This window comes from Platalea leucorodia (assembly GCF_965183815.1).
Source record: "Platalea leucorodia genome assembly, chromosome: 6".
Classification (NCBI taxonomy): Eukaryota; Metazoa; Chordata; class Aves; order Pelecaniformes; family Threskiornithidae; genus Platalea; species Platalea leucorodia.
Genome location: NC_138828.1, coordinates 73770474 through 74923906, shown reverse-complemented (window position 1 = coordinate 74923906; position 1153433 = coordinate 73770474). Strand labels below are relative to the sequence as shown.

At 39.5% G+C, this 1153433-nt stretch overlaps 7 protein-coding genes across 10 annotated transcripts; 3 read left to right on the top strand and 4 right to left on the bottom strand.

Moving 5' to 3' along the window:
* Positions 1 to 54591: 54591 nt before the first annotated feature.
* On the bottom strand, positions 54592 to 72335 carry TRMT44 (tRNA methyltransferase 44 homolog; the record flags this gene model as incomplete). The annotated part of the gene is made up of 11 exons (XM_082315456.1): positions 54592 to 54930; positions 57429 to 57545; positions 58475 to 58865; positions 59582 to 59765; positions 60371 to 60477; positions 63276 to 63347; positions 64827 to 64934; positions 67787 to 67855; positions 69134 to 69353; positions 70228 to 70345; positions 71897 to 72335. 11 exons carry the CDS (start codon positions 72333 to 72335, stop codon positions 54698 to 54700), a joined length of 2058 nt encoding a protein of 685 aa, XP_082171582.1. The 3' UTR covers positions 54592 to 54697.
* A 34-nt stretch (positions 72336 to 72369) lies between these two features.
* On the top strand, positions 72370 to 107908 carry ACOX3 (acyl-CoA oxidase 3, pristanoyl). 3 transcript variants are annotated; one of them, XM_082315748.1, is made up of 19 exons: positions 72370 to 72429; positions 74289 to 74467; positions 75665 to 75898; positions 76955 to 77026; positions 78310 to 78399; positions 80065 to 80208; positions 81053 to 81141; positions 90714 to 90810; positions 91231 to 91413; positions 92824 to 92946; positions 95142 to 95262; positions 95646 to 95765; positions 96405 to 96518; positions 98211 to 98326; positions 100961 to 101135; positions 101608 to 101675; positions 102370 to 102456; positions 106131 to 106192; positions 107719 to 107908. In XM_082315748.1, the coding sequence occupies exons 2-19, from the start codon at positions 74300 to 74302 to the stop codon at positions 107774 to 107776; spliced, it is 2121 nt and encodes a 706-aa protein (XP_082171874.1). In that variant the 5' UTR covers positions 72370 to 72429; positions 74289 to 74299; the 3' UTR covers positions 107777 to 107908. The 3 variants fall into 3 exon arrangements, with proteins under 3 accessions (XP_082171874.1, XP_082171873.1, XP_082171875.1); XM_082315747.1 differs by lacking the exons at positions 72370 to 72429; positions 107719 to 107908 and adding an exon at positions 72733 to 72811 and having other exon boundaries at positions 106131 to 107008; XM_082315749.1 differs by lacking the exons at positions 72370 to 72429; positions 107719 to 107908 and having other exon boundaries at positions 74370 to 74467; positions 75670 to 75898; positions 106131 to 107008.
* Positions 107909 to 165051: 57143 nt separating this feature from the next.
* On the bottom strand, positions 165052 to 191768 carry HTRA3 (HtrA serine peptidase 3). The gene is made up of 9 exons (XM_082315530.1): positions 191162 to 191768; positions 181880 to 181979; positions 179901 to 180123; positions 179011 to 179205; positions 176354 to 176386; positions 175600 to 175714; positions 168913 to 168961; positions 166991 to 167086; positions 165052 to 166003 (listed from the first exon to the last, which is right to left on the bottom strand). Exons 1-9 carry the CDS (start codon positions 191583 to 191585, stop codon positions 165838 to 165840), a joined length of 1401 nt encoding a protein of 466 aa, XP_082171656.1. The 5' UTR covers positions 191586 to 191768; the 3' UTR covers positions 165052 to 165837.
* Positions 191769 to 224810: 33042 nt separating this feature from the next.
* On the bottom strand, positions 224811 to 253562 carry SH3TC1 (SH3 domain and tetratricopeptide repeats 1; the record flags this gene model as incomplete). The annotated part of the gene is made up of 17 exons (XM_082314779.1): positions 224811 to 225041; positions 225268 to 225464; positions 226348 to 226498; positions 226787 to 226909; positions 229029 to 229179; positions 232224 to 232404; positions 233106 to 234794; positions 236379 to 236420; positions 239070 to 239197; positions 240083 to 240278; positions 241153 to 241226; positions 241997 to 242174; positions 243862 to 244005; positions 245830 to 245935; positions 248495 to 248622; positions 250862 to 250936; positions 253355 to 253562. 17 exons carry the CDS (start codon positions 253560 to 253562, stop codon positions 224811 to 224813), a joined length of 4002 nt encoding a protein of 1333 aa, XP_082170905.1.
* A 53507-nt stretch (positions 253563 to 307069) lies between these two features.
* On the top strand, positions 307070 to 421057 carry ABLIM2 (actin binding LIM protein family member 2; the record flags this gene model as incomplete). Its single annotated transcript, XM_082315586.1, has 21 exons — positions 307070 to 307085; positions 315589 to 315732; positions 331319 to 331502; positions 340407 to 340522; positions 345400 to 345526; positions 347962 to 348055; positions 365476 to 365563; positions 368856 to 368914; positions 372130 to 372207; positions 376873 to 377019; positions 380346 to 380378; positions 383066 to 383186; positions 390585 to 390686; positions 391950 to 392003; positions 397120 to 397172; positions 397796 to 397943; positions 403648 to 403706; positions 406064 to 406118; positions 407508 to 407572; positions 407745 to 407825; positions 420678 to 421057. The coding sequence occupies 21 exons, from the start codon at positions 307070 to 307072 to the stop codon at positions 420789 to 420791; spliced, it is 1938 nt and encodes a 645-aa protein (XP_082171712.1). The 3' UTR covers positions 420792 to 421057.
* Positions 421058 to 487858: 66801 nt separating this feature from the next.
* Positions 487859 to 548134, top strand: AFAP1 (actin filament associated protein 1; the record flags this gene model as incomplete). 2 transcript variants are annotated; one of them, XM_082316469.1, is made up of 17 exons in its annotated part: positions 487859 to 487985; positions 491727 to 491824; positions 504246 to 504354; positions 509029 to 509240; positions 512276 to 512455; positions 521781 to 521873; positions 523545 to 523629; positions 527037 to 527186; positions 530521 to 530732; positions 532200 to 532345; positions 536221 to 536338; positions 537853 to 538110; positions 539928 to 540042; positions 541574 to 541738; positions 542330 to 542520; positions 543249 to 543410; positions 548108 to 548134. In XM_082316469.1, the coding sequence occupies 17 exons, from the start codon at positions 487859 to 487861 to the stop codon at positions 548132 to 548134; spliced, it is 2448 nt and encodes an 815-aa protein (XP_082172595.1). The 2 variants fall into 2 exon arrangements, with proteins under 2 accessions (XP_082172595.1, XP_082172596.1); XM_082316470.1 differs by lacking the exon at positions 537853 to 538110.
* A 19692-nt stretch (positions 548135 to 567826) lies between these two features.
* Positions 567827 to 1139701, bottom strand: SORCS2 (sortilin related VPS10 domain containing receptor 2; the record flags this gene model as incomplete). Its single annotated transcript, XM_082314967.1, has 28 exons — positions 567827 to 568068; positions 568408 to 568487; positions 570662 to 570819; positions 579975 to 580077; positions 581570 to 581669; positions 586205 to 586330; positions 587963 to 588075; positions 589856 to 589979; positions 591321 to 591454; positions 595406 to 595592; positions 599057 to 599228; positions 600629 to 600757; positions 601357 to 601490; positions 602829 to 602949; positions 617350 to 617457; positions 618958 to 619049; positions 625246 to 625322; positions 635111 to 635213; positions 636602 to 636748; positions 642155 to 642334; positions 652926 to 653015; positions 657129 to 657247; positions 659401 to 659465; positions 671039 to 671112; positions 675810 to 675974; positions 812207 to 812306; positions 952634 to 952701; positions 1139339 to 1139701. The coding sequence occupies 28 exons, from the start codon at positions 1139699 to 1139701 to the stop codon at positions 568045 to 568047; spliced, it is 3456 nt and encodes a 1151-aa protein (XP_082171093.1). The 3' UTR covers positions 567827 to 568044.
* Between the last annotated feature and the right edge of the window lie 13732 nt (positions 1139702 to 1153433).

The window sequence follows — 1153433 nt, the reverse complement described above, 5'->3', positions numbered from 1 at the left end:
GCTTCCCCTGGCCTCCCAAACAGCTGGAGGTCTGGTGGGAGAAGTCCCTCCGCTGCTGCAGGATAGTGCATGTCTGGAGATCCTCGAGGAATGTCCTCGAATGTGGGATTCATGTATTCACTGCATGCTGCATGCCCAGAAAGAAGTATTTGTGCAAAGCCAGTCAGAAACGTGAGCCTTAAACCTCTGGAATTGCTCAGATGGGAGAAGAGAGAACAAGTAGTGTGGTGGGGAAGGGACTGGAAAAAAAGAGAATACAAACAAGATTTCTATTTACTGTTTCAGCTGTTTTGGGGCTGCTTGAAAGTTTCTGAGGAGTTTTAAAATACTAGAAGAAGCTGTAGTTGGTGGGCAGAGTGCAGGCGATGGGCTCAAGCTTCAAGACAGTTATCGCATGGCTATCAGGGGCACATGGTAAATACGTATGTGCCAGTTTAGAAAGAGTGGCATTTCCATGCAATAAAATGCAATGAGCATATTTTTATCAAACAGCTCCATTAATAACCTTTCCTAGCCACCATTGTGCTCATTTTTTTTTTTTCTTTCATGAATTTTTATATGACTTTCAATGTTTTGTCCTATGGTTTGTAAAGGAAAATTGACAGCTATACAATTATAAACTGGGGAAAGCGGCTCTGAATTTCCATCTTAAAAAGAGAAAAAGGATATCTAGAAAAACCTCAAGACATGTTCCTGTGGGGACATTATTTAAAGACCCAATTTTTTTTTGATCCTCTCATCTCGAGACAGAACATCTCCTACACAGAGTTAAAACATACCAGATATTTCTATGATAACTCTTGATCAGGATTAACAAAAATAGTGAAACACTGTGTTAATCTAGATTCTTTCCTCTCCCCTTTTTAATAATATATTTTGTCCTTTATTTTCATTAAATATTCTTTTTTTCCTTTCTGGCAGACAAAACAGTAACACATTCCCCAGACAAAGCGTGTAGGTGTGTTGCCAAGGACAACAGTTTCAGACATAAATTACTTTTGAACCGCAAACCCTTTTATTGCTCTTTATTGAAGGCCATCTGTATGTTGTTATGTTAATTTAAGGCTTTCAACTAACCCTTCTGAACATAGCAATTTGGTGTGTTAGCAAATGTCCATATTACAGCCGTTTTTCACGAGGCGGTGACATTAAGTTACAGACTGCAAACAGGTATGCCCTAGTGCAGGAGAGAGCAAGCTGAGTTTTAACACAAATTTATAAAGTAGAGGGAAACATTCTTGAAAGAATAATTCCTAAAATGTGACTAAAAGGGAATTAAAGCAACCTGATAAAAAATTCACAACTAATGATTTCACCTTATTGATTAAATGTATACAAGAGAATTAAAGCCCAATGTATACAAGAGAAATAAATTACCCAAGATTGCCTACTTTCCAAATTACAATTTCATAGTGGTTGCCTAGACTCAATCGTTCATCACTATCAATTTGAGCAGTGCTTTTTCCTTCTGAAGCTGGTAAAGCTTTAATGAGCTTCATATTTGCTGAAATGTGGACTAATATTTTACCAAAAATATTTCCCCGACAGTATGAAAATTTGAGTCAATTAGAAAGAAAAGTTTTCAAGTCAGAAAGTTCTTTTTGTTTTGCTATCAGCTTCTCTCCTTGACATTGACTGAGGGTAAAAATGAGTCAGGTTCTCAGGGAAAGAGTGTAATTGATGGTTTTATGAAATTGCACTGACTTATGCCAGCCAAAGACCTGGCTGTTGCTCTTTGTTTTGCTTTTTTTAATAGTCCATAGATGTACTCTGTGTCTGGCTGGATCCGATTACAAACTTTCAGGTACATAAACCACTTGGCTTTTGCTCCCTGTATGTTGCCAAAGACACTGTTGATGCTGAATCAATTATAAACATTATAACATTAGTGGGTTAGTTGCAGAATGCTGCAGAGTTTTGAACACTACCTTCTTAAAGAGGTCATTAAATCATTTCAGTCCATAAGGACCTTCTGAGATGTTGGGTTTTGAGAAAAAAAGGTTAAATAGCTGATAGCAACCCTATACATACAGAAATATTCAATATCCATAGAAGAATAGCCCTCCAAAAGAAAACCTTAAAAGATGACAGCAGAGAGGAGATGGCAAAGAGCATAATTTTTGCATCTGCCACTAGGTTTTACGTTTCATAAGAACTCTATGTAATCAATTTGGAGTTTGCATGTCCCTGTTCTCTTAAAGACCTGTGAAAGTTCAGACCAGAGATCCAAACTGGTCTATCATCAGGTGATAACCCATAGCAATGGGCAAGTGCAGCCCTCACTTGCTGTCTGGATAAGAGCACCAGCCTGGATATATATATGCCATATATTGCTGATGGCAGCCCATTTCACAAAGAATCCAATTCTCTGGAAGTGAGAACTATGACTAAAAATAGCCCAGAGAAACAGACCCTCTGAAAGTGACCCTGTCTATTTTTTCCTTGTATTTTCCATGATCCTGAGAATCTATAGGGTTGGTCTTCACGTATCTCCCTTTGAGGTGAGACTTGAACAAAAGTTCTCCTGAAGCACATCACTGGATTTCTGATGTGGCACTTAGAGACAGATTGTTCTCAACAAAGATTTTATAATTTTCTTCTTTTGTTGTTGTCAAAACTGAGCAATGCAGCCAAGAAAAATATATCCCAAAAATATTTAAAATATTTCTGGAAGAACCATTGCATCTCAGAGAGCAATAAATAACAGGACAAAGACTCCTTGCTTGCCTTGCAGGACTTTTCCAGACCAGAGACTGGAGAGTGCATGCATGCCCCTACTGATCTCTCTCTTTCCTGCGGGATTTGGACCTTGAGCCCCTAGAGCTCATACACCCCAAAAGTGTTACAGGCAGTGCTCAGAAAGCCCTATGCTTTCCATCACTCTTTGTGAAGTCACCTGTTGCTACAGGGCCAAATGCTCTGCAATGCGAGGTACCGAGACTCCCAAAGCCTTCATTTTTCAGCCTGGGAACTAAGTCCCTGGTGGGTTAAGTGTCTGGCCAGACACAAAGTCTGCTTTAACAAGAATTTGAACCCAGCTCTCTCATCATCTCATTTAGGGCTCTGGTTACTCTGTTCTGTATTGGTTCTTCTGTCTCTCCACTTTCTTAGAGCAAAACTCAGGGAATCCCAATGCGCGACTATCTTTTCCCCACCCTCCCACCAGGATACAGAGTACAACAGGTAATAAAAGTTAATAAAAGATAAGCCAAAGAAAAATACCTCATACTTAGTAGGTAAGGGAAAATGAGTGCAACAGAAAAGATGGAAAATAAGGAAAGGAGAAAATGACAACATAACAACAAAAGATTTTTACTATCAGCCATAAGAACAGGTGATGGACAGGTAGGTTGTTAGCAGTGTGTGTGCATCCAAATGTCTGTTGAAATCAGTTTATGTGTCAAAAGGTGATTGAGCACATAACGGAGAGAAACAACAGTGTCTAAAAGGATTAGAAAGATAAAATATATGCATTGATGTAGAGCTGAAAATTGCAGAATATACCTCTGTTGGATAACACGATTAGTGGGGAAAGACTTGTAGAAAGATCATTTGGAAAGTGTTCAGAAGGAATAAAAAATACGGCAAAAAATATGCAAAGTTACTTCGTGTTTCTGAGTATCTTGGATAAACTCTTAGATGAAACACAATTACAGGAAAAGAGCCTTTTGTAACTTTCCATGTGGGCATTGTCTGGACAGATTATAACTTTCATATGCACATAGAGAAATCCTACATTTCAAATTATTTTTAAAATGAACTGTTTGAAAAGGAATTTCAAAATATAAAGAAAGAAAAATGTTAGATTTTAACTTGGCAGAGATGAAATCTGAGGAATTTGAGGGATTTCTCTAATTCACACCATTGAAAATGATCACCTGCCAGACCATCTTAACTCCATTTGATAAAGCAGGCTCTGCAAATTTAGCTGGGTAGACTTACGCTATTTAAACGAAGGAGATGAATCATTGATGATACAACGATAAGTAACAGAAGAAAGGAAATGTAGAGATGACTTTTAAGAAAAAAGCCATGGGGACACAGGGGTTAGTCAGTCTGTCAGTCTCCCAAAGGAAGCAAAAGAATATTCAGTAACAGTTAGACTATACAGCACAATAAATGGTATTAAAGTGAAAGAGAGCATTTCTTCATCAGCAAGGGGTACAGCAGAGAAACAATCTCTTTTCCAGCTCTGATGCTGTATGCTTCACTTGCCAGTTTTCTTTAGCAAACTGATCACATTCGACAGCTAACACACATCTTGCATGTCCACACCATTTGTACCAGAACCATGTTTTTTTTAATCTGTGAAAACCTGTATTATCTTCCATCTTTCTGAGTCTTGTACCTCTGTAGTGCTCATCACAGTAAAATTTAAGCCCTCCTAAAGTGAATTAGATCTGTATCACACTAGCTTTTTAATATTTCCAAGTAAAAAAAAAAAAAAAATCACAGTGATATTTTCATAAATATCTGATTCCCTTGTTCAGCCATCCCCAGTTTTTGAAGAAAAATGAGAAGTATGGGAATAAATGATTTTTTGGATCGCTAACGAAACAAAAAAAAGTTAAAATAAGAGAATCTTTTTTCAGCAAAACAGCTATAAATTCTTTGCCAGTGAACTAAAACATCTAATGGAGACTAAAACAAAATGTTTTCTTGTCATTTACTTGGGGCTTATTCTTCTTTTAATTTACTTTAGGAAAATGTAAAAACAAATGTCATTTGGAAATGTACAGACTTATTCAAAGTGTTCATTTTAATTTTTTCCTGCGACCTACCTCTGCCTAGTCAAAGCAATGTCAATTTTAACTAAGCCCATTTTCCTCTTTTATGATTCCACTTTTACAACACGGTGCAAATAACCCAAATTTTCCCCCAGGACGGGAAGCAACCCACAGACTCCCACATAAGACTTTCCCAGTTTCTCACCCTGGCTCAACGTCAGACTTCGCCCCATGAGTCAGAAGTTATTCAGAAATTGAATTGTTTGGCAGTTGCCTGAATAAAGACAGTAAAAAACAGTCAGGACTTTAGAAGCAGACCCAATGACAATGGGAACAAAATTCCCTTCTTGAGCCCTTTGCCAGGAGACTTTGTGATTGATATTCCCTGGAGTTGCTATTTAGCATTTTGGGGACTTCTAACTAGAGTTGCATCTGAACCTTTTACATGGCACAGACTTGCTACATCTAAAAGGAAGGTTAGCAGCTGGCCTTTTCAGGGATCTGCCTGGAACAGCCCCATGGAAAAGCCCCACAGTCCTGGAGGGAAGATGGGTCCGGGAGATTTGGTTTGTGCTGCCATTCAACAAGACTTCAATGGGCTGGAGAAATGAGCCAACAGGAATCGCGCGAAATTTAATAACGAGAAAAGTAAAATCCTCTCCCTCGGGAGAAATAACTCCATGCACCAGTATGGGCTGGAGGCCAGCCAGCTGGAAAGCAGCTCTGCAGAAAAGGTCCTGGGGAGGGGCTCGTGGGCACCAAGTTGGCCATGAGCCAGTAATGCATCCTCGCCATTCCAGCATCAGCCATTCTGTAATTTTGTTGTCCTTGACACGTTTTCATGTCCTCATGAAACATTTTCATGTCACATTTTCCTCAATTTTAGCAAAAATTTATCAAGTGCCACTCTTGTCAGCTGGCTGAGGCGAGAACAGCCTAGCCATCAGAAGGGACTTTCACCCACTCTCTTTCACCTGTTTTTAACTGGGCTGGCCTCATGCAAATCTGTGATGCTTCCACACTGGTTACTCTGTAATGCAGATCCTAAGCACCACGAGCATATGAATCAGAACATTTGTAAGTACAATAAGCCCCGCAGAGAAGTTCTAATGCTGCGGACTGATCAAAAGATGTCTTTCATTGTGCAGCTGAGAATACTGCAATTCAAGAGAAATTAAAGTCTTCAAAGTTGTGGCTGTGCAGCTTAACAGATGAGCTTCTTCAAAGATTCTTCAAAGATTCATTATTAGTCTAACAGAAACTATAAATACCAGAGTGTGAATTGAACAACCAAAACACACACCTGCCGGTTTAAATTCATCAGAAATATGGTCAGTTCTCTGCAGCAAAGGCAATGGAAAAAAACCCTCCCTGCTGGCTAAAGAAAGCAACATTAAGCACCTTGTCTTGATAGGTGAGACACAACAGTTGTTTTCACGATATAAATGATTAGGGCAAATAGGATGTAATTCAATTTCATGACATTTTTCGAAAAAACACCAATGCAAACACATTTTTACACAGAGGTTTTCATTCTGGGGAACAAGGAATCTTTAAGACCTGGGATTATCCTACAGGAGAAAATTTCAGACTCTTTCCAGTACTGCTCTTCATCCTCCCTTCCCTGCACAACTCATGTCTCTGCTTCTGGTGCTCGGATTACTTTTAGGCTGACACCCACTAGACAATGGCTAATTGTTTTAGGATTGAAAATGCAAAGTGGCAAAGGGAAATGTACAGAAAGAGTATGTAACAATTTGGCACCCTATATACCACGGGCAGCCAGATGCCAACTGAAAGAAAACCTGGACACCACAGGCTTCTTTGAAATCACTTCCTACGTCGGGCTCAGAAGAGCCCATGCTGACAGCCACGCTGCTGTGGTTGCACAGCTGTCAATACCCTCACTGCCTAAACTAGCATGAGCTGCAGCATTTGCATGTGTTGAAATCTCACCATCAACTGTGGTAGCAATATAACCCCACAAAATGGGAAAACCTATACTAAGAGGACAAAGAGTAAAAGCAGGGCAACAGCCATACCGAGTATTTACATTGGACCTTCCTGTGCATGAGTGTGGAGGCTTTTGACAAAGAACAGTCTTAGTGTTGATGGAGGGGACTGTAATTTCTATCAGACCAGACGGCTCCCAAAGCAAGGGATGGTGACGTTAACTCCCTGCTGGGCTCTCTGCAGCTCCCCTGGACAACGAAGTGAGGGTCTGTTCCTCGTCCTGCCAGAGAGCGTCCATTGCCAGAGACCACTGCTGAATGAGAAAGATGTTTTTTAGAAATCACTCCATGTCCTTTGCACAGTCTTGAGTTACCTCCACAGAAGATGTGGCCCTTGCTGCTTGGTTGCCCGCATATGGTTACACGCTGCAATAATCTCCATCTTGGGCAGCAAATACAGAGAGAACTTCTTTCACTTCTGCTCAGCCCTCATGCCACATGTCTGTTTTCAGCTGCTGTCCTTTAATAGAGCTCTTTTGCGCAGTGATTTGCTGCATTTCATCTCTTGGTAGCATGTTGGAGCTTGTTTATACTTAAATATTTTAGCTAACATTTGGTTTGCTTCACTTTATTTTCTCCTCACCATTTTTCTCTTGATCTTCTGCTGTTCTTCCTTTCCTTCCTAAGGCTTTGCTATACCATTGATTGTTAGGCCGCAGTCTCCTTTGAAACCAAAAGGAAGTTTGCCTAGAAAGTAATGGCTTTCCTTGCCCAGGATGGGTCATCTCTCTTTCTTACTCCTAAAAAAAATAAAAATCCGCAAAATGTAGATTTCCTGCCCCCCCCCCCCAGAGATGTATTTTGTGCCAAGAGGCCCAGCATCAGTGTCTTGTTTATACAGCACAGCATCTCCAAGAGTCTCCCGGTGAGATCTGGATCCCTTTGTGTTCGCAGCACACAGGGTAAGACTGTCCCGGCTCTGCACCACCTACATTTTAGACCACAAGAGACAGAGAAGGTAGGTTATGAAGATACAGTCACAGCTGCTCCATACAATTCAGGTCACTTCCACAACTGGGGTCTGGAGGAGCCTGGGGTTACACAGATTTTCAGAGTATGGGCATGGAGAAGTTTATCCACAGCAACAGCAGGGTCCTACGTGCAAACACAGCTCATGCTCTAACTCAGCTAAAGATATCAGTTTGGTGCTGTGCTGGAGAGGTTTCCTCTTGCTGGGAGGCTAAATCCTCACAGATAACTACAGTGTTTCTGATCTGAGCTGCTTTGCATCCAGGCTCAGCAAGCTTGGTCCTTGGCGGCTGTGAAAGACCACACAGGCATCCTCTGCCACCTAGGACAAGCCACGCCTTGGTCTTGACTGTCCATCTGTACAACAGAAATTAATTACTCTCTTATGTTTGGGAGGTCTTGTAAGGATTGGCACATTGAGGATTTTTATACACTCGATTACTATGGTAATATAAATATGATTGATAAAAATAAGATTTATTAATATTAGTAAAATTGCAATAAAATGCTGTCAGGCCTCACTGAGCTGCAGACATTGAAAATTCAGACCTTTATATTTGATTTTATAGTTGGCCGAGAATCAGTTGTCTCTAAACCCTAGGGTGTGGGACTCCAGCAGGGGTAGGAGTGCTGTGACTTTGCTCTCCCATCTCTAGTATGACTGTTTACGTTCATGTTCACACACGGTACAACTCAGGTTATGCTGCTGTGCGGGTTTTCGCATGAATCCTGGAGGAAAGCAAAGGCTGCCAATTGACAGGGAAGAAAAGGATAGTAAATGATTGGGTAAGAGAAATTTCCATCAAGACACATCTCATTGCGTTAATCTGGACTGATTGTAACTATAGGTCACAAGTAACTGCAGGAAGGATCTTTGGTGCCTGGGGTATCATGTTGGGCTGGATGCACTTTCCCTGTTGTGTGAGAAAAAGGGGAGGAGAGGAGAAAAAAAATGTGTTCTGGTTCATGTATAGCTGGGCACTTTTCACACATATCCTCATCTATCTGGTTTCTACCACCTGGGGCTGAGAGCTGCGGTGCCTGGCACTATGCTGGATCTCCCATCCCAGTCCCCATCCCCACGATGCACTTTCTCTGGCTGACACCATCATTCTGCTCCCTTACAGGGAGGAAGTTTCCAATAAATAAACATTAGTCAGATTTTTTTAGCTGGGGTTTTAATTAATTTTTGTTTGGAGTGGCTTTGTCACAGTTCCCTATGCTCACGCAGGGATTCCTTATTAAGGTTATCACAAGTGTGGGCGAAAAAAAGAAAGGAAGCTTTGTGCAAAGAGTGTAGGTGGAGAGAGCAAATGACATCGGCTATTTGAACTCAAAGCTGCTCATTCCCTTCGGAGGAGAAGAAAAAAAAAAGGCACACGAAGAAAAAGCTCAGAAATTCCTGAAGAATGCTGTATACGTATACCCTCCACAGTCTCCTACAGCACGTGGTCGTATTTGGAAGGTGAGCACATGATGCCACTGGAGAGGAAAGGTAACATGACACATGAATAAATTAGCAACCTGCCAAAGTTAAAAATTGCTTTTATAGAAAAAGAAAGATATATTCCTTTGCTCCACATAAAGGTAGACCTGTGAACCTGAAGAGATCTAGTATTCTACCTAAACTGCTTGAGCTCTGGTAAGTGAAAAGCCATCACAGTGACCCATTTCAAGCAGTGTTATTCTAGCAGTGCGCTATTGTAAGATATATTCTTTACATTTTCTTTGGCTATTGGGTTTTCCACACAGTGTATAGTTTCCAGCAAACAATGTGGACATAGTTTTAAGATAAGCTGAAACAAATGCTGCTTTCTTCCTGTTGTCTTTTAGCAATTTTATTTAATAAAATAGTTGTGATTTTTTAAGGCACTTCGTATATTCTGACAACAGCATTCTCAGAACAAAAAGGGGGAAAAAAATCTGCTTTCTTCAGGAAGATGTATCTATCAGTACGGTTCCCTCTTAATTTTCATTGAGAAGTGGAGAAAGAAGGTTTGTTGACAAGAAAAAGAGCCCTCAGTGGCTCTTGCAAACGTGAAAGTACATCCCAAGCATAACCAGTAATCTTTGGGGGTCACACACAGTCAGTAATACTTGTCTGAACCTAGTGCACACAGTTTGCTGAACAAGGTAAAGGGGCCACTTTAATTTCAGTATCCCTGGAGAACCTATAAAATCTCATCTAAAGTTCATCATTCCTCAAGCTCCATGTGCTTCACAATATTCAACAATTGTGTACCCTAAAAATCAGTAAGTCTTGATGTGATTTGAAAAGCCCTGGCTGGAGTTAAGAGAGCCGGCTGTGTTTTTTTGGCTCTCATCCCTGTTTCCAGATGGCAACATGCATTTAAAGACATTGCATACATTTCCACCCAAAACATAAACAAATAAAACCTGTACTAAAAATGTTCCGACATTTACAAAGTCAAGCACCAGAAGTTAAGAAATGTGAGAATGCAGGGTCACCGTGCAGCCAATTCACAGAATATCCATAAATTAGGAAACTGAAATTAGAGTTTTAAACACTCTTTGCCCCTCTTCTCTGAATGTCTTATGCATGAGTGATGAAATTTGTATGCAGGTTTCACAAGGACCTACAATACCTCTGATCTCTGTCCCTAATGGACATATTTTTTCGCTGAGCCAACCCTAGCTTTTTCACAGCGACAGCACAACAGCAGCTCTCAATCAACCTCAGCCAAAAATACATCTATGTCGTCTTCTTGTTTCCAGTGGATGATTACTGCAGAAGTCTCATCGCCATCGCATGACATCGCATCCTCAATGAAGGAGTGCAAGCCCCTTCCCACCGCCCCAGCCTGACAAGCCACCCCGTTCCTTGGTGGCTACCCAAGTCCACCTCTGTGCTCGTTTTGCCCACAGTTTTGCTTCAGCTGCACAAAGCCAGCCCAGCTCAGCTCTATGCATTAGAAGCTCAAGGAACTTCTCTCTCACTAAGCTGATACCACCTATTACCATCTCTCCCTGGGGCAGTTCCTTGCCAATCTGATATTACTTATATATTAAAGTCTTATCCCTATTCTGTCCTCTTGCAGCCATACTCAGAGCATCCTCAGGGCAGATCTGAGCAAACCTATTTGTAGAACCAGTTTCTTTCATAATACCTCACTTTTAGAAATTTGAGCTAATCTGCAGCATACACATATACAAACTTTTGCTCCCTGGAATTCTTATACAGAAATACCCTCCCATGTTATACGGTTTAGCTTTTGTTTATGATGCTGAACACAAATTTCCATAATAGCATTGATACATCACTGTCTATAAGTCATTACCACAACTGAGTTATTTATGTCCCTAAATATTTACGTATTCCATTTCAACCAGGAACTATTTATCAAACAAAGGCAATCACTGTGAAACAAAGTCAGCCTTTTGCTTGTGAAGAATGATCCAAATATAAGCACTCTCTTCCTTCTGACTACACATTAATCTTCTATGAAATAAAAAGTCTGTCCCTTCTTCCAAGCCAGGAGCAGCAAAATGATTTCAGACCACATTTTTTAAGTAGTCTGTAGAAAATTGCTCTTTTGAGAAATCTTGGTCAACATATTTAGTGCTGTATGCATATTTCATAGCATGATAGATCAGTATTTAATGTACATAGCAGCAGCATGAGAAATATAGTATCAAAACAGCAGTAGTCATTCATTTGATAACAATTTTGCCTTCAAAAACCATGCTATTTCATTGGCCAAGTTGATTTTTTTTTAACAAGGGGATGAAAAGTTCATCAAGAGCTTTGCAAAGGACCTGAGAATAAGACTGAATTCATTGGAGCGGGGCCCAGCATTTGTTCTGGCTGAATACAGTCTGCAGTCATCCTGCAGATCCCAAGCCAAACTGGACCCCCCAGGCTGATTTTACTACTAATAATTTCAACATGGATTACTTGGACCATCACATCCAGGCTTTCCATTATTTGACCTGTGATACAGAAATCTCCTCTTTGCAGAAAGACTCCCAGAAAATAGAGAACTCCCGAGTCCATCCCTCTGTGCTAAGGAGAGATCACCCATACCTAAATCACTCCCCACAGGCTTTTATCTAGCCAGTTCTTAAAAATCTAATAGAAGTCCCATCAACCATAACACCAGTAATAACACACTTCTCTTATTATTAACAGCAGTGTTAAACTTTGCATTTATAATAGGTGCTGTAGTCGTGTTGATAGAAGCTAAGCATTTAATACTTTAAAAATCACTTAAAAGTTAAATGAGGCACATTACTTTAGACTTATTTCAAAAAGCAGTCTTGGCATATGAATGTTAATTTAGCAATTGCTGGTATTTCAGCATATCTTTCTGGCAACTAAGTTTGATTCTCCAGCTGCATCTACCTGCATCAGGCCCTGCTCCTAAAAGTAACATTTATCCTTTCACGAAAAGAATGCAAGGTACCTGTGTCTCTAGTAAAAAATCACAATAATTGAGAATATTAAACATGCAAACAGCCTTGTACTATACAGTTCATGGTCAGATCAATCTCTGAGTTGTTGTTTATCCACATAAAATGCTTTTACGGATTTGCATATGAGAGACACATACATTTCTGGATTTCATTGTCATCATCTGTTTACTGGCAACTGGAAAACATAAAAGAGCTAAATTCAATTAATAAATTATTTGCTGTCAACAGTCCACCAAGCACCCATTTTCTGTTAAAACTAGAATACCATTGGTTAGCTTCAAAGAAATTCTTTTTGTCTATTTTTTTTTCTTTTGAACGGATAGAATTTCTAGAAGAAATCAGCTAAGGGGAAAAAAAAAAGGCCACAGAAATAATTGTTCCACAGTGTCTTGGGTGAAACAATATGGGTCAGCCTAAAAGTAGCCATGGCTGGGGATGTTCGTTTGCCAGCTCCTGCCGTGGGCTAGCCGCTCCGGCTTGCAGCAGGCTCCTCGCTGTAGACCCCTGCTAAATTGCACAACAGCACCAGCAAGGCAGGGGTTCTCTGACATTTCGTGCAACAGAAAATAGAAAACAAGGTGGCCTTTGCTGTGAACAACTGACATCAGTCCCTGGAGAGCTTCAGAAGTACAAAGCAGCAGATAAAACGAAACGAAGAAGTCAACAGGCTTTGAAATCCTGGGAGCTGCTGCTGCTGCTGCCTCGTAAACACAGGATTATGTGTATTTGTGGTGGGAAGTCACAGGTTACGGTGTGGAGCTGAAAGAAACGCTACACATGAGTGTATCATTAGAGGCAGTGTTTCTTCCAGCTCTGTATAAGCCTGTCATGCTCTATAGACACAAGTCCTAAGAAACAGATTGTAACTTCCAGTGCCCCAAGAAGATGGTGCAACGAGTTGTTTCTTTTGTCCAAGATGGTCCTTAGAAAGAGGAGAACCCAGCGGGCAGTGGTGGATGAGGTATGGGACACAACTCAACAAGAAGTAACAGCTTTTCCTATGTCCAGCTGCAACACTGATGTCTCCACCAGATACAGAAAGCCACATCACCACCAAAGCATCTTAGGGCTCAGCTACTTAAGCTAAGCTGTGCTAGTTAGTTTTTAAGACACAGTCACATAGACATAGGCAAGCAAGTTTTTAATTACAACCCAAATCTATTAATGGATCATTTAATTGCTCTTCATCTCCTGCAGTGCACAGGCAACTGAGCTAATCCAAAGCATTTCAGGGCTATTTGAGCTGGGCTGTCTTTGCACAGAAGTGTGTGAGGAAAAAATACGTGACCTATTCATGTGGCTCAGCCTTGAGATAGTTACCTCCAGAAACTAGCAGCTAAGGACAGTTTTCCTTAAACTATTCACACTAGTTCTGTAAGAGGACTCCTCTTTTCATCCTGGATTAGCAGATGGATTGGGAACATCTGAAAATTTAGATTATGTGCATGCTACTTGTTAACTATTTTTTCCTAAATGTGGCTGGAAAAGGAAGATTTAGGAAGTTACTTGGGCAAGAGATGGGCAGAGGCAATCTGGAGCCATGCCATGCAATGCAGACGTGTTACGCCATCCTGATTAGCAACACACAAAATCAAAAAGGTCTTGGTCAGACTCCTTGGCTCTGAGTGATTAATTAAGTTACTGCTAACGAAGAGCTGAGTTTTATAGTAACATAGTGCAGGTCCCATTTCTCTTGTAGTAATGTGTGCTTAATGCAGTGATTCCTAATTTGTTCTAAATCTACTTTTCAGGAACCAAAAAACATACATTCTTCTCAAGCTCACAAAGCAATTTTTTTTGTTCTGGTAAAACAGCAAAGGATCAAGCAGGCTTATCTGTAAACAATTTCTTTTTCTTTTATCAGTTCTACATTTTTCACAGGTTGCTTGTCACAATATCAGAAGGGCACCACTTAAAAAAAAGAAAAAAGGAGCCTGACTCGTGTATTGGACTGCTGAGATAACACTGCAGAATTGGGTTCAGGGGAAAAAAAAGCAAGATAACGTATCAGATGTTCAGCTTGCTGGGGGTGCGGCTTGTATTATTTTGTGGTCCTAAAATACCTTACACTTTAGATACCTTATAATTAAAAAACAACTGACACAAAGCCAACCAGAGTGTAATATTGGAAAAAAAGAGCATGCTAGTGGTGCATCCCAGAAGCTGTGAATATGGACTCTCTGATTATCTCTTGCCCCTTAATTCATCAACTATTAAAAAGCAAACTGTCAGTATAGTTCTCTAAAGCATGCACGAGTATACACGCGTAAATGAAATGCTTTTAACAATCCGTCGGAAATCTCAGAGCAGAAACGCTAATTTAGCCCCAGCTCAGCTCTTTTGCTAACACATTCGGTGCTCTCCGTGCAAGCGAGCGGCCCCGCGCAGCGCGAGCGGCGAGCGCCGTGGGCTGCCCGAGACGCCCAGCCTATTCCTGCAGACGACAGCGCCGGGCAGCAGTGGCTGGGATGGCAGATGTAGGGCAGGTATGCCCTAAATGCAATTAATTAGCCCAGCTGGTAAAGCTAGCATGCGCCGCTTGCAGTGCCAGATAGAGCTGGTTTTTCTGACTTCTCATACACCCATCAAACGTGCCCTTCATCACGATTCGAAAAATATGGTTTAGTGGTACATTATACTGGCAGTCATAGCCCGTTGCCTCTGTCGTACAGATAACAGGAGACTCCGCTATAGCAAAGGTTTTTCGAGAAGCAGAGAAAGTTTTTTGGTTTTGTTGATTAGAAGTAGTAAACTGCAGATGACTAAAATTATGACTCTACTAATTTTTAATGGAAATGCATTTAAATGTGTTTTTTACGTCTTCAATACAACTATCAAAGTTGTTCAAGAGTACCATGAAACATTTTACAAACATTAATGGGACAGCATCTTCATTTTAGTGCTATTTTTGTTATCTGGCTCTTCCAGGTAAAAGCAAGAATGTTTGCAATCAAAACTGGAAATCAAAATGCTTTTTTTTTTTTCCCCCCTAATAAATACATCTGAAATTTACTTCTCACCTTTCACTGCACTTTGACCTAACATATATCACTTCTTGTTGGGATAGTTTTCTCTAAAAATGAGGAAAAAATAATTATTTAAAATAATTATCTGGAATTATTAATTCAGAGTAGTTCATGTTGACACTTTAATGGAATTATGACAAAAGGGGAAATAAAAAGTTCACCTCTTCAAGGCTAATATTAATAACTGGAAACAATTACCTCAGTTTACACATTTATGGAATTAATTTTCTTATATAAAGTATATATATAACTATGTTAATATATAAATATATAAATATATATAAAATAGATATATGAATATATAAAAATATATAAAATATAAAAATATATATAACTATGTTATATCCTTACATTATAAATAGATATAGTACTATATTATGTAGTATATTTATATTATAAAATACTGAGGTACTGAGGTTTAAAAACTTGAAAACTGAAGCAAGTATGTTTCCATCCTCATAAATTCATGCTGAATTTAGGTTTCAGCATGGTTCAGTAGGTTCAAAAGCAATAAATCAGCCCTAGAAAAAACAGGAGACTGTCTTAAAAGAAAAGACTATATGAACACACTTTTTGCTCTTCAGATTGCTTTCTGACTTTTAAATGTTTATGACGCATATTGCTCTCAGTCCAGCTGCGTGGATTACAGAGACTGCAGTGCAGCCCTTGACGTGCTATGGCCTCTTCATGACGAAGGAGTGAAACAACCACCAACAAGGAGAAAACAGGGAAGCCTCCAGCCTTGGTGGCTGACAAGCAGCGCCGAGCAGGGCAGGAGCATCCATGAGATAAATGAAGAGGAGAGAGAAGAGAGAAGAGGATTCTGGATGAAAGCCTGTCTAGTGTTTGTTTTAAGATGCTGAACAAAAACAGATGATTTTTCCAATGATTCCCAGGGAAATACTGATGCATAAATCTTTGTCCTATTAAATTTACACTGATTTTCCAATTTTGCCACACTGAAATTTGAGCATTTCTTACTAAATCTGTATTTTTCCTCTCCCTCCCTTCTTCCCAGCTTCTAATCTATGATTTTTTTATTTTAGCTGAAGGGTCTGTTTACACCCTGCCCTTGCTGGAGCTCAGCTGGGTCAAAAGGTTACGTTCCCCAGTTCAGGAGTAGCTTCTCACCACCACCTCCCTGGGAAAAATTGGCACCCTTTCAAATCGCCTGCCATAAACTACTCAGCTGACTGCTCCCTAACCTGATTCAGTCAAACCCATCAGGTTCAGCTAAAACACGTTAATATTCGCTTAAGCAAAGCACCCACCCAGTGCTGATCCAGGCGAGGGAGTTGTCAGCCCCAGCCCCTTTCCCTCTCCATCACCTCTTTCGCTCCACCTTCCTACCAGAGATCAGCACCTCCTCAGATCTGCCACTTTAACTGCTGGGGGTTTTTTTAATACCAATCATTTCAGAGACCTGGGTATGCAATACAGCTAAAGAAAGAAACCGGCCCAAAATACAGATAAGGGGAGGAGGATGACTTCTGGCCAAGGGATGGAACAAGCACCCTCGTAGGCGAGGGTGGGTGGCAGCTGGAGGCACTTCACCCAGACCTGCGACTGCTTCAGCAGAGTTGCAGTACATCTTTTAACCCAGATGGCTCTGAGCGAGCCTTGCTGTGGCTTGGTGTCAGGGTAACAGGCTTTTTGATATCCTGAATTGCCCAAACACAGTCCCCTCAAGAAGAAATGGTTTTTTTTTTTGAAATGTTTTAGTTGCCTCCACAGAAGCAACATGACCCTTCTCTTGCATTCATCCAACACGATTGTAACTGGATTTTAATGATCACAGAACTCAGCCTTCAGAGCAAGCAGCTGCTTTTGAGTTTGCATATGTATATTTTTAACTGAACAGTCTCCTTTATTCTTAAGTTATTTTACAGCTCTTGGATGAACCTGTCAATATGACATTTTGCCAGGAAAAAGAAAGAGAAAACCGTAATTGCTAATAATACTGAGTGACAGACCTGATGCACTCCTGTTGCCCAGTAAATACCCTATTGCCATTGCTAGCAACGGGCCACAGACATCACACTAACTTTGCAAGGTCACAGGAGTGAGGCTTGTCAGGCTTTGCCCAAGCTTGGCTTGGCCTGCCTGGAGCTTTGTTTTAGCTTGTTTAGCTGTAACAGCATTTTTTGCTAATGACCAGGTGGCTAATTCCTAACTTGTTTGAATAATCTCTTTGTATATTCATTGAGCATAACCATAATTTTTATATGACTAGGAGTAATAAGTAGCTATCTGGTGTAGAGTGAAATATTCACGACCCCAACACGATGATGTTGTGTAGAGGAATGCAGCACGATGTGATCGGAGCGGGACCCAGGATGGGGTGTAGAGCATTAGGGGCAGGAGATGACAACGGAGCAGGCACAGGCTGGCACTGGAGATGATTGCAGGCTATGAGCCACCCATGGTGGTCTGTTAAAGACAGGAAGGACTGGGAACTGGGGAAAATGGGTTTCAGCTATAACAAAGTGAACAGATGGCAAGTATCCAACACTGCACGACAGCAGACAAGGGATATTGACATGCAACATGAAATTGCAGCCAGTAAAGGCAGAAAAACGGGTTAAGCATGGTAGAAGATTTATAAAGATGTTCTTAAAGATAGTCCTGTGTGGGCTCTGGAATGAGGTAGAAAAAATCATCAACATCATGTTCCTGCTAGCAAAGAGGAGGAAGAAAACCCCACCACCAGTGTCACACTGTCCCCAGAAAGGACCTGGGATGTGATAACTCAACACAGCACCACCATCTTCTTGGGCTGAAGCCATCAACCTCAGGCCCAGAGGGAGCACGGGGGCGAGCATAACAGCAGAGAAGGGGGAGAGACTAGGAAGTGTGCATATAACACTTTCATCTGTATTATTAATTAGACTTTTTCTGTAATACTATTCATCTCTCTATTTTCTCACTCGACCTGTAGCAATTAGATCTGGGCTTCTAATAACTCTTTGATTAGACTGTTCAGATTTCAAGTACACTAGCAATACATTCTTTCCATATAAGGTTTTTTTTCTCTTCACCCATAAAAAGGGATTTTAAGTGTACACTGAAGATGCAGTGGCTATTTATAAGATAGCCCGGTCAGAACTGCAACAGCTATTTCTGTTTATAAGCTAACTGGTATGTTGAGGCACTAAAGAAGGAAAGGACTATAGTTATTATGCAACCCCAGAGAACAGGGATTTTGGGAAATGAATGAATTGTCTCCCTGGAGTTCAAGGACAAAATAAAATATCCCTAAATCTTTAGAAGTGAAAGCTATTTAAGAAGAGTTATGACTTTGTACTCTTCCCTGTTTTTGTGGTTCCTGTCAATAGTTATATTTTATTTAGTGAGAGGTATTTTTTAATTTGTATTTTGCATGTTTGCAGACTGATCTGATATCGTGTCCCCATAAAAAACCCAAAGGCAGTATCCAACAGCTGTCCTTCCACTACTACCCAACAAATCCTGCTCAGTCTGGGTTACTTTCTCTGTATCTTACAGATCCATTTTTAGCACCTTCACTTCTGACAGTAACTCCTCAATATCGTCAGGGTAGGCTGTACTTATTTAGCTGCTGGTCCCAGAAAATCAGACTTAAATCTTTACTCTAGGTTTCCTTGCAATTTAAAACAAAATACCAAAGGGGTATGCTTTTCTAATTAAGGCATGAATTTTAACAGGCAAACATGTGATTCTCTGTGCTACACTGTAAAATAGCTATAAAAAATAGCAAACGCTTAGCTGTGTGATCCATGTTCTGTGCTTGACAGCCAAAAGGGAATTGCTCTCATACTTGCCATTCCATTCCTGAGCTATTTGTTATTGCTAGCTTTTGCAGCACTTTTTTCTTCTGCTGAAACGACGATATGGTAGAGCAAAAAATAAGATAAGCTGCCAGCACTGAGCAGGCAGAACACATATCCCTGAATAAAAAAAATCCTGAAAAATATAGTTAAACCAAGAAATATTTCTAAAGCTTGATCCGCACAGAATAAATACATGGAGGTATTTCACTAGAGAATCTGATTCTCTGAATAGTTATCCTGGAACAACCCCTAGTGCAGACAGCACGGCTTCATCTACACCATATAGGAAAAGCAGGCTTGCAGTCAGATTCGCAAGCTGTCACAAATACACAAACCTCAGCCTGCTCTCAGTCTTTAAAATATGTCTTGATGTACCTTGGCAGTTTCCAGCTAGCTTAAAACTCCAACCTCCTCCATCCTTAACTCCAGTGTTAAATGTTTACCGACAAACTAATTCACCCACTCCCACGTACCTCTCCCAGCTGTATTAAGGCCTCAACTCCACTCCATGAAGTTTTCCAGACTTTTGACTATTTCTTTTCAGTTTCTTTGTTATACCTGAGGTGACAACAGTTTTATTCTCGTCTAACTGTTCCAGGCAGAAACTAACAAGGAAAGACTTCCCACGTCAAAATCTGTCCCTGGAAGATCAGTCCGTAGACCCACTTATCCACCCACTGAGGGCTACCAGGAATGGTCTGCCCACCCAGCAAACCCCCCAGCTCTCTTCTGTACGCACATTTCCATTCAACTTAAAGAGCACATGATGAAAACTATGTAATGTACATAGGGAGGAGAAAGAAGCGTGGATGCATGTTCAGAAAGTCATCAGGATTCATTGCTAGAAATGATTAAGAAAGCTAAAAAAGTGGAAGAGATATACAGATTTTTTCCTGCTTCTCAGTAGAGACACTTGTTGGCTGGAGCAGTACAGCAACGTTAATGAGGTACGTAATCACTACAAGCTCTGGGAAAAAAAAAAAATCACTTGTAGTGCAGACATAATGCATGTTAGATGAATGACTGAAGATAAATTTAACATGTGTGGAAGCTGAAAGTGAACACAAGAGCTGGTGTGTAGGCCTAATAATCATTGTTAACCTCGTGGGACAGTCCACAAGCATCTTCCCGTACTGCAGCCTGAGGTCCCTGCTGGCAGAAGAGTGGCATGGCCTGCCTGAGTGCCAGTAAGAAAGCAGGCAGGTTTCAGAGCAACCAGGTTCAGGCTTACAAAGGCAATGCAGCTACATGGGACTGCACTTCAGACTGCCCCCAGCTTCAAGTCACTCCTAAAGCAGCCATCTTGGTACAGTAGAGACCATCTGAAATATCCTTTTATTTTTTGAATTTATCCAAACGAGAGGGATCACGCTACCTTGATGCATATTAAGTAACTTCAAACATATATACAACAGAGCCTGCAAAAACTATGATCTTGTAATGTAAAGGAACATCATTAGGGAGGCCAAAATCAAAGTGACTCGTGGAAATTATAAAGACGGAAGAGACTCGTTCTTACATGATTTAATAACACTTTGTACAGAACAGAGTAAAAATGCAGGGTAAAGAGAGATGGCCATCAAGGCTCTAGTAAAGGAGCAGCAGCTCAGAGCATGGTTTCTTTTGTTTCACGAGGTCACTTGAAATAGTTCTTGTGAATGAGTCGGAGGATGTCTCCTTTCTTCTGAGCCAACAATTTGGGCGGGACTCCGTAGTTTTGATGAAGATATTTTCTGAGGCCTGAAGATACATGAGCTTGGAAGAGGCAGGCAGGTTTCCAAAGGCCATGTGGGTAGGCACTGCCACCAAGTCCTTACAAAGCTGGGTTTCTAGAAGCTGTAGGTGTATGAAATGAAAGCAACTAGGGCCGCAAAAGGATATACGGTTTCTTTTTACATGGCTATTATTTGGCGTCATCTATCCAACAGCACCTGTGTTTCTCCCTAGTGGGCTAGAAAGATATTCTTTGATCTACCAGCAAATTGAGCTCAAGCTGGTTAAAGCATATGGTTTCTTTTCCTTCATGGGAAGAAAAGAGAAATCAAATTTTCTTCAGAAAGTAAAAAAATTTAGCAGAAAAAAAAAGGAAAACAAACATTTACAACAAATTTTACATGTGGCTCTGTTATGAGGTGCACTTGCATTTAGAGATCCCACAAATACAGGCCTTCTTATCGACTGGTTTTGCTTCCAGGCAGTGGAAGGCATCCTGGAGATTTCCTTCCCCTGAATCAGTAAAGACCATCTCAGAATCACTAAAAAGAGCAGCTAGAAAACCGCTACAAGAGCTGAAAGTGTAACAAATCACATAGCTAAGCCAAAGGAAAAACATTTGCCTCCTTTTGCAAACAGTGACAAACAAGAAAACACGATACTCTTGGAAAAGCAGTCCTTGTCCATCCCAGTTTTGGCCTTGGTCTCCCTTCTCTGCTGCAGCAAATATGAGTCTCCGGTGCATAAAGAGGGAATTTTTAAGCTTCTAAACCAAATTGGTCCTGCAGCCTTCGCTGCTGTTGTAATAATAAAAAAAACCAATTCCTGAGAAATGTACCAGCTAAATCTTTAAAACTAGAAGGAAATGTCCCCTTTGTTGTAGTAAAATGTCAGCCCGATGTGTGTCTGAAAAAGTCAAGCCTAATAATGCCTATTGCCAAGCCACAAAAATGACTGAAATTGTGGTTGGTAGCTAGCGTCTCCACAGACATTTACTTTGGTTTTATAATAAATGAAAAATTAGGGCAAAACCTATAGTTCTCCAATGCTAAATAAAATATTTTATTGGTATGTCTAGCGCATTAAGGTTCTGTTTAATGTAAATAAATGTATCGAAATTTGGCTGTTGCCAATAGCAGCAAGTGGATATGAAGGGAAAGCTCATACTCCCTGTCACTGTACCAAGTCGCTTTGCTGCTGCACTAGAATCACTTGTAATGAACACAGGTGTGACTGAGAAGAAAATTAGGCCTCATCTCTAGCATGGATCTAAACATATTGCTGGTGCTTAACATATAAGATAAGTGTAGTTAAGAGAAATGAATTTTCTTCCTCTATACAACCACTCTTACTAAATACATCCTTCTAAATGTCAGGCTCCCTGATGAAGTAAACACAGTGTGAGTCATAAGCTTCTTTAAATGCAAAGCCACTATACTGAAGACACTGGAAATGACTTTTAATTTTCTCTTTAATGATACTGAGGAGCACATATCTGTAAGATGACCGAGGCTGACACCTGAGGCAGAAGCACAGATGCAGTTTCTTATTGTCTGTAAATCATCACCCATTCAGTATTTCTTATTCTAGTACCTCGCCCTAGTTTTTTTTTCCTCTCAGAATTCAATAAATCGTATCATGAGACTTAATCATAGCCTTCTGTATGAGTTATGAAATAATCATTGTCTGCTACATTATTTCTCCTTGATAACTTTGTTGCATAGTGAAACTCCATACAATGTCCTTTACTTCAAATAGCTAATTCTTTATTAACAGAGAAACAACAGCAGCAGCCCATAATAATTCTTTTCATTATGCTCCAGCACCCCACAAAGTCCTTGGTGTTTCTTGTATTGTGAGACTCAGATATACACAAGATGGAGACCTCTCTGAGATTGCCAAGAAAAGAAGAAAGTGGGGGGAGACAGAAAAAGAAACATTTATTACTGGAGATTAAACCTGAAATTTACTATCATGGAGTAGAAAAATTATTCTCTTCCTGGGACCAATTTCTAGAGCTGATCCAAAGCACAGTGGCCTCCGTATCTGAACAGGAAGACCAGATTACCCCAGTGCTGCTTGCTCGCCTTTATCTTCTTCCAGGATGAAGTGCCATCTCAGAGCTTGCTCCTCTCCCTGGCTGGAGTCTCACCACCTCCAAAACAGCCCGGACCCCTCAAAACAACTAGGGTTAAATCACAACAAGGTGAAATGAAGATGTTTGAGTCCAACCACACTACAAGCAGGTCTACTGAAGAGAATAAAACAGAGGGGAAGTTAGCTCTAGCGCTTACCGGCTCATTGCATGTGCAGTCCCAGTAACAGGCAGTGGAAGGATCTGTGCAGCTGCAAAACTCAGGACTTAAATTTTGCATGGGATGCCTATGTATTGTGCTAGATAAAGATACTAACTGGCAAGGACAAGGCATTATTCAGTGGATCTAGTAGAAGTGTTATTAAAGAAAGAAAGGGAAAACAAGAACAGACCACTAAATCTTATTTACAAACACTCTCCTAAAATTCATCCTGATTTTCAAGCCATTTGCAACTTTGCTAATGTCCTGTCTGTCTCTCCAGCTTCATTTCTGGAGGATGTTTTGGCCTTGGTTGTGTTTGTTCAAGTTCCTCTTGTTCCTTTAACTGCTTGGCTTATGCTGGCTCTTTCTACTTTTGTCGTTGCTGTTGCCATTTTTTTCTCTGTCAGCTTCCCAATATTCTGTGTATTTTTGACCATTTGCCAGTGAATAACTATGTTCTGTGCAAGTCAGGTGCTTTATAACATAAGAATCCTCTGAAAAATACTCTTGTTTGTTTCCCCAGATATACCTGGGAAGCTCAAACTATACACAGTCCTTCTGTTCGAAAGGAAAAGATAGGAAGTTTGAAACATCAAAAGACTATTTAAGGAAACACCGAAATTAGCTTGTTCATGGAAATTGTCTTCAGTTATGGATGGACAGGACAACTGGATGGATTGTCTTCCTCCTCCATTGCATCTCTCAAACGAAGCACGAAATCTACTTCTTGGCATTGATTTCCCTCCCCCACCACCACCTTAAAATGATTTTCTGCTGCTGGAACTCCATTACGATTAACTAAGGTAGCACTGCTTTATCGTGCATGGGATAGGAGGAACCATGGAGGGGATGAATCCGTCTCCAGTTTCAGCAGAAGGCGTTGCCGTTGATCTCACTTTGCGGTGACATCACAAGCCAGCTGCGGTTACCCCTTGCAAGCCATCATGGAGTTAAAATACTTTGATGTTTGGTAATAAAAGACATAACTCACACAGATGCCCTTTCAAAAATCTGTTTAATAAAGAGGCTTGAAAGGTTTTCCTGCATCAACTGAAAAACCGTGAAAGAATCAGATGCCTCCTCATTTCACAGCTACCATGAGACATATGGGGAATCAAATAAAAAGTGACCATGACATACAGCAACATTAAGCTCCAGTGCTAAAATAAGGACTTGCAGAGCACTTGTATTTGAAAATACAATTTTTGTAAGTTTTGCTAAAGAAATGCATATTTGCAAACTGAATTTTCATGGCTACACCACCCTTACATCAAATTTGCTAGAGCAGCATTTTATATGAGGGCAGCAAGGAAACATGCATATACTTTAATTTTGGAAGCAGATGGGGCTTCTGCTATGCTAAAAAAGGAGCCGGTATTTTAAGTGTTGTCAGTAGAGCTGGGTGCCAGCTCCCCTGCTCCGTTTTGGGACTGCTTCTCTCCAAATTCAGCTCCCGAGCAATCCCAGGCTCCCTCAGCGACAGTGCAGACGGAGGTATGAACACAGAAATTCAAGGAGAGCTGAGTTTTCCTGGGACAGCCTGTCCCTTTCAACTAGTATCTGATTGACAGTTGCTTGTTAGAGGAAATAACCAACACAAGGTATTTGAAATAACATTTTCCTAAGAAGAAAACAAACAAATGAACAGACAATGAGAGTGATAAGACTGAAAGCTCATCTATTTGGGAACAATAAAAAAAGTCAGTCTAAATTAGCGAAGGCTATCAACACACAGAGGAGGTACAAGGACGGAGAGGCTGTGAATTTAGAGCTTAACTTTAACAACTTTGCAGCTGTGTCCATGCATCCTCCTGCCACCCAGAAAATGGAAGATAATTTACCCCTCTTATTCAGTGTTTAATTCTTAGGGTGTGCACACAGGCAGTTACCTCTGGTTAGTACTGCTTTGCAAATTCACGTTAAGCTTTTATGAATTTTGTAAATGGCATCATCTGTTAACTACTTAAGCCAGATAACAAGCTCTACAAAATATCCTGATTTTACCAGAAGAACCGTGAAAAATGAAGAAATACTGAAATGAAATGAAATGAAATGAAATGAAATGAAATGAAATGAAACTGTTCTCCCACACTTAGGTAAAACCATCCCTCCCTTATCTGCATGCAGCCAGAGAAATGGACTTAGGACTGTGTATCTCCAGTGCAGCTGGCATTTTTGGAAGCACATAGGTACTTTAGAAGCAATAGTATAATTGAAAACGCTTTCCCTGCTGGCATCTCAAACCATATAAATACTACTGAAGAGTCCACCCTCCAGAAAGACAGACTCAGTTCTTCAATTCGAGGACGTCTGGAAAGCCATCTGCTCAGCACAGACTTGCACTATGTATAATCAGACACCAAGATGCAGAAACCTTTATGAAATCGCAGTTTCCCCACGGGGTGACTTGTTAAGCCTGTGCCAGGGCACACACGCCTTGGTGAAACCACCAGCTGTTCCTCAGAAGATTGCTATGACATGGTACAGAAGATACCCATAGCAAGCAATTCGGTGCGTGCTGTCATTACTATCGCTGCCTGGGGATTTTCTAACAAAACAGTTTTGGCTTGGAAGAAGTCTGCTTGTCAAAAGCTAAGCTACCCACCGAAACACAAATGCCAATTTAAACAAGAATGGCATTGCCAAGAGACATTTCCTTTGCTCTAGCATGGCTCATGAGCAGTCCTGTGACATGAACGCCCATCTCAGATCTGAACAGACAAACTTTTTCCCTGCAGTTCTGAGGTTCTGCCTTGATTTGCAGCATGGTCCTCACTGACTGTGGTAGAAATTAGTTTTCTCCTAGCTCCAGCATTGCTGGATGGAGGTTCCTGCCCCAGCGTGCTTGGTGCTGCGCTGCCGCTCGAGGAAACTGCCTGCTCACCTCTGCCAGCTGAGCCAACTGTGTGATGGGGTCACTCAAAACTAATTGCTATTCAAACAATGTTCTTCTTCTTTTTCATTAAATTTAAAAGGCAGCAACTCCACAAATATCTTGGGCAAGAGACCTTGGGGACCAGCAGCATGCAGCCGAGGGTTACTGGCAAAACCCAAGACCTCCAACTCAGCCTTAAGCAGAGCTGCCACCTCCGGTCTTCAAGGATGCAAGCCCAGCCCCCTGGCTGCTCTGCATGAGTTTCTTCCCAAGCTTTCTTACAGGAACTGTTTTACTTTATAGACAGAGTTCGTCAACCCTTGGTCCCTCTCCTCCACTCCAGTTGAAAGGTTTTTTCTATATGACAATATATTTTCTCTGGCTAAATGAATATTTAGTTATACAATATTACGTGAAGCAGCTCAAAAAGTGGAAACTAAGGACCAGCAAACCTAGAATTTAGTAATTATTACCACAATTTCAAGTTTTTCTAGGCCTTAGAAATGTATTTTTTATCCTTCTCAGGTTAAGATATGATCTGCAGCCTCAGTAAATTACCTTGAGTTTCTGTAACCCAAGCAAGTACTAATTATGTAGGCAAACACACCATTTTATGGTTACCATCCATTAATCCATTTGATTGCTCCATCACTATCCTTCCTTGATGCTCATCTCCCCCTTTCCTTCCCCAAAGTCGTATTCAACAGAGCTGATCTATAAAAGCCTTTCAGTTCTTATCTGTAGCAGACGAAATCCTTTAAAAAGCTAATCTCAGGTTTTGTTTCATTTGACACTAACACATTAAGCCTCCGAGAACTCTCTGTATTGTGCTGTCAGCTTACATTTCTCAGTGCTATAGGACTGAAAAGATGAAAATTAAATGGCAAGCCAGGGCTCCCTCCATCAGCACCGGTAGATAACTATGTTCAATCTCACCCCTTCAGTGCATTTTTGAAGGCAGCTGAACAGTTTTTTCTCCCTATACGTGCAAAACTTTCATTTTCTCTATAGCTGTAATACACCCCTGCTCTGAGGTCCTGCCAGCACTGCATGTAACTTGCAGGAACGCCTCGGGATCTTCAGTTCAGGCTATGGCTACCAGTTCACATCAATACCAGCCCCATCCTACCCATGCTGAGGGAAACAATTCTTAATGCTTCTGTCGGGCAGAGGTGCTGTTCGCTCCCAGCCAGACAAGGCAGCTAGGCATATTTGCCTTTGTCACTCATGACAACAGCCCGCAGCTGATAAAAGATTGTATTTTCAACTGGTTTTGTTCTGTTCAGACTGCTTTAACAGCATGGACACGGTGTTCCTAGTTTCTGTCTGTGTACAGTGCTTTCTACTATGTGAGGCAGTAGGTGGTTCACGCTGCCCAAGTACATTTTTGACCCTGATGGTTCATGGCCCGACATCACACGCCAGCAAAACAGAGCAAACACGTGCCAAACCCTTCCACTGCAGAAGAAAGCTTTTATCAGCAACTTTGTGCTTGTGTAAACTGACTGTAAGAGGTGCAGAGCACAATACAATACAACGTTCAAACTCTTTGTGTTTCAGGTTGTTTTCTTGCCAGGGTGGATGGAAGGGAAGAGAGGACCACTCTTTAATTTCAATATACATATTGGTTTCTCCATGCCTTAGCAAAACCCTGAAAGGGCGAGAGGCTCCCTGTTCTGTGTGGGCAGCCTACTCACAAACCTCACCCCGCCTGCGGCAGAATGGCCCCACTGCTGAAATGCCACAGCCGTCTGAATAGCTTCACTTCTGGTGCAGCAGATAATGGGCTTCTGCTAATAACGTGACTTTGTTCCTAGACAGCTATTATAGTCTAACACTGGTCAATCTTTAGTCTGCTTAAGAAGATACCTGACCAGGCAACACAGCAAATACCTTGGTCTCTGCTTAGCAAAATAAAAAGCTGACATCAGGTTCATTTCATCCATTTCATTTGGCTGCTCAAAATTTCCCCTTGAAAAGCTGCTTATAGAAACCTGGACCAGTATGCAAAAATATCACAAGCAGAGAAAATAGATAAATGTATTTAAATGGAGCACATTTGTTTAATGTATATCTCTGTATACATAATATGCATACATCTGTATACATAATGCACACAGCAAATGTATTTAAATGGCATAGATGCTCCTGTAATCAGAATATGAATCAAGAATTTTTATAATGGGTTGTCCTGTGATTGCTTGAAAGTCAGCCAGGGAGCTTCAGGGAAGTTAAGAATAACTCATTTACAATGCATTTCTAAGTAAACTACCTTTACCTACATATATATATATATATATATTCACACACATATATGTATAAAATGCCACGAAAACTATGCATTAGACACAGTCTGTGTAACAAACTAACCTGTTTTCAGATTTTAATAGGAAGAAATCACACAGAGATAATAATCAGTAGTGCATAATGCCTGTATTATATTCCTTTGAGATCTTTCTTTGTAGGATTTTCAGACTTATAAACACTGATTTCTTGATCAGTATTTCTAATAAACAGGGAACAAAACTTTCTGCAAATATTTATGCCAGTGAAAAGAAAAAATGAAGCACTTCTTGCAAGCTTGATAGGTCCTTCGTGTATTGTGTGTTGCTTTAAGGAAAACAGACATTCAAAAAGCCATGTTTCCTGCTGTATGGAAAAATACAGATATTTCCTGAAAATGGATTCCAGTATTATCTCCTAATCCAGAATGAATTCTGGTCTCGTCACAGATCACATTACTTAGTAGCTTGTTTTAACTTGCAAAAACTAGCAATCCTTTTTCTACGTCTCATGATGAAAGGCTTACTCTGTGTAGGAATAAATGATGCACCAGTGGGTTTGAAACTGTATTTTAAAGAAAATAGTGCCTGGATTCTAAAGCTGCTGTAACTTTTATAGCATTCACACCAAGAAACAAAACAGCACTATGACTAATTTTTTTATTAGACTCAGTCTTTTTGCTTACATGACTTAACCTAAACAGATGTACTCTGGATATTAGTGAGCTTGTAGAGGACGCTCTACAGCAAGGCTTTGCAAGCATTTTCATTGCATGAGAACTTCACTCATTTTTGTTCTAAGTAAGTGATTTTTAGCTTCTTTTCCTATTCCTGAAGAGTACCTACAGGGAAGAAATATATATCAGTTGTTTCTCCAAAGAAGCTATAGAGACAGGGGCTGGTAACCCCTGTGATATGGACAGCTATGCCTGAGCCAGGCACCATAGGCTTCATTTAGAGTTAATGGAGAAAATCAGGCAGTTCTGGCATACGTTTCCTTTCATCCCATAGCAGACAGCTAAACCAGACTGCAGAAACCCCACTTTGAAGTGTTTAATGCTCCCCATTCATTACAAAAGGAATTTAGGGGAGCTAGCTCATATGTTAATCATTAAAAACAACAATTAAGCATAGTGAATCCCTAGCACTGCTGTCCGGTTTAATGAACCTGGTTACCCATTTTCATTAGGTTCTTGTGAAGCAATAGAAAACTACTCTTAGCAACATACTCTAAGCTGCTTTTCAGCATCTCGGTAGTGAGTAGGACCGAAAAGGAGCCAGCACCATCTGGGCAGCCAGCTCGCCACCGAACTCCACCACGCACTCCGCAGGACGCGCTTTGAGAGCCACTGTTACACAACATGGCATGAACAATATTTTCATTGCATTAGCGTCTGGGGATGAATCCGGCAGAAAAGATGCACAAAAGGCCTTTTACAAGCACACAAACAAGGGCTACTCTGGCAGACCTTGTGAAAACAGTTTGGATTAGCATCTGAGAGGGGAGGAAAAGGCAAAGCAGCACGGAAAGCTACTAATCTACAACAGGGAACAGACCTAAGGTTAGCCCCAGTTCACATTTGACCAACAAATTATTTGTGTAAAGGCATGTTTACTTCTACATTCAGCCATTAAAATCTCTTAATGTTGTGCTAAATATTTTGTCTCCAGTACAGCCAGGTCTCAAACTGCACAGAAGCTGTTTATTGGTGTTCTTCAATGTTCCTTAATAAACGCCACACTTTTAATAGCGCCAGGAATTTCAAATATTATGACTATCTGTGACATTTTCAAAGTGCTCCCCTGCTAGGAAAGACTGTCTGGGAGTAGTTAGAGAGCAGTCACCAGGTCCCATCCAGTCAAGCCGGCATGAGTCCAGGAGAAGGGGAATCAACCTGAACCTTTGTATTAGGTTTGCAACAATATTTGGACAGTAGGTTTGTCCTGACATGAACCTCCTTCAAAAAGTAGAGCTCCTGATCCCATGTGAATTAGCTTTGACATTTAAACAAATTCAATTTTCAGAAGAGTTTATACGCAACTTGAGTAGACAAATCAAAATATTTTTGTCTCCATACATCCTTATTCATGCTTGCCAAAAATTTATTTTATTTGGCTACGGAGCTGTATTTAACTTCACTGAAGTGCATCAGGGAAAGAACTAGGACAGGAAGAGCACCTTCCCTTATTTGAGATATATGGCTTCAGCTTGAACTGCAGGACCGCAGTTTTGTCTAGGAGGGCAGAGATTTATGTGGCTGCATGCACTTGAGCATGTTCACTTTGTTGACTCTCTGAGATACACGACAGGTTTCCAAGTGGACAGGCACAAGCTGTACCCGAGAGTTTAAGACTCCAAGTGCCATACCACAGATAGATAATTTTATTTTTTCTGGCCTCAGAATTGCCAATTTACACAACCTGCAATACAAATTCCCTCTTGAGTTTTCTTTCCATCACACCTCAGCACTTAGGATACATGGATGCTGGATAACGCAGTCCCAGAAGAATCACTGTCATAGTCCCACCATCTCATCACCACTACAGACAGGAGTACGTATTGTAATAACGCTTCACGCATCTGTCTGCTGTGGGCGATATTCAAATTCAGCCTCATCTGGGACGTGATTCAGTGAACAGTGAACTTCTTCCTGGCAGAAGGAAGCAGGAACATCTAAGCCAAAGCCATTCCCACCACTTCACCTGCATATCTAATGAGGAAAGTGGCAGGTGCTGAGCGAGCGAAGCAAGAAAAGAAAATACAGTATCTTTCCTTGAAGGAAGAGAAATGGAAACGAAGACAGTGATGTTTTTTGCTTTAAATCCACATAAAGAGGTCTGTAATTTCCATAAGCTCCATATCCACTAGTTAGTGGATAAATCCACTAACTGTTAGAAATACATGGCTTTGGGACAGATCAAAATATGTGCAAGATGCAAGACAGAACAGGGAAACACCTGCCTTGTTTATTGCTCTCCTTCCCCAAGCATCCATTAGGACCACAGCCTGAGCTAGACAGTTCTTTAGTCTCATACTCAGTTTGTCCCTCTTAAATTCTGATCGAAAGATCTACTAATTAACACTATTATGTTCTCAGATTTACTTCTTGGAAAGATACACTTAGATCCTGGAAATCACCAATGAGCAAAGGTGAGTATTTTTTTCGCAAGTGAATCCCAGCCTAACTGCAGCTGTGAGTGAGGTGTTTTAAATATTTAATTATTTAGAGACTAGACTTTATGGCCTAATTTTCCAGGTATAGGCCCCTTTAAGCCTCATTTTAATTAACAAGACGTGCTTGAATACACTGGTAAAAATAACTGCTGCTCCTTCTTTATTCTACTGAAGCAAATAGATTTTCTGTAGGCTTAGAACCTAGCCCCATGATTCTTTTATAGCTGAACAGAAGAATCTACAACAGACAGAGGTCATGCTGACTACAGCCCTGAGAACAACACTATTCCTTATTGATTTCTTTTGTCCTCTAAAAAAAATAAATTGAAGTCCTAGTCCACTAGCCAAATGTTTGATCTGGCCAGAATAACACTACAGTAGTTGAATAAATGACCCATAAATTTTCCGTAATATACACTCATTTTATGTTTAAAAGCCTTCATATAAAATTTCATTACCCCATAACTTTTCTGCTGTGTGTTGGTTAATGTAAAGAGAGCTCAGGCCAAGTAAAATACAGTTATGTGGTTTTTACTATTCCCCTTCAAATAACCAGGCACAACTTTCAGCCCTGATGTAAGAGGGCATATCTTAATCACAGTCATTAGGGTCTGTCTTTAGTTCTTGATGTTGAAAGCCAGAAAGATGAAACCTGTTAGATGAAAGAGAATGTCAGTGTTTGATGTATAACACTCCTTCTCACTCCCATTCCTTGACCATAAAATTTATATCCGTGGAAAATCAGAACATTTTTCTAGCACTATTATCAAGCTTTTATTCCCCAAGCTTTCACCTAATAAATCATAAGGTTAATTCATATTTACTCTAAATCAATATGTTAATTACTCTATAGACTTTATGTGTCTAACAGAATTAATGAAAAAGAAAATACATCTCTCGGCCTCTTTATTTTCTGTACGCTAAGCATCTACAAAAGTTGTTTAAATGAAATCAAAGACAGAATCTTCTTAGAAGTGTTGGTTAATGTGCAGAGGCCTGAAGTGAAGTCAGAAAATCTATTCCATGATTATTTATATATAACAGCATACATATATATTTCTCTGGATGAGAATTTACACAAATGTGCCCAGTGACCCAGCAAAATAAACTCCAAATCACAAGTCATCAGTACCGATGGGGACGCAGCTTCAGTAATGGTTCCATTTCCTGCATCCATTTCTATAGAAGAAGAGACAAATATTCATGTTGACAATCAGTTACACAATCACCTAATTATAAGCTGTCAAATTCACATCTCCTAGGAAGGTACTTCATCAGAAGAAGGAGCATAAATTAGCCTTATTATTGATTTGTTATGTGTTGCAAATGACTACAAATAGATAGGATCAGTCATTGTGTCTCAGCTGCAGATCCAACTAAGTAGGCTCACCACTCTGTTTCCAAATACAAGAACATATCTGACTGTTCTCTTATTCTCTCACCTCTCACCTTCTCTGGCTCAGGGGATAATTGTTTAATACAAAGTAGAATAGCTCCAAAACATGACCTTCAGACAAAGAACTCTTCATCTCCTTCCTCCAAAGTGGAAGCAGATGTGCGTCCAAATCTTTCTTTCAGATCAGTCCAGGAAGAAGCTGGACCGCAGCCTTCCTACACTTCTGGGAAGTTCTCCAAGTGGAGGGTTAATAACTATTCTAAGAGGCCTTTCCTTTTCTCCTTATGGAAGGAAAACCAAGACTTAATCAGGAGAACTTAAGCAGGACTTTGGCCAAGCTAAAATGTGAATGAATCTATTGGTTTCTGTCCGGACGTCTTAAGTGCTTTTAAACAGCACTCCATCTGGTCTAAGTTACTTCAGCTGGTTTTCAGGCTACACCTATAATAATAACATATAATTTAAAGACAGACCAAGGTTGCCATGATTGTCCATATTGCTAAATTGTTGGCTTCTCTAGCATGGCTTTGCCTTATGCTAACTACTAATCTCCCAGACAATGCCCAGGTTGGGAAAGAGATGAGGCCACTCTGTTGAGGGGAAAAAGCCAGATGCAAACAGTGCCATGTCATTTGTCATCAAAGCCATAACCCCGGCCTTGGCACACTTGTTTACTAGAATAGGCATAGCCAGCCCGTCTTTCCTTGGGTATTTTACACTGTGCCAGACCCTCTTTACTAGGCAACAGAAGGTCAGTGCTGCAAAAGATAAATATCTGTGGCAAAACAGTCTTTATTTTCTCTGTGTCTTCCCTCCTTCTATGTACAATGGGATAAACTTTAATTCTTTTTCCCTTTATTCATATAAATAAGCAGACCGTACACCGGGATGCATACCCATCATCTGGCAAAAGCCCAGCTATGCACAAAAACAGGTGAAAAATTCATCTCAGGAATCTAGGAATACATCTATTACCTTGAAGCCTTGGAAAGACAAGAGATGTGAACTACACTTACCATTTGCCCTAGATGCAAGGAAAGATCCTTGATGAGTGATTATTTACACACAAGAACAAAGTGGTCAAATAACATGATGCTTTTATGTTGGCCTTTTGAGGGACTGCACATAAAAATATGTTTGATAGATAAAACAAGTACTATTGATCATGACAGAAATGAGCCCTTTACATCCAAGGACATTTGCCAATGGTGTTACCTTGGTTTAGAAAAAAGAATGTTCATATATGGGGAAAACAGGTTCACTGGGAACATGCCAACAAGATGAAATTAAAGCAGCAAAAGAGTGGGAAGCTTTCAACAATTCACAAAGCGAGAAAAGGCAGCACCTTCTCATCTGTTCAGCTGCCATCTGGGGAAAATTTTTATCCTGTTCCTTTGCCTTTCTTTAAAGCAACAAAAGATTTTGAAATGCTGACTGAAAAAGCAAACAGACAATAATCACCCTCCTTGCAAAATGCAAGCAGTGTTTGCAGAAGCATTGCCCAGGACTCTCTCTGCTGAGGGAGGCTTCCAAAGGTGAGGGACCAGCTTCTGGGGAAGGGAGATACACTATGGGGCAGCTCTGGGCTAATTCTAGCATAGTGCAATTTGTGTTCCTGGGTGGTGCCTGAGGGCACAAAACGGCCCTTGTTTCACAAGCTGTTCTGCTTATCACTGTAAGGCATTCCTTCCGATAGTTTAGTCCTAAACCATGAGCTCAAGTTTAGCCCAATGCCCTTGTTCCTCTCTAAGCAAATGCTGCGGGGAAAGGGGAGGGAGCAAGGGAGGGCATTGCATGTCTAGGGTACAGCAGTAGATCCTGTCCTCTGCAGTGACAAAATGGTTCCCGCAAGATGATGAAAGTGGGAATGAAAATTAATCAGCAGTGAGGTGCCTTTTTCTGTGTGTGTGTGTGTGCGTTCTAAACACTCTTTTGTGACCCCTCTTACAAGTAGGTTTAAAATAGAGCAAAACAGATTTAGTTTTTTTGGGGGAAAAAAAACAGCAGATGATTTCCTTTCTAGTTCCTCAGAGGTAAAACACCTTGAAAAGTAACTGTACATTTTTAATACAAAGTAGAAAAACACCAAGAAGAAAGACTGAGAGAAAGAATACTTCTAGGAAGATGGCTCAGTCACCCCCCTCCCAGAAAAAAGAAGATTTTGCTTCAAGTTTCTGCTCCAAACTGGACGTACCAGGTCAGGCCACCCACGTGCCTAAAAAGTGCTCGAGCCAGAAAGCTGATGTCTCTTCCTTGGGTAAGTGCCTTTTCCTGCTAACTATGCAGCTGAAATCTTGGCTACCTTGAAGTCTGTGGCAACCCTTTTACTGAAACTGTAATAAACAATTGTAAAAACAATAATGACATAATGTTATTAGACATATATAAACCACTATGACATTAGGCTTATGAATAGGAGATTTTGGGTGTTTAAAAACTTCGAAAACTGTACGTTTTATTTAGGTGTTAAGTAGCACAAAATCTTCTTAGCATAATTATTTTTCATCTCTTCTGCTAATTCCTGACTTTTTTTTTCCTTCAATTATTGCAAAATGATCTGCCTGTTTTTGGTATTGTGATGTGAATTGAAACCAGAATTCTTCTGGTCCCCAAAAGTCACAGAAAAAGGAGGCATATCTTCTCAATCTGAGGTTAAATATCCTCATGTCTTACTACTGGAGACACATAAAAAGATCTTTCTTCCAATAATTCACTGTCCACTCCATTTTTTTTAGAAAGGCTGAACAGTTTTACAGTTAAAATTCATATCAAGACTAAAGTAACACAAGTCCTTTTCCTGATGTGCCAGCGAGAACCTTTATGTTCTTCAATCTGGAAGAAGCACCATGGCTTCAGTTGATGAATGCTGCTTGGAACAGCTTGTCTGGTTTAAGCCAGAAAATTGCTTCTCTTGAGAATGCTCTGCTCTGAAGAATACATACGCATGTGTGCCAGCTTCTCAGCTGTAAAATCTATAAAATAATGCCATGGTGTTATAACACAATGTATTATGAGGATAAGTTCTCTACTGCTTTGGAGTTGCATGAATACTGATAGGAAAATCATTACAGAAATCTAATCATAAAATAACTGAACTTGTTACTCTGCCATTCAGTGCTTAGTGTAAAATTTCTCCCTGCCACTGAGTTTTGCATTGTTTGGACTATTTCTTTTTCCTTTTGCATTCGACCATGTAGAATCAACTCTTGGCGATCTTCTGCAGATATTTGAATTGTTCTCATTTTCCTGTTTGACTTACTTCTCCATCTCTTTCAAAAATCTTTCAAATGTCACGTTATCTGCAAGTATCATTAATACTGCAGGTTTTCTTTTTATTTGTAAAAAATGCAGGATAGAAGTATATGTCTTTGAAGAGGAATGCATAAAATAACAGATGCATTTTTTTCACTGAAAGTTATTTGCAACATATCACTGACTAAAATTATTTGCAGTACTGCATAGGAATAGTGGATGTACATAAATTGTTGATAGGAACACCACAATTGGGTAGATTACACAAGCCCATTTCTTACCTGGCAAGATCTGATTCAGTGGGTTTAAGCCAAGGATAAACCTAATCTAGCACATCTTTCCTGACATCCACTGAAATTCAGGGGTCATACATTAACCATCTGTTGAAATGATTTCATGACATAAGAATATCCAAAGCTTCTAAGGAGTAATACATTAAATTTATCAGCACATACGTTCAAAGAATTTAAGGCCAGAAACTTTATAAATATTGAAAGCACATTTACTTAGTGAATCCAACGTCATTTATTGTAGCTGGGTCTTCTTTCAAAGCCTACGATTCTCAGATGCCAAACTAAGCAGCGTAAATCTTATTTATTTTGAAGTGGACTTTGAAAGGACTCTGTCTTGTGTCACAAACTGGTACGGCAAAACTAAGAGCACAAAACAAAACTAGTTTCAAATATCTGTATGAAACTTTACATATGACCCCAAAATATTATTTTACATTTCTGACATTTTTACATCAGAGGCTGAAGAGCTGCCTGGCAGAAAAGGACCTGACAGTTGGCTGACAGCCACCTGAACATGAGCCAGCAGTGTGCCCAGGTGGCCAAGAGGGCCAATGGCATCCTGGCTTGTATCAGGAATAGTGTGGCCAGCAGGACCAGGGCGGTGATAGTGCCCCTGTACTCGGCACTGGTGAGGCCGCACCTCGAGTGCTGTGTTCGGTTTTGGGCCCCTCACTACAAGAAGGACATCGAGGTGCTGGAGCGTGTCCAGAGAAGGGCAACGAAGCTGGTGAAGGGTCTGGAGCACAAGTCTCATGAGGAGCGGCTGAGGGAGCTGGGGGTGCTCAGCCTGGAGAAGAGGAGGCTGAGGGGAGCCCTTATTGCTCTCTACAACTACCTGAAAGGAGGCTGTAGCGAGGTGAGGGTCGGTCTCTTCTCCCTAGTAACAAGTGATAGGACGAGAGGAAACGGCCTCAAGCTGCGCCAGGGAAGGTTTAGGTTAGACATTAGGAAAAACTTCTTCACCAAAAGGGTGGTCAAGCATTGGAACAGGCTGCCCAGGGAAGTGGTTGAGTCTCCATCCCTGGAGGTATTTAAAGAACAGATAGATGTGGTGCTCGAGGACATGGTATAGATGGACTTGGCAGTGTTCGGTTAACGGTCGGATTCGATGATCTTAAGGGTCTTTTCCAACCATGACGATTCTATGATTCTATGACTCATGAAGGTTATTATTCATGTATAATTTGTGTTGTCATCTGACTTCATAATGCAAGTTGAAGACATAAGGAAACAAAATCAATTTTGTCTCAAAGTAAATTAGAGACAAAGATTATTTTACTTCTATTTCACCGGGACTACCCTAATTGCAGAAGTATATTTGCATAGTGCTGATTTTTTTCTCCTGTTGTTAACTGGGTAAATGTAATATAGCAACTGGGCTCATTTTGCAATGAAATAGTCAAAAAATGTAAACTAGAATCTGTTCACAAAGCTGTACTGATCTTCATGGATCGTGGGTGTATTTGACCTTTCTAGATATTTGTGACATCCTATCATCTCCCTCTACACAATTAGCACTGAAGCAATTCTAGATACAGTATCATATGACAGCAATTAAATAAGATCAAACATTCAAAAAGTAATAGTGCACATGGATACCATGATAGCCCTTAACAACATATTTAGTGCTATCTAATAAGCAATGTAGAGAAAATAGAGCAAGATTCTGAGAAAAAATAGCTTGTTCTGACTCTGATACTGCTGCTCGTGTCCTCTACTTGATGCCCTTTCCTTGTGTAAGCACTGGATTATCAATGCTTCAGGTTAAAAAAAAAAATGTTACTTTTAATTATTTTCACAGCTATTTAAATTATGATCAAACAGGATAGAAGCGAGTTTAATTGCTTTAATGCTTCAAGTTTTCGAAGATTAGCTCTGGAAGCATTATATGCACATCCTTCCCTGCTTTCTCCTTGCTCCCTGTGAAGAGGGAGGTACCTGCCAGCCTAGCCCAGCAATAAATTAAGGTACCCCCCTACTGTCACAACAGTTCTGAAGATTGCTTCCTTGCCACGCTGCTCCAGAAAGAGAGTAAGCAGGTGCATATATAACCTTCAATTAAGCATATTATAGAGCACCACCTGTGCATACCTTAGCAATCAGACAGCATGATTCCTTAGCTCAGACAGGAGTGCCTACAGACTTAGAGGGGCAAGGTTGTCAGAGAAGTGGGTTTACCCACCCTTAGGATATTTTCCTCCTTTCCACATTGGGCAGAAAGTTGAGAATCTACATTTTTCCTCCAACTAATCACCTGAAACCTCTTTTGAGACATTCAGAATATTTCATATTTAGTCTATCCAAAACATCATAAAGGTGTCTGAGGTGAAAGAAATCATTCTTTTGCAGAAAAAGTAAAATAAATGAAGGAGCTGATTTCAGAAATCAACTAAGTGAAACAGGATATTTTGATAAATCATGAAAAAGTGTATATATTTTTCAAGTTGGAAATGGTTGTTCTCGAAGAATTTCCCAGTTTTGATGAACTGACACTTTATGATGGGAGAACAAGAAGTTCAAAGGACATTTTCAAGTATCCCCGGTAGTAGGATCTTATCCTACATTTCCCTGCACAAGCATACAATTTAGGTAACTCTCTACTTCTATTCTTGTGCTCTGTTTAAAACCAAACTTTGTGTTGCCAAAACTTCTCCTATCACTTCTAAAGCAAAAGCGACATTAACTCCTAAATCGGGCGCTGATGGTAAAATCTCCTTATCTAAAGTATAATTGATAGCACAGTGTGGAAAGGGTCTCCATTTCATTTTGATTATGCGCCCCCAACTTCACGCTGTTTCTAAATAAAATGGCAATTCTCCAGAGAAGTGTCATAGCTTGTCACTTTTCTCCTGAACTATGATAAATATAGAGTAATGTAATTAATGCAGCAGCAAGAAAAGTGCTGCTCCTCGAGGCGAAGAATTCATAAGTTCCCTTGTGTTGTCCTAGCAACTTTGTGGAGTTGACATAGATTCTTCTCTTTGAAGGAGGAGTAGGTACATGTCAGTTCTGAAACAGTGGTGTTATCTGTCACCAAATTACCTTGAGCACTGAATAGAATAAAATACTGTTTTTGTGATTTGAGTTAAAAAAAAAAAAAAAAGTCCTGCATGCTAAAACTGCTAAAATAGATAACCAACCAGATGAACTTAGGCCCAATTCAAAGTTTGCTGAAGTAAACAGAAACAGGCTTATCCACTTCAATAAATTTTACCTGAAATAACAGATTTTTAAAGGTATCTAGTCAGCCAAATCCCTTCCTGAGCCCCTCAATTTACAAGAGAATTAAGTGTCAACATACTTCAAAAACTTTGGTCCTGCATCACTAATGAGAAAACAAGCGTCATAATTATTGGCATACAGAAATATGTCCGCCTCTTTCTGGAGATCATACAGCAACACAGAAGATAAAGTAACATGTACTTTTATGCTATTGCATAGCACTGACTTTGACTATTCTTCCTTCTCTGCTGTGGGTTCTTCTTAGGGTCAGGCTGCTGCAGGTTCTTTGTCTTGGACAATGCCATTTCCTGATGCCAGCATGACAGCTTCATACCTGTGCCCATATCCTGGCATTCAAAGTACACAGCCCACCACCATCAGAGCTTTCTTTGTGTTCTGGTGGACACAGGTGACCTGCTTGTGTTTGGTCCTCTTCCTGCTGGGAAGCCTCCATCAAGAGTTTTAGCTCAATTAATTTTGTGTTAACATCAAACGAAGCCTGTGCTTTCATACTCTATCCATAGTTTCGTTTTCCCTTCCCAGATCTGCAAGAGCTCTGGGTTCATCTTCCCAATGCATGCTTCTGCCATCCTGTTCCTTTGCCTTTTCTAATATTTTGTTTATTTTAAGGATTTCCCTTCAGTGCTCTTTTTTCCTTGATAGGGCACCAAATCTCTTAGCTTAGATAATTCCTCCTCCACCCGCGTGACAGCTGCAGCTCGAATCCGGTTGTCTCTGGGGACTGCCCATTCCCCCTCAGTTCCAGGCTGCCCCTCACCCGCCTCTGACAATGCCTCAGAAGGGCTCAGATTTTAATTTCTCCCTGCTGTCTCTTTAGTTCTCAGTTGTAAGCTGCTGATTTTCACTGCCCCTTTCTGGTTAAAGTAGATCTAGTTTTATTTTCTGCCAGTACAAAGACTGAGGTTGCCGCTCTTACCAGATGCTCAATCTATCCTTGAATCAAGGACACATGCTCTGAATTTCAATTATATGCAGGTTGATTTGACTTTGAAGGGGCATGAAAATATGGACAAAAATAATAATTATATCATCCTCCTGCTCCGTGTTTTGTCATCTTGCTTTTACCAGTGATTTTCTGTAAACTATACTTAATGTTCTTTATTTACACAGGACAAAGGATGTCATTTAGAGGACGAGATGCTTTGGTTAAGATGGTATTAAGCAACACATTAACTACTAACTAATAGTACTTTCGTTCATTTTTTTTTCTTCCATTGAAAACAGTATTAAAATAAAAAAGGTCTTATGACAAAAATAATTTCTCTGGATTAGCCTTTTTGAATGATAAAATATTTTGATGACATGTTCAAAATTTTTCTTACACGTCAATGACATGCTACAGCTACCTGAGGAGATATCTGCCTCTGCTGTGTATTTTTAACAAATTCAGAAGATTGCTATTGGTGCACATGCCTTCAAGAAAGGCAAGTAGGACAGTCAGCGTGACTAGAAGCCAATTAATCTAACATGGGTGAATTCTCAATTAAATCCTGTATCAGTTTATCAATGAAAACATAAGTGCTGCAATTTAATTACAGCCAGTGATGATGATTTTACAGAAAGCAGATCTTATTGACCAAATCTTATTTAATTATTTGATGAGGTCACAATTTTCTTTTTTAAAAGATAACTGTGAGGATATATTTAGACTTTTATAAGGTATTTGACTTATGCATAAGCATATGATAATCTGATCTAAAAATTAACATTATACCTTATTAATAAAGCACACATTAAATGAATTAAAAAATGGCCCACGAATCTCTAGAAATAGTCACAAAAGGGAAAACACCATGGAACCTAAGTAATTTTAATATGATTCCTCAGGGTTGGCACTGGACTTTGGAATATATAACATTTTCATAAGTGATTTTGAAATAAGGCTAATGCAATCTTAAAACAATTACAGGTGACAAGAACAGGCGGAATGAAAAAGAGCAAAGATGAAAGAGTTATATAGAATGATCTGAAGTAATTCAGCATATGAAACAATTAAGCCCACAAAATATTTTAATAAAATCACATTCACATTACACGTCTAGAAAGAAAAGTGCAAATCATACCTACAGAATGGAGGGTGTATTGGCAAAGCTGTGACTTAAAATGAATCTAGAGTTAAAATGGACAAACAAATGATAAACAGAACTATTTTATCATTGGTCTCAGTGCTATGAAGACACAAATAACGCTAGTATGTTCCTTCAGTATATGAACTTGGGAAAAGTAAGATTTTACTTCAGTGCGTTTATTGATAGCACTGGAATGGAAATGCTGCTTCCAATTCTAGTGTCCACATTTGGAAAATCATGGCACAAAACTGAAGTGACACAAACATGAAAGAATTAAAAGTTTATATTGCCTACCTTCTCAAGAAGAGACCTACAGGGATGCTGAGTCAGAGCAGGATTTGTAATCAAGCAGAGACAAACCAAGAAGCAGTGGTAGACAGGTCAAGTTGAACAAATTCAAAATGGAAACAAGACTAAGTTTCAACTGCAAGAGTGATTAAGCACCGAGACCTTCAAATCAAGACAGAGTATATCTTTGGAAGAGAGTCGCAGACCTTTTACAGCCCTTAGTTCTATCAATCTATCATAGCTTAATGAACAAGCAATCAAAGGTAATAGGGATCCAGCTTGAAGCTCATTGCCATCTGAAGACTTTTCCCATCGAGCTAAGGACCACAAAAAGAAAAACTGTGACATTTACAAAGTTTTTAAACCTTTAAAGTAACAGTTGAAATTGAAACAGAAGGTTTGCTTTCTTCAGCTCAGCCCATTCTTTTCTCTGGTTTGGGGCATTTATTTGCAAAGAACGTTAAGCAAAGACGACAGTCAGACCACAGCATAAAGGACGCACAGCCTCTACTCTGTGTATGCCAGAAATAGACATATTAGGCCAAATCCTCTATTAGCATAAATCATTGTAGCCACATTGTTTTGGCTCAGTCTCACAGGAAAAGATGCAATTCCCCAAATCAAGGTTTTGTCAGACATCACTTTCACACAACCTAGAAGAAGCACAAACATATTCCTCAAATAGTTGCAAGATGCTGCAAAAGGATTTTGTGATGCTGTTCAAGTGGCTTGGAAAAGGCTTTCCAGGTAAGTAAGCACGAAAGGAGCTAGGAAAAGGTTTTAAGTGCATATAGGTTCTATTAATTCAACCAAATAGTCCAACTCAGTTAACCACTTATTGTTTCCATAAGGCCCAGATTACATCAGAAACACCCCACATCTGATGTTTAACTTGTATGTTAAAAAGTGCAGGAGTAAAATCTGTTCTCAGCATCCCATTTGGGGCTATTCAACTGTTACAGTATTCTGTTAATTCTAAGGAAGGATCTAAGGAGGATCACCATAAAGAGCCAGTAATGGTGAAAACCCAGTCTCTCCCTTCAAAAGATAACATTTCCTAGACCTACCCAATGTCAGAAATCAATCAAAGCTCACATATCTCATCACTAGACTATAGCTCCAACAGCGTTAGGCTATTAGGAATGAGTCACTGACAAATCCAAAGAGCAGTACGTACGCTTGGGGGAAGAAAAATTAATCATGGTATTAAATCAGCTCAGTTCAGGATCCACGCAAGCAGACTAGTGCAAACTTTTGCTGAGAAAGCCATCCATTACGAACGCAGGGTGGGGGTACCCAACCTTGCTTCCTTGACTGCCATGAGTTTTGATAAATGATAGACAGCAGCCTCATAGTCACTGCACCAGCACCCTCAGGTGAATCCCAACCACCCCCACCGATTTTAAGAAATCCAGCGTTTCTGAGCAGTCTCTAACCTGTTGCTCATCTCCTTCCTAAACTGCAGAAGTACATGCAGAAGTCAGGGAGCAATCTTGCCTATGAACAAGAAGAAATAAAGGTCTTCAGAATTTCAGTTTTCTCCCCATTGTCTATCGCTAGGCTCTCGTTCACCAACACATTTTTTCCTAAACTTCCTTTGGCAGCTAGCACGTTTTTGGAATCCATTCTTACCATCTTTAATGTTCCCTGCTAGTTTTAGCTGCAGCTGGGCTTTGTCATTTATAATTTTGTCCCTAAGTACCCAAGCAATGCTTTTACATTCTTCCTTTGTTGCTCTTCTTTATTGCTTTTCCTAGATCACCTTTTCCTAGATCAACCCTTGGAGAAACCTTTCTTCATCCCCCTGATCCAGCCCCCAATAAAAATTAAACACATAGGTACATAAAGGATGTTGAAACAACATGGTGGTGAGGATGGATATGATATGAATATGCAGACAAACATGAATACATAGACAAAAAAAGAAGCTTGCCTTTGCTGTTTTGTTTGTTTGTTTGTTTTTTTTAAATAGCCCTTTCAAGTCACCTTTACACATCACTAAGAGGTTAGCTGCAGGAGCACAGAATTTTGCACAGAATTCAGATTAGGAAAAAGTATGATTGCCAGACTCAGAGACCTGTGTCCACCTGCTTCAGTATCCTCCAGCTGACAAGAGGTAACAGCAGATGTTTCAAAGCAGGACAAGCCCATTAAGGGCAACTATAGGACAACACGCTCTTTGAGAAACCAGCTTCCTCCATTCGCATATATAAAGGCTATCTTATGTCCTGAAGCGTGTAGCTTTATATCCTTTTTTTTTCCTGTAGTCTTTTTTATTTTAATCTCCTCTAATATGTCAGGAGATTTTCTCATTATCTATTACCCTTTTTTGATCCTATTAAGCTTCTGGAGGCAATGATATCAAGAGACAATAGGGTTCAGAGGTTAATTGTGCCTTGTATTTAAAAAGTACTTCCTTTTTTCCATTTTAACTGTGTTCATTTTTAAATAATGCTAAAATAGAAACTGAAAAAAAAAAAATCTATAGCTCAGTTTCAAATAAAAACGAAAGAAAAGAGGGAGAGAGTTAAAATTATGACACTCAAGTAATTCTTTTCTGTAAGCCTTGGGGAAAACTTGATGGCACTGAGAAGTTAATGTAAATTGCCACTGTTAAGGTTAGATTAGAAAGAAAATTTAAAAAAATAAGTGTTTTAATCAGCTCCTCAGCTGGTGTGAATCAGCTTAGTTCTTTCAGAGGTATTGAGCCTGAAGTGATTTATATCACCTGAAGATCATGCCCTTTGATCTTTAATATCTAATATTTTTTTATGGATCTCCTGCGGCCTTCTTTTAATGTATGTACATCTTTCTTAAGTCACTGTGTACAGAACCCGATCATCTACTTCACCTGCAGTCTCACCTCCTGCTTCCTATGCATCATCTTCCCGTTCATAAATCCCAAAATTAGATTCATCCCTCTTTTGCAGCAAACACCATTGATCCCTACTCAGTTTGTGGTCCGTTGTAATAGCATCACCCAGTCAGTAACTCCCCATGTCGTATTAATAATGGTCCCTCCCTGCCTACAAACACACATCTCTCCCCATGTTTTTAGCACTTGAACTTACTGGATTTCATCTCACTGATTTCAAATCACTTATGCAATTAATCAAGATAATTTTGAATTATAATTGTGTCTCTCCCTTTCATTCTTCCTCCAGAAACTGCCTCCTGCCAGCCAGGGACTGTCCTTTCTAGCTAAAACTCAGTTCTGCATCAGCATAATTTTATTCAAGGAATGTAACAAGTAGCACAACACTGGCATACTGCTGGCTATACAGCCACCTTGGGACTCGCTATACCAAAGCTCAAAATCAAAGACTGTAAGGTCTAGTTTCCTTTTTCATAATATACATACCAGTGCACTGTGCATTTAAAACCTACCTACGTAACATGTTTTAGTGCTGAACATGTATTAATTCTGCTTCTGACCTGAAGTATTCAAACACACAGTGATTCTAACCATCTCATGAAAAACTGCACATTTAACTGAAGTCATTCACCCGTTTTTGCTTATCCCTACCTCTAATTATTCATTCTTGTTATTAATACAGTTGTCAAAATTCACATTTAGAACCCTTTCCTTCTCCATTTTAAGCACTCATTTACCATCATCCACTCCAAAGAGCTCACAGTATCTTCCATGTGGCGTAGTCTGAAAACATAATAAGCATAACCTTTATTCCATCACCCACATTTTATAAAAAATTACAGATTAGGATTCCTAAGGCTAACAACTTGTGCATAAGGACTCTTAATGCATCCTTCAGATTTAATGTGTCTCTAGAGGTTGTATTTCAACCAGTTAGGAAAAACTTTATGTTATTTTCATCTACACGGGCTTAATTCATTAGTCTAAACATAAGTATCTTGTGCCACTCGAGATATCCTGGGACAGGCGATATATTCACACAAGGCTGATGATATAATAAAGGACTTAATGGAGGCCCTATATTCCCCTGGGCCAGCAGCTGGAGACCTGGTGAGATACCAGGAGACGAGATGAGACAACAGTATCTCAAATGGCACTTCGTGTTTAGGCAACTCAATTGTTCTTTATTTCCCTGCCTTACAAGTATGTCATGTAATGTGTCAGTGCTTGCTTATGTATAAGCCTGGATTCGCGTGAAGGATGCTTCCATATGGAGGAAGACTATATTGCAGCTATACTCTTCTTTTCTGAAAGAAACAGTTTTATGCCTCCCATCTACATTTGCTTTTGACAGTTAATGAGTCAAAGGAGAATTGTTCAAAGCTGCTTGACTTATGCTAAAAAAAGTCTTAAAAAGAACAAGCACACACAGATCTCATCTCTGCCTGCACACCTTCCACTTGCTAGGGGAAAATGCTGAAGTGGCTGACATATTCGGTAACAAAAAGTGCAGCCTATTTTCAGTGTCAGCCAGCCAGCAATCAGAACTACTCCTGTGGACATATACTGTGCAATGTAGGCAGTAATTATTTCTTTCAGAAAGATCCAAGGAATACAAGTGCAATCCTGCTTTTCATCCTCTTTAAAAACCTTTGGTTGTGCTTTCCTACTGGGATCTATCTTATCTCCCGTCCTCTTCAACACCTACTTGGAGGAGCAAACACAACCTGTAGGTTTCTCTGCCAAGAACATACAGCTGATTCCATTTTGCTCTCCACAGATGTAGAAATTGCTATCTGTAAAATTAGCTCCTGTGCAAAGAGCAGCAAACTTATCCTGACCCTACAGAAGGTCTAACAATGATCCACAGAGGAAAGTACTTCAAAGAACTAGCTGGGGCATAACCTGTTTCTTTCATCAGGAACATCAGTCCCCTATTCATCAAAATGGTGTGAAGCTGCCAGACTCTGTTCCATTGCTGATTAAACGTTGACAATCATCATTCGTAGAGCAAACACACATAAAGAGACATTTCCCATTAAGTGCACACATTTAAGAACAGGATTTCCAGCTAAAGCTGATTGTCTGTTGACAAAATTACAAAATATGTCTGGATTTTACAAAATTAAGCCCATAATCTACTGAAGCAGAGGTGAAGTGCTGTGATAGGTGAGTAATAGCAGCAAAGGTGTCCAAAGGAACCTGAACCTGCATCAAGTCTTGATCCTGTATCTCAAATAAGTTAACAGAAACCAGCTCATTGCCTTTGCAAGGCTTTACTAAAGAGTCCTCTTCTGGACCCAGAGGAGAAAAGAGGTGATTTGCCCTTTTTTCATAATACCAGAAGCTAGTTGTAAATAAACGAGGCACAGGAGCAGTGGGGCTTCCCATCCAGCTGCAGAGGTACCTCTGCCCTGTGGTCAAAACGATGACCAAGGAAGAGATTCCAACCATGATGCACTGAAGTATGGCTCCATGGACTTGTCTCCAGGTTGGCAGTGATGTGGTAGCTCAGCACTGGAACTTTTTAATAACCATCAAATGTCATTTATACTTGCTTAAATTATTTTTTATTTCTATTAAAGTTAGAATCTCTCTACTCAGAAGTCACTCTTTCTCTGGGGTTTTGCTAAATTGCTGTCTGTGGAAGTTCCGTCCCCGATTGCCCAGGAGAGGGACTGCTAATGCTTGGTTGGCTGTTCTTACGGCAGTCAACATCAACATGACCCATTTTCTTTCACTCTCATCATCACATTACTGCTTCCTAATCTCTTTATGACCTTTTCCAAAGCCTTAGCAGCAATACAACAGGACACAGCATCATCAAAGAAAGAAATGAACCATGATAGTAGAAACTGAAGGAATTCCAAATAAATCCAAAGAATAAGTATTTTCTGAGGAAAGCATCAGTGTTTAAACAGAGGGAGTGTTTCAGTGACTGAGACACCACGCAGATCAGCTTTGCAAGCTCTGTCTCAGATGCAAATTGATGTTAAATATCCGGTGGCAAAGAGCAAGAAAGATGACAAGCTCTCTTATGCAGTAAGTTGAGCTACCAGTAATTACATGCCTGAGACACACTTTAACAAGGTAACTTTGGCTGTGCTCAGCCAACATCTTGCTGATCATCCTTTCTTGCTGAATATCTGTAAGCAAACCAGCATGTCTATTATTTTTACTGAAACACTTGGAGTTTAGTAGTTAGCTACTCATTTAGTTCTCTACTACTCTTTTGAGGGCATGAAGTTCATAAATATCTTGAAACACCTTTTCCTATTGCAATGGTCATTTTACCTCCAAAAGCTGACTGAGCGAGAAAAAAAATGAAAGAGTTTGCAAAGGCACTTAACTGTACCATAAAGACACATCTTCACATAAGGACTCCTAGGAGACACTAATTTGTACCACTGCGCAGCATTTCCCTGCTTTGTTGCTTTGGCCGCTACAGGTACAGAGGTTCCAAGAAGCCTTTGAAAAGGAAAGATTGTGACATCTCTCTCTACTTATCAGGAGGTATCAGGACAATTCAGGACCTTCTAACTTACCAGAAGAGGGGAGTTAGCAAAAACTGACCACCTTTTCCCATCCGCTGCAAGACCTAGACCACCACAGGCATTTTTAGAAAAGAAAGCAACGTTTCAGGGGGGGGAAGGTGCAAAATTATTGAAATACCCAGCTTCTTAATAATAATTTGCATTTCAAATTGCCAAGAAATGACTTGAAATAATCTAGTTTCTTTCATCTAATCAGGGCAATTATCAAAATCACACCCCTTACTTGTAATATACTTCAGTTACTTCACTTAGGCAGTTATATTCATACAGAAGAAAGATCCTAGATAGAAGTAAATGCAGGCTATCTTTTCAACGGAAAAATACAAGAATACCCTGGAAGAACGATGCAAGAACCCATTGCCTACAACGTCTAACGAAAAGCAGCGCGGCCAGCAGCCCGCTTGCCCCAGCGCTGGGGAGGCAGCCCCAGGACTCGCTGGAGCCGGGGACCGGCAGCTGCTGCTGGCGCTGCCTCTGCAGCTTCTCCGCTTTCCCCACCTGCTGGCCATGCTGGAAAGCAGCACAGCACCAATGTATTCCCTATCACGAAAACATCCGACTCAAGCGATTCTGCCCTCACACCGAGGTACTTCCACAGGCCATTAATGAAGTTTCTCTGCATTTTTTTTACTGTTAAAAGTGAGATCAGCATCTATGATGAGACATCCCAGTAAAACAATGAAAAAAAGGGCAAAAATACCTGATCATTAAAGCTTTTTAAAAAAGACGGCTTCTCTCACTTGAAAGCATTCGCTACCTGCTTAGATTCCAAATACAAGAAAGAATATGACTGCTTGGCTAAACTCAAAGGAAAGGGTCAATTTTTATGTTCACAGCATTATCAGATCATTGCTAACAGGTGATGTGTTCACTATGGGATTTAAAGTCTCTGAAACAATCTGACAAAACAAACATTAAATAAAATAGAAGACAAAAAGAAAAAAGACCAAAATTATTACGTTTATACTGTTCCATAGTGTAACAGAGGTAAGGATAGCAATGCCTGTACTGGATGGATTTCCTCATGATGCACCAAAGGCCAGTGAAGATACCACAGGGCTGCAGAGTAAAAGCATTCCCCCACGAAGGCTACACATTCGAAGAAAACAAAAAAAGCACAATGTACTGGCAAAAGACAGGCAACTTGAAAACTCCCCACTCTCTCAATATTTTGGACCTGAGAAAAAGGCAAACACTTTTTCCCTTCCTCTCTCAGTTCTGTGTATATTCACCAGATTAAAAACTACTGACACAAAGCCTACAATCCAAAGCAAAAAGACTCTCATTTCACAGCTGTTTTATCTCTGTGTACACCCCACTCATAATACCAATTAGAAGTGAGGACAGTTTCCTTATTGCTACTACAGAGGAGCAATCACCAAAGTATTTAAAATTCAGGGCAGACTTTCTGGGAGAAGATTGTTTTTATTTTTGTATGGAGTGTCTGGCTAGCTGTCAGACAAGAAGACTGACTGGCAGCTTGAACGACAGAGTTTTCAAACCACGGCAGGTGCACTCAGCTTCAGCAGCCAACGCCTGCCCCGTCAGCGTGCACGGCACCATATACCTGGGAAGGGCTGGATACACAGCTTTGTGCTAAGCGCAGGGTGGCTCACCGAGGAACTAATGCAGATGGATCCACTCATCTCTGAACAAAAATCTGCCATGATGCTCCTGCCACGAAGGAATCAGAAGGTACACTCACCCATTTAGAGCTGTTGAAACCTGTTATAATAAAATTGTAGAGGGAAGACAGGAGCTGGGTTGCAATTGCTAAGCAGATTTCATCTGGCAGTACTGTAGTAGCACCCAGTTGGAAGTGGCTTAAAGCAGTGCTTATAGGAAGATGGTAAATTAGCACTAAAGCAGTTATGTATTTCTACCTGATAAACATGAACATTAAGTTATAATACAAACAAACTGCATAAACTCAGCAGGTCCAAATAACAGCGTTCACTAAAAACTACCCACAACACGCAAAGCCCAGTCATAAAACCATTGCCGAGTACATACAGTGCCGCTGCAACGGGCTTCTGCAGCCGAAATGCGCCAACACCCCGGTGGAAAATCTCAAGATGCTACTCACAGGTCCAGCATGATGCAACAGCAGAAAAAGGTGACGGGGAAAGGTATTCCTTGTGGTAACATGCCAGCATTACACTCTGGGTGAACTCCCAATTAACTGCAATTTTTGTAAGAAAATACTCTTTCAATTATATAAACAGAAGTTACCAGCAATAACAAAACATCATGTCTGATTTCAGCTGATGCCAAATGTTTAGACACTTTAGTGGACACCTGTCTCAATATTTGTTTTAGCTGTCACTTGGCAGGACTGTTACACATTTTACATTTCATCTCTCTTGATTCTGAAATATTTGCCATTATGATGCCCTAAGCAAAGCTACTGATTGCTCACTCCTGCCTACTTTATACAGCTAAAGCTAGATTCCAACTCATAAGAGCATGCTAAGATCACCAAAGATAAACAGTTAATCATCATTTAAAACTTTGAATCTGAACAAACAAGACCCAAAACCCATAAGAAGCATCCTAATTTTATTACAAAGCATACCTAGAGGCCTATCTTTGCTGTCAGACAAGCTGTAAGATTTCCCCTAGGAATTGCTCTAAATCTGGGCTAATAATTTAGAACATGAAGAAGTGACAGCAATATTGTAAATAGACAAACAGACAATCCAAATGATACAGAGAAAATTTTCCTGGTTTGAAATGTGCCAGAAAATAGACTGTTCTGAAGCTATATAGAGATATTCCGTAAGTAAAAATACTGTCTTTTGATTTTTTTTTTTTTCCCCAGTTTTAGGGATCTGATGAAAAACTAAAAGTCAGTCCTTTACTGAGGTTTAAGGGAGAACGTAAACACAGAATTTTTTGTTATTTAGTTTAGATTATTTCTGTAGACTTAATGAAACTGTAGCTCATCTACAGATGGAAATACAAAATCTCTAGATCCCAGCATTTCTGATTGCAATCTGACATCTAACTTCTCTTTAGATTCTCACTCTTGTGAGGTATCTACAACAGCAAGTATATTGCTTCTATAAAACAGGCTTCAAATAAAGCCAAATTAACTAATGGGTAGTGATGCTAATAAACTAAGGAGTAAAATGACAGTGTCACCTGAACAATTGAGACTTTATGCTTGAATCCCTTATGGAGCAAGAGCTTTCTTATCAAGAGCGAAACTGATTCTTACTTTGTATAGTACTTCATCCATTCCCAAAGCTGAATATTGTATTAATGCCATTTTAAGACTGTGGATCACAGAGAAAGCAACAAGATACAGAATTTAGATAAAGTAGAGCTATTTTACGCTTTCAGCAGTTACCTTCACATTTAAATGCAGAATTATAGAAGGCTGGCAATTGGATGCAAAAATGTTCTCTTACCACTTCTCCAAACAACAGGGAAGTTTCTGTAATTACAGGAGATTTGCTGGCTGGCTGGCCACCTGCAGTGATGTCAAACAGCAAGGGGAACAGCCATCGCGCATCTGTGACAGATCTGCGTGCTGGCGAGTTCAGAAACAAAGTCTATACAAAGGAGGCAGTGTACTACAGTAATATAGTGTGCTATGCTAGTTATCGTAGCATTGCACAAATAATAAAAGGTAGTTTTAAGACTAATTCACTAGTCTTATGTGTATATTTGTGAATTCAATGAGTCAAGCAGGTATTTCATTCCCCATTTATTGGAAAGAAGGGGGAAAAAAAAACAACCAAACCAGAATACAACCAACCTTCTTCCAGCTTCTTAACCCAAACTCCCTGCAAGCCCATCTCAGGGGCTCCACAGGTAAACTTGAACTCAGGAAATCACCTGTTTCAAGTCAAACACATCCTACCCCAAGGCAAACCATTAGGGAAGACACCAATGACTGGAAATTGAAAGTCTGTTTTTTGGTCTTTGCACCATCTGGAAACAATCTCCATCTGGAGATAGCATGAACTTAACTTTACAGGGGCCTTCTCCTCATCAAACATATCAGTATCTTTACAACAGTAAATAAGCATCTTGGGGAACTCTTCTTATTCTGCATGTAGCCAAACAAAGGCTAACTAAGGCAACATCATCACTCAATTACATGCAAGTTTATACAATTCCATGGCTTTTCTCAACTCTTGTCCCCTCAATAAGCTAAATATTTTTCTGAGGTTCTTACAACATTAACTACACTATCAACTGCATTCCATTACTGTGCTGCCCTGCTTCATAGGAGCTGCAGTGTACCTGGCTTATACTATTCTTTTCCTTAGTCCAATAACCTTAACTGAACTACATCCAACTTGCCCCTTAGAATTTGATTCACCTGAGGGTCCCTCTTCCTTTTAAAATGTGTAAATTCTGTAACAACTGTAACACAGCACTGATTAGTGCTAAATTCAGGATGAGGTATACGACATTGCAGACCAGAGCCATGGGGAAAGACTCAGAGCCCACCACAGCTCCTGTTAGCGGTAGGCCAGGTAGCTGTACTATGTGGCATATCGGACAACGTGGTATGTGATCCACAAGGAAGGTGCTGCTGCAATTATCAGGGTCATCGTTATCTAGCAAGAGGTGCTTCTTCCAGGATCAGAAGAGAAATGTAAAGGGAGAAGGGGAAACAAACAACACTTCAGTCAGTTCTTTGCTTCCACCCTGTCAACAGATTTACACCCTGCTTCTTCTGCGTGCAATGGACTGCAACCTCTTGGCTTAAAGTTAAGGTGGGAGAAGTGGCTTTGGAACTGTTTTCAAAAGTGTTTCCAGTGTCATCTTTCATTTTTCCTCTGCTTTGTCTTCAATTATTTCCTTCCTTTGTTCTTCAGATTCCCTGAGCTCTTAGAGTTCTCACATGGCTTAACCACTCTTACCCCTAGACCTCTTTGTCCTGCAATCAGTTTCTATGTCACTGATCTTGCCTCCCCATTTCTTCTTTAGTAGCTTTTTTTTTTCTTTTTTTTTTTTTTAATCTTACCCTTTCTTCAGTAGGATTTGGAATCACAGTCTTGTCTCAGTGGATCACAGCAGTTTCCACACTATCAGTATACAAGTTAGGCCAGAACCAACACAATTCCTTGTCTCAGAGCTTGTACAGCAGATACTGAACTTCACAAGTACTTAGCACCTGACAGATACGAATTATGACACTAGTTCAATGACCGTCACTGAGTAATAATTAGGATTTCTGCTAAGTTCATAGAATCGTTTAGGTTGGAAAAGACCCTTAAGATCATTGAGTCCAACCGTTAACCTATCACTGCCAAGTCCACCACTAAACCATGTCCTCGAGCACCACGTCTACCCGTCTTTTAAATACCTCCAGGGATGGGGACTCAACCACTTCCCTGGGCAACCTGTGCCAGTGCCTGACTGCCCTTTCGGTGAAGAAGTTTTTCCTAATATCCAACCATAAACCTTCCCTGGCACAGCTTGAGGCTATTTCCTCTCGTCCTATCGCTTGTTACTTGGGAGAAGAGACTGACCCCCACCTCGCTACAACCTCCTTTCAGGTAGTTGTAGAGAGCAATAAGGGCTCCCCTCAGCCTCCTCTCCTCCAACCTAAACAACCCCAGCTCCCTCAGCTACTCCTCACAGGACTTGTGCTCTAGACCCTTCATCAGCTTCATTGCCCTTCTTTGGATGCACATTTAACTTTGAAAGTTAAACTTTTAAAGAAAAGAAGAGTCTACCAAAGAAAATCATAATCTGCTCAAGGTGCTAAGACATTCCCTTGTTATCTGATAAGCAGAAACATACCATTCCAGTATTATTAAATACATTTTCTACTGTTATTCCTTACTTTAAAAAAGAGGGAAAGGACAGTATAGCCTACAGAGCACTAAAAACCTACACCTACATGTGAAGACCTCCACAACAATTTACCAGAAAGCTATTCTTCAAACCAACACTCAATTTGAACCAGTATGAAAAGGAAGGAAAGGAGGACTAGGAAGCTGTCAGGTGAGGAAGGAGTGAAATCACTCCAGTTTGACTCCCAAGAGCTACTGTGAGTCATAAGAAACCATAAATCCTCCTGGAAAATTTGGAACAAAACAGCTAATTTTCAGGGTTTGAAAATGCTGCATCATGTACATTTGATCTGATCAAGGATCATGAAGAGTGTCCTAGGAAATTAAGTTTTTAAAGTTTTCTACTTATACAAATGCATGTTAGGCAAGCCATGACAAAATCCAAAAGTATACTTTACTATACCTTTTCCATGTTAATAAAAATTTAAAGAATTAAAAATACAGAACTTGTAAACCAACTGGAAAATAAGATGCATAGGAATGGGGAAAAACCCTCCATATTGTACAGATCTTCATGCACTAGGCAGTCCCAAAGTCAATCACAGATTCAGTTACATACACAAGCTTAAACATAAGTGGCAGCATTTTATTACTGTATATGTTTTTTCTTTTTAATAATCTGAGACTGCCTTAGCTCCTCAGTCCCATGAGCATACGGGCAAGATTCAGAAGGCAAAGAACAACCATCAGGATGATGAATGAAAAACCAACAGAGACGTGTTTTAAACGCTTCAGCTGAAAGGCGTCGTTTCACTTCAGGCTTAGTTTTCCTTGGTGGTTTCTCTTTTCTCCAGTCACGAATATGAACTCTCCCATTTAGAACTAAGATTTAAAAACAAACAAAAATGCAGCTGTTAATAGACAGCCATGGGAATTGTACTGGAAAAAATGCATAGTGACACTCTGTGAATAAAATATATATTCTACAAATGGATCACTCGGGCGAAACCAAATGTGCCATTTGTACAGAAATAGAAAGAAGTGCACAACAAACAGATAATATAGACATGGTCTAAAGAAGAATTGATTGGTTTCCCTGTGAGATGTTTTACTGCGATGCTGAATTGTTTGAGGCACCTTTGTATCATCTTTGTAGAGGTTTGGTTTTTATGTTTTAAATATAGCAGTTAGGATCATTTAGACTAAAATCCTCTGAATTTAGATTGCAAGTCCTGACAAAGAAGTTTCAACTTCAAGAACTGTAATTCTTCCTGGATTCAAAATTTATTACTCCACATTTAAAATGTGATTACCAGCAAAAATCTAGTAAGAGTCTTCTACTACTTTCACTACACAGAAATGTTCTTGCAAAGACAATGGTTCACTGACCCAAAAATACACCGCACCAAAGAGATGACAAGACTAATTCTTCATATGAATCAACAGTGAACTATCATTGCTTAATGAAGATTCAGCATTTTTTTCTTTTGAAATTCTTTTGCTGTGTTAGGACCATAAACTGCACACACATTTGTGAACCTCTGTCAGCTCCTTAAGTATGTAAAGAAAACAGAATGAAAGGAAGTTCGGAAGAAAGAAAAAATGTAGATGAACAACAACAGTGAAAATGAGGAGGGAAGAATCCGCCACTTTTAAGTTGCCATGCTATTTTCATATCCTGCTTCAATCATACCTTCTCTGTCACACACTTGTAGCTTGGCATAGTTAATGGATACCATTCTGCATTCTGATAATCACTATTCAAAAGGTAACGACTCCAGTGAAAGCTTAATATCACATTCAGGCCTAGATGAATTCATCCCTCCAGGCTTCCTTGTGATACACAAATAGATCTGAACTCATACAAAGCCAATCTAGAAGTGGGTTCAGCAGAGCTTTAAAATCTCTCTCAGAAGATGAAGAAAAATGAGCAGATATAGTGCTATTTATGATCAAGCATTTTTTTTCCTAGAAAATCAGTCCTGTATCAGACAAGATGCCTGATCAAAAGAAACTGCCACAGATCAGTTACTCTAAGCCCCCCTTTTTTTTGTGTGTGTGCGCACGCGGATCCATTTTCCGTGTCTTTAAAAGAAAAACACTGGAGTAAAGATGACAAAAGAGCTGTAGCCATGTTCTTCTCTGTCCTCTTTGGCATGAGCAATGTCCTTCCAGACCACCCGCTGGTAGAAGTCCCTTGTTATGGTGATGTACTACTGAAGAGAAGAATCAAACAGTCTCTACTGAAGCTCCAGGGACTTCCCATATGATGTAAATTACTGAGAAAGATTTGGTCTTAATCCTAGTCTTTCTTCAGAGGTAACGTGCAGACAGCATCCATGCCAAATTAAAACGTTCATTCCATGTAACAGGTTGTGGATCTATTCCACCTGTCCCTAATGACAGGGAATCAAATCCAGACACGTAATGAATGCAATGTGACCAACTCTTTTCAGTAGATAATAATTCAAAAGGATTTCAGTATGGCTTCACATTTTACAATTGCCAAGTGTACAGAAATCCTTAGTGGATGCTAAACTTGGCTCAGTTAACCACTGGCAGCATCGAGGTTGCATACTCAGGATGATTTGCAATGGATTAGTTGATTAGTGTTTTACAGCAGATGTAAATTGTTGGGACACAAGAAGTTCACATGCTTCCAAATTTGACGTAGCCTTAAATACTTCTAAAATGTTGAAGATCCTGTATTACTGCAAAACTAGACCTTACTTTTGCAAAACTCCACACTGACAAAAAAAACCCCAAACCAACCAAAACACATGACCACCACATTACAACAGGAAAAAAAAAAAAAAAAAAAGAGCAAAAACCAGCTATGAACAAACCCAGACAACCACAGAGAATTGCTACCGAGTTCTTTCTGTCATGCTACCACAGGCTGTATAAACTCATCAAGCCTCACAGTTACAGGTTCTTTTGGAGACTAGTTTCATTTTGTGTTGGCATTTACACTGTTGGCCTTGGTAAGACCAGACTAAGTATCTATTAAATGCTTTAGTGAACTTGCTCTGTGTTTGACGGACCCAAAATCATCAATACATTATAGAACAGTAAAAATTCTCCAAGTCAAACAATAGCATTAAGTTAGCCACTTTAACCAAAGGATTGTCTTTTCAGATACAGTCGGTCTAGAACAACTCTTTGCTGACAGATACCTTACCAATCTCATTCAAAAAAGTTTTACTAACAGTATCTTGGAGCAATGGGCACATAAGAATAGTCAGTTTTCCACAAAGGTATAAAAAACAGTTAAAAACCACCACCATAGTAATTTTTCAGTTGAGTTTAACTGCATGTGGAGGAGATAAAATAGATGATTAAAGAAAAACGAAACAAAAAAACCAAAACCCCTTCTTTACCTTCAAATACTTGATGATTGTTCTTGAGTAGTGTCTGCAGGCCTCCATATTCCCTCTTTAGCCTTTTTAAAGTGTCTTTATTTAAGTGTTCTGCTACTTCTTTCAAGGAAAGGCTTTCTGCAATAAATAATGGTGTAGCTATTAAAAATGCATATATTAAAAATACTAAGAAATTTTCACTTTTATATAGATTAATGATTATGAATCATAAATTATTATGAATTTATGAATTATCTACCAGTACTGGAACAACTTTGTACTCCCAATATCATGTGTGATATTTATAAGTATATTGTCTTTAAAACAGCAGCTTTCATTCTGCAGGACTCAAGTCAGAATTTCCAGAGTAATACACATTTTTTATTTTCCCTGCTTTTTTTACAGTAGCATATAGCCCTTAGTGCAAGAAGCCCTGTTTACATGCATGCAGTTAGAGAGAAGAGAGAATGACTCAAAGGATCTCCTGTAACAGCAACATCTGACAAACTACAGTGAGTAAATAAAAATGGACAGAGGAAAATGGAAAGCCGGTAGTAGTGAAAGTTAACTGAATGCTTACAAAATTAACAGCAACTTCTATTCTTTTTCTTCTTAAGACTAAACTAAAAATTCCTAATCGTGTTGTAACCAAATGGCACTTCAAAGCACTCCTTACAGAATTATATCTAATTATTGTTTAACTATCCAAAAAGAAACTTAATATTCTCCCCAAGAAGATGTAGAGTGTTCCGTTTTTGTAAATAGGAAGGAGTTCTGGGGGTCTTTTTTTTGTTGTTGTTTTGTTTTTTAAATAAAAATTGATTCCATCCTAGTATTTAAGTGTAGAGGGAAAAAAACTCCACACCAATTTCAAAATATTCTTATTGCCTTATTTGCATCCCAGTGTGTAATAAAACATAGGGGAGGGAGGGAGCCTTTGATTGCTACTGTACTGCTCTTGGTATTTCCTAAAATCTATTTCACTTACTAAATTTACAAACATGTAAATTCTTTGGAAAAGACATCCTCTACCAGCAAAAGATAATATAAAAGAAAGACAATCTCACCTCCTTGATTCCAGGTATTCATATTTCCACCATGTGTATTAGAACATGATTTTTGGGGGGCTGCATTTAACAGCAGGTTTGCCACATTAAGAACCACATCATCTACAAAATCCCGAGGGAGGGAAGCACAATTTCTGATTTGTTCTACTTTTTCTCTGGGCTGAAATTCAGGCATCCAAATCGTACCAGCAGCATCAGTCTCATTTTCAGGAAGTTCTGAGCCTGCTTCTTTGCATACACCATCAGAGTGATCCTTACGATTAAATCCAACTCTTCTGTCACATGTGATCACAGCACAGGTCTGACGATTCTTAATATACTGTGTTATCTGCTTGTCAATTAGAGCACATTCTGTAGGTGGATAGGTCCTATTTTTTCCAATAAGGCACACCTATTTTAGTAGAAACAGGTAAATCACTATAAATAGAGTCCCATACACAGCCCCCCAAACCACATGTCTTATGCAGGCTTTGAAATCTACCTATAGGAGATATCCATTCAAACTCAATGCTCATTAACATCTGAGGGATTTTTAATTTTAGTTTTCAAATATTGGTGCCACAGAAGAAATCCAGTAATCAAACCATAATCCATCACACCATACAAGCACAAAACAAAAAAATTCTTCCTGACAGTCAGATTATTTACAAAATTAAAGCTGGACACCTCTTCCTACTCTGAGGATATTTAGCTTTGAATTTCATGGGACATGAAAAACAGCAAAATTAAGTACAAATTAAGCAACACAGGCAGCTGGAAAAACTAAGGCAAAAAATTAGTTTTAGAAGTTTTCCATCCCATAGGGTGGCATAAGAAATAACCATAAAATCTTCCATTCCTTCTTGACTTTAGGATTGTACCTATGACATTAAGAGCAGATTACCCAAGAAAACAATGAGTATTTTTAGTCTCTATTCAGAGCATATTGTTTCAAGTAATGCAACTGACTATAGTCTGAGCTTACCACAATAATAATGAACAAACATCCATATGCTTCAGACAGCTAGCAGCTTTTTAAAAAAAAACAAACAAAAAACGAAAACAAAAAAAAAAAACCCCAAGAAAACCCCAAAAAAATGACAAAAGCCCTACACAGTCCAAAATTACCCTTTTTGTTGATGGAATTCTAAGGCAATCTTCTTCCACATGAAAGCCGCATACAAATCCCACTTGGTCAACAAAATCGAGATATTCTCTGTACTGGGTTTTCTGGCTTTGTCTTCGGCTGTATTTTCCATGGAAATCAAAGAAGCAACATGGCAGCACAAAGTAGCAACACGAATAGGAAGATCTACAAAAAAGGATAACAAACTGCTGAACAGAAAGTTATTTCAGAGAATGCACAAATTTAACAGATAATCCATACACAAGCAATAATGGAAATTTTTATTAAGTGACAGAGCTTCAAGAAATAATATTTATATGTTCCTCTTTCAGTACATCTACTAGCATAATCAAAAATACTGTTTACAAAGTATTTGCTATAGCAAATTACTGTGCCAACTTGGTTTGCAGGACTAAATCTCTAGATATTAAACTATTGCAGCTGGTTGTGAAGAGCACAACGGTTCAAGGAAAGGCAGAACCAACAATTTTATTTACAAAAAACCCAAAGCAACAGATTCACAGCTAAAGAATAAAAATCAGTTCTGGTTTTTGAACTTCAAAAGCAAAATGGTGTACTGAATTCTATGAGAAAGTAAATACTACATCTGTGCTTCTCCACAGGAAGAGAAACATTTTGTAAAAATAATCATTGGCATCAAAAGCAGCAAGTCCTGCAAGGACAGCAGGTGTGGCTGCAAAAGTGACAGTTTTCACCAAGCACGCATAGGTAATTATGTTTTGTTTTGTTTTTTAATTCCTTTCCTCCCACTCCCCTCCCTCCGCAAATACCTAGCTGCAATTACAGGTATCCATGGTGTTAATTCATCTGAATGGTTTCCTATGAGCCAGTCAGTATCTGGAAAAAGATGACTGTCACCTGGCATGATTGTAGATTCCTAAAAAAACAAATAATACATTAAGTGAATTTTATTACAGGTTTCTTTATTAACAAATCAAATGCATTTAAAGTACTAAGCAACAATATAAAATCGTACAAGCCAACAAATACAAGGTGAATGAGAACAGACACCAACGATGTTTTCCTCAATCTGCACTTTTGCCAGGCAGTAATTTTTTTATAGCTACAAATAAGTAATTTAGCAACAGCTACCCACAAAACACTGGTCAGACAAAGAGTGGAATAAGAATTCTGATTAGGATATCTGGCACCCTTAATATTTGTACACAAATATCACACATAGGATTGCGATTTCTTGCCATTCTCCTTCCGCCACATGTATGTCTGGACTCAATTTTTCAGAAAGCCACTTAATTTGCTATGTCTTACAGTCATAGGACTCACACAGCAATTAATCAGAGCACAGCTTCACTACTATCTTCTTTCACACTCTTCCAAATCAAATATCAAAGATACAGAACACCCCATCATTCACGTATAATAAACCTAATCCAGCCTAACACTTTCCATCTTGCCTGTGTTGCCATTCCGTCCCCCTCTAACTTGTGTCAAGACTACTGTATGATACATGCAAAATCAGGAAACAATATATTAGAGAAAGAAGGCTTCTTCGTTGGCCTATAGAATAGCATTCTGCCTTGTGGAAATTCAATATACATGGATTGAGGAGACATCAGCACAGAAGTCTTCCCACCACAATATTGACTCACAGAATAGTTATTAGTCGCAAGAATACCTTATTTTGATATTTAAAAAAGAAAACACACAACACAAAAAAAAACCAAAAAACAACACAACCAAAAACCAAACAAAAAACCAAAACCAAACACCAAACGGGATGAATTTTTCACACAGGTTAAATTTAGAAGTTCTAGAGTGCCCTTAATGTTTGTCTTTCTCACACGCGTTTTCTTACCCAGAACTAAGTTCAGCAAGGAAAGTACTTAAAGATGTTGATACTACGGAAGTACATATACATATTTTTCTATAAAGAGAACTTCTATGTTACATTTCAGTTTTGATCATTCAATTTAGGCATAGCACAAATTACCAGTGCCATACTCCACATTTTGACAGTCACCCATCATCCAATTTGCATTCACCATGTCTGACAGCAGTTTAGCGATGCAGAGTGCCACCTATTACATTCATTTATATTGTTAGTATTGGCACTGAATGTCACAGATGGCAACATTCATACTGCAACTCATGCTTCAAGTAAAGATCAAAACACAATTAGCTTCGAGGGTAACAAAAGGCTGTGAGCAGGTGCTTTCTCCTTCTGTGGCTCCTGTGGCTACAGGAGCCTTGCAAAATCATTTCACCCTTCCTGTCCATTATACAACTCCTTCCCACATAAATTAGTACTTTCCTCCCATGCATGTTTTGGATATTTTTATTGTTTCTGTCTGTTTTTTTTCAAGTGTTCTCTGTGAATTCTTTTTTTTTTTTTTTCTTTTAAAAAAGACAAATTAAACCCATCCTTTTCTATTCTGTTCCCTCATGCTGCAGAGAGGCAGCTGATGCTCAGAAGTTTCCCTATAAGTCAAGAAATCTGAGAAACTGTAAACAGCCAGACCTTAATAAGAAACGAATGTACAAAATACAAAGATTTCCACAACACAGAAACAAGGGCAGAAAAAAGGTATATGTAACACGAAGGAAAAGAGAAGATGCTGTTTGGTATGATAAAAATTGACTTAATATAGTACAACAGGAACGAAGGAGCACCACAGCTTGATGTTTTGGATTGTTTCTTGAAGCTTTTCAGTAAGATCTGGTTGCAGACTGCAGCAAAGGAATCTGGCAGTTTTGGCAATCTGTACCCAAAATGGCAGGGTGGCAAAGAGAAGGCTGGACAAGACCGTGAAAGCTCCACCTCTCATCGGTGAAAACTGCTGCTCTTTTGTTGATTTAATGCAAGTTGTTAGCATCCAAAGATATGTTGAATTAACTTTTAAACAAAACTACAAGAGAATAACTACAGGTGGAAAATTATTTTAATATATTGGAAGCTGACAATTTTTGAGAGAACAGAGTGAGAAATTTTAGGAGTCTAGAGAACAAGAAACCAGGAACACCTCACCTCCAAAGGGCAACGGTTCATCAGTACCACACTAAAAAGTACCAGCCCAAGAACAGCTGGAGTTAAAGTGAATGTTCCTGTGCTCGAATTGTTCCTGTTCTCATAAAAATGCTAACATGGAACTTGAAATATAGTCCCTCTTCCAGACACATTTTCCTGTTGATTTTTTTGAAGGCTATTATTGCAATTACTTACCACAACGTCAGTACAGCAAAGGATTGGCTCCTTTGAGGTTCAACAAAAAATTTTGTCCCCAAAACAGCACATAGCACTAGAAGGTCAGAATCACTTTCAAGAATAAACTACTCATAAAAGATATTAGTATCCAAAGTTGTGAGGTACAGTGGTGCAAACAAAGCTGCTTAATATTGATCTTCCAGTAAACTCAGAGATTGTTTCATGGTGTGCATGCCTGTACCTACAAGTAGGAAGTCATACTAGTCTTCTCAGCTGAAAAATAAGTTGCAATATGCAAGGGTGTGACACAGCATTGCTCTAATAATCCCCTTTACACTTCACTTTATAGTCCCACAAGACATATGGGTGGCATCACACCAAACCCACAGATCACTTTAGACAACTGTCTGTAACCCGGTACATTGGATTACATTTGCATCAACACAACCTGAAGCAATAAACAAATGAATAAAATTACAAATCAGTAAGACTGACATACATTTGCATAATACCTCTAAATGAGTTTCTGGTCCATACATGTCCCATATTTTTCTTCTCCTCACATCAATTCCTCTACCTGAATGCTGAAAAATTTGAATAAAAAGTATCATTTTTAAGTACTACTTTCAGCAGAAGTTGTCAAACAGGCTCACTAAATGTACATATTAACAGTGATTATTTCATTCATACTAAAACTTAGACACATAATGAAACACAGCTTCACCACTTCAGGCAGAAGTTGAATACTTCTAATCCCTTCTTTCCCTTCTAAATATGAAGGGAAAGACTAGGAAACATTAAGAATGTATCTGGTTTGAAATTTTACCTGGGCACACCTAATGAAACTGCTCTTCAAAATCTGGATCTCTACAAAAGTAAAAGCAGAATATTGTTTTTTGTTTGTTTTTAAAATATCAAAACCTTTCATGAGGCCATCATTACTGTAGCACCCACAGGGCTCAGAGAAGAGTGCTATTCTAAACAGTCCTTACTGGGAGAACCACCTTTCAACTACTGAAGTCAATTAGGCTGCTGGAGTCCAAACACACTTCTCCCCGTGTCAAGTGATGGGAAGAGGGAATAGGACTCGAAACTAAAGCAAGAAATAAAGAATGCATAAGTAATAGCATTTGAACTTCAAGAACGCTGTGCAGAACTAGCCAAAATCAATTACTAAAGAAGTCTCCTAAAACTCTTGCACACATGATTTTTTGACAGTCAACAGTATCTGTCAGTGCTACAGCAGCGATGACCTAATGATGTACGAAAAGAAACATCTACAGGGAAAATACCATCTTGTATTAGATCAATTTCTCCTAGCACAAGCTCTCTATCCTTGTATGGCCAAAAGAACTTGGGAGGTTTTTTTCTCCCAGTGACATCTATTGATGTAATAGGAGATTATTAATTTCCTCTACAAATTTTACCATGTTCTCCCAAAAGTGGAAAATACAATTTTCTGAAACAGACAGACTCAGCTTCACTGGGTTTTGTTCAATCTCACTGACCTTTTTTTGTTGTTCCTTCAGAAACTATGTCTCAAGAAACTGACTTTTGCTGTTGCCACATTTTCACTCCCAAAAGCACAGTAAATTGTTAGGCATTTTTACAATCAGCAAGTCCCAGGATTATTTTTAAAGATATAGAAAAATGTTTTCAGGACATGACAAGTAGAATTAATCTTCGATAAAATTAAGTTCATGAAAAACATCTCATTTAAAGGCTCTTGTGAGAGAGAATCTCTATGTTAAGATTCCCTATTCCTTTTTGCTTTGTCTACAGTGTAGCTAAACTACACCATTACTTCTTCTTTTCCCTCTTACTTTCCTACCTCAGAAAAATAGCCTTGAATTGAAATGGATTGCACTAATACAAATAGTTAAGTGAAAGGTTTCTAAAGCTCTGCTAGGATTTTTTCCTAGTAACTAGAGTGACAAAATGCTATTTTAGTTACATGAATTACCTGAATTTTGGCTATTTGCATGCCAGATAAAAGAAAGGTATAACAGGAATATTGACTATCTCTATTTTTAATTATTATTTTAATAAAGCACTCTATTTACCCCTTCATTGGTCAGAATATGAACCAGAAGACCATTTCCACATCCAAGATCTACAAATGACTGTTTCTTGGTCAACGCTTTTTCCTTTCTCTCTTCTTCCCAAAGAATCTAAGACAAGAAAAGAAAACATTTTAGACTTCTGCTCTCAAGCTTCCCTGTAAGAACGCAGCAAAGGTTATTGGACACGAAAGCTAAGACAGAATGCAGATGTGACAGAAGACATCCCCTGTACTCACAGAGAAAATAACTTTAGAGGAGGGGAAAAAAAAAAAAAAAAAAAAAAAAAAAAAAAACAGAAAACACTAAAACTGTTTATGGAGAGGGGCAGGAATTACACTGCAAAATATCAATAATTTTCTAAGTGCTAAGCTCATCCTCCACTCCCTTCTAAGTCACTGGAAGTTGACATTAATCACTCTAGCCCAGGGTTCTATAGCCTTGAACATAAATGTAAAATAAGCTGCTAAAACAAAGGGTGCAAGAGATGAACAGAGGAAGCAAGGGAAGTAGCAAGTAAACTTCAACAGTGTCTCTGGAAGTAACACCACAGAAGCATTTATATCCACTGTATTAAAGAAAGAATTGGTGGCAGAGCTGAAAATAAAAAACAAAATGCTCTTTGTATCCGTTGGCTACATATTGGTACATGTAACATCACTTTCTAATGAACAAAGTGTAACTTACCCAGCAACAGTCAGCTGCCCCAAATTCTACATTAGCTAAAGGGACCCCAAAGCTTTTAGCCTAATTCTAGTCCCTGCTCTGTACATAAGTAGTTACTTTTACATAGTTATGTAGTTCATAATTAGTTAATAATTGGATGCTTGTCTGCAGGGCATGGATTAGTCTCTTTCTATCACCATCAAACTCTCCTTACTTCAATGAGAAGCTACAGAGCACACATTTATCAACTCTGCACACATTTTTCCCTATGACTAGCAAAAATCATCAACAGTATTTAACCACAAAAATTAATATTTGTAACATTGCTGCTTGTTAATTTGTCAGTTTTGCTAGAGCAAAAGAAGCCACAGATAACCCATGAGATTATCAGGCTGTGTTTACATTTTGAAATGTACGAATCATTGCACTGCAGGCTGTATCCCAGAAATCCCTAATCGCCTCCTACACAGATCACACCTATCCTCCATCCCCTGCTGAGTTTCTCATAACGCAAACTGAACAGCTGCTACTTTGGGCATGTGCCTAGACAGCAGGTGACCTTAATATGACAGCAGAGCAAAATGAGGTCAGATGCTCCCTTCTCCCATCATATCAATCTAGATGATGTAAATCCATAAAAATTTAACACTGGACCTACCTTCTCTTAACCACCTATTTAACATACTTCTAAACAATGAGTTATTATAAACCATCATATAGATATCTGAAAATTTTGCAAGGAGGTTAGGTTATTAATACCATACTTTAAGCTTTCATTTATACAAGCCAGTTATTAGAGACTAATAACTTTTTGAAAATTAGTGCTATGTCAGCTAAAACACATTATCACTGTAAACTAACAATCGTGCACAGAAATTTGTAAAACATTTTCAAGAGTGTCATTACAGAATTTTCCTGTGGCTACAACTATTATAATTCCTAACATACGGGAACTAATTTTCAACAGATCATATTATCATGGTGGTAAAAGAGAAGTCTATTATATAGCTCTTTCCACAAGCCAGTATCATGAAATAGAATAGTTCAGTTGGACGGGACCTACAACAATCCAACTATCCGACTGCTTCATCATGATCATTTCTCTAATGTAAAAAGTTCTGTCACACCAATGTGACAATCAAGATTTTGAGAGTAGCCTAGGTCAGTCAGGCTTCCTGAGATAATTTTAAAAATCTTCATGGGAAAAGAAACTGGGGTTCTAAGTTTAAACAGTCAATTATCAAAGTAATCTAGGCCTCAACAAGTTCTGTAAATAAGCTAACTTATTTACATATACTGATTTAGAGAAGATGCAAGAGGTATCTACATTATACTTCAAGATAGACGTGCTCTTAACTGCACTCTGGATAGCAGTCAAAAAATATTGATGTGCCTACATAGTGACAACTTTTGATGCTGTTTAAAAACCTGAAGTCTCCAGTGACTGCAGGTGGCAGAATTTTCATAGGTTCCTAAATAGGTAGGTGCCTTATAAAACTGCACCAAGCATTTATCTGCATTCCTAGCATCTACAGTTAGACTTTACTGCATTTGAAGATGGGATTTGAGCTGAACTTTTATTAGGGAAAGGCAAAGCAGTGTAAAACCTTTAGCACAAGTCATAGAAACATGTATAAATCAACAGCTTCTGATCTGCAAATCGGCCTGTCTAATCACTATTTTTCTGCTACATCACTGCTTTTTCCTTTATCTCTTAAAAAAAAATATATCTTGTCTGTGTAGGTCAAACTTTCTGTGACACAGAACTGCAAATCTTTATCATATCTTCACAAAGAAGTATTAGTATCCCTCTAAACTTAATTTTCATTGTTATTGTGCTGATTTTTGTGGCATAGGGCAGTATAAAAAAGAAAATCAACTGATTTTCCCTTTGCTTTGTCACATTCATTTTTTTTCCCAATTGTATTATAAAATGCTTACCTTCTATAATCACTTATTATATGTAAATCCCTGAAATGCCTTTGAGAGTACTACCAAAGATCAGAATACAAACACAACTTGAACAGAGTCATAGACATGAATTCCACCTTCAGTTTAAGTTACGCTTGAAAACATTGTAATAAGAACTTTGTCTGTCTGCTTAAATGACAGCAAACAACAACAAAAAAATACCCCAAAATGCAAAAACCCCACAACCTTTCTCCTACCCCCTTCCTTTTGCCTTGTATGCCTGTAATAACCTCAGGTCATTCTATTTTAAAGAATTTTCTTTATAGAGGTTCTATTATTCGGAAGTAGAACCTTATAGAATATTATTAGGCAAAACAGTTCCCTACCAGCAAGTAAGTGGCAATGGCAACATCTTCATAAACAAATTTCTCAGGATCTGTCACTTCAGGCCACACCTTCAGAAAAAAAAAAAATAGAGAAAATAAATATTTTCTGCACTGTGTGAAATTACTGCAAAAAGTGGTCAGTTAGTTATCTGGATAGTCATCCACTTCAATAGGTTTCTACACTCCACGAATTTTGCATTTTAACCTTATTAAAAATATACACAAAGAATGTAAATAAAGACTGTCTGATTTTGTGGGTCATGCAAAAGAATAATGGCATAAAGAAAGTCTGCTGTCATCCAACCAATAAAGTTTCCAAGAACATTATGGCTCCGTATGTACAGCTCACAACAAGTAAACTGCTGCATCTCTTCTGTAATAGAGCATGCATCCTTTTGCTTAACTCCCTCGGAAGAAAAACACTTCAATTATTCCCGTTACGTGCAACATTGGTAACATGAGTATTTGTAAATTTATTTTCACAACATAACAAGCATAGAATTATCCTGGCACAACAGAACATGAAGAATCAAAATTTTAATTAAGATGACAGGAAGTGGAAGTATTATTCCTTTTTTGTAAATGAGGAACCAAACCAAGGATTAAAATGCTCAACACTACACTAAGTCTACTGCAGAGCTAAAGACTGAACCATTAGCTTACCCACAAGTCCAATTTTCCTCTCATATACATCCTTCTATTAGTACAGAAATATCAACAGTAAAGTCTTTCAACATTTTCATAATGTGTTCTACAAAAGCATTTACCAACTTTTTTTGCTTGTAGCTTGAGTCTGGTGTATATATTACTTCATACAGCACTTAACATGACCACTACCATTTTTCAAGATTCCCAGCATAAAACAATACTACAACATTGCTCCTCTAACTAAGACATATTAATATTGCATCTACATTTAAAAAGAGTAATAGAAAATTTAACCTGCTTACAGATCAGTGCTGTTTCCAGACTTCCAGGTTTTGGAGAACGTGATACTTTATTTATGCCTTCTAGTGTGGATGACTTAATATTTACATCCACCGACCTACTGCTTACTTCTTATTTGAAGGGAAACATTCTGGAAAATATTTAACTCCTCCAGATATTTAGTGTGAATTTGGCTCCAAATCTTGCTTTTCCAGTTCAGTTCTTCCAAATACTAAATGGCTTGTTTCCCACATACACAGAAAAAAACAAACAACCAAACCATAAAACATACATTTCAATTAAACTGCTTCTTTTACTTAAAAAAAAAAAATTCAGTGAAAGAAGCAGTTTCACTAAGCAAACAACAACAAAAACAACTATAGGAAAGCATATTATTACTTCATTTATTGCCAAACTTACCTTTACCATCTCTTTGTATTTTTCTTTAAGGTCTTGATAAACTTTGCTGTATTTTGCTACAGAAACGAGCGAGAGTGTACTTTTAAACTCACTGGGCTTTTGCTCTACAGACCATTTAGCCAGTTTGGACAAAAGTTCATTTCCAAGCCATTCTAGTTTGGGGTACGCAATTCCATCTGAAAACCAATCTTCTGGAAATGGAGCTACAATAGACACAGACCTTTAAAAATAAAATAAAAACTTTGTATAAGTACAGTGTATTTCATTATTTCAGCTGCCTCAAAGAAAGAGAAAAGAATGATTAAGTGGAAAAAAATCAGCAGATCAAACAGAGGAGAGGTAGTAGACTGGGGAATAAGGAAATACGTAATATACAAAAACAAAAGAAAAAAAAACAAAACAGTGAAGTCACTGAATAACGGAACAGTCGCCCCTGAATTTTGTTAGACAGCTCATTATCTGCCAATTCAAACACTGTATATGAGAGTCCACGCTACATTTAACACGATGACTGAGGACTCGCATATGATGAACAACTTGATTTAGCAATGTATCCAACGACTCACTAGTAAAAGTGAATTTGTGAAATTCATTAAAACAGGAAAATTTAGAAAGAAAATATATCAGTTGGCACATTTCATTATTTCATCATCTCTAACTTCATTTAGATTCTATCACAGCTATGCCCTCCGATGCTCAGGACCAAGCTGGAATGGTCTACATTTCAATGACTAAAGCTCAGTAGGTTCCAATTCCAATTTGACCCTCAACCTTACTAACACCCACAGAACCTCACCTCTCTAACAGGCACAGCTAGTTCCTCCTGATCAGAATACACATGCTTTTTCTAGACCACACACATGTACAGTCAATGTATACATTCAAAGTTGAAACAGATTTGTTTTGTTTTGATTTGGGCATTGTAGATGTTTCATTTCTAACCGAACACTATGCAGTAAAATCACACCACTACTGTCACTTACTGATCAAGCAGGAAATTACGCAAACCAAATCGCCTAAAGACCAATACTAAAACATGGTGTAATCCTTGCAATAATTGAGGGTTTGCTTCCTCTCTCACTCCCAGCACTTACCATTCCTCGTCTTCTATGTGTGTAAGTTGAATTTGATAAGTATTGCACTTTTTAATCTGGTATTTTCCTTCACTGTTTTCCTCCAAAGGCAGAAAGGTCACAGTTCCATTGTAAACATCTGAAAAGATATGTAAATAGTGATATATTATTCCATGGTGCAAACCATCCTGGTTAGCACCAAAATAAACTTTTGTCTCCTTACTACATTAAGTGCAAACGAATGAGGCAAGATCTAGGACAACACAGGAAGAACCAAAATGCTAAGAATAGATCCATTTCTCGGTGTGCCTGACATCTGAAACTACTGAACTGTTTGAATTCTCAAAATTTAACATTCTGCTGCATGATGTTTCCAAAATATCTAAGGCTGACCAGTAAGACTATTCATTTTCTTTAAACCTAACTATTTTAATAAAGTAAAAGCTAGATAATGAGATGTTTCTAGCACAAAACTGCTGCCTTCCCCTACCCTACAGTAAATCCAGAGTCCTTGGAAGCACATTCCAAATTAAGAGACTTACATATCACCCCAGTATTAGATAAACAATCAGTGCAATATTAAAAAATAAATTGTTTTCTCACTTTTACTCTTCTGATTCTCTCCCCCATGCCAACAGGGGGAGGGGGAGTGAGTGAGCAGCTGTGTGGTGCTGAGTTGCCGGCTGGGGTTAAACCACAACACTATCACAGGCCACAAGAGCATCCTAAGTCACCTCTCCCCCATAAATGACTATAGGTCTTTTTGATTTGTAAATGTAATTATTTCCAGAATTCTGACTCTTTTCAAAACATTGCTATTAGGCTTTAATCCACAAGAACACTTTTTCAAAATTTATCTTAAAAAGGTGTGAAACTCTACCCCATATAGGCTTCTTTACATTAGTAGGACTTACTACAGCATTTTAGCACCATACAATGTAAAAAAAAAAACCCAAAAACCAAAAAGCAAACAAACAAACAAAAAAAAACAAGTCGAGCTTCATTTTGAAGCAACACTAAACAATAAAAAAAGTTGACATAAACAGTTCAACTTGGCCAGGCAGGTGCCACAGCTGCCTATTTTTTCATTAATTCGGCATTTTCAAATGCTACTGTCACTCCTTACAAGCCCATAATTAAGTCTGCACTGGCAGCTTACTCACAACAGAAGCTTGCATGATGACAGTCCTTCTTACCTCCTCTTTAAGGAAGAAAAAAAGATGAGCCATTTTCTATACCTCTTCCTCAGGAGCGGAGTGCCTGGCTTCCCTAAGTGCTTTTCCCATCTCAGCAGTGCCTTACACGTAACGCATTAGCTCTTCCCCTACTATGCTTTCCTAAGGTTGAAGCAGGGGTTGTTTAAACTAGAGTGCTACAGGTGTTTGACCTCTGTAATTTGTATTTCAACTGCTGACACTTCCTAGCACAAGAACAACAAAACATAAAAATAACAGATAAAAATCTAAGCGCACGATAAGGACAAAAATCCACCTGCGCTCCCACAAGCAGGAAAAAAAGTGGTATTTATCTCATTTGCGGGACAGCCTCAGACGGGACAGGCCGCCGCAGAGGCAGCGCCCCCGAACCTCCGGCACCGCCGGGCGCTCCCGCCGCCCCCCGCGCAGGAGCTGGGGCCCGGGGCCCGGCATCCCGCCCGCCCTCACCGCCTCGGGGCCGGGCTCCCACTCACCCTGGACCGCCAGCTCCTTCGCCGGCAGGGCGGGCGGGCCGCCGGGCCGCCCCCGGGGCAGCAGCGTCCTCAGCACGGCACGGAGCTCGGAGGGGCCGCCCGGCCCGCCCCACGGCGTGAGGGGCGGCAGTAGGTGCCCCTGCCCCTCCGGCAGCTGGCCGCGCACCTCGCTCCAGAGCCGGCCCAGCTCCGCAGCCCCGGCAGATGCCGCCCGCCCCTCCTGCCCCCCGCCGCTCCCGCCTCCCCACACGGCGGCGACGGGGGTAGATGCTTCCCCGCCCTCCCCGAGCGGCACCGTCCCCTCCGCCTCGATGGCGGCGCCGCACAGCCGCCTGTTGGCCACCTGCGGCTTCTCCAGCCAGACGCGCACCGCCGCCCAGAAGCCGTGAGGCAGCGCGGCGCCGCCATCCCGCACAGCCGCCGTCCCCACCAGCCCCATGGCCGCCCCGCCGCCGCGCAGGGGGAGGAGGAGGCGGGGCGCGTCGCAGGCTTACCCTCGTCAGTTCCTGAGGCGGGGACGGCGGCGGCCGCAGGTAGGAACCGCGTCCCTTCGCCCCGGGCCGCGGCTTTGAAGCCCTCAGCGAGGCGGCCGCGGGCTGCCCGCCTCACGGCGCAGCGGGCGGGAGGCGCCTCCTGTCAGCCCTCCCCGGGCAGCCGCCGCCGTGCGGGGCGCGGCGAGAGACGGCTGCGGTGCGGTGCCGCGGCTGAGAAACCCGAGGTGCCGCCCGCTCCCGGAGGCTGGAGGATTTTTACGGTATTTGTAGCTTTTCCGTGAGGAAGGTCTGTGTCGTTGTGACAGCGGCTGCGGCACCTCAGCGTAGAAACGCCTTTCTGAAAGCGCCCTCCAGCCCGGGAGCGCTGACTGACAAGTTGGCAGGCCCCCAGCTGCCCGGCGCTTCGAGCACGCAAATCTTGGTACATTTTTTGTAGTACAAGTCAGTACATTGCACAGCCTTTTTTTTTTTTTTTCCCCCCCTCCGAGCACTCTGAGGTCAACTCAGCACAGAAAATAGTGTATTCAGGAAAAAATGTTTAGTGGGAAGACAGGCTAAAAATGTTATCAGCCGCCACATAACAGAAATGAAAATTTAAACTTTAAGGAAGAAAAAAGGAGAAGTGAAGTTTAAGTGTGGTTGCAAAGTTCATACTTTTAATTATTTTATTTATTCTAGAGTATGACAATATGACACTTAAGTGCATACCTATGTGCTTACAATTTTCTAAAACTGCATCTTCCGTGTAGAAGAAATGTAGAAGAAGTTTTATGTGTTTTGTAGAAGTCACTGCTGTGATGGTTTTATTGTACGTTATTTATGCAGGATTAATCTGTACCTTTTACAGACGCATTGCAGACAGGGCCTCCTGCTTGTCCCAGTCACCTGTTCTATTCAAGTCAGTGTTAGCAATAGGCAGCATGTTGATATTGCTCTAGTTTCACGATTCTAAATATTCACCATATCAAAGCAATGGAATAGTACACAGGGCTGGAGGTGTTTATGTTTGCCCTGTGTAAAGCCACCTGTTTATTTCTGCACCATACTCCTAATGGGCTGGGCTGATAGATCCAGGTAGCGTAGTGCTCACATAGCCAAGTGGATCTGTGGGGGCTAGTCCAGCTCTGGACAAGATTAAATCAGGCAAAGGAGATGCATATATGCAGAATTTTGCAGAAATTTGTTTCTTGCAATTGGGATACATGAAGTAAAGGTTTTATTACCCACTTACTCTTTCATATATTCAACCAGTGGAAGATAAGGGCAGAGTTCTTACCATTTCCCTGATGTCTTGTGTCTCATGTTTATGCACAAACAACAGCTCATCACTTCAGTTATATAAAAACAAACATTAACATATAACCAACATGCCATTTAGTTAAAAGTTGTTTAAATGTTAACTAGTAACGTGGAGATAATACAGGCATCTCCTGCATTTCAACAGGGCTTTGTATGCATGTTTGGGTGCTTTAGTATTTTATTATTTTCCATTTAAGTTAGAAGCGAAGTAACAATTATTCACATTATGTTATTCAAGACATGTTATTTTCTTGCTTGGATCTTTCATCTCATCCCCTCTTTCTTATTATGCAATATTAACCAATGATGTCCCTGTTTCATATTTTGCTTATTTTAAAAGGTTTAGCTCATATTTTAATAACAAAGACCATGGAATTCATTTACATTTGATCAAAGGTGGGTTTTTTTCTTAGCTTGTACCAAGCCAATTGAATTAGAAAAATGGGAGGGCAAGCTTTTAGTTGGCTCTGCACTGCTGTACTCATACATTTGAACAAGTCTCTGATGTAATTAACAACCCTTTTGATTTCTTTTTATTATTAAAAATTAGACATCTGCAGTGCTTCAGTTCATGATGTATCTTTTCTTGTTTGGTGCAGTTTAGCCAACAATGGCACCCACACTGAATCTGAAGGAAGCCACTGGCAACCAAAGTTCATGGGATACTTTGCTACCAGATTTCCCTAAAGGACCACTTTGCAAATATCGTAAGAAAGCTTCCTTCAACTGGAAGGAGATGGCAGTGTTTCTAGATGGTGAAGATACCATCCGGCTTAAGGTAAACTTTGCAAGAATTGTAAGCATGTTTTAATTTTGGAGATATCAGTAGAAGCAAGTATGTGATTTTCAAAAGGAAAATATTTACTTTAATAATACTCTGTAGAGTATTATTTGGTCCCCACCAGAAAGAGAGATTAATGGCAGCACAGGAGACGGTGTGGGAATGCATGACTTGGAGATGTAGGAGGAGAAAAACTGGCTTTTTTGAAGGTGGTATAGATTTACATGGATTTAAGCTAATCTTGAACATTCACCGTAATTATTAAAATCTTAAAAGGTAGATCAGAGAAATCAAAAATGCCTTGTTCTGCATCTGACTGATATACTTAAGAGCATAGAAAAAACACAAGTGTTCTGTGTCTGAGGGAGTTCATATGGAGAGAACGCTTTTCATAGTGTTGTTCATATGGAGAGAGGGAATGACCCTACCTTTCAAAGCAAAGCACAGGAAACCTTCTGCTTTTCTTCCTTCTTACTGCGTCATTCTCTTCAGAGAGGAGGAAAGGACTTTAAAAACCTTTTTAAAAGATTTTGCCTAAGGCACTGCATTTTTTTTCTAAATTACATGAAAGACAATTAAGAAGATGTGGATATCTTGAAGACACAGAGATCTGAGGTAAAAAAATGCCATAGTATATTATCTAACTGAAAAAAAAAATCTAAATTAAAACATTAAAAGATACACACCCCCATATTGAATTGCTGCATATGATGGTTCCATTAAATGGAGTACATTTCTGCTTTCCTCTGGGAACAGAGCAGTTGTGGTAGTTTAATGGCTTTACCATTATGGCGTATTTCTAACTGTATGTAACCCCTGGAGTTTTACCTTTATCCTCAGATTGAGGCCATTGCCCTTTAGATCCTGCCAACAGCTTCATATAGCGAAATAATGAAGCTGCTATAAAAAGCAAGTAAGTTTTACCATACTGCTCCCTTACACTCAGAGTGAATCAGTCCAACACTTACTACTTCATGACAAAGGAGCTTTCATAAAATTTAGCTGCATGAACTGTATATATAATGACAGACCATTTAAATCTATTTTTTAATTTTCTGGAGTTTTGGCTTTATAAATTTACATCTTCTATCAAACGATTGTAGTTTGAGGCCTAGTATTATCCTAGAAGAACATTAACTTGTTTTGTTAATGCTTTTAGATTAACATTCTCATGTCTGGTTTTTCCCCCTCAAGAACAGAATCTTCTCTGCTCTGGAAAGTGATCCTCTCTTTGCACATCATCCTGGGGAAGATCTGTGCCGTGAGAAATATCAGGAGCTGACATTCCTGCGCTGTAAAAGACTCTTTGAGTACGATTTTCTTACTCAGCAAGAGATCTTAGAGAACCCACTAAAGATACTTAATATGGTGATCTGTATAGGAATGTACGATTGGTCTCCATGTCTCCAGTATTTCTTACATTGCGGTGTAAGTACAGTTCAAAGGGTACAGTGGTGTATATTTGAATTTAAAAGTGACTTGTAATCCCATAATTCCATTGCTTTCTGCCTATTTTATTAAAGCTATGTCTTTTCCCAGTCCTTTGTTTTCAAAAATGGAATTTGGTTTAACTCTTCAGAAGAATCAGAGAGCTGTAGAAGGAAGTTAGTAGATCTTTGTCATTAAGCCCTGCCTCCACTGGAATCCCACCTGGAAAGTAAAGATGGAGCAGTATAGACAGAGCTACAGAAAGATGTCTTGATGCCTACAGTTCCACCTTCTTTTGTCCAGTCCTCTGCCTCCTCTCTAGGGCAGTAGCAGCCAAAGAACTTGTTTGTTGGGCCCTCTTTGGTGGCTATGTCTTTGCGACAGATAGAGGTGTCAGAAACTTCCTTGCCTAACCCCCAGTGTCTTGATTCAGGGCAGAATCCAGAAGGAATGGAAACCAATGTAAAGTTTCTCACTGGTATCAGTGGCTGGGATTCTGTTCATCAGTTGCTCCCTAGATGAGTGTCTCAGAAAGAATACTTGACATAGCTGGTCAAATAATATTAGTTAAATTAATTATTACTATTCACGTGGCAGGGGAGGGTCTGGGAATTATAGTTTTGTTATATGAATATCCATCTAGAAAAACTGAAGGTAGCTTTAAAAACAGTGTTCTTGTCTGATCTTGAAGAAGCTACCTTCAGTTCCCAACCCATATGCAATAAAACAAACTAGAAGAGTCTTAAAGTTTTACTTTACTCAAGGGGACATCAGTAAGAACAAGTGGAAAGTGAGCTCATTAAGCATTTTTAAGAGTTTGCAATGAAGGCTTGAACAGGTTAGAGCTGTGAAAAGTTCAGTCCTCCGTAAAGGGGCCTTGACAAGATCAAATCCTGACTTGCCTCCTCCAGCTGTAGTCTAAGTACTAGTTTACTGTGCAGCCTACTTTCCGTGGTCTCTTTAATGGACATCACTATTACAAATTATTACACATGTGCAATTTGTACTTTCCATCATGGGGTCACTGATTTTGTTCATAATTCTCTGCTTTTACAGGTATTTGCAGGTGCAATTTTGAGTGCTTCTAAGAGGTTTGCAGATTTTGTGAAACAAGTTTATAGCATGGAGGTAATTTTTTTTTTTTTTTTGACAACTTGTGAGAAATGGGCACCATCAGAACTGTGGCACCACCTGCACCTTTGTGTTATTTCTGATCTCTTTACGTACCTAGATGCTTCTAAATAGCAAAAGGAATGATCAAGGAGCAGATTCAAGCACTGAGCTCTGACTATGCTCACTGCTAGCTGTTATGCCACTTCCTCGATCTGTTTTAGACTATCCAAGTTAACATGCAGACAAAGCTTGGGGACTTCTCCCAAAAGGCAATATAGATGATACAACACTGGTTTAGTCTCCATCCACAGTCATTTAAGAGCATCCTAGCAATCCTCTTTGATTGCATCCAATCAAAGATCATCCTTAAGGTGCTCTTTAAGAGTATCCTTACAATCCTCTTTGATTTTGCAAGATATATATGCTGAGCTCATCCAAACTGAGCTTCGTGTTTCTTTTGTTATTCTTTATCACTTCTTATCTTTTTTTTTTTTTCTTTTTCCAAACGTTCGCCTTCCTTGCTCGTTTAATTTTCTGAAATTGTGTGTTTATCTGTCTGCTAGTAGACAACAATATACTGCTACATAGTTCTGGTTGGATACCCCATGCTGAAGATCAGGATGAATTCTTTTACTGACTCTCAGTCTAAGCAAAAGTCTTAGGATATGTATTTGTCAGAATAATTTTGCCTGAGGCTTCATTTTTTTGTTTATTTTGTTTGTCTTTGGTTTGTTTGTTTTTAGGTTTTTTTTTATTCTCACTTGCTCTTCAAAGGTTTGTTACTGAAGAGTATGCACTACAGGCCAAATCAGTCTAGGGTAAGAGGTTGCAGCATGCACATTTCATTGTGGCTTCAAGCAGGCAGTGTTCCGAAATGCTGCTGAGAACCAGGTGTGTCCATACATTGATCTGATGTAAATTTATCCCCTTCAATAATGTAGGCTATTTGCAATTTTAAAAAGAAACAGCCTCATTCTGGTTTTCCCCTGACTTTGCAAGTTCTCAGAACTGCTTGTAATGCAAGCAGACTTACTGATCTGCACCACACAACAGTTCTTTCAACCCAGCTGAAAACTTAGCCAGTGGATGTAATAATCTGTACCTGCCTGAATGAGTCAGCCATCAGCAAAGGAAAAAAATACCTGTTATTCTACTGCAGACATGATGTTACATTTGATTGGTTTCTTGCAATTGCAAGTTACTTTCCAACAGCTGAATTTCCAATCATTTGAAAATCTTACAGTTCTAATTGCTGTAATAAAGTGGTCTTGAACTGTGCCATATACCTCCTTATTTAGATTTTTGGATGTTTTGCTCTGACTGAACTCAGCCATGGAACAAATACCAGAGGCATACGGACTACTGCCACATTTGATCGTAGCACTCAGGTTAGTCCTTAATGCACGGGAATAATGTTTGACACTGCTAAGCTCTGTTATTTACTAGCAGGACAAAATGATTCAGGGATTTCTTTGATTAATAAGGAGGACTCAAGTCCAACTCCAAATGTAAAAAAAAAAAGTTCAAATATTTACATTGTTATAAATATTTACAGTAAACTCGGCAATTTCTATTTTCTTCTGGTTGTGATATAAAATAAGGATAACGTCCTTCTCCTTTATTGTGTCTCAAGGAATAGTTGGATGTGCAGATTAAATTGTCTTTTGTTTTTAAATATGAAGGCTATTTATATACAAATATTAGAATTATTTCCTGAGGATGAGAAAAAGAAATACAAAAAAGGGATAACAAGACTATCAAAGAGACCCAAAGAAGAAAACAATCAACTGCTTTTTCCATTAGGATAGTGCTTACTAATAATAGTAATTTGTTTTCTGAAATCAGCACTACTGCAGAAATAAATTCATTGTCCTAACATTTTTTCAGTAAATGAATAGAACTTATTGTAGTTTTCCATTAAGGGAGAAGAAAATAGAAGTTAAGAGAGGAGGCTGATAGAACTTTCTCTTTGTTATGTACATGCTTGGTCTGTGACGAGTTGAATTTAAAATGTGTTATTTAATGTCCCAAGAAGGTCATCACCTCCCCGAAAGACTGTGGCATTTTATTGCACTGTAATACACAGAACTGGGTGCTGTTACTGTCAACAATGTCACATCATGAAGTGGCTTCAAAAGAATGAGAAATGAGAATCATAGATTTGAAACGTAAGATTTTATATTCTTCAGTTGGACAGCATTCCAGTCTGCATTTTTTCATATACAAGCAATTCAGTGAGCATTTATGCAACATGGATGATCAGATCCCTTTCCGGAAAAAAAAACAAAAAACAAAAAGCAAAAAACAAAAAACCAAAAAAAAACCACCTCGTGAGATTGGCAGCATGAAAAGTTCCATTTAAATAAATTGAGTTTTAGGCTGGTGATGAGTGCACTGCAGTAAAAGTGACTGAAATGACTAAACATTTGTTAAGATCATGAAACCCTTGAGTTCAGATTTCTTTTACATGCAGAAAGCACACTATTTGGAATCTAAAAATCTGAATGCTGAATCTGTGTCTAAATTTCAGGATACATGTATTCTTCAGAATTCCCGCTACTCATGGTCCCCCAGTTGTCCAAACTGGGAAGTGTGCTGCCGTTCAGCCTGTCAACCAGGCTTCCTTTCCATACAAAGCTGCGTAAGAAGGAGTTGGTCCCTGCACAGGTTTCAGCCCTTACAGCTGAAACAGCCCTCACAGTCCCTCACATGGATTCATAGCACAGCTTAACCTAAGATGTAGGAAATGCTTCTGAGTCCATCACTTTGCTTTACTTTTCTTAATGGCTTAAATGAGCAATTAAAAGGCTGAATTTCAGGCTTTACAATGAATTAATGATCCTTTTCAGCTCTAAATTTTTTCCTAGCTACATGTATTCTCTCCAAAGTTGAACACAGTAGAGAGATCTCAGCTGTCGGAGTGGAGTACGGAATGAAAACCTGGCAATTAATGGATGTTTTCAAAGCATTACCATGGTCATGAAAAAAAAGAAAATAACAGCATGTTGATTTTTATGATTTATATCATTTGCTCCTTTCTTTCCTGGCTACAGGAATTTATCATCAATACTCCTGACTTTGAAGCTGCAAAGTTCTGGATTGGTAATATGGGGAAACATGCCACTCATGCAGTTCTGTATGCCCAGCTCTATACTCCTGATGGACAGTGCCAAGGATTACATTCCTTTATTGTACAGGTAGGGTAGAAATACTGCTAATCTTTTTTTCTTTTTGGGAGGAGTGGGTTCAAATTAAAGACTTTCTGTTATGCTGTTATTTATATCTGTCCAGCAGATTCTTTAACATTTATTGCAATTGTAACAAGTGCATTGTTTTCAAATATTCACCGATTTTGTGATGATTGTACAGCCAGTTTTATACTGTCAGTTTTCTGCAAAAAATTCTGAAAAATACAGAAGAGATGAAAAGCCTCCAGGTTATCACGCTACCTGTATAGTTAGAACTATCCTATGCTATACGAAATCCTGAAAGTCTTGGATGAGGCTTAAGATGATTTATGTCTGCCAATGCTGCAGGCTGATCTGCATGAAATCTGCAAGCTTCTACCACAGAGATAAGTTTATAAGATTAAAGGCATCACAAAATATGGCAATAGAGAAGTTGTACATAGTAAAATGAAATAGTTTATTTATTTATGAATTTATTACAAAATCAGGGAATGTCTCAAAGCTGATAGTTACATAAAAGTTCCATTGGTTCCTACTATGTCTGTGTACAGCTGAAGGAGGTTTCAATGCTAGTCTGATGAGAGCAGTCGTCAGTGTTAAGGCATATTTAACACAGTGATGTAATTAGTGTCATATTGCCAAAGTAATTTTCATTAAGGGATCTATGTCCTGAATGAGAGGATACATAAGTACAAGTTATATCCAGGATTATGTTCTTGAAAAAAAAAAAGAGAGCTTTCTTTAGCATTAATAACAGAACACAAGTTGGGAATATTTTCACTGTTTGAAAAGTTCAACCAATAATTTTCATTGTTCTACAACTGAAATAATGTTTCATTCCACTTCTATGCAGATTCGAGATACAAAAACTCTCCTACCAATGCCAGGTGTGATGGTAGGTGACATAGGAAAGAAAATTGGGCAGAATGGCTTGGATAATGGGTAAGTCAATCCATTTGAAAGAGGAAACATTCTAGATTATATCACACCGTAGTGGTGCAAATATCCTCCTGTGTCGGTTCTCTCTTTGCTTCTGAGGTATTCACTAGTGGTTTTAAGTTGTTGGTATTTCTAAAAAAAACCCAGATTGAAAAATCTTGAATTCCAGTATTTTCTATCTGAATAACAATAGTCTTTCTGCTTCTCTCAGTTTTTAGAATATGAAGTGCCACTGATCCTCTGTGAATATCCCCAAGCGTTCTTGCAGTCATAGACTCTGCAACAATAATAATGAAAAAAACTCAAAAATCCATTAAGTTCTGAGTAAAGAATTTAATCAGCCTCTCCACCCATCTGGGTGTAAGCCCCTATTGTCTGTTGATTTCCAGCCCACAAGAAGGCTAATGGAGGTCTACAGACAAGGTTTATTGTTAGTAAAGATGTCAGATTAATGAGACCCAGTAGAAAAACTAAGTATCTTATTTAAACCATGGGATTTCTGGACTAACCCCATTCACTGCAGAAGAGAAGGAGGTGGTTTGTTATTTTTTTTCTGTATTCTGTGTGTACAGTTGAAATAAAAAAGTACCTGCACTCCATTTCTGAGTCACGGACTTAAGTGGTCTTACTGTGTCTCTAAAGGTGTCTAATGGGGAGGAGAAACAGTGAGGAAATTGAGGTAGATTTCTGCATTAGAAAAAAGAGCCATTATGTAAAAATTATGATTTAAACCCCTGGATTAGTTACACAGCTCAGTGTAAAGACAGAGACCTAAAATATTAAAGGGGGGGGGGGGGGGGGCGTCACTTCTTTATGCCTCAAATTTACCTCTTTCTGTTGGTTCAGTTCATTACAGATATATATATTGTCCTTATAACATGCCATTCCAGTGAACAACGTATAGACATCCTAAGGTAGCCTGCTTTCAAATGTAATGGCTTTGACTGGCTTTCCAGAAGGTTGTATGTCTTTGTACCAGCCTCCTCCTGATGTCCCAAATAGCCTGGAGTGGCAAAAACAGCACTGACTTTTATGTTTATGTAGATCATTCTCATTGATGCTCTGTTTCCTGAAGACACAGACGAAATAAGGAAAAAAACCCGTACAGAAAATGAAGTTTTATAGAGGAAAAATGTGAGAAAAGGCCAGGAAGAGAAGGGGGTTTGCGTTTTGGTGTGCAGATTTGCCTGCATCTGCATTACAAACTAGTAGCCACCAGGTGGCGCAGCAACATGGGCCTGAGTAATCTAAATGTAATTCGGCTTCATTATTTCTGTAGAAAAGGTCAAATTCTGCTGTTTGTTCTTAATTTGCAGCATAGTTTTATGCACAACATGAGGAAGGAGAAGAGTGTGCTTGTCATGTAACATCAAAATGCACATAATTTTAAATTCCTTTTATCCTTTGATCTACTGGGAAAAAATAGAGCATTTCTTAAAATATCAATAACTGAATAATCTGAAATAATCCACATAATACACTGTGAATAAGAGATATCAATAACTTCCTGTCTTAATGTCAGATGAAATCTTTTATCTTAGTTATGACATCACATGTCATTTAAAGCAATCATAGGGCATTCTAATCTTTCTGTTTACTTTGCATATTCTACTTTAAAAAAATATTATTTTCTGCTAACAGCAGTGCCTGAGGAGCCCCAATCATGGATCTAGATTTCTTAAGCAGATTAAGACAATCCCTGCACTAGAAAGCTTAAGTCTAAGACAGCACTTGCAGATTAAGATAGAGGGACAAGGGAGCTCAAGGTTACCAATAGATACCCTTCATTCAGCTGAAAACTGTAGGAGCCTGTGTTCCTGATCTACCTCAGCTATTTTCTTTGGAGAGGTCTGAGGCTAGATGCCAACATCATTGTTCACAAGAACTAGAAAACTAGTTTTCGCTTTGCAACCTTCCTGCTCACACTGAGCTGTCAAAAATGTCAGGACTTGTACACATTGCTTCTCAGAGGTACATGAAGGCCTGGAGGGGGACTGGAGAGGTAGTAGCTTCATAGCTCTGCATTTGTTTGCAGAGAGGACAAGCTGTGCCGCTCTAGAAGATGGACCATTGGTTGCATGATCTGCAAAATGCTAAGATTCGCAGTGAGACATTTCATCCTGGGCCACCAGACACTGCCTTGTCAAGCTGTTCTCCTTAGCAGTTTAGTAATCTTATACCCTAGCTTATCCCAGAGAAAGCACAGCCTGCAGTTCTTGTGCACTATAGAAGCCTGTTGTATGTGGTGATGAGAAGACGTTCCATTATGCTGTGACTACAAGTGTTAGTCTCTACTGCATGCTTTGCCAGTTTTTTGAATGTGTGTGTGAAGTCTGGTTCAACTACCATAGACATTTGGTAAACCAGATGTATTTCCACGTAGTTAAACTCAGGATAAATGGTCAGAGTGAAGATCAGAGCCTGACATCTCTGGCAGAGGTGTCAGATTTTGTTTCTGCACTTCAAGAAGTTTATGCTACTAATTTTCAATATGGGTACAGAGGGTTAAGCTCCTGAACACTTATGTAGGACATGGGGAAGAAATTCCAGAGCTTCCTTGGAAAATGCCATTGATTTATGCTATGTAAGAGAACAGAGTAGGTGATTGTAGTTGTCCCTTCTGGCTTTGGAAAACAATTAATCTCTTGCGTAGTTTGGCTGAAGGCTGGTTTCCTGCTAACACACGGTGTAATGTTTTCAGTAAGAGAAAGAATTTCAGAAGTAATGTGGGAATTTTTGCAGTGTAAATCCAATTGACTAGCCTGCACCTTCTAAGTCTGTCTTTCCAAATAATTCTCATAGCTCCGTAATTGGAATGTCCAAAAATCACATGGGTTTTGTAAGTCTTTGTAACTTCACCTACCCTGACAAAAAAGACAAAATCCCTTTAAAATATTTTAAAATATTTTTCTTTCTCTCTGTCATTTACAACAATTTGTATAATCAATACATAAATGGTTAAAAATAGAACTCCAATTTTTCTTATGGAGAGTTTAGACTGGTTTTGTGTTTTGTTACCAAAAATAAATCAGACTGCCACCAGGGGATGCAAGTGCTTCAGTCTTTATTTTTATAATATAAAAATGTCCACCTGTTGCTAGTGCGCTGGCAGTCTTTGAAATGTGCTGTTCACTGACGTCCCAAAATGGAAGTAGCTGAGGAAAAAAACAACCACTGAAAAAAACTCTGGGTATTTGTGATCCAGGGGCTTTTCAATAAAATGCATGGCAGGCATAGGAGCAGGGACGTAAAGCAAGAGCTTGGGTAAGTGCTGATGTGCATTTCTGTTTCTTCCCTTTGTTTGTTTGTTGTTTTTTGTTTTTTTTTTTTGTCTACCCTGGTTAATGTAACCTTACCAAAATTACCCATTACTGCAGTGCACGTCAGTAAATGATTGCCACTGAATTGGTGGTGAACCAATTTGATGTCCAGTTGTAACTAGCAGCAAATTGCTGCTCTCCCCACTCCAGAAATAGAAATGATGCCTAACTGCATCTGCATGGGAAGAGTTTGAAAATCAGTTATAATTGCGTTTCTAAAGTGGCGCTTAACATGCCTATCTTTGTAAAACATGCTCTGAGCTCGTTCAGCTGTATTCACTGATAACATGAATGCAGTTTTTTGAGCAGACAAAACCTATAAGGGAAGAACTAGTGTAATGAAGCTATCAAAGATAGAGCAAACCACTGCCAGACAGAAAGCTGTTTATTTTGACTGAATTGTTTGTAGGGGAGAAAAGGATCTTTCTAGGGGAAGAATTGTTAGCTGTATCTAATTATAATGATGGACTTCGGAAAACTGAGGGGTTTTATTAGCTGTTTTAACAACCTTGCATGTGCAATTAAAATGCAATCAATCTCTCCATGCATACAGCATGCTAAGACATTCAGCATGTTCTCTAGCAATCGCTGAGGCGAGAGTCAGTTTTCTGGATACTGAAAACAAAACAAAACACCCAAGAGGAAATGGGTAAAGGGGATTTAGTAGGCAGAAAAGCAATAAATGGTATAAAAGAATCCCTCCTGGAAAGAGGGTGCAGGTTCTGAAAGCCCTCACTACAATTCCTTGTATATTGGCGAAGGTGGCATACATCACACATCAGCCAAGCCTTTACTTTTAAATGGTTAATTTGTATTTTTTTTCTATGTTGCTATTTCAGTGTCAGTGCCAATAATACATTAAGATTCTGCTACTGCTAGTTTAAGGGTAGAACAAATGAAAGTTGTCCTTCAAAGTGTTTTTGTCTCCTAGTATTTATCCTCTTAACTCTTATTTAAATTTTGCAATGATTGCAGTTATTTCATGAGGAAGATAGGAGCTGTAATACATGGTTGAAGCCTTTGGAGCTTCATCTTACAATCTGAAGCAGTAGTTCAGGGAAGATAATTTCCATACTCAGCTTCTTTGGTTGTTTGCTTCTACTCCCACACTGCCTTTTTCTTTGTGCTGGGGCAAACATTTATGTAGCTGTGTAGGGGACTCAGCTAGGGAACTGGAACTTCCTGAAAACTAATCCAACAAAAAAACCCAAAATTTGGCTGTCTTCAACCAGATAGTTTGTCAGGTCTGGTTCACTGCAAGGCCACAGAAGCGGCTGTTCCAGTACAGGGAAAGGGACAGTACAGGGATGTGAATAAGAAAGCAAGTGTAGAAGTCAGTCCTGCTTCTCAAATAAACAAGCTTATGCTTGTTTAATGTTTTTATTGTCTTGCAGCCTCTGACCAGAGTCACAAACAATTGCAATAGTAATGAAGCACCTATAAAATAAAAATAAATGTTAAAAATGCCTGTACCTGTTCTTACATTATCTGAATAGAGTACCGGCAATACTTCAGTCCTTGTGAACAGTGCCACTTTCACAGTTAAACCAAATATTTTGCAAGACACGTCTTGCGTATTTGCAATTTAAGTCAAAACAGTGACTTCTGCAGTGGAATCATTGGTAATTCCCTGTGTCACCCTCTCCACTTAGTTTCTACAGTCAAGGTTAGACAGTATGTGGGTACATACAGTGTGCACATTGCTAAGACATAGTCACATTGCTGAAGAGTGCTGCCTTATACCCTCATTTTTGTCACTCGTGTACCTCAAAACTGCAGCCATAGCCAGTTCACACTGACAGGCACTTGATGGTGCTAATGGGGAAAGGTAGATTCAGATCTGGTCACGCATTTGTTTTATCACCCACGGAAATGCAGCCTCGCATCTGCAGTGAACTTCAAACAACCTTTTTTCTTCCTTAGCAGAGCTCTGTCAGCTCTCGACAGCTGCAGGAGTCTGCACAACCAGTACTCCTTGCAAGACTGGCACTTAGACTATAAGAACTTTAGGGTGAGTGGGTCTTTGTGTGTCCATGAAGTCCATTAAGATAGGTTTAGGAAGCATACAAAATGCTGTGTTATCATTGCTATTGAGCATTACTGTTACAGAGCTGCATTCTTAGATTAGAGCCTTGATTGTAGAAACTAGAGCTAAAATATTGCCTTGCAGTTTTCCCCAGCTTCTCTGTAACTCTTCTCAACTCTAACCTTTCTGTGAGTTTCAGTCTGGAATATGTGGCTGTTTTCTTTCCTTCTGCAAATTTTTCACCAAACCTCTGAAGTGTTATTCTTCCCGAGGTTTACTGTATCCCATAAACAGCCATGAGATCACTTGACTCACAGCCTTCCAATACCATTCACCTGCTTTCTGTTTCTGGCTGAAAGGATTGGAGGAACTGTCACTGCACCATCTCTAACGTAGTCAATAACAAAAGCTGGCAGGAAAGGCATTTTAGTGAGTCTGAAATTCACCGAAGCATGTTTGAGCTATTTGTACTATAGGTAACAGCTTATTAATTCAGTACTGGCAACAGGAGCTCGTAGCTTTTCCAGCTGCTCCTTTTTTATCAGCGTTACTGCACACCAGATGAATTACTATTGCATGATTTAAAGTCAGTAAGATTAACTTTGCTTGAAATGTTCCCTAAACTACTGGACAAAGAACCCAAACAAGAATGCTACTATTGGAATAGCGCTTCGCTCTGCTCAGCTAATCTAGGTAGAAATCTATGTGATACATTTTTTTTTTACCTGTGGGCTACATGACGCAAAATTGCACATTGCTATAGAGCCCTATGATGTATATTGAAAGTGACAGCTATCTGTCTTTCTTGCTGAGAGATCTTAATCTCAGTCACACTATTTGCTATGCAGAAGAGGCCCTAAGTAGGTACCTTTCAAACCTATAGTCTTGTCATCACCATGTGAAATTTAGCCATTTTCCAAACTTGCTGGTACATGATATCCCCATGACTGTGTATCCAGTTCCATTATTGTAAGATATTTCTTCAATTCTTTAAGGAGATTTTTCCCCTAAATGCGTTGACAGATGTGGTCCATGTCTATTCCCAATGCTTTCTAGGCTAATAACCATTAGAAATGTGATCGTTGACTTCATTAAATCTTGCTATTTATTTTTAATATGTTCCAATATCAAGTTCAAATTGGCCAGTACATCTAACAATTTCAAATAGCAAAGTTCTTGGAGAAGGAGCGTAACAGCAGTTAGCAATGATCTCACAAGGTCACCTAACTCCCAGGTCCTGTAAGGTTCTGCTTTTATTTTCAACACTGGTGCTTAACAGGCAATATATCTTATTTCTTTACGCATGGGAATTTTCTGTGTGATTTTTAATTGCTGGTTCTGTCTCTCTCTTTTGCTTCTTAAAGTTTTTTCCATCTTATATGTGTTTATTTTGATAGCAGCTTACAGAAAAAGAAGGAAAAAATGTATCTGTAATGGACAATATCAAGGGAAAAATCTAAACTTTCAAAAACTGTGATTTGAACTAGTTTTGATTGTAAGAAAATAGATTGTTATATAATGATGGGAAATTTAGTATTCTGGTTCACTAGCTGTGAAAAAAAGTTATTATAAGAAGGGTATACATGTGGGTTTTAATGGAAATAATTCTAGGTAATCTTTTATGTGGTACAGAATTAGCTACATTGTATTTATGTCAGACAGATTATAATAAAACACTCTTTCCAACAAAAGATTTCCTCTAGATTTAACTATTTGGGATTGTATCACAACAAGTGAAAGAGGGTAAAACTGTTTAGGTCATTTTGGGAGCTGTTTTGTTTGGCACACATCTGCCACATGTTCAATATTAGTAGGCTTGAATTTCCTAAAAGTATTATTAGTATATAGCCTTATATATTAGTAGATTTGAATTTGCTTTTTAAGAACTCTAGAGTTTCAAGCACGTATCAATATACATAATTTTCTACAATTGCACAGCTTTGCTGAATGAATTCAACTAATCACTACAGTGTAAAACACAAAAGGACAATTTGCCATCTTGTTCATTGTCCTTACTACCACGAATCTTACCATTCATCACACACAGGGCTTAACATGCTCCAAATATGTATTTGCAAAGAGAAGGCCCAAGAGCTGGAGCCCTTTGAAATTTCTTCCTAATCTGTGCCCCAAAATTTGTATCATCTCTCTGTTAGGTCAGCTCTTCCTTTAGTCTGGCTTATGATTCCAGTTTTTATCACACATCCAATAGCTTATTAGAATAATATTTCATTGCTTTCCTCCATGCATCTTTTCCTTCTTGGGAGGGATCCTTTGTAAACATCCATGAAGCTCCCTTACTTTCATCACTCTGATTCCTCCTTAAAATTCTCAATTGCTCTAATGGCTTATGAAAGATGCCAATGCTTAGCTGCCAACATGCTGTGACTGGCACATATCATGTCAAGAAAGTATTCTTCAGTAGTTAGTGTCTGCCTCACCATTTGTTTGAACACATTTGTAGCTTCTTGCTTTATACTTGGATTGTAAGCGCCTAGGAGGAAGCACCTTCTTGTAGTTCTATGGATGTACAGTAACTAGGAAAAGAGAGTGCTAAACTAGGGACCTAAACCTTGCCACACACACTCTCCTGTAATTAATGAGTAATAACAATTAAAAAACTCAAGTTCTGTCTAACATGCATACTGTTGCTTAAAAATATTGGAGTTGCTATACAGTTTTAGTTGTGATGGATTTTATTCGGGATATAGGGAGCAGAGAATGTGAATTTAACCAAAAGATCTTTCTTGAATGAGATTTTTTATTTTCAGTGATACAAAAAAATATATAACAAAGATGGAAGTCGGATTTTTGGAAATTCTGAATTAGCTTCTTTTACAAAGTGGTGTTATCTCACTGAAACTGGCACTTAATAAAGCACTTTTTAGCATCGTTAAGGCCAGTAAGCAGCTGGTTCTTGGTTAGGATAGCATGCTTTTCTCTGTGGCTAAGTCCGAAAATAGTGTGTATCTCTAAGGCTGAATAAATGCAGTATGCAGATATGTTTCCTTGGAAACAACTCGTAATTTTAAAGCACATGCAGCAATGCAGCCCTTATGTAATTTATTAATGTGAAAGACCTGGCTCTCGTGAGCCTTATTAAATAGATCAGCCCGTATTGGCAGGAAAAAGGAATTTGCTTTGATTACAAATACAGCTTTTCAAGTGCTATTAGATACTAAGATATTCGTGAGTGGAGCTGATATTAGTGCTATTGTGCCAAGTTGTATTGCCCATTTGGGTGAAACAGTCCATACGCTTTCTTCCCGAAGAATATGCATACTCAGGACATTCTGCCTATTCTAACAACTTCCTTCTTTATTGCTGCTAGGATGCCGCAGTTTGGAAAAGGTTATCTTGCTCTTCCTTTTTAAGATGCCTCATTCCAGGGAACAGAAATCCTAGTTTGACTTCAAACAAAGGAAAATTCTCCATTCAGTTCCTTCTCAGGGCACTATTTCAGCTATGTCCTCATTTGTATTGCAGTAACAGGAATGATCCTCACAGATCTATATTTTAGACTCATAAAATATATATAATGTCTGTATTCCAAAGCAGTCTCTAGACTGGACTGAACAACACTTCAGTAAAGCACGTGGTTCTGCAGAATCGTTTGTGGCAGGGAATTGTTAGGAGTCAGAATGGCCCAGTCAGGTTTTAAGCAGGAGAAGGACGTTGTTCATCTTCCTAAGCTGTTCGATAGCTGAGATATCAAGCTAAGTAACTTACCTAAACTCATGCAGACTGAGAATTCAGTTCAGGTTCCTGGGCTGTCAGTGAAAGTGTCTGTCAAACTGCCTCTGTATAAGGTCTCTAATAAGTAACTTTACCTGTCCCTCCCCTCAAACAGAATACATTGCTCATCCTTCCAGCAGTTGTTTACTTCTTTACTGATGAAGCTGCTGAAATGGTCTCCTAGACTCAATGAGGTGTTTGTTTTGTTTTTGTAAGCATCATCTTTTTTTAAAAAAAATAAACAAACTGAAGAGTTACAACAAATAATTTCCCGTCTTGAATTTCCTCTGCTGCCCTGAGTCTGAAAGCCTTTGTTCTCCCAGGCATACTCTCCTAAAATTACCTACCTGGCTTGAGAGGCACTGTTTTCAGTTCACTGATATGCCTGAGATCATTGTGCAATCGTGTCTTTGTTGTGACCTTTTTTCTGTAATGTAGACAGCTCAGACTATGTTGAGGTAGATTTTACATTGCTCGTGTATTTGTTTAAACAGATTTGCCATGTTCCACAATGTCAGGATACCTAAAGAAAATATACTGAATATAGCTGGAGATGTCACAGCTGAGGGGAAGTACTCAAGTTCAGTCAAGGTATGAATCAAGGTTTTGTTTCATTAATACAGTTCGTTAAATATACAAAGGTATAAGTAGGCTAAGAGAGAGAGAATGAGCCTCTCATGTTGGGAAGTACTAGATACCTGGACTTCAGTAAGGCTGTTGACGATTTCACATGAGATAGTCAGAATGCTGGTTTTTTAATTGCCTTTCAGGGATGTCTCAACTCACCTTACTGATTTTACTGACTTCTTCCTCTTTGTGCTACCCCACTGATCCCAAAGTAGTTTAGAGAAACTACTTTGACTCTGGCCTGAATGCCTTATCTGAATGTGTCAAGGAACAAAGTCAGCCAGTCCTCTGGGCTTCTGATCATGCTACCAGAGTTGTATCTTTACAGGGGATGTAGATGAAATGTTAGCCTCACCATTCAGTCTGTGTCTTTTATTCTTTCAGGATGTTAAAGAGCATTTTAGAGCAGCTCTGGGATCCTTGTCCACTGGCAGAATTGTGATCACAGCAGTTTCCATGGCCAATTTAAAGCTTGCCTTATCAATAGCCATTCGCTTCTCAGCAGCTCGCCGTCAGTTTGGACCAACTGATGATGAAGAAATACCTGTTCTTGAATACCAAACACAGGTAAATACTTTGGAATTCACATCTACAGACTTTTATATAATGAAACTCAGATTCAGAACTACTGCAGATCAAAATAGTGACACTGAAGTTAGTGAAATTAAAGTTTTCTGTGTCATCTGAAGTGTCATTCTAGTGCGGCTGTGGGGGTTCATTCCAACTCAGGACCTGCTCCTGGCATGATCAGGCTTTTGACATAAGTTCTTGGAATAGCAAAACCCAAAATATTCATGTTTCTCTGAAGTACCTAGAAACATTTGTCTTCTAAAATAGTAGCCTTTTTAGAGAAAGACTGTCTTCTATGCACACATGAAAGTACTGCAGATGTAGAAACTAGTATTTGTTTAGAAATGTCAATGCCTCTTTTGCTGCTATGCTAATTTTCTCTTTTTTAGCCTTTATGCTTTAAAAGTATAGAAATCAATTACATTCATTGTGGTGAAGTCTCAAGCTAGCACTAGTTTTGAGAGGAATATAACCAATGTTGTTCTGCAGATTATGCAGATGAAATACACCTTTTGCTCTGAAAAAATAGAACAAGAGTATGTAGGGTGACTGGGAAATAGAGAAAACTCAGATCTGCTGAATGAGAAAGGTTAATATATAAGACATGCTGAAAATAAACCTGCCTAGCTTGTCCTTGCAAAGGGGGTGCTTTTTTCCAGGTTTGCACTTAGTCTTGCAACTTTGAGAGATTTCATGGGTTTCTACAAACAGGCAAAAGCTGCCTTCTTTCCGCCTCTTCCGAATAAGCCAGGGTCTGCATCCAACTATTCAAGTCTCTCAATTTTTCTCAGTTTTGGCTTGTTCTGTGGGCTCTACTTGCTGAACCTCTCATTCCCTTCTTGCTCTACCACAAAAGCTTCCTCGAGCAGTTTCGCTTTTCCTTCATGCTCTCTGAGTTGCATGTAGCAGCAAAGATGCTTTTTTCTCTGCTTCCCAGCCCTGTTTTTTTTTCACAGAATGCAACCAGCACTAATGTACCTTCAGCAACGAACATGCAAGTGAAGCAGTTACAACCTCTGTCATGTTGGTACTGAAGAAACACATGAATCATCACTGGTCCTGGCATGCCAGACATTGTATAAACACAGGGCAAAAATATGTCATTGGTCCCCAGAGCTTCAGTGAACTTTTGCACTGGTTTAACAGAATGTTTATCACAAATTCATAAAATGCATGAACTAGAATAATGCAACTGTAACTTTTGTATAGAGTAGTTACACTTGTTTATAGGTGTTTATAGTCATGTTTATAGATGGTTATTGTTAAGTTCTCTTCTCCATCAAACAGTTTTCCAATTTGAACAAAGTAAAAACGAATGGGTTGGTTCAATATTATGGTAGTTACATGTATATAACTATAAAAAATATACGTCAATATGCAATCAAATCTATTTAATTTTTATTCTAGCAATGGCGTCTTCTTCCTTATCTGGCTGCTGCTTATGCCTTAGATTATTTCTCCAAATCCCTGTTTGAGAACTTCGTAGAATTTTATGCAGGCTTATTGACAAAGCAAAGGAGTCAGAGACAGGTGAGATATTTACACATTTCTTCTTCACTGAGTTCTTACTATAATAAACTGGAAATTGTTAAATGAAGGACCTACTTAGAAGTCTTAGGCCATCTTACAATTAAGAATGCTAGAGCAAGGTCTCAGAAATATGGGACATACAAAGTAATGATTAAAGTTGCATTCAGAAAACCATCCAAATTAGTTTTGATGAAGTGGTTAAAGTTTTATTGATTTCTGTGGGATTGTCCTGGTTTCAGCTGGGATAGAGTTAATTTTCTTCCTAGTAGCTGGTATAGTGCTGTGTTTTGGATTTAGGATGAGAATAATGTTGATAACACACTGATGTTTTAGTTGTTCCTAAGTCGTGCTTAACACTGGTCAAGGACTTTTCAGCTTCCCATGCTCTGCCAGCGAGAAGCTGGGAGGGGGCACAGCCAGGGGGGCTGACCCAGACTGGCCACAGGGCTATGCCATACCATATGGCGTCATGCTCAGTATAGAAACTGGGGGGAGTTGGCCGGGGGGCAGCGATCTCTGCTCGGGGATGGGCTGGGCATCCGTCAGTGGGTGGTGAGCAATTGCATTGTGCACCACTTATTCTGTATATTCTTTTATCATCATCATTACTATTATTATTAATTATTTTCTCTTCCTCTGCTGCCCTATTAAACTGTCTTTATCTCATCCCACAGGTTTTACATTTTTTGCTGAATCTCTCCCCAGTCCCACCGGGGCCAGGGAGGGTGAGCAACCAGCTGTGTGGTGCTTAGTTGCTGACTGGGGTTAAACCATGACAGCGATTTAAGGTTATGCCCCCTTGCAGAATTGTTTATCGTAAATATATGATGATAATGCAAATTCAGGTTATAACTGTTGTAAATGATACTGCAGGGGGCATATATCAAAGGCTTTCTGAAATGATACTATTCTGAATTCCTGCACAGAGTCTGTTAGTCTGGCTTGAGTTTGCAATTCATATTCATGAATAAGGATAAATATTTTTGGAGAAAAAAGTTAAGACTTTTGAGTCTTAATGCTGAATTTTTCATCCACAATGAGACCATTGGAAGTCACCCCGTTACAGAGGAAATAGTTTGATCTATCTGTCTCTGTGCAAGGACTGATTCTCAGTCAAAATAAATTCAGTATGGGGGTTCTATAGCATATAAATGTTATTTATTTTTAAAAATTTTGACAATATTAATTGTTAGGGCCTACACACTGGCTATGTATTGCTCAGATCTCACTTAAACACTCAGGCTTTTTTCAGCTAAAGTAAAGCTCATGAAAGATTTGTGTACTAATGGCTGGATATTCTAATTTTTCCTCTTTGCACAAACTACAGAAGAATGTGTTTGATTTTTTTAATCTGATATTTTATCTCTGGAGATCTCCAGTGCAGTCACTAATCTTGGGCAAAACAGTGGCTATCAGAAAAAAAAAAAAATCATGATAGAAAAAGGTCTGATTATTGACAATGTTAAGAATGTAATCCTTATGAATTCCTTTTGTTCTACAGGAGATCTTAAAAAACAAACAAACAAACAAAACCAACCAGGGAGTTACTCTTAAACAAGCTTTGGTAGTATAAACCCACTATCTCCAGAAACTGGAATTCCAAACACATTTTCAAAGAAAGGCCAACAGAGTTAGTGTAAATGCAGGCTACTGTGATTATCTGGATATTGAGGGGGTACATTTCAGTTTTCCTACTCTTTGCAAAACTGATGCTTGAAAGATCAGTGAAAACCATGTAAGGCAATAAATATTATAAATATCTGCTTGCTGACTGGGGAGAGAGGGGTTGCTTATGTCACAGAGGGGATAGAAGCTTTCTCTGGACATGCCACCTTCAACGACCTGCCTCTCCATCTTTGGGAAGAAAAGGCTGGCAAGCGCTGAACTATCCCATGCCATGCCATGTCAGCTGGCACATCTGAGCTAAAATGTACCCATGTGTCCATTACCTGGCACAAATTATTGCTGTCCCATATAAGAAAGTTAGTGGTGAAGGTTTTTCAGCTGTGGCGGGGTTTTTTTGTGGCAGCAAAAAATATGCTCTGCCCTTACACAGATCTCAGAAAATTTTATGTATGTATTGCCAGTTACTCTTTTCTTCATTATAAAGCAGTACACATAGCTATGGCTTCAACTGGTCACAAACTTACTTTGTGTAAAAGATATTACTCATTTGTAACTTGTTTTTCACAAAGGCTGATTTGGAACATGAGATTCATGCCTTATCTGCTGCCAGCAAACCACTGTCTTCTTGGACTGCTCAGCAGGCAGCTCAGGAGTGCCGAGAAGCTTGTGGAGGACATGGTTACCTTGCCAGTAAGTTACAGACTACTGCATCTGATCAGGAAGAGAATGGTTATGTTGATGTGTTCTTTGACTGTTGTTGTGTCATGGTGTCCGAATTTTAGCAATATGTGATTCAGTCTCAGTTCCAAAAATAAAGACGCGGACTTTATAGATGAAAATTCCCCTTGTAAGATGAATGCCACACTTTTCTAAAATCTTTCTGGTATATTCATTTTCACAACCTAAACAGTGAGCTTTCAAGCTCATCTGTTGGTAACAATACCTATACATACAGGAGCAGACAACTCTTGCATTTTGTCACAGAATAATTATTTAATCCCTCTTAGCTTCCACAAAGCTAATATATTAAATATTAATGCAATATATTAAATTATGTAATTGTTCTTTTTAAGTGAATCGTCTGGGTGAAATCCGAAATGACAATGATCCAAACTGCACATATGAAGGAGATAACAACGTCCTGCTTCAGCAAACCAGCAACTACCTAATGAGCTGGATGAATTGCATAAGAGGTAAGTTTTCATTGTGGAATCCTATGCTGGACCCAACAGTGTGTAGCTAATGGAATTAGGAGGCAATTTCATACTGAAAGCAATTGACAGTCATTTAATCATTTTGTAGAGCATAAATAATGTGCTACAGACTCCATCATATGATACATTCACGATACACAGATATTTGCTGCAAGAAATATTCTTTCTCATAAGTCTTGCAGAAGCTAGCTAGATGTTTTGCCATCTCTAATCAAGTTAAGTAGTATCTTACTCCCTGAGAAGTGCTAAAATCGTTGTAATTCTGGGTACCCTCTGCTCACTGTACTTAAAAAAATTTGTATCACCTAATTTGGTAGGAATATCCATGAGTACATTTTGTAGTTCTCTAGATTTTGTTTCAATTTTCTAGCATCTTACAGAACTGGAAAACTCAGCAATAGAAGTTGAATCTTATGGGGCTCATAGGCAGTGATGTCAGGTTTTTCAGCACTTGTCTCCCAGTCCCCATTTGGCTGGACTAGGCCATAATAAAATAAAGATTATGGCCTAATTGCATCTGGCCTATCAACTGTATGCATGGCTTTGTAATAGGCTTTTAGTTCCAAAGAGTCTGATTTCTTTTCTCATAAATAATTTTTATTTTCTTTGGTATTTCAGATAAAGCTCCTTTTGAATCCCCTTTTGGAACAATAAACGTTTTGCAAGACTATCATCATATCCTTGGCTGGAAATTCACAGCCATTAGTGTTGAAGATTGCATGGACTCCTCAGGTAGCCTTCTGCTGTTATTAAACTGATTCTGAAATCTTAAATTCCTTTCCAGAGGAAAGAATCCAGAGATTTGAGATTCAACTTCTGCTACATATTAGATATTTGTCATATTACTATTTGCTGGCTTTCTTTGTATCATATGCATTTCAGTTTACTAAGAACATAGTTTGCATTTCAAAGTATGTCCTGTTGTCCCCAGCCTCTATTCTGGAACAGAGGATAGCATCAGATTTTTTTTTCTTTTCATTTTTCTTCCTCTAAAATAGCATTTGTGATCTAGTTTTTTTGTCATTGTATTATTGTTTTCAAGTGAAACTGTTGTAAGGGGCATTGATTGCCACTACCTTATATCACTAAAATATCTTATTTTAGAAAACCATACAAGTGATGTAGAAATACATTAAAAAGGCTTTAAGTGTGTCTGCTTTTGACAGTTGCTTTTGGTTGCATAGAGAAAAATGAGTACTGGAGAAAGAAAATTCCATGCAGTTTTCCTGGCTTACTCTGCTATAACCAAATCAAGTATGACATGAGATGCCATTCCCACTTTTGTATCACTGTGAGCCCAGATTGGCCCTTGGAGGCAAAAATTAACAAAGAAATGAGCATATAATGAGATGGTGACAGGGCATTGAGCAAAAGTGAATCTGTGAAACTGAGAACATACTGGGGGACGAAACTCCAGTCTTAATATATAAGGGGCAATCGAGTTGATTCCTGGAATTCACTAACCACTTCAGTGCTCAAATAATTGCAAAAAGGCTGAACTTCGGATAGTGATGCATAGTACCAAGTGAGATAGTATCATAATAGCTGTGGGGTAATTCTGAATAACTGCAAAATACAAAGGCCTATGAGAAGAAGACTGGTTCAAAACAACTGCTTGCTTTCTTCTTTGTTGTATGTCTCCAACTTGTGAAATCCAGCAGAGCACAAACTGATACCTAAGCAGATGTTCTCTGCTCTCTTGTAACACCTACTGAACCAGACTATAGTTTTAAAAATATCTGAATCTGTTTCTTGTTCCATTCTGTTAGAAACTGGACTGTTAATTTAGGTGCCTAAATTTAGGCAGCATGTGAACACTCACAATTGCCTAATTAATATTCTACATTAAATCTTAAGCTAAAATACAAGCAAGCAGGATTCATACAAGGACTTTATGCTGCTTTTTTCCTTAATAGTTCCAGGTTGCTCTAAAAATATAACGCACTTATGTACAAAGCAGGTCATTCAAATGCGATTACATTCAGCCACCTTTGCAATGTTAGAAGTCATGTGCTTCCACAAAATGTGGACTGTCTTCTGTTCTTGTATTCTCAGAAGACACTGAGTACCTTGCAGACCTAAGTCTTCATATGGGAAGAAAATATCAAGCTAAAAAAATTTGATCGAGTCGGAAGTCTAAATTGAGCTGTGGATATACCTTGTCTTTTAGCTTGGGGTCCGTTTGAACTGGTGTATGGTCAGGCATGGTATGTCTTCACTGTACAGTTACAATCTGACTGTCTTACCCAGGTGTTATTTATTGCATCTACAGTAATGGGCAAAGTGTCTTGTTAATGGATTGATTAATTAACACTTTCACTTTTCATCTCGGGTAACAAAAACTGAGACTGCAGTAGAATCTGCATGTGACTTCTTGCGTTATAAATGTGAATGTTAAGAATTTGGGTTTTCTCTTTTTCGAAGTTCCATTAGCAGCATATAAATGGCTGGTTTGCTACCTGCTCCGAGAAAGTGACCTAAAGCTGAGCAAGGAGAAGCAGTCTGGGCGAAGTGATTTTGAGGCAAAAAACAACTGTCAGGTAATACTTATTCAGCTTTCTTATTTTATTTACTTATTTTCGTCCAAGTTTGTCAGATCCTGCTAGTTTTATCTTCTTGTGTCGTGAAGTACAATTTCCTCAAGCATAAAGCAGCAAGTCAAATTAACTAATAAAATGTAATACCTGTCCACGTGCATTGTATTGAACATGATAGCAGGAGGACAGTTACCATCAGCAGAAGTCTTCCAGGATACATTTCCCTTCAGAAAAGTTGCAGGCGCATGCTGGGTGACGTCTGTAATTTTGATAGCACAACTTCTGAAGACTAAATCTACTACGATTAAATCTACTGCAGCATCTGATTATTACATCTCCATCTGCTCTTGTGGCCAAATACATACTGTAGGAAAGAATCTTGCTCTGGCGGGTAGGTAAACTAGATGACCTAATAGGTCTTTTCCATCTCTAATTTCTATAGTGCAAAGTACTCGTGAAAGATACCAGACTGACAGCACTGGAACCTGAAAAGGAAACATTGACAATCTACATATAGCAGATCCACTCTCTCACCAGAGAGTTTCAACAGCTAGGAATGGCTTAACTCCAAATTTCAATGTATATCCCCAAGCTTCCCAAATTCTTCCGTTACCTCCATGAGAAAAACTGGCTTGCATCCAACGAAAGAATACTTGTCATTTGTCACTGAGGAGAGGGGGTCTGTTCCCTGAAGATGGCCAGTGTCATTCACCTTATCTGCAAAGCTCATTAAAGAACATCAGGAGGGAGTATTCAGCTCTGCACCTAGGAAGAGCCAGCCTAGCTTCATCAGGGGATGGTGTGTGTGAAACCACTGGAAGAGTGGAGGAAATCTTTCCTGTTTTTACCCTAGAAGCAGCTTATTAGAGAAACTCTTCAGGGTCAAATTCAGAATGGGTATTGCCAGAAATTCAAGTCTGATTGCCTGTCAGTTGGCCAGCTCTTGGGAGGCTGGTGCTGGGGCCAGTGTGTTAGAGAAAATGGTTTGCTCAGAAGTATGAAGGTTCTCTTCTCTTTTGTGGTCAAATGTGCTAAAATTTAAAGATACTTAGGCACACAACTGCTTTTGAGATAGGCATTGATATACATTAGGTCATTAGGTTTTCTTTTCTCCCTACAATTCATCTTTAGGACAGCGGGATTTTTTTTTATTTTAAATGGCACACCTCAAAAACATCTGAAAATGATTTACAAGCTGTGCTTTAAAGACGTGAACATACTTGATTTAAAACTTTCTGGGCGTGAAGAAGCACTTTTCTGTCAGCCCAGTGGCTGACTAATATATAATATTTGTTCTTGCTATGGGAGATCTGGAAGAGATTCCTAGCCTATCCCTAGGTTATTTTGGTTTGGGGATAGCTTGATAGAAACAATACAGAAGTGCAAGCAAAGGTAAAGAAGGAAATAAAATTACAGGGGAGAAGAACAGGGAATTAATGCTTCATTTGCGATGTTAAGATTTGTTTCATTCTGACTAGGGAATTGACATTCTTATCTGAAAAAGTCCATCTAGTAAGGGGACTAAACCATCTAGTAAGGACTCCCTAAACCTGGAGAGAATAGATGTGTATTTTGCAGTTCATACTTGTATCTGAGCTTGGATGTAAGTATGCCACTGAACAGCTATCAAGAGAGAGACAGTAATCTTTGGAATATGCCTTTTTTAAATGCCACAGTGGATTTAAATGCAAGCATGATCCAGGTATTTAAAAGAAAAAAAGGAAAACTAATCAACTAATTCTAAATTAAAAAAAAAAAACCCTGAACAATTGGGCTAAAAACAGACACCAGTTTACAGCATTGCAGCAAATCAGCCACAGCAGCAATGGTTTCATATTCCCCTTCTGTTCACCAACTAGAATGTTTTCAGTCTGCAGTCTATTTCATGGTAGGACATATGCTATGATACAGCAAAGGTAAAGTATATAAAAGTAGACAAGTGTTCCTATTTGAGTACAATCACTTAAGGTTTTATACTCCGTATTAACAGTAACTGGTGACTTGCCTTTCTGATCAAATAGTTGGCAAGGATTAGTTGGATAGTTCTTTGAAAACATATTGCAATCTATTGCAATCTATTGCAATCCATAAACAGAATCCACTCATGCTAACATGATCAGATTTTTTGTTTTCAGTAGGTTACTGAACCGCTTTGAAGATTTTATCCTCTTTATAAAACTGAATAGTATTAAATAAATGTAAACCTGCCTTTATCTTATTAGAGTTATATGTGTTTATTAATGATCCTAAAGTCAGCAGACCTGGTTTTGCATGGTCTTCTCTCTGATGTAGCTACTTGATCCCGTACAGTCTGGGTGCAACTGCCAAATTACACTGGTAACAGGCATGCAATCTGTGCTCCCTTTGGATTGGTATAAGAGAGTACCCAGACTGGAACACAGTGGACAATTAGGATCTTATTTCTAAGAGGCATTTCATGACTAACCTTGGCAAAGACATGGTAGAAAGAGTTTTCTCCTAGATTTTCTTCTTAGACTTTCTTTAATCTCAAACTAGATCAGCAGATCTAAATCAACAAATCTCCAGTAACTTCACCAGAGCAATGCCATTTTGCACCAGCTGAGGATTGGTTCCTTGTATTTTGTTACTCAGTGTCCTTCTTTTCTGTTTCCTAAGGTGTACTACTGTCGATCGTTAGCCATTGCTTTTATTGAACAAACAGTCTTACAAAGGTATCATGACTACACTCACGATCCCAGCATACCATCTACTCTGCAGCCAGTGCTTAAGAATCTCAGTGCTCTGTATGGACTCTGGTCTTTGAGTAAACACCTGGCTCTGCTGTACCAAGGTGAGATCAGCTCCCTGAATATACTGTGCATGTCACTTTATAAAAGTCATAACTTGGCAGGGAGAGGGACTCCTAATTAGGATTTAGATTAGAGCATTTTCTTATTGCCTGTGTAATATATAACAATCATTCTGGACAAAATTTTCAGGAGCAGGAATGCGGAGTGACAAATTAACCCAAAAGACTCTCTTAGATCAGACATGATGGAGCGCTCACAAGTTTTGCTGTGGTCCAGTGCTTGGGGGAGAGGATGAGGGATAGGCAGCAAGATGCTGTGGCTTGTTAATGCAGAAGGCTCCAAATGTCTTAGATTAACGGTTTTGTAGTCAATTCATTCATGAAAGACAGTCAATCCAATTACACAGGAGCATCTATTTAGTCTCTTGAATACTGAACTGCTAAACTTCTTCATAAAAGGATTGTATCAGTGTAATCTTAACTGATATAAGCTTCTTTGTGAATGTATTTGCAGGTGGCTATGCTTCAGGTGAACAAGCTGGTAGATTTATTCAGGATGCTATTCTGGAGCTCTGCTACAGGGTAAGCCTTCAATATTGTTTGTTGTGATTAAATAATAATATAGTACAGAAATACTAAAAAAAGAGATATATCAGTTATTCTCTACTTCAAGGGGTAAATTAGCAGGATATTGCATTAATAGTTTCTGAATAACTTTCTGTAAAGTTTAGTAACTCATTGACTCTGAATCTAGTCCTAGTTAATTTAGCAAAAAAATTAAAAACAATATATGTTACAAAATAACGCTCTATCATTTGTGGCCTTGCAATCTTGATTGGAAAGCCAGTGTAATACTGCAGTCCAGTTCTATTTATTTCATTATTGTGTTAGCTCATTAATTTTTTTTCTCAACACAAAAGCTTTTCAAACTGGATTATATTCTTTGCAGGTAAGCAAAATTTCAAAGAAGAATCTGGATGTTATATTTTTATAGATAAACAATATGTGTTTTTATGTGTGTAAACAGTACCATCTTGGTTAAAATGTGTTTTAAAACCCATAAGCAAAGGAGGAAAACATTTAAAATACAGTCTCTTTTGGCAATTACCCTGGAAGGAAAAAAGGCAGAATAAATCTAGACACCTTATTGTGGATTTCTTTTAAGTTACCGATAGCTGGTACTTTATGAAAATAATCTTTATGCTGCTCTGTAGTTCACAGGTAGCCATAGACAACTACAGAAGTTGCCAAATGTATGTCTTTTGTTTTTAAACAGTTGAAAGATGATGCAGTTGCCCTGGTTGATGTCTTTGCTCCTCCTGACTTCATTCTCAACTCTCCCATTGGTAAAGCTAATGGAGAGGTAAGGAAACCCATTTTAAAATTCTTAAGTTTAATCATTAAGAAGGGTATTGCCTGTAAATTGCCACAACATATTCAAGACACTTCACAGCTACAAAAGAAAAGGAAGACACTTTATCAGTGGAAAGTACCAGACAAATTGATGTCAGCAGAAAATGACATTTTGCGTTTGCTGGAGATACGCTTCAATGCGAAACTCATACAGAATTGCCCTAGTTTGCTCTTGTGGGCATCTGTGCTGCTGAATAAAAAAAAATAAATTATACCATATCCTATGATTCCTTAAGGAGTAACATGTCTTTACTATATAGCTTAATACCTTGGAGAGGTGGTGAGGTGGATTTCTTCTCTGCCTAGGACTTTTGCTGCCTTTATTGATATTCACATTACACCCAGTTTGTGTGATGTGCATATAAATGGTGTAGAAATTACTTCTTTCTTTTAAATCTTCATAAAATTTTTCTTTTAATAAGAGAATGGAAAATTTAAAACTTGTTCCAGTTAAAAATTATATCAGAAACGGCACAATTCTCTTAAGAATTCTGTTTATCCACTGGGAATTCTAGGATATGACAGAGTATCTTGTACTGACCAGTGCAAGGTACAGCATTACCCAAGGGATCTGAGTAATCTTAATACAGACTTGAAGCTTGCTGTTTTGTTATTACTACTTCTTGCTTTAATGGATATATAAGCCATCCTTGTCAAGGCTGAGAGATATTTTTTTGTATAGTCTAAATTACACAAAGCAAGAGTTGAATCAAGAGCATAAAAATGGCCATACTGGATCCAGTTCACAGAATACTCTGTAACTGACAGTGGCCAAGGAGAACACTGTATGAAACAGATGAAATATGAAGGTGTTCTTTCCCTGGTGTCTCAACTGTTGGCAGTTGGTGGTTTAAGAGATACCTCATGCCATAGGTTGTATTTATATCATTCTGTTTAATAGCCGCAGATGTATCTATCCTCCAGTCATTTTTCCCATCCATTTTCAAATTCAGCTGTCTTTTGACTTCCATGACACCATAATTTCCATAATTTAATTATGAGTATTGTGAAAAAATACTTCCAGGTTCCAGTCCTTATACATTTACTATCTGTGGGGGCCTTCTCGTTCCTCTGATAGGCCATGTTTTTCTTCTCTGTATCTTTCCTGGTTCTGCCACATCCTTTCTGAGTTGTCGTAACCAGACCTACAAGCAGGATTCAGGATGTGGGTGCACCATGGATTTGGCTATACTAGGTCATGGTCCCTCTCTGCTTTTTTTTTTTCCCCTGACATATTTAAAGAGCTGAATTTCATTCCAAAGTCTCAGCAAACCAAAATTCTTGCTTACTGGCCAACCCTACTCAGCAGGGCCAAGCTGTGGGATAACTATTATGTAGAGATTGGTGTCACAGTACACTGGTTTGGTCTAGTGTGGATAGACCCTGTAGAGAATCACTTAAGAGCCTGGGGAGACTGCCAGGAAGTTTGACAGGATTGCTGAGTCAAGTGTCCTCAATGCTTTTCAATATTCTCTGTCTGTGTCTTCGTGTCTAAAGTTGTCCATCGTTCCCATGGTGATCAAGCAATACAGAAGGCAGTCCAGATGTTTCTAACAAGACGCTGACCTAACAGAATGATTACTTTGGTAACACAGTCTCTACACATAAAGGAGGAAAGGCTAGCTCTACATATCCAGCCATCTCAGCAAGAGGACTATAATCATCACTGGAAACTTTGTTTCCATTTCTGTAGATTTTTGAGGATTAATTTAATGAAAGAGGTCATGGGAGGGAAGCTCCAAAGGGAACTGTAAGAGAAGGAACATCATCTGTAAGAATGTTAAGAATATCTGTATTGGCCAAAAGCCTTTTTTCACCCATTATTCTGTCTCTAACAGAAGCTGTGAGCAGATGCTATAGACAGGAATATAAGATATGGTGCAAGTACCCCGTGATCCGTTCCTAGAATACTACCCCTTTCTAGCAGGTAGCTGGAGATTTCTTATCAGCAGCTGATAAAGCTGTCATGTAATGGATTCGGCTAGCTCCTCTTTGGCTAGCTCTTAGCTCACACAACTACAGAAGCCACAGAGGCTTATTAATATTAGATATTAATATTAGAGATTAATGTTAGGAATATAATACGTGAGACATGCAGATAGGACTCTCAACACTAGTGACTTCCTCGTGTACTAAATATTTGGTAAGGTTTCTGTATATTCATTGAGTCATATTGAGAAAATAATTTCAAGGAGTGATAGCCAACCCGTGTTCTGCAGGATTCAGAAAGGTTTTCTGAACTGCCTCTAAGTCTGTGGTTTTCAACTTGTATAAATATTTTCAACTGAAATTTGAAAAAGGCTGCCAATCCCTCACTCAGAGAAAATACTTAATAAAGCTCCTTGTCTCCTGGTTGTCTCTATTTAATTCTCTATTCATTGCTATCTTTGCAACTTCTAAAACCCAATGCAAACATTTTGGTAAAAATTACAGTATGGTAAAGAATGGATTATCCAAGCATAACAGGAAAATGAATTTAATTCAGGATAACCTGTGTTGTACTGCAGTGGAGTGTCTTGCACCACAAGCCGTAGATCTTAATCGGAGTGGAAGAAAAGTTTCCAAATTTGTTATGGGCAGCTTTAAGCACTAAATAAGAATTCAGATTCTCTTTAAAAGAAACTTTGATGGTGTGGACATCATTTCCCCATAGAAGCTTTCACAGTCTCAGCTTAAGTATGTGAAATTATCGCCACATTTATTTCAAGGTTAATTAAAAATTGTTAGACAATATTAAATCAAACTTGGAATGGAATAAATAGTTAACACTAGCCCCTGTAATCAAGGTAAAAATATATTCAATATTAAATATATTATATTTCAATATTTATTTAAATCATCACAAATATACAGGGCCAAGCCATCTTCTGATGTAGAAGAAAGGCTTTTCACTTTACATAACTGACTGCTTTTATACTACCTTAATATTGTATTATACTGTACTCCAACTTACTGCTGAAAATATGGCCTTCCTTTCCTCATCTTTCTATAACATTAATTAAAGTTTTAAGCTTCAGTTAATTATGAACTGCCAAATATTGCTAAAATTATACTTTTGCAGAATTTACTTCCCCTGTACTTTTTTTTTAACTGTTCCACATAAAATTGCAAATTAATGAAGATAATGAATTAACATTCTGCTTATGAGAGAGGAATTTCTTATGCTCTGATCGAACAGTTCACATCTGGGAGAGAAGTTATGATACTTTCCAGAAATGCGTTGAAATAAAGGTAAAAACAGACATGCACAAGTGCTTTCAGACACAGTTTTCAGGTTTGGACAGAGCAAAGATTAGCTTAATATAACCTTGTTTCCAAATTTCTACCTTTGATAACACAACTCGGGTCAAGTTGAAGACAAGAAATTATACAGGTTACTGGTTTCCTGCTCTTACGCCAAGGATGATCTAAATAATTTACACATATACCTGATGTTTACAGTACTTTGAAATTTTGTGCTTTATCTTTGTGTTTGTTCTTGTCTGTACTTAATTATTCACATTTGTTCTCTAGAAATTCAATCACAATCTCATTTCAACGAATAAGTTAGATAATTTATCTTGCAGAAGTTTTCTTTGGTTTATTTTCTGTATGAATTAATCCTTTTTTATTATTATTTTGCAGTTATATAAAAATATGTGGGCAGAGATCCTTCAAGGCAGCAAAGCTCTGAACAGACCTTCATGGTGGGCAGAATTTTGTATTAATAAACCTGTTATAGGCAGGCTGAGGTCAAGATTGTAAACCAAACAACTTCTAAGAGGCTGGATGGGCCTGAGATGGATACCGTATTTCAAACATCAGGAGGAAATGAGACCACATGTCAAACACTGAAAATGAAAGAGATTTTCATAGAGAAGTGCCAAGTTTTGAAATAACTATGAAATCAAGTCCAACTTGGTCTCAGGGACTGTTAACATAATAATGACAGGAGCAAGAGCAACACATCTGCACACTATTCATATTTACTCAATTAAGCACAAAAAAAATGAAGATTCATTATGATCACTGCTTTGCAAAGTTTCTATGCAAGAAATGTTCCAATCAGTCTCTTGACTTTACTGTCATATTGCAGAAGTTAAATAATTAAAAAACATTTCCCACCAGGGATTATGAATAAGCTGAACAAAAGCAAAATAAAGGAGATTTTGAAGAAAAAAGAAAAAAGACATCAAGAACACCAACAGTGATAAACCTGTATTAAGGGATGGGAATCATTTCCAACAGCCCCTTTGAAGTCTGTGAAGCTATTCTGATTTACTTCATATGCCTCTGTGTTAAACTACTTGATCGGTCTTTCAATGCAGGAGAGGATTGGGATTTTAGATAATCTGTTTTTGAATTGTGTATAACTCTGTAGATAAAATTAATTGAAAACAACTCATTTATACATCTTTTTTAAAAAAAATTATGGTAATGTAAACTTGTAAGTCTTATATACGTTCTTAGTTGGTTATAACGTTTTCAGTACTGCAAAACCAGTATCAAGCCTGGGATACATTGACAGACATAGAAACTGTATCTGTGTTTTAAGTCAGAATGTACTTGAATTATTGTAAATGTGGTCTTATAAGTACATACGACAGTGGTAGGCATTATTGAACATATTAGGATATTTCTCTTTCAGCTGTACTATCAAATGTTTTTATTCACAAATGAAAGAGACACGTAACAAAGCTGAAAATTCAGAATATTTTATGTTTTAGATATGCTGTGAAGAAGATTCATTTTTTCCTTTATTGTATCTATGAACTGAAGTACTGTTAAAACCTGATTCCTGTTGCCCTTACTGTTTTGAGCAATCCTATCAAGCCAAAGAGATGATTTTGTAAGTTAAAAAATTGAGTATTATTGATGGCTAATCAGAGATGACTTATGGCTTGGGCTATTAAATAAATGCAATTTCAATACTTGAATGTTGAATTCTACTTGAGCAGAATCAGACCCTTGTCCTTGTGGGGTTTTATAATTTCATCTATTGTTGCAGTGTCAATATATGAAAGTTTGTAAGTATTTACAGACTGCCACAATGTGACCAAGGAGTTCTGTAGAGGCTTCTTTTATTCCATCTAAATCTGACACAGGTCAGGAAACATTTCATGGCTGGAGAATGTATTGAAAGCCCAGTGTTAAAAAAATTTCTCAGAGTACCTCAGCGTACATTTATTTACTAACAAGATTTTTTTTTTAAGTTTTTGTTTGTATTTTTCAGGGCAGTTTGTCAGAGAATCTGGGGACTCCAAGTGCATAATAACGCAAGTACAACTTAGGACAGACCAGACAGAGGCTTTATTAACTATGATCATAGTGAGAGAACATTCGGAGAGCATCTCCCCCTCTGCTCCCCCATTCTCAGCCAACTGATTGCAAAGAACCAACCTATATACCGTTTCAGAAAAAAGAAAGAAAGAGGTGAGGAAAAGCAATCATTTCAGTGTTAACAAAGCCAGGTATCCATCCCTGTAGGCATGGACTCCTTAGGTAGGTTGCTAACTGCTACAGTTCTACGGAACCAAACAGTAAATAATATGACTATATGAAGAGATGCTCTTGGTGGAGCTTGTAGTAGCGGCACAACCTGTGTTACCTTAGCTCAGAAGTGGGAAGCTGGAAACAATCACAGGCTGTTAGCTTTTAGTCAAAAGGAATGTGCTTTTAGTAAAGATAACTTCTTAGACCTCTAAATCTTAAATATTAATAATTTTACCACCACAAGTTCAAGGTCAATTAAAGATGCTCACCCTCAAGACACTTCAGTAAAAAAAAAAAAAAACGCAAAACAAAACCAAACAACAAGCAAACAAAAATGCCAAAATGCAGAAACTGTTGTTTATAGTCCCATTGGAAAAATGGATAAAAACTATCTTCTTAAACCTTACCTGTATTTTATTTAACTTCATTTTCCTTGCCAGAGATAGTCAGTGGTGCCTGTGTTTTTTCTGCCTCTATTCTTTCTTCTTTTCTAATGAGGTACCATAATTCAGGATGTCCCAATAGAAGCTCTTTGTCTAGCTATTGAACTGTACGAAACAGTCAAAAGTTGAGCCTTCTTTGCTGAAAAAAAAAACAGTAAAAAGTATTTGTTTTCTTTGAGCTGTTTTGCCTCTTTTAATAATGTCCAATAGGTGGCATCATCCCATGGAAAAAAAATAGATCAATACAACTAAATACCTGTCATTAGATATTATGGAATCATGGAGTCTCATGATTATCTTGATCTGTTTTCTGTATCTCTAGGGAATCCAGCAAGTCTGTACTGCTTGCATTTGTGCAGACCTGAAGGAAGGAGGCAGAGCATGTTATGCCCGATATCCAGTGTGAACACCAGGATCTCTGACAGTAAAAGGGGCACATGGGGAAGAGATGCCCTGCTACATAAAATGGAGAGACCAGTAGCATTGATCTGCCACTCCACGTTCTGTACTGTCAGTTGATCGGCAGCATTATTTCACTGTCCCACACACATGCAATTTCACCATCACCTGAGCTCTTCGTAAGTGATGTGGTCTTTCCCTGCCTCCTTCCTCGCAGCCGGGAAGCAGAGCTGTACATAAATCTTGCATATAGACTGTAAGTCTATTTATGAGGCCTTGTAGCCAGAAGAAAAAACAAAGGTGGTTGGCATGTAGCTTAAGCCACCTTCATCCAAAAAAACCCTGAGAAGTCATCTGTGTCACAGTAGAACAGAACTGAAGACCTGGTGAGTCCCAAAGATACCCACCAAACACATGACAATAAAAACAGACACCTCTGTAGAAATATATCCCTAAGTTGTTCCTGCTAATCTTATTTATTACAGCTGTTTAGTCAACATCCAAACTCCCTGATAAAAGCTGAGTCACTCTGTGCTGATAAGGACTGTACAAACTGGCCGGAAAGTGTGCAGTTTGTTCTGAAAAGCTTCTGACTTCGACTAGAGCAAGCACTGCAGAGAGTGCATCAGTCAGAACATGATTACGGGCAGGCAAAATGGGATACTCAGTAAAATGTCACAATTATGGACACTGATACGAACTGTCACACAGCTTGCACCAAGCTTAGAGCTTCATGGGATCCTTGGATACCCACACAGTTGATGGCAGGAGTTGACACCCGAGCACCAACGCTGAAATAAGTAAAATCAAAGCAGGGGTACCATGAGGCCTTGGGGATTTACTCTTTATAACACCCCACATCTCCGTACCCCAGCCTTGGGGCGACGGTGGCTGCTCACCAAGACTGGTTGCAAGCTCAGTGCCAGGTGCTCAGCAGCTGTTGGGCTTTATATGCTGCCAGCAAAGGCCGTCTCCATTTACTCTCACAACTAGTACAAAGCCATGGCACAACAAAGGCAGGCTCATTCTATGGTCCGGAGCCACTCTGCACTCAATAATTATCAAAACTCTAATATTTTCTGTATGAATACCTGGATAACCATTCTTTAATCAGTTATCACTATGAAGTTCTGACCTGTATGTTAAGCCAGACCTGCATAATCAGAGGAGCAAAATATCCTTTTCCTCTGAAGTCAACAATAAGCCAAAGGTTCTAGAGGTCGTCTACTTCCAGCTTCTCAGAGCAGCAGAAATTGTAAATGTGAACTTGCAGGGTTGCAGCATGGAGAGAGAAAGATGTCATGAAATTTGGCATCCAATTCTCTACTAAATCATAGGGCAATAATTCAAGAACTACCACAAGATGTCATTATTATATGCAGTTTGTTCCTCGTTACAGGACATTAAATAAAAGAGGCCTCTGGCAGAACAGAAAAGTCATTCCCCCGCAGTTCAAATGCCAAATAAAGTTGGATATGTCATTTTAACTTGGTTGGGGAGCTGGGTCAAAGGCTGTCAAACAGCTTCAGTCCAAAACAATTTGGCCATGGGAGTTTGTCCTTTCAAGCTGCCATATGAAGGCAGCTAAATCTGTCACCAGAAAGTTGAATCCAAGTAGGCCTGAAAGAGCCCTAGCCAACTGCTTTCCCCGTGCCCATGATGGCTTGTCTCCTGGACACTGGCATTTTTCTTCTTTGTGAGTTTGTCAAATTGCCTACCTGCCAAGGGTATTTCAAACTGGTTTCCTCTGTGATGTGGTATTTCTGCTGATGTGACTCCGTTAAAGCAAAAAAGCTCTTTTCTATCAGAAAAAAACCCAAATTGTTCATGTGCATTAGGACACTGAATGCGCACATCTCCCTTGCTGATGTGGCAAGATAAATACCTGAATATTTAACATCATCTTTTGTAGGAGCGATGGTGTCAGGAGAAAGGCTTAAGGAGCCAGATGGAAGCCCTACCATCTTTACAGCGGTAGTTCTGTGGATACAAGTTTCCCAGAAGTGCTTGTTTTCTGCAAAGATAAGTAGACTCATATGCTGCCGTTTCTGTCTGAAAGCCTCTTTCCCACTGTAATGAATGATTTATCATGCATTCTGCAGGGTAGCAAGTTTCTCTTCTGTTTGCTTTTATTCATGTATTTTCTTTACTGACTTAATCTGTTTTCAAACCTGAGTGGTGATTTAATAGTAGCATATGCTAGCAGCATGACCGGTCTCCCTCTCAGAGGCAACCATACAGACATCACGGAGGCCTGGGCTTCCTCCTGTAGCACTGTACCTCCACAGGCCTTGGCAATGTTTTGTTATTCCCACTTCTCATTAGCCTGAGATCAGAGTAAGGCTCCAGATATTTTAGCTCGGTTCACTGGCCTAAAGAGCACCATAAGCAAAGGGGAGCTCTCTGCATGAGACATCCATGTGATAGTATAATCTGAGACAGCTAGATCCAGCCACGGGAAGGTCAGCTGTGGTCGCAGCAGGCTGCCCACAACACTGTCAGTGGGAACAGAAGCATAAAGCTTCACTCTTCTCCAAGCAAGTCAAGTCACAGGTTTATCAAATACAAGCAGAGCGCTTCACATGGTTTGCTTTCAGAGGCAGAAACAGAGATGAATGCAGTTTTTGCTGAGAGCAACAGTTCTGCTGGCTACCTTGACTTTTTCTTTCCCAAATTTTTGTGGTTTGGTTGTATTTGTTCAGCATTCCCACAGCATGAATCTGTCTTGAATAGATGCAACTGCCATCAGGATTTTCGTCACTGTGTTTGTCAAAGAATAGCAAGTGTGTGGCTAGAACAATTCCCAGTGGATTTTCTGAAGAAAATTTACACATTTTATTACATTTTTGTTTGGGAACTATGGTCAACTTTAGTATCCAGCATCTGCTGAGATTTGCAGAAGACTCCAAAGACCCAGTGTTAGTGGGCAGTAGCCCCCCTCACCTGCCCATGTTCTTCCCTCCTCCTGCAGAGTGCCCTCCCCAACTCATTTCACCTGCTTGTCATCTTCTCTGTACTCGTAGCTTTGCTAAAATCTCATTCTTTCCAAATCATAAAATGTCTGTTGTTATTCTTCCTTTTATGCAAAGAAATTTTTTAAATTGTAAGTAAGTTCTTTGATAGAGATAACACCTCAATTCATAATGACAATTTTGTTTAGAAGGGCAATTTCTTGCCACAGAGAGATAACCAGGAGGTGGAAAATAGCCCGTGGGAGGACCAATATGGAGCTGTAGTTTGGTCAGACGTGTGACTGTGATAGAGACATGCCTCGTGCTTTCAACAGGTGATCCATGGGCCAGGACGCCTTCTAAAGCATCCAGAGAAAAGCAACTCTACTGCCAATACGCCATATAGCACATACCGCACACTGGCCCTACCACCTCCACGAGGTCTTTTGGGGCAGCAAGCACATTAGCAATGAAAAAACATTGCCTGAGAACAAAACCGCTTTTAACAGTGTAATACATTAATTTTGTAAAATGTAAGAATCAAACCAGGAATCTATAGACAGACATCGTTCCCTATAGCAAAAACACGAGCTGTGATGATAAAATGGTTTATAATGAGGCAAACAAAGTACTCAAGAAGTAGTTCTGTACTGTATATACATGCTCTTATCACGGGGATGTGATGAAATATTTTCCAGTCCCTTAGTAACCCAGGAGGATGTTAAGCAACACATACTATGGTAAACACTTCAAAATCAGCAGACCCATGTAACTGGCAACAAAAGATTGTGAAGGCTTGACTAGGAAGACTTGAGTGGCCTACTCATACTCATTTCTGTTATACTTAAGAGTAGAAATTCCACCAGATTAGTGTTTGCTGAATATTATACCAATAGTTTAAAAGGACAAAAAAGTGGTGAACATAATTCTATCAATCACAAGTAAAATAATGGAAAATCTGAAGGAGGATTCAACTAATAAAATAATTAGCGTATAGTAATACAATAAATATCGATCAGAAATTTTATAGAAAATGGACTTTGTCAGACAAACCTGATTTCATTCTTGGAGGAGTTCCCAGGTATTCTCAGATTCTGTTTTTTGAGTATATGTTGCATGCAATGTACACATAGACTTCTAAGACACCACAGTTAGTGTTACATGACACTATGAGTAAAAAATCAGCATTCTATCAGTAAAACACTCTTTAATTGGACTAGGAGCTTCCTGACTGACAAGGTCTCAGAAAGCCATCAGTGGAGAAATCGTGTTGTGTGCTTTAGGAATGTTATTAGGGATAATCCTAGACCTGCCACTGCTTATTATTTTCCTCAGCGAGCTGGAAGTAATTGTAAAATCTCTTTTACGAAAATGTGCAGAATTGGCGGACTGGTAAATAAAGGTGAAAACAGACTTGACATACAGCATAGTCTGAAATGCTTAATAAGCTTAAACCAGCCTGGTTTTGTTGATCTGAGTATGCAAGAGCCCCTTCAAAAGTATAGCGATAAAGATTTTTGTCATTCTAGGTCAGGCAGAGCTGAGACGAGGTGAATGCTTTCCTCTCCGCCCTGACTGATTGCTCTCATCAACAACTGACCTGCATTGATGTATTTGGAGAGAAGGATGTGCTTCACAATTTTTTCAAAGGTTACAGGAGTGTCACAGGAGGAGTAAGAAAACGTGAGATCCTTACAACCTTGACGTGATCAGAGAATTGTTTCTTGTCCAGCCCTAGTTTTAAAAAAGCCACATCCAAAGTTAGAGCCATAAAAATGCCAGCCTGCCTGGAAAATGGAAACTGTGTTGTGGAAAGTGAAAATTTCTACAAGTACTTCTGTCTCTGCTCGCAGAAACCAGGTGCCAGACTACTGCTTCCTCGGGGCACAAACCAGCCAAGGGTACAAAAAAGAGCAGCAATATGGACTTCAAAGCTGGAGAAAAGTGTGGTACAACAGGAAACTGGACGAACGCTATGTTTGGCATGTCAAAGAGGAGCTTAAAATATGATGCTATTACAGTATTATCAGTGTGTCCAAAAGCGGAACAAAATGTTGAATGTCAAAACAAATCTAATTTGTGTCCAATCACTAGGGAGAGATTTAAGGAAATGGTTTACTTTGAAGGAAAGTGTGTGCATATACACACGTTATTTGGGGCGACCGAACAACGCTCTATGGTTTTGTTATATGCTGTACCAAGATCCTTTAAATCTCCTTTTCAGAACAGCTGGTGCCATTTGAACTGCCCTCCAAAAAAATGCTTCTCTGAGTGTCATTAAATAATGATTTTTTTTAAGCCCACACAAACACTTGGCTTTTTCCATCTAGTTTATCAATGATGAGTGTTTGCGAAGTCCAGAACTGAGCACTGCCTGTATTTCACTAGTGTGATGGAGGAGCCAGGAAAAACATATCTCCTGGGGAGTATTCCCAGTTGTATTTTTGACACATATAGGGTGGAATTTGGTTTCTGTGCTTGTTTTGATCTCTTTACAAATTTTTATTAAAAGAATGTCTTCCAGCTCCATAGAAACTGTATATCCTGTTCTAGTCCAAAGCTGTGGATAAACCCCACAGCCAGAAGCACAGGGCAGTGGGAGCACAATTTTCACAAAGTATTTCTGTAGAAAAACTACCTTTCCCTCCTGAGGAAGGGTACCACCATCCGATTGTTGACAAGATCATAAAAAGGAAGAAATACACACGTGCCTAAGACATTGAGCAAGCGGCAGCCCAGTTCTTCGCTCAACACACAAATATTTGCATGGTTGAGTTATGCTCTACGGCAGAGGAAAACTGTATATTTTTTCACAGCAGTCAGTTGCACTGAGCGTTGTTCATCCAAGGCACAACCCATCAGCACAGATCCAGTCAGAGCCACTCTTTGGTCTCAGTGGTGGGCTCTGTTCCAGGGTGGCCCCACGACGGTCACCAGATGATACGTTGGAGGTGGTGCTGTGCTGTCCTGCTGTATTCTACTTGAGCAGGAGAAATCCACTCTTAGCCTGCATAGTCCATCGTGGTTATAGTGAGAGCATGTGTTCAGGGAATTTCCCTCTATGTTTGTTGCTCACTTTTTGTTTTGGGTTTCATTTGGGCTTTTTTGACAGGGAAGGAGAATTAAGGAAAATTTTACCTTTCTGTCTACCAGGTTGTCTGTTTTGACAAACAAGGGAATAGGCACAGCATTACTTAGCCATGTTATGGTTTCTCCTCCTCAGTGTCCGTTTTTCTGGTGTCTCCCCATGATACTTCAGCTGTGAGGCCAGTTCCACAGCCAGAGTTGGAACATTTGCAGTTTTATTTCTGTTGCCAGGCTTCCTGTTCATTGTGGGAGGATTCCATATGCAACCAGAGGATGATTTTCCTCTGTGTTAAGAAATAGTCCTGACACTAAACTGTTTGAGTCATCTTTCTGTTTGCTTGACTTCTCCCATAATAATATTATCCAAAACTTGATTCACCAGCTAATCTCACAAGACAGGATTTGAGATGTTCAAAGAAAAAAAAAAAAAACAAACAAACTTTTCTTGTTTTTTTTCATTTTGACCTAAGAAAGTTCAGAGTTGAAAGAGTCATGCTGTATTTTGCTTCAAATGAGGTTAGAGAGCAAAAACTTCTACAGAATGGTACATTCCTTAGATGTTCAATTTGCAACACGATCGATTATGGTTTGTTCTATTTGGGAGGAACATGGTAGCATCATCATTAGTAGTGAGGTGTGTCTTACCACTTCTCAGAACCATCATGTTACTTCTGAATTACCAGAATGATTCTCTCATATGTATTTAAATTCCCATTCGGGGATGCAACAGTAGTTCAAGAGAAACAATTAAAAGGTCCCATAGGTACTCAGTCATAGATGGTCCTACATCATAAGAGCTGAGGTGACTCAAGATGTCATCTGGTCAAATGCCGTTCTTCAAGGCAAGATTAACTATATCTGTGTTAGTCCTTAAATCTGACATTTTCTTGAATAAAGATTCAATGTTAAATTGTAATTAAAATACTGGAACAGGCAAATATGGCTGCTATTCTGGACATCTAGTATTTTTTCATCACAGGTTTTTGTAGCTTCTTGGTGGAGAGAAGAAGAGGGCTTACTGTAATGCATGAGAGTTGAAATCACAGACCAGGGTCCCACCATCCACAGTGCTGTACAAAGCTCTCACAAATATATCTCCAAAATCTTGCAATTTAAATAGAAGACAAGAAATAATGCACTATGAACAAATTAATATGTCAGTACTGAATTGTACTATGTGCAGCAATCTCAATGTTCCCACTGCCATTTTTAGCCAAATTTTTTATAAACATGGTGTCAGGGAGTTTAATGGTGAGATGTAAAAGAAGCTATTGGGAAACTTATATGGAAATTTTCTGAGAGCTTCCTAATTTGGAAAGGAAGTTTATCAGAAAACCAGCACGTGGCATCAAGGATGGCATCACGGAGGCTGGAGTAAACATCTTATCAGTGAATGAAAGATTTCAAAACTAGGATTAGGCTACGATGAATCTTGAGAGTAAAGAGCAAGAACTTACACTTAATCTAATACAGAAGACAGTGGAAAGACACAGAAAGCAAGGGGCAGTGCCAAGGTCCTGTGCTAAGAGAAAGTGCAAGTAATCTCTTGTATTTGGCACGGAAATGATAAGGACAGAGGTGCATTTGCCAAGGACAGAGAAAAGGAAATAATGGGCACATACTTTTATGAGTAAGTTTTACTGTATAAGTGAGAGGGAAGTCAATCGTTTTTGCAGAAAACTCGAAGGAGTTTTAAAATTTAGAGATAGCTTGGACATAAGGGCCAGACTGACTGACCCTAAGTTTTCATCCACAGTGGAAGTCTCTCCTTAAACCACTACTTTAAGTAATTACATCTGTTGCAATTTTTGTTCAGTTACTTTTTGCTTCCATATGTATCTAGGCAACACCTGGAATAATATTATTTTCTAAAAACTTCTGAAATCCAGTGGTTCATTGCAACATGTTGCAACATTTTCATTTTAAAGATACAGATTTCATACATGCACACACACTTATTTACAAAACTCAATCCATGCATGTGAGCTCAGATGCAAAAATAAATGATTTTTAAGCAGGCTTAGTCAAGCAGTTTTCCCTCTGGTTGTTACTTCTTTTTGTCAGAATTCAGCCAGAAATGAATGTGTAACGCTAGGTGTGTGTATATATTTTTTTAACACGGAGTCATAACATCACCACAGTAATCAACTGCTTATGAAAGTATTATGAATGGGAAAGAGATAATAGGAAACTCTTTGTGATATGGTATATTAATTAGAATTATAATGAAGGTTAATAAGATCATTATCCCAAGAGTTACACTGTAAAATGTGGGAGAGGGAATTCTCTTATTACATTCAAGAATTGCAGCAGAACTGCAAGCATATTTTACATTTTAAGTTTATGAAAAAAAATTGGATAATCTTATTTGTCTAATGAAGTTGCAGTTATATTTTTGAGTAATAAAGTCATGTAGGGGAATTACTGTTACTTTAACAAATGCATCCTACAGAAGATATTATCGTTTTAATTACCTCAAGATGTTTAGAGCTATTTCCTTGTAATTAAAAATCAGAGGACCTAATAGCAGTGGTATGCCTAAATAGCCCAGGGAAATCATTTGTTGATCTGTGGTTGCTATGCGAATATTCAGAACTATAGATTGTCTGTGGATTAACATATAGCTATGTAAACTATACATGCTTTGAAAACCTTGAAGGTTTAATGCAAACTACATTTCAATGCATACACACTCTCTAATTACTTAAGCAATGTGTTTTAAATAATTACATTGTACTATTTCCACACGTCAAAGGCAAACTCTGTCTAAAGCCCTTCCTTATGAATTTCCCTACACAGTGCACCTATACAAACTCCGCTGTGTCTCATGCAGGTTACAGTGCGTGTGTGTGGCAAAGCAAGTCAACATTTAAACCACAAAAAACCCCACTACTGAGTAGCCTATAGTAAGAAGTGGCCCCTGAGCCAAAGGTTTTCAGCTTATGAAGGGTCCAGGGACTTGAAGAAGCAGCGAGCAGCCCCCAGCACGTCGGAAGCTGCCTCTGCAGCCCCAGGGTGTGCGCTGGCCCACCCCGCGCGCATGGGAACCGGGGGGCAGAAGACCCAGGACAACAGCTCCACAAAAGCAGTACTTTGTTATCCTCATAGCATACGGACAGGCCACATTCACGCATCACCTGCTGCCTAATACAGCTGGGAAAGGTCTTTTTTCTTTGCCCTCAAACTTCATGAAGCATGTGAGCGACGGGGTGCAAAACTGGTTCAATCTGGCAAAGATCACAGGTATGGGTTAAACCTGAGCAGCAACGGTGTGTGTTTTGAAAGAGTCACAGGGGGGTACTAAGAAGACAAGCTGTTGTTTTCCTCATTGCAGCAAGCATAAAGCATAAGGCACAGCCTGGACCCCGCGCCTCTGGCCATGTGGTTTGACGGCACCTGCCCGGCCCCAGCGGCCCAGACGAGACGAGCATCTGCGGAGGCTTGGGCTGAAACATCTGCACGTCGCTCCATAAACACAGCTTACCATATGTTACCAAATTACCGAAGCAGCCTGTGATTCAAGAGGACTTCCGATGAAAGCACAGGAAGAGTGCATGCAAAAGACCTTTTTATCTATGCTACAGCATGACCAAATGCGAATTTATAATTGTGTTAAATTGTTTATGCAGCAAAGTGTCAGCTGACACAGCTGTTTGCTCCTCCCACTTGTCAAATTCCATTTTATTTTTGGCTATTTCAACATTTTTGTTATTTTGATAAAATACATTTTACCATACTGCTTTACTGCCTTCTCTGATTTGCCTCATGATTTAAAAACACTGTGAAATGATTAAAGTCCCAAATATGGACAAATTGGAATGTATACCATTACATCTTCCTCAACAGTGAAAGAAACAGGGATTTATAGACAGAATTCATCCCTTTCGGGAGGCTCTGCTAAACAGAGGAAGACAGCTCTGTTTAGAGATGCCACTTTGCAAAACGAAATGATGCCCTCCAACAACATTACACCAGCAGCTCAGTATGATGAAGCAAATAGTTCTGCCTTGCCTGTCACCTCTCCCCAAAATATTTCCATCTCCAGTAAACATCTCAGACACCACCGTCCATCTGCTGCCAGCTGGCATTTTCGTCTCAGTAGAAGAGCCAGAAGACAGCCACGAAGGCTCAAAAGCAAGATTTCTGATTTGTGTGCAATTTTGGTCCAATTTGAACAATTACCGTGGGTTTGTTTCTTTTTTAATTTCCCACAAACAACTCCTCAGAAAATCAGTTGCAGAAACGCTGCTACGTGTTCTTCCAGAAACTACAGTCCAGAATCCTCCTACTCCTTTGCAAATGGCCTACTGTTGTGTCACAAGATCTCAAAAGCTTTACCTCTGGGTAAAATGAGGACACAAGAGAATGTTGTCCAGCCCCTCTCTTGTCTCTTCCCTTTATCATTTGTATACCCCCACCTTTCTATAAGCTTACCTTCCTGTCCCACAGCAATGGAGAGGGCAGAGTTGCATCCATTGTTGTTGTCAGTGGACCATACTGGTGGGCCACCAGCTCACACGGCTTGGATCTGGTCTTTCTTTCAGCCAGGTTTCTTCTGCCGTAACCTTAGTCCACCCTGCCACACCCGCCTCCAACCCTTTAAATTCCCAACACAAGGCATCTGTATACAAAGTCATGTAATGAGGTGGCCCTGTGGGAAGATCATGCCTCAGACCAGGTGACAGATGTACAACTATGAGCCCGTCTGGTCACAGGAGGCCAAGGCATACTGGCTCGTGTGATGGGGGAAGGAGCACATGGGTGTGGTAGAAGCTTTGCCGTGCTGCACTGAGGGTGTCCGAGATGCACTCACCAGGATGCGTGCCTCTCTGAGCTAGTGTCACCCTAGTTTCCTGTAGCTAGAGTGTCACCCTACTTTCCTGTACTTGAACTTGTATTCTGTCTGGCCTATATGAAAAGCAAAAGCTATAAATTCAGTCACCATAGGGTTAACCAAGCTACACAGATGCCACAAAACCATTAGGGGCAGGGAACCATAGCTCTTCAGCTACCAGCCCAGAGATGTGAGCATGTGACAGCAAGTATGAACCACTCAACAGCTTGCCTTGTTTTATTTCTGTGTGCTCCCTGCCCCCGACCTGACCTTTTCCCGTAACTCTGGTCAAGAGATAACCACCAGTGGTGCCCATGATGGGTGCATCTGGTCTTGATGGCTGCATCTGGCTCAAGGCTCAAAGTGGGTTTGGGGGAGACAGACAACAACACAGTAGCCAAGGGCTAATTTACAGTAATGCGCCCACCTGACGGAGCAGTGCTGGTCCCTGCCGATTCAAGCCAGATTTGGAATAAAACTGGCATCTGTGGTTGGTATTCAAATATGACTATAAGTCAATCACCTTACGCCCATAAATAGTGAGCAGCCCAAGAGCCCTTTGAGCTCTCCTGCACAGCAGCGGGCTGCACACCGGGATCTCCCCTTGAGCAGGGACACCTCCCAGGGTTACTGCTCGAGGTTGAGAGAATCCTTATCGCATCAGATACTCGGGAAGTGAATTGGGAACAGGTGCACTGAAACTTTGTTGTCTTAGCTAATATAAAGGATTGGTTGTGCATATATAATCGTTTAGACGTAAACCGTTGACCAAGTCTAGGACTAGGATTGGATCCAGCCGCACCTAGACTCCTCTCTGAGAAGGAGTGAAGCAAGGGGGTCTTTTCTGAACCTCATGACTCAACGGGAGGGTCTCCCTGACAGTCTTGTCTGACCCCGTCCCCTATGCAGTAAATAATCAAGTATATCTTGCCATCGAATCTTGTTAAACCACTGTCGCATTTATTATCAAACTTTGTTATCAATAAACATATTGCTGCTTCTCTCTTGTGAGTGCACTCTCACTCCATCCACGACGATTTCCCATCAAAACAAGTCCTCTTTTCAACCTGATGTGACCCTCTCAGCCGCTCCCTCTCTGCTGGCAAGCCAAGCCCAGGATTCCCACAGCTCCCCTCATCCCACAGTGCTCTATCCATTTCCCCCATTCTCCTCTACTCTACTACATCCTAATCCTCCTCCCCATAAAACCTGATACACGAAATTCACGCTCTTCTTGTGCCACTATAGTTATTGACACAGTCAGATTAACATACTGGAAATCCTCCTTTGACTCAAGTGCATTTATAGCCAGAGGCTCCTTTTCTTTCTTTCCTGGCTCTGGGCTTTTGCCAGTGGGACAATTTACATTGACACAGGCTTGGCATTGGTAGTACTCCTGCTCACGTCCCCCAGCGTCAGTGGGTACGAGGTGGCCCGTGCTCTTCTGAACTACTTGGCATGTTAGCATTAAGCTGTCTGTAGCTTAACTCTTTGCTGGGAACTGTGTTTGATATAGTTCCCCCAAAAGAGCCAGAGAGAACAGTAGCATCATCCTGTACACATAAGTAAATAATAAAAGGCAACGCGTGAAGAAGCTATTGCCATTTTTCTTTCTACTTCCACCCACTGGGAGTAGCTAACCAAGGAAAGACCTCCTAAATGTTCCTCTGCGAGTACTGAGCAAACCTTATCGTATGACAGATCTTCCTCCTATAGGAGCTCTACGGGCACATTCAGCTGAAATTTTGTACTCATGTTTGAAATTCTAAGCATTTGCAAGTTAGACATCTGTACTGAATGGCAATGGAAGCTTAACCATCACAAGAGGGTTTTCTTCAGCATCTTAAAGAAGCTGATGACTTGGGCTAAGAGTATATAAATTGATAGTTTCTATGGCAAGATGCTTTTTTATCCAAGATAAAGGTCAAGCACATCTGGAAGACATAATAGCTGCGTCCTATAGAGACTACATCAACTATCTCGCTGCCAAAATCTACTATAAACAGGCACAAAGGGCCAATCTGCTGATTTTCCCAGCTGTCACTGGTTTATTTAAGAGGCTAAGTCAGTTTTCAATTATTGTTCTGTTAAGCAAAAAATGAAATCTATTGTGTAAGCTCTGTGCCAAACTACCATTGCTGCATGCTACACTTCCTTGAATTTTGAAAAGCTCATTTTCTGTTGTCCTATTTATCTCCTTGGACTGTATATAATTATTAAACGGTCCCCAAAATCTTTTAGCCATTTCACAGAACAAGAGACACGTATTTCCTTGAAATAGTTATAGCAAGAAATCTGCCTTAAATGGGACAACTCTTTGCTGTCCCAATCTATACTGTCCAATACACCTTTCAAACACGCCGATATTCATTCTGACTTTATTTTTGAAGTGCTAAACTAACTCACTGTAATAACATTACTCAAAACTGCATGGCGCAACTATGGGTGATGAAAGTATCATACGCAAGAATACAAATATAAGAAATTGTATATATTATGAACAGGAGAGGTGCAGGACTTGCTAACGCCCTGCAGACAGATGCATCCAAACCTTTGCTCCCCTCTGCAGCTGCAGAGCCTGTTTCAGGACAGCGTGTGACACCCAGGAGGCTGCAGAGCCCACAGCCCTCCTCTGCGGGTAAGGTTGAGCCTTTAAAACAATGCTGCCAGCAAGGAGGTGGCACTCTCCTTTTAAGTACCAACTCAGGGAAGGGAAGGGCCACGTCCAGCTCCCTCCTTAGTTTGAGATGTCTGAAATGCACTTCCCAGGAGAGCGACTTCGCTATTTGCTTCTGAATGGTTTTAGAGTCCCTCCTGTTGAAACTAGGCCCACGTGCATCCCAAGGGGTCAGAAGCAGAGCTACAGCTCAACAGGAGAAGGTTAGACTTGGTCCGTGGGTCCCAGCTCCTTCTGTGCTCAGCAAAGCCCCCAGCACACAACTTCCCTTGATTTGCTCGTCTGAAGCCGAGCAGGAGGCATGTGGTCAGCTGCGTAATGGCATCACATCTTCAGTGAGGCAACGCTTCTGACCAGGGTCTCCACCAGCTACTGCAATTCAAAGAGCTATCAGTTCATAATTACCAGACTGGATATTGTGTTTAAAAGAAAATTTAGAACAGTCTCAGTTTGATACTGGTTTGTGTATTTCGTTAATCACTTGTAAAGTAATACATTGCTTGAGACCTTAAAAATTAGCAAAGGAGTATTAAATGAAGAGAAGCATTAAAATGGATGGACTTGCAGCAGCTGGTTCAAATGGGCAGGAGGGAGGTTAAGGACAGCATGGTGCAGGTGAGGACAGGAACTAGCCATGTACAATATAATTACAAAAATATTTTTCTATTCTTATTCTTTATTCTTATTCTTTTCTACAGACTAGGTAGAGTTAAACATTTATGAAGATGATGATTCAGCTCCTTTATTTACACAGAACCTCTGTAGATCACCAGAGGTGGAGGACTATTAAATGCCTGCCTTATGAGGTGATTCATGGAGAGTGATTTGTTTTCCTGGGAACCCTGTGCTATTAGAGATGATAGGGCCTGGACTCAGCTCCAGGACAAAGGAGAAGACAACACCAGCATGCAAGGGGAGAGGCTCTGATGAATCAGCACATCTGAGACAACAGCAGACTCAGACCATAACCAGTATGTTGACTGGGACCTCTTTGAGCAGCAGGTGCACGTTAGTCAGCATCTACCAGGAATATTCACAAATGCAAGCCCCAGTGTGCTTCACTGGGCACAACCCCAGATCCCAAAAAAACTGCCGAAACTGCCAATTCTGTGAAACAAAAATGCAGGTCTTCCTCACACACAAGTCAGGCAGGGTGGGAGGAAAACCTGGGCTCAGTCTGCAAGCTGGACATTGGCCAAAGGGCCCTGAGCAGACTGGGGCGTGGTGGGACATGTAGGAGAAACAGAAGATTTACTCTCAGATTTTTACTCTGCGGGTAGTGCCCGAGTGAGGACATCGCAGAGGCTTGATGTCTGAGCCAGCCTCTCCTGGCCTTAGATATCGACTGAATGGTGCAGCTGAGGTGATCATCTCGAATCCCTTTGTAATCACTGAATAGCAAGAGGCACTTACAGGGTACGGTTCATAGCAGCTGTTTCCGAGGTCTGTGGTGGGGTGAGATGAGCAGCGTTCTGTGCTGTGCATGAGGAGATCTAAGACACTGACAAAGGCACTTATTTCCAGACTGGAATGGGGAGATAACTGGACTGTTAGGGGGCTACCTGTAAGTCCCCAGCTCCGCTGACTTGCACCCAACCAGCTCCAGTGAGACTGAGAAACGAGCCTGTGAATATCCACCTACAGCCTCTGCCCTTTTCGGCTGTCGTGGGGGGAAGGAGGATTATATCCCACTGACGGAGTGATGGTCCCTTCGCTCCTGAGGAGCTGCTACTGAGCAAATATATGAACATGAGCCAGAGAGAGAGAGAAAGAAGATGAGAGCAATAACAACATTTCAGATTAGTTCATTTTTTTATGTCTCAAGAAATGAAATTTTAGGCGACAGCTAAGATTGTATGGGTGGGGATGTTTATTTACTTAAGTCCTACATTGGATTTTAGATGCACCAGTTAAACTGCAACTTCTGTAGGAAACAACCCATTTATCCGGCGTCTAACACAAGAAGGATGAATCAATACCACTCCTCTTTAAGCAGTGTTAGAGACAAAAGTTTTTTACTTTACAGGAACCCAACCTGTACCTGCCAGTGAAAGGTACCTCTGCAGACCCCGAGGTCAAACCTCTGCTGGTAAATCAAGCAAGTTCGGAAAGGCTGTCAGGCACTCACGCCAGCTGGCACAGAGCAAGCCCTGGCCGCTGGCAAGCTCGCCTCTCCTCCGAGACAGGGCAGCTGCGTGCGGCCACCAGCCATGGGGAATGGCCCCGGGACTGCTGGGGAGAGCCGGCTGGCCCTGGCCACCCCAGCCCAGCCACTGCTCCCGCAGCTCAGCGCCACAAACAGCCACCTCGGCGCCAACGGCCGTGCCTGGCATTGCCTAATTATTTGTAGGAGTGTAACCAGTAGGTAAAAATAGGCATTTAGGAAGAAAGAAATAAAAATAAAAATCATACTTTCACTGTTACCTTAGACTACAAAAAAAAAAAAGATTTAAGCAGGAATTTTCAAAAATGAAGCAAGCCATGGCATATTGGTTTATTCTTTGAAAGCCATGAGAAGTAAGGAAAATCTCTATAGAAATGCTTTTAAATTCACTGGGATCATCAGGGATGGCAGAAGGTAAAGAGGACTGTCTTTAATAGTGTGCAAACGTGACTCAGTTTCAGAGCTGGAAAAATATCCAGTACTCCAGATGGAGAGCAAATTGAAAAACATTCTTTGTTTATATTTATTTATTCAATCTCACGGTGTCCTTGGTTGCCCAGAGGAGCTACTGAGAGTAGTTTCTACTGTTCTGGTGGTTAGAGTTTGGTTACACACACTTTTAGAAATTCAGCTGTCTGCACTAATGAATTGTTCAGCGTAGCTTGAGGGTAATGACGCAATTAGCAAAAATAGGCCAAATCCGTCCCAGGTGAAACTCTACTGATGTCAATGGTTTTATTCTCGATGATGTGCTTGTTCCAGTGTGTGTAGAGACAATATGTACAAAGAGTCTTGCAAAAGGACTTACATGGATTTCATTTGTTTTTTCTGATACTAATCCTGCAGTATACCGAATGAAATATAGAATTGCAACATTTGCATTGACAGCAACAGTGCATTTCTGTGGACTGACTCACAGGTTCAGCCCGTTAATAATTATTTTATATTTTTAACAGTGTCCTTTACAATTCTACCCACAGGCATATAAAATAATGGTTGTTCCATTCCTTGACTACATACTACTTTTTGAATTTGCAAAAGTAAAAAGAAATTCTGAAAGTCTCTGTTATCCCTGACTGTTTTAGGAGTGGATTTGCTTCAGAGGACCCCGCAGCTAGGGCACGGCAGGCAACAAGAAGGGTGAATTTTGCCTTTGCTTCCCTCCTGAATGGGGCACTGTGTAAAACAAAGCAACAGGCTTTCCCTGCCCAAAAGACCATTATCATCCCTTCCATCAATTATTTAAAGATATATTGTATTGCAGTGAAGTTACCAGGGCTCCGTGACTGGTACCCTAATAGATAAGAAAGGGAATCCGGGTCTAAACTGAAAGCACAAGCAAGCCATTTCACCCAGGTCATGCAAGAAGCCTGTGTCAGAGCTCCCAAAGCATTCTGATTCAGGGTTACTCCATTATTTTTTCCGGACTTTGCTGGAAAATTGTATCACTGTCCCTGGTAGCAAGTGAAGCCTTGATACAGGTCTCCCTGGCCAGAAAATCTCTCCAAGCTCTGTGGAGCATTTGCCTGCATTAGCACTGGAGACATCAACATCTGAGACTGTGACAAAATCCAAGCAAATCATATTCCTGGTTAAGATTTTGTCCAGAAACCACCAGCCCTGGTTTGGCATCTTAAAGAAAGAGCCATCCTTCCTCTTACTGCTTTCTAAACAATGACAGTAATGAGGGCACATTTATGACTAGTGGGGTAGTCCACTTGATACTAATCCAGAGAGTACAACCTACGGTCCTCAGTTTTTTTATCCCTGAAAAAACCTGTGCTTTTGTAATGGATCTGCTTAAGTGTGACCTCTTAAATTATCTCTGCTAGTGGGTTGTAGCAACAGTTCCCCAGCTGTGCTGTTATTCATCAGTAACCATAGAAATTAAAGTGCTGCCAAGTATGTGCTCTTTGTTTTTTTTGAAGGGCTGAAAGATGATGCGGTGATGCCTTTCCCCTCCTGACTTAATTCTGAACTCACCCACTGGCAGACCTGATGGAGAGGTGAAGACAAAATTTGCTGTCATTGGAAAGCTCCGTCACCAGTGAGCACAGGCAACAATGCTGCTTCTTCGACTGGGCTGCTGGTGCATTTTCAAAAAGCCTGCAGCTAGAAATAGGATGCAGTGGAAAGTCATATCCTGTTATTCAGTGATTGCAGTCCTTAATGAAAAACTTTTTTTGTTTGTTTGTGTATTTCTGTCGAGATTGAACTGAAGCAGAGCTGGTATTTTTAGCCAAATGATTTGTTTTGGAAAGAAAAAAGTTGTATAAAATCTCTCCTAAAGGGATGCCTTCAAGTTAATCATTGGCCCACATTAATCTTTGAGTTTTTGTGGGTAGTTCTGTTATTAGGATAGGATTCTTTGCCTCTGAACTGGCATCTGGGTTTTTTCAATAGTCAGTAGAGAGAGGCACACTTCCAATGGGCAGCACTAATCGTGTGTTAAGGTGGGATGAATCCTCTTTCTCCCCAATCATAGAGGGACACAATTAGCTGAGACCAGACTCCTAAATTTTAGGCAGCTACAGTTACATGAGAGAACTGCTCGTGGTGGCTTATTGCCCATTTACTGGGCAATTTTTTTTTTTTTTAAGACTAAGAAACCTTGGTATTTCGATTTGTGTTCCATTGGTTACTTTTCTGCCACGCTTTGTATTGCCTATTAAATGCCAGCTATCCGTGGGCAATGCCTCACCCAATGTGCTTTGGCTTTTTGTTGGGTATGCAACATCTGTCCTACAGAAAAGGAGACCGCTTCCCATTTGCCCAGGAGAACTTAGAGAACATCTACAACGTGCAGAGAAGTGTGGTGCAGAGCTTTTTAAGAGGGAAATCACACAGGAGGACTTTCTAACTTGGCTTGGCAGCAATAAATAGTGCACACCAGACTCAGGTGTCTCTCAGCACTTCTGGCTTGGGATGAGCGTGGGAGGAAACAACTTGGGTATCTCTACAACCAGAGTGAAAGTAACACCGCCCTGGACTTGCTCATCGAAGTTAAACAAAAAGAAGAGATTTGGCAGAAATGTGTGATTTCCCCCTGCCACCTTTTGAGGGTTCACTAACGCCCAGTTTTACCTCTTCCTCACAGGAACTTTGTCTAGGGGCAAAACCAGATTTTAAATTTTGACTTGCAATTATCAGATATTCCATGCTGATATGTACCAAAAATGTTGGATCACTGAAATGCTTGGAGTCCGGAAAAAAAAAAAAAAAAAAGCAAGCACTTCATATTGGTTCAAATAAGGAAATCAGTACAAATACCATAAAGACAAAACTGCCAACTCCAGATTCCAAATGAATTAAGAAGTCTATATTTAGCTCCTACTATTTCTGCTTCAATTATAAAACATTTCTTGTTAAATACACACAATCATCTCAAATGCTCCACTCGACATAGTTGCTAGGAGCCCCATAATTCATCTCTATTTTTAGTTTGCTCACAGATAAGGGAAAGGTAAAGGACGGCAAGTAAATGATTCAGGGAGGTGTTTTTACAGGACCTTCACAGTTGCTGCTCTAGGAATTGCTCTGGAAGCAATCCAAACCCCGCCCAACTCCCGTCAAACAATTTCTCTTACAAAGGTGTCAGATCTTAAGCAACCCTTTCCCTGCTCGTGGGAAGGGTAGGACAAAAGGGTGCATGAATCCTTGGTAGAGGAGAAGAAGCAGATTTTCTCAGTAGGCACCTGACATTAAATGCTGCTTTGTGGCCTTGAAGGGGAGAGTGAAGAGGGTCACACCTTGAAAGAAAGATGTTTAATTTAAATGCCAGGCCTGGGTGTTACAAGGGGTATTAGGCTGTTGGAATTTTTTATCCCAACTATTTGGATTTTCATGAAAGATTTGCAATTCCCTAATTGCACATTAAAAACAAAATGTTTTGTTAAAAACAAAATCTTCTAATAAACTCTAAACTTCTTTCCAGAATCCCTTCAAAATGCTCAGTATATGTTGCATGTGGCCTGCAGTCTGCCACAGCGGATTTCAAATTTACCCATAGCCTGGACTCGGGAAGTGAAACAGGGAGCGGAAACACAGAAATAAGATTCAGTCCCAGTTGTGGTAAATAGCAGTGGGCTGAAAAAGAGTTTTTTTTAGTTTATTTTATCTCTGTAAGTAGAAAAATCCATTTTTTAGCACCTTATACAAAGAGAAATCAAATTGATGGAAAATCTGGATGGACAGTGGAGATGTGGGCCCAGGCTGTCAGCTTTCACTCAGGCTTATGCCAAGGTGTGAAGGTGTTCAGGTCTCAGAATCCCCATTCAACACTACTAGGGGAATGTCTTCACTTTACCGCTGTCACGCGCATGGTGCTTTTCCAAGCTCAAAGGAAGTTACGCTCATCAAACTTGAACTTAGCCAGCATCAATTTGGCTGAACTAGATTTGGCTTAGTTGCCTGGCATAATTAGATGGGCTCTCATAGGATGAAGTTAGGAAAAAGGAAAATTTAAACTGGAATACAATTTCTACCACTAAAATGAAGTGGGATGTGATGCAGTCCCATAAGGAAAGAGGCTGACTCTTGTGTCCAAAGTCTTTCAAAGCTGGACCACACAAAGTCCTGCACATTTCTCCCAGGACCAATCATCCACTGGTGGGAAGACGGAAGGGATGAAGTAATATAAGACAGATATCAAACCCTTCTTTGAGGTACAAGGAGGGAGGTATATATCCCCAGTACAGAGAAAAAGGCAGGCAGAGAAGTTAAAAGCTAGCTCCAAAAGTCAGCTATAATTGACTAATAATCTAAATTCATAAGTGTGATGTGGAAAACTCTCATTCAGCTACTGTTCATCCTGGAAACAGCTAAGTTTTACTGGTAGCTCACTTTTCTCTGTGAAGTCTTGCATGCACATCCATGCTTGCCTCACCACAACAGCCCAGAGGCGAAGCCCAGCCAGGAGCCCTCTTCGGCTGTGGGAGTAGTTGGAAACCCTCAAACAAATAAAAAAAGAGAAAATCAGACCGCTTTTCTCATTTCCTAGCCCAATTTGTAGTCATTAGGATATGACCTAAAAGGTTAGTGTTGGCTCAGCCTTCTCTACCTCCAACTAGTCTTTAAAAGTCGTCTCTGAGTTGAGTCTTTGAAGGAGCGAGTGTCTGTGCTCAGGACAGACGTCCAGAGGATGCGTGCTAATGGGATGACAGCACATCCCACAGCCCAGTGCGGCTCCCAAGGCCGCGTGTGAGGGCTCTGGTGCTCGGCGGTTCCCAGTGCCCGGCTGTGGCGCTGGGCACACTTCACCCACCGCGAGCCCTGCTCTGCGGTGCCAGCCCAGCGCACGCCATCTCCAGCCCTGCCCTGGACACAAAGGCGTTTAACTAACGTGGTGATGCCTGTGCAGGTGCCTGCCCGGAGGCTGGGCTCCAGCTCCTAAGGGACAGGCAATGCCACATTTCTCTCTTTGCTATGGCCAATGTCTGATAAATTCATTAGGCAGTCTGCAATTTCAGCCTTAATTTAGCTACTCTGTTAAATATGAGCTTAAATCTCCTATTAGAGCTACAGACAGGAGCAGACGCAGCATTGTCATATATCCAAACTCGGTCCTAAACATTCAACTACTTAACTGTACTGGAGCATGTATACATAAGCTGTCTCGGAGGTAGAAGATAAATGTTAATGCCTTAGTGTTTATATGAGAGTAACAGCAATTCATGCATGTAAGAATAGTTTGAAACTTACAATACAGAATAAAAATGATCACGTTTGATTTTTTTTTTTTCAAATTGTGTCAGGTTATCCAATTTGATTAGAAGGACTTTAGAAAGTAGAATTGGCTTGAAATAAGTACACATCAAACAGCTACTCTCTCAAAAAACATTAATGATTAAAATATAAAGCCCTCTATACCGCTATGTCACATGTGGGCCATGATAACTAAAATGGTCCAGTGCTTCTATACTACCCAATATTTAAATATAGAACTATTTTTAAAACAAATTGAAAATGAAGAGAAGTTTGACACTGTAGTACATCATTTTGCACAGCAATATTTTTTCAGTGACATACCTCTCAAAAATAGCAGGAAAATGAGAAGAGTCTTCTAGGAAATACGAAAGACTTTTTTAATAAAAGCAACTAACATGAGAAAAAAAGGCACAAGGGAAAACAAAACTGATGACTTCCTTGTGATCACAAGCTTTGACTGAATGCTGAATTTGCACTTGCAAAGACATTTGTTTTGAAAAGTATAAAATTTACTCTAGCTTGTTCTGAACTGCCTGTGCCTAGCACATTTGTTTTATCAGTGTTCAAATAGAATCCGATGTTGCTGATCCCTTGGAAGATATTTGTTTTGTAGAGCTCGTCCAAGTCCACACACCCAGTGATGTCTAGTAGGCTCCTTCTCCTCCTAGGACAGACTGATTTTTCATTTGTTGCAGCAAATTCTTGAAAATGTACAGTGAACTGGAAATCATCCTAACTCAACTGCTGCTTCTGGGAATGACACGTACTGACTGGCTACATTAAGAAGGACTGAAAATATATAACCTCTTTTTATGATAGGTTGTCCCAGATGGCTTTGGAACAATTCTCTAATGATTTTTATTCTCCTCAAACTGATATCATGCATTCATTCCATCTCAGTGTGAAATCTGAGCAATATAATGAATCATGGAAGCCCAGGCACTGCACATACAGACTTACTAAGAGGCTGGAGAAAAGACCATGAAAAACAACAGAGAAGCATCCACAGATTTCAATAAACTTTGGGTCAGACCTTGAAAAGTACAACCTTCTTTCTTCTCCAACGACCTACAAGTTAAAAAGTAATTAGTTGGGTTTACATCTAACTTACGTTCACTTCTGAGCACAGAAGTAAGATCATTTCCTATATTAAGAATAAAATTCCCACTGCTTTAGAAGATGTATTTCTTCACCAATAAATGCATTCATAGTCAACTTCCCTTAACCATTAGTGGATCACCTGAGTTGCAAATAATGCCATGGATGGACAGGCAATGAGGCCGATCAACACAGATTCTTCTGAGATGTCTCTGTGCCACATCTCTCCACTGTGTATCTTTACTAGCTTGAACATGAAACTGTTGCTTCTGGTCCTAAATTAACTCTATGTATTAGTACAGAAGTACTACTGGGTTTATAACGCTCTTTCTTAGGATGGTACTCACCAAATGTCCAAGTGTGAGCTAGCCAGCCCACATCCAGGTTGGGTTTTTTTTTTTTATCTGAATGTCCTAGGCTTTCATTACCCTGCAGCTGGATATCTGGCTGCAACTGAAATAGAATAGAGGTTTCTTGGCTGAAGTTTGATGTTGTTGTCTTTCCCCTAAAGAACTAAAACATCAAGGATTCATCAAAGCATGGCAATGCTTGTGTTATCCAAAATCAGATCACAAACAACACATTTCTAAGTGCTCGTGTCAGACTACCAACATCAAACACTTGGCCTGCTTGACACAACTAGCTTTTGAAACACACCGCAAAAAACTGAATCTTTCCAATGCCTCTGTTGGAAGCAAGACAGCTCTTTAAACTTGTGCGTGTAAGGACTATTCCCCAAATGCGGAGGAGAGTAAAGCAATGGTATATTCTGAAGAGATGAAGGACTTGGGCTCGCCTAGCCAAAAGGCTATCCTCCTTCAACTGTGCCTGGTAATGGTATAAACATAGCTGCGCTTACATACATACGCTTACACTTGTATAGCTTATTTTGGCCAAGGAAGGAATTAGACTGGTAAAAAAATTTTTATTAATATACATTCATAACTGTGTCCAAACCAGTATCATGCCAGCATATATACACTGGAAAAATAATAACACTCTTAAGGAATCTCAGCTACATGATTATAAGCACTGCTTGTCTCGTCAAATAGCTTTTTATCCCTCTTCTGAACATTTACTTTAAGGATGAACCATATAAAAGTGGATTGCACTCTATCTTTCCTGCAGAAAACAACATAGGGTATGGTCCATTTAATGTCTTGAAATAACATTAAGTGAACCAAAAAACCTGAAAGTTGGATTTGGCATGTGACATATTTGTAAATCAGCTTTCCATTGCATCAAATCCTCCATTAGTTTTAATAATGAAATTGATGTTACAGCCTTTACCTAAGAAAGACGTTCACTTAATGTCACCAAATATTTCAAATTAATATTCAAGGCAGGAGCTGGTCTGTTACACTATATATGTTGTGCTTAGAAGCAGAGGAAAGTCTCAATCAAATGTAAGTCAGTAAGAGACTGCCCAGAGGACTTTGGATGTGTCGGCAGCTATTCTGCAGGGCAGGTGCCATCAGGTGTATGTGCCCAGGAGACTTCCCGGGGGCAGAGCAGCCAGAAAGGTCTGTCTCACTCCTTTCTTGCTTCATCCTCAGAAGTGTCTTTACGTATGAAGACGTTCCAAAATTATTTTTTACTGGTTGTAAGAACTATTTAAAATTGTAAAAACATCGAGTGCACACATATAGTTTAAACCTTCAGTTACCGTTGTTTGGAGGGTTATTTTCTAAGGGCTTTTGGCAAATTCGGAAATTCCTGCCACAGCTGTGAGTACTTCTATTTGAACATCTGAAATTCCACAGCTATCAGCACATTAGCTCAAGCCTTGGTGACTCGTAAATCTTTCTCAGCATCTTATTTCATGAGGTCTAGTTCAAGCATGAGATGGAAATTACATTTTGCAGCATTACTTAAAGAGAAGCAAATGGATTTTTATTTTAACAGTAGTCCAGGTAGATGTTAGTGAGTGTTCTGAAAAGCGAAGATCCGGTTTAAGCTAGACAGCAGATCTTTAATAGAAAAAAAAGACAGAGACATTTTTATCATTAGCAATGACATGAAACATCAGGGATATCTGAAGATCTGAGACGAGAACACATTGTCTAAAAATGCAAACTTGAAGGCAGGCACAGCCCTGACACAGCACCTACCTTGCCAATAGCTGGTGACAAGTAGATCCACCCACCCAAAGAATGCTGTTTCAATTCCCACTTCTTCAGCCTCACTTTCAACACACCCTGCAGACAGTGGGAGTGCTGCTTGCAGCATTTTCAACCTATTAAGTGCTATCTAAGCCTGAATAAGAGCTTTCTAAACATCCGTCCTGGGCTGACCTATGATACAGGTAATGGTATACCTAGTTAAGAAACAACTGTTTCTATGATGTTCCCCATGGTTTTCCTGCAATTGCCACCCAGGCATCCATTTTCCCTGATCATTAAAAGCCATGGCCTGCTCGTGCCTGCTCAGACACTCAATTTTTTTCTGCATTACAGCCTATTAGAGAACCTAGATCAGATCTGCTTTCTATTCCATGATTGGCCTCTGGATTGCTTGCCACGGTCCTGAAAATGTAAGGTTTTGATCCCCTTTCTTAGGACTCAGGATAACTTTTGCCTAGACTTATGCCCCAGCTTAGCCCAGCACTTTTCTCACAAAGCATCTTAAACAAAGATGCAGATCCCTCTCACTGCCAAATATCCAGACGATCAGGGCACTCATCTAGGCAGGGGAGCTACGTTTGTGTTGCCTACACACTGGGCACAGTGCCTTACCAATGAGAACAGAGAGACTTTTCACAACTTTCCTCCACAACCCAGTGATTATTCAACAGCTTATGCACAGTGAAATAATCCATCAAGAAATCTCAAAAGCACCCAAGTCAGTCTGTCCACTAACAGCCCAATGGTTTGAATCCTCTTCTGACAGACTGGTGGGCACTTAGACATGCCTTGCTAGAAGGCATTTACCAAAGACTGAGGGGAGCTACAGATGGGAGAGGCTTCATTGACCTACGTGAGAATATACAGATCTCAGCAAAAACGTCTGGGCCAGACTAGACACTGGAAGAATTTTCATCCATGGAGTGTCTTAATCACTGCTCTGTCAAAGATAAAAGGGAGATTTCACCTCTTCCTCCAAGCTTTGCTCCGAGAACATGTCCTGAGAGCATGCCCCAGAGGACAGGGACGTCACAAGGAAGACTGGCAAAACATGTGGAGCCTAGAAACCCTGAGAGGACTTAGACACTGATCTGCTATCAGGATTTTGAAAGAAATCCGTATTTCCAACACCAGAAATGTAGACATCTAGAAATCTGCACTGATGGGAATTCAGTTTCTTTGAAAGGTATGAAAAGGTTCCAAGGATCTATGTTTTGGATTTAAGTACCTTAAGCTCCTTTGCAGACCTTGGCCTTTCCTTTTTATCTCTGACACTGATGTTATTCACGGCTTGTGTATTTTTACAGTGCAAGTGACATAATAGTCTACTACATCCAGTCAATAAAAATCCAAATGGAGCTGCAAAAAGCAAAAGCCTTTTTTTTAAACCCTAAACAGGAATTCTGTGTTGTTTAATGGACTACCTGCAGTGCAGGGAATTGCTTTAGGGCACATGAAAACAGGGTCCAGAACTCCTGAATATATTCAAAGCAAATCATTTCCAGACAATGTCAAGGTTTTCAGGAATAATAGCACAGGTGATGTAGTGCAAGTGGGTAGCCTTCAGAGATACCAGTCCTCCACTCCTGCTTCCTGAAAGTCAGCTCTGGAGCTTTTATTGACTGTGTGACTATTCTTTCCAGGGAATTTCCAGGCGGATGCTGCTGTCAGCACATTATGTTTTTCAGAATCAGCAATATAAAGTCAGATGTGTGACACAGGCTTCTTAACTGCAAAATGATGTCCCTTCAATGTCTCCATTTTCACCAGTAACTTACATACCCAGTCAAGACCAGCCACGTATGCTCTAGCACTGACAATGCAGAAAAGTCCAGCACATCAGTTACATCAGAAGACAATGAATATCCTTCTATCTCTTTTATATATTAAAGATGTTTATAGCATGTCTACTGAGCAAGGTTCTTCATGGAAATGCTTGCAAAGGTTTGGGCAGTTGTAGTGTTGATTTGTCATCCATTAATGCAATGGGCAGAGCACTCATGCAGCCTGTGAAACACCTATTTCCAATTGTTTTCTTAGCCTAAAGGAATATCAAATACATGTGTCCCAGGAACGGGATCTAAACACTGAACTGTTGGAGGATGACATCATACACCCTTCTAGACAGCCAGCGTTCCCTGGAGTTATAAAAGATTCACTAGGCCAAGAGATAATCCTTCTTTTTTCAGTTTAAAGAATTCCTTTGCGAGAGTGGACTTGGGTTCCAGTCCTTGCTGTAAGACCTGTTTAAATACCTTGTCCAATTACTATGGATACTGTAGAAATAGGATGCACAGTTCCTAAATGCAGTAAAATTGGAAGAGCGTGTTCCCATCTTTCAGGGAAAGGACCCAGCCACTAGATTAGAACGTTGATTTCATTACTTCTTGTGTCTCATTCACTTTTCCTTGGGCAAGCCTTAAAAGTATGATCAAAACTTACTACAGTACCATTCATAGACATCCTTTTCTTTTGTCTTTAGAGGGCCACATTCGTATTTCACTTCACTTCTAATTTGCCTATGCCATAATTAGCATAGGAACACACTCCACAGCATGCTCTCATTGTTTTATAAAAGTAGTTAAAAATAATCAAACTGACAACAAAAAAAGCACAACTCTAAAGTTGTTAGGTTTCCATCTTCTTTCTTGCAAAATATTTCAGAGTCTGAAGAACTTTAGTATTAAGCAATAATTTTAGTATTCATCTTATAGTTACACTGAGTTCATCCTCCTTACTCATGCCCCTTGGGCTATCACTCCCCTTGCTGTTTTCGTCTTTAAATAAATACTTTTAGCAGGTTTTCTTTTCCCTCTTAGTCATCATTTGGCCAAACTTGATTCTCTTTTTCTGAACTTTCAATACATGATTTGTTGAACTAACCCTTTGACTTCTCATTCAATGCTGTTACTCTTCAAATTCAACATATATTTCTTTATTATTGTTGCAATTAGATTATTTAATACCTATCTGAGCTTTAAATATGAAGCACTAAAACACTTGACTCTGGAACTATTTAATGTTAAAAGCTGATTTTTACTTCTTGATCTCTGTTAAAACTTCTTTATTGACACTAAGATTTCAAAACATCTTTCTGCATCTGTATATCTCAGTGCAAAGAAAATCCAATGGGGAACATAATTTAACCTTTTTCCATATTTAACTATATTTATTCATCCTGAAAGTACTTCAGTCATCTATCTACTACACTCATCTGGGCTTTTTCCAAATCTATAGAAAGGTGCTTCTAGACAGTGCATTCTTTGTCTTAGCCTTGTCACTTGCTTTTGAGGTACCTTTTTCTCTTCTTTTTTTTTTTTTTTTTCAGGGGAATTTAGACAACCAAAATGTTCTAAGCAAGTAATACTCAGATAGCTGAAGCTAGGCAAGATGTCTTCTCCATCTTCTGTAGATTTTGGCAACTGCTTTGACTTCAGTGTTCTTTAGTTTCCATTAACATAATAAATAATGGCTTTTAGTAAAGCTGGGCCTAGCACCAATTCTTGCAATACTCCTTATGTTCATCTTCCCTTCCAAATTGGTACATTGCCATTATCATTAACCTTGATTTATGGTCCCTTGTCTGCTTGCCAGCCTACTTGAAAGTGTAGTTATCCAAGTCATTTTTAATTCATTTCTGAAATGAGACTCCATGCCATGCTATTATAAAGTCCAGATTCAGCAAATATTCTGAATTCCTATTGTATATTAATCCTGCCACTCCATTTTACCAGAGATGTCATTTTGAGGAGAACACAAAGCCTAAGGAGTGTTAAGAACCAGAATTCCTAGCACAGCAAGAACAGAGGAAATAGGTCTGACAGGTTGAAGAGATGATCTAGATTTCAGGAATACTCGTACGCCTTTTTTGTACAGCAGTACAGACCTTTTATTTTATCATTATGCCAAGGAGCCAGCATGAAATTGCCTTTATTCATTTTCTTCAAGAATTCATAAGCCTGGGCTCCATTCATCCGCGTTATTAGAAACATAGTTCATTTGTAACGGTATTTGTCTTCTAAATACCTTCAGGAAAGCTGGCATTCTGAAGGGGAATTAGTTTAGTATGATTATCCTCTATTTATTCAACACAGTTGCATTGTACTCTAAGGACTGAATCCTCCTCTTTTTCAAAAGTTTCTTTTAAAATAGTGTTTGTTCTCAAAGGCTTACTCTGTAATAATCAGTGAGAGATTAAGCTTCTCTACACTTAAAATTCATCTCTGCTTGATTTCTTTCCACCTTCATCTTTACTGCTAAGGGGAGTGGAGGCAATTGAAAATCTGATTCATACATGCAGGAACTCTGAATCTAGATAGGGAAAAGCCTCCTCTCTGCCATGGGGCAAACTAACAACCCATCACCCCACAGAAGAGCGTCTACAGAGCAACGCAGTGGCAGAAATTATTTCCATCAAATCAATGTGGAGAGGGAGCTATAGAGAAGTGCTTCTTCCCCAAACCAGTAAGAAGGGGGAAATTTTATCCCACTTTTAGGAAGGAAAAGGAACAAGTGTCTGCTTTTGTGTTCCAGTGATATGAAGAACTAGAACCAGAGCCGCAAATCATCTTGGCAATGTGCAGCATTACAGTAAATCATCTTGGCAATGTGCAGCATTACAGTAAAAGCTCAGAGAGCAGCTAGTCCCCTAGCAACAACAGCAATTAGAAATCTCTTGTCTTTTCTTAGAGATAATAAAGAATATAAATAAGGATAGGAATATATTATCAAGCAAAGCTTTCTACTTAACGGTATTCTTCATTCCTTCTTCCCTCAGTTCCTGTGGCCCTTGTTGGACATTGACGGTCTTTTAGTGTTAAATAGAGTAATCAGCTTCTTCAGGGAAGAGAATAGTTATCAATAACTGGAGAGTCCTTGCATTTTCTAACTCTGATTCTGCAGAAGAAACCCACACCAGCGGCAAGAGGTAAAGAAGAGCGAAGCTCCTGACTCAGTTGCCAACCCTTAGTTGTCATCTCACTCTAGGACTTCTCAAGCACACAATCTCATCAGACACTCTTTGATCCAACAAACTGATACTTCTGCTGTGACCTTATAGCTGGTGCTTACAGTTGTCTCTGTGCAGTAAGATAACAGAGGCATGGGAGCTTTAGGCAGGCAAAATAAATTCTTGTAAAGCAACCAAAAGTGTTATGCAAGGACATAAGGTGGAAAGGGAAAAGGTACATGAGAGAAGAAAAGACACTAGGAACCCAAGAGAGGTTTGGGGTTTACCTAAAGTTGGTAGAAGAAACAACTTTATATGGTTCCTTCAGGCCTGGGGCAGTGAGATGTGGGAAGGTATCTTGGTTGATCGTGAAGTATCAAGAGGGAGTTGTGGTAGCTGTGAGAGCTGGGTTACAATATGGGCATTTCAAGACATTTAATTCTCTTTTTTTTTTTTTTTTTTTTTTTTGAGAATTCAAGACTTGAAGAAAGAGGGAAAGGGAAAGAGAAAGAAGGGGGGGAGGAGGCGAGAGAGAAAGAGAAGCCCATCCATTCATCAGTTTGTCCAACTTTATCCATCAACAAAACCCCATTTTGATCCCTAACTTTTAATTCCATTCTCTATTTACTTACCTACCACAGTTTCAACATAAACCTTGGGAAACATTAGTGGACGTATTTGTCTGAAACAACTGTGCTCTTTCTTCTTTGTTTTCATCCCTTTAACAGATCCTTTCCAGCAACTGAGAAAGAATTTAGGCCTGCTAGATGTTAATTATTACACTGCTCTCTCACTCCCACCTCCACATGTACACCCTGATCTTGCTCACCCTTATCATAAAAAACATCACAGAAACTACGCTACACGGCTAGAGTTACAGTAAAAATGTTTCTACACACAGAGGTCCTTATTCAGTTATTGCTCAATACTCTCTCGGGGAAACTTGACTTCAGTGGGAGTTGGTCCATATAATGACAGAGCAGAGATTTCAGGGCATGAACTGCAGAGCACAGGAACTCCCTCGGAAATTTTATTTAGCAGATCAAGGTAGTGAAGCTTCGCCAATAGGCTGTTGTGGGAATACTGACACCACAACTGAAAAGTGTTGGCTTCTGCTGCTGCTTAGGATATATTGCAAGATCAGAACCTACATTTATGTATCAGCTTAAGGCTATAAAGCTTTATATGACATTTCAGGTTTGATAAAAATATGTTTGTTATTGTTTTAGTATTACTTTTAGCATGATCTAATTTACAGACCTAATAGTAATTTTAAGATATACAATAGGTGGAGTTGGTAGCACTGCCTACTATTAAACTTTCCTAACACTTCTACTTACAAGACTCTGTATTCAACAGCTTATAGCTTTGCCAGACTGAACCATTTGGGCTGAAATTTTACATGTTGCTCAGAAAATTTAGCCTTGGGCTGAAATTTTACATGCTGCTCAGAAAATTTAGCCTTAGGCTGAATTTTACTGGCAAGTATCAGCCAAAATTGTGCAACTGTTCAACTTTCTCCAAGAACAAAACTGGAAAATGAAACATTTTTTTCAATGTTAAAAGTATACAGACATTTTCTTGGAGAAGCTAGAAGCCTACGCTACAACACGTATTGGAAACACAGTGAAAATAACACTGTTACAGGGAGCACGCTTTCACTGTTTTCCATCAAATCTAGACAAAGTTTTACAAGCTAAACTTCTATGAAATCACAGTTTAAATGGGCTCAGCAGAAACAGCTTCTGTTTTAAAAGCTAAACAGCACCAATTCTGTCCTCACTGAACATTCTTAGCCTTCTCACATCCCCTGTAGTGCTGGGCCTTCAGAATGAGAAATAAGGTACCTGTCTTTTCCAGATTCCTCCCTTTTTGGGGCATAACATTTCGGTACAAAAGACTAGCTGATGCAAATGCAGATGAAACATGAACTTGGATGTGAGGGAACAGAGAGGAGAAATGGTCTACTAAGGATGTGAGAGGGGACAAAGACAGATCAGTGAAGAGAATAACGCTCTGAAAATGAGTGAACAAAGATTTAAACCTTTGCTGGAGGATGGGAACTGGAGCTGGCTGAATTACATGGAATAAGAAGCCCAGGAGAATCACTGCAGTCATAGGAACATGCTGGAGAAGGTGAGACACAAAGTGACAAGTTGGGAGTCATAACATACTTTTTTTAGCCTGTAACGGATACCCAGCTTCCTAAGTCTCATCAGTTGCTGTTGCCAGATAGTAGCTGTGAAACCCATTGGTGATCTATGCGCATTTTTCTCCTTCACAGCTGGTCTCTATAAATTATGTCAATTTACTTCTGCTATAAATTATTTAAGTGTTTGATGGCACCCTGCTGAATTCAGCAATGACATATGATGAAATACCTCTATTTCTTTTACAAGAAAAGAAATAGGAAATCAGGCCTGGTCAGAAATGGGTACCGTAATTTAAGATGGCACTGCCTCTATGCCAAAAAGTTGATTATTGTTCCTCTGGTGGGTTTAGCTGTCCCCATGGCTGCATCATCACCAGATGAAGTGCCTAAAAAATTCTCCTCCACATCAGTTCGAGTTCTGGTAACTTCTTGCTGAAAGATGCTCAGACCTGTCTGATGTTGCACTGAACCAGAGAAGGAGCATTCACACAATCCGGTCGCCTAACTCATAATGACAGTAATCTCCAGCTAGGACATGGCCTAAAACACAATCAAGAATGGAAGAATTTGAATAGTCCATAGTCCAAAACTCAGAAGTCAGTGGAAAAATAATAAATAGGCCTTTGTTAATTCATTTGGTACCATGATGATGTAGTGGGCCTGTGGAAAATGCTGCATGATGTCAATGGAGGAAAAATGCTTGTGTGCGAAGAATTATCTTCTAAGATTTGAGTGCCTGATTTTGGTCTCTAAATTTATCTGTGGCATATTAAAAGATTCAACATGTGCCTACACATATAATTTCCTAAAATATGAATTGTTCACTGTGCATTATTTTTTTCAGCACATCAGATTTCATTCTCTGTGTTCCTGGTATAAGGAAATTTATTCTGGGAATCACGATTTATGCTGCCCAGAGTTCATTTCAGTGTTCAGTTATTTATTTGTGAAACCAAAGTAGAAAATTACAAACTATCCTGGACACTTTTGCTGCATTTTGTATGCTAACCAAAAACACCCAGAAATTTCTGACTTTTTGGGTGGAAAAACCTAAGAGGCTATTTCACCTACAGCTGAGCTTAAGAAGAGTCAGTCACTGCTTTTTCCACTGTTTGGCTTGGCCTCTAACTTTATACAGTTTTACTTTGTGTCCACCAGTGCCAGCAAAGCTTTCCTTTTCATTCAGCATCAAACATAGAAAACTCAGCTTCATGGAATTAAATTCTTCCTCTTGTCTACAGCAGAAAGGTTGAAGCTCATCTTGAGCTAAAGCAGCTTATATTTTGTCTTTCCTCTCCAAGGCTTCGTATTGCAAGGCTCAACAGAAAGGTTTCAATGCCTTGCTAGGATTCTGATCAAGCACCAATGGTTTGGGATTTTCTTCAAAAAGCCTTTGACCTTCCCGAAATGGAGGAAATCTGACAATAATTATCAGAGGAAAAAATCATTCACAACCTTAAAAGCCTGCAAGCTGCTTATTAAAGCAGTACTATACATTTGAGGAGCAATGGCTTTGTAGTAAGGCTGTAGGCTAGATTGAGGTGGTCTGGGTTCATCCCTTGGTTTGAACAGTGTAGATTTAAGCAAGCCATTGAGAGCCACAGCCAGTGAGGAACTTAGAACATGAAGATAGGATTTTGGTGGAATAAAGATACTGATGCCCAAAAGTCTCTGCCTATATGCTGCCTGCCCTGTGCCCATCTGGAAACAGGAACAAACCATTCTTCTGGTTGTGCCCAAAGAGGTCCAAGCAGCTAATTTAGAGAGACTCCTAATCTCGATAAAATCCTAATCCTGAAAAAGACAGAATACTGTTTGTATATTTAGTACAACTTTTCTTTCCATATTCTGTTCAAATAATTTTCAGTGCAAATTTTAGCTGTGAACCAAAACCCAAGACTCCCCCCTCCACACTAGCCACAAGTTGCATACCCCTTCTGGCTTTGTTCCCTGCTGGACCTTGGATGCCTTTTGGCATGGCAGTAAAGGAGAGGGAGAACTCCAGCTCTCCACAGCATAGCCCAGGGGGCCAGGGCACTGGAATGAACAATACGGTCAAATGCCGTACATTCAGTGTCTGTCTGGACCAGCTCTTTCCCTGGTAAGTGCTTAAAGCATAAGACTTATTATATAAAGCAAGGGTACCGCTTTCGTCTTCAGGAGTCCTGTTTTTAAAGAAAAGCATGAGCATTATTCTTTCAAAAACCAGATGTAAATGTCTAGCCACAGAAGACCCTAGGCTCTAAAATGAATGGATACACCATTCTGTAGGCTTGAATCCAGAGTCTATGCTCTGGAGAGGGATAGTATTCATAACATATAAAAACCCCATTCTTAGTTTTTCCTATTGGTTAGCATTAATCTTCTCCCTGCTTAATACACGTGTTATGTATTTTCCAAGATGTCTGATTTTCCCCCTGCTCTTCAAAGGGAGCCTATGTACTTCATACACACTTACTCTTGCACTCACAGGGTCAATGAACTAAAAATGCTGGTGTCTAAAGGTATCAAAGTCCTAGGAAACCAAGTCAGAGACCTATGGGATAAGTTCGTATCATCAGATTTCTTGTCTGTGTATGTAACAAAATTTGGTATCTCAGTTTACTTGGCCTATCTGAAACATCCACAGACCACAGACTTACCCTCAAAACAGAAAAACAATTTATTAGTGTGACAAGCAGAATATTTACAAAACATATTACAGGATCTAAACACCATTTTTTTTGGACACAGAAATGGAAGCATAAAGGCTCTCTGTAGCAGAGTCACAGCAAACCACTGGCTGGAGTGTTGCCACTTTGCAATTCCAATTAAACACTTTTCCATCCAACCACTGAAGCCATCCAGCGTATTCTGCTGAAGTCTGTGCAACTGATTTGCTAATACAAGTGGATGAACTAGCTCAATCTATAATCACTTCTCCTTAATGTGAATGGGACTACAGAGACAAATACTATTACGCTGGATTCATCCACATTTTCCAATTACTGTCCTAACTGTTACAAATGACTTGCCACAAGAAATGAAATTTCTATTTCAGATTCCCTCAACCACATCAGTTATCACAGAATCATAGAAATGTCCACCGGAAGGGACCTCTGGAGGTCATCTTGTCCAGCTTCCCACTGAAAGCAGGATGGTCACCAATGCTGGGTCAAGCCACCTGTAATTTTGTCCAGCTTGGTCTTGAAAATCTCCAAGAATGAAGACTCTACAACTGTGCAGCCACGAGTCAGTCTAACCGAAGAACCCAAGCAATTTAAGGCTGAATGGAAGGCACCATCCCAAAGGGAGAACCAGCTCTGGTTGTGTAATCTAGCATTTTGTCTTTGAGAATACTCTGCAGATGCTTAGGGGGAATATATTTAAACAGGGAGTATGTAGACTGATCCTCTTATAGCAATCAGATAAATTAATGAAAGGGAAGTCTTTTTAGGAATATTGTTGCACACAAAAATGCAGATACAACCTGAAGTTCAAATTCCTTAAGTCACGGGGGAATATTTTGCTGGGAAAATAATACAAGGACTACATATCACTGATTACTTGCCCTGTTCTTACTCTCTTTCTTTGTAAGATGTCACTGGTCACTCAAAAATACAGGATACTTGGCTAAAAAACCCTGTTCTTTCTGTACTCTCTAAAGTTCATCATCTGCGTTCTTGTTCTAAAACACAACAGATTAACCACACCACCATTTGGATCACAATCTTTAACCTCATCCTGTCAAGAAAGCTAAATGTTCCAAAGCATGAGATCTTAATCATATGGATCAAGACAGAAAAGGAGGCTTAGACATTTAAGGGGGCTACATATTTTTCTGGCTGTCATCAGCTTCGAGCTACTACACTTCAGTTGTTCTGGGTTGTCTTTAAATTTCTCTGTGCCTCTGCTTCACAACTTCAGTAATAACGCTGCTTAGACACGTTTCAAGAACATATGCCTAATATACAGTTAAAACACTCATATATCATGCTAATAGATGTCATTAATAAGTATCCACGTAAAAAATTAGAATTGCATCATCACACATTTGAGGTATACATGTTAAAAACAATTGCCCAGATCAATTTATGTAGTAGAGAATGACAGAAAAAAATAAGTTGCCTAATTTAACAACATCTTTAAAATGGAGAAACAATAATTATTTCACCTCCATGACTTTGAAAGGCAAATAACACCACTTCGGCAGTGTTCCTGTAAAATTATGAAGACAACAAATTCTGGCAGATTCTCTTGCATGATTTTCATCTTTCTGTGCCCATATTGTTTATACACCCTTTGGTTTCTCTGTCCCTGACTCAGACATGCATCATCTCTATTTCTGGGAAAATATTATTGACATTTTATCCTTGGGTGTCTGTCACTAGCGGGGGGCAGGGCGAGACTATCTAATGCATGGAATGTAGGTCATGAAAAGCTGACGGCACTCAAGATGTTTTTGAACCAGAAAACAGGCTTTAGTGGAATGGGAAAATAAGAAATTAGACAGCTTCATGTGATTTAATTTTAGATGCTTCACTGAAACACCACAGCTGCTCTGCTGGTAACGTCTTTTCTGGAGACAATGAGCCGAGTGTTCATACAATGGCTTAGTGCTGGTAGGCAAAGTGGGCAAAATTCAGCAATTAAATAGAACTTCTTTTTTTCTCTGCAGAAATACCAGGGATTCATCTTTCCTCTCCTCCAGTTCGGCTTGCGCATGTGCGAAAGCTGCTAGGTACATGCTGAAGCTTAGACGCTACCTCACCACCTCCAGCCCCATCCAAGGCAATCGGTAAAAAGCACTTTGCATTACTGACAAAGGAATTTGGGACAGTTGGAAAGTGCTTCACAAGTTTTTTCCATTCCAGTTCTTTCTGGGCGGTCCTTACCAGAGCCTGCTCTGGGTTTTGGCTCTTCTCTACCCAAAGCTGGCCAGAATAATTTCAGTTATATAACATTTGCCAGACACTCCTCTGTTCTTCAGACTGTCCCTTTTCACCACATTACCCCAGATTTCCGATTTGCCTAACAGCATTTCCTCCCCTACCTACTTTATCAAATTCTCTCCTTGGCTGTCATTATCTCTGGGAATCTCTAGGTAATATTTAAAATTCTTTTATAAGCCTAACTCTTACCTATAGACTCCAGAGTTAAAGCATAATGCTGCTCTCTCCCTGACCACACTCGAATGGGTACCAACAACAAGTTACAAAAAGGGAGATATTCATATCTATCATCTCAGCCGTTGGCACCTACCTTAGGAAGCTCTCATTTCCCATAGAGTCAGTGGAGAACAATGCTTTTTCTAACTTAGGTACAGGTACTAGGATAATGAGTATCCTTAAACAATCCGTAATATGTGACACAGAGGCCTTAGAAGCATTCATTTAGGAAACATAATTTCCTTCTAGGAAAGCAGACACCTCTCTTCTGTGGTTCTGTATGCAAGCTAAATTTTTAAGGAACTGAAAGGAGTGATGACTTGCAAGGTATAAATATAATGTTGTTGGTCCTTGCTGTTGGTCCTTTTGATGTTCTGCTCCTCTCCCTCTGCCCTTATCAAGCGATGCGTGAAGACCGTCCCTTTGGCTGCCAGCTGTCACACCAGCTCAGGTGTTGGTCATAGCCTGGGCATGATCCTGAACCCACATCTCCCAAGTGGTCACTCATGTCCTGAAGTTAGGCTAGTACATCTAATTTCTAACTGTATCCAGGTGGTTACTGAGGATTTTGAAGACTACTGAACCTACTGATTTCCAAACCAATGTTTATATAAATGGGAGGCACAGGATGTTTAACGTCTGTCTGCTACACTTCAAGTGCAGTTACCAGAAACTATGCAGTCCTCTATCATTATTTAATAGCTCATTTGAAAATAACAGGGTGATTCCCTTTTCAACAGTTGTGGCCCAGAAAACAGAAGATTACATTACTTCAATCACCTCTTGACAGCTTTAAAGAGAATAAGTTAAAAAGATCTTTTGGAGTTTGGAAGTTTCTGATTGCAGAAGCCTAATCTTAAGCAAAGCAGCATAAAACATTACCAGGAAATAAGAGACTTTCTTCCACAGTCACAGACAACCGTATATTGCAGGTAATTTCTCAGTAAAAATACTTACTAGGAATCCTCAAGTTTGTCTGCAAATGTAATAACGTCCAAAAGAGAAAGCAATATCATAGGTAAATGACGTAGAAGGATCTCTGCACTGGCAGTGAGAAAAATGATACCATTTAGTCATTTGAAAATATGTGATGTTTCTCCACCTGATTTTTAACAATAAGGGGAAAGAATTAAGAAGAATAAATTTTAAAGTGCCAATACAGATGTACATATGTTGTACTAGATCTAATTAGCCCTTATAAGGACTCAAATGGAACTGTTGCAAAGGGTAGATCAGATTAGAATGTTATTAAAAAGGAGAAAACAAATTTGCATATAAAAATCCGACCTGAAAATGGCATATCCGAGGCCTAAACATTTCAGATTTTCCTGTAATATCCAAAGTATAACATAAAAGAATGTACTAAACTGACATTCAGCACAGGGGGAAAAAATTTGGATGGATGCACTGATTGAACATAATGTAACTCCAGATATGAGTGAGGTTGTCAGGGTAAATTTTCCTGGGTAATTAATCCACAGAGAAAAAAAGTTCAGAGGTAAAGCAAGTAGGAATGACTGCACCAAACTGGGGAGACAAGTTAAATCAAATGTTTCAATTATTGACATGGCTTTATTTCACGTGCGCTTTATTGCTCGGTTTACTACTATCAATAAAGAATCTAGTAAATGAAACAATTAAGGCCAATACTGAATGCAAGATAAACCTTGATTTTAAAAAACCCTTTAAATCCAATTTATCTAAGGCATAATACTTAAAACTCTCAGACTGCTAACTTCTATCCCAGTTGTTCAGTTAGAGCCTGAACTGTAACCTTTGAAAATTAACAGACTCCCACAGGAATGCAGAATTTCAAAATATAATACTGTTGCATGTCTTTTTCCACTCATCTACCTGATATAAAACTAGTAGATTAAAGTCAGATTGCATAGGAGTTTGAATTTAAAAAATCTGGATATGTTATTAAATACAGACAATAAGCAGTAGCAAGCACATAGGGAAAATCCTACACTTCAAGCCATGATTTTTCTTTTCAATAACATTTTTGCAGCTCTGCTCTTTATACAGACTGAGACCCCTCAAGTTCAGTCTGTCCGCTCTGTAATTCTCTGGTGATAGAGTCTGCAAACATGCTAAGTACCAAAGCCCTCAAATATACATACCAGTACTTCAAACCCTTTGAAAACCAAGCCTCTTTCAGCTTTTCTCTTGACAAGAGCTAGTGTGACAGACACACCAGCTGCTCAGACCTGAATAAGGGCTTTTTGAAGCAAAACCCATGAGCACAGCAAACATTCAAAATGAGACTGCAGCAGATACATACTGCCTGAAAATGAGGGTTAAGTCAGAGCTGTGACATCTATAGTGGTATTTGTGTTATATAGGTAATATTAGCAATTGACAGCATCTTGGTTTAAACAATAAATCAGCCATCTCTTTGACTTGGCACAGTATTAGGTGACCTAGTTAAAGAAAATAAGTGCCTGCAAGACTGAAAAGTTCTCAAAGTGATAAGAGGTTTACAATGAAAACCATTTCATGCCAGAGTTCGCCACACTGAATGCTGGCAGTAGATAACTTGCACATCTGCTAATGGCATATGTCATTCCTTGAGTGTTTCAGTTGATAGTACACTCTCCTCTGAAGAAAACAATCACAGATTTTTAAAGCTTTATCTCTAGAAACTTCCCCCTTTCCAAAGGCTTGCTTTCTGAAGAAAACAGAAACCTGCTTTTCACTGGAGAGGAAGGCAGGTGGGATGGCAGCATATGTCTCTGACTCTAGAAAAGCCAGGTGACAGTCCCTGCAAGGTCTTGCCTGGTCAGTATTGTAGTTGCTCTCCATTTTCACATGTTTCCTCCATAATAAGGCTGAAAGGCACTGAGAAGATTTCTCCCTGGCTGCCTGCTGCATCTGTGCTATGGAATGAATACCATTGCTAAAGCAGCGAGATTGGCCATGGCAATCATGCTGATACTAATGAGGTTCCCGGTATAATTTCCATACCCCCTCTAAGCTGATGCTATAAATAACAATCAATGCAGCCTTACATGGCGAAGTCTTGATAAAGTTTCTGATGGTGCCAAAATATCCCATTTCTCTGTGTGCCAGATGCTTTTAATAAAGTGACTTCCATCTTATGGAACTGTGTTTGCATTACCCTCATCCCCCTGAGCTGCTTACAGTGATGCTTACAGTTGGGTCAAGTTTTTTCCCCTGTCTTGCTCTTTTGCCTCTGTATAAGAAATAGGATCATTATTCTCTGGAGCCACCCACAAAGAAGAAAGGATGTGTATGGACAATCTCTTTCTGAGAGCACTTCGCATTGATTTAAGACTTTGTTCCCTTAGGAAAGCCCATTCAGGGCTCACTTCCACTGCTTTTAGAGAAAGCTCTCTAAAAATGGACAGTAATTAAGCACAATTAAAATAAAAAAAAATTATGTGAAAGGAAAGAATTCTAAAGCTGACAATAACATGGGGACTTCGTGTCCAGGTGATCTGCTGTGAAGTACCTGCTCCCAGAGCCAAGTCCAGAACTCTGTGCTAGGTCCTGAGCACCTGAGGAGCATCCCATTAAAACTGTCCTTGGATAAAATTTATTAAGACCCAAGGACCAAGCCTAGGTCACTCTGCTAACGAAGTTAAGGTCATGCTTGTTGCTATGCCCTTGTTCAGAAATGACAATTCTTAAATCCTTTTTCTCACAGAAGCACAGTTTTTGCCATTTTGCCCAACAATGATTTAGTTAAGCCAATTTACTAGGAGATGAGAGATGTTAGTTTGAACTCCCTTAACCAATGAATGGAATCAAAGCCTGATTCCACATTTCCTGGGCAAGTGGCAGAGTCACAAGTATGCTATATTGAAAAATAATGCTAAACATGCTTTAAAGAAAGAGGAAACCACCACAAGGAGCCAGAAAATACCATAGCATATCACCCCTTCAAGAACACCTATGAGAGCAAGCTATGGAGCAGAGACTCTGACATCCTACACAGATTTTGGCTTAACTACAATACTTAGTCTCATCACAACTGTATTGACATAGGATAGGTGCAGAGATGCAGCTGTAAGTGCAAAGATGTGCAAAGATGCACATCTTTGGAGATTAGATGTTTCTCATCATTGATGGCACTTGAGGAGAGGCATTTCAATATTGCAGTACTGGACCTCAGTACCTAATCTCAGTTAAGACTTATTTGAGATAGCTTCTCAGACCCTAGTCCTCATAATCAAATCCAATCAGGTCTTTGTTTTCCCCCTTGGGGCAGAAATCACACAGCACTCACAGGACACTGAGTAAGAAATTCCAGTTTTTCCCATTCTTGCTTCCAGTGCAATTAGCTAATGTATTTATTGTGATTCATGAAACGGATCTGTTGAGACCTTAAAGGTCAACTGGTCTGAATGGAACTAAATCCATTTCCTATGTGGAAAGGAAGAAATAACAGACATGGAAAAAAACAACCAAAGAACAAAAAAAACCCCTTTCCATAACGTTCATGTTCCAGTAAGTACAAAAGTGAGGCAATTGCTGTCCCTTCTTGCTCTTAATGAGTAAGCACATTGCTGACTGCAGCACATCTGCTGTATGGGGTGGACTGACAGATACTGCCCGTAGCTCACATTGGGCTAAGGTCTTCAGGAGAACATCAAGGAAGCTGAGATGGAGATGAGGCCTAACATGCAAGCCAGAGCCAGAACCGCTCAGTCCATGACTACTTACGTTCACTGACTTCTGCCTCTGTGGCTCCACTGTTGCACGCTGGTCTACATTAGAAAATGTCACAGATGAAGTCTTTTACTATTGATGAGGGAGAAGCAGGAAAAAAAGGTGTATTCCCACACTCTTGCTTTTGCGTTAAGCCATATGCCAGGCACGCAAAAAATCTCAGACTAAATTCTCAAAGCTTTTGGGAAATCTGTCAAACCACAAACCCAGGCTAAGTCAGCGTGAGTGTGTGAGTCAATGCACTTATTTAGAGTTCAGTAGTATCTGGGTTCTGACTCTAAGCTTCAGGCTGCGCACGCCCAGAGTGAAGTCTGTTGCTCTGAAGAGGCTCCAGTCCGCAGTAGGAAAGGAGACCCAATTCACTGCAGTACATGCAGCAGTTAGATGTCTAGCTTTCAAAAGGGGTGTTTGAATTCATTTATGCCCGAGAAAGGAAAATCCTAATAATAGTCTTATCAGAACGAGGTCAACTTTATTTAGAACTGGAAAGTAGGGTTGTAAAGGTTATTTTCTGAGATCTGATAACTCTTTACTAAAGGATAGAATTTTATTACATGCTATTGAGGATCGGATTAAAGCTGTTCTATGGGAGTCTTCTAAATCTTCCATTATTGGTCATATTACCTTCTGCATCACCATAAATGGATTTAGAAAAGTAACTGGAAAAAAAGCTGATCTAATTGCATAAGTACAGCATCAAGATTCAAGGCAACAATAAGATGCTCTGGGTTATTTTTTCAGTTTTCAGCCAAAGACGTAAGAAACCTCATTTAAAAAAGCATTCTTACAAAAGGCCACCACTAATTGAGAGATTCTCCCAGAGGAACAAAACATCTGTTGTAATGAAACAGTTGTCACAAATTTGTAGAGTTAAAAAAATACATCCATTTCATATTCAAATCCTGTTTGAACAATAAGATAACTGTTGCAAGAGATGTCACGAGAATAATTTCATTGTGTACCAAAAAATGTGTCTTCAGGCCCTAACAGACTAAGGGTAATCACTGAAGTTAAATCTGACTATCAGTATATCCAGCTCCACGACATCATGAAACCGGCTTTAGCATTGATTCAAATTTTGTCCTTCTTCAGCATCAGTATTGAAAATCTAATTTCGTTAACTCTGTATTTATATATCTGGGGTAGACCAACAAACTCTCACATTATTAGAGACTAGGACCAGATTTTGCTATTGCATCTTAGTCTAATTATACATTTGATCTGTTTTTTTGAATAGAAGGGTAATGATTTTGATTATTGAGATATACCTTCATTAGCCTAGAAAAAAAGAAGATGACATCTAGGCCATTTCTGTGGAATTGTGTGTTCTGTTTCTCTTCCAAGTAATCACAGTTACTTATGCCTTTGTATTTCTCACTTCAACAGCAGCAACAGCTATCTATTTAATCTAAAAGCCTTCATAATTTAGGAAATGTTAGTGCAAAATATTGTAGCCCATCTCTTCAGTGACAATTTGGGTACAACTCTGATTCCTCACATACTTGGAATGAAGCTCAAGGTCCTAATCCCTTTACTCCACAATGGTCAATATCCGAGCTCAGTATATTTAAAATTCAGGATACGCCTAAGCTGTTCTGGAATTCATCCTGGTCAGGGTAAAACTCCTCTGATTTGAGGGCAACATTTTCTTAGAGGTTAAACTTACTCTGTTTTATTTAGCTAAAAACTACAGACCATTAGGAACACGGTTTAGTGGTGGACTTGGCAGTGCTAGGTTAATGGTTGGACTTGATGATCTTAAAGATCTTTTCCAACCTAAACGATTCTATGATTCTATGATTACATAATCATTTTACTGACTCTATGCACTCCTTGAGGAGAGTATCAGAGAGAAACACTTTGTGACTGCATAGTGACATTTTTATTTATCACCACATTAAGGGCAGGACAGGACAGGACAGGACAAGACATGAAAAAGAATAGAATAGAATAGAATAGAATAGAATAGAATAGAATAGAATAGAATAGAATAGAATAGAATAGAATAGAACCGAACCGAACCGAACCAAACCAAACCAAACCAAACCAAACCAAACCAAACCAAACCGTCCTCCATTTGGTTTGATGTCTCTGCAATTTGATTCTTGGAATGTTTCAAAGGGATCTGAACACTTCTAGCTTTGTTACTTTGTAAGGAGTCAACATAGTAATTTATACAGATCCTAAAACTGGCCGTATATTTTCCAGCTGGCCACTTGGCTCAAATCCAGGTCACCCCTTCACATAAAATTATATCTGTTTCATGACAAATGCAAAAGGAGTTTGTTGCTCTTAGTCCAGTTCTCAGCAGCTTGTAATTGTAATCATGAAGACTAGTACATTGTCCATATTTGCAACTGGTGTCAGGATTTACTTTTTGCCTTCTTCAGTCACCACTTATTTATTATCATCTTGCCTCACTACATCCTCCCCTCTGATTTACAGTATTGTATATAGATAACAACAATGTAGGAACTCTTCTTAAAAAGTTAGAATTTCTCTGATCTTTCTGTTCTTAAATCCTCCCTTTCTTTGCCTGACGTTTCCCCAAGCTTGTCTGCTGCAACTGTTTGGACAGTTTGGCAAAAAGCAATGGGTGGGAGTGGAAAGACAGGGATCATGAAGCTAGAGGTTATTTAATTTGACAACCCTACCTAAGTGGTGAAGCACATAACATACAGCTCTAGTATGATCCCTAATGGGCCTTCTGAATGTTTTAGTAGTGGAAAGGCTGGATGCTTTCTTGCATCTTGAGGAATCAAAGAAAATGGAATAAAACATGTCTTCTATTTTCCTCCTCAAATCTGGCTTGCTCAGAAGTCCTGCCAGCATCAAAATAGCTGCCTGATGAGTTTATACTGTATAATGTGCACAAAGTACTTGCCTTATATTAAATTCACCTGCTGCTATATTATTCCATGCATAAAAATAGAGAATACCAGCCAGTCTATGGATATTCTGCTTTCTAATACATTTACAAGGAGGCTGACAGGTGACTCGTAGTTAGCCACTTCTAGCGCACCTTAAAACCCTCGGCTGGTTTTCATAGTGCAAACACTCCAACAGCTCCCAGATGTTTCAGACCTTCCAGAATCAAACGCGTTGTTAACGTGCAAAGATGTTTATGGGGATTTTTCCTGTTCCTGGTTGTTCAAATGTTGAGTTACTTTGCAGCTGGCTGATAATGAAGGCTGTTTTCCAAAAAACCAACCTTTTCAGACAAATGTCTGCTGTCGTTGTGCAGATAGGATCTGTCAACACAGGCACAATTTTTGCACAATAATGCACTACTCCACAGCAGAGTCAGTGAAGCCAGTTAGCTACTGACCACAGGCTGGCTTCTACCTGGTTGAACACAATTTGGGAGATACATCACCTTTAAAGCACTGGATTCAGCTTACAGGCATGAGTAACACCATGGACTTCAAGAACCTGCCCTTCCTTGCTACCTTTTTTTTTTTTGCCTTGGATGACAAAAGATCAAATTAATGAGCCCATATGTCTAAGTATTAATGCAAATATCTAAGTTACTTCAAGTTTTTCATATCATATAATTAAGAGAGCAGCAGGTCACATTCCACAAGGTGTTTCCCATTGGAAGCGAACTTCATTTGGGTTTTTTTTCCTCCAAACCCTATAAAGGATAGAGAACAACCTTGCCCTTGGACTTCTCCCAGTTGTGACTCAAGCACTGGACATTTCATCTCAAAAAGTTACAAGAAAGTGGAAGACCTTCTGGCAAGGCTGAATTTATCTTGTTTGACATACATACTAGCTTTGAGTTTTTCCTATGTTACAAAGTATGGCATTAGTTTACAAAGGTTAAAAAAAGAAATGTGCTGAGGGGTACTTTAGTTTTATTTTTACTATTCTGTCTTTAAATTATGAGAACCTTAATATCCTATGAGAGTTTTCTAGTTGAGACTTGATGCACAAAAAACATATATAAAAGAAGAAAAAAACAAAAAAAACCCACCAAAATCTGATCTTTCTGATATAAGGAAAACATAGAGTATGAATTTGAGCCAGGAAATCAAAACATGTTGGAGAATGGACGGTGACTTATCAGGATTAAAAAAAAAAAAAAATCATTAAAATTTAAACTTTCAGCTGGAAGCCAGTCCAAATTAAACATTAGGATGCTTAGAGACATCACCCTGAGTAACTGGGCACATTGCCCTTACCCTGCTAAGACACTGAATTCAGACATCTATAAAAGCACATATTCACAGTCATGAACTAAGGTTTCAGTGAAGAGACTGAACATCAGAGAGGAGGCAATGTCTATTTAGACATCTATCTTCTTTCAGACCACACAGGCTCATTGGGTCTCATTTTTTTTTAATCACATAGAGACAGTATTTGCAATTTGATAGTATAATCTTATTTGCCTGAGATTTCAGAGTGCTTCGTGTTCAGCATTGCTACCAGTTACAGCCAATGGATGCAGGAACTGAAGCAGAGGAGGAGCTGAACAACCAGTCCAGCATCAATCGCAGGCTGGAATAGATTTGAACTGAAAAACCCTTATTTTTCAAATAAGTTGCAGAAAACATTTTATCTGTATTAAAGTCAGAGCTTATTTACCACAGCTGCCTTCTCCCTCACCCACTTACTGCCATGTGACTTGCATTCCTGTGGTCTGCACAAAATGCAATCAAAATCATCCTTTTTCTCCAGACATTTATCATTTCCAATTTCAGTTCATTTTATCAGCTGCAAAGTTATTAGTCTGACTTAAAAATCTACTCTTTGATTCTTATTTATATGTTCATCAATTAGAAGCCCTTAAAAATGTCAGAGACCTTCCAGTCTCACTTGGAGCTATTCATGGAGCATCACCGCAGTTCTAAGGTTTACAGAAACTTTACATGAACTATTAGACAGTTTAGACAGTTTTTAAAACAGCTACAAGTTATCTGAACCTGATGATAAAATAAGAAAAAAAAAAAAAAAAGAAGAACAAAAAAAGCCTGGCTATAGATACAGCTGTCTAACTTCATCCTGAGCTACTGGTAAACTGGAAAGTATTTCATCATTATCATATGAATTGACTGCCACATTTGGTATTATCTCATTTGATAATACCTCTGTACTAATCACAGAAGGAAATATCTGTTAGACGATGTTTTCTGCATTAATGCCAATACGTCCACCAGTGTTTTTAACTGATCAAGGGTAAGGACAGCTCATTTAAAGTTCCCAGGGTCAGATTTTTTAATGTCTGCTAGCCACAGAATTGATCTTTCATCTTTGTATTGCCCTGGTAAATACTTCTACAATTTTTATATTCGTATTTATATTTATTTCCCCTTTTTGTATAGACTGCATATGTGCATGCAAAATGAATACATGAGAATGCATCTTGCGTGTTTTATAGTATATATAACCTGGAGTTAATCAGGTGTGTGTGCTATGTCTTCGTCACTCATAAGATCAGGGCTACTATGGACTTGCTACCAATGGCAGATGAAACACATGTTGGACTGGCAAATTGGGATCACTCACTTGCAGAGATTTGGAGGGATGTTTTAATATTCCCATCATGAGAATTCCAGCACGGACCAGATTTCAGTGCTCACCAATGTATTAATCATGCTTAACTTCAAGCATATGTTTTCCTTCACAGATTTTAGGATCAGGCCCTAGGTTTCTATGGTGTACTTGTGTTGGACCCACAGACAGTTTATTTGTTAAGCAGACTCAGCTCCAGTGACTGGAACTCTGAGGAGCAGATGAGTATTAATTTAATGGATAATTAATCTGTCTGTTTTCTCTTTCAGGTTTTTGGTTGCATTACATATTGTCAATCACTCTCCTGTTTCAAATGAGCCAACGTGGTGTTTACCAAGGCTCTTGAGACTTAGCATGGAAAATGAGCAGAGTTATTTTGATTCATTGTTGTAACAGATTGTAAACCTCTCCTCTGTTTTTAGAAACATTTACCATAGCAGCTGAAAAATGATTTTTCAAAATACCATTGCTACAGCCATGGGATTAGTTCTTGGGCTTAACCCAAAACACCCTCTATGCCGCTAAGACCCCCTTTTCTAATCCTCCTCATCTCTGCGCACACACACAAAAAAAAGAAAGACAAATAGCACACTGACTGGGTTTTTCTTTTCTGTTTTTAGGGGAGAATTTCAATCTAAACCAAACTACCCTGTGTAGTACATTACAATCAATAACTTTCTATTTGTTAATGTTGGCACAAATAGAGGTGGGGAATTATCAGTGAGAATGAGCTGAAGTATTTTTGGTACTAACAGCAGAAAGACTTCTGCTACACATCGTTAAGCCGTAAGTTTTAATTTCATGCAGCTCTTTCCTATTTCGTATAAGTTTAAAAACTGGACATGAAGCAGATTCTCAAAACGGTGCAATTTTAGCTTAAGACACTTATTGCAGAGTGAAACGGCATTTTTTCCCTTATTATTAATATATAGCTGCCATTAAATATTTGACAAATTGTGTACAATGTAAAAATATGCTTGTGATGTTTTTCTTTTTCTTGCCAGGTGTTGGTAAGATTTCTTTACCTGCTACTCATATAGAGTGTGGGATTCAGATATATCATCTACTTAATAACACATTTCTGTGCTTTATAATATGTGAAATAAAAATGTCACCTCTCGCCCTACCTTCTATCCAGGTTCTCTGTGTGCTCTGTGATGTAAATTATTTTCTTTCTGGCTGAGTTGCTGCTGTGTCTTTAGGGAGATAAATGACTACCAAAATGTGTCACTGTGATTGGAAGCGTCAAGATGAACTTGCGGGAAATCTTTGCTCCAAGAAAGATGTTTACATTCTGGCTTTTTCTCCCCTAAGTCAGGACACAGACCAGTGCTGTGGTGTCAGATATTGCCACATGCATATAAATTTTGTCTTATGGTCAGTCTCTAGGAAATATAGTACCCATGAGCCACACACAGCGAATCATGTAATCTATAAGGTATTCATGGCATACCACCTACATCTTCTGGAGAATCTGGACCTCAAAAGCCATGGGAGTGGGACTGTATAAAGACACAGACAGTTAAATAAACCTCTGCATCATCCAACCACTCCTAACCCCAGGAAGAGCTAGCTGACCCGTCAGGCCATGATTGCCTTTCTCTTCTCTTTCTTCTTCCTCCATGCCAATGGAGAAAGTGGGATGGTGCGTAGCTCATTTTTCACTCTTTAACTTCTTCCTTTCTTTTTTTTTCTGTAAAAAAAAAAGGACCACAGTGGCTTGATTTCACAGAGGGTGCATCTGTGACTATAAACCCATGCTGCACATGCAAAATGAAAGTGTGTCAAGAGTTCCTTTTGTTCAAAATCTATGATTTTTTTTAACTGCACAACTCCTTGCTACCTCACTGACCTTCTGAAGCTTAAGCATCGCTTTGCTTTTACCCCCCAGACTTCATTTACCTAAACAGGATGATAACTGTAGCAAATTTTTACATGTTAGAAGAGGAATGTAGGTGGCATTAAGCAGGAATCAGAGTTTTCTGGAGAAAAGGAAACTATATTTTATGCTGATTTATCATCTGCAGAAGCATGTTCTCAAAGCTGGTCAGATAGCGGTGCATAAGGAAGGTCTTTGCTATCAGCAAGCTGGGGGAGATAACTTCTCCCCAGCTGTTGGAATTGATAGTAACTGCTGCAAACTCTCACAGCCACATATAGAGGCAAATGTATGCCTGACCTGCAGCTGCCAGCAGCATTACAGAAATCTACCCAGAGTCCACGGAAGGGCTTTGCTAGCTGATAAGCTAACTTTCAGGTATCTTTTATAGAACCTCTAGGCTTAGTCTTTCTTCAGAACCTGACTCCATGCCACCAGAGTTGACAGCATTAGCAGTTGACTCTGTTGGGTCAAATTTCCTCAGTCCTATGCAAAATAAACATTGCGTTATGAAAATACTGCCCATTTAAAAAATTATCTTAGACAAGGTTCACATTTCTCTTAATAAAATACTGATTTTATTTAATTAGCTACCATGTTTTGGGGTAAAACATTTTGAAAAGTAAGTTTTGCAAATATTGTTCCAAGTTAAGGCAAATCTGTAATGCCTACTAGTGCAAAATGTGTAAAGATTACTGTTTTTCTTTTTCAACACAAATACTAAATTGCTTCAGTGGTATAACTAAGCTGTAGAAAAGCTTGCTTTATTCTAAAGGGTGGTGGTGATTTACAGAAGTTTGCCAGGCTGCTTTCAGAGGCTGCTCTTTTTCAATTTGCCAGGATTGACTCATGTATCTCACTTGTTCTGCAGCTGCTGTTACAGATGTGAAGGAAAAAAAAAACCACAAACAACAAACCAAAGCAGCTCCCTCAACTTTCATACCTCATTTGATTTCTGTTTGTGGTTGTTTAGCCTCATACCAATAATACTAAAGATATCGATTAGCAAGAAATCAGATAACTTTTCCTTAAAAAATCTCAGAAGCACTCAGAAAATTTACTGCAACAAAACCAGCAAAAACATAGACCATATGTACAGACCTTTGGGGAAAAAATGTGAAACAATGGTATATATTTATCATTGCACCTCTCATCACTTCCTCAGATTCTGCCCACTGAATTCTCCTCTTCATATAACATCTGACATCCCAAACCACTGAGAAGCTGTAAAGGGCTTTTCAAAACATCAGAACTCCCTTAACCTGCCGCAAAATTTTCTCTGCTTTTCCTGAACTGGGGGATTTCATTCTAAGATTTATGGGCCAGAATGGCAATATTTTAGTACACCAGAATGGCAATATTTAATCCCGGAGGAGTAACATATTTCAGATGTTGAATCTTTCTGTAGAGGCACAGCTGGCAGCTTTATACCCCTAATGTAAGCAATAGCTAGTTTTCCAGTGGGATATACAGCTTGCAGGAGGAGACCTGCATAACTTGCAGTGGGAAACAGAGTACTGGTGTCTAACCACGAAGACTACCAACATGATGGACTTTCAAGCTTAGGTATTTTTATGTACATAAAAAAGGTATTTGGGAGCATTTCTGGTGGTTTAGGTGTATTTTCCTATGTTCCTTGCATCTGGATTTATAGACAGGAAAGAAACAGCTTTAGAGGTAAAGGCTAGAAAGGCAAATGTAATTAATGCATTTCAAACTCTGATCAGATGATAACTTTTGTTGGGTGGCTGTGGCAGGCACCTCATGGTGTAGTGAGCTTAACGTCTGAGTGAGGCAGAATCCTTCATCTTGCTACCTTTGATTGAAAAACCTACCCCGTGCTCTTGTAGATAAGCCTAGACAATACCATGAAATATCACGTATTACTACACCCAGAAAGAGTTCATCTCTCCTCTTGCCCCAGAACATTATGGATTACTTGTGCTGGACATGAGACAAAACTGAAATTTTTTTCACTCATTCAAAATTAGAATTGAAATTTATCTAACAACCGAAGGCAAAACCTTTATTATTCTGAAACTGCCTTAACATTGTAGGGTTGAAAGTCATTTCACCAAACTTGGGATCTGTGCAGCACAGCACACCAATTCTGGTCATCTGAAGGCCTCTTTACAGGAAGGAGGCTTTATAGTAAATATTTTTAGGATACAACTTTTTGGACCTGTTTTGAACCTCCACTTTCTGAGAAGAGGAAAGCTACAGTTTCTTTCCCTTGATGCTAAGGGACATCTAGACAGGTAGCTGAGTTGAAACGACTGGCAGCCTGTGCGACACCAGCCCTGAGGTGTACTTCCCCCCACAGAAGGACCAGTTGGTGCTACTGCTATAGCACTGCACATCTTCTTTACCAACCGAGATGTTAGAAAGTCATCTTCAAAAGCATTAGCACTATGCTCTCTAGCTTCACCATCTCTCTTTGACATTTAGGATCTTACTGAGAAGATAGTTGAAGACTTCTTGTTTTCTTGTTGTGTGTTGGGTTAGTTGTTAGGGTTTGGTTTTGGGTTTCTTCCCAAGCTGCTTCTGGGACTTCAAGCAGCAAATCATCATGCCTGGCTATTTATAGTTACGGAGGTAGAAGATCATTTTACAGTGGAACACAACTTCAGATGAAGGCAATCGAGAAGTCATTGAACTGTGCAGCTGTGCAGCTGCATCACCAAACCCCTTGTGATGCCCAATTATTTTCCTTGGCGACTGCTTCCTCTAAGAACTTGTTTTTTCCTGACTATGCCGCAGTTGGCTGTTTGTGAGGGCCTGGCCAGTGTTTGTTGAAGAAAGAAAGAGTGAACAGTTGCTTCTGTTTTTCTCCAGAGACCCTTATAGGGAAAATGCTGTTTAATATTGACATATTCTCACAGAGTCCAGCAGAGCCTTTTGACAGAAAGGGGGGGGAAGAGGAAGGGAGGATGGAGGGAGACCTGCTCTGTCTGACCTTTCTCCCCAGAGGATAAAAATCAAAAGAGAAAAAATAAATATCTTTTTCCTCTTTTTTTGTTTGTGACTGTTGCAGCCTGAAGCTCCACTCCTGTATCCATGCTCCGTGCTCCCCAAGCATTACTTCACTGCTAGTGAATATACTATTGAGCATTTTTAGTAGAAAAATGCAATATAACATTGCCTTGCATGTTTGCCAGAAGATAAAGAATTGGACGAGCCAGCAAGATCTTCTAAGCAACTCTGCCTTAACTGCTGGTGGTTCTTCTTTCTGCTGAGGTTTACACCCCATGGCATTACCTGGAAAGTTCTTCTACAGCACAACCTCACCAAGCCGCGTCTGCTGACACAAGCACTGGGAAGGTCTGGATAAAAGACCAAATCTACTATTTGCAGAAGACCGAAGTAAGTCTCAAAAATAATCTCCTACTGTGGGAAGAGGGATGGGAACAAACACAGACCTGGATGTTTTCCCCAGGCATATCCAGTTAAATGAAGATTACAGAAACCCAAGTAAATAAGGGGAATAAAATAAAATAAACATGCTACACCCCCTTTCCCTTCCCTTTTTAAGTCTTCTTCCTACTTCAAAGCAATCCTCAGACTTTAGTCCTACATGTGGGTACAGAAAGCATACCCATACTATCCATACACACCCTCCCTGGGATAAGCTCTCATCCTTGCGTGTCTTTGAACACCAGTTTCTGGCTGGTGGTGCCAAAACGGAGGCAGCATCACCTCCTATAGCCTGCAATGTCTTGCGGTTAAATAAACTTTTCTTCAACCCACTGCCCTAGTATTATGCTATGGACTGGAAATGCTCAGCACAGCACTCCAGACTTCAGAGCTTGGGAATAAAAAAAAAAAATTCCTCTTTCTTCAGGATTTCTGCTAAACCAACAAAGCCTCAAGCAAGAAACAAGCAGTCAAAACAAAATTAAAAGAGTGTGGGACTGCTGTCTGGGATACATGGTGGTACAGAATAACTGGTGCAAAACCAGTGGAGAAGAGCAAACAGAGGGCAAAATGCAGAAGTGTGAAGCAGCCACTGTGGAAGAAGCTGCACGGAGGAGCTTTGCACAGCCGAGCCGGTGCACAGGCAGTCACCAGAGATGTACAGAGAGGAGGGAGTGCCGGTTGGGTGTGTGGCTGTGCAGAGTAGCTCGTGCAGAACGTACAGAACAGCAAGCAGAGAACAGGTTATGCAGAAGAGCTGCTGTGCACTGATTTTGCGTGTGACATTTCTGCAGCCTTTTCAAGCATTTTCAGATCCCCACAGGCCCAAATTCCTGGAGCTGCAGCAGGTACGGCTGCTGCACCATGAGCGTGCTCTATGCAGCATAGCGGCCAGCCTGCAAATCACCAGCTTGCTGTGCCAGCCTTTTACATGCAGGCAAGCCCCAAGACTCATGAACCTCTCGTGTCATGTTCAGTTCCCTGACAGAGCTGCAGGATCCCCTGTAAGGGAAGGAATTCCCTTGTTTTTCCTTGCTTACAAATAGAAAGTGCCTCTCTTTCCAGTGACACCATATTTTTTCACTGATACCAGAGGTGTAAGTGCAATGGAGCACTTGTGTAATGAGGGAGCAGATAGCCACAAATAATCAGCCACAGGAGCTGCTACGTGGCGCGCAGGGAAGGTGACAAGGTGTAGCCACGCTGACTGCAATCTGAAGGCTCTCTCCATTATCGGTGCCTCTTGGGGAGAGTCACTGGTGGTTTGGGATGTTACCCTTCCCTCCCATCCCAAACTGCTCTGAGGCTACAGAGATAAATATGAGATGCCATCCCTGCAGAAAGGGGTCATCAAGCACCTGGCAGCTGTACAGCAGTCTGGCCCAGTGTCATCCCCATCTAATTATATAAAAGAATATAATTTTTTTCTTGTTATTCTGTGCTGTTTCCCTTTCTTGTTTTCTGCTTCACCCATACCTTGTCTTCCTAACAGCCCCCATCTCTGTTTACAGATGGTATTATATTCTGCATGGTGTTATCTCATTCCTTCTACGGTACATTGAGCCTGATGAGTTGTCTTTACCTTGCTGAGCCCCACCGCAGGCCGAGGCGGGCAGGACAGGCGCGAGGGAGCTCCCCTGCAGGGCTCGGCTGGCTGGCGGTGCTGCGCGGCTCCCGCTGCAGACCCTGCCGGGCTGCAGCCTAGAAACACCCTGGAACGCTCGTGTCTTTCGTGTTGTCGTTGCTGAGCTCCCTCTTTCCTTATGTTGCTGATTAGGCCTAGTGAGGAGGCTTTAGAAATCTTCGTGGTAATAAAAGAGTGGTCAGACTAATGAATATCATAAACATTCCCGTTGTTGACCCACCCTTGACTTGGAAAAGCTGCAGCTGCCAGTTTCTTTGAGAGATCAAGATCACACTTTTGTTACTTCTTTTTTTTTGCCTGAGAGGCACAGCCAGCAGCTGCTTATAACAGAAAAGTTGTCTGAACGTTTTGTTTTAGATGCCGACCGCCATTTTACTTTATGTTAGCCAAGAAACAAAGAGAGCAAGGTTGTGTTATAGGCTTAATGTTAACTGCTGGCATCAGTAGATGCTGACTCTATCTTAAGACCGAGCAATTAACCTTTGCAGCTCTGGCCAATGTCAGGGGGACGAGTAGCAATTACTAAAGTCTGCTCTTACATCTCAGCAGTTAAGGGTCACGCCGCAGCTGAAATGACACAGAGGCCCCTGCGGCCAAAGGAAGCGACAAAGCTTTCTTTCTGAGAGAACCTCAGTGCTACAATGCAACGGCACTCGCAGGCTCTAAGATGGGCGAGCGCCACAAGATTGTCAGAGAAAGCTTGGCAAAAGGAACTGTTGGTAGAACACAACAGCTTTTGATGAGTAAGGAAACAGCCTTTCTCCCCTCCATACAGTGTCGCGATTAAAAGGCCAAGGCACTCGGCCAGTGCCAACAACAGTGTATTGTTTTAATTTTAATGCTGCTACGTCACTTTCAGACTCTATTCAGTATTCTTGTAATAAGAGTTGTTATGCAATTTATTTCAAAATCATTGCTGTTATCGGGAAGCCAAAAAGCTTCTCTTAACAGTAAGAGAAGCTAATCACTCCGTGGGTCTTCTTACCAAACAATTTGTTGGTCAAAAATCTGAAAAATTAGCAACAAACTCATGGAAATATTTTGTCTAATATTAATTGACAGACACAGAGAGTCAAACAACCCTCACCAAATGTAATATAGGAGTCCTCGCATGGTACACATGTATGGATAGGCTTGACTTCAGCCATGACAGCATCCTTCTGCATGCCACAGCTATCCCAAGTTTAGAACATGCTTTTGCTTTTTTGCAAGCTTGGATGCTAAGGTTGTATCTGTCTTAATGGAAAGGAATTGATCCCTCTGGATATGGAATACTCAACAGCTAGTGTCTTTTGCTGGAGATGTGAAAACAGCTCTTCTTTTAGTGACAGCATAGGCATCATGCCGTTGTTAAAGACATGGGTGATAATGTGATGGAAAGAAACAGTGTTCATTTTCAGGAGGAATATACCCCACCCACCTTTCAACTGTACAGTTGCGGTCACAGCCAGCAAGCAAGTAATGAACAGATTGCTCTTTTCAGCATGCCTGGCGTTGTACAAACCCAAAGGTGCAAGGCTTCTCACAAACAACCCAGCTGGTATAGCCAGAAAGTCTAGACGTGATGGCAACCTAAAGGGAAGGTTCTAGCTGCCCCAAAGATACACTCTTATGCAAAAAGGAGTTAAACAAAGACACAAGAATCAAGTCTAGAAAGCACAGCTTGTGGTAGAAAATGCTCCAGATGATAGATAGAGACACTCCTCTGTCTCTTTGGGAACGGTAGCAATATTTGCTAAGAAAGAAGATAGTTGTGTGGTTTAGAGTACTTAGGAGATCTGGATTTAGCTCTTAGCAATTTCTCTCCCGCCTTTATTACATAAAAGTCTCACACGCTCTAGCTGTAAAGCAGGGTTAATAGTGCTTCCTCTCTGCTTCTTGTCACGTACAGGCAGAATGGGACAACAGGATCCCAACTAGGTTCTCTCTAAATGACATCAAAGCACAATTCATAAATATGAAAAAATTGTAAATAAATGACTTGTGTGCAAAGCATTTCTAAACATAGTCTAAATAAGGGCAGAATAATTATACCATAGGGCTGCAAAGGGTTTTCATAACATCAGGGCCCAATTCTCTGTAAGAAAATTTTCTCTTGGGAGAGTCTATTCCAGTCTGACAGAAGAGGGAGGGAAGACATATTTGTTTAAAAAGAGGTTTACACCAACACATTATTTGTGTAAACTTTAATCTCCTTACAGTAGAAACATACACAGTACAAGCCAAAAGTAGTATAACAATTTTACAGCAAAGCTTACCAGTAAAATGCAAAACTAATTTGTATGAAATTCTTAAAAAACTGTGCATTTTCTCAAACTTAACTTTGTTCAGCACATCGTTTTGATTTATATATAACAAGGCATTAATTCTATAAGAATCATTTACTATATTCCAAAATCGCATGACCTAGGTGTAACACTCTATAGCCTGATACCATTTTTGTTCCTTTCGATATTTACAGATTTAATCTACCTGCATTGACATGTAGCATTCAAGCACTAAGAACAAATACAAGCTTTGCCAATACTAGTTTCACATTGAAAAAGTTATATAAAAAAAAAGCTCAATTGTGCATTGCAATAGCTTGGTTCTGCTGCAGCCATGACTGTAGTTTAAGAATAATTTCCCTTTTCAGCATACTTCCTCACTTCCAGTAGTATTTTGGTCTTTCAAAATGCAGAACTGAATCTGCTCTGAACCTGCAGGAACTGGAAGTGGACCCCATTTCTACCAGCTACCCAAAACTTGTTTTCCTCCTCCCCCTCCCCAGGACAAAGTTCGTAAATTTCTTTAAAAGTTAAATCTTCTATAAATGGCATAATTGAATTAATTCTAGCTACTATGTACAGAAATGGCTCAGGCAATTAAGTTAGTCCACCTTGTCATTAGTCAACAGGAAGTATAATTACTGTAGCTGTAAAGGAGGTATCTAGTGTTCCAGAATAAGTGAGTTTAATTATGGTGAGAGCTTCCTCAATTCTATTTACATGACAATTTCAGGCTCAATGTTAAATAGCAAGTCATCATTTCCTCTTCGAACTTCAAGTAGTAGAGGTGATTCATTCATCACAGCCTCTTGCAGGTCACTGGAAGTCATCAAAGGACGCCCATTGACTTTAACAATAATATCTCCATCTTGGATTCCTCCTCTGCAAAGACAAGAAAAAGGCAGTAAGTATGCATTCTATGCAGAGAAAAAGTACAAAGACTAGCCACCGCCTCTTTGGCTGATGTGATACATTTTTACTTGTTTTAGTTCCCATTGAAGGGAAATTCCACCCTTCTAACTGCGAAAGAATAATCAGTAGTACTTGCTAAATGCAAAACCAGGCTCACATTATTTCATTGAGGATTTTCTTCTAAACCAGCAAAAACACACTGACAGTAAAAGTAGTCTACCCTTCTCTTTGTCTTCCACAAAACCACAGCAAAGGAGAAATGGAAAAGACTTTTAGCCATGACTGACTCACTCCACTCCATCCATTTGCAAACATGCTTTTATCTCTCCAGTATTCTATTTCAAGCATTGGAAGTTATATCAGTCTCAAAATTTCAAGACAAGCAAAGCGTACCAACCGAACTACAGGTAAATTATTTCTCTCTTGCTGTTCAAATGTAATCCAGAACAGCTGCTTTTATTGCCTTTGCATTTTCTTAATAATTCCTAAAGTAATTTTTAGAAGTGTCTTATTTATTTTCCAACTGTTCTGTAAAATAGTCTCTTCCTCTAAGACAGAGCATTGTCTCAGATAATAGCTCTGACAATGTCTTATGTGAATGCTATTGTTTCCTGTTTAAACTCAATCCTTAAGTTTCTATTTATTGATATTCAACATACTTTTCAAAAACATAATTTGGTTCATTGTATTTGGGGTGTTCTTTACATTTGCACTATCAGTGTTTCATAATGTCATTTAAAAAGTTCTGATTTGAAATATTTCACTTTTGCAGATGCGAGCAGAATCTTAGCACAAATATTTTAAACTTTTTTTTTTAACCTAAAGGCACAATTTTTAATTGTTTAAATACAAATCAAGACTGGTATGAGGAAGTACTTGAATATAAATAGATATATTACCTACTAGTATCTATTTGGAGATTTATTTATGGTGAAGAAAATAATGTGCTCTACATACCTATGAGAAGGTGAGTTTGGAACAACTTCATGTACATAAATTCCACTTCTGACATCAGGAAAATCAGCATTATTGTGTTTCAGTTCTTCCACCAAGCTATAAGAAGAATAAAATTATATAGCATTTGGTTCCACTACAAAAGCAGTAGCATTCAAAAATTCTTATTTATTTATTCTCAACTTTTTTGTGACCAAAAATGAATGATTTAACGGTTAATTGTTTGCCCCTTGTTCTTGTGATGAGAATGTAGGGGATTTGAATTTGGATTAAAACAAGTGTCATAGATTTTAAGAGTCAAAATTACTTAACTTGTGCAAAACATGCAATATTTAATGTTTTCATACATCTCGTACAAGAACCTGACTTTTGCTATTTGTAGCAGTAGCACAAAGGGCACTGTAGAAGAGTACAGGGACAGTAGCACAGAGAGCACAGGGACAGAAGCACTCTCTGTCCTAGGTGCTGTACAGGGATAAAAGACATTCCTGCCCCAAAGAACTAATGCTGGTGATGGGGCAGAAATTTACTAACGATTTTGCTTCTTTCATTTTGCAAGTCATGCTTAATTTGTCTTTATCTAGAACAATATAGCTTTTGAGAACTTCAGTCATCACATAGATCAGAACTGTGAGAGTTTTCCAAGGGAACTTCAGCTTCCACAAGTTTTCTTGAGGAATTGTTTGTGCATCCCTTTCTCAAGAAAGAAGACAGGAACCAGCTGCAAAATAGAGACTCTAAAAACATCCTCTCATTTCTGAGGACACGACCTCATTTCAGGTCTGTGTACAGTGTGGGTTAAAGCCCATTTCTAGAAAGAAAGCATTTTAAACTAATATGATGGATTACTCTGCTGCCCGCCATGAAAACCTGGGGTCCATCAGATAGAAAGCAAGCCAAAACGGCTGCACAGAGCTTCACCTCATTTGATTTTGTACTGAGGAAGCTAACAATGAAATGACTAAAGCAAGCACACCAAGGGAAGTAGTCTTCTCCTGAAAACAGGCCTGGAGACATCTTATACTGCTTCATTAGATGCCACAAAAGCAGTAATATCTCACGTCGTGTTCACTTCACAATTACGCAGAGAAACATTCTGAGTTTCTCTCCACAGGTGGTGGCCCGGGGATGTTAATGCCATTACACTGATTTGTTCCAGCTGAGGATCTGGCCCTTTGGGGAGGATTGCAAGTGTGTAACTCAATAAACAAAGATGGATTTATTACAACCCCAACTGGAAATTGTCTTGTTTAATTTTGTAGTCTACTGCCACATTGGAAACGTGCCTACTGCTGGGAAAGAACACAAGCATAAGAGCCCTCATTTGTTATCCCAGAATATATCCGGGTAACGGCAAGACACAAAGGAACATGAGAGAGAAAAGACAGTAAAGAACTGGAGGAGGGTGTCCATATTCCGGCTTTGTTAACATGGAGGCATGAAGCTTTAGTTCTGCACTTCAGCAACTACTTTCTTTCCAGTTAATGGTTAGGCACCAAATCTCACATCATACGGCCTCCACTGGCCCTGATAAAACTACCACCAAACCCTCAGGCAGCTGATCTGTCACTGGCACTCACAGTCACCTGAAAGCAGCAGCTTCTTTAAATGTCACCTAAAACCTGGTGTAACTCCAGACATCCTCATCAAGAACCAAAACCAGCATTCAGGCTCTTTCTAACTTCCCTCAGCTATCAACAGGGCATCCACCATTATCAGTATTTAGAGAATGACTGACAGTGATTTTCCAGGTCTCAGAACATATATTTCACCAATATTAAAATATTTGCAGACTTCCTAGAAGCTAATGCACACTTCTGGATTCTTTGGAGATCTGTAATGAAAGCTGAATGATGAAGTTCTGAACCACTATTGACCACATCTTGTATGCATGACAATACAGATTACCTTTCTAAGATACTTACGCAGGTGTTATTGTCAGCATTCTGATGCCAATGAAACGTTTCTTCCCATCTGAAAATAACACAGAGGATATTTAAGAAATTTAGTCAAACACTAACAAAAATAACTGCTTTGATGACCCAAAATACCTGTCAATTAAAACAGGATGTATCAGCTTTTAACAAAACTAAACAGAAATCACAGATATGTACACTGAGGTCATTTTTTCTTTTGGTTAGCCTTGGTGTACAGAATGCAAATCCCTGTCCCTGCAAGTGAGGGTAAGAGAGAAGCTCATTTACACTCCGTAAGAGTTTTACATAAGAGTCTACCTTCAGGAAATTTAGGAAAATTTCTGTGATCTAGTATCACGTGACTTTAGTAAACAGAAAATTTCGTAACCAACTACCTTTTCATCTGAAACTGGTCAAGACAATTTAATCATATGGTGTTCTCATTAAAATGTAGAAATGGGATTTAAAGAAATTAAAATTTCCACCTTTCAGAGAAAGGACAACCAAGGGATTTAAAGAAATTAACACTTCCACCTTTCAGAGAAAGGACAACCAAGGGATTTAAAGAAATTAAAATTTCTACCTTTCAGAGAAAGGACAATCAAAAGACTCACACTGATTCTAATGCAAATGGGTTATTATTTCCACCCCAAAGAATGAAAAGCAAGTTTTAAAAAAAACCATAGACCTTAGCCAAAATGATCACAAAAATGATCAGAGGGATGGAACACCTCTCCTATGAAGAAAGGCCGAGAGAGCTCGGTTTGTTCAGCCTGGAGAAGAGAAGGCTCCAGGAAGACCTTATTGCAGCATTTCAGTTCTTAAAGGGGGCTTGTAAGAAAGATGGGGACAAACTTTTTAGCAGGGCCTGTTGCAATAGGACAAGGGGTAATGGTTTTAAATGAAAAGAGGGTATATTCAGACTAGATATAAGGAAGAAGTTTTTTACACTGAGGGTGATGAAACACCAGAATAGGTTGCCTAGAGAGGCTGTTAGGTGCTCCACTCTGGGAAACATTCAAGGTCAGGTTGGACGGGGCTCTGAGCAACCTGATCTAGTTGAAGATGGCCCTGCTTATTGCAGGGGGGGCTGGACTACATGACCTTTAAAGGTCTCTTCCAACCAAAACTATTCTATGATTGGCCAGGACTCTACAGAATTTTAAATGGTGAAAATTCACTCCTTCAGGAACAGCACCACATTTCTGTAGTTGGCTTTTAGTAGTCATGATATAGCACAGCTGTCTTATGAAAGAAATGCAGTTTGATGACTTCCTGAAGCGAGTGCTTCAGTAGTTAGTTATATCCGGTATGAAACAATGTTTTCCCTTACTTGTTCCAGCATAACCACTTCACAATTTCTTTGAGCTTCTCTATGTTCTCATGTGAGGAAAACGTTTGAAAAGGAGAAGTACACAGTCTCCTCTAAGTCTTACACTTTCCAAGAAGAATAGTCCCAGGTAAAGGAATTAGTCCTGAATCTTACACATGTCCAATATTCCCATTACTGTCAGTGAAAATGTTGACTACTAAACATTGGATTTACTACACTCTGAACAACCTTACATCTGTAACTGTCATCCCTGCTTTTCTCCTGTAATGTTCTGGCTCTCCTCTATTTTAAAGTGAAACTAATGGGATCAAAATCAGCTATAATAAAGAGTGTCATGAAGAAGTCCCATTACTCAAAATTGAAGTCTCAAAAGCATGGCTGTGAACTAGTGTGCTCATAGTACTTCTCTAGTCTACATGGCATAAGTTTTGACTTTTTAAAAATATCCAAACATGATAATTTTCCCACCTGAAAATAATCCCCCCATCCCTGCAATGTGGACAGTTAAATTATGAAGTTGTCTTCATGAGACACATAGATGACAGACTCTCTGGTGACAGTTTACTGTTTGCATTAAACAGTTTGCTGCTGGTCATCGCGTGTGTGATGCAGAAATATGCAGAAACACAATGCATACTCTGGGGGCTGAGTTAGGAATGTTTACATGAAAGAAAAATGAAAATGAAAGAAGGGACAAAAGAAACTGATCTGGAAGAAACAAAACAGTAAGAAGGAGATTGGGCAAGAATGAAAAACCACAGCAGAAATGCCACTGATCTAAAAGATTATTATTTCCCCAGTGGCTAATGATACATGTAAAAATAAGGCTTTGAAAAAAAAAAATCTGGTAAGTATAGACTTATTCACAACTGAAAGTCTTATTCTACCCTCATCTTTGGGCTGGTTGGGGTATTATTTCCCTCCTGTTCATGCATTAAAATTCAAAATGGTCTTCAGCTCGCTCTCCACAGTAAGTTTGCCGCACTGCAAATGGCAGTTCATACTATAACAGTAGCAGGCTATTATATAAAGTAAAACTAATAGCTATGAGCTATGGATTATTTTAGCAGAAGAGTCTAGATTCCTCCCCTTCTCACCCTCCAGCCATTTCGTATGTCAGAATACAGGTAAAAAAAACTTCAGGCCTTTTGTTTTGGAAAAGTCCATTCCATTCAATGTAACCCAAGTCAAACATCTTGCACAAACCCCAAAGTTTTCATCAACAATGATTAGAGGGAATATAATTGTCCAGTTTATTAGAAATATCAGCAGAGACTGAACAGGCACAGACAACCAGTTCTACTGTTTTACCATCCCCAAAGGACAGGCATTTTGACGTCAGGGTTAAGTCACATTGGCAGAACAGTATGTGGCACCTGGAACTACCACCATCATATTACATCTGCTCTGTGAATAAAAAGTCTCAAAACCTGTCATTCTGGCAATCTGTGCAATCATGAGGCAGAAGAAAAAGTAGTTAGGAGAACTGGAATAAAGTGAGGTCGTAAATCTAAGAAGCATGTCACCAGGGTGAAATCCCAGCAGTAGTTAAAAGAAGGTTAATATGTTGGAACAATCAGGTTGAACAAATGTGAAACCATTGCGGCTTGAAGCTGGAGCAGAGCACAGCAGAGAGAGATAACCAAATCGCATTTCATTTTTGTAAACACTAGGCTAGATTAAACACTGATTCCAGTGGTACAAAGTCAGGCAAACCAGCCTCAACCACTAGTTCAAACTTAAATGCTTTGTGTTAATAGGAAGTCACAAGCAGCTGACCCCAAGTATCTAGAAGCAGTTCACTATTTACAGAGATTTCTGTTCCACAGTAAGGAAAGCATTTGCTTTACTGTTAAACTTTTCTTTTTTTATTGATGCTTGTAACAGTAGAGATGCAAACCAGACAGATAAACACAGGCTGAAGGCGGAAGTGTTTATGACTTATAAACTGTGGCAAAAAGAACTGATAAATCCAAATTAAGGGGTCAGGTACTCAAACTTCTATGGGCATGAGTAAATCTGGCACACGAGTATCCCTGGCACATGAGTATCTCCATTGCAGTTGATTTCAGTGGGGCCAGGATATCACCAAGATCTCCGAGCGAAGAAACGAATCCTGCACTTTTTATTCAAGCGGCAGGCAAAACTCCTACTTCTCTGCTCACTCCTTTTGCACTTAGATTGTCTTGCAGATTGCATGAGCAGTCCTGAAAGCATTTAAGAAAGATATTCCACTGCCAAACAGGAACCATGAAAACAGCTCAAGTCTATGGTGGTGAATTATGTGCAGTGTACCTTCTATATAAACTGCATAGCTGAATTAAATCAGTCGTCTGAAGACTCCTAAGCAGCCCTCATGATTATTGGTAGTAATTACCAGTAATAATCATACATATACATTGGTAAGCATATAGTTTCAACACAATTAATTAAGTGTTCTGGGGATGTAAATGAGGATTCATATAAATGACTTGTTGGTTGTGGCCAACGCAGAACTCCCCCATTTCTCCTTGCCCATCTGAAACAAGGCTTATTCATTTTTCTCCTAACATTATATGGGAGGCCAGGCTGACCTCTTAAGCTGAATTTTCTCTTTAGTATTTTGTCAAATTGCTAACTTGCTGCCTTCCATCCTAGACGATCCATGTTTGAACACTTTCAGTTTTACGTTCTGCTCAAGTCTAAACTAGGAATAGATGGCAGAGCCAAGACTGAAACTGAGAAATTCCTATGTGATACTAACAAAAGACACTTAAGTAAAAAAAAAAATCAGTCAATGCTTAAGTATATAAACGACTTCCAGAGGTAAAGACGGAACACACAGATGGCTAAAACAGATATAGATGGAGACACTTAACTTCATGCACCAGTTTAGGAATTCCTAACTATAAAAGGAGGTTAACATTATTACTGATAAATCCAAAATTAGCAAAGGCTTTCAGACCATTCGACAGATAAATATCTCTATGTGTGGTAAATCTTTGGCAAAAAATACATTAGGTATTATTATATATTACCCATGTATTAGGTAATATAGAATGTTTGGATAATAATAATAATCAGTGCAAATAATTCATTCAAATGCTATCCTCCTTTTTCCCCCCCTATCCGCTCCTGTACATCAGTAGATCATAGATTTGCAGTTATACACAATGGATGTGGCTTCAAAAATATATGTCTTCAATATAAAACTGGTAGTTACCTGATTAATTGAGATTTAAAAGACTGAGGTCAAACTTATTAAACAATATTCTGAGTATCTCCTATATGCCAGAGTAAATCTGGAAAGAGCTGCTTCCTAAGGGAATCTTATCATCTTCAGGGAATATGACATTTAGAGCAAAATCGTAATACCCTTAAACTTATTTCTATGACCTAATTGTACCAATAGGGTGGATCTCACTGAACCTACTGAGATGTAATTGGAGCAAAAGAAAAAATGATAAAAACATCCCAAAAATTCTGCTTACATAAATTCCTTATGTCAAGAAATAATGCTTATAAAACAAACATGAAAACTATTACTAAAGGCCTAAAAAATGCAAACTAAGTCTCAAATATGGTGAAAATACTTCCTAGAAATTCTCTTTCTCTGTGCATCAAGGGCTTTAAATGACTGTTCTTCTGCCTGCAGCAAAAGTACAAGAGATACTTCAGACAAGCAAGAGCAAAAAAATTAAAAAAAAAAAAAATTAAAAAAATTTAAAATTGCCTGTGCCCAGGGTATGCCAAGCAATGACGGTCACACTGATGCTAAGAGTAAGTGTGAATCCTCTTCCTTTAATTAGGGGATAATGAGAATGATGAAAAAAATCAGACAGTACTTTACAATCACAAGATAAACTTGAATCTTTCATTATTTTTTTTTTCTTAGGGTTCCATAGGCAAAGTTATCTCTAGGCCCTCTAGCTGGGCTTAGCAGGTCCATCATTCTCTGGAGGCGGAGGTGCCTGAAGGTGCACGGTGGCTGATTTCAGTGGTGACATCTCCAGCCTTCGCTGACTTTCCAGCCCCAGTTACCAGGAAGCCCCTGGCAAATGGTGGGCTTTCTGCACAAGGCTTGCATTCATGCCTCTAGAGCCACGCCTGCAGGGTGAGCCATCGCTCCTCCCTGTTTTAAGATGAGCAGTTTGCTTCTGAAGGGTAACATCACTAATGATACAGACCTGCTTCTCTCAGAAGCCAACACTTAGTAACCTGGGTGAATTAATAGGTTTTTTGACTTCTTGGCTGAAGCAAAAAATTATGTCAGCTACTTTGAAATGTACTTTTCAGCAGATAATTAACAACTTTTTTCATCAACTCCCCCCCTCAAACCAACAAGTGAAAACAATCTGATTTGGGAAATTCAGCAAAACACAGATGAGGGGACCCATCAGAATTGTGATGGTCTCAAATATACAAGCAGATGCATAACTTTAAAACCTCTGACTAAGGGAAGTTTCTGAAATCACAGTATCTGAGAGAACACTGAGGACAATGGTGTAGGGGAAAACCCCTGGCATCAGCAACTGGATGAACTCAGGAGACAAGAAGATTAATACCAAAAAGATTCAAGAGAAGCGGCAGCCAACAATCATGATAAAAGATGAGTAGGGTGTGGACAGATAAATTGGCAAGCAAGAGAGAAAGGAAGGTTTGGCCTGGATGAAGCATTACTAGATCAGCTTTGGCTGTGCAGCATGCAGTACGACAACTAGTACAGTGTGACAGATACAAGGCAGGCACATAAAAAAAAAGTTCAGAATACTGCAGATGTCAGTTGCTGGTGTATTTAGATTTATATGCTCTTTGGTGCAGAGGCCTTTCTTTTTTTTCTGCCTCTCCCCTGCTTCCCCATGTATTTCTTCAGGAATTAGTACACAGCTCTTCTTCCACCGAGGTCTGAGAGTCTATCACAATATCGAGTTATACACCATGGCAAAATAAAGATCATCCACTGATAGGGGATACACTCCATGCATGGACAAGTGTTTTAAAAAGTTTTTACCTTATTCTCCACAGTATGCCTTAATCTCCTTTTTGCTTGAACAATATGTGAAAGAGGAGGATAAGACTCCTTGAACAAGTCACCATCTGTTCTCAAGATCGTTTGAGACTGTAATGACTCATCTGTATCCTCACTATCCTCAGAGGACCTTTGCCAGATTTATACAGATACTGTCTACTCTTCAGAGGTTTGAGTAATGAAATATCTGTCCCACTTCTGTGAAGTTGTTTTCTATTTCCAAGTCCATGGTATTCTGCATTGTAAAACAATGCTGCCCCTTTCAGTAAGAAGATTCCAGACCCGTGTCTTTTGGCACTTCACTGACAGATCAGGAAAATAATTGGAAGATGGCACTGTTTCTTGCAGACCTTACCTTTACTTTGCTTGTCATGCGACTCTGTGAGAAACTGAGTGATGCGGTCTGAAGGAATAGCAAAAGAAATTCCAGCTGTCACCTTCAAGGTGTTAATCCCAATCACTTCACCATCCTGTTGAGAGACAGCACCCAATTAATATGCTCCTAAGTGACAGGGTTCAGCTCACTGACTAGTTTAGAGTGTTGTAATCACTCAAGAAATAAACATTACTTCTAAGGGAGGATCTGGGCTCTGATTCACAATCCCTCACACATTTAACTGTGATGGCCAGAGAGATTACAGTACAGTTTGTTCATCCAAGGTCCATCTCACCACTCGGCAAGAGATTCCCTCCGCTGAGCAAGCAGTGGAGTCACTACTGCCACTACAGCCACAATTCACTGACCTGCAAAATCAGTGCTGGTTTAAAGCAATCTATTTTAAAATCAGTTGTGCGGATCAACCAGGTCCCATCTTTGCCCTGCATCCCGGGTTTTATAGTGTGAACGAGCATAACTGCTCCTACCAAATCCCTTTTTCCTCACTGCTGTGTAAAATTTCCTCTGCTCTATGGGGAAATGCATTTCAATAGTGTATGAACTGAGACCTAATTTGCATAGTTTGTATTAGCTTCAGGGTATCTGCCTACCATTAGCTTGAATGACTGGAAGCTAGTATTACCTATGAATCTTTTAAAAAACATATTCTCCCACTTATTTCAAACTAGCTCTTAAAATAAAACAAAGCAAAACCCAAGTCACCTGGACTTACCAGATTAACTAGAGGTCCTCCAGAGTTGCCATACTGTAAAAATAACATAAGGGAAAAATAAATTGGTGCTTCACTGTAGGAAATGCAATTTTCATTTCAAACAGTGTTTTGTTTGTAAGTAAATGAAAGAGAGCAGGTCATTTCTTAGGCCGCACTGAAGGGGACAATACTGATAACAGAAGATTACAGGTAGGCCTTACCCTACCCTTTCACACCTCTTATCATTAGACTTAAGCTAGGAGCAAGAACTTACCACTCCAAATAGTTAGACCCTAAGTTTAAGAAGAATCATTAAATAGTTAAAACAAGTATTTTGATTCTTCTAAAGACTGTTAGAACAAGGTTTTGGAATAATTAATTGCTATTTAAAGTTATATTTCAGTGAGGTGTACGTACAGTTCTTAAGCAGTTTTATTCATCACTTTTTGGTTTGTAACACCGTCAGTCTCTCTTATTCTCCACTGGAGAAGAACACGGTGCTTTACATGTTTAATTACAGCGTATTGCTATGAGGTAGCTACTACGTAAGGATTGATTTAGTAACCACAGACATGCAACCCTCTCTAGGGAGGGCATATAGCAGCTCTAAGCAGTCTGAAATTGCCTAATACCTAACGGCCTTCAAAGGAAACATCCAACAGGACTACAGGAAATGGGAGTTCGAGAAGTTCCTTGTCCATCTTCATGGTGGCTCAACAAATTTGTTTTTGAGTGAGGCCAGAGTTTTCAAGTAGGTCTACTGAACAGCCAAGAGCGGCAACTTACCACTCAAAATCAAAAAAAAGCTAAGTGACGCATGACAGCAACATGAGCCATCTAAACCATTTACACCTAGATAGCACTGGGCAAACCTTGTAGATTCTCAGAAGAATAAAACAGACATTAAAGTTTTTAAAACAGGTTCAAAGTTGGAGTTTAAACAAGAGATCTGTTTCTTATGTTGTATCTTTTCAGTGATCAGAGGCTATACACTTGATTTTTATGTCTGACTGACACAATGGAACCAACATAATGATCTTTCAGCCTTCCTCAGCATATCATCTTTTATTCACTTGTCCTCTACTTGAAGGATCTGATAGCGAAAGAACTTCAGCACATGCAGTATAGCTCCATTTAGGAATGTATGGCCCTGTTCTCTCCTGCCCCATGTTCCTGCTGTTCTAGCATTTTTCAGAAGGCAGCTGCATGCACATTCCTGCAGGAAAGTCTTGGCTGAGCCACAGGAATGCTCTGAATAGACCAGCTCTCAAACTCCTCCCATTCTCAGGAGAAAACTAGTGCATTAGCTAAGCACAAAGCATCCCTATGCCAGGGACTATCTTCATATTTTGTGGTCTCAAATGGCAAAGCAATTCAAATATATTGTCATTTTCTTTACCTCCTCTGCTATCACTATTCCATTTGGTCTAGCATTATCTGAAACACTGCTATCCTTGTCTAAACTTGTTCATTAACTTTTGAGGGCAGTGAATGCCTAAGTATATAGAAGGAAGCAGTTTGATCTTGAGGAATGTGTACAGGCGTGAAGTCAAGAATCCCATGTTCTAATTCTGTCTCTGCCACCAATTCAATGCGTGCTCCCAAGTAATCCATTTTGCATAAGTTTTCCTATTCTCCTTATACAACTGAAGAAAGTAATTCCAATTAAATGTCTAAAAAGGTTCAGCTCCTGGATCATATAGAAGCTTTGTCGTATCTTACACAAAAGTAACTACTCTTTTTTTTTTTTTTCATATAATTTCTCTCGGCAAGTCTGTGACAATAAACATTTGTGAAGTGCTTTGCGTGTGTAAAATGCTAAGCATTATGACTGATTAAGTCAAATTTGATATTGAGGTCCAGCAAATAAATGCTGAAAATATTTTCCTTTCAATGTATAACAGATTTAAGCCGTAAAATTTCAGGCCATTTTCTACCTCAGATATGCGTGCAGTGCTCTTTTTAGAATCACTACAAGTTATACACAGACACACAAGGACTTTACTTAAGCTCTTTGGATCCCTCCAAGCTGCTCTGAAGGGATATTATTTTCATGTATTTCTGTATAACATGCAGTGCTAGGACCCTTAACTCTGAACTGTATCTCAAACTTTATGTTATTTTACATCTAGATTCTTACTTGGAGTATGTGATGTGCAAAGGGAAAACAAGAACAACAACAAAAACCCCAGCCCTCTCCTTAAGTTCTTACCTGGGTGTCCTGTCATTAAATTCAAGAAGATACTATCAACTTGACTACTCCATCTGGTTCTAATGCATGGAGATGAAAGAAACTTTGGCTCTATTCTACAGCTTGCTTGACCAGATCAGCTGAACAAGCAGAGAGAGAAATGTATGGATTTACTGCTGGTCTATACAACCATGTGTTACTGCACAAGATCTACAGAATGAGAAGGGTCTGTCATGTGTAACATCTTCATAGACAACCGCAAAGAAGGCAGTTTTATTTAACATACCTTTCACAACATTAAAGCCTGAATGCAACTTAGAGACAACGCATAGTCTTTTATAAAAAGAAGAGCCTACCACTCATTTTAAACAAAGCTGCTTTTATCTAGTGGATTCATCTTTCTGAGCACACACTTCCCTGCTGAATAGGTGGGGATTTCAAGGTCCCAGGACTATGAAGCTCAGCTCCTCACATACCTAGTACTTACATTGATAATAGCATCTGTCTGAATGTAATCCATATCTGAATCCCGCAGGCCAAGTTCTTTGCCATCTCGCTGAGCAGTGCTGACAATACCTGTTGTCACCGTGTTCTGTAAGGCAAACGGACTTCCAATCGCCACCACAAATTCTCCTGGCCTCAGATCAGCAGAGTGTCCCAGTAACAATACTGGTAGTTTTTTCTTAAATAAACACAGAAAGAAAAAAAGAAGCATTTGTTTATACTTGAAAATAACCTGACTGCAAAATCTAGCAAGAAGTTAGGAACGTACACTTTCCATTACATTAATGAAAGAGCTACTCATTATCATATACCCAAAACTTATGCCAGGTAAAATTAGCATACTGCAGAGTGTTACTGCTTTAAACTGTCTTCAGAAACAAGCTGCTAAGAGCAGTACCTTTCAATTTCATCCAGAAAAAAGAGTCAGCAAGATTCTGAAACAGATTTCCTTGTTTTCCAGCAAATTGTCGTCTCCTCCTCCTAGATATAGCGTACAAAACAGCTATTGACCAGCCTGCCACTCTCCCTACACTATGCACCACCTTGTAGTCCATGTATTGGCACAAAGCTAGAAGGATTACCCAAAATACCCTGGGTCTTCAGGTAAAGATAGCAGAATCTGGCCACATATTAATTGAGCTGCATTTTTTTTTTTTCTTCTTTTTTAGCAGTTCCTAGCACAGAAAACAAAGTAATTTAATTCTAAGATATGAAAAATTTCCAGGCCTACAGAAACAGTTTGTTCAGTACCTTGTTTTCCCCAGATATATTTCCAGGGAATACCTAAACATATATTCCAGCCAATCACTCTGCGCTAAATGAAACTGAAATAGGGTTCCCAAATAAACTCATTCATCTGTTTATGCCACTCACCTTAGGGTGAATCTTTATTGTTGCAATGTCAGATTTCTTGTCAATGTCTTTGATGGTTGCTTCATAGGTATCTCCATTCTGTAGCTGCACTTTCAGTTGCTGTCTCCCTGATATAGCATTGGTGCTTGACACCACGTGGGCATTGGTCACAATTAAACCAGAATCAGACATAATAAACCCAGATCCACTGGAAAGTGGGACATTTCGACCAAAGAGAGGGTGCCTGTACAGAAAGCAAGTAATTATAATGCATAAGGGAAGTATAACTTAGAGAAGATTACATTAGAAATCATTTACCACCTTTTACCTGAGAAATAGCAAAGCATTTGATGACCAATGTTACAACCCTTACAAAAATTAAATTAAAAAAATTGACACAGAAAGGATCCTTTTCTGAAAACTGCGACTGCTTTTAGTCAGTCAGGGAGATAGGAACTGAGGTTTTCAGACAACCCACAGGGTTCTTTTCCTTTGGTTTCCAATTCTGTCTTTATAGGCTTCCTTGCAAAGAGGCTGGGGTGACAAAAAGGGAAGGAGAAGGAGCCCATCTGATCCCACCGGTTGCTGCTTCTATATGGGAAGAAAATGACAGGAAATGCTAGGGCTGGCAAACAGACTGATCCTTTAATGGGAAAAAGGGAAGAAGGAACCTTGCAGCTGGACAGAGGAGTAAAGGAAGAGGTGACGTCTCAGGGAATCATGAAGCCCAAGTGTAGACTGGCAGGAAAAAGCATGTGTGGAAACTGAAAGGACTGGGAATGTGAAAGAAAAGAAATGAAAAACACTAACAATGGGAAAAACTTGGCGGGAAACAACATTTGCTGCAATATAGACAGTTAAAAGACTTAATAAACTGTTTAAAGTATTATGACTTTTCTCTACGAACAATTTCCATAATGACCTTAGATTTGTTAGGGGAACAGAAAATGCCTGGGCAGTAGAAGATGAGAAAAGGTCCACAGATTCTTCTTTCTTCCAAGATGTGGTCCTTATTAGGAAATTCTTTGAAAGTTCTGGGCTATTCAGCAGTAAAGAACTGGAGCCAATCCCAGGCAGAAGGTAGTATCACAATTAGCGCCCAGCAGGCTGCTGGACAAACATTTACTTACAGGGAAAGAACAAACAAACAATCTTAACTACATATGCAAAGATCGTGAACATCTTCAGCTGTAACGTTCTCTCAAAAGACCAATCACCATGTGCATAAAGCTGTGTCCCAGAAAACCTGATTATCTTGATTTTGCATATTAAGAAAGCCTATAAAAATCCTCCAAGAAATTCTTAAGCCTGTGCAAAATTCAGGTACCCCAAGCAGAAAGATATTCAGGTACATATAATATTTGCAGTAATTTGTTCTGACAGCAGGTTGGTTCGAGCACTCAATGTTAAACCTGCCTCCCGGGTTGTTTTGAGCACTCAACATTGAACTTGCCTCCTCAGCTCCAGCTCCAGCTCCAGTACACTGAACATTGGTATGTTTTGGTCAGCAAATTTAGTATCATTTCTGTGTTTAGATAGGTTACATCTGGTCAACGTGCTACCTCTTAATGTTCTCCCTGCTAAAATAAAATCAGCTCTCATTGAAAGTGGAATAAGCAACAAAGAGCAATGTTTTTCCAGTTTACCTTCCGGATTTGGTTTTTTTTTTTTTTTTTTTTTTTTTAAACTGAGACAACATAATCCAACAAGCAACACATTTTAGTGAAGGCTGAAGAGACCTCCAAAGATGAGATAGACTTATTTTATGGCAGACAATATGTATTGTAAAGTACTGTAAGGACTCTAAGCCCAGTAAAACAGATCTACTGAACAGGAACAAAACACACAAATGGGTGGTTCTCTGGACAAATGAGTCTGCTGTAATGTTTCAGAGTATGTTATGAACTTCAAGAATTCAAAATGAAAGTTAGTACACTGGAAAATCTTTGTAGACCTTTGTTAAACAGTGCAATTAAAACACAAAGAATTAAAAGCGTTACCTGAGGAAAAGTTCAATGTGCACAACTGCAGGTGCAATCTTTTCCACCACATCTGCTATGAAGTTGAATTTGTATCTTGGGCTGCTGGACTGTAGGTGACCTATACTAGCAGAAAGAATTGGATATGTTAATGAGACAATACCCGTTTTTACCAAGCAGGTCACATAAATATGCTTTGAATTGGTCTGTTTCTCCTACTGGGATAGTTTCCAAACAGGTATTGGAAAAGGAATCAAAGTAATTTTGCTTGATCCTGAGAAAATAAAACATCAGCATCACTTAGCTATAAATTATTTGACTTTCTTAGAAGTCTACAAGCCTTGTGTGGAGTATTTTTCTCAGGACAACTACTAATTATTATCCAAAACACACAGGGTCATAGCATAAGTCAGGTTGGAAGGGATCTCGGGAGGTCTGTAGTTCAACCTCCTGCTCAAAGCTGGGTCGGCTACAAAGGGAGACCAGGTTGCTCAAAGGCTCTGTCCAGCTGGGGCTTGGAAACCTCCAAGGATGGAGACTCCAGAACCTCTCCGGGCAACTTGTCCCACTGTCCTCCATGAGGTAGAAGTTTTTCTTATATCTAGTCTGAACCTCTCTTGTTGAGACTCATGTTTCAACCCATGTCCATTGTCTCTCATCCTCCCACTATGCAGCAATGTAAAGAGCCTGGCTCCACCTTCCTGATAACTTCCTCATGAGTACAAGAAGGCTGCTGTTAGGTCCTCCTGAAGCTCTCTCTTCTCCAGGCTGAAAAAGCCCAGTTCCCTCAGCTTCTTCTCACAGGAGATATGTCCAGCCCTCCCCAGTCATCCTCGTGATCCTCTCCTGAACTCAATCTCGTTTGTCAATGCCTTTCTTGTATTGAGGGTTCAAAACTGGATGCAGTATTCTGGATGTGGTCTAACAAGTGCTGAGTAATATAGCTGCAGCATTTGGGAACTGAATTTAGAACCCAAGTTAGGATTTTTTGAAGTAGACACATTAGAAACTTGCTGTAAATGACAACCTTTGCACCTAAAAAGTTTTGCAAGTTCACATTTAAGCTGTCACAAGCAGCTGGACGCAGCAATAGATTACTAAATACTAAGCGTTCTGATAAAAGCCAGTGCGGTACAATGTTAAACAGCACTATACACCGTGTTTATGAACACTGAGTATAATTCTGTGGAATGAAGATCTTAGAGAGAGAAAAAAGCCCTAAGCATCCTGGGTTCTAATGTCACAACATCCTGGATTCTAATGCCACATCACAAAGTAGTAATACTGCTTGTGCTAGGATGTCATGCTTATCTGCAACCCCATGGGGGACATATCATCACATATGTTAAACATATGCTAGGGGACATATCACCACACTCAAATAGCAATCTTTCATTTTCACAGCCTGATGCTTTAAAACTAACTATGGAATCTAGGGAAAGAAGTAAACGAGTTGTAATCAGATACAGCAATAACATTTTTGACTTTTTTCAAATCTGGTGCAACAGCACACTATTTATCCCAGGAGATATAATTCTTTTACTGCCATTTGGTCAGGAAGGAGAGGCTCTAAATTCTAACTTCTAAACAATATCAGCTCTTCAGAAGTGATGCTTTGTGCCGTCATGCTTTGCTCTAAGTTCAACTCATGCTGAAGGACGAACTTACTCCACAGTAGCTCTCGCATACCAAGTCAGCACCTTGTCTTAAGGGTTCTAGATTTGCCTATTTCTAGATCACGTAACATAGTAATGAATCCAGATACAGATTCTGTCTTTCGAAAGTATATATTTTTCTTTCATCAGCTGCCCTTTACCCAAGTCTTTAAAAGGAAAGTAGGTAGGGGGCATCACACAAAAAGGAAAGATATGCAGAAAAGAAAGGAGAGAGAAGTTTAAGAGAGACGAGTTCTCATACATTTTGGCATTCTGTGTAGTTCTTAATTCAAAGATCATTTTCACCCATCCATATCTACAGGTGTTTTACTGACCATTAAACCTTGTAACTTGTAAATTACTTGGAATGAATGTAAAGATTACAGCACAACGGAGTCTAACCTATATACGAAAAAGATGTCTCACTGATCTATTCTGTTCTTTGAATGAATTCATAAGATAGTGGGTGACACAGAACTAGTTGTTATAGTTCCTATAGTCTCTCAGAAGGCTTTCATAATAAAGTGTTAAAGGACATACAAAGCCAGAAAGTGAGAGGCTTTACATTGCCACAGTATCCAAAAGACCTGAAGCAAAGACAGGAACTTAGGGAATGGATACAACTCTGGTACCAAAGAAGAAAGTATTGAAGAAACCAGATCAAGACAATTAGGCATTTCTCCATAGAAGTTTGTGAGTTCTTTTTCCTGTTACTGGACATGGGATTTCTGTCGAGAAAGAAACCATGCTTACATTTAGCAAGCTAAATTTATATGATATGGTATAAACAGAAGGAACAACTTGGCAGGACTAGATTCAGTCTATTATTTTTATGTACATTCTCATGCACTCTGAAAAATGTCTCTAACCAATGGAATATGCCTGTTTCAGTACTTAGTTTAAAAGAGACAGTGCAAACAGGAATCACAAAGGACAGTCAAATGTAAGCACAATATACTATTATTTATTTTGCTTACTGGGCCACTGACAATCTATCCTACCTTCAGTTCACAAGCAGCTTACCTGATTATGCAGTATATCCTTTGAAGTCTACTAATATGACTTCAAATGCTTGCATACACAGCAGCGTTCACTGACAGAATGTAACATTATAATTACATTTATCGTACTAGAAATGTCTATGCATCTATGAAAGACAGTTGGCTAGACCCTCAGCTAATGAACTAGCATAGAAATAGGGGGGAAAGCATGGTGAATACAGGCTTTCAGTTGGTGTAAATCAGCATAGCTCTATGTGAGCCAGGGCAACTAAATCCCTTTGCATCTGCTGAGTGCTGAACTGTTCTGCCCGTGCCAAATTGCCACAGCACTGCACACGGCCAAAAGCAGAGGACGCCTGCCAAAGAACTCAGTTTTGCACCACTCCTGACTAGCCACCATGTGTAAACATGGGAAGAGTGGAAGAAAATAAAATGCAGCAATACAGAGAGGAGACTGTAAAACTGAAGCAAAGCTTGTCTTCTTTCCATACCATAGTGAAAGCATTTCTCAGTCTGAGCAGAAGTCCAGAACGTCTCTGTTGGAGTCACAAAACAAGAATACTCAAAGCTGAAGGTGAATCCAAAACTGCACTATATATTAAGGGGAAATTTGAAACAAAGGAGGATCAAGAATAACAGACATGCAAACTTTGTAGGAGAGGTGTAGCTAAGATCTGCTGGCCTGATTAGCTGTTCTTACTATTGCCTGGTGGGGACTAAACACTGGTGAAAACTGACTTACAAAGTTGAGATGCCTTCATAGAAACTCATCTCTCTTAAATAATTTTCTGCAAGCTGGGAGTGATAAGAACCTTTCAACACATTATTTGATATCCAGGGAATTCAAACTGTGGACTAGGAAGATGTAACTGCAAACTAACATTTACTTTCACACATACAGCCCTACTGAAGGGAATTGAAATGTTAGTTGTTATCATTAATAACATTTTAGTGCACAATTATTAAACTGGTGGTTTTCATCAGAAGTTCTCAATGTACTTTAAAAGGGAGGAATTGAAGCCTGAGAAACTGAAGAAGGAAGCAACATCCAACATTGTATAAGTTGTACAAGGTCACCCTGAAAACAAGTGTTGTAACTGTAGTAGTAGAATCAGGGCTTTATGTCAGACCTTCAATCTATCCTTTAATTTGCATTAGTTGGTAGACACTAGCTGCTGCTACTGTTCTTCGTAAAACATAAAATTAAATATGTGTCTTTTTCTTTCTTGTTTCTCCCCCCAAGATACTCTTGCTGTCTTGCAGTTTCACACAGCGCTCAGACCTCTGCTGGACTGTGAATGTAAAAGCTCTGAGTTTACAGCAGCTTTTTGTATTTTGACCTATTGACCTACTGAGATTTGCCACGTATTTTTTCAAAGGTCTCTCAATAACATCCATTATTTTCTATGTTATTACTGCATGTTCAAAATCATTTCACACTAACCAAAGCTAACTTATCTTGGCAAAAAGCCATCATTTAATCCAATTAACTATCTGTTGTATAACCAAGATATCAAAGATGCTGCAACCAGGTTGTACTTGAAGTAAAAGCAAATTTATACTGTATGAGTCTTTACCTGTCTACACATTTCTTAATCAAAAGGACTAGATTTTCCCAGTCTTCTCCATAGCCACAGATCAACCAGATTTTCAGCAGATCTGAACCCCCATCCTGTCATTTCAATTAAGTGATTAGGTCTCCAGAAGCTCTCCAGCTCCTCTCACAGAACATTCAAAATCCAGATTTGGATGTAAGCGCATAAAGTGGAGTTAAAGATGTTCAGCCTGTTTTGTAAAATTTGATCTTACATTTCCAGTTCTACGGGCTCCAACTACATTGGATTTACAGGGCTAAAGCTAAATGCCTGTCAGGTATCCTTATTATCAGTTTAAGACTTGTCCTGGATAGTAGTGTTATCTATAGGCTATGTGTTCATTTAGTAGTGCTTTATCTACTTTCTTGCAGAGACAATAGATCCACTCCAATCTCATTAATACTGCTGTAAAACAGGAACAACTCCAACAAATTTGTAGAGTTAACCTAGTATGAAGAGAACGGAAAAAAAATTTATGAAATAAATCATCATAATCCCACTGAAGACCGTAAAGCTAGACCTATCTACATTTGCAAGAGACTGAAAGTTTCTGAATATCTTCCAACTGCATATCTATCCCTGTAGAATTAAATCAAATCACATTCAGTGCTTTCTTAAAGACAATACACTGTATTAAAAGCCACAATTTTATATTCATTAAGAATTTGTGAGCCTGGGAAACTCATTCTTTTAAGGCTGTTCCCCCGTCTCCCTTTTAAAACCAGCTTCAGAAAAGATCTGCGTGTTCAGCAAAATTATTATGTCTAAGGGAGGACTGCAACCTGGCAGATCTGATCACCAGGGATAAACACTGTCCCTACTGTGCTTTCATGGAAAGAAATGAAAGACAAATAAAAGATTATAATGTCTCTGCTTAAAAAACAGAAACATCTGCTGGAAACATAGGTTCATGGGCAGCTTTTCTGATGAATTCATCATTAAGACCAAGTTGCATAGCTGTGCACTGACCATAAAGCCTTGGTGAGTTTAATGCCACATTATGGTTCAGGCAACTTGTTTATACAATGGATGTCTACCGTGCAGAGATGAAAACAATTTGGCGAACCAACAGCAGAGTGGCTTTCTTGTGCAGTGCAGCAATCACAACAGCCAGACAGAGACAGACTGGCACAAGCCTTCCAGCACAGACACCTCACTGACTTCAGATGCTTGTTACTCCTCCTTCCCAAGAGGCTCTGATAAGGAGAGAAAATAAGAACATCTCTTTCCTATTAGCTATCCTATACAAAGCAGTGAAGTACTATACTCTGAATATTTACCAAACACTGTACAATATTCATCCTCACCTGCAGGAACTCAAAACAAACTCAGACATAAGGAAAACAATCAGTAAAGAAATGTGACCAGAGTTTGCGTTTCCAGCCAACACCTTGCAGTGCACTTCCCTAAATACAGCGGGAGGCAGCTGTAAGGCTTTGATGACAATAATACGAGCAGACTTCAGTATCTCTTACTAGGCCAATTTCTCAGAAATGCAAATAACGATATGCTCAGTTGTTCCTCTGTATCTTCAAGGTTATGTACAGGCACACTCCAAACACCCCACATAGAACTGTGTGCAATGACTCTGCTCACACATTAACCGTATTTCAAACATTTCTTTTAGGGAACTAAAGTTTTAGGCTCATATCTTGCAAAGATTTGACTGGCATGGGTGAGGCTTTACATCATGACCACTTTCTGAGAGTGATTTCAGTTAAACGATGCAGAGGACAGACATTCTCAGGCAGAACCCTGCAAAGGATCAGTGTCAAAGCCAATGTACTTGCTTTCTGGAACTTCTTTCCTCAAAGGTCTTCTAATCAATCCTTTAGTTTTCCTTGTTGCACTGACAAAATAGCACCCTTATTTTTAAAAAAAAAAATTTTTTTTTACTTCCACGTCCTAGGTGAGAAAATACAAATCTTTCAACATCTAAACTGTCTTCACAGAAGCCATCAGCAAAATAACATTGCAGGGAATCATTCACTGTACTATGAAAGTTGTAGTGAGAGATCATAAACAGCCCTTTGTGCAAGAAAGCGTCTGACATAAATTAGCCATAGGTTGCAGGTGACCTCGCAAATCCTTTGAGTGAGGAGTTCGACATTTTAATAGATCGATATGTGGCATTGTTAAAATTTAAATTTGCTGCAGTGAGAAACAGGCTGCTGTAAGAACGGGTCTTTTTGATTAGAGGGGTTGTCTTCCATAAATGTTTATGCCATTACTTACACACTAGCCTGTAATAGCTTGTCTTTTTCACAGTAGGTGCCAGAAGGCAGGAAAAAGCTAGCTGCTTCGGAAAATTCCCATATATTAAGGTATCTAGTGTTGAACAGGAAAAAAAAAATATTTGTAGCATATAGTTTATATTTGCCTAGGAGTTCTGCAGACTCTTCCTATCAGTAACTCAGAGAAGCCCATGGGTCTGCTCAGATGCATAAGGCTAACTGTATGAGTGATAGTTTTCAAGGCACAGACATACTGAAGAACGTCAATGATAAGAGTTCCTGTGTCTCCATGCAGTACACACCCCCTATAGCACACTGTAGCTAAAACTTGCAATTTGGCATGGTGTTCTTCAAGCTAATCCAGGCCTTCAACAAGGAAAAAAATATTTTAAATTCTGTCAGTTTTGGAATTATCACTCAGTCATCCTGGGCACCTCCTTCTTCCCTTCCCTTCTGCATCCTTTACTACTCCTTTTTCATCCAGCCTTGTTCACCAGACTTCTGTCACTAGGAAACCACAGCTAAGTTTTCTCAGCCTATCTTGGTTTATCACAGCCAGAATCTAACTTAGCATCAACATAAGCAACTGGAAATGGATATAAGTAGATATTTCAAAAGCTGCTCCTCAGGGTCACTGCATGTTCTGAAAATGGCCTAAGTCACGCTATGTAAAGCTACCGTTATTGGAGATTGTTTTAATATATGCATGGTTAAGTAAAACTGGATTTTCTTCATAACTAGCTTAGCCCTTCAAACTCTGAGTCATCTGAGGCCAGATTTCTTTCAAGAACAGGGAAAAGAAAGAAACTCAACAGTAATTTTAAACTGTTGACTTTCTTCTAAACCTCTCATTACAGCCATTGCATGTTATTGTTTAAAAAAAAAAAAAAAACCACCATAATTGAGTTCTATTCCTGGTTCAACCACCAACTCAGCCTGACCTTGGGCAAGACACTTGGTTTCTTTGCGCTTCAGTTTGTGCAGCTGTAGAATTGAATAAAAAAATTAAAACTTAACACAGAACCAGATGCTTGATCTAAGCTGAGGTTTTCTGGGACAAAAAATAAAGCCAAAATAAAGTGAACACTAAAATAGCTGCTTGGAAAATAAAAAAAAAAAAAAAAGTTACCTCTACCTCATGTCCTCAAATTCCTAAGCCTATTAACAGTAGATTCAGGAGGAATCCTTAAAGAAAATGTCATATATACCAAACCCCAAGCACTCAGTAAGCCCTTAGCGCAGGCTAACTCACTCGTTTTGGTTAAACATTCTGATTATTTCACATGGATCAGTTCCAACCAAGTATTAGGAGTACTAAAGCTAATGGATGCTGATGTGAAAAGGAACAGGCAAACAGCAATTTATTTGCAAAATACTGGAGAGACTGATCCTTGCAGCTCCAGGCTGGTATCTGGAGCAATTCTTGGCCCTGACAAGATAGTCCTAAAGTAACTCCAGGAATATCATTTGACCTCCTCCCTCTCTGTGCTACTGCTCCCCTTCTCTCAAGAGCAGGATATATGAAAGGTCCCCTATTCACAGAAAGGCTATAACAGTAGCCCTTTTCCCTCTGACTCCTCCCAGTAATTCTGGCAAGTTTCCCATCTATGAATACACAGGATGGTTAGTGGTCCACCTGACATAATGGAAACACTAGTGCATGATTTAAAACTCCATTATGCATATGACTTTCTTTCCAGGAACACCATGAGAAAGGTTGCAGAAGCAAACCCTTAAAATAATGTATCAGTAAGTCTGTGAAAAAAATATTTAGCAGCATTAACTCTTCCATAAAAAAAATTACCAACATAAGTGATCACTAAACTTTCTTAAGTTAAACCATCAAGCCTGAAGTTACCATAGCATATCACAATACCCACAGTCAAGCAAAGGCTTTAGTACGTTACTGCAAACAGGAGACCATTTGATATCCTGAGCGTCAATATTTTAAACTGTAAAGAAGGTTCACAGGCATTTTTTCCCCACTTTAGCCTCGACAAGACTACAAAACTTGTTGTGAAAAGAGAACAAAACAGGCAGAAGACTATGTTTTAGGTGTTTTATATACTACTTGGTGCTTCTTCTGCCCTGTTTGAGCTACATAGCTTTAAGAGGCATTTTCTGGCTAGAAATACCTGTCAGGTGAATCCAATTAACCTCCCATACGCCACCAGGGAAGGCCCCACAGCACAACCGTTCCCAGGTCCCCGCTCTGCTTGCGCAGGCCACGGTGCAACAGATCTGTAGTGCAACCTGCATGGGTGATGCCACCGAAACACCTCAGCAGTGAGTGACATTATGAAACGAAGGCGGCATTGGCGGGATGAGAGCAAACTTGTACGGCTGCCCTGCCAGCGCGCCCGGCCTTGAGAAGGGGCGACGGCTGAGGGCGTAACCGCTGCCCTGCCCTGGCAGCCTGCTGCCCTCCTCCAAGCTCCCTTCCATGCTGTCAAGCCCGTTCGCCTCCCGCTCATGGGAGCGCTGTGGCAGTGATGTGCACGCCGTAGCCACGCTACCTAGGGGAAACCTTCCTAGTCCTCAGCCGAGGCCTCCAGCCCGCACTGAGGATCAATGAGGGGGGTTTTGCTGTTCAGACATGACCTGAGCACACCTCCCCATGCCACAACGATCACTGGCGGCGGGGTGAGGCGCCTTGACATCGTAGCCTCTTACGGTCCCTGGAGCCACCCAGCCTTCCCAGGTCACTGGAAATCACAACTTTTCTTAGCCTGGAAACCAGCACACCCCGCGCCATCCACCCGCCACCCTCTGCCCCAGGAGGCCGTCACCCCACAGGCAGGCCCCGCCATGCTCCTACCCGATTCACAGGCTCCCTTCTGGACCTGGGCGACGGCGGGCAGGCCGTGCTGCAGCGCCTTGCGGCTCACCGCCTTCAGCTGGCAGATGTTGTCGTAGGTCCGGCCGTCGCTGCCGCACACCTGGGCGCTGAGCTTGCACTGGCAGACCCCCTTGGCAAAGCGCTTGCCCATGGGGTAGCGGCAGTCGAGGCTGTCCCCACAGGGCGGGTCCTCCTTGCGGCCGCAGGAGTCCCCCTCGCCCGCGGCGCAGATGAGGCAGCAGTTGCAGCGGTCGGGGACGTAGCCACTGGGGCAGCTGGGGCTGGGGCACTTGGAGACATCGCAGCGGGTCGGGCACTTGGCTCGGGCGGCCGAGAGCTCCGCGGCGCCCGGGCTGTAGCTGAGGGAGAGCAGGAGCAACGGGCTCAGCAGCGACACCCGCATCCTCGGCGGGCTGCTGGCGGGGAGAGCGGCGGAGAAGGGGTGCGAGCCCGCCCGGCCCGAGGGCAGGAGGCGGAGGAAGGGGGGAAGGTGCAATCGCGGTGCAGCGAGGGAAGGGAAATTCGGGCTTTATGCACACACGGGTGGGAAAGTCCCTTCTGCCCCGAGCGGGGCTTCTGCAGGCGGAGCGGGAAAGAGCAGCAGACGGAAGGAAGGAGGCTGGAGTATAAAGCCGCAGAGTCAAGGCCAGCTCGGTCCGTCCACGGCGCGGCAGCTCTGCTGCTCCCCGGGACTAGCTCGCAGGGCTGAGGCGCCGAGCCATGGCCAAGCTGCCGCGCAAGGTGAGCGCCGTCCCCAGGCGGCGGCGAGAAGCAGTGAGGACGGCGCCGAGCGGAGCGGCAGGGTTATATGTGGGACGTGCCCGGCGCCGCCGCCGCCTCCAGCAGCAGCCGCCCGAGATCGGCGGCGGCAACGACGGCCAGGCCCCACCCCGGCCGGGGAGGGACGGCTCCCCGCGGGCGGGCCGCCGGGCCGGGGAGGGCCGGTCTGAAGAGGAGCCCTCCGGCGGGCCGGGCCGGGCTGGGCAGGGCAGGCTCCCTACGGGCGGGCAGAGCGGGGAGGGTCCGCTGCCCTCAGCTGCGGGGCAGGTACCGCCCGTCTGCTGGTAAATCACCGCCCCGAGGCGGGAAACGCAGAGGGTGAGCGGGCTGAGGCGACTCACTCGACGCCTGCAGCTGTGGGTGAGCAAGGTGGGCTTAAAAATGCAAATATATACGTGTAAGAGAATTTATGGGACGAGAATTTATGTGAAGGTTCTGCCCCTCTACTCTGCTCTGGTGAGACCCCACCTGCAGTACTGCATCCAGCTCTGGGGTCCTCAGCACAGGAAGGACATGGACCTGTTGGAGCGGGTCCAGAGGAGGGCACAAAAATGATCAGAGGGCTGGAACACCTCTGCTGTGAGGAAAGGCTGAGAGAGCTGGGGTTGTTCAGCCTGGAGAAGAGAAGGCTGCGGGGAGACCTTATTGCAGCTTTTCAATGCTTAACAGGGGCCTACAAAAAGGATGGGGATAGTCTTTTTAGCAAGGCTTGCTGCGACAGGACAAGGGGTAATGATTTTAAACTAAGGGAGGGTAGATTTAGACTAAACACAAGGAAAAAATTTTTTGTAATGAGGGTGGTGAAACACTGGACTGGGTTGCCCAGAGAGGTGGTAGATGCCCCATCTTTGGAAACATTCAAGGACAGGCTGGATGGGGCTCTGAGCAAGCTGATGTAGTTGTAGATGTCCCTGCCCATTGCAGGAGGGTTGGACTAAATGACCTTTAAAGGTCCCTTCCATCCCAAAGCATTCTATGATTCTATGAGGGCAGTTGTGACCTCTGTCAGAGCTGGGGGTAGAAAGCTGGCAGCCATTTTGTCTTTCCTCATGGTCTTTAATGTAGTCAGCATTAGTAAGGGCATTTGGCACCACTGGCAAAGTCTAATTGGAGTTGGGCCCCTGTTGTGATGCTAAACACAACAACACTTGGACGTGAATCCCTTTTTGCAGGTGATGAGGCCAACACACATGGAACTGAACATAACCCTGGTAGCCACTCGCTCATACATGGTATGACAGCAAGTTGTACGAGACACTTTCCAACAGCCAAAGGGGATCCACTGTGCTCCCCACCGTCACTTACTTCAATAAAAGATTTGGTAGCTTCTATATAATATTAATTGAAAGTATTGCTAAAGCCTTAACTCTTGAGGTTTTGGGTTTTTTTAGTCTATTCTTAATCCCAAAGTATTCAGTAAATCAGTCAAGTGGAACAGAGCATCTGTTGAGCTCTGTTAACTATTCACCCACACAGTCTTCATAACATGCAGAGTAAACCTTGCCCGTACATGCCATCCTTATCAACAAAACACTCACATTTGCTCTGAGGTAGCGACTAGTCATAACTTTAATTAATCTAGCTACAGGTTGAGCTGGCTTAAGGAGAAAGACCTCTGACATAGCTCACGCAGAGACCATAACAAACTTGGCAAACGTTACTTGCTGCATATGATACTTCCAACCTTGACTTCTGTCTGCAATTCCCCCTTCCCTCTTTTTCATGCAGGGGATAAAACTCATGCAATCCTGCAAGGTACTACCTCGGGCTTTCTCCTGATGGGATCCTGTGAACCAGGTTTAGATAGGCACTATTTGCTGACCAGCTGCATCTGGCTATAAGGTCATAAAAAGGGAGAAATTATGGTGCCATCTTCTAATTAAGGACCTCTTGAATGCAGTAGGCAGCATCCAGAATTCCCCGCTACAGTTAGTGTTTTATTGTTTCCTCTGTTACAGGGACAGAGTTGGTACAAGACTGGCCTCTCCAAACAGCTGCAGTCTCACTTATGGAAAAAGAAGGTATATGTGATAGCTATAGACATTACATGTCTTGTGATGAGAAAACTGTAAAATTTTGCTCTAGAACACATCTTGTCACTTTTTTTGAAAGGTAAGGTTTACTGAATAACTGTATTTATAGAGCAATATCTAAAATATGGAAAATGTCTATGTTTTGATATAAACTTGCCCTTTAAGGAAACAGGAGACTAATAAAAATGAAAAGTGTTAGGTCTGAAGCATGGGTCAGAAAGAAACAAGAGCTCTGTGTGTATGTAACATGAATATTTTCATTATTTATGATGACCTTACTTACAAGGAAGAGGTTGGGGAAAATGTTTCAAATTACAAATAGCAGTCTGTGAGTTACCGCTGTTAGACTACAAAATCTTTCATAGCTGTATTGGTATTCCTGTTAGTTGTCTCTTTCTGTAGTTACACTTTGAGACTTCAAACGGGTTAGAGGAAAACAGGATGAATATGGACAGATAAACAGAGCAACCTTGACTGAAGAGTTTGCAATCTGGGATGAGTGTAAGGAGTTTCACAGAATCTTTCATAATTGTCTTATCAATCTGCATCTCATTAATTTAGGATGGTAAAAAACCTGAAAGGTATTTTCTGCTGACTGTTGTCTCGTAGCCAAAATAAAACAGATGACATAATTTCTCTCAGATAAGCATATGTATAATGTTGCCACTGCTAGGACTGGGTATTAATTATATTCTGAGGGGCACTGATCAGGCTCCTGTTTATTACAGAAGATAAAATGAAGAAATATAAGGGATACCTCAGTCTATGCAACCATTTTTTTTCTTTCAAAATTCATTATTCCAAAAAAAGAGAGTGATGCAGAGACTAAGGCTAGGGAAAAAAATGGAAGTCACACCAAGTATCGGGTGTTCTTCTTGAGAATAGTGAGTAAGACGGTTCATGGCTCGGTGCTACTTGTTGAACTCTTTTCACTAGAATTTGAATTCATTCAAAATTCAAACGTGGCACAAAGCTATTCAAATGATAACTCAGTCAGTAATAGTTCTCCATCACTTGGAAAAATGACCGTTTCTTGGGTTCTGAATCACCTCCGTCTGGTGGAAACGATGCTTACTGCATAGCTGGAAGGGAGGTGCCTCAAGACAAATCCAAAGCAATGCAGGAAATGTTGCTGGTGACTCAGTGAGTCTCAGTCTTCTCTCTTGAGGGCCAAATTGTGATTTTATGCAAGTCCCAAAGGACAGTGAAACATGTAGTCACCATGCCCTTAAGAGAACATTAGGAGTTCGCTCCAAAATTCACCTACTGCATTGTAAACTCTTCTTCCCTTTCTCAGAACACAAAAAAAAGTCCTTGGTGGCTCTTTATGAAGTTAATTGTCCTGTTGTGTCTGCTCATTTGCATCTCCTGGTGTACATACAGGGCAGGTTTATGGTCCCTGGTTGTTCCTACTTCTGCCTGGCTGCATATGTGTCGTCAGAGCCATGGATGCTGGTCTCTTCTGTGCTGTGTAGTCCACATAGCCATGACAGAGAAGTAGGGTGGCACATGACACTGCACAGAATTAATAGTGAAATGATGCCTTATCTTAGTGCTGCATTAGGGATCTATATGCTGCTGGTAAATGAAGTGCCATTTGGGTGATGTATAAATCTAAATTTATGACCCCATAACCATTAAAATGCATACTTATTTGCATGAGTATAAGAATATTTTCCACTCTGTCTTGTCCCAGTCCAAACTGGGTAATTATGTGTCAGCTGATTTAAATCTCTGTCTCTCTCTCAATTTAAATCGCAAAGTATTCTAATTCACACACTGTCCTAAATCCTATTATTCTAATTCATTTATAAGTCTTATAAGTTTCTTTGGAGTGAATTTCTATGTAATTCAAATTTCTTGTTATTGTTTCTTTAATATGGTTAAAGTTCAGAAACATTCATAACCTCACTATACAAATTGTGTAAGTTAAAGACCACTCTGACCTCGCCATTGAGGTCTCTAAATTAGGAGCACATGTTTAATATTCATCCTCAGTTCCTCGTAGGAGTATTTTGAAAAGAAATCTGAAGCTTACTTTAAACTGGAGTAATAAACACTGTTTATTTATCAGATTGTCTGCATCTCATTTCCTGAACTAAACAGCTGAAGTCTGTTTGCACTCCTGACATTGCAAATCTTGCAAGCTGATCCAAGAGAACATCTGTCAGTTTGTTTTCAAGACTGGACATTGCAGGAGTAAAGAAGGGGTGGGAGGAGAAACAAGACTTTCACAAACACATCAGTTCAAACAAAGTGAGAACTTTCTCATCTGCCTTCATAAGCCAGGCAAGCTGGACCTTAGAAATATACTTTCTTTCTCTTTCTTCCATCCCATAACAGTAGTTGAAAAGCAGGGGTCATTTTTCTTCTTTGTGTTCTGCTCAAACTGATGCCAATAAATAATTTTAGGAAGTGTTAATGAGTCCAAAAATGTATTCAAGAAATACTCTAACGGTACACTGAAAGCAGACTAAAAAATCAAGAGCTTGTTCTGCTCTAACATCAGACACAGCTACTCTGAACTCATTGCATTTGGTACAAGAGAAAAAAGGTAGGCTTTTGGCACAGAAACAGGGTTATTTGAAAGAAATGCCACAGACTGCTCTGTTCTTCACTTTGTTTCCAGCCAAAAGAACAGTTTGTGTTGGTATGTTTAAGGGGAGGAAATTCAGACCGTTAATAACAGAACTGGCCTAGAAATCATATGCTTTAAATTCTGTCACAGTCTTAACAGGCCTTTTTCTAGCTCTAGAAGGTGGAATTTTATCTCCAACTTTATCATTAAATACAAGGTCTGCAGTGAAAAGATAAATGTATATTTGAGCAGGTGTTTGGGAACAAGAAAAAAAAGTCTATTTTTTTATTAGAAAATACTGATTCATAAAAGAGAAGGGTATCCAGAGGAACAATGCGTGACAACTTGCATTTGGAAGAGCTGTTTGGTGTGTGAGGGTGTGTATAAGGAGACAGGGGTAGATCTGGTCAAAATGTGTGTTTGTAAAGGGAAGAATGGAGAATGAAAGGGGGAAAGAAAAGACCCCTTTGTTTTTCCCCTACACGAGATCCAAGAACCAAAATTTTGGTAGTTTTTTTCTGAGCTGTAGAAGACTCAGATTCAATTTTCTGATTCTTTCTGGTCAAGAGCAGGGACTTGGCTTTGGTGTTTTGGTGTTGAAGGTAAATATCTGCTTTGTAAGAATCAGTTTTCTTATACAGAGTGTTAGAAGCCTTAGTTTTGTGCAGAAGCAAGACAACAAGAAATATCAAACTCATTGTCACATGTGGATTTCCAGCTTTGCAGCCCACCCTCCTGCAGGGGCTTCCATGCCATTCCATTAAGTGGCCACAAACATGGTGTGAAGGGCCATTTGGCAAGAGCCACCAGGTCTGAAGCTGCGACATGCAAGCTCAGCTAGCTGCTGAGAGGGGTTAGGTGGACTAGGCAGACCTAAGGCCAAGTCACTGCTCAGCAGGATACCTAAGTTTGTAGTTCTCTAAAAATGCTGCTGTACTGTTCCTTACCCCCTATTAGCTCTACAAAGAGAGATACAGTGACACCAACTGCTATCAGTTCAGTATGTGTGGGGCTGTCTGAAAGAAAGAGAAATTTCCTTCAATTCAAACCACGCTTTTGTGGGTTCTTCAGACAAGACATGTTGCCAGACCCACACCGCGTCTGCTCTAGCTCATAGATTTGTGTGTGTGTGATTTGAATTTGTGGAACCAACAGTCTCATGGAAATAATCGTGAGTCATAGAAACTCCTTATTCTTCTAATAAATGGCTATGGTGAATCAAAGGAAAACATACAAATGTAAATGGGATTTTGCTTCTCTCTGCTCCGTGCTCTGTTTTGCTGTTGAACAACTGCCTAGAATCTCAAATAACCTCATCCCAATCGATGTGTCCCTGTGAATATACATATCCTGCAAGATCCTGCCACGTGCAAAAAGAATATAGTGCATTAAAGAAAGAGGAATGCATTTGAATGGAATGAGTTAAAGCGAAAGAGTCACCTTTAGATGTTTTCTACTTGGCTGGGCCCAATACGTTTCACTTTAGGATGCTCTTAATGAACTGTCAGAAGTAACCTAGAAGTGTTTATAAGTTTATAAGCCTCCAGAAGACCATAAAGTAATACTTAACGGACATTACGATTAAGAATGTACCATGTCTCACAAACCTAATTTAATCTGTAATAGAATAATAGGGATTGTAGCCTGAGTAAAAGCTGTGGCTATCATGTAAGTACATACTGACATTACTAATGTTTTTGATACTATCTTTGATAATATTTTTGTAAGCAAACAGTGAAATTAAAGTCTGGGTGAAGCTTCATGATGATTAACTTCTTTGAATTCTGCTGACCAAAAAGAGTCATCAATCCTTCATAGTCTACCTGAAGTTACATCAGGCATTTCCATAGGAACGTATCTTGAGTCCAGCACTGTTGTTATAACTTCAGCTGACTGCAAGACAACAGAAAAACTGAAATTTAAAATTAAAAACCTGTGCCTAGGTTTGCATTCACTGCTTCAAAAAAGATGTGAATCAGTTGGAGAGAATCCACAAGAGTGTAAAATCATTAGAGGTTTAAAAATATGCCTTACAAGCTAAGCTTGAAAGATCTGAAATTGTTTAGTCTAAACCAAAAGAGGACAGAAAAGGGACATGATAAGAGTATTCAAATATGTAAAAGGTTGCTGAAAGAAGAGGGTAACAAGCTGTTCTCCGTGTTCACTGGGTAGCTCAAGAAGAAAAAGACTCAAAATGCTGCTAGGGAACTTTAGGACTGGTACTACGAAGATCTTTTTAAATATAAAGGGATTGATATTTTTAAATATAAAGATAGCAAAGCACTGGAACTGAGTTTTGTGGAGAGAATGTGGAATCTCTTTACATTTTAATGCTTTCTCTATAAGAAAGCTTACATAGTTATTGTTCAGAAATTACTCTAGAAAGAACTGATCCTGCCTTGGCTAGGTAGTATATTGAACTCCTTTCCTACTTTTTTTCTGGTTTTGTGACCATAATGCAGGCAATCTGCTTGATTAAAGAGTATATAATCAGATAGCAGAAGCCCTAAAATGAATTTAGGAAGCTCACTCAGAATTTCAAGAAAAAAGAAAGAAAGAGGTGGATTAGAATTAGAGATGAAGGAGGATTCAGTTAAGGCTATTGCAGACTAGTAGTTTCAGTAGTGTGATAGAACCGCAAGGCAAAACCCAAATAGAAATATAGTGAGATTGAAAGTGAAAATGGTTGTACAGTTAGAGTTTGAGGTCTAGGGATGATCAGACGATAAAGTGCTGAGGGTGGGGAGATCAAAGAGAAATATATAACAGATGGGAGAGTGGGGGAAAGAGAAACATTTCCTTCAGATGGCATGTATTATCTCCTGGAAAGGTTGGCAAGATTAGAGAATCTTGCCAAGAGGAGGGTGTACTGTGAATAAAGGTATACCAAGTGTATTATATTAAATTCTATTCAGCAAGTAAGAAAAGACTTTTTGTAAATGAGTTGCTGTTTTAAATGTGCAAATTCCATGTATTAATCCAAATTGCTCCCTTTGTACTATCATATTGGTATCACTAGGTATTCAGTATATAACTATGGATATTCTCTAAAATGTTAGAGAATTAACCTCCTTCTGTCTTCCATCTCTTCTGTAGTTTTTCTTATTGATACCATCCCATTTTCTGTGACTGTTTTTTTCCTTGCTGGCAGAGTAACAAGGTTGAGGGGCCTGCAGATTTTATGAATCTTTTTATGGTTGTAGAAGGGTGGTGTGGATGTCGCTGGAGATCAGCCAGTCTTTCTGTGAGAGGGTCTGCCCAGGGTGCCAAGAGGGATGAGGATTGGAAGGCTGAAATAGAATTGTAGAATTAATTATAGAAACAAATATAGAATTAATTCTAGAAATCAGAGTAAGAAGTTTAAATTAATGAAGAAAGCTTTATCCTGATTAATCCATGAAAGGACAAATTTTTCAATTTCACTTGGAAAAGGTTAGGGGATTTACCATAAAAATGGTGCCTGCCTAGCGTACCCGATGCTTTTCTCATCAAATTTATCTAATTAAACAATGACCCCAAGGGAGGACTGCTGAAGAAAGGTGGGTTTAGGAGTCTTGCCAACCTCAAGTTTTCAAACTCCCGAGCCTTTTTCTGATTATGAATTTCAAAAATAATAATCTATATTTTGTTTCTTTTTATTGTCTTCTTTTTATAAGCCTGGGAGTTGTGTTCTTGAGCTTCCCTCCGTTAAATGAGAGCTAGAAAATTGTTTTACTGTGGAATGGATGCTCTCAAATTACTGCAGTAGTTAATGTTTTAAGAATAACACCACATTTTCAAGATTTGCCATAAAATTACAGGAGTTGGAAACTTTGGTTTAAGTTAGAGGCCTAGAATTTGAAGGTAAGTAGAACTACTGAGGAATTAAAGAAAAAGACAACGTAAGCACAATGAGGAAAATTATAATGCTGCCTGAATTTTTCCTGTGAAGGCTGAATGATGGCAGAAGAGAGGAGTTAGTAGAACTCAAAAGCCAGGGTAGGGAGGTTGATAAGATGAGTGAAACCATAAAGTGGAGAGCAATGGGTCAGGTGTGGAGAGGATAAGAACGTAAGTGTGGTCTTTCCAGGTTGGTCCAAAGGGCCGGTGTTCTGTCATTTATGGTGACTTCCAACAGATCCCCAGAGAAGAACAGAGCAAGTCTGAACTGTCACTTCTCACGCTAGACAGTGCTGCTGATTTGGGCGCAGCAGTTTTCTCACATCCTGCCGCCACTACTACATTTTAAACTGGAACTCTCCACCTAACTCTGTGACTCAGACTAAGTTTAAGTGAAAGGGCTGGACTGCAAAGATGGTCCTTAGAGCTTCTCACCCAAGCTATGGGCATTGCTATCAGCTTAGCCCTGTGAAATAATTGGCCAAAGCAAGTTAAGAAGACAGGTGTTACTGTCAGACCAAGCTGTTTGCCATAGGGTTTTATTTGCTTACCCTGGCACATTTTGTATGATGTCAGCACACAAAGAATGTTTCTGCAGATAAAGCAAACAGCAAATGATTTCATGAGCCTGTTTGTGACAGATGTGTGCAGTGTGAAGAAACATTGTAGCACAAACTACAGTACTCGTCAAGATCATGTTATTCCAGCTCATTAATCACATTTCTCTGGTTTGTCTCCACGGATGACTATCTGTGGAAACTCACTAGTGGTCATGACAAGGCTTTCTGCTTGTCACCCCCTCTACATAGATGCCTGTTGAAATTCTGCCTATGGTTATCGAAGCCACACTGAAAGCCAGATGGGTGTTGTACCTCTTTCACGTCTGCTTCACACTCCTCTTCCATTCAGGGCCAAGAGCTGCCTTGTATTTGAAATCTCCCGCAGTTTTTCATGATGAAAACAAATGTTTTCATTGGTATTCTCACCAAATTCTTTTTATTAATGTGCTTTTATCAAATAGGTTAAAATCTGTCATGCTTTTTTTTTGGTAATGACTGGATAAAAGAAGAACAAATAATAGGCTCTCTAAGTTAGAGGAATTTGCATAATGAAGTTACTGCGTATTACTACAGTGAAATCAGAGCATAAAACATATTTGGAAATGTGCAGACCTTCAGGGTATTTTTTTATGTGAGGAAAAAGAGGAGATGCTTGCCTTCTCTCCACTCCAAAGAACCCAAGGGAATGTATATTTACTGCTATCCCCAGGACTTCTGTGTGCTCCTGGCCCAGTCTTTGGAAAATTTTACTAGTCAAGGAGTCATGCATGCCTGTTTTCTCATCCTTTACTTGTCATGGAGCAGCTGCATTTCAGAGTTGTTAGGAAAGAGCAGTGACTACATATGGAAGAGAATATATCAGTATTTGCAGTTGAGATCAGATCTGAAAAGAAACTTAAATAATGTGATGTTCATTGTTGCAAGAGAAAACAAGGATTCAAAAATTCCATCTGTAGCAGTGCACAGACTCATGAAGCTTTTGTCCACAGACAAACCTTTTGATTTTGGACGTTTTTGGCAGGATGAGCCTCACTTGAAAGGACAGGTTCTTTTATGGATATGGCAGTGTGTTTGTATTCAGGGACAACAGCAGTGAACCGGTCAGGTCCCAAATGGCATGCACTTCTCTGCGTTGAGCTGCCATTCAGTCAGCTCAAAGAGCCTCAAAGCTTTATGTTCCAGTCCCTCTATCCCCAGCCCTTCCTACTATTCTTATAGAAGGAAGAAGGCACTCCACGAGTCCACAAATCCTCTGTTAGTAGGATTAGGGTGAGATTCAGCTTTCAAAAGTGGTGGAGGAGGTGCTTGGCATTACACAGTGCCGCAAAGACATGGGCAACTGAGAGAAGATGGAATTCCTCACAGCCAGGTAGCAGCAAATTTTAGAAACAGGCTGAGTGTGACATTGTTGGCTGGCAGTCACTGCAGTGAAACAAATTCAGGACTGAAATTGCTTCTGCACTTAGGGCACCTGGGTGTCATCTTTGACTGCATGTTTGCCTAATTCTTCTCTTCAGAAGATCTGCTGGAGGAGAAGGAGATGTAGTCATGTTGTATATAGCAATAACTGATTGGAGAACTCATTCTGGAAGCAAGGAACAGAATTCTGGACCATTCTCACCCAGAGGGGATTTCAGCCTGAATCTCCCCTTTTTTTTTTAGACAAGCTATTGGAAGTTGTCTTTGCGAGCTCCCACCATTTTCTCTGACCATAAAAATGCAAGGGTCCAGATGGGAGATGGTTTCTACAGTCTAGTGTTTAGAATACTCATCTCAGTGGGATAGGTCTAGTAAAGTCCTCTAAATACTTATGCTTTTGCTGGTACACAATATTTGTGCTCAGCAGTCTAACAGTGCCAAACAACTCTCTCTCCTTCAGGGACAGTTTTTTTTTAAAAATGGGTATCTTCCTACCAGCCCTTTGTATGACACCTTATCTGGTAGGTAAGTTCTAAAATAAACCTATACTATAAAATTGCACTATATTGATAATTTTTGTGTGTGTGTAAGAGGGAGCAAGACAATGTTTTTGGTTGTGTTTTGTTGTTTGTTTTTTGTTTTTTTTTTTTTTTTTTTAATGGAGTGAAGAATTAGAATTCCATGCTGCAAAATCATAGCAAAGGGTTGAGTCCTCAGCGAGATGTTTGGGACCCACTGTGTAGACCATGTATCACAGAGTAATTTATAGCAATAATGGCTTAATTGCACTTATACAGAAGAGCAAGGGTTAAGAAGGAGATGACAGGTATCCTTTAGACTGTCCCCACACGGGATTTCAGAGGTATTTGCTGTTGGTGCAGAACTCTGCCAGTTTTGCCGTATGACTCCCTCAGCTCCCTCCTCTAAATCTTCCCCAGTGGGCACACTGCTTGACTCCTCCCTACCACTGGTTCTTCATTATACATTCATTCTTCTCACTTGAAATTCAAAATTCTCATTCCCATCCCAGTCTCTGGAAATATTGTTATTTCTTTTCACCTCATCCACACCAGCTCCTCTTGGCTCCTCATCTAATCTGTCACTAGTGACTTTTGTTGAGAGGTTGTTGAGAGGTTGTTGAGAGGTTGTCTCATCAGAACTACTTTGTTTAACCTCACCTTTGTCTTCTCATCTGGCTGCTTGAAGAATCTCTCTCCCTCTCTCCCTCCATTCCCCCGCTCCCTCCTTCACTCCCCACATTTAAAGAGGTGACTTTTATTCCAGATGTCTGACTTGGATGCAATGAACGTCATTCAAATAAATTACATGATTTATTCAAGTTAAATGAGTCCTTTTTCAATCTATAGCTAACTTTCCCAAGGATTCTGTATCAGGATCTCATTTTATAGTGTTTCATGTCAGGCTGAAAAGTTTTTTGATAGGCAAAATATTCCATGGAATAATGAAAAAAACTGCTCCTAAAGGCATATGTCAGATAGCTTAGAGACAAGTTGTGCCTTTCAGTGCAAATTCACACTGGTATCTCAGACATGTAGTGTAAATATCCCAAAGTTTTAGTTTGCCAAACTGATCAGTCAAGTCTGCCTATTGTATCCAGTCCCTAAGTTATAACCAACCCGTTGAATTGTGACCATATTTGTCCCTACGTATCATACTCAAGATATTTTCAAAAGTTTTGCTTGTTCATATATAAGCCAACCTGTCCTCCCTTTTTAAGTATTCCACATCTTACAATATGTTTCATAAAAAATTTTAGATGAAACCATTTATCATGTTGAAATGTTTTTATCAACAAATGGCAACTCATCGTGTATCAATATTTAGTAAGTAAATGTGATTTAGCAACACTAAAATGTTTTTTTTCCCATTTTTGTAATGCTCTCTTCTTGAAATGCACTAAGTGCCACCAATTTGTTTTTCTATTGTAATTGATGCTTTCTTATACAGGCTTATTAATCATAATGATCTAAAAACATCTGCTTGTGGACACAATCACTTGGGATTTAGGTTGCTTTTTGATTGCTACTTCTGTCTTTGGAGTTCAAATGACTCCCACTCACCTGACAGCATGAAAACAAAACCAGAACAAAACCTCATCTGCTTCTGGTGAATTTCCCAATGCAAAGCTGACAGCAGAGCTAGAAGGGAACTGATCCTAGGGCCAAATCCTATGCAGCTTTTCGTTCGTAGAACTCATTTGAATTCAGAGGGCACCAGGAGAGATCCTGGCACCCAACTCTAAGTGAGGAATGCAAAACTAGACCCAAAATGTTCTGGACTTGTTTTTACTAATACTGTATAATCTGGCCAGGACTCCAAGGTTAATGTTTTTCTCCTTGTGAAATGTTCCATGAGATCTTTAATTGACCACAAGTCACCAAGAGTCAGGTTTATCTTTCTCAGCAGCACAGTGCTTCTTTGAAGCACATCAGGCACTGGTTTGGTGCTGACTCGGAGGGAAGACTGCCGTCTTCTGAATCACTACCACCGTTTCACGGCAGCACCTGGCAGTTCTTCAAGATTACAGCTTCCATTCAGATTTTAGCCACTCTGAGCCTGCATTGCTTTACAAGATCTGGAGAGATCATAACCTAAGTTTGTAGAGTGGCTGACTTGAAGAAAGTGCCTTACAATTTAAGAAACCTTTAAATCAACAGCTGATAACTAGGTTCTTTATTATACAGGCAGGCTAAAATTTCCAGAGTATGTACAAGTTCCACAATACAAATACAGCTTTCAAGACACAACTAGAAAGATCAAATGGTGTTAGCTGGTGAAAAGGCAAAATGTATAGGGAACTTAGATGTCTTATTAAAAAGTATGTCTCTTCAGTCTGACAATTCCCTCTTAGCTATCTAAGTCTATGGTTTACAGCTTTACTCAATTTGTTGGAGATAGATATAGAAAATTATATGAGCTGGAGAGCCATAACAGTTTTCTGAGGAGAGAAAATCCTTAGGTATCAATCTGGAGGCACTGGCAGAAAAACAAGAACTTCAGCGCAGTGTCAGTGGTCAATACCACCACAAAGGCTCTTTAGCTATATTTACTGTTATGGACTTTGAGTTATAGAAGAGCAGAATGTTTAGTTCATTTGGTGAATATCGTCAGTGGAGTTTAAGGTGCAATTCATTTGATCAACTGTGGGTATCTACTTTCAGATTAGACAAATAATTCTCTGTATTTTACTGACATTTTAACTCTATTGATGTTAAGATTAGCCTCGACACCCGAGTTACTTGTAGACATGTACATTGCAACTACTGAGGACTCAATGCAGTTGCACACATATGGATCTGCTGCCATTTGAGCTGCTCCAGGGTATTCCATCTGGTCTGCAAAAGGTTCCTGACACTCCAGAAGGGCATAGCTCTCTCATATGCCCCGTTCTGCCTGGCAGCCCTGTGCAGATGTCTTGAATATATTAAGGTGTTAAAAATCACAGTCTGCACTGATGCTTAGACAGTTGAATTCAGTCCTTGAAGTTAGGTGAGAGGAACCACATGCATTGTGTGTTGTTTCATTTGAGAGCTTGAAAAGGATTTAGTTCATCTTTCACAGAAGACACCAGCAGCCTTGCTAGGGGTCTTGATGTGAGTCAGCTCAGCTATGTGTAATAAAGGTAATAGCTTGGGAGACTGAATAGCCCTCCAAACTGACACTATCCAGACTGCATTATTTCCTTTTAAATAAAAGTGAAGCTAGTCAGAATCAAAACTTACTCTCATCTACTGGCTGGTTGCTATCTCAGTCCTGTAGATAGATATCTACCTCCTCAATAAAACCAATGAAGTTGATACTAGCTATGTATCCAAGACTCAGATTTTATAATACAATAAATGAAGTTTGATTCAGCTTGCTAACTCCAAAGTTCTGTAGTGGGTCCCAGTAGGCCAAGCAAAGGCCAAACAGGCATGGCAGTTACCCTAACCGCTGAGGGTTGAGGCATGGCAATTACCCTAACAGTTCAGCTTGAGGCATACTGTATAGTGGAAAGATGTTGGTATGACGAGTCCTGATGAACCTTTTCAGGAATTTCTGTCAGGGACTGAGCATCCACATTGCTTATTGGATTCAAATAAATTTGAGAGGGGCTAGAGCATTCTTAAACACGCTGAACGACCCAACAAGTCCAGTCTATCACTGAGAGCAGTGGAGGCCTTCCCACTGACTCCAGTATGAGCAGGAGTGGGACTTAACAGCATACTTCTGCTGCCAGAACTCTCAGAGCAGAAGCTCTTTACAACCAAGAAAGTGCATTATATGAGTTGAAATGCAATATGTGTTATTTTCCTGTTAAAATTTCCTTATGCATATAAACTTGTGCTTCTTGGCATGCATACAATTGTACTGTCCTGACCAAGCTGGGTATCTGGCTGCCTGTTTCCTGATAAAGCCCCTTATGATTCACACTGTTGGTATCTTTATGCCAAATTCCTTTGACAAGTTTGTTTCACTAGGCATGTTCATGTACACGCAGAGAACAATGAACAGCAGGCACCATCACATTAATTCATTAGTCCTAAATTCATGCAGACTCAAAAAGAAGAATATGCTTTTAAAAGGAGGCCAATATCTCTTTTTCCTGTTGTTGTAACTCTATCTCAAATTTGGCTTCTCTTTGACAGAAGAGAGAGTAGTAGAACATGTAGGATTTATGAATTGTCCCTAGCAAACTTGTGTTTCATCTTTTAGCTATATTTTTACATTTGAAGATAACATCTGCCCCTTCCTTCTTACTCAATAAGACTTTTTAGAAGGGATTAGATACAACACTTTTCTAAAAGCCTACTATAATGAAACAGCTGAAAGAGAAGCTTAAAGGAAGGCAACCGAAAAAGAAATGTATTCCCCACCATGACCATAAGTCATAGCTATATTTTGTGAGAACTCTAACAAGCTAATCCATCTGGTTTTGGTTTTCAGTCACAGATGAACTAATAGCCTCTCATTTAAGTTACTGCATGGAACCACTATAAGCTTACAGAAGCATTAGTCATTTTATTTGCATTCAAAGAGTTGTGTTTTTTTGAATGTAAGGAATATCTCTTCCCTTAAGAAAGGCACATATCCTGCATAATAAGGATTACCAGAGAGGCAGGAAAATCTGTGTTAGCTAAAAAATTGATTACATAGACTCATTTGGGTTGGGCAAGGATCCTCCTGTGTCATCAATTCCATTCCACTGCACCAGTACCAAACTGATGATACCAATTGGACTGTGGGATGGAAGAAAGTATAATTTCAGAAAGAACGAACCTAAAATTATTTAAGTGTATGTGTATGAAATGAAGGACCTTGAACTGTTCAGATACCTCTCCTGTAGAAAACACTAGCAAGATTTGCATTATTTTTGCCAACTTTCTCTTCAATATTCTAGTTGGTATTCAGATGATGATACATTTTAATTCTAAATACTTGTCGCTCTTCTCACTTTTTCTTTCAAGAACGTTGCTAAAAGCCCTTCAGCGAGTAGCTGTGAGTAGATTACTTGAGATGTAGCAACCATACTTTAGCCACAGAGCAAAGAAGGTAATGTAGGACCTTCAGTTTGCTTCATTAAGGCCTGCAGCAGTTAATGTACCTCACTTATGAAACCGTTTTTAACTGTGGAAATATGCATCCATTCAAGGAAAGCCATACCGTAAGGAAGGAACTTTATTCACAACAGGCTTCCTCCTCCAAGGACTGTTTCAACTCTCACTCAAGTCTGTCCTAGTTTTTCCATTGCTTCCATTTGGCATTGGATCAGGCCTCTTCACTGATGAGTTTGAAACCCTGATAGATAGGAGACTATTCTATGCAATAATAATTCCAAAAATTACCATGTTACAGTAGAGCATAATGAAGAATTTTGCTGTAGTAGGAATGCTGGTCTTTCATTTTGGTTTTGACCTAGAAATTATCTGACATGCTATAGACAGATAAATTGTTACCATTTTTTGATTGTATACATAGTTTTAAATAATCTTAAGCAGCTGGTTTGCAGTGCGCTCTCTATTTTTTCATATTAGGCTCATTATCCCTTAGTCCAGTACTATCATTATAGATTTCATAGGAAGGCAGAGATTATCTTAAAAAAAATTTAAATGACACTATCCTAAACTTACCACCAATGTGTTCTTCATTTAAAGAAATGTCTTTTTCTCAGAGGCTGATAAAGCAGCACTGAGCTAGGTTCGGGAGTGTGTTACCTTTTATTCAACACATATCTAAGTCAAAATGTGTCTCGTTTTCTTGAAGAGAGAAAACCAATCAGATATGTATACATGGCAATACATCCTTTTGTTTCCCAGACTCTTACACTACAAGACATTTAATTTCCCAAGGAACCATAAGAGGTAAGAACTTTGTTCACAGTAAGCATTTTTAGGACATCGTTGTGTAAGGTCTCAGGGAAAGAGGCTGCGTGTGTCTGCCTTCTCAAAAAGCTGCCTTACGCATAATTTATGTCAAAGATGCCCAGACTGTTGAATGGAAGGACAGAACGAAGCTCTGAATTTCTGTAGCCCTAAACTTCTGTGAAATAGTGATTTCTCCAGTCCATGCTATGGTACTTATGATGGTTGTTTGGGAGTTTTCAATGTTTTTGGTTTTGTTTTGAGTTTGGTTTTTTTTTAATGATACGTTCCTTACTCGTTCTGCTTTCACTGGTGGCTCTGTGACATTCTTAGAAGCTTCAGTATGGTGTAACTTTTTCTGTGGCTCACATCTATCATTAACTGTTGTTTCTAATTCTTAGTAGTTGTGTCACCTTTGCTATTAGGCTATAACTATTTAGGGAAGGGGGTTATGCTCTTCATTCTACAGAATTTTGTGGGCATACCCGGGAGTACATAGACATCTGTGTCAAGGAATTTCTTTCCAGAGCTCCTAGGGGCAATTTTTGGTTCTCTTTGCATGCTTTGGGGATCTCTGTTCTGTGTGCTCTCTACTCTGCTACAGTCTGGGTAATACTGGTAAGGATCCCAGAAGTTGCTTGTGTGAGAGGTTAGAAACTCATTTACATAAGCTGTTATTCTCACAACCTACTTCATAGTTCTCTCCTACAGAAAATGGGTTTTGTTTTGCTTTCCTTTAGGCTTCATGACATAGGTCAAGATTTTCCATGTACAAATATAATCAGCATTGGTAGCATTTCATAACTCAAAATGGCTCATAAGTCCACAGAAATTTTCCATTAGAGAACGATCAAATTGTCCCCAGAAATCCATTTTTATGAAACCCACAGACAAAATATTCTTGAAGCAGTCTACTTTTATATACATGGTAATAGCCATTTTGCCTGAGGATACATTTGGAATTGTTGGATTTTCAGGTTACAACTTAATGAAAAAGAGTAAATATTCAGTGAAAATAGAAGAGGCAAGAAAGGAATTTCTCAGTCTTCACTCCTCTGTCCTCACTAAGTCACCAGTTCTATAGAAACGCAAAAAGTTGTGCACATTTCTAAAACTGAAAATAATACTAAATACTTTATTTTCCCAATATTTTATACACTTCCCTTTTTCTCCAAAAGGAATGTAATTTTTAATTCAAAAATTATTCCAAATCATTTCAGATCAAACATACTGCTTACAGTAACAGACCGGCTATTCTTACTAACATAACCAGGACCACATTCTCCCTTATGCCACATAAGGGCAAACATGATGGTTACAAACCGTAGCCTCAGTGTTGTCTTTTCAGTCCACTAGTCTCAGGCACAAATACGGATATCCATTAAAATTAAAGGAGCTCAGTAAGAATAATTAGAAGATAGTAATTAGGATCAAAGGCTTCTGACAGGCATATTCTATAAATAACAGCAAACAGAAATAAAAACTGAATGCAGTAATTAAAAAAATTCTGTTGCTAAATTATGTCTAGCACCTGTGGAAGATAGAAGTCAGCCACCCAGCCTGTAAATTTAATATTTTTTTGTCCACATAAGCAAGTCTCAGTTCTTGCAGACTTGCTTCTGAGCTTTGCCATTACCTCACTGAGGATTTGTGCTCACGGGTGTGTTTGTGTTTGTGTAGCAGTGGAAATTTTTTTTCAACAAGTATGAAAATAAAGCCTGCGTGTTTTTCAATTTTGAAAATATTTTCCTTGGCAATGAAAGTGATAAACTCAGTGGCTAAAAATGGTGTACTTTCTAGAGTATATTTCTTGGTTTATACCTGAAATAGGACACCAAACTCGATGACAACAAATCTCTCAGCTGGCAAAATTAGTATAATAGCATGAACTCTGCCAATTAAACACAAGAAATCTCTCATTAGTCTAGATTCTTGGAGGTATGTAGCAATACAGAAAATTTATTGCACGTTATTGATTTGATAGTATGGAATGGTTGATTATATCTTTGTAAACTTCACAGTGTTACTGGAGTAATACTGTAGTCACTGAAAAAGCAGTTGTCTTTTAGTCTTTAGGGTGTTTACCTGAGTTTTCATCAACTTCAAACCACAGTGCCCAAAGCTGAAAGGCCAATGTAGGCCAATCAACAAAGCCAATTGGATGTGTAATGGAAGTTTACAACACTGGGATCATTGTACTTTTCATACAACTGAGACCCAGCAAAGGTAGGCATATGGTAATTGCCCCACTGTTCTACTGGTGTGACTTCCTCTTCCAAAACAAAACTTCTCTTCCAATAAGAACCTGCTTTTGGACCTGCAAAGCCCACGTATGATTATCTGGGACATTAGGAAAAGTACTAAGATATTCAGTAGTGGTGCCCATCAGTTTATGGTAAACCACAAAGCCAGCGAGACTCCATGTGATTTCACAGTCTTATTGGCCTATTAGGAACGTACTGATAGAACTTCTTCTGTTTTCTATTACCTCTTCCCCAAAATTAACAGTGCCTGATGGTTAGGGAGAGCAATCCCTTTCAGTTATTCTTTTTAAAAGACTGATTTATTAAGCAAGTTTGAAACTGCTTTCTGGATTGAGATGTCAACCAAAATAAGCAAAGGAATGTCTTGTTAGCAGACCCTGATGGGACTTAGATATGAGGTTTTAGCTACTCGTGATGTGGGAACTATGGTTATACCACAGGAAGAACATCTAGTCAAGAGAATCCAGTGGACAAAATTATAAGTGTCTATGGACTTCAGACTGCTTTAAGTAGCTGATAAGCATGAGTTCAGAGGACTGGAGCTTTGGTGTCAGGTGCCTAATATCTGACCTATTCGTTCATCTGTCTAGCCCACACAATAGAACTTTGAAGTATTTTCGCTGAGGATGATGAATGGAAAAGAGACGGAAGCCAGCAGAAACACATAACAAGAAAAATTACTGGAAAAGATTGTGTCATGCTTGACCCACAATTGAATCTGATTCTTCCTGATAAATATTGTAAAATTTTGGAAGTAGCTGCATTTTTCAGTTAAAATTAGGGAGTCTCACATTCAGCTGAAATAAAACTGTGCGTATAAAACAATTCTGCTTATAAAAATGTTTTAGTTAGTGGAAATAAATTGCTGAACAGACCAGTAACATGCAATGGATGTTACATTTCTGTTCTAAATTTTGGGGTTAAATTCCAAGATGTTAGTGACAGCTGTTCATTAGCCTACGCTCCTCTCTCAATTTCATTTCCTAGTGGACAGGCACCCATATCAGAATCATCAGTCTTGGTAAGTAATTGTTTCTGCATCAGCCTGAAGACTAAACTATCCTCCCATAAACTGAGAAAGCCTTTTAGCATCAGCATTGCCACTGTATTTCATGCTGTGCCTGTGCAGATAAAGAAACTATGTCTGTCTCTTTTGCTGTCATATCTGCTTTCATTCACAAGCACTAAGCTTGTCTGAGCACAAGAATAATACAATGAAAAAGCTAAATCTTCCAAAAAGATTTTTTATTGTTTAGCTGGGGTAGACCAAAGCCCATTCAGTCACTGTAGGATACGGGATTCCTTACTAAGCATCTATCCAGTGTTTTGGTATAACCACCATTCAAAATGTCTTCTGAACTCTTCAGCCTGATTAAATCCCATGCACGCTTACAGCTTTGGCACTGGTCACATACACATCAGCGCTGACAGTGCCAAAGAAACGGCTATACCCTTACAAAACTGAAAGAAAACAGGTTTCCCCTATCTCTCACTCTAGTGATGTAAGCATGGTTTGTCACTACAGAACACAACCAAATGAAATAATGCTTTTTTAGTTAGTGGTTGGACAGCTAGACATGAAAGAGTCTGAATCACCATCTCCTTTGGCTTATATCCACTAGGCTCTGGGACATTTACAGATGGAGGTCTTTTGATCCCTCCATAGCTTAAGTTGTTCTATTTTGTCAAATTAAATCCTGACAGCATGCAAATGCAAGGGATCAGAAGGATCTCTAGCGATCCAGTGCAACCCTGGTGCCCTGAGGCAGAAATAACTACAACCAGGATACCAAATATAAAAAAAAAATATTTATCATCTAACTTGTTTTTAAAAAGCTGCAACAAAGGAGACTCCCCTTATGTAACAGATGCTGGTACTTCATTACTCTACTATTATGAAAATACACAATATAAATCTTATTTTCCTTTCCCCTGCAGATGAGCTATCTTCTTCATAAGAGGCTTTTACATTGTGAAGACTATTATATCTGCCCTCAGTCTGTTCTAGACTAAGCAAACATTGTTCCTTCAACCCTTCCTCAAAGTTCATATTCTCTAACTTCTTATCAGTCTTATTGTTCCTCTTTGTACTCTAATTTGTCAACATCTTTCTTGTGTTGTGTTGTGCCTAAACTGGATACAGTTCTTCATCCAAGGTCTCACTGGACAGAGAATAAATTTCTTTGTATGTTGTCCGTGACACTTCTACTGATTTGAAGCTTGCCATTTTTGCACTACAGCTAAAATGTTTATTCATCTGACTTGTCACCCATTACAATCCTTCATCCTCTCCTGTCACCCAGTCAGCTGTTCCCCCTTCCACATTTATTTTCCGTAACACAGGTCTTTCTTTAACACATTTTATTTCTCAAAGAGATTTGAATTCTGATCCTAGCCTCAGTAGTGCATTTAGCCCCTTTCAATTTGCCATCATCGGCAAATTATAGGCATCCAGATTTCTTTAAAACATGTAAGCAGGCACAAAATTATCTCTCTGAAGGTTGTCCATTTTGATATTATGAAGTCCCAACAAGTTATTTTTGAATTTTTAGTAAATCACGTTTACTTTATGTATTCTTGTACAAGAGGATGTATGATGTGACACTGTTTTACATACTTTGGCATTTATTACTTCATCTTCATCCACTGTCCCATTAAAGTACTTATGCTGGCAAACTCGGACATGTGAGCTCTAAGACAGTTTACCATCATCTTGGTATTCCCTATTGCCAGTCTCACTGTATATTATGCCTTGTTTTTATTAACCCCCACTTCTGAAGTCCTTGAGGTTCCAGAAGAAAGGTGGCTACCTAAATGACCACTACAGATTTTGCAAAATATAAGGAGAATGATAATCTAGGAATTGCAATGTTGTTGTCAAATCCAAACTGCAGAGACTCTGTGCTTTTCTAGTGAACTCTCTGTAATAATAAAAAATTCCATCCAAGAGTAGGCTCTTGGGATTGAACCAAATTTGTATGTTCTTTGGAAAAGAGTGTGTGAAATAAATCTGTAACAAGATCTTTTATTTTAATAAGTTCAATTATAAGTACATAAACCTATTTCTAAGTGATGATTTAAGCGTCTATAATAATGAAATGGTTTATTTGCATGGTGAGTTCTTCCAGAGACTTTTATTATTTTGTTTTTATTCATGAAAGATGAAGTTAAAGAATGAACATGATTTTAATGTACAGTAGAGTATGGACCAAATGAAAAGTGATACTTGGCTCCACCCAGCAAAGAAGACCCACCTCCCCTTAATGGATTGAGCATTTGAAAGGACGAAAAATAGCTTTGGGTTATTTTCAGATGTTTTCTAAAGTTGGATGGACTTAATCCATTTTGTTTCCCACCATTTATTCAGAAGTACTGCCTCAGGATATGGATGATTTTAAACATCGATATTCCACCACACCCCATAATATGGGATACAGCAACTAAGCATGACAGTAAAAATTCAGACATTGGCCAAGGTTGCGTGCATATCTGAGACATTTCTACTCAGCTAACTGAACCTGTAGGCCTGCGGAACTCAAGCGTTGTAACTTTATTCCATAAGGTGTAACTGTTATCTTTGTTTTCACATATCTTCTATAGTGTCCCAATCCTCCTTCTACTATATGACAATAAGTTTTGCAGTCACTTTAAGCAAAATAAAAATAGGGCTAAGATCTTAACATGAATTGTATGTTTGCAAAAATACAAACATGAAGAATTTCTGAGCTGGAGTAAAGGAATAAAAGTACCTAAGATCTTGAAAATAAACCTATTATATAAAATCTTGGTTCTGCAATCTCCCATCTTTTTGTAATTTTTTTTTTTACTTTTTTGTAGTTTTTCTTGTACATTTTGTACTTTTTTGATACATGTAATTTTCACCAAGAACTTCATATGGGAATGTAGCTAATGAATGCTTGAATCTTATTGGCATACACATTTTTCAGTTACCAATTTGAGCCTCTTTGCTTAAATTGTGTCACTGGTGGTACAGGAGTGGGTTTAATGGCTTTATTCTTTAGTTGCTATAGCATAATTAATCAATACCATGAGAAAAAAATTTTACTGCTTTTGAAGATGCAATGAAGATATTAAAGATTCATTGCTATCCTGTGGCTGTCCAATGTGCAGATTTAATTTTTTTCTGTAGTCTGAAAGGAACTATTTGCATAATTTATTCTAAAGATTATGCTTGAATTTTTGTGGAATAGAAGTAAAGTCATTAAAAGCCGTGTAGTAACACTCTATTGGATAAAAATGAAAAAAAAAAAAAAAAAAGAGAGAATCTCCAAGTGTCATGAGACTGTTTTCATTATGTTTGAATTCTCCAAACTACTTTGACCACAATGGAAAAACACTGCTGAATATCCCACACGCATTGTTACTTTAATAAAACACCAGATGCATATTCTGTTAGATGCTCACAAGACTATTTTAAACTAGCTGAGTGACATTGAAAATGTATGTGCTTGCTTAATCTGATCCTTTATATTAAGCTGTTTCAGCTTTAAGTTAAAATTTCTGAAATTACAGAAAAATATGTGGAAATATGCCTTGACACCACTTTTGAGAAATAAAAATCATTCACAATTTCCCTTATATTTTCCGTAATTCAGAGGAACTGAAGGCTTAATTTTACAATTTCCTGTCTTCCTAATATTCAAAATTAAATGCAGTATAAAATTATCCTCTCATTTATAGTCTCTCATATAGTCTAACTGATAGACTAACTGTGCAAGGTTTCTGCATAAGATGACAAAAGAAGTAAGGAAGAATCCAAGCAGAAATTGTCAAAATCACACTCTAGTAAAATCAGCCAAATATTAGCTTCATGAAAATGTAAACAAAGCAGACAGTATCTTGGCTTAGGAGTTGTGGAATGGGAGAAGACTCTAATTACAGAAATATGAATCAGCCAATGAAGGATTCTAGATTTTTTTCAGAAGATAAAAAGTTCCATAAGATCTTGAACTATAAGGAAAGTGAGAGACTGGTTTTAGAGCATGCACTTGTGACCTTGTTCCAGAATCAGACCTCTCTAATGGGTCTTGTAAACCAAATCCTGTAAAATGTGTCCTTATCTGCAGCCCTCTTTCCAGTAGAACCTCTAATACTTTGTAGAACAGTAAAGGGGAGGGGAAGGTCACTGAGAGGACAACCAAGAAGAAGGATGTGTAGGAATATGCCAAAACTTGTACATCCTGTGGAGAAGTGCTCCTTACGGTTTAGTGCAAACACAGTGCTGAGGAAGTCGCTCCAGTTTGTCCATGCCCACACAACCCGCTCCTCCAGACTCTCACACGGGAAAACACAGCCACACACCAGAGCTGCTCAGCAGCTATCAGGTGGCAGGAAGGTTCAGTCCCTCAGCCCACATACACTCTCTGTTTCCAGGAGTCCATTCGACTTGGACCTTTATTCAGGACCTCAGCACTTAGCTTTAATCTCCTGCGGCAAGGGAATGTCATGTTAGATATAGACCTTTAGCCATATCTCAAATTCTTAATCTGATCCAGATCTGGGGCTTTATTTTAATGGAGCTTAGCTGATTTATATGAACTGAGAATGTGGCATATTGTCCAAATCAGAATTCCATGTCTCAGCAACTGAATAAAGTAAAACCTTAACTTGTGAACACAGAGGTCCAAAGGCAACAATCTAAATATTTCTAAATGCTCAATCTAAGTTTATATTGGATTTAACTCATTATAAACCATATCCAGCATATTTAATACAGGACTAGTTTATCAAAAGTCATTTAAAAATAGAAGAGAGTTCAGAAAAGATCAACAAATACATTTGGGTAATCCAGATATAGATTTTAAAGTAAAGTTCGGAAGCACTAAACAAGCAGCTTGCAAAACCGCAGATATTTATTTGCACATTACAAAGACCAAAACCATAGAGAAACATATTCAGTGCACTGCTTTAAGTTTCACCTCTTGCCAGTTAAAGAGGATGTGTTTTGGGCTGTTTAACAAAAAGCAACAGAGAATTCTGAAGCTTCTAATGTGTCGTTGCTGTGAGCATGGGACACTTGATGTGATGCAGCAGCATCTTCAAAAGTAGGTCCCTTCCCATTCTTCCTCATTTTGAGCAGAGCATAAGCTTTGTTCATACTTCCCAAAGCAATTCTCTTATTTTCTGTTGGAAGTCTCATAGGTTTATTTGCTTCACCCTTGTAACAGCATGAAGCATACGTGTGGCAGAACCTGCTCACCCCCACAAGATGCAAGTAGCTCAAGCTTACTCAGTAGGCATACAGTTTTGGTAGCATGTGTCAAAACATCTTTCCTATGAAAGTTGCAATTTTTTTAAAAGCTTCTGACAGGAATACTTTTTGATAGGAGAAAGTCCATTCCTAAAGCAACCCCACTTAGCTGGTAAATCAGTGCTCCTGGTCACTAAAGCTTTATAGAGAACAGGTAACCAGACTTCATTTGGTTTGAAATAAACATTGACCAATTAGTGCATTTTTCTCCAGACTCATTCTTAGAAATAGGATTGATTTTTTTCCAACATTAACTGGTATGTGGCAGACTCCCAGGATTCAGCAAGGGTGATGAAAAGCCTGGCAGACCTAAACCCAAGTAAAAATGGTGTCTAAAAAAGGAAAGCAGTAGAGCAAATGTAATTGGCAAAAGGTGCAGTAAGGACAACGTTTCTCTGGTTTACTAAGAAAATGTCTTCATCTGTTCGATGACCTAGAAAATGACAGATGCAAATTTATAAACATTGATCAACTGGTAGGCAGAAAAAGGAAACAGATAATCTAACATTTTTAAGCTAAGATACTTGCTGACACACACCTCCATTTTCTTGAAACTTCTTGTAGTTACAAGTCTTTCAAGATTTTAAGAAACCTATAGTTATTAATAAGTGAAATCAAGTGGGAAACTTGAAGAATGACTGCTATCTCAGATAATAAAGAAAGAATAATATTATAGTCGTATAATTATCATTACTTCATGGTGAACAACATATTTACTCAGCTGTATGTTTGCATGTAAGACTATTGTTATCTCTGGTATGCAGGAAGAACAGAAAAAAGAACTTTTATACAGTGTATAATTTACAGACCTACAGCAGAGCATAAAAGAAAAACACTTTTCAGATTACTTAGTAAGCAATTTACAAGTGTTTTCTCTTGAGTTCAATTCATCGGTACAAGAGCGCATGAATTTTAACTAAGTCTTTATACCATGTAAGTCTTGACCAATATGAGACAAAGCTTCAGAATTTAAAGAAAATTGCAGTGCATATCACTTTAATCTACCAAAGAAATAAGTACAGAATTATGCCAAGAATTAAAAATTCAAAAAGTAATAGTTTCTAGGGAATAGATTCATAAATAGAGTGAATGTGTTTATTTTACTATCCTGTTTCTTTATAATTTGGATGCTTCTGCATAGTTAGTACTAACATCAACTTTGAAAACATGAGACAAAACATCATTTTACAATGATGCTCAGTAATTCAATTCTGAATTGAGAATAAAATTGCCTCAATAAAGAATAGGTTGTTCAAGGCTGAATTGCCTGGAAAGGTTGGACCAGATGATCGTTGAGGTCCCTTCCAACCTGGTCTTCTATGATTCTATGAAGATACTCTTTAAAAGGAAACTAGACTAAAAGTAATTTACATTTGAATTGCAAGCAAATACGGATACTTTGCTGCATTGCCACTGAACAACAACAGTGTAGCTGTATTTGGAAATTTTTGTATGTTTTTAAATGGATGTGAATTGCTAAAGAGAAATTATGGAAAAAAATGAAGAAATTAACTTGGGGGTTCAGTACATCACTAGAGCTAAGCCCCCAATTCCCCTAAAAATGCCCCCCCCCCTCCCCCATTTGTTCATGACCAAAGGCAAAAATGTACAAGAACTCCAGAAAAGGAGGCAATATTTTCATTCCAGGTCACTTTCAGACACTTCCTAGGTGCTTCCTTGTCTGTCCTAATACCCATATCCTGTTGCTTTCTGGTACTACAAAAAGTGCCCAGTTACACTGGTACATCTCCTTCTCAAGGAAGAGAAACAGGTGTGTTGCATCTCAAACACGTAACCATGGCATATGTTAGAAAAGGCAGGCACACGGAAATGTATCTGCACTTTAAGCAAAATATGAGCAGGTGGATAATGGTCCATAATCCTTGATAAAGTCTTTCCCCAGTTTGGGAATGGATTGACTCCTGAGAAGTTTCTCTCTCCCTCAGTTTATAACCTGACTGATAGAACACAAGTATCTAACACTAGCCAGTGGTGTTAGATATACTTCAGGAAACATTCAGAAAGAATCCATGTTGTTTTTAGAAAAACAAAAATGCTCCATTTATCATATTCATTCCAACTTCCAAAAAATGAAATATTTTCCATGCAATGATGAAATTCCCTTCTGTTGACTTGGCAAAGAAAGGGTGCTTTGAGCAGATTTTGTACATCTGCTGCATCAGGAAAAACACCCGCTGAAAATTTTCAAGAGTTTCCCAGCACATAACTCTCTAAAATAATTCAGCATCTAAATGGCATATAAATTTTATGATATAGTAAGTCAGAGTAATCTTGTTTAGTTTGCCTTTTCATGCAAAGATACAATCCATTTAGTACATCAGTGCATTGCAAAGGCAACTTAACCTGCCACTCAGTGGTTAAAGTGCCAGATAGAGAGAAATATTCTGGGAATTAAACATTATTTTTCTTCCTTTCATTGTCTGAAATGGCAAAATGAAGGCAGAAAAGCATTAGAAGCAAAATATTTAGAGGAACATCTCCTTTGCACATCAGCACACAATAACACCACGTAGGCAATTCATGTTAAGTGGGAAAACGGCTACTGATTCTGCTAATATCTTTGGTACATTTTCAGAAAAAGTGGTTTACTCTGTAGGTTAAGTATTTTGAGTGTCACTACCTAGAATACTATAGCATCAGGCTCATACAAAGCAATTCACATGGCATTTCTCTTGACAAAACAAGTAGCTATCAAAAGTTGACCATTTCAAACTAACACCAACAGTTTTCAGCATGTGCCTGCCTCTGACTTCATTTACTAGGTTTCTTCTCTACCACAGTATTCTGTATTTGCACTCCAGTTTTCCTGTTACCAAATAAGCTGTGTACTATCTCAGAGCAGCCAACTTTCTCTAGGTTGTCTGTGGACAAGTCAGTTATCAGGACTTTAAGCATTTCAAAGTAGCTTAGAATTATTATCTTCAGCTCTTTTTGCTCCCTGCAAGGGCTCCGTTGCTTTCTTGGAGTATATTTCCTTTGCGACAGGGCACATAGATGCTTGTCTAGGGAAGATCTGCGTTTCTCTTGTCCTGGCAAAGGGGCTTGAAGCCCTAGCTAGGATTTAGGTCGTCATTTGTGAAGGGTTTTTTTGAGTGGGTTTTGGTTTTGGTTTTTTTTTTTTTTTTTTTGAAGAGGTATTAGATTTTAGTTGGCAAGGAAGGGTAATGGAGGAACAGCGTGCTATTTTTCAGGTTTCTGAATTCCTTTCTTTACCTCTGGACTGGAGGCCACTGATGCAAAGCTAGAGAGTGCCACCGCGTGGCTAGAGGCTCTCTTGGCTGGCAAACTCTATAGCTTGGTCCTGCAAAAAATTAAGTATTAAGATTGAATGGACTAGGCCCTGAAAAAAACAACATAAAGCAGGCTTAACGTCTCTGATGAGGCGAAAGTTGCAAAAATGGGGACATGAGAAAGCAATGGAGCTAGTAAAAAAAAGAGACTAATGGACACCCAATGACCAGGAATCCTGTGTGCCAGTTTGCACTCCAGAGACTGTGTTTTAGGCAGAGGTGCTTAATGCAAGCCTTTCAGAGCATGGGTGATGGAGTCCAGCCTTCCTTTACTCCAAAGTGAATTCCTTAGCCATGAGAGGACAGGGCTGCACTCCCTTTCACGCACACCCAGAGAGCATGCAGAGTTTGTCATGCCTTTTTATCTAACCAGGAGAGATGGAGAGAAGGACAGGCCCCTAACCACTGAGCAGGATACTCTGTATTTTCCTCTTTGGAAGTGTGAGCTTCTACAGGCTGAGGAAAGCACAGGGGTTGAGGTGACCCCTTTCCAGTAATTAAGTATTCCGTACCATGATAGCATAACTACCGTTGCCTTCTTTGTAATCCTATTTTAAAAATGAAGCAGTAACACTTGGCAACGTATATCATTCCTGGATGAGAAACCACCACAAGTATCTGGCTCTATATCTGACAAGGTTCTAGATATGTAGCTGCTCACGGGCACCAGTTCATGCCTTCCTGGAAACAGAACCTTGTTATTTCAAATCAAGCAGAAATACCTACAGTGCATCAGTGCCTGCAGAGCTTTTAACAGCTCAGCAGGGCTTTTTTGGCTCATTAAGAAGATCAAACTTTTGCTACTGACTAGCTATATAACTAGCTCTGGTTAGAAGCCCTCTGAATCTACATCTGCTTCCTATGTCTTTTTTTAATTTATCATTTAAACATCCCATCCCTTACTGTCTTTTCTAACAAACAGACTCTGCAGAGGTATGCTTTTTATACCCCATCTAGGAAGCATCTAGACTCCATGCTGTTCTGCCTTTTTGCTTCATTAAACTAGAAGAATGTTCTGCCAGATATCTAGCCAAAATTGATCATTTACATAACAGCTATGGGAAAACAGATTTAACACACCTCAAATAATCAGACTTCCATTTATAAAGACTTGCACCAGGAAGCACATCAGGTAAGATTAATCTCACCCATCTATAGAATTCTACATTGTAGACAGTTGACCATTCTCTGATGCTAAAGAGATTAGGGCCATCTGACAGGTGTCTCCTGAAGGGAAGATGAATCCTGCCACTCCTGATCGAAGGGAACAAAACTTAACAGTAAAATCCTTTAGCCCAGATTCAGTTCCTCCCAGAATTGTAAAATTTTTAAATTCCAACTTTGCTGTCCAAGTGCATTGCATTTGTTATCACAGAATCATAAAATTATGTTTTGCTTCCTGGAGAAAAAGATATATTTAAAGGTCTAATAGGTTTTGAACCAGTTTTTAAAAAACTAAAATGCCATTTATATATCTAATAGGAACACAGTTCTTTGAAATACTATGCCTGTGACTCACTTTAACCACACTGAGTAGGAAAACACAGAATTCCTGTGTCATCAGAGCAAGGAGAGAATTCAGGTACTGCCTTTTCAAAAGCTGGATACTTTTTTTTATGTTTTTCAACTGGCTTGAAGGGAAAGCCCAAGAAATTATGTGCTATACACTGCCCACGCACAATTTAACATTAAAGGGTGAATTAATAATAAAGGATTGGATTGCCATGAAAGCAAAAATTCTGTGGAATCAGGCCAACAAAATGAAGTAGGAATGCAAGAAAGAAGTAGGTCTTATCAGCAGAATTGAATTCTAGATTAGGAAGTGCAGCTTCCCTTCCCAGAACACAAAGAGATTGCCTGTGATTACAGTAGTCAGAACCAGAGAGAGGTTATAAATTTATATCTAGTCTGAAAGCCAAATTAAATGGAAAATAGACTGCCAAGCACTGAAAAGCAAGTTAATAAATGGAGAACAACATCCACAATTTTCCCAGCTCTGCAGGGATCATAGAGAACTTCTGTTGAGATTTTGGGTTAAGACAAGGAAGAGAATATGGGATAATTACCCATGTTTAGTGGGACAGTATGACACCAGTCTGAATCTGAGTCTTCAGGGTAAGTTCTTAAGACACCCAAACAGTAAAACTTCCAACTTTAATGCTTAGTTAAAGTCTGATTGTGAGCGTCCAAAAAAAAAAAAAATCATGTGCAGAATTGCTTTGAGCAGTACACACATTTCTACAATCAAGACATTAGAGGTCTGATTCACTACCCAACATAAAAGCTTTTTGATTTTTTAAAAGCAAAGTGCTGAGATATATTTAATGTTGCTGCATATTTACAAGCAAGGCATTATCATGTTAATTATTTTTAGCCATCTAATCCTCAGCATGAAACTGAAAACACAGGAGCACTTAAGTTCTCTTTACAGTGTCAAAAGAGAAAACAAAACAAAAAATGCTTACTGTGCAAGGAGCCTTCTAGAAATAGCAAATACAAAGTGTTTAAGCTCAAAAGTAGAGCACTGAAACCCCACTTCACTTTCTGGATGTTTGAGCCAAGTACAGGGTGGCAGAGAGTTACCTTGTCTACCTAAGAAGTCAAATCTTCTCTTCAAGGTAATCGACAGGTCACAATTTTCATGATAGTAGCAACTATCTGTTACATAGACTAGTGCTTACAGCACTCACCCAGGAAGAAGATGCACTTCCTGCTTCCCTGGAGAGTATCCTAAGTGTCAGTCTATCTAGATTATATATAAAGTATCCTCTCTCCCTATAGGAGAGAGTAAGAAAAACTAATGAAGAATTCACAAGGTCAAAAAGATGACAAAAGTCAGATACTAGAATGCACACATGGAAAGCATTCAGAGTGCGCTGTGAATGACAGATTTTAGGAAAAAAAAGATTCTTAGGCAAAGAACCAAAGCAATGAGAGCACATAGTTATACAGACCAGAAAAAAAAAAAAAGTTGTGCTTTTGCACCTTTCCCTGGGTTTGACAGTATAAGCAAATAAAATAGACATAGCCAGCAACCCCTAGCTGTTTCTGAGACTGTGTGTGCATCTTCCAAACACACTTCCATACTTCCATTCTTTGCAATCTCTTAAAAAAATAAACTAGCAGTTTCTGTATGAAGTTGTTACAGAGAATGAAAAGGCATCATTTCAAAGTGTATCTGAAGATTTAATTGCAAGATTATCAGACTTTAAGTCATTGACATTCCTTCTCAAAATATACAGCATGATCTAATATGTCATTTCTACTATAGCTTTGGTATAAAAATGTTTTGAGGCACAAAGATTTAGAACTATCAAAATTAACGATCCAGAATTTTTGCAACTAAAGTAGTATGTTTTTCTGAACATAATGTAGTCATATGTAAGATGGTAGGAAATGCTATAATAAGTCATTGCAGACAATACTGACAGTTCTGAAAAGTGTCAGTTAAGAAAAACAGATAATTTGTCTTTGAAAAGAGGGCCTTCACATGACCACTGAAATCCACAGATCTACAACTTACATATTACTAGAGAATTCAGTTACACTACTAAGCAACCAGTTAGTTATTACAACATGTACATAAGTGTTCCCAGGAATTAGAAGATAAATCTTAACTAGTGCCTGTAAGTACTGCAGTAGACAAATTTGATCGGAAATGAGGGGTGATGTCTGGGGAACTGGATCAAACCACTTCTCAAATACCCCACCTAACATGCTTGTGTGCATATTTTTATGACATCAAGTAAATACAACAGAGCTAGGTCATACAAGAACTAGGTCATGCAAAGAAAGCCACAATTTTTATGGAGTATTTTTTCTCTATAACACTTTATTAAGTATTTTTCATTGCATCTATGCATTGATCATTTTCCAGTATCCAGCTAGGCAAAAACAGATAGCAAAGAAAAATTTAGTTAAAAAAGATTGTTGGGTTTTGGTTTTAGTTCACAGGCTGATCCTTAAACAACAAGTACAAGACTGTATATCTTGGAGAGAATGAAATGTAGTTCACTGTTATATAAACCGGTAATTTAGTCTGGGATGCTGATCTCCGGCTTACAGCATATGCATAATGAGACACTGAATGCATTCTTCATTCTCCTGCAAAGCCAGTGCAATATTTCTCTAGGTACTTCTGAAGTTGTTTGACTGCATTTTCCAAAGATGCTTATGAACTCTTGTAACACTGATCAGGAGCTAGATTTATTCTCCTAACGTTCAGCTCTGTTGCAAAGGTTCTTGCCTTTTGATAGAAGAAGAGAGACATTTCCCGATCCACAAGGAAGTTATGGTAGATGATTGCAAGTCTTGTGTAAATCTTCAGTTGAGCTTTTTTATTGCCCAGGTCCATGGCAGCAGCAAGTGCCAAATGATAATAGCCTGCTGCATCAAAGGGATCCTGAAATAAGAGACACAAAGATAGTACCCCCTATAGTACAACCGGTGTAAGAGGACATCCAAGCTCAGTTTATTAGGTATCAAATGAGAATAATATAGATTCTGGTAGGTTTTCCCACTTTATTATTTACATTCTAAATGCATAAAAACAGAATGTGGTAAAACCTGATGTTATGAAACATTGCTCAATGTAACAATTTTCTGCAGTGATTTTTCGTATTTCTTACCTTAAGGTCATAGAATATAATGTCTCCTAAGATCAAGTACACCTTGACGTAATACAGTGTTTCCTCCTCAAACTCCAGAGGAGAGGAACAGAGGGACAAGGCCTTTAAATAAAAGTGTTCAGCTAGTTCACAGTGACCCAAATGATGATGGATGGCAGCCAGCCGATGGTAAGCTATTCGTTCATTTAGCTGATTTCCTAATGAGATAATGTATGAGTCAGGATAAAATCAAAGAGACAAAGTAGTCAAATTTTCTCGAACCAGAATACATCTATGCTATTTTTTGTTTGGTATTTGCTGATCTTTTATTGAATAAAACGAGTTTTGCTCAAGAAATACATGGCCAAAACCTGCCCTTTAAGAAAAGTCCCACAGAATTCCTGAATTTCCCAGTGTAGGATTTGACAGTGTCTTGGATTTTCTTAAGAAATAATTACATTCATATCTCTCATGTATAGATATACACACCCTGCGCATACTGACACAGAATAGAAATAGATTATTTTGCAAGTATAGTAGTTAAAAGGATTAAAGACTCCCTTGGCCCTCCCAGTACATACTTTACATCAAAAGTTATGACAAAAAGATGATTTTCAGACTGATCAAAGTGACCTGTCTGTGCGCGTATGGAGGGGTGAGAGGGTTCTTAATCAGTTGAACAGCTCTCAAATTTTAAGAATCATCATTTTGGAAACTGCCCTATTGTTTTTGACTACTTTTTCCTACGTCGGTTCACCAGCAAGGCTATGAGCAAATCTAAGATATTATGACACTCCAAAGCCTCTTGGTACAATACTATTCATTAGTATTACAGCTTAGCTGTGAGAAGAACACTCAATTCGGACTTGGAATCCCATGTTTAATTCTGTGCTTTAGCAAAGGTTTTCCGTGTGAGCTTGGAGTTAGAAGAGACAGCAATAAAGTTGTTCATTCTTGAATGGAAGCAAAAATAGCAATTATAGCATCATTATGAAATCCTGGCAAGAAATCTAACTGAATTGAAATGACGAAAGCTTTTTAGAATTCTGCCTTATTTTGGCAATAGCAGTAACATTCAGCTGTAATTGAAATGGGTCTTACCTAAACTTACACTGAGCATAAGAGATGCTCTTGCATATTCCAGACTTTCCTCATAAGCCTTCAGATTCACCAGCAATTCCACCAGTTTATTGCATAATCTGAGTTCAGTGGTTTTGTTGCCAGTCTTAACAGCAAGTGGAAGAGCCCTGTCCTGAAATGCATAAAAACAGCTTAGGTGCTGCTGAACCCCAAGATAAGCACTGACAGGCTTCTGTTTATGTCATGTCAAGCAATTCCTGGTTTTATTTTGCTCTTTGCATAAGCCATATCTTACACACAGGAGTTGCAACAGGTGAAATCTATTAACACCATGACAAAGTACTCAGCTGCAATAAGTTATAAACTGCTGAGAGGATCAGCTTTTGGTTTGGCATTTGTAGAACACCTGCTGTGATGGGAGAGTACATAATTATCGATGCAGTAGAAAAAACACACAAACCCTGTAGAAAGTCACTGCTTTCTCCTTTTCCCAAGTACCATTGAAAAATATGTCTCCAGCAGCTTCAAACAATTCCATTCCTAAATTTGGATCTCCTGTGTAAAGAGCAGCATTCTGAGCAACCTGAAAAGAAAACAAGGAATGGGGAAAGAGAAAAAATCTTGGTTACTTCTTGGTAAAAAAAAAAAAAAATCATAAATATTAGCAACTGAAAAAAGATCTTGTTAAGGCCTGTCATTATAAGATAGAAAAGGCTATATTTTATGAGTCTTTTTGGTACCCCGGTTTTGAGCCGGCCAGTGGCAGATGCAGAAGAAGGAACATAAAGACCTGGGTACATAGTGTTATGGTCTCCCTTTTTCTGGCAATAGTACCCTGCTACCTTTGTCACTACATGGCACTCTAAAAACCAATAGTGCATTTGATAGCTGCAACATTAAATTTGAATTAAATTGCACTTATAGAAATAAATTCTAATTGCAAGTTAGATACTACTAACAGTGCAGATTTAAAAGCCTGTGAAGTGAATTCTGTAAATAAATGCACCTCCACTCTCTTGTTATTCTGAAATAAGTATACGCCATGTTAGCAAAAAGGACTCCCTGAAAGGTAGCATGCGTCCTCCCCAAAGCAAGGATACCAGGACACTCAGTTGCTGATAGGATAAGCAGTAATGAGAAAGGGGACTTGCACATGAAGCAAGTTGAAGAATCTTGCTTTGGTTTTGGGATCTTTAGTTTTCAAGTTGCATTCAATTAATACAAGTCCAGCTCACTACTTAGGCAGAAAGACAGCAATCCTTTTCAGCCTATTTTGGCCTCAGGCGCCTAAGGACTCTTGCATCACATTTTTGGAAGTTGTTTTACATGCAAGGTAAAATGTGATGATTTGCACAAATTACTGGCACAGCGGTCAACCTTTTAGTGGGCAGATTCCTGCTTTGAGGCTTTTCTCATGGAGAGACACTGACTCTGCTCTAAATATCAGGTTCCATACATGCACAGTATAAAATACACATGCTTGTCCCTGGCCCGCTCCTCCTCTTGCAGGAAATAAAACAGATGGAGAGAATCATCCCACATGCTGATTTTGCTTTTATACTACCAGGTGACTGACTAGGGGGCTATCAGCTAAAAGCATTTAGTAAAAGAAAAAAGAAATAACAGGCCTATAACACAGTCCCTTCCTGTAAGCACATTTATTCAGTTGGTAAGTATTCAAAAATCTAACTTAATTGAAAGAAAAAAAAAATCATTAAAGTAGCCCCACCTGTTTTGTCTGAGGACATTTTAAACATGAATGCATTTCCTATGTTTTCCTGCTGCTTTGTAGAATTTTTTCAAAACATCTTAACAACAGATGTGTGATTATTTTGTTTAGAGATCATGTTTTGGTACCACTCACACACCAGCCAAGACTCAGATCTTACTATATCAGGTTCTGTATACATCCTGCACGACAAGGCAGCACTGTCCCTTACAACAGAAGTATTTTTAACCCCTTTACAAAAGCAAGAAACTAATTCCCCAAATACTTCAGTGAATGGCTAGAAGCCATATAGACAGTCAGGCCTGGGCTGCAGTGCAGCTCAGAGAAAGACTCCAGATCATCCAGTTTCAGCAGCCACAAGGGCTAGATCCCTGTTTCAGGTCACCTTTCAGTCTGTGTTAGCACAGGAGGAGAAGCAGCAGCAGGTCCCAGTTGGTCGCAGGGGGTCCGAGGTGTGCGAGCCACCTGCCTCCTGTCTCACTGTTGCAAAGGCGGCGGCAGCTCCAGCTGGCGCCGTGCCGTGCTATGCACGGCCACAGAAGGAAAGCTTTAGATACTTTGGAAATGCTTCCTGAAAAAGCTACTCTCTCTTCCTGGGGATCTGGCCCACAAGCCAGCATGCTAAGATGATTATTATGTTATCCACCAGCATGTAGCATGCATACACAGTTTGATTGCTGTGGTGCTGTAGAGCTGGCAGACGATGAAGAAATACAGAGTTTACAACAGAGCAGGCACTAAGAAAGGTCACTGCCCAAAATCTTCATGGAGTCAAGCAACAGATTTCAATGGAGCACCACTGGAAAATGCTGAGACTTTCAGCTGTTAAGTATTACATAAATAGTGTTACTATACATTCAGAACATCAGTTAGCAAAATCTCTGGGGTTGTTATATTGAATTACTTACTCTCTTACCATGCCACCTGCATCACGTTGACAACATGTGCATGCCTGTAAGTGTTGACAACATACCTGAATATAAAGATCCACAAGCTCATTCTGCCTCAGAATGTAATAGATCTTTCCTGCCCGTAGCCAAGCATATGCCTCTTTCTCTTTTTTCTGGAGATCTATAAATATTCCAAGGCTTCTTTTGGTATATTCCAGAGCTGACCTGTAAGCCCTGAAACAGGGGAAAACTGCTAATCACTGAGGGGTTCTTCAGAATTGGGAATGTTTTTCTTCATAATAAAAAACCTTTATGTTAATGTAAAAAACAATGTTTCCTCTATTCAATGCACAATTATAATCTCAGCTATATTCCATTAGTAATTATCAAATTTGGTCTTCTTCCTTTTCCTTTTTTGTTCAATCTATGTTTCCTATTAGATTGTTATCACGTTATATTATTTCAGGATAGTTAATTTTAGATGTGTCCTTCCCCTACACCTCAGGCTAGTGACAGGTGGAAAAAAATCTTTCCTCATCTTTAGCTCTTTATCATTTGTTATCTTCTTTAACGATTATCATTTATGGCTTTTTCCTACAAACCTCAAAGAAATGGTGTCTGTAAATTTTTTTTGTAAATATCACCTAGGCCTCAGACTTAAGCAGAATTCAAACTAATCAGCATTCATAGAAAATCTTGGAGGGGGGTGGACAAGACATGATCAGTTCTAGAAGCACCTAAATTATTAGATCACTGGGCAGTGCAATTTTCTTTAAGTGTATGGGCACTGTGCTTTCAGAAGAGTGGTCATACTTTTCATTGGAAAGACCTGTCAGATTGATTGAGCTTGTGCTTTATACCAGACACAGAAGCCTCAGCCTTCCTTATTAAATCCTTCTCTAGCTGTGTTGTGATAGACTCCCATCAGCTTGCCCTGGTGCATTTTCCTCCAAGCACAACACAAACATATGAAAATAACATTAACTGTGCAGTTACAGTGAATCTTTACCCAGTGCATCTTTAGAACAGCCTACTTAGACCTCCAAAAAGATCCAAAACAAATCTAAAAGTAATACATTCCCTAGTATTTCACACTATCAAGACTTCAGTTCTGTCTCAACAAGGTAGCTCATCTGGGGGGGCGGGGGGGGGGGGGGGCGGAATGTTTTTACCAGTTCTCGATTCTTACAGAGACTGAAGAGACCTGTCACTCCTTTTATACTCACAAGAGGAAGTAAAGAGCCACTGAACAAGCCTGACATTTCAGTCTTCTCTTCTTTGCTAACAAGCTGCTAATACGAGGAAAGGCAAGGTAGTTAAAGTAGTCCAACTCAGCCCAATTACTGAATGCCACTTCCATCCCTCCTTCAGTTTTTGCTTTTACAGCAGACAGAAGCATATACCAATCCATAACCCAGCACGGCAGCTGGAACAGGTCAGGCTGTGTCCCCTGGCATGGCCACAGTAATTTACAATGGAGGTGGTGACACCAAGGACATCATTGTTTCTGTTACTTCATCATAGACACATATCCTTTTTACTTGGGACTGTTAACTCACAGAACACTGTGATACTATGGTCTAATATCATTATTGAGTATGTGCTATTATCCGGTAGCGTGCTAAGGTTACACAGCCAACATTATTTGGGAGCCAGGCTTCTAGGTGAGGAGCAGGGAGCTGGACTCGATAATCCTTATGAGCCCCTTCCAACTTGAGATATTCTATGATTCTGTGATAAATTCCATGCACTACATGCACACAAAGAGCACCTTCTCCAGCTAGTGAAATCCTTCTGCAAATTCCAGGTAGTTTGAAATCTTAATCAAATCCTTTGTCTTCATCCTCTCCAAAGGATTTTTCACCAACTATCTCATTAAACAGCAGTGAACAAAGCAAAATAAATTAGGTCATATATTAGGAAAGTTAGATGCTTGGACAGCAGCCACATAAAGCTAAAATAAATATCTACTCTCTTTCCACAACTGAGGATATTTTTTCCCTCCTTACTGAGGCATGCTTGAAAATACCTGAATCTAAAGTGACTCCCTGAAGTGAGATACAGTAAGGAGAGGGAAAAAAAAAAAAAAAAAAATCAAAGCTGCCTTAAAAAACACTTGAAAAATTGTCTAGAGAAACCTGTAGGTTTCCCCAGCACCTGTTAGTTACTATAAATTGACTTGTGCAGTCTGTCTTTTCAATAAAGCAAAGCAAAAAAATGGTATTCTGAACATAAGAGCAGTATAGAAATGGCTGGAGACTGACACTATGCAGTTTTGTACATAGGATTTGTGCTTATTCAAGTTCTGAAAAAAGCGTTTCCTCAAAGAGAAACACTACATACAGACAATTTAACGTCTGACCTGTTTGGAATATGTTATTTCGTTTCTAATGGAAAAATTGTCTTGTAAAAAATTTATCATCATAAACAAGTCACCTGCCGGCAATGATCCTAGAGCTATAGCAGTCATCAAGAGTTGCATAACATATAATACTTTTAAAATGTATTTACATAGATTTTTTAAAATAATTTGGCTCTTGAAGTGCTGTTAATCCTGCTGAACATTGCCTCCCTCGAGAGATAATAGTTACTTAAAAACAAGAGAAGTCTCCACTAGCACTGGACCCTTCAATTCTAATAAAGCATATAGATAAAGCAGAGTGAAAAAAAAAATCAGTCATATTCAGCTCATATCCAGCTCTAGAGCCCCCAGCACAGGAAAGACATGGACCTGTGGGAGCAGCTCCAGAGGAGGGCCACAAAAAAGATCAGAGGGATGGAACACCTCTGCTACGAAGAAAGTCTGAGAGAGTTGGGGTTGTTCAGCCTGGAGAAGAGAAGGCTGCGGAGAGACCTTATTGTGGCCTTTCAGTACTTAAAGGGGGCCTATAAGAAAGACGGGGACAGAATTTTTACCAAGGTCTACAGCAATAGGACAAGGGGTAATGGTTTTAAACTAAAAGAGGGTAGGTTCAGGCTGGATATAAGGAAGAAGTTTTTTTACAACGAGGATGGTGAAACACTGGCACAGGTTGCCCAGAGAGGTGGTAGATGCCCCATCCCTGGAAGCATTCACAGTCAGACTGGATGGGGCTCTGAGCACCCTGATGTAGTTGTAGATGTCCCTGCCCATTGCAGGGGGGTTGGACTAGATGACCTTTAAAGGTCCCTTCCAACCCAAACTATTCTACGATTCAGCTGTCACGAAAATTGAGATCCTTTAGCATGACAGAAAAGTTACAATCAGAATAAAAGCAAAGTCATTCAGCATATCTTACCTTTCTGTTCCTAAAGACAAATAGAGCTGACTAATGGTTTCCAAAATTTGCCCCTCCAGAACTTTGTTGGACATCTTTCTAGCTAAAGATAGTTGATATTCATTGTAGATGACACACTGAGCCTCATTGGGAACAACTGTACTGTAGAACTGACACAGCATTTTAATTGCTTGTAGTTGACCTAGGAGAATAGATTGGAAATACTAACATGAATCTCTATTTTAAAATGAAAGTTAAATTAATTGTAAAATAATTCGTTCTTACTGTTTCACAAATTCAGCACAGTCAATGAGTAACAATATAAAAGTCATAACAAGAAGATTCCACTGCCAGTTTCTTCACCCCCAAAGTTAACAAAGAGGTTATTCAAACTTAGTCTCCAAACTAAAATAATAAAAGTCACCTGACCTGTATAAGCTGCCTTAATCATAGCAAGAATAAATAAAGCATGGGTCTTTTAAATACAACTATTTTATGCAAAAGTAATCCAGATCACCAATTATTTTCATACCTTTAAACTTGAGTGTGATGCTGTTTGTACTACCAATGATATCAGAACTATTGTAAATATTATTGAACATAGAAATCTCTAGACTTTTTACTAATTAAGTTACTTAGGTTTTTTTTCTTAACATTTCGTTTTCTCTATAATTTCTGACAAACCTAAGTACCACCAGAACAGCAAGCCAACATGTATTTTTTTCTTCACCATTACAGGACAGACCAAAGATTTCAGTCACTTTGATAGCTATCACATAACTGGACATAAAGTGTTGTTTAAGCAACAAATATAAGATACCTAGGAACAACTATAACATACCTATATAACAAACATTCCCTAATGGTACATTTTGTAACTTTGAGAGAAAAAAACGTACTTACTTTCCAGATGACTTGTCTCCATTGCAACTAAAAAAGCCCATTCATAATAAAACCTTCCTTTTTCTCTTTGAGTTTCACTAACATAGTAACATCCCAACTGAAGGAGGACTTGGATAAAGTCTTGGCCACAGTCCATACTTGGAAGTTTGGAGAATAGCTTCACTGCCCTGATATAATAACGTTCTGCCAGCTTGCTGGCTGCTGCATGCAGGCAGAGTGCCCCAAAATTAGCCAGGGCTATAGCTTGGTTATGGGTCATATTGGTCTCTTCTGAAAGATGCAGTGCTTTGTAGTAGCTCTCAGCAGCTTCTTTTGTATTGTTTGTTCTTTTCAAAGCAATAGCAAGCATGTTATAAGCGATGCCTAGCTGTTGAGGATTGCTCCATGAAGAGTCTACGACAGCATTTAAAATGGCTAAAGCCACATCATATTGCCTGTAAAGAATATATAACCAAGCAAGTGAAACCAAATAGTTAATAGTTTCCTCTGGCTTAGCAGAAACATCAGAGTCCAGTGCTTTCATCATGTAAACAATGGCTTTTCCATACCATTTGTGGTGGCTGTACAGTTTTGATAAACTAAGATAGATGGCGCTGCATAGTCCTTGCTGCTCCTTAGTAAATACAGAGGAAAGTGCTTGTATGAGGTAAGGTGCAATTTGGGATGGGAGTATTTGTCTGAGTTTTCTCAGGCCATAGAGCTTGGGAGCATTTTTGATGACTAAATCAATCCTTTTCAAGGAATCCGTTAGAGCACTGGAGCTCTGGGAAGAGGCAACCTTTATGCAACTTAATACAATGTGCGGCAAACACTTTTCATTGTAGGACTCCGCTAGTTTGAAATAACAGCTGTTTGATAAGTTGTTTTGTAAACCCAAGTCATTAAGCAACAGTTGAAACCTTTCCAAGAATGGTAGTGCCTCTTCATGCTGTTTGTGTGTACTGTAGTGTTTTGCCAGTAGAAAGCATGCCCTTGCCTCTGCATGTTTGTTCTGGCTCAAAACCGTCCTCTTCAGAGCATACTTTAGAATATCTGACTCCAGGTCAGCACTGCAAATGTAGTTGGGAATTCCCATGAGAAGAGATGTAGCCTTGTCAAAAACATGAGCACATTTTTCTTTGTTCTTCTGTGTCAAGTAGATGACTGTTAGATTTGTATACAGAGCAATTACAAAGTACAAATCACTAAACCCTCCAGCTACTGCTCCCAACGCCTCCTCAAAATACACCCGAGCTTGAGAAAACTTCAGCTTTCTAACACTGAGCCTGCCTAACAGAAAGCATAGCCTTGCTAGTGCCCAGGACATATCTGCTTTCTTTGCTGCTTCCCTTGCTAATCTTAAAAAGCTAACCAGTTCTTCTTCATCTGAAAACCCATAAAACATGCTATTGATAAATGGATAAGAGAAATCATACAGGTTTTTGAAGTTTCTCTCATACTCTTTCCTATTTAAGAAAAGTAACAATGACTCAAAGATGTCAGATGCTTGAACATCATCTTTATGTATGTGGAAGCGAGGCCCTTCAGGCGGAGGAAAGATTTCTGTATTTGGACAGCTAACAGAATCCTCTCCTTCAGTAGTTGGCTCTTCTGCCTGAGTAGCCTCCGAATTCTTGAAGTTCTTCAGGAATTCTTCTATCTTGCCATTCTTGGTAGTGGATCCTGTGCTAGAATGTGAACATGGAATTTCTGAAATTCAAAAATAAATTACAGATCACAACTTCATGTGTGCATGCACACAAAAATCTCTGATAGACCCACAAAAACATTTATCAGTAGAAGATGCTGTTAGGAAAACATTATGTAAACATACTGCACTTTCTTAACAGTATGTCTAGGAGACAAGCCAAAGGTGGGGAAAGAGAGAGATCAAGAAGGATCAGGGAGGAACAAGTGTGGGAGACTGGAAGAGTGGGGATAAATGGGACTTGCCACATGTAAGCAGGTTGCTGATCAGTATGCTTGCCTAGCCAGGCCCTGTGCCTGATCCAACACTAATCCAACTGAAGTCCAACATTAATTCAAATTGGTTTGTGGCTGACTGTATACTCAAAAAGTATACTCTTAGTACATATTCTCTGTTCTTTCTGTGTATACATAAGCAAGAGAGATCTGCTAATGAATTACAATGAATTGGAAGACCCAAGGTCTGAACTGGAGCCTGGACAAAGGCCCTGAGGTCAGGGCATGGATACTGGATGGACTTGAGGTCTAAGGGAACTGTGAATTTGAACATGCGAGTTGAGTAAGGGTATGCCAATGTCTTGAGAGATAGCTAAGGCAGGTTAGCTGGCGGGGGGTGAGTAAGACGGAGCTATTTGAGCTGTTGAAGTCCACGTGGGTGCTGTGAGAGTGCCTGCAAAGGTCCTGTTCTCCTGTCCACATTACCTCTGTGTAGCCTGCCATACCTGTGTAACGTGTAATAATATTTCTTCTTTCAATCAAATACCAGCCCTGATTCTCTGCCGGCACAGATTAGCTTTCTCAAAATTACCAAGTTTGTGGTGATTGATGTGGTCATTGATCTAAATTCTCCTAGTACTGACATTGTTGAATATCTTACAAATATAAAAAAAGTCAGACATGCCACCATTTCTTTAGTCCTCTCACTGTTATCCAGCCAAGGTAATAGGGCAGGGACTAGGGATGTAGTTTGCAGTCATAGTCAGTGTAAAGCTTACAGCTGCATATCAACAGAAGCTTATTGAAGTTGCAGATTTAGAGCTCAGTTTCCTTAGAATCATATTTCTGAAACTGTTCAGCAGAATTATAAATATAAAAATTGGTATTTAGAGAAATGTAGTACAATACGAGTAATGATAGTGACAGCTTAGCAACTAAATGCCAAAGGGACTAATTCTGCATTCTCATCAAAATATCTCCTTTGGGAAATATAATTATGGGATGAATTTTTCTAGCAGACAGAAAATCTGCTGGAATTCAAAGTCAGCACTTGCCAGGTGCCCCACAAACAGTATTTTGCCCTGTTAAACAACATGAGGGAGTCAGGGGGTGGCATGTCTGTGTCACAGCAGTAAAAAGTCATACAGTTTGCAATTGGATAGCAAGGTCCAAGAAAGGCATCTGATATCAGCGAAAACCCACAGTGTCTTACAGCAAAACCTAGTGGTTACAGCAAAACCTAGGAAAGCACACAATGAGAGAAGAAAGTTCGAATGTGAACATTAGAAAGGGAAAAAGCTGGCAAAGATACCAAAAATATCAGAATTCATATTAATTTTATGTAAAAGTCGTATACATATGAAGTATTACCACATTCATGAGCTTTCTGAAATTCTGGTTCTTCTAATTGGTCTGTAAGAAAGAAAAAAGTCATTTAGTTATGGTATCTTAGTTCTTTTTCAGTTTTAAATATCCTAAAATGAGGCTATTTTTTAGTTCACAGTTCTTTATGTCAGAAGAACTGGATGTGTCCTGGAAATTTAGAAGGGAAGAAATTTGTAAGTCTGACCCAAAGCTAACAGATACTAGGGACTTACCCTCCTGCTGATACAATTAACTGCTTTCTACATGGTTATCATCATGCACCTACCACTTCTCAGTAAGGTGGAGAGACATCTGCATATTGCAGTTAGAATTAAAGCCAACCTACCCCTAAAATGAGGTAGCAAAAAGCCCTTAATATTACTGAAATAAGTTTTAGCATCACTCCAGGGGGGATAATTATTTCATAGAATCCTGGAATGGTTTGGGTTGGAAGGGACCTTAAAGATCACCTGGTTCCAACCCCCTGCCATGGCCAGGGACACCCTCCACTAGACCAGGTCGCTCAAAGCCCCATCCAGCCTGGCCTCAAACAGTTCCAGGGATGGGGCATCCACAACTTCTCCGGGCAACCTGTGCCAGTGCCTCACCACCCTCACAGTAAAGAACTTCTTCTTAACATCTAATCTAAGTGTACCCGCTTTCAGTTTAAAACTGTTACCCCTCGTTCTGTCACTACACTCCCTGACCAGGAGTCCCTCCCCATCTTTCCTGTAGGCTCCCTTTAAGTACTGGAAGGCTGCTATAAGGTCTTCCTGAAGCCTTCTCTTCTCCAGGCTAAACAACCCCAACTCTCTCAGCCTATCCTCGTACAGGAGGTCTTCCAGCCTCCTGATCATCTCCATGGCCCTCCTCTGGACTCGCTCCACCAGGTCCATGTTCTTATGTTGGAGGCCCCAGAGCTGAACACAGTACTCCAGGGGTACTCTGTTTAGGGTAGTTTGTGTAGATAAGAGTGTCAGACTTCTGTGGCCATTCCAATAACATGCAGATGAAAAATCCCTGTATCTATCTTTTCTTTTAAATTGCATATCTTTAAATTCTATAGACATTACTACTATACATCTAGTTTTAAATGTTTAACACAGCACATCTGTAGAACATTTAAGGATTACTGTTTTGTGTAGAAAATATTTCTCAAGATATTTCAGTTGTCATGCTGCATTTCAGGATTATATTCAGTGTCTTTCATGCGCTAGATGCAATATAAGTGGTACTGAGTGCATGAAGGATATATCTAAAAGCAGAGGCTCACAGAACTAGGTCTGTTTAAGCTGATGGGAAGCTATTTTACTAGCCTTTAAGAATGACCTCTCATTAACTGTTTACTTTTGGATCTTCTTTCTTTAAATGCTTTCCTGACTTTGGTGGACAGATGCCACAGATGTTTACAATAGCCGTAACTTAATGTTCTGAATATCTAATTGGGGAAGTGCTCATAAGTAAATACTTATTAGATTGAGGTAGATGGAAGGAATCAAAACCCCATTTACTCAGATCACACAACAAAACATCAAGTGAACACTGAAAACGCCAGCTCTGGGTAAGTCGTGTTGATCAATTGTGCAGTTTAAGAGAAAAAAGCGGTAAAGATGGTACTATTAGCTAGGAAGATGTGAAAAGAAGTTGGCACTTATAAAAATTAGGGAGGAGATGAGATGTGGTAAAAATATGTAACAGGCAAAAATAGCAGTATGTCCATTAAGCCCATGAGATTGTTTTAGTAACTAACAGAGGTCTGAGCTTTCATTCCCAGGCTTTTCATTTGAGCGAGATGAGATGTGGAGTCATTTTGCACATTGACATGCGTTACATTTTGCAACTCAGGTGTGACATACCTTAGTTATTGTTCACACACACACTGATTTACAGAATTAAACCAACGCACCTGAGTCAAACCTACACACCGGCTCCTTTCCAATTGGAGCCTACGGGCCTGTCTCTTAGGATGCCACTAATGGAGATAAAACTTTGTTAGGTATTTTGACAAGAAAACGTATTGCCACAGAACAGCCTGTGGTGGGATAAGAAATTGCTGCTCCTGTTCAGTTCAACATGACAATTATATTACTGTACCTTACACTAAGTTTGTAAAGCTGAAACACCAAATATTCCAATTAGTTTATGTAAAGCATGAGCACTTAGAGGAATAACAGCTGTATCAGAGATGATGTAGCTAAAAGTATATTTTTTCTTTGTATGAGTACATTTTGCTATTTTTCTATACCTTTGAAAGTCAAATCAAGCATGAAGAGGTGTATGTTTGCATTAGCTGTCAATAATTATTATGCCACCTTTCCCAAGATGAATGAAAAGCCAGCAGTATTTGGGTGAACATACTGCCTTTATAAAGCAGCACTCTGACATTTGAAAGCTTGAAGATCTGTTCAGCTCAATAACAGAGTTTTTCAAACCCTGCTGTTTAATTCACTCAAAAAAAGGACACAAGAAGATTTGTAAATGCTCTGCTGGGAAAAGTCTTGCATCAGCAGGAAAGTAGCAAAGATGATATAAAGGATTTTTACATGCCTATCTATGATGAAACTGAATACTAAGATATTTCAAAGTAGGTGTAAAGGCTGGAATCTCATTGAAATAGAAAAAAAAATCAGTTATAACAGGGATATAGAAACAGCACAGGTACCTTGTGTAGTAAAAAGGAGTAAAACTCATACTTACCTATTCGATACACAGAGCAAACATCTGTGATGGAGGTTTGTTTCAACAAATGTATCACTTCTTCCACATTTTTTTCTTTTGAAAAAAAAGATAGCTCTTCTGCTTCAAGAAAATCCAGGTCTTGTGGTCTAACAAAGAAAGGAGCAGCTTTGAAGGTGTCTGAAAGCAGATTTGGCTTGAGAAGCTCACTGCATCAGTCAAATTGGAGCTTGTTAGAGAAACTAATACGATCTTTACATTATAGGTCCTGTTGTGTTCAAAATTAGTATCAGTCATTTAAAAACATACATACAAAGTGATAGTAGCTATGATTGCAGCTAACAGTTTCTGCCATATCAGAGTAAGTTTTATGTCTATCTGTGTCATGGTATAGCATTTTATGAGAGCAACAGAATTTATTAAAAGCACAAATCTTTAAGGACATTATGGTATAGGTTTTCTAATATAAGCTTAAAGTTACACATCAAATGGACCTGCAAACAACATTCAAGAACTCCTTTTTTCAGCATGCAAACAATCCAGACATATTAATAGGAGAAGCCTATTTACATGGTGCCAATGCATGCTGAAATGCACTTTTTACAGGTTGGTTTCTGCATTATGAGCAATTACTTTTAAGAGGAGCCACATTTGAAAGAAGTTAAGGCCTGTAATTGAGGGTACTAGCAAAAACAGAACTTGGATGCTTTAACATAGATCTTGAAAGACGAGTAAAAATGGAATCTTCTGCAATAGTAAAACTTCTTGGATCTTGTGATCCAAAGAACACGGACTGAACCAGGTATAACAACTACAGCAACCCCTTTTCCCAGGAAGTAACCTGGGTACAGGCTGATAACATTTTCCAACATTTAAGCAGACTTCATATTCCAATTTCTTTGCATTTGTTTTGACTGATACGCACTATGACAATTCTCATTAAAAAAAAAACAAACCTGAGTTTAGCATTCAGTATTTTAAAGCTTAAGAGACTAAGTATCTTTTTGTTTATGAGTTAAATACATATCACTTACTTATTTTTAGATAAGTCCAGTTTAACATGACTTGTCTTCACAAAACCTATTTGGCCAGTAAACCCATGTCTTCCAAGAAACCATTCCATGCATTCAATGAAGTAGCCAAGGATCTCAATTTTGTCCCCTTCCTGGAAACTCATCTCTTCCAACACAATACTTTCATAATTCATCACAGCTAGACAGGATCCCATTGCTGTGTAATAAGGAGATAAATAATATTTGCAGATAAAGTAATTTAACAACACAAATACACTTAATAGAATAGCAACTCAGCAGAAGAACATATTTATCAAAAGACATTTCAGGAACTCACGAGTTGCACATCCGATGTGGCAAGATTTAAAGCATCCAAGCTTCATTGGTTTGGTTTGAGCAATTAGAATTGTAAATAACAGCAAAAAAGGCCTCATTTCCCAGCCATTAGAAAGAGAAGTCTAAAATGTTTTCAAAATGCTATCAAATTCCATCATGAAGCAACCAAAAAAAAAAAATGTTTTAAGTCCCTACTTTCCCTCTTATAAAGGGCTCTGAACTTGGGCCAGAGTAAAAACATTTGAACCGACTAATAAAATCCTTATTGGATAAATATGCAGTTATATACCAGTCAATACAGTATTAAAACTGACACATATAGTAGAAAATAAGCTATATTTACTCTCTAACCTCAGACCATCTGTATAAGTTTTATTTCTCTGGCAGCATTAGATAAAGCAATACACATGTGAAAGATCCACAACAATTACATTAGTGCATTTTCTTACTTTAAAGTTTGTCATCAAATCTACAGAGGCATCAACTTAATTACTCTTTACTACTTTGTGCATCTACTTAATACAGTAATTCGGAGGAAAGAGGGGAGAGATAAGCCTTTAGAGTTTAACTCAACTTAGGCAGGAATTTATGCTCTCACTAATTTTGCTACAATGTAATTTTGAAAGCTGTTTTCCCATCCTAATACAATGGAAAATAAGTTATTGAACCCTTTAGAGTCTGTCCTAACAAAAAGCATAGACTAAGTTTTGTTTGTTTTTTTTTTAATGCTGATGTTGATGAATGGAGTTTCTTACCAACTTTCCTGATGGATTTAGATTCAGGTTTGTATGTAAAATCAATAGGATTAGAATAGCCTTTAAGAAACCATCTGAAAGTAGAAAAAGAAATTGAAGTTAGTGTGTGAAACACTTCACTAAAGGTTGTGACAATAACAGTGATGTTTTAAATCCATTTGAAAACAGATGCACTCCTCCCACAATTATCTTTCAATTTCAGCACTGTCCATACACTTCAGACAGAGCTATGTTTTAAGTAATACTAGTAGTAAAAGAAGTGTTACTTCAGTCAAACAAACCTAACTTAGAAAGTCATGCTATTTCTCCCTGCCCAAGGTCAACAGAAAAATCCCATCTTTTTAACTCCTAAGAGCACGAAGAATGAATGATTTTCTGGCAATTCCTAAAGTGAGTCCATTGATGTAATTTTGGCTTTATAGCAATTATGAGCTCAGACATGAACTTGAAACAAACTGCACTAAGGGGGTGGATGGCTCTTGTCAATAGTGTTGAGTAAAAACACTGCTAGTCTAGTATCATCCACATTTCCAAGCATCCTGAAAAAAGAAAATTCTCACTTTATGTTATTCTAGAAACATTAACAGATTTTTATTTCAGACTTGGGGAAAGAAAAGCAATATCTAACTCACAAGATAGTAAACCACCTTTAAATGCTGCTCTGCAGGCATCTGGATTAATTTCAGTTGTGTGGTATGGAAGGAAATAAAGCATTTGTTCTCAGTGTTAATGGCAGAAGGGTGTTCCATAATAAGCTACCATTTAGAGACACCTATGTCCAAGCAGACATGTGTACATATGATATAAATGCATATGAAATAGGTAGCTAGAGTCAGGTACCTACTGATGAAAAGGGATCAATGGCTCCGGAGAAGCATTAGGCAGCATGGTCATGTCACCATCCACAGATCCACCTGCTACATCTTCAGTAAAAGCCCCGGTCTCAAAATAAGTCTTTATTTCATTGTCTCTAGCCATTATCTTTCTTATCAGATTGTCAGGATATAAAACAAAAAATGCCCCTAAAAAGAAAGCAGTGGAGCAGATGTCATTTTATGTAATGTTTTAGTGTCATACAAGCCTTAAAACTGGCTTCAAGAGCATCAGTACTATTCAATTAGAGATTGAAAACCTGAGATTTCACAAGAATTTTCCTCCTGATTGTCAGATATTCATACTTTTCTGCCTAGTTTCTCTTTCAGTAAAAAAAAAAATAATGCAGAGCTGAGGTGTTTGATGAAGTGTAGAACCTTCTGCTGCACCATTTTGCATGTTCTTATTGCAGTAATCCATGATCCATCTAGCCCATCATTCTGTCTCTGATGGTGGCAGCAGGTGATGCTGTTTAGGAGAAGCACATGAGCCTGGCAACTATCTGTAATCCTTCTCCTGTACATCTCCAGGATCTGCAATAATATTAAGCAAGTTGGAATGTACATCCCTCCCTAATCCTTTTGGTATCCATTTATGGACCAGTTGCACATGAATTTCTCTAATTCCCCTATGAAATAGTGGTGGTGAATGGAGTCAAATCCAGTTGGCAGCCGGGTCACGATTGGTGTTCCCCAGGGCTCAGTGTTGAGGCCGGTCCTGTTCAATATCTTCATTGATGATCTGGATGAGGAGATTGAGGGCACCCTCAGTAAGTTTGCAGATGACACCAAGCTCAGTGGAAGTGTCAATCTGCTGGAGGGTAGGAAGGCCCTACAGAGGGACCTGGACAGGCTGGATCGTTGGGCCAGGGCCAACTGTATGAGATTCAACAAGGCTGAGTGCTGGGTCCTGCACTTGGGTCACAACAACCCCATGCAATGCTACAGGCTTGGGGAGGAGTGGCTGGAGAGCTGCCTGGCAGAAAAGGACCTGGGGGTGTTGGCTGACAGCCGCCTGAACATGAGCCAGCAGTGTGCCCAGGTGGCCAAGAGGGCCAAAGGCATCCTGGCCTGTATCAGGAATAGCGTGGACAGCAGGACCAGGGCAGTGATAGTGCCCCTGTACTCGGCACTGGTGAGGCCGCACCTCGAGTGCTGTGTTCAGTTTTGGGCCCCTCACTACAAGAAGGACATCGAGGTGCTGGAGCGTGTCCAGAGAAGGGCAACGAAGCTGGTGAAGGGTCTGGAGCACAAGTCTTATGAGGAGCAGCTGAGGGAGCTGGGGGTGCTCAGCCTGGAGAAGAGGAGGCTGAGGGGAGCCCTTATTGCTCTCTACAACTACCTGAAAGGAGGCTGTAGCGAGGTGGGGGTCGGTCTCTTCTCCCAAGTGACAAGTGATAGGATGAGAGGAAAGGGCCTCAAGCTGCGCCAGGGGAAGTTTAGGTTGGATATTAGGAAGAACTTCTTCGCTGAAAGGGCAGTCAGGCACTGGCACAGGCTGCCCAGGGAAGTGGTTGAGTCTCCATCCCTGGAGGTATTTAAAAGACGGGTAGACGTGGTGCTTGAGGACATGGTTTAGTGGTGGACTTGGCAGTGCTAGGTTAACGGTTGGACTCGATGATCTTAAGGGTCTTTTCCAACCTAAATGATTCTATGATTCTATGATCCTACTGAACACAATCTGTGTTCCTTTCTCTTCTCTTTCTGGTGCAGTTGGAGTGAATAGATTTAAATTTTAACTTCATTAAGTATTTGAATAGGTCTTAATATTTGATTTTAGGATTTTAAAGAAAGGTGCTTCTCTAAATTTAGCCTTAGCATGTACAGTCTTCCTTACCTTCCTGTAGTAGCAGGCTTCTGTACATCAAATTTAATGATTTTTCATTTATACAGACTTCAATGCCTGTTTCTTCCTCCTCTTGAGAATAGAGCCAGAAAGATTGATCTAGGAATAAATTCTCCATGCAATGATTTATAAAACCTAGAAAAAAAATATCCAGTTTGTTTTCTTTGCAGTTTTACAGTACTATACAAGAAAATAACCTTTCAGAAAGTCAGACCGGAGTAGGCATTCAGGTAACTCCATTACTGCTCTAACCCACAACATATAACTAATTTTACTACATAGTATTGGCAAAATTACATCCATTAAGTCACATACATTACATCTACTTTTAATGCTTAGCTCTCACTAACTACATCTAAAAGGCACACAACTTTTCTGTGCCTAATCCTCCTGAAAAAGCAGACCATGTCCTCCCCTTACGAGGGTTCCCCGTAGTTTAGCTATATTTGCAAGGTTTGGAGTCTGAAAGAGGTAATCACTAGAAAGCTTTGAGCAACGGGTGCTTAGCACCACTTAATAACAGATGACTGGAAATAATCTCAAAAAATAATCTCTTTGTAAATTTCTGTTGCCTGATTCAGCTGTACCGATTTATGCAGGTACTGTGCCTGGGTATCAGATTCCTGGAATTTCTTTGGGACAGAGATGATGCTGCATACCAGAGTCATGTAAATCACAAGAAGGTAGCACTTGATCTCGGAAGCTGAGACTCCTTGCATTAGGACTTCAGGCTTTCAAAGCTATATGATAATTACAGGGAGATCTGGATTGGTGTATCATAATCAGCATGGTATAGATAGTAGATTATTACTTAAAGGGCCAACATTAATACATTAGCAAATCCTTGGTGCAAAAAGTTATGGTGAAGAGGAAAGGTGGGCAGATCAGTGATTAAGTTGCTACTCTCCTATTTGGAAGATGCTAAATCAATTCCTTGTTAGCCACAGCCTTGCCTAAGAAGAAACTTCATCTTCTTGTGCTTTCTCTACAAAACTGGATTCAAACAGTATTTTTTCTAGTTCTCTAAGGAGGATTTTAAAATACAAAATAGCAAGTAACATGAAATTAAAAATAAAATTCATTACTTTAAATTGATCTGATGGAAACAGGCAAATTCAATAGTAATGCACAGAAGCTCTCCATACATAGAAGAAAAAAAAAATCAGGTAAACAAAATGCAGACAAAGATCTGATTCAAATGCTATTCTTCAGAAAAGACCTGGAAGTTATAGTATAATAAAAATGGAACTCAAATCAATGGCATCATATTGTTAGAAAAGGCACGCTCACACTTAGAAGCAGAACTGAAGCATGCAAAGCATATGAAGTAATCTTTGTTTTACTTGGTATTTCCTCTGAAGCCTTACCAACTCTGTCCAGTTTGCTCACTACTATTCAGGAAAGATGTAGAACAACTAGAAGAGTCCAGTGGGAAGCATGATCAGAGGTCTAGAAAATACACTCTGTGAAGAAGGATTATAGCAATTAGGGTTGATTTTCCTAGTGAAAACAACACTGAGTGGAATTGTGGGTTAAAAGTCTCCAAATAGGTATTAGCATGGTGCAAAGAAAGAGGACTAACCTCGACATGTCTCTAGTGAGCAGAAAAAGCTGTAAAAGCATTTAAGTTGCAGCACAGTTTAGACTGTAGGACAAAAACACCTGGGTTGGAATAGACTACTTAGAAGATACAATCTGATTCTGGAGTATCTAACTTAGACAAGACATCTGCCAGGAACAGTAGCTGTTTTCTGCTTTGGGATAAAGGCAGGTTCTCCTGGAGGTTGGAGGGTCTCTCCAGCCCTATCACTAGTACCCAGTTCAGGAACATTACTTACTGCTATTACGAGTTAATACAAAGAATCTCAAAATCCTGTTCAACAAGTTCCCAATCAGAAATTGTGTGCAGAGGAATAAAACAAAAGCATATTGAACTGTTGTATGGTGAAACAGCTTTACCCAGTGAGTGGTAGGTTAGAAACTTCCATATTTCTTCAAAAGTTTTAAACGTCACCACTATTAGATCTTGATCACTATGAATGGACAGCAGTCTGGCAGAGAGCTCCTAAAAAATCAAAAACAATATTTTACTTACAATTATACTAGACTCGAGCACAATTTCTCACTAGGTAACACTTATGCTAAAATGCTATGTATTAAGAAGGATAAAATACCTCCAGGATTTTACCTATACGATACCTGTTCTTTAACACATACCTACAACATAGAGTGAGCCAAGTTTTAATCTGATTTTTTCTTACCAATTGTACCAACAGTTCCAGTAAGGTTAACTTACAGAGGGATTAAGACCTCATTACTGACCACACTGAGTGAGACTAAAGACGTGTCTGGTTCAGACACGTCTATGTATAGCGGCCAGCATTCTCTATTTAGAGCGTGAAAGCCAGGCAAGCATCTAGCAGTACTTTCCAAGAATACTCTCCTAGCACAGAGCAATTTACAGCTTGGGAACTGCCTTTGCCAGACATGTGGGCATTGATATTAAATAGTGGAAAGGGTTTCTTTTTGTTTGTTGGTTTGTTTTTTTTGACTTCAAATTTCTCTAGGTTGCTTGAACCACCATAAATTCTTAGGATCCACAAGATCCTGCTGTAGGTTAGCCTCAGAGCTCTGTACACATATGAAAACACATCTCCTTTGATGCATCTTTGAACCTGCTACCTGGTACCTTCAGTCTTGTTCCAGAAGAGACATTGAATAGTCATTCCCTAGTTCACTCTTTCCACGGTGAAGACAGTTAAATATACTGGAGGGTTTTGTTTGGTGGTTTTGGGTTTTGTTGTTTGTTTATTTTGCTTTTTTTAAGATGCAGTAAGATCCTTTTCTCCTTATTTGTACTGGTTTGTGTTGCTAGAGTACCATTAAATTGTGTGTTTAACAAAGATGAGCAACAATCGTTGTAAATTATAATGATGGATTTTAGCATTTCTGAAATTCTTTATAAAAGGGAGAACTACATAAACCTTCAAATAAGTGAAAGAAATACACATTTTGATGTATTCTAGCCAAAGAATGGTAATATACAGTCTGGATGCACTTCAGTTAGTAGCTTAAAAACAGGCCTCTCCAATGATGCTGGCTACTGTCTTTCAGGGAAATACAAAGAACTGTGGCAATTTATGAGACAAGTATTGGAACCAGTGTCTCAGAGAATAAATCAGATGTAAAGCTAATGGGTATAATGCTACCCTATCATTTCCCAGTACTGTACCCTTGCTCCCATCACACCAAAATTGAAATGCATCTTAAAACAATGTAAGGACTAATCAAAAAACTGATTCTAACTCTGGAAAAAAAATTGTTCCTCAAACATTTTCTGTAATCTGAGCAAGATGGAGCTGATCCACTGTTCTTATGACTGTTGTGTCATGATTTTAAAAGATCTCTGAATTAATTCTATTTAACTTCCATATTTTCAATTCACACATGAACAGATTAAAATACTAATTCTTTTTTGAAAACAAAGGTCCAACTTAAGCCTCTTCAACAGGCATTCCTCATCACTGCTTTGATCTTCTGCATGCCCCTTTCTACACTAGATTAAATATTAATGAGAGCCTGAAATCTATTAATAAATTGCCAACACATGCTAAAATATCTCAGCCTCAAGGGCTTTATGCACTGCTGAATATCAAAACAACATTCTGAGGAAACATTATAAACCTTGCTTCCTTCAAAGTCCTTTTCCCACTCTGTTTCTAATAAGGCCACAAATCTAGTCTATTTGTATGCTGTTTTCTTTCTCCTCCTGACCCCATCTCCCCCTAAACAAAAGCCAGAGCAGAGTAGCAGGAGTACAGACTGCTTTCACAGCCACAAAATCAGCAGGATGGTGATGGGAGAGTTCACAACACATGAAGGGAAAATCATGTAGAAACACATGCATCTGAGACAGTCATAAAGCCATAACTAATTAAGATTTCAGTGTTTGGCTTGCTAGTGAAGGAGGCTGGAACTCATGGCTCAGAAAAAAAAAAAAGGATACCAGAGGTCAAATGGTATCATCCTGCTTTTTCATCAAGAGGAAAGAGAAGGCTTTAAGTCGTATTTGAAGCAAACCTCATTGGTTGTAGAGGATGGGTTTCCTATATACAAACAAATTAAAGACAGTAATAAAAATATGCCAACCTTCTCGTGTGCTATTTAAAGCTATGGACATCTAGCCCTAGGAAGTCCAATATTTATGCTATTCTCCTTCAGACTTCCTCTTCAGCTTAGCGGTGGGCTTCCTCAGTAACCTGCATGCCAAATGACTCCAAGGGACTGGAAACTGAAGTCAAGAGTCAATATGAGAGCAAATTGAAAAAATCAGAAAACCATTATTTCCTTTGATGTAAATCAAAGCAGACCATATTTAAAATAAAACCCTTCAATGCCTTATTTAGGTGGGTTTATTTTACATCAGTTTGGCATTCCAGTCTTTTTCAGTGGTTCAATATCTCTAATGTCTCTAAATGGTTTTGGGCCATGGGAAACTCTGGTCACTCAAATTCGAGCATGCAGCATGTAGATGGAAATGGGACCCAAATATCTCTCAGATTATTTCAGTAGTACAGAGTGTGTTCTCTGAATAAATAAATCAATTCCCAAGCAACTGACTTACACTGAAAACTGCCATCACTTCCCTGCTGTCATTTTCCAGAAGACGGAGCTGCCCTCTGAGCTGTCTTTGGAGTCTGGGATCAGGACATCCACTCTTTCGTCTTACCATCGTTAACTTCAAGGAGATATCTGGAGAAAGATATCCATTTACAGTGCTACAAGTTTTGTGAATCAGCTTTGGAGAAGCAGAAAATCCCTCAAAATCACAAAATCCACATTATGAACTATTTTTTTCAGCTTCAGAGACAGGCACATGGAAAATTGACTTACTGCATGTTTCTTTTTCATTTTTATTATCCAGTAGAGATAGTAGCCTAGCATAAAACACAAGATTTTTTCGGTTGCATAATAAAGGCTACAGCTATACAAAGGAGAGTGATGTGAAAGTCTGTAGAAATTTTGGGAGACAACTGACACACTTGGCAATAGAGAAGAGCGAAGAGGAAAAAAAAGCAAGCAGAATGGTAATTTGTCAAATCAGACAGCTCTACGGACATTGAGAACATGCCTAGATTTCCAAATATCCCATGCATATTTTAAAAATTGAGGCAAACATACTAGAATCGCAAAAAAAACACCAAACCATAGATAGTTCAGCATGTTGCAACCCTTTATGCTAATCTTAAATTCATGGTTATCTGACATGTCACGCCCACTACTTCAGAAGGCTTCTATAAATTGAATACTGAAAAAGCTGTTTCTCAGCTAAGCTGGTTGAGCTGCAGCAACCAAGATAAATGGTCCAACTAAAAGCTCACTTACATGATTTCCCCAGCCCATCTGAAAGAAGGTAACTACCTGTTCTCAGATCTTGACATCTGTTTATGAGAAGCTTTTACTACAGCTAAGGGTACAGTTTCAGCTGGTTTCTCTCAGATAAAGAGGATCTTTGATAAAGCTGCTTTCATTCTGCATGTCTGTTAAATTAACTCAATAACAGTAAATCATATTCTTAAGTTTTCAGATACCCAGATGGGCACATATAAGCCAGTAATACCCACTCAGGAAGAATTCCAATTGCAAGTGTTCAAATAGGTCACACTTCCAGCAATAAATGGGATTGTTGTACATCCTAAAATATTCCAGCTCCTCTAAGTTTCACCTTTTAATCAAGTAAAATAGGTATTTTTCACATTCTAGTCTAATATGCTGCATCTTAATCTGTTTTCAGAGGGCTTCCTATGTATATCTCCAGGAGTTTTATGATGACTTGCACCTAAATTACTCATTACTTTAAGGCCAAGAAGGGTGGCTCAGAAATATAAAGCAGTGTTACTGAATTACAAGACCTCTCTGTTTAAGCTGTGGTCATATAGTCAATTGTTAGTACAAAGAACACAAACTAGATTCTTTGAACAGTACTTGGATCACTGTTAGGTAACAGTATTGTTGACCTTTTCATTTTACCTGAAGCTATAAAAGATACTGGCACAAGAGAAGACTATTACTTAAAAATGTAAATTTTCCAAGTTAAATTGCATCTCTGCAGTTACATATTTAAGTATTATATAAAGTTCATATTACTGAAATAATAATTACATTGAATTAAGATGACTGAAATATGGCTGCTTCTGCCAAAAGAACTATTAATAATGCCGAACTATTAATAATGCCTTATGGAAATGAAACATGGTCCAAAAACCCATTGCACCTATGGTAATCTTCCTGGCTGCTTCTCTGAGCTCTGATCCATACCCCCAGTTATAAAGAACCCACATTGCGTATAGAGTGAGACAAACAAGTACATAAGCACAAATATTTTAACTACAAATAACCATATGCCTGGCGGAGACTACTATTGATGTGATCTGTCAGGTCAAGCCAGAAAACAGAGTGCATCCCATTGTTGGTTTTTGATGGTTATTTCTCTTCCTCTACAAGAAGGGAAATGTGACTTGCCCCTCAACCCACAGAGCAAGCCATGAGCCCTCCAGAAGGGAAGCCTGCTGTACCTACTTACTGAAGAGCTGTGCTCAATTGCAACTTCATTGCAAATACAGCATTAAAAAAAAATAAAGACTTGGAAAGGCCACAAACTTAAAAATAAGACATTTTAAGAATTGAAACCCATACATAAAATAAGCAATGAACATTTTATTTGCTTTTCTTTTTTTATTAGCCATTATAATACAGTCCATAAATTTTTTTCTGGCTTTTATAGCAGTTAATAAGTTACTTCTCTCTTTTTATGAGAAAGTCTCAACAAATCTTATGTAGAAGTTGGACACTTCACAGGTACTGTGAAGTATGTTATAAAGTTACAACCGTGACGACTGCAAATGTTGTTGATGTAGTTCTCTCAATTAAAAAAAGTAAGCTATGAGAAAAGCATTATATTTATAAGATATGATGGAAGAAAACGTCTTACCCGTTGGAAAATTCTCTGCTTGACTGGGAAGGGTCCCTGAGCTGACATTCGTGCATTTTTCACTTTGAGAACACTCTATATTGATAAATGAAAGGAATGGTTAAGTGCATTTTCTAAGTCCATATAAATCACACTTGGAAAAAAAAATGAAAAAACCACCCCACACTTTCAAAGCATTTGATGTATCAGATAATTACTAAAAGAAAATAACTGTATTTTTCCCCCTTCCTGCTATATAATTCCCCAACCCCAGAAAAAGTATCTGAAGATCATTTCAAGTTAAATCTTGATGTCATCATTTTGATGTGAGGCTTCAAGACAATGGAGAAGTGGTGGAAAGATAGCCTCTCAGGAAACCAAAATCCCATTTGGGAGGGAGCAAGGGTCAGACTTCATTTTCTCTCTCCCTTGCACCTGTACTAAAAAGTGGCCTCCACTGAAGCTTCAGTGGTATAAATTGGCAACGAGTGCCACGTACCAATTCATACATGGAAAGAAATAATCCTTCTCTTTGTTTGTTACAAGCTTAATACTTGGGAGGGAGTAATGTAAAAACAAGTGATTTGAAGTTTTAGAAAAACAATGCAAAATAAATATATTTTATGTTAATAATAACCTGCTTTTTTCTTTTTTGGCCCATATTGCTTCCAGTCCTTTTGGAAAGAATACATTTTCATGCTGAAGAAACACCCCCTCCAACCACTTCCATTTTCTCAAGGTTCCCTTGGCAAAAATCAGTGAAGACAAGGCTTGATATTTGGGAGTGGAAGAAATAGTTCTTTAATTTTTAAAGGAAAACTTCTGAGGCAATTTTCATGTATCCTGACTTTTCCTCTGCAGCTCTGCTTTTAAGAAAAACCTTGTAATATAGTAGGACATGGTAATTTCTATGTCTTCTGCATCTTCCCTTGAGTGCATCTGTTGATGTTACATGAACAAAGTCACACAAATAAAGATTCATAAACAGAGAATTTTCTTACTTCAGAAAAAAGGCAGTAAGCAGTAAAAACAGCATCTTAAAGGCCAATTATTAGTGTATATGAGAATCAGAAATTTAATTTCCCAAGCACTTTGTTTTTTGTTGGGTTTTGATTGGGCGTTTTGACAGGGGTGTTGGGGGTATTTTTTTGTTTGACTTTTTGAGTCTGGACTCAATATTTGTTTTTTTTAAATAGAAATTTGTAGTAAGCTCACGGCAGTGTAGGCTGACTGTATTTAAGGAACATTTTAAATTTAAGTTCCCCACAACTTCTGGGACCGTACTTAGTTGTAGTTCTGCTTTTTCTTGGTTTAGTGAGAAGTACAAACAGAGCAATTGTCAAAACTTTGACAACATGTTATCAATTGCTTTGATCATCATTTAACAGTTGATAAGGAAAATTAATTAGCATAGGTTTTTGGTATGTGAACTTGCCATTACTATTATTTTGATATTACCAGTTATGGACTTTCCTTGAAAGGTATTTATGGAGACATGAATATCAAGTGGGTAATATTTTATTTAAAAACTAAACCTAATTTCTCTGACTTTTAGGGGAAGGCAGAAACTACAAGCAAGCATTTTACCACTTATGGGAGTTTAATTACAAATAATAGTTTGTTATTAAATTTGAACAAAAGCATGAGTTACTATAAATACCTTTTAAACACTGAGACTGTTTAAAGTGCTATAATTAGATTCAAAGACTTCACATGAACTCGATGCCCCATTCCTAATTAATGGGATGACTTGCATACTTCTTGGCAAGCTAAAGAGAAACTTTATACTGCCCTGGGATGCTTGTACCCCATATTCTTTTGATGTCAGCAGAGTTGCAGTTGTGAACAGAAAGACATTGTCTAAGCCATAAGATGTATAATTTAAAATGAAATAGTTTTTCCATGATTGCTTGAAGTATTTTCACATTCAGAAACCTCCCAAGCCTACTATAAAGTAAGAGTCTGGTCACGGGTTTTGAGACACAGCTACCTATGCCACTCCACCCTTCCACCCAAAAAGTGTTTCAGACTTGCATGTTTTTACTGCATGAAGTTATGTTTACATTTACAGAAAAAGATAGTATGACATCGTTTGATGAAAAACAGAAATCTAAGAATTATATTAAAATAGAAACATGCAGTCTAACTCATCTTTGCTTCTGAATCTTAGAGATTATAGCAAAAAGTGCTAGACAACTTATATTTCAGTATTCTGGATCTTGGGTTCTGATAATTTTCATCTCAGTTTATCTTAATAGATAATCCATTTGTCTGCCCAAAGTGAATTTCAGTGTAGATTGTTTAACAGTCCAATCTATGCAGCATTGCCGTGGAAGAAATATAGCTGTTTGTTTTGTTGCATTTAACAGTTGTAGATGTATTTAAAAAAAAAAAAAACTCAGCTGAAAAACGTGACAGTTCTCTGCTTGTGCACAGCAAGCAATGTTTAAAGCACACAGTAATTTAAATAAAGAAAAGTCAAGAGCAGGGTGGATATATTGATCAAGGTCTTACCCATTTGTTCTTGCAATGTGTCCATCCTGACTCCATCCCTGACAGTGCTGATGGCAGCATTGGCCTCCGCACGTTCCCAGTCAGACCTGCACCTTCCCTGCTCCATTGCTTTCCTCTCCGAGTTCCCGTCTTGCTTTTCCTCTAGACTAGGGATGATGGCGTTAGCACCAAGTACGGGCGTGCTGCCTGCCGCTGCTGGACTCTCCATAATTTGTAGTTCCTCACAGTGATACAACTAACATTATCAACAATCTGAGGGAAAATTCAATAAGATATTTAAAAAAAAAGTCAGAATACATGCACATATTCAAGAGCTGTCTCACTCCTGCAGGAGTTACTTTTTAATTGTAATATACATTAAAGTATTTGCTTTAGACTTCTTTGAGAGGAATTGTTGTATAACACCCAAATTCATCCCAGAAAAAGCTCCTGCAATCAGGTGGCATCACCGCTTTAGCAACAAAGCAATAGATTTGACAAATAGCAACAATCCAAGGCCTGAAGTGAAATGTACTTGTGCCCGCTGCTAATTATTCATTCTTGGCCAGCCTTAATGCAGAGCCTCCAAGGGACAGCATCATTCACATTAACAGAGGAAATGCAGGGAAAAACATAATTTTCCAAAGGTGATGAGAATGGAACAGGTACTGCATGCTTAATTCAAACAAGCAGGAAGGTTTTTATAAATCCAGCTTTTTTATAAGTCAGCCAATGCATCTGCAAAGGACATGACTCATAGCCAGCACATGCCCCACTGATATGTAGACCCTTTTCCTCAGTGGGCTCTCACATGCCTCTAATTGATTTCATGGAGCCACAGGATAGATTTTGCTTTAGTCCTGTCACTTGGACTTCATCCAAATTCCTCTGTGCTTACTCCAGCCATACTCACTAACGAGCTGCATTCATTATGAGTATACAAATTTGTAATCTTTGTGAAATTTCTTCTCTCGTTTGATTTCCAGCAGAAATTGGTTAAAACTGAAGCTGTTGATAGAAGATTACTTTCAGTCTGTCAAAACCTCAGACTAGTGCCTGGTCACCTAGTATCCCCTTACTATCTGCCTTCAGGCTGGTCTGGAAATGTCTTCCTTCTTTGTTCACCACGCAATGGGGTGTCCCAAAGCACATTCTTCTGGCTTTCTGCTTCACATACATGCCTTCCAACACTTCTCTCCCTCTAGGCTTCATGTTATAGATCCCCAAACCTGAGCAAACTGAGCGCCAACTTTAACAGCAGCAACAGCGGTCTGCCATGGCAGGCAGGTATGCAGGACAAGGCAGTGATCTGTTTACACAATTTTCACACTCTGTTTTGCAGTCATTGAGACCTTTAGCCCATGGAGCACTTGAATAAGCAGTAAACTATATATTGACAGAAGCATATTATGCAATTATAAAAAATTATTGAGGCATACCTACAGGTGGTATGACCACCTCAGAGAATTAAACCATAACCATATCTACCATAAGCACATAAGTTAATGAAGTATGAAGAAGTCTAGGCTTGATATTGTTTTAATATTTTCATTGTTCCATTTTGCCATTTATTCGAAAGCGCCTATCACAGTGGTAAGGCTGATTTTCAAAAGATGCTTTGTCATGTAGCGTCGCAGCTCTCCGTATAAAGTTATGTGTATAAACTCACATATACCTATGAAACACAAGGTATATATACCTATGAAACACAAGGTATATATACCTATGAAACACAAGGTATATATACCTATGAAACACAAGGTATATATACCTATGAAACACAAGGTATATATACCTATGAAACACAAGGTATATATACCTATGAAACACAAGGTATATATACCTATGAAACACAAGGTATATATACCTATGAAACACAAGGTATATATACCTATGAAACACAAGGTATATATACCTATGAAACACAAGGTATATATACCTATGAAACACAAGGTATATATACCTATGAAACACAAGGTATATATACCTATGAAACACAAGGTATATATACCTATGAAACACAAGTAACTCGAACACAAGGGTTGTTTGTTTGTTTTTTTTTTTTTTTTTTGCCTTTGATGACATTTTAATGCCTTTTCTCAGAAAAGAGTATTTCCACTAACATATTTAGTTAACATTGTAGTTCTGACTTCAGATCTCAGTTTCTCTTGCTAACTTCCCTGAAAAACTGCCTATCAGACTTGATGACCTAGTTATAAATGATTAAAAATAACGGCCTGCCAGAGACCAGACTCACTTTGCTAGGGATATGCTTTTCCATTTATATGGCTGATCTTTCCTTAAAGTAATGACAGTAGCTAACACCATTCTTTTCAGTACTGTACCAGGATTATATGTAATGCATTGTGATTTTCACACTTAAGAATTAAACACTTTTCTGCATATATTTTGTAAATACTGGTATCTCCTGTTGATGAAGATGTAAATATTGTGATATTAAGGATAATTAAATTCCAAAGGTGGTTGTTTAAATTGCATTGTTCTATGAATCCAAAGCCCGTTGTTATTTTTAGATCAGGATTATCCTTAATCCCAGAAATTAAATTCAGTGTTCAGAATATTAGTTTTTTCTATCAGCTCGTACCTACAAGCAGAAATATCATCCTCAACAAAATTTAGGAAAACAAATATACCATGATTTGGATTCTTAGAATTCAGTTGAGTTGGAGAAGAGATACTGATTAACTTTTTATGTCTTCTGCATCAGTGCATGTTAGTAAGGGTAACATATATAAACAGGATTGTGAACCAACCTATAAAGCATGGTGCTGCAAGAGCAAGTAGGACATCTGAATGAATCAAAATGGATATGATCTGTTTAAGAAGATTCAGTCATAGTATCCCAGAGCCTAAGCCAAGGGAAAAATCAGAATTAGTGAAAGAAAAGCAAAAATGGTATGTTATCATCCATGTTTTCTCTTGGCTCTTCCAAGATACACAGAATGAAAATTAAAATCTCAATAACATTTTTAACAGTCATGCTCTCCTCTACAGATTCCTTTCCCATCTTTAATGTTTGCCTTAACTATCAAATGTCAACTCATGCAGCTCTGTATAACCATTGAGAACAAGATAGCAAATAACTTTCCTATAGCTAGGCATCTAGTCTACCTAGGCCATTTTGAATGTTTATTTAGCATCTAAATATCCTACATGATACAAATTTGGTCCCAAGTGACAAAGATTTCATAAAACTTTGCACCACATCTCTGTCCTTTCCTATTCACCTCTGACTACCATATAAGTACCCCTAAAAGCAAAACTGTAACGTGCAAGCAACTAAGCACCAGCAACCCCAGCCAGCAACTAAGCACCACACAGCCGCTCGCTCACTCCCCTCACCCCGGTGGGATGGGGGAGAGAATTGGAAGGGTGAAAGTCAGAAAACTCGTGGGTTGAGATAAGAACAGTTTAGTAACTGAAGTAAAATGAAACAGAATAGTAGTAATAGTAATAATAATATAATAATACAATAATAATATACAAAGCAAGTGATATACAATACAATTGCTCACCACCCACCGACCAATGCCCAGCCCGTTCCCAAGCAGCAATCGCTGCCCCCCCAGCCAACTCCCCCCAGTTTCTATACTGAGCATGACAGCATACAGTATGGAATAGCCCCTTGGCCAGCCTGGGTCAGCTGTCCTGCCTGTGCCCCCTCCCAGCTTCTTGGGCACCAGGCAGAGCATGGGAAGCTGAACAGTCCTTGACCAGTGTAAGGACTACTTAGCAACAACTAAAACATCAGTGTGTTATCAACATTATTCTCATCCTAAATCCAAACCACAGCACTATACCAGCTACTAGGAAGAAAAATTAACGCTATCCCACCTGAAACCAGGACACAATGCTATGGTATAATCGCCATATTTATCATGCCAATGCTTTCTCATCAATTATTAAACCATTCCAGTACAAATTAAAACAGATTCAGAGGCACCAAACCAGAGAAAAACATTCATCCACTATAAAACAGATTTAGAGAATATTGAACTTCAGTGCTTAAGTCACTCTCATCATTAGAGATTTTTCATAAACCTGTAATGCTAACTTACCATTATACTTACTAGCAACTAGCCATTTATTGATAGCAAGAAACACAGGATGAAGAAATGGATTAGATCTAATACCTTGTAAAGTAAGTTTGTCTTCTATAACTAGTTCTTATAATCTACTTTTGTGTGCACTGACAAAGCATTTTATTTATAATTTAGACAAAATGATTTTACCTCATGCTCTTTGAGGTTTGACCAAGAAATTCATATTTGGTGCAGGACATTGGCCATAAAACTTAAAGATCTTCCCATTTTTCCAAACCAGGAGCCAACCTCTATTGAAAAGCCATGCAGGCAAGAGCCTCTCCCACACACTGATGTGCGGGAGCCTCACTTTAAGGCAGGCACTCGCAATGGGGATGAGCAGTGAGAGAGGGGAGGCAGATGCCCTGTCCAGCTCAACAACTCCTACAGGGGTGCTACCAGGTTCACTGGCGTCATCCCTACCCATGGCCTGAGCTCCCTGGACATTCTGCCCCGCATGGTAGCCCCGCATGGAGCCACTGGTAGCACCTGTCCAGGCTTACAAGGCTCAGAAGGTCACTCCACCTTCCCCTTGCCTTCTCACAGGGCACCACAGGCTGAAAAGGTCTGCACTCAACAGCTGTTGAGCACAAGGTGGAAATAAGACACTTTTTTCCTACTGGAAGTTAAATAGAATAATTCTATTATCATACTTTTCCCTCTGTTGCTGCTTCCTTTTCATTGAGTGCTTGTATCTCTGTTTTCAAAACACAGCTAGCCAGAAGAAAAAACATATAGCTTGACATTTTCCATTTCCCTAACTATGAAGACTGAGTGTTGTTTCCCTCCACACACATCCCTTTTGTTGTTGTTTTAAGAGGAGTTGTGGATGACAGGAACCCTTTCTCTCCCCCAACTCCTCCCCATTAAAGGGGGTTGAAGAAGAAAACTAATAACATCCACTGAAGAGGTTCTGTCTCTCTTTAAAGGTGTATTTCCAAGTTTGAGAATAGGACCCAGTATATAAAAAGAGGTTATATTTGAACTAGTTGCCTAAAACCTGCATGCAATACAATATTTCTCTTTCATTCATCATCTTCCCTCTAGGAGGCTCAGAAAAAAATTAACAACACCCTAGCTTCAAGTTATCAGTGGCAACTATAATTATTCTAGTTTTACAGAGATGGAAATCAAGCCAAAGATTATTTGTGGTCATACATGAGTGCTATAGAAATGCTGGAGAAATAGCCAAAGAGTCCAGAGGTGAATGTGAAGTTGAATTAATTTATCCCAAGAGAATTATTTATACATATTGGAAACCTCCTGGAGGGCTCAAGGTTACTGCCATTGCTCCTCTGTGCATCAGTTCCTATCTCATCCAAAGAAAATGAGCATCAGCTACTGTTTGTTTCTCTCCTCATCTCACCTCACCTGAGCCTCTGGTGGATCAGGAGCAACTCTTCTAAATTTAAAGTCTCCAGATTCTTCTAACCACTGCTGCTGGACCCGAGACAGGAGAACTCTGGTAGTCCTCAAATTTTTAGTCATCTCATGAGGTGTGTTTTGTTCCTCCAGGGCTCCAAACCAGGCAAGACAGCTAGCGAAGCCCGCGTTGCCTCCATTTAAAGAATATTTGACTGTGTGCACACCCTTAATCTTTTGCTCTGCTTCATGTCCCATACATCCCATGTGTCATACAATACCTCAGTCTTGCAACAGTACTGCCATAAATTAATCTAAGTAATTTTCCCAAACTGATGCTAGAGTAGTTATTTTATTATTCCTTCTCTCCAGTTTCAACTCACATTTGTTTCACACCTTCTGCATTATTCTACAAACATCTTACAGCCAAGATCATTATAAACTTTATCCTCAGAGTAAATCACAGCCTTGATTTCTATGAAATTCAGTCACAGGCATGAATTAAAAAAAAAATCCATGCTATGTACTGTATAGGTAACACTTAACACTTTTTCCTCCACTGCTGCTATGTATTACACAGAAAAGTAAAGCAAGTCTGTAATCAGGGTAAATGGACTTAGGAATCTGAGTACTCTCCAAAAATGGAAGATTGACTCCTTTATCACTGAAGTAACTTTAAGTTAGTTAGCAATTCTTAGTAAACCATGTTGCAATCAGTATCATTGTTCATGGTTGGTCTACAAACAAAAAAGTCCTAGCAAGCTTCAAAGATGCAATAGATTCCTGTAGAAGTTTTAACCCTCTCTTATGATTAATTTTCTTCATAACTCAGTAGCATTGAAATATACTTTCCACGCTCAATCCAGCTCTGAAACCATCATAATTCCAGAATTTCCAAGTTTAGATACTGAAAATCATAGACTAAAATTCACAATTTCACAGCTGATTAAAAATAAGCATAAACTTTAGGAGCACTTTAAAAAAATCAGGTCACTGTTAGAAAACTATAAAAGGCATCTGTGAATCCCAGTACTTCATTTTGAGTGCTAGATTTGACAGAGTTCAGCCTGTGGCAGCTAATGCAGAGAAATAAAATAGGAGGAATGTTTTTGTTACTGAACAGCAGCTCAGTTCACACACCACCACCTAGCAGAGGGAACAGAGAGCAGCACGGGAACTCCCAGCACGTTCTCATAGCCGTGACAGATCCCACTTACATGTTTTCCAGTCATTTCATTATTGGCACACCACTACTGAAATTGTGCCCCTTTGGCTGCAATTCTAGCACCCTGACAAGAAACTTACAGTCAAACACCATGAGTACCTGAAATACAGCAAAAGACATGCAGATATAGAGCACAAGAGTTCTCCTACCTTTTCCAAGTCTGATTTGCTATAACATGCCAGCAAAGAGCAAAGAGATCCGTGCCTTCCTCAGCTCTGCTCAAAACTGACTCCAGCACAGCTCTTCCTGTTTGACCTTCTTATCTTTCCTGTTGATTGCACAGCCTGCCTTGGATGTGGCAAGTACAAAAAGTTGTCTATTAACCGATACTGTTAATTCAAAAACTTCTTTTTTAAAAAAAAAAAAAAAGAAAAAAAGAAAAAAAACACATTCACGAGCATGGAGTTGAGCTACTAAAGCTCATTAGGCAAAGCAGAAATGTATCAAGTGTGCTGGAAGGTTCATTCACACACTCCTGCTTTTCAAAGCAATAATTCATGTTGGCATTTTGCATTAGTGGCTAAAAGGCTCCATGGGACACATCCAGGCCATTGTGCTAAGCGAGCATTGTTCAGACAAAGTAACAAATAGTCCTTCGATGGAGTACCAGGATCTGTTTCCCCTGTGCTTTTGATCACAGAATTAGATTTCTTGCTGTCGTTCCAGCTATAAAAAGCCTGATGAAGAATTGTTTGACAGTGAATTCACTCTGATATGCTTGGTTTTAGATTGCAGAAGTGTGGAGTTTTGCAGATCTATCATGCCCTATGCAGCCATGAAGCATTAAATATCAGTTTTGGGAGTCAAGCAAGTCTGTTGTGGAGTACATGCAGAGCATACCTTTTGTGTCACAAGACTTTATCACTGATCCAGATGCCATATCCTAAATGACCCACAAAGGCAAGGACAAGAGAAACTGAAAATAATCCATCCTACTTCAAATCTGCTTGCTTTTTGTCCTCCACACCTTGAGATGTTTTTATATTCTCTTCCTCCCTAACATACTGAAAGTTTCACATACAGTTAGTCACAGTTATGCTACTCTTCTTATAGGTAAGCACCGAGTACCCCACATGCCATCAGTGCGGGCTGCGCTGCAGCAGGCACTGCAAGAGAACAGAACAAATAGGCAGTGTCCACCCCAAAGGCTGTACATCTGTTATCTCAGACATCTTTAGTCAGCAAAAACCCAGCATTTGAGATATCAGGCCATTGACCAGGTATGCGTGTGTGTTGGCAGGGGGGGTGTTGTCCTGAGACAAATCAAACAGTTGGAGAGGGCCTGTGGGACTGGACAGCACCTGGAGAAAGAGGTTTGAGGTGACGGGTTGTCCCATACAGCGCTGCTGCCCTCCTACAACTCTTGCCAGGAGGAACAGAAAAAACTGACCCTTCAGATGCCTTAAAGACCTTAGTTATGACTCCTGCTAATTTGTCTCAAGGAACACAGACTTAAAAGTTGTTTTTAGACTTTATAAACTAGGTATTAATTACAAATCATACTCTCATTTACCTTACTTCATCCCGTCACACCATGTTAACTTGAATTATAAACGCTAGTTCACACTGATCAGCCAATCTGTTCCTGCAGTGGGCTTGGGAACTCTCCATCTTTCCAGAAATTAAGTTGGAAGGTATTCAAGTCATTGTATAAATCACAACTAACCAATCATCCCACAGGGCTCTCCTCCCACTGGAATTAATTTGATATTGCACTATAATGCAGTACACAAAGCATGCCACTTCAGGTTTAATTAATTTATGTAGTAGCTATGCCAACAGCACGAAATACCACGTTTCTGTTACCATTTTACTGACTAATTTTCTATGAGTTTCTTAAATGTCTAAATCTTTTCATCACATTTATTTTATTTTTATATTTAAGGATAACCTTCAGTCACATTTTATAACCTCAGTTCTTCACTGGTATTCCTATCACCTCTTCTTTTATGTGGACTTAAGGTAGTTTTGCAAAAACCAAAAAAATTACTTAACCCTATATTTTTCCCAATGAACACCAATCTTTCATCCTCTATTTCTATGGGCCAGTCATTGTAGAATCTACCATTAATTAGCGCGTCCCTAAAACCTCAAAAAAAACAAGCAATTTTTATTTTAGAGAAGTGAAATTAGGAGAGTTGCAACTTGCTTTAAGGAAACAAGTAACAAAATAGCAACAACTGAACTCCAGGCTCCTTAGCTCCCTTTTCAATACCTGCTGCTTCAGCTGTCCTCTATGATTTTACTCCAAAGTGTATTTCATCACACCATGCCTGGTACTTCGATTCTTGGGGGTGTCTATTGACATTTAGTTTAAGTGGAAACAAGGAAAACAAAGTTTTCAGCTTCAGGGTAGTGACATCAAAAGTTGGCCCTAAATTTCCTGTTGTCTTATTAAAACAGTACCAATCTGCACCACAGAAACGTAAGTGAATAACCTTATTGAAAATGTGAACAGCTGCTCTCATGAAATAACTCCAGAGACCAATATATTGTAGCAAACAGGAAAAACACAAAGGCAGCACAGAGTGGCTTCCGTATTAGTAATTGTATCCCTTATACTACATCTTAATCACTAGAAATTGTACTACCTGTTCAGGTTTCCTTATGCTAAAAAATAGGCTTGAGCACACTTCTTCTTTAGCTATTAAAATTACATGAAGACTTGATGGCCCTGTTTACATTTGGTTGTCCCTGATCTTTCCAGGATTATTAAAAGAAGCTGCCAGGAGGCCGAGGAGGACATTGCATGTTGAAACAAGACGCTTCCTCTAATTGTCTCTCTCTGGCATTGCTTTTCATCATCCTGTTTGTCTGCCCTTCTGCAGCTGCATGTTTGCCTGACCGCTTTTCACTACAGCGGCTTGTTTTAGGAAAGCCAACACATTTTAATATTAAGGCCAACTTACGCCTTCCAATATAACTGTTATTCCATCACAGTTGGGGACATACCTATGAAGGAATAGTCCATTCTCAAAGGGACTAACTTTAATACGTAATCACATTGAAATGTAACTCGTTTGACTATTTACTGATGACCATTAGCAAATACCAGATTTACAGAAGAAGGGGTCTTCCTACCCGCTTTACTAAATTCCCATCTGATTTCTTTCATCTCAAGTCTACTAAAATGTTACACAGCTTATTTCCCCTTGCTGAACCCTATCATAGGAGAGATCTTCTTCTGCTTAATGTTTTGCTCAAATTCACATTCTTCACTATTTACAGCTGGCATGACAAGCTTGAAATCACACAAGATACTGATTTCTTGGCTAAATTAGTCTCTATCAGTTCCTATTTCATCCAGTGATTGAGGTGTACTCACTTAAAAAAAAAGTAATGTAATGCAATCTGAACTGCAAAGTCCACAGAGAAATATCAGTTGACCCCCTAGATGTGAAATATATTCAGCCTGAATTGTGAACTTACAGCAGCAACCTTTTACTTAGCAAACTTAGCCAAATAATTACATTAATTTTAGCAGGATTAGCAGCATGGATGGATTAGTTGTTCACACCGTGGTTACACAAAACTTCCACAGAAATAGCTTTAGCCATATGTTTCCTTTTGATTAGCATGTTATCTCTCCACAGTAACTGCATATAGAGTTAGCTAAAGAGTTAAAGTGTTTTCTCATGGAGTCCTGTCATCTTTTTGCCTGCCTGGTTGGAACCCAGATAGCTTTACTTCCCCCAGGTCTTGAAAAAAACACCACCCCAGCTCCACAGCCTGGTTCAGAAAGGAAAAACAGAAAACATGAAAAGAAAAATATACTGCCATCCATCTGTACGGAAATGCTGTCGCCTTGTAGTCTGCAGGAAAATGCTGAGTCAAAACATCCAGCTGTTACACCACTTAAACAGTTCCTAAGCTATTTACCCAGCTCACTAAATAATAGCTAAGTTTACTTACAATTACCAAATGTTAATAATAGATGTTACTGAGCTTGTTATTCCTCAGTGCAAGCCATAACACAGTCCACACCTGACAAAGCTTCCTCCTAAGTTTAGCAGCTCCCAAGAGCCACTGTTACTCACTTGAGGATGTTTTTGGCCATGGACCGAAAACCCAACATGCTCCTACCAAGGAAATGATTTGGGCTCATATCCAAATTCCAGCAGGCAAGAAGGTTGTGATAGGATTCCCTGTTCCGTCTCAGCCATGACATGGAACACAGGCCTCCACGTATTAGAGAAAGAGAAACCTTCTAAAACAGTTTCATAAGCTCAGAATAAAAATTTATAATTAGCACTTACCACTTAGAAGATTAATCATCTCCTTCCTTTACTCTCTGGGTCACCAGGATTTATTTTCTGCCCCACAGGGATAACAACCTCCCCTAATTAGGCACAAACTTTGAGTCGCACATGGCACGGAAAGCTTTTACTTCTCCATGACCCCAAACCAAAAACACTCAGAGAGCTTGTATTCACAAACTCCAGTATAGGGAATGAGCTGTCTCTATTTTTGTTTTTAATTTTGAAAGTAGAATTGGTTTCCTTATATCTTCTCTTATCTACTGAGATTAACAAACCACCCAGTAAACAAGGCCTCTAAAACATCCGATGAAACCTTAAAAATTCAGGTAAGACACGTTGATATGGAAGCAACAATACTGCTCTACAAACCTCCAACTATTAAAAGGGGAGAAAAAATGTCTACATGTAATTCAACTTATAGCTAAACCCCCATAGAACACCTGCTTTTCAAAAAAAATTTATTTTTAACCCTCTACAGGCTAAACCCTCACCTTTTGTAGCATTGCAGATAATTTAAAGGAAAATGGGTACTTCCTTTTATAATCAGGTGAAAGGATTTTCATTAAGGTTAACTTTTTCCAGCTGCTTGAAGTTTGCAGGTCAAAATAAGTGTTTATTCTTAAGGAAAGATTTGTAACCTTCTTATAGATAGCCAGGAAATACTTACATAATGATATATTGATTTGAGATTATTTATTTTGTTGTTTAAATGAATTTGGCATCTCTTTTCCTTGTGAGAAATCTTTTCTTTTCCTTCTTATGCATTCAGAAAAGGGAACTAATCAAGGTTTTTTCCTGAGTGAGATTTCTGTCACAGTTTTCCTGTTAGCTTTTAAAACAGAGAAAACTATGTCAGTATATCTGAAACTGTTTATTGTGAGAACTGGAGTAGAAAGCCATGGCTCCATGATTTTTAAAAAAAGGAGGAGGAGGAGCAGCAGCAATGAATATTTAGTTCTGCTTCAATTCTTTCTCCCTTCTAAGGATTTGCATAAATGTATACTATTTGAAATATATTTTTATATTTCTATATACATATTCACGCTGTTTTTTTTACTAGGGTGCTAAAACACTTCTAGGATGGATAAAAAGGCTTTCAACAGAAAAGCACTTACCAATCCTTAGCTGTACACTGAAACACTTAATTTGCAGTACTGAAATTTTACCCATCTGCTTGGTGATTCTGCTTAGTGCTAGAAAATGCAGGGCGAGGGAACTTTATTTATGGGAGCTTGAATATACATGGAATACAGATATCTCCTGAGCTAGCTTTGGTATTGAGGAAGTAAATTTTCACTTACTTAGGCATCCAAACTGGAGGAAAGATATTTCAATATGGATTCAGTGGAAACAAAGGCTCACTTTTGCCTCTGCTGATGCTCTGTGGAAGAACATACCTGAAGGAATACCTGGAGGACCCAAAATGATAGATAGCCACCAGGCCAGAAACGATCGTAAAATTGCAATTTATCATCCTATAACCTCTGTGCCATTCATGAGGAGCAACACAACACAATGTCAGCAGCTTCTGTGGTGGTAGGCATGCCACGTGAGGGTTCTCCCTTTGATCAAGGTAGCCCAAAATACTATCTTCTTATAGTTTGGAATTAACATCTTCAGCCACCAAAATGTCTACAGTATAGAAAATCCTATATTGATAATTTTGACTTTAACAAATAACTGTAAAAGTCTGCATTCGTGTAAAACTAGCAAAGTAATTGGGATTTTTCCACATTACTGCTGCCCTCTAGTTGAGACCTGGAGAAGGGCTCACATGTCCAAAATGGTGTCCATTTTTTGCAGCTTTATCTGTAGGTCTAAGCTACCACTTCTAGTAACATCTTTCCTCTTATATGTATCTCTTTAGACCACTTGGCCACAGACACCACAACTAAGTAGATAAAAAGATGGTAATAAACATAGCAAGCACAACACTTTCTGCTTCTTAAGTACCCAGCCTTGTCATGCTTGATGCAATATTTCTTAGAAGAAGAATAAAGTCTTTAAAAGGTATAGTGCAATCAATAGTCTTGAGAAATATGAGGAAAGATTTTCTATTTAATAGAGAAGATCTGAGGCACGGTGGATCTTTTGTCTACATGGATCTGAAAATTGTGAAAACTCTAGATGCTTCCAGTTTAAATTTTGGCCTTTGAGACACCTTACAATTCCATTTATGGACTTTTGATTAAGTGAAATATACTTTCACTTGCCATCACAGACTATAATGATGTTAAGGTGTGAATGTGTAGGGGCATGCTACAAAAAGATTCTTAATACATTTAAGAGTATGCAACTAAAAAGAAATATTATAATAAGCATTAATACATTCTGGGCTCACTCCATTAAATGTATGTGTCATATCCATTCATTATATACCATAATATTTTTTTCCATTTTTTCCCATGTTTGGAAAAAAATACTATGTTTCCATTCCTCCTTATTTTCTAGTTGACATCTGTGAATATGTTATCCACAAACCTCACCTAAAAGCTTTAAGTTATCTTTTAGATAGGCTTGGCCCTGGCCATTACATACAGACTGGGACCTTCACCTTGTATCCTTAAGCCTGGGAAGCAATACTGATAGTACAAGGCAGCTTTAATGCAGCTGGGGACATAGACAGGAGCATTCAGTCACAGCTGCATTTTTCTAGGGACCGATGTCTTCAAGCCCAGGTATGTTCCCTGGCAGAGCGTGCTGAAAGCTTCTGTAAACTGCCGTGCATCTTACCAGGCAAAGCCTCACTTACAGATGGTGCTATGTGAGAATTTTATTACCCAGGAAGAGCCTAAATTCTGCTAGCATGATATTGTATTTTTTTTTTTTTACATAAGAACAGTGTTAGAAACGCAATGTAGGACAAGCAACAGGAAATCGGTGTACATCAGCCTGTACTGCAAAACAGAGTTAAATTGACTCAGGGCCAATGGATTGCAATATCATCTACTTGAAGTGAGAAGCTGTAGCTTCACATAAAGAGCAATTTTCCAAGGAGACGCCTTTGCAAGAGATCACAATATGCTTGATAAGCATTAACCTCTCCGCAACAGGCACAAAAGGGACAGTATTATCATTCTCGCTTGTTTACTACAGCAAACACAACATTATTTACATGTTTACCGTCAGGAGTACGGATATCGCTGGTTACACAGACTGTGTAACATTGCACTGAAATCCTTGCAAGCTTCATCTGCTGTTCTCAAATTAAAATTAAATTTTTGCCAATGTTTTTGCAAGTGTAGTGACTTTTATATTATTCATGCTTTGTCTTGGCTCTTCCCCAAACCATCCTTTGCATTTGTATTTCTGCACATTTCATTGCTGTAACCTGGGTGCTTGTCATTCTTCTGTATAAATTATATATTGGTGCTAATCATTACCTGCTAGCCTTCCTGTCATATGCAGCAGTCTGTGATATTAAAATTTATTTGTTCTGACCAACTTTCCAAAAGCTGACTGCTGACATGAGAGAACAGTCCTTGATTGTCTCACTGTAACAAAGATTTCTTTCATCCTCAGCCATTGTTCTCTTTGATGTTATTTCATTCTTTCTGTTTTCAAAGTTTGCCTGGGAGTTTTATTTGACCTACTGATCATAATGCATTTAGGTTTGTAATGGGCAGTTGATGTCTAAGTTATAACTGCTGCTGCAATATTTATATTCTGCCTACGGTGTGAGAGGAGCTTTGCATGAAGGTTGCTACAGACATCCTGATGGTGCGATGCAGACATCTCAATATAGTGCTACGTTATTATTTCATTACAGCTGCTTCACACTAATTCATTATTTATAAACACGTGTACTTCTGGCTCAGTGAATAGTTGGCAATTTATTTCCATACCCAGAATCTCATTTTAAGATCCCAGCCTGTTATTCTTCTGAAACTTCAGACCTGACTTTTATTTTATTTACTGTCAATGTCATATCAATACAACAAACACAGTAAGGTGGTAGAGAGGTAACTACTGTCACACAAACAGGTTACAAACACAAGCGTGGCTTACTTTGGCAGCTGTCCCAGAACCGGTAATTCCCTGATATAGTAGCTTTAATGCCAAAAAAATCATAACTTAGATTTGGGATTGGACATAAAATAAGAATAGTTCAGGTCTAGTTACAGGACTGTAACCCAGGCAAAGTTGTCTAGCCCTGAATTCCTGAGAGACGTATGACTCAAAAAAAAAAAAAAAAAAGTAGAAATGTTTTTAACATACAGATTTTTAGGGAGGTTTCTTCACACAAAAGAGAATTGGTAAAAAGCAAAAGAGGGGTCATGACAGTATGTCATGCCAGGTTCTTTGTCTTCTGTGATACAAAAAAATTACCGGTTTTGAAATAGGAAAATGACACATTTCTGGAAATTTATGGAACCCATTTGTATTGGGTTTGCGTGGCAAGGTTTTGGTAGCAGGGGAGCTACAGGGGTGGCTTCTGTGAGAAGCTGCCAGAAGCTTCCCCTGTGTCCGACGGAGCCAATGCCAGCCGGCTCCAAGATGGACCCACTGCTGGCCAAGGCCGAGCCCATCAGTGATGGTGGTAGTGCCTCTGGGATAACAGATTCAAGAAGGGGAGAAAGTTGCTGCACAACAGCAGCCAGAAGAGAGGAGTGAGAATATGTGAGGGGACCAACCCTGCAGACACCAAGGTCAGTGAATGAGGAGAGGGAGGAGGTGCTCCAGGTGCCGGAGCAGAGACTCCCCTGCAGCCCGTGGTGAAGCCCATGGTGAGGCAGGCTGTTCCCTACAGCCCATGGAGGTTAACGCTGGAGCAGAGATCCACCTGCAGCCCTGGAGGACCCCAGGCCAGAGCAGGTGGGTGCCCAAAGGAGGCTGTGACCCTGTGGGAAGCCTGCGCTGGAGCAGGCTCCTGGCAGGAGCTGTGGCCCCGTGGAGAGAGGAGCCCAGGCTGGAGCAGGTTTGCTGGCAGGACTTGTGACCTCGCGGGGGACCCATGCTGGAGCAGTCTGTTCCTGAAGCACTGCACCCCGTGGAAGGGACCCACGCTGGAGCAGTTTGTGAAGAACTGCAGCCCATGGGAAGGACACACACTGGAGAAGTTCGTGGAGGACTGTCTGCTTTTTATCTTCCAGAAGATATAATAGTTGTCAAAAGACAGCAGGTTACCAAAGTTTCTTAGGAGCTCAAGACCAGTTTTCAAGACTACCTAATAGAATTTAAAGGCATGAAATACAGAGATGCACAGTAGGATTTACAAAAGGAAATCTAAATTATGTGGGGTTTTCCGATTTTTTTTTTCATGAGATATCCATTTAGGACACTTTTAGAAGGATTTGAATAACTAAGAGTATAGCTGGCACAAACTGACTAATTGTTTTTTAAGTTTCACTCCAAGTTGCTATTTGACCTGAATATCTTGTGATACTATGTCAGCTCTGAACATGAAGCCAAGGGCCAACTTCTTTTCCTTCATCAGGTTAAACATCTACTTGAACTTGTGGTCTTCTATATCCTGGATTAGCGTGTAAATCACTTCTGGCAACTGGCTGGATGATGGGATTTTCACAAGTATTTTTTTTGCTGAAAAGACAAAGGTTCTGCTTAATTCCCAGTGCAGAAGTTCCAGTTCCTCTCCCTCTTGCCAGACCCTCCATCACTGAGATGCTTTTAAAATATGACCCCTTTCATACTCAGTTGGCAATGACCTAAAAAGCTTTGCAAGCAAGCAATCAAATAAAAGTAATAATTTTATTGTGCTGAAAGCCTATGGCCTCCCCATTGTTGGAAAGTTCACAAATATTAGAAACAATCCTTTTTGCTTGCTTTAGCTGGACTTTTTCAAGAAAAGCACTAAATAGAAATATTGTATGACAACTTTGCTGTGAAACTGAATTTTAAAATATCAGTATTATTAATTAAGTATTACCTCAGTTGGATTCCCTGAATTTTGAAGGTAATAAAAGGAAAAAAAATGAAGAAAGGGAAATACTTTTTGATGTGGTTAACCTCCCTTAAATACACAGGGAAAAAAAAACGCAGATTTTCTGGCTGCTTGAGCTACACCAGCTTCTGCAAGAATGTATATTTTGTCAGTCCACAAATCAGCAGTATACTTAACATATAGAAGCATGCTGTCAAGTGTAATGCTAGTATCTATTAATGAATATACACTATATTGATTGTTCTGTTTTGGTTTACATTTAAAGTGCTCACTCTTTTTTCCTTTACATGAAGCTGTATTCCCTTCCTTGTCGAGGGAAGATACATGAAGATATATTCCCTTACTTGTTGAGGATGCATTTCTGATAACTGGTAACTGGTTAGCAGTTCAATAGATAGTGAAGACTTTTTTTTCCAATACAGCTAATGTAATAGAGAAAGACGTGTGAATGTACTTAAGAAACACATACAATTTAAATACACAGGGACAGTAAAATGCAATATAAGTTCTTCCATAACACTGTCCAAATAACATTAGTGAAGAAATATTAGAAAACATTTGTATACTAAAAAGTAAACTTTTTTGCCTTGCATAGAGTTTTCTAAGCTCTTCCAGAAAATAATGATGCTCCTAAAAAAATTGAGGATGACATTGAGGATGTGGAGGAACAGGCAGGATCATCAGGATTGCCAAGTGCCAGTTCAATTTCCAGTAATGACGAAAGTGGTGCAAAGTGCTGACAGTTTAGAGGCTGACTTTTCAGCCTTCTTTGCAGTGGCTGGACAAGCTGATTGCTTTTAAAAATGAAAATCAAGAGATGACTGCCTACTAGCCTGAAATTTGGATTGGTAACACGAGACTGAATCTTACAGTGCCCCCATGAGCGCATCTGCCCATTCTCGGAATGGATCATTGTCCTGAAAGATCTCAGCTGTTTCGTCTATGGGACTGCATGCTCAGTGTAAATCTTTTAATGTAAACTATCTTGCCAACTCTTTCTGGATGGTTTCTGTTTGCTATCAACCCTGTCAAGCCAACTTCCTTACCAAAAGAGACAATGTCTTTCTGGAGAGCAAGGATACCATCAAATCCAACAGAGTTCAGAATAAACTCTGGCAACTATTTTTGCTATAGACCACTCACACACTGAATTGTGACCTCTTCTGAAGTAATGCTGATGTTATCTATGCCATCCATGATATTAAACTATCTCCAAAAGTCATTCAGGCAGGGCTTTTCCTTACCCCTTGTCTCCTGGATAAGCTTGGAGAAGGTCTGTTTTAGCCAGTAGACCTTGAAAGCTGTGATTACTCCCTGGTTCATTGGTTGGAGTAATGGGGTCTTACCAGTGGCAGAGCATGACTTGTCCATTGGGTCGTGGGGTCTCCTAATGGAGACAAGTGGCATTGTCCTAAATAAGGAGAATTTTGAAGTCTATGACCTGTTTCTCACAGTGTTCCCTAAAGTCTGGCACCATGTAGGCACTTTGAGCATTTCTGTAGTAACATGGACCTTTCAGTTGTTTCCATGACTGGCAGAGAGAACTTCCAAAATCCTCTTGTAGCCCTGGGGTTCTCACTGCAATGAATAAGCACAGGCTTTAGCGTGCAGTCTCCTTCTGCGCTGCTGCCCAGCAGAAGGCTCCAACTATCTTTTAGCAGCCTTAAAGCCGAAGGCAGTTTCCTCTTCATTACATCCAATATGGATTGCATGCCCACCACCTTCAATACAATGAGTTATGTCTAATCTAGCTTTTAAAGCAACACTTCTGCATAGCCACAGGCTTACTGGCATCACTCAAAGATTGCCTTGAGCTCATGATGGTTATTATACACAAAGATAGTTCGCAATTAAAAACACAAATTGCAGTGATGCTGGAATCACAGAATCATAAAATCATAGAATTGTTAAGGTTGGAAAAGACCCTTAAGACCATCGAGTCCAACCATTAACCTAGCACTGCCAAGTCCACCACTAAACCATGTCCTCAAGCACCACGTCTACCCGTCTTTTAAATACCTCCAGGGATGGAGACTCAACCACTTCCCTGGGCAGCCTGTGCCAGTGCCTGACTACCCTTTCGGTGAAGAAGTTTTTCCTAATATCCAACCTAAACTTCCCCTGGCGCAGCTTGAGGCCATTTCCTCTCGTCCTATCGCTTGTTACTTGGGAGAAGAGACCGACCCCCACCTTGCTACAGCCTCCTTTCAGGTAGTTGTAGAGAGCAATAAGGGCTCCCCTCAGCCTCCTCTTCTCCAGACTAAACAACCCCAGCTCCCTCAGCCGCTCCTCATAAGACTTGTGCTCCAGACCCTTCACCAGCTTCGTTGCCCTTCTCTGGACACGCTCCAGCACCTCGATGTCCTTCTTGTAGTGAGGGGCCCAAAACTGAACACAGCACTCGAGGTGCGGCCTCACCAGTGCCGAGTACAGGGGCACTATCACCGCCCTGGTCCTGCTGGCCACACTATTCCTGATACAGGCCAGGATGTCATTGGCCCTCTTGGCCACCTGGGCACACTGCTGGCTCATGTTCAGGCGGCTGTCAGCCAACACCCCCAGGTCCTTTTCTGCCAGGCAGCTCTCCAGCCACTCCTCCCCAAGCCTGTAGCATTGCATGGGGTTGTTGTGACCCAAGTGCAGGACCCGGCAGCCAGATCTCATTGGCATGAAAGCAGAACAGACAAGATGGATGCTGCTGCATAGCCACAACTGAGATGCTGTACACATTTCTACTAGTGCAATACAGAACATACATACACACATGGATATTCATACATCATCTGTGTCTTCTTCAAGTTCTACAAGGCCAACTGCAACTCAGCTGGCATGCCGCAGTACAGCTGGGCAGCTCAGGAAAGCTTGCAAAGAAAAATGGATGGTAGAAGATTGCAGGATGGAAAACGGGTAATAAAAGCGCTTAGCAAAACATGGTATTAAACAATCAATGATGCAACTCCAAAAAGAAATGACAGAAAGCGACAGATAACATCGTGGTGCTGAAGTTACAAGTTGCCAGTTTTAAGGAATGACCAAGTAGAGTAGGAATTAAGGGTGGAATCTGATACAGGAGTATAAATTCAGGAGTGGCACAGAGAAAGTGGATAGGAAATGATATGTTTGCTATCTCTTCTACTATAAGAATGAGCGGGCATCGAATAAAGATAGCAAATAGCAGGTTCAAAACAGAAGCAGGTGGTTCTTCACACCACACGTGATGCTGTAGTTGCTTGAAGCAACTGGTTCAAACAACCAGACCAAACAACCAGGGAAGAAAGTCCATGGGAGGTTCTTCAATACAAAGAACACACAGCTGGGTCGGGAAGTCCCCTCAGCAGATATCCACTGCCGCTGACTGGCAGAAATGGGAAATTGGGTTGGATTGTCTGATCCCATACGGCTGCTCTGAGTGCAGGTCCACAGTCTTCCCCACGGCAGCGATTGTCTCCAGGGGCTCACAATTCGCATCAGTCAAATGACACGAGAGCCATACTGTACTGCTAGACCTACACAGCGCTGAGGATGACGATTCCCTATCAAATCATGACACGTAAGCACTGCTGCAGAGCTCATCTCACTTCAGGTACTGGTGTAGGATGGGAAAAGTTGTTACGGTTACAACCGTTAGTTAAGTTTTAACTTATAGATAAGTGTTGGTGGAAAAGAACATAATAAGCATGCTGATATGAATGCAAAGCAAGTCTTCACACCCCTATTACTGTAACTCCAAGCTGCCCAGAACCCAGTCTGAACTCAGCGTCAGAAGAGCTGTGCAGTACAACACGCTTACCTAACTACAACTACAGCTGGCTCCTTCTGGGTTTGTTAAAACAGATGTTTTGGGTTTTTTTAAATATTATTTCTTCCAGAACTATAGCAGATTTTCAGATCGATGAAATACCAAATAAGCTGGCTTTAATAAAACATTGTGTGTCCTTGTATTTTCAAATGTGAAGGATCGGTGAGAATTCACCTGCTCCAGAAAGCACTGCCTTCCCCTCCTGAACAACCAGACTTGCTGCCAAACATCTCCTGCGCTGCCTGGAGCCCAGGCTGAGCCGAGGAACAATGCAAACATCCTCATCGTCATTCCCGGGGCGTTTTGGGAACACGCTAAAGCACCTGTGAACCAATTTGCTTTGCTCGGGCATCGTACAAACCCAGCGCAAGCAGGGCAGGAAAATGCAGCCCCCACCCAGAGAGCAGAGCGGGGCCGGATGGCGAGCCGGCGGGCGAGCAGGTGCGAGCAGGGTGCGGCTCTCACCGAGGCGGCGGGGAACTTTCTGCTGGTGGAGGCGGGGGGGCCGCAGCAGCCCTGCCCGCAGAAGCGGCGGGGCGGGGGCCTCCCCCCCGGCCGCAGCCAGGCGCGGAGGGCGATGCAGTGGGCGGCGCGGGGCTGCCTACACTTCCCAAGGTGCCCGCCGCGCCGTGCCGCGCCGCGCCGCGCCGGGGCCGTGGGTGCGCGGCACCTGCCGGCGGGGGCGGGGCGCGGCGCCGCCTGCCCCGCTGCGGGCTGCGCGGCGCGGGGATGGCGCCGCCCGCGGGGGCGCGGTGACGGGCGACGGCGGCGGCGCGGAGCGGGGAGCGGCGGCGGGCGCGGCCCCTCCTGCGCGCCATGAGCACCGGCACAGGTAGGCGGGCGCGGGGGGCGGCCGAGCCCACCCCCGCCTTCTGTTTTGGAAGGGGACGGCGCCGCTGGGGTCCGTCACGTCGCGGTGCGGCTGCTCTGCGGGGTGCGGGCGGGGGGAGCCGCCTGAAAATTGCTAACCTCAAAAAAAAAAAAAAAAGGAAAAAAAAGGCGTTAAATACGCGTCTGTGGATGTGCGCGGGTCTCGGAGGGAGCTGCCGCAGCCGCGGGCGCTGCCGGGCGGGAGGAGCCGCGGCTGCCGCCGCCGTGGGACCCTGCGCGGGGGCTCCGGCGGTGCCGCCCCCGCCCCCGGCGTCGCCCGCAGCCCCGGCGGGGAGCCCCGCGGGCGGGGTGGGCTCGGCCGCAGCGGGAGGCGCGCCGGTACCCCACGGCAGGGCTGGGGGGGTGTCTCGCCCCGGCCGTGTGGGCGAGGGCGGCTGGCAGGCTGCTGGCCCCCTCCTCGCCCGGCACCCCCGGGGTGGGAGCAGGCGGCTCCTCCGGCGGGGATATTGGGGTTAAAAGCTCGGCCTTTTCTGCTGGCCGAGATATCCTGCGGATAGAGGATGTGCAAATCACGGAGGTTTCATGGAGCCCTAGCTAGGATTGCCACCCGGAGGGATCCAGTTGCCCAGGGCAATACAAAAGTAATTTATCCTGTGATACATGCAGAATTTGAGAACTGACTTGGAATTGTATTTTCCAGCGATTCAGCGTTCGTCTGCGTTGTGTGGCAGCGGGGGTGGTTACTTCAGAGCACAGCTGATCGCAAAATATTACAGTCTTTAAGGCAAATACAGGGTTGTGCATAGGGGGAAGGGGGAGGCTTTGACAGTTGATTGTGTATTTCATTTCTGAGGGTAACTGTAGCTGCTAAATGCACCCTTTGCCACAACAATAGTGAGTTGTTGAATAGCTACAATTACGTGGTGACTCTGTATGTCAACATGCTTAATCATATCACATCCTCACAGCGAGCCAAATGAGAGCCTAGTGCAAACAAAGAGGAAAACGAGCTCCCTGTTAGAACAGCGCAAGACCTGGGGTCGGGCACCTGCCAGGGACTTCAGCTAAAATGTAGTTTGGCATTTCCTCACGGCTGTTGAAAATGCAGGTATTTCCATATGTGCCAGTCATCCGCGTTCCCGCGCGGTCTGTGGATGAAACAGGCGCTGCCAGCATGCCGGTCCTCTCTGGGGAAGCGCCCGGGCCACGGCAGGTGTCCGGGAGTGCAGGTGAGAGCAGAGTTTCAGGGTGAATTGAACCGTGTGCTAGAAATCCTGAGTCTGTCTTCTGTCTTTAAAGGGAATTGAGATGGTTAACGCAGATGGTGACATCTGCATTGGAGATGATTAAACTCCAGCACAGAATCCTATCCTCGGTTACCCATCTGTAAATTCGAACAGAAGAGTATGAAATACTGTGAAACATTTAAATTCTGTAGCAGTAGATCTGTGGCTGGTAGAGGGAATATTAAAGTCCAAAGTTGCATCTCTGTAATGTTTAAAACGCCAATTAAATAGATTGTAAAGTTATAAACCCAGTAGAAAAGTTAGTGCGTACAGTCTAGTGCAGAGGAGACTTGACACAATTCTATCTCAGTAATTGCACCAAACATGGTGTAAATGAAATAGCAAAAATGAACGGTGCCAAGATAAAAATAACATCCTGGGAAAAAAGAGAGTGGAAAAAACCCCTGAGAGTTCTTAGCTCTCATTTGAAAGTATAACTGGCAGTTTTAGGAGTATTGGTTTTAAGTATAGGTTTAGCTTTGATGTTTCCATATTTCAATTTTGCATGTCTATGTGGACTATGTAAACAATTTACAATCAATTTTTATGATAAGTTAAATGTGAGGAGCCCACACCTACTCTGCAAAATCAATGGAAGTTTTCCATTAGCATCAATGGGGCACATATTGCACAGCAAATTTAATGCCACAATTTGACTAAAATTACTGTTTCCAAAAGATTTCCACCAAAATTACTGTGGAAAGGCTGTAATTCAAAGTTTGGCATTTGCTGTAACAGAAAGATATTTCTAGTTCTGCAAAGAAAATAAGGGTGCAATGTGGTATTAAAATTAGCCCCACATAAGGTTCAGGGAATTGCTGCACTGTTTGCTAATCCAGGAGAAATCCCCAGTCTTCCTGTTACTCTTGAGATGGTGTAAACTGTCGTGGATTTGTGCCTGTCACTCCAGAAACGTTCGCTCAGTCTGTGTCCCCTCCTGCCAACGCAACACATCATCGGGTCTGTGTCCCCTCCTGCCAACGCAACACATCATCGGCTCTCTGTATTAAGAGCGTTTCGTGCAACCCCACTACCCTGCCTTTAGACATAATATTTGGCTTTAGGTATAGAAATGTGTGTATTTGGTAAACGTGATTTAGTTTGCAACATATCGATACAGATAATATCATTTAAAGTGGCCCAGTAATACATACTTTGAAACATTATTCTGTATGAATGGACTGCAGACTCATGCTATAATTTTAAATCTAGAAAGCATATGATCATGTGGGATAGTAAAACACAGCTGAAATGCGTCATTACATATGTTGTAATTATATTTTTCCACACGTGATTTTCCTCCGCTGGCTTCCATATACTTACCATTGTTCTTGGCTGAAACTGTTTCTAAGAAAGAGCTAATTCACTGCCCTTCACACCTGTATTTGCATGGCATGGCTGTCTAATATTGTCAGACTAATATTTCACTTTGCCATCTTGAAATCATAGCAAGAAGAACAGAGTAGGTTAAAAATTTGAAGTTGAGAAAATTTGTTTCCCATCAATTCCCAGAAATAGGGTAACATGGTGTCTATTATTTAAGTGCAAAAAAAGGAATCGTGGGGCTAATTACATACTAGGTGAATTAGATTAGGTTAAATTAAATGTCATGACACAAATTCACATGGCTATTTAGTCTTTAAGCTATTATATTAGAGGGAAAATTTGATTGCGTGGATCAGAGAACAGCTAATGGAGTGTCACAGCCCAAATGGAGGATGAACATAGCGATTCTGGTTACGAAAGAGGTTACTCGGGTTGGTCACGCAGGGTCCTGCTCGGCTTGGGAGAGGCTTAATTCCTTTTCAAAGTTCACATGCAAGTATGCCGATAGGAATCCTCTCTGGAGACAATAGTACGACTGTTTCAGACTGTAGTATATTTTATAGTTAGATACAGTGGTTTACTTTCAGCCCTTCATTTTGAGCACTAGTAGAAGGGAGCATTGAGTTACTAGATACAAGCAGCAAGAGGTCGACTTGCTTTGGAGTTCTCCTGCTAATGAAAGCATGCAGATTATAACGTGCGATCCTCCAAGTTTTGTAGTTAAACACTAGAACTACTTCATTTCGTTGCCATTTTAGGCATGTTTCCCTGAAAAAATAAGCAATGACATGTCTTTCCTGATGGCATTTTCTTCCTTTGAAGTGGAATTGCATAAAATGTATATAATTTCTTAGATTGTAGAAGATATAAAGCTGTATCTTAGGATTCTTTAAGTTTTTTGGTTGAAGATTCTTCTTTACAGCTCTTTAGAAAAAGATTTCAGCTCAGTGTATGACATCTGTTAAATGGCATCATGTTCTTGGACTGTAAGAACGTACAGCACAGTTGCAAGAGGATGAAATAGGTCAGAGGAGATTATCAGGTGATGGTACATCAGCTGGTAACTCCTGACCGCAGGACATCCTGGCTGCCAAGGGCCTTCACGTGCTGCCCCAGCGCTGCAGCAGATCTCTGGAAAGGTGGCTAGTTCTGCTTTAAAGAGCCCAGATATTTGGCTTTCTGAGCGAGATCTATTTCTTGCCAACTTGCCTGTTTGCAGCGCAGCATCTGTGCAGCAATGAGCATCCTTCGTGGCTGGTGTCTGTACACATCTTACTGCCATTTCAATACAATGTTAAAGCCAGTATACTTTCAGTTTTGCTTCTCAGGACGTTAATGGCTTACGTACCTTAATGCCCAATAATCAACTGTCATAAAAACAAAGAGGGCTAAGGAATGTAAAGAAAGTTGAAAAATTAATGATAGCATGGCTATTGAGGTAACCTTTTCTGTCTCTTACCTTCTTCTATGCAATGGACTGGCCAACATTCAAGAAGTGAGGAAACCCTGATTTTAGTTTTGCCTAATTTGACAAATCATTCCCCCTCTACACTACGCAAATTCAGGCTTTTAGCAGTGGAAACACAGCGCTCTTGACTATTGTTAACTTTAAGCTCACCGCCGCATTTTCCAGTCCTGCTAGGGGATTGCTGGTGCCATTAACTCACCTTCGGACCTTGGGTTCTCAAACCAAGCGTCCAGCATTCACAATAATGAATTACACATTTTTATGTGGAAATGGGCTGTGCTGCTTGGGGCTTTTCGAAGCAGAGCTCTGCCAGCGCCCGGGTGAGAGGGGGCACAGCCAGCAGCGCTGTGTCTGCACAGGCACGGCAGCGGATCGGCCTTTGAGATTATTGGACAATTTGCTGGCTCGCTGTCTGCATCCTTAAATATAACCTTAAGGCAAATATTTCTGAATTTAGATTATTCCCCATGTCAAGACCCATTAGCAGTGTGTCAAAGTCCTTAACTGTTATCATCTGAAATGTTGGAATGTTTTTTTCACAGCTTATTAGTTGGTGTTAGTGGTCTGAAATCTAGATGGAGTATTGTTTTGCATGAAGCACGGTTATTTATTTTTCCATTTCACAAAAGGAATGTGAGAGGAATATAAACTCCATTCAGTAAATATTTCTGTCTGCTTTAGGAGCTGTTTTTCTCTCTTTCTCTGTAAAAGCAAATAATTCTTCTGGCATTAGTCAGATTGATCAATAACGCTGTTTTGGAGATTCTTCTGATCCTATAGGACAAGTTGCTTGATCTGTAGTTGAAGGAAAACAAAGTCTAAATGCAGTTGGCCATGAAAAATAAACATCCCTGAATTGTAAGATATCACTAGGGATATTTTAAAAAGACTTTAATGTTCTTGTAATACAGATTTTTTTTTTTTTTTTTTTTTTTTTTTTTTTGCTATTTAGAAACTGTTACTTTTGGATTTAAGTAATATTGTCATGGTAAAACAATAACAGAACGCAGTTGCTCGTCATGGTGTATATGAGAAACAAACGTGGTATCTTGGTTGTTACTGTATAGTAGCTGCTCACAAATACAGCATCCAGTTCCTTGGAAGTTTTCAAGTACCCCTTCTATCGTTTCACTTCTAGCATGGGGCACTCTCTGATGCTTCAAAAGAGGATGAAATGTGATTGTCCCAGGTTCTTCCTCTTCCCTCTTGTCAAGTTCATTTGAGCTTCAGGGGGAAAAAAAAATGCCTCACACGTACTGGTTTATGGAGCGAAATAACTGGATATACTAATAAATGTGGAGCACTAAGCCTACAGTAGTTGTGTTCCTTCAATTCTGTTTCAGAGGATGACAAAGTAAAATCGAATCCCTGTGACGTTGTTCGTCTGGTGAAATCCTTGGTGAAGTAGGAGTTAAAGTTTGGTACGTATCATATCAAGAAGTCACAGAACCTGTTCTGCTCCAGAGTGTCAGGCAAGAGCTTTTGTCACTTTAGAAAATAGGTCATATACCTCCTTCCCCTCACAGGTACGTGACTTGAGGATTCGTGGATAGCAGAGAATTTCAGAATACATAAGGCAGTTTACTAGTTGATGTCTAAATACATACTGGGATCTTCTCTGCTGAGCAACGCTAAGTGGGACTAAATGAATAGGCAGCCTTATATGCAGTGATTAATTTGGAGAGTTCTTGATCGCAGACCACTTTGGTTTTTTTCTTGACTTATTTTTACCTCTGTCCAGCAAGTTTATTGAGGTACATTTATAAATTCCAGATTGCTGCAAATATTGCAGTTTAAAATGATGTGAATGCTCTAGAAGTCATGAAAAATATTTTTACAGTTCCCTCTCTATTTTCATCTCGGTTGCTTTCATTTACTTTGCTGTGTTTACAAATTCTTTACCTCTCTTTTCCCGTTGATGTTTTCAGAATTGCAAACTTAGCTGGGACCTGCAAGTCAAACAGATATGTCTGTTCTTTATCTTGTAACAGACTGCTGAGGATTTTTGATAGAGTTCAGCTGACAAGTTTGGCTTTACAGAGTCTTGTAGGGTTTGCCTTGCTCCGATGTTTCTTTTGGGTTTGCAATGCCAACTACCAGCAGCGTTAAAGCAATCACTCATTTACAATTTTAGATGCAACACAGATAGAAAGGATCAAATCTTCAAGGTTGCACATATAATTGTGTAGGATAGAGAGACCAAAAGAAACCATAGAAACGAGCTGTGTTGCCACTATTACCCTTGATGACAGGAATGGAAAAGGGTTTGCAGCCAAAACCCGTAACTGGGATACAAGGCAATCAGGAACAGCTGGGGCTGCGTATGTCTGTACCACGAGTTGTAGCGAGTGTCTGGCAGTGACTCCAACACCTCACCCCTGTGACTCGCGCATATGCTCTCTGTTCTGCTATCTGTTAACCTGGCTATAAGTCAGGCTCAAAGAGTGCCAATTGTAGGGTTTCTGCTTGTGGCCTGAGCCTCGGTGTGCTCAGTGGTTCCTGCTCTGCTCGGTCTAAATAAAACCCTGTGCCCTGCCATTGGCTTTGTAGCAGCAACAGAAGTGTGCCTGAGCACAGGCGGTAGGTAAATACTGGTGATAAGAGGGCAGCGTTGGTTTGCATGCTGTCTTGAACCTCTCCATACTAATAGTGGAGACTTAGGTACAGTGTTCCCACCCCCTTGGTCAACAGAGCCCAGCCCCTAATCCTACGGGGGTTTGTGCAGCGAGCACGATGAGAGGAGCTGCTGTGTGTGTCCCTCAAGTCTGGGACGTGCAAGGAGAGCTGGAGGGGTCTGCTTTTGCTCCGCCTGGAGAAGAGAAGGCCAAGGGACTTGAATTGTCATCTTCAACCCCCTAATGGGTGGGTAGAGGGAAGACAGAGCCAAGCTCCTCTCACAGGTTCCTGGAAAAAGGGCGAGAGGCAACAGTCAGGAAGTATAGCAAGGGAAATTCCCACTGGTTGTAAAGAAAAGAAAAATCACAAGGAGAGTGCCTGAACCCTGGAGGAGGGTGCCCAGAGAGGCTGTGGAATCTCCAGCCTCAGAGATTTTCAAAATTTAATTGGCAAAGGCCTGAGCAACCTGACCTAACTTTGAAGATTGCCCTGCTGTGAGTTGGACCTCTGGGCATCTGGTCCAAAATTTTCTGTGCGTATCTGAAGCCATCGTTAAGCGTGGCTGGAGAGCTCCCGTTGAGCTACGGAGATTTATTGGCAGATTAATCTTGAATGTTTTGTGTGGCTGTTTACCAACCGGTCTTCCTGGCTGTGTTTTGATGGCTCATTCCTGCCTTGGAAAATTGGAGGAAAAACTAGTATCAGCTTCATGCATGAACATTTGTAAGCTCTCCTGCACCAGGCCCTGTGGAGAAACAGAGTTGATGTACCACAGGTCTGTTGAACGGTTGTCTAAAAGACCTCTCCCGTGGGTTATGTATGTGCAACTGCAGAGCCCCTTCTTGACTGGGACGGAGAGTTTGGTGTGAACATCTGGCTTCTCCGTCACTGCTGGGACTTTGAGAACTGCTAAACATCCGTCACCCATGGGTGAAATCACTGTGAACTGCAGAGTGTTTTGTCACTCTGAAACCAGGGCATTTATTTATGTGCCTTAGTACAGAATTACATGTAAACATTTTAACCTCTTTATTCTAATAGCCATGGCTTTTCATGGTACATCACTAAGATAACAAGCATCTCGCAGACTGTCTTAATGTGTCATCGGCTGTGAGAACAACCAAAGCTTTTCCAGCATCATCTTTAAGGCTTCTGTCCTTACAAACCATAAGGCCTTTAGTAATAAGCATTTGTGTTTCAATTTGCTGTATGCCACCTTTATTGTCATTATTTAAGGTCATAACACTGTCTGTACCAGCTCAGATTAAACGTCTGTGTGGCCCAGTAGCCTATGTCCAGCTGTGCCCCTTGTCCTGATGTGGGAACCATGATAACAGTGGCTAGTTGTGACCATCTTGGTCTTGAATGTTTTTCAAGATGGTGTTAAGTGATGCATCACCTCAAATGCCGAATTTTAGCTCATTTTTGGTAGTGTGGCCTAAATTTCATTGTCTGCAGAAAGCCAGCATAACAATAAACTTCTATTTATATCTTAATAGAGCTTAATATCTTAATAGAGCTACCCAGTTACACTGCTGTAGATTTGATTGTGTCTATATGATTAATTGGATTTGAGCGAAGACTGAAACCTAGCTTGTGTTGAGGACTCTTAACTCCTGTTATTTCTAAACTTTGGGATAAATAATCTCTTTGGGCTGAAGTGATATGCTACTTTTTCAGGAAAACTGCTGAAGCGATAGGCTCCCATTTCACATTTCTTTCCATAGATCTATAATTTTAACTTGCGATATGCCTGAGCTTTTTTCCAAGGTCAAGGCTGATATTTTGTGGGAACAACATGGTCTGTGTCCTGTAAAGAATATGAGACTGACATTAGGGTGGTGCTGCCAGCTCTGAAGAAATGCTTGACTGGGCTTTCTGCATCTTGTCTCTGAAGCACATAAGGTCTACATAGATCTAGAAGCATGCCATAGTCATGCCTATTTTAGAAAGCAGCAAACAGCACGAGCTGCAGAGTTAAGTTGGCAGAAGAAGCCTGGCTGACAAGCTAAAGCTGTCAGAAACTGCCATATCGTTGGTTGGATACTTGCTTGATTTACCCGTCCTGTTATGAATTAGAAAAAGGCAGCTTCTCAGAGCCTTTCTAAATACAAAATATTTATATACTTAATATTTTTGGAAATATATAGGAATGCTATATATTGGCGGCAGTCCCAGCTTCAGTCCTGGTAATTTTTATCTCATACATGTGTTTCCTAGGTACTGTAATGAGGTATTTAATAGAGTGATGGATGCTTTCAGTATAGCTGTTTGCACTGTGGACATCAAACAGCTCACCAATTTCAGTTCTGAAGTTCATCTTTAATTCTAGTTATTTGTTTAAACTATTTTTATGACACCGTCTAGCTTGTAGGCCAAATTCAGTTGCTAAACCATCTAATCTTATACTACTTCTCTGTAAAACTGGTTGTTTTCACTCACATATCCCAATACTGCGTTGTTTGCAACAGCGGAGCTGTCTTCCCTCAAGACAATAAAAGATAATGAACCTATCACTTCTCCTGATAGTCCATTTCTGTACTAATCACTCTGCTTGCTTAGAAAATGCTGTACTGGTTTATATTTTTTTAATAAAAAAATAATCTTCTATTTTCTCTAATTGAACCTGTTTTCCATAAGTGAACCTGTGAATGTATTTTAATAAGTTGCACATCCAGTGTTGCTTACAGAGACCTTAGCAGTGGGTAAATAGCGAACCTTGAGGTGTTAAGGCAAGCTTCCTACTCTTAGCCTGCCCTGTGGCTCTGCGCTGTGGATCTGGGAGGCAGGTGATGACTCTTGTGCTGGAAGGCAAAGTTTAACAGGTAGCCCCTATGAATTTTCTAGGGAAATTATGGTAATTATGCTATGGCAAAAAAATTATGATATGGAAAGTATTTCCACTGCATTGATATTATGGTACTTTGAAGAATTAACAGTTACCAAAGAACCTATATTGGTCACAGGCTATTTGGCATTTCAACTTGACAGCTATGTGTAGCACATGAGCAGTAGGGAGGGAGGACTTTGGATGGACAGTAAGAGCCACACATCCAGGAGAGCTGTTGTACTGACCCGTAAACGAGCCACCCGACGTGTTTCACTCCTCCTCGTCTCTAGGCTGCAGTCTCTTCTGCTGCTTCTGAGATGACCATTGCATCTCGCCGTCAGTGTTGAAGTCTCTTTCTATCAATTTATTTAGACTTTTTGTTGCATAGTTCTGTGTAAGCATCCTAAAATGTTATGCCTTAAAGAAATTAGTAATTCAATTAAAAAATCAGAAAACTCTTTTAAATACCAATAATTTAATTAGTAGGGTAATTGCTGTTATATTAATATTCCCTGTATTTTGTTTGACTGCAGTTTATGTTGTTGTAAACTTTTGGGAGGAGGTGCTGTATCTGGCTTTGTGCAATATATAAACAGCTGTACTATTTTTAGTCCCAAGCTGAAAGATAACATCGTTTCTTTAGGAAAATGCTGCCATATTTTGCAGGAACTCCTTCCTTTTTTGGTAGGATGAATCACTCTTTACATTTATGTTCTCTGATGTCACGGTTTCTTTTTGGTAGAATTTCATTACGGTACTGTTGGTGCTGTGTATTTTTACAAATATATTTAGCTTTTTAATAGTATTTTTGGGCAGTTGATTGCAAAGCTCTCACAAGAGAAGGGAATCTGCTTGTACGCACAGGAGAACTGAGAAGAGATTTGTGACTTGTGTTTGGTAGCATTAGTCAAGAGGAAAAGAATCTGAAATACCGAAGTCTGAGTTAAGTGTTGCATCCGTAGGGTCACTCTGACTTCACATGTATAAGGCTTCATACATTTTGGGTTATTTTTGGCATTGGTATGAGTGGCTGACATTTGTCTACAGAAGTAAGAAAGGAAAATGAAAGCTTAATTTGTTTGCCATCTTCCACTAAGTTTTGAAAAATAATATCTGGTCCTTAGCTTGTCCAGTGGCTCAAAGAGGGAGGGAAGAGCTGGGCTTGTAAAAACCAACTGCAACAAAGCCAGTGTCCTGCTGTTAACTCCATGCCCCAGGCAGCCTGAATATTCCCCCATTGCTTTTTGTTTCTCTCTGGGTGACATCGACAAGGAGATTTCATTCCAAAAAGAAATCAAGGTTGTAACTGATGTCACCCATCAGATAAGACTGCACATGTAAAATACATTAAAAAAAAAATCCCACAAGGACCTAACCCTGGAAAATGATTTTTTTATTTTTACATGGTAGGAAAAGGTTGCACGTACTGGCACCCGAGCTGTAGCGTGCAGCCCCACCAAGGAATCTGTGCAGCCCACAGTGACGCCTGTCCCAGCAGACCCCTGCCAGCAGCTGCCACTGTCACTTGCCAGTTGTTTAAAGCTCTTTAAAGGTGACATAACGCAGCAAAGAGATTACACACGGCTCTTTCCTCTAGAGGCAGGCTTAAGTTAGTGTTTCCCCAAAGGCCAGTGTTACAGATATGTGCAGAAAAGTGGAGAAGCCCCTGCTTTTCTCTCTGCTCGCCCATCTCCCTTTCCCAGCTGGGCAGAGAAGCTGGGGATGGAGGCAACTTTCCAATTTCTCAATTTCTGCAGCTTTCATCAGTCATGAGCACATGAATACAATAGGTAATTTGGAAGGTATTTGTGATCCATTCCAGATCAGACCAATAATGCCTGTCAGCTTTTGTATCTCCCGGTGACCTGAAAGCTTAGTTATTGGGGTGAAGATTATTTCAGTCCTGAGGGCTCGTACTGAGTCAAGCTTGTTTACTGGGTACATTTGTCTAGATAAAGTGGACCTACTCCAAACCACACATAGCACTTCTGTTCAAAAGACATCGAAAGAGCCAAGTTCATCTTAAGAAAAATCTGACCAAAGTGCACCACGCCAATTGTCCACTAATGCTCTCTGTATGGCAGCATCAAGTTCCTATATTCATGTGTTTGTCATCAGGTTTTGATCATTTCATCGTTCCAGAAGAGTGTAACCACTGGTATAATTCAGTGCTGGGGGAAGGAGCATCTGCATAATGAGAACTGTCGAAACGAGACGTGGAGCAGACAGGTCACGCCAGGGGGTGTCCACTGGGGACCAGCGCAGGGTGGTTATGAAGAACTTCATTGCTGAACAAACTCATTTCAGCTTTTCTGTTGTTTGAAGCTTTTTTCCAACATTTGGCCTTTTTTCCAGAGGTGGCTCGCAATGGGTTGTGCCTGCACCTGTCGTGCATAGGGGTCGTTGCAGTCGTCTTGGTGGGGAGTGGTTGGTTGGCCACCATCAGGTTGAATGGGCCTGGTCTAAAGAAAAATGCAGACAGGTATTTCCTTGCAGGAAATCCTCAATATCGTACAATAATGGGCTTTAACTGGGCTTCAGACCACAGAAATGTATGTTTCAGCAGCTATATTTTGAGAAGCGTACTCCAAAATTTGTTCAAATTTATAGTTTATTTTAAGAAATTCATGAGGGTTATTTTCAGCGCTGTTGACATTGAAGCCACTGCTGAAACAGCAGCCAGCCCTGAAGCCTAGAGCCCCCATAGGGAATGCCTGTCAAAATGCGCCGTGGCAGAGCATCGGGGTTAGGCACTGGCAAGTTAAATTTGTCTTACGTGTGCCCAGAGAGTCTCAAGAAACCAGAAGTGCTAATGCCAGGGATGCTGACTTATCAAAGGAGTGCAGCTACATGCAAGAGGATTAATTTTACTAATACATGCTTATAGTTTGTCAAGCTAATAAGGCTTCGCAACATCTGATGCAAATCCACAAGAGAGTCAAATTTAGTAGGCATTATATTGAGCCTTTAGTTTGAAATGGACATTATTCATGTTTATGGCTTGGAATTCCTCATTTGTAGTGCTCATAATAATGTTTTAAAAGTTATTCTAAAATTGATTCCTTAAATGTTTTTGAGATGAATAATTTTCAAATTCAAGACTGGATACGCTTTTTGTCACCTGTAGTGCCATTGAAGCATAAGGAACTACATACTAATATAAGAAATAAAACTTCGTACTGCAGTTATTAAAAGCTGCCCCTTACCTTAGAATTGAAAATTTGAAGAATCTTTTTTTTGAAAAAGTTTGATTCAAATAAGACTATTTTAGATTTCAAAGATTTTTATTGATAATATTACTCAGAGACCAATTCCAAATATAGCTTTGGTCAGCTTTCTTGTGCAGGCATAGATACTAAAATGTTATTCCTTAAAGTTGAACCTCCAGAGGTCCCTCATCTATGAACTATTGTGCTGCAAATTATTAACAGAATACGTTACTCTGGAAGTTCACATCTGTTTTATATCATTTAATGCAAATGAATTGTAGATAAAATATGCTAGGACATTAAATGTTTATTTGAGATAATAGTTCTGCTTATTCAGCTTGAGGAAACTAAAGGTGAGTTTAAGAGTACACTTAAAAAAACGTAGGTAGGAAGCACGAAAACAGGTTTTAATTACGATTTAAAATAAAATCAATAAGCAAATAGGACTAGAATAAAATTATAAATAAAATTATAGAAGATTGCTATAGGTTGCTGTACATTAACATACTAAACTATTTGGAGTGTGACACATTTTCCACATCAGAATTAAACAAATAGCAGCTTAATGCATTAAGTAATTTCTGTGACATCTGCTCTGCCAGTTGCCTGTGGGCTGGAAAATTAAGTATTTCGGCAAAAGATATGCGGACGGATCCAGCAGCTCAGGATTTGCTCCAAGTGGTGGAGGGCTGGGGGCCAGTTTTGGGTCCCTTGATACCAGTCATGTTGGTGAGATGCTTTTGGCCCCTGCCTTGGTTTGGTAGGAGATGCTCAGCTACGGACATGATCACCGCCGCCCTATTTCCCCCACCACAGCAGTAAAATCGGTGAGTGGAAGGAAGGGGCCGTTTCTGGTGTTGTGAGAGGAATATCACTTGCTGTGGGAGTATTTTTTTCTTTTCCCCCCTAATGTTTTTCCCTGTCATTGGGGCTACACCGGTGAGTGGAACTGCCCTGCTTACTTTGTCTGCTCCTCCCAACACCCTGGGAAGGCGTCTTCACAACAAAACTCAGGTGATTGGCGTTCTTGCTCCAAAGCAAGCTATTGTAGTGTACCTCTAGGACTTTAAATGATTTTATACAATCTTCTTTTTTAATTACTATAGTATCATCAGTTAACCAGATAGTATACAAGCAGAAGCAAAAACCTTATGCATATCCCTGAGATCTATCAATTAGGTCGTGTACACAGCAAGAAAATTAAGGGAGAAATCGCAAGCAGTAGCATCTGTATTCATAAACCAGAATACAAGTTGGAGCCTCTTTTTTACCATTTGGATTTTGCTTATGTTGTTCATAGAGGAACGCGATAAGGAGACTTTTTAAAATGTTAAAAACCTTTAACCTTTTTCTGCTAGAACCAAGTTAAAATAATAAAAAAATAAAGAACAGATTGCTGCATAATCACTTATCTCCTAGTGATGGTACTTAATTTAAAACCTCAAGTATTTCAAGGCTGTGATAAAATTGTGAGACTTAACAATACTTCTTATATTGCAGTCAAAACTCCCAGAGCTCCCATGTCGAAGTCAGCCAAAATTAAAACTGCAGGCAGATTAGCAGTGTTAATCACATTGCTTCTTCTTTAAATTGCAAGGAACCTGTGCAGGGTGTAGAGGCTGGAAACTGGATACCTGTGCAGTAATGCCTGTGACCCATAGGATATGTGGTAAGCTGGGATTGGTATTTACTGTCACAACAGAATCCTTACTTCTAAGGCAAATTGCAATGTCAAATGTGTAACTTTGTAAACCAGGTTGGTTTCTTTGTATGTTTGGTGTATGCATAGATTTAAAAAGCTTGGTTGCTCCACTTCACTGTCGCTTTTTGGTGGTGGGATCACCAAGGTCATTGTATGTCTAATACTTGGTTTGTAGGATTGTAATGAAATTCCTCCTGAATTTTCAGGGTCAGTCCTCAGGCCAGGCTGCTGCAAATCTGAAGGCAGGCAGTGTAAATGGAAATAGGCATATTCGTTGTGATTGATAGCACTATGGGACAAGAAATTTATTCTGACATTTATATCTGAAAAAAAAATGTCATTCATTTAGGCATTTATACATGAGTGTGCCTAAAATTAGCTTCTATTCTGTTAGAATCCCATACTCTAAAGCTACATGTTCAGATCGGAAATGTTGACCTCCTGGGACATCCCAAGTTCCTTATGGCAGATCCAGAGAGAAAAGTTTTGCTTTATTACTTATGGTATGCAGTACGATGTTATGATGGAAGATGGCCTTGTAAAAAACCTGGATGGGCAAAGATAGTGCGAGTTAAAGGTGTTCAGCAGCACTGAATGCCAGGGCACTTTTCAAAGATGCTAAATGTGAGATTGGAAGGCTAATTTTAATCACCCAGCTTTAAAGCATGTGTCTTCACTCACTTGTGATGATGTTCATGTTAGAGAGGGATTTTAGACAGAAGGTCTGTTTTGCTGTCATGCCAAGGTTCTGCCACTGGGATGAAGTGGAGCAGGTCCATGGACGGGCTGCCTGGACTGTCAGAGGCTGAGTGAACGAGGAGGGGCTGCGGGAGCCAGGCTCCTTCAGGAGCCTGAGGGAGAAAATCACTGTCTTTGTGTCCCTACTGGTGGGCTGTAGATTGACCCAGACTCTTCTCAGAGGTGCATGGCAAAAGGACAAGAGTCAACAGAGTGACAGCTTGTGACATGGCACCTCGAGTACTTTGTTCAGTTTTGGGCCCCTCACTACAAGAAGGACATCGAGGTGCTGGAGCGTGTCCAAAGAAGGGCAACGAAGCTGGTGGAGGGTCTAGAGCACAAGTCTTAGGAGGAGCGGCTGAGGGAGCTGGGGTTGTTTAGCCTGGAGAAGAGGAGGCAGAGGGGAGGCCTTATTGCTCTCTACAACTACCTGAAAGGAGGCTGTAGCGAGGTGGGGGTCGGTCTCTTCTCCCTAGTAACAAGCGATAGGGCGAGAGGAAACAGCCTCAAGCTGCGCCAGGGGAGGTTTAGGTTGGATATTAGGAAAAAATTCTTCACCGAAAGGGTAGTCAGGCACTGGCACAGGCTGCCCAGGGAAGTGGTTGAGTCTCCATCCCTGGAGGTATTTAAAAGACGGATAGACGTGGTGCTTGAGGACATGGTTTAGTGGTGGACTTGGCAGTGATAGGTTAACGGTTGGACTCGATGATCTTAAGGGTCTTTTCCAACCTTAATGATTCTATGATTCTAAGTTCTGATTAGATATAAGGGGAAACAAAATTCCCAAGAAGGTGGTAAAGCACTGGAGCAGGTCGTCCAGGGAAGTGGTGGTGTTCCATCCTTGGAGGTTTTCAGATCTGGATGGGACAAGGCCCTGAGCAACCTAATCTAGTGGGATCCACGCTGAGCAGGAGGCTGGACTAGATGACCTCCAGAGGTGCCTTCCAACCTAAATTATTCTGTGGTTCTAAATATAGCGTGTGGGAGTGCTAAACTTGACTTTGGCATGATTAAAATTACATTTAAAGTTAGAGCAGGACAGCAAGGCTGGGACTCTCACGCAGCAGTTCCAAAAAATATAGACACACTTACATTTTCAATGCAAACTCGGTTATTCTGTAGCATAATGATATACCAGCTGAGAGTTACATGACAGTTTTATAACCATAGCTGTGTCGGGGTGTGCGTGATGCTTAGATGTGCTTTGTGAGGGGTCAGATTTAATTCTCCAGGTCATAAACTGAACAGCTGAATGGATTCAAGGCTTCTGTTGCCCATTCTGTGACAGATAATTAAAAGATCTAATCTCTTGTACAGCTGACCTGAGAATAAAGACAATACATTTCCAATATTCTGTAGATTTTCTGCATAGTAGAGTACCCAGCTTCTCATTTTTAATTTAGTATGTTGTTACTACAACTAGGCCAATTTTAAGATAGTGTCTTGATTTAAAGTTGAATCTTGGGACTGTTATTGTGGACTGAATGTAAAATATATAGGGAATTCCTAGATAGGAGAGGTAGAATCTCATTAGTATAAAACTGGCTGTAAAATGATTGTAAAAGATATTGATGAAAAGGAGCTTTTTTTAAAGATTAGAGCAATTTCAAGCGTAAAAAAGCAAAATTTATTTTATTACATTTTCTAACTATATCCATACCTCATCATACAACTAATAAATGGATTGATACATACCAGAGTTTAGGATTAGCATATAAGCATTAAAGCCTTTGAGTAGGTCTGAGTGTGTTTGAAAGGTTTTGGATCAGTGCTTTAAGTAAAATAATTAAATCTTACTGTGTGAATAGAAGAACACACTTTAAAGTGATTGTTATAATTCTACCTTTGTACAAATGTAATCTCGCTGGTTAAAAAGGGAAGATACAGAATGAATGAAAAACTCTTGTCTCTCTAGCTTTCAGATGGATTATAATTAGTTTATTTTCTGTCTTTTCCCTGTTTCTAATAATTATGAACAGACCAAATATGGAAGTGGGAAATCTGTCAGGCTGAGGGAGGATCCTTGGGGGACTGCTGTTATAGTGCTATGGCGTCAGGCACATAGGCTCCTATCTGGACAAAGAGATGATTTACAGCAATTTTCCTTTACCCTTCCCTGCTGCTAAGTGGAACTCACAACTGGAATTGGCCTAATCAATTTGTAAATAAGTGTTGATTACATTTATATAGGTATAACTGTGCTAGCAGTCTGTCAATAATTGGACTGATGGTGCGAATTAGGTGACAGATTTGACCTGCAATGGGAAAGAAAGTCAAACGGTGGCTTAAAAGCAGCAAATTGCAAAGCACAGTAGAAAATGCTCTAGAGGTGCAGGGATTCTGCTGCTTTCTCAAGTGCCATTCTGAATGGCACTGTATTAGTGGTGTATTTATTAATAAAGACAATAATATTACTATGTGTATAGAAAACCTCCATGACATCATCTTGACCAAAGAATATTTAATCAAAAAATCTTAGATTTTTAGATAATAGATAGTAATCATAGAATGACACAGTATTGCTCCTTTTTTTCGCAAATGGTTAGCTAGCATTTTGGGCACTCTTTATTCTTTTGGTGAGAAGGAAGAATTGACAACAAATGCAGGTATTCCTTGCAAAATTAAATTTTCTTAAGAAAAGAACATGAAGAAAAGCCATTTTGTTGTGAACAGGAGGACCAAAGAACAGGAGGCAATCTCCTGATTCAGAAACGTGTTTCAGCTGTTTCTCCCCTCCAGAGAACCTGTTGCTCTTCTCTTCTCTTCCTGTTGGGATTAGTAATGGCTGAATTTTACCTTTCCCCTGGTCCTTCTTCTCTGTCTTCAGGGTGGTACCTGTGTTTGCCAGCGGTTCCTAGGTGTTTATATGCAGAGGTTTTCTATTGTTTCAAAGACCTTCCTCTAAAAGAGGTGGCTTTCTTTTTCTTTCTTTCCTTTTCACTTCATCTGAGTCTTTTTCACTTGACATGAGTCTATATTAAAGACACAGTTTGCATGTGTATTTAGTATTTGCTTATATCCTGAACTTGTGTAATCAGAATCTGGAAATAAGAGTTTGTAACATTGTGGGAATGCTTTCTTCTTCCATTGCCTAATTTTAAAGCTTAGTTTCATACACAATGTTCTGGCTACGAGATTTTGTTTGGGAATTACTAACTTTCTTCTGATTGAACTTGCATAGCGATTGGCAGTAGCATTTCAGCAAACAAGAGGTGGCATTGTGTAGCCGTACAAAGTAATTTTGATCCTTCCTCCAAAGAGCTAGCAATGTGACCTGCCAAACCCATCAAGATAAATATCTATGAAGGTCTTTGACTTTATACATAGGAATATTTCAGTTGACTTCAATACAGCTGAATTAGTGTACGCTCTGCTAATATGAGCATCCAAAAATATGAAAGACTGTTAATGGATTCACGTCTGCAGAGGAAAATCAAAGAAAGAGGCTAGAAAAAGACTAAATAGCCATTAATTGGGATAATTCACAATTAAAAGTTCATAATTATGTAGAGGGACTTGAAGGGGGAAAATTGCACAAAAAGGAAGAAAATGGTGCAGTGCATTGCTGAAGTAAGGGACTGAAAACTTGATACTGAAGTGTTATCAGCCTCACCAAATTGTTAGAAAAATCTTAACTTCCAAAAAACATTATATTTGTTTAAAGTTACTATACACAATTCTCAAATAATTTTCGAGGGGTTAGAAAGCTATATTTTGCGTTTCCTAATGAAGGATAAGATTTTCACATGTTTACAGGGCTCCCATGCTGGAGTCACAAGAAGCATTGATGAGGAGGATCAGGAGAGCTGGCAGCTGAGTAACAGTGAGACCTAGAAGATTCAGGCATGGTTTGCCTAGGAAATAAAGAAACTCACAATCCCAACAAAAATTTTAAACAAGCACGGAAAACAGAGTCAGCAGTTATGCATTGAGGTTTGGATTTCTCTCATCTGACTTTAGGTATCTCAACGTTAGGTGTCTAGCCTGAGCTAGTGCAATGTTGAGTGGAGAGGAGGCACTTCCCGAGGATGTTCTGTGCCAGCCTACAGTGGTGGTGGGCTTCATGGTGGGAAGTTTCTGTCTCTTTTATGATAGTGGGAACCTACGTTAACTACTTCCCTAATTTTTGGATGCCTGGAGTTAGGTGAGATAGCTCCCACCCTAGCAAAGAAGGGAAGACTGAAGTTTTACCCGATCTCTGTATTTGTATAAAACTCATGTTTTCGTAGAGTGAAGAACTGAAAACTTGTTCCTTTGATGATTACAATTGCCGTTGGAAAAGATGCCATGTTAGTCTTCCTCACAGTGCTTTGGAAATACAAAGCTGTCTAAAAGCATTGTCATTATGAAATCAGTGATAAAATGCATGGAGTTAAAACCTGTCTGCCTTGAGTTGTCAGTGTGGTGTGTGATGGTGAAACTGGGAGATGATGGGGGTCATGAAGCTGTATGGCTTGGGGCATAAGTGCATGTCATTCCCATCTTCCAGACTGAAATTCGGACCAGACTTTTCAACTTGGTGTTAGAAGAGGTACTAAAATGGAGATAGCGCTGGAATTTCCAATGCTTAGTGATACCGGGAAGTATTACTAGTGGAGTAGCTTGAAGAGATGGGACTGATTTGTGACTGACAGCATGAAAAATGTTGTTAGAATGACTTGAGTCTGGAAGCTAGGTCAAATTAAGGGTTTCTGCAAGTCACAGTGTCTAATTTAGAGATTCTTGCTTTTGGCACCTAACGTCTCACTGGCTTGTGTAAGCAGGTTGGTTAATCAGCAGAGGAAAGGACTTCCAAAAGATGTCTCATTTTGCATAGCCCCAGTGACAGTTGTAGCTAAAATTATTACAAGTGTAAGGATTGGATTGCATTAAGGAATTGCTCCTAGTTCTCTGCTTATTAAATGTGTTAGCCCTTACTGTGTCCTTTTTCTAGCTCTTACGTAAGAAACTATTGCTGAGATAATTCAATCGTATCCTATCATTTTTCATACCCTGAGGACCTCATCAGTCTTTTCACAGAGTTGGATATCATACTTTGAATATGAAATTGATACTCCCTTCTTCCAGCTTGATCAGATTAACTTTATTAGACTATGTTTTCCTTAGGTAGCTCACTTAGTGCTACATTCACATCCATGTTTTAAGAGAGTACCCAGAAAAGCAAAATAACTTCTTGAAATTCAGGCCTGTTCCTACAGAAACACTATTAAAAACAAAAGGTTTTGAAGTACAGATACTGATAGGGCTTAGCAGTGCAGAAAACCTAGTCATACTAGAGCGAATGTTGATTTCATTCATTACAAAGCAGAATTGTCCTTTTTTAATTCAGTGAGAGCTGGGCTGTCACTCTAAATGACAGAGAAATGGAATGCCATAGAAAGGGTATTTACTGTCTGAGTCATCATTTACTTTATGAGTATTTGGACTGGGAGAATTATCTTTGCTTATATTCTGTTTTAGAAATAAATACTGGAAATGTGCTGTGGTAGCATGGAACACTTGCTCTTTCTGTGTGTCGCATTAAACTGAAGTTGGGCTTCTCTTTCATTAAAACCAGTATTTTTTGTGTTACACTTTGGGAATAGAGCACAGCAGATTGTGCTCCAATGCTTCTTTGATATACGGTCTGCAGTGGGGAGGAGTAAAAAGAGCTCCCATGTTTCACAGCCCTGCAAAACAGTAAGGGAGACTCACCTCCTCCAGCTCCACGGGGAGTCCCAGGGCTGGTGGAAGGACAGCGGGATGGAACTGTGCTCACAGGAGAAGGGAGATGTCTGGGAGAAGGACCAAAGGTGGGGAAAGGAGGCATCAAGGTGGGTCAGGGAGGAGCATTTCTGGGGAAAATGGAGAGAAATTAGGGATAAACAGGGCTGGCTGCAAGTAAGTCAGCTGGCAGGCAGTGCGCTTGCATGGCTGAGCCCAGCACCTGATGGCCACAGTCTGTCCTGTCTTCTTCTTAAACTGTGTGTGGGTTTGGGAGGGGGGATGTGCTTATTGGGGACTGGCACCCAGCATCTTGGGTCCCCCTGATTTGGCTATGCATACTTTATCCTGCTTCTGCATAATGCCAACTGGCTGAACAGCAGTCATCAATGCGTAGACCAAACCATATATAAGCAGTCATCCCTTGTGGGGAAGTGGAAGAGAGCTTGAAGTGGTTAAGGAGGAACGACTGTGAATACAAACAGTCTCAGAGCCACACATACAGCAAGAAAGGGATGTGGTAAAACATGTAGATGGTGCCACGAGCTGAGTCCCTGAACCAGGATGGCTGTGTCGGTGATGGCGTGACAGACCAAGTCTCGCTTAAGGAGGATATAGGTCAAGGAATAGCATCCTACGCAATTATCATCTTAGTAGGTTGTTATTAGACTTGAATCAGTAGGATTATTGGCAATTGGAGCAGCTTGCAGCCAGGTGAAAGTCCCTGTTTCCTTCCCTTGCCTGGAGGAGGAGTGACCCATATCTGCCCGGTGTGGCTGCCAACCTCTGCGTCGCAGCGACTTGCTAGGCCTTTCTGTGTTAGGGACAGAGATAAAGGCTTCTCTTGAGACAGAGGAAAATAAAGGTTTTTCTAATGCTCTTGCAAAGGTAGCTGGTGTTCACCAGGCCTTGGGTACAATTTTAGATTAATTGCATTTTCTGCATGAAATTTGAGGACTTACCAGGTTCAGTCCCAGTGAAACTAAAAGCCAATTTAGATCAAGAAAGTACCTCAAAACAGTTTCTTTTGCTTTCTTTTGTTTTGACTTGAAAAGTGTTCTTTGGTGCTTTCCTCCAATCATATTTTACAGTTTCCCTCCTTGGTGAACAGAAACGAGTTTCTGAATCACACTTTTCGTCATGCAGGGCTGCATTTATTCACAGAATCATAGAACAACTCAGGTTGGAAGGGACCTCGAAAGATCATCTGGTCCAACCTGTCGTGGGAAAGGGAGCCTAGATGAGATTATCTAGCACCCTGTCACATCCTGAAAACCTCCAGTGATGGGGACTGCTCACGTCCCTGGGGAGGTTGTTCCAGGGAATGTTTGCTCTCACTGTAAAAAATGTCTTTCTTATATCAAGATGAAACCTCTCCCGGTGCAACTTGAACCTATCGCCTCCATGTGGCTCCTTGTGAAGAGAGAGCCTCTGTCCTCTTTGTGGCTGCCCTTTAAGTACTGGAATACTGTGATGAGGTCCCCCCTGAGCCTGCTGCTCTTTCTTCTTTGCCAGTCAGTTTCACTAAGGAAATACAGGCAACGTGAAGACTGTGGCAGCTCCTGTTTGTGCTCAGCACCGCCTCCCCCTGACATAGCACTGGGACCAGACCTTGGCCACCAGTTTCCCTCACCTCCTCTACACTAAGGTCTCCATGCAAAAGCAACCTGGGTATGAAGGCTGGATGGGGAATAGAGGGCTCCGGCATCTCCTGCCCCCACAGAGCACATATCCCACTATTGTTCCCTGGGCACAATGAACATAATTTGTCTGTTTTTCAACCCTGTTGAAATCAGGGGAGTGAGGCTAATGTGGGATTTGGCATTGCATTTTCATCCGTCCTTCCCTGAATTGCATTTCTGTATGTTACCTGGGAAAAATGGTGTGTGATATCTTTCTTTTATAAATAATACACAATTTTATCTGATGGTGTTGCTTCTTCCCTTTCTGTCTGCAAAAGGCAAATATAAAGCTTCAGACCAAAATATTCAGTTTCACATAACTCATTTGCTGTCTGAATAAGGTGACAGGTTGCAAATGAAGCAACCCAAAACTCAGTCAAAAAGCATGTTGTATAGATAGCTCAAAAATGTATCCGCTGACAGTAGAAGTGTTAGTTGCAGAACTGTGCAAGAAGTAGCACAGTGGCTGTGGGCTCTGGGGTTGTGTTTGTGTGAATATAACACGTTTCTCCTATGAATGCAGTGTTGAAAGATAGTTGATTGCAGAAATTGTGTAGCCCGCATGTGAAAAGGGAGGCAACTTGCTGATGTATCTGATGGGGATGAAGCACAATTAGGTTTGTATGGGTGTAATTGAAACTAAGAAGAAATTCTCATGCTGTGACAACTTCACCAAAGTTAACTAATTTGCACGCGTTTAAAGTAGTGTGACTTTTGCACCAGCACTTCAATAATGTCAATACCTATATATATTTGAAGTAACTGCATGATTGCTATAAAACAGTGGCTAATCCCCTCTTAATGCCAAATTAAGCAGAGCAAATAAACCAGGACTTCAGTTTTATATGGTAGCGTAATTATTTAAGGTGTTTTTTGTATGCCACAGAATACAGCATAAAAAGAAAGAACCTTTGGAAAGGTCCTTAAATTATTGTTTGTAATCCTTTTCAAAACACCATTTCATATAGCATTGGTAGAAAGTTAGTAAATTATAATTCAATTAATAATTGGGGGTGATTCATTGTGGCTTGGCTAGCAAAATGAACTATTGTTTTTTACATTATTTTATCTTGCTTTTGCTTTTTGCGGTTGCTATAACAAGCAGGCATTGTTATTATTATTCTGTTTGTACCAGGGAATGGAAAGAGAAATGAGCCATGGAAATTTCTTCTAAACTGTTTTTCCCCAGTTCCAAACATTTGCTCATTTCCGAGCCAGGGAATGTGTTTGTTCCCCTCCTCCATTCGATGACACAGATGGAGCAAATATCAGCGTGAAGAGTGGTGCCGAGCAGGGGTGCAGCCCGGTCGGTGCTACAGACCTGCGAGGGGGAACTGGCGCCGAAATGCCGGTTTCTGATCTAGGGTAATGGCTCTCTATAGGTTAATGCCCTAAAGATGAGGGGACTGGCAGGAATATGGCTTGAGTAACTGGTGGAGGTGCTAGAAGTGATTATTGAGTAGCCAGGGAGCTGCAGAGCAGTAATGGACATAGTCCAGTGACTTTTTTTAAGAGTTTTTCTTAAAATTTTGGAGCTACCTATGCTGGAACTGCACAATGAAGAATATCAATTAATTTAGACATACTCCAAGGAAAAAAACCTTTCTGCTTTATTTCTTGGTATTAAAGTGAGCTCACTGACATAATGTCCTTTCAGATGTTACTGTTGAGAAATTGTAACCTTAGGCAAACAGGGGAAAGCCTGAACTTTCTGTAGTGATGAGTAAATTGCTAAGATCCAAACTTGGCTGAACTGAGAACAGAAATTAATGTTGTTGAAAGTCTTCCACTCAGATCAATAATACTTTTACTGGTGGGCTTCACTGGGAATAGGGTGAAGTCCAACAGCATCACATTTCAAATGATGACGTCTTTTTTACTTCCAAAACAGCACTCCACGTTCTTGACAAATTCCGCAGTGATCACCAACCAAAATTAATGTATTTAAGTAGGCTTTGGATCTGACCTGCTGCTTTGCAGCTACATCCCTTTGTAGAGAATGGGATTTGGAAAGCGGGCGGAAAGATGTTTTCTGGCATGGTCACTGTGGGCTAAATGCAAGGATTAAAACACTGGGAGTCAGGCGTGTGTGCACGGGATGCGGAGAGCTGAAAATGAGGACGTGTCTGAAATCCCCTCTGCCCTCTGGAGCAGGTTTCTTGTTTAGGGCTTTACACTTGGGATTCACAGTCTGGATTCTGACCCTGATTTCAGTGTCTCTTCTTGCCTTTGTAAACCTGAACAGAGCTGTGCAAAGCCAGGGGTTAGACTCACAGCCGCTTGAGCCCCCGCACCTCGAGTGCTGTGTTCAGTTTTGGGCCCCTCACTACAAGAAGGACATGGAGGTGCTGGAGCGTGTCCAGAGAAGGGCAACGAAGCTGGTGAAGGGTCTGGAGCACAAGTCTCATGAGGAGTGGCTGAGGGAGCTGGGGTTGTTTAGCCTGGAGAAGAGGAGGCTGAGGGGAGCCCTTATTGCTCTCTACAACTACCTGAAAGGAGGCTGTAGCAAGGTGGGGGTCGGTCTCTTCTCCCTAGTAACAAGCAGTAGGACGAGAGGAAATGGCCTCAAGCTGTGACAGGGGAGGTTTAGGTTGGATATTAGGAAAAACTTCTTCGCTGAAAGGGCAGTCAGGCACTGGCACAGGCTGCCCAGGGAAGTGGTTGAGTCTCCATCCCTGGAGGTATTTAAAAGACGGGTAGACGTGGTGCTTGAGGACATGGTTTAGTGGTGGACTTGGCAGTACTAGGTTAACGGTTGGACTCGATGGTCTTAAGGGTCTTTTCCAACCGAAATGATTCTATGATTCTAACTGGAATTTGCAGCTGCAGTTCCCTATTGGATCTAATGGGGTTAAACTTTTCCAGTTTTTTAGATTGCCCTAATTAGGAGATTATATCCAATTCTTTTTTGCAAAGAGGGGTTTCTGCATGTGTGTTTGGCCATGCATGCCTGTCCTGGTGGTGCCATGCGTCAGAGAGGGGCTGAGCTGCATGGCCTTGCAGCAAGGCAGCCCAGGCTCAGGGGGAAAGTGTCTCTCTGGGTTGCCTCCAGCAATTGTGCCGAGGACCTGTAGTCATGTTTTCTTGGAAAGCAAGGAAGGTAACTCTTCAAATGGAAGATCCTCATTCAAATGGAAGATCCTGAGTGACACTGGGTAAAAGCACTCAGTACCCCGTACTCACACAAAGGATATAAGCTACAAGCAAGCACATATAGCTGCTTTACCATCTGCTACATATGGAAAAGTGGGCGGAAGCTGAAGGCACTTTCTTGCAGTCCTCTGTGGACAGCTGGGAAATGGGAAGCAAAAAATCAGCTTGCCCTGCCTTTGGACGTGCTGAGGAACAGGTGTGAGAAGGCTGCTAAGAAGGGGGTTTTCGGCCTTGCAGCTTTGGACTTACATGTATGACATGAGGCACATGAGTCTTTCCTTAGACCTAGTCCCAGGCCTCTTAACTCTCAAAATCTTCCATTTTTTCGTTTTGGGGTTTTTTTTGGTGCATTCATTGCTTTTTCTTTATAAGACACCTCTAAAGTTAAATTTCCAGATTCTAATTAAAACACAAGAGAGAGCAGGTGGAATCTTTTTTTTTCCTACATAGCACCCAACCCGCATTATCACTTGATAATCTTGAACAATAGTTAGCTTGTGATTGCAGAATTATGGCAATGTCCGTAACTTTCCAGAAGAGAGCGAAGCAGTGAAGATCCTTTAAGTCTATCTGATTACTTAATTGATACTTCAGTTTATTCTCCATTTAACCACTCAAAATTTCCATTGATTAAAAATCCAGACAAATGGTAATTTTGTATGTAAAACAATGATAAATTAACATTTAGTGACCTCTTTCTCTCTTTGTGTGCATGTAGCATCAGCCCACACAGGAAAAACCCATCTTTAAAAATGTGCTCCATGCATTAATTTACTCGCAGAAGAAATACCGAAAAATTATCTTGACATCTTTGCAATGCTTTTCATCTTTCTTGCACCATTTGTGATCCCCTAAATGTCAAATTCATATTGTAGTTTAATTCCTCCTGTATTAAAGGATATAAATTAGCTTTTGTAACTTTCATGCCTACTACGTGCAATTTTTGGCCACACCAACTGACATTTATTGCCTCATTCTGCTTCTTCGATTTCCCTCCTATAAAATGCTGGGCTTGGATTCTGGTTTTATCTCGGCGGTTCTTGTTGCAGTACCATTTCTATTGCAGCCAGGATGCCTTCCCTTAATACAGTACATCCCATTATCCTGCTTGCTTTCCCAGCTTACCACCAGGTACTCAGCAGATGGTTTAAGTTTCCCTCTCGCACTCTCAAGTCCTTTCTCCGAGTCCCTTGTAGTGCCTGACCTTCTAGAAACTAATACCTTTTGTTAATTGCTTGCCTTATCCTTATTACATGGCAGTTTCTCTGTGCTAAATGGCACATGTCAGCCTATAGCCTCTACTTAAGCATGTCTTTTCTTACTTGATTTCTATTCCATTTGTTACCGGCCATCCCTCTCCGTTTTGTAAGGTCAGCAGGTTCCCTCTGCAGCAAGTTCATTTCTGAAGGCGTGTGACCTGCAGTACCATCGCTGCGGCTCTCATTGTCCCTTTGCTGCTAACCAGACCATATCCCTTTACCCTCTGACCTGTGTCACTTTGCAAACCGCTTTCTGGACGTGCCGGTAATCTGTTACCTCATTATGAGGCAGGTTTTTTTTTTTTCCCAGTCCTCTAAGGATTTTCTTGCACCCTATTTATGGGTTTAATATACCACTTTTTCCCATTATAAAATCTCTGCTACAGGCTTTGCAGGCTTTATGTTTGATTTCTGCTCACTATTTCATGCGTACGGTTTTCTGAAGAATGCTAGATGGTGCTTCTATTCTAGTTAGGGGAATAAAACGGGATAATGCACCCTTTGGTCTGGATCTAGGTCTGCTGTGGAGAGGTCCCCGAGAGGTCCCCCCTGGGAGAAAGGAGCTAGGTGTGGGAGAAGTTCTGATTTCATTCATCCGACTTGCTAGTCAGCAGACAAGGGCTGTCATCACTAATTTCAGGGCCGAAGGAAGCTCTTTATTCCCCAGAGATAGCAGGGAGCAGAGAAGGACTCATGACCCAGTTACCTCTGGAGCAGCACAGCTGCCTGCTCTCCGTTATGTAGAGCTCAGAGTGGATTCTCAGCCTGATCTCACATTTTAAGTTTTCCTGCTTCATAAATATGCAGCGTTGTCGGTGTCTTATACTTCAGTGCCTTGTACTACAAGAGCTCACAAATTGTTATTTTTCTCTGACTTGCTTGTGTGTGTGTTTCAGTTAAAGATGCCCATGTATATGGCTCATTACTGTGCAGCTGATGAGAAATGTTTTCTCATGCATGGACTTAAGGATGGAGGTGTTTGAGAGCCAGAAGTTTAAATTCAGGCTGTTCCTGAGCGGGACAGATTTTGGAAGGCTGTGGCTGGTTACTGAGGGCATGGTTGGGTGACCCTGCAAATCCATTCTGGGCAGGGATGGGATTGATGCAAGAGAGGCTGGGCAGAAAGTTGGAGGACATGGGCTTAGTTGTCGAGACACCATTTATCCCACTCTATCTCATTAAACCTTTACCCTTTTACTGTTCATTTTCACTTCTACCATGGGTTCGTCCTCATTATTTGGATCACAAGTGACTGAGGGTAAGGACCATTCAGCAATAGTGCCAACTTTGAACACAACCACTAAGGAATACATCAGTTCAATTAGTAAATGATGATAGTTAGAACATCTGTGTCTTCATTTTATTTTTGTCCTAGTAATCAAGCATTGCCAAAATCTGTATCATTACATACAGAGATACACTTAATTTTATTGCATTTTTGTTTGTTTGTTTGTTTGGGATCATATCCACAATAGAAAATCCAAATAAACACTAAGCTGGGTCAAAACCACTGTAAGTCAAAAAGAACATGAAGCAGCCCTACAGCCAGTTTTTGCGACTTAGAAGGAAAGATACCTTAAAGCATACTGAGAAAAATCTGTGAAATATGATGATTTCTTGTATTTTCCAGCATTTTCAAAGTAAAATTCATTAGTTACAGATTGTTTATGAAAAGCAAATTTCTTAATCTGTATTGAGACTGGACTCTCTAGTCTCCATTTGCTATTAAACAGTCATATATGTATGTGGTTGGTTAGAAACTTGGTGAGTGACTTAAAGTCCAAGGACATAGATTCGTAGAACCGTAGAAGATCCTGAGGTTGGAAGGGACCCATGAGGATCACAGAGTCCAACTCCTGACTCCACACGGGGCAACCTGAAAGTTAAGCCAACATGCAGTTCCCGAGCAGCATGAGAATTGCTGTATGCAAGCAGGTACATATATGCGTTGCAAAGTCCCTGAATCTTAGGTGGTGTTTTAGCTCTGATTTTTAAAAAATTCTTGATTAGAAAGTACTTCATATTTTATAGTGAAGAAAAACATCTACATTCTTCCGTATTTAATAAAATAAATAATTGTTTCTAAACATTTTCAAAGACAGGCTATGGAAAAAGCTCAAAATGTGAGGTGCTGTGAGCATGGGAGAAAGGAGTAGGATTAGACCATATACCATCGCCTTCAGTTACTATTGACGTTCACTTTAACTTTTAGTGGGAAGAGAGATATGAGTACATGAAAAAACATGAGTTAATTAGGAACGAATCTGAAATCTTTTAAAAATGCCACTTACAACCAATGGTACCATAGGCTATAAAGAGTTTGCAGCCAGCTAATCCATTTCAGCGTGGCCTAAATTCGTTGCTAAGCTGTCTGGCTGTTGTTTGCAAAGACATCGGTGAAGGCATTGACCTCGGTAACGTAACCTCGGTGAAAAGAAACCTGAAACATAGGATGGGCAAGGGCATTGCTGTGGCTACCAGAACTTCACTTGAAGTTGTAAGAGGGTCTGAGTGCCTCATCCTTTTCTATAGCAAGGGCAGTGTACTGTTACTGCTTTTAAAACAGGGGAGTTACAGGTGTTCGGCTTGTGTTGCTGTGAGAAATCATGTTAAAGCTATTCTGCTTTCAGGATTGTTTGCAGCAGGAGTGTCAGCAGGCGGTGGGTGGCTGAGCTGTCTTGCCTGTGCTGCTGTCACTGCTGTCTCTTGTCCCCTGAGTCAGGCCATCACACTAGTGAAGTGCAATAGTCTCGTACGTGGTGCCTGCGAGGCCCATGACTGGTGCTGGAGTTTCACAGCAACACCATCAAAACCCTCTGAGCTCTTGGAGTGTGATTTTTCCTTTGCTGGAGCCAAGCGGTGAGACTGCGGGGGAGGCTCAGGGGTTACACCTAGAATTGTAAATACAAATTAGTACACTATGTGACTGCATTATAATCATATAACATCAAAATGTGGGTTATATAGCATTTAGCCTTGAAAAGGAGAATGCCTGGCAAGCGGAGGGAAAGGCTGTGTTGGAGTGAAAGTGCTTTCACTTTCCCTGCCTATTAATTTACGTTCCTTTGGAGCATTGCTATTTAGCAAAGTGCCTTCTGCGTTTCTGCCAAGCTGAAGTAGCCGCTGGGAAAAACTAAGTAGGCCAAATCCTGCAAATATCTGGAAAGCTCAGCCAGGGTGGCTGATGATGGTCCAAAAGAGTGCAGGGATGGATTTGGCCTCACACAGACAGCAAAACAGTATTGAACAAAATATTACCATAAGGTTTTAATGCCAAAAGTCACTTGCTGCAAGATAGCGCACATATAGGATTTTTTTTTTTTTTTAAAATGGAATAAGTCATAGTTTTGATTCAATGTGCAGAACCTGGGATATTCAGATCTGCTCTCTGGGTCTCAGGCCGTGTCAGCAGGGGGCTGTTTAAAGTTACGGAGCATGCCTGGCATGGCCCAGGGCAGCGGGGTGCTCACCGTCAGGATTGCTGCAGTCAGAGCTCCCCAGCTGTCCTTGTAGAAATGCTCCTTCCATTCCCAATAGTCAGTACTGGACAAACAAAGCAATGTTTTGTTTCCTATCTGCTACAAAATGTAAAGGTATTTTCTGTAAGTAAGAAACCAAAGGGAAACATTCTGAAACTTGGGGGAATTCTTGATTTCTGCTTTAGCTGATGGGCATTTCTGTAAGATCTACAAACCATCAGCTGTTTCTGGCTTCTCATCATGAATATTTTCAAACTTGATCATAATTGCATATAGATGCTTTTGAGGCCTTGATGCTTTTTGTTTTCAAAAGAAAAGGAATAAAGAGCCTCCACCCTCTCTTTATATAGTGTTTATAAGAGTTCATCCATAGTGAGCTGGTAAGAGCTTAAAAAAAAAATCTATGAGCGTTTCACTAAGCCATAAAATTTGCACTTCATTCTACACAAATAAGCCTTTTTTTTTCTTTTTCGAACAAAGAAAAAAAGCAGTATTTCAAGTTTTAAAAAATTGTTTGGTTTTTGATGGAGATTGGAAGGTATTGAACTTTCTGTGAAATGATTCATCGACTGTTGAAGTCGATGGAGACTCAGCCTTTGACATACACACAGTTTGGATTAGTTCAATAGATTTTAATATGATTCAGTGCAAAATATTCTTCAACCTGCGTAGCAGAGTGAACTTGCCGTGCTTTGTGTGCACGGTGCTACGAAAGCTGTGTTGCTTTCGCAGCCCTCTCTCAGCAGCATCAGAAGCTGCAGAGACCTGTTTTCACATTTACACCCCTGACTAGTTTCTATTTGTCAAAAGAGAGAAAAAGCTGTTTCTTTGCTGCTTTGTAACCAAGTAGGCAGTGACTGGATAAAAGATGGTGAGCATTGGAGGGGGGAGAGTGTTTTGGCTTCTGTGAAGCCTGCAGGGAAAAAAAATAATCTGCATTGTGAAAAAGGGAGGTGCAAGCCTGTTCCTATCCCAGCACTTTACTCCAGGTTTAGCCAATTTGTTCTCCAAGCCATCAGTCCCCTTCCCAATGCACGAGCCATGTTACTACCTTCATACAAATTTAGTCCAAAGCAACTAAGAGCTACAGATTTTAATCCTCGTGGAGTATTCACATGATAACTGGGCAAGCAAGTATTGCTTTAAATAGCTCCACACATTGTTATTCCGGTGATACGCAGTCCAACTCCATATGAGCAATCCGGGGAGAGATTTTTGGCTGCCAGGCATCTCACTGACCACCTTCGGGAGAGAGACATACTTACAGCATCTCCTTCCGAAATCAGTGCTGTGCCCTCCTGCACCAGGCGGAAGGGACCACCTGGGTCACGGGATGGCTCGAGGGGTTTCCCAGCTACCTCAGCCTATATTTTTAATTTGTGGCCAGGCAGTTTGCAGGTTTTCCTTCTTAGACCTTTTTCCCCAGGTGCCCAGCACCACCCTGCAGTGACTATGGAAGGTGGCATCACTCGACGCAAAGACAGCCGTCGCTGGCACGTCCTGCGTCCGGTCCCTCTGGGACTCTGCCAGCGGTGGCCCACCCCGTGGACGTGACAATATTTAGGCTTCTGCAGGACGCTATTTTTACACGGTGGCGAGGTGTTGGCTCGCCTCCCGCCTGTGCGTGGGTGCTGCAGGAGTCATCTGACCCCCGGGCGCGTTGGTGTCGGAGCGGCTCCCGTGACGGCACGCTGCCGCAGCTCCCGCTCCCCTGCCGCTCCGGCTGAGCTCCTCACCGCCGGCCGGCCACGCAGCAGCGGTGCTTCTGGTGGCATTTCCCCTCTCAAAGGGAATTAATGCAGGAATGCCGGAAGATACAGGTACAGTGTGATAACTCCACATTTTGGAGAGCCTAGACCTGAAATGACTTGTTCTTCATCCAGAGCTGCGGTAACGAAATCACTGATACTGTCATGAGAATAATTATTCTGTGTTTATGTGGAAAAGCAGCAGAGTGGAAGATGGTTAAACATTGATTTGAAATTATGCTTCATATTCTTTTAGTTATATGAATGACGATTTGGAAATTATAATGATACTGACACTTAGCTGACAGCTCAATTTGAAAACTTTCCTCATTTTATTTAATTTAAATTGACTTTAGAGTTTATATTAGCTTGTAATGAAAAAAAATACCTATTGCTTTATGCAGATATATTGGCATGCTGTTCCTATATCCTTTCTCATGGTAATCTTGCTAAACCCATACAAAAATAGCCTTTACATTGCTGCAGTAACAGTTCCTAAAATTCAGCAGAGATTTTTACTAACTGCTTTTGCATTTGGTAAATATTTTATGATAATAATGAGGGCAGGAGGTTAGCTCATGCTAGGTTTGTTTATGTGACGTGAATTTTGCACTGAGCATATGGTGAGATTTGGAGCTCTTGTGTGCTGAGTACTTGCGCTGTGCCGCATCTCTGATGCATGGTTGTATTCATGTTCTGTTGGTTAACACCTCTCCATCTCTGATCCCATAAACTCTGTAATTAGCAGGAAAAGCAGAGGTTGCTTCAGTTGGGCTGTCTTCCTACTGTCCTGTATCAGCTATAGGTTTCTGTTTTGATTATGATTGATAGGAAATGCTGGAGAAGGCGTGCAATCCTTTCCTCAGTGCCAATGGAAAGGCACTGTAAAAGCTGTTGTTTGTAAGTAGTAGAAGCAGGTATGCATTTCAAAAAGGAACATGATTCTCGAAGCATGTTATTTTGTGTTTTTGGACTATGTTAATGAATTCAGTTAGAGACCTATTGATATAAAGATTTATTGAATTTGCTGAATTGCCTGTCTTATGGTATAGGAACTAAAGAGAGAAGCAGTAGTAGTGCTTTGCTGTAGGAGCCACAGCAGAGGTCTTGGAAAGAGCAGTGAGCATTTCTGGGGGAGCAGCCGGACCTTCTTGGTGCAGAAAATCCCAGTTGGAGAAGCGAGCGAGCTCGTGTGCACTGGCGTGGGGATAGTTCAGCCCTTGGTATGGCCAGCTGGAGGGCTTGAGGGGCTACGCAATGTGGCCGTTCAAGGCAAAACTTCTTTAGCTTTCCCTTTATCCTTGTGATCTTCTGCTTTGTTGTGAGATGTATGGAAGAAAAAGGTATTGTGTTATAATGACAAGGCACCGTAAAGCATACAGACACATTTGAAACGGCTTTTAACACAAGCTGGTAATTGAGAAATACAGTAAAACAGGTTACCACTAGATACTTAACATGCTGTTGCAGAACATCTGTTTCCAACATGTCTGCTGCTCAGGCAGGTTTGGTGCCTGTCCATTTGGACACGTCTGCTCCCTCCTGCCCCGGTACCTGGCCAGGGAATTGCTCCTCCCTGCTGCCAGGCACAGTCGGAAGGATGGGTGGAGAAGGCTTGTGGAGTCCCTGTTTCACAATCACTGTTTTTCTCATCCTCTCTGTGGAATGGACCATCGAGGTTTCAGGCCCCCACAAGGCTCCATAATGAATCACCAGTTCTTAGGAAAAAGAAAAGAAACCAAAGCCCCTTATTTAAAGTAAATTTATAGCTCACACCCATGTAGTTCTCTGAACACCATATGTATTACCGTATTACTTATTACTGTGTTATATTATCCTTACCCCCACGCCAGCACTGGAAGAACTCCTAGTCACTGTATTTTCGCACAGACACAAGGCAGGGAGGGAGCAAGGGCCAGCTTTAGGCACTTAAAACCAGGAATAATGCTTCATGGGATATTTAGAGGCACTTAAATGCTTGTTTCCTTTGCTTTCATCTGGGTGTTTTTAAAGCCAACCCTGAGTGTTTTGACTGAGGCGACACAAGAAGGGTTTGGCAAAAAACCAACTTGAACTCCAATCTCTAATTCCGGTCGGGTGCTGCCGCACTCATCTGCTTCTCCTTTAATCCTGCTCAGAGAAGATTGCAAATTTAATTCCCCTCTGGGCTGCTGTGAACCACACCCTCCCCAAATCGCTTGATACAGCATTTCAGCAATCAATACTTTGTCCTGTTTCTCAAATACTTGGTGTGTAAATGGCATTTGGGTCTCATATTTGTTTATTTTGATTTTCAGTCACCACCTCTAGCTATAGAGATGAAAGGTTTCAGTGTCAACACAGAGATAATTTTCTGCTAATTCCTTCATGCATAATATCCGTTATCAGAGTTGTGCATTTTTGGTTGAGAGTTGGAATGTGGCCTGTGTCTTTGTTGAAAAAACTGAACATTTTTATGAACTAAACAGCTGATATTGTTAATTTTAGATATTAATGTCTTTTTGCTCAAAGAAAATGTTTCCATCTCATGAAGTGAATGTAATTGGTTGTGAAGAGAAATGTTCCTGGTGAATTTATAGAGGAGCCAGTAGTGCTGATAGTTGCTAAAGAAAATTAATGTAGCTTTTCTGCTGTTGAAGGCAAATTATATTATATTTGTATGAGCTTGAAATGAAAGGCTTGCACTTTTTTAACCCAACCTCAAGAACAGGGTTAAAAAACCAAAACAAATCACAAAAAGAACAGGGGAGGGGACACCCCCCAGCCCCTTTGATTTTCTTTTTTCATTCTCTTTAGGCTCTGGTTCTGCATTATCCATCCAGGAACCTTGGTGAGGAATTAGCACTTTCCTTAGATTGAGAGGTAATTTTGGGGATTACAAAATCTTGTTATTTAGGAATAAAGTATTTATTCACATAAATGTTGTCTATCCATTCAAATTACATCTTCGTTTAGTTCACAGTACTCTTTAAAATGTCCATATGAAATATCACAGAACCGAAGGCACCTGTCAGGTCTGGGGCCCCCAGCATAAGACAGACATGGTCCTGCTTGAGTGAGTCCGGAGGTGGGCCATGGAGATGATCAGGAGGCTGGAAGACCTCCTGTACGAGGACAGGCTGAGAGAGTTGGGGTTGTTTAGCCTGGAGAAGAGAAGGCTTCAGGAAGACCTTATAGCAGCCTTCCAGTACTTAAAGGGAGCCTACAGGAAAGATGGGGAGGGACTCCTGGTCAGGGAGTGTAGTGACAGAACGAGGGGTAACAGTTTTAAACTGAAAGCGGGTACACTTAGATTAGATGTTAAGAAGAAGTTCTTTACTGTGAGGGTGGTGAGGCACTGGCACAGGTTGCCCGGAGAAGTTGTGGATGCCCCATCCCTGGAACTGTTTGAGGCCAGGCTGGATGGGGCTTTGAGCAACCTGGTCTAGTGGAGGGTGTCCCTGGCCATGGCAGGGGGTTGGAACCAGGTGATCTTTAAGGTCCCTTCTAACCCAAACCATTCTAGGATTCTATGATTCTGATATTAAATTGTGTCATTTGGCCCTTTGTCATTTCAGGCTTCTGTAATCGCAAAGAGGAGTAAGTCTAATAAACTGTTTTTTTCAGAACAGAGTTAAATAATGTGGAGTAAATGGGACATGTGGTCTTTTTTGTGTCCATATATTTAACAAAGCAGTCTTTAAGCTTCATATTCAAGGTTTGATCTGAGATCAAATGTATATTCTTAAGCATGAGACTTCTTAGCTTTTCAGTACTTGATTTCTAAGTTCAGTAATGGCTTCTATGGGTCTTTATGCTAAGTTAAACCAAAAGGCACCAAACTGGAAAAAGCATTAGGAGTGTGTCGAATTCTGCAGTTTCTGGCCATATATTTCTTCATCAGGTCTATAATCTACCATGAAGATTTTTCTCATTTGCCTGATAGCAAAGGGGTTTGTCATCCTCTGCGTGGACTGGTCCTAGATGGGATCTTTGCCAAGGGTTTGATTTCCCTCAGCGGTTTGCTCACGCCAGAGAGAAGATGACGAGAGCGCGGTGACATTTTCTGTCCCAGGCTCCGGAGTAGAGCACGACCAGGGACTCGCGAAACTTCTCCCTTCTGCCACCGCCATCAGCTTGTCTTGTGCTGTTTCCAAAACACTCTTGTCTCTGCCAAATCTCGTCCTCAATCCTGGCACCTCATCCTGGTCCCCACTGCTGTTAAATCCTAGTTAGTCTAGCAATGCCGAAGGAGCTGTGTTTATTCAAAAGGGGATTTTTCTGACCTCATATTGTAGATTTTTGTGGATTCAGTGTACCTTTCACAAAGTCCATCTCTGTCAGGCTTCAGCCTTTACTCCAAAGTACTTCCAAAAACCAGGTGCAATGCTTTCTTTTTAACATTGAAACCCAATATCCTTTTTTTCCACCTTTATGAAAAGCTTAAACAGTTTGTCTGAAATTTTCCCTAAATGAATAAGCTCAAGAGCACCAAACATAAAGAATGTCAATATAAATGACTGAAATTTGGCAGTTATAAGCACACTGCAACCATCATTTTACAGTTGCCATAAGGTTGATAACGAGCGATACGACTGTCCTCTCTTCCCCATGATACTTACAGCAAGTGCATATGTCTTGAGCAAGCAGTACAGAAGTAAATCTGAGGAATGTATCTTATTTGACAATTTGTTTAACAAACCACTGCTAATTCAATAAGCCCTACTTTATCCAGAACTACAGAATTACATACTGCGTAGCCTGTTGGAGAGAGGTTGAGTCTTGACATCAGAAATACCTGAGCACTGGACATTTGGCAAGATTATTGGCAGTGATGTCCCCAGCAGACAGGTCTTGTACGCTGATGAAGTGCTGGGGAACGTGTTTGCTACTTTCTTTCTTGCCAGTTTTTGTCCTTGTCAAAAAGTATGCGCAGCCAGATCTTTTTAGGGTTTAAGGATTGGTGGAGGTACCTCTGGTAGAACAAAATACAGTCTGGGAGAAAGGGGAGTTTGGAGAGCCAGGCATTCATTTATATTTCTGTTCAGAAAAAGTCCTTTAAAGTTAAGAAGGAAATTTCTCATTTCGTTAAATTCTGCAGATCGGGTTATAATGTAAGCATTTATTTTTTAATGAGCTCTTTAGTCAGTTCTGATCCTATGAGTAGTGTCAGATCATTACATTCTATCAGTAATTCACTATTTCACTCGTTAAATATGTTGATTGTATCTTCTGCTGCTTGGAAGACTGATTTTGATACATAAAGGCATAAAAGTAGAATGCCGAAAATTGCCATGTAAACCTATTTCCTTAAAAATTATTTGAAACATAAGTTAAAATTTTAAGTTGACTAATACAGTGTGCCAAAATTGTGTCAGTAGTTGCAATTTCAACATAAAGCACAATATATTTTAAAAGATTCAAACTTAAACTAATATATCATTAATTACATCATTTTGTTGTGCTAGATGAATGAGTAAGTATTTAAAACTGTCTTCAGAAGCACAGTTTTATAATGAGCCCAAAGGCACTGTATTCCCACTGAGGTTTTGTGTGAAATATTGATTAGCTTAGTTCTGAACTGAGAGGAAAGCAAAATAATTATTCATCTGTCTACCATGCATACTTTAAATATGATTTGTGTTACTTCAAGATTAATGGAAAAATTCCAACAGAAATACTACATCTTCTCCTTTTTAATTTATTTTATAGCTGAGTTGTTGGTTATTTTAAATTCTAAATTTTGATCCAGAGACCTGAAGAGAAGCCAAATGTGCTAAATAGTCCTGCCCTGTAGCTCTGAACACTGAGCACCACATGCAGTGTGGAAAGCAAAACTTGCTGTTTTCTGTCACTTCGCAACAATTTTCAGTTTGCAACAATTTTAACAATTGTTTCAAAATTCACAAAACAAATTTGCAACAATTTTCAATTTTCTGCTGTTTTGCAACAAGTGCGGCATTGAACTCCCAGGTGTAAGAAAACAAACAGAAAAATTAATTTTTCTCTGGAAATGTGACAATATTTTCGCTTTAGGGAAAGGGGGTACGTTTGGCTTGGAGAGCTGCATCTGGGTCTAGCACATGCTCTGTGCTGCGGCTGGGACTCCTTGGCCAGGTTACTGCCCTGCCCTTGGGACACACCATGGCATGAGATCGCAGCCGTCTGCGTGCCTCCGCACCGGCCAGCCGCTGATGCCTCTGGAGAGGTGCTGTTCAGAAAGCCTTAGCCATGGGAAGAGTCAAACATGAAAAAAAAGTCAAATGTTTAATCATTCCAATCAGAATTTTGTATTTCAAGTGTAACTTTTTAGGCCAAAACGTTCTGGATGTGGTCAGCTCTCTCTAAGTCAAGTCTTACATGAATTAAATGCTCCAAATTTGATGCTTGTCAGTAATTTTGGAGAGACCAAACCTTCTTTATCCATCGTTGCAAACTTTTAGCAGCTACTCTACTAAATAACTCAGGAAAATACTTTGTTTTAGTTTCTTACAGGGTTGATTCTTTTTCAGGGTGGGTAGTTTGTTTTGGGCAGGTTACAATAAAGAGAAATTCGTGTGTCAAAAGTTAAGTATTGCAAAGTTCAGAGTTTCTCTTGAGGAATAAGGCAGATGTTCGTATTAGCTTGAACCGTGTGCACCGTTTGCCCTGTTTAAATTTGGGCATCTGCCTTTCTATAAACTTCTAATTGCCTCTCGTGCTGTGTTGTTTTTATTGGAGATGTACTTAATTATAGCCAGGGCTTCAGTAATAGCTCCAGAGTTCACATTGCCTTGAGCAGGACTTTCTGACAATCCCAAAATGCGTAATTTCAGCAGACAAGGCAGAATGCTAATGGGTGGTTAAAAAATGCTACAAGCAGCTCAATCCCATGTATATCCTTGGGGAAAAAAAAAAACCAAACACTTTACTTACAGGAGTAAGTGGCAGTTTGGACAAAACTTTTGGAAACTCCTCCAGAAGACTGTGGGAGGATCAGCATCTCATTGAAATACTGACTCCTTAAAGTTGGTGGACATGGAAAGGCCTTTTAGGTATCACCACACGATGCTGGTGGTGGGGATATTGAGGAGGAAGAGCAGCAAGGTCAGATGTTAGAGAATAAAAGCTGGATGATGCTCACTTACTGATTTTGGTATCATCTGTTATGTGTGTTCATAGTGACAGTACCACCACTGCCTCTCTATGTCATCCCTACCTGTGGTGAAGGTATAGACATTACTGTGTTTTGTTTTGTTTTTAATTCAATTTTGTGGGGTTTTTTTCCCATCTTTTTTTTTCTTTCAGAAGCCTTTTTTTTCTGAAATAGCAACTCTGATATTACAGTAGGAGTAAAAACTAAAGATCTTGGCCAATCTGAGTTTAATGCAGCCTCTTCTAAATTGATTAATTGTGTTGCAGCAGCCTTAAACAAAAAATTACTTCCCAATTTGTTTATGAATGCTGATGAAAGAAAAGGGTTACACAGCACTGGCATTATCCCTCGACTAAACCCTGAAGGGAAACACATCTGATTCCCATTTATACGTAGTGTATTGGCCTGTGAGAGGTTGCTCCATCTTGACTGGTCAGTTGGTAAGTTTATTTTGAAGTTAAAATTTAAAAAAATTCAATCACTTTGAAATAAGCAATACAACCTTAGAATAAGCATGCCACATTAAAGAGGAAGAATGTCATTAAGTATGTAATTTACTTAAAATGCTTGATTATATTTTCCTGTTATCAGTTCTTCTTAACATAGGAAAAAAGCCAAGTCTGTTGAGTTATAGTACAGCCCCTTTATAATTCACTGCCTTGATGTCTAGACTCCTAAGTACACTGTCATAAAAAATTGATGCAAGTACTGCAGCAGAATTGCAAGAATAAGGTCATATCTCACCTGTTCCACATAACACATTGGGATGCCAATTTATATTGCTATTATCAACAGGCCAATAAATGCAATTTCTAATTTACATCACAAGATGGCAGCAAATTTTTAATTCACTTAATATTTTACTAACCTAGATAAACCTAATATCTTGAAATCATAATTTTCTTACAAAATGACAGCAGCCTTTCTTTAATGATCAGATGTATGTCATATTTACAGAGATGTCAATGCTTCAGAAGTATGAAGTCAGAACATCTACAGAAGTGTATTTCTATCTTAAAATTAATTTAAAAGGCAATTACCTTGAACTTTAAGGATCAGTATCTCACAGTGTAATAGTTACTAAATCACATTAAAGTTTTTTTGGATAAAACCAATAGCTTTTATCTATAGTCTTTGATTTCTTGAAGAGAAAATGCAACGAAGCATTTTTTGAAATTCAGGCGGAGGCTCTCAAGACTTGATCATGTGGATTCTTTTCTTTATAAGCAATTCTGATTTATGTTTGAAATGTTTGCAGGTGTGAGCTTTGAAAGTTATGAGAAGCTTGGCTCAGCTCATTTAGCAGATCTTTTCTCCTGTGCTGGCCAATACCAGAAGTTAAAACTCTTTTATCTGCTTGACCTGTTTTGTCCCAAGTGTTAATTGTCATTATTCTCTAGGGCTCACAGAAGATGCATCTGATGGCCTTTAAAATGCTCTACCTTTTGTTTTCTCTTGCAGTTTCACAACCACAGGCTGTACATAGCCAACTGGAGAAGCCATCAAGTACTGCAATTCTCTGCAATAACTGTGGAAACCCATGCAAAGGAGAAGTTTTGAGAGTTCAGAACAAATATTTCCATATTAAGTGCTTTGTTTGCAAAGGTAAGTGTTTGTGACAGCTATTCATATGAGTAGGGCGTTAGCACTGGGCATATGACTTCATGGTCCTGGAAACTTCACAAACATATTTTACAATCTAATCTATGCCTGAAAGGATTCACTGTGAACTCTATGACTGCTTACTGTAAAATTGTAAAAAATCCTGAAAGTGGAGTATGTTTTGAATGGATATAAACCCATGAAGTTTACTGTAGAGTTGGGACCTGAAGAAGAACACGGGAGAACTGGTAGTGAAACACAGTGTGGGGTTAGGAGAGAATTAACATTTACAAAGAAATTCAGAGGGTATCCCTCTCCCAGCTTTCTAATGCATGCCATGGGGTGGGCCATGGCCATGTCTCTTGAGACTCTCTTGCGTTGGACTGTGATGTTTGAATCCCAGTGTGACCCCTGTGCTTTTCCATTTTTTGAGGGGAACTATTTGGTTTGCTCCAGGTTGGTGCCTGGCTGTGATCTAGTATTGAAACATTGTGAATGGCAGAAGGATGGTCAAGGAAAACAGGGAATTAACCGATACAACACCCCTTCGATTATCTGGAAGTTGCAAAGATCTAATTTGTTTTGAATGTACAAATGAGTAAATGTTAACTGATGTTTACTGGGCGACCTGCTTACTTCATTATTAAGCAGTACTTCAAATGACATTTATTAATCCTTGTAGCACAGCCTAGAAACATGAGCATGGCTCTGGTCCCAGCTGTGTTAACGTGACTATTTCCATTTCTATGTAGAGGAAACTATCAGAAAGAAAATTGTCATTATCTGTCAGCTATACTGACATTTTTATAAATCCCTTGGGATTAAGTATATTGTATTCAATACCTGAGTCAATCTTTAATGAGTTAGATAGACAGGATTAAATGTTCAGCTCAATAATTGTGTTCTCTGCAAAATTACACAGCAAGAAAAATAAGCATAGTGCACTATCCTAAATAGCAAAAATATTTTGGTCACCTATGCAGAACCAGAATAGTATTTAAAGCACAACACAGCCTATACATACATCTTTCAAACTCTTTTAAAGCCACCTGTTCTTATGGCAAATTTTATTATCAAATTAGTTTTTCAGATGTAACTCAGGAAGAGAGCAGCTAATTTGTTATTCAGGAGTCTTGTCTCCTGCGTGAAGTCTCAGTAACATACTGATGTGAACTCCATGTAATTATCTTGATGAAATCCAAGCCCCCTTTTATACAGATCTGCTATGAGAAAACATTGACAAGTCCATGGAAGGAACGAGACACAATTATACATCCACATTTTCATTTCATAGGGCATCTCCTTTCAGAGGTTGCCAGGTCACCTGCAGATGCACCAAGGGGACTCTGAAACTATTCACTGATCCCAAATTTAGGCAGTGCGGAGGCTTTTTTTCCCACCCCCATGCAGAAGAAGGTGATGAATGTACTGTAGAAGCTGTGTTACCCCTACCTGTCTGTAAGAGATAAGGAGGAGTTTGTTCGCTTCGGGCAAATCTTGGATAAAATGAGAAAAAAATCACTATGTTAACAGGAAGGAGCAGGGTAGCGTCTGTCAGCCACCCATCAGACTCAGCTGGCACAGGAGGTAGTGTCAGAGACGCGTGGTTAAACCACTTCTTGGGTTCAGGGCTCTTGGAGTACTTGTATTCCTCCTTACTAATCATTTTGCTAAGTGCTACATTTGCACACGTGGTTGGTTTTTTTTTTTCCCCCTCATTATTTAAATGCCATAATTCCTTTTATCACTTTTCAAGGGTTTCCATCAATTTACTGGCATCCTTCTGGTATATGTTTTTCTTTTGTTTCTGGGTTTTATTTGTTACTTAAGAAGTGTAAGTTGCTTTCTAGTGTAGATTTACCACATTATTACAGGAGAAGAGCTTAGGAACAGAACAGAGCACTGAACATACATTTCATTAGCTAACATAAAGGGGAAAAAAAAAATCAAGTTAAGCAAATGTGATTTGGGTTTTTAATCATGTGCTCAAATCAATGGATGAAAAAATATAGTTAATGTGTTAGGATTTAGCAAAAAAATGGTACTCGGTTCTCCTGGTCAGTTGACCACTTACCTCCTTTCAGCCTTGGAGCAGACGTTTGTGCCATGACCCCTTTTCTCAACCCCTTTTCTTGTCATGCTGCTGGACTGTTGTGCATGGGCAGGGAGATGATCCTGGGAATATATTTACCTTACAATTGACTCCTCCCTGTGCTGCATTTATTTTGATGGTACTCAGCGAGGCAGTTTGCCCCCTCTCATCTCATCCGCCAAAGATAGCACCTTGAAAGAGGCAGTGTGTCCAACGTCCAGTGCAGCCACGGGACAGTCCCAGGACAGATAATCCCACATGTGGGCTGGCTGCATTGCCCTGCTAAGCTGCCTGCCTGCTTAGGTTGACTGCCTCTGTATTAAACCACCTGATGGCCTTCATTAGAAAAACTTAGATATTTCTAAGATATACTGCAGAAAATTGCATTCCTTCTCACAGTACTTACAGATGTATGATGATGGAGACCACAAACTGACAGAGAGCCCATGAAGAAGAATAACAAATGACCATGTCTTGAGAAGGTGTCTAGAAGTATTTGAGGTCTGTTTGAATGATTTGATCAGTGGCAGATGAGATTACACTGGAAGAAGTCACACTTAAGTTTTTGAATATGTGTGAAATGTGAAGCCATTTCTTTGGTAGTGTTGAATGAATTATGAGGTTTCAGGGGGGCAGAGACGTTTAATTGTTTCCTTTTTTTTTAGGGTAGAAAGGTAGTTTTGTATTTTGCCATTCTGCCGTCTGATTATTCCTATAGGGACTGTGAGTTTCAGAATGGTAACAGCAAGTATGTAGGTGCCTTTTGTATTTAAATTAAATTATATAACCAAGGAAGGTTAGTATAAAGTCATTCATTCCCATCCAGTTCTTCTCACATTCCCCAGATAATGATTCTGAAGAATTCTAAGAAAAGTTTTTAAAATCAACTAATTCTTCTTATTATTAAAGATTGAGATACTCATCCAGATTAAAAATTTTAACAGCAATACTGTGAACATCTCCTAGTTTTGCTCAGTATGAAAGTTTAAAAGGGCTTATGGAGGTAAATAGGCATTATAAATAAGGTTTATACTCATATCTACTTGTATATATTGTTTCTTGTTAAAGTGCACATCTAATCTGCTAGTAAAAGGCTGTAGGGAACATGTCATCTAGTCTTCACTTCAAATTTTTACTCAATCTTTACTTTAAAATATCTCCCATTTTAGTCAGGTTTAATAAAAATGCAGTTATAATAGAAATAGATGCCTTTGAAATATAAGGCAAACATTTTATTCATGAGACTTCAAGGGCTTTGGTTCCCATGTTTGTGAATTCTCTTAATATTTCTCACCGCTGTAATGAAAACATCAAGGAAAATGACAAAAGGTGATAGAATATTGATGACTGAGACTATGAACTTAAAACAAGTGTTGTCTGGTTCATTCTGAGGGTGTCTGTCAGGTCAGGACTGCTTCTTATATGGGGCGTGGTATTAGGCAAATACTCACTTGGAGCTCAGTTACAACAGCGTAATTTAGTGAGCCAGTAGAGAGAGAGACTAAGGTAGAATTGTACATAGGAGAGATGTAGGTGCTGCAATTATATTATCCTGGATAGCCTCTTTGATCTTTCATAAAGATAGAAATTACCATGTTTTAGGAGTGTTTGTCAAGTATTTCTTCTTCTGTGATGTGATTGCATCCCAGCATTTCCAAAGTAGCAGTAACCTATGTCAAATACAGTAGGAAATATTGGAAGCGTGAATCAAAGTCCAATGTTTCTAGGGGGTCTGGATAATTTGATTATTATAGCTTTATATAAAATCAGAAAGTACACTTTACAGTATTTTATATAGTCACTCTAGCAGACCAAATAATGGACAATCCGTAGTACGTTTGCAGATCTATTTGCATGCAAAAGTCCTGCAGCCTCCACCCTAGCTGAATGGGAAAAATCCATGCAATCCGGTAAAAAGCTGTTCTTTGTACAAGATTGCTCATATGTGAGAAGAACCGTAACTCATATCTTTGTCCTTTACTCGTTTGGTCTTGATAAAATGAAGTAAGCTTGCAATCCAAGCCCTAGATGTGAAAACATGACCATTGTGCTATAGCAGCTTTGCTGCGTATGTGTCTGTCTTGTTTTACCCCTAAATCAAAATTCCCTGGATTGCTGTCTTGCTATGGAGGCAGCACGTGCAGTTTTCCATGCTGGCATGGCTAGCAGTTTCAAGTATACTTTTTTCCCCCATGAATTTTCATCTATTTGTTTAATTAACCTGTTAGAACATATCACATCTTCAGCTAGAGTTGGGTGAATGTTTCTGTGGGTGAGTGTTTCTGATTCTTGTGGCACTACAGTTTCCTGGGAATTGTGGAAAAGCCCTGGACTGGATATATCACTTTTACACCATTTTTTTTCAGTAGAACGTACAACACAACCCAGAGTTATATCATTTATTGCGAAGCCATGTTAATGGGAAGGTTAAAAACATCCAGTAACTTGGTAATAGGAGTGATTTGGTTTTTAGATCAAATGCATCTGCTAGGATATAAATATGTTAAAAGCTACGCTGTGTAATCTGAGGGACTCGCATTTGAACATAGCTACGGGGTTTCACGTTTCGGAATGGGAGTCATTTACGGGAAGCTCACTAGTAAGATTTCTGAGTGCCAACTTTTGGCCAAGCAGTAGCGGTTGATGGCACGTATGGTATCTGAGGCACTGGGGATGCAGCGGAGGGGTTCTTGTTCATCAGGCGCTCTCAGCAACGTGCCCATCGCTTCCCAAGTACTTTAGGGGTTTGCAGTCCCAGATCATATTAACTCAATATAATAGGAAAAACTATGCTTTCAACACAATACTCTCAGAGTCTGGCTTGGACAGTATAGTGGGTTTGGGACTGACTTACCAATGTCACGTTAGCTTAATATTTTATTTCACTGAAATAACGATAATAATAATGACAGTTTTAATCACTTTTGCCTGTGCAAATGGGATTTAATGCAGTGGCCAATGGTTCTAACTTGTGGATTTGAGATTTTTAAACTTAAACTTTAAAAATCATTAATCACTAACTTTCTAAAAGCAACTCAATAATTAAAGCGTGAAAAAAAAATTTCATCAGTAAACTCTCACAATCACGAAGTAATTCTTAATTTTTCTGTCGTTTTGATCACATCCTTGTTAGTTGTAACCTTTCTTTGGATTCATGAAGAACTTTCTCATGTCTTGCTTGTATACCAATCACATCAGCACTTTAGCAAAAGCTTTATTTCATGGCATATATTTCATCTGGAGTCTGATGAATTTTTTTAAGAGTATCTTTCATGAATATACATAATATTAGTAAAGTGTGGGAAAGGGACAGGGGAGGAATCACAGTTAAGGGTATTGGTAAAGGAATATCTTCCTAACATTTCAATAAAAGTTATCTATCTATAAACCACGGGAAGCCAAGCTTCTGTTATTTCTGGTTTCCAGCTTCATTTATCTCATTGAAAGACATGAAGTTTGTGGGTGTTTAGGTTTTTAGGGCATAGTAAAGCTATTCGTGCTTACTCTAGTCTTTATACCCAGGATATTATGTAATACCCCTGCTTTACTTTCTTACTAATAAACAAGTACAGTTTTCTTTAGTCTTTTCATTGCCTTGCTTTTCTTCTCAGTCTTTGGACCAGAATGATATAAATAAGAAGTCATGCTAGAAAGTTAAGTACTCATTAAAAAAATGGATAGGATTTTCAAAGAAGTAATTGCTGAAATTTCTGGGGGACGATCCAAACTACAGGTACAGTCATGTGCAGAAGATGTTTGCATTGCAGAGGGCTGGTTCCTCACTGGAAAGAGCTACCTGCGAGAGGTGCTTAACCGTGTTGGGAATGGTGAGGTACATTTAGACAAAGACACCAAATAAATGGAGAGTAGTAAAACTCACACTGGTTGAAATCAAAGTAGAACTGGGACAAAACTGAACGCATTTTAAAATCATGCCTGATGTTCGTTAGATGAAGTTTGGGATGGAAACATAAACTTTGCAGGCAGTAAAGTTATTATTCAGATAAGGCAGTTTTGAGCATACATAATTTCAGCCCACATTAGATAGTGTCACCCCCGTGAAGAGCCCGTAATTCTTTTGAGTTACTCACGTTCTCTTCTTAGGGTGAAGTTTTTTCCTACGCAAAAAGTGTCAGTGCAGGAATGCCTTTATGCAGGGGGACTTTCTGTCTGTATCACCCTCTTTCACATGGGGATACAGCAGGGATACAGCCAGCATGCTGGAGTAGTTACTGGGCGTTTCAATGCACTAAGGTGATGTGATGAGACCCAGAGAGAGTTGTTGCATAAAATTCATCACTGCCACAGTGATGGTGTTCTACCTCCCGCTTTCTGCAACTCATTAACACGAGACCATCTGCCATATCTGTGCGTAGTCAGAGCAAGCACTTAATTTGCAAACCTGTAACTGGCACCCAGAGTATCATTATGAAAAATCAGCAAATATTTAATGTTGTTGCTTCACATGTTGTTTTTTTTTTTTTTTAAACAAAAAAAACCCAAAACACAACTGTTTTAATTAGTCTGGCAACTGACAGCAGTATTTTATTATAAACACTTAGGATGCTATTAGGTTGAAAATGGATTAAAGCACTTTAACTCTGTGTGTTAAGTCTCTTTAGCATACTTGTAAATTTGAAATAACCAGACTGATTCCTTAAAATAATAAAACAGTATAAACCAGACAACTTTTCCAGTTTTCCTGGGGGTTGTTTCGATAGCTTGGAACAGCCTCGTACATAGTGCTGTTAGGATCTCTCTCACCCTTAACACTATAGGAGAGCTTTTAGAGGGCAGTAACACTGTCTTTAAGCTACTGGGAAATTCTGCTTTCCAGAAGTGAAATGGAAATGCACTTTCTAATGCAAAAATTGCTAGATGTGTGGTTCCCATAAATGATAGGAGCCAAGTTACATAGTGCACAGGAAATTCCCCAAACTCTCCTTCATTTTAATCAGAACACCTGAGTCGTTAATGTATCGTCAGTCTCATAAGAGCATTCTGAATCTCTAAGGTTTTCCTGCGCTGAAGTGTGTACCCCACAAATTTGTTTATGGGTATCATGGCCAGTTTAGCCTGAGACCTTGTGTAGATGTGCTGTACGCTGTATCCTTTATAGCTTTTTCAGTGCTTCATATGCATGGTGAAGTGTTTTAAGATGTATAAGATATAGCCCACAGTTCTCTGTATCTTACCTGCTCCGGAAAGTTGTTCTGGTTTTCCTCTGTCAGAACTGTCTGCCTTCCTGCAGTTCCTGGCTGGGAGCTGGGGAAGGGGCCAGCAGGTCTGCCCCCAACTTTCCCGGTGCTGCATACTGCTTTTGTTTGCCCTGGACTGTAACAAATGAGGTGAGATTCAAGTCCTTGAGATTATAGCTGGTATTTCAGATATTATAGCTAAAACACTGGGCTTGAGTGTTCTTGATTTCACAGACATCTGCTTGGAAAGACTTAGATATGGTCACTCCCGCCTAGGAAGAGCGATTGGATTATATGGATTATATACCATCGCTAGGTTCCTTCTGTCTCTCTGCTTCCTCACCTATAGACAGAAGTCTCAGGTGTGAATTGACCAAGAGGGCAAGTGAGATGATATTCCCATGCAGACTTTGCATGGCAGGCAAACTTCCAGCTGGGGAAGACTTCCTCAAAACCTTCGTGAAAAGCTTACCTGGACTCATCCACACCCGACCCCCAACAGAAAGAGTATCACAGTCACAGTTATCTTCTGGAAGTAGGCTTAGACTGCTTCAAACTAATTGCGGTTCGGTTTGAAGTCAAAGCTGTAGTGGTGGAAGTTTGCCAGGTGGTTGCTATTGCTTCTCACAGGCATAGTGGCCAGGAGAAATGTTCCAGATATAATCATGGGCTTTTGGAGAATGGGCTCCCAGACTGCATCAACGATGTATGAAGACATGCAATTTAGCTGCCAAAAGAGAATTATGTCAGCAGCGTACTACATGTTGTTCTTGAGATCTTAATCAGCTACCAGCATCCATCTCGGGGATGGAGGAAAATACTAGAAATGGACATAAAGCCACAGTGCTGAGGAAGAAAACTTTTCTTTAGCTCTGAGAAAGCAGAGATCTTTTTCTTGTTTTCTCTGTAACAACATTATGAGTGGCTCTTTGTTCCTTCTTTTATTTTCAGGGTCTCTGCCTCTCTCTCCTCTGTTGGATTCATGCCTGGTTGCTTGTATCAGGCAAGAAATGGGAGAAAAAAACCATAGACTTCATACATGCAGTTGCATGTAAGCAAACTGCTCGATTGTCTGGCAGGCTGAAAGCAAAATGGCACTGTTTGGATGACAAGAAGACCAGTGCATTTTACTGTTGCAGCCTGCTGTAGTGTACAGCAGCACAGTGAGCATAGCATCCTCCGAGCCTCTCAGGACACAGCTGATTTTCAGGCCCAGCACACAGCCAAAAAATTAATCTACTTTCAGTAGGCTCATTTGCCAGCAAGGAAAATAGAGATGCATTTTATGTTTGTACAGTGCAAATGGAATACTGATGATATACCATAGCAGGATAGCAACATGCTTAAAGTGCATTAATTAATTGCTATTGCTGCTATTTATTTTTATAGGCTGTAGGCAATAAAGAATTATGGAGTTATATTGACCATGAAATCACACAGCATAAATGACAGTGCTCCAGGTGCTATTACAGACACTGGGCTGGGGAAAAAAGTAGCCCGTTTCTAAGCAAGTAGAGGAACCCCTCAGATCCATATGAAGGATTTTGGTGTCAGGTAACTGCAAACCATCTTAATGAGTGGAATTACTGAGCTGTCAGAGAAGCCATCCTGAGGTACCCTCCTCAGAAATGGTGTGGATATCTTCCATCTCAAGTCCCAGAGCATGCCCAGGTACTGGCTTTCTGCCAAATACCATGAGAGGAGACAAACACTTATGTATCCACTACTTAAAAATTACTCATAACTGTTCAAGATAGGGCATTGCCTTGGTATACAGGGTAATACCAAGACAAGCAACTGAGTTACTCAGTGTTAGTCTCTTCATTATCATAAGTGCTATGTTTGCAGTGCTTTTCTTGTTTCACTAAGATGAACTTCAGTAATGATTGGAAACTGTTTCTAGGTTTTAAATAACCCTACCTCCAGATACTCATTTTGGATGACAAGTGTTGGGTAGGAGTGGATCTGTGACATAATGCTGATTTCCTATCCTAGGAGAGTAAGATCTGGTAGTTGCCTTCAAACATGCTCCCTAGACTTCCTCCAGCTTTCCCTTCCCTGACTTCTTGTCTCTGCAGGTGTGCAGGACCATCTCAGCTGGGCAGTGTCTCTGTCCATGTCAGTAGCAGGTAAGGGGCACAGCATCTCGCCCAAGGGATGGCTAATGAGTCTGTTTTCAGAGCTACTTTTCTCAGCTTTAAATTGGAACTATTTTAATATCCAAGCCAGTATTTAATTGGAATCCCTGTGTTCTTCTCTGGTCAGCTGGGTGTCGAGTTAAATCATATTAGATGGTTCAAAGACTGCAGGAGCACACAAGCGTTTGTGACTCGAGATGTGGCTGGTGGAGCATAGCTGGTGATGGAGCAATGTGTGAAGAGCAGGGCAGGAGGATTTGGATTTTGGAAAAGCTGTGACTTCCCCCAGCCTCCAGAGTCGGTGGGTAAGAGGAGGGACTCCCTCCTGTGCCCAAGATTCACTCATGAGCTAGATTTTTCTTCATTCATAAATAAAGACTTTGCAGAGGGTAGCACCTCGTGAACTGTCACGTACGTGGTCTCTGTTACGGGCATATGCCAAAACAAGGTGGAAAGAAAGGGCCAAAAGCCCACCCTGCTCAGTTTTCTGTGCCAAAAAATGCATTAATGGACTTTCTTTCTTAGGAGTTTTGCTTATAGCTAATCAGTTTGGAGGGAACTCTAGAAGAACTAATGACCATTGACAAGAACTGAGATTAAGGGGCCAAATGTGGCATCAAGGTCTGATACAAATGATTTTTTGAAACTTCTTGGAATGCTAAAACACTAAAAACTTTTATCACTGATAGAGATAAAAACTTGTGTGATGGCTAAGCCTGTTCGAGATCTTTCATCCCAGCTTTTTCTCTGAAGAAATATTTTACAATGTACCTAACATTTTTGCATGAAAATCCTGGTTTTGTTTAAAAGCTGTAATGAAAAAAAATTTTTTCTTCAGTATGGCACATGTAAGATTGCTTCAGCTAAAATCTTCACAAGTTATGTTTTTAGTGACATAAAAGCAGCTGGCTTTATGAAAGAAATATTTAAGAAAATTACAGTCCTCTGCCATAAAAATGTTCTTGCACTAAACTGAATCAGTAGTCATACTGACATACATCAGGAGATTTAATAGCCTTGCTGAGCGGAAGAGGTTATCAAATCTCCAAAGAAGAATAGGCATGTTGGCCACTAGTCTCAATTCAATTTGTTACAGATCTAATTGGTTCCAAATAAATTTATACTATAACCTATTTATATGTTAGTTTATTTCTATTACTGTACTACACAGAAAGTAGTACTGTCAGTGAAAAAGAAAGAGCTTTTTTCCTCATTTCCTGTGCATTTTCCACTATAACCATAGAATTCAAGGTCTTGAAGTTTCTTGCAGCATCAGGAAACAGCTGAATAAAACTGTGAGGTGTTTGGTACATTGTAACATTTGCTCAGTGCTGATCTTATGGAGGAAGACAGATCTGATCTGATCTGAATTCTCTCAGTGCCAGGAGGCACACAAGGCGCGAACATCGTTCTTCCACTTCGATCGGTCTGCAGCTGCGTGCTCTGGAGTCAAGGGCCACAGCGCAGTCTTCCGTCGGTTTCCCCCTCAGGACACGACCGATCCAGCTCCATCTCCTCCTCCTCACTTCGTTACCGATTTTCTCCATCCCCGCCATTTCTGATGCTCGTCGTTTCTGCAACTTTTTTTTTTTTTTTCCGGGAGGAGGTAGTTGGCCTCCTGCCCAACCCCCATGACCTGGAGGGCCAGTGGTTTTTCTGTCAGGGTGGCCTTCCCTTAGGCTGCGTTGGTTCGCGGCACCTTCTTCAATTTTATCCGGTGCACCCTCCAGAGAGGGATCCCCTATCCACCACCCAGGGGACGCGCCTTCTAGCCGTGCAGCCCCAGCCGAAGGGAGGAAGACAGATGCATCTGCTTAATCAAGTGGAAGCATTAAACGGGAGAACTATATTTTCAAATGTTGATATTTATATTTTATGGATGGTATTGGGTTTAAGGTACTCAAACCCTAAGAAATAAAAAAAAACACAACAATTTTTTTTTTCTTTCTTTCTCATTTCATCCAACTTTGTTTCACATTTGATACTTTTTATGGTTTTGTGATATCTCTCTCATTATTCTTTAAAATATAATCTCTTTAAGCTAATATTTTAATCATATCTCATAATCCCTTTTAAATATTGCTCAGACTTCATTCCAAAGCTACAGAGATCTGAGGCCTTTTTTTCCATCTTTTTTCCTTCTTACTGGGATGCTGTTCCACAGCCTCTTTCCTGTGATTGTTAGAAACACTTGTATTCATTTGCAGCCTCCATTTATTCATGGCCAGGGTTTCCTCACTTGTTTTTGTGACAACATTCTCATTGAGTTTAAATAGCTCTTCATCTTTTCTTTAACTCACGCTATTTAAACCTCAGATGTATCTTGAGATATTAGTTGTTTCCTGAGGTTTGGTTGGTTTCTTTTTTGGTTACACTAAACAAGCCAAGCTCTGCTTGTCTCTTAAAATAGGATTTTATTCTTTATGTCATCCTGATAGCCCAGCTCTGCTGTGAATTGGTCTTTTGAGAAAATAACTGAGCAGGATATACCCTGTGTGCTCACAAGGTATACTGTCTTTAGAACTAGCTAGCTCTATGGGACCTGCTTGGTCCAGTGCATCGTTGCTTATTAATTCAAAACATTAATGACTTGTAGTTGTCCTGTGATCACCAATATTTGCAAGTCTTTCTTTCCTTCTGCCTCTCAGAAGGGAATTTTGTTGCTCCTGTTTGAATGGAAGATGTTTCACCTTGTGCATTTAAAGTAAATCCCTTCTCCATGTCTCAAAGTATCCAGCTCCCTTTCTGTCTGGATCTCCCTCTGCACTAATAGTTCCTATGGGCTTTCGGTCATTAGTGCACTTCATTGCCATGGGCCTGTTTTGTTGTAGCAAGAACATTATTCCTATTGTCATTTCCCATAGTTGTTAATCAGCTGTACTAATAGCCTTCCTGGAGGCTGTGCTTCACCCTTCTTCACTGTCATCTCCGCCTTGGCCAATTACCTAATTACAATCTTATCCTCTTAATTTTTTCTATCCTATCTATTGCTGTAGGGCTACTGGTAGGTGAGATTTACAGCACTTGGTTTATCTAGAAAGTCATTTATGGTGAAATAGCTCTGTATTGTGGAGCAAGTATGTTGGTAAGTTCGTTTTCCTTCTCATGGTCCACTTCGTTTCTTGTATGAATGTCACCCTAGCGTGCTGTGTAGCAAAAGCCACTAGAAGAACCCATGACTTCAGCATGGAGTTCACTTGCAGCGTACCTGCTATGACTGTCAGGCTGAATCCATTAATATTAATTGGAAAGTACAGTTACAGGTCTTAGCACAACTTAGGGAGAAAACAATTCTTAATCTTCATTCTGCTGTTCAAATAAAGTGTGCTCTGCTCATGTTTGCCCATGCTTAATGGAGCAATTTGTGTCCCTCCTTATTGAATTCAGCCACTCCGTGTACAGGGAGGCTGAAGTGATGGCGATACAGAGAGGGGCCTGGGTAGAAGATGCCAAACTCAGCTTTTATTTTGAAGTCCAAATATCTTGATTATCTGGCTCTCTTTGGCTAAACAGTTTCGCTGCAAGGTTTCCTGAGAAGCCAGGATTAAGTGCATTTGTGCAAAGTGCTTTGGAGTAACACACAAGAAGCCGTAGTAATTGTAACCTCGGTGGCAGCAGAGAGAAAGGCAGATACCTTCAGGGTGAGACAGGGTCCTGTCAAACACCAGTGACAGGGCTGTCGCCAGCCCCACCTACCCTGAACCTCAGCACCAGGGCCCCGTTAGCAGTGAGACAGGGCCCGCATGCCCTCCCTTAATGTCAGCAGGAAAAACATACAGATTTGCTTGTGCTTACTGCTCATTTTAGCAGGTGAGTAGTGGCAAGAGTGCCCGAGAGAGCAGTGACAGGTAATTTGTGGGTACACTTTCAACTCTTCTTCTTCCCCTTGCTATGGAAGCCTATAGCAAGGGGATCTCCCTTGGGGGGGGGGGGCATCCCTCTGGGATGGCATGGACCAAATGCACAGGTCAGTGCCTGCCCTGTAGCTCAAAGTGATTCTTGGTGGCTTTGTTCAGGCATGCTGCAGTAAGATGTGCCACTACTGGCATAAAGAAATATTTTATAGGGACGTAACCCCTCCCTGCTCACTTCAGGAACTCAGTTATGTCCTTTAATTTTTTTCTTTTATGATCCACTCTGCAAGTTTAAATACTGTATGATACAATTTAGAACTGCTCTTAGTGCATCATTAGTATCAGCTCAGCATGCTGCTCAGCATCATCTTAAATCCATAGTTGATTTGTGCTTCTGTCACACCAGTACGTACATAGGTGAAATATATAGACTGAAAGAAACTCGTAGTATTCAGCAAGTCATGCCATATTTTTGAAAAGTCTGTTCGAAAAGCATGTCCTTAGTAAAAATTAGAGGAAGGGTGAGAAAGAAAAATATTAAAGCGAATGTGTTAAGCCTGTGAGATAAAGCACATGAACAATGTATTGCAAGATAAATCATCTAATCCATAGTTGTTGTCTATGACAAATGTAACATAATTGGAATTATTCTGACTTACAAGAAAGGTTAATTAACCCATGGTTCTTCAGTTCTTGATCAAATACTAATACAGTTTCAGCATGATTGTTGTTTTCTGTCACTTACTGGTTGGGGCCATCTCCAGAGAGAAAGATCAGGATTTAAATGCCCGCTCAGGGTTTAAAGAGGGCCTTGAGCCCAGGCCTCCTGTGCTGCCGTCCCTAACTACTAAGAAAGATGAAAAAAAAAGTCAGGTGATTGAATGTGTTTTTAAATGAATGTTAGGATCCTAGGCTTTCTTGGGGTTTCTGTGCTGTGAGTATTTATTATGTTGTGCCTTGAGCATGCCTGCTGGAGTTGTTTCTCATAGTTTAGATGCAAGATGACTGATTCTGGCATTGCAAACAGGCTTTGGTGTGAGTTGAGAGGCTTTACCAACCAAAGTGCCTGTGGACTCTCAGGTACCTAAGCAGAAATCTCCGTCTTGAACTTTAAAAGTTTAGGTACCTCTGCTATTTTGGGACCAAGGCACTGAGCAGCCCTGTGGCGTTTTGTACATGCGACCCAAATTTGATAAGCAACATTCCCACTCTTTTTCTGTGTGCTGCACGCAAGATGTGACACTGCCGCGGTCATCTGTTCAGCCTTGTTTGACTGTAAGCACCGTTTGCTGCTGGAAGGGCTTCCCTACATGCACGTCCCCAGGAGCAGAAGTACATAGTAACAAGTGTGATGCTGTGACTTAGAGTGCAGTAGCAGTCAGCACAGCAGCAGAATCACCATTTTGAATTCCAGTTCTCTTTATAAAACAAATCAAGTATGTTTTCAAAGATCCTGGTCAATATGGATGAGGATCGTCTTCTACATCTCTGTCTACTTCTCTATGACTTCACCCAAAGTGTTTTATCTCTCCTTTCCCATTTTATACATTCTCAAAATGCCAGCCTAACTCCAGCCCTGGTGCAATGGAGAAAGGCCCTGAAAAGTCTCACAAGCCTTTGGTTAATTAACTTTATCCCTTTCCTACAGATTTAGCTTAAACAATATAAATTGACAAATAGGATTAAAAACTCTACTTTTGCCAGAAGCAGATGGTTCTGGAGATCCCTCCAATTCATGCTTGGTGAGTGATGTTTATCAGGTGAATGTAAGATTTGATTTAAAAAAAGGGATCTTGTAAACTTGTGAAAGTTTACAGCAGTTGCCATGTGCGTCAGACCCCATGTTTAGAAGGAGCAGTATTTTAGCCACTTTCGTGTCCAGGAGGAATATCAGACAATTGTAATCTTTCAGAGACGTTTCTTTGTAACATTGATGCTTTAGATTCTGAAGGTTTATATCCTTTATGCATTTCCTTTAACCTATTAAGAATGATGGGTGTTGTATATGCTAGCCCTGAACTCAACTCCTAAAGACTTAACTCTGTGCTAGCAGCCTCTGCACTAAGGTTAATATTTTTACATGCAATAAATCCAAACTGTTAGTGTACAAAATACATCACTGATGTAATTTACTATAAAAGTAGTGTTTTTCAGGTGCACAACCATTCTGTGATCATAAGCCCATATACTGAAGTGCTTAAACACTCTACTAGGAACTGTATTGATCATAGGTGGAAAGTCAGCATTGCCTTAGAGAGCGAGCTTTGTTTTTCCAGCCTTCTGAGTCTGCCTTTTCTCTTCCTGCAGCTTGTGGATGTGACCTGGCTCAAGGAGGATTTTTTGTGAGACAGGGAGACTACATCTGTACTTTGGACTACCAGAGACTCTATGGCACACGGTGCTTCAGTTGTGATGAATTCATTGAGGGAGAAGTGGTCTCAGCACTGGGCAAAACCTATCACCCAGACTGTTTTGTGTGTGCTGTTTGCAGGTATGTTTTCTACATGAAGTTGTGTTTCATTTTAAAACTGGATTTTGAAAGATGAATGCCAGGCGTTCAAACTTATAGCCTATAGATAGAAAAAAAATAGTTGTTTTCTATTATTCACTCCTTAAAAAGTAGCAGAATTTTAAAAAAAAGCCAATTCCGAGTGTCTCTTTTTGTTTAAAATGCTTTTTCTGTTTTATGATATCTTATGTGTGAGGTTTTCAAAGTACTTGAGAAACTGCCACTGCCTCTACTGTCAGACCTTTAGCCCCAAATGTCGCTTTATTTCTCTGGTGTCTGCTATTTTGTCTTTTGTTGACTGAAGTTACAAAAGATTCAAATGCCAGCAGCTGAGTCTTCAGTGAGCCGAGTAGATACCGTATTAATAGATTTAAACTGCAGTTTCACAGTGCTGCTTCCCAGAAACTCCAATAGTCATTTAAAATAGGACAGAGAGGTCCTGGACTCACAGACGCTTACGTACGTGTTGGATTTCACCAAGGATCTCCAGCAGCCGTGGAGGTGACAAGCGACACAGCACACAAGGTCTCCCCCCACCCCCAGCAGCCTGGTGGAGTTCAGTGGGATCAGTTCCCGTGTGGGTACATGCGATGTTGCAACCCAGTGTTGGTGGGGATGTTTGCAGGCTCTGCGGTACAAGTGATTGATGTCAGTTTGACCTGCATCTTAATCCTCTTCTCTGGAAATAGCACAAACAAATCTGTTGAAGACTTCAGGAAGAAACTTTTAAGTCCACCAAACCTTCAGGAAATGCACTGTTATAGCCGCTTGGAGCAAATGGAAATGCTGTAATAATTTTTCTGGCTAAACTTGAGCCTTTAGCAGTACAAGAAAAGTAACCCCAAGTTCAGAGGGAAAGCACAACGGGGCACTGATGCACCACACTGTAGATGCTACATGCGCGGGTGGCACATTCAGGTGACATGCAGTCCAAAACCAGTGTGTCCTTGTCACTGTGGCCATCTGCCAGCCAAATCTGCCCAGCTCGTAGGGCTGCCGAGCTCAGATGTCCTCCTGTGCTGATGCAGAAGCAGGACTTCAAATTCCAAAACAGCTGTGTTTCATGGCAGGATATCAATTTAATATATCAATTGCAGGAATAATTAAATAGCCATGTTAAGAGGAAGACTCTGAGACTGACAAGTCTTTATTCTATTAAATTCTGTCTGTTCAAGTTTTGCTCTGTTTAATAGGAGATTTTTTCCTTTTGGATACTTTAAACAAACATGAAGAGTAAAGATAACAAAACCCCCTATTTTTTTGTTTTTCTAAATAGGAGGAAAAATTATTTATTTGGCTAATTGTGGATCTCATGAGTTAACTGCTGGCTGCACATGCTCTTGGCCTGCAGCCTATCAGTATTACAGCTCTCCTGCAGAGGGGCACAGCTAATTCTTGGTACCTTTCTTCTTAGCACTAGTACCTTCTGTAAAGTAATGTACTTCTTCATTTAAGACAAAAAAGAAAAACTGGTTGATTCTGTTTTCCTGCTAAATGTGCTTGTATCCTCAGCTACACCATTAAGGTTTAGCATTGAGGCATAAATTATTTACCTGTGTGTTACTATACTTAGCAGCTTAGTGCCTAGCAGGTTTCAGTCAGGCCTTTGGATATACTAACCTCTTGCTGTATTTAGTCAGTCCTTCAGTTGATAGTTTGGAGCTTGGTGGTAGAATTTGTCTTGATTCCCTGGAAATTCAGAACAATTTTCCTTATGATTAAGCTACTGATTCTTAGGTACCTAACAATTCAGGTGAGCTGAATTGCAGTACAATTAAAATACTCACTAGAACATGCTACAAATATCATGTGTATTGAAGACATGCTAAAGCTTTTAAAAATGAAGTTCCTGATACAATAATATTTCATATAAAAAAATCAGAGATGTTGCCTAACCTTCTGTATAACTAAATAATTGGATTAAAAGCTGTTTCACTGATGAAGTTTCTAATAGCTGCTATCTAAAACTTCAGTAGAAAGACCCAGATTTCCTTCCATTGCTTTCCTTAGAAGGACACACAAATTCATGTTGTCTTCATCAGAGTGAACTAATGCCCTGCTGACTAGCAGGATTCAATTAGTGTCTCCCAGGGGGGTTATAACACCGACTTGTGGTGCAGAGCAACAGAAGAATTCTGTCATCTGTTTATAGTAAAAACACTGGACCAGGTCCTCAACTGCTTTAAATCAGCATTGCTTCAATTGCCCCAGTCTTTGCAAGCCAGACATAATTTATGTTTTTTATGGGAAAGAGTGTCCTATCTAAACATCATCAGCATTTACTTTATTGAGTGATATCCTCAGTAAAAATAAGGTAGGTAGACTGTAAATACATGTGGTTTAAGCAGAAAAAAAGAACTTTTATGTTGTTGTTTTTAAAAAAAAATATTAAAAGGCAAAAAATAGAGCCATTTGATTTGAGATACAGTATTGTAAAGCACTCTACCTTGGCATTTTCTTTGGTGGGAAGAGTCAGGAGTACCATTTGTAGCCTCATTTCTTACACATGGGCAGAAACCTTAAATAATGTGCCAAAAGCACGCCGTCTGAGGCAGTTGGCTGATCACACAAAGTGCATCTGATGTTGCCTTTTACAGCCAGACTTTAATGTGGGTGCTCTGTTAGAAATCTGACTTGCAGAATGGTGTGAACTTGAGAGGTGGTGACTGCCTGACAGTGGGTCTGATCCTGCTGTCATGGAAAGCGAGCAAGGCTCTTACCAACTTCAGCAGGAAAACATTGGCAGCAGAAGGCACTTTGCACTTGTGACAAGGGTCTCCAGAGTGGTGCAGGATTGTTAAGTGCTTTAAATGAGCACTTTTATAACCTGTATTTCTGTAGCTCTGAAGTAACACTTTCAAACTGTTCCTGCGTTGAGTAGTAAACCAGTCACAGTAGCAACTCCTTTTTTTTCTTATTTTCAGAGAAGATAAGATTTAAATAGAAACTGGTGGGAAGTGTATGTTGCTTCAGATGGTAATATCAGTGAGAAAATCTAATGTGCATACAGCTAGCTGGAGCAGTGGGAAAAAGCCAGTAACACAAGCCCATTCGTTTTCTGGAGCTCATGGTATTACTACTTTTGAATGCCACGTGGCCCAGTGTCACAGAAAAGAGCTGTATTCCCTGGTGCCTTCTGCACGGTGGTGATAAGCTGCTGCCCTCCTCTGTGGGAAAGCTTGTCTGTCAGAAACCCAACTCATCCCCGGGCATCCCCTGGGACTCAGATGCTATTGCCCTGGGCTGCCACAGGTCAAAGTGTGAAAAAAATGAATTAGTATTCAGAGAAAAACTGACTGTTAAAAGTACAGTATAATGTATCGTCCTATGTGATTGTTTCTATCTATCTTGCATTGACCAGTTGGCTCTTAAACAAATTCAGGTTTTAATTGCATTGTTTGTTCTGCTGGCATAAAGATTGAGGATTTAGCCCCTTCTTCTTCCAGTGCTGTTTATAGTCCAGTGAAACTGTTTTCTGCTGTTGTGTTCCATGATGATAATGCCTAAAACTAGGAATGAGTAGAAAAATAACAACATAGCAGTTAAATCTGCAACATTTTTCAATCTTACTCTGAATTCCTGGGAAGCGGGTGAGCAATCTTACTCTTACAGTTTCATTAATTGGAAGGGACTGTGTTCTCCAGAGGGCTGCCAAAGACATTTCCTCCAAAAGGTTCACGTTTGTAAAAGTGAAATAGAAAGAGGCAGAAAATTAAGGTTATCTGTATTAGTAGAAGCTGAGTTTTATTAAAATTGTGCACGCAGCTCTTATATGGCTGTCAGAGACAGGGCTGTATGCCTCTCAGGAGTATCTTATGCAGGATGGGAAAAGGCAGGAAATTGAGTCTTTCAAAAAGCAATGGGTAGTCATACCTGTGATAATACGTCTGAAAATGGAATTTTCAGAAGAAGTCTTAGTGTGAGAATAAGTTATATAAATGTATTAATACATCTATGCAGACCATACATACGTAAGACGTAAAAAACCAAACACGTTTGTCAATATGTGATACTTCCTGAACAAAGGAGTCTTGCTATCCTGCTCTTCAGGTTTACACATGGAGCATACCTGTAACCCTAGAGTCCTGTAGGATGGAGGGGACCTGTGGAGGTCCTGTGGTCCAGCCCCTGGCTCAAGGCAAGTCCAGTTCAAGCAGGCTGCTGTGAGCATTGTCCAGTCACATTTTAAATATCTTCAAGGATGGAGATCCCACAGAGTCTCTGGACAGCCTGTTCCAGCATTTGAGCACCCTCATGGTAGTCTTTTTTTCCTCCTTATATTGAGTTGGCATTTCCCGTGTTCCAGCTTATGTCCGCTGCCTCTAGTGCTTTCACTCGGTACCTCTGGCAAGAGCCTGGCTCCAATTTCATATACACATCATTGGGTAGTTTTAGACAGCGGTAAGATCTCCCCTGAGCATTTTAAGGCTGAACAAGTCCATCTCCTTCAGCCCCTGCTCATGCGTCCTGTGCTCCAGCTCTGGACCTAGCCACCTCCACTGGTCTTCCTCCAGTAAATCGTGTCCTGAGGAGCCCAAAAATGATGCACACTGCTCCAGATACAGTCTCTCAAATGATAAACAGAGGGAAAGATCACTTCCCTGGACCTGCTGACTATATTAATTCAGCCCAGTATGCAGTTGGCTGCCTTTACTGCAGGGACACTCTGCTGACTCACATTCAACCTGGTGTCCACCCGGACCCCTATGTCTTTTTGTGTTTTCCAGCTGATTGACTCCCAAGGTGTACTGGTCCATCGGGTTATTGCTTCCTGGGTGCAGGACTTGGCATTTGCCCTTGATGATATTCATGAAGGCAGTGGATGGGAAGTAATGTCCACTTTGTCTCATCAGGTTTAACATCCTGGGTCAATTTTTTCACTGTGGAGCAACCTTGAGAGATGTGATTGTACAAGGTACAAGTTAGAGAATTTGATCCTGTCCTCAGGTTGCAGTCTGACATTACACCTGACCCAGTGAAACTGCAGGCTGTTACTGAAATGGATAGCTCTGCTCTCCCCACATCCATGACCATATGCTTCTATTTTCTTATATCAAATTTAGTTGACTGTTCAGCCACAGAGTCAGATCAGAAACTTAAAGAACAGAATGCTGTCTGTCTGCTCTGAAAAAAATTGAGTATTTTCTTTTGGCCCAGAAAGCTTGAATGACATGCCCACAGCTGCATAGGTTGAGGCATGGTGCAGAGAAGGACAAGAGCAGGTCCAGACCTTTCAGTGTCAGCACACAGTTACCCTGGATTAGGCTGATCGTGGTTTGGTGTTTTAAAATATAATTTTGTTTTGTGACTGGTCAGCTCCAGTCATTTCTGAGTTTACAAATATTGTAGGCAGGTAGATAAAACAAAATTCATTGGGAAACGAATCATAGAAGATGTATTAAAATCCTACAAGTCATTTCAGAGAGCTGCTTTAAAGATGCTCTTAATTCTTATTTTAAAAATAGATTATCCAACTGTGAAAATCACACTGAATATTTTTAAAAGGATAAGTAGCTAATTAAAACCCATACCTAGCAATGTTCAGTGGGTGACTGGTTGTGAGATGTCATTATATTTGAAGGCAGATACACTGCTCTTAACCTACAATGCTATATATAGTCCTGATCACAAGTTAAAAAGCTCAGAAACTGAAACCTTGCTAACTGACTGTTACCACCTTCTGCGGTGCCTTCACTCGTACCGGCGTTGAAATCCTCAAGTAGGGCTGCTTGTGAAAGGGAGAGGTCAGATGTTACAGAAATCCTGGCAAATGTGTTGTGTATGAATTCTGGATTCCCAGTGAACAAAATAGTGAAGCAAATGCTGAGACTTAATTATGGGTTTAGAAGACCAGTGAGGGAAGGAAACGTCCGCCTGTACCTTTGGGCGGACAACTTCCGAGGAGGATTTCCCTGCTTTTACAGAGCAAGGTATCTTGCAGATGTGAAAAACTTAATAGAGAAGTGAAACTGTTGCCTTCTCCCCTCTGAACGGAAGGGCACACTGAGTAGTTACTAAACTTTCAGAAAATAGCCCAAATAAGATATGTTTATGGGGTAGGAAAGCCTCCACACATGCTCACCCCAAAGGAGGCTCTGTGGCATGCTGTGGTGCCTGTGAACTTTGGCATGATTTATGGGTGTCATCTGCCTGGTTCTCTCTTTGTGCTATAGGAGGCCAATTATCCTATTCCTAAGTCTTAACTGTATTTTCTTTCAGATTGTTTAATTGCCTAATGTAGCTGAGCCAATTCAAAATGAAGAGTCCTTACTTCTACTTTACTTGATACTTGGTGCATCTGTTTCAGATGGGCTTCTGTGTTCAGCTGGATTTTTGTTAGGTAAATCGTTGAGTCAAAAATATATTAACTTTGCGTCTCACTTCTGCTCCTAATAAACTAGATACAAGAATGCTCAGTAGTCACGGTACTTCTTCAGAGCATTGAATCGTTCATGGCTTCCAGGACATCGCCATCTCCAGGATTATTAACGGTGCAAACCTGCCGTTTTACTGAGACCTCTCATGAAAGTCCAGTTGGGTCATTAGCTGAGTCCCAGTCTTGTTCCCCATAAAGAGTATGGCAAACCATACTTGATGGTAATATCCTGCCCGGGGCATGCAACTGTACATAAGAACGAAAGATACTGGGGTAGTTGTATGGCAGTGTAGTTGTGTGATTCTATCTGTGGAGCAGGTTACCATTTTTGTGGGGGTTTAATTCAAAATAGATTACCAGTGGCCATAAGAAGTATATGGGTGCCTGTAAATCAAGATGAGATGTCTTCCTAAAAACACATAGGAGGTCAGTTACAAGTTCTTGTCTCAGTTCTGGAACAGTTGAAATTCCTTGCCTTGTGCCTTTCCAGGTCAATCAATAGAGCTTAGTTCTAGACTTGATTTTGTAACATTTTATTAAAATGAAAACATGATTAAATGGTGCCTTTCACATTGACAGTAGAAAACTAGGACAGCATTTGAATTATATCACTCCATTGTTAAGACAGTTTTTGGAAATTAGTCATTAATTTTCATTATCTGTATAGAAGCGTATCACATTTGGTAATTTTTACTCAAATGTATGTTGATGGTTGATGTCCAGAGGTCCTTTCCAGCCTCAACTGTTCTGTGATGTTCATTAAACCCTTTTATGATTCCATATATTAGAAGGCTCTGTGACTTTAAGCAGTATAAAAATCCATTGCGAATAACAGTTGTGACCTAGAAAGAACTTTTTTTTGTACATAACACAGGAGCTTGCTGCTGCTGGATTGCTGCAAGACAGGACAGGCTTGCTGCTGACTGGAGCAGTGCAGCTCTGTCAGATCCTGTCTGTTGTAACTAGAGACAGTGTTGTCTTCTTCTGGTCAGGCTATTGAGTAAAATTCATGGTACAAAATCCTCTCTTGAACAGGTGGACATTTAGGACTCCAGGATCTGTACTAACATGGCGTTGGGCCTCTTTGTACCAGAATCATACACGGAACATTTAGTTGTGTCAAAGAGCAGGGCAATTTTAAAGGCTATTTCTATAAAATATTTTTCCTTAGCTTAACTTTAGGCAAGTAAGAAGGTAGCAAGTATTTGGAGTATTAGGTCATTAGTGAAGGAAAAAAAAAAAAGGTGAAAAGCAGAATTCATTATCAGATATCCAAAGATATAACAATATTTAAACTCCATGTATCCTCATAATATTTAAAGTATTGCCTGTGGTCTGAAATAGATGACAGCATTGAACACTTATTTGGCTGGTTTAAAATAGATTTTAGTAACATTATCTAGAAACAAAGGGTAGCATTGCTTTTGTTCTCTTTTTAAGTAATAAAAATTTTCTTTTAAATGCAACACAAATGTAGAATAAGCCACTCTTGGGTGGTTTAGGGAGCAAAATAATGTTTATGCTTAGCTCTGTGCAGCTTTTGTAGTGAAGACAACCTCTCAATTGGTATGAATTTGATAGCCTTTGTGGGGAACGTCATGCAGAGTTTTAATGAAATGTTAATGAAATAATCTGATCAGATGGACTTCACCACGAGGCAGAAGGCTTCCGTTATGTTTGTGCCCCACTTAAGCCATATTTTAATAGCTCACTTGGGATTTAGTTGGATATGAGCTTTGGGTGGAGTGAAATGTGTTTCTGAATCCTCACCATCCTTTGCTGCATTAGGAAGTGATTTGTCCATCTGGTCCTCTTAGAGAAAAAACCTCAGCAGTTTCTGTGCCCAGACAAGAAAGCTCACGGCGGAAAGCTTTTTGTTTTAAGGACGTTGATAAAAAGGAAGGATTTAATTAAGTGTAAGGAGAGCTGTTGTGGAGTAGAGCAAACAAGTAATGTAGACACTTCGGGCTTTATAACTGGGATATATTTTCTCCTATGAGAGTTCACTGACATTTGCTTTCTGAGCATATAAAGAGAAGGACTTTGATATCATCAAAGTTGGGAGGACAAGTGCTGGTTTTTTTTAATGTATAAAAGTCATCACTCTCATGCAGCATTTTGACAATATAAAAGCAGCTGCATTTGCCTGTGCTTACTCCCTGTAATGCCACTTTTGTTTTCATTCTGTAACTGATCCTGTTAGTGATCAGCCCTTGCTGATACTACATTTCTTAGATACACAAGGATTTGGACTTGAGTGCTCAGTGTGTTTTTGTATCTTTAGATTTTTTTTTTTTTTTCTAAGTAGCTGTAACATCTGTGTTTGCAATTGTCTGTTTGATATGTCCCTTCGCTACTTCAGCCTCCAAGTGGCTGAAAAATCGTGAATGAGAACTGGGCAAGTAGAGAAAAACAAACCGGAGGAATAACCAGTTCCTTTATGGGAGGATATTGAATTTTGATAAAGATGTGAGACTGTAACCTGTATGCTTTTGTTTCCTCTGTTGTAGGCTGCCTTTCCCTGCGGGCGACCGGGTAACTTTTAATGGGAAGGAGTGCATCTGCCAGAAATGTTCCCTGCCCCCTTCCAGCAGCACTGGCTCTTTCCCTGTACAGAACCTGCGAAGTAAGTAGGGGGCTTTGCTTTTTTCTGTTGGTACTTCTTAGTCTGCACAGGTTTAAAGAACACAATTTTACACTGATATGTTTAACTGGATTTTTACCACTATGCTGCTTAAAAGGTGTCAAGAAATACAATGTAGACATGTGAACAAGTATATGGCAGTTTTCCGAGAAGTCTGATATTAAAAAGAAGCACAAATGGTGCCATTATAGGGTTAACAATGCACAGAACCTCCCAGAACATTCGATTAAAACTGGAGTAAATCAAATTATTTGGAGAAAGGCACAAGAGGGATGTTAATATTTTTGAGGATTTAGTCCAACTCCAGCTAAAATAACATCCAATGTAATATTTAATCATTTATAAGCATTCCAGGGTTGCTTCAGAAAATATCAGTGACGTGGCTGCATGGCTAAATACTACACAAGAAGGGTTAATGTATGCAACGTGGCCAGAGGGACATTTGCCTTGACCTCAGTACTGTTGTTTACTATCAGAAGATACAAACACTGCAGAGGAGAAATGTGGTCTTTTCATAACACGTTTTTTGCAGCAGATCGTAGAGTGGCATTGTTGCTCTGAACGCTGTTCCTCTACTGATTTGTTCACGAGGAGCTGCCACACTTTAACATTCATCCACCACCTATATGTAATTAAATGTCGACAGCAATTCAGTTAAACAGCAAAGACAGAAATATTTTTAATGACTATCATATCGCATCGAGCTGGATTCGGCATGGCTGAGGAACGACCCCATAGATTGCTCTTCTTTGTACATAAGGAATCCAGCTTACTTCAGGGAGAAATTTCTCCTGTTTTTTCTTTTTTCTTTGTTTTTCCCCACATCTGTCTTTTTACAGAAGTTTTCACCATCTCCTTTCTCCGATTTGTCAGCAAAAGATGCGTGTGAATGCAGTGAGAAACGCTGTGCTGATTCCTCTCTTGCTAATGCTGTTGTCTTTATGGGAGGGGATGGCTCGCTCTCTTAGGTGTTTTCTCTTGTCATTTATTCCAGAGATGGATCATCCTCAGCCATCTTGGCTGGCTGCATATGCAGATCCATACGTTAATGGCCTATCATCTGTTTGTCTCCTTGTCATATGGGAAAAGTGGCTTTGACTTTAATGGAAATTATTTGCCTGGTTGAGTACTGACAGAACGACTTCATTTGATTATCTGTGATACAGAATCCTTTAATGTACTTACATTCCCTTTCTCTGTACACACACACACACCATAGAGAGTTTTTCTTGTGTGGCATTTCCACAGCGCTCTCAGGTTGCTGCACCAAGCCTCCCCAGTGCATGGCTACCTGCAAATCTCAGCAAACCGCTTGCCTCAAAGAGAGACAGCACTGGAAGCGTACCTTTGTGGCAAAACCTGACCTTGGAAAACAAAAGTTTAGCTTTTCCCTGAATAAAATCTCAAACAGATGCAAGTATTTAAACCTCAAATACAAGTCTGCTTTAAAACTCATTAGAAATGGAGGAAATCTTGCTTGCTACAGGTTTTAGTGGATTCAGATAAGAGTCTTGGTTTAAACCTGGATATCTGCCACATGGTAGACTGGACTTCTAAAATAATTTGATTTGGTCTTCACCTGAGACTACCAGCTCTGCTTCTCAAATGATGGAGTGATGGGGGTGAGCTCATAGATACCATGGCTTCTTAAAGGGCAAACTGAGGTCCATATCTGGTCTGGAAGTAAATTGTGCCATGAGGTTGCCAGGATCCCAGATAAATATCTTCCTTACCTGTGTAGACTATGTCCATTCTCTCTTCCGTACTCCTTTTCCCCCGTGTCTTGCAGTGCTACTGCAGGGCAGCATCTTCTGATGTCATGGTGACATGTAGCACCCAGCTGGCTCAGGAGCTGCAGAGCTCATGCACTTCGGGGAAACTGGGTAGCAATGGTATGAAATCCCTCCTTGGTGTGGGGAGTAGAGCTTTGATGGGTCAACGGGAAGCACTGCAGCCACAAATACAGGGAGGTGCGTGCATGTATATGTAGCAGGATGTGTCAGAGCCTGACCAATGACAATATACAAAAAAATAACCAAATATCTAAAAAGATAATAAAGAATTTGGGAAACATTCAGATTAATATGTAAATGTGAAAGAGCAATGTGTAATAACAGCTGTTTTCCAAGGGCTTACTAATCCTTAGGCTAGAACCAGTGTTTCAGGAATAAACAAGCAGTGTCAGAGACATCTTGGTTGAACTGGAAAATTGAAAGTCCAGAATGGCTGTCTGTAGCTGTGCTACATATTACACAAAGCAATAAAGGGTGTTAGTGTCTCCTTGTTTTAACAACAGTCTTCTTGAAAAAAGACCTTAATGTTTTAAACAAACAATTCTTTTTATAAAAGAACAGTAGTGCATAAAAATACGTGACTTCAAGCAAGCTGAGTCAAGGACCAAGTTATATGTTGACTTGCTGTTACGCTGGTTTTGCTCTTGGCTCAGAACTGCCTGATACGTACTCTGTATGTTATTTGTCAGCCTATTTATCTCTGACTTGAGCTCAAGAATGCTTTCAGAAGATCTCTTGGGACTCATCGAGCTCCCAACATCACTGCCCCTTCTGACCAGTCCTTCTGTTTTCATCCTCCCAGTTTGTTTTTGACCTCCTTTGTGTATTACATTTGCAAGAAATGAAGAATGTCAAAAATATTTGCTTTTTTCTTGAGTCCTTGAATTTTTTATTATATAAATACCTAGCTACCTGTTTTGTTTCTTTTATAAAATGCTAGCTGTGAAAACCTCTTGTGGCAGTGTTGATGTTGAAAGAGTACTCAGGGAAGAATGTCAACATGTAGCAGCAAATGGATGTGTTCTGCAGAGTTATTGGTTGAAATTAGGTGAGTCACCAAAGGATGCTGCATCCAAGACAGGAAGACAAGGACATTGCATCAATAGGCACTGTTGGCATAGCAACCACAATATTTGTTTGTAATTATCTGGAATTTAACAGAGAAAACAACAGTTAGGAATAAAAAAGTAGCTCACAAAATGCTGCCTTTCTGCTCACCCAAGCTTAAACCAGATGGAAGGTGAGTGACATCTGAGCACATTTTAGTGTTGTATTAAGTTTGTGAAATAAACCCTCAAGCAGTGAGATTAAATTAGATTACCAGATGAACCCCTGCTGCAAGGGAGATCACAAAAAAAAATCTGAATAGAATTAAAGAATAGATACTGCAGTATTTATTGTCCTGTGGGACTAAATCCAGGCACACACCCAAATGTTCTCTATTATTAGCAAAACTCAAATGTTCTGATCTGTGGTGCACACTTGTGCTGGGCTGGTTTCCACATATCGGTGCTCTACAGGGTGACATTAGAGAGATGTATTATTACTCCCTTAATCCATTCCAAATCCACTAAAGGAAAATAAGAACTATCCTTTATTGTTGTGCACTCAGAAATTAAACATTTGCAATTGCACTAACAGAGTGTCTCATTAGGGTCACGTAACCAACTAAATAGAATCTTAAATCAGAAAGTTTTTAAGAGGACTGTTTAAATCTTTTAATGAGATCCTATGTTTGAAGTTCTTTCTTAATAGCTAGATAAATCTTTTTTAATGCTTTTGTGTATCTTTCTGTTCCATGCAAGACATTGTTGTGGTTTTTTTCGCTTCTGGCATCTCTAAATGACTCTTCAATTGTCTTTCAGGGTTTGTCTTTTCTCTAGCAAATTGTTGGTATATATGAAGAATTAAAAAAAAAAAAACCAACGTATTTTCCTATAAGATGAAATATATAATCATATGGAGGATTAGAAGGGTTACAAGATATTGATACTAGAATAAGTTTATTACTGATGTTTATACCTACTTTTCCACATATTCTGACTATTTTAACATTTTGTAAGAAAATTATACATAGATTGAAATCTGTAGAGAGTGAAGAATGAATGAGAGCTGGACCCTGTAGGGTTATAGAGGATTCATGTAGGATACAGAGAACCAGGTTCAGATCCCATGTCCATGTAGCTTCCCTAAACAGAGCCCTCACTGGTGGACTGTTGGCATGGAAGCTAAGAGTGGATTTGGCTTTTACTACCATAATCAAAAGCATCCATCATTAAAAAAAAAACAAAAAACAACCAAACAAACAAAAAGCAGCCAAACTCCCAAAAAAGTCTTGTACTCAATTACTTTTTCTGAGGAGCATACCTACTTCATGCATAACCTGTGTAACCAACATAGCTTAGCTTATGTTATCCAGTTATGACGTGTGTTGCATTTAATTGTCCTTACAACTTTTTGGAGCTTTATATAAGTGAATTTCTATAAATAATAAATAAATAGCTAGCCATCACTTTCACATGTTGCAGTGTCACTGCTACTCAGGAATTTGTAATGCCTCTCAAATATTGGTGTTTTTTTCCTGGTTATAAAAGTTCACATCAGAATTTCAGCGTAGTTTTTCCCACAGCTGCAAAAAGAATTTTGAACTATGAGTAAAGCTTTCAGATCCAGAAGCAAAGTCTAATATGCAGGTTCAATTATTTGTTTTAATCTCATGACTTTTAGGTCTCTTTTTATTAACTTTATTGGGGTGATTTGTGATGCTTGAAAACTTAATCAGCAAAGCTTCGGATCTTTTAAAACAGTATAAATGAGTTAAAACCTAAGTCACTAGGAAACCTAAGTCATGAGTTTTTTCTTTGAATGATTCATGTCTTCTAGCAATGTTAGGACAATATTAGGGCAGCACCACTTGTCATCCATCAGTGAGCAGCCAGCAGCGAGCTTTAGAGCCTGCACAAGCTGTTACTAGGACACCAGTGGATCCTCATGCTGCAGTAACCGGTATTGTAGCGTGACCATCTAAAGTGTGTGATTCACTCATATTGGATTTTTCTCTTGCAGATTGTGGGGGCTGTGGTTCAGAAATAAAAAATGGGCAGTCATTGGTTGCCTTGGACAAACACTGGCATTTGGGCTGTTTTAAGTGCAATATATGCGGAAAGCTACTGAATGCAGAGTACATCAGCAAGTAAGTTGAGTGGAGGAGCATTTTCACTCATTTTCAGCATTCTTTTAGTACCAAATAATTAATTCAGTGTTGCGTATCCTTTAGTTTGTGTTTATGAGTGTTTGGAGATATATAAAAGATTAGAGATTATTACCTAAATTATTATCTAAATTGTATTAAACGCAGGAAAATTAAAATCAAAATTAAGAAAAGTAGAATTTGTTCATTTACCTGGAGTGGGACTTGCCAAAGCTATAGAAAGGCAATGGGTGGAGTATGCCCTTAGTTAGCTATGTTTGACTTTGCTCTATGTGATGCTGTAATGTGAACAAGCAGATATGATCCTTTCCATGTGTTTCACATAAGCAGAAGTGTTCTCAAAAAGTTCATTAAGGAGGTACGTACCATGATTTTGCACTGCTCCAGGCCCTCGTGCTGTCAGATTTGGACTGAATGTGATGACAGCAATGAGAGGCAGCACAAAGCACACATGCAGACCAAGTCCGATGTCAACACTCATATCAGTGTGGTGAGATCCAGGGCTTTCACTGGCCAAAGCACCTGGGATTAATTTCTGCTTCGGAGAAGTGTGTTGATACAATGAAATTTTCCTAAACAGCTAACTCAGTCATCAGTGCCCAGAGATGATGGAGTTTCAGAGCCAATGTCCCCACTGATTTTCAACAATTCTTTGGATTTAGATTAATACAAGTATAACATTTAATTTCACAGCTTGCACTGGAGGCTGAGAAAACAATATTTAATAAAAGGGTGTTCTTAAATAAGGTTTTGCATTATCTCAAATTTTATGCTGCTCTGCTGTATTTTGGTACAGTGCTTTTTTGCTTGTTATTTAATAATAAAAAAACCCCATAAATTGTAAAGATACAGTTATTGTGAAATCCTCTTTTAAAAAAAGCTAAATGCCAAACAAAATAACTCAAGAGAAGAAACATCCTTGCTTCAATTAATTCAATTAATTATTGTGATAACTTATAGGTTAGTCTCTAAGCTATCCAACTTGTATGCTATAAAATTAATTTCTATGCTTCTCCAGGGAAATGTCCAATAAAATTATTCCTCTGCTAATAAATCTGTCTGATCATGGGCTGTTTTAGCATAGTACACTAAACATATTTAACTATGTTAAATATGGACCACAAAAATGATCAGAGGGATGGAACACCTCTGCTATGAAGAAAGTCTGAGAGAGTTGGGGTTGTTCAGCCTGGAGAAGAGAAGGCTCTGGGGAGACCTTATTGTGGCCTTTCAGTACTTCAAGGGGGCTTAAAGAAAGATGGAGACAAACTTTTTAGCAGGGCCTGTTATGATAGGATAAGGGGTAATGGTTTTAAACTAAAAGAGGGTAGATTCAGACTAGATATAAGGAGGAAATTTTTTAAAATGAGGGTGGTGAAACACTGGCACAGGTTGCCCAGAGAGGTGGTAGATGCCCCATCCCTGGAAACCTTCAAGGTCAGGTTGGATGGGGCTCTGAGCAAGCAGATGTAGTTGTAGATGTCCCTGCTCATTGCAGAGGGGTTGGACTAGATGACCTTTAAATGTCCCTTCCAATCCAAACTATTCTATGATTCTATGTTTAACTTGCACTTTGAAACAGAAGAGTCTCCAGTTTCTTCTAGAGTAATTTATTTTCATTCATCGGTTTAGTGGCCTAAATGTAAAATTTTGTAAAATTGTGGTGTAAATGTGAAATTAACAAATAGGTTCATTTCAGAGCAATAGCCCAAGTGTTCTGGTTCTGACTTTTTAGAAGAAAAGGTACGACTCCTGGTTTTATTACTCATATTCTTAAATTGTACATTATCTTAAATCAGTTGTGGCGGTGAAATAACTGCTTACATCATGCATGAACGTACTGCAACATCTCTTCTGCTGCTCAGGTTGAAGTCTCTTAGTCATTACTGGCTTCCATGGAGCAGGTTCCCAAGTTGGTTAATCCATGACTGTCTTTAAGCAAGTCCAGTCAAGAATGTCAGTAGACGTAAGTGTTAATCAAAACTTGGTTTACAGTCAAGATAGTCAGATGAGAAATTACTCGGAAGTCTAAGCTAAGTACAATTAAATGATAAAGAGGGAAAGAATAATATGTAGAAATAAGTATTTTTTTCCAGAGTGTGAAACACGTGGAAGAATTTAATGAGTAACACTATCAAAAGGTGTGAGAGTCTCAGAGAACGAATGTTGTGACTGGGGGAGAGGCGATGGCTGAATTCAGCAACAAAGCAGGAAAGTGGGATGGTGGTAGACTCTGAAGGGCCAGAATAGTTCATTAACTATTCAGTTCTCTACAAAATTAATAAATACAAGTATTTGGGAGGAGGAAAAGTCCATAAACACCCTGTGAATTGTTGAAGCATTAACAACTTTAACTGTATAATCTCCCAGTAAACCTACCTAAAGCAATCTCTGTATGGCCTGTTTTTCTTCCCTAGGGATGGCATTCCATACTGCGAAACGGACTATCATGCAAAGTTTGGTATCAGATGTGACAATTGTGCAAAGTATATCACAGGAAGAGTGCTTGAGGTAAGGAGAACCTGTCATTCAAACACATCTCAAAGTGTACAAAGGGACTTGCTCTTTTTGGTCTAGTAATATGCTCACAAATGAGTCTTAATGCAGCAGTTTAATGTGACTTTTGTGAAATACTAGGAACTTTCTCTATAATTCTTTTCTGTTCCTTCTCTTAATGGTTCAATAATACACATACTCCCTAAATGGATGTTTGTGGTACTGGAGAACGTTCAGGTATCAGAAGTAATAAGTGAATGGGTTATCAGGCACATTTTAATACTTACACTAAATTATTTTGTAAGTTCTGTTCTTTGATTCTGTTTTATGTTCCCCAGAGTTATGGTGAAGCTGCCGAAAAACTAAATAATTTGAAATATATTTTTGCACCCAAAAATGAGCTATGTTTCAAGGTGGTTTTGAGTTTGTTGTTTTAAAGAGCAAGGAGGTTGTTTAGTGTAGGTGAATGTTTATACTTTATGCAAAAGAGATTTCCACATAACTGACCCACATTCAGAAATGGTTATATTCCTTTGATTTAAATAGAATTTATCCTTGGATCTAACTGTATGGTTATCCAATCAATGTTATTATTTATCCACTTTTTCTTTCTGCCCTTTCCCTGTATCTTGTGAAGCCTTAGCAGTCCTGGAGTTAAGAAGAAAGGTTCCCTACCTCACTTGGTTCACTCCTTTCTCTTCATCAGTTAAGAACACCCAGAGAAGTCCCAAAGGACTTCCACCAGAGAAGGATCTGCTAGGAGTCGTACAAAGACTTAACTATCCAAATGGTGGACAATTATAGCTATGGAAGGGCCTGAGAAGCAAGTGGAAGGAAACAATGAGTTCATACTAGATGGTGTGGTATGGTGTTAGGGTTAGGCATGGGAGGCTTTTCCATTATCAAATGTTTTTACAGACATTTCAGAAAACAGGCTTCTAATAGGGGATTTGAAAGAGCATAAATACAGCTTTCTCAGTATTTACAGACAGCCCTCTCAAGTGGGAGAGGCAAAACAGAAGAAAACATTAAAAAAACCTTCAAAAATGTAAGGCGTCACCAGTGGAAGCTGCTACATGTTTTCAGAGGTGTCAGCCTTTGACACTGAATGAAAGGTAGTAAGAGGGGGTGGGCTTTGGAAGGTGAAGCTTATTAACTTACATTTGATGTGATAAAGAGAGAGGTGAATTCAGAGAGAAGAGTGTCGCAGCAAAAGCTGTAGCAAATTTGGGGTGCATTTACCCATAGCATGTTACAGGGAGTGACTAATGCTAAGATGGGAGAAGAACAGAAGCTCCAATTTCTGTACTGACTCTTGGCTTCACAATACTGTGTTTTCTGTCCTGGTTCTTGCCTTGAAATGTCTGTACAAAAATACTCCTTTTATTTGGTAATATTTTACCCGCAATATGGTTAAACAATAGCATGTGGTGCGATGTGATTAAGAACTGGGTCCGTACTGTCTCTGTGGATGATGAAAAGAAGGAACAGTTAAAAAGAAGATTTGCGTGGTAGCAGTGCTGAGTTGGATTTGTGGGACCTGGGGGCACATGTGGCTTTATCTGTTTCTTCTAATTGCTTGGCGAGAGCATACTGAACAGGAGGAGATTTCCTTGTTTTTATTATAGATGGACCAGTAACAAACTTCCGAAAAGTTAATTCTTTAAAGCTGTTGTAGGAATTTTACCATGACTGATTACATCTGTCATTGTAGTTCTAGGTGATGTTTTCGGTTAGTGCATGTGTGTCCCCCTCCTCTCCCCTTCCCCAGTGTTCCTCTGATGACAGTGCTGTAGCATTGATTCTCCTCTTACTTTGGTACTGGTGCAGGCTGTGGGAGAGACTTTGATTGAAGTCTGTGGCATTTAACTGTGGAAAAAAATACTCATGCAAGATTCTGAAACCTTTTTTAAAAGACATGAGGAGAAAGGACTTTCACGATCTGTAAAAGCACAGCAGTATCAGATAGTGTCACTGTCGAATAGGAGAGATAGGATGAAGTTAGTGTGAAGCAGGCAATGGATTTGAACAGGTACAATGATATTTAATGTCTGGAGGCTTGTTACAACAACCTGAAAACTTTATGGTCTATAATCTTCTTTCCATAAGATCGTATAAAACAATATGTTGGTTTGAGTGCAACAAAACTAATGAACCTTGAATATGGGTGAATGTCCTATGTCCTAGCATTCTGCTGTCACGATAGGTGCTGTTCCTCATGAGGTCTCCCAAAATACCTGTTCTCATCCCCTGCGTTTCCCCTTGAAATATCTCGAGAGCTTTCTTTGCATTTCCACTGCCTGTTTACATGGTCAAGAGGTGACGCACAGTGTGAGGCTCCTTCCACGGTGATCAGCCTGTGATTTCCATGAGCCTTTGGACCTCTGTAAGGGATCAGTTTAAATGGCTGTTGAGTTTCAGTGTTGACCGTGGAGAGCAGTCAGATGAGGAGGTAGCATGCACACCTCATTTCATTAGGAAGCTAGACTAAAAGTCATGACCTAAGCAAACAGATTTGAAAGAACGCAGAGACCGTATCTGTAGCTAACACGGTTAAGTCATTTGTTGTTTGTCTGCAGCTGACGGACTTCGAAAGGCTTGGAATTGGGGCTGATTCTTCCATCTGTCTGGTATCAAACTCGGTGTGTGTTTGTCACTGGCCAGCTTGCTGGTACGTTTCTGTATCTCCTGGTCAGGAGGACAGATAAAAGAAAAAGTTGCCATGGCTGCTTTTTGTTGTGAGATGTATTTTTTGTGGAATTGTCTGATATCCTGAAACATTTTTCAAAACTTCAGTATTTCTTTTTACCATCTTGAATATAATCTAGAGATACACAGAAATAATAGGGCAAATTGCTATTAAAGTGGGGGAGAATCTTGACAGCAATACTTATTAGGCAGAGGAATAGTCTCCCAGGGGAGCTGCTGGAAGCTATCACTTAGATCATATTAAAACAAGATTGGACAAGGCGCTGGAAAATCTACATTAGGAAACAGCCCTGCAATGACAAAGGGAGGGACTATATGACCTAATAGGATTTTTTCCATCTCTGATTTCTGTGATAATGTCAGGGGGACAGCTGCTTCCACAATTATTCTGTGCCCGGATTTTATAATATTGTCTGCCTTTCCAACACTTGTTCGTTTTAAGTGTTTATTCAGCAGAGGAGGAAGGGAGAGTCAACTAGTGTGTTACTGATAACTTGTAAAAATATGGCTGTTTTTGTAGGTTGCCAGCCAAATACAATGATGATTTAGTTACTTAAATTCTGTCTTCAGCCCATTTTCTGAGGGCTGTATTCATTCCATGTAGTAAATGGGCTTAAACACAGGATAGCTCTGTTTATAATTCCTTTCTTGTTTCTTTCTTCCCCTCCTGTCCACCTTGGCTTGCCCCCAGTCTCCCAGGGAACTTGTACTGGGAAAGCTACAAAAGGGACTGAGCAGCTAATTTACGGAGACCATAAATTCTTCTATTGCTTTTAAAGGCAACAGTTTTGCTGTTCTTTTTACAAAAACCCTGCCCACCAGTGCTTTTATGGGCAAGGTTTGCTTTGCTTGTGAAGCATACAGAGCACTGTTCAATGCAACATCAGTCCTCTCCTAGAAATTACTATGTTTTATCCTCGACCATATATATTGATAAACCTACCATCTTAAATGGGGAGCAAGCAGTGGCTGGAATTTACTTTGTAGTTTGGCTTAAAATGCAGTGTGACTGAAAACCTTTAGGGAGAAAAAGGCTTTATTTTAGTGCTTATGCTATAGCTCCGTTCCCAATCCAGCAATAGCTAAAATCATGCAATAACACAGAAAATAAACACATTTTAAAATAACAAGCCATTGATTTTTATAACCAGCCATTTCCCTTTTGTTGTGTTGCAATCTATTTCTCTGCATTTGGTACTAAAAATATTTTTTTCTCTCTTTTTCTATCACAAGCAGTTATTTATTAATTAAAATTGCAACTTGTGCCAATGAGCATATCATAAAAATAGACAGAAGAAGTGTAGTTGCCTTTTTTCTAAAAATATACTATATTTTGCATGATAATTCAGAGCCTGATACAAACCCCTTTCAATCAAGAAAATGCTTTCTATTTGTTTCGTGATCTTTAATCAGTCTTCTAGCTGTGTTTTGCTCGGAGGAGGCGGAGGAGGGTTGCCTGCCTCCCGGTCCTTCCCACACGACAAGCCGTGCAGAGCCTTGGAAGGCTGTTGAGGTGCGTGGAGGAGCTGTGTGACAGCCAGTGACTCCTCCTGGTCTCCTGGGGAACATGCCTGGGTTTCCTTAACATCCAATACTTAGAAACTCCATTCCAGCAAATGCTCTGTTTGTAAGTGGTCTCTGTATAGTTATTAATTCTTCTGATACAGACTGATTTTTAGCTTTTTTTGATCTTCTCCCCTTTAATCGATGAACTCTGAGGAGAATTTATGGAGAACAGTCTTAGTTCCTCCCAACTTTTGTTTTGCAAAACTGAATGAACTGTATTCTCCTCTGCTCATAAAGTCGGCTCCAGGCTCTTCTGGCGATGCTGGTGGACCTTCTCACCGTCTGTTCCCAGCTGGAACCACCTTCTCTCAGCATGGATGGACACTGTACTCCAGATGATGCCTCCCCACTACCTTGTGCAGTGATAGTAACCCCTTGCACTGTTTCTAAAGAAAATACTTTCCCTGGTATATCTCGCACTGAGTGTGTTTTTTTCTGTGGCTTCGTTAACATTGACTGCCTGTAGGAAGATACCACTTGGTGGGAGGGTTTCTCTTCATCTGCTGTTTCAGCTAATGATGTTATTAGAGGAAGCCTAGGTTGTTAGAAGAAGCCTTCATATCCAAAGATAACCTTCTGGGGATGTTTTGATGGCAAACGCGGTATAGGCTGTGAGGGGATCGGGTGTGATTGCTTGGATAGGCAACTGCAGCCCAGTGATGGCCAGGCTTAGCTGCCTCTTAGCAGGCCTCCACGACCAAGTGTATTGGTAGCTGATGAACAAACTGGATTTCTGCCGCTACTAGCTGGTGTTTTGAATTTCATGTGAATAAAAGTTGACAATGTAACATGTTGGAAGTTATGCTTTTGGAGAGGTCTCTTGCGGCTTCTGTAAGCACTGAGGGGTATTTTCAGCACTTGACTAGACTTACGTCTACAACTGTCCCGTGACTTACAGCTACATGACTGTGGTGTAAATGTGTCCTATGAGTGCTGGTGAAAATGGCTGTATCGCGTACTAAACAGAAAAATGGGTCCAACTGCTGTATCTGACATCCTAACATGGCAGCATGGCACTCAGTGTACATGGGGGAAGAAAGGGTTAACATTTTTCTGGTTTACATGTATGTGTAAATGTCTAGAAAAGCATAATCAATATATTTTTTTTAAATCTATTAATCATAACTGTATGTTACTTTAAGGGAACAAATGCAGTAGGCACTAGACAGGAATGAGACTAGAAATGTCAATTAAATGCCACTTATACCTCAGTGACTTATTAATTAAAACATGAATCTTATTTTTTTTATTTTTTGTAGTTTGCTTTTTGCTTTGCGCTAGGGTTGAGCTGCTTTTGTTTGCACCCACATCTACTTTGTAAATCAATTGCCTTTCCCTTTGCAAAAGTCTCGGTATAGCAGGGAGACGAGACTAATTCTTTGCAGCAGGGTGTACAAATTTCTGCCTGCAGTGTGGAAGAATGGTTCATTCTGAAATGTCTGTTACCCTGCTGTTTCGCTAACAACAAAACCTAGTGATGTGTGAAAGGTACTTGAGGAGCTTGTAATATAGGCATTAGTACTGAAACGTGCAATAAAAGCGGCTCTGTCTATACGAAGGAAGGGTTTCCAGTAGCATGGGCAGCCTTGCGAAGGCTGTCAGAGCAGCAAAAGGATCCAGGTGTCAGTGCTAGTCTTCAGTGAGAAACTGCTCCCTACGCCAGTTTTCTCCCATCACAAGAGAAGAAGGAAAACTGTTGGAAAGGATACATCTAAATAGATCAGCATTAGCTCTTGCAAAAGGAAACCATCTAAGGTAGGAAACATTAACTAGCACTTTCGATGCATAGTGTTTGCAGAGATGCAAGGCATTTTGCAGCTTGAGAACAGTCTCTGTTTTGGTGCCACTTGCATTCATATGAGGCTTCTGGTTTGCAAAGGCAGGTTAATCATCAGTGCATAGTATCTGAACTTGGCTGGGTAAGTGTTAATTGACAGTTGACTTAGACTTTCTGCTTTAAAACAGGCATCATTAAAAATACTATCAACAAGCATATAAATAGCAATGCAAATGTGTTTGACCTTAGCTTTTAGCCTTTTCTGTAGTCCATTTGTATTGTTTTAGGTACATTCACCTTATCTTTCTCCCACCTTCATCCTTTCCCTTTTTCAACCACCTCTTCTCTCCAGAAAGAGATACAGAGCTACACCTATCCATATTTACTATCATCTGAGCTGTTAAAACCTCACAATTGTTGATATGTCAGGAAAAAACAGTACATATTAAAAGGAACTGTATGCATAAGTTTTACCCTGTAAATCAGTTTTTAGGTTTATTGAGAAAGATCACTGAAGAGCATTTGGTGGTAGCTTAAGCCTGTTACATTTTTACCAAAGTAAGGGATTCTGCAAACTATTTCTGAATAACAACAACAGAGAAGTTCAGAATTTGAGGGAAACTGGTTGATAGCGAAGAAAGAATGACTGTTGCAGGTTTTGTGGGTTTTTTTTCAGTTGCTTGCTTGCTTTTCTGTTGAGGATTTCTCTTGTATGTATGGAAAAAGTCCCTGGTAGTGCTGCTGTGCATTTGTGCCTGCATGGGTTTGTATGTGTTAGTTTGACTCTTGAGCCTGGCAGACAGGTGAATGGTGTCCGCTGCCCTTTCCCATTATACAAAAATGTAATACCAGTTAACTATCTTAAACTATCTTAATTGATTAATTAAAGCATCAAAGCAGTGATTCCAGCAGTCGCTGTGATACCTTCTGAGCCTCAGACACAAACAGCATACAGTGTGGCAGTTGCAATGCCTTTCTAAGCAATGTGTTGCTGTGGTGGTGCATTATTATCTAGTACTATTTGCTGGCATTTGAATGTTTTGACAGTGTGAAACGTTGCACTTTTTGGATGTCTTCAATTCCTCATCCTATTACTTTGCATAATTTCTTTCATTTCTGGTGGTCTTCTGACTCGTGCCTACCCACGATCCAGCCAACAGCACAAGCGCCTCCCTCCAGCTCTCTCCGGTAACCATGACAGTGGTGCAGCAGTAAGTGCACTTAGTGACAATTGGCTTTGTTGATGAAGTATCTCTCGGATGCTCTGGCCCATGTGACAATGGCTTGGTGTGTCTGCTAACAGCAGGAAAGCAGCCTATGTGACTCGTTTCTTGTATTTTTAAGATTTTTTTTATCCTGCCAACATGCAGAATTTTTTGTGCTGCTTCAAATTTCTTTTTTCCCCCGAAAGTAAGGACTTCTGAATGGTACCTTGAACTGGAAATGTGTGGACGAGTCTGAAAGTAGCAACTTCCTACTTCCAGGAAGGACTATTAATGTCTGTTCTGCATATGACAGCAGCATTTCCAGTCCCAGCTAAATTTGGGGATCCAAAATATCAGTCCTTAGTCAGGCATGGAATGAGAGACAGCTTCTGTCCTCAGATGTTTGCAGCCTGGATCACCACGACCAGCGTGAAAAGAGCTGTGCCTGCTTCATCTGATAAATCATGCTGCCTCTCCAGGGCTGTTCGGTGTTGGTTGCAGCTTCATTCTTCCCATCTGAAATGGATGGGCTAAATCCACAGCTGCAAAGTCAAAAAGGAAGGGGAATATGTCTGCACATCATCTTTCTCCTTTGCTCCCTCTCCCCTAGCAAGGGATGGCAGAAGTGAGAGCCAGCTGCAGCTTGTCTTGGCCCGTAAGTGGGTTTTAAGGAGTGGGAGAGGAAAGTGGAAAAGAAATGAAGGAGGCTGTTGAGCAAACGGAAAACAGAAGCCTCTGCCAGTCTCAGTGGGTGGCAAGAAAAATTTGCAAAGCCGAGAAGAAAAAGACAAAAGGGGCAGATCACTCATTGCATAACAAAAGCAACTGAGTGCAAAATCAGTGATTTTAAGCATTTTGGTTTACAAGATCATGTACCAAATTCTGTAGAAAAAATGCTCTATTGGCGTTTTCCAGCTTTTGCCTGACTGTTTCAGGGCTGAATTTGCTCCTGAGTCAGAACTTGTTTGCAGACGTCACAGAATGAGATTACAGTTACAACAGTGCTCATTTTTCTTTCTAGTCTTTCTTAATTATTCCCTTTAGGGTTTTTTACTTATTTTTTTATTTCTCCCACAAGCATTAGAAACTTCTTCTGAGAGTCCAGTATATAGTAAGTTACTATCATTCTGAAATAAATGTCCCCGTTGGTACATTCGATCTGCACTTTATACCTGGAAGACTAAAGAGTGTGTGGGAGGCAGTAAAAATGACTCAAATGTGGGTGGGAAGTCTCAAGGCTCTGCAAAGTACAGTGGGATGAGCCAGAACCAAGACAATATGAAATAACCGTACATGTGAGACAGCTAAAGCTGTAAGTCATGCTGCAGGTGCATGTATTGGACATTTCACATGACTGTTTCTTGGCATCTAGTGGGATGATAAATGAATCCAGTAAGGAGAAGATGAGGAGAAGGATTGATTCAAAACATTACACTACATTTACGCTGGTGTAAACCCCATTGAAAACGGTTCATTTGCCCTGGCACACTGCTGAGGTGACTCAGTGGTGAGTCAGGTCCACTGTGACTAAGAGAATTAGTAGGAGTTTTCCTCCACATAATTCTCTCTTTGTCTCCTGGCTCTCACACTTTTCTCTCCTCGGCACTGTTGTATAACATAAGCAACAGATATTTTGCCAAATACGTTTGCCTTGATAATGTTGCCTGTCCCTTCATACCCAGTAGATGACATGGCAGCTGTTTACTAACTTAACCAGTATTGTATACCCTGTTACTTAGTAATCCTTCAAGTTCTTCTGTAGCATATGCAAAATTCTAGCTGTGCTATAAATATGAATGGAGATTTTATGTGGTTACACTTAAAGCTGGTAACTGAGCACAGTCTTCTACTCCAAGCAGCAAAGGTTATCTGATTTTCTGAATATCATCACTCTGTTTTGAAAATACCCCATAGAATCAAGTTTATGGAGCAAGTATAATCCACATAACAAATATGCCACTATGTGGATGCACTGGCAGAGTTATGAGTGTGTGGCCATTGAACAACACCTGATGGTGCCATGTTGTACACCTTCTCCAGGGTACTCTTGACATAAAGACAGAAGGACAACCACGTGGGCCCTGGATTTTACACAGCCTTTAGGATTAAACTCTCATCGCACAACCTCATGTTGAAGCACTGGCCAAGAACGAGAGGGTTATATTACCAGGTGGGAATAAGCAAGAACAACCCCTGATTTCAGCCTAGTAGGTGGAATAACTTGATAGGAAGATTTTCTGGGCCAGTTTTGTGCTGTTAGGTCAGAGAGTTTTTAAATAATGACTGATCTAGTTCTGGGAGCAGGAACTAGAATCTTAGCTCAGCCAAAGTCAGGGAACTGCATTTACTTACAGAACTTGTGAATTTGCCTCCATAAATCAGTGCAGTCACTGGGTGGGCTATTAAAAGTTGAAATGCTGTATCTTGTTCAAAAACTTTATTAAATTTCATAAAGATAAATATCTGGAGTTCCTTTTTATACCTGTATTTCATTATCCATTTCCTGTACGTTTCTGCCACCTCAGAAAAAGAACAGTTCATTCACGTAATAGTTTAATACCCTAGTAAAAACAGTTGTCTGGGTAATGAATAAGTATAAACAGGATGAATTAAATATCGACTAAAGGATTTCAGTGGTTTCCCACCTTTTTTGATTTGCATATGCTGAAAAAAATTCCCAGTGAAGGTACGTACTCCTCAGTGTTGAATTTAAAATGATAGATAATGAACTTCCCTTACCCAGTGTTAAGGTGTTTTTATCCTCAGATCTACTCGTATGAATCCATGGACATAAGCTGAAGGCAGTAGGAGATTCATTTATCAAGGAGTTATGTCTTGATTTTATGTTCTGTTTCATTATAATGTATATCAAGCACATCATGATTTATTTCGATGTCTTATATTCATATAAGTGCACTTATAAGTGCTTGGAGATGCATATGGGACATCTGGGGTCCTGGTGGGCAGTTGGCTAAACCTGAGAGCAGTGTGCCCTGGCAGCGCTGAAGGCCACCAGCATAGAGGGCAGTTTCAACAGGAACACAACCCGTAGATTGAAGATAACCCCTTTTATTGAGCATTTGCCAGACCACATGTAGGATACTGCATCCAGCTTTGTGCCCTCCGATACCGAAAGGCACTGATTAACTGAAGCTAGTTCGGTGGAGGGCCACTATGACAGTTGAGTGGCTGGAGCACATATCCTGTAAGGAGATGCTCAGGGAGCTCGACTTGTCTGTCCTGGAGAAGGGATAGCTTCAGGGGGACCTAATAGCAGCATTGCCATACCTACAAGGAGGCCTTCAAGGGTGTGGAGACAAGCTCCTTACTGAGGTGCATGGTGGGAGAGCAGGAGACGACTGTCATAAATTGAAAGAGGGGAAGTTCTGACTGGATAAAAGGAAAAAAAAAAGAATCACGGTAAGGATAACTAAGCACTGGAGCAGTCTGCCCAGAGGTTGTGCAGTCTCCATTGTTGGAGTTTTTCAATATCTGACTGGACAAATACCTGAGCAGACTGGTCTGAATTGAGTGCCAGCCCTGCTTTGAGCAGGAGGTTGGATTAGATGACCTCGTGAGGTCCTTTCCAACCTGAATTATTCTGTCATTCTGTGGTGCACTCTCACACTTCCTGACTTTAAACTGAATTATATTTCTACTATTAGCTGTTTTACAAAGTGCACCTGAAGAAATCTCAGTTCCCTGTAATGAATGAATGTGAATGTCCATGTGAATGAAAATTATTCAGGAAATGGAGACAAAGTATAGAAAAGAGAATAATTTATTGTCTCATTGAAGTTTTAAACTTCTGCCCATCACTACCTAAGTATTTTTCCCCTTGCCATCCCAAACAAATAGTAACTCCCTTCCACTTAAAAAGATAGCAGCAGTCAAGTCGTATGTCTTTCATAAGAGCTTTAGTCCTTCATTTCAGGGTGAGAAGCAGCCTGATGGAAAGGCTTATTGATTGTCGTTGGGTTTGTGCTTTATTCTTTTTCCCTTTGCTTGAACAGGTGGTTGTCTGGTGAAGACCCAGCTCTCCAACGAATTTGTTCCATGTGAAAAGCTTTTAACTAAGAACGCTTTATACCAGTCTTTTGTTGGCTTTGTTTCTGGCCCGTGCAACTGCACCATGCCTTGGCATACCAGCAAACTCAGTGTTTTGTAGGCTGACTTTCATTATCTTTGTTCAGGATAGGGTACAGTTAGGACTTCGTTTGGAGATTTTAGAGTATGAGGATGTCAGGATTTGGACCTACCTCAATAGATAACACTCAGTGGTAATGCACTATTACAGCAACCTGTTATACCCTTAAAAAGGAAAATATTCTTTGATATGATTGAATCATTGCAGCAGTCTAACCTTTTCCACTTTGACAAATTCTTTACTCCCAGCAGCAGCAGATGTCCATTGCTGCTGTGCATTTTGATAATGAGATAGATTCCGTGCCTCTCCCTCCCCCGGAAAAAGTTTACTGAAAATTTTTCATTCTCAGGAAAGGAAACAAATAGTTAAAAGTTTAACGCATTAAATGATTTTGTCTACTTTCTTTCTTCCCTCTAAATTGGAGGAATATGGATTTGATGGGTGGACTGTTCAATGGATGAGGAATTGGTTGGATGGTCACATCCAGAGGGTAGTGGTCAATGGCTCAATGTCCAGATGGAGATCAGTGACAAGTGGTATCCCTCAGGGTTCCGTACTGGGACCAGTACTGTTTAATATCTTCATCCATGACACAGACAGTGGGATCAAGTGCACCCTCAGCAAGTTTGCAGGTGACGCCAAGCTAAGCGGTGCAGTTGACACGCCTGAGGGACAGGCTGCCATCCAGAGGGACCTGGACAAGCTTGAGAAGTGGGCCTGTGTGAACCTCATGAGGTTCAACAAGGACAAGTGCAAGGTCCTGCACCTGGGTTGGGGCAACCCCAGTATCAGTACAGGCTGGGGGATGAAGGGATTGAGAGCAGCCCTGCGGAGAAGGACTTGGGGGTGCTGGTGGATGAAAAGCTGGACATGAGCTGGCAATGTGCTCTTGCAGCCCAGAAGGCCAACCGTATCCTGGGCTGCATCAAAAGAAGCATGGCCAGCAGGTCGAGGGAGGTGATTCTGCCCTTCTACTCTGCTCTGGTGAGACCCCACCTGCAGTACTGCGTCCAGCTCTGGGGTCCTCAGCACAGGAAGGACATGGACCTGTTGGAGAGGGTCCAGAGCAGGGCCACAAAAATGCTCAGAGGGATGGAGCACCTCTGCTGTGAGGAAAGGCTGAGAGAGCTGGGGTTGTTCAGCCTGGAGAAGAGAAGGCTGCGGGGAGACCTTATTGCAGCCTTTCAGTAAAGGGGGCTTATAAGAAAGATAGAGACAAATTTTTTAGCAGGGCCTGTTGTGACAGGACGAGGGGTAATGGTTTTAAGCTAAGGAAGAGTAGATTTAGACTAAACACAAGGAAAAAAATTTTTTCCATGAGGGTGATGAAACACTGGAATGGGTTGCCCAGAGAGGTGGTAGATGCCCCATCCTTGGAAACATTCAAGGTCATTCAAGGATCTGAATCATAGAATCATGTAATCGCTAAGGTTGGAAAAGACCCTTAAGATCATCGAGTCCAACTGTTAAAAATTTTTTTTTTTGTTTTGGCTCCCCGTCGGGGAACAACCTGATGTAGTTGAAGATGTCCCTGCTCATTGCAGGGGGGTTGGACTAGATGACCTTTAAAGGTCCCTTCCAACCCAAACTATTCTATGATTTACTACCTACTTTACTAAGTGAGTAATGCAGTGAGATAAGATGTGTGTAGGCTTCACTGGTGAGAGAATCATCAGAAATCTTGAGTCTTCTTTCCAGGACTCAGCTCATGCTTTGAGCTCTAGGCTGCTCTGGTTCAATCCCTCATATGTCAATCCATAAGCAGTTGTCGTTCATCAACTGCAGTAAAATGACATCAGTCACACTCCTAGCAATGGCATGAGAGGCCAGACAAGCAATGTCATTGTGATAGAGTTACAATTATTATACATATCATCTTTTATATATTCTACCACTTCATCAGTTATTGCAGCCATAGCCAGAGAATGAGCAGAGGTTTTTGCTGAGCTGTCTGCAGTAATGTAGTATCTTTTTCCTGAGTGATGACAGCTAATTTAAAACCCAACCTTAACTAGTTAAGGTTATTCCTTCCGGTATGAATTTCTCCGGTTTTGCTAGTGTTGCATGTTTGCCAGGCCTGGTGTTCATACTGCATTGCAGACTTTAGGATAACAGCCCTTATGGTCTTCAAATTGTGCTTTAAATGATGTGATTCACATTTGTCCCATCAAGTTCATTCTTCTTTTATCTAGTTCAAGCCCTGAAGTTATGAGAAATGAGAAAAGGTGGTTGTATGTACGTTGTTGCAGAGCTTTCCGGTCCTGTTTTAAGTGAAGCAAGGGTTTACTTGTCGATGTGCTGTGGGATAGGTAGCAACACTGTGGTGCCCTCCATGCTTAGGGCAGGGAGTGCGGGGAGGTTCTCAGCTCCGCTGGGAGAACATTCCTCACATTGACCAGGCCCAGAAGGCTCTGCCTGCTGCACAGAGGAGATTTACTATTCAAAGCTGTCCCTCATGCCTAAAGGGAATGAAGTAATTCATAATACTTTGTCTCAGACTGTTAAGGACTGTTTTGACTCTACCTTTAAATTACAGAACAAGACTTTAACTCGGTGATTGTGGAAAGCTGGTGTAGTCACTTGAAGAGAAATTAAACTGTTGGTAGTGTACTATGTTCCTAAGAACATGCTTTGCTATTCAGGTTTGAGGAAATCTCAGTTGAGGATTAATCTTTAAATTGATTTTCATAACAATACTATCTTCACATCTTGATGCCTGGGGACAAAGACCTGGTGCAGTCTTGAAGCAAATATAGGATATTGAGAAGGTTTCTTACAATCTACCACTTGAGCCATAAGAGATCTCTCAGAGATGAATGTCGCTTCTTCTGTGCTATGTGTGTGTTTATTAAACACTGAGACAACAGTCTGTCAAACTAAGCTTTCAAACTGTGCAAAGAAGAAGTAACCATATGGTTAGGAATTTGTTTGCTGCATTAAACTCCCTCACATAAATATAACCAAGAAAAGAAAAAATAACGAGGCCATCATTACAACTAAACTGAAAACATAAAACAGTTGGTGCCCTAAGCTTATAAAATTTCTGGGTTCTGCTGGAACCAATTGTTCATCTATGAGATGAAGCCTCTGAAATAGTCTGAAGAGAGAGGAGAAAGGGGCACTGATGAAAGCCTCCTTGGCATGTACCCAAGTGGGGTTATAGTTCGCATTCAGACCCCACACACCCAGGTCTGAATATAATTTATGGTATCTAATTAGGCTAACTGTATAAACATATCAGGGAATATTATTAGTTAATTCCTGCATCAAGTCCCTAGCCTCAGATTCAGCTATCACCTCTCCTTTAGAAAGATGGTATGGTCTGTTTTAAATACGTAAAGTGATGAAGAGTCTGCCATGTCTTGTCTTCTGTGCTTTGGTTAGAAGAGGGACATCATAAAAAATTCTAAGAAGGGGGAACAAAGACGACTGTCAGCACTTAGAGTTATATGAAGAGTTTAAGTATGTTCCATTTTAGTTCAGAGGTAATTATGCAAAATCCATTGGAGTTATGCTGGCGTGAGCATCAACAGAAGGATTGCTACACCTTTTCGTCTTGATTTTTCTGTTATAATTGTATCTAAATTATAAAAAGAGGTCTCTTTGCGCCATTCTGCAGCTAGTTGATATTACTTAATCTACAGAGTTAATTAAAATGATGTATTTGGTTATGCTGTTAAATTTAGGGGAATAGATTTTATTCTGTGGTGCATCCAGGTTATCCGAGAATGTGTTCTGGCAGTTTATTTTAGCAAAGGAGTAATTGAATTCCCCTAGAGAGTGTTAGCCTGGGAATTGTATCAGCTGTGCTAAATCAGTTGAATTATTGAGGCTATGCATTGCTTAGCTATGCTTGTGCAGTACAAATCTTCCAAGGGAAATTATATTTCTTTTCAGCTTGATATTCCAAATTTAACTTTATCTCATGATAGTTAAATAACCTGCTGTGCTTAAACACCTGCACTCAGTCAAGCAATTTTAAACCTGAGGTTTAAACCCAGTACTGATACTTCACAGTCTGATACTTTAAGGTGTCAACACAAGTAGTAGTGACCATTTTCTTCTAAAGTTGCAGAAATCAGCCAGCAGTCTGCACAAAGGACACCATAAAAAGAAGAGTGAACTGGAACAAAGCTGTTTTCAAAATGGCAATTCTGATGTGATGCATTGCTCTTCCGTATTGCTGATTTAAAATACAGCAACAGGTTTTCAGGGGTGAACCAAGTCAACACTGATAAAGGAAAACCAGAGATTCTTTAACCTATATTTATCACAGTCCTGTATTTGATACTGTGAATGGTAAAATAGCCCCCAGACACAGATTATGTTCTTTAGTATGAATACCTCTGAAGGCTTCGACATTCAGTCAATGAAAAAGAGTAAGACAAGTCATCCCTGTAGTTACAGTGTTAAATTTCTAGATTAATAGATGGGGGATTTACAGTGCAATGCTGTGAGAGCATATTTACATGCTGAAGACAGTGAGGCAATACTTGATAGTAATTTCTTAAAGATAGGCTCAATGCCCTTTCAAACTTCCAGATAAACAGGTTATGAGACATTCTACATGGACCAAAATTTGCTCATTTTTAACTCCAGGAGAACTTCTACTGAAGTCAGACTTAGCTTAACTTTAAGTTAAACTTAGTTTAACTTAGCTCTAAGCTTTAGACTTACTTGCTCTCCAGGCTTTTGTTGTAATGGAAGTGGCATTGACCTTAAGCCCAACCATGGCCAATTCTGTCTATCACAGAAGACTTTGGGTTCAAAGAGGAGGAAGGAGATGTCAAGATTTGGCTTTCAGTTCTGTAGGGGTTTTGAAAAGTGAAGAGTGCTGGGAGCACGTGCAAGAGCTGGCTTTGGGCTGTTGAACTCTGTTTTGTGAGAGTGATCTGAAAGATGGGGTAGAGGTGCAGTTTGGAGGGTCTGGCTCGCGTCGTTCACTCAGAACAGCACAGCTCCCTGAATTCTATTTTTGTCACTGGCTCAAGGCAACATTGCCTTGATGTGCTACTGTCCTTGCCTGTGGGATCAGAGCTAACAAGTTTGCCCACAGTCGGCCATAGAATTGAATTTTGGCCAAGCCACGAAAATTGAGTCCTGCATAAATCCCATGATCCAAGAATCTTGGCTTTCTTTTCTGATACTCACTTGAGGTTAACTTCACCCTTGTCTGTGTTACACATTGATGTTCTGACATAGTCAAGCCCTTGCTCCTTTTAGCAGGTAGATGTCTCCTCTTGAAAAACACGCTGAGGTCAATGGTGAAACAGTTTAAATTAATGGGTAATTGAAAATCTAAATTTATGAAAATTGATGAGTTACTAAGCTGTTCTGAGCAAATTTAGGGCTCAGTCCTATTCTCATTCCAATCAATGAAAATGGTGGTATTAAATTACAAGGATTAATCTCAGAACAATTGGCAAAGCTCCTGGCTTGTCTACGTGAGGGATTTAGTGCACAGTACCCAAAAGTGGCAGCTCTGAACTTACAGTCTGTAGGCACGCCACACACATTCCTCATGGAAACCCTTTAGCACCCATTACCTGCAAGCCACTTTCAAAGCACATGCAAACATTCCTTGAACAAGATGGTTCTTGCTGTGCGTTAAGAGTATATGTTCAGTGGGATCATGAAGAACATACAGTGACTTGCAAATGCATGCTCAAGGTTGTGACCTCCCAACTTCCTTCTGCAGGTGAACCATACGCTACCTCGCACTTGGTGCACAGTATGGTTGTCTACAGGGAAAATGTGTTCGCTGTATAGAATTGTTTCCATTCTGTAAATTCAGAGAGTTAACTATTAAACGTTAACTTTTTTGTGTGGGCAAGACCATAATTACATTTTAAATGATTAATTGTCTATAATCAAAAATAAGCATTGTGGTTGTAGGAGATTGTTGAGCTAATTGGCATTAACTAATTTATTCTAATTAGTCATATTCTAGAGGATGAAAGAAAAACTCCTCATAGTAAAGCTGCTAAATTGATCACTATACTTAATCATCTGTACCTTTTTTCCCAAACAGGCAGGAGAAAAACATTACCACCCAACGTGCGCACGATGTGTCAGATGCAGTCAGATGTTTGCAGAAGGAGAAGAAATGTATCTTCAAGGTAAAAACAAAGATACAAAAAAAAAGCCCAAACCCAAAGCAGTTACGCTTGACAGCATGGCCCTCTTGCCCATACCTTCTAGCATGACTGAGCTGTTTTGCACATATTCTCACTTCATACCTACCAGAGAAAGTGAAGAATGCAATGTGTAGGCTAAAGAAAAGTGAAAACAAACCCATGTTGCTTCTTACTGACTGTTACTTCTCTCTCAGTTCAAATCCAATAGCAAGTGTCAATCACATAAAGGATGAGTGGTAGCAGTTATTTCCTGCAGATGGAAGTACTTGACAGTGAGCATTATAAAATTTTCCATTTACTGAAAAAATGTGGATTTTTCTGCAGTGATAAATGGTCCAGATGAAAGTTAACACACATACGGGAGAGCAGGTTTCCTAAAGCAGTCCTAATCCAGTTCTGTAGCCATTGCCCATTTGGGTACAAGGAGAAAATCTGAAGGTCCTTTCCTGAATTCCCCTCAGTTAGACCTAACTGCCCTCAGAGGGTGGAGAAGAGGATGCCATGGAGCTGAAGCCCTTACCAGACAATATGCCTATACTTTATACAGCCATAAGCTTGCATCGCTTAGGAGAAAGCTATGCAGGGAGAAATTCAGTCTTTCTTGTCAGGGAATTTCAGTGGTAATAGAGAACAACTTGCATAATAATTTATTCAATGGAAAAAAAAAAGTTATTTAACATAGATACGAGCTAAAATCTGTATTTCATCTATAGCAACTTTTAGCTGTACTAACCTGATCAAAGAAAACAATGTCTACACAGTTAAATACAGGGTCAGACACCAGAGAAAATGAAGGCTTTTGCCTATGTCTTTGACTAGCAGTATCTTTTCAAAGGAAAACAGAAAAGAGAAACTCAGTAGGATGTGGGAATTGCAAGGCTGGTGTATTATCCTAAAATCACATGCTTGCCCAGATCTGTATTACAACTTTGCAATTGTCCACAGTTTTCTAGAAGTGTACTTTGAAATCATTCATTAAGCTAGAAAAGTTAGGCTTTATTTAAAGCACAACAGTGGTCTCAGTAAGATCTAATTATAATTTAGTACATTATTTAAAATGGCAATTTTATTGTCACTTTGGTTTGCAACAAGGACTAGCTCATTAAAGGACATAATGATCCTTGTCTGTGCTCATGGATTCTCCCACAGGAGCCAGAAAATGCTGTGGTTCTTCCAATTGCAAAGTAGCTTAGCAGTACTAAAACCCCCTGGGAAATCAATGCTTTAAAAAAAGATATCAAACTACAAATTTGTTTCTAGATTTCAAACCCTCTGAAACTGGGTTGCAAGTGAATCTTCTTTTTAAGTTTAATTTGTTATAAGGGTGGATATTTGTTAGGTTTTGTGCTGATTTTTAGTTCAAATAATCGCAAAGTATGCTCACGTCCTGCTAATTTGGACCCATCTTACTGTACTTTATTTTTTGATACATGAAACATTCATGCCAGCAATCGTACACTTTTTGTCTTCACATGAAAAGCAGTTTCCATTAGAAACTGGTGTTAACGTCATTAAAAATCTGTGATTAGGTATTTGGACTGCCTGACCTGATGTGTTAGATAATTAAAAATGTCAGAGGTTTTACACCTTGTTCTTCATCCTCTTAATAGAGTACTGTAAAGTTCCTTTAGGTGTTGCCTGTTCCTTAGCAGAAATTGAGTTGTCAGTGGTCATCCAGCAGATGACTTTTGGGTGAAAGGACTCTTTTTTTCTTCTGTGTGAAAAAGTTTCCCAGCCAGTTTTGCTTGACCACAGATAGAAGTAATTAAAAAAAAGTTGATCTAAATACTTCTTAAAACCATTGGGAAGATTTACATCAACTTATGCAGCAGCTGGGACAAATGCTTTCAGTGGGCAAGCCCAGACCCACTCATAATTGGAAGATAAATTAGCATGGAACTTAAAGGTGCTATAAAGATATTTCTTAGTGGTTCAGTACCAAAAAACTTCAGTAACTTAGTAAAAATAATTTATCCAGTCTGTACTTATAGATAGTCATTTACTGCTTGAGTCTGTGTTCATCTGGGTTATTCTTGTGAAATAAATTCTAATGATCTCCATCTGTCTTCTGGGAAATAGAATTTCTGTTTCTATCTTGTTTCCAAAAACCACTGGTTAGAAAACTATCAAACTGCTGTGAAAACAAAGCATTTCCAATAAATCTTCTTGGTGCTCTCCACCCAGTATAAACATTAAATATTTATAACACAGGAGTTCTCAACTTCCCATTTAGACAGGCAGAGGTTGCAGTGCAGTCACATTATTTAACTGTGCAGAGCTTTAGCTTGTGGCTTGTCCGAGCTCAGACTGGCATAAACGTAAATGTTCCTTTTTACTATTTAAATTTACAAATAATTCTTTCATTTTATGTAGTTACATACAGTCCACTTCCATTGAACACTGAATATTGAACATTGTGTTCAACTTTTTAGAAGTTTGGGTTTTTTTTCTTTGTGACCGATACAAAACTAAGTTTCTTTTTCACACTTATGGTTACTTTTATCTCTGGAGTTCATAATCCTCTTTTCAATACTTGCATGCAGTAGAAAATTGGTTCATTCTCTATTTCCTCCTTCCTCTAGGATGGATATTCCCCTGAACTTATGCAGTTCTTTAGTATTTGGCTTATGAGAGACATACATACTGGAAGTGCAAGATCAGTACAGTGAATAATTGAGAAAGAAAGACTGGATTTTCAGCTAGTGTTAAATGCCACAATGCTATTCCATCCCATCACAGTGTGCTACTTGGTATGACCTGGGCCAGACTATTACAAGAATATGTATAATAAGAATACAGGAAATTCTGACTACATATAAGAGAAAAAAAATTTACAATCAGAGTGGAACTGGTTGCCCAGAGGTGCTATGGGATCTCCACCCTTGGAGATATGCAGAACCCAACTGGGCACAGCCCTGAGCTGCCTGCTGTAATGGGACCTGCTCTGAGCAGGAGGTTGAGCTGGAGGAGCTCCAGAGATCCCATATCCCACTTCTTAGGACTCAGGTTCTGATGTTGATCTCATCTATTGAAGTCCATGTAGCTTTCAGAAGTGCACCTAGTCTTTAATATGTACGTGATCAGGCTCGCTGATGTTGAGAAGTTGTCAGTTTTAGCTTTGAAAGTATCCATGAAATAGTGACTGCAGTGGAATCAGTCAGTGTGCTGTGTCTTATAAAACCTTATAGGAAGGTTTAAAAAGGTTCTTATTTGAAACCTGTTAAGGTTCTTATTGGGAAACTGAATTAAGCAGAACTTTAAATTTACTTTCCAGGTACATCCATTTGGCATCCAGTTTGTAGACAGGCTGCAAAGGCTGAAGAAAAAAACAAGGTAAAAATACTTTATTTTAACCCAGTGTTATTCCATTGTCATATTATTCTCTATCCCTTTTTTTGTAGCGGGCATGGAGGGAAGTATTTGGAATTTTTTCACTACTGTAATTTTAAATTTTAAATGATAGAAATCTAGTAGGTTAATGTAATGCAATAATGTACTATAAATATTCTGCTTTTACTTAGTGATTAAAGCCACAACTTCAGGAGAATGCTGACCTAAGAGTTATAGGTATAAGCTGAATAAGGAAAAATGTGAAAATATGAATAAGGAAAAAAAAATTTAATTTTTAACTTCTGTCTGATTATGATGTGATCAGTGCACGACCTCTTCTCTTTTTATGTGGCTCTGCACTTAAAAGATCAGAGGACTTTCACTTTATTTGTTTTTACAAAAAAATCTCTCCTTGGAATTTCTTTTTTATTATTTGTTTGTAAAATGATGGCAAGCCAGCCCCAACTTAATTTAATCTCTGGCTTTAAGTACCTCCTTAAGTTGGATGATTTGTACATCTGTCTGTGTGCAAGGGGAAAAGGGGGGGGTTCTGGCAACTTTAATAATTACAAGGTTAGGAGATGAATAAGCTGTCCCTAGGAAATGAAGAATTAATCTGTAGCTGGGGAAATGATCTCTCTGAAGTGGTGGGACTGAGATGCAACTATCTCATTTAATGCGGAGGCCAAGTATGGGGTTTTTCAATTCTGCTGTTCTCTGATGCTCCAAGTGGTATCCTTGTATCCTTGTACCCTGGTATCCTTGTTCGTAAAAGCTCTGCTTTGATTCATCAAGGCTTGGACACAAGGCACATGGGACAAGTAAGAACAGCAGGCGGCAGCTATAAAAAGAGTGTTTACAAATCTGGTGTGCTAGCAAGTGCAACTTTGACTAAATTACAGCTTTGAAAAAAAATTTGGTTAGGACTTTACCCTGAAGGATCTTGGCTGTATTTTTTGTACCCTTGTGTTTGGGAAGGGATTGCTCTGGTGTTCTTCATGGCAAGCTCTGAAAATCAAATAAGTAGCATTTCAGTATAAAATGTATTGTTTAATACATGTGTATCTAAAATTGTCAAAATACTTTACTTTAAAAGTGCTGCTGATTCATCCTAATACTATTAAGCATATTTCAGGCTTCTTAAGGATTTTATTCTCACTGAGTAACTGAAATTGCAAGGATAAAACCCCATGTAATTTATTGAAAATGTAGTAGGGTTTTGGTTTTTCCCCCTCCTTCAAAGAAAGACAGCGGACGAGGGTTGTACTGGGTTCCTACTTGGCTGCCTTTTCCTCACAAAGAAAGTGTACTTGTAAGATATTGTGTAAAGGCTGACTCATTTATTACATGTCTCTCCTGAGTGCTGGGAGTCTGCCCCATCCCCAGCAGAGAGGAAGACATCTATATCTGAAAGTCAGTGGGAGTTTTGTCTGAGTAGGGAAAAAAAACAGAATGGAGCTCAAAGAATTTTTTCCAAGTCTAGTCATTTTTCCTTTTCTTTGGGTTTTTCCTCTTTTTTTGGTCTTTCTGCTCATTATTGAAAAAATAAACCAAGAAGAAAGGATGCCGTTTCAAAGAGGGTAGTAATGAACTTTTCAACATAACTTGTAAAGTTAGGAATGGCATATACTGGTTGAGAAATTTTCTGGTCAACCTTTGCAGTTTGTTGTTTTTAAAAGTTATCTTTCTATATATTTATATAGATATATGCACAGCATGTAGCTAAAGTAGGTGACAAAGGCAGGAGTAAGTGGAAGCACACTCCAAAACTTTGGAGATGGAGTGGAAGGGAAAAAGAAGTTGTGAGAGAGACATAACACTTTCATGTCATTTACACAAGTACTGGAAAATTGCAATGTGTTTTAACTATGCAGAAGAGCAATGCAATTCCACTGCCCATGTTGAATGTTCATCTCAACAGCAGCCACAAGTATTCTCAGAGAATGCTCTTATTTCCATGCTGATGTTTGGCTTGTCCCCTCGGACCTTCTGAGCTTGTCTAGAGCCCCAGGGTGAGACAACTGAAAATGAGAGGGAGAAAATTCCAGAATCCCAGTCAGACATGCCAAAACAATTAAACTCAATCTTTTTTATATGGATAAGTATCTCCACATACTGTCTCGGAGAAATACATAGGACTATTTGGGCTAAAGAAGGTCAGTGGAAGGATAGTTGTGATCATTGAGTTTGTTCGCTCTGCTATCACAGTACAGATATATTCACATATTGCTTCTATAAGGTAGAAAATACTTCAAGTAAAGACTGGAGTAGTAGGAAGGATACTACCTTGACCTGACAGCTTAATAATGCTAAAATCCTTTTCAGAGTTTGAACAGTTGTAAGCTCCAGGTGAGAAGTGTCAGCCTTTGGTGAGACAGTAAATGATGGTCATTCTGAGCACATGGAAAAAAATATGTGCTTTTTGCAGTCAAGGACAGGTTTTTTCCATAGATGGGAAAGAATAAAGAGGGTAGAAAACCATTGATTTCATAATAAGCTTTGTTTAAACTTCAATTGTGAATGTCAGGTCTGTTTGCTTGTGGTTAATAGCATTGTGTCTCACAACACAATGTTATTTAAAAGTAATTATATTTTTCATCATAAAGGAATCTACCAAAAAGAAAGCAATAAGGTCTGTCACTCTGAATGCCAGAATCATTGAAAACAGAGCAAAACCGGATGAGTAGTAAAATTAATCTTGTAGTCTAACAATCAGAGGGGGGAAAGTTCATTGGGTGTCTGATTCAGGATGCTCTGCAGGATGTCATGCTGTTTGCTGTGAGGGGATGGCACAGTAGCATGACAGAAGCAATGTAGATTAGTTTGATGTTATAACCTCAGAGTTAAAATGCTGCCACCATATCATCTTGTGACCCCAGACTCAGAGCTGCTGTAGCTTGACTTGTCCCTGATAGCGCCCAAAGGCTGTCCTGGCAGCCCAGAAGTGCTCCAGGCCATTTCGTTCTGAAGGGATGGGAAAAGAAAGTCATACGTAAAATCATTTTTACATTTTCAAAAGGTCAATTTGATTGACTGCAGGTGTTCTTTTATTTTGACATCTTTGGTATGCCTGTATGTTTTGAGCTCACTGTAATATGCCTTTGTTGAGTAGTAAAGGTTAAATTAAATAAAATGTCTTGCATGCCCTTTTTGAAGTAACAGTTACATTTTCTCGCCCTCTCTTCTATTTCTTATCTGTTTCACTTCTCCTGCCGTAGGAAACGAGGACTTCCTCTGAGAGTATTATTTCTGTACCTGCTTCAAGTACATCAGGTTCCCCAAGCCGCGTGATCTATGTGAGTATTTCATGGCGAAATTCATTCTGGGGGATGGGGAAAACCCCGTGTTTTCTCCTACAGTTTAGCACATTGTGTGGAAAGCTAGTGTCTCCAAACCACTGCACTTGGTGATGCCTCTAAAATGGAATTTACTTTCTCACATTTAAAATGTTTGAATACAGCATTTACCATAACAGAATTCTGGCAGTTTCCTGTTATTTTTATGGTGTATTTATAGCACTTACATTACCACTAGAGCTGGCTTATACCAAAGCATGCAAAATACCACAGTGCTTTCTAAAAAGAAAAGTTTAAGTAAACAGTACAGCCCACAGGTAGATTACAAGCTTAGATTTGAACACAACTTGTCTAAATCGAGCTCTTGAGCCTGCATCTGATTGCTTATGAAAACACTCGTGCATGTGATTGCAGGACTCGGGCCTTGATGAATGCCAGTCACTAACCTCAGAGGAACTTTGATGTGTTTATGGTTTAAGAAGTACTAGCTCTGGAAAGCTCATAGGGAGAATTTAAAATGACAAGTATGATAAAAGCTTAGGCTGAGTATTTTTTCAGTACCAGGTGCACCTTGCTTGTCATAATTGCTTGTAGCTAATGTTCATGGCCAAATTCTCAAGGCTACTACCAACAGGTAAAAAATATCCATGAGTGTGGCATGTTCCATACAAACATCTCTTGGAGAGCTTCAGTATTCCCAGGTCTATTCTTTGTCCAGTCCAAGTATCCCTCAGGAAGGCAAGTTTTTCTCATTGGATAGGACCATATGCAAAGCAAATTGCTGGACATGCGATGGACTGTCAGAAAGGTTACTATACGAAGACCAAGAGCTTTTATCTACTACGCTGACACAAGCAAAACAGTGCCTTGGAGCCAAACATGTCTTCTTTCTTCAAGTAAAAATTATTTTGAACTCAATATGGCCTTTATCTGAGTAAGACTGAGCTAGAAGTGTAGGAGCTGCCCCTTATCTAAATGCTCATCGGTATTTCTGAGCTCTCCTTCCAGCAGAGCTCCGTGCTGGTGGATACCAGTGGTATATTCCCAGTAAAAAAAAGTCGTTGCCTCAATTCCTATGAAGACAGTTCATTGTGCTAGGAGCCTGTTATCATGTAAGCACTTTCTTTGGCTAGATGATCTCTATCTCTACAGCCATGTACCACTTCGTTGTTTTTATAAGCATTCTTCTAAGATTTACATTTTTAGTGACATTTATCTAACTGTTGGATGGTACTGGTTTTCTTGATGTTTGTGATTACAGCTTTAAATATGCTTCACAGCCTGTTAAAAGTCAAGGACAAACCTCCATTTTCTTCTTCTGTTTTTACAAAGGATATCATTAAATCAGCACACAACTCTAATGTTTGTTACTGTAATATACTTTAGAGGCAGCTGGGACTGTGAAAGAATAAAGTTCTCTAGCAAATATGAGTCAATTAGGAAAAAAGATTCCCCAGAGGCTTGCAAGTTCTTGCTGTATCTATCTCATCTCTGACTGCTTCATAGTCAGAAAGCTGTGAGATTGATTAAATCCTATTTTGGCTTTCACAAACAGGAAAGTAAAAAGAATTAAAAACGTGTTATTGGACTTCTATATTATCAAAATGATTCTTTGGCTATCTTTTGCATCTGTTTTCTATTACAGGGGTGTTATGACATACAGACATGCTCAAGATTTGTCTTGGGTGCTTTCATGATTGGTTTTACCAAACCTAAATTCATGCTGCCACTGAAAGGAAGGTCCCACCTACATGTGGCCGTGTCCTTCTCCAGCCATGTCTTCCCATCTCCACTTTGGTGCTAGTACTAGAGGGTACAAAGTGGTATGATTGGTCAGATTTGAGACCAGATTCAGCTAAAAAATAACTCAGGAAAAACCTCCAGCCAACCAAAGAGGCAAAAAAAGACCCAACCATCTGCATGTCTCTAATGCTAAGATAGAAGGCAGAGCAGAGTGGGAAGGCGCACGCAGGACAGCCACTTTCAGCAGTAGCATGGATTCAGATTGTTAAAACCAATAGTAAAACTGTACCTTAACAACTGGTGAGCTCGGTGAAGTGTCATGTTGGACAAAAGAGAATTTAGAGAAAACGGTTAAAGCTTAGGAACTGTGAATTCATGGTGCTCATACTTTCAAAGGTATTAAGTTAGAGCAACGCAATCATTCTGAACAACGTGCCATCTCATGGGAGACGGGTTTCTGGGTCACGGTGGAGTGGTCAGCTAGGGAAAGATACAGAAAGCATGTTTTGAGTAAACCTGAATGTGGTTCATACAGATGGTTTACTAAAGCCATACCACTTTTTCTTCATCTGTTGTTATCAGACTTTGGTGTCTTCTTGCACTGAGAGAAGGCATAGGCCAATGCCTTTTGAAATTAATAGGCATCTTTTCATTAACTTTAGCGATGGTTTCATTATATCCAGACTGATACCCCAGTGCAGACGTCACCGCAGAGTCCCTAAATTCCGCTTAAAAATCAGTTAATTTCTAAATCATGCAATTAAATAGGGCTTAAATAAAAGTCCTTCTTCATACTTAGCTAAATTTTATGAAGAGAGAATTAGGAGCTCCCTGGAAAGATATATCTATCTGGAAGGTTCAGGTTAGGTTACATAGCTGTGTTATATGTTCTCATACTAGGACTAGAAATCACATTGTATTTTTATACAGGATCATATTTGCAATTATACAATTGTAAAATTACATATTCCAAATGAAATAGATACTCTAAACTTAGAGCATGGTTTTAACAGAATCCAAAATACCAGATTATTGGAGAAATGGCTTAAAGCCTCCTAGCTGTAACTTGAGTCTTCCCTAGCATATTTGGATTCCACTCACATATTTGAAAGTAGGTGAAACAAGTAAAATAAAAACCAATATAGGCCAAATGTTTGTAGAATTGAGTGTTTAGAAAGCAACTGTATGTCTAAGGTGTTTTTTCATCCAAATTTGCCTACTTTTTGATATTTAAACTAAATTACATAACTAGATAAGTTTTACTCCTGACAGTTCTGAAGTCTAGTGGGACGATCTCAAGTTGCACTTCTACGTGGAGAGGTAGGGGCTAAATTTACTGTAATTCACATTATAGTATTCCCAGTTCAGAACTTCTTTGGGTTCACTAGATTAATCTTCACAACCCTGGATACCTTAAAAAAGAAATTATCACAGCCTCCTTGGCCTTCCTGGTAGGTACAATGCTGCCCAAAGTCTTCCTGGAACAGACCTGATGGACAGACTCCTCCTTATCTTTGCATGACCTGTCCCTGCATCAGAGCATGCCACTGGCTTCTCCGCAGGGAGAGGTTTATTTTCATTAAGAGGCTATTTCATTGCTCTTTAGCTTCTTAAAGTAGCTGCAAGGAAGATGAGATCTGTAGATCACTGAAGAATCACATATTTGCTTGAAACACTTTTTTTTTTTCATTAGTTTTGAGGATGAGAATATGTGATGGTTATGGCAGCTTTGTTCCACTTTCTTAGTTAAGAGGAATCTTCCTCCTCTCTGTGTTACTTACGTTTGCACAAATTCATACATTGTTTTAGAAAAAGGGATAAGTGAAAGTTGTCACACTAAATTTTTCCTGTATAACCTAATAGAAAACTTCCCTGGAAAATCTATTGAACTTTTCTTAGCTCCTACTAAGAAGAAACAGAATCACTGCACACAAAAGTCGTGGATACTTTTGTATTTTTGCATGTGGAAAACATTATTACAGTTTTACAGCTGATCGTACAGAGATTTTCAGAGAATAGTGAGATTCACTCATCATTTTGTTGCCAACAAAGAGGTTATCATTCTGCAGAGCCTGAACTGGGAATGAGATGATTATGCTGCCCATTTCTCCACTCTCAATGTGGCCAAGTTGTCGTGTCTACAAGACAGTACATGCTGGATACAGTTTTGGTGCAAGTTACCATTATCCTAAGGATAATCTGTGCAAATGTGGCATTTTGATAATTATACTTTTGGAATAAGCATAGTAAGAGGAGAATGGGGAGTGACACAGCCCTTTCCCTCTGTTGGCTGCGTGAGTCTCATGAAAGGATTTGAACTTTACTTAAGTGGCATCTGTGATCTTCCAGCTAATCCACCATGGTGCAAATCCATCATCTGCTGGTTTGTGACCCACAATTAAGGGCTACTTAAACATAGTCAGGAAAGGAGGTGAAGCTCTGGGACACAGCTGAATGGAAAAAATTAAAGACGTGACTAATGTTTTTCAGCATCTGGAGAGTGTATATTGGAAATATGTATTTGATTATTCACTAGTGCTTATGGTAGGGAAACCCTGCACACCAAAACCACTTTAAAATAAAGGGTATTTTGACTGAAAAAGACAATATCTGTCCTGCATGTCTCTCTGTGAGCTAGCAGTAAGCGGGATATAACCAAGGGAACTGGAATGATGCCATGCTACTCCTATTAGCCAAGTGTGAGTGACAAAGAAAAGTAGAAAGCACCAGTATATAAAAAGAAAACAGTGGTATTATTTAGCATTGTGTAGTAAATAGAAGAGATTTAAATGTGCACAAACAGGAAAAAGTGGTTTATTACTATGATGATAACTTTTCTACCTACATGAATCTGTCCTTTTCTGATTGCATCCTGATCATATTCTTTCTTATTCTCACTGCTTTCTTTCCTCCTTTTCTTAGGCAAAGCTTGGAGATGAAATTCTTGACTACAGGGATTTGGCTGCTCTTCCTAAAAATAAAGCCATCTATAACATTGACCGCCCAGATATGATCTCCTATTCTCCATATATCAGTTACTCTTCAGATGACAGGCATAGTTACGGGGAGGTACTGAAACATGGGTATTTTTTTTACTAGAAATTTGAGATTTTATGTGCATCATTAAACATGCTGCTGAACACTCTTAAACATGTGCATAATATCTTAACAAATTTTTATAACTTCAGTTAATTGAGTCATGTCATCCATTCATTCACAAGGCATTTTAGCCTTCCAAAAACAAGTGAGGTGTTCATTTCACTTTTTAGTTTGTGGAAATTAAAGAATTGCTTTCTATGGTCGGTTTTTAAACAGATGACACGTAATTAAAATATATTTTTCTATGAGAGGAGTTCTACATGCATGTGGTAGGAAACAGGAGCCATTGCTAATTATAATGCAAAAATCAGAAGCGAAGCCAAATGTCTTTCATATTTTTTTTTTTTTAAGTGTACCATGTTATTTTGGTAACACAACAATGGTATCACTTTCCTATGTACAAAACTGTCCCTTACTAAAGTTCATCCTCATGTCATGCATGTACTTCAACCTATTCATATGCAGAGCTAATATTATGCAGTTTGTGCTAATGAAATCTAATTTAACATAATCTTACTAATACTAATTCTGGTTTTTGTGAAGCATGTTTGTATCTAACTCCTGTCATGCAAGTTAGCTTTTCTTCCCTAACCATATCTACCTTTTGTTTGAATTTCTGATTTCCTTTATAATTTTAGATATTTTTTTACAAATCAAACCTCTTATATATATCTAGGTATATTATCAAGATATATATGGTCTAGAATGGAAGTCTGCATTGTTCTCTATAGGCATAAGTGAATCGGTAGAAATAAATGCTATAAATAATAACCATACTGGTTATAATAGCCCCAGTCCAGCTATCACTTACACCTTTTACACTTAATCTACTACTAAAGTCTCAGTACTACTTTCAGGTAAAGTGCAGCACATATGTTAGATCTTGCAGACTCTCTTTCAAACCCTCTCTGTACAATGCTGAACCACAGTATATATTATAATGCATGCTAAAAGAATTAAGATTGTATCTAGTAAAGGGTTTAAATGGTATTTAGGTTTCTGAATTCACAGAACTGAAAGCTTGCTAGCCCTGAACTTATGGAGTATAAATATTTCCTTTCTATGTCAAAATCTGTGGGTGCTGATAATGTTTGTGGCCCTCCTCAACTGTCTGTTTACATCTAGACTTGGCAGAGGTGACATCTAGGCTTGGCAGAGGTGCATAGACTAAACAACCCTCCACCCAGCTCCTGGGACAACTCAGTCGTTGCACCCACTCCAAGGTGATGGTTATAAAACCATCGCACCCAGCATAAATCTCTGCTGCTGCTGGAGGGAGTTTCCCCTTGTCTGCCCTCAGCATCTCCTTGGCCACTTGTTTCTGCTCCTTTCCTTTGCCAGAGCAAACGTCCGTGTGGCTGTGGTAGAGCTTAGGTTTCTTCTGACCCCCTGGCATGACTCCATGCCATCACTCGAAGGCTGGAGATCCCACGGGCAGGACAACTGCCTGGTGGTGCAGTGAAACTGCCCATCTTGGTGGCAGCCTGGCCTTTGCTGGGACCCAGCGGCTGTGAACTGTGGGAACCTCAGCATCACGTTTTCAGGAGTGGGATAGAAGGTAGTCGCAGTTGAGCTCTAAAAAAACCAACCAAGCAAAGAAATAAAACCACAGCAAAGAGGGTATTGCTGCTGTCACCTGCTTTTAGTGGGTAGCTCAGTGATGAAACCATGACAGGAGGGGTTTACTGGGGCAACTGACGTCATTGCCCTTTTCAGTAAACGTATAACTTAAGAGAAGATAAAAGGGACCACATCATGAATGAGGGCCTTTTCCCTTGGGGCTGTAGGAGACACCTACAGTGTTTGCACCACCAGCTTAACACTGTCTCAGGTACGTCTGTGCTGATGTAGTGATATCTTAAAAAATAAAAGAGTGGGGTCCAGTCACCTGTTTCTAGGTGCCTAAACCAGGAGGGGATTTTGGACTGTGCTTGCAATTCAACATGCACGTTTTCGTGATGCTCCAGATATTTACATCCTTGATGTTGCCAGGGGAAAAAACATATCATAGAATCATAGAATATCTCAAGCTGGAAGGGACCCCTAAGGATCATTGAGTCCAACTCCCTGCTCCTTGCAGAACTACCTAAAACTAGACCATATGACTAAGAGCGTCATCCAGATGCTTCTTGAACTCTGACAGGCTTGGTGCTGTGACCACTTCTCTGGGGACCCTGTTCCACTGTTCTTCACCCTCTCAGTGAAGAACCTTTTCCTAATGTCCAATCCGAACTTCCCCTGACACAGCTTCATTCCATTTCCTCATGTCCAATCGATGGTCACCAGAGATCAGCACCTCCCGCTCTGCTGTCCCCCTTGAGGAAGCTGTAGACTGCAATGAGGTCACCCCTCAGCCTGCTCTTCTCCAAGCTGAACAAACCAAGTGACCTCAGCCGCTCTGCCTAAGTCTTGCCCTTGAGACCTTTCACCATCTTGGTTGCCCTCCTCTGGACACACTCTCATAGTTTGATGTCCTTCTATTGAGGCACCCAAAACTGCACACAGTGCTCGAGGTGGGTCTGCACCAGTGCAGTGTAGAGTGGGACAATCGGCTCCCTTGACCAGCTGGCAATACAGTGCTTGATGCACCCCAGGACATGGTTGGAAATTTTGGCTGCCAGGGCACACTGTTGACTCATATTCAACTTGCCATGAACCCAAACCCCCAGATCTCTTTCTGCAGGGCTGCTCTCCAGGCTCTCGTCCCCCAGTTTGTACGTATGTATATCCTGTCTTCCAAATTTCAGCATCCTGGCTACACCTGCAGAAGCAATAGCTTCAGTAGATTTCTACTCAAGTAATGGAGTTTAGCCTTTAATCTTGAAAGGAAAATGAATGAACAGAAAGTTTTCAAATTACATGAAGTTTAATTAAAAATTAAATAGTACAGATATTTTTCTTTCCCTTAAAACAGCCAGCTCCTAGCAACAAAGTTCTTTGGAGCTGCTTCAATGCAGATTTAACTAGGGCTTGTGTCTAGTTTCAGGCAATTGCTTTAAATGTGAGTTTCCCTACTAGCAGCACTCTCTGTGGTACAGTACTTGCCTCACCAGACTCCAGGATTTTGTAGTAAAGAAATCAAAAAAAGCTCTATATGAAATTATTTAGATCTTATTCTTTATTTACTTCTTTAAAAACAAATAAAAAGAAAAATTGCCCTAACTTAATTGACAGGTGTTTTTTGTAACTGTATCATGTGTTATACACGGATATTGGTATTTTAAGAGTAGTTCTTCTCACAAGTAACATCATGCATGAATTTGTATCACTAATTTGTTGTGTGTTGCTGTTTGCAGTCACCTCAGTTGCTCTCTCCAACAACTACTGAGGTAATCCCCAATGCCTTTATTCTCCTGTTCTGACCCATTTTGTGATGCATAAACCTGGTCATATTGATAACCAGCAGCGTCTGAAATGTGGGGTTTGCCTCCTGCCTCTACAGTGCATGGGGTTTTATAATTTATGTTTTTCACAGTGTTACTTGTGTTGAATACGTGCTCTGCTTCTGGGTTGTCATCTGTATGCATCTATCTCCACTGTCATCCATGTTTCTGCTTTCCAAAATAAAGGTTGTATTGTGATCACTTCTTCAAGCTCTACTAAATAAATTACATTCGTAAATATGTTTTATGTTTACATTTAAAGCTGTTGGCGTGAGTTGACTTGAATTAGTGCTTGGCATAGCTTTCTCTTCTTTTTTTCTTTTTATTTTTTTATTCCACAAACAGTTAAACTATTTATACTATTTGTGCACACATACTGTTAAATCATTTGCACATACCTGAACGTCTATGTCTCTGTTTTTTGATGTGCATTAATGATCAAAGCCAGTCATTGTTTCAAGAAACATCACCCTGGAAGCTGGGAAACCATTTCACATAGCTTCCCAGATAGTAACTCAATTACATATCATAGGCCTGGCTCATTTCTCCATTATCCCAGTTTTACCTTGAGAGCTGTATTGCAAAATTTTGGTAACAGTGGAGAATTGCAGATTTTCATTAAGGATTGTAAATGACCAACTGTCACTATGAGCATTGGTTAAACAGAAAAGTTAACCAATAGAAATGTAATTTAATTGATAGTTTAAAAATAAAAACGTGCTTTATTTAATATTGGATTTCATGAACTTGCTTGACTGTTCCTTACAGAGACACGAAGTATGCAAAAGATAAGGTCTGAAATAATCAATGTGAAATCTTCGTGTTTTGGAAGATTATAATAATTTCCTTTAAATTAGCTATCAGTTAGCAAACAGTCGTAGTATTAAATTCCAGAAGTCACACTGGTATGGAGGTGGTGCTGCCATGTTTCATGTTATGTGAATTCTCCCGGTTATCCAGCTTTGCCATACTGTCTTTCTCGAAAGAGTCTATGATCAGGTGCTCAGGCATCATCATCTGCAAACTTGTCACCCGTTTTGTTGCAGAGATTTTTATTAGAGGAAAATTCCACTGTATCGTACAATTGGACACATCATAGACCATTAGCTAACGCTCATATGCTGTTTAAATATCATCGCAAGACTTCCTAGAGACATTGCTATACTGCTTGTAAATCTTTGCAAGGGTTAGAGTGGGTATTAAATCATGTAGCTACTTTGGGAGGGAAACATCTCAAACTGGGCATAGAGGAGTTAGTGGCAGAATGCCCACAGAACGCTGCATGCTTGGGAAGGCATCAGTTGTTCTCACTTTTTTTTATAATTTCTTCTGCAATGTATGTTAAAGCAATAATGCTACTTACCAGTATACAAAACTGATGTTCCATTTTTGAAAATGCAGTCAGTGATTCTGGGGTGAGGTGGAAGGGATGGAGCACACCTGAACGAGAGGAGAAAAACTCATGATGGGAGAACATTCTACATCCCTATGGAGTCAAGGATAATCCCAGAGAAGCCAAATAGGAAACTGAATTCATCTAAAGATGAATGGATGGTTATAATTAATTTGTCCTGATAGGAATCTGGGAGATGATGATGAGACTAAATAGGATCTCTTGTGTGTTTAAATGATGAATGATCCAGTGGGAGTCACACAGATGCCTAAAGATGTCCCAGTATTCATGACAAGTGACTAACACCTGCTATGGTACAGCCTATCTTCACTCCCTCCTACTGGAATAGGAAAGGGGAAGCATTTTTTGGTGTATATGCTCCATAAGGGAGCATCTGCAGGTTATGTTGATTTGTTCTAATGTGGAGTTAACTCAAGCCATTTCTCGCTTGTCTTAGAAGAAACAAGAAATTTGAGTTTGCTTTTATAGCTAGTTTACAAAAACTTCTGCATCTAATTCACTCAGTACTGCTTTTACTGTTAAGAAGACCCTACGTGCAAACTGCAATTGTAATTTAACTAGCTATGGAGAGTGAGGGGTTTGGAATGGGTGTACAGGGTTTTAAGTGGTTAAAGCCAAGGGTTTAGTGGGAAATGGGTTGTATGACTTGCTTTGCGCAATGCTGCAGTATTAATGCCAATGCTGTATGTGAGTGTTTAACAGTTACCTAGCTGGTAATGACCATGTTGTAATATGGTACGCTGGGCAATTTATACAGCAGAGAGTCACTTCTGTGATGCAATGAAGCCAACAAATGCTGATTTTTGTGTTGCCTGTAACCATTATGCATCCATTCATATGGGTACAAAGTGATCATAGTACTGTCACACTAACCTGATCTCATCTTCCACCCACCCGTGTATGTTCAGGGAATTATACTGTCCTAAAACAGCACTTCTACAGTGTTGTGTTGTTTTCAAATTATATTGTCAAATTCATGCATGTGCTGACTTTCCTGGGAACATGACCGTTCTCTGATACTTGGCAGAGCTCCTTCGGTCACGCTGCAGTGGAGGTGCTTAGGGCTGACAGCTGCCTCGTTTCATTGGGATTGCATGGAGCGTTACAACAGCATCAACTTCCATCTACATGGCACAGAAACGTGCAAAATGGCATATTTTGCCTGTTTCAGAAGTTATTTCTCTTCCCTAATGACACAGATTTCCTCTCTTCCTCTCAGGGTGACCAAGATGACAGATCTTTCAAGCAGTACAGGACGTCAAGTCCTAGCTCTGCTGGCTCGCTGGGCTATGGTCGCTACACTCCAACCTCCCATTCTCCTCAGCATTACAGCAGACCAGGTAATTGAAAAGCAGCCTTATTTATTCTCTAGACTTTTCCACTACTTTGTCTTATGTTGTAAGTAGGGTAGACTCCGGTAGACAGGGGTTTAAGGTGGAAGAGCAGTTTATTGCAGTGATTTATTTACTGTGAACAGAGAGTCCCATGGGGAGAAAGGAAACAAGTGCTTCAGGAATGAACATCTAAGAAAACAAAAACAGGCATATAGAAAGATTGATTTTATGTATCTGTAAACAGAAGATAGAACAGCTTAAAGGACTTAATCCTGGTCCCATCCTGCCTGAAGCTACACATTCAATCCACAGCTCTTTCACGGTGCAGCACGGTAGCAGTGAATGCGCACAAAGCCAAGAGGGTGATTGAGTGACTTTGTATCCCTTCTTGGGATCATGGTCCCAAGGGTCGCAGGGTTATGGTCCGTGTCTCCTCTCCACAGTGCAAGAGCTGGAGGAGTGACTAGTGATTCTAATGGCTGGATTTTGAAGGCCAAGTTGCTTTAGTTGAGAAGCTTACAGCAATGTTTATTGCAGCTTTGGGCTGTAGTGGCAATTGTGTCGGTGTTCTTGTTGCACAGAGAGGAGGGATCACCCCCTTTTGATCTTTGCATGGGGGCCCCATACAAAGGCCCCTTTGTATTTGGGCATTGTACAGAGTTTTATCCTTAGAAATAATCAATTAAATTGTTCACAATTCATTCTAATTTTTCTCCACTCCATCATTTGGGTGGAAAACACAGAGCATTTGTATTATTTTCTCGGTGTCTTTTAACTTCGTTGGGGATACATTATAATTATAAACTAGTTTCGAAAATTGAGAGTTCTTAATCTTTCCAGTGGAAATGAAAATTTTGTGGGTAACACAACCAATTTTTACAGGAATTGAATATTTGTACTACATAAAGTCTTTGATGAAGTGAAAATGAGATTGAGTATCAAAGATGAATTAAAGAGAGGAAAGATTAGTCTTCGCTGAAGGTTTGGCAGCTGTGTCATGCTTAAGCTTAGCTGCACGCTGTTAAAACAAGGAGAAAAGACAAAACAAATTCCAAATTGATTCTAATGTTTTACAGCTTCATTGAAAATTTAGAAGATAGGCATCGTAATTGCCACTTTTAATTAGTCCTCCAAAATACGTTATCAGGACATTATTACAGCAAAGCAAAGATCACTTCTGAGAACGTTTTTTGAAGTACTTGATCACACGTCTAACTTTCAGAGCTCAAATAACTTCAGGATGTTTCTTCAAATGCTTAAATTAGCCATGCACTTGAGTGCCCTGGTGCGCTGTGAGCTAAATCCTACCACTGTGCACCGACGGCAGTGAGAACTGGACCCACACGTAGCACAGTTCTCAAGCAGAGACAAGGCTCTCCCCATTTCATTTCATTAGATCCATTGTGAGCATATATCATTCCCTCTTGCAGCTTTTGAATATGCAGATTTTCCCCTGAGTGCAGCTATGCTTTTTGTGGTGCCTTTTCTGGAATATTTTCTGATGCGTTACATTATCAGCATTTCCTACGGGAATCCTTCTGTCTGCAGAAAGCCCGTGTCCCTTGGCCAGCCACATAGTATGGCCGCTGTGATGTTTTTAGCAATAACCAGAGAAAGATGAAGTCTTAAATATAAACTATATGTTTTCTAAGCATCAGGAGGAAAATGTTCCTGAAAAAAAGGATGGCATTGTAATTTGTGGCTTTCAGTAAGTGAACTAAATAGTTTATTTTCACTTACTCTCTGTTGCCCCCAGCTGGTACTCAGAGTCTTGGTACCAGTAGCTGCATCTCCCTGCCCCAACACCCAAGCCCTACATCTACATTCAGACATCATTACATCCCTTTCTTCAAAGGTAAGGTCCAGGAATGCGAAACCGTGCTGTGATACTGTAGACTTATTCAGATGTGTTTCACTTTTATGTCTGTGCAAGCATGGCTTCCACTTGGATAAAATTTGTCTTAATTTTGTGCAAATGCTTTCTTGATGTACTGTGTAAGTTTTAAGAACTGAGTGGGTATGGGTTGTTTTATTTTTGCTTTTTTTCAGTAAGTGTTAAGTGTTTTTCAAAGGGGTGGAGGGGAGGAATTAGATTTTCTAATGAAAATGAGGGAGGAAAATAATTTAAATGTCTTATTTGTTCTAAAATACAGTGTTTACCCTATTTCGGTGACGCTAAGTAAATATTATGATAAGCTTATAGGTTGGATCCAACATTGGATGATCAGTTATCTAACCTTCTAACCTACATTTAGGGATTCTTCGTATTATTTGTAGCATTATCAAAAATTATGCCAGATAAGCTGGTTAAATCAATATACCTGCACTGATTAGCAAATAATGTTCTAAAACAGAGTAATCGAGTCTAGTCTCCTTGCCATTAAATTGTTTTTCAGTGGGTATTAACTTTTAATGACCTCTGCGTTGCAGATGTGAGACAGTAACAAGAAATGCCAAGAACTTTTGAGGCAAAGGCTATTTTTTTTAGCTAGTTAGTTAAACGTTAGAAAGAGAAGACATTCAGCTACCATATGTATCTTCCCCTGAGTCTGTCTTCTCTAGTAACAATACGAGTGGGGAGGAGACGTAAATGATGAATGCCAAACATTTTCAGTGCCTGTTCCTTGACTCTCATGTACTGTTTGATTTAATAAAGCAAAACTGTTCTTGCCTTCATAACCATTACAGAAAAGGAAGTGACCCTCTACAGGAACCAGACTTGCAAACTCAGATGAATAGCAGGTGCTCATCACCTTTGGAAAAATCACTAATGCATCTTCATTGGGCCCTAATATATCCAGAAACAGTTCTGCCCAAAGTCAGCTGATTGTCACTGGTATAATAAGGAACAGAATCAGGCTCGAGTCTCCCAAATGCGATCCCCGAGAGAAAATTTTGGAAGAAAAAGCTGATGAGATTAAACTGATTGTTGCCATTTTAAAGTCTACCTGCAGAACTCCTTCCCACACCCACAAGCACTCACCCACCCCAGACATTTCTTGGAAGGCCGGCACACACCCTGCTATTCCCCGAGGCACTGCGTGAACAATTTTTTGATCTGTCCTCTAAATTTGGATGATACCATCCAACCTGAGGCACTGAGTAAGAAAAACCTCTTTAGTGTGCTGCAGTGCACAATTTCACCATATGGAAAGCTCTTACTTGAAAGCCCGCCTGCAGTTGCTTAGCAGCACTCCTGTTAAAATGAGTTTCTGTTCAGTGCTACCTGCCGTTGCTCAGAGCAGCAGCAATTACTTTGCGCTGCTGTTTGGGGGAAAAAATCCTCAAGTGGCAGCTCCTTGTGCCCAAACAATTATTAGTAGTGTGATCAAAATTATAATATTTTGCAATTCTGCAGCACTTTTTATCAAGCAGCTAAAATATTTTGCAAGCAGTAGCTTACAGTGCCTCGCAGAGCTCCTGTCAGGCAGGCAAGCCTGTCTATAATTTTCCTATGTAGGTAATCCTGAGCCCTGCAGAGGTTTTACAGATTATCCACTCTTTTACATTGAGTTAATGTCTCGGTCTAAAAGGAGTCAGAATATTTGCCCCCATCCTCTTCAAGTTCTCTGAATTCTTTTCTCTGAGTTGCAGACTGTATTGTTTCCTTATCTTGAGAAGCCTTTTGAGGGCATTGATGTGCTATATTTATGTTCTTCAAAGTGGTTAGTGTTGGAAGAGCAGGATTGTAGAAATAGTTGCTTTGTATCCAGACCAAGGTTAATGTTGCCACTTCGGTGTTAAAAAAAGTGAAATGACGCTCATTTTAATTTTTTTTTATTAAATAAAAAAATAATACACTGCTTAATAATACTAGACGTAATCTTTGTAAAACCAGCACTCTATAATCATCATAAAAAATATTTCTTTAAGCTTCCAGAAGACAGAAATGGTACTACCCTAGGAAAATTAAAACAGGCAGAATCTTCCTTTTGACTTCACTGAGTTTACATCATATTCTTTCTGAGAATTACATGGTTCATAATTTTTCCAACGAAAAATATGATTACTGAGTTCCTGTTCTTTCTTCAGTATACTGTGGTCTAGCTCCCATGAAGTGTAACAGGATGAGCTATTCTTTATCATGCAGACCAATGATTTGGTTGTTCTCTTTTAAGGATTTTTGTCTTCAAAACGTCTTCAAAATAAATCCTGTGACAGCCTTACTTCAAGAAAGCTTCACAGTTCATGCCCTTGCAAATCATAGGGTGCGATATTCCAAGTACCTACGCTTGGTGTAACTCTTCCTCTTGAGGTGGTGGAGTCAGTGAGCATACAGTGCTGAGCCCTGCTGAAAAAATGCTTACTTAAAACGTGGTGGAAAGTATCTTGCCTTTCTAGTGCAGGAGCACAGCTTCCAAAGCCCATTTATTTGGCTTTGAAAGCTTGAAAAGCATTAGTCATCAAACTTCAAAAAACTTTGTCTTGCTTAATGCACCATGTGCAGAGATATGAAAGGATCTAGTTTCGGGAGTAGGCTCTGACATCTCCCTCCTTAGGCCAGTGGTATCTGTTTGTTGTTCAATTCCGAACTTAGACAGCTCTTACTGTAACTTGCTATCAAATTTCCCATCCTCACAGATAAGATAAAAGCTGACTTGGAAGGAGGTATAAATAATGCGATACTTTTCCTGACAGTCCCTTGAAAAGGGAGCATGGTCTGAGCTCTGGTCAGCTGGCTCCACATACACAAGGTTAAAAGAGCAGCCTACCCTGTCAGCAGCCAAAAGACACAAGGAAGTTTTTGTGGTTGACACTCAAGTTCAAAGTAAACCTTTCCAGATTCTTTCCAAGTTAAACAAAATCCAGGGAAGAGTTCATGATTCTGGTTTTTTGCTCTGCACTGGCCAGTAGAGCAGATCACAGCCTGCAGCTGCTTGTGGCAGAAGACAAAACCAAAAGTCTGAAAAAAATCTCTCTCTCTGGTAGTTTTATTTTCTCTGAGACTTCATTTGAAGTTCTTCTTCAGTGTATACCAGGCAAACCTTGAAAGAGACAAATTCTTGGCAAAGTCTCATTTTAGAGATTTTTATTATAGGCTAGATTTAATGACTGCCTGGGCTTCCTACACATGAACTTTCTACATGGGTCTTCAGTTTGTGTTATTAAATACTTACTTTTGTACGCAAAATGTGAAATACAGCTGCTCCTTTGTCCAAATTGGTGGCAGAGTTATAAAGAATTTAAATGTGCATCAGTTTGTACATGTGGGCTGCAAGAAGAACCTTTTCCCTCATTTCATCCTTAATTCTTCCCTTTCGAGCAAGGTAGAGGTGATGGCTTTGCAAACTGCTCCACCCAGGTGATCCTTGCATCAAGCAGTTCGCAGATTTGCTGTCCCCTTGTACTTGTGCTTGCTCCCTGTTTTCTTACAAGTTTATTCCTCTTAATCAAAGCTTCCTCCTGGTTGCCTGCTGACACCCTACCCTATCCCTGAAGAATGACCCTCTATGTGTGTACGATGCCAGCACCTTGGGGGTCACTGCTCAATGAAGTAATTATTACTGCAAGTCATACATGAATATGAGTTGTTAATAAAATGCTAATTTTAAGTTAATGAGGAATTAATGCACTGTGAAAATCACTTGAAACCTTTCCTTTTCTTTTTAAATTAAAAAATTACAATAGTAACATCACTTTAAGATCAAGATTTTTCAGGCTATTCGAATTGTAAAGGACCTTACTTAAATAAGTGTCTACCAGTGCTCTTTGCGTTCAAACTTGGAGCGACACTGAGGTTTCTTCCATTTAGTAGGGATGGCCAGTATCTGGGCAGCAAACAGCAAAGAAAGAGAGAATTAATAAATGGGCAGTGACAACCTGTCACCACTTCTTTCCTCCCAAGAGTAAAGCAGGAATCAAAAAACTAGATAACCATCTGATTCCTTGTCTGAGGACAACTTGACTGCCAGCTGGTGGTGACACACCAGATTTTTAGTAATGCTATAATTCTTCCCTGACTTTTTGGAAAGACCATAGGCTCTCATCACATGCAGTTGTGATTTCAATTTATCAACTGCTCTGATTACATTTTTTTCAACAGAAAATCACTGTTATTGAGTACACACTGGTAATGGGTGAATAGTTTTTGACTTTTAATTTTTTACCAACTGTGAAAATAACAGACACAAAATTTAGAACGTATTGGTTAGTGTATCGTCATGAGATACACAGCACGCTCTTCTGGCCTCGTCTGGCCTGCTTCTGCTCCTGTTGACTCAGTGGCACTACCCAGTTGACTTCAGTGATGTATGTCAAGGCTGGCTTTGGTGACAGACTGATGACCATGCGTCCACTGCTTGTCAGCAGAGGCAAGGGTTCAGCAGAGACCACCTCCATGGGCATGGCCTAGACAGTTATGGTAATCCAGTAGTCTTATGGTTATAAAACTTCCCCTCCCTGAAGGCAGAAGGCAGTTACAGATTCAGCGCTCTGAGCTGCTGCACTTTCGTTACCCCAAAAAAACTTGCTGTAATTTCATCGTTACTAGCCATTAAATTTGTGCTCCATCCGCACTAAAACAATAACAGTGAATTACCAACCATTTTATGTTGGAATAAATGTCATGTTTGGCTTCCAGTTGCTTAACAGTGCTGTAAATTAATTGGATTTTACAAGTCCCAAAAAAGTAGAGCTTTACTTTTTTGTTTGCCAAGCAGCACTATAATGCCATAGAGTGTGTTTCGGGGAAATAAGCTAAGAGGAAATGAATGGCACCTAGTGAGCATTTGACAAAACAAGTGGAAAAATGAATACGGATCAATTCTATGTAGATCTTGAAATTTGGTGAAGTGACTATGGCATTATAGATCCATGACTTGATAATCCAACCTTGTTTGCATAAATATAAAATGCTCTGGCATGTTACCTGTGGGAAAAGTTTGCAATTAAGAACCAAATTACAATGTCTGTTTTTGTCACTGATACATGCAGGAATATTTGACTTGACCATAAGATCTGGTTTTTGGTCTAGTCCTGCTTTGAGATAATTTAAACACTACTGTATGATTTCATTACTGGTTTCAGGAGCAGGCCATGAGCCATAGCATTAAACTTTTCAAAAACTTGATTGATAGATTATTCAGTTAAGGCTATGCAAAACATATTACAAGATTGTAGATGTTCTTATCCTTTTATTTTCTTCATTAAAGTGTTGTTAAAAGAGAAGCTTTAGTTTCAAAGAGGGGCAGTTTAATCTGATATTATCTATCAGATATTCATTACTGATGAGGTGTTTGGAGACTGAGCCAATACACTGGGCTGAAAAATAATGGGTTTTACAAAAACCATATATTTAAAACTGTTGGATTAACAAGTCATTCTGAACAAGCTTTTATGCTTGAAATACTCTACTTTGCTTTCCATTTTTTCTTTTATCTGCTTTCTTTGCTCTTCCCCTTGGAGGCAGTGAAAGTGGTCGGAGCACTCCAAGCTTATCCATGTACTCAGACAGCAAATCTTCACCTTCTGTCTATCAGCAGGCTCCTAGGCATTTCCATATTCCAGGTAGGCATTCACTGCTTAGCTTTTGATCTTCAATTGCTGGCACCTGTTTATTCTCTTCTGAATGTAATTTTTTTTTTTGCATTGATTTGTGAATTTCTAACTGCAAGAGAAGAAAATGTCTGATGAGTGAAGATCTATTACCTGTTAAACTTAATCTCAGAAATAAAAGAGTTAGAGAGCTGTGTACTTATGTATATAAAAAAAAATGTGTTAGAGAAGGCACACAGTGACAAATGTTATTAAGCCTACAAAGATAACAATTATTTGTAGTGCCATGGCTGCATAAGTCTGTTGAATTTGTGTGCAGGAGGGAAGGCTGAAGGGGATTTTGGTTTTGTTTTTTTCCTTATCCATCTACTTTCTGAATTAGAGAGTCATATTAACATAGACTTTAAAAATAGCTGGAAGACTTTAGAACTCCGGGAAGCTCACGGTGGCTGTGTCTTTGCATATGTACTATACTGTTCTCAAGTTCACATTCAGTCAACAAGCACATTAAATTTATGTCCACACTGTTTAGCTTTTTGACTGCTAACCACACCTACCTGCTCAGTGGAATAGTTTGTTTATTTATGTTGAGCTTCTGGCATTAACATTTCTGTAAACACACCATAACTAGGAATAGCGTCTACTCAGGTCTGTAGTACTAAGTAAATTTGATGTCTGTACAACATAATATGGGAACCCTGGACATGGCTCTGGGGGCTTTCAAAAAAATTCCTGGAAGGCCAAGTTAGGTATACAACTCAAAATATAGACAAACTGTAGGATTTTCTATAAGGATATTGGGCATTTCCAGTATAAACATCTATATCTGAACATGTACACTTTCTTCATAATTAATGGAGAAAGCCCCTTTTCAAGCACGACTGTTACAGTAGTCTGTTGTACCTGTACATGAATTTTATTTTAAGTAGTGACAAGTGTAGCCAATTTGTCTTTGTTGTCTATGAAGTATACATTGGTAGTGCATAACCACCTACGTTTCAGCAAATGGATGCCACTTGAGGTGTCCTAAAGCATTTTGAGGCACTTAGGGGGGTTATGCTGTATAGGTAGGCATAGCCAATGTTTTAAATATATAAAGATGATGGGTAAGGCTCCATTCTCTGGTAATAGCTGGTGAATGACAAACCACTGAATGAATGCGTAGTCTTTGTTCAAGTGTTTGCATTTTAGTGTTGTTGAGAGGAGACAAGAGCAGCATGGTCTGAACTGCTTGCTTACTCTTTTATTCTTTCCTTTCTCTTTCCTCTTCCTCAGACACTGGCGTAAAAGATAACATCTATAGGAAACCTCCTATCTACAAACAGCATGGTACAGTCTGCTTTTCTCTGTTGCAGTTTTCTCTACATGTCTTTGTAAAGAAATGCATATTGACTTCCAAATTACTTTGCCGTAGTCTTTGCATTTCATTATGTCCCAATAATCGCAAATACAAAAGGAAAAAAGCAATGTGAACATTAAATAGCATTTTGTATAACATGCTGTCCAAGGAGTCAGTAAGTTCTCTAAAACTGGGATAATGATATTTTGATTTGTCTTGGTAATTCAGAGTTGGTACTAACTTCAAAGCAGTTTTCTTATTTGTGGGATGATATAAAGCATGTAAATGTAGAATGTTGCTCTCCTGTTTTCAGACCATGCCTTGGGATATCTAGTTTTTGTAAATAATTCTTACTTCTACATTGGTGGGGGAAAAAAATATGTTCATTGATAAGTGGTGTATATGAAATATCTACTTTTCATCTGCAAGCTATAAAATATCATGAACAAATGTAATCACACCATGGCAGTTAGGAACAAATTCAGTAGCTGATAACGTTGGCAAGATATGATTGGAAAATGTTTGGTAGACCCAGCAACAAGACTGCTGTCTGAGTTTCTAAACAACAGAAAGAATTATGTGATGTTTTGTGCCACTGAGGATCTGACTTAAGATTCTAGTAAATATAAAAAAATAGAAATACAAATCTGCATTCTTCTATTATTATTTTTGCTGTATATTTAACTAATTAATATCAATGCAATTTCCATGTTGATGTCAGTGCCTATGTGTTCTCAGTGATGTTTGACAGTGGTCTTGGTTCATGATACAGGCTTAGAAATACAGAATTCATTTTTCTAAACTGAATTTGATTATTAATCTTTAGAAACAAATATGTACGGATTCTGCTGCATTAGGGTGCCTAGAAAGTGCAGAAGTACATTTCTGATTAAAAGTCATGACTGGGGTACTCCTGTACTCAGAAGCACAGGACAAAAATAAAAATAAAATGCGTAATATAAATCTGCCCCAAGCCAAAAAATGTATTTTAATCATGATTGCTTCCCTGCTTGGGAACAAATGAGAGAGTGAAGTAAACATGAGAGATGTTAATCACACTGGGAGCAGTAGCTAAGGCACTTTGGGGATGAAAGCATGTATCTTTGGGGGTACAGATGGGAGAACAAAGCTATGCCACTCTTCATGGCAAGGGAAAGTCCAGTCTGTGCCTGTGAGCAGTGTCTCTGTTGGAGCAATTCTTCCCATCCTCTTACCTTTAGCAGCACTGTCCGCACAGACGTGACTTTGCTATGTTATGTGTAAGAGCGAGAGAGCTCCATGTGTCTGTTCTTACATACTTTGGCTTTAGCTGATAGCTGGTAATTTTCCGTGAGTCACAGGTTAGGGAACTGCAGATACATCAATGGCTTCATGGTCAGAACAAGGGAAATATATTTCACATATTTTTCTGTTGTGGTAATAAGGGGCTTTAACTGATTTTAAAGTACTCAATTAACATTTAGTCCAAAAAAATGATACTTTTAGGTAGTTATCATTTTTATACTGCCTTTCACGGAAAATGACATTTTTATCTGTTTCGGATGAAGTTCTACTTTGGATCTGATAGAGTAATAGGAGAAAGAAAATTGTCAACTGATGTCTCCCAATGGAGTGAGTCAGCCTGTGCACATTCACAGTAACTGGTGCTTCATGCTAAAGTAACTCACATTCAAATCATCCAGATTTAGATAACCTCTGTGGTTTTTCTGGGTATGGTTTTGAACAGTCAGGCTTGCTGGTGTTTCAGTGCGCTTTAGGTATCGGTCTTTGATAGACATTTTCTGCTCACAATTGTCCTAATCTTGGACAAATTAATGTTACCTCTAAGGCAGAAAGATAGTATCTGTTTGGTTTAGTGCTTGATTTAATGTAATGTCAACTTTACAATCTGCCCAAGCTCTCTAATTCCTCCTTGTCTTTAGATGTACAAATCATTTGAGGCAACTACTTAGGCTGAGCAAAAAAATGTACTGACTAAGGAAGGAGTTGAATATTACGCTGGTGTTTGGAAATATCATGAGCAAATGCAAAAGTTACAATCATCTGGTGTAAATCAGCATGGCTTCATGATTTACACAAGCTGATGATATGGCTCCAGTGTCCTGTATCCTGGCTGTGTCATTTAATTTTATAGCTATTTTTGGGTTGCAAAGAGGATTCTAAGCAGCAGCTTTTTTTGTTCCAGGCCAGGCATTTTTATATCAATTTTCCGTCCATCAGATATGCAGTGGAAGTCTGGATTATGCCAATTTTGCACTGCTCTATGGAGTTGTTCCTCATATTCACTGGAGGGAGCAGAGTATTAAATTATCGAGTCAGCAATCTCTATAAGTTAACAAGGATATGTATTTTAAATTTTCTTTTATAGATTATAGATGTTCTGAAATGGTGTGTTGAAAATACATGCTCGTTGTTTTTCTGCTGAAGAGCCAAACATAATTTAGTCTAACTCAAAAACCAAAAAAATAGATTACCTTTCCTTCAAATAAAAAAAATTATTAAATAAAATTTATTTTAAAAAAAAAAAAAAATTACCTTTTATTCTGGAAGAACTCCCAGCTAAAGCATGAACACATGAGCAACTGATGATTCAGCTCCTCAAGCTAACGGGACACTGAACTGATATATGCTGAAAAGGAGCCAGAGAACATTCCTTTGTTGAAGAGACCAAGTTTGAACAAACAAGCACAAAAATGTTCTTTAAAACAAAAACTGGAAGAAGCTCTTCCAAAACATTTGGCTTTAAAAGGTTTCAGTTACAGTAGTGCCCAACAGATTTGCTGTAGCTACAGCTTCTGTGTTTCTATTATAAACACTCAACTTCAGAATGAAAAAAAGGTGGTGGAAAAAGGGGACATAGGAGAGATCAGGCTGAAAGCTGGGGTCAGAAAGTGAAGAGTGCAGGAGCCTGCATGGTCATTCTTTTGTGTGTGTTCATGTTTCAGAAATACTTGAACATCAGTCAAAGTTAAAAAAAAAAATTGAAGAGGTTTGCTCTTCAGCAACATTAGGTAGTGATCCATGTGAAATATGCAGTTCACATTGGGGTTCACAGCAGAACTGAGCATCCCTTGTAGCAGTGAAGCTAATGCCCAGTACTGATGAAATTCAGGCCACTTGGATTTATTTGCCAACAATGTGTTGTATAAAGGACTCAGGAACTTGGGAGGGGCAGGCCTTCATGGCCCCCTTTGGTTTTGGTTGTACTTCTCTGGATCTCTGTGTAAAACCTTGGTGTTCAAGTAGTTTGAATTCAGATGCTCTCAAGATCCCGTGGAACATTTGAAATCTCTGAATAATGCTTTGGATGAAACTTGTTTTTTTTCCTTTGAAAACATCAATGTCTTGAAACAAAAACAATTTCCAAAAATGCATCAGATTCTCTATACGGATTTCTGATTTAGTGAGAGCAAGATCCATACATATAACCTGGCACAACTCGTTGATTTAGGGTATGCTCCCAAAATATCAGTGAACCCGGTTTAAGTTCTTCTTGCAATGTAGGGACTTCCTTTTTCATCTTTCATATATGGATATTTCTTTCTATTTCTTTCTCAGAGAAGTAGCTTGCCATCTCAGGAAAATGCCCTGGTCAGGATGCTATTAGCTAACTGTGAAAACTTCCAGTTTTTTCATAATGCTGTTTTTATTTTATGACCCAGCTTTGTTTTGCCACATTAAATTGGGGAAAAAAAACCCTCTACAGTTACAGATTTTCACCTCTAACCCATCGATTTTTTCCTCACTGCAATTTGTCATTTTTTAAGTATCACCTCCTCAACAAAACCAGTTAAGGTCTGGATGTGAGCTGTGTAATGGTACCAGAAAACGAAACAGAATAACATTGAAATGCAAATGGTGGTGGCCTTTTGCCCGTGTTGCTTAGACGCAGGGCAGATCCTCTGCAAACATGCTGGCTGGGGAAACGGAGGGGGCAGAGTTGTTCCCAACTTGCTGGGAGTGTTGCAGCACTTCTAACGGTGCAACTTGATCTCCTCCTCACCTCTGTCTCTGAGAGTCTAATCTGAGCCTTAACTTTGGTATTATCATAGTTTTTTTATTATTAATAAATATGTTTTCTGGCTATGTTGCGTTGCATCGGGCTCTTGTGTTGCCCTTTTACTCAGGCATTGCAGACAACCCCCTTGTTATGGTGGCTTCTCATGGGCTTAGAATTATGCTAGATCATTGCATTATTCCAGTTCTGTACCATTAAACTCTCCCCAAAACAACATAGAGTGATACAAAGGCAGGTAGGATTTTGGGAATTTATCTGAAACGATGTGAAATTTGGCACAAAAGCTTTCTGTAAGATTCTGAGGTGTAACTCAGTTTCTGGAACAATACTCTGGGACATCAAAGACAAGGAAAAACACATTTGATGGTTGGGAACTATGTAATGACTAGCTTTTAGGTTTTCAGGTTTGAATTTTTCTTCTCAGCAAGTTGGAAAGTTATAAGAAAATAAACCAACAGTAAAATATCAGCAATATTTTTTTTGTTAAAAGACTCTTTAAGAGGGCAATATAGTCAGAAAAGTGGTTGGTCACAGCAATGTGAATTTTAGAGTCTGACACAGCCTCTCTTGCAGATTTCATGAAGAGGTAATATCAAATTTGTTCCTATCTTCTTTACCCTCATTGCCTGCCCTTTTGGGGAACGTAGGAGGCCCAGGTGTGCAGACCACAAATATCCATGTAACCATATTTACTTTCATGGTCATGGTAACACAGAAGAATGGAGAAATTACTTGCTCCTGTGTGCAGTGATCATATAAATCTGTCCCTAAGTTATGATGTAGGCTTTTTTTTCCAACCATTCCCCAATAGTAGTTTCTTCCTAAACAGATAGGTTCAAAATCCAGCAGGAGCAGATTGTCTAAATTCACCGTATGCCTGAAGGATGAGTATTAATGTAATCATTTCAAACTGATTTTAAGTAATTCTGTGAAATCATAGCTCTACACATCGAATTTTCTGCCCAGCTCTGTTTTTTTTTTTAATTTTTTTTCCCCTCTTGAAAATACTTGGAACATAACCACAGTCAAAACAGAAGACAAAAAAGATGTAATCTGTTCTAATTTTTAAAATTAACTTAATCTTCCAGCAGCAAGAAGATCAGAAGGGGAGGATGGAAGCTTGGATCAGGACAGTAAGAAGGTAATGATCACAAAGAACAAAATGGAGTAGTTTATTGATCTTTCTTGAAGCAACTGTTTTTTAAAACATGTTCATACGTAAAGGTATTCTTTCATATAACTGAAATAATCATTGCTACTTTTAGGTCTTTCCAAGGAGATATAGAAAAGCTTAATCTCTCACCTGGAAGGTTTAGAATCAACATTCTACAGTAAAGAAAGAAATAGGCATATGGACATTAAGCGCAATAAGCTCATGGATTTTCACTCAAGGCTCAGTATATACATTGGTGATTCAGCTAAGCCTGTGGACTTTAACTTAGGGTGCATGTTAACATACAAGAAAAATGTTAACAGCAGATTAATTATAAGAAAATGACACAGTGCATCTTCTGAAGTGGGGTGCAGTGGGCAGCTTAATGAACAGAGACACTATCTTCAGCCCAGCTGAAAGTTAAAAGTTTTTGGTAGCTGTGATGTGTAAGTCATGATTTAGTCAACTTTTATAATTTGATAAAGAATAGTACAAGTTGCAATGAGCATGAACATGCAATCAGTTCCCAAGACTTCCTAGACAGGTGAAGCAGGAGAACTGCATTCAGATGTTAAATCCTGAATCTTGTAACAGGCTTTTACTCTCTCCAGCTAAAGACGAGTTGGCTTATTCTGAAAGGGGATACGGACACCAGAACTAATTCCCCGGATTCGGACACACGATCCCTGTCTCTTACTGCCGGAACCGACAGAGAAAACTTCCCAAGGGCGCAGGAGGGCACGACTGCCGGCTACTCCCGTGAGTACCGCATCCCTGGCCTGCTGGCGCTGTCGAGTAGGAATGTGGCAAAGGAAGGTGGCCCTGCTGCAGCCTCGTCCACATAGCTCTCCAGTTGGCTTTATACGTAATTTCTCTATCGTAATTACACCTTCTTGTCAGTTTGTTTTGCTATGGCTTGTAAGCATTCAGTGCCTTCAGGCTTCGATAGTGAAACTATTTATATTTTCATATTAGTGAAAGAAGTATTGCTTCTATGAAGAAACTGTATTGTCTCTTTGGAGAGCAGAGATTCCTTACCACAAAAACCTGTCCCTTATTAATACATAAAAGTGCCTATTTATTAGATACTATCTATTTTCAATAGACAGGATGGTAGTATCGGACAGATTGTTGACTTGTGCTAATTACTCCTTAATACAAACTATGTATTTTGAATATTGGTAGAGCCATTTCTTCTGTATCGTGATAAGCACAAAGAACACTTTGCTCCAAAGATTAACTTAGAATAGGCATTTTTTGTTATCCCTCACAGTTACACCTATAAGCTGACAGAAATCCTCCAAGTGGAATAATTTTGTTACTAAATACGGGTCTGAAGGCCATGTGCCCAATGCCCACATTTCAGCAAGTCAGGAGGTGAAGGAAATGGTCATGAGAATTGGGTTTGAATTTTACTTGTAGATTACATAAATGACAAAAAATAGGTTAAATGAATTTTAACAGATAGCTGGGCCATTCCTCTCCCTGCTTCCTCCACTTTACACCATACAGCAGAGCAGGTCATCTGGGGTAAACAAGTTGGGGAAGCAGTTTTCCAAAAGAATGCATCCAATGCAAGACACGTCTGGCAGCAGGGCTAGTATGTCAGTCTTGTGGGCATTTTGGTAATGCGATAGCTGGCTCCATCAACTTATATTAAGGAAATTATGGCTTAGCTATTCAAGGAAGAGGAAAAACAGATGCTACAAAGTCTGTCACAAGGCTGTAACAAGATAAAGAAGAAAAGTTATTTTGGATCATCAGTCTCACTGGTCTAACTTGAAGGGATTTGATTCCTTAGTCCTCACCAGACATTGCATACGTGCGCACAAGTTGTATCGTAGGATTCCCTGTGCAGGGGAAACCAAGTCTGACCACCTCGCACACCTAACATCTATAAGTCATTGCCCAAAAATGAACACCTGAACCTTTCATTGTAATGTGCATGTCGGGTATGTTTGGAAGCTTTCTGGAGTTGATCTGATGCTTTTTTACAGATGTATTGAGAGAATAGTCCTTGCATGCAAATTTGAAGTAGGGAGAAGTATGTAGCACACCAAGAACTGTGTTACACAGGAACAACATAACGGTGTCAATTTTTTTCATGAGAATATTGCTATACCTGTCTCTCTTCTATACCAGCATTTCTTTTATGTTTTTTTTATTATCTTGGGAATGTGGAGCTATTAAAACTAGAAATACAGAAGATTGTTCACACCTCTGTCAGGGTCAAGGTCGCTTCTGTGCCAATGCAATATAGGTTGTGTAGTTCATTTTCCACTGCTTTTTGTCCATGTTTCTCTGTGCCTCATGAAAGTTGGCCCTGTTACCCAGTTAGCAGCTACACAGAAATGATGTTGAGGAAGTTTTCTTTTCCTGACATTTACACTTCTTTTTTTTCCCTTTCTTTATGATTTTATTCAGCCACCTGACTGTTTTAATACCTATGGACGTTCTAAGTAATTCCTTCTCAGTGTTTCCCTATTAAGTTCTGAGTATTTGTAGTCTGTCACATACCCTGTTAGCCATGGAAGAGTAGCTGCTCTGCCTCTTGCACTTATGGTTGAGAACTCTGACATTCAGCCCCATCTCTGTGGCATAGTCAGTGAGTATTAGAGAAAATAAACTTTCCAGGTGTAGGTTTGGTGCCAAGTGATTACATGCAGAGTTGGGGGGTTAGCAGGCATCAGAATGCGCATCTCTGGTGATTTGTCCAAACATACTGTGCAAACAGCCCTGTGTTCATCTGCCCAGCTTCTGCTGAGCAAACCAGAGAAGGGTTATTCTACTGTATAAGATACTTAGCCACGTTATGTGGCTATATGCATCTACATCTAACAACAAAGCACATCAGTGTGAGGCTTGTGTAATTAGCAGGCATCTAGAATGGAGCTTGCGTCTCCTTACATCCACCTGTGTAAATGTGTCTTGTTTCTGTATATGTAGTTGTTTAATAGTTAATCATTTACCGTAATTCCTGATTTTGAGTGTCACATATTTAGGAAAGCAGACATCTAGCAAGGTGTGTAACCCTTGCTGCTTATGTGTCCCTGAAGTGCTGAGAGGCAACCTCGGAGTATCCAGGTTAGACTGAATGTCATCCTGGAAAAAGCAGCCGCCGCGTCCATGCAGAGAGTAGCTGATGTTCAGATAGTGCCTAATTAGGGAGAAAGATTGCTTTGTCTTGGCCAGTTACTCCAGAAAATTTACTGTAACGGTACAACTGCAGTTGGATCTGATAATGAGCAGTATGTGGTTGTTGGCTTTTAGTGTTATATTATTCCTTTATATTAAAAAAAAGAAGCAAAATAAAACGTGTTTAACTTTGTAACTCAGTTCATGGGAAACAGAAGCTAAGCGAAATACAGTTCCCACTGGAGTCCGCGAGCCTGGCTAGCTTGTTTCGGGCTCCTTCGGCGTTAGCCGCCGCTTGGATGTTTTCCAGCCGGCCACACGATGTCGCTTGTGCCCGCGGATGTGGCCCAGGCCTGGCAGCCTGGGAGGCGGCTCCGCGGCTCCCGCCTGCTGAAGGGAATTGCCTTTGCGTTCAAACTGGCCCTTACCTTAGGGCATTTTTCCTTGGTAACGGAGTAGTATTATTTGGCCATAGAACAAAACCGCCTCACCCATCTTCTCTGTAGCCAAGAGGCCAAGACATTGAGCTCCGCACTGATGTTCAACACCAGCATCTTTTTCCAGGCAGGAGCAGAGATGGTAGTTTTGTTGCAGATACATTCATTCTGTCTCACAGGTATTATACTCTTCGCCCTCTGGTGTCACTACCATTCAGATAATGGGCAATTAGAAGTTTCTAGTTTCCAAATTGGAATCCATCTAATTCAGTATTCATCACTACGTCCCTGTATCAGATGTGGAAACCCCCTGCGGGGCTGAGAACAAAAGTTCTGCTTGTAGTTTATACCACTCCTCAGATGGTGGTTGATTATGTTTCTAAAACATCTCTTGCTTTTATAGATCATCTTCATTTTACTAGCTTAAATAAGTTAGGTCTATCAAGCCTTCTTTCCTGTGGTGAGCTTTCATTGCCGCAGTTATCCTGTAGGCCACTGGTCTGGAGGAGTTAATTTAACCCACTTGAACACTGATGAACAAGAACAGCACAAAGAATTCCTCCAGGATCTCCTGTTGCTGCCTGAAAATACTATTATTTCCATATCTTATGTGTATCAGGACAGGCATTTCTAACTTTTGCTTTTTTTTACGCTTATATTAGCAACTCAAAGTCATCTTGTGACTGAGCTGTATGGCTAAGCCTGTCTCCTTCCCCATCATTTCCAAATTATGAGCTGTCAGCTTAAATAGTAGAAGTTTGGGGTATTTATTAGTCCTCAAGTGCATGACTTTTCCCATGAATTATTAAATTTTATCCCATTTCTATTACTCTAATGTTCAAGGTTATCCCGGTTCTTTATGATATCCCAGTCCTCCTCTATATTGGCAGTGCTTTATAACTCTGTGTAGGCAGCAAAGTTTATTAGCCCATTACTATTTTTGGTGTCCAGATTATTAATGAAAACATGAGGCAATTTCAACTCAACCCTAGTCCACGCTGACACTTTTCTCTATCAGCTCTGCTTGGTTCTCACTACCCATTTCTTACATTTCATCATTTCCTTACTGACCCTATAATTCCTCCAATAAGCTCCATCTTTTCCAGATTTGCATTTAATTCCATGTGTGGCCAAATACCAAATACTGTAATGATATCACATTAGATGAGATCCAATAAAATTTATGTTGTGCAGAAGGCATTTCTCTTAACAAAGAGAGCTACCAAGCAAGTCTGGCACTGTGCCTTTAACTTATGTCAAACCAATTAAAATCTATGTGAATATAATTTATTTTCTGTTTACTTCAATGTTTTTGTTCAGTCTTTCCTTAAGTTTTCTGTTGGAAGCAAACTGGTAGCTCCTCATTATCATCTTCCCCTCCTAAATATAAAAACTATGGTTGCTGTTCTCCAATGGTAAGAGGTATTGGATCTGCAATTTGATGGGAGCTTATCGCTCCCTGTTTAAGTACATTAAGTGCTTTGAATTATGTTTCCATCACGACTGTGATTCATTGGTGTACCCTTATTCCGTTAGCTTTCCCTTCTTCCTCAGTAGTCTGCCTTGTGTTCCTAAAAATGGAGGTGAAATACTTCAGTTTTGGAGCCCTACCTAGGTTGCCTTTCACCTCTGCTGTCTACTGACATAGCGTAACTCCAAGTGGTCCCATTTCCTGTTCTTTCCTTGTTCTTTTTTTATTTGGATAGCTGGAGAACCTTTTGCTATTTGTTTTAATATCATTTTCAGTGTTTAACTCAGCTTGACTTCTGGCAGTTCTCACTTTATCTCAGCACATCGTGAGCTCTTTGCTGATCCATCTTTTGTTTTTTCTTTCTGTGTGCTTATTCCTAATCATCTCCTTAGGGTATTTATTAATCCAGTGGGGTCTGGATTCCCTTCCTGCATTCCCCTTTGGATACAGATTGCTAACGTTTTTGCCAGAAAGAAGCATTGTACATTCAGTTGTTTGAGCTAACTTCTGTAACTCTTTGCATCAATTTACCAGTTTCCTGTACTGGAATCAAGAATGTTTATTATACACATATTTGTTCGTCTTATGTTTAATTTAAACTGATTCAGCTTGTCACTTCTATACAGCATTATTTTTATTAACAAAAAGCTAATCTCAAACACTTTTTGTCTTTTCACTGACAAAAGGAACTTCCAAACTTTCTTATTAGACTCTCAATATTAAAAGTAAGGCTCTTCAGTTGTTTCATAGTGACCGCACACAGTTTCATCGCCATATTACATCCAGTTTGTTCATGGTAACCCCACTTTGCCAATTTTGTCTGTCTTGAAACTTTCTTTCTCTGGAGTACTTTTACTGATTTACTTTATCCATTGCCATATCTTCATTTATGCTTTTTTCCACTTGAAGCAGTAGAAGAAGTTTTAAAGAAAGCAAAAAAGTTTTTGTGTTTTTTTTTAAGTGGTAGGATACCAACCCTTCTTTTTTAAGAAACAAAACCAAAACCAGACCACATACATCATGATCAGAAGTGATGTAACTCTAAAATGATGGTACCTTTAATCCCATTTTCAAGTCATGGTTTAACACCTAGTTGGAGGGCAGAGATTTAACAAGCTTTCAAATCTGTTTTGCATCGCTGCATAAGGCTTCCGTAACATGAATCCCACAATTCTCTTCATGTCCTGCCCAGTAAGGTGATTGCATCCTGGCATGCTGTTATTTATAGACATTGTTACACATGTTCATGTACGTTAAATATGGAGAAAAGATGAGTGTTGCTCAGTTATATTTCATCCCCTTAATAGAATGTACATGTTGATCTTGTAATTGCTGTTTCTGGATGTTTTCTTGAATTCTGTGTTTTAGTAGGCTGTAAAGGCTTTACAAAAAATATGGCTGTATGTTATGTCTTTTACAGGATTTCCATATTCTAAATCTGCTTCTCTACCTGGCTATGGAAAGAATGGCTTACATCAGGTAGGTATACATTTAAATGCATTCTCCAGGCAATAGGTATCATAAATAGGCACCTTAGTAACTAGTTGAAAATCTACACAGTATTAACACTTCAAAGGTGTTTTGGCTGCCAGCCCTGTCTGACAGATTCATACCCTATGTGAGTTACAGTTTGTCTGTCTGCAAGAGTGAGACAGACTGAGGCTTCTTTTAATTGTGTGCATCATGAGCATTGGGAATCTTGATTCTCCTCCCAAAACAAACAAAGGTCCAAAATGTACAGGCTGCACATATTAATAGATCACAGTATACCTTGAATTAATGATAGAGGGTTAGGCCTATAATTAGTCAAGTAATGATCTTGGAGCAAAGGTGGAGCAGCCCACATCCGCTGCATTTCTTGAACCATCTGTTCTGTTTTTTTCCAGTAAGCGCGTATATATATATATATATATGTATATACACACACAGTCAACATACTTTTTAAGGTGGCAAGGGAGCAATACAGAGAGAATGGCAGGCAGCAATCTAGAAAGCAAAATGCATGACGAAATTATTATCAGATCTGACTAGGCATTCTTTTTCTAATCCTTTTTCTAATTTTTGTACATCTTTAGGAAAAAGGCATCTTTGACACTGTGATCTGTCTTTCTTTCTGGCATCTAGTATTATGGGTTCTCAGTTCATGGCTTATATTTTTAGGTACAAACCCATTATGGTTAATAGTGACAAGTTGGCAATACATAGATGCTCATGCACTTACATTTTGAAGATTGATTTGTATCTAAATTACATGGACAGGACCTCATTCAAATTCCCTCCTTTCTCCAAAGGAAGATGTGAAAGCTGCAAAGTACATGAGCAGAATTAAACTACGCCAGTGGTAAGAGTCAAACTGCAGGTCATTGGAAGGAGCTGCAAGAAAGCAACTGTCAGAGAGTAGCTAAATGAATTTTTCAGTGGCTACTGCAATGTCTATCACTTTGAGTTAATATTACAAGACTAATTGTGCCTGCATTGCTTCAATACCTGACTGCTTGAATTCCTCTCTGAAGGAACCAGTGGCAGTGCAACTTGATCGAATGAGATTTAGGAATTTGAAAGGGTCTAGATAAACCTGTCCCCACCTATGAGTCAACAGCTTTTTTCTAACTTTTCAGAATAACCTTTACCAGTAACCTGAAGCGAGCAAGGGACCGACTTGCGCCCAGCCACTGCGCTGGTGAGGCACCAAAGCCATCTGAAGGCTTCCCACAGATGAGGCCAAAGCAAGCTCCATCAGCAGTGGAGTTGGCCCCGCTTGTAGGCTGGAGCCATGCAATGTAACATGAAAGCAGCAGATGGCAGCATTTGTCCCACCTAAAGGGTCCAACCTCACAGCCGAGAACTGTAGGAAAGTTGAAAAGGTTGCTCGTGGTCAAATCCTTGAGGCCAAAATTCTTCTCAGAATGGATGTCCTCTGTTTGGATTGCAGGTTCATACCAGCTTTTGTGGTTTGTTATTTTTAATCAGCCATCTCGGTGCTGCATAACAAAATAAACCAAAACCAAACAATAAGGAGCCTTGCAGGTTATTGTGAGCATAGCTGTGCACACCATCGATACCTTAGCAGGCAAAAATGAGACTCGGGGAAAAAAATCATGTAATAGTGCTTTTCTGATCTCCTGTAATGTTTTTCATCATACCGTTTGCCAGCAAAGGAAAAAGACAGTGGGTCAAACAAAGCTATGGCACATACGCACAGTTCTGCCTGGTCTTAGTGGTGTCAGCAGTGTGAAGCAGAAAGCAGAATGAGACAAGTTTCAGTGCAGCATAAGCGATTTGTGACGATGGCAGTAAGACGTCCGCATCGCAGGGAAAGGCACGTGACAGTTTCAACCTAACTTTACTGCCAGGTCTTCAAATGGGGGTGGCTGGTGGCTTTCTGACACCTTTCTACCTCATTGAAAGCTGTGAGGAATCAGAGCTCAAAAAGGTCCCAAAGGCTTAGGCGTGAGGTGGGATGATACAACACTGCAATTGCCTCTCTGAGTGACATGCAGGCTCCAGCTTTCACTGGTCTGTGGGAGTTCACAGCGTAGGCAGCAAACTGCACATGCAGCGCCTCCAAGGACCCAGGTGTTCTCTTGACCCTCCATCCTCACCTCCAGGCAGTGCTCCATCTCTGCAGTCGTAGATCAGTGGGTGTTGCGAGCACTCGGGCCTCCTGCCTTGAGCAACTGGGTCAAGTTTGAATGAGACTTTATTCTCTTTCTCTCTTGCAAGGATCTATATTTTGATTGTGTGGTACCAACTGGTCTTCTTTTTTCTCTCAACAGTGTGCAGAGTAATTTTGCAGTGCATTTTGCTGCTATATTGCTTCTTTCTTTCTCTTTCAGCCTGAAAATATGGGCCAATATGAAACGGACCAGGAGACGAGCTGGGGGATGAAAGGTACATTGCAATATAACTTCCACTCCAATTCATGTTTTCTTCCTTTGAGGATGCTCATTAACATCTTGCCATAAAGGGTTACTATTCTGAGATCTTCCCATAGTTCACATAATAATGACTAGACAGAGACCCAGCTCAGTATTGTGTTTATCACAGAGAATCTTCTTTTTATCTGACTGAACATGAAGGCCTGACTGAAGTCCTGCATCATAAAGTGGTTCAACCATGTTAAGTCAATCCCAGTATGCTCAATATGTGGCAACAGCCTCTGGTTCTCTTTGCATAGCAGGTGGTGGTCTTATATCAAAGACAGGAAGAAATTTAGGATAATCACTCCTTCAAGATGTATCTAATTTAAAAAGTCCATTGTGCTTCTTGTTTGTGCTACAGTGTGGTTAAAATGTACAGAATTCAAAAAGCAGAATTTATTTGCATTCATTTTTTTTATTACAGTTTAAGTGGACTGTGAACTTAATATGGCACTTGGGTTGGAATTTTCAAAAGAGCTGAGCAATTTAGGAACATGCATCTACTCACGAGGAAGAGCAGGATTTTGTTTCCAAAACACTTAATCTCGTTTTAAAAATCTTACTCTAATGCTCCACTTCATGCCTCTGTGTTCATACAAATCTTTGTCTCTATGTTTGAATAGTTTAAAGTACAGATTTTGAAAAGTAGACTTATCTCTGATTTCATTTCAAACCATAAAAAGGTCTATGAAAACATACTGGCTATCCTGGTTGCATTTAATCATCGATGTGAATAGATGACCTTGTGGTAGTCATATCATATATAGTCATATAATGACCTAAGTAGAATAACCTTGTGCTAGTTTAGATCCAGGAATCATTGTCCCCACACCCCCAAATCATCTTTTCTTCACTATCGTTATTCCTACTGCAGTCAGCCCAAACGCAGGATGTTGGCATCTTGGAATATTGCATTAACTCAATGATTTTAATATATGTTCCCAAACTGACACGCCTCTAATAATCCATGTATTTTAACTATTTTCAGTAAAGGACAATAAGGGCAGGACTTTTGGATGACAGACTGACTTAACTCTGCACAAAAGCTTCCTGTAAAAAGAAATTCCCAATTTTGCCAGACATACATACTCACTGTGTAACCCAATGGCATCAGGAGATGGATTTTCTGTAATAAGCCTTTGATTTCGAGGACTATTGCTTCGGTAATAGACAGTGTTATAGACATTCAGAGCATGGGGGTCAAATGCTTACTATGCATGCAGTTACCTAACAACTATTGAAAACCATAAGAGAAACGTAATAGCATAACAAATTGCTGATGTACCTAGATGTTCGTTACGGTGACTCCAAAAGAAGCCTATAAATTCTAAACTGTGAACCTGTTCTCATTCTCTTGCAGAATACAAGGTAAGAAGGGCTTTTCCAACACTGGAAGAACAATCAGATTCAGCACTTCCTAGCAAGGTTACATGTGTTCCTTTTTTTATTTTATTTTGTTAATTTTTGTCCCAGTGAAATATTTGTCAAATCAGGATGCAAGTATGTACCGTTTAAATTAGTAAGTTCCCCACACTGTCATTTCCACACATCAGAGTCAGATTTGGCTGGAGTTCATATGCTCTTGTCTTTTTAACAGATTTATCCTTACGAAACACTTATTGTAACAAACCGAGTTCGTGTGAAATTGCCTAAGGATGTGGACAGGACCAGACTGGAGGTAGGAGTGATATTTGCTTGATGGCGTTGCAAGTCTTTGTCCTGTTTGTTTACCATCTTAGATATTCCTGTGCCCAAGTAATAGCAATGAAAGAAGAGAGATGAGAGGAATAACATTATGTATTAATTTCAAAACACTGGTATGTAGGCAATTTAACTAAAAAAGAATAGCAAAAAACCTGGCAAATGTCTGACCAAATGGTGTTTTACAGATACTGATGAAACCCATTAGTTCTGGGTGATTATACAGGATATTGAAAGTTGGAATGGGGTGGGTGGAAACTTGTTTTTTTAATTCCTATAAAAAACAGTGTCTTAGAATAAACTGAGTATTATAAAAAAGCTCCATTTATCCTGCAAATATATGAACCTGTTTCTGGTCCATTGTCTTATTCAGCCTCTCCTTTGGCGGTGTGATTCATGATCACTGTGCTACAGATTTGCTGTAGCATCCACCTCTCAAAGAGCAGTAGTATAAGCTGGAGAAATGCAGATATAATTTGTTGTAAAGGAAAGTTTAGTTTCCAAAAGCCAAATACTGAAGTTGATGTTCAGGGAAAATTCATGAGGTTGATTTTTTTTGACTGAGTAATGACAGGACTGACTAAGACTCACCTAAATTATTAAACTAATGTATCTTTGTGTGAATTGCCATTAAGAAAAAGAGTTCAATAAAAATTATGTGATTAACAATATTGGACTTTTGGGAAGATTTATATTTAAATAAATTTATTGTATTTTTAACTTGATAATGTGACAAGAAAAGAAGAAAGAAACTTTAATCTTAAAGCAAAAAAAGAAGAAAGATTATGAAGTAGCAGAAAGTTCCTCATTAAAGATCAATTTAAAAAAAAAAAATTACCAAATTCTTATACATGTAATATATTTCGGAAATGGTATTATGTTCTTAAATACTTCAATGTGCTTGTTGCTTGATTACCTAGCAAGTGGTATTGATTTGATTGTAAGGAAAAAAGAGCCGCAAACGTGTGCTGTTTTAAGCCTAGGGTGTAGCAAGGCATGATAGCAATAATAAAAAGCATAATGAGTCCAGAAAAAGGAGCAGAGAGTTAGAGGGATACTCATCTGAACACATCCTATAAAGGATTCTTTTATATATATACATATATGTATGTGTGTATATTAAAGAATGGAGTGTTTAAATACATCAGACTGGCCTGAAGAGCAAATGCAGCTCCAAATTGCTTTTTTAAGACAACATATAGTTTGCTTTGGATGGATCACGCCTGTCCTGGCTGCCATTACCCATAACTCATACACTGTCCTCAGCTGGGATCGCTGTTTGTTTAACATTGGAGTTGCTCAATCGGCCTCGCACCGGGTGCAGCCCAGTGCCTGATGGCTCCAGGAGCCCAACCACTTCAAAGATCTCACAGAGGTTTGCAAAAAAGAACAATAAACGAGATCTGCTTCAAACCTGCACCAGAAAAGCGATAAGGGGAGCAGGCTGATCCTGCTGATTGCTGCAGTATGCTAAACGTGTGTCTGCAGGAAGGACTCCTCTGTAGACCATCTTACATTTATTAGGGATTGGTAGTTTTTTAAACAATTAAATTAGCGGTGTTTTAATAGGATTACAACTACTGGAAAAACAGAGGCAGCAGCTCATCTATGCATTCAAACTATATGCATAGTTGAGTGACAGGCACAAACCGTTGTCTTCCCTGCTGGCCTGTTCCCCTTCTCCCTGTCCCTTCCTTCTGTATTACAGAATTGCTGGAAATAAATAACTTTGCATAGAAAAGCAGTTTATCATTATTTCCTCTTGTGACAGAAGAAGAAGAAGATTGTAACTTAGTTGCTGACTTGTGCATTCAGCAGATTTCAGCCTTGGGCAAGACACAGGACTCAGGCAGCCCAGGACTATGTGGGTTTATAGGTTTGCACCAGAACAGACCAGGATTAGACACACACCACACACCCCCCCCATTGTTAGCAGAGGCCCCACTTAGCGTATCTCGGTATCTTCAAGCTTTTGGGGGCAACACTGGGAATACTGGAAGCAGATACTAAGGTTAGATTTCACCTTTTCTTGAGCTCCATTTCACGTTTGCTAGAGGGTATGATTCGATGCTCACGGATCTTTAGGAGGCAAGTGCTCTCTCTGAGCAGAATTGGTTGCCGGCTGATCTTCTGTTTTCATCTTGCACAGCCAATGTCACTTGTGAAAGGGCTGGATTGTGCCTACAGAAATGGTGAAGGTGCTAGCACTGCTAAGCCTATGTATTATCCAAACTGTTGAGTGATTTATCTAGGAAAATCTTTTAAGAAAAAATCCATGTGCTAATATTCCAGTTTTATTCTGACTAGTTTTGCAGGCTGAGGCCTCACCTTGCTCTTGCTGCTGCAAATCAGAACAAGCTCCTGGGTGTGATGGCTGTGGTCAGGGTACAGGTGGTGTCAGTGAAAGGAGACCTAGAACCGTTGTGTTTTATATCAACCATCAAACCTGAAAGCGGTCTTACTGTGTCCAGTATGATTAGAATATCTCACACATGATGTGTCTGATTTCTGGTCTATTTAGGAGCAATAAGATGACTAAATCTGCATGAGGTAGATTTATTTAACAACGCTCTTACAAGTTGACTTGAAGCGGGCTCCTGTTTGTGAAACAGAGTTTGTTGTGAACTTTGAATGATCCGGTATAGATGTCATGGAAAAGGCGCTGTTGTTTGTCTCTGATTCCCTCTTCCAAGGGAAGTCTCCTATATTGAGTGTTCCTGTCATGAAAAATGAACTCAAGTAAATGGTATTAGCTCCTTGGGTCAAATTAAGGGAGGCTGCAATGAAGGCCGCGGCTAATGGTCAAGGACCGCAGGAGGGTGGGGTTTTAATGGGTGGTAGTGTTTTCCTAACTTTGCTCCCATTGTGAGTATTTTTTAGATTACGCTGTTGTGTAAGAAATTTATTTTAAGGATTATAAAAAAATATTTTCTTGTAAAAATGCATATTTTTCTAAGCCCAAGAGGTATCTAGAGATTAGGAAGGCTCAACTGGTAATAAATGCATTCAAATAATAGGAATTCTTTCTTCAGCAGCACATCTATCTAAGCGTAGAAACACTCGGCATGTTTTTGTTTGCTTGTTCTAACTCAGCAGTGAGGCAGAAGTAGCCCAGTTCCTTCTGCTCCTCCAGGAGATGTTTATGCCAACAGTGAACTAATACATGCAGCATTGAGAACTAGTTATAATAAACGACCTGCTGATTTTTAAATACATTACTGGCACCCTGGCTTTTGAATGAATAGCCTGGATCTTCGTTTAGTATACGCTGATTAGAAATGCAAGGAATTTGCACTAGATAAGGATTTGGCCCAGGAATTTTTTTAGACATTTCTGTCTACCACAGTGCTGTTTATTCTAACGTTAGATGAACAGAGCAGCATTCCCGTGAGCTATTCTAACGGGAAATGGTGAAGAACCAGTTAATTCAGATAATGTTGCAGAACAACAAAGCAGTAGGACAGGATTGGATTTTACAGTCTGGGTGAAGAGGAGGAATTGCACCCTCACCACGTCTGCAGTTGACACAAACGGGGGGGGACAGCAGTTGATGCTCTGGTGAGCAGAGCCTCCGTTCAGAGGGACCTGGCCAGGCTAGAGGAATAGGTTGACAGGGACCTCATGAAGTGCTACAAAGGTAAAGCCACATTCCCGCACTTGTGACAGAATAACGCCATTCAACAGCACAAGATGGGGGGAGCAGCTCTGCAGAAAAGGACCTGGGGGTCCTGATGGAAAACAAGCGGAACATGAGTCGGCAGCGTACCTTTGCAGTAAAGGAGTTATAAAGGAAAATATACCCTTCTCAGAAGTAGGCACTGGAAGGCCAAGAGGCCACAGTCACAAGCTGCAGGAAGGGAAATTACAATTAGATATGAGTTCCTCACTGGGAGAATAGTGCACTGGAACAGGTTGCCCAAGAGGCTGTGGAGTCTCCATCCCTGGAGCCACGTAAAACTCAGCCAGACATGGCACTGAGGGATGTCATCTAATTTTAAAGTTGGCCCTGCTTTGAAGACCTCCATAAGTCCCTAATTTGCTTAGATTGCTGTATTCTCTGAAGACAAAACCTTAACATAATAAAATACCAAAATAAGATTATTTGGTGCTCTTGCTGCAATGGCATTTGAAAAAATACATAATTTGGTCTATTTTGGAACATTTTATCAAAAGAATCATTTTATTACGCAGGGGCTGAAATATCAGTGTCCTGGAGCAAACTTCCCTATTTTGGACAACTTAAGTCCTGAGTTTCCATGGACTAAGTCATCACCTTTGGATAGTACACATCAGCACATTCCTTACCTGCTGGTTTCCCAGTGGTGTTTCACGTGGCCTGTTTTTTTTTTTTTCCAAAGGAAGTTGGGCTTATGGACACTTTTGAAAATCTTGATACCTCTTTTAAGTACTTCAGTACCTTTTATGATTTAGGCCTTGGGGCCCTAAAAGTATGCACTGGATACTTTTATCTAGATTGGATATTGCTTGCCTGTTATTCAGTCATAGCAACGCGATTCAGTGCTTGCACATCCAAATTGATGGTTCATGCTCAGCTGCATAGTTGTTTTTTTGTTTTCCTCCTGAAGTTGCTTTTATCACAGAGTATAAGATTTCTTTTGTGGTCACAGGCTGGTGGTTTTGAAAGCCGACATAGTTAGAGTCTTCAATTTGGAAACCATCTTTTAGTGTTTTCATTTGATTTTCTTATCTTAATGTATCTTAGTTTCTTTAGCCTTTTCTTTTGAATGTCAGAGAGTTAAAAGCATTGTTCATTCATGCCTATCAAATACAGTAGAACGTAAATTATTCCACTTTTGTTTGAGCCTGTTCATTCTTTGTTTAACAAGGATACACTGAAACAATTGCTAAGGAAAAAAAAAACTCTGGAATGTCAAGTAGCAAATGTTCATCTGCTACCTTGTTCTCTTGTAAACAGAAGTGAGAGATTTAAACATGGGTGCAGTCTTGTTTGAACAGAGCACTCAAATTAATTCAAACATGCTTTTCCTCTTGAAACTGCTTGTCTGGATTTGTTTTAGGGATGACATTTTTTCCACTGTTTTTTATTCAACAGTCACCCTGGGTTCTAGCCATTTGGGCTGCAACCATTTTAGGACCGGTTTCCAGTAACTGAGCCTGAATTTATAACAGCCCCAGCTCCTAGATGTCATTCATACAAGTAATGTTGTGTGTCCCACCTCCTCTGGAGCTCAGATGGGGAAAATCAGAGCAAAACTGGAATGCTGTGTGTTTTAACATAGAGAAGTGCAGTTTGTAGTTTGGGGCTGGATTTGAGGTTATGGGCTCACTTCACGATGAAGCTCATAACCTGGAGTGAAAAAGTGCAGGTCACTGGCTTCAGTGGAACTTCACGCTGTTTAACTTGAAAAATGTTTGTGTGGTGTTTCTTATTCTAGGCATATGCTTGTGTTGTGATCAGTGGTGGACGTCTCGATCAGTTTTCAAAGCCCGTACGAAAGGAGCCATTATAAAATGAAAATATGCATTAGAAATTATGTGATATGTATGAAAGCTAATTCCTATCAGAGTGGAAACGCTGTGGGAGTGAACAGAGATTAGATGTGGAACATTAATATTACAAACGCACTAAAGCCCAAACTAAGGGAAACTGGAAAATCTGCTTTAAGCATAAAGTATTTTGTACCTAAATCAAAAGAAATTTTTGAAACTCAAAATCTTTTTCATAATTCATTATGGATTCATAGGTTTAGTTTTATTTATGAATTATTTTCTTAATTATGTAATATTTTTTATGAGCAGTCTGCTGAAGGCAATTACTTATGTCAGTGTCAGTATGAAAAAGCTCATTTGATTGAATGACAGAATGATAGCACAGGTTATCCTCAGAGATGTTCTATGTGTACTGCTGTGTAGGTAATATATTGATATCCCTGAGAGAAATACTTGTATCTTTTCAGCTTCTTGCATATTTACGGATGACTCAGCTGGGGAAAATATTGAATGTTCAATGCTATTACAGAATATTTTGCATATGCCTTGTGATATTTCACAAGAGGGTAGATTGTAAGTACCCCACAGTAGTAGTGCTGAGTGGAATGCAGCTTCTCTGTGAAGTTTCATGATACCTTGAGATACTAAACAAGAGACATCCACAGATCCAGGAGCCCTGTATAGCGCTTGGGGTGACATTGGCACGGGGAAGGGTTTCAGACTCCTTCCCTCACTGGTTCTGTTACACTGCTCTTCCTGGGAGCCTTTTTGGGGACCCACATTGCTATGTGGAAGCAGAGGAGAGAGGGGGATCTACACCTCCTGCCAAGGCTTGGTTGCACAAGTGCTCCAACTGGTCAGTTGTGACGAAGTGCCCTCATCTAGCGTAACCGCAATTGTAGCACCTACTGCCTCATCCCCTGATCAATGGAGTTGCTCTAGTTATCTTTTGATACCTTTTGAAGTTCATTAGGTGGCAACTCATGCCGTTTCTTAACTTTCCCTCCCCTATCACATAATTACTTAATAGTTTGAAATATTTATTGGGCGTGAAGCTTAATTACTTCGTAGATGAGCATAACATTCAATCCTCCCTTGGGAACGTGGCACATGGCTAATTACAGCTTTGTAATTAGCCATGCAGTAGGCTTAGAAGAAACCTCTGCAAAGCCTGCTGAGCCCCGGCAGTACAACAGAAAGAAGGGGGAAGAGTGCAAACCTTGTGAAAACAAAAGGAGGATTCAAAATTCAGTAGATAAAAGAGAAGATTTTCCAGAAAATTATGATGGGGATTCTGAGAGTAATATTTGGGCTAACTTTGAGAGGCACAGGAGAAGGGAATGGGTCAGGGGGAGAGGAGAAAAACTGGAGAAGGGAGGAGGCTATTATTGTTCCAAATGTATTCAGTTGAGATACTTACAACATCCTAATGAATACAGGAAAAGACTATGTCCCACCAGCAAAGCCTCTGCACTAACTACCCTAACGAGCTAAGATCTGGTTATTTACATGAATGCTCGCTTACCTGTGGATAAACCTTTCACAGTAAATCCCAGTTTAGTTTGACTATTTTGCATTTTGAAGACTCTGGAAAAGATCCTGTAGCTTTTATTTCTGGATTTTGTGGATCAGGGGTTGGAAGTGTTACAAGGACTCTGAACAAAAATGAATTGAAGTGGACAACTATTTATAATTACACTCTATAAAATAGAGTGCATAGTAGTGTTTCAGAGAGAGACTAGCTGAGAGATTCACTATGGATTCAAGCAAAAGCAATGTAATGCTCAGCTGTCATTTCCTATGAACATAACATAACAAAAAGCAAAAGAGAAACAAAGTTTTTAAGTGACCTCTAGGAATTAGGACTTTGATTCCTCTAGTCTTCAACTCATCACCTCCTGCCATCCACTGTGTTGGTTCATTGGTTCAATATTGACTCATGAGGAAGCATGATATCCTCTGAATTTCCTACATCAGCACGTTTTCACTCGAGGACTCCCATCCAATTACAGACACGGAATAAACATGCTTGTGCAGCATGACCTGGTCACAGCTTACTGCAGTACAGCTGTAGGTTAATTGCAATTTTCCCTTCCTGTGACTTATTCACACTAATGCCATGTTCCTAAGTATTAGTTTTGAAGATCTCTGAATTTCATTAAAAGCACAATTATTCTTGGGGAAAAGAAATCTCATTTAATTAAATAAACATTATAACTCTTTTTAGAATTATTAGTGGCTTTTTAGCAGGCCACAGAAAAATAGAGACAAGCCTCATTAAATTACAGCGAAAAGCATTGCTTCTTTCTGAGATAACACTGTGGAGCAAGTATTTGAATGTGCAATTAATTACTTTTGTTCTGAGAGACTCAAAAATGAGTGCGTATCTGTACCACTCGTTTTAATGATCGCGTTTCGCAGAGCATGAGGATTTTCCATTACAGTGGTTGCATTGCAGTAGAGAGGTTTAGCTCAGCCCTAGCTTAGTTCTATATGTCTTACTAAGAAACATTTGCATTTCAGTTCTTCCATTGTGCATTTGTATGCTTTAGGAGAGCTAGCTACGTAATTACAGCAAGGTGTGGTGACCCTTCTTACACAGTGCTGTGCCCTATAGGTAACATCCAGGTGAGGAATTACACCAGCAGCATGTGGTTCCCAAGCTGCAGGCCACCTTTGGGTTTCCAAAAGTGAGATCCCAAGGTTGCAATCCCATATCTCTAATCCAAAATGCTGTCAGTACAGGTGAGAGATTGTGCTTCTGGAGACACAACTCCCCTCTTCCATACAAAGCCACTGCTGTGACCCACGGACACATCTGGTGGATCCTCAGCACTTCACTGAACTTGAGTCTCTCTGTCTTTTTCTGATTTCCCATGCAAGCTGACACAAAATGCTATCCAGAACAAAACATTGAGCACTATTGTCTTTACAAGCCTCAGATTAATACAATTTTATCAAAACAATATGATGCATTAGTCCTTTCTAGTGTGGCAATTTCACACTTAAATATATCCAAAATGCTGATGTTCTGATGCTGTGAGCTCCTGTATAGCAGTCTTTTTAGTGAAGAACCATCTTTAAACTGTTTACCTTATCTTTTAGCAAGGTTTTCAGGTAGCATCATTTTAACATCACTATGCAGCTTCCAAACTGAGCTCACTTAAATACAGTCAGTTCAGAGTGTGGGCAGAAAGGGACCTTAATCTGGCCCTCTGTACTCTCCTCAGTGTCTGCAATGTGCCCAGCTTTGCTGTTGATGTAGAGCAGAGAAGTAGATTGAGTTAAGCTGCCTGAATATGGCCAAATTGTCACAAAGGGAATTAAGAATCAGTTACTAGCACACTGTGAAACACCCAGACTTCCTATGTAAACAAGGCCAACACTAGTAAAAAAAAGGAATGAATGTTACTTTTACTAATAAGTTTGGCCAGTCCTTTAATGGCCCAGTGATGCACTATTAACATAGCTGCATATTTTAAGCTGATCCAATCCTAAAAAAAAAAAAAGAAAGAAATCATGTTCTTGGCCTTGTAAAGCATAGCTTTACACACACATCTTCTCTCATACCTCAAGATGAATATCCTCCCTATTCCCTACGTGTAATTTTCAATTTCCCTTCTTTTGTTTGACTAATGAGACAAGGTAACGCTTCAGTTAAGACAAATTAATATTCAAATAGCTGAGAAGAAAGATAAATCAATCTAAGATTTCTTAGTGGTGCATTTTCTCTGCCTTTGGAAAGAGCTCTAGGTCTTAAAGCTATAAGGTTTAGGAAAGTCCCAACAATAGTGCAGACAAAATTGAACATCACACATACAAAGAAAAGTATGAACATAAACTTCCCACACTGGCCTATTCCCAGGGTGTTTAGACCCTTCAAATACTTGTAGACATTTACCATATTTTCCCTTAGTCATCATTTGGCTAAGCTTATACATACTTAAGCCTTTTAGTCTTTCCTCATAAATCAAACTCTGCAACCCATGATTACTTTTGTTACTTTTATCTGAAGCTTTGCCAGTTTGATGACATCTTTCAGGGATCAAGGCTTATTCCAAAATTTGCAGACAGAACTGTAATAATTGCTGCTTCTAGGGTTGGTCCCAAAGCTAGAGCCCATGATGCTTAAGAAAGGGATGGTGAAAGTTTCTGAGATGCAGGGAAAACAGTGGGAATTATGCTACACTGGGCATAGACTGGTGTCCTCGGAGAGGGTTCAGACCAAAGGGGAAGTGTTCCCTTCTACTAGAATTAATTTTGCCTGTGGATAATGCATTGATGGAGTAAGAAACTTTGGTAGTATTGCAGTCTGGTTGTTAGTCCTTGAGATGAGGGACAGTATGTGAAGGAGAATTAAAAGCAGAGAAACTGCCTAGTGGAATGGGAGGTGGAAATAAGTGAGCTCGTGCTTTTCCATCTCAGTCTCTGCTGCTGCATCCCTGGGCTGGAAACTCTCAACTCATTTTGGACCAGGCAGCATCAACTGAGAACTTCTGTGAGGAAAAAAAAGTGGTGCTGGTGTAAAACAAAACTTCAGTATAATTAGAAAATGAATGCATGCAAGGAATGAAGGTGATGTCATCTGGATACAAGCAGAGGAGCAGAGCGCATATTTAATTCATACTGGCTTGGATAGATGCATGCAGACTTAAAGCTTGCTAAGCCTGAGGGCAAAGCAAAATGATAAATGGCAAAGTATGGCCTTGGAGAGGAAAGGGGGAATTGCAGAGCTTGTACTGAGATTGGTGGCAAGCTTCGTCAGGAGGGGAAGTGTAGCGCATACTCAACACCCTGCAGAAAAGGCCTGAGGCTTGGCATAGGGCTTGCTGACTCTCTCTCCGTTGACCTTCATTATTGAAACAGGTATGATGAGACCACAGCAATTTCTAGGAAGAAATGGTGTAATTTACCTCAAGAAAAAAAATGGCGAAAACATTCCTTTTAAAGTTTTACATTTGCTTCGGGTTTTGGGTGATTGGCAAAGTGGGTTTACCTGCAGCGTATAGGCTTCCTGATTTTCTCTTTGAGTATGAACTACAGTTTGTCACTGCTTTCTCCCAAGTGAGGGGACATCTCAAGTCTTATCCACAATCTAGAAAGCAAGATAAACCAAAATAAGATACACTTTGCTCACCCAGACTTCTTTTTCAGTCCCACAATTTACAGACATGTTCCTCGCTGTGAGAAATTGCTGAAGTTAAACTTGCTCGCATTTGTCCACTGGATTACCAGGAAAATAGAAAAAAACATCAATGCAGAGAGAAGTTACTTTTTCTTTCCAAAACCAGTAGAATTAAATTCTGTCAGTGAGAGATTGTTTCTAAAATACATTGTCAGATGTTGCTCATTTCCATGCGAAACAGGATCTCCTTTGCCAAATATGCATGGCGTGTTTGTTCCATGCTATGCATAGTGCTTATGGTGGGTTGCTATCATTGGTCAAATGAAAAATGAAGGCTCAGTTCCAAACTCTTAGTCACTGTTGTTCTGAATATGTGGAATCTCAAGGGAAGAAAACCAAGGCTGTCCTTTTTTAGGAAACCTCAAGGGCCCATAACGACCATTCAAGGTAATTAAACGTAGTGACTTCTTGTAAACAATTTCATTAATTTTCCCTGAGTAATTTACATTACAAAGATAAACGCGTTGTTAATAAGTGGAAAGTAAAATTTTGCCTTTAAATTTGTCCAAAAAAATAGCTTTGTAAGGTAGGCCAGTGGGGCTGTGTCCATCCTGGCCAGGGAAACCATTGTGGGATTACCAGGGCATGTTAGCATGCTGTGCCACAATTTTGGCTAATAGCAGCAGGCACTCTTCCAGACAATGCTGGGACCTGACTGAAATGATAGACAACCTTGGCTTATTTGAATTACCAGAAAAAAACGTAGTCTAAAGGACCCAGTGGCTTCCCTGCCTCTGGGGAGTGCTGTGCTCCCCTCTACCTTCAGCATCTTGCACTCAGCATTTGCAGGCAGCATTGTTCACATTTGTGAGGACTGTATGTCCTTTAAAATTTCCCTCCTGGCTGGCTTGCTGGCATGCATCTTGAGAGTGAGTGATGTGGACTAGATGGTATTTTTGAGCCTCCTCCAAATGATGAGGACATTGAACCCAGGTTTCTCACCTCCTGGGAAGTCCTGCAACCAGGAGGCAGTGAGATGAAAGGAAAGGGCTGATACCCTTCCCTTGAAATAACGCAGTTGTGTAAGGTGTGATAAGCCTGATTCTGCTGTGTGAAGCATGTCCCAGTATTTCTTGTGCTTAGCAGCTTTGGGGGACCTCATTTCTGGATTCAGGCAGTGCTTCAGCAAGCTGCGAGGTGCTCAGTCTGGGGCTGCCTCGGTGTGCTGGGAAGGAGAGCTGCGCCTGGGGAATTTCAAGTCACAAACTCCATTGGGGAGGAGAGGGTTAGACTGCAGGGCTCGTCTCAGGTTTCAGTGAAATCTTTGTGGAAGAGGAGAGGCCATGTTTAAAAATTGCAGTTTCTAATTCTCATTGCACTGAATCTGTCCCTTTCAGATGGTGTGTGCTTAGCACATTGGAAAGAGAGAACCATAACTGATACCACTGAAATGCTTGAACAAGAGTTAGTTCACAATTATCAGAAGAATTTTGTAAGATATTAGTTTGTAATTCACACATTTATCTTTTCTGCTTTTTCTGAGTGTATACTAGTAATTGTTAGGCAAACTGTATATACTTTCCTTATCCTAACTCCTTCCAGTCCTTTATGTTGGTATTCTTCCCTCTTCATCTATCTATTTTTTTATATATTGAATCATGAAAACATGATATAGAGGCATAGTTCTCGGCATTTAAAAAAACCCTATATCCAACTTGGACTTCTGATATGAGTTTATCCCCATGGATAAGCACATTTTGGATTTAAGAATTTAGCGGTGTGCTCTCTGCTTTGTTACAAGGCTGCTATTAGTGGACCAGTGTGGTGTCCACTGCCCTCATTAAAGGTCAAGGCAAACCAAATCCAACTCTGAAATTACATTGTTATCAATGTCTTTAAAGTCCTGGAATAGCTTGAATTTGTCTCGGCACACTCTCTCATCAAGCACCATGTATAAACACATCTTTTTCCCGAAGACTGTAGCTTCTGCACAGTTGGAACTATATTGAAAAGATTATTTTTTTCCAAAAGTCACTACTGCCATCAATAGTTTTATTTCCCAGCTACTCTGAGCTCATTTGGTTTTGATGCAGTCTTTTCCAGAACCAATTTGGGAATTAAAATGCAAATCCGAATGCATTATTTTGTGGTGTGTTTTAAAACTTAGGAAGGGCAGAAATATTCCTGTGCACAGAAGAGCTTAATGATACCTTTTGTATTTTCATTTTCAAGAGGCATTTGTCCCCTGAAGAGTTCCAGGAAGTCTTCAAAATGAGCATTGAGGAATTTGATCGTCTGGCACTTTGGAAGCGGAATGACCTGAAGAAAAAGGCCCTGCTTTTCTAGCCCCACCCGGATAAAATATGTGCTTAATCAAAACAAAAATAGTCTTGCCAGAACTATCACATGCACTTGCTGTTGAACCATTGTCCAGCTTCTTTGTGTTAGTATGTGTCGGGGGAAACAGGACAGATTAGATGGCAACGCGTTGGAATACAGAGAATTTGCTACTCTTGCATGACCAGATGGTTTTGTCAGTAACTCCTGGTCCTACCCAGTTTACAACGTGCAAAAAATCTAGCTTTAAATTTATTGTTGCTTGCAGTTATTGCTTGATGCAAACGGAAATTATGAAAGGAAGAGAAAAAGTGTAGCTGTGACAAAGGAAATGCATCCAACATTTTGTTCCATTAAGTTTTACAACACAATTTTTACGAAATCAAGTAAGTAATGAATATAAAATTCTCTAACGGGGGATCACATGATATTAAGAATATGGTAAAAGCCAAAGAAAAGCATGTCCGCAAGCAATTATTGCAATTGTTTATGTGTGGTACTTTTTAAGAATGAAAGCAAAAATACGGAAGCACCTTAATTCTACTTCTTATACTTTAGACACAGCCTACTCTCTAAACGGTCATATTTGTCTAGAAGGTAACTAGCTATCTTTAATTACAACACAAGAGTTTTTATTTTATTAAGAATATATTGTGACATAAAACAGTTATAATGACTAAAATGTATACAGACCTACTTAAAAATTTAGTCCCATTCATCAGGAAAACTGAAGCCTTATACAAAACTGGTTTTAGGAGTGTATTGTGCCAGTTAACTGTGTTTTCCTACTAGTTTGGGGTGTTTGGAGAACTTTTTTTTTACATTTCATGCTGCTAAAAATACCATGTAATCTTAATTATACGTAGATAGATATATCTATCTATAAAAGAATTATTTTCATTAATATATGTCCTAAGTAAAGGCATTCTTACTTTCTCCACTTTCTGGCTTTACACAGTAAGCCATGAGAACTGTGATGGCAATTGGTAGGTGTGGAAATGGAACAGTTCAGCATAAAATGTAACAAAAAAAGCTTGGTGTGCTCTATCAATAATACATCCAATTATAATCAAATATATAAAACCCTCATGCATTACTATTTGCATGTTTCTATACAAATCAATTAAAAAAAAAACAAACTATGTGATACTGGTGCAGTACCTTGAAACTATCTTAAATGACAAGCAAAGCTAACAAAATCTAGGCATTTGATATGAAGGTTAGACCTTAATATCTCTTCCAGCTGAAAGACTGTATTAAATTTAATAATTTCATATGGTCAGAAGTATGGTTGCTGACAAAGAATGTTTTAAAGTGAGTTGCTAGTTTTGTGTGATACTAAAAGAGCATTACAAAAAGTACATTTTTCAGCCATGTGTCAGTATTCTGCATTTTTACTGCCTTGAATGTTTGTACTCACCTCCTACTTCACTATGTCTTTTTGCATTTCCTTAAAGTAACTGGTTAATATATGCACTACAACACACTGTTTCAACTGGCCAAGCATTGGAAAACCATAGCATTGAACATGCCTTCTTCCAACTAACTTTCAAAATCCATGCTGTTGGAAATAAATATTTTCTCATGACCTAAATGTTTTGTCTGATGATACAAATGTTTAAAAAATTCATTAAAACAAAGACATAACTGAATGACTTTGCTAACGTGTGTATAATTTTTAGATTGCACTGCTGCTCTGGATAGGGTCTTCCCATGATATTAATGTAAATAATACGTAATTTGCATTAGTTTTGCTCAGTGAGGAGAGCATTAAGTGTACCTCCGAATGTCAAGTTACTGTAAAGTTGGTCATGATTTAAACAATCCGTCTAGCAACTTGCACATCTCACCAAGCAAAAGCTGCTTCACTGGAGATGTTCAGTGTACAGAACCATTCTGATCTGTCTGAATTCTCTCAGTGCCAGGAGGCACACAAGGCGCGAACATCGTTCCACTTCGATCGGTCTGCAGCTGCGTGCTCTGGAGTCCCAAGGGCCACAGTGCAGTCTTCTGTTGTTTTTTTCCTCAAGACGTAACCGATCCAGTTCCATCTCCTCCTCCTCAGTTCATTACTGATTTTCTCCATCTCCGAGTTGATGCTCATCGTTTCTGCAACTTTTTTTTTTTCTGGGAGGAGGTAGTTGGCCTCCTGCCCAACCCCCATGACCTGGAGGGCCAGCGGTTTTTCTGTCAGGGTGGCCTTCCCTTAGGCTGCGTTGGTTCGCAGCACCTTCTTCAATTTTATCCGGTGCACCCTCCGGAGAGGGATCCCCTATCCACCACCCAGGGGACGCACCTTCTAGCCGTGCAGCCCCAGCCGAAGGTACAGAACCATTAGCCAGCCTTAATTGAGAGCTCCTGATCACCATGCATCACACATCCATAATGCTCTTCAACCTCAGAATAGCTCGTTATGTTTTGCCTGCATGTGAAAACTGGCAGCACACTGAAATGGGCCAATCTAAAATATGATCAGCAAGGTCCATTGGTACTATGAAAATCTAAATCCAGGAGAATAATTGGTTGGAGAATGATGATGAGTAAGTTTGATGTTGGTGACAACCACTCTTCTCATCTACACCTTCGTGGGACATCAGATTGATTACAGGCATCTTCTCCATGATTAAAAATATTGCAGGTTGATCAAAGAAATCCATATACCAGTGCAGATCAGATTCAGTGCGGATCTTCATACATAATTTGAAAATTGCTTAACCACAGCAGCTATTACACTGGTGTAGGACTCAACCTATGGTGCAAGGAAAATGTGTGTTACTAGGCCACACATGGGATCAACAGTTCCATGCTGCTGTACTGTATTATGCAGATGTATAGCTGATGACAAGTGAGGACAATGAGAGCTTGTGAGCTCTGTTTAACCCATTTATGCTGTTTGGAGCCACTTAGTCTGTTATAACATCAACAACCTTAAAAGTGTCTCCTGAAGATCCTTGTCCTACTTGAGCTAAATCAGATACAGCTCTTGTTCTACATAACCCCATGTAAACCTTTTAGCTCATGAGCATCAGTTCTTATCACAACGCACAACTATACCTAGGAGTGGTACTCCTTCATCTGTCTATATTTGCTTACAGGTCAGTTTGTCATTCTGTGCTTCCTTTTCTGGTCAGCGAAGAGGAAAAAAGCACTTCGATCACATCCTAATGTTCAAAATGTTATATGAATTGCACCTATCATATTTCTGTTTACTGAATGTAAAGAAAGCTAATCCAGCTGCAGAAGTATACGTTGCAAGCTGTCTAATCTTAGATGAAGTTAATTCTATGCCTACAGTCCATAAATGAAAATAATAAGCCAGATTTTACCAAGTTGGTGCAATACCAGTCTTACAACCATTGGCAGTTCCTAGACCATGTTACCGAATTACTTTCAAGCCATCAGGACAGTACTTTGAATTGCACAGATCTCACAAAACGCCTTAACACAGTAATTCTTTGTGTTCATTATACTATTCACCAAACAGCACGTATTCGATGCCAAACACGCAAAAATATTTTAGAAGACAGTCAGTTTATCAACTTACGTTTCTACTACCAGCCAAAACCAAAAAGGAATTTTGGCTTCCATACACAAAACCTTTGCTGACGTTAGATGAACAAGTACTCTTGTGTGTCCTTTTTATTTCGTTTTCCTGAAAGTTTGAAATGGTCTGTAGATGTCTGTTCTGTGCAAAGGTGGCATAACTCAATAAGCTGTTCTGTTTTTCAGATGATACATGTTGGTGTATCACTCTATATTTAAAGCATCTGCTGTCGTATGGTGTAGGGACCTCTTTAGTTATGCTTTCTAGCCTAACTAAATTCTCATTTACAATATGATATTGTATGCTGGATTTGGCACTAGCCAAATACACCAGAGTAAAAGGGCCATAAAGTGAGTAGTGTTGTAATTCACTTCACTGCTAAGTTTCTGTGCATCACCTAAACTCTGTAAACCAGAACATGGCATACCAGAGAATACAACATTTCTGTTTCTAAAATTTATCATATTTTCCACATTTAAAAACTGCAAATTGGAATTTTAGTTATGTAGTCTTCTTTCAGGAACTTAAGAGTGTCTTATTAAATGTGAATAGGCTAACGTGCTTAATCGATATTCTGATTTATTTCTAGAGTTCCATATGCTAATCTTAAATAGCATTATGAAATGGAAAATGCATTTCAGAGTAATTAGATAAATCTTTGCCAGAATATTCCACCTGATACTGTGGTCCAGCATTGGCAGTAACAAACTGAGAGTCTTGACAAATCATCGGCTGTTTTTTAGATAATGCTCTTTTGAGTTATTAAGATACTGTTCCATAGTCCTGTTTTCAAGGAGATGCTGTCTTTCACCATGTTGGTAAGTATGGATATGGCTATGCAGCTCAAAAGGATCAATATAGTTCTTCAACCACCTATTTTGGTATGTATACAAGAAGCAAGGGAATTCTGTCAGAGATTACGTTTTCATACTTGGATCTGAAGTGTATGCCTCAGCTGTTCATGACAACCCTGATGGATGACCTAATTCTCACCTCATGTATTTTAAAGAAGGCATGTCTCAAACACAGGAATGAAAGAGCCAACTTATTTCATCATCATAGTCTTTGAGACAAAGGAACACATGGATTTTTGTGGTTGCTGAGGAATATCTGACCAACAATTCCAGATAGGAAACCAGGCGTGCCAGATTACCATTATAGCTGTCTGAGAAGGCTGGACATTTTTGTCTGACCTTCTGCTATTTCTTTTCCTTGTGGTTCAGGGGAGAACTCTGAAAACTGGAATTGCAGAAACAAGAAAATACATAATTGTGAGAAGCTACCTGCAATCTAATAACCCTCTGAGACAAGGTTAGTTTTACATGAACAAAAAAGACACAGTTGAGACCAAGAGAGATGCCTTGTTTTACATTCCTCATTTTGATGAGAAACCATCTATTTAACATTTCCCAAGCGTGACCAAGCCAGACCATTAATTTTATTAGCCTTTTCACAGATCTGCAGGAAAATGCTGTTCTGCTATTTGCAGATGAGCTAGGTGAGATCCCAGGCACTGCCATCTGTGTGGCGCATGGGCTCCAGGGTGTCCTTATATTCTCCTGTCCCTTTGACTTGTGTGTGAGGAGAAGGGTCATGTTCTTCTGAGGTTCCTAAGATCCAGACTGACCCTTGACCAATGTGATTACTTGATAGCTCACAGGCGTGGCTACCATTTTTCAGATATCTTGAATATCCGAAAAAAAGACAAAAGTTTTTAATATCACAATGGCAGACTGCAACCTTCTTGTACAGGTAAAATTATACTGGAGGCTTGCATTTCTTCTCCATATCCAGGCTGCCTCTGAAGCATGGCCAAATCCTCACAGGCTCACGGGAGGTGCTGGCTCAGGCTTTTGGAGTCTGTATCCCTTCTCACTTTTTTATTCTGTGAAAAGCCATGTTAGAAAAGGTGGTACACAGTAAAAATTCATGCCTTTGAAACATTAGATCTCAATAGTTTACTTATCCGGTAAGGAAGCACACACAACAAATTGAAGTTTGTTGGGTTATTGCAGCTGGTTATTATTCCCTCCTCACAACCACCATCTCTGTGAGTTACAGCTAAGAGAAGTAAGTAGTTTTGTGTTTTTCTCAGTGCTCTTACTTTCATGATTTAGCACATTTTCTTCCTACCACTCAGTGTTTGACATCTTGACTACTACGCACGCAGGTATTTGTAAGTAGGTAGGTTCCATGTGTTTTTTTAAATGGTTGAACATATCTATGCAGCATTCAAGCAGTTTGGACCAGGCAGTAGTCCTTCTGTGCCAGACTGCCCAACAGCAGCAGCTCCAGAGTGATGGGCAGGAAACCAAAACCAGATAAAAGCAGTGTGTCCCACATATCTAAATGTATAATGATTCAGGGCTTTAGGGAAGAAGTTTACTGTCTCAGCTATGATGTATTTACCATTTGTTAGAAGTCTGGATATCCTTGATTTCTTTTTCTGGATCTTGCTACATCTGTGTCCTGAATGATTTGCTGTTGACCTGTTTTCTCCACTTCCTATGATGCACTCCTTCATTACGTCCTCTAACTCTTTTCTCCACTAAAAATTGCAATGTTTTAAATTTCTTTTGAAATTAAAACCTTTCTTTGCCCTTGATAATTCTTCTGCAGGATCCTCTGAGCCCCTTGTACCTTGTATGCAGGAGGTGGTCTGACAGAATAAAGGCATTACAGTATTTGCTTTATATTCACTGCTTTGTGTCAAAAATTATAACATCTTTTTTTTTTTTTTACAGAGGAAGAAGAAAGGTAAGAATGACTTTGACTTTTTTAATACATTATACTGATTATGCTGAAGCCCTGCTAGAGGTGTTCTCACTATTGCAAGCTGGTGGGTTTTTTTTTTACTCCCTGGGTGGACATGCTCCTGAACTCTGACATGAGTCATGTTAATTTTTTACACTAGTATCTATATATTTTTCTATTAGCTGATAATTAAATAGGTAACATGATTGATAGCAAATGAAACAACTGAAGTTGCTAATGGTCATCTGAATTTTGCCAGTTTGATGGCCTGGAACAATTCAGTTGTGGAATCAAGTTAATACTCTTCGTGCCACTTGACAATTTTGCTAGTCAGACTTTAAAGAAAAAAAGATCTCTCTCAAGTGAAGGATCTGGAATAGAGACACTTTGGGCTCCCTAGTTTTTGCCAATTTTATACTAGACATTTTTCATCTCCTAGCTAGTTTTTGATAGATGACAGCGCCTGCAGGACTTTATGAGTCACTGTATAAGCATCAAATTGTTCAAATTGCATTTTTTTCCTTAATCCTTTTTTTCAGTGTAGTAACTGTTTATTTTTATAGTGCAATAAAACTAGTATAATAATCAAGGGCTACTGAAATAATTTATTCCATTTTAGATGGCACAGAAGAGAATATAAATACCTAATAGGAGCTGAAATGTATCTCTTTTTTGAGTAGGGGCTAAAATTAAAGAGTTCTACAGAAGAACGTCCTCCTGCTGTCATTAGTGGGCGGACGCTGCTGCTGTAGGTTATTATAAGGTGATGAATTTCAAGGCAGACACTTTCCTCCAGGGTCTATAAATGTTTTTTAAAATATTCTATAAAAATATAAATATCAGGTTATGTGCTTTCGCATTTACTTCACCTTTGTACCTCTGAAATCAGCTCACATATAAATCAGCATATTTCAGGCCTTCTATGCTCATGAGATGACTAAAATTAGTATTTCTATACTAATATCAGTTTGGCAACATTGCTATTATTCTGAAATTAAAAGTATATATGAAAATGTTCTTGAACCCTATCTTGCTTACTAAAAAAAGGTGAAACATCTACTGTAAGAAATTCAGTAAGAAATAAAGAGGCCTAATACTTGCAAAACAAGCCTTGTAAATACACTTACTCTACATCATCAGACCTTGATTTCCAAACACTGTACAGAAGGCAAGCATTGAAGTAGCACGTGCCCAACTATAAATAAGGTCTTTTCCTTTCAAAATCCTTCTGATTCATTGGCTTAAAGGGAAATATTGGAAAGGGGTTTTGGAGCAGAAAAAGTATGGCTTTGTTACTTGTGAAAGTATCATTTAAAGCAAACCTGGCCAAGCTTTCTTGGAGGAATAAGAAAATTACTCATGCAAAAAAGTGACATTGTGCCACAGTGAGTCAACTCAAGAGTAAATAATGTGTAAATAAGGAGTGACTTGAAGTAACTTCTTCAGTGCTTACACAAGTGTGTTTCTGTAGGAAAAAGTGCAAAGTAATGCACAAGTAAAACAGCAGAATGGGTTTATCTGAATAGCTGAGATTTTCAACGGAATTACACAGGCATTATTTTGACAGATGATAAGTTTAAGAACTGGCTGTTCCTTGATCTTGATGATAACGGAGAAGGCAGGTGTAGAGTTTCATACATTGTTGAACAATGCGGGGGCGGGGAAAGAGGCAGGGAAGGGCTGAGATTCCATTTTTGGCCTAATCTTGCTTGAATTCAAAGAAAGCAGGGGCAAGGAGGTGAGATTTATTGGAAATCTTTTCCCAGTGTGTTCAACCTTAATATAGAAATTAAAATAACAAGACTAGGATTTTTTTTTTTCAAGTTTGTACTACCCAAAGGTAGAGCTACTTTCCAGCGATGCTGAGGGTTTAATATGCAACTAATAAAAGGATGTTAGCATAGCATTTTGAAAATGTCAGGCGCTAAATGCTAAGCCCACTGAAATCACTGGCAATCTTACTTGCACAAGACCGCAAAGGTCAGGTTATATAGAAATTCTTCTAAAACTGAAATCAGAAGGAGGGATTGTTTGTTTATGTTTAGCTCAAAGAGAAGAATATGAATCGGAAGTAACCATTTTTAGCTACATATTAAGATTTTATAAAGTATTTATTATCCTTTTGTATGTATTCCCTCCTTCATTCCTCCTGATTCAAAATCAATTAGCAGTGGAATGAAGAACCTGATTTAAGGTATTTTACATCTCTGTGAAGAGAAGATAGTTGCAAATAGTTCTGTTTGTTACACAGGAGAAGACCTATCTGCGTAGAGAGTAAGGACAGGCCTGTGCATTATAGAAAAGCTGCATAATCCCTCTCCTTCAAGTTTCTATAATGCACACTTTTTCAAATTTGCTTTCTGCAGAAAGCTGAATGGCACTTCTTTGTATCAGAAGTCCTTTTGGGACACATATATACTCAGCACTGTGAGATTCCTGAAACAAATTTTAGAAGTATATGTAAAATATGTTGGGTTTTTTTTCCCCAGCAAACCTGGAAAGTATGTGGGACCCAAGAAAAAACAACTAATTGAAGAGATACTTCAAAAAGATACTCTTTTTAAAAAAATCAGAAAGATGCTGACTGTTAGAGTATTAATAACAATAGATTCTGCAGTAACAGGATCACAGTATATGATGAGAAAGGAAAAAAAAACCTTTATCATGAGCTTTCTGCTGTGGGTAAAAGACATTTATTCCTAGTTTGTAAATGCCTCAAGCGTCTGAGACAGCTGTAGAAACACTGATGTTTTCCTTACCAAAAAAACCACAGTTTCAAAGTAACAGAAGAAGATTTTTGTTCTAAAAAGCTGTAACTTGCCTTCTGTTTTTGAAATCCTGCCATCATTATGCTTTACTGATGACTGGCAATTACTGTAATGTCACTCCATCTCTTGACATCCCAGACTGTGCAGTATTTTTGCCTGCTTTTCACTGTTCCCTGAGACCATTCGTCCCCCCCCATGCCAACACGATGCGAGGGCAGGAGGTCGGACACGGCAGGAGGCGGCCGCAGCAAGGCTCGCTCCAGGGAGCCCTCAGCTCCCCTGCCCAACTTCTGCACGGGGCAGTATCTGGTCTCTACATGCAGTCAACATTTTGACAATTGTAGGGTTTTTATGTCTGCTCAAATGACAAAAATCCCTCAAAGCCCCTCCCCCCCGCCCCAAAAAAAACAAAACGAACAAAAAAAAAACAACAAACCACCAGATTGTGTTGACAGCCTTTCTGGTACCAAATGGTAAGAACATACCGGCTCTTTCTTACAGCTATGATTTCACTTTAAGATACTGAAAAAAAAAACCCCATATTCTTATAGAAACATCTTGAAAGGTCTTACTGAAAAGTATTGAGCAAACTTTTGGGGGATACCAATCATCGCTTACATCATCCAATAGCTTTTCTTATACTTGTTTTCTCACCAGGATGTTGCTGAGGTTTTGGGGCCTCTTAAACTAGCAAGTTGTCTGCTTATGGACTCAGTCCAAGGCACATTTGAAGTGGAATTGAGTGTATCTTTAAAAAGTGACCCATACTTTTAAATGCTTAAAGTACTGTTTTCCTGCCTTTTTACATTATTTAAGTAAGTGAGCCAAATCCAAATTGCTTGGAGTTCCTTACAAGACATAAATCACAACAAATGGTGGGAGATTTTTTTTCTCATGCCTGTGTTTCTCAAATTTCATCCAATGTTGATTTTCCAAGGGAAAAAAAAATCTTAAAACATGCATAATAACTCTTCTAAGCACATCCTAAAGATAATAAATATGGCCTGTCTTGTCATGACTTTTCTCCTTCAACACACTGGGGATTATCTGATGGTTAAAGTCCCAATCTTGTAAACAACTATATTTGGATACCTTACTGCTGGGACTACTCGATTATTTTCTTTTATTTTTTCTCTGATTATTTTCTTTTTTTGTGATAACCAGTACTAAGAAGATTACAGGAAGATAAGGGCATCCCTATGGCTAAGCTTCATCAAGTCATGCCTAAAGCTTCTGAAGACTGTTTCTACGGTAGTGAAGTTACCCTTGATAGCATGGGAATTTGTTGTGAATTATTGAGAACAAAGATAATATTTGGAACATTGCATGGATGTTTGGTCTTAAAGCTAGAAGGCGCTTTGTCAAATGTGGAGGATGTGTGTTTCAAATAGGGAGATTTATACAAAATTGCCTTCTACTACTTTGTGTTAGAAGATGATTAGTTTAAGAAGTTTATTGGGTGCAAAGTATGACGTACAGTTACTGTGAACCACAGATTTCCTATTCATGATGTGACTTCAGTTTCCATGCAAGAAACTCCTTAGTAATCAGTTGATTTATTTTGATCATATTGTGTTTGAGGTGAGTTATATGCTGTTCCTTTTAATTCTATAAAATAGAATTTGTATTTAAATAGTGTCATTAAGACTCACAGGAAAGAAATTCACTGAATCACTAAGGTCTATTTTGCAGCTGAAGTAGCTTACAGAATGCATATGGCCAAACTCAGAATTGGGGGACCAGGGAGGGCAAATGCCGTTTTAAAATGCAGCATTGTGGAAACTAAGAGTTCGACTCAGAAAAAAGTTACTTTGAGCCCTTCAGCTTTAGCAAGAGTTTGTCTTCAAGAGAAACTGTTTGTGCTGTCTGATGTTTGTCTTGGTGGTAGATGGCCCGTTCTTTAGTCCCTTTGCAGGTACCGCCAGAAGGCAAGAAGTCCTTACCAACCTGTCCAACAAGTGAAGGACAAACCCCTTGCTATTTCACTTTCTCATCTGGCATAGCGCATAAAGTGCTTATTTTCTTGCCTGCGATGACTATTTCTCATCTTTGTTTCTTTGCCGATCAGCTTCCTAACATCTTCAGCACATTTCTATGGAAGAAATACTTTGCAGTGCTGCTAGAACCAAGTACCCTGCTTACAGACTGCAGAGGGGCCACACATCTTAGGGCAGGCAGGTGCTGTACACTGAAGTGTTAATGTAGCGTAGGCATTAAAATTTATCAATCTGGAGGCAGTAAAGCCACCAAATCCTTGAAGTGCTCACCGCAAGCATAGAAATCAGTGGTGCTATGCACAGATTACACTGCATGCACCAGAGCAGCCACGAGCTGTGCTTTTACAGCAAACTTTTGGATTGTTCTCTCTAGCGATCATGTTTTACAGGTCATGATACAAATCAAGTAGCTCTAAGACAGCAATAGCTGAAAGCAATTGAACTGTGGAGAAGAGGAGCTACGGTTTAATTTTTCAAGGCCGACTAAACCCTTTAATACTGCCAGAAAAATCATTACTTCTAACTACTCCAAACCCCACTCCTGCCAGCTCCCAACAAGCGGAATGAAAAAAGGCAGGTAGGAGCAGGCTGCTGCTGTCAGAAGAGCTCATCCAGTAGGCAAGTCCTTCCCTGCCCATACCCAAAGGCATACAAGAAAGAGAACAGCTAAAGGTGCGATTCTTACGCTAAATAATTTGTCCTGACAAGGTTGGGTTGTGAATTCAGCACTCCTGGTTTAGGCTACAGAGATCTCATACATATCCTAGCTGGCCATGCAATGTAAATGCTGAATAAATGGAATTTTCCCTGGTTGAACCTGTTACTTTGGGTATCACCCTATTGGAATGTCTGAGGACGATGAAACAGGACAGAAGATCACATTAAACTTGGCCAGATCAAACCAAATTTTATTAACCAAAATTAAAAATGCTTAATGAGTTGTATACTCTAAGATGTACAACAAGGTAAGCTACAAGCTTGTACAGAATGATGAACTTGCATGTAGAACGGTCCACAAATTCTTCTCACAAGAGAACATTTGTGCATCCAGCTGTTACAGTTGAAGTAAAAGAAAAGATGCTCTAACACCCAGCTGGACTAAAGATGAAGAAATATTGTTGCCTGAACTAAAGTTCTTCCTTTAGTAACATTCCTCTGTGGCCTCACTTTTCCAATTTCTTTATGGACAGAGAAGAAAATAAGTACATGGACTTGTCGAAGTTGGAACATGCTTACCCACCTTGTCCATGTGCAAGTTCGCACTGGTTCAACCTGCAATTCTGTTGAAAACTGTAGCTTGCTTTAAGCTCTCAGAGTAATCAGTATTTTAATCAGTATAAACTTTAATCAACATGAACTGTCTCACCTTACACTCTTAATTTAAATCTGGCTTGTATTGAGCTAAACTAAGCCGATGGCACCCAGTTTTAATTCAATGTTGGGTCTGTGCGTGATTTCACACCATTTAACAAAAGGGCTTCAATTGTGACTTTAGATGAACGGCAACACGCTCCGTGTGCTCCAGTCCCACGCTTTGGGTTATTCCCCCACAGCTGAGTGCCAGAGTGACAGCATCTCCTGGGCGCCAACGGGAAGGGGATGGACTGCACCGAAGCTCCGGTGATGATACCGCAGTATTTCAGCATTTACTCGGGGAAAAACCCGCCGTCCACCAAGGATGCCTTCCTCAGGGGCAGGAAGCCCATGCTGGGGCTGCCAGCACCTGCCTCGCCGGGGGGCACTGCGGCTCACCTGCCCCTGCCCGGGGGCCGCCGCTCACCCGCCCCCCTCCCGCCCCACGCCCGGGGGCTGCCGGCCCCTCCCGGGGGATGCTGCGGGGCCGCCCCGCTCCCCCCCCCGCCTTTGTTCCGCTCGCCACGCCTCGCCCCTGTCCCCTCCCCGCGGGGCGGGGGCTGCGGTGGGAGCGGGCGGGCCGGCGCCTCCTCCCCGCCCCGTCCCCGCCTCTCCCCGGCGCTGCGCGGCGCGGCGCGGTGCTGGCTGCGCTCCGCGGCCGGAGCTGCGCCCGCCCCCGCTGCTGCGCGGAGCCCGCTTTGTGCCGGCAGCCGCCGCAGGACGGCCGGAAAGGTAGGACGGCTCCCGCTCGCTCCCCTCTCCCTCCAGGCAGCATCTCTCCCTCTCCCGAGCTCCGCGGGCGGGGAGGGAAAAGAGGAGGGAAAAAAAAAAAAAAAAGAGAGAGGGGAAGGGCTGGATTCAGAAAAGGGCTTTTTCTGCCGAGGCTCCGCTGCTGCTCCGGTCAGCCCCGTGCTAGCAAAGCTGTGGGCTTACTGGAAAAAAGCCTAAAAAAAATAGAAGTCTCGCTAGTTTTCTTGGCCGGGAGAAGCACATGGAGAAGGCTGCGAGGCAGCGGCATCGGGCATCAGGCGGCGGCAGCTCCGGCGGCTGCCGTCCCCCTCGGCTCCCCGCCGGGCCCCGGCATCGCTGCACGGTGCGGCCCGTGCCCCGACTGGGAAAGAGCAGAAATCCGGCTGAGATCCTCCGGAGTGAAACCCTCTGCGATCCCGAAACTCGCATCCCTTCCCGGGGAAAGGCAACAGCCTGGCAGCCGGGGGAGCCCGGGCTGCTGCTTTGTACAGCTGAGAGTTTCATTATTTTCTGCCTTTGAGGGTGGGAAGAGGTGGTCTCTCTCCAGACTTTGCCATTTGAACCCGTTTCATTATCGCGAAGAGATTGCATCATGTTACAGTGCTGGATTCAGTAAGGGCAAAGGCGAAAAGAACCATCCTTCCAGCTCTGTCCCATTGGCTTCCCCCGCCGACCCCCGCCGCTTTATTTCCTGTTTAACAGAGGTTAACACGAAAAAGCAGCCTGCGATTGGTAGGCGGTGGTGCAGTTCACAGCGACGTATTTTGATTTCTTCCACTGAGGGTTTTTTTGGAAACTCAGTTTTAACTTTGTCGGTTCTATGCGCGTTATGTTCTTGGGGGGGGGGGGATAGAGGAAACTTGCCAAAGATTTAGCCGGTAGGAGAATAATAGGCGGCAAAAGAGGCAGATAAACAGCCAAAAGCAGACGTTGCTTTATAAACTACAAGCTCTGGAGTTGGAGGAGGTGAATGGATTCAGGCAGGCATCCCTCAGAAACCGAGGCGTTCACCTGCCCAGAAAGGCAGTGCAGATGAATGAATGCACACTTCTAAAAGGCAAGACAAGACAGATGTCAGGAACAGAGAAGTATTTAGCTATTCTCCCCTCTGGATCCTACATGATCAGTTTGATGCAAACACTTGGTGTGTCTGTGCCTGTTTTATTTATCATACCTTTGCAATGATTGATCTTTTCAGCTGAGATCCAACTAGAAAATAATACATCTTAAAGCCAGAGAAATCTAATTACATATTGCACTGCAGTCCAGGGCTTCCAAAGCTGATGGATTCTGCTGTTCTTTGTGCAGTTCTTTGTTTTATTCCATGGGGAAAAAAATGTCACAGCATGGCTTGGGTCGGCTCTCGGAGGTGTTTTCCATAGCTAGTATCTCGCCCTCACAGGTGCTCTGTTGCTGTTTGCTCTCAGTGTTACAGGGCCACTTTTTTCTTTCATGCAAATAGCAGTATTATGAAGTTCTTTTTCTCTGCTTCTCTGGGAAGGGTGGGTGCAGGGGGACAAGGGAACAGCTTGGCAGCCAGATGGATCCATCCATCAGCGCTCTCCTATATGGGCACTTGGTGCCCTTCAGTCATCCCTTATGCCTCCTGGTGGTTTCCATAGGAAGAGCTGCACAATTATTTTCTCCTTTTGAACAATTCCTTTTTCCTTTTGGAGCTGGGGTGGAAGAGGAGCAAATCCTGCATTAGAGCCAGAGGGAGAGCAGTCCTGTCTTTCTGTGGCCATAGGGCACCAGATGGGTTTAAGAAGAACTTGAAACGGATTCTGAAAAGAAGCATCTACAGATTTCTTTGTGTGTCTGGATACCCAGCGATCACAGTGACAAGCCTGCGCACAGAACAATGAGCAGATATTCGCTGCCTTCGGTAATGTGTGGCACTGTCTGGTGTTTCCCAGGAAATATGTCAGCAAAATTCAAAGTGTGATGTGGTGTTCCTGGGTAGATTTTTAGATAAAGGGATTTGGAAGGTCTTTGGGGTTGGAATTGCAGTGTTTCTTGAAGCAGTGGCAATAAGGAGGGGTATAATGCAAAGACACTTCAATATGTCAGCCACTCTCACTATTTTAAAATCTTACAACCTTAGTGGAGAGGTTTTTCATTTACATCTCCTGAAGCTCTCAGAATTGAAAGGATACTGTCAGAGACATAAACCAAAAAATAATACTGAAATCTCAATGGGGGCAGGCTGTATTTGGTACACATATGACTAATTGTGCTGTTCCCTTCAGTGGTGCAAAGAGAACCCGCTGTAAGGGCAGAGCAGGAATTGTCTTGCCCTGCTGCTCACTGCAGACTTCCTTGAGACATTGCCCCAGGACAAAGAGCCGGCGGTTCAGGGCTGGTTTATGCAATTTGGAGTCGACCGATTTAATTTCCGGCCATTTTCAAAAGTTTTGTATCTATCTATCTGATACGTCAGTCAATGGGAGCACGGTATCCAGGAGCCTGCCTGGTTAACTGCATTGTTCAAAGCTGCGCTCTTTGTTTTGCGAGGAGGGGGCGAGGAGGAGGAATGGATGTGCTTTATATTCGCTTGCAAGAGATCTCTTGCTGAAGTGGGAGGGTGGGATGCAAGGACTTATGCTTCCAAACTCCCATACAGTTTAGTTCACTCTATATTATTGTCAGTCACACTAAAGCCTACTGTGTCAACTTTTCAAAAAATTCATGCATCCCTTCCAGATACGCAATTCAACTTGTTTTACATGTGAATGACACCTAGCTACTGGTATGACCCTGCATTTCCTCTGATTCATCAGTTTATTGACAAATACAGTGTTTCATCTGGCACAGGAACTGTCTGTCTGGGCTGGGCAGGTGAGTGGTTTACACACTTGCTAGATATTCCAGGTTAATATACTCTAACATCAAATGTTCTTAGGCTCACAGTTGAACTTTAAGACTCAACCCCCCAAAAATATGAGAAGAATGGATGTCAACCAAAGGACTACAGAGTTACTGTGAACTCTGAACCAGGGCTGAAAAAGCTAAATCTTGAACGTACTCCTATTCTACGCCTATTAAGGTCATCTATTGAAATTTGGGAGGAATTAGCTTTCCTACTATGAAGCATCCTAAGCTGGCCTTAGAGCAAATACAAGTTTTTAGTATCATACCAGATGTCTTTTTGGGGAGTGTCTGTATAAAGCAATACTGAGAATAGTCTGTCAACACCATGAGCAGGTAGGAAACCATGCAGCTGCCATCACACGGGGGTGACCCTGAATGCGGTGTGCAGGTGTTACACCAGTATGACTATTGGACTACACCTACCCATCTACCTATACGTGAAGGTCTTGTATTTGTATTGCATATGCAACAGCACTGTAAAATACTGTGTATAGGTTAAATTGCTCTTACTCTCTGATTAAAAGTTAACTCTTGACTCTCCAGGTCATGAAATACGTGTGGATGCTAGTAATGATAATGAATGGTATCGCAGGACCATAATCAGGGTTTGTGGAAAGGGGGGATATCTCATAGCAGATAACAAATGAACCTTTTGGGACACAAGCCCTGTTTTCCAGAGGTATGGTAAGAAATGAAATCCTGAATGGCAGAAAAATAGAGCTGTCTGCCATCCATTACCTCTTTGGCACCTTGACAGAAAGTTGTTCATGCGCATAGTAAGATTTGACTGCTCAAGGTGCTGAGCACCCTTAACACACAGCAATGTCCAAATGAGCTGGTGGTGATCACCTCTCTTAGAGTAGCCCTGGGATAATACAGTCGGCTGTGAAAAGGATGGATCAATATCTGTTGTATATGTTATCACTGTCCATCAAGATATCTAGGAAAGAAACTCCTAAGAGGACTTTTTTTCTAGGTTTGGTTTTGTATGGGTACTGCTCTTTTTATGTAGTGGTATCTTAAAAGTTGATGGTGTATGTTTGGCAGTAAAATAAGCAGAACTGCATAGGATGGTCTTCTTTAAATTTCTTTCCGAAACTGAAAAAGAAATAAACATTAACAAAAAAAATCAGTGCATTATTCCTTTCATGGTGACATAGTGGTGGGATTTTTTGACTATCGGGGGGATTTCTGCTGCCAGCATCTCTCTGCCATCATGTATTTTTGAGCTGAGTGATAAAGGCTGTCTTTCTCTAGGACAGATGTTGATAATGTCCTTATTGTGCCAAAATCTTTATGAGTACAAAACGCTGAATAAAAATATTTCCATCCATTAATAATAAGTGCCAGAAAAGAGTACACAAGTGGTTTCAAATTTAATCTGTAATGTCGCTGATGTCTCGAAGATAACAGCATTTTACCCCCAAGAAATCCAGCACTTTGTGTATGTGAGGTAATTGCTATGAGTTGCACTAAATATATATTATTCATTAGGGGACTGTCATTATATCATGTTTGTGAATTCCCCAAAGTCTCTTATCACTGTTCTAATCACATCTAAACATCTATGGAAAACAGGATTTTGGTGTCCTACTTGACCAACTGATGTTCTGGTTCACTGAATTTATCCTGAGCTCATAGCCACTTTTAATGAACATGCTTGCTTCGTTCATCTAAAATGAACGAATTTTGGGAAAGGAGCTTAGTTCATGTATTCACATTATCAGAGACTGCACTCCTTCACAGAGAATGCGTAGCGCTAGGTTATCTTGGTTTTGCAGAGAAGCAAATATTAAAAGCTTTTTAATATGCTGCTTTCATGCTAAACTACTATGCACTGTCGTCAAACGTATAAAGGCTCAATATTTGGCCAGTTGCTGTGGGTGGATTTTTTTTGTCCATTAAAGTATGTTTAAGTATCTCTTTGAAACTTATCTGGTCTCTCATCGGTTACACACGCTTATGGCATTCCTGTTGTTCAAAACTGGAAGAGAAGAGAAGGCAAGATAAGGAGGGAATTTCCCTCTTATTAGCAATTAGTGGATCCAGATTTTATTTTGCTGTAGCATTTCTTACCAGGAGCAGCTGCAAACAGAGTATTACAGTGTGACCTTCACGGCATTGCCTAGTGCGGTCATCCATCAGATCTGGCAGGAGCTTTATCGCATCTATCAGTGTGGCTCATAAGCCACATGCTGTCTCGTCTGGGGGGAAAAACAAACAAACAATGGGAGCTACTGTAGGTTTTGTTTAAAATAAAACAACCAGGAGTGAGCTTTTCCCATATGTGCCAGCTTTGTAGGCAGATTTCAATTTTTACCGTGTGCTCTTGATCTGATTAATAAAATATGATGATTGTAAAGCAGTGGAAGAGACTTCCACTAAGTCTCAATGGCACTGGCAAATTGTTCACAAGCCCTCGCAGCTTCAGCCTTTCACAGTCGATGCTCTCCAGTCTCATTCTAATCCCAAGCGTTATTTTTAATGAGTTCATGCAGTTAGATTATTTTAGGTGTTTTCTGCACACATAAATGTTAGGGAATAAAGAAGTGTTTTCAGATTTCTCTGATGCTTATATGAAATAATGTAGCTTTCTCAGTTTAAGTAAGTGGTTTGCTATTTTTTGTGGAAACACGTGTGCCTGCGCAGGCTATTGGAGGGCTCTTTCGGAGGCAAGTTTATAATGTAGTGGCCAGGGTCGGCTGATCAGCTGCAACATCCCACTTTTAAGCATGCAAAACATCATTGTTAACACCCTGTAAGTGTTTTGTTTGTTTGTTTTGTGTTTCTTTCTTTGGTTTTCCCTACTGACCTTGGTCTGGTTTTGGAGTTTTACTGAAATTTAAAACATTTTGTGTTCTTAGATTTTTTTTCACTGTTACACCAAGTTCAATGCCTTTTTGAAATTCCTTTGCTTGCTAGCTGCACTAAGTACAACTTTCCTGCCTTCCTTTCCAGGGCTCAGGACAGTGACAGGTTGTCACTTCATGCCTGGCTTCCTTGCAGGCAAAGTCCTAGATGACAGGCAGACAGGAGAGCAGAATTGCTAGGGCGTAATTCTGACTTCCTTCATGGGCATATGTTCGTGTGTATATATGATAAATACAGATATAGATGTATATAGATAGAGAGTGTGTATATGTATAGGTGATACATATTAAAGCTGCCTTTGTCACACAGGTTTTCTGAGAAAAATGGCAAATTGCTAATGAAGATATATATTTACTGTTCTACTATCGAGTAAAAGGTTAAGGCCCTGAGCTTCAAACTGGTAATGTTGATGGCCAAAAGCGGGGTATGATCTATGATTTTTGTGGTTTTTAACCAACCAATTCTTGGTAGAAGCTACCTTCGTACCAGATTTGGCCAAGGAAGCTTTAAATGCCGTAAGAAATGTGCAATAGCAGGTGCAAGGAAAATGCTCATAAAATGTGAAATACGTTTAGCAAAATGGTTATCTACTCTGTCAGGAAAAAAAATCACATGAATTGGCTAGCTGGCTGTGGAAAGAATGACTTTTGTGGTTTTCCTCTCTGTGTGCCATGTGAGTTTGACAGGTTTTATGGCCCCAGCTGCTGAATTGGCACTCGGCAGGGCAGGGGCTGCAGCTCTCAGCCGCTGCCCCAGAGACCAGCAGACCCAAGTGGAAAGGAGCCTGCCCAAAACGATGCTGCGCATCATCTGTCTTCAAATGCTGGGGCTGTCCCTGAGGATTTTGGGTAGCTGAGGGGAAGGGTTTCACAGACAGACATCCTTGGGTGGTTTCAGACGGTGCTGTCAGCCGCTGCGTGCCAGCCGTGCCCGTCCTCACTGTTGAGCTGGTGTCAGCCCCTGAGTCCCAGCCCAGCATCTCTGCCCAAGCAGGAGATGGGGCAAGGAGACGCTGAAACTCTGAACCATGAGCTCCAGGCACCGTGGCTGTACAGCTGCTTGGTAGAGGGGTTTTAAGACGCCAAAGCTATGAGCAGTCGCATTCCAGCAGGAGGATGAGGAGGAGAGGGGAAGCTGCCAGCTGGAATCGGCCTCGGGAGCCGAGTCCTGTGTTGTTGGGGGCTCCTGCTTCATGAGCACGCAGCAAACCAGCTAGCTGCCTGCTGCTGGCGTAGACCGAATGAAAAGACATCGTTTCAGCCCTGCAAGCAGGGTGGGCCGCAATGAGGAAATGATAAAATGGCAGGAGTTGAAAGTAAGATAGATAATGTAAAAGGCAAAGTCATTAGATAAGGAGAAGCAGGGCTGCTGAGTGTCACCAGGGCAGCAGTGGCCAGGAGCTGAGCTGCAGAGGGGCCACTCTTTGATGCTGTTCTGTTGCTGGGGCTTAGCATACATCAAAGTGAAAGACATTGCCCTTGTGGAGAGTGGGATTTATTCTTGTAAGCCAAGTTCGTGCTAGGGAATAGAGTGAAATACTTACTGGATGTTGTCACTGGCTGTAGGAGATAGACAGAAGAAAAGAAATACCTGAAAATCTTAGGAGCTAACTGATTTTCGACTCTGTTAACACATAAAATTATCAAAGAATACCCTTTGGAAAGTGAAAAGATCTGCTTCTTGTAGGGGAAAAAAATATTCAGGCTGAGGAGCTTCTGTGAATATACAGAGCTCTTCTCCTTGCCTGATCCCTCTATCTGCACCATGTGTTTGCCATTAGGACCATGAAAAGCTGTGAGTCTCCTTGGACAGGGGATGATGGGTGCATGGTGGGTCCTGCAGGAAGAACCAGGAGAGCTGAAAGGAGACAGAGGCTAGGTCAGGCCATAGCATTTTGTTTTGAGCTTAACAGGAATTAAATCCACCCTGAAGAGTCTTGGGGAAAATTCTGGATGAGGGCCAGTGTGAATAATGCTGAGTGCAGATGGGTGGGACCCCACCTGGTTACAAAAACAATCCTATTTCCAAGGTTAGTTAGTTCTGCTGAAAAAAGGGGTATTTAACAAGTAAGGTCTCATTTAAAAGGAAAAAAAAAAAAGAAACAGTTGGAGACCTTAAAAAAAAAACAAACCCAAAAAACCTAAAAGTCTCTCACTTCAGAAATTAATGAAAACAAGCCCCCAAACATGCAGACAGCTGAAAGCACACACCAAAAACCTCAGATAAACAAAACAAGTGTCCTCTGGGGAAAAGAAGAGCTGTTCCCTCTCTGGGAAAGTTTGTCTGTTCCTGTGGTTTGTGAACTTTTCATCTTCTCTGGGACTTTCTGCTGTCCTGCACTTCTTTCCCTGGAGCTCAGAGAAGTGTTTATGCAAGCACTCAGCTTTGAATAAATGAATCATCTTATTTGATGTCGGTGAGATTAGTGCTTTGGGTTGTGCACGTGTTTGCGCTGCTCTGCTGAACGGGAGCCCCTGCGGACAGGAGTCAGCTCAGGTGTGTAAGTGTGCCCACCCCACATCGGCCGTTCTGACCCCAAAAGGAGCCCTCCCACCAACCTCCACTGCTGTGGCTTGGAGCCGCCAAGACACCTTCCACCTTGTGACAGCCACATCCTGAGCCTGATCCCAGAGCTGATCTGGATCGAACTGTATCCAACAAGGCAAAAAGATGCAACAGTTAATTTTAACCTGACTCAAGTCCCAATTAGGCTCTTGGTGACTGCTGTTCCCGTCTGTCTGTCTGCAATGACTGAGCCTCACAGCCTCTCAACACTGCAATTTTCCTTCACATCCCTTTGGATCTTCTCCTTTATTATTGTTTACAAAATGGCAAGTCTAGATTTTGCATATGTGGAAAATCTTGCTGAGAGCTGTCACCCCTTTGACCTCATCTTCTCCAGATCTCTCATTTTTCTGTCCACTTGCTTATAGTCCAACTATGTGACTTTTAAAAGTGATTTGAGTGTTAAAAATAAACTATACCGAAGGCTTCCCTGTAAACAGTAGTTCTCGGTACAACCTAAGGGCAATTACAGGTACATGTAGAAGGCCCACGTGACTGTCTCCCCCAAAGAAACAAATGAAATATTGATTAAATTACAAGGAAAGCAAAAGCTGCCTTCAAGAGGTATGATGTTTGGGAATTTTTAGACTTCTTCAACCCTTTTCAACTCCTTCAACTTCTTTTTCCTGCCACAGTAATATCTTTGTAAGCATTATGGGACTAGCGCTGCTGTATTTGCACTTGGGGATTCCTTTCTGGTTTATGGTCAGCACATCTACGGGCTCCAAGATCTAAGCGCAAACTCTGATTGCCCTGAAGTTTATTGTACTTTATGAGAGCAAAGGGTGAAATCAGTCTTTGAGACTCGAGGTCATTTGGGCTAGGTTTCCTGACCTACCAGCCCTTACAAAAAACCAGCTGTTCTGGGGTTGTTATTGTGCCAGCTTTAAAGAAAAACACCCAAATAAAGAAAAAATACTCTGCCAAATAGGGATCAAACCTTAGCTTGGTTTGAATGTGCGTTAAGTAGTCCCAGTCTTTGCATTTACTCCAGTTAAGTTCTTCTTTCCCTTCAGGGAGGTGACTTGGAAGCAGTATTTATGAAAGAGTCCAGCCCTTTCCCTGTACATCACTGTAGGGAAGGGCTGCTTCCTACTGAGATCTAAGCGCTTTCCTCTGTGAGTCAGGATCTGGGCAAGATCTAAATGTAAATATCTGAAAGTAAAGCTACATGAAATGAAGGTGCACAACTTTCCTAGGTGTGACTGCGGAGCTGTTCTTGGCCAGGAGGCATCACCTGGATGGTCTAGCCACCTGGCTGAGCCAGGACCAAAGTTCCCCAGAGACAACACAGCAGGAATGTGCCCTTGCTTGAGCTATAGCTTGAGCTACATATACAGCCAAAGAAGTGTGTGCTCTTCTAGTAAGTTGTCATCAGTGACTTAGAGAGCACTTGGTACCCTAGAGCAGCTCTTTACATGTTCATAACTCATAAAAAATTAATGACTTCATGAGATGGGACAGGGAGTAGGGACTGGAAATGGCAGATGCTCAGGGTGCAGAGGGAAGGAGGGAACTGACCGTCTCCCTGAATGCTTGAAACAAATGCATAATAAAGTTGTAAGGATTTTGGTACACTGGTCTCATCAGCCCTGCTAGTGCCTCAACACTCCCGAGATTTCAGTACAAAACTCTAATCCAACTTCACGTCAATGAAGTACATAGGAGGGAGAGAAGTGTGTAAGAATCCTATAGCATCTTTTCCCTTTTCTTGCTATAGTCACCCCTGTTTTATAAGCTTTCATCTTAACTCCTGCAACTCAAATGAGTTTAGGAACACTCCTAAACTCTGGGATAAATAAGCATTTATCTGCCTTACCTGGGAAACAGTTTTTGGAATAATGCTAGGTGTTATATCCATAGGACCATTTGTCACACCACTTCTGAACTGCAATTTACAGGGATTAGCTTACCTTCCCTTTCTGTCAGGCAGTCTATGGAGCAAGCATATCACCTGCTCTTTTACAGCCCTGTACTCCTTACGTGAGCAGTGTCACATAATGCTATGCTATTTGCTATTAAAATTACAGACTGCGCTCTTCTCCCAGTGAGCCAGCGTGGAAGAGCTATGCAAGTTATCTCACTGATGTGAGACGTGCTGGGACTTTCCACACATACATGCACTGTTCTTTGATGGCGTTCACTAGGGTCAGCTATAGGAGGTGATGATCGTCCTGGATCAGCTAATTTCATTACAGTAGTTTGCCAAAATAATCCCTCCCCTATTCAGTTCAGCTGCACCCAGTGCAATGAAGCAACTAAAAGTATGTGCATAATTCTAGAAGGCTCTTATCAGCTCTGGGAGGGGTGGGACAAAGCATGGCTCTGTGTGTACTATAGCACTTCACAAGGTGGTTTTGCTACAGTCAATAATAAAGAGCATTTTTGCATAGTTCAGAAAGGCACAAAATAATATTGAGCAACTGTACCTTGTGATAATAGAGTCTGTCGGGGTATAACTACAAGAAAGCAGATAAAGGGCATGACAAGAAGGTTTTTCCTTGGATTGGAGAAATCGTTATTAGTGGCATAATTCCCCAAAATTGTAATTATTGGACATTTTCTGAGGTAAGTCTACCAAGGAAAATGGTAAATTCCTTTTGTCATTGTTTCTTTATTAAAGTGAAAACTTCTTCCCAATGAGGTTTTTGTAAGGAGGAAACAGATCCTCCACATTCACCAGTGGAAGTTGTCTGAAGCAGAAGGGGAAAATGCCATTTCAAACTGTGAAGAACAGAATGATAAAAGCCACCTGGAAAAGTAAATGTTCAGTAGTTGCTGATTTCACGTGTAAAGTGCATTTTCCTATGGAATTATTATTTATACTGTAGTAAACCTAATATGGCATTTAATAATTTTATTCATTTTTTAATTTGATGTTATAATCAGAGTGATGCCTCTTTCTTCCTGTGCTTAAGAAATAGCATCCATGTCTATAATGACTCTTCCTTTACCTGTAGGCAAGTGAATTTTTGTCATTGACTAATAAGAGAAAGATCAAGGACTTGGGACCCTAATAACAGGACTGCTGGGAAATCACTGAATGCCAGCAGAGAGCCCTTTGAGTGAGAATTTTCATTGTCTGCTGCCATTATCTTGTTTTACATTCAGCTTGTCTGCTGGCTTGCAACTAGTAGTGGAGATTACTAGAATCTGGGCTTTTGAGGATACCATTATTTTCCTTTCTTTATCTGATGGCACCATGGAATTATGTCACTGAATTAAAATTCTGACAGTGGTAGACTGTGTGTCCTGGATGATTAAAAGCTTCGTCAGCATAAACTTGCATGTTCTTTAATTTAAGGATCAGAGGGCTGTATCCCATCTGTTCCACATGTGAGGGCTAAGAAATGGCATTATTAAGCTAGCTAAACAACCATAAAATGTATATTAAGAATAGCAAAGGGATTGATTTGGGTAGTTTTGTATTGCCCTAGCTTCTTTGTCTTCCCAGAGGTTTTTTTCCGACCTTCTTCATATGTGCACCCATTTTCAGAATCTTTCAAGGCAAGAACTGTGTATTCTGTAAGATAAGTAATAAATAATGTGTTGCCACTCTTTCGCTGTATTGTTATTGTAAGATTTTTCCTAAGATACTTGTTAGGTCAGATTGCTATTGGTTTCCAGATTAAAAATATTAACTTCTGAAGGGAAAATTTAAAGTGGTGTATTGATTATATCTGATAGCTGCTTTTCCAAACACATTTCCAAATGATCATCTATCAGCATCTACTCATACAGGGCACTTTACAATGTAGGATGAGCTCAATCTAACTGCATCGTCCAAAGATGACAATATTTCTGCTGGACTTGGAAAACATTAAACTGGTTTGTCTCCACAGTGAAATCACTTCACTTGTAAATATCCTACCCCAAAATAATCATATTAATTATTATTTATGTGTGTGCTTGTTCTTAAGCAAAAGCCTGCCTGGTACTAGAGATTTTTTTTGGACTCAGCATGCATTCAGGACTGTATGGTACCCTACGTGACTTTGCCTTATCCTCTATATAATTGTCTGCTATCCTTTTTTTTTTGCCTTGCCTTACTCTGTATTTGATCGATGTACCTGCATCTGTTGTGAATTTTCGTGTGAGGAGGTTATGATAGAGTCAGTACCCTGACAAATTGCTTTAGAAGACAAATGGTGAGAAAGTCTCCCCTTGTAAGAAATGAGACTGCAGTGCTCCAGCATGGTGATTTTCAGTCCCACAATACACAGTCTTGCCAACGGGAATTTGTTTGGGTCTGCTTTCTTATCAAAAGACGATGGGTAGAAATTATGTAGGGGATTTCATTTCAGATTATTTTCAATCACTGTCCTTCAAGGACAGAATGCAACTCGACATGTGCAACCAAAGGCAAAGTGAAGCAGAGGGCAACCAACTTGGACATTGATCGAAGAGGAGAACAATTTCAAATAGTAACAGGGAGGGAGATTTGTGAAATAAATGCATCGATGCTTATCTACATCAGATGTAGCAGAGTAGTGATGGGATTTAAAAGAGTAATGATGGGATATATAACTGCATTATTCAGTGTACTGTGGGGGCTGGAGCTAAATCAACATGGCTGAACTTGTGTTGATCTGTTAGGAAAAGCAAAGGTACCGAGTGAAGTGCAAACCCTTACCCGGCTTATCCGTGGGACTTGAGGGAATAGGCGTGCTGTTTGTTAAAAGGATTTTCATTATGTTCGTGGTGGCTTGTCGCATTACTTCTTCCTGATACACAGGTGACAGCTAGGAGCCAGAAATGCTTGCTTTCCCTCCTCCCTTCTCTTGGGACAGTGGGATGAAATCTTTCATTCGTACGTCAAATCTGTTATGTTTTTCACACCAGAGTTTTGAGGCTGGGCGAAAAAGACTTGTGATGAGGCTGTGACAGGAGGAAGCCGAAGTTAGAATGAAATGAGAATGCATTTTTATGAAGTAATGTTACAATCTTGAAGATTAGCATTTGGAAATGTGCTTTCTAACTGAGGAGAAACAGTTTGTTTTAATCTATTCACTTCTAAATTAGGACTCAACTGTTGGTACTTGCAAGGCACTAAGAAAAGCACTCACTTGGACCATCTGTATTGAAAAAATGGGACTATGGAGCTAAGTGTCATCATATGTTCACAAGTCCTGCCTGTCCCTGGTGCTTGTAACAGCAGCCTCATGTGCGTGCTGAGTGAGCCAGAAACTGAGGAGACTCTATGTGAGCTTTGCTGTGGCTCCCAGTGGTGCCCATTAATGTGTACTTCAGAAAATGTAAGTCTAGATATTTCTCTTACTTCTATTTTCAGTAAAACTGGTTAAGAACAGGTAAAAGATGACAGAAAAATGAAAAGTAATAATAGCACTATTAAATATGTGTGAATATAACGTATGACTATATTTAAACAAGTTTCTAACTATACTTAAATAGCTTTACTGTAATGAGAAAGCTCTTTTTCACTTTCGTTTTAGTAAACATGGGATCAGATTTTCAAATTAAAGGCATGTGAAAGCCGATAGGCACTTAGAGTGGGCTACATCCTGCCAGACTTGAGCCAGACACGGCAGAGCAGATCTACAGCTGAGCTCGTTCCCTGTAGTCTTCCTTAACAATCAGGGGATAGAAATCTGCTTCTCTAGGATGTAATTAATCTGATCTGTTCTAGATGCCTATTTTAGGAAGCCTAAATTTCTCCATTGACTCTGCATTGAGCCTGGGGCAACTAGCTGAGATACAGATGACTACATTGTAAGCGCTGGCATTTGGTCAGAGGAATGTCACCTCTAAAGCTCAAATGGTCTGCCTCCCTTCAACCATATGAAATGAGTAATTCTTCTGAAGTAAAAGAATTTATTCAGGAGGTTTAAAACAAGGTGATCGTTCTTTGGATTTGCATAGATAGGTGGATTATTTGTACGCTTAATTTAGGTTTACTCAGTGCTTACAAAGAAGTCTGTCACAACATCTTTGCGTGGCTACTTCCATGCTTTGAAGGCTCAAGGGACTCAGTGAAAACACCCTTGAAGAGAGACTGGAAATGCAGGAATGATGACCAAGACAGAGTCTTGCAAAATGAGTTTTATGATATAAACTTGTTAGCTGTGTATTTCTGAGAATTGCTCTATAGTATTAGTTCTTTTATGAGAAATTTGCCATATTGGTCTCATATAAGATCATTTGTATACCAAATGTCAGTTCATTCAGCTGTGAGATTTTTATTTAGACTGCCGTGCTCAGTGCCTTACTAATTAAGATGTCTTGCCTTGGATGACGGAGGTTCTTAATCTTAAATAGACCAAAAATAATTAGTTTTATTACTACTGTTTAAAAGTAAAAAAAGAAAAAATTGTGCTGTCAAATCACAGAAAAGCATATTCTGAAGACAGAAAAAGTGAAAAAGAACCCGATTGTGTACATGGGAAACCATAGCTAGAATTTGGGAAAACGTTGCTTGTGTCCTCGGAAAAGGTGCACATTGGAGGCCATAATTTCTGGGAAGGGGAAGCATCTGGGTTTAACCAATAATTTACTAATCCATTTAAACATGAATCCTACATCTGAGTAATGCCAGGGCTTTGGGATTTTGAAAGGAAGTCGAGGGAGAACCAGTGGCTTGAATTTATTACCAAACCTGATTTTTTTATGAGCATACTTCAGATTTGCACAGGAAGTATAGGTATAGGTATAGATAACTGAGAAATATGGCTTTCTTTAGCAGAAATCCATACACAAACTATTGTATTGCAAGTTGATCTCCATAAAGGCTGTTTTTTTAACCAAAATTTTATTTGGTTTGGTTTTTATTGTATACTATATTATATATTAAATACATTATATATATTACCTGTATATCTCATTCTCAGGTAGTTTAGTAGGGCCATAATTTCCATAGAATTTAGTGAGATTTACGTAGAGATGGCTGGAAACTGTAAACATGCAACAGTACTCAGATGACTCCAGTAGGAAATGAACACCTATAAAAACAGGGTTTTGCCCATGAGACCCAGTCAAGCGAAGTTCTTTACACATGTGTGTGTTTGCATTTAAGCCAATGGGAAAATTCAGAGACTTAAATATGTCTATTAACACACCAGAAGGTCAAATAAAACTGCAGACCTGGAAGATGCAGAGCGCCTTGTGAAGCTCCTTCATCCTGGGGTTAACTTCACCCATCAGGCAGACAGTGTACATATCCCATGTTCTGTATTTCTTTTCCTGTTGACATTTGTTTACTGGTATCAGCCTTTGTCTGACTTTTTGTTGCTGTTTAAGTCTTAAAAGTAGTTCAAAGACTTAAAAATAGTTTAAGCTATTTTTATAAAGAATGTAGTTCTTCATCACTGCTTCAGGCTGAATAATTGCTATCTATCTGGCTACGTCTTGCTTATATTACCTGTTGTAGGTGACCTCCCAGAAAGATTCATTATTGTTTGAAACATGATGATTATTGCTGTATTGTTTTACCTAAATAATTTTTGTTGAAAGAAAGAGATAAGTTAAATATTATTAAGAGCTGGAGAGGTAGAGCATTTATTAGAAAGTGCTATTCATAAACACATCACATTCACTCAAGTGGAGACCACCACATGGTTGCTGTTTAGTTTAGGCAAGCATGCATTTACATGTTCTTTACAAGGATTTAAGATATGCTGAGCAGCTGGAGTTTATGTTAACATTCTGTATTAACCACAAAGGCAAGATAGAGCTAAATGAGGGCAGCAAACCTTGGTAGATGTACAGAGCTAAATGAGGGCATCAAACCTTGGTAGATGTTTTAATGCTTTCCCTGAAACTGTATCCAGATCCCTAGCAAAACACCACCAGTTGCTACAGATGTTGGTAGAAGATACCTGTAGTACATATTCACACAACCCTCCTTACCTTACTGTCCAGAGAACTGCTGATACCGCTTATAGATAAAGACCTTAGATGCAACAAAATTTAAAGGGCTGGGCAGGGATTAAGAATTTAAGTGCAAGAAACAACCTTCTGGAGATGCCTCCCTTTCACTACTGACCTTGATTTGGAAGAAACTGGTTTGTACCTGTAACCATATAGTATATAGGTGCTTATACCTCTTCACCTCATGAGGCTATTAATAAGTAGGGTTTCTTGACTTAAAACTAATTTGAAACTAGTATTCTCCCCTGGGGAGTAGTGAGGTCTGACCTAGTGATCTAGTGAAGTGTATTGCAAGTGTAATTCTGGAATATAACCATATACTGCTTAACAAGCCTACATCAAGAGAGCACGGGCTCTCAGTTTCAAAAGGGTGGATGCATCTAAATTTTTTTTCTTCAAGCAGCCTCATTGGCTGACCACAAAAATATTTGCGGAGAATTGGCCCCAGCTTTTTATTAGATGACTAGCTGGTGCCCATCACTTCTCCCCCTTCTGTTGCTGTTCCACTATCAATGTCCTACAGAATATGTATACGTATAAAAATATATACGTAGGTCAACGAAGGGTGGCTGAGAGAAGCCATGCTGTGAAATGACTCTTGAATCTCATGTCTACCCTTGCACTGCACTGTCTCATCCCTGGCACTGAGATTCCAGAATAACATATGTCCCTTGGGTCTTTGCAGCGGACCTGATTCTTTTCCTCTTAATTTAGGCAAGCTTCCCGACTTTTCATGAGTCCGTGATGGAGCTGTGGGATTTTGCTGGAGAAACACTAAGTAAAGTTAGATAGTGCTTCAGCTGATGAATTGTTCCAGCTTGAGCTGTGGTATAGGAAAGACACAGTTACTTAAACTGTGTTAAGAACAGCTGGTCTTATATATGAATTCATGTTTGTGTAGTCTCTTGCATTAACACTTCTGCATGCATCTGTACTGCGTAACAGACACCTATAGATGAGCAACTAGAAATACAATACTGTACATCATAACCTGTTGCAGTGGAATTCTGACTGCCTTCGGGAGAGATTTCTTCCTGTCATTTCAGAGGCATTTCCAGTTTCTCATATATTGGAAGCACCAAAGCTTCCTACTGTTCCATACCCCATCCTTAAAGGATATGGGTTCTTTTTGTTTGGATGGGTTTTTTCTATTTTTTTTTTTTTTTAATTTATTTACCGCATTCATTTTCCATGCTGCTTGTGGATTCCAAAACCTTGCCAGGAGGTACTTTGAAAATGCTAACTTCTCTTGGTTGTTACAGGTCAGCACAAATCAAAATACATGTCAGCTTTTTTTCCAATATATAGTTTTTTTCCAATATATAGTTTTATTAAATTCATCTTACAGTGTAAGAATATGTATGTGTTGTCTATTATTATACTCAACCCTTCTGTAAGGGTTGAGTAATATGTTTGAACCGTATATCTAGGACAAAAGAATGTAGAAATAACTATACTGTACTCTACTTCATCTGGAGAGCAATGTCCTGAGAGTTAAAATACATCAAAAAATCAAGTAAGTCCCCTTGAAATGAAAGACGTGAATAACTGTGTGCATTCCTCCATTATAACATTTGCTTATCCAGTTTCAGTCTCTTCTGTTTAATTATCAGGTAGAAGCACAAAGTAAAAAGGATAAAAAGTAAAAGGTAGGTGTGGTGCCCACTGGTTCATTACTTTTGTAAAAAAAAAAAAAAAAGTCTCTACTGATGTTGTATTTATTGACCTTAAGACAAATTTCAGAAGGGAAAATAAACAAGCTCCCTAATGTAAAACATGAAATACTACTGGGCTGTTTAATTCTCACAGAAATATTCAAAATGAACTTTACTACTCTTTGCATGGTTGCTTTGTAGTCTTTAAAAGCACAGAGCTGCATTGTTATCAGAGCAGCTAATGTGTTCCACAGAGATGCGGGATAACACCCCTGCTAGGAATGCACTGCCCCAGGGAGGAGAAAGCTAAATGTGAGCCTACTTGCAGCTATTGCTTTCATTTGAAAATAATTACAACATTTAGGCTATTGGTGACATTGCCTCTGGTAATTTCAGCAGTTTAGAGTGCCTGAGTGTATTTCACATATAATACACACAAGTATTTTGCATATGTGTTTAATAAATACCATTTTTTACCTTCAAGTGTTTTGTTACAATATGGTCTATGCAGCCCAAAATTTCTGTGTCCGAGTCATGCGTGCTCCAAGAAGCTGGGTATACTGCATAATAAAAACATCCCTATTCTTGCTTCCGCATAGCTACTGAGACCGACACATAAACAAATGAAACCCCACAGGAACAGGGACTCTTCTCTGAGGAGCTCGAGGTGAGCTGCAGCTTTCCTGCCATCCCCCAAGCGCCTGACCCAGGAGACGGAGATGTTTTCTCCCACCACTCACCTCCCGATAGCTGTCGTGCTTCCACTCACAGCAACATGAGAAAAGTCACGTAGGTACATGTGTATTTGTGTGTGTGCATGTGTATATACATGCATATATATGCACGTATATAGGACTAGACCATGTGCAGAGGTCCCTTCCAGCGTTAACCATGGTGTGACATCTACACCAGAGACTGTTGTTCCACAGTAGCTTTAAATCTAAATGTAGGCTGCCACTAAAAGAGATGATGCAACTCATCCTCCCTTCCTTGCTCTTGCCCTACCCGGGCACTGGCAGAAGCTCCCGCAGGCACACGGTGGCTGGCTCTGTGCGCTCCTCTGGCACACCCCATGGCCCAGAAATGCTAATGTTGGCCCAAAGGAAGGCATGAAAATGAGAGATCAGAGACGAGATCAGCCCCTCAGCAGCAGCCGAGACATAGGTTAACTTAAAGTTTTTGTAAAACCACAGCTTGCAGGAAAGGCAGGGAGGAAAAAAAGCAGAAATAGCCATGTAATTTGAAATACAAATATATTTGCACACTTGTACATCCTTCTTTCACCTGTACAGACTGCACTGAAAGTCATCTCACTATCTCAGAAAGTGACTCTCCCGTTACTGTTTTCTCAAAGCATTGGTAACTCTTTTTAAGGAGAACACCCAGCCTGCCCTAAGGATTGCAAGTTCTCTAATTAGGAGATAGTTAAGCTGCAAGCACCCTGTGAGCATCTTGGAAGGGAAGGACGAAAGTGGAGAGAGCATCAATAGGAGGTTTTTATTTATGTTCAATGGTACATGTCATCCTCTCACAGAGTGTATTATTTATCTGATGCTAATCTAAGTAGTAGATGAATATATTTTGAATTTAAACTCTTAGCAATGTCAAAATTACCTTTTTCTAACTTTTCTAGGTATATTACTTGGATGATATGTTACAGCTAATGTCTAAATAACTGCTACTCCTTGACAAGCATCAGACAGATTCCTTAAGAACTTGATTTTTTCCTACTTAAACAGCACTCTGCATGATTAGATCTAAATCATTAATGAGAAACACTTACTTCCTGCGAAAATTATATCATGTGTTAAGCTAACAAGAAATAAGAGGAGGGTCTTAGAAAAAGATCAGTTACTTGAAGCTCTGCACAGGCTTCTTGACTAGTAAACCTTTCAAACCCTACTTGATTAAGAGCTGTGGCGTACCCTTCGTGGCCAACTGAAGCTAATACTACCCATGCACGGCTGAACTACTTGTGATTCAGCTGCTGAACTGCTGTGGCATTTAAATACTAACCAGAAATAAGGATCTTTTGCATTAACATGACTCTCTCAGCCACAGTGGCTCATCAGCTGAAATAAGACCGGTGCAGCTTCCATGCATGGGGAGGAGGGAGAGCGATATCCTTGGCAACTGCGCCAAAGTACATCCAAGCCCTAAGAGTTCCGTGTCATTCTTTTGAGATGAGCTGATTTTGAAGGGCCTGTATAGCATCTCATCCTGTAAATATTCTGCCCCTTTTTCCTCCTGCCTCAACTTTTGTAACAATTCAGGACAGACAGAAGGGAGCCTATAAGCTATTATCTCCACTCTGTAATTAGGCTTTGTCATGTGTCCACTTATTTGCAACCTACTAATTTGTCATATTAGCAAAGCAATGTCTCCTCATCATAACCTTTTTTACCATGAAAGGATAAGGTCAGCTGGGCTATGTATATATTGTCACTGTTAATACTTCACACAGATGCAGACTGTTTCTCTGATTAAAATGATGTGCAGTAATATCAGGAGGTGATAGATTACATCATGTTCTTTCCCCCAGTGCTGACACTGTTACTCAAACATTGCTTAAGGAGAAAAATAGCAAGTCCAGGCTGAAGGCTGTTCCTGGACTCCTGAGCACCTCATTTGTATCATCCATTTGCAATCCTTCCTCTTTCCATCACTCTGCTTCTCATAAAACTGACTTTTATAACATGGAGGAGGAGTTAGCAGGTCTTCTGTAAAATCTTGGCATGTGGGAAGGGGTCTCTCAACCTGGAACAAAGCAGTTTCTTCAGACAGCTACCAGCTGGGATGCTTACAGCTCTTCTGTTGTCTTGTCTCATGCCCAAATGATGAAAAGATTTTTATTCTAGGCAATTACAGTGAGTTTTCCCCACTCGTTTTTCATCTTTGGTATAATAAATTTGGTGATGAAACACTTTTTTTTGTGTTGCTTATGCAGAGGCTGAAGACCAGTATTATTATAAAATGTCTTCCCTGCCCCTCCCCTCCATGTTTTTAAGTAATAGAAACAATTTAAGGTAAAACTAAGTGGTACCTTTCATTTTGTTGCATTACCTATAGCAAGAATAAAACAGCTGTATGCTCTGCAAGATGTGTAGATGTGACAACCACATCTTGGCCAAGTCTGAAGGACTGATGTCATGCTGTTGCCAGAAAAACAAACATTTGACTGGGAATGTTGTCTGGAAGAGATGTGAAATAATCCCCCGGGCCCACATAACCTTGGGAAGGCCTCGGCTGGAGCCATGTGTCATGTGGGGCGCTGCACGTGAGAGATAATAGGGACCGTTGGAGAGATTCCAGAAGAAAGCAACAAGAATAATCAGAGAGCTGGAAGATGGAACCTGTGAAAGACTGGTGATGGGATTTCAGTTGTTTAGCTGAGGCAGAACTGAGGAGAGACATGATAAAAGTCTGCAAATATGTTAAGGCTGTTACAAAGAGTAGGGAATGTGTTTCCCATGTCTTCTGTGGACAGAACCAGAAAAAATGGGCTTAAACCTCAGCAAAGGAGATTGATAGTGCACATCAGAAACACTCTTTGGTATGTTAACAATGGTTGAAGGTTGGACTTGATTGCCCACAGAGGTCGAAGGTTGGACTGACTTCCATAAGGAATGAGATAGATACAGCTGATCTCACCTTGGATGAGACCGATGAACAACATCACTCCCTCGCTGTTTCTTTCAGCTGTATGCTTTGATTGAACAAGACCTGTTTATGGTGTGTGCATTCTCCTATTCTTCTAACCCTCTCCCACCCAAAAGATCGATTTTTTAATCTTTTTTAGTAATAGCTTTCCTCAGGCTAATGCTTAATGATGTCTTAACAAAGTAAACTTAAACATAGTAAAGAACATTTTTCATGAGGGTAGCTTGAATCTCCTGGCTGCTTTCTTCAGACAATGACCTGACACCATCTGTTTCTCCATCTTAAATAGAGTATGATGGTCATACTGTAACTACCTAATGCAAAATGGTTTTGACATCTTGGAGGAAGATTTAACTGCTAAATACCATTGCTTCACTTTCATCTCCTTAGTTCTGCCTTTTCAGATCACAGTTTCGTATCCATCCAAAGCTTTTCTATATAACTTTATATTTGGAATTATTCTGTTCTTTTTTCTTTTGTTCTTTTATTGTGTTGAAATGGAATTCTGCAATTTTTAGCAAAACTGACATGGACTTTTCACCTTTGATAACAGCTGCAGGGTTAGTTGCTTTGTCACCTCTTCTTGACAGCAGTACCTTCCCTTTCTCTCTCTCCCATTTGCCTCTGACATGGGCAATTGGAGCAAACCATCTGATGAAGCTGCTGTCAGGCTGGCACACGTTTACTGTCCCCTTCTTTTAGTTTTTAGTGGCTGGTACTTCTCAGTCCCTGATGAGAGTACATCATTGCACTGAGTCAGCCCACCACTCATCCTTATGAGATGCAGCCTCTGAGGGATATGACTTGCAAAAGACAGTCCGCTCCAAGTAACGTACAAGTCTGTGATTATTAAAGCCTAACGTTTTAGGAGGAAAATATCCAACTGAGCATTTAAAGGAACAAACGTTGGAAAGGCTCCAAATGAGAGGACATCTCATTCTGGTGTTGTGGTCTGTCCTTCCTCCCCTCTGTCTCTGTTGTCTCATCCTGCTTCCTCTGACTGCTGCTGCTTTAGAAGTGGCTTTAGTGCAAAAAGGTTTTCTTTGAAGTACTGTGGAAATACCATTTCTAAGAAAACATGACCAGCAAATGTCCAATTTTCTTTTTCAGCTGTCTTGTTAGAATACAGCACTGATATCTGTGGTTTTGCCCCTCTGGTGCAACGTGAAAACTTTCAGTGACTTTTACGGTTCAATTACTTCTGGCAGACTTCAGTTCTCCATGTTAGATCCACGCACTTGTATAAACATAACTGGCTTCAAGCTGTGTTAAATATAATCACTTAGCTACAAAAATGAAAAACAGAGATAATGATTAAGATTACACTTTTTATAAATATTTTTGGGTTGAAAATTATTATTTGGAGTGGCAATCACACCCTGCTTGCTAGTATTTTCCTCTTTTGGTTCTTTAGCTCTTGCATCTTGTCCTGTTGTCATCCTCTTTGCCTTTGCTAAAAGTGCATTTTTTCTACTCTAAACCCCTCAGAAACAGATTCTGCCTAAGTTGTCTCTTAAAAAACACACAGAGACACATGACAACGGGAAACATAAAGAAAAGCTGAAATATGACACTACCACTCCTTAGGGAGAAGAATACTGAATATTAACTGAAATCCTGAAGTTCCTTGTGCTGCTGCCTAAAAACAGCTTGATATGGGTGGTGAGCATTTAGAAACAAAATATGTTGTGGAAGGGACACTATCAGCAAAACGATTCAAAGAATACATTTGCTTTATGTATTTGTTCTACAGCACAGTCAAATAAGAAAAAAGGAAACTAAAAAATAATTAAAAAAAAAAGCAGTGCAGGCAAAAAAACCCATAAGTGATGGGACAGAAGAGACTGCAGGTTTTGTTTTTAAAGAGGATCTTGGGATGTTTGTTAAAAACACCTCCCTTCCACACAGTCCTCCAAAGCAATGGATCACTTTAGTCTTTATTTGAAAGTTAAAAAAATTACCCAAAAGAAAAAAAAAAAACCCTCTCCTTTTTTGAAAACTGACACTAAAAGCATGGAAATGATTTTCCTTACAAATGAGGTCAAAACAGCCTCATCACTCCCCCGGCACTGCCCAAACTTGGACTCTCTAAAAGACGCTTCCTGAAATTCAGAAAACCCAGTTGCACATTACGTGAATATCACAAGCTGTAATAAGAATTTAACTTGCTTTATATCTGTCATTGTAATTCCAGCCTTTAGTTTAGACAAAAAAAATAACTGTGCCAAAGAGTAATATTAAGCCTTGTGTTACCTCCCATTAAGCTGCTGCTCTGGGCCTGCTCAGACTCCAGGAGGGACTGATGGACACGAATTAGCTGCTGCTTCTTCTGCAGACTTCACTCCTACATTTGCCCAGGTGTGAAGTTGTCTAGTTCACTTCCCAAACACACTTTAAAACCTCTGAACGGAGCTTGGTGCTGCTTTCAGTATAGGCAAGCAGGTCGACGTGAGCAGATAAGCTGATAGGTGAGTGGGTCGTTGATGTGGGCTGCTATTCTCACCGCTTCCCAGTGAGGATGGGGCCAAGCTATAGACAAGTTGTTACTCTTCCTGTGCACTCTCAGAATTTCCTATATGTGCTTGAAAGGATATGGTGAACCTATGGAGATATGCTCCCAGAAACTCTTGGAAAACCTATCTGGAAAGGCAAGAGGTATCTTACGTATACTTGATAGACCTCCCACACCTGAACCGGGTTAGTCCATTGAGCAGTAAAGTAGATGTTCTTGCAGCAAAAGACATGCTTTAGTAGAAATTTGAGTTTCATGATGATTGTTTGGTTGGTAGTATGGAAGGTATTAACTACTGAACAGCCTCTAAAGATTTGTTTAAACTGTAAAACTTAAAGACCTTCACTGAAACATTCTGAGTAAGAATAAAAAAAAACAACTTGAGGATCCTTTCTAGCTGTTTGTACAACCTGGGTATAAATTCAATTTTATGTTACATTATTGTCTTCTCAAAGGATAAAAATACTCCAAATTTCATAGTAATACAGCTGAATTTTTGAGAAGTCCAAAGGGTCGTTTTCTCTGTGATCTAATTTGCTCTGTTGACAAAGAGGAAAGTGTGTGGTTAATATTACTAGAGAAAGTACACACTTTTATTGACGGCAGAGCTTTAGTTTACTTGGTTTTGGAAGACATGGATTTACTTAAGGAAAATCCAGATGCCGATTATTAGATGAAAGGGAAAACTACCAAAAACAATAGGATGAGACTAAATCTGTGGAGCCACCATAATATATCTGCATATCTGGATTGCCATTTTCTCATAATGAGTAACAGGACCCGGAAACCCTTTAACATATGTTACATTCACAGTGAATCAACCCACAGTTTTACTCATATCCTTTTTATACTTTTATAAAACAAAATTTGGATCTGGTTCCAGCAGTTTAGAAACATTTTATGGCAACTGAGTCAAAGAATTTGGCAGGTTTTGCAGTTTGGAAGGCCACTGGAATGTTTTGCAAAAGCCATGCTAATATCTTAGTAATAATGAGGTAAGAGTAATAAATTTTTCTGTGTTGCAAAAAGTAGGATTCTAATTTTGATTTGAATATTTAGAGGCTATTCACTCTCTAGGAGATTCCTGTAGTTTTTCCCTTTCAAATGATAGATGCTCTGTAAGGTTAATGCTGGAGGAGTCCATGGGAAGCCTTCTTACTTTTTCTTATATTTACATGGAGATGGATGGTTTGATTTGATTTGGCAGAGATGGACTGCACTGTTTTTTTAATATCTTTGTTTAGAAAAGTGTTTAGAGATGATTGCAAAAATTTGTCATCTCTTTACTTATAAAATTAGAAAAAATAATAAGTATGTACTGGTTTTCTAATCCCAAACTTGTTTTTTCAGGGAAGTAACTGAGAGACAGTGTAGAATAGAGTTTGTATATTTAATATAAGGGTCAAGAAGGTATGTAGTGCTCCCTGGAAGCTGTGGGAGTGTAATAACATCAAAAAAATCTCACCATTCTTCCTTAAATGTTTAAATGTCACTGTGAACCACCATGTCCAAATGTTTGATGTGGCCAACACAATTTTGACATAAATAACATCATGTTTTTTCTATTGAATTTGCTCTCTAGCTTTTTTTGGTATGTGTGGTTTTTGGCAGTAAGTAGTAATAATTCCTGACAAACAGAATCTGTCACTGATGCTGCACTTTTCCAGAAGCGCTGAGATGAGGAATGAAAGAACACACAAATGCAAAGGGACAAGGAACTGGTTTCTCGCTGCCACTGTATTGTGCTAAGGATCTTAGGAATATAGCTGCATCTTCTCATAGATGGGGGTAAAGCAAGGAGTAAATGAATCAATGTTAACAAAATACTACGTGTTTAAAATCAGTGTGTTAAAAGTGTTGGTTTATTAACTCCATGATATCAGCTAGGCACATGAGGGCCTGTTTGTACAGGAGCTGATGGATAATTTCATATCTGTAGAAGTCATATTATCAGTAGGTAGCCTCTGGTGTCCATTCTGAGAAGCAGACTGTGTTAAATGTTTGATGTGATGGTTCGAAGAGGCGTGTTGGCAGTCTGACCGCTTCTTGCTTTAATCAGACGACTGCAACGTATTGCAACACTTTTGAAAAGAAGGTGGCATTGTGTTAGTGTTTTCAGAGACCTTAAATAATGTCAACATAGGCTGTACTGGAAGACCATGAAGAACTGAGACCAAAATGTTGCAATCTGAATTTCCAGCCTCCCCTATCTGATCCCTGAAACCACTGGTTCCTGATTTATAGAGGAATAAATCTTGAAAACCACCAGAAATGCAGCAGCGTTATTGCATCTTTGTGTCAGTTTAAGTGGAACCGGAGTTATACTGAATTCTTGTCTTGTACCCACCCCAAAGGTCACTCCTTACTAGCAGTAGAGAAATGATGCTTTTTTTGGCTCTGTTGGACCTTGAGACTCAACAAAAACCTTGAGATTTTGATTTCCTTGCCACCTAGTATCTGTCTTAGATGTATGCCACTGGGACACATGCAAGATGTCTTTGGGGTTTAATATACTTTCCTGTATACTACCATGATTCAAGTACACTCGTGGCATTCCGGTGTGCAGAGTCAGCGTCCCACCTGCTGGGGACAGCAAAGGTGGGCAACAGGGATGTGTTTCATAAGGAAAAAATGTGTATAAACACAACTATGCAAAAAGGAGGAATGATTTCTCCTTCGTGTTTCTTAGAATTAACAGAACTTTAGGGAAAGCCAATGTTTGTTCAGCATATTCATATTTTGTCATAAATTTTTAACTGCTTTAGTCCAGGTATGCTCATAAGTGATTAATTTATGACTTTTTTGTACTCTTCTGTGTCTCCATCAGTTGCTCCTTTCTGTGAGCGTGTTTATTTGCGGGATAGGAAGCACATTATCACTGCAGCATTAAGAAGGGAATAGGTCAAAAAAATAGCAACAGACCTTCATAAATTTGAAACAAAGAAGTTACGGAAAACAGAAAGCAGTCTTAGACTAACCTTTAAAGAGAGCTGTATTTACTTCAAACCCTGTCATTTAAAATATATAATAGTAGATCATCATGCAGTTCTCTCTCTCTTTGTTTTTGTTGTATTTTTAGTTTTGATTACTCTCTTTTTGGTGCCATATAATATGCAGTTATTTTAACTAGCACTCACATCATAAACAATCTCTACAGGTTTTTCATTCTTGCAATTCTTATTTACCCACTACTGCTTTTTCTGTTAAAACAGTTTACTCATAAATTATTTACTTGTATCAAAACAGAATGTGAAATAGACTGTGTACTTTTTCAGTAGATGCTCAGGAACAAGACAGGAAAGTTGGACCACACAGCCACCATTGGGAATTGTTACGATTATTTTCCTGTATTATATCTTGCTTTTACTGAATATCTTTTTGATTGGCCACCAAGCCTTTCCTGGATTTTTAAGATTTGAAAATTGAGTCAGGCATGTAATTTGAAAGATTATAGTCAAAGTTTGGAATAAGATTACAATTTCATGTGTGTTTGACTTCATGGCAATTATAATTTTTAGACTATTCTTTAAACAAATAAATCTACTATTTACTTCAGACAGTTGCCAAAGAAATAGTTTCTGCCAGCCTGGCTAAGATTTTTTTCCTTTTTTCTCTCTGAATACAAAGATGAATATCCAATTATTGTCCATTTGAAGGGACTTAGTTAGTAATTGGGTACGTAGGATTGTTCATCTTTAGGTTATTAGCTGAAATCCAGCCAACCTCAAAGTCATTAACACGGCTGAGACCATTTGTAGCTAGAGTGAAATGAGCTGGAAGTCTCATCCAGTTATTGATAGGCATCTGTAGTAAAATGCCTTTGCTGCAACTGGTGCAGAAAATACATATCTAGTGGATATAATTAAATACATAAATAACAAAATAATGCAACTTCCTAGGATGTCAAAAGTTTTTTACCTAGAAAAGTTTTTCTCTGTATCATGTTTGAGGACCGTTAGTGGAATGTCTCTGGAGTTTTCCATCACGTTATCGTGCTGTACCTGCTGGGCTTTTAGAAAGACTTCAGTTTTCACGACTGAGGTACATTTCAGACACAGTAGGCTAACCCTCACTATAATTACTGTGTCTGTGTCTGAATGCAACCTTGAGATGAATGTAACCTTGATCGAGAATGGAAAGGATATAAGAACTGACTCTCTCTTAACACTAAAATAAATGCTAGAGGCAGATGAGATTATACGTGGAAAAAATCAACCTGAGCATCCAGTCCTGCAAGTAGTGTTACTGTCTTCTTAGCTATAATAAAACCTCAGTTAATTTCACCCCATTTTGCAATATTTTGGCTATTAGCATAATGAAAATAATAAAAGTATTGTCAATATGCTATAGCTGTCAGCAAATGTTCCTGAGGCCTTTGGCTCTTCATCAAAAAGCTTGTTCTGAGGACGTGAGTCTTCTGCAGAAGGATCTCTGTGTGTAACTCACAGCCCATCACTGGCATTCAGTTAAATGAACTTAAACAGATTAAACTGAAAAAAGCGCATGCATTTGCCATTGTAGTTGCAAAAATGTAGACTTAAATTTAGAACAATTAACAGGATGGGATCTTTTACAGCCGTGTAAAGGTTACAGATGGTAGAGGGAAAAATTGATTTACAAATTGGATATGTTTTTCATTTAACTTACAGAGAAATTTTTACATACAGATAGAGTCTAATAGCAGTGATGTAGAGACAGCATATTAGGCCTGAGGACAGTCTGTGGCATGGGATGGGAGGGCTGAACCACATGAAAGAATCTTACCGCAGTTTTCAACCACCAAGACTAGAGGAGATGGGGAGAACCTATAGCATCAAGCACTGCCGCCTTCCTTGACTGAGCAGAAGCAGTGCTGGGACAGCGGAGGAAGGTTTCAGCTCCCCAGCTTCCCTCTTTTCCTGGAGTGTGCGTGAGGGGGAGTCCATGCCGCCCAGTGCCGTTTAGTCCTGGGCTGTGGAGGGCGGGTGGGGCGCTCTGCCTGGCTCCAGCTCCGGGCAGCATGTGATGGCCTCCGGCTCTCTGGGCCAGCACTTACCGCTCCTGCGGGGAGAAGTGCGAATGTGATGGATTTGCTTAAGATGTGAGTACTATGCTGGTATATTTGGTGCATTAGCTGTCCTGGAGGTGGGCAGGGTGATTACAGAAAAGAATGGGAGCAAGTCTCTGTCAGTATGTGTCCTGCTGCACTTGGATGAAAGGATGCCTTCCTGCCAGAGTATGTACCAACCCTCTGAGGACTCAAGAGAAGGGTTTAACCTCTGAGTAACTGAGTCCAGAAGCAGCATGTGCTGAAACAAGTGACTAGTCCCATGAATTCAGATAATTATGCATGTGTCTGGTGTATTTTGCATAGTATCTTGTAGGAGCAAACCTTAACAGAGAGTAAAGATGAAGGTTCCCCAGCTGCCATCCACCCTCCAGCAGTTCTCCCCCAAAGCATCTCAGGTCTAATTCTACTTCTAATTTGAAATTATTTTCCACTTTTAGAAACCTTTTTTTTTTTTCCTTTTCCCTTAACTACTTGTCAGTGCTTGGTTAATGGTTGGACTTGATGATCTTAAAGGTCTTTTCCAACCTAAACGATTCTATGATTCTGTACTTCAGCACTAGGAGAAAAGCAAGCACTGGCCCTGCAGCACAAAGGGTGGTTTCAAGGCATGGCTTTGTCTATGGACGCATGTGCACAGAGCGCTCAGAGGGGTCTGCAGGAGAGGGGCTCAGCCCCTGGCAGAGTGGTTTTGTGCCTCAGGAGATGCAACCTGTAGCAGGATCAGGCCTGTAGTTTCTGAGAGTGCCCTAAGATAAAACTGCTAGAAGGAAATATTTAATAAAAAAATTAGATATCAGTTCCATGAAGACAGCTCCTAATTTTCTGTATCTCCATGTTAGCAAAACATTCTCTTAAAATAAGAGTGACCTGCTGAACTGCTTCTCGCACAAAATTTGACTGCCCTCTGTCATAAATTATCTAACGAAATTCGGGGCAGTACAACTGAACAAATATTGGAGGAATGCACTTTTTAAATATAAATGGGCTTTGTGATTAAACCCAACTATCGAAAGATTGCATACTTGACTTCAGAGTAAGACATTAGCAAGGAGAACAAAAAGCAGTTGGAAATTGAGTAGCTGCAGAGTCATTGTAAAATTAAAGTCAGCAGCCCTGAAGATTACAGCACCTGACTGGATTGCTTTACCAGTGACTTGGTTGGATTCATGATGGATGCACCAGATCTAACGGTTGTGCAGCTGTAGGGTGAGATGGCTCTTATTCAAGGAAAAGAAATCCTCCCTTTTGCACTGAATCGAGGCACTCTGCGACTGCTGAGCCTAGTCCTTGATGCAGGGAAAAGCCAGAAACCCGCAGCAGAAAGCGGGGGGCAGAGAAGCTCGACCCTTTTCCAGCAGCCCACAATCACACTAGAGTAGGAGCAACAAGAAATTGCATTTTTAGCTAGATGTGCCGTAGGAAGATGATTGAAGTGAACTTTTGGTTTTGCTATAGGTTCTGCAGATCTGTTCTGAGCAACATTTCCCACATGCCTGAAAGAAAGAGACGGCTTTTTAGGACTGTATCTTTTATTATAATTGTCTCTTTTATGTAATGGGGAATTTTTTTTCGCATTAAACCATATGAAGGTAGTACGTTATGGTATTGGCACTAATACTATGTCCAAATTAATGTTTTTATTTTATTCAGAAAGTGTTCCAAGCCAAAGGCAAAACACCCCAAATTAGCTTAAAAAAAATATAACCCAAAGAAAAAATTGTCCCCTGGATAAAGCCCAGCTCTGGGAACACAGAGAATTAGATTATCTTCCTAACTGGCACCAGCTCCTGCGCAGCGTTTGGCAGATTACTTAGGTCAGACTTAGCTGTAGTGTTTATGACTAAGTGGAGAGGCTTGAATTTCCAAACATGTTAATATATAATGATTTTAACTGATATTAGGGGCCAGTTCTTAAAAGTGCTGAAAACTTTGAACTTTTCGGGAATTTCAAAATTAATCAAAGAGATATATGAAATAGTGATGTAAAGACGCAGACTTCAGTATCTTTCTATTTACAAAATTACCTAAAGGTATTGTAATTCCAAAAATTAATAGGCATTTGAAAAGAATGAAATGCATTGCTGTTAAAAAGGCACAAAACAGCCAGAAATAATACCAGAATGTTCATTTTTTACCCTCCAAAAATAAATAACTTCTGTTCATTATAAACACTACAATTAGGGAGGTAGTGCAAGTTACAAAATCTTTTATTTACTTTGTTTTGAAGTACAATTGAAATTGATTTCTGCTTCAGAACAAAAGTTTAGAGGAGAAAAAAAGAAGTTTCTTATGACAGACGATTTTAATTTACTTGTAATGAATCTGACTCGTAGCCTACTCATTCTTGTGGGGTCTTATTGGAAACTGCCTGAGCAGAAAGTCCATTTTTCCTGAAAAGTCACACTTCCTTCTGGATGTGAGCAATAACGTGTGTATGTTTATGTAGTAGGTTTTTGGTTTTTTTTTTAAACTAAATAAAAGACCTCTCCAAATACACAAGGCTGCCAAGAAGCAGATATTTGCTGGTAACCTACATGGTAAGTTTCCAGAGCATCTTTTTCTAACATTTAATATTGTATTATTCTGCGGTGAAATAAAATGTTCTTGTGCCTTGAAGGCATGAAGAAGTGGCTCTGGAGAACTGGCTGTAAATGAGGGGACCTTCTGACTCTAGCTCAGTAGCTCCAGTTGGTGGGACCTTATATTTTGGCTTCATAAAAGACTTCTGAACAGGTCTTTGGTTCTCGGAGGGGGCCTCTCGCTGCCCCGCGTGATCCTGCCTTTTATGCTTGGCGTGTTGCAAACCTCCCCTCTTGGTGTGGCGACTTCTCATGCACTTGAGGAGAAAAAGGAAGGATGGTGGAGGCAGAGCAGAAGATCACCTGCTCCTCGTCACAGCATGGAATTCCTGCTGAGGAAATGGTCATCTAACCCTTGAGAGCCTCCTCCTCATTTACCAAAAGATACCTCCATCGGAGTGGGATGTCAGCCTGAATTCAAATGATTCTGAAGTTCCTAAAGACCCTTGGCTGTGATCTGATATGTATGTGCTTACATAAAACTGTCTTACACTGGACGGTCTCACAACTGCTCAGTTAAGAGGAATGTGATGTTGCAAACTGGGAAACTTTGCATTTCTGGGATGCAGCTCCTTTTCTTCCATCCCTCTTGGTGTGCCGGTGAAGCTTGTGACTATCACGTGCAGTTCAGCATCTCTTTTTCTGCGAAGAGTGTAGCTGAATGGCTGCACTCCCACCAGACTGCTACATAAATGTTTGTCAAAATTACACTTTACCTGCTTTAATGTACCTAAATCCTACTATAAAGCAGACTTCTGTTTTCAAGAACACAGCATATTCTTTTACAATGCCAAAATAAATAGGGGGTAGGAGATAGGGATGAAACAGAGCTAATGAGGATTTTCTGCTGAGTGAATGTTTGGATTGTAAACTCTACAGGGGTTTGGACTATATCCACACTTGTGTTCTGAGGAGGCTGATCTCACTACCAATGTCCAACAATAAAAAAGATTTTGCAAAGAGAATAAATAAAGTTTTGCAAAGAGAGATAAGGCTGCAGCCTGTCCAAAGCCAAAAGGCAGCAAAGAGGCTTGTTAAGAGGTGCAGAATCTTAGGAAAACACAAAGATACAATGTCTTTGGAAAATGTGCAAATTAGAAAATAATTTAATAGAATTAAGTGAAGCACAAAATAATAAACAAATAAACTATGACCCAGACTATTCCTTACATTCAGCTTCCCCCTCATTTTTTCTGCTGATTCACTGGCACCAGGGCATGCCCCAAGTGTAGGGGCAGAAATAGGGGCAATTAGCGATGATGGAATCAAATATTGCTAAGATGCTCCCAAAGCAAATGCAACACTTTCCTCCTATCTGCCCTTGTCTGAGTGCACTGTTGCCAGAGATCCACCTCATCTAACACGTGCACAAAAAGAGGATGCCTCACCCCATCTGTTTGGTGATCTTGGCATAACCTGCTCTTCTGGGAAGTTTCTTCTTAATACCTGAGAAATAGATAACTCTTTTTGGTCTTTGTCCTACCCAGTGATCCAGAATTATTAGCAAAAAATATATTCTTTGCATCCTTGCTAATATTTTATATTCATACTTTTCACATGAAAATTTTGTATAATTTCCTTTTATCTGCTTGTTGTCTTTCAGTTTTGCTACCTTCTTACTGTTTAATTATTAAGAGGAGCAAATAGAATCCCAGTGTGCTGTTTTACATCATTATCTTTACACTTTATCCTTTCCGAAGACAAATGGGTTATGTTTTTCTCTGAAGCAAGTCTGCCTGATTTTTTAAGCATTTTAATGATCTATACGTGGGTTCTGTGGGCAGCATGTAGCATTATAAAAATTAGTGTTGTTTCTGCCCCACTGTTGATACATCACCTGTTCTGTTGCTGGTCGTGGCACATGAAGTAGATGTGTTCACTGAATTTTCCTTTTTGTCACGTGGGATGGAGAGTGCAATCAAGATGGCAGGGACAGAAAGAGACTGGGGAGGTGCCGCAGGGCACATTGGGAGTTGCTGGGGTGTCACTATGAAGTGACATGGCGCTCTCTCCTCCATGTGGGCCATGCTGGGGAAGAGCAGGAGGGAACGACGGGGAGCCCGCAGCCCAGCAGAGCTGGTGGAAATGGGCATTTCTTGGTTTCTGCATCAGCTTGTGGGTGAATGATGGGAACAACCTTTCCCAGCAGCTTCAGGCAAGCCCACAGTTCAGGCACCCTGTATGAAAGTGTGGTGTAGAGAGCAGCTTTTCAGAGCTCCTTCCTAAACTTTCTTCCCAATTTTCTCCTTCCCAGACTTCGCATTTTTCAGGTTTCTACCATCTGTATTGCCTCAGTCTTTTTCTTCCATTTGTTTTTACTCTCCTTAAAGTTCTTGTGTTGCTTAGCTTCATATTGTTTACTTTTAAGTGGGAAAGGCTTGAAGATATGTATTTATTTGTTCATTTGGAAAAACTTCACCATTATTTAGACCACCTAGAAGATTAAACCCTACCAGGGTACCAGTGACCTTTCTTGTGTCCTTTACTCAAAGGAATGTACTGTAGATGAGGATAAATAGCAACTTCTTTTCTTCTAATGTGGGGCAAGTTAGAAATGACTGAACAAATAAGATACGTTTGGTTGCTCACTGGCAAACCTTTGAGATCATAGTCTGGTTAGCTACACTTGCAGCAGTTTTTCTTATTGTCATGCTTTCAGGTTTGTAAGGTTGCGAAACCATTAAACTGCTAGATGGCATATGCAAGAATTCTTATGGTGCTTTCATATGTGTGTTTTAAAAAACATGGGTATAATGTTATCTAACATAGTGTCTTTCTTTAGCTGATATCAAGGCTCAAAACAAAGGGGATTATAATTATTATCTTTATCTCCAATGATGGGGAACCTGGTGGACAGAGAGGAGATACCAGTTGCTTCAGTGCATCTCACGGGTCCATGAAGAACTAGAAGCTGGTCTACTGAGTCCTCTAGTATCTTCTTTTTAGTCCTCTATTTTTTGGGGAGCAAAGGTGTTGGGGCACAGCATATCATTTGACTGTTTTCTAGGCTTTCCACACAGGCTTTGCAGCCAGGATTGTTTCTTCTCTAAACAGTTTTTTGAGTTGAAGGAAAACTCTTTGGCCCAGTGTTTGGCTGAAGGATGTGGATTCTCTAGCTTACACTTCAATAGGTAGCCATCTCTAACTTACACACGGGGAGGTGTTTGCTGTGGTAGTCCTCAACTGCAAATCAGAGTATATGGGGCTTGCAAGACACTCCCTGACAAAACATTATTTTCCAAACTTGAGATATTTTCTGAAAAATGCCATCTGACTGTGATAATTGCCAAAAAGCAGTGTTTTTGAGGCACTGTTGCTGAACCTAAAATTTATGTCAAGCGCTCAGTGAACCCTTTTCGCTTTTAATTTGAAGTGCTGCTGACAGCACTGCTCCATTGATCAGCTGCATGGATCATTGAACTGTGGCCTCACAGAGCACACTTTGGGAAACTGCTACCAGAGCTCGAAAGAGTGATATTAGCTCATGATTTGCTACACTTAAGTAGTGTTCCCAAAGGACCAGTGTACTGGACTGAGTTTTCAGAGCTCTGAATTAATCTCTGGCTTTGCCATTTATTTTTGTAGTGGTCTTAGGCAATTGCTTTTCTCCAGAGTCACTTAGTTGTTGCTCTTTTTACCTTAAAGAAAGATAATTACTAAAAGACTTGATGAGGCTGCGGAGAAACTATAATCCTCAAGTTCCACTTAGCTGTCTGAAGCTGCGCTTTTATGCCTTGTTTTTCTTCCATAAAGTGAAGATATCAACACTCCAATCTGAAACCTCCTAAGCTGGGAGGCTTAATGAATATTCATGCAGTGATCTGAAGAATAAGTGCATAAGAATTTTCCAAATAATAATCACACCTGCTGACTTTTCTTCCAAGCCCCCTCCCACCCTTGCTCTTTCATTATTTCAAAATGTAGTCTCTCTGTGCCACAGAACTGAGACCATTGCTTGGAATTTTATAATGAACATTTCATGTGCATGTGATTTGCTTGAATATGATGACAATTTTCACCTCTTGTTTTACTTCTCCATGTTCTTCTTGTTTCAGACTTGCAGGCTAAGCTGATACAGTGGGATACAGTTTCACCATAGCCTGTGAAATAATTTTTGTCAGTGTCATCGTGTCAGAGAATTACACTATCCACATATGGCCAGGCTGCGCCCTGGCACGTGCAGCAATTGGTTGGTGGCATTGGTGGGGGAGATGCATTGGCGTGGCTGAGCATTTTTATGCTGAAGCATTTATTCTTTCTCAGTATGGGAGGGTAAAAAGTGAAATATGAGTAGTTTTAATTAATCCATGCTGCAAATGATCTCTGGCTTGGCTTGAAATCCAATCCTCTTCTTCACTACTCCTGGACTTGGGTAAGCCATTTGCCTGCAGGCTAGCGCAAGCCAGGAATGTACATCTGGGGGCCCAACATGGCCTGTGATTGTCCTCCCAGGCAGGTCTCCTTGGATTCGGTGAGGAGCATCGTATGCTGAAATTGGGTGTCCCTCGGAGCCCGCACCTCCCCGTCTGGCAGCGGCACAGCATCCTTCTGCTCCATGTCAGGCTAATTAGGTGAGGGGCCCCGGGGGCTGAGAGCGCTGCCAGGATGGCTGTCAGCATCTGACTTCTCGCCAGCCATCTGCGGCAGTTTGGCGTTATAGATCGAGGAGAGGCTGGAAAGTAGAAAATCATGAATGCTTACATGGTTCTGCCATCATCATCATCGTTATTATTATTTATTAGCATCTGCACATCTGGTCAAGCCATGCTGCAGCATGCGCAGAGGCAGCTCCTGCCAGTGGGGTCTGCCCCCATTCACAGGGCTGTGGCCCTGGGACAGCCCTGTAATGTCAGGGAAGCCTGCAAAGTGGTGTAGAAGTTTATTAATAAAATTAAATATTATTAAAGTTATTAATAGCGTAATAGTAAATTCTATATGCTTCGAACGATTTTTTCTAATTCTCTAATACAAATATCTAATCATTTACTATATAGGGGTTTGGGCTTTTTTATGGTTTAAGGAAAGCTTATCTCTTTTTCAAAAAGTCCTTAAGGACTTTCCACTGCCTCCAGGTCACATGATTTAGATCCACATTTTAATCACAAAAGTCAAAGACAAAAATAGACAACACTGTCAAAAAAGGACAAAATTAGTCAGATTATCTTGAGAGGGCCACAGCTTGATTTGGATTTTCAGATGTGCTAAGGGTTACATTATCTCAGCAGCCGATGACATTGGGAGAACTTTGCCATTAATGGGAATTGTTAGACAAATGCTGTTTGGATCTGAGATTGTGTCTCAAACATTCAGTGTTACACATTCAACGTGGATACATTTGGTCTATAGAGCTAATTTGATGCTATAGCACAGAGATAATGCTGACACCAAATTTGTGGATTTAGAGAAGTGCAGAACGTGCAGTTTTCCCCATCTTTTGCTGACGTCCCCAGGAGGGAAACATCAGGTATTCCAGCTGTAGGATGTGCACAGAACTGCTCCAGCATGCAGTGTGGATGGGACACCAGCCCTCAATGTGTCTTGTCTCTCCTTGTGATATGTCAGGAAATTGGACAGTGAAGCCCACCTGATTCTTTCATACTGAGAACCCCCACTATTGCCTCATACTAGGGATTTCTAAACAGCCTGAATTTGGGACTACAGCCCCGTGGAGCTCCACGGAGCATTAATTTAGGTACAAGTAGGTCTATGGTGGTGTTCTACCATAAAGTTACTCTAGCGTGACTACGTATTGCACCTGAAAACTGTATCAGTTCCCTGCTCCAGTCCATGCTGTGGCTGCACAAACACGTGTGCCAGCCCAGAGAAGAGGCAGGAACGGCAGCCTCTGAAGGGTACGCGCGGCTGCTCCTTTTGGTGGCAGCGCTGAGTTATGCTCCATGAAAGTCTTTATGGTCCTAAGCCTGCCTCAGTTTCCCATCTGTAAACCAGAGAGAGTGCTACTTTGTAATGCAAAAGGGTAGTAGGAAAATGAAATAGTTAATGGGTCTACAGTGCCTTGAGAATGTAAATTACTTTCTAAAAGTTATGTGATGATATTTGCTGTCCTGCTTCTCTCACTTGAAAAATTGCAAAGGTTTTTTTTAGAATCCATGCCTTCCTCATAATTCATTTCTTGATTTGGCTATTAGTCAGTTTTCATCAGTTTGCCATCTGGAATGAAAAGAAAGCACAAGCTGATTTTGCTTTTCTTTGTATGTCTCTTAAGAAAAACTGGGGGCAAAAAAAGTGTAATCATGGGAAAACAGATTAAAGCAGCATAGAAGAGAAAAAAATCTCTTTACCACAAGTGCGTGTTTGCATCATTCTTATAAACAAACTATTTAACTGAGATAAACCTTTTTGTTTTTCTTCAAGGAATACTGTTCAGGTTCATGGACTCCAAATGACCCATTTCGCTCTTGTTTTTCTTCTCATGCTCCTTCCTATTCACGGGACAGCCTGGCCTTTTTGAAGCACCTTTCTGCCATTCTCAAATGCTCCAAAACAAAGGCTTATTTAAATAGTTTCCATTTTTCCACTGGACTTTTCTGCCTTTTGCCAATTGTCTGTTGTTGTCTTACTGCTAGGAGGTGAAGGGGGTCATCTTGCATTATTTTATTGCTAAAGTGTATATATGTTGTGATCCTCTGCAAATAGGGGGACAGAACTGGAAAGGACTAGGACATGATGGAGCATTTTATCCTGTCTTATTTTTTTTAGTTTTAGCAGCTTATTCACTATAACCACGGTGCTCAAAGTATAGCTTATGAAACAAAGTGGTTGTGAACTTTCTTTTTAGAAGTTTCTTCACTGCATTTGCAAACCGCTTTGAACAGGAGGGAAGGGTTTTTTGGGTTTTTTTTAGATATTTACATTTCTGTAGAATTCTGTAGAATCAAAGTGGATTTGACTGCTTGCTTTCTTATTGTAAATAATTTCTAACCTGAATGATGAAAAGTACACATCATGTAGAATCATTTTTACTAGGTGGCTTTTAAAAATATTCAATTGATTAATTCAATGATAATGTTCCTATAGGCAGTTTCCAGCATGTCTTACATGGGAAAGAAGAGAAAGAAAGAGAACAGATTTCTATCTCAGAGATTTTCCCCTGAAGCATGTAAAATCAGTCCTTCTCTAAAACCAGAATGTTGTAATTTATATGTAGGGAATACCTCTTTGAGACTTTCTGTGGATTAAAGGCCACAGAATTAAGATTTGTATGAGAATTCTAACGTCAAGGACTTTATGGCGGTATATACTTGATTCTTCTCACATTCCTGCTTTTCTTCATGCAGTGCAAATCAGATGCAAATAGGAAACTATTAGGAATAAATGATCGAGATGATAAAATGCAATTTTAGTTGTTTCCTTAATGTCCATGATTGGCAAACAGCCCCCAGAAATTGGACTAGGAGATGTAATTTATACGAGCAAGATCAGCCCTGAGTTTTCCGTACATTTGCTTGTGAAAGACCTTTTTCTGTTCTTTAAAAGAGATTTAGACTTTATTAATTTACTTTTTAGGTCTGATGAAAGTGTATGAGGGAAGAAGAAGAAGGGCAAGTAAGGGAGCACAGACTAGGAGGAGGACAATTCAGTCCAATTTTTTGCACTGAAATGAAGCATTTTGGTCTCTCTTGATGAAGGAAGGATCCTGTCAGATTAGAGGTCACTGTCACCCCATTTTAAGTTGCAAAACGCATTGCATGCGTGTCCTAATAATTATCTGTAATGCTAAGGAAGGCACTTGTAGCATTAGCTTCTGATTCAAGCAACCACCATATTAATTTTCAAGTGAGCAGCAGCAGAAGCAGATGGTGAGATGAGGCAAGGATGCAAATGTTTGCCATCGATAGCTTTTACCTTTGTGTAATGGCAGTGGCTGACGCCGGGCTGAGCCGGTGGGGCCCGATCGCTGCCCGGCCGCACCAGCTGGTCCTTCCCCAGTCTGGCTGCGGCAGGGTGCTGCACAGGGCTCATCTGCGCGCGGCTACAGGCATGACATGGGTTGTTTGTGCTATGATGCAATGGGATAACTTTTATATAGAGTCAGCACATTTTTGATAATACTGAGGCCAACAGATGCAGCAGTCTGTGGTTTCCTAGTTAGGTTATGAGTCTGTGAAAAGCAAAGCACATAAACCCAGGAAAATATGCAAACTTGCTATAAACTGAAATCCCTGCTGTGTTTTTTTTTTTTTTTTCCTTGCGGGAGGGTGCTGGGTTTTTGCCTTTGAGATCTCCGTGGGAGGACATTTGGCAGTGCATCTTCTTTGTTACTCGGGAATACAGGAAGAACTGGGAAGCACCTTTTGGCAAATACTGTTAAACAGGCCATCCAGGAACTTAGCCAGAGATATGAGGCACGAGATCGATGGCACACCCAGCCCTTAGTGAAGCTCATGTTGATCAGGAATTTCTCTGAGCTGTGACGGAAGACTGGTGAGGACAAATGGAGTCGTAGTGATCCTGCTAGTCATAAAATGTGGCTTCCTTGCCCAAGCGATATTGCTGAAGTAAGCTCAGAGGTAGTTGTGTAATTTAAATAGAGGTTTTGTTCTGGATCCAATGGGCCATTTTTATCTTTATGGTATCCATCATCTGACACAAGCAGGCAGTCATGAGGACAATATGCTGAGGATATGTGTAAAGTGCATTTTTTTCTCTCTCATGGCCAGATAGGAAGTTTTTAGATGCCGGAACAGTGAGAAGCTGGTGTTGCTTGTGCTGTTCAGTTCTGTGGCAGCACACGCTACAGATGGTAAATGAGCTCATTGACCTCAATAAATGCACCCAGCCTCAGGGTGAATAAGAGCATGGGCTGATACCTGTTACAGTTCTCCTGGAAGGATTTTTTTACCCTGGACTTTGCTGTCTTGGTTTCTTTAGCTATAAAGTGCTTAGACTGCTATGCTATGCCTCTGGTAATGGTAACGTTTTGGACATACGTCCTCAGAGCTTTGAAATGGTTTTGTATGGGAGAATAATTTTAAATGTCAGCTCCCTGTTGAAAGGGCGAGCTGCGAGAGGGGAAGAGGGGGCAGGCGCAGCCGGCCAGGCAGTGCCCGTGCGGCTGCCGGGTACGTCCCGGCAGCTGCCCTGTTCTCCCGTCCTCCGTGCTGCGTCCCCCCGCTGCTGGCAGGGTGAACAGACATCCAACTGTTTGTCTACTTTGCTCCTGTTGCACAGGAATGAAATTACTGCCTTTTAGATGTTAATAACTAAAACACGGATTTTTTTTTTTTTTTGTCTCTGAACTCATCCTGTTGTTGTGGTTAGTGAAACCGATCAGAAGGATTGGGACTTTTTTTTACCATGGGAAAATGTTTGCAAGGTCTGGCCTAAAGGTAGATTAAAAAACCCAGCTGCATGACGAGACACGGTGCAACTGTTAGGCAAGGGGGAATGTGAGGATTATTGTTGAAGGGACTGGTGAAAGAAAGAGGGATTTCATGGGAGAGAGGGAGGTTGCTTGGCAGGGAGAAGGGAGGCTGTTCCAAACATATGGGGCAGCGTAACCAGATGTAGAAAAACTGGATAATGTGCAGAAAACAGAAAGCGGCCAAGGGGATTGAAAACCATGAAGGTAAATTTTCCCAAAGATCTTGTAGGTAAGTCTGTCTAGCACAGTCTGTAATCCAAAGAGGCGCGAGGGTGATCAGATAGAACAGGAAAGGTGGCTGGAGCAGCCTGAGAGAAAGGTGTTGGCAGCAGTTTATTAGTGTTTATTAAACATATGTTTTCTGGTTTCATGATAAATTCAAAGCACATCTATAATTAAAATGAAATCTCCGTAACATACAAGTATTAGCTGTATATCCTACGTTGCAGTGAATTAGTTGAGCATCGCTGAAACCATGAGAACTACACCAGATAAGGACCCAAAGTTTTTAATCAGTTTTTTTTTTTTTTCTATTTTGTAGTGAGGGTAATTTGCTTATTTATTTATTTTATTCTGTATCCTTAGAATATAAATATAGATTAATGTTTATTTTGCTTGGTGAGGGAAATTCAATTTTGAGTCCAAGTTTTGTATTCAGACAGGTAGTACATAAAAATCCCAACACAGTAGTTAAATATGTTTGTAAGAATCTGCATTTTTTAAGGCAAAGGTTTCTGCTAGAATTTTGTAGTCTAAATAAACATCGCAGCAAACAGAATTAAGAGTGCTGTAGTCCACTTTAGTGTCTGGCCTCACACTTCATCTTTCTGCAGATCCAGCTCACCATGAGTCTTCAGAATAACTGTTGGTAGTATGAGAAGGATGGAGTTTTCTTTAAAAGCTTGTGCAGTATCCAGTATGTAATGTTTCAGGGATCTGACTGTGCATTTTGAAGGCTACCATGAAGAAATAACTTCACTAATCTCAGTGGTTCTGTCCGCCTTATGACACACTATACAGTGAGTAATTAAAATGATGTATCACTTACTGATTTTAAAGGAGGAGTTCATGGTTTGTATTTCATGCCATGAAATGCTCGTGTCTTTTGAAATGTAGTGGTCTGGTACCTTGTTTTCTGCCTGATCGGTGCTGGAGACAAAACCCACCATGTATCAGTCTCTGGTTATTGAAAATATTTGGCTTTACAATTAGTGTATAGTTCACTGGGTGACTGTTGGTGACATGGTGACAACTTCTTACATCAGATTTGTGGCATCTAAATCCATTCATGAAAATTTTTCCAGAGTGTTTATGGTCCTTCCTCTACAGCATGCTCAGTCTCAGGCCCCATTGCCCGTGTTTTGCCAGGGCAGTGAACCTTACATGCATACAGCTGCATTTCTTTAAAACTACCATAGGCACCTCCAGCATTGTGCTAGAACATTTAAATGAGGATGTTTTTGCATATTTTTAAAGCTGGCAGTATGATATTTTGTGACAAAATTGTGTTTTGAATTCCAGCACAGTCCTTAGCTCAACCAGCAACATATCTGTTGACTTATTGAACCAGTTTATCGCTAGTGTGTTCTTTAGCACCTCTTCTTTTCTAACAAATATGTAAATATGCACTTTTTTTACTTCTAATTCTGTGATTTTAAGGAAATGTAACGTAGTTTCTAGGACCTAAATTTTCATAGATTTCTAAAAGGTACTTGCTTTTAGAGAGAAAGTGTAACCTTCATTTATAAACACACTTGTGGAGACAAAAAGGGTGTCTTGAAGGTTGCTCTGTGGAGCTCGATTAGCAAGTGTGAACTCCACTCTTGGCTGATCCCTTACCTCTAGTTAGTGTGTTTGCTGTGGCCCTCCTTTGGAGCAGTCTCTGTCTAAGCCCAGAGGCACCTGGACCAAATCCAGGCTCCCAGCACTCACTGTGCCAGTCGGCATGGTAGGGTTACATAGGGAACCTTTGGTCAGTCTTATTTTGGATGCTGTAGAGGTGTGCTGAGTGAAGGAACTGAAAGGAATAATTTGCCTCTGGGTGGCTGAGCTTGACCTTTTTTTTTTTTTTTTTGGTCAGAGACTATAAAATTAAAAGTTTATTTAATTTTCCTGTCTACGTAGTAATCATGAAGGAGAACCAGAACAATGATAAATCAGAGAAACATTGATGTATTTCAGAGAATTAACTTGAGGGCTACAAGGGACAAAGGGAATTGAAATGCCCCATTTTAGAATTACAACTTTCCTACTTTATCACAGCTAGCTGAATCCACTGTTGAAATGCATATATTGCTGTTTTCAATAGGGAATATGTTTCATGGTTACATTTATGGATCACGTATGTCAGAGACAGGTCCAAGTGAATGGTACACCAAAGACGTTCAGCAAAGTGATACAAGTTGTGTGTGTACATGCTGGAAAAAAAGCATTGATGGCATAGCTTAGGAGGAGAGCTGTTCCATATCACCTACTGATGGATTTGCTTAGCATATAGGCTCTGCCACCAGCCCTACCTGTGCGTAACCAAACAGTAGGTTTTCACTTTCCTTACCTGCCTGGTGCCTCAAACCCTGCTTTCTATATTCCAGTGCAGGGCAGCGTCAGATCCGGTACTGAAAAATTTCTCCATTGGTACCACAAAATTCCAGTGCAAGGGGCTAAATACCAAATACTATATTATTGTTATTATTGTTATTATTGTTATTATTGTTGTTATTATTGTTATTATATTATATGTGCTTCTTCGTGAACACTTCATTCAGTGTTATCATCTTGACTGTGTCTTGGTTTCTGAGCTGGTTTCAACACGTTGATTTTCAGTTCTCCATAAAAACATGAATGTCCTGGGAGAACTTGTCTAAGACATTGCTCCTTTTTGAGCATCAGACTGTGAAAAGCTCTTTTAGATACGTGCTTATGAGGGAGGGCCAGTGTTATGAAGGAAGATGCTTACTGCAGGATATTCTCCTTTAAGATCCCATACATTTGCAACTGCTTCTCCCTTTGGTCTCTAAAAGTCTGTGTTGGAGATGTAGCAAAGCTCACTTTCTTTCTGGCCTGGAAAATCTGTCTAACGGTACAGACTAATTAACTGGGAAGTTTTATACTGATATTTATCACGATGGTGGGATTTTATGAAATTTTGGTCACATTTATGTCCGTATTCAGAACAGAGGTCTCAGAATGAGTCAACATGCATAGTGGGAGAAGGTGTTGATTTTAGGGCACCTGTTTATGTGTTCTCCAGATTTTTGAATGAGGCAAAGAATTGCAGCAGAAAAAGGATACTCTTGTTTTTCTCACAGTCTAATGTTGCCTTAGAGCACTGGATCCTCTGTGTCTTCAGAGTTGCGTAATGAGCCAAGCATTTTAGACTGGACTTCCCAGGAGGCTGACAGTGACCAGGTAGTCCTCATTCCTTACACATGGAAATCAAGGTCCTGTGAGCCACCCAATAGAAGTGCCGAGCACTCCTAATCAGCTAGTGTCCAGGAGAGCTGTGCATGCACGAGTCAAGTTCTGCATGGTTTCAAGCACTTGGAAAAACTGCGTATTTCAAACAGGATGCAGAATGAGGAGCTCCTTTTATCTCTACTCTTTCTTTATCTTAGTTCCTTATCTAAAATGAGGTGATACTGCCTGTGCAATTGTGCTTTAGAGCAAACTTAATTTGTGAATCACTTGGACAATCTAAGGGTGAATGCCATCAAAAAGCTTATAAGAAAACTAATATTTCTGCATTCCGTGCAAGATGTGAAAGAGTGTGAAGTCCCTAAAGCCCAAAGCCACCCCTGGATAAGCAATAGAGCACACAAGATATTAAATAACTGATATATATATATATATGTATATCTCCATGATATTCACAGTGTTTAAGCATTTTTTGCTATGAAGGATTTGTTGAAACCTTGTGGAGCATTCTCTATTTTTTTTTTTTTTTTTTTTTTAAAAATAAGATTTCCATTTTTATGTTAATGGTTCTTCACCTATGGGGCTCCAGTTTCAAAGCTACCTTAAGCTCTAGTATTTTTTTTCTGTTGACTACAATCTACCTCTCGCATAATGAAATTCTCCAAAATAAGAATGAGAGGTGACAGTAAAGGAGACAGCCGTTTCTTGTGGCACTGGTGGGAAATGATGTATTTTCCACTTGAAGAGAGATTTCAGCTCTCACCATTCTACTCTATCAGTGTAAATTATGTTTCTTTGGTCTTATTTGCTTAAGATGAATCTGTATCAATGTGTGCATCTATTTTGTACATCTATTTAAAGAAATTTTCAAAAGCCTGACAGGAAAAGCAGAACATGCTTCTCTCCTTGGGAAGAGCATCAGACAATAAGCAATGTGTGGCAGAAGTTACTCATTGAATAATAGACCCAGCAGTGAGAACAATGGTATAAAAAAAGTGTTGTAGGATACAAAAAAAATGGATTTTTTTTTTTTCCATCTTCACATACAAATGTGGGGACTTCTGGATCTGTTGTTATAAAATGCAGTATTATCTCATTTCTGGCTTTAAATTAGCCGCAAACTGGAAGCCTAGAGCACCAGATTCACAGAGTGCAAACTATTCTTGGATTGTACTGCACATGTGACTGGCATGATCAGACTCAGGACTTCTTGAATAATTTTTAAGTTTGGTATTTGACATGTATAATAAAAATTGTATTGCTGAATACAAAAAATACCAAATGCTATTCTGCAGTTCCTACCATTGCCATATTTGTATTTCTTTGTCATTGTTTTACTATTCTGTTTTTCCACTCCATTAACTTCATTATCTTACTGTCTCACATTTCTGCTGGATATGTAATTATTCATAACTTTGAAAGAAATCCTAACCTAAAACCAGATCTGTGTGCAGCTGAGGAACCAAGTGAAGAATTCACAAGGTGTACTGCAACACTTCGCTTTCTTTTTACTACCGCAGGTTATCTGCTTCAGTGTGTCTCAGCCTTAACTGAGCCCCATCTCCTCCTGGCACCTGGAGTCTGGGGCAGCCTTTCACCTCTTACCACAGATTTTCTGTCTCCTTTTTGCATCATGAGGGAACTGCTTTTCTTTTGTGGAATTGGAGCCCGTTTATTAATGCTGTAATGGCTGCTTATCTTTTGTGGTTTGGAATAATGGAGGAGTTGAGCTAATGCAGGAGCCAGAGCAAGACCTGGAATGTCTTGTCCTGATGAGATGATGTCAGCTGATACATTTGGAGATGGTTAAAATGGAAGAAATTTCCATTTTCTGCCCTAGTAGGGTAATGGGAGTCTGAGAAGAAAACTCAACCTGAATGCCCACAGTGAGCCCAGAGACGGGAGGGTGAGAGTCTTGCCCAGGCTGCTGGGTTTGCGGCTGGAGTGAAATCCATGTCCTTTTGCTATACAAGGTATGTTACATTTATTTTGGGAACAAAAGAAACCTCATGTGGAAAATATACTTTATAGAGAAAGCCTTCAGCAACTTGATAAAGTCCACTCTAAGTTTCTGTAGTTAGTTATCAGTATTTTTTTTTTCTTGGCTAACATATTGTGAGTTCAATGTAGGTAATTAATACTTAAATAAAAATGAATGCCTGTAATACTATTTTTTTTCTTTTTCCCCTTTGCTTTTTTATATTTTTCTTTTCTTCTTTGTTCTTTCTTCTTTTGTTTCTTCTTTCTTTTCTTCTTTCTTTTTATCTGTTTTATTTCTTTGTTTTTTCTTTTTTTCTTCCTTCTTTTTTCTTTTTTCTTTTTTCTTTTTTTTCTATGAGTCTGTGAACTTGCTTAAAAGGAGGCATTCCTCTCCAAAGTCTGTGGCAGTGCTTAAACACTGGCTTGGGCTTTAAAAAATAAACTCTTATCCATCTACCTTATGCTAATGGATTACACTCCTGCATTGCTGTCACTCATTGCGTGGCTGTAGCTGATAGAGTAGGATTTTTGGCAGCTTGTTTCTTGTCCAAACATTCCTTAATGCTTTCCCACCTCTTGGTTTATCACCCAAGTAGTGCAACAACAGCATTTGGAGCTCTGGTAACTTTTTTGGAAAGCTGGTTTTGTAAAAGCCAATTCCTTGAAAACTGAAGCAGAAGGAAGAAAGAAAAAGAGGAATACATGTGGATTGTGGCTGAAATGATCCCTTGACACTCATTGAGGTTGATCATAAATATGCATGAGACAGGAGGAGTTTTTAGTAGCAGTGTTTCGCCTCTCTTGCCCCAAGCTGTCCGTGACGGTCTGGGGAGCTCCAAATTTTAAACAAAAGATGATTGTTATGAGTTTTTAGAGAGGCTTAGATATAATTATTTTTATGTTAAAACACTCTGATGACAATCCTTGTATGTGGTTTACTTGCTCCATGCTAATTCTTCATCTTTAGGGCTTCATCTGTGATTTAGGGTTCACCTCTTTTTCATTCACTTTTACCATTCCTTCCTGTAATACCATGGACCCCCAAGATGATCATCTCTACTTTCTGGAGCAGGTCTTGAGCATACTTAACAGGTTCATCACGCCTCATCCACCATCATTAACAGGACAGCAAAGAAGGGCTAGTGCAACCATGAGAAAACTCTTCTAGTGAAAAGTCTTGTCTTTTCACTCTGTGTTCTTCAAACAGCATGCCTTTTCATTTCTTGCTGGATAGCATTTTGATAGAGTTTTCAAATGCGTCATCAAGTTTCTGGTAGCATATTGAAAAGTAAAAATTTGTCCCACTGCTAAATACACTACCGCTACCTGCTTCCAGATTTTGTCTATTTCTGTGCAGGATTCTTTTTGTAGATAGTGATAACGTAGTCGTCAAAGGAACTTTTTCATTAATTACTGGATTTTTGTAACTGCATTATAGGATCGAATGGAAGCAAGTCAAAGTGATTTTATGGTTTTGTTCATAGTTTAAAGATTTTTATTTCCTTGTGGCTCTATATTCTTCATAATGTCTCTGATATTTTTATCTTTATAAAATACAGACATGGTTTCCCCAGCGGTATTCTGTTATGAGCTTTTTAATGAAATATTCAAATGACAACATGCAAAGCTGGGGATGATGACACAATTTCAATAGAAATGGGTATAAACATGGAGTTCACACTCTGGTTTTGATTCAAAACTAGATCAATATGTCTGATTTCTCCACTGTTGCTTGTGTACCCAAATGCCAATGAGGCTTTTTTGGCAGGGTAGGAGACTCTGTATGTTTCAAGAAGTTTTTACACATTGGATCTTAGTAGGCTTTAATCAGATTTTGAAACAGAATACTTTTTAATCATTCAGCCAGCAAGCCATCACCAGCTTTAACTCTTTTTCTGAAGTCCCAAAGTCTCATACTGCTAACAGAATATGGAAGCTTAGATGTTTAAGAGGTGAGAACATAGATGCATTGAAATTGGACCATGTGGTGTATGAGTTAGAGAACATCTTCTTTATGTGGTACAAAACTGCAGCATGAACATTTTTCAGAGAATAAATACTATTATAGGATTAGGTATGTATTTCATTTAATATAGCCTTGCAATAAATGACCATAAAGGCAAGGTTAAGGCTGAGACATCCACTTTGAAAACCTCTTAGTGGTTACCAAATATAGTGCTTGTGTGTGTGTGTGTGTGTGTGTGCGCGCACTTGTGTTCGGTTGTATTTCAATTGAAGCACACCTATTCTCAATTCCTGATTTTCATATATAGCTTGAAGATTGGCATCAGTATTATCCACAAATCCAATCAGATTTGTTTCAGGAGGTTAAATGGAATCCCCCCATGAAAGTAGGGCACAAAATGCTGGCAGAGATTTTTGGCTTTCCTGGAAGATGTACTTTAGGTAAATATAAGTCTCTACTAACAGAGGAGTAGCTCCTCTAGATGAAAGTCTCTGGCCTGTATTGTACAGAAAGTCAGATTAGGTGATTTCTTCTGGTGCATCTCATTGGCATGGTCTGTTCTCGCCTTTAACATCTGTAAATCACAAACTAAGTGGAGAACAGAAGATTTAAGCCCAGAGGAATTTGATTCAGCGAAGTGAAAGGACCTGATCAAGAGGATCTAAAAATTTGAAGCTCAATTTTAATTCCTATTTCTATGATAGATTTGTGTACTGACACATTTGTATACATGCATTTATAATAGACATGCAAGCATGGAAGTGCATTTACTTTGTGTGGGGTTTGTATTGTATGGACGAGACGATAATTAATAAAAATACTTCTTGTCATCCTTCCTGTGTTTGTCTTTCTTTTTCTTTAAAAGTTCTTCAGCAGATATTAGTCAACTGGAAAACGCTTTCGGGTCATTTGTGGAATGGCAAGGTTAAGAGATACTGTAATTGCTGTGAGTGACCAAAAACCAATCTGACCATTCTTTTAATGAGATCATCCTTGTCTTTTCTTCTGGTTTAAGCAACCTTGAAATCATGTGCATGATATAGCACTGCTTCTATGATTTTTTTTTAATCAATTGGAAGTGAAAACTTTATATTCTTTAAAAAATGGTTATAGGCTAGTACCCATAACTGTAAATTTGGAATAATTGCATCACCGTGCTCTTACGCTCTTTCAGTCCCAGTTGGTTTTAGTTCTGGTTTGGAACAAAAGCTACAGTGTGATGTAATTGCCTTCCTCTGATTATTTTTACCTTGGTGTATTCCGTTGCTGGCTTGTGTATATAGTTTTTATGTGCTATCATTTGAAAAACTTTAAAACTCTTGAGAGCCAGTCTTGGAAACTCTTCTGGATGTATGATTGTTTTTTATTTGTGCATGGCAGTTGCAGCAGCTCATTAGGGGCCTATAATTCCTATTGAGCATAGAATGGACTTCTCATCATTTAATATGGAATGTGATTTTGCTCCTCAGTCGTGCTAAAATCTGCTTACTGTTGTGATTACCATCCCTGGGCTCCACCCTGCCTTTCACCACCTGCCACTTACAAGTAATTCCTCTGGCAATGAGAATACAGCCAAAACTGTCAAATAAATTGGCCCCTTTTTGAGAGCCTTCTGATTATTATTCTTATTTTGTGGTGATGTCAGATTTCCAAGGGCAGTCTCTCACTGGAGGAGTATGTTTTTCTTTGGGACTTGCATCACCCTCTCATTTTTAGTCTCCACTTCAGAAGTAATGATTGCTTACTGAAAATATGCATTATGTGGATTTTCTATTATTCAGTTCCATTACTTTTTGTGAGCACATCATTGCATTTCTAGGAAGGAGAAGAGAAGATTCTTTAATCCAGAAAATAAGACAAGGATTGACAACAGGCAAACTTGTTTTTTCCCGAGTACGTACAAGCTTATTTGTTACCATCTGAGAAAAAAGAGTTTTCAGTTCCTTATTTAAATACTTCAAATGCACTCCATGGCAGTATTTCTGTTCTCTGCTTAAGCAGCAAAAGTATTAAAAAAGAAAAGTGGATTTTTAAGATACATGGAAAGAGTGTTTCTTACTAGCTGAGAACGGTGTTTTCCTTTTTTCTTTCTGGATGTTTGACATCATTGCATATATATAAAGTGAAATTCAGAACTTACTTCCTTCGTGCTTTTGATGTTTGTGATGCTGTTAGCTCCCACAGAAGAAAATACAACCCCAATTTAATCCTGGTAGAAAAATAAGAGAAGCGATGTCTATGTATTTATGTTTAGCAATTTACAGCAGCTGCTAACAACTTTATTCTGTTGTCATACTAACATTTTAAACTAGCTTTTACAACTGCTTGCTTGAAGTCAGTGTCATATACCTGTAAGCTTACAAAGGCGGGAAAAACAAGTCTTCTCACGCTCTGTATTTTTTTATGATGCACTATTAGGTATTTGAACCACAGTGCTGGACACCAGGCCAAATGTAATCAGTTATAGTGAATGTGTTACTAAGGCAGTGGTTTTGAGGTTTTTTAACCATTGTCTCACTGGCATCAGCTTCATCTGTCATCCTCTATCGGTCCTAACCAAGGCTTTTTATTTTTTTTTAAACCCTCTACTGGGTGCAGTTAAACTGCTTCCAGTAACATAGGTGGCTTTGTCACTGTAGGTCAGTGAACTGTGGTCACCAGTGACTGCAGTGCAGACTTGCTCCAGAGACATGGAGGACAAGGAGGAGGCCACACATTTATTGGATGAGGCCTCAGGACAGATTTGGGCTGATGCCAGCTCCCAGGAATCTCTTCAGCAGTGGTTGCCCATCTCCTCTTCTGTTCTTTCCCTGTCTCTTTGCCTCAAACTCCCTTTTGCTCTGTTTTAATTTCTCATCTGTTTATATCAGATTATAAGTTCCTGAGTACAAGGATCTTATAATTTTTAATAACTGGAAACAGTGCACACTGTGCACACTGTGCACATCAATGGTATCTGACGCTTTCATCCTTTCTCTCTTCCTTCCTTGAAGTGAAGGTTCTGGGGAAAGAAATGGGGTTACTGTGGCACAGGGTATTCATTGGTGAAGAGGAGAAGGGAGAGCTCCCTTTCATCTTATTTACAATCCCTTGCCTTAAAGAATCCAGAAAACATGCCATTGCAAAGAAATTTCAGTGCAGTAATATATGCAATTACTGACAGTAATTTATACGGCTGTAGAACTACTTGAAAAATATACATTTCTCATACTGTATACTGATTAGATTTCATAATGACTGCCTAGATTCTATGGTAATGATAGCTTTTGAAAGGCATGTATTATAATAGATAAATAAATATGAAAAGATTCATAAATTCCATAATTAAAATAAAGCTCATAGCAACAATATTAATACATCTTATATTCAAAGCATACTTAAAAGCAAGAGGTCACTGTACACTTAATACATCTAATTTCTGAAATCTATCATTTACAAAGTAACTCGGAGATGATTATTTGGGTATTTTTTTTTTTAAGTCATAGGTCCTCTTTCTTTTTTCCTCCTTGAGACTTGTGATCATTTACTGCTTTGCAAATCTGAATCTGTACCCTTTTACTTCAGAAAGCTGTATGCTGTGGGTATGTATATTGTTGTTCCATAGTGGGAACAACACTGGAAGTAATAGGGTTGTCGTGAAATACTTTGGATTTCTGACAGACTTCTAGACAGCTTAGACAGCTACAAGCCTGATGGCAAAAAAAATGACCTGTAGCCATAGGGTGTTTTTCATGAGCTACACTGTGAAGTGATGCAGGCAGTTTTGCTGTCATTTTGAATACCCTCTTTCTGCCTATTTATTGTAAAATCTTTGGGAAACATATTTCCTGAAAATGTGGACAATTGAATAGAAGAACGTATTCACCAAGAGAAAACTTGGGCAGGATGGATGTATATGTGCATATTAATGGTGTCTTTCAGAAAAGATTTGCCCAAGTGTACTTCTTATCAGGGATTTCTTTGTTAGGATGCTATTGTTTCTGAGTATTGCAAACTGGCATGTCTTCTGTGCCTGCTGGGAGTATGTCAGGTTTGCCAGAGCAGCCTGAACGTACTGGCAGGTACAATCAGCAAATAAATGGGAAAATCTGCATTCACTGGAGACAAGAAGGGGCCAACAGCCCCTTGTAGAACTGTAGCTGACATCTGCAGGTTTCCCTGGATGGTGCTGTTTTCAAGTGTTGGACAAAACAAATGCATCTTGACCAAGGGTTGTTTAAGCATCCAGACATGTTCTCAGAAATGGGAAAAAAGATTCCAGGTTCACTTGGGTAAACAACTGTATCAGAAAAGGTTTTAGGAGTAAGGAAGAGCTGGTAAGGGCGTAAGCAGCAAAGAATGTATTTTTTAGAGGTCTGAAGATGCTTAGCAGCAGTTGCCCTGTTAGGCCTTGAAAAGACTATAAAAACAAATGTGAATAAGTAGAGAAAAATTTAAGTAGAGGCATTTTGGAATGAGGATAGCGCTGAGATTAATCCTAGGTGCGGCCCTGAAATGAAATAGATGTTTCTCCTCATCTTTTAATGAGGATAATGTCATCAGATACAGAAAGTAGGGAAATGTGAACTATTATATCCAAGATGAAACTTAAACTAAAAATAGCGAGTCCACTTAAGCAAAGGGACCAGAGAATCTCAGAATTATGAGAGAATTGAAGCATGAAAATGAGGTTAAATACCATGGGCTTCTCATAAATCTGCTGAATAGGTATCATACGATTAAGCTGTAACAAATGTGTTTATATGTATGGTCTGAACTACTGCAGTCATCAAGACAATGCAAGACTTTAGAGAGAATTTGAAAGGAAAAAAGTAGAAATGTGCTTATAAAGTTTGTTGATAAAAAAATTGAGAAGCATTGGGAATACAGAGAAGGAATGTCTTTTTCTAGAAAGAATTGGAAAGCCTTGAGATCTGAAATAGTAGAAATAGGATGAAATACGAAGTGCATCATCAGGAATCTGGGGAGTAATAAGAAATTATGTGATGGGTTGGGAGCTTGTCTTTGGAAGTTACAAGAAAGACAAATCACTATAAAGGAATACCTGTTCTTTTTTCCACAGCAAACATAAGAAATAAGATGAGGGAAAGAAACACTTTCCCTAAAAATTTCTGAAAATATCAATGTGTGTAGAAGTTTTATCAAACTTTAAATTTGTTCTGCAGTTAGAATTTGTTTGTTAAAGGGAGAAGAACCAGAGTGGCACTGTTAGAAAAGCAGATGACGACCAGTCCTGCACTTACTTTTGTCTAGAGCTGGCTTGACGATGTGGTATGTGAAAAGAACTGTCTTTTCTGCACCAATTTTGAGATAACCACTACAAATGCCAGCAGTGCTCACTAATGGACTATTCTGTTGGTTTTACTAATGAATAGCCTGTTTCCAGCAGGGAGGACCATACATTTTTAAGAAATGCTAGAAAATAGCTATGAATGTGAATAAATGAGAATTACTCTTGTCTTTTTTCTAATGGGACATTTTAGAAAAAGTAATTCTCCTTTTTTTTTGTCTTTCAGCCATGGAAGAGTTAATAGTTGAGCTGCGCCTGTTTCTTGAACTTCTGGACCATGAATATCTAACTTCCACTGTCAGGGAGAAGAAGGCAGTAATAACTAACATTCTCCTGAGGATACAGTCATCAAAAGGTCAGTGTCAGTGTACTCTCACTTGCAGAATGCACAGAATAAGTCTGTGCTCAGTGCAATAGCTTCAAGGGCTAAAGACAAGCCCTAAATTGAAGCAAGACAGAAAGAGAGGGTGAAGCCAAAGTGTAACTTCCCTGAATGCTTTCCTTCATGTTCAGCAATAAAATATAGCAAAAGTCATACTGGAAGTATCTTGGGTCCACATGGGTGAATCCAGCCACAAAATTACGTGCCAGATAGAATGTTTTCACTTCTGCTGGTATAGCGGTTACTTCATTTTATTTGTGGCAGCAATGCTATTTATGAGTTTTGATGGAAAAGTAGTACTGCTTCAGGGAGTGCTGGCCACAGCACTGTTTTATGGATGCGTGGGTGCTGCGTGCTGCATCTCTGTCAAATGACCCAAATCCAGCAAAAAGCTTGATATTGAGGCGGAGTCTTGTGCATGACTGATAAAGGAGTGTCAAGCCAGAGCTAGGAAATGGCTATCAGCATGTTTGGTTTGCATTTTGCAGAGTTATATTCACTTTCCCCTTTTCTTCTTATCTAAAACTGTATTGATTGCATAATCGCTTTTGTCTCCGTCAAGATTATGGAACTGAATGGAACGTAAATGATTCACTGTGTACAACAACCTTTCCACAGAGCTTATACGAAGAATATTCCTCATTATGTTTCCTAACAGTACTCTTATATTTCCTTACAGTACCTTTCTTATAAAGAGGCATCTGGGCTCACCTCTGTCTCTCCTACATTTGGCAGAAATACTGTCAGTATAAACCCTCAGTGTTTAGATTTTTGAAAAATACCAGTGTTGAAGAAAAATGCCACATTGTAGCCAGATGCATTTCTCATTATTTGTTTCTTTTTCAGTGCTAAAAAAAATATGGTCTTGCTTGATGCAGTGTTTCCCCTCTTCAGTAAAGAAATAATTTTTGCACAGTATTCAAGTCCAAGGAGACCAACTGGAAAATAATGATTGTCCTCTTTTCCATTTTGACATTCTTAAAGACCCATCACTACTTCTACTTTACTACTGAGAAAAGGAGGCAGGTCCCAATTTCACATGTTGTGGAAGGAGGCTTCTTGCTTCCTTGGGAGCTCTGCCATCCCATGCTGGCTTCAAGTGTGTGTGAAACTACCCAGGGAGTCATGTACTTTAGTGGAGCTGACCCTGCTGCTTTTTTTATCAGTTATAACATTCAGTACTCCCATCCCTTTGAAACTATTCATCTCTTCATTAAAATTAAAAGCAATAAAAGATGCATAAACCCACAGTACTCTATAACTAAGCTGAACTGTCATTCGGAGTCTGTTTTTCAAAATGTTGTTTTACTCCACCCGCATAACTCCACAAGAACTCTTGGGTCTCTGGCACAGATTAAGAGGCCTGAGGACTATGCTGAGTTCAGACTCTTTATATGTATTCGCAAAAATCAACTGTGTGAATCCAACAGGATATTTTGATTGCTGGAGTAAACCATTTAAGATCAATGGGGAATGGTAATGAAGGATCTGTGCAACTGGGAACTGGCTGGTTCTTTATAACATCTGGAAATGAACAATTATGGTTTTTCTTTGTAAAGGTGTGGAAATTATTATAATGGGCTGGTTGGCTTTTAGAAAACACTTTAAACTCAGTAAGTTCTTACTTGGGGAATTCTTTAGCAACCTTTTGCCTTGTTTTGTTCCTCTCCCAAATGCACACTGTTTTCTTCATTTGATATCTATCAATCAGAGAGAACCAGGCAGATGTGTTCTTCAGGTCGCAGCTGCCTGGCCTCGGCCTGCCTCACGTCCAAACCGGTCATTACTCTGAATAGCTGACAAATCTATAAACTTTATTTTTCTTCCTGAGCCTTGGCATGTCCAATGAATTGTAGGTCTGAAGAAAACACTTGGCATTTCCTTCTGAAACTCAGACTTTCTTCTAAAAAACAAAGACACAAACAGTTTATTTTGGAGTAAGAACTGTTGGTGGATTTAGTCATTTAATATGACTGTCAACATTGCCTGTTTTCCTTCAAGGGACCTGATGCCGTAAACCTATAATGCTGACTTTGCTGTGTAATTTGGTAGAAGAAAATAAATGCTAGAGCAGTTCTTGCTTGAACACACATAGTTTAAAACTGGGGAAAAACTAGTTTTACAGAGTCAATAGAATTCACTTGGAATACTTTTTTTTGCAGTAAAAAGCCCTTCATATTTGACTTCTGGTTGTTATGGAAAGCATGGGAGACTTGGATGTGTATAGCAGTCATAATATGGATTCATCCTACATAAAGAGCAACAAGTGAAAGTTATACTGAAAGAAAAAGAAATTGGAATGTTTCCCAAGACTAATCCCCCTCTTGATTTGTAGGAAGAAAGAAGAATCTGTGGCTCTTAGAGCCAGTTTATTTTATCAGTCTTGTTTTTCAATCCATGACTTCACAGCCAGTGGGACTGGGTTATTATGACAAGAAACATTTCATCATTGATTACATTTTTGAGAATTATATGATCTTGACCAAAAGACATCCATTTGACTATGTAAATATATATTTTAAAAACTAAGCTAAACACTAGGAGCTAAATTCAGTCTAGGAGTAAGCAGGGTACAATCCATTGACTGAATTTTTGCCAGAACATTGAGGAGATGCACTGTAATCTCCCTTTTGATATTTAGAAAAATAAACAATATCATGTTCCTATGAAGTGAGTTCAACTGGGATTTAAATTATTGTGCCAAAAACTCAGAATGAGTGGGTCACTCCTCTTTTTCCCTGGGAGGGAGATACAGTAGTGATACACAGGACCCTCAAAGCAGCTTTTACATTCGGCTCCTTTTCCTTTTTCAAATACACCTGGAAAACTACGGGTTTATTTAAGAAGAAAATGAGAGGAAGAAGGAGATAGTGGGAAAATATGCTCAGTGTGCGGTTCTGTTAATGGTGAGTTGGTTAGGGCAATGTTCCCCCCAGCAACAAGTCGGGGTGTCGTAGCATCCTGCATCTCCCAGGACTTGTGCTGAGTCACACCACAGCTCCATGATCAGAGATGGTGGTGGCAGCAGGGAGCCCAGGGTACGAGTTCTGTGGGCTTGGCTGAATAGCTGTCACCACTGCGGCAGGGGAGGGAGAGAGGCAGGGTCTCTTCTTCTGCCCTCTTCCCCACTCTTTTGGCATGAAAGATGGTTTAGGACTCATTTCTGCATGATGGCGTTGCCCATCCAAAATGTGCCATGGGAACAACTGTTGCTCATCTCCACTGGTAAAAGGCAGCCAGCCACATACTGCCCACAGGCTGACCGTGTTTTATGTACTGTATGGTGCTACTGAGACATTCACGAGTGTGGTATCTACCCCCATAAGTGGTATGGGGGTAGATACATACATATCTGTGTGGTAGGCACCTGGCAACGTGTTTGAATTGTAGCTGTTTAAGTAGTTCAGTTCCAGATGCATAGGCAGTTCAGAATGACTTCCTGAAAATTTTTTCTATGTCTGGTATTTGTTGATCCAAATAGCATATATGTCATTATCATATAGAGTAAGTATGTGTGTGTTCTGCTTGATTAAATTCCTGAATTCCCAGCATTCTTCCAGTCCTGCCTCAGTAACTGTGCTTGGGAGGTAGGTTGTGAGCAGCACTGTGTGCCAGATTTCAGTGTGTGACAGTCAGACGTGGTGTCCACATGTGGAAAAAATGTCCCATTTGCATCTGCTGAAGTGTTAAGCAATGTGTGCTGCTCTTCCACAGGTTTTGAAATAAAAGAACATGTACAGAAGCAAGAAGTTGCCAACAGTTTGCCTGCGCCTCCTCAAATGCCTCTGCCAGAAATACCTCAGCAGTGGCTGGTGAGTGTTAATTTAAATATATAAATATATATAAGAGAGAATATATTTGTGATAAGCACTGACAGAAATGGTTACAAGAGGAAGGAGCCTGCAGGTCCAGGGAAATGATTATTCCTCCCAACTCTGCTCTGGTTGAGGGAATTGGGTTCAACTTGCAGAACAGAAGGCAGAAAATTCCCTATGGTGAAATAAGGCCGGGAACAGGTCAACTGCAAAGGCTGTGGAACTGCAATCTTTGGTGATTTTCAAAATTCAAGTGGCAAAAGCCTTAGCAACTTGATCTTAACTTCAAAGATTGACCTGCCTTGTGTTGGAGGTTGGCCTGGCCAAGCCGACAGGTCCCAGCCAGTTTCTTACAATTTTAACAATTAGCTTTCCCTGGAGCAAGCCTTATGAGAAGCCTCCCTCTTGATTGATAGCTGAAAAATGAAAGTACAGAGTTTTGAAATGAAGGAAGAATACTTTCTTTTTTTATAAAGTCTTTAGTGCCCTTCTGTACTCAGTCTCTGGGTAGGAAATTCCCTGCAGAACAAGTAGAAGTGTATGTTCTTGGAGATGTTTATAGCAAAGGTACTGATTGAGATCTGTAATTCAATTTCTCCAGTTGGGAGCAGCTGTCTTGTTACAGAATAAACTATAAACAAGTTTTAATGCTCCTCTGTTACTGACCTTACAGTAGATTTGAAGGAAATGTTTTCAACTTTTTTTTAGAGAAGTGTAAGCAAATCATGGTGTAGCCTGTTAAAAAGTGAACACAGTCTTAGCCCTAATACTGATAAACTATCCATCTTTTTATTCATTTGTGGAAAATTTTGTGCATGGTGGTAAGGGCAGTCTGTGGAGACCCGTATTCACTGGCTGAAGCAGGAAATACAGATGCAGCTTATGGGGACAGAACAACTGGACGACTGACGTTCTGCTTCATATTAGCGTGTTACTCTGTTATCCCATTTATGCCTAGTTCTAAGAGATATATAAGCCAGTAGAAACTTATGAACTAATCTATCAGATCAAACTCTTGGCCGGCCTTTCATAATAACCTTTATTTGATGGTAAATAATGCTATGTACTGCAGAACAAAGTAAAAAAACCCAACAAACGTATTATGTAGAATACCTTAATCATAGGTTCTCCCTAAGCGCTGCTGGCTTTTGATTTGTGACCTGAAAAGATTTTTTTTTTTTTTTTTAATTTTAATTCTACCTAATTTAATGAGATATGCTGAAATCATTATAGGAAGAGAATGTTTATGCTAGAAACATTCATATCCAGAGTTGGTACATATACCGTAGCAAAATTCAACTAAAAGGGATGCTATAAAATAATTATGCATAGATTTGAATGGATGCAAAAGCGGTCTTATTAATATGCAGTGAAACCTAGAGAATCCGTTTCATGGTTAACAGTGCCTGAAAATGATTATTTTTCTTTAATTCAAGATGCATATAGCATAAATTACAAGGGATGGGGTTGATGAGAGGCAGAAAGATTATGCAAAATGCATATGCCTTTGAAATGCAGACTTCAGGTGCTAGCTTCATGAACTGAAGCCAATTGAGATCCTTGTTCTTTCATATTTATGTAGGTTCAGTTTAATAAATTGGCTCTGAAGATTCAAGTTGTTTTTCTAAAGACAACTGACCTACTTTTCCTTTCTCCTATACTAATGTGTAAATTCCCTTAAAGTTGGTACAGCTGCAGCAAGTGAAATGGTGTGAAGTATGAATTAGGTCCAGGAGGTCAACGCTGTTTTTTGCGGTAGTTCAGTTTGGATTTTGGAGTAACAAAAATATTTCTCTGAGATACAGTGGGAATTACCGTGGAAGTTGACACAGTTAGAGCTGGCTGCTCTGGAGCACGGTCTTCTCATGTTGAGTCTGGCAAAGTGGAGTTTGAACATGGCCCTCCCCACTGACCTGCCCGTAATGCTGCGGACGCTTTCATCTCGGTGAAGTCACGAAGCTGAGCTGGTTTTTCCATAGTGGTGGAAGCTGATTTTTGCCAATTTTTCTGCAATTCTGTTGCTGCTGTCAGGCAGTGGTGGTTTTCACCTCCCTTTCTGGTTTTGGTGCCACTTTGAGATCAGCCAGGAAATGTCCCAGGCCTCTCGTTGTCCTGCATTATCCCAATACGGGTTATGAGTTGTGCCATTTTAAGACAGTAGCACATCGTAATTTGTGAAAAAGATGACAGGCTGCTGCTGTCCTGCAAAAGACTAGGTGGAGTCAGAAGGAAAGGACAAAACCTTCAGCTTTTTGACCTTTGAACATCAGGGCAAGCTCAAACGCCAGTCTGACTGTTTAAAGATTTCTCCTGAAGTCATGTTGAACTAACGGAATTGATCATTAGCTGCTTTTTGGAAACCTTTCTCTATTAGGTGCCTCTTTGTTAGACCCTCATTATTATTAGATATGATCAGAGACTGTCATATTGTCTTTCTTTTTACACCAGGCTGGGCATCAGTGACAGTGGCTAAGATCTAATTTTCCCTTCTATTAATGCTCCTGCATGGTGATTTTCAACCTACCCTGAACCAATGGACTCCTAAAAATTTGTAGCTGATGGCAATCTCTATAAAAACTGTACATAACTACATTGCTCAGTGACACAAATACTGAGCTACCTTTCCTAGCCACTTTTCATAGACCATGCTTTCATAAATGAGTGGAGGAAATCCCTGGGGCCCGCCAAAGGCCAGGAAATTCTGCTCGAGGTTGCCCTTCCTCACATGACAAGTTGGAAGTTGTTTTGTATGGCACCTCTTTTTGTCAGCCATTCAGGACAGAAACTTTTTCCACTTGCTGAATAACATCTAGTGGTGGTCTCAGCCTCCAGTGGAAGCACGGTGTGCTGCTGGAACACAGGAATTTACTGGAAGTGGGAATCAATAACTTTAAATAAACTATGCACTGTTTTAAAATCTATGTTTTGAGCACGTCAGTTATTGAGCATGATGGAAATTAAAGTTTCATTTACACCACTGTTTCTTTTTATGGCACTCAAGGGATTCTGCATTCAAAAATGTTTAGTCTGAATTGATGTTTAAGCTTTTACTTATGTAAAGATGTGTGGGTGGGAAGGAATTCAATACTCCTTAAAGTAGTGCCAGGAGCCAGAATCATGCGTGGGCAGGTGCTGTGCAAGGTTTCCTTTGTAAATCTGTAAATAGACCTGCATATTTGCTCAGGCCAAATCTTGTATCAGTTTTGTTATTCGTCAGCCCATGAATAAAGAGCATAAAATGAATTTTATTTAGAGATATGCTGTTAATAGTTTAAATGAAGTCTTCAGTTATTAAAACACATTAAAGCCTGGAGAGTTTTCCTGGGCTCAGTGGGCTTTGGACCAGGTCTTAAAATCGAGGGACAAAGTTGGACCTTGCATATACTTGAATGAAGCGAATCACTAAGGACACAATCTCTTAGTAATTTTCTTTTTCTGTATATATATATATATATATATATATATATATATATATATACATTCCTTTGCCTACATCTGGTCTAGCAGACTTTCTGTCAGGCTTAGAAAGCATAAATCCTCGCTTGCTTTAGCCTGTGTATACAGCTCCTTCAGATGGCCAGCAAAGTAAAAGCTTCAGATAAAGGATGTGAGCCTAAGTGCAACTCAAGAGTCCTCCTGCAGAACTGAAACACCACTTGCCTGGGTGCAGTAATATGTGCTTGCTAGCATTAATACAGTGCCAGCAGCTGGTGGAGCTGTGCCTGGTTCAGCAGCAGAGGAGGAGATCACCGTGTCTGAAAGAGAGTCATATTGGTATGCTCCTTCTGGATCTGGTCACTGCGAGGGCTCGTGTCTTTTAGTCTGCTTTCTCCATCTCTACATCAGCAGCTGCTTTTATATTTCCCTGTGCTTGACAGGCAAGACACAATGCTGGATGATGGGTTTGGAGGGATGGATAACAGAGGCGATGCTCTCTGTGTACCTCGCAGTGCTGCTGGTGGTTTAACACCTGGGATCCCATCATTGCACTATCACCAAGTTGCCTTGAAGTACATTTTCCACTGAGGCGATAGAATAAGATCCAGTGTGTCCTGCTGCTCAGATGCGCCTGAGGATTACTGGCATAAATTATCCACAGCATGACAGTGACAGAATACTTCCGGCCTCCAAGCATTTGGTTGTCATATTACATCTGACAGTCGGTGATTTCAGCACGCTGTGCAGTCCAACAAAATCAAATACAAACAGCACAGCTATTTTGCATGATTTTCGCAGTAAAATTGAGTATATGTTTTGTTTTTCTTGGAATATTGACAACTTAATTATTTAACCGCAACAAGTGTCCAGCAAGATGCCAGAACCCCTGTAGGTATAAATCAAAAGGATAGGTCATCTTCCGCCAACCCTTTCCTGCAACATACACAGTCACTCTGTAGGAGTGTTTCATATAAATGGGTTTCCTATTGTGGAGAAGCAAATCGACAGCCTCCCTTTATCTGGCTGCCTGTCAGGTATACTCTCAGATATTTATTAGAAAACGCTGAAAGGAGACAGTGACCTTGGAGAAGAAAAAAATCATCCTGAAATCAAAAGGATTTTTGAGATGATACATCATCAATTATATTAATCATTCTTTGAACAACAACCAAAAAAGTGCCAGTCTTAAAGGGTCTTCTAAAATGTGCAGTGAGACTAGTGCCATAACAAAAGCAAGGGGCTCATATGCCAGGGGGGGTACCTATGAATCCTTGTTTCATTTTGCTTTTTCTTCCAACACTGAAAAGCAGTTGTTATTCTCTGTTCTTCTTAAAAGATAATCTTAAGATAGTATTAGGCTTGGAGTTTTTCTCCTTGCAGAAAATTTTTAAAAGCAACAAAAGTAAATTCAACAAAAATTCAATAGTTTCATTCAGAGCTGGCTAATAGCTTCAGTTTGAACAAGTTTCAACAAGTTCTTCCATAATGATGGAACAACTAAAGGGGCCTTTTTGATTATTCAGTGCAGTCACTCTTACTGCAGGCAATTATAAAATATTAACCCTTTCAGAAACCTACCAAAACCTATTTACTAGCATTTAGGTTTCTTTAACCCACCATTTTAATTTGAAGGCTGTTCCACCATCCCAGTGTTCATTGCCAGCCTTTGTCTTTGTGTTTAAGTAGCTTTTTTCCTCACCCTGGTACCTGTGCCTCAGATATCTTTTGAAATCGCAGTTATATTCCTCTCAGGCTTCATTTCACTCCATTGTGTGTAAGAAAGGCTCTATCAATCAGTTTCATTTAATTCTATTGAACCATATCAGTATTTCTCCTATGTACCTGCTGTAGGCTCATGTTCTACTTTGATGACAAGTGACCAGAACAGCAGAGTCTTCTGGACATGATGTGGTTGGTTGTGGAGTACTTTCAGTCATCATATATTATTGCATAAAGATTAAGGACAAAGAAGTGTTTGCAGCCCATTTTCTGTTGGTTGTGTCTTGCAGGACACTGTAGTTGCCATTCCCGTTTCCCCTGGGTGGGGTTGGTGCCTTATTATTGATTATTTATTTCACATTTGCAAATGGTATCACAGAAAAGTTTTAAAGTAATTTCCTTCTCAGTTCACTTGTATTATACACTTACAATGCACATCACAGTATTTCAAAGCTTTCTTCATTTCTAATCTGCCAGAATGAGCTGGAAATTTGCTTTTAAACTGGATGAGCTCAGTTCAGGAATAGAATAGGATTGAACTGCTTTACCAGAGTCTTTCTATGATCATTGGGAAGCTGTATGCCCTCTTTTCTGTCCTTACTAGATGCAGATGGACTTTGACCTCCACAGACGAAAACTATTAAATTACTAATGTAACAGGTTTGATAGGATGTTGTCCCACCATTTTTCATAATGTGCTCTCTCAGGTTTTTGTTTTCTTTTTTCTGTGCTATAACTGTCCATAAAACATCCTCCTTGTGCTGATAGTTAGGAACCAGCCTATTTACTTTTCTAAACACGCTCATTAATGTGCTGTGCACAAACACGTGGGAAAGGAATTAGGCCAGTAGGTACCAAAAGTCTTTCCTTGTTTTTGTTTGATGCAGCGCTCAGGCCCTTAGAAAATATTGTTCTGGTAGAAATGGTATTACCCACACTTTTCTCACTGTATTGACTTGTCTTGTCTGCACTGTCATGTCGTGTACCTGGATGAGCTTATTAACTCCTGGGACAGGAAGGTGATTTTGTCTTTGCTGGGGAATACAGACACTTCTTTGAGCACAGTTGCAATAACCACCTATGACTGAGGGCCCCATGCTGCTTAAAATTCAGATTCATCTTTCTCATGTAATATGCATGAAAGTGTTCCCCAGCATTAATTAAAGCCCATTTCTCTTCTTGGTACACCCAGACCCTTTGCTTGATATGAGTCAACTCTTTTGTTTTGTCTGAGTGATGCTTCCAACTGGCTGTGTAATAATCTTTTATTATAAAATCTGAGTGATACAGAAATATTGTGGTTTTGTTTATGGCTCATTCTTTTTCACTTTTTAATTAGTTTCCTTAGATCTTCTGTTACTTCCACAGAGTCTGAAGTTTATTTCCGCTCCTGTCTTCCATAGAGTTTGGGTGTAACTCCTTCCAGCTATCTGTGCTTTCAGTGGTGTATTCTGTGCTCCAGTCTTTTCAGTTTTATTTAATATCTCAAATGTTAATTAAATACAATGGCAAGAACGAGACTTAAGCTTATGCCTGGGTTCTGCCGCAGGCTGACGTTGCCATCAGAGAGATGCAACAACCAACTGGGTTCTCTGCTCGATACATATACTGCGTTGGTTTCTTACAGTTTCCATTTGGTCCTCTTCATTGCCATCTTTACCTCCCTGTTGCCTAGGTAAAGGGGTTATCGTGTTATCTAAGCAGAGTTGAGATGTGCTGTGTTTTGTGAAATGGTAACTCAGTTCCTGGTGAGGTTCCTGTGTGAATGCTCTCCAGACAATCTTCAGATCAAACTGTGGAGCCGTAGTACGCCCTGATTCATTCTTTAAATGTGAGCAAGTCTGTTCAAATCCCTTTCCCATCATCAGGCTGTGCTTTCTGAGGCTGTGATCTGTTTGTAGTCACTATACTCAACACACTAAGCACTTTTCCAGAGATACCTTTAATTAAGCATTCACCCCTGCGTCAGCAGACACACTCAGGCTGTGTCAGATGTGCCTCCGCTCCCTGGAGGACAGCGTGCAAAGCATGTACCTTCTTTTGTTCTTAGTCTTAAAGCTGCTCAAGTCACTGTTCAGGATCACCCTAAGGAAAAGCCTCACTTGTGCTTATACTCATCCTCCTCCTGGTAGTCACTTCTCTTAGCATTTCCTCCTTACCCTCATCTGTTCAGCACTGCAGCAGGAGATGGCGGGTTACCAGTTCAGCTCTTTACAAAGAGCTGAATCCTACAGGATTGCTGGGGGTTGCTGGGCTTCCCATCATGTCTGACTCCAGCTGTTGATTTCTTGGGCAATTCCTTCTTTTTTTTTTCCTGGTAGCACCAGTGTGCCAGTGGTGTGTGCTGTAATTGCTTGGGTGGACTCAGCGGTGGCTGGGTGGGACTGCACCAAGAGCCTGTCATGCAGCAGTGTTACCCACCTTGTGGTGGGACTGACAGGGTTACTCTGTTCCAAAAGGCTGAGTTTGGTGTCTGGCTGATTTGCTGTCTTTTGTCAGATGTGCTCAGAAGCTGAAAAGAGAAGTTGTTAGACTTCTTTCACATTATTTGGCTCCCAGTTTTGTAGGGTCCAGCTGACAAGCTGAGAAATTTATAACTTTGGAATACAGAGCTGAGGTCAAATGAAGAATTCTTCTCAGCTTCTGCTTGTCTACGCTCAGGCTAATATTTCACTCCTGCACAGTATGGTCTTAACATCCCATATAGTCAGCGCTTTTGTCCTGAATAAATCCAATATCCATGCAGGTCCTCAATAGCTGGCATTAAATGGTGATTTCTTTTTAGTGCCTTAGTGATTTTCAGTTTGTCTAAAGGCTTTCAAACCACGTGTGTGGCAAGTACTGGTGCCCAGTTTCCAGCCTTTACAGTGGTACGATGAAGCCTGGTTGAAATGTACAGTCAGTAATTTTGCCAATTATATTGGTACTCTGTTGATTCATCTTGCTTTCTGGACATCCCGGGTTTTTTTTTACATGTGGGGAGAGGGATCATAAATGTGTGAGCACTCTCCCCCCCTCCAGGCTGAAGATGCAGTGGGGTTGTACAGAGGTCAGGTCTAAGCTTGCTCCAAAGCAAATGGCATGTGCATGTGTCAAGGTTTCTTCTTGACAGCCTACATTTGCCTGCTGGCTTCTCAATAGCTTTATTATGCATCACCAATGTGTGACCACTTTTCCAGTCTCATGTTGCTGCTTTCAGTGTTGAGAGGTTACGTAGCAGCTGGCTCCACAGTCCGACTGGATCCGAATTGGTGGTTGATCTAATAACACATGTGTGAGCATGGCCATTGAATTGCTGGCAGCCTTTGCCTGCAGCACGACTGTACTGACAGTCTCTGCTAAAGTCACTGCTTTGCACTGGAAATCTCCACGTCCTAAATCATCGCATAAAGGGAGGTGTTTCTTTCTGTTTCCTACATAGTGTAAGTCTTCAGTGGGGTGTAAAGTGATTTTATATCCTCAGGCCCCTATACGATGACATTTATTTTCCTCTGTCTTTCATACTGCTTTCCACACTATATACTTCCATATTGTCAGCAGATATGAGCTGGACTATCCCTAAAAAAAAAAAGTTACTGGCTATCTCGGTAGGTACCCTTGGACAGAAGGGGGAAATAAAGTACTTTATCTCCTAGGACAAAGAAAGAAAGAGTTTATTTGTGGTCCGTGGAACACAGAGGGGCAGGTGGAGGGGAAGAGCATAATATGCCATAAAATTAATATTTCCACTAAGTCTGTTTCATAGTGTCCAGTAGAATAATGAGTTTTACTATCCAGGTAAATGTTGCTTATTATTTGGAGATACTCGTTTCTTTCTCGCAGCAATCCTTCCTGTAAACTGGAGTTGGGCATCCCGTGCACAATCCAGTCTTTCAGAGATCTCAATTCTGTAGTGTAATTATCACCCCATCGGCTTCTTCATTTCAAATAAAGCATCTGTCGTTCAGTCTCAGACCCAGCACCTGACCCTTTGTACCTTTGTCAGTATTGTTTCAGTATTACTGGTATTATTCTGGGCAACAATATCTCACTCATCTTTGTTCCTTTTCCTCCAAAGAGATAAAAATAACGGTAATTTTTTTTCTAACTCACTTCTTATTCCTGTGATTGAGCAAGGTTATTTGTCTTGAAAGGCAGCTTTCTCTAGTTTTCTTTCCTGTGGCCTGTCATAAAAAAAAATAAAAGTAGGAATTTGTGCTAATACCTCCTTTGCAGGTTGCCAGGTCTTTCCTCCTGATACCACTCAAACTACACATGTTCTAGGGTTTTTTGAGATTTAATCCTTTTATAGAATATGTAAATAGTTTTGTGGGGCTTGTGGCCTTTTTATTTTTCAGGTAAACTAATGAGAAGTTATTGAATCAAGAATTATTTCAGTTCATAATTCATAACTTCATCAAAAGTCTTCCACTAAAAAAATTGCCAAGTTGAAAGAATTAAACAATACAACTAGCAATAGTAAAAAAATTAAAGCACTGGAAATATTAGTAAGTAATATCAGAATGTTCAGATGTACTTTTTACATGTCTTGATGCTCAAACTCTTATATATTCCATAGCTCCCAAAAGGTGTAGCTGTTTATGGTACAGATTTGAGTGAGATATTTTTATTTTGTATTTAATCAGTTGTATTGTCTTTCAATATTGAAGCATCCTTGTTTTAATGAGAAAGTATTTAATGTTGGATGTTTCTGTTTCTCCTAATATTTTTTTTTTAAATCTTTTTTATAATTGTTTTCAACTTTGTTATGGCAAGCACTGCAAAATGCATTTCAGAAAGGAGGGCCTGATTAATTCAGCAATGGATTCCATCTGTGTTGACATTGGCTGCACAGCCCAGTCCGCCCCAGCTGTATGAAGTAACTGGTGCTCCAGCAGGGTCGAATTCAGACAAGCACCATTTGTGTTTCATTTCCTTTTCTCTTTCTTTCTGAGTAACATTTTGTCTAAAAACAAGGATTTCCCCCCTGCCCCCGATCTTTATTGGAAGCTCTTACTTGTTTCTGGATGAAAGATAGCTTTGAAGGCTTGGTGCTGTGTCAAGTCAAAATTGGAATGGCTCTCAAGATGGGTATTTCCTGGGTGAATTAGGTTTAATAATGATAGGAATTTCATATATTGTATATACACCTGACGGGAAAAATAGTTTAAGGCTAGACCAAGATATTAATATATCTGTCTTATGAAAGCGGTGGTATGAATCTACACTGCCTCAGGAACAAACCTTGACCCTGACTCACTTGAGCAAGGCTCTACCCACCTGCGTGAAGGGAGAAAATGCAAACTCTTCGGAGGCAGTTCTCCCTGTTGTGTCTAACAGTTGAGGCCACACAGAGCTGATGTGTGCAGGTGTAGGGCAAAATTCATAATGTGCTGTCAATTTTCCAATATTAACGAACATGTAATATTTTTTCATGTCCCTTATGCTTGTTGCGCAGCAGCAGCTAACCTGGAAAGACTAATTTATTTTGTGATTATGTGCGGATTTGCAATTTGGGTTTTTTTCAGCAGAATCACAGGGAGACTATGCTAAAAGTATTTTTTTTTTTCATTATTTTGCTTCTTTGACAGATAATTTCTCTAGTAAAACTGGTCTGTGAGGAAAACTCATTTGGTTCACATTGTAGATAACGGTAATTGCCATCTCTTATCTGTAGAGTGTGACATACGAAGTTGACTATATCATTTGATATAGAAGTAATATTAGTGTAAATCTCAATCTGACCAAGAATTTCTGTGTTGAGTGACAAATCAGTTCATTGTTCATGAGGAATTTTCTGATTTTACTCACGCTGGATGAGCTGAAGAGCAATTTCATTTGCTATCTCCTTGCCTTCCTGCACATTGGGAATACACAAGCACTTACCTGCAAGGTGGAATAACCTACTTGATATGAATTTAACTACAGAGCACACCAAGGGTGGGACTCATCTTGCTGATGTTGTTAAGAATTAGGTGTCCCGCGTAGATGTGTAATCGGTAATGAGACTTGGAGATGTCTAGCTCTGAAATCTGCAGATTAATCCAAGCCTGAAAGTTCCCACAGAAGTAATTTCATTACAGCTAATGCCACATGTTATTAAAGCTCAGCTTCCTCCCAGGTAACTTTAGGTGTATAACAAAAGAGGAGTCTGGTCACTGTGGCTTCATTTATATTATGTGGAAGAAGGCTCTATGCCTCTACTAGAGTGTTCAGCCCATTGAATCGCACTTCAGAAGTGTCTGTATCTGACCATGAGCAAAGCTCACCCTGACTAGCTTCTTACTTTGGTATCTTTGTTCATTCTCCGAGTTTAGACTGGATCAATCCAATGCAGATAAACACCATTACATCTCTTTCATTACATGAAAAAAGAGAAAGATGTATTGAAAAAAAGTAACTGCAGAAATGAGACTCTGCTTACAAGGTATATTTTTGTAATCATACAATAAACCACTGGTGTTGGAAAAAGACTTCAGTATTTTCTCCAATATGAAAATATGGAACTAAAAACCTGTAGCAACTATGAATGAATTTATAAAATATGGGTGTCTTGGTACTTGTTAAGGAAATAGAACAGTAAAGTCATATGGAAGAAGTCATAGAGTACTAAATTTACTTTGTTACTGTATCAACATACCAGCAGTCAGTCAATTTTAAATTTAAAACAGGTTTATATTTAGAAAAGAAGCATTTTATAATTTGACCTGGTATTTGAAATATTTGTTTTATCATATAATAGTTTCTTGATGTTCCAAACTTTTCCTCGGTTGTAGCTCAGTTTTCACTATGTAGAAAAATTAATGTCTATATTAAGAATTGATTTGCCATTGAAAAACAAAATACATCATGAAAATATGATCTAAATTATCTGTCCCGTATCTCTGCCAGCCCAGGCTATTCAGCTTTTCTAAACTGCCCAACCAATCTGTTGTTCGCTGCTGTAGTACGAATTGTTTTAGATGTAAAATACTAATAAATAAGGCTTAACACTGTAAAATGGTTTATGCACAGAAACCTCTTTCCTACCTAGACCCTTTAGGTTTCTAGTTCTTAAATAGAGAACTATATCCTTTCAACATTTTTACCACTTAATGCTTTTGCAGAAAGAACTTCTTTTAATGTAGTTGTTACCTTGATTTTGCCATTCTTAACAATGACAAGTAAGATCGTACTGTGTTTATATCCCCAAAGGACTCAGATGGAGTACATGCAAGAAGGTTCTGTTTCCTTATAATGTGATAGATGTCCACTTTTTCTTTGTTTTTTTTCTTTTTTTTAGCCACCAGATAATGGGCCTCCACCATTACCAACATCTTCCCTTCCCGAAGGCTATTACGAAGAGGCAGTGCCACTTAGTCCTGGAAAGGCTCCCGAGTATATCACTTCCAGTGAGTAATATATATCCAGACCAGTTTCTGAGCAATTGGTAATTCCAGTGTCCTTCAGCTTTTTTAGTATTCGACACCTACATCTCTATTAGTGCTGTGATGACATGTTGTAAACGTGACTTTGACCATTTGGGGCCGGTTCTGGTTATCCTCACTGGCCATGCATTGGTTTGGTTTGCAGAACTGTTTTGGTGCACACAAACCAGGCTTCTTTTAGAGGAAACTAAACCTGGAGCTCAAGTTAGGTGCGCTTAAACATGTTTCAGCTGCTATTGGAGATGGAGGGTCCAAACCAGCCACTGATCTTTTGGACGGCTTTGAACCACGGACATGGTGGGGGCATTGGACCAGGAGTTGAGAGTTAAGTATCGTCCAGAGTAAACCCCTCTAAACTGGTGATACTGTAAATGTAGAGGTCTCAGGAACTGGTGCTGATCTGCAGATCTACTGGTATGCCTCTATTGTACTGAATTATTTGCTAAAGTAGACAAACAGAAAGAAAAAAGAATTATTGAAAAGATGTGATTTGCAGCATTTCTGATGACACACTGTGGATAGGGATAAATCACTCAAACTGGCTCCCACACACCGTGTTTGATGCACATGACAGTATTTTTATGACTACTCGTTTAGCGCAAAAGGCAGAGGGCTGCCTCCTACCTGACAACCAGAATGTCCTTCTGCAACACACAAATGCTCTTTCTCACGTCCAAATACTTATTCAAAGACCTATGTACTTAAGTGGAGCTACGCTGAGAGCATGCTGATGAACCGATGCAATGACTGCTGTGAGCATTTACACAGGGTCAGTCAACAGGACATTATGTACCAAAAAACTACAAAGATTTTCCTTTTTGCTGCTTTTTTATTGGCTGGGATAATTTATTACTTGTGCATGGCTGATTTATCACTGATTGTTATTTTCTATGGCCCAAAGATTAAAGGCATATCTTCCCCTGTTTTATAGCCATTTTTATTATTTGAACCAGAACAAATTAATAAAATGATATCTCTGTTCATAAAACACATGCATAGGAGTCACCTTAGAATATTGATAATTCACCTGAACACTGCACAAACTGAGGTTATCTTAATTTACCTAAGAAATTCAAGGTAAGAGTGAGTTTCATGTAATGTAAAGCAAATGAAGGAACATACAGTCTTAACAGAGCAGCAAAATTACTCCTCTCTTCATTTCCTCCCTTGAAATGCTGCAGGGTGGTCCTGCTACACCCTGTAATCCAGTGAACTGCTGATTTGTGTTTTGTCATTAAACAAGAGCCATGCTCAGGCAGAAAAATATTAATAGAACCAATATTAATAGCACCGCTAAAGGATCGCCTAGGGAAAAAAAAGACAAAATATGAAACTGATTTCTTATTGTACTTAACCATCCAAATCCATAAAAATATTTAGGATATCAGCCTTAAAAGTTAATTAATAATTCTGTAATTTAAGTATATATATCCAGACATTTAAATCTCTGTTAGTGTTACTTATCATCACTTGCTGTGATTTTTGTTGTATTTTCTGATGTCCTGAACTCCTTATCATCTCTTTTAATTTGTGTTAAAAGTATTCCACTCTTCATTGGTAATAAAGTTGCTTTTAAATTCAATATGCCATTAGTAATATATCTCCACTCAAACAAAACTTCCACTAAATCCAGTGTGTGTGGTAATTAAAATAAGCTACCAAAGCAATGTATTAACCAAAGAAGTAACCTTAGCTGTTCAGACTGTTGAGGTGGAGAAGACCATAAAAAAGAAGTGCTAAAAGTACAAGAAATGCAAGAATAAACTGTTAAACAGCTGTTGGGATAGATATCATTATCTTAAGTAAATATTCCTATGGAATATTTTTGTAATATCATTAATAGCAAAGAGGTTTACAGACTGCGTGTCCTACCTATAAGGGTGAACAGCAGCAGAAGAAAATTGCAGAATATAGATCATGAAAATGAAGTATCCATAACTTCCCCAAGTCCCTGTAATCTGTTTGTAAATGAACATTTGCATGTAGATGAAAACAAGACTGTATATGCCTTGTCTGGTAACTCTTTCTCTTTATTAAAAGCTACTGGTCTATACAGTATGCCTAAATTATTACAGACTAATCTTTGGAATACACTATTACAAATAACATGAAAGTCCACAGTTTCACCCCCTAACAGCGGAAAATTTTGATGACGGTAACTGTGAAAAGCCAATGTCAAAAGAAGCTAGAATAATCAGAAAATGCAAAAAACGGTAGATCAGCAGCATTGGAACATGTATCAGTGAATCTCAGTCTCTGAGACTTTAGTAGACTTAGTAAAATAACTTTGTTTTGGAGAGACATTTTTCACTTTTTCTACACATTTTGTATTTCTCTCCTTTCTCTCGCCCCCTTCGCCACTCCAAGACCCAAAGGGTGTGTTGACTTAAACTTATACACAAGAAGTTTTCAGATCTTACCTATAGTTTACTGTCAAGCCTGTTTCATTACCTATTGTGATGAGACAATATGAAACAAGATTTAGTCACTAGTAGCCTTTCTACAACTTACCTTTACACAGTTTGCTTCCACAATTTAGCATTTTTAATAGGAAGTTTACTGCTTCCCAAATTCATTTCACAGTGAACATTAGTTGGAAGTAATATTGCTTCAAAACCCTTTGAAATTATATGTACATGCTGGATTTCTCTGCATAACTTTCTGAATGTTTGCTAAAGCTGTTACATATGGGTAGTAGGCTGCCTATGCTATTTATGTTAAAATAGTCACTTTACAAATGTGAACAGAAGCTAGTTTGTGTCCACAGCCTGAAAGCCTTGTTTTGGTCATAATACAGCAGTTTGGAGAAACAAAGAATAGAAGCAGGATGTGACACAGAGCAGCAAAGGTTTCGGCCCAAATGGTATGAGTACTCCAGGGTGGTCATCCTTCTTGGTGTGAGTCACACCGCAAACTCTTCTTCTGGCCAAGAGTCCCACAACCCAAGGGGAAGAGAAACATGGGGAGTAGTTAATGGGCAAGATATGGCAAGAGGTCCCCAGAGATCCCGTTAGACTGTGTGAGGATGGAAGTCCAGAAATGTCAGCCTCAGAAGCTCCTGTGGGCTTTCATCCTCCTGTAACAGAGATTTGGGTGAACCTGCAACTGCTGTGCCAGCAGAGTCCCTCTGCTGATCATACAGCTTATTGCTAACATGAAGTGTGCACTTGGGCTGCTTGTGAGCCACATAGGAAGTACCTATAGGATATTTAATGTGCAGAATTTCAATTTCTACTTTGAAGTCTCAATCAGCACTTCCTACCATTAATTTAATTAATCACCTGAGGCTTTTACCACTTGCCTGTATGGAGCTGCCCCAAACCAAAAACTCCATAGCAGAATTGACCAGAAGATGGCAATTCAATTAAACTAAAAAAAAAAAAAAAAAAAAAAAAAAGTTTCAAGAGCTTGAAATTTTATTTTCATTTCACTTTGCAATGAAGATAAACTATTTTGTACACTTTTCTGAAAACACAAATAGGATCAGAATATCTAGTCTTGGTTCAGAGATGTGTGGTCTGGGTATATCCCATTCTGACTCTGCACATAGGGAGGAACTGATTTAGAATGACCTTTCCCGCAGTCCACTCTCTTGTCCTTTTCCCAGTTGTCCCAGGTCTCCTTTCTACATTGCAACTGTGTCCTATATACCTAGCTAAAACAAATGAGACTTTTTTTTTCCACCTTCTGGCCTTAAAATATATCAACATCTACTTGAAACGTTTGGATGAAATTTCAGCTATTGAAAATATTCCAATCAAGTCTCCTTCATGGGAGCATGTGACAGTGGATAACAGGCATGCCTTCAGGTGTTATTATCTGAGGAGCTTTACTTACATGCCCACATAAACAACTAAGTATGGGTGGTGGAAGAGAGGGTTCTGTGACAATGACAAATTAGTTTTGTAGTTGAGGGGACTGCTAGAGCTGATGGCATTGTTGAAAATGAAAGGCCTGAACAAAGACTGTTTAGTTAAAAAGGAATCTGCCATTACATCGCTGAACTTAGAGCAGGATTAAGCTGTTTAGGCTAACATAACAAGACGTTTTTTGCAGAATGCCTTTAACTCCAGCAGAATCCATAGTTGAAGGAACAGCATTGTCTATTCGACATTAATTATATCAGTGCAGGTGCTGTATTTAAGAATTATATAAAATGTTATAACAGGTAGATAGTGCCGCATAATTTACTCCTGTGACTTTTGTCATATTCAGTGTTTGTTTCTTAATGTGCTGCACTAATATTGACATTTCTGTGCCTATATTTTGCCTTATGCTATAGGGCAAGATGAAGATGTTTCTCTGTAAAAGAATTTAAAAAGATGAAGGTATCTGCTAAGTAATATTTTGAAGATAATAAAAAACTACCTAAAATTCTAACTACTTATTCCTAGCTCATTCTTTCAATTAAAATTCCCAAGGTATCAGTATGGCTCTTCTATAAAATTTCGTAATGGAACAGCATCTCTTATTCAATTAAAGTAATGTATCGATGTTACTAAGCACTGAAACAGTAATTTGTTCATGGCTGACTTTCAAAAGCCTCATCTTAAAATGAACTCTGTTGAGATTTTCAGTTATTTCAGTATGCTTCATTGCTAAATGTTTTAACTTGACACTTTTATGCTTTTCTTAAAGATTATGACTCAGATGCTATGAGCAGCTCTTACGAATCCTACGACGAAGAGGAGGAGGATGGGAAGGGGAAGAAAATGAGACATCAGTGGCCTTCTGAGGAGGCCTCTATGGATCTGGTGAAGGATGCCAAAATCTGTGCCTTCCTCCTTAGAAAGAAACGATTTGGGCAATGGACCAAACTACTGTGTGTTATCAAAGAAAACAAACTACTGGTAATTTTTATTTTTACCTAGCTATATTTTCTTTGTACCTTTTAGATGATATATTTATTTTTACAGGAATCTGGTTTTTGGAATATGTTCTGCAAACAGTGGCCAAGTCTACAGTAACCTTACAAAAGAGTTCGGTCTGGTTTACTCAAGAAGCAGAGAAGCACTGAAATAACAAGCGTATCATTTAGCCACTTAGAACTTTCATTTTTATTGCACTTAAACTTAAACCCAGGCAGTTCCCTGATATTGGAAAGAAAGTCTGGCCTATTAGCTTCTAACATATTTCATTTGGAAAAAAAATTGCTGAAACTGTAAATCCAATCTTTCATTCCCTGCGGACCAAAAATCTCATAGGGAGCTTTGTGTATGAACTGTTGGATCAGACTGCTGGAGAAAAAAGTCCCTTGTTAGACTGAGAATTCACTTGGCAGCATATGCCGTGGTAATGTATACACTTTAAACTAAACCTTTGCCATCTGTTCTGCAGTAATTACAGATGCAGTATTCACATGATGCACAGCTGCATTATAGAAAGGAAAGAAGCAAGTGGATGCATTTTTTTCCTTAAGCATATCTGTTATGTTTCTTTCTGATTGGAGGCACCAGTAAAAGATTCCATAAGTTAGTAAATTATCTACTTATAGATGTCTTCTTGTTTTCTGAAAAGAGAGCCTAATTGAGGGAAACACTCATTTCTGTGTTGTTATAAGCAAACTAACGCTTACAGTAATAAATAAGTTGGAGTCTTAGGCACTCCCCGTCTTCCTGTCTGGTGCTTCCAAGGTTGTAACTAATTACGTAACTAATAATTACTGCAATATCGCAAATGTTAAAAGCTAATTAACAGGTGATAGAACATTTTCTGCAGAACCTCATTATTCTACACTCTCACAACATAGCTTAGATATGTTAACTTTCCAAGTACCTTTGTGCTTGTGGTGGTATAGGAAATAACAGGATAGGAAATAGATGTATCTGGGTAAGAGGTTTCTGAAAATATTGTTGGAATTCATTTGCCAGTTTTCAGTGGTTACTGAGGATTTAATTTTTCTGTCCTCCTCTATTTAAGTGTTGAAAAGAATATTGATTCCAATTCAGTTTGTATTATAATATGGTTATAATGCCATTATGCTTAGTCCACGTTTTTATCATCATATACCAGGATCATATCAAATTTCAGGACCATCTGATAACAGCTTGAAGAAAAGAAAGAAAGAGGGGAAAAAACAGATTTTCTCTGAAGTCACACAATATTTCTTCTACAATTATGCTTGTTGTTCTGTATAGAAATATGTTATTTTTTCTATTTTCATTTCCTTAAGCCACATGTGTGGTCTGAAAAGCTTTTTTTTCCTTATAGGGATTGTCTTTCAGTAATTCTGTAATGAGGATTAAGAAAATAAAAATCACAATAGGAGTCTAACAACTGAGTTACACAAGATGGGTTTATTGTTTGGAGGAGGACTTAGACATTTAACTTATGAGATATGCAAGTAAAACAAATATATATTCTTAGAGATTAGTAATTGTTTGTGTTATAAATGCAGCTGTCATCATAAAACCAAAATATTTTAATTAGAATTAGACATCAGAAATAACTTCTAGTAGGGAATCGTTTTTCACTTAAATTCCTTTAATATATAAATACTTCAGTTTTAGTAATGTATAATTATAAATAAAATATTTAAATTAATATAAAGGGAATTATATGCTGTTTATTGCTTCTTAAAGTGACTAATGTTTCAAGATTTCACAGCTTGAAAACTTAATATTTTTTTAATGTTACAAACTTAAAATCTGTGACCAAGCTAGGGAAATTTTGAGTTAATGGGCTTTGGAGAGGGAAGGAAGATTATGAGTGATTTGGAGAGGCTGGTTTAGAGTGACTGTATTTGCTCAGCCTAAGTTGCAGTGTTTATAACATGCTTTTAACAGCTACTGTCTCCCCAACAGTTGCATCATGACATGAATACTGCCACAGACATGCAAAAGTTCATGGGCTTTTCTCTGTTCACATTTATACTCAACTATTCTATCTATGCATACACTAATTAGTCTTCTTTATTATCAGATACCTTTTTAACCTTTGTGCTTATTTGTATGAATAAAAGCCCAATTTGCTTAAGTATATAAAATAACTGGACATTCATATACACAATTAAATGTTTTTATGTAGTTTGGCACTCTACAACAGCTTGATGAACCTCAACTATACTGATGTGTTAGAAGACGGGAATAGGGACCAGGTCTATAGGACAAGTGATGTAACGTGATGTAACGTGAAACCCTTGATCACCAATTTAAACATAGAGCAGATCGTCAATGATCCAGCATGAAATGGCTGTTCATTGACAGCACTTACTACTGAGGGAAAAAACATTGCGTAAGTCATATAGTTCTATCCAGGAGCTTACAGAGTAAACTAACATGGAAATTTATGCAGTTTTGTGCGGTGACTAATTAAAATGAATTAGCTAAAAAAGTTACCGTCCTGCGACTTTGCCCCCTTTCCACAGCGTGACAATTTTTTTACTTATCTCAAGAAAAAGAACAGCTGAGTAGGGCATGTGCCAGCGCCTTTGTAGCTGCAGCATGTAGGCAACTGGCATAGGTTTGCCTTGGTACGCCGGGCTGTTGCTGCAGGGCAGGGTAAGCATCTAGGCTTTAAAGTCGTTAACTGTGCAAGTTTATTCTGCTGCTACATGTGAACAGATATCCTAAATCACCCTCTTCCTACCCAATCAAGGTCAGGGTTGAGTCATAAGGATAACGCGGAGAAGCTTAATGCTCTCCATATGTTGTACCTGTCCTGCAATAAAAGATGTTTATTAATGTCAGTCTGGAAGTAATTTTGCTTTACAGAGGGGATGAGGAGAAATGCAAAGCTAGCGTTGGCTGAACTCTGTGGTACGTGGTAAAGGGGTGCGCAGAAAATATCAAAAAATAAAAAAATAGCATTTCTATATAATAACAGCTTTCCGCCAAGGTTCAGAAAGGTGATATCTAACTTTTGAACTTTCCTTACATTTATTTAGTGTTACAAAAGTTCCAAGGACCAGCAGCCTCAGATGGAGCTGCTCCTGAATGACTGCAGTATCACGTACATTCCCAAAGACAGCAAAAAGAAGAAGCATGAGCTGAAAATCTCACACCAAGGAGCGGATGCCCTGGTTCTGGCAGTACAGAGCAAAGAGCAGGCAGAACAGTGGCTAAAGGTAAAAGGGGGGATTTCTGACCAGGTGCTTTTCCACACACAGAGTGCTTCCATGGCCTGTTCAGTTGCTGTTAAAAACTAAGATACAGACAGTAACATTTAGGCAAATCCAGACCACTTAAATCCCATCTAATTTGGGACTGCAGAAATATAGACTTAATGTTCAGGCCTCGAAGCAACTCCTTGGGCAACCAGTAGCTCAGTATTACACAGCTGCTGCTGCTGTGTATGGTTTTCACTGCTAATTGCACAATAATCTGGCACCGAGAGGAGAGGTGGCAAATTCCCTTCCGTTTTCATCTCCAACTCATTTTCCAGAAAGCGTTGGTGGTTAGGGCACACTGGTAGTGAGCTGAAGGTTCAAATTCCCTAAGGTGGAGGGGGCTGGCACCCAGGTTGCTTTTTGGAGTGGTATATATGCATAACTGTCATAGGCTACCCTGCAAAAATTGGGCATACCAACATCACAGTCACCTTTTTAAAAAGAAGGATTTCTGAGGAGATACCTGTTTGAATTGCTCTGGATGGAGAAAAATCCTTCAGCTTCCTGAAGTCAATTCAGGTTTGCTAATCCTAGTTTAGCAGAATATCATCTGTTACGGTTTGTTCTGGGAATGCAGACTTCTGAGAAATGGGATTTTGTCATCTTCCACTCCTTTCTGTTCAGTGTCTGCAAATGTGGAAAATCCCAATGCAAGGACTGCAGTTTTAGATCCTAACCAGATTACTAGTATTTGTGTTGGACTTTACCAGTCTCGAATGTGGAGGTCAGTGAAGTAGTGTGGGAAACTATCACTGCAGTTTCAGTAGCTTGTTTTAAGACCTTGAAATCCAGCCTTTTCAATGCATGTAAAAGTCTGAATGCAAAAGGCTCATCAGGCATTCTCCGTGCTGTGCTCTGGTCTAACCTTATATGGTACTTATTTTTCTAAGGATAAATTGTATTTTTCCAAATACAATCGAATTAAACACATAGGAATTTCCTGATGGCAGATAGTTTTTCTGCAGAAGAGGGAGACATAAAATGCAGCTTAAGAGGTATGAGTTCTGCTGTGGGCTAATTTACTAAATGGAAAACTAATCTGTAATTTCCTATTTTGCAATATTTGAGTATACCTTTTGGGGGTTTGCAGTTCATGTGTGTGTTTGGTTTTGACTGTGAGTTTGTATCTTAGCTTAGAAAATGCACTCTCCATTGCCTTTTTAGTAGAAACTAGTCACAGCCATGTATTTCTGTATTTCTTCTAACATCAGTATCTTGTTTTAAGTTTTAACATCTAGCACCATCCAAATGTCCCAGTAACTCACTTAAGAGTTTCAAAAACACTGATTGGAATGAAAAGAAATTCATAAGTCATATTCTTTTCCAAGGGAATTCCGCTGTAATTAGATCATAGTAACTGCACCATTATTTCCTGTGTTATTCTAAACTTGAGTTTAGTAATGCTGAATTCATTGGCATTTATCAGACTTTCTTTCATAAAAATTGTTTTCTTTTTTCTTTTTTCTTTTTTTTTTTTTAAATTGTACATAGAGCATTCCCCACACAGGCAGACAGAGCAGTGCTAGATTTTTCCATATCCCAGATTTCTGCTACTTTAATTTAACAAAAAAAAAAAAAAAAAAAGATTTTGTACAGTTGCATGCTAACAAAGTTGTGTGTGCCAAGGGTGAATGGCTGGACAGTATGTTATCTGCAAAGCATTTGGAGACAGTCTGACAGCACTTTAGTTAGTCCCTTCATGTTGCAAAGCTCTCTATTAATAAAACTCTTTCAGGTACATGGCAATGCTACTGTACACTCAACTGCCAAGTCCTCAGCACTGCTGCAGCACTCTCTGTTCTGTACAGTACAAAGTGCCTATCCAACAGCTAACCAACAATGGTCTGTGCAGCTCTTGCAACAGCTCCAGTGTTTTCAAGAGGAAGTATAGCCTTTTGAGATAAAAAGTGTTGTGTTTCGTATTTGTAAAAATGTATCAAAATTTAAGTTTGGGGTTTTTTTTTATTAAAATAATTATTTTTCTCATTCAAGCCTTACTTAAAATGAACATCTGAAAATCATGTGTGGCTTTGCGTAGGAAGTTTCCATACTGAGAAAGAGATCATTGCTTTGTCTTGGGAGAAGCAGTTTGAGCTTTCCCTGCCTGTCACTGAGAGGGGCAGGGTTGTCCCCAGCTGTTGCCTACGTGTGATTTCTGTAGTTAATAAAATGGGCAGATTCAGAGACCGACAATGAGAAAGGTCTCTGCAACCACATTTTTTAATCATAACATACCTTCTCTGTCAAACATACTGTACCAGTACGTGCCAGTGGAGCCAGGTTATCACTCAGGAACGACGGGTTCTCATGAACTCATATGTAAGTGTCAAATTAAAGCTTTACTCTTGAGCCTGGAAAGCTCAAAATGGCTTTGGAGGCCAGATTTTCCCATGAAAGCTAAACCAGATGATTTTTTTGAGTCAGATGTAATCGGTATAGAATACGTTTACTTAAGCAAATAATTTTAAAATATCTGTTGGAAGACAAGTGTGAAATAAATGCAGAATATTTTAGACCTTTTTTGTAAAGATGACACCAAAAAAACCCAGCTGATAAACTTAGTGCAAATTGAAGTCTAGACTGGAAACCACAAAGGGAGTTTCAGGTTTACCAGCTCAGAAATGCTTGATGAAAAAAAGATAGCTGATGTCACCAAAGAGCCTGTCAAGCTTTCAGAGCAAGGAGCGTAACCAGTACAAATTCAGGCTAGAGCTGAGATCATATGGTGTGCAACATAAAGTGGTGGAATTTTCCAGACTTCAGTCCTAAAATGTTCCCACAAAAATGTACATGAAAAAATGTGTGCAGTTACACACTCAGACCCAAACATGAGCTTTTTCCATGCGCGCTTGAGTATATGTGCATCTGTGTGCGCTTCTGTGCATTTGTGGTCAAGTAAGGTCTTAAATCTGCCTGTTTGTCTCAGCACATCCAACGGACTGGTTGAAGCTACATTTATTTGTCGGCATCCCTGGGAAATGCTACATGAAAAATAAAAGGACTACTAAGAACATGACATTACAAGAAGATGCTTGTTTAGTGGCTTCATTCATACAGATGAATGTGGTCTGTGTGCAAGACCTTCAGACTAGGCCACAGAAAACTTCTCTTAATATTAAAAATACATGGATGCCAAAGAAATTAAGTTCTGAAGTACCTTCTTGTAGAAGACTGGTAGAAGAAGGAAATGGTCATGGTGTCTGGTCCCAAGGCCTTCTCTTCCTCTTAACATTGCCTCCTGCAAAAATGTATTTCTGATTTATCATGCATGAGAGGTAATCTGTCATTGTGGAGTACTGGCCATTTTTCCCTAACATTAAGCACCCTTTGATAACTTTTCTTCATTTTACGGTGTGCAGCCATTTTGCAGCAATCTCTTCAGTTGCGGGTCTGTAATTGAGCAGTGAATCTTTCAGGCATAAGTAGACATTTCTGCATCTATCACTTTGACAATGTTCAGTCACTTCTGAACTTGTAATAACAGGGATTTTGTGCCATGAAACGAGAAGAAAATCGAGGTTGTGACTGTATCCAGTCGTCCAAAGACCCTGCAGCTCTCCTCACAGGGCTGTTAATCCGGTTGTCCTACCCATTTCCACCTCTGATAACTGCATGTTGTCTCTCATAAAAGTCTTTGAAAAGATCTTTTTTTTCACTGCCCTGAGCTTAGTGAGGGGAGTCAAGTAACTTCTGGGTTCCGGTCTTAATGTGGACTGAGTTTTACTGAAGAATAAACTACTGACAGAGCTCTTCTTTTCCCAGTTTAAATCAGCACAAAACTGAGCTTGTAACTGTAAACACTGTGTGGCTGATTTTACTTTCTATGGGAATTTCCAGCTAGAGATCTCAAAACACTTCAAACATTACTTTCTTGGCTTAAGTAATGTTCCCTAAAGAGGTTATTATCTCCGTTTTGTAGCTGACTAGAGTCAAGTGCTGAATGATCATGCCTTAAAACTGCCTGGAAAAAGTGCATTTGGGGATGCATACTCAGTACAAGCGATTTCCATATAGTGTTTGTTAGTTTATAAGTAACTTCAGGAACATACTGTGTCCCAAGACAGTCAGGCTGGGTTCTTTCTCCACTGCACATCATCACCAGCAGTGAAGGCTTTGCAAACTAAATTAAACCTCCCAGGACTTACAATCCTATTGTCTCAAAGGTGGTTTTAGATACCTTGGTACAAACCACGGCAAGGTCAGTATGTTTGCATAAGAACTATTTGGGGCATGATCTGGAGACGCAACAGACTGAGAGCTGAGACTGCGTGTGAGAGCTTTGACCAGCCTGCAGGACTGCTGCCAGCCTGCCGGAGGACCCCATCCTGGCCGTGCACCAGAGTGTTTGTGTGACCGGCACCATGGAAAACAATACATTACTTTAAAAAAGCAGATGCATGTGTAAATTTAAAAAAAACAAAACAAAACAAAACAAAACATGAATACAGAACCACAAACATCCTATTTGCTTGTTTTCTCAGGGGTAAGTTTTCTTTAAGTTCCTGGCTAAAATGACAAATGCAAGCTGTAGTAGATCTCAGAGCAGAACACAGGAGAGCTGAGACTTGATCCCTTGCTTTCACCACGAGATAGTATTCCTCCTCTCTCTTACTCACATCGTTGGATGGAAAATTATTTAAATCATACCTAGCTCAGCTTTATGGCCTAAAGTGCGGTCTGCATCTCTGCACACGTGGGCTGGGGATGCAGCTCCCCTTGCATGGGGTACCTCTGCCCTTGCAGCAATGCCTCCAGCTGCCCTCCCCAGCCACCCAGCGCCTCCTTCCTGGGCTCTGCCTGATCAGTGGCCATATATGGCAATAGACTTCATGGTAATAATGCAGGAGAAAGGATACAGGGGTTGTCTTGGTTGAATATGTCAGAAAAGTATTTTTGCAGGGATATACAGGCACTAAAGATAGGCTTGCTGGCTGCTAGTCTGGTAGAATATAATCCCCACTTGCTCAGACAAATGGCAATAAGGCAGAAAGATGAATCTTTTCAGGCTAGGGGATGCTTGAGGATGATGTTTTCCAGTATAGAAGGTAAAGGGGGTTTCTTTTTGAGACTTGAATCATAGGCTATGATGTGAATAATTTCTGCTTTTCCTCTAATTTATCTAGGTAAACGCCTTGGGGCATTTCTTCTCTGCAAAATGCTAAGAGAGTTTTGGTGCTCTCTTAAGGAGGAGGAGATTGATGCTAATGTATGTAGTGTGTAAGGTTCTAAAAGAGAGAGAAAATAAGAATTTACTCATGCCAAAATGATGAAAAGTCCCAGAAAGTCAGTACTCCTCCAGCACTGAAATAGGAGTGTTTCAGGAATGAGAAATACTGAGTTACATCTGGAGCCAAACCCTTTTCCCTCTGCTGTGTTGTGCATAAGCAGATTTCAGCTTTACCATATTCCTATCTTCAGAGTTAAGCAGCAGAGACAAGAGGCAGGGGATTCAGACTGTCCCATTTCTTGCAAAACACATGGGTAGTGAGGATGAGGGGGTGGGTTGGCTGGATGCATTTCTAGCCTGGTTACATACAGAAGTGAAGCCAATGTGCAGTCAGGCTGTCAGCTTTCTCCCTAATTGCTTTTGAACTCAATCATATTAAAAGTGTGAGCTTTTCCTGTGAGTTTCATGAAAACACGAGACGAGATGAGATGCTGTAATCACATCCCTGTGGGGAGCACAGCCTGTAGCCTGAACTGGTCCCATGGCCAGGAGAGAGGTCTGCAAGCTCCTCAAATGTAGGAAGACTCAATCTTATTACTTACCGGGTCCCAAAGAGGTCAACTACAAGGAACCAGCTACAAATTTAGTACTTTTACTCAGAATTTGTTGGGTTTCTGTGTGGCAGGGTCTGGCTGGCATCTGAAGCCTTGATCTTTGAAGGTAGCTGGAGAAATCTAATTTGATTCTTCTGACTTTGCATGAAGGGTAAATATTTTGCCTCCAGTCATGGTGTGTCATTTAAAATAAGATATAATAACTATAGAAATTTGTGGGTGTCGGCAAGTATGAAGGTTTTGTAGTAAATGTTAGCGCTTGTGTAGTAAGATAGTTTTAAAGAGAGCAATATTCCAGACACACCACGTGGCAGAAGTTCCACTGACTTCACCCGTCACTGTCAATGGCTTGGGGCAGGGAATCTTTCCAGCTTTGTACCTGCAACTATTTCACCTCTATTCCTTATGTCACAGCAGTCAATGTGATACACTGGTGTGTATCCTGATCCAGCTGGGGATTCAAGACCTTTCTATAACATAAATAAGGAATAATAAAATAGTTCAGGCTGCACGAGATTTTTCCAGGTCTGCATTTGAAAGAGGCAGTTCTGGAGTCTGCTAATTGTAACATTGTAATGGTAATTGTGGTATTTAAAATTCTTGCAGTGGAATAACAGAAGATTATTTAAAATGTATTTAGTTTTGAGGCTATCCAAAGAAATGAAAGGTCTTCAGTTTTCTGATTACATTTGCTTATATATTTTAAATATTTGAATACATAGTCTGTTTATGATCTCGGTTTGATTTTCCTGGCAGATCACCCTCTGTGTGTGTGTATGTAATGTACAAAGGTATTTGTGGTGAGAAAAAGGGAATGATTTCCCTTTTCTAATGTGTGGGAAAACTTAAACTATTAATGGAGTATGCACCATGACAAAGTATTCTCAGTACAGCCTTCCACATGATGCCATTTTATTAAAAATAACACATTTGGGGATTCCTTTTATTTGCTTTCTAGTTTTGGAGCCATTGAGATACATTTATTAATATTTTCACACATTTCATTGCAATGAATAAAAGTTTGCTGACCTCCTTTCCCCACTCTCACTCACAACTATTTTTTAATGAAAATAGTGATCTTTTGTTTTCATATGACTCCAGGAGACTCCATAGAAAAAACTGACAAAAACGCCGAGTCTTGTGATTGAAATTATGCAAGTTGGCAACACTGGTGGAATGTTTTATTCTTAAAATTTTGAGTTAAAGCTATAAGCATGTGAAAACCACATTTATGATGGCAGCCGTCTGCAAACATAATTATAGAGAGTGCATCCAGGCAACCATTATATATTAAAGGCATTTCATCCTGGTGAGCTGTAGAAGTATGAGGTTTATGCTGTGCATTGAACACAATTATATTGCACATGGAAGGTGATGAGCAAGTCTTTGCCAGTGAACCCCTTGAACCCAAATGAAGTGTTGGATTCTTGAATATGCATTTACTTCAGATCTTGCCATGAACTTCCATTTGATAGTGTGTCATTTTTTTAATCAAAATTTAATTACAACCCAATTAAACACTTTAGCTTCTCCTTAAATATGTGAGGTATGATAAGAACCGGATTTACTTGAGTGCATGACTTTGCACATACTATTCAGTTAGTGCTGCCAAATCATTTCCCTCTGTTCTGTCTGTAACTCCCATTACTATCTGCCTTTGCCAAAATTAACTAACTGTGTGGTGTGAGCAGATGCTGAAAACATGAGCCATTGAATCAGGGTCATGCAAGAGACAGAAATGAATGTTCCCAGAAACTGTACGGTCACATTTCTCTAGGAAGAAAACAGCAGTGTATTTACACCATAATGAGGACCAGCAATTGAAAATAAAACAACACACATCATTAAAAAAATTCTCTTGATTTTGAGGAATTTAGAACTACGTTCAACTCTGAGGTGCAAATTCTCTGCAACAGATATATCTAAATTTTCTGTTACAAAGGATGCCAGGTGCCATGAAATACTGTGCTTATGTTTCTGGGACAAGATATAGGGAAGTTCAGACAGTCAAGAAAGGATGCTGAAGTGTTTTAAGATACCAGCTCAGAAATAAAAGTGTAGGTTCATTTCCCTGCTCTGCTTAGATTTTTTTTTTGTGTGACATTGAGTGAGTGATTTAATCTTCCTTTTGTTCCCGAGTTCTCCATCTGTAAAACGGGGCTGATGCTCTTTCTTTCTTCATGGCATATAGTGCCTGTAATTTATGATGTGCTCATGAGTTGTAGCAATAGGGTCTTTGTAAGCCCATAAACATTTGATTTGTCTAGCTTCACCCTTAAAGGGAACTTCAGTGCTGTGAAAGGACTGTTTGGTGCCATCTTTAGCTCTTTAATGGTTTCTATATCAAAATGGTTTGGTTCGAAACGGAAAAGATGTTGTTTGCTGTTCTGCTTTTCCTCTCCTTTAAAGAAATTTGGATTTTGACAGTTAGCTAGTTACTGTTTTCCCTGGAACTGGGAGTTCTCAGGCCAGATCCTCCTCTCTGCCAGGCGAGCTTGCAGTAAACAGTGTGAAGGGAGGAGCTGGATATGTAAACACGTACATGTATGTGTAAAGGAGAAAGTTTGCATGTCTAGTGGTAATGCTTCCAGCAGAGTAGGATGCCTCTCTTTCTTAGCTCACTTGGCTCTGCTGTCCTTGCATGGCTGCATGGCTGTAATCAGCGGTGTGGAGCTCAGCACCCCCTCGGCATGAGTCTGGATGGAGAGTCGGGACCTGTTCTCATCAGCACAAGCAATTTCGGACTGATAAGGGGCTGGTGGTAACCTCACGAGAGATAAAAAACTTAATTATGCCCATAGGAAATCATCAAATGTCTTTACTCATTCCGTATTTTTACATTTATATAGTTTCAGGTTTTGAAGTTCTTAAAATTCTATCATGAATTCAGTTCTGGATTTTTCTTTAACTTTTTAAAAGCAGACTTAATGCCATTCCCATTTCCGAGAACACATTTACAATTACTTTGACCTACACCTTTAAGTCAATATGCAAGTATAATACAAAAATACCACAAAATACCACTCTGCAGTGTTAACTGTAAGGCGATCAGCACTTCATTAGTTCTCCAATAGCAAAAAAAGAGCAGCTGGGTAGTGTATTATGCAAAACTCTTGTCCTTTGACATGCGGGACCTTGGATTTAATCCCACTTTTTTGTCATCATTATTAAATTAATTTGGCGGTGTCAGCTGAGTTCGTATTGCAAAACTAGCACATGGAAATCAGCAGCACTGTTGGTTTCTTTACTCAGGAGAGCCTTGGAGCTTAGCTTGTCTAGAAACTGAAACCTTCCACCTCTAGACATTATGTCTCCTCCAGGTTGTACATGAAATGACTTAGGGAGGCAGCGTGGAGAAGTTGGTGTAGTGGCAGCCTGCCTGACACCTGCCAGCGTAGTAAATGTCTGTGGGATTCTCCTTCCCATCTCCCTTCACATTCATATGTAATTTCTCTGATTTGTATTTTATGAATAATTAATAAGTTTTGCCTTGTCTCCTAAGGTTATAAAAGATGTGTGCAGCAACTGTACAGGAGCCATAGACTCCGATGGGCCATTGTCTAGCTCTCCAGTACACAAGACAGAGCTGGAAAAGGTAAAGTTATCAAAATGATGAATGCAAAAATTCCTTGTGATTACTTAGAGGCACTGCTAGACACTGCATGGTTAGCGGATGTTCAGACCACAAAGCTGAAATTGAATTTAGGTTCTGGATTTCATGTATTAACTTTTTAATGTTAGACCATTTTCTGGGGCAATCTTCAATAACTATTTGCTGACTCGTGCTACTGTTTTAGACTATTAGCCCCTGTGTCGTTTTTGTTTGTTTGAATACGGGCACACATCCTACAGAATTAAGGCTTTTGCCATGCCTATTCATTTGGTCACGAACACCCAGCAGGCTGGCTTGTATCCATTAGCAGCTTCTCTTTAGCTCTTTAGGGTGCAGACTAAGCAGGTCTGGTACTACATGCTGTGATGCAGAGGCGCTCTCCGTCAAGTGCAAAGAGCAAGCAGGGATGTGACCCTCAGGGAAGAACAGCTGAAGATTATACAAAAGTTTTAAGTGAAAGTTTTTTATTTTTGATAATTTAGTTCTTGAAGAGCTCCCTGGGCATGCTGAGGTCACTGTTTTGGCAGACCCTTTCAATCATTCATGCTTCAACACAGAAACTTGGCTATTCACATGTGGTTGTCTCTGCTGCCTTGACTCAGCAGGATACAAGAGCAAGAATTAGGAAGGAGAACAACCCAGCAGTGAACGATCAGTACATTACCAGCACCAATTTAAGCCCCTGCTCTGTTAAGGCATCCATGTGAGCAGATCCCTCTGCAGACCCTGCTTAAAAGTCCCACTGACAAAGGTTTTGTCACCAAATTCCTGATGGCAAGTTCTGCCCTCATGGTGGAAGGACGCTACAGTCAGTAGCATAACATTGCATTGCACCTGGGATAGCAAAAGCAAAGCACGTTCCATGACAGCTCAGACCTCCTGATTTCACAAGGCAAAAGCTGTTTGCATGCTTGCACACATCTGCAGAGTATTAACAAAGTAACAGAAAGTGTCATAAAATAGTTGTTTTCTAAAATGCATGCCATGAAAAAGGGTAGCAAAACTTCTCATTCATTTCTTTTTGTGATATTCTGTACATCTTCTTCATGGCTTCACCACTCATGAGTAATGTGGTTACCAAAACTCTGCAGGCATAAGCTCTTTACCACGTTATCCTGTATCTTGTACGCAACTATTACTGTCTAATCGGTGCTAAAAATTTATTTCAAAAGCCTCTTTTTTGTGGATATTGAAAGTACTGAAGCACCATGTAGGAATGCACTATTTTCTGATAAGTTGTAATTGTAAATGCACGTGAAGCATTGTTTAAAGAAATAATTTTTAAATTATTCTTATCTGACTCATGTAATTGTTCATTGCTTAGCAGATTAATAAACAGCAACATTTAGAGTCTAGAAATTAATAACAATGTTGTGTAATAAGAGGTATTGAGTTATGATTATTTCACTGTTTTGACTATACTTTCAAATATAGACCTATTTTTGTTGTTTCTGTGCTTTTCTAAAGCCTATATGGCAATGTAAAAAAACCCTTTAAAACTGAACTTTTTAGTATCTTCCATTTGTTTTCCAAGTGGATGAGAGCTTGAAATGTGTTTTATTTCACAGTAAGCATACTTTTAAATTAACTCATGAAACTCCATTTGGCGAAGGTGCCAACATTGTGTGTCAACTAACCTCTTTGTCCCTGCAGAAGTTGTCATCTGAGAGGCCAAGCTCAGATGGGGAGGGTGCTGTGGAAAATGGCATCACTACTGTGTGCAATGGGAAAGAACAAGGTACGTTTCAGATCCAGAGATGCTTGCTGTAAATAATATGTGCATATAGAGAGCGATAGGTAGTGAAATACCTGGGTTTTATCTTTTAAAAATAGGCAGTAAAGTTTTTGAATATTTTTATTAGGATTCAATTTCACTTGAAAGCTGAATTATGTCAAGAGTGAATCCTTAAAATTTTGCAGTAACAGAAGGCATTTGATGTTGTCATTGTGCAGGTAAAATCAATATAACTAGTATAAGGAAACAGAATATAGAAATTTTGACTTGGCCTTTTCTGTGTTCAAGAGTACAGTTTTTCAGAGCTTCAGCGACCACTATGGGCAATTAACAGTTGCTTTTAGTAACTGTGACTAATAGTGGCAACATAAATAGTGGGTATATAGCTTCTAAGCAAAAAAGCTATCACTGAATACTAGAAGGAAAGAATCATGAGTATTTATATATATATATATGTATACACATATATACACAGTTTATTTATGTGTGTGTATACACAGATACATAGATACATAAACTTATGTATGATCATGTATATTAACATCCTAAAATGTATATAACCATGTAATATCAGTGGGTTTGTGAGTATATATGTATATAATTTTACATACACTACTTTGGAGCCATGCATGTTTTGTGGTCCTTATAATCTAACAAAAGCACACCCCAAACCCAAAGGGAATTTTGTCTGAGTTATATCTAAAAAACTCAACCCCTATGCTCTCTTCCCCACTGCCCTCTCTGCTCCCCAAAGCAGAAGCAGTTCTGTGATTTTCTTAACTTGCCATGTAGCAATGGTATCTTTTAGATAAGACATTCTTCTGCAGCTGTCAAGCTGAAGGGTAATGTGAGCTGCAGTGAGCACAATGTCAATACTGGCCTTGGTGCCAGCACCGTCTCGCCTTTTGACTCATTTCCTTTATCTTCTCCCTGGGTCGTTTTCCAACATTTCCTGACTATACAGATCTCTGACATACCCAACAGTATAGAACAATGTCACGTTTTGTGGTTTCTAGAAGTTATAGTACATGGTTAGATTTCACCCTCTAAAATCTTCTACTAAGCTTTCAAAAAGCGCACTACTGTTTTAGCCTCTGAAACCTGCTGAGAAACATCTGTGACCCAAAAGCTGTGTTGCCCATGATTTCCAAAAGTGCCTGGTGGCTCAGGTGCCCCACAAGAGGCATGCTGATGGAGCATGTGCTGCTGGAAAACCAGCCCAGCTTAGATGTCTCAAGGAGGGTAATTAAAAATACCAGTTGCTTTTGAAAATTGTGACCTTCAATATGTAGTAATAAAAATAATAGGCATTAATGATTGCAAGGAGATTAAAACATCCCTGGCCTCATTTTAAGTGGTTCTGGATGAAGTTACACTATTTTTTTTAAACAATGGATAGGAAACGCTTAAGGGAGTACGTGGGAAGGGACACTCCGGAGAGCAGTCATCTCCAGCCGTCACCCATCGGCCAGCCTCTACTCCACTCTTAACCAGCTGCTTGTTTTGATGTGGGGAAGGAAATGGGAAGAAAAGGCTTTTGTGACAAAAATCATGACAATCAGTGTATTCTTTAGATTCAAAAAGATTAAGTCATGAAGGCCTTATTTCTGCTGCCTCTCAGTTCTGCAGGAAAAAAAAAAACACCAAACAGTAGCGTGAAGGGAAGATAGAACAGAAACACAAAAAAGCACTGAAATGGGCTTATTCCACTGTCTGTTCTTGCTCCTGAGAATGGTTCCTTTGGGCTTCTGTCTCAGAGAGATGAGTTTTTCTCAGTCTCTGGTTTTTTTCAATGCTTTTCATCTCCTCCCGACTCAACAGCCACAGCCGGTCATCGGCTGCTGCTGCGTGGGACAGAAACCTGTCTGCGGGCAGGTGCTGCCTTTGGGTCTTCCCTCAGGCAGGGGGTGACATGAGCAGATGGGACGGGTGGCCTTCCTCCCTCGAACATGGGAGCTCGTTGCATGTTTAGAGAGCACAATGTAAGTTGTTAACACCCTTCCCTTAGGAAGAGGGAATTAGAGCTTTGCTTGCACACACGCGTCGCTGTGTTGGAGTTTGCTGGTGAACAGCTATCCGCACCGGAAAAGCGGCCCTTTCCCCTCAGCACCGTATGCAGCAGGTGACAGATTTGTACAGTCTTGGCTACAGATACAATTTCTAAATAAAGTTCCATGATCCTAACAATTAAACTAAATATGATAAATTATCCCATTGTGAGTCCCAAACTGTTTCTCTGTTTTCTATGCATTCTTCTTCCCAGTTCACCAGTTCATACAGTCACTTCTCATATGAACATTTGGTGCTTTTTTTCCTCAGCTTACACAAGTCCATAACCACTATTGCAAAGGGAATTGATATGTCAGGGATTAAGTTACAGCAGCTCAATCAGTAACTATCCTAAATGTATTTTTCATCAAAATCAAGTATCAGGGCAAGTTGATGGATATTTTTGCTGCCCTTTCAGTTAGCAGAGAGACTTTTGCTCTGTTGATGGAATCCAAATTAGGCCACAGAATGCAATTTCTAAAAGCTCATTTTGTTTGTTCTATTTTGCAAATAAAAGGTCTTTTTTTCTGATTCTGTTTAATCTTAGAAACTTTTTTGTTTTTAAATTTGTTAGGGTTTTAGTCAGGTAGGCACTTTTAAAAATTATTTCCATAGTCCTTGCCATGTTATGTTCAACAGCTCAACATGCCTCAGTGCACAGAGCCGTAATATTACTAGTATCATATTAAGTTAATGGAAGCATAGACTGGATGTTAGCAAAATACCTCTTTTCAGCAGAGCTTTTTCTTTCCAAGCCCTCATGATCACAACAAATGCCAACTTCTAACCATTGAATGCTTATACTGATCCCACTAATTTAATTGTTAGTAGCTAATTTATGTGTTGTCTTTCTAAAAAGTCCATTGTAATAAGATACCTTAACCTAATTGTACATGGCAGGAGTATTTTTGCTAAGCAAGCATATTCTGTCTTTCTTGTGTACTTAATTGTTGAAGTATTTTGAGGTAAATGTTTAGGAACAATGAAGGATCGTCTGGCTGGATTTTTATTCTTGTGTATATGAGCTAAATTTATATGCAGGTACCTCAGTCATACTGATAAATTAGATAATGACTGCTGTGGAAAGAGACTTCCAGTTTGATTAGATTAAATTAGATTAGAAGCTTGATTTTTGTTTTTCTTATCCTTCTGAACACCATGATTTTTATAGCACAGAGGTTATTTATAGGCATCTGCATTGGAGAGAGCATATAATGTTTCTCTCATTGCAGTCTGCAACTTTTGTACAAATGTTCATCTTGCACAGGATTGTTTGTCTGAACTACTATTTTTATTTGGATTTTCTCTATTCATTGGTTAATGTAAACACACTAAAATACACACTTTTGCTTTCCTAATAGTGAAGAGGAAAAAAAGTTCAAAATCAGAAGCCAAGGGCACTGTGACTAAAGTAACAGGGAAAAAAATAACGAAGATCATTGGTTTAGGAAAGAAAAAGCCATCAACAGATGAACAGACCTCATCAGCTGAAGAAGATGTTCCAACATGCGGTAAGTGATTTTTCTCCTTGAGTCTTAAATGCACATTGCGACTAACACTTTATAAAATTCTAGCCTATAAATTCCTCTAAAATTTCTTTTACTGCTATAATCCTTCCCCCAATATCAGAAGAATGCACTCAGACTGAAAGAGGAATAGAGTAATCAAGAGCTTATCATTTGAAAAGAGACTAGAAGAACTTGACTTTTTAAATAAAATGGTAGCACAGGCTCAGAAGGAATATCATTGCTCTTTGCAAAGGTGAGGGGGAAGAGACGTGTTGACAAAACGTAGAAAAAAACCCCAGCTATTTTCAAACAAATGGATATAAAATGACATAGGCTGGACTATGAAATAAATTTAGGCAAGGAATTAGAAGAAGGTTCTTGGGAAGGGATTGAGTCTTTTATGGTGGATCGTGGTGAGGTTTTATGGGATAACAATCAAGAGAGCAGTCGACTGGCCTCAGCCAAAGTGAGTTTAATTGTGGGTTCCTAAAGTGGTACATATTGGGCAACACTTGAATGAAGTAACACATTTCTAGTAAGCTATTTGAACTCCTAATGTTGATCACTCCATATGACAGCTGTAGTGCTTGGCAGCACCAAGGAAGTATATAAAAAGGCATGCAGAAAATGCTTATGTTTTGTATATCTTAGCTGTTAATGTTTGCTCACAATTTAGGACTTTGTGCAATGCACTTAGCTGATGTCCTCACAGCTCTAGTATTTTCAAAGAATGCAATGTATTTACATTCTCATGTTTGCCTTCTGGTGCTCCAGTATTAGGTAACACTTCCACAGGTGAATAAGGTTGAACCCACCCTTCCCCCAGTCCCTTAAAAAAAAAAAATTTCCATAGAAAGCAAGCTGTGAAGCAGTTGCACCAGATTCTGAATTTGGATTTGCCTTTTCCCCTTCAATTGACTAGGAAAACTTTGGGGAACCCAGAAATCTGTGATGAGGCAGCAGTAGGCAGAACTCATCAGTGCACGAAGTGTGATAGATGCTTGCTCAATGTGAAAGAAGCAGATCCATGGACCACCAGTGAGAACTTCATAGATCACAGGTGGCTCTCAAGCCACACTTTGGGAATCATTCACATAAGCAATCTTTGATTAAATAAGTGTGTGTATATATGTCTATACATCAGCTAAGTACAGATGTGATTTATCAACCAAAAGAACAGCTGGGAAAAGCTGTGTCCAGCCAGATGCATTGTCTGAAGCATCTGGCTTCCATAAAAGCTCAAACTTCCGGGGTCTCATACTCCATTGATTATTCTGTATTATGTGAGACGTTAACCACAGCTGTACAATCTAATTCCTAGTATTTCTATCGTTATTTCGGATATGGACATAAGTATAGCCATTACTATTGCCTGCATTTGGCTCTACTCAACACCACTTGCAGATTTTATAGGAAAATATACAAGTGTCTAGGCTTTGGTCGTTGCAGGAAGTCTTTGCAGAAGGAGTTTCTCACCACCAGAAATTTGGCTCAGTGCAATGCCCTCTGGGAGGTTGCTCGATAGTTGAAGGCTTTAACACTTTAAAAGGCTCTGCCTCCCATGAACAAAGGGAAAAGCCCAATGGGGCTGCAGCGGACACCCAGTTAGAGTAGAAATGGAAACCCACCTGCACTCGGAGTCATGGCAAAGCTCTTCCATACAGCATCACTGGTCTTTGTCCGCCTGGGCTAAGCTGAAGTGCTAATGCCCCAAACTGGGCACATACTCAAGACATTTTCATCATATCAACTGTTGAAGTTATAAGTAGGGATATGTGGGAGGAAGAGCATGGGATCCTGCTTAGTTCAAGTGAAGTAGGAGGGTTTGGAAGAGCTTTTCTGAGAGGTGTGTTGGGAGCAGAGGGGGAAAAAAAGTACTGTCTGAAAAAAGGACTCTCACTCCAAACCAAGCCAGCTGGCTTGCATGTAAAGGGTTTTCCATTTCTAGGGATTATATTATAATGCACAGCTATACAGGGTTTTGTTACAGGAGGAGGGAGGAGAGCTGGAGAGTGTGATCATCACAAGGAGCCAAAATCAGAGGATTGTGCACATCCTCCTTTTTTTTTATGGCACCTTCCAAGATGTGTGCAATTCTGATCTGCTATATCCTGTTGGATCAAACTTTGACATTGGAACCATAATGTTGGAAGGGAAACCCAGAAAAATTAATGATAAGTCATAGTTTTAATGAAAACCAAAGAGATAGATAGCTATCCAACAGGGTTAAATGAAAATCAGACCTGAGACAGAAGACAATTTTTTTTCATAAATTCTGGCCTGTGCAAGATATAATTTGTTTCCCTCTTCATAGCCTGTTTGGAAGCAGCAACATGCTGAATTCATGTACCGCTTGTAATGTGGAAGCAAAAGCAAAACTTTTGGGTTTTTTTTTTTGACAAACTAAGTAAGGTAGGAAAATTGGGCATTGTCTTGATTTTAAGGTTTAAGTCTGGAATGATTGTTGCTATGGGACAGAGAAGGAAAAACACAAGACACTGCCCATTTAATGGTATTATATGCCTAGACACTGTATGTGATACAGAGCATGGTAAGAAAAGTGGGGTTTTTTTAAAAGGCACTTTGGTCATGAAATTTTTATTTGTTGTAAGGGTACTGTATTATCCCTGGGGGGAAGAAAAAAAATCTTTGTCTTTTCTCTTAAAGTTTAGCTAAATTTCACATACATTTACTTCTTGAATTTTAAACCAATATGAATTTTATTTTTATTGGCATTGGTAGCGATCTTTTAAATTCGGCTTTAAAAGTGTTGCAAACCAAATGTGCATTCTTCTTTCTAAATGAAATTAGAACATATAACATCAATGCTTAGTAGGTCTTTAAAACACTGATTTTGGATGTTACAGAAGGTAGCTCATCACCTAATTGTATAACATGAGCTGTAATTTTCCCAGAAAATTTTGGTCAGCCACAGCTATCAAAGCCATTACACATGGAGAAGGTGGGTCTTCTGCTGTACATCGACTGTGTACTTACCTTTTTATCACTGTCCTTCTCCCATTCTTACTAAAGTCTTGGGGATCGGTGTGCTCCTGCTCATCCAGCTGCTGCAGTGACTAACAGAACAGCCATTTGCACGTGAGCGGGATCACATCTTTATATGCTTTTTTCTAGTTTATTGGCACAGTGAACGTTTTCATTAAAAGAAGTGGAGCAGGGTCATTTATTTGTCTTCCAAAAATCCATCTGGACTTCCTATTATAAGAGGAATAAGTTGTTTAAGTGCTAGCATTACATTGAAAAGTAAGTTTCTTTTTTTTTTTTCCTTTTCAAAAAAATTCAGGAGTAAAATATCTCATGTTACGTTTTATTGCAGGATATCTCAACGTGCTTTCAAATAACCGTTGGCGTGAGCGGTGGTGCAGGGTGAAAGATAATAAACTCATTTTCCACAAGGACAGGACAGATCTGAAGACCCACATTGTTTCTATCCCTCTCCGTGGCTGTGAAGTCATCCCAGGACTGGACTCGAAGCATCCCCTGACCTTCCGCCTGCTCCGAAATGGGCAGGAGGTTGCTGTGCTGGAGGTGCGGTGGTTGCTAATGGCTATGACTTGTAGGAAAACCCACAAGCTAAATTAGAGAAGCACTTTCATATAACCTGGCCATTCAAAAAATCTTTGGAATAATATTATTGTAGAGCTGGATAATAAATACTGGAAGGAGAAAAAAAATATTAGAGTTGTAGTCAAAGAGAGAACTGAGTTTTAATGCAGTTCAGAAATGTTCTCAGTAAGATGCTTTTCTCTACCCTGACCTTCCCTTGACCTGTTACTAAAATATCCCTGCTCCTTCTCCATACACACTTTTACATCAGGGATATAATTACTCTGGGTAAATAACTTAGCAATAATTAGATAATGGATCACTGTTGATGGGAACCCTAGAGCTCTTCACTCTCATTTGTCTGCTACTTATGTGAACCAGTTTTGCTCAGTCTGTGTCTGTATTAAGGTAATTCTGCAGTAAGAAAATAGAGTGTGCCAGCATCCTGGTGAGTCTCTTGACACACCACACGTGTGCACACAGGCACGCTCCTCGCACTACGAAGGTCATGCCTTCATCTCTGTTAGGTGGGTCAGGATTTTCTCAGAGGCTTTATTCATCATATTTTGAAAGCTGAAATGAGAAGACACTTAAAGCCAAGTATAATGAAGATATAGGAGGAGGCAACCTTGTGTTTTCAATGGCAGGATGGACACTTCGACACTTTGAATTTCCAGCTGCAGGTCACATTAGTCTCCTATCCTTGCAACCAGGCCTGTTGTATGTGAGCAATTCAGAGAAGTTGAAAAACTAGAAAGCAGCTCAAGGAACTGTGAAAGGCAATGAAATATTTGAAAAGAATGAGAAATTTAGAAACCACACAGTTTCATTGCTCCCCCTTTTTTCCATTATTTATTTTGCTGCTGTTTAACTTTGCAATTGATGACTTGAAGCAAAATATGAAAAATTAAAAATTATTTTTACAGTATTCATGTTTGTACTTGTGCCATTAGGAATATAAATGCCATCATCTAGACAAATGTATTGGAATTTTTCAAAAACCAACACTAAAATTTCTTCTACTGTTTCATTTTTTTTTCCTCTCGTTTCTACTTAGGACTAAGATTTTCTTCTTAGGAGTCATCCTAACTAAAATCCCCCAGCCTAGCATAGGAAAATAATTCTGTTATAGCTTTCAGTTTTCTGAAATCTAAAATAAGCATGACTTGACTCTAAATCCACTAGCCTTAAGCAATTATTTTACTTCTTTTTTGGAGATTACTCACTTCGTATTACATCATAACTGATGAGCACGTAGCTTACTTGAAGTGCACTCCTTCTAGCAAAGCAGACTTAATAAGAAATCCTGGGGTTCAGCAGAGAGAAACCAGAGGCTCTCATACAATGTGGTAGCAATATGTCAGCCAAGAAGAATGCGCTGTTTTGAAATAATGCTCAGCTCTGTGGCAGACTAAAGACCTGACGTACACCCTTGCCCTCTCCTCGCAGGCATCCTCCTCCGAAGACATGGGCAGATGGATAGGAATTTTGCTGGCGGAAACAGGGTCTTCGACAGACCCTGGGGCTCTGCACTACGACTACATCGACGTGGAAATGACGGCAAGCGTCATCCAGGCTGCCAAACAGACATTCTGGTGAGAGGCGTTCAGCTACCTGGGTGTTTCCAGTACTGTGAGAATTTATATCCATATGTTAACTCCAGTGCCAAGAGAGCTTATCAGAATCCACCCCCTTTGCCAGATATTGAACTCCCGAAGTGTTTCAGCATTGCAGCATGTTAGATGTGTTTATGATTATTGTGTTGGCATCCTGCTAAGTTCTGTAAAAGATGCAGACACCACCCAACTTCACTAAAATCTTTACTCATTTTTTTCAGTAAGTCTCCTTATCAAATGCTGTATTTTAATATTTTATTTTGCCTGAAGACTTAGAACTGTCCCTGGAAGAGGACAAATATGCTGAAAATTAAATAAATATGCCGCTACATAGTTCACGTTTATCTATTGGCTGTATTTGCTGTACATATAGCCAATATTGGCCAATATATGCTATACACTAAAAATGCACAGCAAATTTAAGTCTTGGACAGTCACATTCTCAGCGTTTCCTTCTCAAGTTCTTTTCTGATTAATTAAAAACATCAAGCTCACACCAGTCCAGTTAATTTTTGGGGTTTAATTTAGGAGGTGGAAATTGGGAAGGTGTCTAGGGCACAGCACGGGAACTCTGTTTAAATTGCAAATAAGTACAGTGAATTCCCCATCACCCCTCCTGTGCTAAGAAAAGTAATGCATACTTAGCATATATAGTGATTTACATGTTCAAATCAATTTAGGCATTAAAGCAGTCTTTGGTGAGAAGAGACTCTCATTTTTCCTTGGCTAGATGAGGTTGTTTAGAAACGGGAGTGAAGGAACAGCTGGGACAGGTGGGATGCCCTGCTGCAGACGTACACTGTGCTTTCCTGGGGTCAGAAAGCGGGTGGCCTGAGAAGACAGCTGGCAAAGGCGTCATCCCTCATCTCGCTGCAAAATGAGACTACCCACACAAATTTGGAATTTGTGTGACTTAGTATATTAGAGACTGACACCCCATCTGCCCGTTATAACTTTAAACAGACTGACAATGCAAAAAAAAAAACAAACCCAAAAGCTTTAGAGTTTTCCAAAAGAAGACTCCCCTGCCATTAACGAGGTGTTAAGAGAGCTTTAACAAGAGAAAACGGGCAGCTTCATTCAGGATCTGGTTTGAATGACTTCTGATAGAAACCAAAGTGACTCAGTGTTACCACAAGCCCACTTTTGTGAAAACCAGATAATTTTGATGATAGAATCAAAATGCACTTAGCTTACATACTTACATTAATATTTGTTTTGAAGTTAATAGGACTCAAAAAGTTTATCCTGTGTTGACATGTATTTTTGCTTCAGTCAGCATCTAGCAATAACCACATTTAAGAAAGAAACAGAATGGAAACCTTTTCCCCCTGAATACTGCTCGGCTTTCTTTTCTGAACAAATGCGATATTAATTGGAGCCAAGTGAAAAAACATATGCAACTAGACCACATGTTAGAAAGGAATGTCAAACAACTTGCAAAATAGCAGAATTCCCCTATTAAGAATTAGTTAAAATTCATTGAGCGTCTTTAAAAGACTGTAAGAGCCTGTTGATAAGCAGCTAGAGTAGCTGGCTGCTGATTTTCAGCTACTCTGAGAAAATGAGGAGGAATGACAATGATACTTAAGTGTTAATAAAATACTATCGCCGCCCTTTATAGAATGAATATCAGTATTCCAAATTAACTGCAGTTATCATTAAAGCTTTGATTATCACAGTCACTTCAGGATTATTGATTATTCGTTTCCTGAGACTGATGCTTTGCAAAACAATCAGCTCTTCATTAATAGTCCCATCAATTTTCTTCATCTAAATCATTATGTATCTAGGAAAGGCTGAAGAAAAAATGCTTCCGAGCAAGTTGTCTCCATTTGCTTTCCCATCTAGCAGTTTCAGAATACAGTTAACTTACATGGATGCGTCTGTAAACAGGATTAATGAGGCTTAATGAAATAATGCTTATGAAGTGCTTGCAGATATTTAGATAAATCTTAGCTTCCTTTGGTGGTGGACATAGTTGCTACAGGTGCATCAGATATCATTAATGAATATCCCAGTTTTCAGACATGGTTATTATGCATCATGCTATTTAAATAGAAAGAAATACAAAAACGGCTCCAAACGGAGTCCTTCAGAGTAACCAGAAACACCTGAGTAGTGTTCTTCATTAAGAGGAACAGTAAACAAATGCAGCCCTTTAATAATGTCTAATAAAGTATGAGATATGATAAAGTTAAAAATATTTTTATCATGGGATTTATCTTGTGCTTTTTGTTGTTTCTTTGTTTGAAGTAAGAAAAGCTTCCATCTAATGATTATTCCACCCCTGCCCTGCCCTGAAAGGTTCATACCGAACTGGGCAGGTTCATCCCTCCTGTTGAGCCCGGGTCTCCCGTGGCTCAGGCGAGCCACAGCTGGATGAGGGCTTTCTCCCTCTGAATGAGAAATTCAATGGACTCCATGTTATTCCAAAGCCAAAAGAAAGCAACTGTTGAAACCACAGCATTCTTGAGCTCGGGCCAGCACTACAGAAGACCCTCTCTGCTTTAATAGGGATTTATCATATTTTATGAGTGTCAGCACAGAGTCTGAATAGTTCCATTGTTTGGGATGGACAGCTTTGTTTTCCCATTCACATATACCTAAAGCTATAGAAATTATTCTATATCTTGTTCAATTTCAGCGGTTGCTACAATGGAAAACTCACCCTTGGGGTCATCTATGCTATTGGGCCTGATTCTGCCATGTCTGCATTGTTAGATCTTTGTTCCCAACATAAAGCCCGTTGTAGTCCGTGATATCTTGCATGTGTTCTGCAGAATTCCAGTAAAGCAAGCTGCAATGTTGATTCCGGGGAGAGGGGAGGAAATACATAAATAAACATATACATATATATAACAGTATATATAACAGTATATCTAAGTAACAAGTCATAGGACGAGAGAAAATGGCCTCAAGCTGCGCCAGCGGAGGTTTAGGTTGGATATTAGGAAAAATTTCTTCACTGAAAGGGTTGTCAAGCACTGGCACAGGCTGCCCAGGGAAGTGGTTGAGTCCCCATCCCTGGAGGTATTTAAAAGATGGGTAGATGTGGTGCTTAGGGACATGGTTTAGTGATGGGCTTGGCATTGTTAGGTTTACAGTTAGTTTCAATGATCTTAAAGGTTTTTTCCAACCTAAATGATTCTATGATTCTATGATTTTTATATCCCTTTTGAAGTGTCTAGAGGGCTCAGATACACCGTGTGAAACAGAGCGAGAATAAGCATGTAGAGTGTTTGCGTGCACAATTACCCAGACAGAGAGTTGGGAAGCACAGTGCCATTGTGCACACTCTACCCAGCCAAAAGTTCTGATATGGAAATGAAAAATTCCCAGATTTTGAGGAAGAAAATATTCAGCAAATTTTGATAGATATGTGAACTTCGATTTTGTCAAAAAGTTCCACTTTTTTTACAAACTTTTGCTGGATTTGATTCTTGTTTCTCTGAGTTCCTAAGGTAACATCCCCCCTGAACATGCATGCACCCAGAAACACCTGCAGGCAAGAAGGGAACACTTACGGGACACTGGCAAGCTGGTTTATAACACAGATCGGCAGGTTCCCATGTAAACATGCCACTGAGCAGTTACAGCTGTTGTCCTCCTGGCTTTCACACAGTCTTATCCCCACTGTAAGAATGGAGTACAGGAACATATGTTGTAATGTTGGCTGCTAGCAGCAGCATGTGAGTAGCAAAAGAAGGAAAACTGTCCTCAGCTTTCCTGCAAAAGTGAGAAGATATGTGCTTCCAGGCTACATAATCACATACAGGGAACATACCACTGAATCGTAATTTTGACTTAAGTTTAAGCACTGTTTTTTATTATTTTTATTTTGCGTTATTCAGTTTTATGAACAGGCGAGTTATATCTACAAATCCATATCGGGGAAGCACTGCCAATGGCTACGCCTGTCCGAGTGGAATGGCACTTCATTATGATGATGTTCCCTGCATAAACGGATCGGTAAGAATTGAATTTGCACAGAACAAATGGTTTGCATGTGTTGAATGCATGGACATCTGAAAATTATATTATCTAAAAAGCCCCACTGGGCAGTTTCCAAATGAACTCCTATTTTTTTTGATTGGGGGCTGCAAACTTCTCTCACACCTACAGAGTATTAGGGGTGTGGGACATACTGTTTACATTAACCTGCATGTGAGCCAACATGCATTTAGAAAGCAGTTGCCTGTTGATGATTTGTTGCCAAGTCCTTGAATATAATACTCACTTGAGGGGGTATTTTTTAGATCGCACTGGACCTGGCAATATTAAGGACTCAGTTACACCAGGCACTTTTTGGTGTCTGCTGGAAAAAAAAAAAAAACAAACCAAAACAAAACCCAAACACTCAGTCCCTGGGGCCGCATTCGTCATGACAGCAGGTACTGCTCGTCCCAAAGGAGAACCACAGTGGTCACTTCCATCTTTATAATTTGCAGAGCTGATCGTAGGCAGGTGTGTAATAGGGTTTAACACATAGCGGATATTAACCCATAGCAATAGGTGGTTTTCAGGAAGATTTACAGGGGAGCTACAGCCTGTGTCAGCTCTTAAGCTGGGCTGCTTCAGAAAGGCCCCCACTAAGGCTGAACTCAAGAGAAATTCAGAGTTTCAAAGTGTTAAGTGGACTGCAAGTTCAAACCTCCATCATGTCTTTGTAATGTCAGAAAGATGGTAGAAAACACCTCTTGGGAACAACACACGACCACATGTGGTGAGTAGGCTGTATGTGTAGTTCTTGGATGTGCTGAAGCCTTTGTATGAGTAGTGTACTGCCATAGCCAGGCTGGATTAAGGAAGGATATTTGGCAACCAGGCTGGTTTCTTTTAAGATTAATTGTATGAATCACTGGAGTATTGTTGTTGAGCTTTCCATTTTTCTGAAAAGAAAAAAAAAAAAAGGAATGGCCTGTGGCTATTTTAGCTGGATAGCTCAGAATAATAATTCTCCAGCAAATAGAATGTAATACTAGCATACCAGCAGCTGGTATTCACTGGAAAGACATATAGCCTGAAGAAAAAAAAAAAAAAAAAGAAAAAACCCTCTTGGCTTCTGCTAACTGTTAGGCCATATTACTTTTAACAACTCATGTACCAGATGTAATCCCACAGATTCATCTTTGTAGCCTGCGAGTATCCCCCTGTTAAGACAGTCTGCTTGTGCCCCCTCAGTGCTAGAGCTAATAACTGAAGATGCAGTCTATGAAACAGCAAGGGTGATAGGATAGTTCCGGTTTGCTCATACTATGGAAAATGCACAGGACTGAGGCTACGAGCTATGTAATGCAATGCTTCCTTTCCACACTGTGTCCTCCCCTCTTTCTAAATAGTTTGACTCAAGTGTAAGCAATGAGCATATGCTTGCTAAAAACCAAGGGCTTGCTATGGTCAAAAGAATTACTAATGTTTGAATTTCACTTAGGAGGTTCTGCATGGTGTATTGTTTACTAACTGCCAAAGTGTATGTGTTGCAGTGGGAACCAGAAGATGGCTTTCCTTCTTCTCGTAGCAGGAACATTGGAGAAGAAATGCTTTATGATAACGCAGGCCTGTACGATAACTTGCCGTCTCCAAAAATCTTTGCGCGCTATCCACCAGCTGACAGAAAACCCAATAGGTTATCTACTGACAAACTCTCCTCTAACCATTACAAATACCCTGTCTCATCCAATCTGTCTTCTGCTCAGTCTGTCACTAATACCTCTGCTGTGGGGAGGGGATCTGGCTCGCAGGTACCGTACTATTTAATACTTAACAAAGCTTTTTATTTTTTGTCTGTTCTGTTTATCTGGTTGTTATCTTAAGGGCCTTGGGCTATTTCAGTCACTTAGTGTTAGCACTGAAGTGCTTAGAGTTTAGTCATGAGTCCACTGCAAATGAAAGAGGTTTGCTAAGTTGTAAATTCTGATGTGGAAGTATTGGCACCTGGGAAAGGCTTTCCCCACAAGTTCTTGATGATTTACAGATTGTGGATAATAACAAAAAAATAAATGTGACCTTCCAAACTTAACCTGAATGCATATCTAGCCACCTTCTGTCTCCTTAGGCAGTGATGACTTAAAAAAAAAAAAAGTGAAATATGACCTGGCTGTAACAGCAAATTTGCCTCTCTAGATTTTTTACTAATCTGTATATTGCATGCACTATGGTTATATATATTGTGAATATACATATATGTCATTACATGTATCATATTATATATATACTACATTATATTGATTATAGTATGTATATACCGTATTTAAATTACTGCCTGTTATTTTCTTCCCCTGAAAAAAAACCTAAGCCTATGTCTATGCTGCTTTCTGAGGGTGGCCTCAGGCTGCTGGACCTCAGCTGAAATGTGAAGCTACAGAGCAGATGAAATCCTGTGTGCCCAGCCTCAGTAGCAGACAGGGAGACCCCAGCAGGGGGGCAGAGCAAGCCTTGCTCACAGCCACCCCAGGCACCTTTTCTAGAGCCTGCAGCCAGTCTCCAAAAGCTGGTCATTGGCATAAGCCTGTGAATGTATCACAAAGATGGGTGGTTGTCAATCTAATCTGAAATGGAACAGTTAGCTAAGTGTTCCCCTTGTATAAGGTACCTGGCATTGCATGTTAACTCACTTAACCCTTACAAAAAATTTCATATTGGAATATTAGAACTCAGTGAAATTGCAGAATCAGAGATGGACCCAAGCAATAAATTGCCCGATCCCTGGCTGCGGCAGCAGGCTTCTCATTGCACTCCCAGTTCAGTCCTCAAAAGCTTTTGGAAGCAGGTGGCCAGAGCATGGCACACGTATGCCCTGTGCTGGGGTAAGGCATCCCCATGGAAACACTACGATTAGTCAGGACAGTGTTGCTCTTCCCAGGGTTCAGTACATTGCAGGAGAGCCCTCTAAATGGAAACCCTTTGGACAAGAAATGTGCATGTAATCTTGTGAGCTTGCCTGGTCATTATGAGAGGTTGTCTTTTTATAAGTAAGAAAAACTTTTAATTAGTAGCTAGAAGTTGCGTAAGAGGAAACTGGTATGTTAACACCTAACATTTAAAAATATGAAATAATTATATTGTTTTGGAAAAAAAAACAAACAACAACCCATGCTCCACAAAGATGGCAAGGTCATACAGTAAATAAGAAACAGCGTTGAATTTTTGTGTGGCAAACCCTGTTGGGTTTTTCTGTATGAAATTAACTCTGACAAATCAGTGTTTCAAGAAGCTTTACTGTGTAAAATTATTCAAAGGTACAACTTTTCTGCCTCGCAAGGGCTTTCTTAATATAGTAAATGCCACAGTTTTAAATAATTGGAGACTGTGATGCCGCCAGAGATGGGGAGTTTATCCCATTGTTATCCTGTGATTGCTGGTGTGGCTCCCGCTGAGCAGGCAGCTCTCAGAGTCGACATCTCTGGAGGAAGCGCCGTCTCCAGCTCAATCAATGAGTTCTATTAAGGCTCTCTGAGCAGGCGGCTTTTTGTCAAGCATTGCCCTTGATGAAAGGGTGACTGTAATGCCAGTGGCACAGGAATAGCTGGAGCCCATTTGTACTTTTGTTTTCAAACAGTTTAAAGGCAAGAAGCCTCCTGTGACTGCTAACGGGATCACCGGAAAAGGGAGAACTTTAAATAGCCAGCCAAAGAAACCTGAATCGGTGTCATGTGTGAAGCGCACCGCGTCCAGTAAGTATCTCTCCTCACTGCTCCCTCACTTGTGAGTGGAGTCATGAGGATACCCAAAATAGCTGTTGTCTTAGCAAATAAGATAAAGAGCACTGTGGTTCTTCTGTGGCTGAGAGGCTGAGCAGGAGATGCCCGCCAAGACTTTGAATAGGAGATATTGTGTGCATTGGTGACTCATTAGTACTCCAGCCATGCCACGAGATAAAAGGTTGTCATATGGAGAATGATAAATATGAGATGTGGACAGATGGATGCAAAGTCATGAGGGCAGCAGGAAAAAAAAAAAGGGTAATGATTCTTCATTTGGGGCAGAGATTAATTCTGTATTCCTGTTGGAAGAGGCATATGAGGAGCTGAGAAAGACATGAGAACACTATATTGGTCAAAAATGGAAGAACTCTTATCACTAATGAAAAAGAAAATGTATAACAAAATGATGGAAGACAACCACACAGCTCAAAAGCTTCCTCAGAGAGAGGAGATTTCAATTGGTGAGTGGCATGCTCAGAAAGAGGGTTCTTCCGGGCAGGTGAATTGCCTCTAGGATCCCCTAACAGGGATTGCTTTGCTTAAAGAAGAAAAGACAAAAAAGAGATATAATCGTATTTTTAAAATATAGATTCAAAAATACAGCTTCTGCTAGAGAAGGAAAGAATGTGTTTTTTTTAATCCCATGATAAATTTTAAAGAAGTCATGGATTTAATGGCAACAAGAGAAATTTGGGTTAGACTTCAGGAAAAAAGTGTGTATTTTTCTAACCATGCAGGTCCATTGGTACCAGAATAGATAGTTGTGGGAGTAAAGGCATCTCAGTTTACTAAAGACAGACTAAAACTGGCTTGTCAACTATTTGTCGGGAATGGTTTAGGTGACTTTGCCTTCAGATATGCGGACAGACAAAGCAATCTGTTAGCTGACCTGTTTTCTTTGAGTCTGCAACTGGAGCAGAGGTATAGAAGGGGCTGTGATATAAATTAGACCACAGATACATGTGAGCCATGAAATGAAAGCATTTATATGGGAAATTAAAAAAAGAAGAAGAAAGCTCTCAAGTATCAAAAAAGTGAGAACATCTTTGTATTCTCTTATGTCAGGTGAGGAACAACGTGTGCTTTAAGTACTTGAAGTAGGAATGGAAACCAGGCAAAAAGGGCAAACAGGTAGCTTTTCCTCTGACCCCTTCCAATTAAAAATCAAGGGTTCAGAGATAAAGAGGAGCCTCCTTTTCTTCTTTTGAACTACACAGAAAGCAAGGCCATTTTTCAAAACCAATGTACTATAAGGTAACCGGTATTTCTTATCATCTTCCCTGTCAAAATGTGGAGAACAAACTGTCTATCCTGTATCATTTCCAAAGCTGTGCTTCAGAACTCAGTGGGAATCACAGACCTTGAGAAAAAGGCGGTGGAAGAGGGATGGTAAACCAGTTTCTCAAACCAGGAAATGCTTCATGTGATGTTCAGTCTCAGGGAATAGATTAGAGTTTTACTGTTAATTTAACCATAAATAACCACAATCCAATACACACAGATGCAGAGCAGTACAAATACGGCAAGAATCGTGTGGAGGCAGATGCAAAGAGGTTACAAAGCAAAGAGGAGGAGCTGCTAAAGAGGAAAGAAGCACTCCGGAATAGGCTGGCCCAGCTCCGAAAAGAAAGAAAAGATCTACGTGCTGCCATTGAAGTCAATGCTGGTATGAGGTGCTTTTTTGTGCTGAATCCTGCCCTAAATAGGCTTAATTATCCAAAGAGCTTTGTATTCTGTGCTGAAGACATGCCACTACATGAGGTTTTGTTTTGATGTTAAACAATACTCTGTAATGTCTATACTTACTTTCTATATAGATATAAAAGATAATATTTATAGAGATATTATATATATTATATTTAGGTATAGGTGTATATACTTATTTTATATATATGTGTGTGTATATATATAGACACACCTATGAAGTGACACTGAAGGGGACTTCAGACAAGCAGAACATGGGAATAATTTTATTGTGACTGGCTAATTATATTTTCAGGACATGGAAAGACAGCAAAACAAATACTGACTTGAAACTAGACCAGAAACCTAGGGAAGGGACCTGAAAAAAAGCATTTGATTTCTGTTGCTAAAGTTTTTACATGAAAAAAGTGGTTTTTGCAAAGTACGTAACTTTTTGTGATGTCACTGATTTTTAGAGACCTTGTTCCTTACTTTTTTTAAAAGAAAATAATTTCTGTAAGTAAGTGTCAATTTAAGCTTCTTATTGAAATAATAACATTGCTGTGGATGATAGGTAGGAAGACCCAAGTGATTCTTGAAGACAAGTTAAAGAAGTTGGAAGAGGAGTGTAAGCAGAAAGAGGCTGAGCGTGTAAACCTGGAGCTAGAACTGACCGAGGTGAAGGAGAGCCTGAAGAAAGCCTTGGCTGGTGGCATCACACTGGGCTTGGCTATTGAGCCCAAGTCGGGAACATCAAGCCCACAGGTACGCAGAGCCATTAAACATGCAAATCCCAGTACCATGAGCTTCTCAGCTCCAGTAAAATGAGTGGGAACTGAGAGTTTTCAAAAGGTTTATTAAGCCCAGGAAATAAGGGCAGAATGAAATTACTTTCTGCATTATTTGCATTCTTCACCTACATCTGGTGTACTTTCTCTAGCAACAGGGAGCAGGTAGACATGGGAATCACGAGCAGTATGTGTTAGGATGATGTACAAAAGCCGAAACCTCATTGTCCTCAGTGACTGTAAAAGTGCATGAACTGAGACATTGCTCCATCCCAGGGAGATTTAAATGCACCAAGTCATCGTGCAGTGATGGAGACCTACTTGTGTCAGTCCCCTATCAGTCACTGTCACCCTTTGCAAGGGCTGCATCTCACACATTCACAATGGAGCATGGCACCCCTGGCTCATGCTATGGATCTGTGTCAGAAACAACTGGGTAGCTGCATCAGAAGGATCGGAGGGATGTGTCAGTTCTTCCAGATGACCCAATGTTGTTTAATCCCAGAAGACAAACTTGAATTTTCATGATGGAACACTTTGTTTTGTTTTCTTTTGTTCTAACCTCTTTTTCATTTATCCATCATTATTATGAATATGGTTTCTTTAAAAAAAATCTGCAGTTCTAAGTCTAGATAGATAGATAGAAAATATTGCTCATGTGACTATTCAGAGGAAACTCAATGTGGGGTTTTCACTCTTTATTAGTCTCCAATTTTCAAGCACCGAACTTTGGAAAACTCTCCAATCTCCAGTTGTGATACCAGTGATACTGAATGCTCAATACCTGTGAACAGCGCAGCAGCTCTGAAGCGACCTCCCTCGTCAAATAATTCTCCATGTCGAGGCCATGTCCTTCGAAAAGCAAAGGTGAGAAGACTTATGTCTAGTTTTCTTTGTCTGTCCTTTTTCTTACTTTAAAAAAAATCTTGCTTGTGGCAAGAGAGAAGGAGAGAGGAAAAAGTTGGTTCCTGCTGCTTCTGTGGGTGAAATTTAGCTTTAAGAAGAGAATGTGCCGTATCTAAATTATTTGTATTACTACATAAATACTGCTGATTTTGGGGAACCTTTTGCAGAAGAATTGGTAAGTAGTTTGGGAGACAGGTTTGACTCTACTCTCTCATTCCCTGCTTTTCTCTCCTCCTTTATAGATTTAATTTGCAAGGTAAGTAAGTGGGCTGTGGTGTAGACAGTCCATCTAAAATTCATAAAGTTACACTAATCATCTGTGTAGCAGAGAAGTGGTTAAAAGAGCACTGTTAATGGTAAGTGTTCTGAAACAACACAAGATCAGGGCTGATCTTTGCCAGCTGGTACAAGGAAAGAATAGTTCTACATTACAATAATCAACAATGTGTTGTGCAAGTATCTACTCTTAATGTACATTTAAAGTAGAAATTGAATTAATTTAATTTAGTCTCACAAGTACCAGGCTGAAGTTTGCATTCCTCTTGTATTGTTAGAGTTTATTAGTTTTTGTGCTTCAGTTTAAATGAGATTTCTGTGACCATTCTTTTGGACTAAATTTCCTAGCAACATAAGCGTGCGGGCAGCACATAACCAAGGGTGACAGTAATAGCATTGGCCCAAGCTTTTGTTGATTTAGTAGTTCACTGCTAATCATAATTATAAACAATAATAATCGTAGACATTTGTCTTTCATGCAGTCCGTTTCTGTTTTCAAAACAATGAAGTATTCTGTACAGGGATTTTTTTAAGTAGCTTTTGTTAAATGTCTTCATTAACTATATACATTTACAGTGACTGAGCGTGAGCCTGGCACCTAAACTTAGTAGATACTGAAAAACCATTATCTCAACAAATTATTTGGTTTTCTGCCACATCCTATTCTCTCCGTTTCCTCCCCCAAGACCCTTTAACCTCTCTACGTTGCCCAGGCCGTGAATTACTTCTCCCTCTGTACCTTATATGAGAGCCTTCTCACCCTTCTTCTACCACCATTTCCTCTGTCTTTTCCACAGACATCAACTGCTTTTTCTGCCAGTTAATCTGATTCATTTAAATTCAACTAAGAATAATTAAACTCAGAGTAATAGGTTTCAGTTCTATTTAACTTTGAAGTTTGCTGCTTGTGTTTCAAAGCTGAAGAAGGATTCATGTGCTCTAAAGCTTATCTATGTATTCCAATTATACCCTAATTTGTCTCATAAAGATATCATCTATAGCAATACACTTCATCTTAGATTTGCATGTTAGCACAGCGGTACTTGGGGGAATGTGGTCTTGCAGTTAGAGCATAGTCCTTACAAAAGGGAGCATGGATTTGTGCTACATGCTGGACAGGCACATTAAAGCCAGCCATTTAATCTTTAGAGCTGGAGAAACAAAGACACTATAAAAACCTAAACATTTTTGCTGTAAAGAATACCTTCCAGCTGTAGTACATTTTATGCTCAGCATATACCATATAGGAAAATCCCTGCTGTGTTGTTCAATATCACTGCGTTCTGGATGGCACGATAGGTTGGTCAAGCTCTTTTGTAGAGGAATCTTGGGTATCAGATTAGGCTAATCAGAAAGGATATGGAGCTACTAAGGATATTTCCCATCCTGGGAAAAACAACTCAAAGTATCCAATTCAGCTTTAACAGCTTTTTCCTAAAACCTCATGCACTAAATGTTACGAGTGCAATTTTGCTGAATTAGATAGTGCAACCCAAGCTGTACTCAGCCCATTCGCAAGGAGCTGCAGCCAAAGTCTGCCATCAGGTACCCATCTGCGGCAACCCCCGCTTTCAGGGGGAGTTAACTGTACATGTGCGAGGGTGGAATCTGGCTCTCAATTCTTTTGACCTTTTGCAGTTATGCGTGAGCCCAGGCCTTATAGATGTGGCTAAAGAAAGGGCGTCACACGTGAGTATCCCACAGCAGAACTTACTTGGCTCTCCGCTCATGGATGTCAGTGTAATATGTGGGCGTGAAGCAGGTTTCAAGTCTGTGCTAACGCTTGCATCTTCAGCACCTGGCAAATCTCCCAGTGTTACGAGGGAGTTGTGTAAGCATTCGAAACGTCAGTTTATTTTTTCTCCCCAGTATGCATTTGAATGCACTGAATGCCTCCCTTCTTGCTCTTTCCTTGCATGAGGGATGCCAAGTCTGTCACCAGCCAGCCTTGTGTTTGCAGCCACCCTCGTGTCACTGTCGTGAGCTCACAGCACCGGGCCGCTCTCTGCTAGGGCAGCTGCTGCTGCAGCCGAATGCGTGCGCTGTGCAGCCTGCTCTGCAAGAGCTGCGTGGCCCAGCCATGCCTCCCAGGGGAGGCGAGGCACCTGAGACAGCAGGTTTGGAAGCTGCTCCACCAAAATCTCCCTCCTCTCAGATGCTCTGATGTGAGAGGTAAATATAGAGAGAAGCAAGAGGACAGATCTAGTGTTAAATCTAAGAACTAGCAGCAATTTGGGGATTGACCGTTTAGGACATATGCTGTATGTATACACATATATGCATACATATATTCAGATGTTTTTTAACTTTTCTGTTTGTAACATGCTTTTAACTTAAAGTAACAATGCATATTTTAAGAAGTCAGAAGGCATTTTAATTGCAGTTTTGTTATCTATACTTGGCTGAAAATGGAGACTGTATTAAAACGTGGAAAACAATATTCTTCATTAGCATTCCTGGAGAAGTAAAATACTCCAGATATCTTTGCTGTACAAAAGAAAAAAAATATTTAAATATTTCACATTTCAAATGAATTTCTAAAGCCAAATTGTTATGTGTAGCAAGGAAACTGCAATGAGTATTTCTGATCTGTTTTCAAAACTGGTGGACTGGTGAATGTCAGCAGCTTACGCTTTGCTTATGTTCAGGGGCTAGAGAAGAAAACGAGCTCTCCCAGTTTCCCAGCTCCCAGTCAGGCTGTCAGTGTTGACTTAAACATTCTTTCATTGGCTTGAACCTGCTGGAGAAATGGAAACAAAGAAAATGTTCCTTCTGCACCTGCAAAAGAAGCTACTGCTTTCAAGGCTTATTTAACACAGAAAAATTCTCCTCCCAGTTGCTTAGCCAACAACTTCCTTTAGAGCTTTGGCAGCATATACATAGAGAATATACGTTTAATATCCATTTTAAAGTAATTTAGTTTTTACCAATACTGTGTTTTAACTTTAGGTTTGCCATAATTTGAAGTGTAAAACTAAATATTTAAAGTATCTTGTATTTTAATAAAAGTACCATTTAAATGAAGAAAAAAAACCCCACAGGATTAAAATAAAATAAACTATTATCTACCTGCTTTAAACCCAAGATTTTTTTTCTTATATTGCTAAAGCAGCCACCAAATGTGACCTTTACTGTTGCTTTACAATGGTTGAAGAGGTGTCATGGTCATGCAGCTGTTCAGCCAAAGTAATGCTATTACTGCTTTCAGCAGCAGAAACAGATATTTACATGGATAAGTAACAGGTTTCAGTCAGAGCTCTTAAATGTTGTGGAATGAGTGTTAAATTCAGGAATTCAGGTTGGGAGCCAAGTCAGCAGGCTGCCTGCAGAGTATCTCTGCAGAGTAGATGGGTGGGAGAGGAATCTGTAGACCCGAGTGCCTGGCTAGGAGCAGCTGGGCGGTTGCTCCTCGGGGATTACTTCAGCGAGAGGCCAGCTCCTTCGTATCTTCGTTATTTTCTGATCGCTGTAAGGGTGTGAGTCAGGGAGTAGGTAGAGTACGCATGTCCTAGGCTGAGCCCAGCCCTCTTCAGCTCTTCTGCTCCTATGTACTGTTAGGAAATACTGTAGGTATCACTCAGTAGCCACACGTTTGATTTAACTGGGTGTTTAGCTATCGCAATCTCACAGTTTCCACTTATGTGGCAGAAGAAATGGCAATACCTTGCTCTGAGACGTATGGATGAAAGCATTATAGATTACATGCTTTGCTGTGGATGGTAGGTGTCATTGTCCTCAGCTAACAGGTGGGTAAACTGAGGCACGGAAAGGCAAAGTGATTTCTTTAACTTGCTGAGCAATAATTCAACTTGGATTATGTATATGGGAAACAAATGCAATGTAAGCTAACTTGTTTTTCTTTACCCTGTGTGTAAGTCTCTCTGCATCAGTAAGTTGCCCTTTTTAGCCATAGAAACGTGTGTCTGCCGTGAGTTTTATAATAAAAAATTGGAGAGTAGTAAAGCAATCACTTGGTGTCAGCTACTGAGTGCTTCCTGCTGTCTCATGCAAGTAAGTTAGAAAACCCTATAGGCTAAATCAGCCTCTCTCTTATTCAGCTCCAGCTGAGTGCTTTAAATCAACTGTTGTGTGTGAATTTGCTCTGTAAGTACCCTTTGCAGAAAACAAACATGGTTTATTTGTACTGCGCTAGAGAAGAAGTTGCCGTATATAGTTGCGGAGGGGTGGAAGCTGCGCACAGACGCTATCAGGACATACTTGTTAGCATTCCCTAATTTGTGGGCAGAAGGCTCGATCCAGCAAAGTTCATGGAAAAACTGTTACTGACCTCAGCTGGCTTTGGCTTAGCAGAGCTGATGACATCAGTGAAATATCCACATTTCTCTAACATTTTCCGTATCTTTTTTTTTCCCCCCTTCCAGGAATGGGAGATGAAAAATGGAACATAAATATAGCAAAACCACTCACTTTCCGTAAAGGCCTTACCTGTTATGGACCAAGACATAGGCTGCAAAAGACTCATCTGAAAGGTGGTATCAAGTGATACAACATAAGAGGTTTTATAATTCTGTTAAGTTAATGGTAGCTTGGCGCTAATTTGACTGTATTCCCTCTACTGTATTGCTGTGTAACTATGTGTGCCCCTTTTTATTAGCTGTAACTCTTTATTTCCAACTTCACTGGTAAAGAAAATGAAAACCAAAAAAAACCAAACCAACCATAGTAAGTAAAAAGGAGCATAAAGTCACAGTTGAAAATTTACTTTGCTGAAACAGCATAGACCAGCAATGTTAATTATATCGCATCAGATGGCCTGAACACCACTGAAGACTGGTGCGTTAAGACCGGTGTGAAATCATTACGGATAAGAAGTACTCTTACAAGTTAAAACTGACTTTGCGAGGTCTGCCACAGAGGTGGCTGAGTGAGGTCTTGCTGATTAGCAGTCGCCTTGCTGTCAGCGGTTGACGTGGCAAAAGAAAGCTGAACAAATGCGTTCACAGGAATGGCATGGCTTGCTTGGCTGAGAAGGCAGGAGCTCTTCAGTGCTGCTGTCCCCTACGCTGGTGCGAGACCATGCGATGAAACAACTCAGCTGTGAAGCATTTTTGGATGCTATTTAGACAGATGCTTTTGTCATTGGGAGATAAAAATCTGCCATTCTTTGGAAAAAAAGCCTTTTAGTACGTTCTCTTTATTAGCATTCCGAAGCACCAGTTGTCTTCAAAGGTCATGTTGTCGAACTATGATTTGTTTCTGATTTTTCTAAAAGGCAAAAGGTATTTTTAGATACTGCTTCTGTTCTATAAGTTTAGAAGAAGAAAATGTAATTGAAATTAATCCTCAACAGGTAATGGCAACTCAGAATAGCTTATGCAGTCAGTCTTGTTTTGTTTTTTATAATATTGTATTGTTAAACTTGAGTTATAGAACACTGCTGTACTTAGTTTCCTTCGTCTCTTCAGACCTCAGCTATTATTTTGAGGAAGATGGATTGAAAAGATGGTATTTTCCAGACTCTTTTATAAACAATTTTACAAAGAATTGGGGATTTTCTCAGACAGGAGTCCATTTCTGTTTACTAGGATACAGCGTCTTGCATTTTAGTCTGTAAAATTATAGGAATCTGTTCTTCTTTGTCTCCATCCATGTCACTTCTAAGAACTTACATGCAGTAAATTGTCAGCTAAAGTCCTTCCAAATCTCAAGATTGGCTTTAAAAAAATCAGGAGAGAGAGAGGGAAAAAAACATATAATGAGTTGGGTTCTTTTAATTTTTTCTCTCTGTTTTTTTTAAGCCCTTGGAGAGCCTTCAATCACATTCTCAAGATTTTTTTTTCTCCTCAACTGTGAGGACTAGGAAATCACTTTAATTAAAAAACCTAAAATACTACTCATACTTTGAGATAATCACAGATGTTAGCATTGAATATTAGTTAAGGCTCAAAATTAAAACCACAGAAGTTGGCACCACAGCGGATATCAAGGATCACATCCCTTTATGGCCCAGCTTGTCGTTCATCATCTCTTAACTTTAGGAATAGGCGTGTGTGACTCTTGAAGGGTACACTGTGATTCCTAGATGAGCTGGACACCAGAGGACTTCCCACAGGAGCTGGTGGGATTTGAAGGCGCAGAGCTATCAGAAAGACCTGATAGCTGATAAGACACAGGTCATGTTCCCAACTGCAGTTAGTGCCAGAGATCCCATTGACCTCAGCAGAGTAGAAATGGGGCCCAAAATGAGAAAAGGCTCTTTGCTTCTTGGGACTATGCTTTGTACAAAGTGCTGCAGGAATGCAGATACAGTAGGGAAGCAAGTGTCAGTGAGATTTTCACTGAAAACAGGATTTTTTTATATTATTTTCGGTCATCTGCTTACTTACTAACTCTATAAGTGGAGGGCACATTCTATGCTGTATGACTATGGACTAAACAGTATCAAGTTCCCATAAATATGAGCAGAAACAAATTTGAAGCAAAAGTAAGTTCATTTAGGCTTTTTATTTCAAATTAAGTTATTTATTTGTATATTTCAATAAATATTTAATTTATATCTGTACATATTTATGATGCAAATTAGGCTTCTAGTCAACATTTGTAATGATGTATCAGTTGCCATTAAGAAGTGGTCCCGCATCAAGTAATGCAGAGTAGTCAAAAGCCAAATCACTTGTCTTGTTTACCCAATATTAGCATTGTATCTTCCACCCCCTATATCCCATGGAAAAAAAAAAATCCTTGGCAAGGACAGGTTTTAATCCATGCCTGAGAGGGAAGTGTGCAAATTTCTGTCCAAGCAAACAGAAATCGCGTGGTGCTGGGGCCATGCACACAACCCCAGCCCTGCTGCTGCAGCCTTCTGCTCTGCCATAGATGCCGGTCACCCTCAGTACCTATAGCGCCCTCGGCACCTATAGCACCTACTGCAGCAGGGGCTGCCGGCAAAATTAAGCATCGTTCACCCTTCCTCCAGCACAGGCTCCATAAAGCCACCACTGCCTCCTCGCCCCCAACTCGGCACGTACCGTAACTGTATGGCTCTAATGTGTAAGTACATTGGTACCATTGCACCTTGCATTAGTGAGATGTCTCTTCTGTATAATGGCCAAGGTGTTGAAAGGAGGAAAACAAAAAACCTCGGGAAATAACCTCTCTATAGACCACATTCGGTGCTGTGAAATGTACTCTGTTTTGTTGAATGATACTATTGCTGTACAATTCTTTATAAAAAGCGACAGAGCTTGTATTTTCACCATTTTTAGGTTTCAGGATCACCAGGCAAAGTCAGCAATAGAGCAGCATGACTTTTGTTTTAAAGAAAAACTCTTGTATTTTAAACCATTGCATTTCTATGTCTTTTAAGAAAATGTTACACTTGTGCTTCCTCAACAAACTCCTGTTACTGTACCAGGTGCTTTTTTTTATTGATTTTTTATGGGTGATGCTTTTTTAAAGAAAAAAAACCAGATCATAACTTTGGGGGATCAAAGGTGTTTTTTTAAGAGATGATTGTGGCAATTTGATTTTTCAAACGGAGAATACTTAATTTAGTATCAATTTTTGTTAAAGACACTTTCAAATTAATTGGCCCAGGCTGTATGTTGTAAGATAATGTTCTCATGTTAAGAATGTAATTATTTCCTTATTGTATTTTTTAAAAAACAAAATCATATTTAAAAATCTCTGTGAAAAAAGGCATGAAAGAAACATGAAAAAAGTTTTTGTTTTATTTTTGTTATTGGATATGTTGGCAGTGCCCATTATAATTGACTGTAAATATAGTCTTTCTACTGTTTTTCTCAATGTATTTAAGTTTTTTGACACACATTCATGGAAACTTCTGTTAAAAAAAAAAAAAAAAGTCCAAAATAGACCCACCTACAAATGTGTGTCTTAGTAGCTTCAACTAACTTTATGCCTTTCTAGTTTATTCTTCGGAAGTTCTTGCAAAGTGTGAAAAAAGACTGGCACCTGGTAGGTGCGACAGATCCAAGATCATTATTAATAAAGTTACCTGTCAAAAAAGAAGTATTTGCAGTGTTGTTTCTTGGTATTTGTCAGTATAATAAGTAGGTGACACCTTAGCAGGACACCCGCAATAGTCTTCCTCAACCACATACCATTCTCCCATGCCAGTCAGTTGAAAAATGCTTAGACAGGTTAGAATTAGTATTTTTTTGGTATCAGTTCTTCCCCGTTTTAACCGTGCATTAAGTTGCTTCTGCAACTATCTAAGGGATAGTCCAGCAATAGAAAATGGAAGTTCAATGTATTCAGAGCTCACGGCAGAAGTTACCGCTTATTGAGTGTTACTGCATCAGTTTGCTTAGATGTCAACCCCGTTAATAAATAATGTAAAACTGCAAATCATTAAAAATTACCCCTAAGAAGTTAAAGTGGATCAAAATCAAACTGAGCTAATTATCAGGCTACTTAACTAGGAATACAGCAATTCCTTATAGATGACTGACAGATTAGATTGAGAACTGATAAGCTATAATTACTCCTTGTTGCTTTTCCTAAATTTAGCTCTTGCTCCCATTACACTAAAATTATTACCAAATGTCATACTTAAATAGAAAATACATTTCGTTTTACCAAACTCAGGGAAGCAGTACTATAAAGTAGTCTAATTGGTTTCCTTTCCATACTCACAGCCTCCTTGACCTCAGGAGAAAAAGATGGTCAGCATATGTAAAACATGTCACGGTGGCATAACTAGTAAGAATCGTCTCTCAAGTAGACACAGCGTTTTGTCCGCTTAATCAAAGCTTAGAACCCTTCACCGCCTTTTGTCAATTAAAAAGCCTTCAAAAGCAAAGCGAATTATTAATATTTCTCTAGAGAAAGAAAGGATGTCTGTAGAAAAGATATATATAGGACAAGTTGTACAAAAATATATGTTATATATAAAAATACATATTTAGAACAGCTATACTATGTATTATATACTATTATTATAGTATAATAATATACATGCAAAAATTAGAAAATTAATACCTTAAGTTACTCATGCTCATGGCCTAAAAAGCCTTAAAGAGGATCTTAGTGATAAGCTACATTTAATATTTGGTCTACCCAGTTGCACCCCAAAGGCATTCAATATGAAAGACCCCACCAACCCCTAACTTACTCCATTGCGGTTTATTCTTGCAGGTGGGCACCCACATTGTAAGCATTGCAGCGCTTTAATGTTAACTACTTCTTTTTTGTTGTTGTTTGCATAAGTTGAGCACCATCAGACCCCTCATTACAGTACTTAAGCACAGGGCTTTACAAAGAAGGGCTCCTTGCTAGAGAATGAACGATGCCAAATGGGACACCATCTTCCAAATGGAGAGGGAAAAAAATCAGGACAGACTTTTACGGCTGTACTGGGCAAATTGACAGATGGTATAATGAAGTGAAGCATTAGTGAACAGACTGAGAAATCAGTGTGCTTGGGTAGAGTCAACACAGGTTTTATACTGGGGTGTCAGTGCTAAGAGGTCTGTGAGGCTGTTAGTGAGCCTCCAGGAAAAGACCATACTCCGCTTGGATTTCTTCAACACACTTTTGATGAGGTCCGTCACTAAAGAGGTTTAAGTAGCTACCAGAGAAAAGGAAAAGACACAATAGGATAAACAACTGGTTGCTAAGCAAACAAACATTAGGGCATAAATTCTCTATTTCCAGTGGCCTTGGCCTTGGGATCCCACAGGGCTGGGGTCTGAGCCTTGTATGTATCAGAATAATGGAAATAATTGGGGGGGGGGGAAGAGATGAAAATTTTGCTGTTACTAATTTATTCAGGATAGTAAACCAACTACAAGGATTTCCAGAAATACCTTTCACAACTTCACCAGTGATTAAAATATCAGAAGAAATTCTATGTAGATAAATGGAGAAAGAACTGTCTGTGGTAAGAAAAGAAGAAAAAAAAATTCCAAAAAACCAATCTAGACAATTTTGAGCATCAAAATAGCTCTGACTCCACCCAGAGATGATCATGGAGTTTTAACAGTTCGGTCCAAGAAAATACCCATGTACTGCAGAGTAACAATAATTAAAAACCAAACAAACCCCAAACAAACAAAAAAAAGCAAAAAACATCCCGTAGCAAATACCCTGTGGTGTAAAATGCAGTAAAGAGCTCTAGACCCTGCCTGACCAAGACACATGTTACACCACTGCATATGGTCTGAGCAACAAAGCATCCTGGGCTGTAATACCACCTGTCGTCCAGGGCACCAAATGCCCCCATTGATAAAGATAACACTAAAAGAACTGCTATGCACAGGAACTTGCACAAACAAGTAGTAAAAAAAGAAAAACACCCACCTACCATCTCTGATACCTCCATAGTGTGCTTTAGGAGCTGTAGAACATTATCCAAAATCTGGGCACTGAACATCATAAACTCATATGGGTGATGGTACAAGAGCAAGAAAGAAATCCAAAAGTACAGAAACCTCCCCATACAGGGAAAAATAATATTGATTTTACAATTAAATTCCAAGGGAAAACAAAGATAAGGGCTTTTCAATGTGTAAAAAAAAAATCTTGAGGAGGGGAAAGAATGTGCTAAAAAGGTTATAAAAATGAGCATGAATGAAATAGTCCTTGTGACTAATGGTACAAACTCTGAGGGTATAAAAATTAATGGGGCAGGTTGAAAACAACTACACAGAGGTACTTTCACTCACTGCCTGATTCTGCTATGGAACTTGTTGCCACAGAATTTTATGGATGCTAAAAGCTTATACAGGTCCATAAACAATGAAGAAAATTCAGGGCAGAAAAGAATTACTTAAGGCTATTAAGCTCAGAGCTACCAGCTCCGAAGCAGAAAGGTCCAGCTCCCTGGTGGAGGGGGCTGGAAGCGCATACTGGGTAAGCGTCCTTGTGTGCTTCCCCCTGTTCCCCTGCCATATTGCTATTGATAAATGAAGCTGGTTTCTTTAACAGAAGACTATTTAATTTTTCCCAGTTACAAAAGCATTCTCTCCTATAAAATAATGTATCATCTTTTCAATTTGATTTTTAAAGCAAGCATCTGTCTTAAGAACAAGACAATGCAATGTCGTTCCTTCACAATATCTGAGATAATTGAAATAATTAAATTACATCAAGGATATTCCTCTATCAATAATCTCTCCTGATGACAAGGAAATAATTTTCCTATTAGATTTGGTAGAATTATAACTCAGTAGAATTATATCTAGATGGTCCTGAGTTGAACTTAAGTGCAACGCTTCATTCCTGGTTTCATTATTAATTTTTAAATAGACTGATAATTGCTGTCACTGAATTATTTCTTGGAATTATTACTTTTTTAACCTAGTTTTTTTAGCATGTACTGCTGCTTCTGATTTTTTTGGAGGTCAACTTGTGGTATGATGCTGTAATGGTGAGAACGGATCCTTTTATCACGTTAAAAACACACTGAGCAGCATTTGTAGCATCTTGCTTCAGCTTTTGAAAACACGAGGGTCAGAGTACAGTAACATTTTCACCACAGCAGCTGGATTCATCTGAAAGCAAAGCATCTTTCAAGGCATAAATCACAAAAGGAAAAAAATGGAAAAGAAATCAGTGTCTTAATGGAAAACAGGAAAAAATATTGTCTGGTGTTTATGACTCAGAAGTTTTATTATAGAGACATGATTTATGATGATGTTGAAACCATTTAGGCTTCAAAATAGTGTAGCAATTAATACGGCTTTGATGAGGACAGCAAAGGAAACAGAAGCAAAGTGATTATCTTATTCTTTTTTCCATGGAAATTGATTTCTGAAGTAAAGTAGCCCTTCAGGTTAAATATTGGGAAGTTTCATTTGGTGTCACATTTATGGGAACAGCTTGTCCGTGCCTGTTCTCACTCCTGCCCTTCCAACTCAGGAGCTTTCCTCTGAAGGAGCGATTGGAACATCATTAAAAATAAGAGACTTCAGGGTTTCTTTTCGTTTTGCTTTTATTTTTTTCAGAGCACTAAATTTGGAAAATAGAATCACAGAATCATTTAGGTTGGAAAAGACCCTTAAGATCATCGAGTCCAACCGTTAACCTATCACTGCCAAGTCCATCTATACCGTGTCCTCGAGCACCGTATCTATCTGTTCTTTAAATACCTCCAGGGATGGAGACTCAACCACTTCCCTGGGCAGCCTGTGCCAGTGCTTGACCACCCTCTCGGTGAAGAAGTTTTTCCTAATGTCTAACCTAAACCTCCCCTGGCGCAGCTTGAGGCCCTTTCCTCTCGTCCTATCACTCGTTACTAGGGAGAAGAGACCGACCCCCACCTCACTACAGCCTCCTTTCAGGTAGTTGTAGAGAGCAATAAGGGCTCCCCTCAGCCTCCTCTTCTCCAGACTAAACAACCCCAGCTCCCTCAGCCGCTCCTCCTAAGACTTGTGCTCCAGACCCGTCACCAGCTTCGTTGCCCCTCTCTGGACACGCTCCAGCACCTCCATGTCCTTCTTGTAGTGAGGGGCCCAAAACTGAACACAAATGAAACGGTAGTCACTTGAGATTCAACAGGCGTCTTTTTTAGTGATAAATTGCAGTTTAAAGTCTCAGCTAGCCACAATACAGGATTAGAGAACCTAAAATGACAACCATCAAAATGTTTTCTAGCTGAGTTACACAAGCAGGGAAAGCCTCAAGCTTCATTTCTGAAACCAGCCTCACATTTAGCACGATGTGCCACAGGGTAGGATCATAAAGCCCATACCGCAGGGTTCCTCTGGCTGCTAAGTTCTTCAGCAGTGACTATGAGAAAGTGCTGAACTAGGGCAGACTGAGAAAATGAAGTTTAAACTTGTCTTTTGGAAATTTTTCCTTCTAGTTGCCCATCTTCTGATCCTCAACATACACTCACTCCATGAATAAATAATCCATTCATTGTCCCATTAAAACTTCATTGTAGTCTATAAAATTTCTACAACTAATTAAAAAATTGGTAGATAATAGTTTATGTTGTGCTGTGTTCCAATCTGCGGTTTAGTAAGACTTCACATTGCACATACACAACCCTCAATTTTACAAGGAGGATGCAGCTTCCGTACAGCACAGGCAACTCTTCAGGAAGAGTGTGGGATAAAGGAAAGACAAGACAGTTAATAAAGACAAAAAAGAATAAATAAGGAACAAGTGGCACGTGAAGAAGCCAATGAAAATAGAAAAGATTGGAATAAAGACACGGGAAGAGCAGAAGAACACACATAGCTTTGTTCTGTTTATGGCTGTTTCTTACAGGGAGATCAAGGTCAAAACCTGCTGGATTCTCTAATTCTGTAGCTAGACAGACATAGTCAGCCTTTGATTCAGCAGTGTTGTAGGAGAACATTTATTTTTCTCCTACTGCAGTTGCATGGCTTCAGTCTCACCACAGAGTGTCACCCTCCACCAGTTTTACTGCAGCAACTCCACTCCTAGGGAAAAAGGAAAAAGGGCTTTTCCCTTTTTCCCTAGGAGTGGAGTTGAGCTGCAGCATAGGAGGATGAAGTGGAGTAGCTAAAGTGGAGGAAGATGAAGCTTTGCTGCAGCCTTTGAGTTCAGTGCTGGTGAAGTTGAGGAGTTTGCTGCTAATTACTGACAAATCAGAACACACAAACTCTGGGGACTGGTTAAACCATTTCCCCTCCACAAATCCCATGAAATGCTTCACAAGAAAAACAAAGCAACCAATAGTTTAGAACCAAATTTTATTAAAGAAAAACCCGTAGTGCAGGTTCTCAGGACAAATGCATACCTTTGGATGCAGTGGAGTACACAGGTACGTATACAGTAGTTTGCCTGCTACATGTTTGGAAGCTGAAAGAGACCGTGATAAACTGTAATGCACAGTTCATCACCACCGTTAAAAGTTGCCAAAAACTTGCTTGTGGATCACTAACAGATACTTGGTTATGTGTGTGCACTACATATTGCACAAGACTTTTGATTAAGCTATTAATTGTGCAATTGAATCACAGTTAAGTGTTACATTAAGCATATTCAAACATATATTTTTTTCCTCAAAAACAGCACATCACTACAAAACTGCCATTAAATGTTACATATTTACAAAAATATACAAATAACACTTTTCCCCATTTATGACAATGCACCAGTTATGGATTAATTTCATTCTTCCCTTGAGCCCTGATACTGTATACAAAGAAACCTGCTCAAAGTCAAGTTCTCCTGAAACAAAATTAGGAAAAGGCATGTACTGTTTTCACAAATACTAGAATGTGCAAAGGCAAAAGAAGAGGACTGCGTAGTCATGTATGTTAACGGTACGGGGTATAGCACACTGATGACCACTAAGAGCCTTTACACGGACTGAAGTGTCCCCTTTGTCACAACTCCAGTTAGAAACACAGTGTTAAGCATTTGCTGATCATATTCTGGAAAAGCAGTTGCAAGTAGTTCAAAAACTAAGTTCTACCTTGGTTGTAATTAGCTTACATCTATCCAAAGTACTCTCTTGCTAAACGGGAATAAGAATTACAGGTGAAAATCAGCCCGTCACCTGTTTGAGTCCAGATGCAGCGAGATGACGACAGATTTTAGCCGGCAGCTACGTTTCAAATTCACCGTGCGTGAGCGCCTTTCTTCCGTAACACAAAGCTGAACTGACAAAGTCCGTGGAACTGCATGGTCATAAATTAGGGTACAATTTGGCCCTGCAATGCCAAATAAATAATGCTCCACATGAACAACAGGCTAGCGAGAAATGCTTTGTGAATCTTCCGAAGTAGTATGTCAAGTCTAGTTTTTATTTTATTGGCTTTCATATCTTTACCAAGAGCTGTAGCTCTAATTAGCCAAAAAATATGATTTGGGCTTGGTATAATGGCCAATTTTTTCTCCTTTTGTTCACATGGGTAATGCCAGCAAAATCTATATGATTTATCTGTCCGAGTCTGGAATGAGATATTTTGGACCCACCTGTGCTGAAACAGCCACAGATGCACTGTAAATATGTCAGCATTCATCCTTTACTCTTAAAATGGAAAATTCTCCCATTCCAACTGTCATTACCTCTCCAAATCTTCCTCCAATACTTAATCCAGGGTGAACTGATATTCCTAGTGCAGCTTCATAAATACAGAGCAATGATATGATAATTTCATTTAGGTGAAGAAGGGTGATAGCTGATGTCTCCTAAAATCACATTTGCAATGCACTGGTGTGATATTCTTTAGAACCACCTCCCCTTTTGCAAAGAAACACATCTATGGTTAATGGAAAGGTAAATCACAGTAGCTACTTATTTGTACAAATAAGTGGTAAGTAAAGCACAAAAGTGGAAGCTTCCCAAAGCGCCCTGCCAGCTGATCAAGCTCCCCACCTCTTCCAATCTGCTATTCCTCTGCAAATTTTTTCTTGTATTTTTCTCAGCCACGCAGAAGAGGATAAAAATGAGTTAATCCCCTTTTGACATCAACCCCACTTACTGGCAGAACCACAATCAGACAAAAGCAACTCAGAAAAGACTGGGATCAAGAGGGGAGAACTCAAGTATAGTTCTCCATTTGATTACGTTTTTCCTCCCGAGCCTTCTGCACTGCCTCAAGCACAGCCCGTGACATACACTCATGAGGAAATAAATCATAGCTTGTCAGTGACAAATAAAAAAAGGAGCTGTACTCAAATGCCTGGTGTGTATATGAAATGGAGGAACTCTGTGTTCCTAAAATTAAAATTTGTAGTCACATGTTCAGTAAATTCCAGTAGCTGGTTTTTACCCTCAGGAATACTATACCAACTCCTCTCTAAACATTACAAAATTACAGCTCATAGAGGGATTCTAGCAAATTACATTTAAACAGCATAAATCAAAGACACAGATCCTATAAAATAATTCTCCCTTGCCTCCTAGCTCAGTGCTGTGCTAAGGAGGAAAACCATTAGCAAATGGCCTACAATCACCTCAGAAGTAAACCTACATTGGAGCTCCCTCTGGAGCACACATACATCCTGGGTCCTGGGAAGCAACCTCTTTTCCACGCACCTCAAGTGGGATGTTGCTGTGAGTCAGATCCCTCTTAAACTATAGGTAGAAACGCTGATAATTTCACATGTTCCTGGTGCTGCATCAATTTAGACTCATGGTTTAAAGTTTCTGTATGCAAAGAACAAAACTGAAAATAGTTGTCATTATGAATTAACGTAAGCTCCAAGGCTTAAGCAAAACAAAATCAACAATTCGTGGCAAAATCATACACACTGGTAACACTGACTTTCTCCATGCTTTGCCTTGTCCTGTTTAATCTTGTGCTCCCCTCCATGCTGCATCTCTCTCACATACACTCCCTCTCTAACACAGGCTCTACCCTACAAAGATACCGCTGGGCTTTTCAATTACCTTATTCCCATCAACTTCTCCAAGCTCCCCCAACAAGAAGATTCTGCCAAACCTATCTGGTGATTTTGATTAAACTTGCATTTTATGGGGCTTGAAAGCAAGCCGTTTGCCTCTGCCTCTAGGAAAGGCTGCATACAGACCTGTCCCACAAACCTGACAAGTCAAATTGGTCCCAAGAGGAATGATCCCTCGTCCTGCTCCTCTGTCAGCAATGGACCCTCTTTACCTCACTTATTCTTCAGTTTCAGGCTGTAATAACTAATCTAAAAGGCTATATACTAACTCGGTCCTCAGTATTTCCCATATTGAAATGCAAATGCAGCCCAGTGGTCTGGCAAGGTGTCTCTGCCCAACCTTGCTGCAATTCTGTACCTGCCAGTTGGAAGGACCGGCAAAGTAAACCAGACCTTGCTGTATTCCAGGAAACTCATGCAAACACCGTGTCTCATCCCCATAACCCAAAATAAAGCAGGAGGAGGCATTTGGGAGATAATGGGTATACCTGTCTGTCAATTAAATATATTTTTTCCACTATAAAGAGATAGCAATGTCAATATATACATGGATGAGAGAGGAAAATGCTAGTTATAGGCTTATTATTCTTCCAGGGAGTACAACACTCATCCACATCTCAGACTAGAAGTATGTGCTCTCTGGGAGAAGCAGCTGAGAGACGCCCTGGAAAGGTGAAACGGAAGAAGTCTGGAAAGATTTAGAGAAAATGAGAGCCAAAAGTAAAAGGATTAAAAGAACTGAAAGTGGGAAAGAAACAGGAAGGACAGGCTGCAGAGAGACAAAGCAGGGGGGAACTACATCAACCCAGATAATAACAGCAGAGCTCAGAGGAGAGACAGGGATGGGGAAGAGACCATGATTCCTCTTGTTATCACTCAGGACACAGCAGGGTGCATATCCAAATAAAAACACAGATAGAAATAGAACAAAGCAAAACAAAAAGCGAGGAAGAAAAAAGTGGACCATAGAGAACTGTCATCAGGAGGAGGAGGCAGGCAAGGCAGAGCAACAAACAGCAGCAATAATGAAAAAGAACAAAAGGACAAGAAAAGGAGAGGGGAAGAAATGAGAAACAGAAGAGAATGGAAATTTAGACAACTTTTTCTATAAAGCGCCATTAATTGCTTAGCAAAAAGTTGGAAGCATTAAACAATGCAGGTCACTTCTCTGAAGAGTTCAGCATCTCAAAAGATTAACCCCAAAGAGAGAAGTGTATTTACAAGCAAATGGAGCTGGTGAACTGGGCATCTTCTTACGTTTGTGATGATATTCTGTAATCTTAACCATTTAAATGCCCTTCTGTGAATCAGGGCCATACAGGCGGTGTATGTTCTCCTTTAGAGTAGCTTTATCATTTGCATGCTACCTATGTGCGTGTTGCCAATGTTCGGGGTGTACACTTCTCCTTCTGCATAGTCCTGCCTATTCCTAATCCATAATAAGAATGTCTCAAAAACCGTGTGGATACAAGTCTGCTGTTTTCCTGTATGAGCTCTTCTCATTAAAAAGCATCTCTTTCACCATTTCAGAAAGATTTCCTTTTTAAACTGTTTTAATTAATAAGCAGTGTGAATTAATACTTTTTTTTTAAAAAAAGAGAATAAGCCAGTTCTTGTCCTTTGATCTGCAAGAGCAGACACTGTTGGTAAGAACTAAATATAATTATCAAAAGCTGGCTAAAATTAGCAACAAATAACATAGAAATATAAGACACGCTGAGAAAGTTATTTAGAATGCCTGGCCTTCCTGGTGATTAATATACTCATTATACCATTAAAAATATGTGCAACAAAGCCATATTATTTAAGTAATGCCATGTACTGCTGCATGTATTATTGCTGCCCAACAGGGCTTTACGTCCACTATATTGCAACAAATCAGTGTAAAGATGCAAATTCTACAGAAGCTCAGAAATCAAGTCCAATCAATAAAGCTCAAGTTTGTGTAATGCTTTCAAGTGTTGCAAGGAAATAATTTTAAACAGAATTACTTGTTTAAGGGAAAGAATCCACTTTTTTCAGGGCTAGTAAATGTCATTCCTAAAAGAAAATCAATCTGGAAGGAGAGAGGGACAAAGAGTATACAATTAAGAACATGTATTTTTAGAGATACTATTAAAAAAAGTATTTGAATACAAACAGTAACAGCTCTTTGATAAGGATTTTGTTCACATAGCTATACTGTTGCACTTCAGAGTATGTATTTCTAAGCTTTCCAGTATTTCTCATCGTAGTTACTGGTTTCAGAAGATCATCTCAGCTACCAGCATATAAACTAGCTGAAAATAGTGATTCTGACAAGCTTTGCCTAAGGAAAAAAAAAAAAGAGATGAAAAGAATGAAAATCCTTCATTCGGTCATATATGGTTCCACAATTCATATTTTAAATAATTTGCTACTCCTTTTAACAGGAGGAAAAAGGCCGGGACTGAAGACTTAAAGAAATGAGATCTCATGTATTAAAAAATCATGAAACTAACTTGCTGTATGTATCAATTTCAGGAAAAAATAAATTTCTAGGAGCAATGCATTGTTTAGTCTTCACACCGCCCTGAGGTACCATTACAGGTCCTTATTTCCCTGACGGTATGTATAACCCTCTCTGCTCTATGCAACATACTTGAAAAGAAAGGAAAAATAAAAACTTTGTCCACATGACATTCCTGTTCAGATTCGGGAAATGAGCTGCTCTAGTCCATCTCAACATCGAGAAACCCTTCTGCACTCCCTCCAGTTTGAGGATACAAAAAGAATTGGAGGAAAAGCTGCCGAGGTGGTCAACCAGGTAGAAGGGCTGACTTAGGAAAGAAGATACAAAAATTAAGAGTGCACAGCTTGACATTATCCCAAAGACTGCGGGGTTAGGCTTTTAATCGCAAAAGCTAACTGGCAGTCTGAGTTATTTCAAAATTTGATGATTATAGTCTGAAAATAAGTGAAAAACATTGCATATATATCCATGACAGGACTAAACACGCATTTAAATGGCAGTGAGAGAGCTAATACTGAAATACTGAAAGACAATAAGGAACATGAAAATATAGATTTAACATTAGGAAAATGGTCTGAGCAGATCCTGTAACAACTTCTAGGCAATTAAATGCTATTCTAATGGAAGTTTTAGAAAGACTTTCTCAGATGAGTAAGATTAGGCTATATGCCAGTCTCGTAAAGAAAGTTATAGAAGCAATATGAAATTGGGACTAGAACAGAGAAAATGAGCCAGGAAGCAGCTTTTTGGATGGACTTAGAAGACACAACAAAATTTTGCATCTCAAAAATGAGTATTTATAAATGTAAAGGTTTATAAATTTGTTCCTGGTGGAAAGCCAATATTTTGAGAGAAATGTGCACTTACTTTCATCTAAAACTCTGACATAAAAATGAAGATGGAAACAATGCAGCAGTATCAATCAATACACAATAACAACTCCAACTGTCAGGGACTGTGCAATGAAATAAAAATTTTAGTCTCTCTTTTCCCCCTGAAGTCTTATTAATGAGAAATTACAAAACATTCTTTTACAGGAAACATAGGAAAAATCCACGACTGAAATTGTCATTGATTCTATCAACTTAGCAACATTGTATTCAACTTAAAATAACACTAGAAATTCAAAGCTTATCAGAACCACCGGTTCATCATCAAGAAGTTAATGCAAACAAATGCATGTATTTAATTTCTTAAAAATAATAAAACCCCCCACATTTCTTTGAGCACATATTTGTGTAAGGAGGATGGAAACCACTGCAGTTCCATTCTACTGACTTCTATTAAAGAGACAGCATACAGTAGTAGAGTATTCCCACTAAAGGCGTGTCTCATTAGACCTAAAACATAGCTAACTGTCATAATCACATCAGATGAAATCTGCTTTCCACTAGGAACTACTAATGGCAAAGCTCTGATTTGTCTCTGTCCAGAGGACAGTAATTTAACAAATCATCTGCTTTATATGAATAAACACTTTACTCCTCTTTACACTGGTCACTGAAAGCAGAAAACTCATCAAGGATATAATGCAATGAGAATATCCTAAAAGAGTTCAAAGAAATTGGATGTGAATTGGAGATAACAACATCTTGCCTCAGGCTGGTACCTTCTGTTTCTTCACGGCCATTTCCACCACCCTCTTCTACAGGGTATAAAAACATAGATTGGTTTATATTGCTTTTATTTTTGAGAAATTAATTTACACTGTGTGTGGATTTTCCCTAAATGTCTTCTGAACATTTCTGAGAACTTTATATGGATGGACCTTGCTAAAGCCATATAAAACATTCAATGTCAAAAGGGAAAAGCAAATAACAGCTGTAAATCTTCACAGCTCTGTCAGAATGCTTCAAATCAGTACTGGCTGGAGCATTCTGAAAAGTACAGGATATTTTTGAAATTGCAAATACATGAGTTTAAGAAGGCCAAAAGATGTAAACGAGGCCAATACACTGCCAGTTTTGTTGGTTTCAGTATAGTTCAATATCAGTTTTGGTAAGTATCACTATATCTGTTATTATAAGGCTTTTGACCAAATAATCCTGCAGAAAAGTAAGTTTAAGATACTAGTGTGTAACAGCAAAATCACAGCCAATGTTGCAATGCTATCACGTAACAATATGTTCCAATAACAGTTTTTATATAAAATTACCTTTTTTTTTTTTAAGCGATGTACCTTTTTTGGATTACACATTTTTTCCATTTATACATAATTGCAGCTGGTTTCAGCAGACTACCTTTAGTAACAGTGATAATTACAAGTAAAACAAAGAAAGCAAAACTATTAATAATTTATGCTCACAAAATTCATTCACTCTGAAGATCCTGAACAAACAGTAATTAATTTAGCCTCACAATACCCATGTGAGGTAGGTAATTACTGTCAGCCCCATTTTACAGGTGGGGAAACTGAGGCACATACAGGTTAAGTAACTTGCCCAAAGTCTGGGTACAGAATCCAGGTACCTGACAGCCATCTTCTGTTTCTTAGCCATCAAATCACCCTTCCTCACTAACAAATTTAACTGGAGTACATACAAATACTGCATGTGTGTGTGCATGCATGCATGACTAGCATTTGTGCATAGAAACAACTCTGTGTTTCTGTATACACATGTATCAGGACTTTAGATACATATAAAGGATAAAATGCTAAGATGTTCAAGACATCAAGACATAGTTCAAGAGATTCAAAATCTAGCACTAGTGAGACTTTTCATTTAAAGATAAACCAAGACACCATGAATGGGAAAATGGTACCGGTATTTTCTTAGTTTTAAAATAATTAATATTAAAGTTATTCTTGCAGGGAATCAAAGGCTTCCTTTATTATCTGCTGGGTATTGTTAATACAGTTACGGCAATACTGACATCTCTTTAGAAAACAGTGTTTTTAAGACATGACAAACCAACCTCACAGGAGTGCTGCATGAATCAAATTAATAAGCATCGAAAAAACATTATTACAGGCACTATATTGTGCTAAGAGTTAATTAGAGTACCAAGCGGTTAAATATTCTACAGTGTTCCAAAAGACTCCTGTTATCAGACACAAATCACCCTGTATTAAACCTATAAATGTAGCTGTTAAAGGATAAATTAGATGTGTGACCTAGTTCCAACAGTGTCCTTTGCCAATCAGATGAACCGTGGGCGAACAACCCCAAGCTAGAACTTCCATCCCATCCCTTGTCCATGAGGCTAATCTGCCACTCACCTGCCCTATACAAAAAATCCACTTCAGATTTATTTCACAGGAAAAAGTAAGCTGTTTGCAATACTATTTTATTCTCTGCTCCAGCTCATTTCCACTAGAAAAAGCATAAAGAGCTGGTGAGGAGGGAAAGCCTCTGGTGCAACAATCCTGAGAGTTTCCAATGCACAGCACATTTTGTATTTGCACTTCTTTTCAAGAAACCCAGACTCAGATACACCTTGGATTTCTACACAGTCTGGCATACAACAGTCAGCTAGAGCATTGCTTCTCTGTAAATCAGTTTGCATGGCACTCTACAACTAAAGAGGCAGAAATTTTAGAACAATTTTTGAAATTATTTTCCTGAGCAGTTTGCAAGCACTTTTCAGAATCTTCACTTTAACTTTTCCACCTAGCTCCTTACAGTAAGTTTATAATCTAGATTTTCTTGTGCTTTACACGTATATCCTGTGGGGTTTGTGAGAACCTACAGTACTACACTGAATTATTACATCCCAGTCCATTGCATTTGATGACAATATGCTCTAGGATATCCACAGCTACATGGAAGAATGATTCCAATGCATATAATAATTTTAAGACAGTTCTTTTCTGTCTTACCAGTATTCATTATTTTCTGTTTGTTTATTCAGAGAGATGTAGTTAGCTATCTGTTTCTCCTAAGCAAGGCGGTGTGCGAGCTTGCCATTAGCATCAGTATGACATTCAGTGAGTAAAGAGCTATTTATTCTCTATCAAAGGCAAAAAGTGAAGAGATTATATAGGTTTCTGAGAGAAGCATCCTAATCCCAGGCAGCTGTGACACATAGGGTGCCAGGTGTTTAAACTCATCACACCACAATCCGTTTCCTACACGGCTCTGTAAACCACAGGGAAAAGACCGGCGTGGTGTGGATTCACCGCACTGCCATTTCCTAGGGATGCAGAGGTCGGGACTAGGACACTCTGACCCATCTCACAAAATTGGGATTAGGAAACTCTGACCAGACTCACAAGCCTTTCTGAAGGCAGCTCCTTCAGAAGCCCCACCGCCCTCCCTGCAGAAATAGGGGTCAGCGGTGGTAAGGACTGAGTGACACCCTGTGGTGACAGAAAGGAAATACGAACCCCTGAATCACAGCCCATCCTCCCCATGGCCCTCTGGATTGTCAAACCAACCCGAGCAGAAAGGGTCAGGTAAGATTTTGCCCACCCCTGCCTGCAAGGGCAAACAGCCAGGGAAAATCCCAAAGAAGGATGCGGGTGGGAAGGAGATGGCGGTGCGCGACCCGGTCCTGCCCGGAGGAGAGCTCTGACCTACCTGGCACCTCTACCCTAATCGGAAGTTTTAAAAAAATAACCATACAAAGAAAGCGACTTAAAAGACGTATTTACACTCTCTGGAAATTTAAAAAGAGACAGGCCGCCAGCATGGGCTTTTACAGGATAACTCATCCGGCAGCTGCCATCGTCCTAGAGGTGCTTGCTCAGGAGATAAGAAGAGAGCAACTGAAACGACTGTCCGCAAGTGAAGGCACCTGGTCTGGAAATAGCATCAAGCTGGTGTTTTTCTTTCACACGGGGTGGGATTGGGGGAGATACTGGTGCTGATGGTTTGTCAGGACTTGCTACACTTACAAGAGCATTATCCTATATTATGAGATATCTTAATTAACACTCTACTTCCTTTAATCCACAGAAGGGCCTAAGCCTAAATTCATTAGATTGTCTCACACATGTTTAAGTTAAGAGCTTGTATTGACTAGGAGTGCATTTCTCTCCTTGCTCAGTCCTCTCCCAGTGCAGAAACACTTGGCCTCCTAAAAAAATGTCATCGTGATCAACCAACCATCTGTTCTGGTCTAGTCGCTTGTGTAAAAATCACCTTTTTGGGCTGAAGAGTCCCAGCCTTCTGCTGAATACCTCAATTAAAAATATAATTAAAAAGTTACAGTCAATCCCTCTAAAAATAAACATAAAGAACTAGAGCATATACAGAAAAGAAAGAAGGTGGCATTGAAGGTGCCTAGGGCTACAAATTTGCTACCATAGTTTGAGATTCAGTCGTAACGAGTTCCCAGGCCATAGAGTGAACACAAGACGCATTATCCTTCTCCCTTGGTAACAGATGACGGACGCTTTTTTCCACGAGACTGATAAGAAACCTCCTCTCCACCAGCATTTACAGCCATATTTGCAATTTTGTGACATCACCAGGGAAAAATAAAACAATACAGAGAAGAGTCTTTCAGGTTTTGTGTTCAGCTGTAAATATCAGCTAACCAGGTAACTGTGCATCTCTCTGGAGTTGATGCTCAAAACCACGCCTGAGTGATTGCCTATGAAAATATAGAAACAAAAGGCCAGCATTAGTGTATTTCAGGCACTTCACAATAAATCCCCCTTTTATTGCAGGGACAAGTCAATCGCATAAAGAGAGTGGCTTTATCAAACAACAGGTCAGGTGAAGGTTGGTGTAACAGCTCCATGTACCTACAGCATACTTTCGCGCAAAGCTTTTGCTCATGGTGGTGGATTTGTGGCGAGTTCCTAGGGTTTCTATCCCAGTGACAGCATAAGTTGGTTCTCTTTGTGGCTTAAAAAGGTGTAGTTGTCTCGAGGGGTGCAGGTGAGGGAGGAGAATGGAACCTGAGGCGTCCATTCGACATGCCACTGACCTGGGACTGGACACTGACCGGCATCAGCAATAGGGGAACTCTGTAGCTGTTCAAGTTGCCACTTCTCCCAGAAGGAGTCACTGCAAGGTAATGGTGTTGAGGAGTCCCAAGGTGGGGGTTGCGATAAAGTAGGCAACATAAAATATATAGAAAACAAAAAAAGTGGATGGGTGAGTCTGGAAATACTGTACTGTGGAAATTCAAAAGTTATGAGAAGAGAGAGAACAAACAGAAACCCAGGCCTGTAACTCCCTGCTGTGCATGGAGCGGAGGCTGCTACTGACATCTCCCAGCAGGGAGGGAGAAAGTTCATCAGAACTAGAAGGGATCTCCATAGCACAGGAACCTTCTGCAAATAATGTCGTAAAACAGAATTTAATATAAAGCAGGGATTATAATGCTTCATACTCTAGCCAGATAAAATAGAGTATCATTAACAGGAATATTTTCTTGGCAGTACTGCGCAATACTGGAGCTAGTGGAAAGTACTGCAAGTAACAAAAACAGTACAGCGAGCAGAAGTATAGTTTTATGTCTTAAATAAAGTCTTGTGTCTAAAAGCTGTACAGTAGCTGACAAATATGGATGACTATGATCCACAGAAATGAACTCTTTACGCTCCACTGGAAATGCTGCTGGTGTTGACAACCTGGCAGAAGCACAAATCACCTCAAGATCTGCATTTGCTAACTGTCTTAAGATTCACATGAAAACATCGTGGTCTTGCACTCTTTCAACCTAATAATGCTCTGCCCAGATAGAAGAATTTTTTTTTTTCTCTGAGTAAGGAGTGTAGGGCAAGTAGAGATTATTTCTGAATGTGCAACAAATCAGGGTAGCATTTCTTTATTCCAGCATCCCAAGCTGCCTTATATAAATAGGCCATAAGGGATTTTCTACCATTAAAAGAAATTATGCTTTTGTACATTACTAGAGATGTTTGAATGCTCCACTTTAATAGGCATGTATGCAAGGACTTCGTTAGCATTCAGTCTTCTCCTCTAAAGACCCTGGAGATGAGTTGATCAAACAATTTTAACATAGACTTTGTTTTTCCAGGGTTGTTTTTGGAATTAACTCCGGTAAAGTCAGGAGTGCAATCAAGGTCATCTCGCAAAATCTGAATGAAAACACAGCGATACTCATAGACAAAGGTTGTCAAAGAAAAGACAGAAATACACAAAGCAAAGCAGGAGGCTGGATTCTTCCCTTGTGCTCAAAGCTAACACCTCCAAGAACCTAGAAGCAGCACACAGTTCAGCAAATGAAAATAAAGACATTGACAACAAACGATAAAGGTGAAACCCAAGATAAAGAAATCTCTCCTCTGTCAAAGTTCTGTCCTTCCCCAGGCTACCTCTGGTGCAGCTAAAACACATCTTCTTCCGTGGGTTCATGAAAACATTACAGTTGCCTGTTACACCATGAATCTACTGCTACAAATCCCAAAGGCTTTGGGTTATCTGATTTATTTTCACAAAATGTGTAGAAATGAAACTGGGGAGCTTTTGTCCATTGTCCTACACTTTTCAGGTTGTGACCTGAAAGCAGTCTGAACATAATGGTAAATTTTACAAGAAATGAACTTTACAGATCAGCACTCCATGTTACATTAAAAATTACCACAGGGTGCCAGGATATACACTTCCACCTGACACTGAAATAATTTGCACTGGGAGATATTCACAGAAAGCTTCCCTCATGGGTTCCTTATGACCACCCCATGAATACTAGGAAGTTACCAGCTAGATTAGCAAAGACTTACGATACTTTTTATACAGGAATAAATTTAATGTTTCTCATCATGAAAACTTTAAATGCTACTGGAATATGATGGCAAATATAGCAATAGATCTAGATACAATCCATCTGAAATCACGGAAACATTGACTCTACAAATCCTTCTGGCCTAAACTCCATTTTCCACTAATTCAGGGGATTACTGAGTTAATTCAATTGTTACCTATTATATCCTGTTCTACCAAATATAATTTCTCTCTAAAACTGTCCAAGTAAACCTCCTGACATCAAACTGTACTATCTCTGTACTCATGCTCTATATATCATGTCATCCATACATTAGCCTGTATCACAAGCAAGCCAAAAGAAGATAACTGAGATAACCCTTTGTTAGTGGTGTACTATTTGCTTCTTCCTGAGACTGAGCAGAAAATGAAAAAAAGGCTAAAATGAAAACAAACATAAATTAAAAACCAATTACTTATGAAAATTTATAAACTAAAAATGAAGTTACCTCTTGCGTTACCTAGTGTTTGAGAGTCCAGATCATCATCAATAAACTCCTCACCCTGGATGATGTTCTGGGTGTCCTCACTATGATTAACAGGGCTTGTCATCTCCTGCTCTTTTTCGTTGTGCATCTGGGCATAGACATTTCTGCCTGGCAGTTTCCTAAATTGGACAAGGAGAAAAAGTCTTGTGATAGAGTTCCTTCGTGTCACACACACGCTGGCATCAGAGCAGAGCTCCAGCAGAGCAAAGTCATTCCAGAATCACAAAACAGCATCAATCCCACCCTTCCTTAATTTTGTGTTCACAACCTAAATGTATCAACTCCTTATTCTCAGTCACAGTTTTTTGTAAATGCCTTATCACGATGTTCATACTAACGTAATAATTCAGCATCAATTTCTGACTAAGATTGACAGACAATGAACAATAAGGAAAAAAAATTACTAAAACCACAGAAAAACTATTTTAAGAATTCAAGCAATAAAAAGGTCCAACAGGCATTCACTCCTGGTTCCAGCTGTCTTCACAAACATTAAGCTGGGTCACAATCATCATCACATCTCCCTGATAGAGATGGGCTGACATTGAAGCATGAAATAGCACTCTCAAACTCCATCAGAGTTGAGGAGAAAGAAGCAGGAGAAATCCAGGAGACAGGGAATGGAAAGGGAGCAGAGAGTGAAGAACCAGGAGGCCAGGACCAAGGGGTAAGGAGTAAAGAGGTAAACGGGCATTGATAAGGGCAAATAAGAAGACAGGGGAGGTTGGTGAAGTTAAGCAGGCAACACTGAAGGAGACAGAGTATAAAGCTTGGCCCAGGACAACTGGGAACTGCTGAATTAGACAAAACTCTCTATAGCAGACAGCATTTAATTCACTCATTCTGATTTGAATCTAGAAAAACAAAAAGCATGTTATTAAATGGCTGTATCAGCTCTAATGAACAGTTAGCACCATGGCTGAGACTGGAAGGCTTGACAGTATTGATAAAGACTTCTTAACTAGATTAACTTAAATTAGACTTCGTAAAATCAAAGGGAATAATCAGGGACTTCTAACTTTGCAACAGAATTTATGGTTTAAACATTCCTCTAGAGCCATACCCTTTCCTGTAGCTGCATTCACCTGCAATCTGCCTGGGCACATAAGGACACCCTTTCCTAGGCACCAAGCAGACACTTCTGATTAGGGAGCTGCAGCTTGTGAGCTCCATTTCCTACACTGCAAGAAGCAGCATGACAGCAGATCATGGCTGTCAAGGTCTCTGCTTAAACACAGATTATTGCAATGGGCAGACAACGAGAAGAAAATACAAAACAGGGTTGAACTGCTGAGGTTAAGCTGCTGTTTCTGCTGACTCCTTTAGACAGTGAGAAGATAGAAAAAGTGACACTAATTTTTAGGCATCTCTAAAAACTACCATCTTCTGCTCCATATTCTGGCAGCAGTTTGAAAGCTGGATAAATGCACAGGTTGCTCTGTTTTCTCTAGGCTTTTGAAGATGACTTGTCTTTAAATGTCATTTCAGAAGAAAGGTTCTTTACCAGGTGGCACCATCTTCATTTGAGGTAAAAGTTACTGCAGCAACTTATTTTGAACACCACCTTCCATTGCATCAAAGTAATTAGAATAAATAGAAATTGCTAAACAATGAAAGATGACTGAAGAGGACCTCCTCCCTTTAGTTTGAACTATCCGAGAGATGAATTGCATCGTATATACCTATATACGTACACACACACCTGTATAGGTATGTCTATACACACACAGAAAATTAGAGAGAGAGAGAGAGAGAAATCAGATATTTTATTCCATTATTTATAAGCAGCACAACGAAAGAAATCTGATTGCTCTTGCTCTTTTCTCTGTCTCAGTGAGCATGGAGTAAATAAAGCACAGGACTAACCAAATGCAAAGGACAATGATGGAAAGAAGGTCTGATAGCACAACGCTGTGCTATTATGACCACTTCAACAGGTCCGAGGGCTCCTCCAACACAAACATACACATAAAGCCAAGTCCTGCTTCACTCTCCTCCCTTCAACTGGATGAAAAAAGCCACATTGCAAGGGGGAAGGACATTCCTCATTACCAAAACAAATATATTAGGTAATTAATTCTGATTTTTTTTCTCTAGGGCCAGTAACTCCAGACTGTTTTTAATGTGTCTGCTAATGAAACTGGTCATGTGGAAAACAATATCCCTCTCAATCAGACCTGCATCAAACCTGTCAAATTGCTCACTTTCAGCCACCGCCAAATGCCTAAGGGAAACAAAACCCAGAAGAATGTCTTTGCAACACATCTGCAGAATTAGCACATATGTTTCTGCAATAATTAGCGGACCTTCTCAAAACTGTATTTCTGACAGATTGTAGAACCATCAATGGCATTATCAAAATAGTTTTGACATAATAAAAATGTTATCCATCTCAAACCCATATGGCACATCAGACCTCTGCAGTTAAGTAAAGGGAGCAGAGCTGCTAGTCTAACTGTTGTCTGCCCAGGCTGAAGGACCTGTCTGAAACCAGAACAACAAGGTGTGTCCTTTGGTGGAAATCCTGAGGCTTCAACACACATCTCTGGTAAGACTTACCAGTTAGAGATCACCACAATCACAACACATATTATTAAACATATTAAGGGGTTCCTGAATGAAGAAACCTCACAAGTTCACAAATAACCATAAAACGGATTGTTGTTATGAGCACTTCTTTATGGGTTACAGATAAAAGGAGAAAAGGCGCAAGCCGTTATTTCTTGCTCACCTAAACCTCATGAGCCCAATCCTGCTAAGTACAGATCCTTCGTGAAAGGTATAAAGTTGAGGTACTCGGTGGCTCTTCTGTACTTTCCTTTGCTCCTCACACTTACAGAGGAAAGCATCTTAGATTGTAACACGGAGTACAGATAGGAGAAAGGAGAATATTACAGGTCTTGTGAAGGCATACACTGTAGGCATTTGACCTTTTATACATTATAGAGATCTCTACGTGTTTCATATTGGTTCAGTTTTACAAGGAAGAGACTCAACCAGACTGAAGAAAATCATAGTCCAAGCCCTTGCAAGAAGCATTTTTAACACATGTGCCAGATGTTCTGTTTATAAGGGACAACCGCGCTGTGGGATGAAACAGGATGTGGATACTGAATCTTTGCTAAAGATGGGCCAGATTCTGGCAATTTGCCAGTCACCCCTCACTGTTCCAACATGTAGGAAGGAAGCTGCTACCCCTAATTATACAGAGAGAAACTCTTGTGTACCCTGATGTGCTTTGCTCTTCGTCAGGAAGCAATTTATGTTGAGTCCAGTGTAACTGTTTGAAGTAGGCAGAGCTGAAATGCTTGGGTCTACATAAAAGACTACTGTGAAAACATGACAAGACATGAAATTTGACCCAAGTGATTTATATCAGCAATATGAAAATTGAAAGCACATTCATAAGAAGAGAGAAAAAGATTATGCAATAGTTTCTTTTGGGGGTTTACTCTTCAGCTGCAAAATGCATGTGCTTCGCATCCATCACTGGAGACAATTACCTCTGCTGAGCAGCACTCCATGGTTTACATTTTTAGTTCCTTTTGTTTTTTCTGTAGCATTTCATTTCAATCATGAAGAAGAAGAAATATTCATGCCTGCTTTGAGGACCACAAAAATACAAACTGGAGATTTAATTCTGCACAGAACTACTAACGAACATCACAGCACATGGCTTTCACCAAGCTCTCCAGGTCTCGCACCTTTTAGAAGATATTCCAGAAAGATTTTTTTTTTCCTCCTTATATTCATAAATTCTAATCAGTTCATACCCAAAACAGTTTGCACTTAAAAATGTTCAGCACTAAGGAACAGCAGGAGGGGGATAAGATATTGATTCCCACTCACTTAAACTCTCTAGTTTATTTGGCTTTCAATTCCTTCTTTGTGGAGCCAATATTCATTGGCCTTTATGCAACTTCATTTATTTTCCAGAGGCTTGATTAAGATTCTGTTTAGTATAAAAAATAGGAACATATTCACATGGCAAAGGATATGGAATAATGTAGCATTCTCTTGGAACTTAAATAAAACTAACCACAATAATAATCCATTAAATAGAATACTTTATTGTGGTGTTGGCTTTATTATGTTTGGATTAATGTTCAGATGACTGACTTCTTTGTGCTTTGAGGCACTCCTGATTTACTTGTCTCTTTCATTTCAGAAATCTTTTCTATATGCTATTACTTTGATTTCTGAGGAAGTTTTTATGAAATATTATGGATCATTAAATTAGTGCCTGTTTTTTTTATAACTAAATGGCATGGATTGGGACTAAACTTGCTCTCATGGAACATAAAAGTAGTATAAGCAAGGTGGGGGAAAAAGATAGCTTTTCTTCAGAGACTGAAAATGAGATAGTAAGTCAATGAGGCAGAAAGATAACACAGTTCTGCTCCAGATTGTGGAAATGACCCAGGAGGGGGTTCATTTACCAAAAGTGGCACTTGATAGTAGTGGGGAAAAAAGGAATACACCCAAAATGGTATAAATTTGGCTGAAGTAGATTCACAGCGATTTGTGAAAACAATGTATGCAGCTTTAATTACACTGACAGTAGTGTGCATACAAATTAAAAGATGAAGGTTTTCATACTCTTTTAGAGAATTGAATTTGCTACTACTAACCAGGTAAAATACCTAAGCAGAACAGCCAACTATTTGCTCTGCTTTGGCTACTCTAACATCCTGTTGTTATACAGAAGTAAAAAATAAGAAAAGAATGATTTCAGATCTTCCACTAGTAACATGATGACTACATGGCAGCTTTGATGTGGCTAAAATATAATTTTCCTTTCCTCCACTTTGCCTAGTGCAGACAGTGCTATTTGCCTTCTCTATACTGTTGCCCAGGTCCCCACACCATAGAAGCTTGCTCTGAAAGGATGAAGAAATCTTTTCTGGATGGCAACTTGAAACCCACAAAAAATATAAACGTTGCTTCAAAGGGAATGGAAGAAGTGTGTTTTTACTGACCCAAATTTAGTAAAGATGATATGGTATAGAAAAAATACACACAGGTCCCAGATCTGCATTAAAAAATAGACCTGATTTCTCAAAAATATTTTCCAGCTGCTTCATATTGTTCTGGTCAAAAGAAGCAGCTGTAGCCCATTTTACCTGGATGCTTAAACAACTGAAGCATACTAGCGAGTATTGTAACATATTGTTTGCTCGAGGCATCAGATCAGTGATTTTAATACTCAGAAAGTAAGAGCAAAGAAAAGGCAAATTATTCTTGGCTTGCCCGCCATCCCTGTTCGTTGTCTGCACTGTCTCTTGTGCCACAGGCACAGTCAGATTTAGCAGCTGGGGTATTAGCTCTCGCTCCTTGCTGCCATACTGAAAATTCCCCCCCCCCCCCCCCCCCCCCAACTATCTAAACCAATCTTTGTTCATTTGTGGGATACGACTAGAATTAGTTTTTAAAACCATCAGCACTTATCATTTAAAAATTACTTTTCATTTACCGGGTAAAAATAGCCCTAATCGGAATTGCTTACCTACTCTGATCACAAAGGATCAAAACCCGGCGTGTCTTAAGACTTTCTGGCTCTTTATGTGTTTTTTTTGCCTGAAGCAACTAACCACTCTCGGGATTGCCAGGAGTGGCTCCAGGGACTCCAGCACCAGTTTTTTGGGTACATGTTCCTGGCGAGAAGTGGCTGGATGCACAAATAGGCCATTAGATAAAGCAGAGGGGGGCAGGGAGACGAAATGATAAATGCTTGCAATTTTACTGCATATAAGAACAGAGGGCAGCAGTCTTCCTAGTCAGTGTTTAAGTATTTGGGATTAGGGCATATCAGAACCGTTGTAACCTACAGTCACCTAATCATTAGCTAGACAGCCATGACACCTCTGATTATCCAGCAGACCCTACAATTTTAGTTTTGATTAGAGTAGTGGGAAATTATGCAATTTTAATCTTTTCTTTTTAATGGGCATTCCTGAAGGAGTGATGAGATGGCATTGGTTTTTACTATGCATACAACTAATCAGCCAAAATCCCACTACCTCTATATGAGTCTGTCTCCGCTTTTCCCCTACCCCCCTACTTAATTAGGTAAAACACTCTCTTCATGTTCTGCATATGAGGCATCTGACACAGAATCTTACGCGGGATTGTTATTTTTAGATTACTGCTCTCCCCCAAACTAATTTTGTGAGATTTACTTCTTGCAAGGGACACCAATTTTTAGCGCTGGGTATTGCAGTTTTCAAAAAATGACAAATTAAACAGGAGCAGCAAGTTTCATCATAGCTGTCCTGATTGCCCTGAAGATTCATATAAAAGAGGTATTAGATTAGTCCCTGATGTCTTGCCAACACCACCTTTCATCTCGCAATTCTGCCTGACAAAAATGAGTGTAAATTAAGACCCAAGTTCTTACGACATGAACTTCAGAAATAATCCAGGCAGGGAGAGCAGGTGACCGTGTCTGGGGACAAGGGGCCTTGGCACTCAGGAACCATTGGGCAGTTTGGGCAGGTTTCTTCATTTTCTGTTGAAGCTGTACTACAGTCTACACAGAAGTCTGCTATTTTCTCTTCGCTTTTCATCACAAGTTCTGAACAGCGCCTCTGCTCATTGCAAACGGATGAAATGCTCTCCCCTATGAAGCCGTAACCTCCCTGCCAATCCAGTCACCATCTGATCTGCAAGCCAGTCTTTCCATCTTGCATTTTTCCAGATATCAAAATTAACCTTAAGTAAAGAACTGTCCTTTGGGGCAGCAAAGAGAGAGAAAGGAGAGGGCGAACAGTCCAAGGCATGTCATGCAATCTTCTGCAGACCACCTGCTTTGCCTGTGCCCCAGTGTCAACTGCAAGTCCGGTAGACCCAATTAGTGTAGTGGTAAAACTAAGATTAATAAACATTTCTCTGACTTGGGGAAAAAAGGAGTTTTAACCCTTTTCTGAAGGGAGTATCTGACTATCAACTTATGTAAATGAAATGAAAGCACCACCAAATGTCTTCCATCTCCACCTTAATTTTGTGAATCATACATAAAAATTATGGACAGTATTAACTTTTCAACACCTTATACATGTCTGTAATTTCTATGTGGAAATAATTCATATTTATATTTGCATGTGTTGTCTGAGTTACCATAGGGCCCAGTAAGTGTTATTCTGCTGAAATTATCTCCTAAAATTGAACAATTTTTGTTGCCTATGGCATTCTTTCAGCAAATTAATTTTGAGTATACAGGCACATAATATTGACAAGCTGCCTTTGTACATTACAACTTGCAACCTTTATATCTATAAAGGACACTCAGTTTCATAGCCTCAGTCTCTATAGACCAGTTTGTAAACTTACACACTCACTGTACTGACTTTAAAGGAACTATACCCACAAGGAAGGACTCCATGGGGATCCAGCAATTCACCATCCATCTTTATAAACACAGGAAAGACTTTTTTTAATGGATTAAAGATTTGGTTGGAAGATGATTTCACAGGGAGCACACGGGGAAAAAGTGATTTTTCAAACATAGCACCGATTAGGTGCTCAATATTCTTTGAAGATCAAATTGCAAATGAAGGATGCAACCAAAAAAAAATTGTCATCTTGGAAAAGCTTAGCAGCAATATTTTAAAATAATTCTGTCAAATATCTCAGAAACAGATATGGTATGGACTAAAATTGAATACTACTGCATGGTCATTCATCAATGCCAACACCAGTTTTCAGGCTACCGAGAAACATTTGAATATATCTCACAATTCTCCCCACTCGCACCTAAATTAAACCCCCACAAAATTTAAATGCAAACAATTTTCACAAATTATATATAGAAGCATGAGAGACATTAAAGCTCACAATTTGCAAATTGTACTATAGTTTCCTCCTTAACAAAAGCTCTATTTATAAAGCAATGATTCATTGGGCATTTTAGAAAGAACTAAAGGAAAATAATTTTTTTTCTTCCTTTCTTGAATATTTTATATACTTCTTTTGCCATGCAGTATTTGTGTCTGTTATTTAATTGCTCTCATTTAAGAGCTAATAAAAGATATAAATCATACAGCTTTCGAAAGATATCACAAGCAAGTTTTATGATCCACACTACAAACAGCAAATCCTCCATGTATTGCTACTGAAATAATATAATTACATCACATCAACCATTTTTATGCTTTTCCTTGCTGCAGGCACCTAGTGAAATGGATTTTTATTCAGCTGGAGACAGTATTCTGTGCTTTGTCCTTTAGAGCAATCAGCCACTAAGAGCTCTAAGAAACTTAGGAGCTGCAGTGAGAAAATGAAGAGATTCTTTGAAAAAAGGGGTTTTCTCTATTGACTTAAAACCTGTTTACCTAAACAAACTCTTACTTAAATGCTATCTACACTTATTGCTATCACAAACTCAGTGCCGCACCCATTTCTATAACCTTATGTTTACTTCAAATAAAAATCAATCTTTAAAAAATGAGACAAATCAATAGGAATCCTCACTGAGTAAGGACACCAGGATTTTATGATGATGAAGGCTTGTTTCCAGTATGCTCAAACCCAATAGCTTCTAAATGCCCCAGAGATACAAAAATACCAAGAACATAGCCAATGATAACACAGACTCATGAACAAGAACAAAATTCATTAAATTGCACAGCACCCTAGTAGCACTGATTAAAATCAATTGCGGACTAAAGGTATATTGGACTGTGAAAGGCTGGCATGGCATCCCTTGTCAATTTTGAGAATACGTCTCACGTAAGGGCCACTTCCAGAGTTTTTTCTCCCCTCAACACACTCCAGTGTCAAATTAATGCTAATCTATTTCCATCAGTCATTCTATGTGGCACTGCCCCAGCAATTAAAATGTAATGTGTGCAAAAAGAAACTCCAGAGCACTATGCATTTTGATAAAACTACTTTTTTAAGCAAATCAACATTGCAGATGCACTCCTTGTCCCAATAGCTTTAGTTTATTCGTAACTGCTAGGAGTAATGAGGCAAGAATTAATCAGGAATAATATTTTAGCTCAGCTCTGTTTCTTGATGATATTATTTAGACAAGCTGAACAAACTCTCCATAGTTCCCGTATTGCTGCTATTTATCTTGGAGCACAGCAAGGGAAAGCAAGCATCAGTGCAGTACCTTGATGCCTGAAAAGTTCAGAAAAATACAATTTTCAAAGCAGTGGACTTTTTGCAATTCTTCAAGAAATCTCCTTTTCAAATAAAAAACTCTGTTTTGCTGATCTGTGGACAAACCTAATTCTTAAAATGTATATGCTGTTGATTAAGGTTTACTTGCCTTTTGAACTTGTAGAGGATGAAAGCCCCAACTGCGACTAGACAGATAACAAAGAGAACCACAACAGCCCAGTAGCCACTGCCTCCTCCAATCCTCTGAGAGTCTGAAATATGAAATAAAAGAACAGCTTAGCACCTCCTCTTTCAGATCAGTCACATTCCTGGGCTTTCTTTTCTATCTAATTGCCAGGTCAAAACCATTTTTTGTTATTTGTGTAACCTTTTCGCTCCATCTGTAGCCTCTTCAAAAAGGCAGCAAACCAAAATTAATTGGTGACTTGTGACTGAAGGACAGAGGACCAATTAAAAAACAAAACAAAACAACGAACAAACCCCTGAAGATTTAATTATTTGCATACTCAGTGTGGTTTTTTTCTGGGAATCTAAAGTTATAATAGGAAATGATCACATACCCTAAGTACATGCACTGCAAAAGCAGGGCTGTATTAATTTCACATATAGAGAAACTAAGGCTCTGAACAAGAAATTAACTCATCAAGGCCATACACTGGTAAAGGCTGGAATGAACATAGGCTTCTTTCAATCCCAGCCTTTTGTGATGGCTAACGCATGTTCGCCCTTTAAACCAGATGAGGTACCACAGCAAGACTGTAGCACGATTCTACGTTAGAGACTTGATAAAAAAGCTCTGTCTTCTACGGAGAGCTGACAGATAAAATATCACACCGGTATTTATGTAAATTGATTGTGGTCAGCTAAGCTGTTCTCCCACAAAACACTGAAATAAGAAAGAAGGATAAACTATGGGATGAGATACACAAATAAAAATTACAGGACATTCTAATACAAGGTTCAAGTCAAAGCTGAACTTTCTGGTTAAAACATCATTTTAATGTATATCTCTGTTCAAAATACACACACATGTATGCACACATACTCTCTTCAACCAGTTTGCAGGTACATAGTGAATCCAGAGATGCAGGAGATGCATGCAAAAAAACTGTTTCCATTTGTTTTAAACACAGAAAAAGCATATAATTTATCTCAGGACAGGATTAGCAATGTAGAAACCCTACAGCAAGCTTCACGTCAGTTGATTTGAAGATCAGAGATACTAGGCAGAGATGCAAGGCTGTGTCCCAGACCCCGGCACTCATATCTGGCTGAAGTAAAGAAGCGCTGCTTTCTCAGCAGGCAGTGCAGCCAAAGTGCTTCACCAGATGGGTTTTTTGAAGCCTGGTTGGCACTTCCTTCAGGGCACTGTTTGTATAATATAGGTATTTAGTTAACGTCATGGTTACACAGAAAAAACCAAGAAGCTTCTGATACAAATCATGAGGTATGACAAAATGGAAATATGTAAGAAATACTTATTTTGTGGTGATTGTTAACAAGTACCAAATGCAAATATATCCATATATACATGTGCGTGTATGTGTATATATATTTACGTACATATATATGCACACACATATATATTTACGTGTGTATCTATGTATAACAAGTACTAAGTAAGTATATATGTATGTGTGTATATGTACATATATATTGATACGAAGATTTTCTTCTTAACTTATCAGAACTCGGACAAGCATCCAAAGGTTGGTCTTTTGGGAGCTTTGTTTATACGTTTACCTGAATCGGAGTCAGCTAAGGTCACTAAGACCCAGTATCCTCCCCTCAGAAAGAAACTGATGTTGTGTGCATTCAAGGCCTGTTTTATAGCCGCTATTCTCTGGAAATACAGCAGAGAGAATGTCAGATGTCAGCATTCTGTTCCACTTTGAGAGACTCAATGCTTTAAAAAGGAAAACTTCTGGTTCATTAAATGGTGAGAAACTCAGAAAACATTTGTCAACGATGAGCTGAAATCTTAAAGAAATTCCATATTTAAAAATCATGCAAAACTCCACAAGCCATAAAGCTGAAAATGTCAAAACTTTACAGCCAAATCTTTCTTTCTGCTTACCAAACCCTTTACTCAGTATGTGACAGACAGCACGTCATTTGCATGCACTGTTGGGTTTACCTGGGTCATAACTCACACAATGCATAATCCATATTAAAAACTCTCCATTTTTCTAACCTATCAGAACAAAACCTGCGATGTCACTTTAGATTTCTTGCTATGAAAAGTAACTGCTATTTGATAATGAACTGCATGTCATAATTTACCTCACCTCCTTACCTATAATGGGATGGATTCCATTTATACTCAATTTTTAACAATACTCTGTAGAAATATATACATCCATCCATGTGGAAAAAATCAGGATTCCTCCTATTTTTCTCCAGTGGATAGAGCATAGTAAAATATGGTCTCTCATCTTTTTATGGAGCAGAACCGTTAAATATACCATCATATCCTAACCCCAGATGACAAATTGTCTGAATTTTCCCTTCTACTTGCTTGTGTCTTCAACATGGGTAATTTTCTAAAAGATCAAAGCTAGTTTTATACTCTATGCCTTATAATTTAGGATATGACTTCCCACAGGATGCCAAATTAGAAATATGCTTTCTATCCATGAAACCTTCACGAGCAACTCCTTTTATGATATTATCAATTATGGTGTTCATCTTTGACAAGCCTTTGCACTATAATAGATAGAAATCCTTGTAGTCTCTCTCATGTTATGGACAGAGACTACACAAAAGTTCAAATTCCAATATCCTCACTCATACTGAGGAATATCTAACTTCCAAAGCTGTTCCACTGACTTTATTACTTTTTTTTTTTTTTTTGGGGGGGTGGGGGGGGGTGGGGGTGGGGTGGAATGACTCAACATAAGGGTGATGTGAGTGTGGCCTCAGTTATTTCACAAGACAATTACTCCAGATAGCTCCTAAGTATTTATCTGTTTGCCCAAAGTCTGAAAAGAGAATAGATATGACAACTATATTGATTAGCAGCCTTTAAAATGACACTGGCACCACTGAAATAGAGTCTCAGTCCAGGTTCATTGACATGTTCATGGTATACAATGCAAGAGGGACCACTGCTTTAGGCTAATCTGACTTTCAGCCAGTAAATGAAATTACTGAGCCCCATAACTTTGGATACATCATATTTTCCTGGTAGGTGCTTGAAGAATTCAACATTTGCTCTGGTTTTTGCTTAAGTGATTAACACTTGTTCATTATTTCTCTCCCTGCCCCTGAGTTCCCACCCAAGCCTATATGAACTACACTTCCACAGGTCAAAAATTTGAATCTTGTGTGAATCAAGCCAAAGGTTCTGGCTTATTTATTTCACTGTTAGACTGATGGATGTTTCAGTACTCATGGTGGTTTTTTTCTGCCCCAAGGTATTTATTGAGCACAGTGCTGCCACCCCTCCAACTGTTTAAAAAACAATTACAGCTGTCTGCAGCTCTTCTCCAGACTGTAAGTTAAGGTTCTTACACCAGCATTTGCATTTTCTATCTTCTTTTTCTACATCCTTCCCAATGATAATATTTGGGCACGTGAACAAAATGGCTCCTGCACTGTGGTATAAGAATGCAAAAATAATGACACTGTTCAAACTCTTACCCACTTATACATCTGGGGGTCTGACTTGCCCTTTTTGCCAAAGCAACCCACTGGGAATTTTCATGTCTAGATAGAGCCCCAAATCTTCCTCAGAGCCACTGCTTTCCAGGCTATAGTTTAAAGGCACTTTAATTGACTCTTTCGACTAGACTCTTACCACCTGACGTTAGACATGTAATAGATGTCCATAAATTAAGCGACCGAGTCTTCCTCTAGTGTCAATGATTAGAATGAAATACTTTTGAAATCGCTGTGTTCTAAAACCAGGTGACATCACACTCATCTTTTAATTCTACATGCACAAATTTGAAAGAAAAAGGCCTTTTGTCAGAACGAAACCAAACTTCAGAATTATCCAAAGGGCTCCTATTACTACACTTCCAACTTACTTATGATCTTGGTTATTGCTGGCTACTTTTATCAGCAATGACTCCTAGTCTAGACCACTAACTTAAACATCATCACAACACAATACTTCCTGTAAAACACCAATAGAAGCTCCACCAACTAGGTGTTCTCTGCCTGACCAAGAAATTATTGCCTTTAACAATCCTTCTGAAATCACACAATATCCCCATTATAAAAGGTTTTCAGCCAAGAATAAATAGGTTTTCTTTAAGGGAAGACATTTCATAACTATGTCTAAGTTGAGGATTTCAGGGACACCTCCACCAAAAGTGCAGAAAATGTTCTGTGCTGGTGAGTCCTTGCAATAGTGTCACAACGCTGACTTTGAGAACTGGCACTAGCAGCATGACAAAGCACATCCTTCCAGTGAAACACGATGAAGACCAATCAACAAATTTATATGCACACATCATAGCTAAAGTAGTGTCCCTTAGCAATAACATAAAAAAAGAAATCTAGGCAGCTGGCACTAGAAGAATGGCTCTACAGTATTGTACTCTATAAAACAATCAGTATTGAAATGTGATACTAGTGTACCTGATTATTTATCACTGGACAGCATAGGTTGCTGTAATTGCCCCTCTCTCCTTTGTTCCTGCTCCAACCAAACGTAGGTTGTACCATATCTGGTATTTCCACACATGTAATCCCCAACCACCACTCATCTGGCCTGGCCCATCCTAACAATGTCAGAAATACGCATCTGTTCTCCAGATTATACATTACTTTCACCTTTCAGAGCTCCTCTAGTTTCAGAAAACCTTTGCAAGGTCTTACTGGAGGACTACTTATTACAGAAACTGTGCCCTGCTAAACTACTGTAATTCCCCCATAGCTCCACTGAATAGAAGTTTTCCCAAATAATTTCCAACATGTAATTGTTATTTTTTATGCTTTGGAGTAACTTACAGGGTATTTCATACACAAACATGAAAAAAGCCCTTGAGACAGCTTATCACCCTTATTGATTATAATTGATGATATTCTTTAAGCTGCCCTGAAGCACAGTGCTAACATAACAGTTGAGATTTAAAGGGAACTAATATGCATAACACTTTGCACTGAAATAAAATGTTTGCACAACCGAAGAATCTATCACCATCCGTTCCCTTAAATTATTAAAGACGCCCATTCCATATATGCTTGGAATAAAGAAAAAGATTTTCCTTCAGAAGCTGCTGCTTCTTCAAGAAGTGGAAAGATGCAAACAATTTTGAAGTGGTAATACTCACCTGGCTGAAAGCCATAGTTTAGGAATGGCTCTCTACTAAAGAAACAACCTACTAAAATTAACCGTTTCCTGCAACATACTCAGGATTTCAGACTCCCAGGAATCCCCACTGTGATTAAAGAAGGAGAGCAGTAAGGGTTTGGGGTTGCCACAAATTTTGTGCATTCACACTGTACTCTATGCATTTTAAAGACACCTGTTCAAGTACTTCGACAACATCAACATACTCCTTTGGACATTCTGAAGTGTACCTCATCAATTCCAAAACACAATCTACTGGTTTTGTGTTAATATGAAGAGCTTCGTCTTACCTACTTCTCCAGCTCTTTGGATACTGTGACCTTATCTCAAAAAGCTGTAAAATGCCCTTCAAAATTAATGATACCTCACATTGGGATTCTTTGTAACTGGCAGAACTTGAACTGCAAGATACAGGCACAGTGTCAGGACCTGTTCCTTCTCTATCACAGCAAAAGAACGAATATAATAAATTATAAGTGCCAGCCTTCTGATTTTCAACTGGCATAAGGTCTTTTATTATGGAAGAAATATGGTTTGGAAATAAGTAGGGAGGAACTAACGTCTGATTTTCATTCCTGTGTTTTGTTTGTTGCCAATTGAAAAGGACATTTGCTCATAAAGGCAGAAACTACCCGCTTGATGCTCTTTACATTATAGGTCAACTATTAAGGTTCTGTTTCTGTTTGACCTGAAATCTAATTTGCTTCTGAAGACAGTGCAGAGATGGTTCGGCCCTCTTTAGAAATATAAGTGTTCTATACACACTCTTTGCTCTACTGGATCTTCACAGACTGACATGCCATCACTGTTGTTTCTGTTTAAAAAACAGATCAATATTAGTTATTCTTGAGAAATACACTAATACCAGTAAGCACTAGATTATGCTGGTCTATACACTGTCAACCACAGCAGTCATAGCTGTTGTTAGCTTTTACATGTCTCTTGTCAGCTGGGAGTGAGATCTTGACATAGTTAGGGAGCACCTTTTAATTTCACATAAAGACAATGAGAGTACAGCCACTGATTGCAAAACAGGATGAAGACTGTCCTAACCAGACATACATTGCTCTGGTTACCTTGTCACTAGTCACACTTCTCTTCCTTTTTGGTTGGTTTGCTGGTAGTAGCACATGCAAGTCAGCAGTTGTGGGCAGACCAGGTTTCACGACTGTCATGAGTGTTTCTTCAGTTATATTGGTTTCCTGTGAAGACAAGGCACATGGCAAATTATAGGACAGCACGCTTTATTTTTTACAGAAAATACATAAGTAACTCCACATGTGTCTTTTAGTCTTTGGTGTTTGTTTGGTCTTAATATTTAAAGGGGATTCCACCAGAAGCTAAAACATGAACAAAGCCAAACATAAATTAACTGAAATGTGAGCTGCTCTTTGAAGATTGGAAGAGCTAAGGATTGTTATCACATTAAAGAGATTTAGTGGCATCATGGAAAGAAGGAAAATGAAGTATGCAGTTTTAGTTAAACTCTGCAATGGCTGTGCACTTGTAGGGTAACATAAAAAAAATTCCTAAGTGATTTAGGATCCTTTGTGGGCTATTCAGACACCTCGTAGACTTAGAAGGGCATATTCATTACAGCTAACTTTAGCTTAGGGAGGCTACTTTTCCATCTGTGTTTAATGGACAGAGAGAAGTCTTCCAGGGTGAGACTAAGAGCACCTAGGCTCAGTTCCTGAAATTGTTATGAATACCTGCAGCCCCCACTAAAAGTCAAGTGCGTTCCTTTTCAAAACAGTTTGTGTAAATTTTGCTTTTAGTCCCAAATTCCTCCATGTGTTGTATAATACAGCCACACAATTCTAAGGACAATACCCTGGGCACTTCCCGTAGCCTTCCTTTCTCAAACAGATTCCAAAATTCCATTAAATTGTTCATATTCTTTTGCAAATTATTTAGTAATTACTAAAATGCAAGGGCAATTTTATAAGGGATTAAAACATTTGTTTGACTGACACTGGTTATGGAATGGCTTTAAGTCGAGAAAAGCGGGAATTTACTTTAACTTGACATTTGATGTGAATCTCAAAAAAAAGGCAGGAAAATGTATAATGTCAAAATTCCAGAACCTGATTTGCACTACTGTAAATCCAGGAAAAGTCAAGTGATTTCAAATACAAGCATTTCAAAATATTGTCAACCTGCCCCTCAGTGCTATTGTCCTCACAGAAAGTCAGTGTGTGCACACTCGCTTGCTGGCACTGTGTGTGTACCTGAAGAGCGCAGCTCTAGAGCTCACAGTTTTTATGGGGTGCTTTTACTTATCTCTCTCAACTGCTGTATGGCTTTGTACTTGATTTAACCTACAGGATTCAGCTGGTCCTGATCCACGTTTCTTTTGTCAATATGATCTAAAAAAACAACTGTGCAAACTGTTTGCCTGCATATTATATATCAAAGTTACATAACTGACATTGTAAATTTTTTTTTTTCTGCTTTGTTTTTACACAAAGCTTGTGTCTTTTATATTACACAGCATCCTTTGCTTAACTTCTAAATATATAACATTTAAGCTGATCTTCCTGTTTTGGAGTCAACAGTATTTGCCAATACATCTATCCCTAATCCTAGAGAGCAACCTTTAGCATTAATTGCCAATTAGGCTGTATTAGACCTAAACTTTCTATGCTACAATATCATCGCCTACAGCTTGCATGTAAAAGCGACACTAGGCTCAAACTTGTTTGAAATGTGGCTCATGAGGTTCACTTTATTATTTTGCTCTGCCTCCTTTTTTCTAAATGAGAAGGCATTAACTTAACCTTCAAGCTTTACGACTGGCGAGGGAACATTTTATGAGCAATCCGAAAGAGCACCTTTGCAAGAAGTCGTGTTACTACCCGCCCTATGTCTTCCCTCCACTCTGGTATGTCGGGGTTATACATGTCCAGGTGCTTAGTAAACTTCAGAGGAAGAACATGAAAATGATCTAGAAAAAAACAAAAATAAATGTTTTTGAACAAGTAACAGACCAGGCTGCAAAAACAGTTTTGCAGAAATAAAAGCTGAAAATATATATTTGGCATTATTTGCTGTGCAGCACTGCAGTATCTAGGAACCCCACTGCTCTGTGGTGTGAACTCTTGCATGGAGCAATAGTACACTCCTGTCAGGCACTCGATTTCTTTCTGTATTTTTGTCAACATCATCAAATTTGTGCCTGAAGATAAAGAAGCAGGAAGAAAAAAAATAAACAAAGCAGATTTTACATATGTGCTCTGGGGTCATAACCTTCCCAATAATTTTTCCTTAGGACAATATATCACACAGACGTGGTTGGTTTCATTTATTTGTAATGGGAATGCGCCAATGGATTTTATTCTCATTGAATCATAAACATGTGTTTTTTGCCCATTACGTGTTCCTGTTTTTCATGTAAAATTAATACTTCATGTATTCCATCAACTAGCTATGAAAACAAGAACAGAAATGAATATCAAAGGCTAACTACTGCCCTCTTCAAAAAAATAAAAACAAGGTACACCCATAACATTTCTCTGGATATTGTCCAAAATATCTGAAATACCAGAAATGGGCTGTTCCTCAGTAAACAGTCTCTAAAATCTTCCCTTTCTCCATATAGGCTCCTTGGACGAACACCTGGGGAACTTAATGCAAAGCAGAGAAAGTGATCCTCTGGAATGCATGACTCAAACCTGGCCTCCCCAATGCTTCTGACAGAATTGTATTTTAATGTGGTTTTCTTTTCCAGAGGTTTCTTTATTTCCCCCACGACCAGTACTTTCTTGCTCTTGGTATCAGGAATGGCCAACACTAAGAGCAAAAGCAGTGTTTGAAGCCAAAGTCATTGATCTAGTCACACTAAGGCAGGTTATACTTCTAAAGAGTTCTAAAAAAGTGGATGCACTTATAAGTGGTAGCATTAACGTTAAATCCATTTATCTTAGGAAAGGAGAAGGTTCATAAAAGCTGCATTAAGCATAAGTGTGGTTTTCACCATTATTTAAAATTAATAAGTATACTAAAAGCAAAAACAGAATCTTCAGAAAATAGAGATGTATCATGTTGTGTATTTCATGATATCTGAAGGCTTTTAGCTCTGCATTAAAAGGAAGCTTTTTCACTTATTACAATTTCCACATGTGACAGCACAAATACAAATGTAAATAATTCGTCAGCACTACATTTTTCACAGTATATTATGCCTTGTCACCACATTATAAGACACAACAAAACACACCAGGGCACAATGTAAAACAAGAGTAGAAGGGTTATTCAATAATTACAGCAGAGCTATACTTGATCCAAACTCTCAGATAAACATCAAAGGAACAGTGATATATTGTGATAAAAGGCAATTATTTCACATTGTTTTTAATGCTGACAGTATATATGCAACTAAATGTTCTCTTTTTTCAGAGGTATTTAAACTACTTTATTTAGAAATTCTAAGAAACTCTCTAGTCATAGGCCAAAATACTACTTAAACACTCTTGCTACATGCAGCATTTGAGAACCACAGTAACACTTAAAGTAAGCAAAGGAAACAAAACATTTCAGATTAAATCCTTCCATACAATCACACTGTTCAACTTCATGGAGTTACCTAGTGACAGGTCATACCTCTAATTTTAACAATTAAATGTAGCATTATATACAATTTTACAACAGGTTCAGTTGTGTCAGGGCTGGTTTAAGAAACAAGTACATGTGAAACAAAAAAAAATTTATCAAGAGTAATGTCTCACCAAAAACATGGACAACTTTCGAGTCCTGAAGCATGGAGCTCCCACAGGAAGCCTGCACTGTAACTCTGATGTCACCTGTCTCAGCAAACTTTGTCACCAGGAAATTTTCCAATGTAAGGAGTGGCTTTAAAAAACAAAGAAAAGTTGAATATAGAATTTCAGCAAGAACCACAAGAACAGTGTCTGAAGAGACTGTCACTAAACGTATTAGCAAAAAAGGTTTCATATCAATTATTCAATTAATCAACATTTTATCAAGTTGTTCAATAACAATTTTTAATACAGGATGTTTCTTTCCCTAAATAGAATGTTTTGAACAGAATAGCTGCCAGATGGGGCAAACATTTCTCTTAGAATAATGGGCAGAGTATTAGGTTTTCATTCAGATCCCACTGAAATAAACAGATTTTGAGTCAGGCTCACAAATCTCTACAAGATCATATATAGCAAGACATGTGCCTCAAAAAACGTGGGGTATAGTCAAGGTCAAAAGGATTAGTTCTGTCAACTTGGAGCATGACCCATGGAAGTGCACCAGCCCACCGTAACCTCCAAGGCAGAACCGAGATACTCTGTTACCTGACCACATCTGTATAAATTACAAAACCCTTCACAAGACTATATTGATCTGCAGTGCTTGTTCTAACGATGGCAAGGTCAATAATAATGAAAAGATACATGCTGGGATTATGGCAGACAGCACATTTACAAGAAGAAAGTTCATTGCACTTATCTGAAGCATTTCTCTGTCATACTTATTCTCCCTCATAAAGAAAATATTTTACTTATCTGTTATTGAAAGAATTACCTTAAAAGAAATTAACCCAGCTAGACAAGAACTATTCCCAATAAAAATACTTGGACATTTATTGCTCTAGGGTATGTTTATCCAGACTTTCTATTCCCAAATGAGTATCACTAGATTGAGTGCTTTCACTGTTTTGATATCCTTTTAGGTATCCTAGTTATTTTTGATACACCAGTTTATTTTAGACTCCCAGAAAATATTTATCTATACAATTTTTATATATATATATATTTCTGTACAGCACTTGTAAATTTACAGTACTCACATTATCAACATGGAAGTGGAAATATTCAAGTTTCATCATTCACCAATGCTATGATCCCAAACGCATACCCCTCCACAAGTTTTTTCCACAGGCAATGAAATAGAATAAATTGTTGTTCCCCCCAAAAGAAAATGGTTTAGAAATTCAAATCAATTTGAGAAATTTGCATTTCCACATAAGTAGCAATAAAGGGAAATTAACACCTTAAATGTACGTGATAAAACAAGGGAAGTTAGATACTGCTTGCCACTAGACATAACTCGCTACTTGGAATGAAAGATGGTCTAAAAGAAGTCATGCAACATGGTAGTATTTCTATTAAAGTAAAAGGTGTCACTCAACCTTTATTGGAAAGAGACTGAAAATAATCTCAGTCAAAACCATTCATGTACCTGAAGATTGTTTCCTATCCACCAGTAGAAGACTGTCAAATTAGGGTTCTTTGGCAGTATGATGGCTGTCAGATTCACCTCCTGGTTTCTTCCAACAACTGGAACCACTTCTAAATTTAAAGCCTGCAGTGGAGCTGAACAAAGTTCCCAAAATATCATTGAACAAGAATCCATCAATTTATTAATGCCTCTTTGCCCAAAAGCCTCTCACCTGCACACCATAAGGTCCTGAATTTATTTTTCCCTCCCTCCTACTTTTACATCTGTATTGAAAGCTGAGGGCATAACTGGAAGGACCCCATTTCAACCAGAAAAAAAAAAAAAAAAACCCCAACCAAAAAACCACCACCAACCAACCAAAAAAAAAAAAACCCACAAGCCCCACAAACAAAATACTAGAGCAGTGTGACAGGTCACCAAAATGCACCTCTCTGATGCACTTTTTTTGGTGCATGTCCAATTCTAGAAAACATAAGCAAATATCCCAATTAAAAAGTGGAAAAGGCAATCTCAGCTTTTTTTTTTTTTTTTTTTTTTAGATAATAAAAGATCAAATGAATAGAAATCTAACAAATCTCAAACTGCTAAGGGAAAAGCAGAAAACTGAAAATGAATATTGCTGACTACTCATTTTCATTATAAAATATCAGCTGTTAGGCTCACACCACACACACTCTCATTAATGCATGCTTTAAAATAGATGTGTACATCAGGGGAGCATTTATTTGCAAATCAAAATAGATAAGCTCTGTACTCCAAAATATGCCTTACAGTAAGTTTTTTTCCTTTCCGAACTTTTGCCTACGAAGGCTGTAAACATTGTTATTTGTATAAAAGAAATGCATCATTACAATGATTTTTATCTGCTTCTTAATGTTGTATTTTGCTTCATAGTACAATAACTTTATTGAAAAAAAATCTTTCCCTCAGAGGTTTCCAAGTGTATCTTTTTCAGTATGTCTGAAGGTAAACACTTTATAATAGTATAATGTGATATCTAGAATTTCTTAACTTCAGCTGCACCATCTATCCAGGATAGCAAACTGCTGTATGGTCCAACATGCATTCATTACACAGAATGAATACTAAACCATCCATTTTTGTTCCTTTCTAAGTATCTTTTAACTCATTCAAAGGTCTTTCATTGCAGTGCAGACTTAAAGGTAATTAACACTGGGCCAAAGTCTTTCTCTTACTCTCTTTCATGAACTGAATCATTGCCTGTTCACTTCTAATTCACTTTGACTAAACTGATTGAACTTCTCCGAGAGCAAGTTGTCTGAGCTGTGCACACCTTCCTTTTCCACCTCACTTCAACCGGCCTGTGTGCTGCTTCATCTGAATGTAAGGCTCTGCTTTCATTCTGCGTTTTCTCCGATGACTAACCACGTACATGAATTCAAGGCACGCTGGGTGCTTAAACAAATGGTGTCTTCAACAGCTTCATTACTGAAACAGAGTTAAAATGCTCCTCCTGTTGCTGATGTCTTGAGGAAAATTCAGAAATTGTAGGAATTCCACTAAATTTGTTCCTCCTAGAAATAGATTTTCCTTCTGATGAGGCAAATTAAAGAAGTCTGGAGGGATCTGTGCCACTGTTTTGATTCTGCCATAAATTTACATTTTCCCAGAGGAAACTGATCATTTTGAGATATGGTTTTGCTCCTGAAGAAGGTTATTTTCTTTTCCAAAATTTTTAGAGGGGAAGTTGTTTGGTACTTGAATGATGACTGTTATTTCAAGTTTGCCACTCCTATATACTGAAGAGCTAAAAATAATTATTGTGAGTCCTTCTGCTTGTCTCAGTCACACAATTCCATAATGCATTTGAACAAGCTTCATAGCACCCTTCAGTGTGTAAAATTAGGAATGAAGTTGACTTACACAATTTCTGTTTAATGAAGCTACAATTTCAGTACAGTTTTCAAAGCTCCCCAGTTTTTCATACACTACAGAGATTATGGTTTAATGAAAAAGAAAATGTTTGCCAAGTTCTTCTTCAGTTCTTTTAATTCCAGGTTACCTACTCAGGTTTATACTATCAGACTTGCTCTAATATCTCTTACAGTTCATTAACAAGTTGTAGATTGTGTGATCTGGATCAGAAAGCATAATCTGCATGACAGGCCAAAGTTCATATAATTGCCCTGCATTACAGGGCATCCCATAGCAACAGAACTTGGCAGGAGTAAAAAATACTCCCTTTACCATTTGTCCCTGAAAAAATTCCCTAATTCCATCAGCTGGAGATAGAGTGAAAGGAGGACTCTATGGACATTTCTCCTTTCACGGTATTCCACAGTGAAAAACGTCCCTGAGCGGCTATTAGTGTTTCTCTAAAACGTAGAAATTGCAGTTTAATTAGTGCCAGCTAATTTCCTCAAATCTTGTAATTTACCTAAAAAATTAAACAGAGCAAACAGAAAGCATTTATTCAACCAGACCAGGTAACATGCTTCCATGAATCTTCTAGACCACGCACAGCATCCACAGACAAGCTCAGGAATGGACCGTGTCTGCTTCAGTGCTCTGCTGCCTCTCCACTTCAGCACCAAAGTCCTCTTAATGCGCCACTCATTTTCCTTGTGAAAAATACCTCTGGCTTCCACAATTTGTAAATCCACTGCATAAAACACAATCAACATCTTTTATTTTTACTGTTTATCCTGACGTAGGCTACACCAGCAGCATGTTTTGAGAAAGCAGTTGTTCTGCTTTCCGTCAGGGCTTGCTACTGCTCGTCATTCTCTGAACGGTAAGAAGTTGTTCTCCCCAGAGAGAAGGATGTTACGGAGTTTTTTGCTGTTCGTTGCTTGTACAGATCTACTGTTCCTGTGCTTTATCTACTTCGCAGCACCTAGAAGCTCCTAAAAATTAATGCTGAAGCCCTAAGCGATTTATCTGAGCTCTCTCGAGTTGCCAAATGATTTAAAAAACAAACACAACAAAGAAACAGATAATGAAACTGAGGTGGAGAATTCAATTCTGATCCTTTCCATTTGATTTTAATAGGAGATTGGCCAATAGCATTAATGGGTTGGGCTCCACTTGCTAATCAAAGCAGAACTGGAAGCTCTGGACTCAAGGACTCTGACTAGCAAAATACATAAGTATCAGCAGTCACCAGACAGGCTGACATAAAGCACACAGATCTGTGCACAGCCTTTTATGCGGCTCCAGCGACTTCCATTGCTTTGGGATTAGGATGGAAGACACATCACTCATAACAGAGGGAAACAGACACCTGGAGAATGCAAGATGAGTATCTTTTCTTTTGATGTTACTTGTTTCTGAATTTTTGACACATCTGAAAACAGGCAAAGCAATAGCTGTCTTGAATCTTGAAGGAAGAAGGAAATTCAGTTCCAGTTAAGAGTTTCCTTCTTCATTTCAATTATGAGATGACTGAGGTACATTAAGCTTGTGATGGTGCATGATATTCCCTGTGCCATTCTGTTCTTTTCTTTTAAATCTATTTGATGGGGTTTTTTAGGTCTTAATTAAGGAGAGGGAGAGAAGTCTAAGTCAAGTAATACTGCCTGCCAACATGAAGTTATACCAAAGTACCACTTTAAAACTTTGTGAGAATTAACTACCTAAAATCTAGATTCTAGTACTTTAATAAGTAGCCTGACTTTTAGAAACACTGAGACTTTGATTCTTTTTTAAAATCATACAAGAGCTCATACGTTTCTCAACACATCTGTTCACTTGCTTCACACAGCACCTAGAAGCTCCTAAAAAGACACAGCTTAAAGTGTTAAATTTCAGCTGCTAAGACTGCCAACGGGGTCTTGAGTCAGGAAGATCGATCAGAACTGGGATTTGAACTGAGGTATGCTTGCTATTTAAAAGATTAATACACCATCCTTCTCCCAAATCCAAACAAAACTAACTCTAACCTCCTAATACATTAGGTTTACAAGCCTCTGCATTAACAACATACAGCACTGCAAGACTGCGTGAGGTTATTGAAAAAATACGCATTTTTCCTAATTGTGACTAGTAATTTTCTTTACTACTTCATAGTTATCATGTGGTTTTTACACAGCAGCAAAAGTAAGAAAACCAAAGAGCTGATTTACAGTTGACTTGGACGAACACCACAGCCTCATCATGCCCAGCCACATTCTCAGCCTTCACTGAGACACGGTAAATCCCAGGATTCTCATAGCGGTGACGGATGGGTTCTCCAGTCATCGTAAGGTTCACATATTTCGCCTTAAAGCCATCTCCAAGATCTACCTGGTATTTGGTATTCAATATATCACCCTAAAAGGAAAATATATCAAAAATATTTTAAATGGCCAGAACCAAAATAGACAGGACACATGATTATAACCATTTCCTGAATCACAACAGCATTTCCAGCCCCAGCCAGATATTTTAACTCAATTGCAATAGTTGCAGTAAAACCACTACATCCATGGCAAAGATTTGAGTGCAACAGATGTTGTGTGCATTAACAGAGATAATACTAAATTTCCACAGTAAGGTGCTACCTTAAAATAAGACACCTCAGACCACTAACCAAGTTGTATGACACAGAAACCATCACTCTTATCTTAATGCAGCTGGACATTAACTAACATAAAGATGCAAGGTAGCCCCAAGTTCTGGAGCAATGCTCATATGATTGCAAACAACTGAATATTGCTATTTTAGCAAACTACCACTCATCCAGTGAACTTCTAGCCTATGCAATTATAAAGTAAAATTAATCGGTTTAGACCTTTTTCACAGTGCCTTCTAACCACACCCTCTGAGTGTCATCCATATGATCTTCAGGATCCAAGCTCGGATCTTTGCACATAGTTGTACTGCATTATACAGAGCTACCAGCATGTCTAGAACTAACATGCTCTACTGCAAAATTGGATGCATGCTTAATGAAGCAGATTATTGAGCTGAGTTTGGGAAAGGGTTTAAAAGTCCAGCCAAATAATTCTGTCATGTCAAACATCTCACAGAATTTATAATTCATTGCACTTCTGCTAAGCGCCCCTTTAAATGACACCGTCTTCCTAAACTCAGGCCTAAAATACTGCAAGACTGATACTACTGTCAGAGAACAAACGTATGCCCATCACTCATGTTGTCACGGTGTGGCTGCTCAGGAGAGAAGTCAAGCCTGTGCTACATGGACTGGCGATGTGGGTGTGGAGTCAAAGGAAAATCCATTTTAGCTGTGAGCAGCACTTTCTCACTACGACTGGCAGCACTGCCTTAGCGAGCTGCTCTGCTTCCTCAGTCTTCAGCAATATGTGCCTGCTTGCTTGCCACAGTACACGGCCACCACAGTCATGCAATTAAAACAGGTTGCAGGGCCAGGCTTGGTAGAAAATCCGCCGTATTGTGAATACACAGTGTTGGTTTAAAAATCTTCATTGTCTCTAGGAAAGGAACATATACAGCCATATGCTAGTCAGGTGACCTGAATGGTCATCAGAGCAGAGAAGGATTGACACCCATCGAAGTACTCAAAAATCACTTCACTTCCCCATAAGCCACTCTCTGAAATGGGTTTATATCAAAATCTAATCCCAAAAGGCAGGACTAATGTAAAATCAAAGGAAGCAACAAAGCCTAGAACTTAGTACCCTGGCATTACAAAGGGAAGGAAAACATACTATTATTTCCTCCTTTTATTATTTTGCAGTTTGGTTGATTTTCTTCCATGTTTTATCAGATGAAAGAGCATTGCTTATAATGTAAAAGAATACCCATAATGAGGAACCTGTAGGGTTATCAAATACCTAAATACCATATTTCAACACACATAAAGGACCTTGAAAGCTTCTTCACTGTGAAGATTTTTTTCCAAATAATATCTTTCTTTTGACAACAGATGGGTAGAATTTAGCAGAGGAGATAATACGTTATTAAAGTTTAAAGCAAAAGAGATGTCTTCTTGCCAGCAATGTGCCAGTAAGTGGAATCTCTTTAGACGATATTAGCTTGCAAACACTTCTTGTTTGCTCTTTCTTATGCTAACAAGTATACACGCATATTTTTTCCAGGTGAGACAGAAACCAGTGTTGAAAGCCAGTAGATGCAAGCTTCTGTTAATGTTTTATTCTAATAGCTTCCCTAGTGTAAAGATGAGAGTGCTGTCTTCAGAACACCAAGGCACTTCTGTTTCCCTGACCAGGAAAGACAGAGAGCAGTGGACAGATAACAAAAGAGTTACACGGGGAAAAGGCAGCTAAAAAGAAACTGGGGCTTCCACTTCCATGCAAAACAGATGATTGTCATGACATTATTCATACATTCAGCCAACAGAATTTGTGAAGAAAATAATTATAAATTACTATTATTTCTAGGGTCACTTGCAAACTGCCCAAACATACCCAAAGCCTGCTTTCTTTACTCCCTGATGTCTGGCTTTCCTGCACCTAGTAACATGCATTCACATAAACTAGTAAATTAATTTTGTTCAGCAGAGAAAAAGAGTATGTTTTCGCTTATCCTAGTAGAGCTGTTTCTTCAACGCAGTAATTGTTATGAATTCTCATTAGACTTTGTTGTATAGATTAAATCCTAAGCAACACTCAGGACATTTGAGTACAAATATTATTCTTAGCCATAGGTGGCAGCAAACTGTTACAGTTATTCTAAATCTGCCTTCCAGTTCGATGTACCGAGCAAAGACTTAATCAGAAAACACAGCGCAGGATTCCCTCTAAGATCCCTGACTTCTGAAGATTTTTGAATAGTTTTAAATGTTTTACATATTGCCACAGAGATTCATGAAAACTTCAGAATCTACACAGTAAGGAAAAAAAAAAAAACAAACTGCCAATCAAAATCATTAGAGTCCAAATTGCTACCAAATGCTCTATTCTTACAATAAACATTTCCAAGCAAATTATAAAAAGAGAAGGCAGCATAACTTGCCACACAATTGTTGGGGCACTGCAAGCATTGGGACACAAAGTCCATGAAGCATTAAGCAGCCTGGTGTTCTGCATGTAACCTTCTTGATTCCATTACAGAAATAAATCCCAAGTGCCCGATTTATATCGCACAGGTTTGCCAAATTGTGTGAACTTTCTTCAAGTTCTTGCAAATCAGTGGGGTTAGCCAGGAAGTACAATACCCCAGTAACCTGAGCACAACAGTTAGAGCCTAATACTAAAAAGCAAGCATTAAGAAAGACACCCACAGCAAACAATTCATCCAAAAGTTACTCACTGCTGTTGGTCAGGGCCTTAGGGCATTGTCTCTCTCAATAAACGGAAAAAAACCCAAACACATATCTTTGGCAACACAAGTAATACATAATAAATGTTCTTATGCTGTGCTATTTGCTGATTTCTGTAAAGTTTTGCCTGATTCCTTTCTGAAAGGCAGATTTGCAAAACCACTTAAACCAGAATATTAAATGTTCTCTGCATTTCTGTTCTTCTCTGATACAGCAGTTGAAATTTTCAGTCCAAGGAGACTTTGGTAATTTAGTTCCTTTGATTTTCAAAGAAGCCGATGCCTTTAAGGAATCATGACTGACCACACTGCTGAGGAGACAAATCCCATTCTGTGGACAGAACTTGGTGGTTCACTGAGCTTACTGGATTGTCCAAGTCACTTGAATACAGAAGTTTCAATATTCAGAGAGTCATTCGTCTTTGTCTCAAGCACAGCTTAATCTCATTCAGCAGCAAAGCAGGTAGGAGAGAAAGGAACCATAAAAACAGTGAGGAAACTTTCATAAATGTTCAGCCAATGCTCATTACTACCTGCTCTTGTCTGACGATGAAGGTGATGTCTTCCCCAGGCTTAACAGCCAGGCTTTCTTCTCTGATGCTGATCTGAAGTCCCTTGGGAGCAATCAATGGACACATATGTTGCGCTAAATTCTGCTGCAGATCTACACCACCTTCACACACATTAGAAACAACTTTCCTGTACCTGCAAAAACAGTAAGCAGTGAGCACAATGAATCAGAGGTGAGCAGGAGAATGCCATCAGAGGCACTGAATGTGAGTGTGATGGTAGCTAATGAATAGTCCTTGGGTTCACAAACAGACAAGATTAATCAACTCATGATGCAAATACTTTGATGACAGACGTTGCCTTTACTGAGAAAAACCTGTTGAAGAAAGAAGGTGTGGAGCACAATGAGGACTTCACTTGTATGCATTGGAAGAGTCTGTCTTTTCAAATTTAGAAACATGCCTGACCAGCCATCCAGGACAGATAGGTAGTCTGTTGTCCTCTCTGCCATACCCTTTCCTAGCGCTCAACAGTCTTCAATGCTCTAAAGGTCTTAGTTCAAACCCCAAATATCAGGAAGAAATTAGATCAAGCAGCTTCTGCAATAACCCAGAACCAATTGCTTATCTGCTCCTTGCAAATCTATGCCTTTCTTAAAACACTTAACGCATTTATTTAACATAACAGTATAAAAGAGTGAAAAGCCTAATGCTTTTAAAGAACTAATAATGAAATACTTGGATGTGTACAGTAATTATTTACAGATCAGTTTCACTCAGGTATGTTATTTTTAAACATCCTTTAAAATTGGACTCAGATTTCACTCTTTTGAATTCCTATTCTGTATATCACAGCTGTCAGCCGCAACCCAAAAGGCATCATTTTCCTTGGTAAGGCAAATATACACAGAAACCGTGATTCTATTGCCAGATTTGACATTTCATCATTTGGTTCTCATCTTCACAACCGACAGAGATGATGTTATGATAAGCCAGAATAGATGCCAGCTGCAAGTTATTCTCGGCACAGACGTCAGACTACATTGTAGTGTATATTCTATGTGGTATTGTTTACAGTTACTAAAGCTTTTCTTTGATTCTGAGTGTCCCATATGGTCAGGAAAAGAATCTGTTCTTCACAGAATTCTTTACCCCCATGGAAGTGAGAGACTAGGAAGTTCTGTGAGATGTTACTGGCTCCTCAGAGTAATTCATTGGATTCAAACTGAAAACTGGTCTGAACTCAAGCAATGGGCTAAAGAAAAAAAAAAAGCCTTTGGATGGATGTTCCTATCAGAAGCGTAGCAATGGTTACAAAATAAAAGATAAAAATACTGGGAACAAGACAGCTCCCCCTCTTCTCAAATGGGTTAGTTTTTGAACTGCTGTGAACATGTAAAGTAACATTTCTCTTTCATTAGTCTGTAGGAAGCTTTTGCACATGCTCCAAGTCAGAGTCAGAACTTTTGCATTTCCCACTTTTTTACAGTTTGCCTTATTTACATTTCCTTAAAACCACTTTTGTGGTCCTTGGTTGGAATGTTCTCCCCCACTCTGGAAGCCTCTGCAAGCCAGTTGAATGCAAAATCAGCTTACCCGGTGCTGCTGGTGTATGCCTGCCCCAGCATGCAGTCTTCAGGAGGTGCTTCTGGGTTAAACCAAAAGTCAGCAAAGCATTTGCCAGACTCTGATTTCAGAGGTGCAGAGCGCTCAAACCCATAATCACTGAAAAACATCAACACCGAGGGTGTTACTATCCCCACTTCATTTAGCAGTCTAATTTGGGGTGGATGAGACTACTTTTTTAAGAGGAAAAAGATTTTTTTAAAATATTATTCTACCAGCTGAACATACAAGTTGATGAAGCCAGTTCTGTTCTAAGTCTAATTTCAATGGGAGTTGTGTACACCCAGGGGAAAAACTGGTTGTAATTACTTTGTCAATTCTGCAAAATTAACTCTCTTGGTAGTTTAGATTTGTAAAAGGTTTCCTTTGCCACTCAGACCAACACATTTCTTCTGGTTTTTTTGCTTCATTTGCAAATAGAAAGGGTTTGCTTGCCTTATAAATCAATCCAATGGTCATTTTTCAAATCTTGATCAATAGAGAAAAATGTCACGATTTGTTCAGTCAGGTAAAACAAATACTTAAAACATGGCAATGTTTTTAAACAAAGACAAATGCAAAAGCAACCTGTTATTCAAATAAAAGGTTGCCTATTTGTTTATACATGCCTATATGGGGAGAGGGGCAAAAGGAGGAAAATAAACCCATCTCTAAGTAACTATTTACTAGCAAATCAAAGGGTCCACAGACAGACTCACCATAAGAAATCAGAGTTCACACATTCACAAACTTTGGATGTGAGAGCTGATGTGAAACTTCTCCCTTTAATGCACCACGATGAAATCTTCCTCTTCCGAAAGCTCCTCTGCTGGCCCATGATGCAACGATCACCCTGAACATCAAAGCACCGCACTTATTACACACCACAACCTACACCACACAGATGTGGCCTTATGTTGTCATGAGAAAGGCTGGTCTTTCTGCCAAGACTATAAACTTGTATCAAGTCTCAACTCTCTTATATTCAAATATATAGGTATACAAAGCTCTGATAGCCACTGTTGTCCACTAACAAGCCATTACAGAATTATAACATACGCTATATTTCAGGGCACAAATCCAAAGATGTACATGGAAATTCAAGTGCATTTTAATCCATGTTTCATGTGTGCACAATCTAGGCGCAACCCTACAACCAGCCACTTAAAAATTCAATGTGCATGCAGATGGCTGAAGTTCTATCCAAAATCACCATGTCTTGTGGCGGCAGTCAACAGGAAGCACCACGCACGTGGACACAGGTAGAATGAAGACTATCTGAACACACTCCACTGGTAACTGGGTAGCTGCAAGTACTCTGTCCAAGTCATTTTAGTAGTTTCTAATTTCTGAAAGACATTTCAATGCCAATATCCCAAGGTACTGTTACTCTTCAGGCTCAGATCTGCATAACATTGTTAGTAAATACAGAGCATTCCCAAACAAGAAGTGTAAAATTAGGCAGGAGAACTAGCAAATGAGAGCTGGAATAACACAGATTAGCACACAAAAAAACTCCAACCCTGCAGAGACTGAGAGAACAAACATCCTGGAAGAGGCACAAACATAATAATCAGAATGATTATGAATAAATACGACATATTCCATTCAATGTAAAAAAATCCTCACACTGGTCTCTTTAATCAATACATTGTATAGAGAATGTAGCTTCCCAAAATTTGATTTGGCCAGAGCACCAGGATTAGCGCAGCCTTAATGCATTACTACAGAAATGGTATTGCCCAAAACAATTGGACCCCATTGCATGATCGGTCCACTGAGATCCTAAATTACTTCTGGAATGGGCTTTACTTATGGCAATTTACATATGAGTACAGTATGTGGTCAGAAAGTTGGCAGAACATATGACTGCATGTTGAAATTGCTTCAATCAATATTACACACTTTAGTTTATGGTATATGCTTCACAATCCAGCAGGACCACCTATTATTATGGCAGACCACCAGATAAACTTCTGCCTGTCCCAGGACACAGATCACACAACCAAAGGGAACACAAAACCCTCCCCCATTTTAAACTATTGTAAAATCAGCAAATACCAATGTAAGGAGATCAAAGCTGGGGATGTAGTGTTCAAATTCTATTTGAAAACATTTTCCTAGCACACAGTTCTACATGAATCTGAAAGCTATGGAAAAGTTGTGGCAGTTAACATAAGACCGTAAATACCTGTAGATTTGTGAGCTCCCAAGATTCATAGTCATCATCAGTGCACTCCCTGGGGAAGGATGGTCTGAAGTCCACCTTCACCAGTTCCCAGTCCGAACGGTAGCTAATATGTCCAAAGACTCTGAACAAAAAGATGAAAAGTAAAATCTTACTGGAAAGAAATAGCATACATCTGAGATTCCAGTTTTCAGTTCTACTTTTTCCTTTGGTCATGGTTCCCTACTAAAAGGTCCCTGGTTAATTTTTCTTCCACTTTTATTCCTCTTCATATACAATGTGTCTAGTTAGAAAACATTTGCCAATTGTCTATGAAAACTTGCCATGAAAAAATATAGCTCATAGACTAGAGATTCCACTCCCCCCCCTCCCCCCCCCCCAGCAAACTATCCAGAAATTTAATTGGAAATATACAACCTTTTCTAATTTGGAACCCAACATTTTTGTCTATTATCTTGTTATATAAAACATATAGAGATCCCAGATTTTGACAGGGAGCTCAGATCAGTGAGCAGGACCCAGGATCACCGGGTTCAATTTCCAGCTCTGTCACTCATTCCTTACAATGGTGCAACTTCTTCAGTTGTTTTTGCTTTGGTGTTTTTTGGTGGGTTTTTTTGGTTTGTTTTGGTTGGGGTTTTTTTTGGTTTGTTTTGGTTGGGGTTTTTTTGGGGGTTTTTTTGGTTTTTTTTTTTAAACTTCTACAGATTTCAGATGGTAATTTGCTATTGTTTAAACTCACAGGACTATCATGAATTTATATTCATTTCCAAGGAACACACTAAATCTACACATTGTGCTGAGCAACTCTCAGACTCTTCTTCATTTCAGACAGTACAATGTATAACAAAAAACAGCCACAAACTGTAAATTTCTTTTTTGGGGAAAAAAAAAAAAAAAAAAGAAATCTCATTGCTTTAAAAAACAAGCTCCACTTTCAAAGCAGCCAATATTTTCAAAGTCAGAATATTGATTTCCAAAACAAAATGGGTAAGTATGACATCCAGCAACAAATTAGAAAGCATAAAGACTCTATTTGGGCAAAAGTCAAATGTATTTGTGGTTTGTATCAGGCTTACGTGGCTTACTTGCCAAAGAATTTAAGGTTGATTCTGAAGCCAACAATTTCAGAGCAGTTCATACTGCACAGAGTTCATATTTCAAGCTTTAGTAGCATTCTCCAAACTAATTCATTCCTTTTGTTTTGCCCTCAGTTTTGTTCAAATCCAGACACAGCAGGAATGGTACAGTTTTGCTAAAAGCATTCTGCTGTGCACTGTTGTTTCTCTTGTCCTGAATACCAGGTTCAAAGTGGAACTAGGGTAGACCAGAAGTGAGGAAATGGTGGATTCCCTGCACCACAGAGGCAACATCATCACACCAAGCCTCCTCCCTGGTAGGTGGATGTAGAGCCCTGAAGTTTACCAAAGAGGCTGAAAAATAGTCGCAGAGACTAAAGATGTGCAGTGATTTCCCCCTTTCCTTTCTGGTGTCTGCTTCTCAGCCGTAGCACAGAGAGGTAGGTATCTATAGATTAATGCCCATACTGCCCGCATTATAATGACGAAACAATCCATGCTCACAGGAAACTTCACCATCAAAAGTGCACTTAATTAAACAGAAACATGTGCATTTAGTTTGTATGTCTTACTATTTTCTTACTAAGGCTCTGAGATTAAAGGACTTGGATCATCTAACTTGCTTTCCTTTTCAATCTACCCATGGCTCAAAAGTAGAAACAATACACAAAACCTAAAAAATGTGGCTCGGTCCACTGGCTGTACGTGCACGTAGGTGTGTGGTCTCACTTCTCTCATCAAGACCTACAGGTTTGGTTCCTTTTTCTGGTTCAGCTGGATCCTGAGAGCTGCTGTCACCATATAATCTTATTCACTTGTAGTTACATACTCAATAAAGTGACTACTTAGGTGGTCTCATGCTTTTTCCACAATGCCTCCTTCAATATGACTGGCTTTGCCGACAGGCATGAAGTGTCTTTTGCATGCTAAATACCTGTATCTTTTTTTCTCCATACAAGGTACCAATGTAAGGCAGACTTCACCACGTGCTTATGCAGCTACCTACCTCAGCAAATGCTTCTTTGGACACCACAACACTTTACAAATTGGTTACATTTCTTTTATTAACTCGTTTATCAACAAATATGTTGAAGTGCAAGGAGCCAAGTCCTGTCAAAGCTTCACTCCTGCCTCAAGAAAAATATTTTCTATGGAACAGATGAAACTTTCTTCATTCATGTTACCTGTCTCAGGCACATTAGTCGGAAAAAAAAAAAAAAGGAGATGGTTGTTTGAGTTCAGTGCAGAACAGAACAACGAAATTCTGAAAATATAAAACAAAATCTCTGAACTATTAATAATCATCTTTGAGACCTCGCAGGGTGACTCCAGATGACTGTGGAAAGGGAACCATATATATGTGTGTGTATATATATGTATATATAGCATATATATAAATCAACAAAACGAGCCCAAAGAGTAACAGAATTAATTTTGATATCCACAAAGATACCAAACGAATTATTAAGCTATCCTCTTATACGCACCTTGAAGATAATTAAAGTGATAACAAACAGCCACCACGGATTTGTCAAAACCAAATCATGTCAAACTAATGTAATTTCCTTCTTTTACAGGGTAACTGGCTTAGTGGAAAAAGGAGAACATGTAGCGTATTTTGACCTTTGTTAAAACTGTTATGCAGTTCTAGATGATGCTGTCTCAACATAAAAAGGAAAACATCAGTGCAGATAAAATCATTGTAATGAGGAATGGGAGTACGCATAATTAAAAAATCCACTTTCAAAAAGTAGTTATCAAACAGGGAAATATTTTGAGATATGTATCACAAAGATATGATGGGTCCACAGTCAATATTTTCATTAACACCCATGTGGTCAAATAACAAACACACACTAAATTTTGCAGATAACACTGAAGGAAGGGAGTGGACACCGACTGGTGGAAGCAATGGTCAGAAATCAACATAATGAAATACGCCAAAACCAATTGCAAAAAGTACTCCTAGGAAAAACACAAGAACAAAGGTGCAAAACCAACATGAAGAATAACTTTCAAACACCGAAGAAAAGGCTTGGGGAATTCTGGGGAAATAAAACAAGAATGCAATGTTGCTGCAAAAGAAGAGAGACTAATTCTATGTTGTATTCAGAACTGGAAAACAGAAGACATGGAGGCAATTATTTTGATAAACTTGGCACTGGTAGAACCTCTGAAAGAATATGGTGTCTAATTTTGGACGTTATATGCATATTTACACACCCACTAAAAATGAATTTGAAGAGGGGCAAGGATGACTCATAAGCTGCTTAGAAAATGTAACCAATGAAGAAAGACTGAAAGAATTGGGTTTTTCTCTGGAAAAGATAAAATTGACAAGTACAACAAAATGTCTTCAAAGAGTCTTGCTATAGATTGAAGAGTTGTCTTCAAAGGGACCTGGAAAAGGGGCAAAAAGGAGGAAAGACAAGGATCAATAACCTTAAAAGATACAGCTACACAATTCTCTAATTCTTTCTCCTCAGCACTGGCAAGACCACACCTGGAGGGCTGTGTCCAGTTCTGAGCTCCTTTAGTATGAGAGACATGGACAGACTGAAGAGAGTCCAACAAAGCACCACAAAGGTGATGAAGGGGCTGGAGCATCTCTCATATGAAGAAAGGCTGAGAGAGCTGGGGCTGTTCAGCCTGGAGAAGAGAACGTTCAGAGGGGATCTTATCAATGCCTATAAATACCTGAAGGGAGGGTGCATAGAGAACAGAGCTAGGCTTTTTTCAGTGGTGCCCAGTGACAGGACCAGAGGCAATGGACACAAACTGAAACACAGGAGGTTCCCTCTGAACATCAGGAAACACTTTTTTCACTGGGAGGGTGACCGAGCGCGGCAACAGGTTGCCCAAGGAGACTGTGCAGTCTCCGTCCTTGGAGAATTCAAAAGCCATCTGGACACGGTCCCAGGTGACTGGCTCTAGGTGGCCCTGCTTGAGCAGGGGGGTTGGACCAGATGACCTCCAGAGGTCCCTTCCAACCTCAACCATTTTGTGACTCTGTGCTTCTGTAATGGTAATGATAAAAGCTATTAAGGCTGCTTATTCTCCCTCACTGGAGCAAGAAATTAGTGAAATATCAGGACTAGAGCTAAAAATTAGATAAACTTTTGAGATATTGCCCAGTCCCACATCCTATAATTATATAAAAATTATAGAAATTACTCTAGAAATTCTGCAAATTCTACTAGAATAATATGGAAGCTACATGCAAACTATACAGGCATACAGCAAAGGCACTGCTTCAATAGGCTACCTATAAACCTCTTCTCTGTGGATTTTTAGCAGAAGACAGAAATAACCTTCCCACCTGTTAGTCCCGTCTCTTGCAAAAAAATACTCATTTCCATTATGGCTGTTCTGATTCTACAGGCTAAGAACCATGTTCTGACAGCATAATAACTGCACTGTTGATTCCACCGTTCTCTGACTTAAGTAGAATTCCTGAAATTCAAGGAAGTGTCCCGGCACAGCCACAAACCCCATGAAAAATACAGCCATACAGCGTTGCAATTCCTGGGCCAAATTTTCTAAGGAATCCAGCATCTTACACGCACTCAGCTTAGCAAACTGTTTGAAAGCATGGCCTCGTGATTATTAATGCTATTGCTGCAATAACACTTGTCGCCCTATTGAGGACAGGGTTTTGCAGACACATCAGAGGAGCCCATTTAAATGCATTGCCAAATATCACTAGAATTAAAAAGAAGTATTTTTCCAAAGTAAGGAAGACAGGCATGTTTTAAGTAGGATTCAATGGATTAGACAAAAATATGAGCTACAATAAAGCAATACATAACAGCAATCACAACCTAATTGAGCAGGTGCAAAATATATATGTCCAATAAAATCATATGAATGGAAAAAACTGGAACAGTGCAGCAAGTGTAACTGATGATTAGAAGTTAAATATCAAGATGATAGTAATTCATAAGCTACTAAAGCCTTCTTCTTGATTAATTATATTTCATTAGAGAGCCATAAAATCAATTCTGTTGAAACTATGAAAGATGACGTTGCGATAAATAATTTTTGAAAGAAATTCCAATTACCTTGGAAATTCATTTACTTTTATTTGCAAGAGTTTGGGATCCATAATTTTAACTTCAGTGTTTCAGTTGCCATAACAACTTTGTACATTTGTTCCTAGTTCATTTATGAGCACATCATTTTTTAATTTGATTGCATCATTTGATAGCTAAGATGGTTTAATGCAGTTTTTAAGCTAACTCATTTAAACTGTTTGCTGGAGGATTGCTGGTTATTTCTGTTCCTGATAAAGCTCATAATCAGGGGAAGCTAATTTAACAGAAATTATATGCAATGATAATCTCTTCCAGTAAATTCACGTTTCTATTCAATAGAAAAGAGCATCTATTCCATAGAAAATAGCATCTATTCAATAGAGGTTCTTAGTTCTGATGAACAGTAAAAGCTGAGTTGCCTGCTGTCTGTATCACTTGCAAACCACCTGACTGAAGCTATAATGGTGCTAAAGCTGGAAACTCCCAAAGACTTATCAGGCACACATTCAGCTTCCATGGCCTCATTCAGGAGAAACGAGCCCAGTTTTGACAACACACTGTTCATCTCGGGTGTCACAGACAGCTTTTTATAACCACTACACTTGCCTTCCTCTTTAGCTTTTCTGCATGTTCTTCAGGATTTTGTTCGTAGCCTTCACAGCATCAAAACATTCTTTGCCAGAGCAGACAGATTTTAGCTACAGTGTCCCATATCATGGATCTAATACCATATAAATTAAGACATGCCTTGAGCAACTTTTTGTAATATTATGGTGGTTTACCTTTGAGTTATTAGCCATACTGTCTCCAGACAAAGAAAATGGCTTTGAGCAGCCTGATATCTGATATACCCACCAGCTCCTCAGAGCAGGATAGCTGAACCTGCAACAGTTTTGCTTTACTGCTAAATACCTGAGAGCACTCAAAGACCTCAGAGTGGCAGGAGTGATCACAAAGAGAGCACACGTGGAATTTATTCAGACATTTAATGTAGCAACTTGAATTGTCCAAGTTTTGCAGTCGTACTGAAGACTAGTGATGACAACTGTGTGATGCACAGCTACTTTTGTTGGAAATCAGATGCCTCTTTCATTCTAGACATGCTGCTTTAATCTCCCAAGTGCTGCGTTGGCTTTTGCTCTCCTCTATATGACTTTGTCATCAACTGTGATGTTCGAAACAGCATGCTGCCAAGGCATCAGAATTTGTCTGCACAGTCCTGAACTGTCCTGTTGACACACTCTGCTAACTTGACATGCCAGTTGGGGGTGGAACAGGACCTCTATTTTTTTGGGAGAGCCTTCAAATGTATGAAACTACTGACAATAAAACCTAGTGTTTGAATCAGGGTCAACTGAGGACCCCACATACAGGTTATATGGGCAATCTCAGTGGCTCTGTCTTGGATAACATGTCTAATTTCTTCTGGGCAGCACCTAAGAAAAGATGTCCAAACATGCTGTATTGGGTGTGCGTAGCAAGGTTTTAGTAGTGGGGGGGCTACAGAGGTGGCTTGTGGGAGAAGCTGCTAGAAGCTTCCTCTATGTCTGATAGAGCCAATGCCAGCCAGCTCGAAGACGGACCCGCTGCTGGTCAAGGCTGAGCCCATCAGTCACAGTCATAGCGCCTCTGTGCTAGCGTATTTAAGAAGGGGGAAAAGGTGCTGTGCAATTGCAATTGCAGCTGGAGAGAGGAGCGAGAATATGTGAGAGGAACAGCCCTGCAGACACCAAGGCCAGTGAAGAAGAAGAGGGAGGAGGTGCTCCAGGCCCCGGAGCAGAGACTCCCCTGCAGCCCGTGGTGAAGCCCATGGTGAGGCAGGCTATCCCCCTGCAGCCTGGGGAGGTTAACGCTGGAGCAGATATCCACCTGCAGCCCTGGAGGACCCCACACCAGAGCAGGTGGATGCCCGAAGGAGTCTGTGATCCCATGGGAAGCCCACACTGGAGCAGGGTCCTGGCAGGACCTGTGGTCCCATGGAGAGAGGAGCCCAGGCTAGAGCAGGTTTGCTGGCAGGACTTGTGACCCCGCGGGGGACCCACGCTGGAGCAGTCTGTTCCTGAAGCACTGCACCCCAGGGAAGGGACCCACGCTGGAGCAGTTTGTGGAGAACTGCAGCCCACGGGAAAGACTCACGTTGGAGAAGTTTGTGGAGGTCTCCCGTGGGAGGGACCCCAGGCTGGAACAGGGGAAGAGTGTGAGGAGTCCTCCCCTAAGGAGGAAGGAGCGGCAGAGACAATGTGTGATGAACTGATCGCAAACCCCATTCCCCAAACCCCTGCACCGCTGGAGGGGACGAGGTAGAGAAATCAGGAGTAAAGTCTGGGAAGAAGGGAGGGGTGGGGGGAAGCTGTTTAAAGATTTAGTTTTTATTTTCTCATTATCCTATTCTGATTTGATCGGTAATAAATTAAACTGATTTCCCCAAGACAAGTCGGTTTTGCCTGTGATGGTAATTGATGAATGAACTCTCCCTGTCCTTATCTCGACCCACAAGCCTTTCATTGTATTTTCTCTTCCCTGTTCAGCTGAGGAGGGGAGTGATAGAGCAGCTTTGGTGGTCACCTGGTGTCCAGCCAGGGTCAACCCACCACACATGGTCAAAAAGGCAGGTACCTGAAATTCTTTGTGGATCTAAACCTCAAAATCCAACAGCGAGCACGTGATCAAGCTGGGAAAGGAAACCAGACTCTCAGAGACACTAGTTAATTACTTTAACAACTTTCAGTCTGTCTCTTGGAAAGTATTCGCTTAAACGGAAGCAGTCACAGAGCTATACTAAAAAGTGGTATTTAGATCTTGTTCCTCATAGAAGGCTTTCTCTCCTGTAGCAAATCATATTGATAACAATCACAATTGTCAGTGAACTTACTGTACTGTTAAAATATCTTAACTGTGACACCTCCCTGATTATTTTTATAACACAATTGCAATTTCATATTAAATACTTAAAGCCACCTTACAGTTCACTAGATATCAGAGGCCATTTACGTTAAAATAGCAGCAACTTACTCATCTGTCTTTTGCCTAAAAGGAATAGTGTTTTAGAAGTTTCTTGTCAACTTATGGTGAGCTCAAAGAGCTGAGTCCTTTGCTTCACTTAGACCTTTACTACAAATGATGACAATATAACTGAAAAAGCAAATAAACGTGACAATCTTCTTTTTGTTTTGCCTGTTGTAGTTCATATTATGACAGTGCCTTTGAACAGACAACAAGACACGTGACCTCCCCATGGCAAAATATGTAAAGAAATTACCAACTTAAAGGAGTAAAGTGATGAGGTTGTGGCATGGAAGGATGAACTTTATCTCTAGTGGAACCTCTGCCAACAGGTAGTGTTCTCCTTAACTCGCAGAAGCAGTAACGTTATTAATGAAAGATTTTCCAAGGGGATATGGGTTTGAAGAGCAGGTTAGCCATGACTATGTCCTACAGTGCTATTTGAAGCCTACCATTTTCAAAAAGAAAATGACAGATGATTCTTTATAGACCTGCTTTCCTTCTAATAGTTGTCTTTGCTTCCTTTATACCATTGTAAAATCAACAAAAACTAGCTAAGTCAGTGTTCATACTAGTAAAATGGATGACAGTAACGTAAGATTCAAGCTGCAGTCTGTTATACATCAAGATTATAATTCCACATATTTTTCTAATTCCCCAAAAGAACATAACAGAGGTCAGATTTTCAGTGGCCTTCCTAAATAGCAACTACAGAAATGATGAATGCTTCCATGTGCAAAAGTAGACACCTGCCTACATAAAGCAACTGCACATAAACAGTGCTTGTGTACACAACAGATCATGTGCAAATATGCTAAGACACTTATGATTTAAGTGCCTTAAACTACAAACACATGCATATACTTACTGCACTAAAGAGAAGAGTAGCTTTTCTTTTTTTTTTTTTTTATGGCTTGGCTGCTGAAGTGAAAAATGAGGGGAGGAAACAATTTAGTTGAAATTGAACCAAAATATGTTTTTTCATTGTTTCCTTCCCTAAAAAATTATAATTGCCAATCATTCTTTTATGCCAAAACATCTCAGTTTCAGCTCTTCTGGAGAAAAAGAAAGGAAATGAATGCTTAGGTTCTGAGAAGCGCTGGGGAGGGGCAGGATGAGCGTGTTCCCATTTAATCCAGAGGCTCAGTGGCTCCATGATGTTTGTGAATTACCTCCAACGTCTTTTTCCATCTATTTGGTAAATTCCTGTCCAAAAACAACCTTTTACCATGTAAGCTGTTTAGAACAAAATGCAGATTTAGTGCCTAGCCTGATGCTTTATATAGAAATAAATACAAGGTGGGCAGTGAACAAAATGGATTAATTTAAGGAGAAACATATGACATTATAAAGGATAGCTTTGCATCATTCAGCTCTTTGCTGTCATCTTAAAGATCAAATTAATTTGGGATACTTAAAAAATTTTATAATTAATTCTTTAGCTAATATTTTTTTTTTCTACTCACATAGTTAAATATCAGATCTTTTTTCTGACAGGTAGGAAATTCTTCATTCACACTTCACCTGGCAAAGTAAATAGCCTATGGTCACCTAAATTGTAGCTCTGCCATTCTGAGAGCAAAACACAGCAAAATGGAGTTCAAGGCCCCACCAAAATGTAAGTAAAATATTTGAAGAATTTTATTGTTGGCCAAAGTTTCCAATGTTTACCTCATCATCATCATTTATTAGAACTAGACACTAAAATGGAACTGCCTCCCTGAAACAGAAGTTAGAGCCCCACAGCTGCGGGCTCAAAATCACACAAAGACTCTATCTGAATAAAAAGTGTCATGCGTCACCCTTTTTCTCTGCTTCTCTCCTCCTTTAAGTAGGGACAAGGCGATAAAAGATTCTTGCAGGACACAGATTCCTAAACTTTCAGTTCCTCTTATTCAAATATATTTCCAGGTCTACCCTCAAAATGTACTAAATATGGGCTTTAGCAAGACACTGAAATCATCATGTTCCCATATTTCTGAATATGTTATGAAAATTTTATGGAAAGAAAAGAAAAAACAAAGCTTTAAACACTGGACTTCTTTTGAGCACAGGGAGAGACAGGGGCAGTCCCATGGCCTTGGCTCCAAGACCACAGGCTGGCAGCAACACTACAATGTATTGACTCGCTCTGCTAACATCTATGTCCACAGAGATGCCAGCAAAAGACTTGCCACTAAACAGGCACCTGTACATCTGGATTAGCCGATATCTACAGTAGATGGAAACAAAGTAACCAGCCTGCTTTTTCAATGCTCTTTTATCAAGGTCACCATTCTCTTCCTATCTTTCTATATGTTTCCTCCATCTATTGACAGACAGATATGTTCCTCATTACGTAGAGAGTAGAACAACTATTTAATGACTGAGCAATGCTTCTCAAACAAGAGATTAACGAGCTGCAAATAAAACCTAGAATTTGCCTTGGGAAATCAGCTATTCTCTTACATAATGAGGCTTTATCTACCATCTATCTACCTTTTTTAAGGGTTGCAGTATGAGAAAGTTAGTAGTGAAGAATTCACAACACAGACAAGCACCTCCACCTAGTAAGATACTCAAAGACAACAAGAAAGGTAGTGTGCTGCTATGCATGCCACAATAAGCCCCACAAACTACATGTAATGTTGACTGTTATTGATGTTAAAGGTGAGGTTGACATTCCTAGCAGAATTGACAGTTGCAAAAATCCAGATGGTTCTCCCTAATATCTAACACCTGTTAATATCATACTTACCTTGTTTTGATTAAGCTTAAACTAGACTATTTTCTTGCTTCCATTATCACCTAGGAACCCAAGAGGAATGCAACAACAGCCTTTCAAGACAGCATCTAGGAGTTCTGCAGTTCAGAGATGTCATAAAGTTCCCAGCAGCATCTTAAGTTGTCACTCTACAAGACTTTAGAAAAAAAATCCCTCTGCAAAAAAATACAATTACCCATAAGGAAGATTTTGATTCTACCTGACATAAAGAAAAGGAGTCTTTTTATGTAACCTCCGATTGGCCTTTTAAAAGGGGCCATGGTCTGTGGTACCATGGTTATTGTGCCTACTGGGTTTACACTGCAATCTAAACAACCTGGTTTGGGAAACACTCCCAGAAGCTGAACTGTGATTTAGAAGTTACTTAACAGGTTTGAAACTTTCATTATATGAACAACTTCCTCTGAAGAGGAACATCAATATTTCAGACACACAAAAATTCTTCCTTTTTTCACTGAGTTAGACCATTACTCTATCCAGCATTATTAAGTAATTTTTCCCAAATATAATATATTGTTAAGTATAACATTGGGTTGCAGTAGCTTTCATTCTTAAAGAATTTAGAAGAAAATAAAGCCTACTAGACCATACACTATTTTGATTAATATATAACAGTTAGTTGAGAAAATTTCTTAGCTAGCCTTACTTATTAATTTAGCAATAAATGGTGGATTTGAGCTCTACATTGAGAAATTGATTTTTACACAGATCGAGTTTCCTAAACTTTATGAATACTTTAATGCTTATCTTTCCTAAAACTCTTAGCTAGGTCTATTTGGAAACCGATTTTTACACAGAATGAGTTTCCTAACGTTTTTGAATACTTTACTACTTAAAACTCCTAAAAATCTTAACTAGGTCTATTGCAGAGCACAATGGAATAAAATATATTTTCCTTGGCATTGGAGCATACATATTTTGAATACTGCAGGGGATTTTGATGAATGATTTAGATTAATGTCGACTGGCAGATGACAACTCAGTTTTATGAAAACTTTTGACAAGTCAACATTTGTTTTTTCTCTGTTTTGGAGAAAACACAAAACTTTCTGAAATAAAGACTTGAAGCAACCAGGTTCACATTCCCCTCTTTCTTCAGCAAAGCTTTCCAGACCACTTCATTTTGGGTAAGTCAGGACAAAACAGGAATTCAAACGGAAGTCCCTTATGAGTCAGGTCAACATCCCAGTCACGATGCTGAAGAATGAGAAGTCTCTCTTACACACAGTGTTACCAGGTCCCTTAATGTCTTTCCCAGATAATCTTTTTGTGGAATTTTTTTTTAAATAAAAATTAAAAACCTTGAAGGAAATCCCTAAGCTGGTTTCAGTGGAAGCAGGATTTTACCCTACAGTAACAGCTGCTCTCCGTACAAGTAAAATATTCTTTGAGTCTTTTGTAAGTTTATTCTAGAAGCTTTAAATAAAACAGTCTCTGTTCCACAGTTTTGCTGTACACTTTTTCAGTTATTACCTTCCCACTTCAGAATTATGTTATCCCTCTACTAATTTATACAGATTTTGACATTGGACTCTTTACTCAAAGTCCTTACTCAAACAAACTCCCTAACAAAGGGAGAAAATGAAATTCCTGTACAAGTAAAAAATGTCAGACTAGGTCTTTAGTAATGGATTTGGGGGTTCTTTAGGGTGAAAGACACTGTTAATTTATTGCCATTACCATACACAAGTTAATTTTTATCATGTTCTACCCAGAAAAAAACAAAACAAAAAACCCTTTTATCTAATAACATGGAAAAGATGGCACAGTTGATGTTTTTTTCAAGGACTGCATATCAGTGGATGACATTTCTCAAAAGCAGCAAATCACTGCAGATTAAATCATGCGCAGCAACTCAGTACAAGAATGAAGTTTTGAGAGAAAATGACCTAAGCCAGACAGAACGACAAAAGGTCTTGATGTAAAGTCAGACAGACCACCACTGGTTAGACGTCACTCTGAAGGTAAAACCCAATCGATAGCAGTAGCAGTGACTAGGAAGCTGATATAACAGCAACAAGGAGACACATACTATAACTTTATTCTTCCCGTTATCTTTAGAGTCTGGTAGGAAGGCTGCAAGTCTTTTCAGGGTCAGTCTGTGACAGTAAGTGGTTAATGTCCTCATGTTCAGTAGAACTAGCTGTAAAGTAAGATCCTACAAGCCTGGCATTGAGATGCTGGAGTCAGACTCTTGCTCTGCCCTTAGAAACATACAAGTCACATCTGGGCTCATGTGCCAAGTCTAGCTACAGTTTTATATATTTCAGATGGATGATTTCAAAAAGGTATCGTTTTACATAAGCTCTTTAGCTTATTCACCCAGATATTTAAGTACATCTTCACAAAATCACTGTATTTAATGATACTTAATAATAGTAAAAAAAACCTCACAGACCATATAGTCATCACACATCATTTTATCTGCCAGTAAGTACAGTTTAGGATAAGCTTTTGATCCCTCTACTTCTACTGAAATCAATGGAAATCCTTCATTCAGAGGCATAAGTATCTCCGTGTGGCATATATTATACTATCAAAAAACCTTATGCTTGAGAGAAGGGGAAGATGGTTGAGTAATACTGTTCTTCTCAGGTGATATATGTATAACAGAGGATAAATAGGACAGTGGAGGAAGAAAGAACAGACCAAATTCACTCCTGCGCAATACAGTGTTACGAACTCGGCGCAATGCTTTTAAGAACATTGGGTAGGACTTCTGTTTTGCTCAGGATCCTTTACACAACTCCACACTAGGCTATTTTTTTTTTTCCTGGGGAAAATGCTACTGGGACACGTCAAAGGCAGCTCTATTTGTAATTCCTAGGAGAAAAAGCTTGTCATGAACATGCTGAGCTCCAATATAAAGGATCACAGAAGCTGTTCTGATAGGAGCACACGTAACAACCTGCACATCTCTCAGTGCATTCCCCTTTCCTGCTGCAGTCAGCATGTGCCTTTCTCTCTAATTGGACAGGTGTTTCTTAGTCTCAGACACTTCTAAAATATGAGCATTTATCCTAGAGATGGAGCAAAACCTGCAGCTCAGATCCAGATGTCCCTGGCCCTTTCAAAAAGATAAACAGGGGCCTGAGCTGCAGAATTTGGCTATTTTTAACTCTATTCACAGCATCTGCCTCAGTCACTGCACAGAATTAAAACACGCATTTGTTAGCACAGTGTTTGGTCACACAAAGTACTGCAATGCTAGTTACTAGGACAACACCACAGTTGTTTACACTGTGAAGACAATTTTCACAAGAAGAATGGATAGATACTTAGCATTTTTAGAGTCTGCATAAGAATCAGTAGAAAATAGAAAAAATGCAGGAAATAGATTTTTTTTTACCTATGTTTCTCAAATTTGTATTTGCAGTCCTATTATTCCACTCTTCCTTGTGGTATCTTTGCAAAATTTCATATGAACATAACGCTTCACCTTTACAATCTGAAATACTGCGCTCAGATAATTTCAAAGACAGGATGCTTACTAGGGCTGTTTGGACATCAGTGTAAGAGTCTGTGTGACTGCAAGAAGAAAAAGTCACTGACTTAAGGACTATCTCAGACATCCACAAGTAAAAATATGCTCAAGTGCATATGCAGAGAGAGCCCTGAAAAAAGAGATGAAACCAGAAACTTACGTCATGACCAGTGTCTCATCTCCAGGTTCACTAAGTAATCCATCTACAAAGACCGAAGTGCTGGTAAAATTATGTGTACTCCAAGTCTGGCCTTCATCTATGCTGAACCTGTACAAAAGCAGAAATGGTTTTCATTTACAGCTATTATTATACAAAACAGAATTCATTCATTAAAAAAAAAAAAAAAATCCCCTCACTACTAAAGCCCAGGATTTATGATCACCAAAATATAATATGCCTGGACAGTATAAAATACAATATGCCTGGACAGTATATCATATTAACATGATCTTTTTCTCAGCAATGTATCCAGGGCCTCACATCTTTATTAGAAGGTGTATAATAAGTTTGCCACAACAATGGAAACTCTCAGGCAGATAAAAACTTGAGGTCTGTCAACAAACTATCTTGCTTCCTTGTAGGTTCAAGAGCAAGTTAATTTACACTTCATTCTTTCTAGCAGTCTCTGAGCTAGAGACCTGTTAAGCAGAGGTCAGTGAAACATGAGAGGCAAAACAGCCCAATTGCTAAAACACGTGGGAGGTGCAGTAACTGCAGGCACCAAGATGATGGCCCTTCACAGCTGCTACCATCCACTTAAAAATTTTCAAAAGATGCTGATGAATCAGCAAAACCTATTTCAAATACTCTGTGCACCCAAAATTTATGAATCAAAATCTCTTTTCTTGTGTACATTTTCTCCAGGTCTTTTCGATAGTAGGTTAATGATGGCTTTCGTTCTAGCTAATCAAGTACATAGCCTAGTTCCTACCGGTATATACAGTATTATGCAAAAACGAATCTAGTCACAAGTGATAAAGAGCTCTTACGTTTTTTACGCCAAAGATGATAGTTTTGTATGCCATTTCATAAGGTTACCATATTTTGCTTCACTATCATGTAGTTTAAAACTTGATATTTTATAACAAAATGCTTTGCAGCAAATCTTTCCTGCCAAACAAGCTTAGAAGGCCACTTGCTGCATTATCACTATGTGACAGGATCTACACATACTACAGTTAATTTGTGCATTAATATCTCAGAAGAACTGGGCTTCTTGCATACTGTATTACACAGCACATAAGCACACATAAGTCCTTTCTCTATTGTCTCACAAAGTCTACATTATATTGCTCTTCCCAGAGCAACTGAGGGCTATTCTCCAACATCTTCATTCACTGTGGCCCTTGGAGGGGACAGAGCCTTATTACAGTATGAATGAACTATCCTGACTGGATACTTAAGCCTTACATGCATCATAGGTTGGGCACCATTGCCATATACTGCTCGTGCAAACCAGTAGCAGATAACAATCATGCCGAACATGGCTTGTACTGTAGAGTTCCAGGACAGCCTTTTAAGCAAAAGTATCTACACTGATGCAAGAAAATTTTATTATGATTAATGCGTTATGCCATGGTACCTTCAGCACCATGAAGTAATCTTTAAGAAAACATCCACCTGCATTTTGTTAACTTAATGAATGTTAAATTAAGCTGAGTCCACCTGCATTTCATGCAAGATCACATTGAAATGCTCATCTTAAACTGAATTTTGCCTGTGGTCTTGAATACACAATAGCTCTACTCTAATTGACTGTAGGATTACTTGAGTATTTTCAGAGGGATAGAGGTGTCTTTGATGGCCACAATAACTCCACCATGGTCCAGGTACAAGATATGATGCTCTTCTTCAAAGACCTAGAAGTCAGACAAAAAAAGGCCAGCTAAGCAAATGTATAAAACAGCAGAAATAAAATGTATGAGCAAACCAGGATTAAAAGACTTATATGTTTTATAATGTCCGCACTTCAAATTGGAAAGGACATAAAAGTCAGTTTAACTCTTATATTTCTCCCAGCTGTAAAAGAAAAGAAAGTTAAGCAGGTGAATCAGAAAATGTTCAGGTTCAAATCACAGTCAGATTAAACTGTCTAAAATGATTTTAGCCCACGCTTATATTTCTCACAGTATGCATTCTGCATTCCTTCCTATTATATATCACCAAGTGACCTATCACCTTACTTTGGTATTTGCCATATTCTGTGTATCTTGCAGAATAAAATGCTTTGTAGTCTAATTTTAAAAAAAATAGGAAAAGTATTGCTGTCCGTGACTTTCTCACATGCTCTCCAAACTCTACAGAACTTGAAACAATTGGTGCAAGCATGTTTTCTGCATTTCCAGTGTCAATGATTTATTTAAATTCAAACTTTATGTGATCTCACAGAGAGGCTGCTCTGAGTTCTGAACCAAAATACATGTAATATTGATTTAATGGTGTAAAGGATTCAAAATTTCCTAAATTCTTTTCATTCATTTTCTAGAGGTCATCAGCAGTACTAAAACAGGTAAATATCTTCCCTTTTTTAAATCTGAAATCTGTTTTAAGAGAGGGCCTACTCATGTTATTAACCTGTGAAAGTTCATTTAACATAAGAGCAGGTGATAAAGTGACAGTTACTACACACGTTTAGCTGTTAATAGATGGACGTGCAGCCTCCTACACGCTTTGACAAAGCAAAGGTGAAAAACAGAAAGGTTAGCTTTACTTTGCCTTGTGAATGAAAAAAACCTGACAATACTAAATGCCTCCTTTTTAACAATACTAAATGCTACACTTAGAGGATTTATCAGCAAGACCAAACCAGAGGTGGGGGGAAGTATCTTACAGCACATTCACAATTACTTCAAAAATAGTAAGCATTTGATTTGGGTTCAGAATTCAGTCTTCCTCTCATCTAGTAAGAGCATATTTTATGGGAATCCTAGGGCTTCAAGTATCTGATCAGCTTTTCAGTGTTGCCAATTTACAGACGAGGCATTTGATATGAGGCATTTACAGTCCTATCTACTTGTTCCACACAGCTGCATATTTTAGAAGAGAATTCAGTAAAGGATGGACATTAATTTTAGATGCACTTCAAAAGGATGAGATCAGCTGGAGTCAGATAAGCAAGCAGAATTTTGATCCTCCTCTAAACTTTGTTTGAACTTTTGCTCAAATCAAAATGAAACAGCATATGCTGGGACACGAAGCCTCCAAAAGCTTCACCATCGCACTGAAGATAAGGGAAGCTGGTATCTGCACCACTTTATCCAAATTAGGTTTTCCCAGAAAAGCACCACGGCACTTCCTCATGCACCATTTCAGTACCCCAGCCTTACCCTACATCCACTTGGCACACTATAAAGTACAGTGGACACATTACAGGCACATTTATGCCATCCTTATATCATGCTCTTCTTGCACACATTTCAAACATTTAATAACCAAAATGTATGACATTCCTGATGGAAACAACTCTTCATCTTCAGTACACTGAAAAGAATTAATGATTTCATGCCTTGGAGTTCAGCACAAAAGCAAATATTTATGTCTACTTTCTAGAAGCAAAACCAAGACAAACAGTTTGCAAAGGATTTAGGCAAAGGTGGTCCCAGTGTCAGAGCTGAAGTTTGAACCCAGGAACAAGTGATATATATGTTCACAGCCAGCCACGAATTCTGATATGTCTCTCTCCACTAACTAAAGTCAGGTAATAAATTTATTATGACTCTTACTAGTAGCCAGCAACTACAGAAGTAGATTTTTATAACCTATTTCTATGTTTTTTCCTTCTTCTGTAATTTTTGGAGCATGTTATGTGCTTTACAATTGTAACGTCATCTTCTTTTCTCTCCCTCTACTCTCCATGTTTCTTCCTGTGTCTGTCCTAACAACTTCAGCAGCTATTTCAGGCCAGGATATCTGTTGGGAGCAATTAGGAGAGCTCCATGAAATCAGTGAAAACATGTTTAAATGATCCTAGAGAAATATACTCCACACAATTTTACTCTGAGATACGTAAGTTTCAAAAGTAACCAAAAATGCACAAAGTCACTTGCTTCTCTCACAAAGTGACATCCATTTCTAAATTCAAATCTGGAAACAGAAGTTTTCGTACACAGAATAATCCAGTTGGACCTTCCCAGGGGTGAGAGGCTGGGTTTGCAGCCTTTACTGTTTTGCTTAAAGGTGTTACCATTCATCTCTTAAGATGTCCGCCGAAAAACAAGTGGTCTTGCTTAAACAAAGGCTTTCCAAATTGCTTTGATACAGAAGGATTTGACGTAGAGAAATCATATTCCAACAAACAAAGCACTGGACTAAAGCTCCAGAGATCTAGATTCCATTCCTAGACCTACCACAGACTTTCTGTGTAAGCTTATTAGCTTAATTGAGCATTTTGTTGCTACACTAGTCACTTTGGTAGCAGATCAAATACGAAAGATTCTTTGTTGCTGATTTTTTCCTTTAATTTGAGCCATTTCTCTTGAAAGCCAGACCTTTCTCTTACTCTGTTTGCCCTGTTTCAAGCCCAGTGTTGTAACAGATGCTGTCGCAATAGCAATGGCAACCATAACTGTGAACAGAAATCAGTTTTTTTAAAAAAATAAATAGAACACACTCATATGTATACACAAGGTCATCCGTAGCATTTGACAAAGTATCCTAGTATCTTAAAAATCAGGACTAAAAAACCAGGCCCCATAGGGGAAAAAAATGTTTAAAACCTGTATGGGCTGAAATTGTGTTCAAAGGTAGCCCATTTCCCCCAGGATGCAAGATTTATTTATCTGACTCCTATCATTTTCATTAACACATTTTATGATATTGTTTTCCTGGTATAATAGACATAGAAATCTTCCAAATAGACATATCTGTCCCATGAGTTTACCTTAGGCTACATCTTCATGGTTCACTTAAGATGATCTAAGCCCACGCAGTTCAGGATAACGTCAAGGTGAGATTCCCTTCTCCTACAGGCCAGATCCCTGCTGCTGCATGGATGTTTAAGTTACTTGTCAATCAGTTCCTAAACTACTGCTATTTACAGTGCAATGTTGTACAATACAGAGCCACAAATTTCAGTTTGCCTTAAAATGGTACACAGTAGAGCAATGGTTTCACGAGATATCAACAAGCAGCTCAGGCATCATGCAACAAAAAGGCAAGAGAACAACTGGAGCCAGCCCAAGTGGCATTGCAGTTACTTATAATCAGAATCATTGCTTTACTTTTCCACTTATCACCAGTATTTACTTCATTTCACAAAACATTCACTTGGGCATTTTTATTTCTACTTATGAACACCAGCTGTATATCCTACCATAGTAAGTCTTCCTGAACTCTCATGTGACCTTACCATATGCAAGCTATGGAAATACAAGCTCAGTTGAAATCATTTTAAGTGTATACAGCTAGTTAAGAAATTATTGAAGGAATATGATCAGTAGATTGTTTTTAAACTGAGAATGTAGTACAAATTCAGGAACTGAGGGACTGGGCCCAGTTATGAATCACAAACTGAATCTGAGTCAACAATGTGATGCTAGTGCAAAGAAGAGAAATCTTCTGAAATGAGGTGCCAGTAATGTCAAGACATCAAGGGCAATCATTTCATTCTGTTTAGTACTGATAAAATTTGTCATTTTGCACCCAGTTTTACCATGCTTCAGGAGAGGGATGTCATATTAGATAGTCCAATCAATGAGCAACAAAAAGGAAAAGCACTTTAGAAATTGGATCCATTAGGAAAATCAGTGGATTTGAGTTCGCTTTTTTACGAGGGGAAAAAACCCTATGCCCTGGGTAGACATGATAATCACCTTTCAACATCTGAAAAGTTATTCAAAGGTGACAGGAAACCACTCCTCTCCAAAGACAAGAAGAAATCAACTTACCTTGCAAAATTTGTGAAACTGCAAGAATAACAGCAAAAAGCACGGCCAGCTTATGTTTAATATTCAGAAAAATCTATGAAGAATGGTGAAACCCCACATAGGAAAACTGCAGAATCTCCTACAGTGAAGGATTAACAAACAGGTCTGGCAAACCCTCTGTTAGAGATGTTCTTAGTATGTTTGATACTGCCTTAAAGCACGTGGTTGGATTACATGATCTTTGACCTTCCCCCCAGTCCTATATTCCTACGAACCAATACTGCTATTATTTCAGGAAAGCTTTTAATTAATTCCTTGAACTTCCTCCAAAGTCCTTTATATTTACTTTTCTGCATTGCTCTGTCAGTCTACTCAAGCACAGACTGCTCTTCTAGTCTGTAGACAGCTCTGCAACATCATGTGTGGCATGTGAGAAAGGTGACAGGCACTCGCTAATGACAACTGCAAAGTTTCCAAGTCAGTGACTTAAACCCACCCGAAGAGCTGTGCCAAAACAAGAGCTTTGCTCTGCTTTTACCAGCTCAGGAGACCTGTAATTTACTGTCTAAATAATTCCCATATCATCTGACTGAAGCCTTGTCTTTTTTTGCATGAACTCCAACAGAGAAAGGAAATGTACTGCTGTCCCCTGGAAGAACTGTTTGATCATGAACAGTGAGGTCATAAAATACATACAATAATCTACACTTTCATTCTGATGGCAAATATTAAGATTGAGTAAGCTCTTTCAAAGGCTTCGTAGCAGCTTTAATTAAAATAAAGCTAGCAATGGTGTTTTTCATTTTGAATGTCATAATGAGGGATCAGTTTGTGGCTGGTTTTACAGTATGAATAGTCATCTTAAGGTCAAGTTTCATCACATATCATTTGCCTGAGTGTCTCACAAATAAAAAGCAGTGAAAATATGAATTGGATCCCCTTCACTCTTTCTTTCTTGTTTTTCACCCAATGAAAAAACATAGAACTTTGGCAAATGGTGACAATAAATTATTGGAGAGGTCTCTGCAAAGTATTGGACAACACAGTACCCACTGTAAATCCTGGAAGACTTTTGCATTTAAACACCTATTTATCATCTGCTAGAATTCAAGGAGGAGTTTGGCAAAAATTTTATCTTTTAAACCTCAGAGGACATCATCATGACAAAAATAACGTATTTCTTTTTAAAAGTCCTTCTGTGGAGTATTAATGGCACTCTACAATAGCAATGTAAGAAATTGTCTGTATTTTTCTCTTTTTATCTCAAACTCCCTGAGCTCAATAACACTAGTGAGAGCATTTTCACACTCACTTCTCAGATAATAACACAACTGAATTTTATTTTAGCTGAACACTAAAAGACTATTTTACTGGAAATTAAATGACTTTTGGATACACTTTGGTGGTTTGAGGGTTGTTTTTTTCCTGGATATAAATTATAGGTAGATTCCAGAACTTCCTTCCTTATATCTTACGATCGTGATTGTTGTTTCTATTTACACTTAAAAAGAAAATATCCCTGTGACTAAACATTGATGAGACGGAGCAATTTAGGAAAAAAAAACACACAATAAAGGTGCAATGTTTAAATTGACACTAGGCATTGGAAGTAAAAGACATCCAGAATTCAAGCAGCACTACAGCTACTACAGCTCTGACTACTTTGGTGTTTGTAGTCCCTGAATTGATAAAATCATACTAAAAGACATTCAAAGGTTTATTGCTTTTTCCAAACTCTTTTTGCTTTCTCAGTTTCAACGAGGAACAAAGTTTAAGCTTAAATACCAGTTTTCAGACTATGAAGAAGAATTTCTTCGTTTCTACCTAAACCATGTCTTTCAGCTTGAAATATTCATACTGCCAGATCTAGCCGAAGTCCACTTCATCATTAGCATAGGAAGATTACTTAAATTATTAAAACCCTAAACAGGCTATGTTTCTTCATGCAAGATACTTCTAAAATCTTTAAAAAGACCAAAGTGTTTGAATTTCAGCAGAACCTGACAGCCTGACCAATCTGAGTCTTTACAAATCACCTCCTTAATCTCTCCCAGTTTCCAAGGGAAATGGGGATAATAGCCACCTCCCTCAAAACAGTGGGTACATAAAGATTAGTTAAGCATTATAAAACTCATCATATTGGGTACATTAAAATTATTTCCAGGTGTCTTTGATGGTTCCTGTTTCCTACCTGACGCCATGTGTTCCCACAGTCAGACGTTATATACATTTCTTCTTTATACTCAACCAGCTGGGACCCCAGATTACCTGTAATGAAACAGGAGGAAACAAGGGTTGCATCCACATGAACAAGAGAGACTGGATCTAGTCCTGACACCAGTCAGAGTGAGAAGTTTCTACATCAGAGCAAGAACTAAACTTACTTCATTTCTGGTAGCACCAGATAAATCCTTTTAAAAACACATATGTACACTTTTAACTCTTTGCTTTACGTTGCTAGCTATCCATAGGTGGGAGCGATGAGGCTTAATTCCAATATTGAAACATTGAAAAATATTGAAAATATAGAGGCCAAACTAACGTTTTAGTTTTGTTGCTGCATGCTGAAAAATTATTATAAAAGAATGTGTATTTAAAATGCAAGTCTGAAATGCCTATAAACTCAGAAACCATACCTTAACCTTAATTACATTCTGTAGAATTATTCATCTTGAATTGTTAAAATAAAAAAAATGTTTTATCTGTAAGACTTCATGAAGTCTTTATGAATCTGGAGAAATACATAACACTGAAAAGAGGGGGCAGGGAGGTTGAAAAAGTGTGTAAGTACCAAAACATCTAAAGCAGAATTACTTGATTTACCTAAATATTGACCAGGAAGCTATTGAATATTTTGACAAAAAGCACTGAGGAGCAGCAGCTAGCATTCAGATTACTGCAAAGCAAACAGAATTGTTAAAACAAACTTGTGGAAGATGCTCTTAGCAGATACAATTCCAAATACCGAGATCTCCACCTTTTAGCATGCGGTATTTCAAATAGCAAACTATTAAACCACCAGACAGTTTACAGTATTCTAGGGGAAAAGCAATCATAGCACAATATTCCTTCTAAATTATATCCTCCAGGGGATTTTGACTTAAATATATGGTTTGCAAGTTTTTACAGTAAAAATAAGATCGAAGCTATCAGATCCTCTTAAGCAGAAGAGACGAAGTAAGAAAACACTTGAGATTAGGATAGCAGTATGAAATTTCACTTGTGTGTTATATAAATAGCTGTTTTTAACCACCAAAACTGATCTGTTTATGCAGAGTGTGCTCATTAGTGCTGAAAGGTTCCTGAGAGGAATGACAGTGCCCACTGCCCAAAATACACACTCTATTTGGACTGTCAAAATTGCATGTGCTCCACTGTTTAATGGTATAACTCTACACTATTTAACCCTAAATACAGCCTAGACAGGATTAGAATATTTATGTTGAATCAGGGAATTTATAGGAGTCAGTTCATTTCTTTCAACTGCATCTAATGTTTCAGAAGATGCCACTGCCACTTCTTGGGTTTTCATCTTTCCAACCCACTTCACGCTCTCTATCAAATAATTCAGCACAGATTCAGTTGGCCGTGTCATTTTGAAAATAAGACCCTAGTCCTGTAGGCAACGAGATTTGATAAGGTCAGTACAGTAGAGATGAAGGTGATGTGGACTGAACACATACTTAAGAACGAGGCTTATATGGATGAAGCAGACATAAGACCTGTACGATTAAAAATGTGCCAAAACCACCTTAGACTCAAAGTGCAGGGATGACCCTCATGACTACTATTGGATGTGACAGCAGTTGTGCCAAGTGGGAAGGAAAGAGAAATGGGTAATAACGGAGCAAACAGCCCCAATTTTTTTCCCTGCTAACATCTTCATCTTCAAATACAATCCACCATTAAGGCAGCACCGAGGCCACGGGGTGCTCACCCAGGAGGCGCGTGGTCTCACCTTCCTACCGCTCTGCCTGCTGACGTGGTCCATGCAGCCAGGGTAGCGAGGGCCATCATATGGCTTCCCAAAAGTGTTATCATTTATATATAAGGCTGTCTAGTTTTAAGAAACAAAGGCTCTAGTGATACCAGGAATCAAAATGAAACCTCCATGACAGAAATGACAGAAAGTTACAACTACATCATGAGTGTCAGGGACAAAGGACCATAGCCCTAACACAAGGTTCAAATTTTTAAAAAGACAGATTAAACTTTTGGTTTTATTCTGTCCAATAGTCCTTGGAAAATTACATGTTTTGGTTACAGTCATGTTGCATCCATTTAGGCACATCTTCCAGTATAAGAGAAAAAACCCCCAACAATTAAGCATGATTAAGTCATGAATATTATCTAATGACACAGATCTAAAATGAAAGCTTCAGATCTGAATTCAGATTTTCTCCCTAAATTAAAGTTTATTTAAATCTATTTGGTTTACGGCCATTTTCAATTTATTATCACTTTGAATCCTAGAACCCCATGTAAGCAAAGATCAGGAAACATGATCTGATTTTCCTGCGTCTCACAGATCTCATCAGCAAGTAGGACCAGATCCCATCAGCTTTGTGTAGCAAAGATTAATCTGGTCACCTAGAAGGAGGTACGAATGAGAAATCATCTTCTTGGGATTTGTAGGAAGGGAAGGGAGATTTGATTTGCTCTTTATACAAAACGCATTTCTTTTGCTATTCTTACTTTCCTTTGTACAGTTCTCACTGGTATATCTTTGTGCAAATGGGTATATTCTTGTGCTTCTGCAATTACTCACAGAACTTTTTCTTTGTGATAGCTGGGGTAGGAATATTTATTTCCTTACTAGAATCTAAAGTATTGCTGTCAGTCCCTTTGCATAGATACCTTTAATGAATGTATTGTTAGTTTTGCTCCTGGATAAATGCTGCTTATTCTACCTCTTTTGACCACTTACTGAAATCTGCTTACATGAGTAGGTTTTTATTTTGAGAATTGCTATGGATCTGCATTTTAAAAAGTGCAGTGGTAAATTGCCTTAGCTAATGGAGAATTAGTCTGTAAACTAAACAGCATCAACTTGTGCTTCATTAGAAAGCCTTTTATATCCAGCTGATATGGTAATGACTGAAAGGTATTAGCAACAGCTTTGTAATTGCAGCTCTGTAACAAGACAGACATGACTTCTCCTAGTTTTGGTTTTACCTTTATTGCCTTTTCTTGGTAAATGAGCAAAAGGAGTTGGTGAACTCAATTATAATTACAGAGAAATGCTATTATGTCAAAAAACACAACTGATGACAAACTTGGCATAGAGGCTGGTGTACTGCTTTGGGAAAAAGGACTTCACTGCTCTGTGACCTTTGGAAGTACTCTGTCCCCAGACCAAGGGTGAAAACCAAGAGGTGGTGCATGCAGGAACTTCTGATTACTGACATGATGTTCTGTGCATTAATGAAGGCTGTAATTTCCACCACTTCCAGATTTTCTAGGAGACACAATTATCGCAATTATATTACATAATTTTGCAGACTTTATAAACTCAAGTCTTCAAGCCCATAAGAAAACCTAGAAAGTAAGGGAGGATAAAACGTTTCAATTTAGTTGCGGTTTGCTATGTGGGTACTGCAGACAATGTCTGGCTGAAAAACAGCATCAGTGGATTCAGAAAGAAAAAACAGGTGAGGCAGCAAGCAGGAAACCTGCATCACCAAAGGAGAGAGGGAGGCTCCTGCAAACCACAGGGGGTTATTTACACTGGGAAGCAGCCATGTCTCAGGGGTGACAGGCAGAAGGAACTTTCCACAGGAACACATAGGGGTATGTGATGAGTTTAAGCCAAGGGTACCTTTGAAAGCTGTTAGCCTGAAAACGTAGAACCGGAATAAAACCAAGTCTTTCAAAGAACTTAGCAGACTCACCACAGTTTTATGTGCAAACCTTTCTACTTAATGTGTGTCACACAAGAGTTATGAGTTTTCTCTATTTAAAGAGTTACATTGTTTTAACTTTATTTTTTATATTCTAATAAAAAATAGCTTCAAAGATCTGGGACATTCTGTTATTTTTGAGATTTAAAATAAAGTGCAGAATTTTACTTCATGGCTCTAGCTACCTTGCAGTGTGTCATGTTACAGGATTAAGCCAGCTAACTAGACAAAGCACATGTAATAGCACCCCGTAAAACCCCTTTACAACAGCTCCAATTCACATCAAATGAAATGCAAAAAATCTTGGCATTAATAACATTACAAACAAATGACTACAAAGTCACAGGAGCACTCAGAAAATACAGCTGAAACATCCTGAAAGTTTCCATGCTGTATCCGAGTGGAATTACGAACCTTATTTGTAGTAAGTATGGCAGCCAATAACACATGCACAACTGACATCACGACCAAGTGATATACAAGGTGAGAAACAGCCAAATTATGCTCAGCCCCAAGGTTAGAAGCCAATACTTACAGTTTGTAAGTACCATTCCCCCCACGTCCTGAAGTGTTCAGACCGTACCGCACACCCACACACATCAGTGTGCTGTTTGCCTGGTGAATCACACCAAAACCTGTGTTCCTTATTACAGCTTTAAATGTCTGCAGTAACTCCTCAGGTGTGTCACTACAACATGGAAACTTTTTTATCGTTTTAGTGGTTCTGTGTTAGATCTCAAAATCCATCTGTGGTAACAAGTAAAGGTAATATAATACACTGAAGGCAATTCAGGTTCATACTGAAAAAGTTACTGCATCCAGAACGGGTAATCAACTGCAGACTATATTAGCCAGAGCTATAAATGGTATCATTTTAACATCACTTTTTGATCTAAACGGCCTGAAAACTCCTCTGACAGATGACAGTGAGTGTTTTGCCATCTAGTTTCAAGAAGTTTTGTCTGTAATAAAGAAGCTTCTCAAGTTTGTCTTATTTTATATTCTTTTTGTAGCTAAACGACATGAACAGGAATGACGACTCTTCAAATTATTGTGTTTGCTTCAACTTTGCTTTCTACATTTCTCATGCAATTTTAAATATATTGTTGCTAAAGGCAGTTAGAGATTCATCTTCTGTCCGTAACAAAGGGATGGCGTTATTGCAAACACCATGCATACGTAAAATGAGGGAAGGCCACAGACTGCCCTGCAGCCCTGAGCCAGTTGGCCGGACCTGACCACATTCGCCCCACAGAGCACTCAGCCCCAGCTCTCCCCAGGTGGTGCTGCAATGGCCAGGAGATGTATTACTGTGAGTTGCTCCCGCAAGTTCAAATTACCTGAAATAACATGAGGGTTATGTTACAGGCCATGAAAATGGTGTTTTCATGTGATGAAACTGAGGATGTGTGTGGCATGCCCCCAGCCATGACGGATGAGCCTGGGGGTAGAAGGCCAAGATATGACAGCTTTGTTGGGTTGTGTTGGTTAGGAGAGGTAAACCCGGTGCTGTCTTGACCATAGCGCTTATCAGAAACACTCCCATATGCGTGTCCCTTCTCCCAAACCATGGCCTGGGGGACCATACATACCTGAATTGTTCTTAAACATTTCCCCAAAGGCTTTTTTCACCAACAGAGCCAGGATACTGTGCTAGATGGACTCTTGACCTGAGCCCGTATGGCTCTGCTCTTGTTATGTTTTGATGCCTTGTGTCTTAAAATTAGCAAATAAAAGGAAACATTTTGGACTGAATTTTGGATTTTTTTGATTAATCACAGTCATCTTTTATTTCTGTTACTTGCATTCTTATAAACTTTTTCAAACTGTGCTTTGGGATACAGAAAATCCTCTTGCTTTTTTACTTGTCCTAAGTAAAGGCTAATTTTAAAATAACTGGATAAAATCACATGTTCCATCCCTGCAGGGGTGGAAGTCCCAAAAACTAGAATACAGGGGCACTAACTACCCTTCAAAATATTTCCCCAAGCTATTTGTAACTTTGCATATGCCAGTTTAGCTGTTGGTAGCATGTGAAAGGTAGGATGTGAAAGCAAGCAATGTCTTTTGGGGGTGACTGGTGGCCAGCCAAGCTCTCTGGAAAGGTGGTTTAGCTGTGAAAAACACATACAGATCTCAAGAGAGTAATTAAAAGTCTGGTTTTGCTCAGGCATTTTGGCAGGTTCCCACTGGGTCACACAAACATGGGAGATTATCTTCATTTACAATTTGCTATTAATTTACATGTTTTAAGTGTTACTTATCACTGCATTTACCCATATTTTTATATGTGATTTTAAGCATGCTTACTGTGAGAAGAAATAATCCCCATATGCAACACTTTGATAATCCTTCTAATATGGAAAATCTTTTCCAGCCACTTAAATTTAGCATACAGGCAGATACCTACTCCAAAAAGAGAGATGTACCTTGCCTAGATTACTGGTAATTAATACAGTTCCAACATCCCTTCAGTCAATGCACAATAAGCTAAAATTTCATGGTTTGTAAACTTGTAGTCACAGTGTAGAAAAAGCATACAACCAATTTGTGTTTAAATGTCCCAGATAGACAGTTTTTGCCTGGCAAACTGAAGATGTGTTTAGCTGAGAGCTGAGGGAGTGATTCCCACCATCAGAATGGCGGAACATGTGGAGATGAGAAAAATCCAAGCGGATTGCAGCATATTCACTCCAAAACACACTTGGAAATGCTCAGTCACCTCCCTGTTCCCTCATCCCTTTTATAGTGGCATCCTGGTATACTACTTTTGTGAAAAATGATATAAATTTATCACAATGTATGCAACGTATTTGGACCTGATATGACAAAAAGTAAACTGAACTTTCCAGCACTTCCTCAATTCGCGTGAATGCGCAGCATTTACTGGTTGCTTGATTTGCCATCTGGATTGGAAGCTAAGCAGACAATTATTGTAAACTAGCACCTGAAAGATCTACACTTCTCTAAACATTTTTCATAGAGAAGTCCTTCGCAAGTTTATAGTAAAAATTTACACATCAATTGACACACATTTCATAGCTGATGCTGTGAGAAACAGAAGCTGTTGCCAAGATTAAAATGCATGAAAATCAAATGTAAATGCAAAATCCTATTACATTTCTTAAAGGGAGCAAAGCAGCTATTTAAAGAACACTTTAATATGCAGCTATAAAATTTAATATTCTGTCTGAACAATTTTTATATACACATAAGCTAAAAATATGCATTCCTCAGAACTATTTATGCAACTTTAATAGAGTGGAATTTTTATTTGTAAATATGAGTTTAAAAATATGCAATTTTAACATCCTATTATTGCATTTTCCCCAAATGCTCTAGGACTTAATGTTGCTCACCATTTAATTATTTTTAAAATTAAAACAATATTCAGTAGTCTCTGTGCTCTGACTTTCAAGTACAGTATCAAAACTATCCTTAAGTCACAGGTTAGGTTTTCCATTACCACAAGCAGCTGTGTTGTATAAGCTTTCTATAAAATAGCCAAACTCTGTGTTAAAGGGTTTGTTTTTTGGTTTTGGTTTTTGGGGGTTTTCTGCCTTTTTGATTGATAGCCACACTGCTCTTATTGAGAGGATGAACTTCATGGCTCTTATGGTTAGAAACTGTTTTCTAATGTCTAGTTCTTATCCACCTGTTTGCATCACTTGTTTCTACCCCATGCTTACACTTTCAGGAAAAAAAATATTCTTTATTGTCCTTTATTTTTCTCAGCTAATGAGGTTCCTCTTGTAAATATTCTCTGTTTCCATCAACTGCCAAGTAGTTCTTTTTAGCACCTGCTCATTGGTCCTGAAAACTGATGATCAGAATTGTACACATTCTTATTAATAAGGTCGCTGTACAGTGTTTTGTCAGAGTATTAATATTTCCCTCTCTCCATTGGCAGTTATTTACCTATTTCACCCTCAGAAACACATTTCCCTTTTTCACAGCACAAGGCGCTAATGGTTCCTAGGCACACTGTGATCAACTGGCATTCACAGATCTTTATCATCTTCAGTCATTTCCAGAAGATGTGTTCTCCCTAAATCTAACAGTACAATTCCAATAGTGTGATGTGGCCCAAATAATCTGATTTCCGTATGTGCTAAGATCCTAGTACTTCTGTCAATTTGCATAGGAGTATCAATTTCAAGGATTAGGCCAGAAGAAATTCAAGCTCACTGTATGTAAAGTATTTCTGATAAGAAGTGTAAGTTTACAAGGATATCAGGTTTGCCAGATAAGACTGAACATGTGCACTGAGTTTAGATGACCTGAGCATCCAAATAATGTAAATGCAAGTCAAAATCAGAGTTGATTCAGGTTGTCTGTTGGCAAGGGGATGCAGTTGCTCTTCAAGATTTTTAAGACTCCAAAATAAGCCCCTTTGCAACTACATGACCTACCAGAGAAAGGACATACTGCACTACTCTCGGGCAATTTTTTCTCACTTTCACTCCATCCCTCCTAGCTTTTTAGCCAGCTTCTATGACTGACAGTGCCTCTCTATCATTTCCATTACATTATAGGTTGCTCCACAATCAAGTCAGATTTAACATATAAGTTCAGTTCATGATGATATCTGAATGTCATCAAAAAGGCTCCCTTATGTTCACGTTGAGGAAAGCTGTTGACAAATTTACCTACTGGGTACAGTAAGACAATGTCACAGTGATAAAATCTCACCCCATTCTAGGAAGGAATTAAGGGGAAAATACTCTTCTCCAACCTGCCATCCCTAATATCATCCCAGAGAACAGCTCACTTAAAAAAAACTCCACAAAGCCCAAGAAAATGAAAACAACCCAACATCTCAACAAATATCAGTTCACCACATCAGATTTTAGTGCAAGGACAGAGAAAAATGAAATAGAAGTAACAGACTAATTAATTAAACCTCATTGCTGAATTTGCTACTAGAGAGTATTCAGGTACAATATGATGAGGCTAAAATTAAGAACATACATTAGAATAGGAGTACCTTTATGTAAAAAGAAGATCCCTGAGACAGAAGTTATTTTTTAAATACTGGAATTCATAAAATGTGAATTAAACACCTAAGAGAAATGTATCTACAATGACACTGTATAAATTCTTAGCCTCGTTCATGTCAGTAAAAACATAGCAGCATTTCACCAGGTAGGTCTGCCTCCAGTAAAATACTTTAAACTCCATTTACACTAGGGGAAAACTTGAAATCTTTGGTTATATTGAAGTAATGGCAGCTGTCAGTCTCGTTCAACACCAAATATGCTCACCTTGATATTCTCAGGAAATTTTCCATTTAGCAAACCGTTTATTTTACTTACTACTGTAAGCTAAAGCAGAAAGCATTATTGATTAAAACAGATATATATTTAGGAAAAGAGAAGCAGTACATGTGTGTATTTCGCCTAAACATAATCCATAACATAAGAATAAAATAATGCAATTTAAAAAAGCTCTTAGAACAGTTAACATTTCAATAATTTTGAAACAAAGAAACAAAAAATTAAATTAATAGGTGAATCACAAGGATACAAAGTAAAACATTTATGTGAATATTTTTCTTGATGAGTAGTCAACACTGCAATGAAATTTTTATTTAATGCCACTTCACAGTAGCATGGCTCCATACATATGTTATAATGGAGAAGCCACAACCAGCACTGTTCCCAACACAGAGACACATTTGCCGCTTTCACTTCATCTCTCTTTAGGCAAAAAGGGAATTAATAAAAATTACACGACAAATTATCTGTATCTAAGCATAAAGAACAAAGGCTTGGCCGCTGCTTACAACAGTTTATTGGATTTGCTGGGCTATTCATGGTGCTGGAGGCCCTATACCCCACTTCTAGAGAAACAGAATGCAAGCACAAGTCCTGGCCACCGCCACTCCTCCACACCGCACTAATGGGGAAGGAGATATTACACAGCACAAAAAAGCATAATGTATTCTGTTATGTATCTGTCCTACAAGACAGCTCTGGGACTTCAATTAACTTTTATGAAATTGTTTGATCAAGAGGTCCCATAAAGGGTATTCTGCAAGGAAAGCCTTATATTGGCAATGTTTCTAGCATGCTATTGTTATAAACCAAAAGACTAGATCTGCAAAAAGAACTGCTGCCACATTACAGGTCTTAAAAAATAATTTTATGCATTTACCTGCCCCCATTATGAGCCCTGGTGCAGTGTCCTTCGTATGGACTGTTCCTGACACATAGGGATTGTCTGCCCAGCGGAGATGGAGGTGAAGGTAGCAATCAGGCTTGGGGGGAAGAAGACAACAGGTTTTAAAAAAAATCCAAACAACTGGTAACAGTTATGCTCCTACAATAATGAAAGCCCAGTCAGAGAGCAGCTTCAGCAATGTATGTCTTTGTAGAGAAAGAGAATGGCTGTTTTGCATGGAGTCAAAGTTCAGTCTGAAATATTAACTTTAGCCATCTAACTAGGAAGAATCTCTAGTGATGTCTGCGTAGTCTGCCACTGTCTCAGCAAAAAGATTTCCAAACTCAAAAAAGTCAGGATGAAATTATGGTATAAAAAACCCTTGTGATAGAACAATTGCTTAAACTTATAACTAACAGCAACAAGTATTGCATGTTTTTTGGTCTCAGGTAACTGGTAAAATGATGATTAAAAACAACTGTTTGTACTCAAATGTCTTTTTTAGGAAAAAAGTGGTATGAAAAATAGCATAATGACTTTTGGACACATCTGATCATCTCTCCTTGCTAAGCAACTTACTGCTTCTTGCTCTTTGTGCAGCGGTACTCAAAGGTCATATTGCTCACAGCAATCTGACCAGGAGCTTGACCAGGAGCAGGCTGCCAGCCCTGCCTGGGAGCTGCTGCCACTGCCATCCCTCCACTTGTCCCGGAGAGCTCCAGATCAGGCCCTGCAGGCTCGAAACGTAGAGCACAATCTTAAACTCTTCAAAAAGGAGCCTGCAGCTGCAGCTCTCCGTCTCTGTTACATGGAGAGGGATCAAATCGCTGGCAGTGGCAGGATTAAAAGCATTTATTTTGCACAGCCTGGAGTCCTCAGGAGCAGAGAGTCAGTGAGAAAAATACAAGGTTTTCAGTACAGCCTCGCAAATAACAAAATTTTATGGGTAGTTAGGACATCTAAATAAACCAAAATAACATCATCTTACAAAAAGAAAGGACATTTTCATGCAGTTAACTGTGGTGTTTATTTCCAAGCACCTGTCAAGAGTTCCCTTGAACAAGGAACCAAGGGTTACCTTGGTTTAAGATGAAACAAAAATCTGAAAGATGGAAAGAGAAAAGGTATTAGTAAGCTCTATGTGACCGATGATGTGCCCCTTACATCCAGACACAAATGACTGTTGTCATGATTATTCTGAACTGGGTTGTGTGGTTGACACACAAGAAAGAATGTCCTCTTTGTGTCAAAGTAAGCTCTACAATAAGAAATGCAGTGCAACAGAGAGTCATGACTACTCACTCTACAAGATGACTGGACTAATAGCTTGTGAAACCACTGCTCTTGTAATGCAAGTAGATTCGCCTACTAGTTTGGCTGGTAAACAGCGCAAAGCTCTTGGGCTGTTGGAACTACTGCACATCCTACCATAAAAATAGTTCTTGTCCACTTTAGAGAAAGGAGAGGCTAAAAAGAATCACTTACAGGTTTGCAGTTTGTTGGTTTGCCATTCATATCAATGTCTGGAGGGTTTAGAAAATCCCAGTCACGGCCTTTGTTGTAGGTTATCAGAGTCGTAACTTTCCCATCAATTTTCTGGTTGGCCAAAAAGACTCCTTTTACACCTCTGACCTGAAGCATACCAGAGACAGGGTTAATGACCAGCACATACATGTTTTTCTCAACAAGGATTATCCCTGATTAGCTGCTCTTTTGTGGCTCTGAACAGTGTACCTCAGGTAGTTTCTCCACTAGGAAAGCGACTGATACCTTAAAAAAAAACCAAACAAACAAAAAAACAAAACAAAACAAACAAAAAAACCCACAAAAAAGGCGTAAGCATAAGAGGGAAAGGGAGAAAGGGGAAAGGGGAGGATAATTACTGATTTGTACTTCTAGATATGTTTAAAAAGGATATACAGTTCTCTCAATGTCAGAAGGCTAATCAAATTACATGTAGTTTATACAGCAAAACACAAAAATTACAATAGCATGGCCTTACTGCACACTACTGTTAAAATTACAGCACTGTATTTTTATTTTTTTTAAATGTGGACATCTCTAAAATGTTATTCTGCAAATGATGTAAGCAATTCATAACAGCAACCTGACTTTTACACTGAAGTCATGTGACCCACGTCATATAAATAGTACACAAATAGGTTACAACAACAAAATACAATATAATACCCTTTAAAATAACACTGAATTAGGAAGCACAATTGCCTTTTGTAGGAAATAAATGGAGAGAGATCATCCAGGGAAGAAACAGTGAGGGCTGACTCAACCTCTCAAGCAGCTGAAATGCTTCCACACCCAGCCTACCTCCACACATTTAGCCTCCCCTTCACCTGTTTAACCTCTGTGGAAAAAGAAAAAAAAAATTACAGCCTCTCTCTTCTCTTGGGCAAACTTAGTTATATTATTTCAAAACAATCTGTATTAGAAAATTATTACAACTCAGAGTATCAAAGTTAATGGGGATAATTTTTAGAAGCAACCCAAGAGCAATCGCACCATAATACGTTTAGTTCTAGCCCTAACATTTATATTATGTGTTAATATTCCACCCAATGGCATGAGATAATATCTTGTATTAAATTTGAAGGTTTCCTTAAGAGTGCTTTTATTTCACTTGCAATTATTTATGAGGCTTCTTGAATTTTTGAAAAATTCTTGAAAATGTACATCAACTCATACACCATTTCCAGCATAGTACGACTCTCTAATCTGCTTATGTGCTGACATTTAAGAAAACTGAAGCATTCATTACAACTAAATGCACAAGATAGCCAGCTCTTTGCATGATCAGGAATATTTGCTTCTTGCTGACATGATTCATTCCTGGACTTTCTATTTATTTTGTATCTGAAATACCTACTCTTTCCTTTTTTTTCCAGCTATCAGTTATGAACTCCCTTTGACATTCATTTAACAAAAGTCTGCTTTTAGGGTGAAGAGAAGGCATCCCTTCCAGCAGGCTACAGATTTGATACCTGTTGTTTATAAATATATGCTTTTTTCTAAGGACCTGACCCAAATCTACAGAGAATAAGAATGCACTGCTGGTTATGGTAACAGCCTAGAACTTGGAAATATATTTACATTTAGATAACCAAATTCTGTATAGACAATTTAATACCCCACTCTCTCATGAGTTCCTTCTTCCTTAAACTCCATGCACATGTGGTTGGCTTACTTATCCAGGATGCTGGAAGCTGAGAATCACCTCCAAGTCAAACATAGTATAAAAGTCAACTATTTTGCAGTGCAGGTGAGAAAAGGAAGGGGAGAGAAGAAACTAGGAACCTGCTTTCTTTACTTTCAAAGCACTTTCATCTTGCTGGGGCTTTATTACATATTCTGTCTTCCAGAGACAGCACAGCCATGAATACAACTGAAAAGTCTGGCAGTTCAAACATTTACTTGGGAAGGCAGACTTGGGGTTCAATTTCTGTGCATATCTTTCTTCCAGTGAGCACCATATTAAATATCTAAACAATAATTAGATCAGGGACTGCAACTGAGGTTTCCCTCTTCATTTGTGGATGGCAAAAACAGTGCTGCATCATGAATATTTTTGTTTCCTCTCTCTCTCTCTCTTTTTCTCTCATTCTTGTTTAATGAATATTTAATCATTCCATATAATCACTCAATGGGAGCCAGGCTAAAATTTTTCTCCAGTCCCCCTCCCATCTCTAACCTAACCAAATGCTAGGGTAACCTCTCCTCTCCTCTCTAGAATATGGGACATAAGTGTTTAAATCTATCAGAAAGATTATGAAAACATTTTTCCAGTGTCTCAGCTAACTTCTCTCATTGCTGCTCTAAAACAAGATAAAAGCTGATCACCACTTCAGCAGTTCTGTGTTTAATGAAAGGCATAAACCCTGCTTGAAATAAGTTTCAGGCATCTATCTTCAGAGCAAGTTCAGAAGCATGATGTTTGGAGTGGTGCATTAGCCTAAAAAATAAAAACTAACATAAAAAATGGCAGCTTTAAAACACCCTACCCTCTCTGTAGCATTTTCTATTTGTCCTGTGACCTATGTAAATACATGCCTGACTATTTATTTCTACAAATACTGTAAATCCTTTATGTCCGATCTACCTTCTGGATTCAACGGTGATGCCAAGGCACCCAAATTCTTCTGTACTTTCTACTCCTTGACTCAGTTCCCTAATCTAAAATTGGGAGATTGGTATCTTTCTACCAAGAAGGGAAAAGATTCATATTAATAATAAGGTGCTATGGAAAAGAAGACATTTCAACATTGTGGAGTGTTCAGTTACTCTGATGAGCAGTCCAGTAGCGACCCAAGACAGATGAACACAAGGAAATTCAAAAGTACCTTTCTTTTGATTTTCTTTAGACTTTTGGATTAGTTCTCAGAGCACCTATTTTACAAGGGGTTCAGGGGTTAGCAGTTCCCCAGTACTCTTAGAAAAGCACTTTGTACCTTATAAACCTATTTTCTAAACAAGTTTTCTCCTATGACTATGTATTCTGTGACATATTAATTGCTGCATTGTTACATTACTGATTTTACAGGCAAACAATATTCTATACTACTTGGTAGTAAGAAGCACTGTTCAGATGGCCTCACAGTATTTATCATCAGCAGTTACTGAAATACAAAAAATACAGCTATATAATAGAAGTTTGTGATTAAAATTTAAATATATACAATTTGTTGTTTGGGGAAAAAAGGATGAAGAATGTGTACTGCAACTTGTGTAGCTCTTACCCATATGAGAAGTCATAACAAGATCCAATTTAGAAGTTTACATTAGTATGCCCATTTTTCAAATATGCTTATGTCAAATTTGTGACTGGTTCACATTGGCAGCACTTGATACAATTTCAAGGACATGCTCCTTTTGTACCGTCACAAATTTCAAGGACATGCTCCTTTTGGATGGTCACTTAATACTTTACCTTTCTTTTTCTTTCCTTCTTTGAACTAGTATTTGGGAATTATTCCCCTTTCACACATGCAATATGAAAAGAAATACAGTACAAAAAAAAAGATAAAGCATGTAAAAGAAAATGAATGCAGCAGGTAGAAACCTATAAAAGAATTTATAGCAGATGTACAAGTAAAAGATGAAGTAAGGTCAGCAGGAGATAACAAAGATGAATAGTTCAAATTTTAAGGAGGATTATGCACTGGTGGAAAGAGAAATCATCAACCATTAAGGACTGTCTCTGTGTTGCACTGAAGATTCCTCTTCCCAAGATGGGATACTTGCATTAAAATGCCCAGAGAGAAAACCCAGACTAGACCAAAAATAATACCATCCTCAAGGACTGCCATGTATGTTATATTTAGTAGCTATTTTGTACTGTGTAAATAATCCACACATTACTTGTAGATATGAGTACTTGATCAGATTCTAGTAAAGATGACGAACACTAATTATTTATCATATAAGCTGTCTGGAAGCTATAGGCTGTAAGCAAATAAAAGTGTTCTCTTATAATGCAACCCTATTCCAAAAACAGCTCTAAAACATTAAATTGTATGGTTCCATGTGTATTGTCTTTCAATTACTCCTCATCATGTGCACATTTTTTTAATGCAACCCTACAAATCAATCCAGCACCCACAATAATCTAGGATCTCTCTCTTGCGCATTATCAAATATGCCCTCAGTAACATTGTGAAATTCTGAAATCATCAGTGAAACTGAAATAAGTAAATAACTCTTGCAGACAAAAGGACAGCCAGGGGTGGCATCTCTGTACAACTTATCTGAAATGACATGCTACAGGTGACACAGGGAGAGGAGATTGCACTGGACTCCCTTCTAGCTTTGCATTCTGCAGGAGTGACCAGAAGCAAAGAGCTGCAAACTAATGCTTTCAATAAATCCCCCTGTGGGAATTGGGCTACACACATGTATAGCTTCACTCATTAAGAAGCCTCATTTCTAAAAAGGTAGACTCTAGAAAATAATCATCGGTAATGATACACCTTTTTGTTTTACTACAGCCATTTGGGAAGAAAAAGCTAAACAAAGATAGAGAAGATAAGGGGGAAAAACTACTATCATTTTCCCCCACCGAGAAGAGTCTACTTACAGCCATTTAACAGCTCTGTAAGCGTATGACTCGTACCCTGAATTACCACAAATCTTCTCCAGAGAAGTCTGGTGCACTTATAAAGATTTTTTTTTTTTTTTTTTTTTAAACTAACACCAGGCAGATTAGAGAGTAACAGTGGCCAAACTGTGTTAGAGCAAAGGTCATCAGTTTAAATATCCTGATAATGGCCAGTGCTACATGGTACAAGAAAGAACAGAACCAGAGCAAATGTATGCCTTTTTACATTTAAATGTCATCATCAACAGGAAGGGATCAGTAACAGCTTGTGCTACTCTTCCAAACCACTACATTCTTCAGTCTTTTCTTTTGCCAAGTGCACTGATATTAAAATCCAAGATAGATTTGTTTACAGCAGACTTTGTTTCATAGCAAATGCTGTTGGCACAAGACACCTACGGAAAGCAAGTGGATTTGCTGTCCAATATCTAATTTTGTCGGTTCTTCACTTGTCAGAGCTGACACAACCTAGGCACAAGGCTCATAGGATTACTATTTAAGACCCTACTGGCTAAAAGATGTCCTGCTCTAAGTCAGTAAGTGTATCACTGAGTCACCTAGAAGAAAAAAGCTGTACGTAGGCAGCTGCATAACCTCTTATTTCAATAATAAATTATGCTGCCAGCTTCACTTTTTAATATCTTAAAAAAGAAAAAACCTCAGCCAATTCTGGTTTTGCACATCCATGGAAACCTATATCGAGAATCTAGTTCTTGGAGCACACAGCACATTTGCAGGGCAAGAGGGAAACATACAAGTAGTACCAATAAGAAAGAAAAGAATAGAATCAATAAGAAAGAAATCCTAGTCTTTTTACATTAAAGATAACTGTGAAAATATATTAATGTAAAACTAATTATACTCATTCAAAATAAAAAAGAAAAATTAAAACTCCACCCAGACTACACACATTGGAAGAGATAAAGACCTACCTCCAGAATATCTATCAGGACATTCTCCTCTGGCTGCTTTGTGCTCCGGACGTTCTCCAGCAGGATAGAGTAGTAAACACCTTGCGGGTCAGACTGGTACAGGTTGTACGTGTCTGTCTGGTACCACTCCTGAACAGCCACAAACACCTGGTTTTCATCTGTACTGATTATCTGTAAATCCTGTAGAAAAAGAAGATACCAAATGACTAATTTTCTCATCATTTCTATTTTACAAACAGTAAGTTGGCCAGGAGCATTGAATGAGGGGGGCAGGGGGGAATGAATCTTAATCAAGATGCTGTATCCCACCACTCTGAGGCGGTCAGGCACGGCCTTCTGGCTACAGGTTATCAGAGTGCAAACCAGCGTAGTGAAGAATGTGCAAAAGCTGTGATCTGCTTTGACTTTTATGGGAAATGACTTCTTGAAAAGAAGGAAAAAAAGGAAAGGGAAAAAAAAAAAAGTAAATTATTTTCCAAGATCTGGATGAGAGTCAATGAAAGACTGAAACAACATAAACAAAGCTAATTAAAAAATAATCCTCAGGTACCTAGAGAACTAAAACTATTTTGTCCAGGGTAAAGCATAACATAGCACAAAGAGGATCAGATATAATTTACAGCAGTTACACGTAGGAAGTAGTACATATCACGCACACAGCTCGGGTATATTGTAGTACATAATGCTAATTTATCTATCTATGTAGACAGATCCACTTAAATATTCAACAGTAATAACATGAGAGTCAACATTTTGCATTCAAGTCTCAAGAATTTCAGGCATGGATATTGCAACAGCTTTCTTTCAGTTTTCCCAGCTTCTTCACTCCATACTTCTCAGACAAAAAATGCACAGCTGGGGAAAATAATTTAACACTAATATTAAACAGAAGAAATAAATCGGGAACTAGCGACACTGAACTAAGCTTAGCAAACAGAAAAAAAGGACATGAGCTTGCAATAGGATATGACAGCATAAAGGCAGATGTTCGGGCTACATATGAAATGACATCTAGCCATGGAGATGAAAGCTTGTAAACTCTTTATGACCTTGGTACTTAACTGAGAAACTGTATACAGTTCTGGTCACCTTATTACTGGAAAAATAGCTGAGGCAATGGAGTGAATATGAAATAAAGCTACCAAAATGTCAAGAGAATATGAGTTTGGGGAAGATTGGCTTAAAAAATTTATATATCAAGAAAACAACTTTGTAGAACTCTAAGAGAGAAATAAAACAAATACTGTAAGAATCCAGTTAAGACTGAAGAAAATGTGAGTAACACTGAGAAACACTGAATACTTGGCAAAGCATGGCAGTCACGCTTTAGGAAACATGCATGATGAAATTGAGGCACTTAGATTCAAAAAAAGACATTAATAAAAATAAAATTACTACAGTGGAAAGATTTTTAATATGAACAAAAGATCGCTATTAAGTAACTAAAAATTTAGTTAAATTTAAAGTATTTTTACATATCTGACACATCTCAACAGAAAAGAACTTAAGTGAAGTTTCCTATCAATGACAGCTCAATGCTGTTTTTAAAGACTTTCTTGTTGAACTGTGTACACTAAAGAAGATATTTGTTTAGCATCCTATTAATAGATCTCTTTTCGCTTGTACTCAAAAATTACTCAGAAGCAGACAGTCTGCCAGAAGTTTAATTCTTTCCATCTGAGTATGAAATAGTAACTGTTCCGACAGAAATGCCAGCAAAACACAGCAACTGATCCCAACAGGTTCTTTAAAAAATCTCTTACATGTACAGAACGCTTCATCTCCTGCCTTAAGTATATGGCTGGGTAGCCCACATTACATCACATCTAATTCTGAATTCACCTTTTCTTTTGCAGTATGAGAAAAGCTCCCATGATTATCCATTAAGTAAGGATGGAAGCGAAGCAGGGAGTGAAGCAAGGAGTAACGAAACAGTTCTTTTTTTCCACATGAAAACCTCTAGAAAACCCTCCTGTGATACCAGGAGCTTTCAGGAAAATTATCATCTAGATTATTATAATAAAATGCTTATACAGTGCCATAAACAAACACAAAACTCCGGTGACTGTAGGTAAGGCGCTTTCCTTGCCCCAAGCGCTGGTGGGGTGGCAGTGGCTGTACGGGTGGCCCATGGTGGCAGAGGCGAGAGCTGGGAGGAAGGGCACAGTTGTTGTTCTCCTGTCTCAGGATGGGGTAGGAGCTGCTGAGCCAGCAGAAGCAGCGCACAAAGAGCCAAAACGTGTGGTGCAGATGGACAGGAAGGTTAATTTTGGGCAGACTGGAGGGATCTGGTGAAAGAAAGAGGGGTTGGACTGGAGAATTTTACGGCAACAAATGAGAGTTTACTTTTCTCTTGGCAGCGCCTGTTACTAAGAAAGAGGTTTGTGCGTTTGGACTGCTGGATGCCAATTTTTTCTAAGGCAAGAACTTAACAGATCCTGGTTTTAGGAAGTGAAATTGCCCTTCCGCTCCCTTGAATTTTCTTCCTTCCATTCAGAATTTACACTTTCAGATTCCCAGTTCAGCCTTACCACTATTTTCCTTTCACAGTGGTTTCTTTTCCCTCAAGAAGCAAACCAGTCCTTCAGTTACGCTACCTTGCACTACAAAACTTTCTGCAGAGTCATGATATAATCCTCTGAGAAAATTAATTGACAAAGTAAGGGAAACTGAAAATTTCATGCCCAATTCTTAAATTTATCTTTTAAAGTCCGGGATGACACAGACTGCTGAAAATCTAGCTAAAACAAAGCTAAGGTGTCATGTCACTCTTGTACTATTTCTGTCCTGGGAAGCTGAATTTAAAAAGAGGAAGAAGAAACTGATTGACAAATACAGAGGCTGGGTCTTCAGTGTGCCAAGTCCAGCCCTTCAGCCCAGCTACGCACTGCTCAACAGATGACAAGCACATGAAGATGGGATGTCAGCAAATATTGCTAGACAGAACTTCCTGTCACTAAAGAGTTAACTAGCAAGGACATCTGGGAAAGAAGAACTATCTTGATTGAGGGAATGCAAGTTTTTATTGCTTTATGTAATTCATGGCCTCAGATACTACCTTAGGCTGTAATCTCAGCAGATCCTATAAGGAAAGCATTTATTCTTTGATGATTTCATGCTTGGACTACTGCAATTGCCTTCTTGCTGGACCTCCTGCTTTCTCTCTCAACATTCTGCATGCTGCTTAAAGACCCGCTGATGATCTAATTCTTCAGTAATTATGCTATTCACACACAATTTATTTAAATTAATTTATAAAGATCTTTACTGATGTTAGAGATCATCGGGATTCGGGACATTCCTTATTGTCACTACTCAGATTTTTGTTTATCTCCAGGCTGCTTTTTTTGTATACATTCAGTATTTGAGCTTGTGCTTTCCTTTCATTTTCATACCCAAATGAGAGAGTCCGTGCACTTCCAGGTGTTCCAAGGCAGAATCTTTTTCCAGATTTGCCATAGCAACCATGTTGTTTCCTCTGTGGCATGCCCATTCCTCCATGGACATCCTTTCTCTCATCTCTACTACTTTACTTCTTCTCTGTCCAGTCTGCCATGTCTGCTCTGTTCCATGCCTTGCCGACCAAAGCATCCATGCTCTCACCATTCTCACTTCTCTCTCTCTGTTTTGTTTTTGCAAAGCTCACCAATAGCAATTTGTATCAGCAATAGACTGTGATTCCCAAATACCAGTATTCTCCATTTACTTTATCTCATCTTCTTAGGCTGTAAGCTTTTGTACAGTTCTGAGATGCTACCAGCTGTATTGCCCAAAACTCCTTTTTTTAACCTCTAGAACTCCATGAGATTTCTCTGTTCTGTTTGCTAAGGTGCAAATATGAATTTCAACATGAATTAGAATTAAGGGCAGCTGGAAATCTGTTCAATCAGAATTACTTTTCTACAAACATGTTAAATGAATCCTGAAAGTGATCAAAGACTACATATTAAAAACTGGTGTGATTAAACAAGACATCCAGTGACAGGTGATACCACTCCTGCTCTCTCAGGGACTCGCAAGCCGCTATGTTTGTACCTTACATCAGTAGCAGGGAACACAATTGTTTAAATAAATACAAAGACAGTTTCAAAGTGTTGCTAGAAATAATTAGACAGGCACGGAAGGCCAAATTGTGCCAAAAGATGAGCACCGCTTCAAAGAAACTTCATATCACATGGACAGACCTGGTTTATTAAACAAAACAAACGAGTCTGAGAGTGCGTGTGTGACGTTGAAAGAACTGTGCATGCTCAGCCATGCAATGGAGAGCAAGCAGCCAAGAACTCTTCCATCAAGTACCGAGTAACGATCAAATATTACTTCTTAAAAACATCCACACTGCTTGAGATTTTTTTTTACTTTTAACACAAAGATACCAACATGATCAGTCTAACATTTTTCCAAAATTATCTGCTTTTAATGCAGTTGAGTCTGTTTTCACAGAAGGCTGAATGAACACCAAATCAAAAAATCAGTCAAGAAGCCCAAGAGCATTAAACAATTAAAAGAGTTGGGTTTTGGGGGAGCTGAGGATTGCAGGGAGGAAGGCAAGAGGTTTAGAGGAGGAAAGGAAGAGAAATGCATTATTTTAACTGTATACAGCCCCATACCATCTACATTTAGTAACTCATTAGCCTGTAAGTCTGCTAAAGCTTTATAGAATTCAAGAAATGCTCAATATGGTTTACTATTTTACTAATTGTGATAAGAAACCCTGTGACACAAATAAATACAATTACACCCTGAAGACAGAAGGATCTAAAAGATGACAAGGATTGTACAGCAAGCCACTGTTCCTTTGTGTAGTAAAATGTGCTGATGACATAGGAAATATCATTAAGTGAAAACACTGTAGGCAAGGTTCAGCATAGCCAGTATAATGCTACACAGGCAGGACTGTGGTGCTTTAGTCAATAAGGCAAAATAAAAAGAACCTCATAATTCCTGGTTTTCAAATCTTACAATTTTCAGTCCAATGTCAGAATTTTGCTCCTCTGCAATCTTTTAATGCTGTGGTTGGGCAATACGTTAACCTGAAGCAAGTGATAAATTAAACAGAGAATCACGACGAGTAAATGTATCAGAAGCACAACAGATGTAAGCACTCAAGGCTGTGTAGTCTCAGCCTTGACCTCCAGTTGCACCACATTTATACCCCTGTAATCTCTTAAGTACAATCAAGGTAACTGGATGGCACATATCCCAAAGATAATCTCCCTAATCTTCCTTGCCTGGCCACGTAAAATGGTGCAAGGAGAGAAATCAATAATAAGTAACACTGTGAAGAAAAGAAGAGTTCCTTGAATCCATCTCAGATGGATTTGTACAATCAGGGAGCCAGACAGCTGCTACAGCTCAGGTTCACTGGCTAGTGCTGTGACACCTCCCGGGAAGGGAATACTTCTACTGCATCAAATGCCACTGCTACCTGTATTTGTATTTTGTTTCCCTTTATTCTTTGTTCAACAGCCACTCCAATGGACTTTCAGAAGGGTGGAGAAGTCGTCCTGCTGCAGCTGCAAACTGCTCTTCTGCCTCGCACAGAGCAACAACCTCAGCCTAAGCCTTCCTGAGTGATGGACGGCAGAGGTGGCAAAGGGGCTACCCAAGCGGAGAAACGATTCTTGGGAGACTAAGAGCCTTGCTAAATGCGCTCGCATAGCCTCAGTACTTCATAATCCAACCATCACGCCTCCAGAGCCTCAAGAGAACTTTGTCTGCTGACAAAAGGGCTGCAGGAATCTTTCCTGCCATTTCTGCTGTTAATGAATGGACCCATTTAAGGCATCCTTGATAAAGTTATGGTAAGAGTGAGCTTGATAGAGAAGGGAATACATACTTCAAAAGATTGATGGCTATTTAGGGAGAAAGAGTAAAACTGCTCAAAATATTTTACTCTTGACAGTGTTATATCTATTATTGGATGATACAGACAAGTTTGGAAGAAAACCTGTGGTTAAAATAGTGATGTATATCTCAGACTGAGGCAAGGAAGAGGTGGGCCTGTTTTGAGCCTCTCAGAAGGGCACTAGGGGATAATCAAATGAAAAGAATATATGGAGTTGACAGAAGACATGTATAGGAGATTCGTATTACCATGAATACATTGAAGACTTTAACTTATTTCTAAGGCAATAATTTGATTTTTTTTCTTCTTTTATTTTTGTTTATTTTCCTCTGTACTGTCTTTTATCTTGGTTACCTGAAGAATTTTATGTTATTGCCTATTTCACAAGATTGAAAAGACATACAGAGATCAAAATAGATGAAAGAAGCTTTTCCCACACCATATCTTTTCAGAACTAAACTTTCTGAATTGCGGTAGCATATAACAGACAATGGAGCTCTCACATTATTAAGATTTTGTAGCTGGCATGAACAAATGCAGACCCAATGAATGCCTTGTATCTGTTCATAAAAAGAGATCATTATTAATGGATTTCATTTACCAGAGGTGGGAAAGGGACTCAGAATAATTAAATTCTTCCAAATTGCAACAGTAAAACTACCATGATTTGTAGCAGATTCCTTGGTTTGGTCAGCAATTTTGTTAACAATTTTTTTTGCTTGAACTGTCAGAATGAACTAGTTCCCAGTTTTATTGTTTAGTCACATTAGAGCATGACTTGAAGTCCCAAATAAGGACCAGAACCCGACGCACTCCCTCTCCACACCACACTTCTCTGGGCAAGGACAATCAGAGCTGCAGGAACTTTTACGCAATACAAGCGTGATGACCCTCTGGATGGAGCTGCAGCCTGCGCCCCTTGGCAGACCTGTTTTCCCAGCAGCGGTGGCTGAACCCCTGCTCCAGGCTGAAACCAGCCCAAGGGGGATTAGTGGATCTCCCTGGATCTCACTAGATATCCCTGGAACACACCTGCATGCCTAGCCAGCCATCTCATGACACAAATGCAATCTTACTGCTCTTGGCTTGATTTTGGCATTCATTTCCTACTACTTATTCACTCCTGATCTAGCTTTAGCAGCAGAGAACAAGCAATCTTAGTAAAATGGAACATAGCATAAAAGCCAATTCAGTTTTAAAACAATTTCTCTTCTGTTTCAGGGAGCATACAGGCAGCCTTTAATATGGTCTCACCAACCTTTGCTACCGCTCTGCCTGGCAGCAGCCAGCACTTGCCTCCTGTCAAATGCAGGAGACAGCTGTGTGATTCAATGTAGTGTCAGTATCAAACACACCACTAAAAAAAAAAAAAAAAAAAAAAAAAATCTCTCAACAGCAGGCAAAAAAGCTAAAAACCAAACAAACAAACAAACAAAAAAACCTGATTTCTGTTCATTAGATGGCCCCCAATGGCTCTGCTCTCTGTACCTATACAGAGCTATGACATGTTACAAAAAGGTGATCTAAGTGGCACTGTGGAGCTGAAGCCTAGAAACTTGGCACATGTAAAGCTTGAGTGGAAGCTGCTTTTAGCAGCCTTTGATTCCCAAGTAAGGAGGCCTTGAGATATGTCCAAAGACAAACATTTATCCTTTTCTAGGTTTCTCTTTGGGGGTACATTTGGACAAATACAGACACAAATGCAAATACAAACAATACAAAACAACTGAATTATTTTTTCCAGACTTTCAACCTCTTCATATCAAAAGAAAACAAGACATCAATAACATTTTGTAATTACTCAGTCTGAAAATGTTCATTCTAGTTTTGTATATAAAATCACCGTGAAGCGCATCTGTGCTGCAAAAGAATAATATCTGAAAAGCCCAGCACTATTCCCTGAGGCTGGAGCCCGGTTTTCTAGCACAGCTCTCCTAATGCTGTTAGACATATCCTTGACCAGCCCATATTATCTTCTGATTCGGCTACAGTTTTCCTTCCCTGTACACAATAACTGCTCAAAAACTCTGGCCATTGAAATGAATCACTTTACAGAGACCACTTGGAAAGAGATTTTTTTGAAGCCTCATTCAGTTCTTTTGAGAAAAATGAAATATAGCCTATTTCAGACCCACTTCATCTCCTAGTTAGGCAGAATCTAATACTTAAAAAAACCCTGAAACTTGGTTCTTTCGAAAGCTATTGTTTTTAATGGAACTTAAAAAACAAATTATCTGTAAATTCTTTCATTCTGTTTATCTCCTACCACCATAAAAGTAGCAACTCCACAGTCACTTGTTCTAGATGTACTCTTAATGTGCCAGTGTCTTTGCTGATATCCTGCTTCTTTGCAAAGTTCATCAGTAATTTGTTTATATGAAGCTTTTCCCTTCTGTTCAAACTGGATTGGAAGATACGTTTCTACTGCACTCTGATGATTCTTACTGAAATATAGTCTGATGAAAAATTTCAGATCTCTGTTCTTATTTACTTCAGTATCTAAAATTTCTGCTGTAATGTGAAGGTACCAAATCACTTAAAAAAAAAAAAAAAAAAAAGTATCTTTTACAGAAGAAGTTAAAATCTCTCATATTCACCACTGTTCTAATGGATGTCTGGCTTCCAGGCCCTCTTAGTGAAATTTTCAGCTCTGTTGTGTGCAGACACCCAAGAAACTTCTCTTGGAGGCATCATCAAAATGCTAAAGAGATACAGTTTATTTCGTTCCACTCATCGGGTACTGCCTGAACTAGGAAGAACACAAAAACATCCTTTTCCAAACGACATAGTCATCCTGTTCCTAGCTTGCTATTGACTCTATCCAAAATGAAACCATTAACTTCTAATTTATTTATTCAGTCAAGCCTGGAGTTAATCTGCTTAGCAAGAAAAAAAAAAAAACAAACAAACCACCAAACAACAAAAAACCCAAGACAAATAAACAAAACTCATATTTTCCAAGACAAAGAATTCAGCATGCAGCACTATTTCAAACAATCCAGACTATATATGACAGAAATACTACTGAGGTATGACAGACATTTTTTGAGTATGTCAGAAATGTACTCAGTAAGAGCACATGCCCAGTAAACTAAGCACTCTTTGCAGATTAATGGATTTTAAGGCTAAAAGTCATGATTAGATCCCTTAGCTTGCTCTCTGCTGTCTTTCCAACCAGACAATTTCCAACAATTATTTCTGCATATTTTATGAGATGCAGGAGGAGCAAATAACTTCTATATGGTTAGAGCACATCTCCCAAAAAGGCACTCAGTTATGATTTGAAAACTTCAAAACCTAGAATATCTGTCACTTTCCTTAGCACTTTTTCAAATACATAATCACCAACACCATTAAGAAGTTGAACTCAGTTTCTAATTTGGATGCATCTGGATTCAGCTCCCAGCTATGGTGGGTCTTTCTCTACTGAAGCGCTTTTTCTCCCCATAAGGAGGCTTCTTCAATCAAGTTGCTTCTTGATCTGCCTTTTTGAAAAACAAATTATACTTTTTTCAGTGTTATTTTTCAATGAGATTGCTGCACTGATCTTGTTTATAGTGTGGTCCTGCAAACACAACACAGGTCATAGTGGACTGCAGAAGAGTAGTAGAAATAAATGACCAGGGAGGACTTACTAAACTGGTTTTGCTGCCGAGGAAAGCTCCATGGAACTGCCCAAGGGCTGCAGTCCCTCAGGGTGGGCACATCTGGCATGTTTTAACATTTAGAACTCGATATTCTCCTGTTGTTTTCCTAATTACAAATTTCCCCAAGAAACATAAAGGCTACATTGAAGGTCTTAATAAATAAATAGCTATTTCCATAGTGCTACTGGGAGCATATCCCAAATAATATCTGAGGATTTGATTTGAGGGTTTTATTAATATGTTGTACATTTAAGACTAGAAGACTACAGACCGCCACTTAGATTGGAAAAAAAAAAAAAAATCAAAGATGAAAAAACAACATTAAACACATTCTTTGCTTTAGAACAATAACAACAAAAGAAAGAAATACATTGTACTCCACTGTCCTTCATTAGATGAGCAGTGAATTAAACCTGTGCATTTCAAGACATGCAAAAAAACCCATGTCCTAGTTCTCTATTAAGTAAGTGACAGAATCACGTAGAATCACATGAAGAGGCAGGAACCTGAGGAGGTCTCTAGACCCACCTCCTGCTAGGAGCAGGGTGAGCTGTGAGGCCAGACCAGGTTAGTCAGGGATTTATCCAGCCGGGTCTTTAAAATCTTTGAGTCATTTTTCTTCAGGACTGTAGAAGCCTTCTAACTATACATAAAGTTATGAAACACATTAAGTGCAGCACAAAAATTCAATTGCATCAGTTAAACCATATGTAAATATCTGCCTGTGCTTTATTGCTAATTTACTATGCAAATATAGAAACCCTGTCACTATAAAAATATGCTAGATTGAAGGAACCTCTCAACAAGCCTTGCCATTCTGTTAAGTAATTAAAGTTCATATTGGGATTTTTTAATGAAATAGAGCACCATCAACTGGTAAAATTCTCTTATATTACTATTCATGCTTATACCAGAAAGCACCATGTAGAATTAAACTGTAATTGATTCTTGAAAGAACACTCGCTCAGTATCATTACATTGCCATTGGGTGTGTAGCACTGCTTCATGGAAGCAAAGCTCAAAAACTGTTGTGGTAACTGATGACAAATAAGCTATTGTATGTTCTTGCCTTCTTTGGTTTACGAGCTACTACATACCTAGAATAAAAATAGAAACAGTAGGGTAAGAATATACCACAAATGGGATTCAGCAATCCTTACAAAGAGAAATTGTGATCTCAGAATAATGAGGTTTAAAAGAGAAAAGAACATAACTAGTTTAGGTAGAAAGAGAAGATGACAAATATATAAATAGAAAGAAAAATGTGTATACTTACTTTTGGCAATGCGTATTTTGGCAACTTCATCTGTACAAAGCCATTGCGACGGTAAGACACATAATACTTGGTCCGATTTGCTGATGTTGTCTATACAAAGGAAAAACAGAACTCTGTGATAGTTTATCTTAAATCTAGAGTCTGAAATAGAAGACTTTTTTTTTTCTTTTTAACTTGCGACTGAAATACATAGCTATTACTTTTATTGTATTTGATTAATTTGCAGAGTGTACTCCTAAAAGAATAAATCACAAGTTGTGACAAAATAGACTCCAAATAGACTCAAACTCTTCTGCTCTCCCTCTCTTTAGGAAGAAAAAAAAGTGATTTAATTCCCTCTTTTGCCATTTCAGCTGTCTTGGGTGATACCTGAGACTTCAGCATCTCACTGTCCCCAGTCCTTATTGATCTCTCTGTACCCATTGGCCTCCCACATTTCCGTCCTTTCGTAGAAACCCAGGCTGCAGCACCCTCCAGGTAAGAGGTAGGGAGGAGGTACGCTGGCCATGAACACCAGGTACCTCAAGGGGAGGCGGTACTCCAACAGTGCTATACAAAGCAGAGCAATAAAGGCTAAATAAATCATGCTAACATTATGTAAAGCGTTTGCTATATTTGACTAATATTTTCTATACAGCATAAAACATTTCCCAGTGCAAGATGCTGATGTGCCACATGGAGGATGCACATAATGATGCAATTCTGAATCCATTGGTCGGTCAGTTTGAAAGTCAGCGATATGTCCTGAAGACACAATTATATGCTTAAATAGAGAGGTAAAACACATGTTTCAACTGCTTGCACGTGTGGAACTGAAGACAGATTAGGTTTTATGTAAAATACTTGGGGGCTTATGAAGATTTTCACTAAAGAAAGCCAACAGAAATGCGCATTGAAAGGAATACTGTTGTATGACTATTACCCAGTAGCCCCTTTCTCCTCTTTGGAATAGCAGATACACTGGTCATTTTGAGACTTTTACCTTTTTCACAAAAAAATCCAACGCAAATATTATTCCAAAGTACCAAAAGGAAGATTTTAAATAAACATTGATGAAAATACTCAACTAACAGCTTCCCTAGGTTTTTCTAGTCAGAAACATAACGCCAAAATCTGTCCTAGTATATTAAATCGGCACGTTTCCAACAAAGCCTCCTGAGCACCATCAGATGAGATTAACAAAGGTTTTAGCCTTTGGTAAATAATATTTCACATTTTTTTCCACCTTTTTTTTTCCCTCCAGAAGATCAGTTAGGTAACGGCTATTCAGTTGTTTTGACTAAGTTTATAAAGGGTGGCTGCTTTGCAGGAATGGACTGGTCAAAAAAGAAAATGGAAGAAGTGAAATGAAACGTCCAAAATTTTTCTCTGGTTGTCCATGACAAATCAGATTGTGGAACAGAAGCACAGACAGACTCATCTTCTTTCTTTGACTTTAAAATCCATTTAAAATCCTACCACAATCTCACTTCTTTTCTCCTCAATGTTTGTGTTTAAAAAGGGAACCTGATTTGGAAGACAGCCTATCCTGACGCATGCAAAGTTGCCTTGGCTTGGTAAAAATAGAGTTGATGCATGACAGCAGGTCCACCTGCCTGAATATTTTAAAGACATCAATGTATTTAATATTGTAATAATTTTCATTCTTTCTTTAAACCAAATTCCTTTTTTTGCGGTAGAAAGAACGTGATGCCCTTTAGGAATGTGATTTGTTAAATGCTGGATTAAACCAAAAACCTCACCGCTTATTTAATTAGTGTTAATTACCAGTCTTATCCATCTTTTCACAGCCTTCTTGTTCATTATGCATTTTTTTCATGTCACTCATTTTAAATGACTGAAGATGATGCAAGGCAGCAGAGAATTGGAGTTGAAGCAGCTAGTTGTGTCAAGCCTCACTGACATTAAAGGCTGGTCTACGCTTAAAAAGTGTTGAAACTTCAATCCTCCTACTAAAATCACCTCTGAAATTGACTGTCAGTGCAAACTGGAAAAGAAATGACTATTAGAAAGTTCCCGATCTTCGTGGATACAGACATACTAAAGAAATGGGGTTGAGATATCACTCTAAGATGGTAAGTCTGAGATTTGGGCCAGGATTAGCAGTGCAGACTTGCAACACTGATTCACAGCTGCACAGCTCAGGGGATGTGAGTGATGTCAGAGGCAATAAGAGAGTCTCAAACTCTCCTCTCTTTTTGCACAGGTAATTTTGTCCCATCTTCTTTCTGACAGATATTGCTGTGATATTAAGAGGAGTCCCTGATCTGATTCTAACTTACATAGCAATATTGTAACTTATATAGCAATATTTCAGTCTTGTGATAAAAGAATTTCCACATGGTTTCAAAAGTATGCTGTTTCTCAGATGTGCAGCTGCTGTGTGGTGAGTAGCGTCCTGCACCACACCTCAGGGCTGGCTGCGCTTCAGATGTGACTATAGGATCCCAGAGTTATCTTCTATCCTCCAGTAATATAGATATGGCTAACTGTAAACCAATGTAGCAATAAGAGAGATTTATATTACATACTGCGATTTACTGCAGGTAAGTCTGAAAAGAAAAGACTGAAGATATTTCCCCTTTATGTGGAATACATGCACATCTCATCTACTGGCATTGACATCTCTCAAATCTACAGAGACTACGTTACCAATAGCATCATTTTGCTAGCAGCAACTGTCTATTATTTTGTGTGTACGTTTCCAGGTTGCATTTCCATTTTGTGTCTGCCCACGACTGGCATGAGATAGAATAACAGCAGCTCAAGAGGCATTTATACACAACGTCCAGCAAAACAAAATGCTTGAAGTGGAAGCAGCCAGTTTTTTGCTGAGCACAGCAGTCTGGAAGTTCATGTGGTGAGAAGCACTTCTCACCGTCTACACACTGTGAAATGGATTTTAGAGTGTGCCTGGGGGGAGCCACAGATAATAATACCTTTGAGCACAACGAGTGTCATGAGTTCTAGACCTGAGCTGAAAAATGCCTACTTGAATTCAAAAGTTCTCTCCCAAATCCATTTTGCTGTTTCTTTATGGTGCTAATGTTCTAAGCCATGCAGGCCCTTGAAACCGCTGTGCCAAACAAGAGGACAGATCTTTTGTGTCTCTGTTAATTTACAAATCCTTTTGGAATAAACAGCCACAAGGGACAAAAGCTGCAAAGAAGTCAATCCGATGTACATCAAGGCAGTGGTGGGGAGACCTATCCTTGCCACGATATTGCTTTCCTACAAAGGTCAATAAATAGACAAGCAAATCATATCAAAGTAAGGGAAAAATGATAGCCAACCACTGCTACAAAGTACAAGCAACTTCCCTAGTAAAAACTTAAAAAACAGGGAGGACATAACTATTTTTTGAGAAGTTTGCAGCTCTGATAGATTCAAATCACACTCAGTCCCAAGCACATAAAATGAAATTTTCAAGTGTGCCTGAGCTGTGCTGGTGCCATAAGGCTGACGGAGTTCCAGCCCAGGTTTCTGCACACAGGTCTTGTAGTTTGGGAATGAAATAACCCCAACATAATTTGGACCATCACAAGTTGCAGACGTCGCACTTAGGGACATGGTTTAGTGGTAGACTTGGCAGTGTTACGTTTACGGTTGGACTTGATGATCTTAAGGGTCTTTTCCAACCTAAATGATTCTATTCTAAGTTACTCCAAGCTCCCCAGCTATAGCCATTTCACCCTTACGCTTCCTAAGTGCAGCCATACAAATTCTTTCCTGGCAAAACCTCTTCAGAGAAGAATCCATATGAAGAAGCTGCACCAGTACTGTGTCAGTGGCTTTCCTTGGATGCTCTTCTTAGAGAACTTTTATGTGCTATGGAGGTACTGGAAAGGACCCAGAAGAGGTTGTATGCATAACAACAAGAGTTGCATTTTGCCTAACATGCAAGAGTATTTATAAAAAGTAACTTCGAACCACAAAATCCACTTGAAAATTTTCATATAGTTAAAACTAGGTCAGTGATAAATTAAAATCAACCATATAAATAGGCAACAGGTTGCACAAATTAAAGATACATTGTTTTTTTTGACTGATAAAGGAATGCTTTGTTCCATGTAAAAATTCATAAATCATCATTCATACTCTGGAACAGGTTTCTCAATGCTCCTAAACTACAGTGTTGCTACACTGCTTAAAATTTTAGTTTTAAATTTGAAAATGGGCTGTCTCTCCAGAAAGTGGCAGTACCTGAAGAAATATGTAGTCATCCTGCACAGTCAGGGAATCCCGATCAGTGCCACCAGCAAACTGGACTGTCATTGCCTTATCAGAACAATTTTGAATCTGGCAAGTGATGTAGCGATAACCTGAGGGAAGAGAGACAGAAACATATGACAGGGCTATCAAGGGAAAAAGAAGCAAGCAGTATAAAATGTTATTCATGTAGGAAAAGCACTGCCTTTGCGAGGTGAGTTAGTTGTAAAATTATTATATTAAACCCTCATACAAGAGTTTTTCAATCTCCAATGTACTGAGAATATATTAACTGCTTACAGTTCAGATCATTCCCGTGAGGCAGCCTGTTATTATCCAAATTCTGCTGGTCCAGAGAGATTAGGGGTTAGATGAATGAGACATTCATGGGTGGGGATAACAGAAGGAGCCTCTTTTCTCACTTAACCCATGCACAGAGCAGAGTTATTCACTTGGAGAAATGGCAGCCCGACACAACATAACTGAAATCAATAGATCAACCCCAGTATAAAATTGTGATGAGCAAGAAGAGAATCTGACTCCATTTAATAGACAGCGCACAGAATTTTAAAGGCTATTTTGAAAGCTCTGTAGGAAAGTTAAGACACACTATTAACACACTATTGGAACTGCTCTGTTGGGGCAGGACTTATATATTCAGAGTTAATACCTTGCTAAAAACCCTGGACTGATTTATATCAGTGGAGGCTATGGCCTCTCTCTTCCTCTCCCATTAGCAATGAGCAAGGAAGATCCTCTCTGCCTGGGCTGTCAGAACAGCATCGCTGCATCTTTGATGCAATCTGCTCTTATCAGAGAGACGATAATCGTATTTTACACCAACTGTGGCCCAAGGACCTTCTCTTGGATTCAGGTCCTTGTACAGCTCACCCTTCCTCACAAGCTTTTGAGCACAAAGTACTTGAGTGACTTTCCCAAGTGCAGTGAGAAAAATGATACATATACAATCCTGTGTCCAGAGGACTAATTCTCCCCACGCTCCAGATACAGTATGAAAGAGCAAATAATGCACCCCGTGCGCATCCTTCATTCCTTTTGCAGCGTGATAGGAAATGCATTCCACACTTTATGACTTTCAATTAAAAAAGGCCCAACCAATATACTAGATACAAATATTTGTTTTAAAATCTGGATCTGTTTAAGAGGCAGTTAGAGTCAATCCAAGTTCTCTTGCTTATGTCCAAATCATCACCACAAGGATATTTGAGCAAGCACAGCAACGGGCCATAGAAAAGTCTTGCAGCTATTCATAATTCACATGACAAGTATTATAGTTCTTCATCAGACAGACAGTACAAAGATGCTGCTTCCACTAAAATCAATGGCAATGTTTGTACTGACCATAAGTGCACATAGTTTTTTTGAGAACTCAGCCAAGAGATATTTCATGAGAGTTTTTCTTTTTCTGCCGTTTCTATTAAATAAAAAAAATTCTTCCCATCCAACTCCTGAAGAATATTCTTACACTGTCACTAAACAGAGCAATTGATGGGGCTGTATAGGGCTCACCAAGTCTCAGAAATCTCACTGCTAAAAGACTTAGAAACTTTGTCATCCAGATTTTAAGATGGTAACTGATTTTTTTAATAGGGCTGAAATGAAGAAAAGCTACTGGGTCAGGGAAAGTAAAACTGTGTGTTCTTTACAACTCATTTTTAAGACTGCACAGGAACTTAGATGATCTGATTCAAGGAATTAAATTATCTTTCAAGAGTAAAATTTGTAATGAGAAACTATACAAGCTTTTGGAATCATGGTGACTAGTACAGCACATCCTGAATGCCAACCTGCTTTTTCGTTTATTTTCTCTTTGAAGTCTCAAAGTATACTGGATGAAGAAATTCTGGGAGACGGTGGTTAGTGCAGTAGGACTGACATATGCAACGATTTACTTTAACAGACACTTACCCAGCACTAACATTGCATTGCCAGTTTTATTTGTGAATCAGGAAAAAATGTTCAATGTTTAACTGCCAGAATAAATTACACTATTAATGGACATTTTCAATGGAGCATAGCATCTTGACATCAATTCATCTCAGAGCAGAAAACAAGTAAATTTTAAATTATACTATATTTTTATATAACAGGACAGCTTTGCTGACTACAGATAAACAGAGAAAGAATCTGACTTGCACAATTTCTCTTCTGACTAGTTTTAAAAACAATCCAAAAAGTACTCTCTAAAACAAAGAGAAATGGTTATACACTAGAGTATCAATTGATAACATTTCCATTTGCATACCTCCACTGGGGTCCTGGATTTCCATATGAACTAAATCAGGGTCTCCATCAACTCCAGCAACAGCCCTGAGAACATAACATAATCAAGTTATGCAGAGCCAGCAACAGAATAATAATTATGTGGATGAAAGAAAACAGAGGATTTCATACTAACCACCTTTAATATTCTAGCTAGGAAATAAAAAAAGACCAAACAAACAACCATTTATAATGTCCTATTACTAACATCTAGATAGAAACTATTTTTTCTGTACTTGACATTATGTTTTTCTTAAATTTCTTTAGAATCTCTTTTACTAAAATATGCATACAAATAGGATCAATTGGAGAAAAGAACAGAAATAGGTATTGGAAATTGGAAATTAATTTACAGAATTTACAGAAATTGGAAACAAAACTTCATAATCATAAATTAATATATATATTGATATATATACATGCACACAGATATGTACACACTCACATGCACTGGCAAGCGCTAGAGCATCTTTTTACAATTACATTTGATATTTGAGACTACAAGGCAGATTTAGTGCTAAAAGACTTAGATTCCATTCTTATTAGAAATATCTTAAACTTGACACACGGCTTCCATAACAAATTAATATATCTCTTTGGTTAGTATATTAAAGAGAAGAGTAGATTCTGCATTGACAAAGGAAAAAAGTGAAGAATAATTTTGAGAAGAATATCCTGAGAAGGAAATTCAGTCAGAATTGATCAAGGTGCAGTTTAACTTTGAAAAGGTGTAATGGGAATACAGGCTGTTTTTCTCTTAATATCTCCCATGTCAAATATGCTCTGCCAAAAGATGAGTTTTCTACCCTCAGGGCTTCCATCCCAATGGCAGCCCCAGCTGCGCTTTTTTCTGGCCATTCCATCGTCATTAGTCAGGCAGATTCTGCAGAGAAAGCTTTGAGCTGACAGTTGTGCTGCCACTAAGCGAAGCAGAATCCGGCCCCACTCCCATAACTACATCGCTCTTCACAAGGCTCTTCACTGGCACAGTAAGTGTCCATTGAGTCAGCAGATATGAGTTTGAAGACATGCAAAGGAGATAAATTGAGTGATAAAGTGCAGCTGGATGCAGATATTTAAAAAAGCCCATTAAAATACTTAAGAGAAAATGATCATTTTGATACAATTATTAATAATCAAATGCAATAAAACTATACTTTGGATTGAAATTACATCATTGTTTAATGATTTTAATAGCATTGATTTATGAGGAGCGGTTAAAACTCAGACTCAGTAATTGGTGGTTCCTTGGGAATGCAGGCCAGGGGGAAGAGACTGGATGATTTCCCCTGCTGCATAACAACCAGAAATAATCACATATGCTGTTCTTCCCTAATAAAATAAATGATCAGTCTGAAGAAGGAAGGGAAGAGGGAGGGATGAGGCCCGCCAAGCCATGAGATGTGAAGGACACTTCTAGTGGGAATATTTTAGTAAATACATGGAAAAATCTTGCATTTACTAAGAAACCAATCTCTGAAACACAAACTATTCTGGCACTTCGGAGGCAACACATTAAGTCAGAGAAGATGTTACATTCATTGAGGTCTGATAAGAATATATCTGAGCAGAGGAAAGGGATCTGTGAACTTTTTTGCTGTGTGCACTGTATCTATTTTTCTAGATACTCACAACACACCACATCAAACCTGCTATCAACTCTGCAGTCAGCTTTTTGAAGGAAGAAAATGATGTTTGTTGAATATTTTACTTTTTATGCTGGACCTCATTCAGCTGAACCACAAACTAACAGGAACTAACAGCTGGAAATTTTCTGAGGCTCAGCCTGACATGCTGATTGGCATCAATAATGCAAAAACAGTTTTGGGGTACTTTTGAAACAACTTCTTATACCTATAATTTATCACACACGATTTCACAAGCACAGTTTGAGCTATTTGTCAATACCTTTACCTTCTCATATTTCTTTCAGCAACTCAGAAGTGACAGTGATCTCATGTCTATCATGTTTCTCCTAACAGTGGCAGCTGGCGTAAGTAGCCTCTAATCTCATTTCCAATGTAATCTTTTAGTGCAGGAGGTTGTAACTGATCTGTTTTAATGAACACTGCAAGGACACAGAAAATAAAAGTTTCCAACCCAAACTACTTTTCTCCTTTAGACTTTTGAGTAGATGTGAATAAATCACAAGGAAGGGATTTTTTAACCCAGCCAGGAAAAAGTAATACCTCTTTCCCCTTGAAGTTCAGAAGTTTCCCCTGCTCCCCCTTTTAAAACCATCCTTCATTACACAGGAGAACAGTTACTTTCAAAGGGTAAGTCCTCTCTTCCTAAACCAGCTGGATCACCTCCCACAGTGTCCACTGACTATGAAGAAGGTTTAGGATGACAGCTGCACGCTGCAGTTTGACAAGCATTTCTCCTCATTGCTCTACCAGATTAAGCCACCCCATTCTGTGTCCCCAGTCTTGCCTCTCTTTCACTGCCTCAGACACCCCATTGAACTTGCCAAGTCCCAGCGCTGGGAATTGTCTAATTTAAAGGTAACCCTACAAAGATGGAAGCCACAAGGCTGCCAAAAGAAATGATTATTAAGCTACCTGTAGATTCCCAACTTTAGACAAGTCTAACAGGTGAGATGCACCCTTTAAGTGCAGAGTTTATCCATACTGAAAGGCACGAATTAGGTAAGCGGAATATTTCAAAAATATTTTATGTTTTTCATTACTGTAATTGTACAGATGAACTATAACAGCAGAGACTCTGTTTACTCACTGCAGATGTTACACCCTCAAAGTCTACTTTTGAATGTCAGCTATAGAGAAGGGTTTCCCAACTCTGAAGTCTCTTTATCCAGCCTTACAAACACTTAGAAATAGTCCTTTCTTTTTTTATTGAAAAAAAGACCCCATCAATTATGGCTGCTAAGAAAATCTTCAGAATGGAGTATAACTAATGCAGAGAACTTGAAGCTATATCCCTGAAGAATAAACTAATCTACTCATTTCAGTGGATTCCTATGCCAACAGTACTTTAAAAAGCAATACTGTTATTTCACTTGTGCTTAACTCATGTACCAAAAGAAAGTATCATACAGTGCAGGCTAAACACAGTCTAGGTCCCTCTGCCCATGCAATATAGCGTTCTTAAAGTGATGGGCAAAAAATGTAAATACAGGAACGCATACAGTAAATTATTCACTTAAAAGGAAGGCTCAATTATATTTTTTTTTCACATTGAAGGAGAAATGTAAAAATGTCAGACTTTTTTTTTTTTTACATTGTCATTTACAAACTTAATACTACCACGATGTAAATGCATTGTATCAGTGTGAGGATTGTGCCCACACATATGTTTTTTTTTCTAAAAAAACAGTTTACTGTTCCTCAGCTGGCTTTAGAATAGGACCTCTGCCATCTTATAATGCACAGACACAATGGAGCCTGATAATACAGCAGCTTCTTCCTTTTTAGTTGACATTTCAGCACCAGTTTCCCTCCCCCTGCCCCCCCTCCCCCCCAATAGAACAAGCATTTTCTCAGGAACTATCTGTTTTTCTCAATTTCAGCAGGGTTTTTGGTTTGGTTCAGTTAGAATTCCCCCACTTTTCTTCTCACAGTAGTTTGCAATTAAAATGTTCATATCTCAGCAATTTGGGACCATTTCTTTGTTTATTTGTTTTACTTGGGTAAAGGAGGGCTCACCACTGAATTTAGGGTTTTCTGGTTTGGGTTGTTCTAGTGTTTTACATTCAATCATTAATATTTCCACTGAAAATTCAGACTAACTTTAACTTTTAGATCAGACAAATCTTCCTCTAGGAAAAGAAATCTCTCTTGACCAAGTATACCATGGATAAAGCAAGTGCAACACCCTAGCACTTCAGATCACCTAACAGGGTGGTTACAAAACTTTGGAATTAAAACAGCCCGACTTGATTGTAGGGTGGTGTAAACACAGGCAGCCTCAATATGCTTCTTCCCTTTCCTGTAAACACAAGTTCCCATCATCTCCCTTGTGCTTGTTTGACACGCCTCTTGGGAAAAGTAATCCAGCAGAATGTCATTTGGGGACTTTTTGGAGGGATTAGTTTTCTGTTTCTTAAATAACCGGATCATGCCGGCAGTCGTGCACCAAACCTGTGGAAGAAAAGTAGCAAGATAGCCCCTTTTGGTGGTGCAATGAGAGGAAAATGCCTCAGCGCTGGTGCAGCCTTTGCACAATGTTTAACCTTGTTTACGTCGTAAAGCTGCACCTAATAAAATGCAACAAGAAGTAGAGGGAAATCAGGGTACCTTTGTTTCCATATACACACAATGCAGGCCTGAATTTGGTCTCTTGAGGGACACTAGAGCCCTTTCTTATGCATATGGTCTTTCAGACTTTCAGGGACATTCTCCTGGAAGATCAGCTGTTGTATGACCTCATTCTTCACATCTCTGCATTAGTACTCGGCCAGATAATTCCACTGCCTTTAACAGCATTACATCAGCATAAATATGGTGCGAAGGAGGGGACTAACAAGCCTTCTGCATCTACCTTGGTCTGTGTATAATATATACTCCATGATACACCCATTAGGTATTTTATACTTTTAAATAACAATGCTGAAATTCTAAGAAGTTAGAATTCTCTGTTAAGAATTCTAATTATCAGACCTTTAAAAATCAGGCATTATTTTAATAATAATTTTGCTTTTATTCAGCTACCTCTCTTCACAAACTGCACCAGTATCTTCTTACTGCACTAGCATACAATATCAGAAAAACACCAATGCTCACCTGGAATATGATATTTATGTTATATATGTGAATAAATTTACCACTGACATGTAACACTACACATCTCAAAATGTGAAACATAAGCATCAGTCCCTTACACGATAATTATGATTTTATATTTTACTTCAAACAGGAAATGATTCTTTGTTTCCAGTAGTCTGAGCTCATTTTGTAGGCAAGCAGTTGTCTGCAAACACTAATCAAGTGGAGTCTGCTACGGACATGCATCTTCTCTACCTCCTATGGATCCCTTCATTGTTAAATATTTGATGCAGTTCACTTGGGTGCGTATTAATGAAGAGACACCTTCAAATATGACATTCAAAACCAAATCTAAACGAACCTGCTCACTGATGTGCAGGAGCCTCCAATCAAAGGCCATCTGAAAACGTGCCAGTCTCCTCAGTCTGCCCCTTTCATAATCTCTGAATACAAAGTTTATGCAAAAGGTAACAAGTTCCCAGTTTATATTGATTAATTTCCAGTAATTCACCTTATTGGTTTAAGGGCACTACCTTGCTTAGAAAGCAAGTCAAAAGCATGCATACATTTTCACTGAGTAGCTTAAAATGGTATTGAGTCCTGGCAATGTGGTTACTCAGGAAGAAAAAAACCTATGATTTGATTCATAGAAGCTAAAAATACATTTGATTATGACTGATTTCAGGCTTTGCATTCTTCACATCGGCATTGAAAGATGGACCTTCAATGATTCAGCCAATGCCTTACACAGCCAAATGTGTGCTGCTACTTATTTACTCCCTATGTTTAAAAGCTTTTTAACAAAAACAATTTTCTCGCTGCCTTTATCCGAATAGCATAGTTGAAGCGGTTTGTCATTGCTGTGGGTTGAGCTTGGCTGGCCACTAGGTGCCCAGCAAGCTACTCTGTCACTCCCCCTTCTTGACAGGACAGGGGGAGAAAATAAGATGAAAAGCTTGTGGGTCGACATAAGGACATTTCTCACCAACTACTGTCACAGGCAAAACAGACTTGACTCAGGGAAGATTAATTTAATTTCTTGCCAATTAATAACAGAGTGGTATGAGAAAAAAAACCCCAAAACTAAAAAAAAACCCTTCTTGTCAGACTCAGGTTCATTCCTTGACTCTTCTACCTCCTCCCACTGAACGGTGCACGGGGATGGGGAATGGGGGTTGCAGTCAGTTCATCACACGTTGTCTCTGCCGCTCCTTCCTCCTCAGGGGGAGGACTCCTCACACTCTTCCCCTGCTCCAGCCTGGGAACTTCTCCAATGTGACTCCTTCCCATGGGATGCAGTTCTTCACAAACTGCTCCAGCGTGGGTCCCTTCCATGGTGTGCAGTCCTTCAGGAACAGACTGCTCCAGCGTGGGTCCCCCGCGGGGTCACAAGTCCTGCCAGCAAACCTGCTCCAGCCTGGGCTCCTCTCTCCACGGGGCCACAGCTCCTGCCAGGACCCTGCTCCAGTGTGGGCTTCCCACGGGGTCACAGACTCCTTCGGGCATCCACCTGCTCTGGCCTGGGGTCCTCCAGGGCTGCAGGTGGATATCTGCCCCACCATTAACCTCCACAGGCTGCAGGGGGACAGCCTGCCTCACCATGGGCTTTTGCAGGGGAATCTCTGCTCCGGCACCTGGAGCACCTCTTCCCCCTCCTTCATCACTGACCTCAGTGTCTGCAGAGTTTTTCCTCTCACATATTCTCACTCCTCTCTCACATCTGCTGTTGTGCATCTTTTTTACCCTTTCTTAAATATGTTATCACAGAGGTGTTAGCACCGTCACTCATGGGCTCATCTTTGGCCAGCAGCGGGTCTGTCTTGGAGCCAGCTGGAACTGGCTCTGTCCACCATGCAGGCAGCTCCTGGTCTCTTCTCATGGAAGTCCTGAATGCCTCTGCTACCAAACTTTGCCACATAAACCCAATACAGTCATACACATCACCACACAGATAGAAATAGAAACAAATACCATCCCAAGTGATGAAGTCAAATGTAAGAATGGCTTCCCACACAGACTCTTGGCTTCCCACACAAGAGCCTTTCACACAAAATTCAATGTTAAAGGCTCAATGAAATCCTCTTTGCATTTCTCTCTCCCCTTCAGGGCATATCATCTCTGAATTCCCCTCTTTCACCTGACACTTGAATAGCCAGGAACTCACTACACTTGGCAGTAATGGGATGGCTGTGATTGATTACTCCTGTGGGATTTCATGATGAGAACAGAACTTCAGTCCCCTGAGAACAACTGCTCTACCCAAATAAACTCATCATTTTTTGTTTGTATGTTCTCACCTCTCATGAAAATGGAGAACCTATAGCTAAAAATAACAGCGACAGATACCCATAGCGTAGGATCCACATGTCCTAGTGAGTTGAGGAGAAAGCATTTCTAAGGCTCTAGACACAGTCATAATGAAAATGTGCTGGGCTTGATTCTCTGGTAATTACTGATTCATGACTTACTGTCCTGGGGTACATTTGTGTTGGTGTAGACAGCTGATTCACAATCTATTCTTCACTTATGTATTATTAAGCTCTATTTTGGGAAGTCAAAAGAAACTTCACTGATGCATAAGCCTTGGGGACTGAGAAGAATAGCAGCAGAGCTGGAGGAATCCCAAACTGCACTACTCTCTTCTTCTCAATGATTGCCACATAATACACCATTCTTTTTTTAAAATGGGCTTGATATATAAAACCAATTACATACCATGTGGTGTGTGGGTGTTTAATGTTTGGCTGGGATAGGTCATATAATTCTATTTCTAAAGCAATCTCTTTGCATTCCCTCCTACAAATACTCCAAGAACTAGAAAAAATACTTATGCAGGTTGGGTACTATAACATCCCTTAAACAGAAATTATTACATTGGGGCAGTACTGCATGGCCAGTTGCAGATAATATGCAGCAGTAAAACTGGTCACAGTTTTCAAATAATCAAAGCTTCTTAATTTTAAAGCACAAGAATTTGCTCAAAATAAAACTTTTCACATTAAAAAAGGGGAAATTTGAATCTTCCTAGCTAGTATTTGTACAGAAACATTTATTTTCTAAATGTTGTTATAAAATGAAATTTTGTTTTGAATTACAGTGTGACTTAGTATTTCATTTTATTAAATGATTTTGCTTTGAAAAATTAAAAGAAGCTTTTCAATGAACAATGTCAGTGCATTTATTTTCAGTATTCCCGTATTTTCTGAACAGGTTTTTTTCTATATTTTGATTTTTTTCATTTCAACTTGAATGAGAAAAAAAATCAAAGAAAAAGTAATTTCTGCAATTCATCTGTTTTGCAACCATCTTTACATCTAGCTACCGCTCTTTTGTTCTTAGAATAGAATATTTTCAGTTGGAGGGGACCTACAACAACCATCTAGTCCAACTGCCTGGCCACTTCAGGGCTGACCAAAAGTTAAAGCGTGTTGTCAAGTGCATTGTCTAAATGCCTCTTAAACACTGACAGGCTTGGGGCATTGACCACCTCTCTAGGAAGCCTGTTTTGCATCCTAAGAGGCTAAGAAAAGACAAACTGCTATGAAGGATTAGTTAACTTTCCTTTCCAAAAGAATAAATGAAACAAATTGGGAAAATGGCTGGGAGTGGGTAAGACAATGCCACACTATATCACAGATGGGAAGAAAATATTCTGTGCTCCTAAAATAGAGATGGTAGTGTACACTTTCCACCGATACCAATAATCTTTCCATTAGTTCCACTATCATGAAAGACCAAATTCCATACATTAAATCTGCAAAGAAATTTAAGGGATGGTCCAGAACACTTGAAAAGCAAATAAAGCCTAGCAGATTATTTTAATATATTCCTCATAAACCTACAGTATAAGATCTGAACATAAATAGTTTAAAATACTCAGTCCCTACTGACCTTCCCTTAATATAAATACATAAGATATCCCGTTAAATTAATTGCATTTAGATTTTCATCGAGTAAAGAAAAAAATGCTTCTTCAGGAAATGCATGAAGATCTGGCTGCTGACGGAGGCACAGGAAAAAAATTGTTTGTACAAAGCACAGGAAAATATTATGACTGATAATATTTGTAGTTACCAGGCTGAAATAAAAATCTCAGGCTATACTATCAACCTCAGTGGCAAAGCTCAACTGAAACCAAAGACGAAACATCTGCTAAAGATCTGCCCAGTGAAATGTTCCTGGCACAACCAGCCAGCATCAGCAGGACACATACCCTCATTTATAGTGAGATGTACAATTAGTTTGAATTAATTTCACCTATCTTTAACACATCAGATGTTATATATTGCCAAGAAAACAATACTGAACTTAGTGTCCTAATAGTCAAAGTATGACAAAGCCTATATTATTCTTACATCTGTTGAAAACTACACAAATACGTATTTCTATCTAGCACTCAGATAACTTAGGTGATGAAGGCCATAAAGTAGTGGAAAGTTTCATGTAACGACAGAGTAACTCCCGCTGGAAGGCCATCAGGTCCAACCCTCCACTCACACCAGATTCTTAATATATTACAATGTCCTATATGATATTAGAAGTAAAACATATTTCTATGGAAGTTTAAGAGAAGGATCATTTGGTACTGATGAGGCACTAAACTTCTGCTCCAAATCCATGCTGTTGCTGGCTGATACAGTTCTTGAGAGAAATCAGAATGGTCTATGTAGAGAAAAGGGGAAAACAAAAAGCTAGAAAATATTTCCAATCGTTACAAACATACAGACTCTTATAATTTATTATTTTTATCTGAGAGGAATGTGATGTTTATGAACAACTATGACTTTGAAGTACTACATGGGAGTTATTCCTATCAAAGCTCCAGGACACTTCCCCAATTGTGTCTGAATGATATAAGGGAACATAAGGATTCTGAAACACAGCAAAATACGGACTTAATATTAAACACGCACTTGCTGTCTTTAATTCTTACATACAAAAAAAAATGACAGATTGAGTCAGAGCAAAAACTGACACATATTTCAGTGGTATGCTACATTTTTCATAATTTAAGTGTGCTAAAATAAGAAAAACATCATTAAACAAGTCTGCAAGAGAGAGGATTTCACTGTTCTTTCTTACCTTTTAGTGACTTTGACGGTTTTCAGACCTGATACATTTGAAAAATTTCTTTGATTAAAGACAGAGCAACACATGCCCTCCTGATTTACACCCTGTATAGTCTTGCTAAGGAAAAATCAGTTATAAGGCAGACATAACATTTCTGACCCACTGTGTTACTTCTAAATGATTATACCCTTTCACATGGTAGTTAAGAGACCTGTAAAGTGTATTGCTTATGAAACTCCAGCTGCTGTGTAGAAATAAGTTCTTCAATAAGGCTATATTTTGCAGGAGCAAGTAAGCAGAAAGTGTCAGGCTGACTCAAGTATTTCTGCAGAAAAGGCTGAGACATACTGGAGTAAATCAGACAGGTGTTCCTACAAACCAACTGCAGGCTGGTTTTCTAAAAGTATGGACAGTAAGTAGGTTGCAGATTGAAAAAGAGGCACTTGGAAGTGTGAAAAAGCTTGATATGGCCAGGGATAATTACACCATCAGGGCAGCAGGGCAGGTTAAGTCTTGTGCTCCCAGCTCTTCCAAACAGGGTTTAACCTATCCACATGTCCCTGCCCTGGGTCACAACCTCCCCCTGGCCAGGTTCAGCAGCAGCACGTGCACCAGCACACCTTTGGACCCGCCAAGTTACATTTTGGGCCAGTGGCCAATGTATCTGCAGGTACCGTAACAGCTCTGCATGCTTTGTAACCTCTACACCAGCAGTTTAAGCAGGTTGGGGTTTTCCTTGTTTTGCTTTTCCCTGAGAACGGCCAGGATGAGTATCTATTTCAACTCAAGAGAAAAGCAACTACGTGAAGAACAAGAAGGATCACAGCATGAATGCCAAACACATTGCAAATCTTGCAACCAAGGTCAGGCAAATCCATTTCAATACTGGCAACACCGCTAGCAAACCACAAAACGTTGCTGAAAGCCAGATACTGCTCCGTAGACACATGGATAATTATACTTTACGTAACTGACATGGATCAGAGTCCTTTTAAAACTCAAATCAAAAGTCATTTAGGGAACAGAAGTGTCTACCATGTTATGACTAATTCTGTAGTAAAAAATACCAATTATTGGTAATGATACAGTTATGCACAGTCCATGCTTACACACTGAAGTAAAATGTGAAAGGGGGAATTCTCTGGCCTTTTCAGTAGAAATCAGATAAATGTTGAGTGTACAAATTGACCATTTTTAAATGCAAAATCAATTAAAAATACTATCAAAAGGTTAATTTTGGTATAAAAGAAGTTATACACTTTTCAAATTAATTTCATTTGTATAAAAAAAACAGACATTGACTTATTCTTCAAGCATTTTGTCAACCTGCTTAAATCACTTCTTAAACACTTTGAGAGACTGCAAAATATTTGAGCTGAAAATGAAATCGTTTGATATATGTGTACTCAATAAAGTAATATTTTTCACCAGTTTCCTTAATAGTGTAAGTTTATATATGACTCCAGTTAACAGGTCTGATTCAACCTCTCTTAAAAAAACGTTACAGATTTTTCTCTGCAAAAAGACTGGTCTCCTTTCTAAAGATCAATTTCACCAGTAAAACGAAGAGCAATTTCATTGGACATTACAGTTCTCTTTAAATCTTGGGCTCCATAGATTCAGACCTTTATATGTGCTGACACTCAGTATAATCACTGGCACGAGTATGAATTTGCAATAGTGGATGCAGCAACACTGACATACTCAATCTGTAAAAGACGCCAAGGATCATACTGTTCCCATCAGTACCTCTGGAAACATCTTTCTTGATTAGAATGAAATACTTTTGCTGTTCATTTTTTATTTGGAAGACAACAGAATTCTTACCAAAAAATATGATCTTTTGAAACTCGTTCCTGCAGAAGGATCCATTTTTTCCCCAAGTCAACAGATACATAAACCTACCAAAGAAAAACAAAAATAAAATTAGAATTAGATGATAGGAAACTGTTAGTGATGTACATCTTTGAAGACAGGTCCTATGTCACTATTAAAATGACAGATGCACACCAATAAAAAAAAAAAAAGAAGTCATTACCAGGAACCTGCTACAATGTTTTTCAGAGTAATAACCTTTCATAGAGAAAATCTTTTAAATATAATCTATAATGAACAAAACTCAGCGACAATGTCTTCTTGTTTACCATGAAAACAATTCACAGTTCATTTGGGGTCAGATTCTTTTTTACCTCAGCATGGTTACACAAGAGGGACAGTAAAAGGACACTTTTCTTGTCAACGAATGGGAAGAAGGACCAAACAAGCACAAGTGTTCCCTTTATGCTTCAAGCCTTAATTCCACCAAAAATACTTAAGCTAGGAAGTCAATGGTTTTAAAACTCTGCTAAAATAGGACCAAAAGATATTACAGAAATGCCTAAGAGATTTGATGAGGAGAGATACACTTAAGGGCTTGCTTCATGGATACCAATTTGAGACCTATGAGAAATGGTCACTCAGCAGAGATGCAGAAGATGGCCTGGAGGAGGAGGACTCCGGCTCCACCTTCCCTTTGAACAGTTCACTCCTGGTATAAAACCAAATGCTAATGAGATGGATGAATATTGAGAGCGCAGGTGAAAGCTGTTTTCCCCAGAATAAAGCGGGATATAAAATAGCTATTCAAAAATCTCCCTGCTTCAGCATTTGCCTTCATAATGTGTTTCCTCCAGTTAAAATAGGAAATATCTACTGGACTTCTAAAAAGACAGCTTTAAAGCCCCCTGCTATCTGTATGCTCTTCTTATTTGATCCAATTTACATATGATCTGTTTTCTCTTAATATCTCTAATAGGGAAAAAAAGGCAAGTAAAACTGTTCTGATGTGGGAATAAGTCACCAGTTCAGCCTCTGATTGTTCTGGAGGAAAGTGTCTTATGAGGACTAGTAAGAAATGTTTTTGTTTTAAAATGACACGTTCAATGACAAATGAAGAAAAAAAAAAAAAAACCACGATTATGTATTATGTTTTATTATGGAAAACCAGCAATATTAATATGAAAACACTGAGGTAGCTTATTTCAGCATAAGCTCTATAGGTAAATTTATTAAAATTTGAATTAGAGATAAAATGGTATTTCCCAGTTACTCTGCGCTTCACAACAGCTGGGCTTTGTTCCACTGCATGCTCAATTAAAGCAGGTAGACCACAGTTCAGGTAAGAAACCACAATCAGGACTCAGATTGCTTACATTAGCATTCACCCAGTCAACAGACAGGAATGATCAGGCATCAAAGTCTTCAACCTCAGATCTAAATACTTTAATGATGGGGCTGCAGAGCCAGGTTCCTGATTTGCCAGCTAACTTTCTGATCTTAGTTTTATTATGTGGGTTAGGGTTTGCTGCCGTGTATTTTATGGCATATAGCTTGGTGCAACCGCCTGGGAAGGAGAGATGTGGCTTCAAACGGGCTAGATTGTGCAGGATGGAGAACCTAAGCCAATTCTTCAAACATTTGTCACCACAGGCATTACAGAAAAGATAATTATTGGTTTGACCATCTTTCTAAAAGGGTGGGCCCTGCTCAGCTAGTTACCTGCCTCAGCAGACTGCTATAAATCTGGAAGAGATGGTCTTGTAAGGCACTGCCCTAACCCTGGTGTCCAAGCTGCAAAGAAAGCCAAGAATTCAGAGGTTCCTGGCAAGAGGGAAAAGAGCTATTTAGGATGAGGGACAACACTGGCACATGAACAAAGGGATATCATTTTTTCATGGATGAATTTCAGAAGAAAATGAGAGAAGATTCCAACCATTAGAACAGTGATGCCAGTGCAGTAGGGGCCAAAAAAGACCAAACCAAACCCAAACCCCCACCACCAAACCCAAACTACCTCCCCTCACACATATTTAAGACTGAAGCCTGGGAGCTTATGAATGAACAGTTTGGTTTAGTGTAGGGGGAAGCCCTTGCAATCTTACTGTAAGGGAGAGTGAAGCAGGACTGATAAGGCATATTCAAACTGAGAGGAATTTTTAACTGATGCACTATTTGAAATAAATAAAAAACAACATGTAACTAACTTATGCATACATTCAACTTCCTTTAATCAAAAAAATGACCCATATATGTTTTGGTTTTTAACAGGTGCATATGATAAAACTACTAAATGAGACTAGATATGAGGTGAAAACAGTTATATTAGTGGACAGCTAAAATCTCTGGCTTCAGCAAACACATCTAATAGATGTTATAATTCTGTTTATTGCCACCCATGTAATAAATGTGAGGAATCACTTTTTTAAAAAAATGAAAATGCTTTTCTCACTTTTGCTATTTTTTCATCCTTTCAGCTTCTAAATGAACAATTAAAATCTACTGCATCCCTGTTAAGTTCTAAAAAAATCTAGAAGCACTTATATAGACTCAGTGAGTAGCTGATTGTTATTCATTATAACTGAGGTAGCCAGAAAAAGAAAATACAGATTTGCGGCAGTAAATGGATTAATCCAACCACATTGACTGGTTTTGTATTCATTTATAGTGTCAGCTAGAGGCTAGAGCTTTATTTAAACAAAATCTAGGGTTCTGAATGAAAGAACAACGCATATTTTGCGATATAAAATAAGCCTTAAATCAAATCAGAAGTTGTGAGAAAGGCCGTGATGCTCCAGTAGACAGAGAAGCCTGATTGCTATTTATGAAGGATGTGATCCTGTATTCTTTGTATTTTCAAAAGTGCCTTTTTAAGAAATCATTTGAGTTACAGGAGGTAACGGCTTCTCCTGAGTTTCAGATTGTTACATCCCGATACTACTTTCTTTCAGTGAAGGTAAAGTTACTTAACTCAAAAACCTAGAGTATACCATCTCCATAGGCCAAATTCAGATCAACACTGTCTCTCAAAACCATTGATTTTAGTACAGTGACCTCTTTTTATGTCAAGTTGCAATTTGCATTTTCAGCTCCTCCTTTGCCAACATCACTTCACCTTCCTCACCCCGCTAGGCCAAATATATCAAAACTTATACAAAATTTAAGCAGGTTACTGACCCAGTTATAGTCAAAGGCATCCTTCATTCCTACACATCTTACGTAAAGATGTAGGACTTGTCCAGTAAGTCTTTATGGTGTCATATTGAAAGTCTGAGAAAAGTCTATCAGATTGCCTAACCCTTCCTGCTACTAATGCAGAGCTATTTTTTACTGAATATTCTGAAGATTTTTTGTCCAGTCACATTTTAAATGTGGCAAATAGCAGCATCACTCAGTTCAGAAGATGATCCAAGTATGACTTTCCTGAAAACCTCCCTATCACGCATAATTCATCAAAACACAAAGAAAATGCTTCACTTGGTGCTCCTGCTCCCACTCCCTTCTCTTTCCTGGCAAATATTTCTACCCACTTGTGGCTGGTCAACATCTTCAATACACTTCTTTGGACTCTTACACTTAAAGTTTCTGCCATTTAGTTTTTTCAAGACATTTGATATTCTACCTATACAAAATTCAGGAATTATGTGTGTCATCAGAAACAAAAGTCAAAGTGAAAAAAGAGCTTTTCATAAGATAGGCTTTTCATAACTTCCAGCTTCCCTGAAGTATTTTGTTTATGTCACATGCATTCAACACATTTGTAATTGTGTTAGGATTTCAAATTGAAGCTGCTAAGTAAAATATTTCACGTAATTTGTGACTGAGTTTGGTTTGCTCTATTTTTTGTTCTAGTTCTATCCTTATTTGCAAATTCCTGTAAACATGAATTGTTTTGGGATCAGCTATTAATTTATATATCCCAGAAAACATCCCAAAGGATGATGACTTGATATAACATCACTGAAATCAGTGCAGTATTTGGTTGCAGCATCAAAAACTCGCTCTGACTACTCTCACCACCTAAATATAAACCTTCTGTTAAGTCTGACAAGGACTAAAAAGGGCTAGAGTTTATCTAATTTCAGCTTATAACAGGAGTAACGATGGAGGTGAGTCAAGACCACTACTAGGACCAGAATCACAGTGACTTTACAGCTGCAATTTTGGCATCGTGAAAAAGAGATGAACTACACACTTACAGACTGTGTGCTCACTCATCAGTGTTTAGCCTAACCCATCCAGAAAAATGACTTTATAAATTAACCAGAAGAAATCTGAAAGATGGTCAAAATTTACAAACCACATGATACAACTCCTGAATCTGAAAGTGGTATAAATACATAATGAGAGAGAATTATTCTACATTTCTACAGATTCAGTGATTCCCAAAATCCTCTTCTGCTGTACAACTGTGCAGTTTATTTTTTATTACTTTATTTTACATCCCATGAATGGCCTTTGGAGGCACTATTTCAGCTTCATTAACTTTCTACTACACTATAAATTACAGAGCAATTGCCTATGGTCACTTTATAAGGAGGGGCAATATTACCAATATCCATATCAACTGAAAATGCCAGGATTTAAATTAATGTAAAAACAAAGATTTGGACATGAATACAATAAATATTTAAATAAGTCTCTCAAAAACCAAATGTGGTTCCCTTCTGGACAACTGACATTTCATAAAACCCAACACTAATCAGCATATCATAACTGTTTTACATCTCCTTAACAAAGTAACTCCTAAATTTCAAACAAATGCAGTATTGTCAAGCTTTACCTTGCCTTCCTTGGTATAAGCAAGTACTTTATCTTCTTCTTTCGGGTGAAAAAGGAGGGTTTCCACAAAGAAAGTAATGGATTGTTTCTGGAAAGTGGCTCCTTCATCTGTGCTTATGAAAAGGCTTTGGTCACGGTCATTATGGGAAGAACTTACAAGAATTATCTAAAAGACAAAACCAACAACATATATTCAGAAGACTTTTCTCTGTAACAGACAACACAGCCTTATTTTTCTTGTGTAAATGTCAGATTTTGTACATACCTTACCTATCAAAATTTTGTGGACAAGAAACTCAAAAGCATCTAAGGACTACAAGATCCTATTAATCTTCCCTGACCAAATCTGTGAATATTAAATTCTATAACTTCTCTTGCAAGTCACACCAAATCGATCACACTCCTCAACTCTACTCAAAATGACTGCCTTGGATTTTGGTCCTTGTGCAAACTTCATGAGGCCACCAAAAAAAGAGTTAATACTAGTAATGATTCATTTTAACATGTCCATATAAATACATCACTTTATCTAGTGAGGCTGCCTTTATAAATACTAAATGTAAAAATAATCACTGTTATATCAGAAGAATGACCCAGGAGAAAGAACTAGTTTATAGCATCTCCATTGCTTAACCATTCTCCTCCTGCTGACACATTTTGGGTAAAATGGCAATTCACTTTGATGCAAAAAAAATATACCAATCAATTATTTGCATTTCCTTCTCAGGTCCAGATAATACCTTGACTCAAAGACAGTAACAGCTTGAGCTGTCTCCTTGTGTCATCTTCAAGTCAGGCTTTCAGTGACAAAGAAAATCTCCCCACATCCTTTAATCAGAATTTCACTCTTTTCAACTTCTTCACCTTTTGCAGTTGGCCTGCATGTTATAGTGTGGTTCTAACAATGCCAATGTGAGGATCCATTTTTATTGTCTTTCTAGATCAAACAGGCCCAGTTTGCATTCAAAAAGTTGCCTTTATGAACTGATAGCCTACAAGCAAAACATGGATTTTCAAAGTCCAGCTGGGCTCTATTTGGCTCACACTTCAAAAACAATTAAAAAAAAAAAATCCTGAATTCAAAATGTATTTAGAATATTCAGCAAACGATGCAGAAGACACCACAGAGTCCTAATCACCATGATACAGTGACTGTAAATTGCTTACAGAGATAAATGGCAACAAGTTATGCAAACAGAATTACAATCATGTGAATACAGAGAAGGAAATACTTTAGACAAAAGTACAATTTTTATGTAGTCACTTTTTTAGAGTAAAGCTGAAGTTAAAAATTTGAAATTTTTAATGAATTACAGAGCTATGACATCTGGACTGAGTTTTTACTGCAATTGGCCTTGGGGGAAAAACTATAAATAGGACATTTGTAGATGCTCTAATTTGACAGGTTACTTAAGCATGTGTACTTGTACTCAAAGCACATACACAGTTGCACTAATTTCTGCATAGCTTTCATATACCTAAAATGGGGCACATACTGAAGTACACTGTTGAACAAGAGAGAGAATTGCACGTACTTCAGGATCCATAGTCCACTGCGGAAACCCCACACTAAAGCATATATTAAGTCAAACCTACTTCTATTAGCTGTGTGACTAGGTCAGTAAGAAGAGCAAGATAACAGCCCATAACCTTGCTATTTTTTTAATGATATACTTTACTCAAGAGTAGGAAACTGTGTCATTTTTATTGGACAACCTCTATAAATGACACCTTCACAAATGCCATCTCTTACTCCTACTGTATCCAATGGCTTCCTGTCTCTTGGTAAACTCTTCAAACAGTATCTGTTTAATTCATTACTATATACTCTCCAAGTATGCTGCTGGTGGCCTAGATATAGCATTCAAAGATTCTTGTAACACACATTTGGCAAGTTTTCCACAGAGGGCATGACACCAACTCTAAAATGTGCTATCATGTGCTGCCCTGTCCCTTTGCTTGCATTGCAAGGTGGAATAAAGAGGCATTTATGCCCGGCACAGAGATTTGAACTTTCGTCACCACACTACCATCTGTAACTCAGGCTCAAAACATCTAGTTTTTCTTGGAAATAAATGAATTCAAACTATCTGCATGCCGAGCAAGCTACATAGCACTCAATCCTGTTGGTTCCTGACCAGATCACAGAAAGGAGGACACAGTCCTATGCTAAAGTAAACTCCACAAGCAAGGCTGTGAGCAACTAGTGCGAGATCCACAATTCCTGCAGAAGCTTGTGTCCAGCCATGTTCACGCGTGCACAAGGCTGGTCTGAGACCCATGCTTGGTTTGCAGTGTGTACAAGTCCTTCCATGCTGTATCACTACAAGTGTACAGCAGTAAGTCCATATAGAAAGCTTAATATCTTTGGATACAGCCTTCTAATCCAAATGACACTTTCTGTAAATATCATTATTTTCATTCTCTCCTGTTAGCATTTTTAAAAATGAATACAACTAAGACAAGAAATCAGTATGGCATATATTCCAGAAAAGGCATAAACTGCACTTGTATAGAACAGTAATCTCTGGACTATAGCGCTCTTGTCTTGCTTTCTTTTTCTGAATCAATAAATCTTATGCTTCCAAAAATACCAAAATATTGACTTCAAAATAATAAAGGAATTAGGTTTATAAACTTGGAAGTGATTTTCACTGTTAATGAGCCTTGAGTATAGGCACATCTAAATTTCATGAGGACCCAAGGGCAGCTTGCAGAGAACATCATTCTAGAAACTGAAGTCATGCGAAAAATGTAAACATGCTATGATATTTGCTAATGCTGTCCTTCAGAGTTAAATCTATCAGAAAAAAAAAAAAAAATAGCCCAAAGATTGTAGACATCTAAGCATATACAGCAGAATCCCTAACTATACTTTTATCTACACACACATCATAATTCATTTAATGCAATATTTTTGAATTTCACCCAGTGTTCTGATTTATATTTCAATAGTTTAAACTGATCATTATGTGCCAGGCATACAGATTTGCTTCCCACAGCTAACACACTGCGTGCTCAGACTTGCCTTCTAGCTAACGCTACTTATTGAGGAAAATATTCCAGAGTAAATATTGTACCCACATTAAATGCTTTCCATAATAAGTTTTATTTACTTTGTAAGTGGAACAAATAGCAAAATCTTCCTGCTAGCAACTGATGAAGAGATGCAACTGGGACAGACTATCTGGAGAGCTGACTAGCAGTGATCACTGAGGGTTTTAACTCAAAATAAACAACTACTTGGTTGAATAATTGTGTATCCAAAAATCAGAACAGATTTTAATCACACCTAAATTTCACTTAAGCGTCTTTTAAACAACTTTTCACAGAGCATTTCTCCCTCTCGTGAGACTCTTCTAATTTTTTTTTAGTAAATTGTAACTTCATATTTTGCTGTTTATCCCCGACCTCACTTCTTAATCTCCCATCAGCTAAATAAACCATAACAACACATGTGTATACATTCAGATCAGATGCAAATCTACAACTTCCAATAGTTAAGCGGAGGTAAAAGAATGTTTCAAGGAGATGAACTATCCCATGGATTGTAAAGAAAATGAGTAGAAATAGGATATAGTATAGATCAACAGGGAGGAAAGCAAAAAATATTTCTAATATAAATGAAAAATACTACACCATGCCAATATACGAATTAAAGCATTCAAAAAAAATAAAGAAAAGCTATGCTTTTCCTCATTTCAGGAAAAGTTAGTGAGGCAGGAGGCAATAGAAAAGCCAAATAAATCTGAAAATAATATAATTAAATCAATTTATTTAATCTCTCTTTCAGTATTCATTTGCCAATGTGCATGTCTAACCATTCCCTCTACTGGGTGGAATCACAATCTGAGCCCCAAAGGATAAAAATACTCTGACAGCTTAGGCTACAGTAGCTTAAGTATCATACTGCTTCCACTATTACCATGAAGACTTGGAATAATCATAGTGATTACTAGGGAGTCTTAACTGTAGATTTGGCAGCAGTTCAAAGCTATGCTGTAATTTCAAGTGGCAATAAACACAGGATATTAACATGCATCATTTGCACTGTGTCTGAAATATAACCCCCTCCCCTCAGTTTAGGCCCAATCAAAATGTAAACTCAAGATAAATTTGATCTTAATCAGCACTTTCTCTAAAACAAGGCAATCTTCTAACATATTACAATTGTGTTGTCTCTTTCAGCTGCAGCAACTGATCTTAAATTTAATTCTAGCTTTTATTTTCCTTCCCGTTTCTCTAGTATTAAAATATGAAAAAAAAAAAAGTCAAAATATCCATCATAAAGAAATTTCTAGACTTACAGCATCTGACTTGCCACAGGGGATTTCTGCAGTAAGTGGTGAGAGAGATGAGACATACCATTTTTTAATTCTATAATCCTGCATGTGGTCAGAAATCAAGACACTTCATATTCCTGAGCACTCTAAACTGACCTTGAGGGAAAAAACCTCCTTTGGGCTAAGAAATCAAAATATGGACACTCTTCATTTAAGCACACAGTAGCCATGCACTGAGAGGCCAAGCATGCCCAGGAACAATCTACACCTCTTCAGTCCCCTCCAGTAGACTGAACTCCTGCTGGACATAGAGGATTTGGCTCTGGGGATTCAATCCTAAAGAGTGCTGGACTCACTACAGCAAAAACCTTAACAATGCAAACTTATGAGCCATCCCCACTAAGGTCAATTAATTTCCATTAAGAACATGCTAATGCCTAGATGAAGGTTCTTAACTAAACTGGAGACAAGGCTGCTGGGCACAGGGCAGCACTAAACTCCTAGTGCTACCATCACATAAACCTGCATGCCTACATGAGTTTTGAAGATAAATATTCTTTGTGGCAGTACTGCCAATCTCAGGGCAGTATTCATAGAGCTTCACAGCACTGCAGTCACACCCTCAACATTTTTCAGATTAAGTAACTAACTCATCTATTTTTCTTGTTTTTATGATTTACATTATTTATGTGTTATTAGATATGCTTGGCTGATACAGAAATTATTCTAGCTCCTGGTCCCCATTGTAAATGAGATGTTGCTTCTCAAATGGCATTCATAAAACACACAAAGTAGACTGCCAAGGGTTATGATTTTTATCTTGGATGGTATGAAAGACCTGATCACTCATGAGTTGCAAAGCTGCAGAGTGAAATATAGTCCCTTTACTCTCATAGTGGTAAAAACAATATCTGAAGAATCAACCCAGGGTTAATTCCAAGCAGAGAGTAAAATAAAATGCCTTCCAAATAGCAGTTTAATCTTGTAGCTTTTCCCTGGAAGTTGCACCCAAAATCACTCCTCACAAATGTTAGTTATTAGTGAATTTAATCACTAATGAATCACTGAAAATTAACAAGAGCTAGAAAATCAGCTTGTGTGTGCAACTGATTTGCGTAAATGCATGTTGATGGAATACATACATACATGAATGTACATATATCCCAGAATAGTATATTACTTTTCATGATAAGCATTCACAGCCTTCTCTAGAATTCGTATTTACTTTCTCTTGAAGAGCCCTTTCCAAGCTGTCACACAGATGCATTTCAAAACAGCAACTAGTCTCTACGAGAACCACCATAAGGGAAGGGAAGGTGGGAATGTTAAGGATGGCTCCTGAGAAATATCCGCTACACTGATCACATAATCTCGGGACGCAATCAAAGGCCATGTGAAGCAATCCTGGTGGGGCTAATGGAAAGCATGTATTACAATTTCATCTCCCCTGTGTTGTGGTCAGCTCATTAATCATTTGGAATATGACAACTGAAGCTGTAATATTATTTATCTAGTACCAGCAACATATTAGGTATTTTAGGATGTGGAGCGAATATTAAGAGGTTAGGATCTTAAAATGAGCCGGTTACCAACTAGAGCAGTTGGTAACACAGGAGACGTGCTGAAGAGGGAATGAACATCAGAGTTAGCACCTTAACAGAAAAATGTGTTCAGAGCAACTGGACAGAGAACAACTGGTTCGCACTGCAACTAGGCAAGCCTGAAATAATATAATCTGATCGTAAAAGGAAATAGTTTTGAAATAGTTGGCTTTTCTCTAGGGCATTCACTATAGTGGAAGCAAGTTTAAGGGTGGTTACATATCATAATAATGAATGCCCACAGAGAAACAGCTACAAAAGTTCTGACTGATGTTGATGACCAGCCTGAAAAATACTGGCCTGCTGCACTTGTTGGCAACCTGCATATGTCTACATCTGCCTGATCTCTATAACACCTCAAAGATGCTCACTATGCCAGCTCTCTAGGGGATACCAATTACAGCTCAATTCTTCAGTCTTCTTATTTAGAGAAGTGTCGGGTAGGATAAGCAAGCTTGATCATTACCTCTTCCTCCACAGGAACAAATCTCATCCATCTCTAACCTGCTGGAACCAGAAAATTCTTGCCACATGACTAGAATGGCAGGCCAAATTTTCATGAGGAATGCTCTGTTCAAAAACATTTCAGAGCAGTAACTCATGCCGCCAGCCCAAGGTATTGTAAAAAACTGGCACATATTAAGCAAATTTGGTATTCCTGCAGTATACTGAGAGAGGTGTGAATATGCCAAAGGTCACAGCAGAGGGAGAGGAGAAACAGTACTCAACATCATCATAGACAGTCCTTTCTTTAATAGCTAATTTTTCTAGTGTTATTTGCACCTAACTTGCAGAGCCAAGATACACATACATTGTCTATCCTCTGCAAAATATGTTGGTACTGTTATGAGCAAGTAGTTAATTAATACGGAATATCTTTAATATAACCAGTGGATCTCTTGGCACAGGCTGAACTTACACTGAGAGGAACAGAAGCGTTATTAGATACTTAAGACTGACATAAAGGAACCTAATACTATTTGTTACAGATAGTACTTTTTTTGTCTTTGTTTAAAGTGAAAACAAGAGAGTTGTTTGGTCTTCCTGCAAGGTCCAATGTTAGGCTGGCTATTGCTAAGTCTTCAGCAAAAGTGATCATTTAATGTACCCTTTGTACAGTCCCTACATCTAAAAAGAGCAAAACTTAATGTTGAGATGTTTTGTGGGATGATCATCACATTGATATCTTTACATGTTCAAATGGTATCACTTAAAACTATGTACTCCAGTATACCAGGAACTAAATCAGATACTCCTTCCCAGTATGCTCAAAATCAGCAATCTGAGTGGGGAACGGCACTGGGGGAGGCACAGCGCCAATTCTTGCCACAGCAGGGGAATGTTCCCTAACCAGGTTTTATATTGCCCATAAAATAAGGACATTTTGTGTGACTTGAAGGGAAAAAAAGGGAGTTGGATTGCACAGCAGAAATGGGCAAGTTTCATTCTTTCTCACTGACTTCTCCACAAACGTTAGTATTTCCCAGACAGAACAGGCACACGCTGAACTTTTTTAGTTTGGGCATTCACAGACTAATCTAATTCAAGACATTATTTTGGAGACCTCCAATAAACCTGCAAATATTTTCTGCCTGAAGACATCACAGAGCAAAAATATAAAACAATGCTTCCCAAACAGCATAATGGATGCACAACAAATGACTGCATATGTGTGTTGATCTAATTTAATGAAGAAACAGGTCAAGCAGTTCCTAGTTGCCAGCCATTACTTTGTCAACAGCAAAAACTGCACTAAGCTCAAAGAGAACTTACATGGATGGTAATTAGTGGACAGAGAGAAAACATGAAGGAAAGGCAGTTGTGGTGGTTAAAAATATGAGTCATATGAGATTGATCAGGACCTCATCATCTTGTGTAATAGGTGAAACACTCAACTGTCTTAAAAATGTTACAAGTGTGCCTTTTGGTCTTTTATCATGAAACTCAGTTCTATTATAAGGCTGCATAAGGATTTTCTGGGAAGACTGGAAAAGGGAGCTCTCAAAACATTACTCTGGGGAATCTCACTTTGCACAAATTGTCCCCTCCAATCCTAAATACTCAACAGGTTCCTGGTGTTCTCGCAGCCAAAGGCCATCCCATAACATTCACAAGATATCCCTAACATGAGTTGAAGCATCAACTTCAAGCACCTCTATTCCTCTCTCTCCCAATTCTATAGAGAGCTTCTTATAGAGATGAATGTACTTAACAACTCTGTTACAAATCATAGAATAAGTAGCATTTTCCAAACTTGGAGATGTATGTGTGTATGTGCATGTGTGTGTATATATATGTGTGTGTGTGCGCGCGTGTGCATATATACATCTGCAAATACACACAGGTTCATGCAACCAGATGGGTTACATCCAAAGTTGCTGAAGCAGCTGGCTGAAATCACCAAGTGCTTTGAAAGGCTCTAGTGACTGGGAGAGCTTCCTGGAGAGCGAAAAAACAATAAACGTGATGCGCATCTTAGCATCATCTACAAAGTCTCTTAGATGTGTCTCATATTGTATTTTGAATTTGTCCATTGCCATACCTCAAGGGGTAGCTGGCACTATGAAGGGAGTTATTAACGTCCTTAGACTTCAGGAAGCACCTGCTTCCTTTTGAGAACTGTAGGCGCTCTCCTTAATGGAGGTCTGGCTTTAGTTAAAGATTGAACAGCTCTTCTCTCCTAGACCACAGGGGAAAATACAAAACTGGGCGAAAGAGCTGCGTTGAGCAAATCTTTCATACGTAAGGCACAACTGATTATGTGGTTTTGAAGGGGAAAATGGAAGGGGGAGAAGAAAGGGAGGCAGAGCAGCAGAAGCAAACCCTGGAAAAACAGTAATTATTTTTCACTTGAATTTGGCCATATCTCCATTACGTAGGCTACAAAGCTTAATTATAAAAGCTCTTGCTATTGAAATATTTCCCCTTATCTTTGATATCCAGTCCAAATGGACTGGAAAAAAGCCCTTGAAAAGCAGAAAGGAAATGTCTTTTAAAGTAATTTTTGGTCCCATTAGGGCAAATCTCATTAATAGAAAAAGGACTTCACTGAAGAATAGAGCTTTTATATTTGGAAGCATACAGTACTGCTGTGCCTGATTCTAGCAGCACTGTAGATAATAAACCTTTCTCCATCAGAGCTTAGATTTTTGCAGTTGTAAAGTATCCATTTGATATTGAGGTAGGGTTATAGTACATGCACATACCTGGCGCTCACTGCGCTAGTTTTCTCCAGGTCTACTTGGGATAGGTGTTGATTGGAGCTTTTGAAAGATGATGTATAAAACATTTTTTTCTATTGAAAAGCATCATTTTGCCATAACTGAAATGTATTGCTGAAAACTTCCATCAGAAGATTTGCCAGCGTGACTCCTAAGGCCCACGAGGGAATTAGGGGGAGAGGGTATTCCTTCTGGGGCTGTTCCACCTTATGCCCATAGATAGAAAATATTTGTTGGGACAGAAACACTGACTTTGTGGATCAGTTGTTACAGCACTCACATGCGCCACTGTAGGAACAAGTCTTGGTATCTTCCCAGCTGACTGCTGTGATTACTAAACCTTAGGCAATTCTGTATGTATTCTCATATATATGAAAGAGAAAAAGGCTGCATGTCATCAAAACCAAGACAGAAAGAGAAACAATGTTCTTTTGCTCATTTGCTAGGTTGGTAAAATTTAGGGGTAAGCATAATTGTTTCTATGTTTATTCCCAAGCATGTTATTTTGGCTCTTTTCAGTACATTTTAATGAAAAGTTGAAAAGTGAATAGGAAAGTAAATTAAATGAATGCACAAACATTTCTACTAATCCTCTTTCTCTCACTTTTACTGACATTTAATCCTTATGAAAACTTTGTAATTAATCCAGGGGATTTTTTTTTTTTTTTCTTCCTAAACATAGTATTTTACTGAAAACGAGAAGTTGGAGAGCTCAGATCCTGACAGGGCATTTACAGACATAGAAGGCAGCTAGGAAGATTTCAGGACCTTTCTCTCTTGGCAAGAATATTGCTAGAGATTCAGCTATGAATTATGGCTGATACTAAAAAAGAAGATCCAGGTGATATCATTATTTTTCCTTCTAAGACAGACAGCTACACAGAGCTCTAAAAACATCAGACTGAGGTTACTCCTGGGGTACCAATTCTGTTCTCAGTCAGCAGGAACCTTGCAAACTGACCGTTTTGCAGACCCTGGGACTGATCCCATCTAAAGCAGAATCCAAACAAAGCACTAGTCTTACCACCGGGTTGGCACTTACAAATTTTTGTATTAGTTCTTGAGGCTGAAACACAAATTTCTTATGAGACTTTACATATATCACAGTTCCTCTACATTTCACATCAATACCAACAGGATAGGAATAAAAATATGTATGTGGCTTTAAAAGCGAAATGGAGGAGCTACAAAAACAGAAATTCAGGAATGAGAACAAAATATTGAAGAAGATATATTGGCAAGAACAATTGCATTTCAGCAAAGAAAGGGAAAAAACCTCTCTGCCATTCTCCTCAAAAATCTCCATATTGTTCATATTTTGATTTCGTTAGCAGAAAATACCAGATACCATACAAATAGTTGGATGTCTCAAGCATTTTGGAATTATATATGAGGCTACTAGAAGCAGCCCCACATTAACAAAATGAATTTTAGGAGTAAATAAAAAAGCAACTCCTCTCACCTTGCCCCACAGTGCTGTCAATGAAAAAAGTATTAATCATGAAAAAATGTTCATATTAGTAAGAGTTGTTCTTATGAAAAAAACTACCTTTTGCAAAGTAACTTCAAACTTTCAGTTTAAAGTACCATCTACTTCCAATGACTGAATAATGCATTTCATCCCATTACTGCATATGTTAAGATCACACTATACTGATGCTTCCAGTGGTCTCAGTACCTTAGAGTTAACTAGAGGGAAGAACGCTTTACTGCTCCAGAGACGATTTCTAATCTCAGCTGTGCAATTGTGTATGTTTTTGATTAAATATACTGATCAGATGGCTTGCACATACCCAGCAAACAGAACATGTACCCATACATGTCTTCAGATCTGTACAGGCAGTCATAAATAAACTGGGTCAGACAGAAAGGATAAAAACAATTCATCTCAGTTGGGTAATTAGACATCGTTCTGGGAGATGCAGTTCCGGTGTTTGATAGACCCAGATGGATACTGCCCAGGTGTTGCATTACAATATAGATCTTTGCCTTGGAAGTTGCATGTTTTTACAGTCTTTCCCTTCTTTTCTTCCCTTTCAAATGAACACATTCTTATTCCTAGGTAAGAACTTCAGCTCATCTCACTGTTTTTCCCTCTCCTTTGCCTATGCTCCTCAGATCGTCTGTTGTGCTAAGGGACAGGCTATGTGGCTACTGGGAGTTATTTGTCCAGTATAACTCCTACAATGCCAAAGAGAAGGGAATAATACAAACTTATAGGTAGGAAGGGACTTCCGGAGGTCATCTAGTCCAACCTCCTCCTTCAGGCAAGGCCAAGTCAAGCAGATAGTTCAGAACCATGTCCTCTCCAGTCTTCAACATTTCTAAGGATGGAGATCCCGCAATCTGGATGGCGTGTTTCAGTGTTCAACCACCCTCATCATAAAAATTTGTTTCCTTGTAAGCTGTTGGAGTTTCCTGTGTTCTAGCTGGTGTCATTGGCTCTACCTCCAGTCCACACCACTGAGAAGAGTCTGACTCCAGCTTCATGCATAGCTGGTTTTAGACAGCAGTAAGACCTCCCCTGAGCCTTGTTAAGGCTGAAGAAGCCCAGCTCCCTCAGCCTCTCCTCGTGTCTCTTGTGCCCCAGCTCTGGATCTAGCTGCCCGTCCACTGGCCTTCCTCTGGTACGTCAATGCCTTTCTTGTCCTGGGGAGCCCCAAACTGAAGAACCTATTCCAGATGCAGTCACAAAATCCCTAAACAGAGGGGAAAGATCACTTCCCCGGACCTGCTGACTACACTCTTTCCAGAGTACGCGGCTGGGTTTCTTTGCTGCAAAGGCACACTGCTCTGCCCTTGGGAGTCCAACAAGAAATCCCAGATCTTTCCTGCAAAGCTGCTTTCTAGCCAGTCAGCCCCATTCGTACAGTTGCTGGAGCTATTCCATCCCAGATGGAGGATTTTTTTATATTTGCCTTTGTTGAACTTCACATGTTCCCTATCAGCTCACTTCTCCAGCCTGCACAGTGAATGTGACTCTGAAAGTCCCATCCTGAAAAGGAAGGTATGTAGGTGGAGGCACCTAACACTTGCTCTTGTCTCAACAAAGGCCACCTCATTGTCCTCTACAAACGATGCCCTCTCTACAACCCATAGTGAAGGGCAAGAAGTAAAGCTAGGAAGACTAGATTACCCTCTAGATTTTTCAGAGGTTTCTATGTATCTTGCTGGAGAAAGCCAGATGCCTGGGTAAAGTGGAGTCTACTGCCCCAAGTAGTCCAAGCCCCTAATGTTTTGATGAGGCAGGATCTCAGATTCTTAAATTAGAAGGATGAGATTCCACCCTTGATTTTCTAGCATCCATTATAATAATTAGGAATGTTTAATTGCTCATCTCTGTTCTAGAATACATTCAAATGACCTTTTCTGGTCCTCAGATCTGTTTCAAAATTTGCTTTTTGTTCTTTTTTTTTTTTTTTTCCCCTGTTGGTATTAGCCCTGCAAAGAACATAGTGTATTTTCTTATGTTTATAAAATCCTTTCCAGTATGACTTTCCAGGACACCTTATCCTTCACCACGTATGTTTTAATCCATTGCAGCCCTAGACCATAGTTAGCCACTGATAAAAAGCATAACAAGATTTATGGTCTTTTATATCAATTGTATTTGAAGTAATGCTCCTAAAAACTTGTAAGCACCATCAAATTTTCTGTAACATAACACAACTAACTGGGTGGAGGCTGGGTGGTTTGAGTTAGCCATAAAGGATGAGACATAAAAAAAAGAAACAGCAGGAGTTATGAAGAGCCGCTTTCACATAATTAAAAGTTAATTAAAAACTCTCAGTATAATCTATATCCAGAAAAAATGGCCTTTTGGCATTTCTACAAGTGAGTTTCCTGAAAGAAGTACTCATCTGAGATTGCAGCCCATTCCAGAAAATAAATAGAAATCACTGTATAATCAACAGCCCATCCCAGGTGGCATACTAATTTACTAACAGTTCTTGATAATTTATTGCAAGTCAAACAGTTCAGTGACAGGCAGGAGGAAAAAAAAAATAAGAGAGAGGGGAAAAAAAAAAAAAAAAGGAGAGGGTTATTTACTCTCTTGCCTGACAGTGTCTCACAGTCAAATCTACCTTGCTTCATCAGCTTGCTCCAAGGCATTTCTTTGAGAGAATTAATAAGCAGACAAGAAAAAGTTTGTAGAGGAATAGGCTATAACTCATCTATTGCTACTGAAACAAAAGGGCCTATGGGACTTAAAAGACATCAAAGATGCTACATTTACAAAAAAAAAAAAAAAACAAAACCAAAAAACCAAAAAAACCAAACCAAAAAAACCCCACCAAATGAACAATCCCCGAAAAACCCAAAACCAAAACAAAAAATAAGCCTTATTCAAGAAGAAAGATTGCCCAGGTGGATGGCTAGTCTTCTGAAATTGCCTCCAAACAGACCTCTGTAGTCTGCAAGATAATTTGTCTTTGATAACTAAACAATATTGCATGTTTATACAGAACCAAAGGATCCTAAATCAAAATGTTTCAGAAAGTAATAACCAAAATTTCTAGGAGTTTTAGCCGTATAAATCAAGGTGGTGATTGGGGATGCAGAAATAATACTGAAGTCAAGATTCATAAACAAAGCAGCACTAGGATCCCACCATCTAAAACACAGTCAGCATGCCTGTAGTCCTAGCTAAGTTTTTAAAGGGCTTTAGCACATCCATTTCTCTGTCAGCCTGATTACAAATTGCCTAGGGCAAGACTGTGTCTCTGCTTCACATCTGGACAGTGCCGAGCTCAATCATACCTTTGCCTGTAGGTGCAACCATAATAAAAGTAAATAAATACAGCTGCAAAAACCAGACTGGTCACACTGAGTGCTGAGAGCTGCTGAGTGGTTTTTTTTGTTTTTTTTTTTAACTCAATTCTATTTTTTTAACCCCTAAATGAGAATTTGGTGATTTTTAAAGGGACATCAAATATTTATGGAAAATTAACTCAAATGAGCTACACACTGCCCTCATTACCACCATCATATACAGAAAGCAGCTCTATTAATTTCACGCATTGTACTACTGCTGATACACTAGTGGTGTGATTTGCAAACTGCTTAGCATCAGGAATTCCCAACTGTATCATCGTCTTTCATGCTTTCCACAGTTTTCAGAGATTTTAAATCTATGCCTACAGAGAAGCCCAAGTCTGCTTAGGCTCCTATTCTGAGCATCTTTTCCAAGGTTTATCATTAGGAAGAGTTTTCAGTATCCTGGAGCTATGAATGTGACTTTGCAAAGATTCATGACAGTGGGTATTAATAAAAGGTTAGATGTAATTCAGGCTGTTATAATCACTGCAGCCAAGGAGGAAGAGAGCAAAAGAGAACAACATGGGTTCATGCCCAAACAACCTGTTGTGGCACCATGCTAACTGACAGTAATCACTGTGAGCCATTGAGAAGCTGAACTGTTCACCTGGAAAACAAGCTCTGACTAAGAAATGTCAGATTGCCAGCAGCTACTAGAAACAGGATGAAACAAGAAGTTGAAGCTAATTTTTTTTTTTTTTGGAGTGGCCCATATCAATTCTGGGGAATGGTAAATCTCTGCAAACTCTCAACAACTACATACCCAACCTGTCAAGCGTCAGGTAAGACCTGCTCATCCAGTTCCCATCTCTCTCTCTCTGCAACATCAGGGGACTCTCAGGTCCCTCTGCTGAACAGGGCACAGGTCATCAGGACAAGTTTTTACAGAACCCAAGCAGGAATTGCAGCTGCAGCACAATGCCAATATTTTTCTAATGCAAAACAACTGTTAACATCTTTTTTATCCACATTCACAATTAGTGAGTATGTTTAGTCTTTGGGAGCATTTGTGATTTCAGATTTAGGCCACTAAGTTTCTTATGGAGTACAGAACCTACATCAGCTACAGAGAAGCACTTTAAGTGAACTGGGGCCATATGGCTCAGTACAGTGCAGATTTGGTTTCCAACTAAAGCCCATTCTACAACAAAATACTCTCACTGAAAAAAAAAAAAAAAAAAGCTGCCTCATATTGAGATATTTCTCAGAAAGACACAAAACAGCTAAATTTTGCAGCCTATCCACGTATTCACGTAGTAACCTATTAACCAAAGGTTATCTCTGGTTTTTGCCAGTAAAATGAGCATAGACAAAGTCTTTACATGCCTGCAAGGCTTTGGAAACATTCACGGCTGAGGGAACTGGAGTTGTTTAGCCTGGAGAAAAGCAGGCTCAGGGGAGGCCTTATTGCTCTCTACAGCTACCTGAAAGGAGGTTGCAGCAAGGTGGGGGTCGGTCTCTTCTCCCAAGTAACAAGCGATAGGAGGAGAGGAAACAGCCTCAAGCTGCGCCAGGGGAGGTTTAGGTTGGATATTAGGAAAAACTTCTTCACTGAAAGGGTTGTCAAGCACTGGAACAGGCTGCCCAGGGAAGTGGTTGAGTCCCCATCCCTGGAGGTATTTAAAAGATGGGTAGACATGGTGTTTAGGGACATGATTTCATGGTGGACTTGGCAGTGCTAGGTTAACAGTTGGATGTGATGATCTTAAAGGTCTCTTCCAAACTAAATGATTCTATGGGATACAGATCATGTTACAATATGCATTTTGAGTTTGTGTTGTCATTAGTGTCCAAGATTTACCATGCTCAGCCTGGGAATTTATGTATTTTTATTTTTCCTTCAACCCCCAGGTATATCTTTTGACTTCCCTCCATTTTTCACGTCTAAGTGAAACTGCAAGTTGACAAACTATCACAGAAGGGCAAGGAGAATGAGCAGTGTAGGTTATAGGCAATTTAAACATTCATATAAGCATCTCCATCAAAAGTTGCAGTTAAAGTGATTTCTGTGCTGCCCTGTATTTTTATCAGATCTGCCCCCCCCCAGGAAAGCACTTGATGGTCTGTAGTTCCCATTATGCAGCACAATAGCAATGGCTGATCCTGTGATACTCTAAATTCTCATATAATGAAAAATGGTTTGGTTTGATGTCAGTATTCTGTCTACACATGCCTTCAGGACTTAAGCATGCATTGCATTTTTTTGTATCTATTCCCAAATCCAGCTATTGTATTTTTAGGCAAAATAATCAGCTGTAACCTTTATTAATCCATACTCACTTCGTTAAACATAAGGAAAAAAAAAAAACCACATTCAAAATTTTTATTCACTGAAGAGTACTTTTTGCAATAGAGTGATGGTAACAAAACAATTTGCTGTGAATGCTGTAACATAATTCAAGCTGACAAGGTACAGTAACTGCTTTCCAAAGCACACTGCACTACGCAAACATAGATCACGGCTGCAAAAGCCACGCAGCCTTTTCTCAACAGAAGATTTGTAATAAAATTACATGCTCACAAAGCCTTCCCCCTCAACACAAGACCCTAAAGCTATGCCAACTCTGCTGTATTTTGAGACAGGTGTCTGCAACCTCTCTGCTGAAGGTTACACTCTAGAAAAGGAACAGCAAAAATGCCTGCACTGGTCATAGACCAGTCTATTATGACAAACTGCTGCATTGATAGTTCAAACAAGATTCACCAGAAGATGACTCTTGGATCCCAACAAGGAGGTGGCTGTGATGGCCAGGCAGCAAAACCAGGCATTAGAGACTCAGGTTCCCAAGCTGTATTTGATATTTTCTCAGCAATTCACTGTAAGACTTGGGGGACTGTCTACCTCACCTCTCTGTGCTTTATAATACCTACCAACATAGTGGAGATAATACTTAGGTGCATTGTAGGACTAAGATGATGGAATTAAAATAACACTTAATATTAAACTGTCCTCTGCTCTAAGTACTTCAGAATATCCCTAGTTACACTTCCTCCAAAAAAGCACACAGGTTTCATCCTGTGTGGGCTTCTTCTCATTTTCCATGCTGGCATTTTGACCATTTCATGTAAAACTGTTGTTGTAATGGGCATAATGTAGATCAAAATAGTAGCCATTGAACAAGGAAACAAACAGCACAGTGAAGAAAAATAAACATCATCTGTGCTGTCAAAAGTAGTCTCAAAAGCAGATTTTCCATAAAGTAAGCGTAACCTCCACCCATCCAACTTCATAGTTCCCTCTAGAAATGACAGAGCCAAATATGAAGAACATTAAATCTGCTGAAGCTCAGTCTAACAGATACAAATCTTTACCTGCAGAAATAAAATCCCTTCCTATAAAATCTGGTTCAATCATGTTTGCCAGTGTTTAAATTGTGGCTAAAGCTATGAAGTCCAGATCTATTTTGACCTTTCAAAAAAAAAATAAAAATAGAGAGTTGGAGGTACAGGTCTATGCAGTCCTTCTTCACTTTAATATATGATCTGTTTTAGTGAAATAAGTAATCCTTTCTTACATAAGAGGACGCTGCAGAATCAGGTTTGCTGTGACTATCTGTTGAAGTATACCAGTTTGTGATGACTGTCTTGGTTTTCAGAGGTGTAAGAATTCAGGCCTTGGAGCTGGTTTATCCTCTATAGCATACCAGTATTCTGTGACTTTCATATTATCAAGAGGTGCTCAATTCAATGTGAAAACTTAACACTTGTGTTAGCACTCCAATTTTTCCCCCCTATTTCTGACCTGAAAGTTAGCTAATGTATCTATTTTTAGATCTATTAATTACCACTAGCAGTCTCACCACTCTGAAGAAAAAGCAGAATCACAGCATTCACCATTATATTACAAATTCTGAATGGACCATACTTGAATTACTCAGTAAAAAGGAATCAAAAGTCACATCATGTCAAATCATGCTGACTACAAGTCAGTATAAACCATTCTTTGCCTCAGAAAAAAAGGTCACTCCATTAGCATTGTGAGTTACCGGTGTTTCTGGATGTCGAGTTCTGTATTGGCTTATTTGAATTAATGGAACGATACAGTCTGATCACAGAGAGATCCTTAAAAATACTTCTCAAGGTGGCACTTGTGCAGAGTTTCCATCTGGAGTTTTATTAAAATATACACACTTCTGTACTCTAGAGAATGCAAGATCAAGAGTGCCCCTTGCAGATGGAAGACACAGGGGTCACTGGTGGTTCTTAGCCTTCCCTCAGACCAAATCTCAAGAAAGCTTTGCCTTCTGCAAAGACAAGCTTCACCTGTTGGGCTAGAGAGTAATATGATAAAGCAGGACTTCAATACCTATGGAGTCCCACTGCAAATAAATAAATAAATACATGACATGCAATTACTGCTGATTTATCAGAATATTTGTCTCCCTCACGCCCCAATATCCATCCTGAATTCAATCCATTCAATTCTGAACAGCAATTTGGAAATCATTGTGTGTACCATAGCCTTCCACCTTGAAATGGTCATCTTGTAAAAAGACAAATGGCTAAAATGAAGGAAAACCAAGCATGATTCTTACTTCAAAGCAGTCCTAGTGTATTCTAATGCAAGTAGGAATATATACCATGGCAGCAAAATACAGGAGAGAAATACAGCGGTGCAAATCATTCTAAGATTTAAGTTATTTTGTTTTTATCTACATAGAAAATGTATTTACTAGAGTAATTTTAAAGAACCTTTGAAGAACAGTATTTGACTGCTTGAGAAATATTATATCCCAGAGTAGCTTTTGTACAATTCGTGTAGACAAAAATTGCAGGAAACCTTACAAGTCTTGCTGCCTTCTGAGTAATCACGGGGGATATCATCATTACTCACACCACATAGCCAGCTTCTCCCAAGTCATAAACAACTGTAATTAAGGAATGATTGGAAAGTGTCAAAATTTATCTTCAGACTGGACTACCAAAATTATTTTCTTAATCACCTCAAGAGAAGTATGAAAAAACCATTGCCAGTATTAGAAAAGATTCACAATTCCTACTCTATAAATAAATAATTCCATTTTCACCAAACTGGATCTCTATTTGCCTTGTTTTCTGTTACAAATACAGATACAAACTGAATCTCACTCTTACCTGAGAACAATACAGCTGTTTTTTTTTCCCCCCCTTCATGTCTTCACTATCTGTCAGTCTTGCTTATTTAATTACATCCAGAACAGAATTTGCTACATTTCACAGGCACAAACCTTTTTTACCTTTCAATAGTGGCTCTTAGTAGTTCAACCCATCTCCCTGCTATTCAAACACATTTATTTCTTTATTTTCATACAATGCTGAATTAACGCATATCCCGGCATTCAACAAGGGGCAGCACTGTAGGTGGCTCAGTTAGACGTGGCTGAATTATTGACACGACAGTTGCTTCATGAATCACTTGTCAAAAGCAATCTCCAGCTCCTACAACTTTCTGCTCCTGCTCTTCCTTTCTCTCTCCACTCCTACACCTTTCTTGACTGCCCTTGGAGGGAAATTCTTCCTTTTTCAACCCACCTTGGCTTGGTCCTTCCCATGTTAGACACAAATCTAACACTCTGATTCCTCCTAACTTTGGCGTACATACTAGTCATCTTCTCAGAAATCCCCAACAATTAAAAGCAGTGTGATCCTGCCCCAGAAGACTAAAATACAACAGATGGATCTGAAGGACTTCTGAATACTTCTACGACTCTGTACCAACCACAGCAGATCAGAAATGTGAGCACAGAGAACGGGAGACAGATCCTGACCATCACTGTAATGTAAAAAAGAAAACAGGCTCAAAGTACCAGGGAAAAATAATACCATTGCTCTCCATGTTGTGAATTGCTGGAGAAAAACAAAGACCAGCTTTCAAAAAACCTTACCTTCTATTGAAACTTGTAAATAAAGACCTGGTTTTCAAAAATGCTGAGCATACAGCAATTCCTGTTGCGACCCCACGAGTACATTTTCCAATTATGTCAGAACTCGATACTCTAAGCTCTTGAAAATCTGATCTTAATCGCAGACACTAAGCAATTTTGATTCTTTCTCTCTTCTCCCACCATCCCCCAAATCCTCTCCCAAAAGGATTCTGCAAATGTGAAGTCTGTTGCAGAGCTGGGTATTAATGCAGTGCATTTTCTTTTTCACTCAAGAACTTAATACCACACATTTCCTCGTTTCATATATATATACATATATATTTATATTTATGGCAGTTAAATACCTGTTCTCAACACGTGCCATTAATACCAAGCACCCGCAGTCTGGAGACATCACTTCAGAACACCACACTATTCTTATGAGTAACAACTCATCCTTTCCATCAGATGAAAGAGAAATAATAGTTTCTGATCTCAGATTACACCTGTGATGTCGCCAATGAAAGAATATTCTCTTTAATACAGTGACCTGTGTTACCTTTTGTTAGGGAAGTGTCAATTGTGAGAGGCTTCATTAAAAAGAGAGAACGAACAAGCAAGACAGAAAAGCCCTTTAAGAAAGCTGGGCTGTCAGGTTTTCTCCGAGGGAAGTAACAGTTCTTTTCACACTGCTGTATGAACTGAATTATATTTGACATTTATTCCAACTCAAACCTACCTAAAAGTTACACAGTCAATCAACAGTCATTAGAGTCAAGAGTTAGGATTTATTAAAGCGTTTTTCTTTTCTGAATTTCAGCCCCCCTTTACAGATCCTCCATCAGTAACTTTCCAACTCAGCATCATACAAGACAGTCAACTTTTTCCTGAGCTCTGTGCATGCAACATCCTTGTTTAGTATGTTTTATGAAGGTGGTATGTACCCAAGAAACTTCAGAGATAAGTGTATTTGAGAGGCTGGTATCACTGCTGATACACAGCTGACACAGATGTGCACCACCGCCCTTTACTAGACCTGTTCGAACCTTTGCAATAGCAACCGACTGCTACCAGCTATTTGCCGCTGGGGTTTTCAAGTGAGAGTTCAAAAGGTATAGCATATGAGATTCCTATCCTGCCTCACCAGTTTCTACCTCTTAATCAAGTTTTGATGAGCTATCACTTGCACAGGAGGTTGTGAATTTACAGATTAGACAACAGAATCAACTCAGCTGTGCTCAAATCATGACAGTGTTGGTTTTAGTGCAACGAACTTGGATTGCAATATGATAGCATTAAGCAGAGTTCCTGTTCAAATGCAGTGCATGCTTGAGAAGTCAAGTAACTGAAAATCTCGAAAGATAAAACCCTTTATCTCTCTTTCTGTGATATAAAAGACAATGAAGCCCTGTAAGAAAATCATAAAATGTTTTGCTGTGTGCCTTAATATTAACTCTGAGCACCACATAGCGCTCATATATCTATTATGAGGCTTCCATTTGTTGGAGGAATTTATCTAAAAGGCAGACTGCGACCTATATGTGAACAGCTGAGTCAGTTATGCATTAAATTATTGACACCAAACAATTTTTAGAAGCACTTATTTACCATAAAAATACAGAGCAATTGCTGTATTTTCCCTAACTACAAAAAACCTCACAGATTCATACCTTTTAAGGCTAGAAGAGGCCATTACAAGTCTCTTACGAGTGCAACACTGCTGAAACTGCATGTGATAGTACTGTAGATTTCTAACATCACTTTTACACTGGCATAATTTTGCTGGCTTGCTGGATTTTCCCCAGATCTCTACTAACTATCTCTTTAATACTATGCTTGTTACATAATGTTGTGGTTTAACCTGGCAGGCAGTTAAACACCACGCAGCCGTTTGCTCAATCCCCCCCTGCAGTGGGATGGAGGAAAGAATCTGCAAGGAAGGAAAAAAAAAAAAAGTAAAAATTTGTGGGTTGAAATAAAGACAGTTTAAAAGGACAGAAAAGGAAGGGAAAATAATAATAATAATAATGATAAAAGAATATACAAAATAAGTGATGCACAATGCAATTGCTCACAACCCACTGACAGGCGCCCAGCCCAGCCCCGAGCAGCGGTCATCACCCCCTGCCAACTCCTCCAGTTTATATACTGAGCATGACGTCATATGGCACGGAATAGCCCTTTGGCCAGTCTGGGTCAACTGTCATGGCTGTGCCCCCTCTCAGCTTCTTGTGCACGTGGCAGAGCATGGGAAGCTGAAAAGTCCTTGACTAGTGTAAACACTACTTAACACACTGATGTTTTAGTTGTTGCTATCAACATTATTCTCACACTAAATCCAAAACACAGCACTATACCAGCTACTAGGAACAAAATTATCCCAGACGAAACCAGGACAGTATCCACCCCTTATTCTATATCATCTACATCACGCTCAGGTCCCACGCTTTCCAATACATCCCAGTTAATCACCACCACTTTTCCTGTCTTTTGGTATATACACACAAATATAATTCCTTTAGTCTATGGGTCATCCCTATAAAATGTTCATTGAGTTAATTTAGCCCATGACTTTGGGTTCCAACTGTCATATCAGTCCTTCAGGGCAGGAGAGGTGGTGTATGGTGTTGGATTGTTGCATGCTGAAGCCAGTTCTGGCTCCATTATCGTTGCACTTGTCCAGTTCTATCATCGCTGCACTTCAGTCAGTTTCATCGAAGTTCATTCTTCATTCATCTGGGTGATTCTTACTCTAATACCGTTCATATGGCATATAGGCACCACAGAAGTGATGATATACAGCATTATACAGCAATTAACATCATACAATTTAATTCATTGGCTATTTTCACCCAAAATCAAATCCCCTTGAGGTACACATTGGACTTCCCCATCCTCCCGCATCACCCACCAAGTGCACCCAGGTCCTTGAGCAAAAGCAGTCCCACAGATGGGTTTGCCTTTGCCCAAGGCAGGAACAACACAGACCATCTTCCCCAGCACAGTTTTTACATGCACTACAAGGACTTTATCCCCTTCTACAATACATAAAAGTTTTGACTGGGCAGGGCCAGCTCAATTGGCAGATCCCCTAGTATTGACTAACCAGGTGGCTTTTGCTAAAATGTGTATCCCAATGTTTGAACATCCAGCCCAGCACTGGCAGTCGGGGTACCAGGAGAAGCTGTGCTTCAGTACCAATCACTTCTGAAGCAGCTCGAATCCCTTCATGTGCTGCCAATATCTCTTTTTCAGCTAGAGTTCAGCAGGCCTCGGATCCTCTGTATCCCTGACTCCAAAACCCTAGGGGTTGACCTTGAGCCTCCCCTGGTGCTTTTTGCCAGAGGGTCCAGGTAGGGCCATTCTCCCCAGCTGCAGTGCAGAGCATGTTTTTTACATCTTGTCCTGCCCGGACTGGCCCAAGGGCTACTGCATGAACTATCTCCTGTTTAATTTGTTCAAAGGCTTGTCATTGCTCAGGGGCCCATTTGAAATCATTCTTCTTCCAGGTCACTTGATAGAGAGGGCTTACAATCAGACTCTAATTTGGAAAAAGTATTCTCCAAAAACCCACAATGCCCAAGAAAGCTTGTGTTTTGTTTTTGCTAGTTGGTGGGAACATAGCTGTTTGTTGATCACATCTATTGGGATTTGACTACATCTATCTTGCCATTTTATTCCTAAAAAAATGTATCTCCTGTGCAGGTCCTTTGACTTTACTTTGTTTTATGGCAAAACCGGCTTTCAGAAGGATTTGGACTATTTTCTTCCCTTTCTCAAAAACTTCTGCTGTGTTGCCCCATATGATGATGTCATCAATGCATTGCAGGTGTTCCAGAGCTTCACCCTGTTCCAATGCAGCCTGGATCAGGCCACGGCAAATGGTGGGGCTGTGTTTCCACCCCTGGGGCAGTCGATTCCAGGTGTACTGGATGCCCCTCCGAGTGAAAGCAAACTGTGGCCTGCACTCTGCTGCCAAAGGGATCGAGAAAAATGTATTAGCAATATCAGTTGTGGCATACCACTTGGCTGCCTTTGACTCCAGTTCGTATTGAAGGTCTAGCATGTCTGGCACAGCAGCACACAGCAGCAGTGTGACTTCGTTCAGGCCGCGATAGTCTGCTGCTAGTCTCCACCCTCCATTAGATCTTTGCACTAGCCATATGGGACTGTTAAAGGGTGAGCGAGTCTTGCTGATCACTCCTTGGCTCACCAGCCGACGAATCAGCTTATGGATGGGAATCAGGCAGTCTCGGTTCATATGATACTGCTGCCGATGCACTGTTGTGGTAGCGATTGGCACCTGTTGCTCTTCAGCCCTCAGCAGCCCCACAATATAAGGGTGCTTCCCGAGACTGGGCAAGGTAGACAGCTGTTTAGTTTCCTCTGTCTCTAAAGCAGCTATACCAAAAGCCACCGGTACCCTTTTGGGTCCTTGAAATGCCCTCTCCTGAAGTAGTCTATGCCAAGGATGCACGGAGCCTCTGGGCCAGTCACAATGGGGTGCTTCTGCCACTCCTTCCTGGTTAAGCTCACTTCAGCCTCCAACACAGTTAGCTGTTGGGATTCCCCTGTCACTCCAGAAATACAAATGGTTTCTGCCCTTTTATAGCTTGATGGCATTAGGGTACACTGTGAACTGGTGTCCACTAGAGCCTCATACTCCTGTGGGCCTGATATGCCAGGCCATCCAATCCACACCCTCCAGTAAAGCTGGTTGTCCCTTTCCTCCACCTGGCTGGAGGCAGGGCCCCTCTAGTTCTGGTCATAGCTTTCATTACTCACTTCTTGTAAACGTGACTCAAAAGTCCCTTTATTAAGAATGGAAGTAAAATCTGCCCTTCTACTCTGCCTGGGGCACTGCTTACTGGAAACTGGAGCAGCAATTTTCCTGGAGGAACCACCTTTTGTAGTTGTTTTTCCTTGCAACTCACATACCCGTGGCCTCTAGGGTCGAGGTAGATTTTCCATCCCACTTCCTCATGTCCTCTCCATGGTCACGCAGGTAAAACCACAGGGTGGCCTACGGTGTGTACCCTCTATATCCTCTCTCTTGAGCAGAAGAATGCTTACCTCTAATGGCTGAGATACTGGTCCGTACAGGTGGGGAGTAGGACATATCCTATTCGAGTTGTTGGACCTCCCGGGACAGTTTTTCTACAGCCAAGACACAGGCCCATAGGGAGGAAGAGAGACCTCCTTTGTATTGCCAGAGTTGGCCAGCCAATTCATCCACTGTTTGCTCCTCCCAGTCTTTCCAGGTCATTACTACCAACGAGTTGGCATATGACGCTAGTGTGCTCTGTACAAACTTCCGCCACATGGGTCATGTGCACTGGACTTCATCTGGATCTTTGGATAACTGCTTGTTGTCCAGGTCATCATAAATCACCTCCAGCATGGCTAATTCCCTCAGGTACTGGATATCTCTCTCCAAGGTGGTCCACTTGCCTGGGTGACATATAACATCTTCCTTGAAGGGATACCTTTCCTTCACACCTGACAGGAATTACCTCCAGAGGCTGAAGGCTTGTTCCCCTTTTCCAATTGCTTTGTCAATGCCCCCTTCCCTAGAAAGGGATCCCAGCTGCTTGGCTTCCCTACCCTCTAATTCCAGGCTACTGGCCCCATTATCCCAGCATTGGAGCATCCAGGTGACAATGTTCTCGCCTGGACGACAACTGAAATCTTTTTGCATATCTCACAGCTCACTCAGGGATAGGGATCAGGTGGTTACCATCTCATTTATGGGTTCTGCCTCTTCCTCCTCCTGTTCTCATGATGGCCCTGGTTCATCTTCATCCCTTACTAAATGAGCTGATTTTCTCATGCATTTCTTCCTGTGTATAGGGGAGGCTGATACTGGCACGAGTTGGTTCTCTGGTTCAGCTGCAGTGCCTGTCACTGGGGTTTGAGTAGCCGCAGTGCCTGTCACTGGGGGTAGATCTCTGGCTGGTATTCATAAATGGTTGCTTAACCCTAAACAAGTCCTGAACTACATTCAGGAGACAGCAATAGGAATATGCTGGCTTGAATGTCCCAAGGATATTAAAAATTCTCAAGAGCTGTTGTAACTAGCCTGAAGGAGAAGATGGAGAAGAAGGTGTCTCCCCCACAGGTTGGCTCTCCGAGGAGAAAAAGTAAAAAGTGTAATTATTAATAGTGTCTGAGAGATGGCTCCTGAAGTACAGAGGTGACAGCAATGCTGAGTACAAATACCAGATTGGTGTCACGACCAATAATTTTATCATACTATAAGCCAGGGTTATACAGTACAGCAAAGCGATAACCTTAATCCAACTTCCAGAGGTGATAAACAGCACATAAATACTGATAAACAGTATATATGGCACGTAAGCAGTTACGTAACACAACTCTGAGAACAAATCCAGCAACTTTCAGAGTAAATAATGTTTATAACAAATTTGTTTTAAACACACTCTGGTCAGATCTGTCATTATCTCAACCCTTTGTGCCCCATGTTGGGTGCCAAAAAGACTGTTGTGGTTTAACCTGGCAGGCAGTTAAACACCACACAGCCGTTTGCTCACTCCCCACCACAGTGGGATGGAGGAAAGAATTGGGAAAAAAAAGTACAATTTGTGGGATGAGATAAAGACAGTTTAATAGGACAGAAAACGAAGGGAAAATAATAATAATAATAATAATAATGATGAAAGAATATACAAAATAAGTAATGCACAATGCAATTGCTCACAACCCACTGACTGATGTCCAGCCAGTTCCTGAGCAGCAGTCGCCACCCCCCGGCCAGCTCCCCCCAGTTTATATACTGGGCATGACGCCGTATGGTATGGAATAGCCCTTTGGCCAGTCTGGGTCAGCTGTCCTAGCTACGCTCCCTCCCAGCTTCTTGTGCACCTGGCAGGGCATGGGAAGCTGACCAGTCCTTGACCAGTGTAAGCACTACTTAGCAACAACTAAAACATCAGTGTGTTATCAACATTCTCATCCTAAATCTAAAACACAGCACTGTATTGTCTACTAGGAAGAAAATTAACTCTACCCCAGCTGAAACCAGGACACATAAAAACGCTGTTATGTGGAGTAAAACTTCAAAACAGTGCAACTTTATTTCCTAGATTAGAGTTCACGGCGAGTGTTCCACTTTTGCTGTAAAAATGCAGTTCACCTCATGAAGCAGAACAATCCAAATATCAAGAGAGGCTGGTGAGAATCATACTGACACCATCCTACTCAGTATCATAGCAAATGAATCCCCTATGGGGGAACGTAGGAATATTTCAGGTCTTATCAGGAGATATTGGGACACTATTAGTATCCAGGTAACCTCAATGCATCTCTACATTAATGGAATCATATTTCAACTGAGGAAAGGTCTGAGGCTGTCAAGGAAGAGCATTACCCACATTAGGAATTGCAAAGGTAGGCATGGCAAATAAATGGTGCTCCTGAAGTACACTGTATTTTTTGCCTAGGGCCTATTTCCAAGCAATTTTTCAGTGCCATTAATGACACCAACAAAATGAAATACTTCGTTTGTATCACCCAGACCTGAAATTCCCACTCTTGAAAAGAAACAAACAAAAATTCCACTTTATATAGCTCCTTTCTTTAATCTGTATCTCAGATAATGACCTCTGCACAATCACCCCAAAACATTCTCTCTGGCTTTAGAAGAACACCGGGAGGGGGGGGGAGGAATATACAGTAAGATGCCAGATACATATGGCTGTCAGTTTGCCATCTGAACTGTTCACTAAACACCTTATCTTGGTTGAAAACCAAAGACTTTCCATTAATTTTAATGGAGTGACTTTGGAATTAAACTAGCATGAGAGCACAATTTGCCCCTTAATGACAGTTATTTGTAAAAGGGAAGCTGGTTTATGTAATCAATCTGAACGCCGGCTTTTGTAATCAGCCTATGCAATCAGACAGATTACATGATTACTACCAAATATTGTGCAGATACATTCTGAGAGAAGAAATCATTGCCATTTCACATTTTTAATCAAGGTGGCAGGGAAAAAAAAAACAAAAAAAACCAAAAAAACAAAACACACACTGAAGAAATAAAATAAGATTCCATCTCAGCAGGTATTCATAAAAGGAGGATGGAAGAGAAGCATGAAGTTTGGCGGAAGCATGTTTTTGGAATAGATTTAAAACCTTTAAACCTAATCTTCCCCCCAAAATTCGAGAGAAAAATTCATCATTTGATACATAGAAGCTACACGCAGGGCCTGAAATCAACCAGCAATCCACTGCACACATCCTTAACTTTAACACCAATTTATAATAGCAAGGGGAAAAAAAAAACCTGTCAATATGCAGGATGCCCCCTCAGACTCACGGTAGGATACGAAGGACTTGAGTGAGTGATGAAAATTAAGACACCAAGCTCTTCCCAATGATCTCTGCTATGAGAATCCACCACTGAATAGAAACACTTGCTAGAAACAACCTCTTGAAAAGTATAATTTTGACACAGCCTCGACCGAGTTACTGGGCATTAGTATAATTTTTGTTGCTCTTTTTCATTTCTAATTCTGCTGTAAAAACAATTTGCTGCGAAGGCCACACATTAATATCTAGGTAAAGTATCTGACATCAAACAAGTTGAGAAATAGCACCAATTCAAAAACCTCACAGATAGTGAACTTCACATTGAATTTGTATAATAATTAGTTCAGAAGTAAGGAATTAGGCTGCATAACATGCAAAATGCTTCAGCATATTCATAAACGGACTGGAAAATTACTGAAGGAAAAATAAAACTGCAATCTATTATCCTGATACACAGTAATCAGCAGTAATGCAGAGAATCAATTAAAATATCTCATTGTATGCAACTCAAATAACCACAACAAGACTGTTATGAACATTTTCAATATGAGAAACTTTAACACTGAATTCAGTACCCTATACACAATAGAAAACCTTTTTAGTATAAGAAGAATATTAGTGTCTTGAAGGTATAGTATGATTCAAATCTTGAAAATTACATTACGAGCTTCTCTTAGCATTTTGAAAATATCTTTGTGTGATGTTTGGGCCAAATTACTTTGCTTAGAAAACTAAGCAAAATGCAAGTCTTGGAGCTTGTTGACTTGTTGCAGACAAAAGTTTTGCAGTAAGAAAGATTCTTCAAAAAACATTGGTTATTTTAAGCCTTTTAACAAAATTCCTCTAGTTATAAAGAAAACACAAGAGGATTCTAGCCTTCTTTTTCTCAGCTTGGTTATGGACTATAGCATGGAAATATTACTTTTCTGCACCTCTTCCATGCAAAAAAAAACCCCACCCAAACACTCAAAAAACTAAAACCAAGCAAATGATGGTTCTCCAAAGAACTGATCCCCAGAGGACAGATAGACTTCCAACACTTGAGTTCAGCATAGAAAGACATAGGTGCTCACGCTTCCAAAGTGCTGCCTGCACCATCTACAAATAATCAGCTTTCCCAGCCATCTGAGGACAGAAGTGTTTCTGTAATCATAAACTTGCTAATTATATTATACAAATGGGCATACTGTCAAGCGTGCTCTTGAAACATTAAGATGAATGACCATTTTGCCAGTGGCAGAGTAAGCAAAATTATGAATGACTTGATTTTTAAGAAGTTGTATGTATAATTTTGCATGCAAGTAGATGGAGACATGTAACTGGATGTTTATAGAAGCAACGACTGAATTTTCATCATCACTACAAGCATAGGTTAGAGTTTTGTGCTAACAGAGATCTATATACTTTTATACATACATATTCCAAAACCAGGAATAAAGTCACTGAAGACTGTTATCAAAGACAAAACATCGTCTTCTGGTTTCATATATGTTCAGAAGGAAAAACAAACAAAAAAGGACTTGGCAGTGTTAGGTTAACGGTTGGGCTTGATGATCTTAATGGTCTTTTCCAACCTTAATGATTCTATGGTTCTATAAGAACAAAGAATAGAAAATGCTAGGATTAAGATTAAATGACAATGCATATTGGATTGGATAGTGATTTGAGGTTTATAAAAATGAAACGTATTTCACCTGACAGAAAAACAGATATACAAACTTCGAGCAGAAATACAGCTACAGTATATTTTCCTTAGTATTTACAACAGAACCACTTGATGTCCTACACCAAAAGCATTTCTAGGTTGATTACTGGCCCACACAACGTGGCATGATGAAACCGCACATTGTGCCTTGCTGGAAAGGAACAGGTCATGTGTCACCATTGCACCAGGTTGACTGAGCACAATTATATTTGTTTAGTCAAGCGTGCACATAACTGCTCACATTGCTAGTGTGTTGCTACATTTGCAGTGTGGTGAGCTATTATCTCTTTTTGCCCTTATCAAGAGAAGCCAAATCTTGATATGCTACCTCAGTATTTATTCCTTCCACATTCCTACAAATTCCTACTAGCTTTAATAGAACTTGCTAGAAAGTAAAAATTAAAAAGAAATAACAAAGACGTCAATTTTTTTTCTTGCCAGGTCTTCTGTCTGTTCTAGTGCTAGTGAAGCACTTCTCTACATTTACTCGTGGTGAGAGACCTCTTGCTCTATGAGCAGACCCAATGAGTCCAGTAGGGCTACTTTTGGAGCTAGATGCTAATGTACTAGAGTCAAGTCATCAAAATTGGGCTCCAACATGTTATTTGTTGACAATAAAACCACACTTGTTTTCACTTATACTTCATGGGAAAGATTAAAGAGGTAACAGGTCTACCACATAATCGTCCTTCTGTGTCAAAAGGATAAACGGTTCAGCAAGGGACATATTCTTCAGAAAACAGCCTAAAAATAATATTAGAGTCAAGTCTCCAGTTTTGGGAGTGGGAGGAAGGAGGGGGAAGGAAAACCAAATGATAGTGCTATTACCACGTGGGCAGGGGACAGTGAAGCACACACAGCACATGAGAAAGAGACCCACAGGATTCAGTACTGCTTTGTCCGGCACTCCAAGGAGCTGGGAATGCTTCTTGGTTATCTCAGGCACAGTGTTGCACTTGAGCTGACAGAGGCCTCCAGGATTCACATATTTGGGGAACAAGGCATAGAAATAATTGATTGTTCCCACGGGACAAAGCCAGAGCTGAATTCACATGGGACTGCACAGACGTGTTTACTCTGAGCTCTTAATACTCCAGCACTCCTATCCCAGACATACAGACCAGAAACACTGGAGCTGTAATTGCCAAAACTTATGCTGACATTGCTTGCACAACCTTGGCTCAGCTTCTTGAGTATATATTACAAATGGGTCTTGGAGCACGTAATCCTTTCTTGCACATACTTCCACATACCTCCTTCCTTCACTGGCAAAAGATGTATACCTAATCTTCAAAGGCCATTTACTGCCTAATATTACAAAAAAAATGATAGAACTTTCACAGTGGATTAAAACAATCACATAGCAGATATGTAAAACAAAAATTCAATCTAAACTTTACCAAACTAAAGCCAGGCAGAGTTATAAGCAACTGAAAGGTCCAGTATTAGGAAACACTAGGCAACTTTCACGACAACCACAAATACTTGGATCATCCTTTTGACAACATGATTCCATGATTTTGGTATCTGTGCATTTTATTTTATAATGCCATGGTATCTGCTGGCGACAATGCACTGCCATTAATGGGTTACAAAAGATGTCTGGTATGATTTGCTTCAAACCCTTACTATCTAGTCTGTACCTGATACTAGCGGGAGGTTTGTTTAGGATGCTGTTGCTCAGTGTTTTGTTCATGAGCGAACTCTTAGCTCCATCAGCTTGGAGAGGACCCGGGGAGAGGACTCTTACTTTGCACCACCAGAATCCTTTACAAACTTCTTCACTTCCACTTAAGGAAAAAGTAAATTTTTAACCATTCTTCCCCACTTTACGGACTGCAACATGTATCTCCTTTCACATGGACTGTCTTTTTTTAGCCTTATTTTATGTCGGATACAATACCAGACTTGGCAGTGACAGGTTAACGGTTGGACTCGATGATCTTAAGGGTCTTTTCCAACCTTGACGATTCTATGATTCTATGTCTTCCTTACCAGCCCTCTTACAGACATGCTAGGGCCAGATCACATTTTGCCTAGCAAGAACACAGTTTAATTTATTACTATCATGCTGAAAAAACCCTTCATCTACCATTGCTATCAATATGATGCCATCTCTGGTTTTCATTTGATCACTGTGTAAATGACCTGGTGCACACTCCATATGTAACAGGCTACATTTGGTGAAGTTCAAATTTGAGAGGACTCGTGTCTTCTTTTGTTCCTGTTTGAGTGCTCCTGTCCTAGGGTCTGTTCATAAGGAGGAGGATGTTTCTGCCCTCCAACTGTATTTGTTCTTTATCATGCTCTTGTTGCAGAGCTGGAGGTTTAAGGCAGGGAACACTGAGATTTTTGTGGGCATTTTTTATTTTAATGGATTTCAGCTATTCTTCTGTTTTAAGTCACCAGAAGCCTTTAAGTTACAAGCCTCCAGTAATCCAGTTAAATATTGGGAAAGAGCTACATAAGCATTAAATGCAATTATTAATATCTCCTGGGGGCTGCAAGCAGCTCAGATCACTCTTAACTGGCCCCTCTGGCTGCCACACAGGGCTGCATTATTCATCTCTGGAGGGAGATGTGACCAGCCGACTTTATCCACAGCCAAATATGTTTATTTATTACAGCACTTCAGTGTGTTCTCTAAGCTCTTCTGTTCAATTCTCAGGCATTTCTGGTGTAAGAGGCAGGATTAAAGAATGCTTCTCAGCGTCTTTGGTTATCTTTAAATTTCTCTGCAAAGACGTGTATAGAGACAGAAGCTATCCCGTGGCTCTTAGTAGCACAGATGATAACTGATTCCCTTTGGCTGTAAAACATACCTTGCAGCTGTCCCTGATTTTTACCTCAAAAGTTCACTATCCTTCTTGATCTCAATTGTATTTTACTGAAAAAGTGAGACAAAGAAATGTCTCAAGGGAACATCCTTTTGGCAACATTTTTCTGTTTAAAAAAAAAAAATAATCTACAACAGTAAGTAAGGACTTCATGGCTTAGTGCAGAGTTTAACAGTACCTCTGCTTCCAAGCAAAAGCATATTAAAACACTGTTTAAACAATTAATTTTTCTGATGCTACAGGCTCTTAAGGTAATCTCTACATGGAAGGGGCAGAGCAAGCAGGAAGCCAAGCATCTTCAAAGGTACTCACTAGAAAGTGAAAATTATGCGTCACTTTTTTCCTCTCTTAACAAGCCTAGAACACTGCTAACTGGTTTCACTATTCCAAACACAACATCACCATGTGAAAGCACAGGTTTCCTCTGAATAGTCTCCAAGCCCAGGCCTCTCCCATCTTCATCATCCTCCCCTTCTGGGTTCCTTCCCCAAACAGAATCCTTCAGATTCAAAGGTGGCATATTATGACTGGGAACCCAAATGCAACAGGGCTGTATTTAACTTATGGCATAAGCTGTCTTTACAAGAGCCAACCTGAAAGTATCTCACTCCATGATGTCACCTTACTCTTACAGCTGGCCTTTGGACATGCTTGCAAATAATCATATCTTCTACCTGTATAGCATAGCTTAGAAGGCAAAATTCACATGCTAGCATCACTAGTTAGCCTAGATGCAGACAGAAGCATTCACCTTAAATCCCTAATATTTAGCATAGTCCAACAATATCTTATCTATACATTTGCTCAAAGAGAATAATTTTTTTCCAAAAGAAACAGTTCATTCTTATTAAAGAATAGTAAAACCATAGTCATGGGGTACAAGGAGCATGAAATGGTTGTCTTCTGAGAGGCTGCTGCTCATTAAATTTTTTGGAAGGCTTACTTTAGATAGGATAGATTTATTGGATAAGGAAGATTAAAGAGGCTATAGCTCCTCAATTGTCACTAGACACAGAGGTATATATTCTTGAATCACACGACATGGTCACAGTTATATAGATATGTAGCTTGCCTCAAACTTTCACCCTCCCTTGTCTCCATCTACACCTGGACTGCAGCCGCTTCTAAATTCAACATATTCACTGGGTATGGATTACCTTACATTTTCTATGCGCTGCACAAACATTAACTTATTAACCTTCATAATAACCATGGGAGATTAATCTGAAACTTATTCAAAACCCAGTAGAGGATATGGGAAGATTCAGCTTTGAATCAGGCTTTCATATAACAAGTAAAGCAAGACATAAGATTCTATTTAACTTAAGACCATATAGCAACCCAAACTTCAGTCAAGGTCAATTCCATTCTCTTGATTATTTACGGATGTTCCAACTCCTCTGGCTGTTTAAAACATTCCTGTTACTTCTGGTTCTGCTTAAAACCGACACTGTGTTTTACAGCAAATCTCACAGAATGGACAAAACATTCAAGACCGTGTGTGGTTTCATCAACTAATTTTTAATATCTTTAATGTTTTTAAAGCAATGTTTATGCCCTGAAAATGAAGATTTTATCAAAATCATTACTGAACGCATCAGAGTGCTTGATTTGACTGTAGCACGTTTTGCCCTATGCATTTTTAAAGTTCATCATCGTCACTGACTGCAGCAAACACAGGATACAATATTTTCAGAGATATCTCAGCACACCATTTTCACTGCTACATGTTCTTGTAAATCATTTAGCCACTTAAAAAAATTCTCCTTGTTATGGTTAATTAAGATGAGCAATAGAAAAATCAAACAGGGTGACTCAGTGATATATCTACTGTGATTATTTAATGAAGTTTTTAAAGCTCAAAATGAACCTAATATTTAAAGTAATCAAGTTCTAATGTAAAGGCCATTTCTCATTTTTTCCTTTGTGTTGGTTTTGGGTTTTTTTGTTTGGGTTTTTTTGCTGTTGGTTTTCTTTTTTCCTCCAAACAACCAATGGTAGGAATCCTTAAAGTAAAAAGAATATCACTAAATTAAAAACTCAGTTACACCCCAACATTATCTTAGAAGGCACAAAGACACACAATGAGTCTGCTTGGTAAGGCAAATTACTGTGCCCAACATAGTTAAATTCTTCAGGTTCCATATGAAAATTCAGCATTGACTTACCAAACAACTGCCACAAACTCCAAAAATGATGTAATACTAAGGAAACTAGGCCATCATGAAATGGGCCACTGTACCTGTCTTTCCTTTAAATATTAGTACATAGAAAAAGGAAAACTTGAATGAGTATGTATCATTAAACTAAGTAGCTTTTTACTCATGTATTTCCCCAGTGCTTTGTTCAGAATTCATGAACCAGAACGACTGGACTGAGATAACCTGAGACAGGTTCAAAATGAGAAAGTTCTCTTGAAAACTCATACAGCCATCTGGTAGTTGAAAGGCTTTAAATTTTTCTAGCAGGACTTAGTACCAAAGAAGAACAGATGCCTGCAGTATACATTAGACATGTCATCTAGGGTTTCTCTGCCAAAAAATCAATTATGTAAAACAAACTTTCAACTAGAGGCCAGATTTGAAAAGGAAACAAATATTTGGAGGAAAATAAAACACCTCTGCAAGAAAAGCAAAAGAAAAGCTCATCTGCTTCTGCACCCTCTTTCCACTACTCTCTATTACTGTAACATTTTTTCAATCCGTTCTCTTTCAGTGATGATTATTTCAGGAAATGCTGAAATTTCCTCAGTAGACAGTTGTACAATAGATAAGTGGCTCAGGCAGGAAAACACTGCTGCAAAAATCCTTCTGTTGAAAGATCTATATTTCTGATTCATTGGAAAGAATATGCCTATTAGAACAAGAACACAAGGCTGAATATAAAGTATAATAAAGAGGAGTTATTGGAAAACTTCTATTTGTCATCTGCAAGTTAAACACTGTATCACAAACATAGATAAAGGCAAGCTCCAACCCTGAGCAGCCCGTAAAAACAAACATGATCAGTACTTGAAATATACTGGTGTCCCCCTACAGATCCTGGTCTAAGATTCTATTCTCATGACCAGCCATGAAACAAATTATTCATGAGAATATAACAGAAATTTTGCAGATTGGATGACCTTGACCCACAGCATAAGATGGTATCCTGGCACAAACCCAGAGTCAGAATTTTAGGCAACTCTGTTTTAACCTCAAACTACACAACTATGGAACCTCCTAGGGTTCGTTTATCATCTACTTTATTTCATCACTTGACTTTTCACACACATCCAAGCTTGTCAAAGACTGCACCAGTTGGATGCTGTTTTATCTGACAACTACAGATAAATGGTATATGGGGATCGGGAAGAATTTCAGTTGGGTATTTTTTTTTTTTTTTTAATGATAAAATTTCACTATACAAAGTCCTTAGGACTTTTCATCTACAGGAATCCAAAACACCACACACAACTTCATATTGCCCTTCAGCCTTTCTCTTTTAATACAGTACACATTTGAGAAGCTTATCTTTTACAGAAAGGTACATTATGCAGCTTCAATAAATTTGTTAATACTTTTATGTCATGTTGGTCAAACTAGGATGAGACATAAATGTGTCAGACACTAATAATACAGGATCTCAAATTAATAGGCTACATGGGAAGCATTTATGCTAAGCTATCATTATACTAATATAGTTTTTCTTTGTAAGTAGTGTAGCTGATACAAAATAAGATACCATATTAATGACAAAACAATGGGATTTCCTAAGGAACATAATTTGAAAGATCACTAGTTTCTGACACTACTATTATTTATGATGCTTTTGTCACAATGACTGAAAATGCAAAAAGAACCTTTGGGGTTAGTTGACTTTTTCTTATCCTGGGCTTGATTTGTGCTTAGACTACAAAGAGGACATCAGTTCTAGATTCCATTTTTGCTTTCACGTTGTACTACTACTTCTGCTCACATAATTGAGGTTTTTTTTCCTCACCTGGTTTTAGCTGGAAATATAAAATGAGAAAGAAACACAAATTACACCAGAAGAGCCCAAGACACGGTACATGTGCTTCACATTTCAAATGTTAAAGAATTTAGATAACAAAACTAATGAGGAAAAAACTTCCGTAAACTGGATAGGTGGGCTTAAGTCTGAAAACAGACAAGACAGCAGACAAGACAGTAAATGAATATGAGCTACTAAGGCTGCAGACCTCAGAAGAGTGAAGAAGAGGATGGAATAGTGCTACTTTCAGAGAAAAGTAATTGTTTAAAATTAGTGAGACAAAAAAATATTCATTTCTATAGCTGGGATGAGGTCAGACAAATTCTTCAGAACAAACTTAGCAAAGATTTAAATAGAAGGAGATTGGCAGACAGTGAAGGGAACTGAGTCCATTTCATGACCCATGTCTTGAGTAGAGGAATTTCGTACTTTCGTAGTCCAAAATCCACAACTGTACAATCCCTAAAGTCACAATTGTTTTCACCTATCGTTCCCTTACACACACAAACAGAAAAAAACAGAATGTGCCATACCCAAAATGCAGAAGACAGGAAGAAACAAAACAAACATTCAACTTTTTAACCTAACTTATAGTGCTTGACTTCCATGTATCATTAGTCTTCCGTTCTTTATTTCTTCACATAAGCGACAAAAATATTTACAGTAACACAACAACAGACTAAAGGCTAGTGTGAATCAGAAGAAATCTCCTCAAGCAGGACTTCATTGGAGTCACAAAATACCAGTACTTGAACACGTTCAGAGGAGGGCAACAAAGCAGTGAAAGGGCTGGAAGGCATGTCCTGTGAGGAGGAGCGAAGGACTTTGGGCTTGTCTAGTGTGGAGAAGAGGAGGCTGAGGGGCAACCTCATTGCTGCCTACAGCTTCCTGAGGAGGGGAAGTGGAGAGGGAGGTGCTGAGCTCTTCTCCCTGGGATCCAGTGGTAGGACACATGGGAATGGCTCAAAGCTGCGTCAGGGGAGGTTCAGACTGGACTTCAGGAAGCATTTCTTTACCAAGAGGGTGGTCAAACACTGGGACAGGCTTCCTAGAGAGGTGGTTGATGCCCCAAGCATGCCAGTGTTTAAGAGGCACTTGGACAATGCCCTTAACAACATGCTTTAACTTTTGGTCAGCCCTGAAGCAGTCAGGCAGTTGGACTAGATGATCATCGTAGGTCCCTTCCAACTGAAATAGTCTAGTCTATGTTTGGTGCGCAAACAGATTTCTTACTTAAAAGTCACACTACAACTGAAACAAAACCACTTCCAAGAAATCTAACTGGAAACTGGTCACCTACTGGGTGGATTCAAAGCAGAAAAACAGGACTAGAGTGATGAAGAATTACAGAAATCTGATGGTTATGCTTGATGCATATCCTGTATAAAAAAAAAAACAAAACAGAATATGAGAAGGAAGCTGCCTTGCAACTAAAAATGGCCATTCTATTTACAGAGATTTAGCTCCCAACAGATTGCACAGCCCCCTGACTGGATAGGAATAATTAGAAATCTGGCTGAATATTTATGCTTTCACTTCCCTAGCAAGGAAACACAACAGCTATATGCATCTTGCAATAAATACTGCCTCATTTCCTAATGTAGCTGCCTCCAGCCACCTAGCAGTTCTTATTAAATCCTTTTTTACCTCTCCTCCCAGCAAGGCAGCACGGTTCAGTAGTCAGAATTGCACCCTAGTGACCACCTGCTCTACTGCAGGCGTTGTATCTGGGGCTGACTCTCTGCCAATGAATCATGATGAAGCAGCCTCTTCACTTTCCTGTCTGTTAGACTTTTCTGTAAAGATGACGATGATAATACCTTTTTCATCACAAAAATGAAAGGGGAATAACAAGGACTGTTAATGATTTGTACAACACTCTGATAATGCTGAGCGGCATTTACGCATAAAGCGTATTTGAGTTATGTCAGCTATGAATAAGAGATCGCAAAAGCATACTGGAGCATGGAGTAACATTTTATGCTAATTATGGGTGGAGAGAGAATGAAGAAACTGGCCTCCCTATATTCAACACTAATGAGACTCAATTTATGCCTGTTTTTACATAATCTACTTATGAGAGCAAAGAAAATCCCCACCCTGTCTGCTAGATGTATACTGGAATAAATCTCCTCCCACAGAGATTTGCCTCAATCATGGAAGCAATCAGAATGTTTAGACTTTGATGTGAAGACGGAGGCCAAAGAGGAAAATCGCTCTATAAATTAAGAGCTGTGCCTCCTAAAATAACAGTTAGAAAAATTTCTATAATCAACATGGCATGAATGATTGGTAATGTCCCAGACAACAGGCTAACCAATGCTTTTCCTGGGCACAACTGTTTTGCTTTTGAAAGTGCTTATATGCTCTGAATAAACACCATTTGAAGTTAACACACTAGTTTGTCCTTTTTTTCCCCTGAAAAAATCACACACATAAGGTTGGATATTGACAACTGCAGTTAACTGAATCACCCCTTCATGTGCATGTGTTGGAAGAAATTTAAGAGTGTGCTATAAAATATTCTCTTGCAACATCAATCTCTCTCTCAAAATTTTACATTTTACTTAATAACCATTTTTTACAGAACCAAACTCACTAGCTCCATCAAACTCATAATCAAACTACTGCTCTTACCTCGTTGTTTAAAAGCATAAATTGCTCTTTAGCATCAGAATAAAAATACCAAAATACAGAAATTCACAAAGTAGCTACAATGTAATGCTAAAAACCACTGAAAAGCAAGTGACGATAACATCCTATACACTCGATGGTGCATATTCAAAGACAGACCTGTAAATACTGGACAAAAACTAGTCACAGTTTACCAAAATATATCCAGCAAAGACAGTTGATCACACATTTGTTGAAAGATTAAGCAAAAGTCAGACTGGGTATAGTCAATGACAGGTTTTCTCCAAAGGATTTTTCCACCCAGAAATCAAAACAAGTATATATAATTATAATAGCTCACACAAAAACCTTGTTCTTCATTGGCACCATTCCACACACTAAGCTTTTTGCCAAGGTATATTCCCTTCAGGTACCTACCTAATGGCAATGTTCTCTGAAGTGGGACTCGAGCTGTTAGGGAGCAAAGCTGCAGGATTTCCTGGCCAAGCATCTGGTCACTCTCAGAGAATAACAAATTTTTCTCTTATATGACCCCAATATAATTTTGAGATTTATATGTATATAAATACATATATATGTGGATATATACATATTCATATACATACACACACACATAATACGTCAATAGTATTTACTGGCATTATGCTACGAACATCAGTGCTAGTTAGGCAATTTAATGAAAGCAATAGCATTATAAGTTCATATCTGGTGCGTAAAAGTTGACTCATTACATAACATGCATCTAGATGATTTAAAGGCACTTGCTTGCATCTACTAACACATCTGCTACTACTATTTGCATCTACGACATCTACATCTACCACTGATTTAAAAACATGCAAATAATTATGTTAAAGTGTCTAACATGGCAATCAAATTTGAAATCATATAAAATGTACCTGATTTGTAAGCACAAAATTTATCTATTTTCAGCAACACAAATGAACCTGAAACACATTATTCAATTATCCCTATACATTATAAATTCAAAATAGAAGATGATGTGTTACAAACACGCTAAGACTTAGATAAATCTTTGTTTCTGAAGTAACTTGAGTGGAGTCAACCTCGGCGTTTTTTCTTTAAAATCACTTGAAATACATATTTCTGGGTGAACTCAGGTAAGTTGAGCAGTTTTGACTTTTACTATAAGGATCTTTTTTTTTTTTTTCTACTAGAACATTAAATGAAAATTGTTTATTGTTACACTTCAGATCCAAAAATTAGGAGAAACTCTTTAAACAGATGTAGAAGAAATAAAACTGCTGACCTTTGCTCAGCTATAGTTGCTAAGCAATTGATACGTTATCTTACTTGTAAAATGTTATCTTTATATATACACCTTTTTTGCATGCCATTCCTGGATGTCCTTGCATATCATCCTGTACTCTTTGCTTTCACCAGTTGGTTCTGTATATAGAAATCAACAGGGTGAAAGCTTACTGACCAACACTTCCACAGTAAAGCAAAAAGACCAAGGTAAATTTAGTTATTTTCTACTAAACTTAGAAAGTTAGCCGGTTAAGGTAAGCGATGACATGACTTGACCTCTCATTAAGAAATGTGAGCAAGTGTTTCTTTGCAGACAAATTATCAATAACATTTTAATTAAGGTTTGATTGAGCCAAAGCAATTAGCACACAGCAGCAGGTAGTGAGCAGCGAAGTGCTCAGGGTATCAGTCTTCCCCTGCAAGAGCTGGAGGTAGAGGGAGTAATTACTATTGACGAGGCTAATCTTCCAGTCTTCTAACATCAGGCATGCTCAGCTGAGACAAATCCTACTCAGCATCCCTTGTCTACAAATTGGTCATTTACATAAAGATGTTTTCTCTCCAACATATGCTATTGTAGTAGATTATGCAAAGATGGCAGCACTCCAGCCACTTACTTAGCAGCCAATGTCCATGTCTTTTCCATAAACGTATGTACTTTTCTAGCCCTTTTCTACCCTTTACCTACATGTCTGGAGACTAAACCTTAATAAGGGCAAGTGGAGATTTGGGTCAAAATCAAGTGATGAGGGTCCCTGCCTTTGAAGTCACTCCCTATCATCATAGCAGCATACAGCTATAGTGCTTTTTTTTCTGCTGGACATATCCTGTCCCCCCAAGGAAACTTTGAAAGTTTTTAGAAATAAAATTACTGTTAGACAGACCATACTCAAATTTTTACATACTGGTTTAGCTGTCCAAAAGCATTACTTCAACACTGCATCTACATTATCCACACAAAGCAGTAACCCATGGCGTGCCTTCCCCACATTGTTTCAACACAGCTTTTACATTTGTTCTCCAGATACCAAACTAAAACTGGGAAATGACATTATTTCATTCACACATTTTTTTCACATGCAGATGTCATATTTATTACTATTCATCTCCGTGTCCCCACAAAGATCAGACTGACCCTGTACTCAAGGGATGAGAGCACCCTGCTGGGTGGCTACACAAAAATGTTGACAGAACTTAGATTTTTTTAAAAAGTGACCTCTGTCATGTCCTTCACATACTGCTAGCTATCCCCGCTGATGAGCGGCTATCATGTCTCACAAGGCTTCAATCACACTAGAAACAGCATATCTAACTATTCTGCATCCATCACTGGAACGATCTAATCTTGTACTAAGAAATAAGCACCACGCCATCTCATCTCATAGTAGATATATTTAAAAGACTGATCTATACAAAACAGATTTCCTTATTAAAAAAGCAAACAAACAAACATTTCTGTGCATTCAGTTTAAACATTCTGTATCTTCTTGATTATTTCCACAAGGAAATTTGCAAATGAATTTGCAAATTGAGATTAAAGTCTTCCAAAGTCTAAAATTCCAGTCATCTTACATGTTTTTTTTTTTCTCCTTTGCTGAGTAAATTTCTCTGACCCAGTGTTCCTGACTTCTCACTGCAGGCCAGGTGAAATTTTGTTAGTATTTATCACTTGCACGGTTTCAAAAAGAAACAGTAATGCACTTCCTACAGACATATAGACGCTATTCTGAAGGGCATAAAATCAAACCAGGTAAAGGAAGAAAGAGAGTGGATAAAAGCATGGCTAAGTTCAGTACACATTTTGTTGGCTCAACTATATTTGCTTTTCCTTCCACATCTGCACACATTTCTTCATAAATAAAGTCACTGCCTGATAAAAGGTAGGCAGCAATGTGTACAAATCCTGCAACATACACTCCTCTGGTATCATCCATGCTGGGACTAAATGGTAGAATAATATCCCAGTGCCTCTCCTGAATACATTCCCAGGCTGCCTATTACTGCAAAAAACCCTGTGTTTTGCTCAAGTTACGTTACTAAGGATTTTACCTTAATTTTGCATTATGAAAACAAAAAAAATCACTGAATCGGTCTTTGCTTTCAAAAGGGAATTGTAGAAATTCAATATGGTGACCAGTGTAACAGAGATACTAGGTATCTTTGGATACAGGTATCATCAAGGATAGAGGTAGTCCCGCAAGGAGCAGGCAGTTGGACTCAATGATCCTTATGGGTCCCTTTTAACTGGAGATATTCTATAATACTAAACAAGTGAAACTAGAAGAAGTAGCTAACTGAAATATAAGATGTATTTATTAAACGTCACCTGATGATTCAATCCCTTTTGTCCTTGAAAAGTTCAGTTACAGCTTAAGGATGACAGCCGTAGATTTCCCTCCACGCTGTTTCAGAGGAGTTTTCTCTCACTATATTCATCATTCATTGACACCTTTGTAGGGCTAATGTGGAGATTACACTTTCTCCTATGTGTTGTCAGGTACCAATAAAATAGATTCTAGCAAGTCTGTAAGGATTTGGTCTGAAACTTTTCACTCTGTGTACCAGTTCCTTACAGACTCTTGGTGATGGGGTGAAACAAGGAGGAAGGGATAAGGCACTGGCTGCTCATAACCCCCGGGCTGCTATCACCTTGTTCATCTGTTTTCAAGAACAGTTATGAATTTTGACATTACATTTCTGTACTAATGAAACAAGAGAAAACCTGCACAAAATATCCAGTTAGAAGTGAAAAACTTTTGCTGTCAGGTTACAATGGTGGCCAAGGGAAATACCCTGTAAGGTGTTTCAGAGGCACCGGCTGCCCCCAGCCCTGTGACACCAGACATCAGTGGGGCAGCCACCAGACTGTGTCCTTAGTCTGAATCTAACTGAAATAACACTGATAAAATTTGCTCTGCCCTGATTGTTGTAAAAGGTGTTGCTTCGTGGGCTGCATAATTCAAAAAAGTAGGGAATGATACGCTCTCATCGCCTCAGTGGCAGGCGCAGGTAGATGGGATTAGTCATCACACAGCTCCAGCTCTCTGGAGCGCTGCATTTACCAACATGACTGTAATTAACCTTTCAGCGAACACATTGCTGTTGCCATGGGAACCCACCCTGGACATAAAGAGAGTTTCATTATGTACTGCATACGCTGAGTAAAAGTTATGCTTCTGACAACCATATTGTCGTGAAAGGGTGTCAAAGCAGTTGTGAGCATCATCACTTTAGGGAGAGATGGGATGACAGCTCAATAGGAAAGTCATGACCAATCTAGAGAAATTAAGGCCACAAGAGGTGCCAGGGAACCCAGAAAGCCATGTCACACCAGTTCAAATCGCCTTTCCTTCCATGTCTCCAGAGTAAGCAGTCACTGCAGAAAATAAAAAATTCAGAGCCGGAGGAAAGAGTGAAGGAGAGCACTCTTCTGTACCTCCACATATAAATGGAATCATATTAAACAACCCCATGAGTTAAAAAAAAAAAATAAAATAATTAGCGCTTTAACCTAATATATAATAGGCACAGAAACTCCATAACACTATTTATTTTTTAAAATGAATGCAGTAGGTTTATCTATCTGAGAAAATAAGAATCATAAAATCTAAACAGAATAGCACCTTACTAGCTAATATTTAGTTTGCATTCCACAATTTGCATTATAATCACCGTCTACTTTTTTCTCAGAAAGGATTTCTAAAGACCAACATAATGAGATTTGCAATTTACCGTACATTACCATAAGAATCTCAAGCTTTACTGAAATTTATCAAATAATGTTTATTAGCATTCTAGGAAGCCTTTAATTCAATATTAATCTACATTTGTCAAATAAAGACCTAAAAAACATTTTGAGTTGAATTATCTTTTGTTTCTTGAAAAAAATTTGAATTTGTATATTCACTAATTTGCAAAATTCAGTGCCTATTACATCTTTAGATCTTTAGCTCCTATTGGATCCTAATACATTTTTAATGAAAAGGAAGGTAAAAAAAAAAAATCTGTAGATTTGAGAACTAATTTCTAACATAAAGCATTCTATAGCAATGTAAATGTACTATTTATGCTTCACTTTTCTCCAAGACATACTTATCTGTCCATATTTAGGGGGGAAAAAAACCAAAAAGCACTCAGGCATCCACAATTCAAATCAGACAAAATTTAAGCAGTCCAAGCATGAGAATAGAATAGAATAATTTCAGTTGGAAAGGACCTACAAAAATCATCTAGTCCAACTGCCTGACCAGTTCAGCGCTGACCAAAAGTTAAAGCATGTTATTAAGGGCGCTACAAAATAATTTTCATCATAACATCTTCCATACGTAGTTGTCCCTGAGAACGTCTGTTTTCCCCGGAAAAATTACTGGGTGCTTTGGGTTCACTGTTGTGCACTTCCCATCTTTCCTCAGCTGTGTATGTAAACACGTGCCAACTCCAGCTCAGACTCATAAATTCAGGCACCCATGGGCACTTATTAATCTGGGAGATGTACTCAACACATGCCCATGAGCACGAACAGCCAAGCTCAAAAAGGAGGAAAATGAAGAGCAGAAGACAGCATTAGTGCTTACATTTTTCTAATAGTGTGCATGGCTGGGGCCCCTGCCCACAAAATACAAAACCTGGCTTCTAGACCTTTGCCCCAAAACTACCAATTCATTTTTCATTGAATAGTGAAAATATAAAATGGATAAACCACAGTCAGACAGAAGCTGCAGCCCGATTTCTTCACTGCCCACTCTCCCGCTGGCCAGCCCAGCTTTCGCGGGGAGGCAGGGCTGCGCTGCTGAGACGGGGGATGAAACTTAACCCAGCTGCCTGCTCTCGGGAGGGGGGGGGGGGTGTGTGTGCAGTCATGAAGCCACTGCAGATATGGCAGAATCCTCTTTTTTTCCCATCCTAACAAATTAAGAAAACAGCGACAAACATAATTAAATTCCTGAAATTTGAAACAACAATTGTGCACCCCAGAAACACTCCAGTCAGGCCACAGACACTTTTTTGCACCCTGTCTTTGTTCACCTTTTCCTGTCAAATGACTCACAGGTGATTCCAGGCTTCAGTATTGTTAGCAAAATTCAATTCTGCAGGAGCGGGTTAAGAACCACAGAAGGGGCAGAAGCAGTCATCAGCATTTCAAGGGCTAGAGGCGCTGGTGGTGCTTTATGTGGGAAAGACTGAGGGCAGGACACAGGAAGGGTACTGGGATCTGCCCAATTTGGAGAAACTGGGTTTGAGGGACCAGGGATGATAGTTATTCAAGCTGCAGATGGGTGCAGGTCTCTTTCTTTCTCCTCCCACAAACCATGTCCCTTCTGGGATCTCACTCTCACCTCACTTCTTCATGATACAGCTGGCAGCCTGCAGTTGCTGCTGAGACACATTTGCATTCCCGCCTGCAGCCCCAGGCAACTGGCTATAGCTTTGAGCTGCCTTAGACATTCCTGCACAGTTCACATGCTTGGACACCTGACTCTCTCCATGTGCTTTACAAAGAGCAGGTGCTGGAAGATGGGCTTGTGGGCTCCGTTCCTGGAGCTGGATATTCAAAAACCAACTGTGATGATGTTCAGCAATGCTACAAGTCCTCTCCCAGGTCATCTGCAGACCTGCTGGGTGATACAATATGGTTTGAGGGAATGAAGGTGAGGATGCCTCACTGTCCCTTTAGGGGATTCAAGACTTCAAAGTCCTCATTCCAAACTTGTTTAAGTAGAGATGAAAATTGCTTTTCTGCTCTTTTTGCTTTTCTTCTGCTAGGAACCTGCTCCCACTGTCATGGGGTTGGTCCAAAATTCACAGAGGTCAATAGGAAGACCTGTAGTGACAACAGTTTCTTTGAGCAGGCTATTTGCTATTGACTTCAACAGTGGTGGGATCAGGCCTTCCCCCCCCCCCCCCCCCCGACATTTTTGTCCCTCACAGTACAAAAAAAGTACAGAAAAAACAGCCACAACAAAGAGTTACAGTTACTCTCTGTGCCAAAGTGAAACCGAAAGGAAATATATGCTATTCCCTTCATTACTTCACAAAAACATAAAACACTCAAAACCGTGGGATTATTCTGACATCTCAAAAGAAGAAACTGATAAGAACATGGTTCATTTGCATATTAGCAGAATTTACTGTCTGATAATCTGGATTATTGACTCATGAGAAGCAAATCAGCAACAATCAATCCGTATCTAGGCTTTCTGAAGTCTGCTCTGCTCAATGGCTGACTGGTTCTGACCGAAAGTTTGCAGAGAGTTTTTTGCCTTGTCCAGCACAGACACTGTTCATGCTTAAGAACAGTTACTACAGAGAAGTTATCAAAGCTGTCCTACCACGCCAATTTCTAAAAGATATCCTTTACATTTCACTATTTTCATGCTTTCTTGAAGGCTTGAGTATGAAGGCAACCACTGGCTGTCATAGTTGATTCTGTCATAGTTGATTCTGTCATAGTTGATTCTGTCATAGTTGGAAGCATTTAGATATATCCATCGTGTTTACATATTAAGCACAGTTAATGTACTCTACCACTAAACAACCTCTTCAGTTTAAGATCAAAAAAGGATAACAAATTTTTTGCTTTCTTCAAGGTACTGTTGCAATGATAATCCAAGAGGGGAGGCAGAGTAAACATACTTCACCTACCCACCACTATGTCACTGCTTGAAAGGCACTTAGCTACATCATACAATAGCTTTTATCACTTTGAGTATTGAATAATCATTTTTTGATTACCAGTTACGTCCTCCTGAAATGAACGTGTTGGAAAGCCACTGCATCTCTATTTAATATTAAAGTTTACCATTTGGCTAGTGTAACTTTCCAACTTGCAGAAGTTGCTTTTGATAGGATTTATATGTTCTTGCTTCCAGTTCATTTTTAATGAGACCATGCAATCAGGTACTTAAACCAGAGGACAAAAAGCTTAGAGAAAATTAGGCACTGAACCATGAACTTTACTGGGTGACCTTAGACAACTTTTCCTTATGATTCACCCAGGACAGGATGGGACCGACGGCACACACAACAACAACAACAACAAAAAAAGCCCAACAAACAAAGCCTACAACAACAACAAAACCCTGTGTAAAAAAAATCTCAGGTTTTGCAGAAAATTGGAGGTGACACATCAGCTGAGCTCACCTTCCAACACCATCCTATTGTGGGCCAGAGCACATTCCTGAGATTTCAATTTTATAAATTATGTGTGCTGTAAACTGCACAAAGATGTAAGTGTAATCCTGAGAAGTCAGCAGTGTCAGCTTGCTAAATCACTGTATTTCTTTAAACTTACATTCTGAACTTAGAAATCACTGTGAGAATTTCAATTAGTGCAAGCTATGGTTTACTAAAAAGCTGAGTACAAGTAAACATCCTTCTAGTTCACAGTTTTGGTGTAACAAATTCATGAGCTTACCAGTGAAACACAAATAATGTTGTAGTAATGGATGTAGATGCTTAGCAAAGAGAAATCAATCTAATGAAGAGTTTACTCAGTTAACACTGCAGTGCCTTTTTTGAAGCCATGTATATAATGTCTCTTTAAAAGGTGCCGCAAAGATTTAGGACATCATAACATGACCCATCGTTTCCAATCCATGACTTGAAAAGATGTCCTATTTCTGGATATATTTTTGCTGCTATTTCTTTCTCTGTATCCCCCCACTTCTTCATCACTTGGGTTTTCAAAGTTTATTGCTTATCCTCTATTCCTCCAAATACCATTTTCTATCACTCCCTGCTGTCTTCCTCCGCACTTGTCTGAATCTGAGTTGAAATGGATTATTTGAACTCAGCACTACCTCCAGAGGAGTCACCAAGATGACAAAATTCAAGGAAATAAAAAACATCTCAGTCACTGATTAGCGGGAGAAAAGGGTCAGACAGGACAGGTGGGGAGGAAAGGGAGATGACAGATTATTATAAACCTCCAAAGTGAGTCATGATGAATAAAACCCTGCACCCAGCTGAGAACTAGGAATATAGGAATCATGGATGACATACTTCAACAAACTGATTTACAGCGTTTCCTGTACAAATATTTCCCCTTGAAGCACAACAGAGTTGCAAAGGGAGTATTTCTGAATTGTATTTTAGAATACCTCACTGACAAGTACACAGCAACACACCTTGACAATTCATCTGTTTGCTTTAATTTACCAAGAAAATCCAACACATGAAGGAATTCTGCATTCTAGTGCTGTGTAAAAATGATGGAGCTCATTTCCAAAAACAACTGCAGTGAGGTAGCAGCAGACTGCTCAGCCTTGTTGAGAATGACAAGCAGTTGGAAAGAAAGCTTACAGATAAAAACCCCAGACTACATCCCTTTGCTCTAAATGGGAGTCAATGCTGCACTCTGCAAAGGGTCAGGGGAAAAAAGAAAAATCAGGAAGTTGTCAGGGACTGAGAGTGAACAGCACTGATTCAGTATGAATTTAAAAAGCAAACAAACAAAACACAAAAGAAAATGTCTTTGTACAGACATATAGCTTGGTGCTAGATTTTGTCCCAAAATAGACAATTTCCAGATATAACAGCCTAGCAGTACCAGGAAATCACTCTTATGAGAACTTTCTTGTTTGGTTATTACTGTGGGTTTTTTGGGTTGTTTTTTTTTTTTTTTTTTTGGTTTTTTTTTTTTTTCCTATTGAAATTATAGATGTTCTGAGTTACAGAAACCTCTGTAATAAAATTATATTTGAACATAAAAATAAATTATTTTAAAACCTAAACAAATGCCTGCAATGAGCAGGAAATGTCTCTTACTGAAGAACAGCTATTTATTATTATTGTCTCATGCTATAGCAGACATTTTATAATCCTTGTGTATATTATCCAAAGTACTTCAGCATTTTAGGTATTATATGCCTCATAAATCAAAATATTTTAGTAAGACTTTTCTGATTTAATAATGTAATATTTTAATAATACTCAAGGCATTTTGTAAACAAACTGTTTGCCTACAGACTCCAGACAAGCTCTTCAGCTCATCACTCTGGTGACATTCTGTGATCTGTATTAGGCAATAAAGTTCAATGGACCTTCAGGCCTAAGATTTATTAGTTTATGCATTTCCCTTAAAAAGAAACACAACAACAGCAGCAGCAGTTACAGCTTCCTCACAAACTGTTTCAGGTCTCACATTTTTCACTGATCACAAATAACTCCCTCTACCCCAAAAAGGTCTGGCTTTGACCTGGTAACCTGGTGAATTCTAGTGGTCAAAAGCGATCTTCCAAAAAAGGAGAGAGGTCTGACACTTCACTAGTTTTTTTAATACACAGCACAAGAACAGCTGAGAACCTTCCTCTCCTTCTCTTGATGTCTTTATTGAATGACTGTCACTTCGTTTCATTTCTTGGATAGCTTTTTATGTTAGACACAAGCATTTTCTTCTGAAATTTCCTCTATGTCTGTTATCTCCTGGGATATTCTGCTCTTACCATTCATTTAGTATCACTTTTCCTAAACTTTACAAATCAAAAAAATCCTCCCAACGGTGTGAAGAGCAGTAGATGGGGATGACAGGAAAGACTGCTGTTTAATATCATTCACAAATTAGCAGGCAACTAATAAATCACAACATTATTACAATAGTTTGTAGGAGAAATATCCCTGGGTAACCAATATGAAGAAACACCAATGACTGGCACAAAGTGACCAAAACTTGATGGATTGACAGGCCTATTCTAGCAGCTGCAACTCAAGCAATATTACCCCCATAAAGCTGATGATATCTGCAGGAAGCGGGGGCGGGGGGGGCATGGCAGAGTTAAACCCTGAGGAAGTGATCAGGTCCAACACCTAGTGATGAGAGTGACAGCCATGCTATTACAGGATCAAGTCTTGACATCATCATTAGCTCAGAAAAGATGCAGAAAAATGTAATTTCTAAAGAGATAATTTGGACAAATTTGCAGCCATCCATTTAAGTCAGAGTTGGTCAAGTCTGAGAGAAAACAAATTGAGAGTAAGGGATAGCTCACCATTAGACTTGGAAAATTTAAAACTGAAAACAAAGTGTTCAGTCAGTTCTAAAGAACTGGATACAAAGTTTGGGATAGGGTTCACTAACAGTGACACAGATGGCTCCACTTACTGTAACAAAGATGATGTGCCAACTGCTTATTCTGTTTGGGATGTAGGACCGTAGAACAAGCCAGATGTAACTGCCAAGATCTCATGAAAAGTTTATGATTTTCAAGTCCTCTATTTTTCCAGATCTGCTGAAGAAAGGCTTTCATTCTGCAAATGAAGCTGAGTTTCATTTTTTGGTCTAACTTTGCTAATTTATTTTTAATAAGAATCTGAGAGGTCAATGTTAGCTTAGTTTTGCCAGAGCTTTCTTACTACTTGGGAATCATTGATCCACAGGTTTCTAAGGGAAGGGATCATCAGAACTCTTAATCTGAAATCACTGCAGTAATGACCATGCAATGCCACTTACTACTCTCAAGTTCAACTAGTATTTGCCTACAGTATATTTTGTATTATAGAATAAGGCAGCAGTTTCAAGCCAAGAACATCAAGAGGTGAAAGTCACAACCCGTTAAAATTTGCATGCAGTATGAAGTTTAAATTGTCTGGCTTAGTGTTTCTTGAAAACTCTCTCCTGTTCCTATACTCATAAATCATAATCAAGTCATAGCTTGGTATTTCTTTTGATAAAGTAATGAGATTGCACTGCTTGAAAACTGTTTAAAAAAATTGCCCAAATATGCTGCTTTCTAGCAGCAAAATAGTCACCTAATTTGTGACAATCTGGACTTTTTTATTATGCTGCGAAAGATTCCAGCTCTGCATGAACGCATGAGCTGCAAGGTGAACCACAGGTAAGTGAAATCTGCCATCTAATTCTCAAGTCCATTGAATAGTAATGAATGTTACTAGTGATTTTTACTCATTCCAGAGGATTACCAGAACAGTTTAAAAAAAATTGCAGGCATTCAGTCTAGGTGCCCCTCTTATCCTACTTTCCAAGCCAGATAAAACAAAGATATGCAAATCTTTCCCTAATTCCCAAGAGAAAAGGAATTGAGTGAGTTTAGAGAAGAAAATATTGGGGTACTGCCTCTTATTTAATTGCTGACATTAAATGCTGATAGGGTTTTAGTACACTGGTATTACTTAAAAGCCCGAGAAGCCATCACCAGGATGGATAACTGCAGCTGAAAGAGAGACTGTGAATGAGGGTGGACACTCAGAGATCCTGATAACACCACACAAAACCACTTGAAAAATACACCGGAAAGATTTATTGTTAACCTGCCAGGACTGAAGAATTGCTGCATCCTCAACTGCATGCTCAACTGGTGTTGAACATTCAAAGCATACACGCAATATGTCTCTAGCACCTTTCCTCCTCTCTGCAGCTCCTACAGCCTCAGAGCAGCAGCTGTTACACACCCGCTGCCCAGTTGCCTAATCCGTTCTTATTTCTCTGACAAATGCTTTGGCTACACTCAGGTTCTGTACTCTCCTGCAATTCCCATCTGCCTTTTCCCTTACCCCTCTGCGATATTCCCTTACCAAATGCCCAGCAAAAAATCCATCTACCATCAAGTGCAAAAAATATCCATCCGTCTGTACTATTTCCCAGTCTTCTAATCCAGCTGTAAAGATGGTCAATGTTCAGTACGATTTGCCTCAAACCCAGCTGAAGATCTAAGGATTAATAGCCTGTCATCATGCACTCATATCCCCCAAAAAATGACATAGCATCCAAATTCCTGCATATATTTTGCAGATGTGATGTCATACACGTGGTGATACTCTCATGCCCATAAGGAACTGTAGCTCCTTTGATTTCTCTCCAACACACTCCTTTTAATCGAAGCTGCACCTTAGGCCAGTAGCAAAGAGTTGTTAAGAGAGGAGAAGAAATCAAACACCTGCCAATATGTCTGACAGAAGAAAACATTCAGATAAGCCATAAGCACAAGACTGCACTCTGGCATTTTTGTTGAGTACATGCCACAAAAGGATCATTTAAGATACACCGGTCTCACTGCCTTTTTTTACTTACTTATTCATTTTTTAAAAGGAACAAGATGCAGAAGTCTCAGTAAAGAATTCTTCAGGTTGAAGAGATTGTACCTTCCCACCAGCAACACTGCTCATGTAAGGCAAACTCATGATAAAGCATTAATCAGGTTTTATCCAGTCTGCAGAAAAATTTCCTTAATGTTCTTATAAAGAGTCTGACCAAGCTACATTTAGTTAATTTTTATGTTTAACTGCCACATATCAAGTACTCAAAACTGAATTCTGCGTCTTTATTAAAAAGTATGAAAAGAAGAGAGGAAACACTACATTAAGGATAACTTCATAAAAGTCTCAAAAGACTATGCATACATATTTCTCAGTGCTACTGCCAATTAAAAAGAAATTTTATTTCTTCTGCAGTAATGAGCCACCAAGCTCCTCTTTATCTACAATTTAATTTATACAATAAAACTTTTATAACATCTTCTATTATTTACCCTGAGAACACCAACAGCAAGAACAGATAGAGATGTCATATAGTCTCTAGAATAATGACACGTAAACACACACAAAGCCAGATGAGCGAGCAGCACATACTTTTACCAGAAATCCATCACGCATACAGAATACAATGGGCACTCAAGTATCAAATCTCACAGTGGTGGACTTCATCAAAGAAAGAATTACAGCTTTGTGTCTTCTTTGACTAGTAGACCAGGATTTTCTTCAAAGCTTTCCGTGAAATCCACTTCTAACAACCCCATAAGTCACCTTTGTTCTTTAAAGTCAGAACCAAAAAAGGTGCATGTTGTGGTTTAACCCAGCAGGCAACTAAACACCACACAGCTGTTTGCTCACTCCTCCCCAGTGGGATGGGAGAGAAAATCAGGGGGCAGCAGGGAGGAGAAAGGTAAAACTCGTAGGTTGAGATAAAGACGATTTAATAGGACAGAAAAGAAAGGGAAAACAATAACATGATCAAAGAATATACAAAACAAGCGATGCACAATGCACTTGCTCACCACCTGCTGACCGGTGCCCAGCCAGTTCCCAAGCAGCGGACCTCCGGCCAGCTTTTCCCCTAGTTTATATGCTGAGCGTGACACCATACGGTATGGGATACCCCTTTGGTCAGTTGGGGTCAGCTGTCCCAGCCGTGTCCCCTCCCAGCTTCCTGTGCACCCCCAGCCTCCTCGCTGGTGGGGTGGGGTGAGGAGCAGAAAAGGCCTTGACTCTGTGTGAGCGCTGCTCAGCGGTAACGAAAACATCAGCGTGTTAGCAACATTATTCTCATCCTAAATCCAAAACACAGCACTGTAACAGCTACTGGAAAGAAAATTAAATCTATCCCAGCTGAAACCAGGACAGTGCAATTTTGGAGGCGTTACAGATAGATACAAGAGTGAATTCTTAAACCAATTGACGATTTTTACTAACACTTGAATTTTAACACAACTTCCTCTAAACCTAAGCAATAATAAGATCTAAGAACTCAAGCTTTCTCATTAAGAGGAGGATATCTCAAGGCTTTGCCTTGAAAACAATACACTGAATGGTATCTGCTACTCCAAGCGCATTTGTTCTGCAGAAGAAAACAAAATCTGATATCACTGTAATGTGACTGATAATACCTTGTTGCCACAGAAGAAAACCTGTGAGAAGATAAAAGGATTTCCCTGTAGCGTAGGATAAATCTGTCTGAAAAAGGAAAGAACTTTCCTGCTTATCCTGAAGTACACATATTTAATGAAATTTGCATTATAAATATGACTGCAAAATTTCATAACAGAGGACATTCTCTTTTGGAGATTTTCACAACTATTTACTGTTCCTCCACTCCAAACTCAATCTGGCATCTCAAAGTCAAGCTGAACTGCTCAGAGGTTTGTCATCACCAGAAATACAGCTTCATGTATTAAATTATGACTATATTTATTCAAACACATAGTACTCAACCCTGACTTTACTAATACGTTAAACCAACTGCTTTCAATGGATTTTTATAGGTACAATGTTTTCAGGTCAGTAAACAATCTGACATATAAACAGAAACATTCAGGAGTTTTCATGAAGGTAGTAAAATTTAGTATGATACAGTATAAGAGTGATGTTATAAATGGGACTGTTTAGCCTGGGGAAGAGAAGGCTCAGGGATGGATCTTATAACGGTATATAAATACCTGAAGGGAGAGTGCAAAGACGACGGAAACAGGATCTCTTCAGCCGTGCCCAGTGACCAGACCAGAAGCAGTGGGCACAAACTGAAACACAAGAGGTTCCCTCTGAACATCAGGAAACACTTTCTTACTGTGAGGGCGATCAAGTACTGGCACAGGCTGCCCAGAGAAGTTGTGGAGTCTTCCTCCTTAGAGATATTAAAAAAAACTCAAACTCTCTGGACATGGTCCTGGGCAACTGGCTCTAGGTGGCCCTGCTTGAGCAGGGGGGTTGGACCAGATGACCTCTGGAGGTCCTGTCCAACCTCAACCATTCTGTGATCACTACCAAGAGTAATTATAACCCTGAACTAGTGCTGGGCATGAACCTTTTCATTACACATCTGACTACCCAAGATCTTCCCAAAGCGAAAACCTCATCGAGGCAGACCACCCAATACGCAGTGGTTAGGGCACTCATCTGCTGTATAGGAAGTAAATGTTCGTATCTCAGTTCTATTTACAGGAAAAAAACTTGGATCTCAGCCTCTCAGATTACAACATTCCAACTTTATTTTTTTCACATGTGCTTCATCATAAGTGAGATGTGAAATATATTTCTGTTAAAGGCTATTGCCATAGCATGGCCTCAACAACATAATTCCAGATTTCCTTATCCAGGAGCTCTTAATTCTGAGATTAAATGGAATTTTGCATAATGATGAAAAGCCCTATTTTTAAAAGCAAAGTTTATTCTGGAATTTAGAAAAACTGGAGTTGCAGATGGTCATAAAGTCTCAAATGAGCAGTGTCAGCAAAGAATTGCAGTGTGTCATATATTCTAGAAAAAAACCACAGGCCAATTTCATTGAAAGACCCAGTGTTAATTACAGAAAAAATATTTCCCACTACTACTCTCACTTTCCCTGAGCAAAGAAAGTTTATATTTGCCAAAAGACTCAATGTATTTATCCTAGACTAATTCCAGTACCTTGAAATGTCACCACTGGAGAATATTGCAGTAGAGGCTCAGCTACATACTACAGATCAGTTCAAAACCAGAAACTCGGTGAAGCAGCACCTATCCACCTCCTTCTTGCCTTTGAGTCACTTCTGAAACAGCCCAGGTTGCACTAGCAATTCTGTCACAGCTTAAAATGCATACAGCACTAGCTAAGCTAGTGAGAAATTGAATTTTGAGGTAAGTACTTAAACAATAAATGGGAGAAATTCATTCTGGATTTAACAATTAAGTCTGTGTTGGATTATAGAAGAAGAAACCTTATATTTTGGATCTATACTAATATTTAAGTAGGCTAATAGTGAATATTCCAGCTAATACTGAAATTAGTGAAGTTTTCCTATTGCAATGCTTTTTTTTTTTTTTTTTTTTATTTTAATTCACTGCATTTACCTGTTTTACACATATGCTGAGACTGCTGCTTTGAATGGCTTTAACAACATAGGAGCTATCGATTTTTGCACCCAATTCCAAGAATTGATGAATGCCCTTTTTCCACTTAAGAAGAAAGATGACAGGTCTTCCATCTGTTGGGACTGAGAACCTTTGTGACCGAAAAACAGCTATGTCTTTTTTCCTCCTGAGGAAGGAAAACAAGAATAAATTGGCCATGCACATGTTCTTTAATAGGCAATGCTTAAACTGAGAGTCTACAGCAACATGAACTGCTTTCTATAGCTGGTTTGTTTGTGTCTCAGGCACAAGAGCCAAGGGAGACGGCTGCATTATTCGCTGGATGTTGCTGTTACTGCAAGATAAATACAGCATTCTTCTTTTTATCTCTGAAGTGCCTTTCAGATAAACATTCTGACCTGAAGTGAAGCCCTTTGCTGTTTAAAAACAGAACCAGAAGAGATCTATTTTCCCAACAAAAGCAGGACCAAGCAGAGAGGTGGCTTTGGACCTGATGTTTAAGAACACCATTTGATATGATCCCAAACAGGGTTACACAAGCAAGAGGGGGTGAGGGGCTGGGGGGGTGGGGGGGGAAGCAGCTCAGTGCCTGCTGAGGAAGTTATCACACATAGAAACAAGGCTATAACAAGGCTGAAATTTGCAGGACCTTTGCTGTCAGGTTCTGCAAAATCAAAGTCAATAACAAGCACTGGCCGAGAAGCATTAGGCCCAGCGGTGCCATTAGGACAGGGTTAGGACAGAACTACAGCTCTCCAGTGGAAATGTCATGCTCTGAGCTGCCAAGTGCTGAACCAGCATTTTAGGAGGAAAAAAAATCTGTAAGGAAAGCAGTTCAGATTTGTTCTCTATTTCACCTTTGAAAGACTAACAGGTAGAAATGCCTTTTGCAGAGAAGAATGAGAGAGCAAGGGAATAAGTTACGCTCCTCTTCTCAGGTTCAACACATATTTAACTGCATTACATCTTAGTATTTTCACATATCAGTATCGTACAACAAACATACAAACACGCCGATTCCAAAATAAAGCTAATAGATGTCACTCCATGCATCAGTTGTAGGCATCTACTACCTGAGATCAAAAAGCTCCCCGTGCTCCTGCTATATTCCCCCAATACCAAGTACAGATACTTGTTCTTGAAAGCTTAAATAATGGAAACCTCACATTCTCTCTTGGCTACCTGTTTCAAAGCTTCACCATCCTTATTGTTAGAAGTTTTTTTCTGATGTATAACCTCAATCTTCCTTACTGCAATTCAAGTCTGTTTCTCACTGATCTCCCTGTGAAAGACCATGAATGTATTCCCTACCTCTTTGCAACAGCCTTTTATATATTTGAAAGCTGTTATCATGACACCTTAGTCTTACTTTCTCTGTATTAAAAAAAATTCCAGTTCCTTTAACCTTTTCTTATTAGTCTTTTTTTTTTTTTTTTAAACCGACTTCTGAGGACTCTCGTTATTTTTCTCTGAACTCTCCTAAATTGGTCCACATCCTTTTTGACCTTAGGAAGTTCAAGGAGGGCTAAAGAATTTCTTCTCCTGTTTAACACAATGTTCTTGTCACACACTCCAGATGGTGTGTGACATAATTGACAAGACATTGTTTACCTAAGCTCAAGTTGAGACTAACTATTAACTGACATTTCTTCTTCTATTGCTGATGCCTAAGGAGTCATTACCCATCGTGTGCTTGTACAGTTAATTATTCCTATCTAAATCTGTCCTTTCTACATAGCAACCCAGCTAAGCTTGTTTTATTTTTCCCATAGTGTTTCAGGAACAGAATAACTAGAATGATTTTATAGTCACAGAATTCAAACCTTGCCTCCCAAACATCCTTGTACATTTTCCCATGTTGTTGTCACCTGAAGACTGACTAAACAGTCTCTATCCTTCACCCAAAGTGTTTAATGAAAAGGCAGAACAGTAATTCGGCTGAAGTCAGGCTCCTGAAAAGTCCCATTTGATATATTTGTCCATTCTGACATATTTTCTAACGTGTATGTATACAGACATGTACGGCTTCTCTTCTATCTACCAGAACTGTTAAGCTGTCAGAATAGAGAATTAAATTAAGGACACTTTTTTTCCTTGATTAATCTCGATTTCTTGATTACTAGTTATTAAGCATCATTGTAATCTTCTAGTTGCTTACAAAGAATTTACTTATTTGTTCCAATGCTTTTCTAAAAAAATGAGTTAAACTGTCAACCTTGTAATGCCAAGATTCTTCCTTCTTCCCTTGTTTTACAGATGGTATTATGTTTGCCCTTTCCACCCAGGTTTTGCTGAGTATTGTGGTAATGAAGAACAGCCAGTTTTAAACAAACAAACAAAACACCAACCGGAAAAAAAAAAAAACCTCCCCAAAACCAAACCCAAAAATCAACACCTTGATTATTTCTTGTCTATACGCCTTTGGAGCCTCAGTCTGGTAGGTGTTCTCAAAGTACTAGTAACATTTACCACCAGCATAAAAACCTGTACAAAATGCAGTTGTGACAGAGTAGAAGATTGAAGTCCAGTGTCTTCCTCTACCTGAAAGGATTCAAATCAATGTCTCTTATCAAACTTGCTGCAACTATGAGATTACTTATGAGGAGGATTGAGCAAGGAGGAACAAGGAGTATGAAAGTCTTGTGTCCCTGCATACAAGACCACTCGTATATTTTACAGCAAACAGTCTTTGCTGCTTAATAGAGAAGTTGAATTACAAGGATTCATATCACTCCTGTGTTTTCTTTCCTCCTCACTTCCTTCCTCTCTTCCTCGTTGTGCCTTGCACTCTGCAATAGGAGGTTTCACCAGGAGTGGAGAGTCACAGTGCCGTCAAGCTGGTGACAGCACTGAATCTGTCTCACCTCCTAAGCAAATATTCTACTAACAAAAGACATGAGTATCTTCAGAAGGTTCCTCCAAACTACATTTAGAAGACCAATGTTTGATTCAGAACTTCTCGTCCTCACTGTTTTTCTATTAGGCTGCACAAAGGAACCAACAAGTGAACATGTACTTCCAACAGCTCCTCCTGCCCAACATGCTCAATGTTTCATTTGGGACACTTGGCTCTTCCTATTTCTCTAGTCTTCCTATGGTGCACCTAGCAGTATGGCTTCTATGCCAAAGACAAGGAGATTGAATGCTGGGGGCTACAGCTCAGCTCTCATCCTCAACCTTTCTGCACCTGGCCCCATTTCCATCGAGCAGGCTGTTGCAGCAACTACTGCAGTGTGTTTTCAGGCTAGGCAAGAAATCCAGGCATGCGGTTATTGTACTGGCCAAATTCAATTAATGCAAATACTGCAACATATGGTAGCCTGCTTAAGTACTTCTTAGCAATCCTGGTATTGGTTCTTACCATGATTTACCACAGTTCCTTCATTTACAGCTATGGAGACCATATACATAAAGGATCCTGAAAGCTGAAGTTCTTCCTGTAGTGTGGGTATCTAATAAGGTTTCAGATGTTATGGGTCTGTCTGAATTATTATAATTGAAAATATTTAAAAATATCAATTATACATATATATTCTTAAGGTTAATGTTAATGTTTAGCAATTCCCTTTAGAACAGTATTTTCTATTTCACCCCAGTATATTAGATTCATTTATGTCAGCAGAAGTGAAATCACTTTGCTAGAAAAACACCAAGTGAGGCCATACACTTTAAAGACTTACTCTACCTGCCTAAAAACATGGCTGCAAGAATGCTTATTCATTCCTTAGATAAACCACAAGAACAAAGACTATATTAATTTCATAATACATAAAAATACCTAGCTCAATGCACCCATACACACAAAGCAGTGATTACATTCAACAAGCAGAGCCTGAAAAGCAGTTAAATGACAAATAAACCCACAACCCCTACCCCCAAGAAAAACACCTTTTAATGGTGTCTGTCTATGGTACTTTTAATTTGCTTCATAACAGTGAAAAAAGCCCCTGCATTTAACATAACACAGCATTTTCTGAACACCATAGTCATCCCCCATGCTGCATTGCTTTAAATCCTAGAAAAAAAAAAAAACCAAACCAAACCAAAACTAGAAGATTGCACCTATTTAAACAAAAGTACGTGAGAACTATTCAAGATTCCTTACTTCAAGATGGACAGAATTAGTCCAGGCAGAGCAAGGAAAGCAGGCAGCATAAGCATTGAAATGTACTGTAACTAAGTTCGAAAATAATAAAAATGGCTATATTATAAGGAACACAGCATAAGTAATTGCTTAGAAAAGATGCTTGCAAAAGACATGATCCTTATGGTCACAGAACCGTGTTACATGGGAATGCCTGTGGGTGTTCCCCTTATACCTCTGTGATTTAGCAGCAATGTAAGTGAATACAAATAAAGGAATAAGAATCCTCTCCAGACTTTGGTTTAGCCCTGCATAGCCGCCTCTGTCACTTGACCTGATCAATTGGCTGTTAGTGTTAGTTGCATTTGCATGTTGGCAGGCTTATTCGGACTGTACCACAGTAAAAGCTGTCAGCACCTTTGAAGAAAGAAGCTGACAAGCTTTTTGGAAGCAACCACAAGATGTATATAGCTACACAGTTTATAAATCCAGGCCAATTATAAGTTTTTCAGGCTGTTTTATCCATTCCTCTTTGAAGTCTATTCTAATAACTTTTAGCTCCAATTTAACAAAAATAAATGTAGAGTTTCCTCTTAAATTAATAGCTCAGACTGAGAATATCTTCAACACACAATGGCACAGGAACACACATCTTTTCTTTAAATTCCACACACAGAGCAATATAGACATGTTATTTCCTCTGCTTTGCTGCAGTTCCTTTAAAATACTGAAGTTACGTCAGGTTCACCACCATTTCATTAGTAACACACAGTTATTTGGGGGGGTGGGGTGGCACGGAAGACGTTGGGAGCAGTACAGTTGGTAAATCCCAGTTTATGTATGGCCTGATCCCACGGAGCACACTCAGTGCTCCAACTGGAAGGGTGGCAGTAGCCCCATTTAACTCAAGGGAACAGGTTGCACAGCTGGAGTTGAGCTGATGACTAGGTGTTATGCTGGAGCAAGACCTTAGTCCCCCCAGAAAGTCATTACAATCAATTAGGTATAAGCAGAACCAAGGGTAGCTCTTCCCTCAGGGTAGATCCCAACCATGTGGTTACGTACCCACTTGTCACCTTCCAGTCTATAATACAACACAGTCTAAAATTAAAAGCAAACTGATTTTTCTGTAAGTTTTAAGAAAACACGTACAAGACTTGCATCAACTTTATGCTGAAACAGAACTCCAGCTGCACAAAATGATCCAAGAGAAGACTTCCACTCAAGGACTTTACGTTCTCTGTTCACAAAAATACTGTCCACAAAACAACAGGCTACAGGCAAGAGGTTACACAGCTCCACCTCCAGCTTTCACTGAATGGGAAAAGTCACTGGCTTCAGTTAAATACAATAACCCACTGGAGGTCAACAAAAAGTCTCTGGTATAAATGTTGAGTACCTATGAGGAGATAAAATCCACTGTCAGATTTCCTAAATTTACACAGAGCAATTAGCATAGAAGTCCCTTTCTTTTAAAAGGATAGTTTACATTTGTACAGTCTTGATCTATTTCTCCTTCAAGAGAACAACTCAGCCTTTTCCACTCCATCCCACAAGTACCAAACTACCTTCTCCTGAATGGTATAACTGATGTTAACGTAACTAAACTTTGACAAACCGCTCTCTTTGAAGTTTGCTACTTCTGTTTTGAACTGAACAGCCCAAAAGCTTGCCCACCTTTTCCTAACTCTACGGTCAGCGCAACAAAAAGTAATCCAGATACGCCTTTTTCACTGAGCACCCACTGCCCGCGTGACAGCTGGAATGTACAGCTTTTTCATGGAGTTTGCATGTAAATTCAGGGTATGTTTAATTTATCGTTTGAAGAGTGATTGCTGACAATATTAAACCAACCACCAATATATTCACACTACCTCCTTTGTAAGTCTTGGACAGAATAGACAGAAGGCCAAGGTAGGTTTTGAAGTTCTAAGTAGAATTCCTGTTTCCATGCTCGGACCATGTCAGTTCTGCAACTCAGATCTTTGAGGCATCAACGCAAAGATAATCACAGTAGCTCATCAACCAATTGAAGAGTGAATCAGTGCTTGAGTACAACACAAACATTCTGACAGGTAGATAAATAGATAAAAGCTGCAATTTTGCTAACTTCTGCTAGGAAATTAGAACACTCAGTATAATAACCCAGGCTTCACCACAGCTTAAAAGAATCAGCTTCTCTAGCAGTACAAATTTTACAGTCTCATAAATGTAACAAAGGGGAAAAAAAATCATCTACAGTCTGACTAACCAGAATTTTTCCTTTCTTCTTATTATGAATAATGTTGAAAATGCTACAAAAGATTCAAATGCCAGGATCTATCAAAAACTCCTTGCTGGAAGAGGCTTGATTTTTAAGGGAAAGAAATCCATAGAGATTTGACTTATTAATGGTTTATTAAAAATTAATTCATGCCAAGACCACATTAAGTGTTCATCTTATTAAAGAAAATATAATGATTTCAGTGAAGATAAAACAAACAATCTTACTAAGCAAAAGATGGTAAAACATATTAATGGGATTAATGTTAAAAATGTATTGTCTAGCAACACAACAAATGAAATGTTAACTAAATGGTAACTAAATAGCAGTTTTATATTAAAAAAATATACATTCTCCACACTTATTTTGAAGTTAAATAAATTTTAGAAGCATTTATTTTGCTGACACTTGATCTCTTAAGACCAATAATTTTGATACGATGAAAAGAAACTGTTCAGCAGTCCTTTTACTTAACCCCACAGTGCTCTGACACTTAATAGAATTTCTTTAATGAGGTTAACACAATGTTATTAAGGGAATTGAGATTTGAATTCCAGTCCTTCCATATTTCTTTTGTGAATGTAAGTAAATAATTTTCTTAAAATAATAGTAGCTTCCTAAAGGAGGGTTTAAGGATAGACTTGCAAAATATAAGGCCCTCAAGTATAATTAATATGCATATAGAGATACATGTATAGACAGTATATTAAGATGTATATACAGATGTTAATATATTTCTATCAGAAGCAATGTATGATATAAAGACAAAGTAACACAGTGGATAAGATCTTTTTAACAACAATATTCAAATATGCTGCTAAACTACTTTTACCAAGACTATTAGATTTCTTGTTGTTACAAAGACACAAAAATTGCCTCATTACAGAACTGTAATTCTGTTATTTTCAAATGATCATATAAACTGTATTTTGCCCACTTAAATGATAAAACATCAGTTAATACAAGAAAAGCTTACGGCTGGGTAGAGTGGAGGTATCAGTTGCAATGCTGAAATTGAAGTTTTTGGCAGTTGTGATATAAAATATCTTTAAAATTTGATATCAAAGATTTGCACTTTTCTCAAACAGATATTATGTCCCTTTTCATTTGCATGGACTTTTTCACACAAATCATTAGATAGAAATATTACACCTTAAGTACTAACATGAATACTGACAGTCAAATCTTTTTCAATTGTAATGATCAAGAAAAACACCAAATGTAATGATCTGCCATTCTTTTTGTTCTGCCACAATTTATTTTAAACTTTAGCAAAACTGAGGCATTCCCTATTTACTGCAACATTACATTTTCCAGGTACCTCTCCCTATGTAATCACATTATAACTTTTTTCCCTGATCATCTGCTTCACTATTTTCCAAGTATTTACAGTACTTCTCAGGTAGGTGTCATCTACAGATTTAATAAGCACATTCTTGACACATGCTTCTTTTTGACAGTGAAATATTAATAACACTCCCCTATTGTAGCTTTTTCAACAGTTTTCTATCCACTTACAATAATTTCTTCTGCTGAAGTCAAAATACATGACATCTACTGCCTGTCCTTTACCCATAAGACCTGTTATTCTATGAGAGATGAAAATTAAATTGGTTTGACACATTTTGTTCTTGGCAAATGTATGTTTACCATCCCTCATCTCCTTTATTTTTCTAGGTGCTTACAGGTACTTTTAGTGACTTCTTCCAGTATTTTTCCAGGAATTGAAGTCAAGTATGTAATAAATCTCACTGAATTGCTGAAGTCCTGTGTAGAATGGATATATCAGTTATTAATTTAAAATGAAGAACATTTTTGAATGCTAAGTTGATTCAATTTTCATGCAACCTAAAATACCTAGGCTTCTTCATCCCAAACTATTTCTTAGAAATACAGCTGTGACATTTGAAGAGTTGGAGAAAATGACCTTATTCAAATATTTCACTTATTTGAGCATAATAAAAACATAACACTCAAAAACCTACCCAATTTTCAGTGACACAGGTTTCAGCATGCTGCAGCCAATTATTTGTTGAGCCTTTTAATGGATTGCTTTTATTGAGTTTAAATTATTATGATTTCTACTAAACTCAAGACAGTCTTTGAAAGTACTAGTACTAAAGACAAGCAAGATCGTGTGCCTATTTTCTGCCCCACAGCAGACCAAACAGCTGTTATCACACTATGGCTTTGAACAGAGGTATAATTAGCACAAAAAGTAGCTCAGGTAATATGTTTTGCATCAGTTGTAACCCCTTATCTTTCATGAGAGAGACAATGCTCACCTTGCTTTATTTACAAGATCTGTGAAGGAGCTGTACTAAAGAGATGTCAGCAGAACTGTGTTACTACAAAATACAGTGAGGCAGATCACTTCTTCCCCATTATTTAAAAGCAAAACAAAACAGCAAAACCCCCAAAATACCCAGTTCCTTAGAAGTTTAAGATACTAAACTAGGGACATCTCAAGAAGGAACAGACAGTTTTTCATCTCCTGCTTTAGCACCTCCTTCCTCAGCAAGCCACCTAACTGCATGCTTGACAGAGAACATTTAACACGCACTCTACTTCAATTACAGCAAGGCACTTCATACTACGTTGGCCAAAATACTACTGTAACATCTTCATCATATTATTATATCATCATTTCTTCAGGTGAAGAAAAAAAATCATTCTGGAGAAGCTGTACTATTAAATTGTTCACAAATCCAGCAGGTTTTAACAATATTAAATGGCATAACTACATATCGACAATTGGCATTTTGCTTACTCTTCAATGCTTACAGTGAGAGGAAAAAAGATCACGCAAACATCATCTTTCCATTCACTTGAGTAATGTTTTCATGCATGCAAAGATATGGCTTATTTTCAATTGACCATGACTTAGGTATTGCATTGATATGTAACATGCTTAAGTCACACAGTTTACTACAGACTTAAAACTGCAAATAAAAGCAGCTAGGTGACTGTCTTCAGTGCAAAAATGGGAAAAGGAGATTATATTTCTAGCAGAAATATCCCTATTCACAACTAAATTGTGTCTTCCAGGCTAAAAGCTTTAAGATGATGCATTTCCTTTTCACAGCACCAGGATTTGATGCTGTGACGGGTATATTAATATCAAGCTGCCAGAAGTGATTAGTAATCTTCTGTGGGTGCAATCAGGCCTCCTCGCGCTCACTTCATCCAGAACGGGAAGGAGGAGTGAAAAGAGTATTACATCCCTTATCCTGCAAAGCAGGAGAGAGAACAGCTTTTGCTGAGGAGCTGAAGATCTGAAGGGGTCTGGGATGTGTCAGAAACCTGCCTACTCTAGCTAAGTCCGTGACTGCTGCTGCTACGTAAACCAGTTCACAAGAGAGAGGCAGTAACACACACATGTTCTTGTTTTGTTTTTAACAAAGAATTCTGTATGCTCTTAAAAAAAAAAAAAAAAAAATCACCAGCAGCAAAAGCTTCCAAAGAATGACCTAGAAAGCCCCGAAGTTTGCAAGGAGAAACCTACAGCTAGACAACAGGGTTGTCTCCAATTCCTGCCATGCTCTAAAGCAAAGGCACCTGAGTAAGGGCTTAGTGGCTCCGTCCACTTAAGATCCAGGTGCCACACCTGCAGGAAGGACTCGTATCTATAAGCCACATCCAATGGCGGGTGACAATAATCACTTACAGCATGCCCTGTAGGTTAGCATATATAACCAGGAATGGAAGAGGTGGGATCCAGGTCTTCCATGGGGTAGAAGAAACTCAAACCCACCTGTTATACACCTCAGAGAGTTAAGTCTTCCTCCATCTAATTCTAAGTGCTTTCCTAAACTTGGAGAGAATTTGTTGTGGATCTTTCTGGGTTGAGAGGGGGTGGGTGGATGTGTACGTAGATACGTACGTACATCCCATGGGCAATTTACCTGCAAGTATGTTTGATGGAGAACTGCTTCTCTCTTTCCATTCATTACTGAGGTAAGATCCTGAACTCCTTTTAACGTTTCAATTAAGCATCTAGAATTTATTGAGAGTAATACAAGTCCAAGTGTCCGTCCACCAGCCTACAAGAGAGTCTGGTGAAGATGCATTTCATGGCTGCACATTAGAGGTGTGAAGGTATTTACAGACAGAGCGAGCTGTTTCTATGGCCTCGTACTCAAGGTACTCAGTGGGAAGTGGAAGAAACTAGGTTATACTCCCTGCTTAGTTTATGCATTGTACATTACACAGCCGCCATATGAAAAACAGAAATAATCTCAGGAGAAGGGCTCCGAAGTCAGGTCTGAGTCCCTGGCCATTTGACTAGGGAGCAGCTTGAGAAGGTGACTTGAGTCGCACCGCATTTCCATTACATATTTGTGACTGAGGTGCATGAAACACGACACAGTGAAAGGATTACAGTGCATCCCTTACCTTTTATTAAAGGATAACCAAAAAAAGGAAAAATAAATCTGTCTCTCACTTTATATTGCAATCTGCCAGACATTTCATTTTTGGAATACCATTTGTCCAAGAGAAGAAAAAAAAAAAGAAACCAGAAATCCATTTAGTAAATGTACTCATTTCATGGCTACAAATGCTAAATGCATATTTTTTCTGGGAATTGTTACACTAAGTGCCACAGATCATCCTCGTCTGTTTCCAGCTGTGGTCTAATGCTTTAGAGGAATGCATAAAACCTCACGCACCTGGAGATTAGGAGATTTCTCTGACTCCAGTTGATCAGCTCGCAAACCCAAAGCTTGACAGTTTACGTCATTTGTACTTTTGTATTAATGTGAGTACATGATGATTTCACATTCAGTAAATTTTACTATACTCATTTTCGCATTAAAAACAATTCTTCATGTTATTTTCAGATTACTGGTTACAAATTATACCTTTCAAAGGATGATGAGGGTGAGAGAAATCTTGCAAAACAAGCCTGGTATTGTTGCTACCATGGAAGGGTTCCCAGCCTCCTTGAGTCTATTTAATAGGTTAAGTCTCTCTACTGAGACTAGAAAGTACCATAACAATATTAATGACTTTTAAGAGAGTTCTGGAAGATCCAAATGGCTTGCAAATAAAAAGGGGGAAGAAAAAAAAAAAAACAAAAAGCTATTTTTACTGATGTACTCAGACTTACACACTTACTTTATCCTCATTTTTAATGCACACTTGGTGAAATATGGCCTAACGGAAGCTGATGGCAAAACTCCTCTCATGAGAAATATGTTGGAGGGAAGGGTAAATAAATAAATAAATAAATAAATAAATAAATAAATAAAGTAGAGAGAGAGGGAAAAGAAATAAGCTGCATTTCTCTAAACCCTGTGCCTGCTACTGGTATGTTGTGGTAGAAAGAGGTTATGCAGAAATAAAATGGGACGTGTTAGAGTTAAATGCAGTGCTCAGAAAACACAAAAGAAACTGGAATGTTAATGAACCAGAGAGCACAGTTAGAATGCAGAATTAATTTGTAGTCAAGTGAAGCCTGAAATTTGCTATTGAATTTTGCTACTTGTTGACTGCAGCTTGTATTAGGTTCTGAGGCTTGCTTCCTTGCTTTTTTCCTCACTCTACTGGGATTTAGCATTAAAGAATAAACAAAACCTAAGTATATGAGTCACACAAGTGACCAAGGAGCAGGAGGCTTTAAAATGGCTGTTTCTTGGCCAACTAAGGCTGATTATACTCTCAATCCTTTGGTAATAAATAGATAAACAGAAAGAGAAGAGCAAGTCCTTTAAATCAAAAAAGCACAGGGTGGACATGATGAAGGACAAGAAGCTCCATATAGTTCAGGCACACCAACACACTTGTACTTGTCAGCAGTTCCTCACAAACCTGTAATTTTTGTCACATTTTTAAAGTTTAACATAGGTAGCAATACCAGACATACCAGTGTACGTGTTACGTTTCTGCATACGACTCTACTTCGCCAAGCACAGCATTCAAAAGTACCTGTCTCATTTCTGCAGTGGCACTACTTGACTACTTGCTTATGCTAATTTATTCATCCTTTCTCAGCAGTACCAGCATCTTATCTACTATCAGCACCAATTCCCCATTTCACCACCCTGGGTGCACTCATAGGTGCTCACTCCACAAACAAGAGGTACTACAGATTCTGAATTAAAAAAAAATATATACCAGCTGCTCATGGCCCTTGGAAGCATCAGTAAGTATTTTACACCACTGCCTCTTTGTTCTATAACTAGACAGACACAGCACCCCTCTAGCACACTGAATGCATGGAGGTAGGTCCTCTCCTAATAGAGGTAATTTGCAATTCTTGAACATGATGAAATGTTGTCCTCAAGCCTCACTATTGCACATGTCCTGAGGGTTATTCTCTGCTCTCCATGGTGAGCTTCACGGTACATCTCTGCAGCTCGCTTACGAGATTGGCAGTTGATATGCAAAACAAACACTGGTTGCTGCCTGGTGTTTAGGTGACCAAAGCTTTTGTTGCAGCTTTACAACCACTGCCAGGTTCTGCTAGATATGCAGATACGTTTCTTTTATTTTTTGACTATGAGGTTTCCATGAAGACAGTTTTCATCTTGTGTCTTACCTATTGCTGGACATGATGTGATGTCATTGCTAAACTTGTGCAGTCAGACTGTCTGAAATTTCATAACCTGCTAAACTTAGCTTTTCATCTCAATTCTCAATTATTACAATTCACAGTGTAAATATTTGCTGTCAGATATGGTTCACGTTTATATTAATGGAATCCCCAAAAGAAAAATACAGCCATTAATTTTTATGGGTCGTTCATGTTGAATGGTACTTGACAATACAACTCATTCCCACCACTCATACTGATTGGCAACAAATCAACTAAAAAATTTGGGAACTGACCTCAGTGTGGAGAACTGAGCTGGCATTCAGACTAGTGAAAATGATCTGGCGACAAAAGAAAACCCTTCACAGATTGCTCAGGACTATAGGCACTCATGATTTCACTAATAGGTGTTGTTTTATATTTTTAGCAGAGAACCATGTAACAATTACCAGGTGCAGAAGAGAAGCTAAGAATGGGAACAGGATAATTTAAGATAGAATATGGAAGAACTCATGAAAAATTAATATATTTTTCCAAGAATAAGTATCAGAAAAATGTTGGCAATAACTTCTTTCAGCTAAATATTTTAAGTAACACATATTGCTTTTGGAACAGAAAAGAAATAATGGGAAACTTAAGTCCTGTGCTGGGCCTCCTTTATCTGTAAACTTTTATTGAATCTCCATGTTTGCAAACAATAAATAATAATAAACCTGAGCATTTTTATAGCTGTTTTCATCCATAAACTCTGAGGTACTCTTTAGTACGCTTGTCTAACTATAGCCAATAACTTTACCCTGTTGACTGGTGTGGAATGCTACATGCAAGTGTAGTCCATTAAAAGGGAAATGAGGAGAAAGATTGTCTTGTGGTTAGTGCCTGTGACTGGGAGCAATAATTCTTAGGTTTTATTTCCAGTTCTGCCATTGACTCACAGAGTGACCCCGGGCAAGTCACTAAGGCCAAGACAAGAAAAGAGAATAAAGGTCCTACATTTGATTTAGCCACTCAATAAGAAGTTTCATTTTCATAACTGCCAACTATCTGGAAATTCTCCTTGTGGAAAAACTTTGCCCTAATCTCTTGTTCTAGTAGTTGACCCATCCATAATTCAGTCTTCATGAGAAATTGAACTGGTTTTACTTGAATCAATTTTAAATTGATCTCATTAATTTGTTATAAATCTCAACTGTATACATGCTTAAACCAACTGAATTCTCTCTTAAGCAACAGTTAGACGTACTTGGTAAAATATATTTTTATTAAAAAACTCAGCAAAGTTCAGGAATTTGAGAGCTCCTGGATTAGCAGATGGCACTGTTTTATCCTGGTTCAGACCCGACTTTCTACTCGGGCACGTTTTCATCATGCATCTACATTTTGCAGGCACTGTGTGTCAAATCTAAGATACGACTTTCCTTTCATATTATTCAGTCTTGTTCAATGTATTACATTGTCAGACTATTACTGCAGATTCCTTTTTCTGGGCTTTTTGTAAATGCAGTCTTCTCCTCCTCATAGTTGTCCAAATAACTTTCTTATCCTCCTCTTCACTCCCCTCTCTGGCTCCTTTTTTCCTATCCCTGTGAACTACAGCATTCCTGGCTTCACTTTCAAGACTTTTACCTTTACTACTACCTTAACTACTCAACTTTGACCATTCAATGACTGCTGAGACATCTGGTCTTAATTCCAAATAGCTGCTCTTCCCTTGCAAATGTCAGGGTGTGGGGGAAGGATCACACCCAGCAAAGATTCTGACTGGTAACACCAGTCTGACAGGACTTCTCTTGATTGCTTTACTGGCAGTCATAAGAATAGCAGGAGCTGTCAACAATTTAAGGTTTTTAGCTTTTATATCAAAATTTGAACTATTTGTTTTCTCAATAAATGGAAAATCAAAGCAAAAAAAAAAAAGTGCTAATAACTGATGTTGCTCCTAACCTTTTCTATTTATTACTAGTAAAACCTGACAGAATATCAATGGGACCTTATTGAAATGATCTCTACCCACTCTGAGATAGAGTGCCTCATGTGTGTTTAACGCATTTAAAGGAAATTATTATTACTAAGTGCATACAGTTTAGCATCAAATTATCTACAAATGGAACCTTCCTGATTTTCACAGTTTAACCAAAATTAAGTCACATTTATTAACATTTCAACACAGTGAAATATTGTCTGCAGCAGAATTACTTCCTCTCTTTCCCTGCAATGTACTGCAGTTAGAAGTTCCTGGACTGAATGCAGTGGGTATCACTACAGACCCTGATTTGAAAAAGAAATTACCAACCTGAATTTTTCTAGATGCCTTTCAGATCTTTGCACTGTCCTCAAATCATACATGAAACAAAGTAATTTGTGTGTTAATTGACATGGCACTATCCCCAGTAAAATCGATGGTCTCTACTTCATTAACTCCGAGGTCAGCAGAGCCTTCCAAGACATTAAATTTCTTCATTATGAATTCTTGAGAGTGAGTTTGTCAAATTGCAGTACAGAAAATAAATAATACAAAAATATATGAATCATTTACCTTTTTGACTCTAATGGAAGTATTTCATGCTGGACATTTGTGCAAACAGCATAAAGAAATTTTGCTTAAAGATACAAGCAGCAAAGAAACACCATTTCTAAAGAGAGAACACAGGGCTGAATGTCCAGCTACTCAGCGGATGGGTCAAGAGGGAATATCTGCCACTATGTTACACAGAGAATGGGAATTTTACTTCTACCTCCCTCCATTGTAGTTCATGCAACTTTGCCATTTTCCTGTAAATTCATGACTCCAAATAGAATGTGAAAACTATGAGTAGGTTTTGGAAGGTGGGATGTTTTTACAGAAATGGAAATTCTCTAGACAGAAAAGAAGACGGAAGATGATGGTCAGAAAGGCTTGGGTGCCACACAAGAGGAGAAGCAGCGGTAAGGACAGATGGAAAAAGGAGAGAGGCTTGAGGTAAAAGAACTGAAATGCTGAACAGAATTCTGTTCTACAAACCCAACAGCCTTCTTAAGCTTTAATTTCCTCATTGAGCAGTTTTACAACTGGATGCAAAGTAGCAAATAAATTATTGAACACCTTTGTGAATAAAAAGATGGAAAATATACCCATCCATTAGGCTTTCTACAGAAAAAACATGTGCTTATAACATTGCCACAGCATGCTAACATTAGAACTTCACCAGGAAGAAAAGCATTGCTTTGTAATATTTAACATTCATAAGATCACAGAGTAATTCAGCCTTTCCAATATATACATAAAGCAGTTTCAAAAATCGTAAATGATATTCTATATCATTATCTAAAATGAGTGAACTCATTTCACCAAATTTGAACCCTCTCCATCATGACAGTTTGGTCTTAAACATTGCAGCACATACCTGCTCTGTAAGAGAGAAGAGGAAAAGATGAAAGGAAATATCCAAAACTTTAGGAGTATGTTACTGGGCAATAATATAAAAGAACCAAAATGAAGTTCAGTGTCACTCTTCTAGCTAGGTTTAACAGCAAAACAGGCACAGAAGCTACAGACATTTTTAATGGCAAAACAGATGACAAGAAGGTATCTCGGGTCTGTATTATGTTACTACGATGTTACAATTACTACTATCATCATACAAAACCTACGGTATTACACTTAACTTGCATTTTTTCGAAATGTTGCAGGTTCCTCAGGTAAGGACCATGCCTTTTGCTGTGGCTTGTGTGGCATAAAGTTTAAAAACCATGAATGGTACCATAAGAATTTAAAACTCTAATACAAGTAAGCATGTGGAGAGAAACGAGTCTTGGCTCCTCCCCTAGCACTCATTCTTCTCTGAGCACTTCCAGTGTTTTACATGCAGCTATGAACCGTAAATGAGAATAATCATTAAAAAAATCCCCAGAAGTATACATTTATTGGAGGTTTTAGCTCCTGTAGTCAAATTTATGAAGATATTGAAAGCACTCAGATATAAATATGTGCTTAGAACGATCTACAGCAGTGCCCACAATGGTTTAGCTAAACTTTAGTTTTAATCCCCATATTGTTTAAGCATTTATGCAAATTCTGCAAGAAGTCTGTCTGCTTCCTTTGGTCTCTTAATCTCTTTAGAAACCTTAACCAGAGTCTCCAGTTCTAGTCACATGGCCCTAAAGCTTCATGAAATCCTAAACAGATCAACAGATCTATGTAGAAGGGAGCCACATCTAATTTGAGAATCTTTATTGAACTATTTATTTGATTCTCTGTGTATGGCATGATATATATATATATTAAAAAAAAAAAAAAAAGGAAAAAAAAAAAAAAGAGGAATGGCCTGAGGTTTGTCCCTACAACACTATCCCAACTTCATCCAAGACTGGCAAGACACCTCATTATACAAAACAGCATGTGTACAAACTGCATATGGATTCAGAGATGATATTTATAAGCTCTGCATGAAATTTTCGGTGGAAAGCCCAAGGGACAGGCCCACGTTAGTTGCTACAGTTTGGAATGAATTTAGTTCATTTTTAAGTAAGTATTGGGTCATGTTGCATGGTAGATTACCTTTTCCCTTCTAATCTAGGTAGCATCTGGTTAATGAACAATTCAAATGCACTGGGGATATGCTAAATCACCGAGAAAGAAGCACAGAGATAGGAGTGCTCTAATTTCTTTAGAAAAAGTTCTATTAAGGTGAGAAAATGGTCATTACCCTTACAGCACAAAATCATCAGCATCTACGCTTGAGTAGCTGTAAAAATTCAGTCTAAAAAGTGGTTGGACTTAAACAGCCAAGACAATACCTACTGCACAGCTCTCTTTGGGGTTCAGACCTAAGCGGGAAAAGTGAAAGCAAACAAACATAAGAGTATTGTATTCCAGTTATAACAGCATGTCTTATTTAACTACTTCCAAACAGCCTTTTCCCCTGCCTCTTCCCTACATAGCACTAATTCCAAAGCCAGGCTGATTTAAAAGATTCCTAATATGTCATTTGACTTATATATGAGACATCCATCACCACTTCACTACCTTTTTTTTTCCCTGTGTGTTTTTTTTTCCCCCTCTCTTGTTTTTTTCATTTTTTAAATAAGCTGCAATTTGGTACTTTGATTGCAATTAATCTCATTTCACCCTAGCAATCTAAAAAGACAAACACCTAGTTTCTAATGTCGTGGCAGAGAGGTAGGCACCCTGAAAGGGCAACTCCTGCTAGTCATCTCAGACATCTATTTTAGGACAGAACAAATCACCCTTCATAGATGCCTCTGTCCATTGACTAGACAAACACTAGAAGAATCAACTCTAGCTAGGTGCATAACATTTATACTGCTAACGCTAAGTCAGATACGTTCCAACCTTTAACATCTGATGTTGAGAATTCTAATGTTTATGGACTATTAGTTCTCGTAACAGATGTTAAAGCCCTAATTGATATTAAACTCAAGCTTGCTTTTCTTTTTTTTTTTTTTTAAACCTGAAGAGATAAAGCTCTTCCACCATTTTTTTAGATATCCAGATGGCTGGAAATATTCTCAAAGGCCATCCAATTAATTACAGTATATGGTTCATAATGGAAAGCAGATAGTCACTTTAAGCTTGTATGGCTAATTTTGAATGCCTTGAAATACCATTATATTCTTATTTAATGAACCTCTCTCCTAATGTTGCCAGTTTGTGGTGCCTCCCCCTTTGGAAAGCAATGAAAAAAGAACCATCACACTTGCAGGCAAAGACAAAGGTGATAAAGGAAAGCTTTGGTCACACTTTCAACGAAAGTAAACAATAATTTTGAAATTTTCATTAGTGCCACCAAGATCATGGAGAAAAACAAATTAACACATCCATGACTATTTCTGCTGATTCTCAAGACTGCTCATTTAAGGAAGCAAATTTTTTATGACACTTCCATTCTTCCCCCCCCCAAGGAAATGAATACAAGTTCATGGATACAGTCACTGGTTATCTGTTAGTGACAACAGTGACATAAGAGTAGGCTTCATTTTACTTTAAACTCACTTTAAACCAGACTTCATTCAGTTTGCATCAATGGAGCACACCAGGCACTGAGAAGATGCAAAGCATTATTCTGCTTCCTCATCAAATTTACACCAATATCATTCATGTTTTACAATAGTGTCAAAAGTAAAGAGAATTAAACCCAGCTGTTTGGAAATCAAAATTCATTCTGCTCCAGCCATATGTTTTTATTGCTCCCACTTTTATTTCTCAAGTCACACTGACATTTTTTCCTGTTTTTCCCTGCACTGGCTGTGACACTTTCTGTGGTCACAAACATAATTTAAAAAAAAAAACAAACAAAACAAAACAAAAAAACCCAAAGAAAACAAACAAACAAAAACAAACAAACAAACAAAAAAACAGACAGATGCTTCACTGGCTCAACAGACCAAGTGAACATGCTCTGTGGCCTGCCAGTCACTATGAAACACAGAGGAGGACCAGCTATTCAAGAGAACCGCACTACTCATCTTCTGCTAATAGTTAACCCTTGCCACAACACGCTTCTCAGCCTACCTGTGGCAAAGCACAGGTTAAGAGTCTATTTTGCTCTAACTCAACTGTCTTTTCCAAATGTATGTTTCTATATCCTCATTCTGAAACATTTCTTCTGCTACAGACGTAAAGCTTTTATTTATATAATATATAAATATATATGTATCTATATACGCATACTGGTTATAGATAGCTCCTGGTTGTCTGTTAGGCAGAACAGATTTACTACAATTAATACATGCCTACACTAAAGTATATGCATGGAAAACTTTGCCAAGTATCCTCATTGGTTTCAGAGTTCAGGTTTCACACAGTTATAATCCTACAAACTCTCTGTCCCCCTCCTTCATTGAAACACACTTTCTCTTCAAGAACTCTAATCAAAGAGCTGCAATAAATCTAGCTGTCTATATTTGGTGCTTGCAGAATTCAAACCACATTCAGTTTAAATATGCATCCACTCTTCTTTCATTTGGCAGCTACCAAGTAAATATAATGTCTTATATAGTGATTATATTTAAATCTCCATAACTTAGGACCTGAATGCAGGAATATTTACAATCTTTGTGTTTTGTTTACTTGCATTATTATCACTTTTCACTTAATAATGACATAGATATAGTACTTAATAATGGAGCATAATAGAAAAAAGTACATTAAATATATTTTGCTGTGAGAACAAAATAGTTGAGATGAAATTATTATTACTTTAGAAATTATGCATCTGGCAGCAAGAAGGTTAAGAAACTTGAAGCAGAAGCTCCCATTAAGTCTAACACATTTGCATTAAGGCCTAAAAACGTAAGGACTGATTTTTCAGAGGAGATAACTGTCATTAGATCCCATGGAAGTCCTAAGAAACAAGACCTCCTCAGGACCATGGCAAATCCAGGCATTATTTGCTGTGTGCCCACCCCCCAAAAGCATTTAAGAGATTTAACATAAGGCCCCAAGACAGGTTGATGATGCACAAAGAGCTATTGTGCTGGATCATTTTGCCCTGGCAAGTGTCATTATACTGGTATAAACAGTATGAAAGATGTATGAGAAAGAAATACAGTCAGAAAGGCTGGAGAGACCCTATAAAAGCAGCTAGGAGGGGCTGTGACAAGGAGGAAACCAGAATCACTCATGCAAAATTCTGTACTACTACAACTTCTGTTGTTCTTCTGTTTTAAATTTAAGATTAAGAGAGAAGCCAAGAAATACATATGAGCTCTGGGCCGCAGTGCTGTGGCGAAGGGCACTAACTTTTGCCCAGCCACATGGAAATGCTTTTTGGGTTGGTTTAAGAGAGCATAATTATATCACTTATTCCAGCGTCACAATAAAAAAGAATGCTGAAAAAACCTACCACACTTCATCAGTGAATATCTGATAGCTTGCAAGCTCTTTGTTTTAAATCTGTTTTATGAAAAATGAAATTAATAGAGAGATCATCACTGAAATTGAAAAAAAAAAAAATCATTTCGGCAAATGGTCCCTAAGATGTTTGGGGCATGGCTATCTGCAGTATGCACATACAGTATCCAGAACAATCTTTACAGGAGCTCTCCAGTTTTTACTGCAAGTCTGAGAGGACTATTATTTTTCACAATGACATCCATTTTCCCTGGGTTTAACAAAATAAATCTAAAAGATGGATGGCCTTCCTTTTTCCAACCAGTTTCAAAATTATAGGGATTCACCAGTACAGTACAGCAGTCTCTTTGATAGTAAGAGAAAGCACCCATAAACCCAGTTTAATCTCCTGGTTTGATGATGTTTTCAAACCCTTCACATCAAAACAGAGCAGCTGGTATGCTCTAATGAATACAGCCCATTGCTCCCAGTTTTAAACTCCTTGTTCATTCCAAGTCACATTCTAACCCAATTCAATGCTCAAAGCAGCAGCAGGTCCATGGAAATTTTCAGTTAGAAACAACGTTAAGGGCTGGACCACAGCAAACTACACTGAGAAAGGGGAAAGAAGTGCATACAGCCAGAATAATATTCCAGATCAGGGAGCAAAGAAGTCCATAGCTTAGTTCCAAACATCTTTTTTGTTGCTTCCCACCACGTCTCATCAACGTGCTACCTCATATGTATTTGTCATGCCCTTCTGGAAACGGTCTCCCCATACTTTTTTCCATGGACCACAAAATGACTGCAGGAAGCTGCTGTGTTGCCCTCTCACGCCAATCCCACACAGCTCCAGCCCAGCTTGAGGTGAGAATCAGGGAATTGCACAGCACAATGCAATGCCACCAAGAGGACAGGGCGATGAGACAAGAACAGAAATTCCAGATCTCCTTGACCAAAAAAGACACAGAGGCACTTAAGAGAGGGTTCAAGGAGCACCTTTGATGGCAGGCCTGTTTAAAACAATCTTTAGGCTTTCAGAAAACTTAGGTCTTTCTTAACTCAGAGAAACAGGACTTTTATATAATTCTCATGGAGTAGACGAGAGCAGAAATGGAAACAGACTACATTGCTATGTCTCATCCCAGAACTGGAGCAATCAACAAGAGATCACATTTTTGCTAGCTGCTTAAGTTAAAAATAAATAAATAAATCGATATTCGCAACAAATATTTAATGACCTTCAAACAGAACAAAATCTAAAACATTACATTGACGATTAGACACAAAACTGAAATGAGTGAAATTGGTTTGACAAATCTAGACTTTAGGAAGAAAAAGTACATTTCCCTTTAATTCACTTTCTTTTCCTTTGGTTATCCATATAGAGAATAATGAATTCTCATTCTCTTCCTTAGAGGCTCTATCAATAACATTGCAGACAAACCCAATTAGCATTTAAAGGCTGCAACCTGCTTGAATTGCTTTGAGACTCCTTTGAGCTCATCTCCCAGCCAGACAACATACTGAAACTGATTTAGCCCACTCTTTTTGAAATATTGCTGCTATTTTGCCCTTAATATATCAGAAACAAAAATATGCCTTCATTCTGATAGAGGGCCACAACAGATTTTGCATAAAGTTAAATAAATGAGAACAGATAACAAGCATTATCCAATCTGATGGCTTCAAACAGTACATTCATTTTGCATAAACAAATTAACTATTGAAAAAAATTCCACAAAACCATTTACTTTCTACTTGGTTCAGAAGTAGTGAAATCTGAAATTATCCAGAAGTCACACTGTTCTAGGAGCACTGAAATTGCTTTGAAAACACACAAAGTCCCTCTCTTGTTTTTGAGGGGGGATGTTGCATATTATCATCGCTGTAGATGTTTTCCTTGTTCCTATATATATGTATATATATATGTGTATATATATATATTTCCAGTCCCTTTTTCCAAGGCCGGTAAAACACTAGCCTCAATGCCATCTTAGGGAAATGACTGCCACGGGTTAATTATGCAATGTGTGAATAAAATCTTTTCCTTCATCAGTTTTTAATTTTCCCCTTCCAGTTTCAATCAGTGTTTCCTTGTTCTTCTATTCATGCTTTAAATATAAAATACAAATTCCCATCCTGCTTTTCTTTACTGTAATTATTACTCTGGCTAGTTTTACTATTTCCTTCTTATTCATCTCTCCCTAAATAATCCAAGTCTTTTCAATCTCTTTTCATATGAGAACATTCTCTCCATACCACCGTCATTCTCATCTCCTCTCTCAACCACTCTGTTTCTCCAATGTGTCTTTCTGATGCAGCAATTGGAACCAAATACAATATCCCAGGTGAGGGCACAGCACTGACTTTTTTTTTTTTTTTTTTTTTTTAAATAAAATCATAGCCATAGTGTTTTCAGCATGCTTCTCTCTCCCATTCCTTTAAATTTTGAATATTTGTTTATTCTTTGGCAGCTGTTGCACCGTACATAAAAGCCCGAATTCAGCTGTCTACACTGGTGCCAAGGTCTATTTTTAACTGGATGCTGTCAAATAAATAAGAACACAAACAAAGAGCACAAAATAAATTTCTAAATTTAGATATCTACATAAATACCTAGACCTGAGTAAGTTATCCAAGTTTGTCTAGGCAATGAAGAAAAATAGGCACTTTTAAGGTACAAATTCAAATATCCATTCTATGAACTGAATTGCACCCTAAAAGTGCAGTTCCTTCCACCAATTATAACTAAGATGTTGAACATCTACACCTTACACCTGAGGAATCTTACCCAAAAAGTTAACCATCCTTAGTTTTTACAGTTCTATCCATTCATATTTCTAAAAACAAAGAAATTGAAATAAATAAAAAGCACGTGAAATACAAAAATCACAATAATAATTTTAGAGGACTTTCCTCCCAGGCTTAAAGCCAGAGTTTTGCGAAGTGGTCATTACTAAACCAAAGAAAAAGAGGATTAGCAGAATGGGTCATAGAATCATAGAATGTCCTGAGTTGGAAGGGACCCACAAGGACCATCGAGTCCAACTCCTGTCCCTGCATAGGACAACCCCAAAATTCACACCATATGTCTAAGGGCACTGTCCAATTGCTTCTTAAATGTTGTCAGGCTTGGCACTGTGACTGCCTCCCAGGGAAGCCTGTTCCAGTGCTCCACCGCCCTCTGGGTAAAGAACCTTTTCCTAATGTCCAACCTAAACCTCCCCTAGCACGTCTTCCTGCCATTCAGCAGGTCAACAATGTTTATTTTGATGCCAACATTTAGAAGTTAATGTTATTCCATTCACAAATTATCACAGCTTTGTCATATTTTTCTCATGAATTGTTCAAACAGTTTTTTTTTTTTTCTTTAGGAAAAAAAGCTTCCATTTCAGTTTGACAATTCCCAGCTTGAATTACAGAGTGGAATTCTCTGCTACTTTGTTAAGTCGGTAACGCTTTCTGAGTGCAGGAGGGCACACAGATAAGACACTCAAAGTGCAAACCAAAGAGATCAAGAATTTCTCTGAAACGATGTCATTTAAGAATACTTTTCCGCTTCCTTGCGATTTGGTTGCCATTTATGCCATTGTAAAGAAGTGAAGTTGGGGACGGGAACAGAGGGAGAAAAGTGGGAAAGGAGCAAGAACACAGAGTTGAATGGAAAAGAAAGAAAAAAGAGTGAAACCATTCCATGTAGAAGTTACTGTACTGGTACAGCACATATGAGAATATGTGATTTATATTCCACAACACTAGTAGGCTATGCTTTCTGTAAAGAAAAAAAAAAAAAAAAAAATTTTTAGAAAGGTCCTAAAGAGAAGTCAAATTTAATGTAAAACTCCAAGGGCATTGCTGCCCTTTTATGCAAATGCTGAAAGTTGAAGGAAGATTTCATTTCCCAATGGCAATGCAGGCAGCTGTGCTCAGGAGCTTTCTTAGGTTTTCATTTTGCTTGTTTGTTTTCCAATGAAGTACTATTGATTCCCAGTCAGGTGGTACAAAAGGGCTGTATAAAATAGCCTCTGTGAAAATAACCACAATGCCTTTACTCACCTCCTGCCCCCTCCTTCCACTTGACTTAAACAAAGGAGACTTAATGATTCTCCTGCTTGATGCTTTGGACAATAGGAAACTGCACTTAAAACAGCAACTGCTGTTTGCTTACCGAGTCTTTTATCGTAAATGCAGGTCCTTAGGAATATGTTGAGCTGCTTTTAAAGACTACAGAAAAATTTTAGAACTTCTTTCTGTATAATCAGACATCAAAGTTTGATGTGGAATATGGTTTTGCAATAAAATTTCATCTCTCATTTGCATTTCAAATAAACCATTAATATCTTACAAAAGGACTAAGAACCAAGATAAAAACGTACTTTACACTTTGATATGTCAGCTGTTGTTCACCTCTGCGGCTTCAACTTTTTTCTGCTACTAGAGTTACTACAACTTCACACTACCTTTGGGTTTTTTTTAATTTAACCTTATGCCATCACCAGTATCTGAAGCTGAAAAAGCTGCCCAGATATGGGTTTCTAAATACTGCAAAATCCTATGACAGAGATGGATTATGGCTTCAAAAGCTTTCAAAATGGACTTACAGCTTATTTTTCTCTTTATCCCCATTTAGTGTCCTCAAACTCCCTTCCAGCCCCCTTCTGTAGCAGGCAGCATCTGCTGCCGGACTCTGCATCCACCTCCTGCTGCAACCTTCTGTAATTTCAAAACAAATTTAACAGAAAGATTAAAAAACAAAAGTGTAAATGACAAATTATTAGCCTGAGTCACTTCCACCAATGTCGCCAAGTCTGCTGCTCTATGTAATTTAGGAATGCCACCAGGAAGGAAAGGAGAGGTCAGGTCATCACAGTGGTGCTCGTTCCCACCGTCACCACACGCCGTATGAAATACAAGCAAGTTCGTATCAGCAAGGTCCCAAAGCAGCAGCTGTAAGTTCACATCACTCTAACTTCTACCCAATTATGCGCACTGCATCAAGGAGGGGAGAGCAGGAAAGACACCACATAACAATCCAGAAAAGATCTGTCTCTTGCCCACCTGACTTGTTTAAAATAAAGCATTTTTAGGGTATATATATGTAATTATTCTGGAGATAGTCTGCCTTTGAAGTGAAAGGTCATTTCTGTTTTGTGTGCAGCATGGATAGAGTCTTGTGGGAGAGATGCACATCTTAGCAACACTAATAGAAAGACGCTTGCAATGCATTAGGAAAACAAACAAAAAAAGGGACAAATACAGTCACACCTCACCTATATTTCCCAGGTGAATGACCTCTGCTCTCCCCACTGAACAACCACAACCTAACTCTTGCCACCGCAAAGAGAGATCATTACCACCACCAACACAACTTCTGCCAGAATATTTCTGTCCAAAGTCTGTATTATCAGAAATCAGCCATAATGAGGATGCAGACAGCGGAGAGCCTTGGCGTGCCAGGCATTAGGTTAAAACAAGATTTTCCAAAGCAAAAACCACCACAGCTATTCACAAAGCATCAGCTGGGGATGGATGTTAAAGGTCGAGTTGAAATAGCATTTTTCATTTTTAACTGGATCTTTTCCGTCATGTATATCTCCTCAAAAAGCACACATCTGGGATGATCTTTCTCCTGCCTGGTCTTGGTTCCAAAAGAAAATACTTTGGAAAGGTGAACACAAGATCATTTTGCCAATTGTGAGTTATTTAACACAAGGGAGAAAGCAGTTGTGTCTTTTTGTTAAAAAAATTATTTTGTACTTTTCTGCACACTGAAAAATCTAAGCCTGATATTTTATGTGTAGTTACTACTTATTGTTTGTTTAGAATGCTGCTGATATGCTCTGCGGCATCATGGATGAGAAGTAATCCCTGCCCCAGAGAATGAGGGTGATGTGCAGTCTTAAACTCACAGGTAGTCCCCACTGAATTAAAAAAGATTATTTATGTGTGTAAAGTTACCATTTATATTAAAGGGAACAGATATTCAGAGCTTAAAGGCTGACAACAAAGAAAACTCAAACCAAACAAGCAAAAAAAAAAAAAAATACCACTGGAAAAGGCAATGAATGGAGCAGAAGGGGGAAAATGAGGAAGAACTTCCTACCCCTAAAGAAACCCCCTGAGAACATGAGCCTGTGCTACTGTTCAGTTATTCTGTAGCATAATTAGCCACAAACCTTGATGTTTATAGGACTGTTCACATGGATATGGTTTCCCCAGCTGAGCTCAGATATTTTCAGCAAAACATACAGAGAAACTTATGGTTGGGAAATACGTTTTATTTATAATAAGAATAAAAATTGTTCTTTAAGTTAGCACTGCCGTATTGTTGGCATTGCACATAACCTAACTCCTGATGCTTGTATTTGGGGAAAGAGCGAATTGGAAATTATTATCCTTGCCTATACAAATAGTCCCACTTGAGACATGCCTCACGAGTCAAGTACAGGATTAGGCCTTTATATGTTGTGTTTGGAAACCACCTATTTCTCTGCATTAGGAAGGTGTTATATCACCTTCTCACATGAAGGTCCCAGTAGTGTTACCAGGACTAAGATGCATTAAACTTCATCCCTCAGGATGTCATAATACAGGACAGCTATATGGTTTTCTGCACACCTGAAAAAAAATTCAAAATATTACATCTTGTGCATACATAATAAACAAATTACTCTGAGATCACAAAGGCCATCTTCGGATCAACATTACTCTCGTATCAGTTATGCATTTTGGATAAAAGACTTGCATTTGCTTTTGAGAATTGCCTCCTTACTAACTCAAACACACACTGCATCTACATGAAAATTCAGAGTGCCTCTCTGTCATCATATTTCCAGATGAAATATGATAATGCATCTGCTTCTGCTCTCCAGTTCCAATGCGTTTTGTATCTACACAATGCTATTAATTCCTAATTCCTGATCATTAATTTCTAAATCTCTAAATCAGAGAGATTTAGAAACTGCTATGAAAAAAAATGGGTCTAAGACATTTCCGTTATTCCCAAACATTTAAAGTAAAAGGGATTAAAAACTAGTGCATAATATAATCACCTACCTTAATGCCTTCCTCCCTCCCCCCAGTTAGGACAACTTAAAAATGAAATTCAATTTCAAAAAAACACACCAGTACCTCACAATATCATAATCACTTTTTCAACCTCCTAAAGTAATAATGACTAATTCAACACAAATTTAGAAGTAGTTTTACTAAGCAAAGTTTTGAATTTTTCACTGGGTACAACTACTAAAGGCAACATAATGCATCCCAACTCTACTAAACAGCCATAAAAGACCTGCCAGAGGGGATAACATGATTTAAGGATTGTACAGGGAGACTGTTTGAACTATAGTTCCATCTAACCCTGAATAGAGGGTTTTAATAGCCAGCGCTGTCAACCTGAAGAGATGTTGCTAAATTCAAGTAAAGGGAAAAAAATGAAAATCAATATTATTGTAAATTATATGTTTTCTTGGAATTTGCAGTCATTGAGAGACTTTTCTAGGGTGCCAGATATCCATTTGCTGTTTGTAGCACAGGCCTTTGCGCAACAAGGGTGATACTAATAAAACACACACATGTGTCAATACTTGAATGAGTAGTTACTAAAAAGGTTACAAGTGCAACAATTCTAATCCAATTATAAAAGCAAAAAAACTCCATAAAATCTATATCAAGAGCTGCGGTATTAGCCTGAAACTTTTTTCATGCCACAGTGACAGATGAATGCGATATTGTCCTTAGCAGTATCTACTGAGTGATGCATTTTTTGCTACCATTTAATAGTCTAGTTATATAAAATCAATACTCCCACATATGCTGTCATTCTTCTCCTTCTGTCCTATTCAGAACTGTGGAAGCAAAGGATCCCCATATGTAATTTTAAATCCATTTAAAACAAAATATTGAACCATGTCTTGAAATCTTCTTCATACTATATGGCATTTTCAACGTAATTACTTCTAAAACTTCCACAGCTTAAGTTACTTTCCTTATGGAAAAAGCTTAGGAATACTTCAGAAATGCAGAAGATAATGAAAACACGTGTTGAATTCCAGCATAGGTATCAACATGGTCCCTTTGGTCATGTCTGCAAAGGGAGTCAAGATACCTACTTGCCAAAGCAGAACTAGCAACCCCGTTTTTTTTAGGAGCATAAAACTTTGTCTAACCAAGCACCCTCATAGGGATTCCTAAGCCAGCCCTGTAAGCAGAAGCATGATGGAAAGACACTTGAGTTGACACTCTTACCCATCAAGTAAACAGACATTGATTGGGGGTGGGAGGATGGGGGTGTGTGTAAAAACTTATTGTGTCTTGACATTTGAGTTTCCCTTGGGTCTGTGTTTTGGAATTTTTGATTTTTTTTTTTTTTAAAAAAACACTCTATACTGACTGTAGAGACTGAGGCATCTAGAGTGGAATTCAACCACTTTTAGTACACTGGAAAGGGTGCACCTAAAGTAAGTGAGATAAAATGGTGAAAAATACCTTCTCTTTCTAGAGATTGTATGCTGAGCAAAAGCCTGTCAGTGTCAAACTGGAGAAGACTGGGATTATCAGCTTTCCCCTAAATTAAATGTTTTACTTTGTATAGACAGAATTGACATACACTTTTCTTCTTAAGTCAGAGGAAGGAGTGTAATAATTGTTATTTACTATACTATATGGTAAGCTTCTCACAAGGTTAAAGAGCATGCCACCCATCAGCTTTCAGCCAAACTGGACAAGGGCACATGTTCATGCTTGGCCATTGTGTCAGCAAGAAGAGATTTAGGGAGGCAAGAAGGGGGGAGTAGCAGAATCCTCTCTCCAGCTGCCCTTTTCAGGAAATCATCTGGGAAGGCAAAGACCTGGATTTGGCCCTGGCTTTTAGAAGTACATTTTATATTCACTGATCACTTAGTATAAAACAAACTCTCCTAGGAGAATGGAAATTTAGGGGACACTTCTGAGAAGTGCAAGCTCTGACTTGAATTCCCTCTAGCTAAAGCAGTCCTAAGATCCTGGTTTTCCATTCCCTGGACAGATGCCCGTATCCCTTACCTACAGGTACACAGGTATAACCACTACTCATAGCAATTACAGCAGCTATAGCTTTGCAACACTTTCAGTATAGGTTAGACATGTGCTGAATATACCTACTAGATGATTTGCTTGGGGGATTAAGCAGTGAGATGCCAGCTGTGTGAATCACACACTGCCTCAGGCACCAGGTAGGTGCCAAGACTTTCAGCTCAGCTGAGACTGAGGCACCTCTGGCTTGCGTGGCAGTAAAAGCCTAGGCACTTTAATAACTCCACTAGTGAAAAAAGTTGGACTTTCAGGGATTGTAACTGACTCAATGACATTCTCAGGATTAGTCTCCTGCACTTTGATTCCATCAAAATTGTATTTAGACGCTAAATTTTGAGCTAGGCTTAAGAGAAAAATGATGAGTGTGCTATAAGAAGCAACAAAGAAATGAATAACTGGGGAGATGTGTGTCATATTCGCATAGAAGACTGTATCCATACCTATCTGCTGAAAGAAATGAGAAGATTTAGAAAGCTATGAGAAAGTTTAGCACCCAATATCATGTTCATCCAGTGAATCCATCACTTAACAAAGACAATATATAGAAAATATCACATGATAAAGCTATAAGGGAATTCCATTCAGAATATTGAGAAAGAGTATGTTGAATCATTTCAGGTGCATTCTGGTACACCTTCTGAACTCATAAACTGTGTGATTCATACTACTGGAATGGTATTAAATTAAGTATTTGCAGTTATACAAGAGTAAACATTCAATAATAATCTATTCAGATAATAACTGTAATATTTAACTTATATTGGCTACATCTATTATTTCACATTAAAAAAAAAAAAAATATATATAGCCACAGGGAGCACTGGCCAGTGGAAGATGCAGATGCTACGCCGGGGCTTTTGCAGTTTTATACTCTTCAAATATTTATAAGATTCTCCACACTGGTGTTGACAGAGGGTCCACATCAACGTCTTCTCTCCGGGACTGGAGAGGAATAAATTTCTGAGGAAAGCTATTATAGAAAAGTAAATCTTTGCCCTACACTTTTTGCCCTACAGTTTTTCTACACCGCCATCTTCCCACAATTCATGGTTTAGCAGTTTCCAAGACAAGAATGGCAGCTAGATGCACTTTTCTTCCATTAGTTTCTCAATCCCTTTTTAGCACCCACAGACTCCTGTGCCAATACTGAAGCCTACAAAGCAGTGGTGGAAGCAGGAAGTAGGACCATTAGAAAATCCAAGACTATCAACCAAACTACTCTTGTTCAAATATTGATTGGTTCCTCAAAAAAAACCAAAAAAAACCCAAAAACCCAAACCCACACCAAAAAACCCAAACCAAAAAAAAAACCCAAAAAACAAAACACCACCAAAACCACACCACCCCACGAAAAAAAAAAACATGCCTAACATTTTTGAGCCTTTCAGATTAATACAGAATCCCTCCGATATTAATTTTTTTTTTTCTTCTTTAACAGTGTTTCTAACAATTAGTTGTGAATATTAGGCTTACTGGGTAGTTCCACAGATCCCACATCCTCCCTTTTCTTTTTTCCTCCAATTTTGAGGTATATTTGACACCTTCTGGTCCCCTGGTGGCATATCAGCAACAGGTTACAAGGCAGAGCTATTTCATCCCTAAGTTCCTTTCACCTCCTGGGTGAATACTATCAGCTCCTGGCAATTTATTTTGGTGTTTCCGCTACCGGAACTTCAGTTTCATCCTCTTGGACGTCCCCGGTGAACAAGGGTGCTGGTAGGAGGACCTCTTGACTCATTTCAGGCAATACAAGTTTCCTCTTATTCTCTTGCTTATTTCAAAGTTTACTCCTGACACAATAAAACTAATTGATTATCTTCACTGTACATCTGTGAAATGGGGAACAACATGATGCTTACCTTCCCATTCATGGTTATAACTTAAAATCAGAGTAACTGCTATTAACTGTTACTTACTCTAAGATGCTATTTTACTACAAAAAGGACATTTTGTATTACAGTACAGCAGAAAACAACAAATTATCCTGAACAGCAATTAAGTTCTTTCACAAGCTCAAGTTAAAAATCTATTTCATCCATGCTATGTTAAAAGCAATAAGGAAATTGGTCCAATCTGAACGGGAAGGGAGAGATCAGTTTTCTTATTCCTTGCTGTTGGGGAGTACAGGAGACAACACCCACAAACACGTTGTGGCAGCTTCTCTCCTGAACTACTTCTTGCTCCATACGTTTGGATAAAGCAATTATACTAAGTGCGCTCTCACTCTCATTCCATATATTCAAAATGACTGAAGAAAGATATTAAACCAGTTACTCTGATGTGAAACTGGAGATCACCCTGAACAGGGTAGCTTGATTTAGACACATCAGTAGCTTTGAGGGCTTAAATACAAAGCTTCATATCAACCATGGAATATTATTAAAAACCAAGCAACTGAATTTGACCTTTGTAAAGGTATTTCCACCAAGAATCATATTTAAGCCACTATTTCATGTTTAATTTAGGGAAAAAATTGTTTTGCTTTTGTTTGTTTGTTTTTAATCACACAATTCAACCTTTCTTCTGTTAGAATATTTCTGAACTTTCAGGATTTTGCCCCAGAAATCCAACAGCCTATGGAATCCCTTAGTTTCTTCAGCAAATTTAACTATATAAATTTCTCTAACAATATCAGTGTAAAGTCTTGTTATTTTATGGAGGGGAGTTTTTTTACTTTATGTTTTTGTAAAGCCAAACACTTTCCCTAGCAAGACTGCAGTTTGCCATATAAAATGTTTATTCCCTTTAAAAAACACTTTATCACATTAGTAAACTTAAATTGAAGCTGTCAGATTTCTTCAAAGCATCCTGCGGAATCTGTCAGCAGTGTGACCAAGTGCATAAATTCTGGCATTTCTTTTCACAGTAGATCAAAAACAAGATGGATGAATGATCTGAAACTGTTATACGTGTGCTGCTGTCTGAAAAAGTTGAGCTGTTTGGTTTAATGCCAGACAAATGTTCTTCCAGCTGCACTTATATGACATAATCGTGATGTACAGTTCATGATCAGATTTATGGTCTGCGATATAACACCTTTAGATATGTAAAAGCACCAGGCAGCACTCTGCCCATTCAAGTTTCTAGTTCTACAAGGCAGCCTTCAGTCAAATACTTCTCACAACATACACAGTTCTTTTCTAACTCAAAGGTCTGCATCAGCAAGGAGATGGTTAGAAGGCTTGGTTTGAACATTGAAAGGCTGGTCTTGCCATTAGCCCTTGCTGCCAAATGGTGATTTCAGGGAACCATTCCTGCATTTACTTCTAGAGTAGAACAAATAGCAAAACATGCTCAGTGAAATGCACTCAAATACAACAAACATCTACTGCAATCACAAATAGCTTGTTGGCCAAGTTCAGCAGCAGGAGTGCCTTCAAGTGCATCAGAAGTATATGGCAATGCAACCAAAAGGGAATTGCAAAAAGAATAGAAAGAGGAAAGGAAGTTGCAAAATGTTATCATTAAGATTTAAGTATATTTGCTCTTCTTACAAAGAATTTTGAGAAAGAAATCAATACTTCATATAAACAGGAGATACATGAGTAGAGTACCACACAACAGCAACCTGTTGTGGGGTTAGCAAGTATTGTGCACTTTAAACCTTGGGCTTAAGCTTTTGCTACTCAAATGGTACTACCTGTGATCTGGTCTCTCTTCATCTGGCCTCTGCTAAGAGAAACTGATTCAGTCACTGTAAAATTGTCCAGCCATGGAGGAAAGTGCTCAAAGCTGAACTAACTGCTGTCGCCTTTCTTCTTTTTCTTTTAAAAAAGTTCTCTATTTTCTCCCTGTATGAGAATTCCAAAAATTATTACCACAGTTTCAAATCTTGTAGCTGCTGGTTAACAGTGGAGAAGTCTTAGAAAAGACTAAAGAAAAAAGAGGAAAAAAATGTGACTGAGAATTACATTCTTAGATAACGTAACTACTATCATACCAAAGTATATCAAATACATTATACTTTATTATAGAATAAAAACTATGCTAAGGTGTCCTACTACCAATGTTACTTGAGCATTTGCATACAGCTTCAGTACCTTTTAAAGCATTAAGTAACTGAGTAATTGCTAGAAGAACTGTTTAAAATCTCAGACTATCTTGGGAAACATTTGAAGTTGCAATGATTCCTCCATCACTAAAAGGAGATACTGCCCATGAGAAGCACTAGTGTTATCCTTGGGATCTTTATAACAATTAATGCTCGTATCTTTAGATGGCAGAAATGGAACACTGATTCCTCAATTTAAATGGTAGCCAGATACCAACTACATCATCCTAAGTCCTGGGCACAAATATATGAACCAATATGGAAGCAGACTGCCATGGTTTCTTTTCCAAAGAAAGGACAGCTGCTCAATGATTATGGATTAATTTAACTGTACAATTATGTATACTGAATAAAGTAGGTGTTTCACCTAATATAATATCAGTGAGCAAGGAAGTGCAAGATTTAGTAAAAGAGTGTTTGTAAAATTTAAGTTAGAGAATATGCAAAATTGGCATTTATTCAGCTGTTAAATATAAAAATGGAAGACACTGGTTTTGCGTTTTCCCATCAAACTAACTTTGACTGTGTTTTTATTTTCACTGACAGAAGAGAAAATCTAGTTATCCTTCAAGAATTATTTTCTTGCAGCAAAATAATACTAATAAATATAACCATGATGAAAAAAGTCTACAAAAATGCATATTAAAAGTTGAATTATATTTATACAACACAAGTTTGAACATGGTCTTACTTGCACCTGTTTTACCTAAACTTCCCTGACCGAATACAAAATTCAAGCAACCTCTACTGTTATTCTATAGCAGCAACAGCAATCCATTCCAGATTACCATGGAAATGTATACTCAAAGACACAGTAAAGATTAAGTCCTTCTTCGCTCTCTTCTTTACTGCGTAAAGACTCCTCAAACAAGGTATGTGCAGTCCCTGCTGCACACAGCCATGGTCTGGCAGCACAGACACTAATTACAGAAGATATTCCCCTTGTAGCATCATCTGACTCCTTGACAAACAGTAAAAAGCAGTATATAGGCAGATGTACCAACAACTTCTGACTTGCCCCTGGGCTGGTCATGAGTTGGCTCTTTCTGACCTATCTTTTCATAACAGTTACCAGGTTTCAACTAAGACTTCATTATACAGAATTTGACAATCAAAAGCAATTTTTTAAAGGAACGCTGATACATGGAAACAATTGCTCCTATCAAACTTGCTTTTTCAATTTTTGTAGAAAAATGTGTTTCATCAAGTAGTCGGACAGCTCAGATCCATCTCCCAAATCGAAAGCCAAGTTTTGAGATGTACTTAAATCTAATAATTCTGCAGGATGTAATAATTGTTAGGCCACAATTCTGCAAGGACACAGCAAGTTTATGTTTAATTTTATACCCCATAATTAATTCCAATGACTTTATTTGTATTGTAAAACAAGACATCTATCGCTATACAAGAAATATATTAAGCTATAAAACCTAATTTAAAATTACTCTAATGCCTTGGTCCTTTCAGAATATCATTGTGCCTGTGCAACAGCAAACTAAACAAATGTTGTGATTTGAAGAACATCCTGACATGCATTCCAAGGCTCCAGAATGCTCTCTCTCATCTGCAATAAAAAAATTAAAATGTCAGTGCTCAAGTAAAAAAAAAAAAAAAAAATCAAAAAACAAAAATAAAAAACAAACAAACAAAAAAACCAAACAAACAAAAAAAAACCACCCAAAAAAAAACCACCCAAAAAAACAACACCACCAAACTTATCTAGAAGACCACCCTTGGCATAAGAGACTTCTAATTGAAATAATGAAAGTTTTGACATGTGGAAAAAGTCTGAGGTTTTTACAGAGGAGCCACTTTTCTATTCAAATTCCTGATATATATATACTCTTATCCTCCCTCAAGGTCACATAGCTCTCACTGCTCATTACATAGAAGACTTGGGCTCTAACTCCAGTGCTCCAATTCATACCTACCTTACAGGTCCTCAATATACCAAAAAAGTAGCCGAAGGCAAACATTACTAGGGGTATTCATATAATCTCAGAGTATGTTGTGATCATTAGGCAACATCATTTTTTTTAAATTAAAATGTTTAAGTATGAAAAAAAGATGTCTAGACAACATGGATGAGGATGACTTCACCCGTATTAATTAAGAAAAAGATGAAGACAGATAAAAAGGGATGCTATAATTGGAAGAAGCAATGGAGACAGCAGAAAGTAGTCCAAATGTTGTCCTTAATTATTCTCATAAATATGTAGATTACCTTTGTTCCTCCAGTGACTGCATTGCCTGGTTTATGCTTCCCTTTGTTATCCGATTCTAACACACTGCTGAGGAAGTGGGCAGTCCAGCATCTCCATTCAAAACCCGAAATACACAAATTGCAGATTTTATAGGAAATATGTTGTTCTTTCCCAGTCCTCCAAAACATAACAAGATAGATTTTCTCATACTAACTCCAGCTATCTTCAGTCTAAACATAGCAGCATCAGGTCAAAGAACAGACAGGGCATTATTTTGTGACTCCATCTTTTTCTACAATGCTTTGTTATAACAGTAATGTTACACTCATCAAAGAGTTTGTGTCTGGAACATACTTTTAAGATTAGCCATGTTTTTAGGAATTCTTTGTAAACAGAGCTTCCTCCTTTGAAGTAGGATTTGAAAACACAGATAGTGTTTATCCCAGAAGGGAAATAAACAAGAAGATGCATAACTAATATATCAAAAATAATGAGTTATATTGAGAGGGAGCTTTAGTTCTCTGTCTCATGACAGAAGAGTAAGGGTCATTCAACAAAAGTAACTAGCAGTATATTTAAAAAAAGGGGACAGGAAACATTAACTCTTTCCCCTTCACTCCTTGTTGTGAGATATTCATGCTTTTCCCAAACAAATTTCTCTTGGAGACAGGATATTAAACTAAGCAGATCACATCTATCTACCTCAAATCACATCTATTAATGTAATTCTTGGTTTCTTAGCACACAGATACTCTTAATAAAGAAGTTCAATAACAATACTCTTCAAGCACACATTCAGCTTGAAATTAGATTCCAAATTCAGGTATTATAGTTTATTCAGCTACCAAATATCAGCTGACCCATGGCAGCCATCAGTGTGCATAGTCTTAGACCATAATAAATGCAAGTTAATGCACTATAACTTAGTGGGCAGTGAGAGTTGATTGAAGATAACTTGCATGATTTTGTCAGAGGCAATTTATTAGCACAATAACTTAATTGTGTGTTTGAGCTGTTAACACCAAATTCATCCCACCTAATTGTACACAAGCAAGGGGGATACCTAATCTACGTGGATGAAATGGCATGTGGTCCTTCTACAGTAAGAGAAAAGACCAAGCACAAGACTATTCACATCCTAGATGAAAGGAAATGCACCCTCAAAATGCCAGTCCTTCTCTACAGGGGAAGACTATGATTTACCTTCCTAACCTGCCATCTAAGATAGCTATGCAGTTTTTGGAATTAATCTGGACCCCAATGTACAAATCTCACCCTCTCCAACTTTCTTCTCCAAGATTAAAATAAAACAAGAAAAAATGAAGGCTGGCATTTCCAATGGCTACATGTTTCTACAAGGTGTAAGCCTTTCCCTTGTATAAGCTGTTTGCTAACTCTTGGGCTGGAGACCACCCCTCCTACTGTTGATTGAGGAGCTAATTGTGTAAACATTCCTCCTCTTCTTCAGCACAGACTCAGATGGCTTGACTTGGATAACTAGTAAGACCTGATTAAACAAAGATAGTTGATTTTGCATGAAAGCTGCTGAACAGCACCTGGATAATTTGTTCTGCTACCTCAGCTGTCTTCCAGCCCAACTTCCAATGCAAAGGAGGAACAAATCAGGGATGACAATACCTCAAACCACTACAGCTGTTTCTCAAGGGTCATCTGACCACAGCTGAAATCCCACTGATTTCACAGAACAAAGTCCTATTCCTCCAAGGAGAACAGGACCCAACCATGGATTACAAGTACACTGTGAACTGGCAGCAGCTCTGTTAAAAACAGTTAATAATTCATTATCACCATTTTATACCAGCCAGCCCCTGGAGAAGAACAAATTAAAAATGCTGCTTGAAATATCATCCTTATCAGCAATACTGGGGAAAAAAAAAATGCAACGCCTTTTCCCTACTCACTGCAAACACACAAGCAAAATGGCCTTCTTTAAAACAGTTGCTGACATTTTACATTTTTGTTTTTATTTTATTTACAGAGGACTCTGTCTACTGGGAAATGACATTTTCCTTCAGCTAAGAAAATGAAAATACACAAAAAAATGGTACAGCTTGCATTTACAGGAAATACAGCTAGAAAATTACAGGGGACAAATAACCACCTATGTTTTCTATAATTACACAGAAATATGAATTAGAATTCATATTATTGTGGTATATTTATGATTCTATTTATGACTTCCAGAAAGCAAGAATGTAATCCTTTTTGGAATCTACCTTTTATAGCACCAGTCAACGCTGACTACCACAAAGAATGCTTCTTAAAATCACAGTTTTAGAGTGCAATTATAAGTTTTTGTAATATGGTGACAGAAATACTGTATTGCATAATGATGGATACACATAAGTATAGATTTAACATTTGATCAAAATTATAAATGAATTCTTATCTCTTATCCAGGAATTACCATAGATTTTTATTGTAAGATAATGACTAAATGATCACATTAATTTATTTATAGCCTTGAAAATACAGGCAGAAAGATGAAATACTAAACTCAAAACAGAATTATTCAATCAAATCTATTATATTCCACCCAGAAACAGGATATCATGCTAACAGCATACCAGGGTTAGGCAGCACAATTTGACTAAAAATGCATATTTTTATTCATGACTTCTACAAACTGTCAGCAGCTGTAGGAATACAGACTTTATGTTGCCAATGATAGCTGACAGCACAAGTGAAGTAACCAGCTTTCCCTTCTCTACATGCTTGAAGAATTGTAATATCATTTACCCACTGCAAAGGTTTACAAAGGCCTGGCAGAGTGAGATTAATATGCTTCTTTATGAAGCAAGCAGCAATGTTTACATCCTTCCTGCTCCCCAAGTAGCATCTGCCTGCAAACCCTTCACATAATCAGGCTTGATGCACGTTACTGGAGTCTCAAAGTCAAATAAATGCAAAAATCATACTTTAAAACAAATGGAAGAATATTGTCTTTGTGAAAGAACTACAGAATTCAAGCAGGATCAGCTATGTTTCTGGCCTGGGATTTACCTTACACCATACGGCCAGCTTTTCCAGCAGAACAGCAGCAGAGCATCGTAGACACCCCCATGCATTTGCACTGCAAAGCCAACAATACCCACCCTGAAAAGCCAAAAGACTATTCCCAGCTCCTTCAACTCAAATACACATGAGAAAAACTTTTCTGCACACTTGCCAGATAGACTCTGAAAACTGAAAGCAACTAACAGGTGACCACACTCGATCTCCTAGGAGGAAAAAAAAAATAGATGCCTTTTACCCACAGGAACTTGGCCACCTCATTCCCAAGTAACATTTTCATCAGCCTCCTACAATGCTGCAGCCAGGGGTGTAGCACAGGGGAGATACGCTACTGGGAGTCACAAGTCAGCAACAACTTGAGTGCTGAACCTTGTTAATCCACCCACGAGTAAAGCAAGCAGTAGGACACCATAGGTTATATTCTGCGCTCACATAAATACACCATGAAGTTAGCATAGATTTGGTAAAATTATTGGAGCTGATTGGGATCAGCTCTGGTTTAAGTGCTGAGCACTATATGGTCCCGTGTCTATTGCTCCACTTCCAAAGCAGCACCTCAGATTCCTTCTGAAAATCCAGCTTTTTCTGCAGTTCTGCTGACAACGATTCACTTGCTTGTATCAACACTCTCACCAGTTTATAAACTGTAACTAAAAGATTTCCAACAACTTAGCTAACAATAGTCTTAAAGAATTGCAGTACTTTGGGTATTACCTATAAAAAAAAAAGTCATAAACACGTTGAAGAAGAGAGTAATCCAGATTCTTGAATAAGCATTTCTAATTCATCCCAAGGAGGGAAAAAATTGACAAAGTTTCTGTGTATACATCCAGAGCACACAGGCACATGCTTACACGCACATATTCTCTTTCCAGAGCATCCAGTGCTTATTTCTCAGCCCTGGAGGTCCAGAAATGACAGGCCTACAACTGTGCTTTTGTTGAGGCATGAAAGAGCTCCTCTAAGTTATTTTTAGGTTGAATTTTCTGCCCCCCTCTCCTCAAATCATCTTCAGAGTCCTACAGAATCAAACTCCCAGTGGGTGGCTTAGCTTTAAAAAAAAGAAACCAGAGACAACCATTTGCTAGAAAATTATTTTTGGTTGTAATTGTAGGGTGGGATTTTCTAAAGCTCTCATTGCCTGCCTGACTTTGCTCCCACCGGCTAGGAAGACAAGTTTGCTATGGTCTCCAGCAGGAGCAGAACTAGGCCAGTAAGAAAGTCTTTGAAAAGCCAACCTCACAATTACAATTACATATTTTGTAAGGAACTCAAGAAATAGTCAGCTGCTCCAGTTGTAGCATATATAGTTAAGCAGCATTCAGGGTTCTTTATCTCCCAGTAACTAGTCACCATCACTGATCATGTAGATTCTTATACAGATTCTTTGCTGGTACCATTTGTAGGTGACAAAAAAAAAAAAATCCAATACAGAGTACTAGGTAGGTAGGGTATAGTTAGCAAATAAATTTGCCCAAATGTGAAATGTGATAATGCCACAGAACTGTAAGGGGAAAAAAAAAAAAGCCACAGAAACACTCTAAGGGCTGAGAAGTCAGCTTCATCATGTAAGGCCTCCAGAGCTCAATCTGTTCAGCAAGAGCAAACTGTGGGTACTTAGACAGGGAAAAGATGTAATAGAAGAGAAATGCTCAGTTTCGATGATGTATATACATTAGGATATGATAGCTGAAAGCAGAAATAAAAAGACATGATATGGCAGTGAAAATAAACCAAGTTCATGGTTTTGTCTCCTCCATGTTCACATGAGATTTAGGACTGGGAAAGAATCTCACCCCAGATCATGCTGACAGAGAACTCTTCAGCCAAGGTGTGCAGCGCAGACCTGGAGCAAGTACCACCTTCTGCCACTGCTGAGGCTTCAGGCACTGGCCACGCCTGAGCCTCCCCTGTTTGCTTGTAGCGTGCAGTGCTTTGGGGCAGAACTGGTTTGAGCAAATCTCTTAGGCTCAGTACAACACTGCTCAACACAATTTAATAGCCAGTCTGAACTTTGCAAAACTTCGTTCTCCCCTTTCTGGTCTCAGACACTGTGAAATAAGGATGAGCCTATGGTCAGTTCCTGTGCAGCATGCAGCCCTGTGCTAACAGCATCAGTGGTCTGGTTCTTATCCTTACACATCTATCCTTGTTTTTTTCCACCTCCTTTCAATTGCAATTTTACTAATTTCTAAATATAGAGATGAACTTTTTGCCTATGGCTTCCTGCCAAGCACTCTTTCATGTTCTTGAGTGGCTTTACTAGCCTTGTCTATCAGTATGCCCAGAAGATGCTCTCACCAATGCACCTGACAGGCTGTTCCTAACATTTCCTGAAGTACCATCAGCAATGAATTGTCTTGCTTCTTACTCTGAAAGAATTTTAAGTTTGCCTGTCAGTGTGAAGCATTCCGTCTCTAGCACGAGGCATTCTGCTGATTAATCCAGTGCAATAAGAAGAATTACAAATGTTTGGAAACTGACTTACTTAAAAGTTCAGTAATATTAGAATATGAAAATTCACCTACAGTAATTCTTTAAAATTTTCTTTAAAGGTGTTAATGCCATCTACAGCTGCTGCTTTTATTAAGATTATAATTAATACGTTTGTATTTTGGTGCAGATTTGTATAGTGGTCCAGATGCAATCAGGGTTCCCAAAGGGATTTGCCTTCCCAAATTGTGCTCCTGAGGCTCTAAGGAGGATTTTCTGAAGGGTGACGCTGGGTTACTTATTTGAGAAGTGAAAGGTTCTGGCCACTTACAGGTGGTCTAGGAAAGGGATATAGTGGGTTACCTGCCACAGAACATAGACAGCAAGGGTGGTACGCCGCCTGCTTTGCTCTGCCCCCATTTGCTCTTGTTGCCTCAGCAAAAGGATTTTTTCTTTTCCTCCCACATGGAAACTTCAGTAGGTTGGCTTGCATTCTGCCTACAATTTTTAATCCAAGAAAAAATGCCCACCAAATACCCCACCATGCAATCCTCTCCACGCCTCCTGAAGTGACACAAGCCTTTTACTGACATCTCTGACACCAAAAAATCGTAACGCTCTTATTTACATTAGGCTTTTTCCTTGCTTCCTAATTCTTCATTTCTGCGCATTGGTTTTTATCTAATATGACAAGAATTTCTACAACCATTCAGATAAACACAATTCTCTTAAAAGGTACTCTCCCTCTATGTTGGGTATGCCATTGTGTAGCAGATCTGAGGTCAGTTTAATCCAGGCTTTTTTTTTTTTTTTTCTTTATCAGATACCTGAATACACCTGGAAAAGAAGCTTAAGATAAAGACTTTAGAATATCGCTATACACCTGTTTTCTCCTCTTCCTATAAGGTGAGCTGGTGTGCATCTATGCATACAGCAAAGACCCTGCCCTGGTCCCTCTCTCTAGTGTTTATCAAGTCTTTAGATTCAGATCCCTTCCAATTTCTTTCATAACCAGTCAGTACCAGTTTGTGGTACCTGCCTTCTCCTTAAAGCCTTTACTCTTTCCCCCCTCCAGGAGCTCAAGTGGTTCAACACATGCATCATGGGATGGACACGTGGCGGATCCATGGGATGCTGCTCCCACAGATCCAGAGGGGCATCGGCCATGGGCTCGACCACCTCATGGAAAACAGCACCAAAGGGATTAGCCTTTCAGCTCTCAAAAGGAATAACAGATCTGTGGTTTTATTGTCAGCACTATCAGTAGTCAGGCTTTACCACATAAACTGCTGATCCAATTACCAAACTGAATTAACTGAATTTCAGTCATATGCGCATTTGTTGAAGAGAGAAAAATTCATGTCTTTCCAGCTACAAAGTTCATTCTTTCATATCACTGCTGTGGTAGAAATTCATGTCTTTGCCTGATTTATTACTGAGTAACCTCTTGAATGTCCAAGGATATCACTCGCTTACCTCCCACTATAAGCCTTGAAGCCTTCTGAAATCCCCATTGATCCAGCGCTAACTCCCCTGAATTCGTAAGTCAACAGCAGCAGTGGAAACTATAGCTTGCAGGCCTTACTGCAGAAACCCATCTGTCAAAAGCCTGGTAGCACACACAACTGTTTTCTCAAAGAATTGTTAATTTGCCTCCCTGCCATCTGTGACACTTTAAAGAGTCAAAAGCCAACATTGTTCATCTCAACACCCAAATCTCTATTGCTGCTGCTCCTCACAAAGGTTCACCGCGTAGACCTGCACATTCTGCAGATCTGAATTTCCCTAGATAACGTGTCTTTTGGTATTTACATTTTTATTAGCAATGCTTTAACACAGCAGTTCTGCTCACCCCAGAAGACTTCAAAGTCACGTACAGTGACAATGAAAAGCTCCAGCTTCTGCAACAGAGTGACAGCTGACAGCTAAAGAATGTGCCTAACAATTACAGACTTCAGCAGATTACAATCTTAATGACAGAAAAAAATCCACCTTTACCAAAAGAGCCATGGAATCTAAATATCCTCATCAAGCAGGTAGCACTCCGATATTTCACCTTTGGTGGAAAATACCCATGTGTTAAATTGAATGACTGACAATTAACTTGCTTCAGGAAGGAGATGATAATCACACCTGGTGCCAAATCTGATGTGTACCACACTGTAGTAGTCCACTGATTATGTATTTCAGAAAGCATGTACTGGTATTCAACTGAGGAAGACACTCAAGTTCTACAAATACATCACAGCATTTTTCAGTACATCTTAACTGCTAATACTATTAACATATAACATTTACGAAGAATCTCCTTTCTTCATTAATCACATTGAGATTTTCATTAAAGGTTAATTCTAAAGGAAGTTAATTACTTCAATCATACCTTACTGACCACGGTTTCTTATTAGAACTGCCACCTTTCTCAGGCAACGTACCGCTATGCTCCATTAAAACAATGCCTACTGCAAATTCTTACCTAGGTATTCATTTTTAACATCTCTATTTGATTAACATTAGACACAAAACTGTTATTGTCCTCTATTTGCCATGTCCGCAGGAAAATCTGCTTAATATTAATATCACTATGGTCTTGAAAAAGCAACAGACTTTACTTCAATAGAGTACATGTAGCAAACACTTTTATGCCCTTGTAATCAACAGGAAATGGCCATGGACAATGAAGACTATTTAAAATGGTGTCACATCATCTTGCTGTGTATTTTCTATTAAGTTTTCCAAAAAAACCCAACCAAATTACTGTTTGTAGGAGTGAAAAGTCACTTCAGTAGAGATGGAGCTCAAGTCTAATCTGCTGTGTGTGTACATAATTGATTTTTCTTTCAGGTAATTTCTTCCTGAAGGTTAACAGTGCGCACACAATTGAGAAAGAACATAGCTTTTCCAAAGACAAAAAGACCTGGGCTGTAGGAAGATCAGCTACTAACAAACTAAAAGTTAGAACAGATATCCCCAGTTCACTTTGTTCATCTCCAGGTGTGCTATGATCTTGCCAAATAAAGGGATCCTTCTAGTTTTACTATCTTTTCTGTACTGCTGCACCCTCATTACACCAATTTGCAATCTGTATCACAGTTCCCCAGGTTCAGAAGTCATATTTCACTGCTTTGAGAGGTGTTCAACATGCCTCTTGGTGCAAGAAGTACCAACAGCAACAGATACACAAAAGCCCATCTAACATATTCTTAAGAGTAATTACAATGGCAATTTATACCCAAAATGAACGACTGAGCAACCAATAGCATCGATCTAGCATTTCAAGCCAGTTTATGATGCACAGTAGAAATGCATACGGAATTCCTCATTGATAGTTTTCACTTGTCAGACATGGAATAAACTCTGCAAGCAAAATTCTCCTTTGGTAGTATCGATTTAGAAATGCAAACTTAACACAGGATTAGATGCTTAAGGTTTAAACAGCGAACACACACAAAGAACTAGTCAATAATGACAATGAAAGGCCAATTTCTAAATCTTCTTACTGGTTATTTCTAAAAGCCTGCCTCTCATGGAAGACATCCTCAGTCTCTAGACAAAGCTGCTTACCCCTGCAGTTCAATGATATATTGGTCACCTCCACATTCAGTGATATATTTCAACTAACTCTCACTCCAATTCTGTGACGTGTCATGTTGAGATGCCATTGGCTTTTCATTAATTTTGACGACTAAAATGTACTAAACACAGAACTTTTTGGATTGCTACGGTTGAAGGAAGCGAGTCCCTCATTAATATCAACATTTGTATCACTTCTGGATCTGGCCTACTGTGTACAAGATTATAGAGCTACAGTAGCAATAGTTTTATTTTTCCTTTTTTACAAGTCACTGAATCAAAGAATTACGGGGAAAATTCCATTCTTAAACAAACAAACAAACAACAACAAAAAAAAACCAACCCCAAAATGTATACAGTTGAATTTCTCCTTTTCCTAAATCATGAGGAACTAGAGGCACAGTTTAACAAGCAACTTTTCCTTCTTCCCATTCATCTTTTCTTTAATATTTTGCAAGCTACTTCTCTGTACAATACACTTGATCAGACAGGACTACTGATTACAAATAAAGGACAGAGGAGTATCAATAACAGTGTTTAAAAACTGCGAAGTTAAATGAGCCAGAAACATTGGACTGTTATATACCACCCCTTGAGTTCAACTTGAGGATAACACAGCACACAGATTTTAACACAATAAATGGTCTAGCAGGAAACAAGATGAGCAATGCTCATTACTGTGAACATAAAACCAAGTACAGGAGCAAGCTGGAAACACTGGACATGCACCGCTGGTGCGGACAGCACAGCCCAATGGACAAAACATCAGACCAGCACCAGGAGACCCAAGTTATAATTTCTGTCTCCACAACCCAGCTCCTGTCTGATTTCAGGAAGATCACTTCAATCTCAGCTTCAAAAGTAAACACTGTGACATTTAGAGAGGGTAGCAAAAAACATGTCTAAAATGGTTTGATTACTGTTTAATACAAAGGTTTGGGTTTTTGTTTTAAATGAAGGGACAGTTGAACCTGTGAGTCAATGTCTGAAGTCGGTGAGTGCATGGGAGGGTGAAAAACCTGAACCGCTATGAGTAGTGCATGCCTTGCATTCAATGCAGGGAAGGTAAGAGCCACCAAGGTCAGGTCTGCTTTCCCCTGATTGCCATGAAGGTGGAAGCTGTCAGAGTTAGATTTGCACTGCTTTTACAAGGTATGTAAGTGACTTTACAGTGATAATGGCTGAAACATCAGTCCCAGTTCCTGTCCATTTAAGTAGCTGTTTGCTAACTGAAAGCTTAAAAATCCAATGACCTTTTATAGTTGCAGCAACAGCTGTGTTATCCTGCCAATATCTACTCTGTCATGAACACCATGCTCATTAGTTGACATTAAGCGTGATTGCCATAAAGGTGATGTAGCTGAGCTTTAAGTGGTACCTGCATTGTCCTATAGATACTTATTCTACAGCTACTCTGTAATTAAAGGCTTTATCAAGCCCTTTGAGAAATTCACTTACAAATAGAGTTAAAGAAATGTGAGTCGTTCTAAATTACTGTATTTTCACCCAGCAATTGAGACGACTGCCAGAAAACACAGCCAAAAATCTCAAACACTTTTTAGACCAGGAAATGAGATTAGCAACAATCACATCACACTACTACTATGTTATTTTGAGAGACCATTCAAGGTACTGACCTAAACATCAATTACCCTTCTGCCTCACATGCATACAAACAAGCGTCTTCAATCCCAGAACATGGAAAACACAGCTGGTGATTCTGATGGCTGAACAATACGTTATGTTCAAGAAAAACCTCCAGAATTCACTTCCTTGCAGCAAAACAGAATAAAGTCTACATTTCCCACTCAACCAAAACGTTGCCACACCAAGAGCTAAGAGACAGAGCTAAGCTCAGTCAATAACTCTCTTTGATATGTTATATGGGTAACAGTTAAGCCCGCTTCCTATCCTTTCATAGCTAATTCTTGACATTTAAAGTGTGGCTAAAATAAATCCACAGCAATTCAACCCAATATAAACACGAGATATCACAAAGACAGATCACTTGAAGTCTACAAAGCTCTCATCTACAAATCAACTCATTGTCCTGGCCCTTGATTTTAAAAGTAGTGACAGACAGGTTAAATGAGAGTGCTGAAGGATGCAGACACACAGCACGTTATATCTCCATTTTAACCTTTCTTAAAGGTAGTCTTAGGAAAGGGCAGTAAACTCGGTTATTTCAGTGAAGTATGCTATACAGATTTAAAAGATTTATTTCTTTCTACATCCACTGACATTCATTTTTAGTGTAATTAAACTGCTCTCATGGATCGATGAGCACAGATAACAACTGAAAATAGAGTGAGAGCATCCACCAGCAATCTTTTTCATTAAGTACATAACCAAATATTATTTGTTAGGCTGAAACACAAACTGCATCTAAAGGATCTCATTTTGTTCAAAACCTGAGGAACAGCCGGAGCATGTGACCTTCTGAGAGGTGAGGATGTACAACCGAAGCATTCGGGAGCAAACAAGTCAGTCCTCATTACTGCGATGAGCTTTAAATCTAATTTCTACAAGTGAGGCTCTAATGCAAATATAAACCCAATAAAAATGGTAGCTGCTAGAATTAGGCCCTTAGCAATAACATAATCACAAAATAAAATAAATCCAAAAACTTTAACAACAAAAAAAAAAGTCTAAATATTCTGGATGCATATAAGCAAATCCAATTTCCAAGTTTTGTCAAGCTGACAGTTAAAATCATCATAAAATCAGGAAATTAAATAGGAAGTATCATTTAGGAAGCAGAGGAAGAGTAATGAGAGAGAGTAGAGAGAAAGTAATGGCTATGTATTGCTTAAAATATTATCAGCACTAGTTGCAATACAAAAATCTGCTTCTATAATAACACCACCACACCCAAAACAACAACAAGAATTTCTTCTAAATACAAATTTCTCAGTGAAACAACGTCTAAGGACACCTAAGTTAGTTCACCTACCAAATTTTTCAGTCTTTGGAGAATGTGAATTTGGACTTTGGTGTTCTCTTCTGACTCTGTCTCAATATTAAACCAATTCTTGCACAGAGCTACCTTATAAAGGTCTATGTATAAAAAAAAAAAACCCTTCACACTGTGTACAGATCCTGCATGAACAGCTTTTATACCTGGGATAGTGACAGCAGAATCAGAGAAAGCACAAGGTATCACAGCTACACAGTACATAGACCAGTGAGTGATGATGTCCATTTAGCAAAGCTTGTAATTCCTCTTTATTTTTCCCCATAAAAACCAAAAGCAATTTCAGTAAATTCTAGAACAGCAATATTTCAGTTTTCAGACAATCCTGGCCAAAAAGATACATATTTTAGATCAGTTTGCATATTTTTACATTTGAGTACTAGCAGAATTTAAAAGCATTACCATCATGGGTATTAATAGACTTTGCATGCTTGAATCCCACAAAGAGAAATGAGAGCATTTCCCTTAGCTTCCATTATTCCATGCTTTAACTGCTAAAAATGTCCGTGTTCCACTGCCTCTGCAAGAATAACTGTACTAAACAAGAGACTATTTGAGTTTTAGAAATCTCAAGAGGCAGCATCTTATTCAGTTACGTCATCTGAAGATATTCACACTTTACCTGTGAATGACATGGAGGCCAAGACAAGGTTAGGACAATGATCTACCATCGACTCATTAATGGCCCTGCACCACATCTGCAAGCCTGCTCTCAACACACAGTGGCAGAAATGATTATTCAGTTTTTCAGGATGATTGGAAGCTTCATATTCCAGGTGTAAAAACAGACTCTCAGTCCTCAGTATATCTTACATTTCTAATTACCATAAAAATACTCTTCTGCTTTTCTAAAAAGAAGAACTATAGCTGACAGGGTAATCCCAATGAGCAATACAATTACTTGTGTTGGTCCTCTCTTCCTCAACAGTTGCTCATTAAGAGCCTTGATGCTAGTGAAAACTGTGTCAACATTTTCCCTTAATACAAAGCAGTAGCTTTCCAGTCGCTGACTATTTTGACATTTCTAGTCGAAAGAAAAAACATTTCAAAGTCTGTATTGTCTGTAAAGGATAAAGAGACCGGACAATCTGTTTATTCTTGCACATTTGCTTTCAAGGTTTATCACTTGGTCCATGTACAAAGGGGGAAAAAAGCGAAACATGCAAGGAAATCACAAAGAGAATACAAAAGAGGAGCTTATCCACTTACCTACACTGTGAGCAAACTGTACACTTGGAGCAAAAGGGGATGCAGAAAATGCGGGGCATTGACCCCATTGTCTTCCTCACATCTAAAGCAGGAGCCAATCTGGATAGAAAATTGCCACCACTAGGTGGGCTGAAGATCTGGCTCTGCTCCCTTTGTTTATTGTATATAGTGTTATAGACAACATCTCCCACAGGGTAACATGCATCAGCGGTCTCCACAACACCCCTGTGAAGGTAACTTATAGGACCCATTTTGTGACTCTACACTGACCAATGTTCTGCAATCAAAGAATACGTGCAATCCTAGCGCAAAGATGCTGTTGTTCCCACCACAAGGCTGCCACATTGAGCTAGGCAGGGGAAGACAGAAGAAAGCCTCACACAGGCTGGGTTCTGCATCTGCCTTGTGTCCCTGGATCACAGAATCATAGAATAATAGAATTGTTAAGGTTGGAAAAGGCCCTTAAGATCATCGAGTCCAACCGTTAACCCAGCACTGCCAAGTCCATCTATACCATGTCCTCGAGCACCGTATCTATCCGTTCTTTAAATACCTCTGGAGATGGAGACTCAACCACTTCCCTGGGCAGCCTGTGCCAGTGCTTGACCACCCTCTCGGTGAAGAAGTTTTTCCTAATGTCTAACCTAAACCTCCCCTGGCGCAGCTTGAGGCCCTTTCCTCTCGTCCTATCACTCGTTACTACGGAGAAGAGACCAACCCCCACCTCACTACAGCCTCCTTTCAGGTAGTTGTAGAGAGCAATAAGGGCTCCCCTCAGCCTCCTCTTCTCCAGACTAAACAAGCCCAGCTCCCTCAGCTGCTCCTCATGAGACTTGTGCTCCAGACCCTTCACCAGCTTCGTTGCCCTTCTCTGGACACGCTCCAGCACCTCCATGTCCTTCTTGTAGTGAGGGGCCCAAAACTGAACACAGTACTCGAGGTGCGGCCTCACCAGTGCCAAGTACAGGGGCACTATCACTGCCCTGGTCCTGCTGGCCACGCTATTCTTGATACAGGCCAGGATGCCACTGGCCCTCTTGGCCACCTGGGCACACTGCTGGCATAGCCCCAAGCGAGTCTCTTAACTGGTCTGGGTTATGGTTTCACTATATAATGCTTGGAAATTGTATGAAAATGGTACCAAAATGCTTGGATGTAAAGTGCCACAGACAAGCTAATAGTGGCAGTCAGCAACAACTACATGCACATTGGGTTTCCTGCCACAGGACTTCACACACTAGCTTACCCCTTAGATGTGGGGATTTATGGAGAAGGCAACACAAGGCTATCCCAAGCTTAGTTTCTTTGTACTAATATATTTTCATTTTTTATCATCTTTTTCAGCATTTCTGTCTCCTGCTCTTGCCCTGGCTTGTTCCTTTGTGCTGCCCTTGATGCTTTCACAGACTTAGCCAAGGAAATATTACTCAAATATATAAAGCTGTTTTCTGCCACTATTACTGATACTAAACAATACCATATAATATACAGTTCTTCCTCTATGGCCTTAATTCAGTAGGAACAAAGGAAATAAAACCCAATCCACAGCATTTAGTATTTTCTTTCAAAATAGTTTTCAAGCTTATCTATACAATTTTATATAAGGAATAGAATGTATCTAATACAGTACAATTACTCCACAGAGAGACAGCAAAGGGTAAGGAAAAGCAAGTAAGTAAACAGAAATAACCCAGGCAGGATACATTTAGATCTCACCCTGCAACTCCTCCCACACATAAGAAACACATAGCCACAGAAGTCAACATATACTATACAATATTTATTACCAGCTTATTGATAAAAATATGAAATCATTCTTTTTAAGAAAAGATATATCTGTAAGTTTTGCTTTTATGACCAGTTAACATCTAACAGAACTTAATTTTAATACAAAAATCAATTATTTCTAAAGGGTTTCAGTCTTGCAGTGACTGTTGTGTTTATTATTAGATTTCCTAATCTTACTTTCCTAACCATGACATTTCTCACAGATTAGTCAATGGTGGATGTCAGCTACTCCACTCCTTTGAGCTCACTGAAGTCTCAATAAGGCAGCTGACCCACTTGAGACAAATTCTCAAACGTGGCGAGTCAGCACAGCTCCACTGACTCCATCAATGCCACCAAAAAGAGGTCTGGTTTTCGAGATGTATGCAGAGGTATTTGACATAACTCTACCATGGTGGCCTTATCAAGCTCTCCAGCATGCTTTGCCATCCTCACCTGCTCTTCTCAAATGCAGCTCTCATTGCCACCACTCTTCTCAAGTCGCCAAATCAGTTCGGAAACAGCCCTATTTAATTTTGCTGCACAGTAGTGAAGACATGGTGCCACCTGTACATCATCTGCTGACAGCTCAACAGAGATGCATCGCTCTCATTCTTTCTAATTAGCTTGGGCTAAACACTAGGTCACTTCTGAAAAAAGATTCAGTGTGTGAATGACTACTAACGTGTAACAAGGAACTGAATCTGTACCCATACTCTTAAAATTAGTCTTACTTTTAACAATCAGTTTCTACTTGAAACACTAAGCATCCGTTCTTAAAGATGAGAAGAAGCAGCTCCAACTATGACAATGCAGCTATTGTGCCTATTCACCAGTTAATGTGCTGCAAAGACCTACACACAGATATTTTATCTTCTTTAGCAAAACAACTAGTTGCTCCACCTAGTCATTCAATCTCCAGTTTAGCATCATTGCCTCTATAACATTTCTAGCACTGAATTAACCAGCCTCTCTAGTCCTCACAAATATATTAACAAAGCTTCGCATCAAAGGATCACCCAAAGTACTATTATTAGCTTAGCTTTAATATAGCACAGAAATTAAGAATGGCTGCACCTAGAAAAAGCCTATGTAAATGTTAGTTGTCTGACAACTTCAGGCTTATTCTCAACACATTAAATAACTCAAAAATAACTCAGCCAGCTATTCACCGACATCAACCCTTGCACAGCTGAGTAAGTAACGTTAAGGGCCTGTAAATGGAAGGAAATCCTATTACGAATGCCAGGAGGGGCATCAGTCTTTTCTTCCAAGTCACTGCTCCCTATGAATGAGGGGAACAGCACTAAGAACCAAACACAAAGCCTGATCTCCAGCAGCTACAGTAAAGCCACGCATTCTTCCAAGTTGGGGACACCGAAGGAAAAGCTCCAAAATCCTCAGGAACTGCTGAAATACAGAAGTTTTCAGAGGCAAATCTTAAACGTTAAAACTTCTACAGTAATAGGAACTTCACAGAAACTATACTGGGTAAACAACACCTGGCTGTTCAAGCTTCTTGCAGTTTTTGGCTTTGTAATTTGCTTTTGCCATTTTCTTCCTTCAGGTCCTACCAACCCCAGTGCCGTTGGCTAGCCCACAGCCAGGCAGGCAGGGAGAAGCTGGGCTCTATAGCCCTTGGTCTGTGGTTGAACCATCTGCACCGAAAGTTACGTTTTATGAAGAAAAATAAATGGTATTCCTGGCATTTCTCCATCTGCTATGCCTTCTTCTGCTGGATAGAACACATCCAGAAACCCAGCAGATGCCTTACATGTAAGCCAAATAGACCAAAAACAGGAAGTAGATGGATACAAAAAGAGAAACTTTTAGTCACCACAAAATGTCCTGCCAAAGAACATCTAGCAAATACTGTTATTGAGGTGCATATAAGCATAAGCAGATCCTTTCTGTCATTCCAGTGACTGAGGAGAGGGAGGAAAAAGAGGATGAAGGATGTCTTGCAAAAGGGAATATCCTTGCAGAAATGGCAGCTAGTCTGGGCTAACCAGAAAACACTAGCTCAAGCTCAGTGCCAAAGTCTAACTCACCATTCAAAGCAAGGGAATCAATTGCATTCTGGTTTTACCTTGGCACAGATCCTTTGGTTCTACCTTTGAATGACGCCGTTTTATCTGATTAGGACTCAGGGCCATTATATCTGTCCTTTAAAAAAAGGACTGAACTAAGCTGAGAGTGACTACATTTGGTATTAATACAAGCTGGGCAACAGGTAAGTTTTAACTCAGATATATTTATTGAGGAAAATTAAAGCAATGTCAAAACATCTGACAATACACAAATTAGTAAATGTCTCGCTTCTCACACTAATTGCTTCTGGAGTTAATGAAGGACCTTTTCTCCTCTCAACTGTCCTGAAAGCTTTGCATTTTCCTCCCTTCTTCAAATCCCTCCGAAATATTGCTATAACAACCATTTGTCCTGGAGACTGCCAAACAGATTCAGCATGTTTTGGCTATCATTTCCATGTGACAACAATTAAATTTCATCAGGAGAACTCATGTGAGCACCACTGCAACACTTGCTGGACTGGACCACAGTTCAGTGACGTGTTAAAAATGGGAATGTTGCAGCTCATCCCCTCTGTGGCTTCTGCCATCTCAGGAGGGCAGAGATCAGCCCTGTAACACAGCACTTACCTGTAGGCCATCAAACTGGCCTTTATATTCTTTTCCTGATTAACTGTAGAAAGTAAGAGCTGCCCATATAGCCCAGGGAGAGCTATATCTTTCTATAGATTCACTTGGAAAAGGTGGGGGGGGGGGGGGAGGGGAGGGTAACCTTCAGAGGATTACATGTTTTGTAATGACATCTATTTCTCTGTCACAAGAAGCCTGACAGAGGCTTTTCCTCTTTACAGAAATTATAAAATACTAACTGTATATTCTCTTAAAATAACACTACCCTTAGCTCTCATTACAAAAATTTCATTCTTCCAGGGCTCACACACAGCTTAAACTTTATTTACACCAGTACAAGTGAAGAGTATTTCATTTCAAGATTATCTGAATCATACTGAAAATAATTCATGTAACTGAAACTAAATCACAGCCATGGTCTCACTCATACTTCAAATTTTGGTGTAACTTACATGAAGTAACGTCAGAAGACATTGTCTCTGAGCAAGATACTCAGACTCTCAGATTACTTCCCATTTACCACTAGAGGCCAGCAGTTCACCTGCTGCTGCTACACCGAGAAGTACCTGGCCACCTGAAGGTAATTCTGCTCCCTCTTCCACCTGTTAAACCATCTTAAAATAGGCTAGAAATACATACACTCCTATCTCACACAGAAGGAATAGCTCCCCTTGGTCATAAGGGATGCTATATATTGGGAGAGAAGTAACTTATGCAATCATAGACTTAAAGGAGGTACACACACACACACACACAAAAAATCTTTAAATGAAGATATAAAACTATTGCAATGGGGGTCAGAATTTTTGGGGTATTTTTGGTTTTGGGTTTGTTCCCCACTCCTCCCCACGAAAGCTATTAGTCCAAGGAAGGGTACTAATTTTTTCTGAATTTTAATGCTGTCTCTGGAACTGTCTATGGCCTGTGACATGTCATTTAACATTTGGCTGCCCTTCCTTCTAGCTGTAATAGGCTGCCTAAGAAGCAAAGACAAAATGGATTTGATATCTCATTCCAGCACATCTACTTGGAGACAATCCGTGCTTTAGAAAATGGCAAGCAGTAATCATCTGAAAAAATGTCTCAGTTTAGACATACAAAAAACTAAAAATGTTCAAAATGTCTTTAGCGTATATTTATTTACCTTTAAATGTCTTTAGCGTATATTTATTTACCTTTATTTCTTTCAAAGACTTTAACTTCTACATATAGGATTAAGCAAGGGCTACTAAGCAGCACCTGTATCATAGAGCTATTGCTTCACAGTGCCAAAATAACAAGGGAAAAATCTCAACTTATCACAGACATTGCATTATTGTGCAGCTACTGAAAAATGAAGCTTTGGACAAAAACAGCCTAGCATTTTTTTCAGGTCTGTCTGGACTTAGATAGCACTCATCTCCTAGGAATTTTTTAATTTAAGAGCACTACAAGAAAAATACTTAAAAAGATTAAGCTATTCACTAAAAACTTTATCTGATATTAAAAAACAACCAACAACATATCACATGTATTTATGCCTACCTCAGGGAGGTTCCATATCTGTGACCAGCTGGTGCACTTCCAGCCAGGCAAACAGTTGGCACATTGTGCTCTTCAAGATCTGGGAAGCTTCAGAGGTGGCAAAAAGGTCAGATTCAGGAGACTTTTCAAAATCCAAGAGAGGAATCTCTAAGACTAAACCCAGATATTTGCACTATCTCACACTAAGCAAAACAGCACAGCACATGGGAAAAACAGCAGCCTCAGAAAAGCCCCAAATACCAGCTCCTCAGGTTCATATAACGAGCAGAGCTCCCCTGAACACAATGTAATTGCATCAATTTATACCAGCTGCGAATCTAGCACATGTTTTTTTCTAACTCTCTATTAACAGCTGGTGTAATTCTGTTAAAACTGTGCCTTAGCACAGTTCAGCTGCAGGTCAGTCTGTTTCAAAGAAAGCAAAGATGATAATTTTGGTGAAATGGTTGCCTGAAATGCAATAAAATAGTCATTAGGAAACGCAGGCTGTTTCTACCCTTGAAAACATTTATTAACCCCTGTATTAGGATCTTCAAATCCTTTCTGTTTGCTGTGTAACACCAGTCTTGTTTCTCTGCTGCCTCCATTTTGTGTTGTCACAGAGTTGATGGAGTATTTGTGTGCTTGAAACTCCTCCTCGCAGTTTTCAAAGTCACTAAACACGTTTCAGGACAGTGGAGAACCAAGCCCCAAGAGTATCCAAATCATGTAGAAAAAAAGACATAACCCCTAAAAGAGAGCAATTCCAGCTGTTCAGCGTCACTGAATCCTTCCCTTCTTTTTCCATGGATTTTCCAGGGATATCAGGTTTGCACACCCAGCAAGAGGGAGGGTAAAGCTATTATGTTTACCAAAACAAATTATGCAAGCTGATGGGAAGAGTTTTCTACAGCAGTAACAACCAAAGTTCAGGAGAGGGCATAGCAAAGACAGGGCTGTAAATCGAATGTTGTTATCAATAAAGCTTTGTCTATTCATCTCAACAGAGAATCTATGTTCCAGAAGAAAGGCACCGGGGGGGGGAGTGGCTGTAATTCCCTAGTAAGCAGTCAAATTAAAGAAGGACATACCTCTAACAGAGCTACTTATGAAGCACTCAGTAAGTACACCTTAGTCCAGTAATTGCAGCATTCTTACAGCAGTAAATAGATTACTAAAAAGCAACAGCAATTCTGGGGAAAATGTGATTACAGGAATGGAAGTTCTCATCTAACTGTTTTGTGTTATTTAGCACGTAGTTTCCAAGTCATACATGAGCTGCGTTTTCAAAGAGGGGAAGTACCTGCTTTACCAAACCCAGGGACAAAAAGGCAGTTTGAGAGGCTTGCCCATTAACATGTAGCACAGTGGTTTGCAGATATCCAGGTAGGCTTGATTAAATGAATTAATTACCCTCAGCTCCAAGACTTTAACTATCAGTTTTTCTTGACTGGCATCTAGTTTGCACAAGAGGCTCAACACTTACTTATAAGTCCAGAGTTTGTATGTGTACTGGAGACTTAAGACTCCCAAAACTTAAGACTGACGCGTCTGTATCAATGTACATGAAAAGAACAGGTATACAGCTGTAGAGGTAACAACACATAATGCATCTCACAGTTCCTAGCATAGTCTTGGAAACAACAAAAAGTATATTTGTATTCAGAAATAAAATTAAAATCAGTGACAGTGTAGGTCAGCTGGACATACTATAATAACTTCATTTGTTGTTATTAATTTGTAGAATTAGTATGCTATATTGAGATAGTCTCTCTCTTTTTTAAGGTAGCACACTCAGCAGTCAAAATCTACCCTTTTAAAATCTCAAAACATTTGTTTCACGTAATCATCACTGCTCTAAAGACTGCAGTGACAGGCTGAAATTGTAAAAAGCACGTTCCTCCTTTTGTGCTGAAGAAAGTCCGCCAGCTCACAGCACTGTGGGAGAAGAGAGAAATCTGAAGCGACCTGGATCCTGTCTTGTGACGCATGCAAACTGACAGGTGTGGTTGGATATAGCTGCTAGAAAATATAGTATGCTGAGCAATTACGAACTCTCTGTTTGTCGCGGGAAAAGAGAATTGTGTAATCAGTAAATCTAACTGAGTTTTAACGATCGAGCCAGCAATGTTGCCTCTTCAGAAACCTGATGAAAATGCCAACACAAAGTCCATCAATAGGTGCTCTACTGTTTACGGGGAGGGCTGAAAGGGGTCACCAAATGTGCTGTACAGAATGTACTTTGCCTATAGGTACACTGCAGATTCTCACAGCTTGCCTGCTTTAAAAAGACTGCAGAAAAAAAAAGAAAAAAAGTCCTATACAAGTCTACATTCAATACCCTGTGTGAACAGCCAAAGACTCAGCAGTTCATGCACTAAGAATGAGGACAGATGCCGAAGCAACTAAAGGCTGAGAACATGGTCTATTAATTGGCATGCAATCAGCACTCTGCAAGCAATCCCTGATGCTGTTGCACATGGGGTGTGACCTGCCTCAGTTGACTCTACCTTCGTCTCTCTTTCCATGAACAATTGCATTCCAGCACCTCACTGCCAGTTTTGCCACGGGTTAGATACAAATCTCTAGTATGCTTTGGCGTCTTTGTATGAACAACCTGAAGTGGAAAGTATAAACCAGTTTACCCAGACAGCCATATTCTAAACAAAATTAGGTGGAAGAGGTGAAAAAATCTGTCAATAAACAGCAAAGTATGTAACGTATAGAAAAAGAAAAAAAAAATGTGCAGAAGAGTGCACCGCTCTGGAAGGGGGTGAACACTCCATGTGCATACTATGGCTTTCTGTTTTGCCAATGAACTTGGTACAAAGGCGCTTGCAAACCTTTTGCTTAAAGGGAAACCATAACTAATGGCATCTGCCATAGGAACTGAGCAGCATTCACTGAATTGCAAACCACAGCTTCAGACACCCTTAACTTCTGTACAATAGATCACCAGTGCCTCTCTGGTTCAACGGGTCTCCAACGTGCCACTTCGACTTCAAAACAGGGAGGCTGTTAAGTGACAAGTCAGCGAAGCGACAAAAGAACCAATATCAATATACATAATGCAACAAAACCAAGTGAACTTGGGTCATCTTGCTTACAACAGCACGCCTTTCCATCCCTGGAGAATTCAGGATGCTCTTAGCCTAACAAGGCACGGATTCTTGTCTCACTCGGACTCCAGGGGGCATGACAGGAGCAATCTTTTGTCCCATCAGGGGAAGGGGAGGCAGGAAATCTTGAAAAGTCTAGTTCAGATACATACGAAGAGGAAAGGATATCAAGGAAATAAGAAATAAATGTTTAAAATGGGGTCTGTGGCCGTCTCGAGGGTTGAACCAACACATTTTTGAACTGTGAGCAGTGAGAAATTGGTGACTTCAAGACTCAGAGGATCTATTTTGAGGATTTATACTGCATGGTTCACAGCATTTTCCTTTCTCATGGTGTCTTTAACTCAACAATATATAACCAGATTGTATACATAAATGGCACAATTCATACTGCTCGTCTTATCCAAAAAAAGAGTTTTAAGCAGTTTTGAATTTAAGTTAAACGACTGGACATGTAAAATAAAAACACCTTAAGTAAATCATAACCTCTGACTGGAAGAACCATGAAACTGAATTCTGAACCTGTGTGGCACTCAGTAACTGCAGCAGCCCAGCAGACCTCAGGAGGTCTCCACTCCAGCCTCCTGCTCAAGCAGACCAGCCTGGGGGCTGACTGATGGGATTAGCAGAACAGCTAACTCAGGTTGAAAATGTTTCTGAAAATTTTGGGATGGGAAGAAGGAAGAGGCTCCCAGATGCTCTGTGGGGAGGCCACAACCAGGGCTGACCCTCTCCACCGTGGCCTCAGTACCATGGATGTGCCTGGCAATCAGCGTCCCTGCCCCACCAGCCACGGGATCCCCCTCGGCTCCCAGCTCCCTGTCCCACAGGGAGCAGCCACCCCATGTGGCACTCTGACACTAAGCATTGAAGCTAGAATAAATTTCTAAGACTTCCTTAAGCCAAGGCTGTCACTCTGTATGGTGGAAATAAAAACTAAGTAGCACTCTGTAGAATTTAAGTATTAATACGAGGGTTAAAAAGATGACAGTGTAACTACAGTAAGTAATCAAGTGGCTTCCCCAAACCTGCATGAAAAGGCAATAGCAAGGTCTATTGTTTAAGATCTAAGAAAAGTTTCAAAGTTAAAGAATTGCTTTTTAAAAATAATTTTTAAAATATATTGTAAAACCAGTTAGTAGTTCATAGAAGGTATTTTAAATAATGCAAAGTACTTAAAGCAACTTGAGTCTGGTTCATCAACATTAGACAATACATGCTATGGGGCAGAACCACATCTGTACTTATTGATTCACATTAGTAATTTACCCAAAGTTTAATAAAATAAACCTTTATTTTACAGGTTAGTCACATTACCAGACCAGTAAAAAGCAGGCAGATGTGTTCCAGGCTTTCTGGGGCAAGGTATCTAGTCTACTTATAAATGGCATTTATGAATTACATAACCAAAAAAAGAAAACTGACAATATATTTATTTTTAAGAAACGTATTTCAATTATTGAACAAATATCATGTTCTTAGAAAAACAGTTGCACTTCTGTAACTGGCAGCTTTAATGAGTCTATTTCCATAAAAATGCTTGATTTTCAGCTTCAAATCACTCCAGTGCCCTCCCTCAACTCCCTTGTTAGGCAACTTATTAAAAAGAAGTATTATGAAAAATATTCACTATTTTATTTATTTGAGTCTTATTCCAGGACTATTCCCTGATACTAGCCTTACCTGTTTCCCAGGAAATACTCTAGGGCATCCATTCCTGATAAACAGACACATACATCCCCGCCTCCGCCCCCATTTCAAAGAACACGGATTGATTTATGGATTGCAAAATGGGCTAATATTGCTTACAAAATCTCCTCCCTTCTATTGCAATGAAAGTAAACAAAGAGTCACCTTCACAATAGAGACTATTATTTGCCACTTCCACAAGAGATGGAGGTTTCATTTCTCTACTCCCTGACTTTCAATTTAGCCATTTGCAGCTGCACAAAGCTAAACACACACCACCTTACTGTCTCAGCAAAGGGCTGCTGGATCCCTACCGAGCTCCTACAGCACAAGCAGAGCAGCCAGCCTCATCCACACCATCCCAGATGACAGGCACCACCGCCTCTCTTGCAGGAAGGCTGCTGCATCAGGCTTTATTTTAAAGCCAAACAGAAGAAACACGAAGACTCACGCCATTTCACATCCTTTGGGTCTGCAACTTTGCCCTTCAGTCATTTGGGGGATACATTTTTCTCTTCGTGAGAAGGGCTCCTTCAAGCCCAACCTGCTGCTCCCCCTTTTTAGGGGGGAGGGAGAGGGGAAAGATCCTTTTCTGGAGCTCTGTACATATTTAAACCCACCAACTGAGAAATAAGGCCCTGGGATGGCTCCCCAGCATATACGTGTCCCTTCATTACAGAGCAGCTGTGGCACCTCTGCATGGTCCAAACCCAGTCATCTTCCCTATTTTGGTGCTGCTTCTCATAACAGTAGCTTAAAGCCAGCCCTTACTATTGGTAGTATTTCAAACCCCTTCACATTAGATTTGCCTGAGTTTAAACAGCACTGAGCCGTGCAGTGAAGATACAGCCCAAAATTCAAGCTCTTCCAGAAGACCCCACAATGAACAGCTGACCAGGAATGTAACAACATTACGATACTCCTTAAATTCCTCAAGAAAAAATAAGACACCACTTTTTCTCAATCATTACTATGATCATTACCTATACTACTATATTTTAAGATTTAACATTGCCCTGATTCACAAGCAATACAGGAGGGACAGAGAAAAGCAAGAGCTCTGCCACGTCTGCTCTGGTCTGGTTTGGGTTCTTTTCTGGAGTGTGCAGTTGCTTTCAGAGCGATGAATTGCTCATCGCTGCTGAAGATGTTGCTTCAGGAAAATCCACAGTGGTTTTAGTGCTTTTATCTCAGCAGAGGTCACCCTGAAAGCTGCATTGAAGAAACAAAACAAAAGCACATCTGATGTAATAAGCCTGGCTACCGAGTAGGAAAAGCCCCACAAGCTTGAAACAAAGCCTCCAGCAAAAGATTTTTGTGTGCCCTGTGGCACACACAGCCATCAGCAATTTATGACTTTAAAAAAAGAGCTAAGGGAAGGCTTCAGATAAACTGCATTTTGCTATAAAACAGTGACTTCATTTGCTTGGAAAAAAGCTACTCTTCTCACTTATAAATTAAGATATGGAGAGGTTACTGTCCTGCTCCTCTGGTAAAGACTAATTTTTGTGCATTCCATTTTATTCCCCAGTTCCCAAATGAAATTGTGGAAATGCTTAACCTTATGCACTGAACTGAAGTCAATAGCATCATCCACGCGCTTAATGCCAAACATGAACAGTTTAAACTTCTGCTGAAGCAGAACACAGAAACCAACCTGAAATTCAGGTCTCTGTTCTTCAGTTTTGATGAAACTCCAGCTGATGCTGGATGCTGCAGGACGAGGGGACTGTTAATGAGACTGTCCTTAATACCCATCTTGGAGACACAAAATGACACAGCAGCAGACCAGAGAAAGGAGCCCAGGATTTTTAGCTCCTCTTCATTTCAGACTGAGTCTTTAATTTCTCAGACTTATATGCTAACGGAGTAGATTGTTAAGATGTTTCAGCACTGATCCAGGCATATGAATGCATATCTTAGTCCAGACCTTTGCTGAAGCTGCTTGAATTAAGCTCAGTGTAAGTGGCATGAGAAGCAGAGAGTAAGAAAAATGAATCACAGGTTCCTTAAGCCAAATTCTTAGTCATTTTACAGGACACTCTTGAAAAGCTGAAAATCTAATTAAGAAAAGACATACATGGATGCTATATAAGCAGTGTATCTTTAGTAACTGAACTCTTAAAAAAAAATGTATTAGCCCAATTTTACAATTTAAATGTATGAAAATATATAATGCAGTGTGTACATATGTACTGTATAAAGCTATCTGACACACAAATACGACTTTCTAAGGTAATGAACAGCAATAATTTCCAGAGCAGTCGATGGGAAGAGATGCTGCCCAGCACCTGTGGCCCACGAGGCTCACAATCCACAGGATCATCTCCCTGGAGCTCCAAGAGCCTCACACCCCTTTTTCCAGGGCTTTCTAACTCAAGCCTAGAGTAAGGAGATGTCTTTTCAAAATAGTGAAGACTGGTCTGAAAAGGCAATGGGTAAGGGGTGCTAAGCAGGACCCTTTCATTAGCAGTGGTTATAAGCCAGAACACTGTTACACAATGCAATGATCCATCACAGCAATAGTGTACAAGCAAGTTTGAAATATCCAGATATAAAGCAAGCTTACACTATAGATGAGCTTAATACTCCTAAGCAAGCAAAGATTTTGAAAATTAAATTTATAGCCATTTCAAAATACTGTTTTCCAATAGACAGGCCAAAACTTTCAACCTCAGCACAAGCAGAAGATTACTGCATTTTAGTACAAATACGTATTCGTAACTAACCGAATACCAGCAGCTCTTCTCCCCTTCTTTGACTGAAAAATCAATTGTTTACCGAGGAAAAACATGTGCAAGGAAAACATTTGAATCCCTATTAAGAAAAGTGCAGAACATTTCGCTTTCATAGAAAAATGTGGACAAATTGGGCTATTCCTTGTAAAGATTTATAAATCAGCTAGAGATTGTTGTCACACCAGGCCTAAAACAATTTTACTGCACTTAGAGGCTCAGGAATGCTTTTGTTTGAGCACAGAACTTTTCTAAACACACTGCAGCTCTGCTAACAGCCACCAGCCCTCAAGTGGAAGCCCTTGGAGAGGTATTACCCTGAAAGCCATTTATCTTTTACTTCAATTTGCAAGCAAACACCAACACAGAGAGCCATTAGAGAACAAGTGCTCTCTGGATGCTGAAAATCAATGGAGGAAAATTAAAAATCAACAAAGCTCTCACATACAGCCTCCTAAATGAAATGGCCTGTGATCCAGTCAATCCTTGTTAAGAGGAGAGTAAAATAAATTCTTAATCAAGGATGAGCTCTAGTGACACTTCTTATCATATTTATATTGCATATCGTACATCTCTAGCTATATTCTGTGTCATAAGTATATAATCTGATAATAAAGATACTCATAGTGCATAGAACAATTAAGAAACAATTTTCAACACTCAAGTTCTAGTGGCAGACAAAAGGTTTAGGTTCTGAGAAAGGTGATGATGTGTGAATGAAGTGACAGGAGTAAACATAGCAGAAGTTTTGTACAATATTTTGATAAATGCCCCTTCGCTTACATCCTGAAGAGTAAATCCACCTAATTTACATATTTTTTTTCTTTTTTTTTTACAGTATTAAGCTAGTTACCAATCTCTTTAGGTCAGCTTGTAAAGCAGCACTGGGAACAACACACTGTGATGCTCTTCCGTGTTGCTCACAGCCATGGAAAAGTTAAAAAAGAAAAAAAGTAAAAATATTTAAAAGATTTGCCTATGCTGTCTTACCTACTAATCACTGTCACTCATGAACCAGCCAAACCACTGCCCCTGAGAACGTGACCAAGTATTGACATAAAGACATTAACAGAATGCAACGTCACATGTACAAACCACTCATTTGCCTTGATAATTGCAATAAACATGCAACAGCATGAGGTATGCTAACGAAATAGCATATCATTCATTGAGGCAATTATTAGCCTTCCTAATGTAACAATTTCCCCATGATGTAATAGCCATGGCACAACTAAGCAGTTTTAGCCAACATATATTGAAATAATCTATAGTGATTAATTTAATTTTCCATATTTTTCTGAATGAAGAAAAGGTCAGTCTTTCCACTTTTAGTGATAATTTCTCAACATGGCAAGAAGACAAAAGATGAAAGGGTTTCCTTAAATCCTTCATAATTTCCATTATAAACATGACTTCTGTGAGGAAAAAGGAATTCTGAGATGAAAAATCATCAGAAATGAGAAGTCTCACATCTAAGGCATCTCCTCCCATTTGCCTACACCCTGTTCAGCAAGCACTAGTACTGATAAATTGATGCAAAGCCTAAGGTAGGAAACTAAGCACAAGAATTTTGATTGAGATCAAGCCAAATGTAAACAGGATCAGGTCTCTAAGTTATCTACCCTTTTACCTGATGTTGCAATTGCTTCTAAATGGATGTTCAAGAGTACTGCATGGCACCATGATAAGAGTTGATTGGTTCACGATAGCACTAAGTGGATATGTTCAAGCGATGAAGCTGTTAATTACTCCAGAAGACCACAAGAGTCTGAGCATTTGATATCAACATGGTTATGGATTTCTCCATTAATGAATGTGTCATAGTCCCAGCTGAGGCTCTTCTGGTGAACCATCCACACTTACGTGGTGTGGAACCAACCTCTGCGTCCAACCACTGCCAGCTACACCTGGGCAGAATATGGTTTCTCTTTCCCTGCGCTTCCAGAGAAGAATTGGCGGCTCAGGCTCTGCTGTGAAACTCCTTTATCACACACCTTTTAGTCAGCATAATGGAATTACAGATCCAACCAAAGCATGTAACCCCTCTGCATACTTGACTGTTACCTCTTTAGACCAGCCTGTTTTCATCACCAGTCCCTCATTCTTGCCTAGTGCTGGTGATGAAACTGCTCAGCCTTCCAGAAAACATACGGTCTTTGAAAAACATTTCACACACCTTTCATCTTTATTGTGTACAAGGACTGACTATTTTCCATAGTGTTTGCAAGCTGCTGGGCATAAAAAGTCACTAATGATTACTGTCTTTTCTTTACCAGAGTGAGGGTGCTAAAACTGTGGGCATCACTGATATCTTCTATCACAAAATACTAACTCTGAACTACCCAAAGGGTTACATGTAATAAGCTTCTTCCAACCATGAAGACAGATGGCATGACATATCTGAACACAAACATGACAAATTTAGGACTATGTACATCTGCAGAATTGACTCTTCAGGATATTTGTTTGGCAGTCAAAGTGTTCTTCAAAATGATAAAAATAAAAAATTGAATTGATTTTTTCCAGAATAAAGACAGGTTCCACAGGTCTCCCCTCTGGTGACTAACTCAGTAAATCTTAGGTGACAAACTCAGTAATTTTTAATAGGTAAGAGAACATAAGCAAAAGTACAAACTCTATTTTAACTTTTTATTTTATTTTCACTTCTAAGGTTAAAATTTCAGCATGGTTGGGTGAGAGAGAGAGAATAGCTCAGGGCATCTTTATTTATTGTAAAGCTCAAGAAAACTTGTGAGAAATCTCAGCAGATTTTCTCTGATTAAAAAAGGTAAAGGTAAAATGGCAATTGCCAGAATTTTGAATATGTTGCTTGCTCTTCCCTAGCAAGGCTCATTTGATTGCAACTTGACTCATCAGATGTTGTTTTAACACCCCCTGAGATGCACGAAGTTGATGTCTACACTCCCCTGAAGACAAGAACACATTTTTCAAGGCTCTAGGCTGCCAGCCACACTGCAGTGAAACATATGCTGTCCTGTTACTTCAGATAACAAACGGCTTCTCTTTTGTTCAGTGATTCAGCCACACAAATAACTTATTTTGTCTCCTGAGACTTTTGAAATGACTGAGGTCTCTTCAAATAGGCATCAACTGCATTGTGTTTACTGGGTAATATACTTCTAATGCAGGGCTAGATTATTCCAACCAAGGTATGGTAACTGAGCTGGCTTTTATAAGTAGCAGCTGAGGCAATTGGTTGTGACTCTGCTATTCCCAACGGTAATCCTTATGGAAAGACTATAAATATTGCATACCCACCATTACATGTGATGAACAAATATTGACAATATACTGTATTCTGAAATAGTCGGTAAGTAAGCTCATTCACGTGAGAGAACCCCATTTACAAAGACTCTTTTAGCTTGAGTAAACATATCCAGGATTACAAAGACATCTGGTGACATAGCTTTAGAAACCTGGAGTACTGACATCGGTCATGAACTCAACCCTATGAGGCACCACTGTTCCCCATATTGTCATTCCTTTGGCACGGAGGGCATTTAGTCTGGATCATAGGTTCTTCACATAGAACTAGTCTCATATAAAGAGGATCATGAACCGATTAAGAATACCGCAGCAACCATTATCACACTTTTTGTCTTTGGTATTTGGAAGCCACCCATCACCATGGTACCCCAGTGTGAACGGGATTCATACCCTAGAGCTTTAGAAAGAGAAGTGAATTTACATAGAGATTTGAACAAGATAATGCCAGCACTTCTCTTTGTCTGAAGGAAAGAAACAATACATTATGAAAGCAGAGCACCATTTTGAGGTGATTCTTGACCAAAATTGCATTTGATACACAATTTTGCATCTGACGTGCAACTCCCTCAGCTTCCGATGCTGCAGCTACTAGCAGTGCCTGTGCAAGGCTGCCCATCAATGCAGGCTGTGCTGAATGCTGCTGCTCCTGGGGCGAGGGTGCCCGGGAAAAGCCCCCTCCAGGCTGACCTGCAACTGGAAGGGTGGGAGGAGAAAAAGAGAAGTGGAATGGAAATAAGCTGGAAAGGAAAGCTGGAGGGAGAGCCAGTTACACCAGGGAAACACTTTTTCAGGGCTTTCACACAAGCAAAGTGGGGAGAGGCATGCTGTTTCCAGCAGCCCATCGCCCCGAGGAACTGACTGCTTTGCCTAGAGCCATAAGGAACAAAAGCAAACCAGGTCACAGTGATGCCAGACCTCCTCAGGTTATTATTGCAGTTCTCCCTATCTAGAAAATCAATACTCAAAACACATGAAAGCCCAGATTGCAGCACTGTACACTGTTAAACAACAGCCCTAGATGAAAGGTCATCAAGCCGGAGTACCCCTGATTACCATATAATATACTACAACAGAGCTGGGCAAGCCTAAATTGGAGGTTTCCTCCTGATTTTTGTGGTTCCTTAAGAAATCAAAATAAGCTGGAAACTCAAACCCTTCAGGGAAAAAGCACAATAACATCTTACTGTGCAGCAATCAACATATATTTACTGGATTAAAAAGTGGACTAAAAATTTGTTGTGCAGTCTTATGTTATTCTTCACCTTTCTAAGATCTACTAAAAACAGCTACAGCCTTGAGAATAGACCTTTTTTGAGATTTCTGGTAAAAGCCTGTAGCCCCGACCACAGTAGATGTCATAGCCGGTTTACAACCGCAGTGTTCTCTGGGGATAATTTTGTTAGCTGAAGTTTATAAACTGACCTGCAGAGAAGGCAGAAGGGGGGACTCTTGGGTTCTGCCACCGCATCACTTGGTGATTTTTAAATAAACTTATTTGCTAACATGAACATTTAGAGATTTAGCCTTTCTCTGGATTTTACCTGGGTGATATTTAGCTTACATCTGTGAACATGGCTTAAATGCAGTGGCAGGTGACACAGTAGTATTAAGGAACAGTAAAGTGTCCAACCTCAGCCACTGACCGCTGCACTAGTTGCTCCAGTCAAAGAGAGCAGACAAGAGAGAAGGTAAAAAACCACCACAAACAAAACCCAGTGTGCTATCAAAATGTTCAAAAAAGATAAATAACCAGCAATTACCTAAATCATGGGCTACTGAATACAGGAAAAAAGAAAAACATAGCAGTGTCACCTGGTGACTGTGAGCATCAGCCTAATGAATTTGCCTCTTAACATCTTAGTTTAAAAACAGGGTGAAGGGGAAAATCCCCTTATTAATGAATTGAGGAATCCCATGGAGAGAAAAATATATAAGTAAAGCAGAATACATTATAGTTTTGAGATAAACTCAGAGTCATATAAATATTATGTAAGTCAAAAATTTACCAGCCTTCAGAGAAAAAAATTTATACAATTTTGGGACTTTACTGACTATTAAAATGACAGGGCACTTTCAGAAAAAATAAATTTTAGTCAGAAAATGCTGACGTGGCAAAGTCAATGTTCTCCAACACACATTTTAATTTTGACAAGTTTCCCAATTCAAATATTAATTTTAATTTGGAGTATTTATTATTTTATAAGTAAACCTTGACATACTTTTAAAACACTACATTTAAGAGGGTCACAATTTAAGCAAAATATCTCAGTTAATCTCATCTATTTTTCCTTATCTTGGCTCCATCAACTCTTTTCCAAGTTTTTTATTTTCATCTGTAAATTGGGTTATAATTTTTTTCAGAAATGTTCAGAGTATTGATAAACATGTCTGACCTTATCCTAACCCAGCCACGTTTTGCATGGTAACTGGTTCATAGTACGTAAGTGTTAATAAAAAGTGAATTCTATGGATTGTGCAGAAACACAGGGCCAATGCTTTCCAACAGAATATCTAAAATTAAGGTCCTAGATGTAAATTTAGCTCCCTTCTTTCTTCCTGAGTATAACTTTTTAAAGATGCAGTTCAAATTGCCTCTAACGCTTTAGAAAAGCTTTAAAACTTTTTTCATTATCATCACAGATTTGCTTTCTATAAAGCTATGAATTTACTATGAATGTACTATGAATTTGGTTCAGAAGCCACATCTTCAAATTCTGTGCATTTATCTATTCAGTCTTCCAAAACAATAACACAAAAAAGTGTAAAAATCTACTTCATCCTTGCTTAAAGCTAATTATGATCTTGCCATTGAAAATATTTCCCATATTTCAGTCCTTCATTCTGGAAATATTAACTGTTGTGATTTTTTTCAAAAATAAGCTGTCATATATGAATGCTGATAATATTTATGGCATCAATAGACCTTCCACAAGCCCACACTCTCCTTTGAACTAGTAAAATGGTAAAATTGGATTTAATTAATCTATTATTTTGTTGAGGGGCAAAAGGATAGTTTTGTACTTGAAGCTAAGAGGCTGGCTTAGATGCATGGCATATTATTAAATTTCTCTCATTTCTTTCCCAGGCAAGTCATTTACATCTTTCTGTGTCCACATCTGTGAAAGGGAAATCCTATCACCTCTTCAGAATTCCCAAAGCTATTAACAGGACACACGAAATCATCTACGTGCATATAAAATTTTGAGATCTTATGGCAGCGTACAACTCACAAGTGGTTTTAATATGGTTCTACAATATACCAAGCAATATTAGAACAGAACATTACTACCTCCTGAACGGCACTTTATTCCAGAAAGGACAGTTTTATAGACTTTGTCTGCCTAAGTCAAGTGAAAAGTTATGGCTGGACCTTGCAATAATATACAGGATGGGAGAGTTTCAGAGGAGCCTTTGGGCTTTGCAGCCCCAAAGCTCAGCAGAAACCCTGTATCCCTGAGCTCCACCTAGCAAAGATGTAAAAAAATGGAGGCCCAGATCTCTTGCTCCTGTGTTAGAGCGCCTTGCAGAATGGAAAAGTATTTCTTGACCCTTCAGATGCAGCTAGTAAGAAAACCATTGCCTTTGCTGGAGCCCACAGAAAGAACGAAGTGCAAGACACTATTATTCGCCCAGACAGACTCGAACCTTTAGCCAAACCCACACTAATTTATGCCTGCCTGCGCTGCATCACAAACAAACTGTAAAAGCACTTAAACACAGAAAATCCTATAAAGTGACGCAATGTGGAAAAAAATTAGTTTACGGCTATGGCTGAATGAAGCAAACAGGACATATATTATCACTAAAGAATGACTCCAGTGCATTTAATATCTTAAATTGACAGGAGATGTTTGCTTATTCCCAGTGATCCCAGTCCGATTCCTGTAGTCATAGTTACACTGAAAGCACAGCTTTTTATGCAACTAGCAGTCGTCCGTTTTTGGCACCAACCTTTACAAGATAAACACTCCACAATCCCTCAGTGCTACCTGAGGCACTTCCCTTGCCAGACCTTTCCACCAGATCTCCTTGCATAGACTTAGTGTCTTCTAGAAAAGAATGAGAGCATTTTAAAGTCAAATCTGCATGCCATTTCAATGTCCAGACTGGTAATATTGTTTAGAGGACTAAGAATAGGATTGTAAACCTGTAAATTGTAGATCCAGCAATTGCAGCAGAAATCAATCCTGTTCCATTTGGAGCAAGTAGCTTAATTTCCTCATTTATGTGAGAATAGAAGTACTAACGCCATATTCAAATTATTACCAATGTCCTGAACCAGCCACGCCTGATAAATGCTAAACAATCTTGGAAAACATAGGAACATATTTATAACAATTATTTTCAGCATGCTGCAAATCTTAAAATGCTGTTCAGTACTGCAGGGATATGACACAAAAAATACCTTGTAAATATGCATTCCTCTCACAATGGGATCATAAAAATACTCAGCATTTATTTAGGGATCACAGGTGCTCTGCAGACTTCAGTATTATTGTCTTAAGTTTATAAATAAGGAAACTAAACCAGACCAATTCTGTGGTTTTTTCAAAACCTTGTAATCTGACCTCAAGGTAGACTGTCAAATCATGTCATGTCACAGTGCTTTTGCACAAGGCAAATGATATTACAAGGTGTGAGGCAATGGGAAGTCGGGCTTCAGGGAGGCCCAGGCTTGCTCAAGGTCATAGAAACTGAAGTCAGGTCTCCTGGCTAACAGCTCCCTGATCAAATCATCCTACTACCGCTGTTGAAGAGATTCACTTTATGAATTATAGTTAGGGATGTGTCAGCACTTTTGTTATGATCCCAAGAAAATTATAATTTTGAATAGAAACATGAACCATTAGCTACATTCTTCTACATAATATTTTTCTTTAGTAATTTTAACTGAAAGAAAAAGGTTTAATTCAGTCCAGAAATGACTTGCAAAGTGTAAAAAAGAGTAATGCTCAGAAATGGAAGAAAAGCAGGAAAACAAGAAAGTGCTGGAAAGAGATTAAGACATGGAAGGACAGAAATAAGTGATGAAAGGTTGCAAAAAAATCATTATGAAAAAAGCAGGGAGAGAGAAATACAGGTTAGACACAAACCAAAACACGCTTGTAGAAGATCCCACCTCAAAACCAAATCAGGAATTATGAAGAATTCACCATTCATCTGATAGCAATCTTCTGGCATGAAGGGACAACAGCAACCTAGTGCATTAGTTACTCCCACAGATGGAAAAAATCCATCTCTAGCACCAGCCTGAAAGAGGCCACTGTCAAGAAGGCTTCAGCGGTAGCTAAGTTAAACACAAGAGATTTCAGTTTCCAGAAGTAAGAATCTTTCTCTGCCTGACAGAAACACATAGTGTGAGGGAAAAAAAAAAAATAAAAAAAAAAAAAATCCTGTTTTATGTTTGCATGAATTTTTGAAGACTATATTCAAATAAATGTGTACAGGCTGCATGAGAAGAACATGATTAAAACATATTTGTCACACAGGTCCTGTCTTTTCAGTAGAAGTTCACTGCTGCAGAGTGCTGGGGCTACTGGGAATCAGGCCTAATTTCAGAATTAGAAAAAGGTAAGCAAATAGTTACGTTCATCCCTTCTAGTAAATGCCACAAAGAGGGTGGAATAAAAAAAAAAATATCACTGGCATACTTAACTGTGAGATTCACAGTAGTTTAGGAGTCCTCTACAAATATTTGTGCCATGACAGCAAGATTGCAGCAGCTGGCTGGTTTAAGCAGCAGTTTCACTCCTAGCAGTGTAGGGGGGGAGCAGCCACAGGGATTCACAGTGGGGCGAGCACGCTGCCAGCCCTGCAAAATGGTTGTGGCAGCAATTTAAACCCTGTTCATTTCCACTGTGCTTCCATGTCAACCCCAGGGAAAAAAATCCTGCTGCAACTCTGCTCCTGAGAGAGCAAGAGGAGTTTGTGTGGTCAGCACGAGCGGAGGGAAGTCGAACAGCTGCAGTGAAGAGAAGCAGAATTTGACACATCAGTAGATTGGAAAATGCTAGCAGAGCACGAAGCGTGGAAGCTGGGACTCGTGCTGCCGTTCCATCACTGGGGAAATGAGGAGGAAACGCACAGGTCTCTAGGAGATGCAGATGATCCATCAGCAAGCATGATGAATATGTTTCAAACACACTACACCATTATTTTCGGGCTGTCTGGGGACTATGCCTACTGTATGTTGTCCTTGCAGACTTCCTGAACGGTATTACTCATCTTTCTTCAAATACTGTTTAGAAGTTTTCGTATAACCTCCTTAACATTGTCCTCGTGGTTAGTTATTGCTGCAGTTAGACTTTGAGTTAAGATGAAGGAGTTCCCAATTTCCTCTCTTCAGTAACACGGGAACCTTGATACATGCCTCTAGGCATGTTGTGATGCTCAGTAAATAATTAGACAAAAGTAATCTCAACACACAGGATAATTGCAATAGATATAAATGATCTAAATTAATCACAGAAAAACCTTATCTTGTGCACACCAGTTTTAGCAGAAACCTGACTCTGTTCTATAGACTTAACTGTACCCATTTCATCTTAGCACACAGGGCAACCAATTAAATACTTATTAAGTACCATAAGATGCTTGTTACTAATCCTTTACCATCTCCTCTTTACATTTAGCTTCTCTTTTCTCCTCTTTCCTTTTGCAAAGACTCAGCACCGCTGATATAACCACCTCTTCCTTTCTGGTTTTATCTGTCACAGGTTTCATGCAACCCTGAATCAGTAACTCTCTATTCACTCTTCATATGAACACCTTCTCCTTTGGACACTATCCCATATATTATAATTTGACTCTTTGTTCTATTTAATTCTGCAAGCTCCATATTGCATCAGCATTATATTCTCATGGGAACATATAGCCTTCAGAAAAGATGTGCGTGATCATCATAGCTATTGATTACAAGACAGTTGTAGCTCTAGCTAGGACACAAGAAAGTCTCTGCCATGCTGGACAAAAGCCTAGGTCTTGCTCAGGTCTAGGGACCTACCGCAGACGATTTTGCTTTGTTAGTTGATTTTGGTTTTCCCCCCAGTACTTACCTCAAGCAGAGGAGGAATTAAGAAGTCATTCAGGCCAATAAACCCATGGGCTTATTGCTCATCCAGCAGGCTGGACGAGGGAAACACACGACCTGCCTAGTGTCCTGCACAGCAAATCTACCACACCACCCTCCCCAGGATTCTTCTCTGGCATACAGCTCAGATTTAGATTTGGGCCTAAGTATAAAAATCTACATTTTAAAATGAAGAAATTTGAAATGACAGCCTAGTCTAAGTTTTGCAAAATTGCCCTTATTTTTAGATATACCAAATCAAAATCCCAGATCTTAAAAACCCCTCTGGTGTGGGACATCATGCTTTCCAGTTTACGGCTCCTCTCTGACCAGCCACCTGCTCAGCAGCACACATGACTGCATGTGCTGAGGGTAGCTCCAGACCTGCTTTCTACTATATGCTCTTGATTGACTATTCCTATTTCTCCAAGCAATGACCCCTGCTCATCATAATAGGAAATAAAACCTTGCTGAAAATATGATGCTTGGATTCCTTCTCTTCCCAGAATTACCAGGAGGGAAATGGATGTCTCTCAAGTGCAGAATCATATGCACAATGGTCTCTTAACACTTGCTCACAGGCCTTTTCCATTTTCACATAAATCTTTTTTATGTTGTACTCCCACCAACTAGTCTTTTTATTTTTGGCTTCACTACAGTAAACTTAATTTAACATTACGGCTTTTTGGTAGTTGTTGGTCTGCTTTTATGATTAATGAGCTCTAGACAGGAAATTCATAAAAACAGAACAAAAGAATCTATAATAAGTATGCAGTAAAGACAGGACTATTTTTCCTTAGAATAATTGTATGCCTGAGCACAAAAGAATGCAAAAGTTGCACATTAGGCTACAAAATCACAGTGGAAGGTCAATCTCAAAAACTTCAATTGAGATCTCTACATTAAGCATCAAATAAATTATAGGATAGAATAATAACACAGAATGTCTGTTCAAGTGTGCACCCATTTAGCCCACACACCCTCTACCTTGATGAGTAATTATCCTACATACTATGGCAAACCTACACACTAGTCATGGCAGTCTACTGTTCACTTGTATTGTTAGCCAGGTTTGTTGCTTTGGGGTTTTTTGTGGATTTTTTTTTTCTTTTTTTTTTTTTTTTTTTCTCTAATGAGGTGCAGCCTTTGACCACAGTCTCCTCCACGTGTGGACTATAAAACATTTATAGGTCAAAGGAGGCAGAACTAAAACAAAAAGGTTTAGAGGCAGCTTCAGACTGCATGGTTCAATGTTTTGGTAGATATGCATGCAGAAAAGTATTCAAAGACAACAATGCACCTAATAAAAAGAGCTGGGGATTCCTTTCTAGCTCCGTACATGGAAGACCAGGATGGAGAAATGCACAGAAAGTGTCTGCAAAATTTTTATGGAAACCAAACCTTTCTCCACCACACTACACAGAATAATGCATTCATAATCTACTGTTTATGAGAGAGGGGATACTTAAATAAAACAGTAACGCTGCTACTACCTTTGACTTATTGGAGGTGTTACACGGAGTTAGAATATGAAAATCACATGAGAGTGATACATTTTTGATGCAGCTCTGTTTACATACAAAGTGTGAAAAAGCCCTGGTTTATCAAACATAGCAGGAATCAGTCAGACAGGGAAAGCTGTAGTTCCTAGCCTCCATTCAGCCAGTACTTAGCTCAAATACTTTTCTAATAGGCACATTCCTACTGATTGTTCCATGTATGTTTTTAATTTTCAACTGCTCCACTCTTTGCTTCTCAAAGCTTTATCATACTTTTTCCACATATATGTACTCACACCCCATCAAATAGCATCCATCAAATCTCCCTGTATGGCTTGGTTTCAGTGGCGCTGCATGAACCTCTGACTCCTAGCTAACAGCTCAAGGAAAGCTCTGACTGTTTTAACCTATTTAGTTCCACGTGCATTTAATAGCTTTCTAGACTGACCATCAACTAGGCAACTGCTCATCAACTGTGTGTGAATAAAGTCTGGGATTTCTGCTCAGCGCTGCCTCTCACAGCAATCCACTTACCAGCAAACTATGGGTGAGAAAAAATTTTGATTATTTGGCATACTTCTGGAAGCATCTGGAAAATCCGAAGATGAACTGAACAATCCCAGACAGAAGTCTTAAGCAAAATGATGCAGTCAGGTTACATCAGTGCTCTGGTGGTGCATCACTAGAATAAAACTGAATGGTGACACTGCTCATAAGGAAAGAATGCATCATGGTAGAGATGAGGCATACAGATTCATTCTGCAATTTCACAGTGAAACCTTCCTGAAGTAACTACTCAGGTTATTGAAAGGAATATTCCATAGTTGACAACTTCTACTAATAAAAGTGTGAGATAATTCTGCTCTGTATGTTTGCAGACACTCTGGAATGGTCTTTAAGGAAATTGATACTTGAGTAAAATTTTTCCTTACAAGTAAATACAGTCATACTGCATTTTGTCAACCTCCACTACCAATTGTTTTGCTCTGAAAGACATATGTCAAAATGCTGTAGGACTGCGTTTACCTGTAAGTGCTTACAAACATTGCTCAAGCCAGTTGCATCTCAGGAAATGTTTTATAGCTGTGGCAAATATCCTTTTGTGATCATGTGCAATTCATACTATTTTAAAGTATCAGGAGTTAAAATATTGTACAGGATAGTCTAGATGCTTATTACTATCTCAAGTATTTTGCATGGTTTATCAAGCAAGAATACACATTTGTCATCTTGCCTTTGAGTTTGGAAAAACATGCATCTATTGGTTATTGTGACAGCTGGGAAATGTAAGTGTTCAACCCATTTAACTAAGTCAGTGTATGCACAACCAACATTTATTTTCTCGTAATATGAAAAGCCTGAATACACACTGCTTAGCCGCCTCTTTTCCAGAAGCATATAAACAGAAGTATGGATGCATCAGTTGCATTAGCACCAATGAAAATAAAAATATGTGCTGAATGTGGGAAAAAAATCAACTCCTCCCCAGCAACGTTATACAAACAGAATTAAAGCAAATATGTAATTTCTACATCCAAAAGCATATATGCTCTATAAAAATGTTAAATATTTTTATGATAATTTATCTTAGCGCAGCTGAATTCTGCTAACTTTTGTCTTCCGTAGAAAGAATTTACTTTGTTCAGCTGATTCCAGATTGACACCATGGAAAGCATAATCCCATACTCCATGAATCATGTGCGTCACTTCCAAATCACAGTTATAAATCTGTTTTGGAAAACAGAGGATACAAATCAAATTATTTCCTCCACATGGCACATTGTGGGATGCCTGCACTATTTGACGCTATCAGCATAGAGTAATTACTGAAAAGGAGATAATTACCTAAGTTCCGTTGTTTAAAGTGCAGAAACATCCCTTATCAATGCACAGCACTTCAAGGCCTGCATAGAGTAAGGCTATTTTATGTCACAGATCAATTGAAAAAGTGCTTCAAATGGAAAATTTAGCATCAGAAAGCTTACATAGGAGAACTCACCCTCATTACTCTACAACTTTCCAAAACCTTGTCAGAGTAACAGTTTCAGTGCCTGGTTGCAGGTTTATACTACACTAAAACCAGCCAGCATACCAAGCAAATATTAATGCATCCTTAGGAAGCATGAACTCTTAATTACAGTGTTACCTTGTCTATTACTCTATCGTTTCATAGCATTTAGGGTGAGCCTACATGGTCTTTTGCAGGTAGGTACAAATGTCTTCTACTTGTGCTGCTGGCTGACTGCAATTTAATGCTGAATCACAAACAATACAGCCACAGTTCACGTCTCCATCCCATGATTTCATCAGAAAGGCCCATTCAGAGTGATACACAAAGCCGTCTAACGCTCTACCCTCAGAGGTTTGTCATCATTTCTTGTCAAAACTGGGTTCTGTAGCTTGAGTCCTGTGGTAACCACAGCAACACACTTTCTGCATCAGAGTTCTGCTGTGTTCAGCCAGAAAAAGATCCAGACTGAGAGAATTTACCTCAGTTATCAAAAGACTGTGTAGACATGACCTTGATACAACTTCCTGATTCGTCTCTTAGACCCATGAACAGTACTCATCACAACTTGTTCATAGAAGGGTAAGAGAGAAAACGAATGTGCCACTTTTTTGCATGGATTTAGTAGGGTTTATAAATTCCTTCCAGCTAGTTCAAAGTCCCCAGCATCCCTGTAGTTTACCTTGTAATTTTGTTCTTTTTTTATACAATCTGTTTTCCATGGAACACTATGTGAAAAGGGCGCTGTTGTACCCTCTGCATCTGCTAATGCACTTCTTCACAAACACCATTACAATTCTGTGGAATTTTAACTTCTTAAACAATAGGGTAGGGAAGATAAGATGTATCATCTTTTTTTCCTTTTCAATCCATCTTAAGAAAATGCAAACTAGAGCAATTCATAGGGACCGAAAATTTCCAGTACAATTTCACATTTGCTGTGTAAAGCTCACTTACAAGTCCATTGGTCTGAATGGTATAATTGCAGCTCACTGAGTGGGGGCATGTTGAGTGAAACTCTGAGTCACTCCAGGAGCTGGTATACCAGCAGAGATAAACTGAAGAAATAATGTCAGTCCAAGAACTAGACTGGACCATTCTAGCAAATATTTTATCGAATTGCATTCCAAAACAAAAATAGTCTTCCATCTCTTTGTATGGCTTTGTAGGAAGCTTCAGTGAGACTCTGTTCAGACCCATGACAGTCACAAAGTCATTTATAGGAACCTCCACAAGATCATTCAGTCTTACTCTCACAATTACAAAGAACTAGGACTTTAATAGGATGAACTGCCTGGAGGTACCCATGTTTCTCCATTGACTGCAGAGGGAGAGAGCTTGACTAGACACCTAAATTGCACAGAGCTAAAACCAGGTGAGGTTAATTCTCTGATGACATTGAGGTGGAAAGGATAAGCATTAAATTTGAAGTATCAGTTCTTCAACAGATGAGGTCTACAATGGGTAAACAGAATGAAAGCATAGAATAATGCTTAGTATGCAAAGTATTCAAAAAATCCCCATCAATGTCTTTTATCTATGCTTTTGTGCATATTCCCAGTCTCTAAATGCTAAGTGGTAGCATGGGACTACTTATGCTTTAAATTTAAAGTGCATGCTCAGTTCCGGTATGCATGGTCAGCACTCCAGCACGGTTTCCATTTTCAGCACATTTCAAAAGATGTGAACTGGTTGACAAAAACCCATACCACAATAATCTGAAGTCTAGTAGCATCAAGAACAGGTGAAATCCTGAGCCTTTTGCTCAGCTCAGAAAAGGGAGTCAGAGCTCTAAAGGTTCTATCCCACCTCACTGCAATTGGGCTGAAATGGATGGACAGGGAGACATTTTCTTCCATCTTTCTAAATAACTTTTGTGAAATCAGCTGGTAGTCTTAGTGTCCTAATCACATGTCCAATGCCAAAAAAGTTGCCATTATGACTGACAAAAGTTCTTACGACACAGAGACTTCCTCCTTACCTGCCACGTGTGACTGCAACACCTCCAAGACCAGTTTGATGCTGTCGGCTACAGAATTTAACTCCAATCCTTTTACCATTTTTGTACCAGGTATGTATGTATATTTGCATGTATAAATATGTCTCCCTCTGGCATCATTTACAGGCCCTAGAAATCCTTTCTGCTCTGCTGTTTTTGTTGTTTGTATACTATTGAGCAACACCTTCGCAGAAGCAAATCTCAGCATACAAGCAGCATATTTAATGACTACCCAAAGAGACTTTCTATAACAAATGGATTCCAATATGATATTAGTTTACTAAGTAGGCTTTGTATCTCTAAGAACTTCAAATTGCCTTGAGCAGAATATAGATTTTTCTAAGATAGGGTTAACATGAGATTTTTTGTGAACATCGGTGTGTCCTTCAGGCTTGAAATTCAGCAGTGATCTTACCACTGTTTATTTTGCCAGACAACTGGCACAACCACATTGTCACTGAACCTCCTGTGCTTATGCAGGCTTTTATATTGTAGCTGGGTGAGCTGGGAAAAATCCTCCACAGAGCTCTCATCTGTCTCTTAGCTTTTATTCCCCAAACTGAAACGGGTAAAGATTTTTTTTTATTCTTTTGGACTTGAAATCACCAGCAGATCTTATCTCTGATACACAGAGTCCGTTGAAACTTTGTGGTTGGTGGTAGTTCTGCTTCAAGAAACAAAAATATAATTTCTGACTTTGCAGCAGATTAAAAATATATTACCGAGCTCAGGCATAGCATAGCTTGGGCGCAAAAGCTCCAGTGACAATTGCAAGAGAAATAAAATATGTACTTAATCATCCAGGCAGCCTTGCTGAGTTCCACTGATTTTTGATTAGGCAAAACAGACAGATAAACACAACTAACATTGTCCTTCCAATCAGTGGCCTCTGCATGAAATCAATGCTTCTGTATTACACTGGAGTTAAAAGGCCCTTATCAAGAGAAAATTCTTATTTCATGAAAGACCTACTGTGCTTGTGTTATTCACAATGTATTTCACAATTCCTGCCGTTTAAATCATGGGCATTTTGCAGACATAGAAGGGTTGTTATTGTTTTTTTTCTCATAATCACTCTTCCTGTTGCTTCTAATGTAACATCCATTGTAAATACACTCAATGGGTCGATTTCGCTCTCACTTATAAAGTCCACTTAATCTTCCTAGGCTCCGTAAGAAGCTTTTTGGTTCGGTAATGATGCACGAACATTTTTTAAGAAAGAGCTACAGGGAGAGTGTTTTTTTATTTTTTAATTAAGGTTTTACACAGGATAAAAATCATTCTCAATGACAGCCTGCCCAATCCCTATGGTTTATATTAAGGAACGTGCAAAGAACTTTGAAATTGTGCACAAAGGATGAAGAGGTTGAATGCTAGTCCCAGAATTTAGGTGGATGTGTGAAAACCTACAGGAGCTCCTTTTCCATTTCTGTGGAAAGCTCCATGGAAACTCCATTTCCAGGAGTCAATGGCCTCAAAAGTTTTCATAGTCCATCAAGGCATTTCTTCCTTTCTATATTATTCAGCAAGAATATCCCAGTTCCGTATGTCACTAGGTCACCTAAGGTGACCTGCAACTTTGTGAAAACCACTTCCCTATATTTTGAAAACCTGTAAAGCACACTTCACATAGTTGCAGAGTCTCAGCTGCACCATAAAAAGTCTTTTTTTGCCACATACCTTTTTTTTGTTGGTGGGACAAATGTAGAAATTGTCAATAACTGTGGCAATCCCAGGCTGTAGATTCAACTTTGTGTATAACGTCCCAAAATCTGAGGACCTGAAAGAAATCAAACATCTGTAAGTGCTCTCTTCTAAGGGCTTCAGCATTGAAACTGCAAAAAAACCCCCAATTTTTGGCAGTAACTATCCCTTTTCAATGCTTCCCTGCCATCCTTTTGTTCTTTTCAGTGCTCATTAGCTAAAAGAAACTAAAAGAAACCTGCACTGTTAAGAATATTTTTCTGGGTTTGAAAAAACATGGCTAGTTCTGTCTGTATTTTGCAGTTCTGTGAGGTGCTAGTTTTCATCCTGATGCTGCACCGTGCAGTGACAGAAGCACAACACGTATACCTTCCATCACCACCCACAAGGTGGGAAAAAAGAGCTAAGCAGAGCAAAGGCTCGTCTGCAAGTATTAACAGCACCTCCTCGGCTATGCAGAAAAAGAAGAGCTGACTTCAGAGCCTAGTGTTGCGTAAGAGAACAATTTGGCCTGAGGTCTGGAAGACTTCCAGTGGACCTCTACCAGAATTCGTACTTGAGAAAGTACGAAAAGTACATCCACTCCTCCAGCTCTTTTTCAGAGGATCACAGAATTTTGAATGAATAAAAATGAAGTTAGTAATTGGCCATCAGTATGTCATACACACAAATCTATGAATATTTCAAATGTGGGCACTCTGCAGAAATTGTTTCATATTCCTGGAAAACCTACAGTGAAAAATGGCATCTGTGCTACGCAGCTGTATCTGCAATGTCTAGTATAAAAAGAATGCACAAGTAAAATGTTAGTATAGGAAAAAGTTAGTGAAACTCAAAGCAAGCCACATCCAAAATTAAATCACTTTGGATGAAGCCTCATTTGTTCTATATAGGATCAAATTGCACCATGTGGTCTCTCTGTATTTTCAGTTTTTCCTTTCTCGTTTGGAAGGGGACTCAGACACACCTAAGGTACCTGTCCCTTCGTCACCAAGAAGCCCTCCCTCGGACAGATGGTTGGTAGGAGGACTTGCACCCTTTTCTTCACTGGAATAACAATCTCCTTTAAGAAATGGGGCTGAAGGTGCGCTGCCTGGTACCTCTGTGTTATTCAAACAAGTGGGAACATGCAACAGCTCTCACGTCCAGGAGAACCAGGATAAGACCTGTGTCTCTCCCAGTGTGACACTGAGGAGTGCCTACGCAGTGATTCCTGCCCTACAGCCCCATTCTACCATGTTCATTGGCCTGGGTGGGCTCTGTTGTCTCATGCTCCTCGCCCAGGGGAGTCACTGCTGAGATTAGTAGGAACATGACCAAGTACAGTGAGAGTGAAAAGTGAGAAACCAAATTCCCGGCTGAGCATGTACACCTTGACAGGTGGCCCAAAGACTGAGGTCTCCTCCAAGCCACCTGAGGCAGAATGGTCCCCAAGGAGCTGGTGCCCGGAGGAGGCTGCAATGAGCACTGTGTGCCCACCCTCCACCTGCCCGTGTCCCAGTCCCGCCGGGGATGTTGGTTAAGTTAGAGGACATGTGGTATGAAGGCAGAGGCGGCTACTTTGCAATCATGCATCCAGCTTTCCACGTGATATGAGAATTTTCAGCTGTGGTTGTGGAGCAGCTTTCTATGTCTTTGGCATAACCAAGCATATTGGGCACAGAGCTATATGCCTGGATCAGGCCCTAAGGGACACCAAGTAAAGAAGGGTTCATATTTACCTTGCTTTTCTTCCCTCTCTACCAGTCAAAAAATGACTGGGCATAAGCCTATGACACACAGACCACACTCACAGCCTAAAGTTGAGAGTTTATCTATTTTATAGTGACATCTGAATGGATTTGATCTGTTTTTTTTTTCCCCATAATGTTGCTTCACCTCCAATGCATTACAGAAGTTAATGGAATCACAGCAATTCAGTTTTGACAAATAATTATGTAGAAATCAAATACATACAATTGCACTGCACTGGGTATTCAGCACCGAGCTAATTAACATTCTAAGGGGAATAGGATGGACAGTGCTAAACCTAATTTGCCGGAGGTGTTTGACAGAAAAGAAATTAAAGCACAGACTAAAATACCGACTTCAGCCAGATGTACTGAAATCATGCAGAACAAGTATGTATGATGGCAACAGAACCTAGTCTATTCTCTTTAAGGAAAGAATATCAGGTCAGCAGCTTGCCTAGTAATAACATCCTGAAATAATTCTCTGAACCTTAAAAGATGATCCAATTTGCTTTGAAGAGGCAGTTCCAGGATTAATACAGAGGGACCACTGGAGAGTGACACTGCAGGATGGCAGCAACTGTATCAAGGTACGAAAAGAGTACAGGCAGGAAGCCCAGAGAGGATAAGCCATTTCAAAGATAAAAAGTTCCAGTCTAAAACTTCCTCTTCTAGTTCTCATGACTTATAAAAAGTACTACAAGAAAAGAACAAAGTTGCAACAAAAAAAAGTACACCAAGGTAACTAATGTATTTGCAGACAAAGGTAGCAAAATATATAGTCAAAAATCTTTTATTTTCTGGTACAAATTAGGTATCTCAAGGGGGGTGGGTGGGTGGGGTGGAATCCAATTCCAATTTGAGACAGCAGGCTAATGCATATCCATAAATGCCTAAGAAGGAAGACCTGGATTGGCAGAAGATCTGTGGATCTATGGAGAAATTCATTCATTCAGACTCCTTTTTTACTATAACCCAGCCTTGAGGAGCCCAGGAACGTCAGCTACTTTTTGAGACATGTACATACAAGAGGGTATAGTTCAAGGACATCATTCAAAGGAAGCACTGTCCAAAATAACTGGTTTTCCAAATCTCATATAATCCAGAGAAAACAGGTCACCACAACATTTTTACCTGAGATACAAATTTCAAGTTCCTAGCTCTGTATATATAAAGAATTAACATTTTGTAGCACACAGGTAGAACAGAATTCCCTGTAATTGCACTACTGGGCTACAGACAGGGCTGGAGAGCAAGAATTCTGGGATCTCAGAGCATGCCTATTTCAAGAATATATTAAGAAGAAGCACAAAATGTGTTTTGTACCAAATTCAGGAGAGCAGGAGTCCTTTATGCTCTTTGAGTCATAAAGAGATTTTTTTTCTGTGTTAAAATACAAACTTGTGCTGTGTCAAAAGTGTTCAGGAGAGGAAAAAAAACCTCCCACAAATGAACCATCTGTGTTTATCAGGATAAATACATTCTCTTTCCTCCCTAAAAATTCATGGAAAGATATTTCAAGGTATAATGGAAATAGAATACATATGTACCTGATAAGAAGAGTAAAACATCCTTCTATAGCATGGTTTATTTGCAGTGATAGCACAACAGCACAACAAAAAAAAGAAGTTTAAAGGTCGATTTCGTAAAGATGGGCCTGACCTGCGGTCCTGAGTGATCTGGATGCAGTTAGTGACCATTTTGTCTTTCTGTGAGACATTCCAGGGGATACAGCAAGCTTCTGGCTGCTGCTTATCTACCTGAACACTGCAGGCTACAGATTGTATGGATGTTTCTTAGTACAGCAAAACTCAGTAGAGGACTCATAGGAAACACATCTTTCAGTATTCAGGTGATGGGCCATTCAAGACAGGTAGGACCATCGGATGCTGGAATGACATGATTACTCATGTACTGATACAGACATCACACAACCTGTTTCTGATAGGGCTTGTGGCTGGGTAATAGCTTCTTTGAAAGTGTGTACATCTGCTGAAATATGTGCCATTCTCCTTTTTTTTTTCATTAAGGAAAAATCACTTGTCACTGTTACAACGGCATGTTGAAATAACAATGATCAAAATCAAACAATGATATTACAGCATAGACAGATTCATGTCTTTTTAGCTTGTTTTAATACTGTGAGCTCAAATGATAGTTGGGAAAACTTCCAAGTGGTACAGAAATGTACCCTGATGAAACAAAACTTCCAAAGCCCCTAAACGCTGAGGAAATTTGGGACTCATCCTTAAAAATGTAACTTTTTTACATTTGAGCTAAAATAAATCTATGCCTAACATAATTTGGAACTGTATCTAAACGCTGAGTCTGGACATCTTCCAACAGAAATATTGAGAGAGAAGAAGAAATTTAACAGATATGAAAAAAGACATGAACCAAATGTTTGCCTGTCTAAACTTCACTATCATTATACAGCTCTCCACTGATGACTCACACCTATGATTCAGTATTGCTCTGTCAGTTGTTTTTACAGATGGTATTTACAAGTATATATTAAAATACATATATACAAGAAACATGAAAATGTATATACTAAGATGTTAATAAAAATTTTTAGAGAGATCAAAATTGCATTCCCAATTCAAATTCAATACTCAAAGAAAATGTTAACTGCAAATACCTCCTTCCCTGTTTTATTTCATTTTTAAGGAATTGAAGACATGCACTGGAAAGAGAAAGGCTAGAACATTCAATACACATGTTGATCAGATTTCCTCTACCTTTTCTCCTTGAAAATTAACTCAAACTCCTTTCTAGCCAAATGAGCCATACCACACAACCTCTAGTAACTGAAAATCCTGGAAGACAACAATGAAGAGATTTCAAATGACTCATGGATTATTTAACTAGCAAAACAAAAAGAAAACATTTGGAAAAAAACATAGGAAAGATCTGTTGGTATAGATTATTGTAAGTTGTTGGAAAAAAAAAGATTCAATTGAGATGCACATGACAGTATCAAGGAAGAGTAGATCTGTACATAACACTCACTGGACTACTTTCCGCTTAGTTTTCTCCCTGTATTGCAAATGTCTTCGTCTCTTCTTCCCTCCTTTTGGTCAAAAGAACAATCCAGTATTTACATCATGAACTTTAAAGTGCAAGAGAAATTAATTCAGGTTATTGCTCTATCACATACTTCTGTCTAACACCAGGATTGCCTTTGCGTTCTAGTCCCTCACCTGAAAAATAGTGACAACACTATCTCCTATACCTCAAATGTCTGTAAGGAAAATAGGTATCTATAGGATAGAGTAATGAAGGACTTGCTGATGGAGTATCTAAACCAGATACATCAGAAGTTCCAACAACAAATGCCAGGACAAACCTACTGAAAAGAAAGTAACCAGAGGAATATCATTAAAGAAGTTGTACACCAGTGTATCATCATTACTTAAACAGCAGAGAAGGGCTCTTAGGCATACAGTGTGCAAATCACAGAGGCAATGGTTAGCCTCATAAAATCTTTTTAAACAACAACAAAAAATAACAAAACCCCAAAGCCTTTCTTCAGAGTAGAAACACATTGTAATGTTGGGTTCCAATATCTGACTCATGTATTGAGGAATTCATGCAGATAAAAGTTTCTCCAAAGGCTGTAGAAGAGGATGACTCCTAGCAATCCAATTAACATATTAGTCATCAGCTATCAGCTCTGCTGGAGTACTTTCTGAAAATACCTCTCTCTCTGCTTTCCAGAAAAGTTGAGCCTTTTTGAAGTTACATATTTTTCCTCTCAAAAACAGATATATAGAAAAGTTTCTTCCTTAATCCAGTTTTACACTAAAGAATCAATGGCATAGGCAAGAGCTAACAGATAAACAGTTTACCAACTTCAAATTTAGGCAATACAGAGTTTACTTTTTTTTCCAAAAGCACTACAAAGATGAATGTATCCTGTTTTTACTTACCAATCCATTACTGATAACATACATTGATCACATATGCTGATAACATAGATATTTTTAAGAACTGTGGATTATCACAACAGCCTTTTTGGCTGAAATGATCTCCTCTGTAATGTTCTGATGTGTACAGAACATAGTGCAACTCTGCATTTATACAGTTATAGAGATTCCTTCCCATTTTTACAGGTATTATGCGCACATGACGAGCTCTACAGTCTCAGTCACTACATGGGAGCACAATAAAGGAGAGACGGCCATTCCTAGTGGCTTTTTAGTGGCCTGTAAATATATATTTGATTGTAAAATACTGACTTAAAAAAAAATCCACAGGAAAGAAAAAAACAAATGAAACCAAAACACTGAACAGCCGCATTCATATCGAGTGAGAACTCAAGGAGGATCAAGACGTCACAAATTCTAGAGCTGGACTTTTATTCAATGCGTTAAACATACCCAATTCAACTGGCTGCACCGAGAGGGAAAACCAGTCCTCTGTAGCTGATAATAGAAGCAAGGATTACCCTGCTAGGTGACTTCAGGGAGTCAGATCCTTTCTCGGGAAATATGGTTACTAACTTCACAGTGAAGAATAGGACATGGCCTTATTTGCAACGTACTTAAAAATCACAGAAGACAAATGCTAAATGATGCTACACATTGGCTTCTCCCCTGAGGGTTTGACAAGCGGCTCCCCTGATGCTACACAGTACCTGGGCTGACTGTGCCCTGTACTTGCATGCCAGGCTACAGCTTTCTATCCTGATGTTGCAATTAACTTTGCAGAAAGTGTTTCAAAGCTCACATTTTGCAGGAATTGCCCTGTCTCAGAGCTGTCTGGACACAAAGCTTCGCACAGTACAGGAACCATTCATGTTTTCTTATGAGGGAACGTGGAAGGTGATAAACAGAGCTTTAGGTACGGATGGGGGTGTTACTTGGCGCAGAAATTCAAGCTATATAATATGTGCTTATGTACTGTATCATGTTTTCCCTTACTGGTACCTTCTATCATGTATTTATCGTGTCCTGGTTTTGGTTAATTACTTAATTTGTACAATATACACACAGACACTTAAAGTCCACTAGTTAGCAGCACTGTGTGTTTAGAATATACTACATATCTTTCAGTGCTGTATTTAAACATTCCTACTCTGCATAGTCTCACTGTATACCACCACAGTTATCTTCTGCAGCCCTTCATTAGTCCTTCAATATACCACAAACATCCTGCTCATTAGCGTATAATCGCACTGCTTATCAGTTACATTTTCAAGCTCCTCATTACTTTGCTGCATAGCTCCAATAATTAGACTTTATATTTTACAGGCCTGTAAAACATCACATTAGCTTCTATTAGCTGCAGCCATCACCTTTTCTTCCAGAAATTGTTAGTTTAGGTAGGACACCTATTTTGAAACTACTGCCTTGGTGCATTAATTCCATCACCAACACACAGCACTCGCTGACGGCAACGTCTTGGAAGGTACAGCCTGTAGCCACGCTCGCAGTACACAGATATTTGTGATGAATCCGTTCAACCATGAAACAAGCAGTGTCACAGTGACAAAGCAGACAAGACACAGCCAGAAAGACAGGGTTATGTCTTACTTCTGTAAAAAGTAAAAGCTCTGTGTTATTTCTTCCTTCTTAGCTTTGCAACCCAGGCGGGGCTGGGGCAGGCAGCGGAGCACGGAGCCCTCAGGGTGCAGTCGCCAGACACAGCCGGGCCTGGGGTCACCTTAAAAATTCCCCACCATCATTCTACTCCAGCCATTTACTCCTTCTAAAACCAAAACAACTTAAATGATTCAAATTAATGGTTTTGAAGACTTATTTTTAACCCGGATCATTTCAGTAATCCTGTTTACAACTCAGTCCCACAAATAGTGGTAGAGGCCTAAATAAGAGAGTAGAAAATGAGAATGAAATGGTGGAAAATTGGGAAACATAAATTTCTTACCATACTTTCTTCACTGAATTCAGTGTATCACGTAACTAACCCTTAGTGTGCAAGCATTTATCCTAAGAAGCAGTCCTGTGTAGATTTAGTTTCAGTAGCTGCAAATCCTGCACTGCATTAGTAGGTCTCAGCCAGGAATGGAGTATATCATGGAGTGTTTGAGGGGTTTGCTACTGAGAGACAGCTCTGGCATATTAGAAACATAAAGAAAATACCAGAACTGAAAACTCACACAGTGCTACAAAAATTATTAATATTAATTTTGGCTTTTTTTATCATAAAAATGCTAGCTGGATTAGAGTACAGGAATAATTTTACCATTAGGTGTATACTTTTTAATAAAAAGGCTTTCCTTCACAACCTCAATTTATTGTTTCTGAAAGTACTGTGTTGGGAAAAAAAACAGTGGCTTCATTTAACTATTTAATTACTACCTACAAAAAAATAGATACTTCACTTCCTATATAGTGTTAACGTCCTTCCATCAAATTTGAACAAACAACAAGCTTTGAAAAAAAAGGTGTCTGTTGAAAATTTAGGGAGAATAAACAAGAAAGAAAAGCCTTTGGTGCTAAAATGTAATACTCCAAAATTATGCTTACTAACTAGGTTTCCAAAAGTCCTTATATCACTTCCAGTATGATTCCTCTTTTGTGAGTTCTGTGATTGGAAATGAGTAACGGCAAAGGAAAATTTCTCATCTTACATACTTGTGTTCTTTGGGGAAAGAGGATGGTTTAAGAACATTTTATTGAGGTTTGCAAGGAGCATTAAGTTCTCCCACCATGGAAAAATGCTAGGTATTTTCCACAGCCCAGGCTTTTTATTAAACCACTACACACAGCTGAAATATTTCTGAAACAACTGTATTCTCAGTCAGGCAGCTCCTTGAAAGACAAGAATGATGTTGGGATGTATGAGAAGAGAGAATTTGGCCTTACGCTTTCTGACCAGAACAGCAAGTTCTCTTGTAATTACTGGATAGATCCGGCTACAAGAACATTCAGGAAACTAAAAAAGAACTGATAATAATTTAATAAATTGTATGTGCACATTCACATGTGATTATGTATTCCTCTAGTAATGGGCTCTGCCAACTGTAAGAGTCAGCTACTTACTCTTCAGCAAGTGGAACTCTTCTTTAACTCCGTTTGTAGAAGTTTTTGCTTTTGTTGCTGAAGTGCTGACCTCAACTTTATGATGGCTCCGGGGGAGGTGGGAGGGGGAGTGAATTATATGGCCAGGTTGTAGCACTTTATAAAAAGGTAAATGAAGTCAGTGTTTTGTCAGTTATTTGACTGGTACTCTGCACCTGACGCCAAATGCTTGGCAGAACTAAGGGAGTAACTGGACATTTTTATAGAGAATGAAAATATCCTAAACAGTAAGTAAATACAGATAAATAAACTCTGGAAGATATCAAGCTTTATGCTGAGTGTATTAGAGACCCACCAATGGTTGTCTGTTGTGGGTTTTCTGGCATGCTTCTCTGAAACTGCCAGTACATGTCATGGATGGAGGCAGGGCAGTGCTCAGATGCAGCACAAGTTCATCCAGGATAGCAGTTCCCATGTCCCCAGTGTGAAAGGAGTGATTATTCTAAGTTATTACAATTGCATCAGGAACAAAACCTTTACAAGGAATTTTAAGGCATTGTTTTGAATTCCTCTCCTGCAAGAGAAGTTCACTGTCCGTGTCGAAAACACCACCTGCCTCACCCGTGTCTGCCCATGAGTGAGGTTGCCATGATGTGTCTGAAGTCATGAAAACATTCGGACAGTTAAACAAGATCAGGTTTTCTTAACAGCCTTTGAAATCACCATGTGTCTGTGTCACCTGAACGGGCAGTTCGCAGGACACAGGGGGAAAGCCTGCAGTTCATGATGGGAGGAGGCACACCTGAGGGTGCTTCCACTGGGGGAATTTAGATGCTCACAACCACTTCAGCAGGATTTGTTTCTGTTATTTGCTAATGACCCCAGTCATAATCTCCTAATAGCCTTCTACAGTTGCTGAAGCTTTTTATTAATTTATTTTGTTTAGAGCTTTCAGCTGCCAAATTTCCCTTGCAGTTGTTTTCCTGTAACTGCAGTGACACCTGGGGAGGGCCAAGCCCATCAGCTCTAGTTTGGCCTGCTGTTGAACTTGGCAAGCCAGCAGCACATAAAGCCCTAGCAGATGTTTCTGCTTTTATAGCAGCTCTTCCAAACCCTTGGCTAGACATAAATCCAAAATAGATCCAGAAAAGAGACAAACAGTGCCACCATCATGGCTCTTAAAATCAGAAGGCAGAACCAGCCTTTTCTGCAGGACTCCGAGAGACCATTAGCAGCAGAAGGTGCCGTGAAGTGTTCCCATAAATTATGCAGACAGATTACGAGGGCCAGCCACAGCAAATGCAGCACATTTTGCACTGCGTGGCAGTTTGCTAGGAAACAGAATCCTAAGAGACACACATTTACATAGGAGTTTCCAAACTGAGAAGATCACACTTCATAGCAACAAGTACAGGAAGCAGGAGGTTTTATAGCCAGTAACGCTTTCACATGGATCTACAGTGCTTCCACGCCATGGTAATGAATGTTCTAAAAATAAAACAGCAAGGAGATGATCCTTGGCAGAAGGCGTCTTCTGAATACATGCCATGCTGGATCTATTCTGTAAAAAGAAAGTTGCACTAAGAGTGTGTTCACAGCTGACATTGTGCTTTACAGGAGAGAGGGTTGATATATGCCAGGGTGACATGCTAATACATTCATTCACTTGATGATGACTAACTGCTCTTAACAGAAGCTCAGTCCACTATAAATTGTTGCCATGTAATTTCAAATGCAAGTGAAAACAACCCCCGCAGAATAAGATTAGCTCCCTACATTCAAAATAACACAAAGTACTCAAGGAGCTGAAAACTTCAATCACATTCTTGTCTGGCATTAAGGGAGACTAAGAGGAGAAAAAAGTGAACCGGCATCTAAAACGGAGGGGTTCTTTTTGTAGGAGTGAAGGTTATTACATGTTCTCCTGCTTCCCCTAGCTTCTACCATTCAAGCTCAGCTGGAGCTGCTAGCAGAGGATGCAGCTGTGCAGGTCTAGGGCTGCAGGGGTGTCTGGGGTCTCTCGCTGAGGCCGGGACAGCAGGAGATGGACTCCTTCCTTGCAGAAGCTCTGTGGTGGCAGAAGATCTGGGTCACCAAGTGAAGAGCTGCAGGTGGAAGTCAGCAGACTTCACAGCATCCTAGATTACAGGAAAGAGATCCATGGGATCCTCTCTGAGACACTGCAGCTATAAGGGTCTAAATCCTCCCAGGATGGCGAAGGCTGGAAGCTGGTGAGTCCTGGCCCCAGGAGGAAAACTCCTGCTCCATCTACAGATCTGCAACTACAGAATAGCTTCCATGCCCTGGAAGCACATGAGGGGCTGGGAGCAGTGTCCAGCAAAGCACTGAGCTGGCTGAGCCTGAGCCACACAGCAGTGCCAGGAGTGGTTGAGGGTGGTTGAACACTGGAACAGGATGCCGAGAGAGGTTGTGGAATCTCCATCCTTGGAGATATTCAAAACTCAACCGGACAAGGTCTAGAGCACCGTGCTTTGAGCAGGGGGGCTGGATTTGATGATGTCAGGAGTTCCCTTCCAACCTCTATGAATTTGTGATTCTGCACTTACTCAAAATTACATAACATGATCTGTCTTTGGTGAAGATACTGTGTAACAAAAACAATTTTCTGTGGACAACCAACACAATTACAGTATCACCAAGTCACAAGAGGAACTTATCTGAGTATTTTCTAGGAAAGTCTTGACCATACTAAAAACAAAAGCTTTGCCATTTTGTTTTGTCTTTAAGTTCAGTGGAATCAGAACTCTGCCTGGAGTCTGCTTGTGCCAAAGAAGTGCCCAGCTGTGCACCAGTGTTGGTTAAGCCAACAAAAGATACCCTCACATTTACTGATAAGCAAAGTACCTACAACATAATGCCTACACAATCTTTGGATATGAAGTCTGAAATTATAGTCCTATCCCAATCTTTACATTTGCAGTTTGAAAGGTGGCACAGAAGCATTTTATCTACTTTTCTTCTTGCAGTCATATAACTAAGTCTTATTCAACTGCCCAAAGCAGTCAAGCTTACATGAAAAAAATGCGGTTTTGCCCAATGAAAGCTTTTTTTTTTTTTTTTTTCCTTCTTTTCTGCTGTTGTTGATTTCACTCAAAACCAACACTTTGGGGAATTTGACCTATGAAAGCTTTGGCAAACCTTTTGGTATATGCGGTCAAGCCTCGGGCTCATAGTGAAAGTTCAGCACAACACCACTACTCTACAAATAAATGTACAGATCCCAAATGCTAACCACTAGTCCCGCCAGGCATATTTTATTAAGTACCTTTTATACATGACTCAGAAACCAGCTTGATCTTACACCAATAAAATGAAAACCAGTATGCCAGTGTTTGAGGAGAGACTAAGATACATTTGCTGTTCTTGCTTTCAAATCACATCCACTCTGAGGCAGTCTTTTTCAAAGAAATCAAGACTCCAGCTATCATTGGAGAGAGCAAAAGGAGGGCGGTTAGGAGGAGTCACTCAATGCAATGGCTATTGCCCCACATTTGTGGGTAATCCCATAGAACACAGCAGACTGCAATCTGCCCTCCTTCACTCAGCTTCATAAAGTAAATTTACATGTAAGTGTAACTTGTGTTCAGACTTCATCTCCAGATATGAACTGACTTTTGTTTTCTTTTTACTGAGACAAATTCTCATTATCATCATGACACAATGACCAAGTGAAAAAGCCTCACAGTATTTCTTAAAGACACATGTAATACCTTGACTGTTGAATGCAGCTGAAGTCCTTTCACATGCAGGCATTTTATATTTTGTCTAATTTTTAATATCCTGTGCTAATAAAAATGAGAGATCTGAGTAATAATTGTGTTGTTCCTATACATTTACTTAGTAGATAAAGGGAATTCCTTCTTCTAGAGCCATCTGTCTAAATTTAGACTGTGTCCTACTATTGAACTGGTAGACTGGCTGTATTTAGCATTACCACTGATTAACCTGTCTGTAACATGTAACCCTGTAGAATAAATACCACAGAAGATTTAAGGAAATGAAACACAGCGGCACCACAGGGCAGGCTAAAAAGTTCCAAAAACTTTCAGCAGAAAGTTAGAGGAAAATGACCTAGCTTCTGAGCTCTGTATTTGCCAACTGCATTGACAGTGAGGCTTGCACACTCATACCAGAGTATTTAATAACTGAAATAAAATTGTTTTTAATGGCTGTAAATAACTATCCTTGAGTTATTACTACTAAAGCCTGATAATTCTTAAATGAAATTTAACCATCTTGATTATTTTAGTTACTTTAAAGTATCTTCTTCAGAGAGTTTTGGCATAATAGATTTTTTCCATTTCTGAATTTCAGAAGTTTTAAACCACGGAAGACGTTCTCCTACAGGAGACTACCATATTTCCAGACCATATATAATAGTTGTTCTTCATTAACTACTAGTCCAAGGATACCAAATGGACCTCACGCATGCGTATTTTCCAAGATACTGTTTTGTCATGTTCTGATCTCTTTTCTTTATTAAGAAGTTGCTAGTAAAACTGATTGATGGGTAGTCTTATTGTACCAGGAGGACTTGTCATTAAACTCTTTGACCTTGGCTTCACACTAACAGTCAAGTGTCTTTGAAATCTGTTTACTTCAGAATTTACAAGAGTATTAATGACAGGATGTCAGCACTTCTCAGGTTTGAAAAGATCTAATAATAGTAAATGAGTTCGGACAGCAGGGTCATGTGTAATGTACTTTAAGCAAGAGAGACAAACTTTATTATTCCACCTTAGGGTTAAAGACAAGTACAACAATTCTTAAGCCACTTTTTATTTTTTGGTGTTTTTTTTTTTTATTGAAAAGCATTCTCTATTTTTTGAGGCCAACATAGACCACATTACACGAGAACAAGAAAAAAGCTATTCTGTCAAATAAAGGACTTGACTTGACAGATGCAATCCACTTTCCAGAAACAGCTACAGAACCTAAAAAGCTTAGTCACCTCCTAATGAGCAAGCTTTGGGCAAGTTTGAGAAGCAGCCTACATGACTCAAAGCTGTTTTACTCTTTCATCATTATGTACAATGTATAAAAAGGGGCTATTTGTCCCTCTGTCACTAACATGGGGCCTGCATTCCTGCACTTCAGATTCATGAAAATGAGGCATCTAGATTTAAGGAGGGGGAAGGAGGAAAGAAATTTTTTCCAGTGGTAATACTTTCCTTCCTTCATGAGCAATATTACATAAAAAATTACATATGCAGTAATTTTCTCTTGTGTTTGCTAAAGACCCTTTGCTTTGCTGCATAACTGTCTCAGGAGGAAAAGTAATCTTTTGGTCCAACTCCTTCCAATATAGTTGCACTCTCCTTGTTTACCTTCTCACAATTTAATCTATTCTACAGCATGAGATTAGTAAGAATAATACAGAATATGATAATCAGATGACCCATCAAATCCCAGAGAAACTGTCCTCTAACATTAGTGCTGTGTCTTCAGGAACTGACTAATCTAGCAGAACAACGAACAGTCACGTCACACCTGTATTTGCATTGGCCACATATGGCCTCTTCAGCAGCTATATGTGGACAGCATTTTGATTAGCACTTACAGCTTCTAATTTCTTTTTTTTTTTTTGGCTATAGCTTTTGGATCTATCTCAGACTCTTCTAACATTTCACATATATTACATAGATAAATAAATGTGCATTCAACACAACTGAGCTTCAGATTCCTCAAATTTCCTCAAATATTACAAAAGGTCAGAGAAACTTCTGGTTTTGTCTCAATAAAGCATAAAAATGGAACAAAGTTGATGCCTGTTGCCTCTAAGACACTGAAGGATATAAAAGTGAAGGATAGTACCATATGATCAAAGGAAGCTGTAAATAATTATAAAAAGAAGTAAAATAAGAAGTAGCTTTGAGTGAGTCACTTATTCTGTTAAGAATGCAAATTATAAGTAAGGGATATTAGCTGATGGATTGATAAGAAATTTCAAGTGATTCCAAATCATTAAGTTATTCACACTGATATTCAAAATGTAATTACTTTCAAACCACAAAATAGAGTTGGATTAATGGAACAAATACTTTATGAGCAACCCATGAGTCATGCCTACTTAGTATTATGAGGTTTTGGTTACTTACCATTTCAGCTCTGTGGCTTTACTAAATAACAACAACAACAATAATAATAAATAACACCACATTCAGACTCTCGCATCTTTATGGACATACTGTCAAGTGTAAGAGGAAAGAAAAGAAGAACATTTATGTCATATTTTCAATGGGGTGTCTTAAAGAAAATACAGCTTGGGTTATGCATACTGTAGGTAGTTTTTCAGGTTTCGATTTTATGCTTTGCAGTTGCCTCTTTAAATGTTTAGGTATAGATTTGGGGAAAAAAAATAAGTTGTCTTTGTTAGTAAATGTGTCAAATGGCGTAGAAGAATGTGGGAGGGAATTAGTTCTGCTGTTCCGCCATCCCTCGAGCAGTGGCTACGCAAAGGCAGAGGTTTAATGAAACAGGAATAGAGCAGCGTCATCCATGCCTGGAAGCTGTAGTGAATAAGCAATACTGTCAGGGACATGATAACTAGAGGTGTATGTGATTTCATCATTAGAAGATCTAAGGTCCTGATGAGGAAAAGATGATCCGCTGTCCTCTGCTGCCCACCCCATCCCTACTTGTTACTTCATGTAAGCCTCCTGCTTTCTGTACCCCAGCTCTCCCTGCCAGCATGCAAGTCCATGAGCAGCAGAGCAAAATTTGCCTTTGGAGATGGCTGACCTTTCGTAATTGCATTTCAAATTAATATCACAGCACCAATTGCACATACAATCTTTCTTTTATACCTATCTTTTCTTTGCCTTCCCCATCAGAAGAGCATTGGTTTTTGCTACTTTTCGTTCCCATTTCATTCTTATCTTTTGGCAGTGATGACACAAGACTCTGTGTAGCATCAGCAAGGAGAGTGAAATGCATTATTCCTTATTTTGAAAGCTGGACATGCTAGGCACAGATTTCACATGAATTGCAGGTAGAGCATCACTAACAGTACTGATAGCAACATCAGGCATCCTTGGCACACAGACAAGAAGGCCTATTTGTATTTGCTGTGGAATTTTCTATTATGTTCTCTTTTAGCATATCAGTGCTCGGTGTCAATCTCCTGTCCCATCTCAGAGAAGAGAAAACAAATGCCTTAAATATCAGGTATGCTGTCTGCAGGCAACTGGCCCCAAAAATTTTGGGTAAGTGGACCTCTGTCAGAATATTTCAAATATCACTATACTTCACGCTTCCAATTGAAAACAACATACCTGCAACGTCGTTCCACAGCTCAGCTGTGAAGCATTGGCCCACGAACTTGCAGACCACCAGTGGTCCATACCCAAGAGGCAGCTTACAGATCTCTCTAACAGCTATCACTAACTATTCAACAGTTTTGATACCCTGCCATCAATTCTGGAGAGAAAAAAAGGACAGATGGCTGGAAAATTGTTCATCTAAGCCTACAGTAGTCTGCTTATTTAACTGCATCATCTCCATGGACTTACTGTGGATTTAGCCTGTCCTTTTTGAATTCACTTGCCACCATCAGCACCCTAGTTTCCATTATAATAGAGAAAGGTGAAGCTCTGAGAACGGTGAGACAAATTGCACTTCCTGAAAATGGTAAATATTCTGCAAAGATGTATGCAGGAAAGGAAGACATGCTGAGAGGCAGAGAACAGTCCATCCTTTAAGTCCTCAATAAAAAGGCACCTAAGTAAATAACCTGGAATCAAGCCCTCTACTTTCTATGTATCTGAGTGCTAAATTCATCTCAATACACAAGAATATCACAGAACATTGTATTACATTATTTATTCAGACAAATTACTCTTCTGTGTGTAATTTATCTGAAAAATCAACAATAGTTGTCTCAGATTATTTTTAAAGTAATTCTTGACCTGTAGCTTGTTAGCTATAAAATACCTGAGCTCTGACAGGGCATAAGGTAACATGTTAAGTTTGGTTTTGCCTGACCAATTTGTGACTTGCAGAATCAGACTTCTGTCCTAAGCATTTGTGATTATAAATTCCAATTGCCATCCTTGAGTATTCTGTAATGTATAGTTAAAATGTATTGATTTGGCAAATCCTGCAATTTGCTGAAGTCTATTTGTAGAAAATGAACACAGGACAGGTCTAGGCAGGATTGAAATAAATTAATTCTCAAATATGAGCTAATATTCACAGAAAACTTGCAATATTCTGTTGCTTGACTCAAGTGGAACAAGAGATTCAATTACTCGTGCAGCTTCTTTTATGTGTTCTCTGTTCAGCAAAGTCTCAGCTCCCCAAGCCCGCTGCCATATGCTTCCTCTCTGAAACCAAACTCAATCACAACCTCAAACATGCTCAAATATAGGGAAGACTTCCAAGGGAAAATTAATGGCCATAGTCACTCCTCTGGGTTTCACCCTCACTAGTTCCACAATGGTATCATTTGGCTTGTCAATTAATCTTTAGTATGAGAGGAATGCAGCCATTCTTGTCATTGGTTTTGCTAACAGGATCTGCATTGCAGGGAATATTGTCCATCAAATTGCACCATCCGCAGGACAAAATGATGCCAGCTCCTAACCTCAGAATAAGCACCTGCAGACAAAAGCAGCTTGGTCTGGTGTGCTCCCGCAAAACACTCAGTTAAGAAAAACTGTGATATGAAAAAACAGAATTGGCACTACATGCCATAAAGTACGTGGTAACAACTACTAGCAGGGCTGATTCTGTTAAATGCCACACTGAATCCTAAGTACACATAGGAGCTTGGAAGGACTTGCAGGAGACAAGATCTACTGATGGCAGCCCTTCTCAGTCACAGCTGTTTATCACAGGAGCCAGAGCTCCTGGTCACTTTGTGCTCCAGAGGAAAGCCACTTGCTCCTCCAGAGCCAAGTAAATATTCTGGCATTATCCTTCCATTTCTCTACCAGCTACCACTATCCCTGCTGACACAGAACAACAATACTTTTTAATTTAACAATTCATTCTCTAAAGAGTGCTTCAAAATGTAAATATTATTTTCTTATTGTCATTCAATATATAGAAACATTTGTAAATATATGATTTCATCGTGAAATCTGCTTATCCAAGTGGTTAAGAATAATTTCAATTGAGAACTTATTCCCATTCAAAGCAAAAGTTATTTCCATAATCAAAGAGCATTGTTTCTTCTCCCCAACAACTTGAGTCTAACTCAACAGTGCAGGGGGAGCAGTTCAAAAGGTTTTTTAGTTCACCTGACGAACCACTTGCAACAGAGTTTTCTACCCTTTAACGAGGCCTCTCAATTAATCCTTGCGCACTGCATATGCACTAAATAATGCATGCCCTTTTGCCTAAGTACTCCCCAAACACACTGCTCCTCTGTCTGAAACCGATAGTGACTGAACAGAAATATAAGAGATAATATGACAACAGAACTGTAAGCCACATAAGTGATCTGTGCTGCATTTATTGGAGATGCAAAACTGTCAGCATACCTGTCCCAACAAACCTAACCACAGAACAAGTGCTTCTTCATCTGGTCTACACGTGTGCCTCTTTGGCAATGTTTTGCCACTTGAAAACATGTCGAATTCAATCTTAACCTTGGAATTACTTGTTCTAATGTATTTTGGAACACTCCACCTTTCATAAAAATTTGATTTCACTACAGAAAATTACAAATGTCATCAGTCAGTACCACAAACACTTCTTGGCTCCTCTTCTTCACATATATTTGGAGAGTGTTCCTATTTGTCTGAAAATGTTTTCAAGCAGTAATGGTTGTAAAACATAACAGGCATATAAACCAAGCTCCAACTCTGGTCCTGCAAGTATTGCCATGCACAATGCTCAGAACCTCCAGTAACTGCAGTGGGCTACTGTTAGCACTAAAGCCATTGATAGCTTTTCTTTTTTTTTAAATGATAGTGGGCATTATGTTCAGCAATAACGGGGTCTGATTTCAGTGTTGTAGCTTTATAATGGAGCTGACATCTGTGTACAAGATCAAATTCATTTACAACTTTGAACGGGAACCAAGCTAGCTAACAGAGCTAACTAAGCATTTGCTGTATTTGATAGGATTGAAACCATGACGTAACTCGGAACAAATGAGCCTGGTGGAAATTGTCCATTCTTCCAAATCTAAAAAATGTAGAATATTTAAGGTAACAAAAGGAACTGAAAATGTATTAGGGCAGAATGTGAACATAGGCAAAGTCTAAAAGAAGCTTCTTGATTTGAGCATAAATCACAATTAGCAGTCAGGATTCCAATTTCCTGTCACAGTGCCTATAAATATTTATCTCTTACGTACAACTACTGTAAAAATAACTTTCTTCTCAGTGAAAGTGTTTCAGTTCTCGATTCTTCCATTACTGAACTGTGGAGCTAAACACAGGTTTCCAGCATATCTGTAATCCACAATGAAGGAAGCACTCACAGGGTCAAAACCCTGCCTTCCCTCTGAAAAATGAAAGGTCCTGGGGCAGGCAGAATGGCTGCTGATCCGTGAGCTTACCGGCAAACTGCTCACCTCTACAGAGGATTAATTCCAGTGTCCCAACTCAATCAACACAAGGTGCCCTGCCTGCTCTGCCATGCCCATCTCCATCGTGGGTAAGGGACAAAAGAAACCAAATCCTTTGCTTCTCCCAAATTCCCATCAGATCCTGCTGTAGGTTATTCCTCTTTGTGATAAAGATGTCACATTACTTTCCAGTCTGAGTTTATACTACTTTACTCAGAATTATCATGCCACATAGAACAGCACATCAGTATGAACGAGATCGAAGGCACACAGGCAAATTCTGCTTTATTGAATAAACTTCTGCTGGAGTTAGAAATAAACTCTAATGCCACGTAGGCTAATGTGCCTATAGAACCTATTAACATTCTTACTGTGTTTCCCAAATTGGCACTTTCAGGAGGCCACAGCAGTAATCAGAATAAATCTGACACTTAAAAAAGAGCCATAATACTAACAATATATTTTATTTACCATCAAGATGTCAGAGCAGATAAAAGTGTTTATTTTAGGCATGGTCATAAAAGGAAGTTCTCCAGAAGGAGGCTACAATTTACCACATACTGAAAGGATAACAACATCTGATTTTAACCTATTGTAGATATATTAAATAATTATCAATCAGCATACCAGTATTGACCTGCCTGATTTAAGAAACCCTCTTATCACTTAAATATAAGTAATATTACCTGTAGGTCTGAAATTTTTCAGCCTTTAAGTACATAAAGCAGTAAGTAGCCCTGAACCCCAAAATTTATTTTCTGATGATATCAATTTGTCATTAGAACCACAACAAACAAACAAAAAAACCCACTCAGAAATCCAGAAAACAGGGCTGCAAGTTTCTTCAGAAGAAGCGTACTTCATTTCCACCACTGCCAAGGCTAGTGAATTATACCTCTGATATCCCTAACAGATTTTTTAAATATATTTATTAACCTCCAGTAATGAAGATTTTATAACCTCCTCAGGCAAATAATCCAAATGGCATATCATTTTATAAAGTTTTCCCTAATTTCTAACTTGTGTTTTCTTTGCTAACATGTAAGCCTGTTTTTCCTCATCTAGCACTATGCATTTGGAGACTGTATCCTCTTTGATGACATTTTTTAATATATTTGAAGACTGTTAACACATTGCCCATTGACTGCTCTTCTCTAAAATAAATAACCCACATTCTTCTGGTCTTTGTCATAGGTCACGTGTTAGACCCTCCTTCATGCCTGATGCTCTTCTCTAGGCTTGCTCCCAGCTGATGCCCTACAAGGTTGAATTGACCAGAAGGACTACTTTGGATCTTTTGCATGTAAACTCAGATATACATATATTCCAGTGTGAGGTTTGGCTTTTCTGCATCACTAAAACAGGACTGAGGTTCAGTTTGTGGCCCATTTAACACTCAGATTTTATTTCTGTAAAATTTCCACTTATCACTTATCAGTGAGGCTGGCAATTCCTGCTGAAATGCAATAGTTTGCACTTTTACCTATTAATTAATCCTGTCTCGTTTTCTTATAATTTCCTCAGTTTGCCAGGATTATTTTGAATTCCAGTTTTATCTTCCAACATGCTTACAATGCCTTCAGACTCCATGACATCTACAAATTTATTACATACACTGCCTACGCCATCAACTAGATCACTAATAAAAATTGACGGCCCCCAAACACAAACAGATCTCTAGAGACTCCCATTCATTTCACTTTTCTGTTTTCCCAGTGAAGCAGTAATGATTTTCTGAGAAAGTCTCCCAACCACCTATCCATCTCTATAGTAGCTTCATTTGATTATCATCCCCTAGATGTTGTTTTTTTTCAGGAGGCCAACAAAATCTTTGGACAAAAATAAAGAACTGGATACTCCAAAATTACTTCATGGAAAATGACTGAGTAAAGCAATAAAATGTACGTGCCTTTTACTCAACTTGTACTGATAATCCCATCATCCTACATGCCAAGTTTCCATTGACTTCAGTGCTCAGAATTGGAATATTAACAATTCACATTCTGGCATTGTACTTACAAGAGAGATGTGGTACACAACAGCAAAGGAGATGATTTTCTGTAGTCCTTGGCACTAATCACAGAAAGAGAAATTAAAAACTCTAGCAACTGTGGAGAAAATATGTTTTCTAGACACTAACTCAAGCACGCTTCATGACTAGAACTATTTTTGGTGGAGAAATCTGATAGTGGATAATAGAGTTGTCACTTACAACAAGTATAATCCCTCAATGCGAGCTCAGGAGATTTCAGATTTGGGACTGCTGAGCAATCCAGCTCTGTATGCATAAGAGCCTCATGCCCCTGGCCAAAAGAATTGTAGTCTTGAACATTCAGAAGCCAATGCTGAATATGATCAGGCTGCATTAGAGTAGCTACATGAGCTAAACTTCCACAGTTCACATTTCAAATGGATCACTTTTCTTTCTGTCTTTATTCAAAAGAATTATTCACATTGATTTGTCTATATCAATGCTTGTAGGATGCATAACAGAAGAAATAGCAAGACATTTGGGAAAAAAAAAAGAGAGAGAGAGCAGATATAGTTCATCCTGAAACCAAACAGAACAACCTAATATGAAGGCATGCCTGAAGAGCTGAGTCCACATAGCTTGGGAAACAATGAGTTGCAGAGGATTTTGACAGAGCAAATACAACAATACCAGCCAGTATAGCATGCCAACTATTTAACAAAAGCAAACAGCCTCCAATGTTGACATATTTAGGCCTCATTAAATCCAAAATACCAAAGCTTCTCCATATTTAAAGCAGAGGCAGTTTATTCAGCATTGAAAAGGCATCTTCTCTCACTTTATCTTTACTGGGAGAGAGTTTCCCAGGTTTCCACAGTGCCACCAACATATGCTCAAACTAGAAAGCTTAAACAATTCTAAATACTTCCTCAGCCTACATCTTTCTGTAAATCTGGGCAGGGGGTGGGGTATTTGTCTTACAACTAAAGGGAAAGTAAAGACTTTTTCATATGACATGAGGGAAATTTAAAAGTGATTTCTAAGAAGGTGCTTCATGATGCAAATTCAGGAAAAGGCAACGTTCTTTTTCCTTTCTGTCTAGTTCTTTAAAGGGGTGTCTGTGACGATGCAAACCTAAAACTTGTCTGAACAACACAATTGTGTTATACTTGATAATGTTCCACCATATCCAGAAATCCAAACTAATAGAAAGCATTAATAGAAACCAAATTTAATAAGTGAGAGAACACTGCAAGGAAACATTTCTGTAGCGCATCTCGTGCTTACCTTCTCATAGGACAGAACACTGCAGAGTGCAACACTTTTTGGCAAATAAAATATCATATATATATAAATGCATGCAATTATGTAATCTCTGGCTATGACCTGAGAGGAAACAGTTGGAAACAGATAACAACTACCTAGGGCATATGAACAAATGGCTGAACAAATGACAACTGCATTTCTGAAACAATACAAACCCAGAGCTATCACATGGCAATAAAAGCACCGTTTTGAATTCTTGATCCCACCTGTCATTAGGCTTCCCCACTATACCTATACACCAGAGGATGCGTTCTGCTTGATCTACAGTGTGCAAGACGTCTTAGATACACATCTTTAGTCTGGCTCTCTAAGGAAACAAGACCTACATGATCATTTGTTTTCTCTGCCCGTTCCTTCCCCCATCCAAAATGGCTTTTGGACCCAGGTTTCAGAGGAAGAGAGACCTCAAAAATCCTGAACTCCTACAAGTTTTATGAATAGCAATAGGATAAAGGATGGATATAAAGGATAAAGGATGCAGACCCAATTAGCATCTCCACTGAGGGAAAGGCAAATGGAAGAAGCCATCAGGGGGTCTGGCAGGCAGCAGCCACCTGGCTTGCTAGCAGCCACATGGCTCGTCATCAGCCACAGCAAGTACTGCCTCTTGCCCTTCCAAGAAGCACATGGCAACAACCATGGGGTATTGCAAGAGTCAAAGACAAAGGTCAGGGGAACATACCAAGGAAGTTCGTTATTCCGGTGGATAGAAGAAAAACCCGTAAGCAAAGTGTTCTACTACAAGGCATACTTCCATGTGAATATGGTGTAAATGACTTTACAGTGCAGAGGTTTACTAGAATAAAAAGCAGAATGCCTTAAGATATGGGGAGAAAGTTCCATGCTCTTTCAGTGCAGTGAGTGGCGTTATCTGATGTCCCACTGGTACCTCAGATAAGTATGTAACCACAAATAGTAGAAGCTGAGTATTCTCTTCTTATTTGTTTATGGTCTCCCCCTTAATAAGTAGTTGCAAAAATAGCTGTAGCAAAATCCAGAAATAAGCAGTTCACCTGTGTTTAGACATCTCTTTCAAAAAGTAATTTCACCTAATATTAAAAATACACTCTTAAAACATTCATACACTATTTTGCTGATTAAGTACCACTTGCAATCCCACAAGAAAACAAACAAAAAAAAACAAACAAAAACTTTACTAATGAACAATTTCTAAAAGATTAATTTTCTTTTTCTTTTTTTTTTTTTTGATCCAGTCCAGAATACCACAGTATGATGGGTCTTCTGTACATGTTACTTAGTGTAGTACACTGAATATACTAAACTCCTTTAGGCTAATTCAATGTTACATCATGTATCTAAGCGGTTCTTCTTGATCAGATCTCACAGCAAGGTAGTCTACGTTTTTATTATTAATTTGGAAATTGTGTCAACCTCCCCATACATGCTTAAATTACTGAGATTGTATAATTTCCTTTACTAACATTTCGTAATCTTTCTCACCTTACAATGACGCCTCCCACAGCTAGGCAGGAAACCATTTTCTTGTCAAATGAAAATTTTGAGACTCCATAAATTGCCATGGTTTGAATTAGGATGAAAATAAGGATGAAATAAGACTTGCCAAGGTTTTCTCAAAAAAAACCCCAAAATAATAAAAACCTGAGAAGGAGCAACATCCTAGAAGAGAAAGAAGCCTTATGGTGAAGATACCCACTGGTCCTGTGGGAACCTCTGGTTCAACTTCTTGATCCTACACTGCCTACAGGACCACCTTGCTTTTTCTGAGATAGGTGTTTGCCTATATGTGGTTCCCTCTCCTTTCAGGATGTAATTTCCAGTAATAAAATAGAAACGCTTGTAAAAGCATTCTTGGTGAAAACAGTACATTCCTGTAAAAAGCCTTCATGTCAGTAAATGTAAATGTACATTCTGAAAAAAAGACCGTCAGCCACTTTCAGACTGACCCTCATTTTATATTCTTACTGAAAGCTGGTGAAAGCACAGAACCAAGAAGAGAGGACACGCACATTTTCCCAGAGTAACGGTTGGCATAGTATTACTAACTTCGTACGGGAAAAACACCTCTGTTGAAGTCTGTAACTCATTATTTTGTTTTAAACCTATTTACAGCAACTGACTGATAATAAGGAAACAAATACGGTTTTAGTTCAATTACTAAAATATTTGAGTTTTAATATAGTGCTTTTTAACTCATTTATTTATTGTTAGTTTCCAAACCTGTAAAATCTTTATTTGTGAGCTTTTTTATTTTAATCACCCTAGCCATCTGCAGCACATCTGTTACTTGCTACTATACAGTAATTAACTTAAATGTGGACTGGGGCTATTCTGCATCAATAGATATCAAAGCACCTGCTTTGATAAGAGACCAACACCTCTTTATCAGCTATAATAGTTGGTCAGGTTAGAGTTAGATTTACTATCCATCCCGTAAACTTATGTGATATATCTCTGTGTAGTTATTGAAAGCAAAGTCTGGGTTTTTTAATGTTCTCCATTCCAGTGGCAAAGCGCTGTTTCTTGAGAAAGAGATCTCACAATAAGACAGATACGCTGATACTAGTATTTATTTGGTTTTAAACACAAAAAGTGAATGTTTTGCATTCACTCAATTAGAAATCTTGTGTCACTGCAGTTTTTCTGCTGAGTGTGGAGAAAGGGATACATCTCTCTGTGATCTCTGCTGGAGAGAGAACATTTAATGAATCCATTACGAAAGTTCTCAGAATCGTAACCAATTCATTAGGTTTTGAAAAACTCCTCATGATCATGCTGAATCCACATAACTACCACCACTTGGGAACTTTGTAGTCAGCCTTGAACTGGCCACACAACTGCAACTGTTAGACTTCCAGGCCAACTGGACCCGTCCTTAATTGCACACTTAGTACAAGTCAGTTTTGACAATCCTGCTACAGTTTAAACAAGACATAACTGAATCCATCATGAATCCCTGGATAATTGCATTTTGTTACCTTAGAGGTCTGCGGCTCCTATAATTAATTGCATTCTTTTTAAAGTCAGCCCAGAAAAGAACGGCTTTCTGCCAAGAAAGTTTTTATAATGTTCAAAGACTCATTGTGAGGAACAGCAGGTGCTCTTTGTTTTTATTTCTCAGTGCTAATGCCAGAGAAGCAGGGCATTCAGTTGCCATGTGTCCACAAACTAGTGCTCTCTCCCTCTCCATAAAAGAGAGAAATTATTGTACCATTCAGAGCAATACCCCAATAAACACAGTAAGGGTCGGACTATTAGGTAGGCTGTTTTGGGAAGTTGTTCTCTTGGGGAAACACGGTTCATAGGTGCATGTGAACAAAGTCTGCTACGGTATTTGTGCATCAAACCTTTCATCGCATGTGTTACATCCTTAGTGAGGGTGCTCAGACTGTTAGTTCTGAGAACACAAAGCATTTCAGGCCGCCTTCCCTGGGCAGCAGGGAGCTCATTAGTATCACCAGCTCACCATCTGTCTCTGAAGGAGGAAGAGATGGAATTAATATATGATGGAGGTAAAAAAAAAAAAAGGCAAACAAAAAAATGGTTGGGAAGCAGCAGGATGTCATCCAGAAAGGCACAGAGTGTTTCCTTTGAAATCATCTTGCCTTGTCTGCATAAAACATGGAGAACGGCTTGGGCATGGCTATGAAATGTTCACAAAAGCATTTGTAAAGACTGAATTATGATCATCTTAACTACAGGATCTTCCAAAATCCACAGAAGAGCATCATTAAACACAGCTGTCCACAGATGAGTCCTGTGAAACCTTTCTGGTTCTGTACTGCCTGAACCACAGGAGCAGACAGCAGCTGAAATGATGCCTTTCTGGCTTCGAGGCACAAGAGAAAATGTAATGAATGAGAGCAGCTCCTGGTACAGACCAAGCAGCCATCCTGCAGCACAGACCACGTGTGGGGTGGGTGACAGGGGGAAAAAGGATCTACAGCTGGGAAGCATCATGTCTGGTCTGCATACCTGAAATGAAAGCTGTAATCACCCAAATGTGGAACAGTCTCCTTCCCAACTCGAGTCTTTACAAATGATTGGGAAAGCAAGAAGAGACCACAGGAGAAAGCCAGGGCAGGACAGAGTCACTGAGGGCAATGACAGGAAGGAGAGGACTGCAGCGGAAGAGGACTCCACAGGGCAAGCACAAAGCAGAGCACAAAGCTTTGAGATAAAGGACCAACCTTCTGAATATTGAATTAATCTCAAAATTCCTAAAACACCTCTTTCATCAGATGTTAGCCATTTTAATAATAGAATTATCTTTATATGAATATTTTACATATACACATAATACAATATAAAACAATACAACCTCTAGAATACCCAGCTAATAGAACCACATCTCTTTGAGTGCCTGAGAATTAAAAAAAAACATATTTAAAAAAACTGACATCAATTTATTTGAAGAAGTTTTCCAAGTACTAGCAATTATGTTTGTAACTATGCTCACTATACATCTACTTTGTGTCTTAAAACTCTAAAGAACAATGTAGACTTCTAATTTGAAACATACTTAAGCTAACCTACTTTGTTAATATGGTCATAAACAGTCACAGCTAAACCAGAATTGAAATCACAAATTATAAAGTCCAGGGCAGCCTGAAAGTCAGTCACTGAGTGAATCCTCTACCATCTGGTCCTTCAGGAATCTCAGTATAAATATTCAGAAAGAGAATACATCTTACTGAAAATCAGGAGTGGTTGCACAAAGCATTTAGGGCTTTTTTAAAACTGTGACATAAATAGCAGCCTTTCAGCTGATCCAACAGACCTTTGGGTCAATGCAGCAACTTCACAGATGGACAAAGATGAAGAGCTCAGATATTAAATGTCCAAAATCTGAGACTCCTTCATTTTTTTTGTGGTTTATACTTAGACACTCAGATGTGAGTCTGTTTTCTTTGGTTGTTAACTTCTGTGTCAGGGAAAAGACCGTCCAAGCCATAAAGAAATTATGGGGAAAAAAAAATACAAATAACATAGAAACCTTAAGTCGGACCGTGGGATTTACACTCATGTACCTAAGCAGATGCCTTGATTTTCAGAATGGCTGAGCAATCACCAATAGGTATTGTCAGGCACCACCATTTTTCAGAAAACCAAGTTGTTGACCTACAAGGTACTACAACTGGCTTTAAGGGGTTTTAATTTATTTATTTCAAAGCTCTGTTCTGTTAAAAGGGGAAAAAAAAAACGTGTCTAGCTATGAATGCCAAAAAATGTTAGTGGTATGACCTCAGTTTTCTGCTGATCATGAACTATGTGGAACTTGTCCAATAAACATAATAGAGTGGGAAGATGAGTAACCGAGTTCTTGAAAAAACAAAGTGAGTATGTCATCAGCACACAGAGTAAATGCACTTCTGTGCTACTTTCTGGGTCACAGGCACTCTCACAGCCCACAATATCGTCCTCTTGACTATCTCATACACCTCTGTGGGTCTGACCTACCTTAACAGTACATCATTGTCATATATGCAACTTCAAAGAAACGAATGCAGTTACAAAAGCAGCACACTAGAGTAGCACATCGGCAAAATCAAATCTTACATCTGAAGAAAAACATGTTAATGAGTCAAATTCAGCTCTATTTTACAAAGCATATAGCTGGAGTAGCTCCCTGAATTTCACTGTAACTGCCCAGAAATGCAACCACAGAACCCTTTTTAACACCAGTGTAACAAAGAGATGAGTCCAGTTCACTGCCCAAGTGCTCCCACATTTCCTTGAGAAAAGGGTATCCAGGTTAGTTATGGAAAAAAATATTTTCATTTCTGAAGTTCTGCTGTCAGTGATGAGCAGATTATTTGGTTGCATTACATTATTCTCTGTTTGTCACAGCAGAATGTATAGCAATGGGATAGAGGTATGGCAACTATTGGATGCAAGTTCCCTGCCGTAGAAGAAAATACATATATACTAATCCCCAGATGGTAAGATAAGACACAACTGTTCATACTGGTTTTGTATCAAGGAATGGAGTGGCTACAGCACTGGGAGGCATATGTTCACAGGGTGAGGTATATAAAAATGGAACTCACAGAAATCATAAATATTTGTAAATATGGAGACACAGGGCAGGTCAGGACAGAAAATATGATTGTCCTTGTTACAAACAGGTATTTGCTTCTTCTGAAGACATTAACATGAGTTTCATTCATATCGCCACTGTACACTCCACTTTAATTGTTTCAGTGTTGATGTTTGTTCATAAAAAAATAAATGAATGAATACTGGCCTTCATGATATATTTAACAAGTCTCTCAAGATCTGAAATCAATAATCTTAGTGCTATCCAACTAAATTGCCACACTGCCTGCCTCTAACACAGAAGAGTTAAGACTCTCTAAATACAGTAGTTGACCATGACAGCTGATTAGCACCCAAATCTCTTGTATCTGTTGGCAGAACTGTATCTGTTGGGAACTGATGTCCCCAGCATTAGTATTTTGGTTCTGCTCAGTAAGTAGTCTCTTAGTTAACAAATGCAACATGGAAAATGACGTCTGAAAATGAACCTTCCCCTTTTGGTTAATTATGATGGATGGTAATTTTGAAGAAAGTGGTTGCATTTTTTGAGTAGGGACTTCGACTAGATAGATGACTTCCTGAGATCCCTGGAAGGGCCTGGAAATCATCAATCCTCCTGAAAAAGAAGAGGAGCATGTGCCAACCCAGAACCAACTTCCCAGAGTAACTGCTGCTGTTGCAAAAGTTTATCTGCTGAGTAGCATAGACAGGTGCCCCAAAACTGGAAGTACAATCAGACACACAAGAAAGAGGACAGAACTACTGCCAGTCCTGAAGGTAGAAGATGTTCACAAGGAGATTCACATACAAGTTCATAACATGCTTTGTTTTGATGAACCTCTAGCAAGCAAAAAACTATATATACACTAGTAGATCATTAACGTATTGCTAACACACCTGGCATAATTTTTCAAAATGGGAAGGTACTCTCCACTTTACTGGCATAGTCTCAAAGTAGAGTCCCTTCTTTTTGTTTGCTGAGCTCTTGCCTTGAAGCATTTTTCAAGGTTATTTATTTATTTATAATCACGCTAGGCCTCCTAAAGGTTTGGAATCTTGTTTGTTCTAACAAATTGCACTCATAATTAATAAATGTGCTAAACCTGCTGTCAACCTAACTGATGAGGAAAATTTGACTGGGTCCTGGCAGGGAAGGATTTTTCCCTGTTGTGCCTTTTTTAAAAGAAAAAATCTACTTCTGGTTGAGGGCAGAGGTATCGAAATGAGAGACATTATGTAGAAAGATTTTAAAACCCCAAAGAAGTTGAAAAAGGGTAGGATTTTAATTTTAAAGTCAAACTTAAGGCAAAATTTAAGTCATGATTGGAATCCAATTATGGCCTTGGAGAGCATTAAAATGGCAAGTTGACAACAAGAGATGATTGTCCTGTTTTACATATTACCTCTCCAAGAAACAAACTTTTGCCTGATCTGGTATGCTGATTGCCTACCATATTCTTGCTAGTATTTCTCTCTCATGGACATCCGTAACTGCTTTTCCCAAAACCACCTAATACCCAGCCTTCTGCCTGCAAGGTGCTGCTTCAGCTCCTGCTTCCTCACCTCCTACCACAAGATCAGCAGCTCCCAAGCTGCAGCAGCTTCTCTGCACTTCCCATACGCCACATGCTGGCCACCACTGACAAGCTAGCAGAGCACTTGCGTGCAGCACACCTGAGCCATGGAAGAGAAGCCACAGCTGGGGGACATGCACATTGCCAGCTCTACCCAGCCAAAGCTTTACCTACACATGACTTTCAAGGAGAAGGGAGAGTATTATCTCCATTTGGTTACCAGAACTTTGTTCATGGGGCAAATGAAAAGCTGACAGACCTGAGTGATATTGCAAAAGCACTAACTAACATAACTGAATCAGAAAGCAATTGTGTGTTTTGTAATCTTGTGCTTGACTTGCCTGTTTGACAAGGTAAGCCTATCTTCAGTACAGCTCCTTGTATATAATCTCATTTTATATACTGCACCGATTGCTGCACAAAGGGAATTGATTTAAAGCTAATGCATAATGACAGTGAAGACTCTCAGACTTCATCAAAAGGAACCCTGACAATGTATTTGGGCTCCATGAAATCATCAGTAAATTAGGAACATCCAGAGGCGCCAGCAGGCTAACACACAGTTGTGCTGAAGTACCTTGCAAAGGAAAACTTCCTAGTGGTAAATCGATGTAAACCAGTTTTTCAGTGTTAAGGGAGTGAACTGTGAAGTCCGCAAAGAAAAAATGACAGGTTAATACAAGTGGTTTCACTGTTGGTGATTTTAGTAGAACCATGCCAGCCCAACCATTTGTCCGTTCAAAACACAATGCAAAGCTTGAAAGTAACACCAAGCACTTTGGTGGTAAGGAGAAATACCACAGAAATTTTCTACCCTTGGAATAACAACTACCCTCATTTCTAGGGTGAAGAATAAGGGAAATAAAAGGGGAAAAGAAATATAACATGAAAAGCTCCCACTCCTTATTAGGTATCAAAACTCCCATGTGCTAAAAGCCCAACTACCCCCTTCTTGGCTATTAAACTTGTTAGGATTTTCACCAAACACAGTGCAACAACTAGTCATCGACAGATAACCACGCTGAACACTTAGGATTCTAAAATACGAGGACAGCATACATGTGTTAAATACTAAGTTAGAATCATACAATCGTTTAAGTTGGAAAAGACCTTTAAGATCATTGAGTCCAACCATCAACTTATCTGTTATTAATATATTCTTTAATTGGCAAATAACTTATTGCACAAATTAGGTGGACTTTGGACCAGGGCTCTAGTGATAATTGTATTTGTCAGGATGAAGAAGAGCGCCATAATCCACAATTTCAGTATAATATTCTTCAGAAGAATGGGTATTGATTCAATCTAACTGTGGTTATCTAATTGTGGCTATAGGAATTATGATACCTTTTTCAGTATAGAGATTGACTGTAAGTAAATGTAGAACATGCCTGCGATAAAAAAATAAAAACAATAGTGCTATTAGGTTACATGCTATGCTTTAGAAGCTCGCCTGGAGAATTCCCTCAAGTGAAGTTGGGGATAATATTAAAACCAGTGAATCATAACAGCTGCCATAGGGGAATTAGCTGGTACTGTATCCTGTTCTGGTAACCTTGCACCCCATGGACAACTAGGTACATGAAAGCAGCCTCTAGGGAAAAACACTCTTTATTTCTCTTACATGCTACTTTGTAAAAGCCTGAGGTGACAATTTACTATTTGCTGTTCAACCTTTTTTCCCCCCTTCTTAACCACTAAGCCTCTCTGATTTCACTTTCCATCGACGATGCTTAGCTCAGGGCCATAGAAATGAAATTCTTGAAGGACTCCCTTTACTTGGAATTTCCGTAATCAAAGGTATGCGTTTGCTAGGAAAGTCGGTGTGAATTTCTGACTTCCTAATCATGCTACTATACACATATTATTTGCGTCTCCTCAAGCTCTATAGCAATACTTTGAGTCAAAATAAACTATTGGGTCTGACAGCAGTGTTTAGATATCAGTATAAGTATTGCCCAGCTCCACATGGAAGGTACAGGGTCCCCAGCTCCAAAGTATCTGCGTTTCTAAACAGAAAGGTGGCTGAGTAATGCAGTATCTTCATACGTCCCAGAACACATATATTAAAACAGTGTTAAGCAGAAAGGTTATGCTGTATTTCTACTGGTGTTATTCAGTATAGTCGATCCCTGCTAAGAATAACTCTCTGCTCCAGTAACCCAGAAAGTGGAGCAACATACTCTGCTTAAGCCCTACAGCTAATTATCCCATACGGCATTTACACGGGCTTGTGTTTAACCTCTTTGCTCGTATACTATATTCACAAATGAAATGGGGTAGTGAAAACAGGACAGATGTGACAGGCAATAATAAAAAACAGAAAAAAAATTAGTATTTTACCCATTAAAAAAAGAAGTATATATAGCAACTATATGTAAGAAAGGAACAAAATTTTAAGAAAGAATTACTCCACTGTACAGAAGTTGTAAAGGTTGCTGCAAGCTGGTGAGAATCCACTTTGAAATTCCTTCTTTTATTAACTTTCTCAGCAGCTTTAAACATTTTTCCAGTATAATTTTGTGGCTAATAAATTATCATTATTTTGAATTGCCTGAAAATCATTAATCAATTTAGTCACAAAGCAGATCTGTTCGATTTAATGTTCTTATTACTTACTGCCTCAGTGTTGCAATTTTCCCCCTTTGCTTCCTTTATTTCCCTGCTTCTCCTCACATCACCCTGTTGTAATGCCTTTAATATAAAGGAAGGCCTTCATTCTCATGTACTATTTAAATTCATCATGTCTGACCTCTTCAAATGCAATGAATGCATAATTAATTTTCGTTATAAATTTAGAATACTTCCTCTCTTCTTGCCACTTCAGGCTTCCTTTAGCTTTCAACAGCTATCATGTTTTATTTTATATTCCTTAAAAAATTCTTTCTTGCTGTCTTCTTTTCAAACTTCACTTCACATACAATTTGACTCTTTGGTACACACACACAGCAGGAACCTGCCCAGAACCTGATGCAAGAATCACTGGTAAAAGAGTGGGTGTTTGGTCCATCACTGAAAATACACACTGTACCCACATGGCTGGAAGAGCAGCTGGCATAGCAGCCTCTGTGTGCATCATCTTCCCAATAAAGAAAGGTTTTAGGATTAATATGCAGAGTCCTTACTGTTAATACCAAGTATTTAAGAAACAGATACAGCACAGAGCTAAAAGTATACATTTATTTCTCTCTTTAAATTATGTCATTACTTCAGCATTTTTTCTTTTTCACAGTCATTAGGAATGCTTTTACTTCATACTCACACATTTCCAAAATCCTGGTACACAGGCTTTACTTGGATATTGGTTCTCTTGTTAAAATAAGTTAACAATTTCTCTAAAATAAGTTAACTATTTCCCTAAAATGCTGCCAATTGCACCTTCAGCATGACAATGGGTGAGCAACTCGAATTCACGGAGACAGGGTTATCAGCCAGAGACTACAGGAAAAAAAAGCAGCTTGCTCACTTTTAATTTCAGCACCTTCCACGTCATGAGGACTATTGCTTGAGGGAACTTCCTTCCAACTTGATGGCACTCCAAATTAAGAACTTTGCTGAGCCGCATTGGGCTTATCTAATTGACCAGAACAGTTTTGAAATGCACTTCAAGCTGAACAAATAGACTTGTGGAACTGCAACACTCAAAATGTTTTCCCATGAAGGGCACAGAGGTGGAAGACTCGGTTGGTATACATTTATGTCTGCTCAGTATTCCCAGTTTGTAGGATAAGCATAACAGTACACTCCAACTAAACCAACATATTTCTTTTATGACAACTGCATTGACTTTAGTTCCTGCATTTCTTTTTTCCTGTGAAACAGTCTTCAAAGAAGTCTTTTAGAAGACTAAAACTATTGCCAAAGGAAAAAAATCAAAAGAACTTAAAAACTGATAACTAGTCATCTCTAAAAGATCAGGAGACCTCCAGAAACACTGGTCAATTTAGCTGCCTTCCACTCTGTAAAACACACCACCTGAAGACTGATGCTTTAGTGCATGCATCAGATCTACTGTAACTTCACAAGAAACCCTTCTATATTCAAATTAAACTACAGTAAAACTTTGCAGTTTAGTTGTCCTGCTTTTTCAGGACACCCCTCCATCAACACCCTTCCACATCTGTTGGCTCACTGACTTGAAGAGAGCCCTGTTTCAGACCAGTAAAGCATGAATTGTCCTTGAAGTCTTTCCAGGCTTGTTTTGTTAAACCAGTTTTTGTGGAAAATATGTAATTTTGCTGGCATTTCCATTCTGCTCTCCAAACATAACCAATTTTAACCAATAGGCAAATTCTTGCCAAATGAGGTCTCAATGACATGACATCAAGGCAGAAAGGTCACACTCTGAGAATGCAATAGCAGCTGCAATGTAATTGTTTTGATGGATTGTCTTAGGAGTGGTTTTGTTAAGGCATGAAGTGTCGAATTTTCCTGTTTATCCATCAAAAAAAGAAAGGAAAGAGACTGCACAAATACTGTGCACTTTACCTTTTGAGTATAATTCAGATAAACTGATCATTTCCTAATGGAAAGCCATCTGCTACATGCACTATATTGCTGTTCTTATCTACTTTGCTCAGATTTAAAAAAGCTGTAACATGAAACTGAACGATGTTAAAAGCAAGTGAATGGTACAAAGTCCAGAGATTTAACTTATGCAATGGAGATTATTGGAAAGATGGTTATTTCATATGCAGTATCTGATATAATGAACAGCTATAATCCCCCTAAAAAAAAAAAAAGCCTTTAAAAAAAGTTAACCCAGTCACTTAAAACATGGTCTTGACAAAGTGCTAACATGCACTAACTTCAGACTACAGTCCTGAAGGCTGTGACTACGTGGAGGAGTACACTTGTATCATTTTCTTGGTCCTACAGAAAGATGGTGAAGTGCTTCATAAGGAAAATGGCATTCCTGTATGGTTACTTATTGAGACAACTACCCTGGAAAATATCCTGGGGAGAAGGAGGAGAAAGAAGGAAAATCCTTGAGTGGCAAGAAGATTTATTGGATAATTTAATAGGATTTTCTCATCACTAAATTCTATTTTTCTTCTGTCCCTAATCACCTTTCTTCTACCTCATTAAATCCAATTTCACTTCATCGTATCTTTCTTTCCTCTCTAATTTCATAGATCACCATGTAATTTCTCTCTCACCAAACAGCATACCTTCTTTTTGCATCATTCTTTCCACATCTACTCTTTTCCACCTTGGCATTATGCTGCCTCATTCCCTGCTGATTACTTCTCTTGCCACAAACTGGTCACTCCTATAATGCTGTCCACCCTTTCTGCAGCATTCTGAAAACACTGTACATCTCTACTTTGCTCAATTTCTTCCTTTCTGTTAGCCAATTTGTTGGCTGAGCCATTTTGAATTTCTTAATTTTTCTTATTTCTAGAAACATATACATACAGAAATGAAAAAACCAAGCTATACAATCATTAAATCATATTATATGGAGTTACACCCATGCTCCTGCACACATTGTTAACTATATTGTCGGTTCACCACACAAAAGTAAAAATAAATTTAGTATTTCTACGTAGTTTGGACTGATTTGCATTTTATTCATGCCCCTGAATTATGCTTTATGTTTCAGCAATGAACCTTTCAGTAATTCTGCACATTTTCTTATTTTACATAAAGAATGAGACTAGTTGAACATTATGTCATCTTGGAAAGACTCAACAACATACTTGAAGCACCGTTCAATCTTGTCTTCATTGGAAAGACTGAATCCTGTCAAATAATATCTCAATACCGTGTTTTGTAATATGTCCTCCATATATTCTTAATGAAAGTGAAAATGTCTCTGTACACACACACAAAAAAATCCTTCTTAGGCCCTGTTCCCCATCTCTCAAGGTTGTAAAGGAATATATGACAAAAGAGAAAAAAACAATTATTGGTGCTGGTAGTTAATCACCTTTGAAAGAGTCCCTAGTCTTTCATTTTACTAGATCCTTTACATGAGCCAATTATCATCTGAGGCAAGAAAAGGGGCTGGCACACTCCCAAGAAGGGCAAAGCCCCAAATAATCAGACACTGTAGGAGGTTTGACTTGTTCCTGTAATAAATACACCTGTCTGTAGGAAGCCAGCTTGGCTTGGGTGTTTGCATTACATTACCATAAGCACAGTATCATGAAAGTGAGCAAATAAAAATCCTCCTAGAAATGGAAGCATGGGAATTGCAGAGACACCCCAGCAGGACCTGGATAAGTATCAGCTTTGCGACATTTGGCTCATGTACTGCTTATAAACTGCAAGATGAAGCCATACCAAAGGCCCCCAGAGCCTGGACATCAGGGGTGTGGGGCAAAGGCAAGCGCTTCAACTGGACAGTGTGGTCAGGACTGAGGTGGAGTTGGCAACCCATCTTTGACCCAAGCTGGTGATAGACTATGCAGAGTCAGTTTGAAGCCAAGTGTGCACCTCACCCAAAAAGTATAGATGCATTTGTGCAATGTGCTCCTGAAGTCCTAAACTGTGATCGCTCTGAGCTGTCCCTGCACAAAGCCAGTTCCCAGGAGATAATACCAATCACCAACCAGTCTGCCAGCTCTTCACAAACCTGTATATTCAATCAATTGTCCCCAGTGGTATGGGCAACCTGGCAAAGAGAGTATGTACTGACCTCTTCCCTAACTATATTTAATGAAAGAGGGAAAAGATGTTTGAGGGACAACATTACCAGCAATTATTAATTAGTGATGACAAATTAATAGAAGACAGTGAGTATCTTCTGGTTTAAAACCAAAAAGGGCCTAGGGACGTCCAATCATCAGATGATCAACAGAATATTTTCAGTAGATCAAGCAGTATTGTCTGGAACTGGACCTATTCTCAGTTTTTCTTTGGCAGAAGGCTAAATGTAAAATATTAATATCCTGGTATCGTCCATGTGTTCACATGTTCACAAAGGACAATTTAAACTGTAGCTCTCCGTATTTACTAACAGAAATTGGCATGAAATGTTTAAACATACCCATCTCAAACTAAACACTGCATACTTTTTGCAAGAAGCCCCCAAACCCTAGCTCCTCTTAGATCCTTCTGATGAATCTGCTTTGTATACAGAAGACTGACTAGACACAGCTACAGAAGGATGCAAGTCCAAAAGCATCTGCAGAGATGCAAAATGGTTTCAAGAACATAATAATAGGTGAAGGTAACATAAATTTTAGTCAAATTCATATAGATTCAAAGATGCAGCACATGAATAAATGGGGTTCTGGGGCAGGCATGTCATTCCCACTATTCTTTCTTCCTGCTGGAAGTGCTCCATCTGCTTGCGTTACTATTTCTTGACTGTCAGACAAAATCTTACTATTATTACCATCTTTGTTATCACACCATCTCCTTAAAACCAGTGCTCAAAAATCCCTGTTTCTTGGGGATAGTATTACAACCTCGATCAAGAGACAACTAATGACCATTAGAAGGGCTTGCTGCACAGCACATACAGTTAATTCATTTTACCGTTCTTTTTCCCATGAGTTTTCTGCAAGGACATTTTAAAGAATGACAGTCAAGTATCACTGGTTACTTTTATGTTCCTAGTTGTTTCTGAATAGGATACATTCAACCAGTAATAAATCTGATAAAATGGCACTGCAAAAATGCAAGCTAGCCAGCTGTCCAGCAAAGTCTGTACCTACATAAAGCTGATCCAGAGGTAAACATTTTATTTAAGTGAGAAATAACAAAGTCAATGCTCAACATACTGTTGATATTGATTAAAATCAATGATGACATGTAAAATGGTACGCTGTGATACTGCACTGTGAATCCCAAATATATAAAAATCACAAGTCAGGTTTCTCAAAAGTAGGATTTTATACAACTGTTTAATAATGAACGTGGGGTCTACTTTTTTAAATTCTTTAGTTTCTTTTTGTTACACTTAAAGTGATTCATCTTTTCAAGGTTTCACCACCACCACCACAATGCCTATAAATTCATGAAGGCTCTATGATAATAATACAGTGTAAAAGCAGAGAGTATTGGGATATGTTTGACAGTATTGGGATATGTTTGACAGAAAAGAAACTCCAAAAACAAGACCACAAAGTAAGGACCGCTGATGAACCAAACGAAGGCAGGATAATGGAAGCAGGACAGGGTGCAAGATATCAATGTAGTAAAAAAAAAAAAAAAAATATATATATAGTAATAGCTATGCAAGATTTTAAGTTAACTCACCTAAAATCATGCTAATTGTATGTAAAATGTGGGCACAGAAAAAAAAAAAAAAAACCCAAACAACACATCAATTCCAGTTTGTTCTGTACTATATTTTCCAGTCAAGGGTCCAATGTTATGTTTTATCATATTTAACAATGTACAACTCTATTGGAATCAACTTAACTAATGAGATTTCAAAAATATACATTGTTGCATTTATCTAAGGTAGTAAGAAATTCAAAATTCCTTTAATGAGAAACTGATATATTTTCATTTTGCTGTCAAACAGTCTTTGAGGTTCTACTACAAGTGAATGCATGCGTTGCATTAAAATTCTTGTGTAAAGCTACATTCATCATTTGCTTTAGAAAAAAACCTCTCAACCATAAAACTGCTTCATCTGGACATAAAAATGTAGAACACCAAGGACAGAAATAGGAAGAAGAAATCATTTAGATATAAAGATACAATAGTAAAACCTGATGCACTGCTACATTAAAACATATTGGTGCTCAACTTTATTTTTGAGTTCGCCATACCAATAGCTCGTGATTAAAAAGCAAAAAATAAAGATTCATTACACTTGAATACTATACACCAAGAAAAGCAATGTAATTCCACATATCTGCTCCTGATTTTATCTATATAATAAAGAACACTTTCATATTTTAGGGCATAAGTGCATTGAGCATGTGAAAATCAACATACAGACGGCATCAGTCAATTCAGAGCCAGCACATCAACAGCTTTTCTGACGGATGGATTTTGTCTGGAGACAGATGCTAGGTTCAACAGTAAGAGAAACTCTTATACAGGACCAAGAAGATGGAAACTCACCCTATGGGACTTTGAATTGAAGAAGAAATGAAAAATTCAGTGAAACAAATGCAACACCTGTGCTTCAACCTTGGAAAATATTTTGGATTCAGGGCCTGACAGTACTAGTACATGTTCAAACATCATATGAAAACCCTCTAGCCTACTGGGCATGGGAACTGACAGTCAATATTGTAGCGACTACTGAACGACATGAGTGAAAATACAGAAGCAAATGAGTTCTCATTTGTCACAAGCATAAGAAGATGACAGAATTCAAACAATATCATTTTAATATTTTACCATGCAATTTAGGTTTCGTCAAGAATGCAGAAACTCTGAAGTCTAACATAGAGAAAATGTTAATTGGTGTAAAGCATTAACTTGTCACTGCTGTTTTCTAAAAGCATGTGAGCAAAATATCAGTGGGGAGAAGGGGAGGGATGCAATATTCATTCTGCAAGATTTATGTTAAATCTGCTCTGCTTTCAGGTCGTATACTTTGTTCTTTTAAAGCTTCATTCATAGTTGTCTATATTCTGCTTTCCTTTCAAAGCCCTTTTTTTAGCCACAACTTTATATGCCTCTGGTGCATCAACATTTCAGTAGCAGCATAGGGCTGGCATTTGCCATTTTTATTCATGCAGTGCAATATCTTATTATTCAAACATGGTCATGAATCCCACTGGGCCTGCTCACAGCCTTAACTGAGAGTAGGACTATAAGTATTTAAATCTCTGAAACTGTCAATTTATTTGGAGAAAACTGATGATAAAACATGCAATTTATGCCATTTGAGGCACCTTGTTTTCCATAAAGAATTTACGTGAGCACTGAAAAAAGCCAATCTTCCCTCAACCAAGGGTAATTAAAACCACAAAACCCGTAAGGAGTACCAATCTTATATTAAAGACACGTTTAGATTAATCAAGTCATTGAAGAGACAGGAGGCAAGATGGCAACACTGAGGACGATGTTGTTTCCTAAAAGTTGAAGTATTTTGTGATATGAATCTTAATAGCCCTGTAGCGTGCCGCATGGACAAGACCAGTCCAAGGCTTGTAATTCTGCAAGTGGAGAGCTGGAGGAGAGGCAGCCATAGCACTCCTGCTATGAAGGGAAGTTCTGGGCTCAGAAGGTCCTAGTTCTATCACCAGAGATCAGTTCTGTGGCCTCAAATTGCTTAATTTCTCTGTTCTTCAGCTTTGCACCTGTAAATGGGGGTAAAATCTTGGTTTTTCTCAATCACAACTCCTCTTGCCTCATGAAAATACAAAGTCAGTTGCACACAGACACACAGATATATGGTGCTGATGACACCAAGCTGGGTGGAAGTGTTGATCTGCTGGAGGGTAGGAAGGCCCTGCAGAGGGACCTGGACAGGCTGGATTGTTGGACTGGGGCCAACTGTGTGAGATTCAACAAGGCTCAGTGCCAGGTCCTGCACTTCAGTCACAACAACCCCATGCAACGCTACAGGCTGGGGGAGGAATGGCTGGAGAGCTGCCTGGCAGAAAAGGACCGAGGGGTGTTGGTTGACAGCTGCCTGAACATGAGCCAGCAGTGTGCCCAGGTGGCCAAGAGGGCCAAAGGCATCCTGGCTTGTATCAGGAATAGCGTGGCCAGCAGGACCAGGGAGGTGATAGTGCCCCTGTACTCGGCACTGGTGAGGCTGCACCTCGAGTACTGCATTCAGTTTTGCGCCCCTCACTACAAGAAGGACATGGAGGTATTAGAGCATGTCCAAAGAAGGGCAAGGAAGCTGGTGAAGGGTCTAGAGCACAAGTCTTATGAGGAGCGGCTGAGGGAGCTGGGGCTGTTTAGCCTGGAGAAGAGGAGGCTGAGGGGAGACCTTATTGCTCTCTACAGCTACCTGAAAGGAGGCTGTAGCGAGGTGGGGGTCGGTCTCTTCTCCCAAGTAACAAGCGATAAGACGAGAGGAAATGGCCTCAAGCTGCGCCAGAGGAAGTTTAGGTCGGATATTAGGAAAAACTTCTTCACCGAAAGGGCTGTCAAGCATTGGAACAGGCTGCCCAGGGAAGCGGTTGAGTCTCCATCCCTGGAGGTATTTAAAAGACGGGTAGATGTGGTGCTTGAGGACATGGTTTAATGGTGAACTTGGCAGTGCTAGGTTAATGGTTGGACTCGATGCTCTTAAGGGTCTTTTCCAACCTTAACGATTCTATGATTTTATAGAAGTATATATGCACATACCTACACACTCTGGCATAGAGGACTCCGTCTCCCACGGAGAAGCACTTCATGTCAATGGATACTAAGAAATATTAACTAACGTGCATCAACTTTGTAGTACAGCATGTGGGAATCAACATTGTTTTTACAGCTAACAAAACTATTTTTCTCAGAGTATAGCTCTACTCTACTGTGAAAACAAAAGAATACTAAATTAATTAATTGCATATGGCCATATTTCTTCCTCTTGAGATGAGTGTTTAATTTGGTGAGCTTCTCTGCCTTCCCACCAATACTGCTTTTCTCCATCTGTGAAAATATGCTGTTTTGGATGACTACAGTGTAATGATGGCCAGACTGATCTGCCTTGGAAAGAAGAGAGGCTGTATTTTAAAAGAACATTGCTAAAATACTTAAGAGGATATTACAGAAAAGAAGGACCACATACAGCCTGTATCACTGAGAAGGTCTCTCCTTTGGTACTATTACCACTATCTCTAGAAAAAGGGATTCATAAACCTGAGAGATATTGAAGAGTTCAGTTCTACCATTCCTTCTGTTACATACGCTACTTTCATCTACCCTTACACACTAATCTCCTTCTAAATCTTCCTTCTTTTTCCCTGTTTCACCTCTACAGTTGAAAGAACATCACCTCTTGGAATAGAGTTTGTGTTAAATTACACTTTGTATGGAGTACTGCTGTCTGCCTCTGCAATTGCGTACTTTACCCATACAGAAAATGGTGTGTTTGCTTATAAATGGACAATATTTTGTTCTATGGCAATAGTTAACAATAGTTAAATATAATAAAAATGTTACATATTGTATACTAAAGGAAAATGAAATATTAAAATTAAAAAGGCCAACATAATTTTTCCATATTCATATTGCAGATGTAAGCTTTTCAGAACTATTCTAATCAGTGGATTTCAAAGAGTGTCATCTCTGCTTATTCTTGTGTCAATTTTATGCCCTTTTCCTTCCTTCACAACCAATTAGTTTACGTAACAAAGGTCTTTGGCCCTGCAGAGATTAAGATTTCAGAGTAGTCTTACAGAATGGAGAACTGCACAAATATTCAGATGACAAGTATTATTTAAAGTTGTAACATTAAGAATCATGCTAACATTTTCAAGACACCAGACTTCATAATTCTTCAGCAATAATTGGAATAAGTTTTCAGCTTCCTAGGCAAATGCTATCTATATCAACATTTAACTTTTTTTAATGTCACAAGTTGTATTACCCCATTAATCAAATTGATAGCGGTGGCTTGAATTTCACATTAAAATCAAAAGCAATAACTATACAACTGTGAAGAAATTCTAGATTGCATGTCAGTCATTCTCTGAAGCAAACACAGCATATCATTCACTGCATTTCATTTAGAAATAATTCAAAATGTCTCCTCTAACATCTTCTACATCAAGATTCAGTAGTCGTGCCAACAGTACATATTATCTAAAATGCTTCTGCTGACAAAATACCTTGTTTGTTTCCATTGGGCTGAGAACAGAAGTAGCTGTAAGATAATTTTTAAATAGTTTAAAAAGGCAATCACTTTTCACACAGGTTGAAATTAAGAAAACAGAGAAGTGAAACGCCCCATCTATTAGTCAATAACAACATGACTTGTTTAGTGATAGTAACATGCTCAGAGCTGCATACAAAAGAAACTAAGACAGAAACCCTGCCCCAAGGCAGCTATAATCATACACAAGACAGACAGATAAGATGTTACAGAGCTGAAGAAGACTTTATCTCAAACTGTAAATCATTTTAAGAATACCTAAAATCATTTGCATGGCTTATCAGTATCAATCATACACAGGAGATGAGTTCTCAGAAAGGGTATGAATGAAGACAGCTTATTTCCCCACTGAATGGGGAAAACCTTCCAGGTGTAAATATGAGATCAAAGTTCAGAGCGGAAAAATAAACAAAGAGAAATGATTTAATATGAAGTTCATGCTGCAGAAATAGAAAGTGAGTAAATCAGAAATGTAAACAGCAGCAGAGAGCAGAGTCTAAATGGATGACATTAGTTTTGCTAGCAAAGAGATCCAGGGAAAAAGAAAGTGGGCAGGATGAGGGATGAAGAATGGAGAGAGGCTGAGGGCACATCAACAGAAATGAAGATAAGGAAAAGAAGTTCTCATTTTGAGGATGTAAACATGATTCCATGCAAGAAATTACAGTTGAAAAAATGCAAAAAAATCCCAGTGGCGGAAGGAAGATAACTTAAAAAGAAACTCCTCTTGTATATAGAACTTTTCCCTTAGTATTTATTGCCAGAACAGGAGACTCATCTGTAGGTATTGATCCATAGGTATGTTGGGTAATTGAAACTTCAATTTACAATTATTGTTCCTTTTGTTAGAAACATCACTTAATCTATGTCAGCTTCAGCTTTCTCCAACATTTTTTATGCTTGTTTTCAACAGCTGGAGAATATTTTCTGTATGTAGCAAACAGAGTAGATTAAGATAATAATAATTTAAAAACTTGCTACTATGAACAGACGAGTGTGTAGGTGCTATATTTGCACTTTTATCAAAATTTTGTATTTCATACAGCAATTCATATGAGTCTAGAGAGAAAAGTAGTAAGTACCTTTTATGCTTTAGCATAAAACAGAGCTAATGACTGTGTAAGGCTGCTAAAACCATGAAAAAGACTATTTCATATATGAGAGTGCTATTTGCTAAGGGAGAATTATATTGTTTGGCTCAATGGCTAGAATAAATTCATCAAATTAATGTATTTTAAAGCTTTTTTTCAATGTCTCATTTTTTCTATTCCTCCTTAAGGTACTGATCTTTCCTGGAGAAAGGAAACTGGGCGGTCAGGACCCCTGCCCTGACCAGAGCAGCAGTTCTTATGTTCTTTCCTGAGCAAAATTAGGACATCCTGAGCAAAACAAGATGACACATTCTGGAGAGAAAGGCTGCTTAGAGGCTGTTGAAATTTAGATTTACTAGAAGGGGAAGGAGGAACTGGCCAATGCCCTTGCTAGTGAACTTGCAGTTTTACTGAAATGGGTCAGGATATTTATAAATCTTGAAAAAGTATGGGTATTCCAAAGAAAAGCAAGCCTGAGGCCAAGAGAAACAGATACCAAGTCCTATCCCAGTTTACTGCTAACAAGTGTACACAAATTCTCCAGCTATAAAAGGGAGCTCGAGAAAACAAAGAGTATATTCCACAGAATCCTCTGAGCTAGAAATCAATAAAAAAACCCCACAAATTAAGAAGTCATTCACATTTCCAATATAGTTTTTTAAAACATGTTTTCATTTCAGTGTTATATCAAGTTCAGACTAGTAACATGCCCTATCCAGGTCTGTCCCTTCCCTTTTGGGATCACTGGTAAGCGTTAAGCCTAGAGAAACTCCTGAAGTGACTAACAGAAGAGTTGAGCAGGGGTGCTTTAAACATTTTTCCCCTTCCCAAAGGAAACGGATTACAAAAGCTATGGATTGGTTTTGACAGTCACCCGGGGGCTGCATGTAAATCCCAGCCCAAGGCCCCATTTTCCTAATTACAGCCAAGAGATATCCTGTGTCTTTCAGAATGAATGGTATCCTAAAGTCTAAAATGAAAATTCAGCCTTCTGATTAAGATCCTAAGGGTAGAAAAAGGTATTGAACAGCCAACTTAGATTAGAAAAAGTCAACCTTCCCAAAACAAAAACCTGTCTGAAGTTCATTAATAAAGGTGGAAAGAATTTCATGTATCTGACAGGATAGTGGTTTCACTTGAATTTTCAAAGAGGGGATGAAAATTTACTGTTGGCTGACTTCAGATGCCTCGGTTAGGACTTTATCGGTTTTAAGAGAAAGTAAAATGGAGTCTAGGCATAGAATATAGCAAGTGATATTACATGACTAACTGGCTGTAGTAAAGCAAGGAAAATCTATCAGTAATTTATTTTGTAAAGGTCAGCCAGAACCTCCTCTGTATCCTGGTTTTACCCACAACAGCATCCTTCACTTTAGAAATTCCAGCTGCAGGTGAATTTCATGCAGTTGAATCCTATTTCTGTTATGAATGGGTACGACGGCATTTCTGAAAGGAAACTCTTAACTGTTCAAGTCTTCCTGTTACTTAGAGTTTTGACAGCTTTCCATGATTTGCTGCACGTAATGGTCCTCGTGGATATGGGTCAAAGAAGCTTTTACTCGCTTGGCACTGCGGTCAGCGGCCCTCACATCCTACTCACTTTGATGACTTCTTGCACAGATGTGATTCCCCCTGGTTGAGAGTCTTAATAACTGAACTCAAAGTTACTCTTCTGTAAAACATGTTATGAGATGCAGCCCATTTCAACAAAAGTGCAATGTGTCACTACAATAAATTACTTCGCAATTTATATTCTACATGGCCTTTATATAGCCTTCTCAGCTGAGAACGGAGCTTGCATATCAAAATCAGCAATCAAGTAAGGTTTGGGGGTTTCTGACTTTGCCATGTCAGTGGTGGGACTCATCTTGCCAAACATTATACCTCTATAATGTAAATGCCAACATCTGAGACAGTCATCTGGGCTCGCGTTATCACCAATGAGGAGAAACAGGCATACAAGGGTTGTGGTTTGGAATGTTGTTTTAGGATTATGTTAATAGCACATAGACAATATTTATACAAACACATATAAAACAGAAATCGAGACAACAAACATGGACATCTACATCATTGACATTTAAATTAGGTCACCAAGTATCTGATGGCAATACCCTTACACCAAAAGGGAGTTTTTGACAAATATTGCCAACTTATTACTGCTTATTTAAATTACTTAATTGGGGTAAAAATATCAAAACATGGCCTTGAATAACTTTTGACCATTTTAGGTTTAGAAACTTCCTGTGCCTGCAATGATTTCCTACATGACTACAACCCACGAGATACTGTTCCATGCTGAAAATCTGGTGGGAGCTGTTGCCTGGGTGTTGTCAGTGAGCCCTAGAAACGCGGTACACATTCGCAAGCTCTCCAGAGTCAATCCATAGGCGCTTTTTTCTCAGAAGCACTTACAAAGAAGATCCCCTCTGAAGCACTGTATAATTTTACAATTACAATTCTCAGCCATTTGTGAGCTGCCTGCTACAGTTACACTGAGAGCATTTTGCTTATTAAAGCAACTGTATGATGTGCAGTGTAAGAAGTTTAACTCTCATTTCATTTCCATCACGCTGTATTGCATGAACTCTATGGACCTTGCGGTGAATCACACCCAGATCCTCAAAGGGATGCAGTTAAAAAATCTGAACCTTAGATGTTTTAGTAAAAGGCAGAGTATTTAAAATGTCATTAATGAACCCAGAATATGGAATAAACTTAAATAAATATGCTTCGTAACTAAAATTATGTAACAAAAAGATAGGAGAAATATTCCAATATTTGTAAGGACATTTCAGTAAATGAAAATACTAAGAGAAGGCTGCCAAATAACCAGAGTACTGAATATTTGTTTGATCTCTAAAATGAGTAAAAATTCTATGCCTTAAAAGAGCCTACAAGGAAGTCACTGAAAATGAAATAAAGGTAGTCTTGAAAATGTGTACTACGCTGAGATGTGTAATTACAATTTTTAATGCTAGGAAGACTTACGTCACCAGATGGCTTAAAACCTTAATCCTTTTATCATTTCATGGCATCTACTACAGATATCTGGAAGAACCAATGGAGTTGGGAAAACAGAGAGACAGAGAGTTCACTGAAGAATTAAAGCCTTTTTCCAGCATAGTAAGACACAACAGAAGGAAGTTGCTAAATTATTACTAGTGTACATACACATATTTAACTGAATTATAACTGAAGGTGTGTCCAGAATAAGGTAATTCTTCTCTGAGTGGCAATTCTATGACTGTAAAGTTATTTTCTAAGACCTTTTCCCATCTGGGAATATAAATATTTATCCCCTAAAATCGTGACCCCTGTATGAATTAGAGCTCGTCTGTTGCGCAGACTTTGGGCCACTCACATTTCATGGACTTTTCCCCTCTCTCCAAGACAAAATGAATGCAATTTATACTTTCATTGTTTAAAAGACAGATATGATTTTAGTTCAATTTATGGATTCATTTGAAACTTGCATGTTGTGACTCTAAGCCTGTGTGTCAATTAGATTAGGGCAAGCAGACTCCTGTAGAGCACAATTGTTTTTCCATTCAGAAACTATAAAGACAGAAGTCAGTAATCTGTTTATAGATTTTAAAAAGGACCCAAAATTCTAAATGCCCACGCTGATCCTCCCCTAACATCTGTCTTCCCAGTTCTTTGCTTTCTATCTTATAACTTTAGGAGGCCCATGGTTATCTTTCCTTTCTTGAAAAAAACTAAAAATTAACTAGAACGAACAATATTAACTGCAACTGTTGATCGTGACAAAGTTGAAATGTCTTCATAGGTGACAAATGAGTCTCCTCAAACAGAAAGAAATTTTTCTTACTAAGAGCTGAAAAGCAGAACACTCTTGTCTCTGAACCACACAATGCTTACAGCTTCTCTCTCCAAATAATGTGGGTTTTTAATGAGAAAGACGTATGGGAAAAAATGCACAACCCGCAATATGTGCTGGTAAAAAGAAAGTAGAAATAAGTCTTAAAGGCAAATAATTTTTGCAACAACACAATTCTTATTGAAATTAATAAAGAATCTCTCCACTGGCTTCTAAAGATGACAGACATGTTATAGACTTCAAGGAATTTTAGGAACAAATTGCATCTCACCACAGTTTTGGCAGTCAAACAAATGGAAACATCCATAAGTGAGAACAACTCTAATTGGAAACAAATTAATCAATTAACAATGTCTTAGCAATACACCAACTGATGGAAACTTACTCTCTTTTGAAATTCCAGCCAAATTAATGGGAAATATTAATGTTTCTTACTAAATTATAATAGCTGTGTCCTTATAACTTTCACTCATAATGGACCATTTGGGGGATTATGAATGAGGTCCATGCACCTCTATCCATGCTGATGGATTACAGATACTAGAACTGGTTTGCAGTGAAAAAAGCCTCCACTGTTTTATTTTCTTCTCAAATTTCCCCTTCTCCCGTCTTTTCTTAAAGCTGAAACTCAAAAATTCTATTTAACTGCCACTTAAATCAGAAGAAAAGAAAAAAAAAATTATGACAACTGTCTCTGTTGGCTTCAATAAGCTTCCTCAAATGTGAAATTTTGGCCTCTCCGAAAGCAATAGGGCTTTTGCAATTGCCATTGTCTTCTACAGCAAACTTCAAGCAGAAAAGGAAAGGAGATATATATCTTAGTCTGATACATACCTTAAAAAAATTGTAACTAACAACACCAAGTAAAATTGAAACTGGTTGAAGGGTATATTTTATAACACATGACGTAAAAATAAGTGAAGTTATCCTTAAAAAGTACAAATTAAAGAAAGTGGTCTTTTCCATAACCACCATACTTGGGATGCAGAGTGCACAGCTGTCAAGGCTACATGTTGCCATTTCTTCTTGAATTTGATGTCTAACAGTGTATTTCACAAAACAAAAGAAACCTTCACAAACATTATTAGGTACTGGCATAATTATAATGGGACTTCTTAACAGCAGAGACGTAGAGATGAAGATACTTCATCTCTACATTAGGTTACACTGTTGAGATTTACTATGCCAGTACCAGCATTACTGAAAATGGCTGCATTTTTAACAGGCAATAAACCACACATTAGGAGAAATGTGAAGCATAAGCAAATCAGTGTGAAGAGAAAATGAGAAAAAGTTCTGTCTGTCCAGATTAGTAGGACTGGAAAGTTTCTGCCTAACAGTACAATGAAAACACGAGTTCATATTTAAATCCTCTGCAATTTCAATTTCAAGACCATTTTTCAAAAAATCCTCCATAAATGCCTCACATTTTTAAAGCTTGTTAGGATAACTATGGGCTCAAAAGCAAGTTTCTAGTGCATGTTTCTGATCCTTTGATAGTGTTTCCTCATAATACCCTAATACAATGGCGCTTCCTTTGAGCATTTCTCTCATATTCTCCAAGTAAAGTTATTCCTAATACCACATCCAATGTCTGCCTTGGGGGAATTTCATTTTCATAATGAGGGATCTGAGAATTCAGAACTCTGAATTATGCCCGCAAATTTATATTCATCTTAACTTCTTTTTTACATCTGATTCAAGGTGAATATTTTATTAATCATAGGACTATAGTGGGGAAAAAAAAAACAGTTGAAGGACAGGAGTGGTTCTTAGGACTTTTATATACGATGGAGTGAGGAACAAGTGGTGCAATTATCTGACTTGAGACAGGTGTCTTCCTAATGACAGGCCTTGAGATGCTTCATAGGGAGCCTCTGCTGAGAAGTTTCATCAGGATGCTATACATGAGATTCTACAAAGGGTATCTCTTGTTATTGTTCTAAATACTTCTAATAAAATCCCTAAAACTGCCCAATGATAATGACACATGAGATCCTATTTTATGCTTGCCAATATTAAACAGGGAACCTCCTGGAGCTGCGAAAAAAGCATTATGCTTCACTTTATCCTACAAGACTAGGGTCTGAAATTAAAGGTCAGACCCATTATTTCACATCAGTGCTAAAGGCAGGAGAATTTATTCACTACAGAATTAAAGATTAACCAGATGCTTCACCAGGCATATGACTGTTCATAACTTAGCAGACAGTAAGAGAAAGTAGAAATCTGAGAGCACCCTGTAAAAGCTGTTGCTGTCTCCATCCTTTTGCCGGACTACAGAAAGAGGCTGGGGAGCTAAAACAGCAAAGAAATTATTTGTATCAAATTATTTGTATCAAAGTCAACCTTTTTAGCATCACCCAACTCTGGCTGCAATTTGTGCAGTACATCAGCTATCAGGAGAGAGAGGGCACATCTGCATATTTTGACAAGTAGCAAAATGGCACAAAACCTAAAATTACTTCAGTTACCTTTATATGTAGTATGGTTAAACAAAATGAAGTCCCCATGTTTTCCCTCCTTCTCTCACCTGGAAGATGAGCAAATAGAACAGTAAAATATTCTGTGTTGTCTAAAAATACTGTACTTCAGGTGTTGCTTCCCTCTCTTTCTTTCGTTTTTCTTTGCCTACTAGATCCGTATGGTCTAAACAGTTTCCAATCTAACTAGTCTGCCACCTAGCTTTCACCCAAACTTTCCATAATATTTCCATCTCTAGCCCCCTATAGCTTAGATACTGAACCACTGAGATCAGTGCGATCAGATTTAGGCCAAAACCCAGTGAGTAATCTCATTCTCTACACAGTCACCTCAGCCTGTTTTCAGCTGGGCTGCTTTCTTCATCTTCCCACTTACACAGTCTACAAAATTCTGTCCCATGTTAGCCTTCGCTTGGGTTAAAGGCCAGAATTTTAGAAAACTTAATTTAATGTAATTTTATAAATTTAGAAGGAAGACCTCCTTCCTGTTAACATTTTGTTCTCATGCCCTGACAAGAGCATCGTTTCACAAAACTGCCCTCTTCTGCATTCAAATTTATAACGTCCATAGAGGCCAGACTGCTTCAGTTGCCTTAGTAGAAATGGCAAATAACTCTACTGAGCTAAACAGATCAACACTAAATTTGCACTGGGTTAACTGAAAGCATAATGAGGCATATAAGATTTTACCCAAAAAAAAGCCTACAACTTATATTTTGGGAAACGTGTACAAAAGGACTCAATGCCAAGGCCTTAGCGCAGGAGAGCTTTACACAGTATGTAACTCTTAATTCCCTTCAGTGCTTGGTGCACCTGTCTTCTCTTGCTCTCGAAGAGTGATGTATGTGCTTTCTGCTCCAATGGATGAACAGAGCTGCTCCATCCATAACTGTGTCATTACATTTCCAGCTCTTAGACGCTTCTTGGATACTCCCTCAGGCATTACATACTGTTGCAGAGCATGACCCATTTCCATAATCTGCTTTTTCCACTGTTGTCTCTCCAAATGGGACATGTTCTCCTTTTGTCTGAGAATCCGCACATCTCCCATGCATAACCAAAATGTTCTTCTTGCTTACAAGTTTCATCAGTGGCTCACTCATAATGATATACCAGCACCATTACTCTGACAAACAAAAGGACTTTTGTGACAAAGGTTTCCCTAGCGATCTAAGGCTGAGTTAGCCTTAGTCCCAAATGTGTAGAATGTAAAATGATGACAAATTGATTCTGTACCAATGCATGTACATCATGCATAGCATCTTAATAGTCTGTTTTTGAAAGCAATCACTTAGGTATTCCATTCATTTTTACAGATAAATTTTGAAATCAATTTAGAAAGCATTTTTTCCCCTTAAAAACTTGTTGGAAAACATTATGGTTTCCCATCTGCACAAGGCAAGTAAGGTACATGCATCCAAACATGATTTAACAGAGAACACTATTGGTAACTCTTCTCATTTTAGGGCCCAATTCTGCCTTTCTCCCATGTAATGCTATCAGAGTGTCATTATCTACGCACTATGGCAGATCTTGAAACTATCATGAGCAGGCAGGAGTACACACGTGCAGAGCAAGGTACCCCAACCTGCCCCGCCACCAGATGTGATCACAGAACACGTTTTGTTCTGGAAACCAGGAGCACGAGTATTTAAGCTGGAAGTTTTACTCACAGCTTCTTCACTTACAGGGAACTGGACATCAGTCTTTGTGACACTAAAGGCAGGGTCTATCTGCTGTTTAATTTTTCCTCTCAATTTATCTTCCAGCTCATTAATCCGTTTCCCAGCAACCTGTCCTCACTTTCTATTCTTACATGCAATTCTTCTCTGAGCTCCTGCTGGGAGGCATCCATCTTTCAAAGCAGTCAAGCTTTAATTTCTTCTTGTCTAGCTTGAGCTACATCAATCCTCCTCCTTTTTTTCTCTCCTGCAAATTCAAGACTTGTTCTCGGATTAAGAAAACGGTGCTGGAATCAGGACAACTAGCCTGAGTAATGGACACCCTTCCTTAGAGAATAAGCTTCCAAGTAGCTAGAAAAGGAACATCCCATTTTCTAGCAGAAAAATGATAACACCTCAATAAATAAAGCCTCATTTAGCATGGCAATTCTTCAGAGAACAGAGCAAGTCTCTTCAGTGGCAAAGCACCTTCTAGAACACAATATATAAAAAATTTTTTAAATGATCCCATCTAAAAAACCTAATATATATACTGTCAGGTTCCTACATTTGTTGCTATTTATTTATCTAGAAAACAACTGAACAATTCAGACGTTATTAGTTTCATTTCCCACCACACTGACAGCAGCGTATATCAATAAATGAAAATTTCTTTTTAGAGTATTTGCATATACTGCCAATGCACATTAGCGTCTTGACTGCTGTGCTATGTTGTTTGCTACGCTTATGCTAACAGCGGAAAATATTTCTAACACAAAGTGCTCCAGGTCACTTCTTCTACCTGATGCAGAGAGAGATAATAAAAGGTGTTCTCATAAAGACTCCTTCACTTTCAGTCCCAGCTCAATTAAGAAATGTGTTTTCTTCGCACACAGTTTTCCTCTCTGTCCCCATATCTCATTTTTGGGACAGCTGCCAGACTAACCGAGCCAGTCCTACTGCTATCATAATGATTGTAGGGAAGGTAATGTGACTCCTGGTTGCTTCAGTGAAAGATACTGCTGCTGCAACGTTTTGCTATCTCGCTCTCGTGCTACTATTTATATTGTACTGTTTAGGCAGACACATGCCATATATTTGGAGGCAATTTTATCAGCAAAAAAAGGGGGTTGCTTTTTTTTTTTTGATTTAGGGGATTTTTTTTTCTTGCTGACAGTAACTCCAACATAGGGCTATGCCTACAAACAAAAGATGGTTTGGAGAAGAGTTAGCAGATATGATTAAGGGAAAAGATTGATTTCCCTCTCCAGCACTCCTTTTTTATTACTGTTTTAGGGTGTGAGGCATGAAGTAATTCCCTTATCTGGACCAATATATTTGGCCAGAAGTAGCTCAAATAATAGAGGCAGCAAGGAAAGCTACACAAAAGAATACAGTGCAAAACTACTGGAGGCAATACACCTGGGGAGGCTCTACAGAGGCAGAGAGATGGTGGATGTGGAAATCCACAGGAGACATCATATTGAAAATGAAAAAATGAAAGAAGAGGAATAAGAAGCAATAGCCTAGCTTGAACCTTTTTGTATTTCCTCTATACTCCAAGGCTTGGATGGCATACAGCCTCTCAATACCAATTCCTTTATTATTATTGTTGTTTCTATTTCATCAAAGATTCTGGTCCCACTAGAGGTGCTCTGGCCATGCTTATACTTAGGCTTGCGTTATCCTTCCACATTTTCTTTGTGGACAGCCTGAGCTCCTGCTACCAATAGAAATCCACCTACATTTTTGGCATATAAACTTGGTGGCTATTTAAGAAGTACTGCATGAATGTCTGTTGCATGTGTGCCAGAGCCACAGGAGACTGCCAGGCTGCATACAACTAAATACACGCCTGAGTGCATGCTGAAACAGGAGTTCCCAGAAACACTACTGGGTTACCTCAGAGGCAACCCTGAAGGCACTGGAGAAAACGGAGTATACAAGTGATGAATTTAGCCTCAAGTCTGGCCTTGAGGCTGCTCATGCGCAGCAAGAAGAATGCAACCTGCATGTACAAATGCTTCCTGCTGTAGAAGTGATATCACATACTTCTAAAGCAAAATTTTTTGCAGCCCCAGGCACTATTAAGGGATGCAGTGTCATTCAATATTGCACAGTTTAGCCTCCAATGTTGGGTGACAGTGTTAATCATGACTAATATGAAGACAGTACTTAAGTATGACTTAAATGGAAGACTTTTTTTCCATGTATCTAAGCTAAATGATAACTCACAGAGGATACCGGGCATTCAATGCCATGTTTACAGATAAAAACTGTTGAGATGCTAACAGCATCTACCGTAGAGCATACTTTTTTCCACAGATAACTAGCATTAGATGATTCACTGACCTTGTGTTATGAACAGTTCACTGACAGTTTCATTTGGAACGTCATTACCATGAACGAGCAGTTTTTGGGGAATTTTTGAGCAAGAAATCCCTCCAATACTCCTTAAAAGTTGCAAGGTCATAATTATAACTAAGATGGATGTCCTAGTTTCTATTCATTTATCACTACAGTCCACTGGAGAAGACTTCTTTGCTGTGAACAACAACAAAAAAATGAACAGACGAGCGAAAGACCTGGGAAGTATGACAGAGTACAGGATTCAGCAGCCTGAAACAGTGAAGACTGAGCAGGCATGCTGAAGAAGAACAAGTCTATTTCAGTGCTTGATAGAGTGACTCTCACAAGCTCTGTATCTTAATTTTTCCTTTTTCCTGCTTGTCTTCCTTTTACTGTTTGTTATAAACCTTTTTGTGCTCAATATTCAATATCTCTCTTCTCCCCTCCAAAGGTATTTTTTTGTACAATGTGGAATCAACTTACCGTCATATAATCTGTAAAGGAAACCAACAAAAGCCCATGATTCAAGCTGTGAGTCCTTGAAAAAACACAGAATCAAATATTTATAATACAACTGTGTGCCTACATCTATATATTTCATCTTATGACAGCATCGTAAGTTTATTGTAGAACTATCACTCCACAGTAACAGTTGAGATTGGCTTTCAGCTGTAAGCCCCATAAAATATTTCTTATAAAAATAAAAGTTAAAGAACTCATCTACCTCTCTACTACAATGTAACAAGTTGTTTGCTTTGCACACACATTATGTCCCCTGAAAATGGCAAAATATATGTGCCAACTTCAGTAGAGCTAATTACTAGATCACAAATACTTCCAATTGAAGGGTAAAATATACTGGAGGCATGAAACATTTCATTATCAATAACTTATGTAAGCCTGGAAGGACCCTACGTGGCTACTAAATCACGCATTAGTCAAAACTCTGTTTGCTTACATGCAATCAATGTATTTCTTAGCATCACCAGCTGAACTACTGCCATTTCATTCATCAAAACCTATTTCTGGCCTATGTGAAAATCTGTGGCTCATAAATGTAAAGCACATCTTGGGACTATGTCTCTTTCAAACTTTTTAATGTTTATTTAGGATCAAATCCAGACCTTACTGAAGTCTTGGAAAGATTCTTATCTAGTTTTATGGTGCTCATTTAACCCATTGGGCGGTACGCGCTGGCCCAGTCCACGGCTGCTACGGTTGAAGACCCTGTCTCAAGCTGCAGAAAAAAGTGTGAAGATTTCCATTACCATCTACTGCACGAGCCAACAGGGAGCCATCACACTTCAATCAGACTCATAAGAAACTCTCCATGTTATGTTCCAAAGAGTAACTGTATATTTAAAAGAGGATGAAAAGTATGCCTTGACAGATGATGTATTTCGTTGCCATAAAGTGTAATGTAAGAGCACGTAATAATGAAAAAAACTGGCTGGATCCCTCAAAGCCCAGACATCTCTAGAATAAGTTTATTCCATCTGATTTTTAAAGTTAAAAAAATAAATTGGGGAGAGAAGAACCAGAGCGTTATCCACCTTGAAATACAAATACACTGAAGTAGCAGAAGCCAAGAGCTAGTTGTTAGTAGCTCATAATGACCTAACCATCACCTTGGGCAGAGAGTGAGGGAGAAACTTTCTATATATTAACAAACGTAAACTGCGAACTAGTTTAAAGTCTATAAATGCATTTTGCCCTTGGCTCAGAGAACCGAGATACTGCTTCTTAACCTTCTCAGATCATAAAGCAAACCAAAGACCAAGAATACTGTTATCTTTACTACAATCAATCCCACCTTGAGTTTCAGAACAAACCATGGAAAGTTATTCTCAGACTCTCATGGAGTTTCAGATTATGGTCTCAAGCCTGCTTATGGGTCGGTCACAGAAATATGGCAAGCTTCCATAGCTGAGTCAGAAAACCATGTTAAATGGTCATTTCTAATTTAAAAAAAATGTGTTCATAAGGCAGCCTAAGTCAGATGAAAAAGAAAACACCTTGAAAATATAATTTCAAGCATTATGTACAGCTAGATTCGAACAATGTTATACTGATTTGTGTCTTACTCTCTTAAATAGCCCCAGTGAAAGCAACAGGGTGACTTAATATAAGATGCAAGCAATATGGTCTTCAGGTTAATCAAAGACACATATTCGTCTAGGTATTCTCTTATAATGATGAAGCTCAAAAAGAGATTAAGTGATTTCTGAAAGGCTTTTTTTTCCTCTTCCAAAATTCATATTCCTCTTTTCAATTTCACTTTAAGTTACACACTTCACATATTCAATTTATGAATACAAATGTGGTCTTACACTCTTACACTATGGATCATGGCCCCTCTGGAGGGGGTGGCAAAGGAGCAGAAAGAAGATTAAGAACTGTTAAGCATCAATCTGCACAAGCACAGTTCTTCCAAGGTGGAGAAACAAGAGCAGGCTGTGGTAAGTGACTGCACGTGGTTTCGCTAGCAGGGAAGGTGGTCACCTAATGCAATTGTTTACAACAGCTCGGATCCTCCAAAATGTTTGAGCGCACCAGTAATTACAGCTGCAGCTCAGTCTTCACAGTGTCTACTCAGGGGGTCACATAAAGACAGATAAGCCAAAAAGAGGTCAGGTATTTCAGTCTGAAAACACCAAGTAGTCAGATGAAATATGCTGGAATTCTACAACAGGAATTATTGCTGGGCCATACACAATGATTCAGGTTTCCATAAGCACAAGTGACAGTGGCTGAAAGTCAATGGGAGCTAGGCTGCAATTACACATTCACCGGCAGTACTGCCTATAGCAGGTAATCACCCCCTTAGTCCCAGCCACTTACTACTGCCCTTGCACAGCATGCAGTGCTGTGCTCGAGGAGGTGTTTGTGTGCCCATCTGATGACTAGAATGGGGAAACTGGTCAAGCTGTAAAACAATTCCATTAGAAAAGTAACAGTGATTACTACCAGGGCAGTGGCAGCACACAGAGAGAATCAAGGAAACAGCCCAGAGAAGGAACTGATTAAGTTATGCTGCTACCACAAAGTTGTTCGGCAGCTACATCCATCGAAGATTTGCCACATCACCCTGAAAATCTCTACCACGTTGTGTGTCAGTGCCCTGGATGCTGAATTTCCCATCTTGATTTAACAGGAATGTAAGAATAAAGAATAAAAACAAGTAACACACTGAAGATGCCTGCAGCTCAATATATTGGTCTTTACATATTCACCTATCAAAATCTCCATGGATCAGGCTAAGAATTTAGCAGTATTTACCTAGATTAGAAAGCATGCTGTATCTTCTACTATAAATCAGCCTAAATTGACATAATCAATGTACAGTCTCTCCTTGCAAAACTGCTTAATCATTTGCTTTTCTTTCATAACAGAAACCTCTTTGAGTTTGTTTGGAGTTTTTGTGTTTGGCTGTTTGGTTTGGTTTTTTGTTTTGTTTTTGTTTTGTTTTGTTTTGTTTTTTTCAGAAACAAAATCAAAGCCAACATCCCAATGGGTTTACAGAGTCACACAACAAAACAGCAGAAAAATGATAGAGGCAAAATACCCTGTAAAGAAAAAAGTTCAGCCATCCCTGGCACTGTATTTATGTAACAGATGCAATTTTGTACTTATTGCAGTTTCAATATTGGAAAATAAGTCTTTGACTATCATCTTCTGAAACTTTTCAGCCCAGTGTATTCTTTCTCACTGGATGAGTTGATCTCTCTTTGTTCTCAGATTTGTGTTCCAGAAACCAACAGGACTCACAGCACTTTGCCCACCAGGAACTTAATTACCAGTATAAGGAAAAGTGATTTTTCAGACTTCCATTTTCAGATAGGATATTCCTTTTAAATTGTTTTGCAGAAGCAGGCAACAGAGCGTATCACTTGTGTATTTTGTCTCCTTTCCTCCCTCACCAGGATTTATAATAAAATGAACCTAAAGCAACTATTGAAACACCGGATTGCAGTGTTTGAATTCACGCAGAGATAATTCTTACTGTTGTAAAATACATGGAATTATCCTTAATTTGTCAAGAAGCAACAAGGGGTGACTGCTCCCTGAAGGACAAGGTCAGCAGGGCACGAACCTCACTGGCCAGGGCCCCATCCTACCACGTCAAGTGAAGTGAGCTGGACAGACTGCAGATGGCCAGGTCCAACCATGAGTCCGGATCATAAAGCAATGTCATGGTGATGAGGCAGGTCTGAGGTCCAGCCAACAAGTCAGCCTGCATATTGGCGTCCAGACCATCAAGGCCCATGGCCAGGCAGGGGCACGTGTTGGCAGTGCTGGAGACAGGCACACCCATGGTATGGCTCAGGCAGAGGCTGATGATTCCACGTTGAGCTGAAATGGGGCTCCTGGCCCATGGGGAGGGGATGGGAAAGGCCCCAGGGAGGTTGGTCAGGGACACCAAGGCCCATTGGTGCCTTCAGGACACTCAGTTTTAGGAGGACTGAATGGTTTTTGTTGTTGTTTTGATTTTGGTTTTAAAAACACTGAAAGCTGAGCAGATCATGCTTAAGCTCTTCTGAGTATTTTCCTGAACTGAGTTCTTAACACCCATCTAATCTGGTGGATTCTATTTGTTTTGCTTTTAGAATATATTCTATTTTAGAAATAACAAAAGGATATATGTGTTTTCCTGCAGAAGATGCTACTATTTGTTATGCTCGATTCATGATTACATAATATAATCACTATAAAATTTCAAAGACTTTGTTGTGAAAATAACCCACATACCATCAGGTCTTTAAAAGATAATCATGGGGTATTAACTAAATATTACCTTTAATCAGGGGAAAAGCCTTGCATTATTGTCATTTCACATTTGAAAGTCATTGTTTAACTGTTATTAAAAGATTCTCCAAATGACACTGAATCAGTAACTCTCTCCAGGGACTAGAGAATTGGGCCCAGTGGGCAAAAAGTGGAAAATTACTTTGCCACAAGCATATTAGCCAATTTTCTGTCACCTTCTTAGACCAGTTTCCCAAATAAATTTGATCACAAATCTATGCCTTAACAGTAAATATTTTTATCATCATCAAACACAAAGAATTCCAAAAAAGTTGATTTCTAGTGTGCTGGGAGCTGCATGCCACTACAGATATGCTTTAAGCAAATCTTTGAAGTGTTTTTTAAAATCTCAAATAACTATGAAAGGATTCAAATGTTGCTCTCTGTTTTACTTTTGCCATTTCTGAATACTTTCAAGTTCCACCTTTTTTCTCCTGCAATTTTATTTGCTTTTCTCTATTTGTCAAATCATAATAAAGCCAAGCTACACTTTTGTACTACAATTCAGTGTGACATGCTTGGTTTTCATTACACTGACCTGAAGTTTCTCAGGAAACGATTTGTGGAACAGCTCTCAGTTATTTAATTCCTCTTGGTGCAAATATGAATACCTCTTTAAACTCCATCCCACATCTTCCTTTTGATATGGTTTCTCATCTTTATGCCATAGAACAGACTTTTGTGTACTTGACACTTTTTCAAGTTTTTAAGCTATTCACACCTCTTCCAGGCACAATGATAGAGATACAAGGTACTTCTTGGGGCATTTCACCTTTGTTGACAATCGATTCCAGAGAAATTACTTGTACTCACTTTATTGCTGTCATAAAAAAAAATTAAATGTGATAGACATATGGCTATTTTGAAGCAATGTGTTTTAAATGAACTCTAAAGAAGAAGTAATAAGCTGTATACTAGCCAATCAAATATCTTGCTGTAACTCCAGATATTCTATTAATTCTGAATTATTGTCCTCCTTACTAAATCTTCTTTGAAATCTCAGGTCCTTAATATACAATAGAAGAGCACTTATGGGAATTGGAAATAGAGAGTTCATAGTTATGGCTACAATTCATTTTTTTACTAGAAGTCAAAACCAGCCCATCAGTCAAAGAAATACCATCTCCTCTAACTGTTCATGAGGGATGAGATAGAATTTTTGTACTACGTTTGAAGTGCATTACAAAATGGCCTCCTTAATTGAGAAATCCTAAAATCAGAGGTAGTAACCAAGACCAGAATGATGTTTCACTTTGCAGACAGAGGAATTACAACTGATTTGCCTAGTTGAGATCTAACGTTCAGCACCAAAGTGTGTTGAATCTTCCCTTCAGAATACAGTATCAGAGATATTTTTATCTCTAAATTCAGATATATTACATGCTGCAAGACTGTTTTAAATCTATAGTTTGATATTTTGATTTTTTTTTTTATTTAGAGTGCCTGAATTAAAAAATGCAAATTACCTATACAGCTAAACTAATACAGAATTTCAGTACTACTATGTATCTGTATCACTACATTATCTGTATCACCCAACCTGAGGCAGACAGCAAAGCACAGAAGAGGAAGATGGTCTTGACACAATGTCTTACAGACTAGGCAATTAAGCCATTGAATATGAAGTCAAAATAACAAATTGCTTGTTAAATAATTTTAAGTGATACTTCCCTTAGACTATTCTTGTAACAGCTTGTTACAAGATTCAATGTCCCTGTCAAAATTCAATGTCTCCAGTCCCACAGACTGTGGCAAGCAGATTAATAACAGAAAACGTAAAAGCACTGTTATCCTTCATTGACTCACTGACAAATGATGAGGCCCCAGCTACATGCTTTTTTTAAAACTTGTATTTTGAAAATGATATAATAATGATCAAAACCACTCAAAATTTTATTTTTGACACTTAATCTGTGAAAGACTGCTTAGGTTGTTAGATACTGCTTCTGTTTTAATTCTCGGAACAGGATTCAGATTATGATTATTGGAACAGATAAAGGATTCTGGTGATAATTCCCGTATTTGCCTGTTTTGGCAGGCCTGCTTTGGTTTCTTTTCACTGAATGGCACTCTATAATTCTCCTTTCTTCCACTGACAGATTTCACTCTTGCAATCCTGGCACACGGACAGGACTGGACTGCAGAATTGCATTGCACTTCTGCAAGGTGTTTGTATCTGTTCTCATTTCAGCTTAAGCCATGTATTTATTACAATTTAGCTGAAGTTGCTTAGGAACACATTTAGGGTAAATTAAGTTTGGACATGACACCAAGAATACAGATGTATGTGCTGAAACCTCATGAGCAGTAATAGCTGTACTCAGGGTCTTAGGTTAAACCTGTTTATCTGAAAGGGAGGCAAAACTCTTGTCTCACGTTTGTGATGGACTAAGAGCGTACATTCAATTGATGAAAATGAGCTAACGAGCTGAACTTGTAATGCTACTAATACTCAAGAGCATGTCAAAGTCCTCTTAAGCCCTCTGCACCAATTTAAGTAAGGAAGACTGTGGTAAGACAAGACCTTATGTTAATAGTCATATACCACCAAAACCAAACAAATATTCAACATCGCATCACCTGAAATTTGTTTGCACAAACAATTTGACACACTTACGAACAATGGATGCTTCTGTGGAGGCAGGATCAGTTCATTAACAGAGTATGGACTGAATTATTCATAGAAAATAAATGTAGCACCCGTGCTTTAAAGTACTGCATGCCATTTTGGGCACTTATTACAAGAAGGACATTAATAAATTAGAGAGAATCTAAAGTAGGCAAGCAAAACAATGAAAAGCGTTGTAAAGATAAAGCCTAGAGGAAAGGGAATGAAAATGCTTTGTTTATTCCTGGCAGGAAAGGTGAGAGTACACCTATTGAGAACAATCCCTTCTGGTAAGGGATTATTTACAATGGGAGAAGAGAGAACTAAAAGGAGTAATAGCTTGAATCTAAAAGTGGCCTATATTAAAGCTGATCAAAGACTCAGAAGGAGGCTAAATAGGTTAAAAAAATTATTGATAATATAAACCTACAGATAATAGAAACAAAAGCAGTAATAAAATTATTAATGACTTAGAAATACAGAAACATGGGGAAATAAGTATTTCAGATATTCTACAATATTCTACAGAGAAATGTAAGCTACAAAGCCTAGGTTACAATAAAAAAAAAAACCTGGAAGAAGAATAACCTTAGTAATCATCTGTCACAAGGCACTGGGGAGAAGAATCTAAGTGACAAAAGTTTAAAAGGAACAGATCAGACAGCCCAAATCAATGTCATACTCAATAAAAGGAGACATGTTGTGAAAGGAGGGGGAAAGCTGGCCACAAAAGGCATTAGAAGGATTCATTCCACACAAAGACTTGTCTGTAAAACATATAGAACAGGCTGTCAGGCAGCTGTACGATCTCATATAGGGGTTTAAAACATAATATCAGAAAATATACTGAGGTGTAAAACTAGTAACACAGCTCAATCAGGGAGGGGCAGGGAAGGGAGCAAACCACTAGGCTACAGATTCACTTTGTTCGTAAGAAATCTTTTGTTCTACACACTTTCCCAATAGGTCTGGGATCTAGTAAGAGGTGACAATATCCTCCTCTCTGTAACAAACTGTACCCTGGTTTACTTGACTATAATAATTACTTTCATCAAAAGCTTGGGATGCAAATACAATTGTATTTATAAAACAGATCTGAATTCTTCAGATGACTTTTTATTGCAAGTTCAATACCTCTGTTAGCGCTCTAACACTAAAATATCACTTTCAACAGTGATCAACCTTACTCTATCCTTACCATCTGACAATTTTTGTTTGGGTTGGCCAGAGTGTTTTCCTTTTCCTCTTTCAGAGAGAAATTGTGCTACTCTGAGTTTGTATCATTCTAATGTTAACACAGTCCAATTAAAAAGCAACAACAACATTCTGTTGTCTCTTCAAAGAATGAGACTTGAATCTTGTTCTTCCCACTGAACTCTATTTACATCAGGAGAAACTCTGCCCCACCACCACAGAGCAGTTTGCATTCTGAGTGGTATAAAGAATGAGTCATTTAATCATTTAACGCACCCAAAATCTGATAGAGCAGATCAAGAAATGTAATATTATACAGTAAGTCTGTTCAGTTGGGTGTTTTGTTACAAAGGTAGGTAGGGCTGAAAAATCATTAAAAACACTTAGCTAATTCTCAGTTTGTCTCAAATTTTCCAGTTGGGGAAAGGTGTTGCCCTATTAAAAAGTCCCTGGCTATGCATTAGAGCACTGGACTTGTGAAATGAAATTCCCTGCTGCTCCCGGAGCTTCACCGCAGCAATGTATGCCGATACTTAAGAATCGTCCTGATACATCAGCTTGGTGAAAACTGTTCAAGTCCTTTGCCTGGCAGGGTGAATTACTGTTGCCAGGGAGATTTACAAAAGAAATTTCAGAAATATTCCAAACCGTTCCGTATCAGCTGGTTAAGCAACAGGGGAATTTTCTTAAGAAGACATAAAGAAAGGCTGGGAGTGAGCTAGAAATCACTCTCTTCCTAGAGGACGTTGGCAATATTAACACTGAAATTTTTATCGTGCTCTACATTTCTAACACCTCAGCTTGCATCCGGTGAAAATGATAACAATCATTTCATTAACACCCAAAATTTTACAATTCTGTTGTTGTATTCTGTGGTTGGACTGTTCAACATCCTCAAGTCTTTGAGCCAAATGGTTGCTGTAGTGTATATCAATAGCAAGTCACCCCATTCTTGGAAAACATGAGATTACAGCAGCAGCTTGCAGAGTAAGTACTCTGACACAGGCTGGGGAAGAAAAAGACTTTCTAATTGTTCCAGGTCTGGACAAATCATCCCAGATGCTGCAGTCAAGCCATGGACTGTAATTTAGACATTTTGCAAAGGCATAACCACAATTTGGTCAACTCATAAAGCCACAAACATGCCCACTCTAAATTACTTCCAAGTTATTTCAACACAAGAGCCACAGAAAGATTTTCTTTGGTGCAAGGTGGGAACCTCATCAACTGCTAATTCTGTAGACTGTACTTTTGTCCCAGGAAAAGTATGTAGAGCCATATCAAAGGGAAGTGCAAAGTGACAGTGACTGTGAGAAGTCCTGTACCAACATTTTTACACTCTATCCTCTAGCAGTAACTTTTCCACCTTCTCACGTTTTGTCATCCAAAGGTGAAAAGTACTTAACGGGCCAAATGCATAACGGATGTGCAGAGGCATTGCCTCAATGACCTGAAGTTTTAGCTATCATGACTCATTTATTATTTTAACACTTCTTTTTGTTGTAAAAACATTTCAGAAAATTTACTCTCCATATCATCAAAATGATCAATTCAGCTTCCTGCTGCACAGAAATTTCACGTTTCTGCTTTTTACTGCCTTTGAAAAAAAGTTAAATGCAAACAAGTAGCATTAACAGTTGCAGCCCTTAACTATCTCTTAGGGTTTTTTAAAGGCTTATTATCTTGAATACTGCAGTCTGATAAAAGAAGGAAAAGTATTCTGAGTCTTCATTCATAAACAGGAAGAAAGGAACTCTACAGATCTTTAAACAGAATTCTACAAAACCACAAAGTCTTATTGTTATTAAAAATATCGCATTAAACTTGCTCTACTGACAAATATCGTTTGACAAGCAACAAGTTCAGCTCATTTAAAGACTATCATTGCCTAGAGCTTGCCGTCAACCCTGACTCAAGCACCACAGTAATCCTTCAATTTGTTACAGTCTGATCATAGTCTAATTTACCTAAAGTAAAAAATCAGAAAATTACATTTCAATTTCATACATTTACAAAGTAAGTAACAGGTAAGACCAGAATGATACATTTTTCCATTTTTAATGCTTTCAGTCAATGAGACTGCAGATCCAAGTGCTGGTTGCATAGCACCTTTCTACACACATTATCATTCCCTGCAGCAATGCCTCTTGCTCCCAGTATAGCAATAGTGTAACCGATTTCATGCCAGTGTTGGAAGAATCAGTATGCATGAAGTGTTGGTTTCCTACTGAAAAATTAATTAGCGCTATTTGTATGCATCACTCAACTTTTTGTAACAGTGAATAAGAACTGCATAGCGATTTCCTAAATTCTGCTCTAACTTTTTTGCGCTGTTTTAAAATTCAATAAGCACAAATCACTGCTGTTTTATACAGCTAAAGAACAAATTGCTTTGCTATGACTCCTACATCTATTTACTTAATGGAGACACTTATAATGGAAAGCCCTTTGAATACCAATGCTTGTTTCTATAGAGGCTCCATCCTAATTATAAAGGTTGTGAAAGAAGCATTACAAAAGAAAAATATAAATTACATTGTACCCTAAATTCCTCCACACTTTTCATATATTGTGCTTGTAATTTCAGAATTCGCACTTCAAGCACAGATATGGCTCAACATCTCACCAGACACCATGTTGAGACAACTGATAGAGTTTGTCCATGTCTCTAAGCATGATTTGGATCTGGGATTATCTGGCACAAAGAGAAGAATGCTGCTGACACCGACTGATGAAACTCTGCACAGAGCAGCAGTATTTTTATTTTACAGGTATTAAAAAATAATTCCTGCCTTACTTAGCATTGTTAACATTCACAGCATTATAAGTAGTGCAATAAAATACTGGATAGCCAAAATCAGCGCCCTTCCCAAGTTTCTCAGCAAACAGACAAAACTCCCAGTGACAAGAGGCATTTCAATAATGAAATTTAAGTACAGTACCTAGAAGTACTATGTATGACTGATTGCTATGTTAACACAACTGTAAGACATGAGCTATTTATTTAAGCCTTTAGTAATCCTGTATCATATCACTGATGACCTTATCCCATTCAAGATCAATCCCAAATGCTTAAACCTTTCAGATGGGCTAATGTTGCCTCTCAGTCTTCATTACAGTGGGAATGAAGGTCAAACTACATGATTAATGGAGCATTTCATTAGTTTTTTCATCACAAACTGTGAATAGGATTTTCCATTTGACTGCCTAATTTCAGCCCATTTGGAAAAAGGAGACAATATTGGCTGGGTTGGTTGGAACACATGGTGAGTAGCGATTCACATGCAATGTGTTTGTGGAGAGAAAAACTCAGTGAACCAAGACAAAGCCATCAACCAGAAGAGTACAACCACCATTCTTCTACCACCCACTACCTGAAGGCCAAAGTGGCAGAATTTCTGTGAGGAATATTAATGTATGGCTAGTCAACGATTTTCAGTATTCAGTTTTTTCAAATATGCCTTTATAAGAAAATACTGCTAACATATTCACACACACAGCAGGTTTAACTCTATAGGCACAGGCTACTGCAGATTTCTAACGCAATCTCTAGTCTGAAATATATCCACGCAAGCAACATAAAAATTAAAACCCTGCCATTATCAAGTCCTTAAATTTGTGAAATTCTGAATATACCAGCTGAAAATTTTGTCCATGAAGGCAACTAGCAAAGCAAGTACGGTTGAAGTTAAATATTTGCTTAACTCTACATTGGTAATATGTAAATGCCTGAGCTGATAACAGTATTTTTTTAACAAAACAATTAATTGCCTGATCATATCATGTCTCTTTTCTGAATTTCAAGTTCAGCAAAGCTTCTGGAAGCTAAAAAATTAAGTTAAGGCAAACCTCTAAAAAATTAAATTTTACTCCCGTTAGAGCAGAATACTAGGAATAATCTGCCAGTGTTCCAGATGCAGTCAGTATTTAAGCAATCACCAGGTACTACATCTTATCAAATCAAACTCCAAAATTAAAAAGATGTTAGGATTAATCTGTGGTCCTGTATGATTATGGTGGTATTTGTAATTCCCAAGAAATGAATATTGAGGTAGATACTAGCCTAATTCAAGAGGGTTTAAGGTTTGGGTCCCCCCACCACCCCAGTGCTACAAACCTTAATATTAACATCAGGAAGAAGAGGAAAGTATGTGCTACGCCCTACATGTAAAGCTCCAAGTGTTATTTATCAGAAAAAATTAATGAACAGCTCTTCTGGGAAGAGGTCTCAAATCTCAGCTCAGATTTAAATGGCACGCATCCCTGACAGGCAAAAGGAGTATTTCAAATTCTTATTAGGTAGTGTTTGTATCTCATGAGAGGAGACCCTGTAAGATCATCAAAGCCTCAGATGACATAGATAAGCATATGACCACATGTAAACACCCACTTCCTTTTATGTATGCATTTTAAATCATGCTGTCCCTCCATAAAACACATTGCTATGCACTCCCTGCTTTGAGTACAGCCATTTGGTACTGCCTGGCACCTGTCTATTGGATATTAGATGCTTCTCTCCAGGATCCCTTAAGTTTTACCCAAAAGGAAGGCTACTGGCATGAATTCACTTCACCTCAGGCTTGGCTACTTCATCTCCATAAATCACTTTTAAAATTCCCAGAACAGAGGAACAAGCAAGCTGACCACACAGCACAGCACTGTCTTGCATCTTGCAAGTAAACTTCTCATACCACCCATATTGCCTTGTGATTCCTCACTTGTCCCCTATCCAGATCCAGCCAATCACTGGAAGCTCTCACAGTTCCAACTTCTTCCTTTCATTTGCAAAACATCCCCTTACCTCCATGGGACATTTCATCACCACAGAGTGGTGAGGCTTTCACCTGTGTTTTCAGATACTAGGACCTGAGACCACAAGCCAGTCTTTGTACAATTCTGATACGCTTCACTGTGTCATGGGTTAAAGCAGGGCGCTCTGCAGTGAGGTTCATTATCACGGGACCCTGAAAGTATTACGTTTTCCCTTCTTCCCTCATGCCAAGTAAAGATTTGAAACACAAGAAGAAAGCAAACTGATCCTCGACTGAGCTGGCTGTGAACACAGTGCCTAAACAGCGTGACCACCAGTATGCCATATCTCCCTTCATGCTGGTTACACACTTCCACCCTATTTTCCCTTGCTTCTGCTCCATGCTGGCCAACTGCAAAATTGCAGATCTGTTATTGTTTTGAGGACTTACGCCCCAACCTGCTCCCCATCCACTGCCAGTCATTCCAAGTAACAGCACTGAAACCTGGGGAAACATCTGGAGCAGTCTTATGGACAGAAATGCCTAATGAGTATCTCTAGTGCTATAGCAACCTTCATTGGATTCATTTTCAAAGTGACTTTTATCAGCAAAGACTAGGGACTGCTAATTAAGAAATATTAATTCAAGCTTATTATTTTGTTCACAAAAAAGAGCTAAGCAAATTCAACTATATTCAGCTGAGCCATAAAGCATGTTTAAAATCTATACAGAGGACAAAAACAAAGTAATAATTTCATAGCAACTAAAACAAAGTGATACTTACTCCTCCTGGAATATGAACGAGCAGAGCATCATTATAAATTTGAAAAAGGCTCAGATGAAACACTGATGCCTGATCAAGAATATATCAGCTGATGGGTACAGAAATACTTCTATAGAGATCAAAAGAAGGCGCACGAAACTCAAGGAAACAACTATATAACAGAGTACCTGGCAAATCCCAACTCAGAGGGGATCCTGTGCCACTTTCCAGTCAAATACACCAGAGGGATGTAGGAATGAGAATATCAAAAGTGCAAAAGCAGTGTTTCACTTTTTTTCTGTCAACTAATATATTAAAACATCAGTCTAGCAAACTATGTACCAACCATGATTAGTAGCTAAATTCATTAGCACTAACACTGTCTTAAACATCCTATCTTATCTATCCTTTCAGCTGCCTTTAACAAACCACAATGCTAACCTACTTCTACAAATCAAGTGCTGCTTGCTGATGCCTTCAGAAGCAGACACACAGGCTGCCCGTAGCCCTGCTTTGCTGCCACAGGCCACTGCTCCCACCTTTGTACCAAAACCCCTGGTGAGAGAAGTCAGCTAGAGCAAGAAACCGCTGCAAAAAAATCCAGCTGCAAACTGCTGCCCTTCCCAAAGCCATCAGCCAGCCCCACGCTCTGCCCTGCTCACCCCACAGCTGCACGAACATGAGCGCCCGCAGGGGGGACGATGTGGGTATGAGTGGCGGGTAGCTGGGGAACGGGAGGGAAACGAGCTGCCCCTTTCTGTGCCAGAGGAATTTCTGATCATTAAAATGCCTGTGCAACCCCAGCCCTAAGATACCAGCAGCAAGCACATGGGACGTAGTGAGGACTAGGAAACCAAACACAGCACCTAAAGTGTACCCCAGCTTTGCACTTGCAGTCCACTTACAAATAATTTGAAGCCATTCATAGTAGCACTTTTTATCTTTTTCCAAAACTGTACAGCAATGTGAAGGCAGTGCTGCTGTGTGGAACGTGTCCATGCAGATGCTCCATTGTCTTGGAGAAGGGAAGCTGTGTAACATATTACACTCAGAGACAACTGATTGCACATTCATCTAATCCTCATGACTACCCTTTCATATGCCGCTCCCCCAGATATATATGCATGCAACAAAGCAGAATGTCCACATTCATCGCATAAGCAAGATTATATTCAAAGTCAGACTTCTTTTCAGAAAGATTAATTTTAATGAACTTACAAATAAAACCAATGAAGGCCAGACAAATTGAAGAGATTAAAGTGTAAGACCAAGATGGGCTAGAGAAATTGTGCTGTGAATAATTAATCACAAATCAAAAGTCTTCTGAAGCCAATTATTTTTCTAGACTTCTTTCCATTGTGAATACCCACTACTGAATGACCTATGCTTTTCCCATTTATGCTTCTCTGAACCACATTACAGGTACCACTAGCTATATCAAAGATCTCCTAATTCAGCACAAAAATCTTTGTGGTAGTGGCAGGCGGGTAGGGGGGGTGGTTGCTGATGATTGATAAATCTTACAATTAACTCCTTTAGAGAGATTTTCAGCCAGGAAAAATCTGTGAGTTTTCAAAACCCTACAGAGCACAATAAATCTTGGGATATCCCATCATATCTCGATGACAGGATGGGCAGAGGCTGAATGAAATAATTTTATCCAAGTAGGGTGATGCTGGAAGGCTCCTAATTTCAGCAGTACAGAGGGGTATTGCACACTGCCATGCAAGTGCACGGATTTCTAATGCAAACACGCACAACTGTACTCAGGTTCTCAACAGCAAATTGGGAACACTGACCTTTTTTGCATTGCTTGCCTTTTTTTTTTTCAACACCGTTGTGGTTTAACCCCAGCTGGCAACTCAGCACCACACAGCCGCTCACAGTGGGATTGGGGGGAAGAGAATTGAAGGGTAAAAGTGAGAAAACTCATGGGTTGGGATAAAGACAGTTTAATTGGCAAAGCAAAAGCCACGCACACAGGCAAAGCAAACCAAGGAATTCAATTCACTGCTTCCCACCGGCAAGCAGGTGTTCAGCCATCTCCAGGAAAGCAGGGCTCCATCACGCGTAACGGTTACTTGGGAAGACAAACGCCATTGCTCCGAATGTCCCCCTCTTCCTTCTTCTTTCCCCAGCTTTATATGCTGAGCGTGACGCCATATGGTGTGGAATAGCCCTTTGGTCAGTTGGGGTCAGCTGTCCCAGCCGTGTCCCTTCCCAGCTTCTTGTGCACCCCCAGCCTTCTCGCTGGTGGGGTGTGGTGAGGAGCAGAAAAGGCCTTGACTCTGTGTAAGCACTGCTCAGCAGTAACGAAACCATCCCTGCATTATCAACACTGTTTCCAGCACAAATCCAAAACATAGCCCCATACTAGCTACTATGGAAAAAAATTAACTCTATCCCAGCCGAAACCAGGACAAATACACATTTGCTTAAGCAATTACTATCTGCTGCATTTTGTGTACTAAGCGCTTGGACCAGCCTGCTTTTTTACCTCTCCAGTACATCTTCAAAAGCAAGGTCTCAGCAGAATCTTCTCTCATTTAATTGCCTAGTTTGATGTGCTAGTCTTTTCAAAGTGCTCCCTGTGTTCTTTAAATATTTAAGAAGGATACAAACCCCTTCATCTTTTGAAAAGGCCAGAGTGTCATCTGAAATTCTTCAGTCCAGTTTGAAGCTCCATTGAACTTGGAGCAGAAAGTCCTGGAAACCATCCTGATCTCTCATGAAGTTGCTCCCCTGCCTCCCTCCTTGACTGACAATGCGTCTTCCCTCCCCTCCTTCCCATGCCCCTTACACATGAGAAGCTCTCTTAAGCAAATGATTCCTCTACATATTTCTCATTGCTCACATCCCTCCTAAAGACCCACTACAGCCATTTACACAATTAAAAAAAAAAAAAGTTTCTTTTCTAGTAGGGGCTTTTTTTGCCCAATGTACTGTGTTTGTATGTGTTAATCTCTTTAACCGATTGCTTTCTCCAGTGGTGCTTTTCAGCCTGTAAGTTCTCCAAGGAAGCGTCTCTACCGTATGAACAAAGCACCCAGCCCCAGCAAAACAACGCAGGCTAAATACTGAAACTCAGAAAAATGCAATTATCATTAAGTTGGGCTCTTTCTTCTGTTGTTTTGTTTCATTTCTGACATTAGGGGATGTCGGAGGAGGATTGCTTCTGAAAGGCTTTACAGAGTCAGAGTGAGGATGTGGGTGAGGTTATTTGATGCTGAAAGAGAACAAAGGGATTCAAATTAGAAAGGACAAGGAAAAAAGTCATAGAACAAGACACAAGGACATACAGAAAAGATATATTTGGGAAGGAAATATGAAGGGTGAGCAGGCAAGGAGATGAGAACAGGAAATGCAAATAGTAATCTTAGCAAACCACTGAACGTCAGTAGAAAATGTTCATAATGTAAGAGCCTGTCCAAACACTTCGAAAGGTCAGTACAAATTGGCTCATCACATTTTAGCTATAGGACAAAGCTCACATCCTATCTGTACAGGTTATCTGATCATTTTTTCCTGAGCTGGAAACATACAGGTGAAATCAAATGTTGTTGCACAACATGCGAACAAACCCAACCCACTGCATCACTGGACCTACATAGAAAAAATCTGCTGCTAAATGCATGATTAGGAAAGGATGTGTTTGAAATATGTTTGCTTAACATTTAAAATATTGACATAAGATCTACTGTTGTTTTCTTTATTTTTCTGTTATTAAAGTACTTCACTTTTGAGTGATCAGTAACTCAGATCCACTCTCGGTTTGTGAAGAAGCTTACAGCAGCAGCGAGTAAGCTTTAGATAAATGCATAAAGTGGAGTTGGTTTTGCCTTACAGATATAGGACAAGCATGGGGGAATCTGATGATTTCGCAGCATGGCAACACCTCTCTCAGCAATTCACAAAGCTACTATTACCAAATCAAAAAACTGTGGACTTCACAGGTTTCTTTGTTTGCTTTCCTGTAACTGTAATTAAAACACACATTGCCTGAGACATTTTCCACACCATGGAAAATTTTCAGTTTTACTTCTAGTATCACTTCTGAAGGTTTATTTCATTGTCAAAGCTGCTTTTTTCAAGTGTTTACTGAGGAAAAAGAAAACAATTCTCACCTTTCAGCCTCCTACAAGGTTCCTCTGTGAAAACCTTTCACAGCCAGCAAGCCCAGCTTGCACCCACTCCTCTTAACAGCAGCTCTCAGGAGGCAGCTTGGGAGGGAAGGCAGAGTGCAGATGTGGGAAACAAGGTAGAAAGAAAAAGGAAAACCGGGAGGAAAAGAGCAGGCTCAAAAAACTGAAGACCTGGCTCCGTGCACGGCCTGTGGAGACAGTCAACCCAGTGGGAAGCAGGTTCAGGAGGGCACCGCGCCGCTTCTGGGAGCACTCCTGGGCACTGGCTGAGTGAGGGAACACCAGAAGCAAAAGGTGGCCCTGCTGTCCCCCCAGCACATCACCTGCCCAGCATCCCTACCAATGTCAGCCTCGACATGCAGCTCTTTGGTAAGCATAAACAGAATGAAGTGTGGGGGCAAAATGAAGGGTAAAGGAGGACAAAAGAATACAAGAGAACATGCTGGATTTACTAAATGTTATTTTTGAAAGAATATATTATGTGTACAACCTGGCAGTCCTTGGCCAAAGGAATTATACAGACACGCACACAAGCACTCCAGACAGAGAGAAAATTCATCATGACCTGTAGAAGCTTCAGAGGTGCTAGAAAGTAATTTTTTTGCAATGACTAGACCCAGGCTTACCTCTCCCCCACCCCTTTTTCACCTCTCTCCCTTAGCATTTCTTGTGAAACTCTTAAGCCTGGTTAGTATTGCTCATCCCTGCGCACTGAGTGACATAACTGTCCAGGAACCGAGGCACGCTGTGTATCTGCTAGTGCACTGTTGACTATGAATAGAACAGATTGCCAAGAGTTTCTCCTACAATTGCATCGTTTGGCACTGACACTGGCTGAGAAGCTGCTAACACTTTTAGAAGGTTTCAGACCCTATTCCCAAGCCCCATGGTGACAGGTCTGGAGCACAGAGGCTGTCCTCTAAGGACTGACTGCTACACACTCATTTTCAGCAACCACCTCCTCTGGAGATGTTGTTCAACACAAAAACAATTAGAATTAATCACAGAGACAGGTAGGGAAATCCTGAAAAAGAAATCTCTTAGAGCAAAAGTTTAGCTTGAGCTAAACCCAGATGAAAGAAATCAGTGAGGGATACATTTATAGTTAGCTATTGTTGTGCCTAATATTGAAGTTAAGTATGATATCATGTTGTCTTTTGCCTCCTTAGTGTGCTCATGTAAGAGACTGGAATGTCAAACTGTTGTCTCAAAGCTTGCTCGCGTACGCTTGCCTGATAAGACGCAGCGGAATTGCAAAACCCGCAAAACCCACGAAACCCAACCCTGCAGCCTGCAGGGAAACTTATGCAAAATTACTGAAGCAGCAGACCATTCTTTTGCTTATCAGGCACCATCAAAGCAAGATACCAACCATTGTCTGGGCTGAGCCAGCTGCCCACCAAACTTGCCGACGGTCACCTACAGGCGAGACCTAAAGCACGTGAACAATGTGTGGGGCATATACGCATGTACTGGACTGTGGACCCATGCTGTATATAAAAGACCGTGGAAACAAACCATGGTGTGTGTGCACCCACCACCGAAGAACTGAAGACTGAGGACCAACGGGACGCTGCTGGATCCATGGTGGTGACTATCCTTTGCTTAGCTTTCCGAATGCTTGCTTAGTTTCATCCTAATGTTTCCTGCCTTTCCTATCACTCCATTCTTCTGCTTTTATCCAATAAAAACGGCCTGATAGGCGGCATTTGACCTCGTTTGTGTCTTATTCTCACTCTTGGGATCATTATAAACCTTCCCCGAGCCCAAAATCAGACCGGGACCTTACACCTCAGAAACCATAAACTGGAATAGAAACACATGCAATGTCCTACCTATCCCAGATACACAGAATTTTAAAATACATGACAATGCTAGGTGGTATTTATATGGCAGTACTGGCAAAAAGAATGAGACATTTACCAAAAAATTCCCTTTAATGAAGTGTTTTGATTAAAACAGACCTCCTCTCATGGGAAAGAAGCTACTGAGACATGAGGCCATTTTTTAAAAATGGATTAAAATGAGAAATATGAAAAGTCATCAAACATAATAAGGGCATCCATTAATCCAATCACAGAGATCCTGTCCTTCAGAGGCATGACAAAACAGGAGTACCCCACCCAAGGATGCACAAGAAGCCCGAAGCACAGAGTAGTGACTTGGGAGGCTGACCAAGCCCTACAAGGGGTCTTGGCAACAACATCTTTAAGATCTCCAAATACATTTGTCAGCATTACTCTTTTTGTCATTCATTAATGGGTGATTGAACTGGAGGGGGAAAAAAAAAAAAAAAAAGAAGAGTGCAGATGGGCAATGCTCAGTATTTGAATAATGGATCATTTCCATTAAGTTGTAAAAAGAATGTAAAATTGTATGGTGATCTATTAATCCGATTTAGTGATGGATAACTAAAATGATGAATATGGATTATGTATTTTTAATGAGTGTTACATTTAACGAGCATGAACATTGGTGAGTGTGAACATTAGTAAATGAATAGCAAGGCTTATAAAGTTTTGGATCTTACAAATCTAACTAGAGCTCTTTGTAGCATGTGTATTACTAGTATCTTGAGATTAAACAGTACCTATTGGAGCATGTAATTGTTGACAGATAAAGAGATCTTAAGTCATGTAAGCAGTACGTTTCCTCTTGTTTGGTGAATATATTTCAGAGCCCATGTTGCACTGCATGGAAATATTTTTCCCTCGCCTAACCCATACTGATCTCTCTCCTGTCATTTACCAGGCTGGCAATGAAAAGAATGAAAAATACAAGGGTTGCTCAAATGTTAGTACAAGCCAATTAACAGGTGTGAAAGGAAAGCTCAGGAGAGGCAATGAAGTTGAGACTCTGAGTTTCATTAGAAGACAACCAGATGTCAGGCTGTCCACGCTCCAAGTAAACAAGTCCTGAAACAGAGACCCTCCCACACCAATCCAGCCACCCTTCCAGCTGCCACGCTCGCCTACAGCTGTTGATTACCGCATCGCACCTCCTCCACAATCTCCCAAGCTGCTCATATCCAAATTCAAGCATGTTATTTTTCATCTATTCATGCACAGTGCTATGAAGATCCTTCCTAGTAGAGCTCCACTAGTTCTCTATCCGCTTTTGTAGCAAGCATAAAATTCACTTTTTTATCACCTTTTAACTGCTTCACTTTGTGGAATCACTCTTTCTAGGAGAGCCTAGACTTGAGCCTGCTCAACACTGTCCTCTTTCCTTTTTTCTCCCTTTTGCAGTCTTATGTAGCTGCTGCAGTAGTGTCAGCAGGTGAAACATGATGTTGTCCTCCTCCTCAAAGCACCAATGATCCTTTTTGAAGCTGTATCAAATAAATAACATGTTTTCTAGACAGCTTGATGGCAAGAAATTGCAAAGAACTTCCTACACTTACAGTTACTATTTCACTTCAGATATTTACCCTTCACCAGTCCTTTACTCTGTTATTCTCACTACTTTTTTGGTATCATGATGGTTGCATGCTACAAGATGGAGACATAAAAGCGATTATATGAAGTTATATAATGGAAAATACTTCTTTAAAAGAGAGAGAGGAAGAGATCTTTGGGCAAAAGCAGAAAATATTCCCTCTATGCAGACAGAGCACACCAGAAACAAGGCATGACAGGTCCTGAGAGGAGCCTCTTGTGGAACCAGAGATCAAAATCCAGATTTCTTGGCTTTCAGTAACAGGATCTCATTACTCAGCCTCCTTGTGCAGTACCTTTACATTGCAGCTGATGTGTTCAGGGCTACTTCTCTGGTTTGCTACTATGCAGCTTTTTAGCCCATCCTTTCTCTCAACTTTTCCCCCGTATTTTGATCTTAAGTCCCTTTTTTTCCCATCAGCTATCTCGGTCTGCCTAAAAGAAGTTAGTCACAAAAAGCCATAAGACTTGGCTAAATACCACGACAGCCCCAGCTTTGCTTAGTTCCCCCATTTTGTTAATTCAGCCACAGAACCCACTACGCAATGATAACTACAACACCATTCTTTGTTTCATGTATCAGTGAATACTCTTTTCAAGAAGGTGATTTTCATTTTCTTTAGCAAAACTGAGGTTTGTTTCTTTTTTGTTTTCCCACCCTAGGAAGAACAGTCTGCCCTGAACCTCACTGGTCAGCAATTAAAATCTGGAAGCTTGCCAGCCTCTGTGGTACTGTGAATTCATTTCCCAAGTAGACATGTAATTCTTGGAGCTGAAGTCGAGACAATAAAATATGTAAAACTTGACTATAATATGACTCCTTGCTAAACGACAAAGCCCCTTTCATATAAAGAAATGGGAGCAAACCAGTCGATAATGAGAAAGTGCAGGCACTAATTATTTTATTACAAATCTGGAAATGATGCATAATTTCATTTTCGGAACTTAAATGTTCTACTGATAGAAAAATCATTTTTTCAGGCCTGACGTCATTAGGACTCCAGTTGTCTTTAATATTTCTCAATAACACACTTATTCTCACCATTAAAGCAGAGCAATATTCCAAATGTCTGGACTTCAAAAGCTCGTACTCAGTTTGCAACTATCAGTTTGAGACTCTCCAGATACTGCAGAAAAGGGGAAAAAAAACAGTGGATGAGGGGAAAGGACATTGTAAAAGCAATGTTTTAACATTGCCCAGCAAATGCAATTAGTGAATCTTTGCCACGTATATTGAATGAAATGCAGAAAAACAGCAATAGACTTGTTAGAGGGTTCACAGGAAGGTCACGGCCACAGATGTCAGTGCCTCAGACCAGCCACATTTCACTGGAAGGCTAACTGACTCCCAGCAACTTATCCCTGTGGATTGGTCGTGGATTTGGGAAAGCTTCAGGTTTCGGGCTGGGAACCGAAGAAAACAGGCGAGGGAGAAGGGGAGAGAACAAGACCCACCAGCCAAACTGTATTACATTTCCCACTGCGCTCCCACTGCACAGGCAGCTCAGGCCTTGAAGGAAGGTAATCCTAACAAATCCACATTATAAAACTTTTTTCACCTAATTCATACAATCATTTTATTGTTTGTGTATGTGTACCTATCCCTCGCAAAGATTTAAACTGTGGTGTGCCTTACACATACTGGAAGATTAACAAAGCTGCTACAGCATGCGGCTTGTTGGAACCAAAGGGAACAGATTTGTTCCAATGTCCTAAACTGTTTTAATGTAAATTATTTCATCTGAAATCCTATATGGTGTTCTATGCTATACAGTCATGATTATGACATTATAGTTAAAGGTCAGTCAAGGTTTCTTTTATAGCCTTTGATAAGTGGAGGATTTATTTTCTCAAACTCTTTATATGCCAAAATTTAGCACTGTATGATTTGAGTCCTACACTAAACACAAGTTTGTTTCTGAAATGTGATGTTGATCCATTAAGGAGCAAAAGAAAACTTAAGATCTGAAAAAACCCTCACATATTTAGATGGCAGTGCACAAGAGTAAAAATATTAAAAATAGTCCTTTATGAAATGCTCAGTAATTTTATTAACTTAATCCAAAAATAGCTAATAAGAAATTAATATTCATTCACCAGTGTCTGCATACTAATTAAGAAACACTTCTGATTTAACCAATGTATTCATTTAGGCCAAGGTTCACCAAAACATTAAAGTACAAGTTTAAATCAATTTCTAGCTGCAGAATTAGTCTGCTTTATGCTTAATCCAAATGGCTAAATCCATTTATTAGAGAGCTGAAGGGGGATTGGGGGGGGGGGTTATAAGATTAATTATAGAGTTATAGCAGTACTCCCTCAAAAAGAGTGACTTAAAAGACTGAAAAATTATTTTACAAAGATAAAATTAGAGGAAACATGATAAGCTGCTGTATAACAAAAGCACAGGCTACGGAGGGCTAATCTGACACTTTTTTTAATGCAGCACCATGACAAAGGTATACCAAACAAAACAAAGAATGTATCAAATCAAACCTGATCAAGCAAAACAATCTTTCTCAAGCAACGAATCCATGGATTTGCCTGTCACATAGTAAAGAAATCAAGCAGAGAAAGACTAAGAATGATATTTAGGTCATGGCATGATATTTAGAGAAATAACAATTTCTACAGTTGCTGGCAAGTGTTCCAGCACATTTTGGAAACCTTATCAAACCCAATTCTTCAGGGTCTCAACCAGTTTAGATACCAAAGAAACCTCTAACATGTTCTGCACTTTTTCTTAAGCATTTGGTACTCAGATGTTATACACTGGACTAGCTGGATCGTTAGTCACCGAGTAATCATGAGCTGCTTGAAGATCAACATACAGATTTTCTTTTATCAGCAAGAAAAAGTAATTTGGTTACTTGAAAGTAACTGCACTGTTGCAAAATTCCCCTTTCTCCTTTTCTCTTTCTCTTCTTATGCCCATCTGCACTCTTGTATCTGTTGCTCTTAAATACTTGACTTTTTTCCCCCAAGGTATACAACTAAAAGGGAAAATTTTTTGTTGTTCATATTTTGGTCTTTTGACTATGGAAGAATAGCTGCTGTTCAGACAAGGGCCACAAACATAAACCAGACGCCAAACAAGATGCTTACAAAGACCAGCGGTCACTAGATCAGGTATACTAAACTTAACATTTGGATTTTTCATGACAACAGCATGCCTTGCAACTAGCATTAATTATTTCTCCTGAAGTAGATCTGACAGCTTTACTCACCATATATTCAATCTATAACGTTTCATGCAGCACTGCAGACTGAATACTGATTTTGAAAATCTGAATATCAACAACTCATTTCTCATAACCTAAAATCAGCACAGAACCAGTTACAGTGAATTTCACACAGTTTCTTTTCAGTGAGATGCCTAATGCTGTAGAAAGAGACCAAAGCCACCACTGAGTATATTTTTATATTTATTTTATATTTATTTTTTAAACTCAATATTTTTCCTTTTACAAAGCATCACAGTGGTGTGAAGTAATAGCATTTTTCCAAAATCAGTAACAGCAGAAACAAGATTAGTGTTAGCACAGGTCTGAGGACCTGAGGAGCAGAGCACCCTTCCAGGCCATGTTCTCCACGGGGGCTATAAACAGTCTTCGTTCCCTGCTGTATCGCTACAGCAATGTAATGCAACAAACTTGTGCAGGTCTATGTTAGATACCAATACAGCGTGAGGTACCTTTCTTTCGACAGTAAAGGCAGAAGATGGCAAGAGCAGTTGGGTTGCACCTTTCTTGTCTTCCAATATGTAAAAGCCATCATTATTATTTCAATACAGTACAGACCACAGATGGAATTGGAATCATCTCTCTTTACTGAGTAGAAATTGAGAATAAAATGCCCTGTGCTAGATGAAGAAAGAAAACTTAATTCAGACACGATCTCTTCGCTGTAGTTAGTTCCTTTTTAATACGGCATTGCTTTTTTGTGATATGAAGCTTAATTTTTAAGTTGTTGTACTTCTTGAGAAACTGATAGACAAACATCAAACTAAGCTATACACTTGATTTACAGCAGAATGTTAATTATTAAAATTATAAAACTAATTTGCACTTTCATATTTTTATAGCTCTAAATACACAAAACTCACATACAGAAAAAAGTGCTACAGTAGCATAATTTTGGTTACGGAAACAAAGCATTTTTATATTCAAGGACTAAGCTTGACTCAATTAAAAGTGTCTATTCTCATATGGCTGATATCTGTTCAAATATACTTTATTCTACACAGGCTAATGATTTGAATCTCCTCAGAGATGCAAAAATTGCATTGTTCTATATTTCCCTATCACTTGTGTCAGCCCTGGTTGGTAGTGCTTGATATCATTGCAGCTGAACAGTTAAATACTAATCTACAATTCAAATGCTCAGCAAAGCACTGCACGTACTTTTATTTTTTGTAATATCGTAGTGAAAAAACAATACAGAAGATAACCATTCTTATATCGCCGTATTAGCAAATTTTACTGCTACTCTTTCAAAAAGAACTTAAAAAAAAAGATATGAGAAAGAGTCCAAGAAAATTAGTACATAATTCCATAAGCACTCAGTCATAAAACCTACTTGTCTATCCTATTCCCTCTGTTCATATAAAGGAATTCCCATGCAGTGAAAAACATTTGCCTGTGTTCAAGATTTATTTCACTTCTCAGAGATCAGGACCCATAGGTTGTATTTTCTCTCTGCCACTGGCTTGTTCAGTAACCTAGGGCAAATGACTCAATGTCTCTGTCTTCTTTTATAAGGAAACTGGGGCTGTGAACACTTCCTTTAAGAGGGCAATTGCAAGGATTATTAATGCTTTGTGAAATGCTGTAAGCTCTTCCAATTAAAAACATTGAATAAATACTATCCAGAGCATAGTGCTATAGTGTAACAATTGCACACAAGTATTATAAATGGAAATTATTATTATTTTGAGAACTAACAAGCATAATATCACGAAGATTTAAATTACATCTTTAAGAGCTTTGTGAATAGCTGTATTTAAGAAACTAGGCAACTATCGTTTATGATCACTTGGCTTCCTAGGTTGCTTTAAGACTAAATTGTCTCAAACAATTAGTCAATAATTGACTGTTCTCAAACCAATCTCAAATCACAGAATCAAAGCAAACAACGTCCCAGCCCCCTGCCAATGCCAACCAAAATCAAAGCTCTGTATTAGGAAAACACATAGTGGGCCAATGCAAAGCATGCTTTTGTTTTGGTCTTCTTTTGGGCATTTTTTGGTATCAATTTTGTCCATTAGGCAAATTACTAAGAAGATAAGAAGGGGGTTGCCCTTGGTGAATTGTAAAAACCCACCACATTTTAGAAATTTTGGAAAGCTCAAGAAAAAATTCTAGGAAACCTGTCATCCTAAAGTCACAGTCTGCAGTCTAAAGTCTTCCTGTGCTACAGAGGTTGTTCAAACCCCCCTGGCCAGTCCCTTCTTTAGGGTCCACAGGAACAGAGATGTTTCAGAACCCACCTTCTCCTCAGTTTTTCAAGGACTGCCTTTGCCTTGACGGGGCCCTGCTGCCGTGGGACTACTCAGAACATTTCTAAGCAGAAATGTGCCTAGGTCCTGAGCAGAAGGCATGGTCGGAGAACTGGACACACAGTGGGTAGATTGCCCTGTACTCAGTCAAACAGCCAAGCAAAGGTCTTAATTCAGTCTTTTTTTCCCCTGGTCTGAGAAAAACTCACTCTAGATGCATAACAAACAACATGACAAGGAGTAAGTACATCACAAAACCGGCAAGGTTTGTGACTCGTGGAGAACGACACTCAAGCATGTGTACTTGAGCCAGATTTCACTAGGAACACTGACATATGAGGCCGCTGAACCTAATCAAAACACCCCACTATCCTTCCAAGGAAAGGATTTTTCAGTCCCAAATTTTAGCTTTCTCTCTTTTTTTATTTAGGCTTTTCAATTTTTTCTAATTCTGTATATTGACAGCTGGGACAATTGTTTTATTTCATTTTCTCATGTCTCTGCATAATGACTAAACCATTTTGGCTTGAGTTTAAAAACAAAAACAGACAGACACCCCCCTCAAACCAACAAAACCCTCACTCTTGGGCAGAGACCAAGCACAGACAATTACAGCCTTTGTAAAGTAAGCCTTGGAAAGGAGGAACTGGAATATAAATGCTTTGCAACCATTACTAGAACTTTCTTATCTGCTCTCTGTAAAACTATTTTACATCTTCCATCAAGGGATTTAGTAGGTATCGCAGTCGCACTAAAATATTATCTTCTCTTGCAGTAATGTATGGAAAATTAAGATCTTCTGAAGGTGCTTTAATCAATACATTGCACAACTCAAAAGCCAATAAAATAACTGCAAAATTACTGATCTGGAAGCCATATCTGACTGAATAAAAACAGTCAGCAATTCAATAATTCAGAGTCTAATGCATTCTTTAGTATCTGGATTAAATTCTGTTTTGATGTATCACTTCACTCTGATGTCCAGTTATCAAAATCACATGTCAAATTTTGCCTAAAAGCCACACATACAGAAAGATGTATTTCATGATGTAATTCATGAAATAATTCATGTATGTAATTCATGAAACTACATGTAAATCACCATCCTTTTAAACTACTTTACAAGTCGCCTTTAATCTATCGTGTCTATAGAAGCTTTTTGCCTTATCTTTTCTCATTGAGGACAAGGAATGAAGAGAATAATTTGTGTTTTTTTCATATTATTGATAAGGAGAACACTCCACTGCCTTGACTTCAAGTCCAGACAAGGAAACTTTTGTCCACGCTTGTAAAAAAAAAAAAAACCTTAAAACTTAGTTTGATCATCAGCTGGGAAGACTCAAAAATTAATAGAAATCATGAAAAGAAAACAATTATAGCAGTTCCCTACTGTGGCTTAGTCTCCTACAGCAGCTGCAGTCACTCCCTGTCACAGTCTGTGTGTTTTCAAGGTTTTAGTTCTTAGCAGACACGAGCATCTGTATGTCCTGTTGGTGAGAGTTCAGGCCACTCCCACTTAAATGAATTAGGCATTCTCCACTTTAAACATTATATCTACAAAATAAAACCTGCCAGATCCATTTAATACTACGTGCATTATGAGAATGTATCAAAAATAACTTTCACCCATCAATAGCTTCTTTTCTTTCCGCCAACATCTCCAGCACTTTTCTGTCCAAGTTTGAGCTATTTACTCTACAGCTCCCTAAGCTGCATGTCCTGTCCGATAATGGCTTATCCATCTACATCACCAGAGCTTATAGTAGCCAGTATAAAAACCATCATCTAATTCAACAACCACCATTACATTCTGCAGCAAGCCGTGCTTTTTCTAGATAATGAGACTGAATGTTACTTTGATGTAACTTACAGCCCAATTTACTAAAGATTTGTAAAGCATTTATGAAGTTTTCCCTGCAGAGCTCTCAACCTGCCAAGACCAAAATGAGGAGCAAAGATGCAAAAAAATGACATGTAGTTTAGCATACATACAAGTCAATCTAAAACAGCTCTTCATTTCTTAGCAAAACAGCATTTGCACTACTTTGAAGATACAGAACAACTTTTAAAATGAGGTATCCAGTAAATAGTTTCTTTTCCTATTGAACTCGACCAAGAGAAGAACCGCAAATATGTTATTATGATACCCTGTGTTTTGTCCCGGTGCATACAAAATTCTTTGATTATCTAATGAGGGATTAAAACTCCATGCACTTGGCATTAAACAGACACTAATAAGGAGGTCAGACGAACCACGGGACTTAGGGAGGTGAAGCAAAAATATAGAAGATGAGACAGTATTGCAGGAGGAAGGAAAAGGAGAAGAGGTGCCATCAATCAATCATGACTAGTTATTATAATAAATTACTGTTAAAGTACATCAGATCGTTATTATCTACACTTCTGGCCCCATGAATCCATAAGCATAGTCTAGCAGGAGACATTATAAGATAATGCACCAGCTTTTTTACTCTGAAGGTCAACAATTAAAACATTTCTCAGTTTTGTTCATGGAGAACTTGAAAACAGAGGCTGTTCAGTTCAGTGTAGTTCAGTCCTGCGCTGGCACAGAGAAACTGGCACAGCAGCAGCTTTGCACTATTCCTGACTGCATTGTTTGCTGCATTTAAACTCAGTGTTATCATTCAAGGAACGTAGCATAATTTTAAAAAAACAGGATAGAATAGGACAGGATGGGATTAGATAGAATGCATCATTTAGAATAATGCAAGGAGAAACAATACATTTTTGACTCATTTACCACAACAGTACATTTATTTTTAGTATAGTTGTTTTTCAGTTAATTTACACCACGACAGAGGATAAATATCCATTTAAAAATAGGCAGACAAGTGAGTGATCTTCCTTTCTGATGTACTGTTCTGTATTTTCCCAATCTTCTAAAAAATGTTGCCATCATAAAAAAGAATCACTGCGTGAGACAGGAGGTGGAAGCAGCAGCGGTTATAAGGAGATAACACCCTTTCCACATTTCAGATCATGGAGAATGGATTCCTACAGGAACCTTACAGCACGACAGAAGTTTTTCTTCTTATAATGTTTCAGTAGTTAATTTTAGAAGCATTTGCTCAGCATCGCCCACATGCAAGTAGCCACTTATGCCAGTTAATGGGAATCATTTTCCCTGTGTGTTGCAAGCACACACCCATTTTAGTGTGTGCTTTAGACCAGAAGAAAACATGATGAGAAACAGCCTCTTGCACCATACTTCAACTTAGAAATAAATGCAATAAATCACTATTTCTCTGACATGTTACATGGCAAAAATATAGCTTGGCTCTTTCTACAGTTTCTAGAAGAGCTGGAATCAGCAAACTGACTTTGGCATGCCAGGTTGGGTAAGCAGGCAAATATGGACAGTGGAAGCTGATGGAACCAAAGGGGTTTTTACATTTTAAGAATGAGAGCAAAGCCTGAAAGAAAAGGGCTTTAACACCTCATAAGAAAATTTAAAGCATATTTAACCATCATTCCATAGGAGTCAAGTTCTTTGCAAGTACAGATATGACGTAAAGAACTTCTACTTACTTCTACTAAAAAAAATCCACAATGAAGTGTTGTTTAAGGGAAAAGCTCAATGTATTTCAGATGTGTATTTCTGAAATGTCAGACAGAGCTATTCAGCTGTGTACTGAATTGTCACCGCTAGGTAAATTTAAACTGGCTCCCAAGCAACATCTCATGATCTTACTGTACGCTAAGCTTTATTCACTGTCCAGTTCATGAATAAAATATTATGATATAGTGTGGACCTAGTAGTGCAATATCTTTAAACATTAAAAAACTTTAAACTAATCTCTATAGAAAAATAATATTGCCTCTGCTTCCACAAAGCGGATAAACAGTCTCGTCCAAAATCAAAGCAAATCATTGGCAGAGTTGGGAATGAAGTACTTGGGACTCACTCTGCACAAGCCAAACCTTTGTCTTTACAGAAAATATAAATCCTTCTGAAAAATGTGATTTGGAAGATGAGGTTTCACAGAGGTAGTATAACAAAATTTGCATGCATGAAAGAGGGTTGATAACAAAGTAGGTTACAGAAAAAGGTGGACAGCTTTCCAAAAGATGTGCTCATAGCAGAGGCAGCAGATTCCTATGCCTGTGAATAATCCTGGAAGTGCACAGGACAGGCTTCAACCTTACTGGTTCTTTTGTAGGTCATCTTCCTCTGTATTGCATCAGCAAAGGAGGATTCACGAGTGGCTGCAGTGGCTACAGTAATCCTGATGCAACCTCTGGTTCAGCAAGTCTTAAAATGTTGATTGTTGGCAAAGGCAGGAGGTGTCTCTGAATGTATAACCTATGTTTGTTTTCAAACTGTTTCCTAAGCATTTGCGCCCAGTCATTGTTAGAGAGAGGACACTGGGCTTCAAAAACGCTTGTGCTGAACATTTTCCAGTTTTCATAAGGATTTAAGTTTCTTAAATCACTTTAAATTGTGTTGCCTTAGTCTGGTAAAAATGAACTTCTTATGAAATTGGGCACAATGCAAAGATTGTAATTCTCTTGCACACTGTTGGCGCAAAAATGCACCCATCTCAATTTCTGCTATATAACCCCACTTAGGTATCAAGACCATTTAGGGACAGTATCATGAGAATAACAATTCTGTTATAAGGAACAAAAGTATGATCCACAAAAACTGTTGAGAAGAACTTAAGACACCTTTTCATATCAAAACTGACAGGGCTGTAATCACATCTGCAGTTATTCAATATTACCTTCTGCAAGAGTAACGCTAGATATATAGCTAACTGACTCTGAGAAAGACACATCTCCTGATTATGAAATTTCTTTTTCCTGGGAAAAGGTTACCTTGAGATGTAGCAGTGATTGCTGGAGCATGGAAAGTATTTGCTCCATGGATATCATTATCTATATGAAGACTGCAGCATATAAAAAGTCTTAACTATTGGGAGATGCAAATGTTATGATGCTAAATGCTGTGTGTTTGTACGAAGACACTAAATAACAGGCCAAAACCTCCATCTAAAAACAACTGTTCGAGATCATCATCTGAATCCTGTTCACCTTAACACCTGTCTGAATTTTCTAACCAATGGTTTTAATGCACTGCCTTCCCACAGAACATGCAGCACAGCAGAGACGACAGCCATACATGGGTACCACTGAAATAAAAACATTTGTGCAAATCTATGAGATGTAAAAGCATCTGTTCATAAGCCAGACAATCCTGTGCTCTCACATGCCCAGCTCCACTCATAGGCAATATCACCCTGGAATTCGGTGCTGCCATCCTCCCATCTTCCTCATGCTCTGCTTGCTTCAACAGCTGCTACCAAAGGCTGCTACTTCTGAGCTATGCAAAACATACATATTTTTTGTTTAATTATTATTTTTTTTGTGGAAGGCTACACTGAGAGGCAGCCTACCCCAATGTGCATACTACACCACAGCATTTCATCTTGCATTCAGCCACCAACACCCAACTACTTCAACATGAGTGCTCTGGCTTCGTAGAAGGCAATTTCACAGACTGTGAGTTATCTTACCATTGTCTCCCAGACCCATCTGTTAAGGATATGCACAGTCTGCCTGCTTTGTTAGAGTAGCCACTGTATTCATAACTGTAAGTGATGGAGAGGAAAGCAACTCTGCAAGCCTCAATACATTATCTTTGTGGTCCACCATGTTCCCACTAAGGCCTCCTTCAGTCCTCCCTGCTCTAACAGAAACAGGAATGACATACTAAGAGTTAAATGAGCAGAATACTTGGACAATGGGTGATGTTAAATTCTGTGAAATACAAAACATCATTTGTGTCTTGGCTGTACATTAAAACTCAAAGTTTTCCATTAAATGCTTGGCTTACTTCAACAGAAGATTGGTTAGACTTAATCCAGTAAAAGGGAATTATTCACCAGCACTCGCATGCAGGTTGTGAAATACACTAGAGGGTATTTTTAGTCCTTGTATAGTCCATTTACCATGACTAGGACACTTACTGAAAGAATAAGGCTGATCCCTTCATCAACTGAATTAAACATCAACTAATTTTGTCACCTAAAGTATTCCAAACCATATAAACAGACCTCAAAGAAATCAGAATAAATAGATCTACCATTTAGGGCCCATGTTTGCACACAAGTGTGTGCACTTCAGAATTCTGCCCAGCACTCAGATACACAAATTTCTGCTTAATCTGTGTCCAATTCACATTTTATTACAGAGAACATGTGTGAATTCACTAAATCTTTCATATCTTTCCAACCCACAAACCTAAGATCCAAGAAATTAATGGATGACCCTCAGCTAGATAGGAGTCTTGCATGTAAGTTGTTGGCATTGCATTAAGAGAAAAACAGAGGAACTGGGTAAGTTTGCTCAAAGTGAATTCATTTTTACATAGTTACATTTTTTCAAAACTAGCTGTGTATAGCACATTGACCATTTTTTCCATTATAAGCAGGCTTTATATGAAGGGGAGGAGGCAGAGAAAAACGCAGAGAAAACCCGAAGCAGATCACAGGTCATCGTTAGAACAGATTTTATTCCCAGATTTGAGCAAAAGCGAGTATCAGCACCAATTCTAAAAGATGAGTTAAATCAGAGGGAGGCCTCAGAAGGCAGTCATTTTCCAGATACATACCTCCTATTTGTAAGATATCAAAGGACAAAGCCCAACTTTTGTCTTTCTATTTTCACCTTTACTTTTATTTCCTTTTTAACCAAAAGCTCTGTGACAATTCTGACACATCAGAAAGATTTACTCATAATAAAAATCTGTATCTATATCCATATATGGATATAGATAATGATAATGTGCAAGGGTATGATACTATCTTCATCTTTTAGGCTCTGAATTGCAAGAACATTAATTTCTTTTTATTAATGGAATAGGGAGGAACAAGGGAAGGCTGTATCAGAAAACTAACAGGAAAGAAAAATATGTCAGCTTTAATCAGTAAACTTATTTACATAAACATATGTAAATAATGGTATTCCATAATGCCCAAATAAGGCAAAAAATGCTGAGCTATGGAAGACATACTTTTGACAAGGATTTGCTTAGGGCAAAAGTATACATGTAGAAGACCATTTCCTTTTTTCACCATTACTGCTGCCTTACACAGGGCTTTCAAAAAAAAGAAGCTTTCTGACTTCCTAACATTCCTTCTTTTCCTTCTCTCATTAGTACAAAGCCAGGTAAAGTTCCCACAGAGATGACATATTGTGGATGCTGTATTTGGACAATGGTTTCTGCACCGGGAGTTAAAGGTGGAGCAGCTCACTTCTCTGAGCTGCAAACGCTCTGAACTTGGGGCAGCAGCTCCTGTCTGCACCATCTGTAAAGCAGGAATCTCAGACAAATGAACCACAGTAAGAAACTCCAACAAGACTGAATTTTTAAATAAAAAAGCCAGATTTTTAGGAAAACACAGATAGGCGGGAGCCTGACCTACAGACTAGGAAACGACAATGTTTTAGGAGAAGGCTTCCCACTAAGTCCACATGCATGACCATCCCTTGCATTAGCACAGCCTGCAACCACACTCCCTCCCTCCTACAGCTGCTTTCCTGGGGGGACCTGCAAAAGGCATTTTATTCTGCTTGCTTGGTCTCCACACGTAGCTGACATGAGTCACAATGGATTTTATTCGTTTCACCAGCAGAAGATTTATAAAGGCAGTAAGAGTAACTGGCAGCTTGCCCAAAATTAGTTTGGGACTGTGACTGCCCTGCTCTGCGTGGGGAAGTCGTGGTCTCGGTGCAGGGTTTCTGTTAGCCCTGGCACCACGCGCCAGCCGTGGGTACAGCAGAGGATCCGTGGTGCCTACAGAGCCCACCTGCAGCCTCAGGCAGCGCAGCCTCCCAGAGGCTCTCACCTCCCCTGGAGTACTGGCTTTCACCTGGCTCCCTGACTCTCTCACATCATACCAACTCTCCAAGGTTAACCTGAACGGCGCTTCAAATTTTCATGTTAAAATAATCAGTAATTACTAATGCATTCCAAACATTAAATATAATTCCCTATATTAAATATTTGTATCGGTTAGGATTTTAATTGTAAGAAAGGAATGCTATTTTAATGGCCCTAAGTCTGCAGAATGTAACTTTAAAGAATGTAAAAATTTCAAAGACTGACTAGTTTTCTCTTGTCTATGAATGAAATTTTATAGTGCCCTCAATGCCTGCAATAAATGTGTCATGTATTTGACAATCTTAACTTTTCATAGCACAATCGATTTTATCATATAATAAGTAGTCAGTGCTACAAACTGACACATGTTACTGCAGATAAAACTTAGGTTAAATTAGAGTTGCATATTCAGGTCTGAGTTTCAGCTTCTTGATGCTGGTGTATGTTCTCTTTCACCCCTACTGAACACAAGTCAAGAGTGTGCAACTTGCTTATTTGACAGTATCATGAGTGCATAAAAGTGAGAGAAACCGGGGGGGGGGGAACAAAACAAAACACAAAACAACCCACAAGCAACCACATTATGAAATAAATAGAAAAGGAGAAAAGAAGTCTCAAGCTGTTCTTCTTGCAGAACAAACCACCCTGGCCTTCACAGGCAGGAGCTATAAATACCTTGAGCTAGAACACTCAGACTTGAGGAGCTTATAAGAGCCTTGAACCAGAACTATTCAGTTTGCAGCAATCTGAGCTAAGCCATCCTGAACGGAACTTGTAACTTCCGTGACACAATATACTTACTTGACAATATATAGCTCCTGGTACACAGAAGCATAATGAAACAAACTCTTTGAAGAGCTCACAGTCTCTGTGTATTAAATCTAATCCTATTTCATACTTGTAATATAGCCATAAAATGTAGTAATGCTTCTTTTAAAAAAATCCAAGACAGTTTGGTAGAAATATAATCTTTCTTTAATTTCAAAAAGATTTCCCTCTTTTTTAAATTAAGGTTAGTCAAAGCAGCACAACATCTCTGTTCCCGGTTTTCCCATAGCCAGGCATATCCAAAGCAGCCAGGACGACCATGAAGACATTTTCGGATGGAAAGCAGCTGTACTTCGCCACTCAGTGCAGCACTTGAGTAACAGCAGTAGCCCTGTGCTATTCATAAAGGAGAGGAGGAATCAAAGATTTTTAGGAAGAAAATGTCCCGTACCCTCCTCAAAGATATATGTTTTATCTCTGATCTGCTAAAGATGCCGAAGTGAGATAATAATAACCCTTTTAGGGCTAGAAGTGAATTGCAGCTTAGCGAGCGTCCATTGCTGCCCACCACAGCCCTGCACACGGGGAATAACCTTGCTGCATGCAAGCACCACGCACTGTGGGGAAAATGCCTCAATTCAGAGATAAGAGTCTAGCATTTCCTGTAATGTAGGGGAAAATCTTGTAGCACACTGAAAAATAAAATTTTAAAGTGAATTAAATATTAAATGATCAGGTCTGCATTTACTCCCATATTTAATTTTATACTACATTTGATTAACTTGGGTGGCTTTGAAGATTTAAACAGCAACACGGAGAAAGCTTTGCACTGAAAACGCACAAGGACATTATAAATCCTGTCAGGAAAGGCTATAGGAAAAGCAGAAGATTTGACAGATGGCGAGGAAATACTGGAAGGTTTAGACACCTGAGGAAGCCGTCTGAATTTGGAAATTAAGCATAGTCTTTAGTAAATTATTCCACTGCCTAATCTAGGCAATGAAATAATTAACTAAACTTGAAAGAGCTGCTATTCACACCGGTATCATTTCATTTTTTCCAAGTTTGGCATCTCAGTGAAATAAATGTTTACACCCCTTAAAGACTATTCTTACAGTCAGGCTTTAAAATCAGACAAGTAAAGAGTTGTTACACTTCTAACAACTGAAAGAAATTACTGAAGAAAGAGCAGCTTGATTGGTTTGAGGGGTTTTGTTGTTGTTGTTTTGGTTTGGGGGTTTTTTGTTCATTATTGCTGGTGGTGGTTTGGGGTCTTTTCAAATAAAAGCTTGGCTACAGGACTTAACCCAAGGAATCAACTGCAGCATATTGTGTGTTGTGCAAAGAGTTGTAGGAAGTGACTGAATTATCCATGTATGCACATACACTCCAACTCCAAAGCATGTACAGGTCAAAACAACCTTTTTGTCACTCCTGGGGAGGAAGCAGGAGGCAAGGGCAAAAGCTTCTCCTGAACTCCAACATACAAAGGAGATAAAATCAAGGAGATTTAGAATTGTGTGGCCGATGTCTTGCAGCTCCTTTCCATTTCACTCCCATGTTTCAGGCACTGAATTTTACCACTGACTTTGACTCTCAGCCTTACTTCAAATATATGCATTGAGGCAAAAAAATGAAACAGCACGGGAGGTTTTCTGTGCTTGGGGCTGCAAGAAGAACAAAGACCACTGGTGAGTACACTTTACATTCAAGCTGCCAGGACTCTAGGCTTAGTTTTCTTCTTCCACCTTACTTGTATAGCAAAAACGCTGCAAAGTGAGCCCCTGTGGCAAATCAGAAACTCCCTCTTAATAAATGAGGAACATTATATAAAGCTATTTTACCTGTATCTGTAGATTTCCACACCACCAAGGCAGGCATTGTTTCCAAAATTTTTTTTTTACTGAGCTAATTAGAATAAATAGGTTTTCCATTTTTTCCTCACCTCTTTGGTGCCCACAAGCACTTTAGTGAATTCTTAGCCAGATTTTATCAACCAGTTGATCAATCAATTTTCTACTAGAGACGCAACCATTGAAGATGCGGTTGAAGTACAAGGTTATTTAGTATCCACACATTCAGTGACAGCTAGAAAACAAAGTCCCTCTGTCAGTAGCCAACAGCTCAGGTAAGGGAAGTGATTAAAGTGATTAAAAAGGGTCAAACAAACCATAAAGAGTATTTGTAATTGTATTCACAATAAAGTCATCTTTACCACAGCAGTCAAAGCAGTCGAGGATGCACTGGTATCTGCAGGAGTACTAATGAGGAAGGGAAGAAAGCACAGGACTCAGAGCCAAAATCTGAAGAGGTGGATGAGATGCATAGAAAATATTATGGTAAACGTGTCAGATTTTGAAGGAGGCAATTACACTTAGGACATGAAGTCTGCACTGTCTTAAGTCTCTACATTTCAAACTCTAGATTTTATCCCCAACTGTTCTCTTGGGGCGAAGAGCATCATACAGCTATGTGGGCCACTTCTACATGAAACAGGTATTAAAGATATGTACCTACATCTCAGATATTGAAAGCAATCCAGTCGGAATTACAGGAAGATTTGTAAGACCGAGCTGCTGTGTGCACATGAGTTTCCCTCGTTCAGATGTGCCCTCTACCCTCAACTATCAGCCCCTCTTCTTCTGCTCCTCTCTTCCTTCTTAAAAAATCTCAACAGATGTCCTTTCTCAGAGGAGCAGATTTCCTAATCAGCCCCACAAAACCTCCCTGCACACAGCGCTTTCTCGCCGTGGCAGCATCCTGCGCCTGCCTGGGCTCACTGAACACCGGAGGAGACAGAAAGAAGAGTGATCGGAGCCCCATCATGAGCAGACTCTGCCGCACGGTGGCCATGCCGTCTGCCGTGAGTTCACACGGGGCATCAATCGCTTCAGGGTATTTCCTTTCCCTCTATAGCATTTCCTAAATGTAAATCTAAACCTGTGGGGCTACAGAGCTCTTTGCTGCCAAACAGACTAAACACTGCTGAGGGCAGGAGTGGGTGCCAGAGGGGCACATGGAAGATGCCAGAGGGAGCCAATAGAGCTTAATAAGACCCAAACCCACACCTCCTCAAACATTGGGAGAGTAGGAAGTAATATTAATACCATTGCAGTTGTAACATAGAAGGGACAGCAAGCAGGAGATCTAGCGTGTTGCATTAACAGCTCACGCACGAGAGGGCCTGAATGAACAGTTTTCACTGTAATATTCTGTAAATACCGAGTATCGTTAAAAGGATCTCATATTTGCAGATACCAGCTGCTGGAATTCACTGATGGCACCAAGCCTCTGCACTGGCACGGCGGCACAGCTCTCCGCAGGCTCTGCACCTGATGATTTGATCAGCTCCACCGGGAAAAGTAAAGGAAATTCTAGCAAAGACAAATATTTGCCTCATCCGTTGACAAAATCAACATGTCAAAACTCCAGAACTCCAGGTTCATCACCCACGATCTGTTTCAGATATCTGAATGTTTAAAAAAACACTGTTCGAAAAAAATATGCTCAACACCAGACTGTGATACTCATGATTGTGACTTCACTGTGCTTACCTTGTGCAAAACACCTCCATACAGAAAAACAAATTCTATCTAAAAGCACAAGCACATATTTTACAGGAAATCTGAAAACTCTGGAGGATCATTTTTCCAAAATTTAAAGCAACAGTTGGCATAAAAACAAAAAAATCAACAAAATAAATTCAAGTTTTAAGTTTTAACAAAATATGAGGGCGCCTTTACAAGCATCCTTCTAAATTCCCAAGAAGTCATCATTACCCAGATGCACACAAAAAAGAACAAGAAGGTATCTTGCTTAAAATGAGACATGGAATTAGCAATGAAAACAGAAAAGAAACTAGAACATATAAAGCACACATAGGAAAAAAGAGAGCGTATGGATGTATAAGCCTGAGGAAAGGTAAGTGAATGACAATGCATAAAAGGTAATAGTGGGAAGAAAAGATACAGGAGATCTGCAAGAGGTGAGCAGTAAAACTGTAATGGGTGATGTAAAGTACACAGAGATGCTCAAATGGGATTTTCTGTTCTGTATTCAGAATGAAGCAGCAGGATGCATTCATCTCATGCAAAGTTGGGGGTGGAACAGAAAGTTTGCCATATGCGATAAAGAAGGATGTTAGGCAACATCTGCTAAAATTAAACAATGTTCAAATCAGCAGCCTGGATAACACATACCCCTGAGTGTTAAAAGGACATGCTGAGGAGCTTCCCTGAATTGCTAACATTAATTTTTAAACAAACCTTTGAAAACTGGGGAAATTCCAAAGAAATAAAGGACTGCCAAAGGAGATCCAATATTTAAATAAGGATAAAAGAGATAGGCCATAGACCTCTAGAATAGTTATTTAGCATTCAGTAAAAGGAGTGATTAATTTGGAATTTCATCAACAAAGAATTAGAGGCTAAATCTAATTAATGTCAATCAGTTAGTTTAATGGAAGGTTGGTCTTGTAAAACAAACCTATTGTCTTTTTGTGAAGAGATAACAGGTCTGGTTGACAAAGGCAATTGTATGCTATAGTGCACTTGATTTCTCCATGGCATTTGACTTAGAACAACATGACGTCTCAATTAAAAAATGATGATGTGGAATTAACAGAGTGTACCTCAGTTGGATTCAATTGTAGTATACTCACAGGTCTCAAAATGTTCTTGATACCAACAACTCCTCATTTAGTGGAGCCTTAAGGGATTCATTCTTCATCTGAAGTTATTTTTATCAAAAATATAAGGTCTCCTGTGGTAACAGCAGTAGGTGAGACAGCTTCTCAAAGGTTAGGGAACAAAATGCGGTGTCTGAGAAGCGATCCGAGTTGCTGCCTACAAGGAGAATCTAACAAAATTCATTTTAATAGAACCAAATGCAAGGCAACACAAGGGGAATTAAGAATGGAGTTTTTATGTGCCTAATGGGAACCTCAGGAACTTAAGGAATTTAGTTTAGATGCTTGTCAAAGTTCTTAAAATAAGAGCCTATATTTCCTACAGAATTACAGAAAAAGAAATAGATACTTCCAGAGTTGGATGTCCGAAGGCTATCCAGGGGTCACTGCCATGGCAGCCACCCATTTTGGGAACTTGGAGAAAAGCTTCAGTGGAAGTAAGATAAAAAAGAGAAGCTGGAGAAGAGTGAAGGATGAGAACTTCAGGATAAATTCTTGAAAGAACTTCTTAGTGAAAAGCATCTATGACATTCTGGGGGCGGAGGGGGCGGGGGATCAAATAAAGGTTAGGCAAATAAAAATCACCTCACTTTTTTTTTATATTATTTGTGAGACCTCTGACAGAACACCAGCATAGTGTCCACAATTTAAGAAACATGTGGAAATACTGGAAAACATTCAAAGGAGAGCCACAAAAATTACTCAAGCCTAGAAAACATGATTTATGATGTGAGATTTAAGAAGTGCAACATATTCAGATCATCAAAGAGAATGTTATAGGCCAACTTCATCACCACGCACAGGTATTTTCACAGATAAAAGCTATCTGATAACAGGATGGAAATAGTTAATCATGCCGACAATGGCATAACTAACTTCCAGCCACTGGATCTCATTAGCAAGTTAAACCTTGAAAGAAGCTTTTGATTACTTTCACAGCTGGGAAAATCAAATTGAAATATTTTACCAGGGGACTCCGCATTGCTTGAAGTCTTTAAAAGAAAATTATGCTATCCTTCTAGAATATAATTCCCCTCTTCTTTTTCATTTTTTCCTGCAGATTCTTGAAGAAATTCTCTGCAGTTAATATGCTTTGCTGGACTGAACAGGAAAGATCATGTTTTGACTTTCAGGGGCAGAAAGACTATAAAGGTAAACAGACTCCAAAACCTCTGCCTGCTCATCTGTCTTCCTTCACAGGTCACAGGAAAACAGAGTTTCTTGCCTTTCTCCCAAAAGAATCAGAATTACTTCTGTTCTCCATTAAGAAAATCATTTTATTGAAATCTCATATTTTAGGACTTCCAAAAATCACCCACTGAGGTCAGAAGCAACACCTTCTCCCTCCCGTGCAGCTATCTAGACTTACTCTGAATACAGAAGAGGAAAGAACTCTATTTAGCTTATTCCACAGCAGTAGAGATTAAGCACAAGCAAAAGATAAAACTAGAAAAATGGTGCTATCAACTCTTTCTTTTCTGATGGACTCATGTAATCATACCTAATAAATTCCCTGTCATTCCAAGGGTATCAAGTATTGGAGGTTTCTCCTGCTCTCTGACACAAAGAATTTAGTCTCCAGAAGACAGAATTCTTTAATCTGAAGAAAGGAGTATTTAGGTATAAAAAAATTTATTTTTTCTATGATTTTCTCTAAAGAAAACTAAAACCAAATCCTCTAGAGTTTCATTTGGGCCTGAAACCCTGTGAAGTACAGCTTATATCTTCATAGCAAATCTGGTGCTTCTATGGTTTTTGTATCAAGTTTCAGCATGTCAAAATAAAACATGAAAGATAGGTAACATTTTCCGAGTGGACCTGGTGGAGACTATAATTGTACTGATACTATGACAATTATAAACAGAGAATAGTGTTCAAAAAGATAGAATTGCACAAAAGCGAGCACTTTGCATGGGATTTGAGAAATGCAGTATCCGTGTACCATTTAAGCTGTTAGTGATGGGAGCTGTGTACCCAGCCCAGGGAATCACTTTCCCAGAGCCACGATTGACCTTGAAGCCTCATGTTTCCTAAATGCACAAAACTGGCCACTGAGATCCTCTGTAGGTGCCTAGAGAAAGTGCCTTGAATAACCTCTGAGAGCACCATGTATGAACCTCATAGCACAGCCAAACCCAGGATTTATTCCTGAACTAGAAGGTCATCCATCTATTCTATCTCCCAGAACACAAGGCAAAAAATAGACTGCATTTTGTTCTCATCTGATTAGTGTTCGTTATTCAGGGCTAGGCACAATCCTGTGATACATCTCTTAACTTAGCAGACTGTTTTTGCAGGCTATTTAACAACCTTTAGTGTCTTTAAAAGCACTGAATAAAACCACTCAATGAAAACTCCAAGCAAAGAAAACATTAGTCATCACATAAAAAGAAATCTTTCAAAAGAAACAACAAAGAAAATGTGTGCCTTATTTCTAAGACTAATAAACCATCATTACTAGCAAAGACTAGCATATACAACAGGTAGTTAATGCCTTCGTTTGGTGGTTTCCAGAACCATCTGCCTACTCAACAGGATGCTAATGCTCTGAGTTACAGGGAGATACTCTTCATTGCATTTGCAGTAGAAAAATTATACAGCATCTGTTATGGCTGGACCTCCACAAATTTGAGTTATAGTCCCTGTTATCTGCCCACAATATCATATCACCCATCTGGCATCTTCTAATATTTTCACCATGCTGCCAAGATGCGCATAACACGCTCTGTACTGTGAAGTTACCGCAGTGTTTCAAACACCACCAAAGTTTCAAAGAAAGGAGCTAGCCTATTGCTAAGCAATCATTCCTGAAAAACAAATCACCTGATTTGAACTCCCTTTAAAAAAAAGACATCACAACGCATAAGGATCCCCGAGAACCTGCTACACTCTATCTGGGCTGCCAGGCCCTGCTCCGTGTGTCCTCAGGGAACGTCGTGCTGCAAGGAAAACACTCCCAGCTCTCAAACTTGCTGAAACTGCTGCACTAGAATATGTGTAGTGTGCACGTGGGTTTCTTCATGTATGCCGGAAAATGGTTTTTTTTTTCCCTCAACTAAATTGTTTCCTTAGGTTCAAAAAAGCACCAAAATGATTTTATCTTTATCAGTTATAAAATACGGCACAGCTGCCACAGCCATTCTTCTCTCTGTAAATGTTTGGATACGCCACACACTGTTTCTTCCAGTCACTAAATGTTTGTATGCTAGGAAAAGACACTTGACTTCCTTATCTGTTTTGTCACTGAGATGCCAAAAAGCGTAAGGTTTCTTGCAAAACCCACTGTGCCTTGATCTAGTCCTTGTTTAGAAAAAATACTCGGGTAGAGAAAGGCAGGGAAGGATCATGAACTCGGGCAGCAAAACCTTCCAAAAGCAAATAAAGCTGTCTGCATTGTTACTGGGAAGTGTCTATATAGCTTCCAGCCAAATGTTGGTGCAAGAAAAGATTATTTTTAATATCAGAACTGCTTCTAAGAGAATGCACATTCCCATGATCAAATCTAATGCAACACCATCAGGATTTGGCTCTAGTCAACATCCATGACATTTTATAGCACTTATCAGCACCACAGTTATGTGTTGCTGACAGGGTCTGCGTAAAGCGAGCTGGGCAGTCAAGTTACGCTGGAAACTTTTAGGCTCCCGGGATCTGTGTCCGCCTTCAGATCACCACGACGTCATCCCCAAGGGCTCTGATGCTCTCTCCTGCCACAAGCTGACAGACTTCACTCACTGGGGTCAGGGGGAAATCAAAGCGAGCAGCTAAATCACATGGACACTTTAAAAACAGTAAAAGTTGCTGCACAAACCATACATCCTTACACTTAGCAGCAACACATGGTGGGAATTTGCAGCTCCCATACGCTGCAGATTTTTTAATTCCTATTTAACTTAAAAAACCAACAACAAAAAACACCCCAGAACATCCAGATGTTTTTGAAAAGTCAAAGATTGTTTCCCATTTCACTGCATATATTATTTCATCGTCCGATGTTTTACGATATGTTTTGTACTACCTTTTCAGATCAGCAGTTTTTTCTAGCTTAGATCAGTGAGCCACAGGTCTGTGGGCTCTGAGCCTTTAACACTTCTGCAAGTTTTCCAGTTTGACTTTCTCCCACAATTGGCCACCATCCAAAAACCCAGCTTCTAGCTCAGGGCTGCCCTACCACCCCTGCCTTCCATTCCTCAGTTCTGATTCTGTCCCATGTCGGGCCAAATGAGAGGGGGAAAAAAAAAAAAAGTCAAGGTTTAAGTTAAATATTCAAAAGGGATTCTGTGGTTTCTTTAAAGTTTAATTTAATTTTGCAATTTTCCTAAAGGAAGCATATTCATTTCAGACTGTTCTGGCAGGACAGATAATTCACTCCAACACCTGTGACAGAACAAAAGGACTGAGTCTCAGGAATGAATTCAGAGAGCACCAGAGTCACTACATTAAAGGTGATCTCTTACTTTCACAGGATGAATGTGCCACCAGTTCCAACACAATGCTCTGGATTATGAATTCCCACGGGGCATGACTGAAAGCAGCCCGCTTGCTCCACTGGCATTAGGATCAGCTCTGTTACGCCTGCAGAGCGGCTCAGAGGAGGAGGAGGTTCCCAGTAAAAACATCCTGCTATTCTAAACAGCACTGACCCTTCCCTCTTCAGCTCCCACGGAAGGAGACCTGAGAGATAGCCAGCCTTCTCCATAACCAACTACGTATTTTTTGTCAGTGACATTACGTAAATAGGATAATATAACCCTTCTGGATTTGCCATGTGCCTTACTCCAACCCAGGCATTAGAGAGTCATTCTGTCAGAACAGAAACAAATGTATTAGCAATCGTTAATGATTAGTGCAATCTACTTGTCTGTTTCCTGCTATTATAAGATCAAATGGAAACCTCAGCTTGGATACATTACAGTCTCGTTAAGTCTTAAAGCCAGAATGGAACAAACCATTGCTCACAAATTCATTTACTCCTGAAATTTAAACCAGTCAGTCAGCACAGGATGGGATGGACAAGCAAATAACAGGCTTTCGTAGTTAGTAAATTATGTACAAATGGTTTACAGGGCAGAAGATCTCAGTTTTTAAAATCTAGACTCCACTAAAGCAACTCATACCAAATACTAGAGAAAGAGGTCTCGTTTTTTTCTTTTTACGGCATGGAACGTACACAAGTAAACTAAAATGTGTTATTAAAACATCAGAATAAGTAAGGCCACTATCTCCCCAAGTCCTCTCCTGCACACAAACCAAGCAAGCAAGATCATGGCATTTAGGAAAGAATGCAAATTGAGCAAGTAACTGCAGATACTCATTTACTATAAATTACATAGATCAGTATGAAACTGCGCAAGAGAGGAGGATTTAGAAAGATATCGTCAGTAATCTACTCTCATTTGGGTTTTGTTAAGCAGATTGTATAAAATCTAATAATAACTTCATTAGTATAAGAACGTATAGATAGTTTTGCAAGCTCAGTCCAGTCTTGGAAGGAGAGCTGCTTAGCTCCTACAACAAACATAAAAACATAGCTAATATTTCCAGACCAAACATTACTTCTTTAAATGAAAAAAGCCAAAAGATGCAACTAATTAGAAAGCGCTGCTAGTGAATTAACACTATGCCGTTCCACCAATTCCCATTCAACATTCAGAAGCAAGGATATTCAAGTCCCACTGTAACAGATCAGTCCTTTACATCCTTGCCAAGTTCTGGATTTGGGATTGCAAGCCTTATGTATATGCAACTCATCAGCCGTTGCAGGGAACTGCAGTGTCTTGAACCTAAAACATCAGACCTGCCAGGTGAATGAAGGAAATCAAAAATTCACCCCAGATCCACTTGAGCAAAACCCTACCCATGTGATATTTAACAAAGCTTACAGGGAATCCAGCTGCTTGCTCCTAATCTAGCTTTTTGCATGTTTAAAAATGTATGCATTTGTGAATTCATATGTGTATTCTAAAATTGCATTTTGAGCTCTGGCACTCAATAATTTCAGATGTTATACAGCTTCAGTTGCATTCTTACAGGTTAGCCTAGATGTTGGTTTCCAACTTTAAAGCAGTTTGAAAGGAAACAATTTAAACTCACTGTGGTATTTGCTTTGCTCATAAGTGCCCTGTATTGATTACCTCCTGTACTGGGTTTGTGTGGCAAGGTTTGGGGGTAGCAGGGGCTACAGGGTGGCTTCTGTGAGAAGCTGCTAGACGTTTCCCCTACGTCCGATAGGGCTGCTGGCCAAGGCTGAGCCCATCAGCGATGGTGGTAGCACTTCTGTGATAACATATTTAAGAAGGAAAAAAAAACCACAAACCACAAAAAACAAACGTGCTGCACAACAGCAGTCAGAAGAGACGAGTGAGAATATGTGAGAGAAACAACCCTATAGACATCAAGGTCAGTGAATGAGGAGAGGGAGGAGGTGCTCCAGGCCCCGGAGCAGAGACTCCCCTGCAGCCTGTAGTGAAGCCCATGGTGAGGCAGGCTGTCCCCCTGCAGCCTGTGGAGGTTAACGCTGGAGCAGATACCACCTGCAGCCCTGGAGGACCCCACACCAGAGCAGGTGGATGCCCAAAGGAGGCTGTGACCCCGTGGGAAGCCCACACTGGAGCAGGGTCCTGGCAGGACCTGTGGTCCCATGGAGAGAGGAGCCCGGGCTGGAGCAGGTTTGCTGGCAGGACTTGTGACCCCGCGGGGGACCCACGCTGGAGCAGTCTGTTCCTGAAGCACTGCACCCCAGGGAAGGGACCCACGCTGGAGCAGTTCGTGGAGAACTGCAGCCCATGGGAAGGACTCACGTTGGAGAAGTTTGTGGAGGACTGTCTGCCGTGGGAGGGACCCTAGGCTGGAGCAGGGGAAGCGTGTGAGGAGTCCTTCCCTGAGGAGGAAGGAGCGGCAGAGACAATGTGTGATGAACTGACTGCAACCCCCATTCCCCGTCCCCCTGCACTGCTCAGTGGGAGGAGATAGAGAAATTGGGAGTGAAGTTGATCCCGGGAAGAAAGGAGGGGTGGGGGGAAGGTGTTTTTAAGATTTGGTTTTCTTTCTCATTATCCTACTCTGATTTAATTGGTAATAAATTAAACTAATTTCCCCAAGTCAAGTCTGTCCTGTCTGTGGCAGTAATTGGTGAATGATCTCCCTGTCCTTCTCTCGACCCACAAGTCTTTCATTATATTTTCTCTCCCCTGTCCAGCTGAGGAGGGGAGGGACAGAGCAGCCTTGGTGGGCACCTGGTGTCCAGCCAGGGTCAACCCACCACACTCCCAAAAAAACCTTTGGGTTTTTTTTTCCTTCTGATGCAACACATGTATCTCGAATCACTTCTTCCATCAGTCATTTGCTTCCTATAGCGTGACCCAAACAATAACTTGCAGGTAACTCCACGTGCCCACACAGAATATAAAAAGCGAGACTTCTAGCATGGTAGAAGAGCCATCACACTGACACTGTGCTTCTGCAGAAACACTCAGTGAATTGATCCATATGCACCCCTTGCTGTTTAAAATGTGTGAGTGCTTATTGTTTCCATGCGTGTGACAGCCCTGGACCAGGACATGTTACAAGGCCAGAACTATTTGGGGTCAGGAGGGAGGATGGAGGCAGGTGAAGCGACCTGGAGCATGAGTTGTAGCTGGATTATAGAATCATTTAGGTTGGAAAGGACCTTTAAGATCATCAAGTCCAACCATTAACCTAGCACTACCAAGTCCACCACTAAACCAGGTCCCTAAGCACCACATCTACCCATCTTTTAAATACCTCCAGGGACGGGGAATCAACCACTTCCCTGGGCAGCCTGTTCCAATGCCTGACTGCCCTTCCAGTGAAGAAATTTTTCCCAATAACCAATCTAAACCTCCCCTGGCACAACTGAAGGGTGTTTCCTCTCGTCCTATCGCTTGTCACTTGGGAGAACAGATCGACCCCCACCTCGCTACAGCCTCCTTTCAGGTAGTTGTAGAGAGCAATAAGGGCTCCCCTCAGCCTCCTCTTCTCCAGACTAAACAACCCCAGCTCCCTCAGCCACTCCTCATAAGACTTGTGCTCCAGACCCGTCACCAGCTTCATTGCCCTCCTCTGGACACGCTCCAGCACCTCCATGTCCTTCTTGTAGTGAGGGGCCCAAAACTGAACACAGTACTCGAGGTGCAGCCTCACCAGTGCCGAGTACAGGGGCACTATCACCTCCCTGGTCCTGCTGGCCACACTATTCCTGATACAGGCCAGGATGCCATTGGCCCTCTTGGCCACCTGGGCACACTGCTGGCTCATGTTCAGCTGGCTGTCGACCAACACCCCCAGGCCCTTTTCCACCAGGCAGCTCTCCAGCCCCTCCTCCCCCAGCCTGTAGCGTTGCATGGGGTTGTTGCGACCGAAGTGCAGGACCTGGCACTGAGCCTTGTTGTCTCTAGCAAGCCTGGTTTTATCCCTTTCCCCCTTCAAATCTAGTTTAAAGCTCTTTCAGTGAGCCCTGCTAACTCCTGTGTAAAAATCCTTTTCCCCCTTTGAGACAAGTATAGCCCATCTGTTGCCAGCAGGCCTGGCGTGGTGTAAACCAACCCACGATCAAAAAACCCCAAATTCTGCCGGTGGCACCAGACTCGGGGCCAGGTGTTGATCTGCTGGCTCTTCCTGTTTCTTCCCTCATCATTCCCTGCAACTGGAAGGATAGAGAACACAACTTGTGCTCCTGATCGCTTAGCCAGTCGTCCCAAGGCTCTGAAGTCTTCCTAGATTGCCCTCGGACTTCTTGTTGCAACTTCCTCGCTGTTTACCTGAAAAATCAATACTGGACAGTAATCTGAAGGCCGTACCAGGGTAGGAAGCTTTCTCTTCAACATCTTTAGCCTGGGCCCAAGGAAGGCAGCAGACTTCGCTAAGAAGTGGACCCAGTCTGCATATTGGACCTTCTGTTCCCTTCAGAAGGGAGTCTCCTGTGACACTGACCCGTCTTTTTTTCTTTATGGAAGCAGTTTTGACGCAGGGTATAGGGCGACTTAACCTCGGTGACACCTCCAAGCTAGATGAACCATTGTCCTCGTTACTGTTCAGTTCCACTTGCAGAGCCTCACACCTATTATGCAAGGGCACCTGGGAAGATGGGGCAGTCACAGAGGAGATGCGCCTGCTGCGCCGGGCAGGAGCTTGTCGCCACTGTCCCCTATCCCTGAAGTCACTGTGTTCAGCCAGGGAGAGAGAGGATAGGGAATCCTCCGTATCATGTGTCCCGTCTGCCTGTGGGGCCTGTCTCAGGGAGGGTAGGGTGCGATTCCAGTAGTCTGTCTGTCTCTCACTCTCCCTGATACTCCTCAACCTGCTTACCTCCTCCGAGAGCTCTGTCACTAAGTGGAGGAGTTGCTTTACCTGGGTGCAGCTCCCACAGATGTGCTCACTGTTGCCGTCCCGTACTGGCATAAGAGCAGGGCACACCCCGCAGGCTGGCACCCGGGTGGCAGCGTGTTCCCGCCAGAGCTCTGTCTGGGAAGCTGCGTCAGTCATGGTGGGTGCAGAGCTTAGAGAGGCCCTGGCTTTCTGCCTGGTGGATACCATCGCTCCCTGGTCGAGCTCGCAGAGCTTCAGCACCCTTCCACATGAACTGCCGCGCCACGCCCTTGCTGCCATGCCAAACCCTGTTGGCAGCACTCCTGGTCGCTAGCACTCCCCAAGAGCTTCTTTTACACATGGCGGGGGCTTGGCTGCCATTGCTCCTGGCCCCGCCCAAGTCTCGTCAGCCGTTGCGCGAGCCGTGGGCTCCTGGTGGCTCTCTTGGCTCCCCCAAGGTTCCCCTGGTTCGGGAAAGCTCCCTGTACACTTCACTAGAGCGCTCCACTGCTCGCCTCAGTGACAATTCCAGATGTCTTCCTACAGTCCTCCTGTGTAAGAACCCGTCAGAATAGGAAATACCTACGCCATGATTCAACATACCTTGGCCACACCAGGTGTGGGATATTATGGAGAGAAAAGGGAACCCTGTCCTGGGAACAACCAAGACACAGGTCTAGCCATGGGAATTATCTTCTGCTTCATACTCGGAAATCTTCTGACAAATCAGAGTATCATCCTGAGACTTAACATAATTTTTTTTTTTCCTTTAAATGACCTCTTTCCTTTCAGGGAGATGCATAATCACCCCAAAATCCCAGTTTCTTTTTTTTTTTTTTTTTCTTTTTTTAAAGCATTGCAAAAGAAAATTTCTGTTCTTTGCAAAAGTAGGAAAAAAACCCTCAAAATACAGGTCCTAAAGGCAAAAATGCCAGAAGACAAGCAAAAAGAACTCAAAATTGATTAAGTCAAGCTTGTTTCTGACTTCTGAATGCATCGGATTGACAACACTGCTGAGAGTCCCGTATGACCCCAAAGACTTAGGTCATGTTGCATCCCTTGTATAAAAATATAACAAATTTTAAAAGATATATTTCACTAGTAAGTCAGGAAAGATTTCAGCAGTCATTTATTTCTAATGCCACTTGAATTATTATTCTTCACTCTTGAAATCTGTTTCTCAATCTAATTCACATGTCAACTCAAACAACTGGTCTTTCTAAATAGTCCAGACTTTCACTAACAAAAGTGATGAGAAACCCATATTGCATACGATCAAGCTGGTTTCCATATTTATGATGTTAAAGTTACATCAGTAAAAGTGGAATTTGAGGTTTCATTGAAAACTAATGCAATATGCACTGCTCTACCTCAAAGAAAATTTGTATTATGACCTGACGTTGCTTGGTATCTACCTGCTGTTCCGGTATTTCATAAGGGAGTGGGAAGCACTCACCAAAATTTGCTATTTAATGAGTACAGAACACAGGTTCCCAGTGATGAGTAATATCCAAATTTTTATTACATTCAAGTGCATCATTTAATTCAGGGATTTGTTCTGATCCTCTAGAGAGAGGAGATCCAAAAGCAAAGTCTGAATCTAGATTTGCTCCATTTCCTTCCTTAAATCCCACCTCTGGGAAATATTACCAAGGAAAGTACAAATAGACTGCAAGCTACCAGAAAAGTCATTGCGAAGGAAGAACTGCCTATGTAAAGACACATGCTCCAACTCTAAATTAATCAGATCAACACACATATATTTAGCTAACCAAGATGCCCATGTAATATTATAATAAAACATAATAATCAAATGGAAAATAATCAAACTCAGTAGTGGAATTCTGAATCACAATATGCGTTCTCTGTGTCTGAACAGGCATTAGAATTTCTTTAAAGGGATAAGAGGAAAGAAATGTAGAATATTGCAAATGTAGACTTGAAATGAAAAAAAAGAGAATTACACATGGACACACACAAAAAAATTGTGCAGGCCTTGCACATGCCTTCTTTAGTTTTAAAGGCAGTTTAGTTAATAGCAAGAGATTTTATATTTTCCAAGGAGGCTTTAAAAGTAATTATTGTCCGTATGTTCTTTGTCCATAAGTCTTAAGCAGCAGCCAGCAGAATTTCATTTTCTTCCCTTATTTCAGCAATAAATTTCCTTAAAGAAACTCTCCTGTGCCCTGACAGCAAAAGCAGTATTCATAAATGGAAGAAAAAAAAAAAAAAAAAAAAAAATTCCCCAGTTGACTCATATCCACAAAATAAACCTAAGGAATAGAAGAACTGCTGAAAGCATGGCAAAACCCCAGAATTTTTAAAGGTTCTCAAACCTGACAATAGAGGAGACAGATCTCTGGGCTCAAGCCCACACTCTGAACATGGCCTCCGTCCTTAAACACTACCTCTTTAAGGACTCAATACCAGGCCCATGGCTTTTCAGCTCTAAGAAAGGATGCTCACAAACTGCATTTGGATCCAGGGTTAAATTTTTCATTTTGGATAGGTCACTACTTAGAAAGAACAAGTGTAATGTGAACTTTTATTTCATCTAAAAAACATGTTCAAACAAGAAACTTTATACACTTTCTAGTTCCTTTATTCATTTTTAAATTGTGCATAAGTAAAACGCAAATGGATATTTATATTTCTGTGATATCTTTCCTCAAAGATCAACTAAACAGGCTTTTTGCCTCTTACTGTAACAACTTTCTATGGAACAAGAATTTTACACTTGGTTCTATAACGGACATAAGGCCAGAATATATCAAGTTCTGAATACACAGCAAGTTAATCTATGGAGCATAAAGGTTCACCACTTCCTAAAGCAAAATATCATTTTTCTTTCCATCCAACACTGTATAGCCAAATAAAAGGTAAGAGATATTTCATTCCGCTTATGACTTGCAATGCTGAGTTCCTGGGTTACTTGTGACCGGCAGCGCTGTGTACCTAGGTTACTGCATGGCTTGGGACAATAGGTACAGTTGGAAAAAATAGCATGGAAAGAAAGAGGTAGAAATAATCTCCCCTGCTGTAGCAGGAAAGAGGAAACAGATGATCCCCTGGGGTATCTTTCAGTGTGGGAACATCCTGCAGCTTTAAAACATTTGTTTGAAAAATTACTGTTACTTTGCAGATTAGACTCAAATGAAAGTTAGTAAATGGCAACATGCCAGAGCGCTCAACTGAGCACTCCTGTCAATGTGGGGATCCCTCCAATAATCAAGAAAAATCTTGAACTATATTAAGAAGAACAAGACTAACAGCTTGCACCCTTCCCCCTGCCCCGAGACCTCACTTTTATATCCTGGAAATTCTCACTATGTACAGAAACATGGACACCCCTTTACACCGCTCCCAGACAAATCCTTAGATAACAGAAATTAAAGTAGAACTCATCAGAGCTGATGGAGCCAAACTCACAACTTCGAAGACATAGCCAATCATCTATCTCTAGTTGCTTATAATAATATTGGCTTATTTGAGTTGGTGGGCAAATGCTAGGAGAGCAGATGGGCTTATTAATACCTGCAAGTGTTGTCTCTGTGCAAGAGCCCACAACTAAAATGAGAAAACCCAATTATTATTCCTAGATGCTGTCAGTGTTCATTTCCATCCAGGTACTCCTAAGGCACAAGCATCAGTTTTCAAAAAAGTATAGCCATTAAACTATCTAATTTGGCACCAATGCAACATAAGCATAAATGTCTTCTCACAGACTGGAAGAAACATCAAATAATCCAGCAAGGCCAAGGAAAGCAATATGAATGGCTTGAAAAAGTTAATTAGACTCACAAAAACTACCAAGACAATTAGTACTAATTGACAGCCTTGATGGCAATCGCACACTAGATGTTAGTGGTTCAACAGGCAACAGCAATGGAGCCTGCACCCTCCCTCTGCTACAGGTGGTCCTTCAAACAGTGTTGAGCAGTTCCTAACATGACCTTTGCTGAAACAGTTCTGCAGATAAAAGGCAGCCTTTACTTCCCAACACTATGATTCTCTCATATTTCAAAACCACTAGGTGTCACAGCGAGCAGCTGAGGGAGCTGGGGTTGTTTAGTTTGGAGAAGAGGAGGCTGAGGGGAGACCTTATTGCTCTCTACAAGTGCCTGAAAGGAGGTCGTAGTGAGGTGGGGGTTGGTCTCTTTTCCCTAGTAACAAGTGATAGGACGAGAGGAAACGGCCTTCAGTTGCGCCAGGGGAAGTTTAGATTGGATATTAGGAAAAACTTCTTCGCCGAAAGGGTGGTCAGGCACTGGAACAGGCTGCCCAGGGAAGTGGTTGATTCCCCATCCCTGGAGGTATTTAAAAGATGGGTAGATGTGGTGCTTCGGGACCTGGTTTAGTGGTGGACTTGGTAGTGCTGGGTTAATGGTTGGACTTGATGATCTTGGAGGTCTTTTCCAACCTAAAAGATTCTATGATTCTTAAGTATTTCTCCTTCAGGTACCATAAGGTATTTCAGAAACAGGGCAAGAGGGAGTTCTCAGCTATTATCTATCTTCAAAATAACATTAAGGGATAGATATATATTATACATAATAAATCCTGGAGAGCCCTGTGAGCATGCAAGCCTGATTTCCACTTCCATATTACTTCTCTTATCACTTCATATATGCTCTTCTATTGCTGATATGGACAGACTAAAACCAAGTCTGTCTTCACCTAACATGTGTTGGGCAAATATTACCATTGTCCCTTCCAAAAAAAACCCTCCCCAAATCCAGTTTCATTCCAAGTTAAATGTCTGGAGCCAAGTCCTGCAATTCTTGTTTAGAGCAGCGTTGTAACCAACAAATGTGGAAGGATGCAAACATCCAAGGTTTCTTACTTTATGAATACAGCTCAGTGGCTTGGTCCGTCTCACAAGCCCTTTATAAGGCACCTTTATTACAAGGAAAAGAAACAGTACTAAAATAAGAAAATGCTAAAACGTATGCATACATATATGCTAAATACTCAGCCCCACAGATACATCAGCAATAATCCCTCACCTCAGTTTGTACAGCTGCTGATGGTGAAATTGCCCAATGCAAAGATCTCAGGAGGCTGCACTATGTAGTCTCCAAAAGTCACTTCCAGCCAACATGTCTGTGATTCTATGATCTTGCTTCTACAGCTCACTTTCCCTTCCCATGAGCTTTAAACTGTCGTTAATGAAGTCTCAGAGACTAGACCACACACAAACAAATCCATTTCCGCTTCCTACAAAGGGAATTTGTGTTCATCTGATGTCAAGAGACTTCTTGCACTACCTCTGTGCCAAGCCATCTCTCCTTAAACCACCATCTCTGGGCCAGGGGCAGTTTAGAGACGTCCTTGGAGATGCCTTTAGCCCAGCTTCATCCTGACACCTGCTGCCTCTGTTGCACTCTGTAGCACATGGACGTAGAAGTCCCTTCTCATCTGGTAGGAAGTCCAGGTCCCCAAGATCCCCAGGCTAAAGATATAATAACAACGCTTTCAAACATACTTCTTCCAAATGAAAGACAGCAATAAGAAGATAAACTCGAGCATTGTACACTCAGTTCTGGCACTGAATGGAGGAAGAAATTCAGCAGCATAAAGGACCCTTGGGAAAGCTCCTTCCTTCTGTGTCACCTCTCTATTTACATCAGCTCCACAACTCAGCTGTCTAACACAGTTATCCTCTGATAATTTCTCATTCTCAGAGCTGAGGCTTCATTCTAGTCACTGTTTCCAAAGGTGGGAATCCTGCCTCTGGCCTGCTCAGCCAAGACAACACCAGATATCATGCAAGTGGGCAACTCCAGCTGCAATCCTGATTTGGGGTAGATCTTCCCCTTCAGAGAAATTTATAAAAAGCACCTCGTACATGGTATATGAGATATGGTTCTTCTTTGGTATATGAAATATGGTTAGCCTCTTTTAGGCATCACCAGAACTCCGTATCCTCACTTGAAATAAACCCAAGACAAAGGAAAAAAATCTTCAGTGCTATCACCCCTGTAGGAAGGACCTGCTAGAGAGCTATGGGTCATTTGTTCAAATAATCTATGGCTTGAAGAACGGCTTAAGAGTTCAAAAGCATGAAGGGTATCACAAGAATGAATTTTACTTTCCAGGAAAGACATCAAAACCAGACATTTCTGCAGCAGACATACCAGCATATCATTTCATATGCCTTTCAGTATATTTAGAGTATATTTTCTGCACTTTGGATTTGAAATGTTGGAGCAATAAAACAAGCTCTCATTTTTAATTAAGTTTCCTGTAGGCAAGGTTGAAGAAGGAATATCAGTGAGTGCCTCTGAAGTGGGAGCTAGCACAAAGCCCCACTAATAGGCCTGTTGACCCAACATTCACAGACTTTATGATTGCCAAAATATTTTTTCACCAATCCAGGCAGGAAAAAATAACAGGTTTTGAAGTTCTTAGTAGTGGCATGTTATCGGGGAATGTACAATCAACTGCTATATGAAAAGGTTGACTATTATTACTCTTCAAAGTGTGTTTATGTATTCTACTCTTGCTTGTGGTACCAGGGTACATACTGCATATTCTAATAGGATGAAATGGAAATGTTGGGCAGCTGCTGCTATTCACATTCTATTTGGGCTGAATTTTTTTAAGATAGAGATGGTCTCTTAATCAAAGGTGTCCTTACTGAGAGAAAATATTTGTCATGAAGATAAAACTATTTCCTTCTCTCACAGGAGAACAAACTCAAATGGGGTAAAAGGTTGTATATGAGACAATCATCTGTAGGAGACTTCATGAAAAGTGCAATTCCTTTTGGTACTGGATATATATTCTTGCCAGTCACGGTTTATAAACTGGCAAAGACTGGACAGAGGAACTAGCCTAAGGATAACCAGCTCTTAAGGAATGAATAGCCGATCAGCTTTACACCAATTCCTTCCTGTATCCTGCTGCTTTTGGAAGAACTACTTATAGGTAATATGCTGAAGACTAAGCATCAGTGATTTCAAGCCCAAACACTTAACATTTCCTTACTGCATGAAGTTTTTGTATTCTAGTTATACCGAACTATTAATGTTGCATGTTGCAATTACATAATACAAACTACATTGTCTGCCAATCTGGAAGAAGAGGAACATAAAGCAAAGCACAAGGTTTCTTTTTGATTTATACCTATCACAATAACTTTTTAATTTGCTCCTTACAGTTAGCAAGTTTGGCCTATACCTGAAACATTTTCCAAAATACAAAAACACTCATAATGTTTTGGTTTGGTTTGACTTTTTTAATTTAGTCCTTGTCCCGGTTTTGTTTGGGATAGAGTTAATTTTCTTTCTAGTAGCTGGTACAGTGCTGCGTTTTGGATTTAGGACAAGAATAATGTTAGTAACACAGGGATGTTTTCATTATGCTGAGCAGTGCTCACACAGAGTCAAGGCCTTTTCTGCTTCTCACCCCACCCCAGCAGCGAGTAGGCTGGGGGTGCACAAGAAGTTGGGAGGGGACACGGCTGGAACAGCTGACCCCAACTGACCCAAGGGCTATTCCACACCATATGACATCACGCTCAGCATATAAAGCTGGGGGAAAAGCTGGCCGGGGGTCTGCTGCTCAGGAACTGGCTGGGCATCGGTCAGTGGGTAGTGAAGAACTCCATTGTGCATCACTTGTTTTGTATATTCTTTTATCATGTTATTATTTTCCCTTTCTTTACTGTCCTATTAAATTGTCTTTATCTCAACCCACAAGTTTTACCTTTTTTTTTTCCGATTCTCTCCCCCACCCCACTGAGGAGGAGTGAGCAAACAGCTGTGTTTAGCTGCCTGCCGGGTTAAACCACAACAGTCCTCTAGTAAAAACAAACAAACAAACAATTACATTAATTCTGTCCCCAATTGTGTGGTTAATATATGTTGCCTGTGCTTGAAACCTGCTGGACTCTCACTGTTTTCAAATCAATGGATTCAGTATAGATGAAGCCACACTGTTTTTCCATCAAAAAGTCACTATGATATCCAGATGCAAAACCATGACCCTAAACAGAGACGTCAGAAGATGACAGTAATTGCTCTTGTATCACTTTGGTTTTCTTTTCATTGAAATGTGCAGCTGAGAAATTCACACCTCTCTCTACCTCTCTATGTAGTTACCTATACACACACATACAAAAAACCATGTTTGGATAAAGGGATAGATCGATCCTCTATCCCAACCAAAACCGGGACAAGGAAAGGATAGTGCTTATAGAAGCTTTACCTTTTTTTGCTTTGAATATAGATTAAAACAACAGCAGAAAAACTACATTGATATAATGTTATGCTGAAGATCCAAATGTACTTCAGGAATGTACTTGCTATATGCACACACGCACATAAGTTTAAAAATATGTAAATATGCACCTGTTAATGATTGAACTCCAAAGTTACAGATCATGACTTCATTAATGCACTATTTTAGTGAAGTCATCCTGCCAAGAAAACTTGCCAGCTGGTAGAGCTCACCTCTACCCTTTTTAAGGTTTCTAGTTTGCTCCAGGAAAGCCTTGAATGTGCACTGCCATTATTCGGGCACAGAAGAAATCCCTTTGCCCTGAAGGTTATCAGCATGCCACTCAGACTATTTTATGTACTAAAGCCTGAAAAGGAAAATACATTTCCTAAGTTCCTCCTCTAAGCACATTTCAAATGATGAAGTGTAGGAACAGTGACTACTTCAGTGACAACCAGTTTAAAAATGAGAACTTCCTCTGCTCTGTACAGAACAGAAAATATTTAATACAAGTACTTCGGTAATATATTGTTTCAGGTGGGCTGAACATTTTCATTAGCAATTAAGTAATTTTACACCCTAAGGATAACTATGAAATTATCAAACACAATGTCAGAAACTAAACACACAGAGTTTGTAAAATACACAATTTATATAATTGCTTTACACGTGGTTGAATTTTAAAACAAACCATGGTACCTTCTCCAAGTAAAGATGCCTGTGTTGCCATATTTGCAGTAGTCTAGATATACTGATTTGCCTGTATCAGCCAGGTTATATTCCACAGTACTATCTTATGCAATTAATCAAACAATATGTAATTATATCCCTGCCATGAAAATATAAAAGATTATTTAAATCACCCAAGGGAAGGCTGTAATTTTTAATATCTTGTTGATTAAATTCCATTTTTCAGTAAGGGTTAAAGTGTATGTTACGCTTTCTACTTTCCTACTCATGTTTTCCAATGTGTTAATCCTCTTTCTTCTGAAATCAGTTCAGATACTCCTGTTGCCAATCTGCTCAACCAGCAGATGGAGATGGCACACTAAGCTGTTTCTTTCCATAAGAAAAGGAAGTCTCCCCACCCAGACAGCCAGGAATTTGTTGGGGAGGACTGCAGTGTCCATTTCTTTTAGATACTTCTTCTCGAAAGGAAAATCCTAGCAACTCGCTCAACAAGGCAGGAAGTGATGGCAGCAACGTCCCTGTTGCATCAAAAAGACCACAGTCGTGGTTATCATCACCTACCTAGCAAGACCTCTGAGTATACAATCAGCAAATCTTTCCCTGCTCCAGAAACGTCCTGCATGGACTAAGCGACAGAAGTGAACCAGACATGAGCATCATCTGAAAGGTATTCTGAAAAGATGAATTTGATCTGCTAGCGTTTTTCTCACTCTGTGAGTGAGTCATTCTCCTATTGTATCCCTCCCACCTTCTTTACTCTTTCTTGCTCAACAAGGCACGAAGCTGAACTTCACGAGTCCCAGTTCCCCAGAATCCTTCATGTTGTGTTTTTGTTTCCTCCCTTCCCCTAAATGTTTCTTAGATCATCACCCCTGATTCCAAAACAAGAGAACTAGAGAGCTGGTACCTACTGACTCCTCCTTTCCCAATGGGACTCTTATGATCCAGATCCATCCCACTTAACATTCACCTTGCAGAAATCAGTGGACACAGAAAGGCAACTGCCATGGTCAGGTCATCACTCCTATCTTCCCAATCATCCTCTGGAGGCCTCTACTCATCTCCATTAACTATACATATGACCTCAGGCAACTACCTACCTAATTTAGGCATTTAAGTTAATAGGAATGTCTGGGGCTCACAGTCACTTGATGCATTTAGAGGAGAGCTCTTTCTTTAAAAAAAATGAAACCTATGTGGAGAGGAGAAAAGGGAAATGGAGTTAGTTACAACTCTGCTCATTAAAGCGTAAGTATCTGTATTTCCCTTGCTTTCCTCTTTGTTTCTAGTAGCACTACTAAATATTTTAGATAGTTTCTGCTGGGCAGAAAAAATGGATTCAAGCCCCTACTAATAAGTTCCCCAACTCCAAATTACTCTTTGACTGTAAGAAAAGTAGCAAAAAGGGCAATTTAAAATTTATAACTTCCTTAATATTGTGTACAGTCTTCACAAATATCTACAGACAAACCTAAAAAGCAGTTAAGTAACTGTGGTCTGTTTGCCTTACACAGTAAAGGCACTTCCAGAGAATGATTATTTCTGCTTAGCTCCAGCTGTCTGTAGTTTGTGGGGCTTTTCTGACACAGGCAAAGAGGAATTCAGCCAGAAATCTGAAACCTGTTACATTTCGGAACGAATTTATGTGTAGTAACTAGGTGACTGATGACTTCATAGGAAGCTTCCAAACCTATTTAAAATTTGGGAAAACAGCTGGAAGGGTATTTTTACTTCCTGTGTAATCTGTATACCACAGAAAAAGAAGAAAACAAAAAAAAGAGACAGAAACAGACCCACCCCCAAGAGATCCTCTACATTTCGTAGTCTCCCAGAGTACCACATACATAAAATCTTGCATACTATTGTACTAAAGGCTATATGATGCCTTCCTGTAGCTTTAAGGAAATGCATTCAAAAGCAAATTTTTGAAACAAAGAAGATGGATGGCCACAGCAGCTTTGGGTGGCTGAGATCCTACAACTGCTGAAAGTTGATCGTGTTAACGTAATCTCAAGGCAGGATTCCTCCTGCCTCTCCAGGGGATACCAGCAGTCCCTGGCTGCCAATATACTGTCAGACAGCACAGTGAGTGTTATTAGAAGGAACAGAAAAACAGTTAAAAATGCCTGTTCAAACCTTATTTCCCTTCATTTCCCCAAGACATACACACAGAGTCAGAGTTTACTAGAATAGGAGGACAATCATTACAATTTCCTCCAAGGCTGGCACAGTTCAGTTCTTCCAGCATTCCCCATCCTCACTTCGCTGGCACACTGCTTCTTTCTTCTGACGTTAAGGCTGATGGAGCAGCCGGTATAGGAAATAGATAAACTGCCTCCTCCAGTGTAAGACCACTGGAAATTTCTCTTACATATTGTCCAATTTTCTACTCCAAGCTTCTAGATGATATAGAAGCCACAAATTAATGAAAAATAGAAGGATACAGCCCCCAGAACACAATAGAAAAAGCACGGAGAAAAATATTCTTATGTCTACATGTGAAAGTGGTCAAATATGCCAAAAACAGGAAGGAAGAGAAATTCTATTTTAAATTTCTGCTCCTTACTCTTCATTGGAAAATGAAAGCATTTGAGTATCTCCCAGTCCAACCAACAACAAAAGTACATTAAGAAATGCAGTTAGATCCCAACTGGTAAAGCCGTTCTACACTTAAATTCTTTGCCAACACAAGTAAAGAACATGCCCATGAGAAGGAAAAGAAAATAAATCATACTCCAAACAGACGTAGAAATTAGGAACTTAAACTAGGAATTTAACATGAGTCTTCCTTCAACACTTGCCCCTCTACATTTTAACGAGGTTGCTGTTTTCCAGTTTCAGATACATCTGTCCCACAGCAATACTGTTAGTATTTAGAGTAACTTAGTTTTAATCTGGAAAGAAGTATTAGAGCCTCTAGCCTGACCTCCTGCATAAAACTGGCCAGAGCATTTCGCTCAAGTACAGCTACACAAGAGGACGGTAACTCTTGTCTGACCAACGCGTGATTTTCTAAAAGCCACCCAGTCTTGACTAGAGGAATCTATCACTTACTCTGGTTGGTTTGTTTCAGCATATAATTATGCTTCCAATTAAAAATGTGTGCCTGATTTCTAATTTGAATTTGTCTTGCTTCAATTCCCAGCCATTGCTGCTATTCATGCCTTTTTTTGTTAGAGTGTAGAGCTCTCCAGTACTTGGTATTTCCTCTGTTTGAGAGAACAATGAATTTCTTCTAAATGGTATACATGTCTGAATACAGAAACACAGACAAACACACGCACAGAGTATCACATCACCGTTGCCTGTGATCAACACCTCTACAAAGTCTGAAAAATGCGCATGTAGCAGTTGAAATATGTCCAGGATAACAGGGTTAAGTCCTCTCCTGTTATAAAGACTGGGTTGCTAACAACGAAAGATAATGATTTTATTTAGCACCTTATCAAAGAGACAGCACTGGCATCAATTTTTTTCATGCAGAGGAGCAGTATCAGTTACTCGGTGGCCACCTCTTCTCCCTACTACACTTAGCATATAGCTCCAGGTTTGATATAGCAGTAGGAAGCCTGGCCTAGCCCTGCTTGCCTGGTGGTGGGATCTGACAAGATCACAGCTTGAAGTGATTATGGCTCCACTGCTGAATGACAGAACAGATTTCCACCTCATGGCAGACAAGTTCATTTTCTGTATATACCTGGCACATTCTGAAGTCCCATCCTAAACCGCTGACGCTGGCAGTAAAAGCTGATTAGAAAGCACTCCTTGCTGCTTAGGCCTTGTTTTGGTCCTGATGATGAGGAACAGTGCAAAAACCCAAAGGAAGGACAATCAGTCCTTGCTTACAAAGCACTTCACATTCCCAAGTAGCCTCTTCATGCAACCATATACCCCTAAATACGCCCAGTTGACATACAGAAGCTGACAATCTAATGACGTCATAAGCCTTAATACACAGTTTAGCTGGCATGCAGCATTTATTTCTATTTTGTATACTAGTTATTTTCTGCAGAGGAAGAGAGAAAGTATGAAATAGGCTCCTAGGAATTCCTTCCACCTCTCCCCCCCCCAGGTTTTCACCTCCTATCTTCTCCTCTTCCTCAGACATAGAATACACCTGATGAAAGATATGCAGGGACAAGGGGACAAGGCTTCCTCCTTTTCTTTTCCTGACAGGTCTGACAAAGACTTGTTCTTGTAACGGGCTCCTTAGCAAGAAAAGGACCTTCTGCTGTACAGGAAGGTCATGGACAGAGTTCTAATAGTGCAAAAGCAAGCGAAAGCCTGTTTCTTAAGAATATATGAAGTCATGTCTGGAAATGCATGGAAACTTTAAGAAATTTCTAGGAAACTTGATCCTCTTGAAAATGATCAAGAATTGTATTTATTCTTAGAAATGCTGATCTCCTGTTATTAACATTTCTGCTTATATTCTAAAATGTCCTGAAAAAATGGGGGGGGGAGATGGGGAAGACATCTCTTCTCAGGTGAAAGAACATAAGAGATGTCTCCCTATAAAGGGGAAGGCAGAAGGAGCAGAGGCACAGACAGCGAGGAAAGGACTACCAAACATCGCTGCCCAAATCACAGACAGACAGGACCTATTACAGGCACAAGTGGTAGTGAGATAAACTACAATCCAGATGACTAAGCTCTTTCTAGCTGTAAAAATTAACAAATAATAATTCTCTGGAGGTAACGTCTATGAGGCATTAAACAGCAGTTTTATTTTAAATGATGCAAATCCATCCCTATGCATAGTGCTTTAATTGGAACGCCAACGGAAAGTGTTGGCTGAGATGGAAGGAGTGTGGGAAGCTGCTGCAGACACGCGAAGTCTGTTTTATTCATATGTGCCATCTTTGTTTTTATTCACCAGAAAAGTCAAAGCCTCTGAATTCTGTTTAGTTTCAACTTGGTTTTATACCAAATATGTATAACTAAAAGAAAAAAAGAAGGGGGGGGGGGGGGGGGGCGGGGCGGAGAAGAAAAAAGGAAAAGGCCAGATGACAAATGTACACAAAACACATGGCCAAGGATTTTACAAAGGCTTCCTTGCTCCTAGTGAGAATTTTCCCAGGGAAGCCTCTGGAGTGAGGGAAAAAGGCAGGAATGCTTTTGAGTTAAGGACCCTCTTCCCTAAAAAGAAATGTAGTGCTGCCTCAGTTTTGACATCTCCAATGTGCAAACTCACAGTCATAAGAAAAAGAGAAAATAAAAGAACCTCCCAAAATATATTGGTAGTAAAAAAATTCAATGCATATAATAATAGTTAGCATCACTTGCCTTTTTTTTTTTTTTAAACAGAAAAATAATGCAGATTTCTCCCCTTCATCTTTCTACTTACTAGTAGATTTGAAGTCAATAATGTTGATAGCCACACAACGAGAAAGCAAATTAAGAAAAGACATAGAAAAAAAAATGCTGAAAGGTGCGGAAGGACGCGCAGTTTGGGACAACGCATCTTTTTGAGAATGGAGTCAAACACTGTATTCTTAAGCAAAGAATAGGAGAGATGTTGGCAAATCTGAAATAGCAGATGATTAAAAGCCATCAGATAAAAGAAAGTCCCATTTAAGCAAGCATGACAAAAATAGAAAATCAGACTAATAGAAAGTAAGTAAATGTCCTTCTCTATAAGTGTTAGATATCTAAGAAATCAATAGTTTGCTTAAATACTGGCAGCGGGGAATACGGAAAAAACAGAATAGCTAGCAAGGGTACTACTATCCATCAGGAAAAGCTTAAAGGTAAATCCAATAAACAAGTTAACTGTATGAAGTCCCTGCAAGACTGGAAGTCCAGTCCCACCCAGGGCTGGGAGTGCACTATGCAGTATTTAGCAAACCACCACCGGGCTGGCCTGGATGGGAGCAGTGACTCCGATTTGCTTCGTGAACTCAACGGCTGCAAGATCAGGAAACAGAGCAGTAACAGGAGATTTCAACGACCCCACATAGATCGCTTAAATGCTATATCGGGGCACGACGCCAAGAGCAAATTTTCAGCCCCTGCTTCATGAGCAGCTAGCCAGGAAACTCCAAGGGGAAGCAACTCTTCACTGGGTCTCAGCAGGGCTGTCAATGAGTCACGCTGCAACCATGATCAGCGTGGACATAGATTCAACATCTGTGCATAAGCAAGGAAGCCAAAATATCCACAATGGGAGTGGGTTCAACAGGATTCTTGCACAAAAAGGAGGAAGCTTGGTTAAAAAAAGAAAGCTAAAAGAAGCAATAATATAGGTAAAATATCGGAAATGTCTTTTTAAAGGCATGAGATTGAATTTCAGTGCAAGTGCATACTACCTAAAGTGTACCAGAGGAAAAAAAGGCATAATTAAAAAGAAATGTTACTTGAAGAAAACCAGACAACTTTAACAAGCGGAATTTTTGTCCAGCTGAAGATAACAGGGGGAAAAAATCCTCAGAAGGATACCACTATAGAGCAATAGGCCAAAATAAAAACCTTTGCAACACAACTTGAAAAAGTTCACGCTGTAATAATAAATCTTCTGTCAACCTACCAAAAGATGTGAAGCCTGCCACAGCAGTCTGTGGAGCCAACACATGAGCAAGGTGAGAAAAGAGCATCCAGAGACGAGGCCACAGCAGAGAAAGCAAACTAATGTTTTGCATCTTTGTTCACCCTGGAGCTGCTTTGAAAGGCTGCCATGTCAGAGCTCTTCTTTGCTGTCGCTATATTAAGATATGTCTCATATTAAAGTGTCGGTGAAAGACATTTTACACAAATCAACACTACTCATCTGCCCAAACCAGATGGTATTCATCCAAATGTTCTAAAGGAACTCAAGGATGAAATCACTAAGCCATTAATTGCAGAGAGTGTCTTCTCATTTAAAATAATGTTTGTATTAGAGAAATGGACATTGCAAATATGGATTCCAATTTTTTAAAAGTCTCCAAGAGCAATTTAGAGAGGTACTTCAGGGCAGTAAAGTTTGATGTCAGCACTAGGAATATTAGTAAAAACTATTCCAATTCTGTAATTTGACACATGGAGAAATAAGAGGTACTGAGTGAGAGTCCACATGACTTTGGAGAGGGAACGCGTGACTCATTAACATCCTCCTTTTTTGACAGAATCAATGAATATATAAAAAGGGAAATTCAACCAAATAGCACACTCTAAAAATCTTTCAGAAAGATCCCCCACAAAATGTGCTCAAGAAACTATATTGCTAGAGGATAAGAGGACGAGAGGACAGGTCTTCATTTGGAAGAATAATTATGCTAAAAACAAAAAACATAAGGTTTGATTCATTTTTGTTATTGAGAAAAGTCATCAAAGGAGTCCCACAATGTACTGAGGTCAGTCCTACTTAACGTATTCATAATTACAGAAACAGGGCCAGACAGCGACAAAAGTCTGCTGATAACACTACATCATTCAAAGAAGTAAAACAAAGACAAGGAGATATCAAGTAAGGTAGTAAGTATGAAAAGTTGTAGATGTACCTCATGATATTGACTGACTGGTCATTAAAATGACAAAAGAAATTCATAGTAGACAAATTTAAAGGGATGTTCTAACATTACATACAAAATGAAGGCTTTTGCACAAACTACTACCATTCCGTAAAGGTACCAGAGTGGTATGATACAGAGTACCATGAAAGCATCAATCTGCCATTCAACAGCGATTCAAAAAACCAAATAAATAAATGAATTTTTAGGAAGGTAACAAAGAGCAAAACAGAAAATGCCAGTATGGCACTGTATTAGCCCCTTCATTGTGCCCTTACCTTTAACACTGTGTTCAACACTGCTCTACTTACCTCAAACAGGACACAAGGGAAGCACAAGAAATACACTTAAGACAGACAAGGGCATGCAAAGGAATGAAATGACTTCTTTTCAAGGACCAAAACCTGTAGTGTCCATAAAATCAAAAGCTTACAGGATAAAGGGGAGGAGGTGTTTCATCATAACCCACAGCTGTGGTAAAAAAAAAGTGCCCAAATTAAAAAAAAAAGAACGCCAGATGGGGAAAAAAAAAAAAAAAAATCTATGAAGGGATATTAAATAAAGGGACTGTACCTCAAGCTCAGGAACTGCCTGAGTCAAATATTATTAGAGGCTGGGAGAGTGTTCATGGAAGAACGAATATTCCTTCTATCTTCAAGAAGTGCAAGAAGGAGGATCTGGGGAACTACAGGCATGTCCACCTCACCTTCGCCCCTGGGAAGGACAGAGCAAATAATCCTGACACCCATTTCTAAATATAGGAACAAGAAGGTTTGGCAGTAGTCAGCATGGATTTATGAAGGGGGAAATCATGCTTAGCCAAACTGATAACCTTCTAGGTAGCTCACAGGATGAGGGGAGAGCAGTAGATATTGTTTATTTTGACTTTAGCAAGGCTTTTGACACCATCTCCCGTAACATCCTTATTGACAAACTGATGAAGTATGGGCTAGATAAGTGGATAGTGAGGTAGATTGAAAAACGCTGAAATCCTAGGCTCAGTAGGCTGTGAAGTCCAGCTGGAGGCGAGGTACTAGTAATGTACCCCACGGCCTGACACTGGGGCCAATACTACTTAACATATTCATTAACAACCTGGATGATGGCACAGATTGTAACCTCAGCAAGACTGCCGATGAACAAAACTGGGAGGAGCGACTGATACATCAGATGGCTGTGCTGCTATTCTAGAGGGACCTCCATAGACTGGAGAAACAGGCTGACGGGAATCTCATGAAACTCAACAAGGGTGGACAACATGTTGAACGTGAGCCAGCAATGTGCCCTTGCAGCAAAGAAGGGCAACAGCCTCCTGGGCTGCATTAAGAAGAGCGTGTCCAGCAGGTTGAGAGAGGTGATCCTTCCCACTCAGCACTGGTGAGTCAGTCTGGAGAGCTGGGTCCAGGTCTGGTCTCCCCAGTACAAGAGAGACATAAACATACTGAAGCAAGTCAGCTAAGGGCCTCAAGCATGGTTAAGGGACTGGAGCATCTGACACATGAGGAGAGACTGAGAGAGCTGGGAGTGTTTATCCTGGTGAAGAAAAGACTCAGGGGGAACCTTATTAATGTGTATAAATACCTGATTGGGGGGGTGTAAAGAAAACTGAGCCAGACTTTTCTCTGTGATGCCCAGTGACAGGACAAGAGGCAATGGGTATGCATTGAAACACAGGAAATTCCATTTAAACATCAGAAAAAGGCCTTTTAATGTGATGAGGGTCAAACACTGGCACAGGTTGCCCAGAGAGGTTTTGGAATCTCCATCCTCAGAGATACTCAAAACCCAGCTGAGCATGGTCCTACAGGGCAGGGCAACCTGCTATAGTCAACTGTGCTTTGAGCAGGAGGCTTGGACTAGATGATCTTGAGAGGTTCCTTCCACCCCCAGTCACTAAGTGATTCGGTGAAACTCTGCTACAGACTTGTGTGCTTTTCTTATAGTTCATGAGCATTTGGTATGAGCTACTGACCGAGATGAAGGACTATCCAGCTCAGTACTCTGTTGTGACTTACTATGGTCATTCTCATTTTCTAGATGAAAATTTTCAGTAAACTATTTTAATTTAAATGTTGTAAAATGTATCATTTTAAGCTGGAATCAGTTTATGCTGATGAAGAGCACTCAATTTGATTAATATTTTCTAAAGCTTTCTAGGTTAAAATTAAGAAAAAAAAGAAAGAAAAAAAAAAAAGAACAACACACAACACACCTTTCTTCTTGCACAGAAGAATCAACAGTAGAGCAAATCACAAATTAAAACATAAACCTAATGTTTGCTTTCTTTCACCTCATCTGATTAGAGCCATTAAATTTGCATCATCCTTAGCTGTGCAATTATTTTCAGGGAAAGCTTAGCCTGTTAAATTCAATTCTCACATTGCAAAAGCTTTCCAGGGAGTGATTCTCCTTTTAATACAACTTCCACAGGATTTAAATGAGGGTTACGTTATTTGAAGAATCTGTTTTTCCTCCTTATCTTCCTCCTAAAGGAGAAGGTGCTCGGGCCTGACTCATAAGGACCCAATGGCTCCTTATCCCAGTTCAAAGAATACAGGGCTGAAAATGATGAATGTGTAGCTGAGAAGGACCCTAATATTGCTTTGCACTACATCACTCTGACTCTCACCATACTCAATGAGTTTATTCTCACCTTCCTTCACTCCTCATCTGATTAAAAAAAAGGAAAAAAATTAATGGCAAAAAAGGGAAAAATGTAAAAGAAGATTTTCCTAAAATAAAATCTCCTAAAAAGCTTTCTCTCCATGTACAAGGTGTTTTGGAGAATATTTATAGTAGGGGTTTTCAAAACCATATCCTGCAATAGAGAATTCATCTTGATTTATTTTTCCCCTTCCTGCCCATTTATTTTAAATTATAATAATTTTCAATCTGTCTAAATGTAACAGTGCAATTCAGAACAAAACTTGAATAATTTTTCAAATTAGAGAAGACTGGTTACCCAGCATGGATGCTACTTAAATTGACCATTAAAATCTACCAAAAACATATGATCTCTGCTCAGAGAAATGCCCCACATCCAAGCAACATCATTTCATAACACCTCTATTTAAACCTAAACAAAATCCACATTTACTAATTTATAGTGTTTCTGAATCATGTAAGTCATCTGTTCTCCCTCCTTCTCCTAACAAGTACGTGGGCAATTAGAGTATTTCAAATTCTTAAATGTTACCAATCTAAGCCATCGGGCGTTTCGTCTCTTTCTTGGGATCGTTTCTATAAGCAGCAGTGACAGAGAAGAAATGCAGGACATTCATTCATTTAACGTTTTCATTCATGCAGCATTTGCTGATAACCTCTCAATTTGAAATATCTTGTTTCCTGTTAATTAACGCTCTCTTGGGAAAACATTCCCATTCGAAGCGACAGAATACGTGGATGAGAAGCAAACAAAACCCCAAAGCCTGTGCACACACAGACACCTGAAGGCACGCAGAAATGGCCCGTACACGTTGCACTTTGCTAAGGCACTGTAGTTACGCAGGCTCTCAGTGAACATCACCCACGCTTGAGTTTGGATTCCTTCTTGTCTCTCTGTTGCACAGAGGTGATGATGCTTTCTTACTTCACATGGTCTTTTAAAAGGATCGAGTGACAAGGTTTCACAGTTTCAAAACCTAATATTGATGAAACTAAACAGATAAGAAAATAAAAACTATCATTGGACTAATGGCCAAAGCTCTGATCTGAATCGTCCGCATCCAAGGAGAAGAGCATATTTCACAGCTACATTTGTATCGGTTCCCTGGTCCTTCTGCTGCAGCTGCCTACGGGAACATAAATCAGCATTGACTCTGGTGGGGGTTCTGATCATTTTAACAACTTTCCTGTGAGCAATCAGACCAAGATTACCAACTCTTCCAACACACAACTGGTGCTATGTACTGTTAATTTTTAAGTGGGATGACATTTATAAATTAAGCTAATGTTGTTTAAAAAGCATTTTTGGCACGTCAAAATGTTAGAAAGCTTTTTGTAAAGGATAGTGATGACTTCTTCCATGTAGTTATTTTCTTACTTGCCTCTTACTGCTCTTTGGCCTTCCTTCCCTCTATCCCACCCTTGCAAAAACAATCAGAGAATGAACATGCCCATCCAACAGAGCAGTTACTCCCTCCCTTTCTTCTTTAAGGAAAACTGCTACAAAACAGTTTACAGAGAAATCTGTTTGGCTAAAGAGCAAGGAGTCAGAAAGATATTTTTGGTCAAAACAGATAAGGTGGGGGATATCGGAAAGAGAAAACAAATGAATAGACACAGCCGTCATTTCCCTGTGGCCTACTGGCTACGATCAGGGTCACCTAGGGTTGAGCAGAGCAAACATCAAGCCCTCTTGTAAACTTGACCATTAGATTAAAGAGCACTTTACTTTTTCTTTGATAAGCTGAAAGACTGCACTCTGTGCATTGCTCGCAACAGGCCATTTTCTCCAGCTTTCAAATGCTCCCATGACTCTCTTCCACTTTTCTGCATGTGTCTGAATGTATGGACAAGGGGCCCTGACATATTTCAGCATCACCCTCGCAGCAGCGTGCACAGAAAGCAAGATACTGCTCTTCCCCCTACTCATGAGTGCAGTTTACATGAAGTTCGTAATTACCCAAGGCAAAACCATGGATGTCACCTCTCTGATCCCCTTAGCCTTTTTACCATCACGATTTTCCACCATATGCCAACATATTTTGTACATCATATCCCACATTTCTTGTTGCTAGATAAATATCATTCCATTAAGCTGAACTTGTTTTTAATGGGCCAACTTAAAGCTCTTCTGCCAGTCCCGTCCTCATTGTCACCTATAACTGTAATCAGCAATAATTTGTATTTACTGCCAAATAAGTGGTTAAAATGATAACTAGAAGCAAGGCTGATACTGATCACTGCTAAACTCTGGGCAGTTACAATTACTCAATGTTAATTACATTTAAAAGATCTGTGAATTAACCAGCTTTTAATATATTTAACCAATGCCTTATTGATACTGCATAGTGCTTTCCCCCACCCCCTCAAATAGAGAATGAGTATCAGGAAACTTCAGTTTAAAAAGATAGCAAACTCCCAGAATATGATACAGAAAAGAATCAGTGAAGCTGAATGTATCAGTTCAAAAACTCCCAGACTAATTTCTAAAGAAAAAAGCTTAAGCAGAATTTTGGTAAAGATGTGGAAAAACAAAGTGCAAATCAACAAAACCGGTTCAACTTCTAAATTTCTTTTTGGTGATACTTCTTGTTCTATTGTATAAATGAAACAGTTGCCATCCTTACCAGATCCCGAGAATTCTGGGTGCTCAGTAACTAAAACACAAAACTTGGTGAATAGTATATTTTCTTTGTTTATCAAGTGGGGTTTTTTTATTGACATCTCACCATTTAATTTCAAAGATGATAAAAATTTTGGGTAACTCCCATTCTGAGTAGTCAGAGGAAGAACTTGGTAACTAGAAAGTATTGAACACCCACACTCTGAAAATTAGGTGGGTTATTAATAATGACTTATCATTTATAAAAAATATTGCGTTAATTTATTTAGCACATGAACAAATACAGTGACCAATTTAAGGCACATTTACCTTGAAGGGAGCACTGATAACAGCTTTGACGAGCCTTACAAGACTCTGGGTGAGTCATGTGCTGATTTTAAAATAAAATATGAGAGCGTGAGATGCCACGCCAAGTGTTGACCCTACCACTGACCAAATTCTGAGCAGTGGCCCCAGACAGCTGAAGGCAATCAGATCTCTTATGCTTACATTTTAATGTTCATATCTTTATGCAGAGGTAAGACTGATCCATTTGCTTGTTTTCAATACGGAGCTAAGCCAGGTGTTGTAAGCAAACTGTAACAGGTAGAAACTATTGCCTTTCTGCAACTGGCTGTCTCGCTGCCTAGGAAGGATTGAGTTAAGCCTGGCTGGGGGAGGACTCAGTTCAGCTCTGGGACTCTTGCCATTTGCTGTCAAATGCAGAAGGAAACAAGGAGCCAAGAATCTACTCCAGAGCAACCTGGCCGCTGGTGTGCCTCCTGGAAATCTTCTGCCCATTACACTAAGTGACAAAATGAGTGATAAGGGATGAGGCTCAACAAAGATCCTTGCTTGTGACAGAGCACAGAATAGGTCAGGAAGCTGAGAACAAATGGATTAAGACACTTAGTTCTAACATGTCAATTCTCTCCACTGTAATGACCAAACCAACACAATCATCAGGTGCATGAAGGAAGGCCAAGGCCTTTCAAGCCTACAGTTTTTACTCAGAATAATCTAACTTGTATACAATCAACATTGCCTTCCTCCCACCCTCCCACCCCAAGGTAAGATCACCCAGTTTCTACCTAGATGAAAATGCTTTGTGATGCAAAAAAAATTGCTGTGCAAACTGTCAAGATGAGAAAATTCCTGCTGTTAAGCTCAACTTTAACCCCTTTTCTGCTGCAGGGCTTCATCTGCGGAACAGATACTCCACTGATCAAAGGAATGTCTCCTCAGAGGCTACCAAGCAGAGGGAAAAAAAAAAGAATGGGAACAGATGATTACTATTTCCATAATAAGTAACACTGTACTCCACAAATGTTTGCTGTAAAAAATCCACAACTGGTACAAACTGCAGTTGAAGTCTATTGTTAGTTGTAGGACCTGACTTGTAACCTGTGCAAATCATGACAGCACCACTGCTTCCAAAAGCACTAGCACTCTTTACACCAATTACGCCAATTTATTGCCTTGTCCCCCAGTAGGGCACATGCATTTCTGCCCTAAAACATGGTTTGTTTTCAAGGAGAGAAGGTGGAGGGCCATGCAGGTCAGCTTGTCCCTAAGGATGTCACCACACAGTTTGCTTCTTCTGGAGTGACTGTTTTCTGGTAGTGAAATCACTCTGTGACTTGCTGATGGGGAAATCTAGCTCACTGTGAGCATGGCAACAACAGCTGCTACTACTCATGGGAATTTTACAGAGAGGGTGCAAAGGAAAATTAAATACTGAATATGCAGCACTCTGTGGAGCAAAACAGAAACTGGAAGAATCCCTGTCTGGTCTAGGCTCTGCCTCAGCATCATCCCAACATTTGCTTTGAAACCTGCAACACAGTAATTAACTTTTCTTCACCACCTGCGAGAGAGCAGACTAGAGCCTCTTCATAAACATCATCCCCGATTAGCCAGTCAAACTGAACATATAGATTCAAAACAGGACGGAGTCATAAAAGAGAAAAGCTTTTACTCCTCCTTCTTTAACTTCTCTCTTAAGAAAACAATATGGCAAAATAACACATTCAAGGGAACAACCTTCAACAGAACAAATGCAATTTGACGCCCTTTTCTTTCCCATCCCCAGACCTAAATGTTCTTCTGGCAAGGACTGTTTCACAAGCTTGCAGCATGAATTGAGGCAAATCCATTAGCTTCTCATAGATTTTGGAGTGGCTACTGTATATTCTGATTTTCAGAGCTAATGCTGAATTTCATCCCATATCCTTTGGATTGTTTCCAGTTAGCTTGTATCCATCACATATTCTACAAAAGAATCCAGCTTTGATGGGAAGATGCCAAGAGACAAGAAACCCACCAAATTAATGTTGTGCCTCTTACAATTTCTTCTCAGTTCATAATCACTATTTAAAGCGATCAGCAGTTTTTACTCTAGCGATTTCAGGTGTCTATGTTTGATCCTTGAAACCTTGTCTATCAAGAATATGCATGTACAAAAGCATAGGTCAAGCTACAGATGACCCCAAATTGTCCAAAACGTCATAAATCCAATAGCAGTAAAAACTGCTGTATGAATTCCACTCTTTGAATAAGACTTCAGCTTTATGCACATCCCAGGATTAGTACATGAATTCTTGCCCTCAAAAACTCTGCTTTGCACGTTTCAATATACTGACTTAAAAGAATTCTCTTCTAAGTGAAGGATCATTAAAAAAAAAAAACAAAAAAAAAACCAAACATAATTCTCCTTCCTTTCCTGGCAAAATTAATCCTCCCAACGTTTGTGGCCACAATAATGTTTACCTGTGGTAGACAAATCTTCAAAAGAAAAAAAATACTTTAACCTGTCATTCAGTCTGATTAATGCTGTATTTAGAAGAGCCCATGTTACAACCAATTACAGCACATCCTGCCTAATTACCTGGGAGTTGCTCCACAACAAACTACAATTCTATGACTAGAAACGATAGGCTTGGCTTTGGTTCGTGGATTACAGCAGCTGCAGCCAAGAGATGTCATAAATAATGTACCAGCAACTAAATCAAAACCCATCAAGAATTCATACTGCATAACAAAAGTGAGGACAAAAAGTTAACGCTGGCAACCCCACTGTTCTTATGCCGAAACGTTCAATGCAAACAAGACCAATGTTATCTTTTTTCAAGAGGTAATGAAGTGACTTGGGTGCCTAAGTAATTTTTAAAGAACTGTTAATGATTTTGGCACTTAGGGATTTTCACACATTTTTATATTCAGATAAATAAGGTAACTATTCTAAACCATTCACTCAAGCACTGCCTATTTTATGTGGGGAGAGTAGCAGAGAGGGACCCCCAGAGAACAGATCATCCTACTTCTACAAATGGGATAAAGCAAATGTGTTCAGTTTTGCAGCACTTCATAGAAGACAGAGATCAGCAACCTGGAGTAAGTCCAGTGGAGAGTCACTAAGATGGTGAGGGAACTGGAGCACATGATGTAGAAGGAACGGCTGAGGGAGCGGAGTTTAGCTAATCTGGGAAGCAAGACTAATGAGGAATCTGACTTCAGTCTTCCAGTACTTAAATGGAGGTTTTAAATAAGACAGGACATAGTGAAAAGGCAACAGATGGCAGGGACAAGCTGCAAGATGGGAAATTCCAGTTGACATTACCCTGCACAATGAGAGCAGCAAAGGATGGATAGAGGTTTGCCAGTGAAGCTGTGGGATCTCCATCCTGGAAGATTTTCAGAACTGGACAGTACAAGGCCCTGAGCGACCTGATTAACTTCTGCAGCGAGCCCTGCTTTGAGCAGGGGTTGTACTTGATGACCACCAGAGTTCCCTTGCAACCAAAATGATTCTCTGAACATATGCAATACAGAAGAAACCTCCCAGTAAAGCAGTTATGTAAGTGATCAACTGGGAATCAGAAAATATATGTCATATTCCCAGCCCTACCAAACATGCTAAAGAAAAAAGAAATAATAATGTTTATTATAATAATATCAACCTGTATCAATTCCCAAGATGAAATCTCAAAAAATTTTATAAAAACTCAAGCATTTGGAAGTACCAAGACTAAGACTTACAGTTAACATAGAAATCAAATATAATTCAATACTTCAATACTTACTCATAATTACTTATTGAAGTACTTTACAAATGTTAACATGCCTTTTGAGAAGCTAAGTCCTGTTATCACTGTGAAGTTCTTGGAAATCCAACCCTGCATTTCACATACCAGTGCACATTAAGAGATGTTGTACCTGAAGTATATTTAAGCAAGGAGTCAAGGTCTCCTCTAACCTTGACCTATTAAGGTAATGCTGTGATAGGTCAGGGTGTCTTATGCAGCATATTTGTAACACACTTTTCTGATCTTTAAATAATTAACTTTTTCTTCTTTAATTTTATTTAAATGTGCTTCTTGGACGCTTTCCACTCTGGAACACTGACAGATTCATATATTCACCTGAGGCCATATGGAAAGCCGAGGCATGAGAGTTTTCACTCTGGGCTTCTGCACTTTGCCAGAAAGTGCTGCCCTCTCACGGCACAGAGGAATAATATTTTACTGGTGCATCCTTCCCATTAGCACAGAGCAGTCTGAACTAAGCTGAAAATTGCACCAAAATAGCACCGAGAGTTCAAGTATTACACACCTGAAATCATCACACATACGAAACTCCATCACGTGTATATTTTGCTTCCAATTATTTTTAAATGAGGCTAAAAAGTAAAATATTAGTATTTCTCTAATTTTACATGTCAGGCTGAACAAAAAGCAAATTAAAAACTACTGAAACCTGAGAAACCAGTATTTAGCACAGACACTGCCTAGGGGTAGGGTAAAGGGAGAGAAATCTCAAACTCTAGCCAGTACACTTCAGAACAGCACAACTTTATTTTTAAATCACATTTTTCCGCATACACTGTATCCCAAAGAGACATTACAAAATTAAGGAGTGGACAGCGTATGGTAAGAATTAAGATGAACCAGTGATAAGTCTCCAAATTCTTGGAAGAGAGGAAAATTTAAAATCATTTGCTCTCCCATGTGTTAACATTTTACGTTGAAGTCTTCAGAGCAGCCAGCAATCCTAAGGACAGATCAGCATTACAGAAAACGATCTGAATCGTACAGAAAGCACGACCATACATCCTCTTCCTGCCAGAAAGGAAAGCTTGAAAAACTGGATATCAAAAGCTTGAACGATGCAGATGCTTTTGAGCTGAACTGTTAGCCTTTTTGATATTAAGAACGAACACTTTACTGCATGTCTGCTTTACTTGTTTCCCTGGCTTTTGCCCAGAGGTGGCTGTATTTCACTGATACTGCAATGTCTTTTTATTAAGGGGCGTAATTCAAACTGCATGCACCCTCTTGAAGAAAAACAATATTCATTTGGCCAAGAAAGTACATACCAGATTTGAAAAAAATAAACTAACACAGACAGGTGCTTTTCAACAAATAGGCGATAATGGGTACTTTCCACCTCCTCAGACTGAAATGACAATTTCAGATCCTATGATAGAAAATTGGGATCAAATGTGCTCACAGGTCATGGAAATATCTACAGTCTGTCAAAGCAACTACCAGGGAAAAGCCCTGCCATCAGAAAGACGTCAGATCTGGAACAGCCTCAGAAGCCAGCCTTGGAGCTGACATGTTAGGCAAAAATGCAAAAACTCTTGGTAGGCACTTCATACATCATCCAAAAAGCGGCTTCTTCAGCCTGGGCTGGAGAAGTCAGGCCTGGCAGAGATAGAAACCCAGCCCCATGAAAGAGGGAGGACAACAGCTAGAAAGAAAAGGCCACCAGGAGGGAAAATCGGTGAGAAAGCGAAATACCTTTTTTGAAGGCTAGCTCAAGAATGGTTATTTGTTGAAGTAAAATAAGTTGCTATCCTTATATTGCATTCCCTATATGCAATAGGAAGAAATGATGCCGAAGCGGAAAGAGGGGAGCAGAAGTAGGAAGGGACAAAATATCATATGAACACAAAACAAACAACAACAAAAAACCCCCAAAAGTAGCTGGAACAGAGCTTCAATTGACTAATTATCAGACATCTGTTCAATAAGAAGTGGCAGGGAGAGGAAGGAAAAACTCTCAACTAACCTTCCATATTTCAGAACACCAAAAAGAATCAAGACATTTAAATTTTACTGTAAGATGGGTTTAATTTTTGTAAACTACCCAAGCCTCCAAATTCTTCAGCACACAGGATTATATTTACCTTTTAAAAACTCGCCTGCATGGAGTTCTTAATTGTCCCAACCCCTTCCAAATTAAAGCCTAACTGCCTAATAATATAAAGTTCCTAATAAATAAGTTATGCAGGAAATATTGCCTTTGTTATTTTCACACTGAAAAATATATTCCATATTGCAGGGATAATGAGAGTATAAAACATTAACACTACATTTTTCTATACCATTCTGCATAATTAACTATGCAGCTGTTCATTCATTCATTCAGCCCCAACAACCAAATTAACTTGCAATCAATTTGCAGGAGATGCACTGGAGCAGACTGCATTTACCACAGAAGCAAGCGAAGCTGCTTGCATGCCACATACCACATCAGTGACACAAGGTGCCCAACACTAAGAAAAGCAATGGGAGATTGCAAACCAGCATTTTCAAAATAGATGAGAAAAGGCATTAGTCACTAGCTGCCTTATAGTAAGAGTATGGGTGTTTTCAGATGGGTCTCATGGTATGTCAGTGCTCTCTGATGGTCTCCTGTCCTTCTCAGGCTCATGCCAAAAACTTTAAGGAGACAAAACACAAAACATCCCTAAGCTTTACAGCTCCTTTGTATTATTTTTATTAATGCAGCATTACAGCCCCACCACTGACAGGGGTCCCACTGTGCTCCTGCAATCAGTTCTCCAAATTACTTGTATTTGAAAGAAACACACCAGGCAAAGACCAAGCAGAGGAAAGCACAGGAACGGTAGGTTCTTCAAACAAGGTCACACAGTAGGCTGATGGTGGAACCAGTAGCATCACTAGCTGCTGAGTGCAATGTCATATCTACTTTACCAGGTGCTCCACTAAGCCATGACTTCGCCCTTTTCAGTTTTTAAAAATATATCCCATTCAGGTTTTCATACCTCATTCATCATCATAAAAATGTGATGAGCAATGAAACCAGCTGCTTTGATTGTGGTTTCTTATTTATTCAATTTTGCAGAGTGGCAAAGGAAACATTGCTTAATATATATATGGTGTCATTCCATCTGCCCCTAGGTTACAGGCCCCGCACCTCCCTGCTGTGCTGGCCTGCTGACAGTGGGAGTTAATGGATGACAATGCAGCAAAGTACTTCTGATTAGCTAAAAACTGATGGCTCAACTGTTTTTATATGAATTTAGTACAGAGGAATCATGCCACAATAAAAGCTCTGAGAGTGCAATTCTCGGTTTGATCATATAGAAATGGATCATGGGCAGTGCCAATGCAAGCTTCCCTCTTTTATGCTGGGAGGGAGGGCAAAACCAACACACACACAAAATTACAAACCCCACGGATGACTAATGCATAGAAGGACATTGTTTCTCTGCTCCTCGTCTTAAACTCGTCTGCTGAGGCTAGCAAGAATGATCATTTCTTGTAGGAAGGCTTATGCAATAAGATACCATGACAGATCTGAGGAAACGCCAGTGAAGTGGCTTTTCTGAACTTCCTACTGCTACCAACCTGGATGAGTTTTGGGTAGGAAAGATTGCATATTCTATTACCATCAGTCCCAGCCAAAAGGAATCTACTTAAAACAAGAACCTGTGATACAATTCCCACGTAGTCTGTGCCTATAAAAAAATGTTTATGATACCAGTTCCAGTTAAAGCAATCAGAAATTCTATGACTTAGGTTCAAGTTACTCAAACAATAGGACAGGATTCTTAAACCATTTAAAATAAGAGGTTATTCTTTCTCAATAAATTGACTCACTCGTTATGAGTTATATCTTACAATGATTTAATTCCTTTTCCAGAAGGAGGAGAAAAGAGGCAAACAGAAAAGAGGCAAAAGGCAAGGAAATAGAAATAAAGTGGTAAAGTAGCAAAATTCGCTCCAATAAACACAAGTGTACCACAAGCAAGAGCTTTTTCCTAACGATATAAATCACAGCTTTCCAACTGGATCTTAATCCATATGTCATATATTCTTTGTGTATTCACAAACTAGTGTAGAAACATGTAAACATTTGAAATCATCACCACTACCCCGAGTTGTTGAAGATTTGGAAGAGCAGTTATGACACAGCGCTCTCATCTGTCAGCAACAGATATTCAGTAAAGAATTCTGGATAGAGTTCTTTGGTAGCTTTCACTTGCTTGTGGAATTCATTTTTTTCAGTTCAGACCTTCATACTACTAGACATAAAAATATTTTTTAAATGCTATTATAGTAACATAGACATAAAAGGACATCCTTAAGCTAAGTTCCGTGCCCTGGAGAGCCATTTAAAAGACATCTCCTTCAGAGGGGCCTACAGGTCACAACTCAGAAAATGGTTCCCAACATCCACAACCAAAGTTCATTCCCTTATTGAATGGCCAAAAGCTACAGCCAAAACATGTGACAGGATGAGTGCAGCACCAAGGTAACAGCAAGGTTATTGCCAATGTGATGGGTCTTGGTCTTAGGAAAGACTATAGTGGGTCGTGTGTCCACTAGAGCACACACTACAGACGCACACTGCAACATCAGCACCCTTTAGGTCCCTAAATCAATACCACTGCCCTTCAAAAACATCAATAACCACCTTGTCAATATCTTGCACATTCCAAGGTTTGTCAAGACATGTTCCTTTCATTTCCTTTGTCTTTTATGTATTTTTCCTACCTGACAGCCATAATAAAACATTGCTGATAGGCTGAAATCTACTACATTCACTTTCTAACTATGGTTTTACAGCTCATTTTAAATGCCCAAAATAAATTTCACATAGAGACTTCCCTGCACAATTCAACTCATAATGATGCACTGTAGAGTATTAGCAAGACAGAAATTGCAGCAGATAATGAAAGTCTTTGTAATGCTCTGAGGTGAATATGGAAATATGATCAAAGAGAGCATAAAAATCTGTTGTTCAATAAGATAAATAAAATGCTAATTGTAGGACTGCCTTTTCAACGGTACTGCCCAAAACCTTTTCACAGTGGAACAGGTGTAAATAAGGATATAATAGGAGGACAGAAGAGCTGCACAGGTATAATTGAGGGCAGTCTATTTTGATTGCAGAACCTGCATTACTCAGGATGATGCATTAGCCAGAGAAAGCACAGCTAGACATTAGATCCCAAGCTGAGTTCGCTGGGCTAATAATTAGAAAGCCATTTCTTTTTTTGTTTTCACTTGGAAAGAGAGCAAATTTGATATGGAAATCACAGACTCAATAACTCCATCCCTTGGGGCCATTTCTACAAAGTCACTTTTCAAAGCAGAACCACAATATAAGACCATCTGGAAGTGCAAGTTGCTGCAGAATAACAGTTGCTCACTTATTAAGCAGCACTTCACACCAAAAAAGAATTTCACTGGGGCACCAGACTCTATATGGGGGGGGTTTGTTTTGCTTTTTAAATTATTTTCAAGAAATAGGTGAAATGAGTTTCACCTACAAGTCCAAAGAGTTTGGAAACAAATGCCCATACTCGTTTTCTTGCACTCTGTGAGCCACACAGGGTCTGGAAATTTTACTATCCTGAGTGGTATGCTGTTCACTGCATCTACCTTAAAAGAATCTCCTGCTCTTTGTAGTCCGGATTTTAGCCTTAGTGTAGGCATGCACCTTTGTATAAATGCCCAAAGCACCATGTGGTCACTGTGCACTGATCACTACTGACAGTCAGTGGGCTTGTACAACCGGGTCTTGTCCTGAATACGTGGCTTTTGGTGGGTGCAGACAGAAAAAGCTGTGCCACCAAAGAGAGGATTTTCCTGACTCCCTGAGGTTTGCCAAGTATCATGCTGTCCGTAAGGCTCACCCAAGTGCTCTCACGTCCAGCTGCCGGCCACTGACCTGGACTCACAACCTCCTCACACAGCACTGTGACTTCGCTCCCTCCTCAGGCTGCATTTGGAGAAAGGAGTCCCAGGATGTTCAGCTAAGGTATCCAACCACATTTAAGCAGTCGGAGCAGTCTGTTTCTTCATTTACCAGTTCGTTATTGACAACATGGGGCAAAATATCCCAACATCTCCAAAAATGGGCCTACTTGGTTTTCAGCATGCAATGCTGAGAGGAGTTAACAGTGCAGTTAACATCAAATAATGCCGTTTGTTTTGCTGTGGTGAAGCAATAACAACATGGTGATGCCATTGGGAACAATGGCAATTACACAGCAAGTCGCATTAGCACTACCGTATCATTACAGCTTGATAATATGCAATCAAAACTTTATTAGCAATCATCATCAGCATCTATTATTCATTGCTTAGTTCAAGTTAAGAAGTGGAAGGCTGCATGCATACCAGAAATAGGACTCTGAGCCAGCCTAAGCACAGGGTTGGAAGCCAATTCCATGGCCATAGAGTGCTGAGTCACTGCATAACCTTCAGCAATCAGTTACCATCTCAGGTGCCACGTGAATAAAATGGAATAAAAATAATATATATCTATTTCCAAGAGACATCATTAAGATTAATTAACTCAGGTGTGCAGATAAGCATTAGTATTAACTTCTCAGTAGCTACCAATTCAGTTAAAATATCCGATTGTAAGGTTCAAGTACATACATCTAAAGCTGCAGGCATGCAATGTATGCAAACAGGCACCTGAGGCTGTAAAATATGTGCACCTATATATTTACGCACAAACTGGTCCATAAAGCATATGAAAACACATACTCAAGTATCTGTTATCTTAAATGGTCTGTTTGATTCAGGTCCTTCATACTGTAAACGTGCTGGATAAAGATGTGTGCGGACCCTTGACAGGAACAGCACTAGTATGCAAAGTATCTTCAATATATGCACAAACTGTGAAGATAATTTTAGTACCTGAATTTTAAGTTTTAGTCACAGCATTAGATTTTTCGTTATGCTAATGAGGCCTAACACGATAACCAACCTGTATTCCCAATATGTACTGCAGTTTAGAAACTCTAAAAATAAGCCTGAAAACAATCCTCTGTTCTTTCTCAATAGGTTATTTTAATTTATATTCAAGAGGCAACCAATGCCAGCTCTGTTTACTTCCGTACATTATTTTGAGTCAAATAACTATACAATTTACTCCAACCTTAACAATTACTTAATAGGCAAATTAGCAAAGTATCAGAAATAGCTGACTAGAGAAGCACACCCTGGTGTTTTCTAACTACATGCTTCAACTGAGATTTATGCCTCTAACTCTTCAGTGTAACCAGACATGGCTGCTACTAGTAAAAAGTTGTTAAGACTTACATTATCCAGCACCATTTTCCCTGTTTATTCAACAATCAAAAGATTCCAAGGTAATTAAAATTTAGTCCTCCCAATCCTGTAACCTGGCCTGTGTGGGCAGGCATAAATTACCTACACAAATTAACAATGCTCTGCAGAGGCACAGAAATTCATCACCTAGATCCACTTCCAAAAAAAAAAAAAAAGAAAAATCTATCTTCTTTGCATAAAGCCCCGCCAGGCGTGTACCTCCAGCTGGTGGTTTTCCCCACCATTTGCATTACTCTTAAAAGTCTGACTGCAACTCCAAGGTCACTAAGAACAAATAAGCATCACTGGACCACTGAGTCACCCTTCCCTTCTCATTCCCTGTTCCACTAAGCAAGGAAAAAAACCAACTATTTTGAGTGATGGGAAAAAAAGAGAGAGAGATGAAGAGGAAATATGGTTTAGAGGAAGAAAAGAAAGATGTGGTTTTAAGAAACAAAAGAACCGATAAATGCCAAGCTAGGATAATATTTACTGATTGGCAAGATAAAAGTGGGAGATTAACAACATTAAAAAATTAACCTGGTAGGGATTGATCAGGTTATGAAACAAGTTTATTTTCACTTAGAGACATAGAGAATATGAAGTGTCTGGTATGATCTAGCTGGGCAAGATAGGAAGAAGAAGAACATTGGACTGATTCAGGAAATAACTGGACAGGATCCACTCCCAGTAGGGCACAGAAACCTCACCAAGATTAATGGCTTTTGTCCGCTGACAAAAATCCCTATAACATTTTTCACACCTGTTTTACTGTATATTTGTTCTGATGCAAATGATAGGAATGCAAAAGAGAACCAAACAAAAAAGTTTAAAAATATATACATTGTGCATTCTGGGCAGGCTGCCAATGTGAGTACAACACCCCGGCTCCATCAGCAAACATGGAGCCTCACCAATTTACACCCAACCATTTTACACAGAGAAAACCACAAAAGTTCCCTGACTTCACAGACAGTATTTATTTTTATTTTATTTAGTACGAATAACGAGCTACATCTCAACAGAGAGAGGCACTATTTGACGTTTTTGCACCAGTTGGTGTCATTTGTGCTTTTCCAGATCCAGGCACTTTGTAACTCCCCCAGTCTGACAACCACATGTGCCCCTTCTACACCACAGTGGGCAGAGGCGGAGGAAGGAGGTGAGCCCAGAGCAGAACATACCTAGGGATGGATCAGCTACCACCCCTGGCCCGAGTGCTAATCTTAAGCGCTTGCTTCCTTTCAGCTTTTCCATCCTAGTTTTATAAACAACCAAAGCATCTGGTACATCTATTACTTGTAAGTAAGAGGGCCTGATTTCCCTATGATGCACACTAGCATCAATTTTATTGGAATGCAGTTCACACCAGTTCTTCTTTACACCAGCTGTCAGCAAGGTCTGAATGACCTTGTTTAAAGTGTTTATGTTCTCAAAAGAAAGCAACGTTATCTGAAGCCTGTTTTATGTTTATTTTGAAAGAGCAGAGAGTTTATTTTGAAGAGTCTGACTGAATAAGTTTAAAAGACTTCTATGATAGATTACACTGAAGCGTGAATAGCAAAACTTGAAACATATTGCACATGTTGTACAGGCCAGGGGCATATAACAGGAAAGCAATGTGTGCTTACGCAGTTATGGGAGTATCCAAATTGCCATTTGGTTGTCTTCTTTGCACAAGATGTTGGACAAAAATTAAAACAGAAACAAATGTGCAATTAATTTCGCATCTTGTAAGTTTAAAGGATAATTACAAATGAACCATCATAGCCCTAAAAAGGCCAATCCTGAGCCACTACTAAGCAGTCTCCATTTGATCTTACTGTCTTTCCTGAACACCATCTTTTTATGACTAGAAGTTTCTTTTTTACTTGAAAATACCCTTGCGCTGCATGGACCACTGCCCCTGGCCAGACTGTACTACTCAGCTCCTAGTATGACAATAAGGTATCGCAAAGATACGCTATCACTATGAGAAATCCCACCAGGTTAAAACAATGTAGCCTCCTTCAAAACACGTAACAAGGCTGGTGTGCAGCATGTCCTGGTCACAGACTTTTCCCATTCCCTGTTCCCTTGCCCACTCCTTTTCTTGGACTGGCTCTGTAAAGCTCCTTACACGCACAGGCGAAGGCTGACTCCCCCATACAAGCTCTTGGGACAGTATGAAGTTTACAAGTACCTAAGCCACAAGGTATTAGACAGCCCAATTTGTTTCTAGACCTGAAGCTTATGGGCTACATAAGAATTTTACATAAGACTCCTGTCATTTATGACAACTATTTAGATATCCCGGCAGACTATTTCAAGAACTATTTCTACTGCTACAGGTAACTCAGCAAAACTAGCACAGCAAACATTGGATCAATATTATATTTATTGATAACAGTGAAATACTTTCACTTTTGAAGTGTACATAATGGGTCTAGCAAAAATTTGTGGTGAAAGATTTATACAGATACACAGAAAATTAGAGCACAAAAAGCCCACTTCGCAAAACCAAATTAACACATGAGAAGATAACCAGTATGCCAAGTATAACAGGCTTACCCTAGCCCTGGTTTTGTGCTGATCTACACCTGAGCATGCAATTTGTGCACACACAGGCAACAAGCATATTGATGTCTCAATTCACAAATGTTAAGGAAATGAGAATCAATTTAGAAATTTATTTTGATTACTGCATATTCCCAGCTGTCATAAGACACAATATAACCTGCAGTGGTATTATATTTCAACCAATCATGACTGCAAATCAGGATTATTTACTAACGTCAACACAGCACTCAAGAGCAGTAAGAACTCCCAATAGACACATCCCAACGCAATAAGTATTTCAAAGTTTTTAAGTAATTTTGATGCAAAATTTCTAAGAAAAGGGAAAGAATGCCATCTTGCAAAGTGGCATCAGGAAGGCACCTTATACTTTCCATCATTGTTTGCCTCTACTGTTGAAACTCATTTCAAACTCTTTCTTATTGAACTGCAGAAACTGCATTTAAGGAAGAGAAGGAGTAAGAGCTGATGACAATCTGGATAATCTTGCTATATTAGCATCCATCAGCTACCAACTCAACTCAGCAGCAGTTTGGAAAGGGAAAAGAGACAGATCTATTCTGAAAACACCGGGGAGTAAAAGTTGTAGGAAAAGCAGAGAACTTACCTCCACAAAGAGCTCTCCAGCACTTTCCCCACGTCAGTATGATAATACTTGGTAAGGATCAGGATCACCTAAAAAGAAAATGAGAATAAATATATTTATATATTTAAACTGATGTAAGAAACAGAAATAGATCATGGGCGGCATTATTCTGGTGAACACAAAAGTGAGGCTTCTGAAAATCTGAGCTGTATTTCACTTTATTTTTACTTCTTACCAGTTTTGCTTTTAGACTGGGTTTTTTTCCTTTCTCTTTCTGAGAAAAATGATTTCAGCACTCGAAGTTTTCTGCAAACCTGGTGACTTTGTGAAAGATTGCCCGTTTCACATGAGCGGTGGAGTTAGAATAGTCACATAAATCCCCCCACCACATGACAGCCCCCAAGCAATTTGTATGAGTTTCTCAGCAGAAGGAACCAATCTGGTTGCTAGTTTAAACTTAGGAGGCAACTCTCTTGGACATCTACAGATGCAATTTTTTTTTTTTTAATCCAAAGTGTTAAACAATGTTGATTAACTTGGATTATCCAGATACCAAATTCAGGCATAAAATGAGCTCTAGTCTTCCCTACAAGATCAGAAATGCAACTTTCATGTCTGTCATTTTTCGTTCCCAGAAGTATCACTTTTTTTCCCTTCAAGAACCAGCTCTGTGCTTTGTAAATTACTCATCTACATCACCAACAGCCCACAAAATACACAAACAAATTTCATCCACAGAACATCTTAAACCTATGAGAAGAGTCAGCAGGAAACACTTTCCATTCGGTCAACATCTGACAAATTCACTGCTCAAACAATGTAAAGCACTAGTCCATGACTGGTGTATCAAGCTGAATGCTATGCTTTATATTTAGACCATTTAAAACAATTTCCTTCACTTGCTGCCAGTCCATACTAGTGGTTCTTACACCCACATTCCCTTAGCAACCCCACAGAGGTAGAACAGGAGGAACCCCTGGTTCCTTGCACAGCTGTTTGCTTTCTTTAATGCGAGGTCAATGCCAGTCTCCAACGGTCTGGAGCATGCAGTTATTTAGCTGGCACTTCCTCTGCTCCTGACCACCAGATGAAATCTCCAGCAAACAGCAACTCTAGGCATTCACTTTGATTATTCAGATAATTAATATGCTGATGATGCACTTATGCCGCCGCCTCTGTATGCTGGAGCTTATGAGAAAACAGAATTCCAGACCATGGGTCTTATGTATGTGGCGTTTTGGAAATAACACAACGTTTTGCAGAACTGAGCTATAAGACCAGTCTCACTCAGGGTTATCTAAGCCTAATAAATTCACAACACATATTGCTGGATGTATATCGATATAAGTAAAATAATAATTCACAAATTCACAAATAGTATTAATCTCTCCTGTTCTCAAAAAAGCCACAATCTACCAGACCACTCTGTTGGAATTTGATGATTTATAAAAATAAAGGCTTGGTTTAAAGTAAAGCAAGAAAGAAAAAAAAAAAATCTTTTACTTTTAAATAAGTTACTACAAGACTACAAAGCCAAGAGAAAGAACCATTTCCCGAAGGAGAGAGTATCTGCTGATGAGATTCCTGGCTGCAGCCCAAGCATGCTCCATCAGGTCAGCTATTTATTCTATTGTCAGTGTCTTAACTACAGCTTCTGCTGGTGCTTGCAATTAAGGAGCAAAAGAAAGAAACTTTACTACTGGGAGCATCTATTGGCTCTAATTATTAAGGAAAAAGTTTCAGACCGTGCTTTTCTGAACAATTGAAATTCCTCTTAGGCCACAAAAATTGACCTCGGAGTTTTTTCTAAGAGATACAAGAATGCATATTTGGTGCGTGAAAATAAAAAAGAAAATATCAAAAGACATAAGAGATTACACTTTGTTTCCTTACATTCATGCAGAACCAAAGACTGAATCCTGAACTTAGTAAGCCAACTTTTTTCATCCCTGTACACTGTACAACCATAACTTTTTAAATTCAGATGATTTTCAGCAACGTACGTTGGAGCCACTCTGCCACACGGTAAGTCTGATGTTTTATTCCTGAATTAACCTGCTTATTATCACATGTGGAAGATCCTATCGGGTTACCCTCAATCCACCTGCTTTGAACTTAACCTTTATGGAAGTATCAACAAAGCACCTTCCAGATAAGCTATTTCCATAACTCAGCACCTGTCCTAAGTGTTAAAGACTTGCGGGAACAAGGAGTGGGCTCACTCTACTGCTCGGTAGCTGTAGTTCATCTAGGGGATGCACACACCAAATCAGAAAGCTACCGTTGTTCCACACACTTGAAATGAATGGCTTTCAGGTAACTGCAAACTGCGTTGGGGAGCAGCCATATGCAGCAAGATGCCTTACTTAGGCTGCAGGATTGGTGCCTTCATCTGAGTCATAGCTCTGAGAAACCGATGTCAGTATTTTCCAATCTGACTGGTAAATTTGTTCAAAAATTAAAATACCTTATTTTGTATTTCAGAAGTATGAAGAACGACTTAGTAGGAAAAACAAAGCCATAATGAGCCATCTTTGAATTCTTAAACACTTAGCAGATTCCTGTCGCAACCTAAGAAGTACGAGGCTGCCGGGGGGCTGACCGCTATTTCAACTATGCCAGTGGATTTCATCCCAATATCCAAAAAATGTAGGTCAGCTATTTAACAGATTTTACAACATTTTCCTCTAGATTGTGGGCATCTTTTCAGGCTAAATAGTGCTCCTGCTAACCAGAACAGTGTATTTTCTCAATTAATAAACAGAACCAAAGAACAGGAGGAATCATTTCACAATAAAAACATAAAGGTCTTCAGGATCTCTGGATTCTGTGCATCATTTGTAACAGCAGAGCCCTGTTTCACTGATTCCATTTCAATGGGACTCCATAATTAAAAGCATTTTACAGGTTGGATGGAAGCCAATGGTTCATACTCACGGCTGTCCTAGTGAAAGCGCTTGGGTGGCCTGTAGACGAAGACAGGCTTCAAGCACAACAGCAATTGAGCAACGATCAAGGGTATGATTCTTAACCAGCTCATACTACCATCAGTCATGGACAGCTAAAATAAATCTAGCTTTTTTGTGTTATTATTTTATAGCTAAAATAAATGTAGGCAACGGAGGAGAATTAAACTCAAAAGTTTCTTTATTTGAAGATGGATTTATAGGGTCACCTAGAGATCATCTACTCCATCCAGTCTCCTCTTTTATGAGGAGACTTGTGAAACCATTTAAAATCATTTCATCTTAAATTTACCCACAGTTCTTCTGAGTTAGTCCCCACAGTATGTCAATGGAGGTGGCAACAATAATTCACTGTCATGTGCTAGGGATCTACAAAGACCTGATGGTGCTTATGGTCAAATACGCCTAGGAAAGGTATCCCTTTTGCTTTCATTGCCCTAAAACAAAGGTTCCTAAGGATCCCTTCTTCCCAGATTCTTCAGAACGTGTTTTTTACCAATAACACCACCAAGGTCTTTCTACCTGCAACCCCTAAAGAAGGAAAACGTTAATGAAGCTCGAAGATTGTAATTTTGGTTGTTTGGGGGTTTTAAGTAAATACAAGTAAAATGCATACATACTTTGGTCCAAAATAAAGACATGGATGGCTGGTACAGATCCCTTGCTCAGTACTGGAGCACCATGGTGCTTACTACATCTTACAGCTTTCTGATTACCTTCCTACTGCTTGCTCTGATACCAGTGTCTTCTGCCCCTTTGCAGCAAGATGGCAGACCACTACCATTTCACCTCCCTTCAGGAACATTAGAATAAACAGAGCATCATATCTCCAGTTCCCTGCCACGTTCCTTGCATAGAATTCAGGAGACAATATTTTCAGCCTTTTCGTTTCAAGAAATTGTTTTATTTTGATACTACATGACAGACATACACCAACCATGTCATACAGTACAGATTTAAAATAAAAAAGGAAAAAAGGAAAACGAAAACTTTCAGCTTTTGTCACAAAAGTAGTGCTCTATTACTTGCTTCTTTACTAACGCCCTTGACCTCTCCATAAAGCCACAGTTAGCCAGTATTTCTCCATAGGGGCCAAGGTATGGAAGATAAATCCCTTAGGATTCCAAAAGTCATATGCAATCCACATTGGAAGAAAGTTTTCAGTGGAAGTAGTAACTGTAATTCTGGTCAATTTGTCTGGGCTGGGAAACCTTGAAGTTCAGAAATTTCTCTACGTCTACTTTTTCATCCTCCCCCCACCTTTTCTGGGGGGAGGAAGGGTGCACAGAGAGAATTTTGATTCTCCCCTGCCATTCCCCTGCTTCCATAACTTAGTTCCTGCCTGGGTAGATTCTCACTGTTACAGTAGTTACAGCTCAAAACTGTTCTCCAAACAAAAGAGTTGTAGGAGTTTCTGACCTAAAAATCCTTTCTGGATATAGACCTGTCTTCAGTTTTCAGTGAACGATGGACAGGGAAAACAAATGGAAAATTCCACAGATATTATCCACGAATAATTAAAGTTAGAATGATCTACATTTTTCCCTTCTCCCTTTCTCTTGCTCTCTTCTGAAAATGCTTTGCAGCAAGGCTGGACCAAAAAGAGCAAACCTTCACTTTAAGAGATACAATATGCTTTTAATCATTTCCTAATAAAATTTTGGCTTTAAAGAAGCCCATTTTAATCCTCTCTTTGCATCACCATGTCACCTAAGAGGGGCAAGAAAGGAAAAAGGAACGAATTCTAGATCAATCACTTCCCTAGTGTTTATATATTATCTTTGGGTTTTTTTTCCTTTTCTGTGAAGGATTTGCCAAGATCCTTCTATTTTTGATAAACACTGACTTATGGAAATTTTTTTTTTTTTCCCCATGCTCCCTCCATCATGTTTTCTTTCATGGACCATTCGTAACACAGATCTCTCTTTTTCTATCTACATGGAGATTCTTAGGGATTAAGCTTTATTTGACTCCTGCCATTTGTGATTTGAAGGTTTTTGTGGGTTTTTTTGCCACCTATTCAGAAATTTAATAGCAAAATACTTTCAAACGTATAATTGCAAGTACGATTGCAAGTTTTTGTATTTTCCCAAGTTTATTAGGCGAGAGCACACTGTAAATACTTCTGGGCAGCCAGAGCTACCAGGAAAATACACTGCTCAGGCAGACTCAAGTGCCTACAAACTTTTTAGCATCTGCTTAATTTAATTTATGTGAATGAACCCACTGAAATCAAGAGAAGTGTTTATGAGAGTCACTTGAACAGGCACTTAATACTCCCTATGACTGGAACATAAGTTGCTGTTTTGTTCAAGAACACAGCCTAACTCACCTCTTTATCCATTAACTATAACTATTTCACTGTAAACTGTAACTATTTCAGGGAGATCAAGATGTTCTAGGCACAGCCTATTAATTTGTCACCACCACCCCCTGTACTTCCAAAACTTTCTTGACACCTAATAATCAAAAAACTCCCTAACAAATTATAGGCAACCACCTACTGCTCCAATCCCTCAAGCCATTTCCACTTTTGCAGCAGCAGGCTCTTCAATCATCATGCGAAGGTTGACATTAGTTTTCACATTCATTATTTAAAACAAAGACTCTTACAAGAAAAGTAAAAACCAAGAGATTATTAATATGAAGGTATATTACCACAGGTATATTATATGGACCAACTGCCATAATACTATTAACAACTTAATAATTTGATTACACTGGAAGAACTGTAAATGGAAAAATAGCATTTAGGTTTACTCTGTTGCAGCATTATGATGAAAGGTGAAAAAGGAGACATTTAGACCATTACTAAATCTATTAAGAATTCACTGTATAAGCTTCTACTGCTCTATGGTAATAAAGTTCATAAAAGTAACCCATGACTTAACATGAAAGACTTAAAGAATTAGATTTATAGTTCTTCCAACTAAATTGTATTGGAAGAAGAGAGAACTTACTGTGTATGAAGTCACTGACCGGACCAGCGCACTTGTCTTAAGCATTAGTAATAATTTCATATAGTGAATTTTTCATAATTCAAGGCAAGACACAATAATGGCTCAATTCTTATTCTCTAAGAGGTATTTCTATATCCACAAGAGCTGAATAAGTGCATAGTCTTAAAAAGTGGTGGCTGTGGTTGCTTCCGGATTCAAAACCATGTTAAATATAGTACTTTACACATTGACCCTGCAAACATTTACACAGAAGAGTAACTTTAAGATATCTAATATATTTAATCCACTATCTAGCGTAGAACAAAATTATATTCTGTTAGCACTGTACAAACACAGAACAAGAAGACAACCTACTGCCTTCAGGAGCCTACAATCCAAGTTCAGAAAAAGAGAAGTCTTCACATCATCAATTGATATGAGATTTTCAGTGCAAGCTCCTAAGAAAATTACGTTTATGTGATAGCACTGCACATACACTGTATGTGTGTGTATATATATATATGCTTTTGGATGCTCATCCCTACCTTATAGTTCTAAATCCACTGACTGATTTCAATCGTATTTGAAAGACAGCCATATGGCTGAAGTAGCCATACCGGTTCATACCACAGGTCCATCTAGATCAGTAACCTGTCTCCAACAGTGGCAAATGAAAAATACAAAAGTATAAGAATGGGGGAGGAACATAAATAAAGATGCTTCCCAAATATATTTTCCAGCCTTCAGCAATTTGCAACTCAGGCAGTTGGGCTGTTACTTGAGTTTTCAGCAGTTGACTGCTTGGGTAAGCGCAGGCTTCTAGGTGGTACTGCCTGACCCATCAGCTCAACAATAGAGAATACCGTATTTGTAACTTTTAATGTTTAGTCTTCAAAAATCAAAGCATATGTAAAATTGGTCAATCACTCTGGATTGCTGCTACTCTAACATATTCATGTTGCTACTCGTTTCTATAATCATTAGACGCAGCTCAGATTTCTGGGCACACTGCAGATGCAGAGCTCACTCAGGCAAACAGGAACTCAATTTGAAGGCCACAGAATTACAAAGCCCAAAATTCTAGATTAAATCCATGGCTTGGGAAACAGTGTGTAACATTTTAACTACTTGTTCAATTAAACTTTCTGTTCTTTTTCAAAGAGCCCAAAACAAAGTCACCTCTGACACAAAAATCTCCACTTCTCTGCCATTGCCTTTTTCTACAAAACCATAGTATTTTTTTTAGGTTTAAATATTTAACATAGCATTTGATACGCTCTTAAAACCACATCTTGAAACATGCCAAGAGAATAAATTTCTAAAGCATGAAGCAAGAATATTTTTTTCCTAGGCTGGCTTGACTCCTAATTGTAATTTTTTTTTTAAATATAGACTGGCTTTACTTATCTCCTCTAATAATGTATTCTAAATTAAATTAACAATCCTTCCTGCAGAAGCAAACCTGTTGTGTGAATATTTGGAAGCAGAGCTGATATCCAAAGAAGACATATGTAAAACATCTTTACTCTCTTCCAGATATTTCAGGAATCCAGTATTATGGATAGGCAATTCACCTTGGTCATCAATATTATATAGTTATTCACTACCAGAAAAGAAAGATCAAATTTTAAGTGCTGTTTGTGAAATATTCCTGGTCTGTCATGCAGTGTTACTGCCCAATAGTAAAACATAAAAATTGAAAGTGAGCTTCTAGCCTGCACCGCTAAATCCTTTTTCAAAGCCAGAGGTTTGTAGGGGTTTTTTTTGGGGGGGGGGGGTTGTTTTTTTTTTGTTTGTTTGTTTGTGTTTTTTTGGTTTTTTGGGTTTTTTTTTTTAACATTACCCTATAAAAATAATTATGCTTTTTATTTCAAAAAAGACATTATTATGCAAGACACATGGAAACATCTGCGGAGGATACCACAAGCTGGGAAAACTGTTCATTTGACGCAGGGCCATTGGCAGATATGGTTACTGTCCCTCGCAGCTGCTCTGTCTTCACCAGAACCACAGAATTAAATATCATTGTACCAGATAACATCATATTTATCAGAGGTTGCATCAACCTACACTGACCTCAAAATTACATTTAATTATCTCTGAGAATGGCTTACAGTGTTCCAATAAGACCTAATTGCCTATCATAAAGAGGCTTTATAAGACTGCATATGGGAGCAAGGACTTTGATGCTGCATCAAGATCAGCCTAAGAGTCACAATGTTTAATATCCTTCTTATCATGAATAAGGCCTGGACTTTATATTTCCTGAATATTGTAGGTACCTGAATTTGTTCTTTATAAATGAGAAAGATAAATATGGCCAGATGATCTACAGAAGGGGACAACAGCACACTCCTACCTGAAAGGCGCACTGCCAGGACAAACATGCTAAAGATCAAGGCAGTTATATTACAGTGACAGAGTGATGCTGATTAGTATTTTAGTCAGAAGACCACAGACAAAGCAGAGGCATATGTAAAACTTGTTTCACACGTTTTGTCATATGGAGCGTGTGTGTTGTATTGAACTGCATCAACGTGCTCTGGGTACTTTAACACCTCTTATTCCAAAGACAAAATCAGGCCTGGACATAGGACATAGGACATGAGGAAACAGCCTCAAGTTGCACCAGGAGAGGTTTAGATTGGATATTAGGAAAAATTTGTTCACAGAAAGTGTTGTCAAGCATTGGAACAGGCTGCCCAAGGAACTGTTTGAGTCCTTATCCCTGGAGGTATTTAAAAGACGGACAGGTGTGCTGCTTAGAGACATGGTTTAGTGATGGACTCGGCAGTGCTAGGTTTACAGTTGGACTTGATGATCTTAAAGGTCTTTTCCAACCTAAACGATTCTATAATTCTATAAAAACAGAGTGAAAGAAGGAAAAAAAAAAAATCAGGGGGTTGCCTAGTAAAACAGGAACAACATAAAACAGATCTGGCCCTGTTACTTCAAGTGCTGTCTGAAAAAAAGTCCTCTAGTCCTCCAGCACGATCACCCTCCCAGTGGGGTGGGCCCGGGTGCCTCTCCGAGCAAGGACTATTTGCTCTGCAGCTTCACACAGGGACAGACTAGGCCCAATGCCACCCCCTCGCTGTCCTTATAACTGGGAGGAAGTTGGTCTCTCTACATCTGCCTTTCATTTTAACTGTTTCACCCCTACTTATCTTGCTAAAATAATTGATTTCAGCAGAAGTACCAACACGCTGCCTCCAGTATGGCGTGAAAGGGGACCATTCCCACTCAAATGCCAAGCCCGTCTGCTCCCTGTTGTCACATTCAGAATAAATCTGGAACATCTCAAATGACATTAACAGAATTCAGCTACTGTAAAATACTAGGAATGACCCCCTTTGAGAGAAAGAAGGATGAAAGCACATTTATCTTCAGCATTATCCCTGAAGCAGCAGAACTTCGTATCCGTGCCAATGGAAAGGGCGTAAAGGAGCTGAGGGAACATCCAACTGGGTTAGGAGACTATTAGAAAGGGCTTGGGAGCAGTTGGGAAAATTGGTCAGGGGCCAAATATGTCAGAGAAAATATTGGAAGGGGCCGGGGGAGTGCTGGAGAGTTCTCCATATTCAGTCCAAAGCCAAACCAGGAGGTTTCCAATCTGTGAGCACTGAATTTTCGCCAGCTTTTTGTATTTCCTCACTCAGCCTCTGCCCTAGGTGTTCATTACTTTAAGAGCCATGGGGCCATTAAAGCTAAGTGGAATTATACAGCATTATCTGTGAAAAGAAACAGCTATTTCACCAGGCAATGCCACATCATTTTGGATCCCTAGCTAATGCCGTCCTGTCACACGGACACTACGCTTTAGTTTAACCAGTATGAAGAATATTAACACAATCAGTCATGTTAGAGCCAGGTTTCAAATTAGCCTCGCATTCCAATCTTAAACCTCTAATACATTTTAAATGACCTTCAGATCAAGTAGATACAAGCAGGAAAAGATTGTAGGCCCTGATAAATGAGGTCTGTATTTCTTTATTTGACTCCAGCAAAGACTTAGGCATTCGACAGATTCTTTGGAGACAGTTTTTCTATGTCAGCATTTAGCAGGCTGTAGCTAGGGCTGCAAAGCAGTTTCAGTAACAAACTCTTAACGTGAAATTCTCCCCCTTAGAGACTGATGTTTTTCCTGCTTGGTCTCTCCCCTGTGATCCCAGATTGTTTTAGAAATATGTTAAGAACTTCTTTCTTCATGTTACGAGAGCTACTCTTTTCTGTCTTCATAGATATAAGGATAGGTACAACAGTTAAGCAGCACAAGACTTGGAAGGAAAATATTTTTAATTCATGTGTAGAACACTTCTGAACAGTTATCTCTAACACTTACACCTTCTCATGGCTCTTGTCTGTAGAAATGCAGTAATTTCAGGCTTCTCACATCCCCTTAACATAAGATAGTAGTACTGTCCAGTTTACGGTTGGGAAATGGAGGCAGAGATGTATCACACTGATCTATCCCACCTAACTTTAGGATGTACCAGCCCCTAGGCACAGAGACAGATACCTCTGGAGATCCGTTTTTCCTATCTAGATCTGAATAGTCCTTTGGAAGTACTTTTTTTCCTACACATTTATCATACTGAGGACCTACACTTCCAGCTTGACCCTCTCAGACTGGATAAATCCGTGCTTAAATGAGTTGCGAAAGAAGTCTGGGCAGAGCAGAAAGCAACATATAAAAAGAGGCCAAACTGAGAAGCAGTATCAACAGACACGCCATGAATTCTGTGTGCCACTAACCTTAAGGATCTTCTTTTCCAATACACGATGCTCCGAGACCCAAGTCTTACGTCCGTTCAAGACCACTTACCCTAGCACTGGTACCCATAACTTACAGCAATGCACCAGTACTTTGCAGAGCTAGGAGGTCTGAAGTACATGTACATATCTGACATGTAATATAGACCGTGCCAAAAAGTCAACATTTTCAATATGGGAAAAATTAATTTTTCCCCTTACCTGTGTTTCCACCAAGGAATAAATGGAAATCTGAGGAAAAATTTAGAAGAAACTTATGCAACTGTATATCACCTGAGAAGGTTCAGCAGACTAGTTTTTGTAACTACTAAAACAAACATATTTTATTTCTTCAAAATGGCATGTATGACTATGCTGTGTTTCATACCAAGGTACTTTATTACAGAACTTAATACTATTAAACAGTTAAAACTTCTGCACAGCGTACATGACATTTACTGTTGTCCTTCATTATATTGAGCATCTCTCTGGAACTGCTATTTATTTTCCAATCTTTTTTTTCTAATGAGTTTGTTCTATATTTGTATTGTAAATGCCTGTCTCTATTTATATTCTATTTCTGAAACTTACAGCATAGCCTTCTCTGTTTACAAGTCAATAGTCTTTTTCTTATGGAAATTACCTTATCCCAAAACAAAGAAAAAAATCTGAACCTTTTAATTCTTGCAAATTGTTTTTCTTGAGTTTGGGGTTTAACTGCTGCCATGACAGAAAAGCACTAATAACCAGAGTGCAGAGGATACAGACCAAACCCAATGGCAAATTTTCAGCTCAAGTTGTTAGCAAATGGATGTTTTTCTTCCTCCCTCCTCACCCTTCCATACCCATGCATTTATTTTGAGTCTGATCCAAAGCCTATTTAAGTCAATGGGAATCTGGATTAAGCCCATTCTAAACTTATTAAAAGTAAATCAGATCTTGAAATTTCTTTCATGAAGGGAAGGGTCCCATTTTGATAAAACCAGTATTTGCAAAAGTCTCATACATTCTGTGCACAGGAAAAACAACCACGCTGTATTTTCCACAAAATGCACATAACTGTACAAATTTATGACTTTAAATGCCAAGTTATAAAGGACATGAGACTACTCAAAGAGAACAGCTAGGGTTATACTTAATGATGCAAGCTTTTTTATCCTATAGTGGGAATTTACATGTCTGAAGATCTCTCTAAATAGACATTTCTTAAAGTAAAAGTTCACTCACCATATAGAAGAGAAAGTGAGCAGAGGTAGACTACTGGAAATGACCTCAGACCTATTTTGTCAATCCATGATCACCTACATATGTTTATTTTTTAAAAAATACTGTGTTTTGCAAGAATTTAACAAGATCAAAGGCCACGGGGAAAATATATCACCCACACATCTAGAACAACATTCAACTCCTTTAATTTCCCCAGTTTGGAAAAAAAATATCTTTTTGTCAGCACAGAAAGAATATTCCAACCTCTGCCAATTCCATTCTCTTCTTACATAGGGCACTAGGCCTGTATTTTTCAACAGCAAGTAAAAGGGAAGAGATGCTTTCAATCCAGCCCAAGACATATCTTGTAGAAGTTTATTTGGTATTCAGTAAAATGAATAAAACTCCCATTCAAGATTACTCAGGCACATCCTGAAGACAGAAGCATGTCAAAAGCTGATCGGGCGGGGGGGGGCAGGCGGTGAACAAACCAACAAACTTTTATTTTCCCTGCCAATTCTTTAATGAACTCTCTTTCTCCCATTGGGAGAACAGTGACATTTCTTCAGGAAGAACGGTGTCAAAAATAAGGAAACAAAAGTTTATTTCAGCTGAAATTTGACTTTCAGTCAAATGTGCGGATGGTATCCCAACGAAAACTCTTGCGCACTATATAGGAAAAATACAGATCAAAATGGCTCAGGCTTTCTTTCAGAGACTTAAAATGAGCAAGCATAACACATTACAGTATTAGTTAATTAATACAGCGTCATTATTACTGCTATATGAAGAAAGAAATTATAAATGTTAAAGTTCAGTGCTGGGAGATGTTAACTCAGTCCAGAGATTTCCTACCTATATTCACAAACCACCCAGTTCAGAGAGCTACCCACAGAAATCTATGCAATTTCAAGGGTATTGATTCCCTATCAATCTTCAGCTGGGGCTGCACGGCTAGAAGGCGCGTCCCCTGGGTGGTGGATAGGGGATCCCTCTCTGGAGGGTGCACCGGATAAAACTGAAGAAGGTGCCGCGAACCAACGCAGCCTAAGGGAAGGCCACCCTGACAGAAGAACCACTGGCCCTCCAAGTCATGGGGGTTGGGCAGGAGGCCAACTACTTCCTCCTGGGGAAAAAAAAAAAAAAAAAGTTGCAGAAACAACGAGCATCAACTTTCAAAAAAAAAAAACAAAATGGCGGAGATGGAGAAAATCAGTAATGAAGTGAGGAGGAGGAGATGGAGCTGGATCGGTCATGTCTTGAGGAAAAAAACAACAGAAGACTGCGCTGTGGCCCTTGGGACTCCAGAGCACGCAGCCGCAGACCGATCGAAGTGGAAGAATGATGTTCGCGCCTTGTGTGCCTCCTGGCACTGAGAGAATTCAGATCAGATTCCCTATCAGCAGGGAAAGAAATCAAGTCCCCTCCATATTCCCCAGTCCAAAGAGGGTGAAAGCGTCCTTTAATCTCTGTGACAATAAAGAGACAGCAATTTACCTGAAGTGAATTTTTTTGTAGCTTCCCTCTCCTTCCCCAAGTCACGGCACAAGCAGCCTGAAGTGCATTTCTCAGGGAGGAGACATAACACACACAGCTCTTAATCAGTTGCACTAATTAACTAAGGTACAACAGGACAAAGATCAAAATTTTTGAACAAAAGAAAGAAGAGGTCCAGAGTATGGATGTAAAGGACAGAGAGGACTACAGTGAAAAAATAGGAATCATCAAATACCTGGAAAGAATGTGAATTCCCCATGAATAAAACAAAAAGGCAGTAAAAGTGCTACTAGAGAAATGCATCAACCAGGAAGGGGAAAACAGATGCTCAAACGCGTCAGTTCAGTTCTTTGGTTCCTATCCAACTCAAGCAGTGTCCATTTTCTCAGTGGGTTAAGCTATTTGGAGAACTGTCAGTCCCTAAGAAATATCTACTCCTCAGTGCCTTAAAGAGAAATAGCTTAGGGAAATGTGCAGGGTCTCTGATCACAGCTCAGGCAAGTCTTTGTTTTGGTTTTAGCATCCTGGTACCTAGGGTTGTCCTTCCTTTTTTTTTTTTTATATTTTCTCAGAGCAAAGAATCCTGGCGGGCTGTGGCTGCGCATGACCGGCTAATCTGAACAAGGACTGAGAGACCTGCAAACTGAATACCTCACTCATCGTACCCAGGAGCAGCGTTATGACTAATAAGAAGCTTAGTTTGAAGTTTGTAAAATGGATTTGTGTCTAAAATCAAGAATAGCTGCTAAGTCTTTCTTTTCTTTAAAAAAAAAAAAAAAAAAAGAAAAGGCAACTTACATACTCCTCCCCGCACAAATCAATGCATTACAGATACATTCTTCTGGATCGGTCTTTAATTATTAATTACCATTCAGCTTTGCAGTGGCTCTCATGGTTATTTCACACTGACAGACTAGAGAAAAGGGTCCATCCCACTTCAGCTAGAAGAGCAGTAGGGGGATGGACAAAAGTAAAAAGGAGAGGAAAAGCAGTAAGCCTCCAAGACAATCTGTTTATTTTATAGTTTCAGAAGATGATGCTGTTTAAAATTTTATTTTCGACACCAAAGGAAAAGGACAGAAATAAAAAATTAAATAACTGCCTGTAGCTAAATGTTTCCTGTACAGAATGCTTAGAATTGAGCTACAAATCCATGGGAATATGTATTTCTTAAAGGAAGTGCAACTACAACCTTAATTGCAGTAATGTTGAATACAGTAAAGTCCTCATAGCAGGTAATGGCAGATAATGGTCACAAAAGCTAAATGTTTTCTGCCTAAATTTATAATGAATCCAAGTGGATAATGGCTACAAGGTAAATGTTTACTAGGGTGGTAGTAATTCTTTCCTGAACTAAAAAGAAATTGAAGAAAACGGAGGAAAAAAAAAAAAGCAACAAAAACCAAAATGACAACAAAAAAACAACCCAAAACCAAAAAAACACCAAGAATACATAGTTTTTACAGAAATAAAACAGTTTGCTTGCCAGCAGTGGCTCTCCTCAACCCCCTGAAGGAACACACGCTTGTTGGGGGTGCACTTGGGCAGGTGGGACTGCAACTAGAGCCAAGAACATGTCCAGGAGGAAAAAGGATCTCTCCTGACCTCCGGCAGACTGATGCTCTGAGGTGTCAGATAGTTATCAGCTTGCTTGAGATTTGCAGCCATTATGAACACTGGAACGACAACACTCAAATGGCCCTGAAATGTAAGGAATAAACTAAAGGCATCTCAGATACAAAGTCCAAAGCTAGAAGAGATCACCTGGTCCCTCCTGTCCAGCTTCCTCTCCTCCTTCCCTTCCAGACCCAAATCCATATAACTCAGAAACATGCTTAAAGCACATCACTCAAAATACAGCTACCTGCATTTCAAAAAACATACAGCTCCTACACCTTCCTCTAGTAAAGAGTCCCAGTATTTATTTATGTGGACAGCCAGGTAATGATGACTTATTTCTCAACTAAATTTGTCTACCTTCGATCTTTAGCGATGGGATCTTGTCATGTCCTTGTATAGAAGATTAAAAGGCCCCTGCTGACAAATATATTCTCTATATATAAGTACTTATACACAGCAATCACATTACCTCTTGACCTTTTCTCTTTGATAAGATTAATGACTGGCCTCCCTACAGCATCTGGAACATTTTTTGTGGGTCCTCTCCCCACCCCTCACCCCTCATCTTCAGAGTATGTCCTTTAGAACTGGGGACACTTCTGATGCGATCTGGGCACCAGATCTGAACAGCAGCAGCTACCAGAGGCAAGGGAAAGTTAATTTTCTGACTTGTACTGGATATACCCTTTATGGACAGCCCACAAACAGCTTACAGGAGCCTCATCACCGGTTTCCATGAACAGTGATTCTGGGATAAGCCAGCACAGTGCTGCTCTTGGAGAGGTATGTTAAACATTTTGTTCTTCTTTCCCTAAAAGGGAAAGATCACTTGGCAAACATGCCTAATAAAATTAGGGCATGCAGAGGGGGGATTAAATGAATGCAGATACATACAAAAATAATCAGCGTTTTTTCATCCACGCCACCAGGTTCTCTCCAAGAATCCAAGAACTTTCCAAGCCCAGACATTATTCATCACTCAGACTAAGAGAGCTGTTTCTAATCTGTCTCCTCTTAGCATAATCTGTCTTAGCCTTAGGCTTTGTAGATCTACACCTACACCTCCAGCAATAATTATTCTAACTAGTCTCTGCTTCCCTGGGCTGATTGCCAGTAGAATCTAACTGATTTTCTGCAGAAGAAAGAGCAAGTTTGTCAAGAAAAAGTCTGCAGCCGGGGGGGGGGGGGGGGGGGGGGGGAGCGGCGGGGAGGGAAAAAAAAAAAAAATACAAGAGAGAGAACAATCTTCCAAGTTTTGTTCACAAATACAGATCCGCATTTTACCATCAAGAACAAACCTCATGAGCCCTCTTTGTCATACCAATTCACTTTAAACACATGTTGAGCAAGCAACCCCCCCTTCAAAACCTTTACATTGACTTCTTGGTTGCTACTTCCCAAAGCATCCTTCCACCCTGAGTCTTATATCCTTTTTTTTTTTTTTTTTTTTTTTTTTTTTTTTTTTTTTTTTTTTTTACTTCCTGCTGTACAGCTCTTCACCTGACTGGAACTTCGTCATCTAATCAGCCATTTCCGATTATCCTTGCAACAACCTTCATTATTTTAGCAATTTTCATGCCATCTACAAACTTAAGAGCAGAATTCACATCAGCGTCCATATCAGTGATTGAAAATATGGAAATACTGACTAGCACTGGATTCAGAACTAAAGCCTAGGAACTAAGGTAATGAGTTTTCACAAAATTGTAAATTAAGTCCCCACTTCTTCCCTGAGGGAGAATTCTTTTTTTTCTGGCACTTGCCCCAAACAGACTATTGTAGCTGGTGGAAAACACGCTCCAACTTCTGTAGCTGACAGACCTGCCTTGGACTGTAAACACCCAAGATCCTTTTTTCAGCACTAAGCCATGATTTGAATTCACAGCTTTTAAGGAAACACCATGTGTTCCGACTGTCATATTTACCCAACACTAAAAAGCCTACCAGGAAAAATAAATTTTATTCTTATAATGCAATGGGTTACATTCCTAATTGAGGAACTGGAAACAGTTAAAAAAGGAAACTGTTCACTGCATTACATCATGCCTAGCACTAAAGTGGCTCCAGTGTTCTAGTTAGCTTGAGGGCTTGCAATGTGCTTGCTCCAATCAAAAGACATACTCTCACTCATCTCTCCATAACTCACTTCTTCATCACCTCTCCAGGAAAATGAAGCTTTAAAATTTGTACTTAATATCACCATCATAACTGAGCACTCTCTATCCTCCTCTCTTCTTTCAAACTGGGTTTCTCTCCTATCCCTTTTTTCTCAGAACTGGAATACAAGGTACAAAAGCAAAGCTTTTTGTAACTCATCCTTCCAGTTTGCATTCAGCTTCTCATGGCAAGTTTGGCATATAAACTATGTCCCCTTAAATCCAGGTAGTTGTGGGGACCCTACCATTGATATTTATCATTCAGCAACTCCCTATCAACAGCTACATACAAAATCTAGAATACTGTGTCCATTTTTGGGATCCTACTACAACAAAGATTGACAGACTGGAGTAAGCCTAGTAGAGGATCATGGTTAGAGAGCTGAAGCACATGATAGATAAGAAAAAGTAAGGGAGCTCCATTTGTCTAGTGAAGAAAAGAAGACTAAGGCAGCACCTTCCACTACCTAAAGAGAAGAAAGACACAGACTCTTCCCAGAGTCTGAGAAGAAGAGAAGAAAAACCACAACCTAGAGGGTAAATTCCAGTGGGATATAAAAGGAAAAATATTTTCACCGTTAGACTAGTTAAGTACTAGGACAGGTCACCCAGGGATGCAGAAGAATCTCTCTATCCTTGGAGATCTCAAAACATGCCTGGACCAGGCCCTTAGCAACTTCATCTCATTTTTTGATATAAGCCCTACTTTGAACAGGAAGGTAGGCCAGATGACCTCCAGATGTCCCTTCCAACCTCAATTATTCTGCATTCTATTTCACATGAACTGCTTTTAAATTAATCTCATGTGCCTTAATATCTCATGTGAATATCATATTTTAAGACAAAAGCTTTCTTGATCACATCTCTAAGTCCAAAACTTTAGAGGAAACCAAATGACCATTATCATTTTCACCTCTTTGTAAAGAAAACAAAGTTTTTATTCTCCTTTTAATAATGGCTTCATAAAAACATATTTGAATAATTTATAACATATCAACTCTACCACTGCTATTGCAGTTAGCTCTTCTCACTATGATAAGCAATCAGTAAAAAGTCTTGTTTTTCCTGAGATAAAGCAAGTTCAAAGATAGCATTTCTACTCAGACTTTACAATCTCTAACTCAGTTTCATGGCATAATTCGTGGGCAGGGTACTGAGTACATTGCTCGGTTTCAGCTCTTTTTTACCTTTGCTGTTTTCATATCCTTTCTCATTATCACAGTATGGCAACAGAAACCCTATAGCTACAATAACTATAGCTTAACCTAAACTCCTTGAAAAACATTTAGTATGAATATACTCATTTCTAATGAGTATGACTAATAACAGTCTCTTCCTCCCCAAAAATTACTTTCTATAGTACACCAATAGTTGTAGCCAGTGATTTGGTCCCAGTCATTAAGCAGGTTAGTGGCAGAGCTGGGACCAGAGCCGTACTTTTAAGTATACCACCTTTACCACCAGACCATCCTGCCCTCACACATCTCAACCACTTTTTCCAGTGAGATACTATAATTCATTTGTATATAGGGTTAAATAAATCAAAAAATATCAACAATAGGCTTTAATAATTTGTGATACTAAACATTATGAATTTAGGGGTATTTGTTATAGACTAGCAAGTATATTTTTAATTGTGATGCTTAGAGTTGAGCCAATAATTTTCCCCAGCCAAGCAGCAAGAAATACTCTCACTTATTTTCCTAAGCACTGTTACATACACTCTTTGCAAAGGGGGGGCACTATATACCAGTGACAAACAAATGATCTTCCATTACACAGTCTATAAAACATTTTGAAATATTCTGGATGAAACACTGCATTGAAATATAATACCACATCATATGCTGTCATTTTGGAGGTAAAACTATATGCTGTTGCAGTATGCCTTTCACTCAAATTCGTATCACTGAAAAGCAAAAGGAGAAAGGTAGTGGCAGGACAGCTCATTTTGACAAAGTACCCTGTAGCAACCATATCAATTAGGTTTGCATAGATCTCCAAGTGTGAGGCAGTTAATGAAACACTGATCATTTTCCCCAACTATAACTTAGACATGTTAATTAAAAATTAGAGGAAATCATCATCATATAAAATGAGTTCACTGAGAGCGAGTATAAAAATACCTACCAGGCAGTGCTCGTACACGAGACTTCTTTTCAACGCTAATTAAAATGGATATTTCTGCACATGCAAGTCTACCCAATGAAACACAAATAATAGTGCGAGTTTAACATTTAATGATTTCTCTGTTAAAAGAGAAGACTTTCATTCAGGAATGCTATAATTTACTCTGAGTAAGATCCACTTAATCATCATGTTTACTGCCTCCTTTTTCTTCCCACATTTCCTTTTTCTAGCCAGCCATGCAATTGGCAATTTAAGATTTAAATTCTGACCACTTAAGCCTTTATCTATTGCATTTCCCAACCCCCATCTTTATTTTCCTCCTTGTACCACAGATGATCTAGCTGAAAATCTTCCATAGCTGACAAAATGATCTGGTTCTACCGGCGCATAAAACACCGACAAGTACAGCTTCACCCCACAGTGGAGGAATTCCCCCCGGCAGCAGGATGAGTTCAGTTCAGCTGCACAAGTAAAAAGAAGGGGGGGTTACAAAAAGCTTTGCAGAGGGAGGTGGAAGAAGCCAGAGAGAAAAAGGAGAAGAGGGGAACTCGTCTGGAGGCTCAAATCCTGAACACAGAAAATTCAGATACAGTTCCTCTGATGGCAAATTTTCAGCCTCTTAAGGAAGTCTCCTTCACCTTAACTCCCCATGAGTAAAGATACAATAATTCTGTTTTCCTTACTGAGTCCCTGGTTTGCTAAAACTTTATGGTCTTTGAGACAAATGCTTTTTCTCATACACGTGTAAAGCATTTAGTGGGATGAAATTCTGACCTTGACTGAGATCTTAAGGAAATACACAGTGGTTAGCAAAACTAAAGTATGCAACATCAAGCACTCCATAGACTGGCAATGCTAGGATTAAAACCACGGTGTCTTTCTCATCTCTGTCTATCTCCTGGCTGTCTCTTCCCAGATAGCCCCAGTTCCCACTCTACCATAGGAATCTCTTGTTACCCAAATCAGCTTCTCATGCCTGTGTACTCACAAGCAAAGCTGCTAACTTAGAGGAGACTATTTTTAGCTAGGGTGCCTGGTTTCCCAGAGCGACCAGGGCTATAGCTGCAAAGCATGTCTTTCACATCTTCTACCGCAATGAGGTGGAGCAGCCAGACCGGGCAGCAGGGCTGCTACAGCAGGATGAGCGAGCGGGATCCGTCCTGAGCACTGACTTCACTCTAAGATAACATTAACTCTTTTGAACACATTCGCTGAAATGAAAAACTTAACAGACTGCAAAGACAAGACTGAATTTATACCCTACATTCATAACAAAATGATTAAACAAACTTGCTTTGATTAAGATGTACATGAGTGGATGAGCAACTTTTCTTTTTGAGCCCAGAGAAATGTCTGTTAAATCCATCCTGCTACTGCAGCAGAAGTGGAAGGAGTCTGGGCTAGTAGCCCGCTATGAAGAAGCAAGAAAATAATGGTGTATTGTGAAAACCACAATGGAGGCTAATGGCCAAAAATGTCATGAATCACTGTCTTAATCAACGCTTCTAATTAAAAAAAAACAAACAAACAAACAAACAAAAAAACAACACAAAAACAACAACAAAAAAACCACACACAAAGAAAAAAAAACCAAAAGCCACTGACAAAAGTGTTTTTATTGTTAAACCGCACACAAACACACAGAGAAGACCTTGGAACCTTTCAGAGCAAACAGACCCATAGCTTAAGAAAAAAAAAACCCTAAAGAAACGCAACGCAGCTGCAGCAAGTGGCCACAGCTCACTACAACAAGCATGGACTTGTTCAGCTGCATGAGCAGCATTTTCCAAGCCTGAATGGTGACTTTCTCGGATACTCATCATAAACTTAAAATGACCCTTCCCTACCACCCTGTGCAGGGTGCTCAAAGGGGACAGAAACCATGACCTTTAGGAAGCACGGAAGCACAGGCTTCTATTTAACAAAAGGAGTTTAATATATTAGTTGTGCCACAGAAGGGACAGGCAAGTTCACATAGCTCCCTACTGCACAAGACGTTCCCTCAACAAAAAAAGCTCAGTCTAAGTGTGCAGGATTCCCAGAATCAGAATCCCTTCAGCCAACGCTCTGCGACAGCCCAAAGGGGATTCAAAATAGGAGGAGCAAACCCTGTGCTTCCAGCACAGAAACCATGATTCAGCAAAGCACCCAGGCACATACCAAGTATTCATCGAATTAGTGCTCAACTCCTAAAGCTCATTTTCTAAAGGACAACTGTGTTGCTGACCTAGACAGCAGCAATTTGTTCCAAACCAACTTTTATTCCATTCATATCATGGACTAGCAAACATCATAGTTGAGCTGTAATTTAGAATTAAAGAAAAAATGCATTGCAACAAGGGCTTTTTTTATTAGTCTCTTTTTTAATTCTGATATTCCTACTGCAAGAGTCAATTCTTCAAATATGACTGAATCTTAATGTAATAAAGAAGAGTGCCATTTAATTGATGCTCAACTAAGATTTCTTTTATAACACACACAAGAATTTTGTAAATTATCTCCTACATGCCTGTAGCACCTTGGAAGCACCCAATATTTCAAATCTATTTATAAAATTAAAGTGTAATTGGATAAGCTGTGACGTTGTTTCTGTCATGCTTTTGTAAATATCAGAGGTGTCATGGGCTATTTTTTTAAATTTTGGTTTTTTTGTTTTTAAAAAACCCGTCACTTCATTTCAGCATCTAATTCTCACCCCCACAAGGATGACTGTACATTCATTACACCAATGAATTTCTGCTTTTAAGAAAGTCTCGGTGTGAAAGAATAAGACTGGCAGTTGCAGTTAGGATAAAATTCTTCCCACAAAACCCAGACTGGCTGGTCTGATTCTTTTTTCTTTCCTTCTCTACAGACTCAGTCAGTGTTAAATGAATATCTCCTGTTACATGAATGCGATCACTTATACAGTCCATTGTGATGCATCAGAACAAGTCCCATTAGATTCTACATGAATATATCAAAACCCCTATACCTTGTTAAAGCTGCATCTCCTTTTCTGAACCAGATAATTTCATTTTTAACAGAAAGCATTGGTGGCTTGAAAAAAAACTTTAAAAAGTCATCTGTCCACAAGCCACTCAGCATATCTATAGGTTACATTTTAAAAGAATCTCTCAAATAATATGATATATTCTACTGCTAGAACATCTGGTAACTGCAAAGTACTGTAAGTCATACTAGAAAAAAGCTGACAATAACCTGTCTCTGGTTATAACCTTGCAATAGTATGCTGCACCATGAAAAGGAGTCCTTCCTCCACACATCCTTTAAGACCAATTTATATCCTTAAGACAATGTTCTGATAGTTGCTGTAGTTTCAGCCTAGAAAATGAACTAATTTTGTAAAGAACAAACCTTAAAATTTACAAAAGTTATCTGCACCAGTGAGATCCTACTATGGACGTCTATCTCACAGACAGGACTTTCTAGCAACTTCTGCTGCAGACTGTAAAATTATCATCTGTTGAAACAATGCTTCATTGCAGCTGATCAGGATTTGGAAGTAACAGTATTAACTAGCTGAAAACTATTAAACAGCTCTTAAAATTGTCCATATTATTTGCACCAATTTACAACGAGATTTTCCTCACAAAAGTCCGTATAATATGCACTTCTGCTATTTTTTTTCTTTTGGTGGAAAGCCATATTTCCACACATTTCTTTCTTTTACGAACATATCTAACAGGTTGCTAGACTACAAACATTGCCCTTAAAATGGCAAATCGTGTTGCTGGTAATGTGAAGAAAAAACTCGTTTTACTATAATCCCCTTCTCCCACTGTGGAAAAGAAAAAAGAAAGAAATAGGAACAAGCTCAAAATAATAGTAAAATTTCCTAAAAGTTTTAAAGCTAAGAAAGAAAACTAAAGTATTCAGAAATGTTCCTAGCTGTGCTTCATCTGCAGTTGGTTTCATTTAATGGCATTGCATACAGGCAGCACATTGGTAGCCAGGCTCAGACTGGCTACTTTAAGTCTAAAATTAAGATGAACTTAGTCCAATCGCTGCTTAGGAAGAGCTACAGTGCTCACTGCCTGCAAACCTCTCTCATGGTAAGGTTTCAAAAGCAGTCGAGGACATTGAACCACTCATTTTCTTTCAAAGTTTCACCACCTGCTTTACATAAACAGCTGCTGAATTGGAGTTAGGCTGTAGTCTGACACCACAGCAGAGCTACCCCAAGGGCTCCTAAAAAAACACCCAAGCACTGCATCAGGATTAACTCACCCTGACAGTTCAAATCTGCCAAACAAACGCTGAAAAGTTAATTTTCTGTTGTCAAGCTTTATGTTGGCTCAGGTATTATCCGCCTGCACCATTCCAGTCACCCCTATGGATCAGGTAACATCTGTCTTCCAGCATCAGGCACAGAGCCAGCATGGATTTCACGCTGCGCTGCCTGGCTAATTTGACAATGCTGCTCCAGATCACACTTGGGCTGCTGGATGATGAAGGAGTGCCTGGTCTGGGATTAACGATCACAGAGCCAGACTCTTCCTTCTGATTCACGCTGACCTCGGAGAAGCAACAGGCTCCTGGAGAGGACAGAGCAACAGCATGCTGCCCAACGCACTCCTGTCCTGCGGGATCGCACAGCCCAGGGATTTAGGGGAAGAGAGGACACAGGACCATGCCCAGAGCCCGCAGGAAAACCTTCCCCCAGGACTGGGCATCAAGGCAACCCCGGTCACGGGCACTGAAGGCGGTCAGAGCCCGTTCACTGCTATGCAGCTCCAGCAGTCAAATTTCTCTTACCTAAGGTAGGCGCAGGGGCAGAGCAACACCCTCACAGCGATCTGCTCGTGCTGCAGAGCCAGAAATGGAGCTGAATTTGCTCCCCAGCCATCCTCAATTGAGCAGAGCTGTACAGGTGTAAATCTGACCAGGCCATCCCGGACCATGCGGTGTTACAAAATCCGGCTGTGTATTTCAGATGCCACCCAGGTTATTTGCTATTCAGTGGAAAACATCAAGACACACTGTCAGTCTGGGACCCCATTACTGGATCTAATTTAACAGTGTTATATGCTGATAAAAAAAGATCCCCAGCATTTAAATTTATTTTTTCTTAAAATCTCCAAAGACAGAAATGGGAACACTCCGAGTCTGTAACAAACTTACGTGAACCGTGAGCGTGTGTAAGGGGAGAGAGCATAACTTCCACAGAGTACAGGAAGCAACAGTTCGGTGTAACGATGTTCGTTGTAACTCATTTTCCCCGAGGACCATTTGCATTGCAAAATTTATTTTAGGTTACGAATAAGCAGAAAGTCTATAACAACTGAGATGTAAACTATTCCTTTTTACAGAATACTTCAAGTAAAATAAATGCCACAACAATCCCCTATGCCTTACTGCTAAGGTGACTGACCATGACTTGTCCTCCAAAACCACAAGTTTTTGTATCCAGCTGGTTTCCGCGGTACAGCAAGAATGAAGGTGACTGAGTCACATCACTTAATCCAGTGATGAGCTAACTGGCTTGCTAATATAAAGACAGTCTTATTCCTACTATGGAGTTTTTCATGGTAGTATCATATAGTTTTTTGCTAGTAAGTAAATAAGCTTCACCAAAATTTTCCCTAGTTACTTTAAATGAAACATATGCATCATAATTAGAAAAAAATCCTAAAGGTCTTCCTTAAACAGTGACTGCCAGACTCAAATCCTCCCTGTTTCAGAGGCACACATGGACTAAAGGAGCATCCCCATTCTCAATACAATACCAAAACATTGCCTCGGGCTATTACAGAGTCCAGCAATATGCACTGTCTGATATTTGTATTTTTTTTTAATTCTTGCAAAGAAGGGGGAGAAAATATTTTTACCAGAGTTGGTTTGTTGGTTTTTTTGATGACCCACACGTTTGTTTTTCCGACAAACCTACACAACTCTAAATGCTATTAAGTAGATGAGATGAGATGATTAAGTAGATGAGATACTATCATTAAGAAGTAATAAACTTGTGCTGGTTTTGACTGGGGTAGAGTTAATTTTCTTTATAGTAGCTACTATGGGGCTATGTTTTGGATTTGTGCTGGAAACAGTGTTGATAATACAGGGATGGTTTCGTTACTGCTGAGCAGTGCTTACACAGAGTCAAGGCCTTTTCTGCTCCTCACCCCACCCCACCAGCGAGGAGACTGCAAGAAGAAGTTGGGAGGGGACACGGCTGGAACGGCAGACCCCAACTGACCAAAGGGCTATTGCACACCATATGGCGTCACGCTCAGCATATAAAGCTGGGGGGAAGAAGAAGGAAGGGGGGTGGGACACACGTTCGGAGTGATGGCGTTTGTCTTCCCAAGTAACCGTCACGCACAATGGAGCCCTGCTTTCCTGGAGATGGCTGAACACCTGCCTGCCGATGGGAAGCAGTGAATGAATTCCTTGGTTTGCTTTGCTTGCGTCCGTAGCTTTTGCTTTGACTATTAAACTGTCTTTATCCCAACCCATGAGTTTTCTCACTTTTACTCCTCCAATTCTCTCCCCATCCCACCGGGGTAGAGTGAGTGAGTGGCTGCGTGGTGCTGAGTTGCCAGCTGGGGCTAAACCATGACAAAACTGTAAATATCAAGAGATCCAAAAAGATGTACAAAATATGTATAAAATACAAACAAAAACTGTAAGATATGCTCTAGAATCATTTAGTCACAACCCAGAAAATAACAAACTTAAGAAAATTTGAAAGCTTTTCGTACTATTAACTAAGATACATGTATCAGAAATCTTTATACTATCGTTAGATAAAAAGAGATGTTCATACGTCCATTGTCAGGGCACTACTCGATTTGCTGCAAAACAAGCAACTTGAGATACTACTTGGGGTGGTTTTCTTGTACCACTAATGAATCATGGTGCTTTTAAAGGAACATAAAATTAGGAACAGATGCATTAAGTGTCCAGGGATGTTAATGCCAGGTAGCATAGGCAACTTGACGTTTATGCATTTGTGACAGCACCATAACTGAGCCTGCATCTCAGCAGCGCTCTCTCTAAACACAGCCAGCCATAATATCGCTGCCTCTCTCTTTTAAAAATGAAGGGAAACAGAAAAGAACTCCCCCGTGAAGTACCATGGTTCACTAAAGAGATACCACCATAAAACCACACAGTCAGGATTTTGTTTAGTGCGGTACTTGAGAAATACAACTGTCGCCACTCTGTTGCCAGCACAACAGCCTTTGACGGACACCAGGGCTTTACATGCTGTGGTAAGATATAACCATATGCCCAAGAGCCACTGCAGTGGGGTCAGAACAACTCATAGACATAGTGACAACCAACTACTGGACACTGTAAGGCTGGGGCAACGTGGCGAAGGTGCAAACTGCTGGCAACTCTGTCAATTATGCCCAGACGTGGTCAAATTATTCAAGCTGCCAATTAACTGTACAGGGTTATGGATGTAGCTCTCTGCGGAGCATGCTAAGGTTTATTTGCTGAGGTGCAGCAACAACTCATTTTTGCTGCTTCTTGCCCAGGTTTTGTCTAGGAGCAGAACAGAGGTATTTTATGTTCACAACCTGAGCTAATTAGCCTTTCCAGAAACCTGGGGAGCTCAGTACAGTGATTCAAGGGCCTTTAAATTGCACTCCAAGCATATCCTGGATGAGGTACATTACCCAAAGCCTAGGCCAACCTCCCAATACCTTGGATAACGGAGAAATGACTACAACCATCATCTCTTGACTTATAATGCAAGGATCCAATCACTATACCAAGTGACGAGAAAGGCTACCTAAGGCATTTATACTGCTACAGATCCTCAGAAGAGGAAATTAAATCAAACACAGGCACAAATACAACATACACAGAAATCCTGAGCTTTGCGTGAAGAATTCATTTGCACTGTCCATTTAAATGTAGATGAGAATACTGATCAGACATAGCTTTTCCAAAAAGAAAACAGATTTGTTTCTTCCCAATGCCAAGGCTTTGCTTCTATTTTCAAGGGACTTCATACAACTACAGTCAGTGTTTAACCCCCTGTTGTCTCTTTTGTTCTGGTTTTAATTCGTATCCTCTGAAGGTGTCACCTGAGCTTGTTAAATTATCTACTGGCTGCTTAAGTACATTTTATTTGATTCCCATTCTGTTTATTAAACACAGACTTCTTATACCACACTCCTGAAAACAGTATCTGAGCACTTTACAGAAGTATATTAAGCTGTGATTAAAACCTGCTATCTATGAGCCTTCTCCAAGCTTCCTCTGGCCAGAATTCTACATGCCACCAATAATTATGTTTTAGAGCTTTAAAAAAATAACACACGTATAAGCTCCTGTGTGTTTGCTTTCTAAAAAGGCAAAGAGAAGAAGTATGGCTTGTACAGGGAAAATAAGTTGATGAGCTTTGCAATGGTCCCATATTACACAGAAAGATACATATTACCACAGCCTACCATGTGTTACCCCTTACTAGTCAATAGGAGCAGCCATCCCATGCTGCACAAGTCCAACGAACTCCTTTAGCCAAAGGATTTCCCTCAATATTGTGATGGGGGATGCTTCTGTGTTGAGGCTCCTTGGTCAAACCCCTCCAGGGGTTGCCTTTATCTGAAGTCTGAGGCAATGACTGTTAACGTTGCTTAATGCTGAGACCTGTGACTGCATCACATCCTCTACAATGGATTCATTTGCCTTCTTGCACCTGAGATATGTCACCCGATCCACTGAAACCCACCTAGCAGATAAAGAAAATTTACTCTGGTGTTACCTTTCCCCTTTATTCTGTTTTGCTTGCAAGCCTGGTAACCCTAGCAATGAAAGGCATCATAACAACGAGGTTAAAGAAAGAAAAAAAAAAAAAACCAACCACAAACCACCACCTACGTTTCTGTGCATGATTCAGCAATTGAGAATCCAATTTAAGTCATAAAAGTCTTTTTTTCCCTTTTTTTTTTTTCTTCTTTTCTCCCCCTCACACCCCCCACCAAATGCAACAAATAAAGTCCCTGGCCTCAGGAGTTTTTCCTGGGGGATATATCCTTAAAGGTATTTCAGAATACAGTCAAGTCAGCTGGGAAACAGCATCACTCATCTATGACAACATGACAATTCAGGACATTTCCATCAAGTTGACAAAGATGCATAACTTAAATAAAAATTCATGTTCAAATTATCAACAAATGAAAGTTAATGATGGATCAAATTTGGCAGAACTATTCTAACATGTAACACAATTTGGTCCCCAGCTATAAGATGTGAAATTTAAGTGATAAATGGTTGCTGGAGACCTTTTTCAAGATAATTGACATGCTACGGTGCATTAATATTTCTTTCATTAGTATCAATCTGGAGCGCTCATCTGTTGGCAGAAAGCCAAGTGCATTGTGTAAAAAATACCCCTACCACAAGAGTCTTCTACTTGAGAGACAAATGACTTGGGAAACCAAATATTTTTACTATTAGTCAGATAGTATTAAGAATCTGATTTTTGACCTTGGTTCTTCACTGTCATCTCCTTTTGCATCCATATCTTTTACAGAAATGATAATACCAGCAATTTAAATTGTTTCTTATTTTAAGTACTTGATTTCTGTCTGAAATCAGGTATTTTGATATGAATATGACATGAATATCACCTGCAGTTCCTTTCACAGATCAAAAGCACAAAAAGATTTTGGAAACCCAGGCTTTTGTAGCAAGTGTGATGTAAGTCCATTGATTATTTTCAGAGTATTTAAGTTATAATTATAATCTTTTTCAGCTGTTCTAAGAAATATACTTGTCCTCTTCCCTTACCAGGCTCCTCTACTGTACAGGAAGTCTTGGTAAGAGGGGGCATGAACTGGAATCATAGGTCTCTGTGGGCTTCATCCAGCCCGCTGTTGCAGTGATGTTCTCTCCTCTCCATTTTTCCTCACAATTGCTCCATTTGAAAGCCATTCACTCATCACAAGCTCCTCACGCTCATTCTCAACATAGTCAGCATCATCCACCTTTCAGCTCTACTGCGAACTTCTAACTTGTCACAGTGACTTTGGCCATAAAACTCTCCCAGTAAGCCCTTTAAGAAAGTTAAATTTGTCAGGGTCCTGAGAGCACCAAGAGGCCTTATTTGCCCTGGGCAGCCTTATCTTGGACCCCAACCCATGCACCCTCTTGTCCACAGCCCTGGGATCTTCATTTCAGCTCCGGCACAGGGTCCTGGCCTGAGCTATGTCATAAGTGTGCCTGTTCCCACTCCCGTTCCCTGATATTCCTGAATTGTTGCTTGGATCTCCTGGCTTGACCTTGGACCTGACTTGTTACCTTGCCTGCAACTAGGGAAATATTCATTTTACATCATTTTTAATCTAGGTTTGCTATTCCCACATCAAATTTAAAAAGCAAGAAAAAATTAAAAGTTTAAAAATTTTCAGACACTGGTTGACCTGCTCTTCCTAGCTTGTTCTACAATATTCTTCCAGGTTCTGAGAGATGGTTACAGCACACACTGGCAGCTGAGGTGGAGAGATAGCACCACAATTCAATTAATGTTAAAAAGCTAATAAAAATACTTTTAAACCAATCATTGGTATGAAGTCAAATAAGTACAAAAGAGAGAGAGAAAAAGATAAATCCTGTGGATTCCCCTGAGCCAGACAAGCCTTGAATTCCTAGCATCAGCAAAAGGAACAGAAAAAGAAGAAAAAAATGCAGTTGTCCCTTGTGTCATCATATAGAAGTTAAAAAGCACAAGACCCTTTTCACCCTGCACAATCACAGTTCACTTCTCTTTGAAAAGATCTAAAGATCTTCTGAGAGATGAAAATACATCTATTTTCTGCTATTACAACCACAGTAGAGTGATCCTCACATGGGTTTTATGCCCACACACAAGCAGCTAAAACCAGATAGTGAGGCGAGCAGCTGCTACCCGAGAACAGTAGTATAAATAAAAAGAGACAACACCATAGGGTAAGTTTCTGGCTGCCAAAGCAAATAGCTGCTAATGATGTGGCGCAGGTACTGCTTTGGGGCCCACCTGCTGCTAACCAGTTCAGCCACAGAAACTTCCATTGTCTGGAAAAGAAGCATGAGAAGCCAAGTTTTTTCTATCACCAATCCATAGCATCACATATGGATTTCACGGGAACGATAGTAGAGTAAATCTGGAGTGTCCTGGAGAAGATGATTTTAGCATAGGATACTTAATTACTTGTACCACAGAAAGAAATTTTCTCCCACAAGAAAATAGAGCTGAACTAATGGCCTGGGAGAAAAAGCTAAACAAGCAGGCAGCAAGTGGAAGTGCAAATGAAGATTATGCTAAACGTGCATGGGACAAAATTTAGAAAAGTAGGAATGCTGTTGAACAAACAGCATAAATTCACCATGCTAGACGGCCACTCAAGGGACAGAAATAAGAAGAGAGCCTAAATTAGAAAGAAAATGGGGTAGAATAGCATATATAGATGCGAAAGGCATTCAATAAAGAAGAGCATATTATGCGTTCCTTCTCAGTTATACAAACATCGTTGCCACCCTGCTTAATTAGTGTATAATTCCATGGGATATGAATTCATCCCAGGATCCACACACATCTGTCGTCTTCATTTCCCATTTCTCCTTCAGTTTTAGCATGTATTACCTGCTAAAACACAAACACATCACTTGTTTCCAGCCACACAGATCCCTTCCTTTTCCTGAATGTTTTCTGTATGCACCTTCCCTCATGCAGTTTTTGCCTATTTGGAAAGCTAGTAATCCCACCTGGAATCTTTTCCTTTTTACTTATTCAGTAAAGATTTTTTCCTGCTGCTAAGAAACTCTAGCAGCCTGTCTGATTCCACAGAGTTTTCAGGATGTGATCTGTATCAGAAATGGCATCAATCATCTGTACAAGTGATTCCCGAGCAGAAAGGCATTTAGCAATATAAACCTTTGAACTGAGGCTGCTTAGGGCTACACTTCTCATAAAACATACCAAATTCCACATATGCTGATGATCGAGGTTACGGTGGCAATGCCGTACTGCGGGAGGGAGAACGAAATGCAGAGGAAATTAGACCACATAATCAACAGGAATATTCCATCAGAAGACTAACAGGCCAAATGCACAGGCATCTGTGATCAGAGCAGCCCTCAAAGGGATGTATAGAGAGAGCGGGAAGCAATATAGAGACGCCCAGCACAGTGACAACCCCACAGAAACAGCTTGATTCTTACAGAAAATTCAACCACCACAAGAACTTTATCATATCTGGAGAAACAAAAGGAACATTGATCAGCTAATACTGCTTTACGGTTTCTTTCTATTACACATATCACAGAAACAGCAAACTGTCTCAGTTGGGGTTCAGTCCCCTCTAAATCGCATTACGGAGGCTTGGCCCAACTGGAGTTCTCATACTGGATGTCAGTAGCATCTCACTCCATGTAACAACTACCATGGCTGACAAGCTGCTTTTCGTAAGTACGTAAATTCCACTAGGTTGGGTGCAGCTGCTCTTGATTTGGTCAAGGTGAACAGCCTGTACTTCTCTAGCTTAGTGACCCATAAGAAAACTAAATATAAGTTTTGTAAGGCTTTGGTATAGAGCGATGTTCAGCGAGGGCACCATTAAAGCAGCAGGAATCTTCATTAGTCCTGTGGGGGAAAGGTACATATTTATTCTGGTTTCCATCAGATAGTGGAAAAAATAGACCAACAATATAGGAATTCCAGTCCTTGAGTAAGAGCATCTGTAAAATCAAAGACTGAAATAGGAAGAAAGGGAAGGAGAAGAAAAAAAAAAAAAAAAAAAAAAAAAAAGATTAAAAGGCCTCATGTACCTCTGAAGGACAATAATTTGAGGCAGGAAATTGGTATCACTATGGCAACCAAAGTGGTGTCATGAATGACTGAAAAGAATTTTTTAAACCTACAGGGGTAGGAAACTATGGATGCCCAGGACATGAGAGGAACATTTTATTTACAGTTCAGCAATAAAAACAGTCAGCCATATATTACATCATATTTCTAATAATTTTTTCCCCAAACTTGGCATTATGCAGTTTTGTTATATCTAATTAGTGAGAAGTCTAATTACAGATCACAGATGGTGAATTCTTCAACTGGAATACAAAAAGACTACTTTTAATCAGTCAGCATCATACTTTGGTAAGTCTGCAGGCACAATATCCAGATGTAAATAAAGTTTAAGGTGCCAAAACATCTCCCGTGAAGGAATGACTTGCAGGAGCTATCAGGAAATGAAAGCTTGCAGTAATAAGACCAAGTTTATACAGAACCCCAGTATGAGGTACACACAGGTATTAGCCTTGCGCAATGGGTTGGAAATTTCTCTTCCAAACCACTGGCAAGAGAGGCAAGATAACGATTACAATTTCTCCTGTCAGTCAAATTCCTGGTTAGTGATGAAAGTGTAATCAAGGGTAAGGAAAATCGTTCTAAACCCAAGAAAACAACAGTAGGCCTATAACAACAGGTTGGAAGTTCAGAAGTGTTGTGAGGAAAAAAAGGAAATAACTGATTTTCAAATTGATGGGGAAGGATGAAAGTGATGTGAAAGCATGTGAAAATAAATAGGAACGACAGGGAAGACAGTCAGGATGGTTAGTTTGGTGAGTAGTATGGAGCCCTGTGTCTCCTCTGTAATTGTTCTGTACGTTTTGCTTTTGATTTATCTGGAGTTATTTAAATGCAAAGATCTTCTGAGAAGGCAGTGAGCCTAAGGTTTGTTACAAGATAGGTAAAGAGAAAGATCTATTTATTTTTATTTAAGCTGTCCCCTGAACTTTAACAGACCATTAGTTTTCACAATGATATTGCACATTAGGTCTGTAATTAAACCCACTGTGCTGAATGCTGCACAAACACTGAGCTCAAAGATCCCTGCCCCAAAGAACTTACAAATCTAGATAATCCCATATAAAGTGTATATACAGCACATTTAACGATATTGCAGGACCCTAAGGCCAGTGTGCCTAACCCATGAACTGAGGTGGCATGAAGAGGAGGGAAGAGGAAATTCATTTTACCTGTACAGAAATAACTTTGGATTGCTCAGTTTTTACTTAATCAAAAAATGTGCTTTTTCTGACACAGCAACCTCTCCAGCTGAAAAACCAAGCCAACCTTTCCATACTGGCCATGAAATAGGCACCCAAGGGACAGCAGCTCTCGTCAACCATCTTCACGGGTCCAGGGAACGCACCAAACCTGCACATCCACGTGGAGAATAAGGGACATCATTCATGTTCTAGGAGAAAAGCAGCTCTACCTGTATGGATCTGATTGGAAAAATAAGTCAGAAACTCCCAAAGATTGAGTATGGGTTTCTTTCTCGTTCCATAAGCAATTATTTCAGCATGCTAACAGCCTGAACAAAATGCAACACCCCGCTAGAAGGATAACCTCAAGATCAAATACTGTGCCTAGTGGTGAGAGGGAAAAGCAGCATTCATCAGGCCTTCTCAGAAGTTTGACCAGCCAAAGAGAGTGCATAATCACAGAAAAAAAAGAAAATCCTCTAAGACTGTAAACTGTAAGCACTGTAAACACCAGAACAGGGAGCTGGAGGGGAAATCTCGCCAAAACCAAGGAGTAAAGAAGATTCTTGATAGCAAAAAACCAACGGCAGTGGCTCAAAAATTCCCAGTTTACCTAGAATTTTGCAAACCTCACTTTTCCACACTTACCAAACATAGACAGCCAACAGGATCAGGCAACTACAGCACTTGCTGCTACAGAAAATACGTTTTTAGTAACAGAAAAGCCAGGTTTACAACTGACAGACAGAAGCTGATTAATTTCTTTGCATGCAAGCCCTATGATATAAACAGAAGGAAACCCTTAATTACCATAGTAGGGGTTTAAAATGAAAACCGAAAAAACAGGGCAGACATTTCTGCTACAGCCAGGAAAATTCTGCATGATGCATTCAGATGAGACTTTTGTGTGCTAGGACTTGTGGCAATTAAGAAAGTCTGAAACAGAGAGAAGAAAAGATGGAGAGACTCTCTAAGGTGAAAAGCTGGGAAAGAATCTGTGAGACGAAGTGTTTTTACAAATATTTCAGTCATGAGACGGGTCACATGGTTAAGCTCGCAAAGCCCAAGACAGCACCGAAATCATTTTCTACTCTCTTGCTTATGATATTTTCTTAGAGCACCAAGTATCTTTCATTATCATTATGGCTTATGTGATTGCAGCTTGAAAATAATCAGGATCAGAACAGAGGATTCCTGGCAGGAGAACACAGAATGCTGTAGAAACTACTAAGAACCTATTTTTAAATGTGCATTTCTTGGCTAAGATGTGATGAGAAGTATTTGTACTCTTTTACTGTCTGAGTTAGCAGAAAGATCATAACAGCTATAAGAAATTAAGTTCTTCTATTTCATAGTGCTGTTTTGATTAGAAAAGTAGAGGAAGTACCTGAAAACTCACTATTTTGATGACTACATATTTACTACACCTGATGCTATGAATACTACATCTGATAGTATCATCACGTATTTTATGGTTACTATAAATATTCCTGATCCCTAATGACTTTAGGTTATGCAAAATTGTATTTAAATTGCAAGACACACAACCCCAGAGATAAATGGTAACCAAACCTGCTCCAGCAGGAGTCTGCTACAAGACTAGATCTTCCAGCTATTCGTTCTCCTGGTCTCCATTTATTTTAATGGAGCTCTGCATTTCCACTACAGGTAACTGTAAGCCTTAGTGACAAATCAAGCTATAAGGAGTTTTTTTAAGAAAAATACTTAAAAAACCTATTTTTCAAATTTAATCAATGTGCATCCATTTTCACTTCAAACGTCTGAGTCACATTACATTATTGAAATGAGAATTTTAATAAGGTTACTATTTTGCGTCTGTCTCATTAGCGTTATTGCTAATTGTAATGATTGATATCAATTGTAAATATTAATGTAAGACACTTACTTCAGGGTTACATTCAGGCCAAACTGTGATTCAAATCTACACTTTATTACATTTGATTGTGTTTCTCTGATACACAGTTCAGCTATCAGATCTACATGCGATGTGCTATGTCTTGAATTACTTAGAGCTGCTAAAGGGATTTAAGTAAATTCAAGATTGTCCTTTCCCCTGGAAACATAGATATTTCCTGCTAAAGTAAAACCAGTCCTGACCTCTTACTCTGTATCGTGAGGTACAGAGGGAAATGTAGAATCCAAACAACTTATTAGAGACGCTGTAAGAAAAGCCTTTCATCCTTTCTTTCGGGGGGGGGGGGAGAAAAATGAGGGGAAATTAGCTCAGGTTTGTGTGTCCCTTCAACACCCTTCATTCAGAATTTCACAGCTGAAAGTTCACCACCCATGCAACATGTTTGGCAGAAAGATTGCAAGCTCCAAAGTTAAGAATTCATTACAACTGCATTTAAAAGGGGAATTAGGAAAAAAGGCCAGCCTTAGCAGGATACTTATTGACAACAGGGACTCCCAGAAGTTCAAGCTGACCTTCCAAACCACAGATCCAGACTAACCAAAACCACAACATAGTATTTTCCTCTGCAAATAAAAAGCTGCATACTGTAAGATGACAAAGCTACTTTGGTTTGTCCTTGGCATGACTATCCCTCATTTTCCAGCAGCTGAACTTCTTTGCCCACAAAAATCCTCAAGAGACCTGTGTCTTCTATGTAAAAAAAAATATCAGAGCATGTCTGTGGTCGCAGTACAGCCTGCCTGCATGCAGGTCACAGCAGCCACGCACATCTACAGGGGCAATAAAGCATGCGATGCTGGAGTGGGATTAAGGGCGAAGGGAAGAACATTACCCAAGACGACTTAGTACTGCAAGAGAACTGTGGGTGCCAGTTTGTTTATAGCATCACGCAGGGACATTAGCTTCAATGGAAACGGTGATGTTTCTGACATTTTTCTCCCAAAGAAACGCATTGACATTGTTTATAAAAAAAAAAAAAAAATGCTGAAGCATAGTGCGAATTTAAACTCCAGACATCCTGAAATGACTCTGTACTGCACAGCAATTTCCCCAGATACGCTCAGAATATGAAAGCTCTATGGCTTTAAATAAAAATGTGAAGAAGCCAGCAACAAGTAATAGCCCTCAGAGTGATGTATCTAGAAGATTTCTTTTCTTTTTTTAAATACAGCCTATTCTTTCTTTAGAGGGATACGTACATTTAAAAAAAAAAAAAAAAAAACCACACCAAAAAAACCAACCACAACAAAACAACAGCAACAGCAGCATATCAGCAACGTTTTCCTAAAAGATGTTTAACACGCTTGAAATGCATCTCTGCTCAACCTTTACGCCCATTACAAAGCTGCTGCTGTGCAAACTGCTCTTTTACATCATGGAACACGAGGCCTAATAAAATCCTCTTTTTAAAGTTTTGCCTCCCAATTAAAAATAGGGATAAGTGCTCACAAGGGAAATCCAAGGAACGTTTTCTTTGAGTTCCAGATCATGAGATTTATTTTCCATCTCAAAGGCAGTGGATGCCAATAACCTTGACTCCAGTCGATGACGACTTGAGAGGAACCTGCATTAAAGATGTTCCCATCAGGGCATCCTGCTTCACAGCTGAAATGGGAAGCACTGGAGCCTGGCAGGAAAAGCCGTCTCTCCTGGGGAGAAGGGTTTGATTGTGGCCATTTGAGATGAGACGAGTGATCAATGTGCACTAGCTGTTTAGTATGATTTCAAGTACTTCTCATTCAAAGGGTTTAAGATTTTCATCCGCTGCATAGACACTGACTACAAATAAAATGAAACGGTAGGAGGAGGTCTCATCGCATCTGTGGGATACACTGTTCAGCCAAGCAGCAAGACAGAATAGCAAGTTCTCTTTAGACTTCCAAAAAAAAAAAGCAAGTTTTCTCATCTCTGCCTCCTATTTCACCTAAGTTCTTGTAAATATTACAGTTCCACATCAATAAAATGCAAATCAGAGAGAAGTTTTAAGTGATCTTTCCAAATGAAAAGGAATTCAGCATCAATAATTTATAACTACTGTTTTTAACTTTTAGGATTTTATTGCAGTTGAACACTTATTACAGAAAATGATTTATTTTTTAAATTCTAACTGGTTGCATCATAGTATTTAAGCTTAAAGAAAAGTTCAAGAGACTTTAGCAAGTAAACTCTAGCTGTTCAGAGGTCAGAAAGTAAACACAGATAGAAATAACACATACACTGATTATATGTTTATATTTACATTGAATATACATATACTGATCATATAGAGAGAATATATACACATACGTATGCACTCAGTAAGCTGCTTACTGATTTCTGAATGAGTTTAATCGTGTGATTTTTGATCACCTGCAGTTTGCAGAATACTGCAACCTCTCTGCTTTCACATTACTTCTCTACCTACAGAGTGATCCTGTTGTGCTCCTTATGAATGTTTGCTGCTATTGAGAGACCACATTCATGCTTGCATCTTAGCATGCCAGGCTGGAGATACTGTTACCTGGAAGAATAGCTTTCTTTAAGACCTCCTCCTCTCTACAGAAATAGTACACTGTGTTATTAAAAGAAAAACTGATTTACAAGAATTTGATTTTTTTTTTTCTTCAATATTAAGCGTCTGACTTAGAATCGGATTCTGAGCTAAAGCTGAGGGGCTGACAACTCCAGCCTCCGTTCTCATTACCGGAAAAATAAAGACAGAAATAAAAATCAGGGCTGATTTTCAGCCTTAACTCTGAATTTCCTTGAAGTTTTGAGCTTAAGCCAGACACCTCACTATTACTTAAATGTTGATTTATGTTCCTTACTGGAATTTCCTTTTTTTTGTTGTTGTTGGTTTTGGGTTTTTTTTCCTTCCTTCAGCAGTGTGTGTGTGTGTGTGTGTGTGTGTGTCTGTATATATATAAAGCCTTACAAGTAAATAACACCTTTCAAATTCTACACATGCTTTAACAATGTCTTAGCTACCTAATTACTCTGTAATAGTATCTAACAGCTCCAGGTAATGCAATACTAAGCAATGTGTTTAAGTGTGTTGTTTTAGTGAATAAAAATATAATTAGGACTTATAGCATGTGATGAGTAAAAAAAAACCGGAACAGCTCCTTCGGGTCTGTAAGCAAGCAGGCTCTTCAGACCACCGTCCTGTGCTCTCATACCGCATGACAGATTCAAGTCACCGGCCTCTGCGTGCACTAAAATCTACCAGTCTAAAAAGGACACTTCACATGAATGGTATGTAAGTGGGTATGGACAACAAGGGTGTTTTTTTAATATATGAATCAAATCCCCTTGTGAAGACATTGGCAAACTGTGTCAAAGAGAGAGCTTCTTACATCTAAGTCACGGGAATTTGCTTCTGAGCTTAGGAGAAGAGGAATTTCACTGAGATGTGCAGCATTGAAACCATGCTCACATTTGGGTATTTTTCTCTGTATATTATGAGCTGCAGACAGAATCTCTGTTGCAAACAGGAAACCTAAGGTAAGTCCAAGGCCATACGTACTACCAAAGCATCCTGAACCAACAAGACCTTCTGCTCTCTGAAGGTGAAGGACTGTGGGCAGGATGCGCAGCTTTTCAAAGCTAAATTGTTTCAGAAGAGCTGGGTCATGTTTCCGCTTCTGGGAGGCACAGGCTAAACTGCATTTGGCCATGCCAGCAGAGGAACCCCCACCCTCGTAGTCAGTGTCTGCCTTCACCCCCAGTCTCCACCCGTACTGGGAGCATGTGCCCACCCTGCCTTCCCAGCCCAGGGTACACCACTCGCCAAGGTGACAGCAGACAGGGCTGGCTCCAGCCCCATACTCCTTTCCAGCGTGGCGGGAAGCCTCCATCCACCAGCCTCTGCCCACTGCGGCAGCGAGGAGATGCTGGCAGGCTGTGCAGACAAGCTGGGTCCTTAAGCAGCAGGAGCCACAGTTATGTGTGGGAATATGGGGCCAGGAAGCTTGTTCAGGCTTGGCCCTGAGCCACGTTAGGATGGCACCTGGCAGAACATCTCAGTGATTGCGTTACCTCCATCAGTCTGCTCTCCAAACACCTACTCTGCCTTTGCTGAGGCAGACACCCAGACGGCTTTCAGGTCTTCTGCAGTGAGGTTCAGTACAACCCACAAGCATATGGTGCAATTTTCCCAGACCACGCTCCATCCTTGGCTACTTTGTTTTCAGGAGCGAAAAGGTGGTGTCTCTCTTGTTACAAAACTGCTTTATGCATCTCATCTGCCTGACACAAGAACTCTGTCCTAATGGCCGGGCAATTGGGATTATTGCTAATGATGCAATTACCACCAATACCCGGATTTCTGTCCTCTCCTTTCCTGGCTTATTTATTTCACTCATCTGCTAGATCTAGTGCAGGTTTTCTAATGTTATACGGTTATACGTGTCTCGTATAATAAGGATGCAACTTGGTTGTGGTCTCTTCATATAATGGGAAAATATTGTTATTCTGTCATGGAATTATACTAACATGAGCCCCAGGCTGACCGGGCCCTTTGCCTTTTCACCTTTGCAATACAAAGCACAGAGAGGTCACATTTTTGAGAAAACAGCAACCTTTTATAAAAATTACTCTTTTTCCCCTCTTACTCCTCTTACATTTTGAAATTCTTCACTTTTTCCATATCATATTGGCTATGATTACCAGTATAATCTGCTGTGTCACTTCTGGGTGAACTAAAACAACAAGCCAGCTGTATTTGCCAAGTAAAACCATACCTACCCAGCCAAAAAACCCAGTGGACCAGCATCTTAGAATTAAAGCTGGATAACAAGACAGTAGTTATCTATTACAGTAGGTAACAAATAGTTGCATCCTACCTATGCCTGCTGAAATTGTAAATTTGTGTTCAAAAACTGTGATCTTTCAAACTAATAATGACAAGTGCTGCCAGCAGATTCAGATGGCAAAAGCATTTCCATATGAGATTAAATTCACTGATCATGTTGATCAAACCAAGCATCTCTGTACTTGAATGCTGGAGTTATCACTTTCCATGTATGAAAATGCTGAAGAAAAAGCTGCATTGTATCTATTGGAATTTTCAACAGTGATACCAAAACCTCTTGCTTGCAGTTTCTCAGTGGGTCTTAGAGATCGCTATGCAAGCTTACAGCACTTCCAAGCAGGGGAGGAGGCAGGAAAGACCAGCTTTCTGAAACATCGAAATGGATGGCAAGCCAGCAGGCAGACAGGAGGAGTAATTCTCTATGCCTATCTGTATGCACTGCAAACACTTTCATGCAGTTTTCCTTGTGCCAGTTGTCCTAAGAGACATCTCAAGTGAAGTGAAGCCAGCTGTGCCAGACCTGGCAAGGGCATCCCAGCCAGAGTTCTGTGCCCAGATGTAAGACATAAGAGATCGTCTGTGAAAAGTCAGTTTTCAAACAATTAGCAAGGGAGCTTCCTAATGCACTGGTGAGCAATGCAAACATGCTGCACAAACCTACAGACCAAGTTGTCTGCAGACTTATAAAGTAAACACTGAAGCTGGGGTTTTCTTAAAGATATCAGCTCTAATTCTCAGCCTCAGGGCAACTACTTCACACCAGATGTAACAATTCAAGAAATGATTGCTAGGGAAGTGAATAAAAAAATTGGAAAAGGTCCACATGCAAACTAGTCACCGGTATCCAGGCTTGGGGAAGTGGCTGGAGAGCTGCCTGGCAGAAAAGGACCTGGGGGTGTTGATCAACAGCCAGCTGAATATGAGCCAGCAGTGTGCCCAGGTGGCCAAGAGGGCCAATGGCATCCTGGCTTGTATCGGGAATAGCGTGGCCAGCAGGACCAGGGCGCTGATAGTGCCCCTGTACTCGGCACTGGAGAGGCCGCACCTCGAGTGCTGTGTTCAGTTTTGGGCCCCTCACTACAAGAAGGACATCGAGGTGCTGGAGCGTGTCCAGAGAAGGGCAACGAAGCTGGTGAAGGGTCTGCAGCACAAGTCTTAGGAGGAGCGGCTGAGGGAACTGGGGTTGTTTAGTCTGGAGAAGAGGAGGCTGAGGGGAGCCCTTATTGCTCTCTACAGCTACCTGAAAGGAGGCTGTAGCGAGGTGGGGGTCGGTCTCTTCTCCCAAGTAACAGGCAATAGGATGAGAGGAAATGGCCTTAAGTTGTGCCACAGAAGGTTTAGATTGGTTATTGGGAAAAATTTCTTCACCAAAAGGGTAATCAGGCATTGGAACAGGCTGCCCAGGGAAGTGGTTGATTCCCCGTCCCTGGAGGTATTTAAAAGACGGGTAGATGTGGTACTTAGGGACCTGGTTTAGTGGTGGACTTGGCAGTGCTAGGTTAATGGTTGGACTTGATGATCTTAAGGGTCTTTTCCAACCTAAACGATTCTATGATTTACAAGGCAAGTCCCGAACCAGCTGACATTTAGAGATAACGTGAAGTCAAAGAACACCAGAGATTGAACTGCAGAGTCAAGTCATGCCAGGGAACCGAGAAGTGGCTGATGCAGAAGGATAACCAGTGGCAATTATTAGAGCCATCTACATGAGGAGTTGCCCAGATACCTGTTGGTAGACACAGGGAGACATTGAGGGCTGCAAAACCACAGCGTGGTCTGATACGGGGCCCTGAAGCAAGTCTATGCGTGGGGTAAAACTCCTGAACTGGGAATGAATTGAGATTTCTTTCTTTACTTTTCCAAAAGTTAAAAATTGGGCATAACTCATCACCAGCCTCTGCAATAAAGAAGAAAAATTTACTTTCAGTGGAATGAGAAGTCTCTACTCACTGTATATACACATATACACATTTAAAAACCAATATTTCTAATACCGCTGTACTAAAAAGAAAGTTCACCCCTTGATAACAGCATGATAAGAATTCCTAGCACATTAACAGAACAAACTTACTTTTAGGTGATGTTTAAGGTGGTCCCACCAGCTGCCCCTCCCAAGCAGTCCTCTTTCATTCTCAGACTTTTTAGCATGCTTACTAAGTCATCAGTAGGTGCAGCTGGGGGGGGGACTCAAACACTAGGACAGCAGCTGAAACTAGCTGAATACATGTTTTTCAGTGTAATAGTAACTTGGAAAGAAAAATGCAGTTTAGTATTCTCTCAGCCATCTGAAGGGAGTGAAAAAGCATTAGATTGGTCTTCTGACAATATGAAGCATAAACAGCTTGAGGAATTAGTGTTGGCTCATCAGTATATCTACCAAAGAAAACTAAGGCTGCTGAGCCTGGAGTAGTTAAACAGCAGTTCAGCCTACTGATCTAGTTAACAGTTTGCTTCTGTTCGCAGGTTTTACAGGATGGTGTTCGTAGTAAGGTCACCCAAAACAGTACAAGGAAGTTTCCATAATACAGCAGAGGGTTTTTTTGTTGGGGAAAGTACCATGCAGATATTCAGTGCAGATCTCTGTATCTGCAGCTATTCAGATATAGCTACCAGGTGGCTTATTTTGTTGTTGTTGTTTGGGGCTTTTGGGGGATGTTTGTTTTGTTTTTTTTCAAGAAAAAAATACGTTTTCTGAGTCCCTGTCATTTCATATAAGCTGGTTTGAAAGGCCTGCTATCTTCTCCAAGTATGCAATGGAACAGCTGCAGAAGGATGAATGGGCTACAACAATTACGGATACAGCAGTGAAACATGTAATACTTCAGACTGGTCCACTAAACGTCAAACAATAAATGAAGAGGAATTTGAACTACTATGTAAAATGTGCCTGTCCAATAACCAGAGTCAGTACTAGAACTGCTCTCAGTACAAGTAGCTTGGGATGGGAGATGATAAATCGTTTATTCCAGGCTTTGAGTCTGAATGACACCAACAAGATGTTAACGAAGAGACTTTTGCCATCTCTTCCAGACACCAGCCAACACAGGACAGGCTGCCCCCCTACCTCATAGATTATTTTTGGCCTCTCTAAATATATGTTCCACTGCGATTTAACTATTCAGGCAACAAGGGTGGGAAAGGTCTTTCTTGTTCACAGGCAAATAACGTAACAGTGCCTTGTGGCTTAAGGACAGCACTCCTGAATAAGAAAAACCAGAAGTGTTAGAGAACAGAAAGAAATGCATGACATACCAGGGAGAAGAGGTGGCTCTGCAACTGAAAAAGTAACTCGGGGCAAAAAATATGGAATATACTTTCCTTTTTTTTCTTTTGTTGGAAGAAAGCTTTCATGTAGTCATTAAGAAGCTAGTTAAGTTATTCTTGGTGATTAAAACCATGGAGGAGTTCATACATCAAAAACCATCTCTGGATTCTCTGAAAGGAAGAGGAAGATGAAGCATCCCACAGCAACACCAGGAAGAATGCAAGGTAACACCCCGGCATGCTTCACTACACAGCAGTGGGGTATCAGTTCTGAAGAACTGGCAGAATAAACCCAGAGCCTCAACTCACGAAGTCTTCAAAAAGCCTTTTTGCTGCCTACCCATGATCTCTTTTCTCTTCTTCATGCTAGTGGGCAAGTATACACACCTTCTGCATACATGACAAACTAAAGTAGTTGGATTCCTGTAAGTAATAAAAATAATAGAACTTCTAGTTTTGCTTTTAAACTCTTACTAAACAAATGTAGATATATGACCTGGTGAAAGCAGTCTCTGCACCATTAGATGGTACTGCTCCTTTATCTTCATGGTCTTTGATGTTATATTGTTATGGATGAGGATCAAGGATTTAAAGAATGTTAATTACTGCTGATACATAGCAGCAATTGCTGCTTCTTGAATTCCAATAAACCCTTTGATATCAACGTATGAATATTATAAGAAACATTGTCCCATTGAAATGACTAAAAAGACTGGCAAAAGAGGAAAGCATGTGGAAATCAGCAAGCAAGTAGGATGAACAGGCTGAAGAGGAAGCTACCACAACTCTTGTCAACTCTGTCCCTTTTGATCTAGGTCGCTTTGGAAATGTGGAGGCACATCCTCACATCCCCAGCAAGTGGGGGGAAAGAGTGGGAATTCTTTGGGGGAAGAACAACTGAGGAAGTCATCTGGCACACAGGGAGGTAGCTACATGACGGCTGGCTGTTCAGAAGCAAATGGGACTTCAGATGCAGGGGGGAAATTTGGGAACTATTTATAAAGCAGATTTCAGCAGCAGCTGGGAAAGCAGAAATAAATTTGTATCTATATTGACCTGGGAGGATGGCAGGGCAGAAGAACCTGACTGAGGCACGTAATCTCTTTGTTCTCAGTAGAAAGGAAACTAAAGAGAGCATCCCAGATGTTAAAAATGAAGAGGCTGAATTCTCTATTACAAAGATAGAGCAATCAGTTTCCACTTTGATAACTGTTTCAACCACTACATCCACAGCATCTGCAGCTTTTGTCTTTCTTGCCACTCTACTAAGTTATTTTTTCATTTTAACCACATATCCAAGTGCTTACTGATACTTAAGCAGGAGCCCTGTCTTTGTGGCCCACTTACCTAGAGAAACCCAGTGAGCTGCTCACTTGTCAGATGAGAGGTCCTCCACCACTCCTCACCCCAGACCAGTTCTGACCCATAGTTCAAGTCTCACTGAGCACAGCAAGTGCACGGCAAGAACTTCAAGCCACAGTCACCACTGCAGAAAGAGCAGTCAGGGACCTCCCCTCCAGCTGCCTAATGCCTATTTGCAAAGGCCACAGGGATGTCAAAGCACCACCATCAGGTTGAGGATCTACTGTGCTGACTTAGCAGTCTCATGTTCTTCCAAATCCAGCTGTACCACACACCCCTCACGCACTCGGTACTCTTTTTTTCTAAGCACTTACTTGCTTTTCTATCCAAAGTAGCCCAAATCCCCATTATTTATGTGTTCTTCCAATAGGAGCCCCTCAGTTTCCACGAACTCCCAGTTGTCAAATACCCACACAACCTGTATGATCTCAATACACACAACCAGTCTCGCAAACCCATTTTCAGTGCTACCCACCTCCTGGTGACTAAGTAGTCCATCCACATACAGCTTTCCTGTCAGATGCCTCAGGCACCCCCCTTGCTTGCAGATGTCAGTCAGGGCTTGTATTTCTTGTACACTTCCACAGGGTCTTATGTCTCCAGTCCCTCCCCTACGTGTACGATATTTTGAACAAGACTCACTGATGAAAATCTGGGTTTTTATTGTAAATTCACTTACAAATAAATAGACTTTACTTCATAAACCCTGACAGAACAACCTGCATGACATTCAACAGTAATTCTTTGGCTTTACCTAGCTAAAAAAAAAAAAAAAAAAAAAAAAAAAAAGTCTTTTTTTACTGTGGGTGGATGCGGATGTGTGTTGAAGTGATATTTTCCCAAAGAAATCTTAACAAGTATAGCATTACAGCTATTTATAAAATTAAATTCTGTTGTTGACAGTTTTTCTGCAAGCTCGATGTTTCCTGTGATTAAGATCGCTATGCTGAAGTCAGAAGTTCTATACTAACAAAGTTACAGATGGAAACCAAAGTATAGCACTAAAAAGTATTGATATTCACCACTATTAGCTCAGATTAAAACAGCTAACATGTTTTCCCAAAGGTGGACAGGTTATCAACAGTGGGAGTGAATAAAAAACAAAACTGCATGTACTTCAAGATACAATAACATGAGTCCCCAATTCCAGCTACAAAAAAAATACACACCCAGGTTAAAGTTTGCTACATAAACCACCATGACCACTTTTAATACAAGCTATGCTTCTGCCAACAGACCCTGTTGAAATTAAGATTCTGGAAATTCTGGTATCATCACAATTGATGCGTGTTTGCATCAGAAATTGAGGCCATGCTCATGTCAAACTCCCAACCTTCCACTTCTTTATTGGTCAGCATGACATGGGCATGCTCTTCTCACTAAAAATTCATGGAATTATTTAAGCTAGGCTAAAGGAGATTTATGTCTGTCCAGAGTTGTGGTTTTTTTTTTTTTTTTAGTTTGCTTGTTTGCTAGCTTTATTTATTGATTGATTTACAACTGGATATGGGGGGCAGGGGAACACTTTCCCCTATTATTTGTCAGCATCTGGTTTTGGTCAAGACATAAGTCTGCTGTTGTAAAGCTCTGGGTCCATCAGCAGTGCAGCCCCAGGAGCCCTGCCCTTCGTGCTGCATATAGTCCTGTATAAATTTTGCTGACTCTGGGTTTCTAATGGCTGTCATTCATTAGTAAGGGCACAAGGACAAAGCTGCTGATGATAATGACAGCAAAGCAAACAGAAAGATTCTATGGCTTTCAATGAAAGGAAAAAAAAAATTACATTAAGTGAAGGTCCATAAAAACAAAAGTTATGTCCTTACATAAAAGGATAAAAGAAAAATCATTCACCTATAAATACCTTCGGTATCTACAATATTTAGAGCATTTGCTCTAGTACATATCTGCATGCAGAGGAATAATAGAGATTCTCAAGACAGCTTTATTGTTTTACTTTATGTAAAACTGGCAAGATAGAGAACAACAAATCTTCATGTTTAGTCATTTATGATCAGATGTTGTTCCTAATAATTTATAGGAGACTGTTTTCATTAGCACATGCCCAATGTCCCTTCTAAATACACAAGTCAGACACTTTATAGACACCTCTCTCTCTATCCAAATCATATTCAACATATTCCAAACTGGGAGACTAGTAAAAGCCTGTCCTGTCACTTAACCACCAATCAGCCTGATTTCAAAATGCGGTAAATAATCTCTTCTCCCACTAAATTCAGTAGGAAGTGCAAGTTATCAGCATTCAAGAGATCTAAGTGGTTTCTGTTTAGCAACCTAAATTAATTTGAAAATGTTTACCTGCTGGGCCCAAACCTTGAGTAAATGACTTGTGACTTGAACAATGTCTTCCAGAACATAATTAAGAACATCCACTGGTAACAGAGCACTTAACAAGGCACCAGGGGGCCTATATGTAGCCAACAAATGGGGGAATTTCAATTCATAATAAGTGGTAACTTCACACAACCTACAAGCAAACAGCTGCTGGACGGGAAGAGTAGCCAAAAAAAAAAAAAGGAAGAGGGCAGGGAGAAGAGTTGCTGCAAAGGAATGTATTTGGATAGATTCCGTTATTTATAAATGGATCATTATTGTAATCTCAGGACATCTCTACTCCATCGTCTGAGCTCTTCTCTGTTAGGCTTCGCTATAACCAAGCCTTTGTACTACGTTCTTTTCTATACAAAGAAACAGCAGCCAAAACAGTACCAACAAAGCACGCTTACAACAGAACATGAACAGCTGGACTTTGTGGTTTGCAGAAGAAAAGTGTCAAATAAATGTACCTGGTGATAAAAATCTCCTGCTGCTGATTAATGGATAGATCAGCATGGCCTCCCCTCCAGAGATCAGCGGAGACTTCCAAAAAGGCTTTCAGAAAGTTGAAAAACTTACCTCAAGGCACACAGCAAAAATCAGGCCTGTCCCTGGCTCCTCAAACGCTTCAGTCTGTGCTGGAGTCCTCTCCACTCCCACCCATGCAATGCATCAGTGATTCTCAATACTGTCATAACTAGCACGTGTTGAAATTCTGCTAGAACTGGCGGAGGGGATGAAATCATTGTTTTAGGTATCCAACAGAAAGCAGAAAAACTTTAACTCAGAGAAAAAAGTCTGAAGCAGCAGGAAAAAAGGCATTTCTAAGGATATACAGTCAAATCTGTAATATTATTAGGACTTATGCCTGCTTTACAGACAGAGATCGTTATCATTTATTCTCACACACAATGTGAAAAGAAGTCAATAATTATTCTACATAGTACACTATAAATGCCAGTCATGGAAGATATAACTGGGCAACCAGAAAAGACAACTGTACCTCCCAGTCAAATGCTACCAGGGCCCAGCACCTAGCACAGACAGACTGAATGCCCTTGATTCTCACCGACACAATTCCTCAGGGGTCCTTTGCAAAGCACAAAAGCAAGTTTTCGATCTTTATTTTTTCTTCCAGACTAACAAGAAGTAATATTTCCTACATAGAAATACAATACAGAAAAAGTATGTACAACCTAACATGTTTGCTGCAGTTTTCCATCATGCATCTCTTTTTAATGGTTAAATAGTGCTCCAACAGTTCATTAACTAATGCTTGTAAAAAGTTTTGAAGATGAACATTACTAGATAAGGACAGCTGTTATTATCCAAGGACAGAGCAGGGGTGATCAAGTGTCTAACAGATTTGTGCTGCATGAGAAGAGCTTTACTAATTCTTGTTTCTCTCATTACAAAATCTCTCACATTTCATGAAAAGACATTGCAGCAAGGACATACTACTTGTCAAGCTCTTCCAATGCTATTTACTGACACCAAAACATAACACCAAAGAAGGTTGTGGGGGAAAAATGTTTTTAAAATAAAAAGCTATGCTTCCCTTTAAATCTAGCACGAAACTCCTACTAAAAATGTACATTTTGAAAATGTTGATGGATAGAAACACATCAACCTTATCTGTGACTGAGGTTGTATCTGTCTGGTTCTACCAGTCTGGTAATTCTGTTCACTGGTGACATGCATACGTATCTCTACCTGTACAACAAAACTGAATTGAAACAGATCTCAGTAGTTGTCACTTTAATTTATTACAACATAAAACTCAACAATAAAGCAATACATCTGTTGAGAAAACAGATAGGAAAATGTTAACGTTGCTGCAAAGACCCAAACCATCCAATGCAGGATGATTTCTCACTGCAGCAAGACCACATGGACATGCAAAGAACATCCTAATTTGAGCTGATCAGTAGGCAGCTAGCTCCTCTCCAACAGCAAAGACTCAGGATTTATCACAATTCCCTCTGTCTGTTCTTTAAACAGAGAGAAAAATGGTATAGGAACCTGAAAATGCATCTCCTAACAATTGCAGCTAATTGCCATTCAGGCTCCTGCTCCTATCCCAGCTGCTCAAGGATAATTACCCTTAATGAAAGTGGTGGTTGCAGGCTTCTTGGCTCTGCTAAGTTGCCTTATAATAACAGACTGCTGAACACATTTGGCATTCTGTACACCTTGCCACAGAGGAACAGTATTGATCCACACACCATGGCATCACACTCAGACTAAGAAATTCATTTGTGAAAAACATATGATACACTCAAAAGCAGAGGAAAACATCACTCCCCGAGACCAGACAGCCTCTCTGTGCCAAGACGCTGTCTGAAATGCAGCTTGCCCGCAGGACAGCACTATTCCTTAACACGAAGCCATTTCACGTGACAGAAAAGTAATGTTCTTGTTTACAGAGCAGCTAGGACAGGTGGGGGTGCTAACAGACACAGCAAGCTCAGGCAGGGCTCGGGCAGAGCCTGGCCTCTTTGGCCATATCTGTATAGGGAAAGTTTTGCCACTACAGCTATACTACTCTATTACAGCAGAAAATAGCTCACGGTGAAGATGTAGTTCAACGGGACAAACCTGTGTTTTTGTCAACAAGGGTTATTCCAGCTGAAATTTCTGTTCAGATCTATATTGTCTCTTTTGGCAAAACCGCTTTTTGCTCTTTACCTAGGTTGTTACTGGCACAGCTGCCTTAGCTGCCAACCTTACCTCTGTCCGGCAGTACTTTGTCACAGAGACCTTGCCTGCGGACACATTGTCCATGGCCACGGACAGCTGACCAAAGGGGCTGTAAACCTACCATGCACCTGATGACACTCACAGCCCATACACGTCATTGTTGGGTACTGTGGAAACAGGGAATAATCACAAGAAACACTTAAATTCATTCTGCTCGCGTTCAATTCTGAAAGTATTTCCAAAGACTTCAATCAAACTAAAGTGAAACAGGATTCAACAGCACTGTTTTGGTGTAAGAGATATCAGTAATGTGCTGTATTAAACTTTCAGCTCTAGAAAAATATTATCAGTATTTCCTGATCAAGATCTTTTCCTGTGATGTTTTTTCCTTGCATGTGCTACACAGCAAATGGCTGCATAATACTTGCTTATGGTTTTGAGAAGGAATGATTCTCATTTAGTCTAACAGAAATAGTAGAAAAATAAGGCTGCTCGCCCTCCCTTTCTACATAACCATAATCAATATAGATAAGCCAACCTCAAGATGCAGTTTTGCACGACAGAGCTGGGAGATGATAGGGAACACTTCCAGAAATTGAGCCTCATTTTTGCAGGGAGAGAAGCAGCCTGGGCAATTAACAGAATAAAGCAAATATTACACAACTTCATCTTACATTGACTTTGTCAAACAAACTGTGCCTTTATTGGTTTTTACCTTGAAATTATACAGTTAATGACTGTAATACCAAGACAGAGCAGAAAAAGAAATGAAGATACAGACAAGGACAAGGGAGAAAAACACATTCTTAGATGAAATGTGAAGCACAAGGGACAGTCAATAAGGTGAGCTGATGAGGTGGAGAGACATGAAGAAATTGTTCCAAATAATAGAAGCCAGACCTAAGGAGTTTCTCTGACAGCAAGAAGACTTTTTGATTTGACAAGGAAGTGGTCATCAAGATGCAGGCACAGGAGGCTGGGGAAAGTGATACAGAAAAATGTGAATAGCGAATGTGGAGGATTTGGGGAACCTGTCAGGCTTTTTTATTTTTTTATGAATGTTAAAATCATCGAGTCCTATTGTTATTGAAATGAAGTGACATTTTTGCCTCAAAGTATGAAAAAGAAAAAGTAACGCAGAAAGGAATAGTACTATGATGAACAGTTAAGAACATAAAGTCAATAAAAACACTGGTTGAGAGGATATCCAATCAATACACCAGCTAATGTTATAAATAATGTTTTGGAGAGACTACTATTCTACTTTTTTCAGTTTGCGTATGATAAGCCTCAGTAATGTTGGAATTTATATTTATTTGGCAGTTACCCGTTACTGACCATTTTCTATCCCTGCCTTTGGAAAAATCAAGTACTATCTGGCAGTAGAGACTATGGGAATCACACAGTTGTTTTGATGCAGCATTGCAAGTTTTGCATTCTTCCTGTCTGTGTTTGGCTTACAGTCATGGTCAGAGTTTTGCCTAGAGAGATGCCATCCAGGTCCCTAATCCCACAGAATTTGAGTATCACATTGCTAACTTTTGCTTACACTCCCAGAACACTGAGAATTATAATCTGAGGCCCCAGAGATTGTAGTTTCCTACCATAGCTGAATTGTAGCATCCTAAATTATGACTACACATTGTCACCTATAGGATTAAAGAACACGTAAGCGATTTGTAATTAAATACAAGCCTTTTGCGACAAGATCATACCTGTAAGGCCCATGACAAAACCAGAAAGAAATCCAAAATCAATGCTAGGAACCCATTCCTGATGCTCCTTCCAGTGTTTGGTCTCAAAGCACTGGATGACCTCAGTGAGAAGTGGCATGGTTAAATTGCAGAGCATTTCCATTTTTACATTATACATAGAGTATCTGCAGACAATGTAGTATAACAGAAACTAATTTGAGTCTAATTCTGTAGTTCCCCGATATGGTAGATTTATATTTGCCTTTGCTGGAATTTAAGAAATTATTTGAACACTATTCCAAATCCCAGCCCTGTGCTTCACACAAACACCTTGTGTTTAAAGCGTTTAAGGTTGCACATGCACAAACACACCCACCCCTATTTAGAAACAACGTACTCTGCTCTGATAGTACCCACGCTTAAGTCTTTTTCTTCCTCTGAACAAAGCTCTAGACTGACTGATAAAACTTTCTTTGCTTCCTTGGAGATTAACAGGTTATCTCAGATTCTCCTCAATTACAGGCATAAAAACTCCCCAAGTCCTCTCACATTCGCTCCATCCATCTAACGTGACAACCATCCCCTGCTCCAGTTAGGAAGGAAAGAGGATCTTTACACTTGCCAGGTTCTGCGCAGAGGGTGATATGTGACATTGCCACCTAGTCCTCAATAAAGATCACCCACTCCACTGCACTCAATTTGCTTCCCATCAGCTGTAACAAACGTCACTTTACTTTTCTCGTGATTTCTCTTCTCTGGGGGAGAAAATAACAACCTTAACTAAATTGGGGCTGCTGGTAGGAAGCCATGAAGTCCAAACAACCAGGAGACCCAATGATCTTTCTTTTAACCTTATTCCCTCCTACAGCCCTACCACAAAGCCTGGTGATCTGCAAAGTGAGATGTCACCTGCAGATCTCTGCACTATTCAGCTGGCAGTGAATTCTCCCTCGAAGACCTTACGTAGGTACTTAACTGCTTCAGTCACAACCTTCTCTGATCTGAACGGCAAGGGATGAAAATTAAAGGATCAACAGCATTCAAAATTACAGTCTTCTGTGTCAGCTAAGTGTATGGCAAGGCAATAGCTGAGTCCACTCGTCTGTTCTTCAGTTAGTTTAATTCTCATTTGGAGAGCACCCACCCTCACCCTCAGTGAATGGCTCTGCTGCCTTGCCTCTCTGCCAGACCACTTGGCCTTCTTACGTGATGATACACGTGGAGAAGGGTGATTTCTAGGATACGAACCACAAGGTCCCAGTTTATTTTACTACAAATAAAATCATGGCTTTGTGAAGGACTCTGAACTCCCCCACACAAGTAGGTAGGTCCTGTTTCATGACGCTACCTGAGCCTAATTTAACACATCATTTTAATTATTGCTAAAAATCAAATAAGCAGCACACTATTTCTGTCTCCTGGGAGAGACAGCAATTTACATCTCCAAAAATAATATAATTCACAGCAAAATTAAAGTCCCAATGCGTATAATAATTTTCTAAAATATACCCACTGCTGTCAATCAACCAAAGCCTATCTAAACCATTCTCTAATGCACCAGATAATTTAAACACTAAAATACCCTTTAAAACCCCATAGAATAAATACAATACCTCATCCAAGACAAAGTGATTATCATTTTCATTTCACTTCTTAGGCAGTTCCTAATAGGGTCTATTCTCCTAATATATGTGTGCAACATCCATTAAGGATAATGAGAACAACGCACATGAATCAAATGGGAGACTGCGTTCACGTTTACTGGTAGCGACCAGACCGTCTCCTTTACCACACAAGTCTAGAATAATTCAACTGAGCACAGTTACTCCAGACTTTGGCAAATGAAAATAGATGAGAATCTTTCCCTCGATTATCAGTATTTCCAGAAGACTAACTAGATCAAGCATTTAATGAAATGGCTTGAAAGGAGCCTCAGAAATCTGTGTGCAATACAGAGAAGTAAAGGAAAATACTGTGACCAGCTGACAAGAAAATACAGATCTACTGCAAATTTATATCCTAATAGACAGGTATATTTCCAGATAACCTACGGAGTGGGTATGAATCATTGCTGTTATTTTTATATTAATAGATACTACCATGTACATATAAATATTTTAAATATTTTTTTATATCGTTTTCACTGGACAGCAAAGGGCCAACAATGGCCTTGACCAAGGAAGTGAATGGCTATTAGGCATTTCAGAAAAGAAGTATTACACAAGTAATTGGACCCGTCCTTCCACAGCTGCAGTGGAAAGTTACTCTAGCCACCTGAAAAGGTCTACAGAATCGTATTACATTCTCTGAATTAACGCAAAGATCTCATTCATTAGGATTCAGTGTCGAGCTTTTGTTTTGTTATTTTTAACAACAGCATGAAGGTCAGTTTTTATGAAGCTCCACATCTGCTGGTGGTATCATTTTCCTTAGTGTTCCGAGTTGCACTATCAGTTTAAGCCAGCCTGGTCTTCTGTAATAGATGCTGGTGCCCAAATTACATCATACGGCCCCCCTGCAATACACGCACTATAAAAATGCTACCCTTAGGCAGCAAGTTCTCCAATATGATTATAACAACAGTGCCCAGTGCTGTGTCATTATTATAGCCCATCCATAGCCCACAGATACCAAGCACGAATACACTAGCCTATTTGACAAGCTACTCTTTCTACTGTGGAAGCTTATACAGAATCGCATTACACTCGGTGCAGGGAAATGATATAAGGAGCAAGAAATCTTGATGTGTTATGGGGGAAATTATTCTTTTTTGCAGGCTGAGCTCAGCACCAAATCTACTCACGTCATCTTTTATTTACTTAACAAAAAAACTGATGCCAGAACTAGCAGACTGTGATGCAGTGTTTCATTTGTGGAGCCCATGGTGGTAGCAATGGTTCATTGAGGCTATTTCTCATAAACTATTGCTAAAGTACTCTTTGTAATTATGTTGAACAATTAAGCATAAATTAAGTTACCAAAAATGACACTGGGCAAAAATGTTTGCATGTATTAACTCTGCTGACCCCCGTGACTTTACACAGGGAAGAATTTGGAGCTAACAAAAAATATGACTTGATGGGCTACTTGGAGCTAGGCAGAAAAAATAAGTTAATATTTCAATCCTATTTAATTTAAAATACATTTATTAAAGGCATTCGTCCTAATCCAGACTCTCTTATCTACTGAATATCAAAATATCCTGAATTAGAAAAGCCATTTTAAAGCAGTCACCTTCCCAAAGTGAAACAAAGGCATTACTACACATCTGGCAAAATTCTGCTAGAATTGCTGTTGCAAACACAGCCCTTTCTGCTGAATAGCAAGGAAGAGAATTTGGTCTTTTTTAAAAAACTCTGTAGAGATTATAAGAAGGTTGATTTTGTTTCCAAATGTTGAGGTTTTACATACACATGCCCCCACTGTAGATTAGTATATGCTCTAAACCATCTGTAGAAAATTGAACACCAAAAGAATCTTTCATGACTTTCAGTGTAAAAACTAAATGAATACATGGAATCATTTCCCCATCTTCTTTGTCTACATTTCCCATTTTCAAAAGGAATGGATACCATAAATCTGAAATTCAGACATAGCATTTAAGAAATGAAGAACAAATGTTTTCTAAAAATCTGTGTAAATCAAGTATTTCTAATACTTTTTTTTAAGATTTCATGAAAAATACCATATTTAAAATAAGCTTCCTCTTTCTCTTCAAGGGAAGAGCAGATAAAACTAATATTCCATTCAGTTTGAGCAAAAAACAGCACAGGATAAACAATATATGTTTAAAAAGTGGAAAGCAAAAGTATTCCTTAACTTAAGCATCATAAACACTAGAGAAAGAGCCAAAGTACTTTCCCCCTAAAATAGGGAAACATTTTCTGGGCCTATTCCACCAAAGTCAATGGAAATCACAGTCAGATTATACTGAACCTACAGCCTTTAAAGTCTCCAAAACAATAAAAATACTTACCATCAGTCATCAGCATTTTGTTTAAATCCACAAATGAATTGGTGATTTGGTACAGTTGAAAGCATTTGTCAAGAAATTAATAAAATTGCCAATTATCCTTTTAACAAATTGTACTGTATCAACCAGGAAGCCGTTTCCCCTCTCCTGTAAGTGGAGCTCCATGCGCCCTGATCAAGTTACAGGAATCACATGTAAGTGCTCAACAGATCTTACTGTTCCAGGGAGCAATCTACAAAATCCTAACTTTCACTAGCAGGTTTCACAAAATATTTTTATGTCTTTACACTATTACTCCCATTTTGATTACAGTTGCTGATACGTTAGTGTATTAAATGTACATGCCCCTGAACATCATCAGAAGAAAACAGTAGCATGAACTTTGCTTTGTTCAACAAGCATTTGTTGGGAGCCACTGAGATTTTCACTTAGGGCTTTATCTTGTTGCAATGATTCTGCGCATTTCACAAAAGCTGGGTAATAGCTTAATAACAGTGTGCAATGACAATATGATGACTGATGAGAAAAAATAGAGCACGTTCAGAATCAAATACCATCCCTGGAGACTTCCCAGATTGTGCATAGAGTCATTTGGGACACGCATCATGACTTCTTCAGCTATTTTCCATCCACTCCAAAAAGAGCAGGATTGACAGATGTGAACATTTAACACACTTCAGTTTTTTCGTATGACCTCTGATACAGCCACCCCCATTCTTTATTATTCTAGTCCGTGCAGAAACTGTGCATTCACTGAAAACCATTTGTGGTGACTTAATTCGTGGATGGATTCTATTCCATCCTGCTCCAATCTGTTCTACATCCACAAATAGCTGAAGACATTCAACACCTTTTACCTCTCACTGATTTACCTCCAAGGAGAAGCTACTCAGTGAGGTATTCAGAAACTGCCAATATAAGGCTCTAGCTTTTCTCTGATTCATTCACTTGCTATAAAGGCATATCAAGTTTCTAAATACTCAAACACAGGAGTTCCAGCAACACAGAGAAAATAAATTCCATCTTTGACCTTTTTAAACTGCTCTTATAGCATCATTCTGTAAGACTGAATTTATTTTTCTACTCAATATATTCCATTCAATGGCTGCAAGGCATTAGCTAGGATTAAAATCAGGTCAACAGCACTAAGAATAAATAGCACTTTAACCTGAAGAATACAAAGGCACCAAAACACCCAAAAATGGCCATAACCAACCTGTTTGCTCTAAGATTCAATATTCTCAGTGGCAAGCCAACATTACTCCTGTGGTCTTTGTGAGGAGTAACAATAAACACTATTTAAAAGTAGATATTTCACAGAAGAACATGGTGAGGTCATCAGAGGCTTCAAAGGTGGAAATAACGTTATTGGTATTAACAGCATTATAATGCACAGGGGCTCCAATCAGAACCTGGGCACCACTGTGATAGTTGTTTTACACAGAGCAGGACATAAACAGAGCCATCACACAAAAATATATTAAATATATAGATAGGAGAGAATGAGCCAGGGCCTGAGGGCTACAGTGTCTCATATGAAAATTTGGGTCCGTAGAGTTGATCAATCCATTTACTGACCTGCCCACAACTCTAAACACCCCTTTTAAATTAGCTCCTCCCTTGCAGGTAGTATGTCTGTATGTTAGATGCACGTAACACCATCTAGGCAAATAGGTATCACAGAAAATAGCTGCGCCTAAAAATCGTAACCAATGAGGACACAAGCATAGTATCTTTAGTTAGTCCATCTCCAATCAAAGGAGCTAAACTATACAAGATACATAACACTTTTCCCCCTTCCCCACCTAATCTCTAAATGTAGATATTCCATATGGATATCCCGATTATGGATGCATGGATATCCCAATGCATTATCCGCAATTATTATTTGCTATTTCAGCAGAAAATAGCACAAGAACTATCATTCTGGTTGTCAATGGAGTTAAATGAAGACTTCCTGACTCAAAGCATGAGGTCTACAGTATGTGCTGAAGAACTAAGTCCACTTGCTGATAGCTCAAGCAGACTTACACTACTGGTGGACAAAGCACCGTGGAAAGAAATGCAACACATTCTTGGCAGCGAGTCATACCGAGTTGTGTCGGTTTATTTGGGTTCTTATGGAATAGAAATGCACAGCTCTGTACTATATAGACATCTACCAGTGCCCTCTACTGGCTGTGATCACAAAAAATAAACATAATTTAATAAGATGTTGAGTCAGATATCTTCTCACGTATGTTAGTTTATGCTGATTTGTCAGGTAGAAGCCTGTTGTTTTAGTATCGAAGAATTTAGATACTGTTCTTCATGGTGCGTATCTGTGGTTGTCCAGTGACAGACATATTAGCCTGTGATTGACTGTAGATAATCATGTGTTTTTTTGGGTAAGCTATGCATGCACTATGCTTCTAAATCTAGTAACTATTGTGTTGGCCCTGTTTTCAGCAAATGCGAGGCTGCTTCTTTGTGGCATTTTCCTTGGAAATCAATATAACGTCAATGATGAAAACCAACACTGGGGAAGCAGTCCGCACTAGTGGCCAGTAAAACATGCCCTGGAGCCTGGATTCTGTTCCCTCTGCCGCCTCCTCATCAGGTGACCTGCTGATATGCATTATTTACATTACAGTAGCATCTGGAGACCTCAGGACCAGGGCAGGATGGGGACACTACTGTGGTATGAACCATAACAAAACACAATCTTGGCCTTCCTAGGTAACGAGATACAAAAGAAAGATGAAATAAATATATTGTAATAGGGAGCCAGAAGTACCACGTCATTAATCTGTGTTCCAGTTTCCCCATCTGAAAAGCACTTTGGGGTGTTCACATGAAAGGTGACCATGGATTTTTAAACACTGGTATTACATTACGTGGGGGGGTTTTGACACATTTTCCCACACTAGGTTTTTTTCACTGGAACAGATGCGACAGAAACTTTCTGTAGACTGTGTTTCCTTGATGACAAGATACAGGACTGTGCAATACATTAATTAAATGTTTGCTTTATGACTATCAGTAAAAAAACACATCTGATACCTGCATCCTTGGTACTTTGCTCACCCATAGTTGCAAATGATCGCTCTTCTAAGTAAGATTCAGGAACAGGACTTCCACACAAGGGTTTTGCTACTTAAAGAGATGCCCATTGAGCTGACAGGAGAATAAAAACCTCAGAAGTTTAAAAAATAAAAATAAAAAAATCACAGCAGGTTTTCCTTTCTTTTGATTTCACCCCTGCAGCGGCTGCTTTCCAGGCATGTGTGTCTACGGTTCCCTTCTCTTGCCTGCACACACACAAAACTAGCTTTAACACAAACGTTCAATCCTCAGTATCAGGCTGTCATCGCACTAAAATGAAACTGCTCATTTTTAACCAAAGGAAGCTTTTTTATGACTCGTTCCCCCAATAAAGCCATCATCCCATGCTAACGAGGTGCTGTGAGATAGCTCACATGGTCAAGCAAAAGCGCTGCTCCTCGGGCTGAGCAGGAGGAGCGTGAGGAGGCTCAGCAGAGCTCAACTTGCCTGCTCCCTCCTACACAGGGAGAAGTCACCTCTTCCCAACCCTGTTCTTTGAGCAAAATTAAGAAACTTTCCACTGGAACGCAGTGCTATGGGTAAACATGCCCTAAGGAAATAAGAAGAGCTATTCAAATGAGTGAAGCCTTACAGGATGAGGCCCTGTCTCTATTTGTCCCTGATATTCTTATTTCCAGTTCTCAAAAGCTGCATCACCAGCAAACCTCAAAACTACAGCTTCCGCATCACTGATGTTCAACTGAAGGGGCTTGTGGATTTTGTTTAGTTAACTAAAATGAATACATTTTAAGCAAAAATTTAATTTACCACTTATTTGCAGTTTGTTAACATGCTCCTGAAAACAGGCTGGGGGAAAAAAAAAAAACAAACAAACACACAAACCTCTGCTGCAGTTGAACTTTATTTACCTTTTTAAAAATTTTCTCAACAAGATTCCTGAAGGGTAGCTAGACCTGAAAAGAATAAAATCCTACATTTATCAAAACCACAAAGAATAGAATTAAGGGGAGTTACTCAGTTAGGTAGAGTGGCAGCTCTGATTTTTTTTTTTTTTTTTTTTAGCTGGTGGAGCTCTCTGCAGAAGACTTTGCATCTTCTGCAAAGCATGTGCCTGCATACATACATAGTGCAAAGGAGTTATAAGAGAACAGTATCATACCAAACAAGGTCAATTTTCATTAATGCTATGAAGAAAATATTATTAAAAAACCAGAAAATTTGTATGTAATATACTAGAAACTATATAATATATGGCAATGATGTTTAATAGACCTTATAACAGTTTCCCATGTGCTACTGTGGTACAGCCTGCATCTTGTCTGTGTCTGTCAGCTTGGGCATAGCCACCAAAATCCCTAAGAAGGGGTAGCATCATGGTAGTGTATGTGCTATCCATGCTTAGCACAGCAGGGAAATAAGAGTCCAAGATTTTACCAAGGGTTATAAAGGTCTGGTAGGGACAGACCCCACTTTTTCCAAGATAAGAGCCACACCAAAGAGCAAGTTAATCCATCTAGCTTGATGGACCATGTCTTGTAATCATCCACGAGAAACGCTGCTGCCCTGTCCACCATTCAGTTGCAGAACTACTACCACTGCTGATCTTGAATTTTGTCATTCCAACAATCACACTGGAAATAGGACAAGTATGAAATGCTGTAAGCCTGGACTGAAGGGTTGCTGCTGTAAAGCCAAAGCTCCTTAAAATGCCCCAACCCATCTCCTGAACTCTTGCAGGACTGAGTCCATAATTTAGTACAGGTCTAAAATATTGCTTTGATCAGTCAACATGCCCTGGAGACGTCTTCTCTCAAACAGGCATGTTGAATTGCTTAAACCTGACCCGCATGTGACTGCAAAAATGCACCTGAGAACTACTGATTTATGAAGCTAACTGAAGAACTACTTCACTTCTAATAACCAGCAACCACAACTCTAGATACAGAGTTATAACAGTGCTCTGAGGAAACCGTTCTCAAGTAACTAAGTATCTCACATACACCTCCTCCAACCCAACAGTTTGTGGTCCCCACTGCCCCTTATTTTATTTGGGACCCAAAACTGCAACATGTGAACGTACTTCTAACTTTATACACCTGGGATGTCCCAATCTATTTAATAGGAAACACCAAATCAGCTGGACCACTTGCAAGTATCATGTTATGCATGTGTTTAAAAATGGCAAGATAGGGAGCTGGCAATGCTCATACAGCCTAGAACAATGAATCACCTTCTATCAAGTAATGAAGGTCAGCCGACTTGGGTTCTGTGGGACTGAGGGGGGCAGCAAGTTTTTAGATGTAGATATTTATGTGATATCTTAACACAGAGTCTATGCTTTGTGCCTGTTAGTAAATGTGTCCTTGTAAAATCCCTGTGAAGTAGAAAAGTAGTGTTATCCTGATTTTTCACAGATGGAAAATGGAGACAGAGAAATTAAAGGGGAGAGGCTGTCTCTAGGGTAAGCGTGACGCAAACCAGCCAAATCTTTATAGGTCAAAACTGCCACTTTGAATTGCACCTAGCAACAGATGGGAAGCCAGATTCATTCCATTATGTGTCCTTTTCACTAAGGAGACAGAAAATAACCAGTGTAAAAAATACGCCTTATTTTTGCTATTATTGTTTGTTAGGCACCGCTAGAACAGAATGTGCTGTGGAGGAGATGGAGGGGAAATGGCGATTATTGCAGGAGTAACATTTACCTACAGCTCTTGTAATCAAGGAGTTGCTTTTTGCACCAGTTTATTCACAACAGCTCTGAAATCTCCCAGATGAGTAAAGACATTTGGTCTCTAGCCCAGTGTTCGCTTAAAGGCAGTATAAACAGAAAGCAGGCAAAAAGGGAAAAGCCATGCTTATCAGGCTGTTGCTGCTCTATCTATTTCTTACTGCCTTCCACAGTTTGCAGGGCACATGAAAAGTAAAATAGATACCCAGTTACATTTTGCTTATCATCTGACACATTTCACAAAAAAATAAAGGCATCCACTGAGGGTTTTTTCTTTTTATTTCTGTCTGCTGCTGACAGAAGGGGTGCTTAGAATTAGACAGATAAAGATAAAATGGTTTTAAATATGTATATATTTAAGAGGTTATCTCAAAGGAAAAAATATTTTTCTGCTGTGGCTGGCTACTTTCTTAGCCCCGCTTTAAACATTTATCTGATGAAATCATTGCATTCCTCAAAAGAGACTGTTCATGAATCCTCAGAGTCTTAGGGCTAACAAATAATTAAATAGCTCAAACTCTGCACTTTTAACAGTAAAGCGTCTGACTCATGATGCCTAGTTAAAAACCCAGCAGGTTCAGCATGCCACCCCAGCCTGGCGGGGGTGATGCACTCTCAGCAGACAGTCCAGTGGGATTTTGGCCAACCACCTCAGCTCAGGAATCCCACACCACTTCAACCAGCCCCTGCAGACAGCACACATGCAGATTCATCGTGGAGCCACACTGACAGACAGGACAAGAGGCATTAACACTGCAGAAATTACAGTGAGATGAACTAAGGACATCGGCTTTTGTTTTGGGATTACCTGGTTTCATAGACATTGGGAAAAGTGTCAGCTTTTTAAAACTACTTCTCATTTGAGATGGCACAGTTTGAGAGCCTGTTTTTAAAGCTACGATGGTGACCCCAGTTCAGACAGTGGTACAAATGCTCTAAGAATTAGAAGAGCATTTGCTAATATTTATAGTTCTTTGGCATCCAGGTGTCTCACAGCATTTGAGAGACATTCGTGAGAGGAATTTCTAGAAACTGTAAATCACACGGGTGATGGCAAACAGAGACAAACAGGTAAAGAGAAGTTAAATTACTTCCATGAGGCTGGCTGAACATCTGAAAGTCTAAGTCAAGTCCTTTACACTCCACTTCAATGTGTTTTTATTTCATAGTAACTTAAAAGTCCGGTCCATTCATTCGGTGGTACAGCAGTGTCAAACACGATGTGCTGGCAACTGCTGCTATTGTCTCACTGGCATTTTTATTTTAGCATTTTGTATAGCATAACCTGTCAAATTGCAGGGGAGGCAGGAATGTACCCAGTACTTTATAAGAGGAATCACAAGTAATTAGATCATTTCTACATGTACCCAAAAGTGGGAGGGAAAATTAGTTTTAAAATAATTATATGATATTATTTTAATCTGGAACAAGCCATGTAAGGGAGGAATAATATGACTTGTCATCACCTTGCAAACATTCTCAACAGTAAGCTAAGGACAGCTGTCATACTGATGGAAAACCAGAAGGATTAACAAGAGATGACCGCAATGACATTTTCTGTCCAAAGAAACTCCTGATGTCAACCAATTTACAGCCACTCTAATGTATTTAAAATGCTTCATATTTATACACATAATGGTCTGCATGTGTTAGAAACACCAACTGTTGATTTGAGATGCTAATAGTCTTCCACAGTGCCTCTTCTCCCTGGCAGTGTGAAAAGAGGTGGCTGGTACACCAGCCGCAACTTCAATTACCTGTGAGGACATAATTCTACATGCACGCTGTCTTCAGAGTGAAAAACGTACGCCATTTCTTAGGCTCCAACCAATCCGGGTTTTAACATGACAAGAGAAGGCTAAAAAATGTGCAAGCTGATCTGAGTGAGATACAAGCTCACATATCCTTCAGAAATTGGTGGGAGGAGGGGAAGATCTTGAACTAGACTAATTTAATTAAAAATAACTCACTAGTATGCAGTTGATGGAGGTGAGCACTAATAAGCCCCATGAGAATTAAAAAGGCTTGAAGTCAAGGATCACAGTTTATCTGACATGGCAGAATGCCTGCCTCCCTGCTCTAGGAGGAACTTGGCCAAATCTGTACATCCAATTCAATTTCCTAACAGGTACTACAGAAAACCTTGCAAATTAATTATAAGATAATAAAAATTTTAACTCCAGGAAGGAGACGATGCCTTAGATGGTATCAAGATCTCTTACATCCAACATCAGTTCAGTGTAGCAGCCAGGAAGGGATCTGCAGGAAAATACAGAAGAGAAATTGGGAAAAACTTGCAGCAGCTGGAATTTTAAAGTGAACTCTGCTACATCTCAGCACATGTTCCTGGAAATGACCTAGCACCTTTCCATGGGCCTTTGCCTTGCCTCTCTAAGCATGGCAGCAGCACAATCTGGGGGGCGGGGAGGGGGATGGGAAATAGCAGTGCCTCTGAAGTTGACAGAAGGTCCGTAAAGGGCAACTCAAGCCTTGAACACTACAAGTAGAAGTTCAGTGGTTTCCCTGGGTAAGAGGTACCACCTGGGATGAAAAGGAGGGATTCCGCGTTCTGCACTTTAGACACGCCAACAGCTCGCTGCCAACCTGAAGACCAATGATTACTAAGAAGAAAAGCTACAATTGTTGACATTATTCATATCCAAGCTGCACTTGTTCAGAGATCATAAAAAACTCTCGCTCTCAATGTTCATTACCAGAGATATACGATGTGGCAATAGCACAGGAGTGGAGTTTGGACTCCTGCTCCCGTAGCTCAGCCCAGGCAGGGTGGGCTCCACGCGGCTCCTGTTCTGCTTGGGAGGAGCTGAAGATGAGCCATGGCAGGTGAGGAATGGACAAAGCAGGTCTCTATCAGCCTTACTTTCCCAAGAAGCATCCTCACGAGGAGAACATATAAAAAGCAGCTGCCAGAGCCAGGTAGTTCTGGATATTCACAAGTCTGAAAATCACTCATATTTTGAGCATATCTCCATAACGGTAATTCTCAATACACCAAGGCCATCACAGCATATGTCTTCCGTCTGACTGTAATTTTTAATATAGCTCACTTATCAAGAATTGACTTGAAAACCGTGCCTTTAGGTTAATTTGACCAGTTCTGATCCATCTGCAGTGCCTGAAAGTTGTTCAAATTACACACTACATGTCTTGAAGCTCTTAAATTGTCCGATCTAATGGAAAAGTTTTATAGTCCACTTTTATAAATTGTAACATCCCAAACAAATTTTAATCATTCTTCCCTTGTATGAGTTCTCCTTACTTGTAGCTAATTAAAAAACAGCATCCCAGATTGCCTGGGCTTGTAATACCATCCTAGGGAGAAGAAGAAAAAAAAAAAAACAAACAAACAAACAAAAAAACCAAAAAAAACCCCACCCTGATAAAATTGCTCAAACACTTCTGGAAATTACCTCTCCAAATGTTGTCCCTGAGTGCAAATATGGACAGAACAGAAATAAAGCTAAGTCAAAATAGACAAGCCAGGTCACTGGGAAATAACTTTTCTCCTTACATCACTATATAAACATATAATGGAGGGAATCTAACACCCGGAGATCACAGTGAAAAGCCTAACAGAGGTGGAGTACAGTCAGTGATTCCCAGAATCTGTGTCAAAGAAAGAATGCAACATTTGTTTCCCTCCCAAGTGAACAGATTCTTGAGTTGTCCCTACTTCAGTCCATTAAAAAACTTGTAATAAAAATACATTGCAGACTACTAAAATGCTTTAACGAATCTATGCAAGAGTGGAACTTTTCCATGTTTGCTCTTATTTAATCAAGTGAAAAATTTCATGCCACTGAAGTTTACTCTGTATGATTTCATCAATGCACAGCAGTAGCAAGTAACTTAAGTATATGTGTTTCACAGATCTAAATCTTTACAATGTAGTTTTTAAATCTGCCACTTTCCTATTCTGAGGGTCCTAACAACAGAGCACATTCATTCAGTCCTTTCCCAACCAAGCAAAACACTCACTGGGATTTCCTTTTCAAGCCTGCTAATTGAAAACATTCTGCAGCTTATTACTCACTATACAGATTATCTGCTGACATGCAAACTCTCACTCATTCCAGACTTGTTAATTAACACGTAATTACTGATCCCACAGAGACTGGACTGCAGGTGTGATGCTCTGGGTCCTGCTCTAATAACCGTTCCTCTCGGATGCCGGCACAGATGGAATACACAGCAAATGCATTCTCCCAGAACACCATCCCACCCTCCCCAAAAGTGCTCAGGCTCTGTTTTGGTTTTAGTACGGGTTTTGGGGTTTTTTTTGTTTGGTTGTTTTTTGTTGTTGTTTTTTTTTTTTGTTGTTGTTTTTTTTTTTTTTTGTCTGGGTTCATTATGTCCAACATCCACCCACAACCTACCACAGAAAAGCAATAAAAATCTGTGCTCTCCCATCAGCCTGGCTCAGCAGGAGCTGGCCCGGGGCAGCTGTTCTGCATGGTGAATTTGAATAGGAAGACCTAGAGGAAAAGAATGGCAGGGAATGAAGGAGAGAATAACAAGGAGGGAGACAGATATGTCCAGTCATTTCTGTGACTACCTAAATGATGATCTCACCTATTGGTTTATTCAATATGATGTGATATTCAGTCAAGTCTTTCATACCACATAAATCTTGCCATTAAAATACTACCTTCCATTCAGTTACTCTCATACGAAGCCTCATGGTACCATAACTATTCCCTCTAGGTATAGCTGGATAATGGGATGTTCAAAAAGAAACCTTTTTCAAACCTCTTTATACTGAATTTCCTTTAAGACTTGAAGTATTTTAAAATGAGTCTTTGCTCAAGTAAGGGAAAAATGTTACCAAATAGTAAAAGTGAGAGTATAAAGGCACTGCCATGGGAAGTTAGGTCAGCTGAAATCACTTACAAATTTCTAATTCCTTATTAGCAAGAGCATACTGGTCATGGGATACGGCAAAGAACCAAGTCCAGAAGGAACTTTATTAAGCAAAGTACCTTTGCCAGGGATAAGTGTACCCAAACTTTAAACAATTAGGGAACTGGATTTTTAAAAGCATGTAGAGTTGGCACATAATTCTATTCTCACTGAAGTCAGAGATAAAACTACCTTTGATGCCCCAATGGGAGCAGACCATACTAGACAGTTTTGAAAACTACATCCTACATGTATAGGGATTAACAACAAACAATTTTCATATCCCTGAGACAGAATATCTGATATAAACGTTACCAGAAGTCATGAAAATTACCTCAGATGGAATCCCAGAATTTGTCGCACTATGGTTCATTATGAATCACTGAATACGAACATGACAAATGAGCTTTCTATACTCTTTCACTACCATATTAGAAGCAGCAAAGGATTCACCTGTTCTAGGTAGCAGCCACATTCAGTTTGAAAGCTCCAGTTTCATTTACTGGATTTTAACAACAACTAAACCTTTGTAACAAAAATACTGTGCCACTATTAGGACCTTCCGGACCTGCATCGACTCATTTTTCTATGCATTTGTGTCAATTCACTGTCAACTACACTGTTAGTTTATGAACCTCTTTAGAAGGAAATGGACAAGAAACATGGTGCCAGTACAAATTGATTATGAGAGTCACTAATTACATCTGGAAAGGGACTTCTGGAATTAATAAATCTTTTTTATGGGATACAAATACTATCTGGGAAGTGGCTGTACATTTGCATCAGAGGAGAGAGCAGCTCTCTCTGGAACAAAGGCACAGAACCTGCCAACAGGAGGAGATGAGAAACTCTTGTGCGATAGATGATTCTGAGATTGTCAGATCCAGGGTATTAAACTGGAACAGAAGTAGTTACTTTTATTAAACATGGCGCATTAATGACATTAAAGACCAACAATGCCTCAACAGCCATGGAACTGGTAGAGAAAACTAGCAACATCAGCCCTCCTGTATCAGAGCAGCAATATTTCTCAACCTGGTCTTGCATATGGACATTATAGGACACATCTTTTCAAGTCATTGGCTTCAAAAGACTTGGCATGCAAAGACTAAGCAATAACATAGGTCACTGCTCAGTTATCATATGGCAGCAACCTTTTGAAACTTGATGATTCTCAGCAAACTGTTTGGCCAAGCACTGAGCCCACGATCACTACCTGACCCTGACCTTGCCAACTGCTCTCTCCACCAGGGATTTACACGAGAAAGGCCTGTTGACAAACCTCCCATCAGTAAAGGTTTTAGAACAGACTCCATGCCACATACTTCACACAACTGAAATTGCTGATAGCAATGGACACGTGATGCACCGTGGGAAAGTTTATGCACTGGAATTTTACAATAATTCCTACTTAGGCTACAAGAAAGACTTTTTATGCAACTCAGTAACTAAACTGGGAAGAAAACTAAAACTCTGAAGAAGGGAAACGTAAGATAGTTGCTCACAAAGTGATGATAGGTGGGAAAACAGATTTGTATAATCAGTGATTAAGGTGATGCATTCAGCTTGACAGTAGACACTTTCTGTGAACCGCTCCACAAAAGTCAGCTGAAAATACCGCCTACAAAGTAGAAGTAAGAGCGAAATCCAGCTCTTCAAGAGTTAATGTAATTCTATGAGAATGAAGCAAATTCTGCTTCTGACCCTGTCTGCGATACATCAGTCTTCATCGTCTTTAAGTGGCCTGACCTCTTCCTCCTAGCAGAATGATGAAAGACAGCTATTAAAGCTACTCAATTTCAGATCTCAGCTTCTAGGAAAGAGGCAGTTGTCACCCCTTCTGAATAAGAAAACATGGAAAAGAATTACCAGAAGAAGTCACACTCAACCACATGTATAAAAGGGTTCAAAGGCTTTTTCATACCTGGATAAGATTGGAACAGGCTTATCAGGAGGGCAACAGCACCATACAGTGCCACAGAGCAGCTTCCAGCCTCTAGTTTGCTGCTGAAAAACTAGGACAAGAAATGGTGAAAGCAAACAAGTCAGGTGCTGACACAGTTATTCACAGGCGCTGGCCTGAAACGGCTCCTCTACACTTCTAACTCCAACACTCACATGGCTTTTTATAACCATTCTCCTACCTTAACTTAGTTTCAAATAATATCAAAATAAGCCCATTAGCTTTTTGGAAAGATTACAAAGAGACTGTCTACCAACAAACAGAATCACATAATGACATTTGCAGCACATGCTCTTAAACCTGTGCTTTCAGGTCATGTCTTGGACCCTTTCTCCTGTAGATCGTAATGCTAATATAAAAGGTATCCCTTGGGAAAGCAGGAAAAGAGATGACACCAAAAAGAAAATGCAAACACATTTCTGTCTTCTAAAATACGGCCAGAGAAGACGAGCTGGAAGTGAAATACATATAGAGGCTCCTTGAGTCAAAATTACTTTTATAAATGGAAAGAGGAAAAACCTGAGTAAAGGACTGATTAGAAACTATTAGTTCTTCAGTCTTCTATCATCTTTTCTTTATTTGTTAACCTCAGAAAAAGAAAGGTGTTATATTGTTTATGTGGATTTTTTTTTCCTGATATGATATTCACCTCTGGAAAAGTTATAATGAAGCTTGGTCAGTCTGGTATTTCTGCTCAATAATTGATGGAAGGAAGTGAAATCTGGAAAGACACAAAAAAAACCCAAAACCTCTCCTTTGCCAAGGCTGGGGTTGTTACCGAAACTGCTGTTCATAAGACAGAGAGGCTTGCCTTAATTAGCTACTTTTTCAGTCCTAATATTTACAGATCACTACAGTATCACAGAAATATCAGTATTAAATAGACAATTCTGACGCATTCCAAGACACTCGCTGACTGTGCGTGCTCACTCTGCGCTCCGGGGAGGAGCTGTCCTTTTGAACTAGCGCAGTACACAGATGTTATTACAGAGACTACAAACGTGGTGACGGTAACAATGAATTGAAATTTACATCAAATGTAATCTCATTAATTGTCTGATCATATCGGAGAGTTTGACTGTTTAAATGCATTAATAAAAAAATATTCTATTACATGACATTAAAGATCTTATCTTGGTTAATTTCCTAAAAAATATCATTCCGGCTTACTACTACATCTTTATTTTATATATCTTAATTTTAAACATATAGCACTTGGATTTGGACAGGAGTTTAATCAAAGAAACAGAAAACCTGAGCATTGCCCTAAATTGCTGAAGTCTCAGACGAGTGCCCTAGATTTCTACTTACTTGCTTCCCCATAGACTCTGACAGACAGGACGCCAGAGACCCAGGCGGACCGAGGTGACAGAGTGGCAGCACGAAGCCTGACGTCCTCAGGCTATCAATAGAGCGGGTCCAGTGTGCCCAGCCGCGAGCCTCTGAGCTCACCTGAAGGGTCTTCAACAGCAGAGGGCCTGGTTTGGCTCCCGCAGCTGGTGCGGCGCCGTCAGATTGCCATGGCTTTGTCAGGCAAGATAAACGCACAAGCAGGAAGAATTATACCAAGGTCTTAATGCCTACTTCATATCATCCAACCACCTGGGAAAATAACAATAATCTACACCAGCTTGGGCTGTATGTAACTAAAATGAGAGGATGCCTTCAGTCCTAACATCCCAATTTCTTTTTCTTTTTCAAATTAAGCACTGTGTGAACGAACATACTTTAGACTACACAGCTGGGAAACAAAAGGTGAGTTAGGAGCACTGTTTCACCTTGCAGAGAGGAGCCCAAATCAAAATATTGTTTTTTAACATCTTTTATCTTTTAGAAGAATTCAGAGGAGACGTTACATCTGTAAATAAACGAAATGCTACCAATTACACAGAGTCTGAATTTCCACCTGCTGACCTGTATTGTACAGACTTCAGTCCCCGAACAATTCGTTCTATCCTGAGTCACTGGTTTGGTTTGTACGGCTACACAGAGGCGATCGCTGTACATGAATACCTCTCCAGAAGCCCTTCCATTGCAGTATGAGGTATTCTTTAAAAAAGTTATTTTTAAATATGCAGTAATATTTAAGCTCAGAATACTTAAAATAAGCAGTAATATTTAAATATGCAGTAATATTTAAGCTCAGAAATCAATTACAGATTGAGTCAATATCTTTAAGATAAATGGAAGGTATCCATTACTGTAATAGACTTTGGACCACATCCTGAGGGTGCTAAAACTAGGCTCACACATTTTGTTAAGAGCCTAAATACATGGCTTGTTTTTAGAATGTGCTCAACCTGTAGCAACTTCCAGTGATTTAATTACAAAAAATGGAGCCCTAGGAAGTTCAGCATTTTCTGAAAACATCAAGGTATATATTTTAAAACTTCTAAACCCATGCTTAATGGAATTTGCAAAGAAAATTCAAATAAATACCTATGTAATTAATTTATGGGATTTGAAGAGTGCCACAGGAAGAATTCTGTTACAGATTCTTCACTTACAAACTGGTGGCTGTAATCCACTGAGGTTTTTTAATGCGCTAGGAAAAACACAGAAGCACTTACCCCTACGCACTATTCATTATTGTCTCAAGTTCACGTAACCACAACTCTGTTATCCTTGTGCACAGTCTTAGCCCACAGCCAGGTAATCCCACGTAGCTCAAACCTCTTACACCGAGATTTAAGGTAGATTATGTTGCTGGGCTTTCACTACTGTGCCTCAGATGATGCATGGTAATTTATTAAGCTGTAATAAACTGATTACAAGTCTGAGCTCTAAGTTTCTCCTGAAGATATGGGCACTTCACTGAGAGTCGTGGCGTTACAATCACTTAAGAAGTTACCATGTACCAACCGTACTGTGTGGGTACTTATATTAAGCATCACTTCAGGCAGTTTAAATCAATTTGCTTTACTTTCCAATTAGAATAATTCCATACTCAGTTGTGTCCGTACCAGAAACAATGCAATTTCAAACTGCATTATTGAACCCCATGCAGTTGCCCTTAAAAAATAAATCTGACTCAGGTAGGTTTAATTTCCTTAAGAAAACACTCAAATGCAAATTAAATTGATGTAACTGGTTTTAAAACAACATGCAGTTGTGCACAGAAGAATATGCATCCATTTAAATATATCCGTTTCTTTTTACCCATTCACCACTAAAAGTAAATATCAAACTAAATTTAGAAGTACTTAAACTGTTAGATAAACATAGCAGAGCTCTAAAATACCCAATTAGTTTCACATAGCTTCTTGGATCTTTAACGATTAACAACCGCAATAATTATCAAAAAGTCAAACAGCAACTATCCACATAATTCTTTAAATCATATTATTTTATATACAACTTTATAGGGGAACCTTCCTTATACTAACATAGGAGAAGAAAGCTAATCCAGTCAGCAAATGTTGAATTGCAGTTAAAAATCCTTCAGGAACTGCCTGTTAGTGATTTGCTGTAAGGTTTGTATATAACACACCATTCCACGATTTCAATAGTACAAGCAGCAAATCTACAATTCGACATTGGTACACCTGCAAATAAACCAGGAAAGCTACATATTTTTACGAGAGTCTGTGGATTTCTGCTCCACAAGTACTGACGATACAGTAAAAAGTGATTGGTGCCGGAGCTACTTGTCCATACATTTACATCTGTTATCATTCCATAAGGAAAAAGACTAAACCTAGAGAAAGCGTAGGCAAATCCATGACTTTCGCAAGAAATGTGAACATCTGCTCTTTTCTAGAACAGCTTTTATCAGCTGCAGAACTGGAAACATGAAGAGAATTTGGAACCAAGAACTCTCTAACGTTTCTATGTAAACTATCAAAATGCCGTGCCAGTGGCAACTGGCAGCACTTCTCAACTGGATGCTGCAGTCCGCACTGGTAAGAAAAGGTCCATAAAGGAGAAGTTGGAAAATGAAATGTTTGTTATTTATTTAGCACCTGTGTAAACAGCAATTGATGCTTTATCAACACAAATGTCCAGAGTCAAAGCTGAATTATCTAGTAGCGTCCAAATGCTGCAAAAGGGTACATATCAGATTGCCTTAGGGATATTACAAACGATTAAGAAACAAAAATCATTGTCATTTAAAAACCTTCCTTGGGTGGAAAGGAAGAATGACAGAAGTCTGCACACAATATAACTAATATATGCCTAATTCTTTTCAGAATCAAGGCATAAAGTTACAGATTTAGAAAGTATTCAGATTTTATAATATTTAAACAAGGTTTTGAGCTGTTAATCTGTTGTACCTAATCTTGTCTCTCTGTAAGATAAGGACTATAATGATGAACCACAACTGAGCTTACCATTTGGAAATTATTTTAAATATTACCCAATCACTAAAGATTATAACAGGGCAGCACATATTTAGTTATGCTCGTCTAGATCCTGGTTGACAGGATACCAAGCAGACTGCCTGCTTTATCAGCAGAAGGAGGAGAATATCTCCTGGATTTTGGCAGAAGATCAGTCTAGAGTTCTTGGAGTATAAAACTATTTGCAAAGCATCTGCAAGAATCCTACAGACTGCAAATTAAACAGCCTGACTTTCTCAACTCTCCAGAATCCGATAAAAACTTGCATGCTAATAAAAGAGGAACCAAAATGTGTATGGTATCTAAATCATTTCTATCTCTCCTCAAGCTGTGTGGAGATTTAAGTCCATAGTTCGTGTCAATATTTCATCATTCTATGAAATTAGAACCCCAAATCAGAGAAATTCTAGAATCCAGGCGGAATCATGCCTGAATCCAGAATATATAATAACAGCAAGGATATGACACCGAGCATGTAGAAAAGGAACACTGCTATTTGTACCTGCACAGTCTGTACCTGTCACTCTAGTGTATGGAGACCTATGAAAAAATGTTATTTTTAAGAATTATTCAAGAGCTTTGTTTCAGCACTGTCAGAGTTTGCAAAGTAGGTGTCCCAAATTACTGAACTCCTAAATGCAGTTATATGGCATTAAAAAACAGAATCTGTATGTGAGAGGAGCACAGAGACTGCAGCGGCATCAGCAGCAGGGAGCTGTTATTCCCCCCATCTGCTGCAGAACACGTCAGGTAGTCAAGGCACAGGAAGATGAGTATCGATGAATCTATGTAACACTTCCTTGAAGTGATGGCAAGTTAACACACAGGTCCAATCAAGGCTTTCAGCATGCGAAAACAAAATCAAAGCAAGGCCCTTGAGGTACTAAATATAGCTGCAACTCTAAACTCTCTGAGAAATGTTACTGTGTAAGAAAAATGATTTATCCTAATACAGAGTCTGGAGCTACATCTGATCTTTGGACACCTGCCACATTTTAACCAATTGCCTCCAGTGTTTTAGTTCATGTCTTTCATTTCTCCTTAAAATTGCTATTACAACAACTACTATCAATTTGAATCTGGCAGTACAACCCACAGTCTGGTGCTATTAAAAAATACACTAAACAGGATTATGTACTAGATCACGCTACACACCCTGAAAGCATTTGCTGAGAAACTATAGCATTATAGCTTTGAAAACACTGCAGCACGTGCATTCTCACAGATGTATACATTCATGTCCTCATACGCATGCACACACTTTGCAGTGGCTCATGCATATAAAAATGTGCGAGTATTCACACTGTAAGAGAAAAGGACAGCATGAAACAGTGTTTGATTTGTGAGTAAAATAGCTTGACTGGTTTTTTTTATTTAGCAACAGATCAAGTCGAGGAAAAGTGAATGAAGGAAAGAACAACTACATCAAATCTGCAGTGCAGGCACAGCAATTTACACTTGGAAAGCACTACATTAGGCTGCAACTTCATTTTTTAAAAAAATTAGGAGCAGGTAGAACAGCTCAGCAGGCTTGTGGCATAACCCCCTGTTGTCCCAGCTCCGGCTGCAGCGCAGCGTGGTTGGTTGTTACTCCCAGCTGAGTGCCTTCCCTCGCTTCATTTCACAACCCGCACCTCCCGGACCACACGCCTCCTGGCTTGGTGATGGATTTGGTTTGGCATTTCTTCTGCCAGGCTTGCTCTACCCTGATAGGCACTGAACTTTAGCTACAGCTGTAGCTGAAGTCTCAGGGCATTATGCACATATGATCAGATTGATGATTACAACTGTAAGAGGAAGGAGGAGAAGGAAGAGAATAGAAATCAATGACTTACTGTACCAAGAAAGAACCAATTATTCAGCAAATCTGCTTTTGCTAATTCTGTCACACAACCTCATCTATTAAAGTTCCATCATTATTTGAATTAACTGTTGCTGTCACAGCAATAATATTCACAATCAGCCACTCACATTCTGCAACTACCTAGCTTATATTAGAACCAATCTAGTGATACTGCCTGCATCTAATGAACTGGTTTGTAGTTTAATTATAGTGCTTACCAGATAATTTATTAGACAGCAATGAAGTTTAGATTTACTTCTCACACAATACTGCTGCATTATTAGAAGATGTATACATGAAGCTGCATTTTGCTCTCAATTACACAAGTATGAATCTTGAGCAACTCTACTGAAGTCAATAGTTATTTTAAATTGACATGCAGCTACTTTGCATTCAAAAATCTGTAATAAAGAGCAGATTTTTGTTCCATGTGTGTGCATTACTTATAGCACTCCAGGTGGTTACTTTGATAATGATACAGAACATTTTTGTACTGTTGAAATAAATGGCAATCCTGTTACAGAAAGTGGTTTTATAGTAAGAAAGGAAATGTTGATGTAAGAAAGGAAATGCACTAAATGTTTAGTGCAAGAAGCAGCATTCAGACAATTCCTGGTATACAGTCAAATATGATTAACTAAGAAGGAAAACCACTCTCAGAAAGGTAGATTTCATTTGCCTTAAAACCAACTCAGTGAAATATTAGCAAGCAGAAGCTCTTGGACAAAAATCTTTGAGATCAATTAAACTATTAACAAAGCTAACAATAAAAAAGGATTGATTTTTGCATACAGATAGGAATAAATACAAACAATTAAACAGAAAGATAAATTATAATAAAAAATACTATTGATCAGGTTACCATACTATGTGGTTTAGTTCTAAGGCTATGCAGGACCCAAACTCCAGTGTTTTCACAGTGTGAACCTGGACAAACTCAACACTAACAAATACAACTTCTTTTTTTTTTTTATTTAGAATAGTGGTGGAGTTTTATAGCTGGTTTGATGGTGTATAAGTATATAGCAGCTTGCAGTCTTTCACATACCTGCCTCCTAACTAAGGAGTGGCATTTAATACTGAAGACTGATCATATCTCAGCGGTGAAAGTTGAGCAGGGAACTACTGTGAAAGCAAGAGAAATCCTACATTAGCCTTGTAATCCCTCTTTGGGATGTCTGGCTTGGGAATGCCATAGAAAGCCCGATTCACTTCTCTATCAGTTCTCCTTTCAGTAAAACAGGGGTTAGAATACCAACGGTTAACTTACATTGCGGGTACTTGGGGAGACTACCTTCTGCACGATTTTTAGATAATTCTGACCTGTTCAATGGCAGACCCAGTCATACAAAACAGATTCATATTTTCAGAGATTTTTGCAAAATGTGGGCTCTGTTCCTGAGGATCCAGGCCTTGAGCAGATGCAGGATATATAAGTCCAAATCACTGAATTTCCCCATGCCTGTAGCCCCTATTTGCAAAAGGGAGATACTAGTATTTCCTTTGCTTACTGCTAATACTTGTACGTTTAGGCTGCAAACCTATTCAGTCACAATGGTTTCTTCGTTCATTTCTGTAACAGACAAGGTACTTATTTATGGTGGAACAGGTAGATGCCACCAGCATAAAAATAACTAATTACAAAAATAGTAAAATGGGTTCTTCTGAATCCTGCATGGCATTTTTTAATATTGGGAAAACACAATAAAATGCACTAATTTTAAAAATTTAGGAAGGATGAAATGCCTAAACTTCTAAAAAACACTACACATTCTTTCCCATGGCTTGCTTTTAACTCTCCACTTCAATTTTTAATGAACAAGAGCCTTTTGGCTAGAACACACCATGAGATCCCAAAGCCCACAGCAGCTTCCATCGTATCAGTAACTTCAGCCCAACCTGTGAAACTTTTGCAGGCAGAACGACTTTGAAGTAGCTGGGGTTCTGGGAGAAACATGTTTTTGACCTAAAATTTGAAATTTTAGAAAGCATAAGCTGAAGAAAAATCCAAATGGCATCCAACCTCTGCCCCAGTCCTTGAAAGCATAAGTTTTATTTCTCAAACACTGTCTTTCCTCTGAAGCTGGCTTTCTCCTCAAACTAGAGTGCCTTCAAACGGTCTGTGTGTCTGCCCACACGGCAAGTAAAGAACAGACTGCTGGTTTAAGGTGCTTACCTCTACATGGATTTTTTTTATTCCATAGCATTCTGTATGGGTTGGAAATGGAGAAAGGCCTTGGACAAAATAGCAGGAAAGAAAAATTACAGAAAAGGGAATTCTAAAATACTTGGTTGGTGGGGGAAAGAAGTACGTAGGTATGCACACTTGCACTCACACACACAAAAAAAAAAAAAAAATCAATGATAACTTATTTCCATTTCAAAGCTGTAGCTGATAGGAAACCAGGAAGATTTCTGTCCTGAGGTTTTAAGTCAGCCTACTCCCGAGCTACGGGCTCTTTGCCAAGTCAAACCTGAGTTTGGATTTCTGATACACACAAAAGCACAGGAGCAGGGCTCACCAGCAGAAGAAACACCTGCCACAAGCACATCTTCTGTCTGCATATTCACCATGTCAGACTCCCTACCTCTTTAGCCAAATTCCCAAAAGCCTTCAATGTAAATGCCATTCCCTAGTGTCATATAGCAACGAAAGGAGAATTAATGAAAGGAAAATAGATTAATTAACAAAAGTAAAATAGATGAGAAAGAAAAGAGAGACAGAAGAAAGTGTGCAGGGGGGATGATGGAACAGTACATTTTCACCTCTCAGCATCACTCGCCCACATACGCACACTGAAAAAAAAGGCAAGGATGGCACTCACAGACCACCAAACACTAAAGAAATCTAATGGAGGGGGTCAAAAAGAACTGAAAATTCACCATTCAAAAATGGTGAATTGGGTCTCTCCTCCTATCTCCCACCACTAATGAACTAGAAGTATGCCAGCCCTGGTGAGACTGCAGTTGGTACTTGCTAGTACAGCTAACCTTGCTGGACCTTCACTAGAGAAATATTACTAAATCGGATTTTATCATTGTAGCTTAAGCTCCCACACATGAGATCACAAAAATTATGTTCATCCATCAATCCCTAAAAGCCACCTATATATTGCACTTGGCAAGAAGCAGCCAAGTATTCAAGAAAACCAGTTATTCATGCCGTTCTTGTCTGCCTTGCATTTATTTATTGATCATCCGTATGAAGTGACCACATGGCTTTAGCATGCTCCAGTCACCAATGAGCTGTGTCAAACCATTTACAAAAATGCAACAATCAAAGGTATTATTGATCTTTCTCTCCACATTGAAGGTAAAAATCTTGTCTTTTCTTTAATGAACTCCCCCACCTCCTGCTAACTCTCCCTTTAGGCTGCCAACTCCCAGCGTTTGTCACGAACAGAAAGCATACATTTAGAAACAAGATGCGTAGAGAAAGCTGAACAATGTCTTATTTAAAATGCTGAAGAGTGTTCCTCCATCATACCAAATGCAAAATATATGTAACCTCATACTGATACTAATAAATGAAGTAGGACAAATTAGAAGTGCAAAGAAAGCAAAAGCTTCCCCATACTGCCCCACTGGTAAGTCCTTTACTGACTCGACCTCTGTGTTGGTCTCTGAGCTCTTCCAAACCTCTCCTGAGACTTAGGCGTGTAACAAAGATTTTGACAATGACGTCTGCCACCCCCAATGCTGCACTGAGCCCAATTCCACTTTCCTGTGGCAATCCAGCAGACCTCAGAAGCATTACTCCCTTCTGACCTAGGCTAAACCAAACTAGAACATCTCCTGGTTTGAGTTCCCTATTCCACCACAAGCCCCAGGACCCACGGCTGTCAGTGGACTCCCCAGTAATATCCATATGCAAAGTTAATATTCATATGCAGTTAATACCTTTTCATTGATTTTTGACCTACCTGTAGTTTAGGCTTCACCCAAAGTGGCAAAGCCAAGAAATACATATGGTCAAGTTCCACAAATCAGGTTAGAATCTGTTATCTGAAATATTTTGGTACTACAGAGATATTAATGACAAAAATATGTCAGCCTTCAAGATTAAAAAGGAAAATAATACAAATAAGAAACTAAGATAAGGCTTGCACAGCTTTGGGTTTTTTGGCACCAGTCTGTTCCACATGCATAGAAGCTGTATTTGAGTTACCTAAATACAAGGTGTTGGTCACTTTTAATATGTCATATCCACAGGTTTTGTATTTCTAGAAGCTTTTTTGGTCAGAATTGTTGGATTTGTTGTCATCTAAAATACAAAGCTATTTAGTGCCAAACACTTATAGCAGCAGCAGATACCCTCCGTGTGACTTTTGCATAAACTCTCTATCTTGATTTGAACCACGTTGAATTTAAGTATTTTAATGATAACTGCTCTCATCAGGAGGTCAAGCAATAACATTTCTCAGTCTACAGGGAGAGATTGCAGCTAAGCTGAGACAACAGCACCAATACAGTTTTCTGCATCTCTGCTTCATACTTTAAGGAGGCATCTTCTTTCACACAGTTTACCTGTTAAATATCATGTGAAAGATGCCACTCATTTGAGCGAAAAAATACACAGCATAAGGCAGGCCTACACTACAAATTTACTAATTTTAAGTTACTGAAAACCTCTTCAGAGGTTTGGTTGTTTTAATTCAGCCACTAGTTTTTACTCCCTCATAAAACAGAACGAGTCAAGCACAAAGCTACTACACAGCTCCCTGTACTCTACATGTATAATTATGTGTAAAATCAGTGTCAGTTCGATAAAAGGACTGTGTCAATCAAACCGACCAATACCTCAGCAAATCTGGAAGGCCACCACTGAAGTCAGCACCCCTTTTTCTGCACAAGTTTTGTACACAAGTGCAATGTTATTGATCCAGTAGATTTGCATGAGCTTAAGAAAGACACAGAGCAATGGTTGGACCACTGTAACCAAGATGAGGACTGGGTTCGTGGTCCCAGCCTATACACGTTTTTAGTTTCTTATTTTGACAAGTATCCCATCTTACCAATAAAGCAAGAACCTCTCTCCTGAAATTGAAAACAAACAAGTGTACTTTTGCAATCATTCTGTGTACCACAATGTAATAAAATAAACATTAAAAAAAATCCCAGCACATTGCTTACTGCCAAACTAACACTGAACAAACACAGAAACAATGACAGTAGATATGCAATAATTGTTATTTTCTACTCAGACCCTTCACACTAGGCTTCTGCCAAAAGTTAAGTTAATTTTCAAAGCTTAAAATTCTTGAATAGCCAGAAGCACTTTGGAGTTTTCCTGCTCCTCTGAATACTGGATTACGCTATGTGCATGCAACTGACCCTGACAACTGAAAAAAAAGGATTATTTATGCTTGAGTAAGACCAAAAGTGTATAAAGTAAACATTTCTGGCAAGATCAGGACTACTCCTGAATAAGCACCCCTTGGAACTGGAGTGGAAAGGGAGAGCTCATCTTCAGCTCTTGTACAGACACTAGTAACTATCCCTAATCCTTCCCAGGGCAGAGCAAAGCATGAGGACTGGAAAGATCTGGAGTCAAATGCTGGCCCCGATGATTTCAGATGAGTCAACACTTCATTCAACACTGAATGTGGGAGATTTATTCAAACATAAGGAAGGGACAGCACAAAGCAAGTCAAGAAATGCAGTTTCAGAATGTGATTGCTGACATTCAACCTCGTGAGTCTGCAGGACTCTTCAGAGTCCAAAGGTGTTTTATTAGCCTTGATCATCCAGCACCTAATACCTAGAGGAGAGCAAGACTGGCCTACATACAGCAGTGGTGTAACACAGGTCACTTCTCAGTGATAAACAGCCCAGCAAATTGCCAGAAGCACTAATGAGAGTACACGTTGCTATAAACTCAACAGTCAGAGCCAAGCAAAAGGAGATTCTAAGCTGCGCATCATCAGTCAGCAGAGTTAAGACTTATCAGGAGGTTAAGAAGATTTTGCAGTTCTTTCCTTCCAGCAGCTATCCGGGTATAACCCGCTGCACGACACGCAGGCAGCGGTGAAACACACACTGGCTGCAGCAGAATGGCACAAAAGTTGCAGGCTGGCTCCGGCTTCCTATACAGCAAGTGTTTGGGTTTTTAATCCTCATTAATGCTATTCTCATTTAAAAACCCTCTGGGAAAAAGCAGTAGAATTCCCTTTAGGTCTCTACTTCCTGCACTGTGAATGAAAGCATATAAAAAGTTTTACTTATACTTTTAATTTCTAATGGTCCTGCATTGCCACTTGTGTGTAGTCTTAGAGAAAGATACCGTGCAATCTGCATCAACGTGCCAAGGCTCTGCCCACCTCAGCACACCACAGATCTCTCCGAGATGCGCTTAGTGCATGCAGCAATATACTTTTAAAACACGTTAAGTGACGACATTTGCTTATTTGTCTTCAGAACCTTTACCATCTTACTCATGCCTGGTGAATTAATCTCACACTGAGTAACCACATACCTGGTTCTTTGGGCACACACAAAACTACATGCACAAGGCAGGGCTGCTAAACTGCGACTTCAACAGATGATTTGATTTCCTTCATGTCCACACTGTGCATACCTAGATTTGAAGAGAGGAATGAGCTGGCACAAATAAGGTTGATCATAGCAAAAGCTGGGAATTATTCAAGTGAGGATATTTTGAGTTAGGTGTAAGCGCAAAGTTCTTTGCCTCACTGTGTCGATGCAGCGAACAGCTTAAATGAACTGCATATAAGAGGACACAGAGCTGTATAAATCTGCACCCTCTGGGCATACAGTGCTTACAGCAGTAAATACCTAGAATAAAATATAGGTGCCCAAAGTACACATGGGGAATGAGCTATACCCTTGTTTGACCTGAGATAGTACTCGGCGCAACCGAAGATAGCAGAGTTCAGATTTTACCAAGCAAGGAACACATTTGACTTGGAGAGCATTATTCAGCGTGTCATGGTAGTCATTAAGTGTAAATCTACAGTAATTCTATTAGAGATGTTGGAATAACACCAGTTTAAAAAAGGTGAGATTTAGAAGAGAATGAGGCAAACAATTTCCTTGCTTTGTTTTGCATGGACTAATTAACAGTAACTGCAAACTGCACTAATGAGGCAGGCTTTATCTAAGTGTAAGCAGCAAAAAACAACCTCCTAAGCAATTCCCTGTCTAAACATTAGGTCTTCCTCAAACTTAAAAATGCATTCCATACCAATTTATTTTAATTACCCATAAGCAACAGGGGGGAAAACCACTCACATCTTAGTCATTTAAACCCAAATTTCACTAGTACACAGATGAGTTACAAAGACCTCCGTAACACAGCTCAGGATGGAAATGCTGACAAGCTGTTGAATCTAACTATGCAATAGAGAGATTAAATTTACCTCACAAACCATTCAAATCCGGACAGAGACAGATGGAGAGAGTATATCAAATGTCAGTATTTCAGGGGGACAATTTGAAATAGTGAAAACATAATTACAAAATCAATTTAGGAAACATAAAATCTACTGAGGTCTGAATCCTCTAGTCCACAGAGGTCTGAAATGTAACTGCTGAAGGATCAATGCTACAATTTAATTGTGCAGATATTCTGAATATATATATATATGTATATTACAAATAATAGATGTTTCTACCCAGCTGCTCCATACCCCATGAAAAGAGAGCCTAGCCTCATTGTCCAACCACAGGACCTGGCTTCAAATGCTGGCTTCAAATCCTGGCTCTGATTCCACTCCTTTCTGAGACTCTGGGAAAATAATTTAACTCCTAATGGCCCAGTACTAATGCTGACGAATCCTGCAGAATCCCCCTGATGTAACAAGATTTAACCAATGAATTCTTTTGGAGCATGCAATCTAACCTGATGCTACTTTCCTCCTGTCCACTGGGATAGCAAAAATTCAGCCACTAAAAGGTCTCCTGTCTCTTCCTAAGAGGGAGGCTTGAGCAGGCACAAAGTCACCAACTCAACTCTAGTCCCTGGGAAGACTCGGACGCTGGCAGACCCCACATTACTCTGGCTACTCCACACACAGGCACAAGTTTGGGCAAACCACAAGCCACCTGCAGCGGACCCTAGCATAAGACAGGCTCCTCTCTTGGTCAAATATTTTACTGAGGAAAACTCAGATAAATTTCAGTTGTCTCAATCTCCCCCCTTCACAGTGTGAATGTAAAATTACTTTTCATTATCCACTGGACAACTATGAAGCCATGTTATTTAATGAATGGGAACTGCATATCCTAGCCCACAAATCTGCAATACTATTTTGGTTCTTGTCACTGCATTCAAAGCGATAGAGAACCAAGAAAAAATGACCAAAATCATTCTCCCATTTGCACTCCTTCAACTACTATGAATATTAGCCCTGCATATCCTCAAATAACTTTTTTCAACTCTTCAGTCATCTTAACATGATTAAAGTAAAACCTTCCTGTTCACATGCAACAGCCTCTCTCACTCAGATGTTCACCCTCTGCTCAATACCTTCATTTTCATGCTGCTAGCAACTCATTAACTAACGATGGCAGCTACATCCGACTCTTCCACCTATTCTTTACCTGAAATTACAGGATGTGACCTGCACAGTACTTTTCTGTAGGAACAGAAGTGCTAGCAACACCACATCTAACACCACACAACATTAAAACCAGGTGAAAAATGTACCTTCTCCAGCACTGACCTCGGCTCTCAGCAGGACACCCTTTACTCATCAGTAAAGAGCTGCCCACCTCACAGAAATGACCCTCCCCCTCCTCCTCCTCCTCTCCCTGGCTTTGCAATTAGCATCCTTGGTAAAAGCTACAGAAGAGAGCAGGCACTGTTGGGCTCAGAAATTCCTTCCCAAATGAAGGTTTCTTCAAGAAGTGGGTTGCAGCAATACATTCTTCAGGTGACTAAGGGGACATTAAGACACTGCTGTGTGTTTACCAGCTGGTTGGGGATGAGGTGGGAATTAGAACAGAGAAGAGAGAAGCACATGCAGAGGAGCGATGAGGGTGCCCCAGCTGTATGCATTTACAAGCCAACACACACAGCTGTCAAATGGTTCACAGAAGATAACATGGCAGCCCTGACTGTACCACATGCTGTACTGGATTATGCGGGTCTTCTGAACCGTCCCCTTGAAATGGTCAGATAAGCCTTTCTCTGCAACACTTCTGATTTCTCCGGCTCAGCATGTAGGATGAATCTCACAGCCATAGAGGAGAGGCTCACAAAGCTGCCTGAAAATATGTTTCATAGATTCTGACTTTAAGACCAGAAGGACTGCTGTGATATCTCATCTGACTTCACCTCCGACAGAATGGAGCTTATAAATCCCAGAAATCTTCCAGTTCCTTTCAGTACATCTTTTAGAAAGCCATCCTACCAATGTGAGACATCAAGTGACGGAGATGGAGCAGCATTCCCCAATGAGACACTCCTATGGATAACAGCCCCTCCACCCTCCCTGTTAGAAACCTGTGCTTTTACCTTCTGCTTGAATTTGTCTAGCTTCGGTTTCCAGCCACTTGATCTTGCCGTGTCTTTGACACCTGGACTAAAGATCCCTCTACTCTCAAAAATTATTCCCTGTGTGGGTAATTATAGTTGTCACACCATTCAGAAACATGCTAGATGTTCTCACTTCTACCATAATAATTTAACAAGTAGAACTAGTCCATTTTTTTTTTCAAAGTAGGTTTTTGTAGACAAAAATAGACGTCTCTGTAATTAAAAATATGGAGGGACAAGAAAAAAATATTTTGGAAGAGAGGTTTGGAGATTTTGTTTAATTACTTTGAAAAAAAACTTATAGGGTTGGTTTTTTTTTTGCCTCCACATTTTTTTTTTTCCCCACCTTTTCCCAAATCTTTCCACATCCTCTTATTTCTCAGTAGTGAAAGCAAAAAAAGGGAGGCAGCTAGATGGAAATGGCATTTAAAATTCAAACACTTAAATTATAAACCCAGAAAGTTTAAAACTTTCTGTTGAAATTTTCAAACTGAAAATAGTATGAAAACTGAAAGTACAAACACTTTCCTTTTCTCTTTGTTTAGGCAACTGTATCTTGGCAGGTTACAGGCTCCCATTAAAATTATATTATTGAAATGAAAATACATAAAAATATATTTTTGAAGGAGCATTCTCCTCTGCAATGCTCTTTGCCTCTTTTCTTAGTTGTCCTTCTATTTTCTTTTTTTCTGAGCTTTTACAGTAACTTCTTTTGTTGTTTTAAGACACAAAAAAATTCAAATGATTCAAAACAATCATGAGCAGTATAAATTTATTACTTCTAGCTGTGTAACAAGATGATCTTATTTGCAATATATCATATTCGTTGGCTGTTACATAGTGTCTTTTTGAAATCTGTTAATTGTGCAATAATGTCTTAATAATATCAATCTGTGTGCATTACATAGCATATATATTATCTCATGTATTGAAATAACTTCTCATTACAGCATTTCCTACCTCCTACATCCCCATTTGACAAACATTTAAACAATTTTTACCTCATATTTTAAAGTACGGCTGACAAATGCAGAAGATGAATACTTGGAGGAAAATAGGGGAATACTAATGAGTATACTTTTTATCTATGACATTGCATTTTTCTGTTTTCATTGTTCACAGTGCTAACACAGCCCAGGGAAGACCGTGCTGCTTCAAAATGCAGCTACTGATAGAAGCAAATCATTAATAATGTCACATTCTTTTTTCCAAGTATCTCCTCCCTTAAATCTGAATATTTTTAAAACTAAATTGTATTTTAAATATGAGTAGTACCAGAAAGCCAATCAGGAGAAAACAGCTAGGCTTTATTTTTCCTGTTTCTTCACCCAGCAAAATTGCCATTTGGTTTCTCTCAGGGGGAAGGAAAAAAAAAAAGAAAAAAAAAAAATCGCCTTCCTGCTTACAGTAACAGGAAGAAGAGAGCTTGATTTTCCAATCCAAAATTAAATTTTAAGACCAGAAAGTAGAGGGAGGGAATAAATATGAAGCCCCACAAGTAATTTTTGCAGTCACCTTCTGAACCACACACCTATTTTTCTGACAACAAACCTACTGTAATCTAGAATAGAGGTTGACAATGATGTTCCTGTGGTCACAACACTCCATTATATCAGGCAAATAAGTGTTTCTTTTATTCATAATGTCCTTGTGTTTTGCTGTCCAAAGTCACTCAGGTGAATTTACTGAATATATTTTCACAACAGTAGATCAATTGGAAAGGCTTAGGAACACATAATTATTCCATATCATTGCATTTTACTGCTGTGACAGGACAAAGTTATCCAATGGGGGTGGGGGGGAATCCATTCCAGAGCACAGAGGGTTTATTTCTTTCTATTTATCTTTTTTGTTTTTTTCCAAATGTCCCTAGCTTTTATACTTTCATAAGCAAAATTATTCACTGCAAGAAATGAAGCGTTAATGCAGCTTCACGACATTTTGAAGCTACAGCTGTTTCAATAGACAAGATTTTTAGCCCTGAATGTACTAGTAGCACTTGGAGCTGAAAGCATCTATTGAGTGAAGAAGGGCTTGACCCTTTGCTCAGTGACTTCAAAGTTGTGAGTCATATGGCCTGGAAAGAATCCCTGAAGTCTTCAGAAATAAAAGTGCAACATACCCATTGTGCTACAAATGGCTTCTGTGAAAAAGCATATTTATCATTATGCACTAAACTACATAAATAAGCCTGAAAATGTTAACCACACTTTTCAAAGGATAATTGCAAAGAAATAGGAAGCTGCAGGCCTGGACAGCTAGGTCTCACTGATCTGAGAGGAGCTGGTTCGGCTCCCACCACCATCTGCAGCACAGGTTGGCTCTGGGCCGTTCTCTCCTCACCTCCCCCAAGCAAATCCAGGCCAGGAGCAGACGGTACGTGCATGGAAAATCTCCGTCAATCCAAGAAGGTCAGTGTACCTACAATGCCATTTGATAACATCTACATAAATTGCTTTGCCAAAGAAGAGAGAGTAGGAATCACAACTGCCAACAACTGTACCGTCTACGATCTTATTCACCAAAGATTGCTTCATTTACCAATTGCAGAATACTCTTTGCCTCTTAACAAACCTTTTTTAGTAGCTTCAGTGAGAGCTCCCATCTCTCAGAGCCTCAGCCAGGGCCAATAGGCAATGAATGAGTCTCTAAAAAGGAAGGAAATACCTTCAGATATTGCTGAACAACTGTACAAGAGGTAACAGCTACTACAAGCACCATCTCATGTCCAACATAATCAGGGTAGAACAGGGAAATATATTTGAACTACCTGCATAAAATAGAACCGAGATGGAAGAAAGAACCTCTCAATAAACAAAAAGAGAGTGAGCATAAAAAAAAAATCAGGGGACTAGGAAAAAAGCTGAGAAAATTAACAATCTAGGAAAAACTGAGTAATTACTGGTTCCAATGAAGGAAGGGGGAAATAACTGGAAAGGAGACAAACCAAAGGAGAAAAATACTGCAGGCAGTAATATCAAAGAAGAGAGGAAAACTGGTAGGGAACAACATAAAGGAGAACCTGGGAAAAAAAGGATGGGAATGAATGCTTATTCACCCAAGAGCTGTGAACACTAGGTATTGGTCTAAACAGACAGTACCAATGTTTAGAAAAGCATTTATATAAAAAAAAAAATATATATATATATATATAAAAAGCATTTATATAAGAAATTACTCAATAGATATGCTTCCATGCTTAGTAACTTTGGGTTTATGTAACATCTTCATTAGACATCTAAATAGTTAAGAGAGATGTCTGGGGGTGACACAGTATCATTTAGGTTGGACTCTGGAATGACCTAGGGAAAACTACTAAAACCAAGCAAAGCGTTCCAGGAATATAACAAAGGAAAGCCACCGTAATGAAATGCACTTTGGAAAGATTCGATGAATTCAAAATCAGCCTTGACTCCCCAGGAAAAGAGATCATCTCTTTATGGTCATACGGGCAGCTCGATTAAAATCTTTTGCTCACTATTATGGGAAAGATGCACTTTGATCTGTCAACCAACCTCCTTTCCAGTGAAGAGGCATTGGTTAACTGTCTCCCAGAGTACTTTCGTTCCAACAGACCCCGAGTAATTCATGATTCTTCTAAGACATACAAGAAGAATGAATACTAAAGGATACAACAAAAACTTTGTCTTCCTTCAGATGGGTCTTTTAATTCAAGAAATTCACACAAAAAGAGTGATAAACAAAGCTAAATCTGACATGAAAAGAACTATTTTGCAGATAGACCATGAATAATAAAACATTCCCCCAAAGGACTGGCTTGCCAGACATACCAGGGCCAGATGAACCTGTCTGGTGACAGCCCATCCTTAATTTTCCTGTCTATAGCTGATGTGACGCTTCCCCGTGTCTGCAGACTCCAAAGGGTTAACTACATGAGGGTTTTTTCCTATTCAAAATGCTGTGCAACCTATTTCCTTACCCAGAACATCTCATGCATTGTGCTAGCACACAATGAAACTATTCAGAAATTCTTATGATTCAATCTTTTTCTGTCATTGGTTTTAAGCTTCTGGCTAGGGAAGTGTTACCGTGGAATAACACAAGTGCTCCACTTAAAATTACTTCTGGGTTTTTAATTAATCTCTTCCGGACTTAGAGTGGCACAAGCTGAAGCAGAATCTGGCCCCTTCTATTTCTCAGGTCCTTAAAATAAATCCATGAAACATGGCTTCATTACTCTTCCTCAGATATAGGAACAATACTGAGTTAGATCATTAATGTCAGAGGGTCGCTAAAGCCCAAAGCAATACAATGATTTTGGCCAGCTGAGGGAGCAGGTCTATTGTTCCTTAATGATTCAAGAGGTGATAAATCTTTTCATTCTGGAAGGATGCTGCTATCAAATGTGCATCGTCTTCTTCCGATTTAAATGTCCATTTGCATCTGAAAAGATACTCTTCCTAAATTCTATGTGTGCTCCCCATGTAATGCTTCACAGTAATCAAATAACAGGGCTAAAAATTACGTGGATGTTTGAATGCTACACATCAGTGCTTGGAGCTACTGATACCACAAAGTTAACCCATCTGTAATTAAAGATGATAAAGAAAACCACTGCAAACCTCTATGCCCCCAAAAAAGCTTAGAGAATAAGTCAATACATGGGCAGAGAGGTGTCTCATGGAAAGGCAGTTTGTGGCTCCATCTCAGCTTGCCAGGCCTCTAATTATGACCTACATGATCTTGCTCCTGGTTCAGGTATCCACACTAAAGAATAATCTGAACTGTAAGGGTCTGGTTTGTTTTATTTAGAATATGCCAGGAAAAAAAAAAAAAAAAAAACAAAAAAAAAAAAAACAAAAAAAAAAAACACCTCTTTATGAAAACAAAACTACAGAGGGTGGAGTTAATTCTTTCCAGGTTTGGATCCAGGCTGATTCGACAAGCCTAGCTTTGTTCCACATCTGCTGGAAAGATGGAAAATTTGCTTACACTTGCCCTCAGGAAGGGTGAATCGGGTAGCAAAATCTGGGTGGCTGAGCAAAATAAGGAGCTTGTGTGCCACTTGTTTCTCAGACTGCAGAAGCCAAAGCTCTAAAAGATTATGTTATCTCCTTGCTGGAAGACAAAAACAATGTTCATTTATTAAAGATGCTGTATGACAGAGAATTTGCCACCACATACACATATCCTTCCAATTTTGATAAAAGTCTCATAAACAAAATTAACAAAACTGTCTCTCTCCCTGGCAGGTCATTTTTTATCATAGCCAAATTTCTTAACAAGTAGCAATTACCAAGCCATGTTGCCTGTAAGTACACCCAACAGTCACAGACTACAAGACGACATATTATATCCATGAATACCTCACAATTGAAATACATTTTCCCTACGGGACTACATCACTGCTTGATTTAATTTTTCCTGACATTTGGCCTGAAGCTTCTTTAAAGAAATGAACTTAGGATGCCTTTGCTGACAGCAAAGGACAAACCATGGCTATATACTCAAATCCTATTTAAATCACGCACACTACCCTTTTAAAATACTAATCCTGCATAAATTGCAGGACAGTCACAGAGATCTATTAGTCAGAGTTCATCTTCTACTGTTTGAGGATGAGCTATAGGTCCACATATGCATTACAAAGGGTCCAGCACAAATCATACAACTGCGAAGGAATAAACACTTTCACCAGTGACAAATTTATTGATGTGGAAGGAGATATGCCAACTCATCAGAATCGCTACTACAGTTTTTTTACAACCTCTATAGTTCTTACTATGAATCATCCATATTCTGGTTTGGATTGGTTTCTTTTTCCTTTTCCTCCACAACGTTCTCTAAAAAACAGGTACATAAAAAGATGCCATTTCAAGAGTACTCCTAAGACAGAGAGTCAAATGGAATAACTTAATGTAAACCGGGGGAGAGGAGAGGGATTGGGAATTGGAGTACTACAGTGCTTCTAATAAATCTCCTGCCTGAAGAGCAGCCAAAAAAGTCTACATTCATTCTCCAATTAGGTTATATCTTTCTCTTTAACATTATGAAGCTGTTATTAATATTATGAAGTTGTATGTCTCTCCAAATATTAAATTTAATGCCTATTTTAAGTGACACATTGACAAGTTCAGAGAGGGAAGTGCTCTGGCTGTGATACAGGCATAACACCACCACGCATCCAGTATTTCCAATGGTCTCCTGAAAGCATACCTCAGCCCTATGCCTGAAGGCCACTCTACAGCTGTATGATCTCCAGTGCTGTTTGAATCCTTGGGTTCAGTACTGAGGGGAGCTGAATATATCATAAGAAGGGGAACTACATAGTTTTAACTGTGTAAAGCTCTAAGAAATTACTTATGATTTCATTAACTTATTTTCACAAATACAGATAGAAATGGTTCCCAAAGGCTTTAGAAAAGGAAAATTATGGAAAAATGAAAGTTAGGACCAAATTAGGCCTGTGCCCAGTCTCATTTCTCTAAGTACAGTTCTCCCTGAGCTCTGCATCTTCACCTCCAAGTGGTTAAACAGTAAATGCTCCTCAACACAAACTGATCTTCACCCACAAGAACACTGGTCACCCAGGAACCAGCAAAATACTGTGACAAGTCAAAGCAGGACAAACATCAACTGTTTGCCGTTACCATTACATTAGATATACCCTAGATTTTGTGACCCTCCTTTGACATTTTGAAGCACCTCATCCAAATATACAAGTTTTTCAGGCTTTGTATAATCTGTTCCATACAAGTATCACTAAACTCAATTTTTTCCTCATGCTCTTTTTATTGTTCTCCCAATCTTTTTTTCTTCCTGCCTTCTAGAGCAACTTGACCACCCTCAGCATGTAAGAACACATGCATAGAATAACCCATTTGGGGGTTAAAACTGGTCAGTTCATGATTAAAATCAGTCATGTTGACCAGTCTTTGAATACATGAATCTTTGAATAAATGGCAGAATGCTTAAAAGCAGCTTAGAGCTGCCCCATGAATAGCAAAATGGAGAAATCAGGCCTAAGTTTATCACACTTTCAAATGCCCACTATTCACATTTCTCACTCTTTGAAACGCACAGCCTGCTTGTCTGTCGAAACCACAGGATAATATGCTCCAGGTTTATCCCTTAAGGATCATCTCTTTCCTTTTTAATGCATCTACAGGATTACCCTGATAACAGGTACAAAAGTATCTTTTGTGCCCTGAGCAATCTTTAAGAATGTGGAGAAACAACCACAAGCAATTGAGTTCCTGTTTATCAGACAAACCTTGGTTGCTAACCGGTCAAATGTTCTCACTGAAAACATTAAGTGAAATGCACTTCAACTACCACAAAGTAAAGACATAGAAAAGTTTCCTAGATAGGAAGATCGCCTACACCAGCCATGTTTCATACAGTGTTGGTGAAATTTGTATGTTTTGGGGGAAAAAAAAGAAAAAAAAATCTCCCAACCTTCAAAAACTAAGTCAAAAAGTCTCAATTCAACCTTTGAAAATACATCATTTTGGAAAGGCCAAAAATGCCTTCTAAGCCTTTAGGTTTGCACAAGGATACTAGTCTGAATCATATCTCTCAAGAACAAATAACAGCTCCTTCCAGTTCAAATGAACCAAGTTCTTTTTCCAAAAATCAATTCTTTTTGCCGAGCTCTTACTCTCTGTTCTGTCCCTCTAGCACACCTCATCCACATCTCCCTTTGCCCATGTTACTCTCAATAATGATTTTCACTCTCCAATACTGTAACTCAAGCTCCTAGTCTTGTCCTAGGTTTCTTCTGTTCAAGGCAGTCAGAACTGAAAGACAGATCATCTATTTTAAGATGCACATTTTTTCCTAGGGATACAGCAGATCCTTGGTGCGACCAAAGCAAGTAATTTAGCGCTCTGCTTCCATGTCATATATTTAGGGGAGAACATCAGGCAGGGAAAGTCCCTGCATCAGAACTCTTCACGCTCCATGGAACCATGACTTCGTTAAAGGAACCAAAGCGTAATATCTCTGTGTCAGATCTTAAATTCAAACATGTCTTGGTTTGCAAAATGGTAAGTAAATTTGTTTCTTAACAACACTGTAAACTTTTTAAATCATGTATAAGCAGCAGAACAAAAACTCTACATTGCTAGCGCAGAAAAAGATATTTTAGTGCCAACTCTGGTCCATTAGATTTTAATTGGCTCCAGCTGGCAGTCCCATAAACTATAACATTTTTTACCTGAAGCTGAGCAGCTGTCCACACAAATAGAAGAAAAAATTTCCTACCCAGGAAAAAGAAGAAAATACGTTGCATGTAACTTCTTCCTTACAGTCCAATACAGAACCAAGTACAGTCAGTGTACCAGATCAAACAGCTCTTTCAGAGTTCCTTTTTATCCAAAATCCAAATAATCTCAAAATCTTAAATTCTGCAATATATTTACACAAGGACAACCAGTCATTCAAACACTCTTCTCCAAGGAATCTGTGTAATGCCCTACTAGTGAGAGAGTTAAGTTTAAATGTTATAAACTCAGAAACAGCAAAGATCAGGATTTTTCCAAGTCTCTGCCTCTGCTTTACCTGCCTGGTTGGATGCACGACGGGACAGAGCACCTCACTGGCAAATTCAACAGGTGCTACGGCTCAGACTGGACAATTCCTTAAATTTTTCCTACTCAGGTAAAAAGGATTTAGTCGCGGAAACTGCAGAACTGAATTAGTTCTGCCCGTACTACAATGCAATATAATTTTAGTCAAGTACAAGCAACTGTCCACATATCACCTATCTATGTGTAGATAGCCAGACAGACAGATACCAATTAAAAACAGTTTACAAAAATTACAGCAACTTGATCAAATTCCCATCTCATCGTAGTAAACCCAGAATAACTAGCAAACCAAAGAGAGATTCCAGATTTTCACTGGAAGACAAAGACCAAAACTTGGTCTGCTGGATTTCAATTACAGTATTACCTTTTCCTTTCATTTATTCCCCTTTGAGAATAAACAAGAAAAAATAAACCAGAATTTCAGTCTGACCTGCAGATCAGTCTTTTCAACTAAATAGTCTCACCTGCATTACCTCTAGCAGTGGTAGTAACAAACACAATGCTGTCTCCTGCAAGGACACAGAAAAACATCTTCCATCCCCCAGAGGAGAGGGTGCTTCAGAGGAGCTGACAAGCCTTTCGGAAACACCGTAGGGCTCCCAGCGCCACTGCTGTGCTTCCTCTCCACCACAAAAGGCACAGGGACAACCCCTCCAAATTCTGCAGGCACTACTGGATGATCAGCACACAGAGAGCTGCAAAAATCCCCCTTTGCTAATTGGTATGTGCAACACCTGTTGCAGAAGAGGGCTGGCACAGACTCCCCTTTAAAATCTTGAAACAGGTGTCATGTTGTCTCCCTGCTGAGCACGCAAGCCCCGTTCTCCCGCCTCCCTGTCCTGCTCTTCTCCTCCTGCCACAAAGGTCTTTTGAGGAACTAAAAAAGCCACACTGAAATGTGTACGCCTGTGGTGGCGTGCAGGCCTTCAGAGCTTGAAGCCTCGAAGATTTTCACTGCTCAGGGAGCGCCTGGGAGGACGCAAGGCTCGGCTTTCCGCTGCGCTCAGAAATGAGCAGCACTCGCGCTCTGGCATCCCTCCTCCCAACACTCACACCAGCAATAAAGCAAACAGACAGGGCTATTTAAAAAATGACCCTAATGATGTAAATTAGACAAACATTAATAAACTCAGCAGGTTATTTCCCTACTGGAAAAACCACCGTAGATCAGAATAGCTTTCATGTTGGTGATTCATATTGTTATACAAGGCCTGTGTCTGAAAAAAAAGGTTCCACATGAGACTTGCATTGAAAACACCTTATCCACCAGGATCGCCTTTATTATTTCTGAACTACAAAGGGGCCAATAAAAGAGCTGTATTAAAACAGGCCTCCTGTTACTACAATGCTGTGATTAAATGTTTGACTTACTTACAGTTTGCTTTATTAAGCAAAGCAAACACCGGCAGCTTTCCAGATTTCTGAACTTTGAGTCATTTTTTAGCATTAGGGCTGACCCAAACCTGCTCACATCCTACAAGCCTGGAAACTGCACATAATACAAACCTGCAGGTTATATTTTATCCTACTGTAAAGTGTTAGATGCCTGATTATTTAAGGGTTTATTTCCCATTATGGGGATCTCTTAAAGCTACAAAGAATCACAGGTTTTGCTCTTGAAGGCAGAAGGCTTATGCCAGACAGCTAAAACTTTTCATTTAAAAAGAAACACATAATCTTATATTAAAATCTAGTCTAAGAATTCTCATATTCCTAATATTTTTGGTTAATGATGTCATTTCTATATGTGAAATAGTAAGTGATACTCCAAAGGAAAATACTAAGGGACTACAGATTAACAGCCAAAAGACTGGAAACACCAAAGTTAAGAGTAAGCACTCTTTTCCTACCTCCATACTGGAGAAAAACTTAAGCATGAAGAGAAGCTCCTTAAACACCTGTAACAGAACCCAGATCAATGGGACTATCAGCATGACAGTTGTGGATGAGGTCCCCAAGCACCTACCAGCCAAGCTCCACCCTTCCAAGGCCTCCTCCAAATATACTGGTACAGCTAATCCTGACTTTGCAGGTAGGACGGCCATTTTAGCACTTGAGAACTCTCCCAGCACTGTCTTCTGCAATATCCTAGTATGAATGATTAATATCACACAACACAACTATTTAATTCTATGCTAGCAATAAAAAATATGGAAGCGGACCAAACTACCACTCCAAACACTGTTTTTAAATATGATGTCAGCAACCAGTGCACAATGCCACAGATATTTAGACATCAACCTCTGTTTCAGTGCCTACATTTATTGTTGAGGTCCTAGGACAGCCTCAAAATCCTACAGCTCAGCTGTTCCTTCAATGCCTCAGGTGTACGGATCTTAAAGCCCGCACAAGTCTGTATGCAGAAAACAAGCCACCTTCGACCCTGGGTTCACCCGACCCTGACAGCTCTATCTCAACAAGCCAAACCTTCCTCATCTGTTGTGCCGCAATGGTCCAGTTTGTTCCATGGATTATGAGAAGGCAAACTCATCTCGCTGTAAACTGCACAGAGAGGCTTCGATCCAGCTCACAGATGGACACCTAAATGGAGGTGCCATACACTGGCGTTGAAACGTGAAGAAGTCATCTGAGCACTCATTACAGTCAACAGAGTCCATGTCAGCTGCTCAGCTCATCCTAAAATAGGCACTTAAATTTGGTTAGCTGAACAGCCCTAGACTGCGTTGCTCTAGAAGCTGAATAGCTTTAGACTCTATAATGAGATTTTTACTGGCTTTATAATAGAAGCTTAGACTCCTGCTTCACATGTAGACAACTCTATTCAGATATTTAAATTCACAAACAGAATCTTACCCCGAAATCTAAAGAGATGATGCAGGTTGAGGTTTTACTGAATGTGTTGTCATCCAGTCTTTTCCACCCCAAAAGGGTGAGTGCCTTCATGAGGAATGTGGGAAAGCTTACACCAGAGACAGATTTTACAATAGATCAGTTTGTTAGTTACAAATGAGAATAGCGCATGCTGTTCCTTCTGCCTGCAACTTGTAAGTACAAACTAAATTTTAGATATGTAACCTAGCCATTGTTCCTCACTTAAGGTATAGCTGTTCTGTTCCACTGTATCACTCAACACCATCAAACCTGTGAGGCCACAAAGGATTTAAGCATGTCATTTAATCATTCTCAAAAAGGCAAGCTGAACAATGTCACATCTTTATCATTGCATATGGCATCACTTACCCTGATAGCTGTAAAAGCAAGAATCACTGTTAAGCATTTAATCCTGTCAGACAGGGATATTAACCTGCTATTTTAGAAGCCACTGCCATCTGATCTGTGCAGTACTGACAATGACGGCTTCGCAAGGAACAATTCTTTCTGCCAAAAGAAAGAACGGTACAAACAGCTTTGACGGAGATGGAACTCTATACCTGGAGGAGAAAACTTTTGATGGAAGTTATTTCAGTAAAGACAGTGCGGGGAAAAAATGAATTCTTTAAAACATTCATTAACTTCCTGGAATACATAACAAATTAATCTCTTTCCCTCATTTGTAGGTATACACACGTATATTATCGACTTATCTGTGCCTACAAGGATAAAATCAAAGAATGAGCTCATGCCACAGTTAATGTCCTAGCAAGGATCTCAACCTTGTACGCTCAAGTACACTTCAAGGGGGAGAAAGTGAATAAACAGAAGATTTCAAATCACAGATTAGACATTTGCTTGAACAAGTACTGAGCTGAGACTAAGCACAACAACTGAAGGAAGCAACTGGACTCTGGATTATGGGCAGAATACAGCCATACCAGCTGGACTCAGTTGACAATGACTCTTTCAGACATGAGAAGTTTCATTCATATTTCACACAATGGCTACATGAGTAATGAACAGATGGTTTTGCTATTCGCACCACTTAGTGGAGCATGAAATGATGCACTGACAGGTAGGAGAGCGAAGAATTCGAAGCAGGTGGTGTAGTAATACTATGGCAGTGTACAGTATGTCAAAATCCAGGGTGCAAAAAACTAAACCAAAATGAGGTTTAGAGGCTCCAAAATTAGAGGTATTACTAGCTTTTTTTTTTTTTTTTTTTTTTAAGCCCAGAGAGCAAAAATTATAATAAGCAAGGACATTTAGAGTGAACTCGGTAACTAATCCATTCAGGCCTGTATGTTCTTCTGTACTAACGGAAGAGAGACAAGGATCATCCATATATATATATATATATATATATATATATGACCTCCAAGCCTGACTACTGTAGCACACAGTGGATGGGACTGAAAGCTAGAGGTTTAAACAAACTCCAGCTGGTGTAACAGACAGCTGCCCAATTAGTAATGGATTCACTGTCTCACAAATGCATTGATGCTCTGGTCACTGTACTCGCTGATGAGTATAAAGTAAAAAAAAAAAAAAAAAAAAAAAAAAAAATCAAAGTTTTTATCTTCAAATCTAGTCTACTATTTGACCCTCAACTGGAAACTGCAGCTTTGAGTTTCTGCCATCCTATGATGATGTCTGAGGCTGGAAGTTGACTTGCTTCCTCAAGCTAACATGCAGACAACCCAAAGCAGTGTTTAAAAGTACCCCTGGTTTCTCTTGGAATAAGTCAAACCATGCAGAACCTCAATGAGACGCCAAAAAAACATAACTTCAAAATACATTTTGGATTCTTTTTAAGTCTCATGAATGACTTTTTAAGTCTAATTCATTAATTTAGGACTGAAAGTTTTCAATATTTTAACAAAAATCTAGCAATGCATACCAAATTTCATTTCTTCCTAAAATATTTTAATGAAATATTAACCATTAAATTAAATATTAGTAACAAAATACAAAGTAAATTATTTTTGGTGTTATACTAAACACAGTGCAGGTTTTTGCTGCAACTATTGCAATATGAATGAAATAAAAAAAAAGAGCTTCTATTCCATGAGGACATCTGTCTCTCTGAGAAGCTGCACTCAGGAGCAGCACACCTCCTCATATGTTATTTGTCATTAGGGTTTTACCCACATTACTTACCTTCATGGGCCTTTTCTCATACTTTTGGACAAACACCTTGCTAAAGACAACGCGTTGGCATCAACCCCACTTCCATTTCCATATGTAAATGAAGAGCAGCTCCACTGCTCAACAGTCATGTAAAGCTACCTTCAGTGAGACAAGGCTTGGATCTCATGTCTGTATTGTTTCCAAACTTTACGGTATAATAAAAATAGCAACTGTTAACTTGGAAAGATGAGATGTAATTATGAGAGCTATAGCCTCCTGGGGTGGAACACACCTACTTGCATGCGATCTGCGCAGCAATCCTGACTGACCCCAGTTCACCAGGGTGTGGGCTTTATATCTTCTCCAAAAGAGGGCATCTGCAGGACCGCCTTGCAGCTCCCCTCACTGCCTCTCTGCGCTGACTCGGAGGAAAGAGACTGCCATCTGCTGAGTTAACCCCTCTACTAGCAAAAAGGGAGCTAAAGCAACGAAGAGGAGGTTCATGGTTAAGGCAAGGAGGTTAGAGAGTTTCCACAGACATCAGCTGTTTACACTAACAAGGATTCAACAGGGAACAACAATTTTAAGTAAGCCTTTTTCTTCTCTCCCCTTCCTCCCCAGCTACTTTCCCTTAGTCAACAAACTGATTTTCTAATGGGAATTATTCATTTGATGTATACTTTTACAACACCTAACCCCTGTAATCCTTTTGCTCTGAAGGACAGAGATTGCTGTGCCTGCTGTTTTGCTGCACGGAAGAAGCAAAGCAAAAAGGTGGTGTATCAGAAAAAGAAAACAGAGACCAGGATAGTGGAGAGTTGCAAGAAGGGAGGCTTTTGAGCACTGACAGAGTTCATCAAAACATTTATATGAAGCAGTCAGTGGAAAAGATCAGAGAAAAAGCAGTAAAACATGAATAAAAGAACATTGCCACAAACAGTCAGTGCCCACTGACAGTGCAGTGGCTTGCTAGCATTAAGAGAGAGCTTAATAAGCCTTAGCACTTGAATAGCATCTCAAAGCAAAGATCTCAAAGCAATCGCAAATATTAAGATTCCTTCTTGCACCAGGTGTTCTGCATGCTCATCTATTAATATCCATCAGAGCCAACGATGTTCAATATCTCGCAGTACCCAACTCTAATTGATTAAAAGCCTCAAAACACTGTGATGAGAGATGAATTATTGCCTCCAATTTAACCAGGAAGAAACTAAGAAATAAAAGAAATTATTTCAGAAGATGCTGCACGCTTCTAGGTTCCACTAATTTTCCTTGCAACGCAGAGAGTTCCTACAGCAAAAATAAAGCTGGCACGTGCAGTCCCAAATGCCTGTATCAATATACCGTTAATTACCCAAATAGCAAGTGCTGGGAACATTGGGTGTCCAGAATGAAAAGCAGAGTTGTGGGTTTACCTTAAGAAACTAGGTGGCTTATATAAGCACCCGGTTGTAGAACAAGTAAACTCAAAATTTTGTCCATGTGACTTTTCAAATGTCATGCAGCCAGCTGGTATCAAGGCTGGGATGAGAATATATGACTTTTTATTCCTAGCCGCAAAAGCCATCCTGTTTCTCTCACAATGCAAAGTGAACCAAAACCGAGAGGGTAATTATTTTATCCCAGGATATCTCAATTCCATTTAGCCAACTCTGCCCTGAAGGAAATAAAACTTTTCCGCTTTACTTCTTCCAGTGCCGTTACAACAAGCATTACCACATAATTTCAGCTGGCTGCACCTGTTCTTGACAATGTCACTTTCCAACTGCGCAGAGATTTGGAAATGGTTATTAAACACTCATCAAAGAATAAAAACAAAATTGAATCTAAATGGACTGTGCTACACTCCATGGAAGAGAGACAGCTGGCAGAGCTACACTGCACAGAGGCATCCCATCAGGCTCCACAAGGAATGCCATCCGGCCCCACTGGTGGCATCACGGCTGTAGTGGCAGACTCCCACATTCCAGGCTATCGGCTCAAATCGATTCTCCATACATAGTGAGAGAAGTCTTGCTTGGTTTCCTTCTAGCAGGCTGCTGAAAATGGCCATACTCAGGAGCACTTGAACAGAAATATTTCAGCTGGTTTGTTTAAAAATATATATATATATATATATCTCAATATCACTGGTCATTTTTTATCTTACACTCTTTCAAGTAGAATCACCCATTCTCACTCATCATTCAAGGCAGAAATGCCTGGAATAAAAGTAACTTCCTATACTATACACCCTCCAGGGAAAAAGAATTAGGAAGGTCCACTATTTGCTTATTACAGCCAACATTATTTTGATTGAAACAAATCGCCTCTTGCATAGACTGGGAGATGCCACGCTCTCCCATCTCCCAGGGAGGTCATGGCATTGGCTAGGTGCTCTAAAGAGCTGTCTGTGAAGTGGCTACAAACACGATGCACCCTGTTCCCACCTGAAAACTTCCTTGCAGGCAAGTTAGAGCCCGCTCCACTGCCCGGCAGGTTCAAGAAAATGCACTCGCATGAGACCTGTGCTTCCACGTGCCAGCTTGCTGTCGGCACTGCCTACAAGTTTGGTTTGAAAGGCAGCTGCTGGGATGCCTTTAGCGATGCACTGGAACCGTAACCACTGTCTCAGAGCAGAAAATATCAAGATAAAGAGAATTACTCCATTTTTTTTAATTGATCAGATTTCTAGCTGTTACAGCCAGTTCAGAAGTTAGTCCCACTCAACTCTGCACTAACAAACCTCGGCAGCACTTGCCAGTAATAAAAAGTGTTACACAACTAGCAATTTTAAAACTGTGAGAACTGCAAAGCATAGACCCAAGCAGCCAAATTTTCTTCCTCACGCTAATAGAACCTACAAGAAGAATCTGGCCAACAAGTAGCAAAAATACTGCTCTCAAAATAGAAGAGGTGCAAATATTAGAAAATATTCACATATACTCATCTCGACTTGATTGCAAAGCTGTTGGCTACAATTTTTCCGCTTGCTGCAGTCATGCATATTTCCAGCCATTTCAAAGCAGTGTCTTGCACAATTTGGAGCTAAAGACTATATTAGAGACATGTTGTGACATTTTTATTCTCAACTACTGTAAAATGTTAGTAAATAACTGATTTCTTCACTATCCAAACTGTCAAGCTACAAGTGGAGAGGGTGAGGGAGGAAACATCGGGGGAATGGGTCTGATCTCATTTCTTATCAACAGTTCACTTCTGCCAAATGCAGCCATCAGAGAAAATGCAGTGATCCTTAAACAGTTAAAATTGGAAAGACTGAACATCCTCCAGAGAATAACTAACGGGATACAGAGCTCTTCACCTCCGGGTCACTGGCTCAAATCTGGCTTCTCGCAGGAGCGATGAGGCTGCCGGGCAAGCTCCTCAGCTGGGGTAGAAGGATGCTCTCAAACCAGCCGAGGGCTTGCTGCTGGTCAGCAAGTTTTCAGAAATAATTCATTGCACACCAGTCCCACTCTTAGAAGAGGCTGTAACTTCTGCATGCAGAATGTCTTACTATCACAACCAAGGCATATTAGCATTGCGGATGAGGTAGAAATACACTGCCCAGGATGCTTATTTAAATTTCAACACTTTCATCTTCTGCCATGGTTGATAGTTCCCAATCCAGTGTTACGTACTAAGCTCTTTTATTCAAGATGGATTTTTTTACTGTTTCTGTTTCATATAAATGGTTTGACAAACTTGTATCAAACCGCAGAGGGAAGGCAATGGGAAGGAATGTAAATAAAAAAGTAGATAAACTTTTAGGCTACAGAATAGTGGTTTTTCCATACAGTGATACCGTGGAACTGCCTCCCACACACTGTTATAGATGTCACATGTATAAATGGATTAGAGAAATTAGAGAAATGAATTAGAGTCATAAAAGGTCTGATTTAATGGGCACTGGAACAGGACTACAGAGACTCAGAACTTGTACTAATTCCAACTGAAGTCAAAATTAACATCTCGACCTGCTGTAATGGCATACGGACAGATCTTTTAGATAGAATTTAGTGAAGTTAGTGGAATAACAAGTGATAAATTCATCTCCAAATACCCAGATGCGTATTTAGAACCACAGAATAAAAGGGAAAGGATCTCTGGAGGTCACCTGCTCCAACGCCCTGCTGAAAGCAGGGTCAACTTCCAAGTTGGAGCAGGCTGCTGAGGGTTGTACCCAGTCAAACTCTGAGTATCTCCAAGGATGGGGATCCCACAACTTGTCTGGGCATCTGTTCTAATGCTTAACCACCAATGGCTTTCATGGTGAAAAAGCTTTTACTAATATCTAATTAATTGTTTATGTTTTTGTTAGCAGCAAAGGATGAAGAATGTCCCTGAACTGTTGCTAGTCCCACCTTGATAGCACAGAGGTTTCCTGATCGTATCTGATGACATACTGTATGCTCTCCTCTCCTCTTTTTTTTTTTTTTTTGCTGTTTAACAGGAAAAAATGCATCTGAAAAGGGGGAAAAAATATGCTTATTTGGCATCTCAGAATCCATGACATTAACTGCTGTGATTCTTCCTGACACCAGAAAGCAAAGTCTGTGTAAGCAGTCAACAATACCAGCATCAGATTTACAGAAGGTATCCTCTGCTCAGAGGCATGATATATATATCTAATCCCATTAATATCTATCCAATGTTTTAGGTAATTTTCATTCTGAATTTCCACTCCTGTTATTCAAGAAACCACAGAAATTATGCCTGAGGAGGTTATTTCCAGAATGGCAGCATGTTTTTGGTGACAACGCAGTTTACCACAGGTGATGTTGTAAGACATAAAATCTCTGCTATATCATTTCATCACAGTAGTCCCTTGGGATACATTACTGGAGTGTCTTCTTACTATAAAACTCAATTTTTAAAATAAAAATGACCAGAGCTATATTTAGTCCTCTGTTCTAAGTGAACAGCTTAAGATGCTGTTAGAACTATGTCTTCAGTGTCTTCAGGAATTTGGTACTTAGCAGAGCATGCACATGACAAAATACAGTTCTCGCAAAGCATTTGATGGATTCTTCCATCCATCTTCTTCCAAAGCAGCACCATTTTCCTCAAACTAGAATCTGTTATGGTATTAATGATTTAGATATTCAAAAGCTTTCAACTAACACTCAGGCAACACAATGGAACATAACGTCAATATTTATAAATATATGAATACATTAAGATAATAGCAATGAGAATTCTCTCCTACTAATTGACTCCTTTCCAACAAAGACTTACCATGACCTGCAGTTCTCCTTGATTCTTCTCTGACAAAAAGATACACATATTCTCAGGCAAATTCAGCATTACTGGCGCGGAGGAGGGGGTATTTTGTCAAAAAGGGAGGGGTTTTTTTTGGTAAATGCATTGAAATTCACCATTGAACAAAACCTACCCAGAAATTGTTCAATTTCTGCTGAAAGCTTAAATTTTCCAAAATAACTGGTGATTTCACATGCTTAATTTAACAAGAAATACCGAAAGGACTTGATTTTCTGTAAGTGTTGAGGATGTGCTCTCTCAGAACTGGATGTTTTTATGGGGTGACAAGATAGATGCGTAAAATTATTAGCGATTTTTCAAAGGGTAAATCAGCAATCAGCTCCTAGAATCACAGGCCCAGGAGACTGAGCAACTAGTACTACGCACTCGTGTAGGAGAAGACTTGAATACAATACCTTACCCAGCGGAAGCTGCTGACAGAAGTCAGGGAGACAGCACATAATTACCCAAGCTGGAATTTTTCCCAGATACTCAAGTTAACAACCTAGAACATACATACCATGGATCTTTAATTACCACCAGTGTTCACAACCTAAGTTTTATGCATCATCTGAAGCCTGCCCTGGGAAATAAGCAAAGCCTCCAGTATATACGATTGAGTGAAAAACAGTAAAGATTTTTGTGACTCCTAGGGAAAAAGGAAAACTGGTGGTCAGATCTGCAAAGATCTCTCCAGGAAGGTAATATGGATGCATAACCTGATTTTTATCTCAAATGATTTGCAGCTAGCAAGATCTCTTGGAGAAACAAAGGATTGGGCTCAGACAACCACCCCTTTTCTTTCATCAGTCAAAGCAAGTCTGATGATGCTCTCACTTGATTTAATATTGCTCTACCCAGGTATGAAAGGGAGTTTCAAAGCTACTCCACTATTTAAAGAAACTCTTACTGCCTTAAAGCTTTTAGAGAATATACTGATTGCATTACCAAGAGACAAGAAACACCGGCTTTTAAAGAACTTCCATTGTTACCATCTTCATCTGACTCTGATTTTCTTCTATTTTTCATTTTCTTGTGTGTTGTGATACTTAAGAACAGTGAAGTGTTAAATGTACTTCCCGTTGTTGAAAAAGGTTTTGTTTGTTCATCTCTCTTAAAAAAACATATTGAGGCACTCTTTTTAATATGAGTTAAATTGTTTTATGTAAAACACTGTTTAGAAAAGCGCTCTACCGGAAAAATTGTGAAAGGCAGAACAAAACCAGGTTTTTCTTTAGCATCTACTGTAATTCTTCAGTGAGCTGGCTACTTTTTAGTCAGATGGGAGTCTCTTGTCACTGCCTGTCTGTTCACACCATCCCACTGCCACAGTACCCACATATCACTGAATTTACTCTCACATGAGAGTAGGGACCAACGGGCAGGAAAAAAAAATCAATGGCTTTAACCTGTTTTAAAACATTTTATTTGGTCTCCAATTATTTTATATTAATTTCAGCCAGGAAATTGGAAAAATCATTATTATTCATTCAGATTTACTTGTAAGACCTAGACGGGGTCTTTGGCCACAAGACCATCCATCTTATGCATGCTGGAGTTAAGGAGGTAGCAAACCAGGCACCGGTACAACCACACGTGCCTGTGTCGGAGTCTGACGCCCTTCTCTGACACGGTGCTGAATGACACAGGCTACAAGGTAAAACCATGTGTTCATTTCCTTACCTTTTCCTTGTTATTGTGTTGTTGACGAGTTATTTTTCTCAGTGTACAGCACAGATGACCCATTGTAATTTGCCTGCAAAGTCTCACTTTGAAGGTCTCAGATGTTTGGTTTTACTCAGAAATGTTACTGCATAAAAATTTCACATTTTTATTGCTATTTTTCTTTAACTCCACTGCCCATGTAGAGTCTGGTGAAATCTGTTCAGGGGATAAAATCTGTTCAGTGGAATAACATGAGCAGGGCATGTTGCTTTCTGCTTCTGCTCGTCCTGCAAATCTAACTCAGTGAACAGAGGAGGAACTGGATTTTATTCTGGCTCACAGTTCATCAGCAGGACTGTTAATGAAGCTCCAGCATTTTCACCTGCACCACCACATTAACAGAAACTTGTTTAGCACTGCAGCAACAAAGAGCAAAAGTACAGTAGAAACCCGCAGTGCTGCTCTGGCATTCACTTTATCCTCCAGCTCTCTTTGAAGGAAGGATTAAATCCACAGCTGAAATAAACATCTCTCGCAAAAAAAAAAAAAAAAAAAGCTCCCAAAAAACCCAACTCACAGAATCCCTCTTAACTGTCTGTGTTAAATCCGGCTTTTCAATAGCATTACTCTCTGCTGTAAAATCAAATAGAATCTGCAAATCGCAATAATTCCTCAAAAAAGGAGATTTGTTAGTTGTTAGTTGTTTATAGGTTGTGTTACTATTCAGAAATACACGCTGTTAAAATAAGAAGTTTACAGTTTTGACGCTGCAAAGGTTTTTTCAGTTTCTGGTTTTGCAAACAAATAATAAATCACAAGGTGGCAAATACTCTGACTATCTTCAGGCAACAGACATTTTAGTAGCGTCTTGGGGGGGTTGGTTTTTTTCACGTTTTTTGTTTGGGTTGTTTATTTGTTTTGTTTTGTTTTTTAGGATTTCCTACAATAAACCATGGTATCAGTAACAGAGCTCTTTTGTTACTTCAGGGGGAAAAAACAGGTCAAACTTTTATCTTAATTAAGATGCAAGAACACCACTAATGTTCAAGAAGATATTCGGGATTTAAAAGACGCATGCAGGTCTAAAAGCAAGCAGATTGACAAAGCTCTCTTATGTATGGACAAAAAGACAGGAAAAAAAAATCTGGGAACTATAAAGTTAAGTCACCTATCACCAAACGCATTTAAGTGCTTGTACAGGCAATTAGAGATCTAGCAAGCTAACCAATAGCAACTGAATTAGTACTGTAATTCTGATACCCTCTTTGGCTTTTAGGCATATATTAGAAGCTTAAAGTTTTTGTGAGAGTTTTTCCTACAATAAGCCTTAACATCTGCAAGCTGTGTTCAAAATCCTATTCATTACCAATGCCAAGAATATGAAAGGACATTACCCGGCACACACAGGCAGGAGCCAATTCATCTAAACTCAGCATGAAAATGTGCTGTTACTATTCAAACCAGAGGGCACAACAGGCAATGAGGCACTGGCTGGCCTTTGTTGCTGCACCGTTGATCAAATTATCAAGTAATATACATTCTGATTTAAAATAAAAAAAAAAAGGGGGAAAAAAAAAAGAAAGGACAGTAAACTGAATCTTAAGATGAACAAAGAGGAAGCTTTCTCCAGGACTAGCAACTGATTTAAAATTTCAAGCATATTTCTGACTTTGTAGTACTAATACATCATCGAAAAACAAAGAGAGCAGATAGCAAGCTAGTGCAGTCAGTTAAATCAGAGATCTGCCTGGAGATCTCTGTGAAGCAATTAGGGCATACCTAAGGGCTAAGACGCATGATCAAGCGCTCACAGAAAGTCGCCATGGCTCAGCTGATTTACAGTAACTGGTTAAGCAACAATACCTATGGTGTTTGAGTCCTCTGAAGAACTATGGTGCAAGGAAAAATGAGACTCAATTCCCAGAAAGCCCAAATCTGGAAAGTGATGTGTCAAATAACAGCAGAAGAGCCTGGAATAGCTAGAACAGGTACCTATCCTTCCCTCACCCTCAGAAGCAAGACTCCTGGGGAGACATTCACAAAGCAAATTATGGCCTGGGGAGACAAGTCAACTTAGAACGCATCCACAGGTGGTGAAGTCTCCAGAAAAGAAATGAAGCCTCCAGAAGGTAATTCAGAATCAGAGCCTGTTTCTTTTTGAAAGAGGCAGACAAATATGAAATCTGGCTCCTCAGCATCAAGTTAGCTCATGAATACCCCTTTAATACCATTTGCTGACTGCTATCTAACCCCAGGGCCACAGACGTGCAGAGAAATGTCACAGCACCAGTGTCACTCCCAGACAGGAGGCCAGAGAAAGTCCCCCCTTCAGGCAACGCACACTCCATATACATGCCAGAACAAGTGAAACAGAAAAGAGTGAAAAAATCTTCAGCAATCAGAAGGTTATTTTCAACCTTAATTGACCAGAACATTGTACGCGATCTGCAATTTTATCCTGATGAACATTGTGTGTAGGGACCCTCCGTTCCCAGCTCTGCTATCGGCAGAGCCGGACACCGCAGCCCCTCACTCTGAGGTTACTGGAAGTTAATCCCAGGTCTGTGAGCGGCCCAGTAGCTACGGCAGGTCATTTAACCTTCCTGCGATTCAGATAATTCACCCACGCATTACTTACAATACCAAAATATATCTTGTATATAATCTTTATATCTAAAGCACTGTTACCTCCTTAGATGTAGGATGATATTCATATAATTTACATTTCCATCACACTTACATACATCATGTATACTCCTCTCATTGCGCTTTCACTAGATAATCCAAGTACAAACCTACAGTGTAGCTGGGCAGTGATTTTAACCTCTTCTTTTAGCATTTCATCCCCTCCTGTAATAAGCTTTTACCTTGCAGTTTGCTGAGGATTTTTTTCTTCTTTTTTTCCTTTTTTTCTGCTCCTCATCACCTTGGCAGCCCAAGGGAAGCAGGGTTTGGATTAACTATCAGAGGCTCCATGGAGAAAGTACAAAATATTAGAACTCGTCCAGCCCAATACTTATTTCATTTAATGTTCACTGGAATATTTATAGGTCACGGCATTTTGTTAAATGTGAGACTGTATGAAAGGGCACTTTATCTTAAAAATAAATCTGCTCAGGATAAGGCCATGAGTTTGGATACACTGTACTTACAGGGCGCTTTTTTTTCATAACATTAACATATTTGTCTCCTACAAGCAATTATTTCAATGGCCAAAGAATACAGGAAAATAGAGCACTTCCAAAAGCGAATCTCATTTTGTTTTGCAAATCATTATTAAAAAGTCACTCTTGAAAAATAAAAGAGCGAGCAGGAAGGAGGTCAGGTGTAATGTAACCTAGCTGCTCAGGAGGAAAATTCCCATGTTGAGTGCAATGTTAAATCAACGAAGCTTAGCAAATTTTAAAGAGAAACGTTTACAGTTACTTCTTCATAAAGTAATTGAAACATGTTTTTGCAGCACCCTCTTCCCTTGCCTTCACTTTCTATTTCTTACTCTCAAAGCGAGCTATGGAAGATGATCTGGTATAAACAGGGGATTACTTTCCTCTCTCATTGCTCACTCCCCCCTTCCTCTGTTTTGACAGCGCAGCCCATTACTAAAGCAGTAACACAAATACAATTCTGGTTGCTCCACAGTACACAGGGGCCACAGGTACTTTTACTTACAGAAATTGAAGTAAAACACGATGATCAGCAAGCCAGGTCATTCCCAGCTTCTACTCAGATCCTCAAAAGCCAGAAGAGGGTATGAAGACGATGAATGTTTTTATGTACTGCTCTCCTCCTCTGCACAGCAGCGCTGGGCCAGATCAGCATCACCCACTGTGCCAAAGCCCCAGGGGTCGGAAGGAAAGGAAAGCGTCGTGGCACAGCTCTCCTGTCTGTGGACCCACACACAGGGAATGCAACAACCACACGCCCATTCTTGGAAGCAGTCTGCCTGTTAATGCTGCCTTTGAAATTTTCTAACCTCACGTTACAGCTCCAGCTGAGCTACAATGCTACTGCTAAGTCCTAGGAATTCAGAAAATTAATACATTTTCATAAATCATGTCAAGTTTTCAAATTCTCCCTCCTGCACTCAGCCTGGTCTTCAAAACAATGATCAGTTCCATTTCCTAGGTTGGGTACAGTTGTTTGTGACAGCTACATAAATCTGGAAGATGTCCACGTCACTCTAGATTTACACCAGTAGAAACAAGAGCAGAATCCAGCCTTATGGTTTCACCCTTTGAAGTGTTTTCTGGCATGTTTAATTTTGCTGAACTGCTTTTGATTTTGCATTTCCAGTGCCACAAAGACTCAGACAAACAAAAAAGCATTTAGCAAAACTTAAAACATAGCAAAATTTCTAATTATGTTCAGTTTCATATCACCTTTTTTTCCTTTCACCTCTGCTTGCTGAACAATGCCTACATTTAGGACACAGACTGTATAGTCTAAAGATGCAAGCAAAGAATCCTACTGATATCAAAAACTATTTTCACACAAGCAAGGTGAATAGGATTTGGCCCAGAATCCCTAATGGGGAGAGATGCTGAAGGCAAAGAAACCGAAAATGAGAAACTGAATTCCCCAAGGCTCAGTGTCGCCATGTCAGCATCAATGTGGGCACTGCTCCATTTTACTTTACACAGAGACATGAACTTTAGCTACATTAAAAGCCAGCTCTATCTACAGCTGTTCTTTGATGTCTAAGGCCAGATGGTTTCCAAAAAAGACTTATTCAAGCCATTGTAATCCACACCAAAATGGAAGCCAGTAATGCTAATAGTAGGATAATGTGAGAGAATGTGCAGTGAGAAATGGGAAAGAAAAAGCAAAGCTGATCAGAATCAGTTGCTTTGCTCCATCTATTTGATGTACGGCTGCTGTTTAGCCATCACAAGTTCTGTTATAACATGTTCCCTTAGTGTAATTCCTATTTTTTTCCCTTTTTTCAATCATTTAGGCTGTGAAGGCCCAACTTAATTGTTTCTCTGCAGTAAGTACCATTTTGTCTGATTATCACTGATGTTCTGACAACAACAAAGAAAAAGACATTAACTCCTGACAGCATCACACTTACAGAGTTGGCCTCAGTATTTGTATTCAGTTTCTCTCTTGTCCTTTCCATTTCAATTTTTATTCTCTTGCATATTCAGCAACATGCTTTACAATGTGTCTTGTCCCCTCCCGCTTTCTAACCAAGCTTTGACAGTGTTCATTGCTAATCCAACAGTTTGCACAAGTCCATAGCACAAGGTCAAGTCTAATTATCTTCTCCATTTTTCCCCTACTCCCTCAAGGCAATAATAGCTTCAGGGAATTAAATATAGGATCAAAAATGAGAACTCTGCTCCTATTAATTGACCTGCATTTTCAGCAGCACTAGAAGGGGAATGTCAGGGTCTCAGGTGCAGCAGAATAAAGATATTAGCACCCGCTGCCACGTGCTAGGCCTCCTTACTCCATTCGTAACGTTTGGAGCCCAGACAGTATTTTTCTACTGTCTTGTAGCAGAGGGTGCAAGAAGTTTAGGCTACACACCAGATGCAGAGTTATGCCTAAGTGAGCTTTCATTTGATAAGAATTTTTCAGTCCAACTTTGTTCCAGATACTCTGTTCCATCTTTCTCTGCATACATACAATTCCTCATCTTCCTCGCCCATACCCTTCTTACGCAGACAATTAAAAGGCATCCAAAGTTCACCGAGTACCTTAAAGAAGGCAGAAAGACAAAGCTAACGTTCTTACTCTCACAGTTTAAATAAAGAGAAGACTTTGGGAGAAAGATATACTGAGAACAAGTAAGAAGAAATTAAGCAAAGGTCGTATTTTCAAGATTATGAGTTTCCTTGTTTGTTCTGGAGGCAAGTCATGTTCTGCCAGAAGCATGCTGTAATCTATTTCACAGCGTTAGGATTAGAATTCATGTTTAAAGAGTAGTAGCATGAATTAAAGGCAGCAAGTAGTTCTTTTTAATAAAAATTAAGAGACACCAAAACCCCTAAAAGCAGCCACCAAGATGAAATTTAGAAAAGTATCCCCTATCTTATCTATAACCATGAAATGAGGTCTCTAGGATATCTCCTCACAGATATCAGCAAACGAGTTAAACTTATCAAATTTTCTCCAAATCTTCTGCTGCCATATTCTGCCACAGATTGCATCCTCCTCCTCACGGAGGAGGAATATGCACCCAGCATGCATACTTGCCATTTTCATAACACCCAGCTCATCTCCATGAGGACCATCATAAAGCCCTGACACATCATTCTTATCACTGAAGTCTCTCCACTGGCTCTCATTCAAGGAGACCTTCCTTGTGCCCTGCAGTAAGCATGTGCATAGCCTATGTTTCCACTACTTGTCTCACTCCAGTATGCGCCAACATAGTGTCCTGGTTTTGGCTGGGATAGAGTTAATTTTCTTCCTACTAGCTAGTACAGTGCTGGGTTTTGAATTTAGTATGAGAATAATGTTGATTGATAACACACTGACGTTTTAGCTGTTGCTAAGTAGTGCTTACACTGGTCAAGGACTTTTCAGTTTCCCGTGCTCTGCTTGGCACACAAGAAGCTGGGAGGGGGCACAGCGGAACCAGGCTGGCCAAAGGGCTATTCCATACCATACGGCGTCATGCCCAGTGTATAAACTGGGTGGAGATGGCCAGCAGGCAGTGATTGCTGCTCAGGGACAGGCTGGGCATCGGTCAGCAGGTGGTGAGCAATTGCATTGTGCATCACTTGTTTTGTACATTCTTTTATCATCATCATCATTATTATTATTTCTTCTTCTTCTGCTGTCCTACTAAACTGTCTTTATCTCAACCCGCTGGCGTTACTTTTTTTTCTGATTCCCTCCCCCATCCCACCGGGGAGGAAAGGTGAGTGAGCGGCTGTGTGGTGCTTAGCTGCCAACTGGGGTTAAACCACGACATAATGGCAACCTCAAATAGCCGTTTGACCTCTGGCGCCTCAGACTCTCTCTCTGACACATCTAGCCCTAGGAATGCTGTCTCAGGGCCACCTGAAAAGGTTCCTCTCTAAAATCTATTTCTCTTAGAGGTTAACAGTTAACTGTGGCCAGACACCATCTCCTTCTGCTTACCATTGTAGGGACTGATTTTCACCTAGCCAGCCATGGGCCACATCATGGTTGCCCTCACCACTTTCCATTCCTTCATACGCTTTGAAACATCATATTTTCATCAAGATCACAAACTCCCTGGAACATAATTTCTCAGTTACTCTGTGTCTGCACAGTTCTCAGAACACCACAGACCAGATCTGACTAAGAGTGCCCAGTGCAATTAGAATATAAATACAACAAGAGCAACAACAGTTTTCAATTCCTGTTTATATTAAGAGTATCAGAGAACACAAATGCTATACAGAGTCTTCTTTTTAATCGGCAAATTAACATGTGGGTTTGTTTTTTTTTTTATTACCCTTAATTCTTGTGTAACCACTCTGAATGACTCCGTCCATGCCGACGACAGAATTCCTGCTGTCTTACTCTTTTTTGCTTTGGGAGGTTTGTGTCATATGGGTTTAGGATGAGCAGCACTCCTCTCTCCATTCCATAAGTAAAAAGAGATCTGCCACTGCCCTCTCTGATCTCTTGGTAGAGCCTCCACCCAGGTGTCAGGGAGGAAAGAGACAATACTAAAATCTCCATTGACAAGAGCAGACACAAAGAGCTGCTGCAGAGGGAATGGCACTGCAGAGGGCTGGGATACGGGAGGGGGAGGGAGGTTAGTGCTCTTCTCCCACCAACACTAACAAAACCATAGCAGAACAGAAGAGACTTTTGTTCTGTGGACGCAGACTCAGCTGATGCCTCTATCCTCAAACTATTCATCTGCAAGACAGAGAAATTGCTGGACCAAGCCTGACACAACCTGCACAGCCGGGAGCCCAGAGAAGCGGCTGCAGAGGGAAGCCTGGACATCAGTGTTGTCATCAGCATCTATTTTGCACAGCGTTTACTCACAACATGCTTTGCCTGGGATGGGCTGTTAGCCCCTTCGCTCTGCAGTCCCCAGAGGACACCCAGAGCAGTGGTGTGGAAGGTGTTAAGATAAGGAAAGCCATCAAAGCTACAGGGGACTCTTTCAAATTGCTTCTTGTGGGGCAAAACACAAATGTTAAAGTACACATTAATTTTCTTCCCCATAGCAGGAGCTTTGCAGATATTGACAACTCTCTCAGGATGAAGCTTACGGCAGCTGCATTAATTTATACTATTGAGCTATAATGCTTTTAATTTATTTTCTAATTTGCTTCACATCCCCAAATTCCCTAAACTGCTTCTGTCTGTTTAATATGAAGGTTAGCCAAGGCTCCACCAGATAAATCCACCTTAAGGCTATCAGAAACCTTTTGTGAAGCAAGAGCATTCTCCTTCCAAAGAGGCCTTTCTTCTGTTCATGAAAAGACTATTAATAACACAATTATTCCTGTTGAAAGAAAAGGCCATAATTAATAGACTCAAGAGGAAAACATCCATCTTACAGGAAAACAGACTTTCAACTCCTGGAGGCAATATTTTATATCCAGAATATTGCTTTGGATTTAGAAGCAGCTAAATCTAGAGAATAATGGAAAATAATAGAGACCAAAAACAAAAAAAAAAAGTTGCAGATTCCATGAATAGCTCAGCACTGAAAGCAGAAAATGAGAGGCTACACTTCCTATTTCCCAGCAATCAACTAGAATTACCTTTCACACCATGGCTTGAGCTAAATGATCTTCAAATATATTTTACACATGTTATACCAAGGCTCAGCATTTTAAGTACATAGGTATATATTTCTAGGGATACAGATACTTCAGGAGAAGTATTTCCCCTATTTGCAATGTCATTTTGTTAGCTGGTAGCCGAACAAAATATTAACAAGCTTTCTGTACAGGGCTAGAGGAAAAAGAGCATGGAAAAGAAGGGTGAGATAAATGAAGAGCAGAAAGCAGAGAGATACCAGAATTTTTTGAAAGCTAGCAGTCTCCAAACTTTTGCAGCTATTAGCTGATCAGCATCTCACTTGTACCAGTGATAACCTACCCAGTCTCAGCTGTGCTTGGAGAGAACAGTTTGAGTCTGCTCCATACCTCACCACCTTATAAAACACAGGCTTGCAGAAACTGAGCCCCATTTTGATTTAAAGTGAACCTAATTAAATGGGATGCAGGGAGATGGAGAGACTCATTGGCTAGGTAAAGAGTAGGAGCCTGGAGCAGCAGTGATAAAAGTGAAGTACGAGGGGTGGTGCCCCAACCAGCTGTAAGTTCATTTCAATTCCATAATATTTCATTGGCATGACAGCTGCTCATCTGTGGTGCTTCTAATCAGCTGCAAATGTCTGGGGGGCTGTCGTGTGTCCATTTGTCACCACTGTCTTCTCCTGATTCACATACAGGAATGCCAGCATCTCTGCTTTTTTGCCATGTTAATCACAGTGTGGATTTTTGTTGGGTGGTTTTGTTTCATTTTTTCCCCCCTGTTCCCTTATAGCTTTGGCACTGGAGAAAAGATCTCTTTCATTCTCTCTCCTATCATGATTTACCATTATTATCTCACCCTGTGCAGTGTTTCGGCTATCCCACTTTCCACCATTACTGTATGCTTATGCTAGTAGACACCAAAAAAAAAAAGGGAACAGTTGAGAAGTTACTGTCATTTAATGTGTGTACATTCAGCTGTGTTGCTGAGGACATTTCTTCAGGGCAGACAGTGATTCAGCATCTTTCTTTATCAAAATCACACCAAGGTGTTTTGCTCCTCTGCCTGAGGCCCCGTTGGCTGTAGTGTACGTCACCCAACGTTACCAAATGGAAACAGTGCGAAGTCACATCACAAGCACCACAACTCCTCAGAGTAGAATGCATAAACCAGGACAAAACACTTCACTTCTGTTGCAAAAATAAAGCTGCTGTTTTCGACAAGCGTGACCTTTAAGTGTTCAGTATACAGCGCTGAAAAAGGATATTTTGCCACCACCTTTACAATAAAAGATTCCTACTATGTTCTACAGAGTGTCCAAAACCAGAGCTTCCAGTGGTGAAACTGCTGTGTCAGTATTGTTAATTGTACAAAGAGACACATGTCCACACATAGACTTACACACAAATATACTGAAGGATGCTGTAGCATATAATCCTTTAAATAAATTAGGTCGTTACTTTTTCATTCCTATACTACAATTTTATCAGGTACTATACCATCAAAAACAAATCAACACGGAGCACTGCATAAATTACTTTGGGATGACAGAAACTAAGAAACAATCTGAAAGGTGAGGAGAGGCCTTGGGACAAGTTTGGCTTTGAGTATATATTTTGTGAGCAATAATTATTTAATATTTATAAAGTGTTTTGCATATAAAAACCCATACCTGTAGATATTTTTAGTATTTTTCTACAGCAAAAAGTCAAAAAGCAGTGGCAGTACTGCTGGGTCTGCTTTTGGTTTGGTTGCACCAAAAATGCATGCTTCACTTGAAAAATCTCATATGACAACAGCTATCATTAAAATCTGCTTATTCTTTATAATGAAGTGTTGTTTCAGTTTTAGTGCATATCCTCCGAAGTGACAGGCTACACAGGCACCCTTCAGGGAGAAATCTGCAGAGTATTATTACGTTTGGATAGCCAGGCTTAAGGAGAAAACACTCATCAGTATAAGCTTGTTAGCTTATAAATCTGCTACTATTTGCAACAAGGCTAAAACAGCTCCTTAGAGGAGTTCAAAAGATGTTCGCGGAACTCAGAGGACTGCATCTATAGTAGGAAAAGGTAGGTGAAACATATTTTGCATTAATTCAGCACACAGTCCCCACAGACTTCCCTGGCAGCAGCTATTCTGCCATCGCCCCAGGGGACAAAATGGCAAAACAAGGCTTCCAGGTTTGCTCTGTGCCCTCCATCTCTCACGCGCAGACGCACATCTGCCGTTAGCCTCACTGTGCAACTCAACACCCAGTTGCTGCAACACAAATCTGTGGGACAAGGCAGCAAATCAGAGTTAAGCAGACATGTGGAGGCTGTCCGTGCCTCACCTCTGGCAATTCCATCCTTTGCATTTCCAAATGCAAACCTTTTAGCCCTCTCCCTATAGCTCCTGGCTGTCTTCTGAGGGATATGACATCCACATTTTCCACAGGCAAGTACATGGAAGCCAAGCTTTTATAGCTCATGAGCTTTCTTTCACAGGTCTTTTCAGAATTCTGACTATCTTTTATTAGAAGTCTGTGAAATGCTTTGTTTGCCACCAGGAGGAAAAGGAGGAAAAAAAAACCCTAGCTGTCCCTGCTAGATTAACTCCTGTAGATTTCTCCTTTCGAGGACCTTTAGTGAATTTATATACATATAAATCAAAAGCCCGCTGTTGTTAACCCTCTATAAAAGAATGAGCCTCTTTTATCTTTCACCCATGGATTGGCAAGACATTCTGATGTCGCTAGTTTTCCCACTTCCAATGCAAGTGCAACCGACTGCATTGAGGTCAGAGCTTAGCTCACCTCAGCTACATCTAAGACAAGAGCGCTCCTTCGACTGGCAAAAAAAGATGGAAAGCAGCACCCAGGCGAATTAAAAAAATCTTCATTTTGTATTCTAATTTTTGGTCATTGGAAGTTGCTTCTCTATGGTGATGCTAATTTGTTTTTTAAAAATGAGACTCCCCCCTGGGATGAAAATCTCCTCAGAGGGCTCTGGCCTTTTGTTTCAAATTCCTTGTGAAGTCCTTAGGGTTGAAAATGCGGCTGCTGCTTAATACATTCAATTTTCCATGCATCAGGGTCAGTAATCCAGTCCCGTGCAGAGCAGGATCTCCCAGTTGGCTCTGAGCTTCCATGACGACAGTGAGCAGGGAGATAAACATGACGGAGACACACAGAGCCCCCACCGGCAGCACCTCACAAAAACACTACCAAGCCTGCCTTTTCTTCTTTGCTTTTTTCTTTACATAAACCATCAGTGATTATCTGGTTTGTGATTCTGTTCCTACGAGAAGCCATCTGACAAATCATAATTAAAAACCATACAAAAAATCATTCACCGCATTTTTAAACATTTGCTTGTAAATCCCCTTTTAGACTTTCCTACCTATTTTGGGTGCACAGTGTATGTAAAACCCGGCGCGCTAAGGGAGAAGCGTTCATCTCACACCACTTTATCTTTGAAGTGCTGATAAGAGGACCTAAAAATGCTAATACATTTGGAAATTCCCCAGAGAGCCATAATGAACAGATTTATATAAACCTCAGTATTCTGCCAGTGTCTCGGGTGTGAGTATTCTTCACTAAAAGCAGTTTTCTTCCTCATCCGTGTTGCAAGCTTCAGACATTAAGCAAGTAGAAGAGCAACGCTTTACAAAATCTACATTTACTCTCCCTTCCTGCATGTATGTATTAAGAGGTTACACGTTTAAATTCATGCAGCCCACCTCAAATTGTCAAATTGCCATACTACTGGAAGGGGGGTGGGGAAGCAAGAGCTAAATCAACTTTAGCTCAGTACAGAGCAGTGGTCCACACAAGTACCAACGTGAGAGAGAGTGGATCAGCCTAACCTGAGGGCAGCATGCGACTCCCTAGCAACCACAAGCAGCAGATGGCTTTTTCATCCGTCTCTCTCTCACAAAGGGTAGCAACGTTGTCTAGCGATTAAAGCTGCTGGGAGACCTGGACCACTGAGCAAGATGTATAATCTCCAAGAAGGATGTTACTCTTTACAGATTCTCCATTGCTACATCTGTAAAGCAGAGATAATGTTATCCTCCAATCTTTATAAAGTGCTAGAAAGTTCCTGGATGTAAAGTATATACATAAATTTTTTGGAGGAAAAAAAGGAAAACAGGTTGAAGAAGGACTTAATGTTCTCAAGGAAACAGTATACTAATGACCACACTTGGATGATAACAAATACTTGGAAATGGCACAGAATTTTTCATCAAGAGACGTCAAAGCATGGTGCAATGGATCTCTGTCTCCTTATCTTTATCTTACAAATGAGGACAAGATGACACAGAAAAGATTTCCCAAAGTCATCCAGTAGCCCAAAACTAAGACTAGAGAACCAGACTCTGTTATTAGCTACCAACCATCCCAGGAGAAACAACTTTGTCCAAGAGAACAAACCTGACCTGGACTTCAGTGTATTTAATTGCCGTCCTAAAATTGCGGTGTGCATAAGGCACTATTCAGAATGGAGTGGAAGATGAATTTAATACAGTAAAATAAATTTAAGTGCACACCTCTTTTTGTCGCAAAGCATTTCCTAGGTTTTAATATGCCTTAACTTGCAACATCAAGAAAATGAGGTGACAGAGGGCTATAGCACCAATGTAACTCCTGTGAAAATGTTTGAAAGTGATGGAAAAAATGTGGCCACGAAGTCTAAGACAAACTTACATTATTACAGGATCGTGTGATTTTAATAATGGTACAGCAAACACAGGAACTGTGTTATATAAACAATCGATTCATGTGCCCCACTCCTTTCCTCCTACACACGCTAGCACTACATATATAGGCACAGTGCATAAGCTGCCAGATATACAAGTTGTGTCGATTCTATGTGGGGTCTTCGAACCACAAGACCTTTAAGCTGAACAGACCCTAATCCATGAAATAAGTTTTACTTGTTGTATTTAACAGCACGTTTATGTGCTTGTCTTGTATTACATGTTTGTTTTACTGTGTTTTGTGCCTAAATATTTCTGGCCAACTGAATTTTGTTTACATTTGTGGGTTTATTTAATTATTTTTCCAAGTAAAGGAAAAATCACTATTAAACATAAAATCCAACACATTTATGGGAGACTATTTTCCACAAACACTGAAGCACTGAGAGACTGAAAAAATGATTTTCAGTTCCAACCACGGAGCTGGGCATCACCTCTCTAATTAGCATGGGGTTCAACAGCCTTACGTACAGAATCGCTTGGGTCAGTATTATCTCAGCTCCACTTTATTTGGGGATGCAGAACAGGGTGTAAGGAGAAGACAATCAAATTTAAACACTAAAATTTAAGTGCTGCCTATGAACTAAACATTGCCCAACTCCTACTCATGGATATTCCAAAGCACAATGCACTGACCATTTCTGCTACGACAGATACAGCATTTCAGTAGCAAGAAGATCAGGCTGTGCTCAGTACTTTAAAATCTCTGCCCCTAAATCCCTGCCGCTCTGGTGCTGGTCACTGACAGGGACAGACACAGCAAGGATCTGTCTAGAAGTCATTTGGGCATGTAAGAGAAACGAATAGTTCCTAAAAAGGCAGAATAAACAAATCCATTTGTTTAAACTTCTCTTGATTCATTTTAGGGTTATTCTCGGTTGATATAGTTATAAATGCCTGAGCAAGGCGATAGACGCATGGGCTGTCTGCTGATTCAGGCTTCTGCAGAGCAAAACTGCATTATCTCTACTGCATTAAGGCCTTACACAACTGCCTAAATGGCCTTGGGATTAGGTCCTATGGGAAGTGAAAACAAAAGTAAAATACTTGAGTGCAAAACTAAATCAATAATCCTGAAGCTTTTTATTCCTCTCAGTCAAGAGTCAAATGAAAGACAATCAATACAATTATTGTAACTTCTTCCTGAAAAAGCAACAGATAATCTGTTCTGTGGAGCTGGAGGAACCCAAAGCGCAGTGCAAAAGATCAGTCCTCTTCATCATGAGAATAGCAAAGGACGCTCCGATCTTCTCTAGCCTGTTCTGCCCAACTCACAGGAAATAGAAACAAATTCCAGGTTAGCGCCACTATCGTCAACGGCTGCTTTCTAAAAGAGACTGCATTTCTCCACATCGTTTAAATCTGCATGCTGAATGGAAACGCTTGTGTGCATGAAGCTCAAAACAGATTTTCTGCAGAGTAAAACTTTCATCAATAATTATTTTATGCTGCAGGACAAGAAATGTTCAACAATCCAATTTCTCCGTTCACATTCACAGCATCTTCGATTTCTTCACCACCTCCCCATTTTTTTCAATTCACACCTACAGCCACCCATGCAGAATTCCCTTCCCACAGATGGCAGCTGCACTAACAAGAACTGAGCATCTCACATTATTAGACCTTTTTCTGCTACAGGTCCTTTATAGAGACTAAATAGCCTACAAGCAATACACAGCAATGAATTGTAAACAACCTTGGCAAAGAAGGGGAAAAAAGCACTGAAAAAAGGAACTGAAATCTGGAAGTTCTGAGCAGAGTCTTTAAAACTGGTGACAAGCGTAGTGGCTTTGTAGTAGAGATGCCTCTTTTTTGAAGGCAGTTTTCACAGCAGTTGTTTCCCAAGTACAAAAGCAGCACGTTTCCCCTACAAAGATCTGTCCTGCTAGTCCCCAGCCCAGCCAGTCTCCCCAACAGGTCTGCAGTATTCAGAGCTGACAAGCACAAGAGGTTCAGGTGCACGCACAGACACACACACACACCCCCCCTCTGCTAACTGAGAAAGCTGCTCCAAGCTGCACCTCCACTGCAGTTGGGATTTAGCCTAAAATCTGAGGACTCCGTTTCTCCTGACAAAGACTGGCTCTAGGAACAACCTGGGTGGAGAGCGTAACAGGATTGTTTCCCTTCCAGCCAGAGATATCTCTGCTCTGCCACTACAAAGCAGATTAACTCCAATTGCCACATATACCGAGCCTCCTCTCATCTTATTGCCTTAGCTTCTACATTTAGAAATACCACCTAAAATGTCTCTGCCAGATTTACACCTTTGTGTCTTCCTCACAGGTGACTCAGTTTTAGTCTTCCATCTTTTTGTCTAGTATATACGATCATCGTGGCAGCAAGAGAACAATTCTTCTGACAGGTTGCCCCAGTATCTTGCACTTCAGTCCTCCTGCATTACCTTCCAATAACGTCTTTCTGTTTGCTTCCACCGTTACTGCTGTCATTACGGCCTCTCTGGTTTCTTTTTGGCTGTATCAATAAGCAGATTTCCCAAAAGCATTTTCCCAAGGACTCTGAGGAGAGCACTCCATCCCAATGGCAAAGGCTCCCATTCAAACCAGTTTCTCTTCCTCTTTTCACTGGAAGGTGTACAGAACAAGTTTCATTTGGTAAATTTGAATCACTGAAAGCAACAAGGAAAATGCAAAGCTTCCTGGCAGAGGAGTTAATTCTGCATTCAGTTATGCACTTGCATTCCTTATTCTCAGCTTTTTTACCGTCATTCATTACTCTCAATTATTCACAATTCTGGGTACTAATACAAAGGAGAAAACATTTATCCAGTAGATACTGGTCCTACAGTGAAACCTGCATCTCTTGCTTTGGTAGAACGTCCTCTAACCACCAGGTCATTAAAAAGACTGGAACAGAGATATTTTCCAACACTTCTACTGCCCGTGTAAGGGACTACTTCGGTATTTTACAATTTAAAAAGAAAAAAAGTAAAGGGAAGAGGGGAGATAAACAGAACAAGAAGCAAGTACTAGGTCAAGTCCTTTTATGAGACTAAAAGACTTGCTCACAGTTGCACAGAAAACCTGTGGAAGAGAAAGAAATTGAGTCTCAGTCTCTCAAGTTTCGCAGGCACAAGGTAGTCTTTCTATGAACAGCACAGCTTCTGTATTTTTAACAACAACCAAGCATTGTGATTGATATTCTGTGTTAATGTATTAAGCCATTGCCTCTAAAAACAGCCTGGAGATCTACACTGGCTTGAAGAGCAGTGTAATTAGAAACCAATGTATTACACTGGACAGGAGTTAAAACACAGTGGTATAGACCTAAATCCACCAAACCAAAGAGAAAGTGTGCATGAGAGCATTCAGGAAGACTGCACTGCCTTCTTGATACACAGACAGTTTCCATTTGCTCACTATTTTCACACTAAGATCGGAAGCTTGTAGTATTTCTAAGCTCCAGGGTATCATTATGAGAGATAGTCCAAACTTTGTCTGCATCCTAGTACTATTTTTAAAAGAATATTATTAATGAGGAATGATGTGTAATTTTGTGCTTCTCCAAGCAGATGAAATCAGAAGCGTGTCCCTGTGCTTTAACATGCAATTGGAACAGACCTGTGACTTAGTCACATACAATGCAGCATCAGCTGTTACATTTCTTCTAAGAGTCTTTCTCCCAGGAATTTAACTGGCTATTTGATTATGGATATGTAACTAAAAGAAATTTATCATGGCCGAAAATCTTGACTTTAAGAACCACACCTCAAAGTCTCCTGTTCTCCAATGCCAGAAGGTTTATTTCTGACATACTGACAGCTTTAAAATAAAAAAAAATGTTAATCCCAGGAGACTTACTTGTAGAAACACTTCAGTAATAATGAATAAAATATAAGAAAAAATAGGCTGCAAGCTCACTAAGTACAGGCATAGAATTGTGTGTGGAATCTTATCTTGGATTCAGAGTGAAATTCCAAAGTTTTTCCTTGCCGTACAGTTTCATGGACTATACCAATACATCTGAACTTCCCTGAAATACAAGATGAGAGGGAATACAAGGAGAACGTAGATATCAAGCTCAGGTCCACACATCAGACTCAAATGTTTTCCTTTATTTTAAACCAGAGATGAGTTTTGCCTTATACTATCTTGCTTAATTAACGAAAACACGTTTTGAGACAAAGACAAGACCCACAATGTCAGCTAGTATTCAAAAATTAATACAATTAAGTAATTAATTAATGCAATTATAATTCTCAATGTTGTTTCCCATATGTCCTCCTATACTTTTTTGAAACCGATGTAGGAATTTACCCAGAATGGCAAAAGTAAATAGCACTCCCTTAAAGTCACAGCTGAAATAGGAAGAGAACATACAAATGTTTGTGTAATATAGAAATGTATTTGCCAATATACTACTGGTCAAATTTACCTGTATTAACATATTAACACAACTGAAAACATTTAAATCACTTATTAACAGGCTGTATTAACAGAGATCTAGCTGGCTACCCAGCACTTCTATGCATAGTATTTGGAAGATGTAGATAAAGTGGAGAGCTCTCACAGAGGGTAACAAAACATGATCAGAGCTGGAGGGACTCGTCTACAATGACAGCACAAAGCAAGCTAAACCTATGAGGGCTGAGCGGAAGGCAAGAGAAGGAAACAGGAATGTAGTTGATGATTAACTATGTGAAAAGTAATCAGGAAAGAAGGGAAGGATTTAGTGGACCTAAAATTGAGTGCAAAAGGAGAAACTGTTTGAATCACTAGAAAGTGTGTAACAATCTTCCTATAAAAATGACAGCAGACATGACTTTTTAGATACTCGAAAGGATTGTTCTGTTCTGAAGAGCTTCAAAATAAAATGACACCTTCTATTCCATGGCATCTGCTCCTTGCAGAGACATACCTCAACAAAACAAAATATTACCGCTTTCATTCCTCATAGCCTTGTTCTCACTGCACAGTCCCACTGCCTCCAGTGGGTGAGGTCGCTGAAGGCACAAACTGACAAAAGTGGATTTTTTTTTTTTCTGATAACAGTCAATGAACCTTCCACCTGAAGAAGCTTCTCTCTTACTGGAGGCAGATTTAAGCACATACACACGTACACAAAAAAAGGAGGAATATAACTTAATTTCCACATTTCAAATTTTTATGGGTCTGGCAGAAAAGAAAACCCTAGTTTTTCACTAGTAAATTTGATACTTAAAACATTGAGAAGTTGCAAGTATAGAACCCCAGGACATACTGACAAGGGCATTACTTGAGAGAGGAATTTAGGACTAAACAAAACTCAAAAGTAACATACCATGATGGAGCAAACATTCGCAAGAAATCACACTGCTCGGATGATATCCTCAATGGTATGAAAGCAGTTACAGCAAGGAGCATACGATAAACCAAAAAAGGTCTGCATTCATGACAACGGTTCCTTTCAGTGCAATAACAGCAATTCATAGGCATGCTGTAACTATACATAGGTAATGTGACAGTATTATTATATGTATTTTTTAAAACCATTCAAAAGCCATTTGCTTAGGTAGCCTTAAGATACTTGTTTGTGCCTGAAACCAAAAATACCAATGTATTCAATAAGTTTTAGAATATATTTTAAGCAGAGTATGATTTTATAAAACAGATTTATAGCCTGTGGCAGATAATAACAGAAGAACAATTTCTTTTTATATTAAGAGTTTGCACCAATGTAAATTTACAAGGTTAAGGATATGAGTAAAATCTAAATTTCTTTTAATTGGGACTCCTATTGAAGGAAGTTTATTAGTATCAATTTCATAGTCTGGATTTACATCGAGTAGGTATCAGACCACATTCCACAATTAATGCTCTGTTCAAAAAGGCCAGTTAGAGTCATATTTTCTGAATTGGAGAGTCTCCATTTTGAGTGCCATAAAAGTCACCTAAAAATCTAAGAAAAAAACAAACAAACAAAAAAACAATCACCCAGAAATGTTAGGAACCTAACCCCTCACAGTATTGATTCTCTTGCCACATTTTAAAAGAAATTAAGAGGGAGAAGATATTGGTGACGATGTTGACACACTTGAAAATCTAGTCTCAATGCCACTAACAGCAAAAACCATCAATATAAACCAATTTTTAAATATAAAGGGGAGTCAGGGCTTTCCCAAAGATTCTGCTGATATTATAGTGGAATATGGGAATTCATAAATGAAATATGAAGTTACTGCTGTTTGGGTTTGCAACCAAAACTGAGGGGCGATCATTTGTATGTATTTTCTTTTTTTTTTATTCTTGCTGCTTGTGATTATTCCTACTGATTATTTGATCCCAAAAGAGGAAGCATGTAGGGAGGAGAACGAAAAGAAATGAATGGGTAGACAATTATACTCCATCAAATGTACTTGAAATCAATCCCGATGCAGTTTACTCAGGCTGTTTTCCTGAGCTTGCTGTCTCTATGAACTGTTCAAGGGAAAATCTCACTAACGATCTGGCCTTCTGCACATTGATTTTTAACAGTGTTGTCATTTCAGCCAATAGAACTCAGGCAAAGACTAAGTGAAAACATTTTCTTTTACTGGGGAACTAACAAGTGCATATAGGAATTTCCCCAGAAAATACAAAAGAGAAAGAAAACAAAAGGGGTGTCTACTCACAAAATTACTGGGCAGCGCTGCAATGTAAGAATAAGTGAAGGGGGAAGACAATCAGTGAAAAGGAAAAAATAATACTTTTTTTTTTATTAATGAAGTTTTTAAATGTTGCAATTTTTGCTCACAATTTTTTGTATATATGAAGCATTCTCCATTTAGTAATTAAAAATGTCATCAGTCAGAATATTTTCATGTCTGTTCACTAGCTGCATAATGTTCACCCACTGCATTCCAATGGGGGACTATAGTATGGTTCAGTTTATGGCTCACTTGTACATTAAAATTTGGTGACATCAGGGAAGCTTTAGTAAATATAAGATGAGGAGAAAATAGTTTCTTATTTATTTATCCATAAAATAAAGACTTTTTGTAAAAATCTCTAACATATATTTGCAACTCCCTAGCCCTTGGGACAACAGAATCACACAGGGGCAAATAATACGTGTAATAATTGACCCACCTTTTACTGTTAATATAAAAGAAATGGCAGTATAAAGTAAGATCATTAGTAGGCAAACTGATTTTTTAAAAACATATTCCAGTGTAATAACATAAGTTACAGACTTGAAACCAAAAGAAAATGTTATTTTTAAATCACCTTATAGCTGTTTAACACTAAAAGTAATCACTTCTAATAAAATGGGGGGGGTAAAAACAGGAGAGGAAGATGTCCACTTCAGCAACTTCAGATTTGGGTTTGCCATTTTAATAACGAGTAAATTCAAATTGCCTTAACATGCCAATCCATCAAGTAAAACTGTCCAGGAAGCTGCACACTCCATAGAGAGTTTTGCAAGTGCAATGGGCGATACTCTCCATTTTCTGAGTCTGAAGGTCCACTAATTATGAGACAGATTCTATACCCAGAAGGCTTGCAGGATCAGATCTTCCCTTGTAAGCACAAACATTCAGAAACTCTGCGCATTTTACTTGTAAAGGTTATTGGATACAACAGTAACACGATTACTAGAAAACACTTGTTGTATAGGTAGTGCATGAGACTGACTTTATATTTGAAGGGTCAAATATCAGGAAGATTGATGTAATGTATGTAATCTAAATCTAAACAATACATTTATTTCATTTTGAGTGCACAAATTAAATTAATTTTGGTTTTACACAGCACTACTAGCATCTAGGCACTTCAAGTTCTAATCCGGTGATTCTTCTTCCATCTCAGTTTCCCTATCTGTAAAACAGGGATAAAACTTACCTTCCCCACTCAGCGGATGTGTGGATTAGCTAGAGAGGCTGAAAACCCTTTGAAGATGAGAAGTGCTCATCATTATTATCCAACGGCAGCATTCCAATTACAGTCTCTCGTCCTTCTTCCTTTAGAAGCTGTCAAACATAATATACCGCTCTATGCGTCACAAAGATTAAATATGTCTAATACGACAGGTTTAAGATGGACAGGATATTATCTTAACAAGGTTACATGCAAATATAATTACTTGTTTGCTAATTCATTTCATTTAACCTACAAATGCTGTCAGCCTGCTTTCTGCAAAGAAGGACCCCAGAGTTCTGCCATTAAGGGGACGCTGTTTCTTTAGAGGGTGTGTGGAACAACCTCTTCTTCGTTACTACCACGTCAGACCTATGTATTTCATATTGGTCTTATAAAGGCATTATGAGAATTTCACATTTCTTGGATCCTTGGAAGTTACTTTTTGTCCTCAGCACACTGTCCAGCTGCCACACATTTTCCATTAGTGAATTAATCCTGATTATCTTTTCATTTTACTGAAGGAATATCTAGAGTAGAGAAGCAACAGGGCAGATTTTAAAGACATTTAGGCACCTGTAGTAACTGGAGGCTAAGAACAGGTTGTTTTTTAAAATTTCACAAGGTCTCTGCCTGAATATTTAAGTGCCTACACACCCTTTAAAAACCTTCTTTTCTTGAAGTCAGATAAAAAACATCTAAACAAGAACTAGAATTCATGTGTTTTTATATCAGTAGGATACATCTTCTGGAGAGTCATACAGACAGCTGATTCATTAAACTGACTTCCAGAGCAACGAGTACCACTTCATGGCAGCAAAAAAGGTACAGTCACCAGCAAAGTATACATACTCCCAAAGAGTCCTTCTGTGCAAAGGTGCTCCTTTCAGGGGGACAGGTTTTCTGTCCTGGCAAGCATGCATTTGGTGCCTTGTTTCTGCATAGCCCAGGCAAAGCCGCTGTACCCAGGGCTCAGCTCCCTGGAGCTAACATCACTTCTGGCCTTGCCACTTTGCTTCCTCCCTTGCTGCTGGCAGCTCCTGCTCTGCTGGATGCACCCAAGGCGATCAACGCACCAGCAGCCACAGTCTCGCCAGCACAGTGGTCAATACCCTCATTAGCAACAGAACGAGGCCACACGGCCAGGTGCCCTACACTGCTAAGTGGCAGATAGTTAAGCTCGATTTTGCAATGTAATGAAGGAAGTGAAGTAAATGAGAAGAGCTCGAAAGGGATGTGAATAGGATAAAGAGAACACAGAATTTTTTCTTTGCTTTTTCTCAAAATGTTCATGTCAGCCTAAGTCAAGACAAAGGCACCAGCTGACAAGCCTCAGTTAACCTGCTGGAAGTTGAGTTCTACAGGTTAAATTCAATGAGTGTTTTAGAAACCCGCTGGATTCCTTATAGCAATCCAACTTTAATAAAGAGTTTCCAAACATACTATAGCTTTGAAAAAAACAGATGACAGCACCTCTAGCTTCTGACCTAGATACTTATCTTTACAGAACCGGATTTACAAAAAGCCCTGCAAAAGGTGCTGGTCTTCTAATCAGTTTAAGCAATAAAGAATGGGATTTTGAAGGCTCACTTTGCTGTGAAACTACAACCATGCCTTTTTATGTGGCTCTGTAGGTCAATCCTACAGGAAGTGCAAAGGCAGTCAAGACCCCCGTTTGCTGCAGCAAGACACAGACTCACTGGAGCCTGTTGCCCTTTCAAAAATGGTGAGCAACACTGCATTTTGACCTATTTTGGACACCCCTGTTACACTGTCGAGAGAGTCAATTCCATAGAAACTGTCTTCCCCTTGATAAGGACAGCTTGCTAGAGAAACCTGGGCAACAAAGAGGTTAGAGGTCTTAGGGGGGTGGTTGCATTTTTTGTAGAGAAGCCCACTTAAGAGCCATCCTTTTCTGTTACCAATTGTTAGTTTTAAAAAAACAATTTTTAAAACCAAGTTTAAGTCTTGTTCATGACTTTATAAAGACACAAAGTGTTATGGGTGAAGGAGAGTGCTCAGTAGAATTACAATTTCCAAGCCATTTGAAACCTATTTTTGCAGAGAAGAACACACATGCACTTAAAAGTTTGATGTACAGACCTACAATTAATTTGCTATCATCTCATGACAGCAAAGAAAGAGGCTGAGAAATGATTGACAGATTACGCTTCAGAGAAACAGAGGGATGTCTGTTTGAGCAACTTACCGTCGTCTTGTCGGTTACTTTGCAAGAAATTGACCTTTTTAATTCCCATATGAACCTGAAGCTAACAATGCAGAAAAGGCCTGCTACACACACCGCACTGACAGGCAGAAACATTTTTTTATTCTTCAGACTAGAACACACATTCCTTTATCTTAAATTCTTCAAGAGCGAGGCAGTTAGGCTTCGGACAAAAGAGACGGCTGGGATGGTGGCAGCAGCCCTGGGGCTACAGCTGGAGCGGTATGGCCAAACCAGAGCAGAATTCCGCTGCCTGCATCCTTCACACTCCGGTGTGGCTCAGCAAAGCTGGAGATCCAATTTCACAGCCATCCATCTTGATTTGATCGATGAAGGTAGAGTCCCCTACAACTGCAAGCCTCAACAGGCAATATTGCATTCTGATTTAACTTCCAACTCTGACTAACTGTCTCAGTGGCCACATCTCTATATTAAAGACAGCAAAACACTACAACTCCAAGGGCTGTATCTGGCAGAAGACCAAATACAATAATGCCATATCTATATGGGCTTACTTCTATCATTGTGTTTTCATTTCCTTAATGGCTTAAATATATTCTTTATCTCAGATAAATGTGCAAGCTAGACTCCTTGTTTGCATAAACTACAAGTTTCTTTATTGGTACGCACACATCCAAAGTAACCTTTGCAAATGTCTACAATAAAAAAAGCAACAAAGGCAGCACAAAGTAATCTGAAATCTTTGATGTTCCCCTGAAATACAGAGTGGCTAATTTAACCATCTGCTCTGTCCGCCTTAAACTAATCCTAATCCCTTATCTCATCTGAAGACAACCTTTTGTGGTATCCAAAGCTCTGCTACACCAAGCAATAGGTGTAACAGATTTTCATTACTGCACTAGCTGCCACCATTAAGACCCATTTGCTTGGACTGCTCAGATAGAGCAGCTGCCTTGATTTAACATCTCTGCTCCAGCTCAGCCCTGATCAGAGGAGCCTCAGAAAATTGGCAGCATATTTAAAAAGTTATCCACTGTAATGAAGCCATACCACACACGTTTCGAAGTCTATTGTCAAAGCATAATTGCCACTGCTGCTACACCTTAGGACCTCCGGACTGGATTACTGTATTGATTTTTACACGGAGCAGCTGTGGATCACTTAAGAGTTGCAAGCAATGGAGACAGCAGCTATCCTCAAGGAACACAACATAACAATTTTTCAGACCATATGACTGCCCTGTTAACCCTAGTACAGTTCAAGATGTTGATGCTGAGCTATGAAAGTCTTTATATGGGTTAGGTCCAAGCTCTTTTTAGGATCACCTTTCTTCCTCTGAGTGCCGTAACTGTTAAGGGAAGCCTCCTAGTTTTAATTAATAATGCCAACAGCTGCACATTTTTATTGAAGCAAATTTGACAGTGGACTATTGTTCCTGTACAGATCTGATACAGCCCTATCTGTCTACGTTTAGTGCAAGATATACGACTGTTAAGACACACATGGCAAACAGGAGTCTACACAAACACATCTCACCAGTACATGAATGGTTCTTTTTAATTTCAGAAATATTTTAAAGCCTTGTCTTAAATTTGCAAAGCCTTTAACCAAGCTGCCTCTACAATCCCCTCATTTTCCATAATCTTGCATGATAGCTCTGCTCTTGACGAACAATGCAGCTTTGAGCAAAGCAGCAAGGATTGTGTATTTTCAATGGCTGGATGCCAAATATTAAAGTCCTTGTCAAAAGAAATTTGCCAAATCCCGCTGTTTAACTCCAAACACAAACTATGTTTTGGGAAAAACTTTTTCTAGGTGAAGCTGCAATAAAAATCATCACTGCAAGCGGAAAAAGCAATGTTTCATTCATATGCTTGTGAATGCAAAGAAATCATGATCTTGATGGGAATACATACTGAAATTCTTACTTTTTTTTAAATAAAGCTTAATAAACATCTTGAGCTTCATTGAAAACTAAACTGGATTTCTAAATCTCTACCTACAAATCTTTGAAAGTACTCAGCGTGTGATGCCAGCAGATCCAGTATTCAGTGCCTTTGAAAATGAAATTGCGTATTTGAAAGCCCAGAGAGGATTTAAGAAGATAAGTTAAAAAAAAAAACACCCACCCCAAAAACCAAACAAGCTTGAAAATCTGCCCTTCAAATCATATATGCGCAAAGAAAGGAAGAGTTGCATGATGTCTGTATGTCTTAATCCTGGCACGCGTATATTTATTCCTATTGCCTTCGATCAATAAGCAGTAGAAATCCATGCACCTGGGAAGTTAAAGCAGAAATCACAACCTGACTCTGCAGGTTCTCCCCCACACAAGGTTGTATTTCCAGAGTGGGTCCTGCTGAGCCTCAGGAAGGACTGTTCAACACGGGATAAGGCTACAGGATCAGGACCAACATATCACTCAGGAAAGATGAAGGCAAACAGTAGCATCCACTATAGCATGGGAAGCACATGGTTTATGTGTGTTTCCATGGGTGGCTCGGATTAACTACTTATAGCACAGTAAAAAAATATGAACCATGAAAACTGTAATGGACCAGTATAATTTCTGGCCACTTAGTGGCTTTACGCTCTCAGCTTTTTCCCCACACACTGCAAAATAAACAAGTACAGGTGCGAGCTCCTTGTAAATGGGAACAAGCAAAGCTTCCCTAACAGCTGCTTTATCTGCTGTCTCTGAGATAATATTGCAAGCTGAAGCCCTAACTAATCCAATTGCTGTAATAAAAAGGCTGATGCCATCATTTTTCTAATCACTTCAACAAGCTACATATACACAAAGTGATTATTACATACACTATGCTCCCTTTGCTTGCAGAAAACTGATCATTCTATTGATTGCAGCTTTATATTTAGATTCCAACAACGAAAGTGTCTTAAGCTTAGAAAGAAACAGCCTGGTCTTCTAGCTGGGTAGTTCTCTATCAGATAATTAGTAGAGACAGCCAGGAAAAAAAAAATCAGTATCTACATTAATATCTATGACTCACTAGAAAATTCCGCCCTTTAAAAATTTCCATTCTGGACAGCTATACAGTGTCTCCAGTAAGAAGTACAATTTCTTTCTTCTCCACCCAAGACAGAAGAAGCTGCATTTCCAACCACAACCCTCACAAATACACCAGTGCCCCATCAGCAAACCCAGCAGGACCATTGTGGCAATTGCATAATTCTGTCCCTTGAAGAAGAAAAGGGCTATCTTTAATGAACAGGCACCACTGAAAGACCTCAATGTTACTGAAGAAAAAGAAAAGAGAGAACTCGTACTCATGCTCTGCAACTGATATGTTAAATATTGCTTCATCCTGAGCCATATGCCTTTGCATTTGGATGGTACCAGATCCCGAACGCCACAAACCACAGACCTGAAATGGTATGGGGAACAGCTGCAGGCTTGCCTCAAGTGCAGCCAGCCCTCCCATCATGAGATCAAGCAATATGAGATGTCCCAAATTGCTATTTTGGTAGAAATCGATCATTTATTCTTCCAAAATGATGTTGCTTATTTGACAGTGTTGGCAAAATGCATAATACAGGAATGCATTAGAGAACAAGCACACTGTGAAACTCTTGGTGTAATCACCAGGTGAAACCAGCACGTTTATATTCTACTCTTTTTTTATTCTACTATTTTCTATTATGTTCCTCCCAAATAGTACCTGTTAGGTGAAGTTGACATTGCAGGTGTGCAGCACAGGCCTCTGTGTTATCAAGGCATTATGGAATTACATAACCAATTAATTTAATTGAAATAATCAAAAATTACTTACTAGAATTGAAGCCAAATACGAGCAGAGCTTGGCTTTCCTCCAATATGTGCTAGCAACAATATCCTAACCTTGTTAACATATTGCAAGTTTTTGTATAGGCAAGAGATCACAAGATAAATCAGTTCCTCTCTTTCTGCAGTACACAAATCATGTACTCATTCAATACATACCAAATCCTTCGTAGACATCTTGAATTTTTCTTTCTAAGAATACATCAGGCTGCCTAATAAATTAAAAGTGTCTTCCATGAATGGACCAAATTTCCAGTGAGGTTTATAGAGTTCAGGTACATCACACAGCAGATCCTTTTGATGAGTTAAGCGAAGCTAGAGAAAACCATCAAAACTGTTTGTTTTGCAAAGGTGACACAGAATTTGATGAATATATTTGAAATACTTCTTTTTTGGTAATGAGCATGAAAGAGTTAGTCCTCTAAATTATTTGTTCAAACAATTAACATTTTATATCAATTCAATTTTTTCAACTTACCTTGTCACCTTGCATATCAATGTGTAAAAAGACAAGGAAGTAAACAATATTTAGCGTTAGCACATACAAAGAACACATGAAATCTGCTACTTCAATGAATCAGGCCAGGCCTGCACTATTACTTGTACAACACAAATGCTGCGTTAGCAAATATACACATTAAAAACCTGTGCTCTCTGCCTTACAAGACTGAAGCAGCTAGGTTGTCTATGGAAAGGTGCCCTTGCAAACAGAAATCCCCATAGGATCAAAAGTAGTGTTAGTCATGGAAGCCATCTACGTGGTAAGGAGCAAAAGCATAAAACAAAGACATCACTGTATTCTGAAGCTTAAAAATGAACATTCCTTCAATATAATGGCCTCAGCCCCTAAACACAGGCAGAGACACAACGGCATGGAGCTGCTGGACCTCTGGAAGACAGTGACACAGGCTTCTAACTGCACCTACATACGGATGTTCAGATCATCCCGGCTCTTCGAGGCAGCTCTGGATAACAAAGTAAAATATCAGGGTGGATAGGAATCATGGTTATGTCTTCATTTGGCAGTGTTCACTACGGCTGTCTCAGATGAGTGCAAGAACAGCAACTGTAACTGCTCAGGGGATTGCAGATGAGATGGATAGCAGAAGGAAGGAGGGAAGATAAGAGTAGCCGATGAGATGACGCATCTAAGACTATTCCAGAAAACTGCACTGATGCCTATGTCATTGAAATAAAGGCTAAAACTCTGAAAGCTTCATCCTAAAGCTGGAAAACCAAGTCCACATTTATCTAAATATCTTGTTTTCAAATGATGAACACCATGAAACTTATGAAAGTTATCAGAGGCTACAGGTGCTTAGCACTGATATAGATCAGGTCACTTGGTTATTGAAGAGGGAGTAGTAAAGCCTCAGATGTAAGATGTGCAACACATGCCAGCTTTGGGGCTCCTCTCATAGGCCAGGCTGATGCGGGAGTGACAGATCTGAGCGCCTTTCCATGTACAGGAGGAGCTAATCCCCATCTCCTCTGATTCCTCTCGGGGAAACAGAAAGAAAGCAGCAGAAGTTGTCCAAAGACTACCAATTAGATTATGCTGATTTAGGAATGTACCTTCAGATGTGCCTGGGATTTGAAAATTTTGTTTGCTGTTACTTCATGCATGAACAAAAGCACTCCTCCTTCCAACCCCTCAGGATAGAATAAAAAACCTAGCAAATCAATAACTGCATTAAATATGAAACTATTGCTGAATCCTCATGGTAAATGAAGAACCCATGTCTTATCTAGCCCTCAATATAAAAGGATATCAAATTCTTGAGGTCATATTTTACATTCCCCTGATAGCACACAGTACAATTTATTAGCTTGTGGACAGCAAAGAATATCTTATGATATATTAGTATAGGCAGAGAATAACCCACCTCTGCCAGTTAGACTAAGAAGGCACTCAGAAGTTTATTTTCCTCTAGTGTCTTCCGTTCTGAAGACCTGGGAAAATGTGAACCCAGCTGATTCCACTGACTCGTCTTCTCCACATAAATAGCAATTTAGAAGACAGAAACGTTAAAAGGCTGCTGTCTGTTGAGCTCAATATATTACATCTGGAGAGAAGGCCATTATTGACCTGATAAATTGAAACTGATAAATCTTAGGCTGTATCCATATCATGAGAAAAAATTAATCATGTGGACCGAAAAGAAAACCATAATGTTATATTACATTTGCCTCATCTCCAGGAATATACCTAGAAACGTACATTTCAGGAATTAAACATGAACTATTCAGCAAGCCTTATATTGTGACTGGAAAGGAGTACTCTGCTTCAAAAAATTAATATAGTGGGTACATCAAAAGAGGAATGAAAGCTCTGAGAGGTTATGCATGTCCCGGTTTTGGCTGGGATAGAGTTCATTTTCTTCCTAGTAGCTAGTATGGGGCTATGTTTTGGATTTGTGCTGGAAACAGTGTTGATAATACAGGGATGTTTTTGTTACTGCTGAGCAGTGCTTACACAGATTCAAGGACTTTTCAGCTTCTCGTACTGCCCTGCCAGCGAGGAGACTGCAGGTGCACAAGAAGCTGGGAGGGGACACAGCCGGGACAGCTGACCCAAACTGGCCAAAGGGCCTTTCCATACCATATGATGTCATGCTGAACAAAAAAACTGGGGGGAGTTGGCTGGGGCAGGTCACGGCCGCTGCCCAGGAGCTGGCTGGGCATCAGTCAGCGGGTGGTGAGCAACTGCATTTTGCATCACTTGTTTTGTATATTCTTTTATCATTATTTTCCCTTCCTTTTCTGTCCTTTTAAATTGTCTTTATCTCAACCCACGAGTTTTACCTTTTTTCTGATTCTCTCCCCCATCCCACTGCGGGGGAGCGAGCGAAAGGCTGTGTGGTGTTTAGGTGCCTGCCGGGTTAAACAACAATGCAGTATTTAAATATTGCTGAACTACAAATGTAATGGCTAATTCAAGACAAAAAAGTCATCTATTTCTTCAAGACCAAGCAGCCATAAGGGTCTTGACTGGTTCAAATGATCAAAAACTGCAATAGAAGTGTTTCTCTTGAGCTGTACAGTTAACACATGGTCTGCTTTGCAAAGTAACAAGCTACAGGCTATGTTACCTGGGGAAAATATCCTTTTATATGTTCTCTAATTCTCCTGTGCATTTTTGTATTAACAGATTTGTACCATACAGCTTTTTCCACTCTTTATTTCACATCCATTAACAGAGAAGAGAGTGTTCTCAGGAATGAAACTGTTCCTTTTTTTACTGGTTAAAAAAATAGCTATGATAGATAGCAATTTTACAAATATTTAGTCATGAAGGGCAACCATATTGTGTAACACATCCAGCACTTAAAAATTCAAAATATCAACTATAAATATAGTCAGTAAGCAAACCCTAAGAATTTGCAAGTTGGATAAAATCTCATTCCCAGAACTAAAATGCAGAGTTGACATATGCTTAACGCTTATATTGTAGAAGTACTGCCAGGCCAAAGCCAGCTGAAGCCTGTTAAGTCAGTAAACCCCAAAGACTGTATCATATTAAAAACTGTATATGTTTGGAAGAGCTGGGCAGAGCATTTGGAAAGGCTTCTCAGCACTAGCTGGTACTCATCTGGCATGAAATCTTAGTTTATCAGACACTGATGTAAACATAAACCATTAAACTGAACTGTATTCGTCTGGGAAGGAAGCATTTTATTCTTGATGGGAACACCCACAGAATAGCACTTATTTCCTGCAAGATGGCCAGAAGGTTGCAACTTCTGGATAGCACTGCCTCTATTCACCACAAACTGTCTCAAATAATTTCATTAAGTGAGCGAGCACAGAATCAGAACTGGAATCACTCTACAACATTAACTTCCGATTATAGATGGATATAAATTTTGGGAAATGAGCCTAGTCAGATCTACAAGATAACCGCCAGGACAGAGTGTCATTAAGCAAAGACAGAGATGAGCTGGCCAGATATTTGTCTTCTGTCTCCCACTGTTCAACCACAAACTCTTTCAGTTTTGTTTTTTTTTTTTTAAGATTTAGAAGTATCTTTACTACCTCCAAATAAACTTGTTGAGGTACAGAACAACAGAAAGCATACAGTTGCAAGAGCCAGCAACTGAGAAATATTCATTGTGGTATCTTCTCAGTGTAGTTTTTAATATTCTTGTCCTCCTGCTGTTTTCAGAAATAGAAAAAACCTCAAACCATAATTATCACAACAAATGAAAGAATATTGGGCAATTCTTCATAGGGGCACCCAACCTTGCTACGCCTGCAAGGCCTTCCTGCTCGCAAGCAGCCATGAATCTCTTCTCTGCCGCCATCGAGAGCTCTATTAGCAAAATAAATAGTATGGCGGGAAAAAAGGACTCCCATGATGGTCATCTCATCGTAACCCCTTTACTGACCCCTGCTCTGGGTTCAGCTTCAAGTGCCTTCATCCATATCAAGAAAAGCATACACAAGCCAAAAAGCCTCATAAAACATTTGACTCATCATGGTTATTAAATCATTTTAAAGCACCAAGTTGAAAACAGAATCTTATGCCTTTTTTGAGAATTCAACAAAGCAGAAGATATTACATGACTGACAGATGTTTGACAAACTATATCCCATAAGGATCTCAGACTGACTACAGATCACTATACAAAGAATCAAAAAGTATCTTTTCTTCTGAGTCCTCACAGAAACATGTGCTCCAAAATTCATTCGAGAAGGTTCATCACCCTGCTGGAGACTGGAAGGGATACCAGCCTCAGTTTCTGGTACAATCATTCAAATCCCAACACAGGTAAAAAATGGTTCATTCTGAACATTTGCATTCTCTCAAAATAATAAATTTCTGTTGCTATTTAAAAAAAAAGGACTTCAGATGTCTGCTTTAGTGAGTGAACTCTCAGAATGGAAAATGCACACAGGAAAATGGGTCCTCCCCTTAGCTGGTTTACATCATTGTAATTAATTCAGGTACTGAATCTCACCAGTGGAGAATCTGGTATATCGAATACTTTAATTTCATGGATGGCCCTACATGGTGCAGTTAGATGTAGCTGCCGCTGATACACAAATGTTTGCAGGTTTATCAAAGTCTGCTCCTTTCTGGATCGCAGGCGGGTGCCAGGGAGCAGCAGGGTACTGGGTGCCACTCTCCTCGCATGTCCATCAGCGCGGGGACGGCTGCAGCTTTCCTCAAGTGCATGAGAGCACCAGGGCAGTGTCCAGGAGACAACTACAAGTCCAAAATGAGACCTCCTGTGCAAAGCTAAGCAGGGTTGCTGGGTGAACTTCAACTTGTGCAAGCCTCCCTGCTTGGATCGTTCCAATAAAAACCTCCTTACCACTCTACCGACGTCGTGTAACGAGATTATTTCTTACAAGAGACAAAGGCTTTGAGTATTAAGAAATTTGTTGCTGTGGTGATGTTGATGATTCACCCTTAGTCTGTGGCTTTATACCTAGCTACCATGGCACAAACATCACACACACGACACTATCAGACTCTTGCACTTATGTGTGGAATAGACTCCAAGTCAGCAAAGCACGTACGCCCACGCTCACCTCTCGTGGTAATGCAGTGGGACTTGGTCATGCGCTTAAGTGACTTGTTGACTAAAAACAGATTAAACCCATGTCTGTAGTTGAATGCATGCTGAAGTGTTTGGCTGAAGAGGGACATAAATCTGCCCTGAGTTTAACTTGGTTTGCTTCCTTCACCTGTGTAGATTTGTGGTGGTGGTAGTTTTTACAGGTTCATAGACAGAGGGATAAAGATTCTTCTACTGTTATAACATCTCCCAGGACTAGCTGGGAGATCTCAGGCTGGAAGAGAGTGTACCAGTAACACAAACCATAGATCATAAGCAGAGTTTTGCAAAATGCATTAAAATTAGCTTGCACAATTTTATTTTCAGAATAAAACTGTTCAAAGATAGGAAAGACTCCCAAACCACCAAGCAATACTTACTTTGCTCCCTTGAAATTTTACAAGCAGCTGAATATCATTAGATGGATTCTAGTAAAGAAAAAAAAAAAAAAATAGGGCTCCAAACACCAATGACTTGACTCTGATCTTAGTCATTCAGGTGTAAATGGAAAGGAATTCCACTGAAGCCACTGGAATAAGAGCACTGTCATCTCCTTAATCTCAGTACACTATGCAAACCACATTCAATATTTGTCAAAGATTGAAGGTCTGAGACTTATCTAGAAGAGTGCAGAACCTGGCCAATCCAAACTGAAGATTATTAAACAGATATGCAAGCAAAAGCACAATAATTACACTACTGCCCAGCACAATCATTATTTTGTAGACAGTTACAACAGCAAGCAATGGCCTGATGCCTGCTTATTTAGAAACCAAATGGAGCACCATTAAGAAAGTTGATGCTAAGGTAACAGGATCACTATATTCTATTGCCCACGCCCCAAAATAAATATATGTTGTCATTCTTATGCAGTATATAGTGAGACATGATCCATTCCATCAACTGCAACAGGAACATTTTTGCCCCCCCATCCCCAAAAAGTAGCCAAAGTGTGCAGCAATCACTCTGCACATAAATTCCCAGTGAAGAGACTTGTTTTGTTTTGCGTGGCCTCTAATACGTCCACCATGAGAAGAGTTTGGCAGCACCCTCTATAAACTATCTCGAAGAGCTAAGATTTAAAGGATCTTTAATAAGAAGGAAACAGGCAGACACATAGAAACCATGACAGTTTTGATTCTGGACTGCTGCCAGCATTCAGCACAGCTTTAAAGTTGAGATACGCAAAATTTTTCTGCATGTAGATTTTATAACATGTTTCTTACTCATGGGATCCATATATCTCACTCAGACATATATAATACAAACAAACATGTATGTAACTTTTTTCTAGGAATGAAATGCAAACTGCATTTCATACATAACAAATTCTCTGATTATACACAGATCTATTGCACAGGACATTTGTGTTTCAGTCACATCATCTGAAAACATTTAGAGGAGAGAGGGGTTTGCATGTGTGTGCTTTCGTTTGTTCCCAAGCAGCTAGTTCACTGCTAAGAAATGCTGGTGAAATAGATTTTTATTGATCAGCTTCATGCTTCAGCCAACATACTAGGATGTTTGGTGCCTGATCCACAGTAACGGAATAATCAATTTCTTGCTTCCTTAATAAATTAATTTATTAAATGCACAATATGTACAGCTGATACTTCACGGAGCTAATTTGCAAACTAAGGCAATGGTGGGATTCTTTAAGAAGATGACCTCTGTGTTTCAAAAGTCTGGGCACATATAGTAAAAAAGGGAGTAGTCAACAAAGTAATAAAATATTTTAAATATAGTTGTTTGAATTTAGATAACATAATTTTATTATCTGCCTTAGAAAAATTAGCCTGAAAGAAACATACTCACTAATAAAGAATGTAATTTTTTTTCATCTGTTTATTTTTTTATTTCAATGTGTGTTAGCCAAGCCTCCCCTGCATTCTCAGAACTGTCGGCAGTTTTATTTTTAACCATAAATCACAGAACAAAAGGATAATACAACACTCACTACATAACAAAAGTAAACCCATCAACCATTATCATCATCACTTCTGGATTAGCAGTCATCCTTCTGAAAATGGAAGGGAAAATGACAACATCCAAGTTGTTTTAAATTGGGGAGGAGAAGTGAGCTTAGTGCAATTGTCTTTTCTTCTTTTTTAAACTCTTGCCAAGAGATTCCACCTACAGCTCTCCAAGACGGATCTCAAAAGCACTGTCATGTCTAACACTTTCTGGAGTGATTCCAGCAGGTATATGTATGTCCTCCAAAAAAACCCAGCCTCTCAGCGGTGGAGAACCCCACACAGAAATGGCCTGACTGGAGGGTAGGGCAGAGGGAAAAGTTTTAGACCCCTCCCTTCCCTTCCTCTCCTCTCCGAAATTGCCCTCCCCAGCTGCAGAGGAGGTAGTCCCAAGCCAGACAATGCAGCAAAGGGCCACTGGCTGTACAGGCACCGACAAGCCTCGCTGCAGCTGCAGCGGGGTCTGCTGAAGTTAGCACAGCCTCATTGCTTCCAGAATGCATACACTAGCTTCTGCAGGTACCGCAGCCTTTTAAAGGTTTACATACAAAGCCTGTATCTGAAAGAAAAAGTTCTTATGGAGCTAGTTGCCACAGGCACTAAGATGTCATTGCAAATTCAGCTATTAGAGAACAGATAAATACCTTCAGGGCAAGCAGTGGTTATATTCTCTGCAATAACTTGCTGGTAATCTTCTATTTAAATGGTCTCTGCTCCTTCTCATCTATGTTAGGCTGTAACCACCTAGCCCCCATCTGAACTCCAGTATCAACCCATTTTGAGGAAGAAACTTGGTCACATCAGCTACGCTAGCGGAGAGTCACAAGTCTTGATGTCAATGGTGCTTAAATCAGACCAAAACATGAGGGAGAGCCTTCGCATCAGCAGGACGAGTACCAGCCCCACCGGACTGACACTGAGAAAATGCTGCCTTGCTTTCGACAGAGCAACTAGCACATAGCTTTCCCCTATCTTCTGTGTCAGCCCGAAGCCTCAACATAATGATGATAACTGCAGTCTACGCTTCTTCCCCACAACCATGCAGTTATCATCACAAAGGATGAGATTAAAACTTGAGGAATGCCATGTGCAAAAAAATACCTGTGCTGTTTGCAAGGTCTCCTAAAAGAAGTGATAGTTATGAAAATGTGTTCCTGCTGTCTGGTCTTGTTCTTACAGAGACTCCTGGACAAATCTTCACCACAGCATGAGCAGGTAGCAGTGATGAAGACAAACAGAAGATGTTCTGCCATACAACTGGTGCTTAATCTACAATCTGTACGTGCCAACAGAAACAGTGTGTCTTCACACTGTATCAGACTAACAAGCATGACAGGAAACCTAAAGCACCTAGATACTGTACGCTGCTGCAAACATCTAAACAATCTTAGCCGAAGATAGAATATTAGCAATTTAATGGACAGTGGACATTTTTAATGATCACATGTGATTGACTTAGCACTCTCAGTCAAGCATGGTAGCTGACAATGTACACTACTAGTCCTTTGCAACGCAGAATAAAACAAGGACATTTAAAGCACCTTCACAGCAAGTTCTTAAAATATGACCGCTTGATTGCTTGCAAATAGCTCTTCATGTGGGGATGCTTACTCTGGAATCAGAGGAGAATATTTCAAATTAGTCACAAATTTGATTTGTCAGTCTGGGAAAAAAGAAAAAAAAAAGAAAAAGATCATTGTAGAATAAGGATATCCCCATAGGGACATATACACCAGTAAAACTGCTATTGTTTAAAATCACATTTTAATTTTTCCAGTAAAACTTTTCACAAGCTATATCGTTAGCTAGCCATGTACAAGACGCTAACTGGCCAGATTGTGTGAAACTAATTATAAGACCTTGAAATATGGTCATAATAAATTAATATGACCACTGCTCAATTAACCATGATTCACATTTTCTTATAGAATGAGAGTAATTTCAAAAAACATGGGGAAACACTGACAATCACAAGAGCTGTGAGCTTTCCCAAGGCATCAACCAGCCAGGAAAAACAAAAGTTTGGAAGAAAATTCTTCCAACATTCCTGGTGTATATTTGTGCAACAAAACTGGCGTTCATGGAGATACTCCTTATTTACACACCCCATTAAAATGTCATCCTTATATCATGGAACCAGAGTAATTTTGATCAAACTCAAAGAAAAAAGAAGTCAGGTTTTCTTAGGCTGGGAAAAACATGAATTACCCATGCAAGGCAGACAAATTAGATCAATCAGTTGGTATGGCACCCAAATAAATCTGCTGAGCAGAAGTTTGCAGGAGGTTTTCTATGGGCAAACAAATTGTTTCCAGGTCCACCCTTCCTCTTTCTTGTCCATTTATATCAAGAACTCTCCTATTACATTCTATTTTGTAGAAAACAAAAATGTCAAATTATTTTTAAAAATGCTGAAACAGGCCTTTGCCAGTCTATTTAGGAATAAATCGCAGAAGACTTGCACTGTCTCAGCATTTTTATGTCAATTTTGTTGTATTTGTACTGATATCATTAAGCATTCTATCTGGCAGAATTTAAATGTAAGCAATTCATAACAGAATATTTTGAAATAAAGTAATATAACACATTAACTAGAACTTTCAGTTACACCGTACAATTTGTCAAATTGCCAACAGAACAACTCATTTGAAAAGACAGATTGTTGCTTATTCTTTAGCTGTCACTTGCGTTACTTCACTTCAGCTACTTTTGCCTGACACTTGGTGCAGAGTTAGTCAATCATACTGACGGCTGCCTGACGATCTCTGATAAAATGCACAAACAAAACAGAGACTTTAGTGACTCATCCATCAGTCCAGAGAGTAACTTGATACCCCAGATAGCGGCTCCAGGGAAGAAACCCCTGCCAGCCACACATGCCGGTAGATATTACTGACACAATCTAGTCATGGCATCCTTCCCAAGACTGGGAAATTACTGGGATAAATTACTTGGATTTGCTGGATTAAAAAATATCTTGAGATTCTCAATCTGTAGATCTTCCGAGTATTTTTGCACTCTGCCTGCTACAGGCTTCTTTTGAAGTTAAGGCATTTAAAACAACTATCCAATATGAAAAAAACCAAACCAAACCAAAAAACTTTGCAGAGTGTGTAGAGATTCTCTGGGCTTTGTCCAAACACCTCTGGAGATCTGACCAGACATCTTCCACCAGGGACTCCACTGAGACCACCACCAACTTTTGTATTAGCTACCCAGCAGTTACAAAGCAACATGAGCATCCTACCAGTCTCCCTTCTCAGAGGCTCAATTTTCCTTTCATGTGTTTAACTCATCCATATATTTTTATATCCTGCCTAGCATTCTACAGGTGGAGCCCAAATAAGACCTTAAAAAACGATGTTGTTACAGAAATAATAAGAGTATGTCCACTGTCTGCCACTTTCCCTCTCGCTCTCATATGCACATACACAGCAATAACCTTCATGCATCTTAAAGCTGCAACTGCTCACTCGTGTGTGAAAATGAACCTCAGACTTCTACCAGTGATGAGGACAGAAGCCTAATGGTTTCATCCAAATTAGCTCTTGAATTGGGTCATATATATTTTAATGAAGTAGAAGCTAATGTGGGGGCTGGAGTCAGAAAGCTGGATGCTAGATGAGCGCCTGTGATTGCTTTTGTCCTTGGTTTGATTAGTTTGGCAATCACAATCATTTACATAAACTGTGAATATCTTACAAAGGGGGAATCACATCCCAAGGGGGCGGGAGAAAGGAATGTACAGCCTATTCATAGGAAGATTTTAATGTGCAAATAAATACCGGGTAATTTTATTCTCTGCCCATGTGTCCTCATTGACAAAGCAACTCGGGTGGCTCGGCCAGCACCGCACCGACCAGGACTGCCTCGCAGGCCTAGGCACGGATTACCATGAGAAACACAATGAACATCAGGTGAAAAGAGATGGAGAGTTCTCCCTCTCATCCCAGTAAATGGATATGTACATTCTAGCAACAATTATAATCTCCATCAAACACACCACTAAACAAACATTTAAAATTTGCCCTAGTTTGTCAACAAGGCCTTGTCTCAGTGGATTCACCCTTCTTGAGCAGCACTGCAATTCACTGACTTGGTCACAAAGCACAGATGTGCACAGAAGATGATGGTATCCAGAGTTATCCAGTTTATAATCTAGCATGAATCCCAATGGAATTAGACAAGCATTAGGATGTAAAAAACTTTCATTTGCCCACAAAACTGATGCAGGCTGCAAGCATTTCCACTGGCTGGTGTGCTTTCAGATATGAACTCAACCCATCCACCTCAAAGAACGCATAATATGCATCCTGACTGCACTTTCCTGGTCATTTCGACTGAGCACACCAACAAAGAACTTACTTAATTACCCTTCACTACCTTATGGAAAGGGTCCTTCCCATCTTTTTTTCACATACTGGACTGAGACAACCAAAACATTTCATCTTCACTGAGCAGCAGCTAGCAGGTGTTACCAACTTCATGATACTTCCAGTTCTTCAGAGAAGCCTTTTCTCCAATATTTTTATCATCTGTTGCATAGGTGATTCGACATTATGTAAAAAGATATATTAACACAAATCATGACAATAGGTCTTAGATGACCGCGCTGGGCATTAAACCTGACTCAATGGAATTATCCCTTTAAGCACACTAAATAAGCACTATCATCTCCTCTAGGAAATAATCATCTTCCTGAAACCCTCAGAGGTTAAAAATGCTGATCTAGGAATACCACAATGATACTAGTCCACACACGTTTCACTGAAGGCATCAGGCTGCACCTCCTTCTGTGAATTAAAGAGTGCCAGGGAACACCCCCGAGCACTGGAACTCACCTTCCCATGCTGGGAGCCATTGAGAGGCCCCACACTTATTTGGCTCATGCCAACATGGCCAAGAATCCCTAGACATGGCCTGAGACCCATGGTGAGCCAGGGATCAGTCCCAAACAGGAGGAGCAGTTGGAGCTAGCCTGCTTTGGAGGGCACACCCATTGAGCAGAGGTGTGACAGTCCTGGGCTGCTCCCACAACTGTCACCCTCCGGGCCAGCGTGGTCCCAGGCCCATTCATGTTGGTACTATAGGTCTGTCCTGCCTATGGACTTCGTGATTATCCCAAGTAGGAAAACTGTGGGACTCCTTGCCAAAAGATGTCATGAACACCACGATTTTGCATGGCCTTCAGGAGAATACTTGACTTGGACAAGTACATAAGAGATCCATTGAGAGTTACTGTGTGAATGAACCATATTGGGCTCAAGAGATCCCCTGAGCTAAACATTGTTTGAGGCTGAGAGAACATTCATGGAAGTATCAGACACGCTCGTCCCCTTCTTACTCCCTGGGTCTGCTTATTATGGCCACTGTTGGAGACAGGATGTTGGGCTAGATGAAGTCTTTGTCTGAACCAGCACAGCTGTTATTATGCAGAAGTGGTAACATCCATAAAAGTTTACTGCGATAGAGCAGATGTGAGGAAATGTTCAAGAAAACAGAGGAGCTGAGAAGTAATTTGGCGAGTAATGTTTTGGCAGCAGTGCTGGCTTAAATAGCCTCCCTTCTCCCTGACCTCACCCACTTATTCCCACCACTCCCTTCTTTGTGCTTGTACAGCTGTTTGTGTAGCCACATCGTGAACCAGCCTAGAAAACCGATTTGGATGAGACACCTCTCTTCTTTTCTTTTCTCCCCCCTTTCTCCGGGTTATTTTTCAGCCAGATCAGTATCCAGATTTAGCTGCTGCACAGCTGAACAAATAGTTTGCCAGGACAACACAAGAAGCAGCACAAACCAGGAACACGTGTCCAGGGCCAAGAGGTGTTTATGCTCAGCATAAGCAAAGCTTAAGTGGGACCATCACCGTCACCACCACCAGCCCACAGCCTGAGACTCCTCAGGGTAATGGAAGAAGTGGCTCGTCCCAGAGCAGGAGCAGGGCTTGCTACCCAGCCACAGCAATGACTGGGAGGACACTCTGCCTACCTGCTCTAGAAAAGACAGAGCTTCAATACAGATCAGACAGTGAGAGAAGTTGTTTGTACAGAGATTCCCTGCACCATAACTCAGACAAAAGTAAGAGCTCTCCTAGGAGAAACCAAGCCACGTTCAGTTTAAAAATGGGACGTGCCCCAGGTACCTGTAAATCACCTGAGGATGTTCGTGCTAAGCAGAATTACTGTGTCTCTTAAACAGTAGTTATTGAGTATATTTGGCTTTAATTAGTTCTCTGGGCAATCTCCCGATTAGGAACATCCTGATTAAGTGGAAAATGATACATTGCCTTTGCATTGTCTATAAACAACATATGGTAGTTTACTACCTAGGTGCATACAGAGGCTGAGCGGAACACAAAGCAGAGGAGGGACTTGGGTACTACTAATGGCTGCTTTCTGAACACGGGCAGTAAATGACAACTTGGCCTCCACCTCCTTGCACAATCCAGTCTGACACCTTTGCCTCACAGGAAACAGGAATAATGCATTAGGGAACAGCAAGACGCCATAAAAAACACATGCCTTTTCTTTCTCATGTACACAGCATTTAAAGGCAGGCACCACTGTTCATGTTGCTTTCCTAGCGGGATGCCAGAAGTAGGAACCAGCTGCTGCCAGAGGTTGCATTACGTTGATACAGGTGGACCAACAGAGCAAAATGCAGTATTCAACAGAATACCTCTACTGCCTTAAAAGAACAGTAGCAGCCACTAAACAGTGGCATGAGCGCTGGCAGCCAGATTATGCAGCCTGAATGACCGGAGGGCTCTGACTGCATATCCTAAACTCCTCTCAAACTACATACAACCACACCTTCCTGGATACCGTTTCCCATGCCAGCTAGAGGAAACCAGCAGAGGCTGCACATGGATAAATTAACAAATGAACTGGGACACTACAGACAGCTTAAACTCTGGACTTCATTATGTTCAAAACACAAACACAAGTCAAACGTATACCCAACAAGCATCAATCAAAGTATTGATGTTGTCACTCTAGATTGTCTCCTTCTGATAAACTCTTTGAAGGTGAAGGAATTAGGTGAATTCCAACAGAAAGGTCATGTAATAAGACTGCACAAAACCATAAGAGAAGAAACAGAATTCAGATACAAAAGCTAATTTCTAAGAAGCCCCAAAACTAAATTCACTTCACCTCTCAACCCTTGAGATGCAACTGTCTCTGGTAGATTCTCCCAATACATACATACCAGCTAAAATTAGGCTCATGATTGTGACTCATCCAAGTGGCTGCCAATCTCTTAGTTAAAAAAAGAAACAATTCCAGCAGTTGTGTATCACACACAGCCCCATGCTGCACAAGACGCTTGAATCCAAATGGGAGCAAAGCAGCTTCATGGCTTTGGAGTGAAAAAACAACACAGGCAGTGCATTTGTTAGAAGTCTGAGACATTATTTAAAACTGCAGAAAACAAAATTGCATGTGCTGATTCTGCTCAACAGCTGGATTTTGAAAGATTGATCAAGTATAAGATAAACACATTGGCTTGAAGAACGTTTTTCTGGCAGTCAAAATGATTCTGTGTCTGTACTGGTTCTCTACCTGTTAAAGAAAAACTGCACCATGTTAATCAAAATAGACAATGCTTTCAGTGTTAACCCAATTACCTGAAAAGCACTGTCACACCTCTGTATCAAAGCACACCAAACCAAACCAAATCTGACTTAAGACAGTCTCATCAGGAGCCAAGGGAAAAATTGTTTCTGAGCAATTATATCTGTCTGTTTAAACTGGAATCTTCTGCAAGGAAGAACCCCATCTTCCAAGGGTGATAAGCAGTCAGCTCATGTCTAAGTCACTGGAAGCAAGAGGCAGTCAGTACTTTTGGACATAAACGCCTTAAAGAGTAAATTATAACAGAAGGAACCCAGTGGGGCTGCCACTACATTTAAAGACAAAATTCCCATTGAATTCAGCAAGACAAAAGTAGGCTTTGATACACGTTCCACACAAAGTTGCAGCAGACTTTGGTCTGTCCCCAAAAGGGGCAGAGTTGTCACAGCACTCACGAAACGGAAGGGAGAGGGATACTGGACTTGAAGACACTTCTGCCTGCAAACAATATTACATTCACTGGGAACTTCTTTTTTACCACACACGCTCTGGAGCTTAACTCTGTAACAAACTGAAAGCTGCAATTGCACTTAGTACCATCAAATCTAGTCCTTTAAAGTATGCCATGGAATTCACTCCCTTCATATTATGAAGCAAGATTAATGTGCCCTTGCCACTGTAAAACTGGACCAGAGGAATTTAAAAGGAGAGCTCTATGCTTTGGTCCCCATGTGATGAAAAGGAAGTTAGCCCCCAGCGTAGCTGTAAGCTCCTCTGTTCTCTGTGCCAGAGATGTGTGATGAAAATGAGATTGGAATGTGGCCCCAAAACTTTACTAAAACAGTGGAATTTTTTTTTTAATAAAATATTCAAACATTCTGCCCCAGCCCATGCAGCCAGCATGCTTATGAATCCAGAGTACCACAAAGGAGCCCTTATCTCATCAGTGTGATATTGCACATGTCCTTAAGAAGCTATCTAACTGCTCATTAAGAAACTGCAGTTCATCTGTTTTTGGTGGAGGGTGGATCAAACCAGGCTGTGTTTAACAGCACAGTCTTGATATTCAGAAATGTATTAGGTTGCTACATTTGCACATGACAACTGCACTATGTTTGGGCAATGGGTCTGAAGAAACCTCCCTCCTTACATTGTAACAATAACTGTCTTTATTCATAAACCAGAAAACATCAGCTACTGGTTGATCAAAACACTTTCATAATCAGAAAACTCACTGTCCATCAGTCCTCCTGCCATCCTCTTCAGCCAGGTAAGCATTATTAGGTTAGCGTAACAGAGGGGCAAAAGATTAAGCTTGTGTAGGTCAAGGCTGACATTTTCAAACTTGGCTGTCTTACGTTATGCTCCTAAATCCACGTTTAGTTTTCAGTAATGCTGCAAACCCCCACACAATATAACACATAAAGACACCGTGGGAGTCAGTGTCTATAAAAACCAGAGCAGTCCTACTTACATGCTTAACTACAAATTTGGATGTCTAACCTCAGACATCGACATTCAAAAAATGTTGGCCCAAGTGATTTATTTAAAGCTGCAAAGACAGTCAGGGTTAAGGACTGGACATGAAACCAGATGACCTCACTTATGGTGCCTCTGCCTAACCAAAGCCTTCTCAGCGTGCAAATGCACAGTTATCTGTGAGCTTCTAGCACAGAACTAAGGGTTAGAAAAGACAGAGAGCTGTGGAAAGAGGTTTTCGGTCTGCATGGAAAGGATCATGCATGGAAAGCTCTCTTTCTTTCCATATGGAAACTTAATAAGCAGGGTCCTGAAATAAATATATCCACTTCTCAAAGGCAATTACATTCAGTCTCTCCAGCAATGAACTTCCAGAGGACACTTTACTCACTCTACGCACCTACAGTGTGCAACTTACATTAGGAGATGTGCCCAACTCCAGCACCCAAAAGAAAAGAAACCACAGTTACTGTTCAGTATATTTTTCACTCTGTATTTTATCAAAAATCCAGAAGGACAATTAATAATGTTTAATAAATCCGCGATCTGGGTGCTCTGCAGAAGAGATAATTGTGAATAGCTGCTGGAACATAAGCTTGCAAAGCACCGCTGCTTGCCAGCCCTCCCTGCTCTCCGGGAGGCCAGAGCCATGTGGGGCATCGGGGAAGACCCGGTGCCTTCCCTCTCAGCACGCATAATACGCACATGTGAATCAGCACCAACACAGAGTTACGCTCCGTCTATCGCAAAACCATGGAAAATTCAAATTTAAGGCCATAACTCTGCCTGCCCCTGAGCCACCACTCTTAGCTGAGGTAGTGTGTGTTGTGTGTCATGTTTGATCGCTGTGCTCTCAAGGACATCAGCAAGAGCCAGGCATGAGAAAGTGGGCGAAAAGCCGTGCGTTTCTGATACGCCACAGAACATCCTCGCTTCTCAGACTTCGAATTGGATCCACATTGTTTCCCTAGCACAGTCTATTATTTCCCAGGCTCCAGAAGGTAGGGTGGGGCCCAGCCCCCTGGCAAACCACCCGAATCCCCCACCCTCTGAAGGACTCTCAGCTTCATGGTATGATTCAACAAAGATACAGGCAAACGAAGGAGGGGAGATCTGTGGACAAAAACAACAGGCCAGTGCTTAGTTTGGCTGAACTGTCTTTAACACCACCTATTTCTCATAAGTATATGCATATTAATTAAAGATATTTCATAAACTGGTGATGTTTTGCTTGAGTGGCTTCTGGCAAGCACTGTGATATGCTTGAGTTTTTAGGGGATAAGGCAATGAAAAATATTGCAGGTATTGGGTTCAGTACTGAAAGGGGCTGACATCATAAAAACAGCCAAACAACACAGCTTAAAGAGAGAAGATGGGAGGAATGTAGTAAGGAGAATTAAGTACTTTCCATGTTATTTTAAGGTGGTAACATGAGGTTTATTTCTTCAAGAGATGGGACTGTTTCTCAAGGAACTGAGCCAAATCCAACAAAAAGCTAACAAGACACAGACAATAAAGTACTGCCAGTGAGTGTAACAGCTGTTTTTCAGCTCACTTCGTTTAACCTGTCCTTGCCTTTGGCAGAAGACTTTTGATTTTAGCAAGACAACTAGGATTTCATAGCAATGCTGAACAAACATTTTATAGAGAACATCATAGAGAAAAAATGTTTCTGCATTCTCTGTGCACCGTTTATCCAACACTGGGTGCTTCCCTCACCTTCCTCCGTTTGAAGTGAAAGGTAAAATTCACAATAAAGAGCAGAGTTAAGCTGCCACAAAGTGCTTCTGAAAATCTCACCCTTAGTATGTTCCAGTGTTTCTATTTACACTCCCCTGAGGTGATAATTTATTTTATTAAACAGATGATAGTCTACACTGGAACTAAAACAACTTATTGCAGGTAATTCTTAATCAGCTTCATCAAGCTCAAGTGAAAAAATATTTAGCTTGTTTTAAAGAGTTCCAATATTTGCATTTAGAGGATTATTAAGTAGGAATTAAATCACGTTCCTGACATATCTGGAATTTGATTAATAAGTAATAAAAATGTCTACATTAAATCTTAACAAAATCCAGAGTTGCTGCCTTAATAAAATACTATCATGCAATTTAAGCTTGCAGAATATTTTGCTGATTTTAAAATCCTATACCCAGTCCTTGTGCTGGGTATACATTAAATCACAAGACATATTGCTTCTGCGCTGAAAGGAAGATGAAAGGGGCAGCTGGGCTAACATGTCACCTGGTCAGAGCAGCAGAAAGGCAGAATATTCTCCTGGAAGTTCGGAGTTCCTCCACTGCTAAATGTTTCTTCTGGTGCCAATAAAGGGAGGATGTGTCACAAGGGGAATATCTGCCACTTCAGCTGTAATTAAACTTGTTGCTGAGTATGATCCACGTAAAAGTAATTCTTGATCCACTTCAGCTGGTGATTATTTCCCCATAGAAAAATGAAGGACTTTTAGCATGCAGTGATGAAGGCATGGGGTTGAATACAAGCACAAAAGAGCTACTTGGATGGGAACATGCATGTTGGAGGTTTTAATCTTTGCAAGTGTTTTAAAGCACGGTACAAGAACCTGACTCCTTGTAAGACTACTTTCAAAACAAGTCAATTGCACCTCCTCACCAGGGGTCGAAATTGCATCTTTCCTATGGCTTTTCCCCGATAACTGGTATTTACCACATTACTTATTACAGCAAAATCATTCCTTCACGTACAACTTTCTGCATTTAATCTCTAAATGTGCTTAATAAAAGGCTAGTGAGTTTGGTATTTTTCCCAAGCACAGGTGTGCAGCCAGGTGTGAGCTAACTCTCCATAGATGGAGCCGGTGGAGTTCCAAGCATTACAACTGGAATTCAAATAAGTATTTAGTGCAATTTCAGATGCCTTAGTGTACCCCACCTGGCTGACCTAAAAAGGCATGTATTTTATTCTGCCAATTTCATGTATATTCATAGGATACTGGGCTTTCAGACAGCCAAAGTGGCACTAGGTCAGTATGTTAAACACCTGAATTGTTTAGACACCACATTTATTTGCACCCTCATGCTGGGCTCCACCTCCCTCTGCCCCGGCCCTGACAGCAAGGAGGAGGCCAAGGGGAGGTGGGATGGGCTGGGGACGATGAGGGGCTGTGATGTGACCGCAGCCCCTGTTGAGAGGCTGTCCCCACACAGACAGGAGCGACAGCGGGCTGTTCGTGTTGGCCATTTCCTCACAGGCCTGAGTTATCATCTCTCCCACTGCATTTGAGTAAATCCAAAGAGCAACAGCCCTTTTTTTCCTGGGCAGCCGCGGGCTAGGCCTTTTATCAGCCCTGGCACCCCCTGCCCCCGGTTCTATGGCAGCTCTGTCACAGCAGGCAGAACGTGGGCAGGGGCCGTGTCACAGCAGGGTCGGTGACACGGCCGGCCCAGGGAGGGTATCAAAAGGGCTGCGTGGTGAGCCAGCCTAGGCTGGGGGCGAGCCGGCGGGCGAGCAAAGGCTGAGGTGAGAGGAGAGGGAAGAGGGCAGGGAGGGGACGGCTGGGCCAGAGGCAGGGAGGCAGGGGCTGCCCGTGGTGCCACAGTCAGGGGCTGCGCTGCCTTTGCCTTGCAGGGCCAGAGGCCCCGAAGAGGACGCGACCGGACCATGGCGCACCCCTGTCCTCAGCTGCTCAGCCAGAGAGATTTGGACTTTCTACAAGGACATCAACCTAAAGATAAGGAATCAAAATAACACCTTGCTGGTGCCATTTTTGAGCTATCTGCTCTTGGCACCAGCCCCCACAATGTAGTGGCCATGTCACAGTGGGCAACAGGCTGGTGGTGGGGTTGGTGACGTGGCCACCCCAGGACGGGTGTCTCCAGGCTGCCAGGGAGACGTGGGACTGAGAGCCTTGGCCTGAGGCTGGGAGAGCCCTGGGCAGGGGTTGCCCACGGTGACTGAGGGTGGCTGCTCCGGTTGTTTGTACATATTGTCCTGTTTTTCACAGCCTCAGGCCCAGACAGGGACACAAGTAGACCCTGGCGCACTCCTGTCCGCTCCATCCTCAGCCACTTAGCTGGAGATTTCTGCAGCTTTCTGCAAAGCCCTTGGCCTGAGGACACGGAAGCACAGACAGCCCCAGTCTGCACCACGCCACGGTCTCACAGGCAGCTGGAAGCTCCCCACACCCGTGGACAAGAGGAGCTCTGCAACACCTGCCTTCTCTGTCTGAAACTTACCTTGAAATAAAGTTTCTTATTTATGGAGAAAAAAAAAACAAAACACACACAAAAACCCCAAAACATTTGTAGTGAATGGGGCTACATCTGGCTCGCGACGGGTCAGCAGCAGTGTTCCTCAGGGTTCAATTCTAGGGCCAGTTCTGTTCAATATATTTATCAATGATCTGGATGCAGGAGTTGAATGCACCCTTAGCAAGTTTGCTGATGATACCGAACTGGGAGGTGCCGTTGACTCTCTTGAGGGACAAGATGCCTTGCAGAGGGATCTAGGTAGCTTGGAGCATTGGGCAATGATTAATGGGATTAAATTTAACAAGTCAAAATGCCAGATACTGCACCTAGGATGGAGTAATGCTGGGCACAAGTATAAATTGGGAGAGGAGTGGCTGGAGAGCAGCCCTGCTGAAAGGGGTCTGGGGGTGCTGGTCGACAGCAGGCTCAGTAGGAGTCAGCAGTGTGCCCTGGCAGCCAAGAGGGCAACCCGCATCCTGGGGTGCATCAAACACAGCATGACCAGCACGTCAAAAGAAGTGATTGTGCTGCTGTAGTCAGCGGTGGTGCAACCTCACCTTGAATACTGTGTGCAGTTCTGGGCCCCACAATTTAAGGAGAATGTGAAGGTCTTTGAATGTGTCCAGTGGAGGGCAGCAAAGCTGGTGACAGGGCTGGAAGGCATGTCCTGTGAGGAGCAGCTAAGGACTTTGGGCTTGTCTAGTGTGGAGAAGAGGAGGCTGAGGGGCAACCTCATTGCTGCCTACAGCTTCCTGAGGAGGGGAAGTGGAGAGGGAGGTGCTGAGCTCTTCTCCCTGGGATCCAGTGACAGGACACATGGGAATGGTTCAAAGCTGCACCAGAGGAGGTTTAGACTGGACATTACGAAGCATTTCTTTACCGAGAGGGTGGTCAAACACTGGGACAGGCTTCCTAGAGAGGTGGTCAATGCCCCAAGCCTGTCAGTGTTTAAGAGGCATTTGGACAATGCCCTTAACAACATGCTTTAACTTTTGGTCAGCCCTGAAGTGGTCAGGCACTTGGACTAGATGGTTGTTGTAGGTCCCCTCCAACTGAAATAGTCTAGTCTATTCTATTCGAGATGATAAGTCTTTTTTGCTCCTTTTTTTTTTTTTTGGATAATGAACATTTTGCTTAATAAACGAATAAAATGCAGTTCAAAAGCACTCAGTTCGTGTTCATATTTCAACTAACATGAAACCATCATCTTGCAATAATCTTGTGGCAGATACATTAACCACAGCCAGACATGAGAAAGGAAGGAGAGGCACTGGCAACTAAACTCCTCTCAGCTAGCAGGAGTAAACCAGAAATAATTCCACTGAAGTCAATACAGACTCGCTGGTATGAAAAAGCACTGGCAAATCCTTAGACTATTTCTTTCTTTAGAAAAGCAACAGTTAATGCAGGCTGTAGAAATCAGCTCTGGTTTAAAACATGCCATTGTTGACAGGCTACTCTCAACATCACCTGAGCGTCAGGTGTCATCAACCTACACTTTAAAAGCTAATTTATTCTTACAGATATTTTCTTAGAGAACATGAGTTCCCTAGGGCTCATAAAAGACACATTAGCCAAAGGTGAGGAGCACGTCACTAGAAGACATCAACATACTTCTGTGCTCCCGCATACCCACTGCCCAGTGGGCATCTTCCCCCATCTCACCCTTTGTCCAGAAAACTACTGAAGACATTTCATCTCTCACTGTGCTCGTCAAGCATATGGTGTAACTTCAAGTCTAGCTTAAACAATCTCCTAACTAGTGTATCGCTATCACACTTTTATTAATCCTCTCCTAGTTCAAACAGAGAAGACTAGATACTTATGGGAAACTGACTCTTTGGTAATGGCATTTGCATAGGACTTCAGATCAAGCCCTTGCTCTGTAGACTTCTTGTGGAAATCCCCACATCTTCCTCTTTGAGAGGCGGGTCTATCGGTACTTCTGTAAGGGCACAGTGAAAAATAACACGTGCTAAAAAGCAGAGATGATAATTGGGGCCATGCAAGTACTCATGATACACAAATACTAGATGTTAGAGATGATGCACAAAGCATATGAGAAATAGCTGACTTCTAATCATACATTGCTTTTTCTGGCACAATAGCTCAGATAGGCATTTGGGAAATGAAAAGGAGAAGGTGAATAAAACTTATATTTGGAATTGTTTTGACTGCTACTGCTTGTGCTAATTGCTTTAAAAAGGATTTTGTTTGATTGTTTAGATAGCATTTTAGGAGGATAAAATCCAGCACTGAGACAGGTCTTTGAGCACTTAAACATTTCCAGAGGGATTTACGGACAAAATCTTTGGTGATCAAGAACAATCAAATACAATCCAAGTCCTGAATCAAAACGCTAGCCTACTTAGGGCTTTTCATCTCCCTTGAGAAACCATGGTCCCTTGAAAGACTTTGGCAGACCTGGCTGGATACTTTGGTACTTAATATGCAACAGCAAGAGCGAACAAGCTTGTGAACAGCCATTAAATCACAATCAAGGATAGAGTCTAATCAAGTCTAAAAAGAGCAACATTACGTTTCAGCATGCAGTTTGTTATCAGCTGAACACATTAAACCATTAAAAGCATTCACACAGGAATCTGATGAATAATTTCATAGATAGATGATACCAAAATTTGAATATGAATACAAGCCATAAACTCACTCTGGGTTGAAATGCCTGCACCTCTCAGCTACACAGCAGCACCAGATATAATGCAGGACACAAATGTGATGTTAATAGGAATATTTTACAAAGTAGGCATCAAAACAAGAGAGGGAAACAGCTTAAAATTTCAGCTTAAGGGGACAGCAATGTGGCAGAGGGAACTCTTAAGCTACAAAACCTGAAAAGGGGGAACTCATCAGAATTTCCTACCTCCATCAACTGGTTTCGATTCCTCACAAGAAAAATATAGATTAATACCAAATAATACCATTGTGCTCATTTTAGAAAGATATAGATACAGAAAGGCAAAGTATGTCTCCACCAGGGGCCACAATAATAAATAAATTAATACTTTAGAGGTGTAATTTGTGAAGTATTCAGAGTCTTTCAAAAGTATTAACTCTGACAGCAACATGATGAGGTTTATCTCTTTTAGCCCCCTGTACAGAGGGATTAAATGAAGCTAGAAAAAAAAAAAAGGCATCAGTGTTTCCGAACAGGAACCTCAAATTAGGCTCCTCAGCATTAGAGAGATGTAGATTTTCAGAAGTGACTGGTGAGCTCACTCGCACTCATCTCAATTTTAGGCAACCTTAACTGGACCTAATTTTCAGAAAGTACTGCGTTCTCAGTCTTTTCAAAAGATCCTTTTAAAAAAAACTCAAGATGAGTATCTAAAAATCTTAAATATTTGAAATAATTAAATAGCTGTAAATAGTTTATTATAATTAATCACTTTTAAAACTCTTTGGTTTGCTATCTTAATTTATTTCCATAAGAGCTAGGCCCTTGGTCTTTGTAAGGACGAAAAAGCAGCATATCACTTCTGGGAAAAAAAACAGCCATGTTCATTTAAATACTTGACCGTAAATTTTAGAAAATTAATTTTATTCATTTAAGTTTGTAAAGCGTTCCCCAGACGGCATTTTGTGTTGTGTGTACAGAGCAGATAGAACAAAGATGTTCAGCTCCCTGCCTGGGATGCTTAGAGGCTGTGGTAACACAAATAAGAAACAGCAACAACAAATCAGCAGGACAGCCAGCACCAGCATCCAAAAGTCTGCACTCCCAGCATCTTACAAATGTGCCTGGAAAGCTGAACCCAGGAGTGCCAGCTCCTGCTCTGTGTTCCAACTGATAGAGCACTTTACATTATCCCATGCTAAATGTGGAAGGTAAGTATGGCACTTTCTTAAAACTGCCTCTGCTTTGGAGTACGTCAGCAGACAGAGCAGCAGCATCATGCACGTGACGGCACACCAGGGATGTATGTCGTTTCACTGACTGTCAGCGTTCACCAGCTTAACTGATCACCAAGGCGATCCACTCTTACTAAATAAAACTTAATGAAGCAGCACCAGTGCATTTCAAGGTCCTAAATCAAAAAAAGATCCACAAACAGTGACTGCTAAAGGGAAATGCATTACGGATGGGACAAAGGGTGAGTCTCCTACACTCTGACATGTAAGCTGCTAGACACTGAATCAACGTGCCATTAAAAATTAATTTGGTTGCAAAAAGTCTTCTTGGCCCACCAGATCTTCACAGATTTAAAGTTTCTACTCCTACATAGAAGGCTTCCCATTAGGGAATACAAAGTAGACAGGTAGTGGAAAACTTTGTTAACAACCTAGAATCAGTTATGGACCTGAGAATATTCAGAGCCCAAAGGCAGATGAAGAGAACAGTTGTTAAAAAAGAGAAAGGGAAAGAAAAAACAGTATAATGAAAATCTAAATATTGAGCACTGCAATGGTTGGTTATGTAGTCCTAAGGGACACACTGAACACTGAGCCATGGCAAGGGCGTTGAGAACTGGCAGGACTGAGCTCTCTAACACAAACCAGAGCTATTGCCATTACATGCATTTTGTAACACAATCAAGGTGTAGGCACGTATCAAATGCATGTCCAATGCCTACTGGGAGACAATGGAAACATTATTTCACTTTTGTTTTAACTTGGACCGTGGCTGGAAAGAACAAAGTCTCAGGTTCCAAAGGAAGAGTGACATGAACTGATAATCTTGAATTAAAACAAGAACTTCACATTCCACTCTTGCCCTCATCTCAGGGTAGTCCATAGTACCAAACTTTAGAAAACCTCAAAAATATCACTATGTATTCCATGGAATCCAACTGGATATAGTATGTACGTAACCATACCCGATACCAACACTCCCACCACATACTTGTAGGCATCACCAGCAACTGGATGTTAATGAATTAATTCTCAGGATAACTCTATGAATGTAAGGAACCATCATTATTCCCATTTTACAGATTCAAAGCAGAAGCTCAAGATCCCAGAGACTGGCCACTTTGATCTGGCTTCTGTTGATCTAAAACTATGATGACATCCATCATCAAACACAAAGGATCGCTATTACTATGACTTAAAGCATTCCATTCAAGTCAAGTTTCTAACCAAAATTCTCAAGAAATTCCATAAAAATACTTCAGGAAAAAATGGATACACTTTACGGCACAGTCTAAACTTAAAATATTCTGCAGTTGTTCCACAGGATGGTTAAACTCATCCCTAATATCTGGTCTAAATCTCCTTGTAGAAGATGCAGTCCTAATACATCCACACTGTGGATCAATGAATGTAGTCACACCCTGTGAGCCCAGGACTAGAGAAGCTTCAGCTTAAATTCATACTTACTTCTTTATTTGGGTTGGTTTTTTGTTTTTTGGACAGCAGGTATTTATAAACCTCACAAGATGGGAGGCCACTGCAATGACAGCTAAGTAACAAAAAAAAGTAACTAATATTGAGGCTAGCAACAAAGATAACATGGATGCATCCAAAACCACCACTTCTAAAAATTCTGCCCTACAATCCTTAGCCAGGGAGATAGTGAATCACTTCATTTGAGACAAGTATCAACACAACTGTAGACACTAAATCCACTTCTTTAATCACCATTTATGCACTTTAACCAATGATCCTTTAAGGAAAAAGGTATAAGTAATGCCTACAACAAGCAGCTGAAGCACCCTCCACCCTCCCAGCATCTATGCTCCTATAGCATCCTGCGTCCTCTTGCTTATTCTGTATCTGCCCCCCTTAAACCTCTTTACCCAGCAGCAAAAGCTCAACCAGAGGATGCTGAGCAGCCTCCTTCCAGCCTCATCTCTTACTTGATTAGGAAGTAGCTGGCACTGAACTGAGCTGGATACTTGTCAAAGAGCAAGTATGCTGAATGCACGCAATACAGTAAATTACAGGCATATTTATTTAATTTAATCCTTATGCATCTCCTTAAATCAGGAGGTGGGAAGCATAGCCTTTTCTGTATTCAAAGTATTCATACTGGTTCCTAATCATCATTCTAATAAAATAATAGCAGTGAGCTTGTGGAAGGTATTTCTTGCAGTTTTTATGCGCTCAGCCCCTCTTTTGGTCACCATTCCCCCTTTTCTCATTTAAGCTCAGGCCACATAAAATCTAAAAAGTTTATTGTATTTTCATAGGTAGCACAGACAAATATTTCATGATACTTCTGCAAATAAACACTTTTTTATTCATGCTATGCAATATAAAAGACAAGACAATCAGCTGGCTACTGAACCTAAAATAGTTATTGGGCTTTCTCTGTGAAATGATGCAAGGATAGAAAAATGAAGTTAGAAGGCAAAAGCAAGAGCCAGACCATCTCCTCTAATTAACGTCACACTAGCTTTCTGGTTTCCTGGCAACTTTGGAGTTCCAGCCTTGTCAGATGGAAAGTATTTGCTTGATAAAATTTTCAGAAATTCTCATCACTCTAATTTGCCAGTAAAATAGATTTTTACAGGAGGAGGAAGGGAAATTAAATTAGATCCTGTTTTCTTCTTTAATCAAACTGATGAAAACAAAAAAAAAAAGAAAGGGCTGATAAAATATTCTGCCAATTCTGTCATTTAGCTAAAACCTACTCTTCGTTTCACATGAAAGACCCAGTGGTTCAACCTGGGTGTATACAACCCCCTTGGACATACTGTAATAAGGCCTTAATCTGCATGAGTGAATCTGACTCCTTGGTTTTGCCAAAAATCTGTACACTCATTTGTGAACATAACAACAAGCATTTAATGTCTCAGCCATCGGTACAATAATGAGAAATGCCCTTTCCACTTGGCTGTTGGAAAGCTTGTAAACTTCTGAGCAACAACACTAATATAACACCTCACAGATGGTCCAAATTTAGAGTAGCACAATCAAAAAAGATGACAAGAGGCCAACCTCGTAATATGGCCAGAGACTTTGTTGTCATATAGAAGAAATTAATTCAGTCCGGTTCAGATTACTATACTGCATTTCTCAGTACAGCATCGGAGCATGTCTGCACCATAAAATCATAATAACTCCACTGTAGTCACAGAAAGAGAGTTGAATCCCTGGAGAAAACTCTTCACAATCCCCCTGTTCTGCTTCTGTGCCATATGGCCCAACTCACATCACAATTTAATAAACGCGAGCCTATGCGATCCCTTTGGTGTCTGAATCAGGCTCTGCATCCAAAAGTTTCCATCTTGCAATAGGATGAAAACAAATCTGGTTGAAAAACCTTTTGGAAAGAGCATGATGGTTCCCAATTTCTATTTGTCCCATTCAGCTTGTCCAGGCTCACTCCAGTGAAAGCACGGCATGCCTGGGCCAAATCCCATGAAAAGGTGCTCCTGGAATCATGTCAAAACTCACTTTGTGGTAATCCAGGCACAAATCATACTATTAAAAATATGGTGCTCCTAAGATGACTTTGCTAAATACCTCTTCTACCAGTATCTAGGTACTGCTATGAGACCTTGAATGTTAGCTTAATACCATTATATGGAGCCTTGGTTGTAATCAAAGTCCTTTATTTTTCAGAATTGCATGATTAAATGGTCAGAATATCCTACAGGTGCTTTTGAAGCTTTACATCCATTAGCCCAGCGTATACTATCAACGGTAAAAATATTAACTATCCTTCCAGTAGACACAAAATGATGGGTTATTCTCATTTCAATTATCCCAAAGGCCAAATCTTTACTTTGTTTTGTTCTGTTTCCCAGCTACAAAGAGCAAAACATGCCCTTTCAGTCTGGCTGACTTTCATCAGTGATTAAGGGGAGAAAGCAGAAAACCTATCCAATCTAAGGGACACGCAGCAAAAGCCAAAATGTTCGTTCCTTAGTGCCATGCTTGGACTAGATGAGCACTCAGTGCCATGGCAGATCACCAGCTTTCATACCACACTGTTCAGGGGAACTGCTGCAAGCTGAACGACACCAGGAATTCAGGGAGGGCAGACAGAGATGGAGGACCACTTGCTCCTGGCAAGGCAGCAGCTCCTGCTCTTACAGGCACTGTTTGGTGCAGAAAGCCACTATCTTCCCAAAGGTGAGATAAGACTGAGTGAGACTGCAGCAGAAGGCAGCTTGCTCTAAAGAGGCCAGAGGAGGAGGGAGCTGCAGGAGGAGAACATAAGCGAGAGATTTCTGTCTTTCAGCTCCCATTGAGTTCACATGCCAATGCTCCACATTTTATTTTGCAGTTTTGAGCATCGCCCAACTATGAGCGACCTTTCTGGGGGGAAATAAAAGTGTGGAAACTGTTATTTAACATGTAGGATATACAAAGTGGAATCACACAGAAATCACTTTCCAGCTGGCCTTGTTCTCCCATTCATATGATAGTTTTCATATTCTTCTGGATTTCTGCTTATTCAAACTGCTGGAACATGGATGCTGGCCACTTTAACAGAGCAAACAAACTCAGCATCTATCACTGACCTGCAGAAAAGGCATCGTCTGATAAACACAAAGTTGTTTTGAAAAATCCATCAAATCTGAAGAGATTCGAAGCATCATTTCTCCTGCGATTTTTCTTTTTCCACTAGTTTTTTTGCTTTCATTTCTTTATTTATTGCAGAAAACTGAGTCCTGCATAGTTAGGAAAATGGCATCTTTTCCTTTTAATTTATCCCACACAGCACAGACATTCAAACTGGTGGTTCAGCAGAAAGGAGGTCAGTGTACTAATGGAATCAATAAACTTAAGTGTGATGAAGCAACTGCCACTTCAATTACTATATAAATCGTAAATCATTTTCAAACTCAAGAAATGTCCTTCTATCAATAAACTGTCTGTTTAAGCAATTGTTTAAAAATCAAAGTGTGATCTTGTAAACATTTTGGGGCTCAGTTACACTGTATGTCTTACTCATAACTTCTGCTTATTCCTCAATGCTTATTCCTTATTGACTCAGATTCAGAACAGAGTAAAGCCAAACTGAAGGAGTATTTACAATTAGAAATTATGATAATGGCCTCCTCCTCCCCACTTGTTCCCTCTACTCCTCAGTCACTCACAGCTGGATGCAAGAAAACTGGAAGCATGGAGCCATACCTGTGCCCCCTGCAAGCTACTGGTGCTGTCCAGACACAGAGAGCACCATCTTCAAACAAACTCTCTGCAAGCCACTATCAAACCACCAGAAACTCTACAGGCTGATATCCTGCGTGCTGATACGGAGCAATGGCTAAATACTCCTGTTAAGCTCTACATGCTGCATTGCCCTGTATGACATGTCTCTAACTCAGCAAGTGAAGGCACAGGCATTTTTTCCCATCCTGGAAGTTTAAAATATGCTCCCTAGGTGACAGGAAGTCTTGTCCGCCCAAGTTAAAGATAAAGAAATACTGTAGCATGATATAGCATGACCTCCTCTTAACAGTCCTCATTCCCCAGTGAAGTGTAGAAGAGCAAGAAAGTTCAGAGAGAAAGTATTACTGTTTAAGTAGCATCTACACAGTGGCATGAGGATGCACAGCAACCCTTAGATGGAACAAAAGCTTATCATCCTCTAGTCCAGGACGGATACGAGTTATTACACAGAAAGTTATAACCACTGGCAACACTAATTATCTAGCCTGAAGCAGAACATATGTGGGATCACAAACTACTGAAGCATAGACGATTAGACAAGTGGAGCCAATGCTCTCTCTGTAAACTTTTCCTAAAGATCTGCTACAGCTCAGCAGGCAAAATAATTTGCATCAACTCTGCTTTTGGTGAACTCTCTCTGCACTGTAGAACTTCAAAACTCTGTTCAAATTTGGGATTCCTCTGCGCTTTGCGCTGTGGAAATGCATGGTAAGAAACTGCCTTTCCCTGAAGTTTTATCTGAATAGACAAAAAGGATCAAAAAGAAAATAAAAGGTAGATTATCAAGGTCAAGAAAGAGATTGATTACAGGAGTTGTTCAAAAATCGAATCTGGCTCTAGTAAAGCCAAAGTGAAAAATTGAGCCTGATGGCCATAACACAGTATCACTTCTCCCCAGCACAAAACTCCCACATCTCTAAATATACTCACACTTTCAACATGACACCGCACTATCTCAGAGCTCAACTTCCTTGCTCTCAGAGAGGTAGCAGACTTAAAATCACAATGGCAACTCCCACTGGCACAATCTCCTCTGTTCTTTGTTTCCAAAGAAGTTCTCCGAAATTATTTTCAGAGCCTTTGTTACATATTTACAAACTTCACCTTTATTTCTTCCTACAGCAAAACCACCATGAGCTCCAAAAACTCACTGACCATGTTAAAAAACAGTCCAAGCAGTAACAATGTCAAATTCAGAGCCGCCTTTAATATTCAGTGAAACTACCTAACACCCAGTATTTTAGGATGTCTTTTGAAGACCCAAGACCTCTCTCTTCTGGCATGCTAAGCCTTCCTCCAGCACTCTCCTAAAGAGCACTGGCTTTGCACAGCCCTCAGCTAGTGAAGTCTTTGGATCCTACCAGTGGTAATTCTCATATTACAGCTCTTAGTGCTTCTTGACAACACAGGTCCCCCAGGACAGTGTACACAACTGCTGATACAGCTTCACTGACCTCTGTAGAAATACATGGGAAACACACAGTTGCATACCTCCAGCATTGCAGTTTCCTCATGCTTAGCGGCAAGTCCTGCCCATTTTCAGTCGTCTTCTACCTACAGAGATGCCATTAGTAGTCTATGAAACCTACTCAAGTTGCAATGTAGAGCATGCAAGACAGTGAGGCATTCTGCCACACGTGAACTGAACCAGAAACAGCCATCTAACGTTGTGGGCAATTACCACAGCATTCCCCTGTGCACAGCAGACACACTTTGCTCACTGGTGTCCCCTGTACCACTGGTTACTCTTCAAAAGACTTTCCTCAACAGCTTCATCACACTGTCTGTAGCGACAGCTTGGTATGAGCACCAGCAATGTTTCTTTTTTGTTCTGTTCAGCAAGTTATGCACTTCTGTTTATCTGAAAAATCAGTTTAATTCTTGTAGACATAAAGCTCATTAACATTCTGCTATTTTTCTTCTGTTGTCTGAATGTCTCTGTAAGAAATTCTGCAGCTCTGAGGGTTTAACCAAATGCTTGGTTTTATTGTAAGTCACAGTGGCTGGCCTTGGTCATAACTTAATTTCATATTGCTCTCAAAAGTTCTTTTGGATTCAGCAGCAGGAAGGGAATCACATAATTGTCGATGTTATCAAATCACATTTGTCACTTCTTCCTGTAAACACCCAGAAGGAATTTACTCCACTCAATAAATTCCAGGTATCTGCCTAAGACGACAGAGGGACACTTAAAAGCTGTGCAGTAATAATAATAAAAGTGAGAAGCCTGCCTTTGAACTCCTATGTTTAATGCATTAACATCTGCTGAATATTATTACCTGCTTTAACACAGCACGTATATGCCCTACTCCAAGATCGAAATCAAAATTATACTAAGGGACATATAAGGTACTGTTCCAGAAGCGTAGATTTCATATTGGCCACATGGGCAAAGCAACAGGGAAAAGTAAACATACAACCAAGGCAACAGAGGTCATTATTTGTAAGCATTTCAGTGATTTTCTGGGGAGAAAATAAATGAGAGGTTAACCTACAAAGTATTTCAAATGAGACATAAGTGTATATATACATGCACAAAGAGCTTCTGATCCTTCCCTGATTTTAACAGAACTTGTTTTTACCAGCTGTGTATTTTGCTCATACAAAATTTACCTATAAATGCCTATAATCCAGAAATGTATTTTGAAGCTCATGCAGGTTGCAGAATTAAGGGTGCAGAGGGAGAGAGAAAGAAAATGCCAGCAGTGTCAGGAGGATAAAAAACAAAAATAAAGAAAAAACAAATTACAGAAGACCAGGAGACTGCCCAGCAGTAAAAGTGCAGTGAAGCAGAGGTGGGAGGAGGTGTGGGAGGCCATATGCTGTGTGCCCATATGCCAGTGTCAAAGAACATCCAGGCAATGGCATGCAAAACCCAATGACACTATGCAGGCCTTGAAGCAGAAGTACTAATTCAAAGCAGAGTTTGCCATGTGAAGTAAAAGCCACAGAAATATAGAAATCCATATTTTTCTAAAAGATTCCTCTCTTTGTACATTATTTTAATCAGCAAGAAAAATAATTCAACACATGGAGTTTACCAATAAAGTGAACAAAGCTACCCAGAAGACGTATTTTGGAAAAGGAATGCAGCAGGACACACTCTCCCAAAATTTCCTGTTAGTCACTTCTGGATACAGATTTCTCCACATGTGATTCCCCCAGTGTGGGGCTGGGGGTTAAGGGATAGGGGGGGAGGGGGTGTCATGCAAAGCATGAAAAGGAAAGACATTGTGCAGAACGACTACAGAGCTACTCTTACCCAAATCAGTTCACTCATCTGCTTTACCACAGGGTCGCACAAAGAGCTGTGGCGGCAAAGTTAAGTGAAATTCATTGAAAAATAACAGGTGCCTGGAGACAGAGAAAGGTGAAAGAAGAATTTAGGTGGTATTTGAACAAAGAAGGAAGCAACAGAAGCATACTAGTAGATAAGGTGGAGATGAACATCATCCTCAGATTCTCAAACACTGCCATAAGTTTTGAGATTGTGTCACTCACTTCTTAAAGAACTACTGGAAATTGGGGTGCATACCAGATGACCAGAAAAGGTCAGACATTGAACTTATTTTTATAAAAAGAGGGGAAGGGGTAGAAGGAGTCTGGAAAGCACTAACTACTCAGTGCAGCTTCAATTCCCAGAAAAATTATAGAAGCCATCACTAAATAAACACTGCAAGCAATGAGTGAAGTCCAATTTGAAATTCTCAAAAGCAAATACTATCAAAATTATCTAATTCCCTCATATAGCAGAGTAACAGGCCTTAAGGATAACAGAGAGGCAACAGATACCCTCTCTATCAAGTGGGTTTGCAAGAGAACACGTCCTTAGTCTGGTACTATTTAACATCTGCATGAAGTGGCTATGCTTATTAAATCCGAGGATGACACCAAGCTGAAACATACAGACTGAGCTACAGGGTAAGAACTCAAAGTGATCTTCACAAATTGGAAAAATGATCAAAAATGGCCGGGTGCCATTCAGCAAGAACAATGGCAGTCAATGAGCATAAGTACTAAAGTGCGCATAATCAGAATAGGCAACAGCAAAGTACACTCAGCAAAAGAAGGGCTGGGAGTGTTAATGAATCATGAGACAGTAATGTCTGCCTTTTTCGTAGCAGCATGGCACCATAAGGTCATTCATAAAGAGGCTGCAAGACACATGCAGACTGTGAGTCTCAGAAAGGAAACTTCTACTCCAGCCTGAAGACCTCAGTTGGAAGAGTGTGTTCATGCCAGAGCATCACAGGACTAATGTGGATTAATTGGAGAGAGCCTGGAAGAATGCAATAAAAATGATGAGAGATCTAGAAAAGCAGCACCAAGTGAGCAACAAGGAAAGGATGACGAAGCTGAGGTTATTAAATCTAAAGAACGCAAGACATAGCAGAAGCATAATAAAGGCTTTCAGATATATTAAAGCTTGATGAAAAGAGACAGGGAATAAACTTTTCTCCATATCCCTAGAGGACAGGGAGAGAAGTAAACTGAAGCAAGGCAGATTTAAATCAGACATTAAAGAAAATAGTCTAACTCAGCTGCCCAGGTTCTTCTTATCATGATCAATTCTCCAGTTCGGTTCTCCACAAACGACTACACTGACACCATCTGAGAGGATTTGTATGGGCCTGGAAATACTCTGTGGCTGCTTAAGACAGCACTGCTACCCAGAGAAACCGGTAGCAAACTAAACATTAAGGAATCTTTCACAATACACTGACTCAGCAGTAAAGCTGCTTCCCCAAGTTCCCGTTTCCCTACTGCTCTGACCACTTGTTCCCAGCCCCTTGCCTGTGCCCGATGCCCTTTCAGTTGTGTCCTTGCAATGGTTGCGGAGCTGCATGTATGCCGGTACAGTGAAATGAGCCAACTTATAAACAACCCTGGTTTTGGAGGGTTTGTTTTAAGAGGGCTGTAGCCTGGGAGAATGCAAAATAAGCAGACTGCAAAGCATCTAAACCCATACAATAGACAGGTGAACATAAACGGGGCATGCATACCACTTTACACTCAGAAGTTGCTTACATCCAAAACCTGGACAACAAGTTCTCATCATGCAAAACTGAGCTGAGGATTATACACCCACCACAAACTTCCACATTTTCTTATGGCTTCGTATCATGATACTTACAGGACTGTTTCATGTCCCGTACATCCCCACTGAGACCAAACAACTGGCACTTCAGTAATGGAAGTGAAACGCTACGATGACATATTCTAAAATTAAAATATTAACATGACTTTCTCCTAGACACTCCCAAGTGAATGGTGGCACTTCCACTATTCTGCAGTAAATTTCAAAGCAGGTATCCTTTGAAACTAAACATATCATGACCATTAGCAATGCTAATGCAATGCCTATTAAACAAATGCATTTTCTACAGATCATAAATAAAAATCCCTTTCAAAACCAGAAAGATATCAAGACAAATATTGAAGTTTATTAGGGCTATAATTATAATCAGAAGGTTAGCTAACACTATCTAAATATTTAACCTTTCGGAGCTCGTTGTTGGAGTACAATGGTCGATGTTGTACAACATGCGTGTACATCCCAGGCGTTCCAGAGTACCGATTACAGTAATTACAAAGCAGGTAGGTTAAATTTGTTGTCTAAGTAGCTTAGCAATTGACCCTGAAAGTAACTAAATATGAAGGCACAGTTAATTTTAAAGACACACAGATTACGTTGCTAATACAGCTCTAACAACTGGAACAGGAACAAAGAGCATTGCCCCAATTTACAACGACAGTCATGTGAAAGATTCAGGAACTAAAACAGGGTCCTACTATATCAAGTTTTAAGCTCACTTTGCTAGACCCCAGATATCCCTCATTATATCTTGAAGACCTCATATGGCAATTATTTTAGCCCAAAGAAAAATTCTGCAGTGCTCCATTGATTTGTAATTCTTCTGCTCTGGAGGAATAGTCATATTCCTTCGCAAACAGTTTAAATACTAATTATTTCTTTGCTGAACCCTGCAGTGAAACTCATATCTAGAAGGGGCCATGTAAAAGCACTTCTAATATTTCTGCTGCTCAAAGAGCAGTACTCTTCATCCGCTTCAGTGATTTTCTACCCAACAGGTACAACATTGAAGTAATTAGCATTATAAAACTTAATACAGTGCCATATAGATTTTATGGCTCTGTAGATCCAGATCAGAGAACATCCAGATTGTTTTTGCAGAACTAATGCCAGACACATTTCAAATTATTATGTATGCAATGATTCTAAGAAATTTATAACTCTTACCAAATTAAAATTAAAAAAACATATAGTTGATAAAAAGAATTTTAAAAATCCCAAATATTCTTTAAGGAAGGTAAAATTTCCCAATGATTTTTTAAGTAGATATTGTTACGAAAGAAAATAATACATATCAAAATAAAAAGTGGCTTGGTAAGAAGCGTATTTCACTAATGCAAGTATCAGGCATTAAAATATATATGTAAATGAAAAATAATTCATAATGCTCTACTGTTTTTACAGGACAGCATTTAAAAAGCAGTATCATGTAGGATGTAAAGCCACATGAAAGCCCTGGATAAGGGACTGTAAAATGAGATTCCCTCATATCAGACTAACATCAGAAAAATAACTTTCCTGTGTAGCTTTCCTCTCTTTTCCCTTCTGTTTACCTATGGTAACATGATCACACAAACTTCCAAAGTATCCAAACACTTCATGATCTTTGATGTTGCCCTTATAACCAAAGAGGCGGAACAACACTTCCATATGTGACATTTAGATATAGAAAGACTCAAGTTACCTGCTCAAGGTTGAATAGAAAGCCTCTGACAGCCCTGTGAACCTGAAGTGGTTCTCCTGAAGCCCAAGAGATGTAAAAACAACCAGACCCGCCTCGTTTGCCATTTCTGCAGGAACCGCATCGTGTTGCAACCACTGACAGCCCTCTGTAGAGAAATCACAACTCACCTGGAGTCTGTCTTTGAACTGACACAGAAACTACGGAAACGGAGGCATATGCTATTGGTAATGTGAGCAAAAATGTCCTACTTTAGGACTTTGCTCAGGAGAAAGGCTGGCTTTGGGTCAGTTCCAGACCAAATGGTTTGAAAGAAGTACCCGATGTCCAAGTATCTTGATGAGAAAGCTGTTCAAAGTTTGTTCAACACTGTTCATTTCCATCAAGCACTATGTTTTTTCTTTATTCAATTTCTCCTCCTTAGCAGCAAGTTACAGCCTGGTGTAATCACGGAGCTTTAGCTCAATATTGGCCAAGTATAGCAAGAAGAGTCCACATGAGCACGGTTCTCTGACAGTAGTGCCATAGATAAAGCTGACATAAGTTGACAGGCTTCCCCCGGCTCCTGGGGAGGAGTCATCCAGGGACTGCCCATCCCAGCCTCACTCAGAAAATTTTACAAGAGAACACACTATATTTTATTTATATTTATCTCTGTTTTCAATGAACACCAGCTCAAACTTCTGCATTAAATTTACAAATTATACAGGCAGAATCAGCACTTGAAACCACCTGCAGGTGCAGTTTCACATACAGCACATACACAAAACCTAATTTCTATGCAAACACAAACTTGAGAACGTACAGACTTGGAAAGCACAAACTTCATCAGAACTTTTTCCAAATCTAGTGGAAAGTAATTTCATACAAAATCACTCACCTGAAGTCCAGCTTAGAATGAGCACACAGGGCTTCAGGACCAGAGGGCAGGATACTGCCCGCTAGTGCTACTACCTGTTGCTTTTCTGACCCACGTTTGACAGAATAAGCCTGCATGCTGCCACCACCCTGAAGTATGACTAGGCCTCTCTAAGACCAAATTTCATCATTAAATCCAGAAACACCTCACTTAAAGAGCAAATCTATGATTTAATTATTCTGTGCTTGGACAAACAAATTTTCCATTGAGTCTATTTCTACAGAAACAGAAATCCACAGAAAAAGCTGCAGCCTTTAGTTCTCGCTAGAATATTCCCGTCATATTTAAGAAACCCAATCAACATTCTCAAAGGCTCCAATTTCAGTGCAAGTTACGTGTCTTAATTTTATTTAAAATGTCTTCTGGTAACAGAAGACATTTTAAATACATTTTAAATAAATGTATTTATTTAATAAATTTAAATGTATTTAAATACATTTTAAATACATTTTAAATACATTTTAAATAAACCAAACATCCTCTCCTTCGATTTCTTACAGTATGTCTCAGGCATCCAGGGGGAACTGCCCAGAAATACACTGCAGTACCAAATATACTTCTGGTTCGGTTTAGTTGTGTTAACAAAGCACAGCCATCCCTGCTGCATTTGCCTTGTAGATAAGGTATAAGCAGCACTGCTTAGTATGCTTCACAATTGCCTCTAACAAGGTTTGAATGAAGGACAGAACAAATACAAACAAAATTATCTTACTTCCTATTGCACTTAAGTTTTGACAGACTGGAAACTTTCCAAATTCTCCTACTATTTTGCAGTTAAAATAGGAAAATCCAGTCTGCTACAAATGAAGAACGGCCCAATTAAACACATTAGCTACTGAAGAATTGTCATTTCTGGAGCCGCCTTGAAGCATGATGAGTCAACAAATTTGCCTGCTAAGGAAGCACCATGTATATAATGACTAAAGTTTGTGACATTAGCAAAGACCCTTCAAGAATGAAAAGTGATACAAATTGCTTCAAGCTTTGCTTTCTAAACTTCTGATTGTTCCTAAATATGACACACATAAAATCAGTCTAAACCAATTCATTTTTCCAACATCCGTTAAGGTCTCTTAAAAAGTCTATCCTGAGGGACAATTTGTCACATCACAAAATGATGACATTTGCGCCACGACATGCTGACATTATACTATCCCATCAACAAGTAAATGTCATAATTTGTGACATAAACGCTGCCCTATGACAACCTTTTGTTAGCCCCAATGATACCATATACAAATATTTGACCGTGTAATGCAAATAGCACCAATGACACCTTTGGGACCAAAGCAGAGCAAGTCTGTTCCCTTGTGTAAGCCAATGTCAGCTCATTTGCCCCTAATTCTACGGTATCAGAAAAGCCACAAGTGCTACATGCTCTGATCCAGTGACACAAAACCCCTCCTTCGTATCTGAACAAGAACAGTCTGATGCACAAGGAGTTAGGTCATTGCAATAGTCAAGCTAAATGAAGCAGTAACAGAACTCTACAGTCAACATCTTTAAGCGGTAATAGGGAAGGGTGAATCCAAATTAGCCTTCTAATTATTTTCTCTTTAACTTGACTATTTAAGCCATTACCTAAGTTATACATTAGTGCCCTGAAAATTTTTATTATAGAACAGATCTGCTTTGCTGCACTACTGTTCCTTCACCAAAAAATTGAGGGAGAAGAGTGAAAGCACCATTTTTTTTTCCCCATGTAGATATAATAATGATGCCTACTAAAACTGTGTGTCATTCCTCAGAATTATTAGCATGCATGTGGTTCAGAAACTACAAAAAGCAGCTGGGTATACTAAAAAATTACAAATAAAATTGGTTCTGCTTTGTTATCAGGATGAGCCTCCTGCTGTTAGCAATGAGAGATGAGAGATCCCTCCTAATGCTTTTGGGGCTTAAATATCTCTTAACTAATATGGTGACTAGCATGGTTGCAGCACCAGCCCAAGGATCTGATGCAAAACACACTGAGGCCTGCTGTTGCCTTTTAGAGGCTTTGGGTTCAGTAATACTGTATGGAGTACCATTGCCCTCATAGCTAAGTGACAGCAGAGTGCATCAGTGAATTCGGAAGAATGGGACTCCGATGTAGGGAGCCTGCTACGACAGGAAAGTGAGGAGGACTCAGGTCTCGTTTCTCTTTGTTGAATTGATTGCCTGTGCAAGGAGATTGATGCAGAAATCAATTCACTCGTGCCAGCTGGTTTCCCTCTATCTGCAGTGATGGTAAGTTGATCAGGATATTAGTTTCCTTCAGCTGATACGCCTTTCATATGTAACATGCTGACCCTAGTGATGCTGAACAAACCAATACAGCAGCTAGAAAGATTAAATTAACCAATCCATAGAGAGGAAGGTAGAGGACTAAGAGAGAGTGAGAAGACAAAGAAAGGCAAAAAACAACAAACCTCTGCTTGAGCTAACAAGCTTGCTTTTTCTAGATAAACTCGATAATATAGAAATGTTTAGGGAAAAATTTGAAGAGGAAAAGCATTAAGAAAGAACACTGTGGAATTCAACATTTAAAATATGTGTTTACTTCTACCCATTTTGTAGGCTTCTGCACCTCTTCTTTTCCATTACTGTGAACACTCCACTAACTGTGAGACAAATCAAAGCTAAGAATCCTTCCATAATGGGTGAAATTTAAGTCAATGAAATGGTGCTGCTCTGCTCTAGCTGAGAAATCTAATCATGGCTCGGGTTCCCATGGAGCCTACAGACAATCCACTATAATTGAATGTTTTTATTGATATCCTTCAATCCAATACTAAAAATGAAAAGAGAGCACTAGAAATCTTTATTTAAAAATCATGAACTATTTGTAAATAGGAATGAGCAAGAAGATATTCAAAATTCACCTTCAGCACTTCTTAGAATCTAAGAAGCTTGATCATGCCTGTTTAATAATTGGCCTTAAAGTAACTTAAGAGAAAAGGATTGATTTTCATTTTAAGAGAATCACCGATTTTTACTGAACAAAAACCTAACTTAATTATGCCGTGCAAACTTGGAACGAACAAGCAGCATTTCTTGTATGTATCAAAACAACTTTATCATAGAGCACACAAGAAGATCAGCTGGTTTAAAGTCAAATGCTGAGACATCAAAGGCATTTTTTAATACTTGGAAAGGGTGAGACATTTGAATACTCTCAGGTAAACGTTCATAAATTAAAAATGAGACTCACTTGTTGATAAGAACATATACTGTACTGGTTATGTACCAAGAGAATAATGGCTTGAATTTAAAATTAATCCTGGCTCAGATGAGGTTGTCCATTTAATGAACATTTATTCAATTTTAAATAACCAAGGAAAACACTCAGGATACTTAGTGCTTTTTCCATATGATAGTACCATCATCCAACACTTCTAAAAAGATGCTTTAATGAAGTCCATAAAAACAAAAAGATATCTAAAAACTACTTTTGACATGCATCTTTCTTTCTAGACACAACATTCACTCAAGAGAAATAGTACCCTTTAAACTTTCCAAATTGGTGAGAAATTACAGTAGAAAGGAAGTAGTTTGTAAAGTATGTGTTGGTACTACTTGTTATTTTATATAATTTGTTGGAATATAAATACTATTTAAATCAATATATTGAGAAATGGTTTTGAAATGCTAAACTGTAGCTACAGAGCCACAAAATTTAAATCACTCTGAGAACATACCCCAAAATTTGAACTCATTTAGGTTTGGGGAAAGGATGATGTAATCAACAGAAATTCAGTACTAGCAATTTTGGCTAACTAACTGCTGCGTTTAAGCTCATCTTCCCTCTCATTTTCATGTTTATAAACAAGGTATGTTTCTTGCACCTGAAAAGCTTTTACAGTTACCCCTGAGCCACAAATTGCTATTGGCCAGAAAAGCTGTCTGGTGAAGGATCACAAAATATTCATCTGAGTCTGATGTTCTTCCCTAGATAACCACAAGTCTAGCCTAGTACAGATGTTCTCATGTTCTTCTTAGAAGTCATTCGCATAAGACAGTATCAATTTCATGTTAGATAAAAGCACTCTAAATCTGTTCATCTTCTTGCAGTCCATGAACTGTAGTGACTGCACAGCAAGTGCACTTGCATCAGAGAAACAAGCTATGCCAGAAACCAAGACCTTAGCACTTTCCTGCTTTTGACTCCCATGTTTTCAAGGCTCAGCTAAAGCCACAGAGCTTGCATATATGAGCTGCACTTTCCCTCCTACCCCAGCTTCACACTCATTTGCTGTCTTTGCTTTTCTCAGCTTGCGTTTGTTTTCAAAAGAAGCTTCATTCATTTAAATTCCTGCAATAAGTAACAGCTTGTAAATATTTCATTTCATAAAGGAAAAAGAATTCATTGCCTATAGGTTGCAAAAAGTAATAATGAGGCATACTTGGCAAAGTCACGTATCAGAATGACATCATCCAAATATCAGAATGACATGCACTAATATCTGAACTGAATCCAGACAATAAAATCCACAGTAATAGACATTTCAGAAGTTGTGTTTTGCTCACAATACCTCATTTATGCATTAAATCTAACACTGAATAGATTATGATTATTTTTCAGTTAAACCTGGATGAGCAGCAGGGTAATTCCAGGGATGGGTAGTACACAAATTCTTATTAGATGGCATGTGCAGATTATAGAACTGGGTGACTGGAAAGAGGATTTTGAGTCTTTCATTCCTGATTATGCTCATTTAAACTCACCTAGAAGCTTGACATAGAAGCAGTGTATTTCACTTCATGTCCCCAGTCCAAAACTAACCCTAGGTGAGTTTAAGACATCACTTCACAGCTTTAGGCTGAGGGCATGAGGTGAAATACACTGCTCCTGGGCCAGTTTCAATTTAGATGATGTGTTTTGGGGACAATGTTTTTTTTAAACATCTGCTATTGCTATCCTCTAGAGCTACAGATACTGCCATGAATACAAGATTTCCTTAAGCAATGCCGCGCTGTCTGTCCAAGCCTGCAGACAACATGTGACCAAGTGTGAACATCTATATTCACTGGAATGGCAGCTCCCAAACTGATGACATGTTTGTGTCATTACTAACCATGTCTTTGAAGATCCTTTTTTCCAGATGGAACCGGGAAGATGATGCTATTTAAGCCCTCAGGGGTGAGAAAGGTGATTTAATACAGAGAAGGAAATGAAGGGAGAATAACAAAGGAGACACACAGAGACGGGAAAAAGAAAGGAGGGAGGAGGAATGAGAGACATACAAAAAAAGCAGACAGAAAAGTAACAGAAACAAAGGACAGACACAGAAGTTGCCTAAAGGGGAGCAGAGTTTCTCACTGAGTGATAGTGACTGTGACAATCAGGTTCAGTTAATAAATACAAGTCTATTTAGTTGCTACAAAAAAATAAAAAGCTTGCATATTTTGTGCAAGCCCTCCACATACAACAGACTGTGGATGAAAGACTATGAACTCTTTATATTATTTCCTGGCACACAGTCTATGCCTAAATGTGAATTTCAGTGCTCTCATCTCAATGGGCTTGACTTCTGAGCTACCGACCCCTGTGAAACATCACGCTGGACTGAGTCCTGCTCCCTCAGGGAGCCTCGATATACTTCACAAAATACAGCAATGCAATAACCAGACTTGCTGGCGGTTTCTGCAAACAAGATGAAGATTATAGCCTTCTCTAGTCTTACATTCCCATCTTCAGGAACAGTCTCTTTGCAGTCACGAACATTAGAGCCGAGATGTAATCCCTCACAATAATATGGACATTGATTCAAACAGGAAGTGGAGGGTCTTCTTTTCATGCAGCTCCAGTGTTCATAAAACATCTCTTGCCTCAGCAGCACACACAAAAGCAGCTCAAAAATTCCTGCGTGCTTGCAGACTGATCAAGCCGAACCAAGTCCACCCGCTGACGAAGAAGCTTGCTTTTCATTCAGTTCTTAAGTTGTTCCAGTTTGTGCCAGTTTAAGAAGTGGCTTTTCTGCAGTTAGCTAAACTAAAAAAAAAAAAAGCTTTATATTGATAATTTACCAGCTAACAACCTAGCTCTCACACTGATTATATATGCTAGCCTGATATCAATCATCTTCCTCCTCTCCCCCAAGGGTTTTTTAAATAAAGAAATGGAACATAGGGCACAAGGTGCTTAATACAATGAATTCAAAAAACGCTGTCTCTTAGAGTTATCCAGGAGCAATGAGATTATTAAAAGGAATACCAAGGTTCAAAGCCCTCTAAATGTAGCCCACTTTATAAAAAAAAATCTGTTTTAAAGCAGTTGGCAGAGGAGGAAGGAAGGAAAAGGAGATCGTGTTAGTGGCCCTCAGTGCTCCGCACAGTACCCCTTGAGAGATGCTGCATGAAGATGAACATATGTGTTTCATTATGAACCGAAAACGAGTTTGCTGAGCTACATCTTGCAATTTTTAAGCAGAGGTGCCTGATTCAGCCTAGATGCATGGAAATGCATTCCTTCTACATCTTCCTTCGCAGAAGCTGGTGGGAGCCAACAGCTTAATCAGTGAATCGCAAAGTGGGTTTCGCGGAGCTACAAAAATACTGTTCGGCTGATGTGCAACATACTTTCTTACTTCTCTTCTTTACAGTGGTTTTAGACAGAGTTTAATAATAATATCTGTGACCCAAGAGAAATTTGAAACATTTATAGTGGGCTGCTTGTTCCAAAAATATGGGTACTTCTGCTCCATCCACACATCCTCATCCCTCCTGCATGTGCTCAGCAGCACCTCGGTGGATGTCACATACAAGAGAGGAAAAAACAACTCTGGATTCTTTCATACTTGTTTTTCCTATCAGGCTGTGAAACCTCAAAAAGAACAGGATCAGGTCTCAGCTGACTCTGCCAATATTGGCCTCCCTCATCCAGGGGGAAAGAAAAGCTCAGAACCACCGGTAGTAACAGCTTCCCAATTCTCTACCCCAGCACCGGCACAGCCAAGGGCAACCAGGGAGTTCACTGTCAGTCCTCTGGAGTCCATCAGTAGTGGTCAGGACACAGCTCCCACTCCAAAGCCACTGTACTCCCAACATAGATGTTTTGTGTAGCTTCTGTTCATTTTGCACTTCTCATTCAGGGCAAAGAACGTCTTTCAAGACTGCTCCCAAGGCAGCTGAGACCTTTTGACATGCTTGCCATTATGTGGTTGGATAACAGGAAGGGAAACATGGGAAACCACTGATTAAAAGCCAAACATATTAACAAAACAAGAAATGGCCCTCTAAATCAAAAGCTGCCGTTCTGATGAACTGCCTGTGTCAGGGCATCTGAGCCTGGGAGAGGAAACTTTTTAGTTCATATGCCCGCTTGCTTCTATGCTCTAACCACATGAAATACTACAATACCTAAGACTCCAGAGTCCTATACATATCAATTAAACTTGTGCGGTTTACGAGACTGAAATGAGAGAGGCCAGAAGGAATGATGTTCACATAGCATATCCACAAACCAGCAGGCAGCAGCCAAATCTAATGTGAACCCTACTAGCCTCAACAGGGTCCCGTGAAGTGCTCTGAACGAGCAGGGTGGGATCACTCTCAAAACCAGCCGGGAACTCAGATACAGAAGTATGTTAACACCAACGTGTTGTGGATGGGGACGCTGGGGTTTAGTTAAGAATCATCAAGAGCAGACCCTGTAAGTACAAACACACACACACAGAGGATCCTAATAATTCGATTTTGACTTCCCTTCCCACTGGGGAGATCACTGCAGGTGGAGGTGAGTTGGGCAAAAGAGCGTTAGTGTTTCTGTGCCACCCAGCTGCATGTGGTTACAGGTCTCCAGCATCACCAGCCAGGTCCCTGGGCATCTCCAGGCATTTATTGCTACAGATCTGCCCGGAGTTCAGCTCTTGAGCTCTAACAGGCTGAATGTTGGAGCACTGTGTATATGCACTACATCCCAATGGGTCCCCATTGTCTTGTGGCGGTAATTGATTGGCAAAGGTATCTCTATGCTCCCAGAACGTAATCCACCTGTCGCTGGCACTTGTTGCTTTTGTTTGTTTTACTTCTGTTTTTATGCCTCATCCATGAAGCCCCTCAAAAACCGTGCATAAAAAAGAGGTGCCCATACAAAAGGGCTTCACGAGTTCTCTCAGGGTGATACTCTTATCTCTACCTATGCTAACACTGATGCCTGCTTATGCTGAACACCCACCATAATACCTAGGAGCATAAAAGAAGAACCCAGAAAAGAATATTCTGCTTTCCATAAATGGCAAGATTTAACAAGTACTGCTGCAGATTCAGATGCTTTAGACTCACAGGTGGTTCCAATACTCTGAAAAGAGCAAGTTACAAGGTATTTTTCTGCTCGCAAATACAGGAAAAGGATCTTACTGAACTTAGACCCGGGAGGCTTTTATGGCAACCTACCATCTCCCGATACAATTCTGTTTTCAATGAAGAAACAACTATTTCTTCAGAACCAGTGACATTTAACACTGTCAAACACTGCCCAAAGCTCAAAGACTGATTCCAACATATTCCTCTAACCGTCCAGCTCCATCCTCTTGGGCATCTGTCTTGCAGTGACAATTGCTGGTGGAGGCAAGTGTGGGAATGCATTAATCATAAACAGGCTGTTCTTCAACACCTGAGAGAAGCAACTTTTCTCTGCGGTAGTTCTTCAGTTAGGGAGGCCTGGCTATGCACTTTTAGAATCTACAGGTGGAACAGCTCAATCTTCAGTCATCATCATGATTATTTATTGGTATTACAGAAGCACCTAAATGCCACCAACTCAGAGCAGAGCCCCAGTACACCACATCTTGCTCACACACATGGGGGGAGCAGACTGTTCTTTCCCTGTGGTACTTCAGTCTGGGAAGCAGAGAGGAGACAGTAACAGTGATAAAAAATGTGTTTTCACAGAGTGTAGCTTGCCATCTGCTAAAACTGAACACACTGGCCAGTAAACATGGACCTGCTGCTCAGTAGGAATAAGGACGTGTCCTGGTAGTTGGTGCTTGCAAATACACTGCTACGACACTTCATGCAGTTTTACTGTACCTCCGATGAGCTTCCAAAGACCATGAAAGAAACAGATTTCATAAGGTGAATGGGAAAAAAATAAACATTAAATATATTTACTTCATCTAGTAGAACAAATTTTTAACAATGTTACTGCACAGAAACCACAAAAATTAGATTTTTTGCTAATGACCAAATTACTTAAGTGGTTTTATGACTTAAAAAAAAAAACAAAAAAAAACCCAAAACCACTACTTACTGTTCTGTCGTTTTCTTCTTAGAAAACACAAATAATCACGAGGATATTAGAGATTAGAGGAAAGCCAGAAATTAATAATAATGTCTGTGTGTATGTACATTTCTAAAAATGTGCTAGTCAAATACATGATAGGTAGGTACTATTATATATAGGTAGTCTCCTATCCAGATGGTGCAATTAAAGCTAGGACAAGTGAGCTGTAAAAAGAAAATTTTAAAGGCCAAAATAAATGTTATTCAGAGAAATAATTACTAGTCTACAAGAGTAGGAAATGTACAAACACCGAGAAAGAAGCACAGTTATTTCAGTATCCCAGTAAATGAGGGCAGAAAAAAATCATGTTAAATACAGGTTATGTTTCACTGAAAATGTTTTTAGTCACATAATCTTAAGCCTGTTCAATGATGTTGAAGTGCCAGACTCTAGGCATTTAAATTAAACTGGACTACACATTAAAAGGAGCCCTGATCAAAACAAACATCAGAACAAGCAGAGAAGTTTGCATGGCCTGTGAGAGCCTTTTCTTCTCTAATTCCTACACTGTACTGTGAAACAGTCAAAGGAAAATAGAAACCATAGATGTGATTTTCTATGGTCCTGCCTCTTTTAGGTGTTTAGGTGATAACCATTACTTTAACATCAAAGTAAGTGCCCTGCTTATTTAGAACAACAGCAATCCTGAGAGGTAGGGAAGTACCGTTTTTCTCACACTGCAAGTAGGAAACTGAGGCACAAAATCACCCATGTAATGCAAGTGCTATTTCAGAGGATACTGGTGAGGTAACTGGCAAAGTTCCTCGGCACTCCTATTCAGCTTCACTTTAACCCAACAGCCGTTCGTTTGGAACCTCACGCTCTGTCTCTGGCCAAGCCTCAGATTTCCCTGAGGTATCACTGCGAATACCGCAGCACTGCTTCAGAGCTCGCAGACGTGGTGACGGGGCTGCATGGAGCATCACCAGCTCTGCCAAGGGCAGCACGCACACTCTCAGTCCTGCAAGACAGCAGCGCCTCAGCATCCCTCCTCTTTCCACAACAGCCTCACCCAGGGCTGATGAAATCCAATAGGATCCATAAACATGGCACTTCTCCATTCATCTTACTGAAGCCAGCAAGTCCAGCAGATGTGCCAGCACACACCTACGACACAGCATTTCACAGCGCACAGTGGCAACTCCCTTTGAAACATGGTTTCTCAAGGGAGGTGACACCGCCCTCCTCACCCTTGCACAACCCGTACTGCTAAATATGTTCCACTTTTTCTTGACGCGCTGCGTATCTACTGGTTTGGACAAAAGAGAGAGAGGGACAGAAAAACATACCTACATACATACACACAGAGTGGGCAGATTTCTAAACTCCTGATTAACTCTCAGCTTGGAGGGGCAATCTTAGGCCTTGCCCCAATGGCTGCTTATGTATGAATATTCTAAGTCATGAGAAAAAAAAAAAACTTAAACAGCTGATGGAGCGGCCCTTGGACTGAAACTTAGACCTTTGCGTAATTTCTGTCAACGTGCATCCTTTAAGCATATAATTGTGCTTCTCAAGGATGTATGCAGGTAGAACTGTAATTATAAAATCTTTAGAGCTGCACCTGTATTTTTGCACTGAGGTTGTGCAATATCTACCACAACAGAGTCTTAATCCATAACTGAAACTCCAACAGCCATGCTACAATAAGTAAGGAAGGAAATAACTGTAGCAGCAATAAAGTCCAGTTATTTGGGTTAGGGATCACTTTAAATAATTTCTGTGTTTTGTCAAAGTTTGTCATCTGGGCCCCTCTACAATAAGTGGAGAGAGATACATGCTTTCAGATGTCAGCTCATGCTTTCTCAAGTACAGATGTTAAGATTGTCAGGGGAGAGATCAATCCAGAGAACATCTCCACCTCCTTCCTACTGCAGAAGTCCAAGCTTAGACCTGAAGGCTGAAGTTAGGCACGACAAAGGATCCCATCCATTATTTCTTTCAAAAGTGGTTTTGTCATTGGTGATTTGTTAGGGTTTTAAGTTATTGCTACTGGTGCAAGGGTTTGGGGATGGGAATGCTTGGTAAAGAATGTGAGACTATTGGAATAAAAATGCCAAAGGAATGTTGCAGGTCATCAAGTTTCATCCTGAGCTACGGCGAGCAGTCATATACTGCAGACTACTTTCAACCTACGCCTTCAGCTTTTGCTTAAATGAATTTGTGCTTTCAGGAACTAGAAGGATCTCACTTGCATTGTACTGCAGATTATGTCTCCTTATGCTAACATCCTTTGGTCTTAATTGACAGGACCATGGTGGACTTGGCAGTGTTGGTGGACTTGGCAGTGTTAGGATTACGGTTGGACTCGATGATCTTAAAGGTCTTTTCCAACCTAAATGATTCTATGGAAATATTTTATTTGGACATACAAAGGGCTTGGCATAAAAACTTCCGTAATCTTGGAAGTTTCATGTTTTAAATTCATAAATCAGTACGCACCTCACAGCCCTTCCCATTTCAGCAGAACAATTACTGTTTTTTCTGAAAAGCTCATCACTTTCCCCTTCTGTTTTTTTCAAAAAGAATCTACTAGTCTATTGAATTTTAATAAAATCAAAAGGGATGTCCTCATTTCTTTCTCCAAAGATCTGTATCAGTAGATTCCTAACACTGCCAAGCTTGGGAAGAATGCATTATGTTCCCACTGTGATACATGAGCGTGCTATGAAGAGCCTCAACACATATCTAATGATTGGTATTAAGCCAGATTTAGTTTATCATGCACATGTAATACATCAGCAGTATCAGAGATAGGATTTCAATCCGGTGTCTGTCTTTAATGTTCATTCCTAAATTTCCCTCCTAGATTTAAACTATCATCTGAGCTCGTACCAGTGTCAGCACAGTAGTACCTACTCATGCTAAGGCTGCTAGGAGCTTACTCCTAAGCAAACCAGGCAACGCCAGTTAAACCAGCAAACCAGGTAAAAGCAGGTATGACTGCAGCTGTGGAGGGCTGCGCAAGGAGGAGGACTTCCAAGCATGTTTGAAACACATACTTACTAATTAAAGTATGTATCAATTTTAAGTGTCTACTTAGGGGACGAGAAGAGGTGCTCTCTCTTTTCTTTAGCAGCTAAAATTTGCTGAAATGTGGAGAGAGCTCAGCAGGCAGTGACATGACTAGCAAGCTGTAGGGCTGGAAGAGAGGGAAAACAGAGGCTGGTAGAAGCAAATAAATGAAGTAAGCCATAAACTTTGTATCATGAAAAACAAAAAGGAAAAAAAAGATGTTAAACTCCAGAGTTACTTCAGTCAGATTAAAATCATTCTGCTTTCCGTGTGGGATTCTGCAGCTCCATTCAAATATGATTATTGGGTTTGGTTTCTGTTTGTTTTTTTATCGCACTATCATCTCAAGGAATTTAAAAAAAAAAAAAAAAACAACTCCCTACGGGAAATCTGCCTTTCACTTTGCAATATATCTGCCATTTATCAAAGGTCTGAACCGTCAGGATTTTTGACCTCATGCTCCCTTTAGTTTCATAAAAAGTAGTCTGGCTACTCTGGAGAAACAGCACCAAAACCTTACCACAAATGGACTTTTGCCCGGTGTGAACAGATAATTACATTTACTGTTGCAGATACTGCTGCAGTAATATTGAAGTCAATGCTTTTCATAGATCCCCTCAGCAAAATTTATTGCAAACTGAACAAAACAGAAAACAAATTAAATAAAATATCTGCCAGAAGAATACATTTAGTAATCACTGGACTGTATAAATCATATATGGTGAAACTGTATCGCAAAAAGTAATATTTTTTAAATTAAACAAAGTATCTGTATATCAAATACAGAAAAGTCTGGATCAGCTAAAGTTTTTGTGTGTAGCAATTTCTGTAGATGTGTGATAAACGTTCCTTTCTGATAAGGCACTGCTAAATATTAAGTCTGGAAAAAATTGTGTGTATATTTATGTTTATTTTCCATAACAAAGAGCTACATGTTTATGAGGGATCATGACATCAACTTACCGGACAAATAAGTGCCTGCCTGGACTTAATATTTTGACAACAACAAAAAAAAGGAAATATTGGCACCATGAAACTGCAGACTTAGAACTAGTTGGCCAAAGTCCTGTTCACAACACTTTAGCAGTCTGCACACAGCATGAAGAGCAGCCCATGAATCAAAATCAATTGTGAATACGAGTCTCGTTCTCCCCGTATTTCTGTTTTGGCTTTGATTTTTTTTTTAAATCAGCTAGTATTAATGCACAATGGGAATTCTCCAGGAGGGTCAAAAAGAATATAGTTTTGCAAAGAAAGTTGTTTACCTAGCACAAAAAAAACTCATGGGAAGACTATAAGGTCTCTTCTAAGGAAAAGTAGGGTGTTTAAAAGCTGTCATCAATTGACTATTTTTCCCCAAATCAGAAATGTTAGTGTATTTTTAGTAAATCTGGGAACATACATATTCAGCTTAACAGAGTAAGAGGTTATTCTGTAAGCACGCTACCTGTATATATTCCTATGCACAACTCCATGTTATTCATCAGTTACACAAATGTCAATCACTAGCCCTTACCAGAGTAAATGGTGCGCTGCACCACCCACCTGTCATGTCTTCAGTTTATGATATTTTAAGACTGGAAAGGAAATTAGTTCCACTTGCGTGAGCCTTTGTTTGAAAGTAATAGTGCACAACAGATTTCTGTGGGCATAGGGGACAGAGAGCAGAAACACTAATTGTAGGAATTCACTAACCAGACACACTCTTGATGTTACAAGGACTAGCTTTGCAAGACTTGCTTCACTAGTGATGGTTTTAACTATGCATCCCACTGTCAAGAAAGGTCATGGACAGGCTTATTGCTTATGGAATTTATAAATAATTAATTATTCGAGTACAAAATAAAACTAATGAGGACACAAAACAGGAAGCAATTTGCATACCTCCCTGCACAGCTCGCTCTTGACAAAGCAAGTGATCTTCCCAGTTATTCAAGCTCACTTTACAATCAGTGCAACGATATACTTTGCTGTGCTATCAAATCCACCATTTCTCTAATTCACAAAACTAACAGCATTACAAGAGGATAATAAAGTACACATCAGACTTCTACAGTACAGAAAAGAAGGGGGAGGAGAGAGGACCAATTTAATTTATAGACTCCTTAGTTTCTTTCAAGACATCTCATGCAACTGAAAATCACATGCTCCTATTATTGCGGCACAGGAGGATTTACAAGATGTAAATAATTTTTTTAAAGCTCCATGTGCACATCAACCTAACCTCTGCCCCTTTCAAATTTATTTATTTGCCCTTGGTGCACACACGAGTACTCCATGGTAGCACTTTCAATGAAGTATTCACGCAGGTGAACATCCCTCAGAGAAGCAGCTGCCCCCTCTGCTTTTATGGTTATTTGTCTCTCCATCACGGAGCTCAAAGGAGTAATCCTACTACATATTTCTTCTTCATTTATTTTACTAGGTGAGGTGTTTAAGAGGATATATGGTCATCTGGAGCTCATCACTGTCAAATTTTCAGCCACGCAGCTGTAAAGGGTAAAGGAACTAGTTGAGCTCCTTGGTTTACAAAGTGCTGAGTACCTCCAATGAGGTGCCAAATGTGCGTGGTGACACTTTAAGATTGCTTAGTGCCTCCTGAGGTTCACAGGGCCTGATCCAAAACCCCACTGTTATGAATGACAGTCCTCCCCTTCACTGCAATGTGCTTGGGACAGAACAGCGCTTCATGGCTCAAGGCTGTGCTTCTGAGGCAAGGCAAGATTTGCCATAGATTTAAGAATGCAGGGTAAGGTGCCAGGTTTGAGAAGCACTGGATCTTAGTGTTCCTACCTCCAGACACTTAACCCAGAGTAAAATAAATGAATACATACATACATATCTATATAAACAAACAAATATTCAAGACTACCTTAGATACGTTTTGGATCAGGTACTTATTTTCAAGTGTTTTAATCTCACATACGTACAGGCAGCAAAATTCTCTCCAAACCCTTCAAGCCCATCCTGCTTCCATTGGGCTTAATCTATTTCTTCCACTTCTTTTCCAAAAAAAAAGATTCTACAGACCACCTTTACAAATCATTTTTCTCTGGAAGCCTTTGTTAAAATCAGCTCTTCTGCTGGAAGCATGCAATAAAACAAAGCTAACAAGAAAAGAAGGTGCAAAAAAATGCTGACAGTCATACTGTAAAACATCCAGTGCAAAAAGACAGGCTGCTCTCACTTAGGTTAAGGCAGCAAAGAGTCATTACCAGGTCACTCGTTTAAATCCAGTCTTACTTGATGCTAATCACCTGATGGCAGGCAGAGCAAGCAACATACTCTTTAAGTAACTCTGCAAAAGTGTTTTTTATTGAATGTGTGGATACTGTGGAGAATGGCTGCAGGCATTCACAATGAGAGTATCATCCTGCGAGACTGAATTAGTAGATAGTAACTAAGCAAACAAAAAAGAACTAAGTTGCAGCAAAGACTAACCACTTTAATTTATTCTGACAGCTGCCATTTATCTTTGCTTTTGAAGAGACTACTTGGTAGTATTCTAGTAAGTGAACTGTAGCATACTGTGAAAAAATAATAACATTTTAGCAATACAAGCCCTCACTGCAGCATCTGTTATTAAATCTTTGCAGAGAGGCACAGAGAGACCACTAGTCATAAATGTGGATTAGCAAGGTTCTACTTTATTCGTTTCAGAGTGCAGAGCACTTTGCATGAAAGCTGTTACTTGCCTTTTATGTCAAGAAATGAACTTATGCCAACTTTTTAATACTGAATTCTTTGAGGAAGTAGCCCTAACAGCCTGCAAGCACTGTTCACAAAAAACAGCAGCAGTCTAACAGCTGAGAAATGGAGGAAGGACAGAATCAGAATAGCTGATGCTGCTGATTTGCAACATTTTCTTTTCACAGAAAATGGCCATCATCTTATGCTTCCTTCCTGAGCAAATCAAAAACTGCCTTTGAAAGTGTCAAGCTTTATGATGCTGACTCCAACTCTGACACCTGATTATACAAGAGCATTAACGCAAGCGCTCAGCGTGCTCAAGGGAATCACTGCATCCTCTCCCGTGGAGCCTTAGCAGCTCCCCATCCTGGGTGACTCCCTAGCAAAACAGGCAAAAAACAGGACTTGAGATCCTAGAGAAAGGATGATAATTCACATACTTATGAGAAGTACAACACAAGCTCTCTGAAGTGAGCCAAGTTTAAGTAAACTTTGTGCTAAATTCACAAAGTTCAAGCAGAGTCAGAGCTTAGCTGAACTGTAGTAAAAACACCCAGGAGTTTTCCAGAAACACTAAAATCCTCCAGGAGAAAGTTGATCTTGAGCCTTCCTAACGATATTTTCCTGTCTATGAAGTTACACAGACAGTGCAAGGTGCTATGTAATATTTACCTATGACGCCCACTGTGATGATATAATGTTTCAGTGAAGGATAAATTAGAAGCAGCAAATCGCTGAAACCACCCGTGCAAATGCACAACCATTAATGGGTCGATACATAAAGAAATGAAGACTCGCTGAAATTGAAAATGAGCTAAAAATAGATTATGGGCGCTCACCGTGAGAGTTGCTGTCTAAAACAGATAATTAAATAATAAAGGCACGGCACACTGCTTTAACTGCGAAACATTGTGAACGCTGATGCTCTAATGCAACAACACTGGTCCCAGCGTGCGATTTTTATCCATCGATGAGGCTGTAAAAATCCTCGGAGAGCTGCTGCTGTCCCCGGACCTTTGCGGGAATCCCCCCGGGCCCGGCGCGGGGAGCCCGCCCGGCCCCAGCCCTCTCCGAGCACCGCCCGCCCCGGGGCAGAGGCTCCGCGCCCGCTCGCCCGCTCCTGCCGCTCACACCCACCGCAAGCCCGGGGCTGGGTTTTACTTGATTTTTGGTTTGGGTTGGGTTTTTCTTTCCCCGGCGCTTGAGGAGGCAGAGCGCGGCGCGGAGATTACACGGGGACGACTGAATCGAGGTGAATCGATTAAACCTCGACAATTTAATCTGCGACTTTATGCGGGGCTGGAAGAGATAATCCCCGCGCCGCAGCTCGCCCCCTCCTCTCCTTTACCGGAGACCCTGGCACAGCCCCGGGGGCACGCCGATCGCACACGGACAGCGCCTCGCCGCCCCGGGGCCAAGCCTTCCTCCTCCTCCTCCTCCTCCTCGCCGCGCGGCGCACACCGCGCACCCGGCCCCTCTGCAAGATGCGCTCCCGCAAACTTTCCAAACTTCTTTGGAAGTGGCGGGGGGTGCGCGGAGCCGGCCCGACCCCGGCGGCGCTTCCCCTCCCGGCGGCACCTCCCCGGCCGTCGGGGCGCCCCTCGCCCCGAGCGCGTTCCGCGGGGACCCCCGCGCCCCGGGCCGGGCAGCGGGCGGCGGGGGCAGCGCGCTCCGGCCGCACCGAGCCCGGCGGAGCGCAGGCGGCAGCGGCAGGCTGCGCCCCGCAAGTTGGGAGAGCAAAGCCACGGCAAGGGCAGGGGTAAGGGCAGGGACCCCCCAGCCCGCCCGCACCGCCCCCCGCACTCACGCTGCTGTTCTCGCCCGTCCAGTGCACCATCGCCTGGTTGTGAGACGCGTCCCCTTTGAGCACGAAGGAGGTGCTGATGAGGGAGACCTGCTCCCGGCCCGCCGCCGAGGATGCTCTCCTGGTGCGGCTGCCCCCCGCCGCCGCCCCGCCGCCGCTCCGCGGCTCCGGCGGGCTGCGCGCCCCGCGGGTCAGGGCTCCGGGGCGCGGGCGGCCGCAGGGCTCCGCGCAGCGCAGCGCGGCGGCGGCGGCGGCGCCCAGCAGCAGCAGCAGCAACAGCGGCAGCGGCGGCAGCGGCGGCCGGCGGGCGGCCCCGCGCGGAGCGGCGGCGGCGGCGGCGGCCACGCGTGTCCCGCCGTGCGCCATGGTGGCTCTCCGGCGTGGTAGTGACAGGCGGGGAGGTGGCGGGGAGGGAGACACCGCCGCGGAGGGCGGGGGCGGGGGAGGGTTGTAACCGGAGCGGGGCTCGCGCGGCAGCGGCGTGCGCGGGGCCGGGCGCCCAGCCGGGGCGGCGCCGCCATCTGCTGGCCCGCGCCGAAACGCCGTGCGGCGGGGCGCCTCGCACGGACGGACGGACGGACGGACGGACGCGGGGTGACGGGCACAGCCGCCCGCGCCCCGGCTGAGCAGCGGCGGGGACGAGCCGCCCCGGCAGAGCCCGCTGCCCGGGAAGCTCCGCGCTGAGCTGCGGGGCAGGGCTGTTCCCGAGCGCTCTGGGCAGAACCCACGCAGCCCCTCGGGGCGGGTGCGCCACGGGCCGAGGGTCGCTGGGGGCGAGGACGCAACCCCTGCCTCTGCCGGCACAGGGCATGGCCCCGGCTTGGCCGCGAGTCCCGGGAGGCTGCAGTGAAAAAGTCGGAAGGGGTCTGTTTGTCAGCGGCTGGAAGCCGAGGAACAAATGAAGCAGGTGCAAAGACGGGAGTCGTGTCCTTACGATGAGAAGTGCTTCTGTGGAGCATGGGAGCCCACCCCTTCTTCAGCCCCTCCGCTCCTAGGAGGCACCAGGCTGTCACCTGCATTGTCCAGAGCCGATCGCTAATCCAGTATTTCCCCCTGTGGGGACGTGTGACTTGTCACTTGTGACTGATCCGTGGCAGCACCAGAACTGCTCAGGGCAGCGTGGTCACGGCCAGGAGGGGCGACGGCTGGGGCTGTGCAGAGGGGCATAACTCAGAACAGACAGGTGAAGCGGTGGAAGAAGATTTAGGCATCACAGATTGGATGCTCTTCCTGCTCCACTGCAGTGTGCTGTGTAGCTGTGAATAAATCAGTGCTTGTGAAGCGGTGTGATGCCGTCAGAGGGAGCAGGTTAGAGTCACGGGGTAATTGAGGTTGGCAGGGACCTCCGGAGGATTCCTGGGACAACCTCCTGCACAGCCCAAGGCCAACTCTGAAGCCGAATCTCACTTCACAGTAAGATAAGGTTGCTCAGACCTAAATGTCAGAAAACACGCTTGAAAGACCACCGAGGGAAGTAATGACTCCACTACAGGCAGACACGTTAGATGACACCTCATAGAAGAGATCTGGGCTGGGCAAAACCAAGGTGAGTAAAGTTAGTAAACCAGCTTTAGTTGTAATCTGCCTTCATCCTAATGGCCTAGAAAATTAGGATTACAAAGGCTTTTCTAGGAAGATTAATAGAAAAAATAGTATCCGCTGGTGTAACAACACCCTTTACAGGCCTGGGATGACTACCATAATGACCTACAGTAACCTGGTCATCCCGAATTCATGTAAAAATGACTTTCAGCAAGTTATATGATTACGCTGTACACCTTCGGTGCTAGGAGACCTATGGTAACCTGCCCTGTTATTACTGTAGTGGCTCAAACTATAAGGCAACTTCAAATTCACGATGACTCTCACATTTCAAAAAGAATAAAGATTAAAAATAAAAACTAATTAAAAAAAAATCCCATGTGCTTTTTCTGCAGCTCCCAATAAAGTCCTCTTTCAGAGTCCTAAGCGCAGCCCCACAGCCTCAAAACAGCCTCTGTGCAGCCTTCCCCCTCGTTCGTGCAGCACGGTGTCTGAATTAAGAGAAGAAATTCCCCCTCTTCGGGGAATCTCCAGCTGCCAGTTTTGGAGATTCTGCCCCAAGCACCCTGCCAGCAGGAGCCCGGGCAGCTGGGAGGAACTCAAGCAGGCAGCACTGGCTGGCCCAGGTTACCAGAAGCTGCCCCTGGGACTCCCAAAGGGGCTGGACATTAAATTCATTCCTGAAGCACTTTACATCTTATGTAAAAAGCAAGTAGATTTTTTTTTCCCCCCCAAATCTTGATTTCTGGAGACAATACTGAAAGCTCAGAGGCCTAGGAGAAGCTAAAGGGAGCTCTCTAAAGGAAGTGAAACGCGAGTGTGAGACAAGAATGATCTTTGCATGCAGTTAGTTTCCTCAGTAAGTTAGTGTCTTACCCCTCTGAAATACAACCCTTGTAAGGGGAAAAACACCTGGTTTTCAATGGGCAGAAAGTTAGTTTTCCAGACAAAAGCCTCCTGAGTCTTGCAAACTGATCTCAGTGACAGGTGATGGTCAAACGCTTGTTTGAATCACTGCTGCTTGGACATGTTCTTCAGGGGTATAGAAATTAGGCAGTGATTCAACCATTCACAGAAAACACCCGAGTGGAAAGTCATTCCTGCTGGGGTAACACTTGCATGTTGAGCGTGTCACCTTCCATCTTTTGCACCTCCGCACAAAAAGGAACCAGGGAAAAAATGCAATGCTGAATTGTTAAGAAAACACTGACTGACCACAAACGTATCAACCAGCATGAAGGGGTGATTTGTCCATTATTAGGAATTCAATAATTTTGATTCTGACATCATGGCCTATCTCCTGTGAAATTGTGAAGATTACTCAACATTTGTAGAATAACCTAAAAATACACAGAATAGATGAAAGGGCCTGAGTCCCTACATGTTAAAACTGGCATACAAAACCTAATACTTCATCTGAATGAATAGAGTTGGACTTTGTTATGCTTATCCATTTTGCATTCACCACTGTGTTCAACAGGTAGGGCTCCCAGTGAGCAGCAGATAAAATAAGAGATAATAACATCCACATTCCTAGGAGTCAAGGTCTTTATATGTGTCAGTAGCTGACATTTGCCACAATGAGACTGAAAAAGAAAACCAAGTAGTAGTTCTAGAACTAATGAAGCCTGGTTTCCTCCAGCCTTGCATCTTACGGTCAACTGCAAGCTCTGCTTGAATCTTTTCCCGCTGTCAGAATATCTTTCACGTGTATCTTCACGGGAACGTAACAAACCCACTAACAAAGTCCTCCTTGTCTGCCCCATCACAAAACTTGCCATTTATTTTTGTAACCTCCCCCTGTTTGCCAATGTAGTTGAAATTGGCTTACAGATTCAGAAGATGTTGATCAAGGTGGATGGACAGACACACAGCCTAACTGATTAATCACTGACAAAGAATAATTGCACAGGCCTTTTATTCTTAGGCAAGTCAATTAAAAATCTCACCTGAAGGATGCTCAAGCAGAGAGAAATTGATGTAATTCTTATTTCTCTGTATGAATTGTGAGATTTGAGTACATGGGGATGAATCACTCGACCTACCATTGCGCTTGTCACTAATTGAATCCCTTAGTATCAGGCTCTTAAGAGGTCAAGGATTAAATGGAAACAAAGATAACTTCCCTATTTTCCTCCTTTAGAGATTATCATAATCAAGACAGATGTGTGGGCAATGCTATGAAATATTTGCACCATCTGTTGTCTCTGCAATAGACATTCTCAGGATAGATAAAGAGAACTTCTACCACTAAGCGAAAGACTTTTACCTGGCCACTTCTTCAATGGCTGTTGAAGCCGTTTTCCCATCAACCAGATTGATACACACTTACTGAATCTTCCAATCTCATAAATAATGCATATTTAATATATCAGTAATTCACAATAATGAAATGTTGTAACTCTAGACTAGGGATATGGTAGCAACAATACCTGTATTGCATTCTATCACTACTGTGTACACTTAATGACAGTATAGTTTCAAAATATGAGTATCAAGCAGATTGGATGAGAAGGCTGAGGTCTGCAAAACTGGAAAGGGAGTTTCATTACATAAATCCCATTAATGTCATTCAAAGTCCTGTAGCTAAATCACCTAACAGGGAAATCCATGTATGTGTTTTGTCCAAAGTCAGGGGACCACATCACAGATCAGAGTCCAATTGCGTTAGGTAGGTACTGTACAAAAAGAGAAAACAAAGGTTGATCCAGCTTCATAGAAATGTTTGGTCGTGCAAAGGACAATCAAAAATAACATACTCCTAGTCTAAAACATGACCAGAATATTTAATTACTTCTTATTCTGTTGCGACTATTCCAGCTGAAACGCAAACAGAAGAGAACAGAATTGCTACTGATTTTTCTAGGTTTGTTAACATCAAGTATGTTAATAAAGGAAGGAAGGTAATTTACAGACCAGTGCGTATAATTTTGTCTAGCAAGCCCAAACAAGCTAAGCAATGTAAGTGACCAACTCTGAGAGGCGAAGGGCTTTCTCAGTTTCAAACCTTGTTTAACTGGAACTTCTCAAGGGTTGCCAAAAAGCTAGTTCAGAGTGAGTTTAAGGATTCCTAAAACAAAGAGGCTTCCCTAAATTTCTGCCACCTTTTATGTCTCCTATAAACTCTGGCTCACCAAATACACACAGGCAGACAAAGAGACAAATAACCTAGTATGAGACACCTCTGAGCTCCTCTAGTCCCGGAATAGAAATAGAAAAAGCTTGAAAGAGAATTAGTGCGTTGTAAATCCAAGGCAAGTTTCTTCCTGTTAATAGCAGAATTATTAGTGCTATACTAATAAAGTCTACTCACATTTTTATTGACTGTCAGATTAGATTAAGATTAAAAAGGCTTCAATTAACCTGCTTTATTTTTACCAGGTTTCTGATCAAACACTGAAAGTGTTACAGAAAGCCGCAAGTTCTGCTTGAGCAGAAACCAAGATGCAATGCTAATATTCCTTTTGCTACTGGACGTAAGAAGTACTCTTGCAAATAAAAATATCGATAATGGTTTGTTATATGTTACATGCTCACAGCCTTCTTAGGTTGATAACACAAGATGACCGCAGATGCACAACGTGGTAGAAAATCACAAAAGAATTACCCATTTAAGCATGCTCCTTATGGATTGTTTACCTCTTTTAAGGGTTGATTTAAATTAATGTATCAAGATGCATTTAGGATACCTTATTGTATTCATTAGATACAAACCAATTTCCATTTACATTGTGTTTATGTTAACAACATCATTAAGAGCACAGTGACCTGCAGGGTTTTAGACAAAATGCTCATGCATGAAAACAACTTAATCTCACACGTCTTATCAAAATGCCTGACTTCAAAATAGCCTTATTACTCACTCTGACTGCATTCTAAACTAACAAATTAATAAATGGCAAAGCTTTATTGCCTTGTTACCCAATTAACAAAGACCAAATGCTTTCTTCTGTGTTAAATGCAAATTATTATACATAATGCCATACCCTGATTTCCCTTATGCCAAACAGCAGAGTTTTTATTTAGCTAGGCCTCTCGGGTTCCAAAATAATTTCTGTTTGTATTACTACAATTACAAAAAAAAAATCTTTCTATAGTCAACAAATCTAGGTGTCTTAACACTTTTCTCAATAGTCGTTCCGTTTGAGAGAATAAAAAATCAAGCAGATGTCAGATTGTTTGGTTCGCATTAATTCACTGATCCATTGCTGTCAGCAGCTAGCCCAGATGCCCACAGAAGAAAGCCTAATTAATAGGAAGCAATACTTGTCACTAGAAAAACAAAACTCTACTTCTGTGGGCACTTCTGAAGTCAAAAAAGCGAGTAGCTGCCTTTGTTCCAGGGAGGGCTGACTAAGCTACAAAGTACACGTTCAATTATCCTATTCAAATTTGAACAATATAAAAGAGCGTGGCTTTCAGTATCGTGTATTATCTCTGATTATTACGGAGAGCTGTGTTCAGGTATGAGTATACTAACTGACATACACCTATGAGAAAAACATTGGAAGAGCTGTAAATTCTTTGAGGAAAAGCTAAGTAGCTTCTAATTTTATCAGTATCAAGTTAGCAAACAGCATGTATGCAGAGAAAACTGACACAAGCACCCACTTATATATAGGTCAGTACCTCATAAACAAGAAGTCACTGAGGTTGTCTAGAAACCTCATCCTTTGAGCATCTTCAGCTCTCATCTAATTCAATGAAAGTAACTGAACAGCTCAGCACCTTGGAGGATTTTTACCAGTAAGTAGGTAAATACACACTATAATTTTCTCCAGTTCTAGCTCATAAAATGAAAGAGAAAAAAGTTGTAAAATTACTGTCACTTACAAAAAAGGCTGACAATGAATACAAGCTGCCTTGAGCCTCTAAAGTTTTATCTTCCATCAATCAGAAAAAAACAAAAATACAACTAACCTGTATAAATTTGTTATGCCACAGAGCCTGAAACAGTGGCTTAGTCTGAAATAGAAAACATATGGTGAAGCATAATGTTGTAAGATTACCTGTCTTCAGCCTTCATAATTTCCCACCAACAATTAATGGGGAGAATTCTGAAAACATGAGAGAGTTGGATTAACTGTCTACACCTTAAGAGCTCACAACAGAACAAGAAGAGCTTTTTCTTTTATGTGGCTAGCTAGACTGTGGGAGTTTGTTTTTCACAGAATAGCTTTGCACTCGTGCTTTTTCTGTTCTAAAATTTCATGAAGCTTATTTGAGAAAATAGGGAAAGCTGGGAAGGATTTGGGTATTTAAGTAAGTAAAATGTGGTGTGAAGGATGTAATTCTCAGATTTACATTCAGCTTCATATAGATACAGATATGCAGTTCCTTTTATTTTAAAAATACTGTTAATGTCTTACCAACACTTACATTCTGATCTAATCTTACCAGTGTCACTTTATTAATCAGTTTGCTAATATGGTTGCATTTCTGAGAAAACGGTATCAGAAAAATAAATAAATATTAAGCTCAACTAAAACCAATCCATTCTAAATGAGTCATTTGGTCTTTTGCAAAGGATCCCTGAAGGCACCATTCTTCTAACAGGAGATCTTTCCATCTGGTAAACGTTTAGTGGGACGTCAGTATGACATGTTTACAGCTACCTCAATCTTCTTGAACTCTTCATGGAAAGAGCTTAGTGAGGAATGCAGATGTGAGTAGGCTCCAATTTATGGTTAATAGGTTTTGACCAACAGAGCAAATCCTCCCTATTGCAAGCATACAAGCTTAAGTTGATGTGGGACTGAGTACTAACTGTGTGGTCTTGCGTGCCTATTTGAAGGAGTGGGGAAGGGTTTTGCTGTAAGTTTTCCAGGGAGTTTGCTAAATTTTGTCTCATGGTGGAGGTCTGCAGATACAGCAGGGGCTGGTTCAAAGCCAAACCAACAAAAATGAGAGAGTTTTGTGAAGAAGACATATTCAACTAAAACATCATAGAAGACCACGCTATTTTCAATCTGTGAAATGGATTTATTTAAAGTAACAACCTTCAGGAATAGATGCTTTAAATAATTAGCAGAATAGCACATGAATTTTGTTCAGGTAGTACTTTTTCCTGAGCTGGTTTATTCTTTTTCACGTCTTTTTTTTTTCCTTGTTTGTTTGCAATATAGATTTGTATGGTCTAGATGAATGGATAAAGGTAAGTCTTCCTCTCCTTTCCCCAAAAAAGCAAGTTACTGAATGTAATGTAGCACTGTGAGAAATGTGTACTATCAGATGCCGGGGCACCGGACCATCACACATTTTGGAGATGACCATTTTAAAAAAAAAACATATGGGTAATAGTGAAAATTAAAGTAACAGATACATAAAAGACAACTGGCACCAATTCCTCTCCTACAAGCTATTGTTCCTGAAAAATGGAACAGCTGAAGGCAGATGTTTTGTGTAAGTAAAGGGCTGGAGGGCATTGGAATTACAAGCTGGAGAAATGCAAAGGACTTCACACTTTCCAAAGCTCCCCTTATCAATTCTATTTCTACATTTAAACATTAATTTCTTTTAAATCATTCTTGCTCTGCATTTGAGCTAGTAAAACAACAATAAACCCCCCTTATTTTGTAACATCTTAAAGTCTTGTTTTATCCACCAAGCCAGGTTACTTATATCAAGACAATATACTACTTTTCCCGACGAAAAGGTACCTTTTAGCATTGTGCTATGAATATAGGATGACCTAACTAACTTGAAAAACACTAACTGGTGCATAAATATCAAACTGTTTTGAACAGCCCTCTATAAATTCCATTATCAGTACCTCTTATAAACAGACAGAATGAAAAAATATCCAAAAGAAAGGCATTTCTCCATCTTTTTTCCTTTCCTATGCAGTATTTTCTCTCCAATCCCAAACAACTGCAGCCTACCCTGAAGTTCCCTTTGATCCAGAATCTTGAAAGAGCCTAAATCTGTAAAGACGCAGGTAGGCATTTTCATTGGCTCCTAACTTCTACGAAGATCAATGGGAGCTAAGAGCCCAAATGCTTTAGTAAATGAATTTGCCTTTAGAAATCTGGCATGAGTGGCTGTTTCAATTTTCTTTGGGATTATCAAAAAGCAGGGAAGTCTGGGAAACTTGTATGTTTTTCCATATGCCTGGTATATCATTCATTTGGAAACTGGGAATCAGTACTGTGTGAGAGGTAAATAAGAGCAAATGTGTATCCGTAGGAAACAATATATAAAGCTTATACAGCAGCTTATAGATTCACAATATTTTTCTTAGAGCTCCAGCTGCTTGAATCAGGAGACTGCATAAAAATCTCAGTGTTGGCATTTAGGAAGTGTGATAGTCCTCATGTTTTCAAAGAAAGACAGAAAACAGAATAAATTAATCCTCTAGACTCCGGATATTGGAACACAAAGAAAATGGAGGCAAGAATTTCATTTTAATATCACATTCTTTAAGACATTCTCATGATTTTTCAACATTTTAGTTTTTGTTTTGCAGTACTGTGGCAGAAAGGTCTAGCATGAGCTCCTTACCATCTTCTTCTCCTGCCTGGCTAAACTTGCAAAAGCTTTTAGTGGTTACTACATTACAGGACCTGAGCTGATTTCTTCTGGTTTTGAAATGATACTTGGGGAATAATTTTTAAGAAAAAAGAACCTTAACTGGGATTTTTTTTTTCCATCTTCAGTTGATAATTCTGTATCCCTGATCTACAGAAGATGGAACCAGAAATTTGGGAAGGATGGACGTGAGAAATACCTAACAAAACAAGTCTGCTTAGGACTCATGAAAGAGCACATGGAATCTGAATTTGCATCACCTAAACTGTAAAAATTGACAAAGAAACAGAGAATTACTTATATATATATTTTAATGACAAACCTACTGCTAAATTCCCATACTTCACTCTAATTTCATATATGATTCAGAGTGTAGCACTCAGAAAAGTAGTACATTTATCCACCAAAATACTTAAAATAAATACAACTAGAGGGAAAAAAATCAATCAAATAGAATGATCAGATCTTTTCTCCCAAGACAATTTGCTCAAGAAAAATACAGTAAGGTCACAGATTTGTTTCTGCTATTGTAAAGATTCTGCAATTTTAGTCTGCTGTAATCATATAAATTCATCCATCAATAAACCTAACTACTCTAAGTCTTATTCAAGAAAAGCCATTAAAAATACCTGAATGGTAGAGCAAAGATAGCAGTCTGAAAAGCAAACATACCATCCATAGCTATTTTTATAAGACCTAAACCACCTACACCATACTGTCAAAAATTACTTTTTCCCATGAATTTTAAAACTGTTTCATGTGGCAAAAATAATCACCCTTTGTGCCTATAGTGCAGTGTTTATGTGTTTTCCCTTGTTCAGCTTTCAACCCAGGAATAAATCATTGTTCCTGCAATTTTCCAGCAGTGCTCTTGTAGTTTTAGCCTGCATAGAACTGCATCAGAGGACACAAATCTTCTGTTTTGGGAAGGAAAAAAAAAAAATACTTCTCATCGGGTCTCTGTTGTCACCAGAAAAAAATACTAGTAAAGATATTCAGTTGTAGCTGGCTTGATGCAGAATTTTTCTCATCCTCGGTTTATTTCTACCACTTTATTTTCAAAGCACCTTCATTTTCTAGGTTTTCCACCTTAGCTGTATTAGTAGCTATTCCTAGGGATACGAGTATTACTGTGAATAGGGTGCATACTTGATCTTTCTTTATATTGGCTGAGTCTCCCCCCATCTCCAAAACCAGTCTAATTCTTTGTCAAGCTGTGGAATATTGCACATGGCCCCCGGACTTCATTAGTTCAATCAGTCACTACAGCAGCATTTGATACAGTGCTTGTCACTGTTCGGTTATAAATTACGGAAAATATGTTGAATACATTACTGACTTTGCAATGACAAAAAAGAGCAATAAAGGAAGGTCCGATGCCAAGGCTTGCAAATCAGCAGAGACCTTGAGCACGCATTTAACTTAAGTCATGCAAGTGGATCCACTAATTTCACTAGGAATCTTCCTTTGCATCCCTTGAAACAAAACATTTTTGTGCATTTTTAAAAAGTGTTAAATATGGAGAAAATCCCGACTTCATGTCCATTGCATTCACTAAGCATTAGCATTTCAAAGGAGAAGGATTGACTTCACAGTAGTATTTCCCATACTAATGATGCCCCAATATAAGCTGTCATATTCGTCATGTGGACTTTTTATTTCCAGCTTACCCTAAAGTCTTATTCATGCTGTGACCCCTAACCTAGGTTGGAAACCCATTTGCAGCACAGTTGAAAGGAGTTGCCACTTAGTAATCTGAGGTCTGCAGGTCTTGCAGGGCTGAAACCTTGGTGGTACCTGGATTCCAGGAACACCATCAGACAGACAGACATTTGGCTGGTCAATAGACCAGGGGCAAGTCAGGATCTGACTGCTCTGCATAAAAGGTTTATTGATTATGAAAGTTCCGTACCACTTTTGATCTTCTTATCTTCTCCCTGACCTCTGGAAGACACATATTAGGCATCTGTATATCCTGTCCTACAAGAGGACCTTGCTTTTCAGCAGCAGAGCTTTCATGAGGGTCTGTGCAACTTCCAGGGAATACTACCCCTTGTGTGATTGATTCTTTTCAAAAATACACTTTGCCAAATTCCTATTTCATTCTGAACTAACATCTTCAAAAATATAGCGCAACAACCAGTGTTCAAAGTAGGTTTTCCTACAAAACCTGAGATTATTAACACCAGATTTTGCATTTGAAGACACAAAGCCATGCAGATTGTAAACTATGCATTTATAACTTCACTGAAATCAGTAGAGTAACATGCCACTTAGTCCTGTAGTTATTTTGACCCTGTAATTTTGAGTGTTAAAAAAATATGAACCTACGACAAGATAACAAAAAAATGCAGAAGAAAGGCAGGTGGAAATGTTTAAATGTCTCCTTTCACACAAACAAACAAGAAAGGAGATATTTGCAAATATTTCAATTGGAAGTTCATTTATGTGAACTACAATCTAATGAAATATTGCCAAGAGATGGCCCATTAAAGACAATGATGAGACCATTGTCATTGACTTCAGTGGGAGCAAGATGAGGCTTTGTAGATAATCATATACCAATCTACTGAGCCAGGGCCAGACTCTGCAGGTAATCAAATACCTCCTACAAGCTGCTGTTCTGATGAACATGCGTAGATCACATCAACTTCTGTGCAATGCGTATGCTTTACACTTCCCAGAATAGCATCTCCTTCTTTTATATATGTGTGCCTGTCTTGCAAGTGTTTGGGTAGGGAATCCTTGGACAATAATATTTTAGAAGAGCTTTTGTTGGCTATATTTATTTTCGAAACATGTGCAGGTGTGAGAGGCAGAAAGGTTTGGCTCTTAAAGCCAAAACATTCCTCATTTGCACACCTGCACTTCTGGCTAAAGATCAGAATGCTGAGAGCCTGTAAGTGGCACTGCTGTATGATTAATATTAATGTTTAACATTTACTAGCCCTGTGCATTGACTGAGCTAATCAAAACTAAGTAATGTGTGGCACTATCCAACTGGCTAAAAATACAGCAAATTACATCAAATTTTTATTCCTGATGAAGGCAACAGAGTTAATTGTTCCAAACACCACATGTGTTGAGAAGCTTGGTTATAGACCAAGTACAGCTGTAGCACTGACCAGTACAGAAAAGGCATTCATCTGCCATGTTGTCTGAACATCCTTCCTTCCAAATCCTCAAGGAGCCACGTTGGATGAGATAGATACTAAAAAAACAGTCTTCTCCTCAATCAAAATTTCAACATAGCATCTGCTGTTTTACTGTATTCAACAGCAGCCAGATCATCAATACACACCAAATCTATAAAACCCCCACAGGATTCCCCTGTCATACTCGTGTGATATACTGGTTCACTCACTCAGGATACTTTGTCACGTGGCTGGACTGTGGTGCTAAGCTTTCTTTTTAGAGCACTTTTTATTGCTAAAGAAACCTGCAAACGCTTGTCTAGTTCTAGAAAAGCACTGGGAACAACTTTCTCAGTGATTGTTCCATATGAGAACTGAAATTGCCTCTCTGCTATTTTTATTATGTATTTCTCAAATACCTATCAGTAAGCACTCCATTGTCAGAACACTTTAGACTAAACACATTCAAACTAGAATTCACCAGGTATGAATGTTTCTCCCACCAGGTTGTATTCTCATGGATTTCTCTAAGATGTGTTCTCCTTTTCAAGCCAGGATTTTCTTCCAGGCTTAATATGGAGGATTCATACATTTGTGATTGCCTGCTAGATATCCAGGGTATCAGCCAAAATAGTAGCTACTAGTAGCTATCAGGCCGATGTGCAAATATTTCTGTGGAAAATACCTTAGACAGAAATATGGCACCTGTACCATTTTGTCAATGATGACCTGAGTTCCCTGTCTACAGAGGTGAGTGGGTCACTCCAGACTAGAGCCCAAGGGTATCATACAGACATTAGGGATGACTGTGGGAGCAGAGAAGTGAAGCCTGAGATTCAAGCTAATACGGCAGCAAGAGCTCATCCTTGTCAGCTGAGGATGTGGCTAGAAGTAAAGGGTCCAAAGTGCAGAAAGAAATAGTAAGGTGAGGTATCAGGAAGAGTTCCCTAAGGTGAATTGCCAAAACTTGGATGAGAATGCCTCTGGTGACTGCAGATCCCCATGCAGGTTTTTAAGGACCGGTAGAAGGCTTTGTAAGAATGGCTGAGGTACAGCTGATCTTGGTTTGGAGCCAAGAGGTTCACCAGATGACCATTACCAGCAATATTTTATATGTGTATAGGCCTTATTTTAAATTGGAACACCACAAATGGGAATTTAGCCCTTAGCTGCATGGATGCCATGCATCCAGAGCAAAAGCACTCAGTAACACCTTTGGCTCAGCTCTTCCTTGACCCCTTTTCAACCAGATATTCCTTTTACTCCTTTCAAGCTACAGTCCTTCACATATACATTAGTTTCCTTGTCCATTTGCATTGAGTTTTTCAAAGCTCTTCTACGCTTTAGGCTTATATTATCATTTAGTTTTCCAGTCACTCTGCTTGCCAGCTTCTTTACCCTCCATTACCTTGTCTGATAGAATTTAGATTGCTGTTCCAGTATCTACTTCACCGAAGCATTTAAAAGTCATTCTTAAGCACTCTTGTATTATTTCTATAGCAACTTCCATTTATTATTCTCAAAAACCCTTACGTGTTGTACATACAGGTCTAAGATAGCACCTTACATTAAGAAGCGATAAAAAATTATGAGGAGAAAAGTATGTCTTAGGTAGAAGTTTGTTAGTAGTGGAACATTTTGTAGCTTTTTTTAAGCAGACGGTTCATCTGTCAATAATAACTTTTTATCATGTCATGGGTACAAAAGACTTCCTGTGTATAAAACTATGAATACACCACTATGATACAGAGTGCTTGTTATAAACCTTACAGGGTATTTAGTGTTTTTATTTAGTGTTTCTATTTAGTATTTTTATTGCTGTAGCTGCAGAGACTTTTTTTTTTAAAGTCTTCACTTGAACATGGGTCTCAGGCACAAGAAAATATTGTCTCAAT

Bases quoted from the DNA above. Each gene is read 5' to 3' on its own strand.
- ACOX3 (XM_082315748.1), top strand. From the start codon at position 74,300: ATGGCACCCACACTGAATCTGAAGGAAGCCACTGGCAACCAAAGTTCA. The intron at 78,400-80,064 runs GTTAGTCCTTAA...TCCTGGCTACAG, and splicing joins CATTTGATCGTAGCACTCAG to GAATTTATCATCAATACTCC. The intron at 95,766-96,404 runs GTAAGTTTTCAT...TTGGTATTTCAG, and splicing joins CTGGATGAATTGCATAAGAG to ATAAAGCTCCTTTTGAATCC.
- HTRA3 (XM_082315530.1), bottom strand. From the start codon at position 191,585: ATGCGGGTGTCGCTGCTGAGCCCGTTGCTCCTGCTCTCCCTCAGCTAC. The intron at 175,715-176,353 runs GTAAGTCCAGGT...GTCTCTCAACAG, and splicing joins GAGGACCTCTAGTTAATCTG to GATGGTGAAGTGATTGGGAT. The intron at 167,087-168,912 runs GTAAGTATCTTA...TTCTTCTTATAG, and splicing joins ATGCTGACAATAACACCTGC to CTTGGTGGAAGAACTGAAAC.